The sequence below is a fragment of the Schistocerca serialis genome, chromosome 1, assembly GCF_023864345.2.
Source record: "Schistocerca serialis cubense isolate TAMUIC-IGC-003099 chromosome 1, iqSchSeri2.2, whole genome shotgun sequence".
In the NCBI taxonomy this organism is placed as follows: domain Eukaryota; kingdom Metazoa; phylum Arthropoda; class Insecta; order Orthoptera; family Acrididae; genus Schistocerca; species Schistocerca serialis.
This window is the reverse complement of record NC_064638.1, coordinates 1059589957-1060743389: the sequence shown is the minus strand read 5'-3', so window position 1 is coordinate 1060743389 and position 1153433 is coordinate 1059589957. Positions and strand designations below refer to the sequence as shown.

At 43.0% G+C, this 1153433-nt stretch overlaps 2 protein-coding genes across 2 annotated transcripts; both read right to left on the bottom strand.

The window, feature by feature from the left end:
• Nucleotides 1–333750: 333750 nt before the first annotated feature.
• Nucleotides 333751–338334, bottom strand: LOC126455272 (uncharacterized). The gene is made up of 2 exons (XM_050091162.1): nt 338290–338334; nt 333751–338196 (listed from the first exon to the last, which is right to left on the bottom strand). Exon 2 carries the CDS (start codon nt 337324–337326, stop codon nt 333751–333753), a length of 3576 nt encoding a protein of 1191 aa, XP_049947119.1. The 5' UTR covers nt 337327–338196; nt 338290–338334.
• A 21469-nt stretch (nt 338335–359803) lies between these two features.
• LOC126415550 (tyrosine kinase receptor Cad96Ca) lies at nt 359804–872258 on the bottom strand. The gene is made up of 9 exons (XM_050083437.1): nt 871672–872258; nt 564574–564815; nt 517523–517907; nt 496400–496674; nt 484939–485067; nt 481989–482109; nt 431390–431542; nt 391716–391897; nt 359804–362792 (listed from the first exon to the last, which is right to left on the bottom strand). Exons 1-9 carry the CDS (start codon nt 871733–871735, stop codon nt 362286–362288), a joined length of 2058 nt encoding a protein of 685 aa, XP_049939394.1. The 5' UTR covers nt 871736–872258; the 3' UTR covers nt 359804–362285.
• Between the last annotated feature and the right edge of the window lie 281175 nt (nt 872259–1153433).

The window sequence follows — 1153433 nt, the reverse complement described above, 5'->3', positions numbered from 1 at the left end:
CGCTGATTCCCTGTTCTGCATTAACTGTTTCAAATGGTTCAGGTCTGTTTGTCACCAGAAGGTCTAATATGCTATCGCCACGAGTCGGTTCTCTGTTTAACTGCTCAAGGTAGTTTTCAGATAAAGCACTTAAAAAAATTTCACTGGATTCTTTGTCCCTGCCTCCCAGTCTATATCCGGCAAATTAAAATCTCCACCCAGAACTATAACATGGTGGGGAAATCTACTCGAAATATTTTCCAAATTATCCTTCAGGTGCTCAGTCACAACAGCTGCTGAGCCAGGGGGCCTATAGAGACATCCAATTACCATGTCTGAGCCTGCTTCAACCGTGACCTTCACCCAAATCATTTCACATTTCGGATCTCCGTCAATTTCCTTCGATACTATTGCACTTCTAATCGCTATAAACACGCCTCCCCCTTCACTGTCCAGCCTGTCTCTGCGGTATACATTCCAATCTGAGTTTAGGATTTCATTATTGTTTACCTTGTCATCCTTGGGTAACAGAAGAAATATTAAATTTAATTGATGAAAGGAGAAAATATAAAAATGCAGTAAGCGAAACAGGCAAAAAGGAATACAAACGTCTCAAAAATGAGATTGACAGGAAGTGCAAAATGGCTAAGCAGGGATGGCTAGAGGACAAATGTAAGGATGTAGAGGCCTATCTCACTAGGGGTAAGATAGATACCGCCTACAGGAAAATTAAAGAGACCTTTGGAGATAAGAGAACGACTTGTATGAATATCAAGAACTCAGATGGAAACCCAGTTCTAAGCAAAGAAGGGAAAGCAGAAAGGTGGAAGGAGTATATAGAGGGTCTATACAAGGGCGATGTACTTGAGGACAATATTATGGAAATGGAAGAGGATGTAGATGAAGATGAAATGGGAGATATGATACTGCGTGAAGAGTTTGACAGAGCACTGAAAGACCTGAGTCGAAACAAGGCCCCCGGAGTAGACAATATTCCATTGGAACTACTGACGGCCGTGGGAGAGCCAGTCCTGACAAAACTCTACCATCTGGTGAGCAAGATGTATGAAACAGGCGAAATACCCTCAGACTTCAAGAAGAATATAATAATTCCAATCCCAAAGAAAGCAGGTGTTGACAGATGTGAAAATTACCGAACTATCAGCTTAATAAGTCACAGCTGCAAAATACTAACACGAATTCTTTACAGACGAATGGAAAAACTAGCAGAAGCCAACCTCGGGGAAGATCAGTTTGGATTCCGTAGAAACACTGGAACACGTGAGGCAATACTGACCTTACGACTTATCTTAGAAGAAAGATTAAGGAAAGGCAAACCTACGTTTCTAGCATTTGTAAACTTAGAGAAAGCTTTTGACAATGTTGACTGGAATACTCTCTTTCAAATTCTAAAGGTGGCAGGGGTAAAATACAGGGAGCGAAAGGCTATTTACAATTTGTACAGCAACCAGAAGGCAGTTATAAGAGTCGAGGGACATGAAAGGGAAGCAGTGGTTGGGAAGGGAGTAAGACAGGGTTGTAGCCTCTCCCTGATGTTGTTCAATCTGTATATTGAGCAAGCAGTAAAGGAAACAAAAGAAAAATTCGGAGTAGGTATTTTTGAGGTTCGCCGATGACATTGTAATTCTGTCAGAGACAGCAAAGGACTTGGAAGAGCAGTTGAATGGAATGGACAGTGTCTTGAAAGTAGGATATAAGATGAACATCAACAAAAGCAAAACAAGGATAATGGAATGTAGTCTAATTAAGTCGGGTGATGCTGAGGGAATTAGATTAGGAAATGAGGCACTTAAAGTAATAAAGGAGTTTTGCTATTTGGGGAGCAAAATAACTGATGATGGTCGAAGTAGAGAGGATATAAAATGTAGGCTGGCAATGGCAAGGAAAGCGTTTCTGAAGAAGAGAAATTTGTTAACATCCAGTATTGATTTAAGTGTCAGGAAGTCATTTCTGAAAGTATTCGTATGGAGTGTAGCCATGTATGGATGTGAAACATGGACGATAAATAGTTTGGACAAGAAGAGAATAGAAGCTTTCGAAATGTGGTGCTACAGAAGAATGCTGAAGATTAGATGGGTAGATCACATAACTAATGAGGAAGTATTGAATAGGATTGGCGAGAAGAGAAGTTTGTGGCACAACTTGACCAGAAGAAGGGATCGGTTGGTAGGACATGTTCTGAGGCATCAAGGGATCACCAATTTAGTATTGGAGGGCAGCGTGGAGGGTAAAAATCGTAGAGGGAGACCAAGAGATGAATACACTAAGCAGATTCAGAAGGATGTAGGTTGCAGTAGGTACTGGGAGATGAAAAAGCTTGCACATGATAGAGTAGCATGGAGAGCTGCATCAAACCAGTCTCAGGACTGAAGACAACAACAACAACAATATTGTTTACGTCTGGTTTCAGCCAACTTTCTGTCCCTAGTACTATATGGGCGTTGTGACCGTTTATTAATGAGAGCAGTTCTGGGACCTTTCTATAGACGCTCCTGCAGTTTACTATTAGCACATTAATATTGTTATTCCCTGTTGCATTTTGCCTACTCCTACCTTGCCGCGTCTCAGGAGGCGTCTTGTCGGGCCTAGGGAGGGAATTCTCTAACCTAAAAAACCCCAATGTGCACTCCACACGTACTCCGCTATCCTTGTAGCCGCTTCCGGCGTGTAGTGCACGCCTAACCTGTTCAGGGAGACCCTACATTTCTCCACCTGATAGCGGAGGTCGAGAAATTTGCACCCCAGATCTCCGCAGAATCGTCTGAGCCTCTGGTTTAAGCCTTCCACTCGGCTCCAAACCAGAGGACCGCGATCGGTTCTGGGAACGATACTACAAATAGTTAGCTCGGATTCCACCCCGCGAGCGAAGCTTTCCGCCTTCACCAATTCCGCCAACCGCCTGTACGAACTGAGGATGACCTCTGAACCCAGACGGCAGGAGTCATTGGTGCCGACATGACCAACATTTTGCAGTCGGGTGCACCCAGTGCTCTCTATCGCCGCCGGCAGGGCCTCCTCCACATCTGGGATGGAACCCCCCGGCAAGCAGACAGAGTGAACACTGGCCTTCTTCCCCGACCTTTCCGCTATTTCCCTAAGAGGCTCCATCACCCGCCTAACGTTGGAGCTCCCAATAACTAATAAACCCCTCCCCCCGTGTGCCTGCTCGGACCTTGCTGAATGAGCAGCCACATGTCCACTCACAGGCAGAGCGGGGGATGCTACACGGCCAGCCTCCACATTTACCCTCCGCCTCGTGCGCCGCGAACGCCGCTGAACCCGCCACTCCCCTTGGGGAGAGGGTGGCTCAACCGCGCCCGGTACCCGCGAAGATGTCTCGACAGCAGGGACAGTGGGTGAAGCATGTAACACCTGGGGTGTACCTTGCGACGCACCAGACTCCCCACTGCCGCTACACTCCGAGGCAGCAGCCTGAAGACGGCTGACCTTGGCCATTAACACGCTCAGCTGCTCGTGAACAGTGGCCAGCTCCTCCTGCGTCCGTACACAGCAGTCACACATCCTATCCATCCTAAGGAATCGATTTACTATAGAGAGTTAATCAACTTTTAATTAGACTGCTAATTCACTAAAGGCGGCTGATTGTTGACTTAACTGTGATTGCTAGCCACTTCTTGTAGAAAACAATGAAAATAGCGCTACCTGTCTCTGGACAGTATTCAAAACAAACACTAGCACTACTGGCACTGTGGCTGACTAAAGGGACTCTCTCTGACTATATTCAAAACAAACACAAAATCTATGGAACGCTATTACTAGCACTCACAATTAAAGCTTTCTAAAAGCAAAAACACACGGAAGAAGAAGTGACAAGTAAGAAAAATACAATTAATACTTAAATTAAGGTAGCTCGCTGCACAGCAGACGTGAAGCAGGCGGCAGTTACGACACATCCATCTTACTGGAAAGAAGTGATGCCAGTTCACTGTCAAAGTGAGATGCTAATAACTGCTTATTGGTCCTATCTAGCAGAAACACTCTCCGATCCTTCTTAACAGATTTATTGATTTTCGTAATCATAGTTGCCGTAATGACATCATGATCGCTAATCCTCCTCTCTATACTGTTGTCGATATGATTCGGCCTATTTGCAGCTACGAGGTCTAAGATATTTCCATTGCGTATGGCTTGCCGAGCTAGCTGTTCATGACAGTTTTCAGAAAACGTGTGCCAAAAGTATTTCGCTTCACTGTCTATCTTCTGTACTCCCCAAAATGAATGCATAGACAGACAGTCTGTACTCGACAGGTTAAAGTCTCCAACCAGTATTGCATGATCTGCGTATTCACGCGCTATTGACCGTATACTTTCTTTGGATGGTTCTACAACCGTCACAGCAGAATCGGATGGCCGGTAAAAATATCCAACAATTAACTTGGCTTCGCCTACACCTGTTCTAAGCTACCGGATAACTTTACTGTCACAGTCAACTTCGAGCTCAATAGAGACAATATTATTGTCAACTGCAATGAACAGTCCCCCTCCCATGGTCTCTAATCTGCCTTTAAAATACACATTCCACGACTCACTAAATATCTCAGAGCTTTTCACTTCGGGTTTCAGCAAGTGCTCGATCTCAAGAATAATTTGAGCGTGAAAACTTTCCTGGAGGTCAGCAAATTCTGGAAATTTATTACGAATACTTCGGCAGTTTACTGATAAAATTGTGACAGTTGAAGTGCCCTTACTCTGAATGCCGTTTGACTTCTGTTGCTGCATATAGTCTGGCGAATGTTTACCAGAGCATGTCGAACTACCGTCTGACCTAAACCACCATAATCTGCAGTTCACAGGTACTCTGCTACCCCAGCAGCTGCTTCCTTTGTGTAATGAACCCCTGATCTATAACGGAGAGTCTTGGAAATCCCCACACAGTACCACAGTATTAGAAATTTACAGCCAAGACCGTCACAGAGGCGACGAAGCCTTTGCTTGAGACCCTCCACTCGACTCCAAACCAAAGTAATCGATCAACTCTGGGAACGATACTCAAATTGCGAGCTCTGCTTGCACCCCATGCATGAGACCAGCAGTCTGACCGCCTCCACCAAACGCCTCTACGAACTGAGGATCGCCTTAGGACCTATGCGGCAGACATCATTGGTGCCGTCTTAAGCCATAACATGCAGACAACTGCACCCTGCACCCTCGATAGCCACAGGCAAGGCCGCCTCCACATCTCGGATGAGACTCTCGGCAGAAATACCGAGCGCACGTTCGCTTCCTTTCCAGTCCTGAACTGTATCCGCTTAAGGAACTCTACAACTCGCCTAACATCGGAGCTTCTAATAACTAGTAAACCCCTCCCTTCCAAGTGCCTGCTCGGACCCTGCTGAAGGAGCGGCCACCTGTTCGCTCACAGGGTGAATGGGCAAGGCCAGGCACCCAGTCTCCACACTGGCCCTCCACCTCGAGCGACGCGAACGAGTTACCACCCGCCTCTCACCTTGCTGTGAGGGGGGATCCACCGCGTCAGGCGCCCTAGGGGGTGGCTCAGTAGCATAGCCCGTGAGCAAAACAAGCGACACCTGAGGTACTCCACACGACGCCAGATTCTCCGCCACCGCTTCACCCGGAGGCAGCAGCCTGAAGGTGACTGATCGTAGCCAAAAGCACATTCACCTAAACTCGAGATTCCTAAGGGATGATAATGATCCTCTTAGCAGCGCTTATGGACTCAATCGTGAAAGTCGGATACGTACACAAAGACTTTTTTAAACCTACTTAATTTCGAGCATAAAAGAGGAACAGAAAGGATTTGCAATATCAGTAAATTCACTTATTGGCCTTTTGATTACATTTAAAGTGATAGCCAAGCTACATAATAATGTCTAAGCTGATTGCAGACTGCTTAGTCCGGAGCCTCGGCGTGGACTACAATAATCCTAAGGCTTTGGAAGAGAACAACAGAATGCATCTCTTAATACTAACAGGATATGACAGTGAAATATTTTTCGCCTTTTGTTGTTCCGTAGCTGACGAAAGGTGTGAACTTACATCTGCTAAGATGATGATCGGAGCCGAAGGAGAGACGGGCAATTTTATTTCAAGCGAGCTCTGTTTCAGCGCACTTCCAAGTCCGTCAAAAAACTGATTTTGTTGATTCTGGTACTATAACGGAAGAATATCCACTTTTGGACATCGACGTTGAAGGGCGAGAGTGTTCCAGCGAAAATTTCGATTTAGCAGGTTACGTCGCCTTCAAATGTAAAGATATTGATAGTTCATTAGTGATAATACGGGCGCTAGAACTTTAATAATGGCAGCTATTTACTTATAGCTCGTACAGAATAGATACGCGTTTCAAAATTTTACTGACCTTCAAAGTAGTCACCAGTATTGTGTATAACCCGCTGCCAGCAATGTAGAAGTCATAGGATACTCTTAGCAGTGCCAGTTGTGTTGACAGTTCGAGCGGCACGGTGTGTTACCCGACGAATTTGTAGCAGTCCTGAAGCGAAGGTCGTGAAGTGTTTCCCTCAGTTTAGAAATCGAGTTGAACTTACGAGGGCTTAAGTCAGGGGAGTGCAGTATGAGGTATAGCACTTTGCAGCCCCTTCAGTCAAACAAATCAGTAACAGCTTGCACTGCAAAATGATGGTTAGGTCCTGCAGAAAATGACATCACTTCTGTCTCTATGCTGTTCATTTTAGGAACACAACCTACGACCATATATACAGGGTGAGTCACCTAACATTACATATTTCGTAAACCACATCAAATACTGACGAATCGATTCCACAGACCGAACGTGAGGAGAGGGGCTAGTGTAATTGCTTAATACAAACCATACAAAAATGCACGGAAGTATGTTTTTTTAACACAAACCTACGTTTTTTTAAATGGAACCCCGTTAGTTTTGTTAGCACATCTGACCATGTAAACAAATACGTAATCAGTGCCGTTTGTTGCATTGTAAAATGTTGATTACATCCGGAGATATTGTAACATAAAGTTGACGCTTGAGTATCACTACTACGCTGTTCGATCGTGTGTATCGGAGAGCACCGAATTACGTAGGGATCCAAAGGGAACGGTGATGGACCTTAGGTACAGAAGAGACTGGAACAGCACATTACGTTTATTGATCTTTTTCACTGACGCACATGTACATTACCATGAGGGGTGAGGTACACGTACACACGTGGTTTCCGTTTTCAATTACGGAGTGGAATAGAGTGTGTCCGACTTGTCAGGCCAATAGATGTTCAATGTGGTGGCCATCATTTGCTGCACACAACTGCAATCTCTGGCGTAATGAATGTCGTACACGCCGCAGTACATCTGGTGTAATGTCGCCGCAGGCTGCCACAATACGTTGTTTCATATCGTCTGGGGTTGTAGGAACATCACGGTACACATTCTCCTTTAACGTACCCCACAGAAAGAAGTCCAGAGGTGTAAGATCAGGAGAACGGGCTGGCCAATTTATGCGTCCTCCACGTCCTATGAAACGCCCGTCGAACATCCTGTCAAGGGTCAGCCTAGTGTTAATTGCGGAATGTGCAGGTGCACCATCATGCTGATACCACATACGTCGACGCGTTTCCAGTGGGACATTTTCGAGCAACGTTGGCAGATCATTCTGTAGAAACGCGATGTATGTTGCAGCTGTTTGGACCCCTGCAATGAAGTGAGTACCAATGAGGTGGTCGCCAATGAATCCGCACCATACATTTACAGTCCACGGTCGCTGTCGCTCTACCTGTCTGAGCCAGCGAGGATTGTCCACGGACCAGTAATGCATGTTCTGTAGATTCACTGCCCTGCGGTTTGAGAAACCTGCTTCATCGGTAAAAAGGTAGAACTGCAACGCATTATCTGTTAATGCCCATTGACAGAATTGCACTCGATGATTAAAGTCAACACCATGTAATTGCTGATGTAGCGACACATGAAACGGGTGGAAGCGGTGACGATGCAGTATGCGCATGACACTACTTTGACTCAGTCCACCGGCTCTCGCAATGTCCCGTGTACTCATGTGTGGGTTCATGGCAACAGCAGCTAACACACCAACTGCACCCGCTTCTCCTGTGACTGTGACGGGCCTGTTAAGGATCCGTTTGCGTGCTACGACCATACCTGTTGCATACAGTTGGCGGTAGATGTTTTGCAATGTGCGGCACGTTGGATGCTCTCTGTCCGGGTACCGTTTTGCATACACCCTGCAGGCTTCAGCTGCATTTCGTCGACACCCGCCATAGATGAGTATCACCTTCGCCTTTTCAGAGTTCGAATACACCATGATCACAGTTCCTACAGTACTACACTATCACAGACGTCTGGTAACACGGTGTACTACAGTTGATCTGCGTGCGGAGACGAATGCAGAATAACAATAGCAGCAAGCGCTACATGCGGACACTGCGACAGCTAGACCAAACCACAACAGTGCACTACAGCCACACTCGTAAACACGGTCGTCAACGTAAACATGTCCCTGCAGATGCTGCTCGCCGACCGTGGCTCGTGTTTGTTACAACACGCAACTGAACGTTGGAGGTTTCAAGCGTCAACTTTAGGTTACAATATCTCCGGATGTAATTAACATTTTACAATGCAACAAACGGCACTGATTACGTATTTGTTTACATGTTCAGATGTGCTAGCAAAACTAACGTGGTTCCATTAAAAAAAACGTAGGTTTGTGTTAAAAAAACATACTTCCGATCATTTTTGTATGGTTTGTATTAAACAATTACACTAGCCCCTCTCCTCACGTTCGGTCTGTGGAATCGGTTCGTCAGTATTTGATGTGGTTTACGAAATATATCCAGCTGTAACGTTAGGTGACTCACCCTGTATATAACTGCTCCTCATTGTATAGAAGAAATCAAGAAAATATGATTACTCTTGTGATAATCAAATTTATTTACTCTAGTTAACAAAATAAAACATAAATAAATAAAAGACAAGAGCATTTCAGGGGCTGAGAGTACAATTGATATAAGAGATGCTTGGTAAGAAAATGACCTGAGTGCACAGTTGATAACTTAAAATAAGGATCTCCCAAGAGAAAAAGATTTACAAGGAAGTTCCTACAGACTGCCGCACTCTGTCGTGATAAAGTTTAAGTTCGAAGACACTACCTGGACTGCATTTACAGTAAAACTAGTACGTGTGAAATGGCGCACGAAAGGAGAATTGCTGCTATCGTTAATGAAGCTTCAGATATGTATTTTTTCTGGAAGTAGAGTGACACCGTTATGTGTGTACTTTTAAGAGTATTTATACGAATTGTAATATTTAATGCATGTGTAAATGGGCCATGTTTAAAACATTTCCTCGTCTGAGATAGTAGGTCGTGCTGTTGTAGTGGATCTGTGTTCATACAACGTGAACTAAGTAAACTAAGATCCACTGGCATTTCATCATTAGCTATTCTGGAATGCAAACGCGCATTATTTACTTTTAACAAAATTTCTCACCAGTCCAATTTATTTAATTCTGTTAAATCATACCTTATTTCACAAAATTCATTTAGTATGATGTAGATTTAATGTTGGTTTAATCACATTTTATGGAATATATTATAATTTTTTTCTACATGCTAGTTCGAATTATGATATACTCTACGAGTGATAACGATTATGTGCCTTCAGAACTGGGTTTAACTTCCACAATCACAGGCCCCAGTGAAAAAGAAGTAAGTGTACTAATTTGACAAGAACCATTCAATTTGTCTTTCCATTCTAATTGTGTGATCAAAGCCATGATTAGTAAATTCCACACGTTTATTAAGAAAAACGTGGCTGTAGTGTGTTACGACTATCTATGCAGGAAAGGAAGCAGTTGAGAATGCTCCTGACAAACAAAAAAAATGGTTCAAATGGCTCTGAGCACTATGGGACTTAACATCTATGGTCATCAGTCCCCTAGAACATAGAACTACTTAAACCTAACTAACCTAAGGACAACACACAACACCCAACACCCAGCCATCACGAGGCAGAGGAAATACCTGACCCCGCCGGGAATCGAACCCGGGAACCCTGGCGCGGGAAGCGAGAACGCTACCGCACGACCACGAGATGCGGGCGCCTGACAAACATCTGAAAGACAAGACCAATCCATCGCTTTTAATACTGGAAGATGTAAATAGAGGGCGGAAGCAGACAAGAAATCAGCAGTACAGAAAACAGGAGTTTACAGAGAAGTGAAGAAATTTAGGGGAGATGTGTACTACTCTACTTCTCGTACGGGGAAGGCGGCGGAGGCAAGGTCACTGAAATATTTCAGTCACAGCTGTAGGTACCGCTACTCTGGAAACTTAACGGAAGCCGATAGAAATATTATTTTAAAGATTTCCATGGTCTTGGTTCTTGGAACTTACAAACTTCATTCATATGTTCATGTGGATCAGTAAAACAGTCCAAGCTTAATAAACCTGGTGCGCCTAATCCAAAATCAAATAATAAAATTATGCACCTCAAGGACAAACGAGTGTGTAAGGAATTTTAATTGAAGACTTTGGATATTATTAATGGAAGGTTTACAACAGCTACGAGAAAGAAGCAAGAATCAGGCATTCCACAGCAGGATTTCATAGGTCGCAAATAATTTGCATTAAAAATTCCAGCAGAGAAAAGAGAATAGTTACAAAATCATATCGCCTCCTTCCAAAAATACAGGAATTATTACAGTAGAGCAGAATGTCCTCGCAGATAGTATTTGAGTTCAGAAAGGGATCTGAGCAAAGCCTATTCAGTTTATTGTCCCAAGTGCATGGAACTGACTACACCGCAGTTACAGAATAGTGTTAGCGTGAATTCTTTAATAGAGACTTCAGTCTACGCACTCACATCCACACGGTGATACGTACAGTAAGTACGACAAATTCAAGATTAACATTGCCTCCTCACACAGAGCGTTAGCTACCGGAGCTGAAAGGCAGATGGAGCTTCATTTAAGAAAGCCGTAGAAAGCAATGGACGAAATTAAGTTAGTTAAAAATACTTCTCGAGACTACTGCTGTTTCTAGATTTAATTTGCAGAAAACACTGCCGACACCTTATTTGACTACCAACTACATATTTTATCTGAGAGTACTGTGGATCTACAATCTAGGTGTGCATGAAGCCTGGAAATGCCTGCAAGGTGGCAACCAATGTATCCCGTTCAGAATGAGTGCAAGACCCACATCACTTGCCAATTTTACGTTTTTAACTACGTAACTTGTACATGGTTTTGCGGAATCATTCTGAATATTTCTAGTTATCTCCACCCGGGAGAAATCGAGCGGGCGAAGTGGTGATGAAATGTCGCGTTTCACGCAGATAGCAAATTTTGTAGTAGATGAAAGTAATTTAGTTAGCTTCGGTTTCTGTGAGCGAGCCACAACACGCCCTGCGCGATGAGGCAGGGGAACGGCCGAGTCGGGGCGGTTTATAGCGGACTCCGCAGGCGACTGGAGAAAAAGCGAGCAGACAAGCCGGCTCTGTATAGAACCCCACCGTAAAACTCAAAGCTGCGATTATGGAAAGCTGGCTCAGACTCAGTTTTTTGAGACCAAGGCACCGTATTAACACAAAAGATGGGTCTGGCGCCGCTACGGGCCATGTTGGCCATGTTGGCCAGGTGAGCTCCTTAGAAAACCTCTTGCAACCCTGCTCTTGGTGTGGGATTCTGCAGACGTACTCCGATTCCGTTAGCGACGGAGAAACCTCGAGAACATCTCAACTTAAAACGCCTCCCAGAAGCGAACCATTGCCTGAAACTGCGTGTCTTGAGGGGATGATTCCTAGGTACACAATATTTGGGAGGGAAAACAGGAGTTTGGCGGAAATTTTGTTGCAAGAGAATGTTTGCGCAGGTGCTTGTGCAGTGTTGGAGAAACTGACACTACACGTGATATGGAAAAGGAGATTCGTGTTCTGACTGCCTTAGCGAGCAGTCGTATTACTTTGTATTATCAGCTATAGAGTACAGAGATAGTAGTTTAAACTGTCCCGTAGGATCGACAGGAACGCGTTGTTTACCGCGATCGCGCAGTGTCGCAGTTGCAGCTCTATGTGTGACCTACATAGTAACCCGCCGAGCGCCGGCCGCGGTGGTCTAGCGGTTCTAGGCGCTCAGTCCGGAACCGCGCGACTGCTACGGTCGCAGGTTCGAATCCTGCCTCGGGCATGGATGTGTGTGATGTCCTTAGGTTAGTTAGGTTTAATTAGTTCAAAGTTCTAGGGGACTGATGACCACAGATGTTTAGTCCCATAGTGCTCAGAGCCATTTAAACTTTGAACCCGCCGAGCAATGCAGGCAGTCGACGACAACACTGGGTACAGCTGCAATTATTATCAGTAAATATATGCAGCACTGGCGTACTTTGATTAGCCTCGTATTTTCCGGTTAGCGCCTTTCTCCATGTTGCTAGCGCGATAGAAATCGCGGCATTTGATCAACAGTTAGCACTTTACATAATTTGTTTCAATGAACTTGTGATACGATACACATCATTAGAATTCTCTGCATTACATCTGGGTAGGGAGAATGACAGGCGCCACAGAAGCTGTTTCCACCCTTACTGTGTAGATATTAACCATTCTCTTCTCACTAATTAGTAAGTTTTAATAACAATATTGATTTTTCGTGTCATTTCTTTGCTGAACTGAATAAATTCAATAATGATTCGGGTACTCATAGCAGCTATGTTTTCAAAATATTCAATGCTTGGTCCCAACAAATCTTTAATTTTGGAGAGTTATTAAAAAAATAAAGATTTACGTGATCATATATGAGGAAACGGATCACAAATGGATCAAATGGCTCTGAGCACTATGGGACTTAACAGCTAAGGCTCTGAGCACTATGGGACTTAACATCCATGGTCATCAGTCACAGCTAAGGCCATCAGTCTCCTAGACTTAGAACTACTTAAACCTAACTAACCTAAGGACATCCACACAGCCACGCCCGAGGTAGGATTCGAACCTGCGACGGTAGCAGCAGAGCGGTTCCGAACTGAAGCGCCTAGAACTGCTCTGCCACAGCGGCCGGCTAGCTGGTCACACTCAAGTTAACTGTATAGCTGCGTGAACCCAGTAATGCCAGATAGGGTGTTGTGCACCTCTCTTGGGTTAATTCTTCGAATTTCGAGTCTAAATTTTAATCATCTGCATAGTAAATCGTAATTTTCTTGTGACGACAAGGTGGCCATTTCGCAAGTCAAAATGTCCATGTGGGATGAATCTTCCCTCAGGGTAGGATTCACAAGAAATTGGTTCATGCTTGGTCAGATACTCGGAACAACTGGCCAGTGAAGTATCCCATATCATTGCATATCATTATATACAGTGACAGCTCCGATGGTCAAAACATCGTACATGTACACCTTAAGGAAAATTCAACACATTGAGACAATAGATCACAAGTATCTTGAACCTGGCTATACATATATGGAACATGATCAAGATTTTTCTCTAATTGAAAAGGCAAAGGAACATCTGAACTTCCTAATTGTTCCCCAAGACGAGACGGAAGCTGTGAAGAAGGCTAGCAGGAACTTTACCGTAGTGGAAATGAAAATGGGAAGCCTTCTTCTAATAAAAGCTACGAATTCCGTAGCAAACGATTAAGTTGCTATAGATACTGAAGGAAACAAAATACAGGGAAGGAATATGAGGTGGATCCGAAGAAGCAAAGGAAATTTTCTAGCAATGGATTTCGAGAAACGAATGTTAGGAGGCACAATACATATGGCCTTCAATGGCTTTTCTGCAGCCTTTACGTAAACATGGCACAGAATTAAAATTTAAGAAGTGGATAAATCTTCAGAAGATAAAGAACTATATCCCTCCTGTTTATCATACCTTCTGTAATGATGTATTTCGCACTCAGACCGTAGTAAACATGGATACAAGAAGAGAGAGCGGACAAAGAAGAGAACGTGGTGGAAGAAGGGGACGATAGAAAGCGACTATGAATAATCTCTTGTATATGATGGATCTTAATCAATACATTTTCGTTTTGGTGTTTTTATTTTCTTTGATATTCACTCTTGTGTCATAACGTACATGAAATATAGTACATGTGTCATATTAAGCGCAGTAAATAAAATGTTTTTGTGCTTGTATTGTTTTACTCCAAAAACTTGTTAAGACACAAGGTGTACAAGTATTTTTAATCCATTTTAAAAAATAACACAGCGGTAGTACAATCTCTAATCGTATATGTAACTATACACGAACTATCAGAAAAAATACCTCATGTTTCGATAGCAGCTCACATAATTTATAAATGGCATTGTAACTTTCATAGCCACTTACGCAATTTGCTTAAGAGAGCACGTGTACCAGTTGCACTCTCAGCCCCTCATGTACTACCTACTTCAGTACATTGAGTTTTACTGTATGTTGCCACATCTACAGCCACAGAGGCAAAAAAAATGCAAAAATATTTATATCTCAAGAGGAAACAATATGCAATCAACATGTGTTGTAGTGGTCTTCAGTTCAGAGACTGGTTTGATGACGCTCTTCATTCTGCTCTATCCTGTGCAAATTCTTCGTCTCCAGGTAACTACTGCAACCTACATTCTTCTTAATCCGCTTATGTATCCATCTCTTGGTCTCGCTCTAGGTCTTTACCCCCCCCCCACCTCCCCCCCCACACGCTCACCTCCAGTGCTAAATTGGTGATCCGCTGATGCCTCAGAAAGTGTCCTATCAACTGATTACTTCTTCTTGTCAGGTTGTACCATAAATTTCTCTTCATCCCAATTCTATTCAGTACCTCTAAATTAATTACATGGTCTATCCATCTAATCTTTCAGATACTTCTATTCTCTTCTTGTCTAAACTGTTTACCGTCGCCGGCCGGTGTGGCCGAGCGGTTCTAGGCTCTTCAGTCTGGAACCGCGCAACCGCTACGGTGGCAGGTTCGAATCCTGCCTCGGGCATGGATGTGTGTGATGTCCTTAGGTTAGTTAGGTTTAAGTAGTTCTAAGTTCTAGGGAACTGGTGACCTCAGATGTTAAGTCCCATAGTGCTCACAGCCATTTGAACCTTTTGAGCCATTGCCAGTCAGCATTTTGTATCGTCCCTACTTCGACTATCATCAGTTACTTTGCTTCCAAAATAGCAAGACTCATCTATTACTTCAAGTGTCTTATTTCCTAGTCTAATTCCCTCAGCATCACCTGATTTAAATAGACTACATTCCATTATCCTCGTTTTGCTTTTTTTGATGTCCATCTTATATCCTCCTTTCAAGACACTGTCCATTCCGTTCAACTGCTCTTCGAAATCCTTTCCTGTCTCTGACAAAATTACAGTGTCATTGCCAAACCTCAAAGTTTCTGTTTCTTCTCCATGGAATTTAATTCCTACTCCAAATTCTTCTTTTGTTTCCTTTACTGCTAGCTCAATAGACAGACTGAATAACATTGGGGATAGGCTACAACCCTGTCTCACTTCCTTCTCAACCACTGCTCCCCTTTCGTGGCCCTCGACTGTTACAGCTGCCATCCGGTTTCTGTACAAATTGTAAATATCCTTTCGTTCCCTGTATTTGACTCCTGCCACCGTCAGAGTTTGAAAGAGAATATTCCAGTCAACATTGTCAAAAGCTTTCTCTGAGTCTACAAATGCTATAAATGTAGGTTTGCCTATACTTAACTATCTTCTGTGAGAAGTCGTAGGCTCAGTATTGCCTCGCATGTTCCTGAATTTCTCTGGAATCTTAACTGATCTTCCCTGTAGTCTTCCATTCTACTGTAAAGGATTCGTGTTAGTATTTTGCAACTGTAACTTATTAAACTGATAGTTCGGTAATTTTCACACCTGTCAACATCTGCTTTCTTTGAAATTATTACATTCTTCTTGAAGTGTTAGGGTATTTCGCCTGCTTCATACATCTTGCTCAGCAGCTGGGGGAGCTTTTTCATGGCTGGCTCTTCCAAGGCTGTCAGTAGCTGCAACGGAATGTTGTCTACTCCCAAGGGGTTGTTTTGACTTTTGACTTAAGTCTTTCAGTGGTTTGTCAAATTCTTCACATAGTGTTATATCTCCCTTCTCATCTTCATCTACGTCTTCTTCCGTTCCCATAATATTGCCCCTTATATAGAATCTATATATACTGCTACCACCATCCTACTTTCCGTTCTTTGCTTAGGACTAGTTTTCCATCTGAGTTCTTGTTATTCATACAGGTGGTTATGTTTTCTCCAAAGCTCTCTGTAATTTTCCTGTAGGCAGCATCTATCTTACCCCTGATGAGATATGCTTCTACATCGTTACATTTGTCCCCTACCATTCCTGCTCAACCATTTTACACTTCCAATCAATTTCATTTTTTAGATGTTTATATTCCCTTTCGCCTGCATCATTTAGCACACTTTTATATTTTCTCCTTTTATCGATTAAGTTCAATATATCTTCTGTTACCTAAGGATTTCTAATAGCCCTAGTCTTTTTACCTAATTTATCCTCTGCTGCCTTCACTATTTAAGCTCTCAGAAATACCCATTCTTCTTCTACTGTATTCCTTTCCCCTGTTCTTGTCATTCGTTTCCTAATGCTCACTTTGAAAATGTCTAGAACTCCTGGTTGTCTAGAAATTCTGGTTATCCAAGCCCCATCTCATTAAATTCCTGCCTTTTTGAAGTTTCTTCAGTTTTAATCTGCAGTTCATAACTAATAAATTGTAGTCAGAGTCCACATCTGCCCCTTGAAATGTCTTACAATTTAAAACCTGGTTCGGAAATCTCTGTCTTACCATAATGTAATCAATCTGAAACCTTCTGGTGTCTCCATGGGTGCTTCTTAAACCAAGAGTTAGCTATGATTAAATTATGCTCTGTGCAAAATTCCACCAGGGGGCTTCCTCTTTCATTCCTTTCTGCCAGTGCATATTAACATACTGCTTTTCCTTACCTTCCTTTTCCTACTATTGAATTTCAGTCACCCATGTCTATTAAATTTTCGTGTCTCTTATCTATCTGAATAATTTCTTTTGTCTAATCATACATTTCCTCTACTTCCTCCTCATCTGCGAAGCTAGTCAGCACATAAAATTGTGGGGTGAGCTTCATGTCTATCTTGGCTACAATAATACATTCACTATGCTGTTCCTAGCAGCTAATCTGCGTTCCTGGTTTTATATTCATTATTAAATCCAGTCCTGCATTACCCCTATCTGATTTTGTAATTATAAACCTGTATTCACCTGACCAGAAGTCCTGTTCCCCCTGCAGCCGAACTTCACTAACTCCCACTATATCTTGCTTTAACATATCCCTTTCCCTTTTTTCCAATCTACCTGCCTGATTCAGGGATCTGACATTCCGCACTCTGATCTGTAGAACGCCAGTTTTGTTTCTCCTGATAACGACAGTTGTAGGGCAAGGGTGGCCCAAGGACAATTTGTTAGTTGGATTACCTACATCAGGGGCAAGTATGCACTCAGGGGCAAACATATTGTTCTCTTTTGATGGACGGGTTCTTAAGCTATTGTTCTGCTAACAGGATTACGACCCCCTGGGGATAATCTGTGCTTCTGAGAAACCTCCCCACACCCCTCCCCCCCTCCTCCCATCAACTCCTCAGGAAACCACCAACTCTCCCCCCTCCCATTCGCTGATACAGGTACACTTTTAGATGTTGTTTATTCGAATAGGTCTCTCTCACACTATCAGTTTGATTGATTACTTAATTAATTTGATCCATTAATTAACCCCTCCTTCTCTGGTAATCCCATCAACCCTCCCCTCCCCTCTCGCCCTCCCCTACGTGAAAATTGACGGCTCTGTGCTGGAGAGGGAGGATCACATGACAGGAAATTCAGTGACATAGCAGAGGGTATATTGTTTATTTATTAAAAAAAATCAGTTCGCAGTGGCTGAATCTCTCTTGTTCATCAGTCTCAGCTGTTTGGGAAGATGTAGGTCTTGTAAAATACATCGAAAAGAAGTAATTAGAGCTAACGCATTTTTTTTTATTCCGATCGCACAAAGAATACCGTCATGAAACACACATCACACGTAATTTTACTGTAAATTATTCGATCGCGAAGTACAAACTGTCCATCATCCCATCCACGACTGACAGACCAGATCTCACGCTAATTCCCAAATAAAAGTGTCCAAGAAATCCCTGTCGAAACAGGTGCTCTCTACTTCTCCTCCTGTAATGTGCCACCGACAGTCCTACACGCGCCGTCGGTCATGGTCGAACCAAACCGCAAACAAAGCAGTATTTACCTGGTAAACCCCTGCAGAATACTGACACACGCGAGATACCACCCTTCTAAGGCAAATTCCTGTCTGAGAATCGATTCCACCATCGGCTCTAAACTGCCCTAGCCCTCATGGCACACTTTCTTACCTTTCACGAACTGCTTCAGCTGTTATTATGTCTGGTGTTGCGGAATGTTGTCACATACATAACTTTAAGATATCACAGGAATTAAAAGTACTCAATGCACAAAGAGAGAGAGAGAGAAAGAGTCAGAGCTTTGCAGGTGACGCAATGACATTTAAACAGTAACACGTTTTATTTCGAGGAATGCCGCCATCGCCACACTTCAACATGGACTCTAAAAGAAAAATATTCCGATAGTTGTGAAAATGTCCCAGAGACACTTCGCAAGCTTTTGTAAGAAAAAGCCTTGTCTTTGAGCACAAGCTGCTTCAGGAGGTACTAAATCCAATTGATTATGTCTCTAAACGCACTTTCAAAAATATCGCTGCACAGTAGTTTCCTTCAATTTGGCGATGTATACTGCCACTGACTTCAAGCATTTCCCCTGGTTGAAGGATTGCATAGATTTCAATACGAGACAGAAAGTTTCTCTGACGTGCGACTTTGAGAAACATTTTTCACAAATTAATGAATAATTCAATTTTAAAACCATGGAGAATTTGAGAGAACGACTTGAAAATTTAATTAGAACCGAATGGGATGGGCGTTATGGCGTAAGAAAATACATTCGCAGACCAAATTTTAAGCGGGTCGCCCTATTCATTATGAACTTTGTTACTGTGGAGAAGGCGAAGACTGTAGTAGAGTTTACAAAACTTATTTATGAGGGACTGTGCGTACTATGTAACACCGAAAATTCAGGATGAATGGCACCTGCTACCGACGTATAATATTTTTAATTGTATGTAAATATTTGTAATTTAAATGCTTTCTTTTAATAAGTAAGGACATTGCTTCACTGTATGTGTATATTTAGGTAGAAGTCTGTTGACATTTTATTGTATTTATCTGTGTTTCACTGTGAGCTGGCGACCGTAATTATTTCCTTTTCGTTCACTAGTGTAACTTCGGGATTCATGATCAGTGGTACCGCTTTTCTGTCCAGTGTAGTTCGTGAGTGAATGCACAAAATAGCTTTCATTTTTCCAAACTGTAGACCTGTTCGGTTTAGTTACTTTTTTATTTTTAGTAGACTTTTAGAAAGATCGGTTGTATACTACCCCCTACTTAACGGTATTACTTCTTAGGGAAAGATAGCCTTATCCAGTTAGAAAAATTCCATTAGGTATACACGCGATCCACGGTCATATATTATATCGCAAGCAGGATAGGTCGATTGGTAAGGGGGAGGTTACAACTAGACCTATCCAAACTCCGCATGTACCGCTTTTATTATGAGTTGGCGAAAACTCATTTTGCAGATTACTTTATACGGATACAGATAGCTTCATCTAGTGGTTGAAGAACTGCGACCTATATGAAGTAATGAAGTACCACCACGTCTTCATACACGGCCGATAATCCTTACGGTATTGTTCCACAGAACGAGAAGGTTATCGGCCTTATGAGGAACAAGGCGAATCCATTGCCGATTGTGGAGTTTGTAGGTCTGCAATCAATAGCGTACGCGTATCGCACATTGGAAGCTGCCACCCAGAGGCTGGTCTAAGAGCGTGCGTCGTATGGCAACGAGAGCCCTCTCTATCGAAGACTATTTGCAGCGCCTGTGTAGTGGTGTTCGCCATGCTGCACCGCAGCAGCCACATATAGTACGGCGACCTAATATTCGATCGCGATGACACGAGGTGTGTACTGTGCTGCAGTCTAAAATCGGCCAGTCGCCTCATGACAATAAAAGGATCATTTGTGATGACGGGACTGAAACTCTCCCGTACTCACACTACTCACTTGTAGCGAGCGAACGGGAGGAGGACTCTTACTGAGAGGGAGAGAATGAGAGATAGAGAGAGAGAGACAGACTGAGAGAGAGAGAGAGAAAGAGTCTGTAGAGTAGTAGTATGAAAAAAACGTTAAAAAAGAAAGCATAAACGAACAATATATTTATTAAGAAACAATAAACAGGAAAAAATGTTTCTATATTTATTTATTTGTACGTAACGTATGTGTAGCCTGTAAATATCTACATACCATGTGCGTCTTGTCAATAGAACAGTTTTTTAGTTGTTTTCGCCTGCTGCTAGCCATCCAAGTCAGAGTAGTAGTTAAGTGTATACATATCTATATAACTCACAGTCGATTAGAATTATTATTATTGCAAAACTCTTTGCTACTGGGGCTGTTGAAATTAGATTCTAAGCGTACATAGTCCATCAGAATTATTGTAAAAGCTATGCTACTAGGACTGTGGAATTTAGCTGTAGTTATGCATTAGTTTTTGGCGTAGATATTTAAACAATTCCACTGCTACTGGGAAAAAATGTAAAAAAATGTCCTCGACTGGTGTCACTGCTATAGCGAGTAAATTACACTGTACCTCAAAAATACCATATTGCAATCTCAAGAACTGAATTGTAATCTCAATATCTGAATTGTATTTGTATCAATTGAATAAATGAATAAATTCGTTACCATATGTCTTTGTTGTTGTTATTTATAAAATCCTAGAAGTGAAATTTAAGATAGAAGATAACGAAATATATAGAATGGTTGGATGGAATTATGCCTATCGTGGAGCGCGAGTTGGGTTATGGGAGCAGGAGGCATGTGACCGCATCTGCTTCGAAAGACATATAGCACTAACATATCTAAAATTATATCTCCTGTGTTTGAAGAAAAGCACAAACGTAGTGCGTAAAACTGTACACTGTCAAAGTGGGAACAGGGTTGACAAAAGTACACAGAGATTGTGAGCCACATCCAACTTAAAAGTAATTTTATATTTTCATAAGCAGACAGAGCAACACTGTTTTCACACATCTTCTTCCTGAGTCGATGGAGAGCGGGTCACTCATAGAATTACGGGTCTTGAATAGCAGCAAAACTGAAGATTCGACGCCTCCATGAAATCTTCTCTTTCCCCTTCACGTGGATGATGGTATCCGTATGGTCGAATAATCGAATCAACATCACCATATAATTATAGAGAATGCCAGGATCATACCAGTGAATTCCATGGCAGAAAGGTGTTAACCACTTTGCACTCTGCCATGTTTTAGCGCACCTCACGTCCGTGGAAGACTTCGGTTGTGAAATGTTTGCTGAAAATGTCTCTATTATTCCGGCATCTTCTGTGTACGCTATGAATGCAACATCTTTAAATATGGACTGTCCATGCTCATCACCAGAGAAACCCTGAGCGTTTGCAATGATGTTCACACCTTGAGATGTCATTGTGGAGTGCTCTAGATATGGCGCAGCAGTTGCACAACACTGGTGAGCAGGCAGTAGTTGATAACACGGTCATGTAGAACTAGAGCATATGCTGCAGAGTGTGTTGGGTAATTTGCTGAAGTATCAGATTCAGTTCTGACATCTATAGGTTCGGACTTAATTATCTCATTCTTTTTCGAGCAGTCTATTACGATGATCGGTGATAGCTCCTTGAATTGCCTAGGACTGAGTAGACACACTTCTCCTTCTCCTTCTTAAGCACTTTCATAGTGCAGGAAACCATACATGTCATATGCTAGACTGTATACATTTTCATCCCAGTGCAGGTGCAAATTGTCATACGGGTAGAATTCTGAATCTAGGTACACTCTGGCATTAGTTAATTTGCAGTTGTCGAATACAGTGGAATCATTTGCTGAATTCCCACTTCTATTAGTCTGAAACGGAAGTATGATGAATCTAAGCGTCTCTAGATGCGAAGAGATTTTATCGGCACATGTTCGTATGCTGTCAGTCGGCACTCGAAAATCTCCAATGACTGAAATTTTAGTGACAGAAATGTACTAGAATTCAGAACTTCTAAAAGCTTCAAACGCTCCTCATCTGAAACACTGATGTAAGGCATTTTCTATGTTATCTTGCTGATTGTGATCATATTCTACCCTTGAGCTCCTTCAATGTATGAGATATTCTCCGTCGCAATCCGCACCAGAATTAGTGTCTGTTTAGCATTCATAATAATCTCATCACCTCAGAGTAGCCCGTAAGCATTTTTAGAGGTATACCTGCAGAAATTCGTTTGTACTCTGCAACTGTTCTATCAGTTGGATCGTCTATGAACCATCCCGCATTTTCTAAACCATTCAAATCCGTGGGTGATGCTGAAGTGTATGTTTTAAGAGTTGATATTAAGCTGACATTGCGTGTACGGTTGATCTCAGACCCACTGAGTTCACAGCGTATCTCTTGAAACAGGAATGCTGAAGCGTTACGTGTAATTTTGGATCCCACTCCAGCTCCGTCGTCAGTTTTCTTTAATGATATCTTCAAATACGTGAAACTCGTACATGGAAACGACGGCGCGTCTTGGCGCTGGATGACAATCCTAATTTCATCATGTTGTTAAACGTAGTTGAAGAGTAAGGTTCATGCGAGGCATTGCTGGCATATAATTCGCTCATTACACTCTACTTTGGCAGCAAAGTGGCGTCCTGTGGATTGCGTGCAGTGGTTTTATACCATACGCCCATCCTCACCAGAAAATCAACAAGTTGATTATTCTGCTCCACAATACGCAACTTCAAATAGTTCAGTGTCTGAACTGTCACTGGAAGGTATATTGCAACAATCTTATACCCTGTTGCAGCAGAGGAGAAGAATCCTTAAATAGTATGAATCAGACTGTCGTTGGGATAGGAGTTCGATGCAATATTATACTCGACTCGGATTGTGCTGATAGGCAGTACGTCCACAGTCTGATCTGACTTGTGAAATTTAACAGGATCCTCCTTCAGTAACTGTCCGTTTGTGAAACCCAGTAGGTGTCCTACTGAAACTTTCTGGTTAAAGTCAATCGTTGCGTTCACAGTCCTTATTTCAGATTTAAGTTGGTTGATGTTTGCACGTAGCTTAATACCTTTTCCAGATTTTTTTTAGGACTTCGTTTAAATCGTCAATTTCATATGATCCGGGTTCTATTTCCACAATGTCTTTTTCGCTATAAATATCCATATGCAGTTTATTGTTAGCCTCGATGATGTTTGGGAGGTTCTTGTACGTCTCCAGTCCAGTCAATGTAATACCAGATTCACCAATGCTCAAATCAATTGGTGGAAAGTAATTTTCACGTTATACAGATGATCGTTCTTTTAAAGTCAAATTGTACGACATTTCATCAGAACTTCAACTGATGAAGGAATATTTGAAGCCCTTCCTTATGTATTCTGCTACTTCTTCTTTGTAAACATCACGAGAAACATGATGCATAGATGTCCGCAGGGGTGTGTATTAAAGTCCTGATAGGGCTGAATATTGTGGAACACATGTCTTCTGCGAGTGGAGTATCGTATTAATCCTTCTGGCGGTTGCACGTCACCAAAGAGTCGAAATAGTAGGCGTTCAGAAGCACGCGAAATCCCGAGGATTGGCTAAAATTTACAGACGCGCGAAATTTGGCACGGACTTCAATGCGAGATGACTTTAATAGGTTCCACAACGAAACATTGTCTCGAAATTTGGTAGAAAATCCGAAGAAATTCTGGTCGTATGTAAAGTACACAAGCGGCAAGACGCAGTCAATACCTTCGCTGCGCAGTGCCGATGGTACTGTTACCGACGACTGTGGCGCTAAAGCGGAGTTACTGAACCCAGTTTTCCGAAATTACTTCACCAGGGAAGACGAATGGAATATTCCACAATTTGAAACACGAACTGCTGCTAGCATGAGTTTCTTAGAAGTAGATAACTTAGGGGTTGCGAAGCAACTCAAATCGCTTGATATGTGTAAGTCTTCAGGTCCAAATTGTCTACCGGTTAGGTTTCTATCAGATTACGCTGATACAATAGCTCCCTACTTAGCAATCATATACAACCGCTCGCTCACCGATAGATCTGTACCTACAGATTGGAAAATTGCGCAGGTCGCACCAGTGTTTAAGAAGGGTAGTAGGAGTAATCCATCGAACTACAAACCTATATCATTTACGTCGGTTTGCAGTAGGGTTTTGGAACATATACTGTATTCAGACACTATGAATCACCTCGAAGGGAACGATCTATTGATACGTAATCAGCATGGTTTCAGAAAATATCGTTCTTGTGCAACGCAGCTAGCTCTTTATTCGCACGAAGTAATGGCCGCTATCGACAGGGGATCTCAGGTTGATTCCATATTTGTGGATTTCCGGAAAGCTTTTGACACCGTTCCTCACAAGCGACTTCTAATCAAGCTGCGGGCCTATGGGGTATCGTCTCAGTTGTGCGACTGGATTCGTGATTTCCTGTCAGGAAGGTCGCAGTTCATAGCAACAGACGGCAAATTATCGAGTAAACCTGAAGTGATATCAAGTGTTCCCCAGGGAAGCGTCCTGGGACCTCTGCTGTTCCTGATCTATGTAAATGACCTGGGTGACAATCTGAGCAGTTCTCTTAGGTTGTTCGCAGATGATGCTGTAATTTACCGTCTAGTAAGGTCATCCGAAGACCAGTATCAGTTGCAAAGCGATTTAGAATAGATGGCTGTATGGTGTGGCAGGTGGCAGTTGACGCTAAATACCGAAAAGTGTGAGGTGATCCACATGAATTCCAAAAGAAATCCGTTGGAATTCGATTAATCGATAAATAGTACAATTCTCAAGGCTGTCAATTCAACTAAGTTCCTGGGTGTTAAAATTACGAACAACTTCAGTTGGAAAGACCACATAGATAATATTGTGGGGAAGAAGAGTCAAAGGTTGCGTTTCATTGGCAGGACACTTAGAAGATGCAACAAGTCCACTAAAGAGACAGCTTACACTACACTCGTTCGTCCTCTGTTAGAATATTGCTGCGCAGTGTGGGATCCTTACCAGGTGGGATTGACGGAGGACATCGAAAGGTTGCATAAAAGGGCAGCTCGTTTTGTATTATCACGTAATAGGGGTAGCGTCTTTGATTCATAATCAAAACGTCTTCGGTCCCGGGTTCGATCTCCGCCACTGCCTAAATTTTGATAAATAATCAGCATTGGTGGCCGAAGACTTCCGGCATAAGAAGTCAGCCTCATTCTGCCAACGGCTTTGTCAAAGAGGGCGGAGGAGCGGATAGAGGCTCAGGGCACTCTCTTGTTCTAGGGGTGGGAAATTGCCTCTAAAGGCGGAAGAATCAGCAATGATAAACGACATGAGGATGCAGAAGGCAATGGAAACCACTGCATTAAAGACACGTAACGTGTATCCACAGGACATGTGGTCTGTAATTGAAGAAGTGTCATGATGATCTCTCCATTGGCAAAAGATTCCGGAATAGTCCCCCATTCGGATCTCCGGGAGGGGACTGCCAAGGGGGAGGTTACCATGAGAAAAAGATTGAATAATCAACGAAAGGATAACGTTCTACGAGTCGGGGCGTGGAATGTCAGAAGCTTGAACGTGGTAGGGAAACTAGAAAATCTGAAAAGGGAAATGCAAAGGCTCAATCTAGATATAGTAGGGGTCAGTGAAGTGAAGTCGAAGGAAGACAAGGATTTCTGGTCAGATGAGTATCGGGTAATATCAACAGCAGCAGAAAATGGTATAACAGGTGTAGGATTCGTTATGAATAGGAAGGTAGGACAGAGGGTGTGTTACTGTGAACAGTTCAGTGACCGGGTTGTTCTAATCAGAATCGACAGCAGACCAACACCGACAACGATAGTTCAGGTATACATGCCAACGTCGCAAGCTGAAGATGAACAGATAGAGAAACTGTATGAGGATATTGAAAAGGTAATGCAGTATGTAAAGGGGGACGAAAATCTAATAGTCATGGGCGACTGGAATGCAGTTGTAGGGGAAGGAGTAGAAGAAAAGGTTACAGGAGAATATGGGCTTGGGACAAGAGATACGGGAAGATTTCAATTAGATTACATCATGGTCAGACAGAGATTCCGAAATCAGATACTGGATTGTAAGCAGATATAGACTCAGATCACAACATAGTAGTGATGAAGAGTAGGCTGAAGTTCAAGACATTAGTCAGGAAGAATCAATACGCAAAGAAGTGGGATACGGAAGTACTAAGGAATGACGAGATACGTTTGAAGTTCTCTAACACTATAGATACAGCAATAAGGAATAGCGCAGTAGGCAGTACAGTTGAAGAGGAATGAACATCTCTAATAAGGGCCATCACAGAAGTTGGGAAGGAAAACATAGGTACAAAGAAGGTAGCTGCGTAGAAACCATGGGTAACAGAAGAAATACTTCAGTTGATTGATGAAAGGAGGAAGTACAAACATGTCCCGGGAAAATCAGGAATACAGAAATACAAGTCGCTGAGGAATGAAATAAATAGGAAGTGAAGGGAAGCTAAGACGAAATGGCTGCAGGAAAAATGTGAAGACATCGAAAAAGATATGATTGTCGGAAGGACAGACTCAGCATAGAGGAAAGTCAAAACAACCTTTGGTGACATTAAAAGCAACGGTGGTAACATTAAGAGGGCAACGGGAATTCCACTGTTAAATGCAGAGGAGAGAGCAAATAGGTGAAAAGAATACATTGAAAGCCTCTATGAGGGTGAGGATTTGTCTGATGTGATAGAAGAAGAAACAGGAGTCGATTTAGAAGAGATAGGGGATCCAGTATTAGAATCGGAATTTAAAAGAGCTTTGGAGGACTTACGGTCAAATAAGACAAAAGGGATAGATAATATTCCATCAGAATTTCTAAAATCATTGGGGGACGTGGCAACAAAACGACTTTTCACGTTGGTGTGTAGAATATATGAGTCTGGCGATATACCATCTGACTTTCGGAAAAGCATCATCCACACAATTCCGAAGACGGCAAGAGCTGACAAGTGCGAGAATTATGGCACAATCAGCTTAACAGCTCATGCATCGAAGCTGCTTACAAGAATAATATACAGAAGAATGGAAAAGAAAATTGAGAATGCGCTAGGTGACGATCAGTTTGGCTTTAGGAAAAGTAAGGTGACGAGAGAGGCAATTCTGACGGTACGGCTAATAATGGAAGCAAGGCTAAAGAAAAATCAGGACACTTTCATAGGATTTGACGACCTGGAAAAAGCGTTCGACAATATAAAATGGTGCAAGCTGTTCGAGATTCTGAAAAAAGTAGGGGTAAGCTATAGGGAGAGACGGGTCATATACAATATGTACAACAACCAAGAGGGAATAATAAGAGTGGACGATCAAGAACGAAGTTCTCGTATTAAGAACGGTGTAAGACAAGGCTGTAGCCTTTCGCCCCTACTCTTCAATCTGTACATCGAGGAAGCAATGATGGAAATAAAAGAAAGGTTCAGGAGTGGAATTAAAATACAAGGTGAAAGGATATCAATGATACGATTCGCTGATGACATTGCTATCCTGAGTGAAAGTGAAGAAGAATTAAATGATCTGCTGAACGGAATGAACAGTCTAATGAGTACGCAGTATGGTTTGAGAGTAAAACGGAGAAAGACGAAGGTAATGAGAAGTAGTAAAAATGAGAACAGCGAGAAACTTATCAGGATTGATGGTCACGAAGTCAATGAAGTTATGGAATTCTGCTACCTAGGCAGTAAAATAACCAATGACGGACGGGGCAAGGAGGACGTCAAAAGCAGACTCGCTATGGCAAAAAAGGCATTTCTGGCCAAGAGAAGTCTACTAATATCAAATACCGGCCTTAATTTGAGGAAGAAATTTCTGAGGATGTACGTCTGGAGTACAGCATTGTATGGTAGTGAAACATGAACTGTGGGAAAACCGGAACAGAAGAGAATCGAAGCATTTGAGATGTGGTGCTATAGACGAATGTTGAAAATTAGGTGGACTGATAAGGTAAGGAATGAGTAGGTTCTACGCAGAATCGGGGAGGAAAGGAATATGTGGAAAACACTGATAAGGAGAAGGGACAGGATGATAGGACATCTGCTAAGACATGAGGGAATGACTTCCATGGTACTAGAGGGAGCTGTAGAGGGCAAAAACTGTAGAGGAAGACAGAGATTGGAATACGTCAAGCAAATAATTGAGGACGTAGGTTGCAAGTGCTACTCTGAGATGAAGAGGTTAGCACAGGAAAGGATTTCGTGGCGGGCCGCATCAAACCAGTCATTAGACTGATGACCAAAAAAAAAAAAAAAAAAAAAAGGGGAGGGGGGAGAGTGTGGCAGATATGATACGCGAGTTGGGATGGAAGTCATTAAAGCAAAGACGTTTTTCGTCGCGGCGAGATCTATTTACGAAATTTCAGTCACTAACTTTCTTTTCCGAATGCGAAATTATTTTGTTGAGCCCTACCTACATAGGTAGGAATGATCATCAAAATAAAATAAGAGAAATCAGAGCTCGAACAGAAAGGTTTAGGTGTTTTCCCGCGCGCTGTTCGGGAGTGGAATGGTAGAGAGATAGTATGATTGTGGTTCGATGATCCCTCTGCCAAGCACTTAAATGTGAATTGCAGAGTAGTCATGTAGATGTACATTTGCATTTTTCAAAACATAAGACACCCAGTGGGTGCCGCCATCTCAAGCAAAATTTAAATTCACAGTACCACATTCAACAGCTCTCTACATAGTCTTCTGTAATGTATCTCGCATAGACACATCACCGAGTTTTGGAATGTTGAATTTTTTTCTAACCATCTTAAGAAAATCAGTATTTGTGAGCAGCCGATCTGGTAGGAGTGCTAATGGGCTTTTTATTTGTGAATAGACCAAGCCGTTTCCTGCATGGTTTCAGGCATAGTCCTTTTCCGATGGCTGCTGCTTTCATCATGCAGTTATGTCTTCTTGCTTCTTCTATCTTTGCCTGGGAGTTTTGTGCGTTCCTAACTGTTTTCGCAATAGCCGCAGCACCACTAGCGAGCGAACCAACGGCTGAGAGAGCGGAGAGGACTGGAATGAGGGATGGAAGAAATCACCTCATGCTTTGAGCATTGGTAGAAGTTGAGGTGCTTTAACCCCTCCTCTTCTTCTTACCGCACCCTTCTGCTACGGAGCGCTTTAACTGCATACATCGTTGTCAGGACAAGTTTTTCAAACACCCTTTCTTCTTCTTGTTCATCGTTGTTTTCTTATTCTTCAGTGCACAACAATGTGAGGTACCGAGAGAGTTGTGGCGCTCTGAAAATATTCTGAGTTCCGAGTTGGCGTGGCCGCACGGGCCGCTCTGCAGGCTGGGGCCTGACAGCAGCGATGTGGTGCTGGACGTTAGCTGAGCAAGGGGGGTAGCCCCAGCGCGTGGTCCAGCCGTTGTGTGGCTGGGAATTCCGTGGTGAGGCTGTGTCGACGAAGGAGACATGCCAGAAGTGCCATAGATGGCGGACTTTGTGAAACCTTAATGGTGGAAATTTCACAGTTCCTATAGAAATTAATATTATCAGATGAATCATGATACCTCAAAAATAAACATTAAGATTACTATTATTTGCACGATGATTCTGATGGTGTAATCAGATTTTTAATATCTTTATTAGCTTGAAGTTTAGTATGTGATGATAAATTATATAAGTAACACCAAGCAACGAATTTCCAAAATCTAAATGGTTTATCCGATTTTGTCGATCTATGTGTCTTTAGAAAACTATTAGTGTAAACCTAAATTGGTGTGAATTACAGGCATGTAAGTTGAATAGTACATGAGTTATTGGAGGTCAAAGTGACCGATTATTATTGATCACGTCAGGCCATAAGTACTCCACAGTTACACGAAAAAACGGTAGCAGCATGCTTATAAATATATTTATTCGTCTATGTCTTTGTTTACATCCGATATATACTATTCATGAAGAAACTGGTCAATTATTTACTGTGTTTTAGAAAGCACAGAGACAATAGGCTACTGGTCTTTCTGTTCTATTCCTTTGATATGCGTTTATTTAATTTGTTTATGTATTTAAGAATGTGTGTTAGAGCGTGTTTGAGATCCAGCCGTAGGAGTATTTATTTAATTTCAAGTTATTTAAATTTAAATATAGTATTTAGAATGTGTTTCATTATGTTTGTGAGTGTGCGTTGGTTTCGACACAGGGCGGGAGCGCTCTAGCCCATCACAGCGATCGTTCCAAAAAGGACACGTGGAGAGACTGTATGGAAGTGGGGGAGGGGCATCGTTTCAAGAGAGGACAGGAGAGTTCTGGAGAGTACGGGAGAGGACACGAGAGTCCTGAACAGTACGGCACGACGGACGCGACGCACGGTCGCGGAAAAGACTGGGAGAGTGGAGCAGTTTGTGTGTGGTCGCGGGTGATAGAAATATTTCGTAGTGCCGACTAGTGCACTTGTGAGTGGCTTCTGCAGTGTAGACGTAGTATACGTTTAGAAGTGAATATCTTGTGAGCTATGTTGTTGTTCATAACTAATTACGTGAAGAGGGAATCTATTGTATCCCTGTTATTCACCTTATATTTTATTAAATTGCTGGACCATCGACACCAATAACTGTTTTGCAGAAGTACACCGCATTCCCAAAAGTACTTCTACTATCGTACTCATCATTTAAAGTCGTCAAGATAGTACCTGGAGATTTTATTTCATTGCAATGTTTCATTTATAAATTACTATGTTGCATTAAATATTCGCAATTGGTGAGCGATAGGAACCTTCGACCATTCTTTTCATGTGTATATTCATATTGTATGCTGTAGACTGAGCAGTATTTGGCTTGTAATGCGGCAACTACGTATCCCAGCCCCTAGACAACGAAACCAGCCAAAACTTTTAATATTTCAACTCTGAGTCTGTGGTTGTGTAGTTGAGAACCACCATTATCGTCATTTATTTTTGAAAGCCCGCAACGTTCAGCATTCATAACTCGGACCGAACCGCAAACAAAGCAGCGTTCAACCTGTAAACCCCTGCGGAATATCGACACACGCGAGACACTTTCCTTCCAAGGCAAATGGCTGATTGGGAATCGTTCCAGAAATACTGCTGAAGTCGATAAATAATTAATTTTCAGTCACGGCACCGTGATGTAGGGGATATAAGGGGATCGCGATAGCTCGCCGCTCCCTGTCACAGTCAGTCTCTGGAAGAAGAAGAACCATGAAGCCAGCAGTCGAAATTCTCGTCTGTCTCTCCATCGCAGAAGAAGCGTAAAACTGAGTAGTCATTACCTATCGTTGCTTCTATTACTGCGTGAGGCTGTTTCCTTTTTTTGTCAATATCTTTGTCTGTGAATTCATATTGTTTCTTCTCATTCTTCTTCCTTGTTCAGCAGCAGCCACCATAAACTTGTCGTGACTTGCAGTGAACTCTGGCCTGTCAGGAACAGCACCGGTAGCAGCACTGTGAGCTCACCAGACCAGCGTGCTGGAGCGGGACAACGAGCTGTTATCTTATCCCGTCCATTGATTTAGACGTCCAGCGAGTCCCCGACTCTCAGAAGAACTCTGCTAGGGGCCGTACACCACATCATGCGGGTCATTACTGGTCTCTGACGTATGCACCATCCCAGAACATTCCGGTGTTACTGCAAGGACAGTTTGTTGATATTGTGGATGAGAAGCTGCCGATTCCTTCCAGTACTCTACCGCTTTTCACTTCATCTTAAAATTTGACATCTAGTGATTAAGATACGAAACACCTCCTACATCAACCACATCCAGGGCGAATGATGTAAGTTTAGCTGTCTAACTTGTTGTTGTTGTGGTCTTCAGTCCAGAGACTGATTTGATGCAGCTCTGTCTAACAAAAGGCGCATAAATTTTTTTTCTGGGACATTCCGTTTTGCCCAGCACGTACATACGCACACAAACATATGTCTTCCTTAAAGTTCCCTTGCATTGTTTAGAAAAGTGTCTGATATTTTAGATAACTGTATAAATTGTCTGTCTGCACTACAGTGCAGTAAGCTGTCTTAAAATTTGCCTGAAGTTACGACGTTATCTACATGAAAGTTGCCAAATTATGTGACATTATGACTGACAAAAAGAAATCGTTTCAACTTGCCTTCGTTGTCCACATTTATGCTGAATTTCTGAAAGGGACTAACGTAACACAATAATAACAGTTCTTAATACAAAATAAAATTGAAATTTTTCTACTCATTCGTTTTCAAAAGACACTTTTTGTAGCGGTTATCAATATTTTAATAGCGTAAACAGTAACATAGCGTAACTGAACAGCTCCAGCCTTGTGTAAAATACACAAACAATATTTGGTTCATTCAAAAACTTCGATTTAATAAATGTGCATGTTCCTAGTGAGTGCGACCGTAAAATATTGATGAAGCTGCAGGTTTAAAAAACAGTTTTAATTCATTTTCTGTGTGAGTTTTGCAAACATATCCGATGGGAAGCTATTTTTGCCAGTAGACGCAGATTCTGAAGGAATAGATAAGTAGCTAATTATCTTCAAAACGTTTGCCCTCAAAATGTTTATATAAATTAAATGGTATTCTATTTGTGTTCCTTCCTTTTTTTATAGCAGCTTGTACTGTAATATTTAACAGTCCATAAAATGTAATTAGGAGTGAGCTACGCTTTAGAGCTGTGACTGTTAAACTACCCCTTTTGGCGTATTGTATTTCAACGAACATATTCAGACGAGTCAGACATTAAATAAGTTAATAATCACAGGCGAAAAGCTACGGGTGGTCTTAAACGGTATTATTTATAAACGTGGAAATGTTTGGCATTCATATGACTCGATGTTTCTATGCTCAGTCCTTTTCACAATTAGATTACATCAGTAAGTTGAATTACAATAAGATTAGTGTTCTTGAGATTAAAATTGATCGTTGTATTCGTACTCGAGCATGGCTCTGTGAATTTCGCGGGCGGTGCTGCAACCGACCAAACAAGCCACGTATGACTTGTCACGGCTTTTCACGGCTTCAGTTACAGCGCTGAACATAGATGCGTTCCAGAACGAGATTTTCACTCTGCAGCGGAGTGTGCGCTGATATGAAACTTTCTGGCAGATTAAAACTGTGTGCCCGACCGAGACTCGAACTCGGGACCTTTGCCTTTCGCGGGCAAGTGCTCTACCATCTTTTTTTTTTTCTTTTTTAATCTCATTTTGTTCTAGATTGTTCGTTGAATTTGTTCGTGGCGGACGTCCGATGACGCCTGTTCAGGTTGATCGTTGATTCGTTCACTCAGTTTTTTTGTTACAGAGGGTAGCTATACCCTCTGACCGAACACGCTGAGCTACCGTGCCGGCTCCATCTGAGCTACCGAAGCACGACTCACGCCCGGTCCTCACAGCTTTACTTCTGCCAGTATCTGATGCGTTCATTCTCGTAACAACCATTAGGCTCGGCAAAACTATTTCTCTATGATTCCTTTTTAGCGCGTGTGCTAACCCCGCAGTCTGTAGCAGATTTTCTGTGAAGCTGATAAGAGGGGTAGACAATCTGGTGGTATTGTAGATGTGGAAGCAGATCGTCAGTCGAAACTGTATAACTCAGTCGGAAATACCACTTCCCGCGAAAGGTAAGGCTACAGATTCCAGTTTCGCACCTCTAATCTGCCAGCATTTTCAAGCATTCTAATATATTCGTACTTTAAATCTGGGGGAGAAATAAGAAGGGGAGGGGAGGATGTCATTAGACTGCTGATACTTGCAATCTCGTACACAGTTTGTACGTTGCAAACTGATTAACTTTTAAACATTCCAAAACAGATCTATCTTCACAGCCAATTGTTTTTTATTTGCGTTTGCTATTACTTTGGATGTGTTGTTATGGAATTTAGCGTCTCCTACAGTGGACCCCAAGCGGAAACTGAGACCGAATAGCAAAATGCATGAAAGCCTCTACTGGAGCAGCGTTCGTGATCATCATCGAAGGTTACTTGAAGGATGTTATATGTCGAAATGTGTTTTACTGAAACACTATTTCAAATAAAATATTTGCAAAATGTATTTGGCAAATTCCAGAGACTCAGCGAAACAATGTTACATGCTCACTGCATTGAACAACAGTAAAAATCTCTGTAATTATTCTACATCTACATCTACATCTACATCCATACTCCGCAAGCCACCTGACGATGTGTGGCGGAGGGTACCCTAAGTACCTCTATCGGCTCTCCCTTCTATTCCAGTCTCGTATTGTTCGTGGAAAGAAGGGTTGTCGGTATGCTTCTGTGTGGGCTCTAATCTCTCTGATTTTATCCTCATGGTCTCTTCGCGAGATATACGTAGGAGGGAGCAATATACTGCTTGACTCTTCGGTGAAGGTATGTTCTCGAAACTTTGACAAAAGCCCGTACCGAGCTACTGAGCGTCTCTCCTGCAGAGTCTTCCACTGGATTTTATCTATCATCTCCGTAACGCTTTTGCGATTACTAAATGATCCTGCAACGAAGCGCGCTGCTCTCCGTTGGATCTTCTCTCTCTCTTCTATCAACCCTATCTGATACGGATCCCACACTGCTGAGCAGTATTCAAGCAGTGAGCGAACAAGCGTACTGTAACCTACTTCCTTTGTTTTCGGATTGCATTTCCTTAGGAATCTTCCAATGAATCTCAGTCTGGCATCTGCTTTACCGACGATCAACATTATATGATCATTCCATTTTAAATCACTCCTAATGCGTACTCCCAGATAATTTATGGAATTAACTGCTTCCAGTTGCTGGCCTGCTATTTTGTAGCTAAACATTTTGATATATTGTGAGCACCACCAGGTAAAGCAGTACATAGTTTTAATTCCATTTTGAATCCATGCAGGCAAGCTCCCGCTTTATTTAGTTACCGAACTTTAATGTGTATTTTCTGAACAAATTGTGCTCGACAAATCCTCAATTAAATGAGAGCGTTTGTCATTTGACAGCGGTGGCGACCCACTTTATTGCTGGTAACCGTAAATTGCACACTCCCAAAATAACTGCTCCCTGATATTTAACTGTCCAGAATTCAACAGATTACTGCACACACATTTATGCGGCAAACCTCTTCCCTATCGCCCCACGCATATGGACATCTAAATTGGTTTCCGCTACGATGAGGCCGTAATACTGCCGTAACGATCGTCATTCCAAGGTATGTGGCAATCACCGTGCTTTCATATAGCCTCGGATAAACAATGCTCAGACTTCGTGAATCACGTTGTCACTCATAACAACTCGAATATGATGTATATTGAAACCTAAAAACATTTAAAAGGCAATATCACAAAAATATTTCATTATTTTAAACAACCACTTTTGACACACTTTGCTGTCATCTTCTGGTCTTAAATATCTTTTTTGTTATGAAACGTATTTATTTTAAGTTATACCTCACGACAAGTTATCATGTGGATAAACAGCAGCACATTATAAAAGGTTTGTCATAACTAAAATAATTAAAAACACAAACCACCTTGTGCAAGTGTCCGTGTCCATATACAAACCGGTCACCGTCGATCTGGGCATCTGTACAACGTGCTTTACGTTTTTAAATATTTTAGTCGTGACAAACCTTTTATAATTGAAGATGACAGCAAAGCCTATCGATACCGGTTGTTGCAAGTAAAGAAGTATTTATACGATCTTGGTTTTTGAATGTTTTTAGCAAGTAAAACAGATCGCTCCCTCTGTCTTCTCAGAATGAGAAAACTCAAGTATATTCAAAATCGTCCAATGCCTCTAAGCACTATGGGACTTAACATCTGTGGTCATCAGTCCCCTAGACTTAGAAATACTTAAACCTAACTAAGCTAAGGACATCACACAAATCCAAACCCAAGGCAGGATTCGAACCTGCGTCCGTAGCAGCAGCGGGGTTCTGGACTGAAGCGCCTGGAACCGCTTGGCCACAGCGGCCGGCTCAAGTATATTGGAACACATGCAGTCAGTTGTTGACCGCCCAATAAGTTTTATACACTCCTGGAAATTGAAATAAGAACACCGTGAATTCATTGTCCCAGGAAGGGGAAACTTTATTGACACATTCCTGGGGTCAGATACATCACATGATCACACTGACAGAACCACAGGCACATAGACACAGGCAACAGAGCATGCACAATGTCGGCACTAGTGCAGTGTATATCCACCTTTCGCAGCAATGCAGGCTGCTATTCTCCCTTGGAGACGAACGTAGAGATGCTGGATGTAGTCCTGTGGAACGGCTTGCCATGCCATTTCCACCTGGCGCCTCAGTTGGACCAGCGTTCGTGCTGAACGTGCAGACCGCGTGAGACGACGCTTCATCCAGTCCCAAACATGCTCAATGGGGGACAGATCCGGAGATCTTGCTGGCCAGGGTAGCTGACTTACACCTTCTAGAGCACGTTGGGTGGCACGGGATACATGCGGACGTGCATTGTCCTGTTGGAACAGCAAGTTCCCTTGCCGGTCTAGGAATGGTAGAACGATGGGTTCGATGACGGTTTGGATGTACCGTGCACTATTCAGTGTCCCCTCGACGATCACCAGTGGTGTACGGCCAGTGTAGGAGATCGCTCCCCACACCATGATGCCGGGTGTTGGCCCTGTGTGCCTCGGTCGTATGCAGTCCTGATTGTGGCGCTCACCTGCACGGTGCCAAACACGCATACGACCATCATTGGCACCAAGGCAGAAGCGACTCTCATCGCTGAAGACGACACGTCTCCATTCGTCCCTCCATTCACGCCTGTCGCGACACCACTGGAGGCGGGCTGCACGATGTTGGGGCGTGAGCGGAAGACGGCCTAACGGTGTGCGGGACCGTAGCCCAGCTTCATGGAGACGGTTGCGAATGGTCCTCGCCGATACCCCAGGAGCAACAGTGTCCCTAATTTGCTGGGAAGTGGCGGTGCGGTCCCCTACGGTACTGCGTAGGATCCTACGGTCTTGGCGTGCATCCGTGCGTCGCTGCGGTCCGGTCCCAGGTCGACGGGCACGTGCATCTTCCGCCGACCGCTGGCGACAACATCGATGTACTGTGGAGACCTTACGCCCCACGTGTTGAGCAATTCGGCGGTACGTCCACCCGGCCTCCCGCATGCCCACTATACGCCCTCGCTCAAAGTCCGTCAACTGCACATACGGTTCACGTCCACGCTGTCGCGGCATGCTACCAGTGTTAAAGACTGCGATGGAGCTCCGTATGCCACGGCAAACTGGCTGACACTGACGGCGGCGGTGCACAAATGCTGCGCAGCTAGCGCCATTCGACGGCCAACACCGCGGTTCTGGTGTGTCCGCTGTGCCGTGCGTGTGATCATTGCTTGTACAGCCCTCTCGCAGTGTCCGGAGCAAGTATGGTGGGTCTGACACACCGGTGTCAATGTGTTCTTTTTTCCATTTCCAGGAGTGTACGTATTTACTAGTGCAATTTTATAGAAGTTATCTCCAACCGTTTGGAATCAGTTTTCTCATTCCGAGCAACGACTGTGAAGCACGTAAGTAATGTGCTAGTATGTGGACTTTGGACTGAGCTGCCACACTATCAAGACGCTAGTGGAAGCTGACAACCATCAGGAAAGAGCTACAAGCTATGATAAAGTTAAAGAATATGGGAAGGACTGTACTGTGATGCCTAAATATAAGAAACATGTTTTACTTTTCCCTTTAGGTAGTGATACACGGGGTATGCTGAAAGGAGGCCAAGAGAACGTACCACCAGTGGTGATAAGGCTACACAATGGGGAAATAACTGGAGTAGAACTGAGAGACGGTAACGCAGCGTATCTTACCATCCAGCAAATAAGAAAGAGCCCAGTGGGAATTTATTTGCAATGAGATGACGGAGTCAGAACCCTACGATAACAGACAACCCACTGGTGTATCCATAATATCCCTGTCAATTTTGAGTTCCTTGAATATGTATTAGGCATTTGAATCATTAAAAAAAATTTCAGAGAGAAAATAAATATGATGATAATGATTCCTAGCATTCTGAGGAACTAAAATCAGGGTATAGATTTCGGGTGCCGTCATTCTGAGAGAAGTCGATAATTTATTCAAAATGAAGGCACCCGTTAAATACTACTTGGGTTTTAAGCAGTCGTTCTTTCTCGTGGAGGGGTGGTGATACAGTAAAAACCGTCTTTTCGACATTCTGAAGGGGACCGAAATAGGAAACTTGTGTCTGCAAACAGACGCCGGCCGGGATGGCCGAGTGGTTCTAGGCCCTACAGTCTGGAACCGCGCGACCGCTACGGTCGTACGTGCTAATCCTGCCTCGGGTATGGATGTGTGTGATGTCCTTAGGTTAGTTAGGTTTAAGTAGTTCTAAGTTCTAGGGGACTGCTGACCTCAGAAGTTAAGTCCCATAGTGCTCAGAGGCATTTGAACCATTTTTTGCAAACAGACACGGCCAGCTCCTATTTCCTAGCAGGTGGGTTTCGGCCCCATCCCTCCTTCGTAATTGGCAACGGATCTATTTTTAAGTCGAAAGCTAACCGAAGTGCTAGGCCAGCCGAGTCATGCAAGTCCTAGCCGTCGTCCTGTCAGTTCGGATTGAGCTTCGAGACGGACCTGTAGTTGCTACTTCATCATCGTCGTGGACGAGTCTACTGCCTTCATCGCCTTGCAGCTAGGACCAGTTTATTAGTCAGCACCCTGAACAGAACACAGTAATGTCATTCGTACATGCTCGCCTTTTCGTTCATTCAGCAAGTGCAAGAATCTCGCACTACGTCCGCACACCAACGGCGTGAGTCATTTGATCTGCTATCTTGGTGCAGCAGTCTCTCTCCGGCTTGATCATAGTACTGTGTGCCTGCATTTTTTTTTTTGAGTCATCAGTTTTCTGACTGGTTTGATGCGGCCCGCCACAAATTTCGCTCCAGTGCCAACCTCTTCATCTCACAATAGCACTTGCAACCTACATCCTCAATTCTTTGCTGGATGTGTTCCAATCTCTTTCTTCCTCTACAGTTATTGCTCTCTAAAGCTCCATCTAGCACCATGGAAGTCATTTCCTGGTGTCTTAACAGATGTCCTATCATCCTATCACTTCTCCTTATCAGAGTTTTCCACATATACCTTTCCTCTCCGATTCTGCCCACAACCTCCTCAGTCCACCTAATTTTCAACACTCGACTATAACACCACATCTCAAATGCTACGATTCTCTTCCGTTCCGATTTTCCCGTAGTACATGTTTCAGTACCGTACAACGCTGTGCTCCAGACGTACATTCTCAGAAATTTCTTACTCAAGTAAAGAGCTGTGCTTGATACCAGTAGACTTCTCTTGGCCAGGATTGCCCTTTTTTGCAGTGCTAGTCTGCTGTTGGTGTCCTCCTTGCTTCGTCTGTCTTAGATTATTTTGTTGCCCAGAAAGAAGAATTCCTTAACTTCATCAACCTCATGATCACCAATCTTGATGCTAAGTTTCTCGCCTTTCTCATTTCTGCTACTTCTCATTAATTTAGTCTTTCTTTTATTTACTTTCAATCCATATTCTGCACTCAGACTGTTCATTCCTACCAACACATTCTGTAACTATTCTTCACTTTCACTCAGGATAGCAATGCCATCAGTGAATCTTATCATTGATATCCCATCACCTTGAGTTTTAATTCTACTCCTGAACTTCTCTTTTATTTACATAATTGCTTCTTCGATGCACAGATTGAACTGTAGGGACGGAAGACTATATCCCCGTCTTACACCTTTTTTAATACGAGTACTTCGTTCTTGTAAGTCCACTCTCATTGTTCCCCATTGACCCTTGTACCTTTCCCCCCATAGAGGCATTCAACGTACTCTTTCCACCTATCCGCGTTCTCTTCTGCATTTGACAGTGACATTCCCGTTGCGCTCTTAATGTTACCACCGTTGCTTTAAATTTCACTGAAGTTTGTTTTGACTTTCCTATATGCCGACTCAGTCCTTCCGACAACATTCCTTCTATGATTTCTTCACGTTTCTCATGGAGCCATTTCGTTCTAGCATCCCAGCACTTCCTATTTGTTTCATTCCTCAACAACCTGTTTCCCTGTGTCTCTGAATTTTCCTCATTTTTCTACTTCCTTCTTTCGTCGATTAACTGTAGTGTTTCTTCTGTTACCTTCTCTGTACCTATGTTTTCCTTTCCAACTTCTGTGACTGCCCTTTCCAGAGACGTCCATTCCTCTTCAACTGTACTACCTACTGAGCTATTCCTTATTGCTTTATGTATAGCCTTAAAGAACTTCAAGCGTATCTCGCTATTCCTTAGTGCTTCCGTGTGCCACTTTTTTGTGTACTGATTCTTCCTGACTAATGTCTTAAACTTCAGCCTGCTCTCTATCACTACCACATTGTGATCTGCGTCTATATCTGCTCCTGGGTACGCCTTACAATCCAGTACCTGATTTCGAAATATCTGTCTGACCATGACGTGATGTAACAGAAATCTTCCCGTATCGTTTGGCCTTGTCCCAAGCCGATATTCTCCTGTAACCTCTTCTTGTACTCCTTCCCCTACCACTTCATTCCAGACCCCATGACTATTAGATTTTCATCTCCCTTTACTTAGTGTATTACCCTTTCAATATTCTCATATACTATCTCTATCTTTTCATATTCGGCTTGCGACGGCAGCATGTATATCTTAACTATCGTTGTCAGTGTTGGTTTGCTGTCGATTCCGATAAGAACGACCCTATCACTGAACTGTTCATAGTAACATACTCTCTCTCTCCTACCTTTCTATTCATAACGAATAGTATTTCCGGTATATCATTTTCGGTCGCTGTTGATATTACTCTATACTGATCTGAATATAAATCTTGTTTATTTTTGTATTTCACTTCACTGACGCCTACTGCATCTAGGTTGAGTCTTTGTATTTCCCTTTTCAGATTTTCTAGTTTCCCTACCACGTTCCACGATCAATTGTAGGCCACATGCCCTGTGGATACACACTATGTGTCTTTAACGCAGTGGTTTCTACTGCCTTCTGCATTTTCATGCTGTTGATCATTGCCGATTATTCTGCCTCTAGAGGCAGTTTCCCACCCCAAGGACAAGAACGTGCCCTGTACGTCTGTCCACTGCTCCACCCTCTTTGACAAGGAAGTCTTCGGGCGCCAATGCTGATTATCAATCAAAGTTTCAGCGGTGGTGGGTTTGAAACCTGGGACCGAGAACGTTCTCATTACTAATCGAAGACACCACCCGTGGAGCACGGGTGAATTCGAAGCTACATAGCTATAGTGTAATACATGTGCTTTCTGTTGTTTATCACTACGTAACTAAATAATGTGTTAGGTTAAGTACTAATTTTAGAATGTATCAATACTTTTACCACTTCTGATTTATTTCTCACTTGAGCTGTGGTATGATCCCACCTTTCTCCCAACAGAATGGTCCAGTACGACATGTCGAAACCTACCTGAACTTTTTCATGCAGGATGAACACAATGAAAGTAATGCACCACCTAAATTTTAGCTGCTAATGTGCAATGCAAATACACTGACGGAAAATAAACCGCAGCACAAAAAAGTAATTAGTGTACAGTAATGAAATTTTGGGGACACATTTGTCTATGTAACATACTTAAGTTTTTAACATTGCAAGATCACGGCTTAAAGTAAACGCGAGATACGCCAGTGCAAATGTGAAATGCTGGTACAGCAACAAACGGTGTAACAGCTAGAATGTTGTATGCAAGGTTGCACATGTGCATCCATTATGTTGTACAGATGCCGGATGTCAGTTTGCGGGTTGGAGTTCCATGTCTGTTGTACTTGGTCGGTCAATATACGGAGGGTTAATTCTGTTTGTGGGTGATACTGGAGTCATCATCCGATGATGTCCCATAAGTGCACGACTAGAGACAGATCTGGTGATCGAACAGGCCAAGACAAGACTGAAGTCGCAAATGACGGCCGTTTGGCACAAATGGAAAGCACTCTACAGGGCGTGTGACACGAAGCTGTCCTTGAAGTAAGCTGTTCGAGAGTGGAGTAATAGAGATTTATTGTGAAGACGGTTCGATGAACCCTCTGCCAGGCACTTAAGAGTGATTTTAGAGTATCGATGTAGATGTAATCGATTTGTAACCGTTCGCTGTGTCACTGTGGTGTCAGCTGCTGTCCAGATTGCTGATGCAGATGCAGTACGATGCGCCAGAGTTATACGCAGAACATGATGGTCTTCACTCCCGGTAGTGCCACGTGGCTGTTCAGAGCCCGATCTTCTTGCGACCGAACATTCTCGTGACATCCGCTGCTAGCAATAATGTACAGCGGCTACATTCCTGCCAAGTCATTCTGCAATATCGCAAAAGGAGCATCCAGTTTATCTTATTCTTTTATCTCTATTACACGTCCTCGTTCACCCTCAGTGAGGTGCTGATAACAGCGTCTTTGCTGCCTGAAAGGCATTCTTGACTAACATCGACTCACCACATCTAGTCTCCAAGGTAACTAATGCTCACGACTGTTGAAGCACGTATTTCAAGTAAATCTGATTTTCATCCTTGTAGTGGCGCTACGAGCGCCATTAGTATGAGATTGCGAGAAATTTGAACAGACATCATCTTCCAGAAGTAGAACCAAGCTTACCAAATGCTTCAAATGGCTCTGAGCACTATGGGGCTTAACTTCTGAGGTCATCAGTCCCCTAGAACTTAGAACTACTTAAATCTAACCAACGTAAGGACATCACACACATCCATGCCCGAGACAGGATTCGAACCTGCGACCGTAGCGGTTACGCGGTTCCAGACTGTAGCGCCTAGAACCGTTCGGCCACTCCGGCCGGCCCAAGCTTACCAAATTTCGTTTATATAGGACAACTCGTTCTCGGTGTGCGAATTTTCTCCGTCAGTGTATTTTAAAAGAAACTTACTCAGTTTTCACGCACGAAGAACCTCTTATAACAGCAGTTCGTACAGCCCTTCCTGCCTAGCGCGTGATCCGACAAATAAGCAGACACAGCTGTGAGCCGTGCACGGCTCGTGTTCATCTCATTTATTGTTTGTCATCTTCTATTACGGTACTGCTGCCTCGTTTTTTTTATTCCATTTACTGGCGTCACTAACTTCCTGCCTTACTTGTCCGTGAGCTGCAGCAGCAGCGAGTATCGATAAGTGTACTGTCGTACCATCTCTGGAGCGATCGATACTATTTCCGGTTCGTCATGTGTCTGGCAGTCAGTTGGAGACCGACCAGCAGTACAGTCGGGACGCAGCAGCAGTGAAGTCGGGGACGGAGTACAGGTGAGGCGCGGACAGCCAGTGCTCGCCGACCGCTGGCGACACACATGAACTGCCCGACGGAGGGAGATTGGAACTGGACGACAGTTGGTTGGCCGTCTCATCGGCCGACGTATATTTGGTCCTTTCACCGTTTCCGGGCCTGGGCAGTCGGTCGGTTGGCGTGGAGCAGCAAGCAAGTACCCGTCGCCCGTACTCTAGCCGGGGCCGCTAGCGGTGTGCACGAGTGGTTGAGTGAGAGGTGCTGCTTGCGAGTGCTACGAAGTTCGTCGCCCATCTATCTTGGACATGAAAGTTGAGTCCTCACTTAACCTACTATCGGGCCTCAACCGTTTACATTTCTTCGTTTGATCCTGGTTGTCGCTTTTGGGACATTCCCGCGAGCAACAACGTGTGTGTATTTAAGTAGGCTAAGATTCCAGCCTGTGGAGTTTAATTTATTCCCTGTTATTGAAGTTGGCCGGCCGCGGTGGTCTCGCGGTTCTAGGCGCGCAGTCCGGAACCGTGCGACTGCTACGGTCGCAGGTTCGAATTCTGCCTCGGGCGTGGATGTGTGTGATGTCCTTAGGTTAGTTAGGTTTAAGTAGTTCTAAGTTCTAGGGGACTGATAACCACAGCAGTTGAGTCCCATAGTGCTCAGAGCCATTTGAACCATTTTGTTATTGAAGTTGACCAGCGGTATCTTCTGCCTTGAGGCCGTTGACGTTCCGGTTACCTGCCCTGGTCGTTGACGTAATTTTCGGCAGTGTATTTTCCTCGTCATGTTGTTGCTGTCCAGCGCGGCGTGTAGTTCGACAGGTGAGATGTTGTTGGTCGTTGTGGGCGCCAATATTCTGTGTGTCGTTGTATTGAAATCTTGTGGTCGGTTTACTGGTTGCGTGGAGCGGAACTGATTTTGTTGATTGATCGTTCGGCTGTTTGTCGGTTGGGTTGCCTTCAGATTAAGAAGTCGTTGGACAGGCTGCCTGTCTCACCTAAACGGGCGTTAGTGTTACAATCCCAGGCCGACCGTTGGAAACTTCTGAGCGCCGCTCCTTGTGTGCTACATAGTAATTTCCCTGTTTGGGTTTTAGTTATTTGGTTGACGTGTGGCCTTCAGCAGAGTATCAATACCTCGTCAATGTATGTTCTTTTCTTGCCCTTAAGGCATGAGATCGTTATTCTTTTATATGAGGCCTTCAGCCGAATTTTACATGAGATGTTTTAAGATAAGGCCTACTGCCTTTTAAATTGAAACTCTTTTCTGGACCTTAAGCCGTTAAACATATTTTGCTGATATGTGGCCTTTTGCTGATATGTGGCCTTCAGCCGATTATTAATATCTGTTAAATTAATGTTCTTGTCTGGCCCTTAAGGCATGAGATTGTTATTCTTTATAGGGGCCTGCAACCGAATTTTGCATGAAATGTGTTAAGATAAGACCTTCTGCCTTTTGACTGAAACTCTTCATATTGCTTAGTATGCGGCCTCCAGCCAAGTTCCATTAAAATTAAATTGCTAAATATTTACTATTAAAAACAGTCTTGATCACGATTTATTTATCAAGATGACGGGTATCGACCACTACTGCAACAGAAAGAGGTTCCTACTCAATGGTAATTCATCGTTTTACAGATTTATAACTGTATGTATTTTCTTTAATGTATGTAGCCCTCTAATTAAAGCTTTGTATACTACTTGTAGGTCTGAAGATGACCAAGTAGTGGTCGAAACCGGTCACCTTGATAAATAAATCGTGATCAAGACTGTTTTTAATAGTAAATATTTGGAAGACATTGATCACTGCCACTCCCATAATGTATTCTAAAGTAATTAACTTGTTAAAGCCATCAGCCTGTTTAGACTGAACATTTAAAAAATATTTTTGGGGGAAACCTCCAGAAGTACCTTGTATTTCATTTTCTTGCTTAGGCCTTGTGTCTTGGATTTTGAATGTGGCCTTCAGCCGATCTAAAGTTAATCAAAAATATTTTGTGTTGATATATAAAGTTTGTATGTTGACAGCAAATGATTTTGGCCCCTTTACACTACATAATCCGCTCTGTCCTGCTAGTCCACCTGTTACAAGAGAACGTAGTGCTGCGTAGCGTGAAGTCCAGAGTGTATACACGCGGATTTTAAGTACTAAAATCATAGTAAAAAGTTTTAACTCGTAAATTTTTTTGAATAACTTGCAGTTCATATTGAGAGCTAAATTTTTGCAGATGTAGTTGTTACACAAGTGGCTGGCCCAGGAAACAAAATGAAGGCAGCAAGATGGAATTTAATTTGTAGACATTAGATGTTTCATAAAAATTCCTGTAGCTCAGTTCTTATGATAATTTTTGAACAAAGTTTATTTTACTAACAGTGGAATAGTTCCTTCTTTGTTCCCTACAGTCGTCACAAAAATGCGAAGTGTGTATTGGATGACGAATACAAATACTTTCATTACGAAAGGCACACTTGATAAAAAAAAATTTATTGTATTGAGGCACTTCACAGTAATTAATAGTTTTAGTTAGACAGAACTGATATGGAGTAAGAAGTGATTGTGACCGCTGTTCTGCATACTGTTCTGCGTACAAGGCATACTTGATCAAAAATCGAAGTTTCTCTCTGCAGGGGAGTGTGCGCTGATATGAAACTTCCTGGCAGATTAAAACTTTGTGCTGGACGCAGACTTTCGCAGGCAAGTGCTGCGCCAACGTTTAAATTTTTTGTCCTTTCTTTTTTTTCTATTTTCATGTTTTCTATCTTGTTTCGCAAGAAACTCTGTCACAACACAACAGCATTTGTCCGATTTTTTTCACCTGCTGTGAAACAAGTAAAGCGTCTACCTTTTTAACTATTTACTTTTTATTTATTTGTGTATTTTTCATTTTTTTTAAGCTCACAGTCATGTACAGGCTGAAGGAAACAAGGTGGGCAGGCGTAGAATCCCGGAGCCGGGTGCGATAACTCCCCTCCCATCGCTGAGCTGCACCCTAACATGGCACTTTTTTTCCTTTCTTTGCACATATATACATTCGAAAAACAAATTAAAACTATCCACCCATCCGGAACCCTGGAAACCCAGCAAGGCGGTAAAGGATGACAGGCGAGCCGAGTCGGAGGGGAAGGCCTGTCGTGTTTCGCTCCGAATCGGGCGGGCGCCTAGCACGCCGGGAACATAACAATTAAGCGGGGGTGCCGAAAAGCGCTGTTAAGACAACTGGCAAAATACGCGCAATAACTGTGCAGTCTGTAAGTACTGCCACAAATCAAGGCGCGTGTGGTGAGCATCTCCATATACCGGGTGATCAAAAAGTCAGTATAAATTTGAATACTTAATAAACCACGGAATAATGTATATAGAGAGGTAAAAATTGACACACATGCTTGGAATGACATGGGGTTTTATTAGAACAAAAAAAAACGACGTTCACAAACTGTCCGACAGATGGCGCCGGACAGCAAAACGTCGATGACTGCGCATGACAATCGTGTATAAAAGGAGCTGTAATGAGAGAGAGAATCAGTTGCGCCGGCAGTCGCAGCATGTTGACGTTGCCTGAAAAGGTACTTTTAGTGAAGGTGTATTATCAGAATGGGGAATGTGCTAGTTCAGAGTTACGATCCTATCGCCATAGGAAGGGGATTCGAACGGGTAAAGGTCCGTTGACAAATGCAGCTGTGGCGAGAATGATTTCGAAGTTCGAAGCCACGCGTTGTTTAGACGATAGACCCCGTAGTGGCCGACCGAGCACAAGGCGTAATGCTGCTGAGACAGTTCAGGAAGAAATGGAGACTGTAGCGGGTTCGTCTATGCACCGGGAAGTGAGCGCTCGTGCAGTCGCACGTCGCACAGGCATTCCGTGCACTACTGTTTGGTTGGCACTGAGGCGTACTCTCCGATGCAATCCCTACAAAATCCATCGGCATCATGAACTGTTACCTGGCGATTAAGTGAAGCGGAAGGCATTTGCGGTGTGGGCGTTTCAAAAGATGGCGGAAGATGACGATTGGTTGAGCAACGTGTTGTGGACCGAAGAAGCTCATTTCACGCTTCGAGGGTCTGTCAACGCCCATAACTGCAGAATTTGGGCTACCGAAAATCCTAGCACTGTCGTGGAAACTCCATTGCACGACGAGAAAGTCACGGTATAGGTTGGATTTACCACATCTACCGTTATTGGGCCTTTTTTCTTCGAGGAAATGCGTGTTCTGGTTTGGTAACTGCAACTGTAACTGGTGAGAGGTACGCCGATATGCTACAGAATCGCATCATCTCCAGCCTGGCTGATAAACACCTGCTGGAACGTACGATGTTTATGCAGGATGGCGCTTCACCCCATATTGCTAGACGCGTGAAAGATCTCTTCCGTGCGTCGTGTGGTGATGATCGTGTGCTCAGCCGCCACTTTCGTCATGCTTGGCCTCCCAGGTCCCCTGACCTCAGTCCGTCAGATTATTGGCTTTGGGGTTACCTGAAGTCGCAAGTGTATCGTGATCGACCGACATCTCTAGGGATGCTGAAAGACAACATCCGACGCCAATGCCTCACCACAACTCCGGACATGCTTTACAGTGGTGTTCACAACATTATTCCTCGACTACAGCTATTGTTGAGGAATGATGGTGGACATATTGAGCATTTCCTGTAAAGAACATCATCTTTGCTTTGTCTTAGTTTGTTATGCTAATTATTGCTATTCTAATCAGATGAAGCGACATCTGTCGGACATTTTTTGAACTTTTGTATTTTTTTGGTTCTAATAAAACCCCATGTCATTCCAAGCATATGTGTCAATTTGTACCTCTCTATCTACATTATTCCGTGATTTATTCAGTTTTCAAACTTATACTGACTTTTTGATCACCCGTTAGATATGCCAAGCTCCAGACCTTTCTCCGGAGAACCGCTCTAGACTTTGTGGAAGGAAAATATTCTACCTCTGGGTAAAGAAGGTATTCTGGGTCAATAACATGCGGCGTCACCCACAGAAAACACGGAATCAGTTGTCGTCCAAAACCAGACATCCGCGACGGCTACACAGCTGAAGCGGTGGTGGTCATCGTCGACACTGCGACAGACAGAGCAGAGGGGATAGTCCGCCAGTCCTTTGGCACGGAGCCACTGATTAGTTGGGTACTCCCCCGAATCCACATAATACCAAGTCGACCTTGATACGCGTCGGAAATAAACATTGAAGGATGTGCCGTCAAATTACAGTCCACCGCAATAATGGAAACTTGAGTTCTAACGTGTTGCAGGAGACGCTGCGCAGAAAGGGACGTAAAAATTCTTTGCCAGCCGCAGGTGCGTTCCTGGGAGTTCGGCGCGAGCATAACTGAGTTCCACAATGAATGCCGCGAAGCATGCAAACGCGGGGCCGGCGGGAAGAGGACCACTGGCACAAGGACGTCAAGTAAATGGTGCGTCATGGAGGCCTCAACATCGAACCATTGTTTGTACATCGTGGCCGTATAAAGTGCTGCCACATGACATCGTACGTTCGTAAGACCAAGCTTTCTTGCGCGTGGGGGCGAGTGAGTGTGTCACAGCGGCCTCTGAAGATGGACGCAGTCGTTACAAATTACCCGAATGCAGATTTAATACTACGTCCTATCGTAATCGGCATCGGAAGGGTCAGTGAAGTATGAACCACTCTGGGTACGGTATATGCATTCAGGTAGGCAACACGATGCAAAGTTTCGAGGCGGCGTAGAGAGCTGTGATTGATCATCATATGTGAAATTCTCAAAACTTTACGAAAGTTGACCGCCATTGTTCAGCTGTTGACGAGGTAAAGGTGATCCCAAAACAGCGGAGACGTTTGACACAGGGCAGGGACGCCTGATCCGCAACTAATAGACAGCGCTGTGGATTTGTGCACATTAATCATGCTTCCAGCCGCCCTCCCAATAGCCGAAATTGTGTCGTGGCTCCGTGCGATCTCCTCCCGAAAACGAGCCAGCAGCAGGAGATCATCTGAGTAGGCTCGACATCGAAAGGTGTGACTCCGTAAGTAGAATAGAGACAGCTGCGCCGTCGGCAGACCTATGAGCGGCTCCAGCGCCACTGTGTGAAGGTAAATGGAAATGGGGCAGTCTTGGCCGACCGACCATTGATCGGAATCGGAGCAGCAACGTGACTATTGACCTGGACCAACGAACGTCCGCTGCTAAAGAGCCACTGAAGAACGCTGATAAACCGTTCTGTGACAGAATGTAGATATACGTGGTGCATCCTGTCAAACGCACTGTCAAAATCTATGGCTGTGATCGCCGCACGAAGTCTGTACGTCTTTGCCAGCGTAGTCACCTCACGACAGTCTCCTGTAGTTGTCTGGACGTTAACTGTGCCACCTGTTTGCACGGTGAAGAGGACATGTTGTAAGTATGGTCTGCAGCGTGCCGCCAGTAATCAATATTTAATAAGGTGACAGGACGGTAGTGGGCCTTTTAATTCCATGTCTCAGTTTATAGACGGAAAAAAAATGCCCTCGAGGAAAGCTTACGGAATCGCAGCTGCAAATGTGGTCAGTTCGTTATATATCTCCGTCCATCGTGCAGACATGAGAACACAAAATGTACAATAAAACTCAGAAGAAAGTCCTTCGATGCCTGGTGACTTGTACAGCGCTCTCATGAAGACAGCGGTAGTGATCTCCTCGGAGGTGAAAGCTTCCATTAACATGGCCCCCAGCTCAACCGTTAGGACGCGCTGAACGCCCACGGCAACAAAGTCCAAGACGGCTCCATCATCGGCGCTGTAGACAGCGATAATGTCGAAAAGACTATCAACTACTCTGAAGCGTTAAGGAAGCTGGTATAGGCACGCGAATTCAAATACTGAGATATGCAAACAGGCGGAATACGGCTCTGCGGTCGGCAACGCCTATATAAGATACTAAGTGTTTGGAGCAGTTGTTACATCTGTTACAGCTGCTACAATAGCAGGTCATCAACATTTAAGTGAGTTTGAACGAGGTGTTATAGTCGGCGCTCGGGCAGTGGGACACAGCATCTGCGAGATAGCGATGAACTGGGGATTTTCCCGTACGACCATTTCTCGAGTGTACCTTGAATATGAGGAAATACCGACATCGCTGCGGCCGGTGAAAGATCCTGCAAGAACGAGACCAATGACGACTGAAGAGAATCGTCCAATGTGACAGAAGTGCAACTCTTCCGCAAACTACTGCAGGTTTGATTGCTGGGCCATCGACAAGTGTCAGCTTGCGAACCATCCAACGAAACACCATCGACATGAGATTTGGGAGCCGAAAGCCCGCTAGGGTACCCTTGATGAGTGCACGACATAAAGCTTTACGCCTTGCCTAGACTCGTCAGCACCGACATTGGACTGTTGATGACTGGAAACATGTTGCCTGGTCGGAAGAGTCTCGTTTCAAATTCAATCGAGCGAATGGATGTGTACAGGTATGGAGACAACCTCATGAATCCATGGACGCTGTATGTCAGTAGGGGACTGTTCAAGCTGGTGGAGGCTCTGTAATGGTGTGGGACGTGTGCAGTTGGAGTGATGTGGGACCCCTGATGCGACTCGGACAGGTGACAGGCACTTAAGCATCCTGTCTGATCACCTCCATCCATTCATGTCCATTGTGCATTCGGACGGACTCGGGCAATTCCAGCAGGGCAATGCGACACCCCACGGGTCCAGAATTCCTACAGAGTGGGTCTAGGAACAGTCTTCTGATTTTAAACACTTCCGCTGGCCAACAAACTCTCCAGATATGAATATAATTGAGCATAACTGGGATGCCTTGCAATATGCTGTTCATAAGAGATCTCCACTCCTTCGTACTCTTACAGATTTATGTACATAATCCCTGCAATATTCATGGTGTCAGTTCCCTCCAGCATTACTTCAGACATTAGTTAAGTCCACGCCACGCCGTGTTGTTACACTTCTGTGTGCTCGTTTGGGCCTTACACGATATTAGGCAGGTGTGCCATCTCCTTTGGCTCTCCAGTGTATGTCCGCTTGGTAGATGATACGCTGATAGACGAGTTCAGTGACCAAGTTTTGTCTGCCGTGTTTGCGATAGTGTGCAATATGATGTAAGGAGGGATTCTTCCCCCACACCACATGTGGGCACCAACGACAGCCTCCTGTCAGTTTCGATTTAACCTTGCTGTCTTCAGTTTGCACTTGCGGGCAAGGTAACTGGCCATCAAGGTCGCGGAGGTCACTGAAGTCTGTAGTGTGCCTGTGCCAAACGGATACCTCCTTGCTGTAAGTGAGGAACGTGCGTCGGAGCAAATTCAAGCCACCAGTCCACCAGTGATGTGTATGATCAGTGACACAGTTCACAACTCGTCCACGTCTCAGCTATACGTTGGAAACAGTCAGGAGCCTGCAGATGCTGAGTGTGGACTTTCCATGCTGCTCGACTCCTACAAACCTCCGGGATGGAGGTGGGGTGGGGTGTCGGGGGGGGGGGGGGGGGGGGAGCAGCTACACATAACATACACACGCCATGACCAGGAAATACCAGACTAGTGTTGTACATCGAGCATCCCATCAACCAGCCCACGAAAGACATAAATGCTGTCTTAACAACTTGCCGAGTGAACTGTGAATCCCAGTTCTTCTGCGCCTTAATTCCTAAGTATCCCAAAGAGCTCGGTCGCAATAAGACGCATATCGTGGCATGTTGTAAAATTCTGGGACTGATCTATCCGGTCGAGTACGCAACTCAAGTCCCCTCCAAAGAGAATATGTTCATGTCGCCCTAAGAACAATAGGGCAGTCTCCTACGCATAAAAACCCACCCTACCCGGCCGACGCTCGGTACCAGAAGGCACATGACATTAATGCCACACATGGAGTGAATCGTAAACGCCATATCCCGCCATAGTCGTCAATTACGAAGCCTTCGTGTAAAAACAGAATGCAGGACGCAGAAGTCGTGCATTGCTTTCCGATGTAACACTGCTAAATGCACCGCTTGTAACAGCACAGTGTCAAGTTCCGAAGCTGAGATTCAGTTTGTGATACGGTATGCGTGGAGCTGCGCGTCATTGGGACGGGGGCCTTAAGGTCGCTGCTCTGAAGAGATGGGGGCACCCGGCTGCAGGCGCTGCCGACTACCAACAGAGCCGCCCAACCACGAGTGAAGACCCGTCCTCGCAGCTTTACTTACGCCATTCTCCTGCGAAACTAGCAGAACTATCTGTCCAGGAAGAAAGATTAGGTGCTGGCCAAAGTAAAGCTGTCAGGACGGGTCGTGAGTCGCACTTTGGTAGCACTTGCTCGCAAAAGGCAAAGGTCCCGAGTTTCAAATGGCTCTGAGCGCTATGGGACTCAACTGCTGAGGGCATTAGCCCCCTAGAACTCAGAACTACTTAAACCTAACTAAGGACATCACACACATCCATGCCCGAGGCAGGATTCGAACCTGCGACCGTAGCGGTTCCCGAGTTTGAGTCTCGGTCCCGCACACAGTTTCAATCTGCCAGGAAGTTTCATACTTGATCAAATTCGTAAAACGTGATGATGCACACAAAGCACAAATAACTGAAGTTTATCTATACTGTCATGCTGATAAACCTGAGATGACAAAAACATATTGGTAATCATAATGTGCAACAATTTTCTGAAAAATGCTTTACACCGTGGAAAAATTTCTGATTCACACTACTGGTTCCCGGTGGAATCCGAATCCAGAGTTTTCGTCCTGCTACTAAACACAGAGGTGTCGTTATGTCCAGTTCAGGAGTCCCACAAAAGCAATGAATTGTTTTCTGCAACTGTTAGGAAGATGTTTCGGATGTAGTATTGAAAATTATTGCCTCCCATTTTTACAGATTTTGCTACCTTGAAGATTTTTGCAATTTAATAGTTCTTTTTTCTATTTTTTATTTCTGACCCTAATTTGCCGTGAGGTTCCTGAAGACATATGTAAAGCTGCAGAAATAGCAATCCACTGATACTTATCATTGGCACTGTAGTGCCATAGCGTTCATCAGCTTCTTAACCAATCTCGTCTTTTTTTTTTTTTTTTGAAATGACGGGAAGCGTGGCGGGACCCGAGGACGGATACGACCAGCGAAGGACAGGACGAACAACAACAAGATCGAACATTGGATTCGCAAGGAAACCTAACAATCACGTCCACATAACAAGAAAGTAAGTAAACTGTCTAACGCGAGGCGATGTGTCTACAGACGTACGCGAGATTAGACTGGCTTGCTGAGCTATTTTTTTTTCTTTATTGAATTTCGATTCCCCCCGAAGGGGGCGGGCTGGCAGCAGCTTATTATGCCGCTCTTCAGCCTACACACTTCGTTTAAAAAAGGTGAAGATAACATATAATAAAAACAGGCGATAAAATCGGAGACTTAAATGGTAACATGGGGAAAAAATCGTGGAACTTAGAGCAAAGGGACGATGATGCCAATAAAATACATATGTAACAGACAGGTAAAATAATAGATAGACAATTAAAAAACACCGCGACAGTCTGGTTTCTGTTCGCAAAAGACGTAAAATTCACACCCAGCGACAGCTTGGTTTCTGTTCGCCACACTTGGAAAAACGAAACAACACTGAACATTCACTGGAACACTGCAGTAAAATATTGGCAAATATGTCATACCACAGCCGAGAGCAGGTGGGGGGAAACTGGACAGATGATGGGAAAATAAAAAAAGAGGAAAAGCGAAGGGGGAAGGGGGGAAAGGAGCCAATAGAGGATGAGGACTCATAAAAGGGGTGGGGGGGTGCTGGGCAGACGTGACAGGGAGTGGGGAAGGCAGAGGAGGGGAAATACAAAAGGACTCGGAGGGGGGGGAGGGAGATGGCTGAGCTTTTTCTTTATTCCTTTATTGATTTTCAATTCCCCCTGAAGGGGGCGGGCTGGCAGCAGCTTAGTATGCTGCTCTACGCCTACGGAAGAAGAAAAGAAACAAGAAAAACAGACGATAAAACTATGACTTAAAGTGTAAAATGGCGGAAAAATGCGGAAAGTTAAAACGGAAAGCAAAGGGGTTGGCAATGTTAATAAAATACACAGGAATCAGACAAGTAACATAGTAGACACGCAATTAAAAAAACATGGCGACAGTCTGGTTTCTGTTCGCAAGAGATAAAAAAATCACACCCAGTGATAGTATGATGGCCGTTCACAACACTTCCCAAAAGACACACAACACGGGACACTCACTGCAAAACACTCACTGTAAAACACTGCACGAAAATGGCAGCACAAAGATGACACTCCCGAGCCAAGGTCAGAAGGGGGGAGGGAACCTGGAGGAGGGAGAAAAACAAGGAGGGAGGAGGGGAAAAACGAAAAGGGGGGGGGATGGCTGAGTGAGAGGTAGGCGCTTAAGTACTCTATCGAGGGCGCCGCTATTGGCCGCTGGAACCACGTGTTCCACTGTGGCGCCCTCACACTAAATGAGGGCCAGGGGGTGCGCGCTGCCACAGCTTACGGCACGATGGTGCAGAGACCAATAGCGGTCTTCGACGTCCATGACGTGTGGCGGAGATTCAAATTCCGCGAAGCGAGGGGCCAGAGATACAATGTGGTTTCCACGCAGTTTTTGCACGAAACCTGACAGACTGCCTTTATACACATCATTTTAGGGGACAACAACAAGCTACGAATTTTTCTATAGTACTACCTTTTAATGACATCCTCTCTCCACGTTTACTTGAAGTAAATTTCGTAATTTTGCGATTTCCTTTTCAGTATAATTTTCTGAATTTGTTTAAGCCAGCCAAAGAAATCTGGAAATCAGTGATGTTTACCTCACATGCAATACAGAGGGCCTAGTCTTGTCGGTCTCCCTACGTAACGGTACAATGAGCAGCTCTAAATATTTCAAATAGTTTTTCTTTCAAACTTTTGGGAGTTCATTTTGGCGCGTATTCCGTACTGCATGGAAACCCTTCTTTCATTTCCACACATCATGTTCATATTTTACAAAACGAAGGCGGCTTTGCAGATAGCTTAAAGTTATGTGTTTTTCCCTCCTTCGTTTATCCAAAAACATTTACAGTCTTTTATTTATCAGTGAAAGTTATTACTCTTCATATGCTAGGCAGCTATTGTATTTTTGATTTGGACTTAAATAAGCATAACAATCATTGATGTAACCACAACTTGCGGAATCATCACAGTTAATTTCTCTTCCTTCTAATGGTTCCACAATCTCTAATGAAATGGATCATCATCTGAAGGGATATTCAAGATGTTAACTAATACATAGCACATATGGAGATCTGCAAGAGAAATAGCTGATTTCGATTGCGTGTCAGTGCTTTTTCTTATTTTGCTCACTGCGAGTTTAAAAACATTGCGCTGAAACTCTGGAACCCGCACCAAGGCAGATGCTACTGTCAAGCATATACGAAGAAAACACAAAGAAAATTAATTCCGGTTTACCTCCATTGTTAACACTTAAGAGATACCGCAAAGACATCTGCTAATTATTATGTATATTAAACAAATCACAAATTCAAGCGAGTAGTGACTGTGAACTGCTGTCACTGAAACTATCAATGGAAAATGAAATTCGCCTTAAAACTTATCGATCGCGTTGTGCCGTGTTATCTCTTCACCACTCGGCCATAAATCAAGGCTATGTGCCGTCGTGTTGCGCATCTACTTTACGCTTCAGCTATGGTAGGGGTGTATATTTCTTTCTCCAGCCTCCCAAAGCGAGCTACGAATCTGGCAATTTTCAATATAAAAAAAATTGCAGTGTGTCCCAGCAGCTAAAATATTGACATTCTGATTTTTCCGGTGTATTCTCACTGTATAAAAAATTTCAGAACAGGTTTCGGCATGTCGGATCAGTCAGTTCCCAGCGAATGAGGGACTCGCTGAAAGCAGGAACGTTGCCGACGCCGTACGCGGTCGAATACTGGATACGTAACCAGTTCAAAATCCCGGCGGACGTTTAACATTCAACGGGCCCGCAAGCTGAAGCAATCTCCTTTCGTTTTCGCTACCTGCCTCTGCGACAGCTGTGTAAGACAGCGAGACGACCGAACCACAAGATACACTACTTACTATAAATTTAAATCAAGTATTATAGTGTGGACAGTTAGTGTAATAATAACATTGTGGGTTTAGCTGTTATGGAACGCAGAATTACGCACTGTCGATGATTCGAGGCCACAACGAACCCTGTAAAAGAATTTGCGACATTGCTTCAGTTCAAAATGCATCTAGGAACGACACTGAATAATTTCAAATAAGTACATCAGTTACCTAGGAGAAGTGGAAGACCCAGTCTCATAACAGTGCCATAAAATACACAGAGTTTCCGTGAAGATGTTACAAACTTTCTGGGGTTATGAAGAAAGTCAAATACCTTAACTTGAGGTAAGGGCCTCCGGCAACGACTAAATCGAAAGTTATAAGCCGAAATCGGTGTGATACCTCTGCCGGTGCACCTCTTCTAGTGCAACTACTTTGCTTCCTATATATTGACCAGTAGACATGGACTGTAAAATATATATCTTAAGAGCTACGTGCACTGGTCATATTCGCTACCGTGAAGTTCATGTCTTCTACTGAACAAGTTCTGATGGTTCTTAAAGTATGCATTTTAGAGCCTATGTTTACTAGAAGTTTTTATTTGTTTTGGTCCATACTACCTTCTCCCAAAACGTAGAAAGCGAAGAGCTTACTGATGCCAAAAATACCAGAAATATTTTCAGTTATAACCCGTTTCCTGACCAGGGTAACTTACTTCAATCTGCTGCATTAACGCTTCTCCATCACCCCTGCAAATCTGTACCACCTTCACGGCATCTGCATAAATGAGAACGAAAATCCAGCAAAAAAGAGCAGATCAACTTTTCACCATATGTCTGTGTAGTTAATCCAACTTCGCAAGAGTTCTACGCTCCCGAATAATACTCAGTTCATAGATTCCTTGAAGTTTTTGAACGAAAACTCTTTCCGGTGTGACTTAAGCTTCCTTAGGATTCTTCCAATAATTCTAAAGCTAATCTTAGCATCCACCAAGACTACGGTTGTCCCACTTCAAATCGCTCCAGCAGATAAAATACCACCATTACGAAGGATGGTTGAGCCACATCCTGGCAGCTGTTTTCATACCAAATCTTTCACTCTGCAATGGACTTCGAACTGAGATTTCCTGATAGATTGATGTAGTGAGACGGAACCTGATTTGGTAACAGCATTGCGTGCAAAAGGCAATGATCTGAACAGTAGTCCTAGACACACCCGTTTTAAGCTTCCAGGAACTTGCGTAATGAATTTCAGCCCAATGCAGATTCTTCGATAAACTAAGGTAAGACTGGCACGAAAAAAATGAAATTCCTTTTTTTTCCACGATGCAACCTCAAAACTATTAAAATAGCTATCGCTCCTGTCAAATTTATCCTTGATTTTTTGAAACAAATATAGATGAGAAACACATTCATGGAATTTATTTAGAAGCAACGTCGCAGAGACATCAATACTGCACAGGCCATAGAGAGTACAAAGCATGAGCAGGATGGAGAAGGCGTCGATGGTCAGCTAAACTAATCTCCCCGAGAAAGAAACTGTTGTGTTCGCCTGGTTTGAAGGATAAGAAATTTTCAAGTAGATATGGTAGAACACGATTATTTAACGAGAGAGAAATCACCTCTATTCCCACGTGTGTTAGGTACAACATAAAAATTAAGCTCTTTAGAAAGACAATTTCTTCTAGAAAGTTATATAAACAATTTTAGAAGAAAGTCTCTTTTCGGGTAATGAAATAACAGGAATATTATTCGGGAGTCCCAAGGCCTGAACTACAATCAATCACTTATTGTGGAAGAATTAATAAACATAAATATGACTGAAGGCAAATAAACAACACTAGAGAATGTCACTCAGTAATAAATACATACAGCACTACGATAGCCGAAGTTCAAGTTCCGAAGGGACATTCCAAAGAATACTATGGCAACTGTGAATCAGTACAAGTCCTGGAAGGACAGTCCAGAGTTAAAATTTCAGTGTGACAGAAACAAACCCAGCGCAGTGTAGCATTAATGAGAAAAGATCAGAATTCTTACAAGTTCACTAACTGGTTACTGACATTGAAAACCACGTAGTTGCTGCGAGGCTCCAAAGTGAGATCCTGAGTGATGGAATACTGCTACATTTAACGCCTTGCCTAGGAAGCCCACTAGGGGTGGCCTGCTCGTCATAGATCGAGTGCCAGCCGCAATACAGCCCTTGCACTGGAATGCCGCAGATATTACTTTCGGTCACGTGACCCGAGGAGCAAACAGTACCCGTGGGACCAGCGACCACTGTAGGAGCATGAGAGGCATCCTCGTGACCGATTAAGTACGGCAGAGTTGCCTGTGTCTGTACGAAGGCTGTCCCCTACGAGTTATGTGACCGCCTTCGACGGTCGTAATGTTGGTTGCTGGCAAATTAGGCGCAAGGCCTATCCCTAGCAGAAACCACATTCGTCTCGGACTATTTTAACAAGGACCTAATAACATAGCTGTTTGCCACCATAACAGGACAGACTTATACAAGACGGGTTCGCACGTTGGCAGCGAAGAATGAATGACATGCATAGAGTCTCCAATCAGCGAATTATCAGGCATAACAAAGACAACATGGGGCCCATGTTCTGATATTCCATTCTAATACGTCTAAGAGCCATATCTGTTCGCAGCTGTATTGACGATGTTGTTGATGTTATTATGATCTTCAGTAGGAAATCCAGTTTGACGCAGGTCTCCAAGTTGGTCCACACTGTGCATGCCTCCACATCTCGGCACAACTACTGAAACCAACATTCACTACAATCTCTTTATCATAATCAAGAATCGGCTCTCTCCCTCTCTCCCTCCCTTTAACCTTCAAATGCACACACACACACACACACACACACACACACACACACACACACACACACACACACACTCACACATACTGGGCTCGCATTCAGAAGGATGGAAATCAGGTTCTGAATACACAAGACGGGCTGCTGACGCAGCTACTTACATCTGGATATGATCCAGAGTGACAAAAACATGTCGTATAATTAAAAATGTGCAGCTGAAACTGAATAATATATGAAAACTATTTTTAAGCTTTCAGGGAAGATCTTTTCATATTCAGAATTAACGTATTTGCTTGCTATTGGCAGTCTGTAGTCTGTATTGTGTTTAACTCTAGCATTGTCTGTTATTTTACTGCACAAAGAGAAGCTCGTCAACTAATTATACTGTCAGTTTTGTCGATTCCTAATGTAATTTCTGGAACATCATGTGTTTAATATTACTATATTCAATCACCCTTCTTTTACTTACTTTGATTTCGACTCATAATCACTCCTTATGGCCCATTCGTATTCCTTTACCGTCTCTGTTAGAATTATCATTTCATCTGTGAGTCGTGGCTGGCTCATGCTATGCGTTGGATTAAACCTTCGTTGCTATTCTGTGTTTAGTCTCCCTCAGTTATCGCGACTATACTGTTATCCTCTCTTTCCGCGGGTAGCAGCAGTGGTGTGTATCGATATTCGCACCTTGGACTTCCTTTGGCCTGGCGCTTATAGTTTCCGGCTAAGCTGTGTGTGGGCAGTTGGTCGGTTGGCGTGGAACAGCGAGGAAATCTCCGCGGCACGTAGTTTGGCCGGGCCCTCTGGTGGCCTCTATGCGGTGTCTGAGTGTGTGGTGCTGTTCCCATTGCTATGAGGTTCGTGGCTCATCAATCCTGGACATGAAAGTTGAGTTTTGACTTAATTTACCAGCAAGTCACGACACTTGACATTGTGTCGTTTGGAGTTCGTTGTCGGCTGTTAGGATATTCCCGCGAACAACAACATGTGGTTTCAAGCTGGCAAATTTTAGGCACACTCCGGTGAAGTTTAATTGCATTTGGTTATTCGAATTGAAGTGCACCAGCGGAATCTTCTGCCTTGTGGCCGTTAACGTTCCGGTTACCTGCCTTGTCCGTTGACGTAAATTCAGGCAGTGTATTTTCCTAATCGTGTTGTCGCTGTCAAGCACGGTGAGTAGTTGATTGTACGGCGCATCCAGCCGCCAGTTAAGTTCCAAAACTAAAGCTGTGTCTTTAAAAAAAAAAAAAAATCTTGGCTCTTGTAATGTTTGCACAAATAAAAGGTTGTATGTTTGAGTGTAGCTCCGCTTACTTTGACCCCTTTCCACAACTTAAACTACCTGTCCTGTCCTTCGAGTTTAGCAGGGCGTCTCACCCTGCAAAGTTCCTATTTCTTCCTCCTGCAATTTAATTTCTTTTCCAGTTTCTTCCTTGGAATCCTTTATTTACTGTCCTGTGTACACACTGAATGATAGTACAGAGTGAATGACACGGGGTATAGGCTGCAGGCTTGTATCACTCCTTTGTCACTTCCTGCCTTTAGTGTTCTTCGTCGCTTATAATTGCAGTCTACATTCTTTATAACTTACAAGGAGATTTTCGCTTCTTGTATTTGATTCCTTGTTGTTGTTGTGTTGTTGTTGTTGTGGTCTTCAGTCCTGAGACTGGTTTGATGCAGCTTTCCATGCTACTCTATCCTGTGCAAGCTTCTACATCTCCCAGTACCTACTGCAACCTACATCCTTCTGAATCTGCTTAGTGTATTCATCTCTTGGTTTCCCTCTACCATTTTTACCCTCCACGCTGTCCTCCAATACTAAATTGGTGATCCTTTGATGCCTCAGAACATGTCCTACCAACCGAGCCCTTCTTCAAGTTGTGCTACAAACTCCTCTTCTCCCCAATCCTATTCAATACCTCCTCATTAGTTATGTGATCTACCCATCTAATCTTCAGCATTCTTCTGTAGCACCACATTTCGAAAGCTTCTATTCTCTTCTTGTCCAAACAATTTATCGTCCACGTTTCACTTCCATACATGGCTATACTCCATACAGTTAAAAGATGAATTCCAGTGTACACCATTAAAAGCTGTTTCTGAATCTACAAATGCCATGGCGAATATGTAGCCGAGATTGATAAAGCAAGCTCTTGAAATTTTTCTCGGCTAAGTGTTTGCCGACTGGAATCCTGAAGGATGAAGACATTCCATTGTGAGCATTTGTACGGCAAGGGGAAGAGAGGTGTTGGTGTACAGTTCGAGATCACCTGACTGCGCAAAGTCCTGGGTTAAATTCCAAGCCTCTCTGCAGTACACCTAGCGAGTTGCTCGGTCTCTAATAACCTAGTTGTCGACGGAACGTTGATACCTTCCGTCGTTCCTTTTGTAGCTATGTCACCATGTTATAACCGATTTTTCTGTCGGATGGCGATGTTAAGCGTGTGTGTCCTTTGCTGCTATTCGGGTTGGTATCTAACCACGCCCTCTTGCTTCCTTACATCCACAATAACTCAAACGCAACACTACATTTCAAGAGCCCTCATCATAGTGGTCTACAAGACACAAATTCACACTTGGCTCTTCATAACGAGTTAAGGGGAGGCAACAGTAAAACATCTCTGCTAGAACCTTGACCAGGATAGCAACGCGCCGTACTCGCATCTCTTCGCAACGGTCATTTCCTCACCATGAAACTGACTTGACCTTGGAGAAATTCTGTAAGTGTGGGGTACCCTTTCTTTAATCTATCCTGAAAGACAAATTTTTGGACAGACGGTGTGACGTCACGTGTGCTGAACTCCTTTTGAAATTGCTCGTCAATATTTTATAAATTTTTAGTCTTCAGCTACTTATTTTAAAGTTTATTTGTGTTAATATTTGCTGTAAAAGTAACTTACTAGTTGATTTTCATAAATCTCAGTCTTTCTTCCTTTGTTATTGACTCGTGTGGTGTGTTATTCGCGTCCAAGTCTCAGATCTTAGTAATGTGTTTACATTTTGCGGCCGCAGTTGCAGCTGTAGCGGCTATAAAGCCAAGTACTGACAAAGTTATTTGTGCACTGTTATAGAGTTATCAAATTTGATAGTTTTCAGCTGTGTTTCGTGCTCTCTGTGGAGAAATAACAATTAAGAAACTTTCGGAAACTTTCTATCGCTGTATTTTTTAGAGTTTTCTGTGCGTTGAATCGGTTTAGTAAATTTCGTACTTTAGTTTTCAGTAGACGTTTCTTATTGTTTCTAGTGAAATATTTCAGTAAAATTTTCATTCAGTGTTTTAACTTCGTTGAGTGTTCCAGTGGCCGCTTGAATGTTTGGTTTTAGCTAATAATTTTCAGAAGTTCTGTTGGTATTGATATTAGCTGTGTTGTAGTAGTATTAATACAAGTAGTTACTTTCTTAGTAGACAGAGAATTTCGAGACCGCTATTGTCAGTTCTGTAAGTAGTTCTATTGGTTAAAACATGCTCAAACGTGGGTGAAATCTTATGGGACTTAACTGTTAAGGTCATCAGTCCCTAAGCTGACACACTGCTTAACCTAAATTATCCTAAGGACAGACACACACGCCCATGCCCGAGGGAGGACTCGAACCTCCGCCGGGATCAGCCGCACAGATTTCTATTGGTGTAACTGACCTTAGGTAACGTAGAAGTATATTTTTTCATTAAATAAAAAATTTAACATGAGTGAGAACTGTGGGCTCTGTCGTAAGTTTGTGAGTAGTGGGTTACGGTGTGGGATTTGTTCAAAGTATTTTCATTGGGGGATTTGGGGGGGGGGGGGGGGGTATGCAGTGGGGAAGCCAGTGGGCGTTATAGAGAGACCCTCTCCTGGGAATGCGGAATCTGTAGTAGAAATAAGGTGATGGAGGAACAGGAGCGTAAAATCTGTGCCCTTCAGGTGCAGTTACAACGCGCAAAGGATGAGCTAGATAGGGTGGAGGGTGGTGAGGAATGCGAATTGGCAGTTGCCAAGAACGCAGCTAGGAGCAGGAGGTTTTCAGAGAGTTATAATTTACGTATACGCAATAGATTTGACCAACATTCAGAGCTGAGTGGAGAGGAGCCTCTTATAGCTGTAGATATAGGGAACATGCAGCAGCTCTAAGCAATTAGGAGGCCTAGGTCAGTTGCAAAGTCTAACAGAAAGAAGGTTATGCTGCTAGGTAGTTCGCAAGGTAGACGTGTGGGCCAGCAGCTGCAGGAAGTGTTGGGAAATGAGTACCAGGTCACCAGAGGTGTACCTGCTTAAAGGAAGTCCCTCTAACTAAGGGCTCACCTTCGGAAGACGTCATGTTTCAAAGTAGAGAAGGAATAAGCATATTCCATCAAAATATAAGAGGTATTAGAGATAAAGTTAGTGAACTACTTATAGATGTTGACTCTGAAATTATTGGTATGTCGGGGCACCACTAAATAATTTGAAAATTCAGACGCTTCCTTTACCAGGATACAGATGAGCTGGCTGTTTTTCAAGGAGTTCCTTGCGGATTGTGGGATTGGCCAAGTACTTAAAAAACAATATTTCATTTGAGTGCATTGACTATCACGGCACTGAACTGAACAAATATTTGAATGTTGTGCCGTGGCAGGTGAATTTAGTAAAACTAAACTTCTAATTGTTGTTGTTTATAAGTCCTGTAACTCTGACTTCAGAGCATCTCTGCTCAAGCTAGAGAGGGTTTTTGATTCACTTTGTAGGAAGTACCAGAAATTAGTTATATGTGGTGACTTCAATATAAATTTTGTATATGATGGTGCAAGACAGAGGATGTTGATAGATCTCCTAAATTCATATGATCTCATGCAGACTGTGTTTTTCCAACTAGGGTGCAGGGGAACAGTAGCACAGCCATAGATAATATTTTTATTTATTCTTCATTACTAGATGGGCATTTTGTTAGTAAAAGGGTGAATGGCCTTTCAGACCTTGATCCACAAATTTTAACACTAAAAGGCTTTTGTACGCAAAAGAAATGTCACATATAATTACAAAGTATGTAGTAAAGTTAATCCATTAGCAATAGAGTGTTTTTTAAATCTTGTCAAGGAACAAGAGTGGCAGGATGTTTATACGATTAGTGCCGATAGCATAGATGATAAATATAATGTTTTCCTTAACATATTTCTCATGCTCTTTGAGAGTTGCTTTCCATTACAACGATCTAAACGGAGTACTATCAGTAATAGGCAGCCCAGGTGGCTGACAGGTGGGAGGAGGATATCATGTAGAATAAAGTGAGAATTATATCAAAATGTTAGAAGTAGTCACAATCAAACTACAGTAGCTCATTACAAACAGTATTGTAAGGTGGTTAAAAATGTTATTAGGATGGCAAAGAGTATGTTGTATGAAAATAGAATAGCTAATTCACATGATAAAATGAAAACCACATGGTCAGCTGTGTCTGGTCAGCAGCACAAGGTCAACGATATGAAGTCAGTTCGTAGTAAAAATATTTCTGGTACTTATAAATCAGATATATGTAGAGTATTGAACAATCATTTTCTGTGCATTGTTGGTAAATTAAATAAAAATTTAGTTTCTACAGGGAATCATATAACTTTCTTGGCAAATGTCTTTCTGAGATTGATGTCTGAAATGCTCCTCTGTGATACAGACAGCGGTGAGATTCAGTCAATAAATAAATCACTGAATACTAAGGACTCTCATGGTTATGTTGGAGTGCCTATCAGAATATTAAAGTACTGTACTGCACATGTTAGCCCTGTATTTAGCCATATTTGTAATTTTTCCTTTACCAATGGCCAGTTTCCTGAACGATTAAAGTACTTGGTAGTAAAGCCGCTTTATAAAAAGGGAGAAAGGCATACTGTAGATAATTTTAGACATATTTCTATGCAATCAGTGTTTGCTAAAGTTATTGAAAACGCTGTGTATGTAAGGATAATTGATCCTTTTGTATCACATGATACGCTGTCAAATGTAAAATTCGGCTTTAGAAGTAGTTTAACAACTGAAAACACTATATTATCCTTTCTCTGTGAGGTACTGGATGGGTTAAACAAAAGATTTCGAACGCTAGGCATATATTTTATTTAACTAAGGAGTTTGATCGTGTTGATCACAAAATATTGCTCCAGATGTTGGAACATTACGGAATATGGGGAGTAGCTCACAAATGGTTCACCTCTTACTTTAGCAACGGACAGAGAAAAGTCATTATTCACAATGTTGAGAATGGCTGTGATGTGGGGTCTGAGTGGGGTACCGTCAAGTGAGGGGTGCTCCAGGGATCAGTGTATGGTCCACTCCTGTTCTTCTTTGTATAAATGATATGTCCTATAGTACTACAGGTAACTCTAAAATATTTGTGTTTGCTGATGACACTAGCTTGGTAGTAAAGTAAGTTGTATGCAACACTGGCTCGGTTTCAAATAGAGCAGTTCATGATATAACTTCATGGCTTGTAGAAAATAAACTATACTAAATCACAGTAAGACTCAGTTTTTATGGTTTCTAACACACAATTCAAAACCTGACATTTTAATTTCACAGATTGGGCATATGATTAGTGGAACTGAACAGTTCAAATTTCTAGGTGTTCAGATGGATGATAAGCTGTCGTGGAAAGCTCACATTCAGGATCTTGTTCAAAGGCTTAATGCTGCCATTTTTAATATTCGAACGGTATCTGAAGTAAGTGATTGTTCGACATGAAAATTAGTCTACTTTGGTTATTTTCATTCGCTTACTTTGAATGGTATTATATTTTGGAGTACCTCTTCCCATTCTCATAGGATATTTTTGTCTCAGGAATGGGTGGTTCGGGCAATAAGTGGTGCAAGTTCATGAACCTCTTGTCGACCCCTGTTCACAAGTCCGGATATTTTGGCATTCGCCTCTCAATGTATATATTCCTTACTGTCATTTCTTGTTAACAGTATTAGCTTATCCCCAAGAATAAACAGGTTTCACTTAGTTAATAGTCAGCAGAAATCAAACCTGCATTTGGATTGGACTTCCTTAACTCTAGCCTTTACAAATAGCTTCAGGTACGTGAATATGTCACTCACTTCACCAAAAGAAATAACTTCCATAATAAAATCTTTAAAAACAAAACATTCTGGTGGTTACGATGAAATATCAACAAAGTTAATTAAGGCATATTCTTGTCAGTTACTTGTGTAACCAGTTAATTATAACTGGGACATTTCCTGACTGGCTAAAATATGCAGATGTTAAGCCTCTATTCAAGAAAGGGGATAAAGAGATACCATCAAACTACACACCGATTTCACTTTTACCAGCATTCTCAAAAATTTTAGAAAAAGTAATGTACAGGCAACTTGTCAACCATCTGACCACAAATAACATATTATAAAGAACACAGTTTGGATTTCTGAAGGGTTCTGATATCGAGAAGGCTATTTACACCCACAGTGAAAATGTACTTAATTCATTAAATAACAAATTACAAGCAGCAGGTATTTTCTGTGATTTGTCAAACGCATTTGATTGTGTGAACCACAACATCCTTTTTAAATAAATTAGAATTCTATGGTGTCACAGGCAGTGCCACAAAATGGTTCAAGTCATACCTCACTAACAGGAAACAAAGGTGTCAGTGCAAGGGACTAGTGCATTAAGTCATCAGTCACCATCAGAATGGGAAGAAATTACATGTAGTGTTCCACAAGTATCCATCTTAGGGCCATTACTTTTTCTTGTGTACATTAATGATCTCTCATCAGTTACACTGCTAGAAGCAGAGTTCGTTTTGTTTGCAGATGACACAAGTATTGCAATAAATAGTATGTCGAGTGTAGTTCTAGAAAGATCTGCTAAAGATATTTTCATGGATGTTAATAAATGGTTTAAAGCCAACTCACTGACATTAAACTTCGAAAAGATTTACTATATGCAATTCAGAACCCGTAAGAGGTTTCCACCCAGCATATGCATAAAGTATGAAGAAGTGCAGATAGAAGACGTTGACAGTCTTAAATTCCTGGGATTACAACTTCATAATAAATTCAGTTGGGAGGATCACACTACAGAACTGCAGAAATGCCTTCACAAACCTGTATTTGCAAACCGAGTGTTAGCAGACATAGGTGACATAAAAATTAAAAGGCTTGCATACTTTGCCTATTTTCATTCCATAATGTCATATGGTGTAATATTTTGGGGTAACTCTTCTAGTCAAACAAAAGTTTTAAGAGTCCAAAAGCATGTACTACGTATTATTTGTGGAGTAAATTCAGGGATGTCCAGTAGAAACCTCTTCAAAGAACTGGGTATACTAACTACTGCCTCTCAGTATATTTACTCCTTAATGAAATTTGTCCTAAATAATATATCTCTTTTTCCACCAAACAGCTCAGTTCATACATATAATACCAGGAACAAAAATGATCTGCACAAGGACTTAAAAGCACTTACTTTAGTTCAAAAGGGGGTCCACTACTCAGGAACACTCATCTTAAATAATTTACCAGCAACCATAAAAAATTTAGTTACAAATAAAGATCAGTTTAAAAGGAGCCTGAAAGACTTACTAGTGGCCAACTCCTTCTACTCCAGTGATGAACTTTTTTATAGAAACAAATGATGTATTGTATATACTCATACTATTAGTATTGTTATTTCAGCTTAAAAATGATGTATTGTATGCACTCACACTATTAGAATTGTTATTTTAGCTAAAAAAATAAAAAAATTAAATTGACATGTTCCACATCCACGAGGATCTCCTCAGCACGGATCTATGGAACGAAAAACTAATCTAATCTAATCTAATCTTGTGCAGAAAGGTGTGCAGTATACTGCTGCATCCATTTCCAATAAGCTAGCACTCGAATTCAAAAATCTGGGCAGTAATCCACGCGCTTTCAAATCGAAACTGAAGAGTTTCCACATGGGTGACTCCCTCTAGTCTGTCGAGGAGTTCCTTGAAAAATTAAGCTGATTCTTGTTGTATTATTGATTGCGTTTACTTAAACTTATGGACTGACTTTTTTCGAATTCATATACATTGTATTTTTATCTGTTACTACTTTTGTGTTGTAATATCACGTACTGACTCGTTCAATGACCTAGGAGATTTTCTCCTCTATTTGATCCTACGGAGTTTGACGTATAAAAAAATGAATAAAATAAATAGTATGAATAATGATTCGGGTGTTCCCACATTTCTCCCAAATCCAAGCAGATGTTTCCCACATCAGCTTCAACCAGATGTTCTTTTCTTCTGTAGTTAATTCGTCTTAGAATTTTGCAAAAACGACTTACTAATTGGTTTTTGGGTAACATTCGTACAAGTCAGTGCCTGTATTCTTTGGTATTTGTGTTATTATTTTTTTCTTGATGTGTCAAGGTATTTGGCCTGTCTCATATATCCCGCATGTCTGCTATAACATGGTTCGTTCATCAACGATCGTAATAGATCTTGGAGAATATCATCTACGCCAAGTGCTTGTTTCGATAGAAATCTTTCAAAGCTCTGTGCAGTAGCGTGTAGTCTATATCATCTTCATTTCTTCTTCGCTTTTGATTAAAGTGTCTTAAAGTATCGTTCCTTCATATTATATATTAGCTGAGAGCTCGACGATGCCGTGGTATGTAAATATTCCACTTCTGTTAATATACTGCTGCATCCATTTCCAATAAGCTAGCACTCGAATTAAAAAATCTGAGCAGTAATCCACGCGCTTTCAGATCGAAACTGAAGAGTCTCCTCGTCCATCTCCTCCTCTTCCCTTTCTCTCTCCACCTCCTTCTTCCCCTGTCTCTGTCAATCTCCTCCTTCCCTTATATCTCCACAACTGTGTACCGTAAAATGACATAATTTTGTAGGTACATTCGGCAGCACATTTAGAAAATGTGTGCTAAATGTATTGCCGATAGAATTAGTAGCAAAGAAGCAATAAATGTAATCGCCATGATGTCATGCCTGACGCGAAAGTTTTTTTGCATGAACAGCAAAAATTTGTTAAGCGACAAGCTATTTTCCTTTCATCATTTTGTGCGCGTGGTCAGCTAGAAAAAGTCTCGCAAAGGTTTGAAATTATGTGTAAACTGTGTTGCAAATCATTAAGTGCTCTCGTTCTCAGATACTGGATGAATAAAATGTGCGTATTTGCGCGTCGTAGCCCACTCGTCGTTTTCACTTTACCCCTTCGATAGATAGGTGGTTCTTACTCCCACAGCGATTCTTTTCAGACAGTAAGAGATACGTATATCTAGATTGGTTGAAATCGGTCAAGTGGTTTCGGAGGAGATGTGAAACATACATACGTATATACATTTTTATAATATGTGATCCGATTTTGATAAACTAAAGCCTATACGGTGCCCCAAACAATGGTCAAGTTACCAGTGACAACCCCATGAAAATTTGTCTAGTAGTTTCAGAGATTGGCGTCTTCAAAGGAAGACAGGCAGACGGCCAGAAAGACATCGCCGTTTTACAGATCTGTTATTAGTGTAGATTCATTCCAACTTAGTAATGGCTTGTCACCTCTGCTTTTGGCGTTATGCAGTTGTTTCTCTTTCCTCCAAAGTTTTACTTAAGCTGCATCTTCACACATCGAAATGGTTCAAATGGCTCTGAGCACTATGGGACTTAACTTCTAAGGTCATCAGTCCCCTAGAACATAGAACTACTTAAACCTAACTAACCTGAAGACATCACACACATCCACACCCGAGGCAGGTATCGAACCTGCGAACGTAGCGGTCACGCGGTTCCAGACTGAAGCGCCTAGAACCGCACGGCCACACCGGCCGGCCAGACACCTATCAACTGAAGTCGTTACGATCAGTTTCTGCACGGAACTTGTCATTCCAATCAACGGACAACCATGCCAACGATGGCGTCTGGGCACCTATCAAGCGGGGTAGTGTTTGCAGGCTAGTCCCACGTCCACAATCGCTGTGTACACAGTCGCAGGTGGTGCAGTGTGGCACAGAGAAAATGCCTACAGACTCTCCAATCTGGAAGTACATAGGAAGGCTGAAAGAAGGAGGGTCGCTAACTGATGTGGCCCCATGGTTTAATGTGAATCATTCTGTCGTTTCTCGGATAGGCAACAGTTTATTGCGAAGACCAGGGCAGTGCCGATCATGTGTGACTTCAGGAAGAAAGGACCGTTATTTGGATGTAATAGCACGACGGTACCATCTTAGAACGGCGCTGCAACTGGCATCGAACCTCGCAGCATCCTCTGAACGTGTTTACATCTGTCACGTCTTCATGGATGGGAACGACTATAGAGGAGCTGTCAACATGCCACCGGGACAGTCGAACAACGGGGCAATGTTATTTTCACATGTGAGTTTCGATTTGGTCTGAAGAATGATTCTCGACGGATTCGCATCTGGAAGGCACGTGAAACATGATTTCGGGACCCAGACATTGTGGAAAGAGACCGATGTCGAGGAGGATCACTAATGGTGTGCGCCGGGATTATGTTCACCACACGAACATCTCTTCATAATATTGTACGGGTGCATCAGCAAGATTTAACTGCTGTCAGGTATCGTGAATAGATCCTAGGATCTCATGCGCGGTTGTTTCGAATTGCTGTGGGCCCAGACATCGTATTGATGTACGATAATGCTCGAGCTCATAGAACACGGGCGGTTCATGAATTTTTGGAAACGGAAAATATTCTACGTATGGCGTGGCCTGCTCGCTCTCCCGATTTGAATCCCTCAGAGCATGTTTGGGATACACTAAGAAGACGGGTCGCATCACGTCAGCATTCACCAACCACTCTGCAAAACTCGTGAGTAGCTGTGCAGGACGAATGGGCGTTACTGCTTCAACTTGAGATTGATGACATCATTCACTGCATTTCCTGTCGTTGTCAGGCCTGTATTGGTGCCAGAGGCGGTCACACACCATAGTGAGTGCTTCTTCATCCGGAAATGAAGTTCCTTGAGGGTTGGTCGTTAATAAGCGGAAAAGGTGAAAATCTCAGGGCATAAAATCAGATGAACAAAGTGGGTGGGGAACGACATCCCAATCCAGCTACGTTTAGTATTTCCTCTCAGGGTAGCAGAATGCGATCGGACGTTGCGACAGAGGACCATCACTTCACTTATTCTGCTGGTCGTTGTTCTCGGTTATGTCTGAAAGACGTCTATTTGTTGATAACAGTTGTCAGCAATGATGGTTACAACTTGGAGAAGTAATTCGTGGTACACCACACCGTCACTGTTCCATCAGATGCGTAACATTATCTTTCGTGGATGCGTGCAAGTATTTGTACATAGAGTTGCTGCTTTGTTTGGGCTCAGAGATTCCTTTCTTTCCCTTATGATAGCATAAAGACACCATTTTTCGTTGCTGGTATGGAAGAAGAATAACAATGGTCGGTGATGTTCAGGAGACATTTGATGAGAAGCAAAGATACATGCACAAATAACCACCCGCTGATTTTTGTGATTTTGGTTTAGAACATACGGTACCCTTACGCCCGATTTTTGACCCTTCCCCACTGCATGTTAATGTCACACGATCTCAGGTCTCGAGTACACTGAGATCGTTATTGATTAATGGATTTAAAGGCTATTCATCAAATCATACAACGTAAGCTTTCACAGCTGGTACTGATGTCACTTCAAACTTCCTGGCTATTAGGCCTAACGTTTCGACTGTGGGAGGCATCTTCAGATGTAAAATGGCATATCTTCATCAAACTCCGATATCTTCCTGAACGGAGAGAGTTACTAGTGTCAAAACGATCCTCCTTAAAAGAGAAAGCCAATTTCTTGCCGTGCTCTGTCCTACGGCATTATCGTCTTATTAGACGGCGCAAAAAGTTCTGTCTGCCTACGCTGCTATCACCAAATGGTTCAAATGGCTCTGAGCACTATGGGACTTAACATCTTAGGTCATCACTCCCCTAGAACTTAGAACTACTTAAACCTAACTAACCTAAGGACATCACACACATCCATACCCGGGGCAGGATTGGAACCTGCGACCGTAGCGGTCGCACGGTTCCAGACTGTAGCGCCTAGAACCGCTCGGCCACTTCGGCCGGCTGCTATCACCCTTCCACAGAACTCAAATGAAAGAAAAATACTTCGGAAATGTTGCAATGTCTTCACTTGGCACTTCATTTTGTAGCGTCCAAAGCTTCACTCTCTCTCTCCATATGACAAAATGTAAATTCAAATAGCGGCAGCGAACTACAGGTGAAAAATAACAATCAATATATAAACTCATTGTAGACGGAATACCGACATGCAACACAAAAACGCTGCGAAGTTATGCACTAACCTAATACACTCCTGGAAATTGAAATAAGAACACCGTGAATTCATTGTCCCAGGAAGGGGAAACTTTGACACATTCCTGGGGTCAGATACATCACATGATCACACTGACAGAACCACAGGCACATAGACACAGGCAACAGAGCATGCACAATGTCGGCACTAGTACAGTGTATATCCACCTTTCGCAGCAATGCAGGCTGCTATTCTCCCATGGAGACGATCGTAGAGATGCTGGATGTAGTCCTGTGGAACAGCTTGCCATGCCATTTCCACCTGGCGCCTCAGTTGGACCAGCGTTCGTGCTGGACGTGCAGACCGCGTGAGACGACGCTTCATCCAGTCCCAAACATGCTCAATGGGGGACAGATCCGGAGATCTTGCTGGCCAGGATAGTTGACTTACACCTTCTAGAGCACGTTGGGTGGCACGGGATACATGCGGACGTGCATTATCCCGTTGGAACAGCAAGTTCCCTTGCCGGTCTAGGAATGGTAGAACGATGGGTTCGATGACGGTTTGGATGTACCGTGCACTATTCAGTGTCCCCTCGACGATCACCAGTGGTGTACGGCCAGTGTAGGAGATCGCTCCCCACACCATGATGCCAGGTGTTGGCCCTGTGTGCCTCGGTCGTATGCAGTCCTGATTGTGGCGCTCACCTGCACGGCTCCAAACACGCATACGACCATCATTGGCACCAAGGCAGAAGCGACTCTCATCGCTGAAGACGACACGTCTCCATTCGTCCCTCCATTCACGCCTGTCGCGACATCACTGGAGGCGGGCTGCACGATGTTGGGGCGTGAGCGGAAGACGGCCTAACGGTGTGCGAGACCGTAGCTCAGCTTCATGGAGACGGTTGCGAATGGTCCTCGCCGATACCCCAGGAGCAACAGTGTCCCTAATTTGCTGGGAAGTGGCGGTGCGGTCCCCTACGGCACTGCGTAGGATCCTACGGTCTTGGCGTGCATCCGTGCGTCGCTGCGGTCCGGTCCCAGGTCGACGGGCACGTGCATCTTCCGCCGACCACTGGCGACAACATCGATGTACTGTGGAGACCTCACGCCCCACGTGTTGAGCAATTCGGCGGTACGTCCACCCGGCCTTCCGCATGCCCACTATACGCCCTCGCTCAAAGTCCGTCAACTGCACATACGGTTCACGTCCACGCTGTCGCGGCATGCTACCAGTGTTAAAGACTGCGATGGAGCTCCGTATGCCACGGCAAACTGGCTGACACCGACGGCGGCGGTGCACAAATGCTGCGCAGCTAGCGCCATTCGACGGCCAACAGAGCGGTTCCTGGTGTGTCCGCTGTGCCGTGCGTGTGATCATTGCTTGTGCAGCCCTCTCGCAGTGTCCGGAGCAAGTATGGTGGGTCTGACACACCGGTGTCAATGTGTTCTTTTTTCCATTTCCAGGAGTGTATTTCTCGACACTCTTGTGTGTGTGTGTGTGTGTGTGTGTGTGTGTGTGTGTGTGTGTGTGTGTGTGTGTGTGTGTGTGTGTATGTGTGTGTGTGTGTGTGCATGCGTAAGTGCATGTGCGAGTGCATATATACGAGGTGATAGAGACATAGGTACAGATATTTCTATTGATGGCTGAGGATAGCATACTGATCAACATTATATCAGTATTTACTTCATTTGCTGATTAATACACTCCTGGAAATGGAAAAAAGAACACATTGACATCGGTGTGTCAGACCCACCATACTTGCTCCGGACACTGCGAGAGGGCTGTACAAGCAATGATCACACGCACGGCACAGCGGACACACCAGGAACCGCTCTGTTGGCCGTCGAATGGCGCTAGCTGCACAGCATTTGTGCACCGCCGCCGTCAGTGTCAGCCAGTTTGCCGTGGCATACGGAGCTCCATCGCAGTCTTTAACACTGGTAGCATGCCGCGACAGCGTGGACGTGAACTGTATGTGCAGTTGACGGACTTTGAGCGAGGGCGTATAGTGGGCATGCGGGAGGCCGGGTGGACGTACCGCCGAATTGCTCAACACGTGGGGCGTGAGGTCTCCACAGTACATCGATGTTGTCGCCAGTGGTCGGCGGAAGGTGCACGTGCCCGTCGACCTGGAACCGGACCGCAGCGACGCACGGATGCACGCCAAGACCGTAGGATCCTACGCAGTGCCGTAGGGGACCGCACTGCCACTTCCCAGCAAATTAGGGTCACTGTTGCTCCTGGGGTATCGGCGAGGACCATTCGCAACCGTCTCCATGAAGCTTGGCTACGGTCCCGCACACCGTTAGGCCGTCTTCCGCTCACGCCCCAACATCGTGCAGCCCGCCTCCAGTGATGTCGCGACAGGCGTGAATGGAGGGACGAATGGAGACGTGTCGTCTTCAGCGATGAGAGTCGCTTCTGCCTTGGTGCCAATTATGGTCGTATGCGTGTTTGGCGCCGTGCAGGTGAGCGCCACAATCAGGACTGCATACGACCGAGGCACACAGGGCCAACACCTGGCATCATGGTGTGGGGAGCGATCTCCTACACTGGCCGTACACCACTGGTGATCGTCGAGGGGACACTGAATAGTGCACGGTACATCCAAACCGTCATCGAACCCATCGTTCTACCATTCCTAGACCGGCAAGGGAACTTGTTGTTCCAACAGGACAATGCACGTCCGCATGTATCCCGTGCCACCCAACGTGCTCTAGAAGGTGTAAGTCAACTACCCTGGCCACCAAGATCTCCGGATCTGTCCCCCATTGAGCATGTTTGGGACTGGATGAAGCGTCGTCTCACGCGGTCTGCACGTCCAGCACGAACGCTGGTCCAACTGAGGCACCAGGTGGAAATCGCATGGCAAGCCGTTCCACAGGACTACATCCAGCATCTCTACGATCTTCTCCATGGGAGAATAGCAGCCAGCATTGCTGCGAAAGGTGGATATACACTGTACTAGTGCCGACATTGTGCATGCTCTGTTGCCTGTGTCTATGTGCCTGTGGTTATGTCAGTGTGATCATGTGATGTATCTGACCCCAGGAATGTGTCAATAAAGTTTCCCCTTCCTGGGACAATGAATTCACGGTGTTCTTATTTCAATTTCCAGGAGTGTAATTGTTGCTAGTACAGGTAGTATTTTTGGTTGATTGGTACCTCCAAGTACTCGGGGCACAAGCAAGCCGTTCAGGTTGATTTGATCCTGGGCACCAGGCCAGCTATCGAAGTGAGGGCGCTTGGACGCGTAACGGGAAATCTATACTGGCAGGCATCTACATCTACATCTACGTAGGTACTCCACCGTACGGTGCGTGGTCGGCTGTACCCTTTACCACTAATAGCCATTTTCTTTCCTGTTCCATTCGCAAAAATTGCGAGGGAAAAACGACTGTCTGTGTGCCTCTGTATGACCTTAATTTCTCATATCTTATCTTCGTGGTCATTACGCGCAATGTACGAGGGTTATTCAGAAAGTAAGTAACGATCGGTCGCGAAATGGAAACCACAGTGAAAATCTCATGAAGTTATGCACAGTTGTGTTGGGCAGTGTCTCTAGTATGCCCGTCGAACGCATTACGTCGTTCTGTTTAGTTCTGATTACACAGGGAGCAAATAAAGATACCTATAACAGTAGTGTCTCCCGCCAAGTACGAGGGCCTGGTGAGAAATTGCGCCTGAAGCTGTGCAGCCAACATTACATAACTGTCGTGTGGTTTCTTTTTCAAGACAATTCTGAACCGTATTCTGCAGGGGCAATGAAGAAGCTCCTGCATCGTTTTCAGTTGTAAATGTTTGATTACCCACAATACAGCCCGTAATTGTCTCCCTCTGAGTTTCATCTCTGCTCACATGAACCGCTGGCTATGAAGTCAACATTTTGGCATAGACGACGAGCTGTAGGCCAGCGGAGAGAGTTGCCGGAAAGCACTGGCGGCTGCCTTCTATAACGATGGTATTGGAAGGTTGGTACAACGCTACGACATACGTCTAAGTCGGATCGGCGATTATGGAGATAAGTAGCTGGAAGTTGTAGCTAATTTTTGCAAATAAAACACTTTAGATTTTCACTGTGATTTCCATTTCGATGCCTGTCATTCCTCACTTTCCGAATAGCCCTCAAATGTTGGCAGCAGTAGATTTGTTCGGCAGTCAGCTTCAAGTGCCAGTTTTATAAACTTCCTCAATAGTGTTTCTCTAAAAGAATTTCGCATTGCCTCCAGCGATTCCCATTCGAGTTTCTGAAGCATCCGCTTAACACTTACGTGTTGTTCGAAACTGTTGTTGTTCTTGTTGTGGTCTTCATTCCTGAGACTGGTTTGATGCAGCTCTCCATGCTACTCTATCCTGTGCAAGCTGCTTCATCTCCCAGTACCTACTGCAGCCTACATCCTTCTGAATCTGCTTAGTGTATTCATCTCTTGGTCTCCCTCTACGATTTTTACCCTCCATGCTGCCCTCCAGTACTAAATTGGTGATCCCTTGATGCCTCAGAACATGTCCTACCAACCGATCTCTTCTTCTAGTCAAGTTGTGCCACAAACTCCTCTTCTCCCCAATTCTATTCAATACCTCCTCATTAGTTATGTGATCTACGTATCTAATCTTCAGCATTCGAAACTACCGGTAACAAATCTAGCAGCCCGCCTCCTAATTGCTTCGATTTCTTCCTTTAATCCGATCTGGTACGGTTTCCACAAACCCAAGCAGTAATCAAGACTATGTCTCCCTAGTGTCCTATATGCGTTCTCCACTCTTCCCTAAAAATATCCCAATAAACCGTAATCGACCATTCGCCTTCCCTACGTTACGCCCAGAAGTTTAAACGACTTGACTGCGTCAAGCAGGACACTATAATACTGTAACCGTACGTTACAGGTTTGTTCTTCCTACTCATCAGTGTTAACTTACATTTTTCCACATTTAGAGCTAGTTACCATTCATCACACCAACTAGAAATTTTTTCTAAGTCTCTTGTATCTTGAAACAGTCATTCAACTTCGACACCTTACTGTACACCGCAGTATCATCAACAAACAACCGCAGATTGCTGCCCACCTTGTCTGCCAACTCATTTATGTGTATAGTGAACAACAGCGGCCCTATCATTCTTCCCTGCGGCACCCCTGACGATATTCTTTTCCATAGTCGAGGACAGCATACTGGATTCTATTACTTAAGAAGTTTTCGAGCCATTCACATATCTGCGAACTTATTGACAGCTTGCAACGGGGCACCGTGTCCATTATATTTCAGAAATCTAGAAATATGGAATCTGCCTGTTGCCCTTCATCCATAGTTCACAGTATACCATGTGAAGAAAGGGCAAGCTGAGTTTCGCCCGAGCGATGCTTTCTAAAACCATGCTGATTCGTTTATTATATTCGAACTGAGTTCGTTCAAGGATTCTGCAACAAACAGAAGTTGGGGATATTGGTGCGTAATTTTACAGTTACGTTCTTTTACTGTTCTTATGTACATGAATCACCAGCGCATTTTTTCACTACCTTGGAACTTGGTGCTGGGCGAGAGATTCACAATAAATGCAAGCTAGATAAGGAGCCAATCACGTAGAGTACTCTGTAAAACAGAGTTGGGATTCCACCCGAACATGGTGATTTATTTGCTGTCAAATCTTTCAGTTGTTTCTCTATGCAAGGCATGCTTGTTATTATGCCGTCTATACGGGAGTCTTTCCGATGGAAAAATGACAGTGTTTTTGTACGATCCTTCTGTGTCAACGATTTCTTGAACGTGAATTTTATAACTTCGGCTTTCCTTTTGCTATCTTCAACCGCCACGCCAGACTCGTCATCATGTCTCTTAATGGAAGCCTTAGACGCGCTTAGCGATTTTACATAGGACCAGAACTTTCACGAGTTCTCCATCAAATTTTTTGCTAAGGTGTGGCGGTGGTAGTTGTATGCTTCGCGCATTGAACTTTTGACATACAGACCTTCCCTTATCGCCATTTGTGCTTTCTCTTTTTAAAAGAGGGTGCAACAGCCTATGCTTCCTTGGCACCTTCTGAATTTCACAATTAAACCACGACGGGTCTGTACCATTATTTATCCACGTACTAGTCATATAACTCTACAGACCATGATTTACAATCTGCTTAAACATCTTACTGGAACTAAGTGAGGTCATTTCACTGTCTAAGTGAGATGTTAACAACTGATTATCTGCTCTTTATAGCAGAAACACTCTCCCAGCCTTCTTGATTGGTTTATTAACTTTCGTAACCGTAGTGCTATGATATCATGATCGCTAATTCCCGTTTCTATACTGACATTGTCCGTAAGGTCCGGCTTGTTTTTGTTTGCTGCTACAAGACCTAAAATATATCCATTGCGTGTGGGCTGCCGTGTTAGCTGCTCAAGACAGTTCTCAGAAGACGTGTCCAAAAGTATTTCGCATGACTGTCCGTCTGCACCCGCCCACAATGAATCCATAGACATCCCAGTCTATACTAGATAGGTTAAAGTCGCCTCTAACTGGTACTGCATGATCTGGGTATTTCCGCACTGCTGACCATACACTTTCCTTGAATGACTCTAGAACTGTCTTTCCGCACTGCTGACCATACACTTTCCTTGAATGACTCTAGAACTGTCAGAGCAGAGCCAGGTGGCCGGTTTCACTTACACCTATTGTACGTGTCTAGATAAATTCATTGTTACACTCAACTTCGACTTCAGTGGGGACAATATTTCTTTCAACTCCAATGAACACTCTCCCTTACAGGGCCTCAATCCGTCTTTCCAATATACGTTCCACGACTCGCTAAATATGTCAGAGCAGTCCACATCGGGCTTCAGCCAGCCCTCGGTCCCAAGATTAATTTGAGCCCGAGAACTTTCCTGGAGGGCAGTAAATTCGGGAACTTTATAACGAATACTTTGACTGTTTACTGATAAAACTTTCTTTGGCAGTCGATGTATCTTTATTCTGCACGCCGTTTAGCTTCCCTTGCTGCATATCGACTGGCGAGTGTTCATCAGAGCACTCAAACTACCGCCTAGCCTAAAAAAAACCCAAGTGCACTCCACAAGTACTCTGCTACCCGAGTAGCTGCTTCCTAGTGTATTGAACCCCTGACCTACCAAGGGAAGTTCTACTAATCCCCACACGATAATGCAGGTCTAGAAATGTGCAGCCAAGACCATCATAGCGAACGAAGCTTTTGGTTGAGACCCTCCGCTCGGTTCCAAACCAAAGGACCCGGACCAACTCTGGGAACAATGCAGCAAGTTGTGAGGTCTGCTTGCTTCCCGTACGCGAGGCCTGCAGTTCTCATCATCTCCGCTAACCGCGGAGTCGCTGGTGTCGACGTGATCCACAGAGGAGTGCACCCTTCACGCTCGATAGCTGCAGGCAAGGCCACCTTCACATCACGGATGAGGCATCCCAGCAGATATATAGAGTGCACGTTGGTTTTCTTTCCAGCCCTGAACTGTATCTACCTAAAGGGCTTGGAGCTCCCGGTAACTAGTAAACCTCCTCGGACCTTGCTGAAGAGGCGGCCACCTGTCCACTCTCAGACTGGATGGGCGAGACCAGGCGGCCAGCCTCCACATTGGACCTCCGCCTCAAGCGACGTGAATGCATCACCATCCGCCACTCACTCTGCTGTGAGGAAGGATCCACCGCGCCGGGTACATTAGTACGTGGCTTGGAAGAAGAGCCCGTGGGCAAACAAGCGACACCTCAGGTAGCCTATGACTCGCGCCAGAATCTCTGTCACCGCTACACCGGTAGGCAGCAGCCTGAAGGTGACTGACCGTAGCCAAAAGCGCACTCAGCTGTTTGGGAACTGCGGCCAGCTCCTCCTACATACACAAACAGTATGCAAACACCCTAACCATCCTAGCAAGACTAGATGAATAAGTGAACTATAAAAGCAGACAGAATCCTAGATATGCAGCTTCCAACCCCGTTGATGTGTCACCAATGGACGCTGATGCCTTAATGAGCTATGTAGCTATCTGTTTAGTAGGCTACTATTACGCTACAGACTGAATGAATCCACTTTTGCAAAAACGAGAGACTGGACTTCTTAAAAAGAAAAAACATGCACGCATAGTCCAATTCGTGGTTCAATTATGACCGTGCAGAGAGCATCAGGTAGTAAATTACGTGACGTGTTTGCAGGAAGACGCAGAGGAAAGACAACTAACATTACATATTAAGGCATCAATTATCTGTACCTACACCCTTGACACCGTGTATACAGGGTGTTACAAAAAGGTACGGCCACACATTCAGAAAACATTCCTCACACACAAAGAAAGAAAATATGTTACGTGGACATGTGTCCGGAAACGCTTAATTTCCATGTTAGAGCTCATTTTAGTTTGTTCTTCCACCTATGCTCAATGGAGCACGTTATCATGATTTCATACGGGATACTCTTCCTGTGCTGCTAGAACATGTGCCTTTACAAGTACGACAGAACATGTGGTTCATGCACGATGGAGCTCCTGCACATTTCAGTCGAAGTGTTCGTACGCTTCTCAACAAAAGATTCGGTGACCGATGGATTGGTAGAGGCGGACCAATTCCATGGCCTCCACGCTCTCCTGACCTCAAACCCCTTGACTTTCTTTTACGGGGGCATTTGAAAGCTCTTGTCTACGCAACCCCGGTACCAAATGTAGAGACTCTTCGTGCTCGTATTGTGGAGGGCTGTGATACAATACGCCATTCTCCAGGGCTGCATCAGCGCATCAGGGATTCCATGCGACTGAGGGTGGATGCATGTACCCTCGCTAACGGAGGACATTTTGAACATTTCCTGTAACAAAGTGTTTGAAGTCACGCTGGGATGTTCTGTTGCTGTGTGTTTCCATTCCATGATTAATGCGATTTGAAGAGAAGTAATAAAATGAGCTCTAACATGGAAAGTAAGCGTTTCCGGACACACGTCCACATAAAATATTTTCTTTCTTTGTGTGTGAGGAATGTTTCCTGAAAGTTTGGCCGTACCTTTTTGTAACACCTTGTATACAGACTCCAAACGCGAGAAAATTGTCTTACTTAAATTTTAAAAGAAGGCTATCTGTTTCATGAGGCAGCAACTGACCGGTTCGCGCCGGAAAATGTGGCATCCTCATCATCAAAGTCACCCTGGCAATAAGATCATGCCGCAGGGTCACGTGACGTGTGAGGCGGAGAGATCTTGGAGCCGCGGCCGATAAAGAGAGAGCTCTCTACTGTTCCGAGTCGCCGCCAAAGCAGATGCTAAATGTTTTTGTTTCTTCCCATTTTTTCTTCTTTACGTTCCTGAGGTAAGTCTAGGGTTACTGGAGTTACCGTCTCTATCCCCCCCCCCCCCCCCGGGCTATCCTGACTATGTACCCCCCTAAGAATAAATACCGAAACGGTGCAGAAGTAAATTAATCACAGCAACCTTTTGTGTCATAGGCAACACTTAAAACAATTACGCATACTATTTTTGGTTAGTAAACACAGAAAAATTCAGTAGGAAAAGGGATTTATTTAGATACTTTACTCTGCAAAATAATTGTTTTTGTACCCAAAAACTAAGGAAAAATGGCTGAAAATTATATAGTGTATTATTACATACAAACTTACACAAACTAATAGACAGAGGTCGCTGTTAAAGTTGCTTTTTCGTCATCACCATCATTATTTATTGCATTAACGGGCCTTTGAGGCCTACAGCAGAAGAACGGTAGGAGAAAAACCCACTAAAAAGAATGTCTGTCAATAACAAGAGAGGAGGTATTTGCTGCACATGTCACTCGATCTTTTCCGGTGTCTAGCATCATCCTTCAGGGCCACCGGCTCCATTTCTTGAAGGATCGTCGTAGCTCGATCCTTCCATCGCGTTTCTGGGCGTCCTCTCGGTTGTTTACCCGTGGGTTGAGAGTGGAGGGCTCTCTCAGGAAGGGATCCGTTCGCTCGCAAGCCATAGCCAAACCATTGTAGTCGCCTCTGTCCCAATATTCGTCCAACGTGTGGCTTTACAAACCTCTTACACAAGCCTTCTTTCTTCCTTCTTCCCCATTTACCTTCCATGTTATTATAGACGGGTCCATAGATCTTCGGAAGTACACTATGTGATCAAAAGTATCTGGACATCCCCAAAAACATACTTTTTCGTATTAGGTGCATTGTGCTGCCATCTACAGCCAGGTAATCCATATCAGTGACCTCAGTACTCATTAGACGTCGTGAGAGAGCAGAATGGGGTGCTCCGCAGAGCTCATGGACTTCGAACGTGGTCAGGTGATTGAGTGTCACTTGTGTCATACGTCTGTACGCGAGATTTCCACACTCCTAAATATACTTATGCCCACTGTTTCCGATGTGATAATGAAGTGGACACCTGAAGGGGTACGTGCAGCACAAAAGCGTACAGGCCGAAGTCGTCTGTTGACTGATAGAGACCGCCGACAGTTGAAGAAGATCATAATGTGTAAATAGGCAGACACGTATCCATACTATCACACAGGAACTCCAAACTGCATCAGGATCCACTGCAAGTACTATGACAGTTAGGCGGGAGGTGAGAAAACTTGGATTTCATGGTCCAGAGACTGTTCATAAGCCTCACGTCACGCCGGTAAATACCAAACGACGCCTTACTTGGTGTAAGGAGCGTAAACATTAATCGATTGAACCGTGGAGAAACGTTGTGTGGAGTGACGAATCATGTACACAATGGGGCGATCAGATGGCAGGGAGTGGGTATGGCGAATGCCCGGTGAACGTCATTTGCCAGCGTGTGTAGTGCCAACAGTGAAATTCGGAGGCGATGGGGTTATCGTGTGGTCGTGTTTTTCATGGAGGTATTGCACCCCTTGTTTTACGTGGCGCTATCACAGCACAGGCCTACATTTGATGTTTTAAGCACCTTCTTCCTTTGCACTGTTGAAGAGCAATTCCGGGTGGATGGCGATTGCATCTTTCAACATGTTCGAGCACCTGTTCATAACGAACAGCCTGTGGCGGAGAGGTTACATGACAATAACATCCCTGTAATAGGCCTGCACAGAGTGCTGACCTGAATCCTATAGAACATCTTTGGGATGTTTTGGAAAGCCAACTTCGTGCCAGCCCTCATCGACCGACATCGATACCCCTCCTCAGTGCAGCACTCCATGAAGAATGGGCTGCAGTTCCCCAAGAAACCTTCCAGCACCTGATTGAACGTATGCCTGGGAGTGTGGAAGGTGTCATCAAGGCTAAGTGTGGGTCAACACCATACTGAATTCCAGCATTACCGATGAAGGGCGCCACGAACTTGTAAGTCATTTTCAGCTAGGTTACGGATATTTTTGATCACATAGTGTACCTTTCTTTCAAACGCACATATTGAATCTACTGTCGTTGCTGATGTCGCCGAAGTTTCACAACCGTATAAAAGTACTGGCCTCACCAGTGTCGTGTACAGATGGACTTTGTTCTTCTGAGATATCAGACGAGGTTTAAAAGATTGTTCAGACTAAAGAATATGCGTTGATGTACTTCTTTCGTCACTAAAGTTGCTCTTTACCTGGAATAATTTGACCAATTTCACAAATACGGCTGTTGAACTTAACAGGCACCTACAGAACATGGGGTGAAAAAAATACTTTTATTTTTTAATTTGTGTTGGCTTTCGGAACACACACCTCGCAATCAGCCTTGTTTTAGACAAGTTGTAAATCTGAAGACTAAAACAAATTTGTGTCAGTACATACAAAGAATATAATGGCTGGTAACCGATCATACGGAAAAAGAAATACAAACGGTGAAGAACTGTACAAATGCATTAATTTATTCTGATGTGATATCATTTTATAGCCGTACCATGGCACCTTCCCCCGACTTGTAGGAGAAGGTACTGTACACAAGCTATCCGTGCGAACAGGCTCCACATGAACGAAACGTCAGAAATGGATAAAATTTTGACTTGAGCGACTCTGGCCCAGAGCAGTAACAGTAATGATCTCTGATACTAGAATGGTGATAGTGTTTCCAAGTTTGCTTAGTCTCTTCCACAAAGTTTCTGCTGATCTCGAGGCCTCTACCAAGAAAAATATACTTGATTTAAATCACATTATGATGTTCGGATGCAAGGGTAAATTGGGGAGTGTGTGAAGCACATCATGTGTGGGGGTCACTGGACAAATTTCTGTGACAAAAACGCGTCCTCATGATAGACGTTCCTAACTGTTTACCACATGTCAAGTACGTAAACAAATATCTTCATTGTATTGTGGGAACAGGTAGCGCATTACAGTGACCTCTCAGTGGTAAAATTTTTTCGCATTCATGTTTCGTTCGTTATATCCCGTCAACGATGTGGACCATCGCGTTAAAATTTTGCATATATCACGCGTTGCAGCTTTTGTCAGACTTTCTAGAAACTCGTTCGTTGGTGGCCTTGATGCTGCAGCATCCAGTACAAGTTGGCAGAAATTTCCATATTGCAGTAGCTGGACCAACTGATGCATTACATTCAGAAGGTGAACGTGGATGTGCTGCTAGACGCTGAGAGCCGACAGAACACTTAACGAGTCAGACACAATCAAGACACTGCTCAGTCCAAACGGCCTGACGAACTGGCCGGTTTGCCTCAAGGCCAATGACGTGTTGCGAAGGAGAGAATATGAGACGTTGTGCTTAGTTATCAGGACAAAAGAAGACGATAACAAAACACATGTATAGATTGAACAGTAAGGTGGAGAAACTACATCCCTTTCTTACACCCTTTTTAAACCGAGCTCTTCGTTCTTGGTCTTCCACTCTTATTGTTTGATACTAGTAGACTTCTCTTGACCCGGAATACCCTTTTTGTCAGTGCTAGTCTGGTTTTTATGTCCTCCCCGCTGCATCTTTGGTTACTTTGCTGAGTAGGTAGCAGTATTCCTCAGCTTCATGTACTTCGTGATCACCAACCCTGATGTTAAGTACCACGCTGTTCTGATTTCTACTATTTTCATTACTTTCGTCTTCCTTCGATGTACTCTGAATCCATATTCTGTACTTATTAGACTCTTCGTTCCTCTCAACAGATTATGTAATTCTTCTTCAGTTTCACTCAGGATAGCAACGTCATCAGTGAACCTTGTCATTGATATCCTTTCGCCTTGAATTTTAATTCCACTCCTGAATCTTGCTTATATTTTTGTCATTCCTTTTTGATGTACAGATTGAACAGTAAGGTCTAAAAACTACATCCCTTTCTTATACCCTTTTTAATCCGAGCACTTTGTTCTTGGTCTTCCACTCTTATTGTTCACTTGGTTCTTGTACAGTCGTGGACAAAACGAGCGAGACCCCTCGCCTTTTCGTTATGCTGATCCGCACAGCTTTAAAGTCTGCTACACGGCATAACAGGCAAGGCGACGAAGTGCTACCAACATACTATGCAAGTTCACTCAGCGGATGTGCTGGAGAAACTCGCCCTTCAAAGACGCCACAGCATCGTCTGCCACCACTTCGTGGGAAACGAAATACCTCACGTAGAAGCCAATGTGTTGTATTCGCATGTCTGTGACTATGACTTGGATCTAAAGTGTGGTTATGGATAGTATGTATGCTCAGATTGCGAATCTAACATCATGAATAAAGACAAGGGGAAATGAATTACGCGTCCTTCCTCTTCCGTCACATGAAATATGACCTGCGCAAAAAATCATTCACCAGAAGTGAATAATTTTTAGTGACACCAGATGATATTAACAGCTTGCCGGCGCGGGTTAGCCGTGCGCTCAACGGCGTCGCATCGCGGACAGCGCGACTCCTTGCGCCGTCAGTTCGAATCCTTCCCCTGTCATGGATGTGAGTTAGGTTAGGTAGGTTGAACTAGTTCTAGATCTGGGGGACTGATGACCTAAGCATTTTGGTGACATAGTTCTTAGAGACATTTTTTGACCTTTCGCGTAAATTTTCTTTACATAAACGGCCGTATGTTTAGATTGCGTTGACGTAGCTCAGTTTTATGCACCACCAAGGGACCATATACCGCAGGAAGTGTGATACATTTCCGCTTATTATATCCACCCGTACTCGAAGTAAACAGGTTTTAAGGGTTGGGTATACAGATAGACGGTCAATAAAGTGAGACTAATAAGGTTCCATTTTTACCGATTTACGTGACGAAATCCTAACAACGAAAATAGCTACCACAGTTACTGAAGATGACGGCCGCATAATAATTTCCCCTACTCTTTATTCGGAATGTTCCAGTTGCAGTAGATACAGCAGCATATTAATCGTAGCTACGCTTCCGATCCCAATCACGATTACAAAAATGCAAATAAAATCCATTTGCCTATACACGTGGTAATTCAGATCCCACTATTAATGCCACAGCGTTTTAGATGTGCGAGCATTACCATTTCTAGCTACCTTAAGGAACACTTCGGCTAATGAACGTTATCTGGCTGTGGCACGTCTAATGGAGAATTCTAAACACTGCAGAATACGTTTGGCAGCTACGTCGCAACTTATTTCCTGGGGTGGTGCAGAATTATCCTACTAAATTTACTCGCTAATAACAGTTTTTTTTATTTCGATAAACATCCCTAATGATTGTCACATAAGCGGTGACATAAAGGTAGACAATTCATGTTTTTGAGTGCAGAAAACTCTATGCAACAGAAACTGCAGATCATTTTGCCATTTTATTGCGAAATTGCCGGCTTATTCATGTCTGGGGTAATAATAGAGGGCTTTCTGCCTGGGTTGTCTGCTAGCGTAGTGAAAGGTGTTTGCTACTGCAAGGGAGGTCTGGTTTGTTTTCGGTTCTAATATCTACGGAGGCAGGTAGACTATCAATAAAGGAATTTTAAGAAATTCTCGCGCCCCCAATACGTTTTATTGCTACCTTTATTCTGTACCAGCGCCCTGTGGATGTCGACATGAAACTCTTGTAGAATTTCATACTTGTTACTGCCTACTTTTTCCGCTTCTGTCAATAACTGAATTGACTTAAGTGTGGCACTGAATGATTTTTAACTGAATTTCGTTATGAATCTTCACGCATTGCTAAATTTGCAAACTTTCATGGTAGGTCAGCAACGGTAATCCAGTATGACTGGTCTGAACGTTGACACAGACCATTTAGCGGCCGAATGCGCATAATATTTTGCTAATTCGTAACGATCTGGGTACTTTGTCTTACTAAAACAGTTATGTTATCTCGATCAGCTGAAATTCATTTTTATTAGTACAGTTCATACTAATTAGCGTTTCTTCTTTCATTTATATCTTATATTTAGGTGTGGTTAACACACTAATCAGCATTAATATAGTCTTACACATGACTGAAAACAGTCTGACAAATTTCTGATAGTTTTTCAATTCCTCGCCTGTGTGTATGTTGGTAGCACTTCGTCGCCTTGCCTGTTATGCTGTGTAGCAGACTTTAAAACTGTGCTGGTCAGCATAACGAAAAGGCGAGGGGTCTCGCTCGTTTTGTCCACGACTGTACATATTGTACACTACTCGTCTTTCCCTATAGCCTACTCCTATTTACCCTATTTTTTCTCATAATTTCGAAAGTTTTACACCATTTTACATTGTGGAACACTTTCTCTAGGACGGAAGATCCTATGAATGTGTCTTGAGGTTAGTTTACCCTTGCTTTCATTGTCAGCCTCAATATCATAATTGCCTGTCTGGTGCCTTTACCTTTCCTGAAGCCTAACTGATCCTCAGTTTTCATTTCCATTCATTTGTATATGATCATTGCGAGCCACTTGGATGACTGACCTGTTAAGCCGATTGTGCGATAATTCTTGCACTTGCCGGATCTTGCAATCTCCGGAATTATTGCGGTGATTTTTTTTTTTTTTTTTTTTTTTTTTTACGAAAAACTGATGGTCTGTCGCCAGTCCGAAACATTCAACACACCAACGTGAATAGTCGTTTTGTTGCCAATCCCCTAATGATTTTAGAAGTTCTGTTGGAATTTTATCCAACTATTCTACGTCATTTGATCCTAAATCCTCCAAAGGTCGTTTAAATTCTGATTGTAGCGCTGCAGCACTTATCTCTTCCCTATCGACTCCAGTTTCTCCTTCTGTTACGCAGAGAGTCCTGTTTTTTTCTCAGATAAATATTTATACAAACTTCAGAGAGCACTGCTATTAACTCACAAATCCGTGACATTGTTCATTGTTGTTTTCAACTGGTTTCCTAATGAAGAAAGAATTTTTGCTTTAAAAACGTAATACGAAGGTAGTTATAATTTAGAAATAAGTGAATGGAGCAATAATTTGAACATTTTTACAACTATAGGCAACACTACAATTTATGGAAACATTTTGAGACTAGCGGATCTGTAACGGGTTGCTACAGGTCAGGCAGGCCATCAGTAAGTGATGGTACCAACCTTTCAGCTTTCCAAACGGTTATTGAGAGCCTTAAATAGGCTTCTAGTAGGCTGTCTCTTGAACCGGACATTTCTGTAACTTGTGTGCGAAGAATTTTACATAAAACCAAATTCAAACATCACGTACCTCGTCTCATGCATGGGCTATAGGAAGGTGATCCTGATAGTAGGTTTCAATTTTGCCAGGCTGGTGTTAAATGAAGTAAGAGAAGGTAATAACGAGTCGTTTTCTCAGATTATTTGGAGCGAGGAAGAAACTTTCAAATTATCAGGCGATGTCAGCATTCACAATTGTTCCTGTTGATACTCAGAGAACTCTAGAATTGTTTTTTGGAGACAGTTAAGTCAACCTTACGTTACCGTTTGGAGTGGTATTTCATGTCGTGGAGTAATTGGGCATTGGTTGTTGACTGGAACAGTCGCTGAAGATTAATATCCGGAAATGTTGACAGTCTATGACATTTCGGAATTACAAATAATCTGCGCGGACCTCAACCCACTTCACTTTCAACCTAATGGATCCCCAACCCATTATGCAACTGCTGAGCCGAACTACGTTGGTGAGGTATTTGACAGTATGTTATTGGACGGCGAGGGGTGAAAGAAATCTTTAACTCACGCATTTATTCTTCCGATATTATATGAAAGATAAGGCGTATGCTACAAAACCGCAAACTACTGAAAACTTGAAAGAAGCTATTTACAACGGTTTTGAAGATGTTGATTCTAATAAATGACTGTGTAAGCTTGTATAAGCTAGTATGGTTAAGTGTCCCAGGTGATCTGACGAAATGCATTAACAAAGAGGGAAAACAGTTCGAGAAAGAATGTTATAAATGGTGCTGTATCTTCAACAACGTGTTCAATTATTTCAGAATGTCAGTTGTTTGTTATGGCACATCCTGTACTGTTAATGCTCTGCGTTCTATATTTGAGATCAAGTGGTTACCACACGGAGCAAGCTGCCGCCAAAACAGAACTTCTTAGTACTAGTTCATTAGGAGAGTTCTGACTCTACGCCCTAAGACTTCCACAGCTAGAGTTAGTCCTTCCGAAGAACATTCCCGTTTAGAATTCTTCTAATTTTGCTTACAGTCATTTTGCCTCCACTTTTATTACGAAGTAACGTAAATTGCTGCACTCTTGCATTTTCTCGAACATTTTCGTCCTTTCTTATTTTGTTGACCAGTTGAACTATTCCTTCCGTTACCGAAGGTTTCTTCCCAGTTACCTATGTTTGTCTGTCTAATAAAAAAATAAGTTAAGTACAAGCACAATAACCAAGCAGAAAATTACATCAGAAAAAGATAGCAACGTTTATCTCTTTGATAACTCAAGCTATATCTGATTTCGTAATATTATTTCAGAAACGACGTGCATCAAAAAATTAAAAATGAATGGATGCACGAGAGATACCAGTGCTTCTACTGACTGTAGTAAATAAATATTACTAGAATATTAATGCACGCGCTTCGTTGAATCACAACATAGAGGAAACGTTTACAAATATTTGTAACACAAAATAGGAATCAGCTCGCGTCCAGTTAAAAAGCTTTGAACGTTAAAGAGCGTACATCATTAGCAGTACGTGTAAACAGTGCCCAAATTGCGGCATTGAAACCACACTACAGCAAAGAACTTTATACTGAAAGAGTTTACGTTAATTGTGCAATGCACATAATTGTTTAAGAGACACCGACGAAATGCACAGTCATGCACTGTTGTGTCACAGAATAGTATACTCTGGTACGTGAAAATGAAGTCGATAAAAGTGAAACTTCGGACTATCAAAGAAACTGTGGTTCACAATGGTTCACAAACTTATGAAAAAAGGAACATCACGCTTGATTTTGCATAACAACAACAAACTTTCACAATAGTTCGTCTTCTCCCCCTGCCATCCCATTTCCGTCATTAGTGGCAAACTCTGCTAAAAGTATGGTGTGTATATAATGAAAGAAAATGAGCAAGGAAAGCTGTAAAACTGGACACAAGGTAAAGAAAACAAAATGTAGTGAATGTAGAGGAGAGTCGGGCAAATTGGCCATGGCGGGCAAAGTGTCTGCTTCGGGCAAAGTGGGCGTGGGGGGTCCTGGTGGCTGTAAGGTGCTGGCAAGGCCACATAAATGCTTTAACTCATTCTACCTAGAGGACCCAGTCACCCCACGAAGTCTAAACCTGTCTGCTGTGCCACTTCTTGGAGTTATACAAATTTTTGTGTATTTTGTTATCCTGATGTAAGATAAGCGCTCAGTTTGTATATTGTGGAGAGGGAATATGACTGGCGTATTTTTAATGAAATCGATTTGAAAGTGTCATATCCTGACTACACAATACTATTACCAGGCGTACCGGTATGAAATGAGTGTTTTTTTTTGTGAAGAACAGTAAAGACATTTTATTCAAAGTACTGACCATTGCTTTCTATACATTTTGACCACCTTTCTGGCAATTTGTGGACATCACGCCAATAGAAATGATCGTTTTTTGAAGCAAACCAATCAGACACCCAATTTTCGACTTCTTCGTAGGAATCGAAGAATTCCTCAGTCAATGCGTGCCCCATTGAAGAAAACCAATGGTAGTCGGAAGGGGCCAAGTCTGGTGAATACGGCGGGTGGGGTAGCAGCTCCCAGCCAAGTGTTTTGATTGTATCCTGAACCAGTTTCGCTTTGTGTGCAGGTGCATTGTCGTGTAAGAAATTACTTTGCCATGTCTTATGGCCCATTCTGGTCTTTTTTCGATCAATGCATAGTTCAAATTGATCATTTGTTGTCTGTAGCGATTAGTATTCACAGTTTCACCTGGTTTTAGAAGCTCATGATAAACCACACCTTTCTGATCCCACCAAACACAGAGCATTGTCTTCTTGCCGAATCGATCTGGTTTTGCAGTCAATGTTGATGGTTGTTCCGGATTAACCCATGATTTTTCCCGTTCAAGATTCTTAAAATAAATCCATTTTTCATCACCAGTAACAATTCGATGCAAAACTGATTTTCTTTCATGTCTTTGAAGCAAAAATTGACAAATGGTTTTTCGGCTTTCCATCTGTCTTTCATTCAATTCATGTGGCACCCATTTTCCATACTTATGGATCTTTCCCATAGCTTTCAAACGGTGAGAAATTGTTTGTTGTGCAACATTTAGCATTGCTGCCATTTGCTTCTGACTCATAAGTATCATCTTCATCTAATATTGCTTGTAATTCGGCGTCTTCGAACTTTTTTGGTGGTCTTCCACGTTCTTCATTTCTTACATCAAAATCATTATTTCGAAACCGCTGACACCGTCTTTTGCATGTTCCTTCTGATAGAGCATTATCACCATATGCCTCGACAAGCATTCGATGCGACTCTGCAGAACTTTTTTTCAAATGAAAACAAAAAATTAATGCTTTCCGGAAATCATCACTTTCTGGTACAAAATTCTACATTAACACGATGAAAGCATATGATGTTGTTTGTTCCATGACTTGATGTATACCAAATATCTTCGACAGATGTCATACCAACCAAACAAAAAAAAATTACGGCTCGTTCACAACAAATGTTCCCTATCGACACATTTGTATCTTAACGCTCATTTCATATCTGTACACCTGGTAGCTACTGAAAGTTCAATGACGCTATTAGAGCGTATACGGTTTTTGTGCAAAGATGTCAATGCGGGCAAACTGAGCATCTAGACAGCAGCTTCTGGCCAATTTGTGTAAGGGGAAAACCTAAAACCTGCGGCAGAAACAAGGGCTCCGTGGTGATACTTACAGGAAATACTCGTAAGAGTGACCTACAAGCGGCAAATGACAAAACAAAAGAGAAATAAAACACCTGAAGAGAAGAAAAGCAGTAAAAAGAAGAACACGAAGAACAGTAAACCCAATCTACAAAGAGCTGTTTTTGACGACGATGCAGACTGAGAGTCCATGTATTACGAAGAACAGTTTTCAAATTCAGACCCAGAAGGGAAGTAGATTTTTCGCCAGTTGTGAACCCTCTGGGCCCACGAACTGTGTACAGGATTTGAAGAACACAATAAAATATGTTTAATTCTAAGTGGTGACTTTGCCCGCTTTCTGAAAATCTAACAGTTTGAAGAAATTAATGTGAACCTAAGGTAATCAAACTATTTGATATTATACTTCAATAGTTGCAGATTATGATCACTCATTTATATGCATTTCCGCCTATTGCTATCAGCTTAAAAAAATAGGACTAACTTAACCTGGCCATATTGCCCAGCTCTCCCCTACGTGTGCGATGTGCAGCAATTAAGTGCAGATAAGTTAAAGATACACAACGATAAAACCCAAAAATACTACTAAAACGTAGAGTTAGTTTTGATAAAGTGAAACTTAGTTTACACTCTTTATCTAGATAAAATCCGTAATTACAGAAGAAAACAGAATGTTACCATCAAAACAATACTGGCTTGTTGGTACAGAAGAGCTAATTAGGGATACAAAAAATTATTTTTAGGTGAAAAATGTAGTTTTAACCGGTAACCGAAGAAGGTGTCTGATAAAAGAAGGCAGAGACACTGTTGTCTTCCAGAAAGCCAACAGCTGGGGCACTAGATACTCCAGGCACGTCCATGTTTCTGCAATAACGCACGCCACTCTCGTTCGATGAGCAAACAAACAAACAAACTATGGCGACCGCATTGCAGTACTGTGTAGGAGGCTGCTGGGAGACTTAGTTAACGAGTAACACAGTTGAGAAATCTTTGCAGGTAACCAAAGATTCTCTTTATACTTCACTGCTGAGAAAATAAGAGTTCATGGATAGTACACCTCATATTGTATCTGCTGTTTTGAAAAGGACGAACAGGTTGCTAACAGAGGTCTGAGATATCATTCGAGAGAAGTAAAGAGACATAACCCAGCATATTTCACATTGTAACAAATATTGCTCTTTATATAAGTGTAGGATTCCATCGAGGAGCTACTACATCCATCAGGAAGTGTCACAAATTTAAGAATTTTAAAAACATTTATAAAATTTACTTTCGGCAGATGTGGAAGCATGTGTGATAGAAATCGAACTTCGTAACACATTCGTATAATTGAAAGTGTATGTTAAGTACCTGTAGGGAATTTTAATCTCATCACAAACCTCCGTGGAGTTCTACTGAGCATACTAAAAGACCAATACGAAAAGACCGCTGGTGATTTTAACGCATACTTTCATAAAAGTTCTTCCACTAACAATTTAGTGCAGTCGGTAACATCATCACTCAATTCCTTCCGTAAACTTCTCGACTAGAGTAAGTAGCCGGCCGAAGTGGCCGTGCGGTTAAAGGCGCTGCAGTCTGGAACCGCAAGACCGCTACGGTCGCAGGTTCTAATCCTGCCTCGGGCATGGATGTTTGTGATGTCCTTAGGCTAGTTAGATTTAACTACTTCTAAGTTCTAGGGGACTAATGACCTCAGCAGTTGAGTCCCATAGTGCTCAGAGCCATTTGAACCATTTTTTAGAGTAAGTAATTGCACAAAAACAGAAATTTGTTGGTATTAATACGAAACCACTACACTGTTACACATTTATTATGTCGCGACTGGTTTCTTTCGAAAGAACATCACTGCACTATTTGCAGCTGAACAAAATAAGAATTAGCATAAATGCAATATTAAATTATATGTGTAAATGACATGCAACTCACACTGCCAAAAGTCTTCGTAAGAAATCCCCACAGACTTGTGGCAATATATTGACTTCAGAAGTTGAACACTGAATGCAACTTCTGCAACGTGTCGATCATATAAACCAGGCGTCACAAACATTTCGGCTCGCGGGTCATGCCTTAGCATGAGTGCCATAGCGCTGAGCCTCGCTACATGTTCCCTCCACCGCCACGCCATGCTGCCTGAAGAGGAGGAAGGGGGAGAGGGGGAAACCGCGAATACGCGCTGCATACTACTTCGTTCTATATTTCATATTTCTCAACGGCTTAGATCACAAAATACAAATTTTCAGTATTATTTAACCGTTTTTGGCGTGCCCAAGACGCAATATAATTTTTATCTGGTACAAACTGTAGGCATACAGACAGACACAAACAATTTCACAGATTTTCCCGCTCAAGTTGTCATGTAATCGTGATGTATTTAATTTCATAATGTAAAAAAAGAAGTCACCCAAATAAATACGTCAATCGAACCTCATTATGGAGACGAGGGAACTCTACCTGAGGAAAGCGATGTAGACGTCCAGGGCAGCTTTAACGTAGAAGGATTTGTTATTAAACCGGGAATTACCTTGCAGGTCACTCAGCTACATCTGCACATGCACGGAGGCACTTTAAACTGACACAGCAAACGGTATCGAGAATAGTTCGAAAACAGATAAGACTAACATTGTCCTCAGAACGTTTAGGAAACCATCCTTGTAATGTTTTCAAAGCCACAACGAATTCTAGAAACTTCACGTTTCCTATAATGGTAGTGAACTCAGGGAATGGGCTGTGTTTGTCAAGATATGTACCTTTTATAACACGATTTTCTTTTTAAGTAAATCCTCATCAGCCCAGAAAGAAATTCTTTCTCACTTGCCAATGCGTTACTGTGGGCAGTTTGCAGTCAAGTCCATTTTATATGCGAAGTCTGTAATTCAGTCCTGGTGCTCTAATTTGCGTTCCTGTGCTCCTTTTTCCTTAATAAACTCAATGGTAGCGAGATTGATATCGAAAAATCGTTCCAACACATTTTGCTCTAATATATAAAGTCTCCATACTCTTCGCTCAGTTCCACTGAAAACAGTTGCAACTGACAGTGCAATAATGAGTGCGACTTTAGAAATTTTACTATTCACACCATCAATATGTTCACATGCTGCATGCTTGCATATTTAGTATGCACATCAGAAAGAGTTTTGCATCAGCCCGGTTCCTAGAACTCCTGAAGATAGACGTCGATTGTGGGTATTAAATCACAGACACAGTCCCTTGGATTGTTCACAGATGTCACTAAACCCGCCCAAAGATGTAAACAACCATACATAACCAGCGTCTATTAGACGCAGGGGCTCCGACAGCCGATCAGTTCCAGTCATTTCACCAGGAAGGAGGTACACGGCTCGTGTTGTCTGTAGTTCAACCATGCCTATACCGTCAATACCGCGGTTCGATCGCGTCCGCATTGTTATTGTGTGCTAGGAAGGACTCTCAACAAGGGACGCGTCCAGACGTCTCGCAGTGCACCAAAACGATGTTGTTCGGGCATGGAGGAGATACAGAGAGACAGGAACTGTCGATGATATGCCTCGGTTAGGCCGCCCCAGGGCTACTACTGCAGTGGATGACCGCTACCTACGTACTATGGCACGGAGGAACCCTGACAGCAACACCACCATATTGAATAATGCTTTTCGTGTAGCCACAGGACGTCGTGTTACTACTCAAACTGCGAGGAATAAGCTGCATGATGCGCAGCTTCACTCCCGACGTCCGTGGCGAGGTTCATCTTTGCAACCACGACACCATCCAGCGCGTTACCGATGGGCCCAACAACATGCCGGATGGACCGCTCAGGGTTGGCGTCACGATCTCTTGACCGAAGAGTGTCGCGCATGCCTTCAACCAGACAATCGTGGGAGACGTGTTTGGAGGCAACGCGGTCAAGCTGAACTCCTCAGACACGCTGTCCAGCGAGTGCAACAAGGTGGAGGTTCCCTGCTGTTTTGGGCATTTGGCATTATGTGGGGCCAACGTGCGCCGCTGGTGGTCATGGTAGACGCCGTAACGGCTGTACGATACGACAATGCCAGCCTCCGACCGATAGTGCAAACATATTGGCAGTATACTGGCATTCGTCTTCATGGACGACAATTCGCGCTCCGATCGTGCACATATTGTAAATGACTTCCTTCAGGATAACGACATCGCTCGACTAGAGTGGCCAGTATGTTTCCCAGGCATGAACCCTCTCGAACAAGCCTGGGATAGATTGAAAAGGGCTGTTTATGGCGACTTGACCCACCATCCACTCTGAGGGATCCACGTCGAATCGCCGTTGAGAGGAGTGGCACGATCTGGAACAACAGTGCCTTGATGAACTTGTGGGTAGTATTACACGACAAATATGGGCATGCATCAATGCAAGAGGACGTGCTACTGGGTATTAGAGGTACCGGTGTGTACAGAAATTTGAACCACAATCTCTGAAAGTGTGGTTTTCAATGACAATAAGAAAGGACGGAAATGATGTTTATGTTGATCTGTATTCAAATTTTCTGTACAGGTTCCGGAACTCTAGGAACCGAGGTGATGCAAAACTTTTTTCATGTGTGTTCAAAGTGCTTCTTAACGTATAGAACGATGGTTCCCTTCTGTCGAAAATGGTTCAAATGGCCCTGAGTACTATGGGACTTAACATCTGAGGTCATCAGTCCGCTAGACTTAGAACTACTTAAACCTAACCAACCAAAGGACATCACACACATCCATGCCCGAGGGAGGATTCGAACCTGCTACCGTAGCGGTCGCTCGGTTCCAGATTGAAGCGCCTAGAACCACTCGGCCACTGCGGCCAGCGTTCCCGTCCGTCGATCGTTGGAATGTTTTGCTCTTTGATTGTCAACTAAAACTTTAAATTCTTTCTGCATTGTATTCTAATGCTGTTTCACAGAAAATCTGCAGTACCCGTGGCTTATGCGACTGCATAATATATACTGAAAATTCTCGTCACTCTCTTCTGTCATTCACAACTTATTTTTAAAGGCTTATGACGATAGATCACTATCCTCCCTCATTTTGTACAAACATCCACTGGGACTGTGAACATCTCTCATACCATAATCAAATAGCAAAGGGTGTACATCGTTGATACCACGATTCTGCCGTACTGAAGAGAGTTGCCGATCGAAAAGTGCCACAACGCAATATGAAATTAAATGTCTGGCTGTACCGAGTACTTCCGGGACGGAATGAGCAAAGCCGAGACAGCCGAGAGGCTTGGTCCACACGCGGTCCGCACAAGCAGCCCGCGTGAAGTTTGGCACGTCGTTGGCGGCCCTGTTTTAAACACCCAGTCGACCGCCTGGCGCTACTCATGCAAGATATTATTGCACTTGGCCATTACTGGAAACACTCGACGACATTACAGCATATAAGTACAGGGAAAGTGAGGCAAAGACACTGCACTGCTAATGCTTTCAGGTCAGTTGTGAATATACACTGAAGAGCCAAAGAAACTGGTACATCTGCCTAAAATCATGTAGGGCCCAGTGAGCACGCAGAAGTGCCGCAACACGATGTGGCATGGATTCGACTAATGTCTGAAGTAATGCTGGAGGTAACTGACGCCATGAATTTTGCAGGGGTGCCCGTAAGAGGGGGTGGAGATCTCCTCTCAATAGCACGTTGCAAGGCATCCCAGAGATGCTCAATAATCTTCATGACCAGTGGAAGGGTTTAAACTCAGAAGAGTTTTCCTGGAGCCACTCTGTAGGAATTCTGGACGTGTGAGGAGTCTCATTGTCCTGATGGAATTGCCTGACTCCGTCGGAATGCACAATGGACATGAATGGTTGCAGGTGATCAGGTAGGATGTTTACCTACGTGTCACCTGTCAGAGTCGTATATAGACGAATCAGGGTCCCATATCACTCCAACTGCACACGCCCCACACCATTACACAACCTCCACCAGCTTGCACAGTCCCCTGCTGGTAAGCAGGGTCCATGGATTGATGAGGTTGTCTCCATACGCGTACACGTCCATCCGCACAATACAATTTGAAACGAGACTCATCCGACCAGGCAACATGTTTCCAATCATGAACCATCCAATGTCGGTGTTGACGTATCCACGCTAGACGTAAAGCTTTGTGCCGTGCAGTCAACAAGGGTACACGGGTGGGCCTTCGGCTCCGAAAGCCCATATCGACGATGTTTCGTTGAATGGTTCGCACGCTGACACTTGTGGATTGCCCAGCACTGAAATTTGCAGCAATTTGCGGAAGGGTTGCACTTCTGTCACGTTGAACGATTCTCTTTAGTGGTCGATGGTCCAGTTCTTGCAGGATTCCGGCCGCAGCGGTGTCGGAGATTTTATATTTTACCGGATTCCTGATATTCACAGTACACTCCGGAAATGGTCGTAGGGAAAAATCACCATTTCATCGCTACCTCGCAGGTGCTATGTCCCATCGCTCGTGCGCCGACTATAACACCACGTTCAATTTCACGTAAATGCTGATAACCTGCTATTGCAGCAGCAGTGACTTGGCTAACAATTACGCCAGACACTTGTTGTCTTAGATAGGCGTTGCCAATCGCAGCGCCGTATTCTGGCTATTTACATATGTCTGTATTTGAACACACATGCCTATACCAGTTTCTTCGGCGCTTCAGTGTATAAGTGGGTAGATAAAAATGTTACATCGCTACATAGTAAATGAACTAATTGTACTTTATTTCAGTGTTATATTTGCAACTGTTGTTGGTGAATGAGACGAGTAGCAAAATCGATTATATAAAAACGCTGCAGTGGAGGTGCACTGCGAAAAATTTGCCGACAACGTTTTAGCAACAAAGGCACAAACTATCGAATTATTGAACTGGCATGATTACGCTTGGTAGCGTCTCTATCAGTACTGCGTCGGAGATTCGATGTTTTACCGGATTCCTGATATTCACGCTTGTTAAATGGTCGTACGGGAAAATCGCGCTTCATCGCTACCTCGGAAATGCTGTGTCTCATCTCGTGCGCCGACTATAACACCACGTTTAGACTCACTTAAATTTTGATATAGACGATGTAACAACTGTGCCAGACACTCATTGTCTTATATAGGCGTTGTCGACAGCAGCGCCATATTCTGCCTATTTACTTATCTCTGTATTTGAATACGCATGCCTATACCAGTTCCTTTGGCGCTTCAGTGTACTATTAACCTCTATCACGAGCTGACTCAGGGTATGTCGACCTAATCACCCTCACTTCCAAGAGTAATAATATCGTATTCGACTAATACATTGGACTGTCTAGGGGGATCGTTCCAGTAGAGAGGCAGACTCGTAAAAATACTGGCATGTACTACATCGAGAGCCATTTATTGACTGTAGGATATCACAATCCTTCCTTGATTACAGAAACTACATTCAAGTTTGACGAATATCAGACCATTTGTAACCTCCCCCTTACTAATTGGCCTATCCTGCTTGCGATATAAAATATGACCGTGGATCGCGTGTATGCCTAATGGATTTTTACTAACCGGATAAGGCTATCTTTCCCGAAGAAATAATGCCGATAAGTAGTAGGAGAGTGTACAACAGACCTTTCTGATGGAAACGTCTACTAAAAATAAAAAGTAATTAAACCGAACAGGGCTATAATATGGAAAAATGAAAGTTATTTTGTGCATTCATTCACGAACAACACTGGACAGAAAAGGAGTACCACAGATCATGAATCCAAAAGTTACACTAATGAACGAAAAGGAAATTAGTAACGGTCGACAGCCCACTAGAGGAATTTACATCCAAAATGCTGTACAAGATTATGGGAAAAAACATGAATTATTAAACACTGACGTGGAAACTGAAGGTTGTAACATTCTTTGACACTAATTTTAAGTGTGTATGTAATGAAAAAGAAAACTGAGAAGTCACTCTCACGTTATGTTAGTCATTATCTTTTGAAAAAAGACAATCGAGTAATGATTTGAAAATATGCAATAAAACTGTATGTTAGTAATGAACTTCGTGACATAAATAATGACTTTCAGTGGCCACAACGTAACATCATCGAAGAAATTTACAAAAAATTAAGCACTTTTACTTTCCAGTTACTTATTTTGCAGATTGGATTTCAAATTAATGTCTGAACAACTGAGCCTTTTTTACTTACTTGAACAGAAATAAATAGAGTACGTACCAAACCAAACAGCCATGTGTAAGTAGGCTGTTTAGGTTTTTATGTTGATAACGCCATGTAGCGCTCTATATGAAAATCACTGACTGTGCTGTGTGCAGTCTGTGGCTGGTTTGCGTTGTTAGAATCTGCTATTGTAGTGTTGGGCAGTTGGCTGTTAACAGCGCGTAGCGTTGCGCAGTTGGAGGTGAGCCAGCCGCAGTGGTGGATGTGGGGAGAGAGATGGGGGAGTTTTGAGAGCGGACGATCTGGACGGGTGTCCGCCAGAAACAGTAAATTTGTAATATTGGATATCGTGAATATATATATATATATATATATATATATATATATATATATATATAATTACTTTTGAACACTATTAAGGTAAATACATTGTTTGTTCTCTATCAAAATCTTTCATTTGCTAAGTATGCCTATCAGTAGTTAGTGCCTTCAGTAGTTAGAATCTTTTATTCAGCTGGCAGTATTGGTGCACGCTGTATTGCAGTAGTTTGAGTAACGAATATTTTTGTGAGGTAAGTGATTCATGAAAGGTATAGGTTATTGTTAGTCAGGGCCATTCTTTTGTAGGGATTTTTGAAAGTCAGATTGCGTTGCGCTAAAAATATTGTGTGTCAGTTTAGTGTTGAGCAGAATAGGTAAAGAGCGAAATGTCTGAGTACGTTCAGTTCTGCTCAGCTGTTTGAAAATCAACTAATGCAAGAGATTTACCAGCATAGTCATTCATAAATATTTCTAAGGGGACGTTTCACATGTGCTTCAAGCTATATGTAAAATAAATAAAACTTCCGCACTCTTAATTTGTGCATTTCTTTACGTTTGGATTTTTTCCAGTGATTGATTCTCGAAAAATGAAATTGCTTTTCTTTACTCATGTACTGAAGCTTCTGTTTTACAACAGTTAACTGAAAGTGGATTGAGGCTAAAATTCTTAAAAGTGAAATTATTCATTAATAAACTGGCTATAACCATTGAAATTGTTTGTTATGACACTCGATTAGCATATAAGGGGAAAAAAAGGAAGAAGGACCCTGCTTGGTAACAATAACTGAGGAGAATGAGGACACAATCACTCCGAGCTCAACTGATTATTATTTAAATAAAATTTATCAATCAAATCACATTCAATTGTGTTGATGGGTTAGCCGTTAATAGTTTCTACCAATGAACAGTCTTACTTCAGTGCTGTGCATACGACGAAACTCGGAGCCGACGGCGAATCTGTGTTGCTGGAACTGCTGCTGTTGAAGACCGTAGCATCCTGTGGAGCACGGCTAATTACAGGAACGGGCAATCGTATTTAATACAGCCTCTTCCGCCCGTCCACTGTCCGTACTCCTGCTCTAGATATCTGGCCGGTGCGCGCACATGATGCCGCTGAAATGGTACTCTCTACTACGAGAGCGTTAACACCACACTTCTGCACACTACAAGCGCTGGAACCCGTCTATCTCTCTCTCTCTCTCTCTCTCTCTCTCTCCCCCTCCACGCGCTCCGCGACATCTCCCTACCCAAAGATTTTACTACGCACAAGCACTGCTATTATCGTTGCTAGTCGATGCAAATAACAATTCTTTTGGCTTTTCCCCAGGGCTTATAAGTTTCACAGTAAGACACAGATAAATACAAACAGACTTCTACCTAAATTTACACATATAGTGAAGCAATGTCTTTACTTAATAAAAGAAAGCATTTAAATTACAAATATTTACATACAATTCAGCAGAAAAATTATACATCGGTAGCAGGTGCTACGCATCCTGCATTTTCGGTGTTACGCATTGTTCCAACTATCTGCAATAAACAATATAATCAAAAGCAGAAGAATGTAATCATGCACAATAAAAAGGAACAAATTTCAATGTATATAAAAAGTTTTATACAATTTTAAAAAATAATGTGAACTAATTACACACAGAGTGATCGTAACTAATGAATAAAAGTAATTACAAAAAACGCATTGTCATTGAACATATAAGATTTAAAATAACTAAACTAAGTGATTTCAGTTGTATGCGGTTAACAAAATTAAAATCGAGTTTTGTTACACTTGCTACAGTACACAATGAAAGAGGAACAAATGCTAGTGCTTATGTAAAATTACGTCGTCTTTAAACAGATAAACTGTTAGAGACCGATTATGCAACATATCCGAAACTGTGACAACATAGAATGATTGCAACTAATGAATAAAGTCACTGAAAAAAACATGTTGTCATTGTATATGTAAGAGGGTTAAAATAACTAAACTAAAATAACTAAACTAAACAATGGTTTCAGTTGTATGTTGTTCATAAAATTGAAACGTAGTTGTGTTAATCTTGCTAAGATGTATTACGGAAAGACATTACAAAATTATATAAGGTGCATCTCGGGACCGATCGCAATCAAGACAGGGGTGAGGTAGGGAAACGGCCTGTCATCCATTTTATTTAATGCAGTTTTAGAGAAAATAATCAGAACTTGGGACAAAGGAGTCAATGGGGTAAAGATGGGGAGACACGAAAATAGAACCATCGACATACAATGTCTGGCCTTTGCCGATAATATATGTTGTTGTTGTTGTTGTTGTTGTTGTTTGGGGGAAGAGACCAAACAGCGTGGTCATCGGTCTCATCAGATTAGGGAAGGATGGGGAAGGAAGTCGGCCGTGCCCTTGCAAAGGAACCATCCCAGTATTTGCCTGGAGAGATTTAGGGAAATCACGGAAAACCTAAATCAGGATGGCCGATAATATAGCCTTCATAACAAATAATACAAAGAAGCTAAAGAAGCCCTAGAGACACTACATGAAATCGCAGCCAGAACAGGACTGCAAAGTACATATGACAAAACCCAGTACATGGACACAAAATCCACGGACAGAAATCCATTGGTAACATAGTATGGAAAGATAGCACAATTAGGAAGTTTCAAATACCTAGGACAGACTATACATAAAACAGGACTAAATTTGACAGCCAATGAAGAAAGAGTTGCAAAGCTACAAAAAGCTTACAAACTTAAATGGAACCATTACAACAAAAGAAATATTTCTGTTAATGCCAAATTAAGACATTACAAAACAGTAGTCTTGAAAGAAGCTTTGTATGCCTGAGAAAAGACAGTAATCTTGAGAAGAACGAAAATCAATGAAATGGAAAAGCAAGAGAGGAAAATTCTGAGAAAGATCTAAGGGCCAGTTCAGAGCCAGAGGATCAGGATAAAAAGACCGACAAAAGAACTGTACAAACAGACAGAGACAATTACAGACAACATCAGAAAAGGAGTGGGTGAATTCTATGGGCATCTTTGTAGGATGAACAAAAATAAGCTGATAAAGATTTTTTACGTACTGACGTGTAATACTGTAAAAACTAACTAGGCAAAGGAAACAATGGAAGACCTCAAGAAACTTAATATCCCCACAGAAGAAATAACAAACAGAGAAAAATACAGAGAAAAAAATCAGGAAACAGAAATTCGAGGAACCAGCAAAAGAGAAGAAACCACGAAAGATATGGACAGAAGAGAGGAAGAAGAAACACAGCGAATATATGAGAGGTTTTTGAAGAGAAAAGAAATTGACAACAAAAATTGCCTTGAAAATTGATGGTGTTTTAACGCTCTCCTAAATGGGGAATTAACGACAGTAATAACAAGGCGCAGTCAAATGAAAAGGAGCTTGAAGGAAAAAAGTAAGTGAATTGTTTATTATTTCAAAAGTAATCACCATAATAGTTCATACATTTATCCCACTGTGAGACAAGACAAGACCTTCGTGGAAAAATGCTTGCGATTGCATACAGAATCACGATTGTACCCGGGCGTGCACCTCTTCATCTGAAGCATACCGATGGCCACGAACGTCTTTCTTTAGGTCTCCAAAAACGTGTAAATCGCATAAGAGTGATGGGGAATGTATGGAGAATGTGTAAGAGCGAAACTTTATCAGCATAGCTCTCTCTTAGCAGCTTAGAAAATGTACGAGTACAAGTAGTCCAGTGATTGCGTCGCGTCGCTACATATATAAGTTCCATACTCAAAAAATATGGGTTTTGTCATGGGCAACAGACTGTCAGCTACTCCTGTCGATATCTTTGTCACTGTTGTGAAAAATAAAATGTTTCAAAGTTATACAGATATTTTACACAATAACATAGCTAAGAAATTTAACTTCATACCCCAAAATTGCATCCACAGCAGAGATGGAAAATTATGCACGTATCAGGTACTTGGATCTCTCGTTAAAGAAAAGTGATGGAATACCGATCCCTGACATTTTCCGTAAACCTGCCACTGATGATGTCACTATTAGTTGAGACTTGATTCCATTAGGAAAGTTATGCACCACGACTGCACAAGTATTGCAGACAAGGGTATGATCTCACTATTAGTTGAGCTTGGATACCATTAGGAAATCTGTGCACCACGACCACACAACAAGTATTGCAAACAAGGAAAACCCCAGCATTGGTCATACAAATTTCAAACCGTTTTCTCTTACTGCATATCGATTTCAATCACTGAATGATCACCTTCAGTGCAAGTCTAAGTCCTCACAATACTTCTTGCATGAATATATGAGGCCACTGTACATAGTGTTGCACTGAAGATGCTCACTCTGTGATTGAAATCGATAGGCAATGAAAAAAAGTTTTCAAATTTTTGAGACCAGTGTTGGAGTTTTCCTTGTTTGTCACTATTAGTACTGAATCATGTTACCTGTAACAGAGATTGGTTTAGATCAGTGATTAATAGGTTCCTCAAATTGCCTCTTAATGATTATACAATCGAAGTTGAGCACAATTACACAGGTGAAATGAAATGTCGTGTGACGAGGGCCTCCCATCGGGTAGACCGTTCGTCTGGTGCAAGTCTTTCGATTTGACGCCACTTCGGCGACTTGCGCGTCGATGGGGATGAAATGATGATGATTAGGACAACACAACACCCAGTCCCTGAGCGGAGAAAATCTCCAACCCGGCCGGGAATCGAACCGGGGCCCTTTGGATTGACAGTCTGTCGCGCTGACCACTCAGCTACCGGAGGCGGACAATTACACAGGTAGCGATAGCTAACAGTTTTAAGAGAGGTAGTGCAATAAGGGTATATAAAAAAGTTAAATATAAAAGAAGAAAAAACATGAAAATAAATAACACTAAAACGAATTTTATATTTCTTACTCAAAATATCCCACGTTGAAAGCGCGTCACTATACGTAAAAAATAATTAATTAAGCGTAGAGTTTCGTACCGATAGGAATCTAGGCAACAGATTTTCATTCTATAGAAAGCAATAACAAATTTTCGAGATTGGAATATACAAACTAAGGTACAGGGAGTATGGTAAATTATGCATAGGCGACACTGTCAGACGTTTTTCCATAAGGTACAGAGGACATACTGATCTAACATAAGTGTATTAGGGAACCATTTAAATTAGGAAAAGCGAAACCTTGACCCTACTACGGAAGGTCTTTATATCCTGTATAATGCACCTAAAGGCGATGTGCTCAATAATTAGGAGGATCATCTGATACATTATCACAGAAAGAGGTAATCAGAAAGGGTGACAAATGAGCAGAATGTGATTCTTCAGTTTCTCCCGGCGTATTTCTTGCTCGAACAGTCCACAGGTGCACTGCCGGGCCTTAGTGTCCAACGGGCACAATATTTCGGCGATCAGACATGTCGCCATCGTCAGGTGCGCTGACGATATGAGCTCCTGAGGGCGGGCGGCCGTCTTAAATCCCCTCCCCCTACGAGGCGTTCTCTCCACAGTCCGCTCCCGCAGCAGCGCGTCGGCGGTCGCTGAGATGCTGTCTTCGGCTTCTGTGGTGACGTCGGTGTAATTGCCTCGTCCACCCTGGTCGCCCGTAAGTTTTCTTTGCTGAGCATCTTTTTAATTAGCATCAATGTTGGTCCCCATGCCTTGCTGAGGTTATAGCGACAATCTCGGTTGATGAGTCCATCCCTGATACGAATTTCGGTAACCTCTCTAACAACGCTGTCCCAGTATTTAGATGCCTGTGCCAAGACACTGGTAAGTTGGTAGTCCATTTCGTGATTTTCGGACAAAAAATGTGTGTAATGCCGGAAATGCATATCCTCCTATTTCCATCTATTGTACTATAAATTTTTTTCCTTATTTCGTTACCTGAAGATATGACGTTTCTTTGCCTTTGTATATTGCAATTGTTTTACTATTTGTATATACATGCATTTATGTCGATGTATAATTGGTTTGTTTTGTAAATACTACTTGAATTTTTACGCTGGGTCTTGCCTAGGGAAAACTATGCTATCGAGCGAATACATCGATAGGTTGTGTGGAGAACCAAACTGTTTAGGATCTTTGGTAGTGTGAAATCGGCCGCGTGCAGCGCGGGCAGAGCAGAGTCTGGCTGGAGGAGGCCAGTGGAGCAGGTGTGTTGTGTGACGCTCCCGCGAGTTGCCGTGCTTTCGCGGTTTGACAGCATGTCATTGCGCTCGACTTGCTATGTTAGTTTCTGACATGGTGTCGCGGACGGGAGCGTTAGCTGGCACACATCAAGAGCCCGTTTCGGCTGGAGACCGTGTCGAGAAGAAGGCACGCCAACATCCAGCTTCTGCAACAGCGACGGCCGACAATGAGTGACTGTCGCCACGTCCTCGATCGACGACTTCAAACCTTCAATCAACCAACAAGGAAGACTGGTAGCATGTAAAGTTTTAAAACTGTATGGCAGACCACAGCTTTTCATACTGTTAAATTTTTCTCACTATATTACAGCAACGTAGCATGAACCTTTGTTGCTCATTGTTCCAATTGCATTACCAAGCAGGGACCCTTTCTTTTCTGGAATGAACCCGAGTGTCGTTGAAATTCAAACGCCAGCATTAAAGTAATATCATTAGATTTCACTGCTTTAATTTCAAAGTTCAGTTAAGGTATTCATAGCTGGGTACAATATTTAGATTACACATGCACAAATTAAGAGTGCGAATTTTGTTACCGTATTTTAGCTTACCTGTGACTGCAGCTCAGCTCGGTACGCACTAAATTTTACTATTGTTAATTGTTCAGAATCATTTAATTCAAGTTCAAAGTTAAATCTCTTATTTCTAAATTGCGTAGATTCAAGTAGCTTTTGAAATGATTGTTGAGGTAGCCCAAGACTAACCGTATTTTACTGAATTTCGATGTGCTTCAGAAACAAAGCTCACTATTAATTTCAGTCACTAAATTATCTTTCAATTTTCCGGTTTTATTAATTCTTTTGCTAAATTAAGTCAGAGTGTAGCCAAATTTATTACTTCTGACAAACTTTCAGTTTTCACACTACACGTGTCAACATTCAGTTGCCACGCTTCTAGTGCTAATTATATGTGTAATAACCTTTCTTTTTCAGTTACTATAGTAATTGTCCATAGGGCTGGCGACCATAATTTCCCCCAAATCTCAAGTATCTAATTACCGCTAGTTAATTGTTAACGTAACGGCCGCACATTTGCTTTCTTTATTAACTTTACCCCTTTTCAAAATTAATTTCCACCAGTTTCATTTGCATTTTTCCTTTCATTTAGATGTAACCCTTTCCTCCCTCTTTACTGACAGATTAACTTCAGTGACGATTGCTTTTCCCAAATTTCCATTAGGTATACGTGGTTTAATTTTTCACTGTCATTAAGGTCGATAAGTGAGGAGGAGGTTACATGTGGCGACCTGGTGACAGGACAATCTTTGGATTTGAGGTTGTTCTGAACACGAATTTTGCATTGTGCAAATCTCGTAACAAAGTACTGGTTACGAACAGGTCGTTACGTCAGCGAGAATAAGTAGTGGGAGGAATCCTAATCAAAGTTGAGATTTGTCATTTATATTGAAAATTTGTAAAATGAGTGAAGGCAACAATTACCAGAATTTGGTAGAGTTGGGTACAAAACAATCGGTCGAACAGTGGAAACGCGCACCGCGGAACCTATTGTTCAGGAGCAGGCGGTATAAAGGCACATTTGCATGTCGAGCGTGAGTTTCCTCGGAAATGCGAAATATTAATTAAATAAATAATCAGTGACAAATAAATAAAGCCTATGGCACACAACTGCAGCGCTGTGTCGCTGATAAAACAAAAGCACAATTACGTTACTCTTATGTTTGATTAAGAAAGAGAGAGCTCTGGTAGAAGTGGTGCGAGAAGCACATTGTTGTTGTTGTGGTCTTCAGTCCTGAGACTGGTTTGATGCAGCTCTCCATGCTACTCTATCCTGTGCAAGCTTCTTCATCTCCCAGTACCTACTGCAACCTACATCCTTCTGAATCTGCTTAGTGTATTCATCTCTTGGTCTCCCCCTATGATTTTTACCCTCCACGCTGCCCTCCAATACTAAATTGGTGATCCCTTGATGCCTCAGAACATGTCCTACCAACCGATCCCTTCTTCTGGTCAAGTTGTGCCACAAACTTCTCTTCTCCCCAATCCTATTTAATACTTCCTCATTAGTTATGTGATCTACCCATCTAATCTTCAGCATTCTTCTGTAGCACCACATTTCAAAAGTTTCTATTCTCTTCTTGTCCGAACTATTTACCGTCCATGTTTCACTTCCATACATTTTATTGTCTGGCACACCGCCATATTTCATGTTATAGAAGAATACTGCGAGTTGCAACCACACTAGGCACTCGATTCTGTAAAGAATTATATTTATAAAAGTAAGTAGGATTATGAACTGTAGGCTTATTCATTGAATATATCTGATTTAACTAACTGTGTAACTTTTTTATGTTTAGTAGACAATCACCTCTGTACGACGTATTGGCATGGCTGGCAAATTATTGTAATATTGAGATTTAGATTATGAGTCCGCACCTACCGCAGCAGTCTTTGGAAACGATTTAATTACGAAGTCCGATTATTCAGTTTTATTTCACGGTCAACTACGAGTAACATTGCCTTTACGAAAAAGCCATTGTCAAGCGTCTGATAACGAACAATCAAACGTACACGTTCTAGATAAGCGAACACAATTGCAATCACGATCACCATCATACAGATAGAATAATCAATATCTAAATAACAATATATATATTTATTTAATTTATTTTATTTATTTTATATTGGCGACCGTGACAGGACTTGTTATTTTGTCATTTGTTACATTGTTCTCTTTGTTTCATGTAAAAAATCTACTTTCTGGACCTGGACGTCAATGTATGAGAGATAACAAAATCTGAAGATATTTTCCAATTCTGAAATTTTGCAGGAAGACGCAATGAAACTTCCAGCAAAATAAGGTAAGACGCAGCATCTTTGCATGAGCAGGCTTGATCAGACGTATAATTCAGTGTATTAGCTTTTCAGTAAATTCTGTAGTGTTTCTTTTCTGCATAACAGTTTCAGTGATAAATTTCATTCTCAGTACTTTTCCCTAAACAATAACGTATGCAACAATACCAATACACCAGTGTACAATATGGCCAACTTCAGTACGATATCATGTAACATGGCCAGCAGCCATTACCAATAATCTCAAATTCAGTTTATATTTTTAAATTAACAGACAGCCATTGTTGCTACGAGCGATTCATGCTCAACTACATTTTATTTTAAAATCAGTGTCAAAAATTTTCTTGAAACATATATCACGTGTGGCATGGTAATAACTAGAAAACAATACGCAAAAATGGAACAGCAAGGACGTACTATTCAGGCGCAATCCGACTCGGACGTGAGACAAGTGTTAGAAAATGACTTTACGACAGCAACCGGTAGTGACGATTCATCAAACATTGACGCAAGTGTTGACGAAAATTTTGACAATAGGCCGTCCACTACAAAAATTTCAAAATCTCAATCAGAGCCCATGTTAATGCATGACGTCACGTCTAATGACGCGGCGGGGGCAGAGACCTTGCAAACGGTAAACATTGCCGACATGTTACAAATGCTAATGAAACAAAACGTAGAAAATATGGCAACCATAAGGAAACAGAACGCCGAAAACATGGCAACCTTAAAGGCACAATTAGAGACACAAAATGAACAGTTAAAAACACAAAATGACGAAATAAAATCTGATCTCATAGCAATCAAGATAGGTAATGACACTTTGTGTAAACGTGTGGAACTTATAGACGCCACACCGACCAAACAGATGACCGAACTCAGTACTAAATTTTCCCAGCTCAATACGAGACAAGAAAAGACTACAACTGACGTAGCACTTTTACAGACACAAGTAAAAAACCTTAATGTCACGTGTGAAGTTCTTACTGAACAAATTCAAACATATCCTTCAGTACATGACAACCTTGAAAAACGAATTACTGACGTACAGAATAAATTTGACAATGTTGAACAACACCTGACTGACATCTTACAATCAGATGCCACAGCTCATTTTCAAAATATTAATAAAGAATTTCATGATTGGGTTCAGAACAAAGACAAACATTTTGATAGATGCTTACGTGAAAATTTACCAACAATTGTGCACGACTCCATAGCGCAATACATTACTAATAACAAACAGCTGATCAGTGACGCAGTACAATCCGTCACTGCACCCATGAGACAATTCACCGATCAACTACAGTCTGAATGTAACGAAAATATCAGTCAAAATGTACAGTTCAGAAACCAATATACATTCGAGTATGATACACACATTCCGCACACGACAAATACACAAGAACAAAACACACCACGACTACAACACATACCACGATGTGGAAACACAAACACAAGCTATTATGATGGTAAACCACAGCAACATTATCGTAATTACTCGCCAGCTGAACATACCAGTAATTACAGTGGAATAAATCCATATCACAATGCGAAGGAAGATGAAAGCTTAATGAAACACAGGCAATTTCAGATTTTTATCCCAGAAAAACGAACCATTCATCCGGTGATTTTTCTTAAATCTTTTAGTAACGCATTTCCTCGCACTTGGAGTGACCGGAAAAAGATTTCATATATTGTCGGTTACATCCAAGGCGATGCAGCTGTCTGGGCATACAGTCAAGCTGACGTATGTACCACGTACAGTGAGTTTGAGCGTGCTTTTCTGAACAAATTCTGGTCGCAATCCGTCCAGGAGCGACTCAGAAGACAAATTTTAGAACCTGAAACTTTTAACAGTAAAAATGGTAACTTACGCAGATATTTTGAAAAATACTTGAACATGGGACATTTTTTAGACGGAATATTAAAGTAAAATTTATGATTACGTAGCTGTGGATGACATTAATTTTTCACGGAACATTTGTTACTGAAGGTACCACTGACTTGGTGTGACACCTGACGAACTGACAGACGTCATCTGTGAAGCGATCTTTTACTTTGAGAAATAGATTAGACGCACATCTCTCAACACGAAAAGCATCTATCAGTAGTCAAGGCCACACAGACACTCTACACACACGCACAAAACGCGAGGAATCGAACATTTTCTCTCTCTTACTATTTTGAATATTTATTGAGTAGTGAAAACGCCTGGTCTTGCCTGCTGATGTAATGAATGTTGTGTCTGACCTATCTTAATTTCAGATGACATCACAAAAAAAAAAAAAAACATCGATAATATCCCAGCAAAACCGCTAAGGAGGATGTAAATATCTGCAATTCATGTAATCAAATGTGACACAATGTAATAACCTTTAGCGATGTAATGATGATGTAAACATGTTTATGTGCAACTATATTATGTTTATGCTAAGAAAATATGTGACATGTGTATGTATAATTACTTATTTTTTAAACTGATGTATAGTGCAACTGTTACTATGTAAAAATTTGAACAAAACGAGTGCCAAAAAGACATTGCATAGTGAACCACTGTTCACGGACATTAACGAACATTACTAACTCTGCAACTACGTGGAAACCTATGTGAAAGAAACTGTTAATGCCATTCATTATGCAGCGTATCTATGTGAACGCGATGGACGATTTCCTTGATTAATAACTACGAACATTTAGGTGAGCTATATTAAAAAAAAAAAACTGAAAATGTGAAGTGCATAATTCGTGCATCAGCTAGTGATATTACTACAGTACCCAACTTCAAGATGTTAACTGTATTAAATGGACACAAAGTGCCTGTCCAGAAAACAACACGACGGGTGGAAGAATTTTGGTTGGAACTTCAGGGAATGAAATGTTCTCGAAATGTGACAGACACTCTTACCTGGACTGTCCAAGGATCGACGCCAGCTATGTGCCGTCCGAGGTTCTGCAACCAAGCTTCCACGGAATGTAAAAAACGAACTGCACGTGGACCAATTACTCGACGGGTCACGTCTGATCTGTAATAAGCAATGCTTTTAGTCACAACGAACTGCATCACTACGACTATAATGGAAATGAGAAATGGACACGCTTATGTATTAATCACGTTGTTATACAACGATGTTACTGTGATCAAAAAAAAACTTTACCACGACGATACTAACCTGTAAAAAATTATTGTGCAGCGGATGAATATGAACTGTAATAACGACACGATGTGTATAGGTCAACGCACCTGAAAAATACGGACATTTTTCTTTGAAGTATTTCAAAACAATACTATGTAACTAAGAACATTCAACAATCTAAGTTGTATTGTGTTATAACAAATATTGTAAATTTAAAACTAAGTTACCTGTCATAGAATGTAGTCTTCATATGTAATCTTGGTTGAATATTTTCTTTGTGCAACGACTGAAAAACGCGCGCACACGAACAATATGATCTGCAATACTGTGCCGCGTGATCTAACTGTACGATATAACGGCAGTGCCGCAGTTACACAGACGCTTCTGCGCATGCGCGCACTCTATCTGCCAACATTAGAACTTTTACGGCGCACCCGCGTCATTCAAATTTTGTATATAATATGTATAATGTGTAATGTAAGTCATGTAAATAGTTGTAGATAACTTAGATTTTCTTGTGCCTTTAGGTGAATTGCTCGCCTGCAGGTGTGTCCTTTCGCCTCGCAATTCAGGGGGCAATATAAAGGCACATTTGCATGTCGAGCGTGAGTTTCCTCGGAAACGCGAAATATTAATTAAATAAATAATCAGTGACAAATAAATAAAGCCTATGGCACACAACTGCAGCGCTGTGTCGCTGATAAAACAAAAGCACAATTACATTACTCTTATGTTTGATTAAGAAAGAGAGAGCTCTGGTAGAAGTGGTGCGAGAAGCACGTATTTTATTTTATTGTCTGGCACACCGCCATATTTCATGTTATAGAAGAATACTGCTAGTTGCAACCACACTAGGCACTCGATTCTGTAAAGAATTATATTTATAAAAGTAAGTAGGCTTATGAACTGTAGGCTTATTCATTGAATATATCTGATTTAACTAACTGTGTAACTTTTTTATGTTTAGTAGACAATCACCTCTGTATGACGTATTGGCATGGCTGGCAAATTATTGTAATATTGAGATTTAGATTATGAGTCCGCACCTACCGCAGCAGTCTTTGGAAACGATTTAATTACGAAGTCCGATTATTCAGTTTTATTTCACGGTCAACTACGAGTAACATTGCCTTTACGAAAAAGCCATTGTCAAGCGTCTGATAACGAATAATCAAACGTCCACGTTCCAGATAAGCGAACACAATTGCAATCACAATCACCATCATACAGATAGAATAATCAATATCTAAATAACAATATATATATTTATTTAATTTATTTTATTTATTTTATAGCGGCTAGCATGAAAGACGCGACCGCCAAAACGCAACAAAGAGCAGAAATGGAATTCCAAACTTTAGAAAATGTTTCGGAATCGGAAGTGAAAATCAAATCTGTACCACTTGGTGACGAATACGGGGGGACATATATAGAGGAACCAGCTACGGAAGTAAAAGCGGTAGTTTCCGGGAATTTAACTGACCTATTGAATGTTTTGATTAACGAAATCAAGAGTCAATCGGCAGAAATTAAAGCTCAGTCTGAGAAAATTGACAGGGAGCTAGACAATCATAACAAAGCTATTAATGTTGTTGACAACAATGTTGGAGTTGTTAACACAAAAGTTGATAAAATCAATGAAGATATTGTTGTGATTAATACCGAAATCGGTAATCTTAAACAGGAAATGATAGGAGTTCAGGCGGAAATTATGAGCATAAATACTCGTTTTGATTCCGAGATTAGCAGAATCGAGAAAAGTGTTGGAGAAGCAGTTGCTCCGATCATCGAGAATAAGGTGACGGAACAAATTCAATTAGTGAAAAAAGAGGATCAACAGAAGGTGGAAACTTTAAAGGCTTTAGTATCCGAAGTAGATACCAAAGTGACGAAGCAGGCTAATACCTGCGAAGAGAAAAAGAGGGAAGTGGAAACGCTTGCGACAACCACTTGCCAAGTAATTACAAGAGTGTCGGAATTAGAAAAGAAACTTGACGGAAAACAGAGCTATGTGCCAATCTGTGCACATAGTTCGGAATTGTTGACGAAAGAGGAGCGGTTGGACCCCTTGAAAAAAGGCGGTATATACGCAACGGATTTCATTAAAACTTGTGAAAGAGTTTTACCCAGATCATGGACTAATGAGAGAAAAATTAAAGCGGTTATTGACGTGTTGGATGGTGATGCCAAGCGTTGGGGCTTAAATCTCAGCATTACGAACCTGACTTTTCACGAGTTTAAAAATTTGTTTCTGGCTGAATACTGGTCAGAGCAAAAACAACAAAGTGTCTGGCGCGAATTTGTCGTATCGAGGCCTTTCGATGCGAATTCGCGTGGCTCGATGAAGGAGTTTTGTGAGGGCTGGATCCGTAAGTTGGAATATTTGCGTGATCGCCGCACGGAATCCGAAATAGTCTGGGAACTCTACAAGAAGCTTCCAGATGATACAAAACGATACATAGGAAGCAATTACAGGACAATCAATGATTTCCTGGAAAGAGTTGAGGACGAGGACAATTGGCGCAATAATCGCGACAGTGGTAGAGGCCGTGGTAACAACAACGGGTACCACAACAACCACAACAACGATAACCATGGGAATAATGCATACCGCAACCTTGGCAGCAATAACAATAGTGGTTCGGACTGTAATGACAATCGGTACAATGCAAATAATAACAGGAATGACGGAAACCAGTATCATACTAACGTGACACGGGCTTCACATAATAGTAATAACGCCAGAGGGTGTGATAAGCCGCCTCAACAGCATCCGGGGAGCAGATATGCTGGGACGAGACAGGGAAACCACCAGCCGCGCTGGTGAGTGGCCGACCTGGCGTGGAGAAATTTTGGCTGCCCAATAACAGGAGAAAACCCAGGTGTCGTCGTCATGAAAATTCCGTACGGAATAATCAACGGCGGGAGAGTGTGCCAGTGTTAAGAGAAAGGAGTGCGCCCACAAGTAGTAGATCAGCTGTAGACACGGCAGTAGTAAATACATTCACTTCCAGTGAGAACAATTTAAGTAGTGTTCCGGAAATCGATTATAAAGTGGCAACTGTAACACCCACAGTGCAACTGGAGATTGAGTTTAAGAATGATTCGCAATTGTTGAGAGAAGATCAGATGTCGGATAACACGTCCGACATCGAGCGAGGGGATGCAGAGAGGGATGAGGTCTGGTTAAGGCAGTTCGGTCGCTTATACGACGAACTAAGAGATTATAGGGACCTGTTCTGGAGAAGTGTTTATGAGGAGCGCGGGCAGGATTTGCCACGTCTCGTCCCGCAGGGAGATAGTGTTTGTGGAGTGGTAGAAAGTTCTGGCCCGAACCGGCAGACCTTACCGAAAGTTATAGTGGTAGAAGTAGCCGACCCATCCGACGCAAAACTCCAGTTTAAACATTGCGAGAGTATTAAGGATACAGATAACGTAAATTTTAGTGATAGGCGGACACGACTCGTAGAAAAGCACGTAGATTACAGCGTGTATGAGGTTAGAGTTGACGTTATACGGTCGGACGGTAGCAGTGTGGGTTGCGCAGATCCGGAGGAAGTAATTGCAGATACTACTGGGCACATTCCTCCAGGTAGATTGGCAGATGAGATCAATCTGACCAAAGAGGAATCAACGAAGGTGACAATTAGCGAATTGATAGCAAAGCAACACTCACTAGTTGACGAGTTACAGGAAAAGGTTTCGGTATTGGAGGCGAAGCTACAGACTAAACCTCAGGACAACCGTGTTGAAATTAAAACTGTGTGTGAACAGAGGCTGAAAAAGCCGGCAGATAAGCCGGATGTACGATCAAAGCCGGATGGTTTTTTCTGGAATGACCTGGATATAGACGAGGATTTATTGTGGGAAAATAAAGAAACAGTCGAGGATAAGTGTAGACATATAGAAGTGTCCGTTAATATGCACGGACTACAACTAAACGTGTTGATTGACACCGGTGCAGAAATGAGTGCTGTACCCATAGCCACAGCAACCATAGGGCATGGGGCAAATATGTAGCAGAAACTGAGAGAAATATGAATACCTTGAGACATGAGTCTACGGGATTTTCTCCAGAGGAAATCCTGTTAGATGAGAGAAGCAAAAGTTTAGTGGAAGAGATAATCAAATTCCCTCCACGGATTGACATTAGTATCGGTGTGAAAAAAGATCGTTTGCGAGAAATAATGAAGCTAACAGCCGATGCTCGCATACGTCGTCATGACGCTAATGCGCGTTTTGCTAAGTTTGCAATCGGAGACTTAGTACTTGTAAAAGCTCATGAGAAATCGAACGAGATAGACAATGAAATCTTTAAATTTAAGTTTGTTTATAATGGACCATATAAAGTCATTGGTATACCTCACACAAATGCTTATTGCTTAGAGTATCCAAGTTCTGGAAAGCTATTAGGTATACGGAACATTGTAGACCTGAAATGGTACCAACCAAGGATTGATTAATACCACAGACAGGGTAATTTGTACAGTATGTAAATATAGAGTCTAAGATTTAAGGATGTGCCATGTTGCGATGCTTTTGCTTGACCTAGAGATTGTTAAAAAAGTTGTCATTAATAAGTAATTAATTTTGATTAAATGTTTTAAGATTAACTGATTAGTAACCAATTGAAAAATCCAAGCTGGTAGTTTAAGTTTTCAGCTGAGTCACAGTAGATTAAGGAATGTAAATGTTGTGACTGTGCAAGACAGCCAAGCCACTAGGAGATAGCCGAAAGGCACGCGTTTAAGCTCACGCAGAAAAAAGTTGCGTGGGGGCTTAATTATATAAATGCGAAATGCAAATAATTTTTTTAATTTTTTAGTAGCTAACTGTCCGGTTACGCAGTCTCGTAAACGGTTGGCCCTGACTAGTTTTAGTACGCAATCTGACTGCATAGAATAACAACAAAGAATGAAAGAAAATTTCCGTTAACATAATTAATTAATTAAGTCCCCAGCAACTATAAAACCTACGAAACCAAAACACAAGTGTAACTGTTCTGTGTGTGGAAGTGTGATTCAACGTACACATCTGGCACGGTTCTTCTTCAAAAAGACAAGAAATTTTAAATACCATTTATACTGAAGTAATTAAAAAATATATAAATACTATAATTGCGTAAGGAAACCAGAATTACACTCTAATACAAGAATACGAGCCAGATGCTTTGTTGACTGAACCTGTAATGACGCATTATTTAAGACACTGAAATAATCAAAAAACAGGGAACATTTTACCTTCATATATATTGACAAAAAGCACTCTGATCATTACAATATCTCCATTCGAATAACATCTGCTGTCTAGCCCATCAAACAACTGCATAAAACATGGAACAAGCACTCCCTACTACAACATATCAACACCGACTCACTACTACCACATCTCGATAAGTACACTCCACCACGACTTCTCGACAAGAACTCTTCACTACGACATCTCAGCAAGCACTGACTACTACGAGTTCTCGACAAGCACTGCCAGTGTAGGCGGCGGAATAATACTCTTTGGCGCAATCTCTGGCGCTGTGGCTCAGTGTAGCCACCTTTCAAAGTACGGAGCTTCTGGAATACTTAACTTTAATCCATAATTGGTGAACATCGGTCTGACGGTACATGCATCACAAGATAAATAGCAAATGATAATGGCGCCTTGCTAGGTCGTAGCAAACGACGTAACTGAAGGCTATGCTAACTATCGTCTCGGCAAATGAGAGCGTCATTTGTCAGTGAACCATCGCTAGCAAAGTCGGCTGTACAACTGGGGCGAGTGCTAGGAAGTCTCTCTAGACCTGCCGTGTGGCGGCGCTCGGTCTGCAATCACTGATAGTGGCGACACGCGGGTCCGACGTATACTAACGGACCGCGGACGATTTAAAGGCTACCACCTAGCAAGTGTGGTGTCTGCCGGTGACACCACATTCCTCCCCCGCAAATTGGCGGACGGTTGTGGTATAAGGCTTCCGCCCGCCGTGGAGAGGACCCCATGTTAGCGTATGCGACGAGGTGGGGAGCCTAACAACAGGCGAGGCTGTGCCACCCGCACCCTGCCATTCGGTCCGAGGGGAGCTAGGAAACGCCTGAAAACCTAGTCCGGGTTGCACTCCAACATGCGGTGTATGCGCCCTTAGAGAGACAGGAGGGGCCGAAGGGTGGACCTCCATCGAGCCGGAGCACCCGATGGGCGAAGACGACATATGGTCCGGAGCGGGCAAGACTTCCATGGCGGAGGACAACTGGTCACGGGAAGCGATCGGCGGCGCGTGACCCAGGGAGGCGCCCAGCGGTTGCAGCGACGCGTCCACTTCGGGCGTCGCCGGCGGAAGAACAGGCGGCGGCGCGTCGCCATGGGGCAAAATGGAAGGCAGCGTCGGTAACACCTGGGGCTGAGGCGAGCCAGTAGATGGGTCCCCAGGGCGCTGACCGGACGGCACCGTCGCTGAAAGCAGACGGGGAGCGGCAGAACCCAGGCGACGACAGAGGCGCAGCTGATCGAGATGCCGACGCACCTCACCAGAGACCCCCAAAACCAGATACACGCGCGGCCGAGGCAGCGAAGAATGCGCCCTGCAAGCCAACGCCGTGAACCTCGATAGTTGCGGTAGTAGACAACGTCGCCTGGGGCAAAAGCAGGTGTGTGCCGCTGCACAGGAACCTGATGCGGCGGATGGGGCAAAGACATCAAGGTTCGATGAGGGCAATCGTGAAGCAACTCAGCCGGCGAGTGACCATCTCGAGGCTGAGAGCGATACGAGGACAAAAAGAGCAATAACGCGTCCTCCCGAGAATGCGACTCTTTCAACATCAACATCTGTGACTTGAAAGTCCTGACCAAACGTTCAGCGGCACCGTTTGACTGTGGCGAAAACGGCACGGACGTCAGATGTTGAGTACCATTGGCCCTGCAGAATGACTGAAATTCTGCGGACATGAATTGTGGACCATTGTCGGAAACAATAGTCTGTGGAAGACCTTCAATGCAAAAGATAGCGGATAACGCTTGATTGGTGGCAGATGACGTCGTGGAAGACATCTGCACAACAAAAGGGAAATTACTGAATGAATCTACCACAACCAACCATCGAGCATTCCAGAATGGACCAGCAAAATCGATGTGTAAGCGTTGCCAAGGGAAGTGGCTTTTGGCCATGCAAAGAATTTCCACGGTGGTGCGGATTGTTGTTCGGCACAGGCCATGCAAGAAGAGCACTTATGCGTAATCGCAGCATCGATTCCGAACCAAGTACAGTGCTGACGAGCAAATTGTTTCGTTCGCACAATACCCCAATGTCCTTGGTGGAGAAGCTGTAAGACAGAGGACTGTAACGAACGTCGGACCACGACCCTGGACTGATCATTATCAGAACGCAACAGCAAAACACCACGTCGTACAAAAAGTCTCTCCTTGTGAGCAAAAAATCGGCGAACCAGCAGATCCTCGATCCGTGAATTTGACAAGGGCCACTGCGTAGCAACAAAACGCAGAACGGTAACAAGGACAGGGTCGTCAGCTGTGGCAGTAGCTACATGACGAAAATCAATGGGAAACGATTCGACCACGTCATCGGTTTCCGAATCAATGAACATGCAAGCAAACGGGACAACGCATCGGCGTTACCGTGCTTAGCAGTGGACCGATACAAGATATCGTAGTGGTACTGCGAGAGGAAAATAGACCAGCGAATGAATTTCTGCGCTGTACGTGGAGGTATCGGCTTGTTCGGATGAAAAAGCGATGTCAAAGGTTTGTGGTCTGTGATGATGGTAAAGTGACGACCATACAAAAAATCATGAAACTTTGTAACACCAAATACGAGAGCCAATGCTTCTTTCTCTATCTGTGAATAATTTCTTTGTGCAGACGAGAGCAATTTGGACGCAAAGGCAATAGGGCGATCGTGCGAACCATCTTTGTGCGCAAGCACAGCACCGATCCCGAAATCCGAGGCATCCACCATCAACAAAAGGGGCTTCCGGGGATCGAATGGCGTAAGGCAAGTATTGGAAAGCAACGCCGATTTCAACTGGCGAAAGGCGCGTTCGCATTCCGTCGTCCAGACGAACGGAATACCTTTACGGCGTAAGCGATGAAGAGGAGCTCAAATAGAAGGGGCGTGGCGCACATAGCGATGGTAATAATTTAATTTCCCCAGCACACTCTGTAGCTGCTTCAAATTCTGCGGCGAATGCAAGACCTGTATGGCACGGAGGTGCTTTGGACTGGGATGTATGCCTTGGGCACTGAGTACATGGCCCAGATAGGGTAAGTCACGAGCAAAAAACACACATTTGTCCTTCCGCAAACGAAGACCATTTTGTCGCAAGACCTGAAATAATGTTCTGAGATTGGCTAAATGATCTTCTTCCATCTTTCCGGAGATCACAATATCGTCCAGATAGTTTGCTGCAGTAGGGACCGACGCACAAACAGTTTGTAGATATTGCTGAAACAATGCAGGTGCGGATGCACATCCGAATGGCAATCGTTTGAATCGGTACAAACCAAGATGCGTGTTAACCACCAAGACGCGCTGGGATTCTTCGTCCACCGGTATTTGCAAGTACGCATCTGCTAGATCCAACTTCGAAAAATATTTACCCGGGCACAGTTTGTCAAAAAGATCTTCCGGGCAGGGTAAAGGAAAAGTTGCTGTCACTAGTTGGGGATTCACTGTTGCCTTGAAGTCCACGCTAAGTCTCAATTTTCCGGAAGGCTTTTGCAAAATTACTAAGGCTGACACCCAGAGAGAAGCCTGCACACGTTCAATTACACCTTGTGATTCCAAATCGTGTAATGTTCTTGCGACCTCATCACGCAATGCGTGGGGAACATTGCGCGCCCTGAAAAATTTCGGTTGCGCGTTTACTTTCAGTTCCAAATGTGCTTTATAGTTCTTAGCGCAACCAAGGCCCGGTGCAAAAATGTCTGCAAATTCTTCACATAGACGAGAAACACTGGCTGAAGGCACAGTCTGGTTCACTGATAGGACCTGATTTAATATAGACAAGTTAAACAACTGAAACAAATCGAAACTAAAGAAGTTCACTGCAGAAGGAGAACGAAGGACGTACAAAGACACAAGTTTTGTTTGTCCCTTGTATGTTGCAAAAAGGCTGCACTGTCCTAACACAGGGAGCCCATGACCTGAATATGTAGTTAGCTTAACATTTGCGGCACGCAATGGAGGTGTGCCCAGCTGTTTGTACGTGTCGTGATTGATCAGTGAAACTGCAGCACCGGTATCGAGCTGGAATGCTATCACGTTGCCGTTAATGTCCAAGTCTACAAAAAGTTTATTGTCCTGCTGACGACAAGAGCGACTGTCTCGTGCAACGTGAACTGACACTGGGACATAATCACTTGCGACTCGACGGGATTTCTGGCGATGTCGATGCACACTATTTGTGGGACGAACACAGTCAATGTTAGAGAGAGTAGCACTGGGCGGAGTGGCATGAACTACATGAATTTCCATAGGCGAAGTGTTGCGAGCCGGAGCATCCTTGGTTCGATTCCGATTCCGGCGCGAAGCAAAGGGCCTGGAATGGATGTGGGTGTCCAATCAGAGCTTTTTCTGGCAAACACATTGAACATGTCCTTTTTTATTACAGAAAAAGCAAATAGCCTAGCGTGACGGGCAATTCTCACGCGAATGTCTAGTAGCACACCGCGGGCATGATTTCACTGCATTGGCTTGCCGACGCGGGACATGTGGTGGAGAGCCAGGCGGCCTTGGCGCGAGGGCTGTTTACTGTTCCGTGCAGCTCGCCTGGCGGGCCGGTTAACCTGACACATGGGTGGCGAAGTTTCAAAAGATTCCTGAGCGAAGTCAAGTGTGTCCTGCCGATCCAATATGTCCATCACTTGTTGAATGGAGGGATTGACGAATTTCAAAATCTGTTCCCTTATACGAACATCAGAAATGTTCTGTGCAATTGCATCACGTACCATAGTATCTGAATAAGGAAGTCCACATTCACACTCAAAAGCACAATCCCTAGTAAGGCCTTGCAAGGTTGCAACCCACCCCCGATTAGTCTGTCCTGCGTTACGTTTGGTACGAAAGAAGGTATACCTTTTTGCAACTACATTGACTGATTATTTGAAATATGCATCTAATGCAGAAAAAATTTCTTCGTAGGACAGAGTTGCTACGTCGCATCGGGGAAATAATTTCACTATCACACGGTAGGTGGACACTCCGACACAAGAAAGCAAAAAAGGCTGCCGCGCAAAACCTTGAATTCTGTAGGCGGCGAGATGGAATCCAAATTGGCGTGACCACTCCGTCCAGCTTTCTAGTGCCGCATCAAAAGGACGAAAAGGTGGTGCAACTTCGTGTTGTGACTGCAGGAGCGGTGGAGCGGCGGCTGCCGCATCGTGTTGTATTGCACGTTGACCCTGGACGAGCTGTCCAAGGGCATCCAATAAGGCCTGCGTCTGCTGATTCTGCAAGCGATAAAATTCGGACAGTACATCTGGAGATGGTGGCGAAGCCATTACACAAGTAAATCAGGGTATCAATACGAGCACAAAATCCTCGTCGTCAAACTGTTGTGACTTGGCAAGACAGCCAAGCCACTAGGAGATAGCCGAAAGGCACACGTTTAAGCTCACGCAGGCTGGCGTGAGTTCTGGAACAGTTAAAGGAATTGAGTCTAGTAAAAAAAGTACGGAGCTTCTGGAATACTTAACTTTAATCCATAATTGGTGAACATCAGTCTGACGGTACATGCATCACAAGATAAATAGCAAATGATAATGGCGCCTTGGTAGGTCGTAGCAAATGACGTAGCTAAATGCTATGCCAACTATCGTCTCGGCAAATGAGAGCGTAATTTGCCAGTGAACCATTGCTAGCAAAGTCGGCTGTACAACTGGGGCGAGTGCTAGGAAGTCTCTCTAGACCTGCCGTGCGGTGGCGCTCGGTCTGCAATCACTGATAGTGGCGACACCTGGGTCCGACGTATACTAACGGACCGCGGCCGATTTAAAGGCTACCACCTAGCAAGTGTGGTGGCTGGCGGTGACACCACAGTAAATATGATTTTGTAACTAGCTGTAAGATTTCATAAACATGTGATTTACTGGTCATTGCCGATGTACTTAGACGCTGTTTTAAGTTTCAGGCTAGTACATGCGTGTGATGATGGACAGAGTCGAGTTATCCACTGTGATAGTTTTAATGGACTCCTTGAGATTACTCGGGAGTGAGTTTTTCCGAAAGAATTCAGTGAAGCGGACGTTCTGGAAATGCCGTTACAAGGGCGAGTGAGATCAAGCGTGCCGCACAGGGGGTCGCAACAATACTGGCGAGGCGGAGCCGCTGTCGGCTCTTGTGCCGCTGTCGGCATTCTTTGTACTTGCGGGTACGGAAGGCGGAGTTGTTTTTCTTCCCGGACAGCCTATGTTAAAGAATTCTGTTGTCAATATTTACGTTTTTGTCGATCTGCTGTATATTATTTTCTTGTTTAGCGTTAAGTGGACTCTCATGTCGAGAATATTAATTATGAAAAGGTTATATAAAATGTGTATTCTATGTAATTAATTATTAATTTGCGTATTTTGATATACCTGTTTTTTCTGACCATGTACTCTGGTTAATTTTGTAAACAGAATTCCATTTCTTGATACTGTTAGGAATTTTGATGGTTTTAGAATAGCTAAACCATTTTCTATGTTTTCTATGAATTTTAATATGTTGTCAACCTGTTTTCTTTTGTGTAAAATGACAGAGTGGAATAAGATTATGAGTGTCTCCACTCAATTATTATGGTCTAAAAATTGGTTTATGGTTAATCAGACTAATGCTAAAATTTCTTGATGTTTTGAGCATATGCATTTCCGCTGTTTTTTTTGTTTTTTTCTTTTTTTGGGACATTTTCTGAGTCTTTTTAGGTTACACGAACATCCTCAGACAATGTGGGGCAGGTGTAACGCGGGAAATGCATATCCTCCTATTTCCATCTATTGTACTATAAATTTTTTTCCTTATTTTCTTACCTGAAGATATGACGTTTCTGTGTCTTTGTATATTGTAATTGTTTTACTATTTGTATATACATGCATTTATGTCGATGTATAATTGGTTTGTTTTGTAAATACTATTTGTATTTTTACGCTGGGTCTTGCCTAGGGAAAACTATGCTATCGAACGAATACATCGATAGGTCTTGTGGAGAACCAAAGTGTTTAGGATCTTTGGTATTGTGAAATCCACCGCGTGGAGCGCGGGCAGAGCAGAGTCTGGCTGGAGGAGGGCAGTGGAGCAGGTGTGTTGTGTGACGCTCCCGCGAGTTGCCGTGCTTTCGGGGTTTGGCAGCATGTCATTGCGCTCGACTTGCTATGTTAGTTTCTGACACGGTGTCGCGGACGGGAGCGTTAGCTGGCACACGTCAAGAGCCCGTTTCGGCTGGAGACCGTGTCGAGAAGAAGGCGCGCCAACATCCAGCTTCTGCAACAGCGATGGCCGACAATGAGTGACTGTCGCCACCTCCTCGATCGACGACTTCAAACCTTCAATCAACCAACAAGGAAGACTGGTAGCACGTAAATTTTAGAACTGTATGGCAGACCACAGCTTTTCAAACTGTTAAATTTTTCTCACTATATTACAGCAACGTAGCATGAACCTTTGATGCTCATTGTTCCAATTGCATTACCAAGCAGGGTCCCTTTCTTTTCTGGAATGAACCCGAGTGTCGTTGAAATTCAAACGCCAGCATTAAAGTAATATCATTAGATTTCACTGCTTTAATTTCAAAGTTCAGTTAAGGTATTCATAGCTGGGTACAATATTTAGATTACACAAGCACAAATTAAGAGTGCGAATTTTGTTACCGTATTTTAGCTTACCTGTGACTGCAGCTCAGCTTGGTACGCACTAAATTTTACTATTGTTAATTGTTCAGAATCATTTAATTCAAGTTCAAAGTTAAATCTCTTATTTCTAAATTGCGTAGATTCAAGTAGCTTTTGAAATGATTGTTGAGGTAGCCCAAGACTAACCGTATTTTACTGAATTTCGATGTGCTTCAGAAACAAAGCTCACTATTAATTTCAGTCACTAAATTAACTTTCAATTTTCCGGTTTTATTAATTCTTTTGCTAAATTAAGTCAGAGTGTAGCCAAATTTATTACTTCTGACAAATTATCAGTTTTCACACTACACGTGTCAACCTTCAGTTGCCACGCTTCTAGTGCTAATTATATGTGTAATAACCTTTCTTTTTCAGTTACTATAGTAATTGTCCATAGGGCTGGCGACCGTAATTTCCCCCAAATCTCAAGTATCTAATTACCGCTAGTTAATTGTTAACGTAACGGCCGCACATTTGCTTTCTTTATTAACTTTACCCCTTTTCAAAATTAATTTCCACCAGTTTCATTTGCATTTTTCATTTCATTTAGATGTAACCCTTTCCTCCCTCTTTACCGACAGATTAACTTCGGTGACGATTGCTTTTCCCAAATTTCCATTAGGTACACGCGGTTTAATTTTTCATTGTCATTAAGGTCGATAAGTGAGGAGGAGGTTACAAGTGCTCTGCGACCGCCGACTTGTTGGGGTACCCAAGTCGAGTGTGCCTCTGATGTTCTCGGCAATGATCTTCAGTGGTGTGCACTGTCTGTCCAATGTAAGTCTTCGCAAACTGACACGGAATCACGTATATGCCGTCTTTCCGCAAACCAAGATCGTCATTGACACTTCCCAATAATGCTCGTGTTTTATTGCTTGGGCGAAAGACAGTTCCTACTCGGTGTTTCCTCAATATTCGTCCTGTTTTCTCCTCTAGTGCGCCAGTATACGGTATATAGGCAGTGGCTGTCTTTTCCTCTGTGACTTACAACATCTCCACACGCTGTACTGTAGAGTTGGGGTGTTCCAGTTCTTGGGGCAGACTCTCTGCATCGGAGATGGTGCCCGCCCTGTACGCCAGTGTTTTTAGCACCCCATTCCTCTGTGAAGGCTGGTGGCAGCTATCAGCATACAAATACAGGTCAGTGTGCATTTTCTTCCCGTATACCCCGTGGCCCAGGGTGCCATTCGCTCTTCTTTTCACCATGACGTCCAGGAATGGTAATCTTCCTTCTGCTTAGGTCTCCATAGTGAATTTGATGTTCGGACGTATGGAGTTCAGGTGTGTAAGGAAGACTAGGAGCTTCTGCCTTCCATGGGGCGAGATCACGAATGTGTCATCCACATAACGGAGAAAACAAGTAGGTTTCAATTTGGATGACACCAAAGGTTCCTCCTCGAAGTACTCCATATAGAAATTCGCGACCACAGGCGAGAGCGAGCTCCCCATTGCTACTCCTTCTGTTTTTTCATAGTATTCTCCATTAAAGAGAAAATACGTGGAGGTCAGAACGTGCCTGAAAAGCTCGGTCGTCTTCTCGTCAAATTTGTGTAAAATAAGCTCAAACGACTCTCGAAGAAGCACCCTGGTGAATAATTATGAGCCGTGGTAAAAATTGCTAGTAGTGCTAGTGCGCGTAGTGGGAAGCAGTCGCCCTCTATTTCTGCCGGTGGCGCCGCTGTGGCAATCGCAGCTCTGGTTTCTCCCTCTGGTGGGAAAGGTTGCCTGTTCACGTGCAATTAAGGGGCGCTATGAGCTCGCCAGTCGGTCAGTCTGGGTCAGTCTCTCGTCCCCAGCTTGCTAGTCTATCTCTCGTCCGCATTTGTTAGGCAGTTAGAGTATGTCCGTCGTTCGGATCAACCTTTAAAGCCGGCAAAATGAGAGTCTTTCCACTCCGCCAGTAAGAGAGTGGTCGCCCGGTCGGGGCTTAGTTCCAGCATCTGAGTCTGCGCGTTAGGCCGCCAGTCTGCTCGAGTTTGCTCAGGCAATGGTCATTGGCGGTTGGATCGATCGGTTGGTCGATCGCGCACTGAGACACGAGATGACTTGTTCGTCTTGAGCGTCGGCGCATGTGAGGTCGCTACGTGAGTCCAGTGGGCAGCGGCGTATAGCGAGGCGTGGTGACTTCGCGGTCGACACGAGATCAACAGGAGTCAACCCACGACATCAGTCTGGCCGGTGCGAGCTGCGACGCCGTGAGACGGGAGATCGGCGCGCTTTCCTGCGTCCGTTGAAGCGGCTGGCAGCGAACGGTTCAGGAGAGCGATTTGGGGGTGCTGCGCCAGGCCTTCTCGAGAAAACGCAGTTTATTAGAAGTTAAGTGATTGGTGATATGCTGTTTGATTTACTCTTTTTAAATTCTACTTGTTTTCTTGGTGACGTCACCAGCCGTTTTGCTTTGAGGTCGTCCCACCATTCTTCTCCGTTTGCCCACCCGCGGGAAGGTGGTTGTTTATAGATTGGGTGGTCCGTTTTTCCCTTGGGGAGTAGGGGCGGGTTAGAGCAACCTGCGGTTCGGATTGTTCGGTAATCTCCCTATCAATCTACCGTACGTTAGTAGCTGCCTCGGTCATGTTTGTCGGATTTGGTGTGTTAACGAATTCATTGCTTGGAGTGTAACGTCCTAATACCTGAAATACGTTTTGATCTTTGGAAACTTTGATATTTTTTCCTGTGATCTTGAGAGGCGGTATCTGTGTACTGTATAGCATCTGAACTATTGTTTGGCCAACCTTGCAGAATTTTGTATAAGTTTGCATTTCATGGGCTTTTATTTAAATGATCATTTTAGTATATAAAGTGCCACCCTTTCACCGTAAGACTTTTTTTAGAAGTTAAAATCAAGTTGCACCTTCAGTGGCAAGGTTAATATTTTAATTGTTAGTGTTTTGTACCATTTCCATCCCTCCTATGGGGGTGCATAGTTTGTGTGCTTGTGTAAATTGTTAAAACTCTTAGTTTAAAGTTATCTAGTGTGTTGCAGATTTGCACCAGTGTAGTCTTTCAGAGGCTGTTGTGAGCGGCCGTGTCTAAAGGGAGCGGCAAGGTTCTCTTCCCGAAAGCTCATACAGTCAAAACTTGTTTCTTTCTGCCTCTGAATAAATTGTAGCTTTGATATTTAGAGGGTACTTTCTGATTATAATTTTAAATATTTTTTCTTTAAAAAATGCTTTTAGGCACTATTAAAGTGAATAAAATTCCCATTTGTTAAAAGGAATTTGGTTATGATTTCATCAGTTACTCCTTGGCAACTACTTCCATGCTTACATAGTGTGATTAAATGTGTTAATGTTCTTGATGAATCGGTAGTAATTAAAATAAATTCTTAAGAATATTCTTTGAAAATAAATCAGGGTTCAAATGAAACAACGTCAAAACTCACCGGGATATCTGAGTCATCCAGCTTGAAATTGTGGAGTCATTTTACGATATCCACTACATTACGAACGTGATGAGGGCATTTACGCACAGAATGGCTTAGTAATTCTGCCAGATATTTTGCCAGCAAATATGTAGGTGTCATAATGTTGCTGACAATTGGGCCTAACGGCACCCCTTCTTTGTGGATTTAGGGAATCCATAAAGACTTGGTAGTACAGGTCCTTGACGACACCCTATGGTATATCCGCATCCTTGAGAAGAGCCCTAGTCTTGTTCTCCACCGTCTTTGTGGGGTCAGCGTTGATCTTCCTGTAAGATTCGTCAATCAGCAGGCTCTGCATCTTGTAAATGTAGTCCTTATGGGAAAGAACAGCCGCAGCATTGCCTTTGTCAGCCGGTAAGACACCAATCTCAGGGCAATCATATCGACACCTCCACAGACGCCGACGCCAGCGTCTCAGCGACCGCCGACGCGCGGCCGCGGGCGCGGACAGTAGATAGAACGCCTCCTAGGGGGAGGGAATTTAAGACGGCCTCCCGCCCTCAGGAGCTCAGGAGCTCAGTTCGTCAGCCCACCTGACGATGGCGACATGTCTGATTGCCGAAATATGGTGCCCGTTGGACACTATGGACCGCCAGTACGCCCGTGGACTGTTCGAGCAATGAGCAGAATGATTTTAGCAGGAAATGGTTCTGTTCTTTGATATTTTTTATGACTTTTTACGACGACTGACACCACTTCATGAATCCACCGCGGTTGTGCAAAAGTTAGCTTTCATTCTTTCGCCTACAAATTTTTCATTGACATTGTCATTTCACTATTGAGTTTTACTATTTTTTCAGACTCCATGATTCCTCTCATCTTAATTTGAGACTTTATTTTCCATATTATATCTTTTTAATATTTTATACACTCTTTTTTTATTGGTATGTCATATGTTTTATTTCTTTTTTCGTACGTCTATTTCGTAAGGAAGATTTTTTTAAATACCAAAATATCATATTCTAGTATGTTTTATGTTGTATGTTATTTCGGGGTCTAGAAACGACGGAGAGGCTCCGTCCCCGCCGCAGCCGCTGTGGTCCACAACCCCACGACGACTACCGCAGTCAACTTCACCCCTCCGCCGCCCGACACCGAACCCAGGGTTATTGTGCGGTTCGGCCCACGGTGGATCCCCCTCCAGTGAACGTCTCACACCAGACGAGTGTAACCCCTACGTTTGCGTGGTAGAGTAATGTTGGTGTACGCGTACGTGGAGTACTTGTTCGAGCAGCAATCACCGACATAGTGTAGCTGAGGCGGAATAAGGGGAACCACCCCACATTCGCCGAGGCAGATGGAAAACCGCCTAAAAACCAACCACATACTGGCCAGCTCACCAGACCTCCACACAAGTCCGCCGGGCGGACTCGTGCCAGGGACCTGGAGCTCCTTCCCGTCCGGAAAGCCGTGCGTTAGACCATATTCTAATATCATCCATCTTAAGGATGGGAGGTACTGGTTGTGAGGATAATTCTTTTAAGTGTATCAACTTTAACTCCTATTTGGTGCCTTTAAAGCGGCTATCTTGTCTAGTATATGTGTTCATGTGCAATTTCCTGGCATATATATGTGACAGAACATCCACTAAAAGACACTGAAGAGGATCTGGAGGCGCTGGACGTAGCAAAGAAAGGCAGAATGCTCGACGAAGTTGAAGCACTAGAAATATCGGTTTACCGAGATAGATTTTATAATGTACTTAATATACAAACGGGAAACAGCGGTAGCGAATTGTTGACCGTGTTCGTGGCTCTGTTTTGAATTTAGCACAAGTGCGGTATCTGTGAGCAGTTTGCACAGTAACTATGGACAATGCTGTATCTTGCATCGTCGCTGGAATACTGTGGAACGGTTGGCGGCTCAGTGCAGTCAGTTAGAGCCATATACTTGTTTGCAGTACAAGCCTGTGCACGGTAAGGCAGCTGGTGTGATAAGCAGAAGCGACCGTTGTTACCACTGTACAAAAGCGAGTGGTAGTTTGAAGAAGAGAAACAGGGTATCAGGTGGTACCGATTTTAGTCGAAGAGGAAGACTTAATGTTTGAAAATCTTTGTTTCATTTTATTTCATAACTATTTTTTAATTGTTTGGGTGTGAAGTGTTGAGCGCAGACAGCTCGGGACAGAAGCCTGACCCTCGAAACGCTTAGCTGTAGATAGCATTCCTCAGATTTGTATGTATTGTGTGTTAAATAATGCTAACGATCTCTTATTATGACCACTTTATTTGGGCTCCGACCACTGTATCAAGTTACACTCCCTCACGCAACTTCCACACTCAGCTTGGGCACTGGTTTACTGACCTTCCTCCGCGCGTAATTTTATTTTGACGTTTTATGTAGTTTTATTATAAAGCGGTTGTCTTAGCCTTATGTAAGTTTTGTGAGATCTAAATAATATAGCTTATCAGTGAAGTAAACGAATACATTTGAAAGCACACAATACAAGAAGCGAAACTATCTCAGTAAACATGTGCTTGCAACGCATATCTACCGTGATTACTTCTTCATCTTCGATACTATGGAAAAATCTCTTCTACTACAAGCTTTTTATTTTCGGTAACTTGCATACATTGGGAGGAGGTAGTATGGACCAAAAAAATTAAAAAAATTTAGTGAACATGAGCTCTGACGTGTATACCTTACAAGTGTAAGTAGGTTGTTTAGGTTTTTATATCGGTAACGCCACGTAGCGCTCTGTATGAAAATCACTGGCTGTGCTGTGTGCAGTCTGTGGCTAGTTTGCATTGTTGTCTGCCATTGTAGTGTTGGGCAGCTGGATGTGAACAGAGTGTAGCGTTACGCAGTTGGAGGCGAGCCGCTAGCAGTGGTGGATGTGGGGAAGTGAGATGGAGGATTTTTGAGAATGGATAATCTGGACGTGTGTCCATCAGAAACAGTACAATTGTAAGAATGGATGTCATGAACTGCTATATATACACTCCTGGAAATTGAAATAAGAACACCGTGAATTCATTGTCCCAGGAAGGGGAAACTTTATTGACACATTCCTGGGGTCAGATACATCACATGATCACACTGACAGAACCACAGGCACATAGACACAGGCAACAGAGCATGCACAATGTCGGCACTAGTACAGTGTATATCCACCTTTCGCAGCAATGCAGGCTGCTATTCTCCCATGGAGACGATCGTAGAGATGCTGGATGTAGTCCTGTGGAACGGCTTGCCATGCCATTTCCACCTGGCGCCTCAGTTGGACCAGCGTTCGTGCTGGACGTGCAGACCGCGTGAGACGACGCTTCATCCAGTCCCAAACATGCTCAATGGGGGATAGATCCGGAGATCTTGCTGGCCAGGGTAGTTGACTTACACCTTCTAGAGCACGTTGGGTGGCACGGGATACATGCGGACGTGCATTGTCCTGTTGGAACAGCAAGTTCCCTTGCCGGTCTAGGAATGGTAGAACGATGGGTTCGATGACGGTTTGGATGTACCGTGCACTATTCAGTGTCCCCTCGACGATCACCAGTGGTGTACGGCCAGTGTAGGAGATCGCTCCCCACACCATGATGCCGGGTGTTGGCCTTATGTGCCTCGGTCGTATGCAGTCCTGATTGTGGCGCTCACCTGCACGGCGCCAAACACGCATACGACCATCATTGGCACCAAGGCAGAAGCGACTCTCATCGCTGAAGACGACACGTTTCCATTCGTCCCTCCATTCACGCCTGTCGCGACACCACTGGAGGCGGGCTGCACGATGTTGGGGCGTGAGCGGAAGAAGCCCTAACGGTGTGCGGGACCGTAGCCCAGCTTCATGGAGACGGTTGCGAATGGTCCTCGCCGATACCCCAGGAGCAACAGTGTCCCTAATTTGCTGGGAAGTGGCGATGCGGTCCCCTACGGCACTGCATAGGATCCTACGGTCTTGGCGTGCATCCGTGCGTCGCTGCGGTCCGGTCCCAGGTCGAAGGGCAAGTGCACCTTCCGCCGACCACTGGCGACAACATCGATGTACTGTGGAGACCTCACGCCCCACGTGTTGAGCAATTCGGCGGTACGTCCACCCGGCCTCCCGCATGCCCACTATATGCCCTCGCTCAAAGTCCGTCAACTGCACATACGGTTCACGTCCACGCTGTCGCGGCATGCTACCAGTGTTAAAGACTGCGATGGAGCTCCGTATGCCACGGCAAACTGGCTGACACTGACGGCGTCGGTGCACAAATGCTGCGCAGCTAGCGCCATTCGACGGCCAACACCGCGATTCCTGGTGTGTCCGCTGTGCCGTGCGTGTGATCATTGCTTGTACAGCCCTCTCGCAGTGTCCGGAGCAAGTATGGTGGGTCTGACACACCGGTGTCAATGTGTTCTTTTTTCCATTTCCAGGAGTGTATAATGACTTTTGAACACTATTAAGGTAAATACATTGTTTGTTCTCTATCAATAATCTTTCATTTGCTAACTACGCCTATCAGTAGTTAATGCCTTTAGTAGTTTGAATCTTTTATTTAGCTGGCAGTAGTGGCGCTCGCTGTTTTGCAGTAGTTCGAGTAACGAAGATTTTTGTGAGGTAAGTGATTTGTGAAACGTATAGGTTAATGTTAGTCAGGGCCATTCTTTTGTAGGGATTTTTGAAAGTCAGATTGCGTTGCGCTAAAAATATTGTGTGTCAGTTTAAGCACAGTCATGTATAATTTTTCTAAGGGGACGTTTCATCTGTCGACCATTAGCCGAGGATACCTCACTGGAATCTTCTGATTTTTTCTTGTAGTTTGTGTAATTAATGCAGCCTTTGTTTATTGCTAGCGCGTAATTGTAGTGAGAATTTCCTTTGTAGTTGGTTTTTCATTCTTGTACAGTAAAATTTCGCAGCTGCGCTTGCAATTAACGAGATATTATTTTCAATGCTATGTTAATGTGTTTTCCTATTTTGCTCTTCAAATTGTGGTTTTCTGTGTTGTCGTGTGAAATATTGTGACAAAAATGGCGTGTGAAAAACGTAATACTAGGCTCCAAAGTAAACTGAGAATGACAGTGAAGACGAAAGCATTATGTTAGCGCCGCCGAGTAATGAATTATCTAATGTTCAAAGTAGTAATTTGGTAATTGTGCAAAGGGAAATGGAGTGGGCTGCAAATAATGGTGTGGGCAGTGAAACAATTAGTGAACAGGGAAGCATTATCGATCGATCGGTCGGCAACAGCTCGCCTCAGGAATCCGAAATGACAGGACACAATCTTGCAAATACTGTAGATACAGGTTTTGCGTCCTCACCGTTTTCTCAAATAAGTCAAGACACATTTTCTGCTTGTCAAAATGTGAATGTTGCCGGTGCAAATGCACTGCCGAAAAGCATAGAGGAACAGATTCCAGACACTAACACATTATTATTGCAATTAATGCAACAAATGAAACAAAATCAGAGACAAACACAGCAAAAGTTAGACACAGTGGAACAAAATCAGAGACAAACACAGCAAAAGCTTCAAAAGTTAGACACAATGGAACAAAAGCTTCAAAAGTTAGACTCAGTGGAACATATGCTTGAACAAACACGTGAAGATTTAACTACTGAGTTGCATAAAATCGAATCTAAATGTCAAAAAGTCTGTAATGACGTAAAAACACAAATTTGTGAGCATTTCCAACCTATTTTTTCGCGGCATGAAAATACATTACAGAATCACGAATTAGCCGTAAAAGAACTGCAAACTATTTATTGTTCATGAAAATCATGAGACCTTGCAAGCTAAAATTGACTCAGTTGCATCTACCGATTCGGTTACGCAACTTGCAAAAACTCAGGAAGACTTAAAGGACACAGTAGATACGATTTCAACACAAATGGACACTCTGAAATTTGCTTCAGAAAAACACACTGAGGAAATAAGTACACTATCGGAGAAAGTAGCCGAACTTTCGGATCAGTTCACTAACTTATATGCAAAGGTAGATGATGATCTGAATGACACAAGACCTGTAGCCATCACTGACACAGAAGAGTATGAACAAATTAAGAAATTCAAACAAAATCAGAATCAAATTAATACGCAACACAAAAGAGAAATCCGGGAAGTACAAGATCAGTTGGCACAAGTAATACAAAAATTACATATTTCAGAGGACACTCGCGCTCCAACACGGGAAGAGGGACTTAGAAACACGGAAAAGCCACAAAATAATAACAGAGGGCATTTCGGAAATTATGAAAGAAATTGGCAAGGTGCACCGAATTTTGAGATGGAACCGCCGACACGACGTAACAGTGACCGATATGCGACCCGCCGACACGATGATTTTGACTATAAGCTGTTCATTACTACACGTAAATTCAAAAAATTTAAGAATTCTGGCAACGACATTCATCCACAAGCATGGCTCCATCAATTCTCTCATTGTTTTCCTCCCAACTGGTCATTAGAGCACAGATTAGAATTTATGTGTGGCTACTTAGAGAATGAACCAGCTGAAAGAATGCGATCGGTCATTCACGATTGTCACAGTGAAGGAGAATTTTATCATGCCTTCCTCTCAGCATATTGGTCTCAACCTACACAAGACCGAGTAAAACATGGCATCATAATGATGAAACATTTCGAACAATCTGAATTTTCCAGTCTTGTGAAATATTTTGAAGACATGTTGCACAAGAATCAGTACCTGTCAAATCCATACAGCCCCTCAGAACTCATCCGCATTTGCTTAATCAAATTACCTGAACATTTACGACATACTATTTTGGCAGGACGTTGCAAAGCTTTTCAGGGACTCTTACAAGAATTAGAAATTGACACTGCCAATTGTGGAACGCGAAAACAGGAACACAACAATTACAGGTCACATCTGTGGCAATTCCGCGATGAAAGAAATAATAACTGGACACGACAAGGCTATTCTCACAACACAATTCGTGAACAAAACAGACACCACCCGTATGACAACCACTGGCAGAGTAATAGTTACAGAGAAAGATCGCATTTCCGTAGTAATGAATGTAACAGAGACATAGAAACAGACAATATGGCAACCAGAACTATTATTATCACGGGAGACAGAATAACTTCAGACGCAATGGTCCACTGTGCAGTGATAATTCAGGGAGAAATTCTCCACCACTTAACAGACAAGAAAGAAACTACAGGAACTATCGACATGACGACAGACGATATAATCGTAACGACAGACTTGAATTGCATCAGAACTGGCGAGATTCAAACAGGGCAGGGCCCTCTCGACAAGGTGAATTTGTAGAAGTTAGGTCTCCAAATCCCAATAACGACGCGCGCCAACAAAGAGACAGACAATGACTCGCACTGCAGGCAGCCACGTGCGCTGGCTGGCTCAGAGAAAAATTCCAGTATTCTGTATCGACGTATACCGCATGATAACTGAAACTCTGAGTACTATGAAGAGTAAAGGATTGCACCACACTTCACATGTAAAACCGCTTATTGAAAGATAATCTGCTTTTTAACTTAGTCTTTTCCATTAAATTTTTCACTTCACGCTGCTAGTACGTGTTGTCACACTTAGAAACTGTTATCATGCAACAATATTTTGAAGCGAACTATCCCATCTAGAACCTAGGGAACATATTTAGAGAGTAATTACCACTGCATTGTTATAGTGAACAGATGACACAGTGTTGTTATTTGTACATTCTTGCTTGTTAGTTGCACGATTAAGTAACGGCTATCAGGCTTACATACTTAGAACATATACTGGCACTGCTAATGAGATTTTAATGCAACATTTTGGTTTATTTGAAAATACATTCTGGATTCAAAGTACTTTCTGTGAGATACCAGATGACACAATGGTTAGTTTAAGTGACAGCTACACGATTTTATCACGACGCTACTAATGAGTGACAATTTACAATGTTGCTTTTGCGGTGTTTCTGTTTTATATCTGCACAGTTTTTCTGAATTATTCTGGAAAATAAAACATGTTTTAGTAGTAACTTTTGTGGTATAGCTACAATGAGACAGCCTTTTCCGTAGCACAACAATACTTTACAGCACAGTACTTTCTTCATCACGGCAATAAGCGTAATAACTACGATATCTATACGCAAAGCATTTCACTTTCGTTTATGATGAGGTAAGTACATTGATTTCAGCAGAATTTTGCTTACAGAGGATGATAACTACGACACTTCCACAGAGATTATCTTACAACAAGACGCACAGTTTAGCGCTACAGTACACTTATTTGAGTGATTAATTTTGTACTTAAAACATTTATTTTTAAAAATTTTTGAATTACAAAGATACAAAGGTTTTCAGTGATACATTTCATTCCATTGCTGTAATCTGTAACACCTGAGGGTATAATTCCATTAATCCTCAGGGGGGTACACGCTTACTTTGTATACCATGTGTTTGGCAAGCACAAGGAGCCCTAGCTAATATGGTATTTGCTTATACAACTTTACACATCGGTACCATATTTCTCTAACACATAAATTACACAGCAATCTGATCATTTAACTGGGAGAGACAAACATTTATTTTACTACATCAGTGACAGATGTTTACGTAATTACACAGTTGAATAACTTCACACTTATGAAACTGTATTTTGTCTGTACTTTGTGAACTGTTAATTTTTTTTCGGAACCATTGTGATACTATGAGAGCTTTGAATGATGTATCTGGTAAGGGATCATGATTTCTGAAGTACGTTTGAGGTAGATGACTTTATTGAAGGTCTTGAAATTATTGAAAGAAGCTGCAACGATTCTGAGATGTGATTGATCTGTTATGATGTTATTATTACGATGACGATGTGTATTATGCTGATGAGGTATGTTTATGATCAATAAGCTGAGAATCGTACTTTAAGAGTTATGAAATGTGTGTAAATGCGTGAATGTATCACAATGCAGGCGAAAATTTTTTGCACACTGTTATATTCATAGGATTTTGTTTCTACGCATTTGCAACGCAAATTCTCGACCTGTGAAATTTTTTATATGAGACTGTCACTGTAGTGCAAACTGGTGTCGTAAATATTTCGGTAAGAAAGGTAAGTGACCGTGACGTAATGCGTTGTGAGCGGCCAGGTGTGCCAGCCGCCTTGAGAAAAAGCCATTAGGTGGAGAAGAAAGAGGCCATTAACCTCGCTATTGACATTACTTTGTAGAAAGCATCGCAAATACGACACGCTCATTACTTGGCAAGATATTGTACTTTGTGCTACTTACTGAAATGCTTATGAAATGATGGGAAATATTCTTACATCTGCACACCTGATTATGACAAGTGTCTTTCTACGATAGTTGAGAGAATTTCTACTAACTTACGAAATGCCACATGACTACTGAATGATATTTTTAAGCTTTGCTTTTATGTAGTCGCTTATTTCATTTGATATCTGGTTTCCAGCTGTGTTGCAGCATTGGTTATATAAAATAAAATTAAATGCATTTGCTAATGTGAACACTTTCTGTCAACAGATCTATTAAATAATAATTTTATGATCCACATTCTTCGAAGAAGGAGCACTTGGAAAGGAAAGAACAACAAGAAGGGACTAATAACAGTAACTGCATACACAATTTTCTTTTCAATTACTTGGTAATTTTTTGTAGAATACGTTTTTGTGGTGCACCACTTTAGTTACATAGACATTAAGATGTGAATAAACATTTCCCTTATATGCATTGTTGTCTTTAGTGTACTATTTTTTCTGATTCAGCTTTGTCATATTTAAGTGTAAGTTATTGCATTTGCTGCTGCTGTTTGCCAGGCATAGTGCTACTGAGATTCACTTTGTATTACTCTGTTAAGCCAGTTTTACTACTGATTTGTTTTTCTTGTTGCTGCACATTGGCTCATATTAGTTGTAATGTTGCATTTGCTCTGTTAATTTAGATTTGCTGCTGCTTGCTTTGACAATTTCCATTTTTTTCATTGCTGTTGGTGTTAATTGTTTTGTGCTGCTGCATTGCCTCGTCTCTTAGTTTAGCATCTGAGCTCAGTAGATTTAAGTTAGCTTAAGAGGGGGTAGGCTATATAGGAGAACGAGTTGTGATGAATTGGAAGAAATGCATTGAGAAGCTATAAGAAAATGGTTTGGCCAAAAGGTATTTTGAAAGAGGATATGAACAAAAAACTAGGGTTTAGGGACAACAGGTTTAGGTAGGATTTTCTTGGAAATAAATGATGAGGTAAGATAATGGAAAATAAATAATGAGGTAAGAAATATGTGAACATATAAATACAGGAAGCAAGCTTGGATTGGATTTTTTTGGTGGAAACAAATGTTGAAATAAGACGAAAGATCTATGAAATGAAGTTTTGGGTTGGACTGCAGTACCAAATGTTACCCTGAAAACGAACATTGTCTTTCCTTTTGTATTATTCGGCTATGTGTTTATGTATCCTTGTGTATTTGTCATTTTCCTGTTTTTATGGGTTTAGCTAATAAGATTTATATTGTAGAATTTTTCAAATACTATGTTATTTTCTTTGTAAAGATGTTTACACATTATTTATTCTGTTCTGTTTTAATGCTCATGTGTGAAATTAATGTTTCGAAAACTATTCTTATTATTTTATATATTCACTTATGTCATGATTCCTGTAACACTGATGTATCTGATTTCTATTTTTTGTAAAGCGTGTACTACTACAAATTTATCTGTATTGTTATGTTCTTTAATAATGTATTTTGTACCTTTGTTATTGTATTCTCATGTTATAAAATTGTAATTGACACCAGTTCATCAAATTTCTGATGGTCATAGTATATGCAAAATATGTGAGAAGTTGGGACTGTTAGTGTTTGGACGTGTGTTAATAATTCAGCAAGGGACTGATTAACAGCATTGCTGGTTCTAAGGACAATTCCAAAAGCTTTGTGAGTGCACAAGTGGTGGTTTATGGACTTGCTATATTGTCCGCAAGATTCTTCGATGCCGATTGTGCACCTGCACAGTCGCAGCAGATGGCTGCTGGCCATCTCTACAAGGACTACAGTGGCTCTACACCTTTGATGACTCACCAATACCATTATATCTACAAGGACTGCAGTGGTTCTGCACCTCTGGTTGCCCACTAATACCATGCTATCTAGCAGGACTACAGTGGGTCTGCTCTGTGATGACCTACCTACCAATATTCTTCAAAACTTCGACTGGCTCCACTGTAGGTTTGCTCTGTTGTGGCCCATTACCTGTCTGCATGTCGAGAGTCAGCACTGTCTTTCCGTTGGAAGGACAACACTACTTCTTCAAGACTGCATGGAAATCCACTACTTCCATGTGCATTTTCTTTCACTGCTCAGACTTTGAGGAAAACACTGCTATTTTACTGTGATGAACGATCAGGTCTTTATGTACTGTGAGAAAATTTTAGCTTTTGACCAACATTGTATCAATAAGTGTGTGCATTTGATTTCTTTGTTATTGTAATTGTGAAAAAATTTTAACAAATATGTATTGGCCAGTGCCCAAAACAATTTGTAAAATTTTTTATGGGGAACATGGGGGCTATCTGAGTAGGCTGTTTAGGTTTCTATATTGGTAACGCCACGTAGCGCTCTGTATAAAAATCACTGGCTGTGCTGTGTGCAGTCTGTGGCTAGTTTGCATTGTTGTCTGCCATTGTAGTGTTGGGCAGCTGTATGTGAAGAGTGTGTAGCGTTGCGCAGTTGGAGGCGAGCCGCCAGCAGTGGTGGATGTGGGGAAGTGAGATGGCGGATTTTTGAGAATGGATAATCTGGACGTGTGTCCATCAGAAACAGTACATTTGTAAGAATGGATGTCATGAACTGCTATATATATAAAGACTTTTGAACACTATTAAGGTAAATACATTGTTTGTTCTCTATCAATAATCTTTCATTTGCTAACTATGCCTATCAGTAGTTAGTGCCTTTAGTAGTTTGAATCTTTTATTTAGCTGGCAGTAGTGGCGCTCGCTGTATTGCAGTAGTTCGAGTAACGAAGATTTTTGTGAGTTAAGTGACTTGTGAAACGTATAAGTTAATGTTAGTCAGGGCCATTCTTTTGTAGGGATTTTTGAAAGTCAGATTGCGTTGCGCTAAAAATATTGTGTGTCAGTTTAAGCACAGTCTTGTATAATTGTTCTAAGGGGACGTTTCACAAGCTATGAGCACTTGTTCAGTAGAAGAGATGTGTTCTGGAGTAGCGAAGATGGAGAAATGCTCACACCTCCGAAGGTATGCACTTTAGAGCCCTTGTTTATTGAGACATATTTCCTGTTTGGTCCATGCTACCTCCTCTCAAAATATGGAGAGCAGAGAGCTCGCAGTAGAAGAGATTCGTTACACGATACCTAATATGAAGAACTTATTGTAGCTCTTAATTTATGCCTTTTATAGCCCATGTTTACTAATATCTTTTTGCTTCTAGTATAATGTACTTTCCACTGTATACATTTATGCCATTAATTACGATACGTCCTACACATGTGTATGCACTGTCCATACATGTATCTCATTTATTGTTTGTGTGATGTCCTTAAGTTAGGTAGGTTTAAGCAGTTCTAAGTTATAGGGTCTGATGACCTCAGACGTTAAGTACCATAGTGCTCAGAGCCATTTAAACCATTTATTGTTTACTGAAAGATGAAAGGTAAATGTAAAATACCATTTTAATGTAATTGGTATTTTACTTTTGTCTGAACCTGTTATACTTCTAGTAAAGCAAAGTGCGCCTTTCTTATGTTTGTAGCATCAGCTGCTGGCCGTTGAAAAACTTACTTTCTCACTCATAGCTCTGTTACCGCCAGTAGGCGCATACACTCAGTACGAGCATGTATTATTTAACTTTATACACTGTGCTGATTCATTAATTTATTTGTATGTAGGTCTTATGTTTGTGTACTACATGTATGTTTCATCCATTTGTGACGACATGTCCTTCCAGTGACACGCGAGACAAATTGTATGCCATGTTCGTTCTTCTTTTGTCTTACTACTTATTTTTGTGAATGAGTGCAACATGGTCATAGACGTCTACAAAGACTTCCTGTATTTCATTAACAGCGACGGGATGGCCATCCGCTGTGGTGGATGGTGGAGCTGGGAAGATAGAGACCAGAATGTCGATAGTTCAGCATCCTGGGCTGGGTAGCAGTGGAGCAGCACGTGGATGTCTGCTAGACGCTCGACAAGATGGAATAGAAACAGCATTATAAAACAGTTCATTAACGACTCAGTACTACGATAGCCGTGTCGTTGCCGGGGGAATCCAGCGACCGTAGGACATCAGCGGTACTCGCCCGGTGATGATGGTACTTTGGTGAGCACGCGGCTTGCAGCCGTGAGTAGGCAGAGGCGACCTGTAGGAGAGGAAGCGGTGACGTCAGCGGCACGGCAAAACCGCTGACCCAGCGAGACAAGCATTCTGCATCAGCCGTGGACCAAGCACGCACTGGGGCACAGCATGTCTTTGTGGACACAATGCAGAAAGCGGAGCTGCCCTGAGCAGAGGCAGTCAGCAGGCAGAAGGCAGTAAGCAGATTGCCCACTCTGGCGATGGCAGAGGGTGGATGGCCAGCAGCAGCTGAAGTAGGCCCCCGGTGGCCCACATGTCAGAAGGCGCTAAGTCCACAGCATCGATCTTGGCACCAGTGGAAGGGTTACAGCTCGCTGCAGTAGTGTCCAGAGAGGGTAGCTGATTGAGCAATGGAACTCGTACACCTAAAGACTCATAACCCGAACGTTTGTAGACTCATGGACTCTCAGTCTCGTGGGTGGATATAGGTTCTCTCTCGGGACTGGTAGCTGGCGGACTGTGATAGCTTTGAAAATGACGAGCATTTATACGATCTTGGCCCATTCGTGTATTACTATGGCATATGGTCTCATTAGTGCAAGTTCGCAACTCAGAGGTGAGGTACCCAGGCCATTCAGAGAGCGGTATCTTTGCTTTTCTGCTGCGTAGATGTTATTTACGCCTTTGGCTCCTCTGTTGGGCGATAACATGAGGTAACCACCCAGATGCTGCGACAGCAGCACTCGCTGCATCAGCAGGAAGTCTGTACAGCCGTCCGACTTGACCTACTTCTCTGGCTTCTTGCCTCAAGTAAAGGAGGTGTCTTCATTTTACCCAGTTGCATCAAGTAAATAACAAGGACCGTTCAATAAGTAGTGAAACGCAATTTTTTCTCGTCCAGTTTCTTTTGATGAACTGCGATATCTGCTGCGGAACATTGTGGAATATTTCCGCTTCAGCCCTTGTAGTTTCATGAATTTACGACACGCGGCGGCTCTACGCGTAGCCTGCGCTCCAAGCAGAGAGCTATCATTAAGTTTCTTTTGTTAGAAAACCAGAGCATCGCAGATATTCATAGATATTTGCAGAGTTTCTAAAAAGATCCGACAGTGAACAAAAGCATGGCGACTCGTTGGGTGAGGTGTCTTTCATCATCATAACAAGGTCGCGGAAACCTGTTCTATCTCCCACGTGCCGGCCGGCCGCAACACAGTTGTGAATCCTGCAATGTTGTAACGTGCGTACACTCTCATTCGAGGTGCAAACGAATGTCATCTCCATGACAGCGCAAGACCTCACACAAGTCTACGCACCCGAGAGGAGCTCGCAAAATTTCAATGGATTGTTCTTCCTCATCCACCCTACACCCTGCATCTCGAACCTTTCTGCTTTCATCCGTTTGGCCCAATAAAGGATGTACTCCGCGGGAATCAGTACGTGAATGAGGGGAAGTTTATTGATGCAGCAAGCCGTTGGCTCCGACGTCGACCAGTGGATGAGTACATTCGGAGATACAGCCTCTTCCAGTAAGGTACGTAGGGCTGTTCCACTAAAAGGAGACTATACCAAAAAATGGTGTTCTGTAGGAAAAATAAATGGTATACTGGAATCCTGAATGAAACCAACCTGAGTTCAGAAAAAGTGTTGAATTACTTAATGAATGCCCTCTCATTAGCGGCGCAGGTTTGGCAATATTATCCACTGTCAAACCAGAAAATTAAAAATAAAATAGTTTAATGACTGATTGTCCGGCACACTCATATAAAATTACAAATGGAAATTATCGGTTTCCGTTGTCACCAGCCACCGTCATTTCTTAAGAGGAAGAAGTGACAATGTGTTTTTCTCCAAGCTCTTGTGAGTGCTCTAATTCGATGGTGCCGAGCAATAAACCTTTACACAAATTCTCAGTAACAGATAGTCCATCGCTACTGAAATGTTATTCCCCCCAAACCAAAAAAAAACGGGGATGACTGTGCCAAATAGGGAATATAGGGAATAGGCAATTTCACTTCTGTCAAGAACGCTCAGTAGACAACGGTGGAACATAGCCGTCTTCTTGTTGACGTTCAGTACTAATTACTTCTTGGTTTTACTTGTCTCTGTCCGCCGACTGTGACGCTGCTGTCAGACATCGCCCATTCGTACGGCGGGTTGTAGTGGTGAGCGCTCAACTGCGGGGTCATCAGCGCCCGTGATGTATCGTTTTGAGATGGCGGTGACGTTAGAAAAAATCTGCTGGTTCCGTGAATCGTGAACAATGCAGATAGAGAAACGGAGTCCTATTACAGTACTTTACAAAAGGTTTAGTGAGAGGTGGATTGCTCGAGACGGTTTTGTAGCATGGGGTTCCCATTTACCTGACATCCATCTCTTAGATTTATGATCGTGGGTGCATTTCTACCCACTGGTGTATTTGACTCTACGTGACCAAGAAATCAGTAGATACCGGCGGCCAGGTTGACATCGCGTTCCTCGACTTCGGAAAGAAGTTCCACACTGCCCTCAAATTAACAAAATATGTGCGCAAGGAATATCAGACTAGCTGTGAACCGGACTGAAGAATTTCTAGCAAACAGATCATAGCATCTCACTGTCAACGAAAGGAAATCTTCAGACTTAAAAGTGAGCACGGAAACATACTAATGGAGTGTTAGAGGACAATAAATTTTCATGATATATATTAATTACCTTGTAGATAACCTCGGAATTTCCGTGACCCTTTTTTGCGGATGGTGATGTTATACAGAAACGTCGCAACGCTACAAATTTGTAGCGAAATGCAGAAAGACCTCCAGAAGATCGACACCTGATATAAGGATTGACAACTGACTACAAATATAAATAATCGTAAGGTATTGAGCTTAAATAAACTGAAAGAACCACTATTGTATGTTGACACGATTGCAGAACAAACACTGGAAGCAGTCAGACCCATGAAATATCTAGGAACATGCACACGTAGCGATGTAAAGAGGAACGGCCATTTAAAACAATCCACGTGTAAGGCAGATGCCAGAGAGATTTTTTGTATCCCGCCTGGAAGGCGACGCGTGGGTCAGCTCCTGTAAACAGAATGGGTAGGCCGAATGTAGGAAGTAAGCAGGAGCAGGTGAGGTAAGATTCTCAGTACAGCTTTTTACGTGAAAGTGCATTTAATTATTAGTCAATGACATACGTAACTTTGCAACTGAAGAGCCCGTAGGTGCAAAACCGTATTCCCTTCGTAAGTAGTACATAGTCTCAATAGCAGGCTGAGGCTGAAGCGAAGTTTCCAGGCCGTCTGCTCTTGATGAAATGGGCGGAATCTGGAGCGGAGCTAGTAGAGCTCAACAGCGCCTGCTAGAGAGCGCTGTCGTCGGTGTCTGTCGTAGTGCCAACTAAACTTGCACTTAGGCCGTGGCATCGTTGCTAGAGATACCACAGATTCATGGAAGAAAATTCAGAAAACGTAGTCCACCCACAAAGGAGGTAGCACACAAAACACTCGTTCGATCAGTACTTGAGTATTGTTCGTCATCATGGGGTCCGTACCAGATAGGGCTGACACTCGAAATAGAGCAGATCTAACGAAGTCCGTGGAATTTTGGTATTTAATTTAGGGGCGACTAGACACTTCAACAAGAACAAGAAATAACAGGGTTAGCGTTGCCACAACTTAACAAGTAGCCTCTAGTCCCCTTACGTTACATCAATGCACGTTCCCAACTGGCCATGGTTGATTGGCTAATGGAGATGGGTGCCTTCAATAACTGCTTACTCGAAATTAGTGATTTACGTAAATTATTAATAATGGTTCACTGAAAACAAGTCTTAAAACATGTCACAGAAAGACTGGTTAACTAACTTTTCCTTTGATTAACCGGGTAATAAATTCTCAACCAATAACACTTCCAAATAAAAACTTACAGAATCGTAATGGTAGAAAGGTACCTTACAAACTTCAAAATACACTTTCATTTAACACGCAGATATAAAATCATACCAAAGACTCACAGTCAGCATATTTGTCAAACCTGTCCAATGAGGAATCCTGATAACAGGAAATTAAGTTAACAAATAAGAAATATAATAACTTTATGACAACGCCCATCCGGCATTGGCCACACTTTTACACAATCGTAAATTCCGTTGAAAAGTAACAGTTACTGCTCAGTCTCCACACAGTTAAGCAAACTAACACCGCAGAAGTCACTGAAGCTTAATACAGGTACCGTATTCCACTGCTTCCTTCCCCAACATCATGCATCCTTAATGTGGGCGAACATGCTACAGTACAGCGTGTTCAGGTTGGGCCCACGCTGTCTTGTTTGTCTGCCGTGGCATAAAAACCCACACACGACATCGGCCACAGCTGGCCGTAAATTGCGTCCAAACAATTGCAGAGCCCACGGCTTATTGTTCCACAGCAGCGTTGAATTCCCAAGCGTCTCGGTTTCATCATCAGTTCATTACCTCAGAGAGCCAAAATTATTAATGCACAATTCGGAGCATCCGGACCCCAACACTCTGCCGTTCTGTCCTCCTCGCTCGGTACTCTCTAACCCCAAACTCCTCGTCGCCAGGGGGCCACTCGCCGCCAACTCGGCGCTCCAGTATCTCTGGAGATGCCAATATCTACCTTAACACTCTGGGCGGGAACACAATCGTGCCAAAAATCGGCACAGAAGAGCAGCACATTTCGTTACAGGTTCGGTTAGTAAGTGCAAAAACGTCAAGCATATGATCAGCTGAATCTGATAACATACGTTATAAGAGAGACGTCCTGCGTCACGGTGTGGCTTACTGTTAAAATTCTGAGAGCGTACGTTCCTGGAAGTGTCAAACAATATATTGGTTCCTCCTGCGTATATCTGTTGAAAAGACCATGAAGATACAGTCAGAAAGATTCCAGTTCACGCAGAGGCTTCTTGCCACGAACCATTCGTGACAAGAACAAGAAAAAGGAGATGTGACAGTGGTTCAAAAAGCACATACTGTACGATGGCTCAGAGAGTAGAGATGAAGATTTGCATTTGGCGAAATCCACTGGAAGCCATTTGTATTCGCAAGAATTTGTGATCCCTTGAAGTGATGTAAGCATGAGTGGCAACCACATTCAGCACCTCCTGAAGTATCAGCCATAGGACAAACGACCACTTCTATCTACTGTAAAAACATATGGTACTTTTTGAAACGCTATGAATATAGACAGAGCATTATTTTAACAGAAAGCTTAAAACGTAACTGCAAATTGTGTAATTATCTGACACAGATTCTCCCCTTATCACGTGTTAACTGAAATGTGAGAGGTTGCTGTCACTCCATGAAAACCCTGTCACAGAGTTCTATCTATCTATCTATCGCTTGGGCCTTTGTCCCGCATGTTGCGCGGGGTTGGCGTGGTAAAATCGGATTTGGCATTTTGGATTGAAGGGGTGGCCGGATGCCCTTCCTGCCGCCACCCTGTACCCCCCCCCCCCCCCCCCCCCCCGGGACGGAATCAGAGTACCCCATCTGTCTGCGTCTAGTGTAAACCATGGAAAAGTGAGGATGTATTTCAAATGTCTGTGAGCCGTGTAACTGAGGCGGGACGTGGGGACCAGCCCGGTATTCACCTAGAGGGATGAGGAAAACCTCCTAAAAACCACATCCAGGCTGCCGGCACACCAGCCCTCGTCGTTAACTCGGCGGACGTATTCGATCCGGGGCCGACACGCCTACCCGAGTCCAGGAAGCAGTGCATTAGCGCTCTCGGCTAACCTGGCGGGTAGAATTCCACCTATCTCTTGTAACTAAATATTGTTGAGTAATACGGCGAGTAAATTCACTAAATTCACGAGAACTGTCTTTATAGGACAATATCTATTACTAGTTCCTCAACTGTTCAACTGTGTGTGAAATCTTACGGGACTTAACTGCTAAGGTCATCAGTACCTAAACTTACACACTACTTAACCTAAAGTATCCTAAGGACAAACACACACACCCATGCCCGAGGGAGGACACCAACCTCCACCGGGACCAGCCGCACAGTCCATGACTGCAGCGGCTTAGACCGACTAGTTCTTCAGTTTTTAATACATGTGCAATCAGTGACAGCCGGTTATACGTCACACTGAGTATTTTAGTTATTTTTACAAGGTCATTTACTTCTAAATAAGATGTACAAATCGGAGGCAGAAATTGCTTACTAGCAGCAGTACTTGTACGTGCCACCGTCTGCAAAAAATATACCCACATTGGCTGTTTGGAACGGATTTTACTCTTTACCAGTTACCTAACTGTTACGCTGCTCGAAATAATCTATCTATCTTTGTGTGGTTATTATAACTGTGACATCGTATGTAAATATTCTGCTAGCTGCTGTGAAATCAGATTTAATACACTACGGGCCATTAATATTGCTACACCACGAAGATGACGTGCTACAGATGCGAAATTTAACCGACAGGAAGAAGATGCTGTGATATGCAAATGATTAGCTTTTCAGAGCATTCGCACAAGGTGGCGACACCTACAACGTGTTGACACGAGGAAAGTTTCCAACCGATTTCTCATACACAAACAGCAGTTGACTGGCGTTGCCTGGTGAAACGTTGTTGTGATGCCTCGTGTAAAGAGGAGAAATGCGTACCATCACGTTTCCGACTTTCATAAAGGTCGGATTGTGACTTATCGCGATTGCGGTTTACCGTATGGCGACATTGATGTTCGCGCTGTTCGAGATCTAATGACTGTTAGCAGAATATGGAATCGGTGGATTCAGGAGGGTAATACGGAACGCTGTGCTGGATCCTAACGGCCTCGTATCATTAACAGTCGAGATGACAGGCATCTTATACGCATGGCTGTAACGGATCGTGCAGCCACGTCTCGATCCCTGACTCAACAGATAGGGACGTTTGCAAGGCAACAACCATCTGCACGAACAGTTTGATGACGTTTTCAGCTCGGAGACCATGGCTGCGGTTACACTTGACGCTGCATCACAGACAGGAGCGCCTGCGATGGTGTACTCAACGAAGAACCTGGGTGCACGAACGGCAAAACGTCATTTTTTCTAATGAATCCAGGTTCTGTTAACAGCATATTGATGATCGCATCCGTGTTTGGCGACATCGCGGTGAATCCACATTGGAAGAGTGTATTCGCCATCGCCATACTGGCGTATCACCCGGCGTGATGGTATGGGGTGCCATTGGTTAAACGTCTCTGTCACCTCTTGTTCGCATTGACGGCACTTTGAGCAGTGGACGTTACATTTCAGATGTGTTACGACCCGTGGCTCTACCCTTCATTCGATCCCTGCGAAACCCTACATTTCAGCAGGATAATGCACGACCGCATGTTGCAGGTCCTGTACGGGCGTTTCTGGACACAGAAAATGTTCAACTGCTGCCCTGGCCAGCACATTCTCCAGATCTCTCACTAGTTGCAAACGTCTGGTCAATAGTGGTCGAGCAACTGGCTCGTCACAATACGGCAGCCACTACTCTTGATGAACTGTGGTATCGTGTTGAAGCTGCATGGGCAGCTGTACCTGTACACGCCATCCAAGCTCTGTTTGACTCAACGCCCAGGTGTATCAAGGCCGTTATTACGGCCAGAGGTGATGGTACTGGGTACTGATTTCTCAGGATCTATGCACCCAAATTGCGTGAAAATGTAATCACATGTCAGTTCTAGTATAATATATTTGTCCAATGAAGACCCGTTTATCATCTGCATTTCTTCTTGGTGTAGCAATTTTAATGGCCAGTAGTGTAATATCAGCTAGTATAATTGATTTATATATCACCTAATATGGTTTTGGGTATGGTAAATCTGAAAACAGTCTGTTGAATGTAGAGCAACACCACACTTTTTACGCTGACACGAAGTTTCACATATTTCTCCTCTTAAGTAGCACACAACACATTTTTTGTGTCATTTGTGGATATGTGTAACGGGAAATGAGCCCATGCTTTTGGCTGAAATCTTATAGGTGAAGTACCCATGAAAAAGTTCACGGTAGATGGGTTCTTCCTGGCAGCTGCTGTGCGACGTTGCTCCTGAAGTCGATGTAGCAGGATTATTCCTTTCCACTGATATTGTGATACGCAATGAAGGGGGTGAAAATACACACATCAAGAAGGTGAAGATCTTTCTATACCTATTCACTAATCAGTCTGAATCATGGATCCACATATTCTTTTAAAAAAATGTAGTTCAGTTACTGGCTAAGATTTGTATTCTTTCACAAAATCTTTACAAGGTCCACTGAAAACTTTGAAGGGGAATACAACAGAGATATTAAGTTTTTTCCCAGCTTCCTCAGCTTTTTGTCGCAGTACGGACACGCTTCGAACGAGTCAGTGCCCACTTTCCTCACTACTTTCAGATCTAGATACACTTTTATCCGCTGCTTGCGGTTCTTCAGAATCTGGACAGCTAAAAGACAGAAAGGCAAATCACTTTCTTTATTGCCACTACTGGAAACAATAAATTTCTGTAAACCTTCCCCATCATCACTCTTCGCCAGTTGATTCCTACCGAATGAAACATATGGCCTATGCTTCGTTTTAATATAAATTCAAGAGCCATCTGCTAGATAGAAATTAAACTCCATGCATTCATGTAACGAAACGTGCATTCGCAAGCCGAGCTCGTCGTACGATTTAAATACCATAGCAACTTCATGAGAGTGCAGCGCGTCATTTGATGCGACTGGGTAAATTACAAATAAGCAGCAGATCCGCAATAAAAATAAGCTACGAAATGAGATATGGAAACTATACATTTGTTTTATCTTCCCCATTGCAAACTTTTGCGGTAAAAAATGAGGTGGTCAATAAATTTCGGAAATAGTTTCGATAGACATTACGAGAAATCATAGTTAAATTGTCTCTCAGATGAAATTCTTTTGTCCTTACAGTTCTCAATCTCTCACTGAGAAGTAGCAAGTAATGTTTCCCATCTCTACAACATACGATGCAAATAACACAGGTTTTGTAATTAAAATACGAGGGGTATAGAGACACCGGCATGCACCCGGTGTCTCGTGGTAGCGTCCTTCATTAGTAATAGAAACGTCCTCGGTTCCGGGTTCGAACCAAGCCACAGCGTAAATTTAAATAAAAATCGTCAGTAATGGCGGTAGAAGATTTCCGTTCAAGAAGTCACCCCAGTTCTGCCAACGGCCTTGTCAAAGAGGGCGGGGGAGCGGAAAGAGGTTCAGATCACTCTCTTGCCCATGGGGTGGGAAACTGTTCGTAAAGGAGGAAGAATCGGTAATAATCAACGGCATAAGGATGCAGAAGGCAGTGGAAGCCACTGCATTAGAGACACATAATATGTATCCACAAGTCATGTGGCCTGTACTTGAGAAAGTGTCGTGATGATCTCTCCATTGGCCAAACATTTCGGAACAATCTTACATTCGTATCTTCGTGAGGGTACTGGAAAGAGAGAGATGATGGTGAGAAAAAGACTGAACGGCAAACGAAAGGATAACGTTCTACACGTTGGGGCGCTGAATGCCAGAAGTTTGAACGTGATCGAGAAGCTAGAAAATCTGAAAAGGGAAATGTTAAGGCTCAATCTAGATACAGTTGGGGTAAGTGAAGTGAAATGGAAAGAAGAAAACGATTTATGGTCAGATGAGTATAGGGTTATATCAACAGCATCAGAAAATGGTAAAAAGGGCGTAGGACTCGTTATGAATAGGAACGTAGGGCAGAGAATGAGTTACTGTAAACAGTTCAGTGGTTATTATCATCAGAATCGACAGCAAATCAACACCGACACCGATGGTTCAGATATACATGCCGACGTGGCAAGCTGAAGATGAAAACATAGAGAATGTATATGAGGATTTTGAACGGGTAATTCAGTACGTAAAGGGAGGTGAAAAACTAATAGTCACGGGGAACGGAAAAGTGGTTGTAGGGGAAGGAGTAGAAGAAAGGGTTACTGGACAATATGGGCTTGGTAGTACGAATGACAGACGAGGAAGACTAATTGAGCTCTAAAATAAATTTCAGTTAGTGATAACTCAGTATTGTATGGTAGTGAAACTTGGACTGTGGGAGAAACGGAAAAGGAGAGAATTGAAGCATCTTAGATGTTGAAAATTAGGTGAACCGACTACGTACTGAATGAGGAGGTTCTGCACAGAATCGGAGAGGAAAGGAGTATGTGGAAAACAATGACAAGGAGAAGGGACAGGATGGTAGGACATCTGTTTCTGGGAGTGGCTTCCATGGAACTAGAACGAGATGTAGAGGGCAAAAACTGCAGAGGAAGAAAGAGATGGGAATACAGCCAGCAAATAATTGAAGATGTGTTTCAAATGGTTCAAATGGCTCTGAGCACTATGGGACTTAACATCTCTAGTCATCAGTCCCCTAGAACTTAGAACTACTTAAACCTAACTAACCTAAGGGCAACACACACATCCATGCCCGAGGCAGGATTCGAACCTGCGACCGTAGCAGTCGCGCGGTTCCGGACTGAGCGCCTAGAACCGCTAGACCACCTCGGCCGGCGAAGATGTGTTACAAGTGCTATTCCAAGATGAAGAGGCTAGCACAGGAGTGGAATTGGTGGCGCGCCGCATCAAACGAGTCAGAAGACCGATGACTCAAAAAAATAAAAAGTAACAGCGAATATTCTGTTCACGAATCACAGGAGGAGGAGGTATACTTGGAAAAGCCCGAGAGATGCAGGAATGTTTCAGTTAGATTACATTATGGTCACCCAGAGATATTTAAATCAGATACTGTCTATAACGCGTATCCATGAGCGCATATGGACTCAAACCACAGTTTAGGGGGTGGTGGTGAAGAGTAGGCCGGAGTTCATAAGGAGTAGCTCAGTAGGCAGTTCAGTTGAAGAGTACTGGACATCCCTAAATAGGGTAATCACAGAAGCTGCAAAGAAAAACAAAGGTACAAGGGAGGTAACTGCGAAGAAAAGGTGGGTAATAGAAGAAATATTTCAGCTGATCGATGAAAGAAGGAAGTACAGGAATGTTCATGGAAACTCAGGAGTACACAAATGCAAGTTACTTCGGAATGAAATAAATAGGAAGTGCAGGCAAGCTAAGGGGAAACGGCTACATGAAAATTGTGGAGAATTCGAAAACGAAATGAATGTTGGAATGACTGACTCAGCATATGGAAAAGCCAACATTACCTTCGGTGAATTTAAAAGCGAGGTGGTACTATTGACAGTGTAATGGAAATTCCACTAATATGTACAGAGGAGAGAGCTGATACGTGGGAAGAACACATAGAAGGCGTTTATGATGGAAAAGACTTGTCTGATGACGTCATAGAAGAAGAGTCAGGAGTCGACATAGCAAAGATAGGGATCGGGTATTAGAATCAGAGTTTAAATGTGTTTCGGAAGCTTTTAAGAAGGGATATATAACATTCCATAGGAATTTCTAAAATCATTGGGAGAAGAGGCAACAATACGACTATTCACGTTGGTGTGCAGAGTGTATGAGTCTGGCGACGTACCATTGGACTTCAGGAAAAACGTCATCCACACAATTCCGAAGACTGCAAGGGCTTTACCAGCTCATGCGTCCACGTTTCTGATAAGAAGAATATACTGAAGAATGGAAAACAGAATTGAGAATGTATTAGGTGACGATCAGTTTGGCTTTAGGAAAGGTAAAGGAACCAGAGGGGCAGTTCTCACTTTGCGGTTGATAATGGAAGCTAAACTGAAGAAAAATCAAGAAACGTTCATAAGATCTGTCGATTTGGAAAAACGTTCCACAGTGTCAAAATGGTGCAAGATGTTCGAAATTGTTCAAAATGTTCAAATGTGTGTGAAATCTTATGGGACTTAACTGCTAAGGTCATCAGTTCTTAAGCTTACACGCTACTTAACCTAAATTATCCTAAGGACAAACACACACACCCATGCCCAAGGGAGGACTCGAACCTCCGGCGGGACCAGCCGCACTATTCGAAATTCTGAGGAAAATAAGATATAGTGAAAGACACATAATACATAATATGAACAAGAACCAAGAGTGAACAATAAGAGTGGAAGACCAAGACCGAAGTGCAGGGATTGAAAACTGTGTAAGACAGGGACGTAGTCTTTCATCGCTTTCAATCTGCCAGAGATAAGAAAACCGATTAAAAACCTCAAGAACGGCACGATTCCAAGAGGGGATGGAATTCCATTTGAACTTCTCACAGCTGAGGACGGAACCCTCTACACCGATATCCGAAAGCTAGTTGAGTTAATCTGCACAAAACAGGCAGTACCAGAGGAGTGGGAGGTAGCTGTGTTCTGCCTATACATTAGGAGAAAGATGAATCAGTATGTGACAATTATAGGGGAGTAGCGCTACTCATCATCTACCACAAGATCATCTCCAACTGACTACTAGAACGAATCAAACCCCTGGCATCAGAAATAATTGGAGGGTGCTGAGGAGGTTTCCAAACAGAGCGCTCAACCACTGGCAAGATTTTTCTCTTAAAACACGCCTGTGAGAAAATGTAGGAATGTGGCTGACAATCACATCTCCTCTTCGTAGACTTAAAGAAGTCTTACGATAGTATCCAAAGACCTAGTCTGATTAAAACCGTGACAGAATTTCGCATTCCAAAAGGAAATGATTAGACTTCGCGACACTGCAGTGTCCTGGATGGCGCAGTGGTTAATGCACCTGCTTCGTAAGCGGGAGATGCTGTGTTCGATTCCCGGTCCAGTAGACATTTTCGCTCGTCACGACTGATCCGCTTGAAGTACCGCTGCAGCTTCAATTTACATACAGTGTTTCACAGCTGCGGATTCTCCGTGGTGTCTGTTCTTTCGGAAGAACAGACATCATGAATTCATATAATTGATACGCCTAGGTGGGCAATGGATCCACCTTCTTCATTGCGGATGCACAAACTCGTCCGACGTCGAGTGGAAATCTCAGAGTAGCAGACAGTGAGTAAAAAGGACAGGGATTGCGGATGGGTTGCGCTCGTTGGGATTTGGATCGACCGTGAGGCGTTGCGAGGTAGTCCACGCAGTAGCTGTAACGCTGTCTGCCGGATTGTGCAATGGTTAACGCAACTACCTAGTAAGCAGGAGATTCTGGGTTCGAATCCAAGTCGGGTACAGTCTTTCGCTCGTCGCCACTGATTCTAAGTAATGTCCCGCTGCAGCCGACAGCAGTAATCCCCTTCAGTTTACGTATAAGGTTTATAATTGTTTCATCCTTATCGTAGCACACACAGTGTTAACGATAGTAAACCACCCTCATCACTTTTTGTAGTTCATTCAGATCAGGTAAGTCTTGCCTTTAAGAGTTGTCTTTAAGACTTGCCTTTAAATACTACGCATTAAATATTACATAGAATTAGAAGGTTACATACATACAATAATCAATGGTTTTATATAATAAGGTAGCTTCATTTTTCTTAATATTCTTGAGATGGGAAAATTAGCCCTATTTTAATTGATTTACCTATTTTCCCTTAATTATAGGTGTTCAGGGAAAGCAAATTGAAATATCCTATGGCCCTAGCATCTTCCAACATAGACAGGACACAGCAATATTCAGCAACACAGGAAGGAGATCTGCTATCTACAGGTAACTGTGGCATTTGAACGAAGAAAAAGTGTGAGAGTCTCTGAACAGATTTCGTCTGAAATTCATCATATCATAATCAAGCAAACATTTCGTTTTGCCTGATGCTTTCATGTACTCTTATAATGCTATTTACGTGTATTTGTGTTAACTATTGGACAATTCTTCTTTAAATATACGTCGTTTCCCGGTTTAAAAGTTTCATCTTGTATGTTTTACTCTTGCCTTGGTACCTTGATACACAAGGCTGCTCATTTCTGCCTTGCCTTTCTCATGATATTGCTTTCGCTGGAGTTAGTTCCTTAGTTCTTGTAGTTCCCGCATATTTTATCAACAGTTATGTTCAGGTAGCATATTGATAAAATTCTTGAACTTCTTGCGTATTTTTATCAGTAATTATGTTCTGGTAGCATGTTGACGTAAAGGTTTGATTCTGTTATTTACATTTCTTATCATCCTTTATTACGACCAGCGTACATACCCAGACAGCCATATTGCAGAGGTAGGTGTGTTCACTTGTACGATTCCTATTTGATACTCATACCTCGTGTGATGTGCCTTATAGTAAATTACCTTTCAACTCATTAGTTATGGTATTATGTCATTCCTTTACTTCGTAAATACATTCACATACTTCAAACTCCAAAAGAGTCACCCATTCTACATATATAAAAAATGGTTCAAATGGCTCTGAGCACTATGGGACTTAACTTCTGAGGTCATCAGTCCCCAAGAACTTAGAACTACTTAAACCTAACTAACCTAAGGACATCACACACATCCATGCCCGAGGCAGGATTCGAACCTGCGACCGTACCGGTCGCGCGGTTCCAGACTGTAGTGCCTAGAACCGCTCGGCAACCCCGGCCGGCTCTACATATATACTGGTACTTATACATTCATAAGCACAGCATTTGAAACATGGTGGGGCTCATCTCCAAAGTACCTACCATCCTAACATTCCTCTGTTTAGTCAGGACGTGGCTTTGTATCACTCCTTAGAAAATATCTTTATCACTAATTAAACTGCTAAGTACGTAACCGCTCATGGGTCAGCTCGCATTTCATTCGCCCTTTAAGCACTTACTCATATTGGCTCAGTACGTGGGAGTACTCTCTTTTTATTAAGTTTCACACTCGGCAGGGTTAAATTCTTCAAGTATTCTTATCTTCTAAACCTTTTGTTAGTGAGCACACATTTTTTGATTTTAGTAGGAGCACAATTATGTTATCCTAGTTTCATTCCGTACCTAACATTTGTTCTTTTTATGTTTGCTGTATTCTGTAAATCACTTCCCATGTAAAATTTTGTTATCTAATGCCAGCATAAATAACCTTGTGGGTATTCTTTTAAAGCATTGTGCCCGGTTTTCAGTTCTTTTTCGTATAGTGCGTAGCTTTGATAAAATACTATAGTTACCTTACACGACACGTAACGCCAGCCTGAACTCACAGTACACGTACAGTCATGCTCAAAAGTATCCGAACGACCTGAATTGCATTTCGCCTGGTTCCCATGCAACCTACATAACGCAGCTGTCTAGCATGTCCTCAAATCGCTCCTTGGTACAATAGTTTGACCATTGAAAATGTTTACAACAAGTCACCACTACAAAACTCTGCTTTGTATCGCAATAACTCAAGATGTAAAGTAATACCACGATACTACAAATATCAGCGAACACCTTATCATAGATAAGACTGTCCTTAAAGATTATAAGCCCACATTTATTGCAATAAATGACATACCTGAAAAGTTACCACTCTCATTATTACGTCAGATAGCTAATGCACATAGTAAGTTCGTCGTATGCATGATTTCCTCTTCAAAGTAACATACCATACTTGTTATTAACACAAAATGACATCAAAAAATTATGTTATTCACTAGCAGCTAGTTGAGAATATGTATGAACTTCAAATGACACGACGAACCGACTCGTTCTGCATATGGATTCAAACCCAGGCCATGCAGACTAAGATTTCGTGACTGACGGAAACTAACAGTCATTCCTGACTAGGCATACAGAGAGTGATATACCTCGATTTTAGACAGTATCAGTTAGATAATATCAACTTTAAATTACATAACGTAAACATTTTTAACGGACGCGAATTCCTACCCAGCATCTACTGTCCCTATTAACGAACTACGAGAGATGTTAAATATTGCTTCTTCACAAGTAACTTACTTGAAAAACCGTGAGGTGAAGTTTTGAGTTGGACAGGGATTCGAACCCAGAATCGAATGGGATTTTTATCGAAGCACAATGAGCTGTGACCTAACGGATTTTCTTGGCAGTAGCTAGATGTTTTAACTGAAATAACTAGACGAAACATTAATTTTTTCCTTACCAGGACTCCAAGATGGCACTTATCGCTTTTATACTCTAGAGACAACGAACGTTAAATATGGGTTTGTGACACCAGCAGTGACATGTGAGCATGTTTGAACTAGAAATAATATGACGAAGAGTTCAGTGCTGACTGGAAATCGAACCCCACACATATCGATGTTGACCAAACACAAAGAGACTTCAGCTACCGAATTTTTCTCCAGCAGCAGCTCGGAATAACATCCTTGAACTCACAGTGTCCTCGCAAATAGTGCTGTGTCTCACTGGGAATAAAAAACGTGAGATATCGTTAGTGTTGACAACGAATGAAAATGCATTAAAAATTAAAATTATTATCCACCAGCAGATAGGTGTTCTCATGCTAGAGCTTGAAAATACACAATGAAAACTTTAGTGCCGGGCCAAGATTCAAACTCATTCACGCGCAATATGTGGAGATGTTGAGGAACCTGCAGTTTTGAACAAACAACAAATTGTAGTCGAGCTGTGTTGTCACGAAAGGATCAAATTTCGCGTTAAGGGCGGTCTGAGATGCATTGCCAGTTAAGAACCAATTCTATCGACATACAGAAACTCAAATAAAAGATGGAATATGTGTCCTGTGACCCTACATAGCGTTTGTTTCGTCACTAGAAATAAATAACTAGTATAAAAAAGGTTACTGGTGATAGACTTCCCACATTTCGCCACTCCTGACTTTATTGTGGCTCAACCTAACGTCTACTCGGTAGAGAAGGAATATCATGTTTAAGGTGAATTTCGGACCACAATGCCATTTTATCTTCTTCACTTGGCGTAGACAGAAGAGAATAGAATCTGTCTCTCCCTGTTGAAAATTATCAGCAGAAGTCGGACTCAACGCGGACCATCACCATAGGAACTCACCATCAAACCAACAAACCACCAAATCCTCTTCCTGGAAGCATATTTTTCTTTCATAACACTGTTGCTGCACACTCTATGAGAATTCTGACGCACAGGCTCCATGTAGTGGTTTGCATCATGTTCATTACATTCATTTACTTGGTTGACCGAATCGCCACGAACTACCTGCCTCGGCTACCCAGTACGTACTTTCAACTCTATTTTGTAACCACCGAAAAAAATTCACGTAACTGCCACCTACATAAAACTGTCAACACTGTAAGATGCAGAAATTTAAACAGGAAGTGTTCATTTCCATTTGAGCTACTCTGTAGCGCTTTCTGTTTGTTGAAAACGTCGTGCAGTGCAAAAGAAAAGCTGTAACTGTCTGTCTCTCAGAAGTCTAGATCCGGTCATATGCATTATCTCACGTCACTGTGGAATGTGGAAGTGCTGGACGAACTTTTGTTGAATTCTGGAGATGCTGTAGCCTAATGACAGCTAATAGCGTGACGGTAAGCCTCGCGCACGGTAGTTCAGATGTCCTGAGTTCTATTACATTCGCTGCTACATTTTTTTTAAACGCAATTCTGCTGTCTGCTGAAGTTATCAATTTAATGGAACTTTGAAAGTAATTCCCTTCACTTCTCAAGCCAAAATAGCCGCTTGTGGAAATAGGGCTAACTTCTGCGACATTTTGTTCTTTTCAGGTTTAATAGATGGCCAGGCAGCAGATGCATCTCGAAGCTTTTGTATTATGTATGGGGAGAGCACATCGTGCCAAAATAGTCAGAAAAGTATTTTCTACATTAACTGTCGTCTGGCAGTGGCATTTTATTCTTCTTCAAACCTTGTTTGACAGCTTTAACTTAGAACAAGTTTTCTACATGCATGTAATCAATAAACTGAATGTGCATTGTCAGACTGTTGTAGGTAACATCAGAGAATTCGCATATATCGTTGATGATTAATTTCTCTCTCATGTTTAGTATTGTTTTAACAACACTAAAAGACCCGTTACCAAAATTGTGCACTGTATTATGAGAAATGAAATAAAACTACCCACGATAACCTTACGACGAACGTCTGTTTTAATAAAACTGAGTATCTGTACACAAGCGTGCCTCTATTGGCACGAATTAGTAAAAACTACTCACTTAGATTTCGATTGGGTCTGTGTGTAATTGGTATGCTGTGTCATACTCAACAGGTATGCAAATGTGGCATTTCATAAATAAAGTTATGTATTCCTAGAAACCCAAAATTTGCTTGTCGGCAGCGGAAAGAAGCGTTACCTGTTGTGCAGCATTGTAAGTTTTTCACCATTGCACTACGACCTGAAAGTATTTTCTTCGGATTCCCTTATCGATGTTTGATCTGACTGCTTGTAGCTCTTTCACAGAAGGGATAAAAACGTTGCAGTCAGCGAGACTGGAACAGAGAACCGTATCAGATGCTTTTTCTCTGGTCAGCACGTCACCACAGAGCTGGCGAAGAGATATGTATTCTGCCTTCCTCTTAGAGGTCAATAGTGGCTAGAACTCGTAAACTGCTATTTAAAGAATGAGATTAGTTGCGATTTCAACGTGCAACGACTTTCCTGGGCTGAGAATAGTAAATTCACAATCTTTTGTTACACCTCAAGCGATAATAACTCAAATTATTCAATGGAAATGACAAGAGAAATCACTTGAACTTTGAGGCTTAATTACGTGCACACCAGGAAGTAACTCGTCGATCACAGAGTTGCCAAACATACCTTGCCTTGTTGCCAAATCTCAGTTACAGTACCAGCAGGAAGAAGACGAACCGATGAGATCCTACAGTGGGCTGGGAAGTGACCATAGCTGGCGTCTCAAAGACGCAGCTGCTACAGCCTGGAATACGTAATGCGTCTGATTGGCATTTCTGTAACTAGGTTTAGAGACTGGAGCGTAGTTACTAATAATACTCAGAACTGACTGCAAACTAAGCATCATAAATCAGTAACTCTCATAATTGTTTTTATATTTCTTTTGTAACTGTACTCAAAGCTAAGAAACTCATTCACGGACATTTTCGTGCCTCGCCGATAGTCGAGTACACCAAACAAATAAAAATAATAAAGAATGTGTGTATGTGTATGTGTGTGTGTGTGTGTGTGTGTGTGTGAGAGAGAGAGACAGAGAGAGAGAGAGAGAGAGAGAGAGAGAGAGAGAGAGACAGAGAGACAGAGATAGATAAAAATAAAGAATGAGAGAGAAGGTAAAAAATTGTTGTAAGGAAATTTAATACCGCTATGTAAAGAAAGCTTTTATTAAAATTAGGCATTCCACATCATTACGAAATATCGTATTCATGATCTATGGAACAAGTATTAGCCGGCCGCGGTGGTCTAGCGGTTCTAGGCGCGCAGTCTGGAACCGCGCGACTGCTACGGTCGCAGGTTCGAATCCTGCCTCGGGCATGGATGGATGTGTATGATGTCCTTAGGTTAGTTAGGTTTAAGTAGTTCTAAGTTCTAGGGGACTGATGACCATAGATGTTAAGTCCCATAGTGCTCAGAGCCATTTGAACCATTTGAACAAGTATTAATCGAGTCTAATCATATCATACTACTTAGCTGTGAAGAGTCATGAATTACAGAAATTTTCGCCAATATCACTAATCAAATATAAAGTTGAAAATAAAAGACGACAGTTTTTGTAATAAACCGGGACTCCTATCACCAGCCGGAGTGGCCGAGCAGTTCTATGCGCTCCAGTCTGGAACTGCGTGACCGCTACGGTCGCAGGTTCGAATCCTGCCCGACCATGGATGTGTGTGATGTCCTTAGGTTAGTTAGGTTTAAGTAGTTCTAAGTTCTAGGGGACTGATGTCCACAGCAGTTAAGTCCCATAATGCTCAGAGCCATTTCAATCATTTGTATTGGTTATTTTGTTAATTGTCTGTAATGCAGTAAACATCCTTCATTACTGATTTGTTATTACTACCATTTTTATTGTTATTCGTCACCTCGGAACAGGTTTCCTATCACTCATTGCTGCGGATGCATGTAACGAATGGATCAGGATGAATGGAATGCAGGATGTTTCGTCAAGGAGAATATGCACATTTAACTCGGCGTCTTGTGTTCTGGTAATTAGAAAATCTCAATAAGAGAAGACTAGAACGGGATGCCGGTGATGCAGGCAATAATACACAACTATTTTTGTCGACTTAACAGCATGACGACAGACAAATTGGCGTCTCTCTGTATTTTGATTATAATTCGTTAGCCTTCTTGCGACCTCGTTTTAATACCTCGTGGGAGTAGGCATAATATTTTGCTTTTTGAACACCAAATATAACACACAAAGATAGTAGATGGAAGGATACAAATAAACAATCAGACTCATGGGTGTGGATCCAGTTCATCACTAGAAGACTAAACAAGAGGGAAACATTACGAAAGCAATGAATATGCTGGTTAGTATACATTATTTGTATATATCTGAAGAGGAAAAGCGCAGATCTGCACACTGCCCGAATCTGCACTTTAGTTTCTGTCTTAATAGGCATAATTTTTAGTTTCTTTTCTTCTTAATTTTCAAAGGAATTGATTATTATGTGGTACAGAATAATTAGTTAACTGTGTTTCTTACAGCTTCCATTCGCACCAACATTTTTATACATTCTCGTGCAATTCATGAAATTCTACTTGTATGATCACAAGACTACACATAGATGTAATCGATTTCGAGGTGCAAATTGTTTGTTATTTTACTTTTCGTGACAAGTGGGCGAAGTTGATGGTTCAAATGGCTCTAAGCACTATGGGACTTAACATCTATGGTCATCAGTCCCCTAGAACTTAGAACTACTTAAACCTAACTAACCTAAGGACATCACACAACACCCAGCCATCACGAGGCAGAGAAAATCCCTGGCCCCGCCGGGAATCGAACCCGGGAACCCGGGCGTGGGAAGCGAGAACGCTACCGCACGACCACGAGATGCGGGCGGCAAAGTTGATTTCCAAAGACTTTTTATTGTACTGAAATAAACTTTTGTCACAAAGAAACAAGGTAAGTGTTCTATTCATATATATTTTGTGGGAAACTGTAATCGTGATGGAAGATTATACACCTGAATATTTGACACAACTGGTAGGAGAAAACGCTACATATTAACCAAACCCCACGCCTCCTCTTCATATCCTCCTATGACACAAGCATGGGATTCTCCTCGCATACTGCTACAGAGCTGTTCCTAGCACAGCTGAGAACTATCAACATCGTCACAAACATTTGGCAACACTGTAACAGTGCAATCACTTCCGTGTACAGCATTGAATTGACTCGCTAAATTCACTTGATATTCCCTTTCCATTTGAATAACTCATGCTATATAATCCTCATGTATACTAAGACAGGATGTGATGCTTTAATTATAGAGCACTGGATCAGAAACAATTAAATTAATTCTGTACCACATTGATGTATTGCATACTAATGTAATAAAATACTCATCAAATAAAAACGGTTTTGTGTTTCCGTTTCTATCGAGTGTGAAACACAAATCGTAGACAGATTTTATGGGACACCACTCAACAACATTAAAGCATTTTACACGGTCGAGAGTGAAGAGTGGAGCAGACACTGTCGGCGGAAGGCGAGGCACCGCAGTTTCTCAGCCGCCGCCAGTTGGCAGCAAACGGGTCCCAGAGAACTCAGACGCAAGCGGTGTTCAGAGGCAGATGGTCGGCCAAGATATCTCTCGCTAAAAAAAATATTGTTGAACCGAACTGTTATTACCAATGTGACAGAAAGCGAAATATATTGTAGATTCGCTTGAATTACACTTATAACTTTAGCACTGAGAGGAAATGGCCGATAAAAATTTTGTCGACGTGTGCTTTTACTTCCCAGAAGCTGTAGTAGCTAGTCTTGCGTTCTACCTCAAGACTGCGGTCGAAGTCAAGAGTTATGTACTCCGACTGCAGCCAAGAGTCACTCCAGGAAGTGCCACAGTCTACAATGTTGCCAGATCGAGCATAGCGCCGGACATAGAATTCGGAGGGGAGCACGATTGCATTGTCCACCTTACGTGAACGACTCGGCATCAGTTTTTTTCTCTAAGACTGATTCTACAACACATATTGCACGCTTTACAGAAGAATTAAAAAAACAAAATTAGTTTATGAGAGCAATGTTAACTATAGCGTTTGAAGTATTCATTCTGTGTGTGTCAACGCCATCCAATGCCCACCCAAGGAACACAATGATACACAGTCTAGCTTCAATATTATAAATACGGCTCAGTTTGTGGATGAACTCAGACTTAGGTTGATAATCACTTTGAATATGTAGCAGTGCTGTACCCACTGGTGTTAAACTCGTTTTTTTAGCCAATGATTCCCACAGCTACAGGAACACTACTTGTGGTACCTTTTAGACAAAATACTTACGCAGTGCTATCAGATGAAAAGATCAACCTGACACAAACTGTGGGAAGTTCGTTTTACAACCTTCCTACTTGGATAAAGAGCTTTTCTTATTTGAGATATCTGTGAACGTTGCTGCTTAAGACGATGTAAAAAAAAAACTAAATTCCTTCAGCTACGCCAGTGTTTAAAGAAATTGTCCTAACTGCACTAAATCGTGGCTTGTGAATCGTTTATCGGCTGTAATCTACCGCATGTTGCTGGTTGGAAGGCAAAAAGCTTACTGACAAATTTCACAGAAGAAAAAGGGGGACGAAATGTCTCCCACTGGAAGGTCATGTTGTTTTATTTAAATGATTACAAAATCAGGTAAAACGAACAGTGAGGCTGTCAGTATAAGCACATTACTGTTGTCAGTATGATTTTGCACCTCCCAGGGCCTGTAATGATAAAGGGCCCGTTTAGGTCGGCCATATTTTTGTGTACAGAAGTGGAAGAGGGAATACCACTAAATTCTACACTCCATATGTATTGCATACACACAGAAATTACTGTTACAGTGTACTTATGGAGCCCAATGAGTGAATTACATATTTTCTGGTGAGAAAGAGCGCTGGCAAACAACCTTCGCTACGTTAGGTTACTTAAACTGGTGTCACTCTGAGCTAGAATTTATGATCAGAGACTAAGTGTAAAGACAATGAGTCGGATGCGGGTTTTGCAATTGTGGAATACTTTCCTACATTACAGAAGCGAAAATTAAATTTGAACTAATATTGCGAAAATTTTGAACTTGGATAGCTTAGAATGAAAATCTTTCTGCTTATTGCAAAGGAAAACAATTAATTTTCTAAAACATTCTCTGCCATACACAACTTGAAACAGGTCACGTCGACCAAATCATATGGAAGAACTGACAGCGGCGTATATTGGAAGGCAATAAGATCCCTTGGCTTTTGGTTTGGCAGTATTCGACAGCCATTTCTAGGCGCAAGTAAATGAAGAAAGGCAGCGCGTTTTTGTTATCAGGTAACGTCTTCATCAATTACTTTAATTTTTAATGTAATCTACGAGTAATTGCTGATGTTTGATATTAACATAAAAAAGGATTCCATAGACAGGGAAAGAACCTGTTCTTGGGCAACTACTTCTACAATGACCAAAAGGCCTTAAATGATATTCAAGCACGTGTGCTCCAGCACAAGGTATGAAGAAAATGATAGTAATAATGAGGATAATAATCGAATTATCCGGTAACTTCACACTTCACAGTGGATTTTCTCGAACAAAGAAATTTCCTTAATTAGTGAAAATTTCAAAATGGCTTCACATCGAGGCTATGATGCCTAGAAGAGTCTTTACACCCCGCTGATGTCAGAGTAGCATAATCTCCGCGTCAGAAGATTGCTTCTACTTAACCATTTAAAAGACTCGCATTTTTTCCACCGTGACTAATTGTGGAAGCCAAGCACGTCATCCGTTACAGCACACTCATGGGGCTGGGAAATGTGGCCACAATGGTCTGGTGGAAAGAACTATCCCAAGTCCAATGCGTCGGTTCAGGCATCTACTTTTAAGAATCCCAAACAGATTTACTTTACCACCGGTAACGCCAATAGAAAGAGGCTATAATCAAGAATCCGCATTAAACGTCACGTTCATTCATTCCTAACCGGACAGAGCCGGTTTACTTTGGGAAATGACATAGGTGGAGGTTCCAGTCCTCCCTCGGCTATGGGTGTGTGTGTTTGTCCTTAGAATAATTTAGGTTAAGTAGAGTGTAAGCTTAGGGACTGATGACCTTAGTAGTTAAGTCCCATAAGATTTCACACACATTCGAGCATTTTTTTTTTTTTTTTTTTGACATAGGTGAGATCATGCTAAATAGAAATATTGTCGCCAGTAAACTTACTTACATTAGAAATATTTATTTTATTTGATGAACCGATAGCCATTTAAAAGAACAGGGCTCTTATTTTACTTGTACTTAATTGAACTAGAGACGTTGTAAAATTTGGTGCTGGACTGTGATTCGAATTCGTATCTCTTCTTTCGAGGCTCTGAATCTCTTGGAACAGTATAGTTCAATCATTTAGTTCCTTTTTCCAAGACTTCAATCTTTTCTAGTACTCCTCCGAAGGTAAGTATGTGGGTCTGATTCCTGATCCAGTACAAAAATATACATTATTTCATTTCAAGCCCTATCACGTGCACACCGGCCTGCTAGTGAAAAGTAACGTGCATCTTTAATGTCTGTTCATGTGTTGCCAGCAATTTCTGGTCAAACAGAGACACATCTTACTGTTGGTGAGTAATCAATTCTCACTTAAGCTATATTCGTGGACGATAAAAAGAGCGATTGGAGTGCGGCTCGATTGTCGCTCAGGCACAAAAATTTGTATCCTTATTTTAGATTGATACACCTAGCTGCTGGTAAGAAAAACCGATACGTAACATTTTATTTTACTTAGTTATCAATCCGATTACGTGTTGGGTTCGTATCTCCGACACAGAACTTCACATAATGTGTTTCACCTTTAAATGCGTACACACTTCGTTACTTCCGAATAGAGGTGTATCAGACATCTTTCGTGGTTAGTTAACAGGGATGAAAGGGTCTCGATAGGAGTCCCAGTTTTTTACAAAAACTGTCGCCTTTTATTTTCAACTTTATATTTGATTAGTGATATTGGCGAAAATTTCTGTAATTCATGACTCTTCACGGCTAGTCAGCAATATGATATGATTAGATTAGATTAATACTTGTTCGATAGATCATGAATACGATATTTCGTAATGATGTGGAATGCCTCATCTTAATGAAAGATTTCTTTACATACCGGTATTAAATTTCTTTACAACAATTTTTTACCTTCTCTCTCATTATTCTTTACTTTTATCTATCTCTGTCTCTCTCTCTCACTCTCTCTCTCTCTCTCTCTCTCTCTCTCTCTCTCACACACACACACACACACACACACACACACACACACACACACACACATACACATACACACATTCTTTATTATTTTTATTTGTTTGGTGTACTCGACTATCGGCGAGGCACGAAAATGTCCGTGAATGAGTTTCTTAGCTTTGAGTACAGTTACAAAAGAAATATAAAAACAATTATGAGAGTTACTGATTTATGATGCTTAGTTTGCAGTCAGTTCTGAGTATTATTAGTAACTACGCTCCAGTCCCTAAACCTAGTTACAGAAATGCCAATCAGACGCATTACGTATTCCAGGCTGTAGCAGCCGCGTCTTTGAGACGCCAGCTATGGTCACTTCCCAGCCCACTGTAGGATCTCATCGGTTCGTCTTCTTCCTGCTGGTACTGTAACTGAGATTTGGCAACAAGGCAAGGTATGTTTGGCAACTCTGTGATCGACGAGTTACTTCCTGGTGTGCACGTAATTAAGCCTCAAAGTTCAAGTGATTTTTCTTGTCATTTCCATTGAATAATTTGAGTTATTATCGCTTGAGGTGTAACAAAAGATTGTGAATTTACGATTCTCAGCCCAGGAAAGTCGTTGCACGTTGAAATCGCAACTAATCTCATTCTTTAAATAGCAGTTTACGAGTTCTAGCCACTATTGACCTCTAAGAGGAAGGCAGAATACATACCTCTTCGCCAGCTCTGTGGTGACGTGCTGACCAGAGAAAAAGCATCTGATACGGTTCTCTGTTCCAGTCTCGCTGACTGCAACGTTTTTATCCCTTCTGTGAAAGAGCTACAAGCAGTCAGATCAAACATCGATAAGGGAATCCGAAGAAAATACTTTCAGGTCGTAGTGCAATGGTGAAAAACTTACAATGCTGCACAACAGGTAACGCTTCTTTCCGCTGCCGACAAGCAAATTTTGGGTTTCTAGGAATACATAACTTTATTTATGAAATGCCACATTTGCATACCTGTTGAGTATGACACAGCATACCAATTAAACACAGACCCAATCGAAATCTAAGTGAGTAGTATTTTACTAATTCGTGCCAATAGAGGCACGCTTGTGTACAGATACTCAGTTTCATTAAAACAGACGTTCGTCGTAAGGTTATCATGGGTAGTTTTATTTCATGGTATGTTGCTTTGAAGAGGAAATCATGCATTGCAATAAATGTGAGCTTACAAGCCTTAAGGACAGTCTTATCAGTGATAAGGTGATCGCTGATTTTTGTAGTATCGTGGTATTACTTTACTTCTTGAGTTATTGCGATACAGAGCAGAGTTTTGTAGTGGTGACTTGTTGTAACCATTTTCAATAGTCGAACGACTGTACCAAGGAGCGATTAGAGGACCTGCTAGACAGCTGCGTTATGTGGGTTGCATGCGAATCAGGCGAAATGCAATTCAGGTCGTTCGTATACTTTTGAGCTCGACTATACATACACGTTATTTTATTAATTTCAGATCTGGGCTCATGTCAGTACAGTTGCTTATTTCACAGGGTTTTGGTACTCGCCCGGTATTACGTTATCAGTGTGGTTTCTTTAATTAAACCATATCATTCTTCGCATACGCCTAGTTTTAGGACATGCATCATAGTGCTTGCAGTTACCGCGCGTCTCCCACCTCTGTTCGTATACGTCAGAATTGCTTCTCCCCATCACGGCAATCACGTACCGTAGGCTATAAAGAGTCTGTCACTTATAAACTCTGTTGTTGTCTTGTACTACAGCTGCTACAAGTAGCTTGATTAGTTGCTGTATGTTTAATGTTCACTTATTAACTATGACATTAAACATCCATTAAAATAATCTTACCTTCGTGTTATCTGGCACTTACCTAAATCTTTTTATGGTGGTCTTATTGCTCTGGTTAGGAGTGTAGCACGTGAAAGGATTGGAAAGTAGATATATACTGGCCATTAAAATTGCTACACCAAGAAGAAATGCAGATGATAAATGGGTATTCATTGGGCAAATATGTTATACTAAAACTGACATGTGATTACATTTCCACGCAATTTGCGTGCATAGATCCTGAGAAATCAGTACCCAGAACAACCACCTCTGGCCATAATAACGGCCTCGATACGCCTGGGCATTGAGTCAATTAGAGCTTGGATGACGTGTGCAGGTACAGATGCCCATGCAGCTTCAACACGATACCTCAGTTCATCAAGAGTAGTGCCTGGCGTATTGTGACGAGCCAGTTGCTCGGCCACCATTGACCAGACGATTTCAATTCGTGAGAGATCTGGAGAATGTGCTGGCCAGGCCTCCAGTGGAACATTTTCTGTATCCAGAAAGGCCCATACAGGACCTGCAACATGCGGTTGTGCATTATCTTGCTGAAATGTAAGGTTTCGCAGGGATCCAATGAAAGGTAGTGCCATGGGTCGTAACACATCTGAAATGTAAGTCCACTGTTCAAAGTGCTGTCAATGCGAACAAGAGTTTGTAAGACGTCGTGATCTCCTGACCTTCAATGCTTACATGTTCCGCCCTCACAATCATATTCCGCACATCAAGACGCTTCATTCGAACCCATACTCGATAAGACAAAGTCATTGTTGTATGAATTCATGTAAACGATATGCATTTGACAAGTGAGCACACCGTGGTTGAAATACTTGAGGCTGGCGTGCATACATACATTCCAGACACGACGGTCACAGAGGATTTTGGTTCGGGAGAGAGGCCGCACAACAGGACGCCAGGCCCTTCAGAGGACGACGCAGCCCATGTCGGCCGCTGACCGCCCGTAGCGGACAGCGTGGGCCCGAGTGAAAAGGGCGAACGACCCCGTGTTTGGCTTAAAAGCAAATTCTGCTAAATTGTGTGGGAGCGGAGAGCCTACGCATTCTTTACACAAAGCACGCAGTTTCAAAGATTTTCACAGGGAGACAGCAAACGCCAAACCCCAAAGCTATAGGTTTCCGGATTGGTCGCCTATCGTACACATTCTAAATATGACCCAACAGCAGACACAGAATTTTGCGGAGTTACGAGTGCCACGAAAAGGTTCCGTAACAGACGCAACTGTACCTGCAAACACAAGACATACACAACAGAGAGGGCAAAATGCGGAGACGTTTGCGCTACGTAATGGTTCAATGACAAACGCAACTAGTCCTCAACACAGACAGCACGGGTTATTGCAGTTATAAAACATAGAAACGCCACACCATAGCCCAGTAAACAACGTAATTGGCCGAGCAGAAAACAATAGATCGAGAATACACAGTTCAGCAGAAGGTAGTGTTACAGGACAGGACGCGATCATGCAGACGTTACAAAAAATGAACGCTAGTAGGACGAAACGGAATCAGGATATTAATAATATTAATACACAGATGACAAAACAGTATTAGGAATTGAAACAGGATAATCAGTAATTGAAACAGGATAATCAGGAATTGAAACAGGATAATCAGGCTATTAAGACACAGATCCAACAGGTCAAAATCCAGATGGAAGATGGTTCAAATGGTTCTGAGCACTATGGGACTTAACAGCTATGGTCATCAGTCCTCTAGAACTTAGAACTACGTAAACCTAACTAACCTAAGGACAACACACAACACCCAGTCATCACGAGGCAGAGAAAATCCCTGACCCCGCCGGGAATCGAACCTGGGAATCCGGGCGTGGGAAGCGAGAACGCTACCGCACGACCACGAGCTGCGGACCCAGATGGAAGAAGGGATCGCTAGAATTGATAGTCAGATCACTCAGATAAATAAAGACGAGAAAGAATCTAGAGAAAGAATTCAGGTACTAACGCAAGGTCAGCAGCAATTACGCACTGACGTGGACAAGGTCCAACTGGACATCGTAAACGTTGACAAAAAGATGGAACGTTTTACGGAAAAAGCCACTCGAACAGCAATACAAATTTCAGAAGAACAAGCAATTCAAAGCAAGGTCGCAATGGTTGCACTGAAAAAGTATGATCAGCGGATTAATAAAATAGAACTTAAAAACAAAGATCAGTTTGAAAAGGCTTCGTACAGAGTTGATACAAACTATCGAAGAAAAGATCGAGACCGATTACACCTGTAGCGAAACAACTGACGCGTCAAGCATTAATTCAGTACACGAACAAGCGCCGTCTAAGAAAGTTCAAGTAGAACCAGGGCTAGACGTAACACTCGCGCAGATATCGAAACAGAAAATCCCGATTAAAGTAATACATGACATGCCACAGGACTAGGCATAGTACCCAGAAAAACTGAACACATACATTCAGCCGATACCAATCGAAAGACAGGCAACTGAACCAGTAAATCCAATGACACAACATAATAGCAGCACAGGTACTATACCGCGAACGACGAGAGTAGAAACACACGAACAACACTCTTGTTCACCAATGATACGATATGACGCGCATATGAGTCAGGAAAATGAGAATAGGCAGACAGGCAGTAGATTACCAGAGAATAAACACGACAACACAAGCAATGGCAGATTATTTGAGTCCAGGAATCAGCCACAAACCGGATTTATGAGTAGATATGATACAGACCACTTGCTTACAGTTAGAAAATTTCAACATTTCAAGGAAGAAGGCGGTAGCTTGCATGCACGCACATTCATCGACCAGTTTCAAGTAGGCTTACCAAACCACTGGAGCTCACAAACTTGACTTCATTTGTGCACACATGTCAGGGACAGTAGCAGAGGTGATGCAAAATATCGCGGCTACCTGTACGTCTTACCTACAGTTCAGAACAGCATTTCTCGAAAGATATTGGTCCAAGGAGGGTACAGGCATGTCGAGAAAGCACTTAGGGCAATAACAACAACATGAAGACCAACGCCACACTGGAAATGCAGGTTGCAACCAGGTTGGACTTTGGGAGGACAACGTGCAGCACGGACATTTCGTATGTCACCACACTGCTACACAACGGAAGAGCGTGGGGAGAAATATACTACGACGAGACGACAATGAAGGTACAAAAAAATTACTAAGATCTACAAACTCATCAAGTAACAGTTGGAAATGCAGGCAGATCCTACAAATCCTATATCACTCCCACACTAAAATTCACATATTCCTAGCCCAAGAAGAACAGGAGAATGCAAGAAAGAAGAGAAGAACAGAAAATTCGAGATGAAGAAGGGCAAAAGACAGCAAGATACCTTTCTCTCCTATCCTACGAAGCAAATTGCTACAAATGTCTTTCCATGAACTTTGAGGTATACCAACTACTACAACCACCTCTCCAAAAATAAACCTTGAATCGTCAAACAAATACAAGCGAACGGCAAACGGAATATTAAGTAGTACCAACCAACATTATCTAGAAATAGTCTCAGCAAAATGAATAGTATTCTCCATACCACATCATCAAATTGCCATACCGAACCAGGTGTGAAGTACCAAGACGTCACAGCACAATATTGGGTGACGATCGTCGGTAGTCAACTACAATCATCGAACTGCCGTACCATCCCAGGTGTGACAACAAAGGAGTACCAAGACATCACTGTTTATGCAGTAAACCACAGTCATCATCATCGGTTAAAAGTACCACTCCATGATGACAATGTCGACAAGTAAGACCCGGCATTGAATGCTAGAGTGCTTCTCTCATGATTTGTGACACCCATACAAATGAGTTGACGCCTTCCAGTATTTTAGTGGGGATTGTTGAGCACAGAAACTGACGCAGTACAAAACGAAACAAAAATTCATAAAATACGAATGTAGAGTTAATAAAATGGTATTTTTGTAAAAATATTTTCTTTTTCCTTTTTTGTAAAAGTAATTATTTTTGTTATGTATGTAAAGTCCATAATTTATAGATACCTTAAACCTTTTGTAAAGAAACTTAGTTAGTATAGTTATATAATCTTATAAACTCATGGACAGTCTATTTATTTCTCTTATATGTAAAATTAGAAAAAGATTTGTGCAGGATTTTTCTTCTTTAAGTAACATTAAAAAACAACTTTTTGGGGTAATAATATTAATACCGAGGATAGAATTAACATGAAACAAATCTTCATTCCTAAAAAAAAAAGACACATAAAGAAACAGATAATGCCTAAATAAATAAAACAAAGTAACACAACTGAGCTTTTGCGAATATTTACGCCAGCTTAACTAAAGAGAAAATATAACCACACTAAAACATGATACAGAGTACACTTACGAGTTTAGAAATATTAATGTTGTAAAAACAAATTTTTGCCTAACAACAAAACATAAATTGTAAAATCAAAAAATAGAAACAATAGCTATAAAGAAATCATTAGAAAAAAATTCTTAAGAATGGCTGAGAAAAGTTTATTGGAAAATCTAAAAGAACAATTTTTGCCTGACTTTGTCTATGTTTTCCTCGGCATTGACAAACCCCAGGCAAAAATTTTGTCAGAAGAAGGGAGTTATGTAAGACGTCACAGTCTCCTGACCTTCATTGCTTACACGTTCCACCCTCACAATCACATTCCGCACATCAAGACACTTCATTCGAACCCAAACCCAATAAGACATAGTCAATGTTGTATGAATTCATGTAAATGATACGCAGTTGACAAGTGAGCACACCGTGGTTGAAATACTCGAGGCTGGCGTGCACACATACATTCCAGACACGACGGTCACAGAGGCTTTTAGTTCGGGAGAGAGGCCGCACAACGTGATGCCAGGCCCTTCAGAGGACGACACAGCCCATTTCGGCTAGTGACCACCCGTAGCGGACAGCGTAGGCCCGAGTGAAAAGGGGGAACGACCCCGTGTTTGGCTTAAAAGAAATTCTGCTACATTGTGTGGGAGCGGCCAGCCTATGCATTCTTTACACATAGCACGCAGTTTCAAAGAATTTCACAGGGAGACAGCAAACGCCAAACGCCAAAGCTATAGGTTTCCAGATTGGTTGCCTTAAGCGAAATGTCATTCTCCCGTTTTAGAAGAGCAATGCTGATTGGCAGACGATATTTCTGACGCCTTGAGCTGAAGGAATAATGGAAGAGACCGAAAGATATACCCCTTCACGTCTGGCATGGAGAGGCAGTACCGTTGTCGCTCTTGGAGGAAGAAAACGTAACGAGAGCGTGCGCGCTCGTACATGGACTCGAAAGAGCGAGAAACAAGTCTCTCCTCAGAACTTCACTGGGAGAGCACCTCTGTTGAGAGCGAATCAAAGGGCGACTCTATATTGAGCCCTTGCAATTAAGCATTGTTCACTGTTGGCCGACACACGTATTGTGCGGTGTGAACAGACAGTTATAGTTAAATGCCTGCGAGTGAATTTTGAGTGGCATCGTGGTGGACTGGTTATATGACCGGTGTACCACGCCAATAGTTAGACTAGGGGCGAATAGGAATCCTTGACTTCATCAAGGCATAGGGACAGTCTGATTGGCGAAGGTCAATCCTGATAGAACGAAAGTTATCTTATTTGTCAGCAGCAAGCGGCGCAGACAGCAGTCATCGCAGCTTACGGTATTGTGCACTACAGCTAATGCGAGCCCCATATTTCCTCCACTACAGTACACTTCACTACATTTCGCACGCAACAGCCTCGACCGTGCCTAGCAACATTCTAAAGGATAACTACTCAAGTTGAGTAGGCGCGCCTCTCAGCCATTCTGCCAAGGCAACAAGCATCTTAAACTTTGTATAGAAATTTCATTAGCGAATCGTATCCTTGAAAGGTAACTTCACATTCCGAAAAGAACCAGGATATAACTTGTTCAATTCATAACTAAAAGTGTCATTGTGATTTCTCAGAATTTTTGCAAAATAAATAATAACTTTCGTTAGTTTCATGTTTTTCTTACACTAACTAGCACTACTCCAGTACCCAAGTATCCCACTAGTTACGTAAGAAATTTTGTGAATTTTTGTGTCATTTCCTTACAACGGACGACTCCAGAAGATATTTATCGCTGAAAGTTTTTCAGGCATTTCACTTTAGAACGTTAGGAGCGTCTGTCTGACTTCTGTAGTAGTGTGGGGGTGGAAATTGCATCTTGCAGGAGCCACAGGGTAAAGGGTACATCTCAGATTAATCCGTTGCGCAGAATAACAGAATAATAGATCAACCCCACACCTCAGAAGGTGATCGAAACGTGTAACCAATGGCACCCCACACCATCACGCCGGGTGATACGCCAGTATGGCTATGACGAATACACGCTTCCAATGTGCGTTCACCGCGATGTCGCCTAACACGGATGCGACTATCATGATGCTGTAAACAGAACCTGTATTCATCCGAAAAAATTACATTTTACCATTCGTGCACCCAGGTTCGTCGTTGAGTACACCATCGCAGTCACTCCTGTCTGTGATGCAGTGTCAGGGGTAACCGCAGCCATGGTCTCCGAGCTGGTAGTCCATGCTGCTGCAAACGTCGTCCAACTGTGCAGATGGTCGTTGTCTTGCAAACGTCCCCATCTGTTGACTCAGCGATCGAGACGTGGCTGCACGATCCGTTACAGTCATGCGGGTAAGACGCCTGTCATTTCGACTGCTATTGATACGAGGCTGTTGGGATCCAGCACGGCCTTCCGTATTACTCTCGTGAACCCACAGATTCCGTATTCTGCTAACAGTCATTGGATCTCGACCAACGCGAGCAGCAGTGACGCGATACGACGAACGGCAATCGCGACAGGCTACAATCCGACCTTTATCAGAGTCGGAAACGTGATGGTACGCACTTCTCTTCCTTACACGAGGCATGACAACAACGTTTCACCAGGCAGCGCCGGTCAACTCCTGTTTGTGTATGAGAAATCGGCTGGACACTTTCCTCATGTCCGCGCCTTGTAGGTGTCGCCACTGACGCCAACCTTGTGTGAATGCTCTGAAAAGCTAATCATTTGCATAGCACAGCATCTTCTTCCTGTTGATATATATATATATATATATATATATATATATATATATATATGTATACACACACTCCTGGAAGTGGAAAAAAGAACACATTGACACCGGTGTGTCAGGCCCACCATACTTGCTCCGGACACTGCGAGAGGGCTGTACAAGCAATGATCACACGCACGGCACAGCGGACACACCAGGAACCGCGGTGTTGGCCGTCGAATGGCGCTAGCTGCGCAGCATTTGTGCACCGCCGCCGTCAGTGTCAGCCAGTTTGCCGTGGCATACGGAGCTCCATCGCAGTCTTTAACACTGGTAGCATGCCGCGACAGCGTGGACGTGAACCGTATGTGCAGTTGACGGACTTTGAGCGAGGGCGTATAGTGGGCATGCGGGAGGCCGGGTGGACGAAACCGCCGAATTGCTCAACACGTGGGGCGTGAGGTCTCCACAGTACATCGATGTTGTCGCCAGTGGTCGGCGGAAGGTGCACGTGCCCGTCGACCTGGGACCGGACCGCAGCGACGCACGGATGCACGCCAAGACCGTAGGATTCTACGCAGTGCCGAAGGGGACCGCACCGCCACTTCCCAGCAAATTAGGGACACTGTTGCTCCTGGGGTATCGGCGAGGACCATTCGCAACCGTCTCCATGAAGCTGGGCTACGGTCCCGCACACCGTTAGGCCGTCTTCCGCTCACGCCCCAACATCGTGCAGCCCGCCTCCAGTGGTGTCGCGACAGGCGTGAATGGAGGGACGAATGGAGACGTGTCGTCTTCAGCTTCTGCCTTGGTGCCAATGATGGTCGTATGCGTGTTTGGCGCCGTGCAGGTGAGCGCCACAATCAGGACTGCATACGACCGAGGCACACAGGGCCAACACCCGGCATCATGGTGTGGGGAGCGATCTCCTACACTGGCCGTACACCACTGGTGATCGTCGAGGGGACACTGAATAGTGCACGGTACATCCAAACCGTCATCGAACCCATCGTTCTACCATTCCTAGACCGGCAAGGGAACTTGCTGTTCCAACAGAACAATGCACGTCCGCATGTATCCCGTGCCACCCAACGTGCTCTAGAAGGTGTAAGTCAACTACCCTGGCCAGCAATATCTCCGGATCTGTCCCCCATTGAGCATGTTTGGGACTGGATGAAGCGTCGTCTCACGCGGTCTGCACGTCCAGCACGAACGCTGGTCCAACTGAGGCGCCAGGTGGAAATGGCATGGCAAGCCGTTCCACAGGACTACATCCAGCATCTCTACGATCGTCTCCATGGGAGAATAGCAGCCTGCATTGCTGCGAAAGGTGGATATACACTGTACTAGTGCCGACATTGTGCATGCTCTGTTGCCTGTGTCTATGTGCCTGTGGTTCTGTCAGTGTGATCATGTGATGTATCTGACCCCAGGAATGTGTCAATAAAGTTTCCCCTTCTTGGGACAATGAATTCACAGTGTTCTTATTTCAATTTCCAGGAGTGTATATATATATATATATATATATATGTGTATATATATATATATATATATATATATATATATATATATATATATATATATATATGTGTGTCGGCCAGCCTGGATGTGTTTTTTAGGCGGTTTTCCACATCCCACTAGGTGAATAGCGGGCTGGTTCCCATGTCCCGCCTCAGTTACACGACTTGCAGACATCTGGAATCATTCGCACTATTTAATTCCTTACACTCGATGCAGACAGCTGGGGTCCATTAATTCCATCCCAGGGTGTACTGCGTGGCGACAGAAAGGGCATCCAGCCATCCCCTGACACTAACATCGGCGAATCCATAGCAACAGGGCCGACCCTGCGTTGCAGTGGGATATATATATATATATATAATTTGACTTCTGTCGAATTGATGTACGTCATTCTATCTCCTCCATCAGCTGAATTGGTGCATACTGATTATGTTTTCTGCTAACGTCCCTTTTCCTTTCTGGTATTTGCATTTGCTAGTTGGTAACATGCTGTATGTGGAATATTGAGTGTTATAAAAGGTCAAGTGTATATCTGTTGCAATTTGTGATTGAGTTTCTTATACTTTGTCAATTTTGAATGTGATGGCAGCAGCATTCCTGACCCATTTGTAATTTACTTATATGTCGTAATCTCTTATCATATGATTTTTTTCTACCTTCTGCAGATTCCTCTAAGATTACTACAACTTGTCGTACCTTCTCCTCCATAGTCATTTCTTCTTTAGGTGTCTTTGGTAATGGTTTTGCCCATTCATCTATTGTAGCTTTGTCGAACACTCTATGCGAGTGAAACCAGTAGATATGCGTGGTAAATTATTTATGAGCTGCTGGCGTAGTGATACAGATTCAATCCACTTAGTGTGTTCTTGTGGAGTATATGTACGGGTGAATGGGCTAAACTATCTGAATATTCTCTCTATGGGGCTGGCCTCTGGGAGAAAATGGGATACTAATATGTGTTTGATGGATTTATTGACAAAGTCTTTGCATTTCTTACTGGTGAAATATGATGTATTTTCAATCAAGTATTTCCTACTCTTGGGAAATAATCTACTATTCTCCTTATGATTGGGCCTGAGGATACTGACCCTACAGCATATAATTTGAGGTATTTAGAAAAGATATTGTACAAAGCTATTATATGTTTGACTCCATATTTCCTTGCGGATATGGGCCAGTCACGTTTATTGATACTAATTCAAGTGGTTTCATCAGAATTTTGGGATGTCATTCATTCAACCTAGGTTTATCTGCGTATTTGATTTTTTGAGATATTAGACATTTGATCACTTGTTGTATCCCACGTCTCATGTTCGGGAAACAGATATAGGTGGTGATTTTGCCTGTACATTTGGAGACACCGTAGTGCCCCCACAAGTTATGATTGTACTTAATAAAGTTATCCACATAGTCCTCTAGTTCCTCTAGTAAGAACACACACCAATTCTCTTGCTCTGGTGTGCGTCTATGAAATAGCTCCCCTTGGTATGTCGCGTAGAACTTGTTTACATTTGTGTCCCTAGCTTCCTGTAATATTTGTCTTACCTTTTGCCAGCGCCGATCCTCTTCCTGTAGATGTCCTGGGCTGCGGCACATTTTTACATAGTACAGTCGATGGGTTCTGTCGTGCATTAGTAATTAATATCTGAGATCTGTTCACTAAATTCCAACAATTCATTCAAACCATGTGTTGTCTCTATAGAGCATCGGTTACTCTGTTTTATTCACCCCTAACGTATACTATTTAAAACTAATTCTTGAAAATATAGACACAACAGAGCTATCCTTCCATGTAGTAGTTTTCCGGTTAGGATAAACGAGAGGGTTTTGATGATCACTGACAGTAAACCTCTGTGTGAGGCCCCACAACAGCAAGGGGAAGTCAAAAAGTAAAGAGACTTTTGCAATATCTCGCCGTACAGCCTGGTAACACTGCTAGTATCCAGGGCTGAAGTATTGTCGTTTGCAACAACTCTATACAACGTGTCACTTATTCCCGCGTTAGTCGTTGTATTGTTGCAGACCATCAAACATTACTGTCGATCTGCACCAACAAGGGGATGATTCTCTCTCTCTCTCTCTCTCTCTCTCTCTCTCTCTCTTTTCTGAAGGTGTTACAGCTGTGGCTGTGGAAATGATTCGTCGAATGCAAGCGCAATGTGGTGACTGCTGTTTATCGCGAAGCTAGATCTACAAACAGACAGAGCGCTTCAAATAGCGAAGAACTTCTGTGATGAGGAAAGATCGGACAGGCCATCGACGTCAACTGGAGACAATCTGGAAGTCGGTGAAGGAATGGTGATGGAAAACAGACGATTCCCAATGGACGAAATCAGTCATGGTTCAGCGTATTTCATCTTACACGACAGGTTAAATTTTCGGAAAGCGTGTGCAAGGTGGGTACCGAAAGAATTGTGAGTGCAGCATAAAGCGCAAAGGATTGCCATCTCTCATAAATGTTTGGCCAGTTATCATCGCGAGGGAGAGGGATTTTAAATTACTGTAGACGAAACGTGGTGCATCATCGCTAACCGGAAAGTAAGGCTACGAGCTTTTCGGAAACACCCATTATCATCCGAAGTTAAAAAATTTAAACCTCAGCCGTCGGCTGCTAAGACTATGCTAGCACTATTCTGGGACATGGATGGTATGGTAGCGGCTCATTTCTGAGAAGGACTGTGTGATAACTATTGAGGCTCTAATAATTGTACCACAGTGGTCTGTATCTACCCTGCCTAAAATCAAAGTAACGGTGAGCACACCTAATACCGTTTGGCATAAATGCGAATTCCCTATATGCTTCTCTGAACTGATTAATTAATTGTTCCAAATTAGGCTTGTAAAACCAAAGCTCTTCTAAAACTATAACAGCAGCTGCATAATTAATTTTGTTTCCATAGAATGTTAAGGCAGGGTCGTCGATATGCTGCTGATTAGTAGGTACCAGGAAGGCGAGGCGCAGGTCGTCAGGATAGTTTCGGATGTGCTCCCAATTGGAATAAAAGAATTCCAACGCAGACATGAGCTGTAACAATAATCTTTATTCAGAACGTGACCGTTCCTTTTCTTTTACAAAATGTCATATAGACTATTACGTACAATAAAGGTTACATACTTAACCTCGCTCTGAAGACTATTATGATGTGTTGCAAACTAAACTGAAGCCTGCAATCAGACTCAAATGTCGCTGGAAACTGCGAAACAGTGTCAACCTGCCGCAAAATAACGCTCGGCCAAATGGAAGGCCGAAACAATAAAGGAGAAGCGATTCGAATTGCTGGAACACCCACCATACAGTCCAAAACTGGCTCCAAGCGATTCCCATATGTTTGAATCACTGAAAGAAGCGCTCAGGGGAAGAAGATTGGCAGCCGATGCGGAAGTCATAGTTGTCGTGCAAAATTGGTTACTGTGTAAGGTGGCTATAATTTCGCACCTTATAAGCACTCATCCATATACTTTGCTGTGAACTACAACCACAATTAGATATCATTTGATAGGTTGTACATCATATTTATGAATATATAAAGGAGACTGACATTGTCACGTACGCCCTGTAAATAATTGTTAACGCTTATTGCATGAAAGGTGACGGAGTGTCTTTATTATCATACTAGTAAAGATTGGAACGACAGTGGAAATGAAATGGCAGGCGGAACTCAAGCCCTGGGTGGAAGGCCCATACAGGTCCTGCTTAAACACAGGAAGTAGCAAGACGGACATTGGGACACCTGAGGGCCGGGGCACAATAGAGTCACGATTGGCTGGTGATGTAGCCGGACGGGAAGGATTATACTTTGGAAACTACGAAAATCTTGGACGCAGCAGAGAGGAACGAGGAAGCGTCACCTCGGAAACCAGGCAGGCTGGTTTATTTCCAAGGACTTTTACTCAGAAGCGTACCATTGTGCGAGTATAGGTTTTTCCTCGCAAACTTTCCGCGCTGGACAACAAAAGACTAAAATATGGTTGGTCGGCGTTCGGAAGAATTTGTAGAGAGTGAGAATATTCCGTGGTTTCGGGAACATGATTCGTTTTCGGAATTACGAGGGTGGGGAGCCGAGCCTTGCTGCGAGGAAAGCGGTGGAGAGACGAGGTCGTCCATTGTGAGCGCCCATGTGTGACGGTCGCTAGATATCAGCTTTTGTTGGGACACACGGACTTGCTGTCTTTGCTCTCAGTAGAGTTTATAGTTAGAACAGTTAGGAACTGTACTGTTGCGAACCTATACGATTTTGGACTTCAGCTCCGGGTTGGAAGTCGTTGAGTACGCAGCATTCACTAAATGAGAGCACTTCCTCTGCCTATACTTACGTTGATACATTATCTGAAGTTCGTCCTTGTGGTTGCAATTAAGCATTGTTCACTGTTGGCCGACACACGTATTGTGCGGTGTGAACGGACAGTTATAGTTAAATGCCTGCGAGTGAATTTTGAGTGGCATCGTGGTGGACTGGTTATATGACCGGTGTACCACGCCAATAGTTAGACTAGGGGCGAATAGGAATCCTTGACTTCATCAAGGCATAGGGACAGTCTGATTGGCGAAGGTCAATCCTGATAGAACGAAAGTTATCTTATTTGTCAGCAGCAAGCGGCGCAGACAGCAGTCATCGCAGCTTACGGTATTGTGCACTACAGCTAATGCGAGCCCCATATTTCCTCCACTACAGTACACTTCACTACATTTCGCACGCAACAGCCTCGACCGTGCCTAGCAACATTCTAAAGGATAATTACTCAAGTTGAGTAGGCGCGCCTCTCAGCCATTCTGCCAAGGCAACAAGCATCTTAAACTTTGTATAGAAATTTCATTAGCGAATCGTATCCTTGAAAGGTAACTTCACATTCCGAAAAGAACCAGGATATAACTTGTTCAATTCATAACTAAAAGTGTCATTGTGATTTCTCAGAATTTTTGCAAAATAAATAATAACTTTCGTTAGTTTCATGTTTTTCTTACACTAACTAGCACTACTCCAGTACCCAAGTATCCCACTAGTTACGTAAGAAATTTTGTGAATTTTTGTGTCATTTCCTTACAACGGACGACTCCAGAAGATATTTATCGCTGAAAGTTTTTCAGGCATTTCACTTTAGAACGTTAGGAGCGTCTGTCTGACTTCTGTAGTAGTGTGGGGGTGGAAATTGCATCTTGCAGGAGCCACAGGGTAAAGGGTACATCTCAGATTAATCCGTTGCGCAGAATAACAGAATAATAGATCAACCCCACACCTCAGAAGGTGATCGAAACGTGTAACCAATGGCACCCCACACCATCACGCCGGGTGATACGCCAGTATGGCTATGACGAATACACGCTTCCAATGTGCGTTCACCGCGATGTCGCCTAACACGGATGCGACTATCATGATGCTGTAAACAGAACCTGTATTCATCCGAAAAAATTACATTTTACCATTCGTGCACCCAGGTTCGTCGTTGAGTACACCATCGCAGTCACTCCTGTCTGTGATGCAGTGTCAGGGGTAACCGCAGCCATGGTCTCCGAGCTGGTAGTCCATGCTGCTGCAAACGTCGTCCAACTGTGCAGATGGTCGTTGTCTTGCAAACGTCCCCATCTGTTGACTCAGCTATCGAGACGTGGCTGCACGATCCGTTACAGTCATGCGGGTAAGACGCCTGTCATTTCGACTGCTATTGATACGAGGCTGTTGGGATCCAGCACGGCCTTCCGTATTACTCTCGTGAACCCACAGATTCCGTATTCTGCTAACAGTCATTGGATCTCGACCAACGCGAGCAGCAGTGACGCGATACGACGAACGGCAATCGCGACAGGCTACAATCCGACCTTTATCAGAGTCGGAAACGTGATGGTACGCACTTCTCCTCCTTACACGAGGCATGACAACAACGTTTCACCAGGCAGCGCCGGTCAACTCCTGTTTGTGTATGAGAAATCGGCTGGACACTTTCCTCATGTTCGCGCGTTGTAGGTGTCGCCACTGACGCCAACCTTGTGTGAATGCTCTGAAAAGCTAATCATTTGCATAGCACAGCAACTTCTTCCTGTTGATATATATATATATATATATATATATATATATATATATATATATATATATATGTATACACACACTCCTGGAAGTGGAAAAAAGAACACATTGACACCGGTGTGTCAGGCCCACCATACTTGCTCCGGACACTGCGAGAGGGCTGTACAAGCAATGATCACACGCACGGCACAGCGGACACACCAGGAACCGCGGTGTTGGCCGGCGAATGGCGCTAGCTGCGCAGCATTTGTGCACCGCCGTGTCATCCAGTTTGCCGTGGCATACGGAGCTCCATCGCAGTCTTTAACACTGGTAGCATGCCGCGACAGCGTGGACGTGAACCGTATGTGCAGTTGACGGACTTTGAGCGAGGGCGTATAGTGGGCATGCGGGAGGCCGGGTGGACGTACCGCCGAATTGCTCAACACGTGGGGCGTGAGGTCTCCACAGTACATCGATGTTGTCGCCAGTGGTCGGCGGAAGGTGCACGTGCCCGTCGACCTGGGACCGGACCGCAGCGACGCACGGATGCACGCCAAGACCGTAGGATCCTACGCAGTGCCGTAGGGGACCGCACCGCCACTTCCCAGCAAATTAGGGACACTGTTGCTCCTGGGGTATCGGCGAGGACCATTCGCAACCGTCTCCATGAAGCTGGGCTACGGTCCCGCACACCGTTAGGCCGTCTTCCGCTCACGCCCCAACATCGTGCAGCCCGCCTCCAGTGGTGTCGCGACAGGCGTGAATGGAGGGACGAATGGAGACGTGTCGTCTTCAGCTTCTGCCTTGGTGCCAATGATGGTCGTATGCGTGTTTGGCGCCGTGCAGGTGAGCGCCACAATCAGGACTGCATACGACCGAGGCACACAGGGCCAACACCCGGCATCATGGTGTGGGGAGCGATCTCCTACACTGGCCGTACACCACTGGTGATCGTCGAGGGGACACTGAATAGTGCACGGTACATCCAAACCGTCATCGAACCCATCGTTCTACCATTCCTAGACCGGCAAGGGAACTTGCTGTTCCAACAGAACAATGCACGTCCGCATGTATCCCGTGCCACCCAACGTGCTCTAGAAGGTGTAAGTCAACTACCCTGGCCAGCAATATCTCCGGATCTGTCCCCCATTGAGCATGTTTGGGACTGGATGAAGCGTCGTCTCACGCGGTCTGCACGTCCAGCACGAACGCTGGTCCAACTGAGGCGCCAGGTGGAAATGGCATGGCAAGCCGTTCCACAGGACTACATCCAGCATCTCTACGATCGTCTCCATGGGAGAATAGCAGCCTGCATTGCTGCGAAAGGTGGATATACACTGTACTAGTGCCGACATTGTGCATGCTCTGTTGCCTGTGTCTATGTGCCTGTGGTTCTGTCAGTGTGATCATGTGATGTATCTGACCCCAGGAATGTGTCAATAAAGTTTCCCCTTCCTGGGACAATGAATTCACAGTGTTCTTATTTCAATTTCCAGGAGTGTATATATATATATATATGTATATATATATATATATATATATATATATATATATATATATGTGCCGGCCGCGGTGGTCTAGCGTTTCTAGGCGCTCAGTCCGGAACCGCGGGACAGCTACGGTCGCAGGTTCGAATCCTGCCTCGGGCATGGATGTGTGTGATGTCCTTAGGTTAGTTAGGTTTAATTAGTTCTAAGTTCTAGGCGACTGATGACCTCGGAAGTTAAGTCGCATAGTGCTCAGAGCCACTTGAACCATTATATATATATGGGAACCAGCCCGCTATTCACCTAGTGGGCTGTGGAAAACCGCCTAAAAAACACATCCAGGCTGGCCGACACACCGGCCCTTGAGTCCAGGAAGCAACACATTAGCACCCTCAACTAACCTGGTATATATATATATATATATATATATATATATATATATATATATATATATATATATATATATATATATATGTGTCGGCCAGCCTGGATGTGTTTTTTAGGCGGTTTTCCACATCCCACTAGGTGAATAGCGGGCTGGTTCCCATGTCCCGCCTCAGTTACACGACTTGCAGACATCTGGAATCATTCGCACTATTTAATTCCTTACACTCGATGCAGACAGCTGGGGTCCACTAATTCCATCCCAGGGTGTACTGCGTGGCGACAGAAAGGGCATCCAGCCATCCCCTGACACTAACATCGGCAAATCCATAGCAACAGGGCCGACCCTGCGTTGCAGTGGGATATATATATATATATAATTTGACTTCTGTCGAATTGATGTACGTCATTCTATCTCCTCCATCAGCTGAATTGGTGCATACTGATTATGTTTTCTGCTAACGTCCCTTTTCCTTTCTGGTATTTGGATTTGCTAGTTGGTAACATGCTGTATGTGGAATATTGAGTGTTATAAAAGGTCAAGTGTATATCTGTTGCAATTTGTGATTGAGTTTCTTATACTTTGTCAATTTTGAATGTGATGGCAGCAGCATTCCTGACCCATTTGTAATTTACTTATATGTCGTAATCTCTTATCATATGATTTTTTTCTACCTTCTGCAGATTCCTCTAAGGTTACTACAACTTGTCGTACCTTCTCCTCCATAGTCATTTCTTCTTTAGGTGTCTTTGGTAATGGTTTTGCCCATTCATCTATTGTAGCTTTGTCGAACACTCTATGCGAGTGAAACCAGTAGATATGCGTGGTAAATTATTTATGAGCTGCTGGCGTAGTGATACAGATTCAATCCACTTAGTGTGTTCTTGTGGAGTATATGTACGGGTGAATGGGCTAAACTATCTGAATATTCTCTCTATGGGGCTGGCCTCTGGGAGAAAATGGGATACTAATATGTGTTTGATGGATTTATTGACAAAGTCTTTGCATTTCTTACTGGTGAAATATGATGTATTTTCAATCAAGTATTTCCTACTCTTGGGAAATAATCTACTATTCTCCTTATGATTGGGCCTGAGGATACTGACCCTACAGCATATAATTTGAGGTATTTAGAAAAGATATTGTACAAAGCTATTATATGTTTGACTCCATATTTCCTTGCGGATATGGGCCAGTCACGTTTATTGATACTAATTCAAGTGGTTTCATCAGAATTTTGGGATGTCATTCATTCAACCTAGGTTTATCTGCGTATTTGATTTTTTGAGATATTAGACATTTGATCACTTGTTGTATCCCACGTCTCATGTTCGGGAAACAGATATAGGTGGTGATTTTGCCTGTACATTTGGAGACACCGTAGTGCCCCCACAAGTTATGATTGTACTTAATAAAGTTATCCACATAGTCCTCTAGTTCCTCTAGTAAGAACACACACCAATTCTCTTGCTCTGGTGTGCGTCTATGAAATAGCTCCCCTTGGTATGTCGCGTAGAACTTGTTTACATTTGTGTCCCTAGCTTCCTGTAATATTTGTCTTACCTTTTGCCAGCGCCGATCCTCTTCCTGTAGATGTCCTGGGCTGCGGCACATTTTTACATAGTACAGTCGATGGGTTCTGTCGTGCATTAGTAATTAATATCTGAGATCTGTTCACTAAATTCCAACAATTCATTCAAACCATGTGTTGTCTCTATAGAGCATCGGTTACTCTGTTTTATTCACCCCTAACGTATACTATTTAAAACTAATTCTTGAAAATATAGACACAACAGAGCTATCCTTCCATGTAGTAGTTTTCCGGTTAGGATAAACGAGAGGGTTTTGATGATCACTGACAGTAAACCTCTGTGTGAGGCCCCACAACAGCAAGGGGAAGTCAAAAAGTAAAGAGACTTTTGCAATATCTCGCCGTACAGCCTGGTAACACTGCTAGTATCCAGGGCTGAAGTATTGTCGTTTGCAACAACTCTATACAACGTGTCACTTATTCCCGCGTTAGTCGTTGTATTGTTGCAGACCATCAAACATTACTGTCGATCTGCACCAACAAGGGGATGATTCTCTCTCTCTCTCTCTCTCTCTCTCTCTCTCTCTCTTTTCTGAAGGTGTTACAGCTGTGGCTGTGGAAATGATTCGTCGAATGCAAGCGCAATGTGGTGACTGCTGTTTATCGCGAAGCTAGATCTACAAACAGACAGAGCGCTTCAAATAGCGAAGAACTTCTGTGATGAGGAAAGATCGGACAGGCCATCGACGTCAACTGGAGACAATCTGGAAGTCGGTGAAGGAATGGTGATGGAAAACAGACGATTCCCAATGGACGAAATCAGTCATGGTTCAGCGTATTTCATCTTACACGACAGGTTAAATTTTCGGAAAGCGTGTGCAAGGTGGGTACCGAAAGAATTGTGAGTGCAGCATAAAGCGCAAAGGATTGCCATCTCTCATAAATGTTTGGCCAGTTATCATCGCGAGGGAGAGGGATTTTAAATTACTGTAGACGAAACGTGGTGCATCATCGCTAACCGGAAAGTAAGGCTACGAGCTTTTCGGAAACACCCATTATCATCCGAAGTTAAAAAATTTAAACCTCAGCCGTCGGCTGCTAAGACTATGCTAGCACTATTCTGGGACATGGATGGTATGGTAGCGGCTCATTTCTGAGAAGGACTGTGTGATAACTATTGAGGCTCTAATAATTGTACCACAGTGGTCTGTATCTACCCTGCCTAAAATCAAAGTAACGGTGAGCACACCTAATACCGTTTGGCATAAATGCGAATTCCCTATATGCTTCTCTGAACTGATTAATTAATTGTTCCAAATTAGGCTTGTAAAACCAAAGCTCTTCTAAAACTATAACAGCAGCTGCATAATTAATTTTGTTTCCATAGAATGTTAAGGCAAGGTCGTCGATATGCTGCTGATTAGTAGGTACCAGGAAGGCGAGGCGCAGGTCGTCAGGATAGTTTCGGATGTGCTCCCAATTGGAATAAAAGAATTCCAACGCAGACATGAGCTGTAACAATAATCTTTATTCAGAACGTGACCGTTCCTTTTCTTTTACAAAATGTCATATAGACTCTATTACGTACAATAAAGGTTACATACTTAACCTCGCTCTGAAGACTATTATGATGTGTTGCAAACTAAACTGAAGCCTGCAATCAGACTCAAATGTCGCTGGAAACTGCGAAACAGTGTCAACCTGCAGCAAAATAACGCTCGGCCAAATGGAAGGCCGAAACAATAAAGGAGAAGCGATTCGAATTGCTGGAACACCCACCATACAGTCCAAAACTGGCTCCAAGCGATTTCCATATGTTTGAATCACTGAAAGAAGCGCTCAGGGGAAGAAGATTGGCAGCCGATGCGGAAGTCATAGTTGTCGTGCAAAATTGGTTACTGTGTAAGGTGGCTATAATTTCGCACCTTATAAGCACTCATCCATATACTTTGCTGTGAACTACAACCACAATTAGATATCATTTGATAGGTTGTACATCATATTTATGAATATATAAAGGAGACTGACATTGTCACGTACGCCCTGTAAATAATTGTTAACGCTTATTGCATGAAAGGTGACGGAGTGTCTTTATTATCATACTAGTAGAGATTGGAACGACAGTGGAAATGAAATGGCAGGCGGAACTCAAGCCCTGGGTGGAAGGCCCATACAGGTCCTGCTTAAACACAGGAAGTAGCAAGACGGACATTGGGACACCTGAGGGCCGGGGCACAATAGAGTCACGATTGGCTGGTGATGTAGCCGGACGGGAAGGATTATACTTTGGAAACTACGAAAATCTTGGACGCAGCAGAGAGGAACGAGGAAGCGTCACCTCGGAAACCAGGCAGGCTGGTTTATTTCCAAGGACTTTTACTCAGAAGCGTACCATTGTGCGAGTATAGGTTTTTCCTCGCAAACTTTCCGCGCTGGACAACAAAAGACTAAAATATGGTTGGTCGGCGTTCGGAAGAATTTGTAGAGAGTGAGAATATTCCGTGGTTTCGGGAACATGATTCGTTTTCGGAATTACGAGGGTGGGGAGCCGAGCCTTGCTGCGAGGAAAGCGGTGGAGAGACGAGGTCGTCCATTGTGAGCGCCCATGTGTGACGGTCGCTAGATATCAGCTTTTGTTGGGACACACGGACTTGCTGTCTTTGCTCTCAGTAGAGTTTATAGTTAGAACAGTTAGGAACTGTACTGTTGCGAACCTATACGATTTTGGACTTCAGCTCCGGGTTGGAAGTCGTTGAGTACGCAGCATTCACTAAATGAGAGCACTTCCTCTGCCTATACTTACGTTGATACATTATCTGAAGTTCGTCCTTGTGGTTGGGAATTCTCGTTTCTCGTCTGTAGAAGACAGAGAGGAGAAGACAGTATTAGAGTATATTAGTCAGAGGACCGCCTTCTGCCGTCCTAGTGTTTGAAAGAGTTTATTTGTGGCTGGAGTTCTTCCATCGTCGCAGACGAGTACGAGAACCATCACTTCGACGCACCAGACACAGTACATACGCTGATATCGCAAATTGCTTCGGCTTATTAGGGCTGTAAAAGCTAAAAAGCTGTGATCACGTTGGTTTATTTTGACTGAGGTTCCACACCACCGTAGATCGTCTTGGCAAATAGTGTCCTCTAGTGTTTGGTACGTAGATGATCTCAGTCATTTCGCGTTATTGATATTAGACTGCGAAGTCATAATAAGAGGTAGAGTTGGGCAACCGATCAGTAATTTTACTTAGGATATGGAAACTTTGTAATATAAAGGACTTTTTTTAATCTACAATAAATACATAAGCAGGAACAACGGTTATCATTTAATGGGATTAATTGCCTTCATTATTCATTTGTGTTTAGATTGTAATTTATAGAATTAAGATATCCTAAGATCTGCTTCAGAGGGTAGTCAGACAGGGCCAAATCGTCATTTTAGCGTTTATTATTTTCCGTTGAGCACATTCATTTTACACCCGCCTGGAGTAGCATCTTGGAACTGATGTAACCAAAAAACTTTTATTCTGATGTAATCGAAAAGCTTATGAAACGTGAACAAAGTACGCTGAAGCATAGGGAGATTATGTAGAAAAGTAATATATGCTTTTATAAACACTCCTTTTCTCAAAAGTCCCTTTATTTTTGACTTTCCCTCGTAATATTGAAATTTTCGAAAGCCCATACGACAGCGAGCGCTTCGAGTTCTGTTACACAGACACACACTGTAAGCGTTCGTCGCAAAACTAATAATGCCTGGTGTTTGTTTACTATTTGGCTCTTTAATTTGGAAAAAAATTTCCCCTAGGGCTTGTGAGGATGCGTCTGCAACCCATAATTCCTGATTCACGTCAGAGTTGTTTAAAATATTCTCGTTGACAAGTAGCTTCTTTATCTTTTTAAAATTTTTTTGGCACTGACGTGTCCATAGTCAAACATTATTTTTCTTTAATAAGTCACTATTTAAGAGTTGACTGGGCACGAATTTCCTAAAGAACTAGACCGGGCCTAAATTCTCCTTTAGGTGTTATTTGTTTTGTGGAGGTGGAAAGTACCTACTGGCATCCAGTTTCCCATGGTCTGGCAAGATCCCTTGAGGAGAAAGAGTAAGTCCTAAAATGTAATCCTTTCTTTTTCGAATTCGGACTTTCTAGTTTGCCAATGCCCCACTCTCAGAAAAACGGTAAAGTACCTGTGCTACATTATTCAGAGGTGTTCTTCCCATCTGGGAGCTGCAATCAAATCATCGTCTGCATATACTGCAACTTGACTAAGCAACTGTGGTCCCCATACCTTATCAAGGGATGCAATAAAGACAGCCAAAAAGTAATGCCGTGGACTTTCTTCTCTCATGGTGCAAGGCATTTGCCAGTAGGTTGCTTTGAAAATGATCGTGGTAAAAAATAGAACTCCATGAAACTTCAACAGTTGTGCTAAATTTTCTGGTTGTGTCCTCGCTAGGACGATAATTTTGTTTGTGCCCCTTCCGTCAAGTTCTAACCTCATGCTGCCATCTAGCTATGCAATTGCTGACACGGGACTACAGTAGGGTGAATGAGAAGATTCTGTCACCCCACTAGTGATCATGCATTCTATTTTATTCTTTACCGATTCCTCTTTTGGCCACGATACGAGGTAAGACGAATAATAGAACGGTTCATGGAGGGAGGGGGCGGGGGGAAGGGTGTAGACGTCCGTCTTGTAGACAGAAGCTTCTATTATTCCCTGTTGCTTCTCAAACACATGAGCATATTGTTGGACGAGTGTCCTTATCTCTTCCCTTTATGCCACACATGAACAAGTACATTCAGTAGCCTTTGCCTCTATTGCTAACACATCTATGTTGTCTCTGTTAAAGTTCGTATTTTTGTTCATCAAGTAATAATATCTCAGTATACGACAATTGTATTTTTACGTTACCATTTCCTCTGCTGCTTTTGAGGATGGTTCTTGCCCTTACTAGATTTACAGATATCTCTATGATATAACACTTACCATTATCTATATCAATTTGTACTTTGAATAGTCTGAAAGGATCCATGCCCATTACACAATTGACAATCAGTTTTCTACTGCCAGACAGGTACATTCTACTGTGACGTCTTTGAATGTTACTGGTATACAAGCCTGTAGTTTCATTCCCTATTATTTGTTCCCAACTGTAGTCAAGATACGGCAGTTTTGTTCTGGTAAAGTTCGTATGTCTATATCCTTTGTATTTTCATTGAAGAAGCTTTGTGAAATAATGTAAGTCGAAGCCCCTGTATCTAGTATATTGGGTACTGTAGCATTACCTGTTTTCGTCGTACTCACGGCCTGCATTATTTCTTCTGCCTTTTTACTATCACTTCCACATTCAATACATAATTTTTCCTTAATATCATTATCCTGGTCATAGTGTAGAGAACAATTAGTAACTAAGTGCGTGAGCCCGCTCCCCTCATCGATCTGCAAGTGCGGGCTTATAACGATCAGCTTCTGTTTTCCTGTTGGGTTGACAGAGTAATTTCTTCGGTATGCGTTTACCTCTGCTATATGAACAGTATGATCTTTGTTTCTCCAAACCTTATCCTACCCGGATAGCAAATCAGTTTTCCTTTGTCCTTGTCCTCTCTCCTGCACGTGTCACCAGTTTACTTGCCTGTAACCATTGTTACTTATGTTTAGTGCGCCTCCTGCTGTCAGTGTGCCTTTTCCAGTTGCCATACTAATTTTTACTGTCTGCTGGAGGCGGACTTTGAAATCAACATGTTCTCTCCTATCCCTTATTTGGCACCCGTAGTTTTCTCATTTATTGTAGTTCTTATTTTTGTTACTTGGCTGAGTCGCTTAAGGATGCCAATCGAGCTGGTTGTTAGGTTGTTATTGTTATAGTGGTTTCCATTACGCGATGCTATCAGGCAGTATATTCCTATTCTCAGCTGGAGGTTGTCCCTCTTCATAAATGAGATCGATCGAGTCGAGAATAGAGAGGAACTATTCGAGATCGTTCTCTGGTATTGTCATCAATTTTTCCTTGATGTGCGGCGACAACCGACTCTTGAGTATCCTTAAGACGTCAACATTTGAAATTGGATTCGTCGAGAAATGCGTCTTATTAAGATATTCTTCAAAATATCGACGCATTCCTCCCGGTTTACTGTTAAAAAGCTGAGGATTAAACAACTCTCGACGTAACCTGTCTTGCACAGCGACTGACCAGAACTTGTCAAGAAGCGCTTGTTCAAATTGTTCGTACGTATGGCAACGCCCAGCCATGTCGGCGGCTCAAAGGAAAGCGTAACAAATGGTTCAAATTTATCTAAGCACTATGGGACTTAACGTCTGAGGTCATCAGTCCCCTAGACTTAGAACTACCTAAACCTAACTAACCCAAGGACATCACACACATCCATGCCCGATGCAGGATTCGAACCAGCGACCGTAGCAGCAGCGCGGCTCCAGACTGAATCGCCTAGAACTGCTCGGCCACAGCGGCCAGCAAAGGGTAACCTTGGGCATGCATACTATAAATCTGATGTATTGTGCTTCCGTCAAGTTACGTAGCAGCACAATCCGGAGTGTCCTGGATTATTTTCTTGCCATCAGTCGAATATACTGGAAATTGCCTATGCTTCAATTGGCCATCATCTGCTAAAATAGATGATAAACAAGGTGCTGCGCTCACAGGCAGCGGCACCGCCCCCGGTTGCATGCGACTGTACGCAACATTTGGTGGTACTGTCATTGGCATTGGTTGTTGCTGATTATATTCTCTTTCTTCACCGACAGGCATAGTCGCACATGAGTGCATGTAAGCATTCACGCTTCCGGACACATCTCTTCTGCTTTGATTGCTGGTTGCGGTCGGCTCCTTTGAGCCTACTGTAGCTATTATTTGGCTTGCCTTCTGTGTCATTACTTCTTCCACGACATCTACGTACGTTGTATGCCCTTGCACGAACTTTTGTGCAAGCGTAATGTCGCTATCTAATAATCCAAGTTCGGCTCTTTCAATTGTCCATGTGTTCTTGGCATTTTTTCACGAATTCACGATCTAGTTTCAAGTGTTCCATCTCTCCTGGTAGTTTTTGTACTTCATCTGGTAAAGTCCTCGCAAATTAACCGTAATTCCGTGAAATCGTCATCCACGAACTTCACGGCTTCTGTAATTATTCTGTATTTCAGTTATGTTGAGCCTGTCCAAGGTTTCCTTTTGATTTTCATTGTGGACGAGAACCCGGGTTCCCGGGTTCGATTCCCGGCGGGGTCAGGGATTTTCTCTGCCTCGTGATGACTGGGTGTTGTGTGATGTCCTTAGGTTAGTTAGGTTTAAGTAGTTCTAAGTTCTAGGGGACTGATGACCAGATGTTAAGTCCCAGAGTGCTCAGAGCCATTTGAACCTTTCCTTTTTTTTTTTTTTTTTTTTTTTTTTTTGACGAGAACTTCTGATGTAACTTACTTCAGTCAATGGACAAGTCTGTGAGCAAACCTTTCGCCAAACCTTTCGCCAAACCTTTCGCCAGGTCTCTGCGCAGGTCCACGCATGATTTTTTACTTAAATCGTCAAACTTCTCTGTTAAGCCACCACTCAAACCTGTGCGCAACTTGCGTGTGTTCGAACTTATGCCACAAATAGATTTTATTGTGACCTGTATTCCGGACATTGACGACGCACTAGCGCCTTGTGTATCTTTCAGATTCTGTTCGCTCATGATTGTATACTGTTCAAGTGACGTCAAATAGATTTTTCGTAATTCACGCTAGAACGTCTACCGCAGTCATCCTGGAAAAGAATGCTCCCTGTGGTTGCTTGTGAGTTGATTTCGTCTACTGTGAATAATACTGCATCACCCATCAGTACATTTTCCTCTCTAATATTAGCTAAGTTTAAATAAAATTCAAGACTATTCCGCTGATATCCGACACCTTGTGTTTCACTAGCATTTGTCGTCTGGCTATGTGCAGCAACATTTTCTACATCTAAATTTCCTTCACTATCCTGAACAACAACTTTACTGTTTCCATATTGACAAAAAAGCAATTCTGTTGATAATTAAAACAGAAATATTCGCTACAATATATTCCGAGACATTTAAAAACTTTATGTGCAGTTTACACTGTGTCGAAACGTCTACTAATTGTTGTCTGCGTTATTGTCTACCTATTATTAGAGCAAATTTTTAGAACACAATACTGCTGCTGCTAATAATAATAATCATCACAGTTTCACAATTTTTAGCACAGGGTAGGACATGGGTGTAGTACTGACAGAGACGCTGCCAAGCATAATCATGCCACTTCCTGGCAGATTAAAACTGTGTGCCCGACCGAGACTCGAACTCGGGACCTTTGCCTTTCGCGGGCAAGTGCTCTACCAACTGAGCTACCGAAGCACGACTCACGACCGGTACTCACAGCTTTACTTCTGCCAGTACCTCGTCTCCTACCTTCCAAACTTTACAGAAGCTCTCCTGCGAACCATGCAGAACTAGCACTCCTGAAAGAAAGGATATTGCGGAGACATGGCTTAGCCACAGCCTGGGGGATGTTTCCAGAATGAGATTTTCATTCTGCAGCGGAGTGTGCGCTGATATGAAACTTCCTGGCAGATTAAAACTGTCTGCCAGGAAGTTTCATATCAGCGCACACTCCGCTGCAGAGTGAAAATCTCATTCTGGTATAATCATGCCAGCTTAATAATTAGATAGTTTACACCTTTGTTGCTAAAAGGTTGTCAGCAAATTTTTCGCAGTGCACCTTTTGTATCTTATCTTGATAGTATTCCACTGTAGCGTTTTTGCATCATCGATTTTGCTACTCGTCTCATTCACCCACAACAGTTGCAAATATAACACAGAAATAAGGTACAATTAGTACATTTACAATGTATGCGATGTAACATTTTTATCTACGCACTTATACACTGAAGCGCCGAAGAAACTGGTATAGGCATGTGTGTTCAAATACAGATATATGTAAACAGGCAGAATACGGCGCTGCAATCGGCAACGCCTACGTAGGACAACAAGTGTCTGGCGCAACTGCTAGCCAGGTCACTGTTGCTACAATAGCAGTTATCAGCATTTAAATGAAATTGAACGTGGCGTGATAGGCGGCGCACGAGCGATGCGACATAGCATCTCCGAGGTAGCGATGAAATGGGATTTTTTCGTACGACCATTTCAAGAGTGTACCGCGAATATCAGGAATCGGGTAAAATATCAAATCTCCGACATCGCTCGGCCGGAATCCTGCAAGAACGGGACCAACGACCACTTAAGAGAATCGTTCAACGTGACAGAAGTGCAACCCTTCCTCAAATTGCTCCAAATTTCAATGCTGGACCATAAACAAGTGTCAGCCTGCGAACCATTCAACGAAACATCATCGGTATGGGCTTTCGGAAGCGAAGGCCCAGTCTTGTACCCTTGTTGACTGCATGGCACAAAGCCTGGATCCGTCAACACCGACTTTGGACGATTCATGATTGGAAACATGTTGCCTGGTCGGACGAGTCTCGTTTCAAATTGTATCGAGCGGCTGGACGTATACGGCTATGGAGACAACCTCATCAATCCATGGACCCTGCTTGTCAGCAGGGGACTGTTGACGTTGGTGGAGGCTCTGCAATGGTGTGGAGCGAGGGCAGTTGGAGAGATATGGGACCCCTGATTCGTCTATATACGACTATGAGAGGTGACACGAAGGTAAACATCCTGCCTGTTCACCTGCATCCATTCACGACGCACTTGGGCAATTCCAGTAGGACAATACGATACACTACACGTGCAGAATTGCTGCAGAGTGGCTCCAGGAACACTATTCTCAGTGTAAACATTTCCGCTATCCATCAAACTCCCCAGATATGAACATAATTTAGCATATCTGGCATGCCTTCCAACGAGCTCTTCAGAAGAGATCTCTAGCCCCTCGTACTCTTACGGATTTATGGACAGCCGTGCAGTATTATGGTGCCGATTCCCTCCAGCACTACTTCAGACACTAGTCGAGTCCATGCCACGTTGCGTTGCGGCACTTCTGTGTGCTCGCGGGGAACCTACACGATATTAGGCAGGCGTACCAGTTCTTTGGCTCTTCAGTGTATGTTCATTCAGTACAGCCAGCTGAAGTGACGGCGGCGTAATTTAGTACTTTTTTAAAATCTTGTGTATATTATGGTAGGTCTCTGAAGGTATGTGGGGAGGACGGCAGAACGAAGAACTGCCATTGTTACGCTGTAAAGCTGCTAGTTCTCATTAATGGTTTGGAAAGTTATGTCCGCTGAAGTTATCACTTTACCTCATTTCTTCTTAACAGTAGCAGCTTCAGAATCTTCTTCTGCAGCGTTACTGTTACTAGATAAATAAGTTTCATCTGACCTGTCGCGTCCGTAAAGTATCGCTTTGGTGATATAAAATTTTCTTAGTAGGAGTCTTAATAGACTTACTTTCTCCTCCTACTAAACAAAACCCCACTCCAAACTTGTGATAAATAATGTATTGAACACTTTTTGCTACAAATTTACACGTTTTTTCTTCACCCAAGAGACGGAGTTTATCCATAGAAAATGACCGTGATGTACTTAACAGAAGTGGCTTATCGGAAGGGAAAGTTAGAATTACGTAAATGTTTAAACGGTAACAAACAAAATTTACATATCTACACTGAACAAATGATAAAGAAAACGGTCGCCAGTCTAATGAGGCATAAGAATGAGCAACAGTCCTATTCAAAAAAATGGATATGAGCTACTTTAATGGACAAACACATCCTGTACTCTGCCACACGAGACTGCAATGAACTCTAGCACAAGCATATGTTAACGTTTAGGTTGGAGCTAATAGTCAGAGCAGAACTAACTATTTGCTTAAGTACAACAGATACTGACACACACTATTGTCTTCAGTGCTTATACAAACTTGATGGTCTCAACAATATTACTATTAATATTCACCATAGAATCATAAATTGGACATAGGTTTAGTCTCTTTCAGCTACGTACACTACTGGCCATTAAAATTGCTACACCAAGAAGAAATGCAGATGATAAATGGGTATTCATTGGGCAAATATGTTATACTAAAACTGACATGTGGTTACATTTTCACGCAGTTTGGGTGCATAGATCCTGAGAAATCAGTACCCAGAACAACCACCTCTGGCCGTAATAACGGCCTTGATAAGCATGGGCATTGAGTCAAACAGAGCTTGGATGGTGTATACAGGTACAGCTGCCCATGCAGCTTCAACACGATACCACAGTTCATCAAGAGTAGTGACTGGCGTATTGTGACGAGCCAGTTGCTCCGCCACCGTTGACCAGACGTTTTCAATTCGTGAGAGATCTGGAGAACGTGTTGGCCAGGGCAGCAGTCGAGCATTTTCTGTATCCAGAAAAGCCCGTAAAGGACCTGCAACATGCGGTCGTGCATTATCCTGCTGAAATGTGGGGTTTCGCAGGGACTGAATGAAGGGTAGAGCCACAGGTCGTAACACATCTGAAATGTAACGTCCACTGTTCAAAGTGCTGTCAATGCGAACAAGAGGTGACCAAGACGTGAAACCAATGGCACTCCATACCATCACGCCGAGTGATACGCCAGTGTGCCGATGACGAATACACGCTTCCAATATGCGTTCACCGCGATGTCGCCAAGCACGGATGCGACCATCATGATGCTGTAAACAGAACCTGGATTCAACCGAAAAAATGACGTTTTGCCATTCATGCACCAGGATCGTCGCCGAGTACACCATCGCAGGCGCTCCTGTCTGTGATGCAGCGTCAGGGGTAACCGCAGCCATGGTCTCCGAGCTGATGGTCCATGCTGCTGCAAACGTCTCGAACTGTTCGTGCAGATGGTTGTTGTCTTGCAAACGTCCCCATCTGTTGACTTAGGGATCGAGACGTGGCTGCACGATCCGTTACAGCCATGCGGGTAAGATGCCTGTCATCTCGACTGCTAGTGATAGAGGCCGTTGGGATCCAGCACGGCGTTCCGTATGACCCTCCTGAACCCACTGATTCCATATTCTGCTAACAGTCATTGGATCTCGACCAACACGAGCAGCAATGTCGCGATACGATAAACCGCAATCGCGATAGGCTACAATCCGACCTTTAACAAAGTCGTAAACGTGATGGTACCCGTTTCTCCTCCTTACACGAGGCATCACAACAACGTTTCACCAGGCAACGCCAGTCAACTGCTGTTTGTGTATGAGAAATCGGTTGGAAACTTTTCTCATTTCAGCACCTTGTAGGTGTCGCCACCGGCGCCAACCTTGTGTGAGTACTCTGAAAAGCTAACCATTTGCATATCACAGCATCTTCTTCCTGTGGTTAAACTTCGCGTCTGCAGCACGTCATCTTTGTGGTACAGCAGTTTTAATGGCCAATAGTGTACCTTTCTACTTAGAATAAAATTTAAATGAAATTCACTAACAATCACTTTCTCACTGATCTATGACTGAAAGCAGTTACTGTAATCATAACAAATGGTCTATCTATCAAATGTTTCCTACCAGTGAGTACAATAAACAAACTGTAGGTCCTATTACACTAATGATTTGCACTTTCCTATACACATGGGATCCTTATTTTAACAAACATAACCATGAAACTTTCATCAGTAATTTGACCTGTTACTGCAGTATGACACAAGTTAACATAAAACATCAGGCATTGACTCACCTGGTACAGTGGACAACAAGCTGTATTATTCATTTACTAAAGAAAATTTTGTAGCCTCAGCATGAATAAGTATTCTATTAGCTTTGAAATAACAGCAAATTGTTTCAAGACCTAATTGAATTTATCTGCTTCTATATTTTCGATAATTTTTTGAAAACCTGTAGATTTTTAAGCAACATCTTTGATCGCAAAATTTGCTTCAACACACAGTTACCATGGCAAATTCATTATCCACATTAATTTTAACCAAAACCTTTAATTTTTTAAAGAGGCCTTTTAATATAACACACTGGGCTTTGATGTTCTTTCAATTAGGATACTCGGTAAGCACTTTAACATGGAAAAGACCCTGATTGGATAAGTGCCTGAGGATAAAAAATCAGGATAGGTACAAGAATTCAGGTATAATTTACCTTATATTTGAGCACACTGAAATATCCAGTGAGCTGACCCTTCACTGTACAATTCTACTATTTCCTGGTCCCTTTTCAGTGATTGCGCAATGTGGTGGCGAGTGCGTGTTGTTGGATGGAGATGTAGATAGACAAGCTGGACTCTTGTCATTTCTTCGTGGCGAAGATATATATTAATTTCAGAGTATTGCCAGCATATTACTCCATTCATCCGAGGCTTTAACGCGTACTAAACGGCACTAAAAGCCCCTCTCGGCACCAGCACAAATCACAACCTTTACATGAGCTGTTGGCGGCTCAGTAGCTCGTCTCCGACAGACGCTTTTGTTCCACCTTTCTATCCATGCCAACCACATATTACAGAGATTACACTCCCTACAATCTAAAAGACATCAAAATTTTCAAATGAGATAAGGTTATACATGTTTTATACAGTACTGAATTAATAATAATCACAAAGGCTCAACGATATAACCTTGAATAAACAGAAAGCAAAATTGAATCAGTAAACAGTTAGGTAGTGTCTGAGTTGTGGTGTTACACTATCACACTTCCCTTGAGCGTTCCTGATGATGTCCTTGTCTCTGATGAACACTTGCCATCGAGGAAAACATACTGGGTTCTATTACTTAAGACGTCTTCGAGTCACTCACATATCTCGGAACCTGTTCCATACGCTCGTTCGGCCGGCCGGTGTGGTCGTGCGGTTCTAGGAGCTTCAGTCTGGAAATGCGTGACCACTACGGTCGCAGGTTCGAATCCTGCCTCGGGCATGGATGTGTGTGATGTCCTTAGGTTAGTTAGGTTTAAGTAGTTCTAAGTTCTAGGGGACTGATGACCAGAGATGTTAAGTCCCATAGTGCTCAGAGCCATTTGAACCATACGCTCGTTCCTTCGAAACAGTCTGTTGTGTCTCACTTCATCAAACGGTTCCGGTAATATGGGAATATGGAATGTGCCTGCTGCATTCATCCATTGCTTTCACACATTTCTTTTTTTGGACAGTACGTCTTATTAGTCACGATGGAGACATCTCTGGTGGACGAAAAGAATTAAGTGGATGTTGTGCCGCTCAGTCATAATACAGTACTTTATACAGAAGCACATGGAGAAAACCATATTGCTCGTCTGGATTTCTTTTAATGTGCTTATGAGTGAACTACTACTTCCTCTTTTGATCTAAAAATACTTGGTGACGGCCGAAACCGACAATCTTCTACAGAGTTTATGTCGTGAAATATACCAGTTAAAACAGTACAGCATCAAATAAAATAAGAGATCGAGAAATATGACATGTTCTTTGTTATTCCTACTTCAGTGATAGGAGTCCCATGACCGAAATGTGGCAGCAGAATCGCTGATTTCATTCTCAATAATCGAACATAAGTACAATAAGCAGTCGTTTAGTTTTGAGGAAAACCATAGCACCTTAACACAAACTGCATTCGTAAAACTTATATACAACGTTTAGAGGTTACTGTACCCTCCGCTCACTGCTGTGAAGATGAAAGATGCCGGAAAAATCGTTAGCTGCGCTGAAAAATGTTAGAATTGTAAAAGGAATAAAAAGAAGAAACAGCCACTGAGCTCCTTATATGATGAATTTTCCACTACACTGCTTACAGTAAGAGAGCGACTTTTCACAGCACATAAATCTCATATCGCAGTTCTTTAGAAGGAATCCAGTCACGGCACGTGGCGCATTATGTCATTACGATTGGTAAAAAGAACCTCAGAATTCCTCTACTACAAGTCCGGGAAAATTAATTTCACGTCCAGCATGTGTGGAGTCCTTTGTTAGCCGGCAGTGGTGGTGTGTCAGGAATTAAATTGATATTGGATAAAAGACTCCATCCGCGGCTCTAAAATGGAACTGCGGCACATGGAAGATTACCGTTCTATGGTGTCAAAAAAGAAATTTAAAGATCAAATGAGCACCTCATTCAAAGCGCAACGTAACTTCCTCCCACACTATCTAACATCCCTGTTACGTTAATGGAGTAGGGAATTTAAGTGATATTGAGAAATGGCAAGGTACCGTTTTTTCGCAACAAGACAAGAGTGCTGTATTACAGGCCCACAAGGATACTTTCAGGACTTTGTATCGCAGTTTGTATTAAAAATGTCGTCTTCCCTAGAAGGAGAAATGCGGCGCATCAAAACCTGAATGGTTCGAATGGTTCAAATGGCTCTGAGCACTATGGGACTTAACATCTGAGGTCATCAGTCCCCTAGAACTTAGGACTACTTAAACCTAACTAACCTAAGCACATCACACACATCCATGCCCGAGGCAGGATTCGAACCTGCGACTGTAGCAATCACGCGGTTCCGGACTGAAGCGCCTAGAACCGCATGGCCACCGCGGCCGGCAAAACCTGAATAACTTTTCCGACTTTAGTCATGCCAGTTTCAGCTCTTCTTCTCCACAGGTGGCTAGGTCGTGCTGTTCTTCTTCCACCTTTCTCGACCGGCCGTTATGGCCTAGCGGTTCTAGGCGCTCCAGCCCGGAACCGCGCTGCTGCTACGGTCGCAGGTTCGAATCATGCCTCGGGCATGGATGTGTATACTGTCCTTAGGTTAGTTAGGTTTAGGTAGTTCTACGTCTAGGGGACTGATGACTTCAGAAGTTAAGTCCCATTGTGCTCAGAGCCATTTGAACCATTTGAACCACCCTTTTCGTTCATTTAAGAAAGTGTTGTATCTTCAAAGACTCGATATGGATGATATTTTAACGTTCTGTCCCGTCCTTCCATCTGACCAGGTTGGATTCATTGCCCATATACGTTGCACTACTTATCGTTGCAGTGAAACGTCACTTACTTCTGCTGCAGCTCACTTGAGCCATCCTCACGGTCAGTATGTGGTGGAGACCTCGTTTCCAGTCGAAAGGCTAAAGTAACGTAAAAGGGATGTCGCGTAAAACATAAGCTATACTTTTATATTCCTCCACCTCCGAAACCGGGACATCCTGAAAATACTCCAGAAACTTTTTGAAGTTACAGTTTCACATTGGATTGCTGAGAGTGAACGAGAAATCATCTACTTCATCTTTTTCGTTACTTGCTGTGAGCGTCCGAGTATAAACGAGGCCCCTTCGGTTTGTGGCGGACAGGTTGTTGTTGTAAGTACATAATTCGACATCGTGGTGACGGACATAAGGTGCTTATTCAGGTTTTCGTATGAATGCGACTAATCCTGACTCGTGGAAGTTGATATCTAGCGATACGATAAGCTAGGCTGACACAGTAACAATGTGGAAGGATTACAGTCAAATTTCGTTACTAGTGTCTTGCATGTTAGAACGATATGGCGACGCATGCGATCGAGTTGTGAATTCGTGAGATGGGAAGTTAAAAAGCGTTATCTCGTACTGGAAAAGGGCTTAAAGTCGCCGTTTCTCGGACTGTAATGGGTCTGAGAACGTTAAGAGTACACAGTGTGCATTTTGAAATTGCAGCCAGCGCCGCGATTCATGAATGGTAACGTTGTTTGACATACTTTGACGTAGACAATGGTAACCATGAGTTAAAAATAGACCATAGGCAACATACATCGTTATATATAGATATCAAAGGGTTACGGCAGAGGAAGACGTGTGCCGCAGGCTGGGCTGTCGACAATTTGAATGCGGTATGTACCAAAATTGTCAATGCAGCGAATGAGACAGTGGTCCAACTTCAGATAATTTGCACCCGTTACCTCCTCCGTATGCGGAAAGACTGGCCAGTTGAAGCACCAACAGCACTTTGAAGCGAGTTCTCGACCTCGCACCACAAATAAAACAAAAACGAGGTGTCAATTAACTCAGTTTACCACAAAGTAGTGATTCGGTCACTACAAACAGTAATAATGGTCGATTCGGCAAATTAACTGAAATGCGTTTACAGTTTGTGTAGGAAATGCAAGCAGAAGTACATCCACCGACGAAGCCCCACATTTGAGAGATCAAGCGGAGGCATAGGACGCAAAGTCCGACACAAGTGCTCAGGAACTCGGGAACAAGCCTGACTGACAGTAGAGAACCGCGACACATATTAGTCCCTGTCGCTCCTTACGCCAACACCTGGATGTGGAACAGTAAGAAGGAACAGAAGCTGATTCTTAAATGATTGACTTGTTCGAACATCGCGGACATGGAATCGTTAAAGGCACTTCCAAATACGAGGGGTATTACGAAGGCGAACAGAAAATGACATTCCACGGAACGAAACGTTAATTTGGACAGAAGACGTGGCGATTGAGACGAAAGACTAAACTGTTTGCAGGGTTTTAAAATTACCACAATTAACGTGAATCGCATTGTTTCTTCTTTTAAGATAATAGAATTTCAACCATTTTAATGGAATGCACAAATTAATATTGCTCTCTTGCAATTAGCAGTGACACCTGCTCTTGCCGACGTGTCAGGCTTTGATGTAGTTACAAACATTGGCGCAGAGAGAGACACAGCCGTTATTTCCCTTCATTCATTTCACTCCTCAGGCTCTATTTCATAATGGTAGACGTATCGTGTGCATCATCAACAGCAGTAACTAGAACAAAATATATGCACTTGCCTGCTCGAACGCAAAGGTGGCCAGACGCGAACTTTATAGTGAAGTGCAAACCTCAATAAGCCGATTACGTTGAGCAACTACTTCAGTTATGTTGTTGAGAGGACGGATAGGCACTAGGAAACAACATTTTAACTTTTGTGAAGAACTGTGAAGTCACCGGTACTGCCTCTCGATAGATACGAGACCGAATAAAATCATTGTGAAGTGCGACAGCGCTCTGTTAAGCGTCTCAGTTTTCAACGATTAATGTTACGTCTGCTTGTTTTGCGGGCAAACCAGCGCAGTAGTCGTTCGTGTGGGCTCTCCAGGTGTGGTTGGTCGTGAACACTAAATCGGAGGAAGTGTTCGAAAGATAGCAAGGGAGCGTACTGAATGTTGCGGTGCGCATATCGAAATAAAACTGAATAACATTTCGCAACTAGGAAAGTTCGTCTAAGAAATGAAAGCTGAAGGTTTATTCGACTCTCGTGGCATTCTTTGTTACTGGAATTCAGTAATAAGAGTACCTTTGATCAAAAGACATAAGAAACTTGTACTGGCCACTCAATCCATTGTGTTCATTGAACTTCACCAAACCTATCATTAGGCCGGCCGCGGTGGCCGTGCGGTTCTAGGCCCTTCAGTCCGGTGCCGCGTGACCGCTACGGTCGCAGATTCGAATCCTGCATCGGGCATGGATGTGTGTGATGTCCTTAGGTTAGTTAGGTTTAAGTAGTTCTGAGTTGTAGGGGACTGATGACCACAGATGTTAAGTCCCATAGTGCTCAGAGCCAACCTATCATTAAATAATACTAATAATCCATCACCGACAAGAAGAGGAGTAATTATCAGCGAGATGAGAAACGTAGAGGAACTTCACAACTTATTATGAGTGTTTCGAACGACGTCTTCATCGCATTCTTGGGAGACACCTAGCGCAGCAGAACTACAGTAAATGGTAAATGCACAGCCCTCTACCACAGCGGAATCTGTTTTGTGATAAAAAAAAGAACCTAACTGTGAGTAGGAGTGGCTTTTAGAAACAACAGGTCACGTGACTTCTGAAATTTTCCCGGCGTATTTCTTCTTCTAATAATTTCCGGGTATGCAGCCGGATCCCGTCGACATTCTGCCACGATATTTCCTGGGCCAAGGCAGACTGGGCTCACAGGGACAGTACGAACAGACAAAGTGCGAAGTTTAGCCAACTCGTAACACGAAAACCGCAAGAAGCTATCTCTGGACGATCCGTGGTGAACCTCACGGAGAAATCTTTTGACGATGCGACGATGTCAGTGCTTGCGAAAGGTTTAAACTTCGCTCCTACACCTGCCTCACTGCCTTTAACGGATTTCATCAGTTCCATTGAGGAAGCCATTAGACGTCTCCCTGTGGATTCTGCAGACGAAATTCGACGTGAATCTTGCCGAACGTTGTTGAAATGTGCGCCACAACGGAGTAACATCTCGCCAGCTGAAAGAGCTGCTCTCCGCAGCCTGAGAGAAGATACTAGCACAGTCGTACTGCCTGCGGATAAGGGTAACGCCACAGTTCTTCTGACAAGAGAAGCCTACAACGAGAAGATATATTGTCAGCTAAATGATTCTACGTACCGTAGAATTGAAAAGGACCCAACAAGCCGAATATCAAGGAAAACTACTACCCTTTTGAACGACTGTTCTCTACCTGAAGAAGTTATCAAGAGATTGAGACCACACAATGCAGTACCACCAAGACTCTACGGTCTTCCGAAGATACACAAGGATGGTGCCCCACTACGATTAATAGTGAGTAATATTGGTGCTGCGACCTATTCTACAGCAAAATATCTGGCCTCATTACTAAAGCCGTATGTGGGTAAGTGTTGCCACCATATGCGTAATTCCGAGGATTTTGTCAGTCGCTTGAAGGAAGTTAAGCTTAGCAGCTCGGATTTATTAGTCAGCTTTGATGTGGTCTCACTTTTTACCAAAGTGCCATTAATGGAATCATTACATCTTATTGGTAACTTATTCAGTGCAGAAATGACGGCCTTGTTTGACATATACTCTCCTCAACGTACTTTTTATTCAATGACGAATTCTTTGAACAAACAGACGGCGTCGCCATGGGGAGCCCTTTGTCGCCTGTGGTAGCTAATCTCTTTATGGAGGACTTTGAGGAGAAAGCATTTGAGTCTGCTGTTTTAAAGCCTACGGTCTTCTGGCGGTACGTAGATGATACTTTTGCTGTATGGCCTCATGGCAGACAGGAACTGGAGAAATTCCTTCATCACTTAAACTCATTACATGAGAACATCAAATTTACGATGGAGATTGAAAAAGAGGGCACTTTACCATTTCTAGACGTGCTAGTACGCCGTAAAAATGATGGGTCATTAGGACATTCTGTGTACAGGAAAGCGACTCACACAGATCTGTATCTCCAGGCGTCAAGCTGCCATCACCCAGCACAAACAGCCGGTGTTCTCAGTACCTTAATACATCGAGCGCATATAATATCGGATGATGAAAACCTCCACGCAGAATTAGAACACTTGGAGAAGGTTTTCAAAGAGAATGGCTACACTTCTCGCCAAATAAGGAGGGCCATGCGCAACTATCATAACAAGAAGCAACGCACTGAGGACGCAGATGATGACTTTAAATCAACTGCGTTCCTTCCATACGCCGGGAATGTGTCGTCGAAAATAGGTCGATTACTGAAGAAAAATAAAATCAAGGTTATCTTCCGTCCACCAGCAAAGAACCGGGCCCTGGTTGGATCCATTAAAGACGATTTACAACTGAAGAAGGCAGGCGTCTACAAAATTCCCTGTGAATGTGGCGCTTCATATATTTGCCAGACGACAAGAACTGTCCATGAACGATGTATAGAACATGAAAGATACACCCGTCTGCGGCAACCGTCAAAATCGGCAGTAGCAGAGCACTGTATTTCTTTGGGACATTCAATGGAATACAATGTAACAAAAATTTTATCCCCGGTTTCCGGTTTTTGGGATTCCGTAATCAAGGAATCAGTGGAAATACGTCTTGCCAATAATCTTATAAATCGAGACAACGGCTTTCAGCTGGATAAAAATTGGAATCCTGTTATTAAAATTATACAATCACAGCGGAATCGACAGTGTCATTCGATACTCAATGACTAGATGAACCTTTATTTCCACCACCAAGGGCAGCACGTACAACTCGGCTATGCTGCGCATGTCAACACCTGACGCATGCGCTGTAGGATGCCAGTACATTTCACATGCGCGAGATTCGGCATAAATACCGCGACTTTACCTGGGCTCTTCAGTAGTTGTGTACTCACCTGATGATGGCCGGACGTCTCTGGGCCGAAATATCGTGGCAGAATGTCGACGGGATCCGGCTGCATACCCGGAAATTATTAGAAGAACAGGTCACGTGTTTCACTTTGAATGATAACAGTGTAGATACTGAAACGAGTGTTGGAGATATGTATATGCATGGCAATTCTTTCGGGAATTTCGATTCTGAGGACGATTCGCAAATCTGATAAAATAACAGTAGCTTAAACTGTGGTAGTAACGGACCTGGGGAAACGGTATCGGTATTAAGTTAAATAATGGAGGTTACTGCACCACCAGCCATAAACCAATAATAGCTAAACGGTATCAATCGCCTAAGTACATCAAGGCATTGAATAAAGATATCAAATAGCAAACTAATTTTCAAACAGGAAAGTAAGATGCAATGTGATGATGTTAAACACGAAATAAATGTAGTGGAGAATAAGCAAAATGAATGCCCTGGAATTTTCGGAAGCAACAGAACAGTCGCGAAAGAAACTTATCAGTATGTTCATGGGTAAAACGACTAGTTAAACGATGAAGTTATGAAGGAACAATCCAAGCTCGAATCAGAATCCTAAATACTAAAATCTAAGCAAAAGGAAGACCGCGTGCACAATAAAACCACACTCGATCAGGTAGAAGATAAAATAAAAATAACACAGCGCGGAGACCACGACCGTAAAGAGTGATTTTTCCCAACGTAGTCAAGCTAAAGGATGAAATTAATAATACACGAGTAAATGTCACTGCATGAAACGCCAGACTTGATTGTTGACACTAGTATTTGTATACCCAAGTTCCAAGAGCTTAAACAGACTGAAAGGTTACATTCCATTGCTTTTCTGTGACAATTCAAACATCCTTTCACTAAATTCCTTCAATAACAATAGCAATAAATAGTAAAATAGGAATGCGGGTAAGCTATTACAAACAGCATAGTGAACGCATTATTGTGGCCAAGATAGATACGAAGCCCACGCCTACCAGAGTAGTACAAGTTTATATGCCAACTATCTCCGCAGATGACAAAGACATTGATGAAATGTATGGTGAGGTAAAAGAAATTATTCAGACAGTGACGGTAGACGAAAGTTTAATATTCATGGGTGACTGGAAATCGATAGTAGGAGAAGGGAGAGAAGGAAACGTAGTAGGTGAATATGGATTGGGGGAAGAAATGAAAGAGGAAGCCGCCTGGTAGAATTTTGCACAGAGCATAACTTAATCATAGATAACACTTGGTTCAAGAATCATGAAAGAAGTTTGTGTACATGGAAGAAGCCTGGAGATAGTAGAAGCTATCAGATAGATTATATAATGGTAAGACAGAGATTCAGGAACCAGGTTTTAAAGTGTAAGACATTTCCAGGGGCAGACGTGGACTCTGACAATAATCTATTGGTTATGAAGTGTAGATTAAAACTGAAAAAACTGCAAAAATGTGGGAATTTAAGGAGATGGGACCTGGATAAACTGAAAGAACCAGAGGCTGTAGAGAGCTTCAGAGAGAGCATTAGGGAACGATTGACAAGAAATGGGGAAAGAAATACAGTAGAAGAAGAATGGGTAGCTTTGAGAGACGAAATAGTGAAGGTAGCAGACGATCAAGTAGGTAAAAAGACGAGGGCTAGTAGAAATCGTTGGGTAATAGAAGAAATATTGAATTTAATTGATGAAAGGAAAAAATTTAAAAATGCAATAAATGAAGCAGGGAAAAAGGAATACCAACGTCTCAAAAATGAGATCGACAGGAAGTGCAAAAAGGCTAAGCAGGGATGGCTAGAGGACAAATGTAAGGATGTAGAGGCACATACCACTAGGGGTAAGGTAAATACTGTCCACAGAAAAATTAGAGAGACCTTTGGAGAAAAGAGAACCACTTGCATGAATATCAAGAGCTCGGATGGAAACCCAGTTCTAAGCAAAGAAGGAAAAGCAGAAAGGTGGAAGGAGTATATAGAGGGTCTATACAAGGGCGATGTACTAGAGGATAGTATTATAGAAATGGAAGAGAATGTAGATGAAGATGAAATAGGAGATATAATACTGCGTGAAGAGTTTCACAGAGCACTGAAAGACCTAAGTCGAAACAAGGCCCCGGGAGTAGACAACACTCCATTAGAACTACTGATAGCCTTGGGAGAGCCAGGCCTAACAAAACTCTACCGTCTGGTGAGCAAGATGTATGAGACAGGCGAAATACCCTCAGACTGTAAGAAGAATATAATAATTCCAAACCCAAAGAAAGCAGGTGTTGACAGATGTGAAAATTACCGAAATATCAGTTTAATAGGCCACGGCTGCAAAATACTAACGCGAATACTTTACAGGCGAAAGGAAAAACTGGTAGAAGCCGACATCGGGGAAGATCAGTTTGGATTCCGTAGGAATGTTGGAAGACGTGAGGTAATACTGGCCCTACGACTTATCTTAGGAAATAGATTAAGGAAAGGCGAACCTACATTTCTAGCATTTGTAGACTTAGAGAAAGATTTTGACAATGTTGACTGGAATACTCTCTTTCAAATTCTGAAGGTGGCAAGGGTAAAATACGGGTAGTGAAAGGCTATTTACAATTTGTACAGAAACCAGATGGCATTTATAAGGGTCCAGGGGCATGTAAGGGAAGCAGTGGTTGGGAAGGGAGTGAGACAGGGTTGTAGCCTATCACCGATGTTATTCAATCTGTATATTGAGCAAGCAGTAAAAGAAAGAAAAGAAAAATTTGGAGTACGAATTAAAATCCATGGAGGAGAAATAAAAACTTAGAGGTTCGCTGATGACATTGTAATTCTGTCAGCGACAGCAAGGGACTTGGAAGAGCAGTTGAACGGAATGGACATTGCCTTGAAAGGAAGATATAAGATGAAGATCAACAAAGCAAAACGAGTATAATGGAATGTAGTCGAGTTTAATCGGGTGATGCTGAGGGAATTAAATTAGGAAATGAGACGCTTAAAGTAGTAAACGGGTTTTGCTATTTGGGGAGCAAAATAACTGATGATGGTCGAAGTAGAGACGATATAAAATGTAGACTGACAATGGCAAGGAAAGCGTTTCTGAAGAAGAAAAATTTGTTAACATTGACTATAGATTTAAGTGTCAGGAAGTCGATTCTGAAAGTATTTGTATGGAGTGTAGCCATGTATGGAAGTGACACGTGGACGATAAATAGTTTAGACAAGAAGAGAACAGAAGCTTTCGAAATGTGATGCTACAGAAGAATACTGAAGATTAGATGGGTAGATCACATAACTAATGAGGAGGTATCGAATAGAATTGGAGAGAAAAGAAATTTGTGGCACAACTTGACTAGAAGAAGGGATCGGTTGGTAGGGCATATTCTGAGGCATCAATGGATCACAAGTCTAGTAATGGAGGGCTGCGTGGAGGGTCAAAATCGTAGAGGGAGACCAAGAGATGAATCCACTAAACTGATTCAGAAGGATGTAGGTTACAGTAGGTATTGGGAGATGAAGAACCTTGCACAGAATACAGTAGCATGGAGAGATGCATCAAACCAGTCTCAGCACTGAAGACCACAACAACAACAACAGCAATAGATATCTGTGTAAGCAAGCTGAAAGAAAACTCGCAAACGTGGAACATGAAAAGCAGCTGAAAATTTACAATATTTTCACGCATCTCATGCTGAATGTCCTAAAGAACAAGAAGATATGACGATCGTGGACGGCAATACGATAGATGGCAGTAACATATTCTCAAATGCCAGGGGAATAGCCGTCGTGGGACTTTTGATCGATTACCAGAACGCAAAAGAAATGATGATGTGGTTACACTTGGTGATTCGCAGGGAAACTTATTTTAATTTCGGTTGCGCCCCACTCTGAAACTTTATATATAAGGAAATGGCTTTACCTATACCAGTACAAAGAATGCATATAGACAACGGAGACGGCATTGTGTAAGACTTCTTAAAGGAAGGTGAGAAGTGTACCAAAGCTGTCGTTAAACCGATTGTTACTACAGAAATACATGGAATTGATCTTAATGTTGGATCCTGATTCGGACTCTAGCAAAATAACAGAGAAATTATTTCATGTGGACAGTGACTATAAATATGCACTTTTTCCGGTAAATGGACTACGAAGTCTAGCCACAGTTAGAAGTCGGAGAAAGCAATCAATGAACAAGTTATGATGAAATATCGAATTTTGAGGGTTGGTTTTGAGTATTTATTGTTTGTTGGTGAATATGGATTGGAGCTAAGAAATGAAAGAGGAAGCCGCCTGGTAGAATTTTGTGCAGAGCATAACTTAATCATAGATAACACTTGGTTCAAGAATCATGAAAGGAGGTTGTATACATGGAAGAACCCTGGAGATACTGAAAGGTATCAGATAGATTATATAATGGTAAATATAGAGAATTAGGAACCAGGTTTTAAACTGTAAGACATTTCCAGGTGCAGATGTGGACTCCGACCACAATCTATTGGTTATGAACTGTAGATTAAAACTGAAGAAACTGCAAAAAGGTGGGAATTTAAGGAGATGGGACCTGGACAAATGGACTAATCAGAGGTTGTACAAAGTTTCAGTGAGAGCGTAAGGGAACAATTGACAGGAATGGAGGAAAGAAATACAGTAGAAGAAGAATGGGTAGCTTTGAAGGATGAAGTAGTGAAGGCAGCAGACGATCAAGTAGGTAAAAAGACGAAGGATAGTAGAACTCCTTGGGTAACAGAAGAAATGCTGAATTTAATTGATGAAAGGAGAAAATATAAAAGTGCAGTAAATGAAGCAGGCAGAAACGAATAGAAACGTCTCAAAAGTGAGATCGACAGGAAGTGCAAAATGGCTAAGCAGGGATGGCTAGAGGACAAATGTAAGGAAGTAGAGGCTTATCTCACTAGGGGTAAGATACATACTGCCTACAGGAAAATTAAAGAGACCTTTGGAGAAAAGATAACCACTCATATGAATATCATGAGCTCAGATGGAAACACAGTCTAACCAAAGAAGGGAAAGCAGAAAGGTGGAAGGGGTATATAGAGGGTCTAAACAAGGGCGATGTACTTGAGGACAATATTATGGAAAAGGAAGAGGATGTAGATGAAATGGGAGATATGATACTGCGTGAAGAGTTTGACAGAGCACTGAAAGACCTGAGTCGAAACAAGGCCCCGGGAGTAGACAACATCCCATTAGAACTACTGACAGCCTTGGGAGAGCCAGTCGTGACAAAACTCTACCTTCTGGTGAGCAAGATGTATGAGACAGGCGAAATACCCTCAGACTGCAAGAAGAATATAATAATTCCAAACCCAAAGAAAGCAGGTGTTGACAGATGTGAAAATTACCGAACTATCAGTTTAATAAGTCACAGCTGCAAAATGCTAACGCGAATTCTTTACAGACGAATGGAAAAACTGGTAGAAGCCAACCTCGGGGAAGATCAGTTTGGAATCCGTAGAAATGTTGGCACATGTGAGGCAATACTGACCCTGCGACTTATCTTAGAAGAAAGATTAAGGAAAGGCAAACCTACGTTTCTAGCATTTGTAGATTTAGAGAAAGCTTTTGACAATGTTGACTGGAATACTCTCTTTCAAATTCTGAAGGTTCAAATGGCTCTGAGCACTATGAGACTTAACATGTGTGGTCATCAGTCCCCTAGAACTTAGAACTACTTAAACCTAACTAACCTAAGGACATCACACACATCCATGCCCGACGCAGGATTCGAACCTGCGACCGTAGCAGTCGCGCAGTTCCGGACTGAGCGCCTAGAACCGCTAGACCACCGCGGCCGGCAAATTCTGAAGGTGGCGGGGATAAAATACAGGGAGCGAAAGGCTATTTACAATTTGTACAGAAAGCAGATGGCATTTATAAGAGTCGAGGGACATGAAAGGGAAGCAGTGGTTGGGAAGGGAGTGAGACAGGGTTGTAGCCTAACCCCGATGTTATTCAATCTGTATATTGAGCAAGCAATAAAGGAAACAAAAGAAAAGTTCGGCGTAGGTATTAAAATCCATGGAGAAGAGATAAAAACTTAGAGGTTCGCTGATGACATTGTAAGTCTGTCAGTGACCGCAAGGGACTTGGAAGAGCAGTTGAACGGAATGGACAGTGTCTTGAAAGAGGTGTATATGATGAACATCAACAAAAACAAATCGAGTATAATGGATTGTAGTCGAATTAAATCGGGTGATGCTGAGGGAATTAGATTAGGAAATGAGACGCTTAAAGTAGTAAAAGGGTTTTGCTATTTGGGGAACAAAATAACTGATGATGATCGAAGTAGAGAGGATATAAAATGTAGGCTGCCAATGGCAAGGAAAGCGTTTCTGAAGACGAAAAATTTGTTAACATCGAGTATAGATTTAAGTGTGAGGAAGTGGTTTCTGAAAGTGTTTGTATGAATTGTAGTCATGTGTCGAAGTGAAACATGGACGATAAATAGTTTAGACAAGAAGAGAATAGAAGCTTTCGAAATGTTGTGCTACAGAAGAATGCTGAAGATTAGAAGGTTAGATAACATAACTAATGAAGAGGTATTGAATGGAATTTTGGAGAAGAGTAATTTGTGGCACAACTTGACTAGAAGAAGGGATCGGTTGGTAGGACATGTTCTGAGACATCGAGGGACCACCAATTTAATGTTGGAGGGCAGCGTGGAGGGTAAAAATCGTAGAGGGAGACCAAGAGATGAATACACTAAGCAGATTCAGAAGGATGTAGGCTGCAGTAGGTACTGGGATATGAAGAAGCTTGCTTAGGATGGACTAGCATGGAGAGCTGCAGCAAACCAGTCTCAGAACTGAAGACCACAACAACAACAACAACATTGTTTGTTATTCCGGTTTTGGGATTTTGAATCATATTCGGTACATGTTTGATGAAAGAAAGTCTTTTCCGATTAGAATTTGTAGAAGTGATGTAGATTTGCTTCAATGGAATTGTAGGTGAAGATTATGAAGGCCCTGTGTGCATGAACCATCTTTTTATTAGTACGAAAGAAATAAGTGCGACTCCATAATTCGAGAGAAAGATAATGACGTGAAGACACGGGATGACGTGAATGATGCTGCTGCAGACATTTAGTCGAAATTAAAGAAGTTGACAGATCTTGCTGAGCACCGAAAGTAAGAGTACAGCGAAGTACTGTGGTACCAAGAAGATGTATTTTTGACCCAGCCCAGACTAATGAAAGGGTGTACTCCCAAATTCTGAGTATAATTTCGCAAAAGAATCTAATTCTCTGCCGTCATCCAGGAACCCTAACGTTGACCAAGACTTTCAGATAATGCTACATATGGCAATCATAAGCGATCGGCGATCGTAGAGTGAGTACAGCAGTCCTAGTCACGGAGTAATGAAACAAGCTAGAACTCTCAGGATTGTATTAGACGCAAGAGCAGTCAAGGCTCATTGTTCCATAAAGCAACAAACCAGAGAATTTAGAGGAGCTGTTACATCGATCTACAGTGTCAAGTACTTGAGCAATTTAGATCCCACATAAGCAGTTACTGGCACCTTTTACTGTGTCTAGAAAGTCGAAAATATTCTGAGTTTCTACGGAATTTCTTGCGTTTTACTGTCGCTTCTCAGATAAAGACTGAAATTAATAAAGATACTGTATGGAGAGCAGCGGCAGAAAGCTTTGTTTCATGCGATCAAGATTTTCTACGTTTCTGTATCGTATTTTATGTTCATTTCCATGTGTATAGACAGATTCTGGTAGTTCCAGTGAGTAAAGGAGTTATACCAGACTGTTCTTGCTTGTAGAGTGTATCCCGAGTGTTAAGGTTAGTAACTACCTTGCGGCAGCAGTGTACTGACATCTGCCATGCACAGCGTTTAATTGTTTTGTTTACATTTATGTTATGTCGTCAAAATTTGTTTGTTTGGCGCAACCGGAGGCGATATGACAGCTTGCAGTAGTTGACTCTTCAAAAATCAAAAATCAAATCTGTGTGAAATCTTATGGGACTTAACTGCTAAGGTCATCAGTCCCTAAGCTTACACACTACTTAAAGTAAATTGTCCTAAGAACAAACACACACACCCATGCCCGAGGGAGGACTCGAACCTTCGCCGGGACCAGCCTCACAGTCTATGACTGCAGCGCCCGAGACCGCTCGGCTAATCCCGCGCGGCAGTTGACTCTTCCCCACGTCGGTTGCCTCAGTTATCGGTTGACACTGCCCAAGCGCTGCGATTGTGACGCTGCTTCTGCTTGGAGGGACACTCCCTCTACCGCCTGCCTGGCAAGAGACAACACGCTCTTATGCCTTGCCTGAAGTACTCCACGTCCATTACGTCAGGCTGTTGCTGGAGTACGGTTCTAGGTCGCTGCCACCCTCCCCCCCCCCCCCCCTTCTGTACTTCAACCATGGACGCATATGTTGCATGGCTGCACTAGTCCCTTACTAGTTAGACACTCTTACCCGCAACAGACATCAAGTTTCGTTAGTGGTATGCGTGTGAATTCTCAATGCAAAACATATAAAACAGCTGTTTATTGAAAAAACAATATAAAAAAGTTTAATGCCTAGACTCCAATGTTCATTAAACAATTCAAGCATGATGACAAATTTCGGTTGCTTTCTACACCCATCTTCAGAGCGTTCAAATCGTAAAAACGAGTTGAATATGCACTGAGCAACATCATCACTAGCTACAGTCTTGCAATGACGTGTATTCGTATTATGGTCCAACAAGACTACAATGTATAGTTAAAGACTTCATCTATTCTATCTATCGCTTTCGCTGTTGTCCCGCATTTTACGCGGGGTTGGAGTGGTTAAACCGGAATTGGCACGTTAATTGGAAGGGGTGGCCGGATGCGCTTCCTGCCGCCACCCTATAACCCCTGGGACGGAATCAGAGTACCCCATCTGTCCGCGTCTAGTGTAAATCATGGAAAAGTGCGGATGTTTTTCAAGTGTCTGTGGGCCGTGTAACTGAGGCGGGACGTGGGGACCAGCCCGGTATTCACCTAGAGGGATGTGGAAAACCGCCTAAAAACCACATCCAGACTGGCCGTCACACCGGCCCTCGTCGTTAATCCGGCGATCGGATTCGATCCGGGGCCGGCGCCCCTACCCGACTCCAGGAAGCAGCGCATTAGCGCTCTTTTTTTATTTTTTTATTTTTTTAGTTTTTTTATGAAACTGAATTGCACCTCGAAGACAATGTTAGAAAATTGTAAATTGTAATCAGAATTGATTACGGTGAAAATAACTATCTCTATAATACTATGGACTGCATTAACGGAACGCAAAATATTCTTCCATTAGAATTTAAACAAAACTGAGAGAGAAGCAAAGTAAAAAGTAAGATAGGAAATTAAACTTCTTGAGTGATACACATCTTTTGCATTAGAATAGTGTTTCCCTACTATTCTTGTGCTGTGGCATGACTCCTGTTACTTCTTGGGAAAACATGCTTTTTCGGGGTTCTGTTGAGGCCTTCACGGCTACCGTATCGGTCCCGGGGCACACGAAGTCCCCACCGTACTTCACCCTCAACAGCAATCCCCTACTTTGGCAGTCTATCTTGTTCGGTCGATTTCATATTATTTAGGTATTAACCGATGCCTTGTTTCTGAAATAAAATTTGCATCATATTTCCGAACTTCTTTTTATGGTCTTTGTTCCGGTATATTTTGAAGTATTCGTCTTTCATATATTCTCGATATTCTTGTAGATTGTCATTGCCTTTGTTGTTAACAACATAGTTGACAAAATTTCCTAATAGCCACAAGATGACATTGTTTTTTTTTTGTGGTGGAAAGGAAATTTCTTCTGGGAAGAGTATATCGTTTAGTGTGATTTCTCTTTCATCGGTCCGTTTGAGAAAAGCGACTTGCAATACAATGTCATTCCAAATATTCTTGTATCCATTACAGATGAAGCGATGCTTTAAGGAGTCCCAATTGTGACATTTTTGGCACACATTGGTTGTTTGTAGTCCTATTGAATACAGTTTTTCATTGGTACTAATAATGTTGTTGACAACACTGTACCATGACGCTTGCACTTCTGTAGTCTGTGTTTTGTTATTTATATTAGTCCATATTTTTCCCAGTTTTGTTGGGATACTTCAGCTCCGTTTTATTTTGGTTTTCACGTGATTGTAGCTTCTCTACTATATATTTACTTGTCCTCATATTTTTGTCTGTTAAAATGCATGTCAAGTAGCTTAATTCTACATAAAAATCCTTAATATGCTGTAGGTTGTAATTTATGTTGTGAACATCTACTGGCGGCTGCATGCTTCCGGGTTTGAGAAGGTCAAATAGAGCAGCATTTACGCTGTTCGGCTGTGTCTCTACAAGTTTTAGCGTTCTTTTAATGAAGAGGGCAGTGTTTTTCCTCCGAAGGTCTGCCAGCCCCAGGCCTCCGTTTTCGGGTCTCGATGTAGTCCTTCCTACGGCTACTCTAAAAATATGGCCTTTCCATACGTATCGACAGATTGTGCTCATTATAGATTTCACTCTGTCTGGAGGTGTTGGTAAAATCTGAGCGACATATGCAGCTTTCGAAAGAACTGCACAGTTTATTAGTTTAATTCTTTGCTTGATATTTAAGTCTCTTGTTTCATGCAGTATTAAGCTGCCTCTGATTTTTCCTAACACGTGTTTCCAATTAGCAGCCGTTGTTCTTAATGGGCAACTGTAAAAACTTATACCCAAAGCAGTGTGACGCTCCACCCTGTTTGCCCACGGTAGCTGCACATTGTCAAGACCCTGTAAATTTAAAAAGGAACTTTTCGTTTCATTAATCCTCGCACCACTTGCCCTGCTATAGAGCAATAACTTGTCTGTTAGCTGGGCACATTCATCATCGCTCATTACTAGAACTCCCACATCGTCAGCGTATGCATTTGTAACCGTCTTCAGCCCAGCTATTGTTATGCCTTCTAAGGCTGTGTTCAAAAGCCGTAAAAGGGGTTCCAGAGAAACCACATAAAACAACATGGACAGGGGACTTCCGTGAGGAACTCCACGAGATATCAATACTTCATTAGTATATTGTCCATTGATCGAGATTTTTGTTCGTATGCCTCTGACGATGTTCGTTAAAACCGCTAAGTTGCCATCTTTGAAACCTATGTGTTTCAAGGTTCTGAACAGATATTCGTAGTTGACTCTGTCAAATCAATGAAGGCAATGCCTCCATTCGCTGACGATGATGAGAAAATAGAAATAATGTCTCGATATTCACATACAGTCTTAAAAATGGTACGTCGAGGGAGACACGTCTGGTGGCATCCAATAACTTTTTCTAAAATCAGTCCCGTTCGTTCCTTAATTACTCGTGCAACTACCTTGTAATCTGAGTTCGTTAGACTGATTGGCCTCATTTTAGTAATATCTTTTGTGTCCGTACTCCTTCCCTTTGGAAGTAGTACAGTTACACTTTCCTTGAAAGCAGCAGGAATTTCCTCTCCCCTCAAGACGTCATTAACTACTTCCGTGAAATGGAAACCTATTAGGTGCCAAAAGGTCCTATAAAACTCCACCGGCAGGCCGTCTGGGCCTGGAGACTTACGTGAAGGTGAAGATTTGAGTATATCAAAAACCTAGTCATTCGTAATTTCTAACGTTAAACGTCTGTTATCCTCCTCTGTAACAACTGCCTCTATTCCGGAGTTCTGTAAAAACTCTTGTACTGAGTTGTCGTCAGTAGCATTTCCAGAATATAATTGCTGAAAAAATCTATGTGCTTCAGTTAAGATATCCCTTTGTTCTGTCAGGACTCTGTTATCTTCTATTCTGAGGCTGGCGATAAAATTTCTTCTTCTGTTTTTTGTGTGTTGTATCAAGTGGTAGATGGAGGTGTTTTCTGCCTCCACCGTCGTTCTAGTGTGTAATTTGATTTGTAATCCCTCCAAATGTACCCTCTTCATACTTATCATTTTGGCTTTAACGTTTGTAATATTGATAAAGACATCTTGAGACGTTGGTTGGTCGTAAAGGTCTCTTAAACAAGAGTAGTAAAACTCCATTGTGTGTCTTGACCACATTGCCCTTTCTTTGGCGTAAGATATCAGCGCTGCTCTTATCTTTTTCTTAGCGGCCATAGTCCACCAATCAATAGTTGTTCTATATTTAGTGCGCATCCTTAAAACAGACTGCCAAGTTTCTTGCATCTTTAAAGCTAGAGCGTTTTCAGAGAGGGTATTGATATTTAATTTCCATAGTGGGCGGCCCCAATATGTCTTTTGCCTGGTTAATTTGATGCTGCACCTCACTCCAAGGTGGTCAGAGAAGGCAGCTGGTATCACCTCGCTACTACGGACTTTAGTTTCTAAATTGGGGGTGACACATACTCTGTCGATTCTGCTCTGTGTAGCATCAGTGATATATGTGAAGCGAACCAGCGTCGGATATTTTATTTCCCACGCGTCAAACCACTTCATGTTGGTGACCAACGCCAGCAGTTCTTGCGAGAAGTTAAAATTTGGTCACTGATCCTTTTTATTTAAAACGCAATTAAAATCTCCACCAATGACAATTTCTGCAGGGTTTTCTTGGAGTAGAAATAAAATATCACTTTTAAAAAAGGTTGCCCTTTCTCGTCTCGCATTGTTGCCTAAAGGTGCGTATAGGTTTATAAAAGTGGTGTTAAAAATTTTGCAGCTAATTCCGCTCCCTGACTCTAAAAGGCACACGTTTGTCATCTCGATCCCTTCTTTAGCAAGGATGGCTGTTCCACACGCGTTTTCTGGAGCCACATTCAAAACCTCTTTGTACCCTGAAACATATAATTCTTTGACATTAACTTCCTGCAGGAAGGCGATATCTGTATCTGACTGATATAGAAAGTCCTTCAGTGCAGCTATCTTTGCTTGATTCTGAATTTTGTTTATGTTTAAGGTGGTCACGTTATATGTATGTTCCACTGTGAGACGCTACAAGACAGTAAACAGAGGACACGGTATTGGAGTCGCGTACAATAACTTCGGGTTAGATATATATAGTATTATTTTATTTTACTTTTATTCCATTGACGGTTTTCCTTCGTTTTTCTTTTTTTTTCTTTCTTCTTAGAGTTCGGTGAAACAATTTTTAATAAAAAATTCTTCCTCAAAAACCCCTTCCGCCCCCATTGCATCGGTCTGATCCTCCTTTTCGTCCGCCCAGTTAAATCGTGGCTCGGTGATGTCGTGTCCATGTCCTTGTCCAAGTTGGGTTTCATTGTCTATATCTGATGTCGTATTGCCATGCAAGGGTTCATATGTTCCGTGTGGCGTGTCAGCCCGTTCCGATCCGAAGACTCGCCGACCGCTTCCTTTTGTGTATCTTCGTCCTTCTTTTCGGTCTCCTGTATCTTCCTCAGCCGCTCTCTTAAAGGAGGGGCCAAATTCTCTGCAGCTTGATGTGCTCTTCGTCTCTTTTTATTTTTTGATGATTTCGGTGAAATCGTCGGTGAAACCTTTGGTGAACTTCCTGGCGACTCCATGGAAGGTCGAGGAGAAGTCACCTGTCCCGCCTTCGCGGCGGAAGATTTTTGAGCTCCGTTAATTTCGGAGTCGGCCGTTGCCGCTGTTTCTACGACACGTGAGACGTGTGGTGTCATTGGTTCGTCTCCTTGCGCCTCTCCTTTTCCTTTGACGTTTCCTGAACCTGTCTGTGGTGTCCTGTCATCTGTGTGGTTGTCAGTTGTCTGTTGTATCACTTCCTCTTTATGTCCATCCACTGTAGTTCCCTCTGGAATGTTGGCCCTTTCATGTGTAACTACCGCTTCGTAGTCTGCCATGTCTACATCAGGTATTATCGATGAAGCTTGTCGCTCGTTGGAAGAGTTGTCAGACTCAGGGGCCAAGCGCGGTGGGTCCTCAGTGACGTCATTACTGGCCAGATTCTGATTGTCATCGTTAGTCAACTACGCGGTGCTTCCAGTTTCCGTGCGCGCGTCGGAAGGTTCAAATGGTTCAAATGGCTCTGAGCACTATGGGATTTAACTGCTGAGGTCATCAGCCCCCTAGAACTTCGAACTACTTAAACCTAACTAACCTAAGGACATCACACACATCCATGCTCAAGGCAGGATTCGAACCTGCGACCGTAGCGGTCGCGCCGTTCCAGACTGTAGCGCCTAGAACCTCTCGGCCGCACCGGCCGGCTCGTCGGAAGGTCCCGCCTGATCGGTCATATTCTGTTGATAGGGGGCCCGGCTAGCTGCCGCGGCAGCGTACGTCACTTGCGTGCTAACAACTTGTCCTGGGACAGCCGCCTCGTTAGTCGGTAACTGAGGGACACGCCTTGTACTGCACTCACTTCCCACGTGCCCTGTGGCGTTACATAGCGCACAAGTCCGTGGCTGCCCATCATAAATTATGAGAGCGCGATAGCCACAGATATTCAAGTAAGATGGGATATGTCGTAAAAGCTCAATCTTAATCTGTCTAACTCCATTCGAAACCGGAAACATATATTGCTCCGACCATTTTTCTGCAATATTAGATATAGCCCTACCAAAGGCACCTCGAACGGCAGTTCGAAAACTCTCACTGTTCCAATGCCTAGCCCAGCATGGGAAACAAGAACGTCACTAACGGTTCCGTCTGCATGATTAAATTTCATTTTGCCACCACACTTGTCAACTATCGAGGAGCGCAAATCAGAGGAAATCAATTTCAAAAAGACAGAATTGGAAACAAGAAAGATGAACGCCAATAATTTCGTCTCCTGTGATCTTCACTGTTTCTGAAAGCCACCTTTTGATCTCAAAAGCCTTTGGTCTTTTACAGGTCCAATCAAAAGTGAATCGAACCGTATCTCTTCTTTCACAGTTAATTTCGTTCATTTTGTCATTTTAATCACTGAAAGACGCAAACTAAACAAAGCGCTCTACCGACCATCGTAACAGCCATACAGCCGCTGTTTACGCCAGCCCTCCTAGCGCTGCCGCCACACGTCCGTCCGGCTCGGCGGCCGAGCAGCGAAAGTCTCGGCTAACCTGGCGGGTAGTTATAGGCTTCATTGAAAGTCTGCAAACCATAATCTCACAAGTCGCAGGTAAGAAAGAAGGAAGTGCCTGCTGAAGCAGCAAAAGTTACATCAACTGGCCACTATCTGCAACTGTAGAGCAGATATTAAAATGCGGATAGTACATGCAACTGTTACAAGAACTGTCAGCTGTTCCACAGTCTGGCTTACAAAGGAGTGATCCATCACGCCTTATAGAGCAGTCATCCTTATAAAATATGCAAAAGTTGAAGAATAGAAATAAAATGCAAGAAGCGCAAATAGCCTGGCAAGACACCTTAAAACTGAGTTGTTGTCTTTTTTCCTTTTTAAAAAGGACGTAATTTAGTTTCGGGAATTATGATAAAAAAAGAGAAAGAAGAGAAGGGTAGAGGACAAAAAATCGTAGAATACAGCAAAAAAGAAGGAGGATTTGGTTGAACGTGCCGTCTACATCGAAGTGATTAGAAACGGAGCACAAGCTCGGAATATGTCAATGCTGGGGGAGGAAGTCGGCCGTGACCTTTCAAAGGAATCATTCCGGAGTTTGCATGGAGCGAATTAGGAAATCACGGTGAACCTAACTCTGGATGGTTGGACGCGTGTTTCAACCGTTGTCCTCGCGAATTCCAGTCCAATATGCCGACCTCAGCGCCCCCCTCCCCCCCCCCCTCCCCCTCGGTACAGAATATTATGTGAGAACCTAGCCTCAGGAGGCATTTTTAGAGACAGGCGGAAAATAACTTAGGAGTAGTAACTCCGAATAGTAATCAAAACATTCTCGATCCAAGGTTCGATCTTAATCGCTCTTTGCATTTGACTAAAAATCATTAGTAATGGAAGCAGAAGAATTCTGATATATGGGGTCACCCTCTTTCTGGCAACGTTCACGTCAAAGAAAACGGAGGAGCGGACAGAGGTTCACAGCACTCTCTTACCCCTGGGTGGGAGACTGACCCTAAAAGGTGGAATATTAAGCAACATTCAGCGGCGTGAGGATGGTGAAGGCAGTGAAATCACTCCATTAAAAAACACAACATGTATCCACAGGACACGACGCCTGTTCTTGAAAAAGTGTTATAATAATCTCTTCATTGGCAAATGATTCCCGTTTAGTCTCCCGTTCTGATCTCTGGGAGGGGACGGCCAAGGGGGAGATGACCACTACAAAAAGAATTGATAAATCAACAAAAGAGTAACATCTTACGAGCCGCAGAGTTTAACGTCACGTGTTTGAACGAGTCAGGGAAGCTATAAAATCTGAAAGGACAAATCTAAAGTCTCAGTCTAGTGACTAGTGAGTGTTAGTGGGGTGTAACTGAAAGGGGAAGAATTTAGGGTAATACCAAAAGCTGTAGAAAATGGTTTAACCTGGGAGAGGACTTGTTACAAATAGGTAGGTAGGACAGAGAGTGAGTTACTCTGTACAGTTCAGTAATATGGTGAGCTTCACAAAATCGAGAGCAAATCAATGCCACCAACGACAGTTTATTTATTTAGTTATTTATTTATTTACGCGTCAAGTTCCGTAGGTCAAGGTCATCGAAGGTGTCAGTACATGAAATTACAACATAAAAACAATAACATATAAAAATAAAATGTTTATGAACCTGAAAAAGTCAATTTATAAGTTCAAGTAAATTTTATCAGCAATACAACAAGAACGAGCTTAATTTTTGAAGGAACTCCTCGACAGAATGGAAGGAGTGACCCATGAGGAAACTATTCAGTTTCGATTTGAAAGTGCCTAGAACCGGCGCAAAGAGTTCTTTCCTGGCAAAAATATTTCTGCTAGTACAAACTTTTCAGAGTGGCCTTGGAGCAGAGCATTGTATTGCAGTTAATCACGACTTACTAAATGGTAGGCAGTTGCCACTCAGGTTCAATGAGGAAATGACACTTCTTGTTTCTAAAGTGGGAAACTGCTCTTATAATGGACAACAGATCCGTGAGTTTATGCAGTGCGGATATCAAAGTATATGCGAATTTCAAAGTATACGAGCCTACCTAGTAGCAGTTTAAGATGGACAATGAATTGGAACCTTGGAATTTATCAATGCTCTGCAGTAGTGGAGCATACGACGCATGACATTTTGGAAATCTACGTGGATCTTGTGTTCAACGCGGAACTCACTAAGTGATGTCATTCTCGTAGTTTCAGATTTCAATGGTGTATACGACAGCGTGGAAAATAATTATTTATCGGCCTCATTGAAAGTAGCGAGATTCTCTAGTGTGGTAGTGACCACAAGAGAGACCTGTTTCCGGGACGCCAGCACGTGAAGTAAAGTTAACCATATCGTCACAATCTCAATCCACCTACACTAGTGAGTGCCCCTTGTCTGCCACGTTTGATGCCATCGCATGAGAAGGCCTTTTTTCTCGCCTGAATTCCAAATCACCTAGTCTCAGTTCTCGTACAGCACACACAATTGTACAAACCTATGGCGATGACAGCAGCGTTGTCATAAACAACGTTGCAAGAGAGAATCACAGAATATTTGCACGATAGAAGAGCTGAACTCAATGAGCGGAAGTCTGCTGTATTAAAACGAGGACGGATCATATAAATCAGTTGTGGTTACGGTACATGGGCGAAACGAAACAGCTAGTGGTGAGGTTTAAGTGAAACCCAATAGCAGTAGATTTAGCTAGAGAAGTAAAGCGAACTTGGTCAGAATAATTCTTAGAGAGTGAAGTCAACAGACAAGCAGCACTTTATATTATTAATTGGTACGTGTAATCGAAGGGCCGGCCAGGTTAGTCGAGAGCGCTAATGCGCTGCTTCCTAGACTCGGATAGGAGCTCCAGCCCCGGATCGAATCCGCCCGGCGGGTTAACAACGAGGGCTGGTATGCCAGCCAGCCTGGATGTGGTTTTTAGGCGGTTTTCCACATCCCGCTAGGTGAATACTGGGCTGGTTCCACGTTCCGCGTCAGTTACACGACTCACAGACATTTGGACGCATTAGCACTATTTCATTAGTTACGCTAGACACAGACAGCTGGGGTACACGTATTCTGTCCTGGGGGTTTGCAGTGGCGGCGGGAAGGGCATCCGGCCACACCTTCAACTAACATTGTCACGTCCGTATTAATTAGGTCGACGCTGCGTCAATGCAGGAAAAAAGCCTACCGGAAAGGAAAGGAAAGGAAAGGATGTATAATCGAAGCTACAAGACATTGTGGCAGTACTAGGCATCAGCGGACCTGGAAGGGCTGAATTTTCAATGTGTTCATTGAAACCGCCTCTCCTCTGTAGAATGGATGTTTTTCTCTCTGTAATCCCAAACTACATTGCAAGGCAATATTCCTGAGCTAAGCGCACGTACTCAAAGTGGGAAAAGCGACAACCATTCCGGGACATTTATTAACAGAGTTGGAAACAATAGTTCACAGCCACTTAAAAATAAAACAAACATCGCGCGACTGAGAAAGAATCTGGGAAAATTTTCAGACCCATAAACTTCCATCTAATGTACGTAGCCGCACGGGATAAGCCGAGCGGTCTCAACTCAGCAGTCATGGATTGTGCGGCTGGTCCCGGCGGAGGTTCGAGTCCTCCCTCGGGCATGGGTGTGTGTTTTGTCTTTAGCATAATTTAGGTTAAGTAGTGTGTAAGCTTAGGAACTGATGACCTTAGCAGTTAGGTCCCATAAGATTTCACTCACACATTCTAATGTACGTAGTGACTGGTAAAATCTTGTTACTGCCCCAGTACATTTGGCCACATCGCCTCATTGTGACTCGTGTCAACAAATGCCCACCACATACATGTACACTTGCAGAGATCAGAACCAAATACAAGGTTGGAAGCGGAAAAATTTTGCACATGTAACTAGGTCAGTAACCGAACATATTACGGTGGTTTCTATCTAACATCGAATAACAACGCTTTTGTCTAGCTAAGTGGACGTCTAGTCACTTATCAATGTCTATAAGTGACTGGCTTGATAAGTGATTAGCGAGACAACATACGCCGACATCATTGGATAATTCAAGCTAAACTCGGCACTGTAACTGTATGGCTCAAATGGCTCTGAGCACTATGGGACTCAACAGCTGCGGTCATTAGTCCCCTAGAACTTAGAACTAGTTAAACCTAACTAACCTAAGGACATCACAAACATCCATGCCCGAGGCAGGATTCGAACCTGCGACCGTAGCGGTCTTGCGGTTCCAGACTGCAGCGCCTTTAACCGCACGGCCACTTCGGCCGGCACTGTAACTGTGATAGGGCTTCATTGTTTCAGGATCAGTATTATTATTTCTATAGTGTTTTATTGTTGTGCAAGAGAAATTTCATTGTCTTCCAAGAAGGGATCCATTTGGTTTCAAGAAAATATTTCTTCACGGACAGTCGCTTGTGTTCTGAGAACAGGTTCAGTAGTCTTCACGTTCTATTGTCTTCGTATTTTAAGGAAGACTTAATCTTTGCCATGAAGTATTAACTTCCAAATATAGCTGTTTTGTTCCTTGAAGAGGTTATTGTAAATTATTAATAATTTCATTGTATTTATTATTATTTTTCTTTGCCCATAGCAGGCCTGTCATCAAAGTGGGTAGCTTAGATTTCGCAGACTGTATGTTTCGACAATTTCCGCGAGGAAAAGTTTACCTTAGGCAACATGATTTAACTTCAGATGTGTAAAGATGGAGGGCTTTATGATTCCATACAAAAAAAAAAAGCAGTTTACCAATCGAACTAGGTGGCGCAGTAGTAAGACACTAACCTCGTATTCGGGAGAGTGGTGGTTCAAATCGCATGACCTATGTTTTCGAAATCCATGTTGTTCGATACAGAGGAGGTCATTTTGTTTAAGGTAACTCATTACGTTTGTGCTCAGAATATGTTCTAATAACCTGTATCCAGTGCTTTAGTTGGGTGAGAACGAGTGGGAATGGCGTTCCCAGACATATTTATCCCAAACCCTGTGTGTATAAATTATTGCAATCAAGGATCATGAAATTCATTGTGTGCAAATGAACGTCTATTTTGCCATGACTACAGTCTACACAGACACTAGAGCGTCGCTATGATCCTGAGCATCGTACGCTGTGGAAACTAGTCACTCCTGTGTCGTGCTGTCAAGGTAGGCGCCGCGGTTGTTAGTGCTCCTCTCGTATTTCATGTGGGGGTGGCTCCCCATGACTGATTTGCCAAGCCGCCAGACATTTACGTTTCCGTAATTATTTATTAGCATCTGAAGATGAAGCTTTAGACTTTGAAACCTGTCGTGCAATAAAAAAGAAAAAAAAATGAAGTGAGCATATGGCACCGTTGGCAGAAAGGCCCCATCCGGAGAAGTTCGGCCGCCAAGTGCAAGTCTTATTTCAGTCGACACCACACTGGTCGCCACATCCGGTGATGGGGAGGAAATAATGATGAGGACAACTCAACACCCAGTCCCCGAACGGAGAAAATCTCCAACCCAGCCGGGCATCGAACCCGGGCCCACTACACGGGAAGGAAGCACGTTACCACTTTTTTTTTACCATTTTTCCTTTATTAAAACAACCATATATGTACATAATCACAAAAACAAATTATTGAAGTGCTGGAACTGATTCAACACGAATTGTATCCTACAATAGACTGAATAACACATTTCAATATAGTGCCATTTGTAAGCTTACAAAATAGAACATAAATAGTAAACTGACAATAGCCTCTTCAGTCCAGACAGAGACATAGATCCGAAACGCAAACATATATATAATTGATTGTCTTAACTGGAATGACAGTTCTGTCATTTGATTCATAACCGTCCAAACTCAAAGTCATTAGGAGCACACAAATGGATAACAAGAGATGCACAGGAACATAAATTAATGAAAACGTCATAATGAAGTTAATAACACCATTGAGAAGTCGGGAGTAGTCCTAGGAACTGGTATAACCCCTTATTCGTTGTGTATTTTGTTCGCTACATAGTCTTGCATGTGATTTGTGTCCTTACCGGCATCGAGAATTACCCTACGCCTTGTTTTTCAAAAATTAGTCTAACATGTTAGCGAACATCTTCCTGAAATTTGGGTAACGTTTCATCTTCCAGCGTGCCGTTCTCATGTAAGCCTCGAAACTAATGAGATTATCTTCACTATTGTGGATGATGATATATGTCACAAACTGTCCTAACATCCACATCACGGTGTTGCTCTTGGTAGCGGGAAAATGTTTCGCGTCCGGCCAGAGCAGGATGTCGGTGCAGTGGCTGGCTGGGCTGCTGCGGGTAATCAGGCCCAGCCTCTGCTGCACCCATCACCAGTTACTGAGATGACCGCCACAAGTGAAGCGATGGCGTAAGGTGTCGACCAGACCACAGCGGACGCATTTATCACTGTCACTTAAACCGATTCTATGCAACCTTTCATTAGTGGGTATAACATCGTTAATAACTTTATACCATGTGGACGCCATTTCAGCAGTGTGGACAGTTAAACTTATGTTGTCCCAAACTGCCTTCCAATGAACACTCGGGTATTTAAGTTCAATGGGATTCCGGACTATTGGAGATGTCCATCTTCTTAATAACAGGTAAATCCTGCGTGAAATAATGTCCATCAATATAGCTTACTTCAAGAAAAAACTGCTTGACATGTCGCAGTTTGTAATGTATTTTACCTACATCAATGGGTGGATGCGTATCGGTGGGTTGTAAGGTACGGAAGAGCCAACTGGTTACGCTGAGAGGTTCCTTGTCCAACAAATGGGTGATTCGTTTAATATATAACGCAGTACACTTTTGGTTAATGTCAGGCATGTTTAGTCCGCCGGCCTGTCTAGAAGACGTCAGCGTGGTGTATTTCACTTTGAACAGGTGCCCTTGCCAGATAAATCTATTTCAGAGTTTCATCACGTGTTTGGCCTGCATCTTGGGGACTGGAAATAGTTGGGCCATATAGTACGCTTTACTGAATATATAACTGCGAGGAGTCGTATGCGTTGGAGAATGTTAACGGACCGCCAATTGTTTTCATAGATGGCACCTTGCATTTTATTGGTGATCTGCTTCCAATTTTTTGCATTCATTTTTAGCGGGCATTTGTCGATAATCATCCCCAGAGTGGTGTGGGTTTCGACACGCTTCGCCCGAGGTATAATAACTGCGTCGAATCCTCGAATGTTGACAAAGGTGCATTTACCGGCGTTGATTTTAGCACCGGAAGCACGACAGTACTCGTCTACCGCGGTCTTGAGGGTTGATACGTCTCTGTCGTTGCGCAATAACACTCCGACGTCGTCGGCGTAAGCACGAACCACGAAGGACGTCCCGGCGATCGAAAGGCCTGCAAGTTTGTCATGAATAGAGCGTAAGAGTGGCTCGAGCGATAAAACAAATAACATCATGGAGAGAGGGCTCCCCTGCGGCACTCCTCTTTGGACCTCGATGGGTTGAGTAAGCTGTCCATTTACGCTGATTCTGGTTGTAATGGCCGTGACGAAATGTTGCACGACATTTATAACCCGTTGCTCAAAACCACAACGCTGCAGTAGCTGTAGGAGGTACTCGTGGCGGACGCGATCAAAGGCCTTGCAAAAGTCGATAAACAGCAATGCGAGATTCACGCTATTGCTATTACATCTCTATATTCCGAAAGCGGCGTCATAATAGTGCGACCAGGGATGCATGATTGATGGTTGTGAATCACTTGCTTCATTAACGGAGACAATCTGCTGTTGAGTGCTCTGGCGAAGGTTTTGTAATCAAAATTGAGTAAAGTAATAGGTCGGAAGTTATCTAAGATTTTTCGGTGTTTGCTTTTTGGTATCAATACAATTCGGCCTTCCTTCATTTCGGCCGGCACGTCACTCCCCCGCATCACTTCATTGGGAACATCTGTAAATGCGTGTCCGATTATGGGCCAGAAGCGCACATAAAATTCCCGTGGCAAGCCATCAGGGCCAGGGGATTTATTCGATGGCGAGCCAGAAATCAGTTCAAGGACTTCGTCTGGAGCAAAATCGTGTACGACCGCCGAGTTGTCCGCAGGCGTGACTACGGTGGGCAGAGCACTCACGATATCGCCGCCGTCATCACCATATGTATCGCATTGCGAGTACAGATCCGTGAAGTACCGGTAAACTGCAGTAAGAATCTCACTCTGTCGGGTCAGACGGAGTCCATCATCTGTGTCCAGCTCCCCGATAAAAGCTCGCTTGCGATGGGCACGATGTTTTATGAGGTGATACAGCGATGCAAGTTCGTCCTCTTGAAGCGATTTTGCTTTAGATCTGATCTTCAGTCCTTCAACCTGCATTCGCTTTATGCCTATAAGCTTCGCCTTTATTTGTTTGATGGTCGTCAGCTGTGTGTTGGTTGGTGTCGTAGTCGCATACAACTCTCGCAGAACTGTTTGGTAAAAATCAATCGTGCGTTTGACATCTTGCGCCCGTTGCCAACTGTAGTTTCTTAAAGATAATCGCATTTTCCGTTTGACCACAGCATTCCACCAGGCTATCTTGCTCGCATATCTGCAGCATTGCTTGAGACAATCCACCCATGTCGTGGAGATGACATCTTGTAGCAAGGCATCGGCGAGAATAGAAACATTTAGGCTCCACGGAATCCTAGGCCATTTAGTATGCTGTTTGGCCAGATTTGTCGTGACACAGAGAGCGCAGTGGTCGGAAAAGCTAGCCGGAATGACATCGGCGTCCAGAACATGTTGGCAAATGTTCTCAGAGATGTACAAACGGTCTAGACGGCTACATGCGGTGGTGGTCAGGTACGTGTACTTTACCAGGGTAGGAAATTTTAGTTCCCACGCATCCTTCAGCTGCAGGTGACGCACCAGATCATGTAGTTCCCTACAGTAATTAAAGTTTGGCGATTGGTCTTTCCTGTGGATCACACAGTTGAAATCACCACTAATTATCAACTGGGTTGGGTTGCGGCGTAGCAAGTATGTGATGTCTTGTTTAAAGAAGTTAGCTCTTTCTGATTTTACGGTCGTTCCAGATGGAGCATAGATATTGACGAGGGTGACGTCAAAAATTTGGCAAGCTATGCCTCTACCGGAGTCCAACATTTCGATATTGCTCACTGGGATTCCGTCTCGTGATAGAATGGCCGTACTTGTACCCCCGTCCGCCACGGTGTTTACGATTGTTGCAAATCCTGATACATGAAAACTTAAGATAGACACTTCCTGTAACAGAATTATATCAGCTTCGGACTCATAGATAAACCGCCGTAGCATTGCTAATTTTAAATCTGTTCAAACTCTATTAATGTTCAGGGACAAAAACTTATAAGCTTGACTCATGATCGTCCGAGACTTGTGGGTGATGGGAAGCGTAGGAAGCCCAGTCCATCTCACCGTCGGACTTCGAACCTACATCCGCAGTTTTTGTACCAGTTTTTGCGCTGACTTTACTTTTTGAGTTACTTCCAGCCACGGAGTCCTTTGATTTAACTTTATTTTGCCGTCGCAAAGGCGTCCGAAGTGTCATTGAAGACGGCGGAGTCAGCGAGTCATGGCTGTAAGCAGTATGTGAAAGTCCTTGTTTCGGAACGGGTGACGGCAAGTCCGAAGACACGGCTTCAGTAGGCTCACTGTGTTTGTTTGTAGCCGCACTGGCTGGTTGTATACTGCTGTCCGGGTCCTCGTGTTGTTTGGAAGCAGTTTCGAGGTGGCGACTGTTTGTGTTATGCTCTACACCGCGTGCTTCATCCGCCGTGTTTACGAGTTGCAGTTGACTGACTGCCGCCTCTTGTGTGTTGGCCACCTGCGGCGAGTCGGCAAGCGACATCGGAACGGATTGCTGTAAACACACGGCTGCACTCGTATTGACAGTTTCTGCGTCGGGCGGTTGAATGGGGATTTGGCGGGTCGTAACTGAGCCATCCGACACATGTGTGTCCTGTGTGGAGGCCCGTGGCACCGCGTCATCGGTTTGAGTTTTTACTACCTGTTCGCCAGAACCACTACCGTCACGTACGTTGTCGTTTGTTACCGACAGATAATGCAACACCGGTGGCCAAGGGGTGACTGGCCACGGGTTTTTGAGGCAAGGGTGGGAAGGTGCTGTTACCGAGATCGTTGTCCTCTGACACAGATGCACTCGGTTGGGAGTCAGTCACAGAAGGCGTCTGATTTTGAGTTAGGACATCAGCCAACGTTAATCTCTGTCGTTGTTGCAGATTGTTTCGAAGTACGACAACTCGCCGTGGGCAATCCTCTCGCAAATGGCCACTCGTGTTACAGATAAAACAAGTGCCTACTTGCCCCTAGTAAATAACATGAGCCTTATAACCACAAACCATTATATAGGATGGGATATTGACTTTAACTGCCATGTCAACTGAGCGAACCCCACTATAACATTGGAGTTTGTGACGGCTCGACCATTTTTCGTTTCTATTCTGTCGGATGTCACCGTATTTGGCGAGGACATCTCTAAGAAAACAATTCTCAACCTCAGGTGGCAAATTGAACACTCGCACTTGTTTATACTCAATGTCAGCGTTAGTTATTGAAACTGTACTCACCGACTGATCACGATGTCGGAACTCTGCTTTCCCACCAGTATTCACCAAAATTTTCTCCAGTAGTATCTGGTCTAAAAACTTCACAAAGAAACAGTATTCCGCCATGTCATAATATGCTGTGTGGACCTGATCAGATGTGATGCCAATAATACCTACTATCCAGTCATGGATTTCTAGAGAACTCGGTTGCACATTCCTGGAAGATTTCTCAAATGCAAAACACAGGGTATTCTTACGTGGTACACTGGGAGCCATAACTGCACTATACGAGCGGTCGGGACCGCTGTGAGTAAATTAAGAAGCTTGTGTACGACGGTAGTGAAGAAGCACTGAGAATATCACAGGTCACAATCCAAGAATTTCTATAAACACGGCTTGCGGCGCTACGACTACGCGGAAGCACCGACACGTCCGATCGCTGTCGCGTCCCAAGCGGAACTACCACTCAGCTAAACAGGCGGACAATAAATAAGAAATTACTGGGAACTGAAGCGGACATTTTATTCAATTAACCTATAGAAACTACGACATTAAATGTGAGTTCCAAACATATTTTATTTCAACTGCACCATTATGTGTAACAGGTGGAACAGTGAAACTCTTATGCCGCCCTCCTCGTAGATCGGTGTGACCTATAGTCTCTTCCACCCACTGGGCACAGTTTTCTGTTCGAGGTTAATATGGTTAAAAGAATATACAACTTAGCCGAAAACTCTTTATATAATATGATAGTGATTCCACCGGCACCTGAAAGTATGTTCGATTTTAACGATGTAATTTGTCTAAAAGCCACTGACGCTTCTATCATTAACGTTTACTGGGGTTCGAGAATTAAACTGGTGGCATTATTTCGGGTTGCTTAGCAAAGGAACATCTGAAAATGGAGTTCAGGATTTGTGATTTGGCTTTGCCATTCAAAGTTTCAGTTCGTGTGTGTCATCCGTGGGTACCAACTTTGCAGCCACTGACAGGTGGCCACTGCCACTGACTGATGACCATAACTGCTTTTGGTTTTCGAAGAGATCTTTAGGCCGATATACACAGCGTTAATTCACATCGAAAGTACAGGCCAAAAGCAGCTAAAAAGCTCCAATAAACATGGATCTGCAAATCAACCGCTGCCGAGGTACCGCATTAATTCGAGTTGGAACCAACTGTAAACGACCTGAATACTGCGGTATTTACGTTGGTATCTCAAGGCTTGGGACTGACCATCTGTTTGTTTACGCATGAGCAACTGCTTCCCTTTCTCCCTCCGCGCGCTGCCCCTTACCGGCCTCGCAGTCACTTACGAACGTGAGGGCACCATGGACAGAGGTTACGCCAGTGAAGAGTACGCTTATATGCACTTCATGTATGGAAAAGCGACGGCAGTGCATTTGAGGCTGTACGATTGTAAAAAGAAGCTTTTCCTCTCCACCGGCACCCGAAAGTCGTACGTTTATGTCGGGTACATCAGTGCCTTAGAGAACCGTGAGTTTTGCACACCATGCACAAGAAAGTCGACGCAGATGCATAGCCCGAAGTGTTACTTATTGAACACGAAAGTCCGAGGACTTCAACAAGGAGGATGCTATCCAAGAGCGTACCCTGAGTCACAGCAGTGTGCGGCGGATTTTACATAGGCAAGTACTCTAACCACATCATCTTCAACCAGTGCAAGCCCTCAACAATGCAGACTTCCCTTCTAGAGAGAATTTCTGCCAATGGATGCAACAACAGTGTACCCTGAATCCCCCGCTGTAAGCAGTATACTGTTCACGGATGAGGCTGGATTTATACCCGTGACGGTATTTTTAACCAACATAACCGCAACATTTGTGTCGATGTCAATCCTAATGCAACATACGTGTTACGACATCAGCACCGTTATTCGTTGGACGTCTGAGCAGGTCTTTTCAGAGACCGCATAACTGGATCACACTTCCTACCACAGCGACTAACAGGACAGCAGTACATTCGGTTTCTGCGAACTGTACTTCCAGGTCTACGAGTACACCGTGATGTCCCTCCAACCAACACCTGAATATGTAGTTCGTGCATGACAATTGTAACATCCGCGAGATAAATTTTAGCTACAGTGCGACTAGAGGAAATTATGCCTCTAACAGTTATAAACATTATCTATCCGACATATGAATAAACAGTGAAATAAATATTAATTATTTGTATAATATTTTATGATGTAATTGGACATATCGATGTGTATCATACAAAGACAATGATAATTGTAAATTCCTTTTATAATCTGCGTTTGTCTTCCTTTGTTTTTACCTTTTGTTGGTTGGCTTTTGTAGGTTGCGGACGAAAGACGCATATCAAACTGAAGTCTGTTAAGAAATTGTAATTATTTGTTAATTATTACTTGAGAATAGAGTTCATTATTATTATAAATATGAGTGAATGATTATTTGTAACTTTAATTCCGCTCTCAATACGCATTATCTGTGTTAATTATTTCTTTCCGCTGCAAGGAGCGCAGTCATTGAGGATAGCGATTTGTATCGCGTTTTTATCTGTGTTCCTTAGGAAAAAATCAAAGGTTTGCTTGATGAAAAGTAGTGTAAACAGTGCACAATATGAAAGTAAAGTTTAATAAGCATTTCAAATACTTATCCTGCTAAAAGGAAAGTTGATCTAACAATAGGAAGTCTCTATCAATTGTCTACCGCTATCTTAACAATTATCTCAGCGGCAAATTCAAATTACGCAACTCTGCAGACATAAATGCCGAAGGTAATAAATATGTATAAAAATAAATGTTCACCGGTGGTCCCGAACTCATTTTTAATGAAAATAATTCGAATCATATTGTTTCTTTAAAAACAGTGCTCATAGCACGATCAACATAACAAACTTTTCTAGCTGATGTATGGAGCCGAAATTAATTACGCACGAGTTGCGAAGAATATTGTTTCAGGTAACATACGCCAGTGTTGTGCCCGGCTGATATTCGGTGGTTTTAATGATCATTTTGCTGAAGATAACTACTTCCATCATAATCAATAGTTGTATAGAATCTGTTGTATGAACTGTGATTTAGTGACACTTACATAACTTACAGACAACGCTTTAACACGACGTTAACTTGAAGTTCTTTGGCAACTTGATCAAATCTTTAGCCGGGAGAAAATATTATTTAGTAATTACTCAGTGTAATGAAATAAGACTATCATCTTCATTTACAAATTAGTTAAATACCAAACCACTGAATAACACAGCGAACGCCACACAATGCTCCAACACATTTACAATTACGAGGGCGTCGGCTTCTAAATCGGACGGATGGTCAACATTGGATAGAGGAGAGCCCTGCCATGGCCTCCAAGGTGTCCGAATTTAAATCCCATGGATTTCTGTGTGTGGGGTCAAGTCAAATGCCTGGTCTACGCCACCGAGGTCAACTCCCTTGAGGAATTACGCTTGCAGAATTCCCTAGGATTGCCTGAGAGGTTTCGCAATTCATTTCAGAGACGAGTTCAATGTTGGATAACGCATGGACAACATTTCGAACACATACTTTAACGTTTAGAGATGTCATGTGTTCCTAGACACTGATGAACGGGAACAGGGAATGTGTTGTATTTCGACAATGGTTGATTTGAGGACCCATGTTTACTGGAGATTTTTAGCTAGTTTTAGCTTATTCTTTCCATGTGTGAACTGTTGACCATCGCTTCTGAAACACCCTGTATAAAGCGAGTAAAGTCGTGTGACGATTTAACCGTGTGTGTGTGCAGTGCTGCACTCTGCTGTGGCGTGCGAGCTCTCCAGCCTGCGGACAAATGGTCCCAGACAAGCAGTGACGGCGGTCTGACGCCTGCTGTCTCCTGGGAGCTGCGTGCCCCAGTGTCTGTCGTAGAGACAGCGGCAAGGGAACACCTGCAAACACCGCGGCCCTGAGGGGTGAAGACGTGTCCGACTACCTTGCGGCGGACGTCTTGCTTCATGCCGAGGCGCAGCGGACAGCGCTAAAGCCCGTCTCACACGGAGCAAGGTTCGCCGCGAGTTTGCGAGATGGCGAGCATGCCTGCCGGCTTGCAGGGAAAGGAGCCGGCTATCTTCCATGCCGAAGCTCTCCCACGGTGCAAGATCGGCAGTGAGTTGCGTTGTGATCGGCTACATGTTGTATCGAACGAAGATGGAAGCTTCAGGTACAGATGTTCAGACCTAACTGGCGTTATTAGCTGTTTTCGTGCTAAACGATGCAGAAATGGATGCTAACGAGAGAAGAAGAAAGGAAGAATGGACGAAAAACTGGATTAAGAGGAGAAACACTGGAAAAGTTGTGCTCTCCATGCTTCATAAAGAGTTCTCCGGAATGATACCAGAGACTTTGACGGCCGTAGCAAGCGTGTTAGGAGATTATGCAATACAGGTAACCCCAAGATAAATGCTATATGTATTTGCTGCGATTTTCTTCTTGGTATGGCACGACTGTGAAATAAAATGTAATTTGCAGTGTCCACGTGATCCTACCGAGTGGAAAGTAATAGAAGATGGATTCCACAGCCTCTGGCAATTCCCGCATTGCCTCGTGATGACTGGGTGTTGTGTGATGTCCTTAGGTTAGTTAGGTTTACGTAGTTCTAAGTTCTAGGGGACTGATGACCATAGATGTCAAGTCCCATAGTGCTCAGAGCCATTTGAACCATTTTTGAATTCCCGCATTGCATTGGAGCACTTGATGGGAAACATGTCAAGTTTAGGCCTCTGCGCTCTGATGGTTCATCATTCAGAAACTACAAAGTCTTTATCATTTATTCGCACTTTTCACGACGTACAGACACTGTTCTTCCCTATACGTACATATCAATGCATCAATCGCTTCCTTGGACCACTGCGGTGCCATTATTTAATAATTATAAGAAATTCCTACCGCACCTCACAACGGCAGAAAAGCGACTATCAACAAAGGCTTCCCGCCCAAGCTTTCCGCGTCTGACGTCACAAACGAAACGTCTCATGATTGGCCAACGCAGGTAGCACGCAGGGAACCTTACAAGAAAAATAGCACCGGACCTACCCTGGAAATCTTACAAGTTTCCCAGCAAGGTAGCCCGCTAGCAGACGACGGAGCCCGCAAGGTAGCCGTCGCACGAGCCAGCAAGGAAACTTACGGGGAATCTTGCACTGTGTGAGTCGGGCTTAAGGTAGAGGTGTACATGTTCCGCTTTTAACCCGCCCATGCTTGCCCGGTGATCAGGCGGGCAGGCCGCCGCGCGTTGTCAACAGAACGGGCAGGCTGCTTCACTCCCAGCCAAGCCAAGCACAACCCAACCCAGGCAGGCTGTGGGAAACTTGCTTGCCTGCCCATATTACTGCTGAGCTGCGCTACGCAGCCGTTTAGTCTGCGCGCTTCATTGTCGTACTATGAACGTTAATTAAATGTTTTTATTTTACCTGAGCACCAAAAGACAAACCCTAACATTATATATATATATTAATTTCAGGTCAAAAAATATTCGGTTTTATTTGTACATTCTTCCTTTACGCGTATATTTCGGGCTTATTATCTATATAAATAAAAATGAATTGCCAAATGCGTTGATAAGCGTAAAACTCGAGAACGGCTGGACCAATTCGGCAATTTTTTTTTGCTGTGTTCGTAATTCTCAGGATAAGGTTTTTATGAAATAAATTTTTTCGAAAATCGACCGAAAAATTGAAAAATTTCAGAAAAACTGAAAGTTTGTTTTCATTGTGTCCGTGTGTTTGTATTGCATACAATCTTAATGAAATTTTGTACACTATTTCTTGAAACCAAGAGGAAGGTCACAGTCTACTTAAAATTTCGTAGGGTGCATGGCAGAGGTTACTTTACCTAACGGAATTCGACAAATTGTACGTTTTTATTCCGATCTTGATGAAATTTGGCATACTTGATATTCAAAGCAGGATGAAGGGCGCTGTCTGCTTAAAATTCTGAATGGTACATGGCGGAGGGTACTTTACTTACACACTTCTACACCAACCTACAGTTTTATTCCGATCTTGAAGAAATTTTGCACACTTAACCATCAAGAGGAACATTACTGTCTACATAATATTTCGGACAGTGCATGGAAAAGAGTACCTTACAAAAGATTTTGACATAGTTTGCGGGTTACCATGAAATCCTTCTCCCTCTATACTGCTAAATGGTCTCAGGTCCTTAGCACACATTTCGACGCCATTGTCGGCCACTAAAGAAATTTACAGAGTGAGGGAACTGCTTGTCAAATTTGCACACATGTCGTAACATACTCGAGGTTCCTAAATAAGTACTTAAGAGCTTTTTACATAGTTTGCGTCTCGCGGTTCTAGGCGCGCAGTCCGGAACCGTGCGACTGCTACGGTCGCAGGTTCGAATCCTGCCTCGGGCATGGATGTGTGTGATGTCCTTAGGATAGTAGGTTTACGTAGTTTTAAGTTCGAGGGGACTGATGACCACAGCAGTTGAGTCCCATAGTGCTAAGAGCCATTTGAACCATAGTTTGCATTGAGACACACCTACCGATTTATTTGAAGCGGCCTCATAAACACATGAAAACGTTTCCTATGGGGCACTTGTGCTCTGTTTCGTTACCAGCATGTATTCGCCAGTTGTCAATTTTTTTTCAATCTCACTAAAGTCCGACCTATTCATTGTGCTGCCCCCATCGTTGCGATAAATGTACTGCGGGCTAACTACCTGGCTACTCTAGTCACGGTAGCTTGACAGCGCAACCTGTTGTCAGGCGCAGCAAGCTGAGCGGGTCCCGTGAAGCTTGGCAGGCCTGCGGGAACCCAGGTAGCCCGGGCTTGCGGGAGCCCAAGTCGGTCGCATTACCCACTATGCCTCAGTACATGCGTACTCTTGTGTTTACGTCGCGGCAGGCTGACCTGGATGAATGGTTGCAGAGGAGCTAGGGGCAAGCAGGCTGCAATGGGAATTTGTACACCTCTGGCTTAAGGCCCGTCTCGGCTCTGCTCTGAATGCTACCTGCGCTTGGCAGTCGGGTGTCCTATTGGTACAGTATCTGAGGTCAGAGCCTGAAAGTTAAAAAAAAATGGCTCTGAGCTCTATGGGACTTAACATCTATGGTCATCCGTCCCCTAGAACTTAGAACTACCTAAACCTAACTAACCTAAGGACATCACACAACACCCAGTCATCACGAGGCAGAGAAAATCCCTGACCCCGCCGGGAATCGAACCCGGGTACCCGGGCGCGGGAAGCGAGAACGCTACCCCACGACCACGATCTGCGGACACAGCCTGAAAGGCAACGCCTCACAGAGCACAGTGATCAACATAGAGACAAAAGACAATTTCACATTCCCACCGCCTGCTCTGCAATCTTTCTCAAAGAAGTTTGAAGGAACTAATCTGTAACAAAGAAAAATTAATTCTCTCACATCTCATAGACGCATTAGTAGAGCCCAGATTGCCATGCAAATGCGTGTTGCACACATCTTTGCTTGTTTTGGCCATTTAGTGACTAAACGCGCATTTCGAAGACTTCATCAATAAAACTGCACGAATTAGACATTTATAACGTAGATAATGTCATTTTTCTGGTATTAGTGCGTATACTGCAATAACTTGCGTGATAGGACCCCTTACTGAAGAGTTTCTTATATGAATTACGCCAAAAGTGCAGAACGAGTGTAATTTCTTGATTTTCTTACCGTCTGTAAACTACATTGAGCCCTTGTTTGGCTCGGTATATGTCAGTAGTAGTTAAAATATTTTGTGCTAATAAATTGAAATAGCAAAAACGGTCCTATTGTGGTTAAGTGATCTGCTCCACATTTGATAAAGGCCGAGAAAGTTATTACAACATTTTATCCCAACCTAAGGCGCGCAACCCGTTAAGCCCATGCACTACATCGAGTAGCTGAAAAAGAAGGTCTAAAATTGGACAGTGTGAACACACTGACGTCTTCTAAAAACGAGGTAAACAGACACACAAAATACAAATGATCAAAAACTGCTTCGTAGCCTTATGAATAAGCCACTATCCAGAAGAAGACAGTCATTCTACTTAATCTGTGAATGGTCATGAAAATATGCACGCAATGTAACCTCATACTAATGATTACAGATATAAACAGTACTCTTTTCTTTCGCTCTGCATGGTGGTGGGTAGTTACATTTTTCTGCTACTTTGACTTTGAGAATGGGCAAGAGCGCCTAAGGAGAGTGCAACATGCAGACAATAAAAAAGTGTTTCTACTGAAAGCCAGGAATCAAGCAGGTACGGGCCGAGGACAGAAGACGGTATTTTCAACAGACACGAAAACGCCATGAAGCTGCCAAGTGGGCAGCAGACCAAGAGGAAGTGGCCAGCACGCTGCAAACTTTCAGACAGCGAGGATCTTAAAAAGTGCCTTTTGCAGGACATAAAATCTCCAGTACCAGGACAAAAACGTGGCACTGTCTGCATGGGAGATGGCTGTTGAGAGCCGAATTAGGTTACAGGTGTAGATGTTTAAATCCTTTAAGAAAACCCACAATTGGTTCATAGTAAGTGTAAAGTGAAGCCACTTTCATTGGATAGAATGTGAAAACATATGAATGGTGGGAGAGAGTTTCTGTCTTCTGCCTCTCTTTAAGATAGAACAGACTAGAATTGATTAACCCAGTAGTTTCGTTAGAACTAGGGAAATTGTAGCATTTGTTATAAACTTTTCATTGGTTGGATCTTGGGATATATGCTGCTTTTGGCTAAATAGAGTCTGGCGCTGGTGAACCGGCTGGATTTTGTGGAAGAAAAGAGTAAGACACTTCGTCTTAGAACTTCTTCATTATAGAGCATTAGTAAAAGATACCCCCACTTTTGAGCTGGTCTCTGATACTGGGGCTACACCTAGAATCCTCAGTCACTACTAAAGCCATACTCTGAACCCTAGAAATAAACCTACCTGAAGCATACACATCAATTCTGATCGGCTTTGTATATGTTGTAGTGTACAGCAAATTGAGAGACAAATATTTTCCTATATCTGCCGATACAACCGCTAGGGGGCTGAAAAACCTCCTTGAAAAAAACTGAGTTTAATATTTGTGAATGAACACCGTTGAAACGGTAACAGATATACGGAAACCTTCAAATAATAGTTCTATGGTTTTTAATGTATGTTACAATGGTCCACTCATATTTGCTGAAATAGCCATTTTTTTCGAGATTCCCTTCTCCCAGTACTTTATTTCTCATTTCGAGAGTTGATGTTTAGCAAAACATACAGCATTGTTAATACTAAATTCAGTCATATATAATAAAGTGATATTCCATAGACACATTTGTCAGAAATCAGTTACGAACATCTCAACATCCCTGTACACATACCCAATATATGACCTCTTCAATACCAGTTGTCCCGTTGGGTTGTTAAGCATTTCACAGGTAGATATGTTCTAAATGTATAGTCTACATATATTGTTAAACGCATTTTTTTTTCTTTTAATTTGGTTTACCTGTTAATCTTATGTCGTATTTTACATTTCTTTTTACATTTATCGGTTTTTTTCAAGTTCTTACATTTTTTGATTTAAAGCTGTTTTACATTATTGTTGTAACATTTTTGTAAATCTGTACAATAATGAGGAGGCGCCGAATCGTTTGGGTCGAAAAAATCTGAATGATCTTTGATTTTGTGACCGGGCACAGAGAAGATCGGAAAAAATGACTTTTTGCACAGATCTGAGTGCATCGTTGTAACATACATTAAGCCGGCCGAAGTGGCCGTGCGGTTAAAGGCGCTGCAGTCTGGAACCGCAAGACCGCTACGGTCGCAGGTTCGAATCCTGCCTCGGGCATGGATGTTTGTGATGTCCTTAGGTTAGTTAGGTTTAACTAGTTCTAAGTTCTAGGGGACTAATGACCTCAGCAGTTGAGTCCCATAGTGCTCAGAGCCATTTTTGAACATACATTAAATCGATACAATTTTTAATTGAAAGTGTCTTTTTGTATGTGTTGCCGTTTCAACGCCATTCATTCAGAAATGTTTAACTCAGTTGTTTCGAGGAGGGCGTTTTACTCCCTTAACAGCCGTGTGGACACGTATAAAACGATATGTGTCACTTATTTTGCTCTACACTACAACATACGCAAAGCCGATCAACATCGAAGTGTATCCCTTGGGTAGATTTACTAGTGAGTATAAGCAGAGTGATAAGCATGAGCCACAATTACACATGTTGCGTCGAGGGACCGCAAACTTATTTGGTTCTTCTGCACTCACCCAGCTCTTTGACGAGATAAATCTGTCAATTTATTCAGCAGCTACTGGGGATTTTTGTGGACACCATTTTCGTGCCATTCTATCCCAAACCCAGCCACCTTTTCAGGGGTCTTTCCTATCAGTTTTTGCTTCCTTGTACCCTTTGCTAGTTGTCTGCTTTTCATTCAGTGATTATAATCATTTAAATGCACCTAGCAATAAACCAGATTGTTATAGTTGTTTCGCGACTTTGCATTTTCATTTCACGTGATCTCATGGGTAGTGGTCGGTTCACTGTCTAGATCACCAGATTCATTCTCGTAGCTAAATTCTCATCTAACATGTCACAGCAGCCGATAACTTCATTCCAAAGGAGTCGTCCATGCCAGAACACTTTCCTCTAACTATTCGTCATCGGAGATTACACCGTGACTTACAGAAAATGTACAGAGAAAACCTGCTATAGGCTCACCAAATGATTAATGTGGCATTCCACAGATATTGTTAAAGGAGAAACAAGCCTTTCGATCCGGAGACCACCTTCGGTTCTCGCGATTATGTCTACAATATCTCAACCACTCGGCACCTGTCACATGAAGTTTACGAAAGATAAGCGACAGGCTGACACTGGGACACATTCGTAGTCGTCCCCAATACGTATCTTTCACGCTATGTACTCATACTCGTATTGAAAAGCATTTGCATGTCTCAGTCCTCCGTCTGTTAGAGTAGCTAGATTTTTGGTTAAGAACCGAAGAGACGTCTCAGTCACGATACTTACACTCTAAGATTGGTTGTAAGGTGGCTATAATTCCGCATCTTACAAGGAATCATCTACTTACTTTGCCATGATTTGCAATCGGAATTAGGTATCATTTGGTAGGTTGTACATCTTATATACATGAATATTTAAAGAAGACTAACATTGTCACGTACACCTTGTAAATAGTTGTTAATGCTTATTGCATGAAAGGTGATGGATTGTCTTCATTATCAAAACGACGTAATGAATGATTGCATAACTGGCAGAGGTTGGAACGCAAGTGGAAACGAAACAGCAGGCGTAACTCAGGCCCTGTATGTAAAAGCCTGCATAGGTGTGTTGGTCCTCCTTAACACAGAAAGTAGCCCAACGCAGACGGTCAGGGCACCTGAGCGCTGAAGCACAATAGAGCGGCGGCCGGCCAGTTTTGCAGTAAGGCCGGAAGAATAACCGGATAATACTTCATAAACTCTGAAAATCTTGGACGCTGTAGAGAGGAACGAGGAAGCGTTACCTCGGAAATCACTCTGACTGGGTTATTTCTGAGGATTTTTACTCTGAGAAGCGTACCATTGTATGAATTTCTAATTAACGGGGATCGGTATTTCCTAGCAAACTTTCCGCGCTGGACGATAAAAGACTAAAATATGGTTGGTCGGCGTTCGTAAGAATCTGTAGAGAGGGAGAATATTCCGAGGTTTCGAGAACATGATTCGCCATCTGCAGTTACGAGGGAGCGGAGCCGAGCTTTGCTGGGAAGGCAGCGGTGTAGAGAAAGAGGCATCCTGTTTTGAGTACCCGTGTTTGATGGTCGCTCAATATCAGCTTTTGTTGGTACAGGCGTACCTGCTGTCTTTGCTCTGAGGAGATTTTATAGTTGGTGAATAGTTAGGCACTGTACTGTTACGAACTTATACGATTCTGGACTTTGCCTCCGAGTACGCAGTCGTCGTTAAGTACGCAGCGTTCAGTGATTGAGAGCACTTCCTCTGTATGCACTTACGTTGAGACGTTATCTGAATTCCGCTCTTGTGGCTGGGAGTTCGCGTTTCCCGTCTGTAGAACACAGAGAGGAGAAGACAGCATTAGATTATACTAGTCAAAGGACCGCATTCTGCCATCCTAGTGTTTGAATGAGTTTTTTTATTTATATGTTCTGTGGCTGGAGTTCATCCGTCATCTCAGACGTGTACGAGAACCATCACTCCGACGCACCGAACGCAGATATTGCTAATCGCTTCAGTTTATTACGGATATAAAGCTAAATAGCTGTGATCCTGTAACTTTATTTCCAGCGAGGTTGCACACCACTGTAAATCATCTTTGACGGTAGCGTCTTCCAATATTCTAAAATTCTAATAATGATGTCAGTCATCTAGCGTTATTTATATTAGATCGGGTATCCATAAAAAGGGTAAAGTTAGATATAGTGGGAATTAGTGAAGTTCAGTGGCAGGAGGAACAAGACTTCTGGTCAGGTGAATACAGGGTTAGAAGTTCAAGAACCAAATAGGGTTAATGCAGGAATAGCGTTAATAATAGTGAACGCATTATTGTGGCCAAGATAGATACGAAGCCTACGCCTACCACAGTAGTACAAGTTTATATGCCAACTAGCTCCGCAGATGACGAAGACATTCATGAAATGTATGATGAGATAAAAGAAATTATTCAGATAGTGAAGGGAGACGAAAATTTAATAGTCATGTGTGACTGGAACTCGATAGTAGGAAAAGGAAGAGAAGGAAACGTAGTAGTTGAATATGGAATGGGGGTAAGAAATGAAAGAGGAAGCCGCCTCGTAGAATTTTGCACAGAGCATAACTTAATCATAGCTAACACTTGGTTCGAGAATCATGAAAGTAGGCTGTATACATGGGAGCGGCGTGGAGATATTGAAAGGTTTCAGATACATTATATAATGGTAAGACTGAGATTTAGGAACCAGGTTTTTAATTGTAAGGCATTTCCAGGGGCAGATGTGGACTCTGAACAAAATCTATTGGTTATGAACTGTACAGTAAAACTGCAAAAAGGTGAAAATTTGAGGAGATGGGACCTAGATAAACAGACAGAATCAGAGGTTGCAGCGAGTTTCATGGAGAGCATTAGGGAACGATTGACATGAATGGGGGAAAGAAATACAGTAGAAGAAGAATGGGTAACTTTGAGAGATGAAATAGTGAAGGGAGCAGAGAATCAAGTAGGTAAAAAGGCGAAGGCTAGAAGAACACCTTGGTTAACAGAAGATATATTGAATTTAATTGATGAAAGGAGAAAATATAAAAATGCAATAAATGAAGCAGGCAAAAAGGAATACAAACGTCTCAAAAACGAGATCGACAGGAAGTGCAAAATGGCTAAGCAGGGATGGCTAGCGGACAAATGTAAGGATGTAGAGGCACATACCACTAGGGGTTAGATAAATACTGTCTACAGAAAAATTAAAGAGACCTTTGGGGAAAAGAGAACCACTTGCATGAATATCAAGAGCTCGGATGGAAACCCAGTTCTAACCAAAGAAGGGAAAGCAGAAAGGTGGAAGGAGTATATAGAGGATCTATACAAGGGCGATGTACTTGAGGATAGTATTATAGAAATGGAAGAGAATGTAGATGAAGATGAAATAGGAGATATGATACTGCGTGAAGAGTTTGACAGAGCACTGAAAGACCTGAGTCGAAACAAGGCCCGGGAGTAGACAACATTCCATTAGAACTACTGACGGCCTTGGGAGAGCCAGTCCTGACAAAACTCTACCATCTGGTGAGCAAGATGTATGAGACAGGCGAAGTACCCTCAGACTTCAAGAAGAATATAATAATTCTAGTCCCAAAGAAAGCAGGTGTTGACAGATGTGAACATTACCGAAATATCAGTTTAATAGGCTACGGCTGCAAAATACTAACGCGAATACTTCACAGACGAATGGAAAAACTGATAGAAGCCGACCTCGGGGAAGATCAGTTTGGATTCCGTAGAAACGTTGGAACACGTGAGGCAATACTGGCCCTACGACTTATCTTAGATAATAGATTAAGGAAAGGCAAACCTACGTTTCTAGCATTTGTAGACTTAGAGAAAGCTTTTGACAATGTTGACTGCAACACTCTCTTTAAAATTCTGAAGGTGGCAGGGCTAAAATACATGGAGCGAAAGGCTATTTACAATTTGTACAGAAAACAGATGGCAGTTATAATAGTCGAGGGACATGAAAGAAAAGCAGTGGTTGGGAAGGGAGTGAGACAGGGTTGAGCCTATCCCCGATGTTATTCAATCTGTATATTGAGCAAGCAATAAAGGAAACAAAAGAAAAATTGGGAGCCGGAATTAAAATCCGTGAAGAAGAAATAAAAACTTTGAGGTTCGCCGATGACATTGTAATCCTGTCAGAGACAGCAAGGGACTTGGAAGAGCAGTTGAACGGAATGGACAATGTCTTGAATGGAAGATATAAGATGAAGGTCAACAGAAGCAAAACGAGTATAATGGAATGTAGACGAATTAAATCGGTTGGTGCTGCGGGAATTAGATTAGGTTCAAATGGTTCAAATGGCTCTGAGCACTATGGGACTCAACTGCTGTGGTCATAAGTCCCCTAGAACTTAGAACTACTTAAACCTAACTAACCTAAGGACAGCACACAACACCCACCCATCACGAGGCAGAGAAAATCCCTGACCCCGCCGGGAATCGAACCCGGGAACCCGGGCGTGGGAAGCGAGAACGCTACCGCACGACCACGAGATGCGGGCAATTAGATTAGGAAATGAGACAAAGTAGTAAATGAGTTTTGCTATTTGGGGAGCAAAATAACTGATGATGGTCGAAATAGAGAGGATATAAAATGTAGACTGGCAATGGAAAGGAAAGCGTTTCTAAAGAAGAGAAATTTAACATCGAGTACAGATTTAAGTGTCAGGGATTGGTTTCTGAAAGTATTTGTACGGATTGTAGCCATGCATCGAAGTGTAACGTGGACGTTAAATAGCTTAGACAAGAAGAGAATAGAAGCTTTCGAAATGTGGGGCTACAGAAGAATGCTGAAGATTAGATGGGTAGATCATATATCTAATGAGGAGGTATTGAATAGAATTGGGGAGAAGAGAAATTTGTGGCACAACTTGACTAGAAGAAGGGATCGGTTGGTAGGACATGTTCTGAGGCATCACAGTATCACTAATTTAGTATTGGAGGGTAGCGTGGAGGGCAAAAATCGTAGACGGAGACCAAGAGATGAATACACTCAGCAGATTCAGAAGGATGTAGGTTGCAGCAGGTACTGGGAGATGAAGAAGCTTGCACAGGATAAAGTAGCATAGAGAGCTGCATCAAACCAGTATGTGGACTGAAGACCACAACAACATCCATAAAAAGGGCAGACTTGTTCAGTTGATCAGTAATGTTAGTCAGGAAATTCATTTGTATCTCTTTATGTCCATTGGACATTAACATATAAACATTTGTGATATAAAAACGGGTTTCAATCTACAATAAATGTATAAGCAGAAAGAAAATTTATCTTTTTGGAGTTACTAGTTCTTTTAATCATTCATTTATGTTTCCTGTTGTAATTTATGCGAATAAGAGTAAGAAGGAGGAAATAATATTACCATTAAGAGATTCTAAGATCTGTTTCAGTGAGTAGTCAGACAGGGCCAAACCTTCATTTTCGCATTCAGTATTTTCCGTTGCGTTGCACACATCCATTTTTACACCCGCCTGGAGAAGCATCTTGGGTGGTCATGAAATAGGATTGCTTCGCAGCAGGGAGAGCGGTTAGCGAGGTTCCTTACGGGTTGTTGGACAAAGGGGCATGTTTCCCTTCTGCGTGCTGCGGTGACCGCGCTCTGCTTTCCTGCTGGTTGAATGTGCCGGATTGTTTAGTATAGACATTTGTCTTGTGATATTGAGATGTGAACAATGAAGTGACATCGGCCAGGATGTTGGGGAAATGACTGATACGTTGCACTGCCGTTGCGAAATTACCTGTTACTTTGTTTTCAGGTTCACTCAGACGATGTACTTTTGAATAGCGCTTTATATGGGCAATGTTAGTTCTGTGCTCGATTTCACAGCTTGGTTGGGACACATGAGAACCGACATCCGTTTTTCTATTCACTAATCCGAGTCTGAAAGTAATTCATTCCACAGCTTCTTCACGCTCTAAGAAATATATAATATTATACTATGAACATGGTTCAAATGGCTCTGAGCACTATAGGACTTAACATCTGAATTCATCAATCCCCTAGAACTTAGAACTACTTAAACCTAACTAACCTAAGGACATCACACACATCCATGCCCGAGGTCGTATTCGAACCTGCGGCCATATCAGTCGCACGGTTCCGCGCTAAAGCGCCTAGAACCGCTCGGCCACCACGGCCGGCAACTATGAACATGGGATTATTTTACTGGCGTTCTTTGCAAGTGATTGGTGATGTAAGGTCCCGTGGTCCGTTGAAGGGCACTTGAATGTAAAATAGAAGCCATTGTATTCTTTTTCAAATGCGAAAATATAACCCCCCCTCGTTTGGTCAGGAAGGAAAATGTGGGGATTTGACACAGTTTATTCACTGGTACAACGTACATGTTTATTTTGCACAGACCGGCAACCCAATTAAGAATTGAAGTAAATAACAATTAATTTGAATACTTATCAATATTCACTGATGGTAGAAACTGTCAAATGCAAGTCGCACGCAATAACTTATTGGTTACCCATAAAATAAGACTAATGATTCAAATTCAAGCCAAATTTAGACAGCCATAAACATTACCAAAACTTCGTGAGCAGAAGACACCGATAAAAATTAATAAAACCAAAATGGCCACATAATAGGCCACGGCCAAGAAATTTTTATACTAAACTACAAAGGTGTCCTAAGAAGTACTAAAGATTTAAAGCCACATAAAACGGACGTGATAACAGGGCTTACAGTATTCCACAATAATGTACGAAAAATTAAAACTTACATTAAATAAGAACAACCGTTGAAATCTCAACCAAGAGTAAAATTTTATTAGGGCCAGAGGTGGTTGTTCTGGGTACTGATTTCTCAGGATCTATGCAACCAAATTGCGTGGAAATGTAATCACGTGTCAGTTCTAGTATAATATATTCGTCCAATGAATATCGGTTTATTATCTGCATTTCTTCTTGGTGTAGCAATTTTAATGGCCAGTAGAGTAGTATATAAGACAAAAAGTAATTACTTTGCTGTACGCCTTCGGGAAAGATTTCATTTAAAGGGAAATGTTTAAGAGCATTAAAGCAGGGTTCATAGTACCTCATGAACTAACAAGATAAATTTTAAATGTAGTGACTGGTTTTGTACATAACGTAGAAAAAAGAGAACTTTTTCTAACTCCACTAAAAACTCTAAGGATGCGTTGAAGAGAAATTCCCAACAGAACAGATATACTGGAAATTGCTTGGTGAAGGGGCTGCTTTGAGAGTGGGAAGGAATGAAGACGACCTGCGCAGGTCTGCGTGATTTCTTGAGAATCAATCTAATTATTTGACAAGTAGAACAAGAACAGACTTTTCGCAGACAGTAAAGTTACCTGTAATGGATTATCGTCTGAAAGAAGTTGTACAAATATTCATTACGAAGGTAATAATATTACGAAGTGGTGCAAAGATTGGCAACTTCCCAAAAAGAAAAAATGCAATATCCTATAACTATAATGTCAATGAGTGATAGCTCGAAGTGTACAGCTTAAATAAATTCCTTCAGGCAACAATTTGCAGGGATATGAAATGGAACGATCACTTACTCTCAGTTTTTGGTAAAGAAGGTGGTAGATCGCGGTTCGTTGATAGAATAGTACAGAAACGCAACAAATCTACAAAAGAGACTGCATACAAAATACTCGTGCGACCCACTCTAGAATATTGTTCAGCTGTGTGGGACTCGCACCAAATTGAACGAATCTTGGATATTGGACAGGTACAAAGAATGGCAGCACGAATGGCCACAGGTTTGTTCGATCCATGGGAGATCATCACGGAAAATCTTAAAAAACAGAACTGGCAGAGGCTGGAAGACAGAAGGAAACAATTTCGTGGAAACCGACTCAGAAAAGAACCTCCTTGACGTGAAATTTAGGAAAATACTACAACTCCCTACGTATAATTCACACAGTGATAGTAATAATATAATAATACAATAATGATATAAGACTAATTAAAATTGCAGGTGGTTACTCTCTATTTACACATAATGTTAAAGAAAATACTCAGTCTGGATGCATCAAGTTAGACTGTTTTTAGCGTCATTATGTTGGCAGAAGCTAAAAATCGATAAGCTTTACAGAACATACAAGCTTTGAACACACGTAAAGCAGCTGACATAATGAATTATTTTTGCTACTTAGAGCATATCTAGTTAGATTTTTAAAGTATATAAAAAGATGCTTAGTGATAGCGCAGATGATGTTTCAACGTCAAAGTAACTGTAACTTATAACCTAAAATACTGAATAAATGAAAATTTCTATATGTAAACTGTTACATACTATTCTGTGTTTCACATCCTACCTCCAGTTAGTTCTTTCACTGAAATTGGTTTCATTAATTAGTCATGCAATAACGGGTAAAGAAATCACTCTACCCGCACCCACATACGTGAATGGAACTACATAAAGCCCTAAAAACTAGTACGGTGGGACGTAACCCTCTGCCATGCTCTTCACAATGATCTGCATAGTATGGACGTAGGCGTACGGAGGTAGGAACCGGAGTTATAAATCCCCTAACATTTTCAATGCTCCACGTAGTCGAAGAAAGAGGACCGGGCGCGATGGTGCGATGATTCAGATATTTCTGTGTAAACACAGGGCATAAATAACCGTTCAACAACCACGTTTGATGTTGTGAGATTTCTAGTATTCAAGGAAAATGATGTCTTATATTTTCATTAGATGTGTCATATTTCATATTCGTACGCTAAACATTTTTCTGGTAGTTTCTGTCGATAGTAGACATTTTACGCAGCAGAGGTTCTGAGTACAAGCAGTGTGAACTTCGGTTGCTGGCAGCGGTGTCGTTGCAACAGGTAATCTAGGGGCAGCTAGTGAGTGTTGGCTACGATGCTGAACGGATGGAGAGCACGGAGATAAAGGCGCGGAGGAGGATGTTTTGTGAATTATGATTTTGTGAAGATTAATTGGACACGTGAAGGTTTTTGAGGTGACGTGTTGCTGCACTGCTTGCTTGTGCGTAGTTATGATGTCTATGAATAACGGAAGGCTTTAGTGTAACCTCTCATTATTGGCTTGGGTTATTTGGTTCCATTGTTAAGAGGAGGATAAGAAAAGATTTTTATTTACGTGGCTTGCTGTCAGAGGTTACAGAATTGACCACACCTTTACCATTTTTAAGCGATTAACACTTGGCAGAGGAATATTTGTTATAAATGATAATTTTTTGTAGATATGGTTGTAATAGTCAGACAAGGGAGCTTCAGTTTTTGCAACACAGTTTTTTAAAGGTCAACTTTCATGCAATCAATTAACAAGTTCACATTCCAGCACCGCCTCCTAACAGAAGAATTTAATTTTCTGATTGTCTGTGGCGCAGCATTGCACTCTGCGGAACGCAGTGGCTAGAACTAAAACATTATGTATTTAGTACAGTTGCATGACCTTGCATCAAACTTTGCGAGGTTTTCATCGGTATTTAACTCATTTGCTGTTGCGTCTTTTTTATGTTCATCACTTCAAGCAGAACCATGTTTCCGATGCCACAGGTATGCTGTACGAAAATTTGTTATGGACAGTTTTACAGTACAGTTAGATCATTCAGTTACCTCTGCACTTCAAAATTCATTACCAGTGCAGTTTATGTAAAGTTCATTTCAGATTGCATTTCTTATCTGGGCAGGTTATTCTTCCTATGCAGTGCTACATTTTCGTGTCTGTTATTCCGTGTTTAGAAATGTGTTACTTCTGGGTACGTACATTTATAGGGCATTTTTGTAGAAACGTTTTGGTTGGTAATTCTTTCATATTTCGATTGGTAATTTTACATAGCTTTTCATTCTCTTAGCTTTGTATGTTATAATTACGTTTCAAGTACTGTAATGTTACACAATGGTAGCACGGCTCACTCCTGCACAATACTTAGTTTCACAGAATAGCTTTTTTATTTTGCAGTTGGAGTTTTCTAATTACTTTTAATTAAAAATACTGTTACATAATTTTAATTTTGACGACTCATTTATCTTCCGTAATTACATCACTTGTACTGTTCAGGACAGCAACACAAAGATACACGAGTATAAAGAATAGCAGTTCAGTTTACTGTAGTTTCAGTTCACGAAAAATACACAAGTAGAAAAGGTACAGTGTGTTGCGTAATTGCATAAATTTTCTGAAACTTAGATTGAAGACACAACGGTTCCTTATATAAGGAAGTGATGGTTCTTCCTCTCATCTCTGGATAATCTGGGCATGTTCTTCGCCTTTAATGGCATTCTTGTTAATGACAACCTTCATTCCATCAGCGGGAAAAGAATTAGTGATCAAACTGAAAAAACAAACGTAGCTTTTATTGGACTTATTGCGTTGCAGCAGTTCTCGTTAGATGACGGCCTATATTTGTTCCGCTTTTTCGTTCCTGGGAAGAACAATGTTTATTGTTCCAGACATCGCAAACATCAGTTTTTAATCCCCCGAAGTTAGCTGGAAATTCAAGCTCTCGCTTTACGCAGTTACCGGCAACTTTCTAAATGAGTGCCAACAGGGCATAATTTGACTCTCACCTAATCGTCAGTTGTCAGCTCAAATACAGCGAACGTCCAGTTGTACGCTGGAGCGCCGAGGTTAGCTTTGCAGCAGAGCTGAATGTGACAAGTGAGGACAAACAGAGAATAAATAGTATCTGATTCAGATGGAAAAAAACACGCGCTTTTTTCTGTTCACTACGTACTCATAAAAGAACTTTGACAGGTAGTACCACATATCATAGGCTGCTATCCAGGAGACGTGTAATTTATTCCGCCTTTCAGTTTCGATTTATGACGCAATGTGGAACGTCTATCATGTGTGAAACACTACAGTGTCCTTTAAGTTCTTTCTGTTAGAACTTTATTGTGTAAAATGCATAATTTCAGTAATCACGCGATGTTATTAAGGCTTTTGAATCAATTTAAAATTAGAAAGAAGTCCGAAGTGGTGTTACAGTAATAAGAGTTGAACGGAATTTCTTAAGACAATTTTTTAATTGTAACACGCCTTAGGCGTATCATAGTTGTCTTAACAGAAGAAGAAAGAAACTGAAGAAGCGGGAGATTGAAGAGGCATTGTAAAGAAAGAAGACGTGCAAAACAAGCCACACGTGATCCTGAAGGGTCTTAACGATGCAGAAGAGGAAGAAATACGGCTTTGGAGTGTAAAAAATGGTTTAATTTATCACATATAATATACAGTGTGTGAAGCGTACAAGCGCAGATGTTTCTATTGACTGAGGACAGTGTACTCAACAACATTACATCAATATTTACTCATTTGCAAACTAATAACAACAGCTATTACAAGTGGTGTGTTTTTGGTTCGGTAGTACTGCAGGTACATGTGGCACAAGGAAGCTATTAATGTTCATTTTCCCTACAGCAGCAGGTCGTATATTGAATTGTGGATGCGTGGATGCAAAACGGACAGTCTACACTGCTAGACGTCGTTCACTCCGCAGCCCAACTAAGGCCACGCAGAAAACAGCAAGTCGTAAACTTCGTGATATGTTTATGGGAAGACTGTTCGACGCTGAGAAAAAACAATCGACACACTGATGTGTTCATATTAAGGCACCACTTGCGTACAGATATCTGTACTTATCCCTGTCCTGTTACATCCTGTATCCAGATTGGACACATGTGATTTCTTTCTTTTCTTTCAGGATCATCAGTCATCAGTCCTCTGATTCTCCTGCTAGTTTGATACAGGCTACCACGAATACTTTCCCTGTGACAACGTCTTCATGTCAGAGTTCCATTTGCTCCCTATGACATCATTAATTTGTTGCATGTTTTCTAATCTGTCTTTCCTCTGCGGCTTTTACCCTCTACAGTTCCATTTACTACATGATGCCTTAATACATATCGTATCATAGTCTCCCTTGTCAGTGTTTTGCGTACGTTGCTCCTTTTGCCGATTCTGCAGAGAACCTCCTCAAACATTATCTTATCTGTTAACATAATTTTCAACAACCTTCTATGAAACCACATCTTATAAGCTTCGATTGTCTTTTTTCCGGTATTCGACACTCAATGAATCGTTACAATACAATGCTGTGATTCAAACGTACATTCTCAGAAATTTTTTCCTTGTGCTTAGACCGATGTTCGATACCAGAAAACTTTTCTTTGCAGGATTGCCGTCTTTGCTTGTACTTAACTGCGTTTTATACTTCCTAGCTTCGCCGTAACGTGTTATTTTGCTTCCAAGGTGGTACAGCTTTAACAAGAACGTTAATTAATGAGAGGACACAATTAACAGTCCTAATGTAAGGATTGGGTAACAACTTGACCACAGTTTGCTTCTTTAAAATAGTAATTTCACAAATTTAATACTAAAATTCAGCAAATCAATTTATTAGAAAATTCGTAAATTCCTTTCTTTTGCCAGTAACCTTTACTATGCACAAGAATTACAATTTTTCTCTTTTCCTGTTAAAACAGTGCAGCATTAGAAAAAGTTAACCCACAATGAGAAACCAAATTTTGCTTTATGTTCCGAAAGTATTACAAGAAGGAGTTTACTAGCTTCAGGCATTAAATCTTATCTTACTGAAACAGTGTAACTGGAAAACATGGCTCATTTACATCAAGAAATCAAATTTTCATTCAGTTCCAATAGTTTAACAAAAAGCAGTTTTCTCGCTTATTCTATGGGGTTTTTGGAACACATTGAGGACGTATACGTACCGTCCTTAGCACCGTACCGCCCCGTGACATCACTACTGCTCGCTGCTTGCTCTGGCAGCTCTCCAGTGCAGATGTTACGTACGTGCGCGCACACACACACACACACACACACACACACACACACACACACACACACACACACACACAATCAGCATGTACTACGTATTTTTTTATTTTCTTTTTACAAATTTATCCAGCTGTTGTGTGCATTGCTGAATCCAAGCCACTTTACCAAAGCTTTTCTTCCTTTCTTACGTATTATTTTCTCAACAATATATGATGATCGATATTTCGTTTTTTGTAACTCTTCAACATAGAAAGCTCCAGCTATGGGCTATGATTTGTAATCTTCAAGGAGATACGTTCTCGGATTGCTTTCTTGCACTTTACGTATTTTGAAAATTTTCGTGGACCAATTGGCGGTGTACCCTTTGTCAAAGACTGTTTTCTTTGCTAATTCTGACGTAATCACCAACTTCTAGTTTTGACTAGCGTGGATCAGTCATTTTAATTTTGTTATACACAGTAGATAGAAGACTATTATCTTTTACATCCACTGGTCGCATTTTAATCGTTCTGTGTGTCATGTGATTATACTGTTTGACCAGATCTTGTACAGTGTTAATCCACTTGTGGGAGCCCTGAGCAGTAAATCTTCCGAACATAAGACTCTTGAGAGTTCTGTTAAAGCGTTCAACTACGGAAGCTTTCATATTTGAAAAAGTGGAGTAGTGATTAATTCTGAGTTTCTGCATTAACTTTTTAAAACTAGTATTGTAGAATTCTTTTCCTAGATCAGTTTGTAAATTTACTGGGGTCCGCTTACTTTTTATATATATTTTTTTAAGAGCGTTGGCAACTGCATTTCCAGTTTTAGTCTTTAGAGCAGCGACCCAAGCATATTTTGAATAAACGTCAATTACTGTTATCAAATACTTATACCCAGAATTCCATTTAGAATATGCAATCATATCGACTAAGTCTGCTTGATGGAGATCATGAAGTCCTTTCGTGATAATTGACCGCCTGGAATCATCAGCAATGGCAGCTTGCATCTTCTTTTTTTTTTTACTCTAACTTGCTACTTACTGAAGGCAATATGCTTTTCGAAATGACACAGTTGTGATACAAATGATTGCTTATATGGAGCTGGAAGGGGGCGGAGACACGAGGAGGAGAAAGAGGAGCAAGGGAAAAAGAAAAAAGAAAGATAACACGTATTTTAGGAAGACGTTTTATTTTCCAAATACCATCGCATAATTAATCGTACATTAGTCTTTGCTAAACATCGATCATTTTCTTCATCATCAATATTGAAAGATTTTTTCAGCATTTTCAATGATGGACAGTCCAGAGATTGCATGTTAACTACTCTGCCATGATCTGTGCCCAATAAAGTCGTCGTCCAATCGCGCTTTTTTTAGACCAATTACCATAATGTAGTCACAAGATTTGCACAACTCCCACAGCGTATTTCTCGCAGTAAGTAGTGACACTCCATCCATTCCCCACTGCTGATGAAGGTGATTGCGTGTCACCCACGAGTTTATCCTATTGAGTTTTTTCTGATAAGGTGCTGAATGCTAAAACTTGTGCGATAGTGACAAACTGCTCTGCAATAACTTGATTGCCGTCCACGAGGATAGCAGCAGCTTGTTCAGGCACAAAATTATTTGCATCGTCTTTGAATTCTTGCAGGTCTACGAAAGCTATCTTCATTCTGTCATGATGTGAGAAGGAAAAGAAAAAAAAATTGATGAAGGTATCGTCTAATTTCGTTTAATGTAGCTAGTATCATTGTAAATCCCCATCCATCACTGACTTCTCTCACCTGACAAACAGATAATGTCTCTCTCTCTCTCTCTCTCTCTATAGACGATAATGGCGATGATAAGAGGAGGAGGATAAAAGGAGCAGCCACCTCGGTGAAACGTAGACTGATAGCAGCTCTCTAAAAGCATCTCCCTATTTATGTTGTGCATACAATACTAATTTTCTTCTTAACCTGTTCCTGCTTAGTATATGGTCCGGAAAGATGCGACAGGATCATCATTTTGTTAACTGTCAGTGCTGTTTTGTTTTTGTCCTTGATCTTACTTGCCGTAGTTGCGGAAACTCACGATACAGTGACATAGACTGTAATAAAACTGTTTTTCACTAAATGTACGCGACGGAAAGTGGACATAAACATCTTCCGCCATCTCGCCAAACTTTCCGTCGGTCACAATTTCTCTTAAGCACGTCCAACATCACCGTAAACGGTCAGGTGTTTGGCTAACATAGTAAAGTTTGACAACTTGTTTGATCGTGTACGTGGCGTTAAGGAGCCCTTAATCAGTCTTCATACACGTATTTCTCTCTCCTTTGAAACCATTCGCAGCATCTTTTTTTCTTCTTCCGTTTCTTTGAACACAGAGCCAGAGTCAATGCAAAAAGTGCTTTACTTGCATTTCTAACCATTCCCATTGGGGCGAAAATAAAGCATACACGAACGGCGTCCTTTTCATTCATTCATTCGTAAACAGAATTCTTTGTTTGGATGTCGCCATTACATTGCTTTCTTATTATATACATCGTTCGTCGGCTGATACTCGTATCCGAGTTTTCATTTCTCTCCTGAGATTTCCTTTGTCACGGTTCAGGCGTGGAAGTGTCGTTGATGGCTTAGCAATGCAATCCTAGCGTGGAACAGGCGGCCACAGACATTACAGCTGATGGAAGGTGGAGGTCGTGGATGAGCCTGGAGGAGTTTACGTCTCCGGCGTATGTCATTCTCCATTCTTCGGCGTTCCAGTTCAAAGTTTTGAAGAGCATTTGAGGTAACTGAGCGCCTGCGACTTCGATCTTCTGCTATTGTGGACCAGATACTCCGATCGATGTTAAAGTTTTTCAGATTTTTCTTGTGCTGATCCTTATAACGTTTGAGAGGGGCACCTCGTGGCCTTTTACCTGTGCTCACTCCACTGTACAGCATTTGGCGTGGAAGTCTGTCATTTTTCATCCGCTGGACACGTCCGACCCATCTGAGTTGATGCCCAATGATAAGAGCTTCCGTGCTATACATTTTTGCTTTCTCAAGAACAGCCGTGTTGGATATGAAGTCATCCCATTTCAGGTTCATGATAGATCTTAGCTTCTGTTGGTTGAAGCGTTCTAGTTTCTTCAGATCACAGCAATATAACGTGTAAGTAGGCTGTTTAGGTTTTTTTATTGGTAACGCCACCTCTGTATGAAAATCACTGGCTGTGCTGTGTGCAGTCTGTGGCTGCTTTGCATTGTTGTAATACTCGCCATTGTAGTGTTGGGCAGCGGCAGCTGGATGTGAACAGCGCGTAGCGTTGCGCAGTTGGAGGTGAGCCGCCAGCAGTGGTGGATGTGGGGAGAGAGATGGCGGAGATTTGTAATTTGTCATGAACTGCTATATTTATATATGATGATATCAAGGTAAATACATTGTTTGTTCTCTTTTAATATCTTTCATTTGCTAACTATCCCTATCAGTAGTTAGTGCCTTCAGTAGTTTGAATCTTTTATTTAGCTGGCAGTAGTGGCGCTCGCTGTATTGCAGTAGCTTGAGCAGCGAAGATTTTTGTGAGGTAAGTGACTTGCGAAAGGTATAGTTTAATGTTAGTCAGGGCAATTCTTTTGTAGGGAATTTTGAAAGTCAGATTGCGTTGCGCTAAAAAAAAAAAAACATTGTGTGTCAGTTTAAGCACAGTCTTGTAAAATTGTTCAAAGGGGACGATTCATATGTCGACCCTTAGCTGAGGATACCTCACTGGAATCTTCTGATTTTTTCTTGTAGTTTGTGTAATTAGTGTAGCTATTGTTTATTGCTAGCGCGTAATTGTATAGAAAATCTCCTTTGTAGTTGCAGTCTTTCATTGTTGTACAGTAAAACAGTTGTGGCATGCATGTAGATTTGCACCAAGTATTTCGCTGCTGCGCTTGCAATTAACTAGATATTATTTTCAGTGCTATGTTAATGTGTTCTCTTATTTTTGCTCTTCAAATTGTGCTTTTCTGTGTTATCGTGTGAAATACTGTGACAATAATGGCGTGTGAAAAACGTAATACTAGGCTCCAAAGTAAACTGAGAAATGACAGTGAAGACGAAAGCAGTGTGTTAGCGCCGCAGAGTAATGAATTAACTAATGTTCAAAGTAGTAATTTGGTAATTGCGCATAGGGAAATGGAGCGGGCGGCAAACAATGGTGTAGACAGTGAAACAGGTAGTGAACAGGGAAGCGTTATCGATCGATTGGTCGGCAACAGCTCGCCTCAGGAATCGGGAATGACAGAACACAATATTGCAAATACTGCAGACTCAGGTTTTGGGTTCCCACCGTTTTCTCAAATGAGTCAAGACACATTTTCCACTTGTCAAAATGTGAATGTTGCCGGTGCAACTTCACTGCCGAAAAGCACTGAGGAACATGTTTCAGACACCAGTGCATTGTTATTACAATTAATGCAACAAATGGGACAAAAGCTTGAAAAGTTAGACACAATGGAACAACATCAGAGACAAACACAGCAACAGTTAGACACAATGGAACAAAATCAGAGACAAACACAGCAAAAGCTTCAAAAGTTAGACACAGTGGAACAAAATCTTAAAAAGTTAGACTCATTGGAACAAACACTTGAACAAACACGTGAAGATTTAACTACTGAGTTACATAACATTGAATCGAAATGTCAAAAAGTCTGTAATGACGTAAAAACACAAATTTGTGAGCATTTTCAACCTATTTTTTCGCGGCATGAAAATGCATTACAAAATCACGAAGCAGCCATAAAAGAACTGCAAATTATTGTTCATGAAAATCATGAGACCTTGCAAGCTAAATTTGACTCAGTTGCATCTACCGATTCGGTTACGCAACTTGCAAAAACTCAGGAAAACTTTAAGGACACAGTAGATACTCTGAAACTTTGTTCAGAAAAACACACTGAAGAAATAAGGACACTATCGGAGAAAGTAGCCGAACTTTCGGATCAGGTCACTAACTTATCTACAAAGGTAGATGATGATCTGAATGACACAAGACCCGTAGCCTTCACTGACACAGAAGAGTATGAACAAATAAGAAAATTCAAACAAAATCAGAATCAAATTAATACACAACACCAAAGAGAAATCCGGGAAGTAAAAGATCAGCTGACACAGGCAATACAAGAATTACGTATTTCAGAGGACACTGGCGCTCCAACACGGGAAGAGGGACTTAGAAACACGGAAAAGCCGCAAAATAATAACACAGGGCATTTCGGAAGTTATGAAAGAAATTGGCAATGTGCACCGAATTTTGAGATGGAACGGCCGACACGACCTAACAATGACCGATATGCGACTCGCCGACATGATGATTTTGACTATAAGCTGTTCATTACTACACATAAATTCAAAACATTTAAGAATTCTGGCAACGACATTCATCCACAAGCATGGCTCCATCAATTCTCTCATTGTTTTCCTCCCAACTGGTCATTGGAACACAGATTAGAATTTATGTGTGGCTACTTAGAGAATGAACCAGCTGTAAGAATGCGATCGGTCATTCACGATTGCCACAGTGAAGGAGAAAGTTACCATGCCTTCCTCTCAGCATATTGGTCTCAAGCCACACAAGACCGAGTAAAACATGGTATCATAATGATGAAACATTTCGAACAATCTGAATTCTCCAGTCTTGTGAAATATTTTGAAGACATGTTGCACAAGAATCAGTACCTGTCAAACCCATACAGCCCCTCAGAACTCATCCGCATTTGTTTAATCAAATTACCTGAACATTTACGGCATATTATTTTAGCAGGACGTTGCAAAGACGACATTGAAGCTTTTCAGGGACTGTTACAAGAACTAGAAATTGACACTGATAATCGCGGAACGCGAAAACAAGGACACAACAATTACAGGTCACATCCGTCACAATTCCGTGACGACAGAAACAATAACCGGACACGACTGGTCTATTCTTACAACGCAAATCGTGACCAAAATAGACACCACCCGTACGACAACCGTTGGCAGAGTAGTAATAATTACAGGGAAAGATCACCTTTCCGTGGTAGTGACTATCACAGGACAATCAGAGAAACAGACAATATGAGAACCAAAATAATTATTATCAAGGGAGACAGAATAACTTCAGACGCAACAGTTCTGCGCGCAGTTACGATTCAGGGAGAAATTCTCCACCACTTAACCGACAAGAAAGAAACTACAGGAACTACCAACATGACGACAGACGATGTGATCGTAACGACAGACCTGAATTGCATCAGAACTGGCGGGATTCAAACAGAGCAGGGCCCTCTCGAGGAGGTGAATTTGTAGAAGCTAGGTCTCCAAATCCCAATAACGACGCGCGCCAACAAAGAGACAATAGGCAATGACTCACACCGCTGGCAGCCACAAAACGTTCTTATGACACTAACGATGCAGCTGCCGTAGCTAGTAATTACGTAAAAATGGAAGACATTAGGGACATCTTACTCCAGGAACACGACGTAAAACATAACAACATTGCATATCCTGTGATTCACATTACTGTAAATGACGTAAAATTTACGGCAGTACTTCACTCTGGCAGTCCCATTTCAGTAATCAGTGAAACAGCCTTTAGCAAATGCAACAAATCGAACGATTGCCCCACACTTCCGTTACGTAAGATTAAATTACAAGGTGCAATCTTTGGAAAAAGTGTAGATGTACGCCAACAAACCAATTTAGAATTCTTTTGTCAAAGCCACAGCTTCTCTATGAACTTTCTCATTGTTCCATTATTGTCGACGGAAATTATATTGGGAGTAGACTTTTTGAATGAATACAAAGCAATCTTAAACTTTCACGATGCTGAAATAAGTTTAGAGAAAGAAGGTAAGTCAATAGCTTTGAAATTTGAAGATTGGCTCTCAAACCATGACGAGGAAATTAATCGGGTTTACCTTCTGTTAGACAACAGTTCGGACTTTTCTACGGAACTAGACACTAACAATCACTCTGCAAGTACTGACAGGGATGATATCGACGGCGCATTTGACACTAATAAGTTAATTCAGAATAAAATTCAAACAATTGAGAATTGTAATGACACTGATAGGCAGGACCTTTTTGAGATTTTACAAGCACATTCCACAGTTTTTACTCATAAAACAGGAACAATCAAGGGATTTCAATACCAATTTCGTGTTCGTGAGCATACTAAATTTTGTGTTAGACCATACGTAATTCCGGCGCATTATAGGGACCGTGTTAGAACAGAAATACAATCTATGCTTAATGAGGGCATTATTGAGCCTGCAGTAAGCTCATACAACAATCCATTACATGTTGTTGAGAAGAAAAATGGATCGATCAGGCTTGTCTTAGATTCGAGACAAATCAATACGATCATTATTCCTGAAACAGACAGGACACGCATTTGAGTGATTAATTTTGTACTTAAAACATTTATTTTTAAAGATATTTGAAGTACAATGATACAAAGGTTTTCAGTAATACATTTCATTTCATTGCTGTAATCTGTAACACCTGAGGGTATAATTACATTAATCCTCAGGGGGGTACACGCTTACTTTGTGTACCATGTGTGTGGCAACCACAAGGAACCCTAGCTAATATGGTATTTGCTTAGACAACTTTACACATCGGTACCATATTTCTCTAAAACACAAATTACACAGCTATCTGATCATTTAACTGAGAGATAAACATTTTTTTACTACATCAGTGACACATGTTTATGCAATACACAGTTGGGTAACTTCACACTTATGAAACTGTATTTTGTCTGTACTTTGTAAACTGTTCATATTTTTTCGGAATCATTGTAATACTATGAGAGCTTTGAATGATGTATTTGGTAAGGGAGCATGATTTTAAAGTACGTTTGAGGTAGATGACACTATTGAAATGAGCAGAGAATTTTTTTTAGGTTTTGAAATTATTGCAGAAAGCTACGACGTTTTTGAGATTTGACTGAGGTGTTATGATGTTATTATTACGACGACGATGTGTACTATGCTGTTGAGATATGTTTATGATCAATAAGATGATGCTACCGTATATGAGGAATAAGAAGTATGTTGGAAACCAAGAATCGTACTTTAAGAGTTGTGAAATGTGCGTAAATGCGTGACTGTATCACAATGCTGACGAATATTTTATTTGGACACTTATATTTATAGGATTTTCTTTCTACAGATTTGCAACGCTAATTCTTGACCTGTGAAATATTTTTATGTGAGACTGTCACTGTAGCGGAAACTGCTGTCGTAAATATTTCCGTAAGAAAGTTAAGTGACCACCTGCACGTGCGTCGTCGGCACACCGCTGTGTCAGACACCTGGAGAACAAGCCATTAGGGTGTGCCTTTCCGGAAGCACAGGTAGGAAAAAAAAAAAAAGGGGAGGCCATTATCCTCGCTATTGACATTTCCTTGTTGAAAGCATACTGCGGAGCTCGTAATTTATGATATTTACTAAAATGCCTAATGAAATGATTAGAAACATTTTACATCTATTGTCTTTGTAGTTAAGAGATTGCTCATTTTGTTTAATATCTGGTTTCCAGCTGTGTTGCAGCATTGGTTTTATAAAATAAACTTAAATGCATCTGCTAATGTGAACACTTTCTGTCAACAGATTTATTAAATAATTATTATCTGATCCACATTCTTCGAAAAAGGAGCTCTTGGAATGGAGAGAACAATAAGAAGGGACTAATAACAGTAACTGCATCTATAATTTTCTTTTCAAGTACTTGGTAATTTCTTTCGTAGAATAATTTGTGGTGCACCACTTTAATTACATAGACATTAAGATGTGAATATACATTTCCCTTATCTGCATTGTTGTTTTTACTGTAATATTTTTTCTGCTTGAACTATGTTATGTTTAGGTATACGGGTAAGTTACTGCTGTTTGCCAGGCATAGTGTTACTGAATTTGACTTTGTGTTACTCTGCTAAACCAGTTTTAGTATTCATTTATTTTTCTTGGTGCTGCACATTGGCTCATATTAGTTGTAATGTTGAATTGCTTGATAATTTAGGTTTACTGTAGCTTGCTTTGCGATTTTTCATTTTTTTTTCATTGCTGTTTATATTAATTGTTTTATGTGCTGCTGCATTGCCTCGTCCCTTAGTTTAGCATCTGAGCTCAGTAGATTTAAGTTAGCTTAAGAGGGGGTAGACTATATAAGAAACTAACTATTATAAATTTATAAGAAATAGGATACTGTACAGTGGAGAAAAACTATTATTGACAGAGGATGTGAACAAAATACAGAAGGCAGGCTTAGATAGGACTTTTTGGGAATAATGATGAACAAAGGGAGATCTCCATGCAAAATACTGCAGTAAAACAAACCCTGTCCTTTCCCTTTTGTGTTATCCCACTATATGTTTGTGTACCCTTGTGTATTTGTTTTCTTCCTGTCTCTGTGTAGTTTCATAGAATTTTTTCTTCTTTTAATATTAAGCTACATTCACTATGATGAGGAATACTGTTATCCTCGAATATAATTGGCATTAATAATATGTTATTTACTTTGTAAAGATGTTAGACATTATTAATTCCATTCTGTTTAATGCTCATGTGTGAAGTTGATGTTTCAAAAGTTATTGTGATCTTTTATGTATGTACTCATGTCATAATTCCACTGATGTATATGTTAGTTCGATTCTTTTGTAAAGCCTGTACTACAAATGTTATCTGTATTATTATGTTCTTTAATGATGTATTTTGTACCTTTGTTATTGTATTTTTATGTTACCAAATTGTAATTGTCACCAGTTCATGATATTATTAACTTGTTAGTTACATTTCACTGCACACGTTTCTGTTGGTCATAGTACATGGACAATATGTGAGAAGTAGGGACTGATAGTGTTTGCACGTGTGTTAATGATTCAGCAAGGGACTGGATAACAGCATTGCTGGATCTAAGGACAATTCCAGAAACTTTGTGAGTGCACAAATGGTGGTTTATGGACTTGCTATATTGTCCGCAAGACTCTTCAATGGTGATTGTGCACCTGCACATTTGCAACAGATGGCTGCTGGCCGTCTCTACCAGGACTACAGTGGGTCTGCATCTTTGATGGCCCACCAATTGCTACAAGGACTGCAGTGGGTCTGCACCTCTGGTGGCCCACCAGTACCGTAATTTCTACCAGGACTACAGTGGGTCTGCTCTGTGATGACCTAACTACCAATATTCTTCAAAACGTCGACTGACTCTGCTGTGGGTTTACTCTGTTGTGGCCCATTACCTGTCTGCATGTCGAGTCAGCACTGTCTTTCCGTTGGAAGGACAACACTACTTCTTCAAGACTGCATGGAAATCCACTACGTCTGTGTGCATTGTCTTTTACTGCTCAGACTTTGAGAAAAACACTGCAATTTTACTGTGACGAATGATGAGGACTGTCTTTATGGACTGTGAGAAAATTTTAGCTTTTGACCAACATTGTATCAATAAGTGTGTGCCTTTGATTTATTTGTTATTGTAATTGTGAAAAAAATTTTAACAAATATGTATTGGCCAGTGCCCAAAAAAATTTGTAAAATTTTTTTGGGTAGCATGGGGGCTATGTAAGTAGGCTGTTTAGGTTTTTTTATTGGTAACGCCACCTCTGTATGAAAATCACTGGCTGTGCTGTGTGCAGTCTGTGGCTGCTTTGCATTGTTGTAATACTTGCCATTGTAGTGTTGGGCAGCGGCAGCTGGATGTGAACAGCGCGTAGCATTGCGCAGTTGGAGGTGAGCCGCCAGCAGTGGTGGATGTGGGGAGAGAGATGGCGGAGATTTGTAATTTGTCATGAACTGCTATATTTATATATGATGATATCAAGGTAAATACATTGTTTGTTCTCTATTAATATCTTTCATTTGCTAACTATCCCTATCAGTAATTAGTGCCTTCAGTAGTTTGAATCTTTTATTTAGCTGGCAGTAGTGGCGCTCGCTGTATTGCAGTAGCTTGAGCAGCGAAGATTTTTGTGAGGTAAGTGATTTGCGAAAGGTATAGTTTAATGTTAGTCAGGGCCATTCTTTTGTAGGGAATTTTGAAAGTCAGATTGCGTTGCGCTAAAAAAAAAAAAAACATTGTGTGTCAGTTTAAGCACAGTCTTGTAAAATTGTTCAAAGGGGAAGTTTCAAACGTCCAGGTTTCGCAACCATATAGCAGAATGGAAATGACTACAGCTTTGTACACCATCAGTTTGGTGTACAGTGTTAGGTCTTTATTCAGGAAGACACGCTTTGTAAGACGTCCAAATGCTACATGGGCAGCACGTAATCTATTCTCCACATCTTTTCCAGATGAGCAGTTACATGACAGTATGCTTCCTAGGTAGAGGAAATGGTCCATTTGTTCCAAGGGTGTATCATAAATGGATATACTGAAATCAGGAACGGAGGAGCCAGGAGTTGGCTGCGCCATCACCTTTGTCTTCTGAATATTGTTGGAGAGACCAAATCGTTCGTACGCCCTGCTGAAGGAATCAACTGACAGCTGCAACTCTGCAGGTGAATGAGCTGCAGAAGCATTGTCATCAGCATACTGCAGCTCTGTCACCCGAGTGGTACTGGTGAACCTTTTTGAATGGAGTCTGGACTGGTTGAATAATCCTCCATCGAACCTGTACTTTAGTTCTATTCCTGCATTGTTTACGGATATCTCGTAAAGCACAGCTGTTAGATACAATGCAAATAATGTTGGTGCAAGAACGCATTCTTGTTTAAGCCAACTTGTTATTGGGAATTCACCAGTTGTTTCATTCTGGCAGAGGACCTGTCCAGTCATATCATCGTGGATAGCTTCAATCGAGTCAACAAAATGATCACGGCAGCCGAAGCGTTTTAAGACCATCTACATGGCTCCTCTAGGAACTGTATCAAAGGCCTTTTCTAGATCGTAGAAAACAAGTAGTAAAGGCTTTTGCTGTTCTCTGCACTTCTCCCGTAGTTGTGCACAAATATTCCAACCTCCTTTTTATTCACAAGTGGAATGTTATATCTGTTATTAACAGGAAAACCTGAAGTATCAAACCATTTTTGCACATCACTTTTGATATCCTCATAAATATTTTGAGTTTTAATATGGTAAATTAAACTATCGGTATCAGTGTAACACAGTTTTACATCTTTTACAGGGAACTTGTTCAGTATATACTCATAATGAAAGTCAACAAGACGCGTCTTTGAAATGTCTAAAATCGCCATTCCTACAGATATAGGCTTGTCAAACACTACATTGAGTTTGTCTAATTCAATACCAACTAAATTTTCCTGAAATATAACGCTCCTTTTGAAATTTGGTTTTGCAGTCATTGCAGATGCTCCATAATTACCATCCCATGAAGTTACTAGTTTTATGTCCCTCATCTTTCGTACATTTTGCATTGTCTTACCAAAGACGCTGTTATTCATTAGCTTAAAAAAATTCTTTTCAAAATCGTTATTTGCTGCCATACGTTTCTGTGCGTTAAAATCGATGTATGGTTTCTTCCATGGAAGTTGTCTGAATGACAGTACTCTGTGAATCTTTCTCAATTTCAAATTATGTTGCAAACACTGTTTGAGATTTCTATAGTGAATTACACAATTTTTCTTATCATACAAAGCAGAAATTAATTTTTTGGGAGCACTAGCCTTGCCTACCACACAGCTAGATGGTGGTATCATTTTCTCAGGACATAGTGGTAGATCAGAATGCCTATCGTGAATTTTTTCAGGATTATCAAGATCTACTTCCAGAATGTAGCCTATATCAGAGTCATCCGGTATGTTGTTTTAACAATTTCAGGGTTGAGCCAAGAGAAATGTGAAACTGGGAGGTACTGCATCATTGCCCAACTGCAAAGACTATTAACATCAAGGTAAATAATATAGGATTCATCAGTATTTTCATCATAGTTAGACATGAACCTGTTGTTTGCCACAGCATGTCTACACGAGCAGTGAACAATGCCCCTCTAATACCTCGTTCGATGAATTGAAGTTGCTCAATGTCTGTAATGAGTTCTAATTCTGCTTTGGTAGTTTTCAATAATGCATCCAAGCCAATCCAGGTGAAGTAACATAATGCGCGGGATCTAACTCATAGGTTTTAATGCAGAGTTTTCGAAAATTTTCAAAAACATCGCATAACAATAACACATCAATTTTTAAATAAAGATCGGAGTATTCCCCCGACTGTCTTGCACTTGAACAAGTGCCATACATTGCACGCCCTTTGATAATCACACTCTGAGACAGTTCTTCCACCAGTCAGCAAACTTTTAAATTCCTGAATCGGAGGTAAGTGTTCTTCAGATAAAACACTCTCATCACTCACATACTCATATGGAAATATACCCTTCTGATTGGCTAAATAAAATTCACGATCATCAGGAAAGTATTTCCTCATTATCCTGAGTTCCTCTGGCTTTAGGATGATGCACACTTTTCTAGCGAGCACAATAAAAAATTAAATGAATCTATAAATCGGATATTTATGTAGCAGTGCCGGTCTTTATGTGTTACTTGAATGCTCTTCGTGAAAGATTTGTATTTTTCCATATTCAATGGTAATATAGAAACGCGGCCTGGATTTAATTTAGTTTTCCTCCTTTTAATTAAATTAAATAATAAAATATATATACCTTTTTTATTGTTTCTTGTTATTTTATCCTTTGTTTTGTTTTAGTACGTACGAACTTTGTTGTAGAACCCCTTATTTACGTGTGGTAATAAAAATTCATTTAGACAGAATTTAGTACATTTAAAATTACGTGAACTTAGTCAACCCTCTCATGCTGATAAATTCATATTAACTGATTAAGAATATTTAGTTGAGAATTATATCTTTCACATAATTCGGCCTTGGCACACATTTTCTAAATGCAGTGGTTTTTGTTTTAAATATTTACTGAATTCTTTCCCGGCGTTAGCTATGGAACAGAAGACTGTCTCTATTAGCAGAAAATGGTTAAATATTTGCAAGCCGACGTTTTATTATCATTGATAAAACACACTTCACTATACATTTAAGTTATTTGAAAGAACCAACAAATTGTTAAATTTCAACGTTAACTATCCACCTATGAATGCACAAATGTGAAACTAGTAATAAATTCCGTCAGTCTCTGTATCGCTGTAAAAGAAAAACATTTTCTTAATTCACTGCTAATTTTTATCTGCTCCTGATTTACGGGTTTGGTTAATTTTTCTTAGCGGAACAATTTTTTAAATGTGCGGCCGCTGCAAATCGTTCGGTCGCGGCACAGCCCAGCAACACCGCTAAAAATGCTGAAAATTCTTTAAAGAAATATTATAGATGACATGGGCAAGCTAATTTACATTAGTAATACACACTTTTGATAAATTATAATGTATTCAGACCACAACAAAAATTAAACTTACATTAGTTTGTAATTTCTCCTCTAATGGCGGCTAAATCTAGATACAGACAAACGAAGTCTACCCATTCATAAAATGCTACGTCACAAGTTCCTCTCTCTCTCAGCTCTCGACGAAGAAGACAAAGAATGCACACTACGTATTCCTATTTATACGACTCTCAATCGTTATTGTCTCTTTGCAATCTGCGGCTGTATTTTACATTTTTCTTATCGCAGATATTGACACATTTCGTGATTACATCATGAGTATAGAAACATTACAATCATAAATACATCGATAATATTACTACAGAAAATATTACAATAATAACGAATGTCCTTTACACAAAATTAATAATATTTTTTGTGAAATAATTACAGTGTATACAAATTGCTTCATAGCGGCGTATATACTACAATTAAATTTTAGTTTATTAATAGTGTGTGTGCTGGCAGGGAACGATACATCCTCCCGTTCTCATTCACTATTTGCTCGCAAATATTTGTAATTACGAAATGACTATCATAATTGGACAGATTGTGGAATACGACAGGCACTGTAAACTGAGGTCTGTAGTTTACATTGCAGCTAGCATGCGCTGCACCGCGGTACTCACCTGTAAAATGGCAATGGTCACGATGCTTCACATCGCCTGCCTCAAAGGCTTCCTTACAAATATAACAAATATTTGCAGAGCGAAAGGCTATTGGCAGAGACTCGTATGGTTCTTCTCTCAGCGTGCTGCATCATATTACCGTGCTATTTGCTAGTCATGTTATCAGATAATGTCCCTCCGTATCCTCAGAGAGAGGCTTTATTTTTTCTTTTCCCACCCTGCAGTATCATGCATTCACTTTATGCGTTCACATAACATCAGCTGTTGGACGAGGACAATGACCGCCAGCCCGAAAGCAAGGGCAATGATGCAACTGATTACGCCAGATGGTTGAGAACAAGAAAAAACGGTACGTCCCGCCAGCCTCGATCACATGCGCAGATGTTCACTATGACCTTTCGCAATGAAAAAAAATTTTTTTTTGCCTGCCGACTTCGTCTTCTTCTCTTCCTTTTACACAGCTGGTGTTTAAAGCCCCTCCTGGACAGCTGCGAACCTCCTGCTGTTGCTAACATTGCTATTATTGTCATACAGCATCCTCTACATCCATATTTTTTGCTTTTACGTAATAACTTCTGATTTGAAAAAAAAATAGCAAATAAAATGAGATGCTTTTAGAGAACTGCTATCAGTCTACGTTTCACCGAGGTGGCTGCTCCTTTTATCCTCCTCCTCTTATCATCGCCATTATCGTCTAGAGAGAGAGAGAGAGAGAGAGAGAGAGAGACATTATCTGTTTGTCAGGTAAGAGAAGTCGGTGATGGATGGGGATTTACAATGATACTAGCTACATTAAACGAAATTAGACGATACCTTCATCAATTATTTTTCTTTTCCTTCTCACATCATGACAGAATGAAGATAGCTTTCGTAGACCTGCAAGAATTCAACGACGATGCAAATAATTTTGTGCCTAAACAAGCTGCTGCTATCCTCGTGGACGGCAATCAAGTTATTGCAGAGCAGTTTGTCACTATCGCACAAGTTTTGGCATTCAGCACCTTATCAGAAAAAACTCAGTGGATAAACTTGTGGGTGACACGCAATCACCTTCATCAACAGTGGGGAATGGATGGAGTGTCACTACTTATTGCGAGAAATACCCTGCGGGAGTTTTGCAAATCTTGTGACTACATTATGATAATTTGTCTAGAAAAAGCAGATTGGACGACGACTTTATTGGGCACAGATCATGGCAGAGTAGTTAACATGCAATCTCTGGACTGTCCATCATTGAAAATGCTGAAAAAATCTTTCAATATTGATGATGAAGAAAATGATCGATGTTTAGCAAAGACTAATGTACGATTAATTACGCGATGGTATTTTGAAAATAAAACGTCTTCCTAAAATACGTGTTATCTTTCTTTTTTCTTTTTCCCTTGCTCCTCTTTCTCCTCCTCGTGTCTCCGCCCCCTTCCAGCTCCATAGAAGCAAACATTTTTATCACAACTGTGTCACTTCGAAAAGCATATTGCCTTCAGTACGTAGCAAGTTAGAATAAAAAAAAAGAAGATGCAAGCTGCCATTGCTGATGAGCTTCATCGTCCTGCTCGCCGAGCGTACCCCAGGCGGTCAGTTATCACGAAAGGACTTGATGATCTCCATCAAGCAGACTTAGTCGATATGATTGCATATTCTAAATGGAATTCTGGGTATAAGTATTTGATAACAGTAATTGACGTTTATTCAAAATATGCATGGGTCGCTGCTCTAACGACTAAAACTGGAATTGCAGTTGCAAACGCACTTAAAAAAATATATATAAAAAGTAAGCGGGTCCCAGTAAATTTACAAACTGATCTAGGAAAAGAATTCGACAATACTAGTTTTAAAAAGTTAATGCAGAAACTCAGAATTAATCACTACTCCACTTTTTCAAATATGAAAGCTTCCGTAGTTGATCGCTTTAACAGAACTCTCAAGAGTCTTATGTTCCGAAAATTTACTGCTCAGGGCTCCTACAAATGGATTAACACTGTACAAGATCTGGTCAAACAGTATAATCACATGACACACAGAACGATTAAAATGAAACCAGTGGATGTAAAAGATAATAGTCTTCTATCTACTGTGTATAACAAAATTAAAATGATTGATCCACGCTAGTCAAAACTCAAAGTTGGTGATTACGTCAGAATTAGCAAACAGAAAACAGTCTTTGTCAAAGGGTACACCGCCAATTGGTCCATGGAAATTTTCAAAATACGTAAAGTGCAAGAAACCAATCCGAGAACGTATCTCCTTGAAGATTACAAATCACAGCCCATAGCTGGAGCTTTCTATGTTATGTTACAAAAAAAGAAATATCCATCATTATATATTGTTGAGAAAATAATACGCAAGAAAGGAAGAAAAGCTTTGGTAAAGTGGCTTGGATTCAGCAATGCACACAACAGCTGGATAAATTTGTAAAAATAAAATAAAAAAATGCGTAGTACATGCTGATTGTGTGTGTGTGTGTGTGTGTGTGTGTGTGTGTGTGCGCGCGCGCACGTGCGGAACATCTGCACTGGAGAGCTGCCAGAGCAAGCAGCGAGCAGTAGTGATGTCACGGAGCGGTACGGTGCTAAGGACGGTACGTATACGTCCTCAATGTGTTCCAAAAACCCCATAGAATATCTACTTATATATTTATATATCCTCTTTACGCTTCCAAAATTTCAAGCAAAACAGTTTATTCAAAGAGATTCCTTAGACCGCCAATTAGGAGGAACCTATCTGGTGTGAGACAAGGGTGCATTCCCACGGACGGCACATCACACTCCAAGGTAGACCTCGTGCACCTGGTCCCCGGCGATGACGGGTGAAGTTAACTGTGGCACAGCTGCAACGTACATAATACTTCTCTTACATAAAACAATTGTTCACTGGCCCACTTCAAAAAAACGTCACACTCAAGGCCAGAGCAGAAACTGTCATGAGAGAAATTTAACAGCAACAAAATACAAATATTAATCTCCATAATATTTCATACTAAAGTTTATCAAGAGCGCCAAACAACGCAAGATCCTTTTTCATAATGCAACGCTCCTGCTACCGTTTACTTCATCCGTGAACAAATGCTCGGCTAGGGAATTTGAGTCAAACACGGTAACAAGTGAGAAGCACTTCAGTAGGCTACCATTAACTAAAACTTGACAAACATTACAAATCACTACTGCTTCGGCACGATGGTTGTTTCTGCTACCAAGCAGAGCTCCTTTCTTGATAAACAAAAGCTGGAACGTTAAAATAAAACAACACATACGAGTCACAATACCCTTTAAAGACATACACTACTGGTAATTAAAATTGCTACACCAAGAAGAAATGCAGATGATAAACGGGTATTCATTGGACAGATATATATTATACTAGAACTGACATGTGATTACATTTTCACGCAATTTGGGTGCATAGATACTGAGAAATCAGTATCCAGAACAACCACCTCTGGCCGTAATAACAGCCCTGATACGCCTGGACATTGAGTCAAACAGAGCTTGGATGGCGTGTACATGTAGAGCTGCCCATGCAGCTTCAACACCATACCACAGTTCATCAAGAATAGTGGCTGGCGTATTGTGACGAGCCAGTTGCTCGGCCATCACTGACCAGACGTCTTCAATTGGTGAGATATCTGGAGAATGTGCTGGCCAGGGCAGCAGTCGAACATTTTCTGTATCCAGAAAAGCCCGTACAGGACCTGCAACATGCGGTCGTGCATTATCCTGCTGAAACGTAGGGTTTTGGAGGGATTGAATGAAGGGTAGAGCCAAGAGTCGTAACACATCTGAAATGTAACGTCCACTGTTCAAAGTGCCGTCATTGCGAACAAGGGGTGACCGAGACGTGTAACCGATGGCACCCATACCATCACGCCGGGTGATACGCCAGTATGGCGATGACGAATACACGCGTCCAATGTGCGTTCACAGCGATGTCGCCAAACACGGATGCGACCATCATGATGCTGTAAACAGAACCTGGATTCATCCGAAAAATTGACGTTTTGCCATTCGTGCACCCAGGTTCAGCCGGCCGCGGTGGCCGTGCGGTTCTGGCGCTGCAGTCCGGAACCGCGGGACTGCTACGGTCGCAGGTTCGAATCCTGCCTCGGGCATGGGTGTGTGTGATGTCCTTAGGTTAGATAGGTTTAAGTAGTTCTAAGTTCTAGGGGACTTATGACCTAAGATGTTGAGTCCCATAGTGCTCAGAGCCATTTGAACCATTTGAGCACCCAGGTTCATCGTTGAGTACACCATTGCAAGCGCCCCTGTCTGTGATGCAGCGTCAAGGGTAAACGCAGCCACGGTCTCCGAGCTGATAGTCCATGCTGCTGCAAACGTCGTCGAACTCTTCGTGCAGATGGTTTTTGTCTTGCAAACGTCCCCATCTGTTGACTCAGGGATCGAGACGTGGCTGCATGATTCGTTACAGCCATGCGGATAAGATGACTGTCATCTCGACTGCTAGTGATATGAGGCCGTTTTTATCCAATGAATACCCGTTTATCATCTGCATTTCTTCTTCGTGTGGCAATTTTAATGGCCAGTAGAGTAAATTTTTAGTTATTCTCGTTTCTATCACTCCTCATTCCTTTCGGGTTTCTTTGCTTTACTCTCGATCTGCATTCTGTACCCATTACACTTTTCATTACTCTCAACACATCCAGTAATGCTCTTGAATATTCACTGAGGATAGCAATTCATGAACGAATTTTACCACTGATATCCTTTCACTCTGAATTTTAATCCCACTGTTGAACGTTTCTCTTACTTCCGTGATTGCTTCTTTGATATATACATTGACCAAAAGAGGCGAAAAACTGATTTAGACCCTGTTAAATCGGAGTACTTAGTTCCCGGTTTTCCGTTCTTATTGTTCCCTCCTGTTAATTATACATATTGTATCCTGATGTGCAGCAACAACAATTCCATCAGCTGTGTGTATTAGTTTCATTTAAATGCAAGCGATTTTATTGGTACAACCTAGGGGTCTGAAGATTGTGTCACCGAAACAGCTTCCAATTGGATAACTTAATGCACACAGCTGATGGTGCTGTCGTTGCCATCAAGAAATAAACCAACCTCATTAGCCATTAAAAGATGGACTTACATTTTACTCAGACATCATCATCACTTTTATAAGCCCTCCTTACATGACATATCAGAGAGCTGAATTTAATTCAGGTCATTTCCGTAATGTCTGGTAATCAGGAACTTTACGAGGCTACCTTTTCTCCACTTTCCGGCCAAACTATAGTAGTGAATATTCCTCTGCCTCCGCCCTCCTCCCTCAAACCGCACGATGGATCGAACCGACTGCCTCTGTGTTGAGGACCACTGCACCGGCCTGCGTCACCGTCGTCGGATGTGGAGGCGGGTAGTATAATGGATAACATGTACTTCAATGCCACGTGTTTTATTATACTTTGTAGGTGTAGTCATATATTCGTCTAAATATTGTAAATTAAAGTCCCCACCGCGTTTCTCTGCCTCTATGTGAAGGCTTGTCCCAGGAACGATTACAAGAGTTTTTATATGGTTTTCACTAAAAGACAGACTGATCCATGAGAAAGGTTCCCATATATGATTTATTAGCTTCAGCGGCAAAGTTACTGGGTACATTACGTATTCCAAACTATCGTCATTTGAGGTTACGTCCAGCATTGTCGAAGATAATCGCTTTTGAAACTTGCCTGGCAGATTAAAACTGTGTGCCGGACAGAGACTCGAACTCGGGACCTTTGCCTTTTTCGGGCAAGTGCTCTACCATCTGAGATAGCCAAGCACGATTCCGCTGCAGAGTGAAAATCTCAAGCTGTGGCTAAGCCATGTCTCCGCAATATCCTTTCCTCTAGGAGTGCTAGTTCTGCAAGGTTCGCAGGAGAGCTTCCGTGAAGTTAGGAAAGTAGGAGACAAGGTACTGGCGGAAGTAGAGCTCTGAGGGCGGGGCGTGAGTCGTGCTTGCGTATCTCAGATGGTAGAGCACTTGCCCCCGAAAGGCAAAGGTCTCGAGTTCGAGTCTCCTGTCAGGAAAGTTTCATAATAGCGCACACTCCGCTGTAGAGTGAAAATCTCATTCTATAATCGCTTTTGTGTTTCTGGTGCTACGGTTCGGGGAGCTTAATGTTACATGGACGTACTGTCTTCCAACTCTGTATGATTACGGTACACTCACCAGTCAATGTCACTGTAACACTGTACACATTCCCGGTGTGCGTGTCTTCAGAGGTGCATCCGCCTCTAACTTTATTTTTATGGAAGACAATGCCCAACCGAATCAAACAGTGCAGGTGAAGGAGCGTATATGGGATGCTTTGGAGAGGCATACTGCAGCACATCTGTATGTCCCAGCGACCATACAGCAGTTTGCCTGATGGAAGAATGGAGAGTCCTACTACAGTTGTGGCAGGATGGGACTGCGTTGCAAAGCATGAATTGCGGACCGACATGCAAATCGTCTCGGTATGCACAAAGGGAACACGCCAATCACCGACAGCTGTCAACCATCCGCCACGCACAGCCCACTCGCAGAGACGAAGAGCAGGACGACACCCCAAGAAACACATCGCCGCAAATTGAGCCCGTCGACAGGCGTGTCTGCACCCTGATGGCCGATTCAGCACTTCGGTGGAATCAAACTGCCCAAACCAGCTCCTCAGAGAACACATTTTTGGCCGAGACTGCCCAGTCCAAACTCCCTGACACCGTGCCTTCACTTAACTGGGTTTATTGTTTTTTAATTGTTTCAATAAATTGTTTTGATTTTAGCATCTGTGTTCAACTGTCTGTCAATGTGCTGTTTTGCACGCGTCCAGAAAAGAGATACCTTGTTTGATTAATAATGATCAAGCCTGGCGCCCAGCAAACGAGAAATCAGTTAATTTTTTGGTGTATCTCAGCTAAAAATTCCGATTTGTCACATTTTAGCGTCCAGCTGGGCCTGATATAAAGCAGGCTACCACGTATTTGACGCCTAACGTGGAGCTCAATATCACACGTGATACCACACTAGAGACAACAGCTTCGTGTGCGTACAACTTCAGATTCAGAAGTTATCCACTAGTTCATGGACAGAGTGCTCCCAAATTCCCATTACAAACATCTAGGACTTGTAGAGGGGAGTGAGTACATAATATTTTGAACAGGAACCCATGTCCGGAAACTTACCATTGCCGTTCTACGACGATTTCGATTCAGTTTTGTAACACGTCAACATCTGCTGACGGAAAGAGAAGAGTGTCAGAGCTGCTTGTTCTAGTATGCAGTAGGGTAGACAAAATGATGCATACGACGTCAAACGGTCACCTGGTTTCAAAAATGTTCAAATGTGTGTGAAATCTTATGGGACTTAACTGCTAAGGTCATCAGTCCCTAAGCTTACACACTACTTAATCTAAATTATCCTAAGGACAAACACGCACATCTATTCCCGAGGGAGGACTCGAACTTCCGCCGGGACCAGCCGCACAGTCCATGACTGCAGCGCCTGAGACCGCTCGGTATGCAATGTTTGATTTACGAGATTCCTGTACAGGTAGGGGAAAATCTGCTGACACGAGTTCTGGCCATTACGCTAGAAACTGAAGACATCAGGTGGGATGGAGAGTGTGTACTAGAACATGCTTGGTAAGTACAATGTCCGTAACAAAGTTGGTAGTTGCCACGTCGAGCCGCTGTTGTAATGCATAAGTACTGTTCTGTCGTACAGTATGCTGGGTAAATGTAATAATGTAAACACCTAATGCTTGAGTATTAATACAAACAAATATGCTTAAGTGATAAATGGATGCTTCGTTACATTATCTAATAATTGTACTACCTCCAGCCTGATTCAATTCCTCAGGCATAAGCGTATGAGTTAAACATTGAATTGAAATCGTCGTAGATCGGAAACGGTACATTTGCGCACATGGGTTCCTAATCAGGATATTATGATACTCGCTCCCCTATACAAATCCTAGAAGTTTGTAAAGGCAATTTCCGATTACCCTGTACGTATACTGTACATTAACTAACTGTAACATTAACTTGGGGTAGTCCTGAAATTATCCTTACATCTGTCAGTTGCATCACTTTAAGAATGTTTCGACTTCTACATACTAGGAAATCTTAAACCCAGTAACAAATCTATTCCTGCACTCGGTTACCTCGTATTTATTCCACGATATGACAGTGCGGCAAAACTGTGTCGAATGCCTTCCGGAAGCAAAGAAACACGGCATCAACATGGGTGTCTACGTTTACGGCATTCTGAATATAATGTACGAACGATGCGAGATGGGTTACACAACATTTCTGGTAACATAATGCATCTCGTTTTTATAGGACAGTCTTGCGTTGCTCGAAAACGTCATAAACTTGTGAGCACAAAACATTTTTCACAATTCTACGAAACACTAATGACAGCGATAGAGGCCTATAATTAAACCCATTGTCAGAGGACCCATTTTGAAAATGTAAATGGCATTTGGTTTTCCAGTCTCTAGATACCTTGCGTTACTACAGCGCTTTGTGATAAACTTCTGTTATAAAGCGTACAACTTCTTTGCATAATCGCTGTGGAACAATAGCATTTCATTCGGTCCATTTTGTTGTTCTCATTCGATTTTAGTCGATTTTCTGCATCTGAATATCTTCCAGTTCGGTGTCCCTGCCAAGACTGAAAGATGGAACTGTATTAGGATCTTCCGCGTCGAAGAACTTTTGGAAGCCAAATTCAGCCTGCTCTCTGTCGCCTTCTGTTACAGTGTCAACAAGGTGACTAAGCAATTGAACAGATGGTTACCATCTGCTTACCGACTAACCTATTTATATTGTGCAGTGCGCAGTACTGACAGTACTAACAGTCTTGCCCGGATGTCAGAAGCTGAGGTCTAGTTGTAGGAAAAAAATTAATGTATCTGTCGCTGTTGACTGTACATCATCGGATACCGTAGGTATAAAGCTAATGTTAGTGATCTGTCAATTTCGATAAAAATATATTTCAACATGCAAAAATTATGATTGGAAATTTGTGGTAGTTAGAGAAAAAATTAATCTGTTTTCGTGGAAAATGTTTTGTGCGGCTAAAGGTTATAGCGGCAGAAATTTTGTTGTCCACAGAGCAGTTGTCCATAGAGCAGTGATAGCGAAAATTTTATTGCAGTCCTTGAAAATTAAATGTTCTAAATCAAGGTGAAACTAAAGTGTATTATGACAGAAACATTATACGGCGAAAAGTGCTGTGTTTAGTACGTTTTGATTTAATAAATGCCATTTTCGTCATATAAAATATGTCGTGGATACGAGGTATTTAAAAATAGATGATACTTGTCATGGACATGTAGTGACAACATTTATGTGTCCTTTCCCTCCGGACCAGAAATTTGAGTAATTTTAAATGTAAATAAGGAAGAAAAATGTTAAGGAAGAAAGAACATATCACATTGCCACCAAAAAAGTAATTGGAAAGAACACATTTAACTTCACATTGTTCTTGTGGCATAAAATGATTCTGCAAGAGATAATTTCTTTACTACCGCGAGTTTTGCTATAATTCAAGAAGTCGTTGTTGGAAGGAAGCAGACGTAGTGACATAAAACCGTGTTATTGTTAATTGTTTATGTAAAGAAATACACTGTTCAAAACAAAACGTGTATCTCCGTCCGGTGTGTAAAATCTGTTTTCATACAGATGGCACCTGTAGTCTCACCTCATGGCTTGAGGTCTTCGCTTTCAATGTGCGCAACAATTAAAATCATTCACAATCTATTTTTTGTGTTATACATTACATTTTCCAGTGACCTCTCAGAAGAAGTCGAGTGCCGGAGTCCCAGTGTTTTCTAGTGAAGTGCACAGATGATAGTTGTCACTTTTGGACGTTCTTTTCAACCAAACTAATGCAACTCGTGTTCCTAATGCAGTACAAGCAGCGAGGATGGTCTCTTTGATCCACAAAGGATGGACTTTTTTGGTCGTGCTGCTGCAGATTCCAATGTCTCTCCATGTATCATCCATAGATTGTGGACACGCTATAGGGAAACAGGTCAGTACACAAGGCGAGTTGGACAAGGTCGTCGACGCGTGGCCACCGCAGGTGAAGACCGATGTCTGGCCATCTATGCGTTGCGGCATCGTACGGATACCACCAGAGCACTACAAGGAAATCTCAGAGAGACCAGTGGATCTGCTGTGTCCGGTAAGACCGTAATGAACAGGTTACAAGAAAGGATCTTACGGCCCAGACGTCCTACTCGAGTACCCGCTTGACACGAAACCATGTTGAATCACGTCTCTCCAGTGTAACTGACAACTTCGGCGCTGGCGAAACGTGTTACTCACAGACGAGTCCAGATATCTTCTGACGCAAGGCGACGGCTGTGTTCGTGTGCGGAGGCCCGTGGTATACGGTACCTGCCAAATGTTGCCTAGGAAATAGACAGATTTCAAATGGTGGCCGAGCGGTTCTAGGCGCTTCAGTCCGGAACCGCGAGACCGCTACGGTCGCAGGTTCGAATCCTGCCTCGGGCATGGATGTGGGTGATGTCCTTAGGTTAGTTAGCTTTAAGTAGTTCTAAGTTCAGGGGGACTGATGACCTCAGATGTTAAGTCCCATAGTGCTGAGAGCCATTTGAACAGATTTCAAAGGTTCTGTGATGTTTTGAGGGAGGCTTCAGCGCTGACAGAAATATGGATGTTGTCGTTTTCCTTGGCCGCCTTACCGCGCGGCAGTAAAGCGAACAGATTCTGTTGAATTACGTTGTGGCTGCTGCATACAGCGGTGGCCCTGAATTCCTTTTAATAGCAGAGCCCATGCGGTGGGCGTCAACAGAGAAAATGCCTTACAAAACCTTGACACTAAAGTAATGTATTGGCCGGCGGTGAGTACCGACCTAAACTCCATGTTGCATATGTGGGCCATGCCTGACAGATTGTTCGTGGTCGTCTTCAGGCACTGTGTGTGTGTGTGTGTGTGTGTGTGTGGGAAAAATGCCCATAATTTATAATAATATGGTTTGGTTTGGTTGTTTGGGGGAGGAGACCAGACAGCGAGGTCATCGGTCTCTTCGGATTAAGGAAGGACGGGGAAGGAAGACGGCCGTGCCCTTTCACATGAACCATCCCGGCATTTGCCTAGAGCGGTTTAGGGAAATCACGGAAAACCTAAATCACGATGGCCGGACGCGGGATTGAACCGTCGTGCACCCGAATTCGAGTCCAGTGTGCTATATAATAAGAAATAGATTGCACACAATGGCTCAGTTTTCCACGACTTTCGTCTGCGTTACTGAAAGCTGATAACCCTCAGTATCTTACCATTCAGGGAGCCCAGGACAACATTATTTATTTACCTGAAATAAAATTAGCCTATGCGTAATTTACACGAAAATCAAATCCATGCCCGAAATTCTATCGAAACACACAAAGAACAGGAAGCAAAGACTAAAGAGAAAAATATTTACTTGGAATTCATGAAGCACCAAGCAAAATTTAATCTTTCAAACCCACATCTATTTAGTAACAGAACCGTTCACATGACTGAACTCTATTAATGTAGGTTCAAAATTTCATTTACATATGGTAACAATTTGTTACTACTATATAAAGACATGTCATTATTTACTATTCTTAACAGAAATCTCGAAAAGCACTTTACCGATTTATTTCAGATTTTTCCATGATTCTCTGAAAAACGTTCCAACAGAGAAAGACAACATATTGTTTTAACATAAAGGGGCACTTTGTCAGCAGAAATCTCGAAAAGCTCTTGACCGATTTACTTCAGATTTTTACGCAATACTCTTATAAATATTTGGACGCACATAGGTTACATATTTTAATATGTATAGTACATAAATATATTTTTAAAATTTCAATTACTATATAAAGATTAATATTTAAAGTTGTTACTAAAATTATCGAATATTTCTTGACCAGTTTACTTCAGCCTTTTACACGATACTGTAATAAGCAATCGGATGGACATAACCTACATATTTTTAATATATATGGTTTATACAGATAGATATAATACATAGTACTGTATGAAGACAGGTTATTGTTTAAAGTCGTTATCAAAAATCTCGAAAAGTACTTCACCAATTTACTTAAAATTGTTATTCAAGGCCCTAATGTTCATTCAGACCAACATAAGTTACACATATTTTAGTATATAAATATACTTGTTATATATGAATGAGAAAACTTTTTACTAAAGATTTAGAAAAGTTCTTGATTGATAGGAACAGTCTGTACAATCGACATATATATATATATATATATATATATATATATATATATATATATATATATATATATATATATATATATATATATATATAGGATAAGTCACTAACTATTGCCACCTACAATAACTCCAAAAGTATGATAGGAGCTGAAACGTTTGTGGGACAAGTGTTGCATGGGACAACGGGGGCCATAATATGACGTTGGGTTTTTGATGCTAGGTGTGTAAGGTGTCAGGCAAATCCAACACCTTCCATGAAAACTCTGACATGATAAGCAAATCCAGTAGTATGTCACATAGCTCCGAATAAATCGTGACATTAAATTAACTAAAGTAATACGAATAACGAGTGAGCAAATGGAATACCACAGCCTAACACAAGAATGCCTAAATGCATGTCATACCTTCCCACCGTGAGACAGATGCAGTTCCGAGAGGAGAAACGAGAACAGAAGCCGAGAGCAGAACCGTGTTAAGCTAGAAGGCCCTACGATAAGGGACAGACACCCACGTCGCCAGCTAACCGCTAGGACCACCCCCCAGGCCATGTTAAAAGCCAGAGCCCTCCAGAAGAACAGTATAGATCTTACGATAACATTAAAAGGGCCACCCCAGCTGCAACTTTTTAGCGTAAGACTTTTTCGCGTCTCTGTTACGTCAGGACCACCCCCCAGCCCATGTTAAAAGATAGAGCCCTCCAGAAGAACAGTATAGATCTTACGATAACACTAAAAGGGTCACCCCAGCCAAAAGTTTTAGCGTGAGACTTTTTCGCGTCTCTGTTACGTCAGGACCACCCTCCAGCCCATGTTAGAAGATAGAGCCCTCCAGAAGAACAGTATAGATCTTACGATAACACTAAAAGCACCAAACCAGCTGCAAGTTTTAGCGTGAGACTTTTTCGCGACTCTGTTACGTTGCAAACTTTAAAAAAATTGACCCACCACGAAAAGTATAACGTTTCTCATTGGATAGACAGAATTTTTGTAGGCGGAGCTTAAGGTTAACATTGAGACCCTGATTGGTCAGATGAAAACACAGCCAGATAGTTTTTTTTTAAACCAACTTCGGTAAATTGTAGTAAGGAGAAGTTAGGAGAGAGTTGCTTCCGAGACGGCGAAGGTGGTGCTGCGCCGCCAGCTGCGCCGCCCTGACGCTGCCTAAACACCGACAAGGTAGGCTAATGAACGCATGCGATGCCGCATAACAGCGCATAAAGCTTCACTCAGAACTGCAGAAGTCTCATCTGTTACATCCCCTTTTTGCGTAATACTAGTGTCAATCGTCAATTGAAGCTCATGGTATTCACATTTGCAACGTAAGTTAAAATCTGAAACGCGATGATTTTTCTGTTATATAATTATTGAGAAGCCACATCAGCCACTGTAATTTACGACAAGTTAGATAAGTAATTAAAGATAATTGAGGGTCACTGCAGACCGTTTTGATAGTTTTCTGTTCTGTGAAACTTAATTTAAACCTAGATTATAGATGTGATATGGCATAGGTCATCCTTCGATCCATTGTAGAACTTGGAAACCCATTCAGGGAATATTCGTTCACATTTTTGTTGAACGCAGTTGGTTTTTACCATCCTGTATTAAAACATTTCTTTTTATCAATAGTGCAATTTATAAACAATGTTTTGTGAGTAGAATAAAATTTCCAATGGTAAACTTAATTACTTTTTCGACGTTATGTTACCAGATAACTAAAAACAGGAAAGCCCTGAACCCCTTCCACTAAATTTAGTTAGTATTAAGATTCTTTTACAAGGAGTGCAGTGGAGCTGACGCTGAAATCATTAAGTATTTGGTTATATCATCGCTAGTCTCACTGAACTCTTCTGAGCTCTACATGTCATGTGTGGTCTGACGTCTCCTTACCAGCGACAGGTCCCAGGTTCAAACTAGTCAATTCCATAAAAAACACGCTCAGAGCGTCGTTGTGCGAAAGTGGTAGGGACACATGATATAGAACAACAGACACCACGGAGAATGTTAGAGGTGGGGTCGCTTCAGAGATATGAAGGACAACTTCGTTTTTTTAAATAGGATGTTATAGTTTGCTACTTATTTTCTGATAGCGGCTATCGAGACGAATCCAATGATGTGTAACAGCAAGGTCTTTGAAGGTCAACAAGGTCAACGAAGGTCACAAAGGTTGCATGAACGTCCATTTACAGAAGGTGTTCGAAATGATGACCATTGGTTGGTATCAATGCAGTGCTGCAGTCTTCTTATCAGAGATTGAGTGGTATTACTTATCACTTCGGTACTTATCGAAGCACATGCTCTGGCAATTCTCTCTCGTATATCGTGTAAATAGTAAATATTCGCCGAATACGGCGTATCCATCTAATGTGCCATTGACATGTAAACACCATTCGACGGTTTCGCAATACAACACTACAAGGAACGAGAAGACTAGTATCGTCGAAACAAACAAATGCGAATGATGTATTTCTTCGAAGAACAAGTCGGTATGCTTCTTATTTACGGAGAATGCCAACGAAATTCGATGAGAACTAGAGACTTGTACGCTCAAAGGTATCCTCAAGGTACTCACCCTACAAATCATACAATGAAATACGTGTATGATAAATTGAGAACAACTGGGTATTTAATGCATCGGAAACATATCCGGCAAAGGAAAGTTACTAACGAGGAAACGGAAATTGGTACTCTTGCCACTGTGTTTCGACGTCCTTGTGTTAGTTCACGTCAAATCGCAAGGGAATCTGGCCTGAACCAGAGTAGTGTTGTTCATGTTTTGCATCGCCATAAATATCATCCTTACCATATCAGTCTCCACCAAGAATTAATTGCTATGGATTGTATGTGTCGCACTGAATTCTGCTGATGGGCTCAATTTCATATTCAGAGGGATGACACATTTATTAATTTGATTATACTTGCTGACGAGGCTACATTCACGAGTCATGGAAATGTTAATCTGCATTACGTGCATTACTGGGCAACTGAAAATCCATGTTGGCTGCGGCAAGTTGTACACCAAAAACCGTGGTTGGTGAATGCATAGTGTGGGATTATGGAGGACAGGAGTATAGGCCCCTGTTTCATCAAAGGAAATCTTAATAGTAGGAAGTATACGACATTCCCGCAACAAACATTCGGTTTGTTATTGGGATAAATACGTTTAGGAACAAGGAGCAGAATGTGGTATCAACACGATGGGTGTCCGGCACATTTTTCGCTGATGGCTAGAAATGAGTTGCAGAGATAATTCCCAAATCGTTGGATTGGACGCCTAGGAGACGTGTCGTGGCCAGTTCGTTCGCCAGACTTGACGCCTCTGGATTTTTTTTCTTGTGGGGATTCGTAAAAGACATTGTTTTTAAAGACATTTGAACTACACCTGAAGATATGCGAGAGAGAATTGTCAGAGCATATGCTTCAATAAGTGCCCTCGTGATTAGATACCACTAAACCATGATAAGAAGATTGCATCATTGCATTGATACTAATGGTCATCGCTTCGAACACCTTCTGTAAATGGACTTCCATGCCACCTTTGTGTCCTTCATTGACATTCAAAGACCTTACTGTTACACATCATTGGATTTGTCTCAATAGCCGCTGTCAGAAAATAAGTACCAAACAATACCATCGCATTTAAAAAAACGATGTTGACTTTCGTATCTCCGAAGCGATCCTAACTAGCAACAGAAAACCAACGTCATATTATGGCCCCATGCAACACTTGTCCCACAAACTTTTCAGTTCCTACCATACTTTCGGAGCTATTCTTGGTGGCAGTAGTTAGTTACTCACCCTCCAACAAATCATCACGAAGAAGTTGTAAATAAGACTCCCCAGTAACATCTCGGTCAGAAGACTACGGTCCTATCAAGCAACCGTTTAAAGGGTGAGTCATTATATACATATAGAGGGTGGTCCATTGATCGTGACTGGGCCAAATATCGCACGAAATAAGCATCAAACGAATAAACTACAAAGAAAGAAACTCGTCTAGCTCGAAGGGGGAAGCCAAATGGCGCTATGGTTGGCCCGCTAGATGGCGCCGCCATAGGTCAAACGGATATCAACTGCGTTTTTTTTTAAAATAGGAACCCCCATTTTTATTACATATTCGTGTAGTACGTAAAGAAATATGAATGTTTTAGTTGGACTTTTTCGCTTTGTGATAGATGGTGCTGTAATAGTCACAAACATATGGCTCACAATTTTAGACGAACAGTTGGTAACAAGTAGGTTTTTTAAATTAAAATACAGAACGTAGGTACATTTGAAGATTTTATTTCGGTTGTTCCAATGTGATACATGTACCTTTGTGAACGTATCATTTCTGAGAACGCATGCTGTTACAGCGCGATTACCTGTGAATACTACAGTAATGCAATAAATGTTCAAAATTTCCGGCAGCCTCAATGCATTTGGCATTCCTCTCAACAGCGAGTAGTTCGCCTTCCGTAATGTTCGCACTTGCATTGACAATGCGCTGACGCATGTTGTCAGGCGTTGTCGGTCGATCACGATAGCAAATATCCTTCAACTTTCCCCACAGAAAGAAATCCGGGGACGTCAGATCCGGTGAACGCGCGGGTCATGGTATGGTCCTTCGACGACCAATCCACCTGTCATGAAATATGCTATTCAATACCGCTTCAACCGCACGCGAGCTACGTGCCGGATAACCATCATGTTGGAAGTACATCGCCATTCTGTCATGCAGTGAAACATCTTGTAGTACCATCAGTAGAACATTACGTAGGAAATCAGCATACATTGTACCATTTAGATTGCCATCGATAAAATGGGGGCCAATTATCCTTCCTCCCATAATGCCGCACTATACATTAACCCGTCAAGGTCGCGGATGTTCCACTTGTGGCAGCCATCGTGGATTTTCCGTTGCCCAATAGAGCATATTAAGCCTGTTTACGTTATCGCTGTTGGTGAATGAAGCTTCGTCGCTAAACAGAATGCGTGCAAAAAATCTGTCGTCGTCCCGTAATTTCTCTTGTGCCAGTGGCAGAACTGTACACGACGTTCAAAGTCGTCGCCATGCAATTCAAATGGTTCAAATGGCTCTGAGCACTATGGGACTCAACATCTTAGGTCGTAAGTCCCCTAGAACTTAGAACTACTTAAACCTAACTAACCTAAGGACATCACACACACCCATGCCCGAGGCAGGATTCGAACCTGCGACCGTAGCAACCCCGCGGTTACGGACTGCAGCGCCAGAACCCCACGGCACCGCGGCCGGCGCCATGCAATTCCTGGGGCATAGAAATATGGTACGGGTGCAATCGATGTTGATGTAGCATTCTCAACACCGACGTTTCTGAGATTCCCGATTCTCGCGCAGTTTGTCTGCTACTGATGTGCGGATTAGCCGCGACAGCAGCCAAAACACCTATTTGGACATCATCGTTTGTTGCAGGTCGTGGTTGACGTTTCACACGTGGCTGAACACTTCCTGTTTCCTTAAATAACGCAACTATCCGAAGAACGGACCGGACACTTGGATGATGTCGTCCAGGATACCGAGCAGCATACATAGCACACGCCCGTTGGGCATTTTGATCACAATAGCCATACATCAACACGATATCGACCTTTCCCGCAATTGGTAAACGGTCCATTTTTACACGGGTAATGTATCACGAAGCAAACACCGTCCGCACTGGCGGAATGTTACGTGATACCATGTACTTATACGTTTGTGACTATTACAGCGCCATCTATCACAAAGCGAAAAAAGTTGTCCAACTGAAACATTCATATTTCCTTACGTACTACACAAATAAGTAATAAAAATGGGGTTTCTATTTTAAAAAACGCAGTTGATATCCGTTTGACCTATGGCAGCGCCATCTAGCGGGCCAACCATAGCGCCATCTGGTTTCCCCCGTCAAGCTAGACGAGTTTCGTTCCTTGTAGTTTTTTCATTTGATGCTTATTTCGTGAGATATTTGGCCCGGTCTATATATATTTCAGTCACGCATTGTGAGGAACAGGTAGTGTAATGTCCCTGCATTCAGTCCATCTGATGAGAGCAAATTTTGTGTCAAAGATTTCTTAATTTCTAAGCTAATCACCAAAGTTTTCCATATGCAATAAATTTTTAAGGACAAATAGCATTGCTGACATAGACGTCTCCCAGTCTGTTTCGACTCCATTTGTAAATTTATGGCCAGTCAGGAAAGGACCATGCTTTGAGGGATGAACAAAAATCTTCATGTGACATACGCCTTATTGAGAATTGTTTCCGAGATACAACTCATTTAATGTACGTTGTCGTTTATTTTCTGTATTATTCAAACACTGTGATCGTTTACAACGTACCACAGTAGTTGCAGGAAGCTGATATGAACACTTTGATGCACGACACTTGTGATCTCTCAAGCCAGGTAACTACCTCAAACTGGGCTACAAATACTGCCTAAATTACAGTGCATGTGCATCAAGCGGGATTTGTAGTATTCTCGTTCTCTCTTTGTGTAAACTATCTGGTTTAGAAAAAAAATGAATAGAAGCTTTTTGCACGAAATTAATACAGTTTAATTTTGTATTACGGCATGCTTGTTATTGCCATTATTCATCTTAGAAATCTCACGTATTATATCGACAGAATCCGGCATGGAAATGAAGCGTTCTAGGCTCGCCCCTGGAATGTGGAATAACGTTTTTCTTACATTCAGAGGCAACTGCGCTTTTAATATTCGTATCACATCTCTGTCCAAATAGATTCATCCCAAAATCGAGTTCTATTTAAATACTTTTAGACAAATTTTCGAAGATTGGCTTTCTTACGATGGGACGGTTATAGGTTAAAGACTTCTTTGTGGAATCTTTCCTGTAAGCAGTTTGACCAATACTCGGATTAGACAGCATTATTCGTATGTATGGCAGTTTCAGTAATTTCATTTGCCCAAAGGATGGTTTCTACTTGGATAAAACCTAGTCTGAAATGTGTGTTTTTTAACTGGTCAAGATCTGAACAACATTCCTTTAAAATATTTTATGAACACGACAGGATGAATATTTTTCTTATTGAGTGTGAACGCTTGAAACTGTCGGTGTTTCAATAAACTTGCTTTTAGCAAAATGGTTAATAAAAAAGTAGCTGTCCCCACTTCGTACCAAAACTGACCTCCAGACTGAGAATGGAACTCATGTTCCCTGGTTTATGGTACCATCTGCCTAAAATAATTTTTTCCTTTTTCTTTTTAGTCTTGTTTAATTTTGTCTACAGTGACTCCAGAGGTCTTTCCTTTTGAACTCATCTCTACAGGAGAGATGTGAGATGATCATATCATGAGTTTCTTAATTTCATTGTAACTTATTTAAGGTGATTGCTCGTAATAATCTGGATTCCAGGTTCCATTTATGGGCTTGCAGTGGCTCACAGTTGTCATTTCATATTCATTACATTGCAGGTTTACTGCATTTCAGCGCTGTACACACTGATTTAATTTCACATCACTGCAAGCATCCTCAATTATTTAATAACCATCCATACATTTATATCGTTTCAGAGAATTTCATTCAGTTCCTAAAGGTCTTCATTTATCGTTAATCTTCTTAAAACGTTTTCCTTTTTAACATTATTTCGCTTTGAAGAACAAGGTATCTGAGGCAGAAAATATCATTTTACAGATTAAATAGAAATCGTCAGATTTCATTTGCCATTTAAAACGACAGTGCCAGTATGATTCCCCGCTAAGGTTGATGAGAAGACTGTTGCTGAGATAATAATTTCTGTCCAGACTTCACAACCCATTGAGAGGCGGGCAGGTGAGCTGTCTACAAAATGCTGCTGTCGTAATTCGTGAATCGATCGAACAAGTACTTTGTAAGGCACTTCTTTTCGGGAATTTCCTTAATAGTCTTCCAATGAATCTTAGCCTGACATCGCATTTTTCTGCAATTTGTTTTATGCGTCATTCCACTTTAGGTCGCTCCGGATGGTTACTCCAAGATATTTTACGGTAGTTACTCTTTCCAGTGGTTTGTTGCCAATAGTTTAATCGCACAGCAGTTGATTTCTTCACCTAGTTATGAGCACTACGTCACACTTACTACGCACTAATGCTCATTAGGTGCTCTCGTATTATATCACACAGTCCACTTTCTGTCTCTGTCTCACTACACAATCATTCCAAACATTGCGATATTCCCACAGTTCCCATAACAGTCGCACCGAATGGACTGTACATTCAAAGAAACAAGTCAGAGAAGTGACAACTCTCGTTATAAGTTTTTCCTTTAGTCTTTTGCTTAATACATTGAAGTAACAGAAGTCCTGGCATACCCCCTAATATAGTGTAGGGTCTCCTTTTGCCTGGCGTAGTGTAGCAATAGGACGTGGCATGGATTCAAGTCGATGGAAGTCTCCTGCAGAAACATTGAGCCATGCTGCCTCTATAGACCTCCATAAATGCCAAAGCTTTGCCGATGCAAGATCTTGTGCACGAACTCACCTCTAATGTTCCATAAATGCTCCATGGGATTCATGTCGGCTGATCTGTGTGGCGCAATCGTTTGCTCGAATGGTCTAGAATGTTCTTGAAACCATTTGGCACTGAATCAAATGGTTCAAGTGGCTCTGAGCTCTATGGGACTTAACATCTGAGGTCATCAGTCCCCTGGAACTTAGAACTACTTAAACGTAACTAACCTAAGAACATCACACACATCCATGCCCAAGACAAGATTCGAACCTGCGGCCATAGCGGTCGCGCGGTTCCAGACTGAAGCTCCTAGAACCACTCGGCTACACCGGCCTGCAGCACTGACTCAAATAGAATGTATTGTTTAATCATTGCTGTAAACTGATATAATTAAAAACTGCACAGTATAACTATCTTGCCGGACTCATAATTAGTAGTTGAGTTTTATGTGCGACAGTTTGATTGATTATTGTCCGGCGACATGGCCATCTTGTTTGGGAACGTCCACTAAATGAATGACTGCAAATGATCTCAAAGTAGTCGAACATAACCAATTCCAGTCACTGATCGATTCAGTTGGCCCAGGGTACCCAGTCAGTTCCATGTAATCACAACCCAGACCATTATGGAGTCACCACAGCTTGCACAGTGCCTTGTTGAGACCCTAGCTCCGTGGTTTCGAGGAGTATGCGCCACAATTGAACCATACCATCAGCTCTTGCCAACTGAAATAGGAACTCATCTGCCCGCAGCTCGTGGTCGTGCGGTAGCATTCTCGCTTTCCACGCCCGGGTTCCCGGGTTCAAATCCCGGCGTGGTCAGGGATTTTCTCTGCCTCGTGATGGCTGGGTGTTGTGTGATGTCCTTAGGTTAGTTAGGTTTAAGTAGTTCTAAGTTCTAGGGGACTGATGACCATAGATGTTAAGTCCCATAGTGCTCAGAGCTATTTGAACCATTTTTGAGGAACTCATCTGAGCAGGCAACGGTTCTCCAGTCGTCTAGGATCCAACCGATATGGTCACGAGCTCAAGAGTGGTTCTGCATGCGATGTCGTGCTCTTAGCAAAGGCACTCGGGTCTGTCGTCTGCTGCCATGCCACATCAACGCCAAATTTCGCTGCTCTGTCCTGAAGGATTCGTTAGTCGTACGCTCCACATTTATTTCTGCTGTTATTTCACGAAATGTTGTTAGTCTGTTAGCAGTGACAACTCTACGCAGATGCTGCTGCTCGCGGTCATTGTATCACACAGTTCACTTTCTGTCTCTCTCTCACTACACAATCATTCCAAACATTTCGATGTTCCCACACTTTCCACAACAGTCTTACCGAATGGGCCGTCGGCCACTGCATTGTCCGTGGTGAGAGGTAATGCCTGAAATTAGGTATTCTCACCGCGCTGGCGACACTGTGGATATCGAAATATTGAATTCCCTAACGATCACCAGCTACCATTTCGCGTTCAAAGTCTGTTAATTATCGTCATGCGGCTATAATAACGTCGGAAACCTATTCGCAAGAATCAACTTATTACAAATGTCAGCTTGTAATAACACAGTTAGATAAATACATTAACACATTCAAAAACATTCACTTTTAGAACATGGAGACAAGTAAAAATTTTATTCGTATATCTGTAAATTTCAGTTCACAGCGGTGTTTGAGAAGTTGCAACTAGGCGCCAGTATTCTGTGAATGTAACAAGTAGCGCCATCTGTTAGAAGGGTAAAGAACTATCTGCACAAATGCTGTCATTTTCCTCTATGAAGAAACTCGTAAATGTTGATGTTATTATTTTCGTGATTAATTCTTTCAAAAGATTAGTCATGTAGAAACCAATAAATTTATGGTGAAAGCAAATGTGGGGTGTACGAAGAAAGAACGTAGCTGTACGGGGTCTCCTCACTACGCAGGCACTTCATTTCTGTAAAAGCTTTGAGTACAGCTGCAGTGTGTCATCAGAGGGTTGGATCCCCTCAGTCGACGACGTCAGGTTGCAACGCCTGGGCTGCTCTCAGGTTGTAATCTCCGTCTTCGGCGGTTGTGTCTGTCTGTCTGTCTGCCTGCCTGCCTGCCTGCCCGTCGCTTCCTGCTGTCGCTGTCCGTCCGTCCGTCCGTCCGTCTGCCTGCCTGTTCGCTGCCGTCTGCTGTCCGTCCGTCCGTCTGCTCGTCGCCGCCGCCAGCCGGTGCCCGCCGCCGCCGCCGCCGCCGCCAGCCGGTGCCCGCCGCCGCCGCCGCCGCCGCCATCCGGTGCCCGCCACCGTCGCCGCCGTCCTGACCCTGGTCTACGGCCGTCTTCATCCGTCTTCGTCTTTGTCTGTCCCCAGTTTCTGCCCTCTCCTCTTCGTTCTGTTCGTTCTTGTTTCTCTCTCCCGTCATGTCCGCCCCCACCACCACTGTCACTACTACCACCACCGCCATTGTCTATACCTCCCCTTCCACCGCCTCCACCACTATAACTTGGTGTGCCCAGTCCCACCCCCCTCCTTCCATTCCACCTCTCCTCACTCTCCCTTCACCCTCTATCTTTGTCGCCCCCTCTCCCGCTTCTTCCTCCTGCTCCTCTCGTTCTGATCCCTTCCCCCCACTCCCCCAGCCTGTCACTGCAGCTCCGGCTCGGGTGGTGGCCCGTCGGGCCACTGCCCACGCCCAGCTCTCCCCGTCACCTTCGCCATCACCGCCGCCACTGCCACCGTCATCGTCATCGTCGCCGTCGCCATCGCCTTCACCGTCACCATCTCCGGCGCCGACTCCGGCCCCGGGACCTGCCCCTCCCCGCCACATTCCCGTTGTTCCCATCCCCCACACCTCCTCCACCGCCGTCAAGCGCCCCAGTGGCACTCCTGCTTCCTCTGCTTCCAAAAAGGCTGCGCCTCGTCCTCCTTCCCCCACCCATGATGCCATGGAAGTCTCCCCGCCTGTCCCTGCCCCCTCATCCTCCTCCTCTCCCCCTTCCTCCTACCGCTACCTCCTCTCCCATCCTGATCCCTCTCTCCTTGAAGCCCGGAACCTCACCCTCTTCCTTCGCCAGCATTGTCCTGGTGCCCCCATCTCCCTCCTCACTCCTCGCCGAGATTCGGTCCTCATCTCCTCCCCCAGCCCAACCCTCCACACCTACCTCCTTTCCCGCATCCCTGTCACCCGCTTTGGCCCTCATGCCTCTCTCACCCCTGCTCCTTCACCACCTCCCTCCCGCCAACCCCAACCTCCGCGTCGCCCGCCAACTCTCACCGCCGTGATCACTCGGCTTAGTCCAGTGATCACGGAGGAGGAGGTGTTGGCGGAGCTCAAGGCGCATCCCCATTTGGAGGTGCGTGCGGTTCGCCGCATACATAACGCTGCCGGCCCCACCCGCCTTATGCGGGTTTTTTCTGAGCACGCCCCCTCCATTGACCGTCTCCTGAAGGAGGGTGCCCTCCTTTTTAACCAGCGGTACAAGGTCGACCCCTCCCGTTCCCCTCCTCAATCCCTGCGCTGCCAGAGGTGTCTGCGCTATAACGCGCACCCCACAGCTGAGTGCCGCGAGGCCCCCACCTGCCCGCATTGTCGGCAAGCGCACTTCCTCAGGCAGTGCCCTAACCTCCAATCCCCTCCTTCCTGCAATACCTGCAATCTCCCCCATCCCACCTACTCCCAAAAGTGTAAAGCCCGACCCCCTCCAACCACTCCTGAACTCACTGTCCCTGTCCATCCCCTGGACGCCCCCACCCCTCCTGGCAATTCCCTTCGTCCCCCCCCCCCACCGCTGAGGACATCATCAGGTTCCTTACCATCGTCCTCCAGAATGTCCATCCCTTTCAGCGCCCACACACCCTCCAACAGATCTCCCTCGCCGCCCGTTCCATATTCCAACTCAAGATGTACGCCACCAACTCCAACAACCAGGCCCATTTCACCTTCTCCCGCCTCGACACCCTCGTCTAAATCCCTATCATGGCGCGACAGCAACGTATCCTTTTCAACAACATCCGCTCCCTACCTGCCAACAGGAACCTCTTCCTGCACACCCTTGCCACCCACCGCGTGGATGCCTTCCTCCTTAATGAAACCTTCCTCCAACCCCACCACACCATTCACACTTCGCCCTACCTCCTCCACCGCTCCGATAATCCCCTCCCAATTGCGCGTGGCGGAGTTGCCATTGGTCACCACCGCCAGATCCCCGTTCGGCTCCAACCTCTCCTTCCCGACCCCACCGAACACCTGATCCTTAGTCTCTTCTTCCCCGGCCTTACCGTTACCTGCGCCACCATCTATGTCCGCCCCAACGCTCCTATTCCCTTCGACTTCCTCTCCCACGTCGATCGTACCTTTTCCTCCTACGTGATCGCCGCCGACCTCAACATCCATAGTCGTTCCGCTGCCCAGTTATGGCGATGGCATCGGTTCCTCTCCACCCTTCAAGGTGACCTCGTCCCCATCCCCCGGCATACCCGTCCTGAATCCAACTCCACTCCTGATGTTATCCTCTCCTCCCCCAACCTCCTTGGCCGCATAACGGTGGATGTCCTGGAGCCTATTGGTAGCGACCATCTCCCTGTCCTCCTCACCGTTTCAGACGGTCGTCGCCCTCGCCCCGACCCTCGTACTGACCCTCCCCCTAAGTATGTCCACGACTATTCCCGAGCCGACTGGAATGCCTACCGGGATACCCTTTCCACCCAGGTCGATAGCCACCCTCTCACCTACCACCACCCTGACGATGTCACTCATGCCGCCTCCTTTCTCCAGCAGACCTTGTCTGAGGCCGTGGAGGCCCACGTTCCTACTGTCGCCATCCACCCCCACCATCCTACCTTACCCCCACAGGCCGTTCTCTTCCTCCGTGAATCCCGTCATCTCTACCGTGCCTTCCTCCGCACGCGTGACCCGGACACACTACGACGCCACCGGCAACTCCAGCGACACGTTCGTAATTTGCTCGCGGCTAAGAAACGCTGGGACTGGCGACAGACATGCACCCGTTTAAATGCAACCCTACCGATCAACTCGTCCAAGTTCTGGTCGGCCTTCCGTCGCCTTACCGGAACTAAACCCTCCCCCTACTATCCCTTCTCCACGATGATCACCCCTTCCCTGACACCCTTAGTAAGGCCAATCACTTTGCCTCCTACCTCTCCGATGTCTTCTCCATCCCCGACGATCCCCAGTTCGCTTACTCCCTCTTCCCGGATATCCGCGATCGAACTGACACCTCTGTCCCCTCGCTCCTGGTTTCCAGTACTTGGACAACATTACACACACGGAACTCAATGCCCCTATCACTGCACAGGATCTCATTGTTACACTCCGCACCAAACGCAACACCGCTCCTGGTCACGATCGTGTCACCTACCGTCACCTTCGTGAAGCTCCTGTCTCTTTCCTCTCCACCCTGGCCAGGCTCTACAATGTAGTCCTGTCCACCGGTTACTACCCCGACCTGTGGAAAACCTCCCGTATCCTCATGTTCCTTAAACCTGGCAAACCGCCGTCCGCCGTCTCCTCCTACCGTCCCATCAGCCTTACCTCGGTCTTCAGCAAGGTCCTGGAATCTATCCTCACCCGTCGCATCCACCAGCATCTCCGCCAGCACCGCCTCCTTCCCGTCACCCAGTGTGGCTTTCGGCCGTCCTTCTCTTCCGACGACCTTCTCCTTCACCTCACTCATCTCCTTTCCGAACAGCTTAATTCCCGTCGCTCCGCAATCTTCCTCTCCCTGGACCTCGAACGTGCATATGACCGCGTATGGCATTCCGGTCTCCTCTTCAAGCTCCAAACCTTCGCCCTTCCCATTAACTACGTCCGTCTGATCGGCTCCTTTCTCTCCCGCCGTCCTTCCTATGTCACCATCCATAACACCGATTCCTACACCTTTTTCCCCTCCGCCAGTGTGCCCCAAGGCTCCGTCCTCTCCCCCCTTCTGTACCTGTTGTACACGGCGGACATGCCGCCGCCGTCACCCCCCGTCCACCTTCTCCAGTTTACCGATGACACCGCCTTCCTTGCCCTTGCCCCCACCCTACAGCGCTCCCAACGCCTTCTCCAATCCCATCTTGACCGGTTCACCGCTTGGTGCAACCAGTGGTTGCTCAAGGTCAATCCTTCCAAAACCCAGGCGATCATTGTAGGCAAAACCACCCCTTCCTTCCACCTCCTTGATTTCTATCTCACCGTCTATGGCCGTCCCATCGCCCTCACTCCCACCCTTAAGTACCTTGGCGTCACCCTCGACCGTCGCCTCTCCTGGACTCCCCATCTCCAGACAATCCAAGCCAAGGCACGTTCCCGCCTCCGTCTCCTCAAGCTCCTTTCCGGCCGTACGTGGGGTCTGGACCCCTCCACCATCCTCCACACCTATAAATCCCTCATCCGCCCTATCCTTTGTTATGCCCATCAAGCATGGATCTCTGCTCCCCCTACCTTTTATAAATCCCTCCAAATCCTTGAACGCCATGCTCTCCGCCTCGCCTATCGCATCCGTCTCCCCTCCCCCACCCGGATCCTCTACGATCTCATCCCCTTCCCCCACCTCCTCCTTTTCCTTGAAAGGATACGGATCCTGTACACCTCCCACAAACTCGATCCTCCTCACCCGCTCGTCTCCCCGATCCTCTCCCACCCCCGCCCACTGCCGCGCCTGTATTCGCACGTCCCACCCGGTCTCCATCTCTCCACCCTCCTTACCCTCTCCCAAGGTGGCTTCCGCCAGCTCCCCCTCCCTGATGATGCCCTCCTCCCTTCCATCTGCCCCTCCTACCAACTTTGATCCTCCCGTCCTCCTCCTGTACTTATTCCTCCGGGCACCCTCCCTCCCTCCTCTCCCTTTTCCCTCCCTCCTCCTTTTCTCCCCCCCTCCTCCCCCGGGCCTCCCCTCCCCTGTTCCTCTCCTCCTGCCCCCGACTCCTCAGCCATTAGCATCCTTTTTCTCCCCTCTCCCCCACCTCCCCCTTCTACCCCTCTTGGCAGGTCCCCGGACTCGCACACGTTACGTGGACATTCGCGCGCCGGAGGTCGCCGCCATCAGTGTTTTGTGTGTTTAGTGTTTAGTGTTCACCGTCCCCTCCATCGTTCACCAGTGCCATCATCATCTTCAGTGGTTGTGCGTCGTCTCATCAGCTAGCAGTGTGGATTATCGACGAGTGTGAACGGCTCCGTGATTGTCTCTATGTGTCTCCTGTTTTATTGCCCACCGCTCTGTGACTTATGTGTCTTCTCACTGTTTTTGCTGCTTGTGTCTTCTATGGCTGAAGAGCAGCGTAGTGTGCTGCTGACAGCCTGCCTGTTGTACAGGTTTTACAATAACAATGAAGTAAAAAAAAAAAAAAAAAAAAACTGCAGTCTGTGTGACTCGCACACGCTGAGTGGACATCGCCATCAGTGTCTTGTGAGTGCCGTCATGTTTAGTGTTCAGTGTTCCCGTCATACTCCATCGATCGTTTACCTGTGCCATCGCCATCTTCAGTGTTAGTGCATCGTGACAACAGTTTGTAGTGAATTATCGTCGAGTGTGAACGGCTCCGTGTTTGTCTTTATGTGTCTACTGTTTTATTACCCACCGTTATGTCACATTTGTGTATTCTTTCTGTTCTTTCTTTATCTCCTCTACGGCTGAAGAGCGGCGTACCATGCTGCTGACAGCCTGCCTGTTTGTACGGGTTTGAAAATAACAATAAAGAAAAAAAAAAAAAAAACTGCAGTCTGTGGCAGTTCGTTGTTGTGTGATGTGTTCGTAATTCAGCAGCACCAGGTGTTTGTGAGGACAAAGAAATGCACAAGGAAATTTTCCTGGTACGAGGCAATATACGGTAATATTCAAAGAAGTCGAAGGACACTATGGAATCATTGATGGGACATTGGCATAAAATAATCGATGAAGGACTGAAGGTTATCTGCTACTAAAACACGACCACTACGACCTCAACCCAGCTAAGTGACTCGTCTCTTTGTAAAGTGGAGTTTCCCATAAAAATAAGAATCTTTTTACTATCAATGTAAGCAATACTGTAACGGCCGGAATGCATATCCTCCTATTTCCATCTGCTGTATTATAAATTTTTTCCTTTTTTTTGCCTGAAGATACGACAGTTCTGTGTCTTTATATATTGTAATTGTTTTACAATATATATATATATATATATATATATATATATATATATATATATACACCCAGCGTAAAATTACATCCTGCCAAACCCCGAAAGCGCGGCAACTCGCCGGAGCTGGCCTAGGGAAAACTATGCTATCGAACGATTACATCGATAGGTCGTGTGGAGAACCAAAGTGTTTAGGATCTTTGGTAATGTTAACTCTGCCGCGTGGAGCCCGGGCAGAGGAGAGTCTGGCTGGAGTAGGGCGGTGGAGCAGGTGTGTTGAGTGACGCTCCCGCGAGTTGCCGCGCTTTCGGGGTTTGGCAGCATGTAATTGAGCTCGACTTGCTATGATAGTTTCTGGCACGGTGTCGCGGACGGGAAACATTAGCTTGCACACATCAAGAGCCCGTTTCGCCTGGTGACCGTGTAGAGAAGAAGGCGCGCCAACATCCAGCTTCTGCAACAGCGACGGCCGACAATGAGTGACTGTCGCCACCTCTCCGATCGACGACTGCAAACCTTCAATCAACCAACAAGGAAGACTAAAAGCACGTAAGGTTTTAGAACTGTATGGCAGACCTCAGCTTTTCAAACTGCTGCATCACAAAAATACAGCAACTTAGCATGAACCTTTGTTGCTCATTGTCCCAATTGCATTACCAAGGAGGGTCCCTTCCTTTTCCGGAATGAACCCGAGTGTCGTTGAAATTCAAACGCCAGAATTAAAGTAGCATCATTCCATTTCACTGCTTTAATTTCAAAGTTCAGTTAAAGTATTCATAGCTGGCTACAATAAACAAACAGAACTATATTTAGATTACACAAGCACAAATTAAGAGTGCGAGTTTTGTTACCATATTTTAGCTTACCTGTGACTGCAGCTCAGCTTGGTACATACTAAATTTACCCATTATTAATTGTTCAAAATCATTTAATTCAGGTTCAAAGTTAAATCTCTTGTTTCTAAATTGCGTAGATTCAAGTTGCTTTTGAGATGATTGTTGAGGTAGCCCAAGAATAACCTTATTTTATTTTATTTCGTAGTGCTTCAGAAACAAAGTTCACTATTAATTTCAGTCACTAAATTCACTTTCAATCTTCCGCTTTTATTAATTCTTTTTCTAAATTAAGTCAGAGTGTAGCGAAATTTATTACTTCTGACAAACATTCAGTTTTCACACAACACGTGTCAACCTTCAGTTGTCACTCTTTTAGTGCTAATTAGATGTGCATTAACCTTTCTTTTCCAGTTATTTTAGTAGTTGTCCATAGGAGTGACGACCATATTTTCCCAAATCTTAAATAATTAACGCCAGTAAATTGTTAACGTAACGACCGCACATTTACTTTCTTTATTAACTTTACCCTTTTTCAAAATTAATTTCCACCAGTTTCATTTGCATTGTTCCTTTCATTTAGATGTAACCCTTCCTCCCTCTTTACCGACAGATTAACTTCGCTGACAATTACTTTCCCAAATTTCCATTAGGTACACGCGGTTTAGTTTTTCACTGTCATTAAGGTCAGTAAGTGGGGGGGAGGTTACAGTACCATTAACCAAAATCAGTAAAATGGATCCATCTGTTACTTGGCTATTTTTGGAACACACTTTCATAAAACATTTGGCACTGAATCAAATAGAACGTATTGTTTTGCCATTGCTGTAAACCGATAGAATCAAAAACTGCACGGTATAGTTATCTCGCCTGATTCGTAATTAGTACTTTAGTTGTATGTGTGGCACTGTGAATGATTATTGTGTGAACTATGATCGTAATGTACTGTGTAGTGCAAAGTGACATAAGCAATATCGTTCGGAGACTTTCACCAACACTCCAGTGCTGTCGAAGTTTTATTTGTTATTGATTTCAAAATTTTAATGCACGCGCAATAAACAGTATTTTTCCGCGTGCTTGAAATATAGTTACAGCACGACGTTGCGCAGTCCGATGCCCAGGGTGAAATTTTTGTATAAATCGGTAGCAGTAAATTATAAAATCCCGACAACCGCATTATAATCTCCTTCACTGCACTGCCCTTTTATACCTTCTGTCCGCTAAACTACTGCCATCTGTACATATGCATATCGCTACGCCATTACTTCCGTCACCTGAGTGTATTATCCTGTGCTCAGAGCGATACAACATTATATCTGTATCTCATCTTGTGTGTATTGAATCCCTGTCTTACTATTTAGATTCATTTGTGGTAAGTATGTTCCAGTCGTCTTGCTGCTTACTTTTCCTCGCCACGATGTGGTTCACGTCTCGTAGAGCAACAGCGTTTCTTTTTATAGTAATGATCTAACTGCAATAATTTTCAAATATTCCTGTAGTTATTCGCTCGCCTTCAATCATTTATTCGTCTTTCTATTAAAGTCGCCCTTATACTTCCCAGGCAAGCTAACAACATAAGGCAACTTTAAAAATACCTGTTTGAGGCTGATGAAATTTTCATTTGCATCCGTTGCGTAATAATTCTGCCGAGAGACTATTTAAAAAATGCTTTTCCTCGCTGTGCAGAGCTTACGAACAGAATACGTACGTAATTTACGGAGAAGCGTTGCTGCGCCCATCTCTGCACGCCATCTGCAGTGCAATGACTCCCAGAAAACTAATAGTCTCCCTTGAACCAGCACGTATGTTTCTGGAACTCAACTACTGATTGAAAATACGTAGTAAATGGATTTATGCAAATAGGAGCATATATTATCTCTGAACTGGTATCACATCACACGCACGCACACACACACACACACACACACACACACACACACACACACACATACACACACTGGAAGACACTATGTTCCAAGAGCATTAGAAAGTTTGCTTCGATACACACACACACACACACACACACACACACACACACACTGGAACACACTATGTTCCAAGAGCATTAGAAAGTTTGCTTCGATACACACACACACACACACACACACACACACACACACACACACAGGAACACACTATGTTCCAAGAGCATTAGAAAGTTTGCTTCGATACACACACATACACACACACACACAGACACACACATACAGTTTGTTGTACAGGGAATATCTCTTATTAATACCTACTTACAAATTCTGCAAGATTGTGGTAGGGAAGATAACTTTCGCTAGTGAAAGGAGGAAAATACTACCTCCGTATATCACAAAGGTGTCAACGAATTCATCCTACATTCTACCATTCGTTAATTAAAAGACTGTGCACGTTCGCCAGCTTTTACAAATAAAAAAACCCATCAATATGCAGGGTGAGTCAGGAGGAAAGGTACACCCTTTGAGGGGTGATACTAGTGGTGATTCTGAACAAAAAACTCCTAATAAACATATGCTCCTTTCTTAAGCGTTTCGGATAAACCAATGAAAACAATTAGGAACGGGAAACGTGCAGAGTCGTCCCTACTAACCGTGTCAGGACGCAGCTCACTTGAGCATGGTGCAGTTGTTTACCTCAAGTCTCAGTCCGACAGGGCTTGTAGTGCACGGTACTACAGTGTTGTTACGTGAACAACGGATAGAGTTTTGTGTAGTGAAAATGCCACGGATCTTCACAGATGCAGAGTATGCTGACATGGCGTTTGTTTATGGTTGGTCCAATGGGAAGTCCAGAGGTGCTGCGCGAGAATACCAACAACGATTTGAAAATCGTAGAGTGCCAGTCATGGATTACGCTGGGAAGCGTAAATGTTGTCTCTCAACGTCCGAACAACAAACTCTTAATAAGTTGAGAACAATCTTCAAGCAGTGGAACGCAACCCTGCTACTTGCTCTAACAGAACTGCTGCCCAATTTTGTATCCCTTTCATCGGCAGAGTGTACAACATCTGCATGATGGATATGCTGCCGCCCGCCAAGAATTCTGTCAATGGATCATTGGCAATGAGCGATTAATACCATGTATTCTGTTCACTGATGGGTCAAAATTTACTCGCAATGAAATCAACACCACGCGCAACTCTCATGTATGGGCAAATGAAAATGTGCACGCTACTGTGGAAGCGAATTTTCAACGACGTTTCTCATTCAACGTGTGGTGCTGTATTATTGATGACCAACTCATCGGTCCAGTTGTTTTAGAAAACCATCTTATTGGGACACGGTATCTTGAGTTTCTTAAGAATGTTTTACCAGAATACGTGGAGGATATCCCTTTGGCAACACGAGCTCGTATGTACTTTCAGCGTGACGGAGCTCCTACAAATTCCGTACGGCCAGTGACACAGTATCTCAACACAACGTATCCTGGTCGTTGGATCGGTCGCCGTGGAGTCATTGCCTGGCCACCGAGCTCACCCGATCTTACCCCACTGGATTACTGTTTGTGGTGGTGGCTGACGCAGAGAGGACACAAGAGAGGAACTTCCCGCTCGTATTTTACATGCTTGTGTCCAGATAAAGCAATGGAAAACTGAGCTCCGATCGGCGACGCAACACCTGTCTGCAAGAGCAGCAACATGCGTTGAAGTTGACGGTGGACTGTTTGAACGTCTCCTGTGAGGAAACGTACACAATTAAACATACCATAACATAACAGTATCTTAATTTACCGTCACCTGCACCTTTCCTTCGGTTTCTTTGACTGTTGTGACAGTACATTAATCGATCTACTTCTTTGTTATTCAATATCTTTGTTCATCTTTTCTTTGCTGCACACTAAAGATGAGGTACAAATGAAATGGACATTCCTTACAGATAAAGCCACCAGTATATTATATAGAGAACCAAGTCTACTGTTTTGGCTATTGCGAACTTATCCGCAACTTTAAACTGTTTGCTGGATTTTTGTGTCAAACTGCACGAGCCGAGTACCACGTTGCACCTTTGGGACGCATACAGTGTACCGCGGATATGCGGGTGGTCGATACAGCTCCGGTGTAAACACCACATCAGGAGCTGTGATTGCTTTCCACGAAACAGAAAGAAGTAAAAAAAGGACAGAATGGAAGGCCGAGCTATCGACAACCCTCTCCTGAAACCCTGTCCAGGATTTATTACTTAACGTTGGCGGAGCGGAGATTCGGTATGAAAAAAGTAGCGCTTATGAAACAAAACCGACTTAATTTCATAAAAATTTCTGTGCAAGTAATCCTGCATATCCGAAATACTGATTTGTTTGAGGAGGGATCAAGGTGATTCACATGTAAAACATTGACACGGAATATTATCATATTGCTTTTTGAGAGAGTTAAATTCCTTACGACTGTACGAGATAACGGTCGACGCAACACAATGAGATATCATATTCCCAGTGTGGTGTCACCGCCAGACGCCACACTTGCTAGGTGGTAGCCTTTAAATCGGCCGCGGTCCGTTAGTATACGTCGGACCCGCGTGTCGCCACTATCAGTGATTGCAGACCGAGCGCCGCCACACGGCAGGTCTAGAGAGACTTGCTAGCACTCGCCCCAGTTGTACAAGCGACTTTGCTAGCGATGGTTCACTGACAAATTACGCTCTCATTTGCCGAGACGATAGTTAGCATAGCCTTCAGCTACGTCATTTGCTACGACCTAGCAAGGCGCCATTATCAGTTGCTATTGATCTTGTTAATCATGTACCGTCAGACCGACGTTCACCATTAATGTATTAAAGTATTCCACCAGCTACGTCCGTTTTTTTTTTTTTTTTTTTTTTTTAAGTCTAATTTCCTTGTCCTGTTCCAGACCTCACCCCAGTCTGCGTGAGCTAAAACGCGTGCCTTTCGGCTTCCTCTAATAGGGTGTTGGCTCTCCTGCCAACCCACAACACACAGTTTTATCTGTAAACAGATTGTTTTTATTTATTTTGTACGGTTTCGTCCGTTGACGGGATCCTAAAGGAACTGTAAATGATCCTTGCAGTTCATTACAGGGGTAATACGCTAGTATATTAGTACAGTCTCACTTGCTTTATTACATCAAGAAATACCTCTTCTCCGTTAAAAATCACACACCTAACGTTTCCTGGTGATAGATTAATCTTTCCACGTCGCCGACCATTTCAGTTTGAAATACACTGTATTTCTGTACTTGTTAAGAGATGTCATACCGTTAAAACCATCTTATTTTTCGTGCAATAGGTTGTTACAGTGGATGAAAAACAGCAGTAGGTGTCAAAAAATTTACTGCTTCCTTTTTTGTGCGATTGTGGTGGCCGTCCTGCATTAAGATGAGCTGCATACTTACTGTATTTGCCTTCAGATTCGGATTTTACTCTTTGTTCAGCTAGACTGGCTGTAAGACAGAACGATGAACAAATAAGCCATAAATCACTACGACGGAAAGTGAAAGTATGGTAGTGTGTTGTACCACGAAGATAGTGTACCTAACAACACATTCCCTGGTCGGTGTTTACGTTTGGTCACAGACTTTGGAATCAAGTGAACGGGCGCCCTCCAGAGATCGCTGTAAGCGGTTCATGGCGTTTTCTACAGTTTTCTTTTCTTTTGTGAAACACGAGGTTGTGGTTTAAAAAAATGGTTCAAATGGCTCTGAGCACTATGGGACTTAATATCTGAGGTCATCAGTCCCCTATAACATAAAACTACTTAAACCTAACTAACCTAAGGACATCACACACATCCATGCCCGAGGCAGGATTCGAACCTGCGACCGTAGCAGTCGCGCGGTTCCGGACTGAGGCGTCTAGAACCGCTCGGCCACGGTTGTGGTTTATGCAGCATTTGTAAATATTAAGAGTGCTACATATTTAATAACTGTATTATATATGAAACCTATTATTAATTCATAATTTAATGGAGTTTTACGGTAAAATTCTCTTCATTTTTAGGACTAGTCTCATAACGTGCGGACGGTTAAACCATACTTCGCCAGTCGTGCTCAAATTTTTTATCTTGAAACAGAAGGTCTTTTCACTATGGAATGCGTTATGTTTGTAAATCAACGTAGTTCTTTAAGTCTTAACAGTTTTCCCTATTTCAGAAATTGAAGTTTGTATCAATTTTCAATAGCGTCTACTTCAAAACGTTTTTAACCTACGACTGATCTTTAACAATGGTTTTTATTAATCTGATTTCACTTACCGGGCCGGCCGGGGTGGCCGAGCGGTTCTAGGCGCTTCAGTCTGGAACTGTGTGACTACTACGGTCGCAGGTTCGAATCCTGCCTCGGGCATGGGTGTGTGTGCTGTCCTTAGGTTAGTTAGGTTTAAGTAGTTTTAAGTTCTAGGGGACTGATGACCTCAGAAGTTAAGTCCCATAGTGCTCAGAGCCATTTGAACCATTCACTTACCGGTTACACAGTTCAACAGTGGATATGGTTCCTAAATGGAAGTAACAGCTATTAACTAAATTCGGAACGCTGATTTTAAAATTACCAAGAAACCAATAAAATTTACTAATTGTTTCTAGTTTCTGAGGTAGCGTGCTAGGTCAGTTACTCTTATAATGAATCTTCTTTTTTCATTTTCACATTTGCGTCTCCCTGTGAACTAATTATCACTTTTGCAATACAGTAGTTCATGTGCGAACAATAGTGACAATTGTGTTACATTTGTGGCTAGTTGGTTTCTACTGCACAGAAGGGGAAGCTCACGCCTATTGCATTAAAAGCTTATCAACTGTACTTTGGATGTAAGGTGGGTGACTAGGAGAGAGGCCGGGTTCCTCATTTCTGCTGCAATATCTGTGCTATAAGGGAGTGGATGAATGGGAAGCAAATATCTATGCTATCTGCAGTGTTAGTGTTTTCGCGAGAACGAAAGAAACCATTGTTTTTGTGCAACACCAGCAATGAAAGTCATGACAACGGCAAAGAGAAGGATGACTGGGTATCCAAACTTAACATCAGCACTTCGACCTGATCTCCATAGCCCACAGTTGCCTGTATCTCAGCTCCCTGTCTATTGGACTATCGACGAAGAAGAACATTTATCGTCTCCTGACGAACTTGAGTTCCAAGATGAAGATTTTGCAGTTAATGAGTCAGAGAGGAGACTCTTATGTGGCAAATTAGATATAGGACTAAGGAAAAGGCTTGGCAAATGTTTTGTCTGGAGTGTGGCACTATATGGGGCAGAAACATGGAGAGGATGAAAAAAGGTTAGAAGCGTTTGAGATGTGGATGTGGAGGAGAATGGAGAGAATAAGCTGGATGGAAAGAGTGAGTAATGAAAGAGGTTGGTGAGAGAAGATGTCTGCTGAAGGTTGTAAGAGAAAGGAAAAAGAACTGGTTGGGACATTCATTGAGAAGGGAGTGCTTGCTAGTAGATGCTTTGGAAGTATTGGATTGTGGGAGAAGACTGAGTGGAAGAAGGAGATGCAAGATGATAGACGACATAAAGGGAAGAGGAAATTATGCAGATCTGAAGAGGATGGCAGAAGACCGGACAGCCTGGAGAACTACCACGTGAAAACCTGCCTTTAGGCAGAACATTGATGATGATGAGTCAGAGATTCACCGATGAGCTTGTACGGGAGCTTGAACTTAGCAAAGCCAAAGCAGAACTTCTGGGTTCCCGGCTGAAAGAGCGGAATATAATTTCTACTGGCCTTAGCTTCTCATACCGACAGCGGCACAGGGCATTTGTAGAGTTTTTCGATGGATGAAACCGTCTGTTTCTGCAATAATACTGATGAGTTATTGGCAGAATTGGGAATAGAACACACCCACAGGAATGGATTTCTCATAGATGCCTCAACGATGAGTCTCAAATGTGTGCTTCTCCATAATGGGAATGAGAAAAGCTCCATTCCTATCGAGCATTCTGCATAGACTGAAGAAACATAAAAATCACTGAAGGATATTCCGCAATGACCACAATTCCCTACTTATAAGAAGAAAATCTGTGCTGATCTGAACGTTGTAGCGCTCCTCCTAGGTATCTAGTTAGGATATATCAAGTTCTTGTGCTTCATTTGGAAGTGGAACAGCCATGCAGCTGACAAAAAATACATTGTAAAACAGTGGCCAAATTGAAGCAATCTAGAACTAGGGAAGAAGAATGTGTTGTGTAAGCGTCTTGTAGATAGTGAAGAGATTCTGCTGCCTCCACTCCACATCCAACTCTGCCTCATAAACATTTTCGTAAACGTCCTGAATAGGTAGAGTGCACCCTGTGAGTGCCTACAAGAAACGTTTCCTGACATGACAGACGGTAAGTTCGAGGACACAAATTAGGGCTGTCATGTAAGAGCAACCGTTTCACTGAATTATTAGACGAAAAGAAAAAAGAAACAGCATGATGCTCTTTTAAAAATGTGACCATCAATTTCCTTTAAAACAAGAAAACAGAAATTTATGTGTAACATGTTTGCAAGACATGGGGTGTCACGTGTCAGTAAAGTTTCAGTACATACACGCTCACTTAAACTTCTTTCCTGGGTCTCTCGGTGCTGTTAGCGATGAACGTGGGGAGAGGTTCCATCAACGGATCGCTATGATGGAGAAGCGTTGGAAGAGAAAATTGAATCCTAATACGTTAGCAGACTACTGCTGAACATCAACAGGAAGACTACAAACTAAAAACTCGAAAGAGGAAAACTTGACGTTATTATATATATACAAGAAGTTCTTATTTGTTGCCAAGTGTTATTGGACTACAATAGCGTAATAATGTAACACATAACAATTAAATACCATGTTGAAAATATTTTCTCAATTGCATTACTTTTAAATTTGAATAGTATATTTATTCCTAGGTATTTCGCCGTGTTGTAGCCCGGAATAGCTTTTTATTTTTGGAAAAATATTACTTTTCCGGAGTAATTTTTGTAATTGATAAGTAGGAAGCAGGTAAGTGATGAATTAACTGGAATAATGTTAGCCAGGGCTTTAGCATAAAGTTTAGTCTTATTCCAAAATAACTAAAATAAAAAACTTGAAATACGTATCCCAACATTTAAGCAAAAAAGAACATTTACTCAAGTCAACAGTTAAAAAATCTCTGTGAGATTAATAAGAATAATGTCTTTGACACATAATTAAAAAACTTTTTCTTGAAGACAGCATGGCATCCTACTGGGTTACTGTAATTCACCTAATCCCACTTTAGCTTTGGAACAGTAATGACAGTTAGTCAGGATAAATGATACAGAACAGTACCAGAGAGAAAAAAAGACAGAAAAATGAGAATTCTGGTCGTCAAACCACCAGTTTAAAAAATACCTGCAAACATTTAACGGTTTTAGCGGTTGCAACAGGATATTAAAAAGAGGTAATTGTGGTTAAGTGCTGCAGAAAGTATGTTCTGCGTTGGTGCTCCCGAGGTTTCCATATAAGTTAAAAACCACTGACAATTATTACAAAAGGTCCTCAACAGAGGTAATTGAAACATTTAACAGTACTGACCTGGAATAATTTTACCCAGAGAGAGGTACGGTAACTGACGTCACTCACAATAAATTATAATGACAATGAAATTTCAACCATGGCAAGCAGCAATAAGTTAATGTTCAGTGTCGATTTTCCAGTGAGGTCCGAAGAGGCACCTTTGACATAAAACTCTCACCAACAAATTTTCACTGTTTTCGTCCTGTAATAACAGTTTTCATAGCCCTCGACGTCGTGTACCAAACTTTATCCACTTAAGCTAAAGCTCTTCTTAAGGCCCTTCTCAATGCTAACAGCCAGGTATGAACTGCAGGAGCCGCACCGGAAGCAGAAAGCGACAAGTTTCCCTCCCGGTCGCAATATAGAATCATACGGCAATGTAGCACATCTAGCCCATCACCGGTGCAAATGTCCCAACTAACTTTGGCAGAGAACTGATTTCTCAGGCGTGACCGATCCGCTTAAGTCGGCGTAGTACCAGCTCCCCCTGTGGGCGAGAAAGGTAAACGGATTCTCGGAAGTTAAGCAAAGGTACAGTATGGCGTACTGTCGATCCCACTTCTTCAAATGAGTCAGTGATTTCAGAAATGCGATAATTCCAAAATTGAATAAGGAAAAAAATTAGTACACCATTTTAGAACTTTCCAATTTACACAGAATTTATTGTTGCGACAATGCTTATGGAGTACACGAAATGATTACACTTACTGATCTATAGTAAAAACAGCGCAGAAGTACCAGCTATCGACATTAGTAGGTGGAGTAGCCTCCATAGGCGGCAATGCTGGCGCCAGCTCTGGCGTCAAGCCGATCGCACAGTGGCACATACTCCCCTGGGATACGTTATGCCACGCCTGCCCGACCTGTTCACGTAGCTCTGTGAGTTCTTGGTAGCATGAGTCAGTTCTCATCCCATCGTATTCCATACGTGCTCGACTGGAGACAAGTCCTGCGATCGTGCTGGCCAGGAAAGTTACTGCACGTTGAGTTTCACTGGTAGTGTACGGGCGAGCATTATCCTGTTGGAAGAACACACCACACAGCAAGATAACGAGTGTAACAACGTTCTATACGTACCGAGCGCTGGTTAGCGTCCCCGTCAGAAATACCAAACGTGAGCGAGAGGTGCAGCTTATCGCACCGCAGGTCATAAGGCCTGGGGAGATGCCAGTGTGTCTTAGACGAATGCACTCTACGAGACAGCGGTCACCAAATCTACGCCAAGCGGCTCTAGGCGCTTCAGTCTGGAACCGTGCGACCGCTACGGTCACAGGTTCGAATCTTGCCTCGGGCATGGGTGTGTGTGATGTCCGTAGGTTAGTTAGGTTTAAGCAGTTCTAAGTTCTAGGGGACTGATGACCTCAGATGTTAAGTCCCATAGTGCAAAGAGCCATCTGAAGCATTTGATCCAGATCTACGTGGTAAGCGTAAAAGACCAAACTTGTTTGCAGGCGGAATCTATTTTCATTGCTGAAAACAGCGGCACTCCATTCCATCTTCCAACTGGTCTTCTGAAGGCACCAGTTGAACCGTACGCATTGGTGCTGTGAAATGAGTGCAAGACGAACAAGAGGTGTATGTGCTCGCAGTCCCACTGCTAATAACCGGTTCGCAACAGTTCGTTTTGACACGTCTGGGCTGACAAGCTGTGAGGAAAGTTGCTGCACGTGTAGCAGGGCAGTAGCTGTGCGATCTGCTACTGCTCCCCTTACTGTACGACAATGCTGGCGGGAGTCCGTGCTGTGGGATGGGGACGGGGGTGGAGGGGGGGGGGGGGGAAGGGGTCCGTCCACTGGCGTCAGAAAGTTCACGTGACGACTGATACCAACATCGTTGCACAACTGACGCCACACGTCCAAATGCTGTAGCATGTCTCCGAAAGGAGCATCCCGCCACTCGGAAGACCACTATTTGATCGCTTTGAAACTCACTCATTTGACTAAAAGAAGCACGAATGTGTCTCCGTGGCATGGGTGCCTGCTTGTTTCACATGTCTGCACCACACTGAGCCTTCTGGCTGTCAGCATTCCCTACCAAACGGTAGACACAGATGGCATCGTAGTGGCTATGCCACTACGCTTTCTGTTGATCTGAAGATGGGTTTTTAAGGACGAAACTGGCTATGGTAACATGAACAAAAAACAGTTTGTTCCATTAAGTTTCGGGTGTGCAGCCGCAAGAAATCTCCTTCTTCTTCTAATATTTCGGCTGTAAAACGTTCAGCCATCTTCAGAGTGAGCCGCAAGACTGCCGCTCCAGTGCTTGCTTCGTCCCTTTATACTGTTGTACCGCGCGACTGCGCATGCGGCCACAGATGCAAATGCGCCAGAGACGTTGGTCGGCGGCAGAGACGTGCATAATGCGCGAGTTGTATCTATGACTCCGCAGTTGATCTTTGTTGGCATATCGATATAGCATTGTGAGCTGCACTGTGACGACGTCTTTGCGAGTTTATTACAGCAAGTGCCGGATTCCAGGATTTATCAAGATTGAAACCACTATCTCTATTAATTAAGTTCGTCGTCAAGCGAATTTCAATTCCCTCCTTTACTATCGAGTCCCAAAATGACGATGTAGTTGCCAAAATTTCGACGTTGTCATACAACATACTGTGACCATTATCAATACAGTGCTCTGCCACGGCCGACTTGTTAGGTTGTAAAAGTCGTGTGTACCTCTGGTGTTCTGTACATCTTTCTTGGACAGTACGAGTTGTTTGTCCGATGTAAGAGAGGCCACATTCACATGGAATTTTGTAAACTCCAGATTTTCGGAGCAGCAAATCATCTTTGACAGAGCCCACGAGTGCAGCTGTCTTAGGTGGAGGGCGAAAAATCACTTTTATTTTGTGTCTGCCGAGAATGCGTCCTATTTTTGATGAGAGGCTGCCCACATATGGCAGAAAGGCCATGGATTTAAATGTTTCTTCATCTTCTTCTGATTTCTTTGTGGCCTCTTTCGGTTTCATTTTCAGTGCCCTCTGTATTTGTTGTGGAGAGTACCCATTGTCTTCAAACACTCTTTGTAAGTGGGAAAGTTCATCTTGCAGACTGCTTTCGTCAGAAATAATATGCGCTCTGTAAGTCAAAGTTCGGAGAACACTCATTGTCTGGGCAGGATGGTGGCAGCTATTTGCACGTAAATACAGATCGGTGTGTGTCGGCTTCCTATATACTTCATGTCCCAAAGTGCCATCCTATCTGCGCCGAACCAAAACATCCAAGAATGGAAGGCATCCCTCCTTTTCAATTTCCATTGTGAACTTAATTTGATCGTGGAGGGAGTTCAGATGTCTTAAGAAGTCTTGCAAGTTGTCTTCACCATGGGACCAAACTACAAAGGTGTCATCAACATACCTCCAGAATACCGTGGGTTTCAAGTCAGCAGATTCAAGCGCCTTCTCCTCGAGGTCCTCCATAAATAAATTGGCCACCAGAGGGTATAAGGGACTACCCATGGCGACTCCATCCGTCTGCTCAAAAAATTCGTTGTTAAATAAGAAATATGTGGAGGTCAGAACATGTTTAAATAAAGCTGAAATCACTTTGTCAAAACTTCTTTCGGTAAGTTGTAGAGATTCTGGAAGGGGAACCTTTGTAAATAAAGCCACCACATCAAAACTAACTAATACACTCCTGGAAACGGAAATAAGAACACCGTGAATTCATTGTCCCAGGAAGGGGAAACTTTATTGACACATTCCTGGGGTCAGATACATCACATGATCACACTGACAGAACCACAGGCACATAGACACAGGCAACAGAGCATGCACAATGTCGGCACTAGTACAGTGTATATCCACCTTTCGCAGCAATGCAGGCTGCTATTCTCCCATGGAGACGATCGTAGAGATGCTGGATGTAGTCCTGTGGAACGGCTTGCCATGCCATTTCCACCTGGCGCCTCAGTTGGACCAGCGTTCGTGCTGGACGTGCAGACCGCGTGAGACGACGCTTCATCCAGTCCCAAACATGCTCAATGGGGGACAGATCCGGAGATCTTGCTGGCCAGGGTAGTTGACTTACACCTTCTAGAGCACGTTGGGTGGCACGGGATACATGCGGACGTGCATTGTCCTGTTGGAACAGCAAGTTCCCTTGCCGGTCTAGGAATGGTAGAACGATGGGTTCGATGACGGTTTGGATGTATCGTGCACTATTCAGTGTCCCCTCGACGATCACCAGTGGTGTACGGCCAGTGTAGGAGATCGCTCCCCACACCATGATGCCGGGTGTTGGCTCTGTGTGCCTCGGTCGTATGCAGTCCTGATTGTGGCGCTCACCTGCACGGCGCCAAACACGCATACGACCATCATTGGCCCCAAGGCAGAAGCGACTCTCATCGCTGAAGACGACATGTCTCCATTCGTCCCTCCATTCACGCCTGTCGCGACACCATTGGAAGCGGGCTGCACGATGTTGGTGCGTGAGCGGAAGACGGCCTAACGGTGTGCGGGACCGTAGCCCAGCTTCATGGAGACGGTTGCGAATGGTCCTCGCCGATACCCCAGGAGCAACAGTGTCCCTAATTTGCTGGGAAGTGGCGGTGCGGTCCCCTACGGCACTGCGTAGGATCCTACGGTCTTGGCGTGCATCCGTGCGTCGCTGCGGTCCGGTCCCAGGTCGACGGGCACGTGCACCTTCCGCCGACCACTGGCGACAACATCGATGTACTGTGGAGACCTCACGCCCCACGTGTTGAGCAATTCGGCGGTACGTCCACCCGGCCTCCCTCATGCCCACTATACGCCCTCGCTCAAAGTCCGTCAACTGCACATACGGTTCACGTCCACGCTGTCGCGGCATGCTACCAGTGTTAAAGACTGCGATGGAGCTCCGTATGCCACGGCAAACTGGCTGACACTGACGGCGGCGGTGCACAAATGCTGCGCAGCTAGCGCCATTCGACGGCCAACACCGCGGTTCCTGGTGTGTCCGCTGTGCCGTGCGTGTGATCATTGCTTGTACAGCCCTCTCGCAGTGTCCGGAGCAAGTATGGTGGGTCTGAAACACCTGTGTCAATGTGTTCTTTTTTCCGTTTCCAGGAGTGTATATCAGACGGGTTCATTTTCAATGATTTCAGTTTACTAATTAAGTCAGCCGAGTTTCTTATGTGGTGAGTACATTTTCCCACAAGAGGCCTCAACAATGATGCCAGATGTTTGGCAACGTCATAAGTCGGAGAGCCTATGTTACTCACTATGGGGCGTAGAGGAACATCTTTCTTGTGGACCTTTGGTAGACCATAAAGTCTAAGAGGCACCGGACCACTTGGTTTCAATCTCCGAACAACTTCTGGTGGAGAGGGAGAGTCATTCATGAGCGAAACAGTTTTCTTCGACACTCGATTAGTGGGATCCCTGTTGATCTTCCGGTACATGCTATCACTCAATAAATTGTACATTTTATGATGGTATTCGTCCCGAGACAGTAAAACAGTAGCATTACCTTTATCTGCTGGGAGTACCACCGTCTGAGTACCCAGGCGAAGCTTGCGTAGAGCAGCCCTCTCTGCCACAGATATATTGCTCCTTTGTGGGCGAGCCTTCATAATTGCACGGCATGTTTCACGTCTTATTTCCTCTGCTGAATCAGAGGGAAGTGGTCGAACAGCTTCTTCAATGGCGCTGATAAACGAGGGCAATGGCAGAACCTGTGGCGTGGGCGCAAAATTCAGTCCCTACCCTTGGGTAGCCTCTCATCAAAAATAGGACGCATTCTCGGCAGACACAAAATAAAAGTGATTTTTCGTCCTCCACCTAAGACAGCTGCACTCGTGGGCTCTGTCAAAGATGATTTGCTGCTCCGAAAATCTGGAGTTTACAAAATTCCATGTGAATGTGGCCTCTCTTACATCGGACAAACAACTCGTACTGTCCAAGAAAGATGTACAGAACACCAGAGGTACACACGACTTTTACAACCTAACAAGTCGGCCGTGGCAGAGCACTGTATTGATAATGGTCACAGTATGTTGTATGACAACGTCGAAATTTTGGCAACTACATCGTCATTTTGGGACTCGATAGTAAAGGAGGGAATTGAAATTCGCTTGACGACGAACTTAATTAATAGAGATAGTGGTTTCAATCTTGATAAATCCTGGAATCCGGCACTTGCTGTAATAAACTCGCAAAGACGTCGTCACAGTGCAGCTCACAATGCTATATCGATGTGCCAACAAAGATCAACTGCGGAGTCATAGATACAACTCGCGCATTATGCACGTCTCTGCCGCCGACCAACGTCTCTGGCGCATTTGCATCTGTGGCCGCATGCGCAGTCGCGCGGTGCAACAGTATAAAGGGACGAAGCAAGCACTAGAGCGGCAGTCTTGCGGCTCACTCTGAAAATGTCTGAACGTTTTACAGCCGAAATATTAGAAGAAGAAGGAGATTTCTTGCGGCTGCACACCCGAAACTTAATGGAACAGTCTTTGCGCCGCCAAAACCTGAAGATTCACAAAAAACAGTTTGTCTTACTTGCGACTGGTTGTGGTTTCTAAATGACTATTTGTATAATTCCCAATATCTCTGTTTTTGTCAAAATACCTGTGCCTTTCAGACGAGCTCAGTAAGCAAACTAAAAGCAACTCGTCAATCAGTTTTTTTCTTTTTCAACATTCCAGAATTCTTTTTTATCCGTTGCACACAAAAGGAAATAATGGAAATCACGCGGTATCCATAAAAGAATGTCCCAGTTATAAACTTTGATAATATCACCTGTAAGCGTTGTAGAGTGCTGGCTGAACGTCACAATCAAAGAGTAACACGGTTCTAGAAAAGCGCAGGCACGAATAATGCTCTGTTGTTTTCCTGCATGCTGCGCCACATATGCAACATTCATACAATGGCGACTCGTAAACATAAAGCGTTTTGTGTTCTGCAGCTTGGTAAAAGTGAATCCGTAATTTCATGTCAATGTGAGTTTCATTTAAAATTTAACCTTTAGCTTCCTGGTTAATTTTTTTAAATCACATACTGTTCCAGCTGCCGTCTGACAAATCGCTATATTTAAATAGCCATTAAAAATTTCGTTACGCAATTTAAGTAAAACAGTTCAGTTTTTTATACAGAAGTTACATTAATATCATACAGAAAATTATTAAAAATTTTAAAGTTTATTTTTACGAAGAAACGTATTTAAACAGAAAAGCTGCACAAAACGAACATAACACTTCAAGATGTGTTAATCTATAGAAACTCCAGTACCCTGCACTCAAAATTTTACTTCTTTCTATATTTTTATTGTTTTTATACATAAAATAATAAAAACAGAAGAAACTCCCATAAAACATTCAGAAAATAAAAATACGAAAGTACTTATTAATTTTCTAGTTACCTTTTCGAAAGTTTTCTTGGCACTAGCTGAAAACTTCTGTAGAGCATTCAAGACAGATTGGCTTCTTGCAAAATTACAAACAAAACGGATAGCAGAATAAAACAGCAAACCGAATGATTTTTTCTCATATAAATTAGCTTCATACCAAACATTTTGATGATTTTCAAGCTTTTCATTGTTTGTTTTTGTGTTAGGCCTTTTCAATATGATACAGAAAATATTGTCAGTCACAAGCAAATTCCAGATAGTAAGAGGATCTGGACTATTACCTACCTGAGCAGGTGATCCGCACTGTTGGCAAACGAATGACGCTATGCTACCGAACACGAAATCGCCTGAGAAGAAATTTCGACGACCAGCGATATTTATTTTGATGAAATATATTTTTAGCAAAGCCTTTATCTAAAGATTCAGTATCTATCTTTCTGTCTCTATCACTTTGATCGCTTGTGTCAATCACAAAACTTACAGTTAGGAAAACAAATTCGCTTTCACACTGTACATTTCTGATGTTCACTTTCAACTTTGTCTCTGCCTGCTCCAGCATCACTTCCTAAAATGTCCTCAAACCGTTTTATAACAGTATCCTCAAAGTCAGTCGGAACAGCAGACAAAGACCTGCCTACTGAATCCATAACGCAAAGCGGCAGGTGCAGTCTCAGACACCGCTAGCACGAAAGTGGCAGTGACAGTATAGGTCCACTTCACTTTCAAGTGGATTGTGACAAACGAGACTACGTCAGCTCCGGGAAGGAACAACTAGACAAAGCGGTAATCTCCTACACCATCTCTATACGTTAGCAACAAAGTAACAATAAAACCTAGCGGTCTGTGAGACGGCACCTGGGACGTTCAGGATTAATTGTGGTAATCCATAGCGCAAAAACATTCTCTGATGGTGCAGTTAGTTCAAAACGACCGGGTGTATGTGTAAAGGGAAAAGCATGGTAAGAACCAACAGTATCTGATGAGGATGTTGGCCGTGAAGGAGCGAGGATCTTACCCTCTTAGTCCTAAGAAGTCTGCTCGGAAAGCAAGTCTTGAATTTCAGTTGCCAAAGACGACAGCGTGGAAGGTTTTAAGAAAACATTTACACATGGTTTCATACCAACTATATTTGCATACGTTTTAAAGCCAGACGATACTATTTTGCAAGTGAAGTGTTGCGGTGGGAAGACGACTTTCTTAATTGTATGATGTTCGGTGATGAAAGAACTTTTGATCTAAATGGAAAGATAGGTATCCATAATGTTCGTATCTGGGGTCAGGGGCGCTCTCATGAACCTTCACAATATCAAAGAGATTCCACAAAATTAAACGCTCAAGTGTACGGATTATGTTCTTTCGCTGCAGCTACCGCGTCAGGGGTTGTTTATCTGGATATGTTGCAACACTGGCGCTTTCCCCAATCAGAAGGTGAACCCGAAAACTTTCTTTGGCATCAAGGTGAAGCCTCTACCCACTGGCATCTCTCCGTACGAGTGTGGTCGAACGTCAAAGACCCTGACCGCTACACTGGTCGTAATGGTCAGTACGTCGGAAAAACGCTGGTCTCCGCCTTCGCCTGACCTCATAGCATGAGATTTTTCTTTCCTTTGGGAGTTTACGAGAGATCGTGTCTATGTTCTGCCAACTCCTAATGATTTTCAGAGTTGAAACACAGAACTGAAGAGGCGATTGCCCCCATCAAATGGCTCTGAGCACTATACGACTTAACTTCTGAGGTCATCAGTCGCCTAGAACTGAGAACTGCTTAAACCTAACTAACCTAAGGACATCACACACATCCGTGCATGAAGCAGGAATCGAACCTGCGACCGTAGCGGTCGCTCGGCTCCAGACTGCAGCGCCTAGAACCGCAGGGCCACTCGGGCTGGCGATTGCCTCCATCACTCCGACTTATTAACCAAAGTGTGGGGAGAATAGTACTTTGGTGGATGTGTGCCATATAACTAAAGGCGCACGTATTGAACATTTGTACGAAAAACTAGTTTAGTTCATCTTCAATTCGATGTATTATTTATTGTAAATAATCTAAATTAAACTATTATAAATTACCATTGAGAGTGGGACATTCTTTTATGGACACACATATTTAGTAATACCCTCTTTTTACATGTATAACTTTTTAAAATAATCGCTGACTGCCGTCCTCCTGTCTCAGGCCTTTGTACCATAAATTCACTTCAGATTACGTTACTTAAATCAGCACTGTGTATGTAATTCCCTCCAGGTACACTTAGAAAACAAATGGAACAGCAAGTTGTAAATTTGCTTAAAGACATGCAAACAACATAACAAGCCACTCTGCCTCAAACGACTTCATTCGTTAGGGCTACAAATTACAGCAAAATCAAGCAGTACCGCTTCTTCGACAACTCTGGTTCCCTTTGCGCAACTCTGAAAATCAAGCAACGATAACGGTGCAGTTACGTAACGATCTGGTGTGTGATTCTGCCCTTGCGAACGGAAAATTCCCTTGAAAGTCACTGCCACCTGAACCCAACAGTAATCACCATGATTATTCGTGGATGAGCGCGCCGGACGCAACACCAACGACGGTACAAACAGCAGATACCGTATCACAGGTTTGCTGCCATTTGGAATATCCCCTTCATGAAGCAGAAGTCAGTGCGAGGCAAAGCAGACACTAATTTTCTGGGTAGACTGATAAATCTGTTAAATTTGTACAGAACAGTACGCATCATTCCTGTAACGCCTACGTTGTAACTGGCAAGCAAATGCAATGCGTAGCGGCTCATTGGCAACTATCTTAAATGTTCGCTGTCGCGCAGTCCTTAGGAACGGATAAACATAAGCATAGTGCAGTGGTAAACCACATTCAGAGAAGTGAACTGTGCTGAAGTTTAAAAACTGATTTTTCATAGCAGCACTTTCAGTCTAACCACTTATGCATGTACTAGCTGGGCTTTGCGACTTCGCTCAGAGGGTTGATAGAAGATTGTGTGGTAATTGCAATAAAAGGATAAACTTTAAAGTATAAGAGGTAAAAAACTTTATTGAAAATGTATTCTACCTATTTACAATATTTACAGTATTAGAGATAAAACATTTTTGTAAAAACATATTTTAACTATTTACAATACTTACTTATAAACGACATTTAACATTTTGTTATCGTGGTATACATGCACAAATTTTTTGGTTTCCTACTCGAGAGCAAGCTACGTGTCGATGACCATGAGAGAAGCTGGAGTCTTTGAGGTTGATGCCGTAATATTTTAAAGTCAGCATTTGCGCTTTCTTAATTGTAAGACTGTAGGCTAATATGATTGGAAATTGTAGTCTTTTAATTGGAATAGCAGCTCAGTAGGGTCACGGGTATTCTGGGGATAAATAGTGTGTGTACATCGGCTTCGATTATGTTATTCGACAGCTGTTTGGCGATCATCCTTGTTCCATCTTTAGTCGGATCATAGTTAGATTTCTGTTTACTTGTCTGCGTCCCTGCTCCTCGCAGGGTGATACTTTCATAGTTGCTGAGCCATTCCAGCAGGACAATGCGGCACATCACACGTCCTGAATTGCTACAGAGTGGCTCCAGGAACGCTCCTCTGTGTTTAAACACTTCCTGTGACCATCGAACTCCCCAGACATGAACATTATTCAGCGTATCTGGGATACCTTTCAACGTGCTGTTCAGAAGTGATCTCCACCCCCTCGTACTCTTATGGATTTATGGACAGCCCTGCAGGATTCATGGTGTCGATCCCCTCCAATACTACTTTATGCATTAATCGAGTTCATGCCACGTCATGTTGCAGCACTACTGTGCGCTCGCGGCAGTCCTACACGATATTAGGCAGGTATACCAGTTTCTTTGGCTCTTCAGGGCATAAAGGCGTTGCCAAACTCAGCGCCGTATTATGTCCGTTTACATATATCTGTATTTGAATACGCATGCCTATATCAGTTTTGTTGGCTCTTCGATGTATTCTCGTCTTGAGCTCCTTGAACATACGAGTTATTATCCGTCGCACTCCGTACCGGAATGAGTTCCTGTTTAGCATTCATAATACTGAACCTTATGTTCTCAGAGCAGCCCAGAGCATTTATATAGTTATGCACGAAGTAAATAATTTGTACTCTGCAACTGTTCTATCCGCCGGATTGTCTATGAATCATCCCACATTTTCTAAATCATTCAAATCCGTGGGTGATTCAGAGTTCAGAGACGTACTTTTTAAGGATTGATATTACGTCCATATTGCTTGTACGGTCTATCTCAGACCCATTGACTTCACAACATATCTCCTGAAACTGGAATGCTTAAGCGTTATGTGTAAGCTTGGGTCCCACTGTGGTGCTGCCGTTGGCTGTCTTGAGTGATCTCTCCAATTATATGAAACTCTTGCACAGAAGCGTCAGTGCGTCTCGGTATTGGATGACAGTCCTAATAGTTTCATGATTTTTTGTTAAATGTGGTTGGAGTGTATGAGGTAACGGGCGAGATTTGGCGCCCTGAAAATATTCTAAGTTTGGAGTTGGCGTGGCCGCACGGGCCGCTCAGCAAGCCGGAGCTCGCCAGCAACCACATAGTGCTGAACATTAGCCGGAGCAAGAGGGGCAGCCCCAGCGTGTGGTCCAGGCCGACCGCACGGCTGGGAGTTCCATGTTGACGCTGTGACGATGACTGTGCTGTATCGATGAAGGTGATTTGTATTCCGGGAGTGCCAAACATGGCGGACATTGTGAAACCATAATGGCAGACATTTCAGAGGTCATGTAGAAATTAACAACAGCCAGAGGAATCATGATACCTTAACAAGAAACATGTACAACACCATTATTTGCACGACATTTCTGATGGTGTAATCAGGTTTTCAATATCTTTATTAGTTTAAAGTTTAGTATGTGACTGTAAATTATACAAGTAACATCCAGTAACGAATTTCCAGAATCTAAACAGTTTATCCGATTTTGTCGATCGACATGTGTTTAGAAACCTACTAGTGTAAACTTAAATTGTTATGAATCACAGGCATGTAACTTGAATAGTACATGAGTTATTGGAGGTCAAAGTGTCTGAATACTATTGATAGCGTCAGTTACACGAAAAAACGGAAGCAGCATACTTATAAATTATTATTGTTATTATTATTGTAGGTGTTTTCCCGTTAAAGAGCGCAGTTGAACTAAACTACATGGCCAATTCCTTTTGCTGCGTTCCTTGCCACCCAAACTTCTCTCATTTGCTCGCTGTGTTTCTGTTTCCGGTCCTCTGTCATGCTTCTTGTCGGTTTCAAGTCTTTGGCTTCATCGTGGTTGCCTTTTTGTTTGCCCATGTTTCTTTCATCTTCCGGCTGTGATCTTGTTGGCGTTCTTCGATTCATTTTACGCCTGTTCGTTTGTCACAGTGTATCACATGTTGTTTACTTTTCTTAATGATGTTTCTGAATTTTGTTCCCTTGTTTATTGTGTCTGGTGTGATGTTGAGTTGGTTCAGGTCGTTTTTTACTTCTGCCACCCATTCGTTGTTTCTAGTCGTTACCCAGTCAAAGATCTGTTTGGTCAGTCTGTGTAATGGCATTCTGTATAGGTGTCCATAGAATAGTAGTCCCGTATAGATCTCTTGATCCATATTCCATTGCTGTTAGTTGCACCAAATGTTTTCCTAAGTATTTTCCGTTCTACTTTTTCTAGTTCTGTAATACGTGTATGCTCTAGCATTAGTGTGGTCTCTTCTGTATACAGTGCTTCGGGGAATGGCGTAATTTAGCTTTTTATGAAATAGACTTCTTGTTGTAATAATTCCACACCACTTTTTATGCCCTGTCCAGGTTAGTTCTTCTTTCTTCCTTTGAGTCTCTGTTATGTCCGCTCATTTGTAGTGTTTCACCGAGGTATTTGAAGTTTGCTGTTTTGTAAATCGCACCATACTTTGTATTCAGGGATGAGAATTTCTTTGTGCTCATAAACTGTGTCATCTCGTAAGAGATCTGTAGTCCAGTTTTGGAAGCGACTTCGTGTAGTTTTTCAATAGCTTCTTTTGTTTCGTTTATACCTTTCATGACAATCGCCAAATCGTCTGCAAAAGCCAGGCATTTAATCTCTAGGTTTCCTAAGGTTATCCCCTGTTGTGATGTTTCCCATTCTTTTATTACCTTATCTAACACTAGATAGAAAATGAGAGGTGAGAGGCCATCGACTTGTCAGACACCTGTGCGAATTTCAAAGGGCGCTGATAGTTCCCCACAGAACTTTACTTTGCATGTTGTGTTGGTCGAGGTTTGCTCTATGATATTCCGTGTTTTGTTATCTACTTTGTATTCAGCTAGAATTTTGAAGAGAGTTTTCCCGTCGATAGAGTCGTACGCCTTTTTGAAGTGGACAAAGGTAATGATAAAGTTCTGTTTGTGTTGTAAAATCATTTTTAGGTTCCAAATTTGTTCCGCACAAGACCGCCATTTTATTCCCCAATCAAGTGATCGGTCCGCCATTCTAGTCTGTTAAGTAAAGCTTAGGATTTTGTTTGTGACCGATAGTAGGGATATTCCTCTGTAGTTGTTCGGGTCAGTCTTGTCACCTTTTTTGCGTAGTGGGTGTATCATGGCAGTTTTCCAGTCGTCAGGAATTTTCGTGGTCTCCCATATATCTTCCAAGATCCTGTTGATGTCTTTGGTGAGTTCTGGGTCTTGTAACTCCCAGATTTCCGCGATGATGCCGTCTTCTCCTGGTGCTCTACGATTCTTGAGTGACTTGATTATTTCTTTAACTTCTTCTAGAATTGGAGGTTCACTATCTGGATTGCACGTACTCGTTTCTGTCATCAGTTCTTCCATAGGTGGAGGGGTCCGCGTTAAGGAGTTTTTCACTTTGCCCGAATGTCACAATTGTTTTTGGAATTGGTTTCTAGGATTCCATCTGGTCTTCTGAAGCACAAGTCAGGTGCTTGATATCCAGTCACATTGTCTCTGAACGTTCTGTCGATGTTTCTTGTATTGTTCTTCGTGGAGTCCGATTCGATCTCCGTCAGTCACCGTTTATCATACTGTCGTTTATCTCTGCGAATTATTTTGCTCGATTGTTTCTGTGTTTTCAGGCAGTTCATCCAATTCTCTGGGGATTTATGGCTACTACATTTTTTCCATGCTCTGATTCATTGGTCAATAGCTTGGTGACATATGTGGTTAGTAGTGGAGCAATGGGGCTTCAAGCACCAGCGACGTCACAGCCTATCTCTGACGTCACAACAACGCAATGATGACGTCACAATGACGTAATGATGATGTCATAATGATGTAATTATGACATCACATTCTCAACCTATCTATGACGTCATAATGACGTAACTATGACGTCATAATGACGTCATGCTTATTTCCGCATGTTTTGATACTGACCTTACATAATATGACATCTTTAGCTCAATGCAAAAAATTTTTTTATGAAGTTATGATATACTTGGTGGACTTTTGCCAACAGCGTTGACCTTATTTCCACATGTTTTGATACTGACCTTACATAATATGACGTCTTTAGCTCACTGTGATAGTGTTGACAGTGCCACAACCTACATAGCTATATTTTGTTAAGTCATGATGATGGCATGGTGATGTACTTGATGGCACTGACCTTACGTAAAATTCACACACACACACACACACACACACACACACACACACACACACAAGGTGTGCAATAAAAACAAGCTTATATGTTTATTCAGATATCATTTAATGTAAAAAAATAATTTTATTACAAAATGTTATTAATTTATTTTACACTTTTACTTAAATCTACTACATCATCTGCCAGATCAGTTTTATTTTTCAACCATAAATACATGCAACCAGGGAACCAGCGATAGTGTTCACCCCATGGATCATCACCATCAACCCAATCATGCAGTGTGCCACCACAGTAGAAGCAGGTAGTGTGATCAGCAGTACCAGAGTAGAAGAAACCTGCTTCAGCCAGTTCTTCAGCCTTTACTGGGATATACGAGGGCCAATCATGGAAGGACTGTTGACGTACTTGTTGACAGCAATACTGAGGCCATGCTGGTTGTGCTGTATGCATCAAAGAGTGTTTTTTAACTGTACAACAAGGACAACATGTGTTGATACCACCAAGATGGTATGATGCAGGACATATATGTCTCAGAAATGGTATGTCATCAAATTGCCAGTTACTCTCTTCAATGTTACAATACATACATTTTACAGTATCATCGTTACTGTTGTGATTTGGTCTATAGAAGCCCATCTCTGCTAGGTCTTCAGGCTTCAAAAAGTCGATGGGCCAGTTACCATTCTCAAAAGTCTTTAGACGCTCAGCAAATGTAGGGTACATTGTGTGGCCTGCTTACAATTCTTAGTGCACATGTGTTATGTGGTCACTGACTCGTTATTTGCTCTTTATATATTCTAATGATTAGATAACCAACTCTTACATAATTATTCCAGCTTCTCGTAATTCTTCTTCAATAGAAATAATCTCATTGTCATGTGATGAATTACCTGCTGCTTTTGACCCATGCAAAAAGAAAAGACGTTCAACAAGTTCATTTGGGTCATCCCAGTACACATAATCAGGAGGTAAATTGCTGCTATATGTCTTCCACTGTTTTACTTCTGGAACATTACCTTCTGTTTCTTTCTCATCTACAGTAATTCCTTTACCACTATGAATACTAGGTTCACTTTCCAAAGTTTCCTCACTTAGCTGACGATGTGCTTTTAGTAAATTTGCTCGAGATGATTTTCGAACTTCGCTTACATCAGACTGATTTAAATGAAGTATGCGTCGTATGATTGTTTTATATTTTATACTGTTATTAATATTAACTGGTTTATGAGCAGAATAACCTTTCTTATGGGCATTGGTAGCTTTTAAAATTTTTGCATACGTAAGAAGATCAGATTTTGTATAGCTTCTAGCTAAAGGTTTTTTTCTAAGAAGTAGATTATATAATCCTTTTGAACCATTGTATGTTACATCATTAATGATTATATCCGCTCCATCAATTACCGCTTTTTCATTCCCTATCATCCACCCATTACGGAGATCATATCTCATACCATACACTTCATCACGTTCTTTAGGAGGAATTTGCCTTAATATTGATGATACTAATGTCTCATCAGGTGAAGTGAGAATATCTGGTTTCTCATCATCTTCCACTTTTTCCTCTTGATCATATGATATAACATCGGGTGAAATAAGATTTTCTGGTTTCACTCCCTCTTTATAATGAGATGCTGTAAATGTAGGATATGAAAGTTTTTCTCTTTTACTAATAGAAACAAGTTCTCTCAGAGGATCAGAAACTGGCTTCAATTCTTCCTCCAATTGTTTTTTTCTTTTAATCTCTTTTTCCTTAAGGGATAAAAATTTTTTACGTATATTTCTTCTAGCAGACATAATTTGCCTTTTCAATTTTATATTGCGGTTTACAGCCTGTTGAAGCATTTCAAGTTATTTGTATGGTTGGCACTAGATAATGATTGAAACAGGTACTGAGGTTACATCTCATCTGAGAAATATAGTCAAATTACAGCATATTTATATTACCTCATATTCAAATTCCACATGAAGACCATAATTTCCCAATTGAAATGGGTGCGGTTGTTTAAAACTGAATTTATCTCCTTCCTTCACGCTTAAGGGTACATTTAACGCAAGCTCAGTTTCCTTGCCATTGTGTACAAATGTAATCACTTCCAAATCAGGTGATGCTGAGCGTAGTTTCATAGTTCCTGTATAAGGAATATCATATTCATACTTTCCATTATGTAACAAATATTGTATAGAATTAGGATTTGTGGAAGGTATGCTATCTATGCGTAAAATGAATTTCTGACTTACTTTAGAGAGCGTTTTATCTACATATGCTTTGTTAGCTGCGTCTGTTTCTATTATTGGTTCTCGCAAATTTGCAAGACGCTTATGTTGTATATCAAACACTCGATCTGTTACACCAAAGAGATCTAACATATTTATATTAGGCTGTGACATTTTAACTCGAATATTATTCTCATTTTCTAACATAGATGTTACTTTATGATCGATTTTTTTTACAATATTTTCAACATATTTCTTATTAACAGCATCATACATATTAATTGGATCCAAAACATTTTCAATTCTCATATTGTTTATATCAAGAACACCTTCCCTGACTGATAAATTATTCAGTAGTAAATCATTCTGAGGAATCTTATAGGAATCGACAAGTGGTCTGATTTTTACTTCTAACTGATTATATTTTCTATCCACATAACCCTTTGTAGCCACATCACTTGATATTAATGGATCTATGACCCCACTTAGTCGTTTACCTTTAAGTTGCATGACATTGGTTCTATCATCGGACTCTAAGAAGCTCTTGTTTTTCAAGTCCATTTTTTGCTCAAACTGCTTCTTAAGCTGTATAAATGAATCATCCACATATTTCTTTGTGCTAGCATCATTATTTTCCTTAGGAGAAGAAAGGTTGCTAATGCGTTTCGAGTTTAGTCTGATAGAATCACTTAAGACATCGAATGCACTTAAAACAACATTAAGTTTGTTCCAGGTAACTATATTGTCAACAAACCTTCTAAGACTAGTTATGGAACTATCAACATACTTTTTGGTAGATGCATCACTGTTCTCCAGTGGATCTCGCAAACCTGAAACACGTTTGTTTCCAAAGTTGACTGCATCATGTGAAAGATGTAGTATACTGAAAAATGATTTTAGCTGCGGAATCCATTTACTGATTGAAGCTAAGAAATTGTCAACATATTGCTTTGTAGCTACATCATTCACTGCTTGTGGTTCAGAGAGAACAAGCTGAACATTTCCAGAGGACTGCATTGTGCAAACTAAAATAAAAGTAATGCGAAGTCTTCTTAAATGCAAAAGTACTCATCAAACTTCTTGCGATAACGTCCATTGTGAATTTTATCATCTTTGCTGATAACTAAGAAACTGTGTGGTTCACTATCCCAAACTTGTTTACACAAGTTTAGAAATTGAGCATAATCCATATCTGTATTAACATGATCATTGTATACATGCCTTAAATTACACTCATCTTGTTTGAATAGTATAATCATGTTAGCATTATCTCTAATCAGTTGCTTTGGGATCCGGCTGTATGTCTGACATAGGTAAAGGCAGTCAATATCATAATGTCGCCCCATGCAAAAATAAGCCCTTATGTTGTCCTGTTTGTCGCATATAACATCATCAAAAACAAAAACTGAAGATGGTAAGGCTTTATCAGGTAAAATAACATCTTCATTGTTTGAAAATGTAAAGAATTTGATGCCTTCAAGCCCAGATAATATGTGTGTGAGAAATTTATACTTCGCTTGATGCAACGATTTTGAATATATATAAATATTCTGAAATTTTAGACCATTTTCATGAATTAGAAGATTCACTACAACATTAGTTTTTCCACAATTTGAGGGTCCGCAAATAATGCATCGCACAGTATCTGGTAACAAATCACCATGTTTCTTCCTCTTACCATCTACATTATCAAATGAAATATTTGTAACTGGTAGTTGGAGTACATGTTTCTTCAAGCGCATGTTGGTTAAAAGTGTTACAGATGCTTGGTGTAATGTATATAAAAGTAGATTTTTCCTACCAATCTAATCATTTAATGGCTAGACACGCTCAGAGGAAGGTTGGCAGAGGTATTTTAAACACAGCTATTAACAAACTCCCTATAGAATTGCACCTACCAGGATACAATTATTGTGGTCCAGGTACCAAACTACAGAAGAGATTACAACGTGGTGATCGTGGTATCAATCCACTAGATGATGCATGTAAAGAGCATGACATAGCATACGCCACATTTCCAGATAATCTTTCACAAAGACATAAAGCTGATGAAATGTTAGCAAAGAAAGCTTGGGAACGTGTTAAAGCAAAATCCGCAAAGCTTGGTGAGAAACTGGCGGCATTAGGAGTTGCAGGAACAATGAAAGCAAAAGTTAAATTGGGGATGGGCGCAAAATATACTTCAAGGAGGAAGAAAGACACATTGAAGAAGGTTATTACAAAGGTAGGTAGAGCTATGAAGGGATTAAAGAAGAATGGGAATCTTCTTAGTACAGCTAAGATTGCTCATAAAATAGCGGTAGACAGTGTTCGAAAGACAGGAGTCGAAAATTTGCAAAAGAATAAGACTCGTTTCATACCTATTCCAAAAACCGGTGGTGCTTTACCTCTTATACCTATTTTTGCAGCTCTTTCTGCTATTGGAAGTCTTGCAGGTGGAGCCTCTGGTATAGCTAAAGCAGTTAATGATGCAAAAAGTGCCCGTAAGCAGTTGGCAGAGATGCAACAACATAATAGAAAGATTGAAGCTATAGCTTTGCAAAAGGGTAATGGCCTTTATTTAACCCCATACAAAAAGAATGGTATGGGACTTTATCTAAATAAAGGAACTAAAAAAAAAAATTCAGTTGATCTTACCAGATCGACCTCTTACAAATATCGATTTGAGACTCTATGCAAAAAAGTTGAAAATACCTAATTTCCGAGGTGTTTTCATGAGAGACACATTACCTAAAACAGCAAAAAAATTTGAAAGTGCAATTGTGAACTTGAACACTTCAAAAGAGCCTGGATCACACTGGGTTGCATACAAAAAGAAGAATGATACTGTCTACTACTTTGATAGCTTTGGTAATCTACCACCACCTTATGAAATCTTAAAATATTTGAATCATTGCACTTTTAAATATAATTACAATACCTTTCAAGCAATTAGTAGTTACAATTGTGGTCACCTGTGTTTGAAATTTCTTTGTAAAGAATAAAAGGAGCTACAAGTGTACATACATATGCATTCACACAATGGATATTGGACAAGGTAAAACATTAATTGTTAGTGGAAAAAAATCAGTGCTGGTAACAAAATTTAATCCAGCACTGGACGTATCAAATGGTGTCTATGAAATAGCGCTTCTGAACTATTTTTCATACAATTCGATACCTAATGTTACTCCACAGAATTGCAATTTCTATTTTTCTAAACATAATGAAATATTCCAGAAGTTTGTCATTCCCACTGGTTCATACGAATTGCAAGATATTTTCTCTGAACTGTTAAAACAAACAGATGAATATAATGCAAAATTAGCAAGCTCATCTCTCAAAATTTTTCTTGACTTTGATTATGATAAACATCTTAATCGATGCAAAATAAAGCACAATGTTACACTAAACTTTGATTTAAATAACAATCTTGGATCCCTTCTAGGATTTACAAAAGGAGTGTTTAAAGGCAATAAAGATGATCACATTATATCAATAGCTAACCATTCTGTGAATATTCAGAACATAAATGTTTTAAATATAGAATGTAATATATCAGGTGGTTCCTATATTAATGGTGAACCTTCTCATGTTATTCACCAGTTTTGGCCAACAGTAGCTCCAGGATATAAGATTGTGGAAACACCAAATTCACCCATTTATATGCCAGTCATTACAAGATACATAACAGATTTGATAATATCTATTTGTGACCAAGACGGGCAAGTTGTACCACTAGATGAAGACGAAATAACTGTTAGGCTTCACTTGAGACGAATTAAGTAATGGGAATTGTGTATAAGGAGAACTGTAATTTTAGTAATGGAAGTGGTGTCACTATCAAAAAAGTAAGAAAAACTAAAAAAAAAAAGTTTTTAACTATATACAGTAAACAGCTATTGAAGTCATTAGGGTACAAATTAGTATAAATACTATAACACCATAGATGGTAACAACACTTCTGCATGGATTGCTAAACAGTGAAAAAGGAACGATGAGCAGTATTTTGAATGTTCGTGAAACCATTACTTTCGATGATTCAATTCATCGAATTGAGAACCATGCATACAAACCGTATGGACAATCAGTATTTGGGTATAATGATTCAGTATCAATTGTCATTCAAAATGAAAACAGTTACTTATTACCTTCAGAAAGTAGATTATTCATTGAAGGAAAAATAGTAAATACGGCTAAAACTAAGGCAACTGATGCTAATTTAGGCAAAAACTGTGCACTTTTCTTATTTTCAGAACTTCAATATCGTCTTAATAATGAAGTTGTTGACCATGTTCGTAATCCTGGAATTACTACACTTCTGAAGGGAACCGCATCTTTTACACCTGATCATTCCAATATACTGTTAAATGCAGGATGGGGCTCAGTTGCAAACATCAAAGAACTTGTAGATAGTAAAGGACATTTCAACTTCTGTATTCCTTTGAAAATGATATTTGGCTTTTGTGAAGATTATAAAAAAATTATACTGAATGCACGACATGAATTAGTTTTAATTCGTAACAGGAATGATACATCGTCCGTATTAGCAACTAAATCAGATCCGGATGTGCAAATAATACTGGAAAAAGTGTGGTGGGAAATGCCTCATGTGCATGTATCAGATAAAAATCAAATTCCATTGTGGAATATTTTGAAAAATGATAGAAGTTTAAGACTTGCCTTTCGTCATTGGGATTTAATAGAAAGCATAGCACCAGAGATTAATTTTTGGTCCTGGCAAATTAAGTTCACGACACATCTGGAAACTGCTAGATATGTAATTTTGGGTTTTCAAGTTGATAGGGAAGCCTATGACAAAGATTCTAGTATATTTGATAGTGTAGATATAACAAATTTGAAAGTGTATTTAAATTCTGTGCGATATCCAGAAGAAAACTTTCTATGTGATTTTGAAACCAAAACATTGGCTCAAGCATATGATTTATATTCAAGATTTCAGCCTTCATATTATATTTATAATGGATTAAGTAAACCACTTTTCAGTCCAATTGAATTCCATAACAACCCCATATTTGTTATTGATTGTTCACATCAAAATGAATCAATAAAATCCTCCATAATAGATATGAAGATTGAGATAGAAACAAAGAATCCTTTTAAAAGAAACACAATGGCATACTGTCTTGTAATACATGATGTTATTATTGATATGAACCCCACTACCAACCGCGTGATAAAACGTGTGCAGATATAAGCTTATAAAGTTATATTCTACTGTTAGTACTGCTCTTGTAACAGACTGTATCAAAATGAATAAGGTAATAATCATTGAATCAAGACACAATATTGTGACTTGTTTAATGGTGAACTTGATTGAGGATGCTGAAAAAATATTAAGTGTTCATACTGTACCTTATTCAGCAAGTACACTGGAAAGTCTTATAAGAACCTTGCTTCTAGCGCACAGAGAGTGTAAAACAATTGCATACTCTAGAAATCATCTGCAAATGGAAATTCTACGGTGCTTGAAGAATGTTATTCCGGATGACTTAAATCTCATACAACTTGAAGATTATGGTTTCCAAGAAGATGAGTGCGACGTTTTTATGGTGTTTCAATGGTTAAAGTCAATAAATGTTTGTAAAACTATATTTAGAATATATCTTAAACTGGGACAACCTCAGAATCTAAATGGTTTAGATTATTATCTATTTCCTGTCAAGCTCTTACCTAAGTTAATCTCAGTTCCACAAATCTTTAAACTGTTACCACAATGTATGCAAGATGATGAATATTTAAAATGTTACCAATATTGTTATCGACTTCATGCCAATGATGTTAGAGATAATTGTTAAATGTGAATGTAAGTGATAAGGTTTATTTTTTTAATAAAATACTGAACAACTTATATAGACTTACTATTTTTATTTACTTTATAAGTATACATTTTACATATCACAAGTTTTGATAATGACATACTGTGCTACACATCCGAAAGTTTTTCTATCCTATAATGTCCCCATGGTAATGTATATACACCATTTTTTTCCACATACCTTTTATCATCATCATATGTTAATGCTAATTTTCTTTGCTTTATAGTGTGTACTATATGAGAATTAGATTGAATAGTGTATTGTGTAGTCATTTTTGGTACATTATCCAATATGCAACTACGATAGTCATCAATACTTATTTCCTTCAGAGATGCACGTTTCACACCTTTCGCCTTCTTTATAGTAGAATGAGAATCAGTATCTATTACATACATTTTTGCTCTGAGACCAATAAATTCAGTTACAATCTCTCCATTAAATTCATCTTTCATTAAACCAATTACACGTTTGTTACATATTGGAATATTATATCTATTTTCAGATGAATATCCAGAGGTATCAAACATACAATTAATGTCGGGTCTGATATCACTATACAAATCACTTGTAGATATAAGATATACAAAGCTGTCAGTATCAGTGTAACACATTTTCACTTTTTGTAGAGGATACTTTTTCAACATATAATTATAATGGAAGTTAAACATACTTGTTTTAGAAATGTCAAGGATTGTCATTCCTACCGCAATCGGTTTATCAAATACTACTGATGTTTTTGCCATTTCTATAGCAACTAAAGATTCATCGAAAATAACCCTCTTCTTAAAATTTGGTTGGGCAATATATGCTGCTGCACCATACCTACCATTCCATGAGGTTACCAATCGAACATCTCGCATTTTTCTTACATTTTGCATAGTCTTACCAAAGGTACTATTATTCATTAACTTAAAAAAGTTTTTTTCAAAATCGTTTTTAGCTTGAATCCTTTTTCTTGTGTTGATTTCAATATATGGTTTCATCCATGCCTTCTGAGAAAATGATAGAATTCTGTGAATCTTTTCTAATTCAAGACCTAAAGAGAGGCTTTGTTTAAGATTTCTGTAATGTAAAACATATTTCGTTTTATCATAAAGTGTACACATTAATCTAGGTGGGGCTTTACTATTACTCTTAGGAGATTTCATTTTCTCAGGGCACAAAGGAAAATCTTGATGTTGGTCATGACATTTTTTGGGATACTTCAGATCAACTTCTAATATGTATCCAACATCAGCTTCATCCAATACATTCATTACATTGAATGTTTGTACCTCATCTGCTGTTAACCACTTAAAATTACCAACAGGTAAGTATTGCATCATTGCCCACCCATACAGATTATTTACATCAAAATATCCAATGAATGATTCTTCCTTAGAAGAATCATAACTCTTCATATACTTGTTATTAGCTACAGCATGTCTGTGTGAGCAATGAACAATACCTCCTCTGATTCCTCTTTCAACAAATTGTAATTGGGTTACATCTGTAATTAACTCCAATATTACATTTGTAGATTTAAGAAGAGCATCCCAAGCTAAACCTGGTGATGTTACATAATGAGCAGGATCTAATTTATATGTATCAAGACATAATTTTCTGAAATTTTCAAATACATCTGCAAGCAATAGAACATCAGATTTTAAGTATATATCTGAATAATCTCCAATAGTTTTACATTTAAAAAGAGCCCATACATCATATGCACGTTTATACTCTAAGTGTGATACAGTTTCACCAGTTAGAAGACTTTGGAAATGTTCTCTCTGTGGTAGTTTTGTTTCTTGCAATTTCATTTCATCAGTGATATACTCATATGGGAATATACCTTTCTGACATACTAAACTGAACTGATTTTCATCATTAAAATATTTTCTTGTTAATTGTAAAGAGCATTTATCCATATATGAGACACATTTTTCTAATGAACAAGCTAAAAAATTTAGAGAGTCTATAAATCGGTATTTAATGAAGCCAAATGATTTATCACCTATTACTTTTTTCACATATTTTGTAAATGACTTGTATTTTTCAGTATTTGTAGGTATTAAGGTGACACGGCTTTCATTCTTTTTTGAAATTTCTTTCTCCTCATCAGATACCTTGCATTCACATAAATCTTTTATAAGAAAGTGAGCATCATAGTTCGTTAAGTTATGGAATATTACTGGTATTATCACACTAGGCTTATAATTTAAATTACAAGATTGATGTGCTGCTCCACGAAATTTTCCAGTAAAATGACAATGATCCTTGACTCTTACATCAGTTGTAAGGAAGTGTTTTTTACATATATGGCATGTTTTAGCGTTTTCAAAGAACTCTTTGTCCTGATCATTCATCTGTAATTGCTTTTTATTCTTAAAGTACTGTAATATATTGTCCGAAATTGCATTTAGATTATCAGTAAACCACTTCATACAATCTAACCCTCTATACAAGTAAAAATTGGAATATTTTTCATCATGAGTACAATGTACATACATTGCAACACTGTATGGAACATGAACATGAACAGGTTCTGAATGAGATCTCTCACTACTTTGAGAACATGTTGTGAGAGGTTGTAACATACATTCAATATCACCATAAACAACAAATGGTACCTTTTCCTTATTGCAGTAGTTTTGAAATTGTATAGTTTTAGTTTCTTTACTTGGCATTACTGTTCTCACAGCCTGAAATTTAATACAATCTTCCAAATGCACCTTCAGTTTATCCTCTGTGTAAAAGTAACACAAACATCTTTCACAGAAGTGAATCGATTGTTTATGGCTTGTTAGTGAAGATCTCATCAAACGAGATAGATTGGTTATGCAGTAGAAGTGATAAATATTAGAAAAATCAGTTTGAAGTACTAATAGATTTGCATGCCTATTATATCTTTGTTTGCTTATATGTATAGGTACAAAATTAAACTCTTTATTTTGAGTAATATTTTTCCTTGCAACCATCCAATCACCATTATCATACTGAATTCCATAGACATTAACTGATATACCTGGATTCTGCCTCTCGAATTGAGTAAGATATTTAAACTCCATTGGAAATGGAATTCCAGTAAAATTAAGTTCATTTTCAAATTTTTTATAATTAGACAACTTATATTTATTCTGTTTCACTGGATACAAAGCACATAACACTGCCCATTTAAAACATTCATTATCACTGCTATGTATGCTAACTACTGCTCTCTTGTCTCTAATTACATCAGGCAATTCATGATTCCCCCCAACTCGAAAGCCTTTATTTACATTAAGATTTACACAAAGCTTTACAATTTCCTTTAATGCTAAACCTGAATCTCTCTCTTGAAATGAATCAAATTTTTTCATGATTGCCTCCACAACATGTTCTGTGTACCATGCATATATATCATCAGAAATAAAAAACTCTTTATTTTTAGAAGAAATATAAATTTCCTTTTCCTCAGCAGATATTGGTGAGAGGAATATGCACAAAAGAGAACAATTGATTTTCAAAGCCTGATGTTTTGTTTCAACATTTGTTTTAAACAATGGAAAACACCTTTCCAAAAAAAGTCGTGGGTCTTGAATGTTATGATTATATATTTCACCAGTACAAATACGTTTTCGGAATGCTGATTGTCTATCAGTCCATTCTAATTCTACATCTGCTTGCTCACTTCTTCGCTTTTGCGGTAGAGCACTAGTAGCCATGCCCCCACAGTTTGTACAGTCTATCTGTACCGAGAAGTAATTGCTTACAATTTGAATATACACACTTGATTTCTCTGTTTGAGAAATCTGTTTTCAAATGATACTCTGCTTCACATTGGTCATATCTACAGAACACAGAATCTGATATCGAAGATGTCTGTAATATATATAACAATTCTTTGAAGTAGTGTACTCCAAGTTCTTTTGGATTGAATACGAAAAGTTCAGTCTCATAAGTACACTGGAGTTTGCTGTATCTCAGATAAGCTAAGTAATGCTCACCTTTACAGAACTTGTCATTTATTTCTTTCAAAATTACTTCTTCCAGAAGCCTTTTATATTCTAAAAAATTGTTACTGACACTGTGTAATCTAAATCTGAAGTTGAGTGTATCCTCATCTTTAAGTTTTCTATCACACCCATCATCCACAAAACTGTTGACATCTACGACCTTCACATTCCCATGTGCACATACTTTATTAAATTCTAAAGACATTTTTCTTCTTTCTAAACGCAAAGTAATTAGTCACACTATAAAACACTCTACAAGACACACTATAAAACACACTATAAACACTCTTCTTAGTCTACACAAAAACTAACTGTGTCCATATTATTTTCCTCAACTCTTCCAGTATATGTTAAATGAACTTTTCCACTGTTGAGGTACTCCAAATCTTCATCGCTCATCTTAGAAAACCGAGTAGGAAGAAAGACTTTTGTGCTTTCTAATTCCACAAGCACTACTGGACCAAAGGGTGTAGTAACCCTTTTTGCTCGTAGTATTATGAACTTCTCATTTATAGGTAATGTTGACAACCTCGTTGTTGCCTTCTGTATGCTAGCCCCACTGCCAAGAGCATTAAGGTTCTGCAATGAAGGATTCCTATCTTAAGATATAATATAAACTATTTCATGTTTATGTTGATGCTTAACTATGCTTAAAGCAATACATATACTTACATTTTGGTAGGTCTTTGAAGCAAGATCAATAACACAGCTATTGACTTGTAGAACTCTAACTTCTCTGATCTGTGAATGAGCTTATATACACACTCCACCAGGATATCTCTAAAGTTCCACTTTTTTGACTTAAAAGGTTATCCAGAAGGTTAGAAGATGTAATGCTTTGCAGCTTCTACAAAACTAAAAGGTTATCCATTAGGTCAATGTGCTGAAATGTGACATCAGCATGCAGGCTGATGAAATTTGTGTCCCACGCAGAGGGTTATCCATAGGTCAACAGTCTAGCAGTCTTAATTATAACTGAAAGCCAGCTAATTAATCGATTTGATACCGGCCAGTTGGCTAACGAAATGTTTACAGATTATCCATCAGGTCAGCATCTTGAACTGTGACCTCAGCCTGCTGGCTGATGAAATTTTATCACATGCAAAGGGTTATCCATAGGTCAGCGAGCTAGTAGTCTTAATTACACCCAGTATCTGCTAAATAAACGATATGCAATACTGGTCTCTTGGCTGACGAAATGTTTACCACAAGCATAGGGTTATCTACATAGGTCAATAAAACTAATGATTTGTTAACTCCGTGAGGAAACACCCTTTGAAAAAGGTTATTCATAGGTCAGCGAGCTGGTGGTCTTAGTTCCAACCAGCAACTCATAATTAATCGATAAGTGGTATCAGTCTGTTGCCTAACGAAATGTTTAGCGTATGCAAAAGGTTGACAATACGGTCAACACACTGCTTAAAAATACTCAGCTCTTTATTATATAGCCAGCCCTTGGAAGAGGGAATAAAGTGGAAGCTATTTACGACATTGCAATGAGCTAAAGGCGTTATATTTATTTATCTGTAAATTATCTCCTCAACCAAACTAAAATGTATTTATACCACAAATTTGTGAAGCATATTAGTCAGTTCACTCTTCACCATTCTGGTGTGTGTGTGTGTGTGTGTGTGTGTGTGTGTAAACTTCTTTCAAGATGTATACTGTAATCTTTGACTGTCAAGGCTTCAAGACATGTGCGAATGAATTTGTTCCTAAGGACTTAGCATTCCAAATGCTGTGCGATGATGGAACAGTGTTTGCCTCTGGAAGCTACATTCTTCAATGTACAACACCGCATTATGAACTTGATATCGAATCAGCAAAATGGTTGGCAGAGAACCATCACCACTACAACATTAATTCAGTTGGAGTCTCGCTAGATAGTGCATTAAACTCCATCAAATCAGTGGTACCAACAAACTGCATTGTACTTGTTAAAGGTACTGAAAAAGTGAAATGGGTAAGAGAGTTCTTACCTGACTGCCTAATAACTAATGCGGAGGAGAAAGGCTGCCCTTCACTACATGCTCTACGTATGCTGAATGGTATTGGCAGGTACCAACCAGTAACTGCGAAATTGAACACAAATCTGCTGGTGAAGTGGTACAAAGAGTACTACTTAAAAAATGATGCCAAACAGTGTGGTGTAAAGAGTGTGATGGACCCATACTAAAACAGGCAAGTGTGAACTGATAGACAATTGTGAATCCTGTGAAAACTGTGAAGCTTATTTTCATTTCCTAGTATTCAGACCTTTTTTGTAAATGCTTTAAAAATTCCTGATGTGTTGTTTGATGGTGTGCATCTGTGGTATAACTATTAAGAACTTGAAGAAGCAGTTGTTCGTTTAGTATATCTTTAAAACATAACTGTAATTTTATATAATTCTTTAAAAAAAACTGTAATTTTATATAATAAAATTACATGTTATGTTACTGTAATCCAACTGTTATGTTTTCTATCAAAACCTAACCATTTCACAAATGCTTTATTTCCTTTCATGTACAATACTTTCTCTACTAGATAAGTATTGGGGTATTTTGTTTTTTGTAATTCATGACCATAAAACGCACCAGCAATATTATTTAGTTCAAAATCTTGCAGAGTGTATGTCCTAGGATTTGTTTCTTGGACTCCAATTATCTTAAATATTTCTGTAGACCAATTTGGTGTGTATCCTTTATCAAAAATGGCTTTGTTTTTACTGATTCTTACGAACTCTCCTACTTTAAATTTCTGCTTTGATTTGTCTATGGTACGTATTTTATTATATACTGTGGATAAAAGGTGATTATCATTAACATCGCAAGGTCGCATCTTAATTGTGGAATGCTTTGTTCTATTATATTTATCAATTAAATGTGGTAGAATGTGGTAGAATGTGGTAGAATAAGCCACCTGTAAGAGCCTGTAGCTGTAAATTCTTTAAACATTAGTCCTTTTAATGTTCTGTTGAAACGTTCAACAACTGAAGCCTTCAGATTGGAATAAGTAGAATAATGATGGATGTTAAGTTGCAGCATTAACATTTTAAATTTTGAATTATAGAATTCTTTTCCAAAATCTGTTTGTAAAAATGCGGGTACTCTCTCACTGTGTTTGTACAATTTCTTAATAGCTTTTGTAACTTCATCTCCAGACTTGGTCTTTAAAGCAACTGCCCAAGCATATTTCGAGTACACATCAATCAGTGTTAGTATATACTTGTAACCTGAATTGTATTTAGAATATGCACTCATTTCCACTAAATCAGCTTGATGCAAGTCATCAAGTCCTTTGGTAATAACTGCTCGCCTAGGATACACTTTTCGAGCACTACGATGGAGCTCATTAGCAATGGCACGTTGTGTCATATTGAGTTGTGTAATTAGAGAAAAGTGATGTCATTTACACATGTCTGATGTTCTTTATACGTGCAGAATATATGAAAAAATTCAATGTCACTTCAGTGTGTGTGTGTGTGTGTGTGTGTGTGTGTGTGTGTGTGTGTGTGTGTGTGTGTGTGTGAATTTTACGTAAGGTCAGTGCCATCAAGTACGTCACCATGCCATCATCGTGACTTAACAAAATATAGCTATGTAGGTTGTGGCACTGTCAACACTATCACAGTGAGCTAAAGACGTCATATTATGTAAGGTCAGTATCAAAACATGTGGAAATAAGGTCAACGCTGTTGGCAAAAGTCCACCAAGTATATCATAACTTCATAAAAAAATTTTTGCAGTGAGCTAAAGATGTCATATTATGTAAGGTCAGTATCAAAACATGCGGAAATAAGCATGACGTCATTATGACGTCATAGTTACGTCATTATGACGTCATAGATAGGTTGAGAATGTGATGTCATAATTACATCATTATGACATCATCATTACGTCATTGTGACGTCATCATTACGTTGTTGTGACGTCAGGGATAGGCTGTGACGTCGCTGGTGCTTGAAGCCCCATTGCTCCACTACTGTGGTTCCACCACCGGTGTTTCCTTGTGCGTTGTTCTTGTGCAAGTTTCATGGCCTCTCGGATTCTTCCTGAAAGTTGTGTCCAGTCAGTTGTTTTCTCCATTTTAAATTTCTCTAATATTTGTGTCTGGTTTAAAGCGAGGTATTCTGGATCTGATCTAACAATTTTGTTCTTCTGGAGATTTTACATGGGCAAAAGACGAGTACTGATCTGTAGTAGGTGGTGGTCTGCGTCGAAGTAGCTTTTAAGTGTGTCTACGTTCAAAATATCTTTTTGTGGGTCTTTCTGGTCGATTTGTAGTTCGTGCTTTCCGCTGGGGAATTTCCATGTGGTAAGTTTCCGTGTTGCTTTCTTGAATTATGGCGAGGTTGTGGTTTTTGCAAAAGTCTATCAGGTGTTTTCCATTTTTGTTTGTGTCCTTGTGTGGAGTACGTTTTCCTGTGGTATGTCTGTGTTCCTTTTCTTTTCCGAGATTAGCGTTGAAGTCTCCCAGTATTATTTTGACTGTATGTGCAGGAATTTTCCTGATAGTTTCTTCCATTGTCGTCCAGAAGTAATCAATTTCGTCCGGGTTTTTCCTTTTGTAGTCATTAGTCGGTGCATGTGCGTTGATTATTGTGTAGGATTTGTCGGTTGATTTCACTGTGATGGTGCAGATTCTATCGTTTGGTGAAGAAAAGTCCATTATTCTGTCCGTGATGGATTTCTGTACTGCAAATCCTGTGCCAAAAAGCGGTAAGTGTTTCAGTTGTCTCGATAGTTTTCCTTTGTATATTCTAAAGTTCTCCATGTTGAAATGGTTTTCTTCTGTGAATCGTGTTTCTTGCAGTGTACATATTTTGATTTGAAATTTTTCGAGAGTGTCTGTGAGTTGTTTCATCCTTCCTGTCTTCACCAATGTGTTCACGTTGAGTGTGCCAATGTAGTATTTACGTTCGGTCTTGAGGGACTTTCGTGAATGGGACCCAAATAAAAAACGCGGATCTGACGGAGAAAATTAGTGCGAAGTGCAACAGCGTAACAACCGGTCGAGAAACTGATGTTCGCCACATCTCAGGTTCGGGGATGGCGATCTGAACCGCTGATGAAAAAGGCTGGAGATAATGGTAATGGTAGAAATGTTGATAGGTTTGGTGAAAGGTAACAAATATATAATATGGAGTGTTAAAGAGGAAGGCTATACAGGTGGCTCTTTCAATAAAAGCAGGCGCGAACGGCGAAAGCACAGATTTGTGAGAGATTTAAGTAAAAGTAATGGGAATAAATCTGCGGGGAATGATGTAAGTTGTGGATGGTGATAAATGGAAAGATTCAGTGGTTTAAAAAGAAGTTAAAGAGGAGATGAATTTTGTGAGAGCAAATTGTGTGGAGAGTTCTGAACAGGTATTAGCAAATAGTAGCAATTTCAGTAAGGAAGGTGTTGTAGTAGCAAGTATTTGTGAGTCGGCGAAAAGCGTCGATGTTAGTGAAGGTGGCATCGCTTTGGTCTTGCCAGCTGCAAGTGAAGGTGATTGTGTTTCAGCGGAAACCGTAAATGTTACTAAGGGAGGCTTAGCATTGGTCTCGCCAGCAGTTGAAGTTAAAAATGTGTCGGTGGAGGTAGATGATTCCTGTTTAAAGGAACAAAGTAATGATAATTTATACGATGATGTAAAAGCTACAGGTATTGATACATCGCAGGAAGGATTCTACGCGTTTCTAATCACGAATGAAGCGAAACGAAACTTATTGATGAATGTGTGGATCTAAAACGTTTGTCAGAGTATGAATGTGAGAACGTATGTAAAGTAGGATCGGGGCAGTGGCAAATGGCAGTGTGTGATGATTTTTGTCCGATCACAGCGGAAAGTAGCAAGCTTGGAAGTCCCAAAATTATACGACAAGGTAGCAGCAATTTGTGTAATGTAGTGACGGAGGATAAAGTTATGTACGATTCGCGTAAAGTTAATTTGTCGACGGAGGAAAGTAAGTTTCTGATGTGAATTGATACAGTGATTTAAATGGTGTATCAGCAGATAAGGTTGCTGAGATGAATATTTATGGTGATGATGGCTTAGGCATCGATGTATTATTTCGGGAAGATAAAGCGTTTAACAGTGAATTGATGTGTAATTTTGCTGAAGCTACACGTGTCGATATTTTGGAGGGGAAAAACAGTATAGTTGTGCACGCTGTGGGTAGTGAATCGGCGAAGCGTGAGGAAGAACTAAAAGAAAATTTAGAGAGGGATGCAGTAAATAGTGTAGATGGGGATAGTTTGTGTAATGAAGTATTTACAAATTGGTATATGAAGGAGGAGTGTGATTTTAATGTGACTGATTGGCGTTGGTACGGTAGAACATTACGGTCGTTACTGCCGCATAAGTGGAAACGAGGAAAGTTTAATTGCTAGACGTTTAGAGAAAAGGGAGAAGTGAAAAGCTGTTCTAATTTGTAGTTAGTGGTAGTAATTTTGGAGGGATAATTTTATATGTTTTATTTGAGGATTCATTGGTAATTTGTTAGTTTATTGTGGCAATGTATGCGTGCAAGAGGGGGAAGTTTAGGCACTGAGGGTGCGTGGAGGTCAGTGACCTCATGAATTAAGTAAAATATGTATTGATTTATGCTTTGTATAACAGTGTGGGAAAGAATTTAGTGGACGATTTGAAGGGTATTAAAATTGTAATTGTATGTGCACGCATTTTTTGGTGCGTGGAGCTAGAAAGAACTTATTAAAGTCAATTAAATAGAACTTGTGGGAATTTGAGCTTACTGTGATACAGTCGTTTGCCTTGTGAATGTGTTCCTAAAGTATCATTTTCCGCTGTAGGGAATCTTTAGCGATGATCCTGGTTGGATTTGGGAAATGGTTTGTTGATGGTTTTCTACTTTTGGTTTTCGTTGTAGACAGATTTGTCATGATAAACGTTGGAGCTCGGAATTCAGAGGCAGACACAATTTCTGCGAGGCACTTCGTCAAAAGACTTATGCGAGTTGATCAATGCTTCGTGCTAAAATCCGTGTGAGCGTGTGTAGTGCGACGGAAAAATTAGTGCAAGAAAGCCCCTTAGCGCTGAATGAGTGGCACAAGAAGTGCTTAAAAAATCGCACATAAGTGAAATTGCATTTAAAAATTTTTTATTTCTTGTCAAGAAAATAGTTTATGCATAAATGAAGTGCAGGCATTTATTTAATATGCTGTTTCATTCATAATTTGTGTTAGTTTAAGTTTATTTCGAAATTCATGCTGCTCCCACAACACTACAAAAATTTTGTAAACAATACTTGCCTTGCGTTTTAATCATTTAATTCAGTTCTTTGTAATTTGTTTTATATGTACTTATATGAACTGAAGGGTGCTACTTCTGAACATTCTGGCAAGCCAGAATAAGTAGAGGTGTTGTGAGGTAACGGGCGAGTTGTGGCGCTGTGAAAATATTCCAAGTTCAGAGCTGGCGTGACCACACAGGCCGCTCGGCAAGCTGGGGCTCGTCAGCAACCGCGTGATGCCGAACATTAGCCAGAGAAAGAGGGGTAGCCCCAGCGTGTGGTCCAGGATGACCACATGGCTGGGAATTGCACGTTCACGCTGTGTTGAGGAATGGGCTTTGTGTCGATGAAGGAGATCTATATGCCAGGAGTGCCAAAGATGGCAGACTTCGTGAAACCATAATGGCAGACATTTCACAGTTCACGTAGAAAGTAATAATAGCCAGAGGAATCACAATAGCTTAAAAAGAAACATGTGCATTACCATTATTTACAGGACGATTGTGATGGTGTAATCAGATTTTCAATATCTTTATTAGTTTAAATTTTTCTATCTGACAGTAAATTATACAAGTAACACCCAGCAACGAATTTTCAAAGTCTAAACGGTTAATCCGATTTTGCCGATCGACGTGTCTTCAGAAAGCTGGCAGCTTGCCGGGATGGCAGTCGAGCAGCTGGTGTTACATTGCCGTGCAAAGGAGTGGCGGAAGAGTTGCCTAGCTGCTGATTCCTGTCCTTAGCCCTATGCATGCTTATCCCCAGCCCAACTGACATAGTCAGAGCGCTGGCAGGCTACAGGCACGAATGCCTGTCGCCTATGTATATCTGGTACAAGAGGACACATACGAAATAATAATGCTGCCTTACAAGGTGAATGACAATTCAATGTCGACTCAGAAACTATAACTACACTATGCTGAGCAACACTCATGACTACAATGAACAACGCGCAAGTACTCTCAAGTAAACACTGTCAGGGCTCCTGCCTGACTGACTCACTGGGCCAGTTTATCCTTTCTTTTCTTTATCCATCCCAAAGGGGGGAGCAGGCTGGCAGCACCTTAATATGCTGCACTTAAGCCAACAGAAGAGCAAAAAAAAAGATATACAAACAATAAAAACAGGCGATAAAACGGTGATTTTTTTAAAACCGTGAAATGGCGAAAAGTTGTGAAAGTGAAAATATAAAACAAAGGGTTGGTGATGCTGATTGAAACTCACAGTATTAGACAGGCGCAATTAGAAAAACACAGTGACAATATGGTTTCTGTTCGCAAGACAAAACAAAACACATCTAGCAACAGTATGGTGTCTGTCCACAACACTTTAAAAAGGGGACACACAACACTGAACACTCACTTAAACGCTGCACTATAGAAACGATGAAAACACACCACAGCCTAAGGCAGATTGGTGTGCGGGGGAGGGGGGGGGCTGAGGACCCGGACAGATGAGGGGGAGAAAGTGGGTGAGGAGAGGAAAAGCAAAAAGGGGGCAGCCGATGGAGGGAGAGGACACGTGAAAAGGGGGGCAGGGGAGATGCAAGAGGGAGTGGGGAAGGCAGAGGAGGAGAAAGCAAAAGCACTTGGGGGGAGAGAATGGAGGCAAAGAGAGAGTAGGTGGGGAAAACACGATTGAAGGGGGGAAGAGGGAACCTGGGAAAAGGACAGAAGTAGGTAGGGGTAGCTGAAGAGCAGAGTTGATAGGAGGGAGAGAGGGCATCATCCATCATCCGGCAGGGGGAGTTATGGAAGCCATCTTGGGAAAGGAGATGAAAGGTGTAGAGGTGGAGAGTGGGTGGTACACAGTGGTGAAGTCATGGCAGTCGGCGGGGGTTGGAGAGGAGAGGAGCAACACTGGTGGAGGGAATGAAGTCTGTGGGAGGAGTAGAGAACTCGGATATGTTCGAGAAAAAGGAGAAGATGGGGGAACAGAATCAGGTCATAGAGGATCCGCATGGGGATGAGAGGTGCACACGAAAGGCAAGGTGGAGTGCAGGACCCTCAAGGATATGGAGGGACTTATAGAATTTGGAGGAGGGAGGACGGTTATCGAGGCGGGACTGACATAACATAGGTTGGAACAGATCGAGGATTTGTGATGGTAGAGGGGCTCAACCCCCATGTCAGGCCAGAGAGGAGTTTACAGAGACAGAGGCGGTTGTGGGCTTGAGGATTTGTGATGGCAGAGGGGCTCAACCCCAATGTCAGGGCAGAGAGGAGTTTCAGAGACAGAGGCAGTTATAGGCTTTGGACTGGATAGTGTGGAGATGAGGGATCCAGGTGAGGTGACTGTCAATGGCGAGTCCAAGGTAGGGGAGGGTGGGGAAGAGCCAGACAGGATGGGCGCAGATGGTAAGGGAAATATCGAGGAGCCAGAAGGAGCAAGCGGTATGACCTACGATGATCGCCTGGGTCTTGGAAGGATTGATTTTCAGGAGCCACTGGTTACACCATGTGGCAAAAAGGTCAAGGTGATTCTGGAGAAGGCATTGGGACTGGTGAAGGGTAGGAGCAAGGGCAAAGAAGGCGGTGTCATTGGCATATTGCAGGAGGTGTATTTGAGGGGGGGGGGAGGTTGGGCATATCTACCTTGTACAGGAGTTAGAGGAGAGACTGGGCTGTCTCTTTTTTGCTTTATTGTTATTTTTATATCTGTACAGGCAGGCCAACAGCGGCAAAACTACGCCGCTCTTCGACCACAGATATTACAGTTAGTACAGAAAGAAGACAAAGAAAGACAAAACAAAATGGTGGATAAAAAACAGTAGAATAAATTAAAAAACATGGAGCCATTCACAGGCACAGTGAAATAAAAAACGTTCAGTACTAGCACATGAACATAGATGACAGAAATGACACATGTGAACGATGGAGCACAAATGATGAAACACTGAATCACTATTACGAAGGTACACAAAAACACTGGCGATGATCTCTGGTGTGCGAATGTTCACTGTTTGTGTACAAGTCCGGGGACCTGCCAGAGGTGAAAAGGTGGGGGAGGAGGGAGAGCAGGAGGGTGTAGATGCCAGTGGCAGAGGAGAGGGGAGGGGGGGGAAAGAAGGTACAGGGGTAGGGGAGGCCTGGCGAGAGGAGGGAGGGAGGAAGGGAGAGAAGGGTGAGAGGGTGCCCTTGGGAAAAACACAGGGGGTAGAAGGGGAGGATCAAAGTTGGTAGGAGGGGTAGATGGAGTGGATGAGGGCATCATCAGGGAGGTGGAGTTTGCGGAAGCCACCTTAGGCGAGGGTATGGAGAGTGGCGAGATGGAGAGCAGGTGGGACATGGGAATATAGGTGCGGCAGCGGACGGGTATGGGAAAGGATGGGAGAGACAAGCAGGTGAGGAGGATCAAGTTTTCAGGAGGTGTAGAACATCTGTATCTGTTCAAGGAAAAGGAGGAGGTGTGGAATGGAATGAGGTCATACAGGATCCATGTGGGGGTGACAGATGTGATAGGTGAGGTGGAGTGCACGGCATTCCAGGATTTGAAGGGATTTGCAAAAGATAGGAGGGGCAGTGATCCAGGTGGGATGGGTGTAGCAGACGATAGGGCGGATGAGGGATTTGTAGGTGTGGAGGATGGTGGAGGGGTCTATACCCCATGTGCAGCCAGAAAGGAGCTTGCGGAGATGGAATTGGAGCGTGCCTTCGCTTGGACAGTCTAGATATGGGGGGTCCAGGAGAGGCGATGGTCAAGGGTGATGCCAAGATACTTGAGGGTGGGGGTGAGGGTGATAAGACTGCCATAAATGATGATATAGAAGTCGAGGAGACGGAAGGAAGGGGTGGTTTTGCCTACAATGATCGCCTGGGTCCTGGAAGAAATGACCTTGAGCAACCACTGGTTACACCAAGTGGCGAACCTGTCAAGATGGGGTTGGAGATCAATATATCGTAAGATATTTTTTACGAATGTAGTGCTCATTATTTTACCCAAACATGGTGTCTCAAGACGAAATAGAAACCTGACCAGTCTCCTACAGTCTATGTCGAAGATGTTATGCTCTTTAGCAGGATGAATTTCAATGGGCTTACACCCCCTTAAGAACCATATTGAGAAGAGTATTTCGCTGTATGCAGAACTGTGCCACTGCCGAAAACAACGCACAGGTGGTTGAAATCGACACTTCACGACAGGACATATGTGTGCAAAGTCTTTGTGTGTATGTGTGTACAGCTTTCAGCGGTGGATGATTGTCGTTCAGACGCAAAACTCTGTAGAGAAGGGTAACTATTAGCGCCCCAAATGCTAGCTGCAGTCGACACACTGTCAACTGACGAATAACTTATTACTGGTGTGATAAAAATAAACACCTGAAAGCTACAGTTTGTAGATGTGCTGAAATGGTTGTAGACACCTATGAGAGTTGGAAGATATAAACAGAAATTACGAAGTACATCTGCTAAGCAATAAGAGCATATGCTTATGGGGAAAAAAAATCTGAGCAGCAGCAGAAATCGTCTCTACACATGTCAACTCCCTGTTGCAGACCCTTACACGAAGGAGTGAAAGTCAAATGAACATGTAGACTGATTTCCAGACTTTGAGCTTCCATTAAGTGCAGCACTACATTAGTGTGCAGAGAGGCTCTCTGATGGATCTGAGCAGTACACAGAATTGTTTCCTTCCAAGTTTCCAATACATCCATCATCTGCACCACTCGTTGAGTCTCATATAGATACTAAGCGACTGTTACAACGCTTTTCATCACCGTCCGTCCTATCCAAAATGCAGGCAAGTGGATCATTGGGAAGAGGGGAAGTCTTAGGATTTTTCAGTATCTTGGTGTATAAAATTACGAAAACCTAGCAAAATTACGGAAACTGACTGAGAACACATACAATTAGAGAAAAAATACCACGGAATGAGTACTGAGCGAAATACATAAAATTGCGTGATGTAGAGGAGAGTGGACTGACGCTAAATATACACCTTAATAATGGAAAGAGGAGGCATTCTAGAGACGTGGCGTCAAGGCGAATTGACAAATATTATCCCACACATGAACAGTACAACCTAACATTGGACCATGACTTCAGTGTGCAAGAGGAAGATTACCAGTGGTGGTGTTAAACTGCATTAAGATTGTTACACCTCCTCTGGCATATTCATTTTCATTTTCAGCTGTCGACGATTATTTTATAGGACTGTAGTGAACATATCATAATTTCCAAACTGTAATCGGGCTTGAACTTCGTAAACAGCAGGTGTCGCAGTCCTCTGGAAACCTATGTAGTGTTTGTGTTACAAAGAAACGATGCGCAAGGTTGTTGTTTTATGACTACAGTTTGTCGCCATAGTTTAGCGGACAGAAAGTTGCAGCGAGAATGTAGGTCATGCGCTGGAAATATATTTCTTACATTGGAATATTAACAGCGTTGCATTCCACACGACTAGTAGGTCGGAAACCACACAACTCTAACATTATAGCAGAACCATGTAGCCCTCGAAATGTGTTTATGTTCCACGATCATTTCTCTCTCTCCAATACCTACTTGGTATGGACACCAAACACTGGAACAATATTTCAGAACTGTAAGTGCAAGTGATTTATGTAAAATGGTTCACACCCCTTTTCTAAGTCATTGACTGGTGTAAAATGGTTCAGACCCCTTTTCTAAGTCATTGACTGAGGTCCATAAGGTACTGCAAACCCCACATGTGTGTGTGTGTGTGTGTGTGTGGGGGGGGGGGGGGGTTACATTTGCCTGATAGTTGTCCTGTTTAGGAGTTAGTGCAGCATGTTGCGTAATTTAACATTTCAAACACCATTGATAGGCATTTGTCTGTTTCCTAATAATATTGATTTGCCGTTGCTGGCGATCAGTTTGTAGAACTGATGCGAGCACAGCATAATATGTGAACCATTTTTTTTCTGTAAGCGGAAGTAGTTTCATAATATTAAAGTTTGCCAGTGTAGTGGGTGGGATAGAAAACTTACAGGGTGGATATATGTCAGATGTTGGACTTATAAGTCCCGCATTACAGGGTTAAGAGCGTTGCACTCCACACGACTAATATTTTGGATACCAGTTGGCTTTAACATTACAGCGTGTTTACGTCCAGAACCGTGTAGCCTTAAGAGTACATGTGTTTACGTTCTACAATCATTTCGCTCGTGCCACACACTAGAACAAGGCTTCAGAAATGATAGCACAGTTTATTTACGTAAAATGTGTCAAACTCCGTCTGTGTGGGGCTCCACCACGCATAAACCACATGTTTCATCTTAACATTCTATTATATCACCACAACACTCTCATAGCTACCATATAAGTGGTGCTGACCTCCTCGACATGCACGCATCTGGAAGTGCCCTTGGAAGAGTGCTTTGAGTAAGATTGGTGCAGAACAGTCTTCAGCAAACAGCACTTACAGACCCGGCTCGCTCTGTTCCTTCATTTGACATCCATGAATTGTAGGTGTCACGCTTAAGAATTTCTTTGTACATTCTGCGTGTGTGAATCTCCCATGTTATGTTAGTATGCTATTCTTCTCAGTATGGTGGCTCTCTACCCAGTCAGTGATGGCCAGAGGAAGAAATTAACTAATGAGACAGTGCTGTCAGAACGCGATGGGATATTGAGAGAATCAGCAGGGATTTGTAACTTGGCGGGGCACATCTCTTGCTCGTCGAAATCGTGTGGATTCAAAAGCTCTATATCGAAGACTGGAAGTTCATGAGAATGCAGCAGGTAACTGATACTCTGACGAAAGGGGAGTTGCAAGGTGAGCTCTATAACGTTGTAACCTCCCCACAACAAAATAATATGAATAATATTCACATCTAGTGTAACCTCCCAACAGAAAAGTTCCGAAACCTCCCAACAGTAAAAAATATAACTATAACATTGTCATTTAGAGTAACCTCCCAATAACTAAATTGCGTAACCTATCAATAATAAAATGTGACTAATCTCTCAATAAAAAAATTGTTGCTCAGTTATAACCTTTCAATAATTGACTGTGAATTTAAGCTGGTAAATTTTAGACATCAGCAGCGCTGCGTCATGGCCCTGAAAGATCATTCTGAATAAATTGAAAATTTTTACCTCAATAAGGTCGCCGGATAACGCGTATATATCTGCTCCTATAAGAAATTTTTTCTGGCACAGCCCTGTGCAATGCTGGCCGATAGAATTGTCATATTTAAAAAGAAACAACTGATTTTTCTTTACAGTAATCGGGATGACCATGGATTGGAGAAATTAGTAAGTTCTTTAAATTGAGATGAATGATTATCAAAAGATAATTTTTTATAAGAAAGATTATTATTAACAGATTTAAAAAAAAACCTTTACATGGGGCCTGACATAACAATAGTACATATGCGCGAGGCTGCTTTTACCTTATATTATATCGCTCAGGCTCCGCCATCACTCCCCAACGGCCGGCCCAGCCAACACGATACACCAGACTGCCCGCTAGTACTACTACAACTGCTACACAGTTCCTACTGCATACAACACTGCTCTCTGGTCTGAGATTCTCTTACAGCTTACATATCGCAGGCAGCGCGTGAGCAGTCCATCGAAGTTACATCTGCTCGAGTGCGCTAGCAACAAATTCCTTAATCATGGACCTCTTACAACGTTCCTTTCAAGTATTTGGAGCAAACATATTACAGCCCCTCACCTATGTCTCACGAAGTGCCTGCAATGAGAAAATTGGAGGCTAAAACAAAGGTTTCTAGAGAGACAATCAGCAGTTGAAGCTTGGTCTTTTGTTTTCTCAGTAAATAAGAGGCAGCCTTCTTCCCTGAATTTTGTGTGCCTATAAATGGACGGACTGATATCTTAATTTCTTTTGAATCGTCTGTGTTCTGACTGGTTGGATGCAGCCCACCCCAGTCCTGTACCGATTGTTTCATCTCAGAGTAGCACTTGAAACCTACATCCTCCATTATTTGCTGGATGTATTCCAATCTCTGTCTCCCTCTACAGGTCTTGCCCTCTACAGCTCCCTCTTGTATCATAGAATCATTCCCCGACGTCTTAACAGATGCCCTATCATCCTCACCCTTCTCCTTGTCAGTGTTATCCACATATTCCTTTCCTCTCCGATTCTGCCCAGAACCTCCTCATTCCTTACCTTATCAGTCCACCTAATTTTCAATATTCGTCTGTAGCAATACACCTCAAATGCTTCGATTCTCTTCTGTTCCGTTTTTCCCACAGTCCATGTTTCACTATCATACAATGCTCTGCTCCAGAAGTACATTCTCAGAATTTTTTTCTCAAATTAAGGCCTACGTTTAATAATAGTAGACTTCTCTTGGCCAGGAGTGCTCTTTTTGGCACTGCTAGTCTTCTTTTGATGTCCTCCTTGCTCCGTCTGTCATAGGTTATTTTGCTGCCTTTGTAGCAGAATTCCTTAACCTCATCTACTTCGTGATTTTCTGATATTTCTCATTACTTCCGTCTTTCTTCGATTTACTCTCAATCCACATTCTGTACTCTTAGACTATTCATTCCATTCAGCAGATCATGTAAGTCTTCTTCACTTTTACTCAGGACGGCAATTTTTTTTTTTTTTTTTTTTTTTGGTAGGGTTTAAGGGCGCTCAACTACTGAGGTCATTAGCGCCCAGTCACTGGTGTTAGAGCACAAGGAACCTGCTAAAACGCAAGGGGATGGGGGGACATCAAAAGGACCTGACAAAGATGCAGATTAAATAAGTAAAAAGGTTAAATGTCTTTGGTCAAGCCAGTTAAAGTTATAAAACGCAGAAGACGAGCAGCTGCTCGAGCGTCATCAGCTAAAACATCCGGTAAGGTAGATGGCAGGGACAGGACAACACGAAATTGACTAAAACGGGGACACGACAATAAAACATGGCGCACCGTTAATGCCTGACCACAAGGGCACTGCGGGGCTGGGTCACCAGAGAGCAGGTAGCGGTGGCTAAACCGGCAATGCCCAATCCGCAACCTGGTCAGAAGGACCTCCTCGCGCCGAGATGGTCGGGAGGAAGTTGTCCAAGCAGTTGGGAACGGTTTTACTGCCTGGAGCTTGTTTCCTTGGAGGGATGACCAAGCATCCCACCACAAGGACACAAGCCTCTTACATACATCCCCACAAACGTCAGATGACGGGACACAATGGGAGGCTGGCCGAGGCTGGAGGACTGCAGCCTTGGCTGCAGCATCCGCAGCCTCATTCCCAGGCACTCCCACATGTCCGGGGACCCACAGAAAGCTGACAGAACCGCCATTATCAGCGAAAGAATGGAGGGACTGCTGTATTCGTTGAATCAAGGGATGGACCGGATAGGGAGCCCCAAGGCTCTGAAGAGCACTGAGTGAGTCAGTGCAGAGGACATACGATGAATGGCGGTGGCGGCGGGCATACTGAATGGCCTGATGGAGAGCAAAAAGCTCGGCCGTAAAGCTGGAACATTGGTCAAGGAGCCGGTATTTAAAGGTGGCGGTCCCGACGACAAAGGCACAGCCGACACCATCGTCAGTTTTGGAGCCATCGGTGTAAATAAAGGTGTGACCAGCAAGTCGAGCACGAAGTTCGACAAACCGTGAGCAATACACTGCAGCCGGAGTACCCTCCTTCGGGAGTGAGCTGAGGTCGAGATAAATACGAACCGGAGCCTGGAGCCAAGGTGGTGTCGGGCTCTCACCCTCTCTGAAGGTGGTAGGGAGGGCAAAATCCAATTGTCGAAGCAGGCGACGGAAGCGGACTCCGGGGGGCAGCAGGGCAGACACATACAACCCGTACTGACGGTCGAGAGAATCGGCGAAGAAGGACTTGTAAGAGGGGTGTTCGGGCATAGACAACAGCCGGCAGGCATACCGACACAGCAGTATGTCGCGCCGGTAGGTCAATGGTAACTCGGCAGCTTCAGCATAAAGACTCTCGACAGGACTAGTGTAGAAGGCTCCGGTCGCAAGACGTATCCCCCGATGGTGGATGGAGTTGAGCCGGCGTAAGAGGGATGGCCGAGCGGACGAGTAGACGAAGCTCCCATAATCCAGCTTCGATCGGACTATGGACCGATACAAGCGAAGCAGGACAGTGCGATCCGCTCCCCAAGATGAACCGCTAAGAACTCTGAGGACATTAAGGGAACGTGTACATCAGGACGGCAATCTCATCAGCGAATCTTATCATTGATATCCTTTCACCTTGAATTTTAATTCCGATCCTAAAGCTTCCTCTTATTTCCATCACTGCTTCTTCGATGTACAGATTGAATAGTAGGGACGAATGCTACATCCCTGCACGAATCCAACTGCACGAAAAAATTACTAAATATGCAAAGGGACTCTCATGTCGAGTAGGTGTCTTTGGTCTAGTACCACCTTAACTTACAGTGGAGGAAGGAGCACAAGATGCAGTTAAGTAACCGGAAAAAAGCAATATGAATTGACTAATATGAAGAATTTAAAAAAAAAACATGGGTGTTTTACACTGTTGTATCACTTCCAGTTATTTGCCTCATTTTAGCGAGTAATTTATTTCTATCCCTTCTTGCATATTGGCTTCATGTTGACCTGTACGAGCAAAGTTAGCATCCTCAACCACTGAAAGATCATACTAAATTTTCAGTTTGATCTGTTCTTGCGCATTTATTACTTATGCTCGATGCTATCAATACCATCATCCTAACGTGTGATGTGAAAACAAAAATTCTAGCTACAATGAGTCAGAACCTTTCCTGATGGTAACATAAGAATATACATTAGTCATGTGACCAGTTTCTGAGTGATTAAAAAAATGCTTCAGTTTTCTTTCTCAGTAAGTCCATAACTGGCTGACTGATTAAAATAAAGCATATTACCCGTTCCTTTCGCCTAAAATTAACATATCTCATGTAATGTACTATAAACACTTTGAAAAAACAACCAAGAAATTTAAAACACAAGTTTAATATTACCAATTTTAAGGATGTTGATAGCTGTTGATATAGCCTGTTTTAACAATAATAATTAGTAGCATTCAACTGGCTTATGTTTTACACACAGACAAGCATTTTGGAAGATGATGCTCATCATGATGTTGTCAAACCCATCTCATGAGGTTCGAACACAAAAAAATCTACGAACAAATTCGTTGGTTCAAATGGCTCTGAGCACTATGGGACTCAACTGCTGAGGTCATTAGTCCCCTAGAACTTAGAACTAGTTAAACCTAACTAACCTAAGGACATCACACACATCCATGCCCGAGGCAGGATTCGAACCTGCGACCGTAGCGGTCTCCCGGTTCCAGACTGCAGCGCCAGAACCGCGCGGCCACTTCGGCCGGCAAATTCGTGGTGTGCATAATATAAAAGGCTATAGATCTTAGCCTTACATTATAACTTCAGCTTCTGTCACCAGGCGTCCCATGTCACACGACACTGTCTTCCAAGCCCATATCCTCCTAATCAGCTGTGGACTCAAAGAATGTCAAGTTGACACTTCTCCAGGTGTGTGATATTACTATGTAAGCGCAGCTACTGGCTCAACCATATTGCTAGTCTATTGGTCACCTGCTGTTACTCATTTCCAAAGCTGCTACTTGCTTGTTGTTACCTCTGACACCCTCTAGAGAGTTGCTAGTTCGTCAAACAAGTATTGCAAATTTATTGTAATGCATCACTTCATAATAATTCTAAAAAGCAGCTAAAAATTATCCTTCTGTTGTCTTTAAGAATATCGCCATGTTTCTTTTCATGAATGGCAATTGCCACTTCTTCTTGTAAGTTGGGCATCTGTTTTTTTTTTTTTTTTTTTTTTTCCCCTATGTGTACGATTTCTGTCTTCCATTCTCTTAAGTGAATGCGTGCTTTTATACACATGATCTGCAACAGCTGATTTGTCATAGTTACTTAGCCAGAATGCATATTTATAATCCATGTATGTTGTTGTGTTGGCAGAAGAGCAAACACCGTGTTGCTAGAGGAGGCCGAAATGGACGCGTTTACGCTCACGCAGACTGGCGTGAGGTCTGGAACAATTAAAGGAGTTGAGTCTAATAAATAAAGAACGTAGTTCTTGGAATACTTAACTTTAATCCATAATTGCTGTACATCGCTCTTGACGGTACATGTTTTATAATCTCAATATTAACTGGTAATGGCGCCTTGCTAGGTCGTAGCAAATGACGTAGCTGAAGGCTATGCTAACTATCGTCTCGGCAAATGAGAGCGTATTTGTCAGTGTAGCATCGCTAGCAAAGTCGGCTGTACAACTGGGGCGAGTGCTAGGAAGTCTCTCTAGACCTGCCGTGTGGCGGCGCTCGGTCTGCAATCACGGACAGTGGCGACACGCGGGTCCGACGTATACTAGCGGACCGCGGCCGATTTAAAGGCTACAACCTAGCAAGTGTGGTGTCTGGCGGTGACACCACATATGTAACATATTTATAACCCATGTATTTAATCGAAAATATTCTTCGTATTTGTCCAATGTACTTTGCAGCACAAGACATGCAGTCTATTTTATAAACTTCAAGCTTTCGAAATTGCTATCTTTTTACCAATATTCTACAAGTTAGACCTGACTAGATCACTTTCCTGGAAAGAATTTTTGATATTATGAGGTTTAACTATGCTTGCGATATTTTGTGAGACTGTTCCATAATATGGTAAACGACCATTTTCATTTTTTATTTGTTTAGTTTAATCTTTCCATTCTTATTACTTTAGGGCAGCAGTTTATTAACATTATCTACTTTTTAGCCGTTGTTGATCGCAATCTTCTTAACAATGTTTAATTCCAGCTCTTTATCCTTCTTACCCATTTGCACATTGACTACCCTGTGTACCAAGCTATGAAAAATAGACTCTTTGTCTTCCTGTGGCTCGCATGAATCATTGGAATCACAGCATCAGTTGTCGGTGCCCTTAAAAAAAAACCTTGCCCGAAGCAGAGAGTAGAAGACAACTTTTAAATCCTGCACGCAGGAAAGAAAGGATGAACAATTACCATTCATGAAAAAAAAGACATGGCAATATTCTTGACACGCAAGGAAAGAGAACGGCACGAGATTTTTTAAAGGCTTTTTAGAATTATTTTATAATTATTTAATAGCAGTCTAGCTGACACACCCAGCACTGCCCAAGTATTTTTACCATTTTTGTATTAGCAACGAAAACAAAAAAGAACTCCATCAGTAGGGTAATATCGAAAAAAATTCATTGCCATGTACTTGTGAAGAAACCTTTGAAATTATGAAACAGTTAATTTGGTAGGTCTGGAGAGCTGTAAGTTGTGAGGAGCCTTCCAGTTTTTTTGAGTTTTACGACTATTTGGTTCTAGGAGTGCCACAGCTCCTGTAGATGCTGCCATTGAATTTATACTGTGGCCAAAATTTGCATAAAACATTAAACCAAGCTGGAAAACATACAGGAATACTGTGGTACCTTTGTTCTGGACTGTTGTGAAAGATTGCTTTAACTGTTGCAGTGATTCACGCCCCTTAGCAATAATGTTTGTGTCAAATCGAAGTTAACATAAGGTTACCTTCATTTTCGTATACTAACACATCAACATCACTTGTTTAGTACAGCATGTCTACAATAGAGAAACACATTTGACCTGTTACAAGGCAAACACCTTCCTTGTACTTATTCTTATCTTATATGTATCCCCACAAGAGACTTGGTGAGAGGTGATATCCTGCACAGTTTCTGTATGCCGGCGCAGCTGCTTTGCATGTGTGCAATTAAATTTTGTTGAAGTCCCTGTTGTAATGCCTCTTCACAGCTCTGTAGATGGCTACTGATTTCGCATGCAGCCATTTGCGGTTCACACGTGAAAGCTGCCAAAAGCACTGTCAGGCGTCATGGATTTCCTTACGTTGAACTGACAGTGGGAGTGGTTTAGTAATAAAGAATAAATGTATTAAAACATTAACCATGATGCAACATATCGGTGTATATAACATAATATCTCCTAAACAATTATAGGTATATGGTTCTTACAGCGATTGTTGCCTGAAAGTGAGCGATATGTGTACGAAGTTTTGTTGAAATCAATACACTGGTTTAGGAGAAGCTGTGAAACATACATACATACATACATACATACATACCCACACACACATTTTTATAATATATACCAAAGTGTTCATTTCATTGCAAATGCATAATTACAAATTTCCAATACTTACTTGATAAAACAACTAGAGGTTGATAACTGTAAATGATATAATAATGATGTTGTATGACTAGGGCCTCCCTTCGGGTAGACCATCATCTGTGTGCAAGTCTTTCAATTTGACGCCACTTTGGCAACTTGCACATCGATGGGGATGAAATGATGATGATTAGGACAACACAACACCCAGTCCCTGAGCGGAGAAAATCTCCGACCCCGCCGGGAATCGAACTCGGGCCCTTAGGATTGATATTCTGTCGCACTGACCACTCAGCTACCGGGGGCGGACACTGTAGATGATGACATACAAGTAGTATCTTTGGGAATGAGGAATAGTAAGTGACCAATAAAGTACCAATATGGTTGACCAATAGCTCCGCTTATACACTAATACCTTAGACATGTCAACCCACACCAATTTCCAGACACTTGGAGATTAATCAAACTGATACTCTGGGAGCCCACAGCTGATAAGGATGATGTGTCTTTGTGCACAGTGCAGTATCGGATAGGTTGGCTACTGACAGAAGTCAACAATTTTAATGTAAGATAAGGACACATTACTATTTTATTTTGTTAATGCCCCAAATGTGTTGGTAGATATTTTAGGTTATGAACCTCACAATCTGTGTTTAACAACCTGAGCATTGTCTTTCAAAAAACGTTGTTGAATTTTTTGTAAGATATAAAACAGATGAAAGCTACCAATTATTCCTGTTTTTTTTAATAGCAATAATGTTTTAGTAAGTGTGGTACACGTTTTAGAATATTGTAAGATCATGAGACAAGGTTTAAATAATATTATAAGATAATGATACAAGGTTTAAATGTAATAATTTTTATTAAAACTCTTACTGTGTAACAGAATTAGTCGTGAGCATTAAAATTTTAATTACTTCAAACTGCTGCAATTTATTAGAAAACACTTGTGAATATTACAACATAATTATCAAAATGGAAAAACAGTTTTTTACATTTTATCACAGTGACCTTACCTTTTATACACAACAGATTCAACAAAATAAATAAGATGTTGTCTGTACAAATAAACACTCATGAAGTAACTGCAAAGTTAAATGCAGGATTTCACAAGCCATTATTTCAACCTGTACAATATCAGTCACACATAAAGCTTATATTTTATAACAACTTAAATCTAAATGAGGTTTATTAAAAGACCTAGTAAGTATGGTTGTACTACATAATTAACAGTCTTTCATGTTTGGTTCTGTCTTTAGTAATTCAGCATCACCATGATACATAGTCACTTTCAATTTTTTGTGGAATTCCCATTTACTTCATCAGCATTCGAACTGAGAAAGGGGACTTCTTGAGTACACTTCAGTAATATAGCAACAAACATAACTAAAATGTTAGCCCATCCTTATCACTCTCTTTACACTATAACTGGCGTTCATCAGTTCGGGTAGAATTTATTTTTAGACCCAAATTTACCCGTGAATGATTAAAAAGTCCCTCAACATCAATTTATAGACAGTTCTGTTTCTAATAGCATCTAGAGAAGGAATGTGTTATGAGGAATGTTTCGTCAGAAATAGAGTTTTAATTGAAAACAACTTTGAAGCTGCCCACTTCCGGCCCTTACCACAGTGTGGAATATACCAAAAGCACAGTCGGGTAACATATAAATGAAGAAAGGATTGTTACAGTGTTCTGCATACTGTGTAAGTTGCAAGTGAAGATACAAGCTCTTAGTTTTCACTATCAGATGGGGACTAAATAGTGCATCCAATGTTTCTAGCTTCTCTACTAGCTGCATGAAAAGATAAATTGTCGCTTTAAGGGCTGACAAATATGACTTGGTCAGATTTGAAGTACTTTATGTAAAAATAACTTCATGAAAGCAATTGAGTAAGTTGGGCTAAAGCATGTAAATAGCAAAATTTCATATATAACTTCATACATGCAAAAAAAAACAAAAAAAATACCAGTGTTTCAAGCTTAGAACAGAGTGCATGCAAAAATTATAAAGATTTCTACACTGCTGCTAGCTGACAAATTGCAAGGTGAGAGAAACTCTACTGCAGAAAAAGCTGCGATAGTAGATAAACTGCTTCTACCTGATGAAAATGTGATGCATAGTCTTTGATGAACTAAATGTGTGTTACATAAATATAATAAAATGTTGATATGAATGGAGTGGAGAAAGGTATTTGAGATCACACTATATAGCAACTGGTGATGGCACAGTAAACTAGCTACCAATGAATAATTTTATTGTGCTGTGCAGGGTATCACATAGACTGTGATCTAGTAACTTTTTATATTCTTAATGTGTTTTTTAAATGTTTTTTTCGCTGACAATAGTTTGTACACTAATTTTGTATAGTTCGGTGTAGGTTAGCATTAGTGCTTTTGTCTACCAAGACAGAGAAGAAAAATATGCGTTTTCATTTTTTGCCAGTGTACTGCTTTTATCACTAGGATTCAAAAGATTGCAGATAAAAAAAACACCACTCAACAATTTTTTCTGTTATGTGCTAAGGAGAAGTAACTGGTATATGGGCTAGTCAGGAGGTACAGCAATAAGGGCAATATTACATTCACTGCCTAATCACTGATAACAAGACAAAGTATGTATTTGTGCTCAGAGAGTATTTCCTGGCTGTTTTATGAGAACATGTTATTGCACGTTTGATGATTTTTATACGAGTACTTCTCTTTTATGTAGATATATAATGGATAAATCATTCATCAAGGAAAGTAGTTTCAGTATCTGGGGAGTAAACAAAGTTAAGAGGATCAACAGGGAAGCGAAGTACTTAGTTTTTGTAACCTATTAAATGCTGAAATTCCTCATTTCAGTTTTATAAATCTCGTGGATATCGTGTGTAGTGAGGAATAAAGAACATCTTAGTAATCATTTGAAAGGTCTCTCCAAAACAAGGTGTTGACTCTTCAGATATATTTATGATAGAGTTTATATCGGCAGGCGAACACGAACTTTCTTCTCGATGGATGCTGAGAAGAATCCCTCTGCCTAGCGTCATCTTGGATAAGTGGCTTCTTGGGAAAAGGAGAATATTGCACTATGATGGCCACTGTATGATAACCCAGAAAATTTCTTGAACCAGTGCCTGCAGCTGCGTCTGCATGAGCAGAGTTGCCATATTTGCACTGGACAAGGTCTGTTACTGCTCGAGGAACGTGCGGGAGCTGCTGTTTGATGGCCCCGAGGGCCGCACCTACAGGAGCAGCTCTCAGCAGGACCAGCTGTCGACTGCGGTGTCGTCGTCGTCGTCGTCGTCGTCGTCGCCGTCGCCGCCGCCGCCGCCTTCGCCGCCACCGTCGCCGTCGCCTCGCGGCCGTCTCCGGCCGCCGCCCTGACGTCACAGCTTCTCGTCGCTGAGGCTGACCATGTTGTAGTAGGAGTGGTCGGGGAAGCGCTCCAGCTCGATGTAGTCGGTCTCGGCGAGCAGCAGCGGCTCCAGCATGGCGACCAGCTCGCCGAAGCCGGGCCGCTCCTTGGGGTTCTTGTCCCAGCAGTAGTACATGATGTTGTACAGCTCGCGCCGGCAGTGCTCCGGCCGGTCGAGGCGATAGCCGTCGCGCACGCGCCGCATCACCTCGGCGGCCGCCATGCCGGGGTACGGCGTCGAGCCCAGCGTCACCACCTCCCAGATGAGCACGCCGAAGCTCCACACGTCCGACTTCACCGAGAAGATGTTGTCGTACAGCGACTCGGGCGCCATCCACCGGATCGGCAGCCGGCCCTCCGACTTGCGCTCGTACACGTGGCTCGACATGATGTCGCGCGCGAAGCCGAAATCCGCCACTTTGCACACGTGGTCCTCGCCTATCAGGACGTTTCGAGCAGCCAGGTCCCGATGGATTATCTGCAAAAGAAAAGTGCACTTTTATTAAAATGGAATATGAAGCTCTACTCCATGTTTACAGTAAATCGCGATGAATGAAAGAGTTCTTGTAGGAACACAATTTTTTTTTTAGTCCTCAAGCAAACATCTTTCACCGCAGTTGTGGCACCTACAGTGGGCCTTTTCTCTTGTTTCTTTTTTTCTTTTTCTAGGATTCCGTACCTCAATCCGTCAAGTATCTGGGCGTGACTATTCGAAATGATCTCAATTGCAATGATCAGATTACACAAGTAACAGATAAGGCAAACCCTAGATTGCGGTTTATTGGTAGAATCCTGAAGCGATGCAGTCCTTCAACAAAGGAAATAGCTTACAATACATTAGTTCGTTCAGTTTTAGAGTATTGTTCGTCTGTATGGGTCCTTTACCAGTTGGGTCTGTTTGAGAAGGTCCAAAGAAGAGCGGCAAGATTCGAGACTGGTACATTTAGCCATCGCGAGAGCGTTAAAAGTGTTATAGAAACTTTGAAGTGTGACACACTTGCAGATAGACGGAGCGCTAAGCGGAAGGGGCTGCTCACTAAATTCCGAAATCCGATCTTCGCCGGGAATGTAAAGCACCAACTTTCAAATCGCGCAATAGTCACCATTCAAAGATAAGGGAAATTAGAGCTCGTACTGAGGCGTTCAGACAGTCGTTTTTCCCTCGAGCGATCCGTGAGTGGAACAGAAGGGGACGGGAATATGACTTTGGTGCGAATTGTGCCCTCTGCCACACGCCGCTTGGTGGCTAGCGGAGTGTATGCGTAGATGTAGAATCAATGAATGTGGAAACCTTACACGATCACTTTGACGTCCGATCGTTTGTCTGCCTGTCTATCCGACTGTTAAGATCTCATTTTCTCAGGAATGTATCGAGGTATCAGGTCGAAACCCACGTCAAGCACTAAGACCTACGACCCCTTCGCAGGGTGAAAACTCGGAAGCTCCGAAGACAGTGCAGTCAAAAGATACGGCCATTAACATAACGCTTTTCGATACTCGCCAGTCCACGCATCACTCATCAAAATCTATAGGGTAATTCCCCTTGACATAGAATCATAAAATTTGACAAGCAGCGTTTCGCAGTACAAAGAAAAAAAAAGAATTTGTTTATTTTTAACTACATCAAATAAAAAAAGTGATTGTTTTGCCATTTTCTCTCTGTATGACCGTCTGTCAAGATCAGTTTTTCTCAAGGACTGGCAGTGGCATCAAGTTGAAATTTATTTCATAATACTAAGGCTTACAGACCCTTGGCTGTATGAATAATTTAGGCTGGCAAGCCAAAAAATATGGCCATGTATGTCACGTATTTTGATACTTGTAAACTCAGTCCTCAAAACCCGTGGATGAACTATCTATACATACGTTGAACCTGCTGGTCTACCAGTAAAACGTGTGCCCTGGAACCGAGAGATGGCGTTATCAAATTTTAGTCGGATCACAGACTTTTTTTGTCTTCTTTTTAATCTAGCCTTCACATCTCAAGGGCGTGAGGAGTCACCAGAAACAACACTTGGTTCAGATTCAACTTCCAGCCATTGGGCCACACTATATTATTATTATTATTGTTATTATTATTATTATTAGTAGTAGTAGTAGTAGTAGTAGTAGTATTATCTATATACATAATTAAGAATGTGCGGGAACTTCGGAGTGAGAGTACTACTAGCAGTTTTCTTTTTTTCATTTTATTATGAGTGCCCTGTAGCTTCCAACAGAAATCAGTCACAAGTTAACATTGACACAATGTGTAATTATCATATACAGTCTTTGTAAGCATAATGGAATATCGCTGCCTTTCCGCCGCAATATCGAAGGCCGTCTCTCGCAGGAACGCAGAGCATAATTGATACGAAGTCGTGCATTAGCTTGCATGATAGACGCAGCGTGTAGTGCCGAATTCGTAGTCTGCAAAATTGCACACTGGCGTGATTCACTTATCATTCTGAGAGAGACATATGACCTAAAATTTGTGAGAGAAGATACTTTCGTTTGCATACTACGTCACGAGATCAGTAGTCAATCGCGTCGCGAACGGACGAGTGTAATCCCCTCAACACCTTTGGTAGCACCGCCAGGATGAAATAATGTTAATTGCGAGAACTGCGCCGGCTTTCACAACGAACTATTCAAACAGTAATTTTTGTGTGATCGTGATGCTAGTAATCAAACTGACTAAACGAGATGGCAATAGAATTTTTTGTACTCCAACAAGACCACCTGCCTCAAGTACTAATTAATGTTTACGTCGATTGTGTGATCAAATCAGCTGTCATCAGTGAATTCTACTTTATTTTACTGGTAAAATATACTTGCGTCTTCACCATATATGGCCGGCCGCGGTGGTCGTGCGGTTCTAGGCGCTCCAGTTCTGAGCCGCGCTGCTGCTACGGTCGCAGGATCGAATCCTGCCTCGGGCATGGATGTATGTGATGTCCTTACGTTGGTTAGGTTTAATTAGTTCTAAGTTCTAGGGGAATGATGACCACAGCAGTTGAGTCCAATAGTGCTCAGAGCCATTTGAACCATTTTTTTCACCATATATGTATTCTTCTATGTGTGGTGTTCGCTCAATCTCATGTAATTAGCACTAACTTCAGTTGGCGGTGTCTCAAGCACAGAGGTGAACCAGGTACTAGTGAAACCAACTGAAGATGCAACAACTGAGAATTAAATGTAGCAAAAAATTGCGTTCTTGCAAGAAGACGGATGCTCGTTAATTCATTATTATTCTTTTGTTAGTGGGATTGCTGAACTAGTTGTGCCAATAACTTTTTAATCTAATAAATGCACAATGTTATAAATCGTAAGTGACAGAGTACAAATAACATACTGTAAATGGAATTTACGTTAGTAATTGTTGTTGTTGTTGTCTTCCGTCCTGAGACTGGTTTGACGCAGCTCTCTATGCTACTCTATCCTGTGCAAGCTTCTTCATCTCCCAGTACCTACTGCAACCTACATCCTTCTGAATCTGCTTGGTGTATTCATCTCTTGGACTACGATTTTTACCCTCTACGCTGCCCTCCAATACTAAATTGGATATCCCTCGATGTCTCAGAGCATGTCCTACCAACCGATCCCTTCTTCTAGTCAAGTTGTGCCACAAGCTCCTCTTCTCCCCAATTCTATTCAATACCTCCTCATTAGTTATGTGATCTACCCATCTAATCTTGTGCATTCTTCTGTAGCACCACATTTCGAAGCTTCTATTTTCTTCTTCTCCAAACTATTTATCGTCTATGTTTCACTTCCATACATGGCTACGCTCCATACAAATACTTTCAGAAACGACTTCCTGACACTTAAGTCTATACTCGATGTTAACAAATTTCTCTTCTTCAGAAACGCTTTCCTTGCCATTGCCAGTCTACATTTTATATCCTCTCTACTTCGACCATCATCAGTTATTTTGTTCCCCAAATAGCAAAGCTCCTTTACTACTTTAAGTATCTCATTTCATAATCTAATTCCCTCAGCATCACCAGACTTATATCGACTACATTCCATTATCCTCGTTTTGCTTTTGTTGATGTTTATCTTATATCCTCCTTTCAAGACACTATCCATTCCATTCAACTGCTCTTCTAAGTCCTTTGCTGTCTCCGACAGAATTACCGTGTCATCGGCGAACCTCAAATTTTTTATTTCTTCTCCATGAATTTTAATACCTACCTCGAATTTATCTTTTGTTTCCTTCACTGCTTGCTCAATATACAGATTGAATAACATCGGGGAGAGGCTACAACCCTGTCTCACTCCCTTCTCAACCACTGCTTCCCTTTCATACCCCTCGACTCATAACTGCCATCTGGTTTCTGTACAAATTGTAAATAGCCTTTCGCTCCCTGTATTTTACCGCTGCCACCTTCAGAATTTGAAAGAGAGTATTCCAGTCAACATTGTCAAAACTTTCTCTAAGTCTACAAATGCTAGAAACGTAGGTTTGCCTTTCCTTAATCTAGCTTCTAAGATAAGTCGTAGGGTCAGTATTGCCTCACGTGTTCCAATATTTCTACGGAATCCAAACTCATCTTCCCCTAGGTCGGCTTCTACTAGTTTTTCCATTCGTCTGTAAAGAATTCGCTTTAGTATTTTGCAGCCGTGACTTATTAAACTGATAGTTCGGTAATTTTCACACCTGTCTTCTTGACAGGGTATTTCGCCTGTCTCATACATCTTGCTCACCAGATGCTAGAGTTTTGTCAGGACTGGCTCTCCCAAGGCCGTCAATAGTTCTAATGGAATGTTGTCTACTCCCGGGGGCCTTGTTTCGACTCAGGTCTTTCAGTGCTCTGTCAAACTCATCACGCAGTATCGTATCTCCCATTTTATCATCATTTACATCATCTTCCATTTCCATAATATTGTGCTCAAGTATATCGCCCTTGCATAGACCCTCTATATACTCCTTCCACCTTTCTGCTTTCCCTCTTTGGTTAGAACTGGGTTCCCATCTGAGCTCTTAATATTCATACAAGTGGTTCTCTTTTCTCCAAAGGTCTCTTTAATTTTCCTGTAGGCAGTATCTATCTTACCCCCTAGTGAGATAAGCCTCTACATCCTTACATTTGTCCTCTAGCCATCCCTGCTTAGCCATTTTGCACTTCCTGTCGATCTCATTTTTGAGCCGTTTGTATTCCTTTTTGCCTGCTTCATTTACTGCATTTTTATATTTTCTCCTTTCATCAATTAAATTCAATATTTCTTCTGTTACCCAATGATTTCTACTAGCCCTCGTCTTTTTACCTACTTGATCCTCTGCTGCCTTCACTACTTCATCCCTCAAAGCTACCCATTCTTCTTCTACTGTATTTCTTTCCCCCATTCCTGCCATTTGTTCCCTTACGCTCTCCCTGAAACTCTGTACAACCTCTGGTTTAGTCAGTTTATCCAGGTCCCATCTCCTTAAATTCCCACCTTTTTGCAGTTTCTTCAGTTTTAATCTACAATTAATTTATTAATTATATCTTTATTTTTATGCGCCACGTTGACCGCGTAGACCGTCCTGAGCTAACCAAATTTGACTACAAAGGCTGTAAGTCAACGCTCACACAAATATTGTTTACTGGCTGAAGTGGTTTCGACACTTTTGTCAATTTCAATGGTCCATATTACGTCTTAGCCCATGGCTGCGTCAAAACTACGAGTAATATGGGCTACTGAAAATGACAGGAGTGTCGATAGTGCTTCCGCCAGTAAACAATATTTACGTCGTTGTTCTTTTATTTTCTTCCGAGAAGAAAAACAATTCAAAATGTAGTTAGCAGTTTCGATCAGGCATTGGTCATCATCAGATAGTGCATTTAGGCGACCTGATGATGGCCACAAGCTTGTCGAAATCATTAACTGCTATTTGAATTTCTTTTGTTTGTTTTATCAAGAAAATAAGAATGTAAAATGGTGCAATATGTTCGAAATTCTTACAAAAAAGCGGAGTAAGCTATAGGGAGAGGCGGGCAATATATAGTATGTAAAAGAGCCAAGAGGGAATAATAAGAGTGCACGACAAAGAATGAAGCGTTCGGTTAAAAAATGATGTAAGACAGGGATGTAGTCTTTCGCCCCTGCGTTCAATCTGTACATCGAAGAAGCAGTGATGGAAATAAAAGAAAAGTTTAGGAGTGGAATTATAATCCAAGGTGAAAGGATATCGATGATACGATTCGCTGATGACATAGCTATCCTGAGTGAAAGAGAAGGATAAATAGATGATCTGCTGAATGGAATGAATAACCTAATGAGTACAGAATATGGACTGAGAGTAAATCGAAGAAAGACGGAAGGAATGAGAAGCAACAGAAATGAGAACAGCGAGAAATGTACAGGAAGTAGAGGAATTCTGCTACCTCATTACTTTCATGTTTCATCAGACATAGGTGCAAATTTGAGGAAGAAATTTCTGAGAATATACGTTTAGAGTACATATAGGAGTGAAACATGGACTGTGGGAAAACCGGGCAGAAGAGAACTGAAGCATTTGAGATGTGGTGCTGCAGACGAATGTTGAAAATTAGGTGGACTGATAAGGTAGGGAATGAGGGTGTTCTGCGTAGAATCGAAGAGGACATGAATATGTGGAAAACACTATTAAGGAGGAGGGAGAGAATGATAGGACATCTGTTAAGACATGAGAGAATGACTTCCACGGTATTAGAGGGAACTGTAGAGGTCAAAACTGTAGAGGAAGACGGAGATTGAAATAAATCCAGCAAATAATTGAAGACATAGATCCAAAGTGCTATTCTGAGATGACAAGGTTGGCACAGGAGAGGAATTCGTGGCGGGCCGCATCAAGCCAATTAGAAGAATGATAACCAACCCCCCCCCCCCCCCACAAAAAAAATACCTATCCGAGTAAATTTCGTGCAGAAGAAGTAGCTTGTAAAACACTTCTTCGACTTATTCCTGTCTGTTTCTCTTCAGTTAGAGGCCGTTGGTAACTAGAGAAAAACACCAGCTGGAGAAGTTAAAATCAAATGAAAATTATTCTAAGAAGAGGAAGTGGGCCTTTACTAAAGTCCATGGAGAGCATTTATCTGCAAAACTCTATTGGATGAGTCACAGAAAAACAATATTGTCTATAACTAGAAAATGCCTAGAAGATTCACAAATTTCGTAAATGGAATTACTTGCCCGAAAACTAAACAACTCCTGGAAGCAATATTTACTAATACATGTAGCACTTGCAATGGCATGCAGTATTTCCCAGAACACTTGTTGTTTTATTGTCTGTTCTTCACATACTAGCCGTCACAGTAGAAATGCGAACTGTCATGAACTGATAAAATTACGTGAAATGGATAGTTTCAACGCTATGGCACTTGGGACGTGACTGCTACAGTGTGGACAAACCGAAAAGTATTCAGCTTGCACAAATGCTACCCCGTAAAGTGTGCCTACTGTTACAAGCAGTTGTGTTTTAGTGCTTTTATCCCGCACATATTCACTTACATGACTAGTAATCAAAGAAAATGTGAAAGCATAGAAACTTCTATTTGGGGTAAATGTGAGTCTGTAAGTATCAATTGGTTTAGCATTTATCGCTTCAACAAAATGTTTAGCTCTTGCCAAATATCACCCGTTTTACGAATCTTGTGAATATACTGGTGATAACTGTCTGTTACGTTCTTTACCAACTTGTGCTTCCGCAGACTTTTTATATCGTAAGTTTTACGAAGCTGTTGCACACATACGCAGTCTTACAAACAATTTTAATGAGAGGTAGAACAGACGATTTCGTATTTTAAAAATAACCTTTTTTCGCTTTTGGAAGTTCAGGCTAGTGTACTTGCCTTGTAACCTAAGATGCATTAAGAGATCAGAGAGGTACGCACTGAATATTGTCGTGATTCCGTGGAGTAACAGCGAAAGCCACACTGTGACACTCGTTCGGCTCCAGAGGCAGACGCTACAAGGGAGATGTGCTTTGCAGAGAGGTTTGCTGTTAAAATTCCGGAAGAGTCTTTTCCAAGGAGACAAGCCGCGAGCTATCTCAGAGTGAGTCAAAATTAATAATGAGCCCGAGACGAATTTTGAATGGCACCTGATTTTGCCTTAGTTGCCCTCTATTTACACCACAACATTCCGCAGAATACGGAAACGACTACATTATTTAACGGCTTTCTTTTGGATGGATGGAAGGTAGTAAAGGATGATGACAAAGCATCTAATTTACAATGGTAACCTTTATTAATTTAACGGGTGTACAGAGGTTGGACGAAAACATGGAAACCCCTCGAGGAACGCTTTCTTAAAGTCAAGCAGACAAATCTACATTTATACTTCGCAAACCACCCAACGGCGTGTGGCGGAGGGCACTTTACGTGCCACTGTCATTACCTCCCTTTCCTGTTCCACTCGCGTATGGTTCGCGGGAAGAACGACTGCCGGAAAGCCTCCGTGCGCGCTCGAATCTCTCTAATTTCACATTCTTGGTCTCCTCGGGAGGTATAAGTAGGGGGAAGCAATATATTCGATACCTTATCACAACCACAGGTGGAAACACAAGCGACCAAAGACACTGCTAGCTAGGGCATAACCACCTATGGTAAACTAACATACGCAAACAGCGACAAACGTCGGTAAGCCCCTGCATATCAGCAATACTGACTGGCAACTACCAGCTGCTATTAGAGCCGACCAACAGGCCACAGCAGGGACACCGACGAGCTCGCCCACAGACGCACGAACAATCTCCCAACACTCCCTCACACTGTGCCTCCGGTATATGACCTATCGGACACAAGACCGATAACAAACATAACTGTTGCAGGTTGCAGGACGCTGAACGAGGACTCTGTACCAGCACCCAGCGCCAGCCGCCGAGCAGCACAAACGCACAACGTCAAGGTATCGACATGCATGATACCCACTACTAACAAAGCCTATCCTTGCACAACCTATCGCAGGCAGCAAGACAACCGCTACTGCTCTTGCCGCCCGACCTAACTTTCGCAGAGGTTTTTTCCCCTTGGCTCTTGCCTTGGCACTTTTTTTCCTCTGCCCTTCAAACCGCTACCCTTCGTCAGATTTCGACCAATCTATCTCCAGATGAGCGCGTATTAATGGTTAATCCTAACCAGACGTACGCAAACATCGCAGTACCCACATCCCGCGACACCTCACTTTAGTGAATACTAACCCTTATGCAGAGATGGCAGTAGACCTTTTTGTGTTGGCCATCATGCCGGTGTGGGCGTGGAGGGGCTCCACCTCTTGTGAAAAAAAAAAAAATATTCGATACCTCATCCAGAAACGCACCCTCTCGAAACCTGGACAGCAAAATACACCGCGATGCAGAGCGCTTCTCTTGCAGAGTCCGCCACTTGAGTTTGCTAAACATCTCCGTAACGCTATCACGCTTACCAAATAACCCTGTGACGAAACGCGCCGCTCTTCTTTGGGTCATCTCTATCTCCTCTGTCAACCCGATCTGGTACGGATCCCACACTGATGAGCAATATTCAAGTATAGGTCGAACGAGTGTTTTGTAACCCACCTCCTTTGTTGATGGACTACATTTTCTGAGAACTCTCCCAATGAATCTCAACCTGGTACCCGCCTTAAAAATGGTTCAAATGGCTCTGAGCACTATGGGACTTAACTACTGAGGTCATCAGTCCCTTAGAACTTAGAACTACTTAAACCTAACTAACCTAAGGACATCACACACATCCATGCCCGAGGCAGGATTCGAACCTGCGACCGTAGCGGTCACGCGGTTCCAAACTGACGCGCTTAGAACCGCACGGCCACACCGGCCGGCGGACCCGCCTTGCCAACAATTAATTTTATATGATCATTCCACTTCAAATGGTTCCGCACGCATACTCCCAGATATTTTACAGAAGTAACTGCTACCAGTGTTTGTTCCGCTGTCATATAATCATACAATAAAGGATCCTTCTTTCTATGTATTCGCAATACATTACATTTGTCTATGTTAAGGGTCAGTTGCCACTCCCTGCACTAAGTGCCTATCCGCTGCAGATCTTCCTGCATTTCGCTACAATTTTCTAATGTTGCAACTTCTCTGTATACTACAGCATCATCCACGAAAAGCCGCATGGGACTTCCGACACTATCTACTAGGTCATTTATACATATTGTGAAAAGCAATGGTCCCATAACACTCCCCTGCGGCACGCCAGAGGTTACTTTAACGTCTGTAGACGTCTCTCCATTGATAACAACATGCTGTGTTCTGTATGCGTTGTAAACCTTCGATGCGGTGCCTCTTGTACACAAAACACTTCGACTCCTTTGTTTGCGGAAGCATCCGCTATACCAGCAGCAACAAAAAAAAAATGGTTCAAATGGCTCTGAGCACTATGGGACTCAACTGCTGAGGTCATTAGTCCCCTAGAACTTAGAACTAGTTAAACCTAACCTAAGGACATCACAAACATCCATGCCCGAGGCAGGATTCGAACCTGCGACCGTAGCGGTCTTGCGGTTCCAGACTGCAGCGCCTTTAACCGCACGGCCACTTCGGCCGGCTCAGCAGCAACAATTTCCCATATTCAAAATCACTTACCTCCCATCTAATGAACTAACGACGAAACAGAGCACTATTTCGACAACAACTGACACCCAGCGCATAGAGGACATTGTGCAGATGCCTTTCCTGATCGGATAGACCAGCGCCATTCGAAGTGGAATGATCATATAAAATTAATTGTTGGTAAGGCGGGTGCCAGGTTGAGATTCATTGGTAGAGTCCTTAGAAAATGTAGTCCATCAACAAAGGAGGTGGCTTACAAAACACTCGTTCGACCTATACTTGAATATTGCTCATCAGTGATAGCGTTACGGAGATGTTTAACAAACTCAAGTGGCAGACTCTGCAAGAGAGGCGCTCTGCATCGCGGTGTAGCTTGCTCGCCAGGTTTCGAGAGGGTGCGTTTCTGGATGAGGTATCGAATATATTGCTTCCCCCTACTTATACCTCCCGAGGAGATCACGAATGTAAAATTAGAGAGATTCGAGCGCGCACGGAGGCTTTCAGACAGTCGTTCTGCCCGCGAACCATACGCGACTGGAACAGGAAAGGGAGGTAATGACAGTGGCACGTAAAGTGGCCTCCGCCACACACCGTTGGGTGGCTTCCGGAGTATAAATGTAGATGTAGATGTAGAATACCCGCTAAGTCATAGCGCAGATGAAAGCATGTGTTGCGTGATCGTGACAGACGGTTATTAAAGAGCTTTGCGATGAAAAATAAGGGGACGAAAGCTGCAGAGCCGAATGTCGCACTCGCAAATCCTGTCTGCACTGAAACAGTACGAAGGGAGCTTCATAAGCAGTGATCTGCAAGGTGAACTTGAATTCTGGGTAAACCTCCGCTGCAGGAAAAAGTGGTTCCGAAGACTTAAAAATCTCGGCTATGGAGCAACGGAAGGAAGTTATTTGGTCTGAGAGTCTTGTTTCACACTGTTTCCGCCTTCTGAGCGAGTTTACGTCCCAGGAGTGAAACTTGGCGGCGGTTCGGTGATGATTTGGGAAACCAGAACGTGGTGTTTCATGGGCGCCATGGTTACTCAGGAAGGTCGCTTTACTGCCAAGGTTAGTGAGACCATTCTGGTTTATCAGGTCCATTCCATGGTAAAATGTTTGTACCCAAGTGATGCTGTGTTCCAAGACGACACGGTCCTTGTTCATACAGCTTGTATCGCCCAAGATTGGTTGGCGCAACGGCACTAATCGCCAGAGTTACCAGATTTTAATATTATTGAGCCTTGATGGATTACGGCTACTCACTTTCATAATTGTTACCTTAACTTGCCACAGTTTTGCGGGAACAATGGTACGATTTCCTTGTAAACCATACACGACGTTTTTTTATCCGTTCCAAGACGATTTGGAGCTGTTTTGAAAGCCAACTGTCTTCATACGCCGTACTAGACATGGTATTCTGATGTGATTTTGTAGTTTCCATTTTTTTGTCCCCCCTGTGCATCATGTCAGTCACTGAGCTTTACAACTGAGGGAAATAAACAGTTTTCCACCGATGAGGAAGCAGAGGTCCCAGGATGCAACGAGGTGTTAATATGTAAAATGTAGTATTTCGCGATATATGTGTAGCGGGTTGTGATAATCCTAGGTTAGTTCACAAGTTTTAGAGGACATTTGACATTACGTCATAGCTTGCTCTTGAAGTTTTAAGTACACCACCACGCATTCTCTCACACCAGATCTAAGCTGGCGCTCACGACAAAATATCACTATAGTATTGCCTCGGTTCCATACAGAATCTATCACCTGATCCTTTTTTTTTTTAAGGAAATTTCCACCAATTGACTGTTAATGTTCATTTATTTCACACAATCATGATTTCGGATGTATAGTAATGTATGTTGAGATGTTAAAATATGTTTGATCTGTCTATTCTAACATTTCAAACAGCGCTTCAGGATGGCTAAAAAGCCGACATCATGACTGGGTAAAATAAATCAACACTTAACAGTCTAAATGGCAACGGCCTTGCCGCAGTGGATTCACCAGTTCCCGTAGGATCACCGAAGTTGAGCGCTGTCGGGCGTGGTTGGCACTTGGATGGGTGACCATCCGGGCCGCCATGCACTGTTGCCATTTTTCGGGGTGCACTCAGCCTCGTGATGGCAATTGAGGAGCTACTCGACCGAATAGTAGGGGCTCCGGTCAAAGAAAACCGTCATAACGACCTGGAGAGCGGTGTGCTGACCCCACGTCCCTCCTATCTGCAACCTCATCTGATGATGACACGGCGGTCGGATGGTCCCGATGGGCCACTTGTGGCCTGACGACGGAATGCTATACAACAGTGCCAATGCAAAAATTCCTTTCACAAAATTCTATATGACTGTGGTCCCCACGAAGGAAAGATCATATCATTTCACTGTTGCTATGGTTCTCATAGATTAGTAATGGCGGACAACTCAGTAGTTACAAACACAGGTAAGAGCTTATAATGTAATTAGATACGCCGGAGGTGCGAAACGACAGCTTCCTGCGTAAATTATGCAGGGATTTGCATTTCAAGAAGGAAAAAAATTTGCTGTCTTTGATTAGCTATGTAAAATAAGCTTTCGCATACACGTGGGGTTGTTCTGCACTCACGTTATAATTACTTGTTGGAAGAATCTCAGTTTCTTATTTGTGAACAGAGGGAGATAAGATCTGAAGGTAGGTGAAAGAGATAAGAAGGACGGAACTGGAACAGAAGAGTTACCATGTGCTATAGGTCTAGCGATAGTGACTAATTTCACTCAGACATCGCGTGCTAAGCCAAATTTCAGTCCTAATTTTGTTTCTAACAGAGAGTGCGCAGCTTCCCCTTCGCGCGGTTGCCTGGCGTGACCCTGCAGAATAGCGCTAATTATAATGAAGCGGCGCACCCAGCAGGTGGGTCGCAATATCACTTCACCAAAGCGGAGACCGTGCCACGCCCACGTCGCTGTTTTGCGCCTGCAAAAAGAAGGTCGCATTCCTTTCCGTCTTTAGATTTAAATTTCCCTGGTTTACTCACGCCATGTTTTCGATATTGTGTTAGTACTCTGGCACACAAAAGCATTTAAATATACTCTTGACAATCACACTGCGTATTAATATTGCACAGTAATACTCTTGAAGATATGTCTAATATGTTGAAGATATTTTTCGGTAACAAGTTTGTTTGTGTGGCCATCCTCCGCAGCAAACACAGAAATACTTATTTTGTAGATAAAACCGTCTTTTCTTGCTGCAACTTTATTTGTTTTACCCAGACGCGTTTCGTCTTTTTCTTGCTCTAAGGCATCATCAGTGGGATCTATAACGACACAGTTTTGTTATTTTTAGACTATCAAATAGTTCACGTCGCGATATTTTATGTAAATAGGTAATTAATTACTGTTTGCTGAGATCTGCGTTTCCTCTCATCTGGTCTGGAGGTCGCATTACCACTTTATTACCGACACATGAGCACGATTTTGTATTCGGAACTTTTTCACCCCGTTCACCGTGTTTCTTCCCCTTTTTTGTGGTTACTATTGTTCTTTTGCCACTCAATATAGCTATTTCTTCTCTTAACACCGTAAATATTGTAACTTCATTACGTATTTCCTCCTCTTTGGTTTGTTTACCTACACGTTGCCAACCTAACAAACAATATGTTCAAAGCCAACTTCTACTCCTAATGTTTATATTGTGTGTGTGTGTGTGTGTGTGTGTGTGTGTGTGTGTGTGTGTGTGTGTATGGAGGGACGGTGACAGTGTCACAGCAGACCTCAAACAGGAATCCAGCAGTAAGGTAATATCTAAATGCTACCTGCAGTCTACGTGCCATTGTTGTCGATAGTGTGATAACCTGAGCCATGTGTATCAACTTTGTCGCCATGTGAAGGATAATATACTGGACACGCTGTAGGAGCTCCACGTGTCAAAGTATGTTCTGGCGAACTTCTGTGCGTATAACCTGCAGTAGACGTCTATACTTCTTGGTGGCTGTGCAACGCATGTCTCGTGTAAATGTAATGACCAAAAATCTGATCACATCAAACTGCGGAAGCGGTACCACACAGCCCTCCTGGAGGTCCCTTTATTTATGTATCGCCTCCGACTTGACTATATTCAAGTGGCTCACTGCCACCAATCCATATCGCCTGATCCATTCAAGCACAGAGTGCACCTATCACTTGGTCGGAACAGCAGTAAAAGGTCATGAATGTATGCTTTGTAGTAGAAGTAGTGGCCCGTAAAAGCAATCCCCGAAAGTGTGCCTTTCAGACTTACTGTGAGCATGGTCCATGGAAGTCGGCAAGACTCACCACAACCAGGAGAACCTCCGAAGATGTCCAACGTAGCCTTGAACGAAACGTCACGGATTGAAGAGTTCCATGGACCACAGCATACAACTCATAAAAATTACTGAGAGCAGTTCCAGTGCGATCGCATAAAACAATCCTGGAGAATGGACATCCTAGATGAACTGAATGCCGGACTGGCAGGGTACGAACCGTACTTCCAATTACCACTACATGGGACGATGCTCCGCGAGAGAGGCACAAAATTACGTCGAGTAAATCAGATGGAGAGCCAACGCGGGCTAGAACTGACGTAAGACGTTACGGTGCATTTGTCGAAAGCGTGGTCAAAGTCAGTTGATATCACAGCAGGTCAAACGCGACAGGATGTGTGAGAGTTATCAAATCCCAGCATTCGCCAGTGACCGTCTGCATGTTGGTTTCTCCTCCTGTCGTCGTTTGTTCTCCTTAAGTAATTAGTGGTAGCCAGGAGCCGGACAAACATCTTTTAGTTCGAATTTAACATTGTAATAGGGCGGTGGTCCTCGATCGACCGAACTCTTGAAGGCTTGTGTATCGGGATGAGTGGTCCATGGACGAAGGTAAGAGGCACGTCAAAATCGGGGGGACATTGCTCTTGATACATGTTGATGCAATGTGGCATCAGCATGGTTTGGAAAGTCCGATATCATTCGAGTGACAGTCCGTCTGGACTGGGCAACCTGTTAAGTGCACCCTTACCTAGCGCCTCCTCAGTGTAGTCCTGCATAATCTCTGCTAAAAGCGACGATGCTGCTGTGACATCGAGGGTGCGCGGCACGTGTTGCAAAACGTCGCTGTCGTCCCACTACTCTATATTCTCCCCCTGGCACAAACGTCGATAATGGTCTGCGAAGGCTTCCACAATGGTTGCCTGGGTGGTTAAAGATCGATCACCCGGCAAAGTGAGGTCCGTGATGTCGTCAGCGTCGATGGCTATCGAGCACGGTGAGGTGCATAGATGGGAATTCGCCGCTCCCTCGGTCTTGACGTCGCGAGCGCAAGACGACCCCCTCCAATTTCCGCCGTGTAAGAGACAATATGTACGAGGGTCAATCAAATGAAAACCATAAATTTGTAATAAAAAATCGAAATTCCGCCCCGTTATCCTGTGTGTTGGTAAGCGTGCTACAAACAGTGTGCAGAATGGCCTGTAGGTGGCAGCACAGTACTGATGCACACCTACCGTCGCAGTACCAGTAAAAAGAATGCCACTCCACTTGCGACTTGCACCGGGGAAGAACAGCATTCTGTTATTCGGTTTTTGCGTAGTGAAGGTGTGAAAGCTATTGAAATTTATCGACGAATGAAGGTTCAGTGCGGCGATGCATGTTTGTCACAGCAGCAATTCTACGAATGGAGTAGGAAGTTTGCAAATGGTGTAACTTCAGTGGCAGATGCTCCTCCTCCAGGTCAGGCACAACGAGTTTTGACTCCACAGAACACTGCAGCAGTTGAAGCCATAGTGAAGGAAAACCGCCGAGTGACACTGAATGACATTTCAGCATGTTTACAGATAAGTTATGGGTCAGCACACCACATTGTCCATGATGTGCTCCAGTTTCACAAAGTGTCTGCAAGATAGGTGCCACGGCAGCTGACTCCTGAAATGAGAGAACGAAGTGTTGATGGCTCTGAGCACTATCCCAAGGACATCACACACATCCATGCCCGAGGCAGGATTCGAACCTGCGGCCGTAGCGGTCGCGCGGTTCCAGACTGAAGCGCCTAGAACCGCTCGGCCACACGGCCGAAGTGTTGATGCTTGTGAAGAACTTCTTTGGCGCTTTGAACGAGAAGGTGATGGCTTCCCTGCAAGAATCGTTACTGGGGACGAAATCTGGGTTCACGTCCACCAACCGGAAACGAAGAGAGCGAGCAAGGAATGGCGCCATTCCTCATCACCAAAACCAAAGAAGTTTTGAACAGAACCATCAGCAGGGAAGGTTATGCTGACTCTCTTTTGGGACGAAAAAGGCGTCATTTCGGAGCATTACATGTCTAGAGAGACCACTGACACCAGTGCATCATACACAGATCTCCTAAAAAATCATCTGCGGCCTGCAATCAAATCAAAGGTGGATTGCTGTCAGCAGGTGTCCTTTTGCAACATGACAATGCAAGGCCCCACACTGCCCGTACAACAGCTGCAACAATCACAGACCTGCATTTTGAGTGTCTTCCTCATCCACCATACTCACCAGACCTTGCCCCAAGTGATTTCCATATGTTTGGACACTCAAAGACGCAATGGGAGGAAAGAAGTTCCGTTCTGATGAAGAGGTACGCCATGCGGTGCATGAGTGGTTGCGCGGACTACCAAAAGAATTTTTTTTCTAAAGGAATTTATGCACTTTGTAAGCGCTGGGGAACTTGCATTGAGCGTGGGGGAGATTATGTTGAAAAGTGATACAGCTTTGTACCACTTCTGCGCAATAAATAATATTTAAAAAAATATTTAAGGTTTTCATTTGACTCACCCTCGTACGCTTCAATTCGGCAGCTAGCAATGTCTATTTCATGACGGCGGATGGGGTGCGAGTTCGCGAAACATCATACTGAAGTTCAAAGTGCTACGATGCCATGCAGCGATGTCCTCTCCATATTGTATTAGCATCATATGGAACGCTGGTTTTGCGCAGTCCATTCACAATGTCAACGTCTAAGGGTATCGTGGAAGGCGTGTTTCGCAGTCCGCGAACCCAGTGGTGGTAATCTGGCGGCATTCCGTGTTCTGGAGGTGTGTTACATTCATCTTCCACATACCCCCGCTCCACTGTACTCATTGTTGCTGGAGGGTGACTGTGTATATGAAGGCACTATACCCTGAAAACCCAAGAGACCACCGTTCGGCGTCCAACACTCCCGGCGAAAGATCAAAACAACTGGTCGAATGACTAGTAACGTATTTATTTATGTCTGGGGTGGTCACCTTGCACTTTCTCCCAAGTACCGATGAGATGCACCAGTATCAGAAGTTCTCGACAGGTCAAAAAAATGTGGGACCTGGTCTTTGGGGTGGAGCACACAATTAAAATTACCGATGAAGATACACTGATCGTAGCGAGTTCCTTCCTCTGAAAATAATTGTGACCTCTTGGGGCGTTTTTCAGTTCCTGATGGATCGTACAAGTTAATCATACGTGTATACAGTGGCGTGCTCGCAAGCCTCTGGCCGAGGGGAGGTAAGTCATATTTTCAATGGCAATACCGTCAGACGCTAGTTTCAATACGGTCACCAGATGTCGCATATGTAGCATAACTATAGAAGTCGGGGAGGGACGCGAGACACACTTCTTGCGATAAAGCAAAGCCAATATTCGACACACGAAGCATCTCTTGCAACATAGCAACATAGGGATCTTCATTGTTGTCCCATTCGTACTGAGGTTAATTGTGGCGATAAGATAAGCTTGTCATCGAACGGCGGGTGACAAGTTATTCAGTAGGTCCGAAATGTCTATCGTGTGTTAACCTGCATCACCACCTCTGGTCATCCCCAGCATATAGCACTATTATTCATATAAATTTATAAAAAAATTTTACATTTAAAGTTTCTCGTAATATAATTGTGATATGCAAAGCATATTTGGAAAATGTGATATATGTGATGTTAGAGTGTGCTTTGCTGATATATATTTGTAACTTTTGTAAAGAACTATGTGAAGTGTATCATTCACTAAATAGTATTTTGTCATGGGTTAATTAAATGAAAATTTTCGTGTACGTAATTTTACATATTTGTGCAAGTTGTAATTTATATGTAACGGTACACGTTTGGGGGCAAAGTGTAGGATATGTTTTATGTAAAAGATGAAGTGTTTTGTACTGCGCAGAGCCGGCCGGAGTGGTCACGCGGTTCTAGGCGCTACAGTCCGGAACCGCGCGACCGCTACGGTCGCAGGTTCGAATCCTGCCTCGGGCATGGATGTGTGTGATGTCCTTAGGTTAGTTAGGTTTAAGTAGTTCTAAGTTCTAGGGGACTTATGACCTCAGCAGTTGAGTCCCACAGTGCTCAGAGCCATTTTTTGTACTGCGCAGAAGTTGCTGTGGGAAGAGTAAAAGGTGGCTTGCGTTTTTGGGGAACTACTTATAGAGCGAGTGGGACCTGGAAGAGACAGTCTGTAGGCAGCAGTGAAAGAGCCAACAGTCAGAAGGACCATGCGATGTCTTGACTGAAAATTGTTGCTCAATAGCCTCAGATGACGACTGATGAATTATTATGGCTTTGGTACAATTTGTTAGACTGTGGTATGGATGTTAAAACGACGCCAAGAAGAATTAATTAGTTATTACTAGAATTGTAGAAGCGTGAACCATCAATTCAAAGTAAACATTTTTTTAATAATTATTGTGTTAAAACATAAAATTTGTTTCACTCTGTTATTTTATTCCTAATCATTCACGTATGTAGGCTCCCTTCCAGGTGTTTCATTATTACAAGTAAACCAGTTATAAAAACGTATGAAGTATCTGAATGCTGTATCTGAAATATTTGTATTCAGTATCTACAAGCAGTGGATTAAGTTTTAAAGTGCAAGTATGAGTACTGTATGATTTACGTAATAGAAATGCTGAAGTGAAACTTTGTGTAAGTATTGAAATAGTTGTTTTCAGACAATTTTAAAGGTTTTAAACATTCTTACTCTCCTTGTGGTAAAAAGTGAAGTGAAAGAGAGTAAATAAGTTTTGCTAAAAAAGACGAATTTGTCATGGATAAATACTGAGGTTTTGCTAATTAAGATTTGAGCAAAGTTAAATTCCCTCAGTCATAAATGGAATACAGTAAAGTACAGAGAGTTATAAAAAAATTGCTAATGTGGCTCAGTAACACTGAGTAGTGTTCCATAAAAATGCTGAATGTCAATGCAGAATGACCACACCCTACATTTGGCTTTTGACAGATCATTTGTTAAGGGAGCGGTATAAACAAAGTGTCTTAATAAATTTAAATGTGTGTATTATGCTAATAGGATACTTAAGTATTTAATTTTTTTGGTTATACAAACTGCCAACCTAGAGACCCCTCCTTGCAAAATTTTTTTAGTACGTAGTCATGATTGAAAATTCGTAGCATTTCTAGTTCAAAACTATGTATGTATGTGGGCGTAATAGCTAAAATATTCCTGTGCCTTTATCAGAACCATATCCTGAAAAGTTATATTTATTTGTGAAGTTATGTTAGAGAACAGCAGGAAAGTAGGCAAAATTTAGTTGTCCTGCTTTTCTGAAACTTAACCATTTCTTTACCTGGGTAGGCTACCGACTGTAAATCCATTAGAAAAACCACTTAATGAACTTGGAGCAGAAACGTCATGGATTCAGTATTATTCTAGTTTTATTGCGTTTCTTTCCAACAGTTAGGAAACTCTTAGGAAAAGAACTAATAGTCTCATTTCCACGTCCATTAGTCATACATAATGGTCACATCCTGTAAAAGGGGTAACTTAATACAACAGTTGTGGAAAGTAGGTACAATTATGACGTGTGTACTAAATGCGCAATTCCCGGGTAATAATGTTATACGTGGTTCTTCCCCTGACAGAACTATTTGTTCTGTTGGGGTACAGTGCTACCTCAGCGGGACCCGTTCCTAAAGTTCCGGGCCCTGCCGGTGTAACTGATCGTCCTCCCTCCACGCCGCTGAACGCCGAGCGAGACCTCTTCCGTCATCTCCTCAGGACAAGGGATGGTTCCTCGCACATCGGCAAGTGGAAGGCAGCACCCGCCTCGTGTATCGAAGTCTGACCTCTCATCTGCTGGTACCTACGAAACTTCCTCAGTCCCATTCTGCGTTTCCACACTGCTGCCAGCGGCGGTTGCCTCCGCTGGAGCACCGTCTTTGTGGGTGGAATCCTCGTCCTTTGGCGGCTGATCCACAAAATGTTCTCAAGTCGTGAGAACGGCACCGTAAGCCACGCGCAGAGGCAGCAGCTGCGACATCGGCATGATCTCCGCAGACGTTACTTGCGTAATCCGGCGCTGTAGGCGTTCGGATCATAGATGACCTCCTTCCCATATCCGGAGCAAGTTCTTAGTTGTTCACCGTAAATGACGATGGCAAAGCAGCCGCCGATACTGAGGTATGAGCCGACATGTCTTAAGTTCAATTCTGACATGTCGGATTCCGTTCAAATGGCTCTAAGCACGACTTAACATCGGAGGTCATCAGTCTCCTTGACTTAAACTACGTAAACCTGACTAACCTAAGGACATCACACACATCCATGCCAGAGGCAGGATTCGAACCTGCGACCATAGCAGCAGCGCGGTTCCGGACTGAAGCGCCTAGAACCGCTCGCCCACAGAGACCGGCATTCCCTTCAGACAGGGTATTTCCGGAACTGCGTCCATCTTTCCACGACATGGCTATGTGCCATGATGTAAGGTCGAAGAGCCGACTCGACTTCAAAATGGTTCAAATGGCTCTGAGCACTATGCGACTTAACTTCTGAGGTCATCAGTCGCCTAGAACTTAGAAATAATTAAACCTAACTAACCTAAGGACATCACACACATCCATGCCCGAGGCAGGATTCGAACCTGCGACCGTAGCGGTCGCTCGGCTCCAGACTGTAACGCCTAGAACCGCACGGCCACTCCGGCCGGCGACTCGACTTCTTCTGCTGGGAGTTCAAATAGAAGTTTAAATATCCTGATCGTGCGGAATACCAAACAAGCATGATCTACGTCCACAGTACCCACTTTGCAATCAGCGTCGCAGAAGCGGAGGCGCTGTTTCTTTTCCCGAAGATCCGTTCGCATCTTGCTTCGTTGTTGATTTCTTTTTGGAACGTAAGTTTGAGCGTCGATTTTTTGTATTGGTCCACCATGCTGATCTGTATGCGAAAACCAGCGCGCACGAAACGGCCAAGTACTGAGTAAACAAACAAGAGCGCTCATTCTGCGGCGAGGACACAAACAACACGTCCGCACTGCTGCCGTGCCAAACGAAAACCGCTCACTTCAGCTATTTGGACACATTTTCAGGAGCAGCCCAACTATCCATGTCCTGGTGTGTACTGTCCCTGGCGACGAGACACTGTTATATCTCGTCATTGCCTTCCGATGGCATGAAATACTGCAGTGCACTGTGGTACAGTATTCGCCAAGAAATATGGATGACTGTAGCAACCGTAAGTACGGTGTTCGTTGTGAATGCCATTGGTTGTGGTGAGATATCAGAATAATGAGGAGGTTCACAGATGAGGTGTTATTAAAGATATCCGTGAAAATTCCCGTAAGAAACACATCTCAGTTTTGACTGTCACTCTGAAAGTAGTCCCCTCCCACTTATATACAATCCTTCCAGCGATTTTGTCATTATTGCAAACGATGCTGAAAGTGTAATGGCTGAGTCGTATTCAGGCTCAGCTGCAATTATGCTTCAATCTCTGCTAGTAAATCAAAAACGGAGCTCTTTCAACTTCAATTTCATTTTGGAAAAGGAATAAATCGTAGGGGTCTAGATCAAGCACCGTGCGGTTCTAGGCGCTGCAGTCTGGAACCGAGCGACCGCTACGGTCGCAGGTTCGAATCCTGCCTCGGGCATGGATATGTGTGATGTCCTTAGGTTAGTTAGGTTCAATTAGTTCTAAGTTCTAGGCGACTGATGACCTCAGAAGTTAAGTCGCATAGTGCACAGAGTCATTTGAACCATTTTCTAGATCAAGCGAGTAGTTTGGTTTGGGGACAAGTGTCATGTTGTTTTCTAAGGAATTCCTTCACAAAGAGCAGAGTGTGTAAGTACACTGCCATGATGCAGCAACTGAAGTCTTTGCTCTCAATCTCTCAGACAGTCTGTATCCAAAATCTTTCCTCAATCTTCGAAACATGACAGTAGAACTTCCTTGTGACTAACAACTTGGAATAAATTTCTTATGGATAATTTGAAGGATACAAAAAAATTTATTTGCATTGACTTTGGGAAATGGCGGTGGTATTTCGTATCACTGGAAATGACATTTCAGAGTTGAAAGTTTGATGATTACGACAATGAGCAAGGTAAGGAAGCAGGTGGAAATCTGCGAAGACTGAAGTAAATTTTTAGTAAAGTGAGATTGGTGGCAACCGCATCGTGATCGGAGCTTAAAATCACGAGGTATTTGAACTTTTGATTCAGTGTAGTAATCAGAATTCACGTTGGCTGGCAGCGGCCATGAGAAGCCACCGTCGTGCAGTAGGGAGAAGGTGAGCACAAATAAAGTGACTCAACATGGCGGTAGTTCAGAGTGCTGGCGGCGGGAAGATAGGAGGGCTGACGTAGGAACGGGAAGTTAGTTCACGTATCATTCTGAGAGCGTCTTCACTGGAGCAATAGAGTTGACCCGTTATGGAAATGATTAATATTCCTGAAGTGGACTGTCTGATAACAGTGCACCCTAAAAATATTAGCAGTGGGGATGAGAGAAGGCGCTCGGTGTTGGAAGAGGTCAGACGTGAGTCGAGCGGCAGTTCCACCTCCATGACATCATCAAACTTGCTTTGAGCTCGCATCGAGTTAACAATACCCGATCAGATACAGTCAGAGGCATTGAACTGATTGGTGATGATGAAGGGTAATTCGATTGTGAAGGTAAGAACACTTTTCAAATGGTTCAAATGGCTCTGAGCACTATGGGGCTTAACATCTGAGGTCATCAGTCCCCTAGGACTTAGAACTACTTAAACCTAACTAACCTAAGGACATCACACACATCCATGCTGCAGGCAGGATTCGAACCTGCGATCGTAGAAGTCGCGCGGTTCCGGACTGAAGCATCTAGAACCGCTCGGCCACAGCGGCCGCCTAGTACACTTTTAATTATGAGTATTTTAACGATACTTTTGTAACAAGCCATGCACATGATTAACGAGGTCTGGTTTCCGTGGTGTTAAGAAGCATCCTTGCTGTGCCATCCACTCGGTTTTACGCTAGACCGAGTTAACCGAGTTCTTTGCGTAAAGCGAAATCAACTGAGTAGGGACGACGAAACGGAGATAAACGTTCAACGCCGTTCCCTCTTTCACGTCTGCGCAGATTACGACTCAGTTCGCAGCTAGCCAGACGATGATAATATAATAGTCACAAGCGTGATGGGTACTACATAGGGCGAAATTTTTGGGCTTTCACCTTGAAATTTTGAATACAGGCTAGAGAAAAACCTCAAACATATTGTATATGTTTCGACGGCAGTCGGGTGATCGTAAAGTAGCTTAATTCCTGTTTACGAGCATAACTGGGTGCCACGCTACAAGCAACAATTTCGAGCCTTTTGACATGAAACTTTGAGGAGGGTGATACACCCGGAATATGCTGTAATGGTTTTTCGGTGATCTGACGATTTTAAGATAGCCAAATGCATCATCATGTACATAAATGGTTGCTGTGCTAAAGGCCGCAATTCTAAAATACAGTAATGAGACAACCGGCATTTGCTCTGAAGATTTTGACGATAATCGGATGACCTTGAGGTAGCCATTCTTGCTCGAGCAACATCGTTTCCCCTCATTCACTTTGTACTCAATTATCTCTGAGCTGCCATGATGCTAATGTTCTGTATAGATCCACTTGTAGTTAACGCTTACCAAAGACTTCACTGATGCTGATCGAACAAAATAACACGAATTATTTTCTCAACTAGGGGTGTCGACTTCTAGCGTCTCTTCCCCCTGAATATTAAACACACATTTGGCCCCATCATTTATTTCCTTCGGTGCTCCTCTGGTGTACAGGTTGACTAATAAAGGACGCAGACTGCATCGCTGTCTTAGGCAATTTTTTATACATTCTCACTGTTCCCTCTTCGTCTTCTACGCATTTATATTACTCGTCTTTTCCTACATTTTTAACTTTTTTCTCAGCATTTCACGCAACTTGCATCATTTCAGAACGTACAACGTTCCTCCTTGGTAAACAGATCCTACGAAACTGTCTTGGTTGCTTTTGAAGTCTTGCTTCCATTATCAAGTGTATCGTCATAACATCTTCCCTTCCCCTACTGATGAACTGATAGTCTTCCAACAGATCCTAAATTTTCTTTACATTATGGCCAGTAGCTCGTTGAGCTGTTCTGTATATTATTCATGCCAGCAACTTGCAGCTAGCTGTTAAGCTGATTATGCTCCAGTTCTCGGATTAACTCTCCTTACTATATTCCGTATTGTGTGAATGACGCTCTTTTTGGAGTCTAGTGGCATGTTTCCTTTCTCACAGATTTTGCACAGTAAGTTGAATAACAATTTAGGCACAACTTCTCCCAATTATTTTAGAAATTATACTTGAATGTTATCTATAGCTTCTACCTTGTTTCTTCTAAAGCTCTGTCAATCTCTGCGTATACACACTTTCCTCCACGTTCACAAATGGGATTCATCTCGAATCTAGTTTTTGACTCCTTGACTCTGTCCGATGATGTTCCCAATTGGGCACACGTGGCAAACGCTAGAACGTTTTATTTCATTTTTGAGCATAGCTTCTCTATTCTGACCATTGCCTTTTAGCAATGTAATTTTACGATCTATCACACTTCCCTTCAGATGAAGACACCCCTAGTAGGTTTCGAAACTTAGGTCAATGTACATACCAGTTATGTGCAACCGGTTGGCTATGTAATCCTATGCTGAAATTAGCATACGGTTACTCAGTAATAGCCATGTTTAAAACCGTATTATTTCCATGTATTCGCAAACACAGCTTTGAAATTATGAAACAGTCATACAAAGGAACAGGCATAATGTACAGCGTGGTGCACGAATAGTTGACACATTTTAACATTGAATAAAAATTGTTCCTCTAGTTACATTAAATTCGAATTTTGCTCCAACGTATTTTGTTCCATGGAAATGTCGGCAGAGGTACTGTTGCTGCAGTACCGCCAGTCTCTTTGTTTCTCAGTAATCGCTTCCCCATGACCGAGCGTGGACGCTTATCTGTCTAGCAGCGTGTTAAGGCAGTTCTCCTTTACACTGAACTGAAAAGTGTCAGAGCGACGCGAAGAAGATTAAGGGCAAAATTCTACAGGCGATGGGCTCCATCAAGGAACACAGTTCTTCGATTAACGAGAAAATATGAAGAAGAAGTTAGATTTTTGGAAAGGTAATGACCTCTGGCACCGGAATACATGGCAGCGCTACAGGTCGAAATTCAATCCATTCTAAACAACTCATCTGTGGGCCAGCAAAGCAAATGGGGATACCTCGTTGTTCTGTGCAAGCACTTCTACCAGTGAACAAACTAGAGTTCACTGGAGTATTCATTATGGGCACAAGGAAAAGATTGCTCCACAGACTAAATTTATTTCCACCTCAGTGGAACAGTAAACAAACAACAGGTTCGATTTTGGAATAGAGAAAACCACAAAATGTTCATCTTCATGAAAAAATTACACATCGGAAAAAGTCACTGTATGGGTAGTTCTATCCAGTCATAGCCTAACCGGACCAGTGTTTTTCAATGCAATTGTCAATGCTGACTAATACAAGACGAAGTTGGAAGATGACTTTTTGCCACAATTTCTTGCCACCACTCTTCCAATGAACGCAAGACTGCGCAATGCCTAATATGGACAATGCTGCACCAGATTTTCTACAGGAAGTATTCGGCAATCGTGTCACGTTCCATCTTTACCCGCAGCGCCAAGAGATGGAATTCTTTTGGCTTCCAAGTCTAGATTTAAAACCATAGTTCTTTTTGTGGAGTGGGGGGGGGGGCATTTGAAGGACAATCTGCTCCCTCTGAAAGCACAGAATATTATGGAAATATGTGCCCAGGTAATGCAACTGCGCAACGAGATATACGAAGATTACTGCTGCAAAGCTGCAAGGAATGTTTACATTCACCTTCGCGAAGCTGCAATGGAGCGCACATTGAACACGTGGTGAAATGAAATGCAATTCCATACTACCTGTGTGTAAAATTTGAAAACTTTAATTTCAGAAATAAAAGTGATGCGACAAAATTAAATGTGTGGGCTATTAGTGCACCACCCTGTACAGTATTTTTTTTTTTAAAAAAAAAGAAAAATCATCCTGGAAAGTTTCTGTACGCTGGGCGCAGCTACTTCGCGTGTCTACGGTGTCTATAACGAGATTTTGTAAACGTCTCTATGGCAACGCCTTTTCGTAGCTCTATAGACGACGATTGTTTTTGCCTCCAGTCGTTTGCGCTTCAAGCTGTCAAAAGCGCTGGCAAGTGTCAGAGATTTCCTTAAGTTGAATCGACTGTAACAATGTCTTGGTAGTAAATAATAAATATATTAAAAGCACTCACTCACTGACTACTCTCTCGGTTCTCTGTAGAATTTTTTACACATTATGAACAGAAACATGTACAACACTGATGTAATATTCTACAATATTTATTATTTATTACGCAAAACGATTTTCGGCTGTTACGTCATCATCAAGTACAAAGACTGTAAAATCTTTGATCCAACAAAATATCACTACACGGCATATTTATCTTTGTACCAGATGATGGCGTTACAGGTGAAAACTGGTTTGTGAAATAGATAATAAATCTTATAGAGTAAGACACCAGCGTTGTGTGTCATTTCACTCATCAAATACATGAAAACTTGACGCACGATGCGGCATTTTTCACGTTTTTCAGTGTTTACGACGTATTTCTTGAACTGTGTGTCGTACAAGGATATAATTTTGTAGGTACACTCAGCAGCGTATGTAAATACAACACTCCTGGCCATTAAAACTGCTACACCACGAAGATGACGTGCTACAGACGCGAAATTTACCCGACAGGAAGATGCTGTGATATGCAAATGATTAGCTTTTCAGAGCATTCACAAAAGGTTGGGGCCAGTGGCGACACCTGCAACGTGCTGACATGAGGAAAGTTTCCAACCGATTACTCATACACAAACAGCAGTTGACCGGCGTTGCCTGGTGAAACGTTGTTGTGATTCCTCGTGTAAGGAGGAGAAATGCGTATCATCACGTTTCCGACTTTGATAAAGGTCAGATTGTAGCCTATCGCGATTGCGGTTTATCGTATCGTGACATTGCTGCTCGCGTTGGTTGAGATCCAATGACTGATAGCAGAATATGGAATCGGTTGGTTCAGAAGGGTAATACGGAACGCCGTGCTGGATCCCAACGGCTTCGTATCACTAGCAGTCCAGATGACAGGCATCTTATCCGCATGGCTGTACTCAACGACGAACCTGGGTGCACGAATCGCAGAACGTCATTTTTTTCGGATGAATCCAGGTTCTGTTTACAGCATCATGATGGTCGCAACCGTGTTTGGCGACATCGCGGTGAACGCACATTCGAAGCGTGTATTCGTCATCGCCATACTGGCTTATCACCCGGCGTGATGGTATGGGGTGCCATTGGTTACACGTCTCTGTCACCTCTTGTTCGCATTGACGGCACTTTGAACACTGGACGTTATATTTCACATGTGTTACGACCCGTGGCTCTACCCTTCATTCGATCCCTGCGAAACCCTACACTTCAGCAGGATGATGCACGATCGCATGTTGCAGATCCTGTACGGGCCTTTCTGGATACATAAAATGTTCGTCTGCTGCCCTGGCCAGCACGTTCTCCAGATCTCTCACCAATTGAAAACGTCTAGTCAATGGTGGCCGAGCAACTGGGATCGTCACAATACGCCAGTCACTACTCTTGATGAACTGTGGTATCGTGTTGAAGCTGCATGGGTAGCTGTACCTGTACACGCCATCGAAGCTCTGTTTGACTCAATGCCCAGGCGTATCAAGGCCGTTATTACGGCCAGAGGTGGTTGTTATGGGTACTGATTTCTCAGGATCTATGCACCCTAATTGCGTGACAATGTAATCACATGTCAGTTCTAGTATAATATATTTGTCCAATGAATACCCGTTTAGCATCTGCATTTCTTCTTGGTGTTGCAATTTTAATGGCCAGTAGTGTATATGCGAAATAAATTGCGAAGACAGTAAGCAGCAAAGAAATAATAAATCTGAACGTCATACATGAAGCGGCAGTTTTTCCCGTATCTCATTCTTTATGGTTCCATAGCTCCTGAACGATCATAGGTAGGTGGTTGTTAGCCTCTGAGCGATGGCTGTGTTGACAGTAAAAGGTATATGGACAGAGTTTGGCTTGAATCGGTTCAATGGTTTAAGAGGAGATATGGAACACACACAATAATTATATATATATATATATATATATATATATATATATATATATATATATATATATATATATATACGTGTTATATCATGTATGAATTTAGTTAAAGAGAAATTTATTGATGATCGAGCGAGGTGGCGCAGTGGTTAGCACACTGGACTCGCATTCGGGAGGACGACGGTTCAATCCCGTCTCCAGCCATCCTGATTTAGGTTTTCCATGATTTCCCTAAATCGTTTCAGGCAAATGCCGGGATGGTTCCTTTGAAAGGGCACGGCCGATTTCCTTCCCAATCTTTCCCTAACCCGAGCTTGTGCTCCGTCTCTAATGACCTCGTTGTCGACGGGACGTTAAACACTAACCACCACCACCACAAATTTATTGAGTCACAACTATGAGCCTATGTATTCGTCATCAGTCGCAGAGATCGAATGTCTGAGTCTCGATGAATTTTGGCAGCCAGCACTCACCCCTTTGAAGGAGAGGAACTCCATGCCCCTGGCGACCTGATAGACGAAGGAGGTCAGGTCGCGCGACGTGAGTGCCTTGGAGGGCCCGTGCAGGTTGCCGTAGTGGCGCTCGGCGCGGGAGCTGCGCAGGAAGCTCTGCAGCTTCCCCAGCGCCACGTACTCCATGATGACGAACAGCGGGTCTGAAACGACACAAACTTTGTTGCAGACTTTTTATTCAGAGCAGCAAAAGTCCTCCCTCCCTCCCTCTCTCTCTCTCTCTCTCTCTCTCTCTCTCTCTCTCTCTCTCTCTCTCTCTCTTTCTTTCCCGGTCCAGTTTTTATCACTCAGATGAACAACACATGTGGAATACGATTAAAAAAAAAATAAAAACATGTTTTATCCTTTTTTCATCCATCTGTGACGCTATTTTATTTGCAGATGAATTCATCGCATTCTGATGCTTTTAGCGAAAGACCAATGAGAATTCACCGAATGTTGTAATGTAAATACATAAAACTGCGACCAATCACTTCTTTGAATATTTATTTATTATTCCACTGCATCACTATTTCTAGCATAATGTTCGGTGCTGGCTCTGTGATAAGATGATTGAACACGCTTTAATGTATCGCCGTGACTATTATTTATCTGTCGATATGAATGCAAAATTTAGTTTTTTACTTACTGCGACAGTATGTGTGGCTTTTATCGTTAGTGACCATCTGCAACGAGGTAACACGAAAGCGCACTGTTGGCGTGAAGTATGAATGAATGAAGTCACGTGGTCTCTTTATCGTTACGTGTTCTCCACTTTTGGAATATTACGTAATGACCAAAAGTCAAAGGGGTTTCCGTCTGGCTTATTCTCTTATATAGCTGGCCAGCAATTCCTTATTTCGCCTGGCAGCCATACAAGGGTTGCGCAGGTACAGTTTGATAATGGGGCTGCCACTTCACGATCTTCCCGCCGGCCTGATTTTTATGTAAGATGTGTAACGATACAACAGCTGAAATAACTGGAGCAAACTAACAGAGGATGTTAACAGTTCGACAAGGCTACAGCCTTTCACCATTGACCCTTGCAATGGAAAATGAAGCTGTCGGAAAAACGCACTAAGGACAAAAATGTTAACAGAACAGATCATCATCATACAGCAAGTAGATAGAAATTTGTTTAGAGACAATGGTAACGTATACTGGAGACCTAAAGTTGACAAATTCAGTAATCTAAACGACACCATTAGAAGATTTCTCCAAAATAAAGAAAGAACAGAAACTTATATTAAATTTCATAATTATGTCGGTACCAGGGAATGAATTTTGATAATGAAAAAGACGATAAAATAATACGAGCCAATGAAACGAAAATCCGTAAGAGCATAACACATTCCGCAAGGTAAAAGATGTATTATATGACCGTAAAAAAAGTTGAAGAATAGAATCTTAAAGGTGGAGTAAGACCTAGCGCATGATAGAAGAAGAAACAGAAGAAAAGAAGAAGAAAGTTCAGCCACGCTACCAGGTTATCTCAGACAACCACACACTTCAGCATCAGTTCTTCTAAAAAGTTATGTTCGAAACGATCCTACTACAAGGTTCAACAACCACCAAGTAACTGGTGTTAATGGAATGGCTCCAGAAAATCGATAGGAACTTATGGAATGAGCTGTGTAGATGACCGAAGAACATGTTATACCATTGCTACCATGATAGGATTATTGACTCTGCTTATCAGACATATGCTTGTCGTCTAGCCAATAATTGACTCTCTCATCGTACTAATGTTCAATTTTTTTCAGTATTGCAGCGAAATGGAGCAGTCATTCACGGGAAAATATCAAATCCACGGTTCACGGACAGGCACAGAATAAAAAGTATTTCGATTCCATAATAACGAAATGGTTATGGAAGTCGCCATGTTTTCATACAACAGCTTTCGCGTGACAGGGAGACAAAAACAAACAAACAAACAAACAGGGGTCTCGTAATAACTTTCCGCATCTTTACCCCTCTGTAAGCAATTAGCAGATGTAAGTAGCGATAAGTAAATACTTACACAGTGCCAGTTGCTACCACAAATATTGGCCGCGTCGTGTCCCAATAAGCAAGCGTACCGGCAGGGAGGTTCGTTAGCCATACGGTCGGTGAAATTACGTCAGCGAACCGACAGTTATTATGCACGCCACGTAATATCAGCAAATCCATGGATCACATACAGTCAGGATAAAGTATTAGCCACTGGAACGCAACAAACCGCATATTCTGTCTTTGTTCGTTATCATGCCCGTAACACATTAACAATTACTAATGCAAAAGCTTATGCAAATTTTAACACATTAGTCAAGAGGACACTGTACCAACAGCCGCAAAGCGTTGTATTCAGTAGAAAAACAAACTCGAAATATCATAATTAATCACGAGGAGAATCGAAAGAAGCGTAACTGGCGTACGCAACAGTATTGCCAAATTTTCTGTTACACAATATTATTGTTGCAATTAAACAGAAAATGCATAGTACCACGCACAGAAATTATCACCAAATGAAGTCGCGCAATGTTTAAATCAACGGCGAGATATCAGGTGTTACTCGGACACTGCTTCATTCGTCTTTTACGAAGCGCACGTTTCCATTCAGGAGGAACGTTCTCGGAAGCAATCCACAAAACGAAGTGCATTTATGCTGTCTGTAAGACTGTACAATGGAAGTTCAGCTTTGTGCAAGTGAGAGAATCTTTATTTATTGACAGAATGTCTGAGAAAATCTAAGGTATTACGCGATTCTCAAGGACAATAAACTACAAGAAAACTTTGTGTTTATTGTTCATCGCCCTTCCAATTCTGCTACATAATTCTCTTTAGTAATCCTCCCTAGCGGTCTCTCCCCTCCCCTTCAAACTGCCAACAATCAGCTCTTTGATATTCTCGATGTATTAAAGGTTTGCAATATACAACTCTTCTGACTGGGTTGACGCGATCACCCGAGATTTTCTTGCATAGTAGAAATTACACCCGATCCATAGTAACATCATGCCTCTAACAATATGTCCATCTCGCAAGTTTAGTTTTGATCTAGTCGATAAGCACTGCGAACAAAGCTAAAACCAAACGTTTTCGCATGGCAGAAGGTGCTGATATCATAGATTTTCTGGCCTATTGTATTCCCGTACCGACCGAAGGAAAAATGACATTTAATATGCTTCTGTACGTGCCTGAATCTCTCTCATGGTCGCTTCATAATTGTTGCATACTGTTCTTCGAATACAGATTCTCTAAATTTGCTCAACAGAATTTCGCGAGAACTACTTCGTCTTTTTTAAAAGGATCCATTTTTCAATTCTGCAAGCATTTATATTATACTTTTCTGTGGGATATACGGATCTGTTTCGATCCTAATTTCACTGGTTCAAATGGCTCTGAGTACTATGGGACTTAACATCTGTGGTCATCAGTCCCCTAGAACTTAGAACTCCTTAAACCTAACTAATCTAAGGACATCACACACATCCATGCCCTAGGCAGGATTCGAACCTGCGACCGTAGCGGTCACGTGGTTCCAGACTGAAGCGCCTAGAACCGCACGGCCACACCGGCCGGCCTTTAATTTCATTCCATGCCTGTTCTCATGCTTGCTTGATGTGAACCTCAACACTGGAACAGAACTCTAGAAGTGTCCCACTGGCCTCTTATAGATACTAAGTTCTCTTAAGTAAGGATGGGTGTTGTACTTCGATGATAGTGTTCCTAGGAACACATGACGCATATCGGCCTGTATTTCAATCTAATTGGAGATTTTAGAATCACATGAAGGAATACCTACCAGAAACTGCCATAAGAAGTTTCCGAAATTTTCTACTGTTTTTTGTTGTTGGGAGATAAGACGTTGTGTTTCGTGCAGCACTGGTAAATATTCTGAGTTCTACACACATATATATTAAATCTATTTTGAAGACAGTTTTAACACTTTAGTTACAGAGTTCTATGGTTAGTAACATTCTGTAATTTTTTAAAAACTAGTTATATAACTTGTATTACTTGTGGGTGGGTGTGCACCATCGTGTACCTCGAAAGGAGGTCTTCTGCTATGAAGCATGTGGTGGCTACGAATGAAATGGGTTTCTTTAACCTCTTAACAGTTTTATCTATGGAAATTCGTGTTATAGTCAAATATCTTCCACTTGAAAACATATTTAACTTGTAACTGGTTTTTGATAATACTTCTGCTCAGTTTGATTAATCACTGGGTATTATTGTGTAGTAGAGTAATAATGTAGTAACTTGGCTATTAAATACAGTACTGACAAGATATTTTGGACAGCGACACTTGTAAAATTCTGTAAAGTATTTATTCCTAATTACATGATCATGTTATAAGTTTCAACATTTTTTGTTTCGCTTTTTGCAAAACCTTGCTATTTCGGAGCAATTTTTATAGTTTCAATAATGACTGCAGTACACAAAAAGTGAATCCTATATTTGAAAATGGAATAAGAGAGTATATTATATTTCTAATACAGGGCTGTCTAGTTTCAAGGTACAACGCTCTCCCCCTACAGTTTATCGTCGCCTGTGACACATAATTTAGGTAATGATTTTACAGTTCTTGGCTCAGGTAGCATGCTGAAGAAGGTCAGACCAGAAGAAAGAAAGTTCAAAGTTTAGCATCTCATTGACGACGTGTTCACTAAACGAAGCCTGGTAAAAACTTCATTTATTATGTAGGGAACATCCGTTGTCCAGTGACATCCGCTACCATTCGTGTTTAACAAGTGTTGCATGTCAATTGTAACGTGACCGATTTCAGTCTTTACGAATATCATGATTACTAAGTGATCCGTTACAGTAGACTGCTGCAGATCACTTTCGACAAAAGTTCTGAAATTATCGTATGGACCAAAAACTTAATGTTATAATTGACGAGCGATCGTTACGTCACATTAACTGTTTCCATAATTTGCGTAATTGGTGCCACAGATCATCAGTGTTTTTGAAAAACGAAGACGTGCCTGCCGGGAACCTGCTATAACTTTATTGTTTCTCGATGAATACTTTCGGTAGCACCATCATCATTGCGAAATTAAAAAATTTCCTGGCTGATTAAAACAGTGAACCGTACCGACAATCTAACTCAGGACCTTTGCTCTACCGACTGAGCTACTCAAGCACGACTCAAGACCCACCTTACAGCCTTCATTCTGGATACATACCCCCTCCCTTCGGGCTGTGTCTAAACTACGTATCCGCAATATCCTTTCTTCCAGAAGTTCTTGCAAATTTCGCACGAGAGCTTCTGAGACGTTTGGAAGGTCGGGGATGAGATTCTGGTGGAAGTTAAAGCTGCGAAGACGGGTCCTGGAAAGCTCAATCAGTAGAGCTCTTGCTCGTGAAAGGCGACGGTCCCAAGTCCGAACCTCGGCCCAGCACACAATTTTAATCGGCCAAGAAGGTTTGTATCACCGCGTACTCCGCTGCAGGTTGAAAAATTCGTTTGTGAAATTGGTGTGTAAAGTTGTTATTCCGAACAACCAGAGGACACGAACCCGAGGGTGCAAAAGCAATCTTATGATCACCACATTAGGAATAATGGTAATGTGTGTCCTCTGTCGACTTCGCGTTGGCATGCCAGTGTAAGATCTTCATAGTTTACAAACCGCGTCACTACGAATAAAATATTCAAGCTTTCAATGGCTGTGTCTGCCATCTTCTTCAGGAATAAAAACCACTGACTCCTGGAGCTGGCACGACATATAGGCGCGGCAGCAGCGTCTGGAATCCTACAGAGACAGCCGAAATGATGCAGGCGTGGAATGGCGTCGTAGCATCTTCGGTCTACCGCGGCACCGAGGCCTACCAGAAAGACAGGTCTTGGCGCGTTCGTCACAAAGGTAGGCCGAGCTCCATTACTCGCTCGCTCGCTCAGCTCAGCAAACAAACTGCGTTTCTACACATTTTAACTCGTAGCTGGGTGCCTATGTACAAACAAGAATTGCATCTTGTACTGGAATGCCCTATTAAGGAGTTTCATTGTTTAGGAGTCCCACAACGGTAGGAAGTCCATAGGCCTATTAATAATTTGCTACCCCTGTACTGGGATACAATACAGTTAAAATCATTCCAGAATGATTACCAGTTGCATAAGGCACCACATCTTGTATGAAATGAAAACTGTTACGCAGAAAAAAGTAAATGACATAAAAAAGCTTTACACCATTTATGTCGAGACCTGATACAGGTCCCACCAATATTCAAGAAAGGAAATAGGAGTAACCCACTGAATTACAGACCCATATCACTGACCTCAATTTGCAGTAGGATTTTGGAGCATATACTGTACTCTAACATTATGAATCACCTTGAGGAAAATGAGTTATTGATACATAACCAACACCGATTCAGAAAATATCGTTCTTGTGCAACACAGCTAGCTCTTTATTCCCATGAAGTAATGAGTGCTGTTGACAAGGGATCTTAGGTCGATTCCATATTCCTAGCTTTTCAGAAGGCTTTTGATACCGTTCCTCTCAAGCCACTATTAATCAAATTGCGTGCACATAGAGTATCGTCTCAGTTGTGTGACTGGATTTGTGATTTCCTCTCCGAGAGGTCACAGTTCGTAGTGATAGACGGTAAATCATCGAGTAGAACAGAAGTGATATCTGGCGTTCCGCAACGTAGTGTCACAGGCCCTCTGCTGTTCCTGATTTACATAAATGATCTAAGTGATAATCTGAGCAGCCCCCTTAGATTGTTTGCAGATGACGCTGTAATTTACCGTCTAGTAAAATCATCCGGCGATCAATTCCAATTACAAAATGATCTAGAGAGAATTTCTGTATGGTGCGAAAAGTGGCAATTGGCACTAAACAAAGAAAAGTGCGACGTCCTTCACATGAGTACTAAAAGAAATCCGATAAACCGCACAAATCTAAGGGCTGTCAGTTCGAATAAATACCTAGGAATTACAATTATGAGCAACTTAAATTGGAAAGACCACATAGATAATATTGTGGGGAAGGCGAAACAAAGACTGCGCTCTGTTGGCAGAACACTTAGAAGATGCAACAAACCCACTAAAGAGACAGCCTACATTACACTTGCCCGTCCTCTACTGGAATATTGCTGCGCGGTGTGGGATCCTTACCAGGTAGAATTGAAGGAGGACATCGAAAAAGTGCAAAGAATGGCGGCTCATTTCGTGTTATCGCGCAATGGGGGTGAGAGTGTGATTGATATGATACGCGAGTTGGGGTGGCAGTCACTGAAACAAAGGCGGTTTTCTTTGCGGCGAGATCTATTTACGAAATTTCAATCACCAACTTTCTCTTCCGAATGTGAAAATATTTTGTTGACACGCACCTACGTGGGATGGTATAGAAGTAGTATGAAAATGGTTCGATGATCCCTCTGCCAGGCACTTAAGTGTGAACTGCACAGTAACCATGCAGATGTAGATGTTTGTTGTACGACTAGTAATCGGTCAGACTCCATAATAGCGGATTCCAATAGAAGATGCAGTTTTCGTTAGTACGTACACACCCAGTTACATGTTAACACGTATGGAAAATCATTTTGTCTGCTGACTTAATCGAGCAAGCGTAGGCCTACCTTCTAGGCGTACGCGCCGCGGCCCGTCTTACTCGTACGCCTCGCGCTGCACCGAGTGCCGTCAGATGACGCAAGAGGCTTGTGCCACGTTTGAAACTGCCGCTCCCGCCTCCCTACAAGCGTCATCATCGTCTTTGCTCTTGAAAGATATCCAAAGCCCGTCCCAAAGCCCAACAAAGTGTGTAGCCCTGGTCTCTGTTAAAACTGCTGCTGTTTATCCAACTTTCGGCCGCCGTTTCTGTCTCTGCGAAAATTCTTGCGTTTTATCGTAAGGTCGGCCACCTACATTATAAAGTGAGCAGTGGCGGCTGCTGTGTAAGAGCACAAGACCTTGTTGTTGGCTATTTTTCTTTGAATGCTGTGAAACGCACACACATGCTGTAATCTAAAATACACGGCACTAAATCTACCGCGTTGTGCTACATTGCTACTCCCCTAGACCCCGCGAAACGTGACATCAGGATAGCAATCACATCTTCAGTTGTGTACGTTTAAAGGACTTTTTGCACGTGCGCAACTGGCATGACGTAATTGCCTTACGGGCCAAATACATAAGGATTTACAAAATTGTTAAGGCTTTCGTGGCCACTTGTTGACAAACTGCCTATTGGCTTCTGTCTCGGGTTCTTCGGCCGACGTTCATCTAATGATTTTTCTGACGATTCGCCAGCACGAGTGGCTGGCATTGTCAAAGCTTCACCCTCCATTGCCGGTGGTGAACAACGTGCAAGGCTTACGGCGTGAACCGCTATACCTTACCACTCAACTACAAGTTTACATCAGTGCCACCAGGTGATAGCATATTGGCGCAGACTTTTATCCCCGTTGGCTTGACATAAATCCTGCTATGCGATAGCACATTCCTCACATATGCCAATTCACTCACTATATGGTAAAATTACATTGGACTTCAGTATATGTCTTTGTTATACTGATAGCAAAACTTATTTTGTGGGCTTCTGAATGCGTTATACACTCCTGGAAATTGAAATAAGAACACCGTGAATTCATTGTCCCCGGAAGGGGAAACTTTATTGACACATTCCTGGGGTCAGATACATCACATGATCACACTGACAGAACCACAGGCACATAGACACAGGCAACAGAGCATACACAATGTCGGCACTAGTACAGTGTACATCCACCTTTCGCAGCAATGCAGGATGCTATTCTCCCATGGAGACGATCGTAGAGATGCTGGATGTAGTCCTGTGGAACGGCTTGGCGTGCCATTTCCACCTGGCGCCTCAGTTGGACCAGCGTTCGTGCTGGACGTGCAGACCGCGTGAGACGACGCTTCATCCAGTCCCAAACATGCTCAATGGGGGACAGATCCGGAGATCTTGCTGGCCAGGGTAGTTGACTTACACCTTCTAGAGCACGTTGGGTGACACGGGATACATGCGGACGTGCATTGTCCTGTTGGAACAGCAAGTTCCCTTGCCGGTCTAGGAATGGTAGAACGATGGGTTCGATGACGGTTTGGATGTACCGTGCACTATTCAGTGTCCCCTCGACGATCACCAGTGGTGTACGGCCAGTGTAGGAGATCGCTCCCCACACCATGATGCCGGGTGTTGGCCCTGTGTGCCTCGGTCGTATGCAGTCCTGATTGTGGCGCTCACCTGCACGGCGCCAAACACGCATACGACCATCATTGGCACCAAGGCAGAAGCGACTCTCATCGCTGAAGACGACACGTCTCCATTCGTCCCTCCATTCACGCCTGTCGCGACACCACTGGAGGCGGGCTGCACGATGTTGGGGCGTGAGCGGAAGACGGCCTAACGGTGTGCGGGACCGTAGCCCAGCTTCATGGAGACGGTTGCGAATGGTCCTCGCCGATACCCCAGGAGCAACAGTGTCCCTAATTTGCTGGGAAGTGGCGGTGCGGTCCCCTACGGCACTGCGTAGGATCCTACGGTCTTGGCGTGCATCCGTGCGTCGCTGCGGTCCGGTCCCAGGTCGACGGGCACGTGCACCTTCCGCCGACCACTGGCAACAACATCGATGTACTGTGGAGACCTCACGCCCCACGTGTTGAGCAATTCGGCGGTACGTCCACCCGGCCTCCCGCATGCCCACTATACGCCCTCGCTCAAAGTCCGTCAACTGCACATACGGTTCACGTCCACGCTGTCGCGGCATGCTACCAGTGTTAAAGACTGCGATGGAGCTCGGTATGCCACGGCAAACTGGCTGACACTGACGGCGGCGGTGCACAAATGCTGCGCAGCTAGCGCCATTCGACGGCCAACACCGCGGTTCCTGGTGTGTCCGCTGTGCCGTGCGTGTGATCATTGCTTGTACAGCCCTCTCGCAGTGTCCGGAGCAAGTATGGTGGGTCTGACACACCGGTGTCAATGTGTTCTTTTTTCCATTTCCAGGAGTGTAGTATATTAAGTTTTGGATTTAATCATACAGTAATCCATTTGAGGCGCTGAGAACCGTAAGGACCTGCAGCATCATCGTCGACTGTGAGATTGTAGCATTCATACTTACTTCTGATACCTGTTGATCTTATGGCGAGTCAGGTTTATCTGTGCTGTAGGCCCACATTGCATAAACGAGTATGAACATTCAGGAAAAGCTGTCTCCCTGGTTTCTCTGATATCAATTTAAATGTGATATCGATGACGGTTTGCATTATGTCCTTACGGTTCTCAGCGCCTCATTCGTATTGTAGTCAAGTGACTATGTTGGCAGGCATTAAACACAACCATTTCCACAAAGGGCAGTTTGTGTTTAGAGTTGGTTGTTTACTGTTCAGGAAGAGAAAAGGAAAGTTAGCCAAAAAGGAACTGAAGCCTACCAGACCAGAACCGTTCATTAAGAAAGAGACCAAATCGAATAAGCGTGACTACAAGCTAACATATCAAAAAGCGCTTCAGTTATTGTTTGGGTGCAACGTAAAAATGTCTGCTTCTCAGATCGGAAGTTGATTCGTGGAATAACACAGGTGTTAAGAACCTTACAAGTTTGCCCTAAATAATAAAAAAGCACGAAAACTGCCACTTGCGCCAAAATGAGCTACGGAGAGTAGTCAAAGTTTACATATTACTTCTTTCTTGTCATAAACTGTACTTCATTATGCTCAGGACAACAGAATTACACAAAAACCATTCTTTCTCTTGCCAGACAAGTATACATATTATTATTTGTTCTTAAGCATTACTGATATACAGCAGATGCTATTACTTTAACACACTGAAATTCATCTGAATCTAATGTTTACTCACGAACCGTCACCGAAAGTAAACAGCCGAGATTAGAATAACAGAGACCCCCCCCCCCTCCCCGATACACACACACACACACACACACACACACACACACACACACACACACACACACACACACCTTTCCACGTACCAAAATCTGAATTAGAAGCACGATAGTAGAAAAATCGTTCTGACCGTCGCAAGGGATAAGCGATTCAATTGGCTCGGCAGCGTTGCATGGAACACAGCTGAATATAAATTCGGCAGTAGCAGCCAGAATACAGACGAAGGCGATAGGTTTGTTTTGTTTTGACGAGACTTCGTTGAGCATGTGAGGTACGCCCTTGACAGTGTAATTTAGAATTCCATCAACATTGTAATTATTGCTGACTTCGTAAGTCGAGGCAGAGGTTGTTAACTCAGTCTCACTCGTGGAAACAGCTAAAATATCACGAGCTACACCGTGGACGCCTATATGGAAAGGACACGAACTACAGCTACTAAACTATTCACACCTGCATTCGACCGACCACAATACTAACTAAATCATAGCAGCAATCAGGCGCGTTCGTGCTTTGTCCAGCTAAATAAAGGTAGCAACAGGAACAGTTCTTGTCACGGTTTTCGCAACTGCTAAACAGCGTACAGAGAGAAGTTCTAACGAAGTTACCTCCACAACCCCACCGTCTGGTAACTGGATGAAGGGTTAAATGTATACAGACACTTCATCACCGAAGCAAGATATCGAAGTATATCACTTTTTCGAAAAAAAATCTATTTGCAAGTCATTGGGACAGTCAAAATGATCATATGAATTACTTATTCCATCAACTTTACGATACATTGTAGCTGCAGTTTACCATAAACATATTGTCTTCCGCCTGAGTGGTACTGTAGCATTGAAACGTGGAACTTTGGCGTGTTCTGATTGGTTGACTGCTGCCCACAACACAGTACGAGGAGCTATCTATGATCGTGGGGCATGTGACCAGCGCGTCGCCAATTCCTCCAGCCGTTACTGTAAGTAGATAGATCTTGGAGATGCCGCTACTTCTTTATTGAAGACAAAAGCTGAGGAGACACCGGGAATCGAACATGGGTCCGAACCCAGGAACGCTAACCATTCGGCTACGGAGCATTGTCTCAGATAATCCTTAATCGGACATGGCATGTACGTTGTTCCATCATTCATGTTAGTAGTTCAGCATCGTTTATTTTAAATGGCCACTGTGATTATTTTCTGAGTAGAACCATCTTTTTCTACTTTTTTTATTTTTTTATACTACGTTTTGCCAACTGCTATCATCAAACATGGAAAACCTTAGAACTTGCAGAACAAGTGACACTCCTATCAGCTGTGCTTTGCCAGTTCTAAGCTTCGTGACGTCTTAATTTTTGACAGCATTTCTCGTGGAGAACAGTGTTCTGCCAGAAAGCGGTTTAAGAATGAGCACCAACAGTCTTGATCGCAAAAAACGATTTCGGTCAGTTTTTGATCATCATCCGACCTCATACCACGATGGTAGGCGGTGGTGGTGAATGGAGCGGCTGTTAGAGCCCCACGAACGTCAACTGAGTAGTTTTGATATTTAGCGAAAATGCTTTTTGAATGTTATAATCATTCAGGATAACAACAATTCGAACCATCCAGAATGAAGTTTTCACTCTGCAGCGGGGTGTGCGCTGACATAAACTTCATGCCAGATTAAAAATGTTGCTGGACCAAGAATCGAATTTGGGACTCTTGCCTTTCGCGGAAGAGTGCTCTATCGACTGAGATATGCAAGCACGACTCACGGACTGTTCTCACAGCTTTACTTTCGGCAGTACCTCGATTCCTACCTTCCAAACTTCGCAAAAGCTCTCCTGCGAACCTTGCAGAACTAGCGCTCCTAGAAGACAGGATGTTGCGGAGACATGGCTTAGCCATAGCCTGGTAGGAGAAGAGGTACTGGCGGAAGTAAAGCTGGGAGGACGGGTGGTGAGTCTTGCTTGGGAAGTTCGGTCTGTGCCGGCGCAGTAGCTCAGCGTGCCCTCTGTAAAAAACACTGAGTGAACGGACCAACGATGAAACTTGAACGGGCATCACGGGACGTCCTCCCAGAACAAATGCAACGAACAATAACGAACAAAATCAGACCAGCAAAAAAAAGGTTGGTAGAGCACTTGGCCGTGAAAGGCAAAGGTCCCGAGTTCGAGTCTCGGTCCGGCATACAGTTTTAATCTGCCAGGAAGTTTCAAATCCGAACCGTATTTTTTAATAAAGGAAAACAGCCTGTTTGTACTTCAGAGATAGCTCGTTGATGGCGACGCTTTACACTGTTAAGATATGGTACCCAGGTGACACGAGAAACCGGTGGTATATACCCAGGAGGTCACCATGCATGAATAGTACTATCACAACATGAGAGCCGGTACACTGTTTTTCATTTCCGCCTGCTGCTTTCGGTTACACTAAAGCGGTAAGCACTCCAGCTTAATCAGAATAAAATTTATTATAAAATATACGGAGATGTGTTAGACCAATGATCAAGCTCATCTGTCTTTTAAAATCTCTACTTGCACAGAATCTTTTTTTTCTTTTTAAGGTTACCGAATCCAAAAGTTACAAAAGCAAAGGTCACTATGCAACAGCTGCTTATGAGCCACAGATGCGTAAGAACCATAAATGAGGTTTTATATGATACAAATCATAAATTTGCTTCTAACGACGTGTATAAACACAGCTAGTACTTACTGTCATATTTCACAAATAGAAAACTTCGTGTTGTCGTACGGTGTGGCATGTCTACGTTTTGCCCTTGCCAATATGTTACACTGATTAGCTCCAGTGGAATGTTCTATTTTTCCAGCAAATTGTGTTTATGTAGTCTTTTTTGCTAATCGTCATCTTTCAAACTCAGATTATAGAGGAGTCAGCCTTTAAGGACCTTGATCGGTGGTAGAACAGACAGATCTCCATATTTTGAAAAGTTTCTTATTCGCTTTTATAAGCTCAAGTTGGGTGGGTCCATTTCTAAGTTTAAATTGAAGAAAAGAAGGCAGTCAACGCTGACTCAACAAGGTACTGCAGCCATAGATTTCGACTATAACATAAGTCATCATCGGTGCATTACCAAAGAGTCATACAGTTCCCTAAGTGTCAGAACACAGCACACGACAAAATGAAACTAGTGATTACATAAAAGTTTTGTCTGAGATGTAAGGGTAGTATCGTTTTGTCGTATACTCTGGGACCTATATGACTCTTCAGTAATGCACCTATGATCTCTGTGTTACAGTCGAAATCTATATCTACAATAAACTGATGTTCTTCCTTCAATTTTGGGCGCACAGCATCCAATAGATTTCAACTTAGTTACATTTTAAATTTAGATACGCGTATTCACTTCGTAATCTTTCGTAGTAGGGTCATGAGAGGCCAAGCGAAATCCCGGATTAGAGAAAGATGAAAAGGGAACTGGTTGTGCTCTTTCTAGTTAATCACTGCAGCATTCAAGATAAGTGATTTAGCTAAATCACGGCAAGCCAAAGTCTGGAGGACAGAATTCGAACCACCATCCATCTGAACACGAGTCCCAGTATCTTAGCACTGCGTCGCCCCACTCGATCGTTTCACTTAGGCCGTTTCGTGTATTTTAAATGGCCAAATCTTGCTTTTGGCTGATACTGAACAGTTACTTCCATCTATCGATGAACAGTGCTTCAGTGAAGTAACGAAGTGTAGTTCAAGTATACATGTATATGAATCTTTGTGTGTGAGTTCAGATTTGTCTTATTTTAGTATGTCATTTCTCCATTCCTAAACAAAATACTTTGACATTCGAAGGACCTAGCTGGTGACTGAAATTTCGTGAAAAAATCTCGCTGCAACGGGAAACCCTTTCGTCTTAATGATTGCCTCCACAGCTCGGTTACCAGATCCGTGACAATCTGTCCCCTCTTCGGGTAATAAAAAACAAGCTGCACTTCTCTGAGCTTTTCATCTACATCCACATGCTCCGAAAGTCACCACACGGTGCGTGGCGGAGGGTACCCTGTATTACTACCGGACATTTCCTTTCCTATTCCAATCGTAAATCTAGCGAAGGAAAAACGACTGACCATGCCCCACCATATTAGCCCTAATTTCTCCTATTTTATCTTCGTTGTCTTTACGCCAAATCTGTGTTGGCGGCAGTACAATCGTCCTGCAGTCAACTTCAAATGTAAGCTCTTTAAATTTTCTCAATAGTTTTCCTCGAAAAGAGCATCGTCTTCCATCCTAGGATTCCAGTTTGAGTTCCCGAAGTATCTCCGTAATTTCCGAATCGCTTTTATGTCTACCTTTAATCCGACTTGGTAAGGATGCCAAAAACTTCAGCAATACACTAGAATAGTCGCACTAGCGCCCTAAATACGGTCTCCTTTACATGTCAACCACACTTTTCTACAATTCTACCAATAAACCGAAGACGACCATTGGCCTTCACTACTTCATATCTCACATGATCGTTTCATTTCTTATCACTTTGCAACGTTACGCCCAGACATTTAAACGAAGTGAGTGTGTCAAGCAGAACGCTACTAATGCTGTATCCAAATATTATGGGTTTGTTCCTTCTACTCATCCACATTAACTTCTACTTCACTAGAGGATTCCCCATCAATTACTACGATCTGTTACCTTTCTGATACAAAATTACGAATTCAGTCGCACAACCGACGCGATACAGACAGGTAATTTGATTAGAAGACGCTTATGAGAAACGGTATCAAATGTCATTTAGAAAATTAAAAATAGGACCCAACGTAAAATCTTCAAAATTGGCTCTGAGCACTATGGGACTCAACTGCTGAGGTCATTAGTCCCCTAGAACTTAGAACTAGTTAAACCTAACTAACCTAAGGACATCACAAACATCCATGCCCGAGGCAGGATTCGAACCTGCGACCGTAGCGGTCTTGCGGTTCCAGACTGAAGCGCCTTTAACCGCACGGCCACTTCGGCCGGCCGTAAAATCTTCTGTCGATAGCGCTCTTCATTTTATGTGAATAAGGAACCAGTTGTTGTTTCTGAAGGACGGTATTTTGTGTATACATGCTGGTTGTATGTTAACAAATAATTTTCCACGACGTAATAAAATGGAACACCTACAGCCGTCCTTACGATGTTATTTATTATATGGCTACCAGTTTCGGTACTTCAGTACATCGTAACAATACAGTATATAGAGTGGAAATACGTTATGGTGCACTTTAGGCATGTGACAATGGATGTATGTGTTGGCTTTATCAAATGATTACTGTAAATTCACTTACAGAGTATTGTCCTTGATTCTTATTCTGTTTTTAATCTCTCTTTGTAATGCATGGTCATAAAGCTGATGTCGCTATCATTACTCTTAATGCATACAGGCCAGAAGATGTTGCCCTGAACCACCGAAACTGGTAGCCATGTAATAAATAACGTAGTAAGGACAGCTGTAAGTGTTCCATTTTATTACATAAGTGAACGGCCGAAGTCCGTCCAACCGCCTATCAAAAGGATGGACATACAAAAATCTTCTGCGAGGTATTTCATAATGTTTGAACACAGCGTATGTTCGAAAATTTTATACAGCTCGATGTCAATCGTGGGCGTTTATAATGCAGCGGACTACATATGTTTTCTTTCTTGCGTTTTTTCTGTGACCTCTGAATCTTTTCAGTGTTCAGGCGCGAATTTTTGGTCGGGAGAGCGCTGTTGTACGTTACTAGAACGGAGCTATGTCACAGGCATATTCTCGAAGGAGCATAATTGGTATATAATTTGGATCGGAAGACTTTAGTGACTTAAGCTGCTTCGCTGTACCTATCTATTTTCTCGCGCATTACTCACTTTGTCAGCTGTTCTTGATTCCAGTTGTGGAATTCTTACGACATTTTCTCTCATGAACGAATATATGAAGCAACAGTCACTTGTTACCAACATTTTTTTATCAGCACGTCGTGTTTCGGCAGCATTCTTCGATTTTTCAGGTGCATTTACGGTTACTTTTACATAGTAATTAATGTGAAGTTAGTTTCCTTTGCTGTGTGTGCTACGGTGGTTATGTGTCGGAAAGGAAGTTTTTACGAAGAGAAATATGTTGCAGTGTGTACATTATGTGGCAAGCATGATTAGTAATTTTGTTAGTGCATTTACTTAAGTTTCTATCGATAAAACAGAATTATACAGTGAAGATGAGACATTTGTATCTAGATGTATTTGCATCATGGCAAATATTAAGTGAGTAGTTAGTAAAGACAATCTTTTTTTATCAATGAAATAGGCGTTCAACATTGGAGAAATTTTTGAAGAAGTTAATATTATTACTTTCAAGTTTATCATTTAGTAACATGTCTCCATGTACTGTATACTACTGTTTTAATTATGAATAACATTTTACCTTGGCTTTTCAGACTCTTTGTATTGATGTAAACAAATTATCGTGAAAGTGCTAAGTTGTGGTGCAATTGTTACTGTGCTCTGTGTGCCAGATACCGAAGTTACCAACAAACATGTAAGTAAATGCACTAATATAATGACTTATCATGCTTATCACATAACGTATACACGATAACATACAGGGTATCAGAAAAGACTTTCCCCGATTACATAAATTGATAACTCAGGCTGGACGTAAGATACAAATATGAAACTTGTGTCGACTTGTTTACAACTATCAAAGTTTTTTTTCTGTTCGCAGTACGTAAGTAGTGGATGAGGTGCAGTGCCCAAGAAGCCATGTTAACCAATCAGGAGAAGGCACAGTGTGTCCTGTGGTACCATGAGACACGATCACCAACCACAGTGCAGAGACACTTCCAGACAACATTTGGAAGGAATCCACCTGATGTCAAGAGCATTAAAGCCTACATCTACATCTACATCTACATTGATACTCCGCAAGCCACCCAACGGTGTGTGGCGGAGGGCACTTTACGTGCCACTGTCATTACCTCCCTTTCCTGTTCCAGCCGCGTATGGTTCGCGGGAAGAACGACTGTCTGAAAGCCTCCGTGCGCGCTCTAATCTCTCTAATTTTACATTCGTGATCTCCTCGGGAAGTATAAGTAGGGGGAAGCAATATATTCGATACCTCATCCAGAAACGCACCCTCTCGAAACCTGGCGAGCAAGCTACACCGCGATGCAGAGCGCCTCTCTTGCAGAGTCTGCCACTTGAGTTTATTAAACATCTCCGTAACGCTATCACGGTTACCAAATAACCCAGTGACGAAACGCGCCGCTCTTCTTTGGATCTACTCTATCTCCTCCGTCATCCCGACCTGGTACGGATCCCACACTGATGAGCAATACTCAAGTATAGGTCGAACGAGTGTTTTGTAAGCCACCTCCTTTGTTGATGGACTACATTTTCTAAGCACTCTCCCAATGAATCTCAACCTGGTACCTGCCTTACCAACAATTAGTTTTATATGATCATTCCACTTCAAATCGTTCCGCACGCATACTCCCAGATATTTTACAGAAGTAACTGCTACCAGTGTTTGTTCCGCTATCATATAATCATACAATAAAGGATCCTTCTTTCTATGTATTCGCAATACATTACATTTGTCTATGTTAAGGGTCAGTTGCCACTCCCTGCACCAAGTGCCTATCCGCTGCAGATCTTCCTGTATTTCGCTACAATTTTCAATTGCAGCAACTTCTCTGTATACTACAGCATCATCCGCGAAAAGCCGCATGGAACTTCCGACACTATCTACTAAGTCATTTATATATATTGTGAAAAGCAATGGTCCCATAACACTCCCCTGTGGGACGCCAGAGGTTACTTTAACGTCTGTAGACGTCTCTCCATTGATAACAACATGCTGTGTTCTGTTTGCTAAAAACTCTTCAATCCAGCCACACAGCTGGTCTGATATTCCGTAGGCTCTTACTTTGTTTATCAGGCGACAGTGCGGAACTGTATCGAACGCCTTCCGGAAGTCAAGAAAAATAGCATCTACCTGGGAGCCCGTATCTAATATTTTCTGGGTCTCATGAACAAATAAGGCGAGTTGGGTCTCACACGATCGCTGTTTCCGGAATCCATGTTGATTCCTACATAGTAGATTCTGGGTTTCCAGAAATGACATGATACGCGAGCAAAAAACATGTTCTAAAATTCTACAAGAGATCGACGTAAGAGATATAGGTCTATAGTTTTGCGCATCTGCTCGACGACCCTTCTTGAAGACTGGGACTATCTGTGCTCTTTTCCAATCATTTGGAACCCTCCGTTCCTCTAGAGACTTGCGGTACACGGCTGTTAGAAGGGGGGCAAGTTCTTTCGCGTACTCTGTGTAGAATCGAATTGGTATCCCGTCAGGTCCAGTGGACTTTCCTCTATTGAGTGATTCCAGTTGCTTTTCTATTCCTTGGACACTTATTTCGATGTCAGCCATTTTTTCGTTTGTGCGAGGATTTAGAGAAGGAACTGCAGTGCGGTCTTCCTCTGTGAAACAGCTTTGGAAAAAGGTGTTCAGTATTTCAGCTTTACGCGTGTCATCCTCTGTTTCAATGCCATCATCATCCCGTAGTGTCTGGATATGCTGTTTCGAGCCACTTACTGATTTAACGTAAGACCAGAACTTCCTAGGATTTTCTGTCAAGTCGGTACATAGAATTTTACTTTCGAATTCAATGAACGCTTCACGCATAGCCCTCCTTACGCTAACTTTGACATCGTTTAGCTTCAGTTTGTCTGAGAGGTTTTGGCTGCGTTTAAACTTGGAGTGGAGCTCTCTTTGCTTTCGCAGTAGTTTCCTAACTTTGTTGTTGTACCACGGTGGGTTTTTCCCGTCCCTCACAGTTTTACTCGGCACGTACCTGTCTAAAACGCATTTTACGATTGCCTTGAACTTTTTCCATAAACACTCAACATTGTCAGTGTCGGAACAGAAATTTTCGTTTTGATCTGTTAGGTAGTCTGAAATCTGCCTTCTATTACTCTTGCTAAACAGATAAACCTTCCTCCCTTTTTTTATATTCCTATTAACTTCCATATTCAGGGATGCTGCAACGGCCTTATGATCACTGATTCCCTGTTGTGTACATACAGATTCGAAAAGTTCGGGTCTGTTTGTTATCAGTAGGTCCAAGATGTTATCTCCACGAGTCGGTTCTCTGTTTAATTGCTCGAGGTAATTTTCGGATAGTGCACTCAGTATAATGTCACTCGATGCTCTGTCCCTACCACCCGTCCTAAACATCTGAGTGTCCCAGTCTATATCTGGTAAATTGAAATCCCCACCTAAGACTATAACATGCTGAGAAAATTTATGTGAAATGTATTCCAAATTTTCTCTCAGTTATTCTGCCACTAATGCTGCTGAGTCAGGAGGTCGGTAAAAGGAGCCAATTATTAACCTAGTTCGGTTGTTTAGTGTAACCTCCACCCATAATAATTCACAGAAACTATCCACTTCTACTTCACTACAGGATAAACTACTACTAACAGCGATGAACACTCCACCACCGGTTGCATGCAATCTATCCTTTCTAAACACCGTGTGTACCTTTGTAAAAATTTCGGCAGAATTTATCTCTGGCTTAAGCCAGCTTTCTGTACCTATAACGATTTCAGCTTCGGTGCTTTCTATCAGCGCTTGAAGTTCCGGTACTTTACCAACGCAGCTTCGACAGTTGACAATTACAATACCGATTGCTGCTTGGTCCCCGCATGTCCTGACTTTGCCCCGCACCCGTTGAGGCTGTTGCCCTTTCTGTACTTGCCCAAGGCCATCTAACCTAAAAAACCGCCCAGCCCACGCCACACAACCCCTGCTACCCGTGTAGCCGCTTGTTGCGTGTAGTGGACTCCTGACCTATCCAGCGGAACCCGAAACCCCACCACCCTATGGCGCAAGTCAAGGAATCTGCAGCCCACACGGTCGCAGAACCGTCTCAGCCTCTGATTCAGACCCTCCACTCGGCTCTGTACCAAAGGTCCGCAGTCAGTCCTGTCGACGATGCTGCAGATGGTGAGCTCTGCTTTCATCCCGCTAGCGAGACTGGCAGTCTTCACCAAATCAGATAGCCGCCGGAAGCCAGAGAGGATTTCCTCCGATCCATAGCGACACACATCATTGGTGCCGACATGAGCGACCACCTGCAGATGGGTGCACCCTGTACCCTTCATGGCATCCGGAAGGACCCTTTCCACATCTGGAATGACTCCCCCCGGTATGCACACGGAGTGCACATTGGTTTTCTTCCCCTCTCTTGCTGCCATTTCCCTAAGGGGCCCCATTACGCGCCTGACGTTGGAGCTCCCAACTACCAGTAAGCCCACCCTCTGCGACTGCCCGGATCTTGCAGACTGAGGGGCAACCTCTGGAACAGGACAAGCAGCCATGTCAGGCCGAAGATCAGTATCAGCCTGAGACAGAGCCTGAAACCGGTTCGTCAGACAAACTGGAGAGGCTTTCCGTTCAGCCCTCCGGAATGTCTTTCGCCCCCTGCCACACCTTGAAACGACCTCCCACTCTACCACAGGTGAGGGATCAGCCTCAATGCGGGCAGTATCCCGGGCAACCACAGTCGTAGTCCGATCAGGGGATGCGTGGGACGAGCTGGCCGTCCCCGACAAACCCCCATCCCGACCCCCACAGTGATGCCCATTGGCAACAGCCTCAAGCTGTGTGACCGAAGCCAACACTGCCTGAAGCTGGGAGCGAAGGGATGCCAACTCAGCCTGCATCCGAACACAGCAGTTGCAGTCCCTATCCATGCTAAAAACTGTTTTGCTAAGAACGTCTGAACTAATCTACAGAGAGCGCAAACAAATCGACAAAATTTAAACGGTTATTAAAATACAAGATTGCCTAGTAAATGCAGTAATGCTGCTACTTGCGCACTGCCGACACTGCTCGGCGGCGGAAGGAGACTAAGCGAAATTACACTATTCAGGTACTAAAACACGATGCTACACTCTCAAATACTATAATACGCCCGAAATTTATGTATTAAACAATGCAAGAACCAAAAACACGCAAAGAAATTAAGAGTTAAACTATGTAACAAATGAGTGAGCTAGGAGTATACGACTTGCTGCTCAGCTGCTTATCCAACGGCGGCAGGGAGCACACTGACTGCGACCAACCGACACTGGCCGTTCAAAACAAAACAGTAGACAAACGACTACGCGAATTTACACTATTCAGGTACTAAAACACGATGCTACAACTCTCAAATACTATAATACGCTCGAAATTTATGAATTAAACAATGCAAGTACCAAAAACACGCAAAGAAATTAAGAATTAAACTATGTAACAAATGAGTGAGCTAGGAGTATACGACTTGCTGCTCAGCTGCTTATCCAACGGCGGCAGGGAGCACACTAACTGCGACCAACCGACACTGGCCGTTCAAAACAAAACAGTAGACAAACGACTACGCGAATTTACACTATTCAGGTACTAAAACGCGATGCTACAACTCTCAAATACTATAACACGCCCGAAATTTATGAATTACACAATGCAAGTACCAAAAACACGCAAAGAAATTAAGAATTAAACTATGTAACAAATGAGTGAGCTAGGAGTATACGACTTGCTGCTGCAGCTGCTTATCCAACGGCGGCAGGGAGCAGGGAGCCTGGTATGAGAAGTTCGAGAACACAGGATTCGTTGCTGGCCTTCCGAGGTCTGGTCGACCGAGAACCTCAGCAGACAGGGTGGAAGCTGTAAGGCAGTCTTTCTGCGAAGTCCGAAAAAATCTGTGCGCAGGGCCTCACGTGAATTACAGATGCCAAAAAGCTCTCTCCTTGACATTTTACACAAACGTTTATTGTTTAGTACACACAAAGTGCAAATCGTTCAGGCCTTGTTGCCCAGTGACAGTATACGCCGATATGACTTTGCGGTCGAAATGCTAGCACATATTGAGGACGATGATAGTTATCTCAGACGAATTGCCTTTTCCGACGAAGCGACGTTTTTTGTGAATCCCCATAATGTGCGCATTTGGGGTTCACAAACCCCTGGCGATGTCATGGAGTGCACCAGAGGCAGTCCAAAGCTGAATGTTTGGTGCGCGCTATTGCACGATCGAATTATCGGGCCATTCTTCTTCGCTGAGGCTACCATCACATCTACATTGTATCTGGACATGTTGCAACGGTATGCTGTTCCTCAGCTGCTTCAGTATCACCCCGATGTCTTGTTTCAGCAAGACGGTGCACCGCCTCATTGGGGTTTGGACGTCCGTGCCTATCTCGGTATGACCTTTCCTGGGCGATGGATCGGTCGTGATGGACCAACGGTTTGGCCTCCACGCCCTCCTGACATAACCCCATTAGACTTCTTTTTATGGGGTTATGTCAAGGACGAGGTCTACCGAACACGTGTACCAGATCTTGAAACCATATGGCAACGGATAACCACAGTCGTTGAATCGATCCCTCCAGTGATGTTGGCTAATATGTGGACGGAAACTGAATATCGCCTAGGTGTGCTACGTGCTACCAAGTGCGCTCATGTGGAAGTTTACTGATGTGTGAAAGAAACTTTGATAGTTCGTAAACAATTAGACACCAGTTTCGTATTTGTATCTTACTTCTAGCCTGAGTTATCAATTTATGCAATCAGGGAAAGACTTTTCGGACACCCTGTATTTATCTACCTGAACAGAGGTCTTTTTCGACATATAACCTCACTAGTACACACAGGGAACTCTCTATCCATTATACTTTCAGCCACTTTAAGTAGACTTGATCAAATAAACTTCTTCTCCTTTAAACTAATCTTATTAAAAGAGTAGAAAAAAGAACAATTGAGATAAGAAATCCAGCAGATAAGAAATCTAGCCTGAAAATGTTAAAATGTAATGTAACAATGTAAAAATAACAATGCACCTAATGATGGCACCAAGCTGCCGAAACGCGTCGTCCTAATAAAATATTACTTAGAAGTGACTGCTGCAGTTCATAAAAATCTTAACAATACCAGGTGTACCGGTATGAAATGAGCGTTAAGATACAAATGTATCGATAGGGAACATTTGTTGTGAACGAGCCTTAATTTTTTTTTGTTTGGTTGGCATGACATCTGTCAAAGATACTTAGTATACATCAAGTCATGGAACAAACAACATCATATGTTTTATCGTGTTCACAATGTCGAATTTTGTACCAAAAAGTGATGATATGCGGAAAGCATTTATTTTTTGTTTTCATTTGAAAAAAAAAAAATGCTGCTGAGTCGCATCGAATGCTTGTCGAGGCATATGGTGATCATGCTCTATCAGAAACAACATGCAAAAGATGGTTTCAACGGTTCAGAAATAATGATTTTTATGTAAGAAATGAAGAACGTGGAAGACCACCAAAAAAGTTCGAAGACGCCGAATTGCAAGCAATATTGGATGGAGATGATACTCTGAGAAAGAAGCAAATGGCAGCAATGCTAAATGTTGCACAACAAACAATTTCCGACCGTTTGAAAGCTATGGGAAAGATCCAAAAGAGTGGAAAATGGGTGCCACATGAGTTGAATGAAAGACAGATGGAAAACCGAAAAACCATTTGTCAAATTTTGCTTCACAGACATGAAACAAAATCAATTAGCATCGAATTGTTACTGGCGATGAAAAATGGATTTATTTTAAGAATACTAAACGGGAAAAATCATGGGTTAATCCGGGACAACCATCAACATCGACTGCAAAACCAGCTCGATTCGGCAAGAAGACAATGCTCTGTGTTTGGTGGGATCAGAAAGGTGTGGTTTATCATGAGCTTCTAAAACCCGGTGAAACTGTGAATACTAATCGCTACAGACAACAAACGATCAATTTGAACTATGCATTGATCGAAAAAAGACCAGAATGGGCCATTTTTTACACGACAATGCACCTGCACACAAAGCAAAACTGGTTCAGAACACAATCAAAACACTTGGCTGGGAGCTGCTACCCCACCCGCCGTATTCACCAGATTTGTCCCCTTCCGACTACCATTTGTTTTCGTCAATGGGACACGCATTGGCTGAGGAACACTCCGATTGCTACGAAGAAGTCGAAAATTTGGTGTCTGATTGGTTTGCTTCAAAAGACGAACATTTCTATTGGCTTGGTGTCCACAAATTGCCAGAAAGGTGGTCAAAATGTATAGAAATTGAAACGCGTACGTTTCATATGTATTCATTACCAGCGATGGCGAGGCATGACAGAATCTCTGACCAGAGAGTTATTTATCGTGGCCAGTCTGCGCTTGACCGCGCGAGTGTTCAGTTGCGAGTTGCACTCTGTCTGCAGTAGTAGTCAGTCGGCTGTAGTGTGTGGCGAGTCGGCGGAGGGAGTAGACAGTTGGATAGTTGTACTCAGTTAGTGCTAGTGTGTAGCGAGTCGGCATGCGTCCGCGGTGTGCTCTGCCCACGAGTCTGGTCAGGAATGTGGTGGACGATATGTATATTATTGTAGAAGGTAATGAAGCAGCATTGCGCTCAGCTAATAACGTATGTTAATTGTAATTAATTTGTTCAAAATGATGCCCCAATAATAACCTTTTATAAAGTAACTCATTTAAAGAAAAAGATTCATTTCAAGCTAAGTAATATTTCCTATGCATTCCCTCCAAAAATCAAAATTAAATATAAGCCAGCATTGCACGAAGCTATGCCGAAAAATAAGAGCAGATATAGATGCAGTTTTACTGAGGTAAGAATTTTGGTTTAATTATTTCACAGAGCCGTAGGTCAGCGCTGCTGTCCTTATAAAATTTGTCAGGTTTAATTATTGCTGTTGAGTTGTTACATTGCTGTTGAGTTGTTACATTCAGTTCATGGTTCATTATTTAATTAACATTATTGTGGGTTTAATGAGCAATCTTGATTCCTTAAGTTTTGTGTGGAGTTTACATATGATCAATTGTTATTCTTTAATTTTGCAAGGAGGTTACGCTTGGCTCATTTTATTATTCAGTTAATATTGACTAACTTTATTGCGGGGAGGTTACAAAATCAATGGTCAGTACTTTGAATAAAATGTTTTTACTTTTAAATTCAAAATTAGTGTTTCATTTTCACAAAAAAAAAAAAACGCTCATTTCATACCGGTACACCTGGTATAATGGCAGTCCCCTAATAACGTCCATATAAATTCAAGTTTATATATTTTATCTGTTTAATTACTTTCGGAAAAGCGCGTTTAGCAAATGCGCTTCAGTGACGCTTACGAGCTCTCACGACAACAGTGTAGGGATGAGTCGGATAAGACTGGCCTTCCAGCAGAGAGGTGTAAGTGCTGTAGCTCCTACAACAGCCAGCTACCGCCAGATAGCAGATGGCGTGCGCTGGAAGCAACGCCGAGTTTACGGAGTCACGGTCGACGGGGTTTGGTCGCAGAGGGGAGGGAAGGACAGAAGCGGAGGGCGGACAGAGTGGGACAGGATGGGGTAGGCCGGGAGGGCGCCCTCGCTGTCCGGTCGATGCTCGGCGTGCCTGCGGACCTCGGGCTCGTGTGCGGACAGCCCAGGCGGCTGCTGGCTTTAATTAGCTCCCGTCTGCTGACCCACGACCTGCATGCCACGCCACCGTCACGCCGCTTTACTGGCGACAGTGACACTGAGGCCAAGGCGTCAGCCACACCTGACGCGCTTCAGGGGCTCACCCACCCACCCATAAGCCGTTAGCACACGGGCACAGAGCAAAGGAGATTCCCGTGGCGAAGGACCGGAGAGTGTGTGTCCGGGGCCCCCACCCCTACAGCGCCTTGTACATCACCAGTCGTGCTGCTGTTTCCTGTGTGTTTACTTGCTTACTCGGCTTTCTATTGGGTTTGCTTTCTACATCTACATGGATACTCGGCAAATCACATCTGAGTGTCTGGCAGAGGGTTCATCGAACCACCTTCACAATTCTCTATTATTCCAATCTCTTACAGCGCGCGGAAAGAATGAACACCTCTATCCTTCCGTACGAGCTCTGATTTCCCCTATTTTATCGTGGTGATCGTTCCTCCCTATGTAGGTCGGTGTCAACAAAATATTTTCGCATTCGGAGGAGAAAGTCGGCGATTCGAATTTCGTGAGAAGATTCCGTCGCAACGAAAAACGCCTTTCTTTTAACGACTTCCAGCCCAAATCCTGTATCATTTCTGTGACTCTCTCTCCCATATTTCGCGATAATACAAAACGTGCTGCCTTTCTTTGAACTTTTTCGATATCTCTGTCAGTCCTATCTGGTTAGGATCCCACACCGCGCAGCAGTATTCTAAAAGAGGACGGACAAGCGCAGTGTAGGCAGTCTCCTTAGTAGGTCTGTTACATTTTCTAAGTATCCTGCCAATAAAACGCTGTCTTTGGTTAGCCTTCCCCACAACATTTTCTATGTGTTCCTTCCAATTTAAGTTGTTCGTAATTGTAATACCTAGGTATTTAGTTGAATTTACGGCTTTTAGATTAGACTGATTTATCGTGTAACCGAAGTTTAACGAGTTCCTTTTAGCACTCGTGTGCATGACCTCACACTTTTCTTTATTCAGGGTCAACTGCCACTTTTCGCACCATTCAGATATCTTTTCTAAATAGTTTTGCAGTTCGTTTTGATCTTCTGATTAGTCGACAAACGACAGCGTCATCTGCAAACAACAGAAGACGGCTGTTCAAATTGTCTCCCAAATCGTTTATATAGATACGGAACAGCAAAGGGCCTATAACACTACCTTGGGGAACGCCGGAAATCATTTTTGTTTTACTCGATGAGTTTCCGTCAATTACTACGAACTGTGACTTCTCCGACAGGAGATCACAAATCCAGTCATATAACTGAGACGATATTCCATATGCACTCAATTTCAATACTAGCCGCTTGTGTGGTACAGTGTCAAAAGCCTTCCGGAAACCCAGAAATATGGAATCGATCTGAAATCCCTCGTCAGTAGCACTTCATGTGAATAAAGAGCTAGTTGTGTTTCACAGGAACGATGTTTTCTAAACCCATGTTTACTGTGTGTCAAAAGACAGTTTCTTTCGAGATAATTCATAACGTTAGAACACAATATATATTCTAAACTCCTGCTGCATATCGACGTTAACGATATGGGCCTGTAATTTAGTGGATTACTCACACTACCTTTCTGAATATTGGTGTGAACTGTGCAACTTTCCAGTCTCTGGGTACGGATGCTTCGTCGAGCGAACGGTTGTATATGATTGTTAAGTATGGAGCTAATGCATCAGCATTCTCCGAAAGGAACCTAATTGGTATACAGTCTGGACCAGAAGACTTGCTTTTATTAAATCATTTAAGTTACTTCACTACTCCTAGCTGTTCTTGATTCGAATTCCGGAATTTTTACTTCGTCTTCTTTTGTGAAGGCATTTCGGAAGACTCTGTTTAGTAACTCTGCTTTGGCGCACTGTCTTCTATAGTATCTCCACTGCTATCGCGCAGAGAAGGCTTTGATTGTTTCTTGCCGCTAACATGTTTCACATACGACCAGAATCTCTTTGGATTTTCTGCGAGATTTCTAGACAACCTTTCGTTGTGGAAACTGTTATAGGCATCTAGATTTGTTAGTTTTCAAGTAAACGGTAACTTTTTCATTTTACAACTGCCGACGGCAGAACACGGCCGGCCGGAGTGGTCGAGCGGTTTTAGGCGCTACAGTCTGGAACAGCGCGACCGCTACGGTCGCAGGTTCGAATCCTGCCTCGGGCATGGATGTGTGTGATGTCCTTAGGTTAGTTAGGTTTAAGTAGTTCTAAGTTCTAGGGGACTGATGACCTCAGATGTTAAGTCCCATAGTGCTCAGAGACATTTGAACCGTACGTCGTCTGTGGTAACAAAGAGGGGTTATGAAGGAAGAAAATTTCGAGAGAAGGACTCTTTTACCTTACACGCATAAATCTCTTTCGTTATCTATTAATCTGTCACTTTCACTTGCCATAAGGGGTTCGATAAGCCTAACGCAACTGATATCAAGCAATTCGCATCAGCGAATTAATTTCGAATTATTTCGTACAGCTGTGGATCGTGAGCAGTGTCTGTTCTTTCAGACATGCAAGTAAGTAAGATGCTTCTATTCTTTTCTGTTGTTGTTCCCACAGTCCACTATTCGCTTCGATTCAATGCTGTGCCCGAAGCGTATATTCTCAGAAATTTTTCCTCAAATTACGGCCACTGTTTGAAACTAGAAAACTCTTTCAGCAAGGCATGCCTTTCCCCTTGTGCTAGTCTTTTGGTAATCTTCACTACACCCGTCAAATGTTACTCTGCTTTCAAGGTTGCAGAATTCCTTCACATCGCCTACTTCATGGTCCCCAATTTTGATGTTCAGTTTAATACCTTTCTTAAATTTCCACTAATCGTACTGCATAGGACACAGGATGTCGCGTGATGCAGGCATGCTCAGAATTTTACGTAGAGAATACGATAAATGTATTCGCAGTTGCGAAGATGGATAACCAACACCTGTGTAATGGAATGACAATGAAAATTTATAGCAGACCGGGACTCAATCCCGGATTTCCCGCTTATAGTGAGCGTCGCCATACTATTTGGCTACCCGAATACGACTCACGGCCAGATCCAAATTCCCATATGTCGTCAACCATGTGTCAACAACCTGTACTCGTACATCCATTATTTATATCCCCGTACAGCGGAGACATTTTACTTGAAAGTCGCTAGCTCGGTGTCGGCGGATAAATACGATATTGCAGTGTCTGCATTTTCCAGAACTGCGGTGCAATGTTCGTTCTACCATGTATGCATTCATGCATCCATGCCTGTCCGAAGGACCATTGCATCGTAATTCGAAATAACACAGCCATTGTAATATCTTATTACGTAGATGATGGTTGGTTGGTTGGTTGGTTGGTTTGGGGAAGGAAACCAGACAGCGTGGTCATCGGATTAGGGAAGGATGGGGAAGGAAGTCGGCCGTGCCTTTTCAGAGGAACCATTCCGGCATTTGCCCGAAGCGATTTAGGGAAATCACGAAAAACCTAAATCAGGATGGCTGGACGCGGGATTGAACCGTCGTCCTCCCGAACGCGAGTCCAGTGTCTAACCACTGCGCCACCTCGCTCGGTACGTAGATGATGATGATTTTTTGTGGGATGCTCAACATCGTGGTCATCAGCGCCCGTGAAAGTTCCCAATCTTTCCATTTGCAGTCTCGTCACGTCTTGAATGATAATGAGATGGTCAACACAAACACCCAGTCCCCGGGCGGAGAAAATCCGCGACCCGGCCGCAAATCGAACCCGGGACCCTGTGTTCCAGAGGCAGCAACTTTATTGCATAGAGAAGGCGGCTAGTCTCTACGGGGAAGGCAAAGCATTCGAAAAACCACGTGGCCAGAAGGGGTTTAAATGTACGGTACGTAGGAATATCGTATCTTTCTCGGATGCTATAGAACAGTTGTCAACTTGGTCCCTACTGCCCACTAGTGAGCGTTGAAGGTTTCATGGTGGACGGTAGGGTTTATAAACACATTTTCATTAAAATTTCACATAAATAATTCGGTAAGCAACTATTATTATACAACTTTACTTGCTGTAACTGATTTATAATTTTTATAACGCTACTTGCTTAGTTTATAAATCACCATTACTGTAGAGCCGGTGGGCGGATACAATACTTTATTATTAACAGGGATACAAAAATGGGAGTAGGTAAAAAAATGTTCATTGCCACTGCTCTGTAAGGTTTGGAGATGATGATGTTTGGTTTGTGGGGCGCTCAACGGCGCGGATATCAGCGCCCGTACAAAGTCCCAATTTTTAAACAAATCAATTTTTACACCATCCGGTCTAGCCACTGTCACGAATAATGATGATTAGACAACACAAACACCCAGTCCACAGGCAGTGAAAATCCCCAACCCGACCGGGAATCGAACCCGGGAACCCGTGATCGAGGCAGCAGCACTAGACACTAGACCACGAGCTGCAGACTCTCTGTACGGTTCGTGGGGCGCACAGACCTTCGGCAAAATGAAGGGAACGGCACAGCCGTAGAGAGGCTGGAGTTCTTCAGAGAAAGGTACAGAGGTATCGACGTCACGAAATAGTGCGTCCTATTTATTAATTAATTAGCTTCTCAGGATAATTCCATAATAAATCACAAAGTTTCATTTATGACCCAGGTGCTTGGAGATGGGTAAGTGGTTCTGGCGACTGTTTTCGCACGTTGTTTTCCTTTTGCACAAGCTGATGTTCTATTCGTTGTCTCGTGAAGTTCCTTTTCCTGATGTGTTAATCAGTGCAGAAACAAAAGAAGTGAGCAAAACTAGTAGTGAAAACCTTACGCCTAAATTCCATTTTGTAGAAACGATCGAAAAACCCTTGTGGGAGCTGCATAAGTAGTTTTTTATTTCTGATATTTAATTTAAATGTCAAAACTGAATTATAAATGGTTCCACTTGGTTAGATTGCGGGTAACGTCAAGCCTTGATTTTCCCGGCCAATGACGCTGAACGCTCATTTCCATTTACCTCACTAGTAAACACTATCTTCTGTGAATGTCCAAAAGTACCGAAAAGCTTACAAAATTTCATACAGTGTTGTACGCTGACAGCCTAATGTAGTTATACTTTATCTTAATAAAAAGCATAGGCCCTGAAAAGCGAATGATAAAATATAACACGCATTGGTAACCGTTATTCCGCTTCTGCCTTTATCACTTTTATTGATATCGCTAGTTGTAACCAGCTAGCTAGGTCCCGGAGCGGCGTCAGAAGGGCTTAGTCTCACCGCAAAGCCCTCTAAGATGAGAAACCTCCGAGTAGTCTCACTGCGATTTCTCTCTCTTTGCAGCTTTGCCAGCAAATCCCGCTCAGTCTGCGCCCGAATATGAAACGGTGAAAGCCACGTGACGCTTCGGGACCGTGCGCTCCGACTGGATTGAAAGGGCGAATCTCTAGCCCCTTGCACAAGGCCCTTCAACGCGAATAACTCTCACATAAAAACTGGAAGCCTCAGAGAATATACTGTGACTATCTGCAATATAATGTACATGGTTGAGTGCTACTAGTGTCCACAAAATGATAGAAACAGGCAAACAGTCTGGAATCGTGGAAAACATACCTTTGTATTATTCACATTTTTCATGCCGTATTTCTTGATCGATTAAAATGCAAATGCTGCTGTATCCAACTCCTCTGCTCCTCCAGTAGAGGAGAGTAGCTGGTTGCGGCTGCATTCCCAAAACTGCATGGATGGTGATAACTGTCCTCGTCCGTCAGACAAGTAGCTCACACAATTTACACATTTTCTAACTGCTGATCGACTCACTGGAGTGTACATTCACCTTATCAGTCAGTTTTTTGCACGTTGTTAACAGTTCCTCTGCCTCTCTATTTCTAACCCGTTCTACTACAGATTCTAATTATCTTTCTTAACTTTGTCAAATTACTGCCATTGCCGTTAAATGCTTCCTGGTACTTTTGAATGTGTTGTCGCCTTGCTAATTTTGAAATATCTAGAAACTTCAGGGTTTCCGCATCCGAGCCGAAAATAGTGCAGTCTGTCTTCTTTTGGTTCGTTTCTATACTTTTGTCTACGTAATCAATAGACACGGTACTCTGTAACTTGAAATAAAGTAGTAATGAGAACTGGGCAATGAACCTGAAAAAAAGTGAAAATTAGACCAACCAGAATACATTTGATGCAGTTTACTGGTTGATTATATCGAAATAGGTATAAATCAAGTTCCGTAGTCTTTACTGAAGAGAGTTAACTAAACCGAAACTTAACGCGCACTTCCCAGTACGTAGAAACTTCGACTTTCTCATTCTTGTCCGAATTGTAAACATAGAACTAAGTTATTATTAAATTCTTCTAATGATTGATCTAGCCAAACAGTGTATACCTCTAAGAAAGGAAATAGCTGATCAACAGTATACATGAAAATGGTAGATTAAATACTTCCAGAGCTTCGTGCTACCACGGATGTAACACAACAGAAACTACAATCCTAATTTTAATGTGTTGCACAATAAATATACCTCTGATTTAGGTAACATCTTAAGCACGTCACACAAGTGACACAGCGATATATATACTAAGTTATGGAGATAGCTAAGAATGCTTGCTTTTTCAATGCTTGCTTTCACGCTTCAGCAGTGAATGTAAAGTTACGTAAGTTAAAGCTTCAAATTTATTTAGCCTTATGTAGGTTACATAACGTTTCCATTTTGGGTCGCGATGTAAGAAAAACGTTCGTTTTCTATTAAGGTATTGAGAGCCACACAATGGAAAAAGTAACGCTGCAGTGAAATACTGGAGGAAAATATTTAAAGTTCCCTCCCGATCAAACTGACTTCGGTTTTCCGTGATTCAGGTGACTGTCGTGGAAGACCATTTGTAAGTAGACTGTTTAGGTTTTTATGTTGGTAATGCCACATAGTGCTCTGTATGAAAATCACTGGCTGTGCTGTGTGCGGTCTGAGGCTGGTCGGCATTGTTGCAATAGTCGCTATTGTAGTGTTGGGCAGTTAGCTGTTAACAGCGCGCAGCGTTGCGCAGTTGGACGTGAGCTGCCAGCAGTGGTGGATGTGGGGAGAGATATGGCGGAATTTTGAGAGCGGATGATCTGGACGTGTTTCCATCAGAGACGGTAAATTTGTAAGACTGGATGTCATGAACTGATATATATTATGACTTTTGAACACTATTAAGGTAAATACATTGTTTGTTCTCTATCAAAATCTTTCATTTGCTAACTATGCCTATCAGTAGTTAGTGCCTTCAGTGGTTAGAATCTTTTATTTAGCTGGCAGTAGTGGCGCTCGCTGTATTGCAGTAGTACGAGTAACGAAGATTTTTGTGAGGTAAGTGATTCATGAAAGGTATAGGTTATTGTTAGTCAGGGCCATACTTTTGTAGAGATTACTGTAAGTCAGATTGCGTTGCGTTAAAAATATTGTGTCAGTTTAAGCAGTCATTTATAATTTTTCTAAGGGGACGTTTCACATTCATCAACATCGGAGGCGACACAACGGCCCCGCTTTTCAGCTGTATTCGTGCTTGTGATAATACTATACAGAATACTCAATTTGTTTATTTCTTTCATTACCGTTACTGCTTATAATGAGTTTTTCAAGGTTCTTAGAAGACAACGACAGAAGGTAAACATGGTTGCTGCTGCCACAATGATCTCGCGGGTTATCGAACGAACAGTAACATGCGAGCATATTGCACTTGGAAATGATTTGTTCCTAATTATTATAAAGGAGCCTATTCTGTTTTTGTTCCGAACGTGATTCAGCTGTTTACACACGTGGGCGAAATGTTGTAAGAGAAAATACTTTTCTCGCAGTGAATTACTGGGTCTAGTTAACCACTCGAGCTAAGGGGGATAACTGCGACGTTTCTGTCTTTACGTCTAAGTTGTAGATGTCTATCGTATTTTTAGTTTTGAATGTGTTGTGTTAACTGAGATGGTGATCTATAGAAATTACGATGGTTCGTATTATTGTTTACTGTCACCTTCATCTCGCATATGAGCTTTCCTTATCCATTGCTCTGCCATTTGAACCACCTGTCCTCGTCGCAGTTTATGATTCGAACCACGCATTTGCCGTTTGCTTCACTCTATTCTTTCCCAGAAATCTGATTGTTATTACTAGTGTATTGACAATACTGTCAATCACCTTTGGACAGTGGCGCCATTGCACTTTTAAGTGTTGTCTTGAAGGGCAGAGCTGTAGTGTAGCCTGGGTGCGAGGTTCTGTTGTGATAGTTTGATTCTGAATAGCCAGAGCCAATGAATACGTCCTGACAAACTTTTTCGTAGGCTTGCCCACTGCGTAGTAACATCTACGTCCCCGATTTGAAGCCCTATTTTCCAACGTTCTTGTGATACTTTCAAGTTCTTAACATGTTTGAAGGTGTTAAAACGCCCTTTTTCCCGTTAGATCAGTTTGACAGCCATCCATTTGTCGTTCCCTAAGGCTGCAATCACCACCATGTTGATGTGGTCATCGGCCTATCGGCGCAGCTGCCCGTTGGTCAGTCATCACATCCGATTGAAACTGTAAATGCAAATTTACAAATCGCTTCAGTAACTATGGTCTTGTTGCTAATGAAGACAGTTTCGAATGAACAAAATTAAGATCATTTCATTTCAGTAAAATTGTAACAGTATTGTTGCTAGCTGCTAATGCTAGTGAACGACGTTCATTGCTTTTCACGCTCCATCCCTAACAATCTCTCTCTGTCCGCAGCTCGTGGTCTCGCGGTCGCGTTCTCGCTTCCCGAGCACGGGGTCCCGTGTTCGATCCCCGGCGGGGTCAGGAATTTTCACCTGCCTCGAGATGGCTGGGTGTTTGTGTTGTCCTCATCATTTCATGCTCATTCATGAAAGTGGCGAAATTGGGCTGAGCAAAGGTTGGGAATTTGTACGGGCACTGATAACCGCACAGTTGAACGGCCCCCAAACCAAGCATCATCATCATCATCATCATCATCATCATCACCCTAACAACCTCTGGATCAATATACACTGATTATCGTAAAAAGAGCTGCACCCAGAAGGACATGGCCATGCAGACTGGGCGGATATGTTGTACAGCATCAGCTATAGCGATAATTACTCTTGCACTGTCAGCCGCTCGCTTGGGAAGCATGGGTGGGGCCGTGAAGTCGAACTCCGGAATAACTCCAAACAGCCAAGATCGCTAGTAAAGTATTTATTTAGACGACCGACTCCGGTAAAACTACGTTACCATCTTTGGATCTTCAACTTAACAATTCATACAAGTTGAAGGACCGAGAATGGTAACATAGTCTTACCGAAATTGGTCATGTAAATAAATACACATTGAGCAAAAAGTCTTGCCCAGATTATAAATTTATAACAGAATAACCGTTTGACATAATAAGTTACATTTGATGCCGTTACATACGTTAGTGTTACCAGTTTTTTTTTTCAAGAGAACTTACGTTATTAAGCCTCAACTTGTGTTCCCTTGGTAGCTCGGAGAATGTAGAGGCGGTATTCCAGTTCCCGCCAGGTGTTTCTTAACATGTGTTCTGTCACAGTACCCACAGCAGCTTGTATCCTAGCCTTCAGTTCGTCGACGTCAGCAACTGGTGTGACGAAGACTCTGTCCTTGATATAGCCCCAGAAGAAAAGTCAAGGAGCGTAATGTCCGGAGAGCGGAGTGGCCAGTGTGTTGGACCGTTCCTTCCAATCCACCGATCCGGACATTACTCTCCTCTCCAGACATTACGCCCCTTGACCATTTTTTCTGGGACTATACCAAGGACAGTGACTTCGTCACACCAGTTGCTGATGTTGACGAACTGAAGGCTAGGGTACAAGTTGTAAATAGGCTGTTTAGGTTTTTATGTTGGTAACGCGATGTAGCACTCTATATGAAAATCACTGACTGTGCTGTGTGCAGCCTGTGGCTGGTTTTCATTGTTGTTTGCTATTGTAGTGTTGGGCAGTTGGCTGTGAACAGCGCGTAGCGTTGCGCAGTTGGAGGTGAGCCGCCAGCAGTGGTGGATGTGGGGAGAGAGATGGCGGAGTTTTGAGAGCGGATAATCTGGACGTGTGTCCATCACAGACAGTAAATTTGTAAGATTGGATATCATGGACTGATATATATCTTATGACTTTTGAACACTATTAAGGTAAATACATTGCTTGTTCTCTATCAAAATCTTTCATTTGCTAACTATGCCTATCAGTAGTTAGTGCCTTCAGTAGTTTGAATCTTTTATTTAGCTGGCAGTAGTGGCGCTCGCGTTATTGCAGTAGTTCGAGTAACGAAGATTTTTGTGAGGTAAGTGATTTGTGAAAGGTATAGTTTAATGTTAGTCAGGACCATTCTCTTGTAGGGATTACTGAAATTCAGATTGCGTTGCGCTAAAAATGTTGTGTGTCAGTTTATGGAGTCATAAGGGGACGTTTCAAAGCTGATGTGGGTACTGTGAGAGAACACATGTTAAGAAAAACTTGGCGGGAACTGGAACATCGTCACGACATTCTCCGAGGTACCAAGGGAGCACACTTTGAGGTTTACTAACGTAAGTGGTCTTAAAAAAAACTAGTAACACTAACCTATGCAACGGCATCAGATGTAAATTATTACGTCAAACAGTTATTCTGTAATAAACCGTTATAATCAGGGCAAGACTTTGTGATCACCCTGTACTTTACTAGTGAGTTCAGTAGACTACAGATCGCACCCAGTCTGGCAATGTCAGAAAAATATCACAGAGGGTTCCAAATGGCCGTGGCAGTCAATACAACAGTGTTACTAGAGCATCACCTGGGTGGCACACTTATGTCCAGGCGACATGTTCGATGCTCAGCTAGATGAGTTCGAGAGGAGCTTCATCGTGGAGCTGCAGGAGACTGGATGACCGCATCATCGTATTGTGCACCACACCGGTCATATAGACACCAGCATTGCCCTTTGTTACACGGCTATGGATACAGGAAGGTGCGCATGCACGACGTCTGGAGTCTGGACATCCGACACGTACCTCAAGGCTCTAAGCACTATGGGACTTAACATCTGAGGTCCCCTAGACTTTGTTGTTGTGGTGGTCTTCAGTCCTGAGACTGGTTTGATGCAGCTCTCCATGCTACTCTATCCTGTTCAAGCTTCTTCATCTCCCAGTACCTACTGCAACCTACATCCTTCTGAATCTGCTTAGTGTATTCATCTCTTGGTCTCACTCTACGATTTTTACTCTCCACGCTTCCCTCCAATGCTAAATTTGTGATCCCTTGATGCTTCAAAACATGTCCTACCAACCGATCCCTTCTTCTGGTCAAGTTGTGCCACAAACTTCTCTTCTCCCCAATCCTATTCAATACCTCCTCATTAGTTACGTGATCTACCCACCTTATCTTCAGCATTCTTCTGTAGCACCACATTTCGAAAGCTTCTATTCTCTTCTTGTCCAAACTAGTTATCGTCCATGTTTCGCTTCCATACATGGCTACACTCCATACAAATACTTTCAGAAACGACTTCCTGACACTTAAATCTATTCTCGATGTTAACAAATTTCTCTTCTTCAGAAACGATTTCCTTGCCATTGCCAGTCTACATTTCATATCCTCTCTACTTCGACCATCATCAGTTATTTTACTCCCTAAATAGCAAAACTCCTTTACTACTTTAAGTGTCTCATTTCCTAATCTAATTCCCTCAGCATCACCCGATTTAATTTGACTACATTCCATAACCCTCGTTTTGCTTTTGTTTATGTTCATCTTATATGCTCCTTTCAAGACACTGTCCATTCCGCTCAACTGCTCTTCCAAGTCCTTTGCTGTCTCTGACAGAATTACAATGTCATCGGCAAACTTCAAAGTTTTTACTTCTTCTCCATGAATTTTAATACCTACTCCGAATTTATCTTTTGTTTCCTTTACTGCTTGCTCAATATACAGATTGAATAACATCGGGGAGAGGCTACAACCCTGTCTCACTCCTTTCCCAACCACTGCTTCCCTTTCATGCCCCTCGACTCTTATAATTGCCATCTGGTTTCTGTACAAATTGTAAATAGCCTTTCGCTCCCTGTATTTTACCCCTGCCACCTTCGGAATTTGAAAGAGAGTATTCCAGTTAACATTGTCAAAAGCTTTTTCTAAGTCTACAAATGCTAGAAACGTAGGTTTGCCTTTTCTTAGTCTTTCTTCTAAGATAAGTCGTAAGGTTAGTATTGCCTCACGTGTTCCAACATTTCTACGGAATCCAAACTGATCTTCCCCGAGGTCAGCTTCTACCAGTTTTTCCATTCGTCTGTAAAAAATTCGCGTTAGTCTTTTGCAGCTGCTACTTAAACCGAACTAACCTAAGGACATCACACACATCCATGCCCGAGGCAGGATTCGAACCTGCAACCGTAGGAGCAGCGCGGTTCCGGGCTGAAGCGCCTAGAACCGTTCGGTCACAGCGGCCGGCGCACCTCAAGGAGCAAGGACCGACGGATTGTGTGCCATACGCAAACAGATCCAACGGCAACCTTAATAACCACTCAGTAGGCTGCCTCGCCATTTGTGCAACATCCCATAAGTCATCGTATCATTACTAGGCTGTTATGTGAAGCGAAGGACGCCGCATCGCCTGGTGTCGGCAACGATGGACATGGGGCCCTGCAGACTGGCAGAGGATTATGTTTAGTGACGAGTCCTGCTTCTAGCTTAGAGGCAACGATCACTGGGCACGTGTCTAGAGGTGCGGTGAAGAGCGTCGCAAACGATAGTTTGTGGTTTCCCATCAGACGTTTCGCCAGTCTAGTGTTATGGCGTGGAGAGCGATATCCTGTAGTGCTCCGTGACGGCCGCCCTGTACTTGGAGGCGGTACTGAAACTGATGCCTCTGTCATTCCCAGTGCCCACTTCCATGCCCTATTCCTGGACAACACTCGTCCTCATACTGCTACCACCACCCGAGAGTGCCTTGCAGCCATGGCCAGCCGCATGGCCTGGTCTCTCTCCCATCGAGAATGTGTCATCAGGACCTCATTTCCACCCACTAGTCTGTGGGATCTGAGAGCTGACGTGCAAGCGACGTGGGATGAGTATCGCAGGACCACGTCTGAGACATGCCGTGGGGTCTGAATCATCACATCCACAACCAAGGAGGCCCGACACCATCTTACACGTATGTTTTGTGGTCGTGTAGCGCAATACATGTTGGTCCTTCAAAGCTGAAAGTGTAAATCATTTCGTACTATCTACCAACCTGCCAATAATGATCGCAATCTGCCTTGTCCATCTGAGTGCAGTTCTTTTAATGTAATATAGACGAACTTCAGCAGCTGACATCATGTAGTAATAACGCCAGTACGAAAGCATTCAAACTGTGCGGTAAACCACACAAGACACACTCTAGGAGTGAGGTAGAACGCAGCACACTGCTCACCTTTCTCCGTGCAGCAGCCGAGCAGCCGCACGACGTTAGGGTGTGGCTCCAGCATCTTCATCACCTGCAGCTCCTGGACCAGGTCCGCTCGTTCCTTCTCCGTCGCGTTCTCCTTCAGCGTCTTCACTGCCACCACAGTGGGGCCTTCACGACCTGCAAGGAAATGTTAAAAAGAAGTTTAGGGTTTAACATCATATCCACGACGACGTTATTAAAGATTGAGCACAAAACAAGATTGCGAGCGGATGGGGATGATAATTCGTTTTTTCTTTCTCCAGAGGGACATTCTGGCGTTGGACATACACGATTTAGGGTAACCAAAGTGTATGACACACAGCAGCTTAATAGAATTCCCAGATGCACTTGCGAGCCGAAACATAATGACCACCTGCTTAACAGCCTGTTTGCCCGTCTTTAGAACGAAATGCATCACTGATTCTGCTTGTCAGGGATCCGACGGTTTGTTGGTAGGATGTGAAGGTATGTGGCATTAGATGTCTACGCACATATCATGTAATGTGCCAAAAATAATCAGCCGCTGATTTGTTTACGCAGTGATGGCTCCAGGTAGTGACCCAGATGGGTTCCATAGGATCTAGATCAGGCGAATTTGGTTTTCGAGACATGACCCTCCTCAAACCACTGTACCACGTTTCTGGCTCCGAGACACGGACAATTACACTGCTGGAAGCGACATCGCATGAAGGGATTGCAGGTAATTCGCATCTGTCAGCGTGTCTTCGATTACTACCATGTAAGCACAGGAGAATGTCTCCCATAGCATAATACTTCTCCCACCCGAAGATCCGACACATTTCCATAGATCGATGGTCGAATGCCCATGGTCCTCCACCCACTGTAATCGTAACTGACGATATTATTAGGTCAACATGTGAACACGTGGGGCGGTCTGTTATGGAGCTCCATGTTCAACAATGTACGACCTACGGTGTGTTCTGAAACACTTGTGCGTGAACCAGCTTTGTGCTCTTTCGGCAGAAATGCCACAGATTACTATCTATCCTTCTTTACACAGGAGAGGAGCCTCGGAACCCCACGATCTGTGAAGAGTCGTGGACTTCCAACCATTTAGTGCCTAGTGATAGTTTCACTGTCTTTCTACTTCCTTCCGTAGGTGTCACTACAGAAGCACATTCGACCAACTTCGCCGTTTTCGAGATACTCGTTTCCAGGTTCTGAGTAATAATAATCTGCCTTCGTCGAGGTCGCTTATCTCTATGGATTTTCCCGTTTGCAGCCCATATCTGCGCTGGAGTGATCCCCCGTCGTTCACATACTTTCGTTATCGCGTCCCGTGCTCGCAACGCCAGCAGGTGGCATCCAACGCAGCGGTGGGAAGTGGCTGTAATGTTTTGGCTTGTCAGTACGTGTTATAAATGCGTAAGTGTGTGTGGAGTAAGTCTGTTACTCCTTCACGCTGAAAAGGATGGACGGATTTGGATGAACTTGCTATGGAAAAGCTTACACCTTGAATTAACAGATGGGCTACCTTTTATTCCGGGGAAAAAAAAGATTTTACGTTGTAACGATCGACGTGACTACTTTTCCAGTGGGATGGGTAACGTGACTCAAGTAATCCACGAACGTGAACTAGCAAATAAATGCATTAAGTTTACCGTAGAGATTAGTTTGTAACTGTTTCGGCATTTGAAATAAGTACATACATAAGTATAGGACAGCGGAAGCATTCCTATGGAATAAAACCATCACTAAGCTCTGCAACAACGTAACGTATGCGCATGAAAATATTTCGCAGTACATAGAATGTTTTGGAAGTGCATTGGATTGTGATATTATCGTAATACTTGAATACTGACTTATTTTTTTCTCTTTGCATTTCAATTTGCCTCGTTGCACTAAGATTGTGTGACGGCACTAGGTTATGCATCACAGAGTGACGGCACCAGGTTATGCGAGTCACTGTCATCATCGGCAGGGCCAAAGGAGAGACGGTATTGAGACGTAGAATTCCTGTTATCCCAGTTCAAACGCTTGCAGTTGTCTTTGAAAATGGCGTTCTCGATCACTATAAATGTTAAGAACAAACGTTAAAAGTATCAGGTATTCATCTGGCCACACCATGTTTTTCGCACGGTCAACGACTCTACGTCATCCAGTTCACGTGGCGTATGTTGTTAGGGGCAACAGATGTTCAGCAAACGTGGAATTGTACACGTTTATCCCATTTTTACCTAGCATGTGTTCTTCATATCTTACTTTGATGGGTTTACCTGTCTGTCCAACGTAATAGTTGGGGCAGTCGTTACAAGTAATTTTGTAAACTCCGGATTTAATGCCGAGCTCTTCCCGTGCCCCAATAGTACGAATCACTCTCTGTTTTAAGCTATTGTTTACGGAAAAGGCAACTCTGTAACCGTATTAACCGTATTGCTTCAGAAGAAGTCTCCTTTTCTTATATGATACGTTCCCCAAAAATGGAATAGAAATAAAGTTATTGCCCTCATCACCCTGTTATCTCCTAAGGATGAACATTTTACAGCAGTTTTTTTCCTAAAAATTTGGTCAATAAACATAGGGTCGTATCCATTGTTAGTAGCTATGGATTTTACTAAAGATATTTCTTTTTCTAAACAATCCTGTTCTAAAGGTGTGCTCACGGCAAGATGAACTGCAGAGTGAAAGAAGGCAATTTTCTGAGTTTGTGGAAGACAAGAATCTGCTGGGAAACATTATCAGAAAAAGTATTTTCACGAAAAATGTCGAAGCTAATTGTGTTGTCAAATAACTTAAGCTTCAAATCAAGAAAATTGAGTTCTCTCTCATCGTTTTGCATCTCTTTTGAGAAATTCATTGTTTCGTGAAAACTGTTAAAAACATGAAGCATTAGTTGCAGGTCTTGGTCACTTCCTTTAAATATTATGTTATCAACGTAATGAGCATAGAAAGAAATCATATTACCCAACACAGGATTATTTTTGAAAAAATTTCCTTCTAAAGCATTCCACTGCAGGACGTGATTTTAGTAAGTGACTAAAAGTTTTTTTACTGGTAACACTCTGGTAATTTCATCGTTAATTAAAGCTGTAAGTGTTTGTTTTTTTTCTTCTATCTTAGTTATGTTGCTAAGTTTTTTCTTAATGAAGGTGTCTTCCTGCTCAGGTGTACGTTTGCTTCTGATGAAGGTATATTTAGATGTACCGAAACCGTGGTCAAGGATTTCAATAAATCTTTAACCTGCAACTGTTAGGCTGTTATCATTTACCGTGAAGATTTTTAACAGCTGCTGCGTCAGCCATGTTTAAAATTTTGAAATATGCACCTGCCCAGGTTTCAAAGGCTGTTTCGAAATATATGGACATCTCAGTTAAAATCTGGAAAACAGGTATGGCTGTTGACTTCACTAAACAGTGTGAAAGACGCCAGTTGACACCGAATTACGTAAAGGTCTTTATCAATGTGAAAAAGTGCAACAAGGTTCCGTCTACTAAAGCAAAATTGGTACAACAAATTACGAGTAACAGAATCAGTGACCTTTATAAGAAGAAAGATAAATGAAGAAGCTTACTCTTTCTATCTCTTGATAACTAGAACATTTACAGATTATTTTAACTTTCATGTGGATAGTTCCGTTTTGTTCGGACTGAGAGTATCAGATTCTTAAAAACCCTAATTAAAAAAAAAAAAATGAGAAACGAAAAAAGAAACAAACAAACATGGCGACAATGTTCGCTACCCCCAGTTTTTCGATGCAGACCATGCCATCACAAAGCAGGTGACCCAACAGCGAACGCCCGTTTCACAGACGTTGTTTCCCCCACAGGGCCCAGGTATCTCACCGGACAATGCGCGGCAATATGCTTGCTTCAAGTGCAAGAAGCGAATGGATTAGCATATGAACTTGAAATTGGAGGCAACAACCAGAAGTGGCTGAATGTATATGGGAAGTGTGATTCTTGAGTTATTTTGATTATATGGGAAGTATTCAGTATAAGCCTCTTTTCTTGTGCCTCAACACACACGCGACGTTTCCCAGCATAGCGCAAGAACTTCTCTGTAGTAAACTGCTCGTCTGATAAAGAGTGATAGTTTTTCATATAACCTCTCACAGTGCAAGGACAAAGCTCAAGACTGAAAAAAAAGTGGGCACCAACACGACTTGATATATAGTTCCTAGTAATTTCTTTCTTTTGCTCGCTTTATTATACAGTCTCTTACCTGAAAATAACGATTCTATCGACATCTGCTTGCCGGCGATCACTTGTTTCTGTCAAGCTCTCGCACAGGGAGAACAGTATGCTCACCAAGTCGAGACAAAAACGTATCCAAAGCTGAATATTCTCTTTGGTCACTCTACATGTGAAACAGCTTACCTACAGCGGCGTTGGCGATATTTCGACCACAATAACACAACTCTTACTTTGTCGGCTCTAGTCGCGTACTGACACTTATCTATGGATGATAAGCGCAGGATACTGGAATTTAATTTTCCCCAATTTTTCGATTGTAAACATGATGCAAAGTTTAGAAGATTTACTGCGTAATCACTACATTCTCAAGCAAAGTTAAGTGTGGGATATAAGAACTTGATAGACATTAGAAGACTCCTAGGAAAGATCCCTGCAGATGAGTTGAAACATCAAGGATTGGAGAAGTTTGAGGAATATGACGCGAACAATTCAGAACATTTTGCCATCCATTTAGGATTTAGTTTCGCGCGTAAATGACTCAATTTTATAGTAATAATTTTATCTTGAAACTCTTCCACTGACCCGTGTTTGCATACAAAAGCAACAATATCGAAGTGTCGGTCCGCTTTGAAGCAAAACACTTCTGTAATTTGCTTATTTATTTATTTATTTCCAAAATATTTTCAGCGACGGGTATCACTATCATAAGTGGGTTCTTTGGTTCTAAAACATGCAGAAATAACATACCTATAAAACATTATTACATGTGTATCGTTGGTTCCAAATATGGTTTTCTGTGAACAATTTCATAATACCTTTTTTACTATACGTCACATTTTTTTATATATTTTTTTTTTATTTTTTGGTCCCGGCATACATTATATCATCTGTAATTGTTTGAGTGGCTGTTAAGAAACAAATACAAGAACGTGAACTTACGTATGTCAGCGTTATACAGTTGGGACTGGGGTAGTGTTGTGGATACAGTTTTGATGTGTACGAGGTGGTTACGTAGTTTGTTATGTACTCAAGTTCGTTGGACAGCTTGCAGCTACTTTTAAACACATAAAAAATAACTTTCGTACCTTGTTCGATATCCAGAACATTAAGCCGTCTCGCTGCTCACATGTATCGCGATAAATGTATCACATATTGCGAGGTTATGAAACTTGTAGCGGCTTTTCTGACGACTTCTGTTCCTTATTTATGTCACTTTGTGTGATAAGAGAGTGTTAGTTCTTTTACAGCGGTAAAGAGTGCGTTGTTGCAACACGCACAGACATAAATAAGGAACAAAAGTCGTCAAACTCCCGCTACAATTTTCAAACCCTTCTCGCAATATGCGACACATTTATCGCGACACGCGCGAACAGCAAGATGGCGTTATGTTTTGGGTTACGAACAAGGTGCGAAAGTTATGATTTTGTGTGTCTTAAAGTATCTGCAAGCCGTCTAACGAATGTGAGTACATGACAAACTACGTAACAACCTACTACACATCGAAACTGTATCCACAACACTACCGTAATCCCGATTGTATAACGCTGGCATTCATAAATTCACATTCACATTCTTGTATTTGTTTATTAACACTAACAGATGCATGCTGAGAAAAAACGGCCACAAAAAACATAGAAAATGTAAAAAAATGGTAAAACCATTCTGTGGCGTACATTAAATAAGGTATTACGAAATCGTTCACGGAAAACAATATACTGAATCAAATAGTACACATATAATTATGTTTACAATGTTTTTAAGTATGTTATTTCTGCATGTTCTAGAATCAAAGAACCCACTGACGACGGTGATATTTGTCACTGAAACTACTCTTGGACTAAATAAATAAATAACGAAAGTGTTTTGCGTCAAGGTGGACCCACAATCCCATATTCTTGACTCAGTTATATCAGAAAAAAATTCTATTTAATGCAGCAAATCTACAGAGAAGAGTTATTGATTCAAACTTGTATTACGAAGAGGAAAACTTCATTCACAAGTTTCTTCGTTCTGAAAAACACCGTCGACCCTTCTATGACTACATGTACATCAATAAACGAAAAAGAAATAGTTTTGCGAAACAATGTGTGAAATTGCGTACTCAAAATCGAACGTGTAACAAATTTTAAAGAGTATCAGTCCAAGCAGGGAACTAGAGATTTGTGGTAATCTTAAAACCATTAATACAACATGATCACGTCTTAATAAAGCACAATGAAGGATACCTGAAACAGGTTTTTGGGGATCACAGAGGTGTTTCGTTAAGAGTGTGCGAAATATCTTTCAGAAAAGCCGTGTAATTCTGTGGCAGATAATTGAGCAAAAAATATTACTGTACGTAGAATGAATGACAGCTTTTCACTCCAATTACAGTAACGGTTCTAATCTGCGGAAAATAACAACATACTTCACCAGGCTTGTCAAAGGCTGGATAGAGTCCAGAAAGACGCCCGTCTCCGTACGGACAATTTAACAGCTTTGTCGGGTCAGGGCACTAGTAATTGGCTGAAGAAATGGAGCACAAAATTGCTGAGTGGTCTGTTCCGTCATCAAAGCATACTTCATATGCAAAGTAACTTTCCTATAGCGAAACAGTCAATAAATCAGCCATCCACGCTGCTACGGCAATAGAGTCAGCGGGTCGCGAAATTTCAGATTCTCCAGTGCAGAACGACCTGCGGCGGACAATATGATGCACGCGGAAACAATATAGACGATCTTTTCGTGTCCGTTTTAACAGTCTGCACGAGAAAGAGTACACAAAATCTGGGACTGACGAAACTGTCCATCATTTTCTTCGTATGGGAGAAAATAGCTGAATATTCGTGAAATAAATCTTGAACGTTTCCCAATTCGACTGTTCTTGACAAGCATACAGTTGGCACTGTCTCAAATAGTGCAGTTAATGACATAACTTCATGGCTTGTAAGAAATCAGCTAACGCTGAATCACATTAAGACTCACTTTTTGCTGTTTCTAATTCACAATTCAACAAAACCCGACGTTTTAATTACACAGAAAGGGCTTATGATTAGTGAAGCTCAACAGTAATCTACTTTGCTTATCTTCATTCGCTTATGACGTATGGTATTATATTTTGGGGTAACTCTTCCCATTTTCAAAGGATATTTTTGGCTCAGAAACTGGCGGTTCGGGCAATAAGTAAGTTCGCGAATTTCTTGTCGACTTCTGTTCATTGGTCTGGATATTCTGACATTGATCTCTTAATATATGTATTCTTTACTGTCGTATCTTGTTAAAATTATTAGCTAATCCCAAAGAATTAGCAGCTTTCACTCAGTTAATGCTAGGCAGAAATCGAATCTGCATTTGGACCGCACTTCCTGAGTCTTGCGCAGAAAGGTGTGCCGTATACTGCTGCATCCGTTTTCAGGAAGCGAAGATCAAAGCAGTGATTCAAGCGCTTTCAAATCGAAACTGAAGAGTTTCCTCATCGGTCATTCCTATTCTGTTGAGGAGTTCCTTGAAAAACTAAGCTTGTTCCTGTGTTATATTGTTGATTGCGTTTACATAAACTTATGGCATGTCTTTTTTTGGATTCATGAACATTTTAGTTTACCTGTTATTAAGTTTAGTTGTAATTTCATGTGCTGTCAAGTTCTATGACCTTGGAGATTTGTTACTCAGTTTGGTCCTACGGAACTAGACGTGTAAAATAAAATAAAAAATACCTCTTGAGCCATTGGCCAATTTCTGCTTTAGAGGTCATTTTCAAACGTAGTCTACAAACAAATTGAACGGAGATATTTGGTTAGTACCTAAATTCGTAACGTTTTTCCATCACAACAGATACACATAACACAAGCATTAGTCTTCAATGATATATTCCCCTTCCCTACTTACAACAGTCTGAAAACTCTGACTTAACTTTTCGATTCTGCGACTGTGTAGATCACGTGGTTCTGAGGCAACCATCTCGTCGACCAATGTTCGGAGCGCATTTTCATCCGGAAAGGACGTTCCTTGTAGGTTGTTCAGTAGGGAGCGGAAAAGGTGAAAACCTTAGGCTGCAAGATCGGGTGAATAACGTGGGTGCGGAATGACTTCCCAAGCCAAATCGCGTATAGTGTTTGTCGGCAGTCTAACAGAATACAGGCGAACGTTATCGTGGAGTATCATCTCTTCCTGGTTGTTGCTCTTCGATTGCGTCTGCGGTACGTCTCAGTTGTTCACAATAAATGTCAGCAGTGATGATTACAAATCGGGGAAGCAATTCGTAGTACAGCATACGGTCTTTGTTCCACCAAATGCCTAACATTTTGTTTGTGGATGCGCGCAAGTCTTTGCACGGGCAGTTGCCGCTTTGTTTCTGCTCAGCATTCCATTATTTTCCTTGCGTTAGCACAGAGAGAGAATTTCTTATCATCAGAAACGGTACAGGATAGGAATGGTCGGTGTTGTTCACTAGGCAATTGATGATAAGCAAGTAGAGCTGCACGTATGGCCAGCAGCTGACTTTCGTGATTTTGGGTCAGAGTATGCCGTATCCATACACGAGATTTTTGAACCCTCAGTGTATTCTTTCCACCTATCCTCTCTCTCCTCTGCATTTAACAGTGGAATTCCCGTTGCTCTCATGATGATACCACTCTTGCTTTTAATTTCACCGAAGGTTGTTTTGACTTTGCTATATGCTGAGTCAGTCAGACCTTCCGGCAATCATTTTTTTTTTTCGATTTATTCACATTTTTCATGCAGCCATTTCGTCTTAGCTTCCCTGCACTTCCTATTTATTACATTCCTCATTACTGCACGCAGTAAGCTTTCTGATTTTAATTCTGGTGCTTGCATGTTATGTGCTCGCTTGCTCATAGGCTATATCTGCCGTTTTATAATAGGATAATTGTACAATAGATCGACAGCTGTAATTATATGGATCAAATGGCTCTGAGCACTATGGGACTTAACATCTGAGGTCATCAGTCCCCTAGAACTTAGAACTACTTAAACCTAACTAACCTAAGGACATCACACACATCCATGCCCGAGGCAGGATTCGAACCTGCGACCGCAGCGGTCGCGCGGTTCCATACTGAAGCGCCTAGAACCGCTAGGCGACCAAGGCCCGCGCTGTAGTTATAGTTTGTCTGTCCGTTGTAAAATAATACTTTTGGTATTTCAGTAATATACAGTGGTGGTATCACGTTGGTGCATAAGTTCGTAGCGTTTTTGCTTTGCAAGTTGGTATTCCTGTTGCTACTGGTTTATTCGTCGATTGTCATTTTTTATTTATAGTCCACTGTCGCTATTTGAGTTTACATATCATCATTTTGTCATTTGGAAATAGTTAGTGGATATGCAGGAGTATCACGATGGTGGGACGATCACAATTCATATTTGCCAGTTCTCGAGTACACTGACAGGGATCAACGTGTATTAATGCGTTTAAAACGATTCTCATCAAACCCGTAACGTCTTCCTGAGTCTGTCGAGTCACTAGTGTTGAAACGATCCTCCTTAAAACGAGAAGAACATTTTCTTGCCGTGCTCTGTTCAATGGCATTTGCCCCATACATGGCGCAAATATATCTTGCTGCTTCAGCAGCTGTCACTCTTCTACTGAACTGAAAAAGAAAAAAAAATGTTCCGATTTCTCCACTTGGCACCTCATTTTTTAACGTCCACATACCCACTAACTATCTCCAGATGACAAAATGACGATATGTAAACTCAAATAGCGACAGTGGACTATAAATAAAAAATGACAATCGACTAATAAACCCGTAGCAACCGGGATACCAACTTGCAAAGCAAAAACGCTACGAACTTATCCACCAACCTGTTACCATCATTGTACGTTTGTTTTCACCTGCCTCGAGACGGCTGGGTGTTTGTGTTGTCCTCATCATTTCATCATTATTCATGAACGTGGCGAGACTGGGATGAGCAGACATTGGGAACTTGTACGGGCGCTGATAACCTCGAAGTCGAGCGCCCCGCAAACCAATCATCATCATCATCATCATCATCGTATGTTTGGCTTACTGACCTACAAAGAGTATTATTTTACAACGGACAACCTTAAATTGTATTTACAGCTGTCGATCTACTGTACAATTATCCTATTTTAAAACGGCGGATATAGCCTATCAGCAAGTGAGCACATAACGTGCAAGCATCAAAATTAAAATCAGAAAGCTTATTGCGTGCAATAATGAGGAATGTAATACATAGGAAGTGCAGGGAAGCTAAGACGAAATGGTGGCGTGAAAAATGTGAAGAAATCGGAAGAAATCGAAAGGCAAATGATTATCGGAAGGACTGATTCAGCATATAGCAAAGTCAAAACAACCTTCCGTAAAATTAAAAGCAAGGGTGGTAACTTCATGAGAGCAACGGGAATTCCACTGTTAAATGCAGAGAAGAGAGCGGGTAGGTGGATGGATTACACTGAAGGCCTCGATGAGTGGGAACATTTGTCTGATGTGATAGAAGAAACAGGAGTCGAGTTAGGGGGTCCAGTATTAGAATCAGAATTTAAGAGGTTTGGAGGACTTACGATCAAATACGGCAGAAGTGATTGATTCAAATAAGGCAGAAGGGATAGATAACATTCCATCAGAATTTCTAAAATCATTAGGGAAAGTGGTAACAAAACGATTATTCACGTTGGTGTGTAGAACGTATGATTCTAGCGACATACTACCTGACTTTCGGAAAAGTATCATCCAGACAATTCCGAAGACTGCAAGACCAGACAAATATGACAATTATCACACAATCTGCTTAACGGCTCATTTATCCAAACTGCTGACAAGGATAATATACTGAAGGAGGCAACTCTGACGCTGCGGTTGACAATGGAAGCTAGACTAAATAAAAATCAAGACACATTTATAGGATTTGTCGACCTGGAAAAAGCGTTCGACAATGTAAAATGATCCAAGTGGTTCTAAATTATGATAAAAAGAGGGGTAAGCAATAGACAGAGACGGATAATATACAATATGTACAAGAGCCAAGAGGGAATAGTAAGAGTGGACGACCAAGAATGAGCTGCGCGGAGTGCCCGTGCGGTTTGAGGCACCATGCCACGTACTGCGCGGCCCCTCCCGCCGGAGGTTCGAGTCCTCCCTTGTGCATGGGTGTGTGTGGTGTTCTTAGCATAAGTTAGTTTAAGTAGTGTGTAAGTCTAAGAACCGATCAACTCCGCAGTTTGGTCCCTTAGGAATTCACACACATTTGAACATTTGACCACGAATGAAGCGCTCAGATTAAAATATGGTGTAAGGCAGGGATGTAGTCTTTCGCCCATACTGTTCAATTTGTACATAGAAGAAGGAATGATGGAAGTAAAAGAAAGGTTCAGGAGTAGAACTAAAATTCAAGGTGAAGAGATATCATTGACACGATTCGCTGACGACATTGGTATACTCAGTGAAAGTGAAAAAAAAAATAAAAAGTACATGATCTACTGAGTGGAATGAACAGTCTAATGAATACAGAATATTACTTCAGAATAAATTGAAGAAAGGCGAAAGTAATGAGAAGTGGCAGAAATGAGAACAGCGAGAAAAAAATCAGGACTGATGGTCACAAAGTTGATGAAATTATGGAATTCTGCTACCTAGGCAGTAAGATGACCGATATCGGACGGAGCAAGTACACCAGACGCAGACTAGCACTGGCAAAAAGGCCATTCCTGGCCAAGAGAAGTCTACTACTATCAAACATAGGCCTTAATTTGAGGAAGAAACTTCTCAGAATGTACGTCTGGAGGGCAGCGCTGTTTGTCAGTGAAACATGAGCAAAAGATAATCGAAGCATTTGAGATGTGGCGCTACAGACGAATATCGAAAATTAGTCGGATTGATAACGTAAGAAATGAGGAGGTTCTGCGCATAATCGGAGAGGAAAGGAATATGTGGAAAACACTGACAAGGATAAGGGACTACACGATAGGACATCTGTCGGACCGTAAGAGAATAACTTCTAAGGTACTAGAGGTAGCTGTAGAGAGCAAAAACTGTAAAGGAAGGCAGAGATTGAAATACATCCAGCAAATAATTCAGGACGAAGGTTGCAAGTACTACTCTGAGATAAAGAGCCGGCCGCGGTGGTCTAGCGGTTCTCGGCGCGCAGTCCGGGACCGCGCGACTGCTACGGTCGCAGGTTTGAGTCCTGCCTCAGGCATGGATGTGTGTGATGTCCTTAGGTAGGTTAGGTTTAAGTAGTTCTAAGTTCTAGGGGACTTATGACCACAGATGTTAAGTCCCATAGTGCTCAGAGCCATTTGAACGATTTTTTTGAGATGAAGAGGTTGGCACACGAGGGGAAGTCATGGTGGGCCGCATCAAACCAGTCAGAAGACTGATGACTCAAAAAAGAAAAAAAATGTCATTTTGAATCAGTACGTCGATACACACTGATCAGCCAGAACATTATGACCACCGATCATTAATATAAACCCGTCCAGGCTATAGCAGCGTCACCTGGAAGGGAATGACTGCTAGTTAGACACACGCACGGTGAATGTTGTATCAGTCAGCGTGCTGTCCGGGTGTAGGATGGGTGAGACGCGCAATCTGAGTTTGACCGAGGGCAGATTATGATGGCCCAGAGGCTCGGCACGAGCATTTCGGAACGTTAGAGGACTGGTGTGGTGAGTGACGTCAACACGAGACGAAATCGAGGTGAAACCACGTCCAGACGTCGTGGGGTTGGGCGGCCACCTCTCATCACAGTTGTCGTACGTTGTAGGCTGGGCAGACTGGTAAAACAGGACAGCCAGCTAACTGTGGAGGAACTAACGTCAGGCTTTAATGCGGGGCAGAGATCAAGTGCGTCTGAACACAGTGCACCGAACACCCCTAATGATGGGCCTCCGCGTGTCAGCCGTGCTGCGGCTCGCATTGGTGCTGTTTGTAGGTTTCCGCCCTCTGTTGGCATGGTTGCGGTTGTTTGTCTTCTTCTAGTCTTGACTGGCGCCAGTCGTTTCGCAAGCGTTGCCTGTCCGCTAGTGGCAGCAGCGGTGGTTATCGATGTGTAGTAACCGTTGCCCTATCTTTGGGGCGACGTCGTTGTTTTCCCGTGTCGTGTGAGTGTGGCAGTTTGGTTGGGGACTAAGGAGGAGTCAGGTCTGTGCAGTGCGTCAACACGCTGGGACCGCTGGCGGCGCGCGTGGACTAGCCAGATGGAAGGGCTGTGGTCACGAGGATGCACTGCCTCGTCGTAAACCAGATCCTGCAGGCTTTAAGATGAGAGCATTTCAATCCAAGTAGAGAAACCTCCACCATTGTGACATCTCGCGATTCTCCAGTGACTTGCGTTCGTGTTGCTGCCCATACTGCTCATAGTGTCGCTGAGGCGAAGAGCAGCGAGTGGAGTGCTTGGTGAAAGCGGATCTGATTAGCTTTCTTCGACTTCTTATTACTATTTACTGCGTCCAGCTTGCTACAATTTGTTAAGTTCGACCAGCGGTATTTTTCCTTGCCCGATGACCGCGAACGCCCCAGTTACCGGCCTTGGGGGTTAGTGTTTGAAACAGCAGTGTACATTTCCTCGCCTTGCCGCTGCTGTCCAGTAAGGCATGTAGTTTTGAGAGCTTTGTTGAGTGTAGGTCGGTTGGTGATTCTTCTACTGTGGTGGTAGTGATTCCTTTCTCGTTCCGGGCGCTCTAAGCACAGTATTCTTGGGGCGTAGTGCAGCCCGCCGGTTTCGGCTTTGGCGTATTGTTCCATTCTTACATTTGGTTTATTGGACGTCAGGTAGTTTCAGCAAGATTGTCTTTAGTCATTCGTCAGACTGCCACTAACCTGAGTTAACATCTTGTGAAGTGAATGCAACTCTTGGCTTCCTATCTCATCGCTCGCGAAAGTCTTTGCTGCCAGACCTTCTCAGAGATCGATTCCTGGAGCACCGTCTGTGATTGGTCATTGTGTTTTATTATTGCATTATTTATTACCATACCTTGCAATGCTTACATTAAAGTTTATGTATGTCTAGTTAATAGTTCCGGTCGCCTTCTGGAATAAATCTAGCAGTGTAAGTGTTGTGTTACAAAGTTTACATCATCTTATTTCACCCGTTTGGTGGTCAGTTGCTTGTTTCTTTTAATTAACCTTTGCTTGTATTTGCTTTTTTACAGCAGGTTTCCAAATTTTTTATATAATTGCCGTTCCTGGCGTGTAAGGCCTTCAGCCGTGACTGTGGTCATTGCTAAGAAAAAAATAATTCAATATTTGTATTTTAGCAGTAAGCCTTAAAACTGTATTTAGTGTCATTCCTGGCGTCTGATACCTTCTGTCTGCGCTTGTGGCCACTTTTTAATATTTAAATAACTGTAAGTTGTAATTGCAGCGAGTTCTCAAACATTCTCACAGTAGCTTGTTATTTTTTTACATTATCTGTATCTTTTTTTTATGGTGATTTGCTAAATTGTAACGCACTGAAAAAACTATTATTTACACAGTTGTTTATTCCTTCATTAATAGCGTGTGGTACCTTTTTTATTTATTGTTGAGTCTGGAATTACTGTTCTAAAAATAAATGTGTGTAGCTGTAAAGGGGGAAGAACAGTAACTGATTATGACCCTTTCCACAATCGTAGCCGAATCCTGCGTTCCCTTAAATTTTCAGGTCATACGATGCATGTGCCAGTGTTAATACCACGACATCGGCAGCTACGAGTGAAATGGGCACGTGACCATCGGCACTGGGCATTGGCGTAGTGGCAGAGAGTCGCATGGTCTGACTAATGCCAGCACCTTCATCATCATGCCGATGGGAGGGCGGACGCGAAACTGACGTCTTCCAGGGGAACAGCTCCTTGACACCTCTGCTTTGGGACGGAGACAGCCTGGCGGCGGCTCCATTTTGGCATCATGACGGCCAAGGAGTATCGTACACAGGTTGCGAACCACGTACACCCCTTCATGTCGATCATTTCTCCCGACGGGAGTGGCATTTTTCAAAAAGATAGTGCACCATGTCACAAGGCTAGTAATGTTATAGAGCGGTTCGAGGAACACGGGACGGAGACAGCCTGGCGGCGGCTCCATTTTGGCACCATGACGGCCAAGGAGTATCGTACACAGGTTGCAAACCACGTACACCCCTTCATGTCGATCATTTCTCCCGACGGGAGTGGCATTTTTCAAAAAGATAGTGCACCATGTCACAAGGCTAGGAATGTTATAGAGCGGTTCGAGGAACATAGTGGCGAATTCCAGCTGCTGTGCTGGCCCGAAAACTCACCAGATCTGAACCTGGTGGAACACAATTGGGATGTGACTGGACGTGACATGAGAGTTCATCGCCCCCCTCCCCGGAATTTACGGGAATTAGGCGACTTGTGTGTTCAGATGAAATGCCGGTATGAGGTGCCTTGCCATGGTTCGCGCGGCTCCACCCGTCGGAGGTTCGAGTCCTCCCTCGGGCATGTGTGTGTGTATGTGTGTGTGTGTGTGTGTGTGTGTGTGTGTGCGTTGTCCTTAGCGTAAGTTACTTTAAGTTAGATTAAGTAGTGTGTAAGCCTAAGGACCTCAGCAGTTTGGTCCCACAGAAACACAACTTCCAGATAATTTCTGTTTACGCCAATAAACCATATGTGAAACGGTAACTGGAAATGTAATTATGGTAAGCTAAAGTAGCTATTCTGCTTTCTTACTGCTACGCCCCGATTTTTATTTCCAACAGATCAAACATGGAATACAAAAAATGTGGCTGTGTTCCACTTCGCATACCGACAATTACGTAGCATTTTAAGCGCACTAATTGAAATATAATTACGTTTTATACCCAATTTTCCATTCAAGATTTTTTCTTTCTTGAATTCGAAGAGTGTCTTCTTTGTACAAATATTGTCTTTTTGCAACTTTCTCTTACTCCTAACTAACGCTTTCTAGGTATGAGCTCGCTCTCCTCTCAACACAGCCGCTAATTTAGCGTAGGTGACAGTAAAATCACAACTTTTCCTCTTCTGAGCTGTGCTTGTTTCACGTGGCAACCAGAGTCGATGCGGAATTCGGTGAAACGGATGAGATAATTTCCATGGAAATAACTTCATCTATTTTCTGCTGTTGCTGACTGGCAGACACAGTGTGCAATTGTCGCCTGAAAAGTTTACATTGGAGCATCAGCATTCTCATTCAAAGTCCATTTATTAGCCGACAAGTCACCAGATTACATTGTTCAATGGAAATTGACTTTGTTCGGGGTTACACAGTAACCTTCTAGTTGAAAGTAGTTTGCGTTATTGCTTCGCTTCGCAGGCTGGCACAACGAATTGCTGTTGGCGTCGTTTAACTTAATGGGAACGGGAAGGTGATCTGGGGAATTGTGATAACCAAGACAAGAGAACGTTCTTGCAAAATGTTTGGGTATGGTTCAAATGGCTCTGAGCACTATGGGACTCAACATCTTAGGTCATAAGTCCCCTAGAACTTAGACCTACTTAAACCTAACTGACCTAAGGACATCACACACACCCATGCCCGAGGCAGGATTCGAACCTGCGACCGTAGCAGTCCCACGGTTCCGGACTGCAGCGCCAGAACCGCACGGCCACCGCGGCCGGCGTTTGGGTATGAGGAAGCCAGTGGGCAGTGATATGTAAATAAACATAAAGAAAAATAAGATGCCGAAATGAATGTGGTTAGTGTTTCTGAATAAGGAAGAAGAAGAAGAACAAAGTGCTTACTATAACTATTCTATTTAAGACATGCAAAAATTCAGTGTATTGAACACAAATTGGTATGATACACTGCAGTACACAAGGAAATAACAACTGCGAAAACATCACATAGCTTTTGTCGTAGGTTAGAGAAGAAACAGTGAGATCAATACAGTATACAGGGGATTAATTTTTTGTAGCGCTACATTAAAACAGCCATCATCTGACCAAGCAAAGCAAAGAGTATGACACACTAGACGGAAGTCCGTCCACTGTCCTTGGGCGCCTGTCAAGCTATTACAGTAATATTCAGGTGAGACTCAATCACGTAAATACCCACGTGTCAGCTTTTCATAAGGAAGAACATCTTAAGCTGGGAGCAAATAAGACAAGTGTCGGACTGCATTCCGCTGACTGGGAGTTACACTTGACAGGGCTCCCACTTTTATAAAGCACCGCATCAATTAAGATTTTGAAGACTTCACACAGAAACACGCGTATACCAGCAAAAGCCCTCCGCTGCTCTTTCGTATTTATACGTGTTCAGTTTTGTACTCTTCATCCCATGCCAAACATGTGATTCAAATGGTTCAAATGGCTCTGAGCACTATGGGACTTAACATCTATGGTCATCAGTCCCCTAGAACTTAGAACTACTTAAACCTAACTAACCTAAGGACAGCACACAACACCCAGTCATCAGGAGGCAGAGAAAATCCCTGACCCCGCCGGGAATCGAACCCGGGAACCCGGGCATGTGGACATAGCCCTTAACTAGACCTGTCGATTGCTGGTAGGTTGCTTAAAACTGCGGTTGACAGTCTACACCAGCTTGCAGGAATACCACACAGTTTTCTCGCAGGGAAACAGCGGCCGTTAAGGTGAGGGCGAGACTGGGCTGTTAAAGAGGTCTACCAACTGCACGAACAATATATTCAGATACTCGAGAATAGAGAAAGCTTCCTCTGAGCGCCACTAGAATAATGTGCTTCCCAGGGAGACCTCGCTGTAATGAAAACTGGATTTTAGACAGACTGAAGACTTGATTGAATAGGTACAAAGCTAGCCAAGAGAGATGTGGCTACATCGGCCCCAGCAATATGAATGAAGAGGCCGGCGGAGAGCAAACCATGAGACACAAACTGGTACGTTTTGATTCGTGCTTTAAAGACGACTTGTTTCAGACAGTACAGAAAGCGTCGGACAGTATTATTAGAACACGTTTGATAAACTTTTCTGTTTTCAGTGCGATATTTAAATGTGAAAAACGGAGAGTCTAACAAGAATATAAAAATAATGATAATATCCACACGATAAAATTTTAAGATTGCATGTAAAGTGAAACAGAATCCAAAATTCGTGTTTTATTTAGACAAAACATGGATTCACACAATTTACACAACGAATAAACAGCTGCAACGTCAAATTTGTGACCATTATCGTGGAATGAAAGTTCCAACCAACATCTAAATGTCACTAACTGTTCAGCGCGTGACAAACTTCCGCTTACGCTTCTATCTAGACCTCTTCTTCAGTGCATACGCATGGATTCAGTCGCTCTGCTTGAGATTTCAGTCGGGAATTTCGGGATAAACAAATTTCCACAGCAGAGCTTGTAGAACAGCTGAGTAGCAAAAAGTGTTCTTCGCATCCCTAGGCATTCCTGTAACATACATTACTGTCGTCGTTGAGTGTGATCGGAACGTAAGGTTACCACCAAATTTTTTTTTCGAAATATGACCCGGAGAAACTCGTTGTACGTATTATAGCCGGCCGCGGTGGCCGTGCGGTTCTGGCGCTGCAGTCCGGAACCGCGGGACTGCTACGGTCGCAGGTTCGAATCCTGCCTCGGGCATGGATGTGTGTGATGTCCATAGGTTAGTTAGGTTTAAGTAGTTTTAAGTTATAGGGGACTTATGACCTAAGATGTTGAGTCCCATAATGCTCAGAGCCATTTGAACCATTTTTTGAACGTAGACCAGTGTTTAAGCATCTATCGGCTACCTGCTACGCATACCTCGAATTTAACCGGTGAAATGGAATGTGCCAGGTTAACATCAAACGATTAGATGTAGGTACCAGACACACAGCAGCGTGAAACACGCACAAGTGCAGATATTCCTATTAGTGACTGCGACGGTGAACTGATCAACATTACATCAGTATTTACATCATTTGTGGACTAACAATTATAGATATTACTAGACGTATATGTTTTATGGATTGGATAGTATCTAGAAGTACATGCTGCACAAGGAAGCCAGTAATGTTCGTTTTCCTCACGGCAACAAGTTTGATATTAAAGAGTGAACACGTGGCTGCAAGATGGATAGTCTGTACTGCAGGACGTTGTTCACTTTGCGGCTCAGGTATGGCCATGCAGAAAACATTAGGTCGTTAAGTTTTTGATGTATTTGTGGGAACACTGTTTCACACAGAGGAAAAATAACCAACACTCTGATGTATTAAAAAAATCTGCACTTGTACCTGTTACACACCGTACATAGCGACGTGCAGAATTTTATCACTTAAAGATTGGCTCTGAGCACTATGGGACTTAACATGTGAGGTCATCAGTCCCCTAGAACTTAGAACTACTTAAACCTAACTAACCTAAGGACATCACACACATCCATGCCCGAGGCAGGACTCGAACCGGCGACCGTAGCGGTCGCGCGGTTCCAGACTGTAGCGCCCAGAACCGCTCGGCCACTACGTCCGGCACTTAAAGATTACCAAAAGTTATACACGGGGTGTTTCCCTGATAATGTTACAGCCTTTCACGGTACAAGGCTGAATTACAGTGCAGCAAATACTGCAACCAGCCACAAATTTTTCTGAAATGATTTGATTATACTATTACTAGTTTCGGGCCTGGGCCCACCGTCAGATGGTAGCGTTCGCTTCCTGCAAGTTTTACATTTGTGTCTTCCTAAAAAGCACTACTGTACAGACTATAAGGTAGAGATTTGGATTTATTTTAGAATCCATACTGATCAATGAACTTGACTAATTTCCAGTCTGAGATGTGAAACTCGGCTCCGAGATCGACTAAGTCGAAATTTACAAAGCCGAACGTGCTCTGAGATCTGCCCCCGCGCCTAAGAGGATGCTTAGTGCTATAACTGTTGAGCGTGGAAAGGAGGAAAATTTATAAAATAGATGGACGAGGGTAAAGGGAGTAGAGAGAGAGTTGTCTGTTAGCGCAGGTGCGAACCCTCGATTTAAAAAAAACTATTTTTCTGATATTCTTACATCCTCTGACTGACATTTGCTTATTACATTGCGTTGATACCATTTCCGCGTTTTAGGCAGATATAGTATTTGAAAGCTTATTTCTTTGCGAACGACCACGAATACCATATTCACGATAATCACGAGAGATCGTCGCGCCGGGTAGCCGTGTGGTCTAAGGTACCTTGCCACGGTTCGCGCGGCTCCGCCCAGCCGGAGGTTCGACTCCTCCCTTGGGCATGGGTGTGTGTGTGTTGTCCTTAGCATAAGTTAGTTTAAGTTACATTAAGTAGTGTGTAAGCCTAGGAACCGATGATTCAAATGGTTCAAATGGCTCTAAGCACTATGGGAGTTAACATCTGAGGTCATCAGTCCCCTTGACTTAGAACTACTTAAACCTAACTAACCTAAGGACATCATACACATCCATGCCCGAGGCAGGATTCGAACCTGTGACCGTAGCAGCAGCGTGGTGCCGGACTAAAGGGCCTAGAACCGCTCGGCCACAACGGCCGGCGGGGACCGATGACCTCAGCAGTTTGATCCCATAGACTTTACCACAAATTTCTAGGAGAGATCACGGGAACTGCGTGTACACAGAAAGCAGAACTGCGAACTGCAGGGCGTGAAATATCAGTTTGCAAGAATTCATTTCCCTGATTTTCGGCCTTTTCGAGGTCCAGCGTGAAGCCTGATGTTTGGCATCAGATAGCTGTGCAGTGCTGTGCACCAATGGTTCATTGTGCAAATGTGTTACCGCAATTTCTAATTCTCCAGTTACACGTCAACAGAGTAATTCAGTTCATGTGAGGCACACTAGTGCGTAGTTCAAACAGCTATACTGAATCTCAGGTAATTACATAACTGCTCAAACAGAGCCTATGTGTATCTTCTATTACAGAGAGCCGCGCGGGATTAGCCTAGCGTTCTAGGGTGCTGCAGTCAAGGACCTGTGCGGCTGGTCCCGGCGGAGGTTCGAGTCCTCCCTCGGGCATGGGTGTGTGTGTTTGTCCTTAGGATAATTTAGGTTAAGTAGTGTGTAAGCTTAGGGACTGATGACCTTAGCAGTTAAATCCCATAAGATTTCACACACATTTGAACTTTCCTTTTATTACACAGACCAAAATAAACTCGCGATCGTCGAACAGATCAGGTCTATTAAGGAGGCGGCTAGGCTAGCACAAACACGAGCGCCCGCACCCGGTCCTCTCCTAGGAAGTGATAGTCAGAAGTGGGATAGTCAGACGTCATTACGTACCGAAAGGGAAGTGGAAACTATTAAGAGGAATGGCAATGTGTTAGGCTCGTCGTAGCCTTAGCGTCGAGTGTACGTGGTAACGACGCAGTGCTTAAAGTGGAAAGGGGCTCTTTTATCGATGATAAGCAGCTTGAACGCTGATTTAGGAAGTTCGCAGTGAATGTCAGATACACCAAAATCAGTTTCCAATACGTCAGAGCAAGATGTCTATACGCTCATTGTCTTGAAACGTTTAGTGCGCTTCATAGCTCTGAGTACAAGTAAATAACAATATTAGGCATGGATGTGTGTGATGTCCTTAAGTTATTTAGGTTTAAGTAGTTCTAAGTCTAGGGGACTGATGACCTCCGCTGTTAAGTCCCACAGTGCTTAGAGCCATTTGAACCATTTGATATTATGGACACTTAGAAAGCGAAGAGCAGGTAGCAGAGGTGCAAAAACTAAAATACGTAATGTTGAACGCTGTGACTGAAGTAACCATTCATTACTTGGGTGCAGAGAAACAATATTACAAGAAATGTAAATTTCATTTTATTGGCATTTCTCGTCAAGGCAACAGTTTTAGAAAATAAATTTGCCGCGAAGCACATTAATGAGCCACCGTGCAACAATATATCTCAGTGCGACTTGACATCATCGGCTATAATATAAGGCTCGTCCACTACAGGTTCTTTTGCGAAGCTGTATTGTTATTTCCTTCCTTCCCGTCCCCTCCCAAACCCTCCCACAACCAAGAAGCACCGCGGGCGGACCTGTTGCTCACTAAAAGCTCGCGAGCGCGAGACAGCTCGCAGGGGCAGATCGGGGAACAAGCCTGGACTAGATAACGCCTAATAAAAGAAAGGCCAGAAGTAATTACGACATCTGCAAGTGACGTAGCATACTGAAGGTCTGGCCTACAAAATATACACCCTCACACATCAGACCGAAATAACGTTAATGCTACTATAATATTAAGTTGAAAAGTATAAAGTTTGGACACACAGCTCAACAGGATACTACACAACGGGAATACATGAAAGCTGCAAAACATATCACGGCGTGACATTCTTTGGAGCTATGTTGACGAATTAAGGCCACGGTTGCCACCTAGTACGGGCTGTCTCCAAGCGTAGTTACTAAATTTTAGTGATCCGTTACGAAGTGAAGATTTAACAAAGACGTATTCTGCCATTCCCAGCTTAGTAACAAAGATGTAAGCCAAGTCATGCATTAAGGAAAGAATTATTGTTACAGTGCGTGACAAAAAATGTAAAGCATTCAGAAGACACTGTCGAATGGCAGTGTAGCTTCGTACTATGTGAAGATAAGGCTGCAATATGATTTTTTTCCCTCTTTCCTTGTGCATTCGTCTTCTCTTTTCTGCTTATTTTTCCTGACACATACGAAGACTTGTTATAGTGTGACTTTTGTGACTTTACTCTTAGTGCATTTTTTTTCTCTATGCGTCAAGGAGTTGCTATGCATGAAATTGCTTTTTTTCCTGATTTGTGTTTGCAAGTGCATTAATATGCTACTTAAATTTTTTTCATAAATATTACTGTCAAGTTGTAGTTTTGTATGAAGCTGAATAAGAAGCAGCCGAATGAAAACGAGACTGATGGAAAAAATGAGTAAACTTCATTATTTCGCAATACTAATTCATACATTTATCGAACTGTGACACAAGACGGTCAATCCCTTCATGCAAAATATGTTTGCTGTTGTTTACAGAATCACGATTCTAACCATGCGTGCTCGTCTTTGTCCGAAGCAAATCGAAGGCCACGAATAACTTTCTGCAGCGCACAAAAAATATGGAAATCGCATCAGAGGGCAACGGGACTGTGTGGAGGATGTGTAACTTCTGCAGCGCAGTCGAAACAAACTTGACAACTTGCGGCCTGCCCACAGCTGGATAAATGTATTAACAGTTACGGTGATTACCTCTGAGATAAAATGTTTACTTACTTGTTTTCCGTCTGCCTCGTTTTCATTCGACTCCCCTTGTAAACAGTGTACTTGGGGTAATGCTAAGCGAGACGTGTTGAGATGTAGAAATATATGATGCGTCCATGGGGAAACAGCGAGAACGGGTGGTAATTACAGTGTCACGTAATAGCGTACTGCGTTCTTTGTCGATGTTAAAAAACTGTTTTATCGGTCATACGAGTTTTGATTTCGGTGTGTACAGTGGACAAAGGAACTAGCAAACAACGTGTCGCGTTGATTTTGATCGTGAACCGATATTTAAAACACTTATCATAAAACTTCAGTGCGACGATCGCCAAGTCGCCTGAACGTTACGCGTGTACTGCATCCTCTGTTAACCTCAGGGACTGTGTAGAATATCTCCCCGTCGCCACGTGTATGCTGTGAGCACACGGTAACTATTGTTAACAGTACGGATTGGTAAATCAAATTACAAATATATTAACGTACTTTCTCACTGTGGACTGCTGCACTTTGAAATGTCCCGAGTTGCGATCGAACAGGAAAAAGCAAATCCAAAACTGTGACTATAAACAGCTAACGAACGTTATTCCGCTGGATACGTCACGAGTGAATTGCATGAAGCGTATCTTACCTACATCGCCAGTTGCAAATGTACTAATTGGGAGGATTCTACAAACACTGCGCGATTCTGCCGGATCCAGGAACGAGCGGCTACGACCAAAAGGATTATCACAACAACGGTAATTACTTAATTACTGGACAGCACGCTCATGGATTATGCACCAACAACACGGACGACGACCACACGCCGACACCGACACTTTGAAAAATAACTGGCCGGTCGTTGTGACCGAGCGGTTCTAGGCGCTTCAGTCTGGAACCGCGCGACCGCTATGGTCGCAGGTTCGAATCCTGCCTCGGGCATGGATGTGTGTGATGTCCTTAGGTTAGTTAGGTTTAAGTAGCTCTAAGTTCTAGGGGACTGATGACCTCAGATGTCAAGTTCCATAGTGCTCAGAGCCATCTGAATCTTTTTTTCTTTTGAGGCTGGAAAAGTTCAACCCGCTCGAACTATTACTGGAAACAGTTTTTCGTTATATTTATTGCGTTAAAGATGCGTTAATTTTTCCATTATCACTCTCTTTCAAGCAAATGTAATTACACTTAGCTTTGAACAGCATTTTCCAGCATCTTTCAGAATGAAAAATTAAAAGACTCGGTCATTAAATAAATTACTACTACATAAGTTACATTTTTGCAAGCCATTACCTTCTGACACCTTCCACATTATTATTATTATTATTATTATTATTATTATTATTATTATTGATACGAAGGTCATCACTTCATTTTTGCATTCGCTTTCATCGCCATGTACGTAAATGTTTTGTGTTGTCTGCTGGTGTTACTTTCTACATTTGCATGTCGTCTCGTTTTTGTGCCAGATTCCCGTGTTGGTAATTGCGTATTTTGGGAAAATACGCACGTCGTACAGGATCCGCCATTAAGCTATTAGACAGTAGCCAATCAAGAACAGCCAGTGTACTTCCATTGGTCAAGTACTTTGGTAGGGGGGTATTTATGATTTGATAGATTCGTGATGATTTGCTTTTATACAAATGCCAGTACTTTCCATCTTACGGCACTTTCACTTTTGTTTGTGTGTGGTAAAATTTAATAGCTATTTCAACCCGTGTGGACGTAATATTCAACGAACATGGGAAAAGTTAAATATTCTTGGTTTCCCTAATCTCCAAAATTACGCACATGAGGTATCAGAGGAGGCGTATAGCGTCCCTCCACTTTTACTGAATGAGCAAGGTTATTTCTAGTTAGATTAGGCCTAATATTCAAGTTGTGAGGTGAGAGGCTTTGAGGGGCGGATGTGAAGACCGCAGTTCCTGTAGTACAAATGGCGGCAAAGTGGCAGTCGAAAATCTGGCGTGTTTATGGGTGTGTGCCAGCCGTCTTCACAGCAGCAGAATCGTCCTAGTTTCGGCACTGACCGGCAGATGGCGGTACTTTAAAATGAGTACGGTCAGTTTGGCGTCCAGCCACGTGATGGCGAAACTCAACGGCCGGCACGCTGGCTCATGGCGGGCTTTCTCTGGGGCGCTTTTAGCGTAGAACTAAAGTGCATGCATGATGTAGAAATAAATAATAACTAATCCCAATGTGGCACAGAGGAGCTTGTAGCCTCATTTTAAAGCAGAAAATAAGACGGTTGTGCTCTTATAAACGCGCCTCCAGCCGACCTGGTAGTTTGAATATTTTAATAACTAGGTAAGATCGTAAACTGGACATCTTGGAGACGCTTTGACAAAATTTCACGAACGAGGTGTCAAATGAAAGGTCTGAATGAGTAGTATAAAGATATCTATGTAACTTCTTTACGTGTTTTAAAAATTCAGATGAGGAGCCAGAACGCTGTTTTCGTAATTAAAAATGCAGAATTTTGATAAAAAAAATAGGAACTATAAAGATAGCGGCAGTACGGAAAAGCAGACATAAGGAAATAGGTAATACAATAATAATACCACTTATTTATGCTTTGAAAGTGTTTTAAATAATGAAAAGTTCTATATGAAGAACACACAAATTTTAATAATATGATAATGACATCCCGACAGAAATTCTGATCATGAATCTGAACTCAGCGGAAAATTTCCGTCTGAATAGAAGTGTTACATGCATTTTATTGTATCTATATTAGGTGTAAAAGTAAATTTTATGTGCAAACAAACTTGATTTGACTTCAGAGTGTTCAAACGAGGGCTTGTAAGGATGGCCATTTTCTGTGGTAGAGAGTAGTCATCCAGTTGAGTTGAAAAGGATAGCAGAGGTGCAAAAGTCTGTGCACGGATTGGACTTTGAATATTTTCGGACCTCTAAATCGCGTGGAACGTGTGATTTTCAGCAGTTGGGTGCTGCTGGACTTTGAAGAATTCTCTGTGGAGCGTTTGTGAGACTTGTGAAAATTTCGCGCAAGAGTTGAACTTAGAATATTTTCGTACCGCGAAGTCATGTCGAACTTTGAACAAGCGCTGTGGGACATAGTGATTTCAGCTTGCGGTTGGACTTCGGATTGTGTTTGGTTTATTATTACTTTTCGAGAAGTATTCTCCGCTGGGAACTTTGTTCATCTTGGGGTTTCAGCTATTTAAAATAAACAGTAAGTGAATAATTGCTGAATGGTTGTGATTAATATTTGAGTGGCGCTGTTGAACTAACTCGGTGAATATCTGAGGTCAAATCAAGAACACTTAACAGCATTTCAGTCAAATCTGTCCTGAACAAGTTAAAATAAACTCCAGTTATTTAAAATTGTGTTGTGTTCACTGAAATTTATTCCTGCCTGCTAACATTTGTTTTTATAAACTTGACATTAATTTAATATTTACTGTGGATAGTACAGCGGATGTGGTTGGCACCCCTCAGACCTAACGTAGCCAATTTAGTTAGTAAGTCCACCCACATGTTATGGAACCACAAGGGGATACATGCTATGTAGGTTCTTGGGTGATAATTGTTTTTTCTTTTTTTCTTTTTGTTTTTTCGTGCAGAAGCACGTGGGGGCTCGAGCCATCTAGTTTTACTAGATAACTGACTTTGAACTAAAATTATTGTGCTCACCGAGTGCAACCAGTGTGTTTCTCCCGATCTCGCCCATATAGAGAAGTCGTAGCAAGTCGCAAATGGTTTTCTCATCCCAACGAAGCTTGCAAATGGGTAATTCTCGTCCGTAGTAGCTTGCAAAGTACGTCCTGTTTTCATAACAATACGTACGTATCTTCATAAGATGTGTAAATGACTGATGCTGCAGTTCTCTGTGACAGTAAGGATGGCCACCATAGAGCATTAGTGTAACTCATGTTTAGTGTTGCTACCAAACACAGTAGGGTATATAACGGGTAAACAGCATCGGGTGTTTAGTAACCACTGTGCGGTACACGGAGAAGCCGCGTACTCGTGTGACCCAGTACTTCACAGAGTTTGAAAGAGGCCTCGTTGTAGGTCTCTATTTGGCCAGCTGCAATATTCAGGCCGGCCGCAGTGGGCGAGCGGTTCTAGGCGCTTCAGTCTGGAACCGTGCGACCGCTACGGTCGCAGGTTTGAATCCTGCCTCGGGCATGGTTGTGTGAGATGTCCTTAGGTTAGTTAGGTTTAAGTAGTTCTAAGTTCTAGGGGACTGATGGCCTCAGATGTTAATTCCCAGAGTGCTCAGAGCCATTTGAACCATTTTTTTCAATATTCAGACTTGCAGTGCATTCGGATGTGACTGTGGCCCGATGTCAGGCTGCACGAGACGGTGACAACAGACATACATCAGGGTTCCATTCAACCATGTCTGAACGATACGGTCACGCCATACTGTGCACTAAGCACATCCTTACTCCTTTTCATCTACGCATGCCATCCGAGAACAAGTAATAGACTCCCTGAAACATTCCCTGCCATCACGAACCACTGGATGGAAACTTGCAGGTGTCGGACTAGGGAATTACTGTCTCATATGTAGGCTGAGTCGAACATTCTGTGCCATCCCGAACCACTGATCGGAGACTTGCAGCAGTCGGACTAGAGAATTACCGTCCCATGTGTAGGCTACCGTTAACACCACACACCAACAGCTGAGTCTGGGGTGATGACATTATTGGGAAGCTTCACCTCTGATGAAGGCGTCACATCTGTGTAGTGATGATCAGTTCTGCACTACGAGTACTGTGGATGACCACCGTCGGGAAATATGGGATCGACCTGGGCTCAGTTCTGACAATGTTTTGGAGAGGGACAGCGGTCTTATCCCCACGTCAAGGTGTGGGAGCCATGGTGTTGAGGCATGGCGCCTTATATTGCCCCTGTCCTGAGCCTGTGTATGGGGAGAATGACTCATGCGTACACAGTGACAGATGGTCTGAAGCGGGTTCAGTTGTGTACGTACTTCTAATTTTCATCTTCTAGAGTAGAGGACAGTAGCGGACAGGGCTAAACAGAAACAATTGTAATGTAGTTAAGAATTTAGGCCACCAGAGTCCAGTAGTGCACAGATACATTCAAGTAACAGGTCAATAGAATGTTTTCGTGAATTGTTCTGTTTATTTCTTGAAGGCTTTTCTGTTTATTTTCATTTTTATAGTATTGTATATACTTTTAATGATGTGAATGATGCGTGAATGTGGTCTAGAGTAAATATGTAGATCAATTGTCCTACTGATGAACGCCGTACGAACCAGTGTGAGAAAGTTTTAAGACAGTGTGAATGCAGACGATGCGGAATTTTGTATTATAATATGTTAAGTAAGTTTATGGTACAAGGAAAGCTAATTCGAGTGCAAATGAAAATAGTTAATAATTCATTTCGGGAAAAAGTATAGTTCGGAAGTGTGTTATTTGTTGATTGGTTAGTCATGAAAAGTGCGGACTAACGCAGGAGAATAACGTTTATCTATTGGCGTTAAAGGAAACTGACCAATCAGAACAAAATATTCTTCGCGCGTATTTTGTCTTGGAGATACAGAATGCCTACAGCGGTCTAGGGAGACGGAACCCAGCCTTTCGATGGTACGGTCGTGTCTAGTATGATCTCCGAAGGAAGTTATAAGTTACCGGTTTTAGTTGTGCTACAGGTTGCAGCTATTCAGATTTCGGGAAATATGTTACCATAAACTTGCTAACGTTCACATCATACGCAAAAAAACTGGTGATTTCTCAAACTGGGAAACAATCACGAATGGGGTGCCGCAAGATTCGGTCTTGGGTCCTCTGCTGTTCTTAATATATATTAATGACTTGCCATTCTGTATTCACGAAGATGCAAAGCTGGTACTTCTTGCCCATGATTCAAGTATAGCTATCACACTCAACAGACAAGAATTAACCGATGAAATTGTAAACGATATTTTTCAGAAAATCATTAAGTGGTTCTCTGCAAATGTGCTCTCATTAAACTTCGACAAAACACAGGGTATACAGTTCCACACAGTAAATGGAATGATACCATTAATAAATATAGATTTCGATCAGAAATCGGTAGCTAAGGTACAAAATTCAAAATTTCTAGGTATATGCATTGATGAGGGGTTGCACTGGAAAAAACACACTGAAGATCTGCTGAAACGTTTGAGTTCGGCTACTTATGCTGTAGGGTCATTGCAAATTTTGGCGATATACATCTCAGTAAATTAGCTTACCACGCCTGTTTTCATTCTCTGGCATCATATTCTGGGCTAATTCATCATTGTGTAAAAGAGAGTTCATTGCACAAAAGCGTGTAATCAGAATAATTGCTCGAGCTCATCCAAGATCATCCTGTAGACTCTTATTTAAAGAGCTAGGGATCTTCACTGTATCCTCACAACATATATATTCCCTTATGAAATTTGTTATTAAAAATCCGAACGAACTCAAAAGTATTAGCAGTTTATATGGCTACAATAACAGGAGAAAGGATGATCTTCACTACTCAAGGTTAAATCTAACTTTGGCTCAGAAGGGGGTAAATTATGCTGCCACAAAAGTCTTTTGTCACTTACCTAATAGCATCAAAAGTCTGACAGATAGCCATATAGCATTTAAAACGAAATTAAAGGAATTTCTGAATGGCAACTCCTTCTACTCATTAGAGTAGTGTGAGGAGGGCTACGCGAGAGGCGTTCAATGAATTCGAAAGTAAAATTCTATGTACTGACTTGGCAGAAAATCCTAAGAAATATTGGTCTTATGTCAAAGCAGGTAGGTGGAACAAAACAAAATGTCCAGACACTATGTGACCAAAATGGTACTGAAACAGAGGATGACAGACTAAAGGCCGAAATACTAAATGTCTTTTTCCAAAGCTGTTTCACGGAGGAAGACTGCACTGTAGTTCCTTCTCTAGATTGTCGTACAGATGACAAAATGGTAGATATCGAAATAGATGACAGAGGGATAGAGATACAATTAAAATCGCTCAAAAGAGGATAGGCCGCTGGACCTGACGGGATACCAGTTCGATTTTACACAGAGTACGCGAAGGAACTTGCCCCCCTTCTTGCAGCGGTCTGCCGTAGGTCTCTAGAAGAGCGTAGCGTTCCAAAGGATTGGAAAAGGGCACAGGTCACCCCCGTTTTCAAGAAGGGACGTCGAACAGATGTGCAGAACTATAGACCTATATCTCTAACGTCGATCAGTTGTAGAATTTTGGAACACGTGTTATGTTCGAATATAATGACTTTTCTGGAGACTAGAAATCTACTCTGTAGGCATCAGCATGGGTTTCGAAAAAGACGGTCGTGTGAAACCCAGCTCGCGCTATCCGTCCACGAGACTCAGGGGGCCATAGACACGGGTTCACAGGTAGATGCCGTGTTTCTTGACTTCCGCAAGGCGTTCGATACAGTTCCCCACAGTCGTTTAATGAACAAAGTAAGAGCATATGGTCTATCAGACCAATTGTGTGATTGGATTGAAGAGTTCCTAGATAACAGAACGCAGCATGTCATTCTCAATGGAGAGAAGTCATCTGAAGTAAGAGTGATTTCAGGTGTGCCGCCGGGGAGTGTCATAGGACCGTTGCTATTCACAATATACATAAATGACCTTGTGGATGACATCGGAAGTTCACTGAGGCTTTTTGCAGATGATGCTGTGGTGTATAGAGAGGTTGTAACAATGGAAAATTGTACTGAAATGCAGGAGGATCTGCAGCGAATTGACGCATGGTGCAGGGATTGGCAATTCAATCTCAACGTAGACAAGTGTAATGTGCTGCGAATACATAGACAGATAGATCCCTTATCATTTAGCTACAAAATGGCAGGTCAGCAACTGGAAGCAGTTAATTCCATAAATTATCTGGGAGTACGTATTAGGAGTTAATTAAAATGGGATGATCATATAAAGTTGATCATCGGTAAAGCAGATGCCAGACTGAGATTCATTGGAAGAATCCTAAGGAAATGCAATCCGAAAACAAAGGAAGTAGGTTACAGTACGCTTGTTCGCCCACTGCTTGAATACTGCTCAGCAGTGTGGGATCCGTACCAGATAGGGTTGATAGAAGAGATAGAGAAGATCCAACGGAGAGGAGCGCGCTTCGTTACAGGATCATTTAATAATCGCGAAAGCGTTATGGAGATGATAGATAAACTACAGTGGAAGACTCTGCAGGAGAGCCGCTCAGTAGCTCGGTACGGGCTTTTGTTAATGTTTCGAGAACATACCTTCACCGAAGAGTCAAGCAGTATATTGCTCCCTCCTAGGTATGACAATCCTTCTTTCCACGAACAATACGAGACTGGAATAGAAAGGAGAACCGATAGAGGTACTCAGGGTACCCTCCGCCACACACCGTCAGGTGGCTTGCGGAGTGTGGATGTAGATGTAGATGAATTTTTTGATATAGTAAGTGGGTAATTTCCCCACCCCACCCAAAAAAAATAATTGTCATGTAATATTTTGTGTATTGTAATATCTTGTATAGACACCTTTTATTAACCTGACACGTTCCACATCATTACGAAGTGTCGTATTCATGATCTATGGAACAAGCACTAATCTAATCTAAACTCTAAACTGAATGAAAGGTTTGTGCATGGCTGTGATAAGATTGCACGGACTTGGCAGTGAACGCGAACATTATCGAGGTTCAGAATATACCAAAGTTTTGCCAGTATTTCCACCTTTCATTCAAAATTAAGACCTTTTTCCGATTCTTGGAATAGTTGTATGCAGCCTGGTGCGATTTGCAGTGCGGTAGGTTTCTGTTCGGATTTCCTACCGGCAATCTGCTGCAACAAGTTCACAGGTATGAGCAGGTAATGGACGTACAGAACAGCGCCGCCGAAGCGTTACGGTTAGTAGTGATTGACGGAACGCTGACGGCACGGACAACCTGCGTCGTCAAGTGTTACCCCTTAGCGACAGTATTGCGGTGCCACTTTCGGACAGCGCAATACTCATCCACACATAGAGCGTGTGTGTGAACTGTCTGCTTGATTATGATATACTCTTGTAACCAGCAGCAACCCCTTGTATGTACCCGATAGAACATTTGCGGGACCAGTTCAGCCGTCACCTCTGACCCAGTGCCGGTTGCTACTGTTGAGGGTCAACTTACTTCAGGAGAGGATACAACGGCTTCTTGAAATTATCCCCGAACGAATCGGTGCACGCATCCAGGCCACAGGGGTGTCGTATCGATGAGTGGGCTCATACTGTCAAGCTGTCTGTAAATTTGACTCGATTTTGTTATCATTGGAGTAACATCAAATATCCTCTCAACTCGTGAAGTTCCGCCTTGTTTCTTCCCTCCCTTCTGTCTTTCAGTTGTTTTGCCAGGCACTATATATGGACTATTTGCAAGTCTGACATAGATCGTGACGATGAGAGTAAATTATCAGTCTGCAATGGGATCCATAGATTTATAAACACGTTTTTGATAGTTTCAGGGAAACCTGCATACAGGGAGCAATTAATTGCACTTGACTCAACGTATGTTATTACACTGAGGAATACACGCATCGCCGGCCGGTGTGACTGAGCGGTTCTATGCGCTTCAGTCTGGAACCGCGCTACCACTACGGTCACAGGCTAGAATCCTGCCTCAGGCATGGGCGTGTGTGATGGTTGGTTGGTTGGTTGGTTTGTGGGATTAAAGGGACCAGACTGCGACGGTCATCGGTCCCTTTTTTCAAAAAATTAAAACCGCCCAAAGAGAATAAAAACGAACAGCAGGAAAGACGTCAGACGACACAGAACAAGAAAGACTCCGACAGAGATCAGACAAAACAAATTAAAATCACACAGAGTGTGACGGTGGTTGGCCGACCATAGAAAAAAAAAAAAGGAAAAGCCAACCACCGAGAATACATTAAAGACTCAGTTTAAAATCGGAGGCCAAAAGCCAGAATCAACACTAAAAAAAAAACAAAAAAAAAAAACAGAAACACTCAGCTTAAATGATAAAAAAAAACCTGCCCGAATAAAACGCAAAACTAAGCCAGCCATAGCAGGGTCATCTGTTAAAAGGGCAGGGAGCGTGTCAGGCAGTGCGAACGTCTGCCCAATGCGTAGCCGGCAGAGGACGACAGACTCCTTGCGAGAGACCCGAAAGGACGACCGCCACACAGTCGTCGTCGCCTTGATAGGGCGAACTTCGTTGGGCATGGGCAGGCTGCGCCATTCAGTGTCCCAGAGGTCGAAAATGTTGCGACATAATAGTGCCCGCAAATCAGTCGCCGGGAGGCCAATGTCCAGAGATGGTGTACTGTGGCCTCTTTCGCCAGGCGGTCAACATGTTCATAGCCCGGGATACCGACATGACTGGGGGTCCACACAAAAAAACCACAGAGCGGCCGCAACGGGCAAAAGCATGCAGGGACTCCTGGATAGCCATCACCAGACGAGAACGAGGGAAACACTGGTCGAGAGCTCGTAAACCGCTCAGGGAATCGCTACAGATAACGAAGGACTCACCTGAGCAGGAGCGGATATACTCTAGGGCACGAAAGATGGCGACCAGCTCAGCAGTGTAAACGCTGCAGTCCTCCGGCAAGGAACGTTGTTCGGAATGGTCCCCTAGAGTTAGCGCATAACCGACACGACCAGCAACCATCGAACCGTCAGTGTATACAACGCCAGAGCCCTGATACGTGGCCAGGATGGAATAAAAGCGGCGGCAGAAGGCCTCCGGAGGGACTGAGTCCTTCGGGCCCTGTGCCAAGTCGAGCCGAAGGCAAGGGCGAGGAACTCACCATGGAGGTGTACGCAAAGTGGCCCGGAAAGGAGGTGGAACAGTGAAAACCCTAAGCCCGGAGAGAAGCTCTTTGACGCGGACCGCGATCGTACAACCTGACTGGGGCCGACGTTCTGGCAGATGGACGACCGATTGCGGGAACAGGAGACGATAGTCTGGATGCCCGGGAAAGCTAAAAACATGGGCAGCATAAGCGGCCAGCAAACGTTGGTGTCGTAACCGCAGGGGAGGGACACTTGCCTCCACTAGTATGCTCCCCACAGGGCTGGTCCGGAAGGCACCAGTGGCAAGTCGTATTCCGCTGTGTAAGACTGGGTCCAGCACCCGCAACGCAGACGGGGATGCTGAGCCATAAACCAGGCTCCCATAATCCAGACGAGACTCGATTAATGCCTGGTAGAGCCGTAACAGGGTAGATCGGTCGGCGCCCCAGCTGGTGTGGCTCAAGCATCGCAGAGCATTTAGATGCCGCCAACATGCCTGTTTAAGCTGCCGAATATGAGGCAGTCAAGTCAACCGGGCATCAAAAAGTACACCCAAAAACCTGTGGGTCTCCACCACAGCAAGAAGTTCGCCGTCAAGGTAAAGCCGCGGCTCAGGATGGACCGTTCGGCGCCGGCAGAAATGCATAACGCGGGTCTTGGCACCCGAAAACTGAAAACCATGCGCTACAGCCCATGACTGTGCCTTGCGGATTGCGTCCTGTAGCTGACGTTCAGCAGCTGCAATGCCAATAGAGCTATAGTAAAGGCAGAAGTCGTCAGCATACAGAGAAGCGGAAACAGAATTTCCCACCGCTGCAGCGAGCCCGTTTATTGCAATTAAAAACAGGCAGACACTGAGGACAGATCCCTGTGGTACCCCGTTCTCCTGGACTCGGGAGGAACTATGGGAGGCTGCGACTTGCACGCGGAAGGTACGATACGACAGAAAATTGCGGATAAAGATCAGCAGAGGGCCCCGAAGACCCCATCCATGAAGTGTAGAAAGGATGTGATGACGCCATGTCGTATCGTACGCCTTCCACATGTCGAAAAAGACAGCGACCAGGTGCTGACGGCGGGCAAAGGCAGTACGGATGGCCGACTCCAGGCTCACCAGATTGTCAGCGGCGGAGCGGCCTTTACGGAACCCACACTGAGACGGAGCCAGAAGGCCCCGAGACTCCAGTACCCAATTCAAGCGCCGGCTCACCATCCGTTCGAGAAGCTTGCAAAGAATGTTGGTGAGGCTCATGGGACGGTAGCTGTCCACCTCCAAAGAGCTCTTGCCCGGTTTCAAAACGGGGATGACAATGCTTTCCCGCCATTGCGACGGAAACTCACCCTCGACCCAGAGACGGTTGTAAAGGTCGAGGCGGCGTCGCTTGCAGTCCACTGAAAGGTGTTTCAGCATCTCATAGTGGATGCGATCTGGCCCGGGAGCGGTATCAGGGCAAGCGGCAAATTCACTGTGAAATTCCCACTCACTGAATGGAGCATTGTAGGATTCGGAATGGTGGGTGCCAAAAGAAAGGCTCCGACGTTCCATCCGCTCTTTAATGGAGCGGAAGGCCAGTGGGTAATTGGAAGAAGCGGAACTCAGAGCAAAATGCTCTGCCAAGCTGTCGGCAATTTCGACGGAGTCTGTACAAACTGCTCCATTCAGTGAGAGCGCAGGGACGCTGACAGGGGTCGGATAGCCATAGAGGCGTCGGATCTTGGCCCAGACCTGCGATGAAGAGACATGGAGGCCAATGGTGGACACATACCGCTCCCAGCACTCCTGCTTGTTTTGGCGGATAAGGCGGCGGGCCCGCGCACGCAGCCGTTTGAAGGTGATGAGGTGTTCAATGCAGGGATGTCGCTTGTGACGCTGGAGCGCACGCCGGCGATCTTTAATCGCTTCAGCGATCTCAAGCGACCACCAAGGCACAGTCCGCCACAGACGGGACCCAGAAGAACGGGGAATGGCAGATTCGGCGGCAGTAACGATGCCGGTGGTGACCGATTGAACCACCGCATCAATGTCATCACTAGAGAGAGGCTCAATAGCGGCAGTGGAGGAAAACAACTCCCAGTCAGCCTTATTCATAGCCCACCTGCAAGGGTGCAGAGAAGACTGACGCTGTGGCAGTGTCAGAAAGATCGGAAAGTGGTCACTACCACACAGGTCATCATGCACTCTCCATTGGACAGACGGTAAGAGGTTAGGGCTGCAAATCGAAAGATCGATGGCGGAGTATGTGCCATGCGCCATGCTGAAGTGTGTGAAGGAACCATCATTGAAAAGCGAAAGATCGAGCTGTGCCAGTAAATGCTCAATGGTGGCGCCTCGACCTGTCGCCACTGACCCACCCCACAGAGGGTTATGGGCGTTGAAGTCGCCCAGTAACAAGAGAGGTGGCGGCAATTGGGCTATCAGAGTAGCCAGGACATGCTGCGTGACAGCACCATCCGGTGGAAGGTAAGGACTGCAGACGGTAACAGCGTGTGGCGTCCACACCCGAACAGCGACAGCCTCTAAAGCTGTTTGTAGAGGTACAGGCTCGCTGTGAAGAGAGTTAAGGACATATATGCAGACGCTACCAGACACCCTTTCACAAGCTGCCCGGTTCTTATAATAACCCCGATAGCCACGGAGGGCGGGGGTTCGCATTGCTGGAAACCAAGTTTCCTGAATAGCAATGCAGAAGAAAGAGTGAAGGCTGATAAGTTGTCGGAGCTCAGCTAGATGGTGGAAGAAATGGCTGCAGTTCCACTGGAGGATGGTATTGTCCATGTCTGTGAAAGGCATGACGTGACGTGGAAGGCAGATTACGCCACTGGGTCACCTGCTGCCTCCAATTGAGCACCGGTGCTAGCGCTATCCATGGCGTCTGAGAGACCAGCGAGATCGAGGTCCTCAGCGGACGCCAGAATCTGCACCTCGTCCTCAGACGCAGAGCATGTAGGAAGCGGTGGAACGGGTGCCACCGCAATGTCGTTGGTCTTGGGGACTTTATTCTTTTTCTGCTTGTCGCGCTGTGCCTTCAGTGGTTCAGGCTTCATGGGCTGCACTGGGTCAGTCTCAGGGATGGACGACGACCGTGAGGCCCTACGACCAGGGACTGGTGGTTGTTTCAGCCACTTGCGGGTGTCCGCTTTTCCACTGGTCGGAACTTGCGAAGGGAGGTCCCCAAGGGATCCCTTCCTGGCGAGAGTAGCCGAAGAAGTCTTACGCTTCTCCGGCTGGGAAGGGGGAGCTGATGTCCCCAATGGTTGGGAGGGTGTTGCTCCTGAAGAAGATGGAGCAGGAGCAACAGGGTGTGAAGTGCCCCCCCACAAACAAGGGGGCTGTTGGATTCTGACGAATCATAGAACCAACCATACGGGACGACACAGGAGATGGAAGAACCGTTGTTGCAGCAGCGGCGTAGGTCGACGTCATTGGCACAGGATGGAGCCTCTGATACTTCCGCCTAGCCTCGGAGTAGGTCAGGCGGTCCAGAGTTTTATATTCCATTATCTTCCGTTCTTTCTGGAATATCCTACATTCCGGCGATCAGGGGGAATGGTGTTCTCCGCAGTTAACACAGATGGGAGGCGGAGCACATGGAGTGTTGGGATGCGAAAACGTCCACAATCTCGACATGTGATGCCGGAAGTACAGCGGGATGACATGTGCCCAAACTTCCAGCATTTAAAACACCACATCAGAGGAGGGATATATGGCTTCACATCACAGCGGTAAACCATCACCTTGACCTTTCCGGGTAAAACATCACCTTCGAAAGCCAAGATGAAGGCACCGGTGGCTACCTGATTATCCCTCAGACCCCGATGGACGCGCCGGACGAAGTGAACACCCCGTCGTTCTAGATTGGCGCGTAGTTCATCGTCGGACTGCAGTAGAAGCTCCCTGTGGAAAATAATACCCTGGACCATGTTTAAACTTTTATGGGGAGTGATGGTGACGGAAACATCCCCCAACTTCTCACAAGTGAGCAACCTCCGTGACTGGGCAGAGGATGCTGTTTTGATGAGAACTGACCCAGAGCGCATTTTGGACAAGCCCTCCACCTCCCCGAACTTGTCCTCTAAATGCTCCACAAAAAACTGGGGCTTGGTCGACATAAAGGATTCCCCATCAACTCGAGTACACACGAGGTACCATGGTGAATAATCTCCACTGCCTTCTTTAGCCATACGTTCCTCCCATGGAGTGGCCAGGGAGGGAAACAATCTCTGATCAAATTTCTTTCCACTGAGGGTAGACCTCGATCGCTTAGAGACTGCTGGTGGAGGCCCACCAGCGAGAGATGATGTACCACACTTCATTGCGGGTCATCCGCCCTGATGCCACCCACTCCGACCAGGGGCTCTCCCCACAGGCGCCACCCAGCCATAGCAAGACCACCTGGCAGGATGGCCTTTGCCGGGAGTCCCGATGCCCCAGAGGGATAGGCATCTACTCCTCAACATATGTGGGGAGGTAACAGCAAGGGCATCAGCAGTGCGATCCCTGTGTAGCCAGGGGGCTACCACCAAGAGGGTACATGACAACCCCACCACAACGGACTGGCTACCATGCTGGATGTTGGGTGTCGAAATATCCATGTACATCACGAGGGCAAAGATGGAAGTGCACAATGGAGGGAATGTATGCCACCCGGAACGCACTGCTGCCGATGTGGCCGGAAGCTCGATGGAAGTCCAACTCCATGACAATATCGGGTGTGCCAGATTTTAGGGCAAGGTGGATATATAATAAACCACGTAAGGCGTCCTTCCCCAAATGTTACGCACTAACAGAAAAATTTTGGAAGGTAGTGGTCAAACCCCTTAGGGGACCAACACATTAAGGCCAAAAAGTTTGAGACTCCTTTTAGTCGCCTCTTACGACAGGCAGGAATACCGCGGGCTATTCTTATCCCTGAACCCGCAGGGGGGTGTGTGTGATGTCCTTAGGTTAGTTAGGTTTAAGTAGTTCTTAGTTCTAGCGGACTGATGACCTCAGCTGTTAAGTCCCAATAGTGCTCAGAGACATTTGAACCAAAACACGCATCAGTCTCAACTTCCATTAGACTTCGTGAGGACAGCGAGGGGTTTGGAAGCGAGAAAAATACTACACAAGAAGTTTCCGTATCATAAGAACTTTTTTCAGCAACTCCAAATAAAATTTTCGCTCCTATAAACTCGGAAACAAGGAGAAATATGTATTAAGGTTCAAAATGGATCTGAGCACTATGGGACTGAACTTCTGAGGTCATCAGTTCCCTGGTACTTAAACCTAACTAACCTAAGGACATCACACACATCCATGCCCGAAGCAGGATTCGAACCTGCGACTGTAGCGGACGCGCGGCTCCAGACTGTAGCGCCTAGAAGCTCTCGGCCACTCCGGCCGGCATGTATTAAGGATCAGCTTCGTTCTGCGGGTTAACAGTGAAGATAAATTTCGAAAACTAATGAAAGAACTTGAAACAGCAAGAAACTTCCTGGCAGATTTAAACTGTGTGCCCGACCGAGACTCGAACTCGGGACCTTTGCCTTTCGCGGGAAAGTGCTCTACCAACTGAGCTACCGAAGCACGACCCACGCCCGGTACTCACAGCTTTACTTCTGCCAGTATCTCGTCTCCTACCTTCCAGACTTTACAGAAGCTCTCCGGCGAACCTTGCAGAACTAGCACTCCTGAAAGAAAGGGTATAGCGGAGACATGGCTTAGCCACAGCCTGGGGGATGTTTCCAGAATGAGATTTTCACTCTGCAGCGGAGTGTACGCTGATATGAAACTTCCTGGCAGAAGAGCAGGAGAGCTTCTGTAAAGTCTGGAAGGTAGGAGACGAGATACTGGCAGAAGTAAAGCTGTGAGTACCGGGCGTGAGTCGTGCTTCGGTAGCTCAGTTGGTAGAGCACTTGCCTGCGAAAGGTCCCGAGTTCGAGTCTCGGTCGGGCACACTGTTTTAATCTGCCAGGAAGTTTCATATCAGCGCACACTACGCTGCAGAGTGAAAATCTCATTCTTGAAACAGCAAGTTTGAAAGTAAGTGTGAAAGTGAATTGGAATAAGACTGAAACAACGTATACCAGATATAGCCATAAGAAAATAGCACAAATTAACAATGAAGTGATAGAACCAGTTGTTGAATTTTTATATTTGGGGCTGCTAAAGTCAGCGTCAGTACAGACACCAAAAGAAATAAAACTGTACAAATGGCCTGCCAAGCTTTCGGTACATAAAATAGGGTCTTTCAAATTATGCTCCTTAAACTGTGCGACTGAAAGTTTATGATCAGGGTTAAATGTAAATGCCGTATGACACTTTTGGCTAGGCTATCCCACAAGATGGCTGCTGCGTGTCGGAAAGGATGTTCTTCCGCCGCGAACACTGACCCCTTTCCTTATGGGTATGTGAAAGTTGTGTTGTATTTTTATGGTGTAGTCTTTGTGTTGTATGATGATACTGGGAGAAGGGAAAAGATGCAACCCACGCCACGCACAAAGTTTACTCCTCTAGGAGGGGAGTGAGGCGGGGGGGGGGGGGGGGGGGGGTTACAGAGTTTAACGTCCCCGTCCCACCGACGGTTCACCATTAAACAGTGTCACATGATCTTCGTTCACACTTCATGAGACACTGCTAAGATGTTTGGAATTTAATCCAGGACACTGGTTGAAGACCAGTGATCAGGAACGCCTGGTCCCCGTTGAAGAACTATAGCTGTAGGCACCTGTCTCCCAACTATGCATTTTTCTGTGAAAGGAAAGCAGTAATAAATATATTGAAAACTTTCAATATGACATGATACAAAGCAGACGCTCTAGTAGGCCCAATAAAAAATCGAGATACAGAGCAGTATAGTCAGTCAGTGATATGGAAAATACGTAAAGACAGCGTATGACAAAAAATGTAACGCAGTTTAGGACGGAGAGGAGTAGTGTTATACCAGGAGAAGGCTCACATTCATAATGCGTGCATGTACGAAGGAATAACACAGGCACTGTAATATCGTATTTATCCGCCGACACCGGACAAGCAACTTTCAAGTAAAAGCACAATATTTGGTTGAGCCCAGTGTCACCGCTGGAGACAGCTGAGACCAGAAGTGGTCGTATCCAGAACAGCAATCGCAAGCAGAGCTGCACAAGGGCGTACGTTCCATCACAACGCCATATCCAAAGCGCCGTAGCTTTAGGGCGGTAAAGTTTGGAGGACGAACACTCTCTCGGCGGCAGCAGTCATCGTTCCAGTGTTGGGAAATTTCTGTAGAGGCGTAGTTTCAAGAAAGGTCCATCTTGTCGTCGACGAATTGAACTAGATGTCTGCGGGAAACCACCCACCGAGAGTAAGAAGATTACGTGGAACCTAGAATAGTTAGTTAGCAGCGATACTGTAGCCTTTATGATGCGGAACGTGTCAAGTGCACAAGAAATGCACATATGCAACTAGATTTTTTGTAATATTTACACAATAAAGAGTTAAAGATTAATATTTCTATTATTTACCCCATTCCCTTAAATGCCACAAAATGCATATACTATATTTATAGATTTATTTATTCCTATTCAAAAATTCATCTACGGTATAGAAGGAGTTGTCAAGGAGATATGATTTCAATTTATTTTTAAAGCTATTACTGCTGTCTGTAAGACATTTTATTTCATCTGGTAATTTTTCGAAAATTTTTATAGCAGCATATTTTACCCCTTTCGGTGCCAAAGATAGGTTGAGTAAAGAATAGTGTAAGTCTTTCTTTTTTCTGGTATTATAATCATGTTTGTCACTGTTGTTTTTAAACTGGTCCATGTTGTTGAGAACAAATTTCTTTAGTGAGTAAATGTACTGTGAGGCTATTGGAAGAATTCCCAATCTATTAAAAAGATGCCTACAAGATGTGCGACTATGAACCCCACACATTATTCTAACCACTTTCTTTTGAGCAGTGAATACTTTGTCTAAATGTTGAGTTACCCCAAAATATTATTCCATATGACATCAGAGAATGGAAGTGTGCAAAGTATGATAGTTTAATAATTTCCATATCGTCAAAATTGGCAATTATTCTGATTGCAAAAGTTGCTGCACCTAGTCGCAAAAGTTGCTGCACCTAGTCGCTCTAGAAGAAACAAAATATGAATTTTCCAATTAAGATTCTCGTCTATGTTTACACCCAAAAACTTAGTATGCTCTACCCTGTCTACTGACTTCTGTTGATGTGTTATATTTATTGGAGGAACTGTACTTTTTGCAGCACAAAATTGAATGTAATGTGTTTTTTTTTTCGAAGTTTAGAGCAAGCCCATTTGCAGAAAACCAATTAATGACTTTTCCAAAGACCTTATTTGCATCATTTTTAACTGGAGTTTCTTTTAGTGGATTAATAATGATGCTTGTATCATCAGCAAACAGTGTCAGTTCAGCTTCCTGTTTCAGATAGGAAGAAAGGTCGTTCACGTATGTCAAGCACAGAAGGGGACCCATGACTGAACCCTGTGGAACACCTAATGTAATTTCACCCCAGTTAGATGAAGTGGCAAACTTATTTAAATCACTTGACCCATATAAGGAAACTTTTTGCTTCCTGTTCTGTAGGTACGACTTAAACCAATCATACGCTATTCCATTTATACCATAGAACTGTAATTTCTGTAACATAATATCATGATTCACACAATCAAATGCTTTGGACAAGTCGCAGAAAATTCCTATCTGTGACATTTTACTATTTAAAGACTATTATGTGGACAGTGATAATGTATATTTTGTGCCTCAGTGGAACAGGATTTTTGAAATCATTCACATGACGACTTCCAGTGACTCGCGACCCCACCTCTTGTCCCATCGTCTTTGCACTGAACTTTTTCACTAACGGCAACAAGGACCTTAATCGAATTCACTGTAGAGAAGCCGTTCTACACTGACCAGCCAGAACATTACGACCACCGACCTACTACCGATATTAACCTGTCCGGACGATAAGACCGTCACCTGCTGAAGAACGACTGATAGTCAGGAACACGCGCTGTGCGTGTGGTATCAGTGAGCGTGCCGTCCGTGTGTAGAATGGGCGACCGAGGGCAGATGATCAGGGCTCGGAGTCTCGGCACGAGCATTTCAGAATCTACACGAGTTGTCTGGCGTTCGAGGAGTGCTGTGGTGAGTGTCCTCAACATGAGGCGAAACCAAAGTTAGACCGCGTCGTGAGGTTCGGCGGCCAGCCCCCATTACGAATGTCGGACGTCGTGGGCTGGGAAGACTCTTAAAACAGGGCAGGCGGTGAACTGTGGCAGAAATAACTTCAGACTTTAATGCTAGGCAGAGATCTAAGTGTGTGACCACACAGCCCATCAAAGTTTCCTACAGATGGGCCTCCGCAATTGAAGACCCATGCATTTGGCAATGTAAACACCACGACATCGGCAACTACGACTGGAATGGGCACGTGACCATCGACACTGGACGTGGCAGAGTGTTGCATGGTCTCATGAATCCCAATATCTTATTCATCATGCCGAAGGGAGGGCGTGAACCTGACGTCTTGCACGAGAACAGCTCCTTGACACCCGCACTTCGGGACGGAGACGAACTGACGGCGGCTCCATTATGCTGAAGGGTACATTCACGTGGGTATCCATATGTCCAGTGGAGCTCGTGCAAGGCACCATGACGCCCATGGAGTCTCGTGTAGATGTTACAAACCACGTAAATCCCTTCATAACGTTCGTCTTTCCCGACGGGAGTGGCATTTCTCATAAAGATAATGCGCCATGTCACAAGGCCAGGAATGTGATAGGCTGATTCGAGGAACACAGTGGCGAGCTCCAGTTGATGTACTGGCCTCCGATAAACCAGATCTGAATCCGATCCAATACATTTGGGATGTGATTGTGCGTGGCATCAGAGCTCATCCCCCCTCTCGCTCAAATTTAGGGGAATCACGTGACTTGTGTCTGCATACGTGGTGCCAACTCCTGCAGCGACCTGTTGTTGTTGTTGTTGTTGTGGTCTTCAGCCCTGAGACTGGTTTGATGCAGCTCTCCATGCTACTCTATCCTGTGCAAGCTTCTTCATCTCCCAGTACCTACTGCAGCCTATATCCTTCTGAATCTGCTTAGTGTACTCATCTCTTGGTCTCCCTCTACGATTTTTACCCTCCACGCTGCCCTCCAATACTAAATTGGTGATCCCTCGATGTCTCAGAACATGTCCTACCAACCGATCCCTTCTTCAAGTCAAGTTGTGCCATAAGCTCCTCTTCTCCCCAATTCTATTCAATACCGCCTCATTAGTTATGTGATCTACCCACCTAATCTTCAGCATTCTTTTGTAGCACCACATTTCGAAAGCTTCTATTCTCTTCTTGTCTAAACTATTTATCGTCCACGTTTCACTTCCATACATGGCTACAGTCCATACAAATACTTTCAGAAACGACTTCCTGACATTGCCAGTCTACATTTTATATCCTCTCTACTTCGACCATCATCAGTTATTTTGCTCCCCAAATAGCAAAACTCCTTTACTACTTTAAGTGTCTCATTTCCTAATCTAATTCCCTCAGCATCACCAGACTTAATTCGACTACATTCCATTATCCTCGTTTTGCTTTTGTTGATGTTCATCTTATACACTCCTTTCAAGACACTTTCCATTCCGTTCAACTGCTCTTCCAAGTCCTTTGCCGTCTCTGATAGAATTAGTGGTAGGACTACCGAATACTTGGGCCTGACTGAGTCTTCATTAGTCAGCACTTATTTAAAAAGACCAAAATGAAAGAAAAAGCTTTCTGGCGATATGCAATCGCGTCATCCAATACGAAAGTTTTAATCGGAAGCCCTACAATTTTTTGTATAAAGATTTAGTGTTCGTTTAGGTCACTGTATTACACTTTCTTTAAAAAACCGAAAACTGCCAGAAGTGTTGTAAATAATATCTTATGATCTGGAAGTGAGGTAAATTTATTCTGTTGACGCTTTCCGGAGCATCTGTATCCACTTTCACTTACCATTCTTCTGGTCCAGCATTTTCCCTGCTGCTTAAAAATACCTTTTTTTCCTCTCTGTCATCATTGAACATCTGCGACAGTCAACCTCGTTTCCTGCTACTACCAGTCTCATTAGCGTTACCTGCGTTCTATTGAACATTCGCGCAGTCGCTCCTTCGTGACCTGTTGTCCAAGTGAGCGTGGCCGCGGCCTTCCTGCAGCGTCGTCCGTGCCACCCACGCCCTTGACACGTGGCGTTTCTATTGACAGGGCAGACTCTGCTCGGACACAGTGTCGCATTCAGCCGAAAGCGCGCACTGTCATCAGGGAGGGCGCCACAACCAGATTTACATCAAAGACCCACCACAGGTCACACGGCGACGAATGCGCCGCTCGCCTTGTCTATGTGGACTCCACCAAACAGCCCACTTGTATGGCTCCACTGTTCGCAGCCGGTCCGGCCATGCGCCTTCAGACCCGCTAATAGCGTGGGCCTCCGTACTGGAGGGATGGGGCGACGTAATGACATTGTGGGTAAATTCACGTTATTGGAAATGTTTCAGTATTTTTACAAGTAATAAGTTAACTTCAGTCACAATATTTTTTTCCTACTTAAGATGTTTAGGTGCCACAGATAGTTTTACATCTAGAATGAGATTTTCACTGTGCAGCGGAGGGTGCGCTGATATGAAACTTCCTGGCAGATTAAAACTGTATGCCGGACCGAGACTCAAACTCGGGACCCAAGTTCGAGTCCCGGTCTGGCACACAGTTTTAATCTGCCAGGAAGTTTCAGTTTTATTTGTTTACACGAACAGAATAAATCTGGTAACACATAACTGTTCGACAAGTTGTATGGCTTCTTTATGTAATGAGAGAGATTTCGCATATTTGGTAGCCTAATACGCGACTCAAACTATTCTCAACAAAATGCTTTTGTGTGTAAGGTCGCTTCGTTACGAAAGACTAAAGTAGCTAAGAAGACGAGATTTCGACCGTTTTTGCAGCGGCCTCTTCAGGTCTGCTACACTACTTAGTCTACTAGCGTTGAAAATGACGGATCAAAAAGGCGGTCGAAGCGTCGGCTTTATAGATATTTCAAATTTTCATAAGTATTTTTTTTTCCAAATTACACTATATCGACTTATTATGTTTCATGTGTTTATGTAAACTAAAATAGAAGGAAATTTTCTTCTTTCGCAAATCCTTTAATTATATAGTAAAATTTATTATTTGAGTCATGTTGTACAATAATAAACATATTTAATCAGTCAAAATGTGAGTGAAAATTTGGAAATGATCTCAGATGACTCCCTACTGACAAGTACGTCCATTTTTGAGCAAAATAATGCTGTTAAAAATATCTCTAAGCCAAGAGCTACAGCCACTAAAATGCCTTTTACTAACGCTGGGCCGCCCGCTGTGGCCGAGCGGTTCTAGGCACCTCAGTCCAGAACCACGCTGCTGCTACGGTCGCAGGTTCGAATCCTGCCTCGGGCATGCCTGTGTGTGATGTCCTTAAGCTAGTTAGGTTTAAGTAGTTCTAAGTCTAGGGGACTGATGGCCTCAGATGATAAGTCCCATAGTGCTTAGAGCCATCTGAACCATTTGAACTAACGCTGGCACTGTCTCGCACTGCAACTTTTCCTTCGCAAAATATGAACGTTGTTTACTATGGACGACCGTTACTTCTAGATGTGTGCATTGTTGATTGGAATGAAAGAATATGAAACACGTTGGAAGTATACATGTTGCTCTTCTCGAACAGCACCACGGTAAGTGTTAAGTTTAAACACCCCCAACCAACGGACAGATAAACATTGAAAGCGTATTCCCATCCGCTTCACAGGACACTATGGATTAGAGCTCAATCAAGGTATAGTCATGATCTTTATTAATAACTGTTCTTCTCATTGGTCAAATTTTAATGGCGAATTTCGGAAGAGACTACTGGTGTTATCATATGAAGCTGTAATACTAAGAAAGGTGCTGTTGATTAGAGACAGTTCAGTGAGAGACTTCTGCCAAGCAGCGTGTAAATCCTTATTTCGGTACGGAAGGAGTGCCCAACCCACGGCCTGTGGGTCGCACGCGGCCCAAAGCAAGTATCAATGCGGCCTAAGAAGTGAGCATCTATCGCATGACCTGTCTTCTTCCAGTGCGGCCCAGGTAAGCTAAAATTAGGGCACCCATGCTCGATGGTGACGACAGGATTCTTTTGATCGCAAACTGAAGACGTTAACATGGGGCTACAATAAAAGCAAGACTACTACTACAACAGTGAGAGCACCCCTATTGCATGTTTTTCGTCAAAAATTACGTGACACAAGGGTGATTACAATGCAACCCTGGTACTCTACCTGCAGTATGGATACACTACGAATTTAGCACATCAGACTTTCGGGAGGTCTGTCTCCAGGCCACACTTGAGACCCTGTCTGACGTGGGCGGTGCCACTCTTTCGCAGTCTCATTTAACCACTCCCAAAAGCAGCTGCTGGCAAAATTTTAAAAAATAATTAATAGGTTGTACGTGTGGACCAGATCATTCCCTCTACAACTACAAAGGTTTACACAATGTATCCTACCTGCGCCAGCCTAACATGGATGTCGAATCTTCCAACATTTTATAACCGTACAAGTCCAGTAACACACACATTTCGCTTCGCCTTCTGCACTCTCTTCCTTTTCCTAAATAAGTCCTCCGCCAGGTGATACATTCCATCGGACATTCTCCCAAATACTACAAATCTTGTAAACCCACAGGTCAGAACCTCATTGTCTTGTTGAACTTTTCCAGACCTAGACTGTTGCCTCTTCTGTACCAGTAACCTTACCCTTACCCTCCACCACACCCATCACACTGTGGCCCAAGAATAACTAACTCAGAAATCTGTCCTGACACCCACCCTACAAGCCATAACTGTAATTTTCGTACCCAGTATTACTAGCGTGTCACAGTCAGGTCGTTTAAATATCTGGGTGGAACATTGCAAAGCGATAAGAGGTGGAACGGGCATGTGAGAACTGTGGTAGGGTAGGCGAATGGTCGACTTTGGTTTATTGGGAGAATTTTAGTAAAGAGTGCTTCACGTGTAAAGGAGACTGCATACAGGATGCTGGTGCCACCTATTCTAGAGTACTGCTATAGTGTTTGGGATCCGTACCACGTCGTATTGAAGGAAGACATCGAAACAACTCAGAGGCGGGCTGCTAGATTTGCTTCCGGTAGGTTCCAACAACGTGTTCTGCAGATGCCTCGGGAGCTCAAATGGGAATCCCTGGAAGGAAGGTGACGTGCTTTTCGAGAAACACTATTGGGAAAATTTAGGGAACCAGCATTTGAAGCTGACTACTGGACCATTCTACTGCCACCAACATACAATGCATGTAAGGACCACGGAAATAAGAAACAAGGAATTAGGGATCATACAGAGGCGTATAGACAGTCGTTTCTTCCTTGCTCTGTTGCGAGTGCAACAGGAAACAAAATGACAAGTATTGGTACATGGTATCATCCACCACTCACCATACGGTGGCTTGTGGAGTATCTGTGTAGATGTAGATTTAGCAAAACTCTAGCCCCAATACCCTTATATCCTTTTCCTTAGATCAGTGCTGTAGTACCCTAGCAGGATCGTAGCCAGCATACTTTCCTAGACTAACCATCACTTTTTGATCACATTTCCCAGCTCAACATTTCGACCCAACCTCCCTCCGCCACTCCCTATCCTCTCTCTCCCAGATATAGCTATTCATAGTAACCCAATCATGACATAGCTATACATAGTAATCCCATCATCTGTATTCACGACCATCATTCAATCCCCCTTTAGTATTCTCAGAACACTTACTGTGTGTGAGCTGAACTGCAGAAGCAGCATAGTCATCTACACTGCGGCATCCACCACACAATCGTAACGTTTTGTTTAGGAAAATTCCTTTAATGATCGTAGTCGACATCAATGTGCGTTCTGGACCCTGCTGGTGATTGTGCTGTCACAGACTGTACTGTGTTGCGAGATTTCATGTGTGTGTTCTTCGGACAATTTATCCACACTAACAGCCATGCTGGTTTTGATCATAATAGCTGTGTCTGTAACTCGATTTCAACAAAATGGTAATCCCCTATACTTACTTGAAAGTGCTCTAATAAATACACTAGCCTAAAAAAGTATTCGTCATTGCAAGGATGTCATGAGGTAGTAAAAGCACTGGCAGTCACAATGACGCACAACAACTTAGCAGTTGTTGACAACTCGTGGAACTGATAGAGGCAGAATATGAGAAATGCATATCCCACTCAATGGTATCTCAAACACTATAAAAACCGAATAGCCAGAAGAACACAGTACTCTCACTTTTGTATAGTGTTCATAGAAGAATTTTCAAATATTCTAGGAATGGCAGACTAAACCAGTGTCTTGTTTCACGTAATTGTGTCCAGATCTACACTAAATTTGTGCTTCACTATACGATCCACATGTGACAGGCATTCTAAAATATATCAGGTACTGAACTAACAACCATTTATGTGCATTCTCCATTGTGACATCTGAGTCAGACGAGCTGAATCAGACGAGCTGCTTGCTCACTGTCGATGAGTCTATGGATTTTGATAAAACTTGTTTCAGTTAAAGAATAGAGCAAAAAAGCCATTCTGGGGCAATACAAGCAATGTTGACTCTTTAATTTAGAAATAGCATGTGATGAGAAAAAAGTATTCTTTTGCCAGAATTGACAAGTACAGTGGAGAGGGCCTTAGCAGCTAGTGGGAGCGTGATGCTAACAGAATGAAAAATTGGCATAGATACTTCCTTCGTCTAGAATCCGTTTAACACTGTTTTGGAGAAGGTCTTACTGATCAAATAATACGTCATCCATGAACAAAGTTGTTTTGTAAGTACATTTTTGATGATGGTCGGTAAACAAATCAGGGATAAATTCAATCCCAGTATTTAGTGTGGTTCTCTCATCAACTATTCTATCCAACAAAATAGTTATTATCAGAAGCACGTTGTTGTGATATTGATCATCTTGTGTGTTCTTGAATGGACATAAGAAATTTGATATGGGAGCACATAGTAAGCCACTGCAAAATACTTATTACGAACAGTAGACCGTTACATTTCCTTTACATCGAAATCACGAAAAACTGAATCCTGATGAAGTTGCTATGTCCTCAACGTTTGTAGCCAAAATGATTAAGTCTACTTGTGCATGGATACTCCAGTTTCTATCCTGCCTTTGGAAGACGAGCAAGAGGTTTTTATCATGAATCCATGTGATATCATCTTCCATTAATTCCATGCTTCCCCAAGCATTGGACACCAGAACTGCCTAAATGACGTCGCATCACAAGTACTTGCCACATTTATCCGTGCAGTACATTTGACAGTTATCAACAGCTTGGAGCAAGGAAACGCTAAACCATCTACACTAGAACCGTTTCCAAGGTGGCATTGGAGGATTCTTGAAACAGTCACTGAACTCTTGTTTCATGAGGAAGAGTCTGAGCCAGATATATTGGAAGACACTGCAATTTAGTCACATCAGTCACATCAGTCACATCAGTCACTGTGGCTAACGTAGTAGCTACAAAATACAATATAATTATATTGCCTTTGGACGCACAAACGCGTGCTGCAGAACATCATCTGAAAACGTGTATGCTGTTTGTGTAGACTTACCATCAATGTCCAGAGCCTCACAGCGCCACACCTGCCCAAAGCAGCCCTCTCCGAGGATGTTGAACACCTTCAGGCGATGGCGTGGAAACTCCCAGCGGTCAGCAGGTTTAGCGTTGGACAGCTGCGGAAGACACATCTCACGTTTCTTACCAGTACTCCAAAGAAAACCCTCTGGTTTTTAAATCTTAGGCAAGTAAAGACAGATTTAAAATCACTCTGATGTAAAGCCGTGTCATAATATAAAACATGTTACTTTCTCCCACATACGTCTCAGGTAATGATCACGAGGAGCAAATTTGAGAAATGCAGATGCTTACCGACAATCATTGTTCTCACACACTATTCATGAGTGCAACAGGGTTGGAGGGCTCAGTGGTACAGAAAGTACCCTCTGTTACATACCATTCGATGGTCTGCGAAGTATGATGTACATAGAAAATAGCATTAGTCTGTTGCATCAGTTCGTAGCTTTTTCCCACAAGTTTAATAAATATAACAGAGACTTTAATCATTAATAATAAATTCTCCTTCAGTATTTACAACAGTCTGCCAATGCTAGTGTTTTTTATTAGTCCTGCAGAATGCAGGAGTGCATTATCGTCGAGTAGCATCACTTCATGCAATCTTTCTAGTCGTTTATCTTGGTTTGTATCTACAAGACATCTCAGTTGTTGACATTTACTGTCAACAGTGATAGTTACACTTCCGGGAATCAATTCATAGTACATGACACTGTCACTGTTCCACCAGATGCAAAACCTTTCTTTTCCTTATGTTAGCATAAAGATACAATTTTTCGACACCAATAACGATATGCGAGAGGAATGGTTAGCATTGTTCACAAGCCAATTGATGACGAGTAAGTAGAGTTGCACATATGGCAACCTGCTGATTTATGTGATTTTGGCTCAGAGCATGCGGTACCCATACACCCAACTTTTGATCCTTCCCCAGTTCATGTAAATGTTGCACAATGGTGGAACAATCACAGTGAATCACATCTGCTAGTTCTCGAGTACACTAATGTAAACCATTGTGGATTAATGTGTCTCAATGATCTTCATCAAACCTCTAAGGTCTTTCTGAACATAGAGAGTCACTAATGTCAAAAACCTCATTCTTAAATTGAGAAAACTACTTTATTTCCGTGTTCTGTTCAATGGCCTTATCCCCATACAAAGTGCCAATGTTTTTGGCTGCCTCCACTGCTGTCAGGCCTCTACTGAACTCAAAGAGAAAATACATCTGAAATGTTCCCATTTCTCTACTTGACACTCTATTTTCTAGTGTCCACAGCTACATAATTGAAATGACAAAATACGAAAACTCAAATAGCAACGGTGAACTACACATAAAAACTGACAATCGATAAACAAACTCATAGTAACTGTTATACCAGCATGCAAAACAAAAATGCTATGAACTTAAGCACCAACCTAACAAAATATTAAATCAGTGAATTACTAGTTTAATATGTTATGATTACAAACAAGAATCTAACAATAAACATCTACAGAGGAATGGAACGTCTGATAGAGCTCAATCTTGGGGAACAGTTTGGGTTCTGAGAAACATAGGAACATGTGAGGCAATATGGACCCTATGACTTAGTTTGGAAAACAGTTCAAAGAAAGAAAACCAGCATCAGTAGATTTACAAAAGGTTAGGAAAGCGTTATCTTGAATAGGCTTTTCTACATGTGAAGTTTATCTCTGATAACTCTCCTTTTGGAGAAGGAGCAAAGGATATTTACAATATCTGCAGAAACCAGACAACAATTCTAAGAGTGGAACAAACTAAAGTAGGGGTTGTAGTTAAGATGGGAATGATACATATTTACCACCTATAACTTGCACTGAAGCAAATACTATAGAAAACCAAGGCATAATTTGGAAAAGGAATTCAACTTCTAATGCAAGAAATTAAAATGTTGAAATAAGCCAATTACAATGTAATTTTTTCAGAAACATCAATTTAATTGTAAGATCGCAATGTACAGCTTCTTCCAAAGAGCTCATAAAATGACAACAACAAAGATAAACAATGGTTACCGTGTGTAGTAGAATTAAGACACATACGGCTAGGTAATTACATTAGGAAGCGAGATACTAAAAGCTTGAGATGAGTCTTCTTACTTGGGTAGCAAAATAGATGACAGTGGCACAAGTAAATGATATAAAGTATAGACTGGCAACAGCAAGTAAAGCTTTCCAGCAATTGACAAAAAATTACTGGATGGAGTAAGAAATTAAGAGTAATCAACCAGAGGGTCCTGAAGCACAATGCTCATGTGAAACCTTTGCTGGAAAAGATGTCAGGTTGAGCTTCATTGGGAGAGTCTCAAGAAAATGTAATCCACTGAAGAAGATTGCTTACAAAAAAACTTCAATTCTTCAGTATTAGTCATTAATCCTTAGCAAATCAGACTAATGGTAGATATAGGAGAGATCCAATGAAGAGCGCCAAGTTTTGTCTCAGAATCATTTACCAACTGCATGAGCACCATGGAGAAGCTGAAGAATCTCTACTGGCAGATGCTATAAGAGAGATATTGTGTATCACGGACAGGTTTACTCTTTCAATTCAGCATGTTTACATTCGAAGAAGAGTCAGGGCAACATCTTACTTTCTCCCACACAAGTCTCGGGAAGTTGCCAAGATGAACAAATCTGAGCTGATATGGAGGTTTATTCTCATTCTATCCAGGCATCATTTGCTAACAGAGCACTCAAAGAGAGGTGGAGCAATGATAGCGGTAACAGATTGCAACATCAGCCATACACCATCAGGTGGCTTCCACAGCAGGGGTGTAGGTGTGGAAAATACTCTTCATGCTCCTGCCATGCCTCCTCATGAAACCACTCTGGCAGTTTAACATTGGGATTGGATAATTTGCCACAGTGCTTCCTTCTGGTATCGGAGGCAGATGGAGGAGTTGGTATATACTGACCTGTGTCGTGGGGTGTGGTTCCTCGCCTTCGCGACCCTCATAGCGGTTGCTGTGGGCTCGTGGTCCCCTCCAGTGGCCGAGTGCCATGGGTTCCTCCAGCGGCGCTCCAGAAACAGACACCTCTTTCCTCTGCAACATGAGATACGTCCAGTTTAGCTGTTGGCAAAACACTCATGCATGTGCACATAAACAACCAATACTTACCCAACAATTGTTATTGTAAGAAAATGCATGGTCATAGCCGCTAATGAACAGGTCCTAGAGTGAAAAACATACCCGAATATCTAACTGCATTAGTCAACAGTCTGCACATTTATCATAGGCTGTCATACATTCAAGCCATGTTTAAAACTCTAATTGCTTCATCAATCATCAGAAACAGTTGTGTATCATGGGAAACTGGCACCAGAGCAGACTTTCTTTAGGAGGAGGTCACTGTTTCCCCTAATACAGTAAGTTAATCTATGTCATATTGTAACAATGCACCAGAAAGGAATTGTATCTGAAATGATTAAGTGCATGACAACACAGATTATTAAGATTAAATAACTGTACATAGATTCTGACCTCAATGTGGCATGCTGCGATCAGAAACTCTAAACGTTGTATTAAATCAAGGAAGGTTTGAGTATATATTTTTGTAGGGTCTCCCATTGCGCCATTTTTTACTCTAAGCCACGCAACATTAAAGGTGATTTATGGAGTACAGTGATCATCCGACCACCCTGCCCCAGACTTGTTCAAGATGCAACACAGTGGTATCCGAGGCTTTCCACGAAAATCTTGGGCACGTCTTGTCACACGAGTAGTATACTGAATGTAAATCGTCCTTTATAAACTCCATGCGAACATAATGCAAAATATGTAGTATGCCTTGTTAGATGTAAGAGGGATCTTGGTGGTATAAGGATAAACCGAGAACATTGATTAAGGCTAAGAATGAACCTTGGCAGAAAATTGGCAAAGAGAGAGGAAAAAGCTTGGGGAACACAAGAGCACATGAAGCTTGCAAGATTTTAAAAACAATGAGAACATAGAATAAAGATCTATCACATACAAACCTCATTAAACCTCATTGGCATCCAAGAATGGGTAAACACTACCAAGAACTACCGACTGAGGAGAGAGACGTTTTCACTGAGAACCCACCAGACATTTGAAATTAATATTGGTAATATTCCACCTATAACCCACAATCAAGTCCAGTATGGAACTAATGTCACGAGAAATGAAAAGGCACCGGGTCCAGGATTAATTTATCTAGAACTGATTAAAATAGCTCCATCCATACTTTTTGATATATTCACAGTGATTTTTGACGGACGCTTTAGGAAAGACAAAACTCCAGAGGGGTGAAAAATATTTAACAGGTAAACAGGAGAGATTGATGGTGAGAATCTCTGGCCATATCCTACAAATGACTTAAAGAAGTAGAATAACTGAATGTCAAGAACAACATGGATTCCAATATGGGGTATTTATCTTCAAAAACCTAGCTGCGAAAAGTACAGCAAGGGGGCCATCACAATTTGGAATCAGTCAAACTCAAATAGCATGCTCACTGATATGGCATGCACCGTGCATGTGCCTGACTAGCAGACATGCCTCACCTGGTGACTAAGTGTACTGTACTGAGTTGTGAGAAATTGAGGCAAAACAAATCCAGATAAAGTCTGTATACCATGTCAATGAACATTGGTCTGGCTGCGCAGTCAAAGTATGGTTTTCAGGTGGTTTTCCACAAATGCTTAGTTAAACACTGGTCTGTTTCCAAAAACACAAATAGTTAAAATACGGGTGCACACCAACATGATCCACAGAAGAATGTTGAAAGTGATATCTCCTCACACGTTAGAATAAATTATGATTAGGATACAGGACTTGGATTCGGCCACAGAAATACTCATATAACAATTGTCAAGTCGAGAAGGAGCAATAATCGGTAATGTGTAAGCAGGAAAAAATGACATTAGGTCTGACATAACAAACAAGTGATGGATCCAACATGTGTGACCTTCATTTTGTGCTACCCTTCAATCAAAGTAGGATAACACCAAGAAAAAAGTGGAGAAAAAATAAGTGTGAAAAACGAATTCATTTGAACAACGTACTTTAAAAAACATCCACTGTTACAAAATTTTGGGAATAGACAATGTCGATGACCATTCTTGTGTCTAGCTGACTCTAACAGAATGATAGATAATACAGAGAGAATAGTGATGAGGGGAAAATTACAGTAGCAACACACCATTCTGTTCCCATTATGTACTTTTATTTCACCATATATGCAATACTGAAATGAAGTTTGACTATTCGGCACTGTAATACAGCAAACCTATCAGCTACCAGGTTTTGAAAAACAGACCGATAATGCATGTATCTTTATGCTTTTCAGGTTAATGAAGATGCTAGTTACTGGAGACGTGAAACAATAAGTCTTTGTGGAAGATGTCTGGTGATCTACAATTTGTTATTGAAGACAACACGTGCCTTTGATTGTTGATCTCTTTTATCCTGGTCATGCGGCAATGATGCAGCGATAAGGCTAAACCATCTATATCAAGCCCTCAAATGACACATTGGATAATGACTACCTTCCCAACTGTGTACATCCCAATCAATGATACTGTCTACAACTAACAAGGCATGGTGTGAATTTGGATGACAAACGAGAATGGGCAACTGTTTCAATTAGACATTAAATGTCTGTGTTTGCTTGTCATTTTTATAAAAGTGATCTGTGATTTCCCTTCTGTTTCTCTTTTACTCTGTAACTGGCTTCTTTGGCTTAAGTTGTTTATTGTTGTTCTATTACTACTGATCATTTTGTAAAACATTAACAAAGTCAGTATGTATTTTCTCTTTATTTTTTTGTTTTTCTCGTTTCTCTTCTCTTTGTTAACATTCTTTATTTTGGATTGTAATGATTCTGTAATTGCAGACGAAATATGATGTATTACGTAAAATCAACACTGTTATTTTTTGTGTAATGTGAATTAGTTTTATATATCGAATTTCGTTGTAGTTTCAGGAGCTTCAGTCCATAATGAAAACTAATATCTGTGAATAAAGTTACAAAGAGTGTTGAAAAGAGATGATGAGCTATGCTTCTTCGCAGCTGCAAGACCTTCCTTTGGGACAGTTAACTGTCTATGGTCTTACCTGGTGTGCTCAAAACTGTATTGGAATCTGTGAGAGGACCGAGTTCCTGAATGGTTTAATCTTGATGAAGTGAAAATAAACGAAGCAGACTGCACATCGCAGTTGGTGCCCAGGTACCTTAATGCTGCTGTATGTTATGTCGTTGAGTAATTATCCAGGATATCAAATCTCTTCCTCTCTTGCCTCCTGTTGCCTTCCACATACGCTTCTAAAGAATTTTGTAAGCCCTTCATTCCTTCTATTCTTTCTAGTATTCAGAAACTGCATCTGCTCCCTCACTCTTGGTTCTCAGGACCACCTCGTTCTTTACACTATCCATCCAAAGAATTCTTTTTGTTCTCCTAATTTCAAATTCTCTTTTGTTGTGTAATATTTGTTCATAGAGAGTACAAGTCTTTAATGTCTTCTACTACTTTGTACTCTGTATGACAAAAAGCATACAGAAGACATACTTAGATGTCACTGTAATTTCGTTCATATATGCAGGTACATAAACGTCTGAGCTGCAATCCTCTTAACAGGCAGAACATCCTCCAAACTGCAAAAATGTTGTTCATGTTTCATGTTGTTACTAGGCCTAGTAGGGTATACAAGGAGCATGAACAGCATCAGATGTTGAGTGATCGCTGTAAAGGAAATGGAGATGCTGTGTACTCATGTGAGAAAGTATAGTCAGCAGCTGACAGAATTTGAGGGGTTTCATTGTGGGGCTCTATTTGGCTGGCTGGTTGATTCTTGCAATTCCAGATTCGTGGGGCATTTTGATGTATAAAATGATATAAAACAATTTGCGACTCTGCTTGTGAAGCATAGAAGATAAGAGTAAATGTGTAACTTAGTTTATGAAAGTATTTTCTCAAATATTTATTAATGTCTCCAATATGGAATGTGATACATGTGACTTTGTAGATGAAAGTTTGCAAAATACATTGATGCAGCTTGATTCTTTGTTCCAGTGTGATTTGTGTGATTACATAAGAATAATATGAAATCCCAAAATTGGAATTTGACAGAGTATTTCATACAATTGAGAGCATCAGCCATATCACTAGTTTCTTGCAGCCTCACTCCAAGAATAACGGATTCGCGACCATAGTGCTACATCTGTGCTGGACAAGGACTTTTTTTTTACAAAGTATCAGGTTGCTGAATCTATACAGAATCTCAGTGTTCTCCCTTGATGTGGCAAAATACTCTTACCCTCAGCTCCTCGCATGTTCTACATTTCTAGTAGAAATGTGAACACTTAAATGTTACCTGTGGTAAAATAGAGGAAGTAAAGTATAAATGAAAGTGGAGGGCATGTGTTGCCCTGGATACTGATTGAATTTCACCACTATCAGTTGTTCATAAGGTTTCAGTCACTCTGATGGCCTTCCACCCCCTTCATATCATTTATTGTACTGTGATGACTGGGACGCATGAACTGTGTTCAGTGATGAATATCAAGTTTTGCAGTACCCTGAATCACCACTGTCAGTGCGTACAGTGGTGACCTGAAGAGAGGTACCATTCTTCCAATGTTTTGGAAAGGTATAGCAGTGTCACTCCTAGTGTAATGGTGTGTGTTGCCATCGGGAATGATTTCAAGTTATGGATAATATTGACTGAGAACACTGATGGCACTGCAGTACATCATGGACACGCTTTGTCCTCATGTGACAGGAAGTACCATATTGCACAAGGAGATTGCTCATCTACACCTCATGTGTCCTGACAAAGTGTCAGCCTGATTCTGAAGAACGTCCATGGCCAACAAGTTTCCCAGACCTGTATACCACAGAGTATGTGTGAGACCAGCTCAGATGTCAACTTCATCCCAATGCCATTATCCACAATATCTAACACCTGTTACAGATATCTTGCATGAGGAAAGGATCCAATGTCATTCATTATAACACATTCTGAACAGAATCAGTGCATGCATCCATGCCAGAGGGGGTGCCGTATCATACTGGTAAGTGGGCTTATACTACCAAGTTCTATTTAAATTTGACTGTTTCGTAATCTCTGAAACAAAGTTACATACCCTGTCAACCCATCAAGTTTGATTTTGTTTCTTCCTCCCCTTCTAGATGTTTCCCATTTTTTGTCAAGCTGTGCTTGGTGCCTTTGATAGTCATCAATTCTCAGTCCTTTTTTATTTTATTTATCACTTTTGGTTAGTTTTGGGTGCCTTTAATGCAAATTCCATGTTAGATGAATGGCCTTTTTATCCAAATGAACATTTCTTCATTTGAGACTGAATACCCGTGTCTTCAGTGAATCCAGGCAGTTGTCAGATGTTCAGCTTTGGCTTGTATCTGTGACAGTATGCTGTCAGTAGATTAACAATATCTTGTAACTAACTTGTGAGTTTTCTAAATAGGATAGCTTACTTCTGAGCAAGATTAGTCAACTAGCTACAAAAATCATTCTCCTAGTCTAAAGCAAGATAGTGTCATTTGCCAGAGTATTTTTGTTTTTAAGTGCACAGCCAATAAAAATTGAGATTGTAAACTGAAATTGGGGACAAAAGTATTAAAGCGTAGAAATGAACTAAAACGGTCATGAGGAATGTTCTGAAATGAAGAAGCAATTTTCATTAGAATACCTGAAATGTTTCTATGATGTAATTTCAGAAAAAATTACACTGTTGTCATAGGATGTGTATCAAGCATGGGACTGAAATGGCACGGCAACTAGAAATGCAATGCAAAGTTGAAGTATTCAGGACAGTACAAACCTTATGGGTGAAACATCTAAATGGCAAAAGTTATGAGTAAGTCCAAGGGACTGGGATACGACATTGTAAAGAGGAAGTGCGAGGAATGGAACATTTTGCAGCAGTAAGGATAACATTTGTGAGATATTCCACCTAGTTATCACAATTGGGGAAATCTTGTTCTTTGAAGGTCACCAGCGAGAAGTAAAGCTGCCAGTCAGCCTTAGTAAGCTGCTAATTGGGCATGCACAGGGATGGGGTATGAGTCAGCAAACAGATGGCACACAGGAAATGGTATCTCGAGTAGGTGTCAGAAAGAATGGACCACTCACGACAATGGGTCAGTTGGGAAGTGCAGAAGGATAGGTCCAAATGGGAATAGGTGTGGGAGGAGTCAGAAAGGAAAGTGGGTGCTCCAGTGTTAAGGTAGAAGAGGTTAAGTTGGTTAAGAAGATCAGCCAAGAGGGCACCTCTCTGACATGTCCTGGGAGAACCCCAAAGGGGATGGTGTGCATTAAAGTCACCAAGTAGCAAAAATGGGGGAGGTAGCCACCCAATCAGCTGAAGGAAGTCTGCCCTGGTGACATTGAATGACAGAGGGACATAAATAGTAGAGGGAAAAAGTCAGGAAAGAAAAGGCAAACTGCAACAGCTTGAAGATGGATGGTCAGGAACATGGGTTGACTATGAGTGTCATCCCATAAGAGCAGCATGACACCCCCATGAGAAGCAATGCAGACCTCAGGGGGTAGGTCAAAATGAATCGGTAAGAAATGTGAAAGTTCAAAGCGGTAATGAGGGTGCAATTTTGTTTCCTGAAGGCAGAGTACAAGGGGATGCTGTGATGCTAAAAGCAGCCATAAATCCTCTTTGTGGGATCAAAGGCCATGAGTGTTCCATTGGAGTAGAGCCTTGATGAGGTAGAGAAGTAGGAGTGTCACCTCAGCGGCTGCTGGGTGACAGCTTGGGAAAAGTTGCTACTACAGGGCACAGAAGCAGGAGGAAACTGATCCATGGGGTCAATAGAAGCATCGGCTTACTTGTGCGGTAGGTCTGTGCAGTTCAACACTGAAAAATGGTTGGTGGTGCACACCAGCAATATGGAGGCCAGCTGGACTGCAGTATCGGACGGTGACACCGTCGAAGAGGATCTTCGAGTTGGTGAAGGAGAAGAGGAAGGCTCTGCTGGCTGGAGGGATGGAGGAAGTCTTCACGGTAGTGCCCCTTCTGTACTTTCTGGCCTACCGGTTGTGTAGCTGGTGGCTTTGCCTCTTGAGGCGAGAGTGTGATGGCTTGTTGCACAGCAGAAAGGGAGGGATAGCGATGCTACCTTGAAACTGGGCGATTTCACAACCTCAGAACTGAATTGGAGATAGCATGTCTGCATGGCCATGTCCTTCATGGAGAGAGGGACAGCAAGAACAGAACTATAAGTGCCAGACAGGAGAACGCAGGGTTTGGGACTAACCACTAACTTACGAGTGACTGGGTAAGGCACTTTTTCCTTTATTCAGATGTCTTGGATAGTCTGCTCATCAAGATACATGGGCAATCTCGAGAGGAGGCGGCATGGCCGCAATTGCAGTTCATACAGCAAGGAGAAGGAGGTGGACAATCGCCTTCATGCACAACCATACAGCATGTTAAACATGCGGCAAGATGTTCTAGTTCGGTTGAAACGATGACACTGGTAGCAGCACATTGGGTTTGGAATGTATGGCTGTACTGGAATAATTTCATAGTCTGCCTTGATCTTGGATAGAAGCACCACTAAGGCGAGAAAAAGAGTGCAGGTGGGCACTAAGGAGGAATCTACGTTTTTCATTACACAATGGATGGCAATGACACCCTGATCAGAGAAGTAAGACTGGATTTTCGCCTTGGTTAGACTGTCGAGCAACCTGGTGTAAATTACACCACGGGAAGATTTCAAAGTTCTGTCGTCCTTGACACAAACAGGTTAGACGTGGAGAAGCGAGGCAGCAAGCCATTGTTGTGCTTGAGAATCATAAATAGTCTCCAAACGTGAAGTGCCATTCCGTAAACGAGAGTAGGATTTCACAGGGCCGGCAATTGCATCGACACCTTTCTGAATAATAAAAGGATTTACAGTGGCGAAAGAGTGACCGTCTTCAGTATGTGAGAGCACGAGGAACTGCGGTGCAGCAGGAAGGGTCTTGAATCATTAGTCTCATTACATTTACTTTTTGTAGACGTTGATTGGGAAGATGATTGACTCATTGCGCGAAAATCCCCATGATTGCCAGAATCTCCGATGGCGCGCTCCTTCCAACTGGGGGCCCCCTTCACAAGGGGGCGCTCCCACCTTAGGTGATTGCTCACACATCATGTCACACCTCCTGAACATCTAAAAGAGGGACCAGTCGACAATTGGGGAAGGTTGCAGCTCAGGCAATCATCCCTCCCTGGATCTGGCCTGTACCAGGGGGTATCTGTCGACCTGGGGCTGGGAATTACGCGTTACCCAGTCACCTGTTATGCGTCAGACGCGTGGGCTGGCCTTCAGAAGCGCACAGGAAGGAAGAAGAAAAAGAAGAACCTCAAACGCTGAAGCGGAGGAACGAGAGGAGAGTGGAAACAAAGAAAGGAAAAGAGAGCGAAAAACGAAGGTGGGACTGTTCTAACGTCAGCGACAGACAACGCAGTACATTCTCAATAACAGGCCAGACATGTCTCCCAAGAGAGGGGAGAAAGAGAATAGTCATGCAGCACGGAAGGGAAAAAATGCTGCAAAGGCTGGGACCCCGTGGTAGCTAAGCACGAACCCGCCATAGAGTGGCGAGCCCCCTGGGGGGTATTTTGCTGAGATAAGAGGTATTACTCTTGCATGGACCTAGATGCTTATAACAGTTCCCACAACGAAACTTTGTCTCGAAACCTGGCAGAAAATCCAAAGAGATGCTGGTCGTATGTAAAGTATGATAGCGGCAGGACACAATTGATGCCTTCTCTGCGTGACAGGAATGGAGATACTATCGACGATGGTGCTGCTGAAGCAGAGTTACTAAGCACAGTCTTCCGAAATTCCTTCACCAAAGAAGATGAAGTAAATATTCCAGAATTCGACTCAAGAACAGCTGCCAACATGAGTAACTTCGAAGTAAATATCCTTGCAATAGTGAAGCAATGTAAATCTCTCAACAAAAGAAAGTCTTCCCGTCCAGACTGTATACCAGTTAGTTTCCTTTCGGAATATGCTGATGGAAACATGTACAACCGCTCGCTAGACGAAAGATCCGTGCGCAAAGCTTTTAAAGCCGCACAGGTCACACCAATATTCAAGAAAGGTAGTAAGAGTAATTCACTAAATTACAGGCCCGTATCATTTACGTCGATATGCTGCAGCATCTTGGGACATATATTGTGTTCGAATATTATGAATTACCTCGAAGAGAACGGTCTGCTGACACAGTCAACACGGATTTAGAAAACATCGTTCTTGTGAAACAAAAATAGCTCTTTACTCACATGAAGTGTTGAGTGCTACTGATAAGGGATTTCAATTTGATTCCGTACTTCTAGATTTCCAGAAGGCTTTTGACACTGTACCACACAAGCAGCTTGTAGTAAAATTGCGTGTTTGTGGAATATCGCCTGTTATATGACTGGATTCGTTATTTCCGTCAAAGAGGTCACAGTTCGTAGTAACTGACGCAAAGTCATCGAGTAAAACAGAAATGACATCAGGAGCTCCACAAGGCAGTGTTGTAAACCCTCTGCCGTTCCTTATCGATATAAACGATTTAGGAGACCATCTGAGCAGCCGTCTTAGGTTGGTTGCAGATGATACTGTCGTTTATCGTCTAGTAAAATCACCAGAAGATCAAAACGAATTGCAAAACAATTTACGAAAGACATCTGCATGGTGCGTAAATTGGCAACTGACTCTAAATAATGAAAAGTTGAGGTCATCCACATGAGTGCTAAACAGAATCCGTTAAACTCAGGTTACACGATAAATCAGTCAAGTCTAAAGGAAACATACCCGAGGCTATGGCTAAGCCATGTCTCCGCAAATCCTTTCTTTAAGGAGTGCTAGTTCTGCAAGGTTCGCAGGAGAGCTTCTGTAAAGATTGAAAGGTAGGAGACGAGGCACTGGCAGAAGTAAAGCTGTGAGAACGGGGCGTGAGTCGTGCTTGGGTAGCTCAGATGGTAGAGCACTTGCCCGCGAAAGGCAAAGGCCCGAGTTCGAGTCTCGGTCCGGCACACAGTTTTAATCCGCCAGGAAGTTTCAAGTCTAAAGGACATAAATTTACCTAAACACCTAGGGATTACAATTACGAATAATTTAAATTGGAAAGAACACATGGAAAATGGTGAATGGAAAACAAACGAAAGACTGCGTTTTATTGGCAGAACATGTAGAAACACGTAGAAAATGTGTACTAAAGAGACTGCCTACACTACGCTCTTCCGTCCTCTTTTAGAATACTGATGCGCGGTCTGAGATCCTTACCAGATATGATTAACGGAGTACGTGATACAGGATTTGGAACGGCCACCATTAAAACAAAGGCGTTATTCGTTGCGGAGGAATATTCACACGAAGTTTTAATCACCAACTTCCTCCTCCCAATGCGAAAATATTTTGCCGACATCGATGTTCATAGGGAGAAACCATCATCATAATAAAATAATGGAAATCAGAGCTCTCACGGAAAGATATAGTTGTAGGTTTTTTTTTGCGCACTGTACGAGATTGAAGTAATAGAGAATTATTGTGATGGTGGTTCGATGAAGCCTTTGCCAGACACTTAAGTGTGATTTGTAGAGTATCCGTATTGATCTAGATCTTGGGATGTGAAAGATATATATATATATAATGTGTGTGTGTGTATGTGTGTGTGTGTGAGAGAGAGAGAGAGAGAGAGAAGATGGCATCTGCTCTTTCGGACATGTCCGAAAGAACAGATACCATCGGTGACCATACAGCTCGTTAGAATGAAATTACAATGAAATGAATACCCCTAGCTGAATAGCTGCATATAGGCGTTGATATAAGTCAAAGTGGACAGTTGAAAATGTGTGCCTTGACCAGGACTCGAATCCGGGATCTCCTGCTTACACGGCAGACGTTCTGTCCACCTGGGCCACCGAGGACACATAAGGATAGTGCGACTTATCTCTGACACGCCTCCCGTGAAACCCACATTCCCAACATATTGTCCCGCACTATATTCGTAGTGCCCCTGCCCATTATACTCATTACTCGCTGCTTTTTGCCGATTCCCGTAAGAGTTCGGGCACTGTTTGTGCATCCGCACAGAAGAAGATGGTCAAATGGCCGTTGAGCCTGCGGGACAATAAGTTGGGAATATTGGTCTCATGGCAGGCGTGTCAGAGATACGTCCCTGCAGTCGCACTATCCTGTGTGTCCTCGGTGGCTCATATGTATAGAGCATCTGCCATGCAAGCAGGAAATCCCGGGTTCGATTCCCAGTCGGTGCACACATTTTCAACTATCGCCGTTGACTTATAAACGCCTGTATGCAGCTATGCAGCTAGGGGTATTCATTTCACTGTAAAGCTATATGTGACTTGTCACATGTATGAGTAGACCCACGTGATACACACCATGTCGTCCTTGCCCTTGGGTCTCGGTGCACAGTATCGCTTGCGCAGCACGTAGGCGGCGCCAGCGAACACAAAGAGGGCGAGCACTGACGTCACGGGTACCAACGTGGTGGCGATGTCGGACGGCGGCGCCGCGCTGCCCGGCGGAACTTGGGTGGACGCGGGGGCGGTGGCGGCGGCGGAGGAGCCCCTGGGCACGGGGTGCGGCGTGGCCGCGGATGCGGTCGTGCTGCTGCTGTTGCTGCTGTCGCTCACGCCTCCGGAGCCGGTACCACCTGCGCATACACACAGTCCGTGTCAACACGCGGCGCCCATGCAGCTCTACTGTATACTGTCGCAAGGAAGCTTCGAGTTCGACCCCTTGTGCACAATGACTCTCTTCAGCCGGAATGGTAGAGTGAACTAGACAACGATACAGACCGTAACTCCACAAAATTATTCAAGAAACCGTCTAGGAAAGTACAGTGTCATCCATACAAACCCGAACTACTTTAATGAGTTGCAACATGTGAACGAATAATAGGACACATTTGTAATTTTGGGAGATGATGATACAAAATCTTCCAGAAAGCAGACGTACATACAAAGTCCTCATAGCATATACTGGAAGTGCCCTTCACCACTATCGATGCACAACTGTACCCTTTTCACCACATTCCGCGAATTTCTGTGAAATAAAGCCAACAGTTCTGGAAGCTGACATCTCAAACCATTTCAAAACCAAGATCACATAAAATACACTACTGTCCATTAAAACTGCTACACCACGAAGATGACGTGCTACAGACGTGAAATTTAACCGACAGGAAAAAGATGCTGTGATATGCAAATGATTAGCTTTTCAGAGCATTCACACAAGGTTGGTGCCGGTGGCGACACCTACAACGTGTTGACATCAGGAAAGTTTCCAACCGATTTCTCATACACAAACAACAGTTGACCGGCGTTGCCTGGTGAAACGTTGTTGCGATGCCTCGTGCAAGGAGGAGAAATGCGTACCATCACGTTTCCGACTTTGATAAAGGTCGGATTGTAGCCTATCGCGATTGCGGTTTATCGTAAAGCGACATTGCTGCTCGGGTTGGTAGAGATCCAATTACTGTTAGCAGAATACGGAATCGGTGGGATCAAGAGGGTAATACGGAACGTCGTGCTGGATCCCAATGGCCTCCTATCACTAGCAGTCGACATGGCAGGCATCTTATCCGCACGGCTGTAACGGATCGTGCAGCCACGTCTCGATCCCTGAGTCAAAACATGGGGACGTTTGCAAGACAACAACCATCTGCACGAACAGTTCGACGACGTTTGCAGCAGCATGGACTATCAGCTCGGAGACCATGGCTGCGGTTACGCTTGACGCTGCATCACAGACAGGAGCGCCTGCGATGGTGTACTCAAAAGACGAACCTGACTGCACGAATGCCAAAACGTCATTTTTCCGGATGAATCCAGGTTCTGTTTACAGCAACATGATGGTAGCGTCCGTGTTTGGCGACATAGCGGTGAACGCACATTGGAAGCGTGTATTCGTTATCGCTATACTGGCGTGTCGCCGCCGTGATGGTATGGGATGCCATTGGTTACACGTCTCGGTCACCTCTTGTCCGCATTGATGGCACTTTTAACAGTGGACGTTACGTTTCAGATGTGTTACGACCCGCGGCTCTAACCTTCATTCGATCCCTGCGAAACCCTACATTTCAGCAGGATAATGCACGACCGCATGTTGCAGGTTCTGTGCGGGCCTTTCTGGACACAGAAAATGTTCGACTGCTGCCTTGGCCAGCATATTCTCCAGATCTCTCACCAATTGAAAACGTCTGGTCTATGGTAGCCGAGCAACTGGCTTGTCACAATACGCCAGTCACTACTCTTGATGAACTATGGTATCGTGTTGAAGCTGCATGGGCAGCTGTACCTGTACACGCCATCCAAGCTCTGTTCGACTCAATGCCTAGGCGTATAAAGGCCGTTTTACGGCCAGAGGTGGTTGTTCTGCGTACTGATTTCTCAGGATCTATGCACCCAAATTGAGTGAAAATGTAATCACATGTCAGTTCTAATACAATATATTTTTTCCAATGAATACCCGTTTATCATCTGCAGTTCTTCTTGGTGTAGCAATTTTAATGGCCATACTTTAATGAGCCTTAACACTTGAGCCAATAATACGACACATTTGCAATTTTGGGAGATGATAATACACAGTCTTCCAAAAAGCAAACATACATACAAAGACCTCGAAGAATTCGCTGGAAGTGCCCTTCAATCACCATCGATGCGCAACTGTACTCTTTTCATCACATTCCGCAAGTTTCTGTGAAATGAAGCCAACAGTCCTGGAAGCTGACATCTCGAACCATTTCAAAACAACGATCGCATAAAATATTTTTTTATTTAAGACAACCTGTTTCTACAGACTACGCTGTCATCTTCAGTTCTTTAAATCTTTTATTGTAACAGATGTTCACACCTGAAGATGACAGCGTAGTCTGTTGAAAGCGATGGTCTTAAATAAAAATAATTATTCTATGCAATCTTGGCTGCTGAATGGTTTTTAACAATTGAACAGGTAGCCCTTCAGTTCTGTCAAAATGAAAAAAGAATGAATCCAACCTCATGTTCACGTACTGGTGATTTGTGGATTACGTAGGGGTTTACACCAGCCCAGTATCTGCCACTTCGTGTGCTGGTGTAACCTGGCAGATAGAATCATGCCTCATCTGTAATCCAAGCCTGGACATTGAATAAGAAAGCCCTGAAACCATCGACACCACCACATTTTTTTCTCATGACCTGTTTCTTGTATCACGTGGACTCTGTACCGTCGCAATGCTGACTTCATCGCAGCTCTCTGACATATGCGATATGAAATGCCTTTCTCCTGTCTCAATCACGCTACCATTTCCTTGGAAAGTACTCCAAGCGTCTTCAAACAATATCAATAACGTGCAAGTAACTTACGGGTTTGCTGCCGGGTGACGTCGTCGACCACCGCCGATATTTCGACAGGAGCACACCCTGTCATTCTCAAGTTGTGCCTTGAGAATGGCAGGGTGTGTTCCTGTCGAAATATCGGCGTTGGTCGACGACGTCACCCGGCAGCAAATCCGTAAGTTATTTGAACATTCAATTCGCCGGGAAAAGTTAAGGTCTCTCATTATCAATAACCACTGCACTCAGTGAAGGTCTATGTCTACCACTCCCACTGCCTAGTAAAACAGTTGTCTCCAAGCTTTCTTACTATCGAAAAACTTGTTACCTTTCCTGGAGCATCATGCACATTGTGCTCTCTTCGGAATGCCCGTTGTGTTATAACCAATGAGTCTGTCTTCCAATATTTTTTCACAATAAAAGGTGGCTGTGGAAGTGTGTTCCCCGTGTCTCTGTAATCTGAAGATTGCGAATGAATCACGCGGCCCCAATTACACGCACAGACTTCATAAACCGCGACCGACTAAGGTATGAACGAACAACACGAGCAGATCAAGCGCGGAATTATACAGTAGAAAGGTCCTCATTGAACTTAACAATCAACTTGCCGAAAACGGGCGGTACTTCTGATTCTGTCAGAGCTACTGAGATCAGTAAAACAACTTTCCCATTTCTACGAGCTTTCGGAAGGGGACCCACTGAGGTAGTTCAGGTTTATTCGGTTCGTCTCATAGGAAGAAATGTTGGTGTGGAGGACCGATTTTATGTTCGGCAGACTTTACTCGGCAGATTATCTAAATCGGCGTGCACTGAACATTAGTCAATAGGAGCCGGCCGGAGTGGCCATGCGGTTCTAGGCGCTACAGTCTGGAGCCGAGCGACCGTTACGGTCGCAGGTTCGAATCCTGCCTCGGGCATGGATGTGTGTGATGTCCTTAGGTTAGTTGGGTTTAATTAGTTCTAAGTTGTAGGCGACTGATGACCTCAGAAGTTAAGTCGCATAGTGCTCAGAGCCATTTGAACCATTAGTCAATAGGGCGAGAACAATCCAAGCTTACCTCAGATTTTAGGTCGGCCCGACAATAGGAAAGACATATTAAATGCTTGGAAACCACTGATATATAGTGTTTCAGTAGGTTTTAAGGAACTGAGCGAATCACCGAGTAAGAATGGAGACGTCCTATAACGAGAAAAATGTCTAATAAATAATTTATTGAAACGACGAGATGTAAAGGTTTGGTGTGTATTTTGACTTGAGTCAGTGCTGGGAACTTCAGTTAGAGGGACGATCGAAGAAAAGAACCGCGGGAGGAGGGCTACATATGAGTGTCCAGAACAGTTCGTCGTTGATGTGGGATGCGAGAGGCAATCTAGAACGAAAGATAGCTGGCAGGCGACACGAATGTAGAACTGCATCAAATCTACCTCTGGGTTGATGACTAAAGCACACACAACAGTTAAGATAAATTGGAATTTGATACTGTAGCTAGTGATTTTGCTCTACAATAGTGACATGTGACTCATTGGACAGTACGTCAGGTTAGAGGGCTCTTTTCTTCTCCAATCAGTCGCGAAATTATAACCACATTGAAAATCTGCTGAAGCTATGATCAGATGCGTTGCACAGTGTCTCTAATACACCTGTCTACCGTCATGTCATACTTTTCGGTGCTGAGCGCACGGTGAGCACGTAAACATGCCCATAAAACAATGCCTTTCTACATCTAGATCTACATCCATACTCCGCAAGCCACCTGACGGTGTGTGGCGGAGGGTACCTTGAGTACCTCTATCGGTTCTCCCTTCTATTCCAGTCTAGTATTGCTCGTGGAGAGAAGACTTGTCGGTATACCTGTGTGTGGGCTCTGATCTCTCTGATTTTATCCTCATGGTCTCTTCGCGAGATATACGTAGGAGGGAGCAATATACTGCTTGACTCTTCGGTGAAGGTATGTTCTCGAAACTTTGACAAAAGCCCGTACCGAGCTACTGAGCGTCTCTCCTGCAGTGTCTTCCGCTGGAGTTTATCTATCATCTCCGTAACGCTTTCGCGATTACTAAATGATCCTGTAACGAAGCTCGCTGCTCTCCGTTGGATCTTCTCTATCTTTTCTATCAACCCTATCTGGTACGGATCCCACACTGGTGATCAATATTCAAGCAGTGGGCGAACAAGCGTACTGTAACCTACTTCCTTTGTTTTCGGATTGTACTTCCCTATGATCCTTCCAATGAATCTCAGTCTGGCATCTGCTTTACCGACGATCAACTTTATATGATCATTCCATTTTAAATCACTCCTAATGCCTACTCCCAAGTAATTTATGGAGTTAATTGCTTCCAGTTGCTGACCTGCTATTCTGTAGCTAAATGATATGGGATCTTTCTTTCTATGTATTCGCAGCACATTACACTTGTCTACATTGAGATTCAATTGCCATTCCCTGCACCATGCGTCAATTCGCTGCAGATCCTCCTGCATTTAAGTACAATTTTCCATTGTTACAACCTCTCGATATACCACAGCATCAACCGCAAAAAGTCTCAGTGAACTTCCGATGTTATCCACAAGGTCATTTATGTATACTGTGAATAGCAACGGTCCTACGACACTCCCCTGCGGCACACCTGAAATCACTCTTACTTCGGAAAACTTCTCTCCATTGAGAATGACATGCTGCCTTCTGTTTTCTAGGAACTCTTCAATCCAATCATACAATTAGTCTGATAGTCCATATGCTCTTACTTTGTTCATTAAACGACTGTGGGGAACTGTATCGAACGCCTTGCGGAAGTCAAGAAACACGGCATCGACCTGGGAACCCGTGTCTATGGCTCTCTGAGTCTCGTGGACGAATAGCGCGAGCTGGGTTTCACACGATCGTCTTTTTCGAAACCCATGCTGATTCCTACAGAGTAGATTTCTAGTCTCCAGAAAAGTCATTATACTCGAACATAATACGTGTTCCAAAATTCTACAACTGATCGACGTTAGAGATATAGGTCTATAGTTCTGCACATCTATTCGACGTCCTTTCTTGAAAACGGGGATAACCTGTGCTCTTTTCCAATGCTTTGGAACGCTACGATCTTCTAGAGACCTACGGTACACCGCTGCAAGAAGGGGGGCAAGTTCCTTCGCGTCCTCTGTGTAAAATCGAACTGGTATCCCACCAGGTCCAGCGGCCAAGTGTGAGTGCCTGCTGAGAGGTTTCGACTGATTTCGTGCAACCCACATAACGTAACGGTCATCCTTGTCCTTCTTTACGATAATCCTCGGTCGCACTCCGCTGGGGCAATGAAGATGCTCCTGCAGCTTTTCCGATGAAATGCATTTGATCACTCTCCATACAGTCCGTAATTTGATCTGGCTGAGTTTCCTCATCAGAGACAAGGGCATAGTCAGGAGTAGCTCAGGGAAGTGTGACAGAACTGCTCATATTCTGTGTATACGTAAGTGATATGACAGACAGGCTGGGCAGCAATTACGATAATTTGCTGACGACCGTAGAACCGCCGCAGTAGCTCAGCTGGTAAATACTGAAAAAAGACAACACTACCTTACACAGATCATCCCGCCATTTAGCGAAACTGCGGGAAACGCATCTCACCATAGCTGGGAGGGGATTTATACTCTATTTCTCCCCCACCCAATATGTAACGAATCTTCTGCAGGTCTAAGTCGTCGAGCAGTATCGCATACAAATTTACTGATCTCTTACACTAGGTGAGCCAACGGCCTTGCCGCAGTGGTCACAATGGTTCCCGTCAGACCACCGAAGTTAAGCGCTGTCGGGCTGGGCTAGCACTTGGATAGGTGACCATCCGGTCTGTCCAGCACTGCTGGCAAGCGGGGTTTACTCAGCCCTTGTGAGGCAAACTGAGGAGCAGCGGCTCCGGTCACGAAAACTGACAACAGCCGGGAGAGCGGTGTGCTGACCACATGCCCCTCCATATCCTCATTCAGTGCTGCCTGTGGGCTGATGATGACACGGTGGCCGGTAGGTACCGTTGGGTCTTCATGGCCTGTTCGGAAGGGTTTACACTATGCGAGACGAGTTTGGCCTCTCCTACAGGTTGGACACAACGGATGCAGCAATATTCCAAGGCAAGATATCGCAGCTCTGGACTTGCATTAGCATCTTGCGTTGCCTGAAGTTCAATGTACGGAGAAAAGTGTCAATCAACGTACTATTTTTTAAGACATCACCCTCTGGAGTGGTTTGATTCTGTTACCCATCTTTTACTTTCCTGTACTAATCTTCTCATCCTATTTAAGTCTACAATTTGTCCCCTTTACTGTCCCTTCTAGCTCCAAGTTAGCTACTCCCGTATGCCGCAGCTGATGTCCCACTAACCTTTCACTAAAAGCAATGACATCGTTTCCACCTGACTTTCACTATTATAAACGAGTAATTTATTCCGCGTCCGCAGCTCGTGGTCGTGCGGTAGCGTTCTCGCTTCCCGCACCCGGGTTCGATTTCCGGCGCGGTCAGGGATTTTCTCTGCCTCGTGATGACTGGATGTTGTGTGATGTCCTTAGGTTAGTTAGGTTTCAGTAGTTCTAAGTCCTAGGGGACTGATGACCATAGCTGTTAAGTCCCATAGTGCTCAGAGCCATTTGAACAATTTATTCAGCACTTGCAGCTATGTTTGAGCGTCTGCTCACTCTCAAGAGCACGAATAGATAAGGTCACAAATGGTTCAAATGGCTCTGAGCACTATGGGACTTAACATCTGTGGTCATCAGTCCCCTAGAACTTAGAACTACTTAAACCTAACTAACCTAAGGACATCACACACACCCGTGCCCGAGGCAGGATTCGAACCTGAGGCCGTAGCGGCCTCACGGTTCCACACTGAAGCGCCTAGAACCGCATGGTCACATCATACTCGTGCATCCACTGCGCACTTCAAAATGAAGAAACTCTCGAAACTAGCTACACTGGTGAATAAAGAACTCATTTATAATAACGAAAGTCTGATAGAAAATACATCATTCTTTAAATGTATCTAGACTTTGGTGCCCACCTTGATCAAGTAAATGTTTCGCTGCTTCTGAGAAAGATATTCACCTACTCTTTTGAGTAGTTTGCGTCAACTATTCCCCCCCCCCCCTTCCGCCCAAGACTCTGAAGCAGGCACTTGAATGGCGCCCAATATTCAACGAAATCAACGCATTGTCAGCACCCATATGTATCTTTTGGAAGAGTGGAGTAAAGCAATGGAAAGCGCTGCCGACAACGAAGAGAAGCTTGCCTTTTACATGCATTACTGGAAGCTATGATTCCTTTAGATTCACGGTTTGCAAGCGGCTTAATCTTGCCCCGGGGCTTAGAAGATCTTCCAAATATCTCTCTATGTTTGGCTACACAGGTAACAACAGCTCAGCTGAGGCTAGTCACAGAGAGGAAGTTGTCTGGAGCAACTTTTGCCGAAGAAGACAGACTTGTTTCGGAAAACTGTACATTAGGCCACACGAGTGTGCGGAATTATAGCTCTGAGAATCATGAAGGTGGTTTTGGTTGCGTTGTGCTGGGATAAAGGCTGAAGCTAGGGGGACAGCTTTCATTCGTTTAGTGTTAATTTTAAGAGATAGACCTGTGTAGGGACACTTGGGAATAATTCATTTACTTGAAGCGAGGAAACGGTGTATGAGCGTACCTCAAATGATTTATCTGTAAACTTGGTATCCCATTTTCTTTGAAGTAGCCTGTTGCCGAGTACGCGGAGCGTAGCAGCGACCATGGCTGTGACTGGGAACTTCCGAACCACTTTACGAATTTAGGAATTCGTTTCAAGAGTCAGAACAGAGGCTGCACTGGTGTGTCTTCACTGACTTGAGGAGGAGGAGGAGGAGGAGGAGGGAGGGAGGGAGGGAGGGAGGGAGGGAGGGAGGGAGGGAGGGAGAGGGAGGGAGAGAGAGAGAGAGAGAGAGAGAGAGAGAGAGAGAGACCGGCTGGTGACTTTTAATGAAATACTTTCCGAGCCGCGTGTCCGTCTGCTAGAAGAAGGGAGCACTTACAAATAACTTAACTATTTAGCTTCCATATCTGGAGGATTTAGTTAAGACACAATCACCGAAGAAAATTATTAGACTGTAACTTAGCTGTTTGCATGAAAACAATTTTATTGCAGTCACAGGTAGCAAATAAAAAATTAAGAAGTGTTGGAATAGCAGGAAATGAGTCAATTATTATTTGAAACGAGTTACTTGCAATTTCCTATCCTGTGGTGTCTTTGGTTTTGCCTTTTTTGTTTGGAAGACTTAAGATCAAATAAGGCAGAAGGAATAGTTAACATTCCCAGAGAATTTCTAAAATCATTGGCACGAAGTGGCAACAAAACGACTATTCACGTTCGTGTTTAGAATGTATTTGTCTGGCGATACACCATCACACTTTCGGAAAAAAATATCAGCCACACAATTCCGAAGACAGCAAGGGCTGACAAGTGCGAGAATTATCGCACAATCAGCTTAACAGCTCTGGGATCCAACTTGCTGTCAAGAATAATATACAGAAGAGTCGAATGGAAAATTGAGGACGTGTTAGATGTCGATCAGTTTGGCTTTGGGAAACGTAAAGGCACCAGAGTCGCAGTTCAGACATTGCGGCTAATAATGGAAGCAGGACTAGAAGAAAAATCAAGACAGGTTTATAGTATCTGTCGACACTAATAATGCATTCGACAACGTGAAATGGTGCAAGATGTTCTAAATTCTGAGGACAGTAAGGGTTAGCTATAAGGAGAGACGGATAATATACAACATGAACAAGAACCAAGAGTGAATAATAAGAGTGTAAGACAGAGATGTAATCTTTCGCCCCTACTGTTCAATATATACATCGAAGAAGTAATGAGGAAAATTGAAGGAAGGTTCAAGAGTGGAATTAAAATCCAAAGTGGAAGGATATCAATGATAAGATTCCCTGATGACATTGCTATACTGAGTGAAAGTAAAGAATAATTACGTGATCTGCTGAATGGAATGAACAGTCTAATGAGTACAGGATATGGACTGAGAGTAAATCAAAGAAAGACGAAAATAATGAGAAAGAGGAGAAAAGAGAATAGCGAGAAACTTAACATCGGGATTGATGATCACGTCGTAGAGGAAGTTAAGGAATTTTGCTACCTACGCAGCAAAATAACCACTGACGGACAGAACAAGGAGGACATCAACAGCAGCACTGGCAAAAAGGGTATTCCTGGCTAAGAGAAGTCTACTAGTATCAAACAAAGGCCTTAAATTCAGGAAGAAATTTCTGAGAACGTACATCTCGAGCACAGCATTATATGTCAGTGAAACATGAACTGTAGGAAAACCGGAACAGAAGAGAATCGAAGCATTTGAGATGTGGTTCTGTAAGTAGGCTGTTTAGGTTTTTATGCTGGTAACATCACGTATTGCTCTGTATGAAAATCGCTGACTGTGCTGTGTGCAGTCTGTGGCTGGTTGGACTCACTGTTGGAATAGTCGCTTGTGTAGTGTTGGGCTGTTGGATGTGAACAGCGCGTAGCGTTGTGAAGTTGGAGGTGAGCCGCCAGCAGTGGTGGATGTGGGGAGAGAGATGCCAGAGTTTTGAGAGCGGACGATCTGGATGTGTGTCCGTCAGAAAAAGGAAATTTGTAAGACTGGATGTTATGTGAATTTTGAAGACTATTATGGTAAATACATTGTTTGTTCTCTATCAAAATCTTTCATTTGCTAACTATGCCTATCAGTAGTTAGTGCCTTCAGTAGTTAGAATCTTTTATTTAACTGGCAGTATTGGCGCTCTCTGTATTGCAGTAGATCGAGTAACGAAAATTTTTGTGAGGTAAGTAAGTCATGAAAGGTATAAGTTATTGTTAGTCAGAGCAGCCATTCTTTTGTAGGGATTATTGAAAGTCAGATTGCGTTGCGCTAAAAATATTGTGTGTCGGTTTAGTGGTGATCAGAATAAGTAAAGAGAAAACTGTCAGAGAACGTTTGAGTTTTGCACAGCTGTTAAAAAATCAAATAACGTAGAAGTTTACCAGAACAGTCATTCATAATTTTTCAAAGGGGACGTTTCAGTTCTACCGACAAATGTTAAAAATTAGGTGAACTGATAAGGTAAGGAACGAAGAGGTTCTGCGCAGAATCGGAGAGGTAGATAATATACGAAAACATTGACAGGAAGAAAGTACAGGACGATAGAACATCTTTTAAGACATCAGCGAATAACTGCCATGGTTCTAGAGGGAGCTGCAGTGGGTAAAAGTTGTAGAGGAAGACAGAGACTGGAGTACATCCTGGAAATAATTAAGGACGTAGGTTGCAGAGGTGTTCTGAGATGAAGAGGGCAGCATCAAACCAGTCGGAAGACACCAGACTCATAACAAAAAAAAACAAAAAAAAAAAAAATGATACGCTTAGAGTGTTCTGAGGCTATAATGAGTAGCGTAGGATGCATTTCAGTTGGAGGTTCAAATGGTTCAAATGGCTCTGAGCACTATGGGACTTAACATCTATGGTCATCAGTCCCCTAGAACTTAGAACTACTTAAACCTAACTAACCTAAGGACATCACACAACACCCAGTCATCACGAGGCAGAGAAAATCCCTGACCCCGCCGGGAATCGAACCCGGGAACCCGCGCGTGGGAAGCGAGAAGGCTACCGCACGACCACGAGCTGCGGACCTCAGTTGGAGGGAAACGGACATCTCTAAACAGGGTAATCGCAGATGTTGGACAGGCAAATACATGTACAAGAAAAGTAACTGTGGAGAAACCTTGTGAGCGTGCCTGCTTTCGATACCTCGCGTCACGCTCTGGAAGTGGTTATGTTTGGCTCTGGCAAGAGAGAGCGGGCGCGAGATCCGTTCCGTGCAGACGGCAGGAAGAGGCTTGGACGCTAAGTCGCTTGGAGTGAGGACTGGGGAAGGGGGACGGCTTGTCGACGACGGAGAGTAACGGTGGGGTAGGTCCGTGTTGTGATCGCGTGGATCCGCTCTGTGGATCCTGATGTGTAGCCCGAGCATGGAGGCGGTTCTACGGTGGATACGTAAACGGATCAAGGTGGAATCGTCGGCCGGCAGGATGACACTGGTTGTCAGTCTCCGTGGATTCTTCCGTCAGATGCCGCTCTGTGGAGCAGTTCCACTACACTCACGCAGGAAGACCACGCGCGCTGCGGGCTGCTCCATCCCCGCCGTGACCTTTCTGCATTATGCCGGGTGACCAACTTTGAGAACTTCCGTCGCCTTTAATACTTGCTCACGTGCTCACCTGGTGAAAGACTGACAATATTGTTGTGAGCATTTTATTTTTTTTTTCTTCGCATTCGGGTCGCTCCAACTCATTTCGATTTGTTCTTGGAACTATTAATTTCGTCCCACCGAGGATTTGATAGTAGAAGTCTTAACGATCAGATCGCAATCACTGCTCTGCCTTCCGCGCTTTAAGTGGCACTAATGTGTGGATTAAATTACTGTTTAAAAATAAATAAAAAACGAGAGAAGACGAAGAGGAAAAAGAAGAAGAAAAAGACCCATACTGTGAGAATTGTGTATTTTCTGAGTGAGTTTTCCAAGATTTTTTGGTCTTTAAGAAATGTTGCTGGTAGTTTATTCCTTTGCTACTCAGCTTTCTAAATACGACTGTATACTGAAGGAGGTTGTTTGTGGCTGCACGATATGTATTTCATCACGCTGGAGCCCGAAATTATTCTCACCAACAGTCTGTCACATTTACTGCTTTTAAACGGCTGTGTGTATTTATTGGGCTCTTTTAAGGTACTTGAAACATTCTAATGTGTTGCTTTGTAGTTTAACCAGCTGTTATGCCAACAGTCACGATTGTAAGTTCCATGAGGAATTAATTATTATTCTTTTCACTAGAGCATTTCCAGGTATGTTTAAGGTTGCCAAGAGTACTGGGCTAGTCCTTTGTGTAAATTAATCATCATTTGTATGATCTTGTTACTTGCCGCATGTTGTGCCAATGTTTTATGGGAGGGAATTAACTCGTGTTTAACACCTGCATTTCACTTAGTACGTTTTGTCCTGTTTAGTTTTGAACAGGTTACTGTAGCTTCCTGGTGTTTCCAGATAATTGTTACACCGTGTTGTGAGAGAGAGCGTGACGCTAAACCCGTAATTGCGGGTTTCCGCAGTGATTTATCACAGTAGCTGTCTTGTAAAATCTCTTAGCGCACTTAATTTGGTCAGTGAAATAATTGCCGCTTTCCGTGCACTTTCGGGGGCGGTTCCGCAAGTGGCCATATGTGTGGCTCTATAATACATTTGGATGCGCACCAGCTTAATTGTTTCTTCTGACCTGAAGTTTAAGGAAAGTTTCCAGACTTCTGGCGTTGTCCGCTCTTTAGTCACTTAAAGTTAACTGGATTTTGCGACAGGAGCCGCAATATCAATAAACGTTCATCGGTGTGAAGTGTTTGTGCCCGCATCTCGTGGTCGTGCGGTAGCGTTCTCGCTTCCCACGCCCGGGTTCCCGGGTTCGATTCCCGGCGGGGTCAGGGATTTTCTCTGCCTCGTGATGGCTGGGTGTTGTGTGCTGTCCTTAGGTTAGTTAGGTTTAAGTAGTTCTAAGTTCTAGGGGACTGATGACCATAGATGTTAAGTCCCATAGTGCTCAGAGCCATTTGAACCATTTTGAAGTGTTTGTGTCAGTGTCTGTGTCGGGTGCCAGTTTGTGAGGCTTCCCGATTATGCTAGAGACGTCGGGGCATGGTATCAGCCACTGCGTGGCTTGTTCATAAGCAGAGCTTCTGATATATATATATATATGTGTGTGTGTGTGTGTGTGTGTGTGTGTGTGTGTGTGTGCTTTACCTCCCATTAAGACGGCTCTTTACTAGTAATATTCTCTGACCCAAACACTGATCTTTAATACTTCTATTAATTAAGTAATGATGTATGTATGTGAACAATTTGTTCTATAACCAGAATTAATGATTTCTAGTAACTTCACTTACAGCAAGCACTGAAATTATTTGTCCAGACAAGTATTTCCCTCTTCAAATAATGTGTCAGATCAAGGAATAATATTCTCGCAATTTATCGTAAAGTAAGCATTTGTGTGACTTTTTAATATTCGATCCCAAACAGGGTTAATGTCTATTATTACTGTTTCAAAGGAAAGATCAACGTTCAGCTCTAAGCAGCCAGAATACAACCCTTAATAAATGCAGTTAAAAACTAGTTGGGTCACGAAAGATGTTCAATGTCCTGTTTCGCAATCCTTCCGATCCCAAGACAACCAGGCACAGAAGTCATGCACCATCTTGGGTAACAGATGAAATATTTCATCTGATCGCCGAAAGAAGAAGTAAATAAATGTTCAGCGAAAGCCAGGAATACAACAACATAAATCCCATAAAGAGACGATCCCCTGGAGAGCTACCTCAGCATGTAGGAAAGTCAAAACAACATTTGGTAAAATTATAGGCGTGGTCGGTAAATTAAGAGTGTGACGAGCATTACACTGTTAAAGCAGGAGAAAGAGCGGTTGGATGGAAACGGTACGTTGAAGACCCCTACGAGGGAGAGCATTTGTCTGACGGCGTACTAGAAAAAATGGCTCTGAGCACTATGGGACTTAGCATATGAGGTAATCAGTCCCCTAGACTTACAAGCCTAATTAACCTAAGGACATCACACACATCCATGCCCGAGGCAGGATTCGAACCTGCGACCGTAGAAGCAGCGCGGTTCCGGACTGAAGCGCCTAGGACCGCTCGGTCACAGCGGCCGGCTACTAGAAAAAGAAGCAGGAGTCGGTACAGAAGAGATAGCGGATCTAATCTTAGAATCGGAATTTAAAAGCGCTTTGGATGATTTTGAAACAAGGCAGTCTATCAAAATTTCTAAAATCATGGGAGGAAGTGTTAACTAAACGACTATTCAGGTTCGCGTGTAGAGTCTGAGAGTGCTGACGCACTATCAGACTTCCGGAAAGATACTATCCACACAGTTCCGAAAACAGCGAGTCGAGATAAGTGTGTGAACTATCGCACAATAAGATTAACAGCTCAAGCATCCAAGATAGTGACAAGAATAACGTACAGAAGAATAGTAAAAATTGGGGATGCCTTAGATGACGATCAGTTTTGTTTTTGGAAAGGTAAAGGCACAAGATAGGCAGCACGAACGCTGCGCTTGATAATTGAAGCAAGACTGATGAAAAGTCAAGACACGTTCATAGGATCTGTCTACCTGGAAAAAGTGTTCGGCAGCGTAAAATGGTGCGAGATGTTCGAAATGCTAAGGAAAACGGAGTAAGCTACAGGGAAAGATAATAAATATACAACAAGTGTAAGAATCAAGTGGCAATAATAAGATCAGAGGACGAAGAACGACGTGCTCGGATTAAAAAGCAGATTAGATGCAATCTTTCAGGCCTACTATTCAACCCACACGTGAAAAAAGCAACAGTATGATCCAGATTCAGGGTGAAAGGATATCAATGGTAAGATTTGCTGATGACATTCTTATCCTAAGTGAAGGGAAAGAAGAAATACATCCGCTGAATGGAATGAGCACTCTAATGAGTACAGAATATGGACTGAGAGCAAACCGAAGAAAGACGATAGTAATGAGGAGTGGAGTGGTAGGAATGTGAATAGCAACACTTGACACAAAACCTGGTGTTCACACAGAAGACGAAGTTAAGGGACTCTGCTACCTTGGAAGCAAAACAAACCATGGTGCGCGAAGCAAAGCGAGCATAAAAAAGAGACAAGCACAGAAAAAGAGAACACGCCTGGCCAAGAGAAACCTGCTAACGTCAAACATACGCCTTAATTTAAGGATGAAATTTCCGAGAATACGTTTAGAGCACAGCATTGTACAACAGTAATTCGTGAACTATAGGTAAGCTGCAGCGAAGCGTTCGAGATCTAGTGCTGTAGAAGAATACTGAAAATTTTCTGGACTGATAAGGTAAGGAATGGAGAGATTCTCCTCAGAATCAGTGAAGAAACGGACATATGGGAAACACTGACAAGAAGAAAGAACAGGGCGATAGAACATGTTTTAGGACATCATGGAATACGTTCTGGAGCTGGAGAGGGAGACAGAAAGTGAAATATATCCAACAAATAATTGATGATCTAGGATTAAGATGAAGAATTTGGCAGAAGAGAAGAGTTCGCTACAAGCCGCATCAAATCAGTCAGAAGAATGATGACCCATATGAAAAATATTACCTGACTTGATTATAAGAAGTCGGTAAGGAACATAGAGTTTTGGTGGATCTTCAGAGTACTGATGCCTTCAAACGGCATACTTTCATAGAACACGAGTTTAATATAAAAATTTTTGGACCACCAATACGAAGTTTTCTGTAACTTCATGGCACATTTTTAAGATACTGAGTGTGCTTGTGCTTCGAAAAGGCGTAGATTCCTAAGTTTTAAGATACAATAAATAACTGATGACGGTCGAAGTAGAGAGGATATAAAATGTAGACTGGTAATGGCAAGGAAAGCGTTTCTCAAGAAGAGAAATTTACTAACATCGAGTATAGATTTAAGTGTCAGGAAGTCGTTTCTGAAAGTATTTGTATGGAGTGTAGCCATGTATGGAAGTGAAACACGGACGATAAATGGTTTGGACAAGAAGATAATTGAAGCTTTCGAAATGTGGTGCTACAGAAGAATGCAGAAGATTAGATGGGTAGATCACATAACTAATGAGGAGGTATTGAATAGAATTGGGGAGAAGAGTTTGTGGCACAACTTGACAAGAAGAAGGGACCGGTTGGTAGGACATGTTCTGAGGCATCAAGGGATCACAAATTTAGCATTGGAGGGCAGCGTGGAGGGTAAAAATCGTAGAGGGAGACCAAGAGCTGAATACACTAAGCAGATTCAGAAGGATGTAGGTTGTAGTAAGTACTGGGAGATGAAGAAGCTTGCACAGGATAGAGTAGCATGGAGAGCTGCATCAAACCTGTCTCAGGACTGAAGACCACAACAACAACAACAACAACATTATACCCTTCAAATATGAAATCCAGTATGGAGTCTTCCAATATTGCAATGGAAAGAGAGATGGTCTGCATGTTATGTACGTGGAGATCTTCCATCGCATTTGTCTACTATCAAAAGTGTGTTCAGTATAACTGGCATGCTTAATATTCCTCTACACATTGGGAGACACTAAAACGTTATTTTTCTAGGCTATGACATTACAAATTCGGCATGCGCAAAGTTGTCAGTCGAATGCACGATCCATGTGAAGACGGCGATACATGTGAAGATTAGCGACTGGAATAGCAAATGTGGGGACTGACACTGGTAGAGAAAATAACCCTCCGTCACACACCCTAACGTATCTCGCGGTTTATGCAGGGTGTAACTAAATTTAGAGACGTTGAGGACCTGTACTTGGGAACAAATCGGTTAGTTTTAACTCATGTGCCGGAACGTGCCGTTTTGCCGCTACACGTGAAATAGTACAACACTTGTTGAAATCTCTCGCAGTTTCGGTGCCACTGACTAGAGTGTTAGGTACGTCGTTCACTGAGCGCCTGATGTTTCACGCCAACTACATGTCTGTTTACATGCAGTTCATTGAGTTTGTGATCTGCCCAGAGACGTCTGTACCTGCTGTTGTGCTTGTGGCCTTAGCTCTCACTGCACATCTGAGTCCAAGCGGTACGTATATTTCATTTTTATTGTGTTACTGCTGAACACGGTGAACTACACGTTTGCGGAATACTCCGACATGTTGTATGTACAGCGAAGTTCGGTGGAACGGGTGCACACCTTTATAAAAATGTGCCACTGCATGTGCGCCGAAACATGTGGTTCCAGCACGATGGCACACAATCTCATTTTTCACTTGAAGGCCAAGATCATCTGGCCCAAGGATTTTGGCGATAGTGGACAGACCGCGGTGGCTGGTTGCTTGGCCTGCACTTTCTCCCGACCTGAACCCCTAGATTACTATTTGTGGGGACACACGTAACCCTTGATTTCGAAGACCCCTGCGGCATCCGAAACAGACCTACTGGTGCGGCTTATGGCTGCAACGGATGCCGGAGGACCAGGGACTGATGATCGTGTGTACCGGAACATGGCACAGAGGTACCGCATCTGTTGGCGGTTATCACGTCGAGCTCTGCTTTTAACAACGAGCAGTAGGAATCAGAGAGCAACGTGTGATATTCTGCTTTCAGCGGGAAAACGGTACCTATTCGGACACGAGTTTCTAATCTAACCATCTTGGTCCTATTACAATTCCTCATAGTCCGTCTACACACTAATGAACCAAATCATTATGACCACTGCCCACCGCGACTTTGGACGCTACCCGGTGGCGATGCAGGCACGTGACACGATAACAAAAGTATGTAAGCGGGGCAACACGGACAGCGATCACCGTAGTGAAAATATGGGCTGCAAATGCGGAAATCCACAGAGGAAAGCGACTTTGACCAAGGGCAGGTTATTATTGCGCAGAACCTGTGAACTAGTATCTCGAAAACGGCGAAGCTGGTCGAATGTTCACGTGCTACTGCCCTGAGCATTTCCGGAAAGAGGTAGAAGGACGGTGAAACTACCACTAGGCGCTGAATGGTTGGATGTCAACGACTCTTCACAGAACGCGGTGTTCGGAGGCTTGTCTGCTCTTTAAAGTAGAATAGATGGTGATTTGTGGCATCTCTGCTGAAAAAGCACAAGGCTGGTAGACGCACAAGTGCTTAGGAGCACACCGCTCATCATACACTACTGGCCAATTAAGTTGCTACACCAAGAAGAAATGCAGATGATAAACGGGTTTTCATTGGACAAATATATTATACTAGAACTGACATGTGATTACATTTTCACGCAATTTGGGTGCATGGATCCTGAGAAATCAGTACCCACAACAACCACCTCTGGCCGTAATAGCGGTCTTGATACGCCTGGGCATTGAGTTCAAAATGGTTCAAATAGCTCTGAGCACTATTCGACTTAACTTCTGAGGTCATCAGTCGCCTAGAACTTGGAACTAATTAAACCTAACTAACCTAAGGACATCACACACATCCATGCCCGAGGCAGGATTTGAACCTGCGACCGTAGCAGTCGCTCGGTTCCAGACTGTAGCGCCTAGAACCTCGCGGCCACGTAGGCCGGCAGGGCATTCAGTCAAACAGAGCTTGGATGGCGTGAACAGGTACAGCTGCCCATGCAGCTTCAACACGATACCATAGTTCATCAAGAGTAGTGACTAGCGTATTGTGACGAGCCAGTTGCTCGGCCACCATTGACCAGACATTTCCAATTGGTGAGAGATCTGGAGAATATGCTGGCCAGGGCAGCAGTCGAACATTTTCTGTATCCACGAACGCTCGTACAGGGCCATCGTGCATTATCCTGCTGAAATGTAGGGTTTCGCAGGGATCGAATGAAGGGTAGAGCCACGGGAAGTAACACATCTGAAATGTAACGTCCACTGTTCAAAGTGTCGTCAGTGCGAACAAGAGGTGACCGAGAAGTCTAACCAATGGCATCCCATACCATCACGCCGGGTGATACGCCATTATGGCGATGACGAATACACGCTTCCAATGAGCGTTCACAGCGATGTCGCCAAACACGGATGCGACTATCATGATGCTGTAAACAGAACCTAGATTCATCCGAAAAAATGACGTTTTGCCAGTCGTGCACCCAGGTTCGTCGTTGAGTACACCATCGCAGGTGATCCTGTCTGTGATGCAGCGTCAAGGGTAACCGCAGCCATGGTCTCCGAGCTGATAGTCCATGCTGCTGCAAATGTCGTCGAACTGTTCGTGCAGATGGTTGTTATCTTGCAAACGTCCCCATCTGTTGACTCGGGGATCGAGACGTGGCTGTACGATCCGTTACAGCCATGCGGATAAGATAACTGTCATCTCGACTGCTAGAGGTACAAGGCCGTTGGGATCCAGCACGGCGTTCCGTATTACCCTCCTGAACCCACCGATTCCATATTCTGTTAACAGTCATTGGATCTCGACCAACGCGAGTAGCAATGTTGCGGTACGATGGACCGCAATCTCGATAGGCTACAATCCGACCTTTATCAAAGTCGGAAACGTGATGGTACGCATTTCTCCTCCTTACACTAGGCATCACAACAAAGTTTCACCAGGCAACGCCGGTCAACTGCTGTTTGTGTATGAGAAATCGGTTGGAAACTTTCATCATGTCAGCACGTTGTAGGTGTCGCCACCGGCGCCAGTCTTGTGTGAATGCTGTGAAAAGCTAATCATTTGCATATCACAGCATCTACTTCCTGTCGGTTAAATTTCGCGTCTGTAGCACGTCATCTTCGTGGTGTAGCAATTTTAATGGCCATTAGTGTACATTGTTGAAAATGGAGCTCCACAGAAGACCATGCCTAGGTGTTCACATGTTGACAAAACGGCATCGTTTGTTACGATCGCATTGGGCACCGGACTATCGGGACTTGATCGTCGATCAATGGCAAGGTGTTGGCTCTTCGGGTGGATCACATTTTCGCTTCACTAGGTCGATGGCTGTCTCCAAAAATGTCGTTATAGAGGTGAACAGTGCAGGATTATGCTATGGAAGACATTCTCCTGCCTTTGCTTCCGAACGGTGACAGTAATAGAAGACACGCTGACAGCTGCGAACCACCTGCATCCCTTCATGTTTGATGTTTCCCCTTGGGCCATGTCATCCTTCAGCAGAAAATTTGTCCGTTTCTCGCAAGTAGAACCACGCTATAGTAGTTTCAGTAGATTTATAGTGAGCTAACGTTGATGTCTCAGAGATCAAATTCGTCTGATGTAAATCCTATGGAATCCATATGAGTCACTATCGGCCACCATCATCACGTACGCAAATCAGCTGCCCGTTATTTATGCGAAGTACATTACCTGTGCGTAGACACCTAATGCGACTTACCTCCACAAGCCTATCAACAATCTTTTGGATCGCTGAAAGCAGAATCAGTGAGACATTTCGATCCAAAGACAGACCGACAAGCTATTAAGCAGCCGGTCATAATATTTTGGCTCATTAGAGTAGGCACACAGTGTAGATGTAAAGATGTTGTGTATATTAATGAGAACTATTGCTGGGTTCCCAGCGGGAGATATCTGTGTTTGCTAACCTATATCATGCCACCATCTCGGCCTTTAGTTCGACACAGATTACGCATAAACAGCAAGGGCAGGTGTGTACTGAGGTACCTGGATTGAGATCTGGCGGCAGCGGTGACGGTGGCGAAGGCGATGGCTCCGGAGGCGACGGCGTCGATGTCGTCGTCGACGTCGTCGTGTTGGTGGTCCTGTAGTTGGGCGTAGCGGTGGGCGGCCTGCGGCTGAAGGCGAGCCCCATCCCCACCCCTGCCCCCGTGCCGGGTCCAGGGCCCGGCGCAGAACCCGGGCGCGGCAGCAGCGTGGGCGGCGCCGGCAGGTAGTGTGGCTGCAGCAGCCCGGGGGGGTAGCGGGGGAGGTCGCTGGCGCCGCCGGCCGACGACGTGTCGTTCAGGACGCGAACCCGCACCTCCGTCTTGAGGCTGATCGGGCTCGACGGGTCGTCCACCTTCACGTACAGGTACAGCGGTTTCCCCACCTGCCGGCACAACACCACATGTAAGCTACTCCACATGGCCGCAAACAGTGTCTTATTTTTTAATACTAAGGCTTCGAACTTTTTTAAAAAATTGTGCATATACTAGTACAATTGAGAAGCCTGTTTTGCGCCAGTAGGATTACTCGTGTAGTTACGTAAAATAGTCGACTTTAGGGTGAATCGAAATACACTACCTAACGACATAAGGGGAATTATGTAACCTGAAGGTGGAGGGGGGGGGGGGAGGAGGAACAAAACTGATGATATGAGCTGCATCGGTACATTATGCGGGATCGGCAGCAACGACCGAAAATGTGAGCCAGATCGGGACTCGAACCTGGGATCTCCTTAGTAGGCTGTTACGTTAACCACAGAGCCATCCTGACACTGTTTATCATGTCTGTTTATCATGTCTGAGTGCCCCCCCCCCCCCCCTTGAGCCACACTTTCACCTAGCACCACCTATCGGCCTCTTGTCTTCTGGGCAAGTCATAAAGAAGAGGCATCATGCATTCATATGAAAAAAATGGAAAGAGAAAATGAAGTGAAACTTCATGGCTTCAGCGGGAATGTGAAGTTATTTCGGAGATTACAAAATCGAGTCAAATTTACAAACTTGGGCCTAAGAGCTTCCTTATCAGTAGGATGAGCGCTCCCACTGGCTTAGATGCTTACAGTGACACGCTTAGTAACATTTTCGTAAAAGCATTCTACCACCTCCTGAGGAAAAATGGCTTACCTCTGTTGTAACTGGTGTTTGATAACGTAGTTACTGGCACAGGGAGCTCCGACATGTTCCAACCCATGTTCTGTCGGAGACATATCTATTCATCTTGCTGGGCCGGCAGTACTTCAGCATCACGCAAACAGGTCACAGACACAGGTGCCACATGTGGACGAATAAACTTGAGTTTGATTTCAAACACGTACCCGACTCATACGATTATAGTTGGTTGTGGCTTTAATGTACCCTGGAAATGTTAGCGAAAATACATGTTTAATTCCGCAGGTACGCCTAAAACATGATCCGAAATTGTGCTAAGCGCATTTTCTGAAAATTATTTCGAGCAGTTTGTTCATGAGCCCATACCAATAGCAAACGGCTGTGAAAATACTCTTGACCTCTTAGCAACAAGTAATCCTGAGTTAATAACCAGCATAAAAACAGATACAGGGATTAGTGATCAGATGGTTGTCGTAGTGAGACTGAATATTGTAGACCAAAATCCTCCAAAAAATAAACGAAAAATATGCCTATTGAAAAAAGCAGATAACAATTCACTTGACGCCTTCCTCAGAGACAATCTCCATTCGTTCCCAATTAATAATACAAGTGGAGACCAGCTCTGGCTTGAATTCAGAGGAATAGTATCCGCAGCAATTGAGAGATTTATACCAAATAAATTAACAAACAACGAAGCTGATCCTCCTTGGTACATAAAACAGGTCAGAACACTGTTGCAGAAAGAACGAAACAAACATGCCAAATTTAAACAGACGCAAAATCCCCAAGATTGACGATCTTTTACAGAAGCTGGAAATTAAGCGCGGATTTCAATGCTCTACAACGAAACTTTTTCTCGAAACCGTGCAGAAAATCGAAAGAGATTCTGATCGTATGTGAAGTATGCTGCCGGCAAGACACAATCAATGCCTTCTCTGCGCGATAGCAATGGAAATACCACCCAAGACAGTGCTGCCAAAGCAGAGTTACTGAACACAGCCTTCCGAAATGCCTTCACCACAAATGAAGACGAAATAAATATTCCAGAATTCGATACAAGAACATCTGCCAACATGAGTAATGTAGAAGCAGATATCCTCGGAGTAGTGAAGCAGCTTAAATCACTTTATAAAAGCAAGTCTTCTGTTCCAGACTGTATAGGTATTAGGTTCCTGATGCTATAGTTCCATCGTTAACCATCATATACAAGCGTTCGCTCGACGAAAGATCCGTACCCAAAGACTCGAAAGTTGCACGGATCACACCAATATTCAAGAAAGGTAGTAGGAGTAATTCATTAAATTACAGGCCCATATCATTAACGTCGATATGCAGCAGGATTATGGAACATATATTATGTTCGAACATGATCGATTACCTCGAAGAGAACAGTCTATTGACAAACAGTCAACTCGGATTTAGAAAATATCGTTATTGTAAAACGCATCTAGCTCTTTACTCGCATGAAGTGCTGAGTGGTACTGATAAGGGATTTCAGATCGATTCAGTATTTCTGGCTTTCCGGAAGGCTCTTGACACTGTACCACACCAAACAGCTTGTAGTGAAATTGCATGCTTATGGAGAATCGTCTCACTTATGTGACTGGATTCGTGATTTCCTGTCAGAGAGGTCACAGTTAATAATTGACGGAAAGTCATTGAGTGAAACAGAAGTGATTTCTGCGTCCCCCAAGGTAGTGGCCGTTTGCTGTTCTCTATAAACAATTTGGGAGACAATCTGAGCAGCCGTCTTAAGTTGTCTGCAGATGACGCTGTCATTTATTGACTAATAAAGTCAACAGAAGATCAAAACAAATAGCAAAACGATCTAGAAAAGGTATCTGTATGGTGCGAAAATTGGTAGTTGACCCTAAATAATGAAAAGTGTGAGGTCATCCACATTAGCGCTGGAAGGAGTCCGTTAAACTACCGTTACACGATAAATCAGTCTAATCTGAAGACCGCAAATTCAACTAATCACCTAGGAATCACAGTTACGAACAACTTAAATTGGAAGGAACACACAGAAAATGTTATGGGGAAGGCTAACCAAAGACTGCGTTTTATTGGCGGGAAACTTAGAAAATGTAACAGATCTACTAAGGAGACTGCCAACACTACACTTTTCCGTCCTCTTTTAGAAGACTGCTGCGCAGTGTGGGATCCTTGCCAGATAGGATTGACGGAGCACAACGAAAAAGTTCAAGAAAGGACATCACGTTTTATATTATCGCAAACTATGGCATACAGTATCACTGAAATGATACAGGATTTGGAGTGGACATAATTAAAAGAAAGGCGTTTTTCGTTGTGGCGAATCTTCTCAAGAAATTCCAATCACCAACTTTCTCCTCCAAATGCGAAAATATTTTGTTGACACCGACCTACATAAGGAGAAACGACCATCATGGTAAAATAAGGGAAATCAGACCTCGTACGTAAAGATACAGCTGTTCGTTCTTTCCGCGCGCTATACGAGACTGGAATAATAGAGAATTGTGAAGGTGGCTCGATGAACCTCAGCCAGGCACTTAAATGTGATTTGCAGAGTATGCAAGTAGAATAATGACAGCTTAAAAAATGGCGCCACTGTGTCATGAGAAGTAACAAATGAGGCTGCAGGATGTCTGCGATGTACAACCACTTCCCCAGTCACTTCCAGCCGTGACCTGAAGTCATTCCTGACGGCTCCCAACACCATGATGCCACGAGTGCCATTGCCGTGGCTGTCCAAAACATTAGAATAATGGAAACCCACCTCAGGGCGCCGCCCTGATTACCCAGGGTAGTGCACAGCCGTGATGCACCACTGAACACAATGTGACGCCATTTAATACCAGTCCATTGTTCCTGGTCACGGCGCCACGCCAAATGCAGCCCTTTTTGTTCTGGTACATTGGCAACATACGAATCGTATGGTTATTTTGTAGACCAGCTGCTCCTAGACTCCGACCAGTGGTGCAGGATGACACGGGGTCTATTACTTGTTCTCCAATAGTATGAGCAGATGTGAAGGGGAGTAAATTAACAAAAAGATTTCGGGCTGAGATAATGATTTAATGATTCTATTTCAAGGTTACTTCCGGTGTCGCGCTATGCCTGTGGCAGTTGGGCGAGCTATATTCAAGGTCACCTCGGAAAACCCCCATCCTGGCCAATATATGACATATCTGTATATGGTGCATTCAAGGTCATGGTGCACCCTGATACCGACCATTTGGTCGGCACACACTTTCGTCAGTCAAGGTCGGTATGTACCCCGATACCCCGCCTACGCATCTTGGACAACTGCATGGCACTAAATTGTTGGGAAAATAAAGGTTATCCCTTCCCCAGTGGACCAGTAAGACTCAAGCTCTCCCCTTCCACTTTTGTTACTACAACACATGGGCAGCATATCACGTTACATCCTGACTTAACTACATCACACACAAGTGCCTGCTGGCCACGTGATCAGTATTCGATAAAGCATGACCTAGAATGCACCACATACAACTGCGTCAGGTGCATGTCCAAGACAGGTGTTCCCCAGAGTAACCTTGAATATAAATTTCCCAGTTGCCTTAGGTGTGACGTGACACCAGAGGCGTTATCTCAGCTAGAATTCGTATTAGTTATCTATCAAAGGATTGCAATGTGCTTGGTACATCATACAGCGATCCTCGATGGCATTGGTCAGATCTGGTAAGCTGGAACTTTGGTATTTGTTTGTCCATGTCTTCTGGGTGCTTCACTTTATCAGGTTTTGTAGTCGTCCGGTCGCTTTAAAAAACCTCGATAAGTAGAGGAAATCATATGTCTTTTGGTACACTCGATAAATGTAAGCGAAAGTCATGAGAGACCTCCCGCAAACACTCCGTAATTCCAAGTTATCAGCTGTGTGACCCTCGGCATTTCCGTAGTAACATTGCATCGTACGTCTTAGTACGGTAGCCACTATTATTATGTATGTATTATTTTCGATCACAAGCAGGCAACTAAGCCAAGCTTGCTCAGATCTCATGCTCAAGCCCCCGTGACGAGTTATGTTAAATACCATCTCTCCGATCGCTTCTCATGTGTATTCAAGTAGTAACGCAACAGAAAAAGAGGAATATTACGACTGAATATAAATCATTAACTTTAAAAGATAAAATGAGAGAGCATGATAAAATCATAATCGTTGCTTCCACCCAAAGTGTTGTGTCAGAATTTTGCAGTTAGGTCGACATTTTACAACGTTTAGAAATCTCGCAATAAAATTCGTATTTTGTGCTAAAAAAAGAAGAATTAGCTGGAAAACAAAACGGATAACTGGACCAAAAATCACAACCAATGATGACACTCTCTACACTTGATACAAAAAACAACTCTGTTCAGAATTCCGTTAAATGGAGCGAACTGCAGACTGTAACGGAAAGATTTGCAGATAAATTAGGAAAACAAGTTTCAAGGCTGGTAGCGAATGGCTGTTCAGATTCCGTAATCGGTAAAATACCTCTAACAGAAAAGTGTTTTGGGAAAGTTTCAGTGCACATTTTTCCAAGTGTTGAACCATTTCGTAAGGAATTAAAGCTGATTCTAGACCAAGGAAATTTGTTTTTGGCATAGATCTGCAAAGCGTATGAAGCTGATTCATTTTGGAATCCCATTCCCAAGTCCGCAGCTCGTGGTCGTGCGGTAGCGTTTTCGCTTCCCATGCCCGGGTTCCCGGGTTCGATTCCCGGCGGGATCAGGGATTTTCTCTGCCTCGTGATGACTGGGTGTTGTGTGATGTCCTTAGGTTAGTTTGGTTAGTTTAAGTAGTTCTAAGTTCTGGGGGACTGATGACGATAGATGTCAAGTCCCATAGTGCTCAGAGCCATTTGAACCAGCCCATTCCCAATTGTACACAGGCCAGCGGTGAAGGCAGTTCATCTAGTTCTTTTTCGACTACTACATCAATTTATATCATATCCACAATTATGGCTTCAGGTAACTTCATCATCATCATCATCATCATCATCATCATCTCCTTCTCCTCCTTCTCCTCCTCCTCCTCCTCCTCCTCCTCCTCCTCCTCCTCCTCTTCCTCCCACTTCACTACTTACTGCTTGGCGCTACAGCCCTTGTAGGGTCTTGGACTCCCGGACACTCTCCGCCCACTTTACTGTGCTGGCTGCTTTCGCTCTCCATCTTCTAACTCCCATCCTTCTCAAGTCCTCTTCCACGTTGTCTAGCCATCTGATTCTTGGTTTTCTCCTTATACGACGTCCACCGGGTTTTCCTTTAAAAACTTTCGTGACTGTGCTGTCCTCCACCGTTCTTTCTACGTGTCCCAACCAAGGTATTACAGGGTGTTTCAAAAAGGACACACGTGTTACAAAGCATTATATTGTCCAAACTATCGATCGCTGCTCCACGGCTCGGCTACTGGAGAAACCAATACAAAGTCTAGTTTATATTAATAGCCGCTAGATTTCAGTTGTCTTCTGTTTTGGTTGGTAACCGTCATGTGTTTAAAATGGCTACTCCGCAGCAGAAATCATTTTGTGTTCTCCAGTTTGCGGTGTGCAATTCCGTGATTACAGTGCAAAGACGTTTCAGGTTGAGATACCAAATTGATGCTCCGAATGGGTGGAATATTCGCAGATGGTATCAACAGTTTCTAGGTACAGGATTTGTATGTAAAGGAAAGAGTCCTGGCCGCCCTCGTGTTTCTGAAGACAATGTTGCACGAATTCAAATTGCTTTCCAACGTAGTCCTTCAAAATCAACCCGTCGTGCCAGTCGGGAGTGTTTTGAGACGTCGGTTGGTTGTGAAGCCGTACAAGTTACAGCTGTTACAAGCTCTGGGTCCTGATGACAAACCCAAACGTGTGGCATTTTGTAACGAGATTCTCGATGCTATTGACAATGATAACACTTTCGCACAACGCATCGTGTTCAGTGATGAAGCGACTTTCCGTGTTAGTGGTCAGGTAAACAAACACAAAGTTCGAATTTGGAGCCTACAGAACCCACATGCAGCCACTGAACATATACGAGATTCTCCCAAAGTCAATGTGTTTTGTGCGATATCTACATCATCTGTTTAAGGCCCATTCTTCTTTGATGGAAACATGGTTAACGGTCAGCAGTATCTCGCTATGTTACAAAACTGGTTGTTTTCGAGTCTGCACGACAACAAGTTCATTTTTCAACAAGGCGGGACACTCCCTCACTGGAGTCGTGAAATGTGTGAACATCTGGATGAAACTCTACCGAGCCATTGCAGTGGTCGTCAAGGAGCTGGCGACTTAGCATGTCTCACGTGGGCTCCACAGTCACAGTCACGGGAATTGACACCCTCACTGTGGGCTTTCGTTAAAGACAACGTTTATGTACCACCACACCCACAGAATCTGGAAGACTTGAAGAACCGGATCCGTACTGCCATAACATCACTGACGAAGAACACGCTAGCCCGATTACGGGAGGAATATGAGAACTAATGTGATATTGTTCGTTGAATTGCCCCCTCTGTTTATTGATTGGATAGCCACTGAATTGCTATTTATTTATTTAACGGGATAATAATAGTTATTAAAAGGTAGCAATTTTATTTAAGCATTGGTTTTACTCTTTCGATTGTTACGAGTCAGCGATAGTGCAATGCTGCTCGCTTTGGAGAATACACATTTTATAAGAATTATTTGGTCCTGGAAACACTTTTGCGACCACGGTTGCGATTTAGACGGTATTCGCGTAATTGTACTGATTAAAAGTTATCGTTTCCGAAAGACGCAGGTTCGATTAAAGCTGTGTGCACTTTTGCGCGTATAATGAAAATATTCATAACACGTCGCGTAACAATAAGAAACATGCGAATCACAACCGCGATCAAACGAAGAGAATATATGATAACATAAATGTTCTTCGCTGTTATTCAGGACAGGCTCAGATTAGACCTTGCAATTTTTAGTTACAGGAAATCATAAGGCGTTACACTTTAGAGATATTTGTTTTGAATAACTTGTATTTACCTTCTCTCTCTTTCCTTTTTACAGCCTTTCTCCCTTCACATCGATTAAGGAACTTTTCCTTCTCTACCGACTAGTACGAGAACAAAATTCAGACTCCACAAAATGTCTTACATCGAATTATTACATGCTTAACCCTAAACAATCATATATAGTTTCGTAGTACAAACAATGCTAATTATTCCGTGCACTAGAAAGTCTTTGATACACTGAGCACAAAAATGAAAATGATAAAATTATAATTACATTTTTAATATCATGAATACTTCTTTAAATCATGAAAATAAGGTTTGACATCGTCGAAATAATAATTATCATCGTTGTAGCACTACATCGTGTCGCTGATGGAGGACATATTGAACATCTGTAATGTGAATTTGACAGGTTCGTAAACATAAGTATAAAGTTTCATATTCCTTTGTCTTAAAGTATAATAAACATAGCCATTAGAAATACGTATATTCTTTTTGAAAGACCCCGTACTCTCTATTTCTGTCATGATATTTGGTTTGTTGTACGTCTCCTTATTTCTGATTCTCCAAAAACCCTTATTATTCTCTGGCCCGGAGATTTTCTTAAGTATCTTCCTTTCCCATCCCAGCAACAACTACTCACCAATTTTGTGTCATAGTCCAGGTCTCCGAACCATACATCACCACAGGTGGTGGTGGTGGTGGTGGTTAGTGTTTAACGTCTCGTCGACAACGAGGTCATTAGAGACGGAGCGCAAGCTCGGGTTAGGGAGGGATTGGGAAGGAAATCGGCCGTGCCCTTTCAAAGGAACCATCCTGGCATTTGCCTGAAACGATTTAGGGAAATCACGGAAAACCTAAATCAGGAGGGCCGGAGACGGGATTCAACCGTCGTCCTCCCGAATGGGAGTCCAGTGTGCTAACCACTGCGCCATCACCACAGGTCTAACTACTGTACGATACGCAGTCAGCTTCAGATTCCTACTAAGGCTCCTTGCTTTAAACACTTTAACTAACGCAAAGTAGCTCCAGTCACCAGTTGCAATCCATGCATGTATTTCTTCCCTCCTATCATTATTCTCAGCTACCAGTGACCCAAGATATTTAAAGCTACATCTACACCTACATCTACATTTATACTCCGCAAGCCACCCAACGGTGTGTGGCGGAGGGCACTTTACGTGCCACTGTCATTACCTCCCTTTCCTGTTCCAGTCGCGTATGGTTCGCGGGAAGAACTGTCTGAAAGCCTCCGTGCGCGCTCTAATCTCTCTAATTTTACATTCGTGATCTCCTCGGGAGGTGTAAGTAGGGGGAAGCAATATATTCGATACCTCATCCAGAAACGCACCCTCTCGAAACCTGGCGAGCAAGCTACACCGCGATGCAGAGCGCCTCTCTTGCAGAGTCTGCCACTTGAGTTTGCTAAACATCTCCGTAACGCTATCACGGTTACCAAATAACCCAGTGACGAAACGCGCCGCTCTTCTTTGGATCTTCTCTATCTCCTCCGTCAGACCGATCTGGTACGGATCCCACACTGATGAGCAATACTCAAGTATAGGTCGAACGAGTGTTTTGTAAGCCACCTCCTTTGTTGATGCACTACATTTTCTAAGCACTCTCCCAATGAATCTCAACCTGGTACCCGCCTTACCAACAATTAATTTTATATGATCATTCCACTTCAAATCGTTCCGCACGCATACTCCCAGATATTTTACAGAAGTAACTGCTACCAGTGTTTGTTCCGCTATCATATAATCATACAATAAAGGATCCTTCTTTCTATGTATTCGCAATACATTACATTTGTCTATGTTAAGGGTCAGTTGCCACTCCCTGCACCAAGTGCCTATCCGCTGCAGATCTTCCTGCATTTCGCTACAATTTTCTAATGCTGCAACTTCTCTGTATACTACAGCATCATCCGCGAAAAGCCACATGGAACTTCCGACACTATCTACTAGGTCATTTATATATATTGTGAAAAGCAATGGTCCCGTAACACTCCCCTGTGGCACGCCAGAGGTTACTTTAACGTCTGTAGACGTCTCTCCATTGATAACAACATGCTGTGTTCTGTTTGCTAAAAACTCTTCAATCCTGCCACACAGCTGGTCTGATATTCCGTAGGCTCTTACTTTGTTTATCAGGTGACAGTGCGGAACTGTATCGAACGCCTTCCGGAAGTCAAGAAAAATAGCATCTACCTGGGAGCCTGTATCTAATATTTTCTGGGTCTCATGAACAAATAAAGCGAGTTGGGTCTCACACGATCGCTGTTTCCGGAATCCATGTTGATTCCTACATAGTAGAATCTGGGTTTCCAAAAACGACATGATACTCGAGCAAAAAACATCTAAAATTCTACAACAGATCGACGTCAGAGATATAGGTCTATAGTTTTGCGCATCTGCTCGACGACCCTTCTTGAAGACTGGGACTATCTGTGCTCTTTTCCAATCATTTGGAACCCTCCGTTCCTCTAGAGACTTGCGGTACACGGCTGTTAGAAGGGGGGCAAGTTCTTTCGCGTACTCTGTGTAGAATCGAATTGGTATCCCGTCACGTCCAGTGGACTTTCCTCTATTGAGTGATTCCAGTTGCTTTTCTATTCCTTGGACACTTATTTCGATGTCAGCCATTTTTTCGTTTGTGCGAGAATTTAGAGAAGGAACTGCAGTGCGGTCTTCCTCTGTGAAACAGCTTTGGAAAAAGGTGTTTAGTATTTCAGCTTTACGCGTGTCATCCTCTGTTTCAATGCCATCATCATCCCGTAGTGTCTGGATATGCTGTTTCGAGCCACTTACTGATTTAACGTAAGACCAGAACTTCCGAGGATTTTCTGTCAAGTCGGTACATAGAATTTTACTTTCGAATTCACTGAACGCTTCACGCATAGCCCTCCTTACGCTAACTTTGACATCGTTTAGCTTCTGTTTTTCTGAGAGGTTTTGGCTGCGTTTAAACTTGGAGTGGAGCTCTCTTTGCTTTCGCAGTAGTTTCCTAACTTTGTTGTTGTACCACGGTGGGTTTTTCCCGTCCCTCACAGTTTTACTCGGCACGTACCTGTCTAAAACGCATTTTACGATTGCCTTGAACTTTTTCCATAAACACTCAACATTGTCAGTGTCGGAACAGAAATTTTCGTTTTGATCTGTTAGGTAGTCTGAAATCTGCCTTCTATTACTCTTGCTGAACAGATAAACCTTCCTCCCTTTTTTTATATCCCTATTAACTTCCATATTCAGGGATGCTGCAACGGCCTTATGATCACTGATTCCCTATTCTGTACATACAGAGCCGAAAAGTTCCGGTCTGTTTGTTATCAGTAGGTCCAAGATGTTATCTCCACGAGTCGGTTCTCTGTTTAATCGCTCGAGGTAATTTTCGGATAGTGCACTCAGTATAATGTCACTCGATGCTCTGTCCCTACCACCCGTCCTAAACATCTGAGTGTCCCAGTCTATATCTGGTAAATTGAAATCTCCACCTAAGACTATAACATGCTGAGAAAATTTATGTGAAATGTATTCCAAATTTTCTCTCAGTTGTTCTGCCACTGATGCTGCTGAGTCGGGAGGTCGGTAAAAGGAGCCAATTATTAACCTAGTTCGGTTGTTGAGTGTAACCTCCACCCATAATAATTCACAGGAACTATCCACTTCTACTTCACTACAGGATAAACTACTACTAACAACGACGAACACTCCACCACCGGTTGCATGCAATCTATCCTTTCTAAACACCGTCTGTACCTTTGTAAAAATTTCGGCAGAATTTATCTCTGGCTTAAGCCAGCTTTCTGTACCTATAACGATTTCAGCTTCGGTGCTTTCTATCAGCGCTTGAAGTTCCGGTACTTTACCAACGCAGCTTCGACAGTTGACAATTAAAATACCGATTTCTGCTTGGTCCCCGCATGTCCTGACTTTGCCCCGCACCCGTTGAGGCTGTTGCCCTTTCTGTACTTGTCCAAGGCCATCTAACCTAAAAAACCGCCCAGCCCACGCCACACAACCCCTGCTACCCGTGTAGCCGACTGCTGGGTGTAGTGGACTCCTGACCTATCCAGCGGAACCCGAAACCCCACCACCCTATGGCGCAAGTCGAGGAATCTGCAGCCCACACGGTCGCAGAACCGTCTCAGCCTCTGATTCAGACCCTCCACTCGGCTCTGTACCAAAGGTCCGCAGTCAGTCCTGTCGACGATGCTGCAGTTGGTGAGCTCTGCTTTCATCCCGCTAGCGAGACTGGCAGTCTTCACCAAATCAGATAGCCGCCGGAAGCCAGAGAGGATTTCCTCCGATCCATAGCGACACACATCATTGGTGCCGACATGAGCGACCACCTGCAGATGGGTGCACCCTGTACCCTTCATGGCATCCGGAAGGACCCTTTCCACATCTGGAATGACTCCCCCCGGTATGCACACGGAGTGCACATTGGTTTTCTTCCCCTCTCTTGCTGCCATTTCCCTAAGGGGCCCCACTACGCGCCTGACGTTGGAGCTCCCAACTACCAGTAAGCCCACCCTCTGCGACTGCCCGGATCTTGCAGACTGAGGGGCAACCTCTGGAACAGGACGAGCAGCCATGTCAGGCCGAAGATCAGTATCAGCCTGAAACAGAGCCTGAAACCGGTTCGTCAGACAAACTGGAGAGGCTTTCCGTTCAGCCCTCCGGAATGTCTTTCGCCCCCTGCCACACCTTGAGACGACCTCCCACTCTACCACAGGTGAGGGATCAGCCTCAATGCGGGCAGTATCCCGGGCAACCACAGTCGTAGTCCGATCAGGGGATGCGTGGAACGAGCTGGCCGTCCCCGACAAACCCCCATCCGGACCCCCACAGTGATGCCCATTGGCAACAGCCTCAAGCTGTGTGACCGAAGCCAACACTGCCTGAAGCTGGGAGCGAAGGGATGCCAACTCAGCCTGCATCCGAACACAGCAGTTGCAGTCCCTATCCATGCTAAAAACTGTTTTGCAAAGAACGTCTGAACTAATCTACAGAGAGCGCAAACAAATCAACAAAATTTAAACGGTTATTAAAATACAAGATTGCCTAGTAAATGCAGTAATGCTGCTACTTGCGCACTGCTGACACTGCACGGCGGCGGAAGGAGACTACGCGAAATTACACTATTCAGGTACTAAAACGCGATGCTACACTCTCAAATACTATAATACGCCCGAAATTTATGAACTGAACAATGCAAGTACCAAAAACACGCAAAGAAATTAAGAATTAAACTATTTAACAAATCAGTGAACTCGGAGTATACGACTTGCTGCTCAGCTGCTTATCCAACGGCGGCAGGGAGCACACTGACTGTGACCAACCGACACTGGCCGTTCAAAACAAAAACAAAAGACAAACGACTCCGCGAATTTACACTATTCAGGTATTAAACGCGATGCTACAACTCTCAAATACTATAATACGCCCGAAATTTATGAATTGAACAATGCAAGTACCAAAAGCACGCAAAGAAATTAAGAATTAAACTATGTAACAAATGAGTGAGCTAGGAGTACACGACTTGCTGCTCAGCTGCTTATCCAACGGAGGCAGGGAGCACACTGCACATTCTTTTCCGTTCAAAGTCATGTTTCTTACTCCTTCAATATATCTTTTCCTAGTTAATATATATTTGGTCTTTGATTAATGGTCGCCGGCCATTGAGGCCGAGCGGTTCTACGCCCTTCACTCCGGAACCGCGCTGCTGCTGCTACGGTCGCATGTTCGAATCCTGCCTCGGGCATGGAAGTGTGTGATGTCCTTAGGTTAGTTAGGTTTAAGTAGTTCTAAGTCTAGGGGACTGATGACCTCAGATGTTAAGTCCCATAGTGCTCAGAGCCATTTGAACCATTTTGATTAATGGTCAGCCCAATCTCCACACCATATCTTTCTACTTTTCAAGCTTTTCTTCCAGGTCCTGTTTCTTCCCGGATAATAAATCAATATCATCCGTATATGCAAGATCCTGAGTCACTACATTAAACAGTGTTCCTCCAGGGCTGTTGCTTTGTGTCTTTCGCATTACGCTCTCCCATTTCTGGGAGTGGGTATTGGCCCGTTCCTAAACCAAAGGAATTTAGAAAACTGTTGTCTCCATCTCTTCCTTAGCCGTCCTATATCCTGTCTTCCAGTTCGGATAAAATGTAATGCTAGCCATGGCAGAAGCTCAGGTGGTATCCTTTTGATGTGGTCATACCATTCTTTTTGGCAGTGCCTAATGTCTTAGTCATCGTTGTTTCACGTCTAGCTACTGTCTTAAGTCTTCACTTAGCGCTCTTTCCCTTAATGTCAGTCCAAGAAGTGGCTTCAGAAACCTTATCACAAATGCTTCAGTTCTTTGTTCGCCTTTCTTTGTTCCTTAGAATTCAGTATTCAGTACCACACGTAACAGCGGGCTTGGCCACCATTTTGTGCTGTCTTTGTGTTATCTCTTTGCTCGTAGTTCTGCCAAAGTATCTTTCCAGCGTTATATTTGTGCATATTTTGAACCACATTTGAAGTAGTTGTGAACGTTGATATACCTGTCCGGGGGTATTTAAATGAAATTACCTGTTGCATTACGTTATTGTTTGTCAACGTGTTTCGTTTCCACCGCCATTACTTTTCTTACACAGATACAACCATTCTGTAAGATGCGAAACATTATTCAATTTAGTTATATTTTCTTAAGTGATTTCACTTCCTACTAAACCAACCTGGTCACCCGAACATTAAATAATGTTAATTTATTCCTTCCAATGTCAGTCCTCTTGCGGTTTTTATAATTTCATTCTTCAAAAATTGGCTTTAGTCTGAGGTTCACAGTTAATAAATCCTCGTTTATACTGATTTTGGTGTCATTGTACAGTGATTTAAAGGCAGTCACTAAATTTAATACTCAGTATTTCCCATAATTTAATCCTTCCTACATTGTCGCAGGCATTCTCATAGTCTAGAAAAGGCAGGAATAGTTACCTGTTGAACTCTATTTCCTTTCCTATCAGTTGTTTTAGAACAAATGTTGCATCTTCGCAGGACTGACCTTTACAAAAGCCGTATTGCTCCTCTTGCAAATATATTTTTGTTATTGACTGGCGTTTTCTTTTAATGATAGACGAACAGGTTTTATACGCAGCATTTAAAACGGATACACCCTATAAATATTTTAGAAAACGTTTCTATCATTCGTACGTTCAATAATTCGGGCTGGGAATCGTTATCCGTTCGTTCAAATTAAAAAAGACTTCAATGTACGAATTTGCCTGTCTGTAAACCTTTGTTTAGTATTTTTTTGAAGCCGGCCGCGGTGGTCTAGCGTTTCTAGGCGCTCAGTCCGGAACCGCGCGACTGCTACGGTCGCAGGTTCGAATCCTGCCTCGGGCATGGATGTGTGTGATGTCCTTAGGTTAGTTCGGTTTAAGTAGTTCTAAGTTCTGGGGGACTGATGACCACAGATGGTAAGTCCCATAGTGCTCAGAGCCATTTGAACCATTTATTTTTTGAACAACACATACTTTGTCGAGTCCTCAGTCTGGGATTCTCGCACTTTCATATTACTATTTAGTGTTTACCTCTTGTGAGGCAAGGATTAGCACGCCACTGTCGAAAGAGGTTCTGCTGTAGCCTTGAATGTGAGTGGACGCGTTATTGATTGCTGGGTGCTCATTCGTGAGAAGATAATCTCTACCTGGGAGATGCTCATACGAGTAATGGAAAACGTTCAACGCGACTAAGAGAGTAAGGATTTGCTTAGTGACGAAACAGGCGAGCCGGCAACAGTCCCTCCCACATCACAGATGCGTTACTAAAAAGTCGGCAGACTGCCGTAGTTCAGTTAGGGTCTGCTCAGTATGCGAATAGACTACTCGGTAACTTCATACATTGTTTGCAGTGAACTTTGTGTACGTATGAAATGCAGAGTAGTAGTATAGATTAATGTACTCAATGCTGGATAACTGGACGTAAATACTGCGTATTTTAGCTGACGCACACGCACGAATGAATGTGTTTCTGTCCTTTATCGTGATTGTTATGCTTCTTTTGCCGAGATATTGCTGTGTCGTGTCCGAACCGGCGTTGTGCACCAGCGTTGCAAATACATGGACTCAATGAATACTGTTTACCAGAAAGTGCTTCAGTAAATTTATGCTCGTGTGCTTAGTATTTGTATTTTTAACGAGTAATTTCATATACTTTCTCTGCCATGTTGTATGTTTCGTAACAGTGATATCCGACATTTCCTTCAGAAGTTCTCTTTACAAATTAAATTACACTTCGCATGGAAATTGCTGTCTTAATTAACGTAGTCTTCCCTCATAAGCAATATTTTGCTGAAAATAGTTCGTGGATATACAGGGTGGAGAAGAACTCCACAGACGAACTTTCAGGGGTGATAGTAGAGACCAAAACAAGGAAAGCGCGTCTATTAAACATACATTCCAAAACACACAAAATTCTTCATCTTCGATATTGTGAAACACATCTTTGTACTTAGCAAGTGCTAATAGCTCTTAAGATATGCATTTAGGGACCAATTTTACTGTACATTTTTTTCTTCTTTTAGTTCACGTTACCACGTCAAGAAGTTTATCGGTGGAATTTTAGGTCACACTGTATATTAAGGACTTGAAAGACTAACTGGCTTTGATAACACAGGCAGCGGTTGCTTATTAACGTGTTGCAATGGATAACAAAAAGCACGCATTGGAGAATGCCTGTATCCATGCACGTTCATGCCCTCTCCTCCTGTTTTCCTAAAACTGTAATTTAGTCATGAAATAGAAGAAAATAAAACGAGAATTGGTTGAAAAGATTTTAAACGAAACCGGCAAAAGGTCCATCCACCGTGAGAACAAATAAAAGATGGTGAACAGTTCTATACTTGAATGTTACAATTTCATTAGTAAAGACGTATAAAATTTTAGGTGTAATATATAAAATATACGTAAAGTTGAAACTGACACATAGTCAAAACTGTAAAACTATCATTTAGGTAATAATGGCTTGTAAGGTCACTGAACTGAGTAGGGTGAACAAACCATTCTGCGACACGTTAAATTAATATACCCACAATTTATAACAACAGTATTATTATACTGACAGTGAAAGTAGATATACTAAAAAAATTTCATTTGTAACAATCTCAGGCCTGCTAACAAATCCGTAAGTAAATTTCTTGAGACTACAACGATCCTATCGACTGTATAATGAAGTGCTTATGTAAGGCGGGAAGAGTCAGTTCTTGCCAGTAGTTAGTTGAAGCTAACAGTCGCTGCGAAAGTATTCTGTGGTTTATTCCAGTTTTTGATACGTGTGGTGAGACACACATTATTAATCACTTCCTAGTTATTCGCTCACAATATTTCCAGTCTAAAATTGGTTCAAATGGCTCTGAGCACTATGGGACTTAACTGCTGAGGTCATCAGTTCCCTAGAACTTAGAACTACTTAAACCTAACTAACCTAAGGACATCACACACATCCATGCCCGAGGCAGGATTCGAACCTGCGACCGTAGCGGTCGCACGGTTCCAGACTGTAGCCCCTAGAACCGCTCGGCCACACCGGCTGGCTTCCAGTCTAAGAAATATGCTTTATTGTGCTTAGCAGCAGGTAATTTAGTCGACAATAGTTCATCTGACTCACTTATGCAATGTCGATACATCGGAAACTTCTCAGAAATAGATCTGTTGAGACCTTATGGCAGATAAAAACTGTGCCCCGGACCGATTCTCGAATCCAGACGCTCGTATTTCGTCCCTCCCTCCCTTCTGCCTTCCCCTACCCACTTTCTATGTCCTCATGGCTTGAATTTTGCCCTGGACATATGTGGCCAATACTGCTCAATACGCTGCCAGTTTAAGATGTGCATAGGTATCCGAAATGACAAAGATAGAGGACAGATTTGAAAAATTGAGCTCAGCAAAAATGAAAGGAATGCAATAAATCCAGAGAAAAGAAAGTAAGAGGGAGGAACAGGAATAATATAGTCAGAGAAATTTTGCTGATGGGCAGGACTTCTGGGATACATCGAAAGGGGAAACTTCGCCAACTATATGACTTTCGTGAATCCTGATTGCTTTAGTATCGCACCGTATATTAGTCGACAGCGGAAGTACAGTTGCCGTAGAGAAATAGCAATTAGCCACAAGAAAAGCAGACACACTTTAAGTATCAAGCTTTGTATCTTGTTTATGAGTGACGATGAGTGTTTACTACGTGAGTAAAACTGTATGGTTCATGGCCTAAGGACAAATGACGAACATGTTTATCACGTAACTAAGCTTGCCGTGTGCCCCCTAAATGAGGACTTCCGTGATGTTAGACAGACATACATCACTAGCTCGTCTCTGTGAAGTTTGTTTGGGTAACGTCGCAGTAACAGAGAGTCGGTCGGATCAGTGATTGGTTTATTTCTCTTTTATTTTTGTTAGAAATGTACTTTTAGGTCTAAATGCATTTAGGTTTGTTGTTTGAAGTGCAGCAGATGGGTGTATAATTTTATTATTTATCAGTAATAATAATAACAACAAAACTGCGATAGAGCAATTTAATGCTGGTAACAATGGTGTCAATGCGTTCAGCAGAAACGAAGTCATTTGTTGGGTTTATCGCAGAGCTAAAGCGGTCGTATTTATTACAATACTTTTATCGGAGTGAAGCTCGCCCAGATATTTCCTGGCTCTTCATCGGTTGGAATCTCGCGCAATAACCGATGCCCAACATACTGTGTCCTCGGGTATGAGGACAAGATAAATCATTTGTGTTGATTCCCAGTGACTGTTGGCCGGCCGGCCGAAGTGGCCGTGCGGTTAAAGGTGCTGCAGTGTGGAACCGCAGGACCGCTACGGTCGCAGGTTCGAATCCTGCATCGGGCATGGATGTTTCTGATGTCCTTAGGTTAGTTAGGTTTAGGTAGTTCTAAGTTCTAGGGGACTGATGACCACAGCAGTTAAGTCCCATAGTGCTCAGAGCCATTTGAACCATTTGAACCAGTGACTGTTGAGTCGGAACCTCCGTAATCGTAGCTTTACAGAAGTATGGCTGCGATGAACTTATTTAAGAACGGCGCATAAGCGGAAAGCTGCTATGATAACGTAGTCTTGTTTACGCATTGACCGGTGGCGTCAAGAATGTCAGAGGTTCCTGTTCACTCTAACGAGATGTTTACTACCGCTTTCAGCGGGTAGCTGGCGCACTGTGGTAGGTAAACATAATAACTCCCATAATACGTGCTTGCAGGTCGTTATTTCTTCGGTCCCGGAACGTAATGCTTTGTAATATTTTTAAGAGAGATTGCCTAAATTACTATTACAGCATGCTCTTTTAATTTCTGCTTACAACAAACAACTTAATAACCCAGTACATAAGTGTACCTGGTACGAGTAGCTACTACGAGTTTCAAGTCTTTCTATTTAACGTCGATTCTATGATACCTGAACCAAATCATTGTTTCGTCGATCAGGCAGCTGTTCAAGTATCTCGTCTATCCCTCACGCCAGAGAAATGATAGTTGCATATAACGTATGGCTTACTATCTACTAACACTATGGGTAACATCAGAATGGGTTCGAAACGGAAATTATTACTTGACACCGAAAAGTGCTTTAATGCTATTTCTCAACTGAAGGTTGTCAAGTTCAGTACGAATACACTGTGCGCCGCTCATCTTTTCCAACTGAGACCGACTGAACTGTTTCCGACGAAAACATAGACAATCAGCTTGAAAGAATATGGACTGGGTTATGCCTCCCGGAGTACGTTTCCGGACAGTTATTAAGTGCAACGTGGACAGACTGATGACAACTCGGCCGCTTTCATGCCCATCTGTAATTCACTGTAGATTGCCAGGAAAACGATTCATTTTGAAGCGGACGACCACGGGAGATGAGAAATGGATCGTCTAGTGACGTTGTGGGTAAAAGGTCACGAGGCCAGAGCATCGAGTCGACACAAATAAGGCAGTAAGTGGTAACCTCTCTTTATAGCACACCTGCCTGTCGTAATCATTTGCAGCGTACGTCACCTAAGCCGTAAACCAATAACACCGGGTGGTTGTCATTAAAGTGCAGCTACTCACGAAGATCTAATGTGGACTGTAGCTACCGCACGTCAGCGAAACTTCGTACATATGCTAATGCGTTTATGCAGACCCGATATGCGCAGAAAAAATTATTTCCAATTTTGGCTACCAGGTGCAAAAAATGGTTCAAATGACTCTTAGCAATATGGGACTTAACATCTGAGGTCGTCAGTCCCCTAGAACTTAGAACTACTTAAACCTAACTAACTTAAGAACATCACACACATCCACGCCCAAGGCAGAATTCGAACCTGCGACCGTAGCAGTCGCAGTGCCTAGAACTGCTCGGCCACCGCGGCCGGCTACCGGGTGCAAATGTGGCGTTGTACACTGTACGACGGTATGACATCCAAGCTGTCATTTGACAAACAAAACGTGAGTGAACAGTATGGGTATCGAGAAGAGAGGCCGAGCGTAGTTAGTGGGATTGTTTCATCTGAACGGCAGCAGTCGCAGTGCAGCACTGAGAGATTACAGCCGACTGAAAGGGGGTGAGGCCCGACTTCATTAAACTGACCGAAGAGGACGACAATGAAATTCTAAAACACAATTGAACTTGGTATGGCACCTGAAGAGGAAGGCCTCCTATCTCTGTGGAAGTTAATGACGAGGTTGCTGTTGCTGTTGCTGTAACCGACCATGCAGCACTTGCCCCGGGTAATGCCAGTGCTCGGGCAATGTTACGAGAATTGCCTATCTCATGGTCAATAATACGGAAATTCTTGTGGTCTATTTTACACTGGTACCCGTGCAAGATCCAGACGGTGTAGTAACTGCAACCGTGATCCGCAGCAACGGTCTGAATTTGCTCTTCAGTTTCTGGCACGGATCGAAGTTGATGGCATGTGGCTGGGCAATATTCTGTGGCGTGACGAAGCACATTTTACACTGGAAGTTGCAGTGTATACACAGAACTGTGAATTTGGGGTACTGTTCAACTGCGTGCTATGCACGAAGAACCACTGCACTCGCCATGTGTGAATCTGTCGTGTGGAACCACAAGCATCTTTACTCTCTTTCCGTTCTTCTTTGATGAGAATACACTCAGGGGGTGTGACAGGTGTACCGTGACGTCTGGAAGTTGTCAAGACCTTCTTGTACAGCACGTGATTCCTGATCTGAAAGAGTGCAACTGTGTGGAAACCTCTGTCTTCATGCAAGATGGGGCAACACATCAGGTCCTTCGCTCAGTGGAAGGTCTGCTTAATACGACCTTACACAAACAAGTTGTCTCCGGAGGTTTTTCAGATGCATGGCCCGCGAGATCGCCTCATCTGAATCCATGTATCTTTTGGTCCTAAGGACATCTGAAAGAAGGCGGTTACCAGGGACACGTTCCGTTCTACCTGTCTGAAGGCCAGTATACAAGAATGCATCGCTCAGATTCTATCGGAATGCTGCGCAAAACTGTTGAACAAGTCGTTATACGAATGCAGCATCTCGTCGACGTCTCCGGTGCTCATACCGAACAAATTTTGTAACCTTTGGTTAATAATGAAATTCACATTATGTCTTTCTCACTTGTTTGGCCTTTTCTGCCCACGTCCCGTTCCTAAACGATTACGTAAGGAAACGTTTCTATAGGATTTTCTTGCGTTCACAGCGCCAGATTGGCACCGGAGAGGCAAACGTTTCCAGCGTAAAACGGTTCCGCAATAACGCATTAGCATATGCATCAAGTTCCGCTGCCATACTCTAATTACAGCCCACATTGGAACTCCGTGAGAAGCTGCACTTTAATTACAAGTACTCCATGTGAGCGAAATCGTTTAATACACTTTTTTTCTTACCGCCCATATCGACAGAAACGAAATGCCCATTAAACGATGTGTAGCTGTGTGTCACGGTAGGTTTAGTGATAAATGTAACTTTCTAATTTAGTTTCATTTTTTAACAACAACGTCTTCTGGCGGAGTGCCTGTTTCAACGTTGTAAGATACCAGAAAAGGTGATATGTAGTTTCAGAGATATTACTGTATTTTATGCTTGCAGAACTTTACAATCTTACCATACCCTTACATAAAGAAACTAAGCAATTCATCGAAAGAAAAAACACTACCAAAATCCTAAATAGCCGCACACAAGTAGATCTAACATTGAAATACTGAAGATTTGCCCATTTTGTTCACTAAGGTTAAGTGCTGTCTTGAATGGATTAAACGGAAAGGTTGAGCACGGTTGGAAGACTGCCCTAAGGTAATGCAGATAAACTAGTCTTCAAAAATCTCTAGTGCACTGCATACTGAAGACTATTGAAGCTACAACCAAATGTGTATTTTTTGGTCATAAACTATTTGACTTAATGCGGTCCGCCACAAATTTCTCTCCTATGATAACCTTTAAATCGCAGAGTATCACTTGTAACCTACGTCTTCAATTACTAATCTCTACATCTACATGATTAGTTTGAAATTTACAGTTAAGTGCCTGGCAGAGGATTCCTCGAAACACCTTCTAGCTTTTTCTCTAACGTTACACTCTGGAATAGCGCGCGGGAAAACGAACACTTAAATCTTTCTGTGCGAGCTATGATTTCTCTTATTTTATTACCATGATAATTTCTTCCTATGTAGATGGGCTCCAACACAACATTTTCGCATGTGGAGGAGAAAGGTGGTGCCAGAAATTTCGTGAGAAAACCTGCCTCAACGAAAAACGCCTTGTTTTAATGATTGTCACCACAATTCACGTATCATGTCCGTGGTCTCTTCTCTTTCGCGATAGTAAAAAACAAGCTGCCCTTCTCTGAACTTTTTCGATGTCCTTCGTCGATACTATCTGTTGCTGATCCCACACCGCACAGCAGTACTCCAGAGGAGGACGCAGAAATGTAATGGAGACAGTCTATTTAGCAGATCTGTTACATTTTCACAGTGTTCTGCCAATAAATCGTAATCTTTTATCTTTTGTTATCTATTTAGCTGAATTTACTGCCTTTAGCTTTCTGTGATTTATCGTGCAACCGAAATTTAGCGGATTCCTTTTGGTGCCCATGTGGATGACTTCACGCTTTTAATTACCTGGAGTCAATTGCCACTTTTTGCACCAGACATACATCTTGTCTACATCGTTTTGCAGTTTGTTTTGATCATCTGACGACTTTATCTGATGGTAAATGACAGCATCACCACCCACCAGCAAACAGTCTAAGAGTACTGCTCAGATTGCCTCCTAAATCGTTTATATACATCAGAGACAGCAGAGTGCCTGTAACACTTCCTTGGAGAAGCCGGCCGGAGTGGCCGAGCGGTTCTAGGCGCTACAGTCTGGAACTGCGAGACCACTACGGTAGCAGGTTCGAATCCTGCCTCGGGCATGGATGTGTGTGATGTCCTTAGGTTAGTTATGTTTAAGTAGTTCTAAGTTCTAGGGGACTAATTACCTCAGAAGTTGAGCCTCATAGTGCTCAGAGCCATTTTCCTTGGAGAACAATAAATATTACTTCTCTTTTACTCGATGACTTTCCGTCATTTACTATGAACTATGACCTTTCTGACAGGAAATTACGAATCCAAACGCGCAACTATAGTCCAGTTTGATCAGAAGTCGCAAGCGAGGTGCGGTGTCAAAAGCCTTCTGGAAATCAACAAATACACAATAAAATTGCCGTACCCTGCCAACACTATACATTACTTCGCGCGAATGAAGACCTAATTGTGTTTCACAAGAACGATATTTTCTGAATCTGTGTTGGCTGTTTCTTAATAAATCTTTTTTTCCGTGATAATTCATAATATTCGAACACAGTATATGTTCCAAAATCTTATTGCAAATTGACTGAACTCTTAATGTTGCCGACCAAGTTTTAAAAATCACACGGAGTTATTTTGACCTTTCTAAACGCTGAGCCAGACCTTCTGACGAACACTTGTCTTTCAATTTCTTCTTATTTTTTCTGCAGCCATTTCGTAATAGCTCCGCTCGACTTCCTATCCATCTCATTTACGATTGAACTGCATCGTTTATTTCTGTCTTTCCATGTATGTTTTTCAACTTTTTTCAATAAATTGATGTATTCCTTCTGTCACTGAAAGTTCTTTCACAGTTACGTTCCTTGAACCTATGTTTTTCTTTCCAAGTTTGGTTATTGCCCTTTTTGGAGGAGTCAGTTTCTCTTCTTTTTAACTGCCTACAGAGATATTCATTATCGCAGTAAGTAGAGCCTCAAAAAACATCAAGCTCATTTTATCATTCCTAAGTACCGCAGCATCCCACTTATTTGCACACTGATTTTTTTGGACAAGTCTCGGACTTCAACCTACTCCTCGTCATTACTAAATTGAGATCTGAGTCTGTGTCTGCTCATCGGTATGTCATACAATCCAGCATCTGATGTCGGAATCTCTACGTGACTTTGAGGTATTCCAACTGTAATCTTTCCCTATATCCAGGCCTCTCCTGATATGCCTCTTCCTCTAGTGATTTTTGGGCAATGTTCAAAAATGGTTCAAATGGCTCTGAGCACTATAGGACTTAACATCTGAGGTCATCAGTCCCCTAGAACTTAGAACTATTTAAACCTAACTAACCTAAAGACATCACACACATCCATGCCTGAGGCAGGATTCCAAACTGCGACCGGAGCGGTCACGCGGTTCCAGACTGGAGCGCCTAGACCGCACGGCCACACCGGCCGGCTTTGGGTAATGTATTTCCTATTACTATTAGAAATTTATTGCCGAATTCAATTACTCATGCTCGTTCGTACTACCAAATCCATATTCTGCTGTGTTTCATCTGTTTCTTCCCCTACTACCGCGATCCACTCATCCATGATTATCAGGTTATTCTCCCCTTTTACGTGCTGAATTACCTCTTCAGTATCCTCATATACTTTCCCTATCTCTTCATCTTCTGGTTGTGAAGCTGGCATGCATAACTGAACTGTTGTTGTTGGCCGTAATTTACTGTTAATTATGATGAGAACAACAGTATCACTACACTACTGACGGGAACTTGCTCTCTGCCTTACTTTGCTTTTCACAACGAATGCTACTCCCGCTATACCAGCTCCTGCTGCTCTTGGTATTACCCTTTATTCCTCTGACCGGGTATCTGTAACTTTGTAAGTAGGCTGTTTAGGTTCTTATATTGGTAACGTCACAGCCACGTAGCGCTCTGTATGAAAATCACTGGCTGTGCTGTGTGCAGTCTGTGGCTGGTTTGCATTGTCGTCTGCCATTGTAGTGTTGGGCAGTTGGCTCCGTTAACAGCACGTGGGGAAGTGAGATGGCGGATTTTTGAGAGCGGATGATCTGGACATTTGTCCATTAGAAACGGTACATTGTAAGAATAGATGTCATGAACTGCTATATATATTATGACTTTTGAACACTATTAAGGTAAATACATTGTTTGTTCTCTATCAAAATCTTTCATTTGCTAACTATGCCTATCAGTAGTTAGTGCCTTCAGTAGTTTGAATCTTTTATTTAGCTGGCAGTAGTGGCGCTCGCCGTATTGCAGTAGTTCGAGTAACGAAGATTTTTGTGAGGTAAGTGATTTGTGAAAGGTATAGGTTAATGTTAGTCAGGGCCATTCTTTTGTAGGGATTATTGAAAGTCAGATTGCGTTGCGCTAAAAATATTGTGTGTCAGTTTAAGCACAGTCATGTACAATTTTTCTAAGGGGACGTTTCAACTTCTCTCCATTTCACTTCACTGACTTCCATCATATCTAGAGTGAGGCTTTACATTTCCCTTTTCAGACTTCCTAGCTCCCCCATTACGTTCACGTTTTTGACGTTCCACGCCATGACTCACAGTGTCTTGCTATTTATTTGATTATTCCATATTTTTCTCGCGGATACCTCCACCTTAGCAGACCCTTCCCGGGTGCCGCGTGGAGGACTAATACGGAATCTTCTGCCAGTAGAGAGGTCATCATGATACGTTTTCAATTACAGCCTACTCGTCTGTGACCAGACGCAAGGCGGTTGATCCCAAGTGGGTTTGCTTTTGGGTGGAAAACACAAAAGCCAACATAAAGCTCGTAATTTAATAATCCGTATTTTTGCCACAGGCATGTGGCCTGTAATTTGAAAGCGTCGTGTTGATGTCTCTGCTAGCAAAATATTTTGAACTAGTCTCCCATTCGGATTTCCGGAAGGGGACTGTCAAGTAGGAGATAACCACAAGTTATATATTAAACCCCAACAAAAAGGAACGACAATTCTGATGTGACTGAGAAATAAATGGGAGTCGATGTCTTAGCAGAGCTTTGGAGAACTTTTAATTGAATAAGGTAGGTAGGGTAGATTTTCTGAAATACTGGGGAGTGTCTGGAGAAATATCATCGGACATCTGGAAAAATATCATCCACACAATCCCGAAGACAGCAGGCAAGTGCGAGAACTATGGCCATTCAGCTTAAAGGCTCATAAATCCAAGTTTCCAACACAATTACTATTCTAATGAATTGAAAAGAAAATTGAGGATCTGTTGATGACAATCACTTTGGCTTTCGGAAAGGTAAGGGTGTCAGAGAGGCAGTTATGTCGTTGCGCTTGGTAATGGAAGCAAGACATAAGTAAAACCAAGACACGCTCATAGGATTTGTCATCTTGGAACAAGCGTTCGACAATGTAAAATGGTGCAAGGTGTTGGAAATATCAGAAAAATAACGCAGGTAATATATAAGAATGATGAGGGTATAACAAGAATGGAAGACCAAGCATGGAGTGCTGCGATTAAAAAAAGGTGTAAGTCAGGGATGAAGTCTTTCGCTCTTACTGTTCAATCTGTACATCAAGGACGCAATGACAGACATAAAAGAAAGATTCAAGAGCGTAATTAAAATTCAAGGTGAATGAATGTCAATAATAAGGTAGTTGATGACATTACTAACCTCAGTGAAGGCGAAGAAGAATTACATGATCTACTGAATGGAATGAACAGCCTAATGTGTACAGGATATCGATTGAGAGTAAATCGAAAAAATGACGAAGGTAATGAGAAGCTCCTTGCTCCAAGGAGGGCATAAAAACCATAAAAACCAGACTACAGTGGCAAAAAAGATATCCTCGCCAAGAGAAATCTGCTGGTCTCAAAAATGTGCCCTAATCTGAGGAAGAAGTTCCTGAGAATGTACGTTTGGAGCACAGCTTTATACGTTAGTGAATCTCGGACTGTTGGTTAACCGGAAAGGAACTTAATCGAGGCATTTGAAGAGCTACAGGAGGATGTTGAAAATTAGGTAGACTGATGATATACGGAATGAGGAGTTTTTCAGCAGAATCGGCGAGGAAAGGAACATATGAAAAAAATTGTCAAGAAGAAAGGACAGGATGATAGGACATTTGTTAAGACATCAGGGAATAGCTTCCATGTTGCTAGAGGAAGTTGGGGTTGCGGGAGGGGGGGTTCTGTGACATTTGAGCTACGAGAACATAAGAGAAGCTATAGATTAAAGAAGGAAGATTTAACTTTTTCTGACATCAGCCATTCATATGATGTAGAAAGTGAAGTTTTACATAGTGTCAAGGTAAGTAGAAAGATGACCCTACTAGAAACAATAGAAATAAACATATGACACAGAATGTCAGCCTAGTATTAAATGATCAGACTGTATTTCCATTTCCACCTTCGTTCAAATAAGTTTTCGTTGCAGATACTAGAGTCAAACTGTAAAATCATCCTACTTCTTGTCAGTTGTTAAATTTATCTCCACGTAAAAACTTCGTTTACCCTCTTTTTCTGTGATAGTCCACGACCCCCATGGGTACTTTGCAAAGTTGCATTACTGACGATTATGGGATCATTTTGGCTGATCAGGCCCATCCCATGGTACTGTGTTTGTTCCCCGATGGTGACGATGCCTTCCAAGACTACAAGGCTCCTGTCCACACAGCTAGCATCATCCAGAATTAGTTTTGTGAGCATAAGGATGAATTTCTGCATTTCCCCTGGCCGCCACTGGCACCAGATCTTCATGTAATCGAGCCTTAGCGATCTACTTCGGAGAGAAGGGTGCGTGATCGTTATCCATCAGCAACATCGTTACTTGCGACTATGTTTCAGGAAGGATGGTGTAAGATACTCTTTAAAACAATACAGGACCTGTTTCTATCCATTTCGAGACGAGCAGAAGCTGTTTTGATTGCCATGGTGTTTCCTACAACATATTAGACGATAGGCTTGGTAATCTGGCTTTAGCGCTATATTTTAGACCACCACATCATTCATTTTGTCCTACTGAGTCTTCGTTGTTTTCTGTGTTAGTAGCTCCAAGGATGTTGACCTGCTGGTACAGCGTAACGCGTGGTGCGTTAGCTTGCCAGACAGATAGTTGGGCCAGACCCTGATCGAATCTGTGCAGAGGATTAACGACCATGGCTGGTGGATCAGCGAACCTGATCTGTCTTTAGGCGGTTTCTCACTGTTGTTCTGCAAATGTTGGGCTGTTTCCGAATTTCCACCTCAGATAATATGATATATAAAATACAGTCACATACAGAACAAAAGTTCACGCGATTCACAGACTGGTAATGCACACGATTTCCCTTCTAGATTACCTTGATATCTGCGACGGTAGGAAGAACATCCGGCCGCAAAGTTAAAGAAAATAAATTTGTCATATAGTGGGTACAGCAAACTCATACTGTACGGGACCAACGTGAAGAAGAAGGGAAATGTAAGGAAGTTTGTGGTTAGTGAGAAGCAAATTATTGAAAAATTTGCCTATCTATGGGTCAACATGTAACGTTGTTGCTACATGGACACTTACACGGTCCAGTTGCATTAATGATTACGTCCAGTTTATTAGTGAGTACATCAGGAAACTCTCCAATGTGTTGTAGTGTATTATATTAAACCGGGGACCTAGCTTCGTCCCGGCGTAGCCCTCAATGGCTCACAACCCAACAACAGGCCACAGCAGTCCACCCATCCCACCGCCGCCGCACACCAAACGCAGGGTTATTGTGCGGTTTGGACCCCAGTGGATCCCCTCGGGAACGTCTCATGCCAGACGAGTGTAGCCCCAAATGTTTACGTGGTAGAGTAATGGTGGTGTGTGTGTGTGTGTGTGTGTGTGTGTGTGTGTGTGTGTGTGTGTACGTGGAAAAGGTGTTTGCCCAATAATCGCCGACATACTGTAACTGAGGCGGAATAAGGGGAACCAGCCCGCATTCGCCGAGGTTGATGGAAACCGCCTTAAAACCATCCACAGGCTGGCCGGCACACCGGACCTCGACACTAATCCACCGGACGGATTCGTGCCGGGGACCGGCACGCCTTCCTGCTCGGGAAGCAGCGCGTTAGGCTGCGTTCACACTGCCGGCCGGGCCGGGCCGGGCTGACGCGTACTGGCTCGGCTCGTGCCTAGCCAGCTCAGGCCGACGTGTAGGGCATTCACACTGCGCGCCGCGCCGAGCCGGGTCGGCGGAATGGGGGAAAATTCACTTCTCCGATTTTCATGTTCTAAAAATTCTTAGAGGTATATAAGACTGCGCCACATCGTTTTATGAACTCATTTTTTCCTTAAAAGCGTTACTTACGTCGTGAAAAAAGAAAAAGTCTACTTTTCGTTTCGCGTGATTTCTTAGTTTCGTAACGCTTCCCAGCCGATTTTGAAGAAATTATGCGGCTAAAAAATCTGATTTTTGTACACGTGCTAGTGTAACATCTTAGCTTCGTATTGAATCATTTATCTTTTCATATTTCTTAACAGTCATTGTTAAATGATGCTATTTGTCAACGTTGTGCACTTGATTTACAAATCTTGTAGTGAAAAAGTTATGTAGCGGGTAGCTTACTGTTAGATCCGTTTTAGACCATACATTGTTGCGAATGAAATGTAGCTAAAAGTACCAAAAAGTTTTTGAAATAATAATGACACTGATATCTGTCTCTGGTCACAAGTAATGCGAGATATTCAGTGGCGTCAGTGCCGCGTCCGCAAGCCACGGAGTTCGAGCGGTTACAGCTTGGTTTAATGTAGTCATATAATGCAGGACAGAAAAAAACTAATTACTAGTGATCAGTGGTGTAAAACTAATCACAAAAACAAACTGGAGATTTGTGATACGTTTACTGCAGAAACTGAAGCGCAATTCTGTAGTCTCGTTGTCTACTTTGACAGAAAAAAAATAATGGAGAGTTAATGAAACTACTGTAGATCGACACAGATGTGCGTTTCATTGTTCTTCATTATTTTTTTCCTTCCTTGGCGGGCTGCGCTGCACCGTCAAGGTAATCCCTACTCTTTGGCTAAATGGCTGCTAGTTGCCGAAGGCCAAATAAATAAATTAAAAAAAATCCCCACCCTTCGACAGCTGACAAGCAAGTCACTAGAAAACGCAGCTGCAGTCAACAGTTGCTCGCCTTTGGCTAGTCTGTGCTGTCGTGTAGAACAATGTCTTCACTCTGTTATTGGTATTGTTTTGACTCTGCAGTAACTCGTCGAGTTTTGAAGTACAGAAGAACTAGGAGGTTATGGATTCATCCCATAAATAGCGACAGACATTTAGGAGAGTTTTTTTCTTTACATGAAGAACTTAAAAACTATCCTGAAAAATTTTATTCATATTACAGAATGAATCATAATACATTTCAGTATGTGCTGCAGAACATTCAAGACAAAATTTCGAAACAGAACACAAATTTTCGCAGAAGTATAACAGCAGAAGAAAAATTGTGTATAACGATAAGGTAAGATTCGTTAGTACACACTTTTTGGTTTGCAGTAGAACTTTGTGCAGCATTCACTACCTCCAATTAATTGTAGTCATGCTTTTGTGTTTTAAATTTCACAAACGCTTACCTCTGAGGGGAAGAGAGTTTATGGGACTCCTGAGAATCATCAGTAAGTAATTAGCTTCGTCATTTTGGGTAATGTCTTGCTGTGCCTTCAACGAAGAATCGCAGATACACTCCTTCAGAATTTTCCAACTTTTTCTTCGTTTTTCTTCATGATGCAGCGCTTGGCAGTGGTGATGGTTCATCATGTGGAGCCACTGATGACCTCACAGAATTCTTTTCATTACCTTGTAAGATAGACAGACTGATATGCCCTTTGACTCAGTGGTTCTATTTCCACTGGTAAGGAACTGTGCATATCTCTTGGAACTTAGGAAAATCATATGACAGAACAAAGCCCGAGTGGAATTGCATTTTAATATACTATTCCATGGATCACATGACCTTATTTTGCCAAGTTATACAAGTTATTCTCTGTAACTGTCTCTCAGGTCTTTGCATTTCGATTTCATTATTTTAATTGAAAGAATATAGAAGGATGCAAGAAAATGTCTCTTTAATTATTTATTGTTGTATAACTATGAAATGACATGGACTAAGTAAATATCTAATGTGCAAACAAAACTAAAAACTTCGCCCGACACCACACTTGAGTAACACATTTTACGATTTTTTTTCTCAGGTATCTGTCCACTGGCATCTCCTTTCATGCACTAGCATCGTCATTCCGATTAGGAGTGTCCACCGTATCAGTGTTGGTGAAAGACGTTTGTATGGCCATATGGGAGTCACTTGCTCCCATTCATTTACCAACGCCAACTGTTTCTCGATTTAAAGAAATTGCCGGTGAAATGCATACGAGATGGGGATTTCCAAACTGTGTTGGATGTATAGACGGGAAGCACATACGTGTCCAATGTCCTAAACTTTCTGGCAGCATGTTTTACAATTACAAACAGTATTATTCGATTGTACTCCAAGCAGTTGCTGATGCAAATTACAAATTTATAGCTGTGGATGTTGGTGCCTACGGTAAACAGTCTGATGCAGGCGTGTTTAAAGAAAGTATGTTATATAAGAAACTTACAAATGGGGAGCTGTTATTACCGCCACCAATAAGACTTGAAGGAATGTGTCAGGAACTACCGTACGTCATTTTGGGAGATGAAGCTTACCCCTTATTAGAGAATTTGATGAGACCTTTTCCTCGCAGAAATTTGGACAACGAGAAGATTCTATACAATGATATGCATTCCAGAGCAAGAAAAGTTGTTGAATGTGCATTTGGTATAATGACCAATAAATGGAGACTACTGAGGAAGGAAATTGAAACATCCGTTGACGTAGCTGATCACATAGTCAAGTGCATTTGTCTACTTCATAATATTGTCATTGACAGAGAAGGATGCAATGTTGAAGCTGAAAAGTTTTGTAACAATGCTGATATGCAGACAGCTGGTGCCACATTCAACAGAAATTCCACATTACGTTCGAAAACTGTCAGGAACACTTTTGTTGAATATTTCGTCAAAAATGCAACTTAAAATAATTAAAAAACCTCTCAAATAAATTTTGGAATTGAAAGTACTTTGCTATTTACTGTATTTTTTTGTATCTCATTTCACTGTAAATAAAACAAATAAAATTATAAAGGAAAATAATTTATATTTGTGCGTACTATCTGAAACACACTCCTTGGTTACTTCGTTCCATAATCTGGAAACTGCATCATTACTGTCATACTAGCCGAAATTCTGATACCAAATTGATGGACACAAGTTAATGTCATGTATATGTTATTCTGCATCCATTAAAGTAAGAACATCGCAAAAAGATGTCACAGACAACAGGTTATAGTAACGTGCCACAACATGACTTTACAATGCATTGTCATCTGGTAGGGACACATTTCCGTCCCTCAGTGACACTCATATCTGCCTCCGTTTACAAGTAAATGCGAACTATTCAGTGGCGGCAATGCCGCGAACGCTGGCAAGCTATTGTTGTAAATGCATGTAGATTAAATAAATGAAATAAAAGTAATTTCGCATGTATCATTATAATAAACGTAATTTTTCCTCACTGATTGTGAAATGTGAGGTAACATCTTAAAATAAAAGACGTGTGCAGTCACACTTGTGAAGAAAGCAGAAGGGAGACGTGTGATGCGTGTACTGCAGAAGCTGTAGTGCTGCTCCACAGGCTCGCGCCTGCGGTCGGCTCGCGCCGGCAATATTAAACACTCGGAATGTCGTCGGCTCGGCTCCGGGAGGCTCACGCCGTGTCGGCGCGGCCCGGCCGCCAGTGTGAACACCGCAATTCAAAACCATGTGTTAGATATCGAAGCGGGCGGCGGCCCGGCCAGGCTCGGCTCGGCCCGGCCGGCAGTGTGAACGCAGCCTAGACCGCACGGCTAGCCGGGCGGGCGTTCAATGTGTTACTCGCAAAGTGAAGAACCAACCTTGTTCGTTGAATGAAATCACACCAGAGTAACAAGGTCATTGACAGATTCTTAACTACAGTGAGTTCAACGGCTCATGAAAAATTACCTCACCCACTAGAGGCAACTCCTGCCCTTTTGCTTCACGACATCTCTGGGAGCAGGGGCGTATCAGAGACAACTAACACAAATTACGGAACTCGAGATTCCAATTGCAGTCAATCAATGAAACCGTCCTTTCACAATCGAAGAGCTCGCAAATAGGTTCTCGGTTGAAGCGGGCGCAAAGATATGGAAGAGCAAGTTTATCTAGCGCGCTAAGTGCATTAACCACCCACAGACGGCAGATGGCAGCATTAGCAGTGTGTGTGTGTGTGGGGGGGGGGGGGGGGGGATATATAAAGCGTGTTGCGCGGACGCGGGGAACTGTACATTCGTTGTCGTAATGCGGAAACGGAGCAATTTATGCGATGTCCAAAAGAGTTATGGCTTTCGGGCCAAGCGTGGAACCATTTCCTAAACGGCTAAATTTGTGAACAGTTCGCGTGCTGTCGTGGTTAAAGTATACCTCGCATGGCAAAATGGCGCTATCCAAAACCGGCACCCAAACAACAGTGATGCACTACGGCCCATTGATGACACGGGTGACGGCTGCTGGGATGCGTACGAGCGAAAAGACGTGCAACTGTTGAGCAACTCACCGTCTTGCTGAACCAAGAGTGTCTCCTCGACAAACGTTCAGCGAACGTTGCTATGTATGGGCATCCGCAGCAGGCACCTGGTTCATGCACTTAAGCCGATTACTGTTCATTAGCAATGAAAGTTGGGATTTGCTTGCCAGTACCGAAACTGCATGCCCACTGAGTGGGGACAGGTGGCCCTTACAGATGAATGACATTTTATGCTCCATCGGATGGCAGATGGCTTCTACGCCCTGCAACATTAGACGGAAGGGCCTAGGACACAGGAGGGAGCTACATGGTCTGGGGAATGCTTTCGTGGCGTTCCCTGGGTGGTCTCGTCATTCTGGAAAGCACATCGGATGAATACAATTATGTATCTATCCTTGGGGGCCACGCCCACCCCTACATGCAATTTGTTTTCTTTTACTTCACACGATGACGCCTAGCAGCATGACAATGCAACCTATGACACAGCTCGCAGTGTACTTGCTTGGTTCGAAGAGCGTCAGTATGAGTTTACCGTACTCCTGGGCCACCAAAACCCCGGATTTAAACCCAACCGAAAATCTGCGGAACCTCTTCTATCGGGCTGTTCGCTCCACGAATCCTCAGCCTAGAAACCCAGCGCAGCTGGCCACAGCACTGGAGTCGGCATGACACCATATCCCTGTCTGTACCTTCCAGAACATCACTGACACTCTTCCTGCACGTCTGCGCTGCCAAAGGTATACATGCTTTTGACAGGTCTTCATATTAATGTGACCTGACCATGTGCAATACCGTCGACTTTGAAATATCTTACATCTCTATCATAATTTATTCTTCGTAAAAGTTGCCTCATGTTGGATTTGTTATTCACTGTTAGGCTGCCTAATTATGTGGGAAGGACAGTCTTTAGACTTAGATTATGGCAATGTCCACTGTTTAGTTCTGCCAATATTACTGCAAAATATCAAAATATTTTATTTTGTCAGATATTGTAATTATGGGATGAGGTAGTCACATTTACTGTCTACGGTTTAAAACTACACTCATGCTCAGAAATTAAGGATAATTGCAGAATGTGGTGTCACACAACGTGGCACTACACAAAACTGGCGCTAATAGCATAGGCACATAGGGAACACACAAGACACAGATATGTTGTAACCTCCCCACAGAAATTTTATAAGGAAAATGACAATACTTAATATAAATGCTAATGGACACTGCTCTATGCGTAACCTGCCCACAATGAAATGTACTGACAATGGCAACAAAAATGTGAAATTCGCAATCTGACTCAAATATAAATTCCTCACAAAAAATTAAAGTCCATTCAGTGATAAGGAAATTCAATTAAACCGAAACATCGGTCTTTGGCCCTGTGTAAAACAATCAGAGTTAAAGTCTTACCTCAGAATAAATGGATGTCACATTTCTGCTCTTGTTGTTGCGCACCGCTTGGAGGAACTGCATTGCAAATAATAATATTCTTTTTTTTTTTGTGATTCTAGTGAAATTTTTCTTCAGAAGAAGTGGAATGAAATGGGAAGTGCAACGAAATCTTTAGTTCAATAAAAAAATTAAATTTTTGAAAAATGCTTTTGAAATAAAAATTATTATTGGGGAACTTGTTGGAGAATAATTACAATAAATAAAATTTTCATTATCTAATGATTATATTAATTAACAGTATACCTTATTCACCATCTGGACCAGTGTTGCCGACCGCCTACATCACACAACCGCACTGGGCTGCTACTACTGACCGACCGCTCTGCATGACGACTATTAGCGTACTGCACGCGACGACTACTAACAGAGTACTGCTCTCAACTAGACAGAGCTACAGACTCGCAACGACAACGACCGACTCGCAACGACTACTGACAGACTCGCAACGACTGACTGACAGACTGAGAACCGCTCGCAACACTCGCGCGGTCAAGCGCATACTCTCTGGTCACAGATGCTACAATGCCTCGCCATCGCTGCTATGTTACATACGTGTTTCATAACCCTCCACTGGGGGGGCAAAAATTTGGCAGCGATGGTGAGTCATTTGGACTTGCCAAGCGCGGCAAAATTTTTCATTAATTAACAAAATTCTTCAACTTACAGAATATTTAAACGTTGTGCACACGCACTAAGTACAAAATACATCAGACAAAGGCAAAATGTGAATACAAAACATAGTAACAAATCAGAAAAATGTATATACAAATTTTTTGACAGATAACAAAGTGCACAGGCACTGAAAAAATTCTTTAGCATATTCAGAACAAATAAACAGACTGGCAAAAAATATTATGTTGACAAGTGACATAAGTGTACTCGCATTGGAGTTCAGCGAATCGAAAAATGTATAACCTATGAACATAAATGATGTTACCAAAAAATTTTTTTTCTTTATGTGACAAGAATCAGGATAGGAAAGGGAAGGATTGCATCATGGTTGTAGCACTTTAGATTGCACATAGCTGTTCTGAAAGTCCATATCTTTCCACAGAAGTACAACACCAAGTGACTCAACTTGAAGTTCTTTTCCCATCAGAATTTATCAGTGTAGCCAAGACACTGAACTGTCGTAGTAATGTTCCATGTTTTCATTTTGGCAGTACATTAGGTACACCAAACAGTGGGACCATAATAACGTCTTCATTGCTCATGGTGGTGGACAGCATGTCGTGTCAACATCACGCTCTTACAAGGCACACCAACGTAGAATTAGTGCAAAAACCAAATATAGTGCTCCATGATCACTAGGATAAACAGGACAAATGGACATTGCAGTAATTCAGGGTAGTCAGCTTATGAGGTGAAGGACATTATGTCACATAATATTGACAATTACAGTCTTCATTGATAGTTTGTGGCATTCATAGCCCAGTTATTGAACATTTCTGTACCAAGTATGTAGTATTACAGAAAAATGTTCATTAATTGTTTTACATAGAATCAGTAGCCTTCTTTTCCTGGTTACAAAATATTATGAAATAATCGCATTCTTTTCAGTTACAGAGTATAATTAAGAATCATTAACCTTCTCCTAATTACAGTTAATTAATCATTTGTCATTCCAATAATAATCATTAGCCTTTTCCTAATTACAGTTAATTAATCATTTGTCGTTAATTAATCATTTGTCTAATTACAGTTAATTAATCATTTGTCTAATTACAGTTAATTAATCATATTAATCATTTGTCTAATTACCGTTAATTAATCATTTGTCGTTAATTAATCATTTGTCTAATTACAGTTAATTAATCATTTGTCTAATTACAGTTAATTAATCATTTGTCGTTAATTAATCATTTGTCTAATTACAGTTAATTAATCATTCCAAAAGTAAGAATCATTAGTCTTCTCCTAATTACAAAGCATTATTAAACAGTCACATTCCTTTCTGGTTACAAAGTATCAACATTGGAAACAAGAGCTAATCAATGGAATAATTAATAACAATTCGTGCAGTGACATTAATTATTGGCACTCAGTGGCCAGCAAGTATTGAATAATTAATCATTTGTCGTTAATTAATCATTTGTCTAATTACAGTTAATTAATCATTTCAAAAGTAAGAATCATTAGTCTTCTCCTAATTACAAAGCATTATTAAACAGTACCATAGTTAATTAATTATGTGTCATTCCAATCTATTAAGAATCACTAGCTGGCATCATGGGTAATCGTATTACAATAAACAGTGGCGGTCCTTGGCCAGTTACAAAGTATATTTAGTATGACAGAATAATGTTCATCAGAAGTCTTAGTTGAAAAGGAGAGTCAATTATTGGCCTAGCATTAACATAATACATTGAGTGATACAAATTATTGGCACTCATTGGCCATTAACCAAAACATGAAAACTCAACATGGGAAAAAAAAGGGCTAATTAATGGCATAATTAATAACAATTCTTCAAGTGACATTAATTATTGGCACTCAGTGGCCAGCAAGTATTGAATAGAATCATCATTCAGTATCATTCAGATTATTACGAAGTCATTATTAAAAATCAGTTAATTACAGTCAAATCATTAATAATCACAGGCATTATAAGTAGTATCATTACAATAAACAGTGGCAGTTATTAGCTAGTGACAAAGCATTATTTTGAATATAGTCTCATTAAGAGGTCATTACTCAAGTGACATGCTATTCAGAGTTGATCAGTATTATTCAGAATTATCATAAACTAGTGACATTATGTGGGACTGGTAATACATTTTTTTGGTAGCAATGCATTGCGTTGGGATCGATAATTAATTGCTGAAACATAACACTATTTGCTTTTGACCTATTGCAGCAAATGAGGATAGGTAACGTCATTCGTCATGAGTCAGCTGTAGCAAGATTATGTAACAAGGCAGTACATGCGATCACATTTATAAACGATAGACACAAATGGGTAAAAAATATAAAAATGCAAGTACTAGAACAGGTATAATAAGTAACAGGTTTAGTAAGTATCATGAAAAACTTCTCCTGGAAAAATTACAAAATGGATTATTGACCTGAAAGAAGAAACGCACACTATGCTGAAAAGTAGTGAACTTCGAATTAACAGGTAGTGAAATGTGTATAAAAATGTGTTCCATAGCTGTCCTTTCCAAAACTTTCCGTCATCCTACTATGCAATGTAACACGTGCTGTCAAAACAAACTGCAACAAATACTTAAATAACTACGTAGCATAAATACATAACTTCAACATTATCCTCATCTGTAAAGAAAACTTCATTATCCATATCATCATAACTTCATTATCATCATCACCTGTAAAGAAAAACTTCATTATTCATAATACCATATCCCTCATCATCATTCATCAGTATTCATTATCATCTGAAAAAAATCACTTCATTACTCATTATACAACTAGTCCTTATCTCTAGCATATTTCATCACTAAAACTAAGATGTGTAGTTCAGTCTGACAGCCTGCATCAATCACCTTGTATTCTGAAGGAAAAAATTAGTTAAGACTGCTATTCTATGATGAGTATAGTATATTCTTGTTAATGTTTGTTAATCCTGATCCATTTACTCTTCCCCATAAAGTTATTGCATCTTCTTTCGTTTATTCCGTAGGTGAAATTCCCATTTCTGTTGAATTTATTTCTTACATGCATCATTTCTTTCTGAAATTCATGAACAAAGATTAATGTCTTGCATTTAAATCATATACCCACTAAATAATGACTGGTTTATGGTGACACAATTAACCATACAGCATAACATGACAGAAAACGTAATATGTTAAAGACGTTGACAGTGTTCAGATGCAAAAATGTACACAGAATAATATAATACAGTAGCAAAAAAAAAATGTGAAACAGTCACGATGTTGAGATGTCATAAGGCAAAAAAAAATGTCAAAGTCGACTGGTGTGTGTTATATTTTAACTATTTCATAGTGCATACAAACAAAACTGGAGTACAATCATATACACAAAAAGTGGAAAATGTGCACGGTCTGATGTGTAACGACAAGAAAAGCGACCTGCTAACCTTACCTTGCCGGGCACTTGCCAAGAAAAAAATACGATAATCATCAGTAATTAGTCAGGTGAATTAATTGCATTAGTAAATGACATCATAGTGTGTTGAATCATACAGTGGTTTCATTCAATAAACGGTTTAATGTTTGAGATATGGTGATTGCCTTTCGATTTTCTGGTTTTCAAAGTTTCGACGTGTACAACATTGGGGTGAGGGATGCTGCGAATCCGATATGGACCTGCGTATAGAAGTTCAAATTTACTGCACTTACCTTTTAATTTGCTGAATAAATAGTGTGTACGTACTAGTATCTTCTGTCCAACGTGAAAGACGCGGCGTGTACAAACCTGTTTTTGCTGTCTTCTCCGGCGCTCTGCGGCACGTTTGATGTTGTTCAGCGCAATGTCAATTATTTCGTGGTGTCGTAATCGACGAGATGTAGGAAATGTTATTAATTCTTTAATTTTGTTAGGTGGTTCAGTATTTTTCAGTATAACAGACGGAGATAGCATAGTGGATTCATTTGGAATGGAATTAATTACATCTTGGAATGAGAATATGTGTGTGTCCCAATCAATATGTCTTTTGTGGCAGTATATTCGGCACAGTTTACCAATTTCTTTCATTAATCTTTCACAAGGGTTCGAAGAAGCGTGGTACTTGGATATATAGATCGGAGAAATGTTTCTGGCTCGTAACATGCGTGTCCATACGCTACTACGGAATTGAGATCCATTGTCAGAAATTACTTTCATTACATGCCCTACATGAGATAGAAAATGTTTTACAAATGCTTTCGAAACAGTTTTAGCAGTAGCTTTGCGTAATGGAGTGAAAGTAACAAATTTTGAAGTGAGCTCAACAGCGACAAATATGTAGCAAAAACCTCTGTTAGTTCTGGGAATCGGACCAAAAATATCTACTGCGGCCATGTGTCTTAATTTAACAGGTATAATGGGATATAACGGAGGAATATTTGAAGTGGTGTCTGATTTAGCTTTCTGGCAAATTTTACAAGACGCTAAAACTCGTCGTATACGTTTCTCCATGTTGGTAAAATAACAGTTCTGTCTCAGTATAAGAAAACATTTTCTTGCTCCGTAATGTGCGTAACTTAAATGAGTGTACCAAATTAGTTTGTTAACCAGTTCGTCAGGAATGCATAATAACCAATTGTTGCTGTCAGGATGAGAGCGGCGAAACAGAATGTCATTGCGCACAGTGTAATGGTTCCTAATCGTAACATTTTTCCTATCTTGCCATAGGTGTTTAATTTCTTTCCACACATTGTCTTTATTTTGTTCCTTTGCTATGTCCTGTAATGACGATGAAATAAAGTTTTCAAATGCAACATGCTGAATGTACATGACACTGAAATTTGTTTTGCAGAAGTTGGTTGCTACGTCTTGCTGATTGTTGCCGAGAGAACGCGATAGTGCGTCTGCTATAACATTTTGTGTGCCGGGAATGTGAACTATTGTAAAATTAAATTCCTGCAAATATAGTTTCCATCTGCTCAATCTGTCGTGAGTAAATTTAGCTGAAAGCAAAAATTGTATTGCTCTGTGGTCTGTGTAGACGGTGGTATGTCTGCCATAAAGAAAGTGCCGAAATCTCGTAAAAGCCCATACAACACATAATGTTTCAAGTTCTGTAACGGAGTAATTTCGTTCAGCAGGTGACAGAATGCGGCTTGCAAATGCGATGTTTTTGATTACAATTGAACCATCTTCTTCAATTTCCTGGAAAATGTGTACGCCTAAGGCGGTGTTGGAACTGTCGGTGGCAATGCAAAAATTTCTGGTAAGATCTGGGTGCGATAAAACTGGAGCATTCAACAAAGCATGTTTCAAATAACATTCTCGTGAACAAAATTCTGCGTGTCAAAAGTAATGTTTGCGTTACTGTAATATGCAATCTGTGCTGTATCTGGTTAAAATCTATCGTATGTGTTATTATTTACGGGAGAATGTTGTGGCATATCCACTATATGAACTGCTTTGTTATTTCTTACTGACGTGTTACGCTATGGATGACACCTATTGTCTGTTTCATTCATGAGAATATGCTCTTGCGTATGATTTTGCTGTTGGTGAGACCGACTGTTATTATATGTACGCTGGTAATTGTGCTCATCGTTTTTACGTCTGTCGTAATAGTCATTCCTATACGGTGTATTGCGATGGGAATTGAAATACTGTCTTCTTTGTACATAGTTGTTTCTCTGCTCCCGTGCGTTACTATTTGTTGGACCAGGGGCTATACGTCCACGCGGCGAAACATTAAAGCCTGGTTGACCTTGTGTATTCCATTGTTGGTTAGGTATGCTAACCGGCTGGTTTTGATGTTGTTGTTGTGAAATACGTCTATTGTTACTAAAGTGTTGTTCCTGTTACTAATAATTTTACACATACTGATGATTACGATTTTATCTGTTATTAAAATTACGGCGGTAGTTGTCATTACGGGAGTGCCTACTGAAAATTGTCACATTCGGTAAAAGTTTGTCACATCGGGTTTTCATTACTAGTTTCTTAATTCTACAAAGAGCAATAGTTAAAGAGCTGTTTTGATAGATATAAAGGATAGTAGAAGAGAAGGCAGCAGTGCAGAAAACTAAAGATGAAACAGCACTACTACAGCTCGGGGCCCTATGCTCGCTACGGCACATATTCATTAAAGCGTAATGAATCCCCTGAGGTCATTTACGCACTGCAAATAAATTTTAGCTTTTGCGTTGCAAGCAATAGCGGTAAAATTCCAAAGGCAAATCGCTGTATTCTTGCTAATTCTAGTTTCTGCATTATAGGCAATGCTGTTGTAAATACAAAAATAAATTGTCGCATCTGGTTCAAAGCTAGTTTCTGCATTACAGGTAATAGCGGTGAATGTACAAAGATAAATTGTCGTATACAGTGCAAAGCGTGTACCTGTACGCTGTCATTGTTAAATTCCTTAGATTTTCTTACAAATGCAAATTGCTCGAAACCTACGTTCTCGTCACTCAGTTTGAGAACACGTTCAGGTTTGTGTGTGAATTTGTTTGTCTGTGTCGTTTCGTACTTCAAGTTGCGTAGCTTTTCGGATTTTAATTCGCGTGGCTTTTCGGATTTTAAGTCGCGTAGTCTCTGTAAATTGTTCACATTATACGCGCTGCGTGACTCTGACAAATGTTCGCAAAGTAGCAGATTCTGTGACGTATTATTAACTGAAATACTTTTCATTTCTGTTTCTTCTTGTTGTAAATTTGACAACTTCCTACGTAACGTATTGTTAGATGAATCGATCTCATTAATTGTCTGCTGTAAATTTTGAAATTCAGGTGTTTGGATAAATGAAACCGGTGCAGTATCGTCTGATTTATTGTCATTAGTATTTTCGATAACATCAATACGACTGGCCAATTCATCATATTTTTCAGTCAGTATTTTAACCTGATCATCGGTTTTAGAATCAGACGCATTAATCTGTTTTTGCAACTTACGCGTAGTTTCGCTCAGTTTTTTAACATCAGCTTTGATGACATCGCAATCCTGTGTTAGATCTAATTGTTCGAATCTGTCTGTCACCGTTTGAATATTTACTGTGTGTGTATCTGTTTTTGATTTAAGGTCAGAAATTTCATCCCGTAATTCCGCGTTCAATTGTTCTATGGTATTAATTTTGTCGGACACTGTAGTAATATTATTGTCTACATACGTCTTCGCTTTCGCGAATATTTTACGTTTGTCCTCTTGTCTTTGTGCAGTGATTGTTTCCATGACTTGTCGTTTTACTTTGTTTTGATCCTGAATAAATCTGCGGAAACGCGTATCACTGTTCTGTATGTGCTGATTAAAGCGCTCGTTAATCTGAGTGTTCTGCTGTTCGAATTTCGCGTCTATCTTTGCGTCCATAGTGCGCGAAAGTTCTACCGTCATTGCTCTAAACTCGTCCCGTAATTGTGCAGCTTTTTCAGAACATTGTTTAGCGACTGTACTAATTTCCACTCTAAGTGTTTCTGTTGCGGCTGTTTGCATTTCTCTTAATTCTTGCGCAACATACTTAATTTCTTCGCTATTTTTTTGTGAACAAGCTTCAATTTCCACGCGCAACTGTTCCTTAGTGTCATGGCACTGCGCGGCAACGTCTCTAATTTGTTCACTAAGTTTGTCTTGTTTTTTGTCATTATTGTCAAGTTTTTCATTTAAGTGTTTGGAATCATTATCCTGTTTTTCAGCCATTTGTCGTAAAAATGCCATAACTTGATCCCACCCAAAAGTAGCTGTTGCATTCTCAGTACTGTGTGGTGGTATATGTGCAGTTGTCGCGCTTTGTGTGACCATTTGGTCATTTTGCAACTTACAAAAAGGACTATCAGTCGGACCTACACTGTCACTCACTATTTCAGAATTAAATAAATCCGTCGTACTTTGTGTATCCTGTTCATTTTCATTAGACAAATTTGTCTGTACGTTACTTGAGTTTTCCAAATCGGCTGTGTTAAGCTCGGCAGCGCTCATTACTATAGACCGCTCCGCGTCATCAATTGTCGTCAAGTTAACACACGAGACAACTGAGTTCGTTTGTTCATCATTAAGGTAAAAGTCATCATTAGTGGTTGGAATGCACTGATTGTTAGTGAACGCAGGATTGTCATCATTACACTGCGTATCACAATTACTATCGGTCACGTTGTTTAAGTCGGTAATTTCATTCACAATACTTCGCGATACACTATTCACAGTCTTTCGCGGCATTTTTGCAATAGTCACAATTATTCACAAAACAAATAAGCACAATGCAAAAGCAACACACAAATACAACAGAGCAACGAATTGCCGTTGACCTGTAGAAAGAAAGTCACAAGTTAATAAAAGCGTTGCGCCAAATCCTAATTATATCTAAGCAAATAAGAGCAGATATGTGACTGTTTTTCAAAAGACTCTCAACGAAATTCGATCCTGGACTGGGTGTCGCCAAGTGTAACCTCCCCACAGAAATTTTATAAGGAAAATGACAATACTTAATATAAATGCTAATGGACACTGCTCTATGCGTAACCTGCCCACAATGAAATGTACTGACAATGGCAACAAAAATGTGAAATTCGCAATCTGACTCAAATATAAATTCCTCACAAAAAATTAAAGTCCATTCAGTGATAAGGAAATTCAATTAAACCGAAACATCGGTCTTTGGCCCTGTGTAAAACAATCAGAGTTAAAGTCTTACCTCAGAATAAATGGATGTCACATTTCTGCTCTTGTTGTTGCGCACCGCTTGGAGGAACTGCATTGCAAATAATAATATTCTTTTTTTTTTTTTGTGATTCTAGTGAAATTTTTCTTCAGAAGAAGTGGAATGAAATGGGAAGTGCAACGAAATCTTTAGTTCAATAAAAAAATTAAATTTTTGAAAAATGCTTTTGAAATAAAAATTATTATTGGGGAACTTGTTGGAGAATAATTACAATAAATAAAATTTTCATTATCTAATGATTATATTAATTAACAGTATACCTTATTCACCATCTGGACCAGTGTTGCCGACCGCCTACATCACCCGCACTGGACTGCTACTACTGACCGACCGCTCTGCATGACGACTACTGACAGAGTACTGCATGCGACGACTACTGACAGAGTACTGCTCTCAACTAGACAGAGCTACAGACTCGCAACGACTAACTGACAGACTCGCAACGACTGACTGACTGACTGAGAACCGCTCGCAACACTCGCGCGGTCAAGCGCAAACTCTCTGGTCACAGATGCTACAATGCCTCGCCATCGCTGCTATGTTACATACGTGTTTCAATGTAAGTCCACGGTATTGATGATAAGTTGAGAAAACCCTCCCGAAACACATGTGCTACAAAACGCCAATGTTTCTTCCACATGTACTCCGACATCAATGTGGGATATGATCTCCATGCACACGTACACAGGCCGCACAACGAGTTGGCGTACTCTGGATCAGGTGGTCGAGTAGCTGTTAGGATATAGCCTCCCATTCTTGCACCAGTGTCTGTCGGAGCTCCTGACGTGTCCTAGGGGTTTGAAGACTTGCAGCGATACGTCTACCGAGAGCATCCCAGACGTGCTCGATGGGGGTTATGTCTGGAGAACAGGCAGGCCACTCCATTCGCCCCATATTTTCTGTTTCAAGGTATTCCTCCACGATGGCAGCTCGGTGGGGCCGTGCGTTATCACTCGTCATGAGGAAGGTGGGACCACTGCACTCCTGAAAAGGCGGACATACTGGTGCAAAATGACGTCCCAATACACCTGACCTGTTACAGTTGGTCGCAGGTTCGAATCCTGCCTCGGGCATGGGTGTGTGTGATGTCCTTAGGTTAGTTAGGTTTAAGTAGTTCTAAGTTCTAGGGGACTTATGACCTAAGATGTTGAGTCCCATAGTGCTCAGAGCCATTTGAACCATTTGAACCTGTTACAGTTCCACTGTCAAAGACATGCAGGGGTGTATGTGCACCAATCATAATCCTACCCCACACCATCAAACCATGATCTCCATGCAGGTCCCTTTCGAGGACATTAAGAGGTTGATATCTTGTTCCTAGTTCACGTCATATGAAAACCCGGCGGGAATCACTGTTCAGACTATACCTGAACTCGTCTGTGAACATAACCTGGGACCACTGATCCAATGACAATGTACTGTGTTCTTGATACCAGGCTTTACGGGCTCTCCTGTAACCAGGGGTCAGTGGAATGCACCTTGCAGGTCTCCGGGCGAATAAACCATGTCTGTTCAGTCGTCTGTAGACTGTGTGTCTGGAGACAACTGGTCCAGTGGCTGCGGTAAGGTCCCGAGCAAGGCTACCTGTAGTACTCCGTGGCCGTCTGTTGGCACTGATGGTGAGATATCTGTCTTCTTGTGGTGTTGTACACTGTGGACGTCCCGTACTGTAGCGCCTGGCCACGTTGCCTGTCTGCTGGAATCGTTGCCATAATCTTCAGATCACACTTTGTGGCACACGGAGGGCCCGTGCTACGACCTGCTGTGTTTGACAAGCCTCCAGTCGCTCTAGTATTCTACCCCTCATAACGTCATCAATGTGTGTTCTTTGAGCCTTTTTCAACAAACAGTCGCCAGTAGCATGTCTGAAAACGTCTGCACACTTACTCGCTGCACTGTATTCTGACATGCACCAACACACCTCTGCGTATGTGGACTGCAGCCGTGAGACGAGCGCAGGTCAAATGCACCGCATGGTCATACCCCGAGGTGCTTTAAACCCGCAAACCGCCCACCAGAGTGGTGTGTCACCAAGTATCAGCATTATCCTTAATTTATGAGCATGAGTGTAGAATTTAAGCGAGAGTTATACACCCCCACGTTTCCTAGCGGAATATCACACTGGTCAGGATGCATGTGAACTTCTAAGGCAGTTTCAAGAGGTTTTAATATAATGGTTATCATTTATCATCGCCCACATAATGTTTGGTAAATTCGAAATAATCGAAGATTTTCAGGGCAATTTGCCACCTCAAGGTGATCTATTTAATGGAAAGCAACCTAATCTGTTGAATACACAAATCTAGTGCTGTCTTGTGGTATTACTAGAACGTAGGCGGAAAGGTGGTGCTCACCAAGTCCTTGAGCGTGTCGTTGGTGTAGATGACGCCGGTGGCGTTGTCGATGGTGAACGGCAGCGGTGGGTCGTCAGGCATGCGCTTCTCCAGCAGGAAGACCAGCTGGTGGTCGTCGTTTCTGTCGACGGTTGCATACGTCACCAGGCTGCCCGGGGGCATCCAGGCGAGCACGTTCCAGTTGCGGTCCACCCGCAGCACCCGAGGCGTCTGGTTGCCTGGCAGCCCATGTTGGCACACACCTGCAACGTATAAATGCGTCTGCGTAAGTCAACTGGTAGATCAGTCCCTACGCTCATGGTGGCCGACGACATCCCATTGTCTCCTCTCCCCAAAGCTAAATCTCAGCTACACACGTCGAGTCATGACGGTATATGATGATGGGTCTTAATGGTTATACACTATTGGCCATTAAAATTAATACACCACGAAGAGGAAGTGCTACAAACGCGAAATTTAACCGACAGGAAGAAGATGCTGTGATATGCAAATGATTCACTTTTCAGAGCATTCACACAAAGTTGGCGCCGGTGGCGGCACCTACAAAGTGCTAACATGAGGAAAGTCTCCAACCGAATTCTCATACACAAACAGCAGTTGACAGGCGTTGCCTGGTGAAACGTTGTGATGCCTCGCGTAAGGAGGAGAAACGCGTACCATCACGTTTCCGACTTTGATAAAGGTTGGATTGTAGCCTATCGGGATTGCGGTTTATCGTATAGCGACATTGCTGCTCGCGTTGGTCGAAATCCAATGACTGTTAGCAGAATATGGAATCGGTGGGTTCAGGAGGGTAATACGGAACGCCGTGCTGGATCCCAACGGCCTCGTATCACTAGCAGTCGAGATGATAGTCATCTTATCCGCATGGCTGTAACGGATCGTGCAGCTACGTCTCGATCCCTGGGTCAATAGGTGGGGACGTTTGCGACACAACAACCATCTGCACGAACAGTTCGACGACGTTTGCAGCAGCATGACTATCAGCTCGGATACCATGGCTGCGGTTACCCTTGACACTGCATCACAGACAGGAGCGCCTGCGATGGTGTACTCAACGACGAACCTGGGTGCACGAATGGCAAAATGTCATTTTCTCGGATGAATCCAGGTTCTGTTTACAGCGTCATGATGGTCGCATCCGTCTTTGGTGATATCGCGGTGAACGCACACTGGAAACGTGTATTCGTCATCGCCATACTGGCGTATCACCCGGCGTGATGGTATGGGGTGCCATTGGTTACACGTCTCGGTGACCTCTTGTTCGTATTGACGGGACTTTGAACAGTGGACGTTACATTTCATTTCAGATGTGTTACGACCCGTGGCTCTACCCTTCATTCTATCCCTGCGAAACCCTACATTTCACCAGGATAATGCATGATGCAGATCCTGTACAGGCCTTTCTGGATACAGAAAATGATCGACTGCTGCCCGGTCCACCACATTCTCCAGATCTCTCACCAATTGAAAACTTCTGGTCAATGGTGGCCGAGCAACTGGCTCGTCACTACTCTTGATGAACTGTGGTATCGTGTCGAAGCTGCATGGGCAGCTGTACCTGAACACACCATCCAAGCTCTGTTTGACTCAATGCCCAGGCGTATCAAGGCCGTTATTACGGCCAGAGATGGTTGTTCCGGGTACTAATTTCTCAAGTTCTATGCACCCAAATTGCGTGAAAATGTAATCTCATGTCAGTTCTAGTATAATATATTTGTCCAATGAATACCCGTTTATCATCTGCATTTCCTGTTGGTGTAGCAATTTTAATGGCCAGTAGTGTATTACAACCAACATCGCTTAAAAATTACTATGTTCAGATGTGATTAATTCGCTAATAGTTTAGTCACGAGAAATATGGGGCGATCAAAAAGTTTCTGTTTGAGGGCGTTGCTGCAGTGCGTATGCAACGTAGCGCGACTTCGCTGCTGGTACACAAGCACCGCATGTACGCGAGGGAATAGTGTGGCACTCCTGTTTTTCCAACGTGCATGTGGTGAATGTGGAAACGTGAATTATGGCGAGGTTATAACCAAATGCGTCCAAACAGGACCAGCATGCTGTTATTCTTTTATTTGTTGCAGAAGGGCGAACACCGGCAGACATGCATCGGAGAATGAAAAATGTGTGGGGGGTAGTACGCCTGCAGAAAACAACCGTTGTGGAATGGTGCGCCAATGGGAGCTGCACCTTTATGACAACGCACGTCCCCATATCGCAAATGTCGTGACGTGGAAGTTACGCCAACTCAAGTGGGAGACACTGGACCACCCACCCTATAGTCCTGATCTCTCCCCACGCGGTTATCATCCCTTAGGTTCCTTAAAAAAATGCCTGGAAGGGTTGACGATTCCTGTTGAACTACTATGTGCAACAGGTAGTTACGGACTTCTTCACGAACAGGTAGTTACGGACTTCTTCACGCATTAGGACACGTTGTCTTACCAAACGGGTATCTTGAGTCTGGTGTGTCGGTGTGATAATTGCCTTAATGCACACATCGATTTTGCCTGATTAGCTTACCGATTCTCGACTGTAGAGCCTTAGAAGGAAAACTTTTTGATCACTCCTTGTATAATAATTGCAATTCTGTAGCCTAATAAAATATTTTAATGAATGTACCGTATCGTGACATATTAGACGATATTTTTATTCTCTCAGAAAGGGCTCGATTCGGCTTTTCGGGGCCAAGCGATTCCCAGTTTTTTCAACACGCTGTTAGTCACTCTTTGGTCCTTCCTAGTCACAAGCACGATTAGGCACTGGGCTTGAGACTGGTGAATCAGAGTTTGCTTTTATTTCGTTTTATTTATTTATACTTCGTTCTCAGCGACTAGTTTCGTGCTCGCTACCTCATTTTCAAGCACTCACGCCTTGGATCTGTCAAGCTGGAATCTGGCATCGTAAACAATACCAAGAATTATAGCTGTGGAGCTACTATTTCCATAAATAGAAACTACCAGCTACAAACTCACATATATGAATATCTATCGAAAATAATGGAGAAGTGCATGAAAAATTTTTTACCACGTCTGGAGGATAATATCTGGAATGGGTCTTGCTTCTTTTGCATAGGCCAATACAGGTTTGTCCAGCAGAAAAGGTCAATATGCAGTGAAACGAATGCAAGGCACACTCGACGCAAAAATCTCAAGTAAGTATGGGCTCCAAAAAGTATATCTTATGAGCTAGGAGCACTTGTTCAGTAGATGTTTCACATAACAAAGATAAACAAGCGCTCATCGCTCTTAAGATAAGCACTCTATAGCCCATGTTTACTGGACAATTTTACTTCGAATGATCGTTCCTGTCACATCCCTGAATACTAACCATTCCTCTGGGGACACCCTGCATATCCCAGCCGTCGATGTGGCCGAGCGGTTCTAGGCGCTACAGTCTGGAACCGCGCTACCGCTACGGTCGCAGGTTCGAATCCTGGGTCGGGGATGGATGTGTGTGATGTCCTTAGGTTAGTTAGGTTTAAGTAGTTCTAAGTTCTAGGGGACTGATGACCTCAGAAGTTATGTCCCATAGTGCTGAGAGCCATTTTTTGCGTTTCCCAATTATAGTTCCTTTTTTCTTATTTCAGCTAGAAATCCGTCAAGCTTCCAACAATATTTGTATTGTTTGTTAGGCGTGCTTGGTACGTCAGTATGTCCAATAATAGCTACGAGGAATCAGGAAGTTGCAGTGGAATATTCTGTTCGTATGTCATTCAAGAAAATATCCGAACAAAACGTAATGTGCACAAGACAACATGGAGTCGCCAATTAATAAAACGTAATGTGCCGCAGATATGGTAGTCTCAACAAAAACGGAACACTACCTAACTGTAAGAACTACGGGATTGGAATGGACAATGCTGAAGGGAGCATCGCAGAATTTTCAGGAAATGACAAAGGAAACTGCACTAAGCGGAAATCAAGAGTGCCTAGCAGTGAGATTTGAAAACTACATCTTCCATTATTTTGATAGGATCGCTGCCTCGCTCGTTCGGAGAAACTTCGGATGCACCTCTAAGGTTGAGATAATTAAACGCTGTATTTGTTTTCCCTTGAGACCTTTTCAATCGTCATAATTGTGTCCTTTTCATGACCAGCGAAGTAGATTCTTTGCTCTGCCTTTAATATTTATAGGCATTTCCGCCCCCGCAAAAAGAACTATGCAGAGATGGCCTTTGAGAAACTAATGAACAGTTCCGACAGGAAGTATCCTTTCCTTCGACAAATTAGCTATTACGAACCTATTGTTCGATTTCTTTTCCACAGTTCCTTCAGATCTATCCCGTGTCCGCATTTCCATCCTCGGGGCATAGAGTGCTGTGACGGTTTTCATAAAGTCACTTTCTTTTTGTCTGTAACTCCAAGTAGCCTAGATCGCAGCACACTGAATTCTTCCACTAATTACATCACACCAGAAAATATGCGTGCACGTCTTACTTGTACAATTATTTGGGTCTTCGTACGTGTCGTGTTCTTTATCTAATATCTGGATCCGTTATGATTTTAAGCTTGATCTCATGTGCTTAGCTGTGTGTCTGTGTGTGTGTATGTGCGTGTGTGTGTGTGTGAGAGAGAGAGAGAGAGAGAGAGAGAGAGAGAGAGAGAGAGAGAGAGATAGATTTAATATACCTTTGGTCCAAGTAGAATTCCGTAGATGTTTATACTTACACATGCTGATTACGTGCACACTAACACCGTTAAAATAGCTTTCATAAAAAAAAAATTGAACTCACAATATCTTGAAAAGCAAACAATGAAAATTGAACAATGTCTCTCGATAGAGCATGTTCATGACGTTTTAGGGTTTCGGTTCTCCATTCTTCCTTTCTACCACTTTTCCCTGCTCAGAACGAGTTTGCAAGGTACACTCCTGGAAATTGAAATAAGAACACCGTGAATTCATTGTCCCAGGAAGGGGAAACTTTATTGACACATTCCTGGGGTCAGATACATCACATGATCACACTGACAGAACCACAGGCACATAGACACAGGCAACAGAGCATGCACAATGTCGGCACTAGTACAGTGTATATCCACCTTTCGCAGCAATGCAGGCTGCTATTCTCCCATGGAGACGATCGTAGAGATGCTGGATGTAGTCCTGTGGAACGGCTTGCCATGCCATTTCCACCTGGCGCCTCAGTTGGACCAGCGTTCGTGCTGGACGTGCAGACCGCGTGAGACGACGCTTAATCCAGTCCCAAACATGCTCAATGGGGGACAGATCCGGAGATCTTGCTGGCCAGGGTAGTTGACTTACACCTTCTAGAGCACGTTGGGTGGCACGGGATACATGCGGACGTGCGTTGTCCTGTTGGAACAGCAAGTTCCCTTGCCGGTCTAGGAATGGTAGAACGATGGGTTCGATGACGGTTTGGATGTACCGTGCACTATTCAGTGTCCCCTCGACGATCACCAGTGGTGTACGGCCAGTGTAGGAGATCGCTCCCCACACCATGATGCCGGGTGTTGGCCCTGTGTGCCTCGGTCGTATGCAGTCCTGATTGTGGCGCTCACCTGCACGGCGCCAAACACGCATACGGCCATCATTGGCACCAAGGCAGAAGCGACTCTCATCGCTGAAGACGACACGTCTCCATTCGTCCCTCCATTCACGCCTGTCGCGACACCACTGGAGGCGGGCTGCACGATGTTGGGGCGTGAGCGGAAGACGGCCTAACGGTGTGCGGGACCGTAGCCCAGCTTCATGGAGACGGTTGCGAATGGTTCTCGCCGATACCCCAGGAGCAACAGTGTCCCTAATTTGCTGGGAAGTGGCGGTGCGGTCCCCTACGGCACTGCGTAGGATCCTACGGTCTTGGGGTGCATCCGTGCGTCGCTGCGGTCCGGTCCCAGGTCGACGGGCACGTGCACCTTCCGCCGACCACTGGCGACAACATCGATGTACTGTGGAGACCTCACGCCCCACGTGTTGAGCAATTCGGCGGTACGTCCACCCGGCCTCCCGCATGCCCACTATACGCCCTCGCTCAAAGTCCGTCAACTGCACATACGGTTCACGTCCACGCTGTCGCGGCATGCTACCAGTGTTAAAGACTGCGATGGAGCTCCGTATGCCACGGCAAACTGGCTGACACTGACGGCGGCGGTGCACAAATGCTGCGCAGCTAGCGCCATTCGACGGCCAACACAGCGGTTCCTGGTGTGTCCGCTGTGCCGTGCGTGTGATCATTGCTTGTACAGCCCTCTCGCAGTGTCCGGAGCAAGTATGGTGGGTCTGACACACCGGTGTCAATGTGTTCTTTTTTCCATTTCCAGGAGTGTATTTGTATTCACTTTCGATGGAGGTCAATACGATATCATTATACCATCACATGTTACTACTTGAGCTGTTTGCTACCTTGTTCTTCAGATGACCGTACTCCCTATACTGCGCCAAACTGACACATCTGTTTTGAACGTATCAATCTTGTTCTTCATTTGACAGTAAATTTTTGTAATGTTTCCATAAGGTGTAGTTCAACAGCCGTAAAGTATTTTATAAAATGCATTTTAACCATCAGCTGTTCATTCGTCCCAGTAGTCAACTAATGGGACAAAAAACAGCTGATGGTTAAAGTACATTTTATAAAAATTAGTAAATTTTTTGTCTGTAAAGGTTTTATACTTTATTTATGCCATGCCATGGGATCTTTATTTCAGCGAAGACTCACCACGTTCTACGCGCTGACTCTGAGCATACAATACAGTTTTTCGGTAATTTCTTCCAGATTCAACGGCGAATTATTATAATTTGTACAAGCATGTGGACTAAAATCACTGGTTATATATTCATATTATTCGCTAGATGAAAACGTCATTCGACTGGAACGCTTGGGAAATCATAGCCGTTCTCTAACTTACTTTTGTCAGTGCCTGTGATGTCAAATATAAGACTAACTGTATTGTACCCTACAAGGTACGATGTACCATCTGTAGAAGTTTGTGCATTGATGTCAGTCAGTCCGCACCTAGAACTCACGACTTTTTATCTTGGCAAATATAGAAGACGATGTCCAGTTTTTGAAAGACTCGATTTATGCTTGGGTCGAGAATCTGTAATTTCTTAGTAACAACGTAATTACTTCCATTTCCGCCACAAATGGCGAGGTACCTTGCAACTTTTGTGAATTGATTAGTTACTGTCCAGAATTTTATGTCCGGGATAGTGTTATCACAGGGGCACGTTTATCGTTGGGCATGTGTAACACTGGGTTGCTTTGACGTAACAGCTCACTCAAAGTGAACGCCCAGCTAAACACGTTGTTTCAATTATTTCTCACTGAAAGTTCACGGTCAGTAGCGAAATAAATGGTTTATGTTCATGATTGACTGATTTGGAAGCGTCGGATATGTTTTATGAAGTTAACTCTAAGTCCAGTCTAAGTCCTGTCCAGAGACACAGGGAGTGGCTAACAACCACAGTTTAGTCATCAATCAGCCGCCTTTAGTGAATTAGCAGTCTAGTTAAAAGTTGATTAACTCTCTACAGTAAATTGATTTCTTAGGATGGATAGGATGTGTGACTGCTGTTTACGGACGCAGGAGGAGCTGGCGACTGTTCGCGAACAGCTGAACGTGTTGATGGCCGCGGTCAGCCGTCTTCAGGCTGCTGCCTCGGAGTGTAGCGGCAGTAGGGAGTCTGGTGCGTCGCATGGTACACCCCAGGTGTTACATGCTTCACCCACTGTCCCTGCTGTCGAGACATCTTCGCGGGTTGGGCCACCCTCTCCCCAAGGAGAGTGGCGGGTTCAGCGGCGTTCGCGGGGCACGAGGCGGAGGGTAAATGTGGAGGCTGGCCGTGTGGCATCGCCCGCTCTGCCAGTGAGTGGACATGTGGCTGCTCCTTCAGCAAGGTCCGAGCAGGCACACGGGGGGAGGGGTTTATTAGTTATTGGGAGCTCCAACGTTAGGCGGGTGATGGAACCCCTTAGGGAAATAGCGGAAAGGTCGGGCAAGACGGCCAGTGTTCACTCTCTCTGCTTGCCGGGGGGTCTCATCCGAGATGTGGAGGAGGCCCTGCGGGCGGCGATAGCACTGGGTGCACCCGACTGCAAATTGTTGCTCATGTCGGCACCAATGACTCTTGCTGTCTGGGTTCACCCGACTGCAAATTGTTACTCATGTCGGCACCAATGAATCTTGCCGTCTGGGTTCAGAGGTCATCCTCAGTTTGTACAGGCGGTTGGCGGAATTGGTGAAGGCGGAAAGCCTCGCTCGCGGGGTGGAATCAGAGCTAACTACTTGTAGTATCGTTCCCAGAACCGATCGCGGTCCTCTGGTTTGGAGCCGAGTGGAAGGCTTAAACCAGAGGCTCAGACGATTCTGCGGAGATCTGGAGTGCAAATTTCTCGACCTCCGCTATCGGGTGGAGAAATGTAGGGTCCCCCTGAATACGTCAGGCGTGCAGTGCACGCCGGAAGCGGCTACATGGGTAGCGGAGTACGTGTGGAGCCCACATGGGGGTTTTTTAGGTTAGAGAATTCCCTCCCTAGGCCCGACAAGACGCCTCCTGAGACGCGGCAAGGTAGGAGCAGGCAAAATGCAACAGGGAATAACACTATTAATGTGCTAATAGTAAACTGCAGGAACGTCTATAGAAAGGTCCCAGAACTGCTCTCATTAATAAAGGGTCACAATGCCCATATAGTACTAGGGACAGAAAGTTGGCTGAAACCAGACGTAAACAGTAATGAAATCCTAAACTCAGATTCGAATGCATACCGCAGAGACAGGCTGGATAGTGAAGGGGGAGGCGTGTTTATAGCGATAAGAAGTGCAATAGTATCGAAGGCAATTGACGAAGACCCGAAATGGGAAATAATTTGGGTGAAAGTCACGGTTAAAGCAGGCTCAGACATGGTAATTGGATGTCTCTATAGGCCCCCTGGCTCAGCAGCTGTTGTGACTGAGCACCTGAAGGATAATTTGGAAAATATTTCGAGTAGATTTCCCCACCATGTTATAGTTCTGGGTGAAGATTTTAATTTGCCGGATATGAAATGGGAGACTGAAACGTTCATAACGATTGGCAGGGACAAAGAATCCAGTGAAAGTTTTTTAAGTGCTTTATCTGAAAACTACCTTGAGCAGTTATAACAGAGAACCGACTCGTGGCGTAACATATTAGACCTTCTGGTGACAAACAGACCCGAACTATTTGAAACAGTTAACGCAGAACAGGGAATCAGCGACCATAAAGCGTTTACTGCATCGATGATTTCAGCCGTAAATAGAAATATTAAAAAAGGTAGGAAGATTTTTCTGTTTAGCAAAAGTGACAAAAAGCAGATTACAGAGTACCTGACGGCTCAACACAAAAGTTTTGTCTCAAGTACAGATAGCGTTGAGGATCAGTGGACAAAGTTCAAAACCATCGTACAATATGCTTTAAATGAGTATGTGCCAAGCAAGATCGTAAGAGATGGAAAAGAGCCACCGTGCCACCGTGGTACAACAACCGAGTTGGAAAACTGCTGTGGAAGCAAAGGGAACTTCACAGCAAACATAAACATAGCCAAAGCCTTGCAGACAAACAAAAATTACGCGAAGCGAAATGTAGTGTGAGGAGGGCTATGCGAAAGGCGTCTCTGAATTCGAAAGTAAAGTTCTATGTACTGACTTGGCAGAAAATCCTAAGAAATTTTGGTCTTATGTCAAAGCGGTAGGTGGATCAAAGATCAAAACAAAATGTCCAGACACACTGTGACCAAAATGGTACTGAAACACAGGATGACAGACTAAAGGCCGAAATACTAAATGTCTTTTTCCAAAGCTGTTTCACGGAGGAAGACTGCACTGTAGTTCCTTCTCTAGATTGTCGCACAGATGAAAAAATGGTAGATAACGAAATAGAAGACAGAGGGATAGAGAAACAATTAAAATCGCTCAAAAGAGGAAAGGCCGCTGGACCTGATGGGATACAAGTTCGATTTTACACAGAGTACGCGAAGGAACTTGCCCCCCTTCTAGCAGCGGTGTACCGTAGGTCTCTAGAAGAGCGCAGCGTTCCAAAGGATTGGAAAAGGGCACAGGTCATCCCCGTTTTCAAGAAGGGACGTCGAACAGATGTGCAGAACTATAGACCTATATCTCTAACGTCGATCAGTTGTAGAATTTTGGAACACGTATTACGTTCGAGTATGATGACTTTTCTGGAGACTAGAAATCTACCCTGTAGGAATGAGCATGGGTTTCGAAAAAGACGGTCGTGTGAAACCCAGCTCGCGCTATTCGTCCACGAGATTCAGAGGGCCATAGACACGGGTTCAGAGGTAGATGCCGTGTTTCTTGACTTCCGCAAGGCGTTCGATACAGTTCCCCACAGTCGTTTAATGAACAAAGTAAGAGCATATGGACTATCAGACCAATTGTGTGATTGGATTGAAGAGTTCCTAGATAACAGAAGGGAGCATGTCATTTTCAATGCAGAGAAGTCTTCCGAAGTAAGAGTGATTTCAAGTGTGCCGCAGGGTAGTGTTATAGGACCGTTGCTATTCACAATATACATAAATGACCTTGTGGATGACATCGGAAGTTCACTGAGGCTTTTTGCATATGATGCTGTGGTGTATCGAGAAGTTGTGACAATGGAAAATTGTACTGAAATGCAGGAGGATCTGCAGCGAATTGACGCGTGGTGCAGGGGATGGCAGCTGAATCTCAATGTAAACAAGTGTAATGTGCTGGGAATACATAGAAAGATAGATCCCTTATTATTTAGCTACAAAATAGCAGGTCAGCAACTGGAAGCAGTTAATTCCATAAATTATCTGGGAGTTCGCATTAGGAGTGATTTAAAATGGAAAGATCATATAAAGTTGACCGTCGGTAAAGCAGATGCCAGACTGAGATTCATTGGAAGAATCCTAAGGAAATGCAATCCGAAAACAGAGGAAGTAGGTTGCAGCACGCTTGTTCGCCCACTGCTTGAATACTGCTCAGCAGTGTGGGATCCGTACCAGATAGGGTTGATAGAAGAGATAGAGAAGATCCAACGGAGAGCAGCGCACTTCGTTACAGGATCATTTAGTAATCGCGAAAGCGTTACGGAGATGATAGATAAGCTCCAGTGGAAGACTCTGCAGGAGAGACGCTCAGCAGCTCGGTACGGGCTTTTGTTGAAGTTTCGAGAACATACCTTCACCGAAGAGTCAAGCAGTATATTGCTCCCTCCTACGTATATCTCGCAAAGAGACCATGAGGATAAAATTAGAGATATTAGAGCCCACACAGAAGCATACCGACAATCCTTCTTTCCACGAACAATACGAGACTGGAATAGAAGGGAGAGCCGATAGAGGTACTCAGGGTACCATCCGCTACACACCGTCAGGTGGCTTGCGGAGTATGGATATAGATGTAAATGTATGTCAAGGACGGTGAATTATTTTCGACTTTAGATAACACTTAAGTCATTTATTCTTGCAGAATTTGACGAGTGCGCAGATCAGTTTCAAGATGAATTGACTGTAAATACAAGCTTTAAATTTTCTTTCAATAGCTACTGCCTGACCACTTACGAAATTTGCTTCGTTCAACCATCTGTCCCGCCTTGACAGTGTATAAAGGAGATTACACACAGTAGGAATGTCTTATTTGCAAAGTGAAACTCGTTAACAGCCGTCAATACTCTTGGAACCGCCAGTCTGGCTCTGCCCTCCCCACCGTCCTGCCTCTATTCATTATTCTGTCACGAAAGCCACGTTTACAATATATAGAAATGATCTAGTAGAAAGCGTCGGATACTCTTTAAAGCTATTCGCAGATGATGCAGTTGTCTAGACCAAAGTAGCAAGCCCGAAGATAGTAAGAATTTGCAGAACGACCTGCAGAGAACTGATGAATGGTGCAGGCTCTTGCAGTTGCCCTGAACGTAAATAAATGTAACATGCTGCGCATACATAGGAAAAGAAATCCACTACTGTACAGCTGCACTATTGATGACAAACAGCTGGACACAGCGTCTGTCATAAAATATCCAGGCGTAACTATCCAGAGCGACCTTAAGTGGAATGATCACATAAAAACAGATAGTGGGAAAAGCAGTTACCAGACTCAGATTCATCAGAAGAATTTTAAGGAAATGTAACTCATCCACGAAAGAAGTGGCCTACAAGGCGCTTGTTCGCCCAATTCTTGAGTATTGTTCATCTACCTGGGATCACTATCAGGTAGGGCTGGTAGAACAGATAGAGAAGATCCAACGAAGAGCGGCGCATTTCGCCACGGGATCGTTTAATTGGCGAGAGACGTTACAAGAGAGGCGTTGCGCATCACGGAAATATTTATATTGAAATTTCGGGACAGCACTTTTCAGGAGGAGTCGGACAACATATACATTTCGCGTAATTACCAAGAGGAGAAAATTCGAGAAATTAGAGCCAATATAGAGGCTTAGCGACAAGCATTCTCCCCACGCACTATTCGCGAGTGGAACAGGGTTGGAGGGATCAGATAGTGGTACTGAAAGTATCCTCCGCCACACACCATTATGTGGCTTGTGGAGTATGATGTACATGTAGACGTTTATAAACATCAATATAATATTGTTTTACGTTCTAATGAGACCAAGATACCAGAAAAGTGGCTGCTTTGAGGGCTATTCGTATGTGATTTATAGCCTCATGGAGCAATTTTCAGTTTGCGTTGTGGAAGCCTTTATACAGTATAAGTTTGTCATGGACTTGCGACGTGAAGTAATGACGGCAGAACGTACGTGGCCTGTAAGTAGAATATTGACAACGGCGGCTGTTTCCTCCCTGTGTACAGGCAGTAGCCAGGGTGATAGGTTTCGTATTGTGAAGAGAAAATGCGAAAGCGCGACGCAGTAGCGTGCGACATTGTGCGGATATGACTCAGTTTTTAGTGGAGCAGAAAAATGGAGTTGTGACAAGAGCGCCTGCCGGATTCCTCGGAGGCGTCGTAGCCTTCCACTTGACTGCGTGCTATAGACACAGAATGAAACGGATACTGAGGCATTTTGGAAAACACTTCACTGTCCATGCTCTGCCACTATGCCTGCAGTCTGTTAAGTGGTAGGGCTGTAGTTTCACGTTCCGTCGACATCGTGGTGGATGCAGAGGAAGCACAAACTCAGACTGAAAAATTGTAAGGAAGGGAATCGACAGCAGCGATGCCGTCAATCGGTTTAAGAAGTGGTGGAAACCTAAACCAGAATAACTCGGCACTTGCGCTTGATTCAGTGTCTTAATAACAGTGCCAACTCGTTCGGCCTTCAAAGTCGAGGCCGGTGGAAACGACTCTCAGCGAATGTCTGCGGAGAAGTGTAATAATTGTGTCAGCATTATTCCATTAGGAACATCAATTACCCTTGTTTACAGTAAAAAAAACAAACCCGAGAGTCTTCGACCTGTCAAATTTATCATTCCCCACTCGCAGATTTAACGGAAGTAGTGATTTTTATATTTTACTTTGTCGAACGTAGTCCTGTTTTCGTTTTGTCGCTAAACTGGTGACAGTCTCCCACTATTCTTTCCAACCCACCGTCCATAACACCATGCAACAAACTTCCGTTCTCCACTGTGACTCCAGTCCGAGAAGATCTTCCTTTTAGTTGTGCTCTTTTCTGTCACAAAACGACGGAAAAATTTTTCGTGTAATACACTGGAGCATACATTTTTATACATGCCGTACTCCTAACGCTTGAATGCACTACTGAAAGTCCGACTGACAGACAAAGACATTTTCTCGTCTATAGGCTCTGTCGTCGATTTACTATGCTCTCGGAAAATTAATTTTGCGATTACAAGTCGGATGTTGGCAGCCTGTTATCAACAGCCTTAGCTGGTGGCCCGCGGAAGGCGGAGATTCTGTTACCAGTGTAATCAGATTCTTGAGTGCTGGAGAGTCTAACCACTTTTTCGTTCCCTTCAGTTACGAGTGAAGATAAGTTTTCCAATTTCCTTAAATAATGCACATTACGAAGCATTCGCCGTTAGCGAGCAAGGTACTTGTTAGTGACAGAAAGTAACAACGTGTTTCACGTCCTTGTTTAATATAATGCACGGCTCTGTATAATTTAAAGAGAGCTAGATAAAGAAATATAACATATAAACTACTTGATGGAAATGAATGAAAGTGTGGGAGGATATTGCATCAGGTCTCTCCGTCGTGCGCAGGTAGACGTCACATGGCGTGACTATAGCGACAAATGGGGCTGGCCCCGTAAAACGAGGTAGTTGAATGAGCGAGGAAAGAAAACGTGTGTCAATCGGCAAGCAGTTACGGTGCACTGTGGTGGCGCTCTTCATTACAGTATGGCCCGAAGACATAATTTGCGTGACTTCAGACGGGGATGAGTGACCAGGAAACTGGGAGTAGGACCAAGTATGAGAAGTGTAGCCCATGGGTTGGGTATTGATCACAGCACTGTGATAGAGAGCGTTCCGAACCGCAGACACTGCTGCCCGACGGATAGGAGGTGGTCGACCGTCGTCAATTGCAGTAGCACAAGACCGCTACACTGTGCACCAGGCAAGAAGCGACCGGGTGCAGTTGCAAACACATTTGGCAGGACTGCAAGGCACGCAATCTCACGCTCCACTGCGGCACAGTAACTGCACGAGAGTGGTCCCTTTTCCAAACGATGAGACGCTGTGTCCCGTTGACACCCGAACATCGAAGGCACCTCTTACAGTGGTGTCATGAGCACAGGGTTGGCCCAACAAGGAATGGGCTCGCGTGCTCTTCTCGGGAGAGGGTAGGTTCAGTCTGAGTAGTGATTTTGGATGTACCCTTATATGGCGACGAGTGCGAACACATAGTGCACCCAGGAACACTGTCGAACATAATCGTTCTGATGGTCCAAGTTTTATGATATGTTCCATCTGGGTACTGACCACCAAATCTTTCATCACGCTAAACCCTCGGGTCAATATTATTGTTACACTGTATTTCTTCCCCAATTGCGTATTTTCAGGGGTGCACTGGGCCGTCCTGACTTCATTTTTATGGATAGCATTGCGCTACCGCATTTAAAAGCGCAGGAATGGAGGAGCTCTTGTAACAAGAGGATGTTTCGCTAATGGACTGCCTATCCGTTCACCGGACTTATAGTCTATCGAGAACACATGGTATGCATTGGGGAGGCGTACTACAGCACCTCCACATATAGCAACGACCCGGAACTACGAGAGGGGAGAGTGTTGGTAGATCTGGGTTTGAAAAAGTTGACGTAGGCGGTGTCATAGTTAAGCCTTTTGCATAATTTTCATCATGTTGACTGGATGCAGGCGTCCACGTGTTTTCCTTGCTTCAAAAAGTGACAACCGATTTATATAGCTGTTTGTTTTTCTTTTTTAAGTACTGGGCAATCTGGTGAAAGGATGGTGTTCTGTACAATTTAAACACAAGGCGGTTGTTCGAAACGACGACCTTTGTGATCTTCCACGGTTTTCACATTTCCGGTCTTCCGTGCAACGGAATGGCATTCTTATCTGTCCAACGCGTAAGCATCGGAAACATCTGATTGGCGGTGGGAGGTGAGATTAACGTCACACTGATACACCAGAACTTAAACTGTTTCCGGAAGGACATTTCCTTCAAAAGCTAACATGAAATCTGTATATGTTCGGCTGCCTTTTGGACCTTTCTCTACTCATCAGACAAAACATCGCCTCCTTGTTCTTGATTAGCTCGTAGCACCTCATCTGTTCGGAGTGTAAGGTCCCTGTGAAAGATTAACTACTTGTACTAAGAGTTTTACCTGGTGTAATGTCACTGGTAGGTCACCCCGTCTTTGACATGTCTGAACTGCTTGAGACTTGCGGCAGACGCGACTTTCCTTTAAAGTTATCTACTTCCCTGTGAGCCACTTCAAAAAATTTATGTTCTATTTGTTATTCGAAAACTAATGGTTTCGTCGCTCTAAAAGTATCTCCATCTGTTACAGTACGCACCAGGTACTAAGTAAATCGTTTTGTTTCCAAACTTCAGGCTTGTTCCCCTTCCCCTGGAGTAGCAAAAGTAGCACCGTTTGCACACCAGAGCATGCGCTTAAAAGCCAACACAGTAGCCAATCCGACGTGGTGGGGTCGTCATATACCGTACCGGCAGATCCCCATGACACCACAGAGGGACTGCACAGTAGAGAAAGTAGCTGTCCGCATTGAAATATCTGCACCTACCTGTTGTCTGCCACAGTAGCTGAGTGGAAAGCGCGCCGATATGTCATGCCGGGAGGGTGGGGGGGGGCGTCGGTCCATGTTCGATTCCCGGCTGGGATGGAGATTTTGTTTGCTCAGGGACTGGGTGTTTGTGTCTTCTTCATCATCATCATTTCATCCTCATCGACGCGGAATGTCTACCCGCCGGGAGGCCCCCGCCACACGACATTCATTCATTCATTCACCAGTCTGTTGAAACAGCCGGATCCGTAGGGCTATTACGCTGGTTGAGTTTGATGTGTTTCCTGTACGGAATGTCGGCCCCGATGCCACCCACTTTGGTCAAGGTCTCTCCCCACGGACACCCATAGTTCACCTCGCTCGATGTTCGTTGTCGGGAGTCCTGATGCCCTGAGAAGACGCAAACTTGCTGTTGGCATGCGAGGGAAGCTAGCAGCTCAGGGATCAAAAGCGTGTGCTCCGTAGTGTTATGGGGATCTACCGGTAACGTATTTAAACACCCCACCACGTCGGATTGGCTACTGCGTTGGCTTTTAAGCGCATGTTCTGGTGTGCAGACGGTGCAGGCAGTTCGCGCTGTTTGAGGTTACCTCTCCAGTCGGCCCAGACTACAGAAAAAAATTTGAAAATGAAGCTCGAAACCAAAAGGCGAGCAAAAATTATCTCAGCTGAAAAGTGGCATAAAGTAAATTGGTAATAAAGTGAAAGAAAGAAACCAGAAGCTAAATACGAGGGCGGTTCAGAAAGTAACCTCCGATTGGTCATAGTGCGGGTTGTGGGGGGAGTAGCGACGCCATCTGTGCGTTCACGCACTCAACAGGTCAGTCGGCATCAAGCCGTGGTCGAGTGAACGTCGTACCTGCGCTAGTTTAGTTTTTGTGGCAGTTTGAAATGTGTGCTGCAATAGAAAACCCCGCCAAATGTGAAGTGCGTGCTGTCATAAGGTTTTTTACAGCCAAAGGATATTCTGCAGCAGCTATTCATCGTGAGCTTTGTGCCGTGTACAGACCAAGAGTTATGAGTGAAGGAGTTGTCCGTGAATGGGTACGGTTATTTAAAAGTGGACGAGAAAACGTTCATGATGAAGAGAGGAGTGGTAGACCATCATTGGTGACTGACGAACTCGTTCAGACAGTTGATGCAAAAGTTCGTGAAAATCGACGTTTCTCAATGTCGGAGTTGTCTACTGGTTTTCCACAGATTTCTAAGACTCTCTTGTACGAGATAGTGACAGCAAGATTGGGTTACCGTAAGTTCTGTGCACGATGGGTGCCCAAAATTCTTACCGACCACCACAAAACTCAAAGAATGGCCTCTGCATTAGACTTTCTGTCACGTTATGAGGACGAAGGAGAACCATTGTTAAACAGAATCGTGACCGGTGACGAAACCTGGATTAAGTACGTGAACCCTGAGACAAAAGAACAATCAAAGATGTGGGCACATTCAAATTCGCCTACCAAACCAAGAAAAGCCTCGCAAGATTTTTCTGCCAGAAAACTGATGGCAACGGTGTTTTGGGATGCCAAAGGGGTGTTTTTGGTTGAATTCATGGAACGTGGTACGACCATTAATCAAGACGTGTACTGTGAAACAAAAAAGTTACGACGGGCTATACAGAACAAACGCCGTGGTATGCTGACTTCCGGTATCGTTTTTTTGCACGATAACGCCCGTCCTCACTCTGCTCGCAGAACAACGGCCCTTCTTGAGTCCTTCAAGTGGGACGTTATCAACCATCCACCTTACAGCCCAGACCTGGCGCCAAGTGATTATCACCTCTTCATGCATTTGAAGAAATGGCTCGGGTCACAGCGGTTTGATGACGACGAAGAGCTCAAAGATGCAGTCACAGGCTGGCTCCAAACACAAGCGGGTGATTTTTATGCAGAAGGAATTTCAAAGCTTGTGAAGAGATACGATAAGTGCCTCAATCGCTATGGAGACTATGTAGAAAAATAGTGCAAAGATGTAGTTGTAAGATGTATATATTAAAATATTTTTATTTAACTTGGTGTATTTTTTTAAATCAACCGGAGGTTACTTTCTGAACGGCCCTCGTATATAGCCGGAACAACGTGAAAGGTCCCCCGCCATGAGATAAAAAGAGAAGTGAGGGTAGTCGAAGATAGCGTGGTTTTGACAAAGACGTTCACTTCCTCCTGAAGAATGTGGCTCAATTTAATATTCATTGCAATCCGATCCCTTTGATTATACAGCTCTTTCCTCACTCTAGTCGGATGTGGCTGGAGCGTCTGCAGGCGCCACAGACGCCTTTGGCCGTAGACCCTGCTAAGTGGCGAGCCGAGGGTGCCAGGGCTGCGCCTAATGGAATCAAGCACGGCTGAGTTGCGCTAGCCGTCTCAGCGCTGCTCGCAATCGGGCGGCGGCCAGCCAAGAGTACGTGCACTCCACGTGGCCGTGACGCCTACTCAGCGGCGCGTCTGCTGCACTGCGCCACTGGGAGCCATCGCCCCCTTTCTAAGGCCGATGGCTTCTGCGACCTCTGTACCAAGAGTGAGCGAGTGTCATCGTAGCGGATAGAATTCTTTGCGCTTTAAGAAAGTGTGATATGATCGACAGTACCCAAGGTCCGTACAACTGGTTGCGTAGTTTCTTTAGTCGAAGTAAATAAATAAATAAACAACAGAAGAACAAAAGTGACTCGCGTCAACCGAAGCGAGAATTCAAAAATTTGCTTTTAATGTATTTGAAACGGAAAGTTAAAAATGAATTTGCAACAGGCTGCAGATTAAATGATCTTCTACCACACTGTAGATTTCAACGTCTCCAGCCCCACATTTAAGGTATAAATTGAATGCCAGTAAGCGACCGTGAACTTACTTAGACTGGATAATATCAACGCGTAAATGTTTCTTGCCCGTGATTACAGGACATTGTCTTTTTAAACACTTTTTGAATTTAACATGAGATAATTAACTGTCCTCCCAATCAGAAGAGGTCAAGGAAATTGTTAAAATGTAACCAACATGTAATGCAATTGTATTATTGGCCTGGATTACAATTCTTTAATGATAATAGTTACATCTGATGATGAAGCTGGAGCACTCGAAATCGATGTTATGATAAAATCATAGATCATTTAACATCAGCCTGAGACAAATTTACTCTCACTGTCCGTTTATCACATGACAGCGTTCCGGCGATTCCGTGAAAAACTGAAACATTAAATATTTAAAAAGACATGTATTCTTACTGATTTAAGATACCGAAACAAATACGGACCTTTATTTCAATCATAACCGCTAGAGTATTTCTAACTGTGCTATACATCGTAAAGGAGATCGAACAACTACAGAAGGTGATGCCATTTAATTACTGATAAATTTTAATTGTTTACACAACAGCTTCTCGAATATCTTATCCAGAACGTCTCACACAGCTTGATCTGTATGGTAGAAGCGGACCCTTGTCCTAACCTTTACTGAAGAATGAATCTTTCCCTCGGCAATGGACTGTGGGTTGTTTTGTAACTTCATGGTAGATTAAAATTCTATGCTGGTTGGTGGCTCGATCCCAGAATCTTCATGTTCTTGGTTCCTGCAACGGAGTTTTAATCTACCAAGAAGTTTCAACACCTCATATACTCACCAAGGTCCAAGTTCCTTACAGGAGTCACATGTTGTATCATTGGCGCAGGTAGGTATCAACCTGATCTGACAATGTATGCATTAATTCGGTAGGAATTGTATCAAAAATGGTTCAAAGGGCTCGGAGCACTAAAGGACTTAACTTCTGAGGTCATCAGTCCCATAGAGCTTAGAATTACTTAAACCTAATTAACCTAAGGACATCACACACATCCATGCCCGAGGCAGGATTCGAACCTGCGACGGTAGCGGTGGCGCGGTTCCACACTGAAGCGCCTACTAGAACCGCTCTGCCACACCGGACGGCCAGGAATTGCATCCCGTTGTACGAAATTGATGTCTTAATCTAACCGTAAGCTTGTTTGATGAATATCTTCTGTTGCAAACGGATGTTCGAGGTTATAATTGCCACAGTCCTCTCATGATATTGCTCTGCATGATTTCTTACCTCCCTTTTTCTATCTCGCCACGAAGACACACTCGGTTCTAGGGTTCGGAGGTTAAATTTATCTTCCGAGAAGAGAAAGAAATCACTCAGCGTAAGGTCAGGGCTACACGACGGAAGCCCTTTGATTGGGACTTTTCATGTCAAGGTAGCGATTTAGTAGGACTCTCATCATCAAAAGAGATCAGACATGTATGCCCGTTTCGCCAGGATTCTTTCGGGCTATTAGGCAAACCTTCGCTAGGGTGCCAATGTGTAGTTACTTTCCAGTTACTCGCGTTCGGTTGCGATGTGTCCAGTTGCAGCGACAACGTGAACACGAAATTTTTTGTCTGTTATTTTGGAAGAAAGAAAGGGATGGTGAGTGGCAGTAGGTCAATTGAATCCATAATATCTATTAATTAGCTGGTTACAGTGACACCACATAGGTGTATACGACTGCGGTTTTATCTACGATGGTTGTATGGCCGTCGAAAAGTAGCAGGTGAAGGTGTCAAATAAAAGCAAATATTTTTTACTGGTAATTTTGATGTAAGAAAGATTTATTTTCTTCGAACTGTATCACATAGTGAACATAGTAAATGCAGAATAAATGAAATTTCTCCTTCAGACATTCTACCGTGGCACTGAGTCAACAAATGGTTGGTGGTGAGCGGGGATTGTGGGTTGTGTGAAAGGAAAATCTGTAACTGCATTTCTGGCCACAAGTGATAGTGTCGAGCCGCAAACAACTTCAGAAATTAAGACTTAAACAAGCAGAATGGTTTCATTATTCAGTAGATATTTGTACACTGAGAGAAGCTGTGCCATTCGGGAAGTGCCTCTAAGCGTTTCAGAGTAGTTATCCATTCGATGAAAGTTTCAACAACCAGAATTCTAGGAGCGGAGATCCCACCCTCGAATACGTTGCGCCTGAGTCAGAAGGAAAGTTGTGAGCTATTAGACTAGCAACTGAACAGCTAAATTTAGGTTTGTGTTCTTGGGAGTGAGGTAAAACACTATGTCAAGATGTGGTGGCATAGCAGCACTTCCCCAAGGTCCTACAGTGAGTCACGTAGTGCTCTCTATGGAGCGAAATTATCCAGAGTGTACACTGCACTCCTTTCACGGGACATAATAGTCAAATTTAGAATTTAAACCATATGCTGACAAACGTTCTGGTAGTTAGAAACTGCGTATCGCCGACTGTGCAACGCTCCCAATGAAATACGTCACCTCCATTCCATTCAGATGAAAGAAAATTATCTGCAATTTACTACCAATGACCGAAGGTGTAGTTGTCGTGTGAATTTGTTCGAAGGAGGAATGGAATCGCGCAATAAGTTTGAAGGAACAGCCATTGTGACATCGAAAGTGTTATATTGCGGTTCCTGATAAACATGTAACTGATAGTGGAGCAGACTCTGTGCAAGTACTGGGCAAGACACGAAGCTTTCTACGAAAATAAAATTATCTCCAGTGCCTTCTAGTGCAGCCACGGCCAAATTAAATAACTCTGTGCAGGAGGTTAAATGCCTCAACTGCGCGAGACATCCCTGTCTTCTGTTTGGCTTCAACCCAAATTCACTTAATGAGAAATATGAAGGAACTGCGTATTAAGTAGACTGGAGGCGGTGTGGCCGAATAAAGCGGACAAAAGGCAAATAAAAGTACGTGCCACTGCACAGTGAATGAAGACATTATAGTGGTTTCACCGAGTGATAAGTAAAGTGTGTTCCGGGATAATGTAAACAACAGAAGGAATTGAAGCGTTTAGAGGTGTGGTGGATATCCTAGATTAGCGCAATGAATCCAAGATATTATGTCAGCTGCTTCTTGAAAGATCAGCGTACGTATGAGTTGAAAGTTTGTCATTGAAGGTACCGGCATCTCATTTTCCTTTTTTGCTACTGATGCTATATCCTCAGTAAATGTGATCAGCAATATCCGAACAAGGAAACCGGCCTCTCAAGCTTCGTTAATGTATGAAAAGTTGTCCTAGAAAGACATGAAAAAATGGTGCAGGTAACTTTATTACTACAGGGGCGAGCGTTCCCTTTGGCGAACATTCCCGACAACCTAAAAACACTTGTCATTTGCGTCTACGGAAACGCAGAAAGAAATTACATGTTGAAGCTTTCAGAGAAAAGTACGAAGAAAAAATTAATTTTGCACGACCAATATAAATTACATATGACCATAGCTCAGTGAAATAAATTTTTCCTCCCGAGCATCGGGTGTGAACAGTGTGCATGAAGTTACCGTGTGTATGGGATAAACGGGGTGGCTATGAATGAAAGAAAATAGCTAAAACAAAAATTAACGAAGATTGACCGAAACAACTGTAACCTATAGATCAACGCTGAGGGTGGGAAAGAATACAGAAGGCTTTTCTGGAAATGATATTTAATTAGAGAGATTACTCAAATATGTATGGAGCTTACTGTAGTAAAGTAAGGAGACTTTCCTTCATAGCACAGTCACCGTCACCTCACAATCACCGTAGATTTTACCGATAGAAGACAAATCAGAAACCAGGAAGGAACATGGAAAGATATGATCGTTGAATATTTCTGGGAAAAATGCAGCACTTATGTTAATGTAAACGAAATGAAATAAAACTAAATGGTTGCAGAGACGTTTTAAAGTCTCCAGCATTTATAATGTATATATGCAGACAGAAGCAACGAAAGAAAATTTGTACTAAGACTGAGATTCGAAGCCATGTCTCCTGCTCACTATAGAGATGCTCTAACCTTGGTACAAATTTTCATTCGTCACTTCAGTCTGCATTCAAATCATAGAAGGTTGAGACTTAAAAAGTAACGAGCAAGACTACCTGCTTCGTTCAATGCTGAGGTGTTATTCCCGTACAGTACGAGAGCCTCTGCAACTCTGTTCGAGTTCAGGGGAAACGCCAAGTAGGGCTAAGGCTTGCTAGGGCAGACCGTACAACTGCGCAAAACCACTGCGCCAGGATAGCGTCATAGTTAGCGCATCTGTCTAGTGAGCAGGAGACCCGAGTTCGAGTCCCAGTCTTGGTACAAATTTTTATTCATCGCTTTGGTCTGCGTACACACACTCATGCTCAGAAATAAACAGAACATCTTGAACGACTAGTGATAGGAAGTTCATATTCACAGGACATGTATGTTCTGCAGAAGCGATTTGTATTTGAGGAATGTTTGAGCGTGGGTTCAGGTCAACATCGATATCGCGTCGCAACACCATGTTCCAGTAAAATGTGCCTGCGGCTCTCGATGTCGCTATAAATCGAAGGTAATGCATTAGTGTGACTTAGGTAGACCTGCAAGATGCCTAGCAGACGTAAGCTCGAACCGCGCTGTGAAATCAGTGAGTTTGAAAGAGGCAACATTATTGGCATGAGAGAATATGATGCTGCTAGTGTAAGACGAAGGGTTCCCCAGTGCAACGGGTGAGTGCAGAATGGTTCACGGAAGGCCGCAGAACACAACGAGATGGGTGTGGTCTCACCACCCAGACCACCTCCTGAGAAGATCGACAACTCATTCGAGTGGCATTGCAGGACAGATCTGCGTCTTCCTTGGATCTTGCACAACAGTGGGACAGTGTAACACATCGTACACTGTCAAGTCCGTCGCCGATTATTACGACATGGGTTACATGCGCGTCGTCCACTTCTCCTCCTACCATTGACCAACGTGCAGAAACATGCTAGATGGCAATGGTGTATCGAACGACGTCACTGGGAACAGAAATGGCATCAGATTGTGTTTTCGGACGAATCCAGGTTCTGTCTGTCTGAAAGTGATGGAAGCATTTTTATTCTCCGCAGACAGGTATCACAGTGGCTGCATTCGCACTAGACATACATCGCCAGCTCATGGCCTAAGGTGTATGGTGCAGTTGGGTACAGTCAGAAATCACAGGTGGAGCGTGTCGAGGGCACTGTGATGTGAATGATATACTGCGACTCGTAGTCATACCCTTTCTGCACACCACCTCTGACGCCATTTTCCAGCAAGACAATGCACGACTGCACGGGATGTCAGCCTTTTTCCCTGGCCTGCCAGATCACCAGACTTGTTGCTAACTGAAAATTGTGGGATATGGTGAAACGACAGGTGCGGCACTATGACGCCGTGCCAACCACCATGGACGAACCAGATGAATGCAGCATGGATGGCTATAACACAGGACGCCATTCGCCCCTTATACGCTTCGATGCCATGACACAGGGAGCAAGTTATGACGGCCCATGGCGGACCCTGTGCCTACTAGGCAACGGGACACATGCTGAACCGACGTGACTGAAATCACTTCTGCAGAACATATTAATGTACATGTCCTGTGAATACTAACTTCCTCTCTCCAGTCATTCGATGGTTCTTTTTTTTTCGCGTTAGTGTACATCAATAAGAAAATAGCGGTGCTATCAATACCAGAATACTACTATAGCGTTTATACTTATCATTAAAGAATTGCAACGGGGCATATCGAAGCTAATCTGAGGATATGTTAAAGAGAAGCTCAAGACACGTAAATAGGAACGTCTGGGAGAAATGAGAGGTTGTTGGCAACATGTGTGTACAGCATTGTCCTGTCTCATCGTGTGTCTCATGTAGTGATCAGGTAAACAAGCTAAATGAAATTAAGGAGTGTTCCCGAGACAGACTGCCCTTATCCATCATTCCACACATAGGGTGCTGACAACTTAACTTTTGGTTCTTGAGAGTGTCCTCACAAAAAAAGGGGTAACTGTGGCACAATGAAACTTTGTGAGCACATGCGAAAGAAAAATAAAGAATAAATCATTGAAAGAAACATTATCATTCCACATTAGAGGGATAACATTTGTTAATTCCGTGCAATGTTTACATTCCCAGTTACAAATGTTGCTCATTCTGATGACCATCTGCATCCACGACAAAATGGTTCAAATGGCTCGGAGCACTATGGGACTTAACTTCTGAAGTCATGTCCCCTAGAACTTAGAACTACTTAAACCTAACTAACCTAAGGACATCACACACATCCATGCCTGAGGCAGGATTCGAACCTGCGACCATAGCAGCAGCATGGTTCCGGACTGAAGCGCCTAGAACTGCTCGGCCACAGCGGCCGGCATTTAAAAATTTAGTCAACTTGAAAGAGCAAAAAGTTACAACGATCGACAGACGAGACTCGTTGTCCTGCACACCAAGAGGCACTTTGTGCTAAATTTGCAGGCATGGAGCACGTGAAGAAATCCGTGGCACAAATGGTAAATTTCGTGAAGTCGTGCACATTATTGCAGTGTCGACAGTTTTCGATGAATATTTTGTATATTACAGCGAAGTTTTAAGTTACCGGGAACGTCTGGAACGATCTCTCATTCTGAAAACCGTTATTGTTGGATTTATGAAGGAAATGGGAGAGCAGGAACGAAAATTAGAACATCAAGAACGCATTGCAGACCTCGTATATTCAAATGGGCTAGACCGCACACTGTCGTCAGTAAGACACGGCAAGGTGAGAAATAACTTATTTCTGATATGATGGTGATGCATTTAGAAAGATTATCGCAGTGTGAGAGGAACAATTTCTGACAACGAACACAGTCCATTTCCCTAAACTCACTAGCATTAAAGAAAACGCGAGGTTTGAAGAATTCACTGTCGCCTTGAAACCACTACAAAAATAGTTTTCTAAGCGTTTTGAGAACTGCCAATTTTCGAGCTTTTTTCAAGAGCGGTTGCCTTTTAGTTGAAAGCGTGTGCAGATGGAACCGCTTGATCTGCACTGTAATTCCGGTTTATTAGACAAATTCTTTTACGTCAAAACTGTCCAAGAGGTCTATCTCGATTTCCCGAGGAAGAGTTTCCATAAAGAGGTTGCGAACGTGATAAAATATTCCGATCAAGATAGGTGTGTGAAAGATCTATTTTTCAATTGTAAAATTAAGTCAAAGGTTCAAATGGTTCAAATGGCTCTGAGCACTATGGGACTCAACTGCTGAGGTCATTAGTCCCCTAGAACTTAGAACTAGTTAAACCTAACTAACCTAAGGACATCACAAACATCCATGCCCGAGGCAGGATTCGAACCTGCGAATGTAGCGGTCTTGCGGTTCCAGACTGCAGCGCTAAAATTAAGTCATTATTATGTGGCAACCTGAGTGCAAACATCTTTGAAACTGTATGTCTACCCACATGCTGACAGCTTGTACCACACAAAAATAACACTGACGTGAAAAAGAAACTGGTAGAAGCATGCGTATTCAAATACAGAGATATGTAAACAGACAGAATACGGCGCTGGGCCGGCAAGGCCTATATAAGACTAGTGTCTGACGCAGTTGTCAGATCGGTTACTGCTGCTACAATGGCAGATTATCAAGACTTAAGTCAGTTTGAATTTGGGGCTACAGTCGGCGAACAAGAGATGGGACACAGCATCTCCGAGATAGCGATGAAGTGGAGATTTTCCCGTACTACCATTTCACGAGTGTACCGTGAATATCAGGAATCCGGTAAAACATCAAATCTCCGACATCGCTGCGGCTGGAAAAAGATCCTGCAAAAATAGGACCAATGACGACTGAAGAGAATTGTTCAACGTGGTAGAAGTGAAAACCTTCCGCAAATTGCTGCAGATTTCAGTGCTGGGCCATCAACAAATGTCAGCGTGCAAACCTTTCAACGGAACATCATCGATATGAGCTTCCGGAGGCGGAAACGCACTCGTGTATCCTTGATGACGGCACGACACAAAGCTTTACGCCTCGCCTGGGCCCGTCAACACAGACATCGGACAGTTGATGACTGGAAACATGTTGCCTGGTAGGACGAGTCTCGTTTCAAATTGTATTGAGCGGTTGGACGGATATGGAGACAACCTCATGAATCCATGGACCCTGCATGTCAGTAGGGGACTCTTCAATCAGGTGGAGGCTCTGTAAGGGCATAGGACGCAGTTGGAGTGGTGTGGGACCCCTGAAACGTCTAGATACGAGTTGACAGGTGACACGTACGTAAGCAACCTGTCTGATCATCTGCATCCACTCATGTTCATTGTACATTCCGACGGACTTGAGCAGTTTCAGCAGAACAATGTGACACCCCATACGTCCAGAACTGCTAAACAGTGGCTCCAGGAACATTCTTCTGGGTTTAAACACTTCCGCTGGCCACTAAACTCTCCAGATATGAACATTATTGAACACATCTGGGATGTCTTGCAACGTACTGTTCAGAAGAGATCTCCACCCCCTCGTACTCTTACTTATTTATCGACAGTCCTGCAGCATTCACAATGTCAGTTCCTTCCAGCACCACTTCAGACATTGGTCGAGTCCATGCCACATCGTGTTGCGGCAATTCTGCGTTCTCGCGTGGGCTCTACTCGATATTATGCAGGTGTACCAGTTTTTTTGGCTCTTCAGTGTATTATACAGCTGATAGTTGTCCATACCCGTAACGGCTCTAGTCGCCACAGGCCTGTTCCTTCAAACATGCGTGCATGAGGAACTTTGTATCCTACTTCTGAACAACACAGGCATTGCAATACCGTACAATAATTGTAGTAACACCCTGTTGGAGCCTAACAGTGTATTAATAGGTCATGGCTGTGAACCATATCTTTTCCCCTCACAGATGATCTTTCAGTCTCGTGAACCCTCATCACTGTTTCTTTCTTCTAAAAGTGCTCAGCAGTTTGGCTTTACATGCCACTACTAAGCAAATTACAACTGGTGTAGTCGGTGAGATGAAAGAGATTACGTAAATTAGACACATAAATTGAATAAGAAAAAAATTCCACAGAAAATAATGATGTTGTGTTAAGCACCCTTTTTGCCGATTTTGCTACGTACATAGGATACGTCACGTTCCTTGGAACTTCCTTTAAAGAACCAGTTTACAGAGGGAGCAAATTCAGCTCAAGTTCACCAGCTCTACCTTATTCAATCAAATTAAAAGCTTTTAACTTCTTCAAAACGGGGCCTGCTAAGATCAGGAAATACACGCAGAAGGGAGGAGCGGATGCGAAGGAATCTTATGTAAACTTTAAAATCTGCTTATAACTTCCAGTGGAGATGGAAACGAGTACTGAAATTATGCTACAAGCAAATGCAAGTTAGCAATCCTGACGCTCCTTGCTAAACATGCTTCGTCAGCCACCTGACACACATTTAGAGACCAACATTTTCGCCAGTACCACAAGCAATATTTTGAAGGATCACTAGATGAGTATGAGTTAAATATTAAAAATAGTACTTAAACAGGCCATGCCTATTGACCGACGAGCTAAAAGCAGACCTTAGCAAATGCAACTGAGGATGCTTATACCTAGAACATACTTTCCGCGCAACTGGGAATTTATTTTGCCGGCCGCGGTGGCCGTGCGGTTCTAGGCGCTCCAGTCCGGAGCCGCGCTGCTGCTACGGTCGCAGGTTCGAATCCTGCCTCGGGCATGGATGTGTGTGATGTCCTTAGGTTAGTTAGGTTTAAGTAGTTCTAAGTTCTAGGGGACTGATGACCACAGCAGTTGAGTCCCATAGTGCTCAGAGCCATTTTTTTGGGGAATTTATTTTGTCTTATTCGAGTCCCAATGCATCATATCCTGTTCCTAGTTCGGTTGTAGTAAGTTTCACACGATATTTTCGTAGGAAAACTTATCTGGAATCGAAACAAATCATATTAGTACATCAAAGCAGGTACAATCTTTTCTCGTCCATCTTCCTACTTAGAGGTCGGGCAAATACACTCCTGGAAATGGAAAAAAGAACACATTGACACCGGTGTGTCGGACCCACCATACTTGCTCCGGACACTGCGAGAGGGCTGTACAAGCAATGATCACACGCACGGCACAGCGGACACACAATGAACCGCGGTGTTGGCCGTCGAATGGCGCTAGCTGCGCAGCATTTGTGCACCGCCGCCGCCAGTGTCAGCCTGTTTGCCGTGGCACACGGAGCTCCATCGCAGTCTTTAACACTGGTAGCATGCCGCGACAGCGTGGACGTGAACCGTATGTGCAGTTGACGGACTTTGAGCGAGGGCGTATAGTGGGCATGCGGGAGGCCGGGTGGACGTACCGCCGAATTGCTCAACACGTGGGGCGTGAGGTCTCCACAGTACATCGATGTTGTCGCCAGTGGTCGGCGGAAGGTGCACGTGCCCGTCGACCTGGGACCGGACCGCAGCGACGCACGGATGCACGCCAAGACCGTAGGATCCTACGCAGTGCCGTAGGGGACCGCACCGCCACTTCCCAGCAAACTAGGGACACTGTTGCTCCTGGGGTATCGGCGTGGACCATTCGCAACCGTCTCCATGAAACTGGGCTACGGTCCCGCACACCGTTAGGCCGTCTTCCGCTCACGCCCCAACATCGTGCAGCCCGCCTCCAGTGGTGTCGCGACAGGCGTGAATGGAGGGACGAATGGAGACGTGTCGTCTTCAGCGATGAGAGTCGCTTCTGCCTTGGTGCCAATGATGGTCGTATGCGTGTTTGGCGCCGTGCAGGTGAGCGCCACAATCAGGACTGCATACGACCGAGGCTCACAGGGCCAACACCCGGCATCATGGTGTGGGGAGCGATCTCCTACACTGGCCGTACACCACTGGTGATCGTCGAGGGGACACTGAATAGTGCACGGTACATCCAAACCGTCATCGAACCCATCGTTCTACCATTCCTAGACCGGCAAGGGAACTTGCTGTTCCAACAGGACAATGCACGTCCGCATGTATCCCGTGCCACCCAACGTGCTCTAGAAGGTGTAAGTCAACTACCCTGGCCAGCAAGATCTCCGGATCTGTCCCCCATTGAGCATGTTTGGGACTGGATGAAGCGTCGTCTCATGCGGTCTGCACGTCCAGCACGAACGCTGGTCCAACTGAGGCGCCAGGTGGAAATGGCATGGCAAGCCGTTCCACAGGACTACATCCAGCATCTCTACGATCGTCTCCATGGGAGAATAGCAGCCTGCATTGCTGCGAAAGGTGGATATACACTGTACTAGTGCCGACATTGTGCATGCTCTGTTGCCTGTGTCTATGTACCTGTGGTTCTGTCAGTGTGATCATGTGATGTATCTGACCCCAGGAATGTGTCAATAAAGTTTCCCCTTCCTGGGACAATGAATTCACGGTGTTCTTATTTCAATTTCCAGGAGTGTAGTTTACTTATTTATTTTTGTTTCCTCTATCTTCTTCCGTTTTCAGGAAATAAATGTGTTACGCACTGATCCTAGATAAACCATTTCGAATTGTTGTTTCAGACTTCGAGAGCCCATCAGGTGCAAGTCTAGTGATATAGTACCGCCTCCAAATTCCCTTTCATGTAATGACAACTAAGGCAGAATTCGAGTAATTCGAGCTTATAAAGGGAGTACCGACAATATTTCTTCTCCATTACCATCTACGAATGGAACAGAAAGAAAGGAAACTGAACATAGGAAAAGTCTACATCGCGTGACCGGTTTTAGTGCAAAGGCAGACCATCTACCCACCGTACTCTGGAATACAGAGTAATATAACTACAGAAGGACATACAGATAAAATATCAACAGATGGCAATTATAAGAGTCGAGGGGTATGAAAGGGAAGCAGTGGTTGGGAAGGGAGTGGGACAGGGTTGTAGCCTAACCCCGATGTTATTCAATCTGTATATTGAGCAAGCAGTAAAGGAAACAAAAGAGAAGTTCGGAGTAGGTATTGAAATCCATGGAGAAGAAATAAAAACTTTGAGGTTCGCCGATGACATTGTAATTCTGTCAGAGACAGCAAAGGACTTGGAAGAGCAGCTGAACGGAATGGACAGTGTTGATTGATTGGTTTGGGGAAGGAGACCAGACAGCGTGGTCATCGGTCTCATCGGATTATGGAAGGATGGGGAAGGAAGTCGGCCGTGCCCTCTCAGAGGAACCATCCCGGCATTTGCCTGGAGTGATTTAGGGAAATCACGGAAAACCTAAATCAGGATGGCCGGACGCGGGATTGAACCGCCGTCCTCCCGAATGCGAGTCCAGTGTCTAACCACTGCGCCAAATGGACAGTGTCTTGAAAGGAGGGTATAAGATGAACATCAACAAAAGCAAAACGAGGATAATGGAATGTTGTCGAATTAAGTCGAGTGATGCTGAGGGAATTAGATTAGGAAATGAGACACTTAAAGTAGTAAAGGAGGTTTGCTATTTGGGGAGCAAAGTAACTGATGATGGTCGAAGTAGAGAGGATATAAACTGTAGACTGGCAATAGCAAGGACAGCGTTTCTGAAGAAGAAAAATTTGTTAACATCGAGTATAGATTTAAATGTCAGGAAGTCGTTTCTGAAAGTATTTGTATGGAGTGTAGCCATGTATAGAAGTGAAACGTGGACGATAAATAGTTTAGACAAAAAGAGAATAGAAGCTTTCGAAATGTGGTGCTACAGAAGAATGCTGAAGATTAGATGGGTAGATCACATAACTAATGAGGAGGTATTGAATAGAATTGGGGAGAAGAGGAGCTTGGGGCGCAACTTGACTAGGAGAAGGGATCGGTTGGTGGGACATGTTCTGAGAAATCGAAGGATCACCAATTTAGCATTGGAGGGCAGCGTGGAGGGTAAAAATCGTAGAGGGAGACCAAGAGATGAATACACTAAGCAGATTGAGAAGGATGTAGGTTGCAGTAAGTACTGGGAGATGAAGAAGCTTGTACAGGATAGAGAAGCATGGAGAGATGCATCAAACCAGTCTCAGGACTGAAGACCATAACAATAACAATAAAAATAAAACGACGGTACACCCGATGCTCATATGTGGAGACGGAGCCACGGAAAAGGATCCGCGGAAGCCTCCAGATGCTGTCAACTGATGGAGAAGCAACGATGTGGTGTGTATAAATAGCGGGATCATAATCGCAGTTTGCGAGTTCGTTCTTAACTAAACACCGTTGTTGATCGCCAATGCAGTATCTTACATTGCATTAATATTTTCCAGGAATGTATAACAACGTGCGAAACTTATCAAAATCCGTAACCAACAATGATCAGTACTGGTGTTACTACGAACTTTAAGGCGAATTACGTTCCAACAAAATTTTTGCAGCATTTTGGCAGCATGGCTACACCAGAGTGTGCTTCATTAGTTATAGTGTACATCAGTTAATACTGACAGTTGAAGCTATCTGCGTTATTGGAACTAGAGTATTATTTCGCAACGCTATGGTAGTGACTAAGGGGTGCTAGCGGTATGCGGAAGTACGGAAGCTCGCGCTGACGAATTAATGCCTATGCAGCGACTACCACTCGGAACGATGCGTCGACATTCCAGCCTTTGGCAACATTTTCGTCGCTTTTTGCGGAATGAAACCGCTCAGTTAGATCTTGGCCCTAGGGCAGGGACGAATTCAGTGTGTATACGCTGTCACGCCGACTGACACATGCGGGCTGCGTTTGCGATATGCGCCTTTTGTGCGAAATTCCGTATGTTTCTCTGTCCCGAGGCGGAAGTAATTACTTTTACAGCAGTGACTCGCCCAGCATCTATCTCCACATGTTTCGGAATCCAGTGCCTGTCTTTTACATACTGCTTCCAGACATGTGACCCACTGCATTCCGCAGAATTTCAGAAAACCAACCTAAATTTTTATGATACGTACGTAAAAAAGTTGAGTATCTATCTTTCTCTGCCGATGTTTTGCGGAGCAGGTTGAGGGGTGAATGGCCTCTTACGTTAACGAGGTTTTACGTCAATTATTTCAGTGTTAGTACAGTATTTATTCTTCACAATGTAGAAGCACATGAAAAACTCACATTATCAAACTGATTCTCAGGAATAGTAGGGGAGAGTGTTGTACCTAGAAAATAGTGTACCCAAGAAAACATGCTGCTTTCTGAGCAGCTGTTCAGTATAGTATCCGATTTTAGAGTAACATAAGGGAATGCGCACAACAGGGCGCACTAAGTAGTTTTCGCCATTTTCTGCAATTTTTAATTAACTAAACTTTAGGTTGTGTTTTGTGTAGCATTAGTAAATATTCTACACATTTACGTGCTGTCTAATATATTCAAGCTTTTTGGAATAAATTATTAATTTTTGAATAACAGAATTTTATGGCAAGTAAAATTCTATATATTTTTGAAACTAGTTATATAACGTGTAAACGGTTTAGCCATACTTCTTTGGTGCACCATCTTGCAGCTTGAAACAGGAGGTGGTCTTTTTTAACGTGGAGCATATGATAATTCAAGCTAACTACGCTTAGTTAAAGTCATTATTTTACCTATCTTGGAAACGGAAATTTGTATTGGTTTCCAATAACTTCAGCTTCAGCATTATGTTTTAAAGGGTTTCTGATAGTACTTCTTACTTTTGCTGTTGTTTCTTGGTAGGGCGTGTTTAAACATGATCAAATAGTATATTCTAATAGTAAGGAAGCGCTTTTTATTGAAGAAGTTGTGCGACATGAACGAAAGTTGGTAAGCGTGCTTGCATATCTGAAAGATGACATCTGTTCAGATTTCGCACCAGCCACGTAAAAGTGGTGCTAGTAGCGCCACTATGAGGATGCAAATCAGGTTTGCTTTAAATAAACGCTGTAATGCTGGTGAGCATTTTGAGATTGGACCTGGTGGGTTGACGTTGTCAAGAGTATTGTTAAGGCGACAAAGATTCCACTATCAGCACCTCATAACAGGCAAAAATGATCCAGAATATCGATCTCCGGAATAGTTGAACTGTCTGTATACATAATTAAGTTTTTACGAAACACTTTTTTATTTATATCTACATCAGTACTCCATAAGCAACCTGCCCTCTGTCATTCGAGTATGGCGCATGGGAAGAATGATTGTCGGTAAACCTATGCATTATGTTTAATTTCTCAGATTTTCGGGTTCCAGTCATTTCGTGAGACGTATGTGGAACAAAGGAATATGTACTTATATGGATACGGTGTGTGTTCTTTCTGACATGTCCGAAACAACAGACACCATATCCATATAAGTATATAGTTCTGGCAATACGGGCTGTGACCTTCCTCTTCTGTGCGGATGCACACATATAACCCGAACTCTCACGGGAGTTGCTGGGTAGGGACACTACGAATGTAGTGTGTGGACACATAAGGTAAGAACGTGGGGCCGGCCGGAGTGGGCGGGCGGTTCTAGGCGCTACAGTCTGGAACCGCACGACCTCTACGGTCGCAGGTTCGAATCCTGCTCGGGCATGGACGTGTGTGATCTCCTTAGATTAGTTATGTTTAAGTAGTTCTAAGTTCTAGGGGACTGATGACCTCAGAAGTAAGTCCCATAGTGCTCAGAACCATTTGAACCATTCTTTTTTTTTTGAGAATGTGGGTCTCGTGGGAGGTGTGCGCCAGACAGTCCCTGCAGTCGCACTATCTTCTGTGCCCTCGGTGAATAAGATGGATAGAGCGGCTGCCATGTAAGCAGGAGATCCCAGGGTAGAGTCCCAGGGCGTGGGGGCACACATTTTCACGTGTCTCCGTTGATATACGAGGGCAGTTCAATAAGTAATGCAACACATTTTTTTCTCGGCCAATTTTGGTTGAAAAAACCGGAAATTTCTTGTGGAATATTTTCAAACATTCCCGCTTCGTCTCGTATAGTTTCATTGACTTCCGACAGGTGGCAGCGCTGTACGGAGCTGTTAAAATGGCGTCTGTAACGGACGTGCGTTGCAAATAACGGGAAGTGATCGAGTTTCTTTTTGCGGAAAACCAGGGCATCTCAGATATTCATAGGCGCTTGCAGAATGTCTACGGTGATCTGGCAGTGGACAAAAGCACGGTGAGTCGTTGGGCAAAGCGTGTGTCATCATCGCCGCAAGGTCAAGCAAGACTGTCTGATCTCCCGCGTGCGGGCCGGCCGTGCACAGCTGTGACTCCTGCAATGGCGGAGCGTGCGGACACACTCGTTCGAGATGATCGACGGATCACCATCAAACAACTCAGTGCTCAACTTGACATCTCTGTTGGTAGTGCTGTCACAATTGTTCACCAGTTGGGATATTCAAAGGTTTGTTCCCGCTGGGTCCCTCGTTGTCTAACCGAACACCATAAAGAGCAAAGGAGAACCACCTGTGCGGAATTGCTTGCTCGTCATGTGGCTGAGGGTGACAATTTCTTGTCAAAGATTGTTACAGGCGATGAAACATGGGTTCATCACTTCGAACCTGAAACAAAACGGCAATCAATGGAGTGGCGCCACACCCACTCCCCTACCAAGAAAAAGTTTAAAGCCATACCCTCAGCCGGTGAAGTCATGGTTACAGTCTTCTGGGACGCTGAAGGGGTTATTCTGTTCGATGTCCTTCCCCATGGTCAAACGATCAACTCTGAAGTGTATTGTGCTACTCTTCAGAAATTGAAGAAACGACTTCAGCGTGTTCGTAGGCATAAAAATCTGAACGAACTTCTCCTTCTTCATGACAACGCAAGACCTCACACAAGTTTTTGCACCCGAGAGGAGCTCACAAAACTTCAGTGGACTGTTCTTCCTCATGCACCCTACAGCCCCGATCTCGCACCGTCGGATTTCCGTATGTTTGGCCCAATGAAGGACGCAATCCGTGGGAGGCACTACGCGGATGATGAAGAAGTTATTGATGCAGTACGACGTTGGCTCCGACATCGACCAGTGGAATGGTACCGTGCAGGCATACAGGCCCTCATTTCAAGGTGGCGTAAGGCCGTAGCATTGAATGGAGATTACGTTGAAAAATAGTGTTGTGTAGCTAAAAGATTGGGGAATAACCTGGTGTATTTCAATGCTGAATAAAACAACCCCTGTTTCAGAAAAAAAATTTGTTGCATTACTTATTGAACTGCCCTCGTATATTGAGAGTTGGCAATACTCTCTTAGGATTTAAAGGTTGGCTACAGCGTGCATACACAAGCTCTGGAATCTAAGATATTGTTGTCGCGCTTCGCAGCGCACGAATTCATTTGTGGCAGTTTGGAAGCCAGTGTGGTGTGCACGTGTGTTGGGCGAAGGGTCGTCGCTCAGCTGCCACACTGCCGTGTCCGCCAGCAGCGACACCGGGTTTGGTATTGAGTTGATATTTTTTATAATTTGCAGCGCGCTTATTAACTTAAAGAAAGGGGTTTGTGTATGTGCGCAGCAGCAGACGGTAATTTTGATAATGATAGGAGCTGAATTCTTAAGGGAAACCATTGTAAGGCAAATAGATTAAGTATTGATTTTTTCATTGATTTCTTTTGTAATTGTCAGGGAATTGTTTCACTGTGTATTTAATTGAGAAGTATTTCAGTCTGTCTCAAGAGTTCGATTAATTTGTAATATTGCTTTAATGCCACTGGAGGCAGATTTACATACGAAGTGATTGTTCAGAGAGCTTCTAGCGATTTGTTAATTGAATGAGAAAGAATCGCTTTCAGAATATAGTTTTTGAAAAAAGGAATTACTTGTTTGGGTTATCATTTATCGAGTTTAGATTTGACCAAACCCTTTCTCTTGAATTATATGTAGTTGTAGTAAGCAGCAGCAGCCGCAGCAACAGCAGGAGCCGCCATACAGAACATGCATTGCACTCAGCATGAATAATAGGTTTTTTATGTTTTTGTTAAATAATGGAATGCAGCAGATCAAGCAGTGGCAGCAGAAAGACCAAGTAAGTTATTTGTTGAGCACAGGATCAATAAAAAAAAATAAAGCTTAGGCGAGCTCTGTGATAGTAAAGTTAACAAGACTACAAGCACGAGATTTTCAGTAGAAAACACGAGATAAGAAGATAGAGCTCGCGACTTTCAATATCAACGCCTGTTAGCAGCTGAAGGTATTAATACATAATTCTAAAGGAATATGTTGTCTAAGCCTTCCCTGACTGTACTCCCGCGAAATTTCAACTGTAAACCTCTCCATAGTACACAACGCCTCTCTTGTAGCGCCCGACTAAACGATCCACTGACGAAACGCTCTTCACTGCCCTCCCCCCTCCCTCCCTCCCCCTCTGTTTCTTGTCAGTCCCAGACTGGTAAACAGCACTGAAGAATCGGTCGCACAGCTGCTTGTAAGTCACTTCTTTAGTGGATAAAATACATTCAGTTAATATTCTTTCCATCAATCTGTATGGCATCTGCTTTTTCCACTATTTGTTTCAAGTGGTTATCCCACTTAAGGTCGCCCCAGATAGATATTCCTACATATTGTACGGCAGCTATTATTTCCAGCAATTTGTCATCTATAGTGCAGTTGCTCAGTAGTGGATTTCTTTTCCTATGTATGCGTAATGTGTTACATTTGGCACGACCCCTCCCGCCGCAGGTTCGAGTCCTCACTCACGCATGGCCGTGTGTTTTGTTCTTAGCATAAGTTAGTTTAAGTAGTGTGTAAGTCTAGGAACCGATGACCTCAGCAATTTAATCCCTTAGAAATTCGCACACATTTGAACATTTGTTACATTTATTTACGTTCAGAGTCGACAGCCAGAGCCTGCAACATTCATCAGTATTCTGGAGGTCCTTCTGCAAAGCTTTACTGTCTTCTGGCGCTGCTGCCTTCTTACACACAACCGCATCATCTGCGAACAGCCTTAAAGATCTTCCGACGCATTCTGCTAGATCACTTGTGTACACTGTAAACAGTAGACTAACGGTCCTATTACACTTCCTCGAGGTACTCCCAAAATTACCTTTACAACTGTCGATTTTGCTCCGTTACGAACAACGTGTTGAGTTCTGTCTGCTAGAAACTCTTGGATCCAGTCGCAAAACTGATCGGAAAGTAAATTCGTTTTCTCCCTCTCCCTCCCCCCCCCCCTCCACAAAGGTAGTGCGAAACAGTGTTAAGTGCCTTACTAAAGGCGAATAACAAGGCATCAGCCTAAGCACCGATGACTACAGCGTTGTGAATCTTGTGGAGCAACAACTCAAGTTTAGTTTCGCGAGATCTCTGTTTGCGGAATGCATGTTGATTTTTATAGACAAGGTTCTCCATGAACGTCATAATTCTTTAGCATAAAACATGTTTAATAATTGTACAACAGAGTGATGTCAATGATATAGGTCCATAATAATGTGCATCTTTACTATGACCCCCTCTGGTAAACGGGAATGAGCTGCGCTTTTTTCCAGTCGCCAATACTCTTCGTTGCTCCAGCGACTTACGATACTCACGATAGCCGGCCGGAGTGGCTTCCGTCTGGAACCGCGCGACCGCTATGGTCAGGTTCGAATCCTGCCTCGGGCATGGATGTGTGTGATGGATGTCCTTAGGTTAGTTAGGTTTAAGTAGTTCTAATCTGATGACCTCAGATGTTAAGTCCCATAGTGCTAAGCACCATTTGAACCTTTTTTTTTATACTTACGAAAAGCTGCTGCTAGAAGGGGTGCAAGTTATTTTGCTTCATCTCTGTTCCTGACATCTTTGCACCATGAACGGATTCGAGTTTCTTATATATAGCTTATCCTCGCTCGGAGCGGTTATGTATGAAGCGGGCTAAACTGCAAACGTTTAATGTCAGTTAAGCGGAGGGTGTGCCTGCTCCACGGACTGTAGGCGAGTTTTCTTGATGGTCACCAGCCTTCGACAGCTAGTGGGCGCTTTATAAGCACTTGGCCTGTTTCCAAGGCTTCGGCCAATGCCAACGGACCTGTTGCCAATTCAAGGACTCATTAGCAGTCTGTAGGCCCTACACATTCTCACATTCTCAGCCGATCACGTGATGCGATGGAGGTAACTGCCCTCCACTCACATTTCGAGGCGCCAGACAGCGGCACACAAAGAAGGAACGAAGATGTACGAAGGCCACTGGTGTCAGAGTGGCCATATAACTGACTCATTAATTACGCTGGGATAAAGTGGACAGAATAACGGTTAGTCATGCAGCAAAAGTATCAGCTTTCAATGCACAAAAGTACAAGAAACATACGAATAAAGTGCACGGAAAAGACGCCATTGCGGATAAAAAATGAGTGTCGGGAAACCTATTGTCAGAGAAACTTCATGAAAGTAGCCTCTCGGTACTGAGAAAGGTCAGAATTTCGCAATTACAGCTCACAAAATCCCGCAGAACTTGTCAGTACTGTCGAAACATAGCTGTTTTTTTCTTCCAGAGGTTCAGGAGAAAGGACGAGACAGGACGTATGGAGAATACAGGGTGTCTTAAGACGAATGCTCAGTTTTCAAGGCTATGATGAAACGACCATTCGAAGCGAAAACGTCTCGACAATGTATACCTTAAGAACTGTGAGCGCTACATCTTCGATACTGTTAAACAAATCTCTTCTGGTGGATGTTCTTTGCTTTGCACGTTTTCTGAGGTGGTCAAATGACTCTGAGCACTATGGGACTAAACATCTGAGGTCATCAGTCCCCTAGAACGTAGAACTACTTAAACCTAACTAACCTAACGACATTACACACATCCATGCCCGAGGCAGGATTCGAACCCGCGGCCGTAACGGTCGCGCGGTTCTAAACTGAAGCGCCTAGAACCGCTCGGCCACTCCGGCAGTCTGGACCAAAACAAGACAAAAATGTCCAGTAAACATGGGCTCTAGAGAGTTTACCTATGAGCACTTGTTCATCTTTGCTACTGTGAAACATTTCTGTCGTGGAGCCTCAAGAAAAACGAAAGCTTCGTTGACACCAAAGTGAGTAAGGGAATACCACAGCCGTTACATACGAACTCTGACACCACGAGAACCTACCGCAAGCTATAAAGTGATCAAATTTTAAAATAAAAGCATATGATGGTCACATATGCATTTTACACATTGTTAATATGCTGTGATACAGCCTAACATCAATGCACGTGAAGGTCAGACTACTACGACCAAGCTACCGACATCAAATGAAAAATGCCTTTCTGTATTTAACAGATCGCTAAAAATTAAAAGTCAATATTTTGGCGGCCCTTGTTAACGGGCAAATCTTACGACTTGGCTGACAAGATAACGTTGGATTACAAGCCATATGGGAGATATGTGGCCGAACGATCACGCAAGAGCTATGACGGTCAATATTATATTTCTGAATATCGTCTTCATGGGTGTTATCTAGCTTCCTGACAAAATAATTGTCTTAAGTCCTATTTCATATTCTCCATAATCTCTGGAAATTAAAAAAAATGTTTCAATAACTGAGGTTTCATATTTTTGTGCCAAATTTTGTCATGGACACTTACCTTTGTATGCGAAGAGCAATTACAAACAACTGTATTATTTTTATCTGAAAATTTTGTTTCATACTTCTGAGTTAACATTCCAATTTGCTTTTAGCTAGTATCGAACCAGCTGCTTAACCCTTCGGTGGGCGCGCCTGCAGCATATAGCCGCAAGATTTAGTTTTCTGTTAGTATCACAGATAGCGTTCAGTTGCGTCCACATAGAGATACGTATTTGTTGTTCTCAACGGACGTCGCCACTTACTACATTTGCGCTATTCATGCTTTCAGCAGTTTGGTCGCTATTGTTCTTTGAAACGTGAGTGTTGCGTTTGCGTTGTGTTCGTCGCTACGCGCCTTGTGATGCAAGTATTTTCTATACTTGTGTTTTACTTTCGCCTCAAGGCAGTCTTTCTTTTATATTAGTAAATAATGAATATTCGAATCGAATTAAAGTTCCAATATGCAATGTTCATTACTTTTTACACTCTTGGATATTGATTTTGTTCAATATATTACTTTTACAAAAACATGTGTTTCATTAGGTCTCATAAAAGGGTGGAAATGGAGAAAACGGAGGCATTTGACAAGCACCGTCTAATTGTACGTCCTGAATACTATGAGAAAGTACTGCGATAATTGTCAGAAGAAGAATTACAAGAATTGTCAGATTCATGTGAATCGGAGTCGGAAGAGCAAGTTATTGAAGAAGAAAACCACAGCAGTGACTCCGAACGACCAACAGAGGAAACAGATGACCATCTGGTTGAAAAGGGGAGACAACAAACAGAGGATTACAGATTTTACGTAGGAAAAGATAAGGAAACTATTTGGATAAGTGAACACCGCTTCCTTCTTCTCATAAAACCAAGAACATCCTAAAAGTTTTGTCAGGTCGAAAAGCAAGTGCTGAAATTACGGTAAAAGAAATTGATGCATTTTACCTATTTATTACTGATGGGATGATTATTTTTCCTTAGACTAAAAATGTAAAACTAATTGCGGTGCAAAAGCCGCAACGCGAACTCTCATGGAAATATGAAAGCCGCGCCCACCGAAGGGTTAACAACTGGAGCGCTAAACACGTAGCCACCAGCGGCTCTATTTTTTACTTGTTTTATTAGCTAATTGACCACTTAGTATTACGCTACAGTTTCATTCTTCTCTGTCTGACGTTCCCTCTTTCTCCAGTACTCTCATGGACGCTGTGCTGTGGCTTCTGTTCATCCGTCCAGGCTCTTACAGCCTTCTTAGTCCTTTCGACTTAAGAATCCTTCCAAATTTTGAATCATGGTCCGAACTGTATCCCTACCTAATATCTGAGCTTCCTGAATGTTGAACCTTTGCAGATCTTTACGGCTCTATTACACCTCGGAAATTTTTTGTGCTTAACAGCTCTCTAACATCTTCAATAATTTCGATTTTTTCGAGTGTTTTTTTTAACTGCAAAATATTGCTTTATGAAAATGATGTCCGGGCGGTGACTGTCGAAGAAAATCGAACAGGGCTACTGCGCAATGTATCCTTGTTAACATTTTTTGGTAAGTGCGCAAGGTCTTCTTGGTAAATTTTCTTATTAATCCGCAACCTTTGTTTGTACTTATATTAGAGTTCTTTTCTGATGTTCCCATCATACTGTTGATGTTTATATTAGTGTAGCTCATTTGAACATTAGTATTAACTCTTTACCGTGACCAACAGCGTTTCAGTTATTACGCGTGTACTGTACCATACACTCCGAAAGCATCATAGGTTTGGCGTAATGTATCGCCTGCAAAAGAGATTCCTAGCACCCAGAGACCGGACTGTATATATTTCACTGAAATATCAACGCTTTTTCAAGTAGACCTCATCTACTCAGAAACTAAATAACAGTTTCAGTCAGCCGGTATCAAACTTACCAGATTCCACAAGGCAGTGGAGCAGAAGACGCTTGTGAGAGACAAGCACGCTGACTGCCGTTTTCATTCTGTTACGACGTATCATTACTGCGTCTACCCGACTGTTGTGAGAAGGATTTTTTTCTCTAAATTGTTTATTCTAGTTCTACTGGGGATGTTGTCACAACTGAGGATGTTACCATGTAATTTAAAGAAAGAAAGCTAACATACCTGCATGCCATTTTTCCGCAGTCAGCGGCTTCGTTGTGTAACTGAATGACATGCTTGATACATTTCACGACAGTGACTGAATAACGTATTCGCGAAAATAAATGGTTAAAGAAGGAACTGGACCCTGTATCAGGAGGTGTATACTGGTAACAGGCATGCACATTCCGTTTTCCTATTAGTTTCTTTACATGCCAGTACTCGGCTGCTACTTCTTTGATCATTCACTCATTTGGTTGTTGTCATAACAGTTGGCATTAAGAGGCGCACACACATTACATCAGCGGCTTTGACGGTACATTAGTCAACAGATATACAGAATGCGGGCAACTGCTGAAGCCTTGTACTGTGAGGCACTTGCGTTACACACGGAAATTTAGGCAGCGAGTAGGCCCTAATGGAGCCGCTTTGAATGTTTCATAGCTTCCTCGCGCGTTGAGACTAAGCTGCCATCGCTGTAAGTTCAAAGACTGGTGGCGAAGAAGTGTTTCTCAGGTCGTGCTTCATAAAGCGAACAGACAACCTAGTGATAATGTAAAACAAGATATAACACTACGTATACTGTTTGAAGTGATGTTTCACGCTTTACACTCTCTTTTCGCCCCAACACGAGTAATATGTTTTATGTGTTGCACTAGTTTTGATGCTCTTAATGCATATCGTCACAAACTTCTGTCTATAAAAATGCAATAGAGGGTCCAGGAAAACAACTCGATAAGGTCAGGTCAAAGTAGGTGGCGTCGGATCGAGCGAGATTTGCCAAATAATTACTTATCATAAGAACTCTCCCTTGTATGATGCTTTACAAGATCCATCAACAACTCGTCTCCAATCACATGCACCACCCTAACTTAGAATGTGTCGGTTCTTTTGGTGTGACCTCCAGATGATGACAACGCTGGAACGAATATTAACACAACAACGGTCATCTGGTTGAAGATGCAACAAAGGTGGTCGAAGGATACAGAAGTACCACCCCATGCCTGGTCGACGCTCGTTTCTGTACATGTAGCTGAATGCTACTGCGGAACGGAGTGGAGGAGAAACAATACATTAAGTAGTTAAGGAGTGCCCATTTCGAGCATTTGACGGTGATCTGAGGACTTTATAAATCAAATGACTTAAAGTGTTCTTGACTGGTTGTCACGTTTGGACATTATCGTTTGATTATTTGATCGTAGATACTTTTATGTACTTGTAAAACCATACGATAAATTAATAACAGGATCAGTGCTCTTCACAACATACAAGTATTTGCAGTAGTGTTAAGAATGTAAGATGGTGCGATCACGTAAAATCAGGATTAGGGAAGGCGAATGCAAGACAGCTGTCAGGAAACATTATTCAGTAGGCGTGACAATAGACTTCGAATTAATAGAGACACGGGCTTCCAACATTGTAACACGTCGGTATAGCCAATAAAACAGTCTAACAGTAATGCTCTGGTAACTTCAGTGGGAATCCTTGGAAGATGACGTAGTCCCGCGAAGCTGTAAATTTAGAGAACCTGCTTTCGAAGATGATTACGCGATCCAGATGCTAGTACTAACATATATTTGGCGTAGAAATCTTGAGAATAATACACTGGTATGAAGAATTTAAGGATAAGATTATCTTTTGCATCATGTGTCACTACGAAGTAACATAGGTCGATAAAACTCGTACAATACATCGAAATAACTACATCTACACCTACATGGTTACTCTCCACACTTAAGTGCCTGGCAACCATTTTCATACTACTTCCTTACCATTCCACTCTCGAATGGCACGTGGGAAAAAGGAACACTTAAATCTTTCCGTTCGAGCTCTGATTTCTCTTATTTTATTATAGTGATCATTTCTCCCTACGTAGGTGGGTGTCAACAAAATATTTACGTATTCGGAAGAGAAATTTGGTGATTGAAATTTCGTAAATAGATCTCGCCGCAAAGAAAACCGCCTTTGTTTCAGTGACTGGCACCTCAACTCGTGTATCATATCAGTGACACTCACCCCTATTGCGCGACAACACGAAACGAGCTGCCCTTCTTTGCACTCCCTTTGCAGTATTCGAGCAGAGGACGGACAAGTGTAATGTAGGCTGTCTCTTTAGTGGGTTTGTCGTATCTTCTAAGTGTTCTGCCAACAAAGCGCAGTCTTTGTTTCGCCTTCCCCACAATATTATGTATGTGGTCTTTCCAATTTAAGTTGCTCGTAATTGTAACTCCTAGATATTTAGTAGAACTGACAGCCCTTAGATTTGTGCGATTTATCGTATACCCAAAATTTATTTCTTTTAGTACCCTCGTGGATGATCTCGCATTTTTTTTGTTTTTTTTTTTTTTTGTTTAGTGCTAATTACCACTTTTCGCACCATACAGAAATTATCTCTAGATCACTTTGTAATTGGAATTGATCGTCTGATGATTTTACTAGACGGTAAATTACAGCTGTCATCTGCAAACGATCTAAGGGGGCCGCTCAGATTATCACCTAGATCATTTATGTAAATCAGGAACAGCAGAGGGGCTATGACACTAACCTGCGGAACGTCAGATATCACTTCTGTTCTACTCGATTATTTACCGTCTATCACTACGAACTGTGACCTCTTTGAGAGGAAATCACGAATCCAGTCACCCAATTGCTGCAGTATAGCACAGAAATTAACTAAAAGAAGTACGAAATGAGACTAAGAGAAGTGACACTTTTATTCAAAGGCTATAACTACTCTCAAGTCACTGCGATTCATGAACGCTCAATGGACATTACAAAAGGCGGGACATCGTTCTTAATAGTGTGTGGTATCGCCACGGGATCAATGCAATGTGCTCCCGTGCTGACCAAAGGGTTGGTTAGGAATTCCTGTGGTACGGTGTTCCATTCACCCACCAGCTTGGTTAACAACTGCTTTATGGTCGTTGATGCATGTGCATCCCATACGTGATCGATGGGAATTTAAGTCGGGGGGAGGGGGGGGGGGGGTGGACGGGCAGGTCAGTTTATTCGCCGAATTTCCGTTCGTTCGAAGACCACCTCCACCTGCGCTGTTCGATGAGGTCGGGGACGAATGCATCCCTGAAAAGACGCACATTGATCTGTGAGTGAGTCCTGTTCAAAGATTTGGAGAACAGTACAAATTGTTCAAATGGCTCTAAGCACTATGGGATAACATCTGAGGTCATCAGTCCGCTAGACTTAGAACTACTGAAACCTAACTAACCTAAGGACATCACACACAGCCATGCCCGAGGCAGGATTCGAACCTGCGACAGTAGCAGCAGCGCGGTTCCGGACTCAAGCGCCTAGAACCGCTCGGCCACAGCGGCCGGCGGAGATCAGTACATGCATGCAACATTATGCTTCCCCACATCGTGACACCTGGACCACTAAAACGATCATGTTCGACAATGCTTGACGTACCCTATTTGGCGAGAGATGGGAACACGCAATGCACCCAGGAACAACGTAGAACATGATCATTTTGGTGGTCCAGATGTGGTGTGGGAAGGCCTAATGTTGCACAGCTGTACTGACCTCCAAATCTCTGAACACGCTACACTCACTGGTCAGTGTTATTACGACACTGTACTTCTTCCCGATGTCCGGCTTTTTAGGAAGTCATTCGGCCCCAACCTCAGTTTTTATGGATGACGAAACACGTCCGCGTCGAAACACGCAGATGGAGGAGATCTTGGAAAGATGGTGAATGGATTGGCCTCCCCGTTACTCCGATTGATATCCCATCGGCCACATGTAGGATGCGTTGGAGAGACGTATTCCGGCACATCCACATCTAACAAAGACCATAAAGCAATCGCCAGTCGCGCTAACTGAGGCTCAAATGGTTCAAATGGCTCTCAGCACTATGGGACTTAACATCTGAGGTCATCAGTCCCCGCTAATGGAGGAATGGAACGCCTTACCAGAATTTCTTACTAACCTTCTGACCAACATGGGAGCCCTTTGCAAAGCATGCATTGCAATCTGTAATCATAAATCGAGGTGTCTTCAGTGAATTAGTCACTGACTGGGTATTTCTTTCAGTTAACTGGTGTATTGTAGCAGTTATTTCTACGTATGGATCCAGTTTCATAGAGCTACGTTTCTTCGCAGTGACACATCATGTGAAAATTTCGTCTACATGTTTTGCACCTCTGTGTATAAGAGATTAGAATGTGTAAAGGGGCACATAGTAGTTTTTCTCTCGCTCATTACACGAATGGAACAGGACATAAAACCGATAATACTGATACAATGGTCCCGTTTTCTTCGCTGCAAATGGTATTTTTAAAACAATTTGTCATCTGCAACTAAAATTTGTTCTCACTTTGCGTATAACAAAAATGTAGACTTCGAAAGTGGAAATATTTCAGATACGAGTAGAGATCTTTTTCCATTGTGCCTGTTGTGGTTATTGTCTTTTAGTCTTCCAAAACCGCAATTATAGTTAAATTGACGTCATTTCAAATTTCGTTATTTATCATGTTTATCGATGGTTGCAGACGTGTGCCTTGTCGTTAATTAGAAATTTGGATTGAAATTTGTAACATCTGCTAATGTGAATGAAAAATTCAGGTTACTGTTTCGAGTTTTATAGTTTAATCATGCGAAAACTACAAAAACCACTTATTGCCTATTTCATCACGTATTATTAGCCTGCTCAAAGATCAGAATCAGGTATGGGACAGTGGTATTCAAATCAACTTTCTGGCTTATTAACAATCTGCTTTTCACTTTCATGTTAGTTCTTAAACACCAAACTGTAAGGACTCCTCACGAAGCGTCCATCATGAAAATCCATTGCCAGTGAACGAGTAGTACCTTTTCGTAAAGCTGAAAGTATTCTACTGAGGTACACCTGTATGTGGCACCCGATTATGATAACATTGTTATAAACGATAAAAAAAATGATCGGATGACAGTGTTGGCCGGGAGGCCCCTTTCGGGGGAGTTTGGCCTCGGCCGCCATATTGCAAGTCCTTTTTAGTTGACGCCACTTCGGCGACTTGCGAGTTAATGATGATGAAAATAATGATGGACACCCAACACCCAGGTCGAACCCGGGCCCCGTGCGTGGTATGCGGTAATAATACCGCTACGCTACGGAGGCGATGTATGTCATGATGGGCTTAATAAAGCAGATCGTTGACTGTGCACGACCGCAGAGCCAAAGATATTGCTTCTGGCCTGAGATTGTACTGTTGGAGCAAGAGAGCGCTTGGCGCACAATAGTGGGTAGCTCGCTAAAGAGGGTGGAGTACGCAGATTTTGTGGTGTGCTCTGTGAAGCCATCAAGTGTTAGATTATACTGTAGAAATTACGAGTACATGTATTACTAGAAATAGAAACGTGAAAGCCGAAGTCTTCTCGCAAACAAGGTAAAGATGTTTAATATTTATGACTTTCGTTTCGCCAGCGCGTTAATGTAGATGAGTTGGCTGATAATTTGTAATTGTTGAGATTTGATGTAAAGGCCAGTCAGATATTTCCCTTTTGCAATATTTTTAAGATTTGTTTATATAGGTATGCGTAATTTTATGATTTGTATTTATGCTTTTTTTAGCGAGGTTAGATAATTTTTGCTGTGACTCATTTACTAAAAAGGATGTAATTTTTCTGAGTAATGTAATGACAGTTGTCAGCTGTTTTGAAAAGCCGGTATTGAAAAAGTCAGTGTTAGTAATTCACCCCAATCAGAACCGCTTCCCTGTCCAGGTCATATGTTTTTCTCAAAGACAGTGAATATTTCTTAAATGTTTTCTGTTATCAGCCAAACGAATTTAATATTCATTCCAATTTATTGCGGCCAGCATGACTGCATTTCTTTATTTGTATTGGGAGTTGCATTGCCCAGTCAGTTCGTATAAAGTTTTTGCTAACAGTAACACAGAGTAAGCATACCACCTGCAGATACAAAACGCTACACGATAACTCCAGTTATCTCTCCATTCCTCAGTCACGCATTCATTCAATAATTAAAGAACGTTACAATGTCCTAAAGCAAAGAGCGTAGTCCACGGCCATAGATGTCTGAGGTGAATGTCGGCTTACAAGGTTCATCGATGCTAGGTCAAAATTAGTAGTAAACACTCACTGCAAAATTTCCTGTTGAGCACTTCGGAAGCCGATTTTTGAAACTGCTACTGTCGTTACCAAAGGAACACCCAGTTAAAGAACGCAACAATCTGGAAAAACTGCAACTAACCACAACATTAACTCATGCTAAGGCTCCTTCTCTGACAGTCAAGCGCGTGTGGTATTGTCGGCCCAGTGTGGTAAGTCATATTTCCGTTTTCGGGACATAAAACAAAGGAACGTAGTCTAGGTGACGAGTTCGAAGTATTTTCTTAAACAATTAACTCAAGGGAAAAAACACTATTTCCTGATTTCTTTATGAATCTGTCTTCATGCGTACAAGACATTTTTTCTTGTTTGTGTATCGTCATTCACACAACATAGCGCTCCTGGCTGTTCGCCCCTAGAGAACTGTTTGAAAGAGGCTGGAAGAGCATGTTGAAGCTTTATGAGGAGGGGTATACCAGCTCCCAGCTTACTTTGGCCGCACTGGAAGAAGACGAGTATTTTTGAGTCGCGGATAATATCCTTAATAATAACCGCGGGAAAAAAATGAGGGGGGGGGGGGAGACCGGTCGGAGGTACATAATCAACACATTTAAGTATTCTAAAATTTATTAATTTATGATTCTCTATTCTAAAAAATCGAGATGGAATTAATTTGACATTTTAGATATGAGATTTGTTTACTTTCGTAACTTTACACGGACGGAATTTTAGGTATCATTTTTTTCATTTTACCGATCGTGTGACAGATGCTCACTTATTGAGCTGCACTGATACTGGCAATGGGCCGCATGCTTTAAAACATGCCTTCGAAGTACCCGAATGTTAATCGAACTGAGGGTGTGCGGAGCCACTTGTCTACTTGTCTGTAGTGTTCTAAACTGAATGATCAGCCATTTCATTGGGTGCAGCTAACCATCTCACGGTGTAGCACATCTTTGAACACCTCTTTGCCCAAACTGTCGAAAAGAGCATCAGACATCTATTCTGTTTCTGTTTCTCATCCTCATCAACTGTAGTGAATTCAACTGCTCCAATTACTGCCAGATAATTTTAAGTGCTGTCAATACTCCGCGCTTCATCCAAGGCATTGATACAATTTAGGGACTAGAGAAAGTTTGAAAACCAATTTTTGTTTAATCCTTTTACTTTATGCTGTGTTATGTCTGAGCAGAAGAATTTATGTAATAATTAACAGTTTTTAAGGACTCTCTCCACTCTTCGTAAAACAGAAATCTGCCGGCTCTTTCTGATTATCAGTATTGCGGCACAATACCGCCTCCTTAAGTATTAAAAAGACGAATAGGAACTTACCGACATGGTACAAGACCTCCTTCCTTTCAGTTTTGTTCTGTCTCTCTTCCACCACCTTTTTCTTTTCTCTCGCAGATTCATCCTGTGTATTTTTGTATGTATGGGCGCGCGCGCGCGCGGGTGTGTGTGTGTGTGTGTGTGTGTGTGTGTGTGTCGGATCAAAAGCGGACTTCAACAACATTCTAGGAACTCTTACGTTTCATTGCACGAAAGTGCATACTACTCGTGAGTACTGCCAAAATGAATGAGCTTTCAGGCTCCTTTCATTTCTGGCAACCTATTTCAGCTCTGAAATCCATTAAAAATATATGTTGACATGGTCGTCCGCAGAAATTTATTCTGGGCGAAGGGGAGGAGGAGGAGGGGGAGAAGGGCATCGAGACTGAAAACTGTCATTTTTAAATAAGTGTTAACACGTAAACAGTAACTGGTAAAGCCGCAGGACTGTCTCACTGCGATCAGCCGCGTAATGCTATTATTGCCTAAACGAGAGGTTTAGCGGAATCGCGCCTATGAGAATATCTGTTCTGTAACGAATAAAAGCTCTGTACTGGTTCTTCCAGCACGGGAGAGGAGGCTGGCGGGATGGGGCCGCGCAAGTGCGCCCTCTTATCTCTCACCCTCCTCCCCCCCCACTGCAAACGCCTTTAACGTTGAACTTAAGAAAATGAACTGAAATGTAGCACGGAGAAGCACCAATTACAGATTTTCCTAATTAAACTTTTCAAGTGAATCATTCTAAACATAATTTCTTGGAACACGTATTGCAACATTTGAATAAGATCGAACTGGTGTTTCTTGTGGAACATTTTAAAACAATACTGAATGCTCTCACAAGTGAGCTTCACTGGTTTACGGTTGTTTTGATCGCTCAGTGTACCTGTTAAATTAAAATGTTCTGCCGAATTGTACAGTACCAAAGCTTAAAGCTAACGGATTTTTGTTTTTCGTAATTGAAGAATAGTCTGAGCGGTTCACTGTTAGTGCTTACAATGTTAAATAAGAGACGTCTTTTTAGTTTTTGAGTGTATAAACCAAGGAAATATAAGTCGGTGATTTGTGATTCTTCATTTCGTCGTAGATGGACATCAGTGGTCCATTCCACTGAGAACGTGCGCTGACGTAAAACAGAGTTCATTAGAATTTTTGTGCCTTTTTCCGCAGTTGCCAACCAAGACTGGATGTATCTAACGAAAAAAAAGTCGCTGAAAATTACAGAACTACAATAGCAGAAGAGATGGAACTTTTGGAGATGTTTTCGACTTGCATATGTACTAGCCAATAATGAATCAGAGCATTTAAAATTTTTTTTTGCAGGTTGGTACCCAAGAAACATAACTCATTGTCGACAACGGCTATTCATTATCTCCAACTTTCTGCAGCTGATTCCAGAGTCTGTCTTGGAACGATTCGTGTCAGGAGACGATAGGTGGGTTGATTATTACGAATCTGAGGGAACCGATGTGTCGTAGCCTGGAATGGAGAACCCATCATTTCCCGAGCGCAGAAAATTCAATCGACCCCTGTCCTTCAGGAACTTGATGCTAATTTCGTTGTCGAACCGCCCGATCCAGATGGTGTTCTAGGTACATGGTGAAAGAGTTAATAGTTCAGATCATTGTGCAATTCTGAAAAACAAACTATTACCTGCAGTTCGTCCAAAATGACGATGAGTGCTGTCTCAAGGGTGCCCTTACGATAATTCACAGCCTCATACGACAAGGGCAATAGTAAAGAAGAATCAGCGGGTTAGTTCAGCGGAAACGGTCGGATCCTGAAATTTTTTGTAATGCAAAAGTATCCGTATTTTGGTACGTGCCTACCACTTGATAATAAACATAATTCCGAAATTGTTGATGTGAAAAATCAACCTTTAAACACTGTACCAGCAATATTAAAAAGGAAAACACTTCTTAATGTTCTAAAAATTATGTTTATTTGGCCACGAGCCGGCTTTCGGCTTCTTAGACCATGCTCAGGTGACAACTGAAAGTCGCAAACACAGATCTACATCTACAAGGACACTCTGAAAATCACATTTAAGTGCCTGGCAGAGGGTTCATCGAACCACCTTTACAATACTCTATTATTCCAATCTCGTATAGCGCGCGGAAAGAATGAACACCTATATCTTTCCTTTCGAGCTCTGATTTCCCTTATTTTATCGTGGTGATCGTTCCTCCTTATGTAGGTCGGTGTCAACAAAATATTTTCGCATTTGGAGGAGAAAGTTGGTGATTGGAATTGCGTGAGAAGACTCCGTCGCAACGAAAAACGCCTTTCTTTTAATGATGTCCAGCCTAAATCCTGTATCATTTCTATGACACTCTCTCCCGTATTTCGCTATAATACAGAACGTGCCGCCTTTCTTTGAACTTTTTCGATTTACTCCGTCAGTACTCTCTGGTAAGGATCCCACACCACGCAGCAGTATTCTAAAAGAGGAGGGACAAACATTGTGTAGACAGTCTCCTTAGTAGGTCTGTTACATTTTCTAAGTGTCCTGCCAATAAAACGCAGTCTTTGGTTAGCCTTCCCCACAACATTTTCTATGTGTTCCTTCCAATTTACCGAGCAGGGTGGCGCAGTGGTTAGACACTGGACTCGCATTCGGGAGGACGACGGTTCAATCCCGCGTCCGGCCATCCTGATTTAGGTTTTCCGTGATTTCCCTAAATCACTCCAGGCAAATGCCGGGATGGTTCCTCTGAAAGGGCACGGCCGACTTCCTTCCCAATCCTTCCCTAATCCGATGAGACCGATGACCACGCTGTCTGGTCTTCTTCCCCAAACCAACCAACCAACCAACCTTCCAATTTAAGTTGTTCGTAATTGTAATGCCTAGGTATTTAGTTTAATTTACGGCTTTTAGATTAGACTGATTTATCGTGTAACCGAAGTTTAATGAGTTCCTTTTAGCACTCGTATCGATGACCTCACACTTTACGTTATTCAGGGTCAACTGCCACTTTTCGCACCATTCAGATATTTTTTCTAAATCGTTTTGCAGATAACCATGATGTACGACTTACACCAGATATTATTTGCACAGATGATACAAAAATAACAGTGCGTTTACATAAGGAAACGGTACATTTTTTGTCAAATAGAGACAATTACATTAACTAAAAGACAAATACTGTAAATCAACTAATACATGATACAGATTGCCAGCCAGGTATGAAATGATCAGACTCAGTCTCCCTTCGTTGAGTTTTCATTACGAATACTAACTACAAACTGTAAATTGATCTTAATTATCATCGACTGTTAAATGAACCTCCACACACGCTGTTTACGCCTTTTTTAGTTAATGTAATTATTTTGTGTGACGTAAGTACGTAACATTTTCCAGTGTGAACACACTGTCGTTTTTGTAGTTCTGCACCAATAACGTATGTGTAAGCTGCCCGTAATGTTTGTCTGTGTTTCTGACATTTAGTTGTCACCTGAAGACAGCCTGAAAAGCAGAAAGCCGGTTCGTACCAAATAAGTATAATTTTGATGAATATTAGGAAGTGTTTTCCTTTTTAATATTATCGCGATGTTCTACCAAGCGCCGACGGAAAGTTTAGCTAACAATGTTAAAACGTCTCTTCGTGTTCGTCTACCTAGCAAGATCTGCTTCTACATTTTATGGTTTTCTGCATCCAAAATACAGAGCAAAAGCTTTTCTTTTATTTAAGTTGACAGAGATATGACCTTCTAGAAGAATGCCCCTCTGGCCCTCGTGTTACCTAGAATTCTGGAGACTAAGGTGTGTGCAGCGAGTACGTCCTATGCCTAGCAAGTGGGTTGGTGGACTGTGTGGAATAGCCGTCGTAAAACATTTACGGGCACCGTAAAGTGAAAGAAGAGCAGGTCACGGGGCAAACAACCTGACGTGTGAGCACAGGCCCTAAAAGAGTTGGCCTCGGCGTTCGTTGCCTCAACGAATAGTATCTCCAATAGGGTATACTCAGAAACAAGCATCATTTTCACAGACTACATCTTCATAAAGAGATAATCTTCGACAAAAATTATGTTCTGCACAGAACTTCTACGATTCGCTAAGAATTTTAGGCGACAACTAACGCGCCAGATATACGAGATGATCGAAAGGTGTTTAAAAGAATTCGTATCTCACTGCAGAGGCGAGTGCAGTATCGCATCCCAATGCGAGCACTACGCGTCTTATAACAGGTGCAAGTGTACGGTGAACTGTTGTTACGTCTGAAAACTTTACATGTCTGGAGTGACGGAAAAATAAATTCTTATTCGAAACCTAAATTTCTCTGTTTCTTACTTTGTCTTCGCGTTTTGAAACTATTGTAATATTGAATCTGGTGTTATATTTTATTACATATGGTAGAAATGGGTTGCCTGTCGAACCTTTCCACCTTCAAATTGCCCAGCCTCAATTGTAACTCATTTATTCTACACTCCTGGAAATTGAAATAAGAACACCGTGAATTCATTGTCCCAGGAAGGGGAAACTTTATTGACACATTCCTGGGGTCAGATACATCACATGATCACACTGACAGAACCACAGGCACACAGACACAGGCAACAGAGCATGCACAATGTCGGCACTAGTACAGTGTATATCCACCTTTCGCAGCAATGCAAGCTGCTATTCTCCCATGGAGACGATCGTAGAGATGCTGGATGTAGTCCTGTGGAACGGCTTGCCAAGCCATTTCCACTTGGCGCCTCAGTTGGATCAGCGTTCGTGCTGGACGTGCAGACCGCGTGAGACGACGCTTCATCCAGCCCCAAACATGCTCAATGGGGGACAGATCCGGAGATCTTGCTGGCCAGGGTAGTTGACTTACATCTTCTAGAGCACGTTGGGTGGCACGGGATACATGCGGACGTGCATTGTCCTGTTGGAACAGCAAGTTCCCTTGCCGGTCTAGGAATGGTAGAACGATGGGTTCGATGACGGTTTGGATGTACCGTGCACTATTCAGTGTCCCCTCGACGATCACCAGTGGTGTACGGCCAGTGTAGGAGATCGCTCCCCACACCATGATGCCGGGTGTTGGCCCTGTGTGCCTCGGTCGTATGCAGTCCTGATTGTGGCGCTCACCTGCACGGCGCCAAACACGCATACGACCATCATTGGCACCAAGGCAGAAGCGACTCTCATCGCTGAAGACGACACGTCTCCATTCGTCCCTCCATTCACGCCTGTCGGGACACCACTGGAGGCGGGCTGCACGATGTTGGGGCGTGAGCGGAAGACGGCCTAACGGTGTGCGGGACCGTAGCCCAGCTTCATGGAGACGGTTGCGAATGGTCCTCGCCGATACCCCAGGAGGAACAGTGTCCCTAATTTGCTGGGAAGTGGCGGTGCGGTCCCCTACGGCACTGCGTAGGATCCTACGGTCTTGGCGCGCATCCGTGCGTCGCTGCGGTCCGGTCCCAGGTCGACGGGCACGTGCACCTTCCGCCGACCACTGGCGACAACATCGATGTACTGGGGAGACCTCACGCCCCACGTGTTGAGCAATTCGGCGGTACGTCCACCCGGCCTCCCGCATGCCCACTATACGCCCTCGCTCAAAGTCCGTCAACTGCACATACGGTTCACGTCCACGCTGTCGCGGCATGCTACCAGTGTTAAAGACTGCGATGGAGCTCCGTATGCCACGGCAAACTGGCTGACACTGACGGCGGCGGTGCACAAATGCTGCGCAGCTAGCGCCATTCGACGGCCAACACAGCGGTTCCTGGTGTGTCCGCTGTGCCATGCGTGTGATCATTGCTTGTACAGCCCTCTCGCAGTGTCCGGAGCAAGTATGGTGGGTCTGACACACCGGTGTCAATGTGTTGTTTTTTCCATTTCCAGGAGTGTATAACTAGCCGAGACCCGGCGTTGCCATGGGGCTTATTTTCAGTAAGCAATGTAAGATTTTTTTTCTGAAAGCAGGTTGAGTTTATTCATGATTCCAATACACCACATTATTCCCCATTCTGTTGAATACAAAACCCTATTTTTCTACACATTCTCCGTTCAATGGAACGGCCTTACGCCACCTGGGTGGTCTCGTATGCCCGCATGATACTGCTCTACAGGTCAACGTTTTGCTGCATCATCAGTAACATCCCCATCACCCAAGTATTGCTTCCTGCGGAGTGCATCTGACCTTTACAGTCAGCGACGAATCCAGCGGCCACACAACGTTGGGTACTCCAACTGGTGGACGACTGTTTCAGCACTACCGACAGAGACGTCCAGCTGAGCAGCGAGGTGTATAATTGCGATCCGTCGATCACCTTGAATGAGTGTGTCCGCACGTTCCAACACTGCAGGAGTCACAGTTGTGTGCATCCGTTCGGCACGCGCGAGACCTGAGAGGTTTGCGCGGCCATGTTGCTATGAGGATACCACGCGTCGCCCAACGACTCACCGTGCTTTTGTTCACTGCCAGGTCTCCGCAGACATTCTGCAAGCTCCCCTGAATATCTGCGATACTTTGGGTTTCCGCCAAAAGAAACTCTTTGACAGCTCTCTGCTTGGAACGCACCTCCTAAGTTACAGACGGCGTTTGGAAGCTACGTATAGTGCCGCCGCCTATCGGAACCGTTGGGGCTGAAGTGTATGTCTCACAACAAAATCGGCGTTTTCTCCACCGAAATTGGCCGAGAAAAAAGATGTGTTGCATCACTTACTGAACGCCCCTCGTATTTCAATACTAATAGTACATCCCCCTCTGCCCCGCTCTCTGTCCATATCCTTCCCCACCTTCTCTCTGTGCACCTCCTCCAACCAACACTCTCTGTCTATCTTCTTCTCTTATATCTCCTGAACCGTGTTTCGTACAATAATATAACTTTGTAGGTACATTCAGCAGCATATTCGGATACTGTCTGCTAAATGTGTTGAGAATAGAGTTAGTAACAAAGAAATAATACTATTTTACGACAGTTTTACTGCATGAATAGCGAAAATGCAGTGAACGGTAAACTTTCTTCCCTTCAACATTTTGTGTGTGTTGTCGGATAGAAAATGTTTCGTTAAGGTTTGTGTGAAGTTTGTTCCGCGTCCCTAAGTGCTCTCGTCGCGAAATACTGGATGAGTAAAATCTGGGTATTAGCGCGTCATGACTAATACTTCTCTTTTAGCACCCACCCCCACTCCACCGCCATTCCTTCGATAGGTAGGCCGTTCTTACCCGGAGAGAGATTCTTTCCAGACAAAAAACGATATGTATACCAAGTTCGATTGAAATCGGTCGGCCGGCCGGAGTGACCGAGCGGTTCTAGGCGCTACAGTCTGGAACCACGCGACCGCTAGGGTCGCAGGTTCGAATTCGCCTGGGGCATGGATGTGTGTGATGTCCTTAGGCTAGTAAGGTTTAAGTAGTTCTAAGTTCTAGGGGACTGATGACCTCAGAAGTTAAGTCCCATAGTGCTCAGAGAAATTTGAACCATTTTTGAAATCGGTCCACCGCACGGTCTGAGGCGTCTTGTCACGGTCCGTGCGGTTCCCCCCGTCCGAGGTTCGAGTCCTCCCTCGGGCATGGGTGTGTGTTGCCCATAGCGTAAGTTAGTTTAAGTTAGATTAAGTAGTGTGTAGGCTTAGGGACCGATGACCTCAGCAGTTTGGTCCCGTAAGACCTTACCACCACCACCATTATGAAATCGATCCAGTGGTTTCGGAGATGTGAAGCAAACATACATACAGACATACACTTTTATAATATATATGAATATCTATGTTTCGTGATCCGAATTCAGCGAAATATAGCTCTAGGGTACCTCTAGCTACACTGAAGATACCATTGGAAACTCCATTAAAATCTGTATTATTGCTTTTGGAATTAGCGTGTTCAGACAGACGGACAAAGACAAACAGAGAGCAAAAAAATTGTTATTAAAATTTTATATCACGGTAACTTCTTTCCGTAATCCGATTCTGATTAGCTAAAACCTATAGGGTGCTCCAAATTATGCTCAAATTACAAGCTTAAATACCATGAAAATACGTCTTATAGTTTTGGAGATCAGCGTATTCAAAGCCAGTCACGACGGTTTTACAGATCTTTATTAGTGCAGATACGATCTTCAATGTTTCGCACTCAGAAATATAGGATTACTTTTTAACATTTCACGCAGCGCATCCCTAAACACGCTGAACTTTGGCGGTGAGCCGCTGCAGTTACACATTTGGGCACTTTATACTTCATCGATACATTTCCAAGAACGTTAACTGGTTGTTTGAAATTAGTATGGCGTTCAGTTTTATCACTCAGCCGTCAAAGACAGGAATATTTGCAAAACGTGAATTCAGTGGGAATTGCTGAAAAGCCTAAAACATAAAACAATGCTCGATAAACGACAGGTATTTCTGTGAAGCCAACCAATCTGCGCTCCAGTAAATTCACTTGTGGACATCCCCGAAATGTCAATAAGATACAATAAAAAAATATGACCGTTGATTGGATATCTCGCTAGATTTAAAAGAAGAGAGCCGCGGGCATAGTCCTTGTGGATGGTTACGAAGTGGAAGCAAAACAGAAAGCAGCACCAATGGCAGGTGATTGACGTAAAATTGAAATCGCGAACCATACTTTTGGATACAGGTACCTTTTATTTATTGAAATTCCGTCGGTACTTGTGGGAACGTACACATTTTAAAACCTGAAGTACACAGTACTTAAGTTCCGCAACAAAATTCATTTTATAGTTCGTTGTGAATCGGTTTATGGCTTTCTAGGCCATTCTCAGACAACGCTACTTGAAATTCTAGCTATCAAGAGCACCAATCACAAAATCTTGAATTAATCCTTAACGTTGAAATACAATTCCATTGTTCACCATTGCCAACGTAGCAGCAGGCAGTCAGTATTGTCATGCCATAAGACAACATGCTCGTTGTAAATACACTCCTGGAAATGGAAAAAAGAACACATTGACACCGGTGTGTCAGACCCACCATACTTGCTCCGGACACTGCGAGAGGGCTGTACAAGCAATGATCACACGCACGGCACAGCGGACACACCAGGAACCGCGGTGTTGGCCGTCGAATGGCGCTAGCTGCGCAGCATTTGTGCACCGCCGCCGTCAGTGTCAGCCAGTTTGCCGTGGCATATGGAGCTCCATCGCAGTCTTTAACACTGGTAGCATGCCGCGACAGCGTGGACGTGAACCGTATGTGCAGTTGACGGACTTTGAGCGAGGGCGTATAGTGGGCATGCGGGAGGCCGGGTGGACGTACCGCCGAATTGCTCAACACGTGGGGCGTGAGGTCTCCACAGTACATCGATGTTGTCGCCAGTGGTCGGCGGAAGGTGCACGTGCCCGTCGACCTGGGACCGGACCGCAGCGACGCACGGATGCACGCCAAGACCGTAGGATCCTACGCAGTGCCGTAGGGGACCGCACCGCCACTTCCCAGCAAATTAGGGACACTGTTGCTCCTGGGGTATCGGCGAGGACCATTCGCAACCGTCTCCATGAAGCTGGGCTACGGTCCCGCACACCGTTAGGCCGTCTTCCGCTCACGCCCCAACATCGTGCAGCCCGCCTCCAGTGGTGTCGCGACAGGCGTGAATGGAGGGACGAATGGAGACGTGTCGTCTTCAGCGATGAGAGTCGCTTCTGCCTTGGTGCCAATGATGGTCGTATGCGTGTTTGGCGCCGTGCAGGTAAGCGCCACAATCAGGACTGCATACGACCGAGGCACACAGGGCCAACGCCCGGCATCATGGTGTGGGGAGCGATCTCCTACACTGGCCGTACACCACTGGTGATCGTCGAGGGGACACTGAATAGTGCACGGTACATCCAAACCGTCATCGAACCCATCGTTCTACCATTCCTAGACCGGCAAGGAAACTTGCTGTTCCAACAGGACAATGCACGTCCGCATGTATTCCGTGCCACCCAACGTGCTCTAGAAGGTGTAAGTCAACTACCCTGGCCAGCAAGATCTCCGGATCTGTCCCCCATTGAGCATGTTTGGGACTGGATGAAGCGTCGTCTCACGCGGTCTGCACGTCCAGCACGAACGCTGGTCCAACTGAGGCGCCAGGTGGAAATGGCATGGCAAGCCGTTCCACAGGACTACATCCAGCATCTCTACGATCGTCTCCATGGGAGAATAGCAGCCTGCATTGCTGCGAAAGGTGGATGTACACTGTACTAGTGCCGACATTGTGCATGCTTTGTTGCCTGTGTCTATGTGCCTGTGGTTCTGTCAGTGTGATCATGTGATGTATCTGACCCCAGGAATGTGTCAATAAAGTTTCCCCTTCCTGGGACAATGAATTCACGGTGTTCTTATTTCAATTTCCAGGAGTGTAGTATAACTGTTCCCCACCCACATTCCCACACTCCACTGACTTTTTCCTCCCCTGTACACCTTTTTTGTCCTATTCATCTTATTCACCAGTTTTTTTTTTTTCATATAACATAGTAGTCCGTACCAGTACTCACCAGAGTACCGCCTGTGCATTATTATACTTTTGAGAATAAAGTAATTTTTTTTTTCAAAGTTTCTTTGTATAGATATATCCTCATAAAAGGTCACAGATGTTGGTAAAAACAATATCTGCGTAACTATAAACCTCGGTGATTGTGTGGACTTCCAGTTGTCTGAGGATGGTCTAGAAAACCGAAAGCCAGTTCACAACGAAGTGTAAAACCGATATTACTGTGGCAATCAACACTGTGTATTTCAGTTGTAAATCTCTTCCGTGTTCTAACGAATACATAATAGCTTCAAATTGCACACTCAGACAGTGGAAGGTACGTGGTGGTAAGTTCCTATGGTACCGAACTGCTGAGGTCATTGGTCCCTAGACTTACACACTACTTAATCTAACTTAAACTAACTTACGCTAAGAACAACACACACACACACACACACACACACACACACACACACACACACTAACCTCCGACGGGGGAGCCGCGCGAACCGTGGCAAGGCGCCCTAAGCCGCACGGCTATCCAGCGCGGCTGGAAGGTGTGTGTTTGAATGAAGATGTGTTCTAACTATCTGTATTTCTATTTTTTTATCTATCTATGCGTACTTCGGAGCAAACACTTCGTCTTCAGGGTTAAAAGTTACAAATATAAATGAAAAACACGTAACTAGTCATTAAAATTACGACACGTTCCATAAGCTTTGCTCCAACAACAGGTGAGGAGGTTCCGGCGTTTAGCTCAGGTACATTGCTCTTGGTAGAACCAGCGACACTATGATATCAGCAGTCCTGTCTCTCCGTCGTGTTCTTTCCTCGAGAGCTATGCAACTGAGCTTTACAAACTCACCGTCCACAAAAGTTTGTAAACATTTGGGGATGGAGGCGGACTTTTATTCGATGTATATATAATACAGTAACAGTTCTACCATGAACTCCAACAAACAATTGTAACAAAGAATGGGAAAGAAGAGACAAAACCGGGTAAATACACACATTAAAATATGTCAATCATAAAAAGTGTCACGACGCATAACATGCGCTCAGTGACACAAAATGTGTTTTCGAACGTCTTTTGCTATGAACTATGTAGAAGGCTTGCAACATCAAAACTTCATGCCTCTCGCAATTTCAATTTTTTTTATAATAATGTTTTGTGTTTCGTGCTCACTTCGTTAATATTTATGTTGACTTTTATTTCTGTATTGGATACGGGCTTTTCTATATGTACATGTAAACTGTAAAATACAGAGTGTCTCAAAAAGAATGACCCGATTTTAACTTGTAATAATATTGAGACAAATGTCGCTACGTAACTGAAAGATTACTAGATGTAATCGGCATGGGCTAGAGTTTCATAAAAAATCCGCTAGATGTCGCTACGAGCGCTAACCAACGTGCTTCAACGTTGGGTAGGGCGTACAGGACCGCGAGACCAGGTTTTACACTCTTGGCCTCCTAGGTCCCCTTACTTAACACCACGTGATTTCTTCCTGTGGGGATATGTTAAGCAATGTGACATTGATGAACTAAAAACCAGAATATCAGCAGCTGTAGCTTCAGTGACAGGAGACACCTTACGCTCAGTTTGGGATGAATTCGGCTATCGGCTAGATGTAGTCCGTGCAGCCAGTGGAGGACATACTGAACATTTATGATGGATTTTTATAAACTTCTGTCTTTTCTGAGTAATTTAGGATCCAATTTGTTGGTGTTAAGCCCTCTTCCTAATAAATAATTCTATTTAAAATCGGGTCATTATTTTTGGGACACCCTGCATTATTTAGTTTACTAGTCCACGTACAGGATCGATAGAATTGGTGGAGGGAAGTCCTTCTGTGTAGGGGAGAAAAAAATGCGCCAAAAGAAAAGGTAGAGGGTGCAGAGAAAACGAGCCAACCGAGAACGAAGTACCAGTCACTCGTTATCGGATCGTACACAGCTCTGTGTGAAAGCGTGGTTACAGTATCTCCAGTTCCAAGCAACTACAACCTCGGATGGACGTTCGCTACCCTAGAAAAATTAGTCGACCGTATGAAAAATAACATAGATTTAGAAAAAAAATTCGTCCCAGTGCCAGTATAAGCGTATCAAGGACCAGTCACAACAGTGGCGGGCCAACTTGGCTCAGGAGGCGATTTTTTGAGTCATCTGTCTTCTGAGTGGTTTTATGCAGCTCGCCACGAATTCTTCTCCAGTGCCAACCACTTCTACATCTACATCTACATCTACATTGATACTCCGCAAGCCACCCAACGGTGTGTGGCGGAGGGCACTTTACGTGCCACTGTCATTACCTCCCTTTCCTGTTCCAGTCGCGTATGGTTCGCGGGAAGAACGACTGTCTGAAAGCCTCCGTGCGCGCTCTAATCTCTCTAATTTTACGTTCGTGATCTCCTCGGGAGGTATAAGTAGGGGGAAGCAATATATTCGATACCTCATCCAGAAACGCACCCTCTCGAAACCTGGCGAGCAAGCTACACCGCGATGCAGAGCGCCTCTCTTGCAGAGTCTGCCACTTGAGTTTATTAAACATCTCCGTAACGCTATCACAGTTACCAAATAACCCAGTGACGAAACGCGCCGCTCTTCTTTGGATCTTCTCTATCTCCTCCGTCAACCCGACCTGGTACGGATCCCACACTGATGAGCAATACTCAAGTATAGGTCGAACGAGTGTTTTGTAAGCCACCTCCTTTGTTGATGGACTACATTTTCTAAGCACTCTCCCAATGAATCTCAACCTGGTACCCGCCTTACCAACAATTAGTTTTATATGATCATTCCACTTCAAATCGTTCCGTACGCATACTCCCAGATATTTTACAGAAGTAACTGCTACCAGTGTTTGTTCCGCTATCATATAATCATACAATAAAGGATCCTTCTTTCTATGTATTCGCAATACATTACATTTGTCTATGTTAAGGGTCAGTTGCCACTCCCTGCACCAAGTGCCTATCCGCTGCAGATCTTCCTGTATTTCACTACAATTTTCTAATGCAGCAACTTCTCTGTATACTACAGCATCATCCGCGAAAAGCCGCATGGAACTTCCGACACTATCTACTAAGTCATTTATATATATTGTGAAAAGCAATGGTCCCATAACACTCCCCTGTGGCACGCCAGAGGTTACTTTCACGTCTGTAGACGTCTCTCCATTGATAACAACATGCTGTGTTCTGTTTGCTAAAAACTCTTCAATCCAGCCACACAGCTTGTCTGATATTCCGTAGGCTCTTACTTTGTTTATCAGGCGACAGTGCGGAACTGTATCGAACGCCTTCCGGAAGTCAAGAAAAATAGCATCTACCTGGGAGCCTGTATCTAATATTTTCTGGGTCTCATGAACAAATAAATTGAGTTGGGTCTCACACGATCGCTGTTTCCGGAATCCATGTTGATTCCTACATAGTAGATTCTGGGTTTCCAGAAATGACATGATACGCGAGCAAAAAACATGTTCTAAAATTCTACAAGAGATCGACGTCAGAGATATAGGTCTATAGTTTTGCGCATCTGCTCGACGACCCTTCTTTAAGACTGGGACTATCTGTGCTCTTTTCCAATCATTTGGAACCCTCCGTTCCTCTAGAGACTTGCGGTACACGGCTGTTAGAAGGGGGGCAAGTTCTTTCGCATACTCTGTGTAGAATCGAATTGGTATCCCGTCAGGTCCAGTGGACTTTCCTCTATTGAGTGATTCCAGTTGCTTTTCTATTCCTTGGACACTTATTTCGATCTCACAGTTGCACCTGCAACCTACGTCCTCAATCATTTGCTGCATGTGTTCCAAACTCTGTCTCCTTCTACAGTTTTTACTCTCTATAGTTCCTCCTAGGACTGTCGAAGTTATTCCGTGATGCCTTAACAGATATACTATCATCCTGTCCTTTCTTCTTGTCAGTGTTTTCCATTCATTCCATTCCTCATCGATTCTGCGGAGAACCTCCTCATTCCTTACCTTAGCAGTCCATCCAATTTTCGACATTCTTTTGTAGCACCACATCTCTAATGCTTCGATTCTCTTGTTTACCTGTTTTCCCACATTTCATGTTTCACCACCATACAATGCTGTGCTGCAAACGTACGTTTTCAGAAATGTCTTCCTCAAACTAAGGCCTATGTTTGATACTAGCAACGAGGGTATACAACGGCTTTAGGACACCTTCCTCCACGGAACCATTGGGTGCATTCAAGCCAGAGGGTGTGGAACGTCATACTAATGAGTCGCACCGCATTGCAAATTTCATTTTTTGTCAGGCAATGTATGTAAATAATGTATGTCAGCTGGTTAAATTCCACTGTAGCTACAGCTGTCAATTTAGGCAGATCCGCAAAGGCTATTTACTTAATCGTTAGTGTGGGAAAGTGATTTACATGTTAATTAATATTCCGTAGTAACAGAGTAAAGTTAACACTGTAGTGAAAATTTTTTCTCCTTTGAATAGTTACCTCAAGCTGCTGGTAATGAATTTAAATTTCTTTATTGAAATACTGAGATTAAAGATTGCAATTGCATTGTCCGATTTGGACTGGCGGTATACTAAAAACGGAGTGTTTCGCAGGTTATTAAATACCTTTTATTCCGATTCGTTAAGCAAACGCGACCACGATCAACATCCAGTAGATTGAAAGACAGAGAGCGAGCGTGCAAGAGAGGGAGAGGGAGAGAGACAGAGAGAGAGAGAGAGAGAGAGAGGGGGGGGGGGGAGTTAGTTACGGGCTTATTGAACACATTACGTAAAACCATAAGGTTCTTTGCATTAAGCGAGACAAGCGACGTGCTCTTGCTTCAGAGAAACAGGATAATCCCTTTGTAGTGGCTCCAACAAATCTGTGTCAACGCTGTCGCCGCATTACGCTAATTTGGCTTATAGGATTTCTGTGACATCATTTTATCGATCGGTAATTAATTGTTTGGCTACCTTAAGCACCATATTGTTTGTGGGGGGTAATTACTGTGCTCACTTACCACTAACTAATGACTGTTTCTTCAGTACAAAGTTAATTACACTTCGTTATTCTGCTTGTATTCAGGAGAGATTAAAATTTAACCACACCGAAGTATGCAGAGGCATTTGTGTGCATCAGAACCAATCTGATAAGCTAGCTTAATTACTGGATGAATAAAATGCTAAGCTCTAATTTTCCGGAGAAAGTATAATGAAAGTTTGAGGACTTGGGGGACTTTACTTGGGAAAATACCATTACGTTTTGATTTTACGAACTGCCTTTTTAATCGGAGTCTTAAACACGAGCGCACAATTTGTGCCCCCTATCCACACGGGTCAAAACAACTGTATGGCGCAGAAGAACGGTATTCTGAACTGAGAAACTAACAAAATCTTTGGAACACAAACTTATTAGCTATAAAAAGTACGTCCGTCAAACTACCTTCACATCACAGTGGTGAGAATGGTAATCTAACGTACAATGTGTATCCAAAAACTTAAAGACGTTAATATGGCACCAGCAATGCAAAAAATACCTCCTGCAATGGAAGGTCATCATGTGCTATTGACAACACAACGTAAATAAGAAAATATGTTCGAAGGGAAAAATATTTATGCAAATGTGACGTCATAAGCGCGTGACTGCGTGTGAGATCGCTCTCTAAGTTTTCATCTATTTTTAGTTTTCAGATATATATTTTAACTGTTTTTGTGATAATATTTACTATATAAGTGACTTATTAGTGGTTTCTTCATTCACCTCTGCATTTCGTGTGTTGTGGCCTGATATTTGTGAGTGTTTCGTATCGAGCAACTTAACCTCTTACTCGTGTTTACATTCCGCGCTGACCAGTTGCAGCTGTAGCGGCGCATCGAAAGCTAAGTACTAATTAATTGTTTGTGTATAGTGTTTTATTTAGGAACTTTAGTGGTCTTCAACCGGTGTTCTTGGTGTTTTCCGGTGAAATAACTTCAGAAGAAATTTTTGCGAACTGCTTTCAGTTTCGTTACTGTCATTAGACGTTTGATTTTCTTTCTGTGTTAGTATTTTGTTATATTCTCATTTGTTGTTGATTAATACTTTCAATAATAGTAGTTACTTCCCTTGTAGAGCAAGTTTGTGATAATTGTAGTCAGTTTTTAACATCTTCTTATTGTAGTAGCGGAACTTAGATAAAGTTGTTTTCTTGTTTCAATAATTGTAAAATTTTACCATGAGTGAGAAGTGTGGGCTTTGCCGTAGGTTCGTGAGTAGTGGATTGCGGTGTGAGACTTGTTCGAAGTATTTTCACTGGGGGGAATGTAGTGGGGAAGCCAGTGGGCATTCTGGTGAGATCCTCTCCTGGAACTGCAGGTTATGTAGCAAGAGTAAGTTGATAGAGGAGCAGGAGCGTAAGATCTGTGCCCTTCAGGTGCAGTTGAAAAACGCACAGGAGGAGCTAGATAGGATGAGGAGGGAGAAGGGGGTTGGGGAATGGGAGCTGGCTGTTGGCAAGAGATCTGCTAGGAGAAGGAGATTTTCAGATAGTTTTACTATTGGTGTTTGTAATAGATATGACCAACTGTCAGAGTCTAGTGGAGAGGAATCTCTAGTAGCTGTAGATGTAGGAAGCATGCAGCAGACCTCAGCAGTTACGGTGGCTAGGACAGTTGCAAAGTCTAAGAGAAAGAAGAAGGTTCTGCTGTTAGGTAGTTCTCATGGTAGAGGTGTAGGCCAGCAGTTGCAGGAAGTTTTGGGGAGTGAGTACCAGGTCACCAGCATTGTGAAGCCTAATGCAGGATTGGCTCAGGTGACTTTTAACATAGGGGGGTTATGTAGGGATTTTACTAAAGAGGATCAGGTAGTGATTGTGGGTGGGGCTGGTAATAGTATTGATAGGGATGGGAAGTATGACATAGATGGTGACCTGGAAAAGATAGCCACTCAGACTGGCAACACGAATGTGCATTTCGTGGAACTGTTTCAGCGTCACGATCGGCCTCATCTTAATATAGCCGTCAGGCGTAATAACATGAGACTTGGGGGTGCGCTGATGACAGAAGGCATGAGTCACATTTCAGTGGTGTCGGTGGAGTCTATCAGTAGGACGGGTTTCACTAGACATGGCCTGCACCTCAACAGGTATGGGAAGGGGAGGTTGGCAAAACTTATAGGTGACAGCATAGGTGGGGGTGGTGGGATCACTCATGGGAAAATTCCGGTAGTTGTGGGTGTTAGAGCTGTACCTTTTTTAGATTGAAGTCAGCTGATAGGTATTCCTGCTTAAGGGAAGTCTCTCTAACAAAGAAACCACTTTCTACAAAGCTTGGGTATCCGATTAATGAGGGAATTAGTATATTTCATCAAAATATACAAGGTATTCGAGATAAAGTTAGTGAACTGCTTATAGATGTTGACTCTGAAATTATTGGTATATCTGAACACTTCTTAAATAAGGAGATAATTCAGAGGCTTCCTTTACCAGGATACAGGTTGGCTGGCAGCTTTTCTAGGAGCTCTTTGCGGTGTGGGGGAGTAGCCATGTATGTGAAAAACGGTATCCCATTTGAGTCAATTGATGTTTCAAAGTACTGCACTGAAAAGGTGTTTGAATGTTGTGCAGGTGTGGTTAAATTTAGTGGAGCTAAACTTCTTACTGTTGTTATTTATAGATCCCCAGACTCCGATTTCACAACATTTTTGCTAAAGCTAGAGGAGGTTCTTGGTTCACTTTATAGGAAATACAAAAAGTTAGTTATATGTGGTGACTTCAATATTAATTGTATAAGTGATTGTGCAAGGAAAAGGATGCTGGTAGACCTCCTTAATTCATATAATCTTATGCAAACCGTATTCTTTCCAACGAGAGTGCAAGGGAACAGTAGAACAACCATAGACAATATTTTTGTTCATTCGTCATTATTAGAAGGGCATTCTGTTAGCAAAAAGGTGAATGGCCTTTCAGATCATGATGCACAAATTTTAAGTCTAAAAGATTTTTGTGCTTCAACACATGTTAAATATAGTTACCAACTTTTTAGGAAAGCTGATCCAGTTGCTGTACAGACTTTTGTAAACCTTATCAAGGAACAAGATTGGCAAGATGTTTATAGTGCTGATACAGTAGACGATAAATATAATGCTTTCCTCAAGACTTTTCTCGTGCTCTTTGAAAGTTGCTTTCCGTTAGAACGTTTAAAACAGGGTACTAGCACAAACAGGCAGCCTGGGTGGCTGACTAAAGGGATAAGAATATCTTGTAGAACAAAGTGGCAATTATATCAAAACGTTAGAAACAGTCAAAATCTAAATGCAGCAGCCCATTACAAACAGTATTGTAAGGTGCTTAAAAAAGTTATTAGGAAGGCAAAAAGTATGTGGTATGCAGATAGAATAGCTAAGTCTCAGGATAAAATTAAAACCATATGGTCAGTCGTAAAGGAAGTGACTGGTCTGCAGAGACAGGTCGAGAATATAGAATCAGTGCGTAGTGGGGATGTCCGTGTTACTGATAAGTCGCATATATGTACAGTACTTAATAATCACTTTCTGAATATAGCAGGTGAACTAAATAGAAACCTAGTCCCAACAGGGAATCATATAGCGCTCTTAGAAAAAAGTGTTCCGAGACTGTTACCTGAAATGCTCCTCCATGATACTGACAAGAGGGAGATTGAGTTAATAATTAAATCACTAAAGACCAAGAACTCTCATGGATATGACGGGGTATCTAGCAGAATACTGAAGTATTGTTCCACGTATATTAGCTCAGTACTTAGCCATATCTGTAACTTTTCCTTTAGCAGTGGTCGGTTTCCTGACCGATTAAAGTACTCGGTAGTGAAGCCACTTTATAAAAAGGGAGACAGGGATAATGTTGACAATTATAGACCTATTTCTATGCCATCGGTGTTTGCTAAAGTTATCGAGAGGCTTGTATATACAAGGTTACTGCAGCATTTAAATTCACATAATTTGCTGTCAAATGTACAGTTTGGTTTTAGAAATGGCTTAACAACTGAAAATGCTATATTCTCTTTTCTCTGTGAGGTTTTGGACGGATTAAATAAAAGGTTGAGAACGTTAGGTGTTTTCTTTGATTTAACGAAGGCTTTTGACTGTGTTGACCACAAAATATTACTGCAGAAGTTGGAACATTATGGAGTAAGGGGAGTAGCTTACAATTGGTTCGCCTCCTACTTTAAGAACAGAAAGCAGAAGGTAATCCTCCGCAATATTGAGAGTGGTAATGATGTTCAGTCCCAATGGGGCACTGTTAAATGGGGCGTTCCCCAAGGGTCGGTGCTGGGGCCACTGCTGTTCCTTATTTATGTAAATGATATGCCTTCTAGTATTACAGGTGATTCAAAAATATTTCTGTTTGCTGATGACACCACCTTGGTAGTGAAGGATCTTGTGTGTAATATTGAAACATTATCAAATAATGTAGTTCATGAAGTAAGTTCGTGGCTTGTGGAAAATAATTTGATGCTAAATCACAGTAAGACTCAGTTTTTACAGTTTCTAACCCACAATTCAACAAGAACTGACATTTTAATCAGACAGAATGGGCATGTTATAAGCGAGACGGAACAGTTCAAGTTCCTAGGCGTACGGATAGATAGTAAGCTGTTGTGGAAAGCCCATGTTCAGGATCTTGTTCAGAAACTAAATGCCGCTTTATTTACCATCAGAACAGTATCTGAAATAAGTGACATTTCAACACGAAAAGTAGTATACTTCGCATATTTTCATACGCTTATGTCATATGGTATTATTTTTTGGGGTAATTCTTCTGATTCAAAAAGGGTATTTTTGGCTCAAAAACGGGCTGTTCGAGCTATGTATGGTGTAAGTTCGAAAACCTCTTGTCGACCCCTATTCAATAGTCTGGGAATTTTGACATTGCCCTCACAGTATGTATTTTCTTTAATGTCGTTTGTTGTTAGCAATATTAGCTTATTCCCAAGAGTTAGCAGCTTTCACTCAGTTAATACTAGGCAGAAATCAAATCTGCATGTGGAATGCACTTCCTTGACTCTTGTGCAGAAAGGAGTGCAGTATTCTGCTGCATCCATTTTCAATAAGCTACCACAAGAACTCAAAAATCTTAGCAGTAGCCCAAACACTTTTAAGTCTAAACTGAAGAGTTTCCTCATGGCTCACTCCTTCTATTCTGTCGAGGAGCTCCTGGAAGAGATAAAAAATTAAGCAAATTCCAGTGTTACATTCTTGATTTTCTTTATTTAAACTAACGACTTGTTTCATTTTATGTGTTTCTACAATCGTGTTATAATTTCATGTATTGACTCGTTCCATGACCATGGAGACTTCTCCTAAATGTGGTCCCACGGAACAATAAATAAATAAATAAATAAATAAATGTTTTCCATCTGATTCGTAGGTGTTGCGGTGTTGTTTGACTAGAGTGGTTTATCGGCTTCATTCGTTCTCTAGACTTTTTTTTTGCAAAGGAACTTGTTGTCAGTGTTCTTAGTAGATAATATATGCGGAAATAAGTATAATATATCCAGAAAGAAATTTCTCCAGTTTCACTTTTAAGTAGTTGCAAGATAATGCGTCATTACGAAACGTTCGTCTTCCCAAAACTGTCACAACGTATTATTGTTAAATTACAATTTAATCAATACCATTAGCTGCTGACGGTCGTTCATATACATCAACGAGGACAGTTGAAAATGTGTGCCCCGACCGGGACTCGAACCCGGGATCTCCTGCTTACATGGCAGACGGGACCTCCTGCTTACATGGCAGACGCTCTATCCCTCTGGGCTACCGAAAGCACAGAGGATCGTACGACTGCAGGGATTTATCGCCGGCACGCTCCCCATGAGACCTACATTCTCAACTTAATAGTCCACACACTACATTCGTAGTGCCCCTGCCATTATACCCATTACTCGCGGCAGACAATCCACCGAGTCCCGTAAGAGTTCAAGCAAATCATGTGCATCCGCACTGAAGAAGGTCAACAACCGGTTAGCCTTAAACGATATGAAGACATGTCCGAAAGAACAGATGCCATCTTCATATTATTGTTAAGCTTGTGTGGTAATGATGAATATTTGATAATGAGTCTTTAGCCCCTAAAGAAGTTAGAACTAAATGAATAATTTGGAACGATGGAAGATTTATTTCATGTGATTACCGATTTAACTAAATAAAAGGTTGCACTGTTCAGTAAAGACACGATTCAATCGAAATTAAACATCGCAGAAAGGAATTATGTGACTGCCGAAGAATGTGTTGCCGTCTTAGCTAAAACAGCGAACAATTTATACAAGTAACTTTACCGAACTATCAGTTTAATAAGTCACACCTGCAAAATACTAACACGAGTTCTTTACAGACGAATGGAAAAACTGGTAGAAGCCGACCACAGGGAAGATCAGTTTCGATTCCGTAGAAATGTTGGAACACGTGAGACTATACTGATCTTACGACTCACCTTAGAAGAAAGATTAAGGAAAGACAAACCCGCGTTCCTAGCATTTGTAGACTTAGAGAAAGCTCTTGACAATGTTGACTGGAATACTTTGTTTCAAATTCTAAAGGTGGAAGGGGTAAAATACATGGAGCGAAAGGCTATTTATAATTTGTACAGAAACCAGATGGCAGTTGGAAGAGTCAAGGGGCTTGAAAGGGAAGCAGTGGTTGGCAAGGGAGTGAGACAGGGTTGTAGCCTCTCCCCGATGTTATTCAATCTGTATATTGAGCAAGCAGTAAAGGAAACAAAAGAAAAATTCGGAGTAGGCATTAAAATCCATGGCGAAGAAATAAAAACTTTGAGGTTCGCCGATGACATTGTAATTCTGTCAGAGACAGCAAAGGACTTGGAAGAGCAGTTGAACGGAATGGACAGTGTCTTGAAGGGAGGATATAAGATGAACATCAACAAAAGCAAAACGGGGATAATGGAATGTAGTCGAATTAAATCTGGTGACGCTGAGGGAATTAGATTAGGAAATAAGACACTTAAAGTAGCAAATGAGTTTTGCTATTTGGGGAGCAAAATAACTGATGATGGTCGAAATAGAGAGGATATAAAATGTAGACTGGCAATGGCAAGGAAAGCGTTTCTGAAGAAGAGAAATTTGTTAACATCGAGTATAGATTTAAGTGTCAGGAAGTCGTTCTGAAAGTATTTGTATGGAGTGTAGACATGTATGGAAGTGAAACGTGGACGATAAATAGTTCGGACAAGGAGAGACTAGAAGTTTTCGAAATGTGGTGCTACAGAAGAATGCTGAAGATTAGATGGGTAGATCACATAACTAATGAGGAGGTATTGAATAGATCTGGAGAGAAGAGAAATTTGTGGCACAGCTTGACTAGAAGAAGGGATCGGTTGGTAGGACATGTTCTGAGGCAGCAAGGGATCACCAATTTAGTATTGGGGGCAGCGTGGGGGGGTAAAAATCGTAGAGGGAGACCAGGAGATGAACACACTAAGCAGATTCAGAAGGATGTAGGTTGCAGTAGGTACTGAGAGATGAAGAAGCTTGCACAGGACAGAGTAGCAGGGAGAGCTGCATCAAACTAGTCTCAGGACTGAAGACCACAACAACAACTTTATATCTTTACGGGCGGTGTAGAATGTTGTAAGCAAAACAACGAATTTACAAGGAACGACATCAGATCATCTTCCTTCAAAAAATGACGACATTCACGAAGCTTCAATGCTAAAGAAAAGTACATCGAAGTCACTAGAGGCGGACTGAATGATGATTAATATCGCCTCACAATGGTTTCTCTGTCGTTGTTATAAACAGTTGGTATATTTTATCTCTCTATTTCCATATTCAGCGAAGCGAAACGTCACTGTCTGGTCTCAGGAAAACATGATACTGCATATTTTTTGAACCATCATTCTGAAATATTTTCCCGTTAGTTTCCTAGATCTTCAGGCGTTTTCTTGCGCTGTCTTCCAGATACTGCTGCAGGAGGCACACTAACCAAATAATAGGGCTGGAAGACTGGCTTGTAAAACGTACACCAGTTTTACGCTCTTCTTGAACACCTGTTCTACCGAGTCATTTAAATTGCAGCACGTCGAACAGTATTTCCAGAGTAGTCCCGGCCATTAAGCCTTGAGTCATTCGCGATGACTGACAAGACGTAGCGAGCTACCAGCGAGTACCGTTAACCAAAGGTACTTTCGCTTAGGTACACTTTAGGTTTATGTGTTAAATGATCCAAACAGTCACATTTAGATCATGTGTCAACAACGAGTGATGTCGATATTGCAGTCCCTGTGTTGTTAAGGAGGTCATCACAATGCTTGCATGACCGAAAGAACAGGCACTGCGGCGACTACAGCCGTTATGAATTCCATGAAACGCATTTGCAGTTGCGAATACGAACAACTATCAGCTGTATAAGTGAATGACGACGATGATAAGCTGTTCTGGACCGAAACTCGAATCCGGATTTCTCGCTTTACGCGAGTGACCAGAGTTCCTCCCGGCGTATTCACGGTTCAAATAACTTACGGGAGATGCAGCCGTGTGACATCGTCGATAACCGCCAACTAAATCACCCGCTGCATTCCCATAAGTTATTTGAACATGCGACCCAATACCTTCAGATTCTCTTTTTCTACTGAAGTTATCGACACGCGCATATTAAACGCTTTTGTTTTATGCCACTCATTACAAACAACAACGTTTCAGAACGAAAAAGAACTGCTTGAAATGTTTCTGCGCCTATAATGCAAGACATGCAGCCAGAGGGCAAATATGACGGCAATATAACGTACCTACGTGAAGCCGACGTCCTACAGGGTTTAGTCACCCTACCAAATACGTGAAGAATACTTTATTTTGACTTCACTAGACCTATTGCGTCACAGTTGTAATGCAAATGAGATCTACTGCATTTTACGCCACAGTTGTTTCACTTTCTATGCTGAAAACAATTGTCAGTGGTGATTTATGGTACCAACTACACTGATTAAATTTAAGATACGACCATTGCTGGTATAGTGGGGGAAACACCGTGTGGATTACTGATTACATTCATATTTTTAACGTCTAGTGAGGACTATCGGTGCGACGTCCATTCAAAGTGAGACCCATATCCGAGCTTCGCGTTGTCGGTATTGGGGCATAACAGTCCTTGCAACAAATGTTTAACACCCTCTGACAACTAAGCCCTTTTCCGTCCGGCAAACCGAATACCTAGAACAACCTATTGTAGCAGACATACCAGTTCTTAAACAGGACCGGAGACAATATTCTCCCTGGTTACACTGTCAGACCCTCGTTTTACTTGAATATGACAGAACTCATTAAGATCAACACTCGACCTGTAATTAGGCTATTCAGAAACAGTACCCAGCAGGTAAGATAACTAGATGATCCAGGACACTATACTATAATAATTTTTTGTATCTGTCAGGTTCGTGGAACCAATCGAGGGATAGCGACTTCATCACTGAGGGGTACACTGCTGATCAGAAAATGCACAAGAAAAGGAACTAAGGAAATAATAAAACACGAGGTTTTACGAATCAGTAATGCATCATAGAGCAAAGTTCGCAACTATTGCGAGGAACTCTTCGACAAAATAGGAGTGCGCTAGAAGAAAATCCTCAACTTCGATTTGAGGACTTTCGGTTTATCACTCAAGTTATTGAGTTCCGCTGGAAGCCTATTAAAAATGAAACTTGCAGAATACTGCATCCCCTCCCAGTATATTTCCAATTTTAAAGGTAACGTCGAAAAAAAATGGTTCAAATGGCTCTAAGCACTATGGGACTTAACATGTGAGGTCATCAGTCCCCTCGACATAGAACAACATAAACCTAACTAACCTATGGACATCACACACATCCATGCCCGAGGCAGGATTCGAACCTGCGACCTTAGCAGCCGCGAGGTTCCGGACTGAAGCGCCTAGAACCGCTCGCCCACCGCGGCCGGCTAACGTCAAAAAGAAACATGTTAAATTTAAAGAAAACCAAAACTGTGTAACACCAGTTTTCATGTTATAAGGGATGAGTCCTCCCTGATGACCTGTTATTTAAAACTTCCTGGCAGATAAAAACTGTGTGCCCGACCGAGACTCGAACTCGGGACCTTTGCCTTCCGCGGGTGGTGGTAGAGCACTTGCCCGCGAAAGGCAAAGGTCCCGAGTTCGAATCTCGGTCGGGCACACAGTTTTAATCTGCCAGGAAGTTTCGTGTCAGCGCACACTCCGCTGCAGAGTGAAAATCTCATTCTGGACGTGTTATTTGCTTAGATTTATATGGAGGTTACGTCAGTCTTGTGAATAGCACAGTGAAACAACTTGACAGAAATCGTATTTATAAATCCGAAGTCTGTTTATAGTGTTATGAGTTTTGAGGCGACTGGTATAAGGTTGAAAAATGTTTAATATGAATATGTACTTTCATTTTTACGAAAGCTTTAAGTACAAAATGCAAAATCATACGAAAGGAGCTTCATAATCAGATGCCAAATCTGACTCCTCAGCGATAGATAATGTCTCAAATTTTCCGTATTCAAAGAAACTACGAGAGATAATGGACAAAAAAGTTGCAATAATTAACATCAGACGTGCAGTAAACAATTTTTCTGCGAGAAATGAAGTTTACTACTAAACGAAATTATTCGCATGCAATGCAAACATGTCACGATAATTACCGAGCAGCTGGATTCTAGCATTTTAAAGGTAGCCAATGATTATGTACCCGACTTATAGAACACATTAGGTAGATTAGGCGCCCTTGATTTGCAGTAACGTACAGCCTACAGAAAACCACGATCGTTACTCACAGTTTTTTGTTGTTTATTTAATTCTTCTCGTTCTTCTACGTGGACGTTTTGGGTTTTCAGCATACAGCCTTTTCACTGCACTGAATACATTCACGTGTGTGTTGAAAGGACCACTGTCCTCTCGCCACTCCGTGTGTTTTGTTTTGCTATTGCGGTACGCGAGCGTCTCTTGTTGATTTTAGTAATGGTGGGACCATCTGCTATCGCCCTGTGAGTCTTTATATTTTCCGACGTGTGTGTGTGTGTGTGTGTGTGTGTGTGTGTGTGTGTGTGTGTGCGTGTGTGTGTGTGTATTCTTTGCGGCGTATGATTGTCCTTGTTTGTGTGTGTGTTTTGTAACTGACCGAAAGTTATGGAAAAAATCTCATCTCTGAAGGCTTTCTAAGTGTAATAGACTGTCGTGTAATTTCATATGAGTGTCTTTGGAATGGAGTGGTTGGTCCTAATATACAGTAGTTAAGCGTTCAAAGACTAGCCAATAACGGCAACTATGGTTTCGAAAGTAGCCCCGCTTATATGTGCTACGAAGTGATGGGAAGCAAGTAAAATTCACAATTGACTCGAACGAGAAGAATGGAAGGTAGATTAATGATCAACGACCCGTCGCTAAAGTGGGTCACTCTACACTGAGCACACTCGAAATAAAGAGGCAGATATGATAGTACCAAGTCTTATTTACAGAGGTGTAAAGGCACAGGCTCTCAAGCGACTAACTGGCACCGGAAGAGCCCAATTTGGGTGACAGGACGAGCATCTAAAATCATCTTTTTCCAAATACACCTTCATCTGTAATGAACTACCACAGTTCAGATCACAGCTGCCGTATTTCCCTTCTTCGCAGTTTTATTAAGTACATATCCTACGTAGATCGTTTTATGCTAATGTTGTAAAACAAATTAGAAAATTAACTAAGGCTGTGTTAGAAATTTGTAAAACGTGTGTAAGTACGTGCATACTGGTACTTGCTGTGGCCTATAATCGTAAAGTAAAGGTGCTAGGAGTAGTAGATCTTCAGTTCTCCGGAAACAGAACGTAAACGTTCTTCCGTTCTTGATGAGAGAGTCTGGGACAAGTAAGCGCTCTGCACTGGGGAGGAGGCGCACTAAAATAACTGCAAATCGTTAAGTATTCGCGTTACAAGACATCTCTGTATGCAGAATCGTGTCAAGTGCTGTCCAGCAAACGTTCCAGGCAGAACCGCGGCAGTCAGCTGGTATGCTAAAATGATCATCACCGGACGCCCACCGTAATGAAGACGAAGACAATTTGTAAGGAACATCGTTTGAACTGTGAAGTGCTGACACAGTATATGTTTCGATATTTCAGCAATAACAAACGTTAGTCTGTATTTTATCACTTTTCCAGGTAATACTAACATGAGAATAATATCCTATAATTGTTTCTAATGTGCAACAAAGCGTCACTGGGTTAATTAAACACACACACACACACACACACACACACACACACACACACACACACAAAACGGAGGGGAATGAGAACCTAGACCAATCCATATGCCCAAAGCAGAAGCCTTTTCAATAGCTGCAGTTGCAACAGTGTGGATCGGTGGTAGTCAAACATTTTGGTCTGGAGCCAACGAATACTGACATTCTGGAGCGCCACCTCGGACTACGTATGTACCGATGTTGTTATTAACTGGTATCCTGCTTAAGATAGTATACGAGGGCGTACCCGAACGAAAGCGAGCTTAATTTTTTTAAACTTATTTATTCACATTTTAAGCACAAACCTTCAATCTCCTTCAATGTTTTCTCCGCTTGCATTAATATATTTGTCTTGCATTAATATATTTGTCTCATCCTTTATTCCATTTTTCAAAATATTGTTTAAATTCATCTTTTATTATGCTTGACAGCGCCTCCGTCGTTTTTTCTTAACCTCAGTAGCATCAGCATAACGCTTTCACGTATCTTTTCATTTTAGGGAAACAAAAAGTAAAGTCGCATGAGGCAAGGTCGGGTGACAAAGGAGGTGGGGCGGGGGCGGGGGCGGGTTGAGGAACAGGGGTCATACCACCTTTGGTCCAGAATTGTACATACAGGCCTGTGTGAGCAGGGGCATTGTCATGATGGAAAAGTCATCCGACTGCCACAAATCCGGCCGCTTCATCGGCACACTGTTGCATTATCTTCTCAAAACTTCGAAGTAGAAAGCCTGATTAACGACTAGATCCTGCACAACAGACGACTCCTCCCACATCGAAAAAACAAATCAGCATCGTCTTAATATTTGATTTCGCGTAACTGTCTTGAGGCGAGTCGAACTTGAAGTCTTCTTCCACGCGGCCTTGTTTCTGTTCAACAGTCAACAGTTCAAAAAATGTGTGTGTGAATTCCTAAGGGACTAAACTGCTGAGGTCATCGGTCCCTAGACTTACACACTACTTGTACTAACTTATGCTAAGAACAACACACACACACACACACACACACACACACACACACAGATACACACACGCACCCATGCCCGAGGGAGGACTCGAACCTCCGACGGGAGGGTCCGCGAGTCAGCAGTCGTGGCAAGAATTTGGCAGCCACTCTTTTCGTTACCAAATCTTCTGTCACAATTCTCTACACTGAACCAAGCCACTTCTTACAGCTGCACAGTTTCTGCAGTGGTCCGTCGTTGATCTTTGTTGATGATTGCACGAATGTTTTCAACATCTATATTTATAATTAACCAGATATCTCGATATGTCGGAACCGAAAGATTAGTTTTAAAGCTCAGGATAATTAAGACTGCGTGTGTTGTTTAAAAGTATGAGGAGTTCGTTTTGTACAGTAATAAAAAAGGAAATCAAACTTAATTATACATGTAAATAGAAAATCTTCGGAAGCTATAGAGCAGTATATGACAAAACACATCGCATCATAATATCGATGTTACTAATATATCGGATGGACAATATCGGTAAAAAAATGTCGCGTAATTCACTCCGACATATCAATACGTTGTTGTCCGATATCCTAACCCTAGCACCGTCTGCGAAACTGTTAGGCTTAAATCCCAGGATCGCTGTAATTTAAACGATCGGGATGTGGTTGTGTTACGCCTTGTCTAACCACTGCGCCGCAGCGTTTGCTCTCGACATAGAGAGCAAAGTAGGCATAGTTGACCGTCAAATATCATGCCACCAAATCATCATCCTCTCTTAAGGCGCGCAGGAAACCAGAGCGGCTGAGGGAGGATACCCTCTTGTTACAACACAAAGCTGATATCCGATACACCATGTCCGATTTCGCCGGCCGGATTGACCGAGCGGTTCTAGGCGCTACAGTCTGGAGTCGCGCGACCGCTACGGTGGCAGGTTCGAATCCTGCCTCGGGCATGGATGTGTGTGATGTCCTTAGGTTGGTTAGCTTTAAGTAGTTCTAAGTTCTAGGAGACTGATGACCTCAGCAGTTAAGTCCCATAGTGCTCAGAGCCATTTGAACCATTTTTGTCCTGTTTCCGGCCGCAAGATCGCTGCTATGAATATAACAATCGGGCCGTCGAACGACCGTCCACAAACCATGTATACAGGGTGAGTCGCGTAAGACGTAACAACCCCTTTATTCAGGGTGCGATTGCACGTTTCGGCAAGCGGTTTTCGGAGAATCATAGCAGACCATGGGGCACATACGTTGGTACATGCACAATAATCACAACGTTTATATTGTACAAGATAATGAGGCAAGTACATGTTTTTTAAATTGGACGCTATACTTTTTTTACCATCATTCGAACGCTCTGTAAAAGACGCGTATAGTGATGTAACGCATGTTGCTATTGTGATTCAAACTTTGGTTAAAAGAGGGCGGATGAGGATTTACCTACGTAGCGTAGGCCGTGCATGCTGCATAGAGCACGGCAACTCGGCCCTCGGATCGCGCGAGGCGTGTTTACAGTCTGCAGCCGCTTCCGACCGCCTCGACCTCCAATCGTACAATATTTCCCAGCGTCTTTTAAGCGAAGTTTGAATCACAATAGCAACATGCGTTACATCACTATACGCGTCTTTTCCAGAGCTTTCGAATGATGGAAAAAAAGTATAGCGTCCCATTTAAAAAACATGTACTTACCTCATTATCTCGGTCAATATAAACGAAGTGGCTCTGAGCACTATGGGACTTAACATCTCAGGCCACCAGCCCCTAGAACTTAGAACTACTTAAACCTAACTAACCTTAGGATATCACACACATCCATGCCCGAGGCAGGATTCGAACCTGCGACCGTAGCGGTCGCGCGGATCCAGACTGAAGCGCCTAGAACCGCTCGGCCACCAGAGGCCGGCTATAAACGTAGTGATTATTGTGCATGTACCAAAGTATGTGCCCCATAGTGGGCTATGATTCGCCGAACACCACTTGTCGGTACGTGCAATCGCGCCCCCGGAATAAAGGGGGGGGGGGGGGGGGGTGTTACGTCTTAGCTGACCGGAGTGGCCGTGCGGTTCTCTGCGCTACAGTCTGGAACCGGGCGACCGCTACGGTCGCAGGTTCGTATCCTGCCTCGGGCATGGATGTGTGTGATGTCCTTAGAACTAATTAAACCTAACTAACGGAAGTTTTAGGCGACTGATGACCTCAGAAGTTAAGTTGCATAGTGCTCAGAGCCATTTGAACCATTTCTTTGTTACGTCTTACGCGACTCACCCTGTATAACCAATCTGGTACCGAAGACTATTGCTTAATGGTATTCTGATGGGCCATCTGTCCCATCCCCGGCGGCTCACAAAAGGTCGAACCGGGCAACTGCGAACTTCACGGCATCTACCTCGCTATCTCTGCGCTTCGAGATTCAATTGTTCGCCGCAGTAAGCCATCACTGGCCAGTGTAAAAAAAAAAAAAAAGACGCAGAGAGGGGCTCGCAAAGGCGACGCCAGCGGCGCGCCGTGCCATGTGTCACAGTCGGGTAATTACACGCGTGCCGTCTGCTAATGGCGCTGTGGTTGCGGACGCGCTGATTAATTCCGGCACAGGACTCCGGGCTTGCCTGCGTCTGGACCTGTGCGTCGCTGCCCATTAGCGCAGTTGTTGAGGGCGACGCGACGTCATGTCGACGCACCGGCTGCAGTTTCACAGGAGACCGCGCACTGCAGGTGCACAGCGGCCTCTTACGTGCGTGTGTGCAGTAACCTGCCACCAGCCAACTGTCTACTTTCGCTTGGTCAGCTTGAACCTCATAACGCGACGCCAGTCGGAATACATTTTGCAGCTCTACTGTGTTCTTCTACGTAACTTTTTTGTGCGTGTAGCTAAAACACGATCTTATCGAAAGTGTACAGACATGCCCAAAGTGAAAAAATAGTAGAAGTACTAAAACACCCTTAGTAATAGAAAGCTGAGCGCAGTAATTGTAACACAACTGTAAATTCAGGAACCACTAATGTAGTTAGGTAGTTGGTTAAATATGTATCATTGTAGTTTTCTGAATGAAGTATACAGACACCCCTACGTGATTCAGAACAGACTACTAGGTGCCACGAAAGGTGCACGTGCCAGTATTAAAGGAGGCGGGAAGTATTATGTTATTACTATAAGTTCAATTCTTTTATCTTGGCGGCTCGCGCATGCCCGCCCAGACGCGGGATATTGCTGCGTTGCCAGTTGCAAACGACGCACGCGCCAAGAGAAGCAGCGCCATAGTATAGTATAGTTCGCAAACTTACGTTTAGGGGGGAGCGCGCTGTTTATGAAGTAAAGCCACCACGGCCGCATTAACCTTTTCGCTGCTACAAAGACGTGCTCCCCGCATTCCGCGCGGTGAGCGATTTTGTATCAGTGAAGTGCTCTGAGCTATGTCAAATATAATTTTTGTGTCTGCCACACACAAACAGCATTTATTTGCTAAAACACTGAGCAGCCGACACAAACGTTGAATATTGTGTTACCGCAGCACAAAACTACGAAAGGTGACTTGGCAATGGAGGAGACAAAATACTGTCCACTGAAGATGCTTCAAAAGAGAAAAACGCGTCTGGTCTAAATAAGACGCTTATTACAGCTGCAGAAGAGGAATATATTTCAATACCATTGGTAAAACTGCGACTGTGGAACAAAAACAAGAAAGAGAACATGAGTACCATTGTGTATGTGCCTTACCTTTCATAGATTGAAGTGCTTTAAAATAAAGCCAAACGGGCCCGGTGTAAATAAAACTTTCACTACAGTCGCGAAAGACGGAATATTTCTCAATATTACATAAGACACCTATCTGGTACTTAAATGAGATATTGTTATACAGTAGATTTTATATGAAATTTAGGTATCTTGTCCACATGTCATTCTCAATCGACCATACGGAAAGTAAACGCTATGGATTTTTACCTCTGCAACGCTTCAAAATTTCGTGCAATGGTTTATTACATTCAATGCTGCACAATAACTGCGTTGAACATCGAAACAAAATTAAGTCATTTATGGGGGGAAGGTATCAGTCAAGAATATGTGTAATAATCAAATTTTTGGGCCAAATAGTTTTTCTTAAATCGAATTAAAAGGGTGTCAAAGCAGTAGGAACACCATGTGTCTGCACAGGCGAGCAGTGCAGTGATGACAAAATCGCGCACAGCGCGGAATGCGGTGAGCACGTCTCTGTAGCAGCGACAGGGTTAATGAAGAGGCAAAGCACTTGAAATTTCAAAAAATTACATTCAAACGAATAAAATTCATGAAGTAAGACATTTCGATATTGTTTTTAAATAAAGAAAAAATGAAGCACAGCATAAGGGTTGAACTCAGAGCTCTTCACTTAGCAGCCCGACACCTTAATCATTACGCTAACGCAGCTCGTGATTCAATAGAAATCCTGGAGGACTCTAAAATGTCACGCAAAATACTGACAAATACTGTTGGTATGACTATGAATTACTCACGCTTCGTCGAAGTACAATAGAAAATAAACAATTACCGCTGTTCTTTATTGCGAAAAAGAGGTTCGTGAGAATGATACAAACACCTTTCCTTGCTATCGCCTGAATTACGAAGCTTATTGCTTGTTTGCGTTAATTCATTAATAGAATATGAAGCAATTGGTATAAAGAATGCTTTAATGCTTTTTCCAAACTTTCTATAAAAGAAAGTCTGCTATCAAGACATTGCTTTTGTTCTACTACTTTATTTATGAATCAACGCTTCTAAAACTGAAGACACTCGTCCGTGCTCTGCACTGCAGTCGAGCTCTGGCAATGTCGTACTCGGTTCATTGGCTGACTGTGTTTTGTGACGTCAGATGCGCAGAGCGAACCTAAGCTCGGCCGCCGTCAGAAATGACGCGCAATTTTAGAAAAAGAGCAGCAGTAGAATCGGTTGATCAAGAGAACTCACAAAGAGTGGGTCTGCCTTGTGTATTGCCGATTTTGATCAAGTTTTGAAAGGACATTCTATACTGAAAATAAACAGACGTATTTCGGCTTTTTGCTAGACACTCCATAGCTTTTGAAAAAAAATCGAGGCCAAGGTTGATGACGAAAAATTGTAATTTCAATGCCATACAACGAAAGATTGCCGAAAAACAAACATTTTTATTAATAAATACGAAGTGCTAATCAATAAAGTTCCAGTTATTAACGTGTTTGTGTTTTCATACTGTAGCTTTGATAGCCGCCAATTTACGTGTCTAGCACAGCGAGCTCGGCTGTTGAGCGAACAAGGCACCTCACTGCCAAACTGCAGGTCTGTGTTCGATTCTTAGTCATCGCTTTTTTTTATTCGATATTTTTATCGGTGTATCTTATAATACTGTGACGATCGGAATACCTTTCTTTTCTTTTTTGAGGTAAAAAAAGGGGAGTGTGGTTAATTATCAAATAAGTGCATATAATGCACTGACAGTTATTTTCATCGCGGGACGTCACGCTAGGCCTTTCGTAGATGTTCAACCGATCTGCACTGTGGAAGTGACACCACAGACATGTGCCTCTCTTTGTCAGATGTGTGACAGTAGTTCTTTCTAGAGGTAAAGAATATTATCACTCAACTTCAAAATCATGCGAGATCACAGCAGAGGAGAGAATTACAAGATAGGCCGGATGCTATAAAAATTCATGCGTTGGTCCATAACCAGATTTCCATACCTGTCTCTCAAGACGTGCTTTAATGTGCTTGGTACGCAAATTGGCGTTTGGGACATCTGTTTCTAGGAACGTGAATCAGACATTTTCCACAAACAATGTACCCGAAAAAAGTCAGTGCGACGTGATTTCGTTTGTGTGTTGCGCATTGTGCGAGGAATATTTATGTTCTGCCTCTTTCACCCCACTGAATGCCAGAACGCTCACGAATAGATGATCAGTTACGATTACGCTATAATATACTTTGTACTGTGTGTCACAGTGAAAATAACTGTCTGTACATTATTTATACTTATTTTGTTATTAATAACGCCTTCCGATATTTCACTCCAAAAAAATGGAAAGAAAGGCATTCCGTTTATCACAATATTATCAGATAAAAAAAATGGTTCAAATGGCTCTGAGCACTATGGGACTTAACATCTGAGGTCATCAGTCCCTTAGAACGTAGAACTACTTAAACCTAACAAGGACATCACACACATCCATGCACAAGGCAGGATTCGAACCTGCGCCCGTAACGGTCGCGCTGTTCCGGACTGAAGCGCCTAGAAACCGCTCGGCCACTACGGCCGGCTATTATCAGATATACCGAAAAAAATATATAGAATGAGGAAAAACCCACGACCAAGAGTCGAACACAGATCAGCAGTTTGCTAGTGAAGTGCCTTGAATGCCGGCCGGCGACCTTGCTCTGAGAGACACGTAGGATGACGGGCACCCAAGATGGAGTATGAAAACCCTAAAGCGTTAAAAACTCGAGTATTATTAACTTAGGACCTCACATTATACTAACGAAAAATGTATGTTTTTAGACAATCTTTCGATATGGAGCAACTTTGGCTGCGATTTCTTCAAAAACGAAGGAGTTGGTGAATGGCGCAGCCAGCGACAAATATTTTTTGAGTGTTTTATTTTAGTGCCATAAGCGGTTTCCGGGCACCATGCCTATCTCCAGACAGCTAACATTCTTCGTTAGATGTTTTGATTAACTCCATGACGACTGCTCCCCGCTGCACAAGAATATTTGAGTATTTAGTACCACTTTATCCTTTTTCATTAACAAAAATACGCTAAATTGCTTATATATGAAGCATAATAGTTGTATTCACTTACATACAATCCAGTTGATGGCAGTTCGTTTTTTTGTCGTCCATGTTGTTTTCTAGCTCGATGTATATGCTCCTAAATAGGCGGAAATGATATTTACGTTGATCTATATTCCAATTTTCTGTACAGGTTCCGGAACTCTCGGAACAGAGGCGATGTAAAAGTTTTGTTGATGTGTATAATTACTTATCGCGATCCCGTACGCAAACAGTCAACCACGCAGTGAATTGGATTCGGGTGAGCAATTAATCTGAAATAAACACCAACAGAGACATCATTATGTATTGAAAAGTCAAATCAAAAACACCTTCAGGTGCTTGGATGCACACTGCAAACAGCCTCACATAAATTTGACATTGTTAGGCAGGAAAATGGCTGAGTAACACTGTATGAATGAATACACATGCAGAATTTATTGCCTTTTCGTTTAATTTGAACTTTAAAAAAATCGTCTGGTGTGGTCTAACTTACTCGTAAGAGAACATTTTCTGATTTTGTCAGATTTCGTAACTGTTAAATGCCGAAACTTTTGTCATACGCTTGGACAAGCGTCGATGGTTATAGAGGACCTTCCTTATCGTGTAAAGGCAAGGGAAATATTTCCGTAAATTTCAGAAAACAACAGGATCAAAGCTGGATCTGAAAAGTTGAAGACTGCAGCTGATGACGGAGATAACTTGTAGTTTTTCTTTGTAGTCAGTTTTTCCTTGTCGCACAACCGCATTATGAAAACCGGACCTGAGTGTTTCTGGCCTCACACAGATCGTACTGTCAATCGACCAAACCGACCTGCATCTGTACTCGGCACCCACCATACGAGTTTGTAACGGAGTACAGATGATGATACAGCACGATCTTCCATCCTCTTCACTCCTCTACTTATTCCATTCTCGTTGCGTGAGAGACAAGTGAAAGCGTGAATTTCTCTTACATCTAGTTTAGCGTTATGATAAGTATTCCAGACGGGTGGAGCAGTCACAGTTTCTTGAATCGTCCTGAATTGTACCTTCCCGTTATGCAAAACGTTGTTTGTGCACCATCTGCGACTGGACATTTTTGGGCATCTCTGTGGAGATCTTGCCCTGAACAAACTACTCCAAGCCTACAGTTCTTTTCTGAAGTTATTTTCTTACATTAATCTGACTCAGTGAATTGTGGACTCTTTTTCTTACTTTCCTTGGGCGTTTGTCTCACTTGTCGTAGGGCGCGCTAACATGGAACTTGATAATTACTTTTGTTTCAGTTCTCCGCTGTATGTCCTTCCTGTTGATCTCTACAGACGAAATGTTCTGTCTCTAAAAGGTCATCTTACTCGTGGACAAAACGGATTGCATTTTGGTATTGTAAAGTGACTTTACTGGAATAGATTTTTACTTCGGTGCATTAGACCTGTGACATTTCTTTAAAAAATGAAACAAAATAAGCTTTTTTTCCAGTCCGAAGAGACCGTCAGTGTTACTTATATCTACGATAAACTACTCCCAGAACAGCGATCTATTCTTCCGCTTAATCGATGTAGAATGTGAGAGCTACCCGATAAACTACACTGATTCTCCCTCTTAGTTACGTTCACCATTAAACACATGAAAGAATAAAAGTACAGATTCAGTTAATCCTACCTGATATTCACATTTCGGTGATTTTCTACTTCTATCACAACTTTATCATATAACTATCCTACATATTTCATAGTACGCCCTGCATTTTATGTCTTAACCTCGGAGTCCACACGAAAGAGTCCAGCGTTGTCACCGGAATCCTTCTTCTCAAGAAATGCTCAATTCGCCGATCGTATATATACAGCAGATTTCGAAACTTCGTCAACGGCAGTAGGACATCACGAAAAAATCTGGAGAAAGAGTCTTCCCTTCTCCCAGGTCGTATTTCGCGGATGTCTCCCAAAATGAAGCTGTCACCTGATGGAAGGGCTCAAGGAATATGTATCGCGTCTTCTGCTACCTCTCTGATAACATGTCAGAGAGGGAGGAGGGAGGGAGGGATGAAGAGAGGGGAGGTAGAGAGAGAGAGAGAGAGAGAGAGAGAGAGAGAGAGAGAGAGAGAGAGAGAGAGGGGGGGGGGGGGGGACTGCTGCAACAAAGGCCAGGTAGAAGATCAGGTACTCCTCGTGGAAGTAAAGCTGTGAGGACGAGTCGTGAGTCGTGCTTTGGTACCTCCACTGATAGAGCACTTGTCCACGATAGGGGAAAGTCCTGCGTTCGAGTCCCGGTTCGATACAGCTTTAGACTGCCACGAAATCGTATGTGTTGGTGTTCATTTGCACTCTGCATAGTGTTACTTTTTTGTCTTAGCTATAATCTCAATTACAGAGCACTTAACGTATTTAACGTACAACATGTTCTATGCTTATGCAGCTTCAAGGAAAATTATACTTTACACTGTAGGAAATACTGCAACCAGCCACAAGTTTTTCTGAACGATAGTTAGTTTAAGAAACTTCCTGGCAGATTAAAACTGTGTGCCCGACCGAGACTCGAACTCGGGACCGTTGCCTTTCGCGGGCAAGTGCTCTGCCAGGAAGTTTCATATCAGCGCACACTCCGCTGCGGAGTGAAAATCTCATTCTGGATAGTTGGTTTAGTTCGTGGTGCAATATGGATTAATAAAAAAAAAAAAAACTGTCTTATACACTGATGCGCAAAAAGGCATGCGTATTCTAATACAGAGATAAATAAACAGGCAGAATACGCCGTTGCAATCGGCAACGTCTATGTAAGACAACAAGTATCTGACTCAGTTGTTAAATCAGTTGCTGCTGCTACAATGGCAAGTTATCAAGATTTAACTGAGTTTGAACGTGGTGTTATAGTCGGCGCACGAGTGATCGGACACGGCATCTCCGAGGCGATGAAGTGGGGATTTTCCCGTAAGACCATTTCACGAGTGTAAAACCCAAAATCTCCGGCATCGCTCCGGCTGGAAAAAATCCTGCAACAACGGGACCAACGACGACTGAAGAGACTCGTCCAACGTGACGGAAGTGCAACCCTTCCGCGAATTTCTGCCGATTTCAGTGCTGGGCCATCAACAAGTGTCAGCGTGCGAATCATTCAACGAAACTTCATCGATATGGGCTTTGGAAGGCGAAGCGCGACACAAAGGTTTACGCCTCGCCTGGCCCCATCAACATCGACTTGGAGCTGTTGATGACTGTAAACATGTTGCCTGGTCGGACGAGTATAGTTTCAAATCTTATCGAGCGGATGGACGTGTAAGGGTGTGGACACAACCTCATGAATCCATGGACCCTGCATGTCAGCAGGGTCCTTTTCAAGCTGGTGGATGTTCTGTAATGGTGTGGGGCATGTGCAGTTGGAGTGATATGGGACTCCTGATACGTCTAGATACGACTCTGACAGGTAACACGTACGTAAGCATCCTGTCTGATCACGTGCATCCATTCATGTCCTTAGTGCATTCCGACGGACCTGAGCAATTCCAGCAGGACAATGCGACACCCTACACGTCCGTAATTGCTACAGAGTGGCTCCAGGAACCCTCTTCTGAGTTTAAACACTTCCGCTGCCCACCAAACTTCCCAGACATGAATATTATTGGGCGTATCTGGGATGCCTTGCAACGTACTGTTCAGAAGAGATCTCCACCCCCTCGTTCTCTTACGGGTTTATGGACAGTCCTGCAGGATTCGTGGTATCAATTCCTTAACAATTCTAAATATAACGTGCATTCACTTTACAGATTACGCTGGAGCACAAAGTACTTACGCTACACACTCTGTAAGTATGCTGTAAAAACTGTCACATGAAATTCCCTATTAACTGTATCATGCTAATGTCGACTGTGACAATGAAAATCTCCGAACTGCTCTAGCTCCCAAGGTATTAGTATGAGGTAGAGAAAAGTAATATTTCAACCTTAATGATAAACGCCTCATTCTCGAAACCCTGTGACTGATAAAATTGCGTTCTGGCAATTTTAAGATACGTGATGGATTTATTGTTTATATTTAAAGCGTATTTTAGAACATGATTCGCTATAGGAAAGGTAAGGTTGAAGCATGAGGGATGTGTTCGCCATGTACTACAGATCACAGCTGATGCTGCGAGACGGACAACATATTAATGAAGTACTTGCAAAATCCAGCCTATGTTTACCTCTTACTATTAATGTAAAAATAAGCATATAGATATGCCTGACGAAAACTTCTTATTTGTATAGGTTATTTCCACGTCTCGGGGAAAACAACGTGGAAGGCTCAATAGGGCGAGGAGTCTCGTTTGGTCATAGATATAAACTTTGCCCAAGGGTGACAGCCTCAGTAATTTTCTTGCATGTCAGGAGAAACTAGTGTGGTAGTACAAAGGCAGGGAGTTGTAAGCATGTTATACAAAATCTAATGCATTGCTCTAAGGGATTAGATCGTTCTCTCATTTGCTTCTCTTCTCGAAATACTGATACCGTACATTACAAATCAGGAGAACTCTTCCACCAAGGCAGTTGTAAGATGGGATATAGGTAGGAGATAAAAATGGAAGAACTGGTTGCTGGCTATTAGCAAATAATCATCACCTACAGCATAAATGAAACAGCAGAGGGAGCTCTATCTCATATTTGAAGTCATTAGGGAATGGTAAACAGAATTAAAGGACCAAAATCTCTGAAATCCTACCCAACTATGGAGAGCAAAGGAATACATTAAGATCTTTTGTTTACCTTTCACTGACGATTTAATAACACTAGCAGACAGTGAAATGGCAGCAGCAAGAAAAGAGACATCTGAAAGAATAGGCTGGAAAGATTCACCTACAAATCTCTTTTGAAAATAATCGGAGATTCTTAAATTAGATAGTGTGAATTATAATGCAACCAACGCGCAGTAGTACGTACCTACATACGAGTGAAGACCGTCTGCCTGTGCATGGAAAATAATTTCATGAAAGTGGTTGCAAATATCGATTTACACTGATCAGGCAAAACATTATGACTGCCCGCCAGATTAGCCGAGAGCGCTAATGCGCTGCTTCCTGGACTCGGGTAGGTGCGCCGACCCCGCATCGAATCCGCCCGGCAGATTAACGACGAGGGCTGGTGTGCCGGCCAGCATGGATGTACCTTATAGGCGGTTTTCCACATCCCACTTGGTGAATACCGGGCTGGTCCCCCCGTCCCATCTAAGTTACACGACTCGCCGACATTTGCAACACGTTCGCACTATTTCATGATCTACACTAGACGGGCCGGCCGGCGTGGCCGAGCGGTTCTAGGCGCTTCGGTCTGGAACCGCGCGACCGCTACAGTTGCAGGTTCGAATCCTGCCTCGGGCATGGATGTGTGTGCTGTCCTTAGGTTAGTTAGGTTTAAGTAGTTCTAAGTTCTAGGGGACTTATGACCTCAGATGTTACGTCCCGTAGTGCTCAGAGCCATTTCAACCATTTGAACCACACTAGACGGAGACAGTTGGTGTACACTGTTCCGTCCTGGTGGGGGGGAGGGGGGAGGGTAGGGTACGGGGTACGGGGTTGCGGCAGGAAGGGCATCCGGCCACCCCTTTAAATTAACGTGCCAAATTCGATTGTAAGCATGAACCATGCCGACCCTACGAAAACTGGGGGACAAGGTGAAAGTAAACCAGTCAAAACGTTATGACTGCTGCCCACAGCGACGTTGGATGCCGCCTGGAGGTGTTGCGGACACGTCAGACGGTAACAAACCTATGTACGCGGAGTAGGCATAGACTGGTGATAACCAAGCTATGGGCTGAAAATGGGAAAATCCACGGAGATAAGCGATTTCGACAAAGGGCAGATTATTATTACGTAGAACCACTGAACAAGTATCTCGAAAACGTTGAAGGAGGTCGAATGTTCACGTGCTACTGTCATGAGCATGATAGAGGAAGGACAGTGAAATCACCATGAGGAGCTAAATGATCAGACGTTCACGATTCTTCACAGAACGTGGAGTTCGGAGACTTTTCTGCTCAGTTAAGTATGATAGATGGTGATCTGTGGCATGTGCGCTGAAGAAGTGCAATGCTGAAACCAGGCACAATTTATCGTAAACTGTTGAACATGGAGCTCAGCAGGAGCCCACCATTACGTGTTCACATGTTGATCCAACGACATCATCAATTACGACTGCACTATGCGCGGGACCGTCAGGATTCGGCCGTCGATCTGTGGAAACGGGTCGGCTCTTCGGATGAATCACATTGTTGCTACGTTACTTCCTATGGTCGTCTCCACAAGCGCCGTCATGAGGTGAACGTGGGATCTAAATGTGCAGCGCTCTACGGATGCAGGCTGCTGGGACCAATATTATGCTATGGGAGACATTAGACATTGTCCTGCACTTGCATGGGGCCTGTGGTAATAATCGAAGATACGCTGATAGCTGCGAAGCACCTGCACCCCTTCATGCTTGATGTCTTCTCCGACGGCGATGTCATCTTTCAGCAGTATAATTGTCCTTGCCTCGGAGCCAGATCCGTGCGACAGTGGTTTGGAGAGGACTGCAGTGAACTCACGTTGATGTCTCGGCGACCAAATTCGCCTGATGTATATCCTACGGGACGCATCTGGGTCGCTATCGGGCGCCATCACCGCGAAAGCAGATCAGCTGTCGGGTATTTACGCGAGTTACAGGACCCGTGCGTGGACATCTAATGCCACGTACCTCCACAACGCGACCAACAAACTGTCAGATCCCTGTTTCGCGGATTCAGTAGTGTATTTCGTTCTAATGACGGACAAACAAGCTATTAAACAGGTAGTCATAATGTTTTGGCTCATCAATGCATAAGCATTGACTGAAGTTGGTTGTGAAACCCAGTCCTTTGGGAAATGGTCTCCTACTGAAAGCATACGTTTAATAACAGAAGTTGACATCGACAACAAAAAAATGGTTCAAATGGCTCTGAGCACTATGGGACTCAACTTCTGAAGTCATCAGTCCCCTAGAACTTATAACTACTTAAACCTAACTAACCTAAGGACAACACACATATCCATGCCCGAGGCAGGATTCGAACCTGCGACCGTAGCGGTCGCGTGGTTCAAGACTGTAGCGCCTAGAACCGCTCGGCCACCCCGCCCGGCTACAATGTTTCATCTAGTCTTTAATAATTTCAAGGGGACCTTTCCAGAACGGCACTAACCCGAGGGAAATAGTATTATAAAATAAGAACTGCGAGTTCCGGCTGAAATACTGTTAGCTTGAAATGATTATCTAATGAACACTGTGTACACCCGCAGGTGCCGTTCATCAAATGTTCAAATGCGTGTTAATTCCTAAGGGACCAAACTGCTGAGGCCATCAGTCCCTAGACTTACACACTACTTAATCTGACTAATGCTATGAACAACACACACGCCCATCCCCGAGGGAGGACTCGAACCTCTGCCGGGAGGGGTCGCGCAATCCGTGACATGGCGCCTGAGACCGCGCGGCCACTCCGCGGGGCGCCGTTCATCAGAATTACTGACTATAAACCCGGCGGATCCTACCATTGATGAAATTGCAATACTATCAAGCCGTATTAAAATCGAAACAGACTGCTGTTCGTACTAGGCATACGCTAACAATTCTTAATCTTTTCTGGTTTACTGTATATAGGTTCTTCAAATACCAATCACATAGAATTCCGTTAACTCTAGTTAAATTTTCGACCACTAATAACCATTGAAATATATTGAGACGGACATAGGACGGACACCTTAGATTACATGATCTACGCTAACCATCAACTCGAGCGCAGTGCTGCAAGTTTTTCGTGTAATACGCTGTGTTTTAGTAGCTTATCACTAGCGGTAGTTTAAAAGAATTTATCTTTAGTTTTGGTAGGAGTCTCCTGAGAGCAACTGTACGAAATATTTCGTATTTAAACCTGTAATTCAGCTGTCTCAATATGTGATTCCTGAAAAGCTTCTAATCCGAGAGTAACAATTTTTGACGATTCATTACAGCGCGAACTTATATGAAAACGATTTCGCTAGTTAATTTTACTCCCACTGGATTGTTGTTGCCATTGATGTACAAATTCTACAAATTTCCAAATCGACAGTAAACAGTCTAGAACCCTGTACGTGAAGAAAGCGCTACAGTTCGCACGTGGCACATTCAGGTGAAGCCACGCGCTGTCGTTCTGAATGGGTCGCTATGTATGCTGCGTTCTTTTGTTCCGCGTGCCCTGTATGTCAAGCGTAATTGCCGTTTGGAATCCGCTGTCAGTCAGTGTCCATGTAATAGCTGTGGCCAGTGATTTTGTACCTGCGTGACAATGGCGTGAACATTTTGTGTGGTTTGCAGCTTTTCGTTTAATGGCACTGCATGAATATACCGTGCTGCACTATACCCGTCAGTACAAAAGGTAAATTGCGGCCATTTGCCTCGGCTAAACGTTTGACATTAATAGGTCTCCGGAGAAGAATTACACACACGCAAGCGTTTCCCGATCAGATGCGTCCCACGAGTATTTCAGTGAGGTATATGTGAAAATACGACACCACTCGTTGCTTAGTAATCTTGTGACAGACTGAGATATTGGGTTCCGAGAGAAACAAACCATTAAAGAAGTGGCCATTTCTGGTAGCGTTGAGCACAATGGTTTTAACACGCACAAAATGTTTTAGAAAGGAACACCAAGAAAATAATACTAAAGGTCAACAACAACGGCTCTCGCAATAAAGAAGATTGTAATGCCGTCTGCGAAAAGTCACCAACAACACAAAAAGAAGCAGTGCGTGTCAGTGCGATCAGCTTCGTAATATTCTTCAGAAAGAATTATTGATTAAATGGTATATAAAAACTCCGTGAGTCGTATCTTTCAGTGGTTAAACTTTTAAGGGAAAGTAGGAACAGAGTTTAACGCCGTCAGACTAGGTGAAGAGAAAATACGAAAGTGGTCGACTCTAGGTACTAGGTCGTATCCGAATTGCAAATTTAAAGAGGGTGGGCGCTCAGATTCTGGGTCGTAAATGTCAAATGTGCTCTACTTCTGCTTTCCCGACTGATGCGAAACAAGAAACTATGTCTTAACGCCATGCCTGACAGTCACGGTTTCCTTGGTTGCCTTTGAAGAACCATATCATCCAGTTAGAGAGTTTGCGTTTCTCTGAGACGTACTCTAGACATACCAGCAGGAGTTAAAGCCGCGCAGTAAATCTTTAATGTCAGCCGCCCTTAGACCCCTCGCAAGTTGACTTTACCTCCACTTCGAATTTCACCGATTCTCATGAATAACTCACTACGGGAGCGACTTGAGGCAGGTTGGCACTCAATTACTAGCACGTTATTGTCCTCGCTTCTCATACAGAAGCATGTCTGGGCACTGAGTGTCAAAGTACTGAGGGCGGTTGACGTATTTGGTACAGAATTACCTCATTCCGCAGAGTACAGAGCTGCGTTACAAAATGGTTCAAATGGCTCTGAGCACTATGGGACTTAACTGCTGTGGTCATCAGTCCCCTAGCACTTAGAACTAGTTAAACCTAACTAACCTAAGGACATCACACACATACATGCCCCAGGCAGGATTCGAACCTGCGACCGTAGCGGTCGCGCGGTTCCACACTTCAGCGCCTAGAACCTGCCGGCCACTCTGGCTGGCAGCTGTGTTACGTTACAGCAGTTATCGGTAAGAAGTACGTTGATGCTAATGAGTAATGACTTTCACAGCACAAGAGATGAACGCTCATGCATTTCAGGCTGCGACAACAACGTTTAGAGATGCAGTTTAGCTGCAGCCTTCCACCGTCAAAATCTGTATCAGCAAATACCGTAACGTTCACCGATCAGCGATCATGATTTGTCAGTTTATAAAATTTGTCAGATTATAAACGATTACAAAGACAAACGTGTAGTAATTGTTGCTGAGCGGGAACAACAGAAGCAGCGATGAAACACATTCTTGGATGACGGATAAATATTGGTGCCTTGTTTTTCTTGCCAACAGCGTGTGATCACGTGAAGTTTGCTTCTTATTGGATCCCGGGAGTCGAGCATCAATATCTGCCGTTTAAGGAAATTGCCAGCATTACCGATTCCCTACGTGAAATTGCCAGCTTTACGAATTCCCCACGTGCATTTTCTCATGAGTGAAATCTCGTGATCTCCGTCGTATGACACACAGCACCACGTCGCCTCCCGATGACATACTGTATGCAAACTTCTTCCCATGACAGAAGAACAATCGCAGATTTATGGCAGACCCCAGTTCATCAGTAATAACTCGTATTTGACAATTGTTTCCAAGTACAGTGACGATGTTTCTTCTGCTTCCTCCCTTTGCGAGCACAATGCAGTACAAGGTTGAGTGTTGATACTAAAAGTACACAAGCGCTGGCAGCACTATGTTATATTTCCACGCAAGCCGCTCAACCGCCATAAAACACAATTACTGACCGATCCCCGTTCCGTCCGTTAAACATTTCAGCCTAAAACTCGAAAAATACAACATGCTACTAACGTACCCTCCCATATCTACGCCCCTCTGACTGCTGCAACAAAACTGACGCATTCGCTTCTAGGCAATTTCAAAGCGCAGATGGTACGTAGTGAGAAGTTGGAGGTATAGCGAAATGCTATAGCGGGTCGACAATAAGTATACAGGCACTTATAAAAATTTTCAGTGTTCTTAGCTAACTCAGTTATCGCTTACTGGAAAAATGTCACACTTTTGTAATCAATACTTGCGCATCAACCACGAAGTCGTGTGTGTTGGAACTGTTGCAGCTGTCGCTGTTCTACCTGAATATTCTGACTTACCTTTGTGCAATACCTTACTAGCCGCAGAAGTGCTCATCACTAATAGTGGCACACCACACGCAGATTACCGTACCTGAAACAGAAAGAGAAATTTGCGTTATTGCCAACCGCATTCGAAATTGAAGGAAGTTTCTTCGACAAATGGATGGGATTGAATGTAACACAAGCTAAGTGGCATTAGCGGCTGATTCCCGTTGTGAATGAAGAAATAGCTAGTACACTACACTTTGTCCTGTAAGTGGAGCTCCCCACGTACTTATAGACAATATATGAGACCCCGCATGTTAAGTGTTTTGTAAATTAATGACTGAGCCGTTGACTTAAATTCTGGTTATCTTTGACGAAGAGTCGCCTGACAAGAACTCCAGCAGTATCTCGTCAGAACTGAAAAAATACGTTATACTACTGCATAAATTGGAATGTAGTTCTTAATGTAGAGAAATCTGAATGTATTTGCTAACCTCAAACTAGAGGATTAATTAATCAAAACTGCAGTCGGCTTTGTCGTAGAAGTATCTGCGAGATACGCAGTGGGACGACCATATGGGCCCGGTTTCGGATAAAACAAAAATGAGACTTACATTCTGACTGCAAACTGCTATAAATACTACTTAACAAACACTTGTTCGACCCATACGGGAGAACTGTGTAAGAGTAAGGAATCCCTACCAGACGAACTAACAAATGACAATGAGCATATGCATAAAGGCACGGAGCGAAAGGACACGTGCTTATCTGACTGGCAGGTGATTGTAACAGAAATAATGAAAAATCTCGACTTACAGTACATGCATGCGAAGAATGATTTGGTAAGTCCCGCAAAAATTTGAAATATCGGCTTTTCTGGGGGAATATGAGAAATATTCGTTAGTGTAAAATGTATCGAGCCACAGAAGACAAAATTATAGTAACAGCAATTCGCACAAAGGCGTACCAGCAAGCCTTTCTGTCTGCAGTTTGTACGTCAATGGAACGTAAAGACAGCGTATGTCATTGTACAACGACACCCCAAATACACGGATTCGAAGAGTACCCATAGATGAATTCAGTGCCATATAAGCCGGTAAGCAAGTGGTGCTTTTTACGTCATAAATCGAAATATGAAGATGTAAAAAAAAAAAATTAAAAAAAAGAAAAAGAAAAACAGAGGTGATTTACTGTCTGAAGCAGAAAGGGTATACAATTCACTGAACGTGGACGTGCTGGAAAGTAATGCCTCCAAATTTTTTATTCTGTTTTGCACATCGCTTGACGTTTTGCTTGTCACGTATGTTAGTCGGTCGTCTCTCCTGCTTCGGTAACAAAAGCTGGAACTCCCTGCCGCTAGGAGTTTACAATTGAAGAGTTCGTCCGCACGTAAAGACCTCTCTACTTCAGCATGACAAATTCAGACCACACGCGAGTGCTACGACATTTGCAACAATCCGACGTCTGGGGTTCACTGTCATCGATTATCCTTCATACAGTTTCGACTAGTCCCATCTCCGATTTTCATCTCTTTCCAAAATTTAAAGAATAGCTTCGAGAACTTCACTTTGATAGTGATGAAGTGGTGCTAGCAGAAGCGTTAAGAAATAAATATGAGCCCTAATTTCCCGTATCTTATCTTCGTTGTCCTCACGCTCAATGTATGTTGGCGTCTGTAGAATCGCTCGGCAGTCAGCTTCAAATGACGGTTCTCTAAATTTCCCCTCCAGAGATTCTCATTTGAGTTCCCGTAGCATCTCCGTAAGAGAGTTAGGAGTAACAACTCTATTTCTGGTTTCAGTTGAGCATCTGGAAATGACTATCCAATTTACAGAGAACATGATTTCACGGAGTGACTGCAAATGACAAGTTCAAACAATGTGCTGGAACGGGATGGAATTTGGACACAATCTAGCCGAACATGGTACATCGACTTGCTCAAATCTTTCACCTGCCATTGACTCCTCTGCATTTCTTAAATAAAATCTGCTTGACGCGTACGGTAACAGCTAGTCATATAGGGGAACCTTTACGCAAAAGTGATAGGTTCTCATGGAAAGTCTCTTGTGACATAATGGGAAACGGTACGTTTTAAAGTACACTCTATTTCCAGGATACCACCATCACATTATGGAGAGAAGGGCATTTAAATACTTTTAATAACTTCTGAAATCATCACTAGGACTGTGAATGTGTAGTAATAACCACGTGCTGTGCATTAGTAGATAATCTTTTCGTCCAGAGATAACGTTAAAGGTTGTAAATAAGCGTTGCTGAGGCTTTTGAATATCGACACGAATAAAGCTAATTTCATGTTGTAGTACATGAGTATAGACGCTGTTCACCATCTTGTCTGTATGCGAATTTACGTTTTCATATTTCCTTTTAATTTCGGTTGCGAACATTCACAAGTGTTTTTATTAGCTAGTAAGAAGCTAATAATTTAAGAGGGCATCGAGTGTTCTGTGTTTAACTACACTTCATCAGATCGCATTCTGTCTGATCTGGACAGAGCCTTAAATTCTTTAGGTCCAATAGAAAACGCCCATGCATATGATCAAAAGATAAATAAAATGTTTTTTTTCCTCAAGAAAACAAGTTCAGCAAATCAAACTTGAGAAGGCACATTTTGCCAGTGAGGAACTAATGATGACATAAATTTCAGTAATGGTTCAAATGTCTCTGAGCACTATGCGACTTAACTTATGAGGTCATCAGTCCCCTAGAACTTAGAACTACTTAAACCTAACTAACCTAAGGACATCACACACATCCATGCCCGAGGCAGGATTCTAACCTGCGACCGTAGCGGTCGCGCGGTTCCAAACTGCAGCGCCTAGAACCGCTCGGCCACTCTGGCCGGCTATTTCAGTAATGAATGATGACTGATAATGCCAGCAGTAAGTAGCAAAAAGTGCTGCATACAATAGCGCAAAGCTGTGTTGTTGTTCTACCAGTAGTGACGAAGAAACGTGATGTCATCTGAAGTTAGAGTATGAGTCTCTATAACGTGTACATTGTGACGGTCAGTGCTGTACTTCGACGTACTGCTGGAAAAATTGTTTTCGCGAGAGCACGGTTCAAATTTCCGTCTGGCCATCCAGATAGAAGTTATGAAACGTCCCCTTTTGAAACATTATACATGACTGTGCTTAAACTGTCACACAATATTTTTAGCGCAACGCAATCTGACTTTCAATAATCCCTACAAAAGAATGGCCCTGACTAACATTAACCAATACCTTTCACAAATCACTTACCTCACAAAAATCTTCGTTACTCGAACTACTGCAATATAGCGAGCGCCACTACTGCCAGCTAAATAAAAGATTCTAACTACTGAAGGCACTAACTACTGATAGGCATAGTTAGCAAATAAAAGATTTTGATAGAGAACAAACAATGTATTTACCTCAATTGTGTTCAAAAGTCATAATGTATATAGCAGTTCTTGATATCCAGTCTTACAAATTTCAAAACTCCGCCATCTCTCTCCCCACATCCACCACTACTGGCGGCTCACCTCCAACTGCGCAACGCAACGCGCTGTTCACATCCAGCTGCCCAACAGTACAATGGCAGACAACAATGCAAACTAGCCACAGACTGCACACAGCACAGACAGTGATTTTCATACAGAGCGCTACGTAACGTTGCCAATAAGAAAACATAAACAGCCTGAGGCAAATGCCGGGACGATTCCTTTTAAAATAACACGTTAGATTTCCTTCCTGATCACTGGCCAAGGCGAGCTTGTACTGACAGTATCTAATGACATTGTACACTCCTGGAAATGGAAAAAAGAACACATTGACACCGGTGTGTCAGACCCACCATACTTGCTCCGGACACTGCGAGAGGGCTGTACAAGCAATGATCACACGCACGGCACAGCGGACACACCAGGAACCGCGGTGTTGGCCGTCGAATGGCGCTAGCTGCGCAGCATTTGTGCACCGCCGCCGTCAGTGTCAGCCAGTTTGCCGTGGCATACGGAGCTCCATCGCAGTCTTTAACACTGGTAGCATGCCGCGACAGCGTGGACGTGAACCGTATGTGCAGTTGACGGACTTTAAGCGAGGGCGTATAGTGGGCATGCGGGAGGCCGTACCGCCGAATTGCTCAACACGTGGAGCGTGAGGTCTCCACAGTACATCGATGTTGTCGCCAGTGGTCGGCGGAAGGTGCACGTGCCCGTCGACCTGGGACCGGACCGCAGCGACGCACGGATGCACGCCAAGACCGTAGGGTCCTACGCAGTGCCGTAGGGGACCGCACCGCCACTTCTCAGCAAATTAGGGACACTGTTGCTCCTGGGGTATCGGCGAGGACCATTCGCAACCGTCTCCATGAAGCTGGGCTACGGTCCCGCACACCGTTAGGCCGTCTTCCGCTCACGCCCCAACATCGTGCAGCCCGCCTCCAGTGGTGTCGCGACAGGCGTGAATGGAGGGACGAATGGAGACGTGTCGTCTTCAGCGATGAGAGTCGCTTCTGCCTTGGTGCCAATGATGGTCGTATGCGTGTTTGGCGCCGTGCAGGTGAGCGCCACAATCAGGACTGCATACGACCGAGGCACACAGAGGCAACACCCGGCATCATGGTGTGGGGAGCGATCTCCTACACTGGCCGTACACCACTGGTGATCGTCGAGGGGACACTGAATAGTGCACGGTACATCCAAACCGTCATCGAACCCATCGTTCTACCATTCCTAGACCGGCAAGGGAACTTGCTGTTCCAACAGGACAATGCACGTCCGCATGTATCCCGTGCCACCCAACGTGCTCTAGAAGGTGTAAGTCAACTATCCTGGCCAGCAAGATCTCCGGATCTGTCCCCCATTGAGCATGTTTGGGACTGGATGAAGCGTCGTCTCATGCGGTCTGCACGTCCAGCACGAACGCTGGTCCAACTGAGGCGCCAGGTGGAAATGGCATGGCAAGCCGTTCCACAGGACTACATCCAGCATCTCTACGATCGTCTCCATGGGAGAATAGCAGCCTGCATTGCTGCGAAAGGTGGATATACAATGTACTAGTGCCGACATTGTGCATGCTCTGTTGCCTGTGTCTATGTGCCTGTGGTTCTGTCAGTGTGATCATGTGATGTATCTGACCCCAGGAATGTGTCAATAAAGTTTCCCCTTCCTGGGACAATGAATTCACGGTGTTCTTATTTCAATTTCCAGGAGTGTAGTATACGGGACGTTGAATTCCAGCCGTCTTCATTAGTAGTAAATTTTCATTTTCCGGTTTATATTGGACTGCGTTGTTCCATTATTTTCCTATGTGTCTATCGTCCGTATGATAGCTAGTAGGCACGTGCTATTTCGTTTTCGAAAAAAGCGTCAGCGAATACAGTTTCGATACTCCTAGTCGTTGAGTAAAGGATTAAAAATTTTAATCAGGCAGAATTTCATTCCGACACATATCGTTCGTTTACATTCTGATGAAAAAATACGCACCTACACTGGTGTCCAAAATTATAGCAACAAACCGTAATTTCCCTGTCCTGTGTCTAAGTCACGATGTAATCATACCAACTTTCAACAGATGTCTGTTCGATCGTGTTCTGCACTGAAGATGGCATTCTGGTCAACGGACAACCACGTCAGCGATGGCGTCAGGGCCCCATCAAACGCGGCAATATTTTTCGGGTAGTCCCAATCCACAATCGCTGTGTACACAGTCACAAACGGTGAAATATGGCACAGAGAAGACGCCTGCCACGCTCTTTGCAGTAGAGAGGTATAGAGAGAGTGGAAACAGGACAGTCACAAACTGATGTGGCTCCATAACTTAAAGTGAATCGTCCTGCTGTGTCTCGGATATGGCGACAGTTTATAGAGACCGAAACTGTATCCCAAAGACCAGGGCAGGACCGACCACGTGTGTTATCAGAAAGAGAAGACCGTCATTTGTGAGTAAGGGGACAACAGTACCGCCTTAATACTGCAGGGCAAGTGGCATCTGACTTCGCAACATCTACTTGACGTTTTGTATCGAGGCAAACGATGTACAGAAGGCTTCGGCAGAGAGGCCTTTACTGTCGGAGACTTAATGTACGTGTACCTGCGTCTTCACAGAATGGAACGTCTAGAGTGGAGTCATCAGCATGCTGCCTGGACGATCGAACAATGGGCCAATGTTCTTTTCAAGGATGAGTCCCGAACTGGTCTGGAGAGGAGTCTGGACGGATTCGCATCGGGAGGGAACGTGGAACGCGATTTTGGGACGCAGAATTTGTGGAAAGGGACCGACATCGGTGAGGGTCCCGGATACTGTACGCAGGTATAATGCTGACCACTCCAACAGATCTTCATGAAATTGTACGGGTGAATCGATAAGGTTTAACTGTTGTCAGGTATCGTGACGAGGTCTTGAGACCTCATGTGCGGTTGTTGCGGGCTGCTGTGGGTCCAGACTTTTTACTGATGGACAATAATGCTCGACCTAAAAGGGCATGGGCGTTTGATGTTTTCCAAGAAGATATTGCACGTATGGCGTGGCCTGCTCGCTCTTCCCATTTGAACCCCACAAATCACGCCTGAGATGCACTTCGGACACGGGTTGCAGCCACAAACCACTCCGCGAGACTTGCGAGCAACCCCTCAGGAAGAATTGGAGTTATTGCATCAACATGAAATTGATGACATCATACACAGCATGCCCCGTCGTTGTCAGGCCTGTATTGCTGCAAGAGGTGGTCACACCCCATACTGAGCACATCATCTGTTGACGGAATGTGTGTGTGTGCAAATTCGTTAAGATAGAAAAAACGAAGAAACGTTACGCATATTGCAGTTGCTTACGTTCTGTATTCTTTACATGGTTTCTACTTTACTGTCACGTGTTTATGCTGTTTTGTGGTAAAATAAACGCAAACTTGCAAAATTTTCGTTTGTTGCTTTATTTTGGGCACAGTGTATATAGAAGAAAAGAAACAGATGTTAGAATATTGTAGTTTCGAAATGAACAGTTGTGTATTAAACCTATTAAACCGATGACCTTCGTCCCGCCGTAGCCCTCAGTTGTTCACATCCCCACAACAGGCCACAGCAGTCCACCCACCCCACCGCCGCCCCACACCGAACCCAGGGTTATTGTGAGGATGTAGTCATTATTTTTTAAAGTTTTCGTTTGATATTTAGGAGACAAACCTATTTATCTCGTAGAAACAATTGTGTCTATGTTTACGGAGCGGTGCATCAGACTCTTCTGAATAAGGAATCCTAGATCGCAAGCCATTTGTGGGTACTGTCTAGTGGTGTTGAGTAAATACCAGAAGTTCCTGGCGTTCTTCTTTCGGGAAAACATAAAACACACGGACACAAATAAACAAAGAAATTAGGTGAGTAGTGGGACTTGCACTTACTTATGATCCCTGTTATTTCTGGCTATATGCTATGGGAAACAATTCCCTTTCGAATGTTACGACAGCGGTAGTTTATGCTGGTCAACGGTAACCGTCACGGAAGCTGAAGAAGAAGTCTAAAAATATTCACAGCCTCAACTGATCGTTTGTTTGTAACTGAGTGCCTAAAATTTCCCACTCAATGCCACGACAACTGCCGCTTGGCTCCGTCACTCTCCACAGCCGTATGGTCCAGATAAGCGGCCCATTTAGACCACTGGACGGCCTCCAGCTTGGGACTATCCGAGATACGCTTTCCTGGCAGCGTTTAAAAGCGACGGAGCACTCAGCCAGCAGTTTCTGCAACAGGCGGAACGCGACCGCATTTCGATATCTGCCTTCTGCAATCGCCCAGAGAGCTCTCACACGCAGTTTCGTTACATTTTACCAAAATATATGCTTTGACCTTGCTGACTAGTCGAATTTTGTGGGTTACACGAATCCCTCTTAAAAATCTAGCAGACAAGCTTCTGTAGAGGAAGTCTATATGTTACCAACAAAATTTCAAAGGCTTATAGGTACGAAAGATTTTAGATGCGTAGGATCTACACCTTCGCCTAATTTTACGATTATTGTGTCTGCAGATTTTCGCTTGATTAGAAATATTCCTTTGGCAAAGTATTCTTAGTTCGCATGTTATGGGACTGATCGAACGTCGAAATACGTTAGAATATTGACAAGTACAGCATCACAAAGTAAGTCACTGGTTTTCGAAATTAAATAAATACATAAAATTTTGCCTGTCGATGGTCGCCGAGTTGAAGAGCACCAGCAAATGGTGGCCACCTACGGCTCGTAGGTACCTCATTGGAAATACAACCAAACGGAGGGCTTCGTTATTAAGATACTGACTTGGGTTTCAGAAGAAAACAGATTCAAATCCTCGTGCGGTTGTTTTGCGTTAGTTTCTGCTACCTTTTCTAAATCATTTCAGACGAATACCGGAATGGTTCGGTGAACAGTGATCAGAACTTACTTTCTCCAAATGCTAACACAGCACGTGAAACCTCCAGCGGAACTTTGGCTAGACTGAATAAGATCAGTTCCAGTCTGTAGCTGTTGTTCCCGCACTTCTACAGGAAAAGAAAATGTAGCATATTCAGAGGAGAGATGCGCAATTCGTCGTTATTTTAACCGGAGCGCTATCGGCACATACACACACACACACACACACACACACACACACACACACACACACACACACACGTCGTGACATGTAGTGTCAACGAACATTACAGAAAATGAAACTTCCTGGCAGATTAAAACTGTGTGCCGGACCGAGACTCGAACTCGGGACCTTTGCCTTTCGCGGGCAAGTGCTCTAACCAACTGAGCTACCCAAGCACGACTCACGCCCCGTCCTCACAGCTTTACTTCTGCCAGTATCTCGTCTCCTACCTTCCAAATCTCATTCTGGATTACAGAAAATTATGAACCCAGGGTACTGAAACACTCCATATCAAATCCACCGTTATTGATTAGTGGATTATAGCCCAACAGTTTAAAACAGTTTGACCGTGTGCAACTGATAAAGGCTAATTTGTTAGTAGTTGCACGGGCGTTTTTCGTATCAAATCCAACAAGGATAATTAGGATGTCAGGTAGCAATGATCGGAACATACTTTGTTGGTAATGTTCTATATCTTTGTCTAAGCAGCACGAATGAATCAGTTACTCCCTCCATCTGACAAAGTAATAACGGTTAACTCATCAGATATTGCCTATTTATCACTGCAATCCAAATCTTGGGTGTCCGGCGCGGTTGTCGCGTAATTACTGTGCACAAATGAACACTTAAACACATCAAACAAATCGCTCAATTAGCGCCATTTACGCATTTGCTGGAGGTCTGGCCCACGGCTTTTGGTGACGCACACAGCCGTTAAACAATTGTAAACGCGGTCGGCCGTCCTGCCGAAATCCGCCCTGCTCTCTTAGCAACCTACAACTTACTCTCTCGTGGTTTCAACACTGTCTACTCTCTCGCGCACTGGGCGTTCGACTGTCGACAGTACCTACTGCGACCTGCGTGAGGCAGAGAGATATTGTTTTGAATATCTAAGGGGCGGTTGCCGCTTACAGCACGTCAGAGCGCTGCATCACCTGTGTCTCATAGCGCTGCCAGGGTCAGCATAACTTTGTGAAACACCCGCTTTTGCCTCTTGTGACGTAGTGAGGGTAGACAGAATGAGGAATCACCCGTTTGAGCTTCAGGCTGCGGAGTACGAAGGAGAGAAGCGCATGACTATAACCAGCTATCTACCTCCCCTCGCGCTTCAACCCTGCATTCCCCGCCTCCTCCTACACGTTACACTCTAGGACAAAATTTATTCCTAAATACAGCTCTTAGATGGGATTCATACTATTAATATTTGTCCATAATTCACTTCATTTAACAATAAACAATTTCATATCTTCATTCTGTTTTTAACAATCTGCATTTCTTCATCCCCTGTAGTCCGAGTGAAAAAAATGCACAGGATTCCCTTTTTTTGCAGAAAATTTAACGTGTATTAATTTTGTGCTGGAAAACATTTTCTCTAGAAGCTGCTTGTTTTGAGTTATTCAAGAAAATCAGATAATGTGGCCTTTAAACGCCCCCTCACACTACCAGCCCGGGAGCGGACTCCTGTCACGTCAAAAATTTGCGACAACACGGTTTTTCTCCTGTACTGTTCCTTCGTTGATTGGGCTACGAAACACAAGCTCGGATGGGGGAAGGATGGAATACGAAATAAAGCGTGTCTGTTTGAAACGAATAACACCGTCAGTTAACCAGGTCAGAGCAGCCAACTGTAGTCAGTTCCGGTACATTGCTGAAGCTCACGCCCACCGTCGAAACAAACCGGCTCAGGTACGCAAATATTCTGAAATTCTGCAATACTCACACCAAATTGAACAAATCCGCAATAATTACATCGAAAGTATTTGCTAATTCCGTTTAATAATGAACCACGATACAAAGCAGAATACTCCAATAGCCTTCAGTTGTATTGCAGTGTTGTGGGGAATCCTGTTTTTTTTTTTTTTTTTTTTTTTTTCTTCTTCTGAAGGAGAAGGACGCGGACGAACAAAATCGTAAAGATAGCATGTGTCAGCGACGCTGTGCTTTAAGAAAATAATCCATCGGCGTACTTTTAAGCTCGCCATACGGCGTCAACATCTTTATTTCATACAATTTCCACGTAACATTATTGGAATGGATCACCATCCAGCGAGGTCCCGACGGTTCAGGTTAAAGCTTATCCGGCGCTGCGCGAATAACCTAAAAACATGTATAATTCAAAAACAGCGTGCGCTCCATTCCGAGTGGGCGTATCCCTCCAATACAGTTCAGTTTCATCTGCGTTGTATGTTGCTGGAAAGAAATGTTCTGTTCGGCTTAACTGAAGAATTTACAGCAAAAAATATCAGCTGCGTTCCGAGCAGTAATTTCTCTAATCCCATAGCGATGTTTGAATAGAGTCTGCTATTGCGATGCAGAGTTTCTGAGAACTGTTCACCTTTTATTATTCGTGCCTGATTCGGTAACTATTTCTGCCCTACTCTAGTGTGTGCCCTTCCGGCACTTACGCTTAGTTATCAGCTTTGGTCGTAAAACAGATAAGACTTTAGTTAAGTCTGACATTGCATATGCTATAATTCCGCGAACGTTTTACTGCCTATTCGGTCTTTTCTAACTTTACAAACTTCCAGCATGCTTGAGGAACTTGGGTCAGCAACTTATATTAAGAAATAGAACGAAAGATCAGTCCAGGTTGCAAATATTTTATTTTTCATTCGATAACTAGTTTCGAGCCGAGACCCATTTTCAAATCAACATAACAAAGTCGACAATGGCATTTCCGAAGATGTCAAAAATGTGTAATGTGTTTATAACAGGCAACTGCTTTTCGATCGTTAGAACAGCACATTTGATTTAGCCTTTCGACTTCCCAGAAGGTGTGTACTGCCCGTAACTTATGTTTACACTCACTGCCAGTAACCCATTGAGATCTGGCGGTTGCTAGAAAACTAAGAACAACAATACCTTCCTCCTGGTTACAGTATTCTTTCATTTCGCATCTACTTAGAGCAGGAATTGCTATGGGAACCATCCCAGAACAAAACCTAAATCATTTTAATTATTGTATTGTACAATACCCAACTGTACTACTTTATTTGTATTGAACAGTTTTCGGTCCTCAAAACCTTACGGGTCTGAAAAAGCTCCGGGATCCGAAGACAGACTGATTGTCCGAAATCGACTATCTTTAATAAAAATAAAGTAGTACAGCTGTGTGTTGTACAAAGCAACTTTTATCCTTCCTTAAAGCAGTCCAACACCACCTACACCAAGTATTTCTAAATAACTATCGTGTAATATCAGCTCTTAGCATCTGGAAAAGGTGTTGGCGTATATGCAGACAGAAAATCGGACGCTAACTTGCTACAAGAATGAATTCTCCGCATTTAACTGTTGATGAAGCGGGAATACAACGGAAAATTATTTCAAGGACGCCCAGCGAAGGGACTGTTGGTAGTATATGGGTAAGGCGTATTTAAAAAAATGGTCTTTTATAAGTATAATGTTTCAGGGTTTCAATTTTTATTTTTAAAGCCCCGAGCTCCGGAGGGATAACCTCATACTGGACCATCCGGCCCTAGATAACTGAGAAAGCGTCTTTATTTTTCTCATTCATTTGATGAGATTGGTTATCATTTTAAATTATGTGAGTCTGCATCAGACATGTCCCAAAACTGAGTCCCCTTGTAGTCGAATTTCAGGTAAAATCTACCTGATTTTGGTGCTGCACAGTTGGTAGCCCCGATCGGGACCCGATGTAATGCGATCGAAGAGAAGCAGGTAGAGGTAGGGGTGTGTGGGGACTTGGCCACATCCGGCAGCGCCTTCTGACGTAGAGAAAAGGGAAAGCAGGCGGCAGCGAAAGTGGGGAAGTCCCGCATCCTTGGCGCGGCCGTCCGTCCCGGAACTGCCAACCCCTCCACCATTCATGCCCGCGCACCGCCGCGCTCAATGAGTTTCGCAACCTGCTGGCACGGCTGTACACACAGGACGAGGAACGACCTCCGCGTGTTTATCAAAGGGCAGGCGGCGAAGTCGTGGCGTACCATCCGCTTTAAATGCCGAGGTGATATATGTGCCCTTTTCCGACTGAGGTAAACACGCAAAAGCTACGCTACTGCCTCCGCGGTAAATATCGAACACGTGTTGTCAGCGGCAAAGTACACCAGCCCGAATTGCCGCTGGTTATAAAATGTGAAGTATCTGTTTTTGAAGATGTTATCGTAAGTTTCTGTCTAACCAACATTCGGAAATCGCCATACATTCGGAAGTAACCGGCCACAAATTTATATTATCCTTCGATTTCTAATCGGACAGAAATGTAAATAACATCGAATATTGCAGAAATGGTTCAAATGGCTCTGGGCACTATGGGACTTAACTTCTGAGGTCATCAGTCCCCTAGAGCTTAGAACTACTTAAACCTAACTAACCTAAGGACATCACACACATCCATGCCCGAGGCAGGATTCGAACCTGCGACCGTAGCGGTCGCGCGGTTCCAGACTGTAGCGCCTGGAACTGCTCGGCCACCCCGCCCGGCAATATTGCAGAGCGTACTTTTATTACATTCATTAGAAAGTTCCAGAATGTGTTAAAAACTCTTAACATGAAAAGAAAAAGGGTGCAGTGGGATGTGAACTTATTCCCTTCTGTAACAGACGCCCTCATCGGCTACGCTATGGCGAAATCATGCAAGTTCCGTCTGTTGTGTCAGCTATTGTACACTACTGCCCATTAAAATTGCTACACCACGAAGATGACGTGCTACAGACGCGAAATTTAACCGACAGGAAGAAGATGCTGTGATATGCAAATGATTAGCTTTTCAGAGCATTCAGTTGGCGCCTGTGGCGACATCTACAACGCGCTGACACGAGGAAAGTTTCCAACCGATTTCTCATACACATACAGCAGTTGACCGGCGTTGCCTGGTGAAACGTTGTTGTGATGCCTCGTGTAAGGAGGAGAAATGCGTACCATCACGTTTCCGACTTTGATAAAGGTCGGATTGTAGCCTAGGTTTACCGTATCGAGACTGCTGCCCGCGTTGGTCGAGACCCAATGATTGTTAGCAGAATATGGAATCGGTGGATTCAGGAGGGTAATACGGAACGCCGTGCTAGATCCCAACGGCCTCGTATCACTAGCAGTCGAGATGACAGGCATCTTATCCGCATCGCTCTAACGGATCGTGCAGCCACGTCTCGATCCCTGAGTCGACAGATGGGGACGTTTGCAAGACAACAACCATCTGCACGAACAGTTCGATGACGTCTGCAGCAGCGTGGACTATCAGCTCGGAGCCCACGGCTGCGGTTACCCTTGAGCAGACAGGAGCGCCTACGATTGTGTACTCAACGACAAACCTGGGTACACGAATGGCAAAACGTCATTTTTTCGGATGAGACCGGGTTCTGTTTACAGCATCATGATGGTCGCATCCGTATTGGCGACATCGCGGTGAACGCACATTGGAAGCGTGTATTCGTCATCGCCATACTGGCGTATCACCTGGCGTGATGGTACGGGGTCCCATTGGTTACATGTCTCGGTCACCTCTTGTTCGCATGACCCGTGGTTCTACCCTTCATTCGATCCCTGCGAAACCCTACACGTCAGCAGGATAATGCACGACCGCACGTTGCATGTCCTGTACGGGCCTTTCTGGATACAGAAAATGTTCGACTGCTGCCCTGGCCAGCACATTCTCCAGATATCTCACCAACTGAAAACGTCTAGTCAATGGTGGCGGAGCAACTGGCTCGTCACAATACGCCAGCCACTACTCTTGCTGAACTGTGGTATCGTGTTGAAGCTGCACGGGCAGCTGTACCTCAAGACGCCATCCAAGCTCTGTTGGACTGAATGCCCAGGCGTATCAAGGCCACTATTACGGCCAGAGGTGGTTGTTCTGGGTACTGATTTCTCAGGATCTATGCACCCAAATTGCGTGAAAATGTAATCACATGTCAGTTGTAGTACAATGTATTTGTCCAATGAATACCCGTTTATCATCTGCATTTCTTCTTGGTGTAGCAATTTTAATGGCCAGTAATGTAGTATCTTGAGTCTTAACGTTGACGTGTCATTAACTGACATTGGATTACAAGGATGACGTGTTTGTGGTATGTCAAACATGGATCGTTGCCGTCTGCCGTATCGAGTCATCGGCAATACCGGGGCGTTCTAATAGTCTCTGGCCCAATAGGAAGTGGTGTAATTCCGCCATGAACATACGCCTATCATACCACCACATCAACCGCATCCGCAGCCGGGCAGTCTTTGCGGGAATCGTGCTTTACTCGATTGCCCACGCCTGTTGACGTCATGTTTCTTGCACAGCGTTGTGTTTTCTTTGCAGACACAGCAGCTGGCTCAGTTTGTGGCCAAGCAACCCAAGTGGGTCCCCTGGAGCGCGAATTCAAGGGCGCCAAGACAACTGAGTGCAAAAGATGTTCGACGCAAATGCCTTTGCAAGCAGTACTACATCGTCTGCAGCGCCTCTCCTGGCGTCGTGTCCGTATCTGATGGATCCTAGACAACTGGAAAACCGTGGGCTGGTCAGATGAGTCCCGATTTCACTTGGTAAGAATTGATGGCAGGGCTCGGGTGTGGCGCAGACCCCACGAAACCATGGATCCAACTTGTTAACAAGGCACTGTGCAAGCTCGTGGTGGTTCCATATTGGTGTGGGCTGTGTTTACATGGAACGGACTGGGTCTTGATTATGTCGGGTTACTTGGAAACCATTTGCAACCATTCGTGAACTTCATGTTCCTAAACGACCATGGAATTTTTGTTGGTGACAATGAGCCACTATTGTTTGGTTTGAAGAACATTCTGGACAGTTCAAGAGAATGATTTGGTCTCCCATATCGCGCGACATGAATCCCATAGAACATTTATGGGACATAATCGAGATATCAGTTTGTGCACAAAATCCTGCAGCGGCAACTCCTTCGAAATTATGAACGGCTACAGAGGCAGCATGTCTCAGTATTTCTGGAGGGGATTTCCAATGACTCGTCGAGTCCATGTCACGTGGAACTGCTGCATTATATTGGGGAAAAATGAGGTCCGATACGATATCAGGAGGTGTCCTATGACTTTCGTCACTTCACTCTACTTCTTCATTTTCGCAACGAACTGAAAATTCACTTTCTCTCTCAGCAACAGTATTGCGTTTTTGTTAGAGGTAACGACAAGGAGCCGGGCTTGGGTATCCTGCTCGTGGCGCTCAGCTTTTAATGCGTGGGCAGACTGCGTCATGTACAGCGACCCCCACCTGTTACGTACCTGACCCGGAGTACACGGAGGCCCTCCGTTCATTGAGAAAGCAACCGGTCGGCGAGTTGCTCGCCTTGGGGTTCGTGGGCCGAGCGGAGCGTGACGTCTTGCCCGTTGGTTAACTTGCGTGAAGCCTACGTCGCGGAAAACAAGACTTGACCCTGCAGGAAGCAGCTGAGAGCGCGAAGATGCAACACACTGCGTCCGCACGTATGTTACTACTGCAGACACGGTCGTGTCATCCTGTGTTTAAGTATGGCTGCGACATTGCTGACAATGCAAGGGGCTTCTAAACGTACAGAGTAACAGCGCAGTTAACCAAGAGTAGCACTGTAATACATTACTTGCAGGACATACCTCTCGACAAGTACCTACTTACTGTGAACGTCGGCGCCAGTTTCCCAGTTTCAGGGAGGTAGGAACTAAACTCATGCTCATAAATTAAGGATAATGCTGATACATGATGAAACAACGCTCTGGTGGGCGGTTTGCGGGTTTAAATCACCTCGGGGTATGACAATGCGGTGCATCTGACCTGCGGTCGTCGCACGGTGGCGCTGGCAGCAGTCCACATATGCGGAGGTGTGTTGGTGCATGTCAGAGTACGGTGCAGCGAGTAAGTGTGCAGACGTTTTCAGACGTGCTAATGGTGATTTTGTGTTGAAAATGGCTCAAAGAACACATATTGATGACGTTATGAGGGGTAGAACACTAATGTTTGACAAGGAGATTTCCATTAATTAACTGAGGGGTTTTCTTTAAAATATGTACCCTCTACCCCCTTACCGAAATTTCAAAAACTGTGGAGCTCCCCTCCCCTGCAAGTGAGATTTGCCACTTATTCGGGTAAAAACACGTGGAAATTTTTTTTTTTACTTTGTTTTAAACATTGATTAATAAAACAATCTATCCCTTAGAATCATTTTAACACCTGACTAAAAACACTGACGATCCTGAATAGTGTTCCGACGCAGACACAGACGGAAGAAAAGCCTCCAACAGTTTTGACGAACCCACTAATAAAAAAAAATTGCTGCTCGCCTTTCTAATGTTTCCTTTGATTCTAGTGGGAGAAAAAATCGCAGAATATCACTCTGCCGCGTTTTCTGAACCATTTTCACATGCATTTTGGAATATAATAGGAACTTACAAGAATTTGTAGCGTCACGATCTTTTTTCCCGATGCCCTCGTTCAGAACTATAGAAGCGGAGCGAAGCGAACAGTGCGGTAAACATACTTTCGAGACGACCACTGTCGTTTCCTGAGCCACTGTTGTGCTGGAGATATTTATCACAGTGTGACTGTAATGAGTTTGCGAACCCCCAATGGCAAAGAAGAGCAGCTGAAGTTCAAGTTGGTTCCTATTTTCCCTACGATCAACATTATGAGATAGTTACCTCTTCACCAAATAAAGAGGCGTGTTGTATTTGCAAGCCTTGTCTCAATAAATCCAGTCCACCTTGTGCAAATTTCATTGTAAAGCAAAGTCGGTGGATTAACGATCCCAGGTAGTAATCGGAGTATTTAGGTAGCTTCGTCGTGCAGTGCAATAAATTACCAAAAGAGATTAAAGAAATTGCAAAAACACACTTATTTAAAAGGGCAGCTAAAAAGTACTTGTTTTGCAATACATTTTATACATTGAAGGATTACCTAGATAAAACAGAGTAGGAGTTTGGTAAAAAAAAGTTATACAAATAAATAATAAATATCTTTATAAAACATCAAACATTCCGCATAACACTTTCACACTATGTTGTTTTCCTTCTCTTTTCCTTTTCTAGAAAAACTTACCCCCAAGCTGTGTACCGCACATCATCTGACTCATTATAGAGGGATGCTGACTAAGTTTTTCAAGATAGCAAATGGGAAATTGAGGTACAGAAAATGGCCCAGAGATCACCAGTGTGTGCGTATGTGTGTATAGTGTGTGCAGTGACTGATAGTGAGATATGAATGAACAGTGTGGCATTACAAATAAGTTATTTGTAAGGGAAGTGTTGTATACCAGGAGTAAATCTAATGATTGTCTCCAGCTAGAGACCTGTAAATGTATGTGTATACAAATTAGCTTATTTTAAATTGGTCTAAACTTGTAAATACTTTGACATGTCCTATATCCTTGTAAAAAGAGACCTACGGATGGACAAAGCTGCTAGTAGTAGTAGTAGTAGTAGTAGTAGTAGTTAGCAAGGACAAACAACTTCTAAATGTTTAGGAAAGAACGTCATTTCTATCAAGGCGGAGACTATATCGATTTCAGGTTTTGAAAATAATGTATTACAGGGCAAAATAAATTTATTTCAGACGAAATGACCGGTTTCAGCCGAGCCATCCTCAGAAGCAAAAAAAAAAAAAAAAAAAAAAAAAAAAAAAAAAAAAAAAAAAGGGCAAAACTGCGGAAACTACGGTTCAAAATAGTTCAAATGGCTCTGAGCACTATGGGACTTAACATCTGTGGTCATCAGTCACTTAGAACTACTTAAACCTAACTAACCTAAGGACATCACACACATCCATGCCCGAGGCAGGATTCGAACCTGAGACCGTAGTAGTCGCGCGGTTCCGGACTGAGCGCCTGGACCGCCAGACCACCGCGGCCGGCGGAAACTACAGTGTCAGTGGACAAAATCGGTTACTTACAAGGGAACCTCCCCATCGCACCCCCCTCAGATTTAGTTATAAGTTGGCACAGTGGATAGGCCTTGAAAAACTGAACACAGATCAATCGAGAAAACAGGAAGAAGTTGTGTGGAACTATGAAAAAACCAAGCAAAATATACAAACTGAGTAGTCTATGTGCAAGATAGGCATCATCTAGGAGAATCCGAGTTCAGGAGCGCCGTGGTCCCGTGGTTAGCGTGAGCAACTGCGGAGCGAGAGGTTCTTGGTTCAAATCTTCCCTAGAGTGAAAAGTTTACTTTCTTTATTTTTGCAAAGTTATGATCTGTCCGTTCGTTCATTGACGTCTCTGTTCAGTGTAATAAGATTAGTGTCTGTGTTTCGCGGCCGGACCGCAAAACCGTGCGATTAGTAGACGAAAGGACGTGCCTGTCCAATGGAAACCGAAAACATTTGATTGCAAGGTCATAGGTCAACCGATTCCTCCACAGGAAAACACATCTGATATATTCTATACGACACTGGTGATGCCATGTGCGTCGCATGACAGGAATATGTTGTCGACCCACCTAACTTGTACACTTGGTGAATGGGTAAAAAGATCTTCTACCTTGCCCAATTTAGGTTTTCTTGTGGATGTGATAATCACTCCCAAAAAAGTGTGAAAACATAAGAGTTTGTCACATAAACTGCAACAAATGAATGCAACAGTTTCACAGTCGCACAGTTTTGTCTGTGCTTTGTCAAAACATGTTTTTAACATTTTCAAATTTTTCCGTGTGTAGACCGTCAAATCCTGCATATGTCCAAGCAAATCTGAACATCTCCTGGAATTTTGGAGAGCGAAGTTGATTATATGTGAGTGCCTGAACTTTGATAATTGTCTGAAAATAAAAAATTAAAATTTTCTCTCGAGGGAAGACTTGAACCAAGGACCTATCGTTCGGCAGCTGCACACGCTAACCACAGGACCACGACGCTCATGAGTTTAAACTCACCTGTATGTTGCCTATCTTACACATGGACTACTCAGTTTGTATATTTTGCTTATTTTTCCATAGTTCCACACAACTTCTTCCTGTTTTCTCGATTGACCTGTGTTCAGTTTTTCAAGGCCTATCCACTGTACCAACTTATAACTAATTCTGAGGGGGGTGCGATGGGGAGGTTCCCTTGTTAGAAACAGAGTGGATTGCGCCGGATAATAAGCAATTTTTATGTTTTTAACTGTGCTGCAGCTACTGTCTGGTGACAGAAAATTGAATTTCGAATACACGCAGATCGCATGAGCAGTTCTGTGTAACTCTAGAATCATGGGCAGAAGCGCAAGTAGCAAAGAACCTTGCCATCCAATACATTAATGGTCGCACTTGACGTATTTGTAAAACGAGTGATCTCTTATCTAAGTGTAAGTTACTTTTCTCCTCCTCCAGATAATCGCCAAAGCATCTGATCTGTACTTTCGAAAGACTTATTTCCCCTGTATTTACTGCGTCTTAACTCCTTTATTTTCCTCCCATCTCGAAGTAGCACTTGCGTCCTACGTCCTAAATTATTTGTTGGATGTATTTCTTTCCTTATAGTCGTTACCCAGCTACTCGGAAATGAAGAGGCTTGCACAGCATAGAGTAGCATGGAGAGCTGTACCAAACCAATCTCTGGACTGAAGGTCACAACAATAGTCGTTACCCTCTACAGCTCGCTTTAGTACCATGGAACTTACTTCCCGCCGTTTTAACACATGTCCTATCATCCTGTACCTTTTCCTTGAGAGTGTTTTCCATATGATCTCCTCATCCTTATCAATCCACCTAATTTTCAACACTCTTCTGTAGCACCAAGTCTGAAATTCTTCGACTGTCTTTTTTTCATAGTTTCCAGTCCTTGAGTCACTACCATATAATGTTGTGCTCAAAACGCATATTCTCAAAAATTTGTTCATTAGATTAAGGTCGATATTTGGTACCTGTGCTACTCTTCTTTTCTGACGTCCTTCATTCGTCCGTCGTGTGTTATTTCGCTGCCAAGGTAGCCGAATTCCTGCTTCGTCTACGTCGTGGTCACCAGTTTTGATATTAAGTTTATCGCCATTTTCATTTCTGCTGTTAGTCATTACTTTTGTCTTCGGTTTACTCTCAGTTCATATTGTATACTCATTAGACTGTTCATTCCATTCAACACATCCTGTAATTCTTGTTCGTGTCTACTAAGCACTTCAATGTTATTAGCGAATATGATCATTAATATCCTTTCACCTTGAATCTGAATCCCTTTCTTGAACCTTTCTTTTATTTCAGTCATTGCTTTTCTCAGAGTTTCGAACTACTTGCACCATTTTACTTCATCTAACGCTTTTTCGAGCTCAATAAATTCTACAAACGTGTCTTGATTTTTCTTAAGTCTTGTTTCCACTATCAGTGGCAACGCCAGAACTACAATTACGATCCGTTAACTTTCCTAAAGCCAAACTGATCGCAGTCTAACAGACCTTAGATTTTATGTTCCATTCTTCTATATACTACTCTTGTCAGCATCTCGGTTTCATGAGCTGTTGAGGTGACTGCAACATAGTTCTCACACTTACCCACCCTTGGTGTCTTCAGGATTGTGTGCATGATAATTTTCTGAAAGCCTGATGGTAAGTTGCTAGCCTCATAGATTATTTATAAAACTGAATAGCCGTTTGGTTGCCATGTCCTCCAGTGATTTCCGAAATTCAAATGGAACGTTCTCTATTACTTCCGCCTTGGCATCGTATCCAGATATACCGAAACAGCGTTCAGAAGAGCAGAAATTCAGAACAGTACACCGTGGCTGTGAATGCCAGAATGTGTACAGTCGTATCATCACAGTTCACGGTAAAAATCTTCTGAGTCTTTTGTCCCCGTCATATTTCTATTCAACCTTGTTCAACAACCGTCGATCCCTCTGCTTGGCTCTATTTCATGATACCACTGGTGTCCGTGAGTGGCTGATTTGATGCAACTCTTCACGGTAGCCTGTCCTGTTCCAGTCTTTTCGTCTAAGTAGAACTGTTGCAGCTTACACCAATCTGAACACGTTTGCTATAGTCAAGCTTTGGTCTCCCTCTACAATACTTAGGCCTATCCCTCAATAACTTCCGAGAGCGAAGTAATTACTCTTATGTTTCAGCTTTTATTACCGAACGATCCCTTCCTTTAGTCAAGTTGTAGCATAAATTTCTTTTCTCCCAGCTTCATTAGTTATCTGATCCACCCACCTAATCTTCAGCATTCTTCCTTAGTGCCCCCCCCCCCCCTCCCTCGTCGGAGGTTCGAGTCCTCCCTCGGGCATGGGTTTGTGTGTGTGTTGTCCTTAGTGTAAGTCAGTTTAAGTTAGATTAAGCAGTGTGTAAGCTTAGGGACCAACGACCTCAGCAGTTTGGTCCCATAAGACCTTACCACAAATTTCCAAATTTTTTCTTAGTGCCGTATTTCAAAAGCTTCTTCCCTCCTGCCCCCCTCCCCCTTGTCTGACTTGTTTATCGCCCACGTTTCACTTTCTATAATGCTGCACTCCGAAAAAATAATTTCAAAAACGAGTTCCTGAACCTAAACGTACTTTAGATAGTAACACATTTCTGTTTTCCTGAAACGTTTTCGTTGTTCCTCCGTTGGGAATAACATCTAATCGCCATGAATTTACAGCGACGTTTTTTGTGCCTTTTAGTTTGTCGCTGTAATTTCTCTCTGGATTCGCTATTACACTCCTGGAAATTGAAATAAGAACACCGTGAATTCATTGTCCCAGGAAGGGGAAACTTTATTGACACATTCCAGGGGTCAGATACATCACATGATCACACTGACAGAACCACAGGCACATAGACACAGGCAACAGAGCATGCACAATGTTGGCACTAGTACAGTGTATATCTACCTTTCGCAGCAATGCAGGCTGCTATTCTCCCATGGAGACAATCGTAGAGATGCTGGATGTAGTCCTGTGGAACGGCTTGCCATGCCATTTCCACCTGGCGCCTCAGTTGGACCAGCGTTCGTGCTGGACGTGCAGACCGCGTGAGACGACGCTTCATCCAGTCCCAAACATGCTCAATGGGGGACAGATCCGGAGATCTTTCTGGCCAGGGTAGTTGACTTACACCTTCTAGAGCACGTTGGGTGGCACGGGATACATGCGGACGTGCATTGTCCTGTTGGAACAGCAAGTTCCCTTGCCGGTCTAGGAATGGTAGAACGATGGGTTCGATGACGGTTTGGATGTACCGTGCACTATTCAGTGTCCCCTCGACGATCACCAGTGGTGTACGGCCAGTGTAGGAGATCGCTCCCCACACCATGATGCCGGGTGTTGGCCCTGTGTGCCTCGGTCGTATGCAGTCCTGATTGTGGCGCTCACCTGCACGGCGCCAAACACGCATACGACCATCATTGGCACCAAGGCAGAAGCGACTCTCATCGCTGAAGACGACACGTCTCCATTCGTCCCTCCATTCACGCCTATCGCGACACCACTGGAGGCGGGCTGCACGATGTTGGAGCGTGAGCGGAAGACGGCCTAACGGTGTGCGGGACCGTAGCCCAGCTTCATGGAGACGGTTGCGAATGGTCCTCGCCGATACCCCAGGAGCAACAGTGTCCCTAATTTGCTGGGAAGTGGCGGTGCGGTCCCCAACGGCACTGCGTAGGATCCTACGGTCTTGGCGTGCATCCGTGCGTCGCTGCGGTCCGGTCCCAGGTCGACGGGCACGTGCACCTTCCGCCGACCACTGGCGACAACATCGATGTACTGTGGAGACCTCACGCCCCACGTGTTGAGCAATTCGGCGGTACGTCCACCCGGCCTACCGCATGCCCACTATACGCCCTCGCTCAAAGTCCGTCAACTGCACATACGGTTCACGTCCACGCTGTCACGGCATGCTACCAGTGTTAAAGACTGCGATGGAGCTCCGTATGCCACGGCAAACTGGCTGACACTGATGGCGGCGGTGCACAAATGCTGCGCAGCTAGCGCCATTCGACGGCCAACACCGCGGTTCCTGGTGTGTCCGCTGTGCCGTGCGTGTGATCATTGCTTGTACAGCCCTCTCGCAGTGTCCGGAGCAAGTATGGTGGGTCTGACACACCGGTGTCAATGTGTTCTTTTTTCCATTTCCAGGAGTGTATGTGTTTCGAGTTTCTGAGAGCCAATAAGGATATCTATGTATTTGTTTGTGTATTTGCGAGCAGGCGTACTGTTGATCACCACGTAGAAAAATTTCATCTGACACAGGCACGAATTAAAGTTTTACGCGATTTTATCTAGCGAATTCTCCTTCATGTTTTTTTGTTACTTCTGAGTTGAACTTTTCCGACCTTGCAAACAACCATCCGAAATGTTTTTTCGTCCCTTTTATGAATGTCCGAACAACGCATCTCCATGTGTGTAGGGAGCGGGACTGTCGAATGCAAAGAAAACAGCAATGAGAGAAAGAACGGTTTTATCAAGAACAATTTTTAACGGGCAGAGAAAGACAAACAAAGTACTTCCGTGTGCCCACATATTTCCTGTAGCGTACGTTTGCAAAACACTGGTACGAATTGTTATTATGAAATGAATTCAGTTTTCTGTGATATTTCTGCAGGACTCCGGTAATGTACAGGGTGTCCAGCAATTGGTGTCCGGGCCCTTCACGGTCTGATGAGTTACTGAATTTCAAAGCGGGAATACTCATTGTCACAAAGGTGTGCCCAGTGATCGGGAAGAAACCTGCTCCGTCCCTACAAACAAACTTCGCTTACTCTGCCAAAATGACGTTCAATATCAGTCTGTAGAAAGCCGGAACACTTACCGGATATTTAATAATCATAGCAAGTGTACCCGGTGCCATCTATCGTGGTATCTCAAAACTAATTCGTCATTCAACACAGAACTAACATGACTTGTGCAAGTCCCACCCCTAGGGCACTCACTCCTTGGGTAAGCTCTTGTTCACAATGTCATACTATCCGATTGGGAGGTATGTACGTTGTGGAAAAAGCACACTGAAAAAGATTTAAGAAGTAGTACAGTAAATCCTGTTTTGGAATGTGAAACGTCTATAAACATGGCTGGGGTTCCAGAATGAGATTTTCACTCTGCAGCGGAGTGTGCGCTGATATGAAACTTCCTGGCAGATTAAAACCCTGTGCCGGACCGAGACTCGAACTCATTAACTTTGCCTTTCGCGGGCAAGTTTGGAAAGTAGGAGACGAGGTACTGCCGGAAGTAAAGCTGTGAGGACGGGGCGTGAGTCGTGTTTGGGTAGCTCAGATGATGCCGGCACGGTAACTCAGCGCGTTCGGTCAGAGAGCTGGTTGGCCTCTGTAATAAAAAAAAAACTGAGTGGAAGACTCAACAAACGAACTCGAACGGATGCCATGTGACGTCCGCAACGACCAAACACAACAATCAAAAAAAAAAAAAAAAAAGAAAAAATGGTAGCACTTGCCCGCGAAGGGCAAAAGTCCCGAATTCGAGTCTCGGTCCGGCACACAGTTTTAATCTGCCACGAAGTTTCATGGTTGTGGTTCTTCAAGTTTTGCCGCCGGACAGACTACTGGTCTCGGGCGTGAATATGGGATACTATAGTTCAATTCTTTTATCTTGGCGGTTCGCGCATGCCCGCACAGACGCGGGAGATTGCTGCGTTGCCAGTTGTACGCGCCAAGAGAAGCAGCGCCATAGTATAGTTCCCAAACTCACGTTTAGGGGGGAGCGCGCAGTTTATGAAGTAAAGCCACCACGGCCGCTGCTAGAGACGTGCTCCCCGCATTCCGCGCTGTGCGCGATTTTGTCATCACTGCACTGCTCGCCTGTGCAGACACATGGTGTTTCGACTGCTATGACACACTTTATCATTCGATTTCACAAATTCTATTTGGCCCAAAAATTTGATTTTTACACATATTCTTGACTGATACCTTCCCCACATAAATGACTTAATTTTGTTTCGATGTTCAACGCAGTTATTGTGCAGCATTAGATGTAGTAAACCATTGACGAAATTTTGAAGAGTTTGCAGAGGTAAAAGTCCATAGCGTATACTTTCCCTATGGTCGATTTTAGTTGCCACTAGAAATTTCAAAAAATTACATTCAAACAAATAAAATTCATGAAGGAAGACACTTCGATATTGTTTTTAAATAAAAAAAATATTAAGCACTGAATAAAGTTTGAACTCAGAACCTTTCGCTTAGCAGCCATACACTTTAACCATTACACTAATGCAGCTCGTCATTCAATGTATATCCATATCATGCAAAATACCGACAAACACTGTTGGTATGACTATGAATTACTCACGTTTCGTCGAAGTACAATAGGAAATAAACAATTACCGCCATTCTTTATTGTGAAAAAGCGGTTAGTGAGAATGATACCAACACCTTTCCTTGCTATCACCTGAATTAGGAGGCTTATTGCTTGTTTGGTTTAATTAATGAATAGAATATGAAGCAATTGGTATAAATAATGCTTTTTACAAACTTTCTCTAAAAGAAAGTCTGCTATCAAGACATTGCTTTTGTTCAACTGCTTTGTTTATGACTGAACGTTTCTAAAACTGAAGACACTCGTCCGTGCTGTGCACTGCAGTCGAGCTCTGGCAACGTCGTTCTCTGTTCATTGGCTGACTGTTTTTTGTGACGTCAGATGCGCAGAACGAACCTAAAATCGGCCGCCGTCATAAATAACGCGCGCTTTAGTACTACTTCTGATAGCTTACGTCACGTTGGGGCCAGCTGGGTTTGCTAAAATACCTGGCCTGTACTTTATTGCTCATGTAAACTGATGGAAATTTACGTCGCATTACTGAACCATGGTTGGCCTCGAAAAGCAGTACATATGATTCTGTAGTTGACCGAACATTGAGTGATCGTCATGTACTATGTGCTTGGACTTACGGGTAAACTGCACCTGACAGATAGTTATTGCCAGTTATGGACAATATTCGTCAGAACGGTAACCCTGAGTATTCAGACTGCAAGATAAAAAAAAATGCAGTATGGCTTCAATCGTCGAGTCGTTATTCTCCTGTCACCGCACCATTTTTGTACTGTACCTCAATAGCGTATTTCTGGAAGGAATTTAAGGCACCCACTCAAAATTGAATATATCTTGGCCTAACGGGTATTTTTCCTCGCAGCACGAATTCTTGTCGTTCAATCACAAGCTATACCTGCAAGGGACGGGAGTGTAGTTAAAAGGATAGATAAATTGTGACGAACAGTGCTGTTTGTGCCTCTTCCTTCCGACCGCCGCAACGCTCTTATGTGGTTTGCTGTACACGCGATGTGACAGGCAGCAGCCTCCTCCACAGTGCTCTGAGGTGTGGTCACGTACAGCCTTCGTAACTGAAGGTCGATCTCGAGCTGCGCGAAACAGCGCAGCGGCCGTAGCGATATGAGCGCTACTCGGAACCGGCGCCATTTACCAGGGCTGGTGTCTGGCCGCTGCTGAAAGTCATAAGAAAACCGTGCCTTCTGCAGCAAGCTGCTTCAGCAGAACCGTCGCTTTTTGCCAATACTCGAGATGACTAACATTTATCTTGCTTTTTCTTTTCCTATTCCTCATACAAACTGGCGGAAAATATCGCAACATCAAAGAGGATAGTGCGACATAAAACGAAACTTGGTAGCCGTGTTTCTACATCTGAAAGATGAGGTCTATTCAGATTTCGCACCGGTCACTAGTAGCACCACTTTGAGGACACAAATCACGTTTGCTTTAATTTTTTTACCTTCGAGACTGGATGTGGTAAGCTGACATTAGTCAAGAAATGGCACTGAGCACTATGGGACTTAACATCTGTGGTCATCAGTCCCCTAGAACTTAGAACTACTTAAACCTAACTAACCTAAGGACATCACACACATCTATGCTCGAGGCAAGATTCGAACCTGCGACCTAGCGGTCACGCGGTTCCAGACTGAAGCGCCTAGAACCGCACGGCCACAGTGGCCGGCACGTTAGTCAAGAATGCCATTAAGACAACAAAAACGCCATTATCAATACCTCACTGAATTTGAACTAAGTCGTGAAACAGGAGAACGACAAGGTGCATGCTAGTTCTGCGGTATTACAGAAAGAAGAAGGCTCGATTTTAATGTAAGTGTTTTGAAATTTGACCGTTAGAGATTAGCGGTTGTCTTACTGCGCATGCTCGCAAAATACGAGGCGTGTTTTTTAAGTAAGTACCGTTTTGAAATTAAAAAAAAACATGCTAAGATATCTCAATAATTTTATTTTTACCTGAAAGCCTGTACTTTAATCTACTTTTATATATAATTTCCGTCAATATTGAGACACTTGTCATAACGTTGTACCAGTTTGTGAATACGCTCCTCATAGAAGTCTGCCGCCTGAATTGTTAACCACTGCATCAGCACTGTTTTGACTTCCTCATCGTCCTGAAGACGCTGACCGCCCAGGTGTTTCTTCAAGTGCAAGAACACATGGTAGTCACTGGGCGCAAGATCGGGGCTGTACGGAGGATGATCTAGACTCTAGAGTCTCCCATCGAGAAGATGTGATGAGATCTTTGGTCTGATTCGCAACATGTGGACGGGCACTGTCTTGCAGCAAAACGATGCCCTTGCTCAACTTGCCACGTCTTTTGTTCTGAACTGAACGGCGCAGATTGTGCAATGTCTTACAATAACTTGCTGCATTGATTGTCTCATTACGAGACAGAAATTCCACAAACAATACTCCTTTTCCGTCCCAAAAAACTGTGCACATGATTTCCTGGGCAGAAATTGTTTGCTTAAACTTCAATTTTCTGGGTGAATCTGAATGCCGCCATTCCATGAACAGTTGCTTTGATTCTGGTGTGACGTAGACCACCCATGTTTCATCGCCCGTATCAATTTGGCGCACAATTTTCGGTAATTCAAGTGCTCTGTCACAATGCCTTACAAAACACTACGAGAAACATCAGGAACGTCATCCTGCAAGGAGGAAATCATAAAGCGTCTGTTTTCTCTCACTTCCTGCACCAAACTTTCATTAACGACCGAAAGACGCCCACTCCGTTGTTCATCATGCACGTTTGCGCGGCCATCTTAAAATGTTCTCACCCAATTTCTTACCATTCCATCGCTCATAATGTTTTCTCCGTAAACTGCACAGATCTCATGATGAATATCGATCGCTTTTAGGCCTTTAGCACTAAAAAATCTTATAACAGCCTGTACTTCACAGTCGGCGGGACTCACGATTATCGGAGGCATCTTAAACACTCAGTACACAAGGTAAACAAGGAACAATCAGACTGTAATGGCGTCAGTGCGTAGACAACAGATGTAGGTACCCAATGCGCATGCGCAGAACGCCGACCGCAGCGCTGCGGCCGCGGTGTGGCCAAACGGTACTTACTTAAAAAACGCACCTCGTACCTTCAACATTTGGCTATCCGCAAACGCCGTTATGGTGTTTTTCGCTTGCACGTGTTTGAAACGACAATTTACATGTATTTAAAATCGTGCGGCAGAATAGAAACGCCATTGATTGTGATGTAAGCGCTGCTATTAGGCCTTTTAAGTGTAACAAACGTGAATGCTGCTGAAATTCATCGAAAGATTAGTGAAGCGTATAAATAAAACTCTATGAGCGCTGGAATGGTTAGAAAATGGGTAGGGCATTTGAAGATAGCCACAAAAATGTGCACGAAGAGACAAGAACTAGGAGACCATGCGTTTATTACTGATGATCTCGTGTACGAAGTCGATAAAATTTTCGAGAAGATACATGTCATACGATTTCATTATCGTCCTAGGGCCTCCCTCACGTTGCAAGACGTTCTGCACCAAACTAAAAGCTTACAGTATCGGAATTTCTGCGTCACTAGGTTTCAAAACTGCTGACTAAGTAACATAAAGCCGGTCGTTTTGCCAGTACAATGACTTTCCTCCAAAGATACCGTGTCGAAGGGAATATGTTTTTAAGCCAAATTCTCATTTGTAACGAAATATGGGTGGTTCACATAACATCGGAATCAGAACAGCAGTCCTTGGAATGGAGACTGTTCCAGTTAACAGTTTCCGCCATAAAAATCATGTGCAGTTTGTTTCGGGGCAGGTAGGGTGTTTTGTTTGGCAAGTTTTTAGCTAAGGGTAGCACCGTCAACGCTACGCGCTTACTGTAAGACAAAGAAAACGCACCGTGCAATCCAAAACAAAAGGCGTGCCATACTCAGTATAGGGTCGTTTTGCCGCACGACAATGCCCGCTCCCATGGCTCACCGCACTCAAGATCACATCGCGCCGTATGGCTGTGAGATTTTGATCACCCTCCGTGTATCCCTGACTTAGCACCTACTATCATTTGTTCTCGAACTTAAAGCAGCAGCTTGCCAGTCAGTGGGAGGAAGGTGAAAGGTTAATGAATTCAGCTGGCAGATTTCTGTAAGGATGGATATCAGATGTTGGTCAAAATCACGGTAAGTGTCTTAATATACGTGGAATTTATACTGAAAGATAGATTAAGGCACAGATTTTAATGTACTCGTAAAAATTAAATTTTTATAGTATTGGTTTTGTTTTTTCTTTTATATTAAAACGGTGATTACTTTTAAATTATTGGCTCCATCTAACACTGCGTGCCGTTTGGATTCATTAAAAAATGGCCGTCAAATTTGAGAGAAACTGTCCCGTTAAACCATACAAAGCACTGGTGTTAAAAGCCTCGGGGCAATGTCGTAGCCGACCATGACTCCATAAGTGACTGATTTCTTGTTTAGAACGTTACAGCAGCATAGTTATTATTGCTCTGCCAAATCAATGGACGTGAGATAATATACGTAGTGTACCGCAACCTCGACTGAAACTACGACGTGCGGTCATCCAGGGAGTGTTTCCATCCAGATGGCGCCTCCACGTCCACTTCCACCACATCTAACATCGACGCTTATTCTGCCCGTGACCAGGAACAGCTGATACAAGAATGGAAGGCGTATGCAGGCATGCTTGAGCTTGTGCATGTCTTCCGCTAGTAACAATTTCTTTATACAGAATGACGATTCATTTTCTTTACTTCACTGCAATTTTTCCTTCGGTCTGTTAACTGGGTGCCGTGTTCTCTCTCTTTCCATCGGTGGAGCGACATATCATCTACGTGTGTGTGGTTTCACTTAGAGCTATTTTTTTTATTGAGTGGTTTTCTTAGTTCATTGATAAGCAAAAAGAGAAGCAATTAGTCATCCCAGGACGACTCTAACATCGTTTACCACTACGTTTGGCCTCACTTCGGCATTGAAGCGATTCTTCAGGTATGCCATATTCAGCTTAAGCCACACATAGTTGATAAGACACCACAAAGTTTGCAAATTTCCAGTATGCTAAGCCATTTCACCTGCTGTTCCCATGAGGTTAACAGTAACTGATTCGGCAGAACGGTAGAGGTGGAACAGAGTGTGTTAATATTTGGTAAGCCAGGAGCCGTATTCGTGCTGTTCTGTGAACCAGGCCTTTGGCATCTCTGAAGGCAAGAGTTTGCAAAGCCTACTCATAGAGCAGCAATTGGATAAAGGGATAAATCTGCTCAAAGATAATGTCGGAATAAAAATTCCGGTCAATGCTCGCTGTAATCTAAATTAATAGGCACAAGTCATGGTACGAGAAACATGCTCCGGCTGTATATTAATTTCCGGACGCCTTGTGGTTGGACAATGTCAGAACTAGCCTACGCAGAAGCCACGATGCGTTGCCTGTGAGCTATAATGACATAAAATCTGTAATGATAAAAGGAGAATAGCATAAAACTAACGTATGTGAAACAAACATGTTACTGTTTTACATCAATTACGTAGGTGATGCTTTGTACGCCACAAAGGCAACGTGCTTGAAAGTCGGTTGTTACAGACAAGGCGTTCACGCTTCATATGAATTTCTGCACTCTGTAGTTTCGTGGAAGGTCCGTGTTGATGTAACACCACGTCATATCACCCGTGAAGATTTTCTTTCAGAAAAGAATTGCCGGCGTCTTGTGTTTCAATCAAGTCGCGGCAGGTGTTCAAGCGTCGTGAATTTTTTCGGGAATCAAGGTGTGCACATGCTTTTCTGTTCTTGAAACCATTCTGGAGAATGTCTTGAAAACTTGATTTAGTGATGTTACTCCATTTTGGTAGTCGCACGTGTACTGCTGAACACCGGCTGTTCACAATTGACTGGTCGAATGCACATCTGTTGTTTACAGTTGTTTGTTTAAGTTACTGCACTGACAGCCTTGGAAGTTTTTGGGTGGATGGCGTACGCAGCGATTGGGATATCCATTCGTTTTTGTTCCATGCACTTGTTACGTCGAAATTTCTATTACCTTTTAAAGCCTAATAGATACAGAGAATCAAGACTTTTGTTGTGCCCACTTTCTAATGGTAGTTTGCTCCCCATTATGCTTTTTTTTTATTTTGTCATTCACATTTTCCCATCTTTCTAAAGTACGCATCCTTCGAGAATCTCGAAAAGTCTCTTAACACTTACTTAATTTCAAATATAAGCTGAATCACCAACTGTATCTTCACCAGGAGAGAAATAAACTGTTTAGCAGCAAGAAATAAAAATGCAATGAAAATTCGTTTGTTTAGTTAATACAGAAGTGTTTAGTAACTGAGACGAATATTACGGCGCACACTATACACTAGTATGTGAGAAGCACGTCGAGTAGAGTGAGTAATATAGCCAATTTTATTGAGAATGAGATCGTGAAAAGAAGCTGAAACCTTTAATGAATATCGTGTACGGAGGTGGACTGACAACCTTTCTTTCATGTGGCGTCCATCTCTATACCTGTAAGTCCACTGTTTACCAAGTATTATATCTATATTTACATTCTGCAGAGCGAGAGGAACACGCTTCTATATTACGTTTACTGCCGAGTGGAAAATACGTTTTCAGTGTCGGCTTCTCTCAAAGTTGCAGTGTCTGGAAACTAACATGCAAAATATTTACTCAACTCAAACGTCAACTGTCGGCGCAACACAGCACGGATCCCCAGGTATTCCTATAAAAACTGCACGAGCGTAAAATGAAGAGGTAGGCTTACGTACGCTTTCTCGTGGTTAAGGTCTGCAGTTTCGGGAAGGGATAAATATTTAGCATAATGCAAACAGATGCAACTCACGTGGAAGTAAAGTTCTATAGTTTGTTGGCTACACCCACACCATGCTGAACACGGAAACGAGAATTAGAGCACCTACTGACAGAATCACCTCACGAAACCTTTTCTAAATAGAAGTCCAAAAGTGACAAAATTGTTACTAATACCCTTCTTTCTCAAAGCAGTAACAGTCACATTTCGGAATCTTTGACCGTAAAACCTATAGTATTGTGTGTTTATTACAGCTTATCGACCATGTAGGTGGCTATAAGTAGTGTGTACTAAGGTAACAAAAGAACTTATGTAACTGATCAACTTTTGTGTCGATAAGATTCCGTTTCCGCAGCCAAGATGGCAAACGCGCGCTTGTTCGACTCGGCTGAGATATAACCGGTTCGAATCCCTGTGATGGAAAATAATTTCATCATCATCAGTATTTGGGCAGTGAGTATAGGAGAGATGGTAGCTTTCAGAGTGTAGGAGAGATGGTAGCTTTCAGAACCTGATTACCAGTTTTTGTGGCAATCTCCTGTGTTAAGCTGAAGGGGTCAGCAGTAGAAAGTGCTAACGCTCACTTTAGGGAGGATTAGTCTGATCACAGAATCTATTTTATTTTCGAATGCAGCATGTGCTGCTAACACGTTCTACCATACATACCTCTAGAAACTGCGGTCTGTTGCACAATTTGAAATAAAAAACCATCTCCCACACTGGTTGTTGCTAATCGCTGTTATTTTTGCCATTATCAGCTCATTTAGGTTCGAATGGCTCCAAGCACTATGGGACTTAACATCTGAGGTCATCAGTCTCCTACACTTTCAACTACTTAAGCCTAGCTAACCTAAGGACATTACACACATCCATGCCCGAGGCAGGATTCGAATCTGCGACCGCAGCAGCAGCGTGGTTCCGGGCTGAGGCGCCTAGAACCGCTCGGCCACAGCTGCCGGCACTGATTTAGGCTGTTTCCCAATTTCAAATGTATCGGCTGGTTGTGATGTAAATAAAAAGACGCTGACTTCATAATAACCAGAGTACAGAATGCTACCGTATTTTTTAGAAAATTGTGGCTGTGGTACCTAAAGAAAAAATCTTGCTATAAAATTTCTGTTGTGTTTATTACAATGAAATGAACACCCTTTGCTTACAGGCGTTGACATACGTCAACGGGGACAGATGAAAATGTGTTCCCCGACGGGGACTCGAAGCCGGGTTCTCCAGCTTACATGGCAGACGCTCTATCCGTCTGAGCCACCGAGCACACAGATGATAGCGCGAAGCAGGGATTTATCTCTACCACGCCTCCCACGAAACCCACATTCTCAACGTATTATCCCGCGCTACATTCGTAGTGCCTCCGCTCATTATACTCTTTACTCGCGGCGCGTTGCCGATTCCTGTAAGAGTTCGGGCACTGTCTGTGCATTCGCACAGAAGGAGAAGATGGTCAAGTGGCCGGTGAGCCTTAACTATATATTTACTAAGATGGTATCTGTTCTTTCGGACATGCCCGGAAGAACAGATACCATCTTAGTATATATATTCTGTTGTGTTAATGTATTTATGTCCTTGTCTACCAATTTAACAAAACATGTAACACACATCAACTCAAAATATGCTATTGTTAGTTAGTACTTTCTTCCGCCGACCCCTTCAGTTCCAGACACCTCCACTGATCTTCATGACGTAAGGGCATGGGTCATTGCTGCTGGTGATCCGCCCCTCATATGGGGATTTTAGGCCCGACGGTACTTTTTGCGCTGCTCGACAGAGCATACTATGTGCCGGTGCAGGATTTCACCCTGTGTCCTCCCTCTCTCATTGTCATCATCTCAATAACTGAACTCTAGTTGTTCTCATCGCAGCTGCACTTGAAATATAACGCTCTCACCACTTCAAAGAACGGTATCTTTACAATTCGGCTTCTGAACAACCCATCATGTATCTACCAGCCAGCAACGAGAGATGTGTTTTTTTTTTTTTTTTTTTTTTTTTCATTTGTCCCGACGAACACAGTGACGTCGTTCCGTTCACTGCTATTGTCCCTAACATCTGACGAAGAAACTAACATATCCGGTATTGTTAATTCTCTTACGCCTTCTTCGTTCGATTTTTTGAATTCATTCTACGTATTGTACACAATGTCCTTACAGTTCATCAAAATTATGTGTGTGACAGCCCCGTTCACGCGTCACTCCGAGTTTCGCAGCATAAACATTATGTTACACTCCGCGACATCAATTTTAATTTGATCCCATACAGGTTCTATGGTTTTGATTTGGCAGTGGCGCAACTTCGTGGTGGTGATGCTGTGATAATGAATCAATTAACAGGGTGTGCTAAAAAGTAATGCCTCTAAATTTTTTGTGTGGAAACTCTGAGTTCTTTAAATAAAACTAACGGTGTTACCATTCTAGATTTTTTCTTTGTATCTACATATTTACTTCTCAAAATAGTCACCTCAAGGACGAACACGGAACCGGGGTCCACTTTGTTTGTACTGTCACAGTAGAAAGACTGGCTTTGTTGGTTGAGCCACAACCTCACCTCTGAAACTTCCTGGCAGATTAAAACTGTGTGCCGGACCGAGACTCGAACTTGGGACCTTTGCCTTTCGCGGGCAAGTGCTCTGCCAACTGAGCTACCCAAGCACGACTCACGCCCTTTCCTCACAGCTTTACTTCTGCCAGTACTTCGCCTCCTACCTTCCAAACTTTACAGAAGCTCTCCTGAGAACCTTGCAGAACTAGCACTCCTGAAAGAAAGGATATTGCGGAGACATGGCTTAGCCACAGCCTGGGGGATGTTTCCAGAAGGAGATTTTCACTCTGCAGCGGTGTGTGCGCTGATATGAAACTTCCTGGCAGATTAAAACTTTGTGCCGGACCGAGTAAAGCTGTGAGGACGGGACGTGAGTCGTGCTTGAGCAGCTCAGTTAGTAGAGCACTTGCCCGCGAAAGGCATAGGTCCCGAGTTCGAGTCTCGCTCCGGCACACAGTTTTAATCTGCCGGGAAGTTTCATACTAGCGCACACTCCGCTGCAGAGTGAAAATGTCATTCTGGAACCTCACCTCTGTTTGCATCGCTTCATTGCTCTCAAAGACAAGTTTTATAGGGCGTTCTTTAAGTTTTAGAAGCAGATGAAAATCGGATGGAACCAGGTCGGGACTGTATGGACGATGATCGATAACAGTGAACTTAAGGCGTTGGATTCTTGCATACGTGTGAGCGCTTGTGCGTGGTCTGTCATGGGAGTGTGCTCCATGTGTAGACGAACTTTCCGAATACGGAACTGGATTACAGCCCGCTATTAACCACACGCAGACAGTTACGTTACACGCTACATTTCGGATCCCTCTAGCAGCAGAGAGGTGCAAATATGTAGACATGAAGAATAATGATATACAATGTTAATATCGTTTCTTTATTTAAAAAGCTTTAAGAAGTTTCACATAAAAGATTCAGAGGCACTACTTTTCAGTACGCCCCTGTATTGAGAGACAGTCACTGCAGAAAGTAATCTGTTGCGTTCGTTTTACGTCTGTTCATTTAGCATGTCAGTGAGTTCTTTGTGTATTATTAGCGTCTCTAGTACATTGATTTTATTGACTGGGTGTGGTTAGTTACGATAGATTGTAAAATTTTCATTGATATCTGGAAGGCTGTGTTGGCTGTCATTAAATTGAGATGCTATTGCAGGTTTATGATGTACTTTTGAATACTCTAATTGTAACAGAATGTTCCAGGCATCGCTTTTTTTATTTTATTTTATAAATCACCGGACAGTAAAGGGGAATCTTACGCAAGCCTGATAATCCACATAAGGACAACTGGGAATTACGTAATGGTTTAAATGTTTCAAATGGCTCTGAGCACTACCGAACTTAACATCTGAGGTCATCAGTCCCCAAGAACTCAGAACTACTTAAACCTAACTAACCTAAGGACATCACACACATCCATGTTCGAGGCAGGATTCGAACCTGCGAACGTAGCGGTCGCGCGGTTCCAGACTGAAGCGCCTAGAACCGTTCGGCTAACCCGGCCGGCGAACTACGTGATACGTGGGGTTTAGTCTGACCACTGACAATACTTTAAAGCATTGTATTATTTGACCGTTAAAATATGGTATGATCGTTAGTCTATTAGGAACTGAAATTAATTACTTTTTAGTCTATTATTAGATTTTTGCAATATTTAGTTTTAGCGGATAGGCTTAAATTACTCTTTAGGTCGAAGAAACCCCAAAGCTCTTGCCGTAAGTAATTATAGTGCTCTCCATCTCTAATAACCTTGAACCCTACGAGATACTATATTGCAGCTTCCTCCCTTGTGTTTCCTTCTTGGTCGGGTGTACGAAAACAAAATCGAAGCGGCAGTACTGGAAGCTTGCGGGGGAAAGTAAGGGCCAACTAGCGTCAGCTTTGAGCGCACCAGTCGCTTTGTTAAAGACGCCCGCTCTGGCAAACGGTCTGCGAAAGCAAAGCAAAGCAAAGCAAAATGTATATCGCAAGCCGAGTTGAGCTGCTTGGGTCAGGGTTTTCGCTCTGATACCGCCAACCACCCAGGAGTCGACAGGAGATACAGTGGGATAACGGGAGCAGCCGCGTCATGTGCCCCACCGCTGCTTCGCCTCGTGCAAGCATCCAGTCATGGACAAGTCGCAACAACAGCCGTTTGTAACACGGCGAGTGCACTCGACCTAGTAACACGCCGATATACAGCAGCCTTCCATCTGACAACTTGATCACCAGAATGGAGTGCGTCAGGCAAGTGACTCAGTATTTCGTACCGGTCTCGCAGCTGTCTTCCTCCGTAGCCAGTCACTAAGGCGGGCTAGCGGAGTAGCCGCAGCAGTTGTCTCCGCAGTTTGTGCAACCGAGGCACACGATACTATAATAAGAGTATGCTGTATCTGGAGGCATTCAGTATTTGTCTGCCCAGGGGATAAGCTGAAGACTGAAGGTGGAGGGGTGACATTTCCTAGTCATTTGACTTCGAGGCTTCTCACCTCTCCTCACTGTCTCACGAACACACATAACGGTACGAATTCCATTTAGCTTCCCGATTTAAATGTGGCCTCAATTGAATCCATGTAGGCGCCTGTTTAATGCTATGCTGTATCTTATGGCATTAGAACTGACGGAAGGGTTCAAGACAAGAGATAGAAATTCTAATGATGGATCTGAAAATGGTTTTCGTTGAGGCATAGAACGAGGGCAACAAATACACTTAATAAATCAAATAACACTATGACGAAAATCCATCTGTAAACCACATCCGAATGGCTAAAACAAATGTCGAGCTTCATTCAAAATTAGAATAATCATGTGACGAATTCAGTCCCAGGTCGAGAAACCATTTCCCCGACATGTTTCATGAAGCTGTTTGCCATTGCACACCGACAGTAGTAAATATCATCTGTAAATGCATCTTCCATCTGAGACTACAGAATTTTATTGTTTTTGGTTAGGCAAGTGTAACTTCACAATCAACGGCTACTTCTTACATATAACTCACAGTTTCTAACAGTGCTTTGTCTCTAAAACCAATATCCACATATAACTCGAATTTTTGGTCCATAAGCAAGGTCGCTCTTCGTATAGTTCTAGAAACTGCAAAACTGTAGCACATCTTCACTAAAAAAAAAAAAATGAAAAAAAAGACACTGAAATCTGACGGACCACAGCAGGGATTGCATCACAAAAACTGTAACAGATCCGTAGTGTTTGGAAGTACAACGACTAGTGTGCTGTCTAATAGTGCTATTCAGTAGTGGAGGAAGGCTAGTGACGTTACTAAATATAACCGAACGTAATAACAAGTTTATTGTTATCAGTAACTCCATCAATTTTCAAACTGGTATCTAAAGTTTAAAACACCATCATGGGGTGGATTTATGTGAATTAATATAGCATGTATGTGATGTGTTCAACGTTGGAGTAACCCGAGGCACTCCGTAGTAGCGGACAAGAAAACACTACTTAATGTCTTTTTTTCTCTATCAGACAGTGCCACAGATTACGCAAAAGTCGTAACACAACAAGTACACCGCCATATTCATCCACTTAGATCCACCGGATGATCCTCCGAAACGCGATAGGAAAAAAGGTTAACGTCTTGTTTCGTTCGATGTCAAAAAAATTGAAAGCCAAACAAAATAATAAAGATCGCATTTAAAGTACAACCTACTTTAACTTTTAGTGGGAGTTGCCTTTGTGATCGTGGCTTTAAACATTTCCAAATAATTTTCAAATCACTAACAATCAAAACTGTAATATAACTGCTGATCCACATATTAAAACTAACATGCAACAATGTTCCTAGTGCAATTTTAGTCTTGGGGATGGCGATGCAACGTACGAGATACCCAAAAAAGAGTGTGTGTGTGTGTGTGTGTGTGTGTGTGTGTGTGTGTGTGTGTGTGTGTGTGTGTTTTTCATTCTGCAGTGGAGTGTGTGCTGATATGAAAATTTCTGGCAGATTAAAACTGTATGTCGGGGCGAGCGTCGAACCCGGAGCCCCTGCCTTTCTCGGGCAAGTACTGTACCATTTGCCCGCGAAAGACAACGGTCCCGAGTTCCAGTTTCGATCCTGGGCACAGTGTTAACCTGCACACATATAGGGCATGGTCCATCATCAGAATGTCTGATACAAATCTCATACAATCCTCCCAGAGTCGCCTCGTCGAAGACACTTGTGTGCTAGGCGGCAGGGTTTACGTGCCTCAACGAAGTCAAGTGCTGTACCGGAAGCAGAAAGCTACCAGCAGGGTCAACGAAGCCGGAATGGACAGAAGAGCCAGACAAAATGTGTCCAACGTAGGGAAGGGAGGGCTTTAGAGGCGCGGCGAAGCCAGCTTCCCTAAAGGAGTAAACCTGATACAAATCCTCGTCCTCCAGGCTGTGGTTGGGCATAGGACTGATAACCCTGTACAATAAAAAAAGGGGATGGTGAGAACTCAACAGAAACCTCTAATACTGGAGGGCAATAAACGTATCACATCCTGAAAATGGAAAGGGATAAATGACGTGGCTAAAGCAAATGGAATGTAAGCACGATGCTTCATCCTGTACAAATGAAAGAAGAAAACTGCAGTGAGAAGAATCAGAAAGGAGAGCAGACGGACGTGGCCGGCGCCAGTGAGCGCCGGCTTGTGCAACCCTAGTCGTCTCCCCCCACCCACCCATGTTCTCGACTGGGCGGCCGCCGTCCGAGGCGCGCTCAGCAGGTATCGAGGTCAAGGCCGCTGTCCCCTAGACCTGCCCGGTGCCCGCATCCGGGTGTGCGGAGGCGTCTTCCTGCTCCCCTGTCGCCGCGCTGGGGCAGGCAAAGTGAAATTAACCAGTCGCCGGCCTTCGCCAAGGTCTGATCAGACGCGGTCTGGTGTGTGTGGTGTGATCCGGTATCTGGGTCGCCGCTGTTCTGTCGCAAAAGGAAGCCATTGGGGACAGGTTGCAGCTCGCTGACGATGCGGCACACGCCTTAACGGTGTCAGCGGTCTGGACATCTTTCCGATAACTGAACCCACAGCAACGTGCCGTTGCATTTTCGGAGTGTGTGTATTCGGAGGTTAAAGTGATACTTTTTAAATCGAAACCCCAATTGTAAAGGGTGGCAAATTTTACGTATAATATGACACATTATTCAAGGTCAGGGCAAGGTTCAATGAAGGGCAAATACGCAAATGTTTGTAGTGCTAGTAGGGGTTAACTCTAAATAGAGGAGGGATGCAGATTTTACATCTGGAATTTCGTGGGGAAATATTTTTCTTAATTTGTTGCCAATTTTGAGCTTGATGTCCTGCAATGTTAATGACAGAAACTCAATCACTTGAAAACTGTATAAAAGGCCGAAAGCTGGGTCATAGATAAATAAACAACAACACAGTCAAATGGCGGTGTGTTCATTAAAAAAATCCAAATACAATATTAGATACTAATCGGAAGCCGCATCCCGAGGAATGAGAGGCGAAAAGATCCACTCACCGACTTGTAAACCAATGATCTTCGTTTTATTTATGTTCTGTCGTGCAAAAGGTCATAATACGATTGGTACGTCTGATGTATTAATTCTGCCGATAACGCGTTCTTGAAAACTTCAGGTTCAAATCTCTCATCGCTTTTTCCAAATCCGGCGTCACGTGTAGGGGTTTCCATGAAACAAAATTCAACCTTCAAATGATGTTCGATAATTATGCTTAAGATTGTCGTTATTGGTAATGAAACGTGACCCCTTACGCCTCTTCCAATTTCTATCTAACATCGTATTTTGCCGTCCCCTCCTCTATTCGGAGTTAAGCCATACCAGGACTGAGAACGTATTTGCTCATTTGACCTTCGTTGAACCTCGTCATGACCTTGAATAATGTAACATTTTGTAAGTAAAATTTGCCGCCCCCATTCATGTTTTGAATAAAATATTAGTTAGGTTCCCCATTTTAATAAAACCACTCTAACCTCCAAGCCACCTTGAAAAATTACCTTCAAGGTCACGGCCATTAGTAGCAATGCGTGGCCCCCGTTGCCAGCTACAAATTTTATCTGAAACGATTTGGTGTATCCTATGTCAATCCCGAGCTACTCCCCATTATGGATTAAAATCGTCCACTCTATAGATGTCTACGAGATATTAAAGACATATTCTGTCCTTCAAGAACATAATTTAGTGTCACTAGGGAATCTTCCATCAGAATAACGAGAAGCAAAGCAGCGAAGACATTTCAGATCGAAATTCCGGCACACGAACAGCCAACGACGCGTCAATGGCCATCATAACACCAGAATGTAAGTGCAGCAGTGGGGCACACAAGCAACTACACTGAAGTGAAAAAAGTTATGGGATACCTCCCAATATAGTATCGGACCTTCTTTTGCCAGACGTAATGCAACAGATCGACGTAGCATGGACTCAACAAGTCGTTCGAAGTCCCCTGCAGAAATATTGAGCCACGCTGACTCTATAGCCGTGCATGATGGCGATAGTGCTACCATTGCAGGATTATGTGGGGAAACTATCACATCCATTATGTCCTACAGAAGGTCGATACGATTCGTATCGGGCGTTCTAGGTGACCAAACTATTCACTCGAATTGTCCAGAATGTACTTCAAACCAATCGCGAACAACTGTGGCCGAGTAATTTGGCTCATTGTCATTCACAAAAACCCCATCGTTGTTTGGGAACATGAAGTTCATGAATGGCTACAGATTGTATCCAGGTAGCCGAATATAACAATTTAGAGTCAATGACGGGTTATTTGGTAACCGTGATAGCGTTACGGAGATGTTTAATAAACTCAAGTGGCAGACTCTGCAAGAGAGGCGCTCTGCATCGCGGTGTAGCTTGCTCGCCAGGTTTCGAGAGGGTGCGTTTCTGGATGAGGTATCGAATATATTGCTTCCCCCTACTTATACCTCCCGAGGAGATCACGAATGTAAAATTAGAGAGATTAGAGCGCGCACGGAGGCTTTCAGACAGTCGTTCTTCCCGCGAACCATACGCGACTGGAACAGGAAAGGGAGGCAACGACAGTGGCACGTAAAGTGCCCTCCGCCACACACCGTTGGGTGGCTTGCGGAGTATAAATGTAGATGTAGACGGGTTCAGTTGGATCAGAGAACACAGTGAATTCCATAAGAACACAGCCCACCCCTTGTGGAGCAACCACCAGCTTGCACAGTGCCTTGTTGACAACTGGGCTCCACGGCTTCGTGAAGTCTGGCCACACTCGAGCCCTATCATCAGCTGTTGCCAACTGCAGTCGGGATTCATCTGATCAGACTACGGTTCTGCAGTCATCGAGGATCCAACCGATGCGGTCACGAGCCCAGGAGAGATGTTGCATGCGATGTTGTGCTCATAGCAAAGGCACTCGCGTCGGTCGTTTGCTGCTATAGGCCATTAACGCCAAATTACGCCGCACTGTCCTAACGGATATGTTCGTCACACGTTTCACATTGATTTCTGCGCTTATTTCACGCCGTGTTGCTCGTCTGTTAGCACTGACAACTATACGCAAAACTCCCTTGCTTTCGGTCGTTAAGTGAAAGACTTCGGCCACTGCGTTGTCCTTGGTAAGCGGTAAAGTCTGATACCTAGTATTCTCGGCACAATCTTGGCACTGTGGAGCTCGAAATATCGAATTCCTTAACGCTCTCCGAAATGGACTGTCTCAGGCCTCTAGCTACAACTCCCAATCCGCATTCAAAGCCTGTTAATTCCGATTGTGCTGCCATAATCTCATTGGAAACCTTTCCATGTGAATCACCCGATTACCAATGACAGTTCCGCCAATGCAATGCCTTTTATACCTTTCGTACGCTGAGCCGTGCTGCAAGGTCTGTTGGGCTGCGATGTGAGGCTCTCTTTGGTTTGCATAGGCAGAGCAGGCTGAGGCAGCGCGAGGGGGAGATTTCTGGTGGTTGTCGTTGTAAGAGGTCGCTGGCGGTGTTTTGGCTACGAGGCGCTCGGTACGGAAGAACTCTGTTTGGACATCCAACATGTACATCTACATATATCTATATCTATATATACAGGGTGGTCCATTGATCGTGACCGAGCCAAATATCGCACGAAATAAGCTTCAAACGATAAAACTACAAAGAGCGAAAATTGTCTAGCTTGATGGGGGAAACCAGATGGCGCTGTGGTTGGCCCGCTGGGTGGCGCTGCCATAGGTCAAAAACGGTTATCAATTGCGTTTTATCTTTTTTTTTTAATAGGAACTCCAAATTTTTATTACATATTCGTGTAGTAAGAAATATGAATGTTTTAGTTGGACCACTTTTTTCGCTTTGTGATAGATGGCGCTGTAATAGTCACAAACATATGGCTCACAATTTTAGACGAACAGTTGGTAACAGGTAGGTTTTTTAAATTAAAATACAGAACGTAGGTACGTTTGAACATTTTATTTCGGTTATTCCAATGTGATACATGTACCTTAGTTAACTTATCATTCCTGAGAACGCATGCTGTTACAGCGTAATTACCTGTAAATAACACATTAATGCAATAAATGCTCAAAATGATGTCCGTCAACCTCAACGCATTTGGCAATACGTGTAACGACATTCCTCTCAACAGCGAGCAGTTCGCCTTCCATAATGTTCGCACATGCATTGACAATGCGCTGACGCATGTTGTCTGGCGTTGTCGGTCGATCACGATAGCAAATATCCTTCAACTTTCCCCACAGAAAGAAATCCGGGGACGTCAGATCCGGTGAACGTGCGGGCCATGGTGTGGTCACCTGTTCATTGGGCTTTTTATGTTGTCGTGTTTGGGCTAAGTGTACCCGCTGTCAATTTTTTTGAAGCATGTTAAGCTATTTGAGTCACGTTCTGCCATTTCATGTTTGTATTTGATAAAAGTTGCAACTTCTCTTGAGGGTTCAAATGGTTCTAAGCACTATGGTACTTAACATCTGAGGTCATCAGTCCCCTCGACGTAGAACTACCTAAACCTAACTAACCTAAGAACAACACACACATCCATGCCCGATGCAGGATTCGAACCTGCGACCGTAGCAGCAGCACGGTTCCGAACTGAAGCGCCTAGAACCGCTCGGCCACGGCGTTCTCTTGAGGGCCTTTTTTTCTTAATTATGTTTAAAATGGTGGTTGTAACACGCGTTTTGATGTGTTATAGAGCTTGATTACAATCTAGTCCCTCACGTCAGCCTTGCCCTGTGTCTGTGCGGATTTTGAGCGTGCCTGGTTTCGTTGACTTCTCGGCTGGAAGACTTGACTGGTCTTTGGGCAGGTTGTTGGTGATCGCGCCTTGTACTGCTAGAGAGAAAGTGTATGGCGTATGTCGTAGAGGACGTTCTCAGAATGAAACTTTCTCTCTTTCTCAGGATAAGATCCGGGATCATCAGTCCGCTGTGTGCTTATTTTTATCGGCAAGAAGTTTCATTAAACTGAAGAGACGGTGATAAACTGTACATACCGGAGACCATTTACTGACTTATCTACGTAATTTTTGCAGATCGCACGCAGACGGAGGTCATATTCTAAAGTTTTGCCTCACACAACATTCGCACGCCGTGTTTCAGCCTACTTCCTATTGTTTCATCAACGATAAATTTATTTGTAAATTGAAGGTGGAGGGGAGAAAGGAAAGGAATGAGAAGTGACGGGGTAGATGTTACTGATCTCAGCTGCATCGGGACATTACACGGAATCAGAGGCGACGAAGGAAAATGTGCACCGCACCGGGATTCGAACCCGGGATCTCCTACTTACTAGACAGGCGTGTTAAACACTGCGCCATTCGTCACACAATGTTATCGCAACTGGTCGAGCTATCTCGGCACGCCCCACACCCCCCCCCCCCACCATTCCACCGAGCGCCACATATCCGCAGTCCCTGTCCATGAAGACCGATTACTGTGGAACTCATAAATACCTAGGGAGTATAATTAATAAAGATGGAACATGTGAAGATGACTTCAGAAACATATTGCGCTAAGGAAGGAGAGCAGTATCAAAACTGGGCCGGCCGTGGTGGCAGAGCGGTTCTAGGCGCTACAGTCTGGAACCGTGCGACGGCTACGGTCGCAGGTTCGAATCCTCCCTCGGACATGGATGTGTGTGATGTCCTTAGGTTAGTTAGATTCAAGTAGTTCTAAGTTCTAGGGGACTGATGACCTGAGATGTTAAGTCCCTTAGTGCTCAGAGCCATTTGAAGCATCAAAACTGAACTCCCTTTCTTGGTTCGTAAAAGTCGAATTAAAAACCAAATTTAATGCATATGAAGCAGTTATTGTGCCAGTTACCGTCTACGGCTCGGAGAACTAGGCGATTACGGAGAAAAACCGCAAGAAGACCAAAGCCACAGAAATGGACTTTCTAAGATAAGCATCAAGGATCTCCCAATTGGATCACAGAGCACATGAGGATGTAAAGAATATAATAATGGCTGTAACAGAACGCGCACAACTTTTAACGTTCCGACCCTTAACGAGAATGCGACAAGAAAGAACACCAAAAAATTTACACTAACGGAAAAAATCTCAATACCAAGAAATAATGTAGAGTAATGAAATTTTGGATATACATTTTGTCTACGTAGCATATAAAAGTGATTACCGTTACAAGACCACAAGTTAATGTACCCGAGAAATGCCATTGCAAACGTAAAAAATGGCTCTGAGCACTATGGGACTTAACATCTAAGGTCATCAGTCCCCTAGAACTTACAACTACTTAAACCTAACTAACATAAGGACGTCAGACACATCTATGCCCGAGGCAGGATTCGAACCTCCAAACGTAAAAAATTGGTACATTAATAATAGGCGTAACCACAAGAATGTTGAACGCAAGCATTCAAACGTACATGCATTGTATCGTACGGGTACCGGATGTCTGTCTGTGCTATGGACTTGCACGCCTTGTGTACTTGATAGGTAAATACAGAGTTAATGCTGTTTTTGGATGAAGCTGGAGTTGTCGTTCAATGATGTCCCATATGCGCTTCATTGAAGACAGATCTGATGATCGAGCAGGTCTTGGCAACATGTCGACACTCTGTCGAGCATGTTGGGTTACAACAGTGGTATGTGAGCGAGTGTTATTCTGATGGAAAACGTCCCCTTCAATGCTGTTCATGAATGGCAGCGAAACAGGTCGAATCACCAGACTGACGTACAAATTTGCAGTAACGGTGCGTGTGTTAACCACGGGAGTGCTCCTGCTGTCATACGAAATCGCACTCCAGCTATACGTCCAGTGGGTCTAGGCCGCAGACAGCTGGTTGGAGGTGCACACCTGGCCTCGTAGCCGACATGGGCCAGCTCTGACACCGAGACACGAACAGATTTCTTCAGAAAACACAGCAGATCTCCACTCCGCCCTCCAATGAGCTGTCGGACGACACCACTGAAGTCGCAAATGCGGTAATTTGGGATTAGCGAAATGCTCGCTACAGGTCCTCTGGCTCCGAGCTATCGTCGAACTAACCCGTTCTGTCACTGCGGTGCCAACTGCTATTCGAATTGCTGCTGCAGATGCAGTATGATGCTCCACAGCCTTACAATCGCGGAAGGAAGATCTGAAATCTTGTAGCCCTATTCTACCTACTTCAAACACTGTGAGCTGCTGGTAATGGCATCTTCGTCGTCTTAAAGACATTTAGACCAACATCAACTCACTACGTCAAATCTCAAAATTAACTAACGCTCACGACCGTTACAGCGCGTTTTTAAAGTAACCGTGATTTGCTTCCTCATGTTGGCGCTACTTGTCCCACTCTCATGCAGTTGGTGCGAAATCTTAAACAAAAAAAATGGCTCTGAGCACTATGGGACTCAACTGCTGAGGTCATTAGTCCCCTAGAACTTAGAACTAGTTAAACCTAACTAACCTAAGGACATCACAAACATCCATGCCCAAGGCAGGATTCGAACCTGCGACCGTAGCGGTCTTGCGGTTCCAGACTGCAGCGCCTTTAACCGCACGGCCACTTCGGCCGGCGAAATCTTAAACAGACATAGCCTTGCAGATGTAGAAACACGCCTACCAACTTTCGCTTATCTCTGACAACTTCGTCTTGATGCCGGGATTTTTTTTTCCGTCAGTGTTTCTGAATACAGACAGACAAACAGAAGGCGTAGACCGCGACTTAAACGGTTTCAGAGGAAAGAAAGGAGTATGACCGATAGAACTTTGACCGTTGAAGACACACAAAATAGGCTATTATGGAGCTCCCACAATTAGCTGCATACATATAAAATTATTATAACACTCTGACGTCTCAGAATATAAAACGCTATCGATCAATGGGCCACATGAATACGTCTAAATGATACTTACTTTTCACTGATGGTCAATTTATTTTATTGCTTTTGTATATTCATCCAATTATGGAAATCAACCTCCTGGTCTAACCTATGACAGCTCTTACCTCACACGGTACATCAATGGAACATGGGCGTGAAGAGTTATGCCTTAGAAAGTCACAATGTGAAGATCCAGATTTCCGAACACGAAGAGCTAATGCGACAAATTGTTTTTCTAGAGTTTAACTGTCGTGTTCGGTGTTTTTGTATTATAGCTCGTCTGCTACAAAAATACACTGTCTCAAGGCGTTCAGAATCAAAGAATCATCAAACGCGGTAGTTTTTCGTAAGATTTTAATAACAAAATGTCGAATAAAGGTTCGTCTGAAGTTAAAAGTGCTTCAGTATCCCTAAGTGTAGAGATGTGGATTGGAATAAAAACCACTACAATGGCTGTGTGCATCTCTACTCGTCACGTAGAAGTGGAACCATTCATTAGAACGACTTGGAAGTACCACTTGTGTAAAAAAAAATAAGTTGTGTACAAGCGTACTCATTTCGAAATTCTCGATCAGACAAAAGTTTAATTCCTCGCAACTGCTCGAAACCTAGGTTGTCAAATCTGTCGTCTGCGACATTTTGTTCAAGATTGTTTTTAAAATTCTGTATTCTAAATAAACACCCTTGACACCATTGAGACTCCACGCAAGTGTTCGGGACTTTCTACTCGCATCTTCAGCAGTTGACAATAAACGCAACCATTCCACGCGTGACCACATGAATTACCGTTTTTGCGATCACGACGGGTGTCGGGACGACTTTAAGCTACTTCTGCTTCGCTGCCACTTTCTTATTTTCTGATTCCCAGACAGGAGGCAACAGGAAAGGGTGAAGTGACCTATCCACCAGTCACTCAGATCTGTCGAGACGCGCATCGCGTGACACACCTTAATCTCCTCCTTTGTCTGTTTCACATGCCAGAGTTCACGGTCCCCGTATCATCCTTACCTGTAAACCGAAAGGAAATTACCTGCGAATAAAAAATTGCAATTCTCTGAATAACCGATTTACACCAACTTTTCCACCAAAGGAGCCGTAAGACAACATTAGTTGACAACTACAATTAACACATCAGGTATCTCAAATCTATGAAATTAAAATCTACATTCTGATGTACCAGCAGTCGCGAGTCGCATCTGGGCTCCATTTGAGAAAGAGAAAAAATATTGTGTCTTGCAAAGCTTGAACGTTTCAGGGTACCTATTAAAGTGTGTTAATTATATGAAAGCTGGAGGGTATAAGAAACAGGAGCAAATATTTACTCACAAGCAATTAAGAGACGGCTGCAGTATCCACAGCGAACTGAATACCTCGGCATGCTAAGGGAGCACCTCAATTAAGAGTGTAACGGTACTGCTGCTGAGTAGCAGTTGCTCTTCGTAACAGCATTCCGCACGAGCAAACCACTTGTGTCCTTACCTGTAACTACTCGTACCTAAGGTACTTTGGCTATGCACGGCTCTGTTTAAAAAGAATGGCATGCAGTCACAGGGTTGAGCCGCGAACGTCTGCTTTTATGCCCCGCAACCAATTCGCTGCAAATAATAACGTGTAGGTGTGATCCGGCAGTCAGGTGTCTGTCCATTGGCTACATTGTAACTTCTGTAACTGATGTAGACGACAGAGAATTGTGTTGAATGATGTTTATTCAAGAAAGGACATCTCAGAGAAAGTGGTCCTACGATATTTAGCTAACATGCAGACGTAAAGTACCCTTATCAAATGCAGTAAAGTTAAGTTGAGGGCTATAGGAGAACGGTAGGAAAAACTAAATAGTCGTCAAAGATACATGAAAACAAAGTCGATTTCTTAATCACAATACACGAACATCGATGAGCTGAAAACAAGTCGGAGTTCAACACAATGTTTCACAGATTAACACTTGCGATCCAAAGAATAGTAACTCACACTGTGTCTGTTCTCAGGTTCGTAAATTACGCGGTAAAAGTTACAGTCCTAATCTGGAGCATTTTCAGTCCCTTCAGAAGTTAAGAGTATTGGAATGGTGATTCACCACCCAGAATGAATCACCTGTGTGACTGGATCACACATGTTACCACAGGAGGGGACTGATGACCTCAGATGTTAAGTCCCATAGCGCTTAGAGCCATTTGTTACCACAGGCAGGTCTACCTTCTTCCAGCACTCGGCACAAAGTGTGCAGAATTGCTCACTTGAGCTCACCTCTCGGAAAGTCCCACCCTCCACTTTACTTGTTTAGCATTCCGCAACTGTCTGCTTTTCCATTGGCTGAAGGCCATCCTCACCACAAATGCATCATCCTGAAGCTCTACAAACATAATTTGGTTCATCTTGACAACTTTCACACACTAAACTAATACAGTATGTTTACATAAAGAAATGTTATAGACGTTGTCATAATTTACAATAATGATAAATAAAGTTTTGTCCATAAATAAGCCAGTACTCTCGTGCAAATCAACATTTACATAAAGCTACTGGCAAAATAGTAAACTGTTCATTGAATAACTATACAAGCTTAACAATATTTAAGGTATTCATGCCGTATTCATTAAATGTGTAATTGTGAAGAATATGATGTTCTGACAAACATTTGTGTAATGAAAAAGATGTAAAAACGGGTAAATCAGTAAATCAAATAGATACAGTTACACAGCTTTCAAAGATGATGACTATAGTGCAATGCTATCATCTGAGATATCGTATACTGAAATCACATGAAGCGTTTAAAAATTATTAATTCAAAGGTTCATGGTGTAAATACTTATTCACTGTGAAACATCAATCTTTGTAGTTTTATAGATATTGATATATTGACTTCTGAAATTTTTCCAGCGTATTTCTTCTTCCAGTAATTTCCGGGTTTGCAGCCGGATCCCATCAACATTCTGCCACGGTATTTTGGCCCAGAGACGTCCGGCCATCCTCAAATGAGTAGACGAAGTACTGAATAGACCTGATGCAGTCATGGTATTTATAGCGAATTCCGCGCGTGCGAATCGTACTGGCGGTTTACTGCGCATGCATTAGGCGATGACATGGGCGAGGCAGCCATCAGTGGTGAAGTAAGAACAATCTAATCGCTGAGTATCGACTGAGCCTGTCAGTTCCGTTGTGACCGCGTAATTTTAATTACTGGATTCCAATTTTTATCCAGCTGAAAGCCGTTATCACGATTCATTCTCTTTAAAAACCTTCAGATGGACTAATTCTTCATGAAAGCTATCAGCATCCGATACAACATGTGCCCGATGAATTAAAGTACTAAGAACACCGGCGGTTTGTGCGGGGTGATGGCAGCTGGACGCCTGAAGATATAGATCTGTATGTGTTTGTTTTCTGTACACCGAATGTCCTAACGACCCATCATTCTTATAGCATACTAACACGTCTAGAAAGGGTAATATTCAGCTTTTCTCAATACCAGCAACTCGCCTGCATATCGTAAAGTTGCAAGAGCAAACCGACGCCACCAGACTCAAATGATGTAAGTAACATAATTCAGATGTTTAATCACTGGAGATTTATTTTATTTCGAGCAAGAAAAAAATCTCTTTCCCGATGCAAAACTTTATTACACCAGTGTGAATCAAAAATCAAGGCCTCCTGTGTCAAATAATAATAATAATGAACACTAACAGCGGAGTTACAATAGCTCATAGCACCTTTCAAACTATCAGTATCATTCCCCTTCCAAGAAACCTAAAATCTTCCATACATCCAGTAGCCAGTGTCAATGGGACTACAATGTTACACGCGTTGAACAAACGCACGTAAGTGAGGCAGTGCTTTCTGCACTCCTCAGTGGTGAAGCTGCGTAGCTGTTGCTTTCAGTACTGAACTGGAGAGTGATAGGCAGAACCGTGATCCTTCTATCCACTTTTACAGCCTGTGACAGTTTTCAGACCCTATTACACTAATGTTGTAGCGTGTGGCACTTATTTACATCTGCAAAATGCTAGTGTGATCAAATCTAGTCCTGTTAAAGCATTTGGAATTGCGAGAGACATCGAGCGAATTTCAATGGCTCTCACACGTTCAGTATTTACTGCGCAATACTGGGAACTGACCATTCTCCCCTTAGTGATTTTAGTAGTACGCCAAAGCTTGTGAAACAAACAAATAAGCAGTTGAATGCAGTAACGGAGAAACGGACGTTGGAGATAAACCGCGCAGCGGCCACCCGACATCATTTGTAGCAGATGTCAGTCCAGGAAACAGACGCGTTGGAGCTCACAATCAACAGCGAAACATGGGTTTTTAAAATCATGGGTCAACAAGCGAAACCTTGCATTTTTCCAAACACTTTTTGATGGCCGGGTTGAAGGGTGGCGCTAATGTGTACAAATTAAATGGTGACTATGTGGAACAGTAGTATTGTGTAGAGGGCTGGTCAGGTTTTCATAATGTACTGGATGAAACTGCAGAGCTCTAAAAATACTAACGCTCGCTCAGTATATTGCACAATATATTGTACCTTTCCTGCAGAAACTCTGGGAGTTGTGGACGTGTAAACAACTAATACAGCGACGCCATATGAATATGATTGCATTAGTAAGACATATGAAAGGAATCATCGGTTGAAGTGCATTCAGGGATGTGCTTAATACGTATTCAATAATTAGCTGTAGAAATATTCCACAAAAGACTGGAAGTGCAGGGAAATAACACGACAAGTACTAGAATTATTTAGTGCAGAACTACGTCATAAAACTAACTTTGCTTTTGTTTTCGGGTTTATACATCACCTCCGGCATTTTGGAAAGTGAAATCCGACGAGCATGTGATCTTTTCTGTGTTTGAACCGACGTATGAAAAAACCAGTTTAGAAAAATTCAGGGTATTACCAAACTGCCCAAAGTCGCCCATTGCTGATGACCATTATAGCGTCCCCATATACTTTTTTCATCGATCAGATTAAAACAGCTTTGAAATCATGGGTCAAAAAGCCAAGTTCTGAAATACTTCCACAATTTTGAATGTACTCAGATTATCCCCCGTACTGCTGGAGCTTCAGCTGAAAGACGAGGAAGCTCACGAGTCACCTTAACGGTCCGCTGGAGACGTGCACTTGCGCAAGCTATCGCTTAGTTGCGGTGTTGCCAGGGAGAACCGTTGCATTGCGCCAGATGCTTCAGCGAGAAGTGGTTGGCTCGTTAGTGAACTGTCGATGACGTTCCTATTGCCCTCTGCGCTTATAACGGGTCTATGGTTGCAGTATTTCAAATTGTCCCTGTCGTGCAGCTTCGTCATAGTGTGGGTAGCCCCAGCGACTGACATCGGAACCAGTATTCATTTCTTTGGCTACAAAAGTTCGCTCCCGGTGTACGGTGTCCATATTGCTCATTGGTGTAATTAACAGATTAGAACTGACATATTTATAGACCTGTTAAAAAAAATGTTGTTTTATCAGTTTATAAATGGTTCAAAGGGCTCTGAGCACTATGGGGCTTAACTTCTGAGGTCATCAGTCCCCTAGAACTTAGAACTACTTAAACCGAACTAACCTAAGGACATCACACACACCCATGCCCGAGGCAGGTTTCGAACCTGCGACCGTAGCGGTCGCGCGGTTCCAGACTGTAGCGCCTAGAACCGCTCGGTCACCCCGGCTGGCATCAGTTTATAGCACGACTGGCAATGAAGCAGTAGTTTCCTTCAATTTTCTGTAAGTCTGAAATAGTAATTTGCAGACATTGGTACACCTTTCATATTTCAGTAATTCCCGGTTCCAAGCAGACATTAGAAAGTAAAACTGAAACTTGAAACTAAGAACCGCCCAATACCTCTGCAGTCGAAATAATGGCCGCATATTACTGTGGAAGCGGACAGAGTAAATGACAAGCACAATTGTGCATACGTATTTATAGATTCTATTAAGTGACATACTTGTAATCCAGTTTTACGTGAAAGGTCACAGTTTCTATAATATGACAATGGCTCTGAAATGTAGAATCAACTGACAAATTCGAGATGATAAAACTACGAAATTCTGAAAAAATATAACCAGGAAAGGCCTAGTTTAACATGAATATATTTGTTTTGAAAATTCATTATACAGACATGTCGGTAGATACCGGATTTTTGAGTAGTATTACCTGGTATAGATTGTGGGTGCAAAAATTATGTGCTTTACAAGCATTTCTGAGAAATTTAAATCTTGTGGCTAAATTACTGAAATGGTGAAGAACTACGTATATATACGAAGTAAGAGTTCTTCCCATACTATTTCAAACCAGTCCGACAGGAAGAATTAAGCTTTTTTTTTTTGTCATAAGTCTACTGACTGGTTTGAGGCGGCTCGCCACGAATTCCTTTCCTGTGCTAACCTCTTCATCTCAGAGTAGCACTTGCAACCTACGTCCTCAATTATTTGCTTGACGTATTTCAATCTCTGTCTTCCTCTACAGTTTTTGCCCTCTACAGCTCCCTCTAGTACCATGGAAGTCATTCCCTTATGTCTTAGCAGATGTCCTATCATCCTGTCCCTTCTCCTTATCAGTGTTTTCCAAATATTCCTTTCCTCCCCGATTCCGCGTAGAACCTCCTCATTCCTTACCATATCAGTCCACCTAATTTTCAACATTCGTCTATAGCACCACATCTCAAATACTTCGATTCTCTTCTGTTCCGGTTTTCCCACAGCCGATGTTTCACTACCATACAATGCTGTACTCCAGACGTACATCCTCAGAAATTTCTTCCTCAAATTAAGGCCGGTATTTGATATTAGTAGACTTCTCTTGGCCAGAAATGCCTTTCTTGCCATAGCGAGTCTGCTTTTGATGTCCTCCTTGCTCCGTCCGTCATTGGTTATTTTACTGCCTAGGTAGCAGAATTCCTTAACTTCACTGACTTCGTGACCATCAATCCTGATGTTAAGTTTCTCGCTATTCTCATTTCTACTACTTCTCAATACCTTCGTCTTTCTCCGATTTACTCTCAAACCATACTGTGTACTCATTAGACTGTTCATTCCGTTCAGCAGATCATTTAATTCTTCTTCACTTTCACTCAGGGTAGCAATGTCATCAGCGAATCGTATCATTGATATCCTTTCACCTTGTATTTGAATTCCACTCCTGAACCTTTCTTTTATTTCCATCATTGCTTCCGCGATGTACAGACTGAAGAGTAGGGACGAAAGGCTACAGCCTTGTCTTACACCCTTCTTAATACGAGCACTTCGTTCTTGATCGTCCACTCTTATTATTCCCTCTTGGTTGTTGTACATATTGTATATGGCCCGTCTCTCCCTGTAGCTTACCCCTACTTTTTTCAGAATCTCGAACAGCTTTCACCGTTTTAAATTGTCGAGCGCTTTTTCCAGGTCGACAAATCCTATGAAAGTGTCTTGATTTTTCTTTAGCCTTGCTTCCATTATTAACCGTAACGTCAGAATTGCCTCTCTCGTCCCTCTACTTTTCCTAAAGCCAAACTGATCGTCACCTAGCGCATTCTCAATTTTCCTTTCCTTTCTTCTGTATATTAGTCTTGTAAGCAGCTTCGATGCATGAGCTGTTAAGCTGATTGTGCAATAATTCTCGCACTTGTCAGCTCTTGCCGTCTTCGGAATTGTGTGGATGATGCTTTTCCGAAAGTCAGATGGTATGTCGCCAGACTCATATATTCTACACACCAACGTGAATAGTCGTTTTGTTGCCACTTACCCCAATGATTTTAGAAATTCTGATGGAATGTTATCTATCCCTTCTGCCTTATTTGACCGTAAGTCCTCCAAAGCTCTTTTAAACTCCGATTCTAATACTGGCTCCCCAATCTCTTCTAAATCGACTCCTGTTTCTTCTTCTATGACATCAGACAAATCTTCACCCTCATAGAGGCTTTCAATGTATTCTTTCCACCTATATGCTCTCTCCTCTGCATTTAACAGTGGAATTCCCGTTGCACTCTTAATGTTACCACCGTTGCTTTTAATGTCACCAAAGGTTGTTTTGACTTTCCTGTATGCTGAGTCTGTCCTTCCGACAATCATATCTTTTTCGATGTCTTCACATTTTTCCTGCAGCCATTTCGTCTTAGCTTCCCTGCACTTCCTATTTACTTCATTCCTCAGCGACTTGTATTTCTGTATTCCTGATTTTCCCTGAACATGTTTGTACTTCCTCCTTTCATCAATCAACTGAAGTATTTCTTCTGTTACCCATGGTTTCTTCGCAGCTACCTTCTTTGTACCTATGTTTTCCTTCCCAACTTCTGTGATGGCCCTTTTTAGAGATGTCTATTCCTCTTCAACTGTACTGCCTACTGCGCTATTCCTTATTGCTGTATCTATAGCGTTAGAGAACTTCAAACGTATCTCGTCATTCCTTAGTACTTCCGTATCCCACTTCTTTGCGTATTGATTCTTCCTGACTAATGTCTTGAACTTCAGCCTACTCTTCATCACTACTATATTGTGATCTGAGTCTATATCTGCTCCTGGGTACGCCTTACAATCCAGTTTCTGATTTCGGAATCTCTGTCTGACCATGATGTAATCTAATTGAAATCTTCCCGTATCTTCCGGCCTTTTCCAAGTATACCTCCTCCTCTTGTGATTCTTGAACAGGGTATTCACTATTACTAGCTGAAACTTGTTACAGAACTCAATTAGTCTTTCTCCTCTTTCATTCCTTGTCCCAAGCCCATATTCTCCTGTAACCTTTTCTTCTACTCCTTCCCCTACCACTGCATTCCAGTCGCCCATGACTTAGATTTTCGTCCCCCTTTACATACTGCATTACCCTTTCTATATCCTCGTACACTTTCTCTATCTGTTCATCTTCAGCTTGCGACGTCGGCATGTATACCTGAACTATCGTTGTCGGTGTTGGTCTGCTGTCGATTCTGATTAGAACAACCCGGCCACTGAACTGTTCACAGTAACACACCCTCTGCCCTACCTTCCTATTCATAACACTTACACCTGTTATACCATTTTCTGCTGCTGTTGATATTACCCGATACTCATCTGACCAGAAATCCTCGTCTTCCTTCCACTTCACATCACTGACCCCTACTATATCTAGATTGAGCCTTTGCATTTCCCTTTTCAGATTTTCTAGTTTCCCTACCACGTTCAAGCTTCTGACATTCCACGCCCCGACTCGTAGAACGTTATCCTTTCGTTAATTATTCAATCTTTTTCTCATGGTAACCTCCCCCTTGGCAGTCCCCTCCCGGAGATCCGAATGGGGGACTATTCCGGAATCTTTTGCCAATGGAGAGATCATCATGACACTTCTTCAATTACAGGCCACATGTCCTGTGGATACAAGTTACGTTTCTTTAATGCAGTGGTTTCCATTGCCTTCTGCGTCCTCATGCCGTTGATCATTGCTGATTCTTCCGCCTGTAGGGGAAATTTCCCACCCCTAGGACAAGAGAGTGCCCTGAACCTCTATCCGCTCCTCCGCCCTCTTTGACAAGGCCGTTGGCAGAATGAGGCTGACTTCTTATGCCGGAAGTCTTCGGCCGCCAATGCAGATTATTTATCAAAATTTAGGCAGTGGCGGTGATCGAACCCTGGACCGAAGACATTTTGATTATGTATCAAAGACGCTACCCCTTTTTTTTAAGTCTCATTTTGTTCGCTTTTGATCGTTGCATCTGCTCAGGGCGGACGTCGTAAAACATCCATTGAAGTTCGTTGGTAATCGAGTAACTCAGTTTTTTTTTTTTTTTTTACAGATAGCACGTAACCCTCTGACCGAGCACGCTGAGCTACCGTGCCGGCACCCCTAGACCACGGGTGTAATTAAGCATACAGACGTCGATTTTCCTTCGCCCCATGAGTCACAGGTTTGTGTACTTGACTAACTTCATTTCCGTTTCTCTCTCGGGAAAACAATGCCCGAATATTTTCCACAAATCTTTCAGAGTCATCACTTACACGCTTTTGATTCCCACATCGAAAAATACTAATTATAGGCTTACCCCTTCAATAATATCAGTATTTATCACCATATACACGCGAAGAAAATAAACGAAATAAAAACATATGAAGATGAGATTGGCTAAGATTCAAATACTGCATGACCTTTTACGGTACATTTTACTTCCGTAACCGTGTAAATTTTTGGCTCGGACCTAGTTTACCTCGGGCATGGATGTATGTGATGCCCTTAGGTTAGTTATGTTTAAGTAGTTCTAGGTTCTAGGGGACTGATGACCTCCGATGTTAAGTCCCATAGTGCTCAGAGCCATTTGAACCTATTTTAGTTTTTCCCTACTCACAGACAATTTAATTGGAAAAATTTACAATCATCATATAACCTTGGCCGGCGAATGAGGATACCTACAGCGATAATATTCTTTACTATCATTTCTGTATTCACACACTTATTCCGACTCAGGTCTCTGCACTGGTGAAAAGGATACAGTTATTATCAAAGCCAGAAAATAATGATGGAAGAGCGGAACGCTGTTAAATCGCATATTTACAACTGTAATTCCGCTTCTTGTTGCCTCAATGACCTTTTATTTCTGTTTGAAAACATTTCCCAGAAGAGCAAAATGTTATCAAGCAGAAAGAGATTCACAGTACGTCCAGTGTTCCAGAGATCGATTGGTCACTATACAGCAGGGGTATACAGACTTACTAGAACGTGGGCCGCATTGGTGTGACTACGTAAAGACCACAAGTTCAAAAATATTGTACTGCGAGACAAGTCGTTATTACTAATTAGGGTCACCCTGTCCCAATGACTGTGCTCAAAAGAATTACGTTCTACAAGCACTCTCTTTTCTTTGGGAGAGAATGAGAGACGAGTAAGAAAATGAAAAAAACTGCAACAACGACCGGTGAATAGGGGGCAGCCATCAGACCAATGGTGGGCCGTTGTCTGTGCATTCCTGCTGTAGACAAATGAGTGTCTAAGATAAGTCTTTAACAAACTATCGTTTATTATATATTACTAACGAAACTTGTATAGTCTATCGGAAAATGAAATTTTATTTTCTCAGTTTCATTGTCGGTTTTCTCGCTTGTGAAGTTAAGTAACAACGTAACTCGTTAAGATTACTAAATGCAATATGCACCTACTTCAAGAAAGAAATGAAATTCCAAGCAGATTGAGTCCATTGACATAAGAAAAGCCGAATATGCGGTAATCGACCTGCGAAAACACCATAGTTCGTCTCCTTTCCACCTTTTTCTTGGCAATTCTGCAGTGGGCCCTGGTACTGCATAGACAGATAGTCCATTGATCCTCGGTCTTTCGCACACGAAACAAATAACATTTACTTTAATCAAGATAGAGGACAGATTTGTTTCATTAAACATGAGTTTACATTATTTTTCCATTGTTCAGTCATGGGTTGTCACTCGCCTGTGCGATAACAAGATACCTAGGCAGTCACAGTTTCGATCTGAAGGAGGTCACCCAGCTGATAAGCCATTTGCGCATTTAGTGGTCATACACGGAAATTAAGAAAAGATAAAATATCGCCAGTTGGCGTCTGCTATGACTTAGGAGAGGCAGTTGATTCGTTGTTCGTAAGTAACATTCTATTACAGAAGGTATATGTTAATGAAGTTTACGGTTCGGCACATACACCCATTAGCTCCTACTGAAGACACAGAATTCAGAGAGCTACAGTAGACTGTTATTTCATAGATGGACACCAAATTACTTGCATGGAGTGGGATTCAACGGGCTTTTCACAACACTCGATCAGGAGCTGTCTACTGTTCTTGTTGTTAATGACCTATCATTTTATTCGAATCAGGAGGTAAATCCAGTCGGTATCACTGTCAAGTCGAATAAACAGACATCAACAGAGGAAAGAGTACATGTTCTAAAATGTTCAAATGTGTATGAAATCTTATGGGACTTAACTGCTAAGGTCATCAGTACCTAAGCTTACACACTACTTAACCTAAATTATCCTCAGGACAAACATACACACCCATGCTCGAGGGAGGACTCGAACCTCCGCCGGGACCAGCCGCACAGTCCGTGACTGCATCGCCTGAGACCGCTCGGCTACTCCCGCGCGGCAAAGAGTACATGTTAATTTTGTGGAAGTCAGTAACTGGTTCTGCACAGAGGTCATAGCTTTAACCTTGAAGTATCACAGCTCATACTGTTCTGTAATGATATAAATACTCCACTACACAAGGAATCCTAGACAAGGTATGAAGTTCTATGCTACTGGGTGCGCACGCTGATCGAAACTGAAACGGGAATATCCAACTAGCAGATCTTCTAAAAGGTTTAGGCACAGCTAGCTTTTCTGTAAGAATAATCACCAACTTCAGCAAGGTGAAACAGTAATTCATTATATTATGCGTACTAGAAATCACAGCCGGCATACGAGATATTATATTGAAGTAAATGCTCAATCAGACAAAACGTAATCAGATTTGCATGTCGGAAACACGCATACCTTTTAGGCATCTGGTTTAGTTATCAGGAATATCAGATTTCTGTAAACAATCCATCTGAATTTGAGAGTAGAAGAGATGCTCGTAAATAACATACTAGGAGAGAAAATTCTTGTTAACATCTGCTTCCAAGCTGTAGAAGGATCTTTGGAGAGTAATAAATAATTATTTAATTACTCATGTCTGCCCATGTAAATATATTTTTGTAGAAATTGTGTGCATATTTTGTCGAAATTGCACTCACTTGATATGGGTTGGCAAGTTCGACATTATAAGATTTACCCTGAATAATTACCATTGCACAGCATCCCTTTCGACAGCAGCTAAGTCATAGGCCGCAAAACAAAGTCAACGGGAACAAAGGCAGCACAGCCTCCTTAGTTTGTAGGGCACTTAGACCGACTTTATGTATCGAATAATAAAATAACTCTCATTTTAAGACATAAAATGCGACTGATTTGATAATCTTTCATTTACGTTTATACTGTAATCTAACAACCGAACCTATAACAGACTTGTGAACCAATGAGAGAACAAGTCACGTGAAGTTACTTTTGTATCGAGGTCCACAACATGTATCGTTTTGTTTCGTAGCGTTAATACTCGCAGACGTCAAAGACAAGCATTTTCCTCTTTTATACATCAAACGGACATTACCAGTGCCTTGCAGCTATTGACTTGGCAGAGGTAGGAGCGAATTTGCTAGCGGGCTCGCCAGTTCCGTAAATGGCTCTCAGGAGGTTTACTGCTCCGAAAGTTTCCCCCTAGAGAAGACAGTATTTCGTTGATGTTGTTGGACAGAGTTTTGGCATATTCATTGATAAATGCTTTCTTAAAAAGAGTACATATTTTAATACTATGACTGCTTGAAATTTACTAATCGTTTGCGAGAGTCATCTGTTAATGTACAGGAAGGAGTATGTAGAACACAAATGAGGGAAAAAAATCGCGAATATAGTTCTTTGGAACAGTTACAACAGGTGACCAATCAAACCATCCAGATCCAGAGCTAGGCGCCTAAATTAGGCATAAAGGTTTTCATCGTGAATATATGGTCTACGCTTTAGTTGAAAACAGCTCATAGACAGATGGAATTAAAAGAAAAAAATCAAAAGGAAAGATTTAAATATATAGGAGAATACATTGAAACTTGTCCGACGTAAAACTAAGCTATGGGGGCACGATTCAAGATGATGCATTAAACATACAAACTCAGTTTGAAGATCTACAATACGAAAAATTCTGTCAACTAAAAATTAACACGTTACCAGATAGTGACTTGACCTGAGGACTAATTGGAGGCTATACCTAAGAATCTTACAGCTATATTTGCAAAGCGAAAAACGAGCGACAGCGCGTATAGAAGAAGAGCAAGCCAAGAAATGTGTAATCTGATACAAAGTATACCGGACTCCATCAAGAAATGAAGGATTGCATTCTTTGGTGACGTCCTTAGAATGGACTGCGCAGCAAGTGGAAGTGTCGGAAGTGTAAAGATACTATGCCATGCCCAGGGCAATAGATACTCAGCAGGCAGTTCAGTTGAAGACGCATGGACACATCTAAAAAGGGCGATCACAGAAAATGAGAAAAAAATAGGTACAAGATAGGTAACTCCGAATACATCTTAGGTAATAGGAGAAATAAGTCAAGTGATTGACGAGAAATAAGTCAAGTGATCGACGAAAGAAGGAAGTACAAATATGTTCAGGGAAATACAAGCAGAAATACAAGTCACTTACGAATGAAACAAGTGGGAAGAGCTGGGAAAGTGCTAGGAAAGCAAAGCGAAATGACTACATGAAAGATATGAGGAAATCAAAAATGAAATGATCGTCAGAAGGACTGATTCAGTGTATAAAAAAATCAAAACAGTATTAGGGGACATTTTTAAAGGGCGGCGACGTTACGCGTGCAATGAGCATTCCACTTCTAAACGGACTGGTGAAAACATATTGAAGATCTCTACAAGGGGAGGACTTGTCTAATGACGTGATTGAAGAATAAATGGTACTCGACATCGAAGACAGGGCATAGAGCTTTGCAAGACTTGCTATCAAATAAGACGGGAGGGATAGATAACGTTTCTTCGGAATTTCTGAAATCATTGGGGGAAATGACACCCAAGCGGCAGTACAAGTTGGTGTGCAAAATCTAGGAGGTTGCCAACATACCACCAGACTTTCATAAAAATATCATCCATTCAATTCCGAAGATAGCAAGATCTAGTAAGAGTTAGAATTTTCATACAATCAGCCTAACGGCTCATGTATTCAAGCTGCTGACAAAAATAATATAGAAGAATGGAAAAGATAATTGAGGATCAGTTGGGTGACGATCAGTTTGGCTTTTGCAAAGATTAGGTCGCCAGAGATGGAATTCTTAATGGAGGCAAGACTGAAGAAAAATCAAGACGTTCACAGGATTTTGTGATCTGCAAAAAGCTTTATGGTGCAATATGTTCGAAATTTTCATAAAAAAATAACAGTATGCTTTAGGGAAAGACAGTTTATACAAAATTATTATTACTAAAACTCCGAAAATAGCTGAACGCGCCATGCTACTTTCACATATAGCCAAACAGTTTTGTGTTCCTTTGTCAATAGTGATAACATTTGCGTGCAAGTAATCAGGTGGTGTAAAACATGATTTCTCATGCACAATGAAGTAATCAGGGACTTGATTTGATTTAACAAGGGAGACAAAATGACAGTGGTCCTAGCCCCCTGCTGGCGACACTAAAATTGAGTTTATATTGCATTATCTCTCCGTGCCATTTCAGAAAAGCCAACCTGTATACTTAAAGGTACTTAAAGGGTAGGTCTCTGTTGGCCACAAATTCCTCAGGAATTACTGACCTAATTATATTGTGTCTTTTGGCCTCCATGGCATCGCTTTGGTAGATGAAACGTGATGCGCTTCCCTTCCCCGTAACACGTAGTCTTCCTCCTCTATACCCATCGTATGCAGGTGTTTAACAGGGACTTCAGCATTACGAAATCAGTCCTCCGTGAAATTTACAGAATTTCCAACAGTACAATCATCCTACATAACAAGGACCACAAAAGCACAAAATTGCACATGCGACTTCACATTCTACAGTATAATACTATTCGATAATAAATTAATCCTGAAGTTTTAGAACAAACAGAATTTTTGATCCGTTAAAAAGCTAGTTTCAGTACGAAATTACGCATGCTTTCACGTACGAACAAACTCATCATTTTTCTCGAAGGGGTAGTAATTTCAGTTAGAGTACTCTGTGTGTGTATTAAGCTAAAGCAAGAGCCTACACAAACACATTCCATATTGATTCCATAATTCTGTTGTGCTTTAAAATCACCTGCAAACACGAGCACCTGGAAATACCAGTGAAAAAGACTATACGGCCCAGTCGTCGAAGTGAAGATCAAAATAATGGAAAACCTTTATAAAGTGTGGTGCACGCATTTTAACAAACATAAGCACAGTTAGGGGAAACTGTAAATGTAAATAGCAAACAGAAGAAAAGGCCATCGAATTATAGTTGATAGTTCGTAGTACAATTTAATGATGATGGTTAACCCAGTATTAGTTTTATTATTTTAATTGGAATAATTAACGACCGAACCTCGACAGGATGTTAATTGGACTTCGGAGTGGCTACACAGGAACTGAGTGACTCTGCATAAATTACGGGTCATTTCACACCGCAATAGCTAACAGTCACTTTTATAACAGTTATCACAATTAACTGCGCTAACTTCTGAACTTACGCCTATGGATTGGGATTACCTGGTTTGCTTTTCGGACAGGACTCAAAATTATTTTCTCAGGTGTGAAAATTTTTATTCTTGAACGCCCAATTAGCTTCTCTTGAATGCAGTCTGGGAATAATATATATATCAAACATACGAAGCACTTCTCGGTCGATTTATTTGTCAAAAATAAAATCGAGATTCCTTGAATGACACTAAAACGAGTGTTGTCGATGGAGTACGCAGTGCTTCGAGACTATATTCGTGAATATCTAATTGTAGGATGGCTGCTGCAGTTCACACAAACACACACACACACACACACACACACACACACACACACACACGCACGCACGCACACGCTACAATACACGTGAAGGAACAGGTATTGGCTATTTTAAGAGTTTTCTTTGGATCGTGTCATGGCAATAACCGACATGACAGGTGTTTTATTCTTACCTTTTAAGTAATGAGCACACAGTTATTTTCCATTCATGTGACGTGTCACAATATTTCGCACATCTGTGCTCATTATCGTCGTGGCCACAGCTGAGTGAACAGTATTTCTTTCACAAACAAGTTCCTGAACGCAGATAAATACTTTTCAGAGCACGGAGGAAATAGACCAGAACGAATCGAGATACACAGAGCGATTAAGTAACTTCGCTCACTGAAGAGATAACATGGAGAGAAGTATTAAACATTCCCTGAGAAAGACATGAACCGCGCAACATATACTGAGAATTTTCAAGCTGGTTGAGGAAAATTAAATATTCGTGTATGTTGTGTAATGTCACAATGCAATATTAAATGCGCCATTCAGGAAGTATGAAACGTTTTAGGTAAACGATAGATAACGACTGTAATTTACCGTCTAGTAAGGTCATCCGAAGACCAGTATCAGTTGCAAAGCGATTTACAAAAGATTGCTGTATGGTGTGGCAGGTGGCAGTTGACGCTAAATAACGAAAAGTGTGAGGTGATCCACATGAGTTCTAAAAGAAACCCGTTGGAATTCGATTACTCGATAAATAGTACAATTCTCAAGGCTGTCAATTCAACTAAGTACCTGGGCGTTAAAATTACGAACAACGTCAGTTGGAAAGACCACGTAGATAATATTGTGGGGAAGGCGAGCCAAAGGTTGCGTTTCATTGGCAGGACACTTGGAAGATGCAACAAGTCCAGAGACAGCTTACACTACACTCGTTCGTCCTCTGTTAGAATATTGCTGCGCAGTGTGGGATCCTTACCGGGGGGGGATTGACGGAGGACATCGAAAGGGTGCAAAAAAGAGCAGCTCGTTTTGTATTATCGCGTAATAGGGGAGAGAGTGTGGCAGATATGATACGCGAGTTGGGATGGAAGTCATTAAAGCAAAGACGTTTTTCGTCGCGGCGAGATCTATTTATTAAATTTCAGTCACCAACTTTCTCTTCCGAATGCGAAAATATTTTGTTGAGCCTAACCTACATAGGTAGGAATGATCATCAAAATAAAATAAGAGAAATCAGAGCTCGAACGAAAAGGTTTAGGTGTTCGTTTTTCCCGCGCGCTGTTCGGGAGTGGAATGGTAGAGAGATAGTATGATTGTGGTTCGATGAACCCTCTGCGAAGCACTTAAATGTGAATTGCAGAGTAATCATCTAGATGTAGATAGGCTACCTCTGAGGGAGACTGGAAATCTCTACGAAGTAGCAGAAGTGCGTCAGCCTCTCACAGTCGTGTGAATGTGTTCCGAGTGCTTCTGCAACGGAAACGCATCCGCTATTCCTATCTGAAGGTCGTCCTGCGACGGAAGATGTCGGAGGCCCTGGTATCCCAACAAAACTATGAAAGTAATGACTGCCTCGTTAAGGAACACACTCATCAGCCTCCCAAACTCAAGGGCGTCGTACTGTGTCTGCACGTATCTATCCGAAAGGTGTGTACCAGCTCTAGCCAGCAAGGTGCTACACTGCTTCGATTACCAATAGGTACTGCCCCGAGTCTCGAGCTTTAATCTCCTCCTAATGACTTGCGATTGCATGCTCCCTCTTAATGCCGCCGCCGCCATCGACATATATTCATGTGGCAACCAACTTGCTGGTTGATCGTGACGCTCCACTTGGGGCTAGTGAACTACAGTAGCCTTGTAGTCAGTAGTACATAACATGAAGTGAGTGACTGCACGAGCATTGCTATATGATCACAAGAAACACTCTTTCATCAGTTGGACACTGAATATACTCCCTTTTTTCAATGTCTTACAAAAAATTCTAGCTGTGACAATAGCGGAAACAATCATACACGACCTAGCGATAGAAAAGAAACTTCTTTTTGTAGTCATACGCTACAAGTCACTTGAAAGTGCAGAACTGAAAGTACTGCGCTTTGTACCACACATCAGGGCTTCTTCCCATGATAAGCCGTTATGCTGGTAATAATCTGTGTCAAATGTAAACCGTTCCACTTCTCAATTAAGTTATGTTGTTTAAGTAATTCCAACATTCCGCTGGTAAAAGGACTAGCAACTTAAACTTGATTATTATTTATTAAGGTTTGTCACAGCTGCTTACAGTTTATTGGTGGCGGTTGGTTTCGAACGTTAACGTTCATTCTCGACCCATTGCCTGCATTTCAAGTTGTGTAGAGGGTAGTTTTACTGATACATGACTTCCACGTATTAGAGGTCCTCATAAATGTGGTATAGCTGTAATAAGGAAGTCGTACCGTCAACAGACTAGCACACACTGAAGGCCAGTACAAAAAAGTTAGTGACCTTCAGTCTACGCCTGTCTTTTGAATGTACACTATGTGATCAGAAATATCCGGACACCTGGCTGAAAATGACTTACAAATTCGTGGCGCCCTCCATCGGTATTGCTGGAATTCAATATGGTGTTGGCCTCCACTCTCGCAGGCATACAATCAATCAGGTGGTGGTGGTGGTGGGTAGTGTTTAACGTCCCGTCGACAACGAGGTCATTAGAGACGGAGCGCAAGCTCGGGTTAGGGAAGGATTGGGAAGGAAATCGGCCGTGCCCTTTCAAAGGATCCATCTCGGCATTCGCCTGAAACGATTTAGGGAAATCACGGATAACCTAAATCAGGATGACCGGAGACGGGATTAAACCGCCGTCCTCCCGAATGCGAGTCCAGTGTGCTAACCACTGCGCCACCTCGCTCGGTGTTCAGTCAGGTGCTGGAAGGTTTCTTGAGGAATGGCAGCTCATTATTCACGGAGAGCTGCACTTGGGAGAGTTATCGATGTCCGTCGGTGAGGCCTGGCACGAGATCGGCTTTCCAAAAAATCCCAAAGGTCTTCTTTAGGATTCAGGTTAGGACTCTGTGCAGGCCAGTCCATTACAGGGATGTTATTGTCGCGTAACCACTCCGCCACAGGCCGTGCATTATGAACAGGTGCTCGATCATGTCGAAAGATAATCGCCAACCCCGGATTGCTCTTAGACAGTGAGAAGCAAGAAAGAGCTTATAACATCAATGTAGGCCTGTGCCGTGATAGTGCCACGCAAAACATCATGGAGTGGAAGACCCCTCCACGAAAAACGCGACCAGACCGTAACACCATCGCCTCCGAATTTTACTATTGGCACTATACATGCTAGTAGATGACGTTCACAGGGGACTCGCCATACCCACACCCTGTCATCGGATCGCCACATTGTGTACCGTGATTCGTCACTCCACACAACGTTTTTCCTCTGTTCAATTGTTCAATGTTTACACTCCTTCCAACAAGCGAGGCGTCGTTAGGCATTTACCGGCGTGAGGTGTGGCTTATACGAAGCCGCTTGACCATGAAATCCAAGTTTTCCCACCTCCCGCCTAGCTGTCCTAGTACTTGTAGTGGATCCTGATGCAGTCTGGTATTATTGTGTGATGGTCTGTATAGAAGTCTGCCTATTACACATTATGACCCTCTTTAACTGTCTGCGGTCGCTGACAGCCAAAAAACGAGGTCGGCCTGTACGCTTTTGTGCTGTACGTGTCCCTTCACTTCTCCACTTCACTGTCACATCGTAAACAGTGGACCTAGGGGTGTTTAGCAGTGTGGAAACCTCGCCTACAGACATATGACACAAATGACACCCAATCACCTAACCACGTTCGAAGTCCACGAGTCCCGCGGACTCTCACGATGTATAATGACTACTGAGGTCGTTGATATGGAGTACCTGGCAGTGGGTGGCAGCACAATGCACCTAATAAGAAAAACCTACGTTTTTGGGGTTGTTCGGAAGTGTACCACTTCTGCATAATGGCCATACATTTGCTTTGTGATCTTTACTAAGTAGATGCCATGCAAGCTTATCAGTGGAATTATGCTGTGCCAAACATTTGAAATACAGGCAAAGGTTTGAGAATAAGGTTTACGTTCGAAACCAGTCACGACCAAGAAATTGTAAGCAACTGTTACAGAATCTGAACAAATAATTATTGACGTGTTTTGTGGAGTTAGTAATGATGGCTCCTCTGATAGGCATCCAACGAACCCTCGCTGCTTGTTCGTTTGCGTATGAAGAATGATTGCTTAAACGAAAACTAAACGAAGTTTAATGGCAGCTAGAGTGTAGGGGAAACATTATAGCAATTACTTTTTTTATGGGGTCATAGCTTTTACTTGCCGCGAATAAACCCCTTTTCCGAAGCTGGCTATACGCATACAAGGTGATCAAAACAGTGTGAAAAGCTTCTAAGGCGCCGGCCTGTGTGGCCGAGCGGTTCTAGGCGCTTCAATGCGGAACCGCGCTGCTGCTACGGTCGCAGGTTCGAATCCTGCCTCGGGCATAGATGTGTGTGATGTCCTTAGGTTAGTTAGGTTTAAGTAGTTCTAAGTCTATGGACTGATGACCTCAGATGTTACGTCCCATAGTGCTCAGAGCCACTTGAACCATTTATTAGCTTCTAAAGCTGTTTCAGGATAGGTTGTTCACAGAAGTAACTGTTAACAAAAAAAAAAAAAAATCATTACGTTGCACCGTTCCGAGTTAATTAGAAGCCAAGTTAGACGATCAATCCGTTGCGCCCGCAAATTCTAGCGGCCCACCAGAGACGGTGTCGCCTAACGCGTTTATCGATTGTTTTCCTAAAAGAGAACAAGGAAGAGATACAAAAATTATACGTGGGACGGTAGTAAGTGTAGAATCCGTGCCATAGGCTGAGCGGTGTTGCACGGTATCATCTACGCTATGTCCGCCCCCGGTAGCTGAGTGGTCAGCGCGACAGAATGTCAATTCTAAGGGCCCGGGTTCGATTCCCGGCTGGGTCAATTTTCTCCGCTCAGGGGCTGGATATTGTGTTGTCCTAATCGTCATCATTTCATCCCCATCGACGCGCAAGTCGCCGAAGTGGCGTCAAATCGAAAGACTTGCTCCCGACGAACTGTCTATCCGACGGGAGGCCGTAGACACACGACATTCATTCTATTTACGCTATGACAACAGCTGCCACTAATTCTACATCTACATCCATACTCCGCAAGCCACCTGACGGTGTGTGGCGGATGGTACCTTGAGAACCTCTATCGGTTCTCCCTTCTATTCCAGTCTCGTATTGTTCATGGAAAGAAGGATTGTCGGTATGCCTCTGTGTGGGCTCTAATCTCTCTGATTTTATCCTCATGGTCTCTTCGCGAGATATACGTAGGAGGGAGCAATATATGCTTGACTCTTCGATGAAGGTATGTTCTCGAAACTTTGACAAAAGCCCGTACCGAGCTACTGAGCGTCTCTCCTGCAGAGTCTTCCACTGGAGTTTATCTATCATCTCCGTAACGCTTTCGCGATTACTAAATGATCCTGTAACGAAGCGCGCTGCTCTCCGTTAGATCTTCTCTATATCTTCTATCAACCCTATCTTGTACGGATCCCACACTGCTGAGCAGTATTCAAGCAGTGGGCGAACAAGCGTACTCTAACCTACTTCCTTTCTTTTCGAATTGCATTTCCTTAGGATTCTTCCAATGAATCTCAGTCTGGCATCTGCTTTACCGACGATCAACATTATATGATCATTTCATTTTAAATCACTCCTGATGCGTACTCCCAGATAATTTATGGTATTAACTGCTTCCAGTTGCTGACCTATTTTGTAGCTAAATGACGAAGGATCTATCTTCCTGTGTATTCGCAGCACATTACACTTGTCTACATTGAGATTCAATTGCCATTCCCTGCGCCATGCGTCAATTCGCTGCAGATCCTCCTGCATTTCAGTACAATTTTCCATTGTTACAACCTATCGATACACCACAGCATCATCCGCAAAAAGCCTCAGTGAACTTCCGATGTCATCCACAAGGTCATTTATGTATATTGTGAATAGCAACGGTCCTATGACACTCCCCTGCGGCACACCTGAAATCACTCTTACTTCGGAAGACTTCTCTCCATTGAGAATGACATGCTGCGTCCTGTTATCTAGGAACTCTTCAATCCAATCACACAATTGGTCTGATAGTCCATATGCTCTTACTTTGTTCATTAAACGACTGTGGGGAACTGTCTCGAACGCCTTGCGGAAGTCAAGAAACACGGCATCTACCTGTGAACCCGTGTCTATGGCCCTCTAAGTCTCGTGGACCAATAGCGCGAGCTGGGTTTCACACGACCGTCTTTTTCGAAACCCATGCTCATTCCTACAGAGTAGATTTCTAGTCTCCAGAAAAGTCATCATACTCGAACGTAATACGTGTTCCAAAATTCTACAATTGATCGACGTTAGAGATATAGGTCTATAGTTCTGCACATCTGCTCGACGTCCCTTCTTGAAAACGGGGATGACCTGTGCCCTTTTCCAATCCTTTGGAACGCTACGCTCTTCTAGAGACCTACGGTACACCGCTGCAAGAAGGGGGGCAAGTTCCTTCGCGTACTCTGTGTAAAATCGACCTGGTATCCCATCAGGTCCAGCGGCCTTTCCTCTTTTGAGCGATTTTAATTGTTTCTCTATCCCTCTGTCGTCTATTTCGATATCTACAATTTTGTCATCTGTGCGACAATCTAGAGAAGGAACTACAGTGCAATCTTCCTCTGTGAAACAACTTTGGAATTGTAGCTGGTGAGCCGCTTGAATCTACGAGCGCAACGGCCTGATTGGCTAACTTCGGTGCTAATTAACTTCGAAACGCCGCAGTGCATCGAATCTTATTTGTTAACAATTATTTCTCAGCGCAACCTACACTGCAAGACCCTTACAAGCTTTCCAGATTGTTTCAAACCACCCTGTATAGTGTGTGTGACCCATGTACTTCCTCAGTAAGTAATCTCTCCTGATGCGGGAGATAGAAGATTTAAGTGAATATTCCTTAAATCGCACCTGGACTGTCTGAGCGGCCGCTACAGACCGCAATGCTTTCGGACGAAAATCGGCAACTGTACTGCTACCTGCAACAAAATTAGAATAAAGAAGTGTGATGAAAGTGAATGCTCTTAAACGCGCATAAAATCATGTAAAAGAGCGCACACGTCCCTTCAGAATGGTTTTGGATTGTGCAGAACTGCGATCATGTGATCCTCCACCGCTGATGGAAATCATGGCGCCGCGCGGGATTAGCCGAGCGGTCTAGGCGCTTCAGTCATGGACTATGCGGCTGGTCCCGGCGGAGGTTCGAGTCCTCCATCGAGCAAGGGTGTGAGTGTTTGTCCTTAGGATAATTTAGGTTAAGTAGTGTGTAAGATTAGGAACTTATGACCTTAGCAGTCAAGTCCCATAAGATTTCACACACATTTGAACATGCTTTTGAAGTCATGGCAGTGAAGTAGTGTGTATATGCCAACTGGCTGTAAGGAATAAGCGCAGCTAGATGGTCGACGTGGGTATGTAACAGAACGACTGGAAGAAGGTGTCGTATTCGGACATAACCATTAACAAATAGTGAATGGAGCTGCCCGATTTGTTGATTTATCAACACGGACCTCGGACGTATCTAGAAGAAACTGTACTAATGCGGCGTGAGGAAAGCAGTCGTAAAAGAATTCTTACCGATAGGAATCGAAGGCAAGCCTACTACTTGTCACTGACAATCGGTTTCAAATCCGACAGGAAACTCTGCTGTCGGTGAATGCATGCCCATCTCACCCGCTTTCCGGTGCGAACACTGCCAAGGGGACTTGCTGATAACTACTTTTGGACTCAGATACCTGTTCACAGCTACACAAAAACCTGCACGTCTTGGAGGGGCCAAACAACATAGAAGAAATCGGACAGTAGCTGACGGGATGTGCGTAGCGTATTGCAGTGTTGCCTCTTTTCAAATTGCGCAGTGCGTCGAGTGCATCTGCGACTGCATGAGACGTTTAATCACAGTGTGGGGAGGGTGTAGTTCATGCCAGATGTGATGCTTTGATGTCTTACGGGTGTTTTTTGTACCGTAACTCGTTCAGGTTACCGTAGACATTAACCAGGATGCTTATTTGAACACAGTATTAGCGTGACGTCTCCTGGGACTAGCTAATTTTTTCGGTAGGTTTGCTTAAAGTGAGTGTTCCTAACCGAATAATCCTTAAACTCTACTTGTATTTATTGTATTACTGAATGTACTTTCTGAAGGAAGTAAAATATACTGGACGTTTGGGGAGGCGCTCTGGTGATGGGAAGTATGAGACGGCGCTTTCCCCTTAGGCTCCTACACAGCTAGCCCTGCTGCAACGACTGCAGTAAAGGAAAGAGTGCTTTTAGAGACGCCTGAAAAGGCAACACAGTTGCCTGAGCGGAGTATGTGACGAGTGGTGACGGCAGCTTAAGACGGGTGGGGCGTGGGAGGGGAAGAAGTTGGAGAGAGAGGGTGGGGGTGGGGGATGTTACAAAAAACCTCCGCAGCAGCAGGTACGAGATCCATACACATCCACCTCCGCCTGTTGAAGCGAAGGCCGCTCTAGGTGGTGGCAGTTTATCCAGTAACTCTGAAGTGACAGATTGTTACGAAATCTTTCCACGCCTCATTTTTCTTTTCCGCAGCTTGTGGTCTAGTAGCTAGAGTTGCAGCCTCTGGATTACAGGGCCCCAGTTTCGATTCCCAGCCGGGTTGGGGATTTTCTCCACCCGAGGAGGGGGTGTCTGTGCTATCCTCATCATTTCATCATCATTCATGGAAATGGCGATATTGGACTAGTTAAGATTCGCGTCCCACAAACCAATCATCATCACCATCTTTTTTCTGAAGTGTAGTCGATTCTTCCTTGTAGTAGTTCGAATCCTAACGCTGTGTATCCATTACGTAGCAAGTAGGCTTTCGGGAGAAAAAAAAAAAAAAAAAAAAAAAAAAAAAAAAAAAAAAAAAAAACACAAATTTCCGAAGATACATGGTTCAAATGGCTCTGAGCACTACGAGGTCATCAGTCCCCTGTAACTTAGAACTACTTAAACCTAACTAACCTAAGGACATCACACACATCCATGCCCGAGGCAGGATTCGAACCTGCGACCGTAGCGGTCGCGCAGTTTCAGACTGAAGCGCCTAGAACCGCTCGACCAAGCCGACCGGCTTTTCGAGGATAACAAGGGTAGATAAATTTGAGAGTTATAGCACAATCACCTAACAGCTTGCGCACCCAGCTCCTAACAAGAACAATATACAGAAGGTTGAAAGTTCTCTTACGCGACGATCAGTTTCTCTTTAAGGAAAGTGAAGGTACGAGAAAGGCAGTTCTGATGTTCCGTTTGAAAATGGAAGCGAGACTTCAGAGGCCTGTGACTTTAGAGAGAGAGTTCGACAGTGTAAAATGGTGCAAAAATAGCAGCGACGCAGCCTTTCTCCCGTACTGTTCGACTGTGCATCGGAGAAGCTACGATGGAAATAAAAAAAATATGTTCGTGAGCGGGGTTAAATATAGGGTGAAAGAGTGTCAAAGGTCAGGTTCGCTGGTGATATTGTTATCCAGAGTAAAAGTGAGGAGGAACTAGAGGACATACTGAATGGAGTCTACAGTCTACTGAGCACAGATTATTGACTAAGAGCAAACCGATTTGAGGCGAAAGTAATGAGGAGCAGCAGAAATGAGGTTAGTGAGAAACTGAGGATCACAAAGTAGACGAAGTGAACGAATTCTGCTTACTCGGAAACAACGCATGACGGAGGGAACAAGCATAAAATGAAAAGCCGACTAACACGGCCGAAAGACCTTTCCTTGCCTAAGGAAATCAATTAGTCATAAATTTCTGAGAACGTATTTCTGGAGCTTGGCATTGTATGGTGCTGAATGATGAACTCTGCGAAAAGCGGAAAAATAGAGAATCGAAGCATTTGAGGTGTGGTGCTGTAAGATAGAAAATGAAAGAGATTCTCCGCAGTATGGGTGAGGAAAGCAATTTGTGGAAAACAATAACAATAAAGGATAATATGAGAGGACGTCAGGGAATGACTTCCATAATATTAGAGGGAACTGTAGAGAGTAAAAACAGTAGAGGAAGACAGAGATTGGAATACATCCGGCAAATAATTGTGGAAGTTGGGTGGGCACGAGTGTTACTGGCACAGGAGAGGATATCATGACAGTCCGAGTAGACCAGTAAGAGCAATGCAAAAAAGAAATAAAAAGGATATATCTGTGGTAACGGTCGATATATCGCCATCGCTGGATTGCAATTTGGAAATTTTGACTACTTGTATATGAAATACAAATTAAGACAATTTTCAGTAACAACCAGTTTTATTTTCTCCCACAACACGTCTTGGCAAAACTTTATTTTTTATTTTTCGCCCAAACGTGTAATCTTCATTGGGTCTCGTTTTCGTTTTATCTCTCTAAAACGTTAGACAAATAACTAACTAACTAACTAACTAACTAACTAACTAACTTTAGACCCACTGAATATCAGATACAGGTGTCAGTGACACGTTTGAGTGAAGGACATAAAAATGAAGAACCTAATGTTATGCAGAAGGCGGAATTTTGATAGCCAAATTTACTTCGCAAATATGAGAAAACTGCAACAGGAGCACCCAATCTCAGAATGATGCTTATTTCTACATTTGCAAACATATTCCCCGAATCACCATATGGTACAAGACGGAAGGTATGTTTTACCACTGCTAGTCATTCTTTTTCTTGTTCCACTTGGAGATTGAGCGAGAGAGAAACGACTGTCTAGATGCTATCCTACGGGCACCGAGTTCTGTTGTCTTCGTGGTCCGTATGTTAGTGGCAGTAGCCTCGACTTGTGCGTCACAAAGGAGTCGCTTCTCTAAACTTTCTCAATGGGGTTTGCGAGATTATCATCATCTTCCCTCCACGGATTCCCATGTTAGTTCATATCGTATTTCCGTAATATTCGCGTCATGAGGAACCTATCGGCAACAAATCTAGCAGCACGTTTCAGAATTGTTTCGATGTCTTCCGCTAATCCAAGCCGTTGGAACACATAACAATCGAGCTGTATCCAAGAATGTGTCACACAAATGAGTCACACAGTGTTCTGGATGTTGTCTCCTTTAGATACGTTGCGTCCCAATATACCCTAGTCATATGGCTTGCCTAAAATCGACCTGAAGCTCTCGTTCCAGTTGACATCGCTTCGCAACGTTCGGCTAGATATTTAATAGGCACGGCTGTGTCAAGAAGCACACTAATAATACTGCATTCGAACATCACAGGATTATTTTCGCTGTTCATTTACAGGATTATTTTTGCTTTTCTTCTGCATTAACATATATTTCTCTTCATTCACCACAAGCAGCCATTCATCATACCTAACAGGTATTCTATCCAAGTATCTACTGTCGTCCTACAGCCATCAAAGACGACACATTCCTATAACTGAAGAGCCGTCAACGAACAGACACATATTGCTGCTCACTTTACCTGTCAGATTGTTTGTGTCCACAGAGAACAAGAGTGGTCCTATCACACTTCTTTGGGGCACTCCTGACGACAGATGTGTCTCCGACGAACACTCGTTGTCCAGAACAACGTAAAAGATTATGTTTCTTAAACGAATCTTCGAGTCAGTCGCATATCTGAGAAGCTATTCTGTCTGCTCCGACCTTCGTTAACAGTCTGCAGTGTGGCATACTGTCAAATGCTTTCCGGAAATCTAGGAATATGGAATTTGTACGTTGCCTTTCATTCGATGTTTGCAGGATGTCTTGTGAGAAAACGGCAAGCTCAGTTTCAGTGTTTATTCATGAATAGAGGCTCTTCTCTCTCAAAGAAAGTTATTATGTTCGAATTTCGAATGTGCTTACGAATGCTGCAGCAAACCGACATTAAGGATACAGGTCTGTAACTTTGCGAGTTATATTTGGGGTCACGTACGTTTTTCCCCTTCGTTTGGGACTTTTTGCTGGGCGAGGAAGTCGCAATAAACGCAAGCTAAATATGGGGGGCCAACGCCGGGAAGTATTCTCTGTAAAACCAAACTGGGATTTCATCCGAACCAGGCGACTATTTCCGCTACTCTTCGAAGCAAAGGATGCGTATTTTTATGTCCTTCATACTGAAGTCATGTCATGTCGATATGATCCTCCTGCATGAATTCATCTTTAGTTCTTAAATTCTCACAGAATTCTGCTATCTTCATTTTTCATTAATACTGTTGGAATACAGCTAGCAAACGTTCGGAATCAGTTACCGACGAGATGCGTTGCTTTGTATTGGAGCAACAAGGCAGGAAGCGTTCAGAAGCAGCAAAGACAATCTGGGTCGACTGGTCCGGCAATTAAAGCTCGGCGCTGCAGAGATCAAACAGCCCGCTTTTCCGCCCGCCGCAGACACGGACCGCTTCCTCCGCCAGCCGCGGCAGGAGGCGGGACGGCCGACACGGCGGCGTATACTATGCAGCCGGCGTGAAAGTGCGCGCAACCGCCAGCTTGCCTGACCTCGTTACATTTCAGACCGGCGCGACCGCGGCAGCAGCCGCTATAGGTACAGTCGCTTGCGCCTACTAGCATCCCCCAACAGCTACTTCGCCTTCGCTGCCTGAAGCGATGCTACTTACCTAGCACCTACATCTATACTCCGCTACTTCGACGCGCAGGTCGCCGAAGTGGCGTCAAATCGAAAGACCTGCACCAGGCGAACGGTCTACCCGTCGGGAGGCCCTAGCCACACGACATTTCCATTTTACTCCGCTACAGATTCGTATAGATGGCATAGCGATGCAGACTCCCGCCAAGAGAGCAGAAATGGAGCGAGTGCCAAACATGATCGAAAAGAAAGACGATTTAAGGATTACACTACGGCGGCAGATGAGGTCTCCTGCACCTCGAATTGCTGCCTTCTGTCTACAAGAAGCAGTCACTCTCTTTCTCTCCGTCCAATGAACCACTGAGACGGTAACAGATGCTATGAACCTACTCAGAGAAATTAATTACAAATTTGCATGCCTTTAAGCGAAGTGGCTTGATGTATTAGAGGATGCAACACATCTAGTAAAGAGATTGTCGTCACTACTCTTTTGGAGCAGTGCTGCCCGGTGAGCTATCTTTAGCAAATAGGGCTAAAGGAGTACATCGACAAAGTTCAAAGAAGGGCAGTACGTTTTCTTTAATCGAGAAATAGAGGAGAGAGTGTCACGGACATTGTACAGGATTTGGGGTGGGAATCATTAAAATGAGGCGTGTTTCGTTGGGGCGGGATCTCCGCACGAAATTCAAACTTTCTCCTCCGAATGCGAAAATATATTGTTTGTAAGTAGGCTCTTTAGGTTTTTATGTTGGTAACGCCACGTAGCGCTCTATATCAAAATCACTGACTGTGCTGTGTGAAGTCTGTGGCTGGTTTGCATTGTTGGAATATTTGCTATTGTAGTGGTGGGCAGCTGGATGTGAACAGCACGTAGCGTTGTGCAGTTGGAGGTGAGCCGCCAGCAGTGGTGGATGTGGGGAGAGAGATGGCGGAGTTTTAGAGCGGATGATCTGGACGTGTGTCCATCAGAGACAGTAAATTTGTAAGACTGGGTGTCATGACCTGAGTTTTGAAAACTATTAAGGTAAATACATTGCTTGTTCTCTATCAAAATCTTTCATTTGCTAACTTCGCCTATCAGTAGAAAGTGCCTTCAGTAAATGCAAATGTCGTGTGACGAAGGCCTCCAGTCGGGTAGACCGTTCGCCGGGTGCAAGTCTTTCGATTTGACGCCACTACGGCGACTTGCGCGTCGATGGGGATGAAATAATGATGATTAGGACAACACCCAGTCCCTGAGCGGAGAAAATCTCCGACCCATCCGGGAATCGAACCCGGGCCCTTTGGATTGACAGTCTGTCGCGCTGACCACTCAGCTACCGGGGGCGGACAGTGCCTTCAGTAGTTAGAATCTTTTATTTGGCTGGCAATACTGGCGCTCGCTGTATTGCAGTAGTTCGAGTAACGAAGATTTTTGTGAGTTAAGTGATTCATGAAAGGTATACGTTATTGTTAGTCAGGGCCATTCTTTTGCGGGGATTATTGAAAGTCAGATTGCGTTGCGCTAAAAATATTGTGTGTCAGTTTAGTGTTGATCAGAGTAAGTAAAGAGAGTAATGTCTGAGTACGTTCACTTTTGCTCAGCTGTTTGAAAATCAATAACGTAGAGGTTTTCCAGCACTGACATTCATAAATTTTTCCAAGGGGATTTTTCATGTTGACATCGACCTGCATAGAGAGAAAGGATCATCATAATCAAATAAGGGAAATCAGAGCTCGCACGGAAAGATGCAGGTTTTCTTTTCTCTCGGTCGCTGTTAGAGAGTGGAATAATAGAGAAATAATGTGAAGTTGGTTTGATGAACCCTTTGCCAGTCTCTTAAGTATAATTTGCAGAGCAGCCATATAGATGTATGTAAAAAAATATGTCCAGTTTTCATTAGTTACAGAGAAACAGCTGTTAGAATGTAATCAGCCGGCAGCTGTGGCCGAGCGGTTCTAGGCGCTTCAGCCCGGAACCTCGCGACCGCTACGGTCGTAGGTTCGAATCCTGCCTCGGGTATGGATGTGTGTGATGTCCTTAAGTTAGTTAGGTTTACGTAGTTCTAAGTTCTAGGGGCCTGATGACCTGAGATGTTAAGTGCCATAGCGCTCAGAACCATTTGAACCATTTTTTTTTTTTTCTTGTAGAATTAATCCAAACAAATACACAAGGTGTTAAGCAAATTCAAATGATTAAGTTCAAAGTCGATTTTAATTCTTCTGATGTCATTTTCACTTTTTTTTTATGAGATCTATTCACAATTCTTCTATTGTGTTTACTTCTCTTTGTAGACTTTCCCTTTCAATCACTTCCACAAGCAGAAATTTGAAGGCGTAAGGTCCTGGGTCCTTCATGGACATGAAACAAGACCATTTCTGTCGCGCTATCTTCCGGAGAACATTAGGTTTAGATGGTGCGTCACCTTATGACTAGAATGTGCAGGTGTCCCATCGTGCTGGAAGAACATTTCCTATCTTCTAGCCAAAGGTACCTCTCGTCCAACAACGCTGGGAACTCGTTTTCAGGGAAATCTAGAAAAATGTACTTCCGCAAGGCGATGCGATAGCACAACTGACTCAGTCAGCTGATTGTCTATCATACCATACATTACGGAGAAGCTTTCTTGAAAATGTGTCTCAACGCAGCCAAATCGGATTTCGTCAGACCATCGACGTCAACACTCGTGTTATTGATACCGTCATGAGTAAGAGTAGCTTGATCAGAAAACAATGTTAATGAGACTACTCTATAATTAGTTAATATTCTACCTTCATCTCCTCCTCAATGCTGAATCTGCTGCATATGGTAGGGAAAGAGAGCTTCCATATCTAGTGTTTTCATATTCTTGTGTATGGAACACCGTCACGCGTGGAAACATTGTATGTGATTACTGAAGGACTAGACAAATTTTTTTGTTATCAGTCCTTTGTCTGGTTTGATGCGGCCCTCCGCGAATTACGACTCTCTCTCCTGTGCCAACCCCTACATCTCAGAGCAGCAATTGCAACCTGCCTTCTCAGTTATTTGCCGGATGTATTCCAGTCTCTGCTATTCTCTACATTTTTTACCCTCTACAGTTCCCTCTAATACCATGGAAGCTATTTCATGATGTCTTAACACATGTCCCACCATACTGTTCCTCATTCTTGTCAGTGTTTCAATATATTCCTTCCCTCGCTGACTCTCCGGAGAACCTCCTCGTTCCTTACGTTATCAGACCACCGAGTTTTCAACATCCTGCTCTAGCACCACATCTCACTACTACACAACGCTGTGGTCTAAATGCACATTTTCAGAAATTTCTTCCTCAAATTAAGGCCTATATTTGATGCTAGTAGACTTCTCCTAGCCTGGAATGCCAGTGCTAGTGTGCTTTTTATATCATCCTTGCTCCGTCCGTAATGATTCATTTTGCTGCCCAGATAGCAGAATTCCTTAACTTTCGAACTTCGTGATGACGAATCCTGTTGTTAAGTTTTTCGCTTTTCTCGTTTCTGATACTTCTCATTACTTTCGTTTTTCTTCGATTTACTCTCAATCCGTATTCGATACTCATTAGACCATTCCATTCAGCACAACCTGTAATTCTCCTTCACTTTCACTGAGGATAGCAATGTCATCAGCAAATCTTGGCACTGAGCTTCTTTCATCTTGAATTTTAAGCCCACTCTTGAACTTTCCTTTGTTTCTCGTCATTGCTTCTTCGACGTATATATTGAAAAGCAAGGGCGAAAGACTACATCCTTGTTGACACCCTTTTTAATCTGAGTACTTAGTTCTTGGTCTTCCACTCTTGGCCGGCCGGTGTGGCCGAGCGGTTCTATGCGCTTCAGTCTGGAACCGCGCGACCGCTACGGTCGCAGGTTCGAATCCTGTCTCGGGCATGGATGTGTGTGATGTCCTTAGGTTGGTTAAGTTTAAGTAGTTCTACGTTCTAGGGGACTGATGACCTCAGATGTTAAGTCCCATAGTGCTCAGAGCCACTTGAACCATTTTCTTCTTCCACTCTTATTGTTCATTCTTGGCCCTTGTACATATTGTGTATTACCCGTCTTTCCCTATAGCGGACCCGTAGTTCTCTCAGAATTTCAAACTTCTTGCGCCATCTGACACTCGAGCGGTCTAAGGCGCTGCAGTCATGGACTGTGCGGCTGATCCCGGCGGAGATTCGAGTCCTCCCTCGGGCATGTGTGTGTGTGTGTGTGTGTGTGTGTGTGTGTGTGTGTGTGTGTGTGTGTGTGTGTGTCCTTAGCATAATTTAGGTTAAGTAGTGTGTATGCTTAGGGACTGATGACCTTAGCAGTTAAGTCCCATAAGATTTCACACACATTTGAACATTTTTGAACATCTGACACTGTCGATCTCTTTTTTCCAAGTCGACAAATCCTATGATCGTTTCTTGACTTTTCTTTAGTCTTGCTTCTAGATAGACTCGTATTGGTGTTCCATTATGTCCAACGGTTTCCTCTGTTGACCGATTTCATGTGTTTTTCTATCACTTGGCCACGTATTTCGATACCTGTCATTTGGCGTGAGAGCGACAATTTAAAGAGGAATCACAAAATGATATGCCTCAATGAAAATCGTTATGGGAAAAGATGTTTCTTATTTCGGCCTTCTGCTGGATATCCTCCGTTTCGATGCCAAAACTCTGAGGCTTTTCATACACAGCGGAAAATAGTTTTACCTTCTCGTTGAGCGCCTCAGGCATTTCTCTCCCTACGCTAATTTTGGCGTACTGCACAGTTTTTGTTTGCAAGACACTACTACTGCCTCTCGAGGCCAGTGTTTCGGTTTTTAGTCTTGACGGAGTCTCAGTTTCGCTACGTTTCTTAGGGAATCTACCAGCTATTTATGGAGTATAGGTCGTATGATCAGAGTATAAATTGCAGCATATACTGGCAGGAAAAGAAAATCGAGAATATCTCTGGTGAGAGCTTAGCGTTAGCAAAGGTTAAGGCTTCGGAAAGACAGTTCTGATGTTGTGCTTAATGGATGGTGGATAATTTCTTAGTACTCTTCTACCTAGAAAAGAGTTCGACAGTGTTAAATGCCGTAGGATGTTCGAAAGTCTCATAAAAAATAGGAGCAAGCTATCAGGTAAGTTGGTTAACACACAATATGTAAAAGGACGAAGAAGTAAATGTAAGAATGGAAGACCAATACGAACTGCCCGAATTAAGAAGGATGTTGTACGAGGATACAGTCATTCTCCCCCTACTTTTCGGCCTATATGTCGATGAAGCGGTGACAGAAACAGAAGGTTAGTTCAAGAAAAGGATTAAAATTCGGAGTGAAAGAATATCAATGATGAGATTCACTGATGACATTGCTATCCTCAGTAAAACTGAAAAAAAAATTACAGCACGTGTTGAACAGAATGAACAGTCTGATGAGTATAGTACATATACATTGAGAATGAAGGAAGACAAAAGTATTGAGGACTAGGAGAAATGAGATTAGCAACGAACTGATCATAAAAACTAGGGAGCAAGAATTCAAGGAATTCTGCTACCTTTGAAGCAAAAGATCACGCTACAGACGAGGTAGAAAGGACGTAAAAAAGCAGACTAGCGTAGGCAAACCTAGAATCTTGCCCAAAGTAAGTCGACAGTCCAAGAAACAGCAGAACTGGAGAAGAAAGAAGACAGAATCCAGTCAGAAGACATGTAAAATATCAGGTACGTTTAATTAATGGTGTTTGGCTCCGTGGTGGGGCCTATTTCAATCCATACACGCTTCCATTTGTTCCTTCCATTGCTGAAAAAAATTTAAGCGTCATTTTGCGTGAGAATATCTTGGAACGCTACCGAATTAGCTTTCTACTGATGTGTAAGTACATGTCCACAGTAAATCGTTCGATTATAGCCACTGATATGACAGATTCTAAATAAACTTATCAGAAAGTAAATGTGCAGCCGCAAACTAAATCAGAAAGACAAAAAGTTGCCACACAGTCGTCAATTAAAGATTCTGAATGATTTCGTTTCGGTTATGTGACCGAGTCGCTATGAAATACTAAAACAACAAACATTTCAGCCAGTTTTGCGGCGGTCCTTTACAGGGCAACTGACATTGGCCATGGAAGTCACGACATTAAATTTATTGTATCGTCTCCAGCCTGCCATACTGTTTAGTGTATTCATTCAATCCAACAACATCAGTGATGGTCATTATCAGTTCCAAAATAAGACACTACAAACAAGGAGAGATCCCGTATCCAATGCAGCAACCCCGGTGTTGGTGAACATTATTCATCTGATTCAAGAGAACTCGAGGGAAAAAAAAACCGAGGAAGTTAGTGAGGGATACGAAGAGAGAAAGAGACGCAGAGAGAAAGAACGGAGATAACAACGAGGCACAAGGAGGGAGCAGAAAAACCATTCAGGAATTCCAATTACTCTGCGAGCAACGGTCCAAGCTAACTGTGTTGCCCAAGCACAAGAAATGAAGGCTGTCGCTAGGGGTTATTTAATTAGCACAGTTACTGGAGGACTCATATGCTGCTGGTTTAATTGTCATTAATTTACGAACGACTTTATGACACATCACGAATATGGAGTTATCAGAAGAGTGGCATATGATCTGCAGCTTCTACTGACGTAGTTGTTCCCAAGCGACTCAATCTTACAGTTCGGCAATTTTTGCAAGAAAGGTGTTCGGTCACCTCAGTGCCTGCTGCCGCTTTTTTGTCGGAGTCCTTCACGCAAACGAGGAAGCAGTGGATCGCGTGAGCTGCCTCTGGCTCACAGAATTTGCCTGGGAGGTCCAACACTAATTGCCGTAATTTTATTTCCCGAGACCGTTTCGTTTCTCTCGATAATCAAGTTTTTCGATAGCCAAGGGCTACAGTCGTTGCAGAGCTCGTGTGAACGAAGCAGGAATTCTGTGCTCGATAACAGAAAAACATTCCGTGGAGAAGCGTACCGAACGGAATAACGCAGTATAATAGGGGCAATAACAAAGAATTTTACAGGGCGTTTCAGAAAGAATGTACATATTTCGAACTTGTATATTTATTAAATTAAAGATCACGCAACTATGAAATTTGGGACACATATTAACGAATCTTTCAAGTTTAGATTACAGATCTATAATACGTCCTCCACCAGCGACGCGAAGAACATCAAATCAATACCCTTAATTTCTCCCGTACTCAGGTAAGCATGTCCATCGTCGCTGATGCTATGGCGGATTTGATCCTTCATCTCTTCTAGGTTCTATAATAGTGTTGGTGTATAAACGTTGTTCTCATGACCGAGGAGGCCAACTGAGATGTGCAATAGAGGACACTTAAAAGGAGCAGATCAAACAGTTGACTAGAGTACAACAGACTACAGTGGTTGATGGATTAGGTAAAAGGTCAACCACTCAACTACAAACAAAGAACCTCCAGCTGGAAAGCGTTGATAGAGGTACCAACACAACTTGTTATGAGATGTGCTAAGGCACCGGTCATTTGACGGCCAATCAAGCGGCACGGCGGAGTTTCAAAATGGCTCAAATGGCTCTGAGCACTATGGGACTTAACATATTAGGTCATCGGTCCCCTAGAACTTAGAACTACTTAAACCTAACTAACCTAAGGACATGACACACATCCATGCCCGAGGCAGGATTCGAACCTGTGACTGTAGCAGTCCCGCGGTTCCGGACTGCAGCCCCTAGAACCGCACGGCCGCCGCGGCCTGCGGCAGAGTTTCATTTAGATACTCAAGTACTTGTAGAATCCAGTGAGAGGTGCACCGTCTTGTTAAAAAAAGTTTTCCTCGTTCACTCACAGAAACAACCAGTTTTGTAACACAGCGAGATCCTGCTGAATGTTAACCGTGTTTCCATAAAAAAATGGGTCTTAAACAGATGTGGGGAATCGCACGAAACACATTGACTGTGGGTAAATTTTATATATGCTCAGTGTGTGCAAGTGGTTCAGATAGCTCTAAGCACTATGGGACTTAACATCTGAGGTCATCAGTCCCCTAGACTTAGAACTACTTAAACCTAACTAACCTAAGGACATTACACACACCCGTGCCCGAGGCAGGATTCGAATCAGTGACCGTAGCAGTCGCGTGGTTCCGGACTGAATCACTTAGAACCGCACGGTCGCAGCGGCCGACACAGTGTGTGCACGTGGGTTCTGTGGCCCACCAATTCGAACGTAAGGGCTCATTTACTTTCCCTCTAAAGTGTGAAGTCGCTTCATCACTGAACACGATGCTTCGTGCGAAAGTGTTGTTATTTCCAATAGCTCCCGACTGGCACGACGAGCTGATTTTGTAGCACCACTTTGGAAAGCGGTTTGAATTCGTGTGAAATTCTCATCGAAAACACAAGGGCCTCGAGGACTCTTTCTTTTACATGCACATCCTGTGTGTACAAATAGTCGATACCATCTGAGGAACGTTCCATCTATTCGGAGGATCCGTTTGGTACCTGAGCCTGAAACGTCTGTGCACTATAACCACGGTGTTACACTTCGCAAACTCGAGAACGCAAAATGGATACTCCACAATAGAAAGCATTTTCTTAAAACGTGACGGGAATTAAGCAAAGAGAAGACAACAGACATCTACCGGCAATGAATGCAATCTAGACAGTGTACTCGGTCCTCCAGAAACGATGCCATGGGACAACGATCGACAGCTTTGACGACATAATACTTTGTAATACAGACTATATTCTTTTTTGAACAACCTGTATTTAAAAAATCCCCATTATATGAATTTTATCCATAGTGGATGCTGTCGAACTCCGTGACTGTTCCTTTATGGGGTTGAAGAAAAATATCCGCTGCCAGTCACAATAAAAGGTTGTTTATTCGTCACACGACCGGTTTCGGGCTTGCGCCCATCTTCAGGTGTTTATACATTCGTTTACATGTTTGTACTGTTGGAGATCACTGTATAAATGCAAAAAATTATTTGCTGGTGACTACACAAATACAAGTGGGACAGTTGTAAGTGGTAAGGCAGCATTTGATAAAAATATATCTGTACTTACAAAAAGTAAGTCGGTTCCTTTCTTAGAGCCTTTCTAAGCAAGCGAATAGCATAGTTTGTTTTTATGGTGACGAGGCAATTAGCTTCTAACTGTTTTTGCGTCAATATGAGTTTAATCATTTACGTTTCTTCCACTTACGCGAAGGTAAAATGTCGTTACTACATGTGACAGGCTTGTGTTCTACAGCGCGTTTCAGTGCAGCTGTTGCAAACTTTCAGAAGAGATAGTGTACACCTAGACGATGGAAAATCACACAGCAATGCGTGGTTGGAAACTAATCTGGTAGTGCCGACACAAAGAACAAGAAAGGAAGGTTACCAATGGGATGAGAAAACATGTTTATTGTGCTTAGTCAGCAGAACCCAGGAAATAAGAACAAAAACAGACAAAGATCATATCAAAGTAGGTGTTCGAAATTATGACCACAGAGTAGAAATATCTATGGAGTGGGCATTGAGATGCGCAGAGCGAATTTTATGTCATCAACGTACATTGCAACCGTGGTCACTTGATCTATGGATGACGTAGGTTTGGTCGTAATGATTTCTATGAATTTTGAATGTCCATTATGTCGCTAGTACAGAAAGATTCTGTTAGACTCCCTTGGTGTGTGTTGTGGATTTGGTGTAGGCGGTTTGTAGATACGTTAATACTTCGGTTTTGATACCTGGAATAAGCAGGAGTCTTAGCTTCGAAGAGCAATGAGCGGCATCACATCACGTCAGCGTGTATTTACACTGTCCGTCATCTCACTCATGTCAATTCACTTAGCCCAGTACGGAAACGCGAATGTGAGGTCATTAGTCACCGTCCGTGATGCAAAAAGTCATGGTATAGCACAGGAATTGAAGTAACAACGAGAAAGTTTATTATTGACCAAAGTAGACTTCATAAGCCATGTTATTGTTCATTTTTGTTGGTGAAATGCTGAGAAGTAAAACACATTTCAAAATGTCAACATTTATTTGCTAGGAAAAAATATATACATACAAATACAACAAAAAATAGCTACAAAGGAATCAGTGGAACCTGTTTACTGTATCGATTAAGTTTTTCTTTCCCTTACGTAACTAATAACGCCATGGACAACTGTATTTTTCTCCTTCATTAAAGCTGACCTTCTCACTTGTAATGGGAATTGCTTCGTCAACTTATGTTCTTATTTGCATTTTATATACATCGTGGGTGTCAGTTTTGTCCTATTATTGTAAAACTTACATAATTTTTTGCCTTCAGATACCTAACCTCAATTTCGTAGAACTTTAAAATATAAAAAAATTTTCAAGTCGTCATGTAAAACTGCAATTTGCCACAAAAATAAAGCATAATAATAAATTAAAGACGACGAACACACAGAAGCACAAGATCCACTACTTTAACGCGAATGAGCGCGTCGAAACCTTATTCTACAGGATAGTTGACGTCCCGCGACGCTCCGTTGACAACATGCGTGAATACTGTGGAATGTTTTGGGGTGACATCCGATGTGAACTGGCCTTAACCGGCGTCGTCTCGAGATCACCTGTCAATTCTAGCTTAATTTTGACAACAAGCGCAGAACGCAATGCACACTCCAGACATATTTCTACTATGTGATCACGACCCCGGACCGAGATGGAGGCCTGACATCTCCGGCGCATGGAAGAGCTGATGTTCTGGACAATACCGGTAGTGTCCCTGACTTCTCCAGCAGCTGCAGAGATGCGTGCACCAAGTTCTTCAGCAGTGTTAAAGAGGGTTCCGTTCACAAGTGCCTTGGCGTATCCCATAGTTAAGGCGTGTGAGGTCTTTTGTGTCGCCACATCGCGTTGGGAAATAGTTCCAACGACGCATTATTGTGCTTTTCCATCGTCTAGGTGTGTTCTATCCCTTCTGAAAGTCTGTAACAGCTGTGCTGAAGGAGCCTGTACAGTCGCTAACACTACTAATCTAGATATCTGATTTTATATACCTGAAGACAGTAGGAGAAGACCGCCGTGTGGTCGATGTCAGCTACATTTTTTCTTATTCTTTTTTACTGCACCTGACTTGCTTTCGAGAGGAGAGTGTTCCAAATTCCCATCCAGACTTAAGCTATGTATGGTTTCTATGAACGGAAACTAGACTCTTCTGTTAAAGCACGCGGCCTATTTCCTTCCTCGACCCTTTCTAAACCGAGTTTATGCTTCGTCTCAAAAATCGTCGTAGTCGACAGGACGTTGAACACTCATCTTCTTGTGAATCTTCAGGTTTTCGCGGCGCAAAGACTGCTCCATTAAATTTCGGGAATGCAGCCGCATAAATTCTGGTTCTTCTTCTAATATTTCGGCTGTATATCTTTCAGCCATCTTCAGAGAGAGCCGTACGACTGACGCTCCAGCGCTCGCTCCATCCTTTTAAACTCGCGGACCGCGCCACTGCGCAGCGGCCACAGATGAACAAGGCGCCAATGATGTTGATCGGCGGCAAAGACGTAACATATGCATGAGTTACGTCTGTGGCTGCGCATTCGATCCATGCTGGGAGATCGATGTATTACTGGGAGGCCATTGAAATCCGCTTGGCGAAGAATTTAATTAATAGAGACAGCGGTTTCACATTAGATAAATCATGGGATCAGGCACTTTCAATATTGAACTTACAAAGACGTCGCTACAGTTCAGCTCCCAGTAATACATCGATCTCCCAGCATGGATCGAATGCGCAGCCACAGACGTAACTCATGCATATGTTACGTCTTTGCCGGCCGAAGTGGCCGTGCGGTTAAAGGCGCTGCAGTCTGGAACCGCAAGACCGCTACGGTCGCAGGTTCGAATCCTGCCTCGGGCATGGATGTTTGTGATGTCCTTAGGTTAGTTAGGTTTAACTAGTTCTAAGTTCTAGGGGACTAATGACCTCAGCAGTTGAGTCCCATAGTGCTCAGAGCCATTTGAACCATTTTTTGTTACGTCTTTGCCGCCGATCAACATCACTGGCGCCTTGTTCATCTGTGGCCGCATGCGCAGTGGCGCGGTCCGCGAGTTTAAAAGGATGGAGCGAGCGCTGGAGCGTCAGTCGTACGGCTCTCTCTGAAGATGGCTGAAAGATATACAGCCGAAATATTAGAAGAAGAAGCAGAATTTATGCGGCTGCATTCCCGAAATTTAATGGAGCACTCATCTTCTTGTTCGTCTTCCACCAGAAACTTGTCAAAAGATTACTCTATTAATCTTGGGCCAAAAAAGCCCTATCTATTCAAAAACACTCCGCTAATTAGGAAACAAGTTTGAACACTGATTTCCTGTCCTTTCATTCACTTGAGCTGCACACTACTACCCCTCAGTGTGAAAAGAAGTCCTCCTGAAAAATTGAGTGCTGCTGATGAATTTACAACTGTGAATGAAATAAAACTTTTCAAGAGACGTCTACTACATCTGCTTTGGAAAGATGATGTGAGTATAGTTCCAAGGTTTAAACTTGGTATTAACAAGCACATGCAGTTGAACATTGTCTTTTCACACTGTGCCGTGGAGTGGCACATTTGTGGTGGCAAGCGTCAATGGCGCTCGGGGGTGGCGCCATCTTGCGCCGGAAACCGGAGCTGGAGGCGCAGATGGGCGCCCACTAGGCTGGCACGAAGAGACGCCATGTTTCTTCTGGGCACGATCAGTATGGATTGCGAGCGACATGTCTGCCTGAAGGCACTCACTGGACCTTGGAAGAGATCGGTGTTTGTCCAGATTCCAAGGTCGGGTATGCGTATGCAAGTGTCGTGCAACTGTGGCCTGAGCCGAGGCTTGTTGGATTTTGTACGACAGTAGTATCCTGGGTGACCCACGGACGGGAAACGATTAAGGCGGTACATCTAACCGTGTGTTCTGCGCCTATATTATTGCTCTATAACGCGTGCCTTCATTTGTAGCTACGCAGCCTGAGTGGGCACTAGTGGTGACAAATACAGCTAGTTGCCAGCGGTTGTGCTAACATCATGCAGTTGACTCTTTTAGGAGCAGTTGTTATTGGTATGTTGGAACGACCCGTTTCTCACTTCAAAATGGCTCTCACAACTATGGGACTTAACATCTGAGGTCATCAGTCCCCTAGACCTAGAACTACTTAAACCTAACTAACCTAAGGACATCACACACATCCATGCCCGAGGCAGGATTCGAACCTACGACTGTAGCAGCAGCGCGGTTCCGGACTGAAGTGCCTAGAACCACTCGGCCACAACGGCCGGCTCTTCTCACTTCGCCATAACCTTTCCGATTATATGTATGTCATATACCACGCCTGGAGAGTTGTATGTGGAGTGAGGTATTGCTTTATGATAAAAGCACAGTGGTTTTAAAGGTTCGCGTTACAGAGACAAACATTCAGATATAGATGAATGTAGAATCTGGTATTTAAGTGTTCTCAAGGGGTATCCAGTTCCCTTTTTTGTGTCAGGGCTATCTCAGAATTATGCATAGCTCTGTGACTGACAAAATTATAACGTGTGACTATTGTGCTATTGTTTAAATAATTATCTTGAGCTCTCAGTGGTGTAATTGTGACTTTCTTGCCCGCTGATAGAATCCTGTGGGCATCTGCCCCTAATGAGATTGGTTTCCAGGAACTGCTTATGGATATCTTCAGATTACTTGCTGAAATGTCTGCTGTAATGTAACGTTCGTGGACCTCCAGTGAATACTGTCAGCACTACTACTTCTGTATCATTTGCCGTTGTATGCTGCTTGGCGGTTGTCTATGTAGCGGGTCTGAAGCTACTGGGGCGCCTGTGTTGTCAACCAAGCTTTCGTCGAAGGAAATTTCCAAATTCTTGTCAAGTATTTATAGTTAATTTCACCTTAAGGGGACCACACCGTGGTTCAGGTCGAAAAAATCGATTTTCGGTTTTCATCGTATTTCGATAGATTAAGTTTTTATTTAAGTACTCTGAAAAGGATTTTGCTGAAAAAAATTTTTTTCGAGCTTTTAAAGAGCATTTTCCTGGCACGTGCGTTTATGTGCCACGCCCACTTCTCTGTCAGCCACTTTCAACTGTAAGCCATATGCAGATGCCATTATTAGCAAAACAGAATGTGTAGACCATGTTCAAAAACGTTTGGGAACAAGGCTGAAAAAACTACCTGTTGATATGAAAGGAAAAAAATTTGAAGATGGAAAATTGTTGACCAGACAGGGTCGGTTAACTATAACTGAAATAGAAAACCTGCAGGTATACCATGAGCAGGCAATTAGGAGAAACAAAGAAAATCTGGAGGCAATGAAGAGAGATGTTTGGGCCATATTCTTCCATAAGTCCTCTACTGATGATAAGCCGTGTCATGGGTTGTGTCCATCAGGAGAAAATTCGTGGTGCAAATACAATAGGGCTCAGGCAACAGAAGAATCTTATTCTCAACAGCATTCTCTTCCTGCTGCTGTTATTACAGCAATTACACCTATTTACAGAGACTTGCCTCACCCTGACCTTCTAAGGAAATGTCTGCATGGGCAGATACAGAACCCAAATGAATGTTTCAACAGCATAATTTGGAACCGCCTTCCTAGAACTGTATTTGTAGGCATGCATACAGTGAAACTAGGAGTTCTTGATGCTTTTATTACCTTCCGTTGTGGTAATATTGGAAAGCGTTGGGTCTGCAACATTGCGTTAAAATGAGGATAGCCGATGCAGAGGCATGGATGTTTGTGATGTCCTTAGGTTAGTTAGGTTTAACTAGTTCTAAGTTCTAGGGGACTAATGACCTCAGCAGTTGAGTCCCATAGTGCTCAGAGCCGATGCAGACAGGTCTGCGTCTAATATGGCCAAGAAAGCAAGACAAACATCCAAGAAGGGGAAAAAGAAGCTGGGGGACCTGCTAGAGGCCAAAGAAGAGCCATCATATGCAGCAGGACAGTTTTAATTAACTGTAAGTAACAAATTTCAAATTTTTTTTCTTTAAAGTCAATTTCCCGCAAACTGGTATCGTCAGTACATATGCCCCATTACATCAGAAACTATCATATATAAATGAATGAAATTTTCAGTGACTCTGCATAACATAAAAAGCCGCCTCTGGTACTACAACCGTTAATATTCCCCCATTAGGAAGTTTATAAATATATTTTTTTTGCAGAAAAAACTTAATATTTTTTGTTAATAAATTTAAAAAAAGTATGTCTTAAAAACTATAAAATGGATAAAGTAGATTTTATTACAGTTGACTCTATTACCATCATATAACATACAGTAAAAATATTAAGGTCCTGCATCAAATAGTTTTTTTCAGAAATGGGTCAAATACTTGCCTAAATTAACATGGGTTAGATAGGCAGGGTGTGGTCCCCTTAAGGGTTTTTAAAGCTTTCCTGATTGTTACAGTATGTGGGATATTTTCATTACCTGATGTGCGAGTCGTGGACATAAATTGAAAAAAAAAATGTCCTTAACTGCTATTTCATGGTTAAGAGAAATTTACAGAGCTAGGTGGCGCAGTGGTCAGCGCATCATGGTTTAGGTTCTCCGTAATTTCCCTAAATCGATTCAGGCAAATGCCGGGATGGTTCCTTTGAAAGAGTACAGCCGATTCCCTCCCCCATTCATCCCTGATCCATTGGGACGGATGACCTCGCTGTTTTGTCCCCTCCCCCAAATCAACCAACCAACCGATCAGCCCCAACCAACAGAGAACTCTGCCTGTTGTACTGAGTAATGCAAATAATTATTACGATTTTATTGTTTTTCTGGTCAACCATCCACAAATAAATTTTAATTTTTTAAACGGTCTTTATAGTTTTACAGTTTTCTGGTTAGGTAATTTCAAGTAAATCAGAATTTCAAAGGGAAGTAAGTTCTGGTTCGTTGCGAGGCTCCTTGAGTTATTTAACTGAAAGTAATTTGCTAAACATCCACTGGGATATACAGGGTGGTCCATTGATCGTGACCGGGCCAAATATGTCACGAAATAAGCGTCAAACGAAAAAACTACAAAGAACGAAACTTGTCTAGCTTGAAGGAGGAAACCAGATGGCGCTATAGTTGGCCCGCTAGATGGCGCTGCCATAGGTCAAACGGATATCAACTGCGGTTTTTTAATAGGAACCCTCATTTTTATTACGTATTCGTGTAGTACGCAAAGAAATAGGAATGTTTTAGTTGGACCACTTTTTTCGCTTTGTGATAGACGGCGCTGTAATAGTCACAAACGTATAAGTACGTCGAATCATGTAACATTCCGCTAGTGCGGACGGTATTTACTTCGTGATACATTACCCGTGTTAAAATGGACCGTTTACCAATTGCAGAAAAGGTCGATATCGTGTTGATGTATGGCTATTGTGATCAAAATGCCCAACGGGCGTTTGCTATGTATGCTGCTAGGTATCCTGGATGACATCATCCAAGTGTCCGGACCGTTCGCCGGATAGTTACTTTATTTAAGGAAAGAGGAAGTGTTCAGCCACATGTGAGACGTCAACCACGACCTGCAACAAATGATAATGCCCAACTAGCTGTTTTAGCTGCTGTCGCGGCTAATCCGCACATCAGTTGCAGACAAATTGCGCGAGAAACGGGAATCTCGAAAACGTCGGTGTTGAGAATGCTACATCAACATTGATTGCACACGTACCGTATTTCACCTATGCACCAGGAATTGCATAGCGACGACTTTGAACGTCGTGTACAGTTCTGCCACTGGGCACAAGAGAAATTACGGGACGATGACAGATTTTTTGCACGCGTTGTATATAGCGAGGAAGCGTCATTCACCAACAGCGGTAACGTAAACCGGCTTAATATGCACTATTGGACAACGGAAAATCCACGATGGCTGCGACAAGTGGAACATCAGCGACCTTGGCGGGTTACTGTATGGTGCGGCATTATGGGAGGAAGGATAATTAGCCCCCCTTTTATCGTAGGCAGTCTAAATGGTGCAATGTATGCTGATTTCCTCCGTAATGTTCTACCGATGTTACTACAACATGTTTCACAGCATGACAGAATGGCGATGTACTTCCAACATGATGGATGTCCGGCACATAAATCGCGTGCGGTTGAAGCGGTGTTGAATAGCATATTTCATGACAGGTGGATTGGCCGTCGAAGCACCATACCATGGCCCGCACGTTCACCGGATCTGACGTCCCCGGATTTCTTTCTGTGGGGAAAGTTGAAGAATATTTGCTATCGTGATCCACTGACAACGCCTGACAACATGAGTCAGCGCATTGTCAATGCATGTGCGAACGTTACGGAAGGCGAACTACTCGCTGTTGAGAGGAATGTCGTTACACGTATTGCCAAATGCATTGAGGTTGACTGACATCATTTTGAGCATTTATTGCATTAATGTGGTATTTACAGGTAATCACGCCGTAACAGCATGCGTTCTCAGAAATGATAAATTCAGAAAGGTACATGTATCACATTGCAATAACCGAAATAAATGTTCAAACGTACCTAGGTTCTGTATTTTAATTTCAAAAAACCTACCTGTTAACAACTGTTCGTCTAAAATTGTGAGCTATATGTTTGTGACTAATACAGCGCCATGTATTGCAAAGCGAAAAAAGTGGTCCAACTAAAACATTAATATTTCTTTGCGTACTACACGAATATGTAATATAAAATGGGGGTTCCTATTTAAAAAAAAAAAAACGCAGTTGATATCCGTTTGACTTGTGGCAGCGCCATCTAGCGGGCCAACCATAGCGCCATCTGGTTTCCCCCTTCAAGCTAGAAGAGTTTCGTAGTTTGTAGTTTTTTCGTTTGATGCTTATTTCGTGAGATATGTGGCCCAGTCGCTATCAATGGGCCACCCTGTATAATCCACAGAGGGTGTACCCAAACAGCATGATGGTGATGAATGATACAATAATTTGTTGGAATATTTAGCTTTACTGAAAGTCTGGAAGTGTCAGTCCGGCTTTCTAACGCTCAGTGCTTGCTCCATATTTCCTTCTTCTGGTGCAATGCCATCACCACAGCTGAACACAGAAGTAACGACACTGGAATTTAGTTAACAGCCAGCCAGTAGGAACTGGAATGCTGTGCGTCTTGTTGTCAGTCAGTGAGAAGGACGGGCCAGAAAGCGTGACCACAGAGGAATGTGAGGTGTGGGGAGCCGGTAAGTGGGTCGTGCCGGCTCCGGGCAGGCGGCACTTTCTTCTGCCCTCTTGCTTCCTCCGCTCGCGGCCGACAACCACGCAGGCGGCTCAGCGGCCACGGAGAAACGCCTGACTGCACACGCACAGTCAAGCTGGACGCGCTTTCGCCGCGTCAGTTGAAGCAATGGGCCCTCCGCATCGACAGGACAACGTGTGGCCACGATATTCCTGCATTAACAGCATGACGCAGCGCGAGGTACCGCTAATGAGACAGGTGCTCTCTGTGTTCAACGATTCAGCTCATTCTAGAATGCAGCTATCGTTGCGATTCTAACAGTGAAAGACGGAAGCTTTGCCCTTAATTTCTACGTATTTAGAACTATTATTCACCTACGAAATAACTGCGGCTTTTCGCGGATGGTGGTGTAGTATACAGATAAGTTGCAGCATTAGAAAATTGCAGCGAAATGCAGGAAGATCTGCAGCGGATAGGCACTTGGTGCAGGGAGTCGCAACTGACCCTTAACATAGACAAATGTAATGTATTGCGAATACATAGAAAGAAGGATCCTTTATTGTATGATTATATGATAGCAGAACAAACACTGGTAGCAGTTACTTCTGTAAAATATCTGGGAGTATGCGTGCGGAACAATTTGAAGTGGAATGATCATATAAAATTAATTGTTGGTAAGGTGGGTGCCAGGTTGAGATTCATTGGGAGAGCCCGTAGAAAATTTAGTCCATCAACAAAGGAAGTGGCTTACAAAACACTCGTGGGATCCGTACCAGGTCGGGTTGATAGAGGAGATAGAGAGGATCCAAAGAGGAGCGGCGCGTTTCGTCACAGGGTTATTTGGTAAGCGTGATAGCGTTACGGAGACGTTTAGCAAACTCAAGTGGCAGACTCTGCAAGAGAGGCTCTCTGCATCGCGGTGTAGCTTGCTGTCCAGGTTTCAAGAGGGTGCGTTTCTGGATGAGGTATGGAATATATTGCTTCCCCCTACTTATACCTCCCGAGGAGATCACGAATGTAAAATTAGAGAGATTCGAGCTCGCACGGAGGCTTTCCGGCAGTCGTTCTTCCCGCGAACCATACGCGACTGGAACAGGAAAGGGAGATAATGACAGTGGCACGTGAAGTGCCCTCCGCCACACACCGTTGGGTGGCTTGCGGAGTGTAAATGTAGATGTAGAACTGGTTTACAGGCCACTCGGTCGACCTATGCTTAGTACTCCAGGACAGTCTTTGACTCTTACCAGATACGTTTAGCAAGATCGAGAGCATTATGGAAATGGTGGGCGAATGCAAATAGCAGACGTACAAGAGAGCTGCAGTGCATCGCCGAGAGGCTTGTTGCTGATATTTCGAAAGCGTGCGTCCAAAGAACGCCCATTACTGCTTCCCACATAGTTTCAGAAACGGCGGGAATAGGAGAGATACTTGAGATCACACGGAGTATTACCAAAAACACTTCTACCCACACAAAGTTCGTAACTGGAACAGGGAAGGGAAAGAAATTACAGCTATACCAGAAGCGCCCTCCGCCACACATCGCAGATGTGACATGTGCAAAATAGATGTAGATGTAAACTGTATATAAATAAGTAACGGGACAAAAAAATGTGAGAGAAAGCAAATAAAATGAAGAGAAAGCGAAACGCCACAATGCCAGATTTTTAGATGGTGGCAACACGAACAACGATTAGTTGATGAGGAAACGGATTTCTATGCGAAAACAAAAATAGATAAACAGCTATAACAAAATTATTGAAGCCATAAAGGTGTTGCATGGACTAGACATACTTAGGAATACAGATGAAAATGATTAAATGCAACAATTTAAAGAAATAAAACCATTTTGGAGTTGGTAGATAACGAGCGATTACCAAAACAAATAAGCCAACAGAGGGCCACGTTACATGATTCATTCGTCTTCAAAGCTATGTATTTTCCAATGTATTACATGTACAAATACACCACTGGCCATTAAAATTGCTACACCACGAAGATGACGTGCTACAGACGCGAAATTTAACCGACAGGAAGAAGATGCTGTGATACGCAAATGATTAGCTTTTCAGAGCATTCACACAAGGTTACCGCCGGTGGCGACACCTACAACGTGCTGACATAAGGAACGTTTCCAACCGATTTCTCATGCACAAACAGCAGTTGACCGGCGTTGCCTCGTCTAAGGAGGAGAAATGTGTACCATCACGTTTGCGACTTAGATAAAAGTCGGATTGTAGCCTATCGCGATTGCGGTTTATCGTATCGCGACATTGCTGCTCGCGTTGATCGAGATCCAATGACTGTTAGCAGAATATGGAATCGATGGGTTCAGGAGCGGAACGCCGTGGTGGATCCCAACGACCTCGTATCACTAGCCGTCGAGATAACAGGCATCTTACCTGCATGGCTGTAACGGATCATGCAGCCACGTCTCGATCCTTGAGTCAACAGATAGGGACATTTGCAAGACAACATCCATCTGCACGAACAGTTCGACGACGTTAACAGCAGCATGGATTATCACATCGGACACCATGGCTGCGGTTACTCTTGACGCTGCATCACAGACAGCAGAGGCTGCGATGGTGTTCTCAACGACGAACCTGGTTGCACGAATGGCAAAACGTCATTTTTTCGGATTAATCCAGGTTCTGTTTACAGCATCATGATGGTCGCATCCGTGTTTGGTGACATCGCGATGAACGCACATTGGAAGCGTGTATTCGTCTCCGCCATACTGGCGAATCATCTGGCGTGATGGTATGAGGTGCCATTGGTTACACGTCTCGGTCACCTCTTGTTCGCATTGACGGCACTTTGAACAGTGGACGTTACATTTCAGATGTGTTACGACCCGTGGCTCTACCCTTCATTCGATCCCTGCGAAACCCTACATTTCAGCAGGATAATGCACGACCGCATGTTGCAGGTCCTGTACGTGCCTTTCGGGATACAGAAAATATTCGACTGCTGCCTGCCCAGCACATTCTCCAGATCTCTCACCAATTGAGAACGTCTGGTCAATGGTGGCCGAGCAACCGGCTCGTCGCAATACGCCAGCCACTACTCTTGATGAACTGTGGTATCGTCTTGAAGGTGCATGGGCACGCCATCCAAGCTCTGTTTGACTCAATGCCCAGGTGTATCAAGGCCGTTATTGCGACCAGAGGTGGTTGTTCTGGGAACTGTTTTCTCAGGATCTATGCACCCAAACTGCGTGAAAATGTAATCACATTTTAGTGCTAGTATAATATATTTGTCCAATGAATACCCGTTTATCGTCTGCATTTCTTCTTGGTGTAGCAATTTTAATGGCCAGTAGTGTATGACCGATACATGAACAGAACCGTAAGCTCAACAAGTTTGTAATTTTCGCTCTACAGATGTTTTATGTGTGCCCCTCTGGTCACACAACGCACGCTCACGCGGTAGTTTAGTTAGTTCCATATCTGATGTCGCAACATCCGGTATTCTTGGCTGTGGGAATACGCAAATAAGCTCCTTAATGTACACGCAAAGAAAAAAAATCGCAAGGCGTTAGGTCAGGCGACCTGAGGTGGCCAAGGGAGCGGAGACACATCATGTTCACATAAAATTCATCTTCCAACGATGTGGATGTTCGTCGATTAGGTAGGCGGTGCCCCGTCGTGTTGGAAGATGAAATGCCCGGGATCAGCAGTCAGCTGTGGAAACAACCGCGAATGCAACATATCAATGTAAGAGGTGCGCGCCACAGTCCTCTCACGGAAGGAAATTAGCCCATACAGCTTCTTCTGTGACACTGCACAGAAAACGACCTTCCGCTAAGCTTGTTCATGGATCAGATGGCTCTAAGCACTATGGGACTTAACATCCTACGTCATCATTCCCCTAGATTTAGAACTGCTTAAACCTAACTAACATAAGGACATCACACACAGCCATGCCCGAGGCAGGATTCGAACCTGCGACCGTGGCTGCAAGCGCGGTACCGGACTCAAACGTCTAGAACCGCTCGGTGACATCGGCCGGTCCTGTTCATGCGTCACAATTTCATGAGCATGTTCAGTGTACGACACTCTCTCATTGTGACGATTAGCATTTCCAGTACATGGAAGGCTGATTCGTCGCTGAACATCACCTTGTAGCAGAAATGTTAATGTTCCAGAAAAAGTTGAAGAGATCATAAAGCTGCCCGTCGAAAACTGTTGTTCGAGGTTATTATTCCCCACTAAAGTTTCTGCGCGAGGATTAGAATTTTCCTGTAAATACAGGGTGTCCGAAAAGACTTTCCCTGATTACATAAATTGATAAATCAGGCTAGACGTAAGATACAAATATGAAACTTGTGTCGAATTGTTTACAAGTATCAAAGTTTTTCCTTCTGTTTTAGGTTTGCAGTACTTAAGTAATGGATGAGGTGCAGTGCCCAAGAAGCCATGTTAACCAATCAGGAGAAGGCATAGTGTGTCCTGTGGTAACATGAGACACGATCACCAACCACAGTGCAGAGACACTTCCAGACAACATTTGGAAGGAATCCACCTGATTTCGAGAGCATCAAAGCCTCATATGTGAAGTTCAAGAACACAGGATCGGTTGCTGACCTTCCTAGGTCTGGTCGACCAAGAACCTCAGCAGACAGGGTGGAAGCTGTAAGGCAGTCTTTCTGTGAAGTCCGAAGAAATCGGTGTGCAGGGTCTCACGTGGAATGCAGATGCCAAAAAACCCTCTCCTTGACATTTTACACAAACGTTTATTGTTTCGTGCATACAAAGTGCAAATCGTTCAGGCCTTGTTGCCCAATGACAGTACACGTCGATATGACTTTGCGGTCGAAATGCTATCACGTATTGAGGACGATGACGGTTATGTCAGACGAATTACCTTTCCCGACGAAGCGACCTTTTGTGTCAGTGGAGTAGAGAATCGCCATAATGTGCGTATTTGGGATTCACAACCCCCTGGCGAGGTCATGGAGTACACCAGAGGCAGTCCAAAGGTGAATGTTTGCTATTGCACGATCGAATTATCGGGCCATTCTTCTTCGCTGAGGCTACCATCACATCTGCAGTGTATCTGGACATGTTGCAACGGTATGCTGTTCCTCAGCTGCTTCAGTATCACCCCGATGTCTTGTTTCAGCAAGACGGCGCACCGCCTCATTGGGGTTTGGACGTCCGTGCCTATCTCGATGTGACCTTTCCTAGGCGATGGATTGGTCGTGATGGGCCAACGGTTTGGCCTCCACGCTCTCCTGACATAATCCCATTAGACTTCTTTTTATGGGGTTATGTCAAGGACGAGGTCCACCGAACACGTGTACCAAATCTTGAAACATTGCGGCAACGGATAACACAGTCGTTGAATCGATCCCTCCAGTGATATTGGCTAATGTGTGGACGGAAATTTAATATCGCCTAGATGTGCTACTAAGGGTGCTCATGTGGAAGTTTACTGATGTGTGGAAAAAAAAAAAAACGCCGGCCGTAGTGGCCGTGCGGTTCTAGGCGATTCAGTCTGGAACCGCGAGACCGCTACGGTCGCGGTTCGAATCCTGCCTCGGGCATGGATGTGTGTGATGTCCTTAGGTTAGTTAGGTTTAACTAGTTCTAAGTTCTAGGGGACTAATGACCTTAGTAGTTGAGTCCCATAGTGCTCAGAGCCATTTGAACCATTTGTGAAAAAAACTTTTATAGTTTGTAAATAATTATACACCAGTTTCATATTTGTATCTTCTAGTCCGAGTTATCAATTTATGTAATCAGGGAAAGACTTTTCGGAAACCACAGAAGGTTAGACTGATGTCAGTAAATGCACGCTGTTCCGCTCCGTACAGGTAATCATTTCAGTGTTCCACTTCCTGTGTGATGCATAGACAGTAGAGTGTGCCACTCATCTGTAAACCTAGACCTCTCCTGCCTTTGTTCATGAAAGACGGAAAGAGGGAATAGTTTACTAACAAGCGTACTGCTCTTCAGCGTGGTTGCCAGCGTCCAATAATACTGAAGCTTGCAGCGTTCAGCCTCAGCGTCTGCTGAGGTTGCCCACAGTAGTTTCAAAGGCTGGATCCTCCGAACCCGTGTACTCTATTCGCAGTACCTGCGGTATCTGATTGGCAACCCGTTTTACGAAACAATGGTGAAGCGATTCTGCAAACCGGCACGTGTGCCGTGGACGCTGTGCGGTCGCGTTTGTCCGGATACTGCCGCCTGCGCCTGCCGGACGAGGCTCCAGCCTGCGGTTGCCTTTGTACTGGTCTTCCGACGCAATCAAATAACCGACACCGGTTTCCAGAGCCGCAATAACGTCATCCTGCGTACCTAGCACACTGCGAATGCCAAAAGCTGTCCTCCCTTCCCCCTTCACAGAACTACCATCCACATTACTTTCTACGTAGATTCAGCAAATTTTATAACTTTACAAGTAGGTTTAGTGAAAATGAAGCACAGCGAAACGACCATTGGGTGAGATTTCTTATGAACACTCCTCGTCGCGCAAGCACCCCAGTATCTTGCTTCAGAGATTAAACACCTTTATGCCATCATAACCTAAACACGAGGTCACTCACAAAACAAAAACTTTTGCAATATCCTTCTCAGTTGCCGCTGTCCGCCTCTGGAACAAATTTCCCCTTACCTTGCGCAAAATTCAATCCTCTGCTGTTTTTAAGAAGAAGTTTAAGCATTTCCTACTATCATCCTCATAACGTTTTCCACAAAATTAATGTACAAAGCCAATCCTCTCCTCTGCCAAATAGCGAAGTTAGTGTCTCTTATCTTGCTCCTTTCTCTTCTTCCTCTTCATCTATCTCTATTAACCACGCAATCTTCTTTTCCTTTATATTTCCGTACGTTACATCATGTCTTTATTCTTCTCCTCCCTTCACTATCAGTCTCCCTTCATACTCCCTGTTGCTAGCACTCCTATCTAAAATGTCTCTTTCATAATGTCTAATTATAACAGTACTTATCATCTACGAATATAAACTCTATATGTATGCATTTTTCCAAGTGTGCCTTTTGTACTAGATGTAGTTTAACATGTCTACTAAAACATATGAATGTAAAATAAGCAGAATGCATGGTTAGATGTAAAATGGCTCTGAGCACTATGGGACTTAACATCTGAGGTCATCAGTCCCCTAGACCTAGAACTACTTAAACCTAACTAACCTAAGGACATCACACACATCCATGCCCGAGGAAGGATTCGAACCTGCGATTGTAGCAGCAGCGCGATTCCGGACTGAAGCGCCTAGAACCGCTGGGTCACAGCGGCCGGCTGGTTAGATGTAAGAGAGGACCTGATGGTCGTAATCTTGCCACGTTAAAAAAAAAAAAAATATTTAGCACACGAATTGGCAAAATTAAAACAGCGTACACTCCGCGGCAGAGTGGAAATCTCATTCTGCAAATAAACTTTAACCTATGGTTTACGGTGCAACAGAACACTCGGTTCACACAGCTACCACCAACACAGCTCACTCTTCTTTAACATTGGATTTTAGACTGTAAACCGTCGAGAGGATGGAGCAGCAAGTACGCTATTTGAGCGGAAACTTCCGACTTTTGCAACTGAGGACAGGAGCGAGACACGACGGTGGAAGAAAGCAAACAACCGTTGAACAGAAACAAAATACCTTACAGACGAGAAAGAGAGCCTCCAGTGGTTTTACGACACCAGGTGCTTGAGCAACGTAGTCGGTGACCAGTGGCAGAGCGTATGTTTGTTTACACGTGGGAGTAACTTATTATAGCTGTCTACAGGCATAACGACTGACAACCTCCGTAATATTATTAATCGGAATCTTTATTCTTGAATTCTTTTTTTTTGTCTGTACTAATCCAAACTTGGAGAAGCAAATGTTCAGGCTGGAGCGCGAATTACCGGGTGATCACAAAGTCAGTATAAATTTGAAAACTGAATAAACCACGGAATAACGTAGATAGAGAGGTAAAAATTGACACACTTGCTTGGAATGACATGAGGTTTTATTAGAACCAAAAAAATACAAAAGTTCAAAAAATGTCCGACAGATGGCGCTTCATCTGATCGTAATAGCAATAATTAGCATAAAAAAGTAAGGCAGAGCAATGATGATGTTCTTTACAGGAAATGCTCAATATGTCCACCATCATTCCTCAACATCAGCTGTAGTCGAGGAATAATGTTGTGAACAGCACTGTAAAGCATGTCCGGAGTTATGGTGAGGCATTGGTGTCGGATGTAGTCTATCAGCATCCCTAGAGATGTCGGTCGATCACGATACACGTGCGACTTCAGGTAACCCCAAAGCCAATAACCGCACGGACTGAGGTCTGGGGACCTGGGAGGCCAAGCATGACGAAAGTGGCGGCTGAGCACACGATCATCACCAAACGACGCGCGCTAGAGATCTTTCACGCGTCTAGCATTATGGGGTGGAGCGCCATCCTGCATAAACATCGCACCTTCCAGCAGGTGTTTATCAGCCAGGCTGGGGATGATCCGATTCTGTAGCATATCGGCGTACCTCTCACCCGTCACGGTAGCAGTTACAAAACCAAAATCACACATTTCCTCGAAGAAAAGAGGCCCGATAACGGTAGATGTGGTAAATCCAACCCATACCGTGACTTTCTCGTTGTGCAATGGAGTTTCCACGACAGTTCTAGGATTTTCGGTAGCCCAAATTCTGCAGTTGTGGGCGTTGACAGACCCTCGGAGCGTGAAATGAGCTTCGTCGGTCCACAACACGTTACTCAACCAATCGTCATCTTTTGAAACGCCCACACCGCAAATGCCCTCCGCTTCGCTAAATCGCCAGGTAACAGTTCATGATGCCGATGGATTTTGTACGGATAGCATCGGAGGGTGCGCCTCAGTGCCAACCAAACAGTAGTGTATGGAATGCCGGTGCGACGTGCGACTGCACGAGCGCTGACTTCCCCGTGCATAGACGAACCCGCTACAGTCTCCATTTCTTCCTCAACTGTCTCAGCAGCTTTATGCCTTGTGCTCGGTCGGCCACTACGGGGTCTATCGTCTAAACAACCCGTGGCTTCGAACTTCGAAATCATTCTCGCCACAGCTACAGCTGCACTTGTCAACGGACCTTTACCCGTTCGAATCCCCTTCCTATGGCGATAGGATCGTAACTCTGAACTAGCACATTCCCCATTCTGATAATACAGCTTCACTAAAAGTGCCTTTTCAGGTAACGTCAACATGCTTCGACTGCTGGCGCATCTGATTCTCTCTCTCATTACAGCTCCTTTTATACACGATTGTCATGCGCAGTCACTGACGTTTTGCTGTCCAGCGCTATCTGTCCGACATTTTGTGAATTTTGTTGTTGTTGTTGTTCTAATAAAACCCCATGTCATTTCAAGCATGTGTGTCAATTTTTACCTCTCTATCTACACTATTCCGTGATTTATCAAGTTTGCAAATTTATACTGACTTTTTGATCATCCGGTAAATTACATATTTCCCCTTCCTCTTACCTCCAACTTATTGATTGCTTCCTTCTACCGTCTCGCCTCGCTCCAATCCTCAGTCGCAAATATCAACAAAAATTTGAAGTCTTCGCTCAAACAGCATACTTGGTGCACCACCTTCTCGACGACTTGCATTGGAAGAACACTGTTGAACATGAGTGAGCTGTGTAGGCGACATCTGTGTGAACCGAGCGCTCTGTTGCCACATAAACCATGTTAGAGATAGACGTCTGTCTGGCAGTAATCGTTTCTTCACGATGCTACTTGCACGAACAGATGAGAGTGACAACCGCTTGAGTTTACGGTCGCGGGTCGAGGAAGATGTTTAGTCTCGTAGACAGAAGATAAGAGCACACGGATCAGGAGAATTGACGTACATCTCCCGGTTAATTCTTCAACTTACTTTCTTGGTGTATTTCATGTCAGTTATTCCGCCTTCCTTGTGTCTGCACCTCTGGTGGGGGCCCATCTGGCCACTGTCTGCTGCCAGCAGTACAATTTCATTGCGCAGCGGCAAGTCATATTTGGGAGCTCTTGAAAAGACAAGTACAGTAACGTATTAAAACTATCAACTTCTTTTACTGCTACATTTGTCTATTGAGCGAAGAGAAAAGTGACTACGTGCTCCTGTACATGCCTTATATTCTTTTATCTTGTTCTCAATCTCTACGTGAGATGAATGATCGTCGTAGCAGATTTGTTGCCTTCTTCTTCTTCTAATATAAGTTTCCCACATTTTTCCAACAATGTTCCGCAAGAACTGAGTTGTATTTCTTACATGGATTCTCACTTAAATTTCCCAACAATTCTACGAGGGCCGTTCAGAAAGTAACCTCCGGTTGATTTAAAAAAATACATCAAGTTAAATAAAAATATTTTAATATATACATCTTACAACTACATCTTTGCACTATTTTTCTACATAGTCTCCATAGCGATTGAGGCACTTATCGTATCTCTTCACAAGCTTTGAAATTCCTCCTGCATAAAAATCACCCGCTTGTGCCTGGAGCCAGCCTGTGACCGCATCTTTGAGCTCTTCGTCGTCATCAAACCGCTGTGACCCGAGCCATTTCTTCAAATGCATGAAGAGGTGATAATCACTTGGCGCCAGGTCTGGGCTGTAAGGTGGATGGTTGATAACGTCCCACTTGAAGGACTTAAGAAGGGCCGTTGTTCTGCGAGAAGAGTGAGGACGGGCGTTATCGTGCAAAAAAACGATACCGGAAGTCAGCATATCACGGCGTTTGTTCTGTATAGCCCGTCGTAACTTTTTTATTGTTTCACAGTACACGTCTTGATTAATGGTCGTACTACGTTCCATGAATTCAACCAACAACACCCCTTTGGCATCCCAAAACACCGTTGCCATCAGTTTTCCGGCAGAAAAATCTTGCGAGGGTTTTCTTGGTTTGGTAGGCGAATTTGAATGTGCCCACATCTTTGATTGTTCTTTTGTCTCAGGGTTCACGTACTTAATCCAGGTTTCGTCACCGGTCACGATTCTGTTTAACAATGGTTCTCCTTCGTCCTCATAACTTGACAGAACGTCTAATGCAGAGGCCATTCTTTGAGTTTTGTGGTGGTCGGTAAGAATTTTGGGCACCCATCGTGCACAGAACTTACGGTAACCCGATCTTGCTGTCACTATCTCGTACAAGAGAGTCTTAGAAATCTGTGGAAAACCAGTAGACAACTCCGACATTGAGAAACGTCGATTTTCACGAACTTTTGCATCAACTGTCTGAACGAGTTCGTCAGTCACCAATGATGATCTACCACTCCTCTCTTCATCATGAACGTTTTCTCGTCCACTTTTAAATAAACGTACCCATTCACGGACAACTCCTTCACTCATAACTCTTGGTCCGTACACGGCACAAAGCTCACGATGAATAGCTGCTGCAGAATATCCTTTGGCTGTAAAAAACCTTATGACAGCACGCACTTCACATTTGGCGGGGTTTTCTATTGCAGCACACATTTCAAACTGCCACAAAAACTAAACTAGCGCAGGTACGACGTTCACTCGACCACGGCTTGATGCCGACTGACCTGTTGAGTGCGTGAACGCACAGATGGCGTCGCTACTCCCCCCACAACCCGCACTGTGACCAATCGGAGGTTACTTTCTGAACCGCCTTCGTATTATACTTTCTCTCGGGGTAACTCGTTACACCGACTTATTGTGGGAAGTACAACAATCTGTCTTTCATCCGCCTTTCTTAAAACTGATGCTTCTCGTTTCACAGTGTTGCCTCTGAATACAGGGTGGCAATTAACTAATGATCACGTTTTGTGATACAAATTTTTTTCTTTTTCTATTCAGGTGGACATAAAACTGATAGAAACCAACATTTGCGACATTTAGTAATGTAACATGGGCAGGTGGAGTACAGAACAGGAAGCAGCAACTGTGGAATTTCACTTTACCAACAATTACTCAGTTTTCGCTGCTGAAAGAAGGTTTCGCACTGCATTTGGTGGGTGTGTACGTCCTTGTCGAAAGTCAGTTCTGCGATCTTTTGAATCCCATAGAACCGGTGGCTGTGCAATTGACGCTAAACATACGGGCAAGCAAAATTTGTACATGATAAAGGAATCGTTGAAAGGATAGAGCTGCGTTCACAAACAGCCCAAAGAAATCTGCAAGAAGGCTGTCGCGAGGAGTTAGTGTCAACAGCGAAACAGTGTGCGGCATCCGGAGGACATATCTGAACTTGTTTCCTTATGAATTTTACACTGATGTCAGTAGAGAGGTGCACCTATGTGGTCGGACAAAATATTACTAACCAACGGCCAGCCAGACAAGTCATCCTTTCCTACAGTGCGGTGGTGAAAGGTGTTGCGAAATTTCGTGGAACTGCCTCTGCCGCAAACCTGACGAAATCTCGACTATCGGAAACGGTATGCCATGAAGTTGTTTTGGCATCGTTCAGTAAAAACCGAAAGCGCAGTAACATCTCACATGGAACTGGATCGGTCGACATCAATAACGATAATTTTGGCCGCACGCAATGACACCCTGAGAAAATGAATAAATATTTAAACGTCTCACCGACGACGATTAAGGTGGTAGGATTCAGTTTTTGTCGAATGGGTAACACGCAAACTCTACGAAAACTGTATGGTCTATATTGACGTAGTATTTACAGATAAAAGTTAGTTTCCGTATGAGCGGAGTAGTAAACAAACAAAATTATTGATACTGTTCAGATGTCAGCCCTCATTGGACGTATGCGTCGAAGGTATTTTCGAGTGTGTGTGTGTGTGTGTGTGTGTGTGTGTGTGTGTGTGTGTGTGTGTGTGGTGGGTGGGTGGTTTGGGTTATGGGATTCTCGTATTGTTGAGTCCTCCTCCGTCCGGAGTTATCCAAGCAGCCCCATTATCTGCGATTGTTAGACGAAGAGGTGTTACGATCTTGCTATCTGAAAAAGGTATATTTTCAAATTTCTTTCGGCACGATGGTGTCCCGCCTTATTAAGGGCAAGCAGTTCCCCAGAGACAGATAGGTCGCAGAGGTCTCGTGGAGTGGCCACCATATTCCCCGAATTTAAGTCTATCTGTGGGTACATGTGAAGAAAACAGTGTATGCGGTGAAGATACAAAACGCTGCACACCTTGGGAGCGGTTTGTTGATGCTTGTATTGCTACAACCACATTCCGGTACATGAAGAACGGGTGAAGCGGATAAATACATCACAATGTTCTCAACAACTCGTGAAGGACATCCTGTAGCCTTTGCCTGTTATCAGCAGCATATGCTTTCATCAGTACAAAATGTGACATAACTGTAGAATGATTATAGCTGTGCTCAAATGTAAGACACGTTTCTCTGTTTTACGTGTCACATACATTTGGAAACCGCGAATTGCATCCAAGATGGCGAGTGCCCTCCCAAGTTTCCACACTATCCCATCTCTTTCTACTTTAGATTTTGTTTATCTACCTACTACTAAAGAATTTTGTTTACCTACCGGTTTTTGTTTTAGAACATACACTATACACTATCCTGCACAGTGAAAACATTTCAGGACCTACAACACTTTCTTAGAGCACATATGGTGTTACAGCATCATGTTTTTCCGACTATAGCTGTCTTAACCGCTTTATGTAGTTTCGTTTATCACAAACATACAGCTATTGCCATCATTAGATCGAAGCTTAGCACATGCTTCGGTGTAATACAGTTCTTGTTGCTATAGACACTGCACTTCGTCTTAGCAGCTGTAAACTCTTTAACTGACGGTTGGCGAAGCAGTAACAAATGAAAATATGCTATGCAATCTAATGAAGCGATCTGGACATATTTAATCAAAACAAAATTCATAATGTTTGCAGACTCGTATGAGGAATTTACTCCCTTTATTAGTAACTTAAGACGAGTTAACACAGAACATTATGTTGATAATATGTTTCAAGGAATTCACATCTCTTGAAGTATTTTCGTTTTCGTAGAGTTTTCCTAAAACCCCTCTGACAACTGGGAAAAAGGTGACATGTTGGACTGTCTGGCTGACGGTAAAGCTCTGCTCCCCAATGCTGTCGGTGGACAAACGGATGCAATCGACTGAACAGTAGATTCTTGATTCATTCACCGGTTAGAACTGAAAACAGATAAAGCATAGGCCTTATATCATACCGCGCAAAAACCTCGACCTGCCTGAATCGTGACTTTTTGTTTATCAGGATGTATCAATTGATTTTCGAAATACTCTAATTCTGTCATCGGAATATACCAATCTTTACTATCAAGAACTGATTTCATGCGTCATTTACTTCACTGTTACCTCACTAGTCCCTGCAATAACCAGCAAAAAAGCGTCTCAGCAAATAATTGTTGTCCACGGCAGTTTTTTTTTTTTGGCTAGATATTACATATAGCTGCAGCAGTAGGAAGATAACAATCATGTAGATAACGAAGAAATTATGTAGTATTATGGCACTAAGCGAATGTGCTTATAAAGAGATAGTACAATTGATCCAAATTTTGTTATTATGTTCTTCACAGACAGAAGGTTAAAATTGAACACGGGAGCTAAAACAGTGGGATTTCAGAGTACGGGTACAATCGTTTTTTAAGCTGCATACCCTTGCACGTATCGACTGTCGGCCGTTAACGTCGCTCTGTTTTTTTTTTGGGGGGGGGGGGGGGATAGCGTTTTGTGGTGGTTGCCGCAAATAGGGCGAGTGTTGGGATTCCCGATACAGAGTAATGAAAACCTGGCTCGCTCGTCCGAACACGGAGAGGGACGTGACGATAAAAATTTTATGGAAGCGATGAAAGGAAATTATTTGGTGGTGCGTGTACGTGTCTGCCAGCACATTCAGTGCACAAAAATCAGGCCGATTCGAGCGTGTTATAAACTTATATTTACGTCTGCCGTGCCACGTGGACTGGATCAGGAAGATTTTGATCTCGCCCATCTGCTATGAGTTGCAGACACTTGACGCACGCCTCAATGTGTTCCCGCGCCCAGGGCTCTGTGCATAGCCCGGATATGAGCATGAAGACAGATCTATGTAGTCTTGATTCTGTTTCGCACTCACTGGGCTACTTTGCATGCGCCAAGGAGGACACCACGCAATGATCACAAATAATTGACGAGGGCAGCTGTTTGCTGGGACGTTTTGCATGCTCAGAATCCCATGTAAGCACCATCTAATATTCAGCCAATTTGAAGATGCCTGAATCATGCGAAACGCGTCATTGCTATGAAAAATAAATTCATCCCTACAACCAAGATTGACTGTTTCCACATTGTATGTTATTTATTGCTTCCCGTACCACCCCTGCCTTGTGCTGGAGAACATCGTTATCAGACCTTTAATTTCTTCCAAAACTCTTCACTAGAGAAGCATGTATTTATTATTTCAAGCAATACGGATTTTTAATACCTATATATTATAAAATAATTATAGTAGTTACTTCCTTCACGTCTGTTGGTATACTTTTTTATGTCATATTAATTTACCTGTTATTACCTCATTATTGTTAGTACTGCGCTGTTTTATACTCGTTAGCGACGTAGATTATTGTTTGTTTATTAGACAGTACGTCGATGCAGGAAAAGATAAATATTACAGATTTCTGCCTTTTATTATGGCATCAGCTCGCAACATACGGCGCTCACTACGATAGTTTACATATGCACTGTAGCTACAGCCTGCGCCTTTAGCTTGACATTTGCATCTGTTCAGCAGCTATACCTGGTAACTCTTACAGTTTCAATGAACATTTTAATTTTAATTACTGCGTGTGACTTGAGCTGGTTTTCTCGTGATTCATGTAACATATTTTAATTATTGTAACCAAGTAAATAATTATTTAATTTTCCAGTTGGAAACAATATGTACCTCTGAAGTAGATACTCATAGTAGTATCACACTTAAGTTTAATTAAACAGACTTCCGGCAACTGATTGGCCATTTACTAACAGCGTCACGTCAATTCGGTATTCGGGACGGCTGTGTGTTTTAGTTCATTACCTTCGACTGCACAATCATATCGCCGAGGAAAAGAAAGAGCGGTGGCGAAGATTTCTTGATTTCTTAGAAGGCGACCGTGTCAACTTCCCCTCTGCGATTTGATTCATATTGACAGAATGTGCGAGGCACGACTAGAACTTCGACATGTATAAAAAGGAAGATGCAAATCTCAACCGTTTTCGAGAAGAATCTAGTTTGAAAATTTTACGCGTGCTTAGATGCTTTGTATGGTCCCTAGCATTCAAGGAGTCTGCAGTCTAGCGAGTGAGTGCTTAGTTTCAAAAGTGCGAGGCCCTAGGGTCTGATCTCCTGCAGTCACTTTTTATTTTAACTGCAAAAGCAGATTTATTGTAACTGTGCAGATTGTCAGTCTTCAGGGATTCATTTTTCATATTCACAATGTAACGGAAGGAAAAGTTTTATTTACATTACTGTATCTACATTTGTAACAAGTATAATGTGTAACATATCGAGCACTGCATGAATCAGTATGATACTGATCGTAGAAACATGGAAGACAATCATTACTGCGACATACAGCAAGTGTAATTGAAACTTAACAGGTACCCTCTTTCCACTTCTTTTTAAGTTTGTTACCAGCAATTTTACACTCACATTAATTAATTCAACATTAATTATCCTAAGCGTAGTCAAACATGGGCAATATTAGTACTACTATACTTTAGGAACTGTAATGATGAAATGAACCCGTCCAATGTTTTTATTATGCATCAAAGACCCAGAAAATATTAGATACAGGCTCCCAGGTAGATGCTATTTTTCTTGACTTCCGGAAGGCGTTCGGTACAGTTCCGCACTGTCGCCTGATCAACAAAGTAAGAGCCTACGGAATATCAGACCAGCTGTGTGGCTGGATTGAAGAGTTTTTAGCAAACAGAACACAGCATGTTGTTCTCAATGGAGAGACGTCTACAGACGTTAAAGTAACCTCTGGCGTGCCACATGGGAGTGTTATGAGACCATTGCTTTTCACAATATATATAAATGACCTAGTAGATAGTGTCGGAAGTTCCATGCGGCTTTTCGCGGATGATGCTGTAGTATACAGAGAAGTTGCTGCATTAGAAAATTGTAGCGAAATACAGGAAGATTTGCAGCGGATAGGCACTTGGTGCAGGGAGTGGCAACTGACCCTTAACATAGACAAATGTAATGTGTTGCGAATACATAGAAAGAAGGATCCTTTATTGTATGATTATATGATAGCGGAACAAACACTGGTAGCAGTTACTTCTGTAAAATATCTGGGAGTATGCGTACGGAACGATTTGAAGTGGAATGATCATATAAAATTAATTGTTGGTAAGGCGGGTACCAGGTTGAGATTCATTGGGAGAGTGCTTAGAAAATGTAGTCCATCAACAAAGGAGGTGGCTTACAAAACACTCGTTCGACCTATACTTGAGTATTGCTCATCAGTGTGGGATCCGTACCAGGTCGGGTTGACGGAGGAGATAGAGAAGATCCAAAGAAGAGCGGCGCGTTTCGTCACCGGGTTATTTGGTAACCGTGATAGCGTTACGGAGATGTTTAATAAACTCAAGTGGCAGACTCTGCAAGAGAGGCGCTCTGCATCGCGGTGTAGCTTGCTCGCCAGGTTTCGAGAGGGTGCGTTTCTGGATGAGGTATCGAATATATTGCTTCCCCCTACTTATACCTCCCGAGGAGATCACGAATGTAAAATTAGAGAGATTAGAGCGCGCACGGAGGCTTTCAGACAGTCGTTCCTCCCGCGAACCATACGCGACCGGAACAGGAAAGGGAGGTAATGACAGTGGCACGTAAAGTGCCCTCCGCCACACACCGTTGGGTGGCTTGCGGAGTATCAATGTAGATGTAGATGTAGACACTGTAATTGGCAGGAATGTTTGAAATCATTATATTCTCTTAAAATTAATATATTTCTGCTACCGTCATTATCGATAACAGACTTAAAACAGACATAATTTGAAAGTAATTAAAGTTAGAAAAATTTTATCCTAATCAGTATAGGTGATGTATAGTTTAAAACTTAATATTAGTGTAGCTATGAAATTAAAAAACATCTCTTGTCTGCAAGACTCAATTTTCAAAAGATTGTTTTACAAAAATGAAGCACATTTTTATTAAAGCTACGGAATATGTTAGGAAGTATTCATACTCTGTATTTTAAGAATAATCCACTAAAATGTAATGTGTAGTGCTATAATTACGATTATGACTACTTTCATTCTACACGAGACAGCTTTGTCATGAATTTCCGGTATTATGTAATTTTATTTTATTTTACGGTTTATTCAGTGGTATTTAGTGTACTGTTATCTATCAAAATTCATCGTAATTCATTAAATTTGTGGAGACACTGTTGTATGTGGCGTTTTGCTCGAAGCATCGACACAACACGTGTGCCGATCAGTCAACACGTAATCAATTCTAAGCTGCACACATTGTGCCAACTTCGTACACAGTAATAAACAACACTGAAGCTCAAAGCAGCGTGTGCCACTAATTATCGTGGGCCTCACAACCCACTTAGTATTTGTACCTCCACGACGTCGAATTATTCTTGTTTTCTGTAGCAATTGCAGCAAGGTAAACCCTTCAAAGCTGACAACACAGGTTAAGTATTTGATTCCATCCGAACAAAAGTTCTCTTTTTAATCAGGAAAACTTCTAATAATGAATACCGAATTATTGCACGTGTAGCGTTTTTTCATCTTCTCTATTGCAATACAAACTTGGTTTTGTATTCATAAACGGTCTTCAGTCATCACACAATTTCTTGGCGTTACACGCATATCTACGCTACTGGCCATTAAAATTGCTACACCACGAAGTTGACGTGCTACAGACGCGAAATTTAACCGACAGGAGGAAGATGCTGTGATATGCAAATGATTACCTTTTCAGAGTGTACACACAAGTTTGGCGCCGGTGGCGACACCTACAACGTGCTGACATGAGGAAAGTTTCCAACCGATTACTCATACACAAACAGCAGTTGACCGGCGTTGCCTGGTGAAACGTTTTTGTGATGCCTCGTGTAAGGAGGAGAAATGCATCCCATCACATTTCCGACTTTGATAAAGGTCGGATTGTAGCCTATCGCGATTGCGGTTTATCGTATCGCGACATTGCTGCTCGCGTTGGTCGAGATCCAATGACTGTTAGCAGAATATGGAATCGGTGGGTTCAGGAGGGTAGTACGGAACGGCGTGCTGGATCCCAACGGCCTCGTATCACTAGCAGTCGAGATGACAGGCATCTTATCCGCATGGCTGTAACGGATCGTGCAGCCAAGTCTCGATCCCTGAGTCAACAGATGGGGACGTTTGCAGACAACCATTTGCACGAACAGTTCGATGACGTTCGCAGCAGCATGGGCTATCAGCTCGGAGACCATGGCTGCGGTTACCCTTGACGCTGCATCACAGACAGGATGAATTCAGGTTCTGTTTACAGCATTCGTGTTTGGCGACATCGCGGTGAACGCACATTGGAAGCGTGTATTCGACATCGCCATACTGGCGTATCACCCGGCGTGATGGTATGGGGTGCCATTGGTTACACGTCTCGGACACCTCTTGTAAGCATTGACGGAACTTTGAACAGTGGACGTCACATTTCGGATGTATTACGACCCGTGGCTCTACCCTTCATTCGATCCCTGCGAAACCCTACATTTCAGCAGGATGATGCACGACCGCATGTTGCAGGTCCTGTACAGGACTTTCTGGATACAGATAATGTTCGACTGCTGCCCTGGCCAGCGCATTCTCCAGATCTCTCACCAATTGAAAACGTCTGGTGAATGGTGGCCGAGCAACTGGCTCGTCACAATACGCCAGTCACTACTCTTGATGAACTGTGGTATCGTGTTGAAGCTGCATGGGCAGCTGTACCTGTACACGCCATCCAAGCTCTGTTTGACTCAATGCCCAGGCGTATCAAGGCCGTTATTACGGCCACAGATGGTTGTTCTGGGTACTGATTTCCCAGGATCTATGCACCCAAATTGCGTGAAAATGTAATCACATGTCAGTTCTAGTATAATAAATTTGTCCAATGAATACCCGTTTATCATTTACATTTCTTCTTGGTGTAGCAATTTTAATGGCCAGTACTGTATTATTAGAATTACGTCTGTGGCGGAAAAAAAACTGCTGGTATTGGAATATGATGCACAGACTTCGCGCTTATGAAACTTAGGGCTTACTTGCTCGGTTGTGGAATCTTTGAATACTAGCAACCATATTTTAAACTCGAGCCTTCTCGAAAACGGCTGAGTGTTGCATCTTCCTGTTTATGTAAGTCTTTGTTACCCTGCACTTTCTGTCAATGTGAATCAGATCGCTGTGACCCCTTATTAGTGGACGAAATAGACTGGACGGTTTGTTCTATGGTGTTCGCTGGCCGTGTGAGCAGTCCGGCCGCACTGGCCGAATAGAACGTTGCTCTCGGATGGGTGTGCAGTGCAGCCTTCGGCACAAGGACCGTTCATCCGAACGTTGAGCGTTGAGCGTGCCGAGTTTCTGACGTCATAGCGTGGAATGACACGTTCCGGAGTCTTTCTGAACGTGCAGAGCAATATCGGGCATGTCAGATATTCTGAGCGTGCGTCTGAGCGTTGACCAATGAGATGGCGCAACGCCGCCTACGTCACACGCACGCCGTCGCCCTTCAGTACAGAGTTGTGAGGCGCCATATTGGCATTCATTTCAAGCCTATATGTATATATGCCGTTTTGAGCACCAGCGAATGGAGAATCACTGGAAAACCCGTTGTTAACTGTGTGATTCGTTGCAATAAAATAATGAGAAACATCATATTCGTGGCAAAAGAATTATTGTAACTTGCGTATTATTAGAGTAGGCTATTTGAAGGCAGCGACACGCTGAAGATCACCCAAAACGTATTGTTCTTGGTACAATTTGTTATAATTAAATTTCAATTAGTAACCTATCTACGATTAAGGTTTTTAGCAAGGGGTGACACAATATGATTAGACGCAAAGGGTCTCATGTTGGTTTAGCGTAATGAGTACTGCTTGGGTAGCTCAGCTGGTAGAGCACTTGCCCGCAAAAGGCAAAGGTCACGAGTTCGAGTCTCGGTCCGGCACAGAGTTTTAATGTGGCCGGCTGCTCAGCTCTAGTTGACGCAGCAGCCGGCACGGTAACTCAGCGTGTTCGGTCAGAGAGCTAGTTGGTCTCTGTAATAAAAAAAAACTGAGTGGAAGGGTCAACAAACGAACTTGAACGGATGTCATGTGACGTCCACAACGACCAAACACAACAAAAAAAAAGCGCGTTCGGTCAGAGGGTTAGCTGCTCTCTGTAATAAAAAAACTGAGTTAATGGATCAACTGGCCCCGGCCAGATACAACGAACTAAAACGAACAAAATGAGATTAAAAAAAAAAAAAAAGTAGCGTCACTGTCCTGTCAGAGTTATTAGTTGGGGCGGTGGTTCGCCTCTTGGCACTACTAAATTTTTTCCCCTAACATTCGTGTTTATATATATATATATATATATATATATATATCGTGTTTATATATATATAAGTTCACCTTTTTTTTAGGGGTGACTTTGTTTGATTGACTTAATCTACAGGACAGCTTGCGCTATTTGTATAAAGATATTTAGCTCCTTTTTCTTTTACGCTTCGTAATTCACATATTGCAAAGACTCTGCTACTGGGTAGGAACAGTGATCAAGTAAGGCTGACGCTGGGGTTTTACTAAAATGTAGGAATGATGAAATAATGTTTATCTTATGCGGAGAAGTATTCCTAATTTGTAATACACTGTTTGTAATTGCACTTTTATAAGCCTGAGTCCTTATTGACTGGACATGGTACTTTCCTTTTCGTGGACGTTGGAGTAAATGTGGGTTTTAATAGAGCTAGCATGGGAATTTTAGGCGCGCCCTTTGAGTAAACAGTTGATTTACGAACTAGAAGCATCCTTCAACTGCCGCTGGAGTGCGTTGCGATCGCGTATACCACGTTGGGGCCCACGTACCGTATGCACAAGTCGCATCGTTCCTGAGCGTTCAGCAGCACGTTGAACTGGGCACGCTCAACGTTGACTTTCGACAGCACGGTCCGTGTGCCGACGGCTGAACGTTTCACTCGGTGGTCTGGTGGTCTGGTGGCTGTGTAGGCCGGTCCGCTCCTTCTGCCCGGCCACGGACCGTCGTGACGCATTCTGGGTGCCCTGTGGCTGCGGCGTCCTCCGCGCCGGCAGGCCTTCCGCTCCAACACACGCGGCCATGAATTTTAATGGCGCCGCTCCTCTGCCGCTTCCTGAGAGTCCAGCAGCCAAACAGCCGCCAGACGGGCAACCGTTCGTATGCTCGGCGCGCCGCACCGCGGTATCGCAGTGGCGGTGACGCATCGTTTTCAGGCTGCTGTGATCACTGTACGAGCACACCGGCAGTCTTTTCTTTTTTGTATGCTGTCTATCGGTGTGAGCAATGCAAGACCTAGTTTGTTGTCTCGGCTCTTACGTTGGTGAGACCGGAGGGTTGTATTTTTTAAGTAAAATAAATACACTACTGTCCACTAAAATTTCTACACCAGGAAGAAATCCAGATGATAAACGGGTATTCATTGGACATACATACATTGTACTAGAACTGACATGTGATTATATTTTCACGCAATTTGGGTGCAAAGATCCTGAGAAATCAGTACCCAGAAATACAAACTCTGGCCTACGCCTGGGCATTTAGTCAAACAGAGCTTGGATGGCGTGTACAGGTACAGCTGCACATGCAGCTTCAACACGATACCACGGTTCATCAGGTCAGACGTTATCAATTGGTAGGAGATCTGGAGAATGTGCTGGCCAGGGCAGCAGTCGAACATTTTCTGTATCCAGAAAGGCCCGTACAGGAATTGCAACATGCGGTCGTGATTTATCCTGCTGAAATGTAGGGTTTCGCAGGGATCAAATGAAGGGTAGCGCCATGGGTCGTAACACATCTGAAATGTAACGTCCACTGTTCAAAGAGCCGTCAATGCGAACAAGAGGTGACCGAGACGTGTAACCAATGGCACCCTATACCATCACCCCAGGTGTTTCGCCAGTATGGCGATGACGAATACACGCTTCCAATGTGCGTTCACCGCGATGTCGCCAAACACGGATGCGGCCATCATGATGCTGTAAACAGAACCTGAATTCATCCGAAAAAATGACCATTTGCTATTCGTGCACCCAGGTTCGCCGTTGAGTACACCATCGCAGGCGCTCCTGTCTGTGATGCAGCGTAAAGGGTAACCGCAGCCATGGTCTCCGAGCTGATAGTCCATCCTGCTGTAAACGTCGTCTAACTGTTCGTGCAGATGATTGTTGTCTTGCAAACGTCCCCATCTGTTGACTCAGGGATCGAGGCGTGGCTGCACGATCCGTTGCAGCCATGCTGATAATATGCCTGTCATCTCAACTGCTATGATACGAGACCGTTGGGATCCAGCACGGCGCTCCATATTACCCTCTTGAACCCACAGATTCCATATTCTGCAAACAGTCATTGGATCTCGACCAACGCGAGCAGCAATGTTGCGATACGATAAACTGCAATCGCGATAGGCTACAATCCGACCTTTCTCAAAGTCGGAAACGTGATGGTACGCATTTCTCCTCCTTACACGAGACATCACAACAACGTTTCACCAGGCAACGCCGGTCAACTGCTGTTTGTGTATGAGAAATCGGTTGGAAGCTTTCCTTATGGCAGCACGTTGTAGGTGTCGCCACCGTCGCCAACCTTGTGTGAATGCTCTGAAAAGCTGATGATTTGCATATCACAGCATCTTCTTCCTGTCGGTTAAATTTCGCGTCTATAGTACGTCATCTTCGTGGTGTAGCAATTTTAATGGCCAGCAGTGTACAATGATGCAATGAAATCGCTGCACCAGGAAGTAGTTGTGCGACATAAACGAATGTTGGTAGGCATGTTTCTACATCTGAAAGATATGTATTAAAATTTCGCCTCACTCGCGTAAGAGTTGAGCCGCTATGAGGATGCAAATCAAGTTTGCCTTTAAAAAATGCTGTAACGGTCGTGAACGTTAATTACCTTTCAGACTGGACGTGGTGAGTTCTACATCTACATGGATACTCTGCAAATCACATTTAAGTGCTTGGCAGAAGGTTCATCGAACAACCTTGCCAATTCTCTATTTTTCCAATCTCGTATAGTGCGCGGAAAGAGTGAACACCTGTATCTTTGCGTACGAGCTCTGATTTCCCATATTTTCTCGTGGAGTTCGTTCCTCCCTATGTAGGTCGATGTCAACAAAATATTTTCGCATTTGGCGGAGATAATTGGTGATTGGAATTCCGTTGCAATGAAAAACGCCTGTCTTTTAGTGATTTCGAGCCCAAATCCTGTATCATATCTGTGACATTCTCCCGTATTTCACGATAGTACAAAATGTACTGCCTTTCTTTGAACTCCGTCAGTCCTATTTGGTAAGGATCCCACATCGCGCAGCTGTATTCTAAAAGAGGACTGTCCAGCGTAGTGCTGGCAGTCTCTTTAGTAGGTCTGTAACATTTTCTTTCTTAAGTGTCCTGCCAATAAATCGCAGCCTTTGTTTAACCTTCCCCACAACATTTTCTATCTGTTCCTTCCAGTTTAACTTGTTCGTAATTTAGTTGAATTTACGGCTTTTAGATTAGGCTACTTTACCGTGTAACCAAAGGTTAAAGAGTTGCTTTTAGCACTCATGTGGATGACCTCACACTTTTCGCTATTTAGGCTCAACTGCCACTTTTCGCACAATTCAGATATTTTTTGTAAATGGTTTTGTAGTTTGTTTCGATCTTCTGATAACTTTATTAGCCGATAAACGACCGCGTCATCTGCAAACAACCGAAGACGGCTGCTCAGATTGTCTCCATTGTTGATGTTAGTCAAGAATGCCTTCAAAGCGACAAAAATTCCATTATCAACACGTCACTGAGTTTGAACGTGGTCGTGTGTTAGGGTCACGAAAAGTGGATACTGTGTGTGTGAAATCCTAGGGGACTTAACTGCTAAGGTCATCAGTCCCTAAGCTTACACACTACTTAACCTAAATTATCCAAAGGGCAAACACACACACCCATGCCCGAGGGAGGACTCGAAACTCCGCCGGGACCAGCCACACTGTTCCTGACTGCAGCGCCTTAGACCGCTCGGCTAATCCCGCGCAGCAAAAGTGAATATTCCTTCTGCGACATTACAGAGAGATTCGGTACGAATGCAGACTCTGTGCGTTATTGCTGGCACCGGTAGTCACGAGAATGTAAGATGCAGGGCTCCGGACGGCCACTTGCCACTACCGAGATACGAGACCGTGGGGTTTGGCGTACGCTCTGACTCATCGTACTGATCTGAAGCAGCAATTTGAGCAGGACTTGGTAGCACCGTGATTCAACGAATCCTTACGAGTCCGTTACTTCAAGGACACTTCCGAGTCAGACTCTGTAGCGTGCATTCCACTGACTCCAAAACCACAGCCATTTACTACTTAATTGGTCCCAAGTGAGAGGAGGGTAGGATGGAGGTCTGTTGTGTTTTCTGATGGAAGCTGGTTCTGTCTCGTGTCAGTTATGGCTGTGTGTTGGTTAGAAGGAAGCCAATTGAGGGTCTGCAACCAACCTATCTGCGTGGTAGATGCAATTGACCTGCACCTCGAGGTATGGGTTGGCGTGCTATGTCGTATGACTGTAGCAGCATTCTCGTGGCTATCCCACCCACCCTGTCTGTAAATCTGTCCGTCCGTCTCGTGGTTCGACCTGTTGTGATGCCATTCATGAACAGCACTGCAGGTAGCGTTTTCGATCACGATAACTCTCGCCCACATATCGCTATTGTAACCGAACGAACTGTAAAGAGTGCCGACATGTTGCTTTGTCCTGCTCGATCAGCAGATATGTCTCCAATCGAGCACATATGGGACACCTTCGGATGACAACTCTGGCGTCATCTATAACTACCATTAACCTTCCCTATGCTGATCGACCTAGTTTAACAGACTTGGACCCCCATCCCACAAACTGAGGTCCGGCACCTGTACAACACAATGTGGGCATTTTTGCATTCAACAACCAGCATCCAACAGTCGCAATGACTTAACTCGAGCCGGCCGCTGTGGCCGAGCGGTTCTAGGCGCTTCAGTCAGGAACCACGCGACTGCTACGGTCGCAGGTTCGAATCCTGCCTCGGCCATCATTTGTGTGATGTCCTTAGGTTAGTTAGGTTTAAATAGTTCTAAGTTCTAGGGGACTGATGTACTCAGATAAGTCCCATAGTGCTCTGAGCCATTTTTGAACTAATCTCGCGTTTACGTTAGCCTGTGATCTTACCACGTTGACCGCTTTAATATGTTACGTAGACAAACATATTACCGAAATATCATTACCCTACATTAATTATTTTTTGATGTTGCGATGTTTTCTTCGTCATTGTATTAACTTTTGTATTACATTTTGTAATTACGTAGTACGAGCAGAATTTATTACAAAGAAAACACGCATGAGCGAAGCTCAATTAAAAAAATGGTTCAAATGGCTCTGAGCACTTTGAGACTTAACATCTGAGGTCATCAGTCCATCAGTCCCCTAGAACTTAGAACTACTTAAACCTAACTAACCTAAGGACATCACACACATCCATGCCCAAGGCAGGATTCGAACCTGTGACCGTAGCGGTCACGCGGTTCCAGACTGAAGCGCCTAGAACTGCTCGGCCACAGCGGCCGGCGAAGCTCAATCAACTGCACAGTAGTTTACGAAAACAAACAGCTAACATTTAAAGTTCAGACATGCAGTTTCTCCACTATAAATCGAAATGGAAAGTTAAGTTCGTTATTCCGAATAAACACTGCAAAAACACTGAACTAGCCCAAGACACGAATATAAATATCAACCGCAGCAAACAATTACTGTTCACAGCAGCCTCAAATCCCATAAGCCAAATTAATGTTTGGGTAGTCGCACAAAATCAGTACCGCAAGATCCTGTCAGATGAAGTGCCGTTTAAAGTTGGTTCCTAACTCTTGCTCACAAAATTATTACAAGTGTGCAAAAATGTTCACTCGCACAGACTCTCGACGCATACCCACTCACCAGCGCCGACAAAAGACCTTGCGAGCACTTAAAAAATGCTCTTGGTGAAGTCACACACTAATGGAACCACATTACTTAAAATTGATCACTACTGAAATTTAATGATAATTACATCTCTTTACAAGGTACCGTAAAACAGGAAATAAATGTGGTGATCTTGCTACCTCTCATTAAAATGTCAGTGCAATATTAAGCGGCATATTAATAAAATTCATGAGTGTTGCCTACGTCTGGTTTTGCAGCATGAAAAAACCTACATAAGAATTTCGAATAGAAATTGCATAGAAAACTGTGGCTATCCATGCAGTATATCAGGTACGGATCTGGGAAATGCATGTTGCCTTCACATTACCTGAAAGTTTGCCTTAAAGCTGGAATATCAGGTTTTAATAAAATCGTCAGTAATTTTATATACACGTGCCTGATTTGAGATATAGGTTCTTGTGTAGTTTACTGATGCTATCAGCTTCTATATGATGCATCGTAAGCTCAGTTTGCTCCAATAGTTTACCTGGTATTAATTTTTTAATCTACCAAGTATAGACGACCACATTGATATAAGATACTTCGCGTAGACATTTAGTCCCATATAACACACCGCTGTTACTGTTTCCAGTTTGTCGCTCATAATATAATCGCACAGTAGAGGGACTTTCCGCCCTCTTCGCAACTTCGCGTTACATTTACTGACGGTGACCATTGGTTACCAGTCCTTGTATCAATCGTCGAATCTATGAAGCTCTTCCTGCGTTTCCCTGCAGAGGCCAACTGTCTCATTGAGCTTCCCTTACTCTCGTCTGGGGATACTTTGGAGCTTGCTTTTAAATCTCAAGGTGTCGACCCGTTAAGAAAGACATTATTAGTTAGGAAGCCCCGAATCCAGTTACAAATCTGGGTCCAGTATTCCGTTAGCTTGTGTTGCTCAGTAAGCGATAATGCGGAACTGTTTCGAATGGCTTCCGGAAGTTGCCGACGCGGAATCAACCTAAGCGCCGTTAGCTACCATCGACTGAACCTCGTGGACAAACAGAGCAAGACAAGTTTCACAGTTTGTACAGTGCGAGAACGTTGAAGGTCGTATTAGAGTATGGTCCCTCTTCTACTCTGCGTGGCGTTATCGCTAGAACGTTGTTGCTGCTTTTTCGTACTCCAATGATCGAAGGTGGAGTGTTGACGTCATAATAGCCGCTTATCCATAACAGTACCCTTAGTTCCGAGTCTTGTGTGCAACTGCATTGCTTATGAAATTTTCTGAAATACTGATGCACAACAGACTGGCATAACGATGTGTATCCTTAACAAATTCACTGAGAGCGAAATTCATGACATCAGCTGCAGTGGGTATAAATTTATTACCCAGTTGTGACGAATGAAAATTCGTTTCGGTCCAGGACTCGAACCCGAATTTTCCGCTCATTGCGAGCAGCAGTCGCCTTAACCACTTAGGCAATCCGTGGACGGCTTCCCGGACGGATATAGAACCCCATATTTCTTAGTCCACTGCTTTATAATAGTAGTCTTATGTACGTCTTCCATTAAGCTCGCAACATTACTTGATTGCCGCGTAGGAAGAATGACACCATCACAAGGTGCTGAGACCATTTTTATCGTCGGCTTATGAAACTGACACGTGATTTCACGATAAAAATGGTCTCCATTCCTTGTGATGGAATCATTCTCCTCTAGAGGGACTCAAGTAATGTTGCGAGCTTAAAGGGAGACGTACATAAGACTACGATTATAAGGACATAGACTGTGGCATACGAAGATTTGTGTAGCGCCGGAGAACGTGCACGAGTAGCCAAGTGGTTAAAGCGACCGCTCGCGATAAGAGGGTAGTTCAGGTTCGAGGCCCGTTGCGGCACAAATCTTCATACGTCTCAACTGGGTAATAAATATGTACCTGCCGCTGCTGATGTTGTGAAATTCACATCCAGCGAATAATTTGGAATAATATTTTCCACAACTGCAGGTCTTCAAATCATATGTATACATCACTAACAGCTAGCATTCCAACCTCTCGTTCCATGCTGCTGTTATACCGCTTCACTGCACAGCATGCGTAAAAGGTCAGTGATGTCATCATCGATTTGTAATATGGTTTCGTGATCAGATTTCTTTTCGTCCTCCAATAGAAAATGGTGAACTGTACGAAACATAATGAAATGTTTAGGAATTTAACAACAAGAGAAAATTAACAACATGTTTTCGCATAGCATTCTGACATTTAATACACCGGAATGAAACGTGGCAGCCGAAAAGAACAATAATTTCCCATTTATGATATGATACGTAAGTCTAATGAAATTAATATAAATGCTAATTTGCGAAATCACAATTGAAACCATCACATATTTTTGATTGCAAAGTAAACCTTAGGATATAGAAGCTCTCAGAGATTAAAAAAAGCAGTGTCATGTTGTTTCTGGAGGAGAAGAAAGTATGTTCCGCAGCTTTGAACAAAATCATTAAATTAAAAATGAATATATTACGCAATGAAACGGTATCACACGATAACTGAGAGTAATGGCGTAACATCTAAATGAAAATTTGTACTCCGCCAGTTGCCGTATGGCGTGTGGCGAAGTGAACGTAGCGTTCTAGATTCCTTTCTACCATATTCACATTAGTGTACGGGAAGGTTCTCGTGAAGCCTCCACTCACGTCCTCCAGTATTTCCCTTCCGGTGCCTTCATGATCGAGAAACATCTTTATAGAAATCTTATGACACACTCGCCTTGACTACAAAATATTCATTTCACAATTTCTTCCTTACCCGATTCGCCATTTCACCTCTGTAAAGGAACAAATGTAAAAGAGGAAGCACATGATGAGAAGCTTATGTAAATCACAAACTAATGATGTAGAGCCATTTCTCCTTGTGTCGGAAGGAAATAAATATCTTGCGGTCAAGATGTTTGACTGTACGCGCAGATCATAACCGCCTGGTGACAAAGTATTTATGCTCAATATGTATCCAAGAAGACTTTATTCAACAGACTGATTTTACACAGAACCAACACTTTTTATCGTTTTTAGACAAATCGGCGAGTCGGATTTTGCTTTCAAATGCAATGGAGACATCTCGCATGGCAGCCCTTACTCGTAAGCGTGTTCAGCTTTCCGTTTATATCAAAGATTCGATTTCGTCTGGATCTGCTTTGGAGCTTTTTCTGCTTTCGTATTAAATTTCTCATGGTGTTCCTCCACACTCACAGTATCTTCCATGCAAAAACCATATCTGACAAGAAACCTCGAAATATTTCCGAATTTGTTTCACGGGTGCTCCACATTCTCCTTCCCAGAGATGAAAAAATTCTGTTTGCTGTTCAGGAAGTTCCTAGTTATTTTTGGTCACTTCCTTTCTTTAATACTGAAGATAGTATGAGCCGTATGAGGAATGAAACTTGCGTTCAGAATAACAGAACAAACTGTCTTGAAACAAGACTAGCGGAAAAATTATTGGCGAAGTAGGTAGCACCTGTAATTTAATCTGGCCCAACAACGTGGAAGTGTTGACGTTACGCATTACGTCCACTGAACACTCGAAACACGTGTAGGTGTGGTGACAGCAGCTGTGAGCTACTGCGGCTTTTGCGGCTTATGACATGCGACCAAAAAAACTTGTACCCGGGCACGAACGAAATTAAATTTAAAAAGCGATTTTGGCAAAGCGGGTAATGGAGTGTGGAAGTTCACTCAGACAAAAAACACACACACCATAGCGCATTGCGCGCGAGCACGCGCGGGCTCCCACACATTACTCCTAGTCGTCTGAGTTTTAACGTTTGGCCGACGACGGAACACTAATCGAATTTGCAAAGACGGGGAAGGAAATCGATGCCGCTCTTCGCAAAGCATCCATCCTCGGCTTTAGCCTTAAGTGAATTACTGAAACCACGGAAAATTTTGATCCGGATGGGTGGACGAGATTTGAACCCTTGTCCTCCCGAATATCAGTTCATTGTGTAACCACCCGCCACCTCTCTCCGTACCCTTGTGTTTATTTGAGATAGATTACACGTTAAGATGTAGAGTTGGGGATGAATCTATAGCACGTACACTTCCGCCGAAATTGAGGACTTTAGGGATTTAGTTACCTGATGTCGAGAAAGAAACAGAGTAAAAACAACGGGGAAAGAGGTTACGATAGAGTGTCTAAACCACTTACTACCGATATAAACATGAAGCGTAGGAAGGGAAAGGAATGAGAAAGGACGGGTGGGAAACCATGACGGCAAGTTGCACAGGCAATGGCGAAAGTTGAAAATTTGTGCCGGACTGTGACTCGAACCCGGGTCTACCGTTTCTCATAAGCGGTTGCCTTATCGCTTCGGCTATCCAGACGTAGTCCGTGTCTTGACTCAAATTCTTACTTCTCGCATGCTTCAAGGCAGCGTCCCTCGTCCCTTAAACTGTCTACTGGCAAATCCTGGTTCCAGTAGAAGCACAGACGCGGAAAGAAACTTCGAGGAACCGTTAGCTTCTTGTTCAGAAATTTATATATCTGAGAGGTCTAACAGAACAGATGCGTCTGAGATAAATACACTTACTACCCTAGCAAAGTAGAGCAATATCAGTGAATATAGAGCAGAAAGTAACAAAAGGTCAGTCCAGAAAAATAAAACAGTGCCGTGACCAAAAAACTACTTTCTGAATTTTATGGCAACTAAATCAATATTTCTTTCTTTTGTCTCGCACTTTGGGATTCGCACGTCTAAAGGCTTTTTTAGCATATGATTGACAGCCCATTAAATGTGTAAAGGTAGTACGAAAACTCTTAGCAGTTTACAGCTTTCCTGATGTGGAGTATTTAGTGTGCTTCAATTAGTGACACAAAAGTGAGAGAGAGAGAGAGAGAGAGAGAGAGAGAGAGAGAGAGAGTGAGTTTACGGAATAACATCCAGCGTCTTGGGCAGTGAGCCACTTAACCCTTCCAAAATGTATTAAGTAGAAGCTGTCGTGTGGTTAACTTCATATGTACGGGGCGACAATTATTGAACTACGTGAAATAAAATCATCATAACTTCTGAACGGTTTGCGTTAGAACGTTAAAACTACACGGTTGGCCGTGGGCCATGATGGGAATTAGTATGCACATGCATGGTTTTGTCAAGCGACGAAGTCCACTTTCATTTGAATGAGTTCGTCAGTAAGCGAAATTGGCGCGTTTGGGAGACTGAGAATGCGCACTTCGCGAACGAGAAGTCTTTTCACCCTCAAAGGGTTACAGTGTGGTGTGTAATGTCCAGTCATGGAATAATCGGTGCGATATTCCTTGATGCCACGGTGACCATCGAACGTATGTGAAAATTTGGAAGGTGATTTCATTCCCATTATCGAAAGTGACCCTGATTTCGACAAAATGTGGTTCATGCAAGACGGAGCTCGACCCCATCGGAGCAGGATAGGCATATTATAAGCGAGACGGAACAGTTCAAGTTCCTAGGCGTTCGGATAGATAGTAAGCTGTCGTGGAAAGCCCATGTCCAGGATCTTGTTCAGAAGCTAAATGCTGCTTTCTTTACCATTAGAACAGTATCTGAAATAAGTGACACTTCAACACGAAAAGTAGTCTACTTCGCATATTTTCATACGCTTATGTCGTATGGTATTATTTTTTGGGGTAATTCTTCTGATTCAAAAAGGGTATTCTTGGCTCAAAAACGGGCTGTTGAGCTATATGTGGTGTAAGTTCGAGAACGTCTTGTCGACCCCTATTCAAAAATCTGGGAATTCTGACATTGCCCTCACAGTATGTATTTTCTTTAATGTCGTTTGTTGTTAGCAATATTAGCCTATTCCCAAGAGTTAGCAGCTTTCACTCAGTTAATACTAGGCAGATATCAAATCTGCATGTAGAATGCACTTCCTTGACTCTTGTGCAGAAAGGAGTGCAGTATTCTGCTGCATCCATTTTCAATAAGCTACCACAAGAACTCAAAAATCTTAGCAGCAGCCCAAACTCTTTTAAGTCTAAACTGAAGAGTTTCCTCATGGTTCACTCCTATTCTGTCGAGGAGCTCCTGGAAGAGCTAAAAAATTAAGCAAATTCCAGTGTTACATTGTTGATTTTCTTCATTTAAACTTACGACTTGTCACCTGAATATGTTTTTTTTTTATATTTCATTTTGTTTCTAATATCGTGTTATAATTTCATGTATTGACTCGTTCCATGACCATGGCGACTTCTCCTTAATTTGGTCCCACGGAACAATAAATAAATAAATGTCGTGGAGGAGCACCTTGGCGACCGCATTCTGGCTGTGGGGTACCCGGAGGCCATTAGATGGGGCTGGATTGGCCGCCATATTCTGCGGATCTGAACACATGCGACTCCCTTTCCTGGGGCTATAATAAAGACAATGTGTGCAGCAATAACCCCAAAATCATTACTGAGCTGAAAACAGCCATTCAGGAGGTCATCGACAGCATTGGGACATGCAGATTTTCGCTATTGTCTGCGCCACATCATCGGCAATAATGGCAGGCATGTCGAACATGTCATAAAGTACATCCGAATATCTATAGTGAAGTTTACACCATATCATCGCTAATTATGGCAGGCATGTCTAACATGTCATAACTTAAATCCGAATATCTGAAGTGACGTTTTCATGTTGAATAAAGTGTGTGCAAGCCATAGCTTATAACTAATTTACGTTTGAAACTTTCTGGCAGATTAAAACTGTGTGCCAGACCGAGACTCGAACTCGGGACCTTTGCCTGGGCAAGTGCTCTACCAACTGAGCTACCCAAAGCACGACTCAACGCCCCGTCCTCAGCTTTCCTTCTGCCAGTACCTCGTCTCCTACCTTCCAAACTTTACAGAAGCTCTCATGCGAACCTTGCAGAACTAGCACTCCTAAAAGAGAGGATATTGCGGGGACATGGTTTAGCCACAGCCTGGGGGATGTTTCCAGAATGAGATTTTCACTCTGCAGCGGAGTGTGCGCTGAAACTTCCTTGCCCGCGAAAGGCAAAGGTCCCGAGTTCGAGTCTCGGTCTGGCACACAGTTTTAATCCAGGTTCGCCTGGGTTTACAGGTATGGTTTTATTCGATGTGGTGTGTTCTTCCTTTCTTTTCATTTCTGAAATAACTTACTGCAACAATTACAAGGGGACCCACAGTTTAACGGACTCCAAAATAAGGGCAATGTGGTATTTTTAGCTGACAAGAATTATTGCGAAGGACGAAGGAAGCTGTCACAAGCAGCAGGAATCCTAGGATCTACAGAGGACTGGTTCCAAAACCGGCACTCACTCCTGGTCGATTTTTGTCATTTATTTACCCTGTGTTTTTCACACCGCAAGGTACACTCCCGCTGAGTACTGAAATACGTACAAGTAATCTTCTACAGTTTCCATCATACTCCATTCCCATGTTCCTTTTATCACAACAAAACAACGTAAGCTGAAACTGCAGCACTAAATACAGGGTGTTTGGAAACTCCCGTTACAAACATCTACGCCTTGTAGAGGGAATCGAGTACATCACATTTTGAATAGGGACCCATGTTCGGAAAAAACGTATTGTTTCCGTCCTGCGACGGCTACAGTTCAGATTTTTTAGTCACCCATGCCCGCTAGGAGAATTGAATTAGGCGTGATGCAATACAATTATTACATAACAATTCGAAAGGGAACATAATGAAACATTCATATACCACTTCAGCACATTTGTTTGTATTAACACTTAAACATTACGTGCTCACATTATTCCAAAACGAAAAAGGTCAGCTTAATGTACTTAGGTAACAGTACTGAGGCAGTACAACAGCGCAGCGATGTGGCGACCACCAGCGTTGTTACAGACACTGTACTCGTCATCCCGTTTACCCCACTGCATATCAGAACAAGCAACCTTGCGAGTTTTCTTTTTCCCGTGGATGCGTTACGCATCTGAATTAAAACCGTCGTAGAACGGAAAAGGTCCGTTTCCGGACATGGTTTCCCATTGAAAATCTTATGCACTGATTCCCCTCTATCAGTCCAACAAGCTTGTAAACGGAAATTTCCCAACAACCTGTATAAGACCTGACTGTGAGAGCTGCTTCGTGGTTGTTCACTTTGTTTTACGCTTTTACGCGGAAGTCCCCTCACAGGGGGCAGTCACGTCCGATAGAGCGAGAACCATCAGAGAATTTCAAACGTCCAACAAAAATTCCGTGGCCATGACGCCGTACCCAAACTCGTCATCTTTAGCCTTCATCGGCAAGAATCGGTTAATCCATCATCCGTTCTCTCATGTGTTATTTGCATCCTGCTTTCAATTTTGATTCGCATTGCCGGCCGGAGTGGCCGAGCGGTTCTAGGCGCTACAGTCTGGAACCGGTGACCGCTACGGTCAGAGGTTCGAATCCTGCCTCGGGCATGGGTGTGTGTGATGTCCTTAGGTTAGTTAGGTTTAAGTAGTTCTATGTTCTAGGGGACTGATGACCTGAGAAGTTAAGTTCCATAGAGCGCTCAGAGCCATTTGAACCATTTTGATTCGCATTCAAGTTCTTGTTCCTGTTTGCAGATCTAAATATCGTCTCTTCACCGGAGAGAGGGAGAGATGGCAAGACACATTATTTCCCAAATAAAATCCAGTGTCTTGACTTCTGCGACAAGCAACACTTCTAACATGTGTTAATCTTGTGTCATACCAAAATAAAGAGATTTAACTGACGAGAAGACCAAACGACCATCGGCTTTTTATTAATTCTTATTGAGCACTAAAATGTCAATCGTTCCAATCAGTTCAGCGCAACTCTCAAAAATTATCGAGAAAATCGACTTTGTAGATTACCAAGCTTCTTCAGTGTCTCAAGGTAAGCTCTGTTTTTAGACAGACAGCGTTGCTTTGTTGTATAAAGTTCATCTGCCATGTTAGCGGCCAAGATTCGATTCTTTGGTGTGGTAAATATTTAAACAGAAGTACACGTTCAACAAGCATTTCCATGAAGCGTGAAATACGAGGGCAGTTCAATAAGTAATGCAACACATTTTTTTTCTGAAACAGGGGTTGTTTTATTCAGCATTGAAATACACCAGGTTATTCCCCAATCTTTTAGCTACACAACACTATTTTTCAACGTAATCTCCATTCAGTGCTACGGCCTTACGCCACCTTGAAATGAGGGCCTGCATGGTACCATTCCACTGGTCGATGTCGGAGCCAACGTCGTACTGCATCAATAACTTCTTCATCATCCGCGTAGTGCCTCCCACGGATTTCGTCCTTCATTGGGCCAAACATATGGAAATCCGACGGTGCGAGATCGGGGCTGTAGGGTGCATAAGGAAGAACAGTCCACTGAAGTTTTGTGAGCTCCTTTTGGGTGCGAAGACTTGTGTGAGGTCTTGCGTTGTCATGAAGAAGGAGAAGTTCGTTCAGATTTTTGTGCCTACGAAGACGCTGAAGTCGTTTCTTCAATTTCTGAAGAGTAGCACAATACACTTCAGAGTTGATAGTTTGACCATGGGGAAGGACATCGAACAGAATAACCCCTTCAGCGTCCCAGAAGACTGTAACCATGACTTTAACGGCTGAGGGTATGGCTTTAAACTTTTTCTTGGTAGGGGAGTGGGTGTGGCGCCACTCCATTGTTTGCCATTTTGTTTCAGGTTCGAAGTGATGAACCCATGTTTCATCGCCTGTAACAATCTTTGACAAGAAATTGTCACCCTCAGCCACATGACGAGCAAGCAATTCCGCACAGATGGTTCTCCTTTGCTCTTTATGGTGTTCGGTTAGACAACGAGGGACCCAGCGGGAACAAACCTTTGAATATCCCAACTGGTGAACAATTGTGACAGCACTACCAACAGAGATGTGAAGTTGAGCACTGAGTTGTTTGATGGTGATCCGTCGATCATCTCGAACGAGTGTGTTCGCACGCTCCGCCATTGCAGGAGTCACAGCTGTGCACGGCCGGCCCGCACGCAGGAGATCAGACAGTCTTGCTTGACCTTGCGGCGATGATGACACACGCTTTGCCCAACGACTCACCGTGCTTTTATCCACTGCCAGATCACCGTCGACATTCTGCAAGCGCCTATGAATATCTGAGATGCCCTGGTTTTCCGCCAAAAGAAACTTGATCACTGCCCGTTGTTTGCAACGCACATCCGTTACAGACGCCATTTTAACAGCTCCGTGCAGCGCTGCCACCTGTCGGAAGTCAATGAAACTATACGAGACGAAACGGGAATGTTTGAAAATATTCCACAAGAAATTTCCGGTTTTTTCAACCAAAATTGGCCGAGATACAAAATGTGTTGCTTTACTTATTGAACTGCCCTCGTACATAAAAATTTATTTAATCTTATGGCTAGGACCCCGTCGGGCAGACCGTTCGCCAGGTGCCGGTCTTTCAATTTGACGCCACATCGGCGACCTGCAGTCGATGAGGATGATAGGATGATGATGAGGACAGCACAACACCCAGTCCCTGGGCGGAGAAAATTCCCCGACCCAGCCGGGAATCGAACCCGGGCCCAGAGGACTGACAATCCGTCACACTGACCATTCAGCTACCGGGGAGCGGACATACATAAAAATGAAAAAAATGTAATTAGCAGTAAGAAAAAGGACCCATTTCATGAAAATTACAATTATACTTGTGTTAATCAATATTTAGTTGACGAATTTTATATTTAAATGACGTAAATATTCTTACTGAATGGAAGAAAAAACTAAAAAAAAGTAATGACCGAAACAAGATTCGAGCCAGTGAAAACGTCTGGAAAGCTAATTTTTTTTCCAATCTTTACGTCCTTTATTTTCGACGAAAATTCTCTGAGAGCACTCAAACTTCTTTAAAAGTTGGCATAGGCTAGGAATCGAACCCTTGTCTTCCGCTTACCGAAATACTGACCTTACGTCAGTGTATTAAAGACACTCGGAAAACTTCAAAGTCTATTTCCTGCAGAATGTTTGGAGAGCTGCACCGAATTGTTTTGGTAAACAGGTATTTGAGATCTGAACCTCACGTGCCATGAACATAGTTACACAAATCCGATCGCCATGTGGTCTACTTGTAAGACCATTTCGCCGTCAGGGGTGCTGAAAACAATTAGAATTCTTTACCTACAGATTTATATACCAACGAGATATTCTTATAAAAAAGGAAGGGATTTTTTAAAGTCAGATCACCATCTACTGCAAATAAGAATTTTGAGGCAAACAGCACAGTTCAAAGTCTCGCCCCACTCGGTATTTTGTGTTCCTGCAGCGGCTGAGAACGCGCGAAGAATCACAGCAGCCTAGCACAGCGCCACCGCGGATCGACAGAAAAATAATTTTAAAAAAAACGGAGAAATACAACAATTCATTGAGAGCACGTGAAGCTAAAGGACCGTCTTCAACGCCAAGATACAATTATGAGGGAATCCATCACCCGTGGTCAACATCATAATTTGATATGTATTTAAATAAATGTCATTGGTTATTTACTGAATTTTCATATCATTGCTTTTTAAATTTCCTCAAATTGCAATGCTTTTGTGTAACCACTCTGTCATTTCCGTCAGTGTTAAGGGATTTATTTCGGTAATTCTTTCTCTCATAATAATTCTTAATTAGCATTATTTGAAATATTTATGTAAAAATGACTAGGAATTTAAAGTTATAAGAGCGCAAAGATGTAATACGGTAGTTTATTTTGTCTATATATGCACGTAACCGCCGGCCAGAGTGGCCGAGCGGTTCTAGGCGCTACAGTCCGGAACCGCGCGACCGCTACGGTCGCAGGAGACTGATGACCTCAGAAGTTAAGTCCCATAGTGCTCAGAGCCATTTGCACCATTTTTTTTTTTTTTTTTTGCACGTAACCATCACTGTTAGCTCATTAATATTCAGATTCCTGTTCCGATTTCCGTCCTATGTTTGTTGTTATTAATGCTCTTACGATTGCTAACATTTCGCGTTGTGTAGACTGAAGTACTACAAACATACCAAGTTATTTTAGAAAATGTACCCATCATTTTACAACAACATTACCAGCGCCAAGACGGCGTAATTTTTGTCATCCAAAGATGTAGTGTCAGGGACTTGAATTCATTTAAAGAGAAAGGAAGATAGATTCTTTACTGATCAGAACTGAAGATTTATGAAATTTGACGTTAAAGCGAAGTGAAAAGTAAGAGACGAAATTAACTGCATTTTAGTGTGGATATTCGCAAAAGGTAACATTCATATCCACATTCAAGTATAAAATTTCAATACTGTAGACTGTTAGAATCTCTGATCGGACGTAAATTTTGAGCCAGCTGGAACATTTTAATAACTCGTTAATGAACATTTATTGCCCTCTCTAAAGAAAAGAAAAACAAGGAAAGAATAACTTTGCAAACGTTTAATTAAAATCAGAATAAATATTGTAGGCCAAATAGTTACGTCGAAGAAGCCCGTTCTGTACGCTGTGTAATAAACAGTACATTGTAAAGGTTTTATTTTACACAGAAAATTATAGTTTTGGTAATAGTTTGGATGTCACGCGGGATAGTAAAGCTTCAATAGCATCTGAATAACAGCGGGCAACATCTCTTCCAAAGAGGTTGCGCTGTGGGACACTGTTCGTACAACCTTTGCTTGTGAGTAGAGTGCAATCTTGGAGCGAGGGAGAGTCGAGTTGTATCTTGTGATGGAGTAAGATGTGTTTAGGCCGTGCTGTGCGCCAACAATAACTTTTTAATATTTTTTTCATTCAGAAGACTTCAAAATATACTGTAGTAGCGCATTTGCTGAGACATCCAAGTGTAATAATTAATTTGGTCAGGGATTTAGAACTGGAGATTTCTGTGATCAAGTGACAATGTGTGATTCACTGATTTTCTTTCAAAGATGGAGGGCATAAGTGTTTGTAAGAAAGTAAACAGAATTTGTTCAGGTTTTTCCACCATTAACGTAAAATGAATTTTTAATATTTCAAGTGTTGAAATTTTTGTCTTAGTGATGTAAAGTTCTGTTAATACAGTTATGTTGTTGTTTCTCCATCAATCAGCGTTTGTCTCTTTATCTCAAGTTTCGCATACTTAATTTTGATTTCCCGAGTTTCTCTGTGACAGAACTTTAAATGATAATGATCATTGCAGTAACGAAATTTATTAGCCCAAACGTTTTGTGAATATCTCTACAGTTTAAAGCACACGTTGCACATCACGTGGCCAGCAGTTTGAATTTATATTTTTTAACTAGCATAGCAACAGCTGCAGTAGTTTGTAGATAGCAGCAGCACAGCATTTGTTCATTGCACAAATAGTTAGGGCGTTTAAATTTACGTGTGACACAATTAACATTCCAACAGTGACATACTTTTCAGACAGGGTATTCTTGGTAGTTATTTATATTTCATACTTTCCTCGCAGTCAGGTTGCTTGTATTATTGCTAACAGGACAATTTTCTTACATTTAACAGCACAGACTGTATTCTCGCCATGAGCATTGCAGTACGCAGTTTAATGTTGCATTTCTAACTAACTTTTGCACTGCTGATCACTTTTCAAGAATTACGAGATTACTTACGAATTTAAATACGAGCTTCACTGTTTCTGTAGTCCTGAGTTTAACTTCACATTACCACACAACAAAATCTAATTAGCCTCTTTCAACATTAGTATCGCATGCAGTGACTATAAACTATTTAAATTAAATTTAGTAGACCTGTGTCTTCTTGAAGCGAAATGTTGGTACTAAATCTGTGGTCTTGTAAATTACCAGTGTATAGTAACTGACCTGAAGCTTCGCTGTCGTGTTATTCAAATATAAGAAAATAAGAACTACTATACTCCGGTAATACGACCTACGATTTACGTCGATATCTGCACACACAACGACGCCCCAGCCCAAGAGAACCACATTTTAAAATATCTACGGTCAAGACATCAAGTTCATTTATGAGTTGTCATAATGTGCTACGCCTTTTATTGGACAGAAGTGAGTTTTTCAATACTTAACCAATTCCATTTTTTTAGCGACATCAAATTCACCAACGCCGTTAACGATTTTAACACAAACGTCTTTCTATGTACACTACGTCTTAAATTAATCCTTACATTTTTCACAAATTTTATCCCGTAGCACTGGTTTAGACTGCACTGCAGTAATCAGCCGACCACATCAACATCTGATAAACAGCTCATTTTATCAGAAAAACAGCAACAAGGATGATCAAAAAAATATGTAATTTTTAAGATCTCCTCGATAACAGGTTAAAACAGAACCTGAATTCCGTTTATGTGAACGCCTCGTACACCAAGGCTTGTGTATGCCTGCTTCCAACCCTTTCCGTTCGTCGAAGTTAAAGTTCCGCTGATAGATGTCATGTTAAGTCCCTGCAGTTTATACGATTCTTGTGTATATTGCGAATCTTGTGACTGACATTTTTCTGTTGGTTGTTTAATTTTCCTCTTCAAGAACAAGATTATTGGTAAGCAGGTTGTTATGCAATAATTAATTTCAGAATTCCCAATAGATGTTTAATATGAATTACTATTACTGTCGCCGCAAGACGCACGCGGGGCCAAACGCAAGTGTTTCTGACAATAAGTCCAAACCTTTAATATTTTAAGTAGGCCCTTTCATCACATGCATTAATTGCAAAATTCAAATAGGGAGGTAGGGTACAATTTACTGAGTACCAAAGAGCGTTCTAGTTGCAATTTGCCACCCGCTAGTTGAATACAAGCACAGCATTTATCCTCCCCGTGAGTCGTTTAAAGTGACCTTACAATATAATGCACAAACTACATGTCTCTATACATTTAATAGAGTTTGAATTACGTCCTGTATGTGGAATCATAGGTCTGTATTTATTGCAGGATAGTACTAACAAATGAGGCCATTAAACGAATGATCAGAAAAGAACCAATAATGGTGTATTGTTGCGTTCCACTGAGTAGAAATGAAGACTCAAAAGTGGTCGATACTTCATTCCGTACATTTCCGACATACGACGATTTGCGTGAAAAATGGGTAATGGCCAGGGACCAGAGAGTTGCAGTATTTGGTAGCCTTTCAAAAAATCGGATGTACGTAGTCAGCATTTTGATGATAGCTGCTTTAATATTTATACCGAAATTAAAAGATTTATTTCCAGTTCTATTCCAACAATTCCCCCTGGATACCCATCGTGTAAGTAGGCAAAAACTGAAAATCCACACAGAAAACGAAGTTACATTAAAGCTTTCTTCAGTATGCACGGAAGTAGTTTCGGGCATTTGTCCCATGTTGCACAAAATGTGACAAGAGAAACTGCAGCTGACATCGCCAGCCATGCTTCCAATAAGGAGAAGATGGGAATTCAAGTGTACGTACGATCACCTTATAAGAGTCTGCTCTTCTAATGGAAATGTGGGGAAGTATTACGCAAGAGTCATTGCAAGGAAAAACAAAATCATAACTAGGCTGCTGGCAGAAAATAAAACATTAACGGTAAAACTCCAAGCTAAAAAAAAAAAAGTGTTCCGATTTACTGCAATATTATCCTGCAATTTAATTGTCTGTGTTTATATTTCACATTAAACTAATTTGAGTGAGATAGTGACGACATGTGCACTGCACACTTGAAATTTTATGCCTTTTTTGGAAAGATAAATGTGTCCAATGTTGTCCCATTTAAGCGCGTAATGAAGTACAGGGAAGTAAGATGACATCTAGCGGCCGTGTCGGAACTACGAGCGCGGTGCCAATTACAGTTCCGGAAAGCAGCTCGATGCTCAGACCCTCCGTGTTCTACGTGAGCGACTTCTGGATAAGCGACACTCCAGCGCCAAGCAGCAACATCGTGCGAGCGACCATGTCGCGCTACAAGATGGCTGCTTAGAGCCAACCAGCTGTTTCTATAAAACGGCATCGCTAACCTGTAGAACACTGTAACTGGAGAGTAAGGTTACAGAATTAGGTTTACTTAAGAAAAGAAAACGAAAAGGAATGCTGTGCATGAAATTTACAAAGGGAGGAACCTCCATGGAGAATTTCATAAGTATCGTCAACTACAAACATCACCAGACAAGCTCTTCGAATCTTCGAATACATATGAATGAGCAGAGGAGCATTCGACTATCTCATCAATAAATTAAATACGAAAGCTTTTTACATGTTCAAGAACTTTTAATAGCCAATAAATACAGAGGAATGACTATTACGTGACTAACTATGCTAAATACAAACATAAACACCACAGATTGTTCAAATGGCTCTGAGCACTATGGGACTTAACATCTGAGGTCATCAGTCACTTAGAACTACTTAAACCTAACTAACCTAAGGCCATCACAAACATCCATGCCCGAGGCAGGATTCGAACCTGCGACCACCCACAGATTGTTACGCTGAACAATAGGTAGCTGTGGTGTAGGGGTAGCGTGTACAGATCATAATTACATATGAGCATAAGGACCTCAGTCCGATTCCTTGCCATTCTTATATTTTTACTGATTCTGTATACTAAGTTTTATTATACTGTTTACACTGCATCGCTAAGTATATTTCTAAGGTCTTGCCAAAGAACTTGATCTTCACACCTATCCCAGTGTATCACACACATTTAATTTCTAATAAATTACAATGAACAATGAAGTTTTACAGATATTTGATGTTGCGAACGTAATTTATCAGCAGTCAGTGTTAAGGCCAAGCGTTTCAATTACTCTAAATAGTCTGTAAAAGTAATGCTTAGAAATTTTTTGAATAGAAAGTCAAACGTTTTGTGTAATGATTTGCCTAAAAGTATGAAATAAAAAAAAAAATTAGAGGAACGTTTGGTGCACCTAATTTTCTGCTCATGATTTCGAGCATCATTCAAAAGGCATGTAGAACGTTTCTCTGATCTACTTATTTCTTTTACACAAATCATTTCATAAAATATTTGAAGATTTCTTTCATTTTTTAATTTCAAGTTTTATTCAGAAAGCATGAACTTACTGACTCCTCGTTTGCCATTTGCCTTCCTAACGTACCTGATTCGAAGGAAGCCTTTTTGACATTTAAATACCGCACCAATGTATCTCTTTATGTGCAAAATAGCTAGGTCTTGAACAGATGAAATTTTTGACACTTCATTTACATGGCTTGGCAGCAGCTTTTTGTCAAATATTTCAATTTTTCCTCACCTTCTTAATTGAGTTTTCGTTAATTACCCTGATTACTTTGAAGCAGTTAAATATTTTCATGCCGGTCGGTGTGGCCGTGCGGTTCTAGGCGCGTCAGTCTGGAACCGCGTGACCGCTACGGTCGCAGGTTCGAATCCTGCCTCGGGCATGGATGTGTGTGATGTCCTTAGGTTAGTTAGGTTTAAGTAGTTCTAAGTTCTAGGGGACTTATGACCTAAGATGTTGAGTCCCATAGTGCTCAGAGCCATTTGAACCATTTTTTGAAATATTTTCATGTCAAACAAGACCTCATGCTGGTCACTTTGATACCCCATTTACCTGTTTCTCTCCTTTGTTTGCTGGCTGGTGTGGCCGAGCGGTTCTAGGCGCTTCAATCTGGAACCGCGCGACCACTATGGTCAAAGGTTCGAATCCTGCCTTGGGTATGGATGTGTGTGATGTCCTTAGGTTAGTTAGGTTTAAGTAGTTCTAAGTTCTAGGGGACTGATGACCTCAGATGTTAAGTCCCATAGAGCTCAGAGCCATTTGAACCATTTTTTTCTCCCTTTGGCTATGAAAATTTGGACAAATCCTAATGGTGTAAGTTATAGGGAGTCTTGTTTTCGCACTGCTCACGCGTTCACAAAAACGTATCGAGTGTTAATCATACGATAAAATAGTCCTTTCTGCGTACTATCATTTCCAAAATTCGTCGTTCCGATATCTTGAACCTTTTATGAGATACGACGATTTTTACGACCGCTTGATTCCCGAAGCGCAGGAAAGGTTCGGACGCGCCGCGAGCGACCCGTCCGCGGATATAACAACCAATATCTCAAGAATGAAAAGAAATATCATTCCGGTCTCAACTTGAAATACAATGTCGATGAAATGAAATGAGCGTTTGGCGTCATTGGCCGGGAGGCCCCTCGCGGGGCAGGTCCGGCCGCCATATCGCAGGTCTTATTACATTCGGCGCCACATTGGGCGACCTGCACGCCGGATGGGGATGAAATGATGATGAACACAACACAACACCCAGTCCCTGAGCGGAGAAAATCTCCGACCCAGCCGGGAATCGAACCCGGGCCCAGAGGACGGCAATCCGTCACGCTGACCACTCAGCTACTGGGGCGGACACAATGTCGATACACTGGTCACATTTCATACGCAATAATGTATGGCCTTAAATGAACTATACAGAAAGTCTAGGCAATGTGATTTTACCTCTGCAAATTCTTTAAAATTTCGTACAGCCACGTATTCAGTTACGTGCAAAAAAAAAAAAAAAAAAAAAAAAAAAAAAAAAAAAAAAAAAAAAAAAAAAAAAAGAGAGAGAGAGAGAGAGAGAGAGATAAAGAAATGGTTCAAATGGCTCTGAGCACTATGAGACTTAACATCTGAGGTCATCAGTCCCCTAGAACTCAGAACTACTTAAACCTAACTAACCTAAGGACATCACACACATCCATGCCCGAGGCAGGATTCGAACCTGCGACCGTAGCAGTCGCGCGGTTCCGGACTGAAGCGCCTAGAACCGCTCGGCCACCGAGGCCGGCTCAGTTACGTGCAGCACAATAACTATGACGAATAACGAAAATAAATCCACATCTTTATCGTGCAAAGATATCAAGCAATAGGTAGCGGAAGAATCAATTTTTTTCACCGAATAGATTTCTTAAAATCGGATGTTAAGTAATTCATAGCTTCAGAACTACCGTCGCGTCCACTCCACTGTTTTGCCGAGAAGACACATGGCTGTCGCTCTGTCGCGCGTGCTGCAGCGACAAGATTCAAACTCGTTTGAATTCAAACGTCGCCAGTTGCAGCGGGAGACAGGCAGCGACACAGATATTGCTAACATAGGACACTTCCATAACCACACCTGCGGTATTGTTTTGTCGCCTGAAGCTGCCGCGCTCTGTCGCTCGCTTCTGTCGCTCACGTAGGACACGCCCTTAAGTATCTCGTAGGCAACGCCACAACACGAAGTCGGCATCATGACCGTGGGCGGCAGCTGACCGAGAATACTTCGTGAGCGGCGTCGGATGCGTGGAGCACGCGCCGTCCGCAGTTGCCATCGCCTTGGAGTGGTCGGTCTCAGAGTTGGTCTCTCTCGGAGAGCAGCGGAACCGCCTGGCCTTGAAGCATGCGTGTGGGGAGAGGTGTTGCGGTTGGAGGCTGACAACACAAGTGAGCGGCCACATATTGAAGGAATACGGCCCGACCAGCGCTGTCTTACTGTGTGGGACGGCAGCAGAACCACAGTCGCAGAGTCCTGGAGCGCGGGTGCCCGCTGGCAACATGTGATGGAGGACGGCGCCGATGCTGTGAGCTTTGTCAGCTCGTATCGATAGTGCTTATCCACTGTTACATATCGATGGTAGGCAACGAAACCTCAACTCTCCGTCTATCTGTGAAAACCTCTTAATTCCAATAACTCCCTTGCGGGAGAGTCGTGCAGTATCGGCCAGCTTAGGCGCTCGATCTAAGGCGCCTCCAGAGGCCCCTTGCCACAGTTCACGCGGCTTCCCCCGCCGGAGGTTCGAGTCCTCCCTCGGGCATGGGTATATGTGTTGTCCTTAGCGTAAGTTAGATTAAGTAGTGAGTAAGTCTAGGGACCGATGACCTCAGCGATTTGGTCCCATAAGAACTTAGCACAAATTTCCAATTTCGGCCGGCTTAGAGTAACGGCAACTAGAGTGATTTCCCTTTCCGCCTCCAAATCACAGGAGAGTACAGTAAGCAGAAGCAAGTTCGTGGATCCATGTGCACTGGCGCCAGATACTGTCTTCGACTTTTCAGTGATTTGTCTGCCCGAGTGCTTGGTGGTATTGCTTTAGCTCTTTGTGCACGAAAGACATTTTGAGGCTGTGGTACCAGTTTCAAGGTGATTAATTTCGTTGCTGTAATTCGATTATCTATGTTAAGCCTAGTTTACACGACGACACTAGGTTGCAGGCAACTGCGCTATCGGCCGCTGCGCATGCGCACCGCGCGTTTGCGATAACTCGTTGTTGAAACTAAAAACTTTCGGCGTGTTCCAACTTTAGCGACACTAGCTGCATGAGTTTTGAGGTTGTGTGTGTTCGTAGAGTGTAGAGAAACTGAAATATGAAGTGGGGAACGGAGAATAATGTTTGCTTTTTGGATATCTATTCTTTGCATAGGTATTTCTGGGATTTCAATGATGCTGATTACAAAAATAAGCAACATATTGCTGCCGCTGAGACCGTCATGTGCGATCATAACATAAATGGTTTGACAACATCTGAGCTGCAGGGCAAAATTTATTGAGTTAGGAGCACATATACAACTGAATTAAGAAGAATGCAAGCAAGTGTAATTCTAGCTGTGGCAATGCTCTCGTCTACAAGACTAAAATCCCATCGTTCGAGTTGGCCAACTCTTTAAGGAATATTGTTGACTGGAGGGAAGGCTATACAAATTCAAGAAGCTGCATTCTTTATTCAATATTCATCTACTTAAAACGTCACTGCTCCCCATTCACATATGTTGGGTCTTTATAGTGGCAATATTTCAAAATCTTATCTTCAAGAGAGGAGTTTGCAAACCAATTCTCTTCTTAATGTGGCCTGCTTCGAGTAATTACTGTTGCTAATGTTAATAATTGTAACTGTTAATGTTAATAATTATTGGTGTTAATGAAATAGCGTCATCACCAACTAAAACCGTATCTTATAGCATGCCGAGTGTTCTCGATTGTAATGCACGCAATATATGTAATTTCAGTTCCGGCGACAGTGCTTCATGCATTACAGTACCTTTATTCCTTATCGCATAATTAACTCTATTTAGAAGAAACGTGAACTGTTCTGGTGACATTCTAAGATAATTAAAAGAACTTATTGGATGTTTCGTTATAAATTACTTCAGCAATGATGCTGAGCAACCGAGATGACATCTTTTCTTCATCCAGTCACGAATCGAAACACGTTTCTTATTTTTGTCTTATGCAGCGATTCCACGCAACAAGCTCAACTCCATCACAACTCGTGCGACGTGCAGCTGCCAAAACTTTCATTTCAGACACGACTCAGGGACCCACAAAACGACAAAATTGAAGTGTATACTGGTGTCGCCGAATCTACAGTCATACGCAACGCAACGAGTGGCGCGACGCAATGTCGTCGTGTAAACTAGGCTTTACGTTACGAGTGATATCTAACAAACGTTTCACGAAATTTTCTGTAAAAGAACGCACAATATGCGTGTTCCTCGTGCAGTGTCGGCCACACTATTGTCCTTCAGTGTTGGCCAGAAGTAATTTCAATTTTTAAATTATATTTCTTTATTCGTATTACTTTTCAGACTGAAATGGTGGGAAATGAGAACAAAGCAAGAGGAACATGGAATGAAGAGTGCATGAAGATGGCTGTGAGCAAAGTAATGTCTCACAAAATGACCGCGAGGTAGGCAGTAGAACCGTTTTCAATAATTAGAAAAGAAAAATATCACCAATGGAGAGAAGAGATTAAAAGCGGAAAAAATAAAATCTGAGAAGTAGTTGAAGAAAGCTGAGCATAAGTCACGTGTTCCAAAGCAAAATAAACATACAAAGGGTGGCAATGGAAAGCCAATTACAAATTGGCGAAGGAAACTGCTATTTACTGAAAATAACAGGTCGACAGAGTAGATTGAAAAGTGCAGTATGTGTTTGGAGACATCTCAAGAAGACTGACTGCTGTGTGCGAAGTGGAGACGCTGGACACGTCTGGCTGTATAAATCAGGAGAACATTTTATTTGCGATGTTTGGAAAACAGTGAGCTGAACATACGTTAACTAAATTGAAATAGTAGCTATAAGTTGCCTTGCTTATGCGTTATATTAATTATTGAATAACATCAGTGCAGTGTGTCATTAGAAACCGATATTATCAGAGAAAATACGACTGGTATTGCAAGACACTTCCTACAAGCCTTTAATTGTAGCTCTTTTACTTTCGATGAAGTCAAAAAATAAAAATCGTTACACTGTAGTCCTCGCATAGCTCGCGCTGGATATGGTGGTCGGTGGGCAGTGATCATTTTTCGTCCAAAGCGCTGGGCGAGTTCATTCGTTTGTTCGGAAGGGGAGGCCGCTAAGTATTTTCCGCTTTTCAGCCAGTAAACGATTTTACAGAAACTATTCCGTAAAAAAAATCATTTTTGCTTTATTTGTACCTTTATGTGTCAGGTTTATGACGATGTGTCCATTTTGTTAATGGTCATACTTATTGTGACAATTTACGTGAAAGTAAGACACTGGGCGATGTTCGGAAACTTGTGCAATGGAAAATAGAGGTCATTATGATTTTGAGTTTCGTGAATATTACATATTATGTAGTTGTGTATGAAATTTAGCTAGCATTTTGAAGTTTTCTTTAGATTTGGCGAGAGGTAGCTATGGTGTCACCGCCAGACACCACACTAGCTAGGTGGTAGCCTTAAAATCGGTCGCGGTCCATAAGTATACGTCAGACCCGCGAGTCGCCACTATCAGTGATTGTAGACCGAGCGCCGCCACACGGCAGGTCTAGTCTAGAGAGACTACCTAGCACTCGCCCCAGTTGGGCAGCCCACTTTGCTAGCGATGGTTCACTGACTACATACTCTCTCATTTGCAGAGACGACAGTTTATCATAGACTTCAGCTACGTCATTTGCTACGACCTAGCAAGGCGCCATATTCAGTTACTACGAATGTATTCTGAACAGATAATATTGTGAATCATGTACCGTCAAGAGCGACGTTCATCATTAATGGATTAAAGTTATCAAACTAATTACGTCCGCTTTCTGAATTCTAACTCCTTGTCATGTTCCAGACCTCACGTCAGTATAGTTCTTCCCTCCTCACGCCAGCCTGCGTGAGCTAAAACGCGTGCATTTCGGCCCCCTTTCGTAACACGGTGTTGGCTCTTCTGCCAACACAACAGTATCTGTCACTGATCTCGAGAAAATTGATCTGGTGTAGCACAGTCATTGTGACCGCGCCGCGCCAGCGATAAAGCCAGAGTAAAATATTCACAACACTCCTCATATTTCATAAACGGTTTCAGATATCGAAATGAGATTTTGGCAAATGATAGCATGCGAAGAGGAGACTATTTTACTGTATCAATATTATGTAAAACTTATTATCCATAGTCTTATTCCAGTAACTGACGTTTCTGAATGAAGACTGTAATTTTTAAGGGTAATCGATATCTTGTGAAACGAAAAATGCTGTGGGTTTTGGAACAACATATGTGAAGACATGACACGTTTTTTTGTACCGAGGATGTGCTTTTTCATAAGCTACTGACCTTGCTTTTCCTCAGTTCCTCACTTAATAAACCACTGTTTCAGAATTCTCTCGCAGTTGTGCCTACACAACATGTTAGCAAGGTGTGACAGTGTAAACTCTTCCGTATTTCGGCAAAAGAAACAAATTTTGACATGGCAACCGGAGAAATTTGTAGGTTTTACTCAAAATTCGCCATTCATGACGATTCTCTGGAAGTTACAAATGATTAACAGGTCAGGCGAAAATAAATAGCTACATTTGCGCTGGAATCCTATTTAGATGCTATCAAAATCAAAGGTAAACGTTTTTGAATGGTCACCATGCAAGTGTGGGCGTGAAGGGTCTCCGCTTAGTAGTGACAAAAAATGTGAGCGTAGGCTTCAGTTTACAACGGCACCTCCGCTTCAGCGATCGGCATTTCCCCTACAGTACTCTGAGCGACCCCCCCCCCTTCCGCTCTCCCCCCCGCTTCTCCAGCTGACTGCGCATCTAGCGGTCACGGCATTTTGCGCGCACTACAGAACTTGTCTTGAGATAAGAAAATAGTGTATTGATATTCCGATTAACCACCACAGTTACACAATAAAGCAAAAAACCTAAGTTGACCGATACTGCAGTACTCTCCCCTATCAAAGAGAACTTTGAAAGGCCACAGATTTCTCTAATTTGTCAATAACTAGGCTTCTACTAAAGAGTTACATATGTAGCAAATTTTATCTGTATCACTTTGTATTATTTTTTAAGAAACCTTCCCGACTCTCCACTAAAATTTTAAGAAAATGGGGTTAAGAGGTTTTCTTTACCTATCATCGATATGCTAGAAGCCCAGTAACTGGTTCGCGTTGTCTCCCGACGGTCTGAGGAGTTCTGTTTTCGACCTGAGCCGAGAGTGAACAGGAAGAGGCATCACTGGCCGAGGTCAGCGCACTGGGGCAGTGAGGGACACAGAAGGATGCGGAAGTGCTGGCTGGAGGCGACATGGCTGCTATGCGTACAGGGCTACGTGACGCTATCGGTCGCAAGCAGTAGTTGAGAGCACATTTTAACTGGATGTGTAAACATGCTGGGCCCACCTTGTTCAGCCCCTGGCACAATAGGAGGAAGAAAATATGGTCAACACCTTTCTGAACATTTGCTTCTGACAGTTCCTGCGCTCTGGGACTCGGCTTGTTGAGTTCGTTTGGTCCCTTGTTTCAGCCAGAGTACACAACGGTGGTTGCAGACATTGTTTGGCGTTCCTGTCCTCCTATGATGTAGTCCGCCCCCGGTAGCTGACAAGGGAACCTCCCCGTCGCATCCCCCTCAGATTTAGTTAGAAGTTGGCACAGTGGATAGGCCTTGAAAAACTGAACACAGGTCAATCGAGGAAACAGTAAGAAGTTGTGTGGAACTATGAAAAAAATTAGTAAAATATACAAACTGAGTAGTCCATTCGACGACAGGCAACATCAAGGACAATGGGAGTCAAGGAGCGCCGTGGTCCCGTGGTTAGCGAGAGCAGCTACGGAACGAGAGGTCCTAAGTTCAAGTCTTCTCTCGAAGTTTAATTTTTTATTTTCAGTTTATGTGACAAACTTTTATGTTTTCATCACTTTTTTGGGAGTGATTATCACACCCACAAGAAAACCTAAATCGGGCAAGGTAGAAGAATCTTTTTACCCATTTGCTAAGTGTACAAGTTAGGTCGGCCGACAACATATTCCTGTCATGTGACCCACATGCCGTCACCAGCGTCGTATAGAATATATCAGACGTGTTTTCCTGTGGAGAAATCGGTTGACCTATGACCTTGCGATGAAATGTTTTCGGTTCCCATTGGAGAGGCATGTCCTTTCGTCTACTAATCGCACGGTTTTGCGGTGCGGTCGCAAAACACAGACACTAAACTTGTTACAGTGAACAGAGACGTCAATGAACGAACGGACAGATCATTGCGAAAATAAAGAAAGTAAAATTTTCAGTCGAAGGAGGACTTGAACTAAGGACCTCTCGTTCCACAGCTACTCACGCTAACCACGGGACCACGACGCTCCTGAGCTCATATTCTCCTAGATGTTGCCTGTGTTCGCATGGACTACTCAGTTTGTATATTTTATTAATTTTTTTCATAGTTCCACACAACTTCTTCCTGTTTTCTCGATTGATCTGTGTTCATTTTTTCAAGGCCTATCCACTGTACCAACTTATAACTAAATCTGAGGAGGCTGCTATGGGGAGGTTCCCTTGTGAGTAATGCCGGCGTGGCAGCTCAGCGTGTTCGGTCAGAGGGCCGATTGTCCTCTGTAATAAAAAAACTGAGTAAAAGAATTGACGATCAACTTGAACGGATGTCATGTGACATCCGCCCAGACCAAACGAACCTAACAACACCGAACAAAATTTAAAAAAAAGAAGTTGGCAGCGCGACAGCATGTCAATCCTAAGGGCCCGGGTTCGATTCCCGGCTGGGTCGGAGATTTTGTCCGCTCAGGGACTGGGTGTTGTGCTGTCCTAATCGTCATCATTTCATCCCCATCGACGCCCAGGTCGCCGAAGTGGTGTCAAATCGAAAGACTTGCACCCGGCGAACGGCCTACCCGACGGGAGGCCCTAGTCACACGACATTTTTTTATGTGATGGTGTAGGTCTGAGACCTCGAATTAACTGAGGCCTGATTTGTTGCTAAAGCTTCACGAGTTGTTTCAGTTGTCTTACATGTGTTTTGGCTTCAAAATTCCTTCTATTTGATTTTACTATATTGGACATTGTAAGTAAATTGTAACTAAATTGTCTTGTGTTAATGCAAATCTGCAAATTTATCAAATTTCTGAGAAAAAAACTGTCAACAGCCAAAATTATGTAAATTCGTCTATACTTCCGACAACCGGTTTCGACGAATGTAACTGTCATTTTCTGGTCTTCAAAAAACTTTTTGTTACAAAACGTGTTCATTTTGCTTCATAACCTCTTGCCATGTTGTCATATGGATAAAAAATGGCACATTATACAAAGCTCTGTAATAAATTCAACAGATGCAGTTAAAAAGCATCTGGTGCAGATAGCCGTGTCCGTCTACATAGGGCAATTCAGTAGCATCTATGTACTTAGTCTAAGGTGGATCCTCAATGTGTGAAATAAGTCACACAAACGTAAGCAGATGTGCAAATGTGCATTTAACTTTTATTTTAAAAAATAAAAGAATTAACAGTCATCTGTTAGTGCTACGTGTACGCACATGGTCAAGCTGACGACCAGCAAACGTCTGATGGACAACATGTGCGCGTTTTGCTACGTGTCTCGGCCCCTCGACAAGTGGGATCCATCAAAGGGTTTTCCAGCCGGCTTTAGAGTGTATTGGATTTTCGGCTCACTGAAATCCTATTGTGTACCAGGATGTCTTACTGACTTCGCTCTTGCCAAGTCGAAAAGGTGAGTGTGTCTACTGCAAACGCTTATATGTATGTACAGACATGAATAATTGGAACAGTAATTTCGTTTTCAGTTACAGCAACTGCATTTATTACTAACTGACAGTGGGAGATTCTGTGTTAACTTGTGTGGCCTACCGAATGGCCATTGCTGTGGGTTCTTTCAGTAACGACTGATTACCATTTATTATTTTGTGCCCCTTGTTTGCCTAGTGTGTGTGTTGTGGAACCTACTGAAACTAAAGTGTTCCCTCCCATCTCAGGTGGTTAGATTTTAAAGCTGGTTTTGTACAACTGCCAGCGTTAAGTGTAACAGTAAGTGATTTAGATACTGATGATGTTGTACAGTAAATGTAGATGGTGTTGTAAACCTACACTTTCAAGGTTATTTATATTTTTATCGTGAACGTTGTGAATTTAAAATTTTGTAAATTCTTTTAACACTCATACAAGTGGTGTCATCTTGCGTTTTCCACAATGTGCGTTGAGGATGTTATGCACTGTAGCAGTAAAATTATAAGATCAACTGGGGCTTCCTCTCTTATTTTGTTTTAGATGCGTGCTTTTGTGCTGATAATTTTAAAAAAATGTTTTGTTTTGGTATGTTGTGGAGCACACCTTTCAACCTAGCAACACCACTCTCACGTACTGTCATAAAAATCTTTAGAAAAAAAGGATGAAATCTACGGACATATTCAAAGAATGAACAACCAAAAGGCAAATTTTTGAGGTAGCAGACACCACCAAAAACAAGACTTATCATTCACAGAAGAAGATATGAACGAAATGGAACTAATACCAAATAATATAAGCAATCGAGAGCAGTTCAGAAGTATCTTAAAAAAACGTAGACCTAAAAAAGTGAAGTAAACGTTCGGCAGAACGCAAGAGATAAGACAGAAAGTTTATGAAGATAATTTGGGAAGAACGAGGAAGAAGAAAAGGGAATGTTTGAAATTACATGTCTAACTGATAGAAGTTCCTATGGAAAATCGTTCTGCAACGCTCTTCTTCGTCAATTTCATTCTAAACAGAATATTTCCCACGCATGACTTGAGTCACATGTATTTGTTTCGGGCGGGGAAGAGGATTGTGCTGAATGCTTCGTCTGCACTTTTCAGCTCACAGTTACGGATACGGAGTCTGGAATAATAACTCACTGTTCCATGTGATACTGGTTGATGTTAATCTGTGGGCTGTAGAATAACTTTCAGAAAAGGCGACTGCATTTGGCGTCCACCGCTAATGGCTCTCTCATTTGCACCAGCCCTCGTAAAGACAGGCTTCCCACATCAAACAAAGTTGTGGTCACCATTGCTCCAACGTGTCCGCAATTAAACGGTTCGCAAACGCGAGAGTGGAAGGTCTGAGTACCACTTCCCCCACATTACAGAGAAGAGGGCGTTTGAAATTTTTTTTGATCATACATTAATTACGACGACGAGCAGAGACCGCTAGTGCACTTGATCATTCCTTTTTTTCCTTTCTAAATATATATAAAGAATCTCACTGAAGCGAATGGAATAAACTGCACTATGTTTCCGTGTGGCAGAAGGGAATAATCCACAACGTATTATTTTATTCGCATGATATTCCTTTCGAGGCAGCCTATAATTCTAAGCGCTCCTTCAAACAAATGCAGTGCGACTATAAATACAACGAGATTACAGATAACTGTTTGTAGAATGGCAATGGACAACGTGCTAACTGCCAAATCTGAGACGTATCAGGAGAATGACAAAACAATGTATTTTAAACGTAGGCTTCCGCGGCCGTTATCACAGTCAATAAAATTCTTCTGCGTTTGAGGCATCATTGTCAACTATAAAATTCCGACGTTTCGGCGACTGTTGCAAGACGCCTTCTTCAGGGTGTACTGATAAAAGTCGCCAAAACGTCGTAATTTTTTAGTTGACAGTGCGACCTCAAACCCAGAAGAACGTATGCCTGTGAGTGAGTGATAAAAATTGAGAACGTGTTCCGACATCGCAAAATTATGCTATTCGCTGCGTCACCGCAAAAAATGACGCAAATGAGAAAATAAATACTTTATTAAAGACGCTCCATGTGCCACACCAGTAAACTAACAGGTTCTACGTGCTTATAAGAAAGTTCTTACAAACTGATTCTAGCAAAGAACAAAATAGCAACCATACGCTGGTGTTACAGCTATTTATTTTGAACTAACAGGCTCATCTTCAGATTGCTGTTCACTTTTATATTACACTTGTCGTATACATTAGTTGCTAGGCGGTTTTTCTTAACGACTAAAGTAAACAACAACAAAAGTACTATATGCGTGAACAGCCGTCTGAAGATGGAGCAGGCTGTTCGAAACAGCTAACGGTGTTCAAATGGCTCTGAGCACTATGGGACTTAACATCTACGGTCATCAGTCCCCTAGAACTTAGAACTACTTAAACCTAACTAACCTAAGGACATCACACAACGCCCAGTCATCACGAGGCAGAGAAAATCCCTGACCCCGCCGGGAATCGAACCCGAGAACCCGGGCGCGGGAAGCGAGAACGCTACCACACGACCACGAGCTGCGGACTGGTAACGGTGTTGTGTGTGGAAATGAACAGATTTGTTAACAGTGGCAGGTTGCTGTTTTCATCTTTGCGATATTCAATTTATATTTTGTACACAACAATATCAGTTTTCGACAAAAGAGCAGGAAGAAAATTTTTGTTCCAAGAGAGTGTAATAATGGGGCACTGAGTTTTATTTCTGACAATACAAGCAAAGAAATATAGCATGAGGATTTTAACTAGGAGACAAAAACCACTTCTCATGTCTTTTAAATTTTGGAACTGCAGAGAGAAGCAAACTCCAGCACAAAGACGATGTACCATTTGATATCTCATGTTTTAAAAACTTTCTCCGTGCTTTGGCACCTGGATCAAGTGTAGTGACGAGCAACGAAGTACTGAGAATACAACGACAGTGAAAACGCGTTTTGTGAAAAAATGGCGTTTACAATGTTTCATGTTCGCACTCCCCATTTATTTTAAATGCTGGAGCTTACCTCCAACCCAAAGAGGTAATCTGGATGTATCAACCTTATCATTTAATTGTATGTGTCGTTTGAGGTAACTGCGTAGAGAAGATTCTATGAAAGTAGTTGGGGTGGAAGCGGAATACTGCGTTTTGATCGGGGGCGGGGGGCGTGATAAGTAGCGCGTAACTAATCATACGAAGAGGCAAAAAACATGCATTTTTAAGAAACCAGTATACCAACTATTTCTATTCACTTGTCGTGCTCTATCAGATGATTTGTATCGCACATGCAATACTTGACAGTGTCGATGTAGTGGGTGAAAATAATTTTGTTCTATTTCATGACACTGTGTAGGCCATGAACACTACATCTATCTTTACATCACTACATTAATAGATTTGGGCAACGGGGAGGGGGGAGAGGGTGGGATAGAAGTGGGCTATTGTCCCCCCACCCCCCTATGCAATCTGCTGGTAGTGGTCGCCCGGTTACAGACTGTAGCGCTTAGAACCGCTCGGCTACTCCGGCCGGCTCTATTAATCGTTTAAGCTACAACGCGTTCGATGTAATTTCTGTAAAATTTAGTTCTGGAGGTAGTAAAGGTCAGTGGCTTTATTCGTGACTACGATGGCGGGGATAGCCGTCGAAAGTTCGATAATTTTATTCGAAATGACGCGGCTTAAAAACTGCGAAGATTTTAATCAAAGACTCTAGAACAATATCAGTTACATAAGAATCAGCAATTTAAAATATTGCCACCTCTCGGAAAAGTTCCTGCTAACGCCTACGGTTACGTTATTTACGACGGGCGATGTTCTACCGAGGCAGTTGATGTATTTTATGTGACATCAACGGCTTTTTGAGAGATGAAGACATGAGCACAGCCTGTGGTCGAAATCAGTCTAATCAGAGCGTTATGTTCCAGTGTGGATTGCCGCTTCGTTTCCATTGTTTCAAGGCATTTTCTTAACGTTTCCCGTTGCACCCTTGCGCTACAATAATGTAGGATTTAAAAAACTGACTTGAGTATTTCAGTCAGCACACCAGTCTCACTTCACGGGCCGCGCGGGATTAGCCGAGCGGTCTATGGCGCTACACTCATGGACTGTGCGGCTGGTCCCGGCGGAGGTTCGAGTCCTCCCTCGGGCATGGGTGTGTGTGTTTGTCCTTACCATAATTTAGGTTACATAGTGTGTAAGCTTAGGGACTGATGACCTTAGCAGTTAAGTCCCATAAGATTTCACACACATTTGAACATTTTTTTCACTTCACGGCAGTCGGACGGCGCAGAGACTTGCCAGGTAGGATTAGAAATTTCGTTTGTAAACTCTACGAAATCTGATTTGCTACGTTTAGTGGCGAAATACATGTTTGGTTATAGCATATTAAAAGTTTTCTTCAAATTGCGTATTTAGCATTTATCAAAGTGGCAGTTCCTTGTAATTTAGTTAAGGAATTTTCCGATATTTTGCAGATTGGCACTAATCCACAAATGTGCTCTACGGCCTATTGACTTGCGTTTTGCCCAAGTTTTAATGGTTTCCTCCACTAGTTTGAACAAGAATAAAACTGATTCATATAACAAGAAGAGCAATCATTTTCCGCTTGTACACAGCCGGTGTAGGACCACATTGCAGGACGATACTGTTATACCGTAACTACCCATTATAAGCCGTATTGATTTCTATAAGGCATTTAAGGTCGATGCCGGGATGATTCCTTCCTCAGGCTACGACCAACTCACTCCCTCCCATTCCAGCTAACTCAGTGCTCCATGTCTGCTTAACTCCTTTCGTACGTGTGGCGACCTACGGCTATATTCGTGTTGCAACCCTGCATCACACTACGTTATTCGAGGGCTGCGACCTATTTCAGTAACTAACTTCATACACTTGTAAAATTGGTTCTAGGACAACCATTCAGTAGAAGGTGGGACCTTACTGAATAAATCATCTTTTCCTAAAAGTTAAATTATTCTGCAAAGAAAGCAGTGGGCCGTATAGCAGACGGTAAGTGGCTCGTCCCTATGACATTTACGAGTCAAGCTTTATTCAGAGCCGTACATCTGCGCCTCTGTCACATTCAATGCAGAGCAGTAAAGTCGCAAATGTGTAGCCGGCCGAAGTGGCCGTGCGGTTAATGGCGCTGCAGTCTGGAACCGCAAGACCGCTACGGTCGCAGGTTCGAATCCTGCCTCGGGCATGGATGTTTGTGATGTCCTTAGGTTAGTTAGGTTTAACTAGTTCTAAGTTCTAGGGGACTAATGACCTCAGCAGTTGAGTCCCATAGTGCTCAGAGCCATTTGAACCATTTGAATCGCAAATGTGTAAGCCATGAAGAATAATGAAGCAGCGAAGAGCTATTTCTCAGCACGTGGCGTATTTATGTCGGTAAGCGTCTAGCAGACAATGGAATCTTAACATTCTTATCTAACAGTGGAACTGTCTTAAACTGTCGATCTATAAGACGGCTCGAAGAAGTGCGTGACTTTCACGCGCCGCGGAATGTGGCGATTGTTCATCACATCTTCTTCCGGGCGCTCTGAGGAATTCTCTGGCATTCAGAGGCACACCTGGACACAAAGCCGACTGACAGTGCGTCATTGTAATTTCCTGACAGTAGGCGGCGGTTTCGTCGAGGGCGTGACCGAGCGGCCGTGTACTGGCCGTTAGCACCTGTGTGGAGTTTTCGCTGACGTCAATACCTCAGTGGAAAAGATTTTGTTTTTTTCTTTTTTCTGACGGCGAAGGCGACGGCGCTGGCAGTCGGAAAGGGCATACGTATGAATAAGGCTTCTTCTTCCTCAATACGTGTTTGCAGCACATCGCATTCTTTACATAGGCTACGAATCTTGTTGCGAGGCAGAATGTGTTAGAATTAGTGCCGTATGGTAATTGTTGTTTAAACGTGTCATTATTTGAAAACTCGTAATGGTAAATCCTGAGACTAGTTTATTTTTCTTAGAGTAGTATTATTGGATGTGATACGCCTTTGCCTTTCACCGACATTCGAACTCGCCTTTTCCGGTCCTTATACAGCGGAACCGACCGACAATTCATCCAAGTATCTTCAAAATTCCAGACAGTCACTTACCTACAGACCCGACATTAGAAGCTCCGCTTTCAAAGTTTATTAACTGAGGCCATTCAATACCTCAAACTGCTGCGGCGACAGGAAATTGCGTAGTACTTTTAAGTCTGTGTTTCTTGCGCAAATGGTGTCATACACAAATATTCGATGCTGCCATTACATTTCCAAAACCAGAAAGGATAGCATGTGACGAAATTTCACTTACTGTACTCTGTGCAACAGGAAGTATACATGATTAGTATTATAGACTGGAAGTATAAATGATTGACATTGTAGACGATTAAAGGTGAAAGAAAATTAACTTCTATGTGAATGCAGTTAAAAGATACGGCAATTTAGTCACATATTTTGATACTCGAAAACTCACTTATCAAAACTTATATATGAACTATCTGCATACGTAAAGTTTGTATGGAACTCTCACACCACAGTGCGAGTTCTGTTCGCAATTGTCCGATTTTTTTTCCCTACCGTCACCCTCAGTCCTTTTGCAAGCAATTAAGAAATTTCTTAAGATATCACAACCTAATAAAAGCGACGTTTTGCGAGTAGCTTCTACACTCACATATTCTAACTTTGTCCGACAATTAATGAAACCTAAAACAACAAGAATCGAGTTCTTTCTAGCAGCTTCGAGCAGACCGTGAAAAGTCTTAGAAGTTACAACACACGAAACGAGAATGTTACTATTTGTTTCGTAAGAAACCACAACCAATATTAACTACCGAAACACGAAACTAACAGCAGGTAAGAAACCCTTTAATAATTAGACTGAATTGAATAAGATAACCACATTCACTGTTCTATTGGATCAGTCTCTCTCTCTCTCTCTCTCTCTCTCTCTCTCTCTCTCTCTCTCACACACACACACACACACACACACACACACACACACACACACAGGAAAATTAAATCGACATCACTGAGATTAGTTATTTAAGAATTTGCTGATGGATGAAACAACGCTATGTAACAAAGGCTCATTTAAGTGGAGCCATACAGTTCAACCACTGCGGATAAGTGTTAATAAAGTTATGAAACCTTTGCAAAGCGTTTTCCAGTGCAGTGTGAGAAAACTGCTACAGACAACTGGCACTCGCTGGCAATGCACTTAAAATACCTGATTAGGAAAAACAACGGAAAGTTCTCGCTTACACTACAAAGTAGTATGCTACGTCGCTACTATTTTATTGGTAGGACACCCACAAAATGTTACAGATCTGCTAAAGAGACTGCCTACACCACGCTTCTCCGTGCTCTAATAGGCTACTGCTGCGCTGTGTGCATCCTCGTCAGATAGGAATGACGGAGTACATTGATAAAGTTCAAAGAAGGGCAGCACGTTTTGTACTATCGCGAAATAGAGGGGAGAGAGTGTCACTGAAATGATACAGAATTGGCGTGGACGTCTTTTAAACAAAGGCGTTTTTCTTTGTGGCGGAATCTTCTCACGAAATTTCAATCACCAACTTTCTCCTCCGAATCCGAAAATATTTTGTTGACGCCGATCAACATAGGGAGAAACGATCATCATGATACAATAAGGTAAATCAAAGCTCGCACAGAAAGATATAGGTGTTCGTTTTTTTTTCCGCGCGCTGTACGAGGTTGGAATAATAGTGTGTTTGCGAAAGTGCTTCGATGAGCCCTCTGCCAGGCATTTAAATATGATTTGCAGAGTATCCATGTAGGTGTAGAAAGACAAGGTTTCATATGTCGTTCACTGCAAGATCTGTCCAACGGTAAGACATGTTTTTCACCCATTGTGCTTACGTCAATTTAATGATTTAATGCTAACCAATTACTTGAAAATTGTCACACAGCCTAAACTGGACAGTAGTGATTAAAGCAAAATAAAACTATGTTTAAGCAATCACAGCTAATGAGGCGAACTTGTCACTAAAAAGTCTATAAACACCACTTTATAGATGTTTTGTGCTTCCACCGCTAGAAAGACACGGAAGTGTGTGCTCTAAAAACCGGGAATGTTCCATCCCAACAGCTACGAGATGGACAAAATTGTGTAAAGATTGCGAGAAATGAATACTCCTACATAAATGTATATGCTAGCCAAGCCTGAAGTTAGTCGTGGTCAGGATATCGTTCTGTGTAGTTGTGAGTGCATTACGCCCGAGTTAACGAGTTAGAACGTGGGAAAGCCGTTGGTGCTCGGTGGTGGCTGCTTCCCTACCCCACGTAGCAGAAGTGTTTGGTGTTTCAAGTGGCACCGTATAGAAGAGATATACCGTGTACAGGGAAAGCGGAAAACTAAGTCACAACGTGGAAGAAAGTGCGTGTTGAATGATAGTGACAGGCGGTCATTGAAGAAAAGTGGGACGATAACAGCTACAAAAGTCTCTGCAGAACTGAATGTCGCTCTCGTGAACCCTGTTAGCGTGGATTCCAGAATCACTCATCAGTGAAGCAAATGTCGTAACAGGAAAACCTGGACTGTGGAACAATAGAAGAACGTCATTTGGTTGGTTAACTCTTGTGTTCCACTGCTTCTAACTTCTGGCCGCGTTTACGACCCAAGAGTGAAACATGGCGAGGGTCTGGTAAAAATGGGCTGTCATATAGAGGAATTCCTTGAGCCTCATGGGTACTCTGCAAGGTCACATTACTGCCCAGGATATGATCATTTTGCCTGATAGGGTCCATCTTATGGTACAATATTCGTTCTTCAGTGGTGATGCGCCAATGCTCACACAGCTCGCATCGTGCAGGACTGGTTTTGTGAGCGTGGGATTGAGTATCCCATCCTCTCTGGCCACCACGGTCACAGGAGCGCGATATTATTGAACATTAGTAGTCTAGTTTGGTGAGAAATATACTTGATCGCTATCCATCTCTATCATCGTAACCCGAACTTGCGACAATTTTGCAAGAAGAATGGATAAGATTCCCTTTAAAACCATACAGTATCTGCATTTATTTATTTATTTATTTCGAGACGAATGGACCCTCTTTCGAATGCCAATGGGTTTCCTACACCGCATTAGACATGGTGATGTGTTTTTGGCGTTTCAGTATTTTCGGCGACCCTGTGTCTGACCCACTTACGGTATGAAGTTTTTAATAGAAAAAAATCTAGTGAGACTGCCTCCGTGCCTGCCTTATATTCCCGGAATCAATGGCTCTGAGCACTATGGGACTTAACATCCGAGCCGGCCGAAGTGGCCGTGCGGTTAAAGGCACTGCAGTCTGGAACCGCAAGACCGCTACGGTCGCAGGTTCGAATCCTGCCTCGGGCATGGATGTTTGTGATGTCCTTAGGTTAGTTAGGTTTACCTAGTTCTAAGTTCTAGGGGACTAATGACCTCAGAAGTTGAGTCCCATAGTGCTCAGAGCCATTTGAACTTAACATCCGAGGTCATCAGTCCCCTAGAGTTAGAACTACTTAAACCTAACTAACCTAAGGACATCACTCACATCCGTGCCCGAGGCAAGATTCGAACCTGCGACCATAGCTGTCGCTCGGTTCCAGACTGAAGCGCCTAGAACCGCTCGGCCACACAGGCCAGCTCGATTCCCGGTTCCTAATTTAATTTGTGGTAAGGTCTTATGGAACCAAAATGCTGAGGTCAGCGGTCCTTAAGCTTACACACTACTTAATCTAACTTAAACTAACTTACGCTAAGGAGCCACAACAGACCGCGCGGCTACCCCGCTCGGCCTCGGTTCCTCCTCAGATTTTTACTGAAGTTGGGAGGTGTGAAACTGGGTCCACACAGTCCCGTGAGGCGAAAGGAGGAGTTGCTTAAATAAAGAAGGAGCGGCATCATCAGGCTTCATCTAATGGCAATAACGGCTGGAGGGACTGACGACATGCTGATCACGTTTCCCCCGATCGTAGATGGCTGCTCGTACTGGCTTGGACGCAGCAGTCAGTCAGTGGGAACAGGATTAAAGCCTAATCCCTGAATGGAATTTACGATTACAATCTTAACAGTTATAAGAGTCCAGGGACATGAAAGGGAAGCAGTGGTTGGGAAGGGAGTGAGACACGGTTGTAGCCTCTCCCCAATGTTGTTCAATCTGTATATTGAGCAAGCAGTAAAGGAAACAAAAAAAAAAAAAAAAAAAATTCGGAGTTGGCATTAAAATCCATGGAGAAGAAATAAAAACTTTGAGGTTCGCCGATGACATTGTAATTCTGTCAGAGACAGCAAAGGACTTGGAAGAGCAGTTGAACGTAATGGACAGTGTCTTCACAGGAGGATAAGATGAACATCAACAAAAGCAAAACGAGAGTAATGGAATGTAGCCGAATTAAGTCGGGTGATGCTGAGGGAATTAGATTAGGAAATAAGACACTTAAAGTAGTAAAGGAGTTTTGCTATTTGGGGAGCAAAATAACTAATGATGGTCGAAGTAGAGAGAATATAAAATGCAGACTGGCAATGGCACGGAAAGCGTTTCTGAAGAAGACAAATTTATTAACATCGAGTACAGATTTAAGTGTCAGGAAGTCGTTTCTGAAAGTATTTGTATGGAGTGTAGCCATGTATGGAAGTGAAACATGGATGATAAATAGTCTGGACAAAAGGAGACTAGAAGCTTTCGAAATGTGGTGCTAGAGAAGAATGCTTAAGATTAGATGGGTAGATCACATCACTAAAGGGGAGGTACTGAATAAGACTGGGGAGAAGAGGAGTTTGTGGCACAACTTGACTAGAAGAAGGGATCGGTTGGTAGGACATGTTCTGAGGCATCAAGGGATCACCAATTTAGTATTGGACGGCAGCGTGGAGGGTAAAAATCGTAGAGGGAGACCAAGAGATGAATACACTAAGCAGATTCAGAAGGATGTAGGATGCAGTACGTACTGGGAGATGAAGAAGCTTGCACAGAATAGAGTAGCGTGGAGAGCTGCATCAAACCAGTCTCAGGACTGAAGACCTCAACAACAACAACAACAACAACAACAACAACAACAAACTTAACAAATCGTTAAGTACGCTGTTCTTACAAGAAGATATGGGATGGGCTCAAAAACGTTGCACGACATATTAATGACGAGATCTGCAAAATATAGTATACTATTAAACCGCAATAGCTGTAGCGGTCTTGTGAACGATATCCTAAATAAAATTTCACCTAACAAACAAAGATGATGCAGCAAGGATGATGTAACTGCCTCGAAATAAGTATTAACGCGTGTAATTCGGAAACAGACTTTTCCGTAAACACTATTTAGCTATGGAATAAAGTCAAGGAAATAATTATACCCAACGTAATTATTCCGAAACTGGGAAGTAAAAACAATTCGAAGTATTCACGTGCTAAGCGACAGTGGTCATAAATAACACGCCTATACTTAAATACATTATGTTTACGAAACATATAGAGCTTAATAAGCTCAACATTTCGTTGTTTTCCTGAACAACTCAGGGCGTGGCTACAAAACAATACGCCGGCAGCTGTGGCCGAAAGGTTCTAGTCGCTTCAGTCTGGAATCGCGCGACCGCTACGGTCGCAGGTTCGAATCCTGCCTCGGGTATGGATGTGTGTGATGTCCTTATTTAGGTTTTTCTAGGGGACTGATGACCACAGATGTTACGTCCCATAGTGCTCAGAGCCAACTGAACCATACAAAACAGTATGAACCGACAGTGTCACCGGAAACATAACAGAAAAGCGGCGGAATCTGGAAGCAGAGTACAAAATAAACGAAAATGGGATGGGTAGCTATTTTTTCACACACTTACACATTTACAAAATCGACTCCTCTTTGGCTATTTTGCGTTCTAATGGAGGCGTGTTTGCGGGAAGAATCACATAAAATGGTTCCGCCTGGTTCCCAAAGGGGAAAAAATGTTTCACAATATGTGTATCACCATCAGAGGCTCAGTTGTTTTACTGTGTACCTCCTACACCAATTAGAATATTACTTACGTTACGTGTACTGTACTGAAACGTGTTCGGGTGAATCATTCGAGAAGAATACTAACTAAAGATCTCGTATTCAAAATTGCTTGTTAGTTAATATTAGATTATATTCTACTTGGCAAGCTACAGGTGCTGCCATACATTATAGCTTGCAATTATCACTTGTTTGAATTATATACGTTTGTGAATATTTTATTCTGCAATCCATAGCATCTCATACCAAAGATCGCGATGTAGCAAGGTGTAACATCTAGCATCTTCATTCTGCTGTAGTTATGTTCACTGTTTTTTACTGCAACTAAATATTTGTGTGTGTATACGTGTGTGTGTGTGTGTGTGTGTGTGTGTGTGTGTGTGGAAACGATGTTCCTGAGTCACCATCACCTGAATCTTCCAGCTCGAGAGCGTAGACAGTTGAGTTACCTCTGTACGATCGAATTCTGATTAGGCCCACGTAGGAAATATGCTCACGTCGACATCGGCAGCATCGTTCTCTCGCTGTAGCTGCTGTTATTTGCTAGATCTGGTCTTGAGGAAACTTCTTCTAGACCGCAGCGTTGGGGTTGCTGGAACGTGCCTATGTAATAGATAGGTTTTTGTCTTCTCCGAGTAGGCAGGAGTAGACAGCTGCTTCACGACGAGTCTCTTGCGGATCTATGTCTGTGAGTCGGTAGAATTTTAGAAATGGCGTAGGTTTCAAACAACCTGTAATAAGCAAACACTTTCCGTTTAGCGCCTTGTCGACAATGTTTGCGTCGCTAAATTTGTACCAGACTGGGCACGCATACTCCGCAAGACGTTGCTACGGTGGCCGTCACCAAAACAGGTACCTCAAGGACTTGGGCGAAGCGCTGTGATTTGTCCACTTCACAGCTTTGTTGCTATGTACACATTGCAACAATGGTCGTGGTCAGCACCAGCTGTAGTCTGTGTTCCGGTGTGATATCGCGTGTTCACGTTTGGTTTCAGTCTTCAGTCAGTAGAAAGGTGCAGTGGCATGTGTTTTGTAGTGAGGGCAATGGAAGAGCAGGGATGCGTTAAGAGCGACAAGACATTTGAAAATAAACTATGATTGCCGTATCGAACGTACTAAAGCACTTTCCTGATCTGGCCAACAGTGAAGAAACCAGGAATAATATGTTTTGCGCAAATTCGTAAACTGACAGCAAGACCTCATGGTATTTCCGAATCGATTGTATTCCATGTCAACAGTAACACCAGCAGAATGTCCCGATGTGAGCAAGAAAGGGACGCAAACGGAAACGAGAATCTACAGATTTCGACTATTTTAATAAAAATTTAGTGCTGGAAATGTACTTGGTTACTACGATTGAGGAGGGCATCCGACGGATAGAAAAATACAAGGCGAACTCAGAGAAGTAATCCCGTTTTTCGTCTTCACCGCTTACTTGGTTTTCGGCTCAGAAAAGTATGACTATGTACGAAAATTTTTAGTGGAGTGCAGAGACGTTGCAGCAGGAAGAAAGAAGTTTTCATGTACAATGCACTAATTGCGTGCTGAAGATAACAGTCTTGCACTATACTTCGATAAAACTTGGCTTTCACAAAACCATGCCGGCCGGTGAGGCCGAGCGGTTCTAGGCGCTTCAGTCTGGAACCGCGCGACCGCTACGGTCGCAGGTTCGAATCCTGCCTCAGGTATGACTGTGTGTTATGTCCTTACGTTATTTAGGTTTAAGTAGTTCTAACTCTAGGGGACTGATTACCTCAGATGTTAAATCCCATAGTGCTCAGAGCGATTTGAACCATTTGAACAAAACCATACGAGTAAATATATTTTGCTCGACTTCGACGGAAACAGTATAGCGTACACGGGTGATCTGGGTGATGGGTAGTGTAACGAAGGGTCTATAATGGCTGTAAATAAAAAAAATCTGAGAGTAGGGAATATTCTAGGTCGTATTAGGGCGAGCAGTCGGAACTGAAGTCCTGGCGGCAACATAAAAGTACTTGCGTGTTGTCGCGCACGGAGTCTCTCGTAAATAAAACGCGTTCCTGGATGATATGATACAATAAAGATGTCTCATATGTTATCAAAACTTCCACGCTGGAAGTTTCTACAAGATCCTACAGAACGAAAATTCAACAGCGACGACATTTTTCGTTACACAGGAGGAACAGTCTCACACCTCTTTTGGTATTTTATAATTTTTTTCATCTCGGAATGCTTTTATGTTTTCATGACAAAATTACATGCATTTATAAACTAATACAATGTTCCTAGATTCTTTTCAGTCCAAATGTCAGTGGTTCTGTTTTTTCCACGTGCTGAAAAAAAAAAATGGTTCAGATGGCTCTGAGCACTATGAGACTTAACTTCTGAGGTCAACAGTCGCCTAGAACTTAGAACTAATTAAACCTAACTAACCTAAGGAGATCAGACACATCCATGCCGGAGGCAGGATTCGAACCTGCGACCATAGTGGCCGCTCGGTTCCGGACTGAGCGCCTATAACCGCTTGGCCATTCCGGCTGGCTCACGTGCTGAAGTTAAAGATTATTTTTCTTCAAAATTTCCTTGAATGTTAACTTATTATTTTGTTCCTAGCAGCCGGTGAGAACTTTTATATTCTAGATTAAAAATATAAACATCTAATACTGTTAAGAATTATTACTAAAATTTGAAAATATCACTAACTAGCAATGCATATTTTCCTGGCCGTCGCTTTAGAATCGTCCATTCCATAGTTTGTGGTCGACAGATACACATGCTACTAGCAATATTCTAAAGGTATTATTTCTGTCTTCCAATTTCCTTCGAAAATTGCTATTAGAGACCAGGATGGCTAAAGTCGTGGAGTACCTCCCAATATCGTCATTTTGCCCGGTGCAGCGCAGCAAGTCGACGAGACGTAGACTCAACAATTCGCTGAAAGCCCCTGCAGAGTTGTTGAGCCACGTTGCCTCTATAGCCGTCTGTAACTGCTTGAGTGTTGCCGGTGCAAGATTTTGTGCACGAACTGACTTCTCGATTATGCCACATAAATGTTCGACAGGACTCATGTTGGGCGATCTGGGTGTCCTTATCATTCACTCGAATTCTTCAGAATGTTCCTCAGACCACTGGCAAAGAATTGCGGACAGGTAACATGACATGGTGGTTTGGGAGCACGAAATCCATGAATGGCTGCAGATGGTCTCCAAGCAGCCGAACATAACCAAAAAAAATGGTTCAAATGGCTCTGAGCACTATGGAACTTAACACCTTAGGTCATCAGTCCCCTAGAACTTAGAACTACTTAAACCTAACTAACCTAAGAACATCACACACATCCATGCCCGAGGCGGGATTCGAACCTGCGACCGTAGCAGTCCCACGGTTCCGGACTGAAGTGCCTAGAACCGCACGGCCCCCGCGGCCGGCGAACATAACCACTTCCAGTCAATGGACCACGCGACTCAGTCCATTCCACGTAAAAACGTTCCACACCATTATGAAACACAATCAGCTAACACAGTGCCTTGTTGACAACTTGTGCCCATGGCTTCGTGCTGTCTGCGCCACACTTTTAACACTACCATTGTACTGTTTGTCATGGGTGGACTTGGGTTTAAAAGAAAGTGTAACTAAATATTACGATAAATTTTATAAATAATCGACAAGTACGCCAAAGAAGAAGAGATAGAACTACAATGGACATGTTATTCCACGGATTCTCGCGCTTCTATGCATGAACTATCTTTCCTTTGTCATTCGCTTATCTTATCTGCTTGGATTCGGACCTAAGAGGACGATCTTGTGTAAAGCTCATCTTGCTGTACCAGCTGATAATGTAAGTTGTACTTAAAACCCGAAAAATACACTCCTGGAAATTGAAATAAGAACACCGTGAATTCATTGTCCCAGGAAGGGAAAACTTTATTGACACATTCCTGGGGTCAGATACATCACATGATCACACTGACAGAACCACAGGCACATAGACACAGGCAACAGAGCATGCACAATGTCAGCACTAGTACAGTGTATATCCACCTTTCGCAGCAATGCAGTCTGCTATTCTCCCATGGAGACGATCGTAGAGATGCTGGATGTAGTCCTGTGGAACGGCTTGCCATGCCATTTCCACCTGGCGCCTCAGTTGGACCAGCGTTCGTGCTGGACGTGCAGACCGCGTGAGACGACGCTTCATCCAGTCCCAAACATGCTCAATGGGGGACAGATCCGGAGATCTTGCTGGCCAGGGTAGTTGACTTACACCTTCTAGAGCACGTTGGGTGGTACGGGATACATGCGGACGTGCATTGTCCTGTTGGAACAGCAAGTTCCCTTGCCGGTCTAGGAATGGTAGAACGATGGGTTCGATGACGGTTTGGATGTACCGTGCACTATTCAGTGTCCCCTCGACGATCACCAGTGGTGTACGGCCAGTGTAGGAGATCGCTCCCCACACCATGATGCCGGGTGTTGGCCCTGTGTGCTTCGGTCGTATGCAGTCCTGATTGTGGCGCTCACCTGCACGGCGCCAAACACGCATACGACCATCATTGGCACCAAGGCAGAAGCGACTCTCATCGCTGAAGACGACACGTCTCCATTCGTCCCTCCATTCACGCCTGTCGCGACACCACTGGAGGCGGGCTGCACGATGTTGGGGCGTGAGCGGAAGACGGCCTAACGGTGTGCGGGACCGTAGTCCAGCTTCATGGAGACGGTTGCGAATGGTCCTCGCCGATACCCCAGGAGCAACAGTGTCCCTAATTTGCTGGGAAGTGGCGGTGCGATCCCCTACGGCACTGCGTAGGATCCTACGGTCTTGGCGTGCATCCGTGCGTCGCTGCGGTCCGGTCCCAGGTCGACGGGCACGTGCACCTTCCGCCGACCACTGGCGACAACATCGATGTACTGTGGAGACCTCACGCCCCACGTGTTGAGCAATTCGGCGGTACGTCCACCCGGCCTCCCGCATGCCCACTATACGCCCTCGCTCAAAGTCCGTCAACTGCACATACGGTTCACGTCCACGCTGTCGCGGCATGCTACCAGTGTTAAAGACTGCGATGGAGCTCCGTATGCCACGGCAAACTGGCTGACACTGACGGCGGCGGTGCACAAATGCTGCGCAGCTAGCGCCATTCGACGGCCAACAACGCGGTTCCTGGTGTGTCCGCTGTGCCGTGCGTGTGATCATTGCTTGTACAGCCCTCTCGCAGTGTCCGGAGCAAGTATGGTGGGTCTGACACACCGGTGTCAATGTGTTCTTTTTTCCATTTCCAGGAGTGTATAATGGTTATTTTGTCAAAAGAATTTTGTCTATGTGGTCAACTTATTGTTAGTCTGATAACTAGACTGCTGTAAGTAGATATGGGCCTTAACAAAGAATTTTCATTGTTAGGCGCCGTCTTAAAAAAATCTTTAAGATTTTTCTTTTAGCTCATCTACGAGAAGTGCCGTCGGTTTGGACAATTAACTTTATTTCAGATCCCACGAGACCGGAGGCAGCTACTAATAATTTAACAATTCTACTTACAGATTTTGTTTATATAACGAGATAACATCCCAAGCAGAAAAGGTCTGGTCACAGGATTCCAGTTCCATTATAGGATTTCATTTGTAGATGCTACTTTTGTTATCTTATATTGGGGAATCGAGACGAAACCACGATAAGTTACGTATTACAGCAGTGTTCATCGAACAGGCTTGGCAAGTATTCTCTGGTGCAATAAGCACACGACTTCTCACGAACCTGGAATAATATCCATAGTGTTGGGAAATAAGATAAGGACAATTAATTATCGACGATTACGTAACTTCCCTGAGAACTGGGCTAGTTAATGAGTGCTTATACACGTCTGGCTAAATTAAACAACATATTACACTGTTGTTAATATTCCTACATTAGTTATTTCTCTTTTATGCTGAGCCATTCTATTAATGTGTGTTTCTTTTTTATATCAGTCACGGCTCATATTTTATTTCAATACATTACACTAATAGTCACAAAATAATAAAAGCACCAGCTGTAGTTTGTGTTTCCGTGCGATATCGCGTGTTCACTTGTGGTTTCAGTCTTCAGTTAGTAGAAAGGTGCATTGGCGTGTGTTCTGTAGTGAGGGTAATGGAAGGGCATGGGTCTCAACGCGTGCGTTAAGAGCGACAAGACATTCAAAAATAAACTATGACTGTCGTATCGAACATACTATAGCACTTTCCTGATCTGGCCAACACAGAAGAAACCAGGAATAATATGTTTTGTGCAAATTTGTAAACTGACAGCAAGACCTCATGGTATTTCAGAATCGATTGTACTCCATGTTAACAGTACCGTAACACCAACAGATTGTCCAGATGTGAGAAATGGTTCAAATGGCTCTGAGCACTATGGGACTCAACTGCTGAGGTCATTAGTCCTCTAGAACTTAGAACTAGTTAAACCTAACCAACCTCAGGACATCACAAACATCCATGCCCGAGGCAGGATTCGAACCTGCGACCGTAGCGGTCTTGCGGTTCCAGACTGCAGCGCCTTTAACCGCACGGCCACTTCGGCCGGCAGATGTGAGAAGTGCTTGATCTTCCAAGAAAGGGACACCAACATTACACCACGAGCTCTTAGCAACTGCAGTCGAGACTCACCCGATCAGGCCACGGTTTTCCAGTTCTGTAGGGTCCAACCGACATGGTCACGAGTCCAGGAGAGGCGCTGCATCAGATGTGCTGTTAGCAAAGGCACTCGCGTCAGTCGTCTGCTTTCATAGCCCATTAACGCCAAATTTCTGTTCTAAAGGACACGTTCGTCGTACGTCCTATACTGATTTCTGTGGTGTTTCAGCCACTGACAACTCTCCGCAAACGCCGCTGCTCTCGGTCGTTAAGCGAAGGTCGTCAGCTACTGCGTTGTCGGTGGTGAGAGGTATTGCCCGAAATTTGGTATTCTCGGCACAATCTTGATCTCGGGATATTGACTTCCTTAACGAACTGGAATGCACCACCAGTCTAGCTCCAATTACCATTTCGCGTTCAAAGTCTGTTGATGCCCGTAATCACGTCATTTGAATCACCTGAGTGCAGATGACAGTTCCGTCAATGCACTGCCCTTTCGTATCTTGTGTACGCGATACTATCGACATCTGTATATGTGCATTAGAGACGGGTAGTTCGCGAACGAACGGGTGGAAATGAACGGTTCACCAAGATGAACGACAGGACCGAGAAACGAATTCCAAGGAAGGATCGGTTCATAGTTCACTTCGGTCGCGGCGGTCGCTTCGGCAGTTCTCGTTCCAGCCTCGGTCGCGTGCTCTTCTCAGTCTCGGTCTCCCTCGGGCGCACTCGTCGTTCTTCGCATGGCCACCTGTCTCAGTTCCACTGCCGACTGCTCCTAGTTAGTTCAGTATCCAGTTTTTCGTTTCGTTCACTGCGCTCGCCTATTTTACATCTGTTTCCAACTGTTCTTGCACTTGGTTCTGGCTATTTAGCGTACAGCACAGGTAATCAAAAAGTATTTTATAGTTATGTAAATTAGATAAAAATTACGTTGTATGTAATAGGTACGTCTTTTCAGGTAACAAAAGGGCATATGAGCTCACTTCATTATATCGATGAACAGCAGAAGACATACTTATAACAAGGCAAGTTTTGTTTTGTTATTCATATATTTTTTTGTCTCATCGACTTGATTTAGCAGCTAACTTTCAATAATTTGCTTAAATTTTTTGTGTAAGAAAAATTCAAATAAAACGATTTTCGTGTATCTTTCATATACAAAACATTACATTGAGGAATGCTCTAATAATTTTTAAGTTTTGTTGTTTCCAATTTGCATTACCTGCTAGTTTGGTTTCCCTGAAAAACAAAAAAAAAATGGGTTGTGGGTCATTTTGGCTCAGTAGGAAAAGCGGTGCCTCTCCATTTGAAAAGACATAGATTGCCATAAAATCACATTTACTTATTATCTCAAAAACATTTGTTCAGAAGGAGCTTTCAAACCAAAAACTTTATTACAGCGAACTTAATTATTATTATTATTTCTGGATTAACGTTAATAATGCAACATAAAAACCTAATTTTTACTAAGCGTGTGACGCAAGTATGAGAAAACCACATTTTACTTTATGCTTTCATAAACTCTTTAATTCGCCTACGAATTCAGAGACAACGTGAAGTATACAGGGTGTTACAAAAAGGTACGGCCAAACTTTCAGGAAACATTCCTCACACACAAATAAAGAAAAGATGTTAATGTGGACATGTGTCCGGAAACGCTTAATTCCCATGTTAGAGCTTATTTTGGTTTCGTCCACCTACGCTCAATGGAGCACGTTATCATAATTTCATGCGGGATACTGTGCTGCTACAATATGTGCCTTTACAAGTACGACACGTGTGGTTCATGCGCGATGGAGCTCCTGCACATTTCACTCGAAGTGTTCGTACGCTTCTCAACAACAGATTCGGTGACGGATGGAATGGTAGAGGCGGACCAATTCCATGGCCTCCACGTTTTCCTGACCTCAACCCTCTTGACTTTCATTTATGAGGGCATTTGAAAGCTCTTGTCTACGCTACCCCGGTACCAAATGTAGAGACTCTTCTTGCTCGTATTGTGGACGGCTGTGATACAATACGCCATTCTCCAGGGCTGCGTCAGCGCATCAGGGATTCCATGCGACGGAGGGTGCATGCATGTATCCTCGCGAACGGAGGACATTTTGAACATTTCCTGTAACAAAGTGTTTGAAGTCACGCCGGTACGTTCTGTTGCTGTGTGTTTCCATTCCATGATTAATGTGATTTGAAGAGAAGTAATAAAATGAGCTCTAACATGGAAAGTAAGCGTTTCCAGACACATGTCCACATAACATATTTTCTTTCTTTGTGCGTGAGGAATGTTTCCAGAAAGTTTGGCCGTACCTTTTTGTAACACCCTGTATATAGAGTGTAAACGATTATTGTTTACAACGTAGCATAGCTATTTAGTGGAAGTCGAAACGAAGAATTTTATACAAGACACTTGTTGTCTATGAAGTTGGGAAACCGCCACCAACAGGTTTACAAGACTACATGAGCTATAGCCCATGCGCGTCGCGAGAGACTTTCATGTTCTCTTCTCCAGCTCTCTACACATCGTCATCGATTGTTTCGCAATTGTTGCTTGCATTAGCTTGTTATTTCTTCACTGCCTAATTATTACATGTTTGTCTGTCTGTTGTATCTGCTCGTAACGGGCAACACATCGTCTGTAATTGGCGAGCAGTCTGTACTGGGGGCCGGTTTTCCTTGCGCCACCCTATATTATTCCCTGCGATCAGCCACACAGGGCTACGGTTGGCTAAATGACAGGTTCCGCAGAATCACAGAAATTGCTTCTAAAAGTGTGTAAGAATTCTGTAATGAATAAAAACTCTATACTCCAGGGGGGAGGCAAGGGCAAGTGCCCCCTCTTGGTGCCGCCGGCCGGAGTGGCCGTGCGGTTCTAGGCGCTACAGTCTGGAACCGAGCGACCGCTACGGTCGCAGGTTCGAATCCTGCCTCGGGCATGGATGTGTGTGTTGTCCTTAGGTTAGTTAGGTTTAATTAGTTCTAAGTTCTAGGCGACTGATGACCTCAGAAGTTAAGTCGCATAGTGCCCAGAGCCATTTGAACCCCCTTGGTGCCCTCCATCCTTCAGTCACAAACACCACTAGTTGTCAGTTTTTCATAAGAACCATATACCAAGCACAAATGAACGGTGAACGAGTAAAAATGAACGGTTCCCAAAAAAGAACGATCAGCAGTGAACTAGTTCCCAAGGATGAACGAGTTTGCACATCTCTGATGTGCGTATCACTATCTCCTGACTTTTTGTCACCTCAGTGTGTGATAGCTTGTTGGTTCGGGCTGCAGGCGTGGCCGTGCACGCAGCTCGCGCCGGCTGGCGACTCGGCCGCCACCGGCCACGTGATTCGTGGAAGGCGTCCCTGTGGCGGCGGAATGCGGCCGGCCGCCGCCTTTGGGGTAGAGCTGCCCCGCGCACCTGCCGCGCGCAGCCGCAGCCGGGCTCTGGCCGTGGCGCAGCTCGCAAGGACAAGTAACGGCTCTGCTGGCTGGCTGGCTGGCTGGCTGGCTGAGGCACGGCGGTCACCGGAACGCACGGCCACCTCACCGCGCCACTCCACATCGCGCAGGGCCCCGCCAGGCAGCGTCTGCGCTAGAAATACCTGTTGATTCACCAACACACTTCGTCACGGCATTGTGTCGCGCAGTTTCGCAACGACCACGGTTACGTGGTACGGGAGAGCCCGTAATAGGACTCCCACACGTTTTTCTTCCCTTGCCTGGTGTTGATACGGCCTACAAGAGATTCCTCTCCAGTGTCAGCCTCTCTACATCAATGTAGCATTACCACCAAGCTTCCTTAGTTATTTGTTGGATATGTTCCGACCTCCGTTTTCCCCAACAGTTTTTGCTCTCTACAGACCCCGCAAATACAGTGTGTTGCAAAATGTTCACATGTGTGTGAAATCTTATGGAACTTAACTTCTAAGGTCATCAGTCCCTAAGCTTACACACTACTTAACCTAAATTATCCTAAGGACAAACACACACACCCATGCCCGAGGGAGGATTCGACCCTCCGCCGGGACCGGCCGCACGGACCATGACTGCAGCGCCTTGGAACGCTCGGCTAATCCCGCCCGGATGTTACAAAATGATTTTGTCAAGTTTGATCTCATATATTTCAAAAACTGGGAAAGACAGCGAGGTGCGGTTTGCTGCATAATGTTCCCGATTGAAGCCGTATACCTTTCAGTGAGTTGGGTGTAAAAGCAATAAAAAAAAAAGACGCATTGTGAAGCAATTACCAGAATGGGACAGAAATATGTAGATCTGGTGTACATGTACACACAACTGATAACAGTTTCAGAAAAAGTGGATGATTTACTCACGAGAAAGAGTTCAGAAAAACTGGAAGATTTATTCATGAGAAAGAGTAAGTTAATAAAGCGATGGTCGATCTCTGGCCTTTATGCATGCAGTTATGCGGCTTGGTTTTGATAGAGTGGCAGACTGTCCTCCTGAAGGATATTGAGCCAAATTATGTCCTTCGGCTTGGAATCTCATTGCCAGTGGTGAGTCCCGGTTTCGAACTAAGCCCCTATGTCACAGTTAATAAAATGTTCCGAGCTATTATGCCGCAGTCGAATGGATTTCACTTTAAAACACGACGTTTCGTCCCCGTCTGCAGAGGACGTTTTCAACGGGGGTCGCATCTTCGTTGAATGTCCGATTCACATCCTGACTGTGACACATTCAACAAAGCTACGATCCCACTTGAAAATATCCTCCGCAGATGGGAACGGAAAGTCTGCCGGCCGGTGTGGCCGAGCGGTTCTAGGCTTTTCAGTCTGGAACCGCGCGACCGCTGCGGTCGCACGTTCGAATCCTGCCTCGGGCATGGATGTGTGTGATGTCCTTAGGTTAGCTAGGTTTAAGCAATTCTAAGTTCTAGGGGACAGATGACCTCAGATGTTGTCCTATAGTGCTCAGAGCCCTTTGAACCATTTTGAACGGAAAGTCGGGTTTTAAACAGAAGTCCATTCGACCACGGCATAACAGCCTGGAACATTTTATTAACTGTAACATTTCCGGCCGTGAAATGAGCCCCTAGGATCATGGAAAACGTGGCTGGACACTCCCCAGACAGTTGTGGGATACCAGTCTGCTGTCCCCGTCATACGGGCCTACAACCGGGAGTGATGGTCTTGGGTGCCGTTTCTTTTCATACCAGGAGCCCTTTACTTGTCATCCACGGCAGCCTTACAGCACATCGGTGCTTCGACAACATACTAGCCCCGTTTCGTTACTCTTCGTGGCAAGTCATCCTGGGCTTACATTTCAGCAAAATAATGCTGACCCGCGCACGGCGATAGTTCCTGCTGCTTACCTTCCTGCTTGCCAAACACTAACTTGGCCAGCGAGGTCGCCGGAGCTACGGAGCACTTTGGACATGGCCATGTACAATCTCGCGATTTTGACCATCTAACGGGCCAATTGGACAGAATTTGGTACGATATCCCTCAAGAGGTCCTCAATTAATTCTATCAATCAGTGACAATTCTAATAACTACCAGAGGTGGACCAACGAGTTATTGACTTGCTCGATTTGTCAAGCTCCTTCTCTTGAGTATATCATCCGTTTTCTTTGTATTGTTATCTATTTTTTTGTATATGTACATCACACGTGTCAATTACCATCCCATTGGTCTCTCTCTCTCTTTTTTTTTTTTTTTTTTTTTTTTTTTGTCGAAGAGTGTACTGCAAAAGCGGTTGAGCAGTTTTAGCTTATTACGAACGTTTAGCTTACGAGTTTCCTTCCAGTTTTGTTACTAGTATACCGTAGTTTCTTCGCACCTTTGACATCGTCATTGAAACATTGAAGGCCTGTAACACCTTAATGTAGAGCTAAATGTAACAGGTGCTGCAGTAGTCGACTATTAGTGAAAATACAGTATCAGGAACTGATCAAATCTCCAGTGAACACCTTCATTAAATGTGTCGGAGAGAATAGTTAACAGAGTCCTTGCGGAATCCGTTCACTAGTCGTAAATAAATACGCAGGTCCAAGAAGTGTATCACTGTTGATGATCGTGTCCCCGTAGCTGTCCAGAGAAGAGACTCAGTATAACGATAGGAATTTGGAATAAGCCTAACACACACCATTATCCTAGCAATGAATTTCCAAGATAAATGCATTCACTCGGATATTAATAGGGCAACAAATATAGAGAATTTGTCGCATGACGAACCACAGGTTGGAGAGAAGTGGGTTTACGCAGAGTGAAACGGCAGATGCTGTTACAAAAAAATGGTTCAAATGGCTCTGAGCACTATGGGACTTAACATCTATGGTCATCAGTCCCCTAGAACTTAGAACTACTTAAACCTAACTAACCTAAGGACAGCACACAACACCCAGCCATCACGAGGCAGAGAAAATCCCTGACCCCGCCGGGAATCGAACCCGGGAACCCGGGCGTGGGAAGCGAGAACGCTACCGCACGACCACGAGATGCGGGCAGATGCTGTTACAGTGCTATAATTTAATGAACGATGATAATATCAGGGCAAGCACTTCCATTAATAGTTAGAGCTCGACACGATCGATACTTCTAGCTAACAGTCTGTCTGAATAAGCGGTCTATCGTAATGCTCCTACAGGGAGCCTTCAGACAAAAATGTGATACAGGGAAATCAATCCAGACTCTGATATCTCCATGAAGGCGTATGTCAGAGGCCGATGATTTACGTAGGATGGTCATCAGGTCCCCATAGGGCCCGGAAACAATGAGCTCAACAACATCGTGAATGAGCTGCATCCAGTGCATCAGCATTTTACTATCTGGACAATCTTCAGGAAGTGATTGAAAGTTCACGTGTGCTTTAATAAGCCTCGTCCGCGCAACACCCTACGTTCTTTATTACAGCGGACCTTTATACACTGTTTGACACCCCATGGCCGATGTTATTCAATCTATACATTGAACAAGCAACAAAAGAAACCAAGCAGAAATTTGTAAAGGGAGAAGAAAGAGAAACTTCGAGGTCTGGCGGTGACATAGTAATTCTGTCAGGGACAGCGAAGGAATGGGAAGAGGAGCTGAATTGAATAAATAGTGTTTTGAAAAGAGTTTACAGGATGGACGTCAACAAAATTTAAAGCCGGCCGGAGTGGCCGAGCGGTTAAAGGCGCTACAGTCTGGAACCGCACGACCGCCACGGTCGCAGGTTCGAATTCTGCCTCGGACATGGATGTGTGTGATGTCCTTAGGTTAGTTAGGTTTAAGTAGTTCTAAGTTCTAGGGGACTTATGACCACAGCAGTTAAGTCCCATAGTGCTCAGAGCCATTTTTGAACAAAATTTAAACAAGGGTAAATCAATGTAGCAGAGTTAAATCAGGTGATGCTGAGGAAATTACATTAATAAATGAGAGAAAAAACAGAAACGTAGACGATATGCGTTTCCGAGAGTATGAGAATAAAAGCTTTCGAAATGCAGTGCTACAGAAGAATGCTGAAAGTTGGATAGGTAGTTCGAGTAACTACCGAGGAGGTTTCGAGTCAAAATGAAGAAGAAACTTAAGGTTCCTTCTAATGTAAAGGAGGCAATGGTTGAGGGGACATATCCTGAGGCGCCAAGGAATCAAAATTCTATAATGGAGGGAAGTGTGGAGACTAAAAAAATTGTAGAGGGAGACGAAGGAATACATACAAAAAGCAGATACAAATGGATGTAGGCTGCAGTAGTTATGCAGAGATGAAGCTTGCACAGGGCATACTAGCATGCAGAGGTGCAACGCATCATTGCTTCGAGTGTAGATCACGGCGACGACAACAGCAGCAACAACGTCCGTCATTTCGGCTGAGATCCTGGTTGGTTCAAATGGCTCTGAGCACTTTGCGACTTAACTTCTGAGGTCATCAGTCGCCTAGAATACGTTGTTAACCCAACAAATTAGAACAGAACTATCACTTGCGAAAAGGCCGGAAAATCAATATGTTAGCTATGTTTGCGTCATCTGTACATGCAAATGCGTATTTTAGCGTAGGCTGTCAGACGCAACACACACACACACACACACACACAGAGACAGACAGACAGACAGACAGAGAGAGAGAGAGAGTTTCTACCACTTCCTTCCGAACTTTATATCTATGAATTCTCCGTTGCGATATATGAAAGTAGGATCACTGGGAAACGACATTGGTGGTGCGCCAGGCTGTACCGCGATGTGGTAATATTTATGGAAACATTTAAATCAAAGCAATCAATGAAACCCGTTCACTAACACAGTTACCGAAACACGACGCCTCCATTGTGACGAACTGTATTTAGGCTTTTGCTAGCGATAAATGGGAGATTCATCGCAGCCCTATCTGGCGTAGAATTAAAATTTTCACGATGAATAATGCAGCGAAAACTGCGCTGGTTAAATAGACTATGCAAAATTTTTTTGTTTCGAAGGAGCGTAACAGTCCATTTCAACGTGGTGACCTTTCTTAATGTGCATAACATACTTTTATTCTTTTAAAAGTTATTAGCCGAAGACGGTAGTCCGTTTCTCAAAACAAATCTCTTTTTATATGGACTGCATTAACAAACTATGGGGTTGAACAGAACAATACATCTAACTAACTAAATTCGTACATTTGTTTTTCGTAGACTATGGCACAAATGTGTAACCAAAATTTCGGCACCCAGTACGAGTGTCGACAACTAATACTTTCTTTCATAAGCAATAAGAGTTAAGACCACGACCCCACTGTCTGGTTTGCAATTGACAGTGACCACCGAAGAGATGATGTCATCAAGCACTACACGCAGACTAAGCAAAACATTCTAACCACTGCCCGTCGTAATATTGAAGGCCGTCTGTTAGCGTAGCGCGCACGTGATGCACTAGGGTAAGTACACTGCCGGAAGAAAAATTAATACATCCTTTTAGAGGTTTTCAGTTAATTCAAGATTTATTGCTGCGACACTGGCTGAAGTGTACATGAAATGATTATACTTACAGACCATTAGCACAAGCAATTTGAGGTAGCAGGCATCGACCCTTGTTGAAACACCCACATGAGGCCGTGGTGTGTGGCCTATATTGGCGGCAATGCAGGTTCTGACTGTGGAATCCAGTCGATGGTTCATATGGCGAATGCTGTCCACGGATATGTTACGCCACAGTTCACACAGTTCTGTACGAATTATTGGTTGACAAGTTCCACATATCCCACACTTTCTCGGTTGGAGACAGTCAGATGGTCCTACTGGCCATGAAAGTTGCTGCACTTCTTCCAGAGCGCGTTGAGTTTCGAGGGAAGTGTGTGGACGAGCGTTATCCTGTTGGATCAACACATCACCTTCCTGTTGCAAAAACGATAAAAGACCGGGCCTAACAACGTTCAGCACGTACCGAGCGCTGGTTAGGGTCCCCTCGCAAACAAAAAGATAAAAGAGAGTTGTAGCTTATCGCATACCAGTGCACAAGGACGGGGGGTGGGGCTAGTGTGTCTTGAATGAATGCAACCTACGAGACAGCGCTCACTAGGTCTACGTCGTACGTGCAAACGACCATCAGTTTTGTGCAGGCGAAATCTGATTTCATCAGTGAAGACCAAGGCGTGTTATTCCAAGTGATCCGCATGTATGTCGATGCTGCCGTGAGAGCGGAAGACGGGCTTGAGGTGTGTGTGCCCGTAGTCTCACTGCTAATAATCATCCGCAACAGTTCTTGTTGATACGCCTGGGCTCACCAGCCCTCTTACCTGTCCTGCGTTAGCTATATGATCTGGCACTGGTGCCCTCACAATAAGACGATCCTGGCGAGCGTCTGTATTGCGTGGACATCCTGAACCTCGTCTAAGGGTGTGAGAATGTTCAGGTGACCACTAATACCACCATCGTAGCGCAACTGACACAGCACGTCCAACATGTGTGGCAAGTCTCGGAAAGGACCATCCCACCACTCGGAAGGCTACAATTTGACCCCTTCCAAACTCGTTCAGTTGGCTGCAGGAAGAACGAGTGGTCTCTATGGCTTGGCTGTCAGCTTGATTACCACGTTTGTACCACACTGAGCCTTCTGGTTGTGAGCATTCCCTGTTGACGGGTAGACATAGAAGGCGCGCTGGCAGCTATGCCTCTACGCTATCTGTTGGAGGACGACGTTGAAACCATCATCAGTACACCTGCTATTCCCCAGGTGCCATATGCCGTCATAGGATCGTAATCGATGTGATCTTTCCAGGTGTACCATTTTTTTCCATCAGTGTATTTAAGCAGAGAGAGAGAGAGAGAGAGAGAGAGAGAGAGAGAGAGAGAGAGAGAGACCAGTAACGGGAGATCATTCTAGTAACGGTACGGGAAGGAAATGGGGAAACCCATTGACATTGGAGAGTGGATACTGACGAGGGCAGATCGTTATGCTCCAGTGTTTGGTTACGAGCACCCGGAAAAGGTGAAGCAGCTCGGCTGTTGGTGCGCTACTGCCGTGAACATCTCTGGAAAGAGGTTGAAGGACAGAGAAATCATGAGTAGCCGGCAAGATGTTGAACGGCCACATGTCATCACAGGAGATTTGGAGGATGTCCGCCTTGAGCAAAACACAATTTTTTAAATTTTTATTTACTTTTTATTCCCCAGATATGTTTCGGTGTCCTACAGCATCATCAATAGGTGTTATGTTTTCTTCCATAAAACAGGAAAAACGCTTTTTGCTGCTAGTACAAATATAAATTTGCGTTTAAAAAGTCAGTATTTACATATCTGAAAAGTGGATGAAATTTTGTAAACACGCCTTGTTACCACATGCAGTGTGTTCCCTGGATTTCATGCAATTCAATGTAGTTATTTTATTTCACAATTTGTCATCTGCTACCAAACAGAACTTTGGTCAATTGGTGTGAGTTTTATTTATCGACTGCTTCGTTGTTGTAAGTGAGAATGTACCATTTGCTTGCTGTCATGGGTGTTTCTTGTTTATGTGCTTGTGTGTGTTCTGTGCGTTTGTGTTACGTTTGTTTATGCTGTGTGTGTGTGTGTGTGTGTGTGTGTGTGTGTGTGTGTGTGTGGGTGTGTGGGTGGGTGTTTGTAAGTTGGTGACAGCTTGTTTGTTTCTGTGTGATGAGTGTCCCCTTCATTTCTGTTTCAGTTTTGCGATCCAGCTTCTCTACAATGTTTGTGTCATATCTATTCTCTATACCTATTTGTTTTATTTTCTGTAACTTGTTTTTGTAGTTGTGTCCGCTGAGTGGAGTTTTGTTCAGTCTGTGTGACACATATTGGAAACTGGCTAGCCTGTGCACAGTTGGATGATTAAGAGTTTTCGTGTATGGCTGTGCTGGTGGTGATGACGTTGCTGAATGTGGAGAATTGGTGATGGTTGTTGTCTTTATCCATTGCGACATCAAGGAAATTAAACAACAAGAAAGAAACAAGAAATCAAACTTCAATACAGGTCTGACAACAGAGTTAGCTGTAGAAGAAACTGCATAATAAAGGAAAATAAAAACAGCATACGGACAGGAACAAAAACTGAAGAAGAAAAACCTCCCAGAAAGTAATGAACAAACTCAAAAACAAAGGGACTCTCATCACGAGCTCAGAAAATGACAAAACCATGGTAGTATAAGGCAGGCGGCATACAAGAATAGAACCTTCAAATTTCAAGAAGACAACAACATAAACAAAGCTAACCAGTGACTCAACATAAAGGTAGCAGACAAATACACAAACACTTCCAAAATTTATCTCACACATATTCACAAAATAGAAAATGAAATGGCTAAAACCAAAGAACTCCAAGGTACTTGCACTGAACAGCCTACTAATGCTCCACAAGAACGAAACTTCGACACATGCTATGTAAATTTCAGACGTGCACCCATGTATCACCTAGACAGAGAAATACGCACATACTTACAGAAACACTATATATACACACAAACAACAGAAGCGTACACAACACCGAACAGCTGATACATAAAATCAAAGATATCAACATATCCACAACGGCCATACATCAATCGACATCATGTCCATGTACACGAATCCACCCACCACTGAAACCTTTACCATCAACGAACAACAGTGAGAACAATAGGATGTTATTCCCAGATCCCACATAAAAGAAATAGCTAACATTCTAAAACTCATCTCAGAGCAAAACTATTTCTCATTTGACAACCAATTGCCGGCCGAAGTGGCCGTGCGGTTAAAGGCGCTGCAGTCTGGAACCTTAAGACCGCTACGGTCGCAGGTTATAATCCTGCCTCGGGCATGGATGTTTGTGATGTCCTTAGGTTAGTTAGGTTTAACTAGTTCTAAGTTCTAGGGGACTAATGACCTCAGCAGTTGAGTCCCATAGTGCTCAGAGCCATTTGAACCATTTTTTTTTTTTTTTTTTTTTTGACAACCAATTCTACTCACAACAGGGTGGACTTCACAGAGGTCACCAGTCAGTGAACTCCTAGCCATCCTCTCCCTCAATCGCATTGGAAACAAAATATTTAAAACAATAGTAAGACCCAAAGAATATGGTATAGTACACTGGTATCACTGTGTAGATCGCATATTTCATCTAGACGGAACACCCAGTCGCATCCAACCCCACAATGATATAAACACAATTGACCCCAAAATAAAATTCATTATAGAAACAGATAATGACAAAATGTTAAACTTCCTTGATCTCGCAATAGACAGAGACAACAACAATCACCAATTCCCCATACTCAGGAATGTCACCATCAACATTACCACCACCAGTTCAGACGTACACAAAAACGCTAATCATCCGACTGTGAACAAGCTAGCCAGTTTACACTACTATATGCTGCACAGACTGAACAAAACTCCACTCAGTGAAGACAACTACAAAAATGAATTACAATCAAACGAGTAGCTTTAGAGCATGGATACCTCTCTCTCTCTCTCTCTCTCTCTCTCTCTCTCTCTCTCTCTCTCTCTCTCACACACACACACACACACACACACACACACACACACACACACACACACACACACTTAGCTGCAGATGACAAACTGTAACATAAAATAATTACATTGAATTGCGTAAAATCCAGGAAACCCACAGCTAGTGGTAAAATGGTGTACACACAAAAATTCAGACGCTTTTCAAATATGTAAATACTGACTTTATAAACTGTAATTTATATGTGTACTAGTAGTAAAAAGCATTTGGCCTATTTTACAGAAGATAACATAAAGCCCACTAATGGTGCTGTAATTTCAGCGATATGTCTGGGGAATAAAAAGAAAAATAATAAATCGTGTTGTTCAAGACGGACCCTCTCCGAAAACAAGTCCATTCTAACAGAGTTTGGAAACCTCTGACAGGGTCAAATGGATCGATATTGCACAACTACCACAGAAAAACAATCGTGGTTAGTATTGTATTGCATTGCATTGTATGTTAATCGGGGGCCAAGAAACGACAGAGACTCCGTCCCCGCCGCAGCCGCAGTGCTCCACAGCTCCATGCCGACTACCGCAGTCCACTTCACCCCTCCGGCGCCCCCACACCGAACCATTCTTTCAGGGTTATTGTGGGATTACCCCTGCGTGGTAGAGTAATGGTGATGTATGCGTACGTGAAGAACTTGTTTGCACAGCAATTGCCAACATAGTGTAGCTGAGGCGTAATAAGGGAAACCAGCCCGCACTCGCCGAGGCAGATGGAAAACCGCCTAAAAACCATCCGCAGACTGCCCGGCTCACCGTACCTCGACCCAAGTCCGCCGGGCGGATTCGTGCCGGGGACCAGGCGCTCCGTCCCAATCCGGAAAGCCGTGCGTTAGACCGCACGGCTAACCGGGCGGGCATCATGGTTTGTACTAACCGCCCAGGCTCTTCACTATGTTCACAACTAGTGCCGGAAAGCCTACAAGGAACAACGCATTCAAACGTTAAATGATAGAGAGCGCGTGAATGGGTATGTCGATGATCAATGATGCGAACGTTTTTGGTTCGATAACCTGTCAGTCCTCGGGTAATTAACACGAGATGCGCTTGAGACAAGTGAGTTAGCGTCAAAGTTCCTGACTGCACCACTACCACGAGCGAGGTGGCTTAGTGGTTACCCCCTATCCCGTGGCACCGAAAATCCCACAGTGGCTGAGGATCGGTAGTGCTCCAGCCCAAGTCGTGTGAGGCAGTATGCCCTCCGTAGAATACACCGTGTCTGTGGTCCCAGCAAGCGCGCCGAGTAACGGCCGCTCTGCCTTGCCATGGGAGCCGAGCCAGCAGAAGCGGCAGGTAGAGACGTCGCTCCTCCGGCACAGCCAGGCAGGCAGACAGCGGTCGCTGACCGGAAACACCGCTCCGCTGTTTTGCCCACTAATTGCGCCAACCGTAGCGTGAACAAAAGCCCCGTACCAGTTCCATTTGCAAATTACACTCTGAGAATGGCAGGAGAACGAACTGAGAGCGACTCCGATGCACCTTCCGCCGACACCGTGTTCACAACAGAAAATCAATTATTATGCTCTCATTTTGTAGAGAGAGAAAAATGAAACTCCTCCAGCTGTACTTAAGATTTTATATTTATTTGGCTACTTGTTTCGACGTTGCGTCAACGCCATCTTCAGGCCCGTACACTTTGATGAAATCAATTGTGTGTGGCTTAATGCTAGAAGTACGCGGTGAGACCAGCAAGTGCTCCACATAGATGGCGGACAGTAACTTTCTTTTGTGACTTAATTTTAGACGGGCAATTAATATTTTGTTTTATGATGCAAAAAGAGACTTGCAGAATATGTAAGCTCAGAATGTTCATAGATCGGGAAATATCTTCCTTTTCCTTTCTCGCTGCAGTCTCCTGTCACTTTGGTCGTTAGCTGCTGTCCTCCCACCCTCTGTCTGTTCGGATGTGTGCATTTATGTAATGGCTCTGAGCACTATGGGACTTGACAGCTGAGGTCATCAGTCCCCTAGAACTTAGAACTACTTAAACCTAACTAACCTAAGGACATCACACGCATCCATGCCCGAGGGAGGATTCGAACCTGCAACCGTAGCGGTCGCGCGTTTCCAGACTGATGCGCCTAGAACCGCTAGGCCACTCCGGCCGGGGCATTTATGGAAGTTATCGTTTCGAAGAAGAAGAAGAATAAGTACGACATATTAAACGCATTGTATAGTGGTTATTTACCTCCTTGTCATCAATGGTATATCTGCGTTTTAAAAGTTCATGCTTTCGAAGTGTCGGTGAGTTTGTTTCATGACTAAAATTAGCCGGCCAGGACGTAATCTGTTTAGCCACCATTACGGCTCTCTCATTGAGATAAATAATAACCCGAGACTCGTGCGAAACTTCTGCACTTTTATGGTTTTAAATAATGAGTATTTGAAATAATCGTAGTCGTTTAGATAAGGGTAGCTGTGGGAATGAAGAGAAAGCATCTATAAAATGAACCGAACGAAGTCAAATAATATTGCTGAATTTATGATACATCCCTGTACCGTAAATACATTCTCATGCATTATTGGTTGTAATTTCTAACTGTCGGTCGTAATATTTACATTCACCGTTGTTGAAGACAGTCTAATGCGATATACGAATATAAAATACAAATAAGTTTATAAATGCGGCATATATCCGTTAGAATGTAGCGACCGCCTCTTACCTGGTATATCACTAAGGCCACAATAACCTCTAATTCTATTTTGAGATTTTAATTGCACTTTGTACGTTACGTAAGCACATAGTAGCAATAGGTAAGCCACAATTCAATACGACAACGAAAAATACACTGATGAGACAAGACATTAAGACCACTGCTCATCGCGACGTTAAATCCCGTGTCGTGATTTTGCGGACATGTGACGCGTTAACAGAATAAAGTAAGATCTGCAGAGACGGACGGGGGATCACCCTAGAGAAGATATGGGTTACAAATGGGGAAATCCATTGTGACAAGCGACTTTGACAAAGGACAGATTATTATTACGCATAGCCTGTGAACGATTATCACAAAATCGGCGAAGCTGGTCGAACGTTCACGTGCTACTGTCATGAGAATCTACGGAAAAAAGGACAGTGAAACCACCACTAGGCAATAAATGGTTGGACATCCACGACTTCCCACGCACGGGTTCCCGGGTTCGATTCCCGGCGGGGTCAGGGATTTTCTCTGCCTCGTGATGGCTGGGTGTTGTGTGCTGTCCTTAGGTTAGTTAGGTTTAAGTAGTTCTAAGTTCTAGGGATGTTAAGTCCCATAGTGCTCAGAGCCAGCCATCCACGACTCTTTACAGAACGTGGAGTTCGGTTTGTCTGCTCTGTAAAGTAGGATATATAGTGATCTCTGGCATTTCTGACGAAAGATCACAGTGCTGGTACATGCACAAGTGTTTCGGAGCACACCGTTCGTCGTACACTATTGAACATGGAGCTCCGCAGCAGACCACACCTGTGTGTTCAGATGTTGACCCAACAACATCGTAAATTGCGATTACAATGGGCACGGGGCCATCGACATTCGAGCGCCGATCCATGGAAAAGTGACGGCTCTTCGGGTGAAACACATTTTTGCTACACTAGCTCAATGGTGTTTTCCACGAACGCCGTCATCAAAGTGAATGGAGGTTCGAAACGTGCAGCGCACCACGGACGCAGGCCGGCTATGGGAGATATTCTGCTGCGCTTGCGTGGGACCTGTGTTAGTAATCGAAGACACACTGACAAGTGCGAACAACCGGCAACCCTTGTTGCTTGATGTCTTCGTAGACGGCAACGTCATCTTTCAACAATATAATATATTTGTGTCTTGCAGCCAGACTCGTGCTACAGTGGTTTGAATATCGTGCTATGGAATCTTTCTAGGTCGCTTTCGGGAGCCATCACCACGTACGAAAATCAGCCGCCCAGTATTTACGCGAATTACAGGACCTCCGCGCACGTCCAGTGCCATATACAAACCTACCAACAAACTGTGGGATACCTGATATGCAGAATCAGTGATGTATTTGGTTCCAAAGATGGACATGTAAGCTATTAAGCGGGTGATCATAATGTTTTGGCTCGTCAGTGTATGTTTGTCGTTTCGGAAGGCATAATCGTTTAGAAAAGTCAATTCGTACGACGGGCAGAGATAACTGCTACCGTAGAGGTAACGGTTATTATCTATGACAATGGTGAATATAAATTATCCAGTTTTAAGTACTTAAAAATAAAATGGTGTTTGTAATCAGGTACCTTTCTAACGGTACCTCTTTTACCCCTTAGTATTTGTTGAAAAGACGAGATATTGTCTTCAGAAATAATAGATGTATAATTGCAGTAATTTTATAGAACCTGCTTGTCGTTTTCTTCATCACAAAGTCTGATGCGCAAAAGCGAACGAGATTGGCGCACATGAAATCTTTAAATAATTATCACAGCCAGCTACTTCTAAAACAAAATACACTACCGGCCATTAAAATTGCTACACCAAGAAGAAATGCACATGATAAACTGGTATTCGTTCGACAAATATATTATACTAGAACTGACATGTGATTACATTTTCACGCAATTTGGGTGCATAGATCCTGAGAAATCAGTACCCAGAACAACCACCTCTGGCCGTAATAACGGCCTTGATACGCCTGGGCATTGAGTCAAACAGAGCTTGGATGGGGTGTTCAGGTACACTTGCCCATGCAGCTTCAACACGATACCACAGTTCGTCAAGAGTTGTGACTGGCGTATTGTGACGAGCCAGTTGCTCGGCCACCATTGACCTTATGGGCTACAATCCGACCTTAATCAAAGTCGGAAACGTGATGGTACACATTTCTCCTCCTTACACGAGGCATCACAACAACGTTTCACCAGGCAACGCCGACCAACTGCTGTCTGTGTATGAGAAATCGGGTGGAAACTGTGCTCATGTCAGCACGTTGTAGGTGTCGCCACCGGCGCCAACCTTGTGTGAATGCTCTGAAAAGCTAATCATTTGCATATCACAGCATCTTCTTCCTATCGGTTAAATTTCGCGTCTATAGCACGTCATCTTCGTGGTGTAGCAATTTTAATGGCCAGTTGTGTATTTCGTGTTTTTCATTTAACGCTTAATCTGGGCTTTACGTTACAATTTGTTTGGTCACATCGTCCATAGTTAGCTTAGAATTGTTTATAGTATTGAAAAACCTTTCTTTGCAACTACGAAAAAAAAGCGTACTTTGTCATCAAATGCGCTTCGTTTCATTGATATAGATCACAATCAAATGGTGGTATTTTAAGTGCGATTTTCAGTCACAACAGCAGACGTCGTCTACTTGCACGTGATCGAGGCATTCTCTCATTTGGCACAACCGTTTCCAGGCTAATCCCTCACTGTTTTGCAGAATTATGACGCGAAACCCGACTACTGTTTGTTTGCACCCTTCTGGCTAAGCATCTGTGTGTTTCTGTGTAAGAGGCAAGTTTAGCCAGAAGGCTGGAAACAAACAGTAGTGATGCTACATTGAGTCATCTTTAACGATATAAAACAGTGAGGGATTAGGTGAAAAGCAGTTGTGCCAAACGAGGAAATACCTAAAAAGAAGGTGCAGCAGATGATGTGGAGAAAGCAGGTAAAGTAGGCAAAAGGAGATGTCAGACTAAGATTCATAGAGAGAATCTTAGGAAAATGTACCTCTTTCACGAAGGAAGTGGCTTATAAGGCGCTTGTTCGACCAATACTTCATTACTGTTCATTAGTAAGGGATCCTTGGCAGGTATAGCTAATAGAAGAGACGAAAAAACCCAACGAAGAGCGGCGTGACTCGTGACGGGACCGTTTTGCCGCAGCGAGGGCGTTGCCGAGGTGCTTAACACTGTTGGCAGGCGTTACAAATGGTTCAAATGGCTCTAAGCACTATGGGACTTAACATCTGAGGTCATCAGTCCCCTAGAACTTAGAACTACTTAAACCTAACTAACCTAAGGACATCACACACATCCATGCCCGAGGCAGGATTCGAACCTGCGACCGTAGCAGTCGCGCGGTTCCGGACTGAGCGCCTTAACCGCGAGACCACCGCGGCCGGATCAGGCGTTACAAGAGAGGTGTTTTGCATTACGGAAAGATTTGCTATTGGATTTTGGAGAGAATAGTTTCCGGGAAGAGTCAGACAGTGTATTGCTTCCTCTCACATACATTTTGCGTAATGACCACGACGAAAAAAAAAATCGAGAAATTAGAGCCAATACAAAGGCTTAACGATAATCATTCTTCCCGTGCGCTATTCGCGAATGGAACAGGGTTGGAGGGCTCATTTAATGGTACCGGAAGACTCTTCCGCCGCACACCATTAGATAGCTTGTGGAGTATGATGTAGACGTAGATGCGGGCGCCAGTCGGGCGTAAAATACCACTAATGATTATATCCCATATAGATAAAACGATAGCCGGCCGGAGTGGCCGAGCGGTTCTAGGCGCTACAGTCTGGAACCGCGCGACCGCTGCGGTCGCAGGTTCGAATCCTGCCTCGGGCATAGATGTGTGTCATGTCCTTAGGTTAGATAGGTTTAAGTTGTTCTAAGTTCTAGGGGACTAATGATCTCAGCAGTCAGGTCCCATAGTGCTCAGAGCCATTTGAACCATTTTGATAAAACGATACGCGTCTGGTAACAAGTGAAGGCAAATTAAGAATACCTCAGATAGTCATACAGGAATTACGGACAGTACGACCACACGAATGAAGACTTAATAATTAATTTTCTGTTCCAAACACGATGTCTGCGTGTGTTCGTGTATGAAGTTCCATTGCCCTTCGATCATGTCTTTCGGGTCAGATACCTTTGTTTTGTCAGAAACTGGAAACACCCGAAAATGACTCATCAGCTGAAACTGGGTTGATAATCCAAAATTAAAAGGATATTGTAATTCAGCGAACGACAACCAGTTCAGTAGAGTTGTGGTTCAGAAGAATGCTACGACACACGTGAGCAATTCAGCTTCATCCTAGGTCAGGGAACTAATTTATTGCCATTACCTTTGGAAAAATTAGAGGCCTAAGAGCTTGATGGAGTTATGAGAACAGAACAATCAGTAGACAGTAGTACACGAGCTGTGACTTCCAAAATACTTGCTGCACTTCCTGGCAGGCTTGTCGGTTTGTGAAAGTAACTAGTATGGCCCGCAGCGGTCTTTGGTAAATAAATGTCGTGTGACTAGGGCCTTCCGTCGGGTAGGCCGTTCGCCGGGTGTAAGTCTTTCAATTTGACGCCACTTCGGCGACTTGTGCGTCGATGGGGATGAAATGATCATGATTAGGACAACACAACATCCAGTCCCTGAGCGGAGGAAATCTCCGACCCAGCCGGGAATCGAACCCGGCATTGGCATTCTGTAGCGCAGTTTTTTTTTTTGTTTGTTTATCTCATTTTGTCCTATATTGTTCGTAGAATTTGTTCGTCGCGGACGTCCAGTGACACTCGTTCAGGTTGTTCGGGTAGCTAAACCCTCTGACCGAACACGGTGAGCTATCGTGCCGACTGAACACTCAGCTACCGGGGGCGGACGCGGTTTTTGGTTACAAATGGGGATATGGCCATCACGCCCGTTACGCCTTGGCACATGAAACGTGTTGGCTAACTTTGACGTGGCGTTCATCGAGTTTTGTGGCGTTAAGGAGCCTTCGTCACGTGAAATACAAACTAAGTTCTTCGATATTTCGGCAATGTGCCACGTAAAGTAGAACCAATAGAAAGCGAGACCGCCTCCGACAAGCAGAAAGCAATACGCCATTTTGTATTTGTCGTATTCAATAAAAGCACATATTCGGTGGGTTTTGTGTTATACATGGTACCCCGTGAATATATGCTGTTTCCAAGGACCAGCACATGGAATGTCTCGGGAGCGAATCATTAATGGTACGATTTGTTGGAATAAGAAGATGGGAAACGTCATAATGGTGGTTACAGAATTTTCTTATTTGGTTATTTTCGAGTTATAACTCGTATGTTATGATGGTAAGCCGTTTTAAGGCAACGACCCACTGAAGGTTCATGAAAACGTGTCGTTCTTGTTAGGATTTATTACAATTGTCCATTAATAGTATTTCGGTGAGCAAAGCATTTAGAACATCGAAACATAATATACGAGTTCGCTGATTATCAGAGTTTGTGTGTAACGTTGGTTGGAGTGCCACGTCATAGAACCGTGGATGGATCAGTAAGGGGTTCACGTCATGAGGTACACATTTTTTTTCCATCTTATAGTTTTCTAAATGATTGAGGGACATTTGTATCAAATCATTAGAAATAATTTCTGTAATCTTTGATGTTAAATACGACTACACTCCCTGCAGGAGTGAGTTTGTTCTATTTGCTGAACTTTTGTAATTTTATATACTTAATGAGTTGGCATGAGTCTTTCATTTCTGTCTTAATACACCTACACGGATACTCAAGTTTTGATTTATGTATGCCACAGACAGAACAACGTGACGTGACTTGCATATTGTCAAGAAAGCTAATGTGCGTTTTAATAGAGCTAACATAGGAATTTTAAGTGCGCCCGTTTTCGCGAACAAACTGTATGAATTGTGAGCCAGATAAGGCCGACAACTGCCATTGTAGTGCGCCGAGAGCGCAAAACCGTATTAACCAGCTCCTGACGTTGGATATCGCGTAAATTGCTGCTTCGTGCTGTGCGCAGATAGCTTTACACAGCCATGACGTTAGCACCTTTGGGATTCCCCCTTTGTTTGAAAGATCTATAATGTACGTCCTAGAGATTGCTTAAGATGAATTCCGCGAGACACCGTGGGGGCTGAACAGGCTGTTTCAAAAGGTTTCTAATCCCCGAAATGTGTTGTGCAGAAGTTTTGTCTGGCGCTTTTTTTTTTACAAATTTAATGAGTATAGAGCTTTTACGAAGATTCCATGTAACCGACAAAAGTTACTGAGTGATGAATAACATCCTTTTACGATGACGGAGCGAGCTGGTGAATTCGCTGACAGACTAGATGGTCATTTGGGAGGAGTGGGGCTAAAATGCCAGGCGGATCATGGCGATTTACGTTTCCTGTGATTTCCCTATATCGACTGTCGACTGTGTGAATGATTCCCCGGAAATGGGCACGTTAGATTTCCTTACCAACTTTTGAACTGTTTCTAACGAGCTTGGAGTCGACAGGTTGTTACACGCACTTCTTCCTCATTGTCTCATCGAAGTGAGGGCACGAATGAGAATCGAGAAGACTGTGTGCTAAGGAAGCGTCGTAAGGCTTCGCAGTCTATCTCAATAAATACATGTTTAGCCAATGCATGTAAAGCGCACAAGAGGAGTAACAAACTACAAAAACAGTACTCCAAAAGTAGATGGTGAAATGTAGCAAAATTAGGTATATAACAAATCAACTGTCTTTTTCTCTCGTGTGTGTGTGTGTGTGTTCCACATCTCCTCCTAAACGACTGGACAAATTTCAAACAAACTTGCTACGTATGTCCCTTATTGTCAGGCCTATCACAGTTCAGAATATAGGACGTCATAAACAATGAGTGAAAAAGTGGCGTACCTTGCATGACGTTTAAAGGTATTATTTCTGTGCTACGAACTCTATTCGCAACACGTTTTGCAGACAGTATCCACATATACAGCTGTATGTACCTACAAAATTATATCATTGTATGACACGTAGATCAGAACATTGAAATGCTTAAAAATGCCGCAGCATGCATGGTATTTAAATTTATTACTTCATTGCTACTAAATCTATTAACAACATATTTCGCTGATAGTATCCACATGTGCCGCTCAGTGCAAGAGATATGACATCATAAATACTGTTCTAGAAAAAATGCATCATGCATGAAGTTTTAATATATTTATTCTTTACTATTAATACACTCCCACGGCTGGAGTAAATGTAAGGAAACTGACATCTTGCAGCGGTTTTGATAGATTTCAACTGCGAAGCCCAAACACCTGTAGGTGGAAAGAGTTGCCGTCTGCAGAGCTATGAAGAGGCGTTGCCACAGAAGCATTTACAAAATCGCGTTGTAGACAGGCGAAACAACTGTGCCCACCGTAGAGAAGCTGTCGGGGATCATGTCTCTTATTTTGGAAACTGTACTTATAAATTTGCCCATTGTGCGTATTTCTTTGTGCGCCTGTTTCATAATTTCAAAGGTGTTCTTACGAATACATGGGAATTATACTTTTTCGTTACATCACTACAAAAACAGAAAACTGAAACATTGAGCATCCAGGTAGTGCCGGTTTTGTCGGCTAATAATGAAATAAATACTTCGTCCCCTTAAATTGCCGGCCGGAGTGGCCGTGCGGTTCTAGGCGCTACAGTCTGGAGCCGAGAGACCGCTACGGTCACAGGTGCGAATCCTGCCTCGGGCATGGATGTGTGTAATGTCCTTAGGTTAGTTAGGTTTAATTAGTTCTAAGTTCTAGGCGACTGATGACCTCAGAAGTTAAGTCGCATAGTTCTCAGAGCCATTTGAACCATTTTAACCCTTAAATTAATAACAATCAGATTTGAGGCAGTGCGGAAGAACATCGTTACACAAGAGCTCCTTCCTCCCCTCCCCCCCCCCCCACCTATCCCACACGCACGCACGAACAAACAAACAAACAAACAAACAAACAAAAAAACACACACACACACACAAACGAAAACTAACCTGCTGCACTTTTGAAGCAAATTAGGCCTAGGACATTGTCTGACTAACTTTCCTCGCAGCGTCCTTTCAGATGAATGCGACAATAGCATACCGATAAAGACAACAGCGTTAACCTCTGATTGCTTTTGTATGACTGAACTAATGGAACATCTTGTTATGATGTCGATGTTAAAGTGAACTATTTAATATGCAAAATGAAAGATTCTTCCTTTCTTCCTGGCAGATTAGAACTGTGTGCCCGACCGAGACTCGAACTCGGGACCTTTGCCTTTCGCGGGCAAGTGCTCTACCATCTGAGCTACCGAAGCACGACTCACGCCCGGCACTCACAGCTTTACTTCTGCCAGTACCTCGTCTCCTACCTTCCAAACTTTACAGAAGCTGTCCTGCGAACCTGTGAGTACCGGGAGTGAGTCGTGCTTCGGTAGCTCAGATGGTAGAGCACTTGCCCGCGAAAGGCAAAGATCCCGAGTTCGAGTCTCGGTCGGGCACACAGTTTTAATCTGCCAGGAAGTTTCATATCAGCGCACACTCCGCTGCACAGTGAAAATCTCATTCTGGATTCTTCCTTTCATTTGTTGTGTCCGAAATGTTGATAATCATGTGGAAGACAACAAACAGGTTTCAAGGAACACTTAAGAAGCGTAGCCACATTTAATCTGAAATCGAGGAATTTTAGGGTACTGGCTAATTCTGCAAGAGTTGTTCGCGCCTTTCCTACTGCAATAGACCATACCTAACACGAGTAGCCAAGACCGTGGCGTGCTTATGATGAGGGCCTGGCCAGAGTAATATCTTCCAGCGTTGGGCTCCGCTGGTGCATGTAACCGTAATATGGAATGACAGAGCGCGGCCGGTACATCCCCAATTTGGGGAGGTATCCCGTGGTTAGGAGCAACGGCCTCGTTAATTACGCGCACCCTGTGCGCATTGCCCGAGACTAACAACAAACGGAAACAAGGAGCAAGTTCTGTCTGGAATTTCTGGGCGAGTAATATGCCTCAAGAAAATTTCCGAGAGTGGAGGTCGTAGCGAGTACTCTGATGTTGCGCAAATACCCTTTGTGTTCTACATTCGTGCTCACACGATACTGCAAAGTCATTTATTGTATCTTGCACCAGCGACTACGTTACTTATTCATGTGAGTCTGTCTTCGTTTCTTTTTTCTGGCGCTCTACTGTACGTTGAGTATAAATACTCAGTTCATAGCAAACAGCAATATACTTGTTTGAAAGTTGTTAGATTTCTGTTACCGAAGCATCTTCACCTCCAAGGAACAGTGCTCTTCTCTTGCCGCATTTCCTCGTTATCCGTCTGTGCCGATTTCGGATCTTTTTTTGTTTTTGCTGATCGTGCGCAGAACAAATAGCTTCCCGTCGTGTCCATTATGATAGATACACAGTATGCGAAGCTTTCTGTGTGAAAAAAGAAAGAAAAAAGATTGACTTAAGTTCAATACCTTCATTTATGACAGGAAAATAAACCGGTGGTTTATTACAGGTTACGTAAATTTGTTACTAACTGATATTCGTACAGATATCGACGGAAAATGCAAAACTGTCAACTTTGGCGGCCGATGGATGAATGTGTGACGCTGCACCGCAATTTCACCTCGCAGCAAGCATAGTAAACAGGGGACATTTTGATGATACTAGGGCATAAAGTCTTGCGAATTTCATTCCGTGTACTCACTTCGCAGACAGCCGCATGAAAAATACATAGAGACACCAGCGTCTGAGAGAGCACGTATAATTGGGCCCAAAGAAGCCGGTTGGAATAATCTGAAAATCGCTAGACATTTGACCAGGGACGATCCCACTAGTCAGAGATGTTATCAGGAATGGGTAAACCATTGCTGAGCATAACGTGAAGAAGGAAGCGGTCGACACAGAGAGAAGACAGAACGTGAAGGCCGAGCAGTCGTCAGAAAGGCACTCAGAGCCCCAAATTCAACATTATCGTCGATCCTAAGTGCAAATACCGCTTCAGTGACCACAAGGAACATTGGTAACAGGGCAACAGAAAGGCGACTGTGCTCATGGTGCCCCTTGCGCCGACTACTGTTGACCTCTGAACACCAACAAACCAGTTTGCAGTGGTGTCGGCCCCATTCGGCGCGGAATCTCATTAACTGCACCCTGTGCGCATTGTCCGAGACTAACAACAAACGGAAACAAGGACCAAGTTCTGTGTGGAATTTCCGGGCGAGAAATATGCCTCAAGAAAATTTCCGTTATCACACACACTGTCTACAGCGATGAGTCCCGCTTCGAACTGAGCCCCGATGAGCAACGAAGACGTGCCTGAAGACTCCCCGGATTGCGATGGGATCGCCCGACAACAAGGAGTGACAGACTGGGTGTGCCATTTCATTTCATAGCAGGAGTCCTTCGGTTGCCAACCGTGGCACCCTTACAGCAAAGAGGTGTGTTGAAGACACTGCTCACCCTGTTTTGTTGCCCTACATGGCAAGCCATCCTAGGCTTACATTTCAGCAAGATAATGCCCACCTGCACATGGAAAGAGTTTCAACACCTTGTCTTCATGCTTGCCTAACCCTACCTTGGCCAGCACAGTCGCCAGATCTCTCCCCAACTGAGAACATTTGGAGTATTCTGGGCAGAACCCTCCAACCAGGTCGGGATTTTGATGATCTGACATGCCAGTTGGACATAATTTGGCACGATATCCGCCGAAGATCATCCAGCAGCTGTATTAATCAATAAGGCCCAGACGTGGACCGGCGAGTTATTGACTTACTTAGTTTGTGAATCTCTCTCTCTCTCCAAAATAGCAACTAATTTTTTCAAAAATTGTAGTCATATGTTTGTCTGTACATGCACATCACATCTACCGATATCCGTCCCATTCGTCCAATACCCACGTCATGCGTCTGTCTTTTTTTTTGTTTCGTCTTAGAACGTAGGCAGGTACAGAACAGATTATTCCCTGTTATTACTGATGATGAGTCATACAATGAAGGCTTTCACGACCGGATGTTTCAGCTACCGAGATTCTTCCGGGTTGTATGGGCGTGGTCCATGGAATCTTCTATCCCTGATGTTTCGTCCAAAGCTACGTTAGACATCTTCGGAGGTGCTCCTGGTGTGCTTTAGAAGAAACGTCAGAGACAGAAGAGTTCCATGGGCCACGGCCGTACAACCCGGGAGAATTTTCGCCATTGATGTTCTCCTTTCAAGCCCTTTATGTATGGTTGGCATATCAATTGACGCATAGAAGGTACCCGATCAGCTATATCGTCCATCACAGAGTGTAATTTTAGATCACACCATCAAGTTTTGTTTAATAAGGTGCAGGTTAGTTTCTTGTTTTCTGTCACGTTCTATTCCATGTCTACATCTGCATCTACATTTCGAGTGCGTAGCAGAGGATACTTCCTCTTGTATCACACACACTGCCAGACAAAAACGTGAAACATCCCAAAGACTTGGTCGGATGTCAACACAATTACACACCATCGGCGGATCTGTGAATGATTGGAGCTGCAGCTCTCCATGACATGTAGAACGGCCACCAGAATGCATTGATGTTGTTCGTGTCTAGTATTGATACCAGGCCTGTTAGGGTATGTAAGGGAAGTCAGATATTAATTGGTCACTATGAAAGACATGGAGATGAAGCGTACTCGTGAAAGACAGCGTTATCAGCAGTGGATGTCTATTTGGCCGCCTGGTCGAATTGTGCAATATCACGATTTTTTGTGGAAGGGGGGGGGGGGGCAATTTGGCTGTGACAGCAGCTCGTTTCGGACTGCTTGGGAAAGTAGGCGTAGCCATATTCATCGTCGAAATTACTGTTGACCACGTTTGCCCACTACAAGGGACATTCGCCGTGCTGTGCAGCAAGCACATCGTAAGTCCTTCATATCTGTGCCTGCCATCCATCAATAGGTAACTGACTTCCTGCCACATTGTGTCATTCAGGACCATTGGTCGGAGAGCAGTAGCAGCCGCACTAGGAAATCACCGCCCCATGCGTAGGCTACTACTGACACCACATCACGAACGGCTTGGCTCTGAGACTTAACATCTGAGGTCATCAGTCCCCTAGAACTTAGAACTACTTAAACCTAACTAACCAAAGGACACCACACACATCCATGCCCGAGGCAGGATTCGAACCTGCGACCGTAGCGGTCGTGCGGTTCCAGACAAGCGCCTAGAGCCGCTCGGCTACTCTGGCCGGCACATCACGAACGGCTGCGTTTGGAGTGGTGTCGTGACTTGGAAGCACAAACTGCTGCTAAATGGCGTTGTATAGTGTTCAGTGATCAACTGCCATTCTGCACTACCCTGATGAGCATCGGCACCGAGTATGGCGGTGACCTAGGGAAAAATGCCAGTCTTCCAAGGCTGTGGGGAGATGGGGAGAGACAGCTGTGATATTCCTGGCGTCATGGTGAGGGGAGTAATCGAGAAGGACTTCGGATCAAGCTGCTAGTGATTGAAGAATTCTTCTCTCATGGCTCTATTATTTTTCTTTTATGACGCTCAGTTGCACCGAAATGCACGTTTCATCCACTCATAAGTAATTACGACAATCGTCGGATCCCAACTGCTTAAGTAATAGAACGTATGTGAATTTCTTTCCTTGCGTTAGCCACTTTGCCCTTAGCTTTCTATCGCCTTCTTTTTTTGTCTTATTACCTTTAAAACAGCGAATGCACACCCTCGTTTTTGTTTCCCTGTAAACCCAAGCAGGATCTCGTAGAACATAAACACAATGAACTTCAGAAAAACAAATAACAACATGACGGCGCTGTAATCAATGAGTGCAGTCGGTCGATAACTTAGGGCCTTTGTAGTGGCCTGTAACGATTCTTGAACTCGCGTGTGACCAATTCTTTTGTCTGGTCAGCTTTTGTTGAGGCAGCTTTTCTTCCACTTACGCACTTTACATCCTACTGAATTACCATCGAAACTCTCTTTTGTATTTCACTTAACGGTAGGGCTGTTGACAAATTATCGATAAATCCATGTTTCCACTAAATAAATTGATATATATCGGTTATATTTCTTTTTCCGATGTATCGATATCTAAACGGATAAATCGAATGCCGTATTTTTATTATATATTATATTTTATCGAAATTTTCGGAATTGTCCTTTTGAAATTGCAGTAGAGCAAAATTTTACTTTCAGTGTTTGGAAGAGTTTTATTACTTTTTAAGCTTTCATCACGTTCGGTCTTTCTCTTTGTGAATCAAGTATAGGTGGCACAAAAAAGAAATCAGATTGCACAGAGGGGTGGCGGTGTGAACGACATATCAAGATTTCCTACGTGAAGAAACAGCACACCAATTGAGTAAAAAAGCAATTTTTAACGCAACTAGAGTGTTATTTCTCCACATCGGCATTCTTCAAAAACAGTTGCAGAAACTGATGAATGAAAATCTGAATGACAAGGCTGGCCTTTACGGTGGGCGGAGACGTGTGAGGGGACATGCTGATGTAGTGGGCGCACGGCGGTACTAAAAAAACTGCAACGTTTAACTTCACCACGCAATATTGACACTACAACTGCTAGGTCGATAGCATTTGCAGAAACGAAAACACAGCGAAGTCGACATGAAATGTTCCGAACGACGAACTCATCGGACACGTTTTAATGTGCCACTTGTATGCAGTTACCATTCTTAGCAAAGTGGTTACCGTGGACGTTGACATGCTTAGTTTTTCTTTCAATTCTTCCTCTAAGGGAGCTAAGGCGGTTGCTATCTTAATGATGTACAGAATATCTAGTAATAAATCAGTACTTAAATGTACAGTCGTATAACCTACAGTATATTTACGATGTGCAGCCGGATATTTTATTAAGGCTATTCGTCGACATTTCTCCGCCGATATATCGGGGAAGATCACTTTGGATTCCGTAGAAATATCGGAATACGTGAGGCAATACTGACCCTACGACTTACCTTAGAAGCTAGATTAGGGAAAGGCAAACCTACGTTTCTAGCATTTGTAGACTTAGAGAAAGCTTTTGACAATGTTGACTGGAATACTCTCTTTCAAATTCTGAAGGTGGCAGGGGTAAAATACAGGTCGCGAAAGGCTATTTACAATTTGTACAGGAACCAGATGGCAGTTATAAGAGTTGAGGGGCATGAAAGGGAAGTTGTGGTTGGGAAGGGAGTGAGACAGGGTTGTAGGCTCTCCCTGATGTTATTCAATCTGTATATTGAGCAAGCAGTGAAGGAAACAAAAGAAAAATTCGGAGTAGGTATTAAAATCCATGGAGAAGGAATAAAAACTTTGAGGTTCGCCGATGACATTGTAATTCTGTCAGAGACAGCAAACAACTTGGAAGAGCAGTTGAACGGAACGGACAGTGTCTTGGGAGGAGGATATAAGATGAACATCAACAAAAGCAAAACGAGGATAATGGAATGTAGTCGAATTAAGTCGGGTGATGCTGAAGGAATTAGATTAGGAAGTGAGAAATTTAAAGTAGTAAAGGAGTTTTGCTATTTGGGGAGCAAAATAACTGATGATGGTCGAAGTAGAGAGGATATAAAATGTAGACTGGCAATGGCAAGGAAAGCGTTTCTGAAGAAGAGAAATTTGTTAACATCGAGTATAGATTTAAGTGTCAAGAAGTCGTTTCTGAAAGTATTTGTATGGAGTGTAGCCATGTATGGAAGTGAAACATGGAAGATAAATAGTTTGGACAAGAAGAGAATGGAAGCTTTCGAAATGTGATGCTACAGAAGAATGCTGAGGATTAGATGGGTAGATCACATAACTAATGAGGAGATATTGAATAGAATTGGGGAGAAAAGATGTTTGTGGCACAACTTGACTAGAAGAAGGAATCGGTTGGTAGGACATGTTCTGAGGCATCAAGGGATCACCAATTTAGTATTGGAGGGCAGCGTGGAGGGTAAAAATGGTAGAGTAAGACCAAGAGATGAATACACTAAGCAGATTCAGACGGATGTAGGTTGCAGTAGGTACTGGGAGATGAAGAAGTACGCACAGGATAGAGTAGCATGGAGAGCTGCATCAATTGTCTCAGGACTGAAGACAACAACAACAATATATCGATACTTTTCGTACGATATATCGGTGCCCGATATGGATGTTTCTTTTAAATATGGATACACCTGGTCCCAGATATTTTTAAAAATACCAGCAGTCCCACTTAACGGTAGAGTGCTGTGGGAATCTTGTGGCTGCCCCGTCCCCTGCCTGCGAGTGAACAGCAAGTGCGTGCCCGGCGCCTCGGCGCAGTGGCCGCCCGCCTCGCTGGCGACCGCCGAGGCGGGCTGCGCGTCCCGTTATGTTATCCCGGCAGGTCGCCAAGGCCAGCCGCGCTCTGAACTCCACTGAACTTTCGCACGGGCCAGCTCTCTGGGTCAGGCACGCACGTTGCGATACCGGGGACGGGATGCACGAGGTCCAGCGAGGTGCATCACTGTCAGTGTTTTCAAGTACTGTGGCTTCAGGTGCCCGGAAATAAATTCCTGCCTGAAGCGACAAGTACAATACTGGCCATTAAAATTGCTACACCAAGAAGAAATGCAGATGATAAACGGGTATTCATTTAACAAATATATTATACTAGAACTGACATGTCATTACATTTTCGCGCAATTTGGGTGCATAGATCCTGAGAAATCAGTACCCAGAACAAGCACCTCTGGCCACAATAACGGCATTGATACGCCTGGGCATTGAGTCAAACAGAGCTTGGATGGCGTGTACAGGTACAGCTGCCCATGCAGCTTCAACACGATACCTCATTTCATCAAAAGTAGTGACTGGCGTATTGTGACGAGCCAGTTCCTCGGCCACCGTTGAGCAGACGGTTTCAATTGCTGAGAGATCTGGAGAATGTGCTGACCAGGGCAGCATTCGAACATTTTCTGTATCCAGAAAGTCCCGTGCAGGACCTGCAACATCCGGTCGTGCATTATATTGCTGAAATGTAGGGTTTCGCAGGGATCGAATGAAGGGTAGAGCCACGGGTCGTAACACATCTGAAATGTAACGTCCACTGTTCAAAGTGCCATCGATGCGAACAAGTGGTGATAAAGATGTGTAACCAGTGGCACCCCATACCATCACGCAGAGTGATATGCCAGGATGGCGATGAAGAATGCACGCTTCCAATGTGCGTTCACCGCGATGTAGCCAAACACAAATGCGACCATCATGATGCTGTAAACAGAACCTGGATTCATCCGAAAAGATGACGTTTTGCCATTCGTGCACCCAGGTTCGTCGTTGAGTACACCATCGCAGGCGCTCCTGTCTGTGATGCAGCGTCAAGGGTAACCGCAGCCGTGGTCTCCGAGCTGATAGTCCATGCTACTGCAAACGTCGTCGAACTGTTCGTGTAGATGGTTGTTGTCTTGCAAACGTCCGCATCTGTTGACTCAGGGATCGAGGCGTGGCTGCACGATCCGTTACAGCTATGAGGATAAGCTGCCCGTCATGTCGACGGCTAGTGATACGAGGCCGTTGGGATCCAGCACGGCGTTCCGTATTACCTTCCTGAACCCACCGATTCCATATTCTGCTAACAGTCATTGGACCTCGACCAACGCGAGCAGCAATGTCGCGATACGATAAACCGCAATCGTTATAGGCTACAATACGACCTGTATCAAAGTCGGAAACGTGATGGTACGCATTTCTCCTCCTTACACGAGGCATCACAACAACGTTTCACCAGGCAACGCCGGTGAACTGCTGTTTGTGTATGAGAAATCGGTTGGAAGCTTTCCTCATGTCAGCACGTTCAAAGTGTCGCCACCGGCGCCAATCTTGTGTGAAGGCTCTGAAAAGCTAATCATTTGCATATCGCAGCATCTTCTTCCTGTCAGTTAAATTTCGCGTCCGTAGCACGTCATCTTCGTGGTGTACCAATTTTAATGGTCAGTAGTGTAAAATCTCTACGGACACTTACAAGAAAATGGAAGCTGTGATGATTAAATAAGAAGTACGTGATATGGAAAGGAGAAAGATCCGCTGACAGGAAAAACGAGAGGTAGAAAGATTTTGAAATGTGATGCTACAGAAGAATTAGATGGGTACATCAAGTAACTAACGGGGAGGTACTGTATAGAATTGAGTAGAAAAGAGACTTAAAGCACTCCTTCACTGAAAGATTTGATTCTGAATTGCCTGATTACTGAGCCCTTGCTTATACATCAGCAACTCTGATTTCGACCTGACAAAGCTGCACCGGACAGCTGCTAAAGTTCACCCAGTTTATAGAGATCGGCTTGAAGTTGGTAGGGTGAAAAGAGAGGTGTTTATAGAGAGGTGTTGGTCGACACTGACAGTCACTATCTACTGCTAGTCAAGGTCTGCAATCTGACAGTCTAGTCTGGTAGCCACTCTTTTGCAGAATCGCAGATTCCTCGTCAACTTCCAAGAACAGCGTAGCCGATGGATACTACAGAAAAACAGCTTCGCGCAGGGAAGTGTGCTGGCTCCAGTTGTATATAGTATATCCACAAATGACCAACACGTAGCACCGAAAAGGTGGAACTTCTTGTTTGCCGATGACCTTGCTCTAGCATCCCAGACCATAGATTTTGAACGCCCTCGCGAATGCCCTTAAACAACTTCCCAGATACTGCAACACAAACCAACTTAAGTAAAGTCGCACAAAGACACAAGTGTCTACTTTTCATAAGAAGAACAGGGAACCTAGTCAAAAAATCAAACATAGTATGGTCAGGTGAGACTCCAAAATACCTGGGAGTGACACGTGATAGATCATTTTCTTTCAAGAAGCACTGCGTGAACTACTAGTGTAAAATGAAGTATAAAGTTTCCACCAGGAACAATCTTCTACGGAAACTGGCCAGATGACAGTGGGGTTACTCAACCTGAAACTATACGAAACTCTGCAACGGCACTATGCTGTTCTACGAGAGAGTATGGATGTACAATTCAGCATCGCCAAATAAGTGGAATTACAACTCAATGACACCTCCAAAATCATTACAGGTTGCTTGGAATCCCCTCCAGTCGAATGGCTTTACCACCTCGCAGGAGTAGCACCACCTGCTGTTCGAAGAGAAATGAGGAAAGAAAGAAAGTGGAGCAGGAGAGAATTTATGTATGGCCACGAACCGCACCCGCAACGACTGAAGTCAAGGTGGCGTTTACTCAGAACTTCGACGGCACTTGGAACCACTGAACCACTGCAGAGAAAGTTAAGTTGCAACAGTGGAAGGATACGACGTACCTTCGCCCTGGCTGGCGTAGTGTTCCATAGACTCTACCTCGTGGGTATGATGAAAAACGGATGACGCCGATGTCCCTGAGCAGAATGAGATCTGGAGTTAGCAGATCAAACGTTGATTTTGTAAGGTGGGGCTACACTGTTCAAGATGATATTCAGCACGACTGTGAAGACCTGACTGTTCATCATATGCTTCAATGACGACTACATTCAGTCTTCTGGACAGAAGATGCACTTCATCAAGGAGCAGAAAATGCATTGGAAGTAGCGAAGTTTTGGGCAAAAGTAGTCTAGTTGCAACTGTGCATATAACATGTATTTTTGTGGCACAAGAATAAATAAATAAATCAAAGATTCCTTAGTGTGTGTGTGTGTGTGTGTGTGTGTGTGTGTGTGTGTGTGTGTGTGTGGGGCGGGGGGTTAAATTCTATAGCGAGAGTCAGGCTCGACTACAGTAAGCAGGTTCATATGTGTATAGGTTGCAGTAGTTTTGCAGAAATGAAGAAGCTTGCCCAGGAAAGAGCTTCGCGTTAAAACTACATATTCATAAACGGAAATGTCTATGTGCTATAGTATAAATTTAATGTAATAGGTAAACCGTTGAGGGGGGAGGGGTCACATTATTTAATTTATCTGACTAGTTTCGCTCAGTACACTCTGGTAAGGGGCACTAGTCGCCAAAACTGTTGCACATTTATCGCATTGCGACACTTGCCGGTCGATTCCATCCTTGAAGAAGCTATAATAGTAGACTGCTGTCGAGGATCCAGACCTGGACCCAGTCACACACTTCATCGTCCGCTGCGACGAATCGATGTCCGCGAATATCTTGTTTTAGAGGTCCAAACACATGAAGACCACACGGTGAAAGGTCGGGACTGTATGATGGATATTCCAGCGTTTCCCAACGAAACCGCTGCAATGTCGTCTTCACCGCATTGGCAGTGTGTGGGCGGGCAGTTTCCTGCAGGAGGATAACGCCATTGGACAAGATGCCTCGCCGTTTCGATTTGATGGCTCGTCTAATGCTCTCAAACTCCCTCCGCCGCCAAAAATCGAATCACTCCTCGTTGTTCCTGATTACTCGCCTGCATATTCGTTAGTGGACGATAACTTGTGTGACCACCTTCTCTTCGGCGTGAAACCACACTGCCACTATGCAACATCAAACGGTGCGCACGCGTCAGTCTCTCTACCAATAGATGGCGCCACCAGACCCGCAGTTACGTGGTGCCACCTTACGTGTAAGGCAAAGGTAGACGCACTGACCAGGTTTCAGTTGAATGAACCTCATACATATGAACAGGAAAATAAACGTCGGAGTATGGTCGCATCTCATGACTGGAACTAATTTAATAAATCAAACAATCCCCCGCAGGAGATGTCTGCGTTTGTTATGTACAGTTTATTTACTCATCCAGTTTGCGGCTTACAAAGTTATCAACGGACAGTAGCTGATTTCTGAACATCAGGAAGGTTCCTCTGTCAACGAAACGTCCTCAACCTTGGCCTGCGATAATACAGAGTGTTCCAAAATCCACCGAGTCCGAACACCACACAGAGATACTCGAAGTTCAAGAAGTCCGGAAGTGCGTCCAGCACGAGTGATGCAGATGTGGAACGGGTGCAGCACACATGTATCAAGAGGTCAAACAAATGTACCCTTCAAACTCCTTGGCAGTCGCAGCTAGCACCAAACATGGAGCACAGAATGTCACCTAATAGACTGAAACAACATGCCTGTAAGGTGCAGCTACTGCATGCGCTTCAACCTGATGGCATGCCTAAGTGCAAAGCATTTGCAATTGAGGTTCCGAGCCGGATCGACGATGACCCAGTCTATCCGAAAAAGGTGATGATGGGCAAAGTTTGCTTTCATGTGTCCGCGAAGATAAACCGACTACTTGTGAGGAACTGGAGCTCTTGAAACACCCAGATTATCACGGACATCGTTTGCAACATTACCAAGGAAAACTTGTGGTGAGGTATGCTAAACGACCGTGTGGTGCGACGGTTTTTCTTAGAGGCGTCAACAACCTCGACTGTTTATCTGGGCATGTTGGTACAGATTGCATTCCCAGAGGTCGAAGAGTTGCAGCCTGACATCTTGCTGCAGAGGTTGGTGCCGCCCCCTCACTGGGTCTCGATCGTCAGGAAGGCTTTGGACGACAAATTTCCAGGGCGTTGGACTGGAAGAGGACGACGTATTTCCTGCCGCCCCCCCACCCCAGCTTCTCCACACAACTCCATAAGGTTTTTTTCTTCAGGGTGCGAGACCTGCAGCAACTGTGAGCTTTGGCAACAGAGCAGCAATTGCGTATGTTAATGAGGATATGCTAGGCTGGACATGAGAGGAACTGGAATACCGATCAGATATCCTGCGTGCTACAGTTGACGGCCGGCCGGAGTAGCCGTGCGGTTCTAGGCGCTGCAGTCTGGAGCCGAGGGACAGCTACGGTCGCAGGTTCGAATCCTGCCTCGGGCATGGATGTGTGTGATGTCCTTAGGTTAGTTAGGTTTCATTAGTTCTACGTTCTAGGCGACTGATGACCTCAGAAGTTCAGTCGCATAGTGCTCAGAGCCATTTGAACCATTTTGAACAGTTGACGCAAATAGTGAAGTACATCAAACCGCCACTAAAACTTTAGGCTTATGTGAACACTATGCCACAAACCGCACCTTTCTACCTATCCTCGTTTCTAAAATATGCGTTCTCATTTTGAAAAGAGAATTTTGAAACACACTGTACTGTACCTAGTGACGGGTTCCAGTCTACAAGGTGAAATATCCAACGCATAACCTTAATCTCTTCGGCCACAAGATTGAACTCGTTCACTACTCTGTATGCGTCCTTCATCGTCTCCACAGCCCACCGATATGTGGAATTCTCGCCAGGATAAAGAGGTCGTTTAATGTACGGCAGGTCGTGGCATTAGTTTCCGTGCCTCTAGCTAGTTCGTGTAACATTTTAAGAGGCTGCTAACTGTAGCCCCCACATACGGAGGGAACGTTAAACGACGATGTATCTGTCATGCCTTCCTATTGGAGGCAGTTGTGTTCGTATACCATGTTTCCAAATTTATCACAAGAGCAAAAGCATGTCATTGCGTAACATACACATGCAGAAGTCATCAACACCAGATAGGAAACTCTTGAAAGACAAAAAATCCTACAGATACTCCTCGATAAAGCTAACGATCACATTGCTCTCCAATATACGGTAAGAAATTTTTGACACTATACGAGTTTATAACTCAACGTCCTTGCCTGCGAACAGATATTTAACTTCTTTTTTTTGTGAAAGACCATATTGTCATGACTTAGGTGGTAGAACGCGATGAAAAGAATCTTATTTTACTTTGTTTTCGTCTATTAGCGTTTTCATCTGTATTTTCTTTGTCTTTACAACAGCTGGATTCGTTGCAGAAGGGGAATTACGAGTCAGATGAACCATTAGTGATGGAAACATTTATTGTGCCAAGCATTTTCATTCAAGAAATGTTGGAAGGAATGCTGTGAGTTCCGATTACCGTTATATCTTCGATCTTGCCACTTCTGCCTTACGGGAGAGTGAATCGAAATCTCGCCATATAACAGACACACACCAAACATTTCATGGAACTTCGTGTTATCAGAAATGGGCGCATTTACGAATACAGTACAGTCATAAAGAGCAGCAACGGCCGCTCTTAAATGGTCGACAGCCCGAAAAGTCGACGCGCTTGCCTTGCACAAAGGTGGCCATTGCAACACAACAGGGCTCAGGGTATTACAGACCGGCGCCCAGAACGGTATTGCATTCACAGCCTTAGTGGACTCTGACGCTATCGCCATGGTTTACGAAGCCATAAGTTTTGCTCCGCGAGCAAGGAGCTATTGCAATGGAGCATTAAATGCGTGAAGTCAGCGGAGGTTGCCGAGAACCTGTGCCGTACAGCTGCGCATTTGTAAGCAGGCGAATTTTGGCTCAAATTCCATCTCATAGTTTCCCAGTGATCGTAAAGAGAGCAACAAATCGCGTGAGGGAAAACAATGTCAAGTGCTTCACTAATAGTTCTATACACAGTCGTGGAACAAGCGTCAGTTTGGAAATACAAACAAAAAACTCAAAGTAACATTCCTTATCAGGGAATTAAACCATATAATAAATTGCCTGAGAAGATGCAAAAGATTACTAAAATACATCTGTTTAAAAAGGCAAATACATCTATTCGAAAAGTCAGCCAAACCATATTCTCAAATAACGCACGCTACACAATCAGAGACTATTTAGAGGATTCACAGTAGTAGTTGCTAAAGAAAGGGGACAGCTACAACATCAGTTCGCATTCGAGTACATGATCACAACGTACTGCTTTTAGAAGAAACTCATGTTCCAGTGTGTTTAGTGCATGTTAGTAATGTCGTCTCATTCTCCTGAGTTCGACATCTCACTCATCATGGGCGGACGCTGACTAAGATTTTCAGGTGGACGGAAAGAACAAGAAGATGTTCATGTCGGTGTTGATAGTGGCATGTTTACGAGCCTAAACAGACTGGAGATAGTGCGAGTGTCATAGCAGCATGTTCATAGTTCACAAGTCACCAGCGCTTGTCATGTGTGCAGCGACGAGGAACAAAACTATGTTTTATAAAAACTGGAATAAACTGCGTGTTTATCAAAGACCATTGTACAATATGGACCAACGGAAATAGGTAGCACAGATGTTAAACATCTGGAGGATGGATTTTGTTCTACCTGGCCATCCTGTTTTAGGTTTTCTTAAGCCATTGCTTCAGCAAGGAGACGGCCAACGACCTCTCCATCCTCATAAAAAGCATATACTTTGGAAAATTTGTAGTAAGTTCCTATGGGACCAAACTGCTGAGGTTATCGGTCCCTAGGCTTACAGACTACTTAATTTAACTTCAACTACCTTACGCTAAGGAGAACACACACACCCATGCCCGAGGTAGGACGCGAACTTCCGATGGGTGGAGCCGCGCGAACCGTGGCAAGACGCCATAGACCGCTCGGCTACCACGCGAGGCTAAAAGCACACGTTTATATACTGTGTGTGTAGGTATATTTTTGAAGTGTTTATTTTCATAGTATTATGGCGTCAAATCCTGTATTACTGTAAGATGATCCCGATATAAACTAGTAATGTAATATAATGATTAATGTTGATAAAAAAGTTTCATTACACGAGAAAGTCTGGCTAACGAGCCACAATTAAAACTGAGAGACCGTCATTTCGTGCAATGTTCGCTTTCATTTATAGTAACTGCGCACACCCCAGGGATCAACTCAGTGTTTGAAAGTACCACCCATCTTGACCACAGAGAACTATGTAGTGTATTGTCCAAAAAGCCGTTCAGAAGCATCATGGAAACTTGCTGATCAAACTTGTTGGTCATGTGGCAAGGATGACAGAAATTCAAAGTCCAGACTTGGGAAAAGGAAAAGAAGAAACACGTGCGCCGACACAGTAAATACCTCCCACGGGTACAGTGAGTTGCAGTGATCAGCTAGTAAACGATCTAATCTAGATGGAGACTTAAGAAGAAGATAACTCATTACGGCAGAGCGCTTAATTGCTGGATGACAGTGGTGAAGCATTTCTACATTTCTTGAGTCGTGTAAGTGTTAGTTTGTACCCATCGCGAATAGCAATGGTGGTATGTACGCTTGACGTAGCTTTGCCTACCACTGACAACGAACTATCAAATTCTGCTTGTCACTCTTCAGAGAAGTTGCATACTTGGTACGACTGCATTTATTTCACATATTTTGTTCAGTAGGTGACATTCCAAACTTTAGTGACTATTCCCCCCCCCCAAAGTCAAGGAACATGGCACCAGCTTCGACCCCACTGTGAATTTCTGCATCTCGTAAATAAACCATGAGCTGCTCATTACAGCATCAGGATTTGAGAAAGCTATGTTTACGTATACGGAGGAGTTGCCACAAAAGTTATCGTTCACAAGCAGGTAACATACATAAGCGGACATCGGGGTATTTTCCTGGTGTAAACCTAATGACATTTAAATGAGAACGAAGTAATCAACGGGGCTGCGCTTCCAGTTAGTGTAAGACAAATAGTTTTACAATAGAAATAACCACTGATCTAGCAACTATTACGATGTCTTTTAAGTGCTGCCCTTGGTCGAGTGTGCGTCATTCATTGCCGTCTTTATGAAACGCTAATTACAATTTGATGATACGGTTGCAGAAAACATTCGATGTATCATCAATTAGGTTGTTGTTGTTGTTGTTTTTGTTGTGGTGGTGGTGGTCTTCAATTCATACACTGGTTTGATGCAGCTCTTCATGCTTGCAAGCTGCTTCATCTCCCAGTACCTACTGCAACCTACATCTCTCTGGATCTGTTTAGTGTATTCATCTCTTGGTCTCCCTCTACGGTTTTTACCCTCCACACTGCCCTCCAATACTAAATTGATGATCCCTTGATGCCTCATAATACGCCCTACCAACCGATCCCTTCTTCTAGTCAAGTTGTGCCACAAATTTCTCTTCTCTCCAATCCTATTCAATACCTCCTCATTAGTTGTGTGATCTACCGATCTAATCTTCAGCATTCTTCTGTAGCACCACATTTCGAAAGCTTCTATTCTCTTCTTGTCTAAACTATTTATCGTCCATGTTTCACTTCCTTACATGGCTACACTCCATACAAATACTTTCAGAAACGACTTCCTGGCACTTAAATCTATACTCGATGTTAACAAATTTCTCTTCTTCAGAAATGCTTTCCTTGCCATTGCCAGTCTTCATTTTATATTCTCTCTACTTCGACCATCATCAGTTATTTTGCTCCCCAAATAGCAAAACTCTTTTACTACTTTAAGTGTCTCATTTCCTAATCTAATTCCCTCAGCATCACCCGATTTAATTCGACTACGTTCCATCATCCTCATTTTGCTTTTGTTGATGTTCATCTTATATCCTTCTTTCAAGACACTGTCCATTCCGTTCAGCTGCTCTTCCAGGTCCTTTGATGTGTCTGACAGAATTACAATGTCATCGGCGAACCTCAGAGTTTTTATTTCTTTACCATGGATTTTAATTGCTACTACGAATTTTTCTTTTGTTTCCTTTACTGCTTGCTCAATATACAGTTCGAATAACATCGAGGAGAGGCTACAAAATTGGTTCAAATGGCTCTGAGCACTACGGGACTTAACTGCTGAGGTCATCAGTCCCCTAGAACTTAGAACTACTTAAACCTAACTAACCTAAGGACATCACACACATCCATGCCCGAGGCAGGATTCGAACCTGCGACCGTAGCGGTCGCGCGGTTCCGGACTGAAGCGCCTAGAAGCGCTCGCCCACACCGGCCGGCGGAGAGGCTACAACCCTGTCTCACTCCCTTCCCAACTACTGCTTCCCTTTCATGCCCCTCGACTCTTATAACTACCATCTGGTTTCTGTACAAATTGTAAATAGCCTTTCGCTCCCTGTATTTTACCCCTGCCACCTTCAGATTTTGAAAGAGAGTATTCCAGTCAACATTGTCAAAAGCTTTCCCTAAGTCTACAAATGCTAGAATCCTAGGTTTGCCTTTCCTTAATCTATTTTCTAAGATAATTCGTGGGGTCAGTATTGCCTCGTGCGTTCCAACATTTCTACAGAATCCAAACTGGTGTTCCCCGAGGTCGGCTTTTACCAGTTTTTCCATTCGTCTGTAATGAATTCGTGTTAGTATTTTGCAGCAGTGGCTTATTAAATTGATAGTTCGGTAATATTCACATCTGTCAACACCAGCTTTCTTTGGGATTGGTTATATATATATATATATATATATAAGTCAATTAGGTATGACTCAATATAATGCATAAAACATCTAAATTCGTCTGCAGCATGAAATGGGTGGAAGGGAGGACGTGGACATTGCTTAATAAACTATATTGTCATCACTAGGATTGCCATACGTCCCGATTAATCTGCAATCTTCGAATTTTTCACCCTTTATATTGATGTCCCAAGAAGCCTCATTCGGGACACCTAATGTCCCGATTTTCAAATTAAAGAATCTAACATTCATATTCTACTGGTGCGCTGTATCAATATATAACATACAAGCAATCGTCAGCAACTTACTCTCATACTACGTCTAGCATATTTGATAGCAGTCGGTAACTCTGTATAACAACCACTATTAAGTTGTTCACGCTGATGAGTATCTTGACTTCCATCAATTCGTATGCTGTTCAGTGCCTGTATGTGTAATTATAGAGTGTGAATTCTCGTTGTTTTGTGATGCCAAAAGCGAAGTGTAAAAGCTCTTTACCTTTCAAGTATATTTATGCAAGTACTATGATGAGTAGTGATGTATGTGTTAATTTTTACAGGCCTTTCAAGACCCTCCTCACCTTCATCCTACGTTTGGATATCTGTGGATTTTGTCGCGATTTTAGTACCAACATTTACGGCAACATTACTCATCAATGTTAGCATCATTCATCAGCTCCAAGGTAAGAAAGAATTAAGCAATTACATGTGATTGCTTATTTACTGGTATGCTTTGGCGAAGTTACTACCACTTCGTTCGTCGTACCAGGGTGATACCAAGTACGTTGTACACTCCTTTCACTTATTCTTAATCTCCTTTCGGATGGTCACTGAAAAAGCAACTGTTGTTTGAGATGGATTGGGAACTTCGGACATTCGTTGTGGAGTTATATGTGGAATGCTTGTTAATGAACTGGAAACGGTTAGCACGAGGACAGCTCACGTCGATGTTCCAGTCAGTCTGACAGACTCAACTGGCAAGCCACCGCATGTTTTATTTGTACTATAGCTCTGTTAAAATATACACGAGATTTTTTGAACTTGTCCTTGGAATACAATCTTGGCGCCGTAGAGTTAGTTACATTGAACCATTTTACAGAAAATGGGGGGGGGGGGGGGGGGGAATACAAGCACAAAACAAGCACGTGAGTTCTGGAACTCCCGGAAGCAGGTATTCTATTTTGGGCGAAAACAAGCTAACCTTCGGAAGTTTGAGATCTGAAGGTTACATAAGAAAAAGAACTACTTAAAATACAAAAATGATGAGTCGGGTACACCTGGCTATTTCACTGAGGACCGTAATTTTTGGAAAATGATAGCAAGCAAGATCTGGTTTATTACAAACCTATTGACTCAGTGGAAGAGCTGTTCGTTCCTATTTCTGAACTATCGGTTAAATGTCAAGCATATCTGAATGTTGAAGCTTTGAATGCTGAAAGATTGAAAATGGTGATCCATTACTGCTGGAGTAACGTGCCACTAATGATAGGTATTGGAAATGATTTGGGCCTAACCTTATTATTTCACATCATTCTACCATTTAAAAGACTAGTAGTATCCAACTAATACTATAAGTTCTATTCTCGCGGCGGGATTTTGAAAAGCATTTATTCCCGATATACTTTATTACATATGACAAACGCGACTCCCCATTTGATACAAAACTAGTCGATCTTCGAAGCAACAATACTTTGAGAATAAGTATTGTTGAAGGAATAAAGTTAAAAGTAGCCGGCTCTTAATCTGAAGCTACAGAATAGACTAGGGGGAGGGGAGGTGACGGCTACAGTGGAGGGGGAATACATGTAACTGGGTGTACCGTTAACAGCTTAGTTGTGTTGAACGGTTCAGTATCTCTGAAACGATAATTTTCTGGTTCTCTTCGTTTCAGAAGCGTTGTGATAGTTATCCATATGGACGGCTAACTGTCCTTGCACTCGTCTTTATTTCTTACTTAATTATATTGTAATACGTGCCAATGTAATAGGGTTTCTTACTTAATTTTAATGTAATACGTGCCAATGTAATAGGGAAACTAGCACAGCGTGGTGGGCGGAAGTAATTCGATAGATGATCGTGCACACATTGCGGTGGAAGTAGGATGCTGCTGAATTATAAACACGTATTGGAGAGGAGTGGGGGTGAACTTTATTCTTTTAGAACAAGATCTATTGGGGTACTGTGGTTTTATTGTGCGGATATATTAATGGAAACCACAATGTCTTAAGCATACTCCCACGCTGCAGTCTTGATAAATTCTGAAGAGAGATTAATCACTGTACCAGTCTCCCCTAAGTTAAAATGGTAACAAGTCCTTCGATATGGAATCCTGCAGGAAACCTTACCTATAAGGCAGAAAGCAATCACTAAAATAATCGAGACTCCGATAATGAAATCTCCTACAGTAAATTCGTCACGGAATACTGTTGCTGCTCGGTACATATCGTCCTACTATGTCACCATGCTAAATAAGTTCACTACGACTTTAAATTCAGATTCCACTTAATTTTTGTACAGTGGTGAGAGGATGTAAATTGATATCAATTATACACTCCAAAACAACGCATGTGTTACACAGCGATAATGTGTAAATGGAATTGCATAATAAATGGATTTCCTCTCATTTTAATGATTTCTGAACTTTTGTTATGAAGTGCAGTGAACAAGCAAACAGTAAACACGGAAACAAAAACCTCCTTATGGCTGGAAGACTGTTAGAGAAAAACAGCAATTAGAAGATGATACAGACACAAACACCTGCTTGCTAGGACTGGTTTCTGTTTCTGCCTGAGTCTATCTACAGTACAGTCGCATTATTCAACACTGTACAGAATGGACAAGGTAAGCACTTCTCTTTTCCTTACCTGTGTTCAGCTGGTGAAAAATGAAGAGCAGAAAGACCCACAAAGCTGCTGAAGAGGCGGTCATTTTCCTTCTCCGAATCCTTAGCGCCGAAAAACACAATCTTCCTAACAACCTGCTTCTGTTTTCCAGAGAATATTAACACGATGTTGCCCTAGGAATTATCTTCTTCCACACAAATCACTTGTAACAGTAAAATTTCACACGTCCGTCACGACTTTGTTGACACACTTCCACAAAAATTACACTCGCTAACGCAAACCAATGTATCTGTTGCACGTATTCCAGCTGAGTTGCTTGCTCGTTCGCGAGTTGATATCACCGCACGCTAATACCGAAAGATGCGCGGGAGAACACCTCTGACGTATTTTGGAGAGTGACGGAATCGACCTGTTGCTTACGCCGCGGTTGTGACGTCACTGCTGGTGCATGGAAGCTGGTACGTTGCTGTTGACGGACCGACGTGTGCCGCCCGTTGGCTGACAAACGAAACAAACTTGACTCGCGCTCACCCTGCCTCCATCGTGGAAGCCTGCCCAACCCCTGCGTCACAGCTCCGGCACTTCCGTCGGTCTGCGCCTGCCGTCCGGTGAAACCTCGCCTTGGCTGGCCTTCCTACCTCATTCCTCGCGGCAGCTCTCACCGTGGGCAAAGAAAGGTGGGACAGCGGCCGCTCATTGGCTGACCGAAGTCTTCTTGGCCAATCAGCAGCGGCCTTCGTGTCTTGCGGCCAACCAGTTCCTCCGTTGCTGCCTCCAGGAGGCGCGAGCCGCTGTCTCTGTTTCTCTGCCTGGCTTGCTGCCTACACATATGAAGGCGTCGTGCCAGCTGCGGAATGGGCATTGTCAGCAGCCGCTTAGGACTTGGACAGACATAAACATCTTATAAGCGTACTTCAGCGGTACATTTTCGCTGCTCTAACACATCCAGAATACTGCTCATCACAATTAAAGTTTCCATCAACATGCTACTACACTCTTCCGGTGTATATACATACAGGGCGATTCAAAAGTAACTGTACACACTTCGTGAGTGTAATGTATGATCAAGATTAGTGTAAAACGTTAAATTAAGTTTCGTCTAAAATTGATTTATGTCAGAGTTATGGCGTAGAGTAGAGATGAGAAATGCAGCACAAAATTAGAGGAAAAGGTGTAAATATGGATATCCCCTTTTGTGTTTGACTTAAAGCCTTCTTCTGTAAAAATTCCAGATTTTATACCTTCATTAACGACTATAACCAGTTTAAGAAACGATGAGAGGTGAAACAATGATTAGTATCCACTATTTCTATTCAAAAACAAAGATTTACAAAAAAGCTTATGAAATGAATGAAAGGGGGTGCAAATACGGGCATCCACAAAAAGGTGCAAGAAAGCTTTTTTAATGTTTTAATGAAATGAGTTAAAACAATAAAAAATGGTAGACTAGTCTAAAAAAACAAACTTTCGTACATTTATGCAAGAAATCTGAAATTTTTTACAGTAATCGCAAACTTTAGTAGCTCCTTCAGCGCCAGTACAATCTAAGTGTGTCCACATTTGTCAATAACACATTTAATCCACACCCCTCCTCTCCTGTCTTGAGAGAACCTTTCGCCCGCATCTCGTGGTCGTGCGGTAGCGTTCTCGCTTCCCACGCCCGGGTTCCCGGGTTCGATTCCCGGCGGGGTCAGGGATTTTCTCTGCCTCGTGATGGCTGGGTGTTGTGTGATGTCCTTAGGTTAGTTAGGTTTAAGTAGTTCTAAGTTCTAGGGGACTGATGACCATAGAAGTTAAGTCTCATCAGTGCTCAGAGCCAGAGAACCTTTCATCACAAAAGATGCAACTTGCAGCGCTTGAGTCTGGTGTATCCCCATCGTTCACATCAAGGTCATTATCGCTGTCCACAAGGTGAGGGCTGCAAGAGCCCGAAGAATCCGATGATGATTCAGATAGTTTTGTGGAACAGATTTTCTTTTTTTTTAGCGCCTTTGGTTTTTGCACCTCTGTCCGCAGGGCGGCCTCTAACCCCAAAGAAACTCAACGACCTCTTCTTGACAGCACTTTTGTCAAGCGACTTTGTCAACTGATCTTTGTATGGGGTTCCAGCGATCTGGCAGGCGGTTGCTGCTTTTCGTTCCCGTGTTGTGGTTCACTTCTTACTGTTCGGTACAGGAGATATGTCGAACGGTGAAACTGCATTTGTTTTTCCTAGTGTTACAATGGCTTCATCAACCGGCATAGCTAGAGCTTGATGTGACTGAACGTCAGGATATTTCGAAGAAGAAGCAGATGATGTCGATGGTCGAGAGATAGCAAATAGAGGAGCATATGATTTGGAACATTAGGTCTATGTTCCACTGCAGAGCAAGTTTTTCCTGCAACCAACTCAGCAGCTATGAAATCAGCTTCGGTGAAGATCTAACAGTTCATAGAATAGAACCCAGTTACTTTGAATCCTTTTATTGCTACCTCAGCTGATTGGGTACGAAGGTAGAGTTGGCCAAAAACCTCCATAACGTCATAAGGTGTAAGAGGACGCCCATTGTGGTGCAACCATACTCTCACAGCCTCGCTGTAGTACGTTTTCAGAGGTCCCATGAACGTCTTATCTAGAGGCTGCAGTTTTTGAGTGCAGTGTGGAGGAAGTGGGATGATAGTCACGTGGTGTTCTTTCGCCAAGTCACTCACATCTGGATTTCGTACGTGGCTATAATGACAATCCAAGATGAGAATAACAGGCCTTTGTTCAGTCGGACATGTTTTTTCAGTGAAGTGAACGAACCATTGTAGCAGGGGGATAGCCTCTCATTAGAGCTTGGGACATGTTGGTTCTAGGAAAAATTATCATTGGCGAGACATAATGTCGCGATGTGCTCATGCATGCGATAACTGTGATTGTAGCCCCTCTTCCTGCAGACGTTGGAGCTGTAGTTTGTTTCTTCCCTTTCACCCCTACCACTTTTGGAATTTTGCTTTGGACAATGAACAGGCCTGTCTCGTCCACGTTATACACTCGGTCTGCTGGAGGTGAGCGTTGGTTGAAAGCGTCTGCCAATAAATCAAAGAAAAACCATCACATTTTCTTTATTGAATCCTAGGATTTTGGCATATGAAGTTCCTCAAGGTTTGCTGATTGACAATTACTCCTTGTGTCTTTCAAGTAAAGGGCCACCCCGATCTCGTCCTGCTTCTCCTCCTTTGAAAGGGTCGTCAAACTATTTCTCTGGTCAACTAAAAATGTCATTCTTCACAGATCAACCAAAGTGCACCGTAGGAATTTTTGCTCCATCTGAAGGAGATAAGAAACTAGCTGTTTTTCGAGGTCTGCATTTAAAATCGGTTTCCTCCCAAGCTTTGTCTCTTGAACCGCTTGCTCAGGTATTTTACCAAGTTTATCTCTGAAAAGTGGTACGAGGCACTCCGAATGTTCTTGCAGCACCTTTCACAGAAGCCTCCTTTGCTTTCACAGCTGCCATGGCACGTACCATCTGAGGTTTATCCCAATGATGCTTCTGGTTCTTACAGTCATAGCGCTTCTTCGTTCTCGACATTCTGCAAGGACAAACAAAAGAACACTAGGGTCTATTATCGGAATTTGAACATTATATTTGTTTGTTTATTCCTGTGTCAGTTATATATATGACCCTTAAACAAAATTTGACTAACTATATCCCCATAAAATTATTTAAATGTTTTACATTGTTCAAGAGAAGAGATGGTGCAATTATGGGCGTTCCTCATATAGGGGCCCATTTTTACACCAACCATTCTTAAGCAACATGGCCACTATCACGTCTAAGCTAAAAGCGTGTGTAACGTAAAACGTGCTTCCAAAAGTACTTTTGAAGGATATAAAAAGAAAACGATATCACATGCCCGCCAAACGTTTGCAGTCCTGAACAAACACCAATTCACACAATAACCGATGTTGTAACTACTCTGCTTGAAACAATGCTTCCAACGGTTCACTACCACCATCTATCAACAACAGGCACCGTTTCCAATCCTGGTCGCCAGACTGCAACACTTTCCGTGCCCATAATTACACTTGTGCCCATTTTTACACCTTTTCTTCTAATTTTTCTCAGAAAGCAACAACTTGAATGGATTCGAAATTCAGCTGAACTATGTACTGTACGTATACCCCTGGACTTGTTCAAAATGATGTCCATATAGACGAAGACAGAAACGTGCCCCGACATCTTACTGCCTCGAAATGTGGCAGGCTCTGTTCGTCTGATTTTGCACAGCTGCACAGCTATTTTCAATTCGCTGCAGTAGATATGCCACATTCTCAGTTGCAACACCACACATGAACTTGGAAGGTAGAAGATCGCAGGGTTAAGATCTGGATATCTTGCGGACCACTTATCGGGATAAGAAACTTCGAAATAATCTTTTGCCTCTCGACTGAAATGTACAATCGCATCGCCGACAAAGTAGCGTCAGTCGATAAACAGGCGAACATGACACGCCAAAAGCCAGTACTGGCCCATGGCTAACACCTGTCACAAATGACGTTGGGCGTCATCACCCGGAAATAAAACAGTTTCAGACAAAACTTTTATTTAACATTTTATTTCTGACCCATACATTACTCCCTCGAAGTGTGTACAGTTACTTTTGAATTAACTTGTATATATGGACCAGAATAGGACAAAGAAGAAAAAAAAAGAAATCCTTGAAAGGCAAGGAAAAGGGTGATTTTGGTTCCGCGTTAGCGGCACTCCCAATATGGCCGCAACACCAACAGCTGGTAAATTCGTAACTCAGTTCCTCCGCACGTTTCCCTTAACGTGCAGTATTTATTTCGCCTTGAAGGATCGTAAGAAATTGATCACTATTCTGTTCACTTTCGCTGACATTCTTTGTGGATTATAAAAACAGTCTACATCTACATATACACTCCGCTAGCCACCAATTGGTGTGTCGCGGAAGACACAATTCGCGCCAAAGTCATATTTCCCCCCCTCAGTTCCACTCGCGGATCGCGCGAGGGAAAAACGACTGTCTGAACGCCTCAGTACGAGCTCTTATTTCCCTTATCTTTGAATGATGATCATTACGCGATTTGAAAGTTGGTGGTAATAATATATGCTCTACATCCTCGGTGAAGATTGGATTTCGGAATTTAGTGAGCAGCCCCTTCTGCTTAGCGCGTCGTCTATCTGCAAGTGTGTCCCACTCCAAACTTTCTATGAGATTTGTAACGGTCTCGCGATGGCTGAATGTACCGGTCACGAATCTTGCCGCTCTTCTTTGGACCTTCTCAATCTCTTGAATCAGACCCAACTGGTAAGGGCCCCATACAGACAAACAATACTCCAAGACTGAACGAACTAACGTATTGTAAGCTATAGCCTTTGTTGAAGGACTGCATCGCTTCAGGATTCTACCAATAAACCGCAATGTAGAGTTCGCCTTACCCGTTACTTGTGTAATCTGATCATTCCATTCGAGATTATTTCGAATAGTCACACCCAGATACTTGACTGATGGTACCGCTTCCAAAGACTGATCATTAATTTTGTACTCATACATGAATGGGGATTTTCGCCTTGTTATACGCAGTAGGTTACACTTACTAATATTGAGAGATAACTGCCAGTCATTACACCACGCATTTATTTTCTGCAAATCCTCATTGATTTGTTCACAACTTTGGTGTGATACTACTTTCCTGTAGACTACAGCATCATCGGCAAACAGTCTAAGGCCGCTGTCAATACCATCAACCAGATCGTTTATGTAAATCGTAAAAAGCAGAGGAGCTATTACGCTGCCGTGGGGCACACCTGAAGTTACTCTTGTTTCTGTTGAAGTTACCGCGTTCAGACCGACATACTGCTCCCTGTCTGTTAGAAAACTTTCTATCCAACCGCATATGTCATCGGATAGATCGCAAGCGCGCACTTTTTGGAGTAAGCGACAATGCGGAACTGAGTCGGACGCCTTTCGAAAGTCAAGAAATATGGGAGCCGGTATCTAGAGCCTGTTGTATATCATGCACAAAGAGGACCAGCTGTGTCTCGCATGACCGCTGTTTCCTAAAACCGTGCTGGTTTCTGCAGATAAGCTTCTCGGAGTATAGAAAGGTCATTATGTCTGAACACAAAATATGTGCCATGATTCTACAACAAATCGATGTCAGTGAAATTGGCCGATAATTATGTGCATCCGATTTTCTACCCTTTCTTTCACACAACGAAGTCGAATTCGAACCAATATGCGACCGCAGAGCGATATGACAACGGCGAACGCCATAAGGCGCGACGTAGCTCGTTCTGTGTTTGCTGGTTGCTATGGTGCCTCTTTTCTAAACATCCTGCTGTCAACCACTGTGCTATTTTAATACGGATATAGTTTACCACTTCCCAGACGTATTGTAACTAGAATCTACTTCCAGTTTAGCATATGCATACAGATAAAAGCAATCCATCATCTGTAAGCCTATATAATGTGTTTAAAAAACATACGAAGTGATGAATTTAGGAATATTCTGTAACTTGCTACATATCACTCCCGTGGGGATCGTGAAGGTAAAATGAGAATAATTACAGCGTTGACAAAGGAACTTGGGCACCATCATTCCAGCGCTTCATTCGTGAATGGAACGGGAGAAAGCCCCAACAACTGGTTCATTGGGAAGCACCTCTACCGTGCAATTCACAGTGATTTGCAGAGTATTAATGTGGATTAGACTTGCCAGAAAACATAGTAATCTCACAGAAAATGAACGTAGTTCACAGCGTCAACAGCATCAGTTATGTAGCAGTGGTACAATACATCTCTCTACGCAGCATGTAAACTGTAACAGAACGAAGTAAGTGCAGAAAGTGCTTTGACCTGAGGGTAGCACTAATCCAAAATTTGCGGAATTTTTCGTTAGTTGCAACGGATGACGCAAATTTTGTGCGGCTTCTACAAAGTATAATTTTGGGAATTCAATCGTCTCATTTTGTTGTGTAGTTTACTATCTCAGGCAATTATGCAGATAGTAAACTCTGTCAAATCTCTACACATCTCTTCTCGACAATTTGTTTCCGGTCACTCTGTTTTGAAACTATACGCCTTTTTAAAAAATCTGGAACGATTAAATATGATACAACCAGTCACCTCGTGTTCCTGTTTCATTTCAAATCCCGTAAAATGTTTGAGACTACTTTTCCGATGTTGAACTGGGACTACTATTTTAGAAGATAGCATTTAATTTTGCTACCCAGCGCACAGCTGAGTTTCCGTTGTCCTTACACACACTCATTTTGTTCAAAATGGAAATTTGTGATGTATCTATTGTACGTAGTCACGTTTTGCGCATTCTATTCCAGGTAACGACACAATGCCACATGAAGCGATGCACCTGAAATAATCCAATGTGATTATCCAGTAATGCGATGACATCTGAAGATGCACAAGACAAGATCGAAACAGTTTATAGGATACTGCCGTGAATAAAACCAATATTAAAAGCCAAACTATTAAATTTTTCAGCTTCCCTAATCCCGCAAACTAATGAAGATGATGCGAAAATTTAAACTGCCTTCATCATAATCGAGTAATCATCAGCATCGATCATAATCACACGTATAAAGTTATCTTTCAAGAGGAGTCTCGAAGCAAATCTAGTTACTAGGAAAGTGTCAGCTTGAGATTCGACGCAAGAATCGTACGAAGAAGGTCGCTAACAAACATTGTCTAGATTATTGAGGACTGCTCATCAACATTGGACGTTACAGCAAGTTAACAGTACTTGAAGAATGCAAGAAAATCCAAAGAACAACTTTACAATTAAAGGACGAGTAACGGTTTTTTTCCCGAAATGTCAAAGAAAAGCTTAGCATTCTCTATTGGAACAATGAACGCGAAAGCCGCAAGGAGTACTTACACTTTAAAATCCCAACATACATTCCAGTGCGTTAAACATTTTACACTCTGTCGCTTACAACTCGCGTAGTGACTAAAGCTGACTGACACGCTGGCGTGCTGACAGCATTTCTTCCCGAATATAATTTCTGAGATGGGAATAAACTGATACTCATACGCCAAGCGTCCTCCTCTACTCACCACACGGTAACATTTTGGAGTACAGACGCAGATCTATAATAATTTAGACGTAGTGTTTGCAAAAGGGAGTATAAACTATACTTCAGTACAAAAATGTGTACGATGATGTACTTAACCATTGCCTATCAGGTATCGTACTTTCCCTTAAGTTGGTCTTGACGTTTGCATGCTACTTCCGAAATTCTGCTTAAGAGACGGAAAGCCTGTTCCGAAACTCTTACTGGCTAGAGTGAAAATTATTTTCTCGCCACTTGGAGCCTACAATATTCTGCCCAACCTACTTTTAAGCTGCGTACGATAGAAATCGAATCTCAGTTATTCCTAAGATGTCTCCCGACGCTGACGTTACTTTCATACCTAGAAAAACGTTGCGTCATGCTGGCCGTTTTACGTGCGTCATACTTCAAATTCCGCCACACCTGACTCACTTGAGGAAAGCAAGTTACTCTTAGTTTACGTAACACAATGGTTTAGACTTTATTTAATGTAACTTAACATTTGTGAATGAACGTACGAAGGACATTTACATAATGAATGAAAGTTGTTATGAACAATAATACATATTATTTACAGCATAAAATACAGCATTGTTTTGAATTATATTCACTGTAATTTTCGAAATGAAAACTCGCTTAAACGATGGACACTGAAAATTAATGGGAAGTATTCCTGTAGGGTGTGAGGGTAACTGGTTTTTGGGGAAAACTCAGAGTTCACCTATCTGATACTACAAGTTATTACCGCTTGCGATCAAAAAAGGCAGGTGAGATAAATAACATTCTTTGGAAGTTTCTGAAATCTTTAGGGAAAATGTCAATCAAGTGATTATTAAATTTGATGAGTAGAAACTATACGCCTGGAGACTTTGGAGAAAAATATCAAAATGGTTCAAATGGCTCTGAGCACTAAGGGACTTAACATCTGAGGTCATCAGTCCCCTAGAACTCAGAACTACTTAAACCGTACTAACCGAAGGACGTCACACACATCCATGCCCGAGGCAGGATTCGAACCTGCGACCGTAGCAGTCGCGCGGTTCCGGACTGACCGCCTAGAACCGCTCGGCCACCGCGGCTGGCGAAAAATGTCATCCACTCAATCCCGAAGACAGTAAGAGTCGGCAAGTATGAAAACTTTCGCAAAATAAGCTTCACGGCTTATGCACCCAAGTTGCTGACAAGGATAATATGTAAAAGAATGGAAAAGAAAATCGAGAATCTGTTAGATAACGATCAGTTTGGCTTTCGTAAAGGTAAAGTCTGACGTTGCGCTTAATAATGGAAACAAGACTTTAAAAAAATCAAGAAATGCTCACTCGATTTGTATACCTGAGAAAAGCGTTCGACAATGTCAAATGGTGCTAGATATTCGAAATTCTGTGAAAGGTAGGAATAAGCTATAGGGAAAGACAAATAATATACAACATGTACAAGAATCAAGAGGCAACAATAAGAATGGAAGACCAAGAACGAGTGGTCGGATAAAAAAGGGTGTAAGACGTGGGTGCAGTCTTTCGCCCCTACTTTCAATCTGTACGTCGAAGAATCAATGGCAAAAATAAAAGATAGGTTGAAGAGTGGGATTAAAATTCAGGGTGAAAAGATATCAGTGACAAGATCCGCTGTTTAACAAAATACCAGGGACCATATTAGGTAGTGGAAATGACATCACTGGTCAACTTGAAGATACGTTCCCCACAAAAAGTCTGTTATACACAGCAGTCGCATAAAACAGTTACGAGGAATGGTAGAGGGTATACCAGAGTTCTCGGCAATCAACCAGGAGGTGACAGTTACAAAGGGTAAAAAGAAGGAACCTGGAAATGGTGAACAACGTAAGGTGCATGAAGTGTGGTATAAGTTAAGGTCGCGTAAGTTGCATAATTTCAATTTATCGTTTTTTTTTGGGTTTACTATATCTTGGAGTATATATTTTTGTTCCCATAGAGATAATTGTTGTTTTCTTTTGCGGAGTTGGTAGTTTTTAATTTCACTGTTTTTTTGTGGATTGTGTATTCTCGGAAGGAGTGGGGAGGGGGGGGGGGGGGAGGGGTTGCGGCGCGGCACGTTTCTTTTGTACCGCCCTGCCAGTGTCCAGCAATGTTGATTTGTCTAGCTAAAAGCTGTAGTAGAAAATACTAGACCACTACTGTCTACTGCAGGTCACAACATACATAGAATTGTCCGGTCAACGGGATGTGGCTAAAACTGAAATAAAAGTTTTAACTTCGCAATGTAAATTTTCAGGTGTATTTTTACGATAAAGATCACAGTTAATACTGCCAAGTCCGTACTAAGTGTCTACACAATGTAAAGCTCCCACGCACACCACAATCACACACGTAGCCAGTTTATGGTATTTGCACCCGTTACCGAAGTTAATAGAGTTCACTGGATCGTTTAGTTATGAAAATGCTCGCTCAAATGTTATGCACTCTGCTCTACACGTAATACCTGTTCCAGTCTTAGACCGCACAACACGCCACGCGGTTTTAACTAACAGTCACAAGGAATAATTTTGATATTCCGTCCGAAATTCCACACGACTTCCACTATACCGTTCACTTAAATACGCTTTGTACTACTTCGAGAACTCGTAATAAGCAATTTTCCGCGATTTTATAGTACTTTCGTCGGAGCTGCTTTCAATGACATGCTACTAGTTAGAACCCTCAGCCCCGACCTCCCTAGATCACACCAAAGGCTTTTTTCCCAGCATAGATTGGCGCGAGCCTGCATTTTTCTGATTGGCTGATATCACAAACAGCAAATCCCGCACTAACCCGCGCTTTACTTCAATGACCAATCATAGTAAAACATTTCTTTCTATGGCAATTACTAAATAAGTAAATTTAGATAAGTATCAAATATAAAATTACTTCTGAATTTACCGATTAATTTGTGTTCTACTCATGATTTATTAGTACCATAAACTGACTGCACATTTAAGTATAGTAAATCCCACATTTAATTATACACTCCTGGAAATGGAAAAAAGAACACATTGACACCGGTGTGTCAGACCCACCATACTTGCTCCGGACACTGCGAGAGGGCTGTACAAGCAATGATCACACGCACGGCACAGCGGACACACCAGGAACCGCGGTGTTGGCCGTCGAATGGCGCTAGCTGCGCAGCATTTGTGCACCGCCGCCGTCAGTGTCAGCCAGTTTTCCGTGGCATACGGAGCTCCATCGCAGTCTTTAACACTGGTAGCATGCCGCGACAGCGTGGACGTGAACCGTATGTGCAGTTGACGGACTTTGAGCGAGGGCGTATAGTGGGCATGCGGGAGGCCGCGTGGACGTACCGCCGAATTGCTCAACACGTGGGGCGTGAGGTCTCCACAGTACATCGATGTTGTCGCCAGTGGTCGGCGGAAGGTGCACGTGCCCGTCGACCTGGGACCGGGCCGCAGCGACGCACGGATGCACGCCAAGACCGTAGGATCCTACGCAGTGCCGTAGGGGACCGCACCGCCACTTCCCAGCAAATTAGGGACACTGTTGCTCCTGGGGTATCGGCGAGGACCATTCGCAACCGTCTCCATGAAGCTGGGCTACGGTCCCGCACACCGTTAGGCCGTGTTCCGCTCACGCCCCAACATCGTGCAGCCCGCCTCCAGTGGTGTCGCGACAGGCGTGAATGGACGGACGAATGGAGACGTGTCGTCTTCAGCGATGAGAGTCGCTTCTGCCTTGGTGCCAATGATGGTCGTATGCGTGTTTGGCGCCGTGCAGGTGAGCGCCACAATCAGGACTGCATACGACCGAGGCACACAGGGCCAACACCCTGCATCATGGTGTGGGGAGCGAACTCCTACACTGGCCGTACACCACTGGTGATCGTCGAGGGGACACTGAATAGTGCACGGTACATCCAAACCGTCATCGAACCCATCGTTCTACCATTCCTAGACCGGCAAGGGAACTTGCTGTTCCAACAGGACAATGCACGCCCGCATGTATCCCGTGCCACCCAACGTGCTCTAGAAGGTGTAAGTCAACTACCCTGGCCAGCAAGATCTCCGGATCTGTCCCCCATTGAGCGTGTTTGTGACTGGATGAAGCGTCGTCTCACGCGGTCTGCACGTCCAGCACGGATGCTGGTCCAACTGAGGCGCCAGGTGGAAATGGCATGGCAAGCCGTTCCACAGGACTACATCCAGCATCTCTACGATCGTCTCCATGGGAGAATAGCAGCCTGCATTGCTGCGAAAGGTGGATATACACTGTACTAGTGCCGACATTGTGCATGCTCTGTTGCCTGTATCTATGTGCCTGTGGTTCTGTCAGTGTGATCATGTGATGTATCTGACCCCAGGAATGTGTCAATAAAGTTTCCCCTTCCTGGGACAATGAATTCACGGTGTTCTTATTTCAATTTCCAGGAGTGTAGTAAATCCCCTGTAGAGTTTAACTGGTACTTCGTGAATAAACAAAACAATTTTCATTTACTTCTGTTCTTCTTCACTCATACAACACTCACACTGCTAATTACTACACATATAAAACAATTATAATTATGCAAATACATTAAATATTAATCACGCATAACTTTAAACATGGTTTTGACTACGACTGCTAGTACTGTCCGTCAACTGCTGACCTCTGCCGCCTACTAGTACAACTACGTGCAGCTCTGTAACTCAGGTCCATGTCAGCTGGCGACATCTGTCGATGATTCATGCCTATAACGATATCGTCCTAACAATTGACAGGAGCGATGCGAAGGCGCTACGCCTCAGGGTGACAAATGGTTCAAATGGCTCTGAGCACTATGGGACTCAACTGCTGAGGTCATTAGTCCCCTAGAACTTAGAACTAGCTAAACCTAACTAACCTAAGGACATCACAAACACCCATGCCCGAGGCAGGATTCGAACCTGCGACCGTAGCGGTCTTGCGGTTCCAGACTGCAGCGCCTTTAACCGCACGGCCACTTCGGCTGGCCTCAGGGTGACAGAAGTTTTGTTCTACAGGTGGCGGATACATAAAGACATCCTGGGGAACGAGGATGGTACTGCTGTTGCTGTACATCTGCAAGGGCGAGGCATGGCAGGTAACGGTTATTCAGCCTCCAGAATGTTTTTCAGCATGTAGAATCGGATGTGATGTTCTCGAGACAAGCGTATGTGTGTCTTACTAGTCGTAAGTGGACGCTAAGAACAACAGCTGAAATCTGTGAGATTGGGAATGAGGTGCTTGTGTTGAAGGATGCCTTTCCGGAATTACGAGGGTTATTTGGAAAGTAAGGAACGATCGGTCGCGAAATGGAAACCACAGTGAACATCCGATGAAGTTTTGCACAGGTGTGTTCGGCAGTGTCTCTAGTATGCCCATCGATCGCGTTACGTTGTTCTTTTTAGTTCTGAGTATACACGGAGCACATAAAGATACCTAGAACAATAATGCCTCCCGCCAAGTTCGAGGGCCTGGTGAGAAATTTTGCCTGGAGCTATGCAACCAACATTACATAACTGTCGTGCGGTTTCTTCAAGACAATTATCAGCCGCATTCTGCAGGGGCAGTGAAGATGCTCGTGCGTCGTTTTCAATTGGCAATGTTTGATTACCCACAATACAGCCCGAAATTGTCTCCATCTGAGTTTCATCTCTGCTCACATGAACCGCTGGCTATGAAGACATTTTGGCAAAGACAACGAGCTGTAGGCTAGCGTAGAGAATTGGCGTAAACCACTGGAGGCTGCCTTCTATAACGAGGGTATTGGAAAGTTGGTTCAACGCTACGACAAACGTCGAAGTCCGATCGGCGACTATGGAGATAAGTAGCTGGAAGCTGTAGCTAACTGTTGCAAATAAAACAGTTTTCATCTTCACTGTGGTTTCGATTTCGCGATCTATCGTTCCTTACTTTCCGAATAGCCCTCTTATATAAAGAGGCGCAGGAGAATAATTTAGTTAAGGAGATAAAAGGAGACTACCAGGAGCTACAGTTCACTTGCAGTAAATTAAGAGCGTGTTTAAACTGACACACAATATTTTTTAGCGCAACGCAATCTGACTTTCAATAATCCCTACAAGAGAATGGCCCTGACTAAATTAACGTATACGTTTCACAAATCACTTACCTCACAAAAATCTTCGTTACTCGAACTACTGCAATACAGCGAGCGCCAATACTGCCAGCTAAATAAAAGATTCAAACTACTGAAGGCACTAACTACTGATAGGCATAGTTAGCAAAAGAAAGATTTTGATAGAGAACAAACAATGTATTTACCTTAATAGTGTTCAAAAGTCACAATATATATAAATCAGTCCGTGATATCCAATATTACAAATTTACTCTTTCTGATGGACACACGTCCAGATCGTCCGCTCTCAAAATTCCGCCATCTCTCTCCCCAAATCCACCACTGCTGGCGGCTCACCTCCAACTGCGCAACGCTACGCGCTGTTAACATCCAGCTGCCCAACACTACAATGGCAGACAACAATGCAAACTAGCCACAGACTGCACACAGCACAGCCAGTGATTTTCATAGAGAGTGCTACGTGGCGTTACCAATATAAAAGCCTAAACAGCCTACTTACATAGCCCCCATGGTCCCCACAAAAAATTTTACAAATTGTTTTGGGCACTGGCCAATACAAATTAGTTAAAATTTTTTCACAATTACAATAACAAAGAAATCAAATGCCCACACTTATTGATATAATGTTGGTCAAAAGCTAAAATTTTCTCACAGTCCATAAAGACAGTCCTGATCGTTCATCACAGTAAAATAGCAGTGTTTTTCTCAAAGTCTGAGCAGTAAAAGAAAATGCACACGGAATTAGTGGATTTCCATGCAGTCTTGAAGAAGTAGTGTTGTCCTTCCAACGGAAAGACAGTGCTGACTCTTGACATGCAGACAGGTAATGGGCCACAACAGAGCAAACCCACAGCAGAGTCAGTCGAAGTTTTGAAGAATATTGGTAGGTAAGTCATCACAGAGCAGACCCACTGTAGTCCTGGTAGAGATTACGGTATTGGTGGGCCACCAGAGGTGCAGACCCAGTGCAGTCCTTGTAGAAATAATGGTGTTGGTGGATCATCAAAGGTGCAGGCCCACTCCATTCCTTGTAGAGACGGCCAGCAGCCATGTCTTGCGACTGTGCAGGTGCACAATCACCATCGAAGAGTCTTGTACTATATAAAAGTCCATAAACCACCACTTGTGCACTCACAAAGTTTTTGGAATTATCCTTAGAACCAGCAATGCTGTTAACCAGTCCCTTGCTGAATTATTAACACACGTGCAAACACTATCAGTCCCTACTTCTCGCATATTATCCATATACTATGACCAGCAGAAACGTGTGCAGTGAAATGTAACTTACAAGTTACTTAATTTGATGAACTGGTGTCAATTACAATTTTATAACATAATAATACAATAACAAAGGTACAAAATACATCATTAAAGAACATAACAATACAGATAACATTTGTAGTAAAACAGGCTTTACAAAAGAATAGAAATAAACATGTACATCAGAGTTACAAGAATTGTGACGTAAGTACATACATAAAAGATCAGAATAACTTTTGAAACATCACCTTCACGCATGAGCATTAAAACAAAGCAGAATAAATAATGTCTAAACATCTTTACAAAGTAAATAACATACTATCAGAAAAATTCTACAATGTAACTCTCATCAGATAAACACATAAAGACAGGATGAACACAAGTACCCAAGGGTACACAAACACATAGTGGGATGACACAAGGAAAGTACAGGGTTTGTTTTACTGCAGTATTTTGCAAACAAAACTATATTTCAGGTTCGAATCATGGTGGGGTCGCCATATGAAACGTCCCCTTAGAAAAATCATACATGATTGTGCTTAAACTGATACACAATATTTTTTAGCGCAACGCAATCTGACTTTCAATAAGAGAATGGCCCTGACTAAATTAACGTATACGTTTCACAAATCACTTACCTCACAAAAATCTTCGTTACTCGAACCACTGCAATACAGCGAGCGCCAATACTGCCAGCTAAATAAAAGATTCAAACTACTGAAGGCACTAACTACTGATAGGCATAGTTAGCAAAAGAAAGATTTTGATAGAGAACAAACAATGTATTTACCTTAATAGTGTTCAAAAGTCATAATATATATATATATATATATATATATATATATCAGTCCATGATATCCAATATTACAAATTTACTCTTTCTGATGGACACACGTCCAGATCGTCCGCTCTCAAAATTCCGCCATCTCTCTCTCCACATCCACCACTGATGGCGGCTCACCTCCAACTGCGCAACGCTACACGCTGTTAACATCCAGCTGCCCAACACTACAATGGCAGACAACAATGCAAACTAGCCACAGACTGCACACAGCACAGCCAGTGATTTTCATAGAGAGTGCTACGTGGCGTTACCAATATAAAAGCCTAAACAGCCTACTTACAAGCGCAGTTGTCACAGTTGGGGGGGCTGTGATCTGTCCGAGCTGCCATGTACGGACTGGTATGCAGACAAGTGAAGCGAGTCTTTTTCTGCGGGAAGTAAATGGGATGAGCTGTGTTGAAGCAGCTTCTGCCAGACCGAAATTACTTCCAGAGGGTGGGTACCCATTGGTTATTTTCCGTATTCACGCCGGAAACTATATGGTTGAATTACTAAGGAGGCAGGCGGCATGGCTGAAGAATCTCTAGCTTCGGCAAAGCGGAAATGGCACTACTTGTGATGTAGGCGCTACGGATTTTCGTCCTTCGGCTGTGCTTACAGGCTCAACTCTTATGACATTGTTGTGGAGTATGTTTCATAGGCCAGAAGGCTCTTTGAGTGTATTACCCGTTCAAAATTTAAATGGCAGGCTCTATCCAGGGCTTTTGCAGTCCTTGGACAGGTTAACAGAGTCCTAGCAAGGCAGTATTTTGATGGGACAAAATATGTAGACGATTTCATGCAAGAACAGGGGCACAAAGTATTAATGGTGAGCGTATCGGCCACCAGTTGTGGTATGTCTCTAGCAGTCTTTTGCGTACTGTATTTATGAATAAGACGCAAGAGGGTTGTGGATGTGTGAACACATCAATTATCAGCAGAACGGTTGACCGGCATTGATCAGGGAAGCAATTAGATCTTAATTAGTGCATAATGGTATGATAAGGGGTATATGGCACTAGTAAAGTGCGAACTTAAGTCCTGTATGGTGATTTCGGAAGTTTGTCCTCAATATATAGACTATTAGAGTTAAGGTAGCTGAGTGGGAGCACGATGTTAAAGATTCAGGGCAATTTTTTTCGGAAGGGTGAGGTATCCCGTGCCACGAATAAGTACAGGTGTGGATTTGGGGAATTAGTGTAAATTTCGTGCTTCTGTGGCTGGAACGTAGTAGTTAAGGGGTCGATTGTCACATCACATGCCAGGCCAGGCAATGTTGATATTTAGCAAATGATTCTGCGAAGCAGGTTTACGTTATCACGCGCAAACGAGAAGGTATGGCCCGACGGGCACTGTGTCCAAGTGTGAAGTAATCAGGGCATCACAGTGCACTGACGTGCTGTGGAGAACCCATTCATTGCAGTTACAACAGCGCGCAGATACCTGTGTTAGGACCAGCGGGCTGAGGAAAGCTGACGTGACAATTATTAAACAGCACTCCTCTCCTCCAGAGGAACTGCGTCAGATGCGTAGGGAAGAGACTTATGAATAAGCCAGCCTGGAGGCTCAAAGGAGGCGGTCGTGTCGCTATTCGCGTGTAGAACCAGAGAGAATGACGATTGTTGAAGTTGCAGGCGAACCTCGACGACGTTCTGGTGATGAATAATGGCCGCCAACTGGCCCACTGAAACTACCGCCAACCTCCGCTGCACGGATGCGCCATAGCTGTGGCAGGGTGGGCCACACCTTGCAGCTGTAGCTGCGCAAGGAGCAATAGGGCCGCTAACCTCCTTTCTGTAGGTGACATTGTCTGGTGGACTGCAAGTTGCCAACCACAAGGGAGGGATCGGGACGCTATCTTGTCGCCCCCGGGTGCAGAGCTGTCTGCAGACACTGACCGAGCTGCCCTGGCCGGATGGCAAGAGCTGCTAAGGCTCACGACAACGAAGGCAGTTGGCTATTCTCCCTTAGGCAATTTACACTGGGTCCACGAGTTGTGCTTGAGGAAGCAGCCAGCCATGCCTCGGGCTACCAGCGCAGCCAACACACACAGAGACCACTTAGCCGTGGTGTGGTGTGAGTGGGAGCACTCCGTCAGGGAGGCTGAGCCACTGGACACTGATGCAGAAGATTCTGGCATTCGCATTGGCACCGACCCATGCACGTACATCATGTGGCGCGATCTCCGGGATCAGCGAAAGGTCCGCTGTGTACCTTCGACGTGAAAAAGTCAATGACACACTTGCCAGTGTGTCTCTGCACGCTTCACCGTGAGTCACCCCCCTCCCTCTCATACCATACCCCCCGATCGTTCTGACATATTCCAGCCCCTGACTCGGGGATTTGTAATATTATCAATCCGACAGAAGTGAACCATGTGTAAAGAAAATAATAATTATATTAGGACTGGATTTTCATATATAGATGACAAGGATGTCCAAAACCACAGTGTACTGTTTTTTGCGATATTCTTGCTAACAGTGGTCTGAAACCTTTTGTACTTAAAAGCCATTTATAAACTAACCACGCCGCCCATGTAAACAAATCTGCTGATTCTTTTACACGAAAAGTTAACGAGTGAGAAATGATTTAACTACGTTTGTACCTGCTGCAAGTAGTGACTATCAGAATGCTCTTGAAGCTAAATCTGCTGATTCTTTTACACGAAAAGTTAACGAGCGAGAAATGATTTAACTACGTTTGTACCTGATGCAAGTAGTGACTATGAGTGCAAGTAGTGACTATGAGAATGCTCTTGAAGCGTCTTATTGCGAAGTCACAGTAAAACATCAAAACCTCATTCCGTAGCTGAAGATTTAGGGCAACCATGTATAAATGATGTAGTATCGTGTATGCTTGGAGAATCTTTCATCAAAAGTCAATACGCTATTATCGACAATACGATATACCGCCGGATTAAAGACATGTCAAATTATTTCGAAAAAGAAATTCTGGAATGAGTCAGTGCCAGTCTTTCTTTTGCGAGTCACCTTTATGAGTCGACTGATGTTGCCACTCAAGTCATTTTGTTTCTTTCCGTCCGTTACCTTAATGGGAAGTCTATAGAGAGGAATTACCATTCTGCAGATCCTCAAAAGGGAGAACTATAGCTGGAGATATATTTCGTAAGTTAACGGACGAATACTTTCGCGCAAATGCAGCAGACTATACTTACTGTGTAATCATTTGTCCGGATGTTACAAAATCTATGACATGGTGCTATGCTGCGTTTGTTGCCAAAGTAAACTGGTAACGCGAAAGGCTTCTTGGACACACTCTTGCACTCATAGACCGGCTCTTGTTTCTAAACGCATACCTGATGGATTCAAATCTGGACGGTGCAGTGAAAATAATTAATTTTATTAAGTCTTATCCAAAACATTATCGCACCTTTGCAGAATTTTGAAAATGGCTCTGAGCACAATGGGACTTAACATCTGAGGTAATCAGTCCCCTAGAACTTAGAACTACTTAAACCTAACTAACCTAAGGACATCACACACATCCCTGCCCAAGGCAGGATTCGAACCCTGCGATCGTAGCGGTCGCGCGGTTCCAGACTGAAGCGCCTAGAACCGCTCGGCCACAGCGGCCGGCATGAAGCATTTATAAGTGTTTATTGTCCCGCACTGAAGTTAGGTGGCTATCTCTAGGTAGAATTATTTCCAGACTGTATGAGCTTAAAGATGAAGTTTATGTTTTCCTCACCAACCATATCTTTCACAAAACAAAGTGTATGGAAGATGAAATCTGGTTTCAGACTTTAGCTTCTATGTCACACATTTTCTCAAAAATTAACAGTTTAAACTGAGCTCTCCAGGGGTCAAATATAAACGTTTATATTGTGCAAGACCGTATTGTATCATTTATTAAAAAAACTTAATTTTTGGGAAACGTGTTTCAATAGGAATCAAACCGCGTGCTTTGATACCCTTCACGAGTTCCTGGTGGAAATAACATATTCTTTGGACGAAAATATCAATAACATGGTTAAAGAACATACATACATACATTAATCCTTGTTCCATAGATCATGAATACGACATTTCGTAATGATGTGGAATGTGGCACTTTAACATACGTTTTATTTACACAAATCAATTAATTAATTATTTTTTTACGGTTACTACTTCATATCTAAGAATTCATCTATTGAGTAGAAGGAGCCGTAATGCAGAAATTCTTTTAATTTGCTTTTAAATGTTGGTTGGCTATCTGTCAGACTTTAATACTATTTGGCAAATGGCCAAAGATTTTTGTGGCAGCATAATTCACCCCTTTCTGTGCCAAAATGAGATTTAGTCCAGAATAGTGAATATTATACTTTTTTCTAGTGTTGTAGCTGTGCACTTTGCTGTTATTTTGATTGGGATGGGTTATTAATGACAAATTTCATAAGTGAATATATGTATTGCGCAACTACTGTGAGTATCCCGAGTTCCTTAAATAAACGTCTGCAAGGTGATCTTGGGTGGGCCTCAGCTATTATTCTGATTACACGCTTTTGTGCAATGAATACTTTCTCTCTTAATGACCAATTGCCCCAAAATATGATGCTATATAAAAGCAGTGAATGAAAATAGGTATAGTAGGCTAATTTACTGATATATTTATCACCAAAATTTGCAATAACACTAATAGCATAAGTAGCTGAACCTAACTGTTTCAGCAGACCATCGATGTGTTTATTTCCAATTCAATTTCTCATCAGTGCATACACTTAGAAATTTTGAGTATTCTGACTTAGCAACAGACTTCCGTTCATAGTTTATATTTATCAATGGTGTTATGCTATTTACTGTACAGAATTGTATAAACTGTGTTTTCTCAAAATTTAGTGAGAGTCCATTTGCAGAGAACCACTTAATAATTTTCTGAAAGACTTTATTTGCAATTTCCTCAGCTGATTCTTGCTTCTAGGGTGTGATTACTATACTTGTATCATCAGAAAAAAGAACTAGCTTTGCACCTTCATGAATATAGAGTGGAAAGTCGGTAATATACAGGGTGGTCAGAAAATGTGTGAAATGCTTGTAGGGATGTTACAGGGCAGGATGTACTGAGACATAAATGTTAAGAAAGAAAATCGATACGTTGCTCCGTTTCCGAGTTATTTAGCATTGAAGTGACCCAATCAGATCGTCGCACACATATATTCAAGTTTCAGCTAACGAGACAAAGCACTCGTTGGGCAACACCGCCCCTGGAGGCCGCTTGAATACGAGTGTGTGATGCCCCGATTGGCTAAATTCTATGCTAAATAACTCGGAAACAGAGCAACGTATCGAATTTCTCTCTTAACATTTATGTCTCTGTACAACCTGCCCTGTAACATCCCTACAAGCATTTCACACATTTTCTGACCATCCTGTATATTAAGAACAATAAGGGACCCAAGACTGAACCCTGTGGGACACCATTATTGATACCTCCCCAGTTAGAGGACTCTGCTGGTTTTTGCAGAATATCTGTACTGTTAATTTCAACCTTCTGCATTCTTTCAGTTAAGTATGAATTAAACCATTTGTGCACTGTACCACTCAAACCACAATACTTAAGTTTATCTAGAAGAATTTCATGACTCACACAATCAAAAGCCTTTGAGAGATGACAAGATATTCCAATAGCTGATATTCAGTTATTCAATGCATTTAATATTTGATTAGTGAAAGCATATGTATAGCATTTTCTGTTGAAAATCCTTTCTGAAAACCAAACTGACATTTTGCTAGTATTTCATTTTTACAAATATGTGATGCTACTGTTGAATACATTACTTTTTCAAGAATTTTGTATAAAGTTGTGAAAAGTGAGATTTGCTGATAGTTGTTAGCATCAGATCTATCCCCTTTCTTATGCAATGGTTTAACAATAGCATATTTCAGTCTATCTGGAAAAAATGCCCTGTTTCAGTGAGCTACTACATATGTGGCTGAGAAACCCACTTACTTGTTGGGAACAAGCTTTTAGTACTCTGTTGGAAATGCCATCAATTCCATGTGAGCTTTTACTTTTAAGTGAATTTATTATTTTCCTAATCTGAGTAGGAGAGGTGGGTTGAATTTCAGTTTTAGCAAATTGCATAGGTACTGCCTCTTCCATATACTGCCTTGCATTTTCCAGAGAATAGCTGGATCCTATTTTCTCTACAACACTTAAAAAAGGATTATTAAAATTTTTTCTAGTTCTGACTTCTTCTTAACAAACTTTTCATTGTGTTTGATAGAAATACAGTCTTCCTGTGCTCTTGGTTGCCCTGTTTCCATTTTCAAAATATTACAAATTGTTTTAATTTTATTATCAGATGAGCTAATCACAGATGTAATGCACATACTTCTGGACTTTTTAATAACTTTTCTTAATGCAGTGCAGTAGTTTTTATAATGTTTCACTGTTTCGGGATCATTACTCCTCCTAGCTGTAAGATACATTTCCCTTTTCTGTTTACAAGATGTTTTTATCCCTTTAGTAAGCTATGGCTTTTTACATGGTTTCTTACAATTATATTTCACTGTTTTCTTAGGGAAACTGTTTTCAAATATACTCACAAAAGCATCATGAAACAGTTAAATTTTAAATTAGCATCATGTTCCCTGTACACCTCATCCCAGTGTAACTGTTCCAAGTTTTCCCTAAAATTTTGAATTGTTAAATTGTTAAAGGAATGCACTATTTTGGAAGACTGTTTTGCATTACTGTATGGAGCTATATCTATGCTGTAACTTGCTGAGCATCATGATCAGACAGACCATTCTTAACAGGAAAAGTTTTTATTTCATTAAATTTATCTTGGTCTGTGAAAACATTATCTATCAGTGTGTTGCTTTCCTGTACCACCTAAGTAGGAAAATCAATAACTGATGTCAAATTGAAAGAACTAAGTAATACTTCAAGGTCAAGCTTCCTATCGGACTCTATCAGAAAATCTATGTTGAAATCCTTGAATTCCCCACAAACAATAACTTGCTTTCCTTTGTCTGACAGGTAGCACAACAAAGAATCCAAGTTTTTCAAAAATAGTGGAAAATTTCTCAATGTGGACGAACATATGGCTATAATCGTAAAAGAGGCATTATTTAGTTTAAGCTCACATGCACTTTCTTCTATGTGTTGCTCTACACATTATTTTTTAGTTTCAAAAATTTTTCCATTTGAAGGGACTTGGAAAAGCCTCCAGAGAATATTTGTCCAATAATAACAACTGGATATGCAATCCTTTTGAAGAGTAAACAATTTTAGTACATTTAGTGTAAATGAAAAAGAGCAGCTTCTTGACATTTCCACTGCTTTTCAGTAACAGAAGTTATAAATCTTTGTTATTATTTGCTTTTTGGTTACGTTTAAAGGAGTTCCTAGTGTTATCGAACAAAACCACAACTGCTTTATTGCCCTTTCCATCCACATATTTGTGTGAAAAGCCGTTTTATTCGTACACCTTTTCAAAAAATAAATACAGAAACAGAATTTGTGCTGAAAGTGATTTGAGACTTTATTTAACTTCTGTGGTTTCTGACTTCAGAGCTCTGTGGCATGAAAAGCAGGCACAACGTTCTCACTGAATTTCAAAGAAGAGGTGAATAATAACAATGAAAACTAGTATTTGCTGTCGCAATTAGGTCTGCACATAGCGAAACTTTAGAGCCATAACTAGAGCAACTTTAGGTTTTAACCATTATGGTTAAGATAATTTAAGGTTTTTAAACCTACTGCTTGGAGTTCAATTTTGTGCATGTTTACTCAGATCATTATAGATGTTTGAGAATCAAAAAGATTGGGAACCGCTGATCTATATACTTCTGCAGATAATTGGTGGTTAATGACATAATGCATTTTCGTGATGAATCTTTCTTACAGTGTTAGTAGTTTAAGAAAGTCTGTTACTCTCTTGGCATATATTTTATATCGCCTGAAGAAATACACGTCCAGAGGTTGTGCATATTTTGTAGTTTCAGGTGGAATTATTTTTAAAGCTGTATCTTTTCCCCCAGAGGCTTCCAGTAGTGCTTCAGTAGTAGGGCAAAGTTCGTCCTGGTGCATTTTGTTTGTGTGGGCTGCATATATTAATGGTCAAGCAAACACTCAGGGGAAAATTTGATTGATCTATTCCCCCTTCTCCTCCTCTTAACATAATGTTATTCTAACAGATTTCTGACCCCTTGGGAATAGTCCATCCTTCAGAAGCCCCTACACCTCTGGGAAATCCCCAAAACCCCATACTTCCCCTCACCAGTACAAGCAAACTTTTGATATCAAATCAATTGACTACTTAATTAAACTGATCAATTAATACTCCCTTCCAAAATCCCCAACCCTCTCCTTCCTTCCCTCACTTACTCTCCCCTCCCACATCTGTAAACTGACAGGAAAAAACACTTGGACTCTGCTGAGTCGCTGGAGAGGAAGGACATAGAGTATTTTATTTTCGTTATTTGGGGTATCACCCTGTTGGAAACTGGTGGGAAAAGTTCAGCCCCTCTCTATCCCCTCCCCCCGCCATCCATGACCTGGAGGTGGGAAATACTCAGTCTGTGCTGAGCTATTGGACTGGGAGTTGCCAGTATTACCTTATTCACCAACTACATTCCTTAATTACGTAATTACACTGCTACAGATTGGAGATGTTGTCTTGTTGGAACATTTTCGTGTGTATGCCCACCTTGATGTGAAGAGATCAAATGAGCTAGTGCACAATGCTACCACTAGAGGATGTTCCACCCCATCCCTCACCACCTACCTCCCTGTCCCTCCCAAAAAAATTGGAGCGAAAAACTGCTGAGTTGGTGGACTTGAAGGACTCCACAATAAGAATGTCAATTATATTGAAGAGGGCACAATAATAAATAACAGTACTATATTCTTTGTTTACAAAATTCAATTCCTAGGGGTTGGATCTTTCTTCTATTTTGTGGGAAAAGCTTATCATTCTGTGCTGTTTATTTAATTTTGGAAGAGGCAGGTCTTGTAAAATATATTGGGAAAAAGTAACTAAACACATCAATTGGTCGCTTTCATCCAATTGTGCAAGAAATACCATCATCAAACCTCTCAATTTATCCCATACATCAACACACATATTTACACTGTTACAGATCAAGCTAAACATGTCTGGCAGAAAAACAACTTTTCAAATGGACACACTTGTTTCTTCATGCATGCCATCCACAGACTACCAGGCAATGATGGGGTCACGGCTGCATTTGCATAGAAAAGTGGGTAGTGACTCTGAGAGTAGCGGGCCACCATTGGTAGCATCCGCTAGTATTTAACCCTGAGCAAAGCATCAGGTGTTGGCACCCTTTGATACAAGACTCACTTCTTGCTTTCCTCCCAAACACACACCTTCCATACCAGGTCAGTGGAAGCAGCTGTTCTATGTGCTCCCCTGCTGTGCAGATACTAAGTTAGTTCACAATACCAACTGCACAGGATACTGGGAGAAGAAAACTTCCCACCCCTCCTTCTTCCAACCATTCTCCCCTCCCTGTCGCCCCTCCAGTTACTTCCTGTCAGACAAAGCATCAGGTGATGGCAACTCTTTCATATTGACATCTGAGAAATTCCTGTCGAGGCACATGCTCTCTCCCTCCCCCTCTCTCTCCCTTTCTCTGTCTGTCCCTCCCTCTCCCTACCCCCCCTCTCTCTCAGATGAGTACTACTACCCCAGTGAGCGTCTGTCATGTACTGCACTTAACTCCTTTTTTTGTCCTGAACATAGTAGTGGATACCTGGAAAATCCCCATCGCTCCCCAAACTGCTGGGCTGTGGATGTCTTGCAAGAGGGCCATTTGCACTATTCCTGCTTTAAAAAACTGAGTGACTATCAACTAAATCCATACCCTGTGTGGGATATAGTTTTGGCATGCTTCCTATTGGCGGATACTAGGACTGGAATATTTGGTGGGAAATTCCGAGAATCTATCCAGCAAATGATGGTTTCCAAACCTTTCTCTTCCCCCTTCCGGATTTTATTCATGACTCTTGTTGGTGGAAACTGGCACAGACAGGTTGTTTGGGAGGAAGTCCATTGTGTTGGAGGTAGCTGAAAGTTTAAAATTTCAGCTCAAATGTTCTATGTCCTTAAACAATTAACGGAAGACAGTGAAAGGTGGCTACACTGTGCCACTGCGCCAGAGATTGCGCCAAAGAGTACTATTAAGCCGCCTCCACAGTGTGTGTAAGAGTTCGTGGCAGTCAGTGGTTGTTGAGAGTTCGTAGAGGACAGTGTGTGTTAAGAGCTGGTGGTTGTCGTGAAGTTGGAGTAAGATGTTGTAGTAAAGAGTGTTGTTCCATGTTTTATGCAGTTATTTGATGGGAGAGATAGCAGATGTTATTGTGTGCATTTCGTCAATATATATGAAGGTAAAACTTACAATGCTCTTTTATTAATTGTGTATCTGAAATAATGCGTCACTACAGGTTCAGTCAACAAAGCATCTGGCTTGTGTTCTTGTATTAGAGTGAATTCTGGTTTTCTTACGCAATTACAGTTTTTCTAAATTTCTTTTGTCACGTCAGCATAGTTGGTATTTAAAAAAATTCTTGTCTTGTTGGAAAAGAACCGTGCCAGATGTGGACGTTGAGTCACACTCCCACATACAGAACAGTTACATTTGTGCTTGGATTTTGTAGGTTTTATAGTTGCTGGGGACTTAATTAATTAACTGTATTTACGAAAATTTTCTTACATTGTTTGTTGCAGTCAGATAGCGTAATAATACTAGTCAGGGCCAACCGATTACGAGACACTGCGTAATCGGACATACAGCTACCTAAATCATTTTCAATCTTAAATTTAATTAAGCCCCCATGCACGTGGCGACCGCTGCTTCGGATCGTCCCTTGGATTCTTCTGATTGTGAAAATTGTAGACTGTAGTATTGTTGTAGTAATTTGTAGTTAGTAATTGTAGTCTATTTTGCATGTGTAGATTTGGTAATTGTCATTCTTCTAATGGTATTTTTTTTTCTCTCAGAATTAAATTTGTTGTCTTGTCAACGGTTTGACAATTTAGTGCAATTATTTCAATTGTTCGATTGATCGTGTTTGAGGGAAACATCTAGTGTGAATAGTATTGTTGGAGATAAAGAGTCACGGTGTGTAATTTTCGTACAGTGACGAATCTTTCGTATATTTTGTAAATGATTACGTGATCGATGAAAAAGACAAAAATGGTGAATAGTGAGAACGAAATTGTTGACATGGCGAACTCGCCAACACAGGACAACTGTATGATGAATAATGGAGTTGAAAATAATTTAATAAGTCGGGAAGACAGTCCGGAACCATTTCAAAATTTTTCTCAGTCGGAAAATTCACAGAATACGAGATTAACGACAGAAGATATGCAGCGGTTGATGAGTGCAATATTAAATCTGGGATCTGAGTTGAAAGCATGGTTAGACTTACGGATGGAAACAATTATAACCGAGATGGAGACAATGGAAACACAGTTAGGCTCACGAACAGGGACATGTTTCAAAAATACGAATGACGAATCAAATAATGAAATTAGAGAAGAAGTACAACCGGTTTTGAAGGCTCACAATAATAGCTTAATTTCAACAGAAATTAGACAAGAGGAACAGGACAGAGAACAGGAAGAAAAAGATCGCGTGATAGTACAGAATTTTTCAGAGTTAAATTTACAACGTGCAAAGGATAAGGAAGAAATAATTGAAGGAACCGAGGAATCCGTACCAAATGACAGAATAAATAACTTAACGCAACAGTGTGAACAGTTAACTACTAAATGTGACAACACCGACACCCGAGTCGCGACATTTACAGAAGACATAAATAAACAGAAAGGACAATTAAGTGACTCATCGGAAAGAGTTGAGGAAATTTCAGATAAATTGACAAATCTTAGTTTACATGGGGACAGAGATTCGGATGATACAGCCCCATTACCATTTGCAGAAACCGAAGAGTATCAGAACATAAATAAGCATGTTGAGAATCAGGGAAAATTTAATGAACGCGTGAAAAGGGAATTTGAGGCATTACGGAAGCAAGTCAAGCAGATCGAAGGCGAAATTGTAGGAAAAGATAGCAGAAGAAATGTAGAATCACAGGTAGCAGAGGGGTTTGAAGAAAATAATTTGTTTCATTTACGGGATGCAACAAGAGAGCGCCAGGCGCGCGAACTTTACAATAATCGACATTCGGACCGAGACAGACGCGGTAGGTCTTTGTCGCCACGAGGCGAAAACTTTGATTATAAACACTTTTTGACTGTCCGGAAATTTAAGATCTTCCGCAATTCTAAGCATGACATACATCCATGTGCATGGTTAGGTCAATTTGCGTACACACTTCCGCCAGATGTGCCACAAAGTCACAAACTAGAAATTATGTGCAGTTATTAATGTCCTCAGGGGATTCACTACTCTTAAATGAATATGTGCCGTAGCGAGCATAGGGCCCCGAGCTGTAGTGGTGCTATTTCTCTTTTAGTTTTCTGTACCGCTGCCTACTCTTTCACTATTCTTTGCATCTGTCAAACCAACTCTTCGACTATCAATCTATCTAGTGAATAAGTGAACAATAACCGGATATGACTGTTTTACCCAAAAGTGACTTTGGAAATTACCGATTGGACTTACTGTACCTATTGCAGCATTCATTGTAGTTTAAACGAAATGTTACCTGTTTATCTTCGTGACAATATTACTTCATATGTTGACGATATTCTCATTGCTAAACGTTCTTGGAGTGAGCATAACAAAATTTTGGATTCATTGTTACGTATCTTTGCAAGAGTTGGCATTACTGTGAACTTGGAAAAATCTGAATTTGGTCGTTCTCAGGTGAAATTTCTCGGTCACATTATTTCTACAGAAGGTATTCTCCCTGATCCAGAGAAACTAGACGCTATTCGTAATTATGCTGTTCCTAGCACAAAACGTGACGTTCGTAGTTTCCTTGGTGTCTCTAATTTTCCTAGACGCTTTGTTAGTTTGGACGATTTGGCCACACCTCGTTTTTGCGATCTATCTGGAAAGTTCTTTTTACACGAAAATCGCTCGACAACTTTGTTTGGTTAGTTTGTATTCCTGATGAGTGGGTCAATAAATTGATTTGGTATACGCATTTCAGTTATGCACACTTTGGTCCCAGAAAATGCTTTCACAAATTACGAGAAAATTGCTACTTCAGCAATATGGAAAAACGTATTCGATCTGTTCTGGCCAAATGCAAATTATGTCAAAAGGCTAAGCCGCCAACAGTTTCTCACAGAGCACCGTTGTTTCCTATCATTCCAGCGAAATTAAAGGAGATGGCTGCAGTCGATTTGTTCGGTCCAGTGGTTCGTTCTACTAATGGTTTTGCGTACATTTTCGTAGCAGTGGAGTTGACGTCAAAATATGTGTGTTTTACACCGTTACGCAAAGCAACAGCTCGTTCAGTATCTAACGCTTTCATCAAACATTTTCTTAAAGAAGTTGGTCATGTTGACAAGGTTATATCAGATAATGGATCACAGTTTCGTTCTAAAATTTGGCTTCGTACTCTACAGCGTCGTAAAATTAAACCAATTTTCATTTCACTTTTTCACCCGCAATCTAACGCTTCAGAGAGATGGATGAAGGAAATCAATAAATTGTGTCGTCTTTATTGTCATCAGAATCACAGAACTTGGGATCAGTATCTTCATATTTTTCAAAACATTCTGAATGAACTCCCTAATGATTCAACTTCTTTACCGCCTATATTGATATTAAAAAATAAAGTACCAACAAATCGCATTTCTGAAATCGTTCCTTTTCCGCCTTCACGGAAACTGCGGCATTCTGAAGTTGTCAACCTGGCTCTACGAAATATTGCGTCTGCGGCTGCAAGAAGAGAGAAATCAGCTAAGCGTCCTGGTCGTTCAAAATTCTTGTCAGTTGGTCAGAAGGTATTAATTAAGTCCCACCGTTTGTCTCACAAAGGAAAAGGCTTGTGTCGCAAATTTTTTCTGCTTTATAACGGTCCATATAGAATTCGTAAAATTATACATGATAACACTGTCGAAGTAGAAACTCTTAAATCTCGACGCTCTAAAGGAATACATCATATATCAAACGTTAAAATTTTTGTAGAGTGACATACTTTAGAGAAACTAACAACTACATGTAAACACGCAGAGAGCACAAGGATACCGCGCTGTGTTTTGGCGGCGGCACATACTCAAAGCAACAGTCAAGTCTGCGCGCCGCACAAGGCAGTCGTTGACCGCAAACAATTGCTTCCTACGTCACGCGCCTACAGCTGATCGAGCGCTCAGTGCGAATGCACTGACAGCCGTAAACAAATACACAGTTTAATTTCTCCGATTAAATTCAGCATAAAGCTATAGTGACTTGTTGAATTGTGTTATTAACATTCAGTATTTTGCAGGATACGGTTGTATAAAGTATTTAAGACCTTCAGGTAAATTCTGTGTGTCTCCGACGTTAAGAGGACTTGCTATCGAGAAATTTTCAGGAAGAATGTAATTTCGAAGAAGAAACTAATTAACTAAAAAAAAAAAAAGGTAACTATTAATTGAGTTTATTTTTCAGGTAACATAAATTCACTTAGGTACGTACTTTAGACGTAATTTGCTGCTCGCGATTACGTGATTCATACTTTGTGCTAAATTTTATGTTCTATGAATTTACTTGTGAAGCGACATGCTTGTGTACATTTACTGATTTTGACAATTATTGATTAATGAACAGGATTGTTATTTGTGTATATTATGCATCGCTTGGCTGCACTGCTATTTCACTAATGTCATATTTTTTTATTATGTGCCTGCTGTGCTTATTTATTTGAATTATAATTGTAACCTGATTTATTGTGCTGATGTGTTTAGGTATGTAAGTTATACCTTGTGATTTATCTGCTTGGGCCTCCATGTTTACTTGTTAAGATGACATATGAACATTTATTTGCTTATGCTGATATGATGCTAATGACTTGTTTATTACGTAAGATATATGTTTACTGCTATGCGTATGGATTGCATATTTACACATTTCTGTTTTGTTGTCATAACTACTCTTTAATTTGGTGTATAGAAATGCTGATATACTGTGTATAAACATAGAGTTTAGGTCACACTATTGTATTAATTATAGATTGTTCGCTTGGCAGAGCCTCGTTGTAGGAATTGTGCTGCATCCACTTGTTGACATTCTGTTCTTTACTGGTATATTTAATCGCTATTGCAAGTTTTGCTTACGCTCAGTGCCTTATAGTTTTAAGATAAGAAAATTAACTGCTATAATTCGACGAACGACATTAGTACAAGAAAGTCATAGAAGTCACATGAGCTGAGGTTTTATGGAAGCTGTATAAATTTATGCTAATAGGAAGGAGGCTAACGACATGACAGACCGAAACTAGGTTTAGACCATTGACAGTATTACACTGCATTTTCGTGAGCAATTGAAATAGGAAGTGACACTTGACACAAAAAATACTCCACATGTTTGCTTCTGCTATGATTCTTGAAGTGGTGTACACACTGTGAAACATTATGATTATTCACACTCCGTAATCGTACTTAATTACTGAGAGTTATTCGAACTAAGTCTGTTAGAGGTCAGGTATGCATTTCTTTTATTTAATGATGGACAAGGAACCAAAATGTATCTTATAATTTATAATGAGTAGAAAATTTGGGTCAGATGGATTACACAGAGGTTGTGTGTGGACACTGTGTCTTCGGATTGTATGGGATGCTGAATTGAAGTTGCACTAGGATTTTATCTGTACTTGTTCGAGGAGACTGACTAGAGGAAAGAGTTGTTATGGAAGTGAAATGATATTGGTGCTGAGGTTTATATGTATCTACGTATTATTGAGGTATAGAGATTATATGAAGTTGATGATTATTGGAGTTTTTGTGGACAAGAGGTAAGGTAAATGATATTGATGATAAGAGTTATATGTATCGACGTATTGAAGAAGTATTAGTGACGTATTGAGATTAAGTTGATGATTATTGGAGTTTTGGTGTATAAGAGGTAAAGTAAGTGAGGAGCATATTTTTTTGTTGGTCTTATGGAACAAGGAGGATGAAGATACCAGACTAGAACACTAAAATAGAAGGAAGATAGTCTATACACACACTTTGTTAAATAACTAAGCATTATATACTTTTTTTTGGAGAGAGGAAGTAATTGCATATCTTGGCTCACTGACAGTTGTTCAACAACAGTACATTTTGATCTGGCTTGGCAAACATTGGTCTTGACATGATGACTATGACGTTGACCTAACTATTATTGACTGTTATACATTGCTGCCAGTACTACTTGATACACATGATGAACATCAGATTTTGACAGAATTGCACTTACACAGTTAACACTATTCAGTTACACAGTAGTACTTAATGTGGATGAAAGATGAGTGAGTGTGTTTTGTGTGTTTTCCTTTACTAATCCTACCCACCTATCTCCTAAGTATTATTTTATTTGTTGGTAGTGGCTTGCACTGACACCCATGAATATTATAGGTTTGCTGGTATTTGTGTATTGTAATAGTTAATAGGACAATTATCTGATATCATTTGTGTGTTTGTTATGATTTGTATCTTACTGTAAAAGCATTTGTATGTGTATTCAAACTATTGTTCATGCCTGAACTGTCTGATTAGTGAAGATAAATATTCTGAACTGTTACCTGCACTTTTCAATATGATGTGTGACACTAGGACATGTTTAATTTGTGCTCATAAACTCTGATGAACTGTGTGATCAGTGCTAGTGAATTTTATGGAACTGCTTCTGCTGAGAAATGTGACTTTTTGGAGTCTGCACCTGCACTCAACATTGCTGGGTGCCACTGATGGACTGCTTCTACTGAAAAGATGTCCCCTGTTGCTGTGTGCACCTGATCAACATTGCTGATGCCACTAATGGACTGTTTTTACTGAAATGGTGTCACTTGTTGCTGTCTGCACCTACTCAACATTGCTGGGTGCAACTGATGGACTGTTTTTACTGAAATGATGTCACTTGTTGCTGTCTGCACCTGCACTCAACATTGCTGGGTGCAACTGATGAGCTGTTTCTACTGAAATGATGTCACTTGTTGGTGTCTGCACCTGCTCAACATTACTGGATGCAACTGATGGACTGCTTCTACTGAAATGATGTCACTTGCCGGTGTCTGCACCTACTCAACATTGCTGGGTGCCACTGATGGACTGCTTTTACTGAAATTGTGTCACTTGTTGGTGTCTGCACCTGCTCTCAACATTGCTGGGTGCAACTGATGGACTGCTCCTACTGAAATGATGTCACTTGTTGCTGTCTGCACCTACTCAACATTGCTGGGTGCAACTGATGAACTGTTTTTACTGAAATGAAGTCACTTGTTGGTGGCTGCACCTACTCAACGTTGCTGGGTGCCACTGTTAGAACTGTTTCTACTGAAATGATGTTACTTCTTGCTGTCTGCACCTGCTCAACATTGCTGGGTGCAACTGATGAACTGTTTCTACTGAAATGAAGTCACTTGTTGCTGTCTGCACCTACTCAACATTGCTGAGTACCTATGATGGATTGCTTCTACTGAACTAATGTGACTTGTTGCTGTGTGTACCTCTGCAACTTTACTGGGTGCAACTAATGGACTGCTTCTACTGAAAAGATGTCCCCTGTTGCTGTGTGCACCTGATCAACATTGCTGATGCCACTAATGGCCTGCTTCTACTGAAAAGATGTCCCCTGTTGCTGTGTGCACCTGATCAATATTGCTGGGTGCCACTGATGGACTGCTTCTACTGAAAAAATGTCCCCTGTTGCTGTGTGCACCTGATCAACATTGCTGATGCCACTAATGGACTGCTTCTACTGAAAAGATGTCCCCTGTTGCTGTGGGCACCTGCTCAACATTGCTGGGTGCAACTGATGAACTGTTTCTACTGAAATGAAGTCACTTTTTGCTGTCTGCACCTACTCAACATTGCTGGGTGCAACTGGTGAACTGCTTCTACTGAAATGATGTCACTTGTTGGTGTCTGCACCTACTCAACATTGCTGGGTGCCTCTGATGGACTGCTTCTACTGAACTAATGTGACTTGTTGCTGTGTGTACCTCTTGAACTTTACTGAGTGCCACTGTTAGAACTGTTTCTACTGAAATGATGTTACTTTTTGCTGTCTGCACCTACTCAACATTGCTGGGTGCCACAGATGGACTGTTTTTACTGAAATGGTATCACTTGTTGGTGTCTGCACCTGCTCTCAACATTGCTGGGTGCAACTGGTGAACTGCTTTTACTGAAATGAAGTCACTTGTTGGCGTCTGCACCTGCTTAACATTGCTGGGTGCATCTGATGGATTGCTTCTACTGAACTAATGTGACTTGTTGCTGGGTGTACCTGCTAAACTTTACTGGGTGCAACTGATGGACTGCTTTTACTGAAAAGATGTTACCTGTTGGTGTTCTTTTTTGTATAAACTAATCATTGAAAGCATTTTATGTGAACATTTGTATAAACTGATTTTTTGTATATTGTGTAAACTATTATGTAAAGTCACATGTATGAAAAGAAGTTGTATTGCTTACTGTATTGCATATATTAGGTTAGTGAAAGGTCAGTGCAAAGCCAAAATTTTTAACTAATTATGTGATATTTAGGTATTAATATTATCTTTTATTTTTGTCTGTATTTTTCTGGACGAATTTGGTGGTATTTTCACCACCAATGCTGGCAAAAATACCATCAAATTCTGGCCTGTGGAGGAGGGGCATATGAAAGGTGGCTACACTGTGCCACTGTGCCAGAGATTGCGCCAAAGAGTACTATTAAGCCGCCTCCACAGTGTGTGTAAGAGTTCGTGGCAGTCAGTGGTTGTTGAGAGTTCGTAGAGGACAGTGTGTGTTAAGAGCTGGTGGTTGTCGTGAAGTTGGAGTAAGATGTTGTAGTAAAGAGTGTTGTTCCATGTTTTATGCAGTTATTTGATGGGAGAGATAGCAGATGTTATTGTGTGCATTTCGTCAATATATATGAAGGTAAAACTTACAATGCTCTTTTATTAATTGTGTATCTGAAATAATGCGTCACTACAGGTTCAGTCAACAAAGCATCTGGCTTGTGTTCTTGTATTAGAGTGAATTCTGGTTTTCTTACGCAATTACAGTTTTTCTAAATTTCTTTTGTCACGTCAGCATAGTTGGTATTTAAAAAAATTCTTGTCTTGTTGGAAAAGAACCGTGCCAGATGTGGACGTTGAGTCACACTCCCACATACAGAACAGTTACATTTGTGCTTGGATTTTGTAGGTTTTATAGTTGCTGGGGACTTAATTAATTAACTGTATTTACGAAAATTTTCTTACATTGTTTGTTGCAGTCAGATAGCGTAATAATACTAGTCAGGGCCAACCGATTACGAGACACTGCGTAATCGGACATACAGCTACCTAAATCATTTTCAATCTTAAATTTAATTAAGCCCCCATGCAACAGGTGCAGGGGCTTGACAGGAGTGTGTGCTCAAAATATAGCTGTCAGAGACAATAAACTGATCAATTAGGAATTTGACATAGCTATTGGTTTTTAAAGCTCTACCCACCAGGGAAACCAAGACCGCTAATGCGCTGCTTCCTGGACTAGAGTAGGCGCGCCGGCCCCAGATCGAATCCACCCAGCGGACTAACGATGAGGGCTGGTGTGCCAGCCAACCTGGATGTGGTTTTTAGGTGGTTCTCCACATCCTCTTAGGTGAATACTGGGCTGGTCCCCACATTCCGTCTCAGTTACATGGCTCGTAGACATTTGGACCATGTTCGCTCTCTTTCACGATTTACACTAGGTGCAGACAGTTGGGGTACACTGATTCCATCCCAGGAGGTATGGGGTGGCGACAGGAAGGGCATCTGGTCACCCCTTAAAATTACCACGCCACATTGGGTTAACCATGACAGCAGACCCCACCAAGTCGATATTAATGCTTCGAAGAGAGATTGGTTTTTAAAGCTCTATATAATCCCTGAGCTGGTTCTCTCAGCTACAGCAGAATGAAGAACATCAATGAATACCACTCCCAACTTTCCGCTGCAAGACTAAGTCCAGTTGACTGTATTGAGAAGAAGTAAACACTTACAAGTTGTGGTTGGAGATCGCTGAAACACTCCCACATTCTGTGTGCTCATGTCTCGACGTCCACGCACTGCCATGGACATGCAGCTCATGATTGTGTGAGGTTTGCAGCTGGACTCAGGCTACCAGGGGCCACCACCCATCTGTAGAGGGTGTCCAGGACAAACAGAGTGATAGGAATCTGGATGTTATCAATACATCCAGTGCTCACACTTGTCAGTGATTGATAATGAATCTTCTCATAAGTCAGAGAGTACAACATACTTGATCTTGAAGACTGCTCAACACATACTGACTATTACTTCGCTATTCACCAGCTCAGAGGACGACAAGGCTGTACCACACCTGACTGGTTCAGAAGGTTCATTAGCGCCTCTTGCCTTAAACTGGAAATTCATTCTGGCCACCAGCTATCTCCGCCATGCACTTGGATGGCAGGCAGAATTATCCTAGGAAACCAGCCATATATAGTTATTGGTGTAATTACAATTAAATAGTACGATTGCAGCCCCAGTCTGGTGACATAATACAATGAGCATAGCATCGGAAATACCTGCTGACTCTGAAAATAACAATTCCCTACTTAACTCTGTATCCTTCTTATGACTGGGGATAATTTTTCATGTAAAATTTTTCATCCCCCTGACGACTACCGATGCGCTGAAATCTGCAGTTTTCCGCATCAGGTCTATACCTCCCTTACGACCAGACATAGACATTCTCTTTGCACATGTGGGAACAGTGACCACAGTAACGTTTCACTCCAACACATATACGTTTCTGACTATCATTTATAGGTGTATAGCGTCCAAAAAATTGTGAATATCCACGCTCGCACAAACTAAGTGCCATTTTGCACTGTCAAGTACCAAAACCCTACGCCACATAATCGTTATCACATTTTTGATGAGGAATAAAGGGTGTAATTACAATTAAAAAAGCCCTCGTGTCTTTTATTTTCTCGATTTCGACACTTCCACAAAACCTTCTCGCATTTTTAATACTTGTAAATCCAACCAATACAGTCGCGTCTTACTTATTCGGACTGCCAAGTTTAGAGTTTGTGTTGGTGCATTTGAGCATTATGCCATGTTTATACATATAATTATCGTAGACCTAACATCCAGATCATACAAATTTCTAGACTAAGACAATATTGCGAGTGCAAAATACTAGAGCACATCTGTTCGGGGCTAATTTTCAAGGGCCAAGCAAATGGTTCAAATGGCTCTGAGCACTATGGGACTGCAACTGCTGAGGTCATCAGACCCCTAGAACTAAGAACTAATTAAACCTAACTAACCTAAGGACGTCACACACATCCATGCCCGAGGCAGGATTCGAACCCGCGACCGTAGCGGTCGCGTGGTTTCAGACCGTAGCGCCTAGAACCGCTCGGCCACCCCGGCCGGCCAAGCAAATGGGTAACGAAATGTTTGCATACCATAATGTTATTGCAGAACTGTTCTGTATCGAGTCTAAGTACATATGAATTTCCTCCTGTTAAGCACCACAACAGTTTAACACTTTAGAGGACGAACAGCCTGAGATAGATCTGTTGCAGCTGGCAAAATTGAGTTTGTTACGAAAAAAGAAGACTCTGTTAGAGCGTCATACAAAGAGTTTGTTTGTTACATGCGTGAGAAATGGTGGCTTAATGATGCATATTAAACATGGGTCTGTTTAGATCCTACAACATGCATGTTTAAGCTGAATTTTCAAAACCTCGTATAGGCTTCAATGCAAAGCGTGCTTTATTCGAAGCTAACAATAGATTTCCACTTCTCCCTTCAGTGCACTAGCTTTATACAAGTGAATAAAGACTATGACTCCACTGCCATTCAGTTATTCAGTTATAAGTGTGCAGGATGTCTGTGAACAAGGTGATGTTGTTGGAGACTAGGAGGAACAGTAGAAGGGCCATAATTCTGGTAGTGAATTTGAGCATTGGTATGTCTTTGGAAACAGTCATGGTGTAAGGAGTGTGTCAGAACTCTCCACAGCATTGATCAAATATTACATTGAGTACCGAAAACAATATTGGCTACTTAACGCTATTCTTTGCATTGTGTAAGATTCTGTTATTCTCTATGGAAATAAATAAGCACTCAGATATCGATAGTAACAATCTGAGGACGAAACATGGGAATGCGATTCTACGCAGTGTTGAGAGACGAGGTCTGTCTGCGAGAGTCGAATTTCAGTAGTAGAGATGGGCAAACTGAAACACGTAACTGTTTCGAAACAAATGAAACATTACAATGTAATGTTTCGATACGCTGTTTCAAAACAGTGAAACAGTTTGTGTTTTGTAATCTAATAAACCTAGACATTTTATCATCTTGAATGTCTACTGTATAGGTATGTCCATATAAACACAAATGAGGTACGAGAGCGCTAATCATATCGCAGAAAGTATGAAACTATCACTTAGGCGTCTTGGCAGTTTCGTATTTCATGCAGCAAATGCGCTGCTTTCGTGTCGTGTGACTTTCATACTTTTCAATTGGCTGAAGACAGAAGAACCACCACGAACGTAACTGGAGGTGGGAGCGAACTGCAGAAACAACGGATATGGTACTGGGATTCCCACATTCCGCTAGTATGGGAATATACCCATCCCGCTAATTCCCATGCACACAAAGGGAATCATTGTGGATAATAGGCACAGTGACTATAGACTCACAAATAATGCCAAATAATTCGAATAAATAATAAAATATAACAGAAAAAATTTGTCTTTCAAGGTGTTTCGAACCATTACTCTAAATTCACCATGCTTCCCCACCATTACACAATCAGTGATATGTCAAACAGATTGCTTGCAATTATATCTACATTAAATTTCTGTATATGTATAATAACTGTCACTCTACGCCTTTTTTTTTGTTCAAAATGTTCTAGGCTTACTTGCGTTTCTTAATATGATTGCTGTACTTGAACAGAGAAACGTATGTTATAAAAAAAGTGTAATTTAACTGAATGATTTTCACATATTTATTATTTTGAATGTGAATAGTATGCGTTGTTTTATTGTTTGGTTAATGTTTATAAAGCAAATGTTACGCCATTTCGGAATAGGACAGTCATCTAGAAACGAAGCTTTATTTTCGGATATCTTAAGCTTCATGCTATTGCTTGTCAAAACGATTTCGACACTCTTGAAAGTGTTTCACGAAGTGGTATGTTGTGTTTCAGTACCTGTGCCGAGCCCCAATCTCGTCCGACACAGAGCGGAATGAAACATCACTGTTTCGATACAGTCAGTCCGTTCCAAGCACAGGTGGACTGAAACAGCCTTATTTTGAAACAACGATACAGTTTCTGTGTCTGGCTCGAGATTGAATCTGGTCCAGATATCCGAGACAGGGGCGGAATGAAACTCCACTGTTTCGAAACTGAACCACAGCCGTTCGAAACACTGAAACAGTTCCACGTATCGATACACTGTATCGAAACATAGAAACAGTGGCCAAGTCTATTCAGTAGTGTTGGTCGAGAGCTCGGATACAGTAGACGTGTCACGCTACCCTCACGTCGGTGATGGCAGATCTTACCACACTCAAGGCCTGATTTCATCTATATATTGAGGAGAGATTTAGATGGCTTGAGTACGCTTGAAGATGGAATTAAAGGTAAAATTCGCAAGCAAAGCGTAAAGCACTATTGGAGGGTTAAGCTCGCGATTGTTAGTAAGAGTTCGCAATAATCCCATGTTTTGCTTGTCAGTTACGATGATTCCTTATCATCCAAAGAATAATAATTATTCTCCACATCTAATTCATAAATGTGCTGTGGTTATTAAGTGTTAATGTAACTTTGAAATTGAAGTAATTTGTTAATCTGGCACTCAGCCATTATTGATACTTATAAGGTCATTGTCAAGCATTTCGCCATTATTAATACTAGCCTAACTATTATTCGTCACCGGCCGTTGTGGCCGAGCGGTCTGGCACCGCGCTGCTGCTACAGTCGCAGGTTCGAATCCTGCCTGGGGCATGGATGTGTGTGCTTGGCCTTAGGTTGGATAGGTTTAAGTAGTCCTAAGTCTAGGGGACTGATAACCTCATATGTTACGTCCCATAGTGCGCAGAGCCATTTATTATTGGTCATGACGATTTCTGAAGTTTTTAAATAGACTTAATTCATGAAATCCCTTCTTACACGTTATTTAGTAGTTAACAGGGCGCAAGCAAATTCATTTTTATTAAATTCATTCTTAGCAACAATAAGCTTTAGCCGCTGCTGCTGCATGCTGCTCCGAATTGCTATAAACCATTTGGAAAAAGGCAGTCATCTAAAGACGTGAGTGCAAAACACAGTGCCAAAACAGAGACACTGGCTCACCACAACATGTCATGTGCTCTAATTCAGTAAGCCAGATTCTGTATCACGTGCAAATTCTTATTCAAATATGTAGTCAGATAGCTTAGGTATTCATTGTTACAGGTTCATTTGTTTCCGTAGTTTTTCATATTCAAATACGCAGTCAGGTATCTTATCTAAATGTTAATTTTAAGTTTTTCATGCAACAATCTGTTGAGGGCTTAAATGACAGTGGGTTGCTTGCCGAGTCCATTTTCACAGTCGATGGGGGGGGGGGGGGTTTGTTGTAGTTAAGTTGCAATGGTTCCGTGCCACTTGCTCCTACAAGCCAATGCCTGCTGCATGGTATGTGTAATTCCGTCGACCATTACATGTAATTTGTTATTCTCGATCTTAAACTTCACCTTCATATTCAAAACTAATACCATTTTTGTGTCTTGCACACCCTTTATATATACAGTACAACAGGGGATAGTTTTTCTGTAAATAATAACAACGAAGATTTATTGTAAGGAATTTTTTCATTTCTTCAGTTTTTGAGACAAAATTTGATTCTTGAGATTACAGTTGAATTTCTTGAGATACAGTTCAGTTCTTGATATCAGTTCTTGAGGTTAAAATTTGATTCTTGTTTCACATAATACTTTTCTTTTTAAAAATGAAGAAATTCACAGGTTGAAATTTTTTTCAGTTTTCAGACATACATATCAAACAACACTAAAAACAAAGGCAGAGATACTTTTACTAAAACTAAAACCAATAGCACTGGTTACATGGATGAACAATAATTCTGATGGCCTGTGGACTATGTACACTTAAAAAGTTAATCTCACTTGGACAGGTAGTGGCAGTTAACACTTAAAAACTACTCTGTTAACAAATGTAGATGACTTGCACACACACACACACACACACACACATTTCCATACATGACATGCAAGATACATTTTTCTTTGTTTTGCCCTCTGATGTGCAACAATCATGTACTTCTTTTTACAGTTGTATATAAGTTTTTCTTCGTCAGGACATAAAGTGTCATAGTATTCTGCAGCATTTAAACCAGGTCTCATTCTCTCCCTCTCACCCTGTCACAGTCCTCCACTGCCTCTTGCTCCCTCAACAAGTGAATAGTTTGAGTACGGGAGTGTTCCAATTCTGTCATCACAAATGACAATTTTTTCGACATGAGGAGGCAGGCCCACTTTTGATTGCAGCACAGTGTGCACCTTGTATCCTCTCGACTGAATATTAGTTTCCTACGTAACGTTCTGTGGCTGCAGCGGAGCATTTTGAAGATCGTTGTACAGATGCTGCAAATATTCTTCGACAGAGAGGGCTCTCAATGCCACATGATGCACACCCATAGCCCACCTCTGGGTGGTACCTTCCAGTGTGTGATTCACATATATTTTTGCTCGCAGACCAAACTCTGCGATGGGTAATCCAGTTGCCTCATATTTTGTAAGACCGATAGCCTTCTTCTTCTGTGCAACAATGCTGTAAGCATTATCGTCCATGTTTTGGGGTGAGCTGAATTCATTGCCTTGGTACCTCATTTCTTCATATGGAATTCAGTTCTTCATTCAATAGATGAAGCTAACTTTATCCATTTAAAGTAATTTAGGATCAGCAAAATGAGGCTTCGCAAACTCATAATGGAAGCGGTACATGTGGAGTTTGGATAGGTTTAGTAAACATATCTCGACGTAGACAGGTTTTGTGAATGTCACAGCAATATTTTCCACCTCCACACAACAAAGTTCTCGCTGAATATGGTGACCCACTAAAATTTTTTCGGTTCTAATCAACATTTCAGAATGTTCCCTCAAATTTTCCATTATTTTACCAAAACTTGAAATACTTTCTCAAAGACAGACCTTGTGGGAGCTCTCTGTCATGTATTCAGAACAATTTACTCCTTCAACCAGGGAGATGGCTTGAAGGAGATAGCCCAGGTGATTCTAACCAAGCTGAGACACTGCTGGAGATTACAATAATGAACGATGTATCTCTCTCTACTCATTACCCAGCCTTGTCATCAGTTTTGGGGTGAAGTGTCCTTACAAAAGTAGTAGCTCTGGACACAGTGGCAAATCAGCGTGCACATCATGCATACTAGTAGGTCGTGAGAGTTCTGTTTCACCCATACCACACATCAGAAACAACAGCCATACCCATGATTATTCCACCTAATCCCTTGCATTCGTCTTCAGGCACCCATCGATACTTACCAATTGGCACTGATCGTTGTATGGTGTACCCATTTAAGTTACTGACGTCCAGGTAGATCATTATACCCCAATCAAGAGATGTATTGAATCTATCACCCACCTGTGGGTTATTTCCGTTTTAGTGCCTATGGACACATCGGCAAGTCGCTTAGGGATCTCTTGCTCAAAGACAAGAATCATATCACGATCAGTCAATAATTCGGTGCTGCATTTTTTTTATTTTTTTTTTTTTTTGGCATCCCAAGACAACCCAGGTGCTGTGTAATAAAAGGTGGGATCCAGAGAACGTGTGGTTATGTACAGACTCTGGAATTTCTCAAAAGCGTCTGCATGCAAGTGCACACCTGTGTCCTTGTAAAGCTATGCATAGTCTCCTAAAGTGGAAATGTTAAATTCCCACCAGAAATTCATGGCATTCTCAGACTCTGCATCCTTTATGGCATTGCCTGTAAGGTTGCCGGAGAATGCATTTCTGTCAGTTAGCTTGGTTTTGTTGAGTTTCGCAAAACTATCCAGATATTCATATGGGAAAAACCACCCCTCATAGTCACAAGACGAAATTTTTCCTCATTGGGAAATGAGGAAAAATTTTGATTTAATTACTTATTTTTTCGATGCATTTTACAAGACTTTCAGCTTCCAAAATTAAATAAATACCAGAGAATGATGAGCTTTTCCTGCCAAATAGAAGAGAGATCCAACCCCTGGAAATTGAATTTTATAAATAAACAATATGTTGTTATAATTTATTATTATATCCTCCTCAATGTCATTGAATTTCCCATTTTAGGATCCTTCCAGTCTACCAACTCAGAGAGTTTTCCTGCCAACTTTTTCTGGGAGGGCAGGGAGGGAGGGTGCGATGGGTGGAAGGTGGGACATCCTCTGGCCTTGGCACTGTGCATGAACTCAGTCAATCCCTGCACATCAATGTGAGCACTCACAAGAAAACTTTTGAACAAGACAACACCTCCAATCTGTAGCTATGTAATTATGTAACTAGGGCATGTAATTGCAGGACAAGGTAATACTTGCACCTCCCAGTCCAATACCTTAATGCAGATTGAGCAAATGCTGCCATTTCTCCAGCTGGAGGGGGGGGGGGGGAGGGGAGAGGTTGGGCCGAGCTTTTCCCTCCAATTTCAAACATGGTAACACCCAAAATAAATGAAATAAACTACCCAATGTCCTTCTTCTCCAGTAGCTCATGTCAGTCCAAGTCTTTTTCCCACTGTATTCCAGATGTGGGATGGAAGGGTGAGTGGGGATAGAGAAGAGGAGGGCTGGGGTATTTCCCAGATGTGGAGGGGGTAAGTAATTGATCAGTATAACAAATTAGTCACTTAATTTGGTAATAAAAGTGTGTTAGCATTGGTGAGGAGTAGGGGGAAAGTTTGGGATTTCCCAGAGGGGGGAGGAGGGGGAGGGGTGGGGGTTCAGTAGGACAGATTATTCCCAAAGGGCAATAATTCAGTTAGTGTAGCTCCATCCTATGTCCAGAGTGCAAAACTTCGGCCGGTCGACTTCCAATAATAAAGTACCAACAGCCACTATTTTGGTTTTATTTGTTAGGCAACCAGTTTTAGCATTTCCTTATGCCATCTTCAGAGCTGCTTTAGTTTCTAAAACGAGGGTTGCTCGATATATGCAGGCCTGAAGGTGGCATAATGTAATGCTGTAACTGGTTGCCTAACAAATGAAACCAAAATAACAGCTTTTGGTATTTTATTATTATAAATCAATTAGCACAATAATAGGTTAAGAGACGGGGAGGGGTTCTTAAATTGATAAAGTTTGCCCCTGCATGTATGCTTGCTCCTTAATGGATGCAACCACAGAAACAAAATGCACCAGATCTAACTTCGCACTACTACCTACGTGTTCATCTCTATGTCCAGACCCAGAGACACGAAGTACCAGTCACTTTGTAGGCTAATGTGGGCTCAAAACTGACAGAAAAAAGGTCTTCATATCCTCTTTTGTTATCTTCCTGCTCACCCTTGTAACTGAGAAGACATTTAGAGATTATCATTTTTCCATCTCTCCTTACACATGGGGCCCAAATCTTCCATTTAGTTCTTGGAAGCATAAATAGAGTTTATCTGTGAATCATCCATCGACTGTTATACCAACTCTGATTGTGTAGCTGTGTACACAGCACTGTTAACTGATTCTAACATTGAGACAATGTTTTTCTGTCCTTTCATGGATAGCTCATAGTTGAACTGGCTGTAATCAGCAGCTCCACGCAGAATGCTTGTGGATGTTTTCTGTCGTGATATGCGCACTGACTACAGCAACAAATGTTTAAGTCTAAGAATAATCACCTCTTCGTCGTCCTTGTCTTTTCGTACATACATCATAGTTATATAGTGTGATGCTGTTCCAAGCTCCATTTTCAAATTAGTAGTAAATATTTGGGACTCTGTAAAGTTTGTATACCCGAGATTTCCAATGCCCAATGCCCAACGTTATAAATGCAAGTAATGAATGCAAGAACTCCAATCCTGCGCTTCATCAAAGTTCGCCATGACATGGTGATTGATGATATTGAACTGCAGCGTAAAATTTCCTTTGAAAAAAGTACTGCTTTTTGCTTTTTTTTGAAATATTGCTATTAACCTTCAGTTTATGCTACCTTTTCACAGGCTTGTCATATGTGTTGAAACCTCTGACGCGGTAATAGTCATATATATTCTCCAGTGTGTTGTCAAGAAACATGGTGGTCACACTTTCGCCTTCAAACTACTTCTTATCAGCAGAAGGCTGGTATTCATTTAACAGGTTCCATAGCTCATTCTCGAATTTGCAGTATCACCACTCCTTACAGTGAAGTGTTCGCCACTATCACATTGGCATTATGCTGTGACAACAGCATACATTTCTAACTTGTGAAAATATTTTTGTACTGTAATAGATATCAGAAAACATGTAAATGATTCATCGTCTAACCCCACCCCTCCCCCCTCCCCCACCCCCCTGGAAAACCCCAACCTTTCCCCCTCCCCCTAGTAATACCAAATTAATTGACTAATTAATTATATTGATCAATTACTTACCCCCTCCACATCTGAGAAATACCACAGCCCTCCGCTTCCCTCCCCCCCCCCCCCCCACCACTCATCATCCCCTCTCACATCTGGAATTTGGTGGGAAAAAGTCTTGGACTAACTTGAGCTACTGGAGAGGAAGGACATAGGGTAGTTTATTTCAGAAGAATTACAGACCCATATCACTAACATCTATTTGCGATAGGGTGATGAAACACATACTGTGTTCGAACGTTATGAACTACCTCGAAGAAAACGATTTATCGACGGATTCAGAAAATACCGTTGTCGTGAAACACAACTAGCCCTTTATCCTCATGACGTAATGATTGCTATCGACAGGAGATGACAAACTGATTCCGTATTTTTAGATTTCCAGAAGGTTTTTGACACCATTCCTCACGAGCGATTGCTAACCCTGCGTTTAGATTCTTGATTTCCTATCATAAAGGCCACAGTTCGTAGTAACTGACGGAAAGTCATCGAATAAAACACGAGTATATGTGGCGTTCTCCGAGGAAGTTACGTAGGCCCCATGCTTTTTCTAGTCTTCATTAACGACACAATAGACAATCTGAGCAGTCATGTACGTCTTACAGTCATCAGATGATCAAAACAAATTTCAAAATGTTTTAGACAAGATATCTGTGTGATGCGAAAACTGGCAAGTGATTCTAAATAATGAGAAATGTGAAGTTATCCACATGAATACTAAAAGATCCGTTAAGATTTTATTACACTAAATATCACACAAATCTAAAATTCAGCTATATACTTACGGATTACAATTACGAATAACTTAAAAATTGGAACGATCATAGATAATGTTGATGGGAAAGCAAACCAAAGACTAAGAGTTATTGGCAGAACACTTAGAAAGTGGAACAGGTCTAGTAAAGAGAGTGCTTGCACTACGCTCGTCCACCATCTTCTGGAGTACTGTTATGTGGGATCCGCATCGGATGGGAGTGACTGAGTACGTCGAAAAACGGGCAGTTCATGTTGTACTGTCGCAAAAGAAGGGAGATGGTGCTACTAATATGATACGCGAATTGGGATGGTAATCATTGACGCAAAGGCGTTTATCCTTGCAGCAGGATCTTCTAATGAAATTTCAATGAACATTTTTCTCGTCCGATTGCGAAAATCTATTGTTACCGGCCGCCTGCATTGAGAGTAATAATCATAATAAAATAACAGAAATTAGAGCTCGCCCTGAAAGAGTTAAGCTTTCGAGTTTCCCGCGCGCCGTTCGAGAGTGCACCAGTAGAGAAATAGCTTGAACGTATTTTTGGTGAATTACTTGTTTCAGGTAAGTTTTATGCAGAAAATTATAGCAAATGACGCAAGTCGTTCCTTCTTGGCTATGTCCAAACAGGAACCTGGTCCCACTGCAGTTTTTTAATCACAGCCGGTTTTTATATTTCGCTTTAGGGTTTTCTTTGGAATATTAAACTCTATAGAACCTTTTCTCACTGGGTGACTATCTTTTTTACATTATTAATAGTAATATGAAGTCTTCTTCTCTCCCTCTGCGTTTAGTAGGATGAGTCTTGGAAAAGTACTTAGTTGATGTTTGTAAAAAAAAAAAAAATAATAATAATAAAAATATTCACGTCAAAACTAAAAAATAAAAAGGTATTTTTTTGAGGAGGGGGGTGCCTAACTATCTCAAAATGGTATGGCCATCTCTCTCAATCGGCAGGGAGATACGGCCATAGCGCATCATTCAAACACGGTGGATGAGAACAGGAAGAGAAACAACATGAATGTTGGAGCTAGACCTACACAACCCTGAAATGTAAATTTCCGTAACTGCTCACAGTCCAAATGATGGAAAAATGGCAAATTATTGGGGTATATTAAAAGCTAACGCCATGAAAAACAGTTACTTTTTGTTGAAATGGAGTGTCAAGGGAGACATGATGGAGTCGCTCGCGACAAAGGCTCAAGTCTACTGACCCGCAGCGCTGTATAAGCCGGGCAGTTGGAACAGCCCGTATGGCTTTCTGTCCCTGTTTTATCCTATCACGTGAGAGCCACGGTTCTTCCACAATGCCATTGTTTGATAAAACAAGAAAAGGGACCTCAGAAAAATAAAAGTAGGACTATCTTCCAGAATATAGGCGGAGATATAGGCGTTGTACTAAATGAAATACGCATAATCGCGAGTACACACTACAGTTTTATAAGTAAATTTATATAATATTTCATACGCTGTATTTCTCTGAATTGTCATTTCTTGAAAGTTACGCGTAAGTGATGTACTAAGGACTGATGTACAGAAATTATGATTCTAATTATATTAAAATATGTAACATATTTTATTCTAACGAAAAAAAATATTTTTATTCCATCGAAACAATTTATACATTTCATTTATGTTGTTAAACTGGTCGGTATCGTGTTACTCTTTGTTCAAGTGCTAAATTAGTTCTTATAATTTCCAATCTCTCCTTATTAGTTTCTTTCTGACTGACAGTCATTTAAAGGTGGAAGATTTTGCTGTGGCAGAATTTGCTGCGTGAGCAGTTTCCATAATTTCTAAACTTTACCAATACTGTATAGATAGCTTGTTGAAATCAATTGTCTAGTGGGTCGAGGGACATTGCAATTAAAAAAAAGTGCAAAACCTATGAATTTATTCAAGCGCGGTGTATAGAAGTCCAACACATCGCTTATGTAATTTCTAAGAACCTGCCATCGCGCCATTATTTGCTGAACGCAACTGCGAATGTTTTTTTTTCACAGGAAAATTACACAGAAATTTATTCGCAACAAAACGTTAAGGGCCGCGTGCTAGCATAAACGTGAAGCATGACTAGTGTTTCTGATGTTGCATCATTGACGTAACACTCATACTGCACAAAGAAGGTCAGAAGTCGTCTCCATCAGCCACATATACATCAACATCTCCACTCCGCAGACGCCTCTGCATGGCAGAGTATTATTCTTAGTATAATAGGTGTTAGTGTTGCTTATTCGCGTTTGAAGCGGGCGAAGAATTGTCATCATTGGAGCGATGTGTTTGTGTAATATTCCTAGATTCGTCACTGAGTGCTCGTGCTTGAAACTTTGTAAATACGATTTCGCGAGACAGCTGGCGTCTATTCGCAAGCGTCTTCAGATCAGTTTTTTCAGCGATGCTCACCTACTAGTCAGTATCCACTGTTTGTCTTATTTTTTATGCGTTGTGCAGTATTCTATGACGCGTGAATGTTTTGTAGGCAGCTCCTTTAAAAAGAGACTGCTTTTTTTCAATAACCTATTAATGAAATGATATCTGCCAGCCGCTTTACCTACGACCTAGTTTGTGTCTTCATCCCATTTCATTGACCACAAATTGTATGACTTGATCAATTCCAACTGTGGCACATTGATATAGTAGTCATATGATTCTGCAGCTTTACTGTATGGTTAAATGATGATGGCGTCCTCTTGGGTAAAATATTCCGGAGGTAAAATAGTCCCCCATTCGGATCTCCGGGCGGGGACTACTCAAGAGGACGTCGTTATCAGGAGAAAGAAAACTGGCGTTCTACGGATCGGAGCGTGGAATCTCAGATCCCTTAATCGGGCAGGTACGTTAGAAAATTTAAAAAGGGAAATGGATAGGTTAAAGTTAGATATAGTGGGAATTAGTGAAGTTCGGTGGCAGGAGGAACAAGACTTTTGGTCAGGTGAATACAGGGTTATAAATATAAAATCAAATAGCGGTAATGCAGGAGTAGGTTTAATAATGAATAAAAAAATAGGAATGCGGGTACGCTACTACAAACAGCATAGTGAGCGCATTATTGTGGCCAAGATAGACCCAAAGCCCACGCCCACTACAATAGTACAAGTTTATATGCCAACTAGCTCTGCAGATGAGGAAGAAATTGATGAAATGTATGATGAGATGAAAGAAATTATTCAGGTAGTGAAGGTAGACGAAAATTTAATAGTCATGGGTGACTGGAATTCGTCAGTAGGAAAAGGGAGAGAAGGAAACATAGTAGGTGAATATGGATTGGGGGGAAGAAATGAATCAGGAAGCCGTCTGGTAGAATTTTGCACAGAGCATAACTTAATCGTAGCTAATACTTGGTTCAAGAATCATAAAAGAAGGTTGTATACATGGAAGAATCCTGGAAATACTAAAAGGTATCAGATAGATTATATAATGGTACTTGGTTCAAGAATCATAAAAGAAGGTTGTATACATGGAAGAATCCTGGAAATACTAAAAGGTATCAGATAGATTATATAATGGTAAGACAGAAATTTAGGAACCAGGTCTTAAATTGTAAGACATTTCCAGGGGCAGATGTGGACTCTGACCACAATCTGTTGGTAATGAACTGTAGATTAAAACTGAAGAAACTACAAAAAGGTGCTAATTTAAGGAGATAGGAGTAGAGAACCACTTGTATGAATATCAAAAGCTGTGATGGAAACCCAGTTCTAAGCAAAGAAGGGAAGGCAGAAAGGTGGAAGCAGTATATAGAGGGTCTATACAAGGGCGATGAACTTGAGGACAATATTATGGAAATGGGAGAGGATGTAGATAAAGACGAAATGGGAGCTAAGATACTGCGTGAAGAGTTTGACAGAGCACTAAAAGACCTGAGTCGAAACAAGGCCCCGGGAGTAGACAACATTCCATTAGAACTACCGACAGCCTTGGGAGAGCCAGTCATGACAAAACTCTACCATCTGGTGAGCAAGATGTGTGAGACAGGCGAAATACCCTCAGACTTGAAGAAGAGTATAATAATTCGAATCCCAAAGAAAGCAGGTGTTGACAGATGTGAAAATTACCGAACTATCAGTTTAATAAGTCACAGCTGCAAAATACTAACGCGAATTCTTTACAGACGAATGGAAAAACTGGTAGAAGCGGACCTCGGGGAAGATCAGTTTGGTTTCCGTAGAAATGTTGGAACACGTGAGCCAATACTAACCTTACGACTTATCTTAGAAGAAAGATTAAGAAAAGGCAAAACTACTTTACTAGCATTTGTAGACATAGAGAAAGCTTTTGACAATGTTAACTGGAATACTCTCTTTCAAACTCTTGAAGGTGGCATGGGTAAAATACAAGGAGCGAAAGGCTATTTACAATTTGTACAGAAACCAGATGGCAGTTATAAGAGTCGAGGGGCATGAAAGGGAAGCAGTGGTTGGGAAGGGAGTGAGACAGGGTTGTAGCCTATCCCCGATGTTATTCAATCTGTATATTGAGCAAGCAGTAACGGAAACAAAAGAGAAATTCGGAGTAGGTGTTAAAATTCATGGAGAAGAAATAAAAACTTTGTGGTTCGCCGATGACATTGTAATTCTGTCAGAGACAGCAAAGGACTTGGAAGAGCAGTTGAACGGAATGGACAGTGTCTTGAAAGGAGGGTATAAGATGAACATCAACAAAAGCAAAACGAGGATAATGGAATGCAGTCAAATTAAATCGGGTGATGCTGAGGGAATTAGATTAGGAATTGAGACACTTAAAAGTTAAAGGAGTTTTGCTATTTAGGGAGTAAAATAACTGATGATGGTCGAAGGAGAGAGGCTATAAAATGTAGACTGGCAATGGCAAGGAAATCATTTCTGAAGAAGAGGAATTTATTAACATCGAGTATACACTCCTGGAAATTGAAATAAGAACACCGTGAATTCATTGTCCCAGGAAGGGGAAACTTTATTGACACATTCCTGGGGTCAGATACATCACATGATCACACTGACAGAACCACAGGCACATAGACACAGGCAACAGAGCATGCACAATGTCGGCACTAGTACAGTGTATATCCACCTTTCGCAGCAATGCAGGCTGCTATTCTCCCATGGAGACGATCGTAGAGATGCTGGATGTAGTCCTGTGGAACGGCTTGCCATGCCATTTCCACCTGGCGCCTCAGTTGGACCAGCGTTCGTGCTGGACGTGCAGACCGCGTGAGACGACGCTTCATCCAGTCCCAAACATGCTCAATGGGGGACAGATCCGGAGATCTTGCTGGCCAGGGTAGTTGACTTACACCTTCTAGAGCACGTTGGGTGGCACGGGATACATACGGACGTGCATTGTCCTGTTGGAACAGCAAGTTCCCTTGCCGGTCTAGGAATGGTAGAACGATGGGTTCGATGACGGTTTGGATGTACCGTGCACTATTCAGTGTCCCCTCGACGATCACCAGTGATGTACGGCCAGTGTAGGAGATCGCTCCCCACACCATGATGCCGGGTGTTGGCCCTGTGTGCCTCGGTCGTATGCAGTCCTGATTGTGGCACTCACCTGCACGGCGCCAAACACGCATACGACCATCATTGGCACCAAGGCAGAAGCGACTCTCATCGCTGAAGACGACACGTCTCCATTCGTCCCTCCATTCACGCCTGTCGCGACACCACTGGAGGCGGGCTGCACGATGTTGGGGCGTGAGCGGAAGACGGCCTAACGGTGTGCGGGACCGTAGCCCAGCTTCATGGAGACGGTTGCGAATGGTCCTCGCCGATACCCCAGGAGCAACAGTGTCCCTAATTTGCTGGGAAGTGGCGGTGCGGTCCCCTACGGCACTGCGTAGGATCCTACGGTCTTGGCGTGCATCCGTGCGTCGCTGCGGTCCGGTCCCAGGTCGACGGGCACGTGCACCTTCCGCCGACCACTGGCGACAACATCGATGTACTGTGGAGACCTCACGCCCCACGTGTTGAGCAATTCGGCGGTACGTCCACCCGGCCTCCCGCATGCCCACTATACGCCCTCGCTCAAAGTCCGTCAACTGCACATACGGTTCACGTCCACGCTGTCGCGGCATGCTACCAGTGTTAAAGACTGCGATGGAGCTCCGTATGCCACGGCAAACTGGCTGACACTGACGGCGGCGGTGCACAAATGCTGCGCAGCTAGCGCCATTCGACGGCCAACACCGCGGTTCCTGGTGTGTCCGCTGTGCCGTGCGTGTGATCATTGCTTGTACAGCCCTCTCGCAGTGTCCGGAGCAAGTATGGTGGGTCTGACACACCGGTGTCAATGTGTTCTTTTTTCCATTTCCAGGAGTGTAGATGACTACTTCCGGTAATAGCCGTATGAAGAAGAGTTAAAGAGAGAAACGCACGACACTACGACGAACAACACCAACAATGCATGAAATATCAGCTCGTCAGCAACAGAAGTACTGCACTGTGATTCTCGTGCCATCTAGTGAAATTTGGGTCAACAGTTAGTTGGTTAGTTGAGAGTACTTCCGCCCCTTCGTGGTAAACTGAGAAAAATATGGGGTTATGCACAGTGACCACTGTCCTTTCTAAGCGTCTACATATGTGGTAGGTTACAGTGATGCCCGCCCTTTAAAGAGTTAATACTGTTTGTGAATGACGCTAGAGTTGTCTTCTGATGATGTCCCCTATGTGCTCGATTGGAGATAGATCTTGTGATGGAGCAGGCCAAGGCGATATGACGACACGTAGTAGAGTATGTAGGGTCACAATAGCGGTACGTGGGCAAGCGGTATCCTCTTGGAAAACGCCCCTTGGAATACTGTTGATGAGTGGCACCACAACGGAATCACCAGCTTGAAGTTCAAATTCGCAGTCAGCATGCGTGGGATCACCAAGATAGTTCTCCCGCTGTCATATGAAATGACACCCTCGACCATAACTCAAGTTGTAGGTACAGTGTATCTAGCACTCAAAGAATTGGTGGTCCTCAGTTGACCTCCTCCTAATCAACACACGGCCATCACTGGTACAGAGGCAGAATCAGCTTTCATCAGAAAACACAACAGACCTCCACCCCGCCCTCCAGTGAACTCTCGCTTGACCCCACTGAAGTCGCGAATGACGGTGGTTTGGAGTCAGTGGAATGCACATTTCGGGGCGTCTGACTCGAAGCTATCCTTAAAGTAACCGATTTTTGACAGCTTGTTGTGTGACTGTGGTGCCTAATTGCTGCTCCAGATGCAGTACGATGTGTTTATGTGGATTATTCTTATTAATACAGGCTTTCTTAGTAGAACCTCAGGAATTTCGAACATCTTAGGTCATAAGTCCACTAGAACTTAGAACTACTTAAACCTAACTAACCTAAGGACATCACACACACCCATGCCCGAGGCAGGATTCGAACCTGCGGCCGTAGCAGTCCCGCGAGGAATTTCGAAAGACGATTGAGTGAAAACATCAGGACGTAAAGAAAGTAGACACGTGTCTGTGGATACATCTACCCAACCTTTAAACTCAGATTAGAGGTGCTCAATATGGGCACCATTCATGGCACAGGGAATGTCAGTATACGCTTGCAGTTCATTGACATGACAGACATAAATTTCCCAGGAAGGTGGAACAGCAGCCTGTTTTGGAAATCTGTTCATTGGGGTGCATATCTGTAGGTGCTAACTAATTCGATGTGATAGTGCAGCTACGCCATGCTGCACATCGGGTATTTTGCCCTAAAGGCTGGCCAAAAGTCCACTTTTCAAATCGAGTAATTTCCGGAACGCCTAACATCCTGCGATAGTCGGTCAGATGGCGCATAGCTGAGGCAGTGTGTTATTTGCTTATTGTGCACTGATACGCGGTAGAGCTAGTGTATATTTACGTCTGGCCAGCAGCGCATCTGAAGCTTCTTTACGGGCTCGAAATCACTCTACGTTTGTGAATGTGTTAAATTGTGTTTTCACTTGACCGACGGGAGGCCTTAGCCACACGACATTTCATTTCATTTCATTTCACTTGAAGTGTAGTGAAAAGCAATATGGATTTCGAAGATCCGAGTATGTACCGCTATTTATAATTCTTTTAATTCATATTTTTTACTACTTTTAATAGTAATCTTTTTTGGTTATAGTTCAGGGTGTTTTCTTGCATATTTGTTAAAACTGTGTGACGTGGAAATCATTGCCCTACTGAAAATGTAGAAAAATAGCCGCTGGATACCGCATTTTGAGTTTGCGCGGTTCCTTTACGTTAATGAGTTGCCAGGTATAAAGAACGTCATCTATGAAATGAGTTCTGGATATATATAGTGTTCATCCTAGGCGCTTAGAAGGTCAAGCTTATGACAAGAAAAGGCCTCTAGGACCTTACGAGAAGATGTTGTGAAAAAAAGTTTGTAAAAAGATTGGACTTTGTGAAAAATTATATATTATCAGACATAACCTACCCTGATGAAAAAAAGAAAGGTTTTTAATATGTACTGTCTTATTTAAAGTCACAATTAAAGAAACGATTGCTTGCTTCATACAAATTTGGAAATCCCTTCTTAGAAAATAGCCATAGCTGGTTGCAAAGTACCATTAAAATTCCATTTTGCAAGCCTCACGTTAAAAGGCCATCAGAGTTGTTCGCAGAGTTAAGTGAACGCCGCAAAACGCGTAAGTCACAGCTATTAAGAAACAATTTTGAAGGAACAGAATAAACGTATGCCAGTCAAGTAAGGCTCCGAGAATCTGGAAATGTTGAGTTCCAAAGTGGTTGAGGATATTACTTCACCCCTACACAAGAAGCTAAATACAGATAAGCATTACATCGGAGTTGCAGAGACTTATAAGCAAAAGAACAACTTTCACATATCGAAGCATTGTAAATCTTTGTGGAAGCCTGGTTGACAAGGAAACAATAGAAATAATTCGAAAAGCTGATAAAAAGGTCTGTCCCTGTTACAGTACCATTCAAGAGACTAAAAACCAATGCTACCTGTGACTTGAATTCATCAAGTGATTACTACATGAGCGAATATTTAACGTCTAACCTTCCTTAATCACACATGTAAGCGATTGATATCATGTGTGAAAAAGGTTTTAATGAACTTCCAAATGATGACATTAGCGCGTTGGAAGTTATCTATAGGTTCATTTAAGACGGTTCACAACAAATTCAGTTTAAACTAAAATTTGAAAAAAAAAAAAGAAACATGATTTCGAAACGAACATACACTACTGGCCATTAAAATTGCTACACCAAGAAGAAATGCAGATGATAAACGGGTATTCATTGGACAAATATATTATACTCGAACTGACATGTGCTTACATTTTCACGCAATTTGGGTGCATATATCATGAGAAATCAGTTCCCAGAACAACCACCTCTGGCCGTAATAACGGCCTTGATACGCCTGGGCATTGAGTCAAACAGAGCTTGGATGGCGTGTACAGGTACAGCTGCCCGTGCAGCTTCAACACGATACCACAATTCGTCAAGAGTAGTGACTGGCGTATTGTGACGAGCCAGTTGCTCGGCCACCATTGACCAGACGTTTTCAATTGGTGAGAGATCTAGAGAATATGCTGGCCAGGGCAGCAGTCGAACATTTTCTGTATCCGGAAAGTCCCGCACAGTACCTGCAACATGCGGTCGTGCATTATCCTGCTGAAATGTAGGGTTCCGCAGGGATCGAATGAAGGGTAGAGCCACGGGTCGCAACACATCTGAAATGTAACGTCCACTGTTCAAAGTGCCGTCAATGCGAACAAAAGGTGACCGAGACGTGTAACCAATGGCACCCCATACCATCACGCCGTGTGATACGCCAGTATGGCGATGACGAATACACGCTTCCAATGTGCGTTCACAGCGATGTCGCGACCATCATGTTGCTGTAAACAGAACCTGGATTCATCCGAAAAAATGACGTTTTGCCATTCGCGCACCCAGGTTCGTCGTTGAGCACACCATCGCAGGCGCTCCTGTCTGTGATGCAGCGTCAAGCGTAACCGCAGCCATGGTCTCCGAGCTGATAGTCCATGCTGCTGCAAACGTCGTCGAACTGTTGGTGCAGACGGTTGTTGTCTTGCAAACGTCCCCATCTGTTGACTCAGGGATCGAGACGTGGCTGCACGATCCGTTACAGCCATGCGGATAAGATGCCTTTCATCTCGACTGCTAGTGATACGAGGCCGTTGGGATCCAGCACGGCGTTCCGTATTACCCTCTTGAACTCACCGATTCCATATTCTGCAGTCATTGGATCTCGACCAACGCGAGCAGCAATGTCGCGATACGATGAACAGCAACCACGATAGGCTACACTCCGACCTTTATCAAAGTCGGAAACGTGATGGTACGCATTTCTCCCCCCTTACACGAGACATCACAACAACGTTTCATCAGGCAATGAGAAATCAGTTGGAAACTTCCCTCATGTCAGCACGTTGTAGGTGTCGCCGCCGGCACCAACCTTGCGTGAATGCTCTGAAAAGCTAATCATTTGCATATCACAGCATTTTCTTCCTGTCGGTTAAATTTCGCGTCTGTAACACCTTATCTTCGTGGTGTAGCGATTTTAATGGCCAGTAGTGTATTTCAGTCATTCTTAGAGCCACTCCAACTTAATCAGTGGCACGAACAAAGACCTAATTGTTTAGAAAAATCCTACATCACCTCCTCGCTAGCCGGCCGGAGTGGCCGAGTGATTCCAGGCGCTACAGTCTGGAACCGCGCGACCGCTACGGTCGCAGGTTCGAATCCTGCCTCGGGCATGGATGTGTGTGATGTCCTTAGGTTAGTTAGGTTTAAGTAGTTCTAACCTCTAGGGGACTGATGACCTCAGCAGTTAAGTCCCATTGTGCTCAGAGCCATTTGAACCATTTTTGAACCTCGTCGCCAGTGAAGCATGGGAGGCATCAACTGAATAATAAAAATACCATAATTTGGTTTTACTTCATGTTACAAAGTAAGTAAATACATTATCATTCAATAAATCCATTCTATAGTGCCTCACAGTGAAGAAAACGCCTAACACTAATTTTGGCCGACTTTTCGCATGAAATACCCTTATCTAAACTCCGAAATATGCAGTATACCCTGAAGTGTGTCGCTTTTCTGTCTGTGCTGTATCTTTCGTGCAATTCTTCTCTCAAACCCGTTGCTAATTGTGAACAACCCTGTAGCGCATATATATATATATATATATATATATATATATATATATATATATATATATATATCAGTTCATGATATCTAGTATTACAAATTTACTCTTTCTGGCGGACACACGTCCAGATCGTCCGCTCTTAAAATTCTGCCATCTCTCTCCCCACATCCACCACAGCTGGCGGCTCACCTCCAACTGCGCAACGCTTTGCGCCCCAACTGCCCAACACTACAATAGAGAATATTTCAACAATGCCAACCAGCCAGAGACTGCACGCAGCACAGTCAGTGATTTTCATACAGAGCGCTACGTGGCGTTACCAACATAACCTAAACAGCCTACTTACACTAACACAGCTGATGTCAAAGAATTCACTCTGAGTCAGTAAATTTTGAAACATATTCAGGAATTTATCACTCAAACTCATCTATCATCATCTCCTCGTAGATCTATACATTTGTTGGTGGAAATATCTTAAATGTTTAGAACTGAATATATTGTTTTTTTTCAATTGGCAAGATAACAAGAGAATTTCACAAATCGCTCCAACTAAAATTGTACTGATTCGCTTTTTATCATACTCTTCGTATTATATCCAAACAAAGGAGATTTACCATCTAGTAATGTTACTGATGAAAGGTCATTAATAAGTTGCACACAAGAAAAAGGTAGCTCCTAAGATGGTACCTTGTGGAACAGCACGTGTAACTATTGCCCATCAGGATAACGACTAATAGATCACCAAGAACATACAGTAATAGGCATGAGAGACTTCTCTGATGACGACTTTGGTGTGTTACAGGTACTATGATGCTACAGATGGCCCAGAAGATATCGTCGGAGTCCACCGTGAAACATCCCTGCTAACATTTCTTCAATGAACTATAGCTTTAGACACAAATGCGCCAGTAACCATACTACCCGCCCAGACTATCGCAGAGGTTTTTTTCCCCACGGTGATTGCCGTGCACTCCCCCCACCCCTTCTACCATTGAAACCGCTAACATTCAATCGTTTTCAGTCTCCTACCTCGTCGTTGGATCGATATCAGTGGGTGATCGCGCCCAGACGTACGGATATTAGTAAAACTCTTTGTGTATGTCACCACGTTAGTGCAGGCGTAAAACAAAAAAAAAATAAAGAAATAAAAGGAATTCTTTCTACGTTAGATAGTCGAGATTCGGTTTGCGACATGCCATTTACTATCACCAGTGCGAGATATTGTGGAGATCTTACACAGGACACTTACAGTTTAATTTCCAAGCACACGTTATCACCACACTGGTATACAGATGTGGAAACTCTCTTATTACAACGCTGACATGTGGAGAATGCAGTATGCTGATTAGAAAAGTATGCAGAAGCATAAAAAGAGAAATGTTCTAGCCGATCTTATCGAAGAGCATTTGTTGTTCCTAGAGATGTCTTCGGAAATATATTGTTTCAGTGCACGTGAAGCTAACTACAAAATTTATGTTTCATGACGAGCACAGTTTCAAATACTCAGATTTATCCCTTAAATTCAACTTAACTGTAGTAAGTATAGATGAAGGCCATAGAAGTATGTATAAGGCGGAGAACCGAAAGCGACAACGATAGTGTATGACTGTTCATGGTCCTAATTCTAATGCCTGCGTGGGAATCGCGAGCTGTGCCACTGTGGGTAAGTGAATTAATAATCTGTGGTTAAAATGGCTCTAAGCACTGTGGTTCCGGACTGAAGAGCCTAGAACCGCTCGGTCACAGCAGCCGGATAATAATCTGTGAGAAGAAATAGGTAAGTGTTGTGAAATATGGAAGTTTGGGTCGATCTAGGGAGCGTGCCCAGCTAGCGTGAGTGGTAAGGCGACCGCCCACGATATGCGGGTAATCCGGGTTTGAGTCCACGTCTGGCACAAAATTTCGCTTTTGGTGCTATGCCTATATCTATTACAGTTGGAGTTCCGAATTTTTTTTTTGGTCATCAGTCTACTAACTGGTCTGACGCGGCCCGCCACGAATTCCTTTCCTGTGCTAACCTCTTCATCTCAGAGTAGCACTTGCAACCTACGTCCTCAATTATTTGCTTGACGTATTCCAATCTCTGTCTTCCTCTACAGTTTTTGCCCTCTTCAGCTCCCTCTAGTACCATGGAAGTCATTCCCTCATGTCTTAGCAGATGTCCTATCATCCTGTCCCTTCTCCTTATCAGTGTTTTCCACATATTCCTTTCCTCTCCGATTCTGCATAGAACCTCCTCATTCCTTACCTTATCAGTCCACCTAATTTTCAACATTCGTCTATAGCACCACATCTCAAATGAATCGATTCTCTTCTGTTCCGGTTTTCCCACAGTCCATGTTTCACTACCATACAATGCTGTACTCCAGACGTACATCCTCAGAAATTTCTTCCTCAAATTAAGGCCGGTATTTGATATTAGTAGATTTCTCTTGGCCAGAAATGCCTTTTTTGCCATAGCGAGTCTGCTTTTGATGTCCTCCTTGCTCCGTCCGTCATTGGTTATTTTACTGACTAGGCAGCAGAATTCCTTAACTTCATTGACTTCGTGACCATCAATCCTGATGTTAAGTTTCTCGCTGTTCTCATTTCTACTACTTCTCATTACCTTCGTCTTTCTCCGATTTACTCTCAAACCATACTGTGTACTCATTAGACTGTTCATTCCGTTCAGCTGATCATTTAATTCTTCTTCACTTTCACTCAGGATAGCAATGTCATCAGCGAATCGTATCATTGATATCCTTTCACCTTGTATTTTAATTCCACTCTTGAACCTTTCTTTTATTTCCTTCATTGCTTCCTCGATGTACAGATTAAAGAGTAGGGGCGACAGGCTACAGCCTTGTCTTACACCCTACTGAATACGAGCACTTCGTTCTTGATCGTCCACTCTTATTATTCCCTCTTGGTTGTTGTACATATTGTATATGGCCCGTCTCTCCCTATAGCTTACCCCTACTTTTTTCAGAATCTCGAACAGCTTGCACAATTTTATATTGTCGAACGCTTTTTTCAGGTCGACAAATCCTATGAAAAAGTCCTGATTTTTCTTTAGCCTTGCTTCCATTGTTAGCCGTAACGTCAGAATTGCCTCTCTCGTCCCTTTACTTTTCCTAAAGCCAAACTGATCGTCACCTAGCGCATTCTCAATTTTCCTTTCCTTTCTTCTGTATATTAGTCTTGTAAGCAGCTTCGATGCATGAGCTGTTAAGCTGATTGTGCGATAATTCTCGCACTTGTCAGCTCTTGCCGTCTTCGGAATTGTGTGGATGATGCTTTTCCGAAAGTCAGATGGTATGTCGCCAGACTCATATATCCTACACACCAACGTGAATAGTCGTTTTGTTGCCACTTCCCCCAATGATTTTAGAAATTCTGATGGAATGTTATCTATCCCTTCTGCCTTATTTGACCGTAAGTCCTCCAAAGCTCTTTTAAATTCCGATTCTAATACTGGATCCTCTATCTCTTCTAAATCGACTCCTGTTTCTTCTTCTATCACATCAGACAAATCTTCACCCTCATAGAGGCTTTCAATGTATTCTTTCCACCTATAAGCTCTCTCCTCTGCATTTAACAGTGGAATTCCCGTTGCACTCTTCATGTTACCACCGTTGCTTTTAATGTCACCAAAGGTTGTTTTGACTTTCCTGTATGCTGAGTCTGTCCTTCCGACAATCATATCTTTTTCGATGTCTTCACATTTTTCCTGCAACCATTTCGTCTTAGCTTCCCTGCACTTCCTATTTATTTCATTCCTCAGCGACTTGTATTTCTGTATTCCTGATTTTCCCGGAACATGTTTGTACTTCCTCCTTTCATCAATCAACTGAAGTATTTCTTCTGTTACCCATGGTTTCTTCACAGCTACCTTCTTTGTACCCATGTTTTCCTTCCCAACTTCTGTGATGACCCATTTTAGAGATGTCCAATCCTCTTCAACTGTACTGCCTACTGCGCTATTCCTTATTGCTGTATCTATAGCGTTAGAGAATTTCAAACGTATCTCGTCATTCCTTAGTACTTCCGTATCCCACTTCTTTGCGTATTGATTCTTCCTGACTAATGTCTTGAACTTCAGCCTACTCTTCATCACTACTATATTGTGATCTGAGTCTATATCTGCTCCTGGGTACGCCTTACAATCCAGTATCTGATTTCGGAATCTCTGTCTGACCATGATGTAATCTAATTGAAATCTTCCCGTATCTCCCGGCCTTTTCCAAGTATACCTCCTCCTCTTGCGATTCTTGAACAGGGTATTCGCTATTACTAGCTGAAACTTGTTACAGAACTCAATTAGTTTTTCTCCTCTTTCATTCCTTGTCCCAAGCCCATATTCTCCTGTAACATTTCCTTCTACTCCTTCCCCTACAACTGCATTCCAGTCGCCCTTGACTATGAGATTTTCGTCCCCCTTTACATACTGCATTACCCTTTCAATATCCTCATACACTTTTTCTATCTGTTCATCTTCAGCTTGCGACGTCGGCATGTATACCTGAACTATCGTTGTCGGTGTTGGTCTGTTGTCGATTCTGATTAGAACAACCCGGTCACTGAACTGTTCACAGTAACACACCCTCTGTCCTACCTCCCTATTCATAATGAATCCTACACCTGTTATACCATTTTCTGCTGCTGTTGATATTACCCGATACTCATCTGACCAGAAATCCTTGTCTTCCTTCCACTTCACTTCACTGACCCCTACTATATCTTTGCATTTCCCTTTTCAGATTTTCTAGTTTCCCTACCACGTTCAAGCTTCTGACATTCCACGCCCCGACTCGTAGAACGTTATCCTTTCGTTGATTATTCAATCTTTCTCTCATGGTTACCTCCCCCTTGACAGTCCCCTCCCGGAGATCCGAATGGGGGACTATTCCGGAATCTTTTGCCAATGGGGAGATCATCATGACACTTCTTCAAATACAGGCCACATGTCCTGTGGACACACGTTACGTGTCTTTAATGCAGTGAGTGGTTTCCATTGCCTTCTGTATCCTCATGTCGTTGATCATTGCTGATTCTTCCGCCTTTAGGGGCAATATCCCACCCCTAAGACAAGAGAATGCCCTGAACCTCTATCCGCTCCACCGCCCTCTTTTGACAAGGCCGTTGGCAGAATGAGGCTGACTTCTTATGCCGGAAGTCTTCGGCCGCCAATGCTGATTATTTGTCCAAATTTAGGCAGTGGCGGGGATCGAACCCGGGACCGAAGACGTTTTGATTATGAATCAAAGACGCTACCCCTAGACCACGAAATAAATGTAAGTAAAAAAAGGGATATTTATAATCTACAATTTTTAAAGAAAGAGAACAGGCGAAGAACGGAAAGAATGGTGTAGGGTGAATTTGGTAATAATCTGCAGTGTTTACTTGTAAGTCAACCTAATCCATTCCAGACGTTTTACACTCTGCAGTATGATTGGAAAAAAACAAACGTTGTCGAAACCGTTCACGGCTTTTGTAACCGCTATAATCGTTTGTTTCTTCGGGTATGGCCTCTAAACCAACAGAACACTTCTCTCACTGGCGGCATTGACCGTACTGGCTGTCAGTGGCTTGTATTACGCTTTTGAGTTGCGTCCTTCGGGAAATAATGTAGCCTGGAGTTACAGCGAGTACGGAGGCAGGGGTATCTCGATCAGAACGCGGCTGGTCTCCTTGTCAGACCGAATTCGACCTAGCGATATCTCGCGCGTCGACCCATGCCACTACACCCATTCTACGCACAGCACTGCCAATCCGTGCGTGAACGCGCGCTCCATCGCGCATAAGCCCTCCTACCCCTTTGTACTAAACAACAGTTGTCCGACAGATAACAGATGGTTACCATCACAGGCTCGCTGTCCCAATATTAGCGCTCGAGTTAAGTCAGTGCGTGGATCTTCATTGATAACCTCCCGTCATCCACAGACTTTTCAGTAACACTGACGTAAAAGTAAGAAAAATCTGATCTTCAAGGAATGGAAAATTACCGAAGGTAATCTATTACTCTGTAGTTCAATTTCTGTTGCATTACACATGAATTTATTCCAATAAATATCATTTCAAAGTACTAGAGAGATTTGAAGGTAACTAGTCGACCAGTTAAGAGAGGATATAGGCTGAGAGTTATGCAGCAGTAGTGACTATTCTGTCAGACAAAAAGCATTTGAATACTAGGATACCGTTATTTGGTACGACGGACAGCCCTAAATTCGTCTTTTCAAGAATCTCTCCATAGGGAAAGCACTGAAAGGAACGTCGACAAAATTTATTCAAATTTTTTTGTGACACGTCTTTCCAGATAGAGCACTTAGGCATTCAGCAGTATCAACCAATAATAGTTATATATTAGTAGTCATATAACTCCTGTGGAACGATCTCGACTGGAGACGCACAGTGATTATTGTTTTTAAAATAATTTATTTATTGACATCACACAAATTTCAAAAAGAAATTATCGGTTTCGGTTGTCATCCACAGATCTACATCTGAAAACATTTTCCTAAAACTATCAAACGGTACATCGCAAGACTACGTCATTCCCGTTTCAGTTCCACTCGCAAATAGAGTGAGGGAAAAACTACTCTCTCTATGCCTCTGTACGGGCCCTGATTGCTCTTATCTTGTTCTTGCGGTCATTAAGCCAGATATAAGTTAATGAGGTAGCAGGGCGGTTCATCGTCTTCATCATCGTCTCTTGCCAGGGATTGGATGTTGTAATCCATTCGTCTCTTACGATGTCTACCTAGTTCTCTCTTCTAAATCGCCCGATAATTCATTTTTTTTTGGGCAATCTGTTATTATATCAACGCGATCCTTCGATTTCATTCTACAGGGTGATTCAAAAAGAATACCACAACTTTAAAAATGTCTATTTAATGAAAGAAACATAATATGACCTTCTGTTATACATCATTACAAAGAGTATTTAAAAAGGTTTTTTTTCACTCAAAAACAAGTTCAGAGATGTTCAATATGGCCCCCTCCAGACACACGAGCAATATCAACCCGATACTCCAACTCGTTCCACACTCTCTGTAGCATATCAGGCGTAACAGTTTGGATAGCTGCTGTTATTTCTCGTTTCAAATCATCAATGGTGGCTGGGAGAGGTGGCCGAAACACCATATCCTTGACATACCCCCATAAGAAAAAATCGCAGGGGGTAAGATCAGGGCTTCTTGGAGGCCAGTGGTGAAGTGCTCTGTCACGGGCTGCCTGGCGGCCGATCCATCGCCTCGGGTCGTTGACGTTCAGGTTTCATAACTAACCTTTTTCGTAGGACTCTCCATACAGTTGATTGTGGAATTTGCAGCTCTCTGCTAGCTCTGCGAGTCGATTTTCCTGGGCTGCGAACAAATGCTTCCTCGATGCGTGCTACATTTTCATCACTCGTTCTCGGGCGTCCAGAACTTTTCCCTTTGCACAAACACCCATTCTCTGTAAACTGTTTATACCAACGTTTAATACACCACCTATCAGGAGGTTTAACACCATACTTCGTTCGAAATGCACGCTGAACAACTGTCGTCGATTCACTTCTGCCGTACTCAATAACACAAAAACCTTTCTGTTGAGCGGTCGCCATCTTAGCATCAACTGACGCTGACGCTTAGTCAACAGCGCCTCAAGCGAACAAATGTACAACTAAATGAAACTTTATAGCTCCCTTAATTCGCCGACAGATAGTGATTAGCTCTGCCTTTTGTCGTTGCAGAGTTTTAAATTCCTAAAGTTGTGGTATCCTTTTTGAATCACCCTGTATTTTCTTCTATGTTGTCATTAACTGATAATATTTTTAAATTTTATCTTATTGTTTAGTTTCTTATTTTATCCCACCTTCTTACATATATTACGAACTTAGTTCCTGTTGCTTGCATAAGCGAATGTTCTTTTTTTGTTACTGTCAATGATTTGTAACCATATGCGGGTTTAGGTACAGCCTTAACTTTATAGTATTTCATCTGTATTTCTTTTCTTGTATTTCTTCCCGAAGTTTTTCCGATTATTCCACAGATATCTTGATATTTATTAGCCTTCCTTTGAATGTATTTGGCATAGTTGAAACCAATATCACATCCTAGATAATTGAAGTGGGATACTTGCTCTAAAATTTTCTCATTATTTGCTATTTTCGATCTCACTGATTTCTTTCCTTTGAAAGCCATTATCTTTGTCTTATTTGCAGATATAGTTAAGTCGTAATATTATTGCATTTTGGCTCAATCTACATACTGCTCTTTGTAAATTATCTTCTTTTTTGGTACAATTATCTGGGCATCAGCATATAGCAGAGTATTTAACGGTACACTAGATCCTATTTTAATTCCTAAGGTATTTCATCTTTCCACTTCAAAACCATTGTCGACAATATATAAATTAAATAAAGAGGCTGATAGACTGTATCTTTGTCGAACATCTTGATTTGTTAAAATTTCATCTGACATTTTCGAATATACTAAAATGTAAACTTTCACGGCCGGAAATATCATGTCCATTATAATTATCCGGGCTGTTATGACGTGGTCGGTTGATGAATTCCGTGGTGATTCCCAACGTTTCGTCTCCGACTGCGGGAGACATCTTCAAGGGGGTCCGTAGCTTGATGGAAGGTCCAACACACACACTGGCGCGCTACTGACTGCCGCTAAATTCCGTGTCCGCGCGCCCCCGCGCCGCGGCGTGACGTCACGTGTTTTGAAAACGTCAGTGCAATTGGCCGCTGTCCGTCGCCATCGATTGCCGTTGCCATCACCCAGTAGTGGACGAGTAGTACATATCTTCTTTAACACCGGCATCCATATACCGTTTAATATGACGCCCTCCTCCTTTCGGTTGAAATTATTTGGGTGTTTAGCGATTTCGATTGCATCTCTGTAGAGCCTTTCGTAGTATCCGCTCGTGGCCGCTAGTACTTGCGTCTCCTCGAAACGAATATTGTGGTTCCCTGGCTGGAAAGCATGCTCCGCAACAGCTGATCGTTCCGTTTCTCCTCTTCTACAATTTCCCTTGTGCTCTTCCAAACGTTTAGAAACAGTTCTTTTGGTGGTACCCACATAAACATCACCACAGCTGTATGGGATCCTATACACTCCAGATTTTTCCAATGGTTTGCGAGCGTCCTTGGCAGGCCTAAGGTATTCCTGTATCTTCCTGGTGGGCTTGTAAATCACGGTAATATTCCGCTTCGTCAAGATCCTCCCTATTCTTTCCGTTACATTTTTAACAAACGGCAGGAAAACCTTAGATTTTGCAGTAGCCTGTACGTCAGTATGATTTCTGCGTGGCTGCCTCAACGCACGTTTTATTTCGGCGGACGAATATCCGTTCTTCGTTAGTGCATTGTGGACATGTTCCATCTCAGGTTCACAAATATTTCTAGCTCTGTCCGCTAACGTCTTGATAACACCCCGCTTCTGTTGTGGGCGGTGGTTCGAATCCCGGTGCAAATAACGGTCCGTGTGCGTGGGTTTGCGGTACACTGAGTGGCCCAAACTACCATTTTCGTTTCTAAACACAAGCACATCGAGGAAATGTAGTTTGCCGTCTACCTCCTCCTCCATTGTAAACTGAATTCTTGAGTTAATACTGTTCAGATGTTCGTGGAACCGGCTTAGTTCCTCCCTACCATGTCTCCACAACACAAACGTGTCATCCACGTATCGGAACCATACATTTGGTTTCTTGCTGGCAGTACCTAAGGCCGTTTCCCGGACCGTTATCAATTTGTCCAAACGTTCGTTATCTGACGATGAGACATCTGTGCTTGCCAAGGGAGGAAATTTTGCTGTTAGTCCGCGTTTTGTGCCCACGGAAGAAATTATAGCCAATGTAGAAGCAGGAATTCGCAGTGTAGAATCTGTAACAGCTGAAGAAATCCGTATAGAAACAGTGAGAATATTAGCCAATGCAAAACCGCCGAAAAGTAATATAACTGTGGGTGAGAGAAGAACTTTGAAACTCCTGAATGACGACGATAGTATTTTGGTTCTCCCAGCTGACAAAGGAAGCGCAACGGTGGTTATGGATGTGGCCGACTATCAGAGAAAAATTACGGATCTACTGGATCCGCAAGCATATAGGAGGCTGAATAAGGACCCCAATAACAACGTTCTCAGAACTGTGTCGCGGTTAATAAAAAAGTCCTCCATTGAAGAGAGTGTACAGAAAGGTCTCTGCAGTTCGGTTGCGCTACCACCGAGGCTTTATGGATTGCCCAAAATTCATAAAGAAAATGTTCCGTTAAGACCGATATTAAGCGCCATTGGTTCGCCCACCTACTCGTTAGCCAAGTTTTTGACTACGCTGTTAAAACCACATGTGGGCCGTTCGGACTCTTATATAAAGAATCAGCAGATTGAATGGCATAGTGGTCCAGCCGGAGGACATATTGGTCAGCTTCGATGTGGTATCGCTGTTTACCATTGTTCCACTTAATGATGTATTGGAACAGCTGGATCGAATTTTTCCTGCCGATATTTTAGAGCTGTTTAAGTGTTGTTTGACGACCACATACTTCAAGTGGAATGAACAGTTTTATGAGCAAACGGATGGCGTGGCTATGGGAAGCCCCCTAAGTCCCGTAATTGCAAACTTCTTTATTGAGAAATTCGAAGAACAGGCCTTAGGTACTGCCAGCAAGAAACCAAATGTATGGTTCCGATACGTGGATGACACGTTTGTGTTGTGGTGACATGGTAGGGAGGAACTAAGCCGGTTCCACGAACATCTGAACAGTATTAACTCAAGAATTCAGTTTACAATGGAGGAGGAGGTAGACGGCAAACTACATTTCCTCGATGTGCTTGTGTTTAGAAACGAAAATGGTAGTTTGGGCCACTCAGTGTACCGCAAACCCACGCACACGGACCGTTATATGCACCGGGATTCGAACCACCACCCACAACAGAAACGGGGTGTTATCAAGACGTTAGCGGACAGAGCTAGAAATATTTGTGAACCTGAGTTGCTCGACGCTGAGATGGAACATCTCCACAATGCACTAACGAAGAACGGATATTCGTCCGCCGAAATAAAACGTGCGTTGAGGCAGCCACGCAGAAATCATACTGACGTACAGGCTACTGCAAAATCTAAGGTTTTCCTGCCGTTTGTTGAAAATGTAACGGAAAGAATAGGGAGGATCTTGACGAAGCGGAATATTACCGTGATTTACAAGCCCACCAGGAAGATACAGGAATACCTTAGGCCTGCCAAGGACGCTCGCAAACCATTGGAAAAATCTGGAGTGTATAGGATCCCATGCAGCTGTGGTGATGTTTATGTGGGTACCACCAAAAGAACTGTTTCTAAACGTTTGGAGGAGCACAAGGGAAATTGTAGAAGAGGAGAAACGGAACGATCAGCTGTTGCGGAGCATGCTTTCCAGCCAGGGAACCACAATATTCGTTTCGAGGAGACGCAAGTACTAGCGGCCACGAGCGGATACTACGAAAGGCTCTACAGGGAGGCAATCGAAATCGCTAAACACCCAAATAATTTCAACCGAAAGGAGGAGGGCGTCATATTAAACGGTATATGGATGCCGGTGTTAAAGAAGATGTGTACCACTCGTCCACTACTGGGTGATGGCAACGGCGATCGACGGCGACGGACAGCGGCCAATTGCACTTACGTTTTCAAAACACGTGACGTCACGCCGCGGCGCGGGGGCGCGCGGACACGGAATTTAGCGGCAGTCAGTAGCGAGCCAGTGTGTGTGTTGGACCTTCCATCAAGCTACGGACCCCCTTGAAGATGTTTCCCGCAGTCGGAGACGAAACGTTGGGAATCACCACGGAATTCATCAACCGACCACGTCATAACAGCCCGGATAATTATAATGGACATGATTTTCGAATATGAACTTACAATAATTCTTGTATTTACATATAGAGCGGTCCTGACCAAAAACGCTGATAGTATCGATCAGCACTTTTTTTCTGGCGTCATATTATAATTGATGCAACTGTGCTTGTCATATTCAAAGTGATCCCCTCCCCTCCTTATCACACCTCCCCTCTCGTTCTTCACTTCGCCCACACCACGTAGGAATCATTCGAGATCTGTACTCAGTAGTGAAAAAATGGTCGTGAACCGGTACCAATAGCAATCAGAAACTACCTCCAAAATGCAGAAGAAGGATGAAAGTAAGTATTTATCCACCAATTATTAATATTATTGTTACTGTTAATATATTAGTTTACTTTGGCTGGTTAAAATTAAAGTGCAGCTACTGACGGAGGTCCGGTGTGTGCTGTAATTATCGTATGGCAGCGAATCTTGGTAGATACTTAACGTGTTAATGCTGAACCGAATTACGTCCGAAAAAAATTAGTTCTAATTTAGGCACGAGGTGCAAACCTGGCGTCGTACTGCATTTGGTTGATGGCTCCAATTTCTCATATTGAACAACCTGTGTAAGCAGCCGTTGATAATAAAAATCACCATAATGCCTCTGTCACTTGTTGGACCTTCTTTCCCGTGCCCTGGTCCTAATTTGTTAAATTTGGTAACATTTCTGTACGTCTTTCTTACGCTCACAGCTCTAGATTTGCACCTGGTGCCCAAAACTGGAACTAATTTTTTCCAATATAAATCGGTTCCGAATTAACACATTAGAATATCTACCAAGTTTCGCTGCCATACAATAATTACAGAGCACATTGGACCTTTGTGAGTAGCTCAACTTTAAATATAGCCACCCATTACCTGCATTATTGTTTTTTAGTTCAAGAGTACAATGTCCCTCATCCAATAGTAGCTGAAATGCAACAGCCCATTGACAGTCTTCCGGATTTATTGGACTTTCTGTCATTCGCCTACTGTGTACCGCTACCACAGCCGCAGTCGCCTGAGTTAGCCAAGCCTCAGTTAAATGCTGCCAGAACACCACTATCCGCCAATACATATAATTTGACTGCTAGTTGGTCCAAATGCATGAACATTGACTTAGCGTCCGACAATGACTTTGAGATGCACTGGTTTTATAGTAGCAGAAAAGGTTCATCTAGTTGGGGCTAGAATGCGACATTCATGGTACAAATCTGACAATATATGCTGGATGAAGTAGTGTATAGAGGACAAGATGACAACAGAGAGCCGGCCGCGGTGGCCGTGCGGTTCTAGGCGCTCCAGTCTGGAGCCGCGCTGCTGCTACGGTCGCAGGTTCGAATCCTGCCTCGGGCATGGGTGTGTGTGATGTCCTTAGGTTAGTTAGGTTTTAGTAGTTCTGAGTTCTAGGGGACTGATGACCACAGCAGTTGAGTCCCATAGTGCTCAGAGCCATTTTGACAACAGAGTACGATCAGTCTCACAACACTACTCCATGATCCGACTAAGATTCGAGCCCATGACCTCACAGGTTGCAGGCACATGCTTTACCACTAGGCTACCATGCCTAACGTAAATATAGATTTTTCAGCTGTTTGTTTTGATGAGTGAGTTTGTGAGTATCTAAATAAATGACACAAATGGCCATATCTTTTGATTCTATTCACTTTGAACATTAAATTATTTACACCACCAAGGAAGCATAGACTTTAGTATCTGACGTAAACTTCAACTTATACTTCTACCTGTTTTGGTCTTAACAGCCGGACAGATAGACAGACAAATGGCAAAGAGATTCTATATGGGTTCTGTTTTCACAGACTGATATACGAAACCTTAATAACACAAAAAGTGTTTTTATTTCTCTAATCCCCATGCTATGATTCCAATGCACATAAACCATTGCTATTTATCAAGAGTCAGTGCTCATGAGCAAGTCGTCACTGCTAAGCAAAGGTGCGACACACTCCCACATCCTGCACATCAAGTGACAGTACTACTGACTCTGTGCCATACAGCACTGTTGTCGTTATCTCCAAGGTGACAGCTAAGCCTTGCCTGTGTGGCAAGAGGGAAGCAGTGTCACCCAACTGGCCGGAGGTTGGAACACTTGCACAGAGTGACATTTGCACGGAGTGGCAATTGCACAGAGCCCAGGACTCTTGCTAGGCCAACTGGCTTTTCACAGGGGCAGGTACACAAGGAGTCCAGCAGTCCAACACAGCTGTTAGGCCGTGTCATACTTGAGCGCCACAAGCGAGCGACACCGCGCGACAGCTTCAGGCGACAAAAAACAATCGCAGGTCTAGTTACGGAAGTGTCCTACGTGAGCGACATCTTTGTCGCTGTCTGTCTCCCGCTGCAACTGGCGACCTTAGAATTCAAACGTGTTTGAATCTTGTCGCCGCTGCTCGCGCGACACAGAGCGACAGCCACGTATCTTCTTTGCAAAGCAGTGGAGCGGACGCGACAGCAGCTATGAATTTCTTAACATCCGATTTCAAGAAAATTATTCGGCTGAAAAAAATTGATTCTTCCGCAACCTATAGCTTGATATCCTTAAATGATAAAGGTCAGAATTTATTTTCGTTATTCGTCATAGTTAGTGTGCTGCACAAAATTGAGTACATGGCTGCACGAAATTTTTAAGAATTTGCAGAGGCAAAAATTACATTGTGTAGACTTTCCCTATAGTTCATTTAAGGCCATACATTATTGCACATGAAATGTAACCAATATATCTAAATTGTATTTAAAGTTGAGACCGGAATGATATCTCGTTTCATTCTTGAGACGGACGGGTCGCTCACGTCGCGTCCGAACCTTTCCTGCGCTTCGGGAATCAAGTTGTCGAAAAATCGTCATATCTCATAAAAGATTCAAGATATCGAATCGACGATTTTTGGAAATGACAGCACGCAGAAAGGACTATTTTATCATATGATTAACACTCGATACGTTTTTGTAAACGTGTAAGCAGAGCGAAAACAAGACTCCCTATAACTTACACCATGAGGTTTTGTCCAAATTTTCATAGGCAAACAAAGGGAGAGAAACAGGTAAACGGGGTATCAAAGTGACCAGCATGAGGTTTAGTTTGGCATGAAAATATTTAACTGTTTGAAAGTAATCAGGGTAATGAACGAAAACTTAATTAATAAGCTGAGGGAAAACTGAAATATTTCACGAAAAGCTGCGTTATTAATGAAGTGTCAAAAATGTCATCTGTTCAAGACTTGGCTATTTTGCACATAAAAAGATACATTGGTGCCGTATTTATATGTCAAAAAGGCTTCCTTCGAATCAAGTACGTCAGGAAGGCAAATGTGGAGTCAATAAGATCATGCTTTGTGAATGAAATTTGAAATTAAAAAATGGAAGAAATCACTCAAATATTTTATGTAATTATTTGTGTAAAAGAAATAAGTAGATCAGAGAAACGTTCTATGTGCCTCTGAATGTGCTCGAAATCATGAACAGAAAATGAGGTGCACCAAACGTTTCCCTAATATTTTTTATTTCATACTTATGACAAATCATTGCACGAAATGTTTGACTTTCTTTTCAAAACTTTTGTAAGCTTTACTTCTACAGACTATTTAGAGTAATTGAAACGCTTGACCTTAACACTGACTGCTGATGAATTATGTTCGCAACATGAAATATCTGTAAAATTCCATGGTTCATTGTAATTCATTAGGAATTAAATGTGTGTGATATACTGGGATAGGTGTGAAAATCAAGTTCTTTGGCAAGATCTTAAAAAATACTTAGCGATGCGTTGTAAACAGTATACATAAAATTTAGTATACAGAATCATAATTGAGTCAGAAAAAATATAGGAATTGCTGGTAATCGAACTCTGGATGTTATCCCCGCACGTAATTACGAACTATACACACAACCACTACACCACAGCTACAATTGTCTACGCATGTCATTCTTTGTGCTTATCTTTGTATTTAGCGTAGTCAGTCATGTAATAGTCATTCCGCCTCATTTATTGGCTGTTAAAAGTTATTGAACATGTAAAAAGACATTCGTATTTAATTTATTGATGAGATAGTCGAATGCTTCTCTGCTTATTCACGTGTATTCGAAGAACTTGTCTGGTGATCTTATTAGTTGACGATACTTACGAAATTCTCCATGGAGATACTTCCATTTGTATATTTAAAGCACAGCATTCCTTTTGCTTTGTTTTCTTAAGTAAACCTAATTCTGTAGCCTTACTCTCCAGCTACAGTATTCTACAGGTTAAGGACGTCGCTTTATAGAAGCAGTTGGTAGGCTCTAAGCAGCCATCTTGTAACGCAACATGATTGCTCGCACGCAGGACACCCAAGGCTGTCGCCCGATGTTGCTGCTTGTCGCTAGAGTGTCACGTATCCAGAAGTCAATCGTTGTCTTTCGCTTCTATTGCTCACGTAGGACACGGTCTTTGTGCGAGCCAGCTTGCACTCACAACGCAGCAGTGAGCAACTGTGCATCACTTCAGTGTGGCTCATTAACCCGTTTCATGGCAAATTTGTTTTAAAAACTGTTGTATTAATGATAACTGACCTGACAGATAAATTCAACATCTCTGCTAATATTTTGATGATCCAAAGAACAGGGGGACAGCTAAATAAGAAACATGGTATTTCTTACGACTGTTACAACCCTATGATGACTGCTGTTTTAGGACGAAACTTAAATTTACAAACATATATCATCACCATAGTATTTAAACGTTAAAGATAAAAACAAAAAACAAAAAAACAATGAATCTTATTTATTTTATTTTTCACTAAAGGATCAATCTCTGGTACCATTTTTTGACTAATTCTAATTCGAAGCGAAGCTCTTAACTCTGCCAATGAATTTCTGTCAGTGGGTTTCCTTCTCTTCGTTGTGTAAAAAAAGCAGTGCCTACATGTGACTCGAAACATCGACATAATCATAGCTGCAGACTTCTAACGTAGTGAAACAGAAGTCTGCGAGACTTTTGCTCTGAAACTTATCACCAAAACATCATCTGTAGGTGTATAAATTGTAGCTGCAGCCGAGTTTTCACACCGTCAGCATCAGTAGTGGGACTGACTACCTGTGTTCTATTCCACTCTGCATTGTTGCCAAATTTATTCGAGTTGGCGGCGATGACGTCATCCAAGATGGCGGTGTAGACTTGGCAACAGTGCATGACGTCATCCAAGATGGCGAATTTTGGAGGGGAGAATAGGTCAGTTGTGCTACCTACACTAATCTAAACCCCAGAAAAAGCCGGGAAATTTGAATTTTAGCAAGAAAATAGTCCATTGGGGCTATGTCCACTAACCTACCATCCGGAAGAACCTGGCGCCAAATTCAAATTCCAACAGGATAATGGCAGCAAAACAGCACTTGTCTTTATTATTATTCATTATCATTTATTATAATTAATTATCATTTATTATCATTTATTATTATTTATTATACTATAATTGTTTATTATATTGGCCTCTCTCCACTATAAAATGGCGCCGTATCCAAAATCTTGAAAACTGTACTTCTATTTATTATTATTATCATTGATTACATATTCAAAATATCCGATTTCGGCGGAGAGAAAGCCATTTGCGTAACATCCATAAGAAAAATCTGTCACAAGTTCAAATTCCAACACCATAATCGATCACATTTACGAAATAGTCCACATCATACGAACTTTGACTGTCACTTATGTTTTTTCACTGCTAACCTATCAAAATCGCGTCAAATAATAAACTGCACTTCTACTAACGTAATTCACATCCTCAGATTTTGCAAAGAAAGAGGACTGAAGTCATTATTTCAAGCAGTACCGTTATCATTTGTTCTCCAACGGACTCAGTACACTTCTTCGAGATGGCGACACCCAGTGCACTCGCCACTAGGTCCAGACTCCAACTGACTTAGTTCAAATCATCGCCAGCAGAGGAGGCTACCCCTGGCGCCACTGGTCAGCAGTAGCCCGCTTGCACACCACTGGTCCAGCGCCCACTCGGACCGTGCGGGTCCAGCGGCGTAAACATGTTTTGCTTGTTCGAACCTGCCAATTCTGACATCACAACGGTAGGTTGTCTGTTCACCACGTGTGTTCGTCCCTCCCACACCTTTCCACCTAAATTGTTCGCCCAAGAGTGGAATCTTCTCCAACGTCGCAACGGTCGGTTAGCTTCCACCACGAGGTTACGTGGGAGACAAAGAACATGCTTGGCGCCAAAGTCGTTTGCTGGAGAGTGTAAATTGCCCTGACGTCACACAACCGAAAGTCCCGCACATGGCGTACTGTACAAAGAACGCTCTCGCTAAGTTAACTGAATCAAGATGGTCTGCTCTCTGTCTCCCGCGCATGCGTTGTAACCAGACACGCGCCGCGCCGCCTCCCCTAGGGCGTCCGACCGCTTACGTCACACACCCTCAATCGTCACCTCCATACACGCGCTGGACGTAGTCTTCTGTAAATTTGCTAACGCCCACGTCACACTAATAACCTATCAATTACCTAAGTACTTAATTACATTTAAGTTTCAATCACATTAAATAATTCATTTCACAAAATCATATAGGTATGAAAAGGTTTTCAACTACTTACTTTCAACTACTTTTCAAGGACCAGGCTGCCAGCTCTTCCAAGAAACCCTCGCCGAGTTTGAATTATGTTGGTGAAGAAAGGTCACTAGCGCTTTCGCTACCAACCTAACAAATTTGCGCGTAAAGAAAGGACACTTGTACCAACCTCATCCACCTGACCGCCTCTTCCTCCCAGGATCAGGCGCCAAGTGTGAAATCTACCAGTAAAGAAAACTCACTTGAGTTGTCGCTACCAATGTAAGAAAATTGCTGCAAACGAAGCTCACCACCATCACCACCACTTCCTAGGGTGCGGGTGGTAAAAGGACTCAGCCTGCACTAGGCTGATGGAGGGAGGAAGGAATGTACTTTATTTATTTGCGAGCAATTTATTTAGGGATGGTATATGTGTATCACAGGACACACTCTCTGACATGCCCCACAGCATATAGACCTGCAAACCACTCCTACATGACTCACGTAGAAAGCTCTACACACACACTTCCTAATTGTAAACCGTCAAAAATAACACATTACACAGCCTACAGACATGCGAACCACTAATAAACAATGCACAGCATTTATATCCATATAGCCAAACAACTCCTAAATTGTCAAAATAGTAATCCATGTAAAAGACTCTGCATGCCAATTGTCAACTGTCGAACATGGTAAAATTAACTATCATACATTCCTACACTCCAACAGGCCTCTGCAGTCGGAAGACGGCTACCAGTAACGTGGGAACGCGAATCAATACCATCACAGACTTGCATACACGAACACATGCTAGAAAACGCCTCACATATTTTTCTATCATTATACTTACAATTAAATCTTACGATCTAGGTCTCAACTGAACGGTATTCAGCAATGAGCGAAGTACTGGAAATACACTCCCTTGAATGCTGTGGCTCTGGAAATACCTGTACCGTCCTTACCACTAGACATACTCTTCCCTTCGCTATCACAGTACCCCAAGTCAAATCCGCACCCTCCCTACAACAGCACATAGACATTTCCATTACACAAACAGATATACTTTATAAACCTGATCCTCAAATGCGGGCATATCACACACCCGCCCGATAAATTTTGAAAGTCATTCGGCTAAGGAATGCAGTATCTGACAGGTATTTGCAACTCCCTCACGCCGCATGATATTTATCCAGTATGTGTAACGTATTCTGTCCCAATACCATGTCAGATGTTCCGTTATATATCCACTGAGTTAAAGGCGATGACTCATTGAGAAGGATCACAAGCACAAGTGAATCATATCTCGAAACGAGTCACCTCTATCGAACCTATCTGCTACAGTAAAAATCCAACATGGTCACAGTCAGTCCCTAAACATCCAGCAACTGCTCCCATTTATACAGCTTTGTGCATGTGAACCTGTTATTTTAAGTCGTAACTGACCAGAAGCCAGATCCACCTCCTTCTGCAGCCCGTCCAGAAACAGAGCGAACTGAGTTACTGCAACAATACCGTGCTTTGACGATTTGGCGGGAATGCGTGAATTGCCGTGCGTTCCCAAACTACATACAAGTTGTGGTGTCACCGCCAGACGCCCCACTCGCTAGGTGGTAGCCTTTAAATCGGCCGCGGTCCGTTAGTATACGACGGACCCGCGTGTCGCCACTATCAGTGATTGCAGACCGAGCGCCGCCACATGGCAGGTCTGGAGAGACTCCCTAGCACTCGCCCCAGTTGTACAGCCGACTTTGCTAGCGATGGTTCACTGACTACATACGCTCTCATTTGCAGAGACGACAGTTTGGCATAGACTTCAGCTAAGTCATGTGCTACGATCTAGCAAGACGCCATATTCAGTTACTGTGTCTTCTGAACAGATAATATTGATACTCATGTACCGTCAAGAGCGGCGTTCATCATTAATGGATTAAAGTTAAGTATCCAACTAATTACGTCCGCTTTCTGAATTCTAATCCCTTGTCATGTTCCAGACCTCTCGTCAGTATAGTTCTTCCCTCCTCACGCCAGCCTGCGTGAGCTAAAATACGTGCACTTCGGTCTCCTCTAGTAACACGGTGTTGACTCTTCTGCCAACACAACACAAGTACTACAGATACACGTCCACTCAAATCTATAAGCCCAACATCCTATCATAGTTATTCTCTACCACCCCACCCCCCAGCAGACAAAAATTAACAAATATAGAAGCTCAAATAACTTCGTCCGATATAGAACTCACATAGACGCCATTACTCGCGCGTCGATGCAAAGCTGCGTTGGGGTCCAGCGCGGAGAGAGAGAGAGACAGAGACAGAGAGAGGAAGATAGAGAGAGAAAAATTTCGCAATGCTTCCCAGAATAGCACAGCGTGCTGCCCTCCAGGCATTCCCTAAATGCATACTTCGCCCCTCACTGAATTTACCTCTCAAACTGCTGCTGCTACTGCTCCCTGTGACGAACAACCCTATTAAATACTCATTTATTGATACACTACAGACGATTGTTTAAAGTTTCATCACCTCTACTGTAGGAGAATGATCGTATCCCACTTACTATACTGTAAATCGCAAGAAACGTCCACTGTGGGCCTGTTTAGTTGTTTGAAACACTGTTTTCTAACGCGTTTTGTACACTGCCAAACATTTTTTTCTGCCACGACTTCGACCTCTATGTCAGATTCTAAACTGGCATTAAGATACTCTGATCCACGACCTCTCACAGAAAACTAGACATCGCAGTATGTAAATCATATTCTTACTGCAGATAGCATAACACTGAATTATTTTTAAATAAAACACACTTACAACATAAGGAAACTTCTCAGTTTGGGAGCGTTGTGGAGAGTTTCCAAACTACCATGCGAAAGTCTTTCATGACCTCTACATAAAAGTTTATATGTCGCCGTGATGGAACAGATGATGGCTTGGCCTTCCATTTCGAGTTATTCCTAATTTTGCACTCATGTACGCGATCGCTGTTTAGCTGCTAACAATCCCCAGACGTTGTCTCCCGTCCACAAAACATCTCCCCCAACTCAAACAAGCTGTGTTACTCAATCATTATGTGGTAACCGATGCGCGCATGTGATGGAAAAGACACGTTCGATGTACTGTAATATTAAGGAACAGACTTGATAGTGTGAAGAATTTTACACTAAGTTCAGCACTGGCCATTGATGTGACAGCATGACCCCCAATTTCACTATCACAGCTAAACCACTCCTTTTACATAACTTTGCGAGCATGATTGTGAATGTGGGTAGATTACTGTGCAGTACGTGCATCCGTTGTTAATTTGCGATGTGCTGGGGCTAGCAGTGTATTTAATACTAAATTCTTCTAGAATCTACATATGTAAATGATGCTCTAAGGCCCCCCCCCCCCCTATTCTAACTCCGACTTTTGCTATTGCACATGGATTGAAACGCGAACTGACTGTAATCGACCCTGCAAGTGGAGTAGAAAAGAGTTTGGCACCTGCAATAATTTCATTTGATAAATAAGTTAAATAAAGGAAAGCTTCATTAACGTAGTGAGAAATGATAGGGTTGCTCTACCGATTAACAGAATAAAAGTTCTGTCCACAATAACAATATGATTTATTATAACTCTAAATAATAAACAAAAACACATGAAACATTTACAATACATCACATTGGCTCAAATTGGATACTCAAATAAATGCTGTGAAGGTGAAGTTGTCCCTAAACTAGATTGTGACATTTATGACGAAGTGGTATGTGGAGCCAATTCCTTGCAACTCAAGTCTTAAGAGAGACACACAGCCAACCCAACATTAATTGCTGCTACAGTAGTGAGAATTCAGACAATGAACACCCAAGACAGAACAAAGTTAGAAAAAGACGAACAGGCGCGCTCTGCTTAGCTCTGATTATCACCAAGGAATATCCCTATCTGCCAGTGTTGCGGACATACATTACCAAACTGTCTTCTTAACTGCAAGAACACGATCTGGCGAACCAGAGGCGATGGCTGGTTGCTTCGAGGTCCCGTCATGGTGATGATAATGTCGCGAGTATAGCCCGAAACTAATTATCCTGGTCTGGTTGTTCCAGACTAAAGACTTCCTAGCAATACAAATGCGCCTCTGAGGGAGATGAAGAAGGCTCGCCACACAATCACTGACGGTACAGTGATTGATTTTAACAGGCGAAGTCACACTGTAAGTACGATACAGTCAACTTTAGCCAAAACTGCTCAAGACAGACAACACAGGCCTCTTGTGTGCAGAACGCTCAATTGCCAACTGTACTCGGGAAGTTACGTTGAAGTCGAAACTTCAGCAACTTCGTCAAACAGTTACAATTAAAAAAATATATTAGACAGCCAACAGAAGGCGGGCTGTCCAGAGCAGCGACAGCTCAGTCTTGTAACCTACTCCGACCGAAAGGCGAGAGCCGACTCTCCACAAGAGCACCCATACAAACAGAACACAGAACATTCCCGCCCCCACGACAGTGGCCGTGGTTAACCGTTCCAATCAGCAACTCGAAAACCGGCGGAAAGTTCCACTCTATTGCCGGAGCACTACCATTCCACCAATGGAGATTCTTGGCGCCAATTTCTGCGCCGATTTTGCTACGTCACGGAGCTATGCCCTGAGCAAGCCAATCACAGTTACTATACGGCAGAAAACGCGGGAATTTGCGCGGCAAGGCTGCTTGGGAACACAAGTCATTCCCACGCCTCGCTGGTAGCCTGCCAGAAAGGGTTTTCGCAAAGTTTCTGCGAAGTAACGGAACCTCTAGCTCAGCCGCTACTTCAGGCCCCTCCGGGGTTGTCTTTTGACAATGTCGGCGTCTGGAAAGCATTCACACGACTCCCCCACACCCGCCGGCTTACCCTTTCAAGATCAGCAGTGCCCACCTGTCACTGGACCACCTGGGTGACGAGAGACGCTGCGTGGGAAGTCCGCGTGTGAAGGAATAGCAACTTTTCACCGCATTCAATTAGAGAGGACAATCGTAAGATAGAAATATGAGAGGGGGCTCATGCCACCTCTCTAATTCTCGAACACATACATGATCAGAGTTCATCAGACAATACTCTACATATTTGTAACACTTCGAGCATAGTTTTTAATTTACGATCCATCTCTCAGCGTATGGGAGTCACAGAGCATTCTTCATATCTTAGGGTAAAGGACCAACGTCACAAATTCATTGACCAACACACCCTGCAGCACCTTTAGAGAATTAATCTCCACGCGATCTGAAGATGAGCGCTACACTACACGTCTCGTGAATGAATATAGCTTTCCTAGTCCCAACCCATCCAAGTGCACGAGATTTCTCGAGATGTTACCATGTCGAAGAGCTTAGCACTCCTCATCGAAGATTTCAAAGCACCATAATGTAAAAGCATATAGTTAACAAGAACAATAAAAGACTTATTTTTATACGCGATGGAGTTCGAGACGAATTGAGTTGGACACATTTTTACTTAAATCAACGAAGCTATCAACTCTAAATTATTGTTCTAGAGTCTATGATCTATAGTGGTTAATAAAAAAAAATGGGAGAAGAGAGACCGTGAAAAAGGGAAAGAATGAAAAGCAAATTGGACTTTGTATTACAGAAAAGCTATCGGACTTCGTTATTCGGAAAAGCTATTGTTGGGGTGGTCCTCGTGGCGTTTTTGAGCAAAAGTTAAACCAATTTTCACTACAAAAGTTATTGAAAAGAAACAGAGAATAACAGAATGTAACTGACAGGGGGAAGTGGCGTAGACGAGAGATCATCCTTTACCAGGTTAACTTGTCTTCTTTCGGGCGGCGTCCAACGTCTTCAACAATCTCCTTCATTTCAGCGTGAAAAAATCTGCTCCGAAATCTTGCAATAGTCCAGGGATCACTAATTTATACCAATTAAAATCATCTTGATACTGTATGCAATTTAATTCACTTTGCTACTTCCATCCACCGAATTTCTTAATAACTTCCACAATGTCTACACATTACAATCAGATCAAGATTAGCCATTAAGTTTTTACGTCAGCATCCGATCACGCCTGCCTTAAGCTACGGCTATCAAGAGACAAACAAAAAACGGATAGAAAACAAAAAAAGTGTTACCATTTTAGTATTTTCTCTGCCGTCGAGCGCTCATACCGCTGCGACGGGATATTTTTAACTGAGGGAACGAGTGTAGCGCGGCGAAATTCAAAGCCCCGCTACAGATCTGTACTTGGAAGGTATTTGCAAGATAAAGAACATAAACACACACACTCCTAAGACTACGACGTTCTGCACTTAAAAACTGGCTATAATCTTAAATTGAAAACCTTTCCCCCTATCAGACAAACATCCTTCTTCACAGTTTCTCTATGCTGAACTATCTTAACGAATGGTAAAACATTTGTTGTGCATGGTACGATCGCAATATAGCTTTGCAGCAACGTATAGTGTCCACTGTTTACATCTTATCGCGTTTCAGAAATTATACGATGCCTGCATAAGGCCTACATAAAATGATACTAGCGGGGGATACATCCTACAAGGAAACAGATAAACGCAAAGCAGCAGCGTGCGATATGAGAAAATTACGTCATTCCGTCACTAACTCTGTAAACAGCGCATCAGTCGGGCAAATGCGTACACAAGGACTGCAACACATCACAAGCTCTTACCGCTAAGTTAGTTATGATCCTAAAGTCTCGATTTTACACCCAAGATGTGACAGGGGCGATCGCATAAATGAAAGCTCCTTTAGAGGAATGTGTCAAGTTTCTTCACACAAGAGATGGAAGTCCTCCGATGACCGACAGTTTTACCGTTAACGATCGCAAGTAGACAGTGCTTTAAAACACATATGGAACACGTAGCTGTATACGAGTAGAACGCAGGCTAAGCCACGTGACTGTTGCATCTGGAATCAATGGTACCTCAATAGACATACAGTGTAATGTCGCCTCAATGGGAAAAAAATTGACTGCCTCCCTTATACCCTTCGTTTCGATATCCACGTTTTCTGGGATTCCTCCTGTTGCAGCATACTTGGTCCGATATACAAATTGTTCGGTGCGAACCAGAAGATAGCAAAGTACTTCCTCATATATATATATATATATATATATATATATATATATATATATATATATATATATATATATATATTCCCTGATCACTTTTCGCAATTCTATCGCTTTGAGGTCAGACCTGTATATGCGATCATGACATAACATCTCGTTCTGTGTTGTAAAATGGATTGTAAATGTAGCACAGATGCCACCACCTAGCCCAAATGCATTGGACTCGACTGTATCCAGTCACCTCCACTTTCGGAGAGCATTTACTCTGCTTTCTGTATGTCTCTGTATGTGCACGCCTGTGGACGTGGATCTGTAGTACGTGTATGTAGTTTGGGAACGCACGACAATGCACATATTTCCGCCAAATGGTCAAAACACGGTCTTGTAACAGTAACTCAGTTCGCTCTGTTTCTAGTTGGGCTGCAGAAGGTGGTGGATATGGCTTTGTCCGACTTCTGCTCAGTTACGACTTAAAGTGACATGATCACATGCGCAAAGCTGTATTAATGGGAGCAGTTACAGGATGTTTAGGGACTGACTAAGACCATGTTGGATTTTTACTGTAGCAGATAGATTTGAGAAAGGTGACTCGTTTCGAGATATGATTCACTTGTGGTTGTGATCCTTCTCAATGAGTCATCACCTTTAACTCAGTGGATTTATGGATGTATAACGGAGCATATGGCATGATATTGAGACAGAATACTTTACACATACTGGATAAATATCAAGCGGCGTGAGGGAGTTGCAAATACGTGTTACATACTGCATTCCCTAGCAGAATGACTTTCAAAATTTATCGGGCGGGTGTGTGATATGTCCGCATTTGAGGATCAGATTTATAAAGTATATCTGTTTGTATAAAGGAAATGTCTATGTGCTGTTCTAGGGAGGGTGTGGATTTGACTGGGGTACTGGGATGCGAAGGGAAGAGTATGTCTAGTGCTAAGGAAGTGCTATGTCTAGTGGTAAGGAAGGTACAGGTATTTCCAGAGCCACAGTGTTCAACAGAGTGTTTTTCCAATACTTCGATCATTGCTAAATACCGTTCAGTTGAGACCTAGATCGTAAGATTTAATTGGTATAATGATAGAAAAATATGTGAGGCGTTTTCTAGAACGTGTTCGTGTATGCAAAGTCTTTGATGGTATTGATTCGCGTTCCCACGTTACTGGTAGCTGGCTTCCGATGATAGACGCAATATGTGAGGCGTTTTCTAGAACGTGTTCGTGTATGCAAAGTCTTTGATGGTATTGATTCGCGTTCCCACGTTACTGGTAGCTGGCTTCCGAATGCAGAGGCCTGTTGGAGTGTCGGAATGTATGATAGTTAACTTTACCATGTTCTAGACGATCGAATAGAGAACTAAGTATGTGCTGGGCTGCTTTCGTGATCAGTTGTAGCTTTGAGAAGATGGTGCGTTTGTGGTGGAGCATTATTCCCTCCCACGTAAATTGTTCGGTCGAGTGCTTCTGCACATTTGATGGCCTTATTTAGTTGAGAGAATATGGATTGTGGTGTGTTGGAAACACGTTTTGCCTGTCCCGTAGACGTGGGAAAGGCCGTAGTTGGTTTGTAAACAATATTGATCATGTGGGATCTGATAGATCACCGACTTCGGTTTTCGAGGTTGCGAATATCAGTTCTCTCTACTTGTTTCCAGTTAGTCAGTGGTTTACAGCAAGTTTCGCCTCGCTAAAATTTCGTGTTTGTGGAGAAATTTACTGTATACATCTTCCGCATTATGTTGTGTTAGCGATCGGGTGGCTAGTGCTGTGTGCTTGATATCTAGATGTATGGCGAAAACTGTATAATATTATGGCGAAAATACGGATGTTCTTGTAATCGACTAGTCTGGAGGTGACTGTAGAAATGCGAGCAAGAAAGCGGAATGAGTAGAGCGTTTATGCCGAGGGTAAAGGAGCATGTCTTTGAACGTCAGTCACTTCGGTTCGCTGATGTAAAGGGGGTGACTTGGTATGTTTACTAGATCGAGACAGTACTCGGTGATATATTCCCTGGTTGGAGATCGGTTTGACGGTCCAATATTCTTGCTAGTATGGTATGTATTTGATGACTTGTATACAAATTTCCGATGTTTGGTTGTCGGTGCAAAATGGTGATTGGTGTAAAATAGTTTATTACCACTGAGTGTAGCGTCTGTAGAAAGAATGAACAGGTTGGAGGTGTATAGATTGAGGGAACTGTCTGTGCAATTTAGCAATCTTTGCAAAATAACCGCTGGAAGTCCGAGAAAGAAAAGGTGGATGGTACTTCGTTACCTGCAGCGTAAGTAATTCGACTGGTAAATTCGATTAGAGCAAATGAGGATGCTCGATTTATTGTGGAGGGATATAGGAGCGGTGAGAATATTTGCGTATGTTGAGAGAAGGAAGGCTGTCACGTCATGTCCGGGAGGAAGACTGGATTAGGCGATACGTTGGTAAACAGGTCCTGTTACGGTGAGAATTTCCGTGCATACAAGCTGAGGCATGAAGAAAGCAGGCGTTAACTATTTCTGGGACACTATACAATTCCAGAGAGGTCGACTTGGCTTTATTTTTTTACAAAGAGATGTGATGTAAGAATAAGATTGGTAAGGTTGTTAGATGAGTTTGTAATTATGCGCGTGCACTTGGCGCTGTTGCTGGGGGGTGGGGGGGTTACGTGCGGTTGAGCGCGTGTGTCAACACACTCTGTGATGTTGTGCATTCAATAGTAAAGACAAGTAGTGCCTGGAGATGCATCGACTATGAGACTAGCGTGAGCGCGCTTTGGTGTGCTATGACAGTATAACGGTGACTGTACAGAGAGATGCAACTTTCACCGGTGTTCGGTGGTGGCGGCTGGCTTGTGCGGTGGAGCGCGCGTCCCTGGCCGGTCGCGCCAGGAGCTGTCTCTAGGTGAACACGTATTTGGATACGGATTGCACGGTTGTGGAGTATAAACGCAGCTGTCGCCACCTCATGTTTGCAGAAGCCGAGCAGGGACCCGTGCGCGGTTTGAGGGCTGTCAGGCGTGTGACTTCGCGGGGGAGAGGGTGTGGTGGTGGGTGCTTGTGCTCGTCTGTTGCGTTATTCTGCGAGCGGCCCTGTAGGCTGTGCCATGCGTTATTTGGACAGCTTATGAGTACTGAGCGTGTTTGGAAATATGTGTACTGCATTATTTAGGAACGGTTTGCTATTGTGTACTTAAATTAGGAGTTGTTTGCGTGTCTGCAGACTGCGTATTGTTACGCCAAGCCCAACAGGATGGATATTTTGTATCTGTGTGATGGATATATTCGATCGCTAAAGAAAATGCTTGAAACTAAACAGAGTGAACACATGCTTTGCTCTCCCCAGCAGCTCAGAGCAGGCTGAGTCGTCTTCCCTCACGATCTTGATTTACATCACAAGATGTACGACAGCGTCGTAGACCACGTGGAGAACACACTGTTTACCGCTATCATCGATAACTGTACTTCTGTCACCAGCTGGTGTCACTGTAGCATCCTCTGACGGCGAGGAAATGTACTAAGACAGTTGGGGTCTGGAGCTCGTGGTGAACCCACTAGGTGGCGCCATCTTAGATTACGGTACTTGCGTCACTACAGCGTCCTCTAGTGGCATCGAGGAGGAGGAGGAGGAGGAGGAGATTGGTGTTTAACGTTCCGTCGACAACGAGGTCATTAGAGACGGAGCGCAAGCTCGGGTGAGGGAAGGATGGGGAAGGAAATCGGCCGTGCCCTTTTTCAAAGGAACCATCCCGGCATTTGCCTGAGGTGATTTAGGGAAATCACGGAAAACCTAAATCAGGATGGCCGGAGACGGGATTGAACCGCCGTCGTCCCGAATGCGAGTCCAGTGTGCTAACCACTGCGCCACCTCGCTCGGTTAGTAGTGGCATCGATATGAACTAAGTCGGTTGGGCTATGGACTCAGTGGCGAATACACTTGGTGGTGGTGTTGCCTCTAATTGTTCAAATAAAGGCTGGTTTATGATTTTGACAGTTGACGTTTAGCAAGCAGAATCTTTCACATGGATTATTATTTTGACAATTTAGGAGTTGTTTGGCTATATGGACATAAATGCTGTGCATTGTTTATTAGTGGTTTGCACGTCTGTAGGCTGTGCAATGTGTTATTTTTGACAGTTTACAATTAGGAAGAGTGTGTGTAGAGCTTTATACGTGAGTTATGTAGAAGTGATTTGCAGGTCTGTATGATGTGGGGCATGTCAGAGACTGTGTTCTGTGATACATATATTCCATCCCTAAATAAATTGCTCACAAATAAATAAAGTACATTCCTTCCTCCCTCCATCAGCCTAGTGCGGGCTGAGTCCTTTTACCACCCGCCCCCTAGGAAGTGGTGGTGGTGGTGAGCTTCGTTTGCAGCAATTTTCTGACGTTGTTAGCGAAAAAGCAAGTGAGCTTTGTTTACTGGCAGATTTCGCCCTTGGCGCCTGATCCTAGGAGGAAATGGCGGTCAGGTGGATGAGGTTAGTACAAGTGTCCTTTCTTTACGCGCAATTTTCTTAGGTTGGTAGTGAAAACGCAAGCGACCTTTCTTTACTGACTGAATTCAAACTCGGCGAGGGTTTCTAGGAACAGGGTGCGGTCTGATCCTTGAAAAGTAGTTGAAAGTAGGTAGTTGAACACCTTTTCATACCTATATGAAATTGTAAATTAAATTATTTAACGGGATTAAAATTAAAATGGAATTAAGTACTTAGGTAACTGATAGGCTAGATGCGCGATGTGGGTGTTAGCATGTTTACAGAAGACTGTCCGACGCGTATATGGAGGTGGCGAACAAGGGTGTGTGATGTAAGTGGTCGGATGCCCGCAGGGCGGTGGCGTGGCGCAGCGCGTGTCTGGTTATAAAATAACATCACTGATTCAAATGGGACCGCGCAAATTGCGACGTGACGCGACTGGGACGCGACACGCGCCTGCGCCAGGTCGCGCGGCGTTGTGGTTGAGGCACAGTTTCTCGCGCCGCGCGTCGCGCTTGCCTCGCCAGCACCGTGGGAAATATGAGGAGGGGAGCGGAAAACTAGCCCGGCCATATGCTCACATCGGAACGGCGCATATCAGCAGTGGTAGTATTGCCAATACGATAAATTTTGCCTTACTGTGTACTGAATTTTATTGCCTTTGGGTAGTGATTCGTTTTTCGCCATATAAACGTTCCAGCTTTCTTCGTTAGTACATTATACTTTTCTGTTATTTATATCTGTATAGCTTTGTTTTGTTTTGATTTTCTTCTGTCAAGAAAAATGCATACTTCAGTAACTGATGACCCATTGGCCGCTATAATTGTATCATAATTATGCCTCTGCAATGTTTTCAGATCGCAAGAAGGGACAGAGGGTAGTGAATAAGGAAGCAAGGAATGTTATAAAATCATGTGATTAAGAAGCAAGGTAGGAAAGTAAAACAAGGTTATCTTCTCGCTGCCTAGTATACTGGCGTATCTATACGATCTGTTACAAAAATTTAGAAAGGGATAATCCCCACAGGTGTGATCCCTTTATGCTCCTGGTAAAAAGCGTCCCAGATCTGAAGTATAGTTGTCTCACTGTGATTACTTGGATATGGATGTAATACGACACACTGTACTACATGCATGTGAACATCACATTTCCACTGTCAAGCTGCAAACATTCGAAAAGCACTCACAAATAACAATGTTCGAATTGGTTCGCCGTGATGAGAAAAAGCATTTCAGTTGTTGCATGCACATTATCAGCATTAATAAACTAATTATACAGCAGGCTACACAAATGAAGAAAATGATCGGTATTATTACAAAAGTAGGAATATCCTAAAAGAGTGTTATGATTAGATATATTTAAATTGTTAAAATGTACTGCTGACAAAGGTAGATCTACTTTCATGACAATGTTTCTCGAACTCCAACTCACAAGGCACACATGGCTAACTTGTGCGTTCCTGTCGCGCGCATTATCCTTCGCTGCTGACAATACACTGACCATTGTGTTGTGCGACAGATCAATTGTTTATTTTTCTCAATAACAACTATTTTATTCGCTATCACGCATTGTCAGTTTGGGAAACCGTATGTGAGTAACCAATATCTGACATGTGCCTATCATTCCGCCTGAAGGAACGCTCATCGTAATTTTAACACTGCTCAGATCAAGAGAAGGAATAAAATCCTTTGGTAAGTTTCCATTCCAGTCGCTCAGTGTTAAAAATACGATGGGTTACGGGGATTCCACCAAAATTCCAACAGAATTGCCAATCTGTTTTTGTGTGAGTTCTTAACCTTTTCTCATTCGAAGAAGCATCACCATTTATGAGTAGAGGCATTTCTCTTGGTGTCTGGTTTAATTGTACTTACTTTGTCACAATGTAATTTGCGAAACTCATCTCACAGCACCTATTAAGACAAAATTCCGAAACAGAGAGCCTCATTAAACATGTAAGCCGGCCTTGGTGGCCGAGCGGTTCTAGGCGCTACAGTCAGGAACCGCTCGACCGCTGCGGTCGCAGGTTCGAATCCTGCCTGGGGCATGGATGTGTGTGATGTCCTTAGGTTAGTTAGGTTTAAGTAGTTCTAAGTTCTAGTGGACTGATGACCTCAGCAGTTAAGTCTCATAGTGCTCAGAGCCATCTGAACCATTTTTTAAACATGTAATTGGCAATCACAGACCTCAATAGCTTACGAAAAACCCATAGTATCGGTTTGCAGTAACATAAAAGAAAAAATTTCATGTTTATTTTCATACTAGGAAGTTCTTATTTCGCTAGCTGTCGATAACTCTTAAAAAATTACAGTCACTGGAGTGAAATAAATAATAAAGGAAGTATAAGTAGTGATATATCGCCATAGATAAGGAAGTTCCGTGTGTTTAATAATTGGCAAAATACTCTCCTCCTTGTGTGCTATCATTTGCCAAAGTTTAGTTTCGATGTCTCGAGCGGTTTAGGAGATATGAGAGATGTTGCGAGTATTTCGTTCTTGCGGGCGTGAGATCGGAAGTGAGCGCGCTACATGGGATCCATTTTCTCGAGATCGGAAGAAGATGGAGATCTCCTCCCAAGTCTGAACAAAAATCAGCATGTTAGCTAAATTTCATACGCAGCAACATACGGTGTTATACGCACCAAACGCAAAATCATACCGACCCCTAATTTTCGTTGCAAACTTTTTGAGTTTTGTGTAGGGTCTTACTAAAATGTGTACATCACAATAAGAATGGTGATTAGCGAGGTGACGGGCACTTCACCACGAAGCTGATATATAATGCTACAAGTAAGGCAAAAATCATATATTTTCACAGAATAGTTTCTGTAAAATCGTTGGAGAAAGATAGTAGGTTGCGTGCGCTTCGGTTCAGTCAGCGCAGAGCGTAACCAGTCGGCGCGTGCGAAGTATGGTGTACGCGTCGCAATATGCGCTGCACCCACGCGACCCGTGTGGCACGTGCGTGTCGCGCTGTAGTGTCGTGTCACGTCACACGTGCTATACGCTTCTCAATTTGCGCCTAGCCTTTACACAAGCGCGGGCGAGAGAGAGAGAGAGAGAGAGAGAGAGAGAGAGAGGGAGAGAAGACCATCTTGAGTCAGTTAACATAGCGAGAGCGTTCTTTGTCGAGTACGCCATGTGGGGGACTGGCGGTTGTGCGCCGTCAGGGCAATTTACACTCTGCGGCACACAACTTTGGCGCCAAGCATGTTCTTTGTCTGCCTCGAAACCTCGTGGTGGATCGCTAACCGACCGTTGCGAAGTTGGAGAAGATTCCACTCTTGGGCGAACAATTTAGGTGGAAACGTGTGAGAGAGACGAATACACGAGGTGAACAGACAACCTACCGTTCTGATGTCAGAATCAGCAGATTCGTACAGGCAAAACATGTTTACGCCGCTGGATCTGCACGGTCCGAGTGGGCACTGGACCAGTGGTGTGCGAGCGGGCTCCTGCTGACCAGTGGCGCCAGGGGTATCCTCCTCTGCTGGCGATGATTTGAACTAAGTCAGGACCTAGTGGCGAGTGCACTGGGTGTCGCCATCTCGAAGAAGTGTACTGAGTCTGTTGGAGAACAAGTGATGATGGTACTGCTTGAAATAATGACTTCAGTCCTTTTACCTTGCAAAATCAGAGGATGAGAATTACGTTAGTACAAGTGCAGTTTATTATTTGATGCGATTTTGATTGGTTAGCAGTGAAAAAACGTAAGTGACAGTCAAAGTTCGTAGGATGGGGACTATTTCGTATGTGTGATCGATTATGGTGTTGGAATTTCAACTTGTGGCAGATTTTTCTTACGGATGTAACGCAAATGGCTTTCTCTCCGCCGAAATCGGACATTTTGAATAAATAATAAATGATAATAATAATAAATAGAAGTACAGTTTTCGAGACATTATCATGTTGGAATTTGGATATGGCGCCATTTTATAGTGGAGGTAGGCCAATAATAATAATAATAAATGATAATAAATGATAATGAATGATAATGAATTATAATAAATGATAATAATAATTATGAATAATAATAAAGACAAGTATGGTTTTGCAGCCATTATTCAGCTGGAATTTGAATTTGCCGCCAATTTCTTCTGGAGGGTTAGGATAGTAGACATAGGCCAGTTGGCCTATTTTCTGGCCAAAATTCAAATTTCCCGCCATTTTTCTGGGGGTTAGGATAGTGTAGGTAGCACAATTGTCCTATTTTCCCGCCAAAGTCCGCTATATTGAATGACACCATGCACTGTTGCCAAGTCTACAAGCTGCCATCTTGGATGACGTCATCGCCGCCATCTTGAATAAATTTGGCAACAATGCAGAGTGGAACAGAACACAGGTAGTCCCACTACTATAATCACTGAAAAATCAGTGAAACCATGTGGCCCTTTGCAAACTGAAAATGAGTTTATGGTAACTTGATCTAACTGAGTGTGCCTGAACAAAAAATAAAAACGTATTTTTTTAGCAAAGATGTTAGGAAAATTGTTGAGGTGTTTATTTCTCTGCTTCGATATGATGAATACTTTCTTCAGTCATATCGCTTAAAATCGGTTTTTTCCATCTTTTTTCCAAATGAGGTTAACACTGTTTGCCTTCCATATGTCCGTAATCTTTTGCGTGGAAACTATTATAATGTTGTAGTAAGCTGAATTTTTTCATCATGTTCAAAGTGTTGAAGCACATTCTTAGACCACTAAGAATATCAAGACACGATCACATACTATAAACAAACAGACTAGGCATCCTCCACGGATACATTGAAATTCCTAACCCAGCCATTGTGCTACTTTCATTCCTTTAAAAATAACTGCTCTCCATTTTAAGGGGACACTCCAGCCTAAAACTGCAATTTGTTTCAAAAGAAATTTAATGGCTACTTCACATCTTTGGTGTGTTTACTCTTAGATACCAAAACTATTCGGCTATATTCGAATTACAAGTATGTCTAAGACATATTGGAAATACGGACTGCATAAGTGGGTGTGGTACACCAAAAGATGCCAAAGACAATTTCTGATTTCTATCATCGTCAAACAGAACCAGCTTTACTCCGAACTTGTCATAAAATCACACTGGGAAAAACAAGTTGCAAGATTTACAAGAAAACTCAAGCGAAACAACTGGCAGTCAGTCGCTGGAAATTAAGTACTTTGCCTGTTGATTGGATAAATATAAATTTACGGAATACAATGAAGTAATGTTAAATCAACATATTCCAAGGAAATAGGTATTGGCTTACAATTAGATACCACTGTACCTCCTCAAGAAGATTGTGAGAAGATTTTTATTTAGAAAATTCAAGAAAAATTCTACACCTCAGTTTTGAAATTACTAGGAGAAGCCTCACATAAACAGGAAGGAAAAAAAGGTTATCGTGTCAGTGAATTTTAAGGGATACGTGTATTGTTGTTACATTCAATTTTTGATAAAATCGTAAAATGCGTTTTACTGTAAGTCTGTTTTTCTATCTTCACCAATTTTAATGAAACTTTTGCAGGAAGTAGTCCTGATAAGTTTTCGTACTTACATTCATTAATATTAACGAAAATGTAATTTGTTTATTTCATCATCACATTTATGCACCCATAGTTAAAGAAAATTATTAACCGTTTGCCTAAGTCTTGAGAATACAGGTATACCTACAAAATCTGTCATTTGAAAATTGTGCTATGAGTACTGTAAGTTGGTTTGCAAGAATACCATTAAAATCGTATTAAAAATTCTAAACTCGAAAACCAGTAAAGTTACGGACTTATAAACACGGCAGTTGCTACTCCTCTACGTAACAAACACGATTTAAAATTCGGTTGCTACCGGGAAAGTAGAAGAAAATTTAAATTTTTGGTTGGAATTTCCCCGTAAGCACCGCGCCGTATATACTGAATATTCGTATCTGAAGCCTCGCCGAACCTAAGGCCTCGCCAAACCTAATTTTATGGTCATTCCTCTGAAGGGAGCACAATGCTTGCAGTTTTCCTGCGCTACCAGTCGGCCGTGCTACTCTACATAACGTTGTCTGAGCGCCCCATTTTACCGCAAGCGCTCACAACTCAGGAGGTGAGCGAGGGTGACTGCTCGTTTTCGCCTACGCGCGGTTTCAACATGCCTGCTGTAGGCTACGACATGTGTTACTAGAAATTAGTTTTACCGTATGTTGAAAGGTTTCAAAACTGCGATCAGTCACTTTGTGTGATAATTTTGTGTCTGCTGGTTTGCTTATCTTCTAACAGTGGGAGGAATAACGGATTTCTTTGCATGTTATTTGCCTGCGTTTCCACTGCAAATATTATGTATTCGGTGTCCGCCCATACAGATTTTGATTTTAAGAACCGCTCAAGGCGAATGCTACGATTATTGCCAAATCTTAGTCTTTGGGCTAGTCTTGTCAGTCTTCATTAGGGAATATTTTAAAAATTTCAAGAGAGATTTAGCCGATTTTGTGTCGTTTCCAGTGAACACCACGAGGAGGCAGTCTCTTTTCGTCCCCCATTAAATTAACTTATAAAATTTACAAGATCGCCAATGATTACATCAAACTAGTTTTCAATATTTGCAAATGTTCAATGGTTCTGGCGTTTTCTTTATCACTGTAGCTTCCATGAGTAGGCCACACAAGTCAGAAACGATTTAAAGTTCCTGTCAGTTTGAAGTTTCTTTAAAGCCTTTGCAGTCTTCTTTGCTGACTTTTTTCTGCTGTGCCCAACAAAGCTTAAAATTAGTAAGTGGCAGTGGTACTCTGCATCTTCTCTGATGAACTTTCGATATTAATGTGTTTATTCAACAGTTCCATCCTTCTGAGGCGTTATTAATGCGATGATGCTTCCCTCTGCAGTTCCATATCTCTCTTGGTATATATTCGTTATCGAGTAACTGTCCCAGCAAATAGTCATAAGAGTCCTGAAGCTTTTGTTGTTCAGGCGTGCTCTCCTGAATACACAGCCAACCACCGTCCAACATCTCCAAGGGAAGATGTGCTAGAGCAGAAAACATTCTTATGTGGCAATGTATAGCCTCATTTTCCTTGTCGATTGTAAAGAGGCTACAACGCTGACCATTTTCCCACAAATATTGATTAAAATAATTGCAACCAATAATCTCTGTTCCAGGAAACAAACTGTTAGCTACTTAGACGATGGCAATTTCGAAATCCATCATCCGAGACACAAGGTTCCATCCAGGCACGTTTATTTTTATAGCTTTAAAAAACGTTCATATGTTTCTCGCTTTTTATTTGGCAAAAAACTGGAATGGCTTCAGTTTCCTTCTAAGAACTATTAAGATCGGTGCGAAGCATAAACAACAGTCCAAACTGCTTGCTCGAACTCTTGAACGTTCCATCCACAAAGAACGATTTGTTGTTTGATAAACCTGCTTTTCTCTTTACGCTGGCAAACACCAGTAGTCTGTCACTCGGTCCCCTGTTATCATGGGCAACTAAAAAAAATGTTACCATAATAAATTAACCAGTAAATTATTTTCTTGGAAGGATATGCCTGCAGAATCGGTGAGGTCTTGCGTAGTGCCCATGTATTTTCGCCTAATACTATGTAACGATTGTTTCGCACTTCTGAGTGATGGTAACGGTGTTACTAAGTCGTAGCTTTGATTAAAGAGCTGCCCTACTTCTTCAACGTACATTGATGACGCCGTAGCGTCTATTTCTATTGCCTTTGCACTGACAAAATGTTCTCGCACTTCAATCGCTGTTTCACCTAGAATACAAACATTGCTGCCTTCCCCTAAAGTTGAGTTATTTTTTGTGGACAGGCTTTTCTTCCATATACTATTTTTAAAGTTTACACAACGCCATTAAGTCAGTTCTTGTTTTTGTTTGTGTAGTCCACTATGTCCTGAAGTCCATTGTAAATCAGTGAAGGCTTCCCTTTGGTGGTCTCGGTGAACTCCTTTATCTCAACACTAAATCACAGAACACTATTTGCCAGTCAGATGTCAACTGCAGTACCAAACTCTGAGAGAAGGCGCGCGCGCACACACACACACACACACACACACTGCGAACTGGTGCGGGGACAGCCAGTTTTGTGCAGGAAATGGACTTTGGCTTTTCCCAGAAAACGTCGCTAGTGGCGGCGGACATGCCGTTGTATTGTACTACTGGAACACACTGCCTACTACCTGCAATATACTGGGCTCCGCGCAAATGTCAACACATTTCCTGTCCGTACAACTGTCGCTCCGCGCAAGTGTCACAAACTCGCTGGCCCACCAGCAAGCCCTCAAAGAGGAACTGTGGACCTTCAAGGCGCAAAGGCCACTGCCATCCACACCACCGTGGAGCCCCGTTCCTACATGACTGCCTCCGCACCGCACACATTAGCCAGCTGCAGCCACAACCAAGCGAGGCCACACACATATACATTCCTCCACCTCAGCGCCCACCACAGGAAGCTGAGATGAGGACACACAGCTGCACAGTGAAACAGCAATGACTATTCAAATATGAATAAAGAGCTATAGTCACAGTGGCTCACTGAGCCATTTGAAATACACTCCTGGAAATTGAAATAAGAACGCCATGAATTCATTGTCCCAGGAAGGGGAAACTTTATTGACACATTCCTGGGGTCAGATACATCACATGATCACACTGACAGAACCACAGGCACATAGACACAGGCAACAGAGCATGCACAATGTCGGCACCAGTACAGTGTATATCCACCTTTCGCAGCAATGCAGGCTGCTATTCTCCCATGGAGACGATCGTAGAGATGCTGGATGTAGTCCTGTGGAACGGCTTGCCATGCCGTTTCCACCTGGCGCCTCAGTTGGACCAGCGTTCGTGCTGGACGTGCAGACCGCGTGAGACGACGCTTCATCCAGTCCCAAACATGCTCAATGGGGGACAGATCCGGAGATCTTGCTGGCCAGGGTAGTTGACTTACACCTTCTAGAGCACGTTGGGTGGCACGGGAAACATGCGGACGTGCATTGTCCTGTTGGAACAGCAAGTTCCCTTGCCGGTCTAGGAATGGTAGAACGATGGGTTCGATGACGGTTTGGATGTACCGTGCACTATTCAGTGTCCCCTCGACGATCACCAGTGGTGTACGGCCAGTGTAGGAGATCGCTCCCCACACCATGATGCCGGGTGTTGGCCCTGTGTGCCTCGGTCGTATGCAGTCCTGATTGTGGCACTCACCTGCACGGCGCCAAACACGCATACGACCATCATTGGCACCAAGGCAGAAGCGACTCTCATCGCTGAAGACGACACGTCTCCATTCGTCCCTCCATTCACGCCTGTCGCGACACCACTGGAGGCGGGCTGCACGATGCTGGGGCGTGAGCGGAAGACGGCCTAACGGTGTGCGGGACCGTAGCCCAGCTTCATGGAGACGGTTGCGAATGGTCCTCGCCGATACCCCAGGAGCAACAGTGTCCCTAATTTGCTGGGAAGTGGCGGTGCGGTCCCCTACGGCACTGCGTAGGATCCTACGGTCTTGGCGTGCATCCGTGCGTCGCTGCGGTCCGGTCCCGGGTCGACGGGCACGTGCACCTTCCGCCGACCACTGGCGACAACATCGATGTACTGTGGAGACCTCACGCCCCATGTGTTGAGCAATTCGGCGGTACGTCCACCCGGCCTCCCGCATGGCCACTATACGCCCTCGCTCAAAGTCCGTCAACTGCACATACGGTTCACGTCCACGCTGTCGCGGTATGCTACCAGTGTTAAAGACTGCGATGGAGCTCCGTATGCCACGGCAAACTGGCTGACACGGACGGCGGCGGTGCACAAATGCTGCGCAGCTAGCGCCATTCGACGGCCAACACCGCGGTTCCTGGTGTGTCCGCTGTGCCGTGCGTGTGATCATTGCTTGTACAGCCCTCTCGCAGTGTCCGGAGCAAGTATGGTGGGTCTGACACACCGGTGTCAATGTGTTCTTTTTTCCATTTCCAGGAGTGTATTTACTAAGCTGCCGTGTGCAACACCCCAATTACAATACCCATAATGAACACCCTTTTGTTCCAAAAAGAAATAGAAAAATCAGTCATCCTGACAGTGATGACAGCTACTGACAACAAAATTTACACTCTTGACAGTTTGATTATCAAGAATGTTATGTAAATACGAGGGCCGTTCAGAAAGTAACCTCCGGTTGGTTTAAAAAAATACACCAAGTTAAATAAAAATATTTTAATATATACATCTTACACCTACATCTTTGCACTATTTTTCTACATAGTCTCCATAGCGATTGAGGCACTTATCATATCTCTTCACAAGCTTTGAAATTCCTTCTGCATAAAAATCACCCGCTTGTGCCTGGAGCCAGCCTGTGACCGCATCTTTGAGCTCTTCATCGTCATCAAACCGCTGTGATCCGAGCCATTTCTTCAAATGCATGAAGAGGTGATAATCACTTGGCGCCAGGTCTGGGCTGTAAGGTGGATGGTTGATAACGTCCCACTTGAAGGACTCAAGAAGGGCCGTTGTTCTGCGAGCAGAGTGAGGACGGGCGTTATCGTGCAAAAAAACGATACCGGAAGTCAGCATGCCACGGCGTTTGTTCTGTATAGCCCGTCGTAACTTTTTTATTGTTTCACAGTACACGTCTTGATTAATGGTCGTACCAAGTTCCATGAATTCAACCAACAACATCCCTTTGGCATCCCAAAACACCGTTGCCATCAGTTTTCTGGCAGAAAAATCTTGCGAGGCTTTTCTTGGGATTTGAATGTGCCCACATCTTTGATTGTTCTTTTGTCTCAGGGTTCACGTACTTAATCCAGGTTTCGTCACCGGTCACGATTCTGTTTAACAATGGTTCTCCTTCGTCCTCATAACGTGACAGAAAGTCTAATGCAGAGGCCATTCTTTGAGTTTTGTGGTGGTCGGTAAGAATTTTGGGCACCCATCGTGCACAGAACTTACGGTAACCCAATCTTGCTGTCACTATCTCGTACAAGAGAGTCTTAGAAATCTGTGGAAAACCAGTAGACAACTCCGACATTGAGAAACGTCGATTTTCACGAACTTTTGCATCAACTGTCTGAACGAGTTCGTCAGTCACCAATGATGGTCTACCACTCCTCTCTTCATCATGAACGTTTTCTCGTCCACTTTTAAATAAACGTACCCATTCACGGACAACTCCTTCACTCATAACTCTTGGTCCGTACACGGCACAAAGCTCACGATGAATAGCTGCTGCAGAATATCCTTTGGCTGTAAAAAACCTTATGACAGCACGCACTTCACGTTTGGCGGGGTTTTCTATTGCAGCACACATTTCAAACTGCCGCAAAAACTAAACTATTGCAGGTACGACGTTCACTCGACCACGGCTTGATGCCGACTGACCTGTTGAGTGCGTGAACGCACAGATGGCGTCGCTACTCCCCCCACAACCCGCACTGTGACCAATCGGAGGTTACTTTCTGAACCGCCCTCGTACTAATGCTTATCATAAAGAAAGGACTGAATGAAAGAATACCATATGACACGAAACACAAACTTTAAAGAAAGACCTCAAAAAGTTATTATTTACGAAGGTTAAATCCCACACCGTAAACTGACCAAAGATAACATTTATCCTAGAAGAGAGTTGTAGCCGCATCGAGCTGTAAGTTCGCTGCGACTACAATGTCAATCGGCGGTGGAGATGTTAACTTCACTTCTCTCTTGTACTCTCGCGTGTGAAGCGCTACTACATTGTTTTAAAACCGATCTGAAGTTTAAAAGTTTTACGGTTGTAACTATTAGTCAGAAGTCGGACTGAAGTAGCTGATTCGTGATGGGGCTTAACCTTCGTGATAATAGTCACGAACATCAAAGGACACAGAAAGAGACTGATCGCCGACATAAACTGAATTATTAGTCTTAAGTAGGCAACAGATAAACGCAATGACGAAGAACTTACAATTGAGCCGTGTTGTCAGAAGCTGTCGTCAAAGTAGGAATTGCTGATGCTAGCAGACGCACTTTCCTGAATGAGAAACCGGTGTGTGTGCTCATTGTAGGGACCAAGAATTATGAAGAACAATAAACTTTAATTCTTCGCGTCGCATACATCATTTAATGGACATTTAAAGTGTATTTGTGGAATTAAGTGATTCTTCGGATAACATAAAAGTGAAAAGTGATTTAGTGACAATTTAACTGTAAACAGCAATAAGTTCACTCCGAAATACGACGCATTATTGCTCAAGGGTATGTTATCTCTGGAATTCCAACCTGTAGTTGTTGAATACGCGACGTAGCGACGCCTTGACGACGGAATAATAATTAACAATTCAATATCCTCGCAAAAATCGTGATGTGACATCGGCTTGGGTGATGGATTGATGATTCAAGACATTAAATTTTCAACGTTTGAATACTCATTCTCAAACCGGGCATAAGAACTACAGTCACCAAGTTCGCGTAATCTGAAAAGTCTGTCGCGAACACCCAAAGGACTTCCACGTCATCTCGACTGGGGCAACCATCACCATCGAGCCGAGACAAAACGAGACGTCACAGGTGCCTACAAGTATTATTATTTAAAAAAAATCATTTATTTATTTTTACAACCCTGACAATGGAGTTGAAGAGGAAGAGGGCCATCAATTTGCTATTGTGCTTTTACATCACAATACATGTAACAAAGATTATACTTAGGAAGAAGTGCATCACTCTTAAACACATTGGGCAGCCAGTTAGATCAGTGTGAAGTATCACATAAAAAATGTATCAGTCCTTCAGGAAACAGGTAACAGTCAATTGCATTGACACTATGAAATCTTTCCATAAGTTTTCTGTAAATGCCTAAGAATTCTTCATACACATTTCCAGATTTCAGCCATACAATCATGTAATAAACAGTAACATGACCTTCTTCTTCGAAACCGTTCCCCATCTAATTAATTGTGACATATTCGGGAATAATTAGTTTCAAAACATTTGAGATGTCTGAGTTAAGCAGGCTGCTTGAACACACTAATGTAGTGCAGTCACTGTTCTCCTTAAAGAGCGAGTTTATGGTTGTGTTTAGAGAGCAAGCAGATGCATCAGTGGTCATAAGCTACAATATACATTCATTGCCATCACAGAAGTTTACAACAAGAACTGCCACCCTGCGTTTATCAGGTTTAGTGTCAAGGACTGCAATTTTGTTCATTTTTGTTTGAGCGACAGCTTTAAAGTTCTTTTTATTCTCTCTGTTATTTAATGAGCGTTTTCTTTGTGTGATTGCGTATTATTATTAATTAATTTTTATTTATGATTTGGTTTAGCGATTCCTTTTTACTGTTTGCTCCTTTTATTTAAGTTGAGTCCTTTTAATTATGTTTGTAGTGGCTATGAAGTCTATATTGCTTACTGTTCTCCGTAAGTTAAAGAATACGGTAATACCAAATGCGTTTCGCATCAGCAGATCTCGATGAGTCTCCCTGCTGAACATCTCCACCTGAAATCGCTAAAGATAATGTATCGCTCTACGGAAATTGATCTGTACAGCCAAGTGCTATGCTGTTTCGGTGTATAGAATGTGGCGTCCAACCCTAGTTCGTGAAATTATTTAGGTCTTTGGAGAAATATTCTTCACGAATCCCAAAACCGTGTAAAACTGCAGGTTCGCATCATCAAACCACACAACACTTCCGAAAGACTTGCGTCTTTATAATCACTGAATATTTCTTTTGAAATGATTAAGGATTATGAACTCTACACACCTGATTCTCCTTTTGTGCTTTTATATGTATTTATTTTCTTCAATACCATAAAACATAGATTACTGCCTTAATGGCGGCTTCCAACAAACTCCTCTCCATCCGACATAGAACATCTCTCTTCCAGTGTCCAATATGCGGTAATTATCTGTTTGCCGTAGCTTAATGCTGTCTGTATATCTGTGATATTTTACATTTATCGACGTATTTATAGTCCGTCGCAGTTTCTTTGTGGGGCTTTGCATGACAAGACGCTACACAATATGGCAATGATCGTATGGCATTGTTGACTGGGAGGGCGAAGAATTGCCTATAGAGCTCAGAGTATTCATTCTTTTAGTAGTTGCATACATTGCTCCTAAAATTGTATATATTAACATCAATCAATAAATCATTGATCTAGTCATCATGTCCAGATTTGTTGTTGTTGTTGTTATTGTGGTCTTCAGTCCTGAGACTGGGCTTTGTATGACAAGACGCTACACAATATGGGAATGATCGTATGGCATTGTTGACTGGGAGGGCGAAGAATTGCCTATAGAGCTCAGAGTATTCATTCTTTTAGTAGTTGCATACATTGCTCCTAAAATTGTATATATTAACATCAATCAATAAATCATTGATCTAGTCATCATGTCCAGATTTGCTGTTGTTGTTGTTGTGGTCTTCAGTCCTGAGACTGGGCTTTGCATGACAAGACGCTACACAATATGGGAATGATCGTATGGCATTGTTGACTGGGAGGGCGAAGAATTGCCTATAGAGCTCAGAGTATTCATTCTTTTAGTAGTTGCATACATTGCTCCTAAAATTGTATATATTAACATCAATCAATAAATCATTGATCTAGTCACCATGTCCAGATTTGTTGTTGTTGTTGTTATTGTGGTCTTCAGTCCTGAGACTGGGCTTTGTATAACAAGACGCTACACAATATGGGAATGATCGTATGGCATTGTTGACTGGGAGGGCGAAGAATTGCCTGTAGAGCTCAGAGTATTCATTCTTTTAGTAGTTGCATACATTGCTCCTAAAATTGTATATATTAACATCAATCAATAAATCATTGATCTAGTCATCATGTCCAGATTTGTTGTTGTTGTTGTGGTCTTAAGTCCTGAGACTGGTTTGATGCAGCTCTCCATGCTACCCTATCCTGTGCAAGTTTCTTCATCTCCCAATACCTACTGCAACCTACATCCTCCTGAATCTGCTTAGTGTATTCATCTCTTGGTATCCCTCTACGATTTTTACTCTCCACGCTGCCCTTCAATGCTAAATTGGTGATCCCTTGATGCCTCAGAACATGTCTTCTTCTAGTCAAGTTGTGCCACAAACTCCTCTTCTCCCCAATTCTATTCAATACCTCCTTATTAGTTATGTGATCCACGGTGAAAATATTACTGACGATGTAGATGCACATAACGAGAACAAGTACAGCCTTCAATAATAATTTTTTTCTTTAACGGTGTGGCAAACTCATCACCTGATGTGCCAGTAATGTTGATTCACGTCAAGTACAGTCTAATCAACAGCATCTGTAAGCGTGTCAGTGTCAGAATGATATTGGTTCGTGAGTTCTGTGCAATAATGGTATTGAAATATCGACGATATAGTGACGTAGAAACAATATTATTCCTGGATGAGTGATTTTGTCTATATGATGCTTGTAAGCAGATTTCTGCTTTATTCCATGTAAACATTCACTCTCCCTCACCGATATACGCAGTTATACTATCACAGTAGGGAACTCTTTGTGAAAAGGTAAACTATTTAACTAGAAAGAGTACGCTCATGTATGGTAGCACACTTTTAAAAATCTAATGTATTCCAATCACGTACTTGAACGTGCTCCAGATCAGGGGTACTAAACATTTTTTACCTGCCGCCCCCTTTTGTAACTCTACCAGTAGTAATGTTTTCTAAATATCCATATGTTCCTTAGTAACAGTGATTTACAAACTAGGGAAGTAGCTTTAATTTATAAAGTAGAGTTGTATCAAGTTAAGGAATATAATAATAATTACTTACCAAACACTTTATAAAAAGATTTTATGAATACCTCATGAAAATATATGTAAGCCCCAACTACCTACCACCCACAATGAAAGTTGAAATACCCGCTGGTGATGTCCTTAACTTCTACGAATCTCGCTCCGCCTGCCGCCACAAGCAACCGTAATGGTGGGGAAAAGCCTGAAGATGGTCTGAGGAAAGGGCCGAAACCTGCTGCAAATGAATAAAAATCTGAAAACGCTATCGAGGCTGTTTTCATTTCATTTTTAGTAAAAAAGAGTAGGTTTTTCTTCAACCCCCTTGCATCCTAACGTAGACATATAGTCATCACTACGACTGAGTGTATGAAGCACCCTATTTAGAAGCGCCTCTTAGTAACCAAATGGTCTGCAGCGGTACTGGAAACCGGTACTAGGATGGTTTGCTAGTTCTTGAGAACATATGCCTTTTGGGTGTGTGATCATTTGACTATGGGAAGAGTGATATTGTCCTGACATACAATTTTTCTGAGTATTGCACCCTGCCATAATGTAAAATACTATACTGGAAAATACAACGTTTTGGCCACAGTTATGGTGGTCTTCTTCTAGGTCTGCTGATGTACTTCGGCTGTATGGAATCGATTATCTTTTGTCTTTTTTGATCACTAAACATCATGTTATGCTATAATTTTAAAAGGTTGTTCTACTGATTGGTCACATGAGGCTCTATTGTAATAGGTTGCTGTGATGGAAGGAATGGGGGTCTACTGTTGTCTATTACTTCTGCTATTGTTTACTGTGACTGGTGCTCTTTGATGAAAGGAGTGTGGGCTACAATTTTCCTCCTGCTGGAAGCAGGCTGCGCAGCGACATTTACTCGCCGGTAGTACCTGCGCCACATGTGGATTCTGAGGGCTGGCAACCAGGAAGCTTAGCCGACATACGGGTGTCATTTTTTATTTACTTGCCGCAGTCTTGCCAGTGTTTGGCCACAGCAGACATGACGTGCTGCACCAGACGAATGTAGCGCTCATGTTCTTGTATGCCAATTGTAGTCGGCCTGCTGGTCTCGCCGATTTATACTTCTCCACACTGATCTATCTCTACTCACAAGCAGTTTGCAAATCACCTTTCTTGTCTTTCGTGGAGACTGGCACATCCTAGATCTTGCAGCTGCTCTGGTAGACGGGCTGAACACGAGCCTTCACCTGGCTGCCAGCCCTGAGAGGATCCCAGCAGGAGACTTGAGCGCTATTGGCGAGTAACTACCACAGCGCGGGTTGGTTGGTTGGTTGTTTCGGGGAAGGAGACCAGACAGCGAGGTCATCGGTCTCATCGGATTAGGGAAGGACGGGGAAGGAAGTCGGCCGTGCCCTTTGAAAGGAACCATCCCGACAGCGCGGGCTGCGTCCAGCATGAGGAAAACAGGATCCCAGGCCTCATTTGCCGATGAGCACCAGTCGTAGCAAACAACTCAAGAAGCAACAGACAACAGCAATAGAAACCTATTAAAGTTCATGCCCTTTTTACCTCAAGTGACCAATCATAACAACGACGTTTTGAAATTGTGACGTAACGCCACGCTCAGTGAGCAGAAGTGATGTAATATAAGGGAATCCATATAGCTGAAGCACATCAGCAGCCCCTGAAGAAGGCTATTATAACGGTGGCTGAAAAATTAGATTTTCCAGTATAGTTATTTACATTACGACGTGGTACGATACTCAGAAAACTTTTATGTCAACTGACTGGCCGTGGAAGCCTACATAATGATAATCTTGTTCTGTCACTGTTGATACATCCTCCAACATTGAATTCATATATGACGATGTTGTTGTGAAGAACTCAGACCTGGCATGGGAGTCACATAAAAGCCGAGGTCTTTTATTTGATTTATATTCCTAGATTCGAAAGCAGCTGGTAAGAGATACTGAAAATCTTATTATCACATTCAAACAGGACAATATGAATTTAAAACATATTTTCCAACTGCATGTAAGAGCTGACATGATATCCAATGAATTTTAATAAATTCACTAAATATCATGTCAGTTGGTTATTGACAAACCAAGGAAATTTAACGATATAGACCAAACTTCGAGAAGGTTTTACTTAAAAGGTGATGCACCAATACGTAACTGTATCAGGACACTGTAGATCATGGACAAATTTGCACACTTCTGATATACTTATTCTGAGGGTATGAACCACAGGGCCAAACATATTTCTATACTTGATAGAAAAATCGAGGCCTTAAACACAAAAATTAACGGAACTAGAAGTCTTAACGAAGCAGCAACTAGAAAAGGTGAGATGTTGAATAGCAAAATCAGGTAACATGAGGTATATGTCAATGACAGCACAAGTTTAACGGATATTCTCAGCTTTCTCCAGACTTCTCCAGGTAACAGGTACAAAAGGCATATATAATTTGTACATTATCTCAAACCGGTTTCGTATAAGTCAACATTCTAACGAAACTTCCAGTTATCAAGGTGCGAAATGATACTGTGGGGAAATTACGATGACTAAAATTAGAATGGTTGGGGAGAGAACAGCCTCCCTCTGAAACTACTTACAAAAAATATCAAACAGCTCTCACACACTGCAGATGGATGCGGAGAAAGAAGATACAGTACTGTCGATTTCATTAAGCGTCACAGTGATAGTGAGTCACACATAACATACATGGTCAGTAAGAATAAACCATATATGCTGGGTAAGCACCTTGTACATTTAACAGCATGCAGTACAGGTTGGGAAGAAGGAATTCGATAGAATACCTTGGCTATAGAATCTAACATTCTTAAAAATTTCGAACACGGGCTGGTATTCACCAAAAGAGATAAAAACTCATGGTGATATTTTACATATGACTAAAGTACATAGGTGAAACAACAACCTGAAAGGGCGAATGAAAGGCTCAAACGTAAAAAATACCGGAATATTATTAGATCCGCATTAGTTGCTGCACATGGGAAAACCTATTCAGCATAAATGTCCTCTAGCATATATATACTATGATGACCCAAACACAATCACGGAATGACTGCAGATACACACAGAATTAGATGGCAGAGGCAATAAAGCTCAAATGAATGAAATCACATAAATCATTTCAGAGTCTCGAGAAAGACGGATTTTTTTTTTATTAATTGTCGAGAGAGATGTTCATGCACTCCACAAACATGTGGAAAAAACTTTAGTAGTAGGACAAACTATGTTGTGGTGCAACATGGTAATGCAGGTTGCATACATCAGGGCCAGGTATTCGGGCAAGTCTATTGTTTCCTTTGATTGATATCTCATTAACCTATTGTTCTCCCTTGATTGACAGGTTCTTAACCTATGGTTCTGCTACAAGGACCCTTCCTATTGATCAACAGGCAATATACTGCTGCCCCACCCCCTACCACTGCCCTCCCCACTCAGGAAACCTCCCCCCTCGCTGCTACTGGTACACTTTCAGGTCTGAGTTATTGGATAGCCTCTCTTACTCTTAGGTGTTTGATTGACTACTTAATTAAATTGATCAATTAATTAACCTCCCCATCCAGTACCCCATCGCCTCCCACCCTCCCTCCTGGAAATTAGCAGGGAAAAGACTCAGTTGATCGGTCATTGGTAGGGAATTCGAGTATAGTGAATGGAATAGACATTTAGACAATGTGTAGAATATTGTTTAGTTATTTATGGCAGTGTATGGAATATAGTTTATTTATTTAGTTGCAGAATTTGTACGTAAATCGACTGCTGTGTATAGAATATTGTTTAAGCAATTTACTCAATGTGTGTAATGTTGATTATTTAAAGAATTTAGGGGATTCAAGGCAATGTATCAAATTAAGTTTATTTACTTATTTAAAGAATTTTTCAGGAAATCGATCACTACCCCCACCATCCCATCCCCACCCCAATCGCCCCCACCTCACTCCCTCTCCCCTCCTTTACCTGCAAATTGGCAGCCCTGCGGTGGAGAGGAAAGATCTCACAAAGGGGAATTCAAGGGTATATTGTTTTTTAATAAAAAATTTAGTTTGTGGGACTTGGATTTCACTTGTTCATTATTCTTGGCTCTCTGGAAAGAAATTACATCAATTGTATTTCTTTTTTTATTCCGTTTGCGCAAGTAATACCATCATGAAACAACATCACACGTAATTACACAGTTAAAAATCTTTCAATCTCGAAGCTCGTACTGACCGCCATTCCCTGTCCATTAGACTGCACAGGACAGTACCACAGGAGTAAGGATGCAATGGTGCCCTTGCTAAGTGAAGACACGACTGTTTGCTGCTGAACCATGTGCAGTTGTCAGTTCAGAGGTGTCAGTTCAGAACCCGCAAAGATGAGGCGGCGCTATCCCTTTCATACATGATACCTGAGAAATACCTGTCCAAATATGTGTTCACCTAGGCATCATTGCTGGTGTGATGATGCATAGCTGCAGATCCAGCACTGAGTGAGATTACTGCATAGCGGCTCACCCTCACATATGTAGCTAAAAGGCTCTCAATGTTATACTAACATCACAGGTTGTTCTATATAAATCTGATCCAATGCTTCCCAGACTAGCACAGGGTGCATTGTTCCTACTGATCATAATGGGACATGCATGTGTTTACTGTGACATGTGTACCTGTAAGTCCAGCATCAAGCTAGAGATGTCTGCATAGTGGCACATCCAAAAGGTTCTCAGTGCTATACTGACATCACATGGTTATGTAAATATGAGCCAAGTCGACCTCTCGGAAATTGTACAGTGTCCCAGAAAAAGTTAACAGTCGTTTTCATGAAGTCTTAGTTTGTCTGCAGGGAAATACTAGCCCAAAAAGCAGCTGTTTATGAAAATAGCTCAGGATAACATAGAATTGCATTATTTCTGATGGTGCTGACGTGGCACCCCGTCCGTCATGTGTTACCCTTCCTGGAAATCGTCAAGCCCTGCTTTCAACAAACATCTCTGAAATGGCAAATGTTGTCACCACTATGTAGAGGCTCCTATGTCCCAGCGCAAAGAATGCCTAGTGAATGACTGGTGTTCTAATTGGCTCTTACTGAATTTACACCAACGTGCTGCTGCTGCTGGTGCAGGAGCACTATCCGCCTTCTTTTTCTACAGATGAAGCTTTCAAAGGACAAAACTATTTTGTACACATTGCCATATTGCACTGACAGCTAAACTCTGCCAAAGTGGCCTATAGATAGTCAAATATGGAAAGACTCTTACTCAGTTAGACTGCTCTGCCACTGAGGATGGAAGCTTGAATAATAGAGCATGAGCCACGAGGAGTAGCCACACGTTATAGGGCTTCATGCCACGGTTCACGTGGCTCCCCCAATTGGAGGTTCGAGTCCTCTCTCGGGCATGAGTATGTGTTGTCCATAGCATAATTTAGTTTAAAATGTCAATATATCACCGTGTACTGTGCCAATGTAGTAAACATACAATTAGTATCCTGCACCATACAGAATCGTCCTGTTACATTATTCATATAGCTATTGACTGCCTGACACTCATACGTATACCATAAAGACAGACAGCACTGTAGGACTCAATTAATCTTCTCTGACACTGAGGATGGAAGCTTGAATATCAGAATATCTGGAATCGATCTCCAACCCGACAATATATTACCATGTACCGTGTTGATGTAGTAAATATACAATTCATATCCTGCGCCTTACAAAAACATCCCTTCTGCATCATTCATGTAGCTATCGACCACCAGACACTTGTATATATACCACAAAGACTGTTGTGAAAAGACTGGGTTGGTTCCCCTCAGCACAAAGGCGTCACCGTTTCTGGTCCCGACATGCTTGCTTGCTTGTTTTCTACACCAGTGTCCAGACTCTGGGATTACAAGAGCACATGTATTTCCGCATGGTTTCCCAGAATATTGTACCATATATTTGATACTTCTCAATATCAATCACACAGCGATATCACTTGCATAACAGTATCGCTTTTGCATATAATTCTGAAGATATAGACTGGAAATTATTTCTCTAGAAACCGGAAACTAAATGAAGACAGGAAATGTGAAGAAGCAGTCAGTCACTGAATTTAAATAGGAGGGTATAATGGTCCAGGGCAAATACATGTCCATACTGAATCTTCTCAGAAGTCCACACTATCACAAAAGCTGTCCAACACATACTAAGTATTAGTTCCCTTTTCAGCCGTTTATAGGACACCATGGTTAAGTCAGCTACATTCCTGTATCAAAACAGGCCTCTCCCTTCAGACAGCTCCTACCGTTAGCCAGAAACGTGAATCATTCCCACCACAGGTCACTCGCGCTGCATTCCATGCATGAATAGGCAAAATCATCCTAGAAAACCAGTCACATACATATTTGATCCCTATACTTACAATTAAATGTTACAATCGCTGTCTCAATTTGATGACATTCAAAAATCAGTGATGTATTAGAAATATGTCCTGCTGATGGCTATGGCACTGGAAGCAGTAATAATTGTACCATTCTTATGACTTGACATACTTTTCCCTTTGCTGTCACAGTATTCCACAGCAAATCTATACCTTCCTTATGACTGGACATAGTCATTTCTTTTGCACAGGTCAGAACAGACACACTCATACATATTAAGCGTGATGCTCAAGGCGAAGCTACCATGCATTCCCTACTACTGAGTAATACTTGGCCAATAACTGGTTGCCATCGATACAAAATAATACTAAGCGATGGGTGGACATGTCACACAAGTTTATCTTGTGAATGGTACCACTGTGTCTTAGAAAGAGACGAAATCGTCTTACAAACCGCCACATGTTAAAAAGCACAACCATATAACTATCACAAGTGGTCTTCGTTCTACAGCTGCACACAAGTATCCATGTTAAAAGCTATATTGGCTTTATGAATCCAGGTGTGGCGTTACCTCCAAATAAAGTGGTTTTTCCAGACAAATACTGTGAGACTGAATACGGATGGTGATCGCTGGAGTGTATATTATCAGACCAACAGTGCGGTTACAAGTAGCCAACGATGCAACCTCGTGGTAAAATCACTGAATTAAGAGAGTGATTCGGCTAAGGAACATGGTATGAAACTGGTTTTTGCAACACTCTCATGCCACCGCTAGATATCTCTCCAGTATTTGTAATGCATTCTGTCTTGATGCCAAGTCATAAGTCCTGCGACCGAGCGGGGTGGCGCAGTGGTTAGACACTGGACTCGCATTCGGGAGGACGACGGTTCAATCCCGCGTCTGGCCATCCTGATTTAGGTTTTCCGCGATTTCCCTAAATCACTCCAGGCAAATGCCGGGATGGTTCCTCTGAAAGGGCACGGCCGACTTCCTTCCCAATCCTTCCCTAATTCGATGAGACCGATGACCACACTGTCTGGTCTCCTTCCCCAAACCAACCAACCATAAGTCCTGCGATGTATCCACTGGGCTACAGGTGAAGGTTGATTGAGAAGGATCACAAACAGTAGATAGTGTGGTGATTGAAGTTATAAGAAATGTACACTAGCTTTTGAGATCTCTAGTGTTACCAGTAGATATGCTGTCTGGGATTTGGAATGATGTCTCTCCATTCAACCACATAACTGTGTTGGATCCTATGGAGAAGTCCTTTAATGATTACAGCCACTAGTGCATATTTCTGACCCTATCACATTCTGAAACGAGTCACCTTTCTCGAACCTATCAGCTACAGTAAAAATTTAGATAGTCCCTATGCGTATTGCAACTGCTGCCATTTCTGCAGCTTTGCGCAAGTGACCATGCCAATTTAAGCAGGAACTGAGCAGAAATCAGAGAGAGCTGTATCTAACAACTTCTGCAACCCGTGTAGAAACAGAGTGGCGTGAGTTACTGCGACAGAACCATGTTTTGACCATTCAGTGGAAATGGAAACATGTTGTCATAGCTCCGACAACAGTGTACGATGTGTAAGGTCAGCGCCAAATGAAACCTGCTCCTGCAACATGAGGTAATATAAGAGCCCTTACGGGAACTGGAGGAAGGACGAGGGTTCTGGTACAGCAATGTGGTGCATCCCCAAACTCCATAGAAATACTGCTGTCTGAAGCAGAGACATGTCCGTCAGGGCCCATTCATGTCTATCAGCCCAACATGCTATCTTCGTTATTCTGTACCATCCAACAGAGAAAAATTACGAACTATAAAAGCCCCACAACTTCATCCAATAGAGAACTCAATAAGATTTTTATCACATCTCTCTCCTCTCATATACCGAAAACAAATACCATCTGCATGCCGGCATCGAGCACATGTGACGATTCTATTAAATATACAGCTATTGATCAACTGCCCAGATCAGTGTAAAGCTATATCACCTGTACTGTAGGAGGATAACTGTATCCCACAACTATACTCTATGTTGAATAGATGCTCCCTGTGACCCTGTGTAGTGGTTTGAAACGTTGTTTTTTTCTGCTGCAACACAGTTTGCACACTGCCATATAATTTTTTCCGCCATTTGAGGCCTGATCAATTGCTTCTCACAGAAAACTAGATATTGCATGGTATAAGTCATGTCATAAGGAAACAGGAAAAGTTTGGCAGCGATGTGGAGCGTTCCCAAACTGCTGTATGAAGGTGATTGATGACCTCTACATTTCGACTGATGACCTCAGATGTTAAGTCCATAGTGCTGAGAGCCATCTGAACCTCTACATTTCGACTCATCTGTCACAGTGGCAAAGTAGCTGAAGGCTCTGTGCTCCGTTTCGACTTATTCCTCATATTGCAGTCATTTACGTGATCACTATTTTGGTGCAAGCCGTCTCCAGAAGGTGTTGCCCCTTCACCAACACTCTTTCTCCAACTGAAACAAGCGATGATTGACTATCATTGTGTGGTATCAACAACATATCAGTGGACAGATGGGCTGGAAAAGACATCGTCGATGTACTGTAATAATAACCATCGCAGTTCATAGTGCACACTGTTTTAGCTATTGTACAGTAATTTCAACACTGTCCAACGACGTGAAAGCATGTTTCCCAATTTCAGTATCATAGCTAAACCACCCCTTGTCTACTTTGCAAGCATCATTGCGAATGTAGATAGATGACTGTGCAGTATGTCCATTCATTGTTAATTCTTGAAGACATACATCATCAAAGTATACCAGACAGCACTCTACATATTTCCAGCACCTCGAGCATAGTGCATAATTTACGATCTATCTCTATGCAGTTGGGAGTCACAGAGCATTCGCGCAATCTTAGGATAAAATTAAAGACTGAGAGACCCCCTCGCACTGTCTTCGACCAGCCTGCCCTGCAGCATCATTACCGATTTAATCTGCAGCTGACCACAAGTAGACAGCTACATTCTGTGTCTCGTGAATGAATGAAGCTAACTGAGTCCTCACCCATCAAATTACACAAGATTTCTCCAGGTGCGCTCATGTCGAGGAGGTTAGTACCCCTTACCGGTGTATAGTAATATATTTGAAAGTGCTGTGATGTAATTGCAGACTCTTAAGAAGAGCAAGAAACGGCTGGTTTTTGTGCATGTTGGAGCTCCAGACAGATGGAGTTTGAAGCATTTTTACATAAATCGACTACACTATCAACTCTAAAGTATTGTTCTACAGTCTGGGATCAGTACCTGAAAGGTAATGGCAAGGGAGAGCATAAACAAATGCACTCCTAAGGGTACAAGGGTCCGCACTTCAAACAGGCTATAAAATTAGATCGCTCAGGTTTCCGAATTATTAGTCGTATGGAATGTAACATTGCTAATATTCCAGTGTAAGAAATATATTTCCAGCGCACGACGTACATCCTTCTTACGGGTTTCTCTGCGATAAACTATGGTAGCAAACCATAAAATGAAAAACCTTCTTCTTTAAAATATCGATTGCGTGTGATACATGCACAGTATAGCTTTCCAGAGATGCATTGCGTCCACTGTTCGCATCCGATCACGGTTCAGAAATTCAACTATATCCACATCAGTCCTGTTTAAAATGATCATTAGTAATGCAGGATACCTCGTTAAAGGGAACAGGTAAACGCTTAGCAGCGGCGTTTGACATCTGAAATTACACATCATGCCACGACTGACTCTGTAAACAGGACGTCTGTCAAGAACACGGGGTTTGCAGTTCCTCACAAACACATATCGGTAACTTACAATCATCATAGTTATGAAACTGAAATCTTGATTTTATACCCAAGACGCGACTGTGGAATGGAGTACATTGCATAAATCTTCGTTCGAATAGAGGAATGTGTCACTTTTCATGACACATGAGATGGAAGTCTTCTGATGACCATGACGTTTACTGTTACTGATCGCAAGTAGACACTGTCTAAGTCCTACACAGAACACACGGTTGTATAAGAGTCGAACACACGCTATGTCACGCAACTGATGCATCCTGACAGAACACTGAAAAAAAAATGATCAGATGACCTGCAGCAACTTCTCCCTCTCTCTCTCTCTAGAATGCATCATGAGTCTACCATTAAATCGTACCTCGTTACAACTCCATCTCAACCGACCACTCCATCCACTCTGTCTTCCTTTAACGCAGATCCAAGTAAGCTTAGATGTAGATGGTTCTTTTTTTTCCAGGAAAGCATCAAAGACAGCAGTCAACTCATGTGTATCAGTATTATCTCAATAGACATACCGTAGAATGCCGACTCGACGAAAAAAAATGACTGTTTCCCTGGTTCCAGATGACTCCATGTCAACATTTTCTCGTATTCCTCTTTCTGTCTCATACTCGTCCTCAACTACATGAATTCTTCTGCACCAACCAGAAGACAAGTATATCCTCAATTTCCCTGCATTTGGTGTATTTTCTCTCAATTTATATGTATTTTTCACAGTTCTATCAATTTTTTATGTCACTTCTACCCATGCGATCATGACATGATGTCTCTTCCCGTGTTCTAAAATTGCTTGTAAGTGTAATACAGCTACCAACACCTAGCGCTAATGCACTTATCGGGAGGCATAGCATAGCACTGTACTCGATTCCATCGAGTTGCCTACACCCACATATTCCACATTTGGAGTACGTAGCTCTGTTTTCTGTATGTCTGTGTATATGCATGTGTCGAGGATGGCTCCCAGGACCCGGTTGTCCCGCTGGTGGAACCAAATGCGAACACAGAACACATCTACGGACGTAAAGCATGGTTGGTCCACCTGTGAGCCCAGTGTCCTGTGCGGGAATGATTCACGTTTCCAGCTAACGGTAGGAGCTCTCTGGATGGAGAAGCCTGTTTGGATGCAGGAACGTAGCTAAATTAACCATGGCGCCCTTTAGACGACCGAATAGCGAACTAATACTTAGTATGTGTTGGACACTTTCCGTGATCGTGTGGAAATTTGAGAAGATTCAACAGGGACATATGCTTGCACTGGACCATTATTCCCTCCCATGTAAATTATCCGATTGACTGCTTCTTCACATTTCCTTTCTTTATTTAGCTGAGAGAACATCGATTGTAGTGTGTGCATCTAGCAGCAGCAGTAGGTTGGCGTGTATATTCAGTAAGAGCCAATCAGAATGCTCGATTCATTCACTAGACATTCTTTGTGCTGGGATATAGGAGCCTCTACATAGCGGTGAGAACGTTTGCCGCTTTGGAGATGTCTGTTGAAAGTAGGACTTAACGATTTCCAGAAAGGGTAACAAGTGACAGATGGGTTGCCATGTTAGCACAATCAGAGAGAATACCTTCCGGGTTATCCTGAACTATTTTCGTAAACAGCTCCTGTTTGGGCAAGAATTTCCCTGGAGACAAGCTGAGACATGAAAGCTCCTACAAAAGCGACTGTTAACTATTTCTGGGACACTTTACAATTTCCGATAGGTCGGCTTGGCTCTTATTTATATAGCCATGTGATGTCAGTATAACACTGAGAACCTTTTAGCTACGTCTGTGAGGGTGGGCCACTATGCAAACATATCTCTCAGCACTGGACCTGAAGCTCTGCGTCATTGCGCCAGCAATGGTGCCTAGGTGAACATGTATTTCGACAGGTATTTCTCAGGTATCATTTATGAAAGGGATAGCGCCGCCTCATCCTTGCAGGCTCTGAACTGACTCCTCTGAACTGACAACTGCACATGGTTCAGCGGCACACAAATTGGCTCGGAGCACTATGGGACTCAACTGCTGAGGTCATTAGTCCCCTAGAACTTAGAACTAGTTAAACCTAACTGACATAAGGACATCACAACCATCCATGCCCGAGGCAGGATTCGAACCTGCGACCGTAGCGGTCTTGCGGTTCCAGACTGCAGCGCCTTTAACCGCACGGCCACTTCGGCCGGCTCAGCGGCAAACAGTCGTGTCTTCACTTAGCAGGGGCACCATTGCATCCATATTCCTGTGGTACTGTCCTGTGCAGTCCAATGGACAGGGAATGGCGGTCAGTACGAGCTTCGAGATTGAAAGATTTTTAACTGTGTAATTACGTGTGATGTTGTTTCATGATGGTATTACTTGCGCAAACGGAATAAAAAAAGAAATACAATTGATGTAATTTCTTTCCAGAGATACAAGAATGATGAACAAGTGAAATCCAAGTCCCACAAACTCATTTTTTTAATTAAAAGACAATATACCCATGAATTTCCCCTTCGTGAGACCCTCCCCCTCCACCACCGAGCCGCCAATTTCTAGGTAAAGGAGGGGAGGGGGAGAGGGGCGGGTGCGAGGGGGGTGGGGATAGGGTGGCGTGGGTAGTGATCGATTTCCCGAAAAATTCTTTAAATAAATAAATAAACTATGTTTGAACACTGCCTTGAATCCCCTAAATTCTTTATATAAACAATATTCCACACATTGTGTAAATTGGTTAAACAATATTCTATACACTACAATCGATTTCCCTCCAAATGACTGATCAACTGAGTCTTTTTCCCACCAATCTCCATGAGGGATGGTGGGAATGGTGGGGGTACTGGAGGGGGAGAGGTTAATTAATTGATCAATTTAATTAAGTAGTAAATTAAATTGCTAAGAGTGAGAGGCGCTATCCAATAACTCAGACCTGAAAGTGTACCTGTAGCAGCGAAGGTGGAGGTTTCCTGAGGGCGAAGGGGAGTAGGAGGGGGATAGTGTCCGTCAGTCAAAAGGAAGGATCTTTTTAGTAGAACCATAGGTTAAGGACCTGTCAATCAATGGAGAACAACAGGTTACTGACATGTCAATCAAAGGAGAACAATAGGTTTCCCCCTGAGTGCATACCCACACTAACAAATTGCATCACAATGTAGTTTGCCCTACTACTACTAATGTTCACAGGTGTGCTTTTCATAATAAAAGGTTTGGATGATTTACAGGATGATAATCTCATAGATATGACTGATCAAATAGTCGCTTCGAATATATCGTAATGGTCATGGACATGTATTTCCAGTTTGCTTTAGCTCTGCCTGCAAAGGTAAAGACAGGGAACGAAGCTGTGCGCATCTTGGAACAACTTCTGGAGGATGGGAATGAATCACTGACTTGACGATCTTCAAACAGTGCATGGAAGTGAATTTTACAACAGTCATTTGACGACGGTAATGGAATGATATGAAGTAAACCACTAGTCAACATTCTCTCACATGGCAGCAACTATTGTGGAACATTTGAACAAGACAAAAAAATATGTGGCTGAGATTTAATCTTTGAGGTTCATACAAGTGGCTAGAAATACGCCAGAAGAGATGCTGGCAGAACTTCACACTGTAGATGGAATTTTAGTGGATAAAGCCAAACAAATGCGCAGAACAAAGGACATAGGCATAGGGCAACGTAATGCTGTGTGGCAGCTAATAAAGCTTTGTATACCAAAGTTAAAATTCTGTGCTGGGGTAAATTTACAACAAATCTTCATACACTAATGAAACACAAGAAAAAACCGTTAGGGTGTGTAAAAAATTACACCGAATCAGCGATGACGGTGGACAAAAGTGCTTTAATATGGTAAAAAGGAAGATGAAAATGTAGCCTAGTGTTCTGCCAATACCTACGAAATCTGGAATAATCAACCCGCTTCTAATTCTTGTCTTTGCAAGTCTATCAGCCATCACTTCATTGGCTGGAGGATGACCTGCGTTACGATCAACTGTGAAGCCTTTCTCATGAATTATTTGCTGGAATGTAAATGTAAGTATATGTATTTATGTGTGTGTCCTATGAATAATGATTTACGTTTTCAAACAGTGCTTATAAGGTACTTTTTCTTTATTTCTGGGTGATCTGACTACTAATTATGAGCAGGGTTATAGTGTACCATCGTCACTCTTTGATGAGCAAATCACGGGTTTCCTAATGGAGAAATTACAGGATGGTGGTCATCTGAATAATACATGTGACTGTTCCACCTATCAACACACATGTCATAGGCTCACAGGATTTGGTCTGATTGTGGAGAATCAGATAAGTAAGTATTAATACTTCTTTTTCTCCTTCTCCTTCTCCTTCTTCTTCTAACTCTTCTTCTGTGGATGAAATTATCAACTTGCATGTAACACTTGTCATGTTTGATCCTTTTTAAAGTTTTAATTCTTTTTATTTTCTCGCTAAATTCAATTGGCTTGATATAGCTACTTTGTTAATGCTGAATTGGGCGAAAAATATCAGAATATATGAATAATATACCAAAGGATAAAAATGAATGGCTGAAATTACCTATTGTGCATACCAATATCAATAAACCTCAATGTGTCAAAATTATTATTATTATTATTAACAGATGCATGTGTCTATTGTGTGTTGTATGTACATAATACTTATCATTCCAAGTTTTTGTATGTCCATCCTTTTGGCAGGAGATTTCTGGGACGACAGCCGTTTAGTGTTGTGAGGAAATAAAACATGTACATCAGTCCCTATGATTCTATTTATTTTGTTGCAACCAGTTTCTGCGCTTTAATGTGCCATCTTCAGGCTGTCGTTGATGCAGGAGGTTTGACACGATCCATACATATATCGCATCAGTGGTCAGCATAAATGGCTTTTCAGATTATCTGAAAACTTAGGTGTCACCACTTTAACCATCAACTGCCATCTGGTTGGCAGTTGATGGTTAGAGTGCTGACACTAATGGTAAAGCACACCACTTCTTGCAAACAATGGAAGGGGCATCAGATGGGGCATAGAGGAGGGCTATAATTTTCCATTTTTGTTTCTGATGCAAGATGTGGTCAAACAGGAATGGAGCCTAGCCATTGATTGAGGCAATAAATTTTGTTGTACCTAACAGGCAGGGGACAGATATGAGACAGTGTAACACTGAGTGGAAAGCTGCATGCTTGTGAGCAATGGAGCATTGTGAACAAGAGGGTATTACTGCGTCTGTAGTTGCAATTTTTCTGTAAATTTTGAAATAATGTGTCTGTGAACCGATATCAATGGTGAGATTGGATTTGTTGCCAATCTCCATTGTGAAGTGAATATTTTTATGTTGACTGTTTAGGTTTTTGTAAAAATATTTTGACTTGGGCTTGTAGTATCAGTCCATATATACAGGACATCATCTACATATCTAAACCAGGATTTGATATTTGCACTCAAAGGTTCTTTTATCAGAAAATGTTCTTCAAAATGGCCCATAAGTATTTCAGCCAACAGTGAACTAAGAGGGGAACTAATAGCTAAGCCATCCAATTGTTTATAAAGAGTCCCTTGGAACTAGAAATAGTTCTGTGCCAAGCATGTCTGAGTGACCTGTCTCAAGTCATTCAATTCCATAGGATTAACGTTAGACTTGTACATCAACATTGTCAGAATATCAATGCACTCCACTACTAGTATGTTGGAAAACAAACTGCAGAAGTCAAAGCATACTGATTTATCACTGTGCTGAGACAGATGAACCTTTAATATATGAAAGTAGATATTGAATATGCAGTAATTAAAGACACCACTGCAAAATATTTAGTTGCCAATGCACTAAAGACAGAAACCAGATTTGAGTGTAACATCCCATAGGCTATTGATTTTCACACCCTCAAGTCGTTAAAACAGAAATGACATCGACAGGATATCATTGCCACAAAATTGAATAAAGGTAACAGTATTGTAGTTTTTAACAAATATGTTTATGTGGACAAATTTAATGATTTCCTGTATACTACACGCTTCCAAGTCCTTCCTAAAGACCATACTAAATTTTTCAAAGAGGATGTTATATGTGCAGTCAGTTCATGCAAGAGCATAATCTCTGATTTTCAAGTAAACCTGTTATCTAATATGTCCCCACTGCCTCCTGGAATGTATGGGCTCCCTAAACTGCATGAAAAAGTTGTTGCTGTTCGTCCAGTTGTATCGTTTACTGCCCCATCTTACAAACTAGCTGGCAAACTGGACACCTTAATTAATAGCAAGACTAAAATTCAAACCAAAGCATACTATTTAAAATTCTGTGGACCCTGTAAATATGATAAAAAGGTATATCTGTCTCACACAGTGACAAATTAGTATCCTTTAACGTCTGCAGTTTGTTTTCCAACATACCAGTTGTGGAATCCATTGGTATTCTGACAGTGTTGATGCACAAGTCTAATATCTTTCGCTTAGCAAACAAAGGCCGTAAACTCAACCTGTTGGAAGGCCTGAAAATTAACAAACGTCTAGCCCACAGTCCAGATATAATCTTAAATGACAAAAAACAGCTTAACACTACCCCTCTCCTAAACTTCAGATAATCCTCTCTGCTTTTCATTACTTTCCACACTGCCTGTTCCTATGTATCCGCCCTTTTTCCTGAATTCATTGATTTCTTTTATTTTATTGAAGTTGTCTATGTAATTCATATCGACTGTAGTTTCAGTTGTTAAGGCTTTTTTTAAACTGGTGTTGCTTTCCATGTTTAATACCTCTTACAGCTGTATCGTGAGGTATTGTTTTTATTTTAATTGGTACATTTATTTAATGCAAACTGTTTCATAAGCAGAGTTTTAAGTATAGTGTTAATGTTTTTCCTATTTGCTCCTTTTGTATTGTGTGCTGTTCAGCTTTTTTATCCTTTAAAATGCAGTACTACCACACTATCAAAGATTGCATTTACCATATGTTCCTTCACACTCCTCCACTTTTCTGCATTTATTCATTTCTGTTTATCTTATAATATTGCTTAAGATCCTTATATATTCTTTCTTCTTTTAATTGGGTTGTGTATCACTCTCCATGTTTTATACCTCCTGAAGTAGCCTTGTCAAATACTAATTTTATTTTATTTTATTTTATTGTTTTGTTGATTAATATAAACTGTTATGTAGGCTTGCTGTCCCTCTTTTGTGTTAGAGTTTTTTTTCTATTTACTCCATTTTTGCTTATTTACTGTTCAGCTTCTTACTTTTTACGTTGCATTATCACCACATTGTCAAAAATATTATTTGCTGTACATTTCTGCTTCAGTCTAGATAGGTAACTTCTCTTCCAATGTTGTTAACAAATATTGCACCTTCTTTGGTGGCAATAGTCAGTAAATGTCTGAAGATGCCCTTGTAAGCCGAAAACCGGTTAACACAATAAAAGTGATACTGTAGAACAAAAGCAAACTAGCGCTTTTCATTTATTACAGCATAGAGTAGGTAGACCCATATACGTTTCCAAAATAGCCAGTCAGCGTCCCAGATAGGTGGAATTATTGCTATTCAACAAGGGCGCGAAGGCTCACTACGTCTGAATCATGAACATGTCCAACCTACTTTCCACCCAATTATAAAAAAATGGGGGAGGCCTTCGTGCCACGCCTGTTTAACTCTTTTACTAAATTTGAGTATGTAGATAGATGTCAGACTGAGTCTTTGAGACAGAAAGGAACTGCGGCGTGTAGAACCCCCTACTGAGTATGCCCACCACCAAGAATTCTTTTTCTTCGTTGAATATACTGACTCTGATAGCTTACTAGTTCCTGTGGCGATCTGTGAAGGTGATCTCACTGTTTCTCAAACGAATTTCACTGAACGACATATACTGCATAAATCAGTGTAGCAAGTTGTATGCTCAAAGTCCCAAACCTCAGTCAGTCTGGTTCATATGTGGAGGATAATCCTGTGAGATGGTTGCTCTCAGAGTACAAAGAAACTGGCAATGGGTGTTGATGAGGATTATCGCAACAACATTCCTGTGATCAGCCTATGGGCTGGCAGGCAGTTGGATGTCATATTTTTGGGCTCACTGTAGAGACCAGTTATCTAATGGGGAAGTTCTGTGGTGCAATGCATGCAACTGGAAAAATCAGCTGCAATGACACTTACCATCTTTTTCCATAATTTAATCAGGTATGATGCTGACTTTCCTGTTGACCACTTGAGTGATTTCAACTCGCAGAATAATAAGGTCAGTGTCATACCTGACAATGTAGAAATTTACATTTTATTCTCCAACTGAATCACTTCAAAAATACGTTCCACTTCCTGGACTCATTACACTTCACGCACGTCTCTTCGGATGCTTCCTAAGACAATGCAGCAGGAGGGTATGCAGTTCGTTCTGTCTGTGCAAAGTTTAAGCCTGCGATGAAGAAGGGTGTCTTTCCTTAGAAATAATGCATCTGATGCAGGGATACCATGACACCACATCGCCCCATACAGCCATTTTCACCAACTAACTATCGGGCACTGCCATAACAGATGCAATGTATAGACACATGGCTTGACAGGAGTTCAACATCTCTGATTTAGGGGATATGCTCGATCGCACATGGAAACAGATTTGTGCCTATTCCCAGACATTTCTGAGAAATTCCGGAGGGTATTCATGGCCACATATACTCTGGATCTGGCCGTCTGTTACTCTGCACCAGGAATTTCATAGTACACAATTTCAAAGGAAAAATTTGTTAACATTGGAGTGTTGACTGATGTTGATATGTTGTTGTTTTTCGAATGTCAGTGCGTGCACAGGTATGCCAAGGCAAATAACCTGCGAATCAGAGAGAAGGAGGACAGGCTATGTGGAGAATTGAGGTACATTCTTCATTTTAATAGAAACAGTCTCTATGTGCGTGCCACGAACCAATATCTGCCATTTGGAGGGTTCTGATGAATCTCTAAAGAGAAAATCACACATTAGGCAACGCTTTTTGTATCGTGCAGTGTAGCTACAGATGGTAATTTTGCTGCAGATTCTGTGAAGGATACACAGGAAACTTTGAATGATATTAATTATGTTGCAGATGTTCTCGATAAATAAGTGGTACAGACCCATTTACTTCCAAAGGGCGCAGATTCATGCGCGTGCTGTCGAAATTAAGGATACAAAATCACAAGAATAGGTTTGTTAGCGATGACTTACAAACCAAATTCCTATGTAGTTTCGATTGTAAAATCAACAGAGTGCGTTTTCAGGTAGTAATTTCACTCGATACAAATTTCGTTAGTTGTTTTCTCACATTACGGCTGAAAAGTGTCTTAGCTGTTGACAATAAATGCAGTTACAATGGATACAACCGCGGAGAGGAGTTCGTAGCGCACAACACCCTTTATGTGCCACAAGATACAAAATATTAACTGTTCACACTGCCCTTTGTCTGTCAGTATTGCATAGGAGTGCTCAGTGAACGAAACGAGGACTATCAAACGAAAACACAATGATAATCACTCCACTGATACAGGTATTTGTTGTTTTGCATTAGAGCAGGCAGTGTGTAACAAACCAGGTCGATTCCTTACTCCTGTTGGGTTTTTCTTGCACCCCAATTTTTTTAAATTCAAATTCATTCAATATTATCATTTATAAGACATGTACACAGTACCAAAAATCTTAAATTTAACTCAAGGTTCAACTTAACTTTGTTATCCGTTACTTTCATTGGGTTAATTAGAATCCACTGGTGTGACAAATTTACCTAAAACCTATGCTAATTATGATAACCAGTGTTTTCAGATTTCGCTATTACTGTCCCTGTGTATACATATACCGGACTGTTAACGTCTTGATAATGTAGAAGAGAGTTGGATTTATACTGCTAATGTCGAAAATATGTTAGTAACTTTTGCCCTCATTTAGTTTGAGATAGCATTCTTAAATAATTATTATGCAATTTAAGTGTTCGGTCAGTAAACTTTTTGTGTATCCCATTTTTGCTTTAGACAAAGAGTTTTCAGTCAGAGTCCACGCAGGCGCAACCACCGATGGCATAGCACAGGCAAACATGGTTATGTTTCAAGTACTCCAACGACCAGGAGCCTTGCCTGTTGTATACAAATGTTGCACTAAATTAAATGGTCGCAGTTCAGCAGATATGTCAGTTACCAAGATTTTTCTCGATATGGAAAATCAGTCACGTAGAACGACCCTTCTTCAACAAAAAAATCCTTCTCTGACATGATCCGTTCGACGGCACTGGTTCCACACACGACGCATATGTTTCAGGTTGCTTCCATTGCCTTCACTCCTCTACTGAATCCAAAGCAAACAATATATTGCGTATTTTAACTTCTGACTTTCTTTTACATCTACATCATACTCCTTAAGCCACCTAATGGTGTGTGGTGGAGGGTACTTCTGGCGTCATTAAATGACCTCCTACCCTGCTCCACTCGGAAGGACGCGCGGGAAGAATGATTAAGTCTCTGTGTTATCTCTAATTTTTCTAATTTTGTCGTCGTGGCCATTTCGCGAGATGTATGTGGGAGGAATTAATATGTAGTCCGATTCTTCCCAGAAAGTATTCTCTCTAAATTACAACAGTAAACAACTCCCTGATGCAGAACGTCTCTCTTATAACCAAATAAGTTGCTAGATATTTTACGGTAAATACTATTTCCAGGAGTTTGTCATCAATAGTGTAGTTGTGCAATAGTGGATTTAGTTTCCAGTGTATGAGCTTTAAGGTATATTCAGGGTCAACTGCCTGAGTCTGCACCATTCCTCAATCTTCTGCAGGTCATTCTGCAAATCGATACTCTTTTGGCGTTGCTACTTTCTTATAGACAACTGCGTTATCTGCACATCTTTAAAGAGCGTCAGATCCTTTCTAATAGATGATTTATGTACATTATGAACAGTAACAGTCCGATGACACTTCCCTCAGGTACTCTGGAAATTACCTTTACATCTGTCGATATTGTTCCGTTAAGGGCGATGTGTTGTGTTCTATCTGCAAGGAAGTCTTGAATCCAGTAGCAATTGTGGTCTGATACTCTGTAAGATCATGGAGGGACAGAGCGATCTTAGTTTCGCAAGATCTCTGTTTGCAGATTCCTTGTTGATTGTTACAGAAGAAGTTTTCGTGCTCCTAAAACGCCATAATTCTTGATCATAAAACAAGTTCCACAATTCTACAAGTGATTGACGTCGACGATATCGGCTGAGAATCATGTGCCTCTGCCCTACGGTCCTTCTGGAAAACAGCAATGACCTGTGCTTTTTTCAGTCGCTAGGTACCATTCGTTGCTCCTGTGGTGTCACCGCCAGACACCACACTTGCTAGGTGGTAGCCTTTTAATCGGCCGCGGTCCGTTAGAATACGTCGGACCCGCGTGTCGCCACTGTCAGTGATTGCAGACCGAGCGCCGCCACACGGCAGGTCTAGTCTAGAGAGACTCCCTAGCATTCGCCCCAGTTGTACAGCCGACTTTGCTAGCGATAGTTCACTGTCTACATACGCTCTCATTTGCAGAGAAGACAGTTTAGCCTAGCCTTCAGCTACGTCATTTGCTACGACCTAGCAAGGCGCCATATTCAGTTACTATAATTACTATCTTCAAGAATGTATTCTGAACAGATAATATTGTGAATCATGTATCGTCAAGAGCGACCTTCATCATTAATGGATTAAAGTTAAGTATCAAACTAATTACGTCCGCTTTCTGAATTTTCAGTCCTTGTCATGTTCCAGACCTCAAGTCAGTATAGTTCTTCCCTCCTCACGCCAGCCTGCGTGAGCTAAAACGCGTGAATTTCGGCCTCCACTCGTAACACGGTGTTGGCTCTTCTGCTAACACAAAAGCTCCAGTGATATACGACAAACTGCTGCTAGAAGGGAAGCAAGTTATTTCGCATAATCTTCATAGAGTATTGTAGGTATCAATAAGAGGTTCGAAATCCTATATTCGTTCACTCAGTGACCTTACTGGCACGTAAACAAAAGATAGCAGAGAGAAGGTCGAAAAACTGAATTCAGTCCTTCGAAATTGAATCACCGTAGAAGATAGTAACACAGTCCCTCTTCTCAGTCATCGTACGAACGTCGAAATGGCAGATACTGAGACAGCCGACAGTGGAATAGAAAAACAACTACAATCTCATCTGGTCCTGCGGCCTTTCCACAACTAAGCGATTGTAGTTGTTTTTCTATTCCACTGTCGGCTGTCTCAGTATCTGCCATTTCGACGTTCGTACGATGACTGAGAAGAGGGACTGTGTTACTATCTTCTACGGTGATTCAATTTCGAAGGACTGAATTCAGTTTTTCGACCTTCTCTCTGCTATCTTTTGTTTACGTGCCAGTAAGGTCACTGAGTGAACGAATATAGGATTTCGAACCTCTTATTGATTTTACGTAAGAGCAAAAACTATTTAGATTTTTACTCAGATCGGTTGACAAAATTTAATTTCAGAGTCATTGGACGCTTTTCTCATTGTTCTCCTGACGCTCATTTTCGCTTCGTTTATCTTTTGTTTGTCGGTTAGGTTTTGACTTCTCTTGAACTTGTGATTAAGCCCCCTTTGGTTACGTAAGAGTCAGACCGCAGTGGTGGTTCCCATCGCTTAGACCTCGCTCAAAACATACTTGTCTACGGTATGTTGTAGGATGCTGCAGAAGTTTTTCATTTGTGCTCCACATCTTCGTCCTTATCACCAAATATTTGATGTTGACTACTAAGATGCTCTGCAATTTGTGTCTTGTCACTCTTGCTAAGTAAAAATATCTTATTACCTTTCTTAACATTCATTGTAAATCCAGTAAATAGTTCAAATCGTAATCTTTTAGAAGCTTATAAATTTAAAGAACGGAAAATGCAATTCGTAACTGAAAGATAAATACTACGAAGGCTATTTGGAAAGTAAGGTTCGATCGGGGGCGAAGTAGAAACCAAACTGGATATTTAATGAATCTTTGCATAGATATGTTCAGCAGTGTCTCTAATACGCCCGTCAATCGGATCATGTCGCTCTTTTCAGTTCTGAGGGCACAGTGAGCACTTAAAAGTGCCTAGAATATAGTTTCTCCCGTCAACAATGAGGGCCACGCCAGAGATTTCGCCTTTTATCATGCAATTCACGTAGCTCTCAAGCGTTTCCTTTTTCACGACAATAATCTTGGCCGCGGTCTACAGGGGAAATGAAGATGCTCCTGCAGCTTTTTCGATGGGTAATGTCTGATCGCCCACGATACAGCCCTTAAGTGGCTCCGCCTGAGCTTCATCTCTGATCACATGAACCGTGGCTATGAAGACATTTTGGGACAGACAACAACCTACAGACCAGCGCAGAGGATTGGTGGAGGGCACAGGCACATCTTTTATGTCGGGAGCACCGGAAATCTGGCACAACGCAACGACAGCTAAGTGGAGCGGCGACTATGTAGAGAAGTAGCTGCAAGGTATAACTGTTGCAAATAAAACATACTTAATTTTCACTGTCGTTTCCATTTCGCGACCGATTGGATCTTAATTTCCGGATAGCCCTCGTAGAACTTCAAATATGTAAATGACAATCGCCAAATACACCTATAACAGCCTACTTAATCTAAATTTACTTCGTGCATTCGGTTTATCGAATTCGGGTAGAAAATAGAACAGTAAACAATTTGATGCTTATCAATACGACATTATTAAGGTGCCCAAGATGAGCAGTGCTGCGTTCACCTGGTCTGATGGCGGGGAAAAAAAGAAAAAATCCGCTTGTGTGGCTGTGAGCAAGCGGCCATTGGCGGGTGGCCCGTGGCCTCACTAGGGCGACGAAATTCACGAGAATAAGCCGTTGTTATGTTGACGCATTCACGAGCTCTTTCGCTAAATTTTTTATAATTATTGGTAGGACATAGGGTAAAGCAACTATCTTTGAAATGCGACCAGACCGATTCATTTTGCAGGCAGCCCAACTATCGTTAAGCGAATGAAAGAATGAGTGGACTCGAAATTGCGATTTGCTTGTAGATTTACTAGTAGACCACTGGCCGGTACAGCATTGTAAGGGCTCTAGCAGGAGACGGCAAGTCTTCCAGACACTTTCGCGGCTAACAGTGTTGCCAGATCGTGCGGATGGGCAGACTTAGGTTTCTCATGGACGGCCAGTTTCATTGTCAGAATTCATGTCAAAGAGTGTACACCTTACGTAAGAACAATGAAGTCCAGATAAGAGGAATTACGGCTTGTACAAAAGCAATAAACACCGTTGTTTTCCTCTCGTTTCATTTGCGAGCGGCACAGGAAAAGGCACGACTAATAGTGGTACCACACACACTTCGCCAAGCACCGTAAGATGACTTGCCGAGTTACCACGTAGACGCAGAATGTTACCATCTTGCATTAAAACTGATTAAAGGGTGCTAGCTTTCTGACACATAATTCTAATATGTGAAGAGGAATCGGAATGCTCATTTGCAACCCACTTGGTAAATCGTTATAGTCTATAGTAAGGAAATAAAATATTATCATGCTTTCAGAATGAAGTAATGTATTTGAAGGACAGCACTTTCACCTCTAAAATATTTAAGTATCCATCTAATACACTGTTCGAGGTGCGTCTGAAAAGTAAGGAATTGTCTCAGAAAATAAAGAAAACACGAGTTACAATGTTGTTGGTGTTTCACGTATTGGGAAAGTAAAAGGAGGGATCTAAGTGTAACTCGAAAAAACTTTTTCCAGCCAAGATCGTGTTCATTAATATTCAAACTTGCATTTTCTGAACTTCAAAAACTTTGTTCGTTGTAAATCGTGTTCCATTATGAGTTAAACACTCACAATGACGACATGACATGATTGATAAATTCATAATGGAACACGATTTATAACTAAAAAATTTTTTGAAGTTCAGAAGATGACAGTTTTAACAGCCGAAAACGGTCGGCGATAGTAAATAATCAATGCGGGCATGGCTACGTAGAGTGTATTCAAGTTACAAATAAAACACCTTAACTGACCTTCAAAGTAATCATCATTAGCTACAACACGATGGTGACATCGACTGCAAAGGTGTTGGAAATTGTCATGGTATTGCTCGAAGCACCGCTGTCACGTGTCACTGGACATCCACATCATTTCAGGAGATGATAGCTTGTGCTGTGAATACGATCCGGAGACCAAGCGACAGTCGATGGCATAGTGTTCATCATCCTCTCCGCCTCCTGAAAATGGTCGGCTGACAATATCCAAGATTAACGTGATTGTAATCCCCTCTTTCGACAGCGAGGTTTGGTCCATCGCCAGTTTTTATCTGAGGTAGGCGGGGAATACCATGAACATCATGACAATGGCCGTCGCTATGTCTTCGGATTGTATTGGTTGCACCAGCATGGGACCTTTAATGATACAGGTATCCAATTACGTGTGAACATGGTGCTTTGAGTGATTCCACGAGAAGTGTTTATTGTTTCCAACAGCTGCACAACCGATGGCAAAAATTTCGTCAGCTGATGATGGTTAGCCGCGTGGGATTAGCCGAGCAGTCTAGGGCGCTGCAGTCATGGACTGTGCGGCTGGTCCTGACGGAGGTTCGAGTCCTCCCTCGGGCATGGGTGTGGGTGTTTGTCCTTAGGATATTTTAGGTTAAGTAGTGTGTAAGCTTAGGGACTGATGACCTTAGCAGTTAAGTCCCATACGGAAAAAAAAATGATGGTTACTCTGAAAGCCAAAACGGTATTTTGTTTGTACTCTTGCTTCCTTTATTTCCTGAGGTCATTTGCCGAACTTTTTCAGACGTCTGTTACGAAAGTTGCGGGATCAACGCGGGAGACTGCCATCCGAAGGGGTTAGATTTCCGACAGGTTCGGAGATGCTCTCCGTTCGGGTACTGAGTGCCGTGTTGCCCTTACCCTCGTACCATCATAAATGACATACAAGTAGCCTGCACGGTGTCACGTGACATGTATAAGCCTATGTAACATCGCACCGGGGTAGGGCTTGATGAATATTCTCAGTTGTCGAACCACACTGTCGTATCGTCTATCCACTGTGGTGATGGCTGTATTGGCACTTACTGAAAACCAAATTCTTTTCTCCTTTTTTTTTTTTAAAAAAAAGAACTTTTCAGACGGTCCTTGTAAGAGAAAAGTTCGGAGCAGGTATTAAAATCCATGGAGAAGAAATAAAAACTTTGAGGTTCGCCGATAACATTGTAATTCTGTCAGAGACAGCAAAGGACTTGGAAGAGCAGTTGAACGGAATGGACAGTGTCTTGAAAGGAGGGTATAAGATGAACATCAACAAAAGCAAAACGAGGATAATGGAATGTAGTCGAATTAAATCGGGTGATGCTGAGGGAATCAGATTAGGAAATGAGACACTTAAAGTAGTAAAGGAGTCTGGCTGTTTGGGGAGCAAAATAACTGATGATGGTCGAAGTAGAGAGGATATAAAATGTAGACTGGCAATGGCGAGGAAAGCGTTTCTGAAGAAGAGAAATTTGTTAACATCGAGTATTGATTTAAGTGTTAGGAAGTCGTTTCTGAAAGTATTTATATGGACTGTAGCCATGTATGAAAGTGAAACATGGACGGTAAATAGTTTAGACAAGAAGAGAATAGAATCTTTTGAAATGTGGTGCTACAGAAGAATTCTGAAGATTAGATGGGTAGATCACATAACTAATGAGGAGGTATTGAATAGAATTGGGGAGAAGATGAGATTGTGGCACAGCTTAACAAGAAGAAGGGATCGGTTGGTAGGACATGATCTGCGGCATCAAGGGATCACAAATTTAGCATTGGAGGGCAGCGTGGAGGGTAAAAATCGTAGAGGGAGACCAAGAGATGAATACGATAAACAGATTCAGAAGGATGTAGGCTGCAGTAGGTACTGGGAGATGAAGAAGCTTGCACAGGATAGAGTAGCATGGAGAGCTGCATCAAACCAGTCTCAGGACTGAGGACCACAACAACAGCAACAACTTGTAAGAGAACTCTTATTGCAAATTAGTTCAATTATAACAGGAGTTTAAGGTGATGGGATTAAATGCTACTTCCTCCTCAGTTTCTAGAAACAGTCTAATTTTAAGTAAAGCCGTAGTTTGCTGCAAGGCTAGTTAGCAATTCCTCTTCTACCGCTTGAACTCATTGCACTCACTGCACTTCAGTCAAATGTATCGTATCGGGAAATCTCGGTTCTGTTCGAACGTGATTATTGTTTCCCTAACCCTAGGTTTTCCTTAATTAAGGGAGTTCAGAGTAGTTTGTAGTTTTTGCACGAAATAACTTACGTTATTAAAAATCCTTTATTGATGTGTGACAATCACTAAATATCAGGCTTAAAAAATATGAAAGTTCCAGTGTCAGCGTAATATTTCTTTTGAAAGATGACTCCGGTAATTAATGTGTGTGATACGTTGCTAAGTTTTCCATAACTCTGTTAGAGTTTGGGGTCACATACGTACATTTTGTTGATGAGTGATTCGCTGATATTCTGAAACGTAATATGCAAACTTCATCTTTTATCGTTAGCGCACATTCCAGAATGCATACCTGGAAGCACTTGGTTCTCGAATATGCGTCTGTAAGGGAGACAAACAGATATTCGACGTAAATTTGATGGAATGCCGTCAAGCTGTTGGTATAGTGGAGAACTGATAGAAATCTCGTCCAGGTAGTTGCACGCAACATAGTTCCTGTTATTAACAGCTCTTCATTAAAACAGATACTACACTGCACAGGCCATTCAAAGGATTCTGTGAGATCGATATTACAGCGAAGGTATTTTCATGTTATTGGCAGCCTGATTGCTACAATTCAGGACACCAAGCTACCATTCGACAGGCCAGTGCAGTAAAATTCCTTATGTACGATGCGAGTGAGGTTTGTATCTATTAATTACACTATGGAACAGCTATGGTAGTAGATGATTAGAGTACACTATTAGCACTCGTAGCCAATGAAATTGTTTTACAATACTCTTGATCTAGTTTTAATATGAGCACCACTTAACTCTTTAATGACTTAATGCGGGCCAAGGTACCGTGTTAGATTGTTGATTCCAGCACACATCAACTGCTCTCACACGAAAAGGGGTAATTTTGTTTTTAATCTTCGATCTACTTCCGTGCCACTTCCAGATTTTCTCTAGACTTTTACTTTTATATTCAACATCTGGGGTGTGAAGTATACCGTCTCCATTTGGTTTAGCCAACAGATGCATCCTAGATAACACAAAATGGTCGAATGAAGCTGTTCAAGACGCACCTCAATGCAAATACACTGTGACTTCATTACAGACGAGATAAAAACTAAAGGAAAGAAAAAGAATTTAGATGTAAACCCTTGTGGAATGATGCACTAACAAAATTGAGAATAAGCAACGAGAATACAAAGAAAAAAAAATGGAGTCAGCAGAAGAAGAAAGTAATGTGTTAGAATAGGGAAAGAAAGTAGAAAAACTTAATAAGACAATAAATGAATCCAAAAGGAGCACCTTCAACAAATTAATTGAAAACTTAGATTACAGAAAAGATAATGGCACGATCCATAAGTTTATTGGAAAACTTTGAAAGAAATATACAAGTAAAAATCTAAAAACCGATAAAGGTCTTCACTACTAGCAACACATTGCATACAGATCAAAATATGACAAAAGCCTTCAATAAATTACATTTCCAATCGAAACATATACCCGCAAAAGAAAGCGAAAGCAATGAAACTCCTATAAACAATTATATGGAAAAATTCCATAAATTATTTCATGATGATTTTCTTTAGTATAACTTACTCAAGCGATTTCATGCCTGACGGATAGGAAGAAATCTGGACCAGATAATATGGAATCTGAGGTCATAGAAACCTCTTGATTCAGCTGTAGTGGAAAAATTGCTGAAATCAATGAACCATATATGGAAGTCATACATACCTGGCGATCATTTTCTAGTTGTTTATTCTCAGTTAATGGAATATTAAATCCAGGAAAATCATCAGATAATTTGGAAAATTACAGACAATTTCTTGAAGAATGATATTAGCTGAAAGTACGTAAAATGCGATAAATTCTCGATTAAGACAGAGAACTTTCGTTCTGTGAACCAACAAGAATTAAGAAAAATCCGTTCAACCGCAGATCAAATTTTCCACTTCTCACAAACAGTAAAAGATGCCTTAAGCAACAATAAAACTTCGAGGCATTAAGTTTTTGATTTTAATGCAACCTATATAAGTACATGGAAAGTGAAATTGCTAGAAAACTAAGGAACGTGAATACTTATGGAAAAATGTTGCAGTGGATATGAAATCCCGCGCAAGAAATATTATGTTCAACTATGGTAAATAATGCATTATGGAAACGTAATAAATCGAAGAAGGGCCTGAAGGTGCTGTACCAGCCTGAGCTTATTTAATAGTTACATCAGTGGCTTCACATATATGTACAACAGAAGCAGTAACAACCGCACTATATGCTGATGCGCTTGTTATTTGGATTTCATTACCAAACAAACGAAGGAAATCAGCTATCAAATAAATAGAACCAAATGCTAAGTCTTCTTGAAGACTGATCACATGAAAATCTTATGAAAATAAATATTCAGAAAACTTACTATCAAATATTGTTATTATGTCATTCTCATCCAAAAGTAACTTTACAAACTAAAGAGGGCGATACAATGCAAAATGAACACCGTAAATATTTGAGAGTATATGTAGATCAAAAATTAAACCGGCAGACCCAAATAAATAAAACAGCAAAGAAAGCTAAAAACAGACAGCATATTGAAGATATTAGGCAGTAGTAAATAGGGAACAGTGCCCAATACCTACAAAACCTATTTAATACCAATTTTAAACATGGTAGAAACGAGATTCTTATTGATACTAACAGAAATACGAACAATTTACTAATGGCTCACAACAAAGTTATAAGAGTTGTAACTGGTGGAGTAAAATTAACACCTTTAGTATCTACGAGAATTCCAACTGGAATAGAATATATTCAAACGGTATCACTGCTCTAGTATGAGATATTGGTTCATCTAGCCTATCATATTAAGTGGATAAAATATAAAGATTCATATAATAATAATAGTAGACAGCTGAAAACATAGATTAGCTCCATCCAAAAAGTAGAAGACATAAGATCACAACAAAAGCGCCGAAAGTTGATGGTGAAAATTGTTTTCCAATTTTTGCGGCAATACGTTGTCTCATTATAAGCAGACATAATGGATAATTATAAAAATTAAACATACAAATAAGTAATGAGAGCTACAGAATTTGAAACAATAAATCTGAAAGACCCTGAAGGTCTGTGGCTCCACATCTACACAAACGTCCCACTAAAAGAAAAAGAAGGAAACGTTGGCGTGGGAATAAAAGAGAAAAATTATCTCTTTCAATCAAACCTTAGGACCACACCATTCAAATTCTGGATGTGAAATTGAAGCCATCAACTATTTTGTTACATCAGCGCTGCAAAATCGGCAGTTATCAATACACAGGATTCAAAAATCGTTCAAGTTAAAGAAGTCCGAGAAATTATTAAATCTCTACAACAGAAGAACAATATAAAATATGCAGTTCAATGGAGATTATTTTACTGTGGCTTAGTTAATAACGAAAAAGATTTTGTAGCCAGAAATGGAAAAAATTAAACAGAGTGCCGTATTTTGCAGTGAATCATACTGTCAACAACACATTTCAAGATGGATTAAAACGCTCCAATAAAATTTCAAGTGAAAGGTTTAGGAAAACCCCATGGATGAGTCTGTGGTACCTGATAGACTAAGAAAAGATGCAGTAGCCATAATCCTCTTGACTCCCGAAAGTGGATGGTCGCCCACCTGCGTATCTCCAGAATGTGTTCTATGCCAACAAGAACAAAGAACATTTAAGGAATGTATAAAATTAAGTGACTGTAATTCAGACTTAACAACACTGTATTTAGAAGCAAGAAGGTGAATAAGATACTTAAAGTGCCAGAATATTAAAATAATAATAATTACAATAATACTGTGAAACATTCTCTAGAAATATTTTATATACTCTAACCTTAGTCCACACTGCAGATTTCCCCCCTCCCAGTAGTTCTCATAGTGGCAAAGTTGCTATTTTTTTGAAGATATTATCATTTTCCCCATTAATTCTTATCTTCTTTCATAGATTCTTTCTGTACTTCTTTCCTCAACTTTTCGTGCATACTTTCTGTTCCTTACAGGTATCAACATTCACAGCATCACTCATCACAATGCACTCTGTCGTTTTTCACAGTATTTGTGGTTTTCCAAACACACACATCCATTACACAGATTTCAATCATACTGTAAGCTAGAAAATATTTTCACACTAACTGTGTTGCTATGGTTCGGTAAATTACTGCTATGTGGTGTATTCTTCAGCTACGATTTGTCACCTTTGACGTAAATCTTCCGGTGACCGATATTACTTTAATTTTTCTGTGTTTTGTGAACATCATCGTAGAATGTTGCCGTCGTAAATAATTTTCCAGAAAAAGACGCTCGCTATTAGGACTATTCAGAGGAGTGTAGTATGGAACATTAAGGGAAGAAACTGCACATTAAACCACTCTTTAATGTAACGCGTAATTACTAAAAAAGCATGAATGAGTAAAGTTCCAGCTACATATGTTTGGCTATAGTTTCAAGAGAATATGATACTTCTCTAAACTGAAACCAAAGAGTGTCTCTGACACTACGTTCAGCTCTTTCTTACTGGATCTTCTCCCGCAGCTAGCGGCAGAGGGGGAAAAGGTGTTTGACAACATTTTTCGTGGTTTTATTGTGTCCTAAATATCTGTCAACTGACGTTTTTGGTATACGAATTATTTATGACATTATAAGTAGACTCGGCTCCAGAATGTATCAATAATACTGCCTTACAATCATTTAACTGCTAACGTTGTAACTTGTTGTAAGCTGACTATCTCATGTATTGATTTTAATTTTAATTTTGTGCTTCATTTTCCTGTGATTTATTCGGTGTCATTAATCCTTCTGCAAGTATCCCATTCTAAAATTCTGTATTTTTATCAAAGGTTTTGCTAAGATTAGTAGCGTAAACCTTTGTGAATAAAGGATGCATATGACAATCGAGAATCACATACCCCTGTGCTTACCTTCATTTAAGGCCGTGTATTTTCTGGTGTTTGCACAACAAAAATTTATATTTTAAAACGACGCAGAGAAATTCTCGCTGTTTCTTTCACCTTAATTTCTTTCCTTGACTGTAAGTACTATTATGCAATATATTTCCAAAATCACGAGATTCATTCCTCTTTTGCCATTGAATTCACATTTGGGAGTTTGAGAGCCACGAGGAACATAAAATATATAAATCAATTACTTTAGTATTCAGTTTGCAATGTTAATATATCCCAATATGGTGATAATTCCCCTCGAATTTCTAATAAATCACATAAACTTGTTGATTTTATTCAAATACCTTTTGCAGATTCCACAAATGCATAAGCGTGTGTGATATTGTTGTGCAATAGCTTCAAATGGTTCTGAGCACTATGAGACTTAACATCTGAGGTCATTAGTCCCCTAGAACTTATAACTACTTAAACCTAACTAACCTAAAGATAACACACACATCCATGCCCGAGGCAGGATTTGAACCTGCGACCGTAGCAGTCGCGCGGTTCCAGACTGAAGCGCCTAGAACCGTTCGGCCACACTGGCCGGCTGCAATAGCTTCATTTCAGTAATTACATAGCTGCGACAGTACAGTATTTACTTTTGTTCTCCTGCTACTTAGTAGCCTATTGTCCAACGTGTAAAAATAGCTTTGGCTTTCGGATTTGCTTCTATTGTATTTGTCCTGTTTTAAAAGTTCATGAAATTCGATGGTTATTTGGAAAATAAGGTTCTATCGGTCACGAAATGGAAACCACTGTGAAAATCAAAAATGTTTTGTTTGCAGCAATTACGAGTAGTTACACCTTCAAGCTACTTCTCCTCGTAGTCGCCGCTCCGACTTAGACATTCGTCATAGCATTATATCAACTTTCCGATACCCTCACTACGGAAGGCAGTCGCCTGCAAGCTTATTCTCTATGCTGGTCTACAGCTCATTGCCTGTACCAAATTGATATCTTCATAGCCAGCGGGTCACGTGAACAGAGATGAAACCCAGGGGGAGCCAGTTACTCGCTGTGTTGTGAGTGATGAACACTTGTCATCGAAAACGCTGGAGGAGCATCTTCATTGCCCCTGCAGAGTGCGGCCGAAAATTGACATGAGGAAGGAAACGCGTGACAGTTACGTGGACGTTAAGCGAAATCTCTCACCTGCGCTTCATACTTGAAGGGAGACACAATTTTATAGACATCTGTGCGTTCTCATTGTGCGCTCAGAATTGAAGAGAGCGACTTGACGCGCATACTAGAGACACTGCCCAAGACATCTGCACAAAGCTTCACCGGATTTTCACTGTGGTATCCGTTTCTTGTCCCATCAGACCTTACTTTCCGAATGGCTCTGGTATGTACCTATTAAATGCGTCCACTGCTAGTCTGAGTAAGGATGAATGTCATATGGTCATTCCTCGCCTTTGTGCACCCCTGAAGGCCTAAACGGTAAGGGTGGGGGGCGGGAGGTGTAGCTGTTGTCACAGCAGGTAGGGGGAAGGACCGGCCCACGCAACGGCCGGCTGGAGGGCTGAGGGACAGCGTTTCGGCTCCTCCTGCATCCCAAAACTCTTCTGACTACAGTCACTGTTGTAAGAAGTTATGTCACAATATATTACCGTTACATGTGACGCAACGTTTTGAACATGAAGATACTGCCCGCATCTCGTGGTCGTGCGGTAGCGTTCTCGCTTCCCACGACCGGGTTACCGGGTTCGATTCCCGGCGGGGTGAGCGATTTTCTCTGCCTCGTGATGGCTGGGTGTTGTGTGCTGTCCTTGGGTTAGTTAGGTTTAAGTAGTTCTAAGTTCTAGGGGACTGATGACCATAGATGTTAAGTCCCATAGTGCTCAGAGCCATTTGAACCATGAAGATACTGTTAATACCAGGGCCTCCTTGGAAACCACATATTCGTTGTTATGTACTGTCACCAGCATTCCTTGTTTTTTTTTTTTTTTCCCTGGCGCAATGTGAAATTCTAGTCATAATTCGTCCTGTTTGGAAAAATACATTTTTACGAAGACCACACTCTGTTTCAGTCCCAAGGGGCGGAAATTTTGCAGTTCAAACGAATACATTCTTCTCATTTATACAAAATATGATTACGTAATAGCCATGGGAAAAGAAAAATGTATTTTTCGCATCTGCTTATTTAAGCGACGAATATAGTTCTTTTCTTTATTTGAGTCATCCGTCTTGTAATTAGTTTGACGCGGCCCGCCACAAATTCCTCTCCTGTGCCAATTTTTTCTTCTCAGAGTAGCACTTACACACCACATCCTCAATTATTTGTTGCACATATTTCAATCTTTGTTCTTATACAATTTTTAGCCCGTACAGCTCCCTCTAGTACCATTCTGAGGGGACCCTCATTCCTTTCCTAATCAGTTCACCTAATTTACATCATACTTCCGTGGCATCACATCTCGAAGGCTTCGATGCTCCTGTGTTCCGATTTTCCTGTAGTCCATAGTTTACTACCATACATGCTCTGCTCCAAACGTTCATTCTCAGAAATTTCTTCCTCAAATTAAGGGCTATGTTTGACGCTAGCAGACTTATTTTTCCCTGGATGCCCTTTTTGCCGGTGCTAATCTGATTTTTATGTCTTCCTTGCTATGTCTGTGTTGTGCCATTTTCCTTCCAAGGTAGCAGAATCCTTAACTTGGTCTGCTTCGTGACCACCAATTTTGATGACAAATCGTAACAACAACAACGCTGTACTATTGTACATATAATTTTTTTTCTTCTAATTTTTCGATAAATTAGTGTAATCGATGTTCTGATTTCATTTGTTTTCTTGTTTCATGCCATTGTGTTAAGAAAACTGTAAACAATTTTCAATATGAATATTAATGTTTATGTCAAATGTCAAACAATATTGTAACAGAATTGAAATGTAAGAAACGTTGAATTTATTGTAACATGTTTAAAATTGTAATTGTGCGTCTGGTCCATACGTAGGCAATGTGTTAGGATAGGTAGAATGCAAAACTTGTCTGTAAGGGAGCGGTAAAAGGTAGATGGCAAGCGAGTGCGGGAAAATGCACACGGGCGCTGTACGGCATAACGGGCTCAGCAGTAGTAGTCGGAGTTGGGCACTGGTCTGAGCAACACGTCCTGGATCGAGGAGGCTCTCTTGGAAGACGTAGTTTCATGAACCTCGGATATGCCGTTCCGACACCTATACAGCGTGGCTAAATTCCATAGGCACTAAATGGAAAAGTATTGCGACGCTATGAAGAAGTAAAGTGCCGATACATCAAGAGCCATTGCTGTGGTTGCATGTGTGCTCTGTGCCTCGCCATCTCGCCGCCCGCCAACCGCCGCATCGATACGAACAGGTTGAAACTTTTAGTACTGTATTCGTGTGGACCAGTGTTATTTTTGTTCCATACTGTTCAATAACAACTTAAATTTTACCAGAACTGTCCTATCATTTAATTATCCTCACAACTAACCTAGCCAGGGTCCTTTCCAAATGTTGTGCAATCCGAGTGTCCCGAAATGAAGAATTAAAGTTTATGTTAATAATAATTACCTGCAGACCTAGCTATGTTAGAATGATGTTTAAAGAACTTTGTTGTTAATGAACTAATAGACGAATAACAAAGGTCTGACAAAGTTGGAAGATAATTTTGAAATTGGTTTAGTAATGAAGTTTGATTATTTCGAGACAGATATAATGGTATTTAAATGAGCAGGAAATAAGATAAAAAGAGTAGTAACTCATATAGTGGAAATTTTGAGCACACAATGATTTCAGTAATTAAATTTTTTTATACAGTGATCATAACAGTTTCAGGCCCCCCCCCCCCTTTTTTTGTTCATTTGAATCCTGAAGTGTTCTAAACTGATTAGACCAGCAAAGTTAAAGCCAATATAAAAACCAAAATTTATCAGTGTTTTACCTTTATCAAAATTGACATTGTGTGTGTTTCGAAAGTGCTATTTCTAGGGTAACCTATGCCCGATTTTAATCAGATCAATAGACAGTACGAAGTTTTGTAGTAAACATTGTAGTGTAATGTTATGTATTTATGATTTATCCATATTAGTACAGAAAGTGAAATTATCAGTTCAGTAGATTTTCTGGTTCTAACATTTACCATATTATGCAATGTTACTACGTGTTGTTTTGCACGAACGTACATCAACTTGTACAGGGAAGAAACTCAGTTAATGCCTAATTAGGCTGGCGATCGTATTGTTAACAAATTGGTATCATCTTCAGTGTTGTTTCTTGTCCGTCCTGACGTGTAGTTGCATTTCGGACTTGCTTGACGTATCATTGTTATTACAGAGTGGATGTAAGTCTGATTTGCCTCCATTCAGGTACACGCGGTCAATATCTATACAAAAATCCTTTCTCACAAGGTGAAGCCCGTCAACTTACCATAGTACAGGCTTTAAAGAGTATCGTGTGTGCACAAAGTGCAGCGTTACAAAGTGTCTTGCTATTTTCGTTTCTGCTATTTTCATTTCCGCTATTTCTCATTATTTTCATCTTTCTTCGACATTCTCTTAATCCATATTCTGTACTCATTCCAATCAACGGATCCTTCAGTTGTTCTTAACCTTCACTGAGGACAACAATGTTATCAGCGAGTTACATCGCTGATATCGTTCCATCCTGAATTTTAAGCCGACTCCTGAAACTTTTATTTTATTTCAGTTATTGCTTCTTCGATATATAGACCAAACAGTAGGGAAAAAGACTACATCCCTGCCTTGTGCCCTTTTTAAACCGAGCACTTCGTTCTTGTTGAAGGGCAATTCCATTTTACATCTTGGCTGTTGTATAATCACTGTTATTTGTACCACTGTCACCTGGCACGGCCATTAGCCTTTGGGACTGAAGGGAATGCTTCCATATTTTTAAAGATAGGCATGAGAACAACTCTCTGTGCTTATCAGTACTTTAAAATAACTACTGCCACAGCGGCATATAAGCACAAAGACATAAATCTCACTGCACTACTCGCACGGAACGTCGTCCTTCACAAGTTAATACGACACTTTCCATTTTCAGTATTTTTGAATATGTTTAGGAAAAGCTAGTCAGTATAGCTTCAGGGTGAACTTGAGAATAATAGTGTTTTCGAGCGAGTTTGGTTTTTCATTGTACTTATTTTCTACGTTTTCGTGGAAGATGCTATTTTTTCTCTACCTCGTGATGACTGGGTGTTGTGTGATGTCCTTAGGTTAGTTAGGTTTAAGTAGTTCTAAGTTCTAGGGGACTGATGACCATAGATGTTAAGTCCCATAGTGCTCAGAGCCATTTGAACCATTTGAAGATGCTATTGTTTCTTTGTGTTCGTCTTGAACCTTGTGTTTGGTAACCGATGATCCTTCTGGCCTACTACTGCACTGCAATTGGTTTTCATATTACCAGATTAATTGTTTGGTGTGTTATAATTTCAGTAAAATGTCAGTTTTTCGCGTGCATAGAGAAAATGTTTGTAACTGTTTGTTTCTGAACGGGCCACGTTGGGGGGGGGGGGGGGTTCCGCCTTGCCTTCGTGGTGGCAAAATCATTCTTGTATTGCACCATTAAAATTCGTTACATTTGTGCTTGGTTTAATATATAATTTCTGAACAGTTGACTGGTAATCAAGTTTACCACGTGGTGAAGTTTGGCTGTTCGTAAGCGGCAGGCGCGCTTTGTACGTCATATATCTACTCTACAAAACCTTGCGAATCGGATAAACCTCTTTGCAAGGTAGGGCATGAGCATAATGGTGATAGTTATCTCTCTGAACTATTTCTGTTGTGGGTATGTAGATGGAATAATTTAATTATTATGTTCCACTTCGCTTTTGTGTGTTTTTTCCTATTTATTTGCTCTATTCTATCATTCTTTGGCGAATTATGTAATAATTTTTTTTTATTCAGGCACCTGTCATGTGTATTCATGGGATGTGCGTCAAATTCAGTCACGAAATAAAAGTGCTACGCAAAAGATAAATTCTGCGTCCTATATCCTTCTCATTGATGCCGCTTTTCAAATTAATATTCTATTCCCTGATTTTTTTAAAAGTTAATCTGCTTGCTTGTGATGAACAAAAATGGGAGGAAAAATCAAAGTGAACGGGTGTACTGTCTCAAAATTAAGGAATTCATATTTAATTAAACAAGCTCGTTGATGTACGACATACAATGCTGTTCATCTTGTTAGTTTCCTTGAAAAATTTGCATTCTTATAATTAAATTCTGAATTTAATTAAACTAATAATTTCCAGTTCGCTCTTTTCTTAATCGTTGGGAAGGGTTTGGGCTGGTGGCGACACTGTAATTTTTAAATTCGTAACTGTCCTTGTGAGGTGGCGTAACCAGAAATTGCGCACAAGGGTTACATCTCCATTATACTTGGTACGTAACGTATGTCAACCCACGGCTAGGATCCGTTTACAGTTCAACATACATACTTTACAGTATATTGCCCGTCTTTCCGGATAGCTTACTCCAATTTCTGACGGAATTCCGAACATCATGCACCACCTAACACTGTCGAACGATTTTTCCCGGTCAACAAATCCTATGAACGTATCTTCATTGTTCTTCACTCTTCCTTCCATTAGCAAGCGCAACGTCAGAACTGCTGATCTGCTGCCTTTACTATTCCTAAAGCCAAACTGGTTGTCATCTAACAGATCCTCGGTTTTCTTTTCCATTCTTCTGTATACGTATTATTCGTATCAGGGACTTGGACGTATGAGCTGTTAAGCTGACTGTGCGATAATTCTCGCACTTGTCGGCTCTTGCTGTCTTCGGAATTGTGTGTATTACGTTTTTCCGGAAGTCCGACGGTATATCGTCAGTTTCATAGATACCATAATCCATGTAAATAGCAGTATCAGCATTTAAATCGGATCGATTTCACCAATGTTTCACTTTATTCTCTCTTTTAATACACGAAAACATTAATTTCTACTCATACTTGTAACCTGATATTCTGCTGATAGCGGATTAAAAATGTATGCCGATCAAGTCTTGAAACTTGCCCACACGCAAGCTACTCTCTGAAAATTAAGCCATTCAATCGCACTTTTTAAAAGTAGACGGTGTCAATATGTCTGTTCTCATTCTTTTTCTATCTGTTCCCTCTCACGTCCATTCCTGTCAGTGCCTATGGTTTATACTGTCTGCCAGAAATGTATTTTTGTTATTCTAAATTTCATAAACTAATAATAACTGCGACTTTTCTTCTGCTGTAGGTACTATTGTTTACACTGTCTTTGTTTTAGTTATACAAGGTGTTCGGAAATACTTATAAGACTTGTAGAAGAGACTGAGTACGTAATACTTTGAACAGAGATCGATGTCGAGAAACGTACTTGCCGCGCGATTAGAGGCGCCATGTCACGAATCGCGCGGCCCCTCCCACCGGAGGTTCGAGTTCTCCCTCGGGCATGGGTGTACCTGTATGTCTTGTCCTTAGCGTAAGTTAGTTTAAGTAGTGCGCCAGCCTAGTTTGGTCCCTTAGGAATTCACACACATTTGAGAAACGTACTGTTTCCGTTGTGTGACGGTATATATATACAGGGTGTGGTAGATAAGTAATGAGACTGACCGCCGCGCGGCGCCCCAGTCGCTCGCAGGGCGGTCTCCACCTGTACGTCACGTGGTGGGGGATCTGAGCTAACAATAGAACCGGTTCGCAGTCGCGTCGGAGCTCTGGTGCAGTGAGGGTCGAGCTTCGCGTATTACGTTGTTTGTGTGCCCGTGACACTTGTGAAAACGCTGAAGATGGATCGCTCGATAGAACAGCAGTATGCAATCAAATTTTGCTTTCGCTTGGGCAAAACTGCTTCGGAAACTTTTCCTATGATTACGGAGGCCTACAAAGAAGACTCCCTATCAAGAGCTCAAGTGTTCTGGTGGTTTAATGAATTTAAAAACGGGAGGGAATCCGTTGAAGACATGGAACGATCTGGACGCCCTTCAACGAGTCGTGCGGATGAAACGGTGGCCAAAGTGAAAGAACTCCTGGACTCCGACCGTCGTTTAAGTCTCAAAATGATCGCCGATGAGGTCTCCGTGAATAAATTTACGGTTCACCAAATTGTTACGCAAGATTTGATGATGAGGAAAGTTTGCGCAAAATTGGTTCCCCGAGTGCTCACCGCCGAACAAAAGCAACAACGAGTGGACGTTTGCCGTGAGATGTTGAATGATTTGGAAAATAATCCACACTTTTTAGACAACGTAGTAACAGGCAACGAATCGTGGACATTCCAGTACGACCCGGAGACGAAAGCCCAGAGCTCGGAGTGGCACACACCGGCATCCCCGCGGCTGAAGAAAGCAAGAATGTCAAAGTCCCGCATCAAGACAATGCTGACTGTGTTTTTCGACAAGTGGGGGTTAATTCACAAAGAGTTTGTCCCTCAGGGGAAGACTGTCAATGCCGAATTCTACAAAGAAGTCCTTCAGCGATTGCACAGAGCCGTCAAACGGAAGCGACAGGACCTTGCTCAACGCTGGCGTCTCCACCACGACAACGCTCCGGCGCACACAGCGTTCCTCGTGACCTCCTACTTGACCCGAATTGGAGTTGAAGTTTTGCCACAGCCACCATACAGCCCTGACTTGAGTCGTCCTGATTTCTTCCTATTTGCAAAGGTCAAAAGATGCCTGAAGGGTCATCATTTCGACGATATTCCGAACATCCAACGTGCTGTCACAAAGGCACTAACTGGGATAACTCAAACGGACTACAGTGGGGCCTATGAAGCTTCGAAAACGCGCTGGCAACGTTGTGTCGACGCCCAAGGCGAGTACTTTGAAGAATATTAACGTTTTGTACAAATTGGATCAATAAATTTGTTTTTCTAGACTGAGTCTCATTACTTATCTACCACACCCTATATATATATATATATATATATATATATATATATATAAAGTGATCTAATATGTGTGAGTGCTTAAGGGACCAAACTGGAATTCACACACATTTGAGAAACGTACTGTTTCCGTTGTGGGACGGTATATAGTGATCAAATATGTGTGCGAGTGCTTAAGGGACCAAACTGCAGAGGTCATCGGTCCCTAGACTTACACACTATTTAAACTAACCAATGCTAAGAACAGCACACACACACCCATGTCCGAAGGAGGACTCGAACCTCCGGCGGGAGAGGCCACGCAATCCGTGACATGGCGCTGTAATCGCGGGGCCACTACGCGCTTCACGACGGTGTCAATTCACGTGTTATTCACTTCTGCTTGAGGAAATGACTCAATACAACTGTTAGATAGCAATTCAAAAGGAGCGTAACGAAACATCCGTGTATCACTTAAGCACATTTGTTTGTATTAACGCTTAAACATTACGTAATCCCGTTATTCCAAAACGAAAACGTACCCAACATACTGTACAGAAAAGTACTGATGCATTACATTAACGGAACAATGTGGCAACCAGCATTGTTGTTACAGACATTGTACCTACGTAGCATGTTCTGGTACACACTTTCCATCTCGCCTCATGTCCCTTCAGTTTCTAGTGCAGCAGCCAGAATTCGTGCTAGAAGACTTTCCTCTGCCTCTATAGAAGTCTTGTAAGTTAAACTTTGCATACGACCCAACAACAAGCAGTCAATAAATGTTAAACCCGGCTACTGCGGCGACCACGCGGTTGGACCTGCTCGGCCTATGCATATCTCACCGTATCGTCTGTTGTGATGTCTCCGAACCGCACTTTATCACATTTCCTGACGAACATTCAGTGGCAAGGATTCCAAGAACGAATCAAACACGTTATGCAAAACGATCAAGCAGCAGTACTGGTTTACTAAAGTAGAAGGAGGTATGGCACACCTGAATAGAAACCGTCGTAGGACATGTGTTCCTATTCAAAACATTATGTTAGAAGTTATATTAGAAATTTGTAACTGGAAGTTTCGAACATCCTGTTTTTAAATGTTGTTGTTGTTGTTGTGGTCTTCAGTCCAGAGCCTGGTTTGATGCAGCCCTCCATGCTACTGTATCCCATCCAAGCCTCTTCATCTTCGAGTAACTACTACATCCTACGTCCTTCTGTATCACCTTACTGTATTTTTCTCTTGGTCTCGCTCTACGGTTTTTACCCTCCACACTTCCCTCCAATACTACAGCGGTGATCCCTTAATGTCTCAGAATGTGTCCTACCAACTGATCTCATCTTCTAGTCAAGTTGTCAACAATTTACTCTTCTCCCCAATTCTATTGAGTAGCTCCTCATTAGTTACGTGAAATACCCATCTAATCTTCAGCATTCTTCTGTAGCACCACATTTCAAAAGCTTATATTCTCTTCTTGTCTAAACTATTTATCGTCCATGTTTCACTTCCATACATGGCTACACTCCACACAAATATTTTCAGAAAAGACTTTCTGACACTTAAATCTCTACTCGATGTTAGCAAGTTTGTCTTCAGAAAAGCTTTCCTTGCCATTGCCAGTCTACGTTTTATATCCTCTCTACTTCGACCATCATCAGTTATTTTGCTCCCCAAATAGCGAAACTCATCTACGGCTTTAAGTGTCTCATTTCCTAGTCTAATTCCCTCAATACCATCTGATTTAATTCGACTACATTCCATTATCCTCGTTTTGTTTCTGTTGATGTACATCTTATATCCTCCTTTCAAGACACTGACAATTCCGTTCAGCTGCTCTTCCAGGTCCTTTGCTGTCTCTGACAGAATTACAGTATCGTCAGCAAACCTCAAAGTTTTCATTTCTTCACCATGGATTTTAATTCCTACTCCGAATTTTTCTTTTGTTTCATTTCAGCGACCACCTGATATTTAAAAGACTATCGTACGCGCCACGGTGCAGAATACTAATTGTTCATAAATTGTATCGATAGAGATATTTGGTGTTTGTTATTTTTTGACAGCCGAAGAATTGTAAATCTCTTCTGTTATCACAGTCGTGATTTTTTTTTAAGAGACGGCGGACGCGTATATGGCGTGGTCCGCAATCACTAATTAGTTATTATAAAATTATTATTGTGCAGTGCTATGTAAGAATTTATGTCTGCAGCTAAGATGAAATGTCGAAAATGTTAATGGACTTTCTTTAAAGAAACAGCCAGCAAGATACAAAATTGAAGGTACGGAGCCTAGTGTTAGCAATACTGACTAAGGTAATTAAATGGGTTATTGTGCTCTCATATGCTGTAGTGCCTGCTTGTTACTTAAAGTATTTCTATACTATCCATCTCCTATTAAGGGTAACAGAAATAACGGTGTTTTTTTTATAGTTTTCATACAGCTACCAGGGACCGACTGCATGTCGGCAAACGTCGTAGTTAAGACAGAAGGCGCATTGCTATTTACCTTGTTTGTGATTTAAATCCAACTTCCTTGAATGTGTGGTGTAGTATAGCAATGAAAATTTCCAGCTCTGTCCGCTCCCTTAGGTTTCTCTGTTCGTAGTTGCTATGTGTCATATCCGGTCGTGATCGAACATGATCACGACACAAATAAATTGAGTGGCAATGCGAACTCTGTTCTTGATTTTGAGAACGCTACGCCTTCGGCAGACGATTTCAGGAAACTATCACATACAGTACTTAAGTTTTTTGAAAAGTCTTTGCTCTTCCCACCAAGAAGTGGTGCAAAACTCCTAACAGATTTCTGAATCTTCAAAAGAGAATAACAACTTGATCAAAATATAAATATCTTTTTTTAAAAAAGAAGTACACCACACTTCCCTTCTTTGCTCAGAACTGGTTTCCCATCTGAGCTCTTGATATTCATACAGGCGGTCTTCTTCTCTCCAAAGGTCGCTTTAATTTTCCTGTAGGCAGTGTTTATCTTACCTCTAATGATATGTGCTTACATTTGTCCTGTAGCCATTCCTGCGTAGCCATTTTACAATTCCTGTCGATCTCATTTGTGAGATGTTTGTACTCCTTTTTGCCTGCTTCGTTTCCTGCATTTTTATATTTTCTCCTTTCGTCAATTAAATTCAATATCCCTTATGTTACCCAAGGTTTTCTACCAGCCTTCGTTTTTTTACCTATTTGACCCTCTGTTGCCTTCACTATTTCATCTGTCAAAGCTACCCATTCTTCTTCTACTGTATTTCTTTCCCCTGTTCTTGTCAATGGTTCCCTAATGCTCTCTCTGAAACTCACTACGACCTCTGGTTCTTTCAGTTGATCCAGGTGCCATCTTCTTAAACTCCTACCTTTTTGCAGTTTCTTCAGTTTTAATCTGCAGTTCATAACCAATAAATTGTGGTCAGAGTCCGCATCTGCCTCTGAAAATATCTTACAATTTAGTACCTGGTGCCTAAATATCTGTCTTACCATAACATAATCAGTCTGAAACCTTCCAGTGTCTCCCGGCCCTTTCCACTTACACAAACTTTTTTCACGATTCTTAAACCAATTCCTTACCTATGATTAAGTTAAGCTCTGTTCAAAATTCTACCAGGTGGCTTCCTCTTTCATTCCGTACCCCCAGTCCATATTCACCTACTACTTTTCTTTCTCTACCTTTTCCTACCATCGGGTTCTAGTCCGTCATGACTATTAAACTTTCGTCTCTCTTAACTATCTGAATAATTTCTTTTAGCGCATCATGCATTTCTTCAATCTCTTCATCATCTGCGGAGCTAGGTGGCATATAAACTTGTACTACTGTGGTAGGCGTGAGCTTCGTGTCTATTTTGGCTATAATAATGCGTTCACTATGCTGTTCATAGTAGCTTATCCGCGCTCTTATTTTTTTATTCATTATTAAACCTACTCCTACATTACCCTTATTTGATTTTGTATTTACAACCCTGTATTCCATATTAGTTATGCATGAACTTGTCATGTGTGTCATAAATACGATCGCAATTTAAAACATGTAAAATGTCATGTTAGATGACAGAGAAGGATATCACGCCCCTAAATAAGAAAAAAGAGGTAGTTAAAAACTTCGCAAAAGAGCTTCAACGGTTCATGGTGCAAGGTGGAACTTCACGCCTCGGTCACACTTCCCTCCTCCCCATCGTTACTCTCAAAGTTGCTATTCGCAGCAGTGTGTACGGAGACATGTGGTTTTTACGTAGTTGTGAAATCGTAGCAGTGTGTTTTTAATAACCCAATTCTCCTTTTATAAAAATTGGGATGCCGTGAATGCACATCGCTGTGGTGCATCATATGTCAGCTACACATGACAAGCCGTTACGCGATATAATCGTACAACTGTCGAGGAAGGAACTGCTAATCGTCGGTCCAGGATCAACACTCACCATTCATAAATAAGTGAAATCCATTTTGAAAGGGTCGTCAGCGTCTCTATAATCTGTTATACACGCTCAAAGAGTCACAGTTCCAACACAACTGACTTCTGTTCTGTTGCAATGCGACTGCACTTGCATTAATTCCAAGATAAGGTCACTGGACCTGAAACATACAGCATTCCGTCTAATCTCCAACGGGCTCTCTGTGACGTCCTTGTGAATTTCAATCAAGTAAAACTTTCTAGGGATAATAGTTAAAACACGTGAATATCAATAATCCACAACTAAATAAAACAGCTGTATTTTCTCGGAAACGATAGGGTTTATCACAAATACTTCGTCAAGTTCGAACAGCATTTCAATCACTTTGATCTAAAGCAACAGCTGCCGACTTATTGTCGCTATGTAAAACCTGCTAAAGTAAAATTAGCAGTGCCTTCGCTAAAATTTTGCGGTCAATTTGTCAAACTGGAATTGCCGATAATATTCAAGCCCACACCCCACTGGACCTGTCTTGTGTTCAGCTCAAGTGCCTATAAACGACTGAAAATTTCGCGATTTAGAGCACCTCATGGAACTTGTGCTGTCGTTGCAGATTGTTTGGCTTGTATCCTACCCATAACCATTCTCATTCACTCGGTCCCTTCTATAGCTAACAACTATTCCATACTGGTGACCATACTTCGGAAACTGAATACTTCCGTTTCACGAGAAACTCTCTGAATGTCACAAACATTGAAACCTTTACGAAGTTCGACGCCATCTGGGTTCGGAGTAATCTAAAACTCAGCGACTACATAAAACTGGCTGTTGGGAAAACAGATGCCAGACTCAGATTTACGGGAAAAGTACCGCTGCGCCACCTCGCTGTGAGTTTCGTCAGAGGCTCGTTTAATAAGCGTGAGAGCAACACAGAGATGATTCTCGAATTCCACAGCTAACGACTACGGTACGAGCATCTCGGAAAGGCGCACAGTTAAAATTTAAACAACGTAAGCCCCAAGTAGAGTGAAACGACATATTTATTCCTCCTACAACTCCTCGTGAAGTTATTAACACTGTGAAAACCAGAGAAATTGGAGCTTATTCGAATGCTCTCTGACATTTGTTCTTCTGCGTATAATATGAAAATGGATCAGATGCAGGAAGAAACTACGAGCATGTGCTGAAAAGTAATGCCTTCGATTTTTTTACGTGAAACTCGTGAAGTTCTGAAATAAAGCAAACTTTATTAGCAGTATGCATCTCAATTTTACATGTGAACATGTTTATTTCTCAATACAGTGACCCTGGCGAAGAACACGAGAGATAAACTTGTTGATACGGGCGCTGTAGCATGTTTAATTTGCTGACGGAGCCACAGCCTCACCTCTGCTTGCACTGTTTCATCACTATCAAAGTGAAGCCCTCGAAGGTGTTCTTTATGTTTTCGGAGCAGATGAAAAGCAGATGTGGACAAGTCGGGAATGCATGTAGGACGATCGATGACAATGAACTCAAGGCGTCGGCTTGTTGCAGATGTTTGGTTGTTTGGGGAAGAGACCAAACAGTGAGGTCATCGGTCTCATTGGATTAGGGAAGGATGGGGAAGGAAGTCGGCCGTGTCCTTTCAAAGGTACCATCCCGGCATTTGCCTGAAGTGATTTAGGGAAATCACGGGAAACCCAAATCAGGATGGCCGGACGCGGGATTGAACCGTCGTCCTCCCGAATTCGAGTCCAGTGTTGCAGATGTCGCAACGCTCTTGTGTGGTTGGCATTGTCATGCTTAAGGTGAGGGTCCTCCATTAAGCACGCTGTTTCTCGCACACTTACTTACACATCGCAATAAAATTAAAGAATCACTGCTTCGAAACACCGTACTTGTCACCCACTGCGACACGTAAGTTTGAAATTTCGCTCACTTCACTTCTACTTCTGACGTCTCTGTGATGGATGTCAGAATCGCGATACCCAGCGCTGAAATCACCCATCTTTCTTATGGGTGGACCAGGAAAACATTGCTGGCACACCGCCGGTCAGAATGGACACGAAAAGGCCTCCGGGAGTCGCATAAATGGCGTCAATATTGGAACGCATTTCCCTGAAGCGTTGATTCCCGCGCATTTCAGCTCTAAGACTACACTTCGCACTGCGATGAGCAACAGGAAAGTTTTCCTGGCGTTTTTTAACACTGCTGACTCCCTCGGACGTTTCACTTCTTCTCTAATGAAATTATGGGGCTGCATCCTCATGAAAGTTTTCACACCGGTTTGGGGTGCAGCGCAACCGCAATTTTTGCTGGCGTGTACAATTTGGAGCTACTACGGACCGTTTACAACCATTCTACGAAATGTGAACGTGATCTGAAGGAGTAAACGGTACTTATGCTTTTTCAGCCCTTCTGTTTTCGGCATTCCTGTGGCGTGATCAAGGAGCGCAACATTAACATGTGCGTGAGTTAAACGGTAAAGACTCCCCCAGTTCAGCAACACCATTGGTGCGATCCATGTAGGTTTATTGACCACGTTACAATTTCGACACTATATCGGCCTGACAGCTGCTCTGGCACTTGTGATGCCTCAGCTGTTATTGAGAACAGAATAAAAAATTCGGTGGTATTACTTTTTAACACGTCCTCGTACATCTAAACCCGAGGAAACATTCACTACACATCGATTTCACATTATAGATGTTCACTTCTTTCAAATACCTTCGATGAAATCTAGGAAAGATTCTTCTCATCCACGCATGTCTACCAATAATTATCTTTCTTTTCCCAAATGTACTACAGTATGTCAGCCTCTAACGGCATTTTGCAAATTGTGTTAGTTACTGAATTTTCCCGTATTTTATAGTCACTGCCAGGAGCATACTATTGTATTGTTATTGTCTTTCTTTCTTGTTAGTGGATAAGAATTATTGTGTCACGGCACTGCTCATAGAAATTAACACAGGACAGAAACCGCCAATTCTTATACGTTAATCACATGCTGACTGTCCAAAAATACCCCAGCAATAACTCTTAGTGTCTCCATCACTCTCATAAAAGGCTGCAGTTTCCTTAAAACATTCAAGCAAGCAGTAGCCCACGCTATTCATATTCCCTTCCTGAAAATCATCTACTGAGCAGTCGCCACTCGGAAATTCAACTGTAGCCTCTCAAATCTTTAGATTTTTTTCCTTTGTTAACATGAGACTATCGAGAGATAAAAAAGTGTCGTGTGACGAGAGCCTGCCGTCGGGTAGACCGTTCGCCTGGCGCAAGTCTTTCGATTTGACGCCACTTCGGCACTTGCGCGTCTATGGGGATGAAATGATGATGATTAGGACAACACAACATCCAGTCCCTGAGCGGAGATAACCTCCGACCCAGCCGAGAATCGAACCCGGGCCTTTTGGATTAACATTCTGTCACGCTGACCACTCAACTACCGGGGGCGGACTATCGAGAGATGAAGATTAAGAAGACCGTACCATAGTGCCGAATATAACATTGCACTCTTATGAACTGTTAGTACTACGTAACGCACAGTGCGCCAGCTTGCTAGACAGGGAACGGAACCAAACAAGGATCAAATCCACGTAGTAGATAAAAGACCTGGCTTGGTACTCCAGGCGGCATGAGTATGTTTTATAGGTAGTTGACCGTCCTCATCTAGGCAAATGCTTGCCAAGTCCCAAAATTAAACCCCAGAGATTACGATATGCGAACAGTTTAAATACAATAACGTGCAGAACAAAATTTACACAATTCGCAAACAGAACTGGCATACAACATACCTCCGTCAGATTACTTTGAGGACTGTCTCATTAGGAGGGTCTCCAACTACAAAGTTAAACAAAGAACTAATTTTTTCCAAATTTTGAAAAAGTGGACCCCATCAAAAGTGAGGTAAACGCTAGGGAAAACATAATGTCGCATTCTTATTGTTACTGGTTCACCAACTTTACCCCACCCCCCATAAGCTGCGATTCCGTCCTCTTTATCATCATTAAATTTCAGTGGTTTTCGTATGTTATGTTATGGAGCTGGGACCTATAAACGACGGAGATGCTTCGTCCCCGCCGTAGCCGTCAGTGATAAACAACCCCACAACAGGCTACAGCAGTCCACTCACCCCACACCGCCGCCCCACACCGCACCGCACCCAGGGTTATTGTGCAGTTCGGCCCCCAGGGCACCCCCCCCCCCCTCCCCCCCCCCCCCCCTCTCTACCGGGAAGTCTCACACCAGACGAGTGTAACCCCAATGTTTGCGTGGTAGAGTATTTATGGTGTACGCGTACGTGAGATCGTGTTTGTGCAGCAATCGCTGACATAGTGTAACTGAGGCGGAATAAGGGGAACCAGCCCGCATTCGCCGAGGCAGGTGGAAAACCGCCTTAAAAACCATCCACAGACTGGCCGGCACACCGGACCTCGACACTAATCCGCCGGGCGGACTCGTGCCAGGGACCGGCACACCTTCCATCACAGAAAGCAGTGCGTTAGACTGCACGGCTAACCGGGCGGGCAAGTTTCTGTGGTAGTCTCATTTTGATCATATCAGTTGATTTCAGGAGAGGAATAGAACAACTTTTGAGACTAAAAACATCAACATCATCTTGTATCTGTCACATTTTATAACTTTATAAAACACACTTTATAAAAGCACTCCGTCTTCAGGCCACAAGTGCCTCTCTGGGACCATCCGACCGCCGTGTCACCCTCAATGAGGTTGCAGATAGGAGGGCATGTGGTCAGCACACCGCTCTCCCGGTCGTTATGATGGTTTTCTTTGACCGGAGCCGCTACTATTCGGCCGAGTAGCTCCTCAATTGGCATCACGAGGCTGAATGCACCCACTATACAGGGTGGTTCATTGATAGTGGCATCGCCAAATATCTCACGAAATAAGCATCAAACGAAGAAACTGCAATGAACGAAACTTGTCTAGCTTGAAGGGGGAAACCAGATGGCGCTATGGTTGGCCCGCTAGATGGCGCTGCCACAGGTCAAGCGGATATCAACTGCGTTTTTTTTTAAAAATAGGAACCCCCATTTTATATTACATATTCGTGTAGTACGTAAAGAAATATGAATGTTTTAGTTGGACCACTTTTTTCGCTTTGTGATAGATGGCGCTGTAATAGTCACTAACGTATAAGTACGTGGTATCACGTAACATTCCGCCAGTGTGAACGGTATTTGCTTCGTGATACATTACCCGTGTTAAAATGGACCTTTGACCAATTGCGGAAAAGGTTGATATCGTGTTGATGTATGGCTATTGTAATCAAAATGCTCAATGGGCGTGTGCTATGTATGCTGCTCGGTATCCTGGACGACATCATCCAAGTGTCCGGACCGTTCACCGGATAGTCACCTTATTTAAGGAAGCAGGAAGTGTTCAGCCAAATGTGAAACGTCAACCACGACCTGCAACAAATGATGATGCCCAAGTAGGTGTTTTAGCTGCTGTCGCGGCTAATCCGCACATCAGTAGTAGATAAATTGCGCGAGAATCGGGAATTTCAAAAACGTCGGTGTTGAGAATGCTACATCAACATCGATTGCACCCGTACCATATTTCTATGCACCAGGAATTGCATGGCGAAGACTTTGAACGTCGTGTACAGTTCTGCCACTGGGCACAAGAGAAATTACAGGACGACGACAGATTTTTTGCACGCGTTCTATTTAGCGACGAAGCGTCATTCACCAACAGCGGTAACGTAAACAGGCATAATATGCACTATTGGGCAACGGAAAATGTACGATGGCTGCGACAAGTGGAACATCAGTGCCCTTGGCGGGTTAATGTTTGGTGAGGCATTATGGGAGGAAGGATAATTGGCCCCCATTTTATCGATGGCAATCTAAATGATGCAATGTATGCTGATTCCCTACGTAATGTTCTACCGATGTTACTACAAGATGTTTCACTGCATGACAGAAGGGCGATGTACTTCCAACATGATGGATGTCCGGCACATAGCTCGCGTGCGGTTGAAGCGGTATTGAATAGCATATTTCATGACAGGTGGATTGGCCTGCACGGTGACCGGACCAGACGTCCCCGGATTTCTTTCTGTGGGGAAATTTGAAGGATATTTGCTATCGTGATCCACGGTGCTGATCTGGTAGGCCATTGGCCGGTGGACTGCGGCCTGGTTTTGGTTGCTGGGCTGTGGTCCAGAGAGCCGTGTTTGAACCGCTACAGTTTACAGAACTACGTACTGGAGACGGTATTTGCAACCTTACGGTATTCGTAGGGTGAGTAAAATTATCAGCTTCAACTAACTGGTGACATACACTACTGGCCATTAAAATTGCTACACCACGAAGATGACGTGCTACAGACGCGAAACTTAACCGACAGGAAGAAGATGCTGTGATATGCAAATGATTAGCTTTCCAGAGCATTCACACAAGGATGGCGCCGCTGGCGACACCTACAACGTGCTGACATGAGGAAAGTTTCCAACCGATTTCTCATACACAAACAGCAGGTGACCGGCGTTGCCTGCTGAAACGTTGTTGCATTGCCTCGTGTAAGGAGGAGAAATGCGTACCATCACGTTTCCGACTTTGATAAAGGTCGGATTGTAGCCTATCGCGATTGCGGTTTATCATATCGTGACATTGCTGCTTGCGTTGGTCGAGATCCAATGACTGTTAGCGGAATATGGAATCGGTGGGTCCAGGAGGGTAATACGGAACGCCGAGCCGGATCCCAACGATCTCGTATCACTAGCAGGTTCTGTTTACAGCATCATGATTGTTGCATCCGTGTTTGGCGACACTGCGGTGAACGCACATAGGAAGCGTGTATTCGTCATCGCCATAGTGGCGTATCACCCGGCGTGAGGGTATGGGGTGCCATTAGTTACACGTCTCTGTCACCTCTTGTTCGCATTGACAGCACTTCTAACAGTGGACGTTACATTTCAAATGTGTTACGACTCGTGGCTCCACCCTTCATTTGATCCCTGCGAAACCTACATTTCAGCAGGATAATGCACGCCCGCATGTTGCTGGTCCTGTACGGCCGTTTCTGAGTGCAGAAAATGTTCGACTGCTGCCCTGGTCAGCACATTCACCAGATCTCTCACCAATTGAAAACGTCTGTTCAATGGTGGCCGAGCAGCTGGCTCGTCACAATACACCAGTCACTACTCTTGATGAACTGTGGTATCGTGTTGAACCTGCATGGGCAGCTGTACCTGTACACGCCATCCAAGCTCTGTTTGACTCAATGCCCAGGGGTATCAAGGCCGTTATACGGCCAGAGGTGGTTGTTCTGGGTACTGATTTCTCAGGATCTATGCACCCAATTTACTTGAAAATGTAATCACATGTCAGTTCTAGTATAATATATTTGTCCAATGAATACCCGTTTATCATCTGCATTTCTTCTTGGTGTAGCAATTTTAATGGCCAGTAGTGTATTTAGCAACGCGGGCTAGCCGTGCGGTCTTGGGCGTCTTGTCACGGTTCGCGCGGCTCCCCCCCTCGGAAGTTCGAGTCCTCCCTCGGGCATGAGTGTGTGTTGTCCTTAGCGTAAGTTAGTTTAAGTTAGATTAAGTAGTGTGTAAGCTTAGGGACCGATGACCTCAGCAGTTTGGTCCGATAGACTTACCATACATTATTAAAAATTTTTAATGTGCTGCAATGGTACATCGTACCAATACGTACAGTACCATTACTGCTACAAAAGACGCTCAATATGGCGCCCATCAGTGTCAGACTCTGAAAGCGCAGGGTTGCATTCTGCACAGCAGAACGAAGCATGCCCGTAGGTATACTGGCTACCTCTCTTGATATTTTGCGCTTCAGAATAGCATATATATGAATTTTCACGTGGTAAACCCTGTCTTTCAGATAGCCCCACAAACCAGAAATCACAGGGAGTCAGATAAGATGATCGTGTCGGCCAAGCATTTGAAAACAATCGGCTGATAATTCGATCGTTTCGAAATGTTCCGGAGCGGTATGTGAACTTCACGAGGGATGTGTTGTGAGCCCCACCTTGGATGAAAACTGTCGAGTTCAATGCGTCTCTCTCCTGCAGGGCGGGTATTACACGCTGGAGAAGCGTATCGCAGTAACTCTGGCCAGTCACACTGCACGTCTTCGGTCCCTGAGCGTCAACCTGTTCAAAAGATAATGGGCCAATTATGAACGTAGCCATGAAGCCACATCGCATGGTGACACGTTCACCACACAGACGAACATCATGCACAGTGGCTGTAGGGTGACTGGAGGTGAAGATCCCCATACTCGGCAATTCTGTGTGTTCAGCTCACCCGTCAGAGAAAAATGAGCTTTGTTTGTCCATAGGATAGTCCAGGGGCAGCCCTCGTCAACTTCAATCCTTGCGAGAAAGTAAGGAGCGAAGTCAACACGCCGTTGAACGTCCTGTGATACAAGCTGCTGGAACGATATTGGATCTTGTTCGGATACCATTTCAGAAGGGTTCGAAGCACGTTCCGTACAGTGGACCACTCGATGGTCAACTGTCGTGACACAGCACTCACGTTGTCTGACCATCGGGAATTGCGTGCAGCGTTGTCAGCCATAGCAACAGTGATTTCATCAACCACCTGTTGTGCAACCGGTCGTCGGCCTCTTCCCGGAGCGACGCCCAGTTCTCCAATTAATTCTAACTTATTAATCATGCTCCACACAATAGTGAAGAAAGTGGACCCTTCCGCAATCATTTCAGCTGGCAATATTCTCGAAGTGCAGCTGCAGAATTACTGTTGTTTCGATAATAGAGCTTCACCAATAATGCCCTGCTCCTGTGTCCAAGGTCTTTGACAGGGCAACACGTGCACTGGGACTGGTCAAGGGTGTGAGACTATGAATCACGATGACTGATCACAGCACCTGGTGGCCATAGTTGGAACTGGACGGTGGTGCTTTGACCCATGGAAATCATGCACCTCCATGCTAACAAGTTTGGTACTCGTACAGTAATTAGTTTTAGTGTTATAATGTATTAAATAGAGAAAATTTATTTATAGCCAGCCGGTATTTAGGAAATTCTGTGATTAGAATGGCAGATTTAATAATAATGAAGCGTTAAAGAAAAATATTGCTTAAATGAGGTATCTAAATATAAAGCATTGGACGCAACAAACAAGATGTATCATTATTGTAAATAAACTTTCTAAAAAATGAAAGTAAAGGTGAATCTCTGTCTTATTGTTTATGGCAGCTACTGTGCATTAGTATAATGTTCAATAAAGAACAGGTTTTCGAAGTAAAAGAAAATGGGCTATAGTGGTTGCAATGCTGCGGGTCGCCAGTTCAAAGCTGACCAGCAGCAATTGATTGTTATATAGTATTTATCGTAACTATAATGTTCTTGAAATATATTAAGTTTGTAATGTTTGTACATTTTGAAGTACTTGATATTTGTGTAAGTACTAGCATTCTGATGGATTCGATGTTTGTGTAAATAGTTACACTCTCCGTCCAGGAGTTCATTTCTGCTCTGGCTGCGCGTTGGTGTTGCGAGGTGCCAGGGCTAGCAGTGTATTTAACGCTAAATTCTTCTAGAATCTTCGTATGTAAATGTTGCTCTAAGCCCCCCCCCCCCCTTTTCTAACTCCGACTTTTGCTGTTGCACATGGATTAAGAAGAAACGCGAACTGACTGTAATCGACCCTGAAAGTGGAGTAGAAAAGAGTTTGGCACCTGCAATAATTTAATTTGATAGAAATTAATGATATAAAGGAAAGTTTAATTAACATAGTGAGAAATGAAAGGGCTGCTCTACCGATTAACAGAATAAAAGTTCTGTTCAAAATAACAATTTGATTTATTATGACTAAACTCAAATTAATAAACAAAACACATGAAACATTTTCAATACATCAAATTGCATCAAATTGCGCACTCAAATAAATGCTGTGAAGGTGAAGTTGTCCATAAACTAGACTGTGACATTTATGACGAAGTGGTATGTGGAGCCAATTCCTTGCAACTCAGATCTTAAGAGAAACACCCAGCCAACCCAACATTAATTGCTGCTACAGTAGTGAGAATTCAGACAATGAACACCCAAGCCAGAACAAAGTTAGAAAAGACGAACAGGCGCGCTCTGCTGAGCTCTGTTAATCACCTAGCAAAGTTCCCTAATCTGCCGGTGCTGCGGACATACGTTACCAAGCTGTCTTCTTAACTGCAAGAACACGATCTGGCGTACCGGAGGCGATGGCTGGTTGCTTCGACGTCCCGTCGTGGTGATGACAATGTCACGAGTATAGCCCGAAACAAATTATCCTGGTCTGGTTGTTCCACACTAAAGACTTCCTAGCAATACAAATGCGCCTCTGAGGGAGACGAAGAAGGCCTGACACACAATCACTGATGGTACAGTGACTGATTTTAACAAGCGATTCACACAGTAACTCCGATACAGTCAACTTTAGTCAAAACTGCTCAAGAGAGACAACATAGGCCGCTTGTGCGCAGAACGCTCAATTGCCAACTGTACTCGGAAAGTTACGTTGAAGTCGAAACTTCAGCAACTTCGTCAAACAGTTAGAATTAAATAAAAGTATATTATACAGCCAACAGAAGGCAGGCTGTCCAGAGCAACGAGAGCTCAGTCTTGTAACCTACTCCGACCGAAAGGCGCGAGCCGACCCTCTCAAGAGCACCCGTACAAGCCGAACACAGAACATTTCCGCCCCCTCGACAGTGGCCGTGGTTAAACGTTCCAATCAGCAACTCGAAAACCGGCGGAACATTCCACTCTATTGCCGACACACTACTAGTCCACCAATGGAGATACTTGGCACCAATTTCTGCGCCGATTTTGCTACCTCACGGAGCTATCCCGTGAGCAAGCCAATCACAGTTATGATTTTGCAGAAAATGCGGGAATTTGCCCGCCAAGACTGCCTGGGAACACAAGTCATTCCCACGCCTCGCTGGTAGCCCGCCAGAAAGTGTTTTCACTAAGTTTCTGCAAAGTAACGGAATCTCTAGCCCAGCCGATCCGTCAGGCCCCTGTGGGCGTGTCGCCACCGCTCTTATGACAATGTTGGGGTCTGGAAGGCATCCACTCGACTCCCTCACACCCGTTGGCTTAACCCCTTCAAGATCAGCGCAACCTGCCTGTCACTGGACCACCCGGGTGACCAGAGACGCTTCGTGGGAAGTCCGCGTGTGAAGGATTAGCAACTCTTCACCGCATGCAATTAGAGAGGAAAATCGAATTACTCAGAGTAAGATAGAAATATGAGAGGGGGCTGATGCCACCTCTCAGTGTCAGTAATAAGAGTGCTTTTGGTTCTAAGTATTGTACTTAGAAGGAATTTTGCTCGCTACCAGGCACGACACTATTGGTAAAAGAAATCCTGGACCAACTGAAAATTTACTAACAGTGTTACGCCCACCCGGTTGGCCAAGCGGTCTAACGCATGGCTTTCCGGGCGGGAAGGAACCCTTGGTCCCCAGCACGCATCCGCCCGGCGGATTTGTGTCGAGGTCCGGTGAACCGGCCAGTCTGTGGATGGTTTTTAGGCGGTTTTCCATCTGCTTGGGCGAATGCGGGCTGGTTCCCCTTATTCCGCCGCAGCTACACTATGTCGGTGATTGCTGCGCAGCCGACCGGTGTGGCCGTGCGGTTCTAGGCGCTTCAGTCTGGAACCGCGTGACCGCTACGGTCGCAGGTTCGAATCCTGCCTCGGGCATGGATGTGTGTGATGTCCTTAGGTTAGTTAGGTTTAAGTAGTTCTAAGTTCTAGGGGACTGATGACCACAGATGTTAAGTCCCATAGTGCTCAGAGCCATTTGATTGCTGCGCAAACAAGTTCTCCATGTATGCGTACAGCACCATTACTCTACCACGCAAACATAGGGGTTACACTCGTCTGGTGTGAGACGTTCCCTGGGGGGTCCACCGGCGCCGAACCGCACCATAACTTTGGGTTCGGTGTGAGGAGGCGGAGAGGTGAAGTGGACTGCTGTAGTCATCGTGGGGTTGCGGACCACTGCGACTGCGGCGGGGTACGGAGTCTCTCCATCGTTTCTAGGTCCCTGGGTAGCATAGCAATAACAATAACAACAATGTCACAATTTATATAACCCCCAATGTTCAATATCAAAAACAGCAACGGCAATAAAATACACTCCTGGAAATGGAAAAAAGAACACATTGACACCGGTGTGTCAGACCCACCATACTTGCTCCGGACACTGCGAGAGGGCTGTACAAGCAATGATCACACGCACGGCACAGCGGTGTTGGCCGTCGAATGGCGCTAGCTGCGCAGCATTTGTGCACCGCCGCCGTCAGTGTCAGCCAGTTTGCCGTGGCATACAGAGCTCCATCTCAGTCTTTAACACTGGTAGCATGCCGCGACAGCGTGGACGTGAACCGTATGTGCAGTTGACGGACTTTGAGCGAGGGCGTATAGTGGGCATGCGGGAGGCCGGGTGGACGTACCGCCGAATTGCTCAACACGTGGGGCGTGAGGTCTCCACAGTACATCGATGTTGTCGCCAGTGGTCGGCGGAAGGTGCACGTACCCGTCGACCTGGGACCGGACCGCAGCGACGCACGGATGCACGCCAAGACCGTAGGATCCTACGCAGTGCCGTAGGGGACCGCACCGCCACTTCCCAGCAAATTAGGGACACTGTTGCTCCTGGGGTATCGGCGAGGACCATTCGCAACCGTCTCCATGAAGCTGGGCTACGGTCCCGCACACCGTTAGGCCGTCTTCCGCTCACGCCCCAACATCGTGCAGCCCGCCTCCAGTGGTGTCGCGACAGGCGTGAATGGAGGGACGAATGGAGACGTGTCGTCTTCAGCGATGAGAGTCGCTTCTGCCTTGGTGCCAATGATGGTCGTATGCGTGTTTAGCGCCGTGCAGGTGAGCGCCACAATCAGGACTGCATACGACCGAGGCACACAGGGCCAACACCCGGCATCATGGTGTGGGGAGCGATCTCCTACACTGGCCGTACACCACTGGTGATCGTAGAGGGGACACTGAATAGTGCGCGGTACATCCAAACCGTCATCGAACCCATCGTTCTACCATTCCTAGACCGGCAAGGGAACTTGCTGTTCCAATAGGACAATGCACGTCCGCATGTATCCCGTGCCACCCAACGTGCTCTAGAAGGTGTAAGTCAACTACCCTGGCCAGCAAGATCTCCGGATCTGTCCCCCATTGAGCATGTTTGGGACTGGATGAAGCGTCGTCTCACGCGGTCTGCACGTCCAGCACGAACGCTGGTCCAACTGAGGCGCCAGGTGGAAATGGCATGGCAAGCCGTTCCACAGGACTACATCCAGCATCTCTACGATCGTCTCCATGGGAGAATAGCAGCCTGCATTGCTGCGAAAGGTGGATATACACTGTACTAGTGCCGACATTGTGCATGCTCTGTTGCCTGTGTCTATGTGCCTGTGGTTCTGTCAGTGTGATCATGTGATGTATCTGACCCCAGGAATGTGTCAATAAAGTTTCCCCTTCCTGGGACAATGAATTCACGGTGTTCTTATTTCAATTTCCAGGAGTGTATTTCGATGAATATTCAGATATAGGGACTGAGCTGTATCACAGAGAAGAAGCTTTTGCTGTTGCACCATTCAAATTAATAGACTTGGCCAAGAGACGCTGCAAACTATACTTTGAAGGTGGTTAGGCCAATGATACATTAAACAGAACATCAATGGGCCTTAAACACATATACATCTACCCAACTAGGTGCTGGGATGTAAAGATTTCAATGAAGCTCACACACCGCCACAGCACAATCACAATGTAACGAATTCAAAATAAGCTGAACCGGTATACTCCTTTCTCGTCTGCCGGTGATAGATTCACATGGGTGTTGTGGGCGATGTCCTGCGGCCAGCAGTCCACTGTTCCATGGGCTGCTCGCCACACAACGTCCTGTCCACAAGCTGAGAGGTGGGAAGCAGTTTAAGAGATGTCTTCCGGGTGCCGCTGTGTCGGCAGCACCACAGGACGGGCTCAGACTGCGTGTCCGTGGTGTCTGGAGGAGAAACTTGCTCGATCAGCTGCTAGAGATGCACGGCTAGTTCCGTCCGGTCAGTCACGTGTGCCGGCCGCGGTGGTCTAGCGGTTCTAGGCGTTCAGTCCGGAACCGCGCGACTGCTACGGTCGCAGGTTCGAATCCTGCCTCGGGCATGGATGTTTGTGATGTCCTTAGGTTAGTTCGGTTTAAGTTGTTCTAAGTTGTAGGGGACTGATGACCACAGATGTTAAGTCCCAAACCGCGCGACCGCTACGTTCGCAGGTTCGAATCCTGCCTCGGGCATGGATGTGTGTGACGTGCTTAGGTTAGTTAGGTTTAAGTAGTTCTAAGTTCTAGGGGACTGATAACCTCAGCTGTTGAGTCCCATAGTGCTCAGAGCCATTTTTTTGTTAAGTCCCATAGTGCTCAGAGCCATTTTTCAGTCACATGCTGCTCGTCTCGATTAAGCTCGCGTGCTCGCCGAAAGTCGACTGTAAACCGCAGCCCAGATGGCTTGTGGGATACGGCAATTTAAATACTTACTTTTAATATATTTGAATTACAACCTAATACTAATATTCAAGAATGCTTTAATATGATGTGTGCATTATTAAATAAATCTATGCATGACATTAGAGATTTTAACTTACATTTTAATGTGAAAAATAATATTTCTCATAAACATTTATACTCCCTTTTCCCATAAATCAATGTCAATAGGTTATAATTAGCAAACTTTCCTTTCATTAAATGTTATTTTAACGCTCACAGCAAATTAAAAGTTGACAGAAATATTACTCGCACTAATATCTAGATCATGAAACCCTCAGAAAGGTACGAAAATAAAACAAAATACAATTATAGAAATAAGATACCACTGTTTTGTGGTCCTTACATTACGAAGGACAAATTTTCTGGTACAGTTTATGATTACTGAATGACTTTTCGTTCTTCTTTTTCTTCTTCTTCCTGTCCTTTATGCATGTTTGTTTTCTAAATAACGTCAGGATACAGATGACTGGTGTAGCCGCGCTCCGTCGATCTGCTGTCGTCGACTTCTCTGACGGAAGATATAATGTTACTGTTTTCTTTATATGCTCGGTTTTAGTTAGATCTATACATCAGATGGAGCAGCCACAAACATCTTCACTCCAACAGCAACTAAACTTCAGGTTTTTATAATAATAGTTAACTTTTTGGCTCAGTCGATCCCCCTTCATTTGTTGCTGCGTTACCGAATACAATATAGTTGGTAACGTCTTTGGATGTTACTTATTATTCTCCAGTATACACTACGTTATGGAAATCACATTAGTTTTTTTATTAACAACATTCAACAATAATTAAATGACGATGAATGATTGCGTTTTGTATACAGGGAGAAGGGCGGTTGATCCTACAATTACTCTCAAAAATTAAAGCAAATAAAATGTCCCGGATTTTTATAGTTCGTTACTCAAAGATATTATAGAAAGGACTATGGTCCATTACTATACTGAAATGAAATGATCGTATGGCATTGTTGGCCAGGAAGCCCCATGCGGGGAAGTTCAGCCACCGTATTGCAAGTCCTTTTTAGTTGACGCCACTTCGGCGACTTACGAGTCAATGATGATGAAAGACACACAACACCCAGTCATCACGAGGTAGAGAAAATCCCTGACCCCGCCGGGAGTCGAACCCGGGACCCCGTGACCCCGTGCGCGGGAAGCGAGAACGCTACCGCACGACCACGAGCTGCGTACTGTTACTACACTTCCATACAGTCATTCAAACTGCGTACACTTTTATTTTCGCAAAGTTAAGTGTCGAGTCCCGTTCCCACACTCACTTCACCGTCCATTCGTATAGTCCACAGATCCAGTTATCAGCTTTTCGACATGTATTAGAATTTAATACTGAGCGCTACTTTTTCTTGCGCACACAATTCCTCAGATATTCTTAGTCCGTGACCTTACGGCAAAAGTCTGTCCCGTATAAATAACTACAGTGAATTTTCTTGCAATTTAACAAAAGTGCCCTGATCCCTTCCGTAGCGTATCAGAGGGAAATGCCCGCTATATCGCACGTCGCAGATAGGTAGATTTATTCTGAGCGCAGAAAACAAGACAAGGGAACTAACAATACCTGCGTATAGTTTATACAGCAAAATTTTGAAACAAAAGTAGCCGCGTTAAAGCCTCTTTGATTTCTCTGAAGCGCTTCTTTGCTGCGGGCATTAATCTCATGAGAGGTTATATACTTTCATCATCCATGCACTTAAAAAAATCACTGAGAGCCTTCTCTATATCTGGCTTCACTGGATTAAACGTAACTGTTAACAATCTCAAGTTCTTCAGTACTCCAGTACTTTATTTCTGTTTGCCAAATCGGAATGATGTGTATGGACCTTCGTATCATAGTGAGCCAAGTACTGAACCAACTGGCGATACTCCAAGTAAGCTAACCCGCACATCAGCCATTCGCTGCATTAATTAAATGACGCTACGCATATAAGCATAAGGAAAATGTTTCGCCGCCTTCTAACATTTAGATAATAAAAGAAAACTTCGGTAGAATGTTCTACCGAACCCGCTGATTATTTTTAAACAATTTCCCCAAAAAGGGCACATAGACCTGAATTATGAATCATTACCATTGTAGTTACAGGAAAAGACTTTTTCTCTTTTTGTCTAACGCATATTTTTACTTTTCTGTACATTTATGGCAAGCTGCCTATCTTTGCCACCCCTTGAAAAAAAAAACCAAGACCTGAAAATTTTTGCACTTCATTTAGAGACTGTAGTTCATAAATACCTGCATCATCTACGAAAAGTCTGAAGTTCTACATCTACATGGATACTCTGCAAATCACATTTAAGTGCCTGGCAGAGGGGTCATCGAACGAACTTCACATTTCTCTATTATTTCAATTTCGCATAGCGCGCGGAAAGAATGAACACCTATATCTTTCCGTACGAGCCCTGATTTCCCTAATTTTATTGTGGTGATCGTTCCTCCCTATGTAGGTCGGTATCAACAAAATGTTTTCGCATTCGGAGAAGAAAGTTGGTGATTGGAATTTCGTGAGAAGATTCCGTCGCAACGAAAAACGCCTTTCTTTTATTTAGGGTCAACTGCCACTTTCCGCACCATTCAGATATCTTTTATAAATCGTTTTGCAGTTTTTTTTTGACCTTCTGATGACTTTATTAGTCGATAAACGACAGCGTCATCTGAAAACAACCGAAGACGGCTGCTCAGATTGTCTCCCAAATCATTTATATACACTAATGGCCATTAAAATTGCTACACCAAGAAGAAATACAGATGATAAACGGGTATTCATTGGACGAATGTATTATACCAAAACTGACATGTGATTACATTTTCACGCAATGTGGGTGCATAGGTCCTGAGAAATCAGCACCCAGAACAACCACCTCTGGCCATAATAACGGCATTGATACGCCTGGGCATTGGGTCAAACAGAGCTTGGATGGCGTGTACAGGTACAGCTGCCAATGCAGCTTCAACACGATGCCACAGTTGATCAAGAGTAGTGACTGGCGTATTGTGACGAGCCAGTTGCTCGGCCACCATTGACCAGACTTTTCAATTGGTGAGAGATCTGGAGAATGTGCTGGCCAGGGCAGCAGTCGAACATTTTCTGTATCCAGAAAGTCCTGTACAGGACCTGCAACATGCGGTCGTGCATTATCCTGCTGAAATGTAGGGTTTCGAAGGGATCGAATGAAGCGTAGAGACACGGTTTGTAACACATCTGAAGTGTAACATCCACTGTTCAAAGTGGCGTTAAGGCGAACAAGAGGTGACCGAAACGTGTAACCAATGGCACCCCATCCCATCACGCCGGGTGATACGCCAGTATGGCGATGACGAATACACGCTTCTAATGTGCGTTCACCGCGATGTCGCCAAACACGGATGTGACCATCATGATGCTGTAAACAGAAACTGGATTCATCCGAAAAAATGACGTTTTGCCATTCGTGCACCCAGGTTCGTCATTGAGTACACCGTCGCAGGCGCTCCTGTCTGTGATGCAGCGTCAAGGGTAACCGCAGCCATAGTCTCCAGCTGATAGTCCATGCTGCTGCAAATATCGTCTAACTGTTCGTGCAGATGGTTGTTGTCTTGCAAACGTTCCCATCTGTTGACTCAGGGATGGAGACGTGGCTGCACGATCCATTACAGCCGTGCGGATAAGATGCCTATCATCTCGACTGCTAGTGATACGAGGCCGTTGGGATCCAGCACGGCGTTCCGTATTTCCCTCCTGTACCCACCGATTCCATTTTCTGCTAAGAGCCATTGGATCTCGTTCAACGCAAGCAGCAATGTCGCGATACGATAGACCACAATCGCGATAGGCTACAATCCGACCTTTATCAAAGTCTGAAACGTGATGGTACGCATTTCTCCTCCTTGCACGAGGCATCACAACAACGTTTCACCAGGCAACGCCGGTCAACTGCTGTTTGTGCATGAGAAATCGGTTGGAAAGTTTCCTCATATCAGAACGTTGTAGGTGTCGCCACCGGCGCCAACCTTGTGTGAATGCTCTGAAAAGCTAATCACTTTGATAACGCAGCATCTTCTTCCTGTCGTTTAAATTTCGCGTCTGTAGCACGTCATCTTCGTGGTGTAGCAATTTTACTGGCCAGTAGTGTAGATAAGGAACAGCAAAGGGCCTACAACAGTACCTCGGGGAACGCCAGAAATCACTTCTGTTTTACTCGATGACCTTCCGTCAATGAGTTGCTATTAGTATTGCCTGCCAAGTATATGGCATTATCGATTTAGGAATCAGTGATGAGAAGCCAGCGGAAAAGAGAGTCTTTGATTAGGTCCACGGCTCGTGCATGAATGGCTAACTTAAAAGAGCAGCGCCTGACGAAAGCGCTTCTGAGTGCGACACACAATTTTAACCGTTCACAAATGACATTTACGGGCCACTTTGTGCACCCGTGAGGAGATGGAAACCGTGCTGTTCGGGACAGAACCTGCGGTCATAACGAGGACGTGACGGCTGGCCTAAGGGTCCGGGTGGTGTTTACGAGCCGTAACTACGGCCGTGGCAATGCCGGCAGCTGCTCATTACTGAGCGGACGGCGCGAGAGCGTGTCCGTGTGCTAGCCGGCTGTCGCCCTCACTGGAGCACCCATTAGCCACCGCCGGGGGCCACACATCCGCAGCGCATCGCCTGCATATCCACCAGCTCACGGGAATTCCATCTCTGCCTCGTACTGCAGCGATTCACCCGTAATTCACTCACACTTAAAGTAGGCGCAATTGGCATGGTGAGACAGCCGCGCACACGAGACCGAGATAGAGATGGATAGATAGAGAGAGAGAGAGAACTTATCACGTGAAGAAGTTAAGTCTTGGTAAAATAACCTCCATCAATCGAAGCACCCTTCTTTTCAACTACTGGTGTTATAAAACGTCGCAGTAGGTCAGTGAATGTACAGGCTGTGCACCTGGGACAAAAGGAATGTTTAAGAAAACTGGAACAGATTTAAAGAAATCTGATATAAGCAAATTTCGTTGGTAGAACAACTGTACAATCTGACATCAGTGTTTCGATTACTTCTCTTATTCTTTCAGAGATCTCTTCCTTCATTTAACTTGGCATTATTGGAGTTATCATGCCATCCCGTACATCAAGCCAGGTGACTTACTTTTTTTACATGCATGTTACAAGTTACTTCTAGCATACAATCCAACTTTTATACCTTCGTAAATAGTGCTTCGCTAACTTTCTATGCAGAATGATAACTCTGGTTGCATCTTCATAATTCCATCTAACGAATAAAGAATTTCAATAGTGTATAGCGTACAGATCATTGTTGACAGCCTTCTGAATTTGTCAGTGTGTCGACTGTGGCTGAAAATGGTTCTCCATTGCCTTGGCGTGCTGTAATTAATCATTTTCATTTGAAGGGTTGGACTAACGCAAAAATCAAAATAGAGTTGGATGAATGCTCGCGAATTCTGCACCATCTTTGAAGACATTTACTTTTTGATTAATGAACTTAAACGTGGTCCGACAATCACAGAAGACGAGGCGCACTCCAGCCGTCCAGTCACCGTAAAGGTAACCATTGACAAAACCCATGATATGATTATAAAAGACCGTCGAATAAAAATTCGTGAGATTGCTGCGACTGTTGGCATCTCAACTAAGCGAGTGCATAATACCCTGTAGGAAGAATTCTCTATGAAGAAGCTACGTGCGAAGTGGCTACGGCTAAAGCTCAGTCAAACAAAAATACATCCAGCACAAAATTTCTACATAATGTCTGGTGATGTTCAATCCTAATCCACAAGACTTTCTGCGCCGGCTCATGACTGCTAATGAAACCTGTATCCATCACTACTCACCAGCCAAAACAATGGAAAAAGACTGGCGAAAGTGCACAGAAGAAGGCAAAGACCTTTTTGTCAACTGGCAACTTGCTGGCCACTGTTTCTTTCCCAATGAATAATCCTCACTCAGAAAAAGGCAGAACCATATATGGACTCTATTATGCTTCTATGTTGGAACGTTTCAAACGTGGGCTGGCTGTAAGAAACTGAGGTTGCTCTTCCACCAAGATAATGCAACTTTCCATACACAGCGATAACAATGGCTAAGAAATTGGGCTCTGATTTGGTTCCTCATCCACCGTATTCACCGGACTTAGCCCCAAGTGACTTCTCCTGTTCCCTAACTTCAAACCTTGGCTTGCTAGGAAGAAATTTTCATTAAATGAGCGAGTCATAGTTGCAGTTAATGAGTATTTTGCAGAGTTTGACAGATCCTGCTTTCCCGATGGGGGAAAAAGCTGGAGGATCGCTGGACCAAGCGTATATACCTCAAAGGGAAGTAAGATGAAGTACGGTGAGTTCTTACGAAGCAAACGTTTTTATTGACTTTCTACCACACTTCTCAAACCACCTTCGTAGCTAGGCAATTCTATTGATTTTCCATTACATTTTGCGATATTCATGTTATAAGCTAAATTAGTATGGCCCCCAACATCTATGCCTTCGTAAATAGTGTACAAGAACATTTTACATTTATTCGTAATAAGCACAGTAATAAACATATTACAAGCAGGTAGGATGACCTTAGAGCGCTAGCCGCAAAGGATAGTAGAGCAAGGATGGAGGTACAGGGTGGAGCAAATTAGTGGCCTGGACGAGTGGCCGGCCAGTGTGGCCGAGCGGTTCTAGGCGCTTCAGTCTGGAACAGCGCGACCGCTACGGTCGCAGGCTCGAATCCTGTCTCGGGCATGGATGTGTGTGAAGTCCTTAGGTTAGTTCGGTTTAAGTAGTTCTTAGTTCTAGGGGACTGATGACCTCAGATATTAAGTCCCATAGTTCTCAGAGCCATTTGAACCAACCGTTTGGAAGAGTGGATACGATTGGATGTGAATGTATGCATATAACTAAACCCGCGTACGTCCACACCACATGTATGCCCGCCACGTGATCCACACCTGTTCACAGCGTAGTGCGGGCTGAGTGAGTGAGCGGGACAGTGAGAAAGGGACGATGGTGCTCACAGCGGAGCAGCGGGTGTTCGTTGCGGAGAGTTACGTGGCAACAAAGTCGTGGAAACGGTGCGGTCAATTGTTCGCTGAGTAGTTTAATGGTGTCAATGTGCCAGCAAATGGTGCCATGCGAAAATGGTGTCAGACAGGGTCTGTTTTTAGCAAGCCAAAAAAAAAAAAAAAGAAATCCGAAACTTGCCAAGAGATGAATGGTGGTCACATTCAACATCTGCTCTAGTCAGGTTAGTACTGTGTTTCCTTTCCTCTGCTGTTTCTTTGTACCCTGGAACTCTATTCTCCGAGCCATTTTTATTTGCCCCACCCTGTACCTAAAAATAATTCTACAGGTGCTAATGTACTTCATCTCAATGTACGTTGCTAGCTACAACCCAGTTTTGATAACCGTGTCTTGGAATCGGAACGTAAATGCACAATCGGACATATTTGACCTGTTATAGTCTGTTGACCCATTGAACATAGGTGCAGAACATTTTCTGTTAGTAAAATTACAAGTTTATAAGTTATTTGGAGATCTGATAACTGCAGTGTTAATAAATGAATGTAGCTGTGGCTCAAATGACTAAAGTGACACAAGGAATACCTTTACATTACAATAACGTACACAATAAAACCTCTCTGTTGTAGTGGCACTGGGTATCTCAGTAAACTCCAGCTGTCAGCCAGATTCACAAAAAATGGACTCATAGTGTCCCCATGTTTGATGAATAATTGAAGAAACTCTTCATTCCGTAATCTGTATTAATACACTTTGCGTCACTATGTTACAGATACTCTACCTAAAATTTCTGGCCATTTTATTAATTGTAAATATGATGTACGTGTATTGTTCCACAAATCTTCAGATACTGTGTGTTGATTAGAAATGTGATATGTGCTGTAATCTGTATAAATTGCTTATATCATTGAGACCTCACTGGACGCTCCAGGATACGTCAACAATTTAAACGAGCGGGAGGAAGGTTGCGGCGTGGCGGGGGTTTGAAACTCCGTGTGCTGTGCAGGCTGCATATTAGAAATCACCTACCTCAGAACGGCGTCTGCTCGATGTCCCTCCACTCGGCAACCTAGATAGTTACTAGATGATGTAAAAGCAGCGTTGATAAAAGACATCATCTAATATCTACAACTACTGAGGCCGCGCAACTCTAGTAATGAAATAAAGTTCTGTACAAAAACTGTCATTAAGAAATTTATCGGGCAGTAAGAAAATGGATTGGCTTTTGGAAAATAATGTCCGACATTTCCACACAAAAGGTTTATCTTGTCCATGTAGCCAAAGAAACGGTACTATTCAATCCACATTTAAACTATTGGCCATTACCTTCCCGTACACAACTCATACACACATTTCACAAGCACAGGAGCCAGAAGTCTGTCCAAATCCGATCTGAGTTAAACAACATTTTCACAGTCATTAATTTCACCACCAATTGGAGTTATTACATTCGGTCCTTCTTGTGGATTTCTAAAAGAAAGAAATTGCTCGTCAAAAAATGGTCAGTGGGTGAATACTGAAACATGCGACGCAGACACTACGAAGGCCACACGCGAATATCATTCCAAACTTCACAAAACTGTCCGTAACTACATCAGCGTTAGTCACGACACGTATCAAACGCGAGGAACTCAATATTCCTTCATTTTGCACATTATTTTGACTCACACTAGTAACAAAGCTAGCGAGAGACTCCCTTTTTATGGCCTCACTCCCAGTATAACTATCAGGTAACGAGCGGGAATCGTCTCAATTCTCATTGGTTAACCATACTCGCTGCCAATCAGAATACTCGCTCATGATCACACTCGCGCCAAAACTGGCCTGCACAAATCCTTACATACAGACGCATCTACGTCATTCTGACATATAAATATTAAAGTAATGTTTACTAAACGAAAACGAAAAGGCAAAAAATCTGGAAATATCTTTTAGATACAGATAGTAGTGCAATTCACTTTCTGGCTGCTCTGCTACAATAGCAAACGCAGCAAAACACAGCAAAATGGGTAAACTCCCTATGAACATTTTCCCACGACAGGCTTGCGTAACTCTTGCAGGTTACTTAAGACGATATATAATGCAACATTAAAATTTCACGAATGTCCCCAGTACACACTCTCATTCACTCACATATACACCCACAACAATCTTACACACCAATAATAATTTTGTCTGACTTTTATATTATGAAAACGAAAATTAATTAAAGTTTTAATATAAAAATCTCAATTAATTCTGCACACGGAGAATTCTGTTTAGGTTCTCCAATTATACCAGAAGATAAACTGTCATATTTCCTAACTGAATTTACTTTCCTAAGTGTCGGTTTTTCACTTTTCTTAGAAAATTTTTTTCTATCTCTGTAACTATGATTGTTACAAGGTTGAAAACTTTATACAATCTCCTACTGAATAACAAAATGTAGTGTACCGATTTTGAAAATGATTGAATAATATTTAATATCATTTATTTAGGCTCTTATAGGTGGTGAATGTACTTGTCCAGTAAGAGACATTGCATAGCTTTCCCACGGCAGGTAGTGACAAATGTGCGTGTGTCTCCCGGTTAGGCCGGCAGGTGTCAGCTCCCGAAGTTACATGCAGCTAGCTATCTTAAACCAAACGTTCGCTCGGAACAAACTTGCGGCGCTACAAGGTGCAGGCAGAGTTTACGGAAAGCCATTTCTTGCTTCACAATAGTTTGTAATCCTTTATTTAACGCTATGTATATAAAAACATCATCAAGAACATACAAATCAATAGCAACTGTTTGAGACTGGTTTCAGGGCAGCTAACCAGAAAGACCGAACTCCAATAAAGTAGCCCTGACAGCACAGGAAGTTTAAGACAGGTTATCTCAAGTTACACAAGGCTGTTTAAATACGCCTTTTATCAGTTTCTTTCAGGGCAAGTAACGCCTCTTTAACATAACAAGTACAAAATTCGTAAAAATACGAGTCGACTCGAGAGCCCTTCAGGTACTGGTAAAAAATTTCAACCAGACAAATGTGACATCTCTACAGTTACAGAAAGAGCATGAGCAAACCAGTTTGAGAACCACCTGTTAAATGGTAAACTTCAAACAAGGAAAGGGGCCCTTATTTAGAAAAAAATTACAAGTTCAGGCTTTCGATTAAAATAACTTTGGGGCACTTTTGGCGCAAGGAATTTATAAACCGAATGCTAATCCCTTTTTTTTTTTTTTTTAAAAAAAGTTACAGTTTCAGCACTTCACAAAACTGGAGGAGATCTTTGGCATTATCTGCTTTTAAAACACGAAGGTAACAATATTCAAAATTTTACAAGTTCAGGACTTGACAGTGTGAAGTCCCTTAGGCATTAGCACTTTCTCGAACAGGTACAGTAACAAATGTTTCAGATGTACATGTTAAGTATTTCACCAATATGGGGAGTCTCTATGCCACAAACAGTTTTTCAAACAAGGAAGGCAACAATATCTTAAAATTTACAAATCCAGGATTACGATAAATGATTTGGAGCGCCCTTTGGGCACTAACAATTTTGGAACAGAAAGATAACAACGATTTTTAAATTTACAGGTTCAGTAACCCGCTATTAAAGGACTGAAAGATGTTCAAATCTAGCAAATTTTAAGGCAGCAATAACAAGACAAGGGCGGGCTGGCGGAGGCAAGGCTTGGCTGGTATGGATCAGGAAAGCGAACTCTTTGATTTAAACTGAAGTTCAAATGCCACAAGGATTATGAACTTATAGAGAGACTCAGTGACTACCGCAGCACAGGAGGCAGAACACCACGCCGCACAGACGTACACAGCCGGCGTGGAGTAGCCACGCCCAGCGAATCGGCTGGTAGCGGATAGCACGCAGGGGCCAACGGCTCCAACGCTACGACCAACTCGGGAAGCCGCTGGCAAACAAACAGACATATAATTCATGCCAGACCGAGCATCAAAAATAAGGCCCGCACACGAGAACATAAAATGCAAACCGCGCCCCAGACAACGACCAAAAACTAAGCGGTATAGCGACTCATAATTAAAACAAAGTTTCCGGAATGAGATTTTCACTCTGCAGCGGAGTGTGCGCTGATACGAAACTTCCTGGCAGATTAAAACTTTGTGCCTGACCGAGACTCGAACTCGGGACCTTTATCTTTCATGGGCAAGCGTTCTACCAACTGAGCTATCCAAACACGACTCACGACCCGTCCTCACAGCTTCAATTCTGCCGGTACCTCGTCTCCTACCTTCCAAACTTCACAGAAGCTTGTCCGCGAAAGGAAAAGGTCCCGAGTTCGAGTCTCGGTCCGGCACACAGTTTTAATTTGACAGGAAGTTTCTTTTTAAAACAAAGTTGATTAACTGTTTAATCGTTCAACAGTAATGACCAAACATAACAATGAATTTAATGAAGCAGCCACTTGCCAACAAGACTTGCAAAAAACAAACTTACTTAAATAAACTTAAGAAGTAGCAAGAAATGTGTGAGCGCTAATACCTAAGCACATCACAGTAGCAATAAAATATACAACGGTAACAATAAATTCCTTCTGTTAAGAAAAGTGCTCGATCTCACTAAGGCCTTCCAATGTGAGTACAGAAAACGAGCCAAATTCATCGGGCCGCTGCCGTTTGCATACCACGACCATGCCCGATGTTAAAATTCATGCACAAGTCTGCCAAACGAGACCTTGCCACCTTAAAGGTCAGCCTCGTTATTCGACCTCAGTGATCACTAATACATGTGATGCCCTAGAACTTATTACAACCTAATTAATTTCACACACAATCAGTAATGACAAAGATCACCGAAATGCTGAACAAATTGTAATAAAAAGGAAAAAAAACAGTTTCATTACACACAAATATATCATCCATAAAGGGGAGTTCACACAAAGAGAGGGAGGGGGGGGGGGGAGGGCGAATTTAGCAGCTTGAGTACGGAGTGATGGAGAACAGTGGGCTCACCAGCAAAACGGGAACAAGTCCAGTACCGGAGGGGCCTGCGCCATAATCCATAAACAGAAGTACTTCCCCCTCCCCCCCCCCCCCAAAAAAAATGTAGTGCGGGCGGTTACCAGAGAAAATCAACGTCATCACGACGTCCACATCAGGAAACGATCACTCCCAGATCCATAGCAATTCACACCAACACGGCCCTGTAGAAGTAGCCGCCCACTTGGAAGAGTAACCGCCGATCCGGACCCGTAATGGAACGCTCACCGTTCGTCGGATATTCCTCTCTCTCATTGCCCCGCCGTCCGTCAACAAGCTGCCTCTAACTCTCTCTAACCAAAGAGCCAACTAGAAAAGACCGAAAAGCTACCAGGTGGCGGGATAGGAAATCGGGTTGTGCCAGTAAGCAAAGAAATAACAGCTCAGAAAACAAGCTGACACGGCTCAATTATGATGTATTTATTCTGGGTTGATGCCGTTAGGGAAAGCTAGGAACAGTAACATCGTTGGCAGAGAGTAAAAACTTGTATTGGAGTGCTGTCTCTGGAGGTTTGGGTGACTTCAGAACAGGGCGCGCAGAAAACTTAGTTGGTTGTGAGACGTTAACATTGAACACAGGTAAGTAGCGTACACTGTCAGACCTATGTAAGGCGAAGTTGTCGTTAACGACGCACCAAGAGCATTACGAGTACGGGCAGATATAAGAGGCTCCAATAACATCAAGATCCTGCCCCATTATTGGTCATTGCGAATCAAGGTGTGCCCGCAATATTACATGACGCAGTGGGAACACCGTAGACGACAACGAAGATGACAGCTTAACATCTGCAATTTACTGTAAGGTTGTTTTATTGTTGTTCACGTCGGAAACTTACTAAGGCATTACCCAGTGAACATTCTCGGTGAAATTTATTTCAGTAATAAGTTTTGTACTTAAAAACCTTAGGTACATGACCCTGTCATTATCCTCAGCCATCGTCACCTACTTATGGTTCTATTCCTTTCCAATTACTGAATACCCGAGTGTAGAGTTTTAAATAGTGAAAAGTATTAAAATCATTGCTAATTTTATTTTTTACTAAAAGATAACTTGAAAGTAATTGATAACGAACCCAAAATAACTTAATTATGTTGTTAAATAATATTCAGAGCTAACTAAGTGAACACAAAGTAAAGTAATTTAAAGTAAATCTGGCAATTACAAATGAAAAAAAAAAAAATTAAGTTCGCCTATTTCATCTTTGTTTCTGTTGACATAATGCTATTGTCTACGGGCTTGGTTCGTGTTTCGGCATTTATATTAAAAGTCCGCGTCTCGTGGTCTTGCGGAAGCGTTCTCGCTTCCCGCGCAGGGGGTCCCGGGTTCGATTCCCAGCGGGGTTAGGGATTTTCCCGGCCTCGAGATGACTGGGTGTTGTTGTGTTGTCTTCTATCATCATCATTTATCCCCATTACAGTCGGAGGAAGGCAATGGCAAATCACTTCCGCCAGGACCTTGCCTAGTTGGCAGTGCGGGTCTCCCGCATCGTTCCCCATGCTCCTCGGCGTATGGCACCTCGTCAATATCATATATTAAAAGCCGACAGTTGGTTATTTGATCCAGCAAAAATTTCACAATAATTACAACCTATCAAAAGTACGTAGCTTGGCATGTCTAGGAATCTACTACATGTAAATAAACGTTATCTGTTGTTGTTGTTGTTGTGGTCTTCAGTCCTGAGACTGGTTTGATGTAGCTGACAGTTATTTGAGGTTACGTAAATTACTGTCGTAACAAAAGAGCTACCTCCAGTCAGTCATTTGCTTTTCGATAAAGAGTTTAAATACCCTTTCCCAAATTAACATAGCTGAGTATTAACGATATAAGACAATCGGCAATCGGTTTCTTTCTTCATTATTATTTCGCAACATATTGTGCAGTAAGAAACGTGTGCCAACCTTCAGTTGCCACATGTACAGCCGAACTGTTACGTATTCATTGCTCTCGCCATTATTGATCAGTTACTGGAGAGACAGTGCCCAATTGGGCAGACAATCGTATTAATTAATTTCTGTATTATTTAAACTACATTTTTTGTGGACATTGAGTCATTTGGTACCCATTTTCTTTTAGTATTTTACGTGAATCATTGCACTGTTTAAGAATTAAATCAAATCCAAATAAGTAGAATGTGCAGGAGCAGAATATGTTGCTTACTAAGATAATGTGTTGTACACTTCTCTCCACTAAGCACTCAAATTTTCTTGGGAGACGATAGTCTTGTCCAAAACCAAATTCATTAGGCATGCTCGATCACTGTCATACTATCGCCTTAACAGATTAGTAAGTGGGAGGTTACAACTTCTATATGAAAACTTTAAATTTTCTCTACGTTCTCTCTCACGGATAAAAATCTAAGTTACGATGTGAACTGATTCGCAAAAAGATCAACATCCCAGCACCTCCACTACACGTAACGTAGCAACCAAAAATCAGTCACACAAATGTTTCCAAAACTCGAGCCCTGGAGACAGATCTCTTCATTCTTTCGAGTCTAAATGCGCGAGGCAACACTTATGTGTCAGAAGAATGATAACAATTCTGAGTTTATACAGCACGGACACGTCTATCCTGTCTGCAGGCCATACAGTACAGTCATAAGAAATTCTTCATGGTACACAAGTACTGTGGACAATTAGGCCTAGAGACCGTCACGGAGGAGCTGAAGAAGCACGCCACGTGACTGTTCACGAACTGTAGACACTAACCACACCTTAGTCCTTTTTCTGGGGAATTATGATCCCAACGATCCTTAGAGACAATTAACGACCTATGGCAAGTTTAAAGTAAGCACACAGGTATCATAATACTGGCGATCTCCTGTGCCACAGAAAATCTGACTGGCACCGGCAACCGAGCTCATGCAGCCTACAACCCGGAAACTGCACATAAACCATTCATACATGAAATGTAAACAAACCCCGCACAACTGTGTACCACTAACGATCGATTTTCTGATCAAACTGACGTCTCAGATGACAACTTCGGCATGTTATAGGTACGCTGACGGTGAAGCTAGGCCGGGAGACATTGTGCCCATCTACAGCGGGTAACCTAGCTACTACTGACATGTCCTAAAACCCCAGTCTGAACTGTCGCTACTGGCATTATAAATCGCCAGTAGCCCTACTATCCATCCAGGCTGTCACAGAGATTTTTTCCATCGGCGCTTGCCGAGGCACTTTTATCCATTTGCCCTAAAACCGTTACTCTTGGATCGATTTCTTCCCACTATCTCCCAGCTGGGATCGTATTAGTGCGTGATCAGACATAAGGGCAAAATTACGGTCCCGCATCCTGTGACTGCTCGACAGACTAACCCTTTCGTACATGTGACGGTAGAACTCAGATATCATGCTAGAGCGGGCGTGGTCTAGAAATCAAATTTAGACCCCTAAGCATAGCTTACTATGCTCTGCCTCACTACTTCTTTTAACTTGCTCCCACTTCCCTACCATTCCACTCCTTCCTAGCGATATGCACAATGTTACACTTTGTATACTTTTTTGAAAAAAAAACAAAACTGGACAACTTTAATTAAGAGAGTTTCATAATAAGTAGTGCTTGAAAACTAATCAAAATGACATCGAGTCTTATGTATTTCCGCCGTTTTTTCCCCAACATTTGAGGCTTTAATGAAAAAAATTGATTACACATTTATCCTTCGAAGTATTTTCCATCGCTGGCCACTACTTTCTCCCATCTTTCCGGCAGTGTACGAATAACGCGTCGAAAAATTTGTTCATCTTTTGAAGCGATACGCGGATCGATCCAATTTGTGACTTCTTCATGACATCGGAAATGTTGGTCAGCCAGGCCACGCGCCATTGATCTAAACAGGTGAAAGTCAGAGGGAGCGTGCCTGGAGAAGACGGCAGTTGGGGTAGAACTTCCCATTTCAACGTTTCCAGGTACGTTTTGACCTCTTTTGCAACGTGAGGTCGAGCGTTGTCGTGCTGCAAAATCACTTAATCGTGCCTCTCGCTGTACTGCAGCCGTTTGTCTATTAATGCCCTGCTCAAACGCGTTAACTGCGTTCCATAACAAGCACCTGTGATTGTTTCACTTGGTCCTAACACCTCATAGTACACGACGCCGAGCTGATCCCACCAAATGCAGAGCATGATCTCGGAGTCATGAATATTCGGTTTGGCCGTTGACGTGTAAGCATGGCCGGGATATCCCCATGATTTTTTTGCGTTAAGGGGTATCATAATGAACCCATTTTTCGTCCCCGGCCACAATGCGATGCAGAAATCCCTTCCGTTTTTGCCTCTGAAGCAGCTGTTCACAAACATACAAACGCCGTTCAACGCCTCTCGGTTTCAGCTCAGACGGGACCCAAGTTCCTTCTTTCTGAATCATGCCCATAGCCTTGAGACGTTTTGAAATGGCTCGCTGTCACTCCCACTAATCGTGCCAATTCTTCTTGAGTTTGACGCGAGTCTTCATTCAGCAATGTCTCCAATTCTGCATCTTCCAAAACATTCTCTCTTCCACCACTGTGCCGGTCTACGACGTTAAAATCTCCGTTCTTGAAGCGTTGAAACCACTCAAGGCACGTTGTTTCACTAATAGCGTCCTTACCATACGTACTTGAGAGCATTCGATGAGACTCAGCCGCTGCTTTCTTCATATTGGAACAAAACAGTAACACCTCCCGCAAATGACGAGAATTAGGCTCGTAAACTGACATCTTCAATCAAGAACAACTTTATGATGCAGACACAAATCGACTAATGTTTGAATGGGGTTATGTTGACCGAGGTCCAGGCTAACTGCCTGACGTCTGTGATCTGTTTCTTTCGACTGCTACTTACCGTTGTCGCCACCTATCGGCAAACGGCGGAAGAAAAGTTGTACACCTTGTAGGTTGATGCATAAGTTCGCAGCGTTTTCCCATAAGTTTCATAAACACAACAGATGTACTTACCAGATACTTTAGTCATAAGTAATGTCATCTATCAGAATATGGGCGGGCGTTATCATGGAGTAGCATCACTTCACACATTATTTCTGAGCTTTGGCCTTAGAGTGTTCTGCAAGTTGTCTCGGTTGTTGACAATAAATGACAGAAATGATGGTTCCAATTGGGGGAAGCAATTCGTAGTACTACCCCACACCGTCGATGTTCCACCAGACACATAATATTATCTTCTATGGATGCGAGTAGGTCTTTTTTTACTGGGAGATGCTGCTTTCTTTGGGCTCAACCACTCCTTTCTTTTCCTTACCTCATCATGAGGACACAGCTTCTCACCGCCAGTAACGATAGGGAAGGTCGGTGCTGTTCGCGATCCCACCGACGACAAGCAAACACAGATCCACGTAAGGCCACCCGCTGATTTTTTGATTTTGGCTTATAGCATGCGGTACTATTTACACCCGATTTTTTGAACCTTCCCCGCTGCATACAAATGTCACACGATGGTGTAAAGTTAGCCGTTCATCTCACCTGCCACTTCTCGAGCACATTGACGTGGATCATTGTGGATTAATGTGTTTAAACGGTCTTCACCAAACCCCGAAGGTCTACCTCAACGTGGAGAGTTAATAACGTCAAAACGATGCTCCTTAAAACGAGAAAGCGATTTTATTGGCTTGTTCTGTCAAATATCATTATCCCCATATGCGGCGCAAATTTTTCTGGTTACCTCCTCTGCTGCCACCCTTCTACTGAACTCAAACAGAAGAATATGTCGGAAACTATCCGATTTGTCCACTTGGCACTCGATTTTCTAGCGTCCACAGCTCCACTCACTATTTCCAAATGACAAAATGACAACATACAAACTCAAACAGAAAGAGTGAAATAAACCCATAGCAATCGAATATCAATACGCAAAAAAAAACCGCAACGAACTTATGCACCAACATACAGGTAATACCTGTTCATCAACTATTACATTAACATTAGTGTTTCGTCTCTAACCGAAGAAATAAATAAGTATGCACATTTTTAAAATTTAGAAATGATACTGGATTTTGGAAAATAATGTGCTTTACTTTTGGTTATTATGGTGGTTGTTATGGTGTGTGTGTGTTAAATGTTTATAGGTATGAATTTGTGACAATCCTATCTCGGTCACTTTCGGTTTAAGTTCCATGTTGAGGTGCGCCGAGGAATGCTGGCTAAACTTGTGGAACGGCGCAGCTTACCTGCCTGATACCTGTTCCAGGCGTTACGCTTAAAGACCACTCCTAATGGCTGGTACAATTCCACCCCTTTCAGTTATCCGAACTGGAATACTTCGGTCCCCTTTATGCAGATACGTCCTGTCCAAGCTATTCACACCTTCGTTCTCCACATTGTAATTAGCGGTTCATTCAAGTCAAAAACCGGGTGTTCATTCTGTAATCTTTCAACATGACAAATCGACTCCCTATGAATTGCTGTACATATCTCGTAATGCATCACGATGTTAGTAACAGAAAAAAGTGTGGTACCTGGTTCATTACTGAAATGTTGTATTGTTTTGTGTCACAGAGCTACACACAAATAATTAGAACTCGTACAAGTAAACGAACATTTATTTATTGCTGCACTAACACAAACGTGAATCTAGCTAGAATTAAACACATATGAATCGGTCCAGGCTCTGATCTAAGTCCCATTGATGGTCACACCCAGAAGTAAACACCCACCCAGAGAATAAGTGCCGGCCGCTGTGGCCGAGTGGTTCTAGGCGCTTCAGTCCGGAACCGCGCTGCTGCTACGGTCGCAGGTTCGAATTCTGCCTCGGGCATGGATGTGTGCGATGTCCTTAGGTTAGTTAGGTTTAAGTAGCTCTAAGTCTAGGGGGATGATGACCTCATATGTTAAGTCCTGTAGTGCTTAGAGCCATTTGAACCATTTTTTGAGAAAAAGTCAGTTATCTCGTCGGAGCCTGGCTGTAGTGGTCCCTAACCCCGTGCTCTGTTTATTAGTTGACAGCAGATTTCAGACTGGTGACCGTTCTCTTCTGACTGCAGCTATGCGAGCTCTGGCATGTGAGATGATGCACTCTGACCGAGAATTCATGCAGAGAGTCTCCTTGTTGCTGATGGTAAACTGCTGGATGTCGAGGAATTCTGAACTATTGTCTCTGTCGATGATGAACTCTTCTGAACTCCCGATGAACTGAATTCTCACTCGCTCAAAAAGCAGCGCGCATTACTAAACTAAATCCGCGCAATTGGCTGATGCTGGTGGCAGTATTGGGTGCCCCGCTCGTTGGCTCCGCAAGCAGGGTGAATTCATCATCGTGCGCGATTGGTGCAAGTGAAAAAATGTGGCAAAAGTAGTGCGTTCGCCGCTGACAGCATCTTAGGAAAACCCCCAAGTTTTCGCCGATTTTGGCCTCGACTGAATGTAGGCACGTTGGCAAACCGCTGCGAGAGAAGAGTGGACTAACTGCCAGGCGCAGATATGTGGCTTGCGACTCTAGCTGCATAAATTTTGGAAATTTGTGGTAAGATCTTATGGGACCAAATTACTGAGGTCATCGGTCCCTAAGTTACTTAATCTAACTTAAACTAACTTACGCTAAGGGTAACACACATACCCATGCCCGAGGAAGGACTCGAACCTCCGACAGGCGAACCGTGACAGGACGCCTCAGTCCGCGCGTCCTCTAGCTGTATACCTCAGACAACGAGTCACAGAACCAAAATGAAGCTTAGGCAACAAAGTACCTTCCCTGCAACATCTGCACTGCTTCGCCTTGATATTTGTCTATCCCATGGCGCAACAGTTTTTATAAAGTTCCTTACACACTTATGAATAAACAAAAACAATCATACTGTATTACTATTATTTTTCTTCTATATGACAATTAATTAATACTTGATTGCGGTACCCAAATACAGGTCGTTGCAGTCTCTAGGCCAATGACTGATTTGAGTCAGCCCAAAGTGCTGTTTTGTTTGTACAAGTCCTTTCATATCTGCATAATTACTGCAAATGACCTCCTTTTGAACCCACTTGCTGTATTCAAGCATTAGCTTACTTCTACAATATTTGCATCTAACATTTCCGTCCATTCATTATTTTTCTGGACGTGTCCCACCAAACTTTCCCTTAGTTTAGTCCATTTGGACAAAAAAGTTTTTCTTTCTCCCTGATGTGATACAGTGCCATTTCATTAGTTACTTGAACCACCCATTTAATCGTCAGAATTTCTCCATAGCACCATATTTCAAAAGCTTTTATCCTCGTTTTGTCTGTATACATAAGAGTACAAAAAATTCATAAAAGTCATCGCAATACCTCGATGTATATGTTAAGTAATTTCTCTTCTTCAAAAACGATTTTGTTGCCGGTCGCGCAATGCTGTTGGAATTAGATTCGGAAATGAGCTCCTCAAAGCAGTAGTTGAGTTTGGCTATTTCATCAGCAAAGGAACTGGCAAGAGCCAAACTTAGAGCATATATGCAGGGACTTCAGTTTAGCCAGTATCAAATATTCAGCGCTGAGGACGAAGATTTGGAGCGAAAAAGTGTAAAACTCAAGAGCGTTGTTCAATACGCCATAGACAACTATATTCCGCGCCAAGGTTTTAGAGTGGGTATAACAGGCATGTTAAAAAGCTGATACGTAAACAAAGAGAACTTCATCACAGATTTAAGAGAAGTCAAAATCTAGCTGGCTGACAATAAATCAAGGAAGAGAAAATAAGCATTAAGGACAACAATGATATACGTGTTCAATGATTTTGAAAGTAAAATTTTGTCAACCGATCTGATTAAAATCCTAAGAGGTTTCGGTCTGACGTAAAATCAGAAGGCGGTTCGAGATCACGTATTCAGGCACTCAGTGATCAAACTGACAACGAAACGGAAGACGACAGAGAGAAAGTCGAAAGAATGAATTCGGTATTTCGAAATTGTTTCACCGTCGAAGATAGTAATACGGTGCCTCCTTTCAGTCATCACACGAACACCGAAATGGTAGATATTGAGATAAGTGATCGCCGATAGTAAAACAACTAAAATCGCTAGTAATGGAAAGGCAAGTGCCCAGATGAGATATTTCTAAGATTCCACAGAGATTACACGGAAGAACTTCCATCCCTTCTGGCGTTACGAGAAGTTTATAGTAGGTCGTTGGAACAACGAAACGAAGTTAGCGATGGGAAAAAACGCAGAATATTCCCGTTTGCGAGAAGGATCGTAGAGTAGGTGCATGTAATTGTAGACGTATATATTTTACCTCAATCTATTGTGGAATTATGGAAGATATTTTATGCTCATTTATTATTATGCTTTTTGGAGAACGAAATTCTGCTCTAAAATATCAGCATGGATTCCACAAACAGAGATCTTGCGAAACTCAGCTCGCTCTGTTTTCCATAAGATCCACAGCGGCGTTCTGGTTGATACTTTCAGACAGGGGAAAAGAGATTTCAAATATGGTCAACGAATCAAAAGTTATCGAGTTACCTGAGCGAACACACACGATGGCTTTTCGATGTCTACAGAAAAGTCGCCTGCTGGAGGTACAGACAATTTGGGAACGAAAATTACTTTTCCATTTTATTTAGCTAACAGTTTGGTCAATAACTAACGTCATTTTTTTTTTTTTTCGTTTCCAGGAACGACCTTCGAAAAGCGCCCGTGGCTGTAACAGGCAGCTATGCGCGGATATTGGAACAGACAACTAGCTGTTGTTGACAATACGCTGCAGATACATAGAAAGGAAAAATATGCCATATTCGGTCGATGACGTACGTCAAACAGCTGTGCCGACCAAGTTCAGAGAAAGTACAGCGTTGACAAAGTTACTACACGCTTTCGGTTGGTTCATAACTGAAACGTTTGCCATCACCGTACTTCATTTACATGGAGCAGCTCCATGAAATATTTATAATGTGATCTTTTATGTATGAATTAATTTGTTTCTGACCTTACAAGTTAAAGTCTGTAAGCTACGAAAAGTAGTGATAGAATCATAAATTTTGATTTTTGTGAAAAATAGTATGTAATTTTTCGGGTACCTTGACAATTACCTGTATAGTGTTCAATATGTACACATCGAAAAATCGCTCTTTATGGTGAAGTGCACCCAATGGAAATATCGAAGAGATATGTGTTTGTGAAAACACTTCTTAACAACTGTGTTTGATCATATGGTTCCCATGAAATCTAAGTTCACTGACCACATCCGAGACTGCACGGATGCTTAGCATTACAACGACCAATTACACTTTACTGTGTTTATTTGGACATCCTTCGTGAGATTTGCACTAAATAATCTCACTTCCGCTGGATCTGTAATACAACTGCCCACATCTCGCATATATATCTACGACTGTACTTCGCAAGCTTGAAAGGCGACAGGCTTTTGCGAGCCAACATTCCTACGTATTTCATTTTGTACTTGGAAGATTTCTCTTTCTGTTACTGGGACTTTATGTGTTCCTTAAGCTATCGGGCTGCACTAAAATCAACGAATGCATTGGATTAACAACCAGACAATAACTTTCTGTATTTTTATACCAAGTGATGATGGTAGAATCTGAATTTCGTTGCTGTGAGTTGCATGAACGGAGGATAGCTGAAGTTGCCTAACTGGAAAAGAAACGGAAAAACTTGCTGGGAGCTGCATGCGAGCGGAGGAGATTGCGAAGAGCCGTGTTGGGGGGGGTGGACAGACACCCTACAGGTGCCTGGAAGAGCACCGTCCCAGCCTATTGTGCACAGAGTAGGTGGGACACAGAGCCGACTTGTAGAATGCGGGACAGATAAAATCGCTGGCCGGAAAAAGCGCTGAGGGATCTGCAAACGGATGGAAGACTCGTGCCGAGATCGTTGATCTTGTAACGCCATAGCTTACACACTTCATACCTTTTGTTGATTTATTTAGCTTTCTGTTTTGTTCAACATCCCATCGTTGAACTTCTGTAATTAGTGTATGATTAATTCGATACTGTAATGAAGTGTAATCTCTGTAATATGCACAATATGAGCAAATGATATGTTTTGTCTTTCTCACATAATCTCCTTGGTTATCTTTAAAACTGAATTATTTTATTTAAATAATTTTGTGTAGAACTACAAATATGTGCAAGTGATATGCTTTGTTTAAAGTGATTGTTTGCTGTTATGTAAACTGCCTACCTTCACTTAGGGTTCTTAGTTATTTTGTATGTAAAGGGTGGTAGTAGCGCGCGCAAATTGTGGAAGGCATGGACAGAAAGGTGGAAGGGAGAGTTAGTCGGACACGAGCTGCGGAGCCGCCAACACATCATGTAACAACAGTGGGTTGTGCTGGTGCCGAGAGACGCCTTTTTGTGCCGTTTACCAGTATGCCAAAGTCTCGGGTGGGTGTATTTGTAAGCTAGCTCGGTTTTGGAAATGGTATCTATCATCGCCATCAAGAAATGACAGAGCTTTATCATTATCAACTGCCGATCCACCTGCCACGACGTACTCGCCACCACATTGCGCAGTCACTGTAACGAAATGGAGGAATTGTAGATACATAAAATGAAGGATCAGCTCATTGGATGTTTTAGTGTACTTAAATATAAGGTAACTTATAACCGGATTTATGTACCTACCTTGATTTTCCCCTTATCACAATAACTCTCATGTTTCTCTCAATTTGAACTATGATTACCGAGTGTCCTTGTTGTGGAAAAAATGAAAGCCTCAAAGCCAAACAGTTAATTAAATAATGTTGTTTGATTTTTGGTAAGAAGGAAGTATTGACATTTACTGTGGATTTGGTAAAATTGGAATGGGAGGTAGTAAATGTAGCTTTGTAAAAGCCTCCCTGTGATTGAAACAGTCCAATTTACTTGAAAGTAGAAGACTGTGGTAATAAAGACAGGCAATAAACCATCTTGAGGTTAGTTCAAAAAGTAAATATTCCTAAAGTTTGGCTTGAAATGTTCTTCTTAATAAACAATTTTCTGTTACTTAAAAGTTCTTAAAACTGAGGCTTATGAAGTTTTGCATAGTTAATGAACATAGTGCTGCCTGTTGTAAATTGTAAAAGGTGAGTCAGTTTCTTACAAGTATGTCAATATTGTGTCTCACTGCAGTAAAAGTCGTGAACTGCATTTGTGGAAAGTTATATACTCATGTTTGCTAAGTGCTTGTCTCTCTTGTGTATTGAAAGTGCATATTAATAGTGTAACAGGATCCACAGTGTGTCTATTGTGCTTATGATAGGTAATAAGTAAAAGAAAGGCCACTATGAAAACAATAACTTCTTTTATTCAGCGGACAGTGAAGAATAGTTTGCTAGTGAAATAATTTTTTTCCATGTCAGATAGAAAAGTAATTGGTAAAAGAGAGACTAAACCTATGCCCAATTTATAATTTTATAGTAAATATCAAATGAAAGGGAGTCATTGGCGCAGAACTAGTGACATTAATGTCTCAAGTGCGAGTAGGTTTTGTAACAGAAGACGATATATTTGTACGATTGGATTTGAGCAGAGAAGCGCGTATTTAGCGGTAAGTTTTGTCGGAGAGAAATCTCCTCATTGGCTGGAATCACGTGTCTAATACTACACATGTCTAACATTACACATTAAAGGCAAGCAACTTGAGACTGATGACATCATTCACAGCGTGTCCCATCGTTTGTCACACCTATATTGCTGCTAGAGGTGGTGACACCCCATACAGAGGGCATTAACCAGTTATCTGAATGTGTGTGTAAATCCGTTAAATTGGAAAAACGAAGAGCTTTTTGGTCTGCTGTTATTCATGTTTCAGTTGTTTACGTTCTGTATTCTTTATGTTGTTTCTACTTTACTAGCACCTTTTTATACTGTTTTATGGCAAAATAAATGTAACTTTGCGAAATTTCGGTTTGTTGCTTAATTTTGGACACCAGTGTAGTATCGTACTGGAGTTGAACTGTGACTGTGTGACACGTATTGTAATATTTTTGCAATTGATGCTTGAAGTTGCTAAATTCTAGTGCCTGTTGATTTCTAAGAAGGAGCAGGATTGTTTACGTTCTGTATTCTTTATGTTGTTTCTACTTTACTAGCACCTTTTTATACTGTTTTATGGCAAAATAAATGTAACTTTGCGAAATTTCGGTTTGTTGCTTAATTTTGGACACCAGTGTAGTATCGTACTGGAGTTGAACTGTGACTGTGTGACACGTATTGTAATATTTTTGCAATTGATGCTTGAAGTTGCTAAATTCTAGTGCCTGTTGATTTCTAAGAAGGAGCAGAATTGACTAATATTTCATTGGTATTCTGGATATTCATTGATATTATGTATATTGTTTATTATTTTTAAATTACTACAACTTTCAAAATTTATGTTCTAAGAAGGAAAGCAAGTCACTGATATTTAATTCCTATCCTGGATGTTCATTGACATTATGTATTTTATTTCTTATTTTTAAAAGTATTGCCACTGATTCAAATTTGATGCCAGTAGTAACGTATTCTTTGCCTCACAGCTTCCTGAAAGGCAGGGATGTCAAAAGAAAATAAATGGGAGTTGTTTGAGTATGTATTTTCTTCTCAATCCAGCACCATCCACACCTACTGAATTCCTTTTCTCGCAACAAAGTCTAACTTCGTGTGTTGTGTTAAAATAAAAGGAAAGTTCACAACACGAATGATGTTCAGTCTGCCCTTGGCCCTGTCCTTCCTACAGACAGACACCGGTATTGCATACCGGTCGCAAACCTCTTCACATGAATCACCTGGGTACAGATGAGAGCTCCGCCAATGCACTGCCCTTTATGCCTTGTGTACGCTATACTACCGCCACCTGTACATGAGCATATCGCTATGCCACGACTTTTTTCAACTCATTGTATAGACTGCTAAATGACTCCACTAAGCATGAAAGGTACTTGATTTATTAACGTTAACGTTAATACAAATCTTCGTAGACGCCTGGGGGTTTATCATTGACAACTCTTGAGAAGAGTTGACAGATGATGTTACTGGGCTGTATGAATATATTAGTGTCTTCCATCATAAGACTACCAAACCTTTCGTGATAATATTAAATTGTTGGTCAACCCTAAGTACAATGGCATTGTCGAGTTCTGTCCACAATGAAATATTAAGCCCTGATTTAAAATGGTGAGATCTTAATTTAATCCGACGCAAGGTAATGCGGACTCGGCACTGATGACTACTAGATATTTGCATGCAGTTGGTACCTCTCTGATTTTTAATACCGGCTAAAACTATGTGGGCCTGAGAAACTGATAATTTTAAAGAAGCACCGCAAAATACAATAGTTATTAACATTCTCTTGTGCAGTTGCCATAAGATTTTACAATAAACTAATGGGATCTTAATTCGTCCAATTGTCCTATACACATTTGCAACTGAGTGAATCAAATGGGGCAATAATCTGAGTGGGGTTTACTCTGTGCACGGAGGAAGCAGAAACTATCTTGAAGGGGATGTCAATCATGCGAATAAGAGACTTGCTCCGTTAAAGTAAGCTACGAGAAACGAAAGTGAACACTGACACTTTAGCAATGAATGCTACAGAGCATGTGTGAAACAAACTGAGTAAACGAAGTTAAAACTCCGGTAATTATAGATTCGGTGATTAATAACAGGATGGACTACTCATCAAAAAGCAATTTTGAAACAACAAAACGGACACTCACACGAGTTGAAGCAATGTTCCTGAATCGTCTCATAATTTAACTGCTATCCAAAGGAGGAAAGATGAAAATACTGGTGGAGAGATATCAGTAACTCCAGCGTCCACAACTCATCGCTACCCACGCTTACAATTACTCGTTCTTACCATTCAGCATGCGGCTGGAACACATTCGGGCTACAGCAACCTTTGTGGTTTTCTAACACTCATCTACTGCATCCGAGATGAATCTATTTTGTGCAGCATCCCGAAGTTTTTCTGAGAACCTCATCACTGAAGTAACGCTCAGCTTTTATCGGACTACACACAGCAGCGACTTCATTCTTCATAAACTCTATGATTTCCCAATGCAGTCTGACTGAACTTTATAATTAACCAGATATCCGACAGCACTTTCAGCGTCCCCCAAAGCTAACACGATCATTCTCCTCACGTCCGTAAAGAAATTTCGACTCCACTCTTTGCATCCTCAAAGCTGTCTGCCTCCAGCACAGCGACCAAGACGGCACCCCGCTCACGTTTTTTCGCATATCACACCCACCGGTCCTCTGTCAAGCTTTCCTGCGCGACGGTACAGGCCAATCACATTCCGAGAAGAGCGCGTATGAATACATCTTATTTGGTGCTCTTCTGCCGAGAGAAAGATTCCAGAAGCTTCTAGAAGTTACGCCCAAGAGTCGGACGGGTCAAGGAAACGCCTTGCCTGTAAATTTGTTGAGAATGTCCGTTTCGATATCGGCATACACCGACTGATTCACGTAGGCCTCATAGGAATGTGCCGTTGGGCGCCCCTGCGGTCTTTTTAGCAATCCCACTATTGTGGTACGAATGCTGATGGAACCTACCTGTGCTTCCTCGCCGCAAGAGCAGAAATCCGTCCAAGAACGCACCTAAATTTACATACCCACGCATTACAGTGAACCGTCACGGTGCTGGGATTTGGTGATCAGAAAGGACACTTAAAAATTAAAATGCTGGTTATGTGGACACCTCCTCTGGCCAACGGTATTACTCCGCAGAATTGAGAGTAGACAAAAAATAATATGATACCAATCTAAATTAATCGATCATAGAGCCAATAAAAGAGATAAGGAAACAACATACTTCTTACAAGTATGTCTAAAATATTAAGAGCCCTAGCATCTAGCACTAGACAGACATAACTATCCGGTTTAGACACTGCTACCAAGGGACTGCCGTATGGCGACACAGATGTCACTATTATCTCTCACTATAACATTTTATCTAACTCCTTAACTGCATTCTTCTTCGATCACGTGATGGAATAGGTAGTGTAACAGTAAGTGCTAAAAAAACTAAAACTAAACTCCGCCAGAACAGGCCATGAAGGCCCAACGATATAGACCGGACGCCATGTCATCCTCAGCCCACAGGCGTCATTGGATGCAGATATGCAGGGGCATGTGGTCAGCACACCGCTCACCCGGACGTATGCCAGTTTACGAGACCGGAACCGCTACTTCTCAATCAAGGAGTTCCTCAGTTTGCCTCACAAGGGTTGAGTGCACCCCGCTTGCCAACGGCGCTCTGTGGACCTAATGATCATCCAGCCAAGTGCTAGCCCAGACTGACAGCGCTTAACTTCAGTGATCTGACGAGAAATGGTGTTACCACTGCGGCAAGGCCGTTGGCAACAATAAGTGTTACGGTATGTAAATTCCATGTTATATTCGTAGCCTCACATGATTACTGGCTTATCTAAGAATACATTTGTGTAGTGAGACATCCTGAATTAGACAATTTTTCTTTAATGAGAACAGGATTACAGTGGATGTTATCATCCAAACTGAATAGTGTCGTACACACGTAGAATGAGCTGGATGACTGTCTGTATTTAGCACCCCAGTACCTTTGCAGATTTGCCACGCCGGGCAACTCCAAAACAACAATTTCATCACCATCTATCAAACAGCGTTTCCCACATCAAAAGTCAATCTAGGTGTTGAAGTGAAAAACAATTATGCAATTTACAATTAACACTTTCACAGTTATGAGTTTGCAATTTATTGCTCCATTTCCTAAATTTACCCTAATCTGTGACTGCACTTTGACACTATGGGATTTGGCGCCAATAGCAACGGAGATTCTGTAATTTTGAACCAGCAACCTGGGTGTTTTATGTATTTCATTTTGTTGTATCCAGATCTCGCTCCAGCTACGGCTGGGTCTGGATGTTACTATGTATTGTGGCAGTATTAGGTGCAGAGGGTGGCTGAATGCCCTTCCTGTCGCCACCCCAACCCCCCCGGGACAGAGTTAGTGTACTCTAGCTGTCCGCTTCTAGTGTAAGCCATGGAATAGTGCGAACGTGATCAAATGTCTGCGAGTCGTTAACTGAGGCGGAACGTGGGGACCAGCCCAGTATTCACCTAGCAGGATGTGGAAAACCGCCTAAAAACCACATCCAGGTTGGCCGGCATACCGGCACTCGTCGTTAATACGTCAGGCGGATTCGATCCTGGGCCGGCGCGCCTACCCGAGTCCAGAAAGCAGCGCATTAGCGCTCTCGGTTACCCTGGTTGGTGTGTTTCATATATTCTGTTTAAAACGTTATTCGACATTATGTTCCCCATGGATCCAGTGTCAAGTATGATAATGATTAATTGCTTTCTATTGTAGCATTGACAACTGCCTGAATTAATTTTTCATTCTGATCATTGCATATGTTATGATCACTGCAGAGCTTATCTGTTATGACGCTACCCACATTGCACCTTAACAGATGTAAAGATTTATGGGTGTCGCTGCCACCTTTCCATCCTGTGAGCAGCATAAAGGGGTGGATGTGGTAACAGTTAGTTTGATGAACCATTAGTAAATGGGGGACGTCCTTCTGCTACTTCAGTTACTCCTATGCGTGTTTTTTCGTCTGCCAATTTCCTCTTACATTTGGGTTAAGTCCATGTGCATCCCCTGGATCAGCATTACTTTTATTTACCGACATATCGTTCCCCACAAAGGGATTCCTTTTTTTAAATTCTGATTTTGCTACACCATTGTGGTTTACATTATAGCTCGTATTGAAACAGCTGTCATCCTATTAATGGGCGATGAATTTTGACCGTTGAGGGTCCCTTTTTGTGTTACAGGTCAGAACTGTAGGGCTGCGCCAGGGCTGTATCAATCGCCATTCCTGCCCTTGTTATTTGACTAAATGCTGGACAAAGTGGATTGTCCCACACAGTTACCACCACTATATTTCAAATCCTCATGCATAAAATCTATTCAGTCTAATATAGGCATAAAGTGTTCTAAATTTGTTTCAGGTACATGTATCAGCTTCTGATATTCATTGGTAACTAAGATTTCAGTACTGTCAGTACATCCCTGTGCGAAACAGACTCATCTCAATATCTCTTCTTATTCAGATAACGCTCAAAGTATTTATGCAAACTGCTTTGCTTGCTGTTATATTGTTCAAGGTCAGAAACCTCTTTACAGAGTCGTTCCTGAACACGAGTTGACCAAAATTTCACCTCGAAAGCTCTTTCGAACTGCTCATACACCTACAGTACTCGGTGGTTTCTGTTGCCCGAAGTGCTGCGTTTCCTTGGACGTAGGCTGTAGTAAACCGAAAATTTTGTTGCGCTGTCAGAGTTTTAGGAAGGACACTTTTAAGTTTTTGACGAATACAATCGGAGTGTGGTGATTTCTTCGTGGTATAAAAGAAATGATATTGCTGACGTGAAGCTTTCCGCCAAAAGTATTGACGATAGACTGGATACCACACCAATATTACTCGCTGAGTGATTAGTTAATGGGCTAAACTGATCTTTATTGTGACTGTGTGCTTTATCATATTGACCTTTGATGTACCGATCGAGCAATTAAGAGCGTGGGCTACGAACATTACTTTTAAACAAGGACAGCTCATTGATCTGAGGAGGTAAGTTTTTTCACCGTTCGGAGTGTTCTTCTTTAAAACAGTTTTTATCTAACTCAAGTCATAGTCAACTTCTTCACTGGTAGTGCGTCGTTCCAGTGATACTTCTGTTCTATCTCGTACCATATATTTCAGTTCTGTGTCTAATTTTGCTTTTCATTTACCCATCGTAAAATCTCTTCCTTTGAGCCTCAAAGCGCTTTTGTAACATTCTGTCTTGGTCAAAGGCCTTATTATCAACTTTTCATGACAACTGCTGAACGGTATTTTCTATTGTGAGCTGTGACATCTGAAGACATCAGCTGAGGATTTTGTAATATGTAGCTAAATCATTCATTCATTCATACCTATCCTAATCATGCGCATTTAGCCTCATTGCAAGTTTTCGACAGAGTTCTGCAAATGGATCAGATACTTCACTCATCTGCGAAATATATTCCTTGGTCCCTGATTGTGCTTCTGTTTCAGTTTCTGTTAAGTTGGGGGCCTATATTCTCACTTGTCAGATCAGATATATTTCTGCTGTCGTCATAAGACTCCGTCCCACTGTTATCTACTGGATCCATTTTTGCGGATTTTCCAAATTTTACCATGCCATAAATGCCTATAATTATACCAGATTTTAAAATTTATATTTAAAAAAGAAATTTCACTTTCCTAATACTAATGCAACAACAGTGTAGTCAATAATAATAATTCCAAAATGAATTTGCAAAATGGAGTTTCTGATATTGTGAAACAAGCTACAACGACACATCATCTTAGCTTTCTGCCACGCAAAGCCAGTCATAACGGATATAGTATTCTGAAGTACAACGTAATTAATACATTTAAAATTTTAAATATTAAAACTGAAATAATTAATATGGGTCATGAACCTTCTACTGTAATGTTTTAACATTTGTGATAGACAATGTTACGAGATGGAACAATAATGGACTTATAGCTGTTGTAGCGATGGAATTTTAGGATCAGAAACTATGTACAAATTGAAATCTTCAGAATTTTTTCTGTTTTTCACTTTATTTATCTCCAGGCATTATAAATCTCTCTCTATGGAATTTTATGCATCCAAACACGAAAAAGAAAAAGCATATGTTGTAACGTCACACATAACATTTAAATTATTTCATAAATATGTCCTGTCATGGTCACAATTTGAAGCGTACCCTTTCTCATGACTATAAGTTGTCACATCGAGCAGCCACACTTCAAAAGGGATGGACTAAAAGTTAATGCCAGTATGTAGAAGTTAGTTTAATTTCTTTTATAAAATGTTTCCATCGTAAACTGCCATTTGAACAAGACCAATGTGCCATGTTGGCTCCCTCTGATATTTAGGATATCTGACCGCATAAGTGATTGAAATTCTCATGCAGTAAAATGTTAACTGAAATATAATCGGATTTCTTCATGACAAAAAAGAAAATGATTAACAGTAGTGCATGGTTGGCACGGATCGTTTTAACCGGTAAACTATACGTCCTACTTTCTTATACGGCCGAAAATTTCAAATATATTAAATAAACATCTTTCCTGGAATACAGGAACTGACTTTTTAAAATAAGTTACAGGTTAATAACACAGTTTAAATAAGATGCTCTTATTATTAACATAAAGCTGCTTACACGATACTTACATCTGAAGCACCAAGAAAGAAAAACGTGATTGATCAGTAATGAAACCAGCGATGTGAGCTCAAGAAAAGACAAATGAATTAAAAAAGATCATACGCATTAGTGGCTTCTTTGGTTGTAAGTTTACACTACTAAGTCTTTGCCACAAAGTGGCTTTATACACTGTATTGTAAAGTATTTGTCACACAGTGACTTTATACTCTTTTTTTATATTCAGTGCTTGTGTTTGATGAAAACAGTACAAAAATAAAAATGAACGACGATAACAGACACTTAGTAGAACTGTATAAAGCAAAAGTCGTGTTAGTTTTACAGAATAGTTACTGTTCTAATGGCTAGAAGACTAGTAAGATATATAATTCTTCCATTTTTTCAAAGACATATTTCAGTGCACATGATGAATATGTCTCACTCCATGGTTTAGCCTTTCAGCTGAACTCTGACTATACTCATTTTGTTCATGTGGAAGCGGTATTTAATTTTCATGTTATTTAAAAGCTCTTGAAAAGCATTTATTACTTTACTACAGCTGCTTGTGGCATGAGCCGTGGCTGGCTCCTGCTATGCGCTAGATTAAACCTTCGTTGAGATTCTGTGTTTAGTCTCCCGTGGTTATCGCGATTATGCTGTTATCCACACCTTCCGCAGGTGGCAGCAGCGGTGTGTATCGATATTCGCACCTTGGACTATCTTTGACCTGTCGCTTATAGTTTCTGGTTGGGCGTGGAGCAGCGAGGAATTTTCGGCAGGGCGTAGTATGGCTGTGCCCGCTGTCAGTCTCTACGCAGTGTCGGAGTGTGTGGCGCTGTTCCGATTGCTACAACGTCCGTGGCTCACCGACCCTGGACACGAAAGTTGAGTTTTGATTTAACCTATAAGCAAGTCAAGACTGTTCACAATTGTGTCGTTTGGAGTTCGTTGTCGGCTGTTGTGATATTCCCGCGACCAACATCGTGGTTTTCAAGTTGGAAAATTATAGTCACTCTCCGGTGGAGTTTCACTGTATTTGGTTGTTTGAATTGAAGTGCGCCAGCGGAATCTTCTGCCTTGTGGCCGTTAACATTCCGGTTACCTGCCCTGGCCATTGACATAAATTTCAGGCAGTGTAGTTTCCTCATCGTGTTGTTGCTGTCCAGCACAGTGTGTAGTTTGACAGCTCCATGTATGATTGGTTGAGGGCGCCAGTATCTTCTACATTGTTCCGTTGAACTCCCTGTTGTGCCCTGGTCGGGTGAAGTGGAAGTTATCTTGTCGGTGGGTCCGTTGACTGCTGACTTGTCATCGGATCGTGAATGGTTGGCCCAACTGCCTGTCTCACCTAAGTGGGCAATAGTGTTTGGATTTCAGGCCGGCCCTCAAATATCTGAAAGTCCTTGGGTGTACTGCTCTATTAAAAAAAAAAATCTTGTTGTTTGTACTTGTATGGCTTCTAGCCGATTTAAAAAAAATTAGAGTTGTTTTGCTCTTAAGGCCTTCAGCCCAGTTTAAAGTACTGTTTCACGCAAGCCCTATGGCATTTTAAAAATTTCAGTGCTGTTGAATTTTTAAGTCTTGGGTCTTCAGCCGATTTTGAGTTTGAGTAGTTTGCTCTTAAGGCCTTCAGCTTAAATTAAAGAACTATTTCACGTAAGGCATTTGGTATTTAAAAGCGAAAACGAATGTTATGGAGTTTTAACTGTTAGGCCTTCAGCCGATTTGCATTTAACGTGTTTACTTCAACCTAAATAAAGAACTGTTTTAAGTTAAGGCTTGCTTTTAAATTCTGATTATGCTTGCGTTTTAAGTTATTACCCTTCAGTAGTTTTTAAATTAAAGCAGCTGTCACCCAGTAATTAAGCCCCAAACATTAAAGCTGTGTGTTTAAAAAAATTTTTTTGGTGTCTTGTAATGTTTGATCAAATAATAAAGTTGAATGTCTGAGTGTAACTGACAGCCCCTTATTTTGGCCCCTTTCCACAATTTATACTATCTGTCCTGCCCCCCGGGGGCGTCAAGCAGGCCGTCTCACGGTGCTAATGGTCATATTTCGTTCTTGACCTATGGGTGGGCACCTACAACAACATATTTTTCAGCCTCTCAAGTAATCCTAAACCTCATATGCCAACATTATAATGAAGATTTTTCGTTAGTGAAAACATACGGAATGTATCTGATCTTCGCTATCTGCATGATAAGTATTCCGCACGTGGACAGCGTGCATATTCAACGACACACTGCGTTCTGTCCACGAAACAACAGAACCGAACTATATCAAAGAGTTTCCAAAGAGCGGAAAGACGTCCTGTGTGTCCTCCATGAATAGTGAGGATTTCGAGAGAACTGTATTTTCACTGTTGAAAAGCGAAGAAGCAGAGCTTTCGTCACGTTAGCCCGGCTTTGCGGCAAAGTAAAGTATACAAGTCATAAGCAGCGGGGTTCCTGCACAGTGTCAGTGAACCGAGAACTTCGATCAGCTCTTCCACAAAATTGTTGAGTGCTGCATTCTCGGATGTTACTTGTGGTTCAGTTAACGGTAGGTTGTCCTCTTACAGCAGCTTACTATGGCACAATTATCTTCCGACCTTTTTTTAAAATTCTCTCACTACTGTTTGCGTCTTTCCCACATTTCATCAATTTCTGTCACATGTGCTTTCTATTTGATGCAGTTGTGGAGAATTTCAGATGACTGTATTAGTTTACAGTCTTCTATTCTACAATTCCTGTATTTAATTACACTACAATATCTTTCAGTTAAATATCGCCCTTGTTAATATACTGTTTCTAATCTAACAGAACAGTGATTACCGCCTCTTCTGCCGCAGAACAGTGTGTCAGCAGTGTGCAAGTAGCAGCATTACTGCATTCACTAGGCAGTCTTGTATTTTAATAACTGTTTAAATTTGGTGTCGAATTGTTTGTGCTCTCTGTAGATTAGTTCAGACGTTCCTTGCACAACAGTATTTAGCATGGATAGGGACTGCGACTGCTGTGTTCGGATGCGGGCTGAGTTGGCATCCCTTCGCTCCCAGCTTCAGGCAGTGTTGGCTTCGGTCACACAGCTTGAGGCTGTTGCCAACAGGTATCACTGTGGGGGTCTGGACGGGGGTTTGTCGGGGACGGCCAGCCCGGGGGATCGGACTATGGCTATGGCTGCCCGGGATACTGCCTACATTGAGGCTGACCCCTCACCCATGGTAGAGTGGGAGGTCGTCTCGAGGTGTGGCAGGGGGTGAAAGAAATTCTGGAGGGCTGAATGGAAGGCCTCTCCAGTTTTTCTGACGAACCAGCTTCAGGCTCTGTCTCCGGCTGATACTGATCTTCGGTCGGACGTGGCTGCTTGTCCTGTTCCAGAGGTTGCCCCTCAGTCTGCAAGATCCGGGAGGTCGCAGAGGGTGGGCTTACTGGTAGTTGGGAGCTCCAACGTTAGGCGCATAATGGGGCCCTTTAGGGATATGGCTGCAAGGGAGGGGAAGAAAACCAATGTGCACTTCGTGTGCATACCTGGAGGAGTCATTCCAGATGTGGAAAGGGTCCTTCTGGATGCCATGAAGGATACAGGGTCCACCCATCTGCACATGTCGGCACCAATGATGTGTGTCGCTATGGATCGGAGGAAATCCTCTCTGGCTTCCGGTGGCTACCTGATTTGGTGAAGACTGCCAGTCTCGCTAGTGGGATGAAAGCAGAGCTCACCATCTGCAGCATCGTCGACAGGACTGACTGCGGACCTTTGGTACAGGTCTGAGTGGAGGGTCTGAATCAGAGGCTGAGACGGTTCTGCGACCGTTTGGGCTGCAGATTCCTCGACTTGCGCCATAGGGTGGTGGGGTTTCGGGTTCCGCTGGATAGGTCAGGAGTCCACTACACACAGCAGGCGGCTACACGGGTAGCAGGGGTTGTGTGGCCTTGACTGGCCGGTTTTTTAGGTTAGATGGCCTCGGGCAAGTACAGAAAGGGCAACAGCCTCAAAGCGTGCGGGGCAAAGTCAGGACATGCGGGGACCAAGCAGCAATCGGTATCGTAATTGTAAACTGTCGAAGCTCCGTTGGTAAAGTACTGAAACTTCAAGCGCTGATAAAAAGCACCGAAGCTGAAATCGTTATAGGTACGGAAAGCTGGATGAAGCCAGAGATAAATTCTGCCGAAATTTTTACAAAGGCACAGACGGTGTTTAGAAAGGATAGATTGCATGCAACCGATGGTGGCGTGTTTGTAGCTGTTAGAAGTAGTTCATCCTGTAGTGAAATAGGAGTGGATAGTTCCTGTGAATTACTATGAGTGGAGGTTATACTCATCAACCGAGTTAGATTAATAATTGGCTCCTTTTACCGACCTCCCGACTCAGCAGCATTAGTGGCAGAACAACTGAGAAAATCTGTAATACACTTCACCTAAATTTCCTCAGCATGTTATGGTCTTAGGTGGGGATTTCAATTTACCAGATATAGACTGGGCACTTAGATGTTAAGGACGGGTTGTAGGGACTGAGCATCGAGTGACATTATACTGAGTGCACTATCCGAAAATTACATCGAGCAATTAAACAGAGAACCGACTCGTGGAGGTAACATCTTGGACCTACTGATAACAAACAGACCCGAACTTTTTTACTCTGTAAGCGCAGAACAGGGAATCCGTGATCATAAGGCCGTTGCAGCATCCCTGAATATGGAAGTAAATAGGAATATAAAAGAAGGGGAAAGGTTTATCTGTTTACTAAGAGTAATAGGAGGCAGATTTCAGACTACCTAACAGGTCAAAAGGAAAATTTCTGTTCCGACACTGACAATGTTGAGTGTTTATAGAAAAAGTTCAAGACGATCGTAAAACGCGTTTTAGACAGGTACGTGCCGAGTAAAACTGTGAGGGACGGGAAAAACCCACCCTGGTTCAACAACAAAGTTAGGAAACTACTGCGAAAGCAAAGAGAGCTTCACTGCAAATTTAAATGCAGCCAAAGCCTATCAGACAAAAAGAAGCTAAACGACGTCAAAGTTAGCGTAAGGAGGGCTATGCGTGAAGCGTTCAGTGAATTCTAAAGTAAAATTCTATGTACCGACTTGACAGAAAATCCAAGGAAGTTCTGGTCTTACGTTAAATCAGTAAGTGATCGAAACAGCATATCCAGACACTCTGCGATGATAATGGCATTGAAACAGAGGATGACACGCGTAAAGCTGAAATACTAAACACCTTTTTCCAAAGCTATTTCACAGAGGAAGACCGCACTGCAGTTCCTTCTCTAAATCCTCGCTCGAACGAAAAAACGGCTGTCATCGAAATAAGTGTCCAAGGAATAGAGAAGCAACTGAAATCACTCAACAGAGGAAAGTCCACTGGACCTGACGTGATACCAATTCGATTCTACACAGAGTACGCGAAAGAATTTGCCCCCCTTCTAACAGCCGTGTACCGCAAGTCTCTAGAGGAACGGAAGGTTCCAAATGATTGGAAAAGGGCACAGGTAGTTCCAGTTTTCAAGAAGGGTCGTCGAGCAGATACGCAAAACTATAGGCCTATATCTCTGACATCGATCTGTCGCAGAATTTCAGAACATGTTATTTCTGGAAACCCAGAATCAACTCTGTAGGAATCAACATGGATTCCGGAAACAGCGATCGTGTGAGACCCAACTCGCTTTATTTGTTAATGAGACCCAGAAAATATTAGATACAGGCTCCCAGGTAGATGCCTTTTCCTTGACTTCCGGAAGGCGTTCGATACAGTTCCGCACTGTCGCCTGATAAACAAAGTAAAAAAAAAAATGGCTCTGAGCACTATGGGACATAACTGCTGAGGTCATCAGTCCCCTAGAACTTAGAACTAGTTAAACGTAACTAACCTAAGGACCTCACACACATCCATGCCCTAGGCAGGATTCGAAACTGCGACCGTAGCAGCAGCGCGGTACCGGACTGTAGCGCCTAGAACCGCTCGGTCACTTCGGCCGGCAAACAAAGTAAGAGCCTACGGAATATCAGACCAGCTGTGTGGCTGGAATGAAGAGTTTTTAGCAAACAGAACACAGCATGTTGTTCTCAATGGAGTAACCTCTGGCGTGTCACAGGGGAGTGTTATGGGACCACTGCTTTTCACAATATATATAAATGACCTAGCAGATAGTGTTGGAAGTCCCATGCGGCTTCTCGCGGATGATGCTGCAGTATACAGAAATGTAGCCGCATTAGAAAATTGCAGCGAAATGCAGGAAGATCTGCAGCGAATAGGCACTTGGTGCAGGGAGTGGAAACTGACACTTAACATAGACAAATGTAATTTATTGCGAATACATAGAAAGAATGATCCTTTATTGTATGATTATATGATAGAGGAACAAACACTGGTAGCAGTTACTTCTGTAAAATATCTGGGAGTATGAGTACCAAATAAATTGAAGTGGAATGATCATATAAAATTAATTGTTAGTAAGGCGGGTGCCAGGTTGAGATTCATTGGGAGAGTCCTTAGAAAATGTAGTCCATCAACAAAGGAGGTGGCTTACAAAACACTCGTTCGACCTATACTTGAGCGTTACTCATCAGTGTGGGATCCGTACCAGGTCGGGTTGACAGAGGAGATAGAGAGGATCCAAAGAAGAGCGGCGCGTTTCGTCGCAGGGTTATTTGGTAACCGTGATAGCGTTACGGAGATGTTTAGCAAATTGAAGTGGCAGACTCTGCAAGCGAGGCGCTCTGCATCGCGGTGTAGCTTGCTGTCCAGGTTTCGAGAGGGTGCGTTTCTGGATGAGGTATCGAATATATTGCTTCTCCTTCCGAGGAGATCACGAGCGTAAAATTAGAGAGATTTCGAGCGCGCACAGAGGCTTTCCGGCAGTCGTTCTTCCCGCGAACCATACGCGACTGGAACAGAAAAGGGAGGTAATGACAGTGGCACGTAAAGTGCCATCCGCTACACACCGTTGGGTGGCTTGCGGAGTATAAATGTAGATGTAGATGTAGATCATGAATATTTAACAGTGTTCTACCTTCTATATCTCGTATTCAGCGCATGTTATTGGCTCTTTCTGAAGAATCACCTTATTTGTTTCCTTCCCACTCTAACCTTCAGGGTGCTTTTATATTTATGATAAAGGCAAAGTTACGTTCAGTTTCCAGCTAAACTATTACACTAACTTTTGAAAGTATAATAGAAAAGTATAGTACTATACTTACATTGACATCTACAGTGCCCTCATTCGATAACACTTCTTGTCATTAAAAGTGGAATACTATGAAGGCGCAATACTGCAAATTTAAAAGTGAACGAAGCGTACTACTTGCATGGCTATACAAATTATTAGCTTTGCAGTGCAACCGTTCACAGTTAGTAGGAGTAACAACATCTACATTCTGTATATAATAAAAGATATCGCAGTGGGTTTCTCATCCAGAAATTGAATTTCAGTGTTGCTTATTTGTGAGAAGATCGAGTTATGCCTCGTCTAAGAAGGAAGAACGTCTTCTAGCGCTCGTCTCAGTTCAATAGCGACAGGGTAGCACCACATAGCCACAGGGCTAGATACGTTACATATAAAAGATTACATTATAGCAGCTTACTAATGCTGAACTAATGTGGGGAGAGAATGAGTAGTTACATACACTAAGACAGGATACAAGTTTAAGAACGCTGAGACAAGCAGAGTTTGTAGAAATGAGTCTTTGTGAATTAATACTGAAAAATAGTTCACTCTTAACTATAATTGTATGCAGATCCCCATAGGAAATTTTGAACTGTTTATGACGTACCTGGATTTCTTTTTGTGCTATCTGTCAGACAGAAGCAAGCAATTAATGGTCTGTGATGACTTCAAAGTAGATTTTATAAATGATTCTGACAGTGAAAATGATCTGGAAACCTTATTTGGAGCCTCCAGTTTGATCTCAGTAATTAACTTTCCAACGTGGGTGGATAAAGATAGTACGACCCCAACTGATGACATTTTCTTGGTGAAGCTCAAAACAAGGAAATAACTGTTACCCAGTAAGAAATATGCTCTCTGACCATGATGCATAATTTGTTAGGATAAATAATATAGTGCCTTACATTATGGACATTCCTCGGCGGAAATCAGAATAATTAATGACTCCAGGATAAATGTTTATAAGAATATTTTACAGGAGATGACATTTTAAGTTGTGATGACTCAGGTTAGTTCTACGAAAGTATCCATACATATTAAAAAAAGCGCACGCGCGCGCGCGTATGTATGTGTGTGTGTGTGTGTGTGTGTGTGTGTGTGTGTGTGTGTGTGTGTGTGTGTGTTCCGAATTTCCTCCTAAACCGCTGGACCGATTTCTACCAGACTTGGTGCAAATAAGCTTGACTGTCTGGCAACAGTCACAATCGGGGTAAGAACCACCCACCTGCCATAGTTCAGGAGATAAGACGTCTTAAACAAGAGATGCGTGAAAAACTGTCGCATCGATTTGATGTTTAGATGTAGCTACTAATGCTTTTCGCAATAAATTTCACCGACAGTATTCACATAAGCAACAAAATGCGCCTATAACAGTATACCGTAGTACTACACGTAGTTAAAGATATACGACGTCATAAACACCGAGAGACGTGAAGAACTGCAGCATTGTGCATTGTGACGTTTAAATTTATTACATCTTTGTGATTAACACTATTAGCAACACATTTCGCAGACAATATCCACATATGCCGCTGAATGTACCTACACAAATACAGGGTGGTCCATTGATAGTGACCGGGCCAAATATCTCACGAAATAAGCATCAAACGAAAAAACTACAAAGAACGAAACTCGTCCAGCTTGAAGGGGGAAACTAGATGGCGCTATGGTTGGCCCACTAGATGGCGCTGTCAAAGGTCAAACGGATATCAACTGCGTTTTTTAAAAATTGGAACCCCCATTTTTATTACATATTCGTGTAGTACGTAAAGAAATATTAATGTTTTAGTTGGACCACTTTTTTCGCTTTGTGATAGATGGCGCTGTAATAGTCACAAACATATAAGTACGTGGTATCACGTAACATTCCGCCAGTGCGGACGGTATTTGCTTCGTGATACATTACCCGTGTTAAAATGGACCGTTTACCAATTGCGGAAAAGGTCGATATCGTGTTGATGTATGGCTATTGTGATCAAAATGTCCAACGGCCGTGTGCTATGTATGCTGCTCTGTATCCTGGACGACATCATACAAGTGTCCGGACCGTTCGCCGGGTAGTTACATTATTTAAGGAAACAGGAAGTGTTCAGCCACGTGTGAAACATCAGTCACGACCTGCAACAAATGATGATGCCCAAGTAGGTGTTCTAGCTGCTGTCGCGGCTAATCCGCACATCAGTAGCAGACAAATTGCGCGAGAATCGGAATCTCGCGTCAGCGCATTGTCAGTGCATGTGGGAACATTACGGAAGGCGAAATCCTCACTGTTGAGAGGAATGTCGTTACGCGTATTGCCAAATGCATTGAGGTTGACGGACATCATTTTGAGCATTTATTGCATTAATGTAGTATTTACATGTAATCATGCTCCAACAGCATGCGTTCTCAGAGATGATGAGTTCACAAAGGTACATTATCACATTGGAACAACCGAAATAAAACGTTCACAAGTACCTGCGTTCTGTATTTTAATTTAAAAAACCTACTTGTTACCAACTGTTCGTCTAAAACTGTGAGCCATACGTTTGTGAATATTACAGCGCCATCTATCAAAGCGAAAAAAGTGGTCCAAATAAAACATTCGTATTTCTTTACGTACTACACGAATATGTAATAAAAAATGGGGGTTCCTATTTAAAGAAACGCAGTTGATATCTGTTTGACCTACGGCAGCAGCCGGCCGGAGTGGCCGAGAGGTTCTAGGCGTTGCAGTCTGGAACCGCGCGACCGCTACGGTCGCAGGTTCCAATCCTGCCACGGGCATGGATGTGTGTCATGTCCTTAGGTTAGTTAGGTTTAAGTAGTTCTAAGTTATAGGGGACTGATGACCTCAGAAGTTAAGTCGCATAGTGCTCAGAGCCATTTGAACCATTTGAACCTATGGCAGCGCCATCTAACGGGCCAACCATAGCGCCATCTGGTTTTCCTCTTCAAGCTAGACGAGTTCCGTTCTTTGTAGTTTTTTCGTTTGACGCTTATTTCGTGAGATATTTGGCTCGGTCACAATAATGGACCACCCTGTATATCATTGTGCGACAAACAGTACAAGAAGTTTGACATCAAAAACATTGAGATGTGTGAAAAGATGCCGCACCATACATGAAATTTTAGTACATTTATTCTTTACTGCCGTGCGGGATTAGCCGAGCGGTCTGTGGCGCTGCAGTCATGGACAGTGCGGCTGGTCCCGGCGGAGGTTCGAGTCCTCTCTCGGGCATGGGTGTGTATGTGTTTGTCCTTAGGATAATTTAGGTTAAGTAGTGTGTAAGCTTAGGGACTGATGACCTTAGCAGTTAAGTTCCATAAGATTTCACACACATTTTTTTATTCTTTACTACTATTACACTCCCACTGTCGTGTCAACTGCAGGAAATGCCTGACACCTTGCAGCGCTTTTGAAAGCTTTGAGCTGCGAAGCGCAAACGGCTGTAGCCGAAAACAGTTGCCGTCTATGAGCTGCGAAGAGACATTTCCATAGAGACGTTTACACAATCGCTTTGCAGACACGCGGAGGACAGAAACTGTCAGCTATATTGCACTACAAACACAGTTCAGTTTTCGTTTCTAATAGAAACCTGTCAAAATGAATATGTGGGCAATGCCGGGGTTGTCAGCCAGAGTATAAATAAAATTTAATCGATGCTCAAATGGCTTCAACTAAAATAGTAGGCAGTGGAACTGAACTTACATTAATCGCGAACACAAAATAATTAACAGAAAACCAGCACAAGTAATATTCGTAAATTACCAACAAGGCTGCCACCCAATAGGCAGGAATATAAACAATTTTAACAACGTTAAGTTAGCGAAGTTACTCTTTAAGTAAAGCCGGAAACAATATAACACACATAATATTGGGTTGCTTAAGTTCGTACCTTTTTTCCACAATTTTAATGAATAGAGATACATAAGAGAGACAGTAGTCATCAATAAAATATTCTCCCCCACCATTTACAACAGACTGCCAGCGTTGGGCTAACTTTCCGATTCCGAGTCTGTAGAAATCACGTCGTTTTGAGTTAACGAACTCGTCGAGCCATGTTCGGAGTGCATTTTCATCCGGGAAGAAAGTTCCTTGAGGGTACTGTAGTTTGAGAGTGATCAGAAAAGATGAAAATCTGGTGGGGCAAGAGCAAGCGAATAGCTCAGTTTAGCAGAATGAGGCGTGTGCTATCGCGGAGTACCATCGCTTCACGCCCTCTTCCCGATCGTTGTTCTTGGTCTGCGTCTGCAGGACGTCTCGGTTGTTGACAGTAAACGTCAGCGGTGATTGTTACAAGTCGGTGAAGCAATGCGTAGTACATCACACGGATGTTCCATCACATACATAACATTTTTTGTGGATGCACGGAGGTCTTTTTACTGGGAGTTTCTGCCTTATTTGGGCTCCGTCCGTCATGGGTTATTTTGCTGTCTAACTTCACCTATTTTGTGTTAACTAATCCTGATGATAAGGTTCTCGCTCTTCTCAGTTCTGCTACTTCTTATTACTTTCGTCTTTCTTCAATTTTCTCTCAAAGCATATCCTGTATTCATTACACTATTCATTCTATTCACCAAATCCTGTAATTCTTTTTCACTTTCACTAAGGATAGCAACATCAACAGCAAATCTTATCATTGATATTATTTCACCTTCCGTTTTAATTTCACTCTTGTACCTTTCATTTACTTCCGTAAAACAATAAACTGTTAGCCAAGATCGCAGGAATTCTTTTTATTCCGTGATTACCGGTTTCAGGCGAAACTAAAGCCGCCATCATCGGACCTTAGGACACATACAGGTTACAACATCAAGGCAAACAATGGTGATATTAACAGTTGCCTATAACACGCAGGCCATACAAAGTTGTCATGAATAGCACATAGGCGTCCAAGAGAGATGACATTATAAACGTTAAGTGTCTCCATCACATACAAGCGCAAACTGGGTACTTGTATGTTATTGTTTTACAAGCATCTAGATCGCTCCCACTGCACACAATGTGCTCCCTACAAAATTTATTTCCGTAACTGCTTCCTCGATGTATGTATTGAATAGGAGGGGAGAAATTCTACAGCTCTGTCTTTCACGCTTTTTAATCTGAGCACTTCATTCTTCGCTTCCACACTTTCTGTTCTCTCTTGGTTCTTGTATACATATTATACACTATGTGATCGAAAGTATCCGGACACCTGGCCGGAAATGACTTACAAGTTCGTGGCGCTCTCTATAGGTAATGCTGCAATTCAGTACGGTGTTGGTCCACCCTTAGCCTTGAAGACAGCTTCCACCCTCGCAGGCATACGTTCAATAAGATGCTGGAAGGTGTTTTGGGGGAATCGCAGCCCATTGTTCACGGAGTGTTGCACTGAGGAGAGGTATCGATGTCGGCCGTCCAAAACATCCCAAAGGTGTTCTATAGGATTCAGGTCAGGACTCTGTACAGGCCAGTCCATTATAGGAACGTTATTGTCGTGTAACCACTCCGCCACAGGCCGTGCATTATGAACAGGTGCTCAATCGTGTTGAAAGATTCAATCGCTGTCCCCGAATTGCTGTTCAACAGTGGGTAGCGAGAAGGTACTTCAAATTTCAATGTAGGTCTGTGCTGTAATAGTGCCACGCAAAACGACAACGGGTGCAAGCTCTCTCCATGAAAAACACAACACCATAACACTATCGCCTCCGAATTTCACTGTTGGCACTACACACGCTGGCAGATGACGTTCCCCGGGCATTCACCACACCCACACCCTGCCATCGGATTTCCACATTGTGTACCGTGATTCGTCACTCCATACAACGTTTTTCTACTGTTCAATCGTACAATGTTTACGCCCCTTACACCCAGCGAGGCGTCGTTTGGCATTTACCGGAATGATGTGTGGCTAATGAGCAGCCGCTTGACCAAAGTTTTCTCATCTCCCGCCTAACTGTCAAAGTACTTGCAGTGGATCCACAAGCAGTTCGGAATTACTGTGTGGCGGTCTGTAGATGTCTGTCTATTACGCATTACGACCGTCTTCAACTGTCGGCGGTCCCTGTCAGTCAACAGACGAGGTCGGCCTGTACGCTTTTGTGCTGTACGTGTCCCTTCACGTTTACACTTCACTATCACATCGGAAGCAGTGGACCTAGGAATGTTTAGGAGTGTGGAAATCTCGCCTACAGACCTATCACTAGGTAAAGTAATGTCACCACCAACTATAATTCTACCAGTCGGGTATATGTTGGAGATTGGACCGAAGTTTTCTTTGAACCTCTCAGCAGTTGTATCATCTCAGTTGGTAGATCGGTAAAAAGATCCAATTATTATTTTATTCTAGTTGCCAAGAATGACCTCTACCCATAACAACTCATAGGAACTCTCTACTTCTATTTAGCTACAAGATAAACTACTTCAACAGTAACACATGTAAGTCCTTCGAAAAAATTTCAGCCAAACGTATCTCCGGTTTAGCCAGCTTTCAGTGCCTATGACAATTTGAACATCAGTGCTTTCTATCAGCGCTTGGAGCGCTGGCAGTTTCCTAATACAACGACGACAATTTACAACTGTTATACAGATGGTTCCTAGATCTACGTTCTTCCTGTGTTCGACCTGCGCCCTTTGAAGCCTTTTTTGTGTTTCCCCGAGATCCTCTAACCTAAAAAACGGCCCAGTCCACGCCACACAGCACCCGTTAGCCGTGTAACCGCATTCTACATATCACGGACTGCTGACCTGTTTAACAGAACCCGAAGCCCCCTCACCCTATGGCGCACGTCGAGGAATCTGTAGCCTACACGGTCGAAGAAACGCTCTGTTTCAGACCCTCCATTCGGCTCTGTCCGAGGCCCGCTGTCGATGCTGTCGACTACGCTGAAAATTGTGAGCTCTGCTGTCATCTAGCAAGCAAAACTAGCAACCTTTACCACTTCAGACAGCGGCTCGAAACCAGTGAGACTCTCCTCCAGTCCAAAGCGACACACAACAATGGTACCGAGGTGAGCCACCCCCTGCAATTGACTGTACCTTCTGTTCTTCATGGCCTCCAGAAGGACCCATTTCACGTTTGGACTGACTTTGTCCAGTATGCACATGGAGTGCCCACAGGCTTTCTTCCCCTTCCTGGCGAACATGTCCCTAAGCGGCCCCATTTCGTGCGTAACATTCACCCTCTGTGACTGCCTGGATCTTGCACGCTGAGAGGTTTCCTCTGTAGTATCTGGCTGAGAAACAGTGTCAGCCACAGAAAGCACCTGGAACCTGTTTTGCCATACTAACTGGGGGGGTCTTATGCTCGTCCGCCAAGGAAGTCTTTCGCAGCCTGCCACGCCCTGAGGCGACCTCTCACTCGACCATGGGTGAGGGGTCAACCTCAATGCGAGGTTCTAAGGACTCTCCCAATGAATCGCACCCTGGCACCCGCCTTACCAACAATTAATTTTATATGATCACTCCACTTCAAATCGTTCCGTACGCATACTCCCAGAATGTTTTACAGAAGTAACTGCTACCAGTGTTTGTTCCGCTATCATATAATCATACAATAAAGGATCCTTGTTTCTATGAATTCGCAATACATTACACTTGTCTATGTTAAGGGTCAGTTTCCACTCCCTGGACCAAGTGCCTATCCGCTGCAGATCTTCCTGCATTTCCAGTCAAGGCAATCAGCAATGTTAAACTCTGGCTGACAGGACAAAAAATTCTGTTCAAACAGTACTTTGCAGGTGTGCAAAGCAGCGCAAGGAAGGCTTAAGTGTTACCCACAGGACGGCACGGGTTGCATCGTGTTGTACACAGTAGGTTGTAGCGAACTCGTAGACCCATGCCCAGACGGGCCAGCGATCGACCCGTGCGGGTCAGCCCTTCTGGGAGAGCTGGCTGCTGGGGTCCAAATGGATGCACAACGCAAAACGCTGCACCAATGGTTGAACTGGAGATGCTGACAACGCTCCAGTATCAAGAACATTATTGGACCGTTGTGTTCAATGTTCACAGGTTCCGGCAATCAGCAACAGTGCTTCCTCACTTGCCTCACGTGAAAGTATGTACGAAATAATGCTATCGTTTTTATTTCTGTAACTAACTAACTGACACATCCAGCTTTCTTAAAACCCGTTTGTGGCATGAAAGTGGGCAACGGAAAAGTTTGAAAGTGTATACATTTTTAGTGCAGATAGACTGACTTAATCAGGTGCTGGGCTCAGTTTAGAAACGTAGTAGTAAAACTAACCTTTCATAATTGTTAACGTGCCAATCTTACTGCTCGGCCGACTTCACTCTGTAGCTCGCTCAAAAACGCTTCTAACGTCCGCTGTGCATCATCAAACAATTTTGCCTCATTGTGCGAATCGTTATTACTGATACCTTACGGGCTAGCACTAACTTTCCAAAAGCAATTCGCAAAATACTCTATGGGTTCTCCGTCCAAGATACGCATGCTGTGGTGTGTCTCTCTGTAAATCGGTGCTGTGCTCCCCTCTTCTACCGTTGCGGTAACTGCACATTGCACATGATACCACAGATGACAAAATTAAGAAAATCATCTTGGATTCACACTTTTGCCACAGTTGCTTTGTCTGAGTCTCTCCAGGATCATATACTTCTTGCATTTTCCAATTTACTAAAAAAGCACGTGAACATCCTCGTCGATCTCTCACTGAAGACTGGAACAGTAGGGATAAAAGAGAAGTTCTTAACTGTCGTTGACTCCGTTGTACTTTCATTGGTTGTACTTGAGCCACGTTCTCTTACCTTCTGTATCTACTTTTAATCACTGAACTTTTCGAACGTAAATGCGCTATAGCACTATGCAAATCCACACCTTGCTGTGTGTCCGTCGCGACTGATTACCTGTTTACTCGAGTTATTAGTAGTTTGCGATCATTGCCGTTGGCACGCAGGCCAAGGAAAGCCAATGCATGCAGCAGCCCTGCCTTCAGTGCTGTGCCACGTTCGCTGCATCGCTGAAGAGAAGTATTCCGACAGAACAATGATGTCTACATCAGCGCTGCACCAGTTCCCCGTACGAATACGACACAGGAATTTCTACGAATGATACCGATCACTGCTACACCCCATCGAAGACTGTCCTCGGGAACAGTAGTGCGTAAAGGAACATTAAGGTCCCACTGCTGACTTCATTTTATAAGGGATCTGGTCCCAGATAAGCGGTGGCAGGGTGAGGGGTCATCAAGTCGAACAGGTGATCAGTACTCACAGCCAAAGTCCACCTATTTTTACGTAACTATATTCTTAAAACAATATACAGTGTGCTCCATTGATCGTGACCGGACCAAATATCTCAGAAAATAAGCGTCAAACTAAAAAACTACAAAGAACGAAACTTGTATAGCTTAAAGGGGGGAACCAGATGGCGCTATGGTTGACCTGCTAGGTGGCGCTGCCATAGGTCAAACGGATATCAACTGCGTTTTTTAAAATAGGAACCCCCATTTTTTATTACATATTCGTGTAGTACGTAAATAAATATGAAGGTTTTAGTTGGACCACTTTTTTCGCTTTGTGATAGATGCCGCTGTAATAGTCACAAACGTATAAGTACGTGGTATCACATAACATTCCGCCAGTGCGGACGGTATTTGCCACGTGATACATTACCCGCGTAAATTGGACTGTTTACCAATTGCGGAAAAGGTCGATATCGTGTTGATGTATGGCTATTGTGATCAAAATGCCCAACGGGCGTGTGCTATGTAAGCTGCTCGGTATCGTGGACGACGTCATCCAAGTGTCCGCACCGTTCGCCGGATAGTTACGTTATTTAAGGAAACAGGAAGTGTTCAGCCACATGTGAAACGTCAACCACGACCTATAACAAATGATGATGCCCGAGCAGGTGTTTTAGCTACTGTCGCGGCTAATCCGCACATCAATAGCAGACAAATTGCGGGAGAATCGGGAATCTCAAAAACGTCGGTATTGAGAATGCTACATCAACATCGATTGCACCCGTACCATATTTCTATGCACCGGGAAATACAAGGGGAGGACTTTGAACGTCGTTTACAGTTCTGCCACTGGGCACAAATTACGGGACGATGACAGATTTTTTGCACGCGTTCTATTCAGCGACGAAGCGTCATTCACCAACAGCGGTAACGAAAACCGGCATAATATGCACTATTGTGCAACGGAAAACCCATGATGGCTGTGACAAGTGGAACATCAGCGACCTTGGAGGGTTAACGTATGGTGCGGCAATATGGGAGGAAGGATAATTGGCTCCCATTTTATCTATGGCAATCTAAATGGTGCAATGTATGCTGATTTCCTACGTAATCCCGCTGGGATCTCTACACAGTACCAGTAGAGCTTGGAAAAACAAATGAGTTACGAAATGACGTGTAATTCACGATACTGCAGCAAGGAGACTAGTAAGCAGCAATGGCTGACAATGGAAGACTGACGACAAAGCAACGAAGCAACGATCGGCACTTGTGTTACTTTTTCATGAAACGAAAAGCCTTGTTGTCACTCAGAGGCGTTTTCGACAACAGTTTAACACACGATGGGTCCCTTGGAAGAAGACCATCCACAGGTTGTATGATAAATTTGTACAGGAAGTAACAGTACTGGAAGCGAAGCGACCTCGGCCAATGCCTGTTTGTTCGCTGGAGAATATTGAAGCGGTACGAGTTGCTGTACAGGAAATCCCGGGAAATCGTGTAGAAAGGCAGCAGTGAAACTGGGAATATCCAGACGCTCCGTTCAACGCATTCTTAAAAGTGACCTCCATATGTACCCATACAAGATAACCTGTGCACAGAAGCTCACTGAAGAACACAAGCAGCAGAGACTACTGTTTGCTCAGTGGGCGGAGGATAGGGAAGAAACTCTCAACAACGTTTGGTTTTCAGACGTGGCGCATTTTCATTTAGACAGTGTGGTTAACATAAAAAGGTACGCTTTTGGGCCACTGAAAACCTACAAGTGCTTCATGAACGACAACATTATGCTCCGAGGATTACAGCGTGGGCAGCAATTTCCAGTCACTGACTTATTGGACCCTTTTTCTTTGAAGAAACTGTGAACAGCGCGCGTTACTTGACCATGCTTCGCAATAGCTTCATTTCACAGCTTCTTGCTACTGCCTTGCCCTTCAACACGCAGTGGTTCGTGCAAGATGGAGCAAGGCCACATACTGCAAACACTGTGTGGGAGTTTTTAATCGAGCATTTCGACATACGGATCATTTCACTCAGGTTTCCAGGGCGCTTCAATGACGGACAAAATTTGCCCCCCCCCCCCCCAATAGTCCAGACCTCAATCCACGTGACTTTTTTGTTTGGGGGTACCTAAAGGAAAAAATTTTCCCGAAACGTCCACGTGATTTAATGGAGCTCAGAAGACTTATTCTTCAAGCTTCCGGTGAAATTACGGAAGACATGTGCCATGGGGTAATCACTAACTTCAGTGTTCGTTTGAACGAAGTTAGGAAACGAAATGGTGGACATATTGAGCATGTGCTGAGTTGGAACAGATCTCCATGGACGGCTCTTCATTGTAGTATATGTTCCTTTCAGATTGTATTGACAATAAAGTTTATATTCAAAAACAAAGTGGTAACACATTTTGTGCGCCACCCTGTACATTCACTGACACTCCTGCAGAGATAGCAAATTCATGGAATGTTGACTGCTACGTTTTATCCGCTGTTCCAAACAGTCCCACACATTTCCCATGATATTAAGATCGGCGAGCTAATTGAGAAGCGACAGGGCGCCTGATTGCTCGTCATACAGCAAAATAACGTGCCGCCTTGTTGAGACGGAACACGCACGGTACCACAGTTAAGACGTACAGAGGCGAGTGAGTGTGCGGGGTCTTACCCCAGTTCGCTACTACCAACGTCAAGTCGTCATAACGCGCCTCTGCTCAACATACAAATGATTGCACCCTAATCTAGGAATGAAATTAAAAATTAAAATAACTTTTCCACACTTCGTCAATGCATGCTTCAGTTTGTGAACATTGTAAGGTCTCAGAATTATCATGCTATATTTACGCAAAATATATAAACTTCAGAAAAAATAAGTGGCGCTAAATAATAAAAGTAGAAAGCCGAAAATTGGTCAAAATATGCAAAAGTCTGTTACAGTTAAAACTTAAAATTCTTAACTTGATCAGAGCAATAATGTGATCAAAATCGGCGTTTTTGCGAAAAATTGAAGGCACTAAATATTTGACTCAGAAAGATGAAAATTTGTGTGTAACCTAAGGTACATGTAAAAACATTATATCTGTGATACCAGTAAGCTACCTCTATTAGTTTTCAACTTATTTACTAAAAACCAAATTTGGAACGAAAAAGTCGTTATACATAATCGATTAAATATGATTTGTATTTGTAATAGAGAGTTCTCCTTACAGCATTCGAATAAATTCTTGCTATAATGCTGTATTGCAAATAACTACGGTTACAAGGAATCTTAAAGAGGTAGTTTGGAGGTCATGTTCTACGTCAGTTCCGTTCTAAAAATTCTAGCCGGCAAAAACGCAGTAGAGCTAAACCGTTTTCAGTAATTAAATCAAACTTACCTCTATTCGTATAAAATTTAAGAAGATTCCAAATGGTTAAACGACAGAGATATTGATTAATACGTGTCCGAGGGGCCGGCTGGAGTGGCCGAGCGGTTAAAGGCGCTACAGTCTGGAACCGCACGACCGCTACGGTCGCAGGTTCGAATCCTGCCTCGGGCATGGATGTGTGTGATGTCCTTAGGTTAGTTAGGTTTAAGTAGTTCTAAGATCTAGGGGACTTATGACCACAGCAGTTGAGTCCCATAGTGCACAGAGCCATTTGAACCATTTTTTCGTGTCCGAGGAAGAGGCCTTTTAGATGGCTGTGCCTAAGGCCTGTTTCACACGTATGCGGTTCCATTCGGTTCGGTTCGGTTCGATTCGTTTTCAGTTGCAACCGAAAACGAATGAAACTCTTCCACACATGCACAGTCCTCACACGGTTCATATTAGATTTTGTGTTTTCTTCCGTACACAGGCTCAGTAATGATCATGCAGAGAAATCAAATTGTTGCCTTATTGTTTCTCTATAGAAGAATATAAAAACAAACGAGGATTGCTAGAATTCAATGTGAGCACACTCTCACCACTTTATGACAGGAATTTGCATCATTTTACAACAATCTCCAGAAGCTGCTAGACCACGAATTTTTTAATTACTTCGGGATGTCAATGAAATCATTTGATGAATTACCTGTGAAACTGAAGGACCATTTTCAACGCCAAGACACATTTATGAGAGAATGTATTCGACTGATTCAGATGCTGACCGTAACTTTGAGGTGTTACAGTACAATTAACACAATTTTTTGAAAGAGTCTTTTTTATTATTATGAAATAACGTAAGTTTGCAAATAATAGGGTGGAGTAAATACAAGGAAAAGGAAGTTAAGTGATGTTTTACAAATTGTGAAACGCATATTCTCAGTTGTCATCGGAAAAAGAAATGTAACGACAGTTCAGGCCAAGGTTGTGTGAGCCCTCGTATAACTGAACAGGGGACACTTGTGAATTAATTGGCTTTAGTTCGGCTGACGCAAAGCGCTGGGTACTTGGCTGGCTCTGTACGTATTGATTAGGGACCATCAGTGGGGTAGCAGATGAAGAGGCAATCGCTGGAGTACTGGATGGAGAGACATATGGTGTATCGGATGTAGACGGAAGAGGATGCTAATTTCCTTTACTACTTTCAGCATCTTCATTTGAAAATCAAGTGTGTCAAATTCATTGAAATCGTCAAGGTGCCGATTTGGTGTTTCCTTCAGGGCTGCGATCATTTCTAATTCAATATAATCCATTACCCGTTTTTTTTCTTTTTTATGCAGGTTGCTTGAAAGACGATTCAGTGATCTTCGGTACGAGTCTCTCACTTGCCTCCACTTTTTCAGAACGTCTTTACCGGGAAAAAAGATTATTTTATTAATCGTAAGACCTGTCAATCTCTCGTTCGTGTTTTTTTTGTAACAATTTGCGTTACAATATTTTAGTTAATTTTAATCTAGTGCTCTTGATTTTCTGTTTTAGGTATTTGGTGAGTGGTTGCAGTTCCTCAGATTTGGATTACGCTTATCTCCTCGGGATTTCGAGATCATCAGAGGAGTCTGCTGTGCCATCTGGACAGTATAAGAAATGGGAATCACTTTCCCAGAAATTTGAAATTGTCGCTTAGGCTCCGTTGATGGGAAACATATAAGGATCGTCCACCCTCTCAACTCGATGCATATCAACTGTAATGGATATTCGTCTATAGTTCTGGTGGAAGTAGCTGATGCAGAACGCCGGTTTGTTTACGCTAATGTTGGAAAGAACTGTGACTCTAACATTTTTCAAAACTGTCAACTGTGGCGATCTATCATTAATGACACCATAGGCCTATCAGAGGCAAGTGTGTTCCAGGCACTCAGAACCACAAAATACCTTACTGTCACATTGGAGATGGCGCTTTTTGCTTACATAAGCATCTCCTCAAACCGTACAGTGGAAATAGTTGGACGGTAGCGAAAAGCATCTACAGCTATCGCGTGTGCAGAGTTCGCAGGTCTGTGGAACGCACTTTTGGAATACTTAGCAACAAATAGAGGATATTCCATCGAGCAATTAACTTGGATCCTGACTATGCTACGGGTATAGTGAAAGCTTGTGTAGTTCTACACAAAAAAATGGTTCAAATGGCTCTGAGCACTATGGGACTCAACTTCTGAAGTCATCCGTCCCCTAGAACTTAGAACTACTTAAACCTAACTAACCTAAGGACATCACACACATCCATGCCCGAGGCAGGATTCGAACCTGCGACCGTAGCGGTCTCGCAGTTCCAGACCGTAGAGCCTAGAACCGCACGGCCACTCCGGCCGGCTGTTCTGCACAATTTCGTACGAGACATAGATGGTTTTGAAATGGAAAAACAAGTTGTCCATCTCGGGTTTTGAAGATGCCTCCTCAGGTGAAATGAGGAGAAATCAGGCAAGTATGTTAGCAAAAAATGTAGAGATGTGCCGTAAGATTAATTCATGATTGAAGTGGGTTCAGTGAGTTTGCAGTTTTCTAAAATCTGATTTACCTTAATACTTATGACAAAAATTATGTAGTGTGTTATAATCTGATACGTATTTTAAATAAATGTAATGGCTTATTTTCTTAATTTTCAAATCATTTCGTTTTAAATGTCCTCAAACTCGCCGTGAGTTTACCAACTAATGTGCTACGTCTCTTATTCGACAAAATGAATTCTTCATTACTTACCCAATTCCATTTTTTTAGCGACGTCAGATTTATCAAAGTCGATAAAAATTTCAACAAAACATCTTTTCATGCTTCCTGTCACACAGCTCTGGTTTAGATTGCACTTTAGAAATAAGCCGATCCAGATCTGCTTCTGGTAAATCACTCACTTTATCAGAAAATCTGAGACAACTGTAAAAAAATGATAGGAGATAATTTTTAAAGACATCCACTCGCTATCAGGTTAAAACACAAACTGAACCGTGCGTCTGTAAACGCCTTGATTGCTTTCTGTTCCTTGGACATGAGTTCTAACCTCACAGAAACCTGATGAAACCTACGCGGCTCCAGGGAGTATTCGGTGCTATACTGTTTCTTTTAGGTACCGAATAAAAACCGAAGTACCATTTCACACTCATCAGAAACCGGAAACGAACGGAATAGAATGGAACTGCGTACGTGTGAAACAGGTCTAGGGCGGTTGATAGCAGACGTTCCGTTTGGCGGTCTGCTGCGCTCATGTATACACTCTGCCAGGCAGACAGTGAGAACAGACACTTCACACAGAGATATTAATCTGTTTGCATTGTGCCTTGGATGACGTCAGAGGTGGGCAGAACTCAATAGGTTTTCGATAAAAGTAGGAAGTGAGCTTGCGAAGGCTGTACACCGTCCTGGATCGCTTAGATTTCACAGAAGTAGGTGTTTGTGTGCCGCCCATAATGTTAACAAAACCTCGTGGCAGGTTTTCCACGTTTAAAGCGAGCAATTAGAAGTCTAAGCGATTGACAATTTTCTTGGAACTTCCTGCAGAGGTCGCCTCTGAACTGTTAATAGTGCCGCTCCAGATACGGGTACTATAATTATTAGGGATAGCATTAGACATTGTGTGTGTGTGAACTTCTATCGCATATACCAATCAGTTAAAACTCAAAACTTTTATTTATAGTTCCTGATCCCGATGAGTTAAATAGCAAGTAGGAACATTTTCTTTCAGTGAGCTCGCAGAGTAATGTGAACTTGCAGACTGGAAATTATGGTCAGTATGTTCTCCTTCGCTTTCTGGCCAACCGCAAAAACAGTTTTCAGGTTCGTGTAGACTGCGTAGGTAGGTGTAGAGCGCGTACAGATTATTTAAGTGTTTTTTCACAAGATTAATAACGAGGTACTGATAATTTTGATCATTTACCCGCCTCCCCATACTGTGATCACGGCTGTTGTCATATAGATCAATGGTAATGTCCACAACATATTTATCATGTAGATGTAGGAGGAAAAGTCACCGACAATGTTGAAATAAGCATCTTGGTTCATTTAAAGAAATGGTTCAAATGACTGAGCACTATGGGACTTAACTTCTGAGGCCATCAGTCCCCGAGAACTTATAACAACTTAAACCTAACTAACCTAAGGACATCACACACATCCATGCCCAAGGCAGGATTCGAACCTGCGACCGTAGCGGTCGCGCTGTTCCAGACGGTAGCGCCTAGAACCGCTCGGCCACCCCGGCCGGCGGTTTATTTTAAATGTACGTAGTACAGAATTTACACGCAACACCATTTTCAGGCCCTCTGTGACTCAGGGTGATCGCAAAGCCGGTTTCAGTGCTACAACACACCGTCGTTAGGCTCCTCTACGACTCAGTTTGATCAACCAGAATTTTAGAGGGGCCTCAAAATGGTGTACAGCAACACCGATACCAGTTTCATATGAATAAAATCAATTAATACAGCTGACGGTTTTATCCTTACTGCATGTAAGGTACATCAACAGCTACTGTTCGATTATCCACCAGAAAAGGATGTATGTATCTTGGTTCATGTTCACGGTAACATGATTCAGCCAGTGTCATGCTACTTAAAACAGCCTCAAATCAACACAGAGCCATCTTCGACATGAAACTGCAGGTTAAAGGGCTTCGCTAGGCTGTCAATGCACTTCACGTCTAGCATCACTATAAAAAGAGACAAAATTACGACGCGTCCGACCACACCACACGTCTCCCGTCAGTTGAGCTTTTGTGTAGTTTTGCCCACTGATAATGCGCATCTTTATTTGATTTTGCGTTGCATGCAAGGTTCACTTGGAAACTTGTTGAAGGACCTGCATTCACTCACAGCAGGAATCCCTGTCGGGTCTGATGAGGTGTGACACTCGTCACCGGTTCCCGCTGCTTAGAATCTTTACGGCCACTGTGCTCGCATCGTGTAACGTGTCTGCGAGTCGTACACTATTCCTTGTAGACAGTAGACAGTCCGAGTTGATACACAAAGAAAGCTGGCAGCTTCACTCATGGTGTGCTAATGAGCCTACGAAACATGATAGCTCCTTCTGCCATCTCATCAAATCTCTATGTCCATCCTACTTACTGTGCTAATCCCACACAACGAACTTCGGAATGTACACCACCTTGCAGCCGTAACTTACGTCAGCAATGGATGGTGACATGGACGCGTGGTACCGGTCATGTAAATTACTTGTAGTTGTAGATGGAGCCCTCTTCCACACACCATACGGTCGCTTGCAGAGTACGAAATTTTCGATGCAGAATGACCATACGAGGTAAAACATGGCCGCTTTGGGTACGGTGAGGAGAAGCAGTCACGGATTGAAGACACCTCACAGATTACCGACGAGAGCTGGTACACTATATCATCATAAGCATCCGGACACTCCCAAAAACATACGTTTTTCGTATTAGCTGCATTGTGCTGCCACCTACTGCCAGGTGCTCCATATCAACGACCTCAGTAGTCATTAGACATCGTGAGAGATCAGCATTAGGCGCTTCGCGGAACTCACGGACTTCGAATGTGATCAGATGACTGGGTGTCACTTGTGTCATACGTCTGTACGCGAGATTTCCACACTCCTAAACATCCATAGGTCCACTGTTTCCGATGTGATGGTGAAGTGGAAACGTACACGTTCAGCACTAAAGCGTACAGCCCGAGCTCGTCTGTTGACTGACAGAGGACCCAGACAGTTGAAGAGGGTCGTAATGTGTAATAGGCAGACATCTATCCAGACCATCACACAGCAATTTCAAACTGCTTCAGGATCCACTACAAGTACTATGACAGTGTGCTTGGTTCAAATGGCTCTGAGCACTATGCGACTTAACTTCTGAGGTCATCAGTCGCCTAGAACTTAGAACTAATTAAACCTAACTAACCTAAGGACATCACACACATCCATGCCCGAGGCAGGATTCGAACCTGTGACCGTAGCGGTCGCTCGGTTCCAGACTGTAGCGCCTAGAACCGCACGACCACTACGGCCGGCGACAGTGTGCTCATAACCCACATATCACGCTGGTAAATGCCAAACGACACCTCGCTTTGTGTGAGGAGCGTAAACATTGGACGATTGAATAGTGGTGTAGTGCCAACAGTAAAATTCGGAGGCTGTGGTGTTATGGTGTAGCCGCGTTTTTCACGGAGGGGGCTTACAGCCCGTTATGTTTTGCGCGGCGCTATCACAGCAAAGGCCTGCTTTGATGTTTTAAGTACTTTCTTGCTTCCCACTGTTGAAGAGCAATTCGGGGATGGCGATTGCATCTTTCAATATGATCGAGCATCTGTCCATAATGCACGGCCTGTGGTGGAGTGGTTCCACGAGAATAACAACCCTCTAATGGACTGGCCTGCACAGAGTCCTGACCTGTATCCTATAGAACACCTTTGGGATGTTTTGCAACGCCGACTTCGTGCCAGGCCTCACCGACCGACATCGATAGCTCTCCTCGAAGGAATGGGCTGCCATGCTCCAGGAAACCTTCCAGCACCTGATTGAACGTATGCATGTGAGAGTGGAAGCTGTCATCATGGCTAATGGTGGTCCAACATCATACTGAAGCATTACCGATGGAGGGCGCTACGAACTTGTAAGCCATTTCCAGCCAGGTGTCTGGACACTTTTGGTCACATAGTACAAATTCGTGAGCCTGAATGTCGTTTTTGGACGATTCCCTAGATCCAGCTAGGGAAATATCAGCCCAATATCCATGTTCTGCTTAAAATACGAGCTAAGCAAACAATTAGTATAATACATGAATCAAAATTAACCAACCAGTTGCAACAAAAAGTGATTTTATTCAGCTTTTGGCCACTGTTTCGTTGGATGTAAACACGTCTTCTTCAGAAATACGTGTAACTAACATTTGACATTGGAAATACACCAAATAATGACGTGAGTAGGTGTTTCTCCAAGGCAAAATTTTAGATACACTTATTTCTGAAGAAGACGGGTTTGATCCAAAGAAAAAATGGTCAAAAGTTGAATAAAACCACCTTTTTTGCAGCTGGTTAGCTGCCTTGGATTCATTTACTGATCTCTAATCGTTACTGAAGCGAAGCAATGTTCACGCGCTTGAACATGTGGATCAACAGAAGGTGGAGACGCTGACACATTGGGTACACAGATTTTTTCCCGAAAGGCGGGCGGGAGGGGGGGGGGGTTTCGTCAGGAAAGGCAGTCGGCCACCAAAGCGCCACTAACACTGCTAAAACCGCTGTGTAACAATACTGAAAGAAGAAGATAAGTACTTGAGTTGTTACACTACGTAAACATCGATGGAATACCGTATGTGCCGAATTTCATATCTGCGACAGAAACACTGAAATGTAAATCGATTTCAGTAATGGTTACAAACGTACACTTGGAATTACGACATGAAATAATTACGTTAAAACAGTCTTACCAAAAGAGCTACCTGCTACCCTTTTTAGCTTCTGCGAATTTCCGCTACCTATTAACTAGAGAGTAGGCCGTACGTTGTTATTCGGTTGCTGCAACACTCGGGCAACTTCAAAGCCGGGAATGGACGCGAAGGATAGTCCAGTGGCTGCCACAGCAATTTAAGAGATTGCTTCGTATACATATTGGATTTTGTAACCTTCCATCCGCTGAAAATTTGCTCGGGTTCGGAAAATGCACTTTTTCTAGGAACAGAAGAATATTTTCATTTCAACTACAAAGCGAGTGCTTGGACTCTGGTAACAATTGTAGCGGGCACGATTCCTGCGCACTCGGCACACGTTGCCCCGTGTGGAGTGATGGACTTCTGCTCTTTCGCTCGCGAGAGTTGTTTTTCTGCGGCGGCCTGACCTGGCGTCTCTAAATGTGTTCATTTACACACACAGTGGCGACCTGTGCAGTTTGGCGGATTACCCGCGGCTCAGGCGGCCGACCGACCGACAGCGGTCGAGACGTGACAGGACTCCACACGAGGGCAGCGCGCATTTTGCGAGCAGGCAGGCTTACCCTGCTGCCTGCGGCATTCCCCTCTGTGGTGGATTACTTTCTGCTCCTGACGGTGTTTCTTCAGTTGCCATCCGACCTTTGTCAGCGACAAACTTCTCAGCACCTACCTACATGTTTTTCTGGTAACGCTAATTTCTTTAATTATCGCGCAATACACAGAATATCTTAAGAAGTAGTCCCGAAGCAAAATAAGAACTGGACGAAGTAAATGCCGTTTAGTTACCATGATGACAACGACCAGCACGAGTGTGTTGCTTTTTGTAACTCCGTTTGTTACGATGGTATGAACAGCAATATGTCTTTTAAAAGAACCGTATATTTTTATGGTTCAGTAGGCCCTGGGAGTAGACAACATTCCATTAGAAGTACTGACAGTCTTGGGAAAGCCAGTACTGACAAAACTCTACCACATAGGGAGCAAAATGTATGAGACAGGCGAAATACCCTCAGACTTCAAGAAGAAAATAATAATTCCAATCCCAAAGAAAGCAGGTGTTGACAGATGTGAAAATTACCGAACTATCAGTTTAATAAGTCACGGCTGCAAAATACTTTACAGACGAATGGAAAAACTGGTAGAAGCCGACCTTGGGGAAGATCAGTTTGGATTCCGTAGAAATATGGGAACACGTGAGGCAATACTGACCCTACGACTTATCTTAGAAGCTAGATTAATAAAACGCAAACCTACGTTTCTAGCATTTGTAGACTTAGAGAAAGCTTTTGACAGTGTTGCCTGGAATACTCTCTTTCAAATTCTGAAGGTGGCAGGGGTAAAATACAGGGAGCGAAAGGATATTTACAATTTGTACAGAAACCAGATGGCAGTTATAATAGTCGAGGAACATGAAAGGAAAGCAGTGGTTGAGAAGGGAGTGAGACAGGGTTTTAGCCTCTCCCCGATGTTATTCAATCTGTATATTCAGCAAGCAGTAAAGGAAACAAAAGAAAAATTCGGAGTAGGAATAAAGATCCATGGAGAAGAAATAAAAACTATAGGGTTCGCCGATGACATTGTAATTCTGTCAGAGACAGCAAAGGACTTGGAAGAGCAGCTGAACGGAATGGACAGTGTCTTGAAAGGAGGATATAAGATGAACATCAACAAAAGCAAAACGAGGATAATGAAATGTAGTCGAGTTAACTCGGGTGATGCTGAGGGAATTAGATTAGGAAATGAGACACTTAAAGTAGTAAAGGAGTTTTGCTATTTGGGGAGCAAAATAACTGATGATAGTCGAAGTAGAGAGGATATAAAATGTAGACTGGCAATGGCAAGGAAAGCGTTTCTGAAGAAGAAGAATTTGTTAACATCGAGTATAGATTTAAGTGTCAGGAAGTCGTTACTGAAAGTCTTTGCATGGAGTGTAGCCATGTATGGAAGTGGAACATGGATGATAAATAGTTTGGACAAGAAGAGAATAGAAACTTTTGAAATGTGGTGCTACAGAAGAATGCTGAAAATTAGATGGGTAGATCACATAACTAATGAGGAGGTATTGAATAGAATTGGGGAGAAGAGAAGTTTGTGGCACAACTTGACTAGAAGAGGGGATCAGTTGGTAGGACATGTTCTGAGGCATCAAGGGATCACCAATTTAGTATTGATGGGCAGCGTGGAGGGTAAAAATCGTAGAAGGAGACCAAGAGATGAATAAACTAAGCAGATTCAGAAGGATGTAGGCTGCAGTACGTACTGGGAGATGAAGCAGCTTGCACAGGATAGAGTAGCATGGAGAGCTGCATCAAACCAGTCTCAGGACTGAAGACCACAAGAACAACAACCTTAAACGATGAAAACGGATACCTGTCTGTCCAGAACAATTTTTCTCAGGAACAGATGGATATGTCTAGTTTAAATTTATGTCACTAAGGTATAAGATCCTATAGTGCTCTAAGACATTTAACCTCCTAGGTCAATGCATTCAAAAGATACGGGTGTTTGTATCACATATTTCGCTATTCTCAAAGACACTTTTCAAAATATAGGGTACTTTCCGTTGACCTAGAATCAAGAAATTTGGCAAGTAGCAAGGTTTTACAAAACAAATAAGAAAAAAATTCAAGAATTGTTAATTTGTAATTATGTCACACAAATAAACATTTTTTTCGTCATTTGCTCTCTGACTATCTGTTTGTCCATCTGTTAATATACCTTCTCACGAACCGGTTTATGCATCATGTTGTAACTTACGTTTTCGTCATTTGCTCTCTGACTATCTGTTTGTCCATCTGTTAATATACCTTCTCACGAACCGGTTTATGCATCATGTTGTAACTTACGTTACATATTAACGTCTAAGGCACCTGCCATTGTAAAAACTGTAAGCTTCTAAATCAACTGTGCGGCTGGTCCCGGCGGGCATGGGTGTGTGTGTTTGTCCTTAGGATAATTTAGGTTAAGTAGTGTGTAAGCTTAGGGACTGATGACTTTAGCAGTTAAATCCGATAAGATTTCACACACATTTGAACTTTTTTTCTAAATCAATTTAATAAACAGATTCGGCAGTTAATTCATATATTTTACGGTCGCAAACTCACTCATTAAAGCTTACGACGTACTTACAGTTGACCTATTATCACGATATTTGGCAAGAAGCGGGTTTCAAAGTAAACGGAAAGAGAAAAACTCTAAAATTGTTAATTAATCAATGACACAGAAAATTTGTTATATTTTATCCCACTGTCTGTCTGCCCTCCTGTTAAAACGCCTTTTCTCATGGATAGGGAGACGTATATCCTACCGGCACCAATATCGATAACAGCCAAAAATTCTCGAAGTTCTCGATTCCTGGGATAGATGAACTATATACAGACATAAATGAGTCTACAGACATAAATGAGTCTGTAGCGAGTCCTACTCGCAATTATCCGAATTTGTTTTATTCCATAAACCACTTTTTCTCCTAAAGACCTGTTCAAAAACGTACCGTTCACAAAACGTGACGTTATTAAAAAAAATAGAACAAAATTGAACGTTTCTCTTGTGCTAGCACATAATGCAGGTACCCGTGAAACATTTTTAGTTGTCCGTATGATGCTCTCATAGCTAATGATAACAACAGCGAAAATAGATGTACTAATACCATTCCAATTTTCTCACATAACTAGTATTATTAACTACTGTTAAGTGGCATGCTCTTGATTTAATGAGTTACTCGCCTCCGTATATGAAGTCATTAAGCCCTGTACCAGGAGTACTGGAAGCCATTTGTGGACGCCGAATGTGTTCCGAGGGACGGGTCCGCCGCTCGTGGTCTCGCGGTAGCGTTCTCGCTTCCCGAGCACGGGGTCCCGGGTTCGATTCCCGGCGGGGTCAGGGATTTTCACCCGCCTCGAGATGACTGGGTGTTTGTGTTGTCCTCATCATTTCATCATCATCCAGGAAAGTGGCGAAATTGGGCTGAGCACAGATTGGATCATTGTACGGGCGCTGATAACCACGCAGTTGAGCGCCCCACAAACCCAACATCATCATCATCATCATCATCACCGAGGGACGGACCAACTTCAAAAGGGAGGCCATTAAAAGCAGAGGGCAGCGACCTGATCATTGGCTGCCAGGTAGAATCCATGGCCAAACCGCTTTAAGCACGGGGGCACAGCGTGCCGCGTGCGTCTGCAAGTGTTTAGAATTACGGTAAACAGCGCTGAGCACGGTTCGGGGTCAGTTCTAACGAACTCGTTTTGGGAACAATTGAGTGCATCGGTCCAATCCAAATTAAACCTTTTTATGAGCTACTGTGGCTGTCAAAAGAACGAGGTGGGTGCGTTTTTCACCGCACGGCCTGCCAAGGAAGCCGCCAAGAGTCGTGTTGGGCCAAAGAGAAAGAGCTGACGTTTTTCACATTATGGTAATCACGTGTCAATGTTTTTCTCCTCTTTATGGGAAAGGAATAGCGTCGCCCAGATGCAAAACTACGTGAACAGAAAATTGTTTGTCTTCTGGAGCGGCAAAGCACCTCATTGGGTTGCTTAAAAAATTTGCATTAGGTAGGATGTTCAGGTTCCGTTTCATAACATTTCACTGGCTATTGACACACAGTCAACATGGATTTAGAAAACATTGTTCTTGTGAAACACAACTAGCTCTTTACTTACGATGCGTCGAGTGCTGTTGACAAGGCGTTTAAAATTGATTCAAAATGGTTCAAATGGCTCTGAGCACTATGGGACTTAACATCTGTGGTCATCAGTCTCCTAGAACTTAGAACTACTTAAACCTAACCAACCTAAGGACATCACACACATCCATGCCCGAGGCAGGATTCGAACCTACGACCGTAGCAGTCGCGCGGTTCCGGACTCAGCGCCTAGAACCGCTAGACCACCGCGGCCGGCAAAATTGATTCACTATTCCTAGGTTTCCAAAGGCTTTTGACACTGTAACTCACAAGCGACTTGTAATCAACTGCGTGCTTGTGGACTATCGTCTCATTTATGCGACTGGATTCGTGATTTCCTGTCAGAGAGGTCACATTTCATAGCAATGGACGGAAAGCAATGGAGTAAAATTGATGTGATTTCTGGCGTTCCCCAAGTTAGAGTTACAGGCCCTCTGCTGTTAGTTATCTGTATAAACGATTTAGGAGGTAAACTGAGGAGCCGTCTTATGTTGTTTGCAAATGATGCAGCCCGTTATTGTCTAGTAAAGTCATCAGAAGACCAAAACAAATTGCAAAATGATTTTAGAAAAGATATCTGTGCGGTGTGAAAATTGGCAATTGACCCTAAATAATGAAAAGCGAAAGGTCATCCATATGAGCGCTGGAATCCGTTAAAGGCCGCAAATTCGACTAAGTACTTATGGATTACAATTACAAACAACATTAATTGGAGAGAAGGGGGACCAAAGACTGTGATATATTGAGCGAACACTTACAAGATGTAACATATCTATTAAAGAGACTGCCTAACTATGGCTATCCGTCCTCTTTAGGAGTACTGCTGCGCGGTGAGGGCTCCTTACCACACAGGATTAACAGAGTACATCGAGAAAGTTCAAAGAAGAGCAGCACATTTTGTGTTGTCGAGAAATAGGGGAGAGAGTATCATGGACATGAAATTGGATTTTGGGTGGACATAATTAAAACAAAGACGTTTCTCGTTGCGCAGGGATTTTCTCACGAAATTTGTTACCATTTTTCTCTTTCGAATGCGAAAATGTTTTGTTGACGCCGACCTACATAGGGAGAAACGATCATCATAACAAAATAAAGAAAATCAGAAATCACACGGAAAGATACAGGTGTTCGTTTTTTTCCTTTTTTTCCGAGCTCTGTTTGAGAGTGGAACAGTAGAGAATTATTGTGAAGCTGGTTCGATGAACCCTATGCCGGGCACTTAAATATGACCTGCAATGAATCCACATAGATATAGACGTAGATGAATCATTGTTCTGGGTTTCCCATTGGTGGCGGGAAGTTTGCTCGGGCTTGTGCGGGAAACTCGGAGTAGAGTGGGATCACACATGGCATTATTCTGCGGCCGGAGTTCCAGGAGAAACAGACGAAGACTTGGCAGAGAGGGTCAGACCGACATTTCGACTGTCAGCTTTTCACTTCACGATTGGTGAGCCATAGAGGCCATAGAGGATGCAGGCCTTGTGGTCTCTGCCTGGTGGGAATAATTTGCAACGAGGGATATCTCAGGAGGAGAATGACTAGTTTTTCATTTCCTCTAAACATCGTTAGATAACTCGACAGTATGTCATACATACTGGGCTCATCCATGAGAGAGGGATTAGATATTTGCATCTAAAATTAATACCTTGTTTCCTGGTATGACTGCAACAGTTATTATGCACCCAGGAGAAATTATGGATTTGCGAGAAGGACTTGTTGAGAACAACGTCACTCATACTTTATCCATTTCTTGTAGGCCCGTTTAAAAGATACGAGATGCAGTTAGATTATCCCGAAGTTCACTACTCGTATTTAAATTTCTTGTTTTGAATTCGTGAATCCTATTACTTTGTACTTTCTGCTAGTGTGCATACTGAAAAGACGAAACAACTATTCAAAATAATTTTCGGAGAAAGCATTGAGTATGATATCGGACGTCATTTTATGCCTATTTCGAAGGAGCTTCAGGTTTTCTTTGAAGTGTTGAGTGGAACTGCATCATCTTAGTTTGGTGGTGGTAAAAGAAATCAATTATAATTTTTTTTCGGATTCCAAGTATAGTTCCTGCCTACACTAATTCACAGAATCTATCGACTTCAGTTACACTGAAAGGTAAACTACTTCTAACAGTAATAAGCCCTACACCACCCACTGCATTTTATATACCCTTTCTGAACATCGTTAGGTCCCTTGAAAATATTTCGGTGGGCCTTATCTCCGGATTCTTCAGTACCCATAATGAATGAAGCTTCGTCCTTTCTTTTAGCACTTGGAGCTCTGGTTCTTTCCCAACAAAGCTAAGACAGTTTTCAACTGCAAAACCGGTTGTTACTAGCTGTACCCTCGTCCTATGTTTGCCATTGCCCCTTTGAGACGGGAGCCCTTTCTGTAGTTTCCCGAAACCTCTAACGCAAAAAGCCGTCCAGTTCACTCCCCATCGCCCCCACTACACCTGTAGCCGCCTTCCGTGTGTAATAGACCACTGACGTGGAATCCGAAACCCCATAAGCCTATGGCGCAAGTCGAGGATTCTTCGTACAACACGGTCGCAGAACCATCTACATCTACATCTACATTGATATTCCGCAAGCCACCCAACGGTGTGTGGCGGAGGGCACGTTACGTGCCACTGTCATTACCTCCCTTTCCTGTTCCAGTCGCGTATGGTTCGCGGGAAGAACGACTGTCTGAAAGCCTCCGTGCGCGCTCTAATCTCTCTAATTTTACATTCGTGATCTGCTCGGGAGGTATAAGTAGGGGGAAGCAATATATTCGATACCTCATCCACAAACGCACCCTCTCGAAACCTGGCGAGCAAGCTACATCGCGATGCAGAGCGCCTCTCTTGCAGAGTCTGCCACTTGAGTTTATTAAACATCTCCGTAACGCTATCACGGTTACCAAATAACCCTGTGACGAAACGCGCCGCTCTTCTTTGGATCTTCTCTATCTCCTCCGTCAGACCGATCTGGTATGGATCCCACACTGATGAGCAATACTCAAGTATAGGTCGAACGAGTGTTTTGTAAGCCACCTCCTTTGTTGATGGACTACATTTTCTAAGCACTCTCCCAATGAATCTCAACCTGGTACCCGCCTTACCAACAATTAATCTGAGCTTCTAATTCAGACCCTCTAATCAGCTCTGTACCAAAGGCCCTCTGTCAGTTCTGTCGACTATGTTACAGGCGGTGAGCTCTGGTTTCATGTTGCAAGCAAGACTGGTAGTTTTTAATACTTCAGAAAACCCTCAAGAAATCAGAAAATCTCTTTTGGCATCAGTCTTCTAACTGGTTTGATACGGCGCGGCCAGCCACTAATCCCTCTCCTGTGCCAACGTCTTCATCTGAGAGTAGCACTTGCAACCTACGTCCTTAACTATTTGCCGTCTGTATTCCAATAACAGTCTTGCTCTACAATTTTTGCCCTCTGTAACTCCCTCTTATACCACGGACGTTATTCCGTGATGTGTTGAAAGATGCCCTACCATCCTGTCCCTTCTTCTTGTCAGCGTTTTTCATATATTTTTTTCCTCTTCATTTCTTACCTTATCAATTCACGTAGTTTTCAACATTATTCTGTAGCACCAAATCTCAAATACTTGGATTCTCCTCTGTTCTGGTTTTCCCACAGTCTATGTTTCCTTCCTCAAATTAAAGCCCATGTTTGATACTAGTGAAACGTCCCCTTTAAACAATTATACATGACTGTGCTTAAACTGACACACAATATTTTGTTAGCGCAACGCAATCTGACTTTCAAAATTCCCTACAAAAGAATGGCCCTGACTAACATTAAACTATACCTTTACCTTTCACAAATCACTTACAAAAATCTTCGCTGCTCAAGCTACAGCAATACAGCGAGCGCCACTACTGCCAGCTAAATAAAAGATCCAAACTATGGAAGGCACTAACTACTGATAGGGATAGTTAGCAAATGAAAGATATTAATAGAGAACAAACAATGTATTTACCTTGATATCATCATATATAAATATAGCAGTTCATGACAAATTTCAAAACTCCGCCATCTCTCTCCCCACATCCACCACTGCTGGCGCCTCACCTCCAACTGCGCAACGCTACGCGCTGTTCACAGCCAGCTGCCTAACACTACAATGGCGAGTATTACAACAATGCAAAGCAGCCACAGACTGCACACAGCACAGCCAGTGATTTTCATACAGAGGTGGCGTTACCAATAAAAAAACCTAAACAGCCTACTTACATAGCCCCCATGCTCCCCACAAAAAATTTTACAAATTGGATTGGGCAGTGGCCAATACAGATTTGAAAAAATTTTTCATAATTACAATAACAAAGAAATCAAATGCACACACTTATTGATACAATGTTGGTCAAAAGCTAAAATTTTCTCACAGTCCATAAAGACAGTCCTCATCATTCGTCACAGTAAAATTGCAGTGTTTTTCTAAAAGTCTGAGCAGTAAAAGAAAATACACACAGAAGTAGTGGATTTCCATGCTGTCTTGAAGAAGTAGTGTTGTCCTTCCAATGGAAAGACAGTGCTGACTCTTGACATGCATACAGGTAATGGGCCACAACAGAGCAAACCCACAGCAGAGTCAGTCGAAATTTTGAAGAGTATTGGTAGGTAGGTCATCACAGAGCAGACCTACTGTAGTCCTGGTAGAGATTACGGTAGTGGTGGGCCACCACAGGTGCAGACCCACTGCAGTCCTTGTAGAAATAATGGTATTGATGGATCATCAAAGATGTAGACCCACTCTAGTCCTTGTAGAGACGGCCAGCAGCCATCTGTTGCAAATGTGCAGGTGCACAATCACCATCAAAGAGTCTTGCGGACAATATAGCAAGTCTATAAACCACCACTTGTGCACTCACAAAGTTTCTGGAATTGTCCTTAGATCCAGTAATGCTGTTATCCAGTCCCTTGCTGAATCATTAACACACGTGCAAACACTATCAGTCCCTACTTCTCACATATTGTCCATGTACTATGACCAACAGAAACGTGTGCAGTGAAATGTTACTTAATTTGAAGAACTGGTAACAATTACAATTTGGTAACATAAATATACAATAACAAATTTACAAAATACATCATTAAAGAACATAATAATACAGATAACATTTGTAGTAAAGGCTTTACAAAAGAATCGAACTAACATATACATCAGTGGAATTATGACATGAGTACATACATAAAAGATCGAATAACTTTCGAAACATCAACTTTACACATGAGCATTAAACAGAACAGAATAAATAATGTCTAAACATCTTTACAAAGTAAATAACACATTATTAACGCAAATTATATTTGAGGATAACAGTATTCCTCATCATAGTTCATGTAGCTGAGTATGAGAAAAATTCTACAACATAAGTCTTATGAGGTAAACATATAAAGACAGGAAGAACATATATACACAAGGGTACCCAAACACATAGTGGGATAACACAAAAGGAAAGGACAGGGTTTGTTTCATTGCAGTATTTTGCAAACAAAACTTTCTTTGCTTCTTGGAGATCTCCCTTCATTCATCATTATTCCCAAAAGTCCTATCTAAGCCTGCCTTCTGTATTTTGTTCATATTTCTTTCAAAATAATTATTTCTGATTGTACCATACTCATTTGGGCCCAAATCTTTTTCATATAACGTCGCAATGCATTCTTTACCTATTCTCCATAGTCAGTTTCTTATATAGCCTACCCCCTCTTAACCTAACTTAAATCTACTGAGCTCAGATGCTAAACTAAGGGATGAGGCAATGCAGCATCACATAAAACAATTAATATAAACAGCAATGACAAAATGGAAAATCGCAAAGCAAGCTACAGTAAATCTAAATTACCAAGCAATTCAACATTACAACTAATATGAGGCAATGCGCAGCAAACAAAAAAATAAATCTGGCATAGCAGAGTAACACAAATTAAAGTTCAGTAGCACTATGCCTGGCAAACAGCAGCTTATATCTAAACATGACATAGCTCAAGCAGAAAAAATAGTACACTAAAGATAACAATGCAGATAAGGGAAATGTATAATCACTTACAAAAATCTTCGCTGCTCAAGCTACTGCAATACAGCGAGCGCCACTACTGCCAGCTAAATAAAAGATTCAAACTATGGAAGGCACTAACTACTGATAGGGATAGTTAGCAAATGAAAGATATTAATAGAGAACAAACAATGTATTTACCTTGATATCATCATATATAAATATAGCAGTTCATGACAAATTTCAAAACTCCGCCATCTCTCTCCCCACATCCACCACTGCTGGCGGCTCACCTCCAACTGCGCAACGCTACGCGCTGTACACAGCCAGCTGCCTAACACTACAATGGCGAGTATTACAACAATGCAAAGCAGCCACAGACTGCACACAGCACAGCCAGTGATTTTCATACAGAGGTGGCGTTACCAATAAAAAAACCTAAACAGCCTACTTACACTAGTAAATATCTCTTGGCCAGGTATGCTGTTTTTGCCGGCGCTAGTCAGCTTTTGATGTCCTCCTTGCTCCGACCGTCATGGGTTATTTTGCTGCCTAGGTAGCAGAATTTCCTTATCTTCATCTATTTCGCGATCACCAATCCCAATAAGTTTCTCCCTCTTCTCATTTCTGCTACTTCTCATTACTTTAATCATTTTCGATATATTCTCAATCCGTATTTTGTACTAATTGGACTGTTCATCCCATTCAGCTACTTCTGTCTAGTTCACTTTCATTAAGCATAACAATGTCATCAGCGAATCTTATCATTGATATCCTTTTACCTTGAATTTTTTTCTTGTATCTTTCTTTTCTTTCGGTCATTGCTTTTTCGATGCACAGATTGAACAGTAGCAACTCCTTTTTCTTCTACCACATCAGACAAGTCTTCCCCCTTCAATGTACGAGAAAGCACACCTATCCGCTCTCTCCTGATCATTTAACATTGGAATTCCCATTGCATTCTTAATGTTACCACACTTATTTTTAATTTCACCGTAGGTTGTTTTGACTTTTCTTTATACTGAGTCAGTCCTTTCGACCATCATATCTTTTTCTTCACTTTTTTCACGGAGATATTTCACCTTAGCTTCCACGCACTTCCCGTTTATTGCATTACTAAGTGACGTATTTCTGTATTCCTGAATTTCCGTGAACATTTTTGAACTTCCTTCTTTCATCCATCAACTAAAGTTTTTCTTCTATTACCCATAGTTTTTTCGTAGTTACCTTCCTTGTACCTATGTTCTTCTTTTCAGATTCTGTGCCTGCTATTTTTAGAGATGGCAATTCCTCTTCAAGTAAACTGCCTACTGTGCTGTTCCTTATCGCAGTACCTATAGCCTCAGAGATCTTCAAGTGTAACTCTTCATTTCTTAGTGATTCCGTACCAAACTGCTTTGCACATTGATTCTTCCTGATTAGTCTCTTAAACTTCAGCCTACTCTTGATCACTACCAAATTGTGATCTGAGGCTATATCTGCTTCTGGGTAGGCCTTACAACCCAGTTTCTGATTTCGGAATCTCTGCCTGACCATGATGTAATCTAGCTGAAATCTTCCCATATCTCCAGGCCTTTTGTAAGTACACCTCTTCATCCTCTTGTGATTCTTGAAGAGAGTATTCGCTATTACTAGTTGACATTTTTTGCAAAACTGAATTAGTCTTTCTCCTTTATCATTCCTACTACCATGACCATATTCTCCCGTAACCCATTCTTCAACCCTTTCCCTTACAACCGCATTCCAATCCCCCATTACTATTAGACTTCCCTCTACCTTTACGTACTGAATTACCCACTCAATATCCTCATATACTTTATATATATCTGCATATTTGCTTGCGACGTCGGCGTGTATACCTGAACTATCTTTGTCGGTGTTGGTTTCATGTCGATTCTGATGAGAACAGTAACAAATTCTCTGTCCTACCTCCCTTATCTACAATAAATCCGACTCCCGTTATACCATTATCTGCTGTTATTGATATTACCCTATGCGCCTCTCACCATAAATTTTGTCTTTTTTCCATTTCAGTTCGTTGAACCAAACCCGATGTGTAGATTGAGCCTTAGAATTTCCCTTTTCAGATTTCTGCCTTTCCTACTACATTAGAACGTCTGACATTCCACGCCCCTATAAGTAGAACGTTATCGTTCTGTTGGGTATTGAATCTTTTTCTCATGATCTCCTCCTTGTTGTCAGTCCCTTCCTGGAGATTCGAATGGGGGACTATTTCAGAATCTTTTGCCAATGGAGAGATCATAACACCTTTTCAGTACAGATCACATGTCCTGTGGATACACAAAATGTGTCTCAATGATTTCTGTTTCCTTCTGCATCCTCATGCCGTTGCTCATTGCCATTCTTCTCCGTTAAGAGACAGTGTCCCATCTCAAGGGTAAGAGAGTGCCCTGGAGCTGACCGCTCCTACAACCTCTTTCACAAGGCCGTTGGCAGAACGCCGGAAGTCTTCGTCCACCTGTGCTGATGATTTTTATTTAGAATTGAAGCGGTGGTGGGGTTCGAACCCAGCACCGAGGACGTTTTGATTACCGATCAAAAACGCTACTCGTAGACCATGAGTACCTAAAATTGGAGTGCTCAAGTACCAGTAATCTCATCCTCTCGAATGCCCAAATATTGCTTGCCGAGAGGCTTCCTCTGAAGCTGGACAAGCAACTACATCTGGCTCAGGATGTTTATCAGCTACAGATAGTGCTGATTCAGATACAGATGTTTATCATACAAAATGGGGAGGCCTTTCGATCGTACCTCTAGAAAGTCTTTTGCTGCCTGTCACACCTTGGAGCGATCTCGGATGAAGGTCCAACGACAGTGCAGGCGGTAGCCAGACTGTTCACAGCGGTGGAACGATCAAGGAGCCCGTGAACGTGCTGGACATCTCTTGGATCCCCACGACCGACAATCCGCAGTGACGTCATCTGGCAACAGCCACAAGCAACAAGAACGAAGGCAGCTCCGCCTGGAGCTGTGAGCAGAGGGTCACCAGCTTGCATCTGAAGATAGCAACTACAGTCCCTAGCCATACTAAAGACGGCGAAACTATAGACAGTTACAGGCTGGATTCAGTCCGGAACTGCGTTGTTGCTACGATCGCAGGTTCGAATCCTGCCTCGGGCATGGATGTGTGTGATGTCCTTAGATTAGTTAGGTTTAAGTAGTTCTAAGTCTAGGGGACTGATGGCCTCAGATGTTAAGCCCCACAGTGCTTAGAACCATTTGAACCATTTTGAAGTGCTGGACTATGTTTACTAAATACACAATAAATTTAAGAATATAAACTAAAAAGCATATGGGAAAATCAAAGTAAGTCCCCAGTAGTTAGGAGCTCGCAACATCTCAGAAACGTAATTGTGTGCTCTGCTGTGATGCTACATGTATGGAAGCTGCCAGCTATCTGAAAGTAAGAGTTTATTTTACGAATTTTGGCGAAACTTTTCAAACATAGTACTTTAAATAAATTCACCTACTTGTAATTTAATGAAGAGACTGGCGACCATGATACTGAGCGCCCTAAATATCACTTCCGTAACTATCAGCACCTTAACAAATTCCAAAACCGCCATAACTATCACCATCATCACCAATGTGTATACCAGTCGCCGCATACGACAAATGTTAAGGTTCTTCGTCGATACTAACGAGTTTCTAATCATAGTTTCAAATACCTCAATTGGTATATTCAAACTTTGTGGCAGACTGAAACTGTCTGCCGGAATGGGACTCGAAGTTGGGACCTTTCCCTTTGGAAGGCAAGTACTTACTGGCTGAGCTATCCAAGTGCGATTTACTCCAGGGAAATGAGTTACTGCCGAAAGTAAAGTTGTGAATGCGGGTCGTGAGTCGTGCTTGGACAGTTCAGTCGCTTGATACTTGCCCGCGAAAGGGTAACATGCTAGATTTGAGACCCGTGCGGCCAGCAGTTTTAATCTGCCTAGAAGTTTCAAAACTGCGAACACTCCGCTGCAGAGAAAGTTCATTATGGAACTGATAAATTATTGGTGAGTATGTTTTTTTCTCCGAGTAGCACAGCTTAAATTAGCTACATATGAACGGCTGGAGAAGCTAAAAGCGTAGTATACACTGCTGTAAATAAAAATAAGGAATAAAGTTATTTTTCATTTCGGCGTTGTGTCACCGCTGCCTGAGCTCGCAGTCACTCCCTCGTTCCATAGTGTTGACGGCAGAACCAAGACACCTACTATTATGTTGCTCTGAAGAACATTTTGCAAAAGCCTATAACATATGTTTATGTCACAATAACCCAATGTTATTGTTACAAGTAGTACCGTGTTATTATACGCATTTAAATGAGAAATAATACTGTAGTCACGGTGCTCATATTGAGCCAGTATCGCCAACAATTACGTCTGCTTCAGCGTAGCAGGAAAGCGTATGAGTGTAAACATAATTTTTGAAGGACATCATTTTTACGCCACTGACTGTTATAAGTTTTTATTAGACACTGTTGCAATTTCGGCCTTAGGCCATTATCGAATGATATTATGGCTTCAAGCCATGTTAAAATAATATAAGCTGACACAGTTGTACGTCTTTTTTTTTTTCTTTATTGTATTTCAGTTCCCCATCGGGGCGGGCTGGCAGCAGCATATGCACTGCTCTTCAGCCGAAAGACTTAAAACAAACAATAGAAGACAGTGAAAAATATACAAAGGAGAAAATATGGTGAACATAGATATAAAAAAGGGGGAACGTCGTGGAAGGCAATAGACAAAAAAAGGGGCGACTGTAAAATGGAGATAAAAAACTGTTTAAAAGTAGTGCACACAAAAAGCCGCACACTGCGACAATTAAAAGAACACAAGGCACAGTATGACTGGAGCATAAAAAGTATCGACGGATGGTGTAGCACATAACAAACACTGACAGCGAACCTCAAGGCAGTACACAATTAAAATCACACCTCTTGATGCACAGGAGAAACAGCACTAAACACAACACTGACGTGGCACACTGACGATGATTAAAATGGAGGATCTGCCAGGCGCAAGGAGACGAGGGAGACTGGAAGAAGGAAGGAAGGGGGGTAGGGAAGAGAGGGGAGAGATAGGCGGGGGGCGCGCTGAAGAGGGCCAGGTAGGGAGGGATGTGGGAAGGAAAGAGGCAAGTATGGGGCGCAGGGTCCCAGGGGGGGCGGAAGGAGGAAAATCCGCTCTGGGAGAAGGAGGGGAGAGGAAAAAGGGGCCCTGCAGAGGGGGGGGTGAACAAGGCCAGGTTATAGTTGGAAGGAAGGGTAGATGTCACGGCGAGGTTCGTCATCCGGGAGGGGGAGGCGCTGGAAATTGCCCTGATGAAGGAGATGGAGGGAGGGAGGGATACAGCGATAGAGGCGCGGCAATGGGCTGGGGGTGGAGAGGAAGGAGGAAACCAGAGGGTGGGGGGGATCAAGCCTGCGGACAATGTAAAGGATGCGGAGATGTTGGAGGAACAGGAGTAGGTGGGGGAAGGGAATCAGTTCATACAGGACCCTTGTGGGGGAAGGAAGGCGGATACGGAAGGCAAGGCAGAGTGCATGGCGTTCAACGATTTGGAGGGCCTTGTAAAAGCAGGTGGGGGCGGAGATCCAGGCAACGCTGGCATAACAGAGGATAGGACAGATGAGGGATTTGTAGGTGTGGAGGGTGGTTGAAGGATGCAATCCCCATGTCCGGCCAGACAGGAGTTTCAGAAGGCAGAGGTGGGAATTGGCTTTCTGCTGGATGGTCTGGAGATGAGTGGTCCAGGTGAGGTGTCGGTCGAGGGTGAGGCCAAGGTATCTCAGGGTGGGGGTAAGCTGGATGGGACGACCATCAAGGATGAGGTAGAAATCATGGAGGCGAAAGGAGCGAGTGGTGCAGCCTATGATGATTGCCTGGATTTTGGAGGGGTTGAGACGGAGGAACCATGGTTACACCAAGTGGTGAACTGGTTAAGGTGGGTTTGGAGGGTACGTTGGGACCGTTGAAGAGTAGGATAGAGAGCCAGGAAGGCAGTGTCATCAGCATACTGGAGAAGGTGGACTGGTGGGGGTGGCTTGGGTATATAAGCTGTATACAAGAGATAAAGGAGAGGGGAGAGGACGGAACCCTGGGGGACGCCAGCCGTGGGATAAAAGATACGGGCGTTGGTGTTGTGGAGGGTGACATAGGAAGGACGGTGCGAGAGGAAGGAAGCGACCAGACAGACAAAATTGATAGGCAGGGCGTAGGTTTGGGGTTTAAAGAGGAGACCGGGATGCCATACACGGTCATAGGCATTTTGGAGGTCAAGGGAAACAAAAATGGCAGAGCGATGGGAGTTGAGCTGGAGGGACAGAAAGTGAGCGAGGTTCAGAAGTTGGTCTTCAGCAGAGAAGGAGGGTCGGAAGCCACAATGCGTAAGGGGGAGGAGGCGGTGTTGAGTAAGGTGCTGATGGATACGGTGGGAGAGGATGGATTCAAAGACCTTACTGAAGATGGAGGTGAGGCAGATGGGATGATAGGAAGAGGCAGCAGAAGGGTGTTTTTTGGGTTTGAGGAATAAGAGGACACTGGAGGTCTTCCACAGGTCAGGGTAGAAGCCATTAGAGAGGATGACATTATAGAGATGGGCGAGGACAGTCAGGAAGGAATAAGGGCTTTCTCAAAGGTGGTGGTAGGTGACACAGTCGTGACCAGGGGCTGTGTTGCGTTTGGACTGGAGGATAAGTTGAATGTCGTGTGCTGTGATGGGAGTGTTTATGTCGGAGGGGGGCAACTGCCCCAAGTACTGGAGACTAAGAGGAAGTGGAGCGATCGAGATATCGGCACGTTCCATGACGGTGGGGAAAAGAGAATAATCAAAGTGGGGATCATCTGGGACGGAGAAGACCTCAGGAAGGTGGGAAGCGAAGTGGTTGGCCTTACTGGGGTTGTCAGGAAGAAGGCGATCGTTATGGAGAAGGGGGTAGTGGGGAGCGGAAAGGGAACCAGTAAGGCGATGGAAGGTGGACCAGTACTTGGAGGAGTTGATAGGGAGGGTGGTGTTGAGTCGTGTGCAGGTCTGGCGCCAGTCTCGGCGTTTCGTTGCTGTAATAAGGTTCCGTACGTGTCGCTGTATTTGCCGGTGGCATTGGAGAGTATCCCTGTCACGAGTGCGCAAGAAGGAGCGATAGAGGCGGCGGGATTCACGGAGGTGGAGGACAGCCCACGGAGGGAGAGTGTGATGGTGTGGGTGGATGGTTTTAGTAGGGACATGGGCCTCCACAGCGTCAGTAATTACCTTCTGAAGGAAGGACGAGGTGTGGATGATGTTGTCAGGATGGTGATAGGTAAGAGGGTGGCTTTCGACCTGGATGGAGATGGAGTCCCGGTAGGCGTCCCAGTTGGCACAGTGATAGTCATGGACGACCTTGGGAGGGGGTGCAGGGTGCGGAGCCGGAGGGGGGCGGTGAGCAGACGTTATGGTGAAGACAGGGAGGTGATCGCTACCTGTGGGGTCAAGGACAGCGACGGCGATACGCCCAAGGAGGTTGGCAGAGGCAATGACAACATTGGGGGTGGTGTCACTTTCGGGTCGGGTGTGATGGGGAAGGGGAACAAGGTCACCTTGGATCATGGAGAGGAACTGATGCCACCGCCAAAGGGCAGCAGGACTGCGGCTATGGATGTTGAGGTCAGCGGCAATCACATAGATGGAGAAGGTGCAGTCAATGTGCGAGACGAAGTCATAAGGAAGAGGAGCAGTGGAGCAGTCATAGATGGTGGCACAGGTAATGGTGAGGGAGGGGAAGAAGACGCTGAGTATAAGGTATTCAGTGGGGTCATTGAGGAGAGGTTGTGGCCAGACAGGGATATGGTTAAGGTGGCCAATTGCAACTCCACCCTGTGCACGAAGACCAGGAGCGTCAGTGCGGTGGAGGATGTAGGGAGAGGTGTGGATAGAATGGTGGGGCTGGAGAAAGGTTTCATTCAAGAGGAAGGTGTCGACCTGGTGGTGGGAGAGTGTGTGCATGAGGAGGTATTTGTCGGAGCAGAAGGAGCGAATGTTCTGGAAGAGGATCTGATACTCATGCCACGTGATGGCAGGAAGAAGGGGGGAAGAGAGGGAAGGGAAGAGGCTTAAACTAGGGTGTCGAGGCGGGTGAAGGTGAAGTGGGCTTGGTTGTGGGAGTAAGTGGCGAAGGTGTTCAGGTGGAAAACGGAGCGAGCGGCAAGGGAGATTTGTTGGAAGGTGTGGGGGCGCTGAAAAGGGTGAATGTTTTGGAGTACAACGGTAAGGAACCGGATAATGTCCTCGGCCATGGGGGGTCGACGGAGGGAATTGTTGGGATGGACAGGGGGATCAACAGGACGAACAGGGACTGTAAGCTCAGGGGTGGCTGGATGGGGTTTAGCTTTACTTGTGGGAGTAGGTGGGATGGGGGCTATTGCAGGTGTTAGAGGAAGGAGGAGCAGCGAGGTTTGGGGCAGTTCTTAACAAAGTGGGAGGACTTGCAATGGGGACAGGTGGGGGGGGGGGTTTGCAGTTGGGAGTCAGGTGGTCATTGTACATCAGGCACCGCTGGCAACGGTAGGATTGGGGAGGGGATTTGGAGGATTCAACAGGGTGGCGATGGTGGTATATGAGGGCACCCTGGATGAGGAGATGGTCAATGGAGGGGGCAGACTCAGAGAAGACCCGTATGAGGTATGTGGGACCAGAGGCATTGTGGATACGGTGGGCAGAGCGGATTTCCAAGTCCGGGTGGGAGTTAAGTTCTGCCAACACTTCATCCTCTGTGATCACCAGGCTGAGCTTGGTGATCACAGCGGTGTAGGTGAGGGGGCGACGGGGAGGCTAGGGCTGACGAGAAGTGGAGGCAGAAAGGAAGGGTGTCAGAGAGGCGTGGGGGCCAAACATACCTCGTGGGAGTTTATGAAGGAGGTGTGTGTGAAAGTATGGGGACGGGGACTTGATAAGGACTGAGTTCCTGCAGGGAATGAGTTGGGAGATGGGAGCACCAGGTAAGTACTTTCGTATCTCCATGGTGAGGGTACGAGCATCGAGAACTTAGGATCGGGAGTTGACAGGACAAAGGTGTGGAGGGTGGGGGCTGGGGTATGGGTGGCTGGAGGAGGGGTGGTGTCCATGGAGACGACAGGAGGAGGGGGAGGTGGTGTTGACTTTTTGTGGGAAGTGGCGGGAGCAGAGTCGGTAATGACGCGCTTTTGGGGTTTTTTGGAGACTGGAGGCTGGGAGGAGGGGAGAGGGACAGGGAGGAGAGGGAGGTGGTGGGTGGCAGATCCCTGTGGCGTAGTGGAGGTGCTGGGAGAAGCAGCCGGTTCAGTGGTGGCGATGGTGGCTCGGCGCGACGTGATGCGTGTGGGAGATGCAGATGACGAAACGACGGAGTGACGGAGTGGGTGAGAGAGGGGAAGCTGACCACCTGATGGGTGGCAGCAGAGACGGCAACAGAGGCGTATGTGAGGGCGGGGGTAGTAGTGGGAGCTGTTGAGGGTGTGGACGCTGGAGGAAGGATGTAGAGGTGTGGGTATACAGCAGGGGAGGAGATAGGGGGATGGGTAAGGGGGAGAGGGAGAGGTGAGGTGTAAGGAGGGAGGCCAGGGGTGGCACTCCAGGAAGCGACTGTGGGAGAGGGGGAGGGGGAGGTGTAGATGACAGTGGAGGTGGGAGTACTCATGGCAGACGAACGGCGACGGACGGACGGATGGATGGGCAGCAGGCGGCGGCTGCTATGGACGGCGACGAACGGACAGACAGCGGGCGGCGGCGGCGGCGGCGGCAGCGGCGGCGATGGACGGCGACGAACAGATGGACGGACTGCAGGCAGCGGCAGCGGTGACGGCGGCGACGGCGGCGACGACGACGACGATGGACGGCGAGCAGGCAGGCGGACGGACGAACAGCTACAGCAGCAAGCAGCGGGCGGGCGGGCAGACAGACCGACAGACAGACACAATCTTCGAAGACGGATATTCCACCCTGAGAGTAGCCCAGGCTTTGCAATCTGACGCTTTCGAAGGAGGGGATCAAACCCTCTAGATGAGTTGTATGTCGTTGTCAGCCCTGTTAAATACATTTGTGTTGTTGTTACACAGTGCTAGTACACGTATTCAGACACAGTAAAACAAAATAATCTGTAAATGCACATGTTTGTTAACCCTTCACTAGTCACATATTCATTAGATCACAGCTGCAGACTAATGCATGTGTGACTAGTGATGGGTTAACGAACATGTGCATTAACAGACTATATTGTTTTACGATGTTTGAATATGTGCACTTGCACTGTGTAACAACGACATGCATATATTTAACAGGATTGACAACGACATAAAAATGTCATCTCTGGCGGTACCTCGCAATGAGTACCGCCCTTCGATTCGTGCCTGTCACTAATCGAAGTGTTAGGGTTGCAGGTGTCAGCCAGCTGGCAACAGTCGAGCAGAGCAACAGCAGTCCAGCCGAGTATCAGCAGCAGCAGGGGCAGCGGTAGCAGCGGTCGCAGCAGTCCAGCCAGCCAGCCAGCAGCAGCGGTCCAGCCAGCGGCAGCGGTCCAGCCAGCCAGCAGCAGCGGTCCAGCCAGCAGCAGCAGCAGCAGTCCAGCCAGCAGCAGCAGCAGCAGTCCAGCCAGCCAGCAGCAGCGGTCCAGCCAGCAGTAGCAGCAGTGGCCCTGGCCCCATCCGCGGCAGCAGCAGCTGCGGCATTCCTGCCAGCCGTTGCCACCGCCAGCAGCGTGGGACTCTGGTCTGCGTCTTTGTCCGTCTTCATCTGTCTTCATCCGTCTGCATCCGTCTTCGTCTGTCCCTGGTTATTTCCTCTCTTTTAGTTCATCCCTGTCGTCATGTCAGCCCCCATCACCACTGCCACTACTACCACCACAGCCATAGTGTATACTTCGCCCTCCGCTGCCACCACCACCGTTACATGGTGTGCCCAGTCGCCCCCGCCCTTTCCATCCCTTCTCTTCTAACTCTCCCTTCTCCCTCGCTCTTTGTCACCCCCTCCCCAGCTTCTTCCTCCCGCTCCTCTACCTCTGGTCCTTTCCCCCCACTCCCCCAGCCTGTCACTGCAGCTCCAGCTAGGGTGGTGGCCCGAGGGGCCACTACCCATGCCCAGCTCTCCCCATCGCCTTCACCATCACCATCATCGCCGTCGCTGTGGCCGTCACCTTCATCCTCGCCGTCTCCGGCGCCGACTACTGCGTCCATGCCGGGACCTGCCGCTTCCTGCCACCTCCCTGTAGCTCCCGTCCCTCATGTCACCACTCACCCTTCTGCCGCCCTTAAACACCCTAATGGCACCACCACCTCCTCTGCTCCCAAAAAGGCTCTGCCCCCCCCTCCCCCCCCCCCCCCAGGATGCCATGGATGTCTCCCCGCCTGGCCCTGCTCCCTCCGCCCCCTCCTCCTCCACCCCTCCCTCTTCCTACAAATACCTCCTCTCTCATCCCGATCCTCTCCTCCTCGAGGCCCGGAACCTGTCAGTCCTTCTCTGGCAACACTTTCCTGAAGCCCTGATCTTCCTCCTCACTCCCAGAAGAGACTCAGTTCTCATCTCCTCCCCCAGCTCCACCCTCCATACTGACATCCTTTCCCGTGTCCCCATCACCCGTTTTGGCCCTAACGCCTCCCTCACCCCTGCTCCTTCCCCGTCTGCTACCTGCCAACCCCAACCCCCGTGTGCCCGCCGACCCTCACCGCCATGATCACTCGGCTTAGTCCGACGATCATGGAGGAGGAGGTGTTGGCGGAGCTCAAGGCGCATTCCTCGCTGGAGGTGTGGGTGGTCTGCTGCATCTTTAACTCCGCCGGCCCCACCTGCCTTATGTGGATTTTCTCAGAGGACGCCCCCTCCATTGACCACCTTCTGAAAGAGGGTGGCCTCCTCTTCCACCAGAGATACACGGTCGACCCCTCCTGTTTCCCTCCTCAATCCCTCCGCTGCCAGAGGTGTCTGCGCTACAACACGCACACAACAGCTGAGTGCCACGAGGCCCCCACCTGCCCGCATTGTAGGCAAGTGCACTTCCTCTGGCAGTGCCCTAACCTTCAGTCCCCTCCCTCCTGTAATACCTGCAATCTCCCACATCCCACCTACTCCCAAAAATGTAAGGCCCTACCCCCTTCGACCACTACTGAACTCACCGCCCCTGTCCGCCCTCTGGACGCCCCCACCTTTCCTGGCAATTCCCTTCGTCCCCCTCCCACCGCTGAGAACATCATCAGGTTCCTCACCATTGTACTGCAAAATGTCCACCCTTTCCAGCACCCTCATACCCTCCAACATATATCCCTCTCCACCCAATGCGTCTTTCACCTAAAAATGTATGCCACCTACTCCCACAACCAGGCCCATTTCACCTTCTCCCGTCTCGACACCCTCGCCTAAATCCTTGTCATGGCGCGACAGCACCGTACCCTGTTCAACAACATCCGTTCCCTTCCTGCCAACAAGAACCTCTTCATGCACACCCTTGCCACCCACTGCATAGATGCCTTCCTTCTCATGAAACCTTTCTTCAGCCCCACCACACCCTCCACACATCGCCCTACCTTCTTCACTGCTCTGATAATCCCTTCACAATAGCACGTGGTGGAGTTGCCATTGGTCATCACTGCCAAATCCCAGTTCGGCTCTAACCTCTCATTCCCGACCCCACTGAACACCTGATCCTTAGTCTCTTCTTTCCTGGCCTTACCATCACCTGCACCACCATCTATGTCCGCCCTAACACCCCTATTCCTTTTGACTTCCTCTCCCACATTGACCGTACCTTCTCCTCCTACGTGATTGCCGCCAACCTCAACATCCACAGTCGTTCTGCCACCCAGTTACGGCGGTGGCATCAGTTCCTTTCCTCCCTCCAAGGCGACCTCGTCCCCATTCCCCAGCATACCTGCCCCAAATTCAACTCCACTCCTGATGTCATACTCTCCTCCCCTAACCTCCTTGGCCGCATAACGGTGGATGTCCTGGACCCCATTGGTAGTGACCATCTCCCTGTCCTCCTCACCATTTCAGATGGTCGTCGCCCCTGCCCCAACCCCTGTCATGACCCTCCCCCAAAGTACGTCCATGATTATTCCTGTACCGACTGGAATGCCTACCAGGATACCCCCTCCACCCACGTTGAAGGCCACCCCTTCACCTACCACCACTCAGATGATGTTACCCGTGCTGCCTCCTTTCTCCAACAGACCTTGTCTGAGGCCGTGGAGGCCCAATTCCATTCTATCGCCATCCACCCCCACCGTCCTACCTTACCCCCACAGGCCGTCCTCCTCCTCCGTGAATCCCGCCGTCTGTACCGTGCATTCCTCCGCACGCGTGACCCAGACACACTACGACGCCACCGGCAACTCCAGCGACACATTCGTAACTTGCTTGTGGCTAAGAAACGCCGGGACTGGCGACAGACATGCACCCGTTTAGACGCCACCCTTCCTTTCAACTCGTCCAAGTACTGGTCCACCTTCCACTGCCTTACCGAATCTAAGCCCCCGCCTACTATCCTCTCCTTCATGACAACCATGACACTTCTGTCCCTCCCCTCACACCTGGTTTCCAGTACTTGGACAACATTGCACACACAGGACTCAATGCCCCAATCACTACACAGGATCTCATCAGTACACTCCGCACAAAACGCAACACCGCTCCTGGTCACAATCATGTCACCTATCATCACCTTCGTGAAGCTCCTGCCTCTTTCCTCTTCATCCTGGCCAGGCTCTACAATGAAGTCCTGTCCACCGGCTACTACACCGACCTGTGGAAAACCTCCCGTATCCTGATGTTCCTTTAACCTGGTAAACCGCCATCCGCTGTCTCCTCCTACCATCCCATCAGCCTTACCTCAGTCTTCAGCGAGGTCCTGGAATCCATCCTCACCCGACACATCCACCAGCATCTTTGCCAGCACCGCCTCCATCCGTTACCCAGTGTGGCTTTCGGCCGTCCTTCTCTTCCGATGACCTTCTCCTTCACCTCACTCATCTCCTCTCTGAACGGCTTAATTCCCGTCGTTCCGCAGTCTTTCCCTTCCTTGACCTTGAATGAGCCTATGACAGCATGTGGCATTCCGGTCTCCTCTTCAAGCTCCAAACCTTTGCCATTCCTATTAACTACATCCGTCTGATCAACTCCTTTCTTTCCTACAGTCCTTCCTACGACACCATCCACAACATGGATTCCTACACCTTTTCCCCCTCCTCCAGTGTGCCCCAGGGTTCCGTCCTCTCCCCTCTTCTGTACCTCTTGTATATGGCGGACATGTCACCACCTTCACCCCCCCCCCCCCATTCACCTTCTCCAGTTCGCCGATGACACTACCTTCCTTGCCCTTGGCCCCACCCTGCAGCGCTCCAAACACCTTCTCCAATCCCATCTTGACCGGTTCACCGCTTGGTGCAACCAGTGGTTGCTTAACGTCAATCCTGCCAAATCCCAGGCGATCATAGTAGGCAAAACCACTCCTTCCTTCCGCCTCTTCGATTTCTACATCACCATCTATGGCCATCCTATCGCCCTCACCCCCACCCTTAAGTACCTTGGTGTCACCCTTGACCGTCGCCTCTCCTGGCCCCCCACCTCCAGATGATCCAAGCCAAGGCACGCTCCCGCCTCTGTCTCCTCAAACTCTTCTCCGGCCGAATTTGGGGTTGGACCCCTCTACCATCCTCCACATCTATAAATCCCTCATTCGCCCTATCCTTTGCTACACCCACACTGCCTGGATCTCCGCTCCCCCTACCTTTTACAAATCCCGTCAGATCCTGGAACGCCATGTTCTTCGCCTCGCCTATCGCATCCATCTCCCCTCCCCCACGCGTATCCTGTACGACCTAATTCCCTTCCCCCACCTCCTCCTTTTCCTTGAACGGATACGGATCCTCTACACCTCCCACAAACTCGATCCTCCTCACCCGCTGGCCTCTCCCATCCTCTCCCGCCCCGCCCACTGCCGCGCCTGTATTTCCATGTCCCACCTGCTCTCCATCTCTCCACTCTCCACACCCTCTCCCAAGGTGGCTTCCACCAGCCCCTCCCTGACGATGCCCTCCTCCCTTCTATCTACCCATCCTACCAACTCTGATCCTCCCTCCCTCTTCCTGTGTTTGTTTCCTTTGGGCACCCTCTCTCCCTTCTCTCCCCCTTCCCTCCCTCCTCCCCTTCTCTGTACTCCTCCCCCAGGCTTCCCCTACTCACGTCCTTCTACTCATCCTCCCTTCTCCTCTGCCATTGGCATCCTTGCTCTCCCCTCTTCCCCCCCCCCCCCCCACCCTTCTTACCCTCTTGGCAGGTCCCCGGACTCGCACACGTTACGTGGACATTCGCGCCCCGCAGATCATCGCCATCAGAGTCTCGTGTGTGTGCCGTCGTGTTTTGTGTTCAGTGGTCACCGTTACGCTCCATCGTTCCCATGTGTCATCGCAATCATCAATATTTCTGCGTCGTGTCAACAGCTTGTGGTGTGATTTCTCGTCTAGTGTGAACGGCTCCATGTTTTGTATTTTATGTCTACTGTTTTTTACTCACCATTCTGTCATTTCTGAGTATTCTTTCTCTCTTTTATCATTGTCTCCTCTAAGGCTGAAGAGCGGCGTAGAATGATGCTGCCAGCCTACCTGTAGTACGTGCAGGTATAAAATAACAATAAAGGAAAAAAAAGACATACAAATATGTCCGCGTACAGTACGCTGACATGACTTAAAGCCGTAATATCGCTTGATAATGGCCTAAGGCCGAAATTGCAATAGTGTGTAACAAAAACTTACAACAGTCAGTGGCGTTAAGATGATGTCCTTCAAAAGTTTTTTATGACAGTGAATCCCAACTACAACAGGGGTAAACATAATGTTTTAATTACTACTTCTCAAAAATGATGTTTGACAACGAAACCTGATGACGCAGTTAGTCCTTCTGTGCATACTCACCCTTCAACGTGCAACATGTTTTCCAACGACGGATCACTTGGTGGAGACCTTGACTACAGAAATCCGCATTTTGGCTTTTCAGGGAGCGTTCAACTTTGAAATACAACTGATCGACATTCTTGAAGTACCTGCTATGTAATGAAAAAGTATACGTTTCAGTCTATAGTTGCAATTTATTTATTTGACATATTGCCATCGGTTTCGGTACACAGTACCATCCTCGTACCAGTTCCTGGTACGCAATCGTCAAACCAAGTGAGTGTATCAAATGTTTGAAGTGTCTGACACATCTACTTAGGGAGCGAGTATGACGACTGCGTAATACTGTGTATCGAAACCGGTAGCTAGCAGCAAAAATAAATTACAAGCTTAGACTAAATCACATACTTTTTCAGTATCGTATCGGTCGCTGTTCCACAGACAACAGGTCGGGAATATGCTACGTAATGGTTTCTTCATTCGATGAAAAGGGAAGAAGTCACTGGATGCCGTGTCAGGGGAGTAACGGACAGACAAAATTCGATAGTCCAAAGATGCAGCATAAGTGGAAGCAGAGCTGGGACGTTGTCGTGCCGCAATCTCACCCTCCTGGACAGGCTCCCGTAACCTCTCTGGAGAGTTCTATAGTATGCTTCCGTGACATCTTGCCCTCACGAATCTAATCTGTTAGCATCATATCGTGACAGTCTCTAAAAACACTCAGCATCACCTTGAACGAAATTGGCTTGTTCTTGGCCTTTCTCGGCAGTGATTAATATATGAGGGCTATTCCGAAGTAATGTCCGATCGAGCACGAAAGGCAAACCACAGTAAGAATCCGATGAAGCTTTGTACAGATGTGTTGGACAGCATGCCGATCTATCGCGTCACGTCGTTCTTTTCAGTTCTGGGCGCACCGTGAGCAATTAAAGATGCGTAGAAAATAGTGTCTCCCGCCAAATATAAGGGCCTGGTGAGAGATTTCGCATTATGTCATGCAGCCCACATATCGTAACAGCTATGCTTTTCCTTCTTCATGACAATTCTCGGCTGCACTCTGCAGGGGCAATGAAGATGATTCAGCAGCGTTTTCGACGGGAAGCGTTTGTTTACCCACAAAACGGCCCTTAGTTGGCTCCCTCTGAGATTCCTCTCTGCTCACATGAACGGCTGGCTATGAAGACAACGTTTTGGCTCAGACAACAGGCTGCAGATCAGCGTAGAGAACTGGCAGAATCATCAGGAGTCTGCCTTCAATTATGAGGGTATTAGAAAGTTGGTACAACGCTACGACAGATGTTGAAGTCGGAGCAGCAACTATGTAGAGAAGTAGCTGGAAGGTGTAGTTAATTGTTTTCAATAAAACGATTTTGATTTTCAGCATGGTTCCCATTTCGCGACCGATCGGACTTAACTTTCCGAATAGCCCTCGTACATATTTCCAACGTTTTCTTTGATCCTTTGTCTCAGGGTCACAGCAACACACCCAGTCTCGTCCGTGATTACTGGGTGGCTAAGGAAGTCACCCCGATTGGCCTGACACAGCGGCAACATTTCCGTTGCTGCCTCTGTTCGGCGGGCTTTTGAATAGCTTCTAGCAGTCACGAAATGCAGCGATCATAGCCCTTTGTCTTGTTCAAAATGTCGTTCGAGACACTGACAACTGATCGATGACTGGTCTTTACTTTTATGAGTATCGCCTCGATTGTGGTACTCCGGTAGTAGAGCACCAAGGCGCCCACTCCTCTTGCGATTTGTAATTTTCCACTGAGACGTGGTTTTCCACTTCGTTCTAGATCACTAAGATTTATTTGACCATTATGGAAGGCTGTGCGACACCTAACCACAGTGTCATATGATCGCGAATTGTTGCCGAACTCTTTTACCTACGCTGTATAAATCGTTAGAGCGTTGTTGTCCTTCAAATGCAGAAAACAAATTACTCTCACTTTGTTTGGCTCCTCTGGCATCGCCCTGTGGTACTATTGTGAGGGGATTGCTGTTTCAGACGTGTCCCTGCAAACAAACAAAAAAGTAATTAAACCAATTTTTTGACGTGGCAATCAAAACTTTATCACTACCTCTCATCCGCATAACGTCAGAAGTAATGGTGGTGTGAAATATGTTAGTTTGGTCTGCAACTAGTTATAATTACGAAACTGATTTTCTTACTCTTGTGTTGTTACTTATTTGAGTTACTGTCATCATTTTTCGCAGCAGACATTTTCAACACGAGGTCTACCCCTTAGTCATGAGACAATATTTTACTGGTAGTTAGTTACCTAAATTACTTAAAATCAGTAAAGTAGTAAATTTTGTTAGTAAACTTTGTTTGAGAAACACTTATATTTCATGATTATTTGAAACTGTATAAACAATCCAAGTACGTCAGACATGGGATCTCGGCCTATGAGTTTCCCTGCGGTGCACTTTGCTAAGCACCTGCATCCCTCCGGTGTTAGAGCTGTTGCCGACTTCCTAGGGGCACCGCACTGTGTTTCCAAAAGCATGCGAACAATCTACTGAATGGGATAAGCCACCAGAAACGACAGTGTAAATCGGCTGGTACCATAGACTGGCATCACACACATGTACTCTGAATGAGTCTGTGGAATGAACTGAATTACTTCTCACTTTGTTTGATCATAGGAGACTAAAACCCTAGGCGTTCTGCCAGACTTCTTTTGCTACAGCTTTGTAATACACTCCTGGAAATTGAAATAAGAACACCGTGAATTCATTGTCCCAGGAAGGGGAACTTTATTGACACATTCCTGGGGTCAGATACATCACATGATCACACTGACAGAACCACAGGCACATAGACACAGGCAACAGAGCATGCACAATGTCGGCACTAGTACAGTGTATATCCACCTTTCGCAGCAATGCAGGCTGCTATTCTCCCATGGAGACGATCGTAGAGATGCTGGATGTAGTCCTGTGGAACGGCTTGCCATGCCATTTCCACCTGGCGCCTCAGTTGGACCAGCGTTCGTGCTGGACGTGCAGACCGCGTGAGACGACGCTTCATCCAGTCCCAAACATGCTCAATGGGGGACAGATCCGGAGATCTTGCTGGCCAGGGTAGTTGACTTACACCTTCTAGAGCACGTTGGGTGGCACGGGATACATGCGGACGTGCATTGTCCTGTTGGAACAGCAAGTTCCCTTGCCGGTCTATGAATGGTAGAACGATGGGTTCGATGACGGTTTGGATGTACCGTGCACTATTCAGTGTCCCCTCGACGATCACCAGTGGTGTACGGCCAGTGTAGGAGATCGCTCCCCACACCATGATGCCGGGTGTTGGCCCTGTGTGCCTCGGTCGTATGCAGTCCTGATTGTGGCGCTCACCTGCACGGCGCCAAACACGCATACGACCATCATTGGCACCAAGGCAGAAGCGACTCTCATCGCTGAAGACGACACGTCTCCATTCGTCCCTCCATTCACGCCTGTCGCGACACCACTGGAGGCGGGCTGCACGATGTTGGGGCGTGAGCGGAAGACGGCCTAACGGTATGCGGGACCGTAGCCCAGCTTCATGGAGACGGTTGCGAATGGTCCTCGCCGATACCCCAGGAGCAACAGTGTCCCTAATTTGCTGGGAAGTGGCGGTGCGGTCCCCTACGGCACTGCGTAGGATCCTACGGTCTTGGCGTGCATCCGTGCGTCGCTGCGGTCCGGTCCCAGGTCGACGGGCACGTGCACCTTCCGCCGACCACTGGCGACAACATCGATGTACTGTGGAGACCTCACGCCCCACGTGTTGAGCAATTCGGCGGTACGTCCACCCGGCCTCCCGCATGCCCACTATACGCCCTCGCTCAAAGTCCGTCAACTGCACATACGGTTCACGTCCACGCTGTCGCGGCATGCTACCAGTGTTAAAGACTGCGATGGAGCTCCGTATGCCACGGCAAACTGGCTGACACTGACGGCGGCGGTGCACAAATGCTGCGCAGCTAGCGCCATTCGACGGCCAACACCGCGGTTCCTGGTGTGTCCGCTGTGCCGTGCGTGTGATCATTGCTTGTACAGCCCTCTCGCAGTGTCCGGAGCAAGTATGGTGGGTCTGACACACCGGTGTCAATGTGTTCTTTTTTCCATTTCCAGGAGTGTATATTCATGTCATGTACCATTGTTATTTTCGTCTGGAAAAAATATCATATTCAAACATTATGTGCGTTTTCAGTCTTTTCGTAGTATTCTTGTCTATATCACTTTGTAAGTATAAGCTTATACCTGCGTAACAAACACAAGACGCCGCGCGGAGTAGCAGCAAGGTCACGGCCCGCGCGGCTCCTCCCGTCGGAGGTTCGAGTCCTCCCTCGAGCATGGGGCTGTGTGTCGTCCTTAGCGTAATTTTATTTTAGATTTACAAACACAAAAATACACGTTTCTACTGAGATTTTCTCAACGATTAGTAACTCTCGCTGAAACTGCTGCTAACTGCTTGACGGCATTGAAATAAAGACGAAAGGGCATTAAGGAGCATACTATGTCGAGAAGCCGATTCAAAGGCGTAAAAGGTAGTTACAAATCTCTCTGAAGCCAAGAATTTATATTGATATTTAGATATCACATTGTATTAGCGTATTTTTAAGTTTTAAACCGATGAGAGTCTTAACGACGTTCTTTATTTACCCTTTACAGCAAAAAACACTTAGTAACAGGGCCAACTGTGTTATCATTTTTAAAGCAGACTTACTTTCAGCTGGAGGTATCGGTAACACTATTCCGTGGGCATTTAACTTTTTTCAGTCAATAGTTTTCTTACTTGTTTGTTGCTGCCCACCACGAATTCCTGTCCTGAACCAACCTCTTCGTCTCAAGAGTAGCACCTGAACCCATGTTCTCTATTAGTTGTTGGATGTATTACAGTCTCTCTCTTCCCCCACAGCTTCCACTGTCTACAGCTCTCTCAAGTACCATGTAAGTTACTCCCTGATATCTTAAGACATGTCTTATCATACTGTTCTGTTTCTCTGTAGGTCTTTTACACATGTTGTTGTTCTCTTGGTTGATGGTGTGGAGAATTTCCTCATTCCCTATGATTCCTGTCCTCTCATCAGAGAACCTTGGTTGTGATATTCTTTCACCCTAAATTTTAATCGCAGTCTTCAACCTTCGAAGTATTGACTGAACAGTATGGCAGAAAGACTGCACCCCTGTCTTATACCCTCGTGTTTGGTCTTCCATTCTACTTGTTCCTTCTTGACGCTTGTACATGTTGTATATTACCCGTCTTTCCTTGTAGCTTAAACCTACTTTCATGAAAATTTCGAACATCTTGCACCATTTTACACTACCGAACGCTTTTTCTACATCGAAAAATCCTATGAATGTGCTTTATTTTTCTTAAGTCTTGCTTCCATTATCAAGCGCAACGCCAATAATGCCTCTCTGGTACCTCTACCTATTCGTAAAGCCAAACTGATAGTCACCTAAGAAACCCTCAGTTTTTTTTTCCATTCATCTGTTCTTGTAAGTGATTTACACGCATGAGCTGTTAGGCAGACTGTATGGTAATTCTCGCAATTACCTGTCGTTTATATCTTCGGAAATGTGTGATTATATTTTTCCGAAGGTCTGAAGGTAGATCTCCTCGCAGAATCTGCAAACCAACTTGAATATTCGGCTGTTTGCAATTTCTCTCAATGATTTTAGAAATTCAGAAGGAATGAGATAGAAACCTTGTGTCTCTTTTGAACTCAAGTCCCCCAGAGCTCTTTTAAATTCTGACTCTAATACTGGATCTCCTAAATCTTCCATATCGTCTCCAATTTCTTCTTCTGTCACAGGTCTTCCAAACCACTCCCGTTGTTTTTCCACCACATCATCAGTTCTTCCCCTTCGTCGAGGCCTTCATTACACACATCTGCGTACCCGTACTGTGCTTTACGTTTAACAGCGGTATTCCTTCTGCATTATTAATGTTGACACCTTTCTTTTAATTTTATTTGTGTTTTCTATATACTGAATCTGTCCTTCCAATGATCATTTCGTTTTAGAATTCTTTGCATTTGTTCTGCAGCAATTTCGCCTTAGCCTCCCCTCAACTCTTGTCTGTTTCATTCCTAAGTGACATATCGTTGTATATCCGTCTTTCCTGAGCATTAATACTACCTTCTTTCGTGCGCAATTTAAGTATTTCTTCTACTATTAAAGGTTTTTTTGCTGTACCTCCCTCTCATAGAGGTTGAACACTCCTCTACCTATCTGCGCTCTCCTTTACGTTAAACAGCGGTATTCCTTCTGTTTTATTGATGTTGATAACTCTGCTTTTAGTTTGGTTTCTATTTCCTACATGTTGAAAATATCCTTCCGGTGATAATTTCCTTTTAGATTTCTTCAGATTTTTCCTGCAGCCATTCGCTTAGCTTTCCCGCGCTTTCAGACTTATATCGTTGTACACCAGTCTTCCTTGGGTGTTCATACTTCCTTCTTTCATCGTCCAGTTTCAGTATTCCTTATGTTATCCAAGGTATTTTTTTGACATTTACCTTGCTTGTATTAGATTCACTGCATTTTTCTGACCTACTTCTGTGATTCTCGTTTCTAGAGACGTCAGTCCTGTTCAACTGCTGTATTCATTGTTGCAGTATCGATAAATTCAGAAATCTTCAGACTCATATATGCGCTTCTCAGTACTTCCTTATCCAACTTCACACCACGTCGATTCTTCCTGACGACTTTCTTAAACTACGACCTACTTTCTACCGTTTGTAAATTGCGGTGTGAGGCTGTATGCTTCAGACTCTCTGCCTGATCATGATGTAATCCAGCTGGAATCTTCTCGTGTATTCAGAGTATACCTCCTCCTGTTGTGATTTCTGAACAGTGTGTTCTCTATCAGCAGTTGAAGTGTACTGCAGAGCTCTTCTTGTCAGTGTCCTGCCTCGTTCCTACTTCCGATCCAATATTCTCTCGTAACACCGTTGTGAATTATCTCCTCTATCGCAGCGTTCTAACCCCATGATTATCAGATTATCATCACCCTTTGCATACTGAGCTACCTCTTCATCTTCTGCTTACGACATCGGCTAGTATACCTGAATTATTGTTGTCGGAATTGGTTTACTGTCGATTCTGATGAGAATGATCCTATCACTGAGTTATTCAAAGTAGCTCATTCTGTGACCTACCTTCCTGTTCATGACAAATCTTGCTCCCTTTACATCATTTCCTGCCGCTGTCGATGTTAATCTAAAATCATCTGACCAGATATCCCAATTTTCTGTCCAATTCACTTCACCGACTTCTACCACTGCAAGATTGAGCCTGTGCAGTTTCTTTTTCAAATTTTCTAGCTTTTCTACCTCGTGCGAACTTTTAACATTCCACTCACCTCCGCGAACAATATTACCCTTCCGTTAGTCATTCAACTTGCATCTCATGGCTACCTCCTCCTTGCAGTCTCTTTCCGGGGATCCACAAGGCATACTAATGCAAAATGTTTGGCAATGGCCAGATTATCATGACCCTTTTTTCAGTTTCAATTTACATGTCCTATGGATACTCATTACGTGTCCTCATTGCCTCCTGCATCCATGTGCTGTTTGTCTCTACTGATTCTTCCATCTTTTAGGGACAAACAACCACCTCACGGACAAGATTAAAGCCTGAAACTCTGGCCGCTCCCCCCCCCCCCCCCCCCTCTCTGACAGGGTCGTTATTGGAAGGAGGGTGACTCCTCATGTCGCAGGCCTTCAGTCACCTTTGCTAAAGGTTTTTGTCATGATTTAAACAGTACCTGGGTTGATCAGAAGGGGGCTGCATAGTTCTATGTAACGATCTGCGACAGCAGTACTACAAAGATTTCTGCAGCAAGTTCTGGTGACGCAATGGAACCTAGCCACACAAGCAAGTGCGAAAAGGAACATATGCAGGGGACAGTACGAGCTACACTCCTGGCAGTTAATGGGAACGTACGCTTCTGTCTACCCTCATTACAAAAGGGACATCACACACGCAAAGTGCGGAACTGGCGATCGCAAGCGTAAGACGACACTGACAAGTATGACCGTATTTGCCAGAAAAGACGGGCAATCTATGTTCTCCCCTTAGCGTAAACGTGGAAGGCATCAAAATCAGGGAATGCCTAGATTCTTGTTCGGAAGATACAGCACTTTCGACGTCTTCTTATTAAAAATTGTTGGAGAGTGACAATAAATAACCTTAAGACCCCCGTTAAAGGAATCTCAGCAACTTCCGCGTTTGAGCCGAAAAAGAAGCGAACACAAAAACAGGTCGTGACGTCGTTAAGTGACAGAAGCAGCTACTGTCAGGTGAATGCGATTGTTATCGGTGTGCTGTCAGTTGATTTTATAACTGACAGTGATTTACTTTGGGCGGAGCCATAGTCACCACGAAAATTGTGACTAATTAGTTTAGATCCGTTTGCATGGATTGTAAAGGGCACTAAGATCGCATTTGGTTCAGTAACTTATAAGAAGGGCTAAAAAAATTTTGTAGGTGAGTCATGACAGTTAGAAGGTAATTACTAGATGGGAAAGGGCTTCCAGACGAGATCAGACTGTTGCGATGATTCGTGTATGAGAGAGCCTCACACATTTTCTGACAGGGTTTAGAGAGACTGAACCCGTTAATGAATACGGGCCCTTGACACACCACGATACCCATGTGAATATGAAAGTCACACATCAAGACGAAAACGCAAGTCAGGCCGCATCCGAACCACGAGCTGACTAAACCAACGATAAGGGAGCCAGACGATACAAAAGTTCGAAATCCGTCTCCCCCCCTCCCCCCCTCCGAAACAGAGACGCTCGTGTGGAATGAAGAATGCGCCAGAGATAGCAATTTGGTGGAGAGACACTCTGAGGCGCCACGGAAGTGAAGGATAAGCCCCCCTTCATAGCTTGGAGACAATGTTATGCTGAATAGATTGTCCAAGGATATTCCCATCTTCAGATATCTTGGAATGACGTGTTGCACATGGACACAAAAGTTACTTGCTGTAGTGGTAAAGCTCATAAGCAGATCGTTACCAGTGCAACAATTAACTTTATGTCCATATCCAACATTACGTTCCAGGATATGTGAAGATGGCAATGTCTGAAACGCATAATATTGGTATACTAAAGTCGGCTTGTTTCCAGTCAACGACCGTTTCCTGAGCGAGCTACCTATTGAAGGCATGGGAAGGCTCCATGCGTCTGTTGGAGGTACTGAAGCACAATAGAAAGCACTTCTTGTTTCCGATTCATTGCTACTGTAGGAATCAAACCCACCGAGGAGGTACGTTAAACAAAGTTGATTTTGATACTGCGTTTTCCCCATACCATCCTATCCGCCCTGACCTATTTTGATATAATATGTATTTCTTAAATATTCACTGATTTGCGTGTCCGGTTGCTTTGGCTAGCAATCAGTTTATGTCCTCGTATATCTTTTTTACAAAAAGTCTCACGTGTCTGAATTATTGTCGGTATTGATCATGTTTTCTTTTGTGAATTCTTATCCGTATTCATCATGTTTTCTTTTGTGACTTGGTGATCCAGTTAAATACAATTTATATTATTGGTGTGCTTTTTACATGCCGTTGATCCTAGTATGTTTGCTTCATGTGCGTAACATAGTACTTGATTTTGTTTGAGTGAAAAGCAGTTTTTCTTTGAGGATCCGAGCACTTTTTATGAGCATATCGTGTCTGAGTATAGATGAGCGACTTACCATGACATTCAACCTTCTGCACGAAAAGCTGAAGACTCATGCCAAGGACCAATGAAATCTTTCGTTTGTGAGAGCCCGAGAACCAGAAGGTACGGCGAAGCATTTGCTTCACTCTGAAATAATGACTACCAGCAGATCGACACCGTCGATACCGAAACGCATGGGGCATTTGAATGAATACTTACAGGCATTCCCATTATAAACAAGCTGGTATGTTGTTGGGTCGTAGCCTAATTGACAATTCAGGAACGCAGATAAAGCCTGAAAGGAATTCTTAACGGTTTTGAGCGGGGTCTGGTCACAGGAGCAGTATACGATAATGTGCAGCACAGTATCATCTTGCACCAGCTATATCAACTAATGAATTTACCAGCTTCATAGGAACTCTCCTTCAGAACAGTAGATTCTACGTCGAAATAGACGGCAAGAAAAGTAGATGGAGAATACAAAAAAGCGTTGTGCGTCAAGGTAGCGTCCTAGCACTAACCTTGTTTAACATGTATACTAACGATTAGCCGCAACCTCTTAACACAAAAAGCTTCATCTACGCTGACGATCTGGCGCTAATATCGCAGACCAGACCCCGAAACAAAATTGTTCAAATGTGTGTGAATTTCTAAGGGACCAAACTGCTGAGGTCATCGATCCGTCGACTTACACAATGCTTAAACTAACTTATGCTAAGAACAACACACACACACACTCAGGCCCGAGGGAGGCCTCTAACCTCCGGCGGGAGGGGCAGCGCAATCCGTGACATGGCTCCTCAAACCGCACGGCCAATCCGCGCAGCGACCCCGAAACAGTAGAGAGACACCTAACAAATGGACTTCACACTCTCGCGGCACCCTACCAAAATAACTACCTGAAACCGAATCCAGCTAAAACCCATGTATGCGGTTTCACGTAGAAAATAAAGACGATGATAGAAAACTAAAAATTGTATGGTGCGGCATGGAGGTGGAGCACTGTCACAATCCAAAATATCTGCGGTCACGCTGGACCATGCGCTGCCATTTAGGAAGCACTGCCTAAATACAAAACAAAAAGTATCCGCCAGCAGTAACATCATCAGAAAGCTCACAAGTGCCGGTTGGGGAGTCCAACCGACCGTACGCAGAACACTGGCATTTGCTTTATGTTACTCTGTCGCTTAATAGCTTGCCCTGTTTGGTAAAGTTCATGCCAGGCGTGTAGACGTTGCCTTCAACGAGAATTGTAGAGTAACAGCAGGGTGCCTGAGAGCAAAGCCTACCTACAAACTCGCAGGCCCTGCCTCCCCACGCCCCCTCGCAGGCGAAAACCGGCAGTACAAGTCCCACAACGGACTAAACAGTGGTATTGGTAGAATAGAGGATAACATGGACAAATTGAACTACCTTGGGGACCCATCAACTGTATGCGAATGTGAGGCGAACAAACCACCAACCACCTGTACAACTGTACTCGCTGCTCAGTTCCCTGCACGCTGGAGAACCTATTGTGGGCTGGGGAAAATGCCGTCGAGGTCGCTAATGTTTGGTCTGATTATTGTTAGTAATCTGTTTATAGACAGCTATTATTATATGGCTGTATTTGATTCACATTGTATCTATGTTTCCTTTGTCCTGTATGTTGTAATTTTATATATTTAGTCTGCTTGTCTCCTTTGGTCCCTTTTGTCTATTTTTTATGCAACGCTTTTGACTCGAATAAATAAAATAAATAGCGGTTTTTAAAAAAAATCCCACAAGGAAGCCGCTAGGGATCATGCAGCCCACGGTAGGAAGTGTTGTAAAGCGAAACAGAGTGAGAACAATGCAGGAGTTTCCATGCTACACGGCAGCCATTATCCAGTGCCTTTTCTACTCGCAAGAGTAGAAATTTTGGGACTTGCAGGCAGATTGATATGTGTGGCTGCCCAGTGTTTGTTGTTCATTGGGCGAGATTGCAAATTGAGCCCTTTAATGATAAAGATAACACGATGGGAAATTTAGCGCCCTGGAGGACACAGTGGAGGGATCATAAACAAAACTGCCGATCAGGGGCAGCTGAGGGATCGAGCAGTGACAGGAAGACCCAGAGACGCTTGGAAAGAAGTGATTTGCATGCTGTTTCACATAAGACGTTTTAACTTTGGACGCCTATTGTCAACTGAATCTACAGTTTGAGTCGGACTCCTGCATTCATTCTGATGGCTATCTTTACTTTGTGACAACCACGTCTCTCATGTCGGATGGTCATTCTTATGGTCTGATGCTTGAATCTTTAAGCGTTCTTGTATCTCTTGTCTGACTTCAGCATGCAAGGATTACGTTGACGCTGCCCCTTGAGCTAAACACTGCAGACATTAAGACACCGCCGCGCCTGCATGTTAATAACAACGTGTCGGCCGCCGGGCAGATCTCTGACAAAAGTGATTAAGAAGCAATGAGTTCAGCTGCAGACAGCGTCATCGCAGAATCTCTGGACTGGGCGGACGAAAACTGTGCCGACTGTCCCACATGGCACCAAAGGAGGTCGACTAATCACCTCATCATCGTAACAGCAACCCATACACCGAGTTCTGTGGTGATGAAGAGTCACCATTCTTCCTCATCTCTCCTCGTCCGCCACCCCCCCCCCCTCCCCCCCTCCCTGAGGTTATAGTTGCTTGTTCATCCGTAAATTATAATTATAATAAACATGATTTTTCCATGTACTCATCATTTTAAAAGGTAACATACTACATTTTGACGCCCAAAACGGGGCCATTCGCCTGTCAGTCCATCGATCGATTCATTTTGTTACAGCATACGAAATCTTCCTGGATTTGTTCTTAAAAACGTATTTAAACGAATGTAATGCGCTCTTTTTTTTATCATGTGCAGTACTGAAAATTGGGGTGCGCGTAACATTAGATGCCACATTACATTCGAGTACAAACTTAAACCCGTCGTTCAGCGACAACATCATTGAAATTAGGATATTGTTCCTTGCGTTACAATACGCCTGTTGTAATTCTCAACTGCGTTACATTATTGTTGGCCTGTTACTGAGTAGTGTGTTTGCATTAGGTAGTCTCGAAATGGGAGGCAAGCAGAGAAGCACATCGTAATGATGCTACTTTCATTCGTAAAGCAATTCTTTATTCTGATAAATATTGTAACAGGAGGGCTTACGAGAGTTCAGTGTAGCTGAGAGTAACGTTCACTCATGGAAGAAACAAAAATTGGCATTATTTGCAACTACCCCCTGGACAGAAATATACTGGCCCTTGCAAAGGAAGACTTGCTAATGTTGAAGTGAAAGTTTTGGAGTTAGTCCCTGAAAGCAGGGAAAAATGAGAAGACGAATGCGCAAACGGTGACGAGTGACACCATAGGAAACAAAGCAAAAGAGGTCGTTAATATATCGACACAAGATTTAAGGCTGGCTGTGGATGAATTGATTGCTTTAAGAAACGAACGGACTTAGCTTTACGACGCCGTACAACAATATGCTAAAAACTCCCAGAGGATTTTGAGAAAAAACTTCAAGAATTTCAGTAGGAGAATTTTTCTATGCACCAAATAGCGACACTAATGAGACGCCACTTTGGTTTATTGTTGTTGTTGTTGTTGTGGTCTTCAGTCCTGAGACTGGTTTGATGCAGCTCTCCATGCTACTCTATCCTGTGCAAGCTTTTTCATCTCCCAGTACCTACTGCAACCTACATCCTTCTGAATCTGCTTACTGTATTCATCTCTTGGTCTCCCTCTACGATTTTTACCCTCCACGCTGCCCTCCAATACTAAATTGGTGAGCACTTGATGCCTCAGAACATGTCCTACCAACCGATCCCTTCTTCTGGTCAAGTTGTGCCACAAACTTCTCTTCTCCCCAATCCTATTCAATACTTCCACATTAGTTATGTGATCTACCCATCTAATCTTCAGCATTCTTCTGTAGCACCACATTTCGAAAGCTTCTATTCTCCTCTTGTCCAAACTATTTATCGTCCATGTTTCACTTCCATACATGGTTACACTCCATACAAATACTTTCAGAAATGACTTCCTGACACTTATATCAATGCTGGATGTTAATAAATTTCTCTTCTTCAGAAACGCTTTCCTTGCCATTGCCAGCCTACATTTTATATCCTCTCTACTTCGACCATCATCAGTTATTTTGCTCCCCAAATAGCAAAACTCCTTTACTACTTTAAGTGCCTCATTTCCTAATCTAATTCCCTCAGCATCACCCGACTTAATTAGACTACATTCCATTATCCTTGTTTTGATTTTGTTGATGTTCATCTTTCAAGACACTGTCCATTCCATTCAACTGCTCTTCCAAGTCCTTTGCTGTCTCTGACAGAATTACAATGTCATCGGCGAACCTCAAAGTTTTTATTTCTTCTCCATGAATTTTAATACCTACTCCGAATTTTTCTTTTGTTTCCTTTACTGCTTGCTCAATATACAGATTGAACAACATCGGGGAGAGGCTACAACCCTGTCTTACTCCCTTCCCAACCACTGCTTCCCTTTCATGTCCCTCGACTCTTATAACTGCCATCTGGTTTCTGTACAAATTGTAAATAGTCTTTCGCTCCCTGTATTTTACTCCTGCCACCTTTAGAATTTGAAAGAGAGTATTCCAGTCAACATTGTCAAAAGCTTTCTCTAAGAATACAAATGCTAGAAACGTAGGTTTGCCATTCCTTAATCTTTCTTCTAAGATAAGTCGTAAGGTCAGTATTGTCTCACGTGTTCCAGTGTTTCTACGGAATCCAAACTGATCTTCCCCGAGGTTGGCTTCTACTAGTTTTTCCATTCGTCTGTAAAGAATTCGTGTTAGTATTTTGCAGCTGTGACATATTAAACTGATAGTTCGGTAATTTTCACATCTGTCAACACCTGCTTTCTTTGGGATTGGAATTATTATATTCTTCTTGAAGTCTGAGGGTATTTCGCCTGTTTCATACATCTTGCTCACGAGATGGTAGAGTTTTGTCAGGACTGGCTCTCCCAAGGCCGTCAGTAGTTCCAATGGAATGTTGTCTACTCCGGGGGCCTTGTTTCGACTCAGGTCTTTCAGTGCTTTGGTTTATTATGCCAAGTAATTATGCGCTTGATAAGGAGGGGAGCAAAGAAGTTACCGCCAAAACATCAGGGTGTGAAAAACAGCACACAACTGTAATGCTGGCAATCACAGCAAATGGGCCCAAACTTTCCCCTTTCTTAACCTTCAAGCGGAAAAGAAGCCCCAAAAACCCTAAAAATGACGTCATTGTTCGAAATCAACAGAAGGGAGGGACGACTGAAGAAGAGAGGCATGACTGAAACTTTTATGCTTGACTGGCTCCCGAACGTAGTGGAAACTCCGTCCTGGTGTGATTTCCAAACTACCGTCAATGCTTTGTCTTGATGCATTTTGTGGTCACCTCACTGATGTAAAAAATAGAAGATGCACTGTCTGTCCAATGACCTTGATATTATTCCTGGAGGAATGACTTCTGTGTTACGACCCTCTGGACTTCAGCATAAATAAACCTTTCAAAAGTTACGTCGATGAACAGTTCGAAAAATGGTTTTGCGAACCAAACCGTGAAGTGACTCCGACAGTTAACATCAACTCACGTAATTGCACCGTGGGTTTCGGCTGCCTGAAAAAGCATCGAAGCACCAATGATCGTAAAATCATTCGAGAAATGGAGTACTTCAAATACACTGGACGGCAGTGAAGATGTGCTCTAGAACGACACTTAGTATGAAACTTCCTGGCAGATTAAAACTGTGTGCGGGACCAGAACTTGCCTTTCGCGGGATAGTGCTCTACCGAGCTACCCAAGCACGACTCACGCCGCATCCTCACAGCTTTAGTTCCGCCAGTACCTCGTCTCCTACCTTGGGTAGCTCAGTTGGTAGAGCACTTGCCCCCGAAAGGCAAAGGTCCTGAGTTCGAGTCTCGGTCCGGCACACAGTTTTTTATCTGCCAGGAAGTTTCATATCAGCGCACACTCCGGTGCAGAGTTAAAATCTCATTCTGGACACCTATTATGATGGTGAAAGAGGAAACTAATCTTTTTATCATGTACACTCTTACGAGAATACCAGTAACGCTGACATTAGTTAACAGTGATAAAGAGCACCCGTAATTTTTGGTATGTTTGCTTGCATGTCATATCGGAAATCAAGTTAAGCATTCTTTTTTGATAATGAGTGGGTCACTTAAAAATGGGCCACTTAAAAATACTATCGTTTTGATTGTTCATGTATACATCCACCGTTGTGTAAAATAAATGTAGCCTATCAGTCAGGGGCCAACAAAGCGTCTTTTATGATTTTAATTTTTAAAAGTGAAATTCGAATTACATTCGATGGTGCATTATAACCGCGTAAATATGGTAGCTTGTCTTCGCTGCGCTGAAGTGTAGTTGGTGCATACAGTATGTGTGTACGACGGTAACTATCTGTGAAAAATAGAGAAATGTTTTACGTCATAAATGTAATACGTAAGTATGCGTAATGATGATACTAAAAAGTTGGTATTCTATTCCTATTCGGAAAATGCAGTGCACCCGATTCCACAGTCACGTAAAATAACAAGGAAGCACACATAAAATTACATGTGCTCATTTGCTTCCCAATTCACCGTAATGAGTGAGACAGTGGGATCTTTTTACTCAAATATACCACTCTATTGGGGAATCATAAATTTTGAGAAAGCTTCTGTTTCAGTTTCTGTGCGGCTGAGATATCCTAATGTCAGACAATGAGATTGTATATCACTAATACAACAGTTCTACAGAGACCTGCGAGATCCTTTAACTGAGAAAAAGAAAACGAATACTTAATAATGGCATATATGTGAACCATCACCATTTGGAAGAAACATTTTAGGAAATGGGACTCCAACTCAAGAACAATGGGATTTTAAAATAATGTACGAGAATGCGTTTTTAATGTTATATATTTCCTTTCTTTCTGGAAAATGCTCTTCTTATATGCCTATATCTGCCAGATGATGACAACGGAAAGTCGTTAATAACTACAGGACAATAAAGTTTGATGGAGGAGCAGCGAAGAAATAACTTGAAACCTTGTTTAATTACCAGCTCAGTTTCAAGTTTAAATTGCTTGGCGGTTAAGGCTAATTAGTTGAAAGTGAACGCCGTCCTCAGGCAAAACTGCAAGGGAGATATGTGTTGTGGGTTGCCTAACACACAGGTTTCGTAAGCTGCGGTACTCAGTAAAGACAGATCAGAGCCGTAGTCTTGCATGCAGCAGTTGGATGGACAACCGGAAAACACTACAGGACAAAGTGGCCGTAGTATCCGACTGCAAAACTAACAGAGTGTTATAATTAGCCCTTGTTTCATTTTACTGATACGTACATAGTTATCGGTAGCAATGCAATTTTCTACTATGTGTAGAACAGCATTTTTGTTGGTATGTACTGTAAAACTGTAAAGCGAGAACTTGTAGCACTTTCTTATCTGTTAGGATATGGATATTCACGAGACAATGTGCGAGAAAATCCTGTGACCGCTTTTATTTACTGAATAACCAGTTGGGTACCGTTGCCTTTGACACATATTTCACGAATTAAACGCGGACAAATTCGTTTTCAGTAACGAGAAGGAAGATAAAGGTTAAACATTCTGTCGGGAACGAGGTCGTTGAGGACAAAGCAACAGGTCGGTTTGGGAAAGGAAACTGCTCATGTCCTCTACCAAAGGAAACCTCCTGGCTTTTCTCTAAAGTAGTTTAGGGACGCCACGGAAAAAGTGAATCATGAAGGCCACCAGACGATACGAATGGTGATCCTCTCGTATGTAAGACTAGTCTCTTTACCACAGCGTGACCTCACTCGGTCGTATGCTCGTCTGATCTGCAATGCGACGCTGACCTATTCCACTAGCAGTTCACGCGGTCCTGGTTTTCGTTCCCCTGTGGCGGCTGCGCTGAACGGGGAGGCAGAGAGAATGAGAAATGGAGGAAGCGAAATCAGTTTTAAAGGACGTACCTCCAGGCAATCAGCAAGCGACACTTCAAAGGCGACTCTACTAATTTCCTGCGGAATTGCTTTCTAATACGAACCCCTGTTTCCTCCGGCTGGTCAAAGGACGGCTCCAGGAGAAGTCCCTCTATTAATTCAAACGGAAGAGGTATCGAAGCACTTGACAAGACATGTGTAAAGTGTGGATACAGAAGTGTTATTCATTGTGATTCTCATTTGTACAGTGACCATCACTTTTATCGATAATTTTTAAGTTCGGAAACTTTTTTCGTCCGTTATGTGTTATAAGGAATTCAAAATAAGTCTGATAATGGTCTCAGCTGTAACTTTCAGAATTTTAGCTCTTTGGATAAAGACTTACTTTCATTTTGTGCAGACATCTTTTTCTTGTTGTTGTTGTTGTATACATCCATCTCTTTGCCTCCAGTGCCGATATTTATTTACGTATATATATTTAGAGGAAAATCCTTAATACATAATCCAATCCATGACCTAGTTTGCGTATTTCCACTCAGAAGTGTCTTAAGGAATGGTTTTCAGGGTAGCTCACACTTAGAAAGAAATCATTGATTGCACAAAAGCGAGTAGTTTGAATAATATGTGGTATTCTGCCACGGCGTCACGCTGGTGCCTTTTCAAGGAGACAGGAACATTAATTGCGCCGTCACAACACATACATTTCCTAATGAAGTTCATTGTAAATAATCCATCACAGTTTGAGAAGAACAGTGATGTCCATACCTAGAACACTAGAGCGAAAAATGACTTTCACTACCCATTACAAAAGCTGTCAGTGGCTCAGAAGGAGTTCAATATAAAGCAACAAATATTTTTGATCATTTGCCCAATATCATAAGTGTCTGACATGTAGCAAAGCAAGTTTTAAATCTGACTTAAAATAGTTTCTCCTGTGGAACTCTTTCTGTTCCGTTAACGAATTTCTATTTAAAAACTGTTTATATATATATATATGAGGCGCGTTCAGTAAGTAAAGCACACATTTTCTTTTCGCGGCCAATTTCGGTTGAAAAAAATGGGTAATTTGTTGTGAGACCTCGTGGAATATTCCCGCTTTAACACCTGTAGTTTTATGAAGATCCGCTAGGTCGCGGCGCTATACGTTGCCTGCAAAATGGGGTCTGTAACAAATGGTTCAAATGGCTCTGAGCACTATGGGACTTAATAGCTGTGGTCATCAGTCCCCTAGAACTTAGAACTACTTAAACCTGACTAACCTAAGGACATCACACACATCCATGCCCGAGGCAGGATTCGAACCTGCGACCGGGTCTGTAACAGCAGCACATTGCAAGCCTAGAGCTACCGTTGAGGTTCATTTGGCGGAAAACAAGAGAGCATCGGAAGTATTCAAAGGCGCTCGCAGAATGTCTCCGGAGACCTGGCAGTAAACAAAAGCACGTCGAATCGTTGGGCAAGGCGCATGTCATCATCACAACAAGGTGGGGCAAACCTGTCCGAACTCCTATGTGCCGGCAGCCCGCATACAGACGTTACTTCTGAAATGTTGGAACGTGTTGACACTCATTCAAAGCGATCGAAGGATCACAAACTTTTCGCTGCTCAGCTGGACGTCCCTGTTGGTATACTCTGTTCATCAAAAAGAATGTACCTGATGCAAACATGACGATATGTATTCTTCCGCGTTTGCTTGAAACTCACTGGATTTCGTTTCATGTGGAGCGGGAGCAAAGCTATGATCACTATAGTCAAGTACGATCATAAGCATATGTTACATGCTGTGTTTCACGCTCATAGACTTAGTGATAACGCGGGACAACAGCTTTACCGGAGCATTAAACTTTCACAGCACTGTCCAGCCAGCGGTCCAACTAACCTGCATGGTGTGAGCAGTTGCAGTTCAGACGCAAAAACCGATGAGCAAAGAAACAATATAGCTTCAAATATCATTTAATTTTTAAAAAGAATGAAATAATATTCAGCGAAACTCCAGCACTACAGCGCTCTTCTTAGGTGACCAGACGGAAAGCATAAAATGCTCTCGTTCTCACCTTATGTCATTATGTGATCAAAAGAATCCGGACACCCCCAAAAACATACGTTTTTCCTATTAGGTTCATTGTGTTGCCACCTACTGCCGGGTACTCCATATCAGCGACCTCAACAGTGATTAGACATCGTGAGAGAGCAGAACGAGACGCTCCGCGGTACTCGCGGACTTCGAACGTGGTCAGATGATTGGGTGTCACTTGTGTCATACGGCTGTACGCGAGATTTCCACACTCCTAAACATCCCTAGGTCCACTACATCTGATGTGACAGTGAAGTGGAGACGTGAAGGGACACGTACAGCACAAACGTGTGCAGGCCGACCTCGTTTGTTGACTGACAGAGACCGCCGACAGTTGAAGAGGGGCCAGCCGCGGTGGTCTAGCGGTTCTGGCGCTGCAGTCCGGAACCGCGGGACTGCTACGGTCGCAGGTTCGAATCCTGCCTCGGGCATGGGTGTGTGTGATGTCCTTAGGTTAGTTAGGTCTAAGTAGTTCTAAGTTCTAGGGGACTTATGACCTAAGATGTTGAGTCCCATAGTGCTCAGAGCCATTTGAACCATTTTTTTTTTTAAGAGGGTCGTAATGTTTAATGGACAGGTACCGTGTAATATCCAGACCATCACACAGGAATTCCAAAGTGCATCATGATCCACTGCAAGTACTGTGACAGTTAGGCGGGAGGTGAGAAAACTTCATGGTCGAGTTTCATCACCGCCAGTAAGAGTACTTAATAAGCTTATTAACTGTTCTGTATCCACAAAGGTATTGAGGACAATAACGTTGAATACAAAAGTATGAGACAATGGTAAAAAATTGGGCAGGAGCGAGTAGGACTCGCGTACTGAGGTTTCAGTACAACTCTAATTATGTCTATAGAGTTTCATCCATTCCGCCAATCGAGAATCTTGACCACTTTTGCCTGTTATCGACACTGATACTGGCAAGATATCGGTCCCAGAGATTACCAGATTTACAGGAATGTTTTAATTTCAATAATATAAATGTGACGTCAGCCATGCAGGAGGCAGGCAACCGTTATTATAATAATCACAAGTTCTCCATTCAGGTTGACTTGGTCGCCGTGATAAAAGTCAAACATCAGGCAAGGAATGACTTTACTGCTCATGCGACGAGTTACGGAATTTATCCATCATCAGATATCCAGGAGCTATTACTTCACGTAGACGTGGCATTTCAAGTTGTAAGTGAAATATATATTGACAGGCTAGTCCGCGAATGTTTGTTTCACGAACGACTTGAAACGCCATACCTACATGCAGTAATCGCTCTTGGATATCTGATTATAGATAAATTCCGAGAGGCGTCATATGAGCAATATAGTGATTCCTAAATTTTGTTCATCATATTATATGTCTGGAGAAAGCCTGCAACAGTGTTCTTCTGATTTAAAAAAAGAAACTGCATCAGTTACTTATCTTTTACTGCTTAGCAAAATGTGCTTCGAGAACTAATTCTCATCTTCAGATGCACTTGAAATTAAGTATAAATTCTAGAAATTCGTTGTATTAAGCAGCAAAGAATAAGTAACGGGTGCAGTTTTCATTATTTAAATCATGTATGTTCTTCCTTATCACATGTTTGACTTTTACCATAGCTACCTAGGCAGCTGAATGCAGTACTACTGACAAGTCGGATATTTTTTTCGTTGATATAATTTCAAATTCACAGCATAATTCCGTGATACTAGGCCAACAGGATGTACCCTACAGCTTTTGATGAGTGACTTTGCAAGTATGAAAATAAATGAAGGCCTTATATTTTGATTGTGTTGACGTAGAAGCTTCAATTTTTTTATACCCGCCGAGGGACCGTGGGCCTTACTATGTGACGTAATTTCAACTTGATGCATCTACACGTTGCTAAGAAAAAGGGGTCTTTAAAGATGGACGAACAGACAGACATATAGGAAATGACAATATTTTTCGTGTGATAGAATTACAGATTTACAATTTTCGTAAAGCAGAAAGGTGGAAGGAGTACGTAGAGGGTCTATACAAGGGCGATGTACTTGAGGACAATATTATGGAAATGGAAGAGGATGTAGATGAAGATGAAATGGGAGATATGATACTGCGTGAAGAGTTTGACAGAGCACTGAAAGACCTGAGTCGAAACAAGGCCCCCGGAGTAGACAATATTCCATTACAACTACTGACAGCCTTGGGAGAGCCAGTCCTGACAAAACTCTACCGTCTGGTGAGCAAAATGCATGAGACAGGGAAAATACCCTCAGACTTCAAGAAGAATATTATAATTCCAATCCCAAAGAAAGCAGGTGTTGACAGATGTGAAAATTACCGAACTATCAGTTTAATAAGTCACAGTTGCAAAATACTAACGCGAATTATTTACAGACGAATGGTGAAACTGTAGTGTGAACCCTCCTATTTGTCAAATCCCATGATTCTAGGCCAACAGAAATCAGCCTAAACGTTTCGATGAGTGATTTTACGACTATCAAAATATGTGACATAAATGGCCGCACCTTGTGATTTCACTGACTTAGAAGCTTAAAATTTTCGTGCTGCAAAGGGACCATAGGCCTCTGTATGCGACATAAATTTCAACGTGGTAAGTCTACGCTTTCCTAAGAAAAAAAAAACTTAGCGGTCGGGCACAGAGACGGACAGCAAAACGTTTTTACCGGATGAGGCACGGGACCCTAAACAGGAGGTTAACCGAGTTAGATATTACTTTAAAGTTATTTACAAGTAATGTTCTGTACTGCTGTGCTTGTTCGGCTCCACGTCTCCTTCTTCCCTTTCAGTATCCACTTGCTTTTTTTGGGTTGAACGTCTTCAAAGCCGAAATCGGTGTTCAATTGTAATAAAGTAGTGTGTGACAAAGACATAGAATTATATAATCCGCTACAAAATCACAGGTCATTTCTGCAGGTCTCAACGGTCTCATTTCGTGAAATGATACTATCTCAGTGCGTTCGTATTTTCAAGGTACGGACAGCAGAGACTTTAGATTTCTTGTCGTAGGTTTCGTTGCTGAAATGTACGTTCTGCTTATAACAATTTTATGAGAATTTAGTTTTCGTTTTATGACATAGTTACGGTGTGAGTATTAAACTTTTGTTGTCACATTAAAGAGCTGAGAAGTGGATGTTTCATTCCCGGCGATCCATTTTAAAAAGAGAAAAAATGAATACGGGAAAGTTGGAAATTGTTGAGCCCTTGTAACACTTATATCGATTAGAAGTAGTTTTATATTATGTAACTTTGTATCTGTAATTATGAAGTGTTTATTCTTTGTTAGTTAAGATCATTGATCTGTAACGAGAAATTTTTAAGTTTGTAATGTATATACGGAAAAAGATAAATGATTGTTCAAAATAACGAAATCTTATAATATGTGTAAGTTTATAAGATAAACAATGTGTATTGGAAGCTGATTCATGCTTGTATTGTAAAATGTAAAAGATCTAGTGAAGTCCCTCCACCACGGAAGTGACATGGCGCACAATGTAAAAGATGGGTTTGGCGGTCGAACTGGGCGGCTCCTTGGTGTGAATGGTACGCAGTCAATGGCTAGCCGTTGCATGGTACACAGCAACGGTGTCAAGATAGGCAACTGAAAGCCGCTTTGCAAGGAATTTTGTTTGCCTCGGATGCGGATTTGGTTGTTGCTTGGTACTCTCGGCAATAAGGAATGGCTTTAACACGTTAAAAATCCGTCGCCAAGAAGAAATTTTATAGAGCATTCAAACATCAAGAGCCGTGAGTACAGTTAGACGTCATGTCGCTGCCACCACAACTTCGCCACTGCTCCACTAACTTCGTGCATATAGATATGTATCAGAGCATGGACCAGTTAATTTGTGTAAGTGATTTTAATAATAATCCAAATGCTACAAATCTGTGTTTGGAACCATATCTTTTACCCTGATCATGAACATATGTAAGGTCCTCTCCCAATTGTTTATAAACCGAGTATCCTGTTTCAAATGAACTAGTGATTTATGTATGTTGGTCAAATGTGCAAGGATCAACAAAATTGAAGTTAGTTAGTATATTGATAAAGTACTCTCAGCTTATTGCAAAGTATCGTTTTGCAAAAGTATTGTGCCATATTGTGCATATGTTACTGTCTAAAATACCTGCTTCACAGGCGATGAAAAAGGCAATAAGTTAAACTCGTTTGAAATACAATTTAGCCTTCATAACTATCATGAATGATTTTTTTAAGTTAATTGAGCTCAGTGTTGAATAATTTGCCTTGAAAAGTAAAATATAAACTATCCCAAGTTAAGTTAAGAAGTGACTTTGTTTAAGTTAAATTTTGCTACTGAAATAATCATAGAGTTTGACGAGTGATACGAGGCGTGTTTTTTAAGTTAGTGCCGTTTTAGAATAAAAAAAGTGCTAAGATATCTTAATAATTTTAATTTTACAGGAAAGCCTGTACCTTAATCTACGCACTGACGCCATTACAGTCTGATTCTTCCTTGTTTACTTTGTGTACTGATTTAAGATGCCTCCGATAATCGTGAGTCCCGCCGACTGTGAAGTTACTGGCTGTTATAATATTTCATAGTGCTAAAGGCCTAAAAGCGATCGATATTCATCGTGAGATCTTTGCAATTTACGGAGAAAACATTATGAGTGTTGGAATGGTAAGAAAGTGGGTGAGAGCATTTAAAGATGGCCGCACAAATGTGCACGATGAACAACGGAGTGGGCGTCCTTCGGTCGTTAATGAAAGTTTGGTGCAGGAAGTGGACAATAAGGTGAGAGAAAACAGACGCTGTACGATTTCCTCCTTGCGGGATGACTTTCCTAATGTTTCACGTTGCGTTTCGTATGCCATTGTGACCGAGCACTTGAAATACCGAAAATTGTGCGCACGTTGGGTACCAAAAATGTTGACGGATGTGCACAAAACCAAACGTTTAGATCATCCTCCGTACAGTCCCGATCATGCGCCCAGTGACTACCATTTGTTCCTGCACTTGAAGAAACAGCTGGGCTGTGAGCGTCTTCTAGACGATGACGAAGTCAAAACAGTGGTGATGCAGTGGTTAACAAGTCAGGCGGCAGACTTGTATGAGGAGGGTATTCAAAAACTGGTACAACGTTATGACAAGTGCCTCAATATTGACAGTAATTATGTAGAAAAGTAGATTAAGGTACAGGCTTTCATGTAAAAATAAAATTATTGAGATATCTTAACACGTCTTTTTTTAAATTTCAAAACGGCACTTACTTAAAAAACACGCCTTGTATTGCGCCAGTTTATGGGTCCCCACCATATTCTTCTCATATTAGAAAGATAATTGGAATACTATTGCTGCTAAGGCAAACAAATATAAGCAGAGGGATATGAAAAGTGTAGTTGCGGTATCATTTATCTTTATTTGTAGTTTTTAGATGTAAGTTAAGAAAGAGGCCCCATGATAGGACTTAAAGTTAGTGTTATACCTTCTGCTACTAGGAAAACCCTCGAGTACTTTGTCTCTGCATGGCATTTGTTGTATATGGACTAAACTAGACTACTCTTAAACTATATGCTACGGAGGTACAGAGTCTTAAAAATACTGCAGCCTCTACTCCGTGCAGGTGACGCCTGATTCTGAGTTTATACTCTTTTTATGTGTCATTTTGTTATACGTTCTCCGGATAGTATGATATCGTAACTATGCTTTTATATGTGGCCTTTATTAGTAAAATAGTTGGTCGCGAATTTTGGTAATATGTTTCATTTGGGTATGCTCCAAGTGTATGGTCCTCTTGTTTTTGTTGTATCTCTATGCGCATTAAAGTAGTCGTGATAGGTTTTTGTATTAGAATGGTTGTGTCATCGGGTTTGCTCGTTGCCGATCATTTGTTCTACAAATTACTCTTTCCCTCGTCTGTGTAGGTGGTATTCTCACTCGCATTGTCTTCTCTAAATTCTACCGGAGCTACTCTGTGTTAACTGTATGATCGTTTTTGTGTGCTTTTTACAGTTTCCTGAATGTGTCATCTGCATCAATATTTAATTCCGTCCGCTTTCTTGTGTATCGTAGTTACTGTGCTATCCCATTGTGTGCCAGTAGTAGTTGCCGCGAGTGGCTTAGGACGTGACAATGGAAGAGTGTGTGTTCTGGAGACCCATATTTTCCTCATACGCATTCAGCCCCTCAAAATACGAAACGTCTAATCAGTTTTGCGTTCCCATTTCACAAAATGTAAGAGAATCAGTGGTTATGCCCAAAGAGAAGCTCTTTTGTTATGTGTGTCACTTGGATGGTAAATATTACAGTTGGTCCAAAATGTGCTTCACTTAAATATTCCATGTCCCATTGATTAACAAGGGATTGCAGTGTACTGTTTGAGCACAGCGCAGAATTTTTTTGAGTAATCAACGCAATTATAATATTCATAATTCTTCATAATTATACGTTCTGAAGGTCACATAATTTTATGATTAACGATATACAGTTAACATTCCATACTTTAAGACAGTGCCTCACCGGTAAAATGACAATACTTTGCAGTTGAAAACACTGCTAACTCTTGAAAGATTTCGTGCTCTTCTTGGAACTTCTTTTCGACCCTGAAGATATATATATACATATACACTCCTGGAAATTGAAATAAGAACACCGTGAATTCATTGTCCCAGGAAGGGGAAACTTTATTGACACATTCCTGGGGTCAGATACATCACATGATCACACTGACAGAACCACAGGCACATAGACACAGGCAACAGAGCATGCACAATGTCGGCACTAGTACAGTGTATATCCACCTTTCGCAGCAATGCAGGCTGCTATTCTCCCATGGAGACGATCGTAGAGATGCTGGATGTAGTCCTGTGGAACGGCTTGCCATGCCATTTTCACCTGGCGCCTCAGTTGGACCAGCGTTCGTGCTGGACGTGCAGACCGCGTGAGACGACGCTTCATCCAGTCCCAAACATGCTCAATGGGGGACAGATCCGGAGATCTTGCTGGCCAGGGTAGTTGACTTACACCTTCTAGAGCACGTTGGGTGGCACGGGATACATGCGGACGTGCATTGTCCCGTTGGAACAGCAAGTTCCCTTGCCGGTCTAGGAATGGTAGATCGATGGGTTCGATGACGGTTTGGATGTACCGTGCACTATTCAGTGTCCCCTCGACGATCACCAGTGGTGTACGGCCAGTGTAGGAGATCGCTCCCCACACCATGATGCCGGGTGTTGGCCCTGTGTGCCTCGGTCGTATGCAGTCCTGATTGTGGCGCTCACCTGCACGGCGCCAAACACGCATACGACCATCATTGGCACCAAGGCAGAAGCGACTCTCATCGCTGAAGACGACATGTCTCCATTCGTCCCTCCATTCACGCCTGTCGCGACACCACTGGAGGCGGGCTGCACGATGTTGGGGCGTGAGCGGAAGACGGCCTAACGGTGTGCGGGACCGTAGCCCAGCTTCATGGAGACGGTTGCGAATGGTCCTCGCCGATACCCCAGGAGCAACAGTGTCCCTAATTTTCTGGGAAGTGGCTGTGCGGTCCCCTACGGCACTGCGTAGGATCCTACGGTCTTGGCGTGCATCCGTGCGTCGCTGCGGTCCGGTCCCAGGTCGACGGACACGTGCACCTTCCGCCGACCACTGGCGACAACATCGATGTACTGTGGAGACCTCACGCCCCACGTGTTGAGCAATTCGGCGGTACGTCCACCCGGCCTCCCGCATGCCCACTATACGCCCTCGCTCAAAGTCCGTCAACTGCACATACGGTTTACGTCCACGCTGTCGCGGCATGCTACCGGTGTTAAAGACTGCGATGGAGCTCCGTATGCCACGGCAAACTGGCTGACACTGACGGCGGCGGTGCACAAATGCTGCGCAGCTAGCGCCATTCGACGGCCAACACCGCGGTTCCTGGTGTGTCCGCTGTGCCGTGCGTGTGATCATTGCTTGTACAGCCCTCTCGCAGCGTCCGGAGCAAGTATGGTGGGTTTGACACACCGGTGTCAATGTGTTCTTTTTTCCATTTCCAGGAGTGTATATATATGTGTGTGTTGACCAACTCAGTCGCTATGTGCAAGTAGTTTACAACAGACGTGTTGTAATCTCCATTACTACATATCATGTACAGGATAAGACTCAAGAAAATCTCTAGGTAAATCTACATATAGTACATTCTGCAAGTCACCATATGGCGCATGGCAGACTCGCTGTACCATTATTAATCATTCCCTTTCCTATTCCACTCCAAAATGCAGCGAGGAATAAACGACGGTCTATATGGTTCTATCCGAAACCTCATTTCCCTTGTCTTTATGGATGTTAATCACGTTACAGACTTGTTCACTTACTAGATATTTACTTTAGGGGCGATCTGGTTCGTAACAGGGTTGATATGCGTCCACGTACCTCTTCATTCATTCAGAAATTATCAAACATTTGCCGAGGTGCTGTGCTTTGCGGTTGACACTAATCCACTCATTCATTGATAATGTACTGATCAGTTTTGATAGAATTTTCACAGCTTAAAGTCTGAATACTGTGCCCCATTAATTTGCCAAGACAGATAGTTCCTCATTGTTTCTGACTGCCTGGATTTAATTTCAGTACATAGTTACGCCGTACGGTAAGTATAATAGGTACAGTCGACGAAACAAAACTGTTCTTAAGGAAAATAGCTAAGTTCCAAATCGAGCACATATTATGACAACACTTGCGCCCCATGACTGCTAATATTAGGTTAGCGCTAACCTGTTATCATACCAGCGAGACGTACTATACACGTCGTCTGAAAGCAGTACCACCTGAAGAAATACAGGAAGTCAACAGCGATCGCGAGATACGTAACAAATTGCGGGTAGCGCCAGATGTGGTCTGAAGAGATGTTGTCGGCGTGGACATAGTTCAAAGGAAAAGTACGTGATCGTCACTGGTTGAACTGAAGTCCGGTTACGCTGTATGGTCAATACTTCTTATGTTTCCATCGTGGTAAGTACCAATGGCCTTTCTGATGATTACAACACAGCCTTGTGCACTTTACGTGGCTATTGTAGTACGATATAACAAAACCTATGTCACAAAACTCACAAACTTTTAAGGAAAGTTCGTCCAAATTTTTCTAGGGGCATTCGTTTTGTAGGAGTGAAAGAATATTATTATTTTCAGCAAGAAGTGATTTTGGATCAGTCAGACTTCTAGCAAAATTCTTTTACGAAGCTCGTATTTGAAATGTAGGAGAGAGTGACTAATCGAATATTTATCATTCTTTAAAGAACTTTATATTTGCCGTTGACCGTAGAAATTAGTTATTTCACAATTGTACTTGCGGTCTTTGGGCCATTTACAAGAGGTGCTGCAAAAGATTTTGCTTCAGCTTGTATCAGACTCTGAAATTCTCCGACATGTATACATGGATTTTAAAGTTTGACATCTACTGAAGCAAGTTGCAGTACAACTTGAAAATGGCCCAAAGGCTGAATCACGAGTTAAGAAATAAATAATTTTTACCGTCAACGACGAATAAGATGTCCTTTAAAAGATTCTACGTGACTGTGAGCCCCGGCCAAGAGAAGTTAATTAGAATAATTATTGCTCTTGCTTGAAAGAAACAGTTAATGCCTTTTTATTTTTATTTTTTTTAAATTACGCTCTCAAATGTAAGCGCAGAGCTTAACAGCAACAATTCTGCTCTTTTATTGTGAAAAACTAAAATTCACTATCACTCTCAATCTAGAACACATTAAGGTCAAAATTAAAGTGCAAAAGAGGACGTTTTGTCTGTAGGATAACTATTTAAAGAACAGGAAAGCAGATGCAGCAGAAAAAAATCATTAAGATTGAATTGATTGAGAGAGAACGATGAGCTCATAAACTTTCGTCTCGAAGTAAACTTACAAATATGCTGAGAAAAATAAGTTCAACTATTTGGTGTAAAGGGTTTGAACGAAACGTTTCAATTTTATGAGACAGTATTTACTAAGACCCAGTTGGACGTGCATAATGTTCCGAAAGAGATAAGCACGAAAGAAACTGTACGACCTTCCAGCTGACAGGGAAAACGTAGAATGTGGTTCTCCGAGAAAAACTGTCGTTTGTTTCTCCTTAATTTTCAAGGTAAATAGAATTCAATAATTTCGTTTGTCTGCAGATATGAAACTACAGATATCAGATGAGGAAATTCATTAGGCTTCGTCTGATTGCAATTAAAATTTATTAATCTGAAAATGATTTTGAATTCAGAGAAGGGGTCTGCTATGGGACAGTTCGCAATTCTTGGACAGCTAGATTAATTAAAGTAAGTGTTCAGTTCTGTTGGGAAGTATCAGTTCTCACAGCGCCTCAGGCGTAGAGCAGTGACAGTTAGGCCGTTACGGAGCTGAACAACAGTTCTTGACTTTAAAAGCACTAAATTGCAAGTGTTTTAGGTGTATGTGCTTGCAGGGATTTAATATCTGAAGTTGAATGGTTGTTGTAAGAATATTCATACTATTATATTCTTTATAAAGTACTCATTCATTTGCTATAAGGAACTATCCTTCAAAGCGAACAGCGTAACTATTAGTTTAGGTTTTATAGCTCAAGAGCACATATTCCTAATATGGGATACCATGGGTACTAACACGCGATAGTATCACATCTTAGGATAACTTCAGCTTGCCACTCAAGGAACTGGATTCCGACTCATACTTTTACTAAGAGATTTGACCATTTTTTGAACTTTGTGAAGCTGTCTGGTGATGGTAATTATTGATGGCCATCATATCACATTTGTGTGATAGACAAAACAAGAGAAAAGCGTGTCCACATCTTCTGTTTATTACCCTTTTCCACGCATATAATGCCGACTCTTGAGTGGAATTCACAGAACCGTTTAAAACGCATTTCCCAAGAAACAGAAACTTGGAGAGCAAATAAAGTGGATTAGGAGGCTCTCTGGAGCGGCCTACTTGACAGTACTAACAATGGAATATACTATAAATAGCCTCTAGATATCGGGGCTCTTCCTGTAACAGGCATATACTCAGTGACGATGACCTGGCAGGAAACCAGGAACTGGACAACAAGATACAAACAACGGAGAAATGTGAGTCCAAACGATATCCTGCCAGCGTCAAAATCGGCAAGCCACGTCAAAAGCCACTACTTCCCGTTCTAAATCTATTAATATTAAAAGACAGTCCTAGGTTGCATAACACTTCATTGGTGCAAAAATCTGTTAAATAGTCAACGTCGCCACCTAAGTGTGAAACAATTCCAAAGGAGAGAGAACCGAAAGTTTTGTTCTGGAGGAAGAAAAAGACGGGAGACATAATACTCCAGCCATTCGGAGACTATACATATTCAATTGAGGTCAATTATTCAGATGTGCAACCTGAACAGGAAGAAAGTGAATCTATAGGGAAGAGTCCTACAGTACCAACCGTCTTATACTATCGGCCCTTGCTAGTTTTAGTTTTTCAGTACTAGGTGGCAGCACATACAAGGGATGAGCTGGATCATGCCATGATGCCACTCATGATACGTCAGGAAATTTGTCCGGCGTTCAGTAGTTTGTAAGTTGGTAACGTTTAATGTTGTTTGTATGAGAGGAGCGTACAAGACGTTAGTTTCAAGACTGTGGTACATGTTTATGAGGTGGGTAATTGAGTCTGTTTTTACATTTTACATATATGCCGCCAGAGCCAGCCGCATTACCAGGTTACAAGGTGTCTAAGGCTGAAACAACTTCAGCTGTATAGGTTTTTCGTGCAATTTCGGAAGACTGAGCTAGAGACGTTTTAGACTTTAGCCATGTTTCATTCCTTTGATTTTCTGTTTGCTATTGTTTCTTGGCGCTCATGTTAGACTGACAGCCTTAGCTGCTATTATGTTACGATTTATTTTGTCAAAGTGTTACTAGTTTCTGTGGCACTATATAGTTTTCTTAGCAGGTTCCATGCTTTTTTACTCGAGTGCTGGAAAGACATGTTTTTGGTTAAATTCCTCCATTTCTTTTGCCTGGCCGAGTCAAGAGCCATTGCCCCTTGGAATTCGTTTTCTGGCAATGGAATGAATTTGTCTAACAAAGACTATAAAGTGCAGACATCCAATTTTATAGTAGGCAAACTCTCTGAATGCACTCAACGTCTACTGCCGCGGAACAAATTTAAAGCAGACTGAATCCAAAAAAGTTCGTTAACAATTTAATAACTATCCCGAAGGGCACTTGAATAAAACTTGATGAAGAGATAACTGAATTTACTCTAATTTTGAATTTAAACATTTAAGAAAAACAGGAGGCATAATTATTTCAGTAAAGAGAACCAGCTGGTCTTCTAGAATATTATATCACAATTCTGATCTACAGACGGGATCCCAAGTAATGTTAGGCCAAAAACATGGTGGGCAATAAGGGCACTTGCTTACAAATCCATCCGATTAAGATATTGTGTCCACATCTAGACGTCCCTTAAATCAAGAAAACTTGGCCAGTGACAGATAATAAAACTTTAAGAAAATTTAAGAAATTAGAAACGAGAAATCATGGCTCTTCAAAAATTTAACCCTGGCCAGCACCAGATAATAAAATTTAATTAACAACCTGCGAAAGGCTGTCGATGGCCTTACTAAACGCTGAACTCACAGAGCAAAACTCTTAAACTCACATTAGTTAAAACACGAAATAGGCTCATATCTCTTTTAAAATAGGAAAATAAAACAAAACTATTGAAATTATTGCGGCAGAAACCCGTAACAGGATTACGCAACTTAGTTCTCTGCAGCATGAGGTGACACAGGAGGCAGCAGGCTTCGCGGAGAGGATCTCGGCAGCCGATGTACGCAGATGGGCGTTCCACAAGACAACTATGTTGCCAACAGGTTCAGTGTCCTCCGTGTGTGCCACAATAACCAGAAGCGTCTAAGTTGCGGAACCACTAGCACCTTTCACAGTCTCAGGCTGAACACCTGGCAAATATTCCCTCACCAAGCACAATCGACAGTTCTCTGCGCAAGGAGTCACCAATTATTTATACAATTTTAAATATTTTTGTCCTGTCAGATTAACTGC

What these genes read in the sequence shown, in the direction of transcription:
- LOC126455272 (XM_050091162.1), bottom strand. Translation starts at nt 337,326, where the DNA reads ATGGCTACTAGTGCTCTACCGCAAAAGCGAAGAAGTGAGCAAGCAGAT.
- LOC126415550 (XM_050083437.1), bottom strand. Translation starts at nt 871,735, where the DNA reads ATGACCGCCTCTTCAGCAGCTTTGTGGGTCTTTCTGCTCTTCATTTTT. An exon ending in GCCGCCAGATCTCAATCCAG is followed by an intron (nt 496,675 to 517,522) that starts GTACCTCAGTAC and finishes GTGTATGCGCAG; the next exon opens with GTGGTACCGGCTCCGGAGGC. An exon ending in CGGCTGCTGCACGGAGAAAG is followed by an intron (nt 391,898 to 431,389) that starts GTGAGCAGTGTG and finishes GTGTCGTTTCAG; the next exon opens with ACCCGCTGTTCGTCATCATG.